The sequence below is a fragment of the Tiliqua scincoides genome, chromosome 7, assembly GCF_035046505.1.
Source record: "Tiliqua scincoides isolate rTilSci1 chromosome 7, rTilSci1.hap2, whole genome shotgun sequence".
In the NCBI taxonomy this organism is placed as follows: Eukaryota; Metazoa; Chordata; class Lepidosauria; order Squamata; family Scincidae; genus Tiliqua; species Tiliqua scincoides.
The window spans coordinates 29858255-31011687 of NC_089827.1; the positions used below are offsets into that span (position 1 = coordinate 29858255).

The 1153433-nt window shown below is 45.8% G+C and overlaps 2 protein-coding genes across 3 annotated transcripts; one reads left to right on the forward strand and one right to left on the reverse strand.

Annotated features, from left to right (window-relative positions):
• The first annotated feature begins 134323 nt into the window (after nt 1–134323).
• On the forward strand, nt 134324–840018 carry PLXNA4 (plexin A4). Of its 2 annotated transcripts, XM_066633821.1 has the most exons (32): nt 134324–134353; nt 173080–174356; nt 206531–206713; nt 477580–477711; nt 577341–577441; nt 625682–625805; nt 629556–629709; nt 636634–636733; nt 643314–643428; nt 670198–670398; nt 684906–685002; nt 686689–686879; nt 704221–704372; nt 705346–705463; nt 719070–719206; nt 720864–721058; nt 722790–722883; nt 728406–728645; nt 729685–729831; nt 730341–730575; nt 731425–731567; nt 736294–736562; nt 740381–740447; nt 749473–749619; nt 758577–758736; nt 773298–773401; nt 788060–788159; nt 796799–796989; nt 809207–809376; nt 810903–811115; nt 834595–834745; nt 835842–840018. In XM_066633821.1, the coding sequence occupies exons 2-32, from the start codon at nt 173175–173177 to the stop codon at nt 835935–835937; spliced, it is 5709 nt and encodes a 1902-aa protein (XP_066489918.1). In that variant the 5' UTR covers nt 134324–134353; nt 173080–173174; the 3' UTR covers nt 835938–840018. The 2 variants fall into 2 exon arrangements, with proteins under 2 accessions (XP_066489918.1, XP_066489919.1); XM_066633822.1 differs by lacking the exons at nt 134324–134353; nt 173080–174356; nt 206531–206713; nt 477580–477711; nt 577341–577441 and adding an exon at nt 578354–578419.
• LOC136657115 (zinc finger protein 7-like) lies at nt 839791–967125 on the reverse strand. Its single transcript, XM_066633758.1, has 4 exons — nt 967018–967125; nt 850603–850729; nt 850311–850421; nt 839791–840580 (listed from the first exon to the last, which is right to left on the reverse strand). Exons 1-4 carry the CDS (start codon nt 967123–967125, stop codon nt 840486–840488), a joined length of 441 nt encoding a protein of 146 aa, XP_066489855.1. The 3' UTR covers nt 839791–840485.
• Nucleotides 967126–1153433: the final 186308 nt, after the last annotated feature.

Below are 1153433 nucleotides of genomic sequence, written 5' to 3' on the forward strand. Positions count from 1 at the left end.
TCGAGGCAAAATCCGGAGCCGGAGTCCCTGAGGCAGTTCATGGCTGAACACAGTCACGTTCTGGCAACTCCTGCGACGCCGCTGGAACCAACCGTATTGGCCTCTGCCTTTCCATTGGACCATTTCAGCGACGTGGAGAGGGGGGTTTTGCTGCATGGGTAACAGCCTATCCTCCATACCTACTTTACCCAGGCTTTGCGCACTGGAGAGGACACTCTGTTCCAGAACCACCATTCAGAGCGTGACACCATAGTCTTCCAAGACTGACGGCCACGGTGCCCAAACCCTGGCCCTGGGGCCACTTGTGGCCCTCAAGGTCTCCCAATGCAGCCCTCAGGGAGTTCCCAGTCTCCAATGAGCCTCTGGCCCTCCAGAGACTTGCTGAAACCTGCACTGGCCCGACACAACTGCTCTCAGCGTGAGAGCAGTTTCACCTCTCCCATGAGATGTGGGATGAGGGCTCCCTCCACTACTTGCTGTTTCATGTCTGTGATGCAGAAGTGCAATGGGGAGGCAATGGGGTGGGGAAGAAGGTGAATTGGGCCCAGGAAGGGGGTGGGTTCAGCAGCAGCTGTGTCCATTGAATTCTAGCCCCCTTCCCAGGCCTGATCTGCCTTTATGGGTCCAGGTGAACTTGCTGCAGGTCCAAGTAGACCCACCAGGCCAGCAGATGCCTTCCCCAGGGCAAGGGAACAAATGGTCTCTTGCCCAAGGAGGTCTATGGAGGCCCAAAACTTCCCCGCAGGATGCAGCAGACACAATGTTGGTCGGGCTGCAACACTGGAAAGGGAATTAGATTTGGGCTGTCAGATTGTATTCTGCCTGCCTCTTGTGCTTTCCATTCTTCCCACTTTCTGAGTTCTTGATTTCAGTTGGATCTACTTGCCTCTCTGGATCCTGTTCTCAACATCCACCCCGTGGTTGATTCTCACCATTGACATGCTGCTCTGAGTGCCTGTTGGTTCTGCCACTCCAGGATGAGAGGCAGGGCTCTCCTCAAGGGTGGGGGCACATTTTCTCCCTAGGGATGTTGACATCTGAGTTGTTCTCACTGCTGCCTGTAAGTGAACTTTAAATAAGCCAAATTCTGTTTTCCTGGCTTAAGTAAGAAGCAGTTATTTTTATATCATAATATTGCCTATACCGAGAGTGCCGTCCAACATTTGTCAAATGGAAATGCTACATTTGTTTTGCATTTGTGTAATTCAACCAAATTGAATTGAATTGCAAGAGTTGGGGTGTGCAGGTTGGCATTGTCTACTTGTCATCCTGACCGAGTGCATGCCATGGATTCTCGAATATAACCAACCACTGACCCAGGTGGCTTCTACCAAATTGGGGGATTCTTCTTTTTAAAAAAAATGGAAGTGTCTAGTCCTCACAGTTTATACTGCATCATACTTTTCATATGCAAAACGCTGGACAAATGCTTAATTTGTTTCATACATGTAGATTATGAGATCTCACTGCATCATGAATTTTATATTCTAAAAATTCCCATTACTCAGAATAGAATAGAAGTGAACTGGTGAATAAGCATTCACAACTGTACTGCACAGAAGCTGCAACTGAGTTGAGAGAGACTCGAAACACGTACAATTTCCAGAATACTTCTGAAGTATACATTCGTAGTCAATTACATTCTCATCATATATGTTTCAGGCATGTTTGAACAGCGCCACTTGCCAAGAATGTGAGAACCTCGCATGGTTTAGGCCCCAGGTAGTGTCAGAGCTGCCTGCTCCTGAGAGGTCTACCTCCCATACAAGATCCTTTTAGAGGGGTTCTGATCCAGTGCGTGAACACAAGATGGGACTTTTTTGGTGGTTGATCCCAGGCTGTGGAACTCCCTCCCTAGCTCCCTAGGGAGCTGCCCTCTCATGCTGCCCTCTCTCTGCTGGCATGTCAGAGAAAGCTGTCCTCTTCATCTGGGCATTTGGGGTGTTACACTGAAGGGGTACTACAAGTTGAGGGGAAGACCCGCTGAGGGCAGAAGCCTGTTGTCAATTCCCAACTTGGCTGAGAGCTCTTCTTTTTAGTGCTGTTTTTGGTTTGTGTGATGTTAGGCTTTCTTTTGTATTTTTTAATGGAATTTTAACTATGTTTTTATAATGGTTTAGTGCAGCAGTTGTCAAACTTGCAGGGAGTTTGAGGATTACAGTAAGTCCTTGTGGGGGAGCAGGGTAGGCAGCGGGGGGCAGGGGGAAGGCAGCAATGCAATCCCCAGGATCGCATTGCTAAGGGGGGGTGCAGTGACTGGCATGCACTTACCAGTCCCTGCTGCAGCCTCCTGGGGCCCAGGGAGCCCTGTGTGACCATCTGAAGGGCTCCCCAAGCTTCTGAAAGTGAAAGTGGAGTGATCGCAAACCAGAAGTGGAGCACGATCGCTCTGCTTTTACTTTCTAAGACATGAAAGACGTTGCTGCCTTGAGGGGGCAGAGCCCACAGGCTGGGACTTCACAATGCCCCAGCTTGAGAAGCCCTGGTTTAGTGAATGTAAATTGCCTTGGGATTTTTAGATGAAAGGTGGTTTAGAAATGTAAAAAAAAGAAAAAGAAAAAAGACCCATGAATATGTGGTCAGAGGCCACTAGGCAAGGATTTTGAAATGGCTTTCTATTAGGCTGCCACACGGACAATCCTTCTCCCTTTTTCCATTATTTTTTCTTGTGCACTCTTTATTTCTAGAGGTTGTTAGATTTATTTCCCTCCTAAATTGAGCCAAAAGCATATAAACAGAAAACAACTGAAGCAATATAGCTCTCTCTTCCAACCCCACATTGGCCAGATGGAGATAATTAGGAGACCCACTTAGCCAGACTTATCCTTGTTTAAGCACTTTGAACAACGAGATTGTTTTGCAGTGTATCAATAGCAGAGACATTGAGCAGTTGTTGGGAACGGGGATGAGAAATTCAATGATTCACTCCCATTCTTTGCAAAGAAGTGAATGAGATGGTTTGAATTGTAATGAATAAAGCCGGGGATCAAATAGCTGTCATGAATATTAGAACAGCCTTTATGGAAGAGCCCAGAGCCCCTCTAGTTCTTCTAATGTGATGCAGTCCACAGCAATCCTTGTTTCCAGGGAGAATGGAGTGGCTTCAAGTTGCTCCGCTCTCCTTGGACTTGTGTCACCTCAAGAGGTGGCGCAAGTCTGAGGAGGCCCATTGGGGCCAGCAGCCCTTACCCGGAGGTAATGAGAAATGTTTCCCCAAGCCTCTGGCTGAGCTGCTTATGGTCACTATCCTGCGCTGGATACAGCGCAAGCCTCCTGGCTTGCCTGTTCCAGTGCAGGATAGGATTGTGGCCTTAGTTTCGCTTTCCATAGGGCTCAATACATTCACAGCTTGGAGGGACAAGGCAATCATTTCTGATAACCAGAGTGTGGTTTTTGACCAATTGCTAAGGGTTAAAAAATACATTATAATTCAAAGCCCAGCGGTCTCCTGTAAATAATGCTATTGGAATCTGGTTTCTCTAAATGGGATAATCTGGTGAGACAGTAAATGAAAACAATCAGCCTCTCACTGGCTTCTCTGGGTCTGTACTCCTATCTGGTGATTTATAGAATGATAAAACAAAGTTTGCTAGACATTGAGCCCCAAAACCTTTGTGAATAAGCATTGAGAGTTTGTTCCTCCCTTAATTTCTCCATGCTGTTACAACATGGACTTACAACTCCATATGTCTCTTTATGACTAACCCAAGTAAGCAGTGTGCCATTCCTTTAGCAAGATGTAACCTGCTGCCATCTATGGTTACAGAGGAGAGGTACAGTAAGATGCCTTATGTGGAACACATCTGCCCCTATAATCAGGGATATAGCAAAACTTTCCTTCACATTATGTTCTATTGTCCTTGACATGCCAGTCTCCATTCCACCTATTTAACTCGGCTTCTACTTTGCAGGGATGAGTTCTCTGATTTAGAGAACTTGAATTTTTTCTCAGTGATTGATCCGTCTATATGATGGGGATGGTTTCTAAGTTTTTAGTCTAACAGCCCAATCCTGAGCACGGGGCTGCTGCAGTGGTGAAACAGCTGCTGCAGCATCCAGCGTACCCCTGGCAGTCGCTGCTTTCTCCTCAGGAGAAAGGGACATTTTTCTTCCTTCTCTTGAGTAAAGGAAGTAGTCCAGTAATGGGGCTACTTGATTTTACAGCAGCTCTGGAGTGGCTACAGAATCTGAGAACTCCATTTTGGGCCTCCACTGCTCCCGTTCCCTCCCTCCCTGCCCCCTCCCCTGTCATGCCTCCTCCCCACCCTCTGCCTGCCTCCCCCCACCCCAGAATGCCTCCTCCTCACCTTCCCCCACACCCCTACTCATCTCTCTGCTGCTCAGCAGTCCAGGCGACCGCCGTGCAGCAGAACATAGGCCCACCACCAGAGCTGAACCAGTGTGAGCTCACACTGGGCTACCATGGTGGTGGGCCCATGCCAGCGGTAAGCTGATGCATATGATCAGGCCCTTAGTGTCCTTTAAGCACACCTAGTCTACTTCTTAAGCCCATTTAGGGTTAATGTGCTGTAGTTTATTTTTATTTTATTTTTTGTGGCTTCTGTGCTCTATTTTACTGTTCTATGATGCTACATGTATTATGTATGCCAGTAAATGTTATTAGATTGGATTTCCTACTGCTGATTTTACAGGAAGGTTCTTGCTGCTTTATTGCTGCTTATGTGCACTTTTATGCCGTGGACTGTGTTTATTATTTTTTAATGCATAATTTCACATGTTGTAAATTTATAATTTTAATGATGTTTTAATGATATCTCTATTGACTCCACACATTATAGACATCCGATTTATGGATGGACAGCTGTGTTGGTGCTTTTGTACAGGTGCAGTTCATCCTTTTGGTACCTTTGTGCAGTTTTTTGTGGTGTTTTGTGGTGTGCTAACTCTGGGCCAGCAAGAACTGGCTTTTTCAACCTATATACCTTCTGACTTCTGTACAAGCCTCTGGTACAGAACCAGAAGATATGTAGGGAACTTACAGCCTGGTTCTATTCTGCTGCTACACTGATGTTGAATGGACACCAACACAGTGTCCACCACATGCTATGCAGGGAACAAAGCTATTTCCCATGCAATGAGAATGAGGCACAACCCCCCCCCCCCATGTAAGTGGACCAAATGACCAACATCTCCAGTAGACAACTGCAAGAGCTGAGGCATAGTGATTGGGCTGCACGTGTGGGGAGGCTGATTAGCAATTAAACTGTGTGTACCTTGCACCCACAGCATCAAACAAAGCTAAGCAACCAATTACTGAGTGTCATGACAACTGACACTGTAGGCACAGCTGCTGTGGCCCAGCCTGGCAACACCTGTGCTGCACATGGACTCACAGAAAGATCCCAAGTTGCTAATTACCTGTAGGCACTTTAGGGCCCAATCCTATGGGTGTTCTGTCAGCAGAAGACCCTCTATGTTGGTGCTGCAGACACAGTGGTCAGCATAAATGGCTGGAGACCATGCATGTGCCATTGGAGCACCCAGCCACCACCAGAGGAGGCAGTGGGAGTGGGAATAACAGGGAATTTTGGGGAGGAACCAGGGTGTGTATTAGGGAGGGATCCAGCAGCAGTTGCACACACCAGGCCTTCTCTCCCATTTTTCTAACCACCCTGCCCAGTTGTGTATCTGGGGGGTGGGTTGGTGCTGTAAGTATTGCAGGCACTGCAGTGTGCCATGTAAGCAGCAATGCACTGCCACTTGCTACTTGCCCCAATGGCACCTGCAATACTTACCATGCTGCCCTCCTCTGGCTATGCTACTGACTCTGCCCTCGGCTCTCCTAGGACTTATGCCAGCTATATAGGCCATCAGAGGGCCCATGAGGTAAGGGAAAAGTGTTTTCCCATAGTATTTTTCCACAGTATGCAGCATGCACCTCTATGGTATGGCTGCATGCTTCAAGGTCGAAAGGAATAGGACTGGACTGATCAATTAACTGACTGATCAATTGATTCAATTTGCATATAAGTTAACAAATTCTGAAACCAAAACTATTCTTTGTTTTGAGATGTATGCATGTATGGTAGTAATGGGCATCACCTCAGAACAGGCATTCCCTCAGGTATGAGTGGGAAGGGGGAATACTTTTTCTCCAAAAGTGCCTGCCAATCTAACCAATTATTCAGTCAAATGTTCCAGCCCCTACTTCTTAAGGAATCAGTCACAGATTTTGGACACAAGTTCCACATTAACTGGCATTCCGTCAGGAACCTGAACTCCATGTGTGGACCCAGGGTCATTCAGAAACAGCATGCATGGCAAAGTCCAGGCAGCCAGGCGACAGGCCACTGTGCCTCACATGCTTGGGTCCTCAAAGGTAGCAACGAGGTCTTCAAGAGTATGGAACCCTTATTGTGCTAAAGCATGTGCAGAAAGGCCTCATATTCCTCAGCTTTCCTGGAATGGATTGCTGAATCCATTCCCAGAATTCATTCAGGAGTTTGAGCAAAGAGGAATGAATTCAAGTTCTGCTCTGCCAAAATGTTTTGGCTCATCCTGTAAGCATCCTTGATGTTGTTGGCCCAGTCTGGTTTTTTGTGTTGGATGGGCTGATGCAACTTTTATTCATCTATTTATTTATTTTAAAACATTTTTTTACTCTGCCTTTCTTGCTTGGGGCAGCCCGAGATGACTCCCATCAAATAACAACAACAACAAACTGATAAGGCACACAACACACCAGGCATTAATAGAATAGAAAAAAATTAAGTGATCATCCTCGACATAGAAATACCTGGAGATAATAGGACTGATGAAAAAGAATATTTGAAAAAATCAGTAAATATAAGAATCTAAAAATTGAAATTCAAAGATTAAAGCACAAACCAGCAGTGATTGTCCCAGTGGTGATTGGCACATTAGGTACAGTTGCAAAAACTCTTGAATCACATTCAAGCATCTGAACATTGACAAAATTACTATCAGTCAAATTTTAAAAACCACCCTGCTTGGTTCAGCACACATTATCCATAAATACATTATGATGTCCTAGGCCCCTGGGTGGGGCCCGACTAGTAATTAATGCCAAGTCCAGCTAAAGAACCAGCTGCTGTGTCATGAGAAATAATAATAATAAACAGGATAAAACAACAAACTCATGAAACAATTGAATAGAAAGTGGCAAAAACAGATCAATATTTGCCATCACTTAAGAGAGACAAGCTAAAGACTGGAGGCATCTGTGCAGGGGTGGCCACCATCAGGGATCAGCCACACTAGGTTCTGGTTGAAAGTCCACACCCATCAGAGAGCCCATCTGGCTGGGTACAACCTCCAAGTCCTCATGGTAGTGGTGTTACAAGTCAGCATTCTGCCACTATGCCCAGCTCCCTCATCTACAAATCAGAGCATACTGGCCAGTAGGGAGGGTGGGTTTGTTGTATGAGTCTCTTAGACACTTTCTCAACCCACCAGTGAACATTCTTCCATCAGACCCTGCAAGAATTCTCCCCATTTGCCAATGGGAGAATAGGAGAATAGGAGCAGCCACTGCCACTCATTACTGCCCATCATTGCAGATAATGAGGGAAGGGGGGCAGTGCAGGACCTTGCCCTGAGCCTCCAGTAACCTGCCATGGTGTAACCTGGCATCCATGGTGTAACCTACTGACTGTATTGCTGTTGAGTCTTTAATAGTGTCTCTAATAAGTGTTTCTCCTTCTCTTCAAACACGAACTGGAAAGCAGCCAAAGTAACACTGACGGATGATGAGGGATGCAGATATGTGCACGAGAGCATGTGTATGCAGGACAGCTCTGAAATACAGTCCACATGCTTATTTGCTAGCTAAAAAGCAAAGTAACAGCAACACAGGCTTTGTATTAGCTCCCCCCAGCTCTTCTTGATCTCCTCCTCCCCATTTTCTGATATCATGGACATCATTAATACATCTGGCCCTGGTTGTGTTTTCAGACAAGCCTAATTACCGTTTACTCTTCAGCTCCTCTTGTTTCGCTGATCTCTGCAGCATCCTCCTTGCCTCAGTTTTGTACAATAAAAGCATTTCCGCAGCAGCCAGCCATTCCTCAATTTGATCTTACCTCCTTGGGTCATTAGCAAACTCACGAAGTTTCCAGAGGCCCTATTAGAATGATTAAGATCAAAGCAGAAGAAGGCCTGTTTCTTGCTGCAAAGAGTTTGGCAGGGACAGTTTTTGGAATCAGATATTTCCCTTCATCAGGTTTGTGCTAGACCCTGTGCTCAGGGCCGGCCCATGAGGTCAACTGAAGCGGTTGCCTCAGGCAGCAGTTTGGTGGGGGAGCACTCATCTCTGTCCACCTACTTACCTCCACTGCTCCTCTTCCTCTTCACTCCCTGGCCTGGAAAAGGAAGAAGGGAACAGAGAAGAAATGTGAAGGGGAGTGCTGAAGTGGAGAGTGGGAGGTGCAGAGGCTGGCAGAGGCTAAGGGGGGGGGCAGAATTTGGCATGCTGCCTCAGGTATTAGGAGAACTTGGGCTGGCCCTTCCTGTGTTAAAAATGGGAAACCTCAACACCACAGCAAGGAAACCTGTATTCTGTGCAAGGAAAAATTGAATTCTGAGACTTGTATAATCAAGTAATGTACATGTGTTTGTTTGTTTTGCAGAAGGCTGTTCATGTCACTTTAATTCTGCCCCTGACCACTGAAAATTCTGCTCAGCCAGAAATTATCTGGGGAGGCAGATAATGCTGAAATACTTTGGGGCCTATAGTCTCCACTCTAAGGTACAATGTGTTTTGTGAAAAATGGGAGCACGGAGATACCCAATTATATGCTTGCTTGGACCAACCGAGATCCTATAGGCACAGGACTGAAATGCAAATTGTTGTTTCATAAGGTGAACGTGGGCAAGTCTGTCTCCATTGCCTGAATAAAATATTTATCATGAAATGTTATGTTGCTGTTTGCAGTATCTTGCCAATGGTCATTGATATTGTGCACTACTTATACAAAAGGCAAGCCCAGAAGTCCTCGGGATGAGAGAAACCATGTGAGAGAACTAGGGGGAAAGTTTCAGTTTTGCAGCTTTGTCAGTGGTTGGGCTTGTACATCCTCAAAGGCCTGTAGGCCCAGATGGACTAGAAACTAGAGACAATCTGCAGGGAAGGTTGCGAGCATTATTTTTTAATCATTCTTAAGTTTTTATGTATTGGTATTTTCCAGTGAGTTGCAAGCAATCAATGGGTGACATACAGACAATAAATGTTTTCTTAGAGGAGATCAGCTGTGTTCACAGTTCCAATAACTTAGTGTTGATAAGAACAGGAGATTGTTCTGATTTTGTTTAGCCTTTCATCCAGCATTCACCAGTGGTGATCCCAGGAAGCCCATGAGCAATGAGTGAAGTCATTGCATGCTCCCAGCAGCTGGTATTCCAAATCTCAGTCTTGATTAGACAGAGGTTCTGTGAGGAGGTGGCTCATCTGTTAAGGGTGATGGTGCTGTGCCTGTGCTAGATCGGGTTGCACTGCGCCCCAAGGAGCAGGTTTGCATTTTGGTGGTGCTCCTAGACCAGGTGAATTGAGGTTTGTGTACCAGATGTGACTTTTCCAGGTCAGAGATAACCCAGCTACTGTAATCTATGCTTTATACATTCCAGGATTGACTATTGCAGCGCATTGTACATGAGGCTGCTTTTGAAGACTTCCTGAAGCCTACAATTAGTTCAGAAGACAGCAACCAGGCTACTAAGTAGCACTGGTCATTAGAAACATGTCTGGCCAATGCATCAAGATCTCTGCTGGCTCCTGGTCCATTTCTCTGAGGTCTTTTGGTTTTTGCTTTTAAACCCCCCCCCAATCTGGTGCCTTTTTAAAAAAAAAATAAACTGTCCTCAAAACTGAAGTGTAGTATAAACATCTAAGGGCGCAATGCAGAGCGCACCTCGGGCCCTTGCACTGGCCCAGGAGGGTCACAAACGTGCCGTAAAGCATGTTTGAGCCTCCTCAAGAGTCAGCTGGGCCAGTGCAGGGATGCCTTCTGGCCCACGGAAGCTGAATGCAGCCTCCACGCTGACTCTGGTAGGGAGGGTTGCATCAGTTGAGCTTGGCCAATGAAAGGGTCTGGGGGGAGGCAGGGGGGAGGCATTCTTGGGCAGGGGAAGAGCACATGGAGTGCAGTCCCAGGGGTGGGCGGGTGAGGAGCGGGTGGTGGGGCTGGGACTCGACCATTATGCCAGATCCCAACTCTTTTCCCAAACCGTGCGAAGTGGCTGCAAGCTGCTCTGTTCTCCTTGGACTTATGCCACCTCCAGAGGTGGAGCAAGTCTGAGGAGACCCATTGGGGCTGCGGTGGCTTACCCAGGGGTAAGGGTAAGGGTTTCCTCCAGCTGAGCTACTTTGGGCCCCTACCTTGGACTGGATACAGCACAGGCCTTCTGGCCTGCCTGTTCCAGCGCAAGATAGGATTACTCTGTAATTCATGATTGAAGGGTGGCATACCTTTTACCTTTTCAAACAAATAAACCAAGTTAGAGGTTCAATTTGGCTGTTATAACTAATGGCCATTAATGGACTGATCTGCCAAGAATGTGTCCAAAATACTTATAAAACCATTTAAGCCAACATTCTCAAATGTTTTAGAGGCCCTAGAGGCTGCTACCTGATTTATAAATGAGAACAACTGATTTAAGCCATGTTGTGGCAGTGATGCCCATAATCTTAGTATACACTGTATGAAGAAACCCTTTCCTTTGCTTGACCAGAACCTACAGGACATCAGTGCTATAAACTTCTCTCATGCTCTCTCTTCTCTCTTTGTTATTTTTTTCTAATTACCCAGATGTTCTTGTTCCACCACCCTCTTTTTCACCATACACCTCCTCTTTCTCAAGCAGCAGAAGCTCTACCCATTTGGTGTGGGAAACAAAAGAGTCAACTGTTTTTTAAGAGATGTGGATTTGGGCAGACGGACTCTGGGGGAATGCATGAAGTAGCATTTTCCAGGGTCAGCCATTGATCCATGGGTTCCTCGGTGTTGTCTCTCTTGGTCAGCAGCTCTCTGGGGTCTCAGCAAAAGGCCTTCCCAGCCATGGTTACTGAGGTCCTCCTAGCTGGGGAGGCTGTGGAGATGCAACCTGGAACCTTCTGCATGCCAAGGAGGTTCTCTCCAATTGAGCAATACACCTCCCTCATTCTAGATTATTGCAGGTTGGTTGAAGAATATGTCATGTTCTTCTGCATCTTTTGCTCTGTGCAACCCCTTAGACCAGCCATTTTCACCCACTGTGCTGTGGCACACTGGTGTGCCACGGATGGTCTGCATGTGTGCTGTGGGAGTTTGGGGGAGGACCAAACGTTAGTAGGGTCACTGGGGAATGCGAGTCCCTGCTGTCAGCAGGGAGTGCCATGTCAATTGTCAAAAAAACTGATGGTGTGCCTTGATCATTTTAGTCTTGTCAGTGTGCTGTGAGATGAAAAAGGTTGAAAATTGCTGCCTTTGCTAAGCATTCACATGTTCTGATTCTTGGAAAAATGGTGACATTCTGTCTTATATATTCAGAGACCAAATCCAGGCATTCCCCCCTCCCTGGGCAGAAGAGCTGCATTCCAAATAGCTTTATTTACATTCAGATACAACACTGAGCTGCTTTTTCTTTCCACCCAGTCCCAGAGCCCAAGTGGTTGCTAGCTGCTACCTAATGCAGCTGAAGAATTTCCAGTTTGCAGAGGGTCTGCAACGAAGCAAAGTAGAATCTGGTTCTCTGGGTTGTTCCCATTGGTGTCCTTGCCAAAACATGCCTGGGACATGCCCAAATCTTTGCAGATCTCACACTCTCTCCTTGCATTCTCCTTTCCTACTCCCCACACAGCCAGCTTGATAAAATGAGACAGACACACTGCTGGCCAGGCCAGCCAGCCCTGCAATGCTGTAAGGGAGGTTTCCATGGCAACAGGCAGCACATCAGAAAGCTCTCAGAACTTTTTCAGCTAGTCCATGTGACTGGACAGCTTGGATGGCAGGAGGAGAGCTGGCCCGGATCTGTTCCTGACACACCTACACAGCACACCAGGCACATCCCTGCTGCACAATTAGTGTTTCTAACGTGTTGTAAACTACCCTGATAAATGAATGGCAGAGTATAAATACATACAAAGAAAAAAATGCCCCCACAAGCTTTCCCCCCCTTTTTATACACACTGTGAAATGCATACAAAGAGATGTAAGTCCAGAAGCAAAAATAAAAATGGGGACCTTGACAGTTAGTACAAGTATAGTATAATTTACTCAGCAATGCTTTTAAGGTTGTTTCAACAATTTTCTCAGTAATCATCTTTACAACTCTTCAGTCAGGATTATTCTCATATAGCAGATGTAAGCTGAGGTTGAGGCCCATTCTCTGGGTGCCTCACATTGTTGGAATGAGTATTAGGTGCTTTCTGACTGTCACAAAAGGTGACATGCTGGAGTGCATGGCCCAGCCACAAGTGGCAGCTCTGCATGTCAGTGGACAACAAACACCAGCTGGCCCCAGTAAGTGTGTGCAGAGGGTGGGAAAGAGGCGGGGGATGGGTGGAACAGGGCAGCAACAGGGGCGGGGAGGAGGGCAGACTTGGACCAAGAGGGATTCGGGTTTGGTTGCATTAGCATCTGCCCAATTCTAACCCCCTTTTCAGCCTCAGTTCCCCAACCTGGGTCCACACAGTGTTGCGCCAGCTACAGAGCTGGTGCAGATCTGAGTACACCGATGTACACTAAGTACACCAGTGGCCTGGTATAGGCTTACCCTAGGGCAAGGGAACAGAAGTTCCCTTACCCCAAGATGGCCTCCAGATGCTGAAACCCACCTGCGGGATACAGTGGATGCCATGTTGGTGCTGCTGCATTGCTGTGGGGGACTGACTGTGTTTGATTTGGCTGCCTGGGACAGTAGTCTCAAATCACCTACTGAATAGTGGCAGAGGTAACATTTGAACGAGGGGATGCTTGGCAGCCTCCTCCTCCCCCATGTTACACAGCTGCTCAAGCACAAGTGGTCCAATGGGTAACATCACCACAGGGCAACTGGGAGATGACAATGCTAGCAGCTGCAGACAGTCCAGGCAGGTGGGGCTTAGCGAGGCAGCAGGAGGGTTCAAAAGGCAGGGGAGAGACCTGCAAAAGAAGGGGAAAGGAGGACAGAGAGAAGCAGAGAGGAGGATGGATACCAAAGAGCAAGAGGTGGAAAGGACATGATGAGATGGAAGGAGCAAAAGAAGGTGGCAAGGCTGGTTGGGGGAAGGCCAGAAGTGGGACCAGTGGTGCAGCTTGGGAAAGGATGGCATTGTGAGGAGAGGGTCTGTCCAGTGGGAGGAAGGGCCCCTTCAAGCAACCAAATCCATCTGTGCCAAGGCTCCTCCAGGCTCCTCCATGCCACCTGGACCAAAGAAGCTCACTGTAACTGGGGAGAGCAACTAGCATTGCAGAAGAACCCTCTTGGGGCTCTGTAAGAGGAATTGGGGAAATTGCATGATGGCAAGAAGTGGACTGGTGAACAGTAGACTCTCTGGTGTCAGTGGTCATTCATTTTGACCCTGGCACCATACCTCCAAGTGGCCTAGGGCATACTCCAACCCTGACAAGGTGGAGCTGCCTTGGGATGAATTCCACGGGACAGGGGCACCCACAGGAGGGCTCATGATCTTTTTCACAACCTGATCCTTAATGTGTTTACTTGGAAGGAGAATGTATTTCCACACATGCTGTCTGAGGCACGCACATGTGCATTAAACATGGGCTTACCCTCCTTTCTTAGAGATTGAGGGAATAGTGACAATCTGCACTAATTGAAGTGAGTGGGGGGGAGGAGCAAAACCTGATGCCCTCCTTCATCTTACCTCACTATGCTCAGTTGCTTTAATCAGCTGTCTCCCTGCCCAGCTCAGTTCCAATACTGCAGCCAGTCTGGGGAAAACCAGTCTTAAAACATTATCCCATGGGTTTCTTCTCTGCAATGGATTCATGAGTGAGAAGCAGCTTAGCAGCCATCATATTTCCATTTCCTCTCTGGCACATCACATCCTGTTAAAAACGATAGGAGGTGATGCTGTCTCTGATGCTAGTTGATTGCTAAAGCCACAGGGCTTTGCATTTCTATTGGGTTTTGAAGGTATCCTACCTGGAAAGAAAGGCTATAAAGGACATATAGCAACAACACTGGTATCAGATACCAATGTAAAATCTGATTTGCATCTTCCAGCATTGGAGAGAACAAGTATGCTTTTGCTTTACTACAACTGACTACAGAATTCATACTTAACATGGTCTCTTTTACAGCCCAATCCTATGTAACTCCCTGCACGGCAATGCAGTAGCACCAACTGTATCCCGTATTCCTCTGGGAGAGTTTTGTATCCCGTATTCTCCATGGGAGAGTTTTGGCATGTTGAGATCTCATCAGGGTAAAGGAACATTTGTTCCCTTGCCCCACAGTAAACCCCAGCAGCCACTATGAATAAACTTGGACCTGAACCAGCTCTATAGCTGGTGCAAGTCTGCCATGACCTGTGAAGGTAGGCCTGGGAAGGGGGTTAGGACTCAACAGGTGCTGCCACTGCAGAACTCACCCTCTTCCCAGACCTGTTCTAATCTCCTCCCCACCCCACCACCTCTCCTTACATGGCCTTTCCTGCAGTGGTTGCGGGTATCCACAGTCTGTCATCACATGGACTCACCACTTGCCACAGTGGCAAGGTTGCATTCATCAGTGCTGTCGTTTTTGTGATGGCCTTAAAGGGGTTTAAGCTACTGGAACACTTGTGCTGGTGGCATAAAGCCCCCTTAGGACTGGGCTGTTAATTTACTGTTTGATTGTGTAATTGATTATTAATTATGTAAGGTGGCCTGAGCATTTCCATTTTGTAACTTAAGTTTCTAACAGAAAAAATATATATTAAATATTTCTGGATATTTGCTATAAGTACTTGATGTCAATATTTTATGCTACACAATTTGATTAGCAATGGTACATTTGCAAACTGGCATGTATTATGATTTAGTAGTATTTGACTACATTTTATAGAAGACATACTAGTGTTTAGAATTGCAGTGTTGATTGCTCATGAATCAGGACTCAGGAGGTGCCAACAAGGCTGAAGTACTCAAATGTCACATTCAAAATGTAATTTCAAGTTTTGAACTCCAAAGTAAATATTCAGCCTTGTGTGGAAACTGTTTTGGCAAGTTTTGAAATTTGCCAACTTTTGTTTCAGCTCTCAGTTAAAATTTGGTGTGCAGGTTTGGTAACAAATAACCTTTTTGATCATGCATGCATAAATACATTGCTGAGACAGAAATATCTGGAGTTCACTCCTGGGAATACGGCCTTGCTTGCACCAACTGATGGCAAAAGCATTCCTTCTTTTGAGGTGCCCATGCTGTGGAACTCTCTGCTCCAACAGATTGGTTTGGACACTGATGAGACGGCACAATTTGTAGTAGTCATCTTTAACTTGCCTGGACATTGACCTTCCTGGATTGCCTCCTGCTGAATTAATTACTGTTCCCTCCTTTCTTTAACTTGTTTTAAAAGTTTTTTTGGTATTTTTTTTTAACAAGTTGTTCTGTCTTTAACTTGACTTGTTTGACATCTCAGGTGTTTTCTTAAAATTGAATGTGAACATTGATAATTTGGACATTATGGAGACAAAATAGACAAAAAACACTGTGGGGGTGTCCCAAAATGGGGGGGGAGGGGGTTCACAACACCCTTGTCCTCCTCCCTGGAGGCAGGACCTGAGGCCCTTGGTCTTCAGACAGGAGCTCTAGCCTCCTGCCTTCCCTCTCCAGAACTAACTGTCATCCCAGGCTTCCCTGCTTCTATCCTTCCCAGCCACACCCTAGGCTCCTTTCCTTCCTCCCTCTCTAGGCTTAAAGGGGCCCTGACCCTGGCCTCCTTCTCTCCTCTCTGGTGGTTAATGGTGACCTGGCCCTGCTCACTGCTCTGGTCAGGTGAGCTCTGGGGTGCAGTCTCTCCCACCCAGCTGCCCTGCATCTTGCCTGGTCCGCTGGAGAGGCGGCAGCAGCAGCTCTGTGGCCGGGCAGTTCTGCCCCTGACCTGCAGCCAGGTAAGGCAGGGGTCGGACAAGGGCTCGACCCCTGACAAACGCAAAACTGTTTTCTGCATCTCTCTTGAAAGCACCCATTTGAACCTGAGTGTACACTCAGTATCTGAAAAGCATCCTCTTGTGATTTGTCTGGCAGCCTTCATATTAATGTTCATGTTAATACCGCCTTCATGTTAATACTGAAAGCTCCTACTGAAAGATAGGCAGAGAAACCTGCTATAAATGGACTACCTACCTCCATTTAAGTTTGCCTATCTTATCAATGGAGAAAGTGGCTCTCTGCTTCCCTCCTCAATTCCTTTGTTACGTCCTGTGTTCCAATAGTCCTGGATTCCAGTTTACTTGGGAAAATTTCTAAAATTTAATTCCAGAATTTAAGCAAGTGGTTTGCCACAGAACTAAGTTCATTTGGATGTTGTTCTCCTATACCTTATTGATGCACGAGTGCATCAACAAAATACTGCAATTCTGATATGATTGTCCATACAGATTCTTTTTGTGCAGTATTTTAGTGATGCACTCATATGCTCCTGAGCATTAGAAACATGGTGCACAAAGGAAGCTTGATATGACAGGTCTCACAATTACATCAAGATTGGCCAGTGGGATTTTTAAAATATGAGCCTGTGCATTGACACACTCTGTGTGTGTGTGTGTGTGTGTGTGTGTGTGTGTGTGTGTGTGTGTGTGTGTGTGTGTGTGTGCGAGAGAGAGAGAGAGAGAGGCAAGTGAACTAAAATCTGTAGCAAACTGCACAACCACAGGGCCCACTACAAAGTTCAGAAACCATACACACACACACACACAAAAACCCTAAGGCATCTGTGGTTCTATGTTGGAAACACAAAATTTCTGTAACTCCAAAATCCAAGGAGAAATAAGGTGAATTTTGGATGTGATTTGCTTTTTGTGTGATGAATGTGACAGGTAGCTGGGATCTGAAGAACCAAGTAGCCAAGGGATGTACCCAAGTTTAACAGCAAGTAACACACCCAGAATCACCTACCCCATAGCACAAACAAGATGGCATACTTCCATGGTGAACCTGTAATCAGACATTCAGCAGCCTAGGGGAAAAAAATGTATTTTTGCTCCTAGTGGAAAAAAATGGTTGCTAAGGGGATAATGTTTCATGGATACCAGCTACCAGGGCAGACAGTGTTTCACAGCCTATGTGAAAGTGGTTGCCAAGGGGACATTGTTTCCTGAATACTCTACTCATCCTCTCTCTCTCTCTCTCTCCTTTAAGAGCATTAGTAAAGATGCCAATGACTGAACAGAGGAAACTTGTTCCTCCCAAGCAATACTGAGAGCAGTGCCCAGGTGTGATAGGGAAAGACTTAGCTTTCCTTCGCCTTCTCACAGTGTTTCTGTGTTGTGTAGATTGGCTTCTGTGTTAGCTGGTGTGTTCCATCTACTGGCTGGGGTGGCTGGTAACTGCCAATTGGTGATGGTAATAGTTTAACACTGCAGGCAGCCAAGGATGACTTCCCCATAAGAGCTGGCGCTGAAAGCTAACATGAAATTGTCTGCCTGTCCATCTGACTGCTTCTTTCTGAAATGGAAATCTAAATGGTGAAATATAGGTTTGCTTCTGTTTGGGAAGACGGTGGTATATTACACCAAGTACTGTATCTCTTTTCAGTATACGATAGCCCCCCACCATCAACGGACTTGGTTTCTACAATTACAGATATCCACGGTTCTCAAATCCTCCCTGCCATGCTTCTGACTCACCTCTCTTTGTAAACACTTTGTCACCTCCTCTAGTGACTACAAATCTAGAATTCTCCCTGTCTGTTTCCTTTTCTAAAAAACTTCCCTTGCTGTCCAGTTCTGTTAGTGTCACCTCCTCTGACATAACTTTAGCATTTCTCTTGCTCTCAGGACTCATCTCTTGTGGCACCACAGTAAGTATAGGGTTCACTACTATCCATGGTTTCAGATATCTGCAGTAGGTGTAGGAATATATTCCCCAAAGATACAGGGGGATACTGTACATATTTTTCAAAGTACAGAAGATAATCAAGATATAAATCAGCAAGTAACAAACTGAAAAAGAGAAGATTCAACATGAGCCAACAACATCAAGGAGATTGCAGGACCTCATAAGAACATAAGAACAGCCCATCAGGCCATAGGCCCATCTAGTCCAGCTTCCTGTATCTCACAGCGGCCCACCAAATGCCCCAGGGAGCACACCAGATCACAAGAGACCTGCATCCTGGTGCCCTCCGTTGCTCTCTTGCTATCCCTTAAGATAATTTCTGGTTGACATACATCACTGTAGAAAAGATCCTGATATTGGATGTTTCATGCTACACCGAAAATACCACAGGGTAGGTATTCCCCCCACACACACACACACATTACACAATAAACACACCTTGCTCCTTCTTTATCCACCCTCTTATTTTTACTGGCATTGCCTCCATTTTCCTCTTTGGCTCCTTAGGAGACAAATCATGGGCCAGTGTACAAGGATGACAATACAGGTGAGTAGGACTCCCCCCCCAGCCTAGGACTTGAGGCTATGACGATGGAGGGGGGGTACTAAAAAAAAGAAAATATTCCTTCTTGTGTTCTGCCTCTAGAATATGCATATTTCTCCAATGTTGCTGTGACATTGCTTATCTGGTCACAGTCAAAGAACAGCACACACACACACACACACACACACACACACACACACACACACACACGCTCCTCACTCTGGTCCCCCCCTCTCACTCTCACACTCACACACACACACACACACACACATCTCCTGCCTTATTATTGCAGTGTCTGCCAGCAAACCAAATTACATGATGCTCTGGAGTGATGGCGCAGGAACTGGGAGTTGTCAACACTTTTGGGCTAAGTGTGGAAAGCAGGACATGGTATTAAAGCTGAAATGAATGGGGGGGGAGTCTCAAGCAAGTTTCCTCCAACTTGAATTTTTTTGCACACATTCAGATGTTTTGCATGTTCCTGGGTGTTCAAACTTTCCTGGGGCAGCACAACACATGTTTAGCTTCCTTTGGCTGAAGATGCGCTGCTGGCTAACCACATCTGTGGCATATTTTCGTTATTTACATGGCATTACAGATCATAAGTAGAGGCAATCAGCTGTTACAAGCAGTGCTTTTCAAAATTTGTGTAATATGTGCACACGGGAAAAACAATTCACATGCAGGGACCCTGTGAAGTGACCAGTGGCACAGCTTTGTAATTCAACGAGGAGAGGAAGAGGGAGGTGTGGATGAAAAGTGCAAATAAAGGATTTTTTTAAATGATTCATAAAAGGATAAAAAATAGAAGGACTGCTGAAAACTGGCAAAGGGAGTGGGGCAAGATGCCTGATTGGCCCCCCTTCTTTAATTTTCCTACAGACCAGATACCACCACCCTCTGAGATTCTTACCTTGAAAAGCACTACTGTGTTGCTTTCTTCTATCTCAGCAAAGTCCTCCTCATTTACTTTTTCTTCTAATAATGCACAGGCATCCAAGGACTGGCTTTCACTATCTTCACACACACTACTGTGTGATGATTTTGAAAAAAAGCCCAGGTGAAATAAGTTTGCCTGCCCTTTTTGGATTTTTCATTTTTTTTCTCTTCACTCCAGGCTTCTATTTGTATTCCATACTGTTAATTCCACCTTCAAACAATGCCAAAACACATGTAGACTTGATTCTATGCCAAGTGTTCTACACACACGAAATTAAAAGAATGAGTGGAGCTGACTATTGGGTCCTAAGAATTACATGAACCAAACTGAACTACCAGTTTATTACCAGTATATTTCTGGCCTAGTATTTCTGGTCTGAAGAGGCAAGTTTCACTTTCCCCTGTTTGAATTGTACCAATACATGTTGGCACTTATGGAGAAGACCTGGGCTGCATTTTTCACTGCAGCTTTAATCCACTTTCCAAGCACTTCTATTCCCCCAATGCATTTGGGGACGGACGGACTGTGGTCTGTTAAGGAATCTGAAAGCTGTTAGAACTACCCTGGACAAACAACAATCTTCAGAATGCATTGGGGGAATAGAAGTGCATTGAAAGCTGTAGTGGAAAAGCAGACCTGGATAGGCGGAAACTGAGGCACCCAAATTTATTTTGCAATAAATTTGTCTTGTAGTTTGTTTTGTCATGGTCTGGGCCCCCTGGAAGCTCAGGCCCTGGGGATTTTGCCCCCCTGCCCCTCCAGGCTTGAAAAATGAGCCTAACTTAATTTACCCACTTACTATGAACAAGGGAAAGGTATCAATCAGGAGATTGAAATCCTTAGAAGGGCAAGGAAGGCAGAACAAGAAGGGGGTGAAGGGATGTTGGGAGATTAGGTGGTTTCCTAGGAAACCCTGGAGTTAAGGAAATGAAGGTTTTGGGATACAAGGAAGGAAGAAGGCAGGAGGAAACCTGGGAGATGAATGCAAACAAAAATGGGGAAATGTTTCCTGCAGTTTGGACTCTTAATGAAAGGCTACAGAGAGACAGGCCATGAAATCACTTCATCCACTTGCAGCTAGTCTCTCCCTCTGGAACTGCACTCATAATCAATGTCCCAAACCTCCCAAGGTGGCCCAACAGAAATGCTCTATTTTGGAGTACTTAGGATGCAATCCTGGGTTAGGCCAGCTCAAGTCACTTGCTTCTGCTCAGGGGTGTCACAAACGTGCCGTAACACACATTGGCACTGACTCAGGAGTCGGGGAGGCCAGCGCAAGGAGTTATGTTGGCCTCTCTGCACCAGATCCAGGCCTGCAGGGAAAAGTTTGCATTGGCCTAGCTCGGCTGACACAGGGGTCTGGGCAAGTGTTACTGGGGTGAGTGGGGAGCAGGAGGTGGGGCCAGGATCCAGTGATTATGCCGGATCCTGACCCCATTCCCCGGCAGCACGGAGCAGCCCCTGGCTGCTCTGTTCTGCTCAGATCTACGCCACCTCATCAGGTGGCACAGATTCAAATAGACCCATTGGGGCCAGTGCAGTGCGACACGGGCTAAGGGGAAAGTTTTCTCCTTGCTTCGGGTTGCACCGCTTCTGGCCCCAAACCTGTGCTGGATGTAGCACAGGCCTGCCGGCCTGCCTGCTCCAGCGTAAGTTAGGATTGCGCTGCATATGTTTCAGTTACAGGGATTTATTCAAGGAGGCCTGAGGCTGAACTTGAACCAATCCTAAAGAAGTTGACTAAGGGCACAATCCTAACCTGCACTTAAGCTGGCATAAGTGCCCTGGGAGGGTCGCAAACATGTGTAAAGCTTCCTCTGTGGGAGGAAGCTGCATCGGCGCATCGAGATGTGCCGACGCATGGAAGCCAGTAGAAGCCTCTGTGGCGCCTTCCTCGCCACCGCTTGTATCAGTGCACTCGCACTGACACAAGCGGCAACGATGGGCGTGGGGGGCATGGAAGAGGCGGGAGGGAGGCATTTCTGGGAAGCAGAGGGCGGGCGATTGGCGGCCCTGGGGGCGAGTGTGCAGGGAACCGGGGGCAGGGCTGGGACCCGGTGGTTATGCCGGATCCCAATCCCCGTCCCCAGGGAGAATGGAGCAGCTTCAAGCCGCTCCGCTCTCCTTGGACTTGCGCCACCTCAGAGGTGGCGCAGGACTGAGGAGACCCATTGGGGCCAGCAGCCCTTTCCCCAGGGGTAAGGGAAGGATCCTTGCCTCTGGCTGAGCCACTGTAGCCAACAAAGCTGTGTTGGATGCAGCGCAAGCCTCCTGGCTTGCCTGCTCCAGCCCAGGTTTGGATTGCGCCCTAAGAGGATAACCTCTCTCTCTCTCTCTCTCTCTCTCTCTCTCTCTCTCTCTCTCTCTCTCACACACACACACACACACCTGGAATGGAGATGAGGATGCAGCAGCAGTGGGTTGCTGCAGGTCAACAGCAAGGCAGGATGAGATGGGCAAAGGAAGAATGAATAAGCCAAGGAATTGATTATATGAGGCTCTAGTGCAGGGATGTCAAAAGTTTTTGGCAGGAGGGCCACATCATCTCTCTGACACTGTGTTGGGGGCTGAGGAAAAAAAGAATTTAAATTTAAAATTTGAGTAAGTTTACATAAGTTTACATAAATGAATACATTAAAGATGAACTTATACGCATGAATGTTTGAAATAGCTCAAGGCCTATAAAGGCCTTGCACAATGCAAGGCTGGCCTTTCCTTTGCTGCCGCTACTGCATCACAGACCTGAAACAGCAAGCAGTGGAGGAAGCCCTCATCCCACAGCTCACGCGAGAGGTCAAACGGTCGCCCTCACACTGAGAGCAGTTGCATTCTCATTGGAGACTGGGGGCTCCCTGAGGGCCGCATTGAGAGGCCTCGAGGGCCACATGCGGCCCCAGGGCCGGGGTTTGGGCACCCCTGCTCTAGTGCTCAGCAATTTATAATCTTTCTCCCCGTGTATTCCTATGGGATTCTTTGTGCGGTGAGCAAATCACTCCTGCTGTGTTCAGTTTTTGTTTTTCACACTCAGTTGAAGGTGTGGTGGCTGCCTTGGAGGTCCTGGTTAACTTGTCTTCTTGATTGAATTCTAATCATGGGACTGGCAAAGCCTGTTAGAGTCCTTCTGCAGGTACTTTTAAAGCTCCTCCAGGCTGCTGCGACTTGCCTGGGCATCCCTGACCCCTGTGTTACCCACAGTAACCCACTGTTGAAGAAACTTTAAAAAGTCTTTATATATTTATACCATCATTCATTACAAAATAATATTGTCTCAAACTGTCTCAAAACTATAGACAACACAAATATCAAATGCATTTTCCCTGGAACACTCAAGTCTCACCAGAGGCGTACCTAGGTCATTTGACATCCGGGGCCCATAAATTTTTGTCACCCCATATGGCACAATTAATTATTAATTGTATTCATTCATTCATTAATTGTATTCATTCCTCCCCTTATTTTGTCCTCACAACAACCCTGTGAGGTAGGTGAGACTGAGAGATAATTTCATGTCATGACTATTACTAATAATAATAATGGCCAAAAAATAAATGCAGTGAATATTTCCTCACAAGCAATGAATGAAATTCTGCATCAAATGGTATATAACATGATGGTATTATTCCTAAAAGCCACGATTTCCAGAATTTTGGTCACTAGGGTGTCAACCCCCCTCCCTGGTTTTGAATTAAGGCAGAGGTTCTCAAACTTTTATCACCGGGACCCACTTTTTAGAATGACAATCTATCCAGGATCCACTGGAAGTGATGTCATGGCTGGTAGTGACATCATCAAGCAAAATAAAATAATTTTAAATAATTAAATTGAAAAACAGATAATTAAATAAGGGGAAGCCAGCCCTGTACCACCAAGTGAATTTTCTCTGTAGCCTGCCTGCAAGAACACCCCCCCCACACACACACACACAAATATCATTGAGATTTTCAGCCCTCCCCAGTGCCCAGTTCAGTGTAAATTCTTATATTTCAAGCCAGCACCCACCTGGCTTTACAGGTCTAAAAAACAAAATGGACCTTCTCAGAGCTCAAGCTTCTGTTTTATTCTTGGGGGTGGGGGGCAGGTGCTTCCTTCTGGAGCATTTGTTGAGCTCCACTTTCATCAGATTGGGACCATGCCGCTAGCCTTGCATTTCCCTTTGCCTGACTTGACCAGGAGCCAAGGCACGTTTGCTTACTCACAAGTTTGCTTACTTTCTCTTTCCATAGGGCTCAATACATTCGTCTGCTTGGAGGGAGGGACTTCCTTTTTGGCAGTTTTTTGGAGGCTGCTTTCATTGGATAGGAACCATTCTGGTGTCATTGGATTCCTCTCAGCCTGCCCTTTCCGACAAACCATGGCAAGTTCACCTACTCGCAAGTAAATGCGCAATATGGTTCAGTTTCATTTTCTATAGGGTTCCATGCATTTTTTTTGTTTCTGGTTTTTTGGCCATAACTTTTGATGGAAAGGAGATATTTCAATTCCATTTTTTGCATTGTATTCCACTGGAAATTCCACATCCAACAGTATATGGCATGATGAGGTTGCTCCTAACCTTCACAATGTTAGCAAGGCTTGGGCATTTATGGTGTGTCACCCCCCCAAGGGTGGTACCCAGGACAGACCGCCCCCCCACCCCCACTAGCTATGCCACTGAGTCTCACTCCTCTAGTACTCTAGAATAACAACAGAGCAATTGTCCTTGCAAGCAGAGTCCTTTCCTTGTCCATCACCTCCATATTGGCAATGTTCTCTGTGTCTTCTTCCAGGCAATGAAACAGTAAAGCAAAAAGGAAAACCCTGCTGCAATCAGATAAGAATACATGTGCCTTACTCAACTGGCACATAAAAGAGAACATCATTCCACCCTCTTTGTCCCCAGCCATTCCACACACCTGAACCAAATTGCTCAGGGTTTATATAAAAATCAATCTCTGTTCGTACAATTCCTCCAGCAGCAGACCTCCCCAGTCCCACACCTGGGGCAAAGGTCCATGATAGCACCCTCCAAGGGCTATCACCACCCCCCTGTGCAAAAATCTGCCCCTCCCCACTCACCTGAGGCTCATGGAGCCTTGCAGGACCCAGGACCATGTCAGGGAAGCCTCTCTGAGGTTCCCCGATGCTATAAACTGTGCTTCTGATTTCCCAGAAACTTCAGAGAGGCTTCCATAGAGTCCTAATAGTTCATGCCTGGGGCTTTTGTCCTGTCAGACCTAATGGTAGGTCCACAACTGAACTCCTCCAAAGGCAAGAAAATAAGTCTGATTTGTTTTGGAGAGATTTAACTGAACTCAAGCAGCTGTATCCTCTTTATTTAAAGGCTCAACAAACACAGTGTGCTTTTATGTGCACACAGGGTCTGCAAATACCCTGAAGGAAGATCTTGGGCTGCCATACCATGTCCCAGTACATTGATACTTGCCTGGCACAGTAGGAACAGCTGCACTCCTAGTGCCTGCTCAGGGCTCTCCAAATTACTGGGTTATGCCCAGGGCTTTGTTTCTAATGGACCGCAGGGGAATGGAGTTCCTGCACCTTTTTGCAGGGGCCCCTACCCTTCAGAGGCCTTCCAGGAAGGGGGGGAGCAAAACAGAGGCATTTGCTGGGTGGGTGCTGGGGGGTTGGGCACCTGGCCCCTGCCTGACCACACAATGACCCCCTCCTGCCCCCATCTCCAAGCTCTTGCCTGAGCCAAGCCCGCCTCCCCTCCCCCCGCGCTCTGCTTCCCCGTGCAGCTTCCAAGCTGGTGGAGGGCATGGGGGACACGCACCGACACCAAGGAGGAGGATGACAGATAGCCAGGGAGACAGGCTGCGGCACCCACGGTAAGCCCAGGTACTGGCTTGGCGGAGGAGGAAGGGAAGGAAGCTGGCTGGTGAAGCCCCTGTGCCAATCTGCAGCAGGAGCCTAGGCATGTCTACTCAGAAGTAAGTCTCATTGTGCTCAATGGGGCTTGCTCCTGGGAAAGGGTGCATAGCCTTGCAGCCTGAGAGCCCAAACCTATGCATGTCTACTCAGAAGTAAGTTCCATTGTGTTCAATGGGGCTTACTCCAGGGAAAGTGTCATAGCCTTGCAGCCTGAGTAGACAGGCAGAGGGAGGGCTCTGAGGCTGCAGTCCTCTCCACACTTTCCTGGGAGGAAGCTCCACTGCCTATACTGGGACTGACTTCTGAGGAGACAGGCAGAGGAGGGGCTCTGAGGCTGCAGTCCTCTCCACACTGTCCTGGGAGGAAGCCCCACTGCCTCTAATGGGACTGACTTCTGAGTAGACAGCCATAGGCTTTGGCTCTGAGGCTGCAGTTCTCTCCACACTTTCCTGGGAGGAAGCCCCATTGACTCTAATGGGACTGACTTCTGAGTAGACAGGCACAGGATTGGACTCTAATGCTACCATCCTATCCACAGTAAGCCCCATTCACTAAAGTGGACTTCTGAGTAGACATGCATAGGATTGGGCTCTTAGGTTGCAATCCTAGGCACTTTCCTGGGAGTAAGCTCCATTGACTAGAAAGAGACTTACTTCAGAGTAGACATACCTAGGATTGGGCTCTTAATCCTGGCAGAGATATATATCTGCACCCATTTTCACATGCTAAGGGCAGGTGAAAAGGGATTCTACGTGTGTACAACGTGCTGTCCAGCCCTGCCAGAGATCCTCCTCATCCTTCCCCCACAAGCATGCCCTCCATCAGCCAGTGTTTGCAGCTCCTCTCCAGCAATGCACAGCAGCTGCTCAGGGCAGCAGAGAACATACAATTGCATGCCAAGCGCCTTCCCAAAGACACAGAGTATTCTGATACCTGAATTAAACCATATTTAATCGCTTGTTTGCAAACATATCTGTTTCTATGTGCACTTAAGGACCCCTCTCGTGTAAGAATTCCTTTTTTGTTCTTACTCCCACAGTTGCTTAGAGTAATTTTACTACATGGAACTCATGTAAGCCATTTTTTGGAATCCATTCACTGCTTCCTCTCCTCAAAGTAGTGCCACACTACATACTACATGCTACAAGTGCACCTGTACAGTATGTGTAGAAAAAGTAGCTAGGGGGAAGGGGATGTGGAGATTGACAGCCCAATCCTATGCATGTCTGCTCAGAAGTAAGTTCATCTTTGGGGGGAAGCACATAAAAATTTTTATTTCTCCAATAAAAAATGGTTTAAAAATAAATAAATAAAAGATTAACAAGTCATGAGTTCCTGCACCTTTTTTTTTAAACAAAAAAAGCAATGGTTATGACTCACCCTGCAGTGAAGACATGCAACTTGGCATAGTTGCTGTTTTATTTGTATGAGGCAAGTGTTGTGCCTGGGACGCTTTAAAGGGGTGTTTTATTTCACAGAGAGGTCTGCAGCCCAGTAGCTCCTGGAGGTGTTGTTCCTTCCTACTAAAGACACACACACACACCTTTGGTACCTACATATGTGGAAGAAATTGATGTCAATGGGGCTTATGCCTGGGTCACATATGATTGCTAATTTTGTGATTGCTGCACACTAGATGCCTGACAGTTGGCTGTACGGACTGACTATTGAAATGCATTGCATTTGAGAGCCTTTGAGAAGTTTAATAGAAAAACCAATCAGGCAGACCCATAACTCCTCTTAATTTCGCATCTTGCAAGACCTTCATTTTAATTCTTGGTTTCTTTCCCTGCCATATAAATTTTGATATAATTTGGTTAAAATCTTTATATTTTGTTTCAAAATTGCAGGGATTGTTTGGAAAAGAAAATTTTAGGCAAAACATTCATTTTCACTGCAGCAACTCTTCCCATAAACAAAAGTTGTAGTCCTTTCCACTTTATCAAGTCTTTTTAAATTTCTTCAGTTGATTTCAAATAATTATCTTTCACCAATGTACTTGTTTTCTTCATTAACTGAATCTCTAAATATATATCATAAATGTACACACACACACACACAGTGGGGCTGAGGTGACTTCCCACGTTTTGCCACCCCATTTTCAGGTGGTGAGGAGGCATTTTGTCTATTTTCAAGCTGCTAAGGGTTTCTGTTTTAGTGCAGAAAAATAAGGATGGGGAAGTAGTAAAGATCAGGCAGCCCAATCCTAACCTGCACTGGAATGGGGAGGCTGGCCCCATGTCCAGAGTGGGATTGGGGCTGCCAGCATCTCAGCCCTGGGCAAGGGGAATGCTTACTGCAGCAGCAGTGATGCAGCAGCCCAAATGGGGCTAATCAGCTCAGTGTCACCTAAAGAGGCAGTGCAGATTTGAGCAGTCTGGAGATGTTCTGGTTCACCCAGGAATGGGGTTAGGATCTGGCACAAGTGCTGGATCCTGGTCCCATCCCCTGCTTGGCCACAGCCTGCCCAGGGGCCTGCCCTCCCTTTGCCCGGGAATGCCTGCTTCCCACCCTTCCTCTGTTCCCAAGCCACTGCGCCAGCCTTTACTTACCTCAGTGTTATTCAAACTGTGAGGCATGGCTCTTTAGGGCAGCACCAAGAACTCAAAGGGGAGTCACAGGATGTCCTCTTGCAGTGATACAGTCACACCCCTGGGCAGAATATGAGCCCATCTTCTACCCTTCATCTTAGCTTTTTTTTAAAGCAGAAAAAATGGGAGTTGCTCAGCTGTGAGAGTGGCTGCTCCTGCCCCGCCCTCTTCCGAGCATGCTCAGCTTGCAGTCCTTAACCCTCGCTGATCCTTGTCTGGTTGCTTCCTAATTCCCAGCCTGGGATAGCTTCTCATCAAAGTGAAATCTCTCTTTTCAACCCCCTCCCTCTTCCACTCCCCCCTTTCAATCTCCAAACCTTCCCGCTTTCTTCCCCCTCCCCAAATAAAACGCTTCCTATTTTACCAGTCACCAGGGGTCTTAAAGTTGCTTCCATGCAGTTGGCAAAGGGGGAGGGGAGAGACAAGCACACACTTTACTTGGCCAGGAGCAGAAAAAGGGTACTGTTTTGAAAGTGATTTATTAATCTTGTTGTTTGACTGAAGAGGAAAGGCTGTACAGTGGTGCCTCGCATAATGAAATTAATCTGTTCCGTGACTCCTTTCGTTATGCGAGTTTTTCGTTTTGCGAAGCGCGTTTTCCCATAGGAATGCATTGAAATTTAATTAATGCATTCCTATGGGCAAGAAAAGTCAGAACAAAGTCAAATTTGGTTTACAAAGTGTTTATTAAGTGCTCTTTAAAGGCATACATACTGTACAATTTCAAAAACGGGGGATGCTGAGTGGGGAGCTTGAAGGCTGTAATCCTGTGCACACTTTCCTGGGAGTAAGCACAATGGGACTTACTTCTGAGGAGACACGCACAGGATTGTGCTCTAAGCTGGGGAGGACAGAGCAGCTGCACTCAATTGCTTGCTTTTGCCGTGATCATGGGGGGAAACGTGAAGGAAATGGGGCAGTGAGAGGGTGAATGAGCGATGGGGGGATGCTGAGTGGGGAGTTTGAAGGCTGTAATCCTGTGCACACTTTCCTGGGAGCAAGCACAATGGGATTTACTTACATAAACTGACATGAAGATCCTCCCCTTACTAGGGTGGATGGGATCATACAGTGACATGAAGATCCGCCCCTTCCTAGGGTGAACGGGATCATAAACTGGCATGAAGATCCCCCCTTAAGACAAACCAAAACAAAACAAAACAAAAATTCGTTATGCGAAGCATAAGTCATAAAAATTTGTTGTGCGAGTTACCAAACTTCGCACAATGCTTTCGTTCTGCGGATTTTTTGCTGCGCATTCGTTATGTGAGGTACCACTGTATTTTTAAAGTGATGAATCTTGCTATTTGAAGGGAATATCAGCCATTGATGAAGTGATTGCCAGCCCAATCCTATCCACACTTTCCTGGGAGTAAGCCCCATTGACTCTGATGGGACTTACTTCTAAGTAGTCATGCATAGGCTTGAGCTGTGTACCTCCTAGTATAGGAGACAAATCAGCTTCCTAACCAAACCCTTATCAGCTCTGATATATTTTCATGGTCTATTTTTGTTTTCCCCACCAGCTGCCGGAAAAATTTAATTTCATTAAATTAATAAAGGGTTCAATCCTATCCAAGGGGAATGGGAGAAATGACTAGTTGGATTGGGGTCCACAGGGGTATGTGTGTGTAATGTTAGTCAGACTGGTTGTTCACAAAGTTCATTTGATAAAACAGTTCTATTGGTATGCTTACAAAGTTTTAAAAAATGAGTCCTCCTGGACTAGACAAAATCTACCTACTCCAGCATTCTGTCTCCAAAGTGATCAGCAGCTGATTGTTTGTAAAGCATGTATATTGCTGTGTATTAATAATATATTTTTAGGATCTGCATTTAATTAATGATATGATTAATATGATTAATATTAATATAGTTAATATATATTTAATATTTAATATTATATTATAAATAATATTATAATATTATATTTAATATATTTAATATAGTTAATATAGTTAATATTTCTGGCCACTTCATGTTTAATGATGTCACTTCCAGCCCTCAGGAACATGATGGGGAGCCATGGCCAACAGCCACCGGGGTCAAGGGAGCCACTGGCCGGAAAAGTTTGAGTACCACTGACCTACCTGGTTTGGGGCTGATTCCAGTGGAACCAGGTTGGCCTGCATCCTTCTGCCAGCGCAGCCTGCTCCTGAATTGTCACAGATGTGCCTTACAGCACTTTTGCGACATCAAGAGGCTGGCACAAGGGACTTGCACAAGGGACTTGCAGTAAAGAGAACTTTTGCCCCTCTCAGAATGCTAGAATGCTAGAACTCAGGGTCATCCAATGAAACAGACTGACAAGTTGTTCAGAATGGATAACTTGTACTCGTAGAAGTACTTTTTCACACACCATGCCCTAATTATGGCCACTGGCTTAGTTTACATTAAAAAAAAAAAAAAGAATGGGAGTGAATGTGCATCCACTTTCCAGATGCTGGGAGAAAGGAACAGTGGACAGCCGCTGCTTATGAGCATGACTGGCCCCTGTTGGAGACATCATGCTAGGCTAGGCGGCCCCTTGTGTTGATTCCTCATAGGCAGCCTGAGGTCCTTGATTTGTCCCCCTCTAATGCTGTCATTCCAGCCCAGCATTGCTGCGTCTGAGGAATTTGAGCTGCAGCGCCAGGACAGCTGTGTCTGAGCCACAGTGTCTTGCCTTGGGTCATACAGGAAGTCTGCAGCTGAGCCAGGAACAGACCTCAGATCTGCTCATGTTCTGTTGCTTCCTTGCTTGCCAGCCCCATCCTTCCTGTGAGCAAATATCAAGGCTAACAATCAAGCAAATTGATGTACGTTGGGAGACAGACCAAGCCAAAGGTCACCACATGGGCACAAAGATGCTTGTATTTATCACAAGCTAATCCAGGATGGCTGTTGAGTCCAAGGCGGTTTCACTAGGCAGGCGAGGTCAGGAGGTCCCAGCAGCAACAAGCCAGGTAGCTGTAAGGGAGAAGGCAGTCAACAGGAGTGTGTGCAGCCATCAGAGGGCTGGAAGAGATCAGCTGAGTCATAGCCTCTGTTTCACATTTATGAGCACTTGGCAAAGGCCTGCTAAACCCTGTATGGTACACAGCACTGCACTCCTTAATCCAATGGATGTTTTGAACTCTGACTGGGTCTTCCATGCATTTGTGTTTCTCCAGAGTTCTACAATCATTATAATTATTAAGAATATTTATATGCTGCTTTCCACAAAAAAGTTCACAAAGTAGTTTACAAGACAACATCAAACAATTAAATGACAAGTCAAATAATTATGCACGTCCTTGAACTTTGGCCTGACTGAAAAAGACCAACAACATGTTTTCTTTTCTTGCGTATTTATTTGGAAAACACAGAAAAGGGAGTGCATGTGCCACACACAGCCCGGATCAGACAAAAGATCCATCTGGACCAACTTTTAGTTTTCCCATATTAGGACATGAAAGCAATTTTCTACTGTTGCCCCCTCTCAGGGGAGACCTGGGCATTTTATGGAGCTGTCATGACTGGCAGCCATTGATAACCTCTATGAATTTGTCTGATCCCCTTTCAAAGATATCTAAGCTAGTGGCCATCAGCCCATCTCATGGCAATTTAGTTATTCATGGAATTTACACCCCACCTTTCCACCCCTCAAGGATGCTTACAAAATAATGTCAATACAGTAATGGACAAAACAATGCTGAAACATTGAAGCAAAAACCATAAAACACAATAAGCTCAACTGGATCACAGTTAAAATGATGTTCCATAAAAAGCACCAGTCTCTGAAGTCAGCATTTAAAAGCCTTGAGGCCCTGTCAAATGGACTCCAGAAAGGGAGCTGTTCTCAAATCCAGGAGGAGAGAATTCCACATATGGGGAACCACCACTGAGAGGGCCCTATTTCTTCCATAATGAATGAATTCCATGATGTGTGTGTTGGCAACCTTCAGTCTCGAGAGACTATGGTATCGCGCTCTGAAAGGTGGTTTTGGAACATCGTCTAGTGTGGCTGAAAAGGCCAATTCGGGAGTGACAATCCCTTCCACAACGGGAGCAAGTGCAGTCTGTCCCTGGTCTGTCTCCCTGGCTATGGGCCTTCCTTCTTTGCCTCTTTGCCTCAGTTGGCCAAGTGTCTCTTCAAACTGGGAAAGGCCATGCTGCACAGCCTGCCTCCAAGCGGGCCGCTCAGAGGCCAGGGTTTCCCACTTGTTGAGGTCCACTCCTAAGGCCTTCAGATCCCTCTTGCAGATGTCCTTGTATCGCAGCTGTGGTCTACCTGTAGGGCGCTTTCCTTGCACGAGTTCTCCATAGAGGAGTTCCTTTGGGATCCGGCCATCATCCATTCTCACGACATGACCGAGCCAACGCAGGCGTCTCTGTTTCAGCAGTGCATACATGCTAGGGATTCCAGCACGTTCCAGGACTGTGTTGTTAGGAACTTTGTCCTGCCAGGTGATGCCGAGAATGCGTCGGAGGCAGCGCATGTGGAAAGCGTTCAGTTTCCTCTCCTGTTGTGAGCGAAGAGTCCATGACTCGCTGCAGTACAGAAATGTACTCAGGATGCAAGCTCTGTAGACCTGGATCTTGGTATGTTCCGTCAGCTTCTTGTTGGACCAGACTCTCTTTGTGAGTCTGGAAAACGTGGTAGCTGTTTTACCGATGCGTTTGTTTAGTTCGGTATCGAGAGAAAGAGTGTCAGAGATTGTTGAGCCAAGGTACACAAAGTCATGGACAACCTCCAGTTCATGCGCAGAGATTGTAATGCAGGGAGGTGAGTCCACATCCTGAACCATGACCTGTGTTTTCTTCAGGCTGATCGTCAGTCCAAAATCTTGGCAGGCCTTGCTAAAACGAATCATGAGGTGCTGGAGATCTTTGGCAGAGTGGGTAGTGACAGCTGCATCATTGGCAAAGAGGAAGTAACGCAGACATTTCAGCTGGACTTTGGACTTTGCTGTCAGTCTTGAGAGGTTGAAGAGCTTTCCGTCTGATCTGGTCCGGAGATAGATGTCTTCTGTTGTGGTTCCAAAGGCATGCTTCAGCAGGACAGCGAAGAAAATCCCAAACAAGGTTGGTGCAAGAACACAGCCCTGCTTCATGCCGCTTCGGATGTCAAAGGGGTCTGACGTGGAGCCATCAAAGACAACAGTGCCCTTCATGTCCTTGTGGAAGGATCGGATGATGCTGAGGAGCCTGGGTGGACATCCAATCTTGGGGAGAATCTTGAAGAGGCCATCCCTGCTGACCAGGTTGAAAGCCTTCGTGAGATCTATGAAGGCTATAAAGAGTGGCTGTCGCTGTTCCCTGCATTTCTCCTGCAGTTGTCTAAGGGAGAATACCATATCAGTGGTGGACCTGTTGGCTCGGAATCCGCACTGTGATTCTGGATAAACGCTCTCTGCAAGTACCTGGAGTCTCTTTAGTGCAACTCGGGCAAACAACTTTCCTACAACGCTAAGGAGAGAGATGCCACGGTAGTTATTGCAGTCACCCCTGTCGCCTTTGTTCCTGTACAGTGTGATGATGTTTGCATCCCTCATGTTTGCATCCCTCATGAGGTACTCCACCTTCTCTCCAGCAGAGACAGAGGATTTCATGCAGCTCAGTGACGATGATCTCTTTGCAGCACTTTAGGACTTCAGCAGGGATGCTGTCTTTTCCAGGTGCCTTGCCAAAGGCACGGGAGTCCAGGGCCACATGAAGTTCTTCTAGGGTTGGTTCACTGTCAAGCTCCTCCAGCACAGGCAGGCACTCAATGTTGTTCAGCGCTTCTTCGGTGACTACATTTTCTCTGGAATATAGTTCAGAGTAGTGCTGCACCCAGCGTTCCATCTGCTGCGTCCGATCCTGGATGACCTCGCCTGTGGCAGACTTCAGGGGCAATTTTCTTCTGTGTTGGACCTAGGGCCTGCTTGATACCATCATACATCCCCTTGATGTTGCCCGTGTCAGCTGCTATCTGTATCTCGGAACAGAGCTGAAGCCAGTAGTCGTTAGCACGTCTCCTGGCAGTCTGCTGGACTTTGCTTCGAGCAGCTCGGAGGACCTGCAGGTTGCGCTCACTGGGACAGGCCTTGTATGCTGCTTGAGCTCTCCTCTTTTCCTCAATGACTGGTGTCAACTCCTCAGAGTGGGCTTCAAACCAGTCTGCCGTCTTGTTGGTCTTCTTGCCAAATATGGACAAGGCGGTGTTGTAAACGGCATTCTTGAAATGTTCCCATCTGTTGGATGCGTTTGCATCGACCAGGCCTGGAAGAGATTCCTCAAGCGCTCGTGCAAATTCCTCCACTTTTCTCTGATCCCGGGTCTTGCTGGTATCAATGCGAGGTCTTCCTTCCTTTTTCGTGTGGTACAGTCGCTTTGTTTGCAGTTTCACTCTGCTGCACACCAGGGAATGGTTGGTGTCGCAAGCAGCACCCTGATAGCTGCGCGTGATCTTGATGCTGGGAAGGCTGGAGCGTCTGGTGAGAACCAGGTCAATCTGGTGCCAGTGCTTTGATCTTGGGTGTCTCCAGGAGACTCTATGTTGGGGCTTCGTGTTGAAGAATGTGTTGCTGACACAGAGACCGTGAAGACAGCAAAACTCTAGCAGGCGTTGGCCATTTTCGTTCATCTTCCCAGTGCCAAACTGACCTAAGCAAGTGGGCCACGAACTGTTATCAGCACCAACTCTAGCATTGAAATCGCCGAGGATGAACAATGGCTCTTTTACGGGGATCTTCTTGATAGTGGTGGCCAGGTCATCATAGAATTTGTCTTTGGCTTCTGCTGGAGACGACAGAGTCGGTGCATAAGCACTGATGAGAGTGACAGGTCCTGCTGATGACTGGAGCTGCAGGGACAAAATTCTTTCACTTCCCACAGTAGGTGGGATGATGGATTTCAGCAGGATATTTCTGACCGCAAAGCCAACACCATATTCCCTGGTTTCGTTTGGTGGTTTTCCCTGCCAGAAAAATGAGAAATTTCTCTCCTTGACAGATCCGGAATCTGGCAGCCTAGTCTCTTGAAGGGCGACGACGTCCATCTGCAGTCTGCTCAGCTCCATGTCGATGACAGCTGTTTTGCTTGCGTCGTCTATTTCTTGCAGGTCATCAGAGAAGCCAGGTGTCATTGTCCTTACGTTCCAGGTGCCCAGCTTTAGGGCAGGAGTTTTCAGTTTTTTATTGCATGGTGCAGAGTTGTCGATCCGCTTGTCGGTTTTCACCCTAAACCCCACGCACCCCGTGAGGTTAACGGACCGTGGCGAGGCAACACCTTACTGGCTGGGGACTGCCCAGCTTAAGGCGGGCGGTAGCTGCCCAATGAGATGCAATGATCTCTTCCACCGTCGGAAGCAGCCCCTGGCGTCACGCTCTACGCCAATCGAGCGAAGACTTATAACCGGTAACTGCTGCTTCCCGTGTTGTGCCGACGCCGTATGGCGAAGTTGGAGTGTCCTCTCCAGTGCGTGAAGCCTGGGTAACGAAGGTATGGCGGATAGGCTGTTACCCATGCAGCAAATCCCCCCTCTCCACGTCGCTGGAATGATCCAATGGAAAGGCAGAAGCCAATACGGTTGGTTCCAGCGGCGTCGCAGGAGTTGCCAGAGTGTGACTGTGTACAGCCACAAACTGCCTCAGGGACTCCGGCTCCTGATTTCCATGATGAATTCCATGATGAATGAATTCTATAAATCAGTTATGCTTTGAAGGATAACCATAGGGAGCTTGAGAGAATTTTTCACAAAGCTAGGGGGACCTCAGCCCCGAAGCCTTATTGTTCCTCTGTTTCTCAGCCTGCAGTTCCTCTGTGCACCATATCCTCTAATCCAGCCTTTCCCAAACTGTGGGTCATGAGCCCATGCAAGATGATTTGCAGGCTGGACCCTCGCATTCTCCCTTGAGTCTGAATGGCTCTAAATAGGAGTCATTCGGAAGGCACTGAGTGGCCCCAGAGCCTCCTTCCAGGTCTCACTGGGCCAATGACCCACTTTGTTGGCCTATGTGGGGCTCCGAATGGCCTATAGAACCTTCTGAAAGCAGCGTCCAGTTTCATTTTGCCTCTGAAAACTGGTAGTGGCTTTAGGCAGCTTCTGCAGGCCCATAGAGGGCAGTAGAGTGGGTCATAGGTCCAGTGTGACCCAGGCCTCCCTGGCACTATCAGGAGCATCGTGACTCAATAGGGAGGGCTAGGTGGGTTGCAGTGCCAATAAGATTCGGAACCACTGCTCTCATCATTTGATCCCATCTTTAAAAAAATGCATGTTGCAACACTGTCAACCCACTGCAGATCACATAGTACATCTTTTGAAGTGGCCTGTGGTCAGTGAATGGTTATGTCACAATAAATCCATTTGTTGGAAAGAATCAGATTTTTTTGTTGGTTGTGGTGCCACAGGCTTAACCTGGTTTCCCCTTTGAAGTCAGTCTCTTGTTATAGAGCAGAAATGAATGTTTTCATTTGCAGAATTTGGGAAGCAGATATCACTCTACCGATTTAGAGAGTGCTCTCTCTCTCTCGCTTGGGCTGTGTGTGTGTGTGTTTTAGAATACAGGCATGCCCCGGTATCCATGGGGTTCTGTTCCAGCATCCCACCAGTTAAGTAAAACCCTGGATACCAGGGAACATCCCCCTGTTCCCACAAATTCTTCTTCAAATATGTTAGAAGCAGGAAACCCATGAGAGAAGTGGTTGGCCCTCTGGATGGTGAGGGAGGGAAAGGGGAGATAAAAGGAGACTTAGAGATGGCAGAAAAATTAAATGAGTTCTTTGCATCTGTCTTCACAGCAGAAGACCTCAGGTAAATACCGATGCCCGAACGGCCCCTCCTGACCAAGGAATTAAGTCATATAGAGGTTGAAAGAGAAGATGTTTCAGACCTCATTGTCATCCACCCAAGAGTTATTAAGGAATTAAAGAATGAAGTTGCTAATCTCTTGACTAAAATATGCAACTTGTCCCTCAAAACGGCCACAGTGCCAGAGGATTGGAGGATAGCAAATGTCATACCAATCTTTAAAAAGGGAAAGAGGGGGGACCCGGGAAACTATAGGCCAGTCAGCCTAACATCTATACCAGGTAAGATGGTGGAATGCCTCATCAAAAATAGAATCTCAAAACACATAGATGAACAGGCCTTGCTGAGGGAGAATCAGCATGGCTTCTGTAAGGTTAAGTCTTGCCTCACAAACCTTTTAGAATTCTTTGGAAAGGTCAACAGGCATGTGGATGCAGGAGAACCTGTGGACATTATATATCTGGACTTTCAGAAGGCATTCGACATGGTCCCTCACCAAAGGCTACTGAAAAAACTCCACTGTCAGGGAATTAGAGGGCAGGTCCTCTCCTGGATTGAGACCTGGTTGAAGACCAGGAAACAGAGTGGGTGTCAATGGGCAATTTTCACAATGGAGAGAGGTGAAAAGTGGTGTGCCCCAAGGATCTGACCTGGGACTGGTGCCTGAAGGCGCCTGAAGGGGGCATGATGGAGACATACAAAATCATGCATGGGAAGGATAAAGTGGATAGAGAGATGCTCTTTACACTCTCACATAACACCAGAACCAGTTGACATCCACTAAAATTGAGTGTTGAGAGGGTTAGGACAGACAAAAGAAAATATTTCTTTACTCAGCATGTGGTCGGTCTGTGGAACTCCTTGCCACAGGATGTGGTGATGGCATCTGGCCTGGATGCCTTTAAAAGGGGATTGGACAAGTTTCTGGAGGAAAAATCCATTATGGGTTACAAGGTATGATGTGTATGTGCAACCTCCTGATTTTAGAAATGGGCTATGTCAGAATGTCAATGCAAGGGAGGGCACCAGGATGCAGGTCTCTTGTTATCTGGTGTGCTCCCTGGGGCAGTTGGTGGGCCGCTGTGAGATACAGGAAGCTGGACTAGATGGGCCTATGACCTGATCCGGTAGGGCTGTTCTTATGTTCTTTTCTGAAATCCAATGCCCAGTTTAGACTAATTAGTTCCCCTTGTCCAAGGAATAGCCACCATTGTGCAACAAGTACTACTGATTCCCACCAGTAGTGTGAAGGCAATTTGTCAGCCTGTGTGGGAGAACTGGAGGCCAGAAGTGAGACCAAACCAGGAAGATCCATTCTGAAATGTTGTTGGTTCTTGAAAGAGAGAACCTTTATGATTGTAAAAATCCCCTTGAGGGATTTAGAAACGCCTGCCTATGTAAACTGCCTTGAATAAAATCAGAGGAGTAATCCGATGACCAGAAAGGCAGTATATAAATACCGAGGAGTTGTTGTTGTTGTTGTTATTAAAAATACATTAAAATATCAAAAAACAATAATAAAACAACCTTTAAAAAAATCTCATAAAAGTAATAAAAACAAGTATTCTGCTTAAGATTTGCAGTTCAAACCTTGACTTGTTAAAAGATTCATTTTTTGAAAAAGTGCAAGTAAAGAGCATGATATTGAGAAGCAGATTAACTGCAGTGGTAAACTCAGCACTCCTAAGAGCATAGGGGTAGAATTTAAAAGCAGAAGCTGGCCAAACACAAAAAGATACAAACTACTTATAGCTGACTAACAGCCCAATTATAGCTGACTAACAGCCCAATCCTGAACTTTCTGGGGCGCAGGGCTGCGACGGTACTGAAAATGGCTGCTGCCACATCCTGTGCACTTTGGGCAGCCACCAGCGGCTCTTTCGGACAAGGGGACTTTCATCTCCTTCCCCAGGGTAAATGGAATAGCCCCGCAATGGGTCAATGGTGAATGGGGTTACTTGATTCACAGCTGACGAAAAGGTCTACGGTGGATCAAAAGCCTCCATGTCGGATGGTGAGCCTGACACGAAGGGTTCGGATCCGGTGGAGCATCGCTTTTCTGCTTTCTGGAAAGCAGAACACAAACAGTGCCAAAGGTGACAATGAGGGGCATCGCTGTGGGGCTGGAGCAGTGCCCTTTGGATGGAAGAAGGTTCTAATTGCAGCAGAGTCTGCTGGCCAAGACAAGCCCTGTTGATTGCACAAAGCCAAAAAAAGGACAAATAGTGGCTGATGGAAAGAATGTTCATGTAGAAGCAGCCAACCCCTGCCTCTCAAGAGACAGGCTTCTTTTCAGAACTTCAAGGCTACATAGTAAAATGTATGTTTGACAGTGGCTTACATGTGCAGCAGCATCAATATGGCAGAGGAAAGAAATACAGACTTTGAGAGCATGGGTTCCAATTTGCACTAACACAAAATGGCACAGGTGGAACCCAGTTCCTTTATTAACTGTGATTAATAGCAACACCCACACCCTCCTTGCAATCTCTCTCTGGAGTGAAGTCCCCTCTCCCCCCTACCTTTAACTGTGCAATGTATCAGCACCACCTAACCACCATTGCAGTTAGCCAGAGTTCTCATTTATTTATTTTTCACATTTTAATACCACCCTTCCTCCAAAGAGCTCAGAGTGGTGTACACAGCTGCTCCCCTCCTTTTGTCCTCACAACAACCCTGTGAGGTAGGTGAGGCTGAGAGAAAGTAACTTCTCCAAGGTCACCCAGGAAGCTTTGTAGTCACAAAAGGGGGGATCTTCCCTGGATCTGGATCTAAGTCCACCTCCCAAACCACTACACCAACCTGGCTCTCAACTTTAGCTGAAACTATGGTCGGAAGTGAGTTCCAAATCCTGGTTAAGGGCAATCTTACAGATGAATCCTATTGTATCCTCCCCAGTGATGCAGGCATCAAAATGCCTATTGCTGTTCCCATCCTGTGCTGGGAGGTCTCCTCTGGGCAAGGGAACATTCATTCCCTTATCTGGAGGTAAGCCTCCATGGCATGGGGTGGGGGGTCTACTCAGACCTGTGAAATGCTGGCACAGATCTGCATGCACTTGCACCACAGGATTGGATCTGAGAAGGCGGTTAGGATTCAGTGCTCCTCCCAGACCTGATCTGCCCATCCCTCGCCCCCATTCTTACTCACCACTGTCCTGCCATTTCCCCACCCCATCTCGCCTCCCCCACCACCTTACTTCCATTGGTAGCTTCTTCCAACTGCTCCACAGCACACGGGAAGGCTCCAGCCTTCCTGCTGGCACTCCTGCAGCACATGAGTTTGCTCACAGATTGTATTATTGCTGTCAGCATCAGCGGAATGCATGTTTCCCCTGTTGCCCAGCCCCATTGGGATTGGGCTGTTAGATAACTTTAACTGTGGTTAGCAGGGATGCAGATGAGCACAGTTTCAGACCTTCACTCCTTAAGTCTTGGAGAGATGTTTCATTGGAAGCACCGAAAGGAAGGCCAGAGCCTTCTCACATGCTCTGGAGAAGCTGGTGCAGAACTTGTAAAAAGGTTGACACTTCTACTCAGATTCCAGCTTGAAGTGCGAAGCCTAACAGTAAGGACAGTACACCAGAACGAAAGGAGAACAAGGAAGCAGGACAAAAAATGGGTTTTGGATGTGTGGAACAGCAAGTGATATTGTTAAGATTGCTCCAGAAGATTTTGGTATGGACAAGCAGATCTCTAGTCTTTGGGAAGGACTGGCGCTCTCATAGTTCCATCTCTCTTCCATAAGCCACATGCACAAAGCAATATCCTCTCCTATTCCTGGCTGTTTCATCTTTAAGGAAACAGCTAAAAATTAAGATGGGGCTTCATCCTCCCCAAATAACATTCAATGGGGCTTCATCCTCCCCAAATAACAACTCACAGCAGTCATGTGATTGGAAAAGTGATCTCTACAAACTCCTCCCCCAGCTTCCCGCCTCCTCCCCCCCCCTTTCTCCAGCCAATTCCAGGCAAGAACCCCCTTTGACTCCTCCTCCTGCTCTCCCTCATCCTTTGAAACAGATCAGACTTCCCAGCCTTCATCCAATGTTAATTGGTTCCTTCAGAGATGGGCAAGAGAGCCCCCTCCTGCTCGGATGCAAAAGTAAACATTAACCCTTCCCTGCCTCCTGGCTGGAACTTCCATGCTGTCCTCCCAGTTTGAGTGATGGTCCCATGAGGTTTTTCACACTGTGAAAATAGTAAGCAAGCACACCCAGACACAGACAGACTTGAGTCTGCATGCGTGGGGACTGACTGCCAAGTCAGGGGCCCTTGACTCAAGTGTTTTGCACTCTTCCATGCACATGATTCAAGTGTACACAAGTCAGTGAAAGACACTGATTTTCGCAACTTGGACTTGAGTCACCTGACTTGAGTTCCCAACCCTGGCAAACATGCCATTTGGAACCTGACCTGGACACTCGAGATCACATCAGGCCTGCCTCCCAGTAACATGGCATAGCCTGGGAATTGATGCAACAAAGCAGGCAAGCAGGAACAACCCTTGCTCTTCTTGGGCTACAGTGAAGGGATGGCGAACATCTCAACTTTCTGGACAGGCCTTGAACTGATGCATCATTTTAGGTCTGGTCAAAGGAGGTAACTGCAGGTAGAGCAGCCTTACCAATGAAAGAAGCCCCTTGCGGGAACAGGCCACAGTAGGCCAGGTGAGACTTCCTGACAGCTATAAAAGCTTGCAGGTCATGCTTCCTGACCTCTGGAGCAACTAACACAGTTACTTCTGCTGACAACAGACCACCTCTCCCTTGCTTCCTTTCCTGTTATTGCCCTCAGTTGTGCAGGAGCTGGATCTGACATGCCTGTAAATGCTCGTGTTGAGTTTGAATGTAAAGCTTCTAACAGTCAAATTGCAAGACTCCACTTGTGCAAATGTCACCCAGCAGAGAACATCTTGTTTTCTGTCCAGCCATAAAAGAGCTAAGAAGATATGTGTTCTTGTATTTTATCAGGTCTGCAGCCCAGATTGGCTGTTATCTCAACTACCTAGGCTTCTTATCTCACCTGGATGAGCAGTTATCTCCAGCCAACCTACTTGCTGTGGTAAGTTATCTCCAGGTGAGTGGATTTTCGTACCCCCTATTATAGATAAGTCATCCTAAAGGAAGAAAACAACCAGGACATTGGATAAACAGCAATCCAGCAGGGTCAAGCACTGCCATGATGGGAGCAAAAGCAGTTAACAGTGTTAACTCCTATCTGGAAAATATCTTGACTTTCTTCAAAACCTGATAAAAGACAACTAAAATTACTGTTGGAAGTTGTGGTCTGCTAAACCACCAAGAAACAGAAGAGCATCACAATAGAGGGGAGGGGAGGACCACAGAAAAGACACACATCCAATGACATAAACTTGAGATCAGCTTCTGTGAAATGAACTGACCCCCCCCCCCATTACCCTGTGAGGAGGTTTTGCCTTGACATGAGTAGAAATGGTGCGCTTTGTGATATGGTTTTTTGTGAGCTGTATTATTTGTTTGTGTTTTTGAAAAAAGCTTTTATCCTGCTTCGATAGAAATCAAAGTAGCTAACAACAGTAAAAGTGCAAATAAACCATCGAAATACATTAGAATCTGAAAGCAACAATAGAAGCACAAAAGAGCACAGCCGCAGATAATGAACTATTGGACCATCATCAAAGAGGCTAAAGCCTCATCAAAGACAAGAGAGCAACAAAGGGATCCAGAGGAGCCTGTGGTCCCAGCCACAGAAGCAGGACACCTACATCCTGCCCAAGTCCTCCAAGTCCTCCTGATGAGTCAGGTCTTCATCAGGTCTTGGAAGACACCCCATAATGAAGCCAGGCAGGCATTGCCTAGAAGTAGTGCTCAGCTGCCCATAAACACCACTGCACTTCATTTTGTTTGAATTATTGTAACTCTCTCTCTTGGTCTTCCTTAGTTCCATTTTCAGCTTTATGTTTCAGCTTAATGTATGCATCCTGCTTCCTGCCTTATTTTTTACTTTTACATATGATTTTGTTCCTCTGCTTTGGCTACTGTTTCTATTTCATCTTAAATTTTTGATTGCCATCTGCTTTTAAATGTGGCTGTTTTCAGATCACAGAACATGGTCTAAATTCACGTGATGAGGCAATCACTGTTGCTGCAGCTAAGCAGGTCTGGGTCTAACCAGTGCCTGGATAGGAATCCTGGGAATCCACAAGTTCTATCATGAAAAGAAAGAAAGGCAGGATGGTGTTACCAGCAGTGCTCTTTAAAATACATGTAACATGCACACATGAGGGGAAAATAATTGCATGCAAGAATCCAATGTAATGGCCAATGGTGTGATTGTATAATTTGGTGGTGTCAGGAAAAGAGAGGTGAAGGTGAAGGTGCACAAAGATTTACTAAGGGGCTCAAAAGTAAAAGGGGGGAGGTTCAAACTGGGCCTAGTTGAATTAATTCACACACATTTTAATCTAGACAGGGAATTCTACAGCTAACCATCATACACAATGGAGCCCTGGGGGAAGCAATTAGAAGAGGAAGGGGGAGGAACTCACTAGAACAGTGTTCTTCAACCTTGGAATCAGGACCCCAATGGGATAGCAAAGTCTCAGTTGTGGGGTCATGCAACATGGGAATGAAAAAGGTTGTAAACCAACAGGTAAAAGGGACACATCTGATGCACCCCTTCAGGTACCAGGGAATTGTGTCCCAGTCCTACCCAGGTTGTTGGCAATTGTGCTAAAATAGTTTTCACTAGTGCCAGGCTTCTTGGTAACTGTTTCTGTTCTTTTTAATAAGAATATTTGGTGGTAAGCCTGTGTGCATCAGGCCCACTGAATAGACACTCTTGACTGATGCTCCAAACCTCTGAGGGAGATCAAAACAGACAAGTGAGTTTCTCTTGTTTCCAGCCCTTGCTGGATCTGTTAAGGGAGTTAGTTTGGGCCTGAGGCTGATTTTGTTTGTCTCCAACAAAAAGGTACAAAACTCAGGGAAAGATTTCACATGCATGCACGTGCACACACAGAAGGAAAGACAGAGACAATCACAAAGTTTGCAATCAATCTGACCACACAAGTCAAAGACAATGAAAATAGTGGGGAGCTGGGGGGGGGGCTTCAGTGAGGGGGCTGTACTGTGCACCAAGTTTACCTATCCTGTGCTTGAAACCTTGGAGTTGCAGGGCCCCTGGCAGCAAAGGGCTGACCACACAAATCTCTCGGGGCAAAGATGTTTCAGTTCTGGGTGCCAGGTGCCATGGTGCTCCCTGTTACTGCCCCATGTCTTTGACTTCTTCCTGAAGGGGAAGGTCTACATTGTGAGGGTTATTGTGTAACTGGGGTTTTCTTATGTCGGAAACAATCATAGTCCACAGACAGACAACTCCTGTCCTCCTTCCTGACCTGCCATACTGAAAACTTTCAGAACCAGATTTTAAGAATTTGCCCTGGGAAGAAAAAGTAAGTTTGTATTTAATGTGAGGTGGGGGGATGTTTTCAAACTGCCTTCTCTGCTCTTAAAATGTTATTTTCATCATCACTCAAAACTTTTCTGTTTTCATTTGCCTGTTTTGCCTGTTGTTGCTCCCATCATTGGTCCTACATAAAGAAAGCCAGTTCCTCTCCAGAACTCTGTAATCCCTCAGCCATCATTTGTCTATCAGAGTTCTAACTCTGATTGATATATTGAGCCATTGCATAGGGATTGATATCTAGCTAAGCAAATGGAAGGTGGGAGAATATTTACAGCCTGGCAAAGGGCCTTTCAGGGGAATGTTTTATGAGGTCTCCTTACAATACAGAACATGCAGTGAAGAAATGAAAGACAAATGCAATGTGAGGTAAATATACCACGCCTCCTATTGGGCCACTGAAACAGCCACAACTATACTTGACACCCAGATGTGCATAGGTCAGCCTTTGACCATCACCTGAAGAATGGAATAGCTATGACTTTCTAACTGATATATTGACTCAATAAAAAGTATTATTACATTGCCTATCACTGCTCACAGTGGGAGGCCATTATAAAAAGAGTTATTGCTCCATTCAGAGTCAGGGGAGAGGAGGAAGAGAGGCTATCTTGTGTGCATGTGTGTAACGGGCAGTGAAAAGGGGTTCTTTTTTTGGAACAACTGAGTATTTTTCAGACTGATGGATGGATGGACTAATTGGTTGATTGCTCAACATGATAGGTTGACACTGGGGGGTGGGGGGAGGAACCAAAATAACCCTAATCTATTAACCCTAATCTAAACCCTAACCTCTATTGTTATGGTTGTTAAGTGAAGAGCTGACCTTTTCTCTTGTCTTTGGTTTAAGATTGGTTCATTGGACAGATGTTTCTTCAATGGCTTTTGATGACTGCTAGCTACTACTAGACCCACTAGCAAGAGTGGGAGCTGAGACCAGGGATTGTCTTGTGTGTGTCTGGTTGGAAGAAGCAGTTTGGAGCTGAGATGTACTCTGCAATTGAGACAGAAATCTGAGTTCTGTTATTGGCTATGGATCTCCAAAGTTATGTGCTTTGCTTTCAGAATAAACTGAAGTTGTCTTTATGAAAGAGAAAAGGAAGTCTTTCTTCACAGAATGCTCAATTAATTTATGGAATTCGTGACCACAAGATGGAGTGATGACCACTGGCTCAAAGACCAGATGGCCAATGAGTGAGAAAGGCAGGTGGAATGAGAAGTGGAATGGAGGAGGAGTGCAAAGAGGAGGACTGTCTGGGGGCCGGGGTAGAGGCATTGAAGAAGGAGAGGGCAAGAAGATAGAAGGCACCAGCAGGAAGGGGCTCAAAGAGGGAGACCAGGCGGGCAGAGGTCAATGTGAAGGGCCCAGGATTCTTCTGGCCAGGGCAGCCAATGGAAAGAATATTGGGGCAAGAAGGGCATCCTTTCAACCTGTACTGTGGAACCATGGGTAGAGAGCAAACATGGCTGCTCCTAAGAGTGACCCTTTTGGTGTAAACCTCACCCCCCAATAAAGGAAAAGTGTGCAGATTAGCCTGGTGTTGAATGTATAATTGAGAGATCTCCCCATTTAAATGCCATTTGTGGGTCCATACAATGTGAACCTCTTCCACTTCCTTGGAAGTGGAGGGGGCAGGGTGCCCAGTGGCATTGCTAGGGGGTGCAAGGGGTGCGGGCCGCACCAGGTGACGTGCACGGGGGGGTGGCGGCGCACACTGGGGGTGTGACACATTAAAATCACAGTGGTTAGGCATAACCCCATCACATTATATACCGGATGTGGAATTTCGAGCAGGCTGAAATGCAAAACACCTGAGTGAAATATTACCTTACTATCAAAAGTTATGGCCAAAAAACTGGAGAACAAAAAATGCATGGATCCCTATGGAAAGTGAAAGTGAGCTGTATCGCGTGTTTACTCGTGAGTAGGTGAACTTGCCTTAGTCTGTTGGAAAGGGCAGGCTGAGAGGAATCCAACAACACCAGAATGGTCCTGATCCAATGAATGCAGCCCCCAAAAACATTTGAGAAGGAAGTCCCTCCCTCCAAGCAGATGAATGTATTGAGCCCTATGGAAAGCGAAACTAAGCCTCATGGTCGCATTTACTCATGAGTAAGCAAATGTGCCTTGGCTGGTGTGGAAGATCAGGTGAAGGAGAGTGCAAGGCTACCAGAATGGTCCTGATGCTATGCACCTGCAGCTCAACAGGTGCTCCAGAAGGCAGCTTCTCCCCCCCACACTAAAAAGGATAGAAACAGAGGCTTCAGCTGATAAGATGAACTTTTTGAGACTTGCAAAGCCAGGTGGTTCCTGACAGTGATCTGGTTTAAACAGAAGTTCTTCAATTGAACTGCAAACTGGGTAGGGGTGAAAACCTTACAGATTTTTGGAGGGGGGGTGTTATTGCAGGTAGGCTACAGAGGAAATACACTTGGTGGACCAGGGATGGCTTCTGCTTATTTAATTATTTGTTTTACTTTAATTATTTATACTTATTTATTTAAATTTGCCTGATGATGTCACTTCCACCATGACATCACTTCTGGTGGGTCTTGAACAGATTGTCATTCTAAAAAGTGGGTCCCAGTGCTAAAAGTTTGAGAACTGCTGCAATAAGGTGTTAGCAAGTTGACACCCCAGGGCGGGGGGTTGACACCACTAGTGACCAAAATCACTAAAATCATAATTTAGAAGAATAATACCATCACGTTATATATCAATCAATGCGTAATTTCATGCAGAATGTGTTCTATCTTTGTTCTATCAAAAGGTACAGCCAAAAAACCAGTGGGGGCAGAGTGATGGTACATCACCACCTTGGGTGTTGCCCTGCCCACTGCATGGGGGTGACGTGCTGGCATCCTGCACTGGGTGACACGAGCCCTAGTGACGCCACTGAGGGTGCCCACAGACACCTAAAAGCAGAGCATGAATGTGATAGCTGTTGCTGGTCCGTCTTCACCAACAAGTTCTGAGTGATCTGCTGCCTCTGCACATGAAAGTTCCGTGTGCTTATGATGGTTGATGGCTCTTAATAACCTATGCACCATTCTGTGGGGGTTCTTATTTGTCCAGAAGTTTGAGAAGTTGCACTCAGTTTGAAACATACAACTCAATTTCCAACAAATTTGGCTATAAGAGTGGCTAACTTGGATTACCTGATCTCATAAGAACATAAGAACAGCCCCACTGGATCAGGCCATAGGCCCATCTAGTCCAGCTTCCTGTATCTCACAGCGGCCCACAAAATGCCCCAGGGAGCACACCAGATAACAAGAGACCTCATCCTGGTGCCCTCCCTTGCATCTGGCATTCTGACATAACCCATTTCTAAAATCAGGAGGTTGCGCATACACATCATGGCTTGTACCCCATAATGGATTTTTCCTCCAGAAACTTGTCCAATCCCCTTTTAAAGGCGTCCAGGCTAGATGCCATCACCACATCCTGTGGCAAGGAGTTCCACAGACCGACCACACGCTGAGTAAAGAAATATTTTCTTTTGTCTGTCCTAACCCGCCCAACACTCAATTTTAGTGGATGTCCCCTGGTTCTGGTATTATGTGAGAGTGTAAAGAGCATCTCCCTATCCACTCTGTCCATCCCCTGCATAATTTTGTATGTCTCAATCATGTCCCCCCTCAGGCGTCTCTTTTCTAGGCTGAAGAGGCCCAAATGCCGTAGCCTTTCCTCATAAGGAAGGTGCCCCTTGTGTTCCCCTTGTGTTTCCTCATAAGGAAGGTGCCTCTCATGTGTTCTCTATCTCACACATGCAAACATATGCAGTGCTGCTTTTTCTGGATTGCAAAACTGAGAAGAAGCATTTTCAGCTTCCAAAGGAACATTTTGGTGACTGAGATAATCAGCACTGACTAATCGGCCACCACCAGCATTGGTGTGATTCACACATCCTTTGGAGCAAAGCTGGGTATGGCTAATCCCCTTGGGGGCCTGAGCCTTGAGAGACATAATGCCAGCCGTATGGTGGGAGAGGGGATGGGGAGGGACAGGCTGTCAAGTGCAATCTGTACATCTGCATCTCTACACATTAATGAAAGACTTGTTACAAATAATGCCAGGCCCTGCATGCCAAAAAATGATCAGTTGCAGAGAAGCTGTACTTGATCTTCATGCAAGAACTTGCAATAGAAAGGAGGAAGGGTCTGTTGTCAAAGAATGGCCACGGTAGAATGCCCAGACATGCAGAATGCACCTGAGTGGTACAAGAGTGAATGGGTTTGCCATGTTAACCCACATGCATCATGAATGTGTAGTGAGTTAATACAACATGGGACCAGCTCCCTATTGTGGTCTGTCACATACTTGACAAACCTGGCTTTCTCTGACTCCCCAAACATGCAGCAAAAACAGAAGCTGTAAAGCAATAGAAATCATGGCTGTTGGTAGACTTTGGGCTTATAAAATTTTCATTGCCTTTTACTTTCATTGCCTCTGACTTTCACCTATTGGAGCCAGGTGCAAAATGGTGGTGGGTGGAGCCAATTGCCTTCTGAGCCATCCACTGGGATAACCAGCCTGTACAAGCAACAATTGAAGTCCTATGTAAGTTCAGTGATCCTAACACAAAACTCTTCAACTGGCCAGCAGAGCTGCACAAAGTTCTGCTTATGGATTGCTACAACTAAAGCCCACTTTCTGAATGGTGTGTGAAGCTGAATTCTGTAGGCATATCATCTTCCTGTTGTGTATTCACAGCACTTAGGAGTAAGCCCCATGGCTGGAATTTTCAGGCAAAAAACAGAAGGAGAACATCCAAAGGGGCTGTAGAAAACTGATTTCTTTGCAGCCCAATCCTACCTAACTCCCCCTGTGTTGATGCAGCCACACCAAGTCACACACCAGTTCCCACAGGGTGTGTGTGTGTGTGTGTGTGTGTGTGTGTGTGTGTTTCAAGCTGTGAAGGCCTCCTTGAAGACTTACTTGTGTAAGTCCAAGTGGACCCAGGTTGGTGGATCAAGACGAGGAAGGGGAGTAAGATATCAATCATACCACTGCCATAGAAATCACCCTCTTCCTGGCCTCAGTCTGCCCTTCCCTGCTCCAGTCCCTTCCTTGTTCCTCACCCTTCCTACCCTGTTCTGGCCACCTCTTCCTTCCACCTGTGCCCTACACTGATTTACTAGCACTTGGGCTCATTGGCAGGTCACTGGCACATGGCCCAGACTGCTCCCTGCTTGTGGGAGTGGGCAGACTGCATAGCACGTTGCCTTTTGTGACAACTATAAATCATGCTATGCCACTGGAATGTGAGTTCCAGCAGTGAAATGGGCCATTAGGACTGGGCCCTTAGGAGGAAATTGACGCAATGCATTTCAAGCACATTGTTCTTTCAGGATACTGTATTTGATTTCACCACTCCTGTCATATGAAAGAGAACATTTTTCTTTTGAAAGGAGTTGCAAAATAAATTAAATCCCTTGGGAAAGGACCAATGTGGTCTTTAACTTTAACTTTAACAGTTAAATCTATTTTCTATGGCATTTGTGGATTTATTTTCCACCTTTTTTTCTGGGAAGCAGCATATCATGTTTCTGGATCTTGAATTTTTTATGACTATTTCTTTTTGTCGCTCTGCCTAACTTGTTCCTTGCCGACCTTTTTTAGCCTGATTGGCTCTTCGGACTATTTAACAACTCTCTTGCAAAATCCAGGCAGACGTAGTATCAGGAACGTAATCCCTGCTTTCTGGCAGCATGGCTGCTGGCTGAAATCTCCTGGCTGGTGCCAATTTGCCTGGCGCTCCATCACTGTCTACCTGCTGGAAGCCTGACTTGCTTCTGCTTCTGCTGATTGCCCTGGGAAGCTAGGACTGTGTCCAACAGACTGCCTGGAGTTCCAGCTTTGGCTTCCCCTGCCTACACTTTCTAGAGCATCCTTCAGAATGTTGGCTGTGCCCAGGAACTCCAGTTCATGCAGATTCAGTTTGTTCCTGGGATTACTTAGCTGCTGCACATGAAACTGGGAAGAAATCTCACCCCTTTCCCACATAGGGACAGATGCTTCCACTTGGTTTTGTCTGGCAACATTTGTCCTGCAAACATTCAACACAGAACGGTTTCATTACATTCTGCAAAAAGTCTGGAGTGGGTGACAAAAGCTGGCATGTCTTCCCCAGTCCACTCTGAGTATGCACAGTCCGCTCCAGTTAAAGCACATGCCTGGCCTCCCACCTTCCCCTGCAACATGCAGTTGCTCTTCTGCTTGCCTTTCCATGCATTTCCTGCTATGCGTTTCCTGCTATGGCATGTTGTCTGTAGGCTGGGGCTCAGGTAAGCGAATGCATGACTGTTCCTTCTTTAGGCAGAAGACATTTTGCTTTCCCTCTCCAAATTCATAGCAGGTGCTGCGCATGCATTTGATATTTTGCTGTTAAACCTTTTCTTTCCCCCTTACTGTGTGTCTTGGCTCTTACTCTCTACCCTCTATGGTGGAAATTCCGCAGCCCCTGCTTTGGAATCTTTTTGCTTTTTCAGTATTGTCGAATCACAACTCATCTGAAGGGTTGACATGAAGCACAGTAGGAACTGGGCTGGCTGCCAGTGAGCAATGTCAAGGTTGGCAGAGGTGAAACTACGATGGGGAAAAGAGGAGATTTGTTTTATGGTGTTAAGTCAAGATTCCTGGTGATCCTGTCCATCAGTGATTTTTGTGCCAGGGAATCGTAGACTCCATCTGTCCCTAGGAAAAAGAAAAGAAAAATGGAGAACATTTAGAGGAAAACAGGGAGGGAGGCAACAACGTAACTCTAGCATGATTCCCAGTGGAATTCTGAGGAGGAAATGGTGGCCGACAGCCACTTCTATACTGCCTTTCTCACTGATTCTCACAATGAGTGAGAGTCTTATAAAAACAAGGCAGTTCACATAGACAGGCTACCATCAAATGCCATTTTTTAACAAATGGAGTTTTAACAACTACTGTTATATGATAACTCCTCATTTCCAGATGTTTCCTTTCACGGTGTGATTGTCATTCTTTTTGCTGCATGCATGCGATCCAAGCTTAGCGTAGCAGCAGCCACAAACCAGCCAGGTTTTATTCATTCTTGGCAGCTGACCTCCACACTCCTCCACCTTGCAGCTCATTTCATTGATTTCTTCACCCTCTCACAGCCCAGTGATCGGCAGCAACATTGACAGCAACTCCTCATGGCTCTGTACTCTCACTACAGCTTATCAGCTGTGTCAGTCTCTCTCCCAAAGAACAGCCATGGTTACTCCCACTTAGGGCGCAATCCAAAGTGTACCCTGGGCTGACACAAGTCCCTTGCACCGGCCCAAGAGTGTCACAAAAGTGCCGTCAAGCACTTTTATGCCACTCTGGGGGAAGAAAGGCCAGTGCACATCTGCTGACCTCCCCGTGCTGATGCAAGCTCCAGGGAGAATGAGTTTGCATCAATTGAGCTTGGCCACCACAGGGGTCTGGGAGGGGCAGGGGGAGAGGCAGAAAGGAGGCGTTTCTGGGTGGGGGCAGGTGGATGATGGGTGTTCCCAGGGCGGGTGGGAAGTGGGAGGCAGGGCCAGGATCCAGTAGTTATGCCAGATCCTTACCCTGTTCCCAGGCAGCCCAGGGCAGTCCCAGGCCACTTGGATTTGCACCACCTCCTGAGGTGGCACATATCTGAGTAGCCCCATTGGGACTGCAGTGGCTCTCCCCAGGGTAAGAGGAAAAGTTTCCCCTTGCCCCAGGCTGAGCTTCTAGCTGCCTGAAACGTGCACTGAATACAGTGCAGGCCTGCCAGCCTACCTCTTCCAGTGTAAGTTAGGACTGGGTTGCCCACTTCATTGGGCAAGGCATCAACTTAACCTCCAGCCCACACCTCCTGTCGTTATTCAACAGGTCCCAGTATACTGGGGACCGGTTGCAGTGCAACTCCCCCCTCCTCTCAAATTTCAAGTCAAAAGGCTTTCTGGGAGACTCTTAAGGTCCAACTTATCTGGATCTGATTTCTAGGTATATGTCTGCAGCTTGACACACTCTTGGCCAGATACATGTGGTGCTAAAAAACATCTCCAGACGAATCAAGTCCACAGTTTTCTTAATATAGTCAAAACCAACAACTGTGGGCTAGCTATGCTCTTTTTGCTTAAAATTAGAGTTGTGAAAGCTGGTAGAAAGGAAGTGGGGGAGGAAAGAACAGACCCCTAATTCTATGTTTTCACTGCTAGCCTTTTTAAAATAGTTGTGTATTTTTATTTGTTTAAGGATGCAATCCTAACCATGCTCTAGGCCGGCGCAAGTCCCTTGTGCAGGCCCAGGAGGGTTAAGCATGTTTGTGCCTCCTCGAGAGTCAGCTGGGCCAGTGCAGGGATGTGTGCCAGGCTGTGGAGACTGCATCCAGTCTCCACACTGACTTGGGGAGGGAGAGTTGCGTTGGCCAAGTTCAGCCAACACAGAGGCCTGGGGAGGGTGGGGAGGAGGTGGGAGAGAGGCGTTCCAGGGCAAGGGGAGGGCAGGCAGAGGGTGGTCCCAGGTGGCAGGCAGGCAGGGAGTGGGAGGCGGGGCTGGGATCTGGCTGTTACGCTGGATCTCAACCCCGTTCCCCCAGCAGTGTGGAGCCTGAGGTGGGACAAGTTCAAGGAGACCAATTGGGACCGTGATGACTTACCCGAAGGTAAGGGGAAGAGCTTCCCCCTGCCTCTGGCTGAGCCACGTCTGGCCCCGATCTTGCACTGGATACAGCGCAGGCCTCCTGTTCTGCCTGTTCCAGCGCAAGATAGGATTGCACTATCAATGGTTTTATGATATATTGTATACTGCATTTTTATGTTGTGACCTGCCTTTGTTCAGCTCTGAGGAAGGCATACTAAAGGAAATCAATCATATCCATATAATTTTAAGTGCAAGGAACATAAATGCCCTACTTTTGGTAGCTGGAGGCCTGGCCAGCCCCTGCCTGGTTTCTGAATATGCACCTGAGACTTCCACCTGCATCTCCAGGCTTTTTTTCTGTAAAAATTAGGTCTGGAATATTTAGGTGTAATGTTTTGTTATACCTGAGATTTAAAAAACAGACAGTCTGCACAAGGCACAAGATTTTGAGTTCACCATGATTCTTAGGATGCTTAAAATAAAAACAGACTTGGGTTTAGAGAGGAGCCATGCAATTAAGCCACCTGAAATTGGAACCAAATGGAAAATAGCTTGGGGCGCAATCCTAACCTGCACTGGAAGAGGCAAGCCAGGAGGCTTGTGCTCAGGGCCTGTGAGAGGAATTTTATCAGGGGGTACAAAGTTTCTTTTGGACCCTTTCCCAAAGGAGGAGGGGGCAATGGGGGCAAGCAGAATGGGGGGAAATAGGGCAGGGGGAGGGTGCTGACAGCCACAGCAGTCTTTGGAGTTCAGGTCTGCTAGGCTGCTTGATGCAGAGCCCAGGTCTACCTGATCATGTGACATTGACAGCTAGATAAAGTAATATGGAAAACCAAACACACTCCTAAGTCTCTTTTAAATCTTTGAAATACAGAAAATCGATTACAGAAAATTAGCATCATCCTATTTAGGCTCACACTAGAATGGACCAAAATGAACTTCTGCAGCAGCTGTAGCCCCGCAGCTGGGTCCCGAAGCTGGGTCTATACACTCCTTCATGGTTATGCGATCCATAAGCCAAAGAGCTACTGTAGCAGGCCAGTTTCCTGCCAGATTTGACACTGTGTTATGGAGGATCATGGATGCATTCCTGGGTCCGGTGTATATGGCTTGCAGCAGCAGTTAACACTGCATGCACGTGGCTGTGCTGCAGCATCATGCGCAGGCAGTAGGTTCAGGTAAGGTAGGAAAATGTCAGATCCCAGGAACTTTCTGGGCCCCCTCCTTTGGCTCCTAGGCCCCCTTTCTGACCCTGGGCCCAGGTACAAATTACCCCCTTTCCTAGGCCCTGCTTGTGCTGTATCCAGTGCAGGATTGGGACCAGAAGTGGCTCAGCCAGAGGTAAGGGGAAACGTTTCCCCTTACCCCTGGGTAAGGGCTGCTGGCCACAATGGGTCTCCTCGAACTTGCATCACCTCTGGAGGTGGCACAAGCCTGAGGAGAGTTTAACGGCTTGAAGCTGCTCCATTCTCCCCAGGAATGGGGGTTGGGATCTGGTATAACTACTGGATGCCAGTCCCTCCTCCCGCTCCCCGCCTGCCCACCCTCAGGGCTGCCCATTGCTCACTCTCCCCCCACCCAGGAACACCTCCCTCCCTCCTCCTCCCTGCCCCCCACGCCTACCTTTCCGCTTGTGTTGGCGCAGGCGGGCTGACACAAGCGGCTGAGGGGAAGCTGGCACGGAGGCTTATGGCAGCCTCCACAGGCCAGCGCTTCTCAGAGTGCCGGCCTGGCTTCCCCTCAAGGAGGCGCAAACGTGCTTTACGGCATGTTGGCGACCCTCCTAGGTTGGCCCAAGGGACTTGGACTGGCATAGGGCACAGTTTGGATTGCGCCCTTGGTCAGTGTCAGCATTTTCCTTGAGCCATTCTATACTCAGGTATACAGTACTCAACTAAGAGCCTTAAAAAGATACAGAACTAATTCAACTAAGAGCCTTATAAAGATACAGTTCTCCTGTGAAATTAAGAAACAGTCATACCCATCCCAATCAATGACACAAGAGGGCGTGGTCATCTCCATCAGGGATAAGCAATAGGAAACCCAGCCATCTCCAAACAAAAGGACACTCCAGGATGAACTCATCCCAACAACAGACTCAGCAGCATTCTAGAGCAAAGTATGTCTTTGTGTCTGGCCATAGATTCCCAGTTCTCCAGTCATATCCAAAGGATGTTCTGAGATCCGGAGAGGCTGCTCACGGCCTTTAAACATCTGGTTTTTCCCCCAGCACAGCTTTGGTTGTATTTGGAGGGATATAGGTCAGGGGGTAAAGAATTGGGGAGGCACTGGGCTGATGATTACCATGGGGATGATGTTGCCACCCCCAAAACTGTGCCATCTGGGAGCATAGCATCCCCCCACCCCCTAGCTACACAAGTGCTGGGCAAGATAAAGCTCAGCGCCTACTCAGTGCTCCTTGATGTCCTTCTTACAGCCTTTTCCCTGGGAAAACACCTTCAACCTCCTTGCCTCCCTTCTCCTTCTTGAAATCAGGTTAGGCTGCTGCTTAATGCTTGATGGGTTTGCCTAGCACAACCCTGCTTGCTTCCTTTTCTGCTCCACTCTTCCCTCTTTATCAATATGTTTGTTATAAGGATTTTCACTTATCCATACTACACATATTAATGTGTATTACTGCACATACACTACCTTCCCTCTTTATCCTTTCCAAGATTTTTGATATAAGGTCTGGGAAGGTTGGGGAGCAGGAAAGGGCAATGTCCCACTTGGAGGCAAGGTTCCCCCCCAGGTTATCCATGGGTAGACCTCCCCTCCCCTTTAACCTCTGGCAACAGAGAAGGGGACAAATTTATCTTGTATGTCCATGAGGGAGTTCCAGGAGGTCAGGTCAAATTTTGGATTTCTTCCTCAAAGGACAGAGGCCCAGGAGCACCCCCTTTCTCGCATGTGCTCCTGTGGGCTTTAGGGGAAGTGCTCTTCAAGATCCTTGGATCAAACATGGCTGGGGAAGAGATGCTCTCCTTTGTGTGAGATGCACTGCCTGATGTCTACAGACTTTCAAGCTCTGTTTTACAATGTTTCTGTTTTTGGGCTGTGTTCCAACAAATCTCTGTGAGTATGGGTCCTAAAGATGAAAAAATGATGGGAAAAGTGGAAAAAGAGGTGAAACGTAAGAGAGTTGCTCATAATTTGCAACTAAAGCTTGAGGTGCCAAATCTCATTATGAGATGCCAGAATTTCTGAAGCACTTTCATCATCGACATTAACATTTTATTGATGCTGTATAATGTTGTTATTGTTTATTCTGTTTTTATCACGCCACACAACTGTATCTTTATGGTATTAGACACTGACGGCCCAATCCTACCAACCTTGGCCTTTGGCTCGGTTGGAGGTCCTTGCCTAAACAGGACCCTGGTTTGCTGTGCTCCACTAATCCCCCATTTCAGAGGAATTGGTGCCTTGGTTAGGAGTAACCAAACAGTGGAAGAGATTAGCTCTCCTGACTCGAGTGAGTGAACTTGAAGAGTTATGACTCACTCCTCATAATCACTGATCCAGTCTACCATGAAGTCTGTCCTCAGTTACAGTTTTGCACCTTGTCTGGGATACTTTGTTCCTTCAGGCTTCTTCCTCTCCTTGCATGGTACTCTGGAATTCCTGTTTCCTGACCCCTTGGCATTTCCCCTCTTCATGCTCTTGCCCTCCCCCCACTCCCATCTGTGTCTCCAAGCTTCCTCCTTCTGAAGGAATTTCAGTTTTCCCCCTTCTCTCCCCCTTCTATTGTACTTAGTAACAGATTCCACTTAGGGTTGAACTGTACGTATGCTTCTGCTGGCTAGACACTGTATTGCATTTCAGTCTCCTCTCCTCCTCTCCTCCCTCTTACTTTAAATTTATCCTGACAAAAAAACAGATGGTGTTACACCTGTATCTGTGTCTCTGTCATCTTTGTTAGAACATCAAGTGTGGAACTTTCTTGCCTCACACACCAAAATGTTTGGGGCATTGTTGCTTGGCTGGATTTAAGCTGAACTCAATGTCCTGTGAGGAGGAAGGGAAGTCAGACAGGCACCCCCTTCCCCAGATCCATTGCTAGAAGGCCCTGCAACATGTTTTGAGACCTCGCTGCATCATTCTGAAAGAGGCCCCTCCGTTGGTGCCCGAGAAATACTAGCAGCGAGCTCCAAATGTGGGCTTAAATGTTGATCCCCTTGTTCTCTCCACTTGTCTTCTCTGGCAATAACTTACACTGAGCCCAGGCTTCCCTGGAGACACAGAGGCTGAGTTTAATTTAAAAGGTATATTGGTGCTCTAATAGAACTCCTAAGACTGGAATGAAATGAATTCAATAGCTCCAGGGCTGTAATCAAGAGACAAGCGGGATCTTTCAGCAAGCGCCAGTATGCCTGTGTGTGAGATGCTCTTGCAGAGCAGGGCCTGGAACCCCAACGGCTGCTTTGCTCTGCATTCCCATCTGTGTACCCATCCTGTTTGGGGCAGTCTCTCTCTGAACCTCAGGGCCCTTGTAGGTAGTCTGACTTGTTTGCCAGAAGCAGAACCAGAACTGCTCCTCTTTATTCTGACCAACTACTTGGACAGCCACTCATTGCTTTATTATTATTATTATTATTATTATTATTATTATTATTATTATTATTATTATTATTAAATGGGGCAAGATGCATAGGGCACCAAGGGGTTGCTTGTGATGATAGTTCCTCCCTCATGAAATTATTTGATTATGCATGTTCCAAGTTAAATTTGCAACCCTTCTATTGTCTTGTTACATTGTACTGCTTTTCAAATAAACTGTGCATTGTTATAGCGTCTTTGGCCTTGTCTCAGTTCACTCAGAAGGAGTGAGTTGCCACATTTCTCAGACTGTCCTGTTCTACTACTGTTTGGTTTTAAGGGAAACCCTGGTTTGGGGTCTTCTTGGCCTTACTGGTAGGGAAGAAGCCCGTTAAACTTCCTAATTTCTTCCCAGGGGCTCAAAATTTGGCTCAAAACCTTTGCCTCAGTAGCTTCCCTCCCTGCCAAGTCTGAGTAGCTAAACTGTCAGATGTTATGATTATGTGATTGATGACTCACTATCAAATGATGAGACCACAGTATTGTGGCACATTAAGAAAATACTTGATAATGATCTTGTGGTTAATATGATAATTTAACACAAAGCCCAGCACCTATTAGGGGTTCCACATTAAGCAAAGGCTTTTTCATTTTTAACAAGCGAATGCTTCAGTGCTAACAAGAGCCACATTTGATTTCAAAGCCTCCTTAGAGCAGCCATTTTCAACCACTGTGCCGTGGCACACTGGTGTGCCGCGAATGGTCCCCAGGTGTGCCGCGGGAATTTGGGAGAGGGTCATTTATCAATAGGACCATTGGGGGATGTGAGCCCCTATTTGACAGCCCAGTGTGCCTTGTCAATTGTCAAAAAGCTGGTGGTGTGCCTTGACCATTTTAGTGCCTTGCCAGTGTGCCGCGAGATGAAAAAGGTTGAAAACCACTGCCTTAGACATTAAACAGTCTCTCCATCTGCAAACTCCCATCTTTTCTTGAGACAAGAGAACAGACTATGCAACATGGGCAACCCAATCCAGAGCAGTGATGCCACAGTGTTGATATTTGTAAGAAAAATCCAAAGCAAATGGCCATCCATGGTTGAGAGTGGTCATGACTCAGTAATGTAGCAAATGTTTTGAATGCAGAAGGTCTCAGGTTCAATTCCCAGCATATCTCAAAAATTACATGTAACAGCAGAAATGACCTTGGCAAGCCACTGCAAGTCAGAGTAGAGAATACGAAGATAGAGTGAACAAAAGTTCAACATAGCATCTCGCCACCTTCTCAGGAACTATTGGCCATTACCACATGTGCACAAAGATCCATGTGTAGGACTATGTCTGTTGGACATGTGTTGCTCAGCCCAGATCTGATACCCCAAAACAGTGAAGCTTACCTGGAAGACTTGGGTGGAGGAGTGCCATGTCAAGGCAAAAGAGGAAATCTAGTGCAATGTTAGGGTGATTCACTGGGTCCATTATACTTTTCAGGACAAAAGGGAACAAAAGGATCCTGAGCCCAAATGGCCCAGGATGGGTGAGAAAACTGGGTCTTCAAGACTTGATTGAAGCAAGAAGCGATTTCCTGTCATAAACAAAAGCACTCAGATTTGACTTACCATGACTGTCATGATTGAAAAACCTGCCTTCCTGTGACAAGCATTTATAATTGCTGTTATGTATGCGGTGTCATAATAATTCTGCTGTTTGAGTGAGTGGATGGATGATTTTTGCTTACAGTTGTACTTAGCTTCGCAGGATAAGGCTAAAAAGACAGAAACAGGAGGTATGGTGATCATAGAGAACTGAGTTGTGGTTATTTAACCAAGAAACAAAGTTTTGCAGAATAACTTGTACTGTGGCAGACATGATCTGAAGATTCCACTAGTTAGATTTGTGGTCTGATCACAAATTGTATTGCCAGAAGGGCAAAGTCTCTTTTCGGATATGGAGACAAGAACAGACTAGTGGATGAATGAAGACAGAACAGAAACCAAGATTTATTAGCTTTGCACAAGCAAAATTCCTCCATGCCTTTAGCCCTGGTTCAGGCTACAGAGAATGCTAACTCAGGGCCCAATCCTATCCAATTTTCCAGTGTCGGTGCAGCCATGCCAATGGGGCAAGTGCGGAATCCTGTGGTGGGGAAGCAGTCACAGATAAGGGAAGGGAATGTTTGTTGCCTTACTTTGAGACTGCATTGTGGCTGCACCAGTGCTGGAAAGTTGGATAGGATTGGGCCCTCTTGCTGCGGCAGAATTCTTGGTGCTTTTCCACATCTCCTTTTCCCTGGTCTTCTCTTTTCCTCATGTCATGCTAGTTCACCAAGTTGTGCCATGAGCCATTGCACTTGGTCCATGCACTTTCTCCCAGGGGCACATTACATGAACCTTAGAGCATGTTTGGTGACAGAAGATTAGATGGCTTCTAAAGGTGATTATGGCAGAGGGGAGGTCTATCAACAGGTTTTAGGGCCCAATCCTATTTAATTTTCCAGTGTCAGTGCAACCATGCCAATGAGGCATGTGCTGCATCCTGTGCTGGGGAGAAAGTCACAAAGGACTCCTCAAGGTGAGGGAACATTTGTTTCCTTACCTCGGGGCTGCATTGTGGTTACACCAATGCTGGAAAGTTGGATAAGGATTGGGCCCTTAGTCTTGTTGGCTATATGGAACCTCCAGACCCAGAGGCAGTATGCTTCCAAACACCAGTTGTTGGGAGGCTACTGCCTTCCTGCCCTGCTTTTTGCTTCCATCTGGTTGATCATTGGAGGAAGCAAGATGCTGGGGTTAATAGAGCTAACTTAATTTGATCCATCAAGACTCTTACTATGTTCCTGACACAAATGGTATTATCTGGATTTTATGTGATATTCCAGTTCAACTGTACATGAAATTTTCCCTCTATGCACTGAGATAATAGTTCCTAATGATGATGCTAAAGTGTTGACTAGAAGAATGAGGAAAAGGACCTTCTCTACAGATATGATTTTGCCTCCCTCCTTCTTAGGCTGGATCATGCAACTCATATGAAGCTGTCTTAGTCCAGCCAATGCTGAGGTCCAGCTACCTCAGCGTTGCCTGCACTGCAGTGACTAGCAGATGCTCTCCATGGTCCTTGTCATTGAGTTTCCACCTCTAACCTCTTTGAGTCCATCTTTGCTGATAAAAGCAGAACTTCCAGTTTTGACTCTATCTCATGGATTGCGAACACCACAGCAGTGACTGGTGTAGCAGTGCCAGGTTTCAGACAAAGGCAGGAGGCAGGGATCCCTTCCGGTGGAAGGCTTGAAAAGCTTGTTCATTATCTTCAAGAGCCCAGCAAATGGAGGAAGAAGGGCAGTCTCCACCACCAGCGCATTTAGACCTAATTAAATCATTGCATTAGCTAATGCAGCATTAGCTTCCATTAAGAAGGAGCATCATGAGATCCCAGAGGGCAATCCAGTCATAACAGAGAGCAAGGAAGCCCTTTTGAGAAGGCCCTTTCAAAGCAAAGCTCTTTATTCTGCAAATTGCATCATCGGTTATCTCACTGGAAATGCTGCTCTTGGAATGGCGCCTATGGACTGGTAAGATTAGCCAAGGCTTCAGAGTGTAGGGGAATGAGTTAGAAAAGCCATTTGCTCTCAGGCTGGCACAAATCCGCTTTTATATTTTATTTTATTTAATTTATTTATTTATTTATTTATACATATACATTTTGGTAGTATATGCCACCTACCTTAGGCCACTCACTACTGTGCTTGTAGAAATGTAATGTTTTTCCCTCCCTAACTTAGCTGGTCTTGCAGGTCACTTGCTGGTTTTAGTCTTGAGCCTGGAGATTTGTAGTGGTATTTTGATTATATTATTGTATTTGAATTTTTTTAATGATGTAAGATGCCACTTTGGGGAGTGGAAAGGGGGGGGTATAAAGTCCCAGTTCATTAAAGGAATAAAACTATGCATTAGTGGTGCTACTTTTTTTGTAACAGCAAGGTTGAGTTGCCCTAGTAACACAGAAACATGGGGCAGACAGAATGTTTTCAGTGGCCATAAGTTGAGCTGCTCAGATCATAGAGAGAGGAGGTGCAAATAGCAAAGGAGGAAAGGGGCAGGCAAGGACCCAATATAGCAGCAGTCCCAGGGGCTGAGAAGATCTAGGCAGTGGTTTTTAAACTCTCATGGAGAATCTGCACCGCTGTAAGTTCTTGTGGGGGCAGGGAGGGAGGCAGCGACGCGATCCCCAGGATCACATCGCTAATGGGGCTGCAGGGACTGGAATGCACTCACCAGTCCCTGCAGCGGCCTTCTTGGGGTGCGGGGAGCCCTGAGCAAGCGTCTGCAGGTCTCCCCAGCCTTCCAAAAGTGAAAGTGGAGCGATTGCGCTCCACTTCTGCAAAACCGGAAGTGGCGCGTGATCACTTTCACTTCCGATGAGCTGGGGAGCCCTGCAGACTCTCGCACAGGACTCCCTGCATCCTAAGGAGGCTGCTGCAAGAACTGGTGAGTGCATCCCAGTCCCTGCAACCCCATTAGCGATGTGATCCTGGGGATCATGTCGCTGCCTCCTCCCTGCCCCTGCCCCTTAAGGAGGCAGAGGCCAGTGCTTTCAGGTTGGGGCATCACTACGCCCCAGTTTGAAAACCACTGATCTAGAGCAGGGGTGACCAAACTTTCTGGCAGGAGGGCCACATCATCTCTCTGACACTGTGTCAGGGGCCGGGGGGGGGGGGGTGGGGGGGTGGGTGGGAAATAATTAATTTACATTTAAAGTTTGAATAAATTTACATAAACTAATATATTACAGATGGAACATATGAATGAATGATGGTCTTGCAATAGCTCAGGGCCTATAAAAGGAAAGAACCTAGTAAGGGGCAATTTCCAACCACCCAGGCATAGTCCATTTTTAGAATTTCAGCATCACCACCTTAGGAGGTGATAAGAGCCCCATTAGGCTAATCCAAGCACTCCATTCAAGAGCCTGCAGAGTAGGTTACACCCATCAGCAGCCTTTTGTCTTCCTGAGCTTTTGTAAACTCACCTGGGAAGACCAGCCCCCCTTTCAATCAGGAAGGAGGAGGGAGGAGGAGCCAGCCAGGAGTATAAAGCTAGGCCTGCCATCGTGTGAGGCTCTCTCCAGACGCGTGTGGCCTCTGGGAACCCTAAGTGTCAGGTAAACTGAGAGTTTAGCGTCTGGGCGAGTTCAGCAGCACGGCGAGGAGGCCAGGGCCCCATACACTGCCCTTCCTCTTCCCTTGAGAAGAGGGCTGCTATCCAGTGTAGGGTTTTTAAAAGGACCCTGAAATAAAACAACAACAACAACAACAAAAAAGCTATGCAGTCAGACAGCCAGCAGCAGGGTGGGGGCTATCCAGTGTTCTGCATTGAGTACCACATGTATGATTATATGCCTCTGGGGCATAAGTCATGGGTGTGTCCTCGGTGCAAGTTGCTCCAGGGTCTCAGGGAACGTGTCCCTCTTTCCCTCCTAGTTCTGTTCTCTTAGGCTGGACTGTTTTGTAACCTCAAGCTAGTTTTTATTTGAGCTTGTTTAATTATTTATTGCTTTCTAGATCCTGTGTCCCAATTTACTGAACTGTTTAGGCTATGTTCTAACTTAGATTAAGTTTAACTTGGGTTGAGTATAGGGCTAATTTAAAACAAAGTAGAAAAACCTGCTTTCCACTTTATCCTCCTCCCTTCCTTCGATTAGGTGCTAACTTAGGTGCAGCTAACTTTCAACTTTGATTTAAGTGCCTGACCCTTGGGCTCTTACTCACGAGTAGGACTCGTGGTCCTAGACCTAGAACACAGGTCCTATCCAACACTGAGATGCCTGGAGGCTATACAGTCATTTGAGGATCCCCTTCATTCTCATCACTTCCTGTGTCATTTTTTTCTCAGTTGAAGTGTCCTATCTATCAATGTTGATGTGACCCTCCATGTGTGAGGCCCAGAGCTGATGTCTCCCAGAAAAGACTTGGACATGATCACAACCCAGTGCTGGATAAACCAACACTGCACAGAGCAGGAGAACTATATAAGCAAGTAAAGAACCACATACTTCAGGGAACAATTCTAAGCAACATGGAGGAGGAGGAGGTAGATGAGAGTAGAGACAGGGGTGAGGATGATCTAGGGGGACATTCCTATCTTTAAACATCTTTATTTAAATAATTTATTGCACTCCAGTCACTGAGGGCTGTGGGTGCATTGCACCAAAATGGCAATCAATCAGTTTGTGCAATAGAAGGCTATGATCTATCTACAATAGGAGTATATGAAAAATGCATGAAAGATCAAATGGAGGAAAATGCAATTGAAAAAGGCAGTCTGTTATGTAAATCCTGTCTCCATATTCATCATCAGGGATGGCAAGAGTAATTTGCATATTGCACTTTCCTGAGCTTATCTCAATAGGGATGTGAAGTTGTAAGAATCATTTCAGAATACATTTCTTTGTCCAGGGCATATAACAAATAAAAAGATAATGCTATAAATGAATAAAATCCTCCATCATACCATAAGAAAAATCTGGACTGAGGCAAAAGTTCTCTTCAGAGAACTTGGTGCACAAAATTGGGGGTTCTGGGGGACATGTCCACCCTAACTTACTTTATTTAGCCACCTGTTTCAGGATCCTAGCAGTGGCCTTTATGTTCCTTGAAATTTTGGCATCCACTGTTTTATTCTGAACATTAGTTCACTAGAGTCTCTTGGACTCTGAAGTCTCTTGGACTTCAGAATGACGTTCTGTGATTATGTGGCATCATTCTAAAGCCCTTTCGAGTTAGAGCAATACTTCCTGCCCTCATTCTAGGGGGCTGATGGGTAAAAAACAAAGGTTGTTGGCTGTCAACCACTGGAACTACAGGGAGCACTGTCTTCACAAACAAGTTTAGCTTGCTCTTGCTTTCTTCCCTTCCCCCATCACTGACATGAATGCTTCAATTTCACTACCTACAAATGCAGTAGTGAAATGGGGGTGAGATTCCAGTAGGCCTCAAAGTACTTGTGATGAGCATTTGCAATCACAAATGCAAAAAATAGACCTCTTCCAAAATGTTTCTTTTCATTGGCTAACCAATATATTTTTGTGGATTTGGCCAGTAGTGCATTCCCCAAAGAGAACACTCCAGGTATTTCTTACCTGGATTGGGTCTTACAGCCCAATCTTGAGCTGCCCAGTGTGTGGGGCTGCTGTGGGACTGAAAATGGCTGCAGAGGCATCCTAAGCATGCTGGGCAGCCACTGGTGGCTCCTCGGAGGAAAGGGGCTTTTGTCCCCTTCCCCTGGAAAAGTGAAGTAGCCCCACAATGGAGCTACTTGATTATGCAGCGATTATTTAGCCAGCGCAGAATTAAGGAGTTCCATGTTGGGCTGTGCAGCCAGACATGGGGCTCTGGATCCGGTGGAGCTGAGCTCTGCTGGTCTTGCCCCCTTTCTACCCTGCTCTGGTCCCGCCACACCTCCTCCCTGCCCACTCTGGAATGCCTCCTCATCACCTCCCCTACTCACCTCTCTGCCACTCAGTGGTCCAGGTGAGCTGCCGAGTGGCGGACCACAGGCTCACAGATGTGCAAACCGGTAGTGAGCCAGCGTGCAAGGCTTAGGATTGGGACCTTAATCCCTTGCATATTGCAGTAAATAATATTGTCTTTCTTCCATAACCCCTTCACCACAAATGCAGTTGTAACACAAATGGTAAGGAACTTTCTGAGACTAACTACTCAAGAATGCAGTGGTAATGTGCTTCAGCAGGGTTGATGCTTTCCTAAATGGATGCTTGAAGAAATCTAATGGATAATCTGGTTCCCTGCAAACATCTGAATAGATAACACCAGCATCTAACTGAGACACATCAGACTGCTTAACGGTATCTTTCAACTCGTTTTTGAATGAAACATGAGCAAGTATCTCCTTTTGGGGAGCTTTATAAAATTCATTCTTGAAGGCAAAGTCAGGGAAATTTACTTTGGGTGTGTGGGTGACCTCTGAAGAATTAGTCTGGAAAACAAGAAGAAATATTTCTAATGGGGGGACACACATACGAGTAGCTCACCCAATTTCATGAGCAAATCTGATGCAGTCACAGAAGGAATTACCCATCTTACCTTCAGGGCTAGAAACTTGCTTGCATTTTTTCAAAATGAAAGCTGGGATTCTCAGGACATTGAAATCTGTGCTGTCCCTCTTTTCTACACTACCACAGAATTGAAGCATACACATGTACCTGCTTATAGCTGTATAGACCAGTGCAGTGGCCTTATTAGGGAAGTGCAGAGTGCACTGGGTGATGCACTCGGGGTAGTGGTGACACCACTATTGGCCCAAATTGTGAATATCTTGGTATTTTTGAATGATACCATCATGGTATATATCATTTGATGTGTACTTTAATGCAAAATGAAATAAAACAAGCCCATGTTGTAGTCTATCAAAAGTTATGACCAAATAACCAGAAAGGAAGAACACAACTGCCTTATATAACAAAAAGTGCTTTTTCATAACTCAAAACTGACCAATTAGACTGATTGTTCTGAGAGCCAATGAGATGTTATTATGACACAGCAGGGAACCAATAAGGAATTAATATGTCAGCTCTCATTTCCATGTATCAGAGCTAATACTAACTATTCTTCAGTTGAGCTAGTGCCATCAAGTTGGCCACTGTTTTTTTGTCGGTTACTGATTTGTTGGGTGACCTGTACTATTATATATTTAAGTAAGTAAGTAAAGTTAATGGGGGTTACACTAGTGATGCACCAACCCTAGTGATGCCACTGCATTTAGGCTGTATGATATTGTAATTTATTCTGTATGGTCCGGAATGGGAGAAGCTCCATCATGGGGCTGATGCAATGAGCCCTCACAGTGGGTGACACAAACCCAGTGCCACTTCTACATCAGTGGTTCCCAAATGCTTTAGCATTGGGACCCCTTAAAAAAAAGTTTCACTTTACCAGTCGTTCAAGCCTCTGTGGTGATGTTTGGGCAGCAGTGCTCCCCCCAAGTAGAAGGTTGTTTAACCCTTGATGCACATAGCCTAATCTGCCTTGTAAGCTTTGCGACCCACCAAAAACTGGCCATGACCAAAAACTGGGCCATGAACCCACAGTTTGGAAACTGCATAACCCATTAACTCTAGAGCAGGCAAGAGAATGCATGTGGAAATGGGAACAATATGGCCTTTCTGCTTATCAAATGGAGTTGTTTTCCTTCTTTTGGGAGGTGCCCAGTAGTGACACAAGAGCGGAAACCTAAACACTTGAAAAACAGCTGGTCATTAGGCACCAGGCAAACTAGATTAGAGGGGAGGAGAGGAGTTGCCTGCAGCATTTCAGCCCCCTGGTGGCCATGTACCCTTTCAGTCATTTCTTTACAATGATGAAGTCTCTGGAAGCAGGCCATTCATTAGGAGCCATTCATTCATTCTTAGCCTGCGTGGTCTAATGCTGATTTGATAGCATCTCTTTCTGGGCACTGTTCCAGAGCAGTTTCGGTTTAGCCATTAAAAAGCAGTTTGATGCTATCTTGCAGATTTTAAACTGCATTCAGAAAGAAAAGAGAAAGAATCACTGGATGCTGTCTCTTTGCTGCTTCAAGCAGTCAGTTTTTGAAATATGGGTTAGAGGACATTCTCTCTCTGTCCATGGACAGGGCATAGGGTATGCTGCAGAATTCTTTACTGCTGAGGAAAAAAAGATTTCCCATCATATTGACCTTAGAGATGAGGCTGCCTGCATACAGAATCCCCTGTGGATTGCAGCATCTGTTACAGAATCTGGATTCTTGAGTATCTCCCTTTTTAAAAGTAGGTTTATAGCCCTTATGGGTTAGCATGAAGAGAACCCTTCAATGTACTTCACAAACCCAGGAAGATGAGGAGAGACAGTCATTGTAAATCAATTAGTTTTGCTAAACTGGGCCAATAGAAAATGGACATGGGGGTGAAGCCCACTGAGATCCTCCAGTGCTGCCTGATAAAGTATAGCATGTGGAGAGAGGCTGAAGAAGAGCTAAAACCTGGGTGGAAATACTGTTGAGTGTGAAATAATGATGGCACACTGGAATCCTCCATTTTTGCTAGTTTAACTGCCTTGACTTCCCTCAAAGAATTCTGGGAATTATAGTTTGAGGCAGGTGCTGAGAATTCTCTGTTGGGGAGCTGCAATCCTTTCACATAAATACAGTTCCCAGAGTTGTCTTGAGACAAGGAATGCCTAAGAGTCATTCTGTGGCAATTCCAGGTATACTCATGCCGAAGCTACCATAAAACATAGAAGCAGAACTTTTGGAGCAAACGAATCAATATTATACACCAGTTTGGTTTCCAACTGATACCCAAAGAGGTTTCCTAGAAAGACACATAGAGGATAAATGGCAGATCTACCAGGAAAGTAGTTCAGTGTTGTGCTGGTTTTATGAAGTGCTGGAAACCCTTCCAGCACTTCATAAAACCAGCACAATATCATGCCTCATCATGCCTTACAAAAGTCCGCATTCCTTATGAGATGTGCAGTGCAATCCTACGTTGTGCTGAAACAGGCAGGCCAGGAGGGCTGAGCTGTATCCAGTGCAAGATTAGGGCCAGAAGTGGCTCAGCCGGGAGCAAGGGGAAACACTTCTCCATACCCCCAGATAAGCCACCATAGCCCCAATGGGTCTCCTCAAAATCGCATCACCTCAGGAGGTGGCACATGTCCAAGGAGAACAGAGCGGCTTCAAGCTGCTCCGCATTGCTCAGGGAATGGGGTTGGGATCTGGCATAACAGCCGTATCCTAGCCCTGCTTCCAGCCCACCTGCCCCAGGAACCCCCTCCCCCCACTGTCTCTCAGCCCCAGAACACTTCCCTTCCGCCTCCTCCTCCTCGACCCCTATGTCGGCCAAACTCAGCCAATGCAACCCTCCCTCCCCAAGTCAGCACAGAGACTGGATGCAGTCTCTGTGGGCCAGTGCATGTCCCTGCACCAGCCCATCCAACTCCCGAGGAAGTAAAATATGCTTTGTGGCATGTTTGCTATCCTCCTGTGATTTTTACAATCATAGAGGTTCTCTCTTTCAAGAACCAACAACATTTCAGAATGGATCTTCCTGGTTTGGTCTCACTTCTGGCCTCTAGTTCTCCCACACAGGCTTACAAGCAGCTCCATCTCTCACATGGAGGGCAGCCAAGATGCTTCTTGCTCAAAGCAAGAGCAGGTGGAATCAATCAGCTCGGCTTGTCAGCTGCTTCAAGGTCTCGCCATTCTCAGCCATTAAGGGAGCTGCCAGTGTCCTTGAACTGGCGACCTTCTGATGTTATCTTCAGGCTAACGGAGGCTCTACCCTCTAGACCAGAACTCCTGCCACTTTTACTGAGGGAAAGTGGCATATAAGTACTCCAATAAACAAATAGCAAGAACCCACCCCCACATATCAGGGACTAGAGTGAATGCCTTCAAGCACCAGCTGTAATCAGTCATACCTGGCCATGGTCACTCATGCCTTGGTGATATCTAGGTTGGATGATTGTAACACATTCTACATGGGGCTGCCTTTGAAAACTGTCTAGATCCTGCAGTTGGTACAGAATGCAGCCACTGTTGGAAAAGGGGGTCTATGGGTATAAATCAAGCAGTGTCATGTAGTGGAAGATCCTTTTCCCATTTACTCCCCACCAGCCCCTGCTAGTTTGCTGCTAACTATAAACAGACACAGAGGCAATAAAAAGGTTTCCAAGTAAAATATTGACAATTTGAAAACGTGTACATCTATGATGATAGCTGTAAAGGTCCTGGTGGGAATCCTAGAGCTATTCCCTTTGCATGGGTGTGTGGGTGTGACTGCCTGGCAAGCAGACTCCATATGGTTAGCAGAACTCATGGAGGAGCTGCTTGCATGTTGCAAAGTCGAGAGAGGGAGGGAGGGAAGAAGGAAGCGGGTAGGGACACCCCTCAACACACACACAGGCCAAAGAGGACAAGAGCAGAAGTCGGAGACAAGCAAACTCTGAGTCATCTGCCTCCTGGATTCCTGGACTGGAACACTGCCCTCTTGCTGGATATAATGCCATTTGTGTCCTGCAAATGGCATTGTGTCTATTTTCCAGCAGCTGCAAGGATGCTAACTGGTGCCAGTGGTCATGACCATGTCATGCCACTAAGAACATAAGAACAGCCCCACTGGATCAGGCCATAGGCCCATCTAGTCCAGCTTCCTGTGTCTCACAGCGGCCCACCAAATGCCCCAGGGAGCACACCAGATAACAAGAGACCTCATCCTGGTGCCCTCCCTTGCATCTGGCATTCTGACATAACCCATTTCTAAAATCAGGAGGTTGTGCATACACATCATGGCTTGTACCCCGTAATGGATTTTTCCTCCAGAAACTTGTCCAATCCCCTTTTAAAGGCATCTAGGCTAGATGCCATCACCACATCCTGTGGCAAGGAGTTCCACAGACCGACCACACGCTGAGTAAAGAAATATTTTCTTTTGTCTGTCCTAACCCGCCCAACACTCAATTTTAGTGGATGTCCCCTGGTTCTGGTATTATGTGAGAGTGTAAAGAGCATCTCCCTATCCACTCTGTCCATCCCCTGCATAATTTTGTATGTCTCAATCATGTCCCCCCTCAGGTGTCTCTTTTCTAGGCTGAAGAGGCCCAAACGCCTTTCCTCATAAGGAAGGTGCCCCAACCCCGTAATCATCTTAGTCGCTCTCTTTTGCACCTTTTCCATTTCCATTATGTCTTTTTTGAGATGCAGCGACCAGAACTGGACACAATACTCCAGGTGTGGCCTTACCATAGATTTGTACAACGGCATTATAATATTAGCCGTTTTGTTCTCAATACCTTTCCTAATGATCCCAAGCATAGAATTGGCCTTCTTTACTGCCGCCGCACATTGGGTCGACACTTTCATCTACCTGTCCCCCACCACCCCAAGATCTCTCTCCTGATCTGTCACAGACAGCTCAGAACCCATCAGCCTATATCTAAAGTTTTGATTTTTTGCCCCAATGTAAATTTTGAAACTGTTGAAACATCTTCCCTGGTTGATGCTATACAGCACTTGGTGTGCAACATTTTTAATATACAATAGTAATTGACATTTGATATATATTGTATTGGCAACCTTCAGTCTCGAAAGACTATGGTATCGCGCTCTGAAAGGTGGTTCTGGCACAACGTCTAGTGTGGCTGAAAAGGCCAATCCGGGAGTGACAATCCCTTCCACATTTGATATACTTATGTGCATTTGATATACAGTCATGCATCACTTAGCTACAGGGATACAGAGCAGAACCCTTGTTGTCAAGCAAGGCTTGACACTATATGAAGCCTAGGAAGACATGTGGAAGCTGCGCTCCCCTCACCTCTGGAGGCTTTTCTGAGCCTCACAGAGGCAGCACATCATTTGCGAGTCCCAGAAAAGCCTGTGGAAGCGGAGGGAGCAGAGCTCCCCTCTGTTTCAGAGGCTTGGGAACCAGTAGGACCAGCAGCGGCGGTGCATATGCTGGTCACTGGTCAGTGCATTGCAAAGCAATGCTCACCCGCATTAATCTTAACACTATTTGACAAATAATGTGAAACACCAATGAACATTTGACATGAGATTTCATATTTGCAGCCCAATAAGATTAAGCTCATGCAGACCCCAAGTCCATTGGCATTTCCTTCTGCCATCTCCTTCTGGAGGGAAAAGCCTGGTCCCCAGCTAGTTAGAAGTGAAAATGGAGCGATCACTCCACTTTCACTTCTGATGATCTGGGGAGCCCTGCAGGTGCTTGCGCAAGGCTCCCCACACCCCCGAAAGGTGCTGCAGGGACTGGTGAGTGCATCCCAGTCCCTGCAGCCCTCCTGAGCAGTGCGATCCTGGGGATTGCGTCGCTGCCTCCTCCCTGCCTCTCCCCTGCCCCCAACCCTTAAGGGGAAAGAGGCCAGGGCTCTCAGGCTGGGGCGCTGCGGTGCCCCAGTCTGAAAACCAATGGCCTAGTCCTATGCATGTGTGCTTGGAAGTAAGTCCTGTTGAGTTCAATGGGATTTACTCCTAAGTAAGAGTGCATCGGATTGTAGCCTCAGTATTTGCTGCAACAGAAAACAGAGATGCTTGGGGATGTGGTAACATTTGCCTGCTGAAAAACAGCCAAGCAAGACTATTTAAAGAAATTATTGATGAACTGGGTGAACAAAAGGCACAACATATGAGGTTCAGGAAGATGAGAAATTTCTGGCTATTATATTTTGTCTACCACATCACAGATGGTAACATTTTGATAATGAAATGCTAGGAGGTATTGAACACTTTCAATCCAAATGTTTAATCAATGTACATTAAAGTGTTTTGTTCCTTAAACATTCCAAGGAAAGAGGAAGCTGTTCTTTCAGAACCTGTACCAGGGCCTGTGAAGTCGTGGGATTTTTGGGCTAGCATCCTGTCATGAAAGGGGAGGGGGACTTCTAGCAACCACCTGCTGATCCAGGGTGGTGATACCTAGTGCCAAGTGCTCACTCCCTTCCCATCCCCCACTCTTCCAATCGGTTTAACCTGCAGCTTGGTGGGACCAGACCTGGTAGTTCCAGTCCACTGCCACCAGCCCAAGAAATCCGGTTCCCAGAGGGGTTCCTTGGGCAAAACCCCATCCCCAAGAGTTCCATGCAGGGTTGTTGAAATGCTCTGCCTGCAGAGCGGGGAGGCTGGCCAATCCACTAATCCCAGAACAGGCAGCAAAAAGAGCTGCCAGGTGAGGAGAAAACACAATGCAAACAGGCTTGGGTTCTTACCCATAAAGGTCCCCTGAAAGGGGCTGACTTTGCAGGGAAGCCTGAGTGCCTGGGTCCCCACTCGGCCTAGCATAAGTGGAGGCGACCACAAACCCTGACACGTCCAGCTTTTTCAGTCCCTCCTCTGCTTCCCTAGCTCTAACCAGCAGCTTTCCCTCTGCTTGCCAAAGAGGCTTTCCCTGCCCTGCCCAGTCTCAAGCACACAGCCAGAGAGAGAGAGAGAGAGAGAGAGAGCCTCCCTCAGGCCTGGAGACCTTCTTCTGACCCTGCCTCTCCAGCATTTGGCTGGCATCCCCTTTTGAGCCTGAACCACATTTGAGCCTGAAGACATTGGAGGGAAATTGGAAGGAGAATCCTCTACAGAACCCACCACAACTGTTAAAACTGTTAACTCTTTCATCTCACATCCCAAGAAGCTGTGATCCAGGATTCCTTGTGCAAATACTTGGGATTTCACTCTCTCTATCTGCATGGTGTGTGTGCAGCCGAGACATATCAAGGGAAAATGGCGCCAATGGCAAGCACTGAAATTGCACCCCTATCAAAACACCTGAAACCCATCTTTTAGATAATGTTACCATAATAACAAAATACAAGTCAAGCTTGTTATACTTCTTATTAAACTTCAGTGATAATACCAACATGCTTGCACAGACTCATTGCAGTTCCTCTTCCACCATAAGAACAGCCTCACTGGATCAGGCCATAGGCCCATCTAGTAAAGCTTCCTGTATCTCACAGCGGCCCACCAAATGCCCCAGGGAGCACACCATGTGCATGACCTTACACTTACTGACATTGAAGCGCATCTGCCATTTTGCTGCCCATTCTGCCAGTCTGGAGAGATCCTTCTGGAGCTCCTCACAATCACTTCTGGTCTTCACCACTCGGAAAAGTTTGGTGTCGTCTGCAAACTTTGCCACCTCACTGCTCAACCCTGTCTCCAGGTCATTTATGAAGAGGTTGAAGAGCACCTGTCCCAGGACAGATCCTTGGGGTACACCGCTTTTGATGTCACCCCTTCCAGGGCCAGTAGCATTTACTGCATACCAAACACATTTTATTGTTTAAAATGCACATTATGCTTTGTCTAAGGCAGCTTCATATGTTCCTCATCAGTCCACTAATCCCAACATTTGGTTTTAATATTCTTTTCCCATTGGTGGCATTTTGTGGAGATGATTGTTACTGCATTACTGAGTCAATGTCCTCGGCCAACCCCCCTCCCCCCAGTTTTTTGGGATAAGTGAGAGTGCATACAGAAGATTAAAAAGAAGAAGAGGCAAGGAGTGCAAAAGCCCAAGAGTTACAGGACTATACATTTCAGGCAGCCTTTGAACCAGAATCCTGACTGTTGTGCTCAATCATTGGAGACAGAAAATAAAACATGTCACAGGGTAAAAGCCAAATGCTTTCTAAGCAGGATGCCAGGTGTTTAATGAGAAGCTATCCAAGGCCCAAATACCCTTTGTGATTAGGACACATTGCACAGTGTGACATTTTAACCTAGATGAGGTAAAGTAAAACAGCTATATGAACAATTGTGTGAATAAGGCTTGTGTCGCCTAGAGCACAGGGCAAAGGAGAGGGGGGTAAAGGGGGTAATTTGTACTCAGGTCAGAAAGGGGGCCCCGGAGCCAAAGGAGGGGGCCCAGAAATTTCCTGGGATCTTACATTTTCCAATCTCACCCAGATTCATTGCCCACACAGGATGCACATGGCACATGGCAGCAACTACTGCCAGAAGCCACACGCACCAGGCCCAGGAATGCATACATTCCTTAGCAGTGTCACATCTAGGAGGAAGCTGGCCAGCTCCAGGAGCTCTTTGGCTTGTGGATATGCCTACAATGAAGGAGTGAATGGGAGCTCAGGAACACAGCTGTGGGGCTACAGCTACTGCAGAAGTGGTGCCCACCCTCATTGCCCCCCCCCACTCTGTTTCACCCTCTCCCTCTTTGGGAAGGGGCCCTAAAGAAACTTTGCAACCCCTGATAGAATTCCTCTTGGAGATCCTGCTGGAGCATAAGTGTTAATTGTGAGTTATGCATGAGTGATAAGTGATAATGCATCTTGGATAAACTCACACACACAAAGAGAGAGAGAGAGAGAGAGAGAGAGAGAGAGAGAGAGAGCATGCACTGGTCAATATCCAGCATATTTGCCACAGCACATAACAGACTTCTTTATGCCTTTTGCAAGCACACTTTCTGAACACAGCCCTGTTGTTTCTCTTTTGATTTACTTGCTCTCAGTATAGCCATGCAGCTGGGTGGGGGACAGACTGGGGAAATTGTGGGCAGGCACACCCTTTCCAACTTGCCACTTTCCCCCACCAGCTCAAAACAGCTGCCTCACCAGTCTGGGCCAGCCTATTTTTATGTATTGTATGCTTTAGGTTGCAATCATATGCACACTTTCCTAGGAGCAAGCTTTACTGAATTTAATGGGACTTCTGATTACACATCCACAAGATTGCGCTTTTAATTTTTTTATGGTTTATAAACACTTTATAAGCCACCTTGGGCATTTGCTTTGGCAAGGGAAAGGTGAGATTACAAATTCCTTAAACAAATAAAGAAGAGGTAGCTTAGAAAAACAAGCAAACCAGAATAACAGAGGTACTTCTCTGCCAAGTCCTGGTTCTGTTCTCACAACCACTGGGAGGGGAACAGGCCAATTCAGGCCCTGCATTTTTGGTAGACATTAGACCAATTCCTTTACCATTGTACAAAAGAGGAAATGCACTGTGTTTAACCTCTTCAGTTCCAAGTCCATTTTCAAGTGGCAGTTTAGAAGAGGGTTTGCGGTTTAGTGGTAGAACACAGGTGCAGACCTAGAGTCAATCCATGGTAACTTGAGAAATGGCTGGGAATGCATTCTGCCCAAAAACCCTGAAGTTGCTACTTGTCAGGCTAGAGACCATCCTGAACTATCTGGACCAAGGGCCTGACCCAGTTCATAAGACAGCAGACATCCATTGGGTAGGAGAGTTCCATTCCTTGAACCATCCAACTGGGCACAGCCACTGACCATTCTGTACAGAATTTGGCTTTCAGGGAAAGGGGGTGGAAAGGGGAGAGGCCACCCTTGGCTACCTTTGGCAACCCTGTCCACATGTTCAAAGAAATGTTTGCAATGCCAGGACAATCCTTGCACATCTCCTCAGAAGCAAATCCCACTCTGTTCAGTGATGGTGCTTGCTCCTGGCAAGGGAAAGGGCAGCAGCATCCTAAGCACATCTACTCAGAAGTAAGTCCTACAGAGTTCATTGAGCTTTACTCTCAGGTAAATAAGTGTGTAGCCTCAGACATGGAGCCTGCCATCCTATGCTACACACTTAGCTGCTGGGAATGAGTCTCATTCAACTAAATGGGGCTGACTTCTGAGGAGGCTTGCAAGGCACTGCATGGCCATGTTCCTAAGTGCTCAGCCCCTCACTGAAGCAACCCCCAGTCTCTGGAGGGAAAGGTTCCCTCTGGAAGGCTTGGGGCTTCACTCCTGTATGTACACTCCTGTATGTACACTCCTGTATGTACATGTATGTACATGTACACTCCTCCCCTGCTATGCAGTGTGAGAAGGGGGCGAGCAGTGCACCCTGCAATCCTGCTTGTGGCTGCAGTCCTCCCCACACTGATCCATTGTGTGGCCCCATTGCCTCTAATGCCTCACTTCAGAGCAGACATGCATAGGCTCCATTGCCCCATTGCCTCTAATGCCTCACTTCAGAGCAGACATGCATAGGCTTGGGCTGTGTTGCCCAGATCTGTAACATTTCCCCAAATGCAGTCATATACCAAGGGAACATCAAGTCTAATGAGTAAAAATAAAATATTGAAATGAATGAGGGCCCACCTGAATTTGGCTCATGACCCACCTAGTGGGTCCTGACCCACAGTTTGAGAAATACTGACCTAAAAACCTCCAACCCTCCTGATTCTTGCTTGTGTGGGTGCTCACACAAATGGCGCCTCTCTACAAATGGTGCCCCCAGCAAGCACCACCTCTTGCCCCATAGCAGATCCATCTCTGGTGCACAGCAAGATTCCATTGCTGCTGCTTGATTCAGAAAAGGGAATGGAAAAGCCAAGCAACTCTGCATTAAAGTTCAGATGCTGTTTGAAAACAAGAAAAAAAATATTGTCATGGGGTTTCCATTTCTTCTGAAAGAATATAGGAGGGGCAACAGAACCAACAACACAGCATCCTATGTATTCATCTCCTTTCTGAAGCTAAATGTGACAAAGGCAAGTCACTTCCTTGCTGTGGGCATAAAAAGGACTGGAAGCCTTTTAATCATTGCCTGTGGCCTTGATTCAGCCATCCTGAAGCTGTTGCAACCCCTTATTTATTCCTTTTGATCAGATTGACTCCAAATTGCTTGGCTGATAAGGAGAGGCTGGGAACTACCCCTGCCTCATTTGGACTGACAGCAGAGGACCAGAACTAGTGCAAGATGTGACAATGGCCACTAGCTTTGATGGCTTAAACACATACTAGACAAAATCATGAAGGAGACAAGGGGCACAATCCTAACCAGGTCTACTCAGAAGTAAGTCCTATTTTGTTCAGTGGGGCTTACTCTCAGGAAAGTGTGGTTAGGATTGCAGCCAAGGGGCCCAATCCTATCCAATTTTCCAGTGCCTGTGCAACGGTTCCCATGGGGCGTGCACAGACACAGAGGCCTCCTCAAGGTAAGGGAACATTTGTTCCCTTACCTCAAGGCTGCATTGCAGCTGCAAGGGTGTTGGAAAGTTGGATAGGATTGGGCCCAAGGTCTGCTACTGTGTAGTAACCATGATGGCAAGAGAGAAGCTCCACTTTCAGAGTTCATACATCTCTGAGTACCAGGTGCCATGATCAACAGAGGGAGAAGACAGTTGTCCTAATGCTCTGCTTGTGAGCTCTGGGAAACAGCTGGGTGTCCACTGTGGAAAGGAGGAAGTTGGACTAGATGGACTGTGGTCTGATCCAGCAAGCTGTGGTTACATTCTTAACTAGAGGCATCTTAGCAAACTTAGAAATTCTGCATGCAGGCATTACAAATTCTGCAGTGAGAAAAACTGAATCCTGTATCAATTTTGCACACTGAGCATATTTGCAGGAGTTCTTCTAGCTTGCACAACTCATTCTGTTTTTCACTGGTTAAATGGGACATATATGCAGAAGGCATTCTGCCCCCCCCCCCCGCCCCCAGTAGTCTTATGGAGCCACCCTGGCTTCTGAGATTTCAACAGAAATTGCCTACACCAGGGCTTTTCAGACAGGGGTACCTGACTTTTCAGCCAGGAGGCAGGGAGGAGGCAGCAGCGCATTTCCCAGGATCACGCTGCTCAGGGGGCTGCAGGGGCTTGGCTGTGCTTTACCTGAACCTCCTGCAGCCTCCCAGGGGTGTGGGGAGCCCTGTGTGACCTTCTGCAGGGTTCACTTTCACTTTTGAAAGTGAAAGTGGAGCAAAAGTAGAGCTTTTTTGCTGCAGCAGCAGCAGAGGACTGTGCGATTGTGAGCAAAACAGCAAGCAAACAAAATGAAATATTATGGTGTCTGCAATCCATGCTAGGAAGGTGAAGAAAATTTGATCATAGTGTCCTTTGCATATTTTCTCATTTTCTAAGGAATGTGAAAGATTTCTATGGCAGTGAACTGTAGAGGCTGGCAGGAGTCTGGTTTCCATCCAGAGGTTGATGCTTGACTGTTCCCATTTGGGATTTTCTTTCTTTCTTTCTGCTCCACTGTTCAGTTCCACAGCCACTCCCTATTAATTTGTCCTGTTTCCTGCAAGAATTAATTGCCTCAGCAGAGCATAAAGAGAACACAAATGTTTTGTGGTGAGATAAACGTAAACGTGCAATTGAGTTACAGTGGTATCACCTTTCGACCAACTCCTACTCAAAACAATTACACTCTGAGTGCCTTGGAGTTTTGTTGGCTGGGGGACTGTATGTGTGTCAAGAGTTCTCATTGGTATGTATAAAAATACGTGGGGTTTTGCACCAATCCCCATAGATGTTCAATTTGCGTAACCATGGAAACAGAGTCAGCCACTTCAATGTCATCATTGTATGTTTGATACATACGTTGTGCAACTTTTGCTCATCTTTCATTTATGCTGCCTCTATGGCTTCTGACATTCTGTACACATAACTAGTCCATTGTGATCTAGCTTTGGAGCAGATCTACTGCAATGACTGCGAGTGTTCAAATCTCACTTTAGCCTTGAGTTCAGCAGGTGACACTAGGCAACTTACTCAGGGCTGGCTTGTCCACGAGGTCAACTGAGGCAGTTGCCTGAGGTGGAGGATTAGGGGGAGTATGTGCCTGCATCCCCCCCACCCTGGATTTGAAACAGGAGAGCAGAGAGGAAGAGGAACTATGAGCAAGAGAGTGGTGGGTTAGAGTGCCAGGGTGGCATCAGGGGGTCCAGTGAGGCACTGGCAAAGGACCCAGACCCCTCAGATGGGCCTACCTGGCCAAGCTGACCCCTGAAGTCTCAGCATCTTTGGCAAAGGAAGTGGCCAGTGTGCTATCAGAAAAAGCCAGTGGTCACCAAGAGGAATTCTATTAAAGAGGTGGGGGAAGAAAGCGCCATCAATAAGCTTCCCGAACGTTTTCCACATTTCTCCACTCCCTGTAATTGTCTTCCTCTCCTCCTCCCAAATTTCAAGCTGAGAACTTTTCAGTGTAGTCTTTGAAATGTCCACTGAAACAGCATTACAATCAATAGGAAATAGCAGTGGAACAGAAGTCAGCAGAGCAAAAGGAAAAGCAAATGGGATGAGCCAGGCTCTCTGCTGCCTCTCTGCCCAATGAAGGGCTGCTGGCTGCTCTCGTCAGTGACCTGCATTCCCACTAGTTTTCCTTATTCCCAGCAATATCCCCAGATGAAGGTGGAAGACATCAGCAGGGGTCAGGCTTAAAGCACTTACATTCCAGGACCTGAGGGGTGCTGTCCAGAGGAGTCAGGAACAAACGGAGGAAAGGAAGCCAAAAGAGACTGGGGGACAAATTCCAGATCAGCAGGGCCAGAAATCATCAGAGTCAAAAAGAGGTAAAAAGCCATGGCAGGCAGGCAGCATGAGCCACAGCCCTCAATAAAAGATGAATTGGTTAGCTTGAGGAGCAAGCTCTGAGGCTCAGGCTTCATAGGGCCTGGTGGAAAGGGATGGACCATTGTGGGCAGGTCCTTCAGCCCAGACAGTGCCCTCCAAGCACAGAGTTCTGTTTGCCAGCATTGCACTGAAATTAGCATGCAGGTGATGCAGAGCCTGGCTGTGGGAGCCCCAGTCTCAGCTTCCCCCAGAGCCTAATGCTGCATTCGCTTGCAGACACAGAGCCAGTGAGAAGCTGCAAGAGTAGCACTCTGCTTGGTCTGATGCCTCCACTGTGATGCGGTGTGGATGTGGCTTATTAATCTACCATCAACATTACTTAATTATTCCACACTGAAAAGAAAAGAAATTGTCACATTTTAATGTTATTTTAATCAGTGAATGTGTATTACATGCATTACAATGTCCAGCATGATCTTGGGTGCCCAGGGCAGGTGCCCAGCCTAACTGCTTTACTGTATTCCACTCCTTTTGAACATTTCTCTCTCTCTCTCTCTCTCTCTCTCTCTCTCTCTCTCTCTCTCTCTCTCTCCATTAAACACCCTTAAGGTTTCATTGAGCTAAGCAGCTTGAGCAGAGAAGACTGCATTGCACCAAAAACAGGAAGAAGAAAAAAAAGAGGAGGAATATTATAGTGGGAATCTCCATAGTGTGATGGGCAAAAGTGGTTAGTTCTCATTATTCTCCTGGAAGGTGGGAAGAGAGGATGATTGCAGCATTGCAGCCAAGATGGTGGCATATTTTTTGCATATTTCAGAAATGGTTTACTCTATAGCATTTCATGCCAAGCTGAGCCAAACATTTCTGCCTTCGCTTGCAGAAAATACAGACCTTGACCAGAAAAAAGAGCTCCAAATTCCTGTGGAAACTCCTGTACCTGCAAGTGCACACTCTATGGCAACAGGTCAGGATCATGTTTCTGTTTTGCTCTCCCTGTAAGGCCTCAGCCAAGGCCAGGGACAAGCAGAGTTCTGAGGTCACCAGAGGCAGGTTTGTAGTTGGGTCAGATAGATATTTGGGTTCCGGACAGTGACTTTTGCAGGGGAGAAGAAAGGCAAGAAGAAAGGGAGGAAGGAGGCAAGGAAAGATAGTGGCTGCAGAGAAAGACGTGTTGCTCAGACTGAGGAACCAGGCCTGAAGCAATAGTTATATATGGGGTTAGTGCAGTGGAGAGACAAAAGTGTCTGCTTTCTCTCCTCATTCACAATTGGTTTTATAAAGTTATCAGGTCTGACTGGCTGCAAGGGAATGTGACTTCACCAGTGGTCACTCTGGCTATGTTTACTCTGGTTGGCTGGGATTGTATAGCCAGCAGGAAGCAATCTACAGGTATATTTTTTTAAGCGACCAAGAAGCAACTGACAAGAGGGATGGCAAACTGGCGCTGAAAAGTACAAAAACAACAAGGTGAACATTTGGGGGGCTTTGAGGAACATTATAGCTCTCCATTCACAGCTAAAAATTAACGAGTCTTGATAACTTAGTACAATACTATTCACAATCTGCTCCTTAAGATTCCAATGTTGGACTAACCAGTAGAAAGTCTGCTTTTCACAGTCATTAAAGGCTCAGGAGCCTTGCCAGGAAAACACATGGCACCTGTGAGGGTTGGCTTATTTCTATGTTCAGCCATGCCCCTGCACCCCAGGGCAAGTGCTTTCAGCAGTTACCAGTCAAAGTGATTTGCTGCAGCTCTGCCACCATGGGACAGAGAATCTATCCAGGCTCTCAAGTTCAGATAATGATTGATTAGTTAACTGCTACAAGAAGGGAAAAAAATCTGAGCATAATATATACAAAATAGCTGTGTAAACAAACTTAATACAAAATCAAGCTATTAAAATGCAAAATGTGACATAAAACATACAAATTCAAAGCACTAAAAGGAAACAAACATTGGCAGCATCTCCCTTCTCCAAAAGCATCTTGTCTATAGATGGTGCAATATATATAATCAAAAGCTCCTTCTGCAAATAAGGAGCTCAGGGCAACTCTTTGACTGCTGAAGCTTCAGTAAGAGAATAGCTGAGGTAGCCCTGTGCTTGTTAGCCAGGATGAATCTCCTGCTTGATGCAATCTACTTGGGGGTGGCTGGCGTGACAGCAAGAAAGGTGAAGAATTGCCAGCCTCACTCACCTTTTGTTCCCTTACCTTGGGGCAAGACTCCATTTTGCTGGTGCAGAACTGAGGAGAGGGATCAGGGATAGGATCCTGGAGTGTGCCTGTGCTACTGGAATCCATCCCTCCCCTCCCTGCCAAGACATTCTCTGCGGCTCCTAAGGGCAGGACTACGTACAGGAAGTACATTTAATAGTTGCTCAAGAGCAGGGCCAGCCCACCCATGAGGTCAACTGAAGCATTTGTCTTAGGTAGCAGATTGGCAAAGGGTATCTACCTCTATTCTTCCTCTTGCCTCCAATGGAAGGAGCAGAGGCTGGCACATTAGAGTGGTAAAGGTGGGAGCAGCATTTGGTAGACTGCCTCAAGCACCAGGAAGGTTTGGGCTGACCCTGCTCAAGAAGCTTCGTGAAGCTTTTGCAGGCATGGTGCACTACACCTGTTGAACTGCTGCTGCCCCTCTTGTGCAGCTGTTAAAGGCATGAGACCTCTGCCAAGGGAAAAACAGGTAGCAACTCTATTTGAATGAAAAATACGTAGCTCTGAGAAAAGGTAAGGCTGATCTAGCCCACATTCAAAATGATTTGTAAAGTAGAGAAATGCTTCTCATTATTTTCCAGCCTACAACTTCAGTGTTCACTTCTGACATCACAGAGTCATTAGTATTGTGTCTGCCTGCCTGTCTTCTCTCTAATCATTTCCAGGCCATTGTTTCACAGCCTTTTTGGGTTCACTGTCTTTTTTTCCTTCGTTTTCCTTGGTTGTTTCAAATTCCAATATTGACGTTTCTGTGGTCTTTTCAGCAGAGATAATACTGCAGCTGATAACGTTTCCCCTGCAACCAGCTCATCATCAATAGGAATGGATCCCACAGGCTCCAGGCTGCCAGTCTTTTTGTTGCATTATTCTCAAAACAGGATTTTGAGCTCTTCCACCCATTCTGGGATGAATTCGCCTCCCATTATGATTTATGTTCAGGGCCATGTTTGTGTTTGTATGGGGACTTCAGGCACCAGAGTGTCAGTGGGTGTCTCAAGCTGCCACCCTTCTCCTCCTTGCCTCTGTGTGTGTGTGTGTGTGTGTGTGTGTGTGTGTGTGTGTGTGTGTGTGTGTGTGTGTGTAGGAGAGAATGTGTGTAGGAGAGAATGAGAGAGGATAATTCTACATGCTTTCAGCAGCACAGCCCAGGTTTGGCAACTGATGCAGCTACTCCTTGCCACCGTTGTCCATGTAATTTTTACCTGCCTTAAATGAGAATGGTCAGAAATCAAAATACAATGAAATCATTTTCTGTGAGTCTGGCGATATGCATAAAGGCTAACATTAGGACACAAATATGCTCCCCTGCACACACAGAGCTTGCCTGCTCACAAGGGTTGCCCCATATTCCTCAATGGAGGAAGCAGACCTATTCCTTTCTGTTCTGTTCCTATTCCCGTCAGTGAAATTAATGAAAATGACTGCACTGGCAGAACTTCCATGTGCATGTCATAATGACTCTGAATTAAGTTATTTAATTAAAAATGCATGTTATTTCTTGAGAATTGTACCTGCCTGCAACCCTTTCTCTGAGCCATTAAAGATTGCCCATGGGTCCCATTTAAAGATATATATCTGCTCTGTCCATCTATCCCACTTGTCTGTCATCTGTAATGTGACTATCAGTGTATCATGCAGAAGAATGCTAAGGTTGTACCTTGAGGGTGAAATTCTTTTGAAACAAATTGAATGATCACTTGGTGCCAATGTTAGAGTATTATGTTTCTTTACAATTATTGGGTTCCTTCCTCCTTTGAAACAGTGGTGTTTGATGTTTCCACACAGTGTATTATAGGCTAATTAATGCTGTTAATGAAAGTGGTTGTGTAAATTAAGAACCCTTGAAGATTATCTCTGTCAGTCTTCCTATCACCAGCCTTCTATCAAACCATTAAGGAGATAAAGCTCATGTAATAATAGGGTAGTCAGAGGCTTCCATCCTAGCCTAGCCCATCCCATTTCCATACAGAAGTGATTGAATGCACTCTGTGGAATGGGCATTATGGCAATTGGGAAGCTAATCCACTTGCTGGCTGCTCCATGTTCTGTTGTGACATTCTCTCCTTCCCTGCCTTCCTCTGCCAGTGCCATTTCCCAACCCTCCAGGCAGAAGATGGAATCTAATTCATCTGTGGTCAATATTCTTGGGACACTAGGTTTCAGTTTGTCATCTTTCATATTAGTTGAGACAGTATTGCATAAACCACAAATTGTTGTTGTTGTTGCTGCTGCTGCTGCTTCCTCTTCCTCCCTCCCATCTACAGGTACAACCTATTTATCCATGAATTTTTTATCTGCTAATTTGTCTCAACAAAAATCGGGTGGGGGGAATTCAAAGTCACACACATCTTTGCCTCCTTTGCCCTGCACTGGCGTCTGTTTTAAGGCAGCCCAAAACACTGCAAAAAAGCTCCACCATGAACAGGCAGGGAAATAGCCCCAGAGTCATGGAAGAGGTTCCCCTTGCGAAGGAACAGTAAGACTCTTGGAGCCCCTGAGGCAGCAAAGAGGCTGAGGAGGGGAAAGGGGGTGGCATCTCTGTAGCCAGAACACATGCAGTGAGGTGTGCACCTGCGCGCACATGCTCTCTCTCTCTCTCTCTCTCTCTCTCTCTCACACACACACACACACACACACACAGGGGCAACAGAGGGGATTGCTTTAAAAAACCCAGGAAGTGTTTCCCAATTCCCCCCCCTTCAGACTGAGATGGTGCAGGCTCTCCGTGCTCCAGCCTACAGAAACAAAACAGCCCAGCAAGCAAGTCTTCTCAGCAAGCCAAAGCATGAGATTTAGGCTACAATCCTCTCCACACTTTTCTGGGAGTAAGCCCCATTGACTAGAATGGGACTTACTTCTGAGTTGTCAGGCATAGGACTGGGCTCTCAGGCTACAATCCTCTCCATGCTTTCCTGGGAGTAAGCCCCATTGACTACAATGGGGCTTACTTCTGAGTAGAAATGCATAGGACTGGACTCTTAAAAGCTCAGCCTCCCACCTGTGAAAGAAGCAAGAAAGAAGGGGACAGCTGGCAACAGGGAAGGCTAAATACAGAGTGGAGGAGGAGGCGGTGATTGAGAACCGCTGCCTTAGTTTCCTTCCATCCAGAAATGTCAGGCTGCCGCGTATTTGTGTAACTCCATGGAATTTAGCACAATGTGTTTTTTCTTAATTGCAGCGGATCATGGAACGGAACTCACGCGCATAAATAGGCTCCACCTGTACATTCACTATGAAGGAATTATAGTGGGAGGCTATTATGTTTTACTGACACCAAAGCTGGAAAGCGCAAGATCAGAAAGGCACCATTAGAAGAAGCTAATGCACTCTGAGGGATTGAGAGGTAATTTCTGGGTCAGCCAGTGTCCTGACATCAGAGAAACAGGAGGCCGCCAGATGGATATTACTGCCAACTAATGTAAGAGCCAGCATCTTCAGGGACAATAGGAAGCTGTTCAGCTCTGGGACAGGCGGATGTAGTCTTTAAGTAGTCCTTAGGGAAGAAGCAAACCAAAACTGATTGGAAACTCTGAAGCAGCAAGAATGCAACAACTTTTTAATCTATTTGGATTGATTTGTCCCAAATTATTACAATTTCTCAGCATGTAGAAACATTTAAAAGTCCTGGTTCTTTTTAGACTTCTGTACTCTGGAGTCCTGCAAAAAGGGGCTGTCCCTGTGTGTCATCTTGAATCCACACAGAATAAACCAACCCCTCTCTTCCTTGCAATAGTCCAGTTGTCTTTAACCTTTGTCATGCTACAACCCCAATAATTAAATAATGAGACTGGGAATCTAGTGCCAATCCCTCTCAGGACCCAGTCCATCCACCCTGGAGAGCTACAACAAATCAGCAGCAATTTTATACAAGGCTGTTTCCTAAGACTAGTATCCCACACTTAAGGAACAGCCAAGGAGCCTGTGCTCCATTATAGAGGGTGCTTGACTGGCCCAAAAGGGACAGGAGCAAATGCAGGATTTCAAGTAAGCCTGGAAAAATGGCAACACAGCTGTTTGGGCTGGAAGGCATTTGCTCCATTATCAGGCTATAATGGAGAGCAGCTTCTAGCCTCAAGGGTGAGAAGATATGATTCTGGCACCCAAGCTCATCCAGGAATACTGCAAAGAGGATATGAAACATTGCCCTCATTTATCAGGCAGCGATAAGAGCAAAACTACTCACATCTTACTGTTTTATACATAGTACTTCCCGCCAGTCTGAGGACCTGAAAAAGTGACCTGACAAATGGCTTGGTTTCTTTCCAGATCGGGCAGTATGAATCTTTAAAAAATAATGTTTAATCTACATTTCAGTCCAAACACTTCTGATGTAATTTTGCTGATCTTCTGGGCGATCCTACTGAAGTGTACCCATGAAACAATATCAAGTATAAATGCCAAGGATGGCAGACATATTTAGAACATGCCTACTCATCTATTTACATCTGAAAAAATCCTCGGAGATCAAGCTGATTTTAAGTCACAAATGAGGAATAATGTAGGATAAGAGAAAGCAGTGTTGGTGTGCAGGCATTGCTTTTACAAACACTTTTGGCCATTTGTCCCTATGTCCCTATTTGTTTAGCTATTCCAGTACATTTTCCAGACTGAGGCAGCCCATGCATATTGGGGAAATGTTTGAAGCTTTAATATTTATGAGGTAGCATCTCTATCTCTCTGGCAGTTGCATCCCAAACAGGGAGACCACAAGTTGCATCAGGACAGTGGCTTCTTCCCAGCCAGCAACACCCAAATGGACAGCTAACCCTGGAGAAGGGGAGTACAAGCTACCAGGCTGTGGCTTGAAATGTTCTTTCAGCTAGCCGGGGTGGTGAAAGTTACCCAAAGACCCATGCCCATCAGAGGGCTTACCTGGACCCTGTCCTAGTGGCAGTAGTATTGCCCATTGCACCATCTGGGTATGGGTGGGGGGCCATAGGGGCCCAGCCACCTGGTGCAGGCACTGCAGTCAATTACATAGCCTGCTTGCCAGCATAAGTCAGCTTGCAATTTTGAAGGAGTTGGTGGAGAGCAGGAAATCAGTGTGGCACAGACTGCAACCTACACAACAGAAGCAGGGAGAGGTAGGATCACTGAAGCTTCTCTTTGAGCCAGAGAATGCCTTGAGGCAAAGAAGGGGGGCAGCACTAACATGAGCAAGAGAACAAGCACAGGTGAGGGACAACTGACATCTCTCTGTCCAAAACCTTAGGCAACCAATTGGGCTGATCAGGAGAAGGGATTTCAGGATTCCATGATGGGAGAGCGTGTCATCGTCTTGAGAGAGCTCTTGCAATTCTGTCACCAAAGTAATATCTATGTAAGTTGCTGGAAGCAGTCAGGATGATAAGATCTCATCCATCTTTGATCAGAGTTACGGTCAGAAAGCACAAGATGCAGCAACACTGCTGAAGCTTGGCTAGTCTAGCTCTGGTTACTGTCTGGCTGGGAGGCTGCCTGCCTGCAAACGTTAGAGATGCTTCCTTGTGCTCCATCATAGAAGAAAGTGAAATGTAAATAAGGTGCTGATGCCCACTTGTGCATATTGGGATCAGAATTAGCAATGAAAATCCTTGGACAAAAACAGTTGATTTTGAACCGGGAATGAGAATTTATTGCCAGATGGAACATGGGCTGAAGCAGAGTTCATATAAAATGCAAACAATACTGGGTAATCCAAGTTGCCAAGAATGGTAAAGTGAGTCTGTTTGGTGGGGCTGGTGGTGAAGAGGATGCTTTGGTGATGGGGAGGCTAGACAGGGGAGAGATGTCAGCAGCTTCCCCTTGTGTAGGCCTGGAGAATAATCTGGGGGTTGAAAAGCTCACCTCTCCTTTCTTCTCAATTCCTGAGCATGAAAACGTTTTCTAGCATCAGTAGTTCCCCATACATAAGAAAAGCCCTTTCAACATACAAGGCTTGTTGCCTGTTTAGCTACTGCTCAGAGCTTCATCAATTCAAGAGTTAAGAGCTAGTCTACACGTATACAAGAAGAGTGGTAAAATGAACTGAACCACCCTTGAGTGCTGGTAGGCGATGCCAATTTGAATGCTCCTTTATTAAAAAAAAAAATCCATGCAAGTAAAAACTAGTTTACAAGGAGAGGGGAAGGATTTCACTCAGCCAGCTCCTGCATGCTAGTTTTCTACTAGCAGAGAGAGGGTGTTTTTGTTTCAAATGGAGGGCATATTAGAACTGTCCCTGTGATCTGAAGAAACATAGTTCTGCCAGAACAAACTTTCTGGAAAATATATTATTTAAGGTCTGCATAGAATTGTTCCCAAGCACTTTAAAAGCCTGAAAGATTTTTCCTGTGTTCATTTGATTGGATGATAGTCGAACAACGTTTTCTTTCTGATGGACTCTGCCAGTAGCAATTGGTGATATAAAGGCCATAAAAAGGAAGAAAAAAGCAGCTGAGGGAGTTGTGTCCAAACAGTGGCAATGAATGAGCCCAGATGGTGGGCTCCAATTGATTGGAGGCAATTGATTAACTCTGCAATCAAGCTATTCATTGGCTAATGAATTGAACTGGCTTCTCAATTAATGGTTTTTGTCATGAAAAGGAAGAATCCTGTTCTTAAAGATGGAGACCTGTTGGTACAGTGAAGCCACAGAAGGCCAGAATTCTTGCTGTTGGTGATGTTTTTAGAAACAAAACAAAAAAAGGGTGGTGGAAAGAAAGTCAAACAGAAGTGGTCTGCAAAATTCATACATCAGAAAGCAGCATCAAAGGGCAAGAGCCCAGTTTGTTTTCCTTTCACAGGTCACCTTTATCTCTGGAAAGGCTAACAGTTCTCTGTAATTCCCCCCCTCCCGCCATCACCGCTGCCCTGTGTGGAGGGGTGGTCCTCATTCGCACCAAGCTGCTGCCTGTGCTGTGGCTTCTATCTGCAGTGAGCCAGAGTTGTGCCTGTCACCAAAGAGGCTGTTGGGATATACACAGTGGTACTTAAGGCTCCTTTTGAGATTTGTGCTTTGTCATTTCCAGAATTGCCCAGCTGCTGTCACCTCTGCTGTTTACTGAGTCAAATACCTCTAATACCTGACTCAGAAGGGCACGAGCTACAAATTCTCCCACAGCTCTCAGGAAAATCCAATTTTATGGACATGGTTCTTCTCTTGGGCTAAAGATGGGCATGACATATTGAGGGGATTAATTCCAAGACGTCCTTGCTTCCCTGAAGCTCCTATGCAAGCACTCACCCATGCATGCACCCCCCCCACACACACACACAGAAGCAGGCCTGAAATGTCAAATTAAAGCAAAGTTAAAGTGCATCTGGGCACAGGCAGAGCGTCTTTCCACCATTATTAACAGTCAACTCAGTCATTTTGCATTAATTTATTTTAATGTAATGTATTTTGTCCAGTCCTTTCTTCCACAACTTCAGGGCATAATGGCCCCCCCCCCACATACACTTTGTTCTCACCTTCAAGAGAAACCTGTGACATAGGTTAAACTGAGAGACAGCATCTATTGCTCTTTTACTGAAAATGGATTTGCTAGTATTGCAATTGCCTTCCTCTCATCTATGATGCAGTCACACTTGGAATACAGTGTACAGTTCTGATTGCCCCAACTCAAAAAAAAAGATATTGTAGCGCAGAAAAGGACAACTAAGATGGTCAGGGAGTTGGAGCACCTTCTCTATGAGGAAAGGAGGCTTTGTCTTTTAGAGAATAAAAAGGGGACTACACAAGTGAATGTGATAGAGATTCATGGAGTCACAGATGGTGTGGGGAAAATGGACAGAGAATTATTCTTTTTCTCCCAGTACCATAACTGGGGATCATCAACTAGTGAAACTGACTGGCAACAAGAAGGTCTTCACACCATTCAAAATAAATGTTGGAATTCACTGCCAAAGTGCCATGTTACGGTGCCTCTGTGCATGCTGCTCACTTAGATGGCTTCAGGAGGGAATAACACATTATGGAGGAGAAGGCTGTCACTAGCTATGAGCTGTGGCTAGGTGTAGCCTCCATTTTCAGAGGCAATTTTATGTTCAACCCCTTTCTCATCTTTAGTACAGAATTTGTGAGTCTAGTTAAGTGAAAGGGGAGCACAGTGCCCACAAAGTGAGTGCCTGTCTTTTTGAAGGCTTCATCTTGCTTCCTCAACCCTCCTGAATGGGCTGCCTATAGGCTTCAGAGTCCTGGCTCCTCTGCCCCCTCGCTGCTCATGGCAGCCATTGGTAATAAAAGGATCATTAAGCAAACATTCAAGCTGCAACACAGTGTAGAGTCACCTCTGCACTTGACACAACACCACAGCAGCCCCAGAACACCTTGCCTTCTGCATGAGTCAAAGCCCAAGCTCAGCACAGCTTGCAAATTCTATTTTTTCCCCTTTTAAATCCATTAAGTCCTGCCAGATTGAATGATGACTCACTTCTGCAATTTGGGATTGTGTCCAAAATAACTCCTGATGGGGCACTGGGGCTGGGGGGGGGGAAGAGAGCTGCTGCTTAAGGGCCCAATCTTATCCAACTTTCCAGCGCTGGCACAGCTGTGTCAATGGGGCGTGCACTGCATCTTGTGGGAGGGGCGCAGTCACAGATTCCTCCTGAATGTAAAGGAATATTTGTTCCCTTACATTGGGGCTGCATTGCACTGCATTGGTTCTGGAAAATTGGATGGGATTGGGCCCCAAAATAAAAAGACTTGCTGCCCATGCATGTGCATTAATGAGGCTCAATGGATCAAGGCCTATGTAAGTTGTATGCATCATTTTTCTTTACAAACATTAAAAAGTTGGTTAATTTCCCCCAAATCTTAAAACTGTTACAGAATGCAGAGAGGAGTACATTAGTAGGATGATAAGGTCATGATTCGAGGCTACAAAAGTCAAAAGACTGGAGAGTTAAGGCTCCCTGGGCAACTGTAACTCTGACCTCCTTCGTTGCAGTCATTATGATGCCACATATGATCTTGTAATGAAAGACCCTATAACCAAGGGCTTTAGGGACCCTTAACTCTGAATTTTCTGGTTCAGCTGGGTTTAAATCACAACCTTAATGTTCCATTTAAATGGAACTCCCTCTTCCAAGAAATTAACTCAAAAGTAAGGCTGTAAAGAGACCCAAGGGCAGAGAGCAAATTGGAGGGGATGGGAAGGATTAGTGTTTGGGAAGTGAGGGGGTGAAAAAGGATGGCAAATGCCTCTGCAGCTCTAAGCTGGTTATTAACTGTGGTGGTGTCATCTGGGCCCAGCCCGGGTGGCCAAAAACTCTCCTGGAGAAGGGATCTCCTCTAGGGTAGAGGCCTCCTGGGGGGGGGGGGGTAAGACCCAAGTGCCATCAGGATTGGGGTCCCTGGCAGAACACCTACCTGGGAATAGGGACAAGGACCAGCTGGGAACAACAAGCAGAAACATGGTCAGAAGGGGTGGGGCTGGCCTCATAAGACGCCTGGAGAGGGAAGAGGCTCCTATCCAGAGGGAGGGAAACCAGAGGGGGAAACCACCCTTGCCTAAGGGGAGAGGTCTCCAGAGGGAGAAGATGGAGGTTTGCCCTGGAGAGAGGAGGCTGGGGCAGAGATCTCCCTGACCCTGGACCCAGAGGGTGACCCCTGGAGAACAGGGTTATCAGGACAGAGGCTTGCAGCCAACTATACCTTGTGGTGGCTAGCTGCCCAGGGGAGAAGCATGGAGGTATTGGGGGTCCCCCTAAGGCCAACTAGCCTGATCCTGACCAGCAGGGTTGCAGACCCCAAGAACCCTGACCCCTGGCCCAGAGACACTGGGTGAAAAGCTTGGGCTGAGACCGCCAAGGAACGGGCAGGGTTGGGTCCAGAGCCTACCAGATGACGGTGGCACGTGCCAGCATGATGTACGGAGGGCTGTGATGTAACAGTCCACATGAATGTAAAACAGCTAACACAATTAAACGGCCTGTGTCGAGCAACTATGCCTGCCTCTTGTCCCTTTATCCGCCACCGACCTCTGTTCATCGACCAGGTAAGCCCCTCGCGTTCGGTGGCAACCCCAGGGAAGGAGCCTCCTCGTGCTATGGACATTACAGGTGGTCAAGATATTGTGGAACTGCACCATCCACACTTCTTCCATCAAAAAGGCATCCAGTGAGTACCTCACGTCATCACATAAGCACACAGACAAAAGATTATGTCAGCATTAAGGCAGAGCTGAAATCACACAATTTTTTCACAAATATTTTGAGTAATGTCAAAAATGCCTCCCCTTTTCAATTAATTTTTGGCACTCCTTGTTAGGAAAAACACCATCTATTGATTTGATGGGTGTCATATACTCTCCCACACAGTTGCACACCATGATATCACATAACCAAATCTGATTGGTTACATGGCATTGTGACTTATTCATGCTCCCTACATGATCTCTGATTGGTTAGGATCACCCATGTGATAAATTTAGGAAGGCGAAAGTGGTGTCAGAAGAAACAAGGGTACAGGGCAAGATTTTTTAAATAATTTTTTTCTTTCTTTTTCTATTGTAGAAAAGTATCTACCCCAAACTGCTATTTTCAAAGAGCCCTTTGCCCACAAATTGGGACTGAGTCTATTCAGAAGATGGCCTGTGTTCAGAATGAACTACTTACCAGGGAGCTAGAGGTTGCCATTTCAGTGGCAACCTCTGCCAGGACAGCTGGCAGTCTGGTCACAATCCTCTCTTTTCCCTTCAACATTGGAAAAATTCTGAGTGTTGTCATAGGCAATGGATTTTTCATAGGGGCTGTAATAATTCCAAAAGCACCTCATGGAAAAAGATGGAAAAACCTATAGGAGTACTAAAGCAGGACCTCTACTCACATTTACCCTTGTTCAGAAACATGTAAGAAAACAACAAATCCATCCTAGCTCAGGACAAAAAACAACAGAACAGGAAACAAACATCAAATAAGGATCCCCTAAAGGGTCAAGCAACAATCACCATAAACCTACAGAGCCATAAGCATCAAGGGAAAAAGGAGGAAATCTCAGGCATTGCTCACCCAATCTCTCTCTTGTCCCATCATGACCTCTTGTCCTCCTTCCCCACCATGGGAAAAGGTCAAGGAAATTCCCTCCCCATTTCCCTCATTACTGTGGGCCTTCTCTTACAGGGGCCAATTTCAAAATGAGGAAAACAAGGATGGGTGCTACCCTCCCTCTTCCCCTTGCAATTTTGCATAGTTTTGCACTTGACAATAAGGCCACCTGATTTGTGAGGGAGGGCTTGTGACACTGCACTTCATGCATTACAGGGATGCTAACATAGCCTAAGGAGTGAAGGGGCCATAGCCTTCATTGCATGTGCTTTACATGAAAAAAGCCCCAAGCCTTCATTGCATGTGCTTTACATGAAAAAAGCCCCAAGCCCCTGGCAGCATCTCACAGGGTGGTTGGGGATTCCCCTTCCTGAAACCCTGAGAAAGCCACTGCCACAGTACTGAGCTAGATAGATCTATGGTCTGACTCCATAGAAGCTTCCTGTGATCATCCTATGGCTACCCCACCAGTTCTCACAGCAAGCACTGACCAATTTTAATGGAAGGAAGGAATATGGCCCAGTCACAAGGTTGTCATGATATGCTATGCACTCAGACTTTGCTCTCACGGTTACCATGATGCTCCAATTGTTACTTTTTTATTTCTTCGTCTTTGCTGTCTTTTCTGCCTTTAGGTATGCGAGATAAAAATGAATGATGAATGGATGACTGGGATGATCAGACATTGTCTATACACACCTGAGGTTTATAAAAGCAATATTTTTTATCATTCTTTTCTTGCAGAGGCACGTCTGTTCCATTGTTAGTGCAACCACAGTAGAGCCGGCACTGTGGCCTGTGCAGAAAATCCATTCACAGTATTAACCCCCCCAAAGTGATCAGACAAACAAAATCAATTACAGTAAAAACCAGCTGCAAGGTGGAACAGAATAACCATGTACTTCGCTATTCAGAGTTCAACAGAGGTCTGAAGCAACAGTCAGAAAAGGAAAGAGAGATTACCGGAGGCTGTTCTGAGGAGTTACCTATCCCTCTTCTGAAGGCTGGAGCCCACATAATCCAATTTCATGGCCTTCCTTTTGTGCCTTATTGGATCTTCCTGGAATTTATGAATGTTTGCACTCTGGAAGAGATGAAATAGCTGGCAGCTGAAGCTCCTTTTGTCTTTAGTGCCTGCTGTAATGCAGGGGAGGTCTCAACCACAACTGCAATTAAAACTGTCCAACCAATTTACCACCCTCCGTCTGTTATCAGAGGCTATTGGGTTTTGGAGAAGAGGTTCCTTCCTAATGCTACTGCTCAGAAAATCAGCTATGATTGTGAAGGCTAACCATGTCAGCAAACCCACATCACTAGCCTTGGAGCTAAAAGGGAGGGACTGTGATGGCCTGACACACTGTTGCTGGAAGTAGTCTTCTTTTACCTTTAGAGAAACACAAGACATCGAAGGAATGATGCCTCAGTTGCATGGTGGGACATGAGATTATAACTTTGAATTACTATACAGGTATAATCTGATATGAGGTGGTGCAGCAGGTTAAACCACTGATACGAGCCAGTTGACTGCAAGGTTGACAGTTTGAATCCGTGCGACGGAGTGAGCCCCTGTTGCTTGTCCCAGCTCCTGCCAGCCTAGCAGTTTGAAAGCATGTAAATGCTAGTAGATAAATAGGTATCACCTTGGTGAGAAGGTGTGACGTCCATAAGGGTTGTAGCCTCCTCCCCCTGAGGGCCGGGTGACTCCACCAGTGGCGTATCTAGTGAGGGGTGGGGGGCAGTCCACCCCAGGTACCAATCTTGGGGGGGGGGGGTGACACCACAAAGGACCCAACATCGCTAACATTGCGGAGGTTACAAATAACCTCATCATGCTATATAGCGTTGGATGTGGAATTTCCAGCAGAATGCAACAGAAAAAACTGGAGTAAAATATCCCCTTTCCATCAAAAGTTATGGCCAAAAAACCAGAAACAAAAAAAAGCCATATGGAAAGTGAAACCAAGTCATATTGCGTGTTTACTCACGAGTAGGCAAACTTGCCTTAGTCAGTCGGAAAGGGGAGGCTGAGAGGAATCCAACGACATCACAATGGTTCCTATCCAATGAAAGCAGCCCCCCAAAAACACCCAAGAAGGAGTTACCTCCCTCCAAGGTGGCAAATGTATTGAGCCCTATGGAAAGTGAAAGTAAGCCACATACTCGCGTTTACTCATGAGTAAGCAAACATGCCTTGGCTCCTGGGCAGATCAGGCAAAGGGGAATGCAAGGCTGGCTGCATGGTCCCAATCTGATGAAAGTGGAGCTCAACAAATGCTCCAGAAGGCAGCACCCCCTCCAAAGAATAAAACAGAGGCTTGAACTGGTAATTATTATTATTATTATTTTTAATAATAATAATAATAATAATAATAATAATAATAATAATAATAATAATAATAACTTTATTTTTACCTCTCTTTCTCCCCGAAGGGACTCAAGGCAGCTTACACAAAGGTTAAAAACATAAATGAAAAAACATAATTTAAAAACAGATAAAAACATATTTGTGGCACTTGTAAAAAGGCCTTCTCTGATGATCTAAGAAGATGAGCAGGATTGTACAGGAGTAGGCGATCTCTAAGATACCCTGGCCCAGAGCAGTATAGGGCTTTAAAGGTCAAAACCAGCACCTTGAATTGGACCCAGAAATGAATGGGCAGCCTGTGCAGCTGCTGGAGAAGCAGACTTATGGAGTCAAACGACCTACCTCCAGTAACTACACAGGCCGCTGAATTCTGCACTAGTTGTAGTTTCTGAACTGTCTTCAAGGGCAGCCCCACATAGAGCGTGTTACAATTGTCTAACCTCAATGTCACTGTGGCATGGATCACCATGGCCAGGTCTGCATGAACCAAGTATGGCCGCAGCTGGCGCACCAGCCAAAACTGAGCAAAGGCCCCCCTAGCCACAGCCGCCACCTGGGAATCCAGGAGCAGCTGCGAGTCCAGGTGGACCCTCACGCTGCTGACCTGCTCCTTCAGGGGGAGTGCAACCACATTCAGTGCAAGCCGATACTCCAGCACCTGCATCGAGGATTTCCAAAACAGGAGAGCCTCTGTCTTATCCAGATTTAATTTCAGCTTGTTAGCCCACATCCAGATCCTCAGTGCCTCCAGACAGCACTCCAGGACCTCAACTGCCACCCTGGAGTCTGGAGGAAAGGAGAGATAGAGCTGGGTGTCATCAGCATATTGATGGCACCCCACTCCAAATCCCCGGATGACCTCTCCCAGTGGTTTCACCACTGGGAGTGGTTTCCCAGTTAAACAGCATGGGGGACAGAACTGAACCCTGTGGCACCCCACACCTCAAGGGCCAGGGTGTCGAACAGGCATCCCCCAGCACCACCATCTGGGACCAATCCTCCAAGTAGGAGCGGACCACTGCAAAACAGTGCCTCCAACTCCCAACTCGGCCAATTGGCCCAGAAGGATACCATGGTCAATGGTATCGAAAGCCGCTGAGAGGTCCAGCAGGACCCACAGGGATGCACTTCCCGGCGTAGGTCATCCACCAAGGTGACCAAGGTGGTTTCCATCCCAAAGCCCGGCCTGAAACCAGATTGAAAAGGATCCAGATAATCTGCTTCATCCAAGACTCTCTGGAGTTGAGACTCCACTACCTGCTCCATCACCTTGCCCAGAAATGGGATGTTGGAGACTGGCCAGTAGTTGTCTAGCACAGTGGAATCCACAGAGGGCCTCTTCAGGAGGGGCCGAACCACTGCCCATTTCAAAGCATGTGGTAATGTCCCCTCCATCAAGGAAGAGTTGACCACCCTCCCTGTCCACTCAGCCAGCCCACCCCGGACAGCTCTTATCACCCAGGCTGGGCAAGGGTCAAACAGGCAGGCAGATGGCCTCACACTCCAAAGGAGTCTGTCCACATCCTCAGGCTGTGCAAGCTGAAAAGAATCCCACAACACCAGACAAGCATTTGCCAAGGGGACATTGGCAGACATTGTCAAAGTGGCATTGTCACTGTGTCAAAGTGGCATATGGAAGATCAGAAGATCATCAGGTGGATGATGTGGTGTTGACAGCAATTCCATGTTTCGACAACTGTTTGACAGCTCTGGGAAGGGCAGGGCTGGCTCCACAGCTGTGATCAATCAAGGCCAATGGAGACCTGGTTGGATACCTGAGCTTCATTTGACCTTGATGGGACTTTGAATGGACATGGACTGAAGTAATGGCTCACCTGAGCCTAATTTGGACTTAATGGGACATACAAGGATAAAAGGCAGCTTCAGATGGAGCAAAGCTACCTGACCCAGAGGGAACCTGACCAGACAGAGCTACCTGACCCATGGGACTCTGCTGGAGGACACAGAAGAGAGGACTGCCAGGACTCTGCTGGAGAGGAGGGACTCTGCTGCAGAACACTGGACTGGACAGTGCTTTGGAGACTGGATTGGACTTGGACTGGAGGCTTCAGGCCAACCCACTAAGTTAAGTGGAGTTTTGGGGAGGGAGAGCCTCTGGACAAGAGGACTTGCAGGGAGTGTCAGTGTTTGTAGCAATAAATTTGGTTAATTGCTATAGATAAGAAGTTGTGTTCGTTTCTTTACACACCACAGCTGTTGTTCTTGGAAAAGAAGGGTGTTAATTAGCCCAAAAGTGGGCATTAGAAGGGAGTTGGAATACTTGGACAGGACAGCATCCAAGTCCTCACGAATACGATTGATTTTATCTGCGAAATGTTGCACAAACATGTCACAGCGGTTGACCGTGTGTTCCTCCTGGTCTACTGGAGGGGCCTGATGGAGGAGACCTCATACCACACGGAACAGCTCTGCTGGATGGTTCTCAGCAGACACAATGGTAGCAGAGAAGAAAGATCTCTTCGCTGCTACCACCACCATGGAGTAGGCTCTGTAGTGAGCTCTACTCCGATCGGATTAGTTGCTTGTAGTGCAACTACACTTAGTTGTAGTGAGCTCTATTGTCCGAATGGATTCATCACAAGTTTTCTGCCACCGTCACTCTAGACGCCTACACTGCTGCTTCATCATTCACAGCTCCTCAGTGAACCAAGGAGCCACTCCGAATCTGCAACATGGCAGAGGTCGCTCCGGAGCAATCTCATACACTGCCCTGGTAATTTCCCCATTCCAGAAGTCAACCAGGGCCTCAGATGAGATGCCAGTCTTGCCAGTGAGAAAATCCCCCAGAGTCCTCAGGAAACCTTCAGGATTCATTCACCTCCGGAGGCGGACCATAGAATGCGGTCCCTCGCCTCTGGGAAGGTAAGAAGCCGCAACAAGCCTAAACCTTACCAGGAAGTGATCTGTCCATGACAATGGAGTGATCTTAATTACATCCAGATCACTACTCCCTTGCCCAGTTGTAAACAACAGGTCTAGCATGTGTCCTGCTGTATGTGTTGGGGCCAAGATTTTCTGGGACAGGCCCATGGTTGTCATGGCGGCCATGAGCTGCACCTGCTGCAGGGGCCTCAGCATGAACATTGAAGTCCTACAACAATAGTAGCGGAGGGACTCCAATGCTACCCCCGAGATCACCCCGGTCAGCTCAGGCAGGGAGACTGTTGGGCAGCAGGGCGGGCAGTACACCAACAGAACCCCAATCCTGTCCGGCCCTCTCAACACAACATGCAGACACTCGAACCCAGCAAACTGCTGAACAGGGCACCTGGCAAGGGAGATGGACTCATGATAGACCATTGCAACTCCCCCTCCCTGTCCCTGCAATCTTGGCTGCTGCAACACCTGGAAACCTGGTGGACAAAGTTTGGAGAGATTAACTCCTCCTGCCATGTCCAACCAGTCGGCTTAAATCGGCTTTCGGATTAAATCCTGGATGATACAGGTTTTGTTATTGACTGACCTGGCATTCAAAAGCAGCAGCTTCAGATCCAGGGACTCACTGCCAAGACCACCAGGCATCCAAGAATTGGGGGAAGGACCAGAAGGAGAGCTGAACTGCCTATAATGGGTTCTCCTTCTCCCGTAATGGCCTGTCCAACCCCCACCACCATATCTCCCCTGGCCTGTCACTCTCTTGATAGTTGCACCCCTCCTCTCCCCTGAGCTCCCTCCAAATAAAAAACATATATGGCGAGGCCCACCTTCTGAGACTGGCCTATACAAACAGAAACGACCAGCAGGGCTGCTTATAAAAACAGATAAAAACAAGCCGACCCTAATACTGGATGTCTCACAGGTCACTTCTCTGCTGGGAAAAGACTGTGCTGCCCTAAGGATTTATGTTGCTCCTCTCCCCCCCCCCCCCGTTAAAAGCAGAAGGGGAGGAATAATCCAACCGCTGTTTCAATCCGCCAGCCAGGAAAGGATCTTCAGTCCTCTGGGCATGATCCCCGTGCTAAGAGCCCTTTGGCTCCTGCCCTTAGGCTTGTACCAGAGGCTCGCGCCTCAGGCAAACCAGAGGCTTTAGCAGGTTACCTGCAGAGAGAAGGAGCCAATCATCAGTCTCAAGAGTCCAGACACAGGTGTAAGTAATAAGCTCCTTCCTCCACCCCCCTGGCAGCTGACCACTAGCTCACTGAGCCCCCCCCCCCAAAAGGTACAGCAAATAAAAAAGGTAAGGTGAATTTTTATTTGTTTTTAGACTTGCAAAGCCAGGTGGGTCCTGATAGCGCTATGCTTCCTATATAAGAGTTTGCACTGAACTGGGCACTGGGGAGGACTGAAAATCTCACTGATATTTTTTGAGGGAGGGGGCATGTTATTGCAGGCAAGCTACAGAGAAAATTCACTTGGAGAAGCAGGGCTGACTTCCCCTTATTTAATTAATAATCCTATTAAGGATTAATTAGAATAATTAGAATTAATTAATTAGAATAATCCTAATTAAGGACATAATCCTAACCAACTTCCTAGCACTGACATAGGTGTGCCAATATGGTGTGCACTGCATCCTGCAATGGGGAGGTAGTCAAGGGGGCCTCCTCAAGCTAAGGGCATGTTTGTTGCCTTAACTTGGGGGCTGCATTGCGGCTAAGTCAGTGCTGGAAAATTGGTTAGAATTGCGCCCTAAGTCGTATGGGGTGACAAAAATTTATGGGCTCCAGGTGTCAAATGACCTAGCTATGCCACTGCCCTCCACTTGCCCCAGGAGAGTATAGGGGTGATAACCACAGGGACAGGGTCTTTCACAGTCACTGGATAGAATGTGGGGGAAATGTCCATCCTGAAAACTGCCCTGCCCATCTTTTGTGCCCCTAACTATTAGAGGTTCACAATCATTAGAGCTACCAAAGAAGCTTGCCAACTTGCATGCTGTTCCCTGGAGCCTGACTGTGGAAGCTTCTGTGGCTTTCATGAAGGGGAAGCCCTTTCAGGTGTAATATATTCAATATTCTATATATATTATCATTATTCTACATTAGATCAAATAACACCTGTTTCCATGATTTTTTCTACTGCCTGCCAATATGAAAAATCTGAGTGTACTGTGGTAACTGTCAACTTGCCTGTAACTGATGCCCAAGCACAACACAGTCATGTCATAGCAGCTGAATTCCATAAGTGCATCATTGATGATCATAGAATCAATCCATGAGGACTTTGACTTGAGATACCTTCAGAATATGAAGAGAACCAGATTAGAAAGATATAGTTCATGATAGTTCTGTTGTGGAAATAAGGAGTTGGCATCCTTCAGTCTCGGAAGACTATGGTGTCACGCTCTGAATGGAGGTTCTGGAACAGAGTGTCCTCTCCAGTGCGCAAAGCCTGGGTAAAGTAGGTATGGAGGATAGGCTGTTACCCATGCAGCAAATCCCCCCTCTCCACGTCGCTGAAATGGTCCAATGGAAAGGCAGAGGCCAATACGGTTGGTTCCAGCGGCGTCGCAGGAGTTGCCAGAACGTGACTGTGTTCAGCCATGAACTGCCTTAGGGACTCCAGCTCCGGATTTTGCCTCGAGGTTGACTCCTGAAGCCTTTTCCATAACTGGATGTAGCCACAAGGCAGTGGAGGTTTGGGGTCAGAGTTTTCCTTCTCTCAGATGAGCTGCCTTCCCATGCTGACGAGTCCCATCTACCCGGTGGCTGTTTAGTCGCCTCTTACGACAAGTACAGCCAAACTGAGGGCCTATTCTTATCCCCAGCCCCCAGGGGATTGTGGAAATAAATCAGTAGCATATTTGGTAAAATATGTGTGATCCTTGAATGAAGAGGAGAGCTATATGTATTACTAAAACATTTGTTATCGTGTTCATCTTCTCTCTCTCTGCAGCAACTGATCCCATAGTTAGCTACACAGCCAGCAGAAAAGAACAGCACTGAAGATGCAACCACATTCACATGTGATTTCACATGTATGTGAAGATCAGAGTGTCAGGTACAAAATACTGCCAGAACCCAGTAAGCAAAAGATGACAAAGGAATCCTACATTACCTGCTGCTGCTCTTCCCCAGAGGCTGAAGAAAAATCCTTGATAAGTTCAGTCTGGGGGGAAACAATGTTAGTGGATAAGAGGCATTGATGTGCAGGATCATTCTTTGTCATCTCATCAAGTTCTGCTAGGTCTTCTTGCCATCACAAACCCCTCAGACCACTACATTCTATTTCCAAACCTCCTCCATGTTTGGTCCTAGCTCATAATGAGTTCAGCCCAGCAATAAGGCTCCCTGATACACCTGTCCCCTTTCATTTCCCAACCCAACTCACTAAGTGGCCTCCATTAGTATTGTCTTGGCAGCATCCTGGGCACAAGGATCTATATAGCTTAAACATGCAGGTGAGGGAATGCAAGCTTACATCCTCAGATCAAAAACTCCAGAGAACTATACCAGAGCAGTGTCTGCACCAGGTGCGTATCTGATTCTGCAGTAGCTGGTCTGACATCTCTGAAAGCTCAAAGCAGGCCATGAAGGTGAGAGCATTTCAGCTGTCTGCAAGCTCCCTGGAAAAGATGCTTTAAAAAGACAATATCCAGTCTGGGCTGGAAGAGATAGTTAGATTTTTTTTTTTACTGCATTGCTTTGCATTTTTGGTAGGGCTGAGCAAAAAAGGAATTAGAGGTGTGTTTGTGAAAACTGTGCCCCCCTCCCTCCCGCATTCACCTGTTTGGTGGTAGAGAAGGGTTGTGAAACAAGGCAAAACTATCTGTCCATTCAAAGAGACTATAGGAAGCATGGCCCTCACTCTGATTTATGACATCATCATGTTACCAGATTCAAATGACTACATTGCAATGCCATCATGTTGCCCCCGTGACCTATGATTGAATTGACTAACTTCAGAGAGAGGTACTGTTTGTTTTTTAAAAGATGGCATCTGAAAGACTGTAGATTCAGAGGGGGGGGGGGAGAAACAGCTGCACATGATAAATATAAGCAAGCTATCAAAACATTCATCTCTGGAATCCCCCTTTTATCCTGAATAGTGTCTTGGGTGAAAACTGAGCATAGTGCTACAATTCTCTCTTACAGAGACAATTCTCTTCTACAGAGATAAACTATTCTAATGGCTATTGTTCACAGGGTCCGCCATGCAAGGATGGAAACCTTATCAAAGGGGATCTGTTCATTTGGCTGATCTGTAAGAAGCATCTGTGTGAGAGAGAGGCAATCTAACCAGGTTGGAAATATGGAACTCCTCAGTAGGAGATAAGGGGCTGATTTCATCGCATGCGAGAGACACCGTTTGAGTTATGAACCTTATGCTGAACACTGATAACTTCCAAATCTCCTCTCAGCACGATGATTACACAGAAGAAAAGCCCTGATCTCTAGCCATTGAAATAGTTGCACACACTGGAAGCTACTGCGGTGCTGGAAGCTGACTGGGACTACTGGAACTGTGGTCACTTGGCCTGTATTTTATTCCATGGTGAGCAATAAAACCCCTCTATTGCATATAGAATTAGTGCAAGAAGTGAATGCAGTGCAACCCCCACCATGCATGAAATGCAAAATAGAGCCTTCTCAGTCATATTAGTTCCCAGGATAACCTTGGGCCAGTCTTTTTCAGACTAATCAACTTCACAGAGTTGTTACAAGGCTAAAATGGGGAGGGAGAGAGAACAGTGTGGGTCACCCTGAGTGCTTTTGAGGAGGGGAAGAATAAAAAGGAACCATAATAGTTTGCCCTACCCCAACTAAACTTATATGGGTGGGAGGAAACTGTTGGAAAGAGTGACAAGGGCCGAAAAGGGATGAATGTGAACAAATGCAATTACGCATAGCTTACCCCCACTTACCTTATCCTCAAGGCAAGTTGATAAACCAGAAGTGGAGCGTGATCCACTTTCACTTGTTTCCACTGGTTTCCACTGGTTTCACTAAACCAGAAGTGGAGCGTGATCCACTTTCACTTGTGAAGCATCAGGGAACCCTGCGGACAGCTGCACAGGGCTCCCTGCACCCCTGGGAGGCTGCAGGAGGTAAGTGTACCCAAGCCCCTGAGTGGCAAGATCCTGGGGATTGCACCACTGCCTCCCCCCAGCCCCCGCAAGAATGTACTGTGGCTTTCAAACTCCCTGAAAGTTTGAAAACTGTAGGATTAAGCCAAAGTCTTTATGGAAGAGGAAGCTTTTGAAGCTGGGTTTCAAAGAACAAGAGTGAGATGGCACCATGTGCGGGGATAGAATCACAGGCAGGTTTTAGGTTGGCTGTTATTGTGCTTAAACTGACTCTGACCTGGAAACACAGGATGAGGTGGGTGGGGGTGTGTCTTAGAGCAGCTCCATAAGTACTGTGGTGGAAGCCAGTGACTCCCTGTCCTAGATAATAGGAGAGGTAGGTCAAGAGGAGGTAATAAGATAATTTTATTTTACTTCACCAAACCAGACACGCTGTCACAGGCCAGCTTTTATATGTGGAAGGAAGAACAGATTAACATTAGCCAAAAGAACCAGCACTTTCATGGATGCAGTTGTTTCCTAATCTTAAAAAGCATTCCTTTTTTTGTTGTTTAATTGGTTTTCTAATTACCAAATTCTCATCCAACATTACATTAAAAGCCCCACATATACATGCACATGGAGGACATAAATTCAAAGCAAACATTTGGATTTGATGCTATAGAAATGCAGTAATCACCCAATGTTCATTATGGAGCCATAATGCATTAGGAAAGGAAAGGGAATGAAAATTGTAATTATTTCTATTTAGAGTAGAAACTGGGCACCTGAGGCAAGAAGGGTGGTCATAAGTGATCTCTTTCATAAACAGTAAAAGATTTACTGTGAATTTTTTGGAACCTGTGAAAACTCATAGAATGTTTGAGACGGGGTGGGAGTAGGTCACACTACAGACTTGCACAGCCCATTTTAAAGTGGTTGGAGCCTGGCCAATATCTTCCAAAAGCCTTAAGAAAGAATTGTCTTGCTGGATCAGTCGATGCTAGGTCCATCAAGTCCAGCCTTCGGTTTCCAACAGTGGACAGCCAGATGCCCCTGGGAGGCTCATAAACAGAGAGGGCCTTGCCCTCTTGCCCTCCAACATACATATTGCTAGGTATACTTTATTTTAAAGATTCATGTTCTATCTCATCCCTGTGCTCAAGGAGTCTCAGATCAATAATTTGCAGCAATGAAAAACAATGGAAATTCATCTCCATAACTCAAAACCATCCAAATGTAGTAGGACTCAGCTCCAATAGCTTTAAGCTTGCTAATTCCCTCCTGTTTAAGTAGTCCTTTATATGTATTTTACAAAGGCCGTCAGGGATGTCAGTGGGCCTCTATTGAAAAAGTCACTCTTTGCTTGGGGCCACACAGACTTCACACATGGGTGGAACACAGAGCAGGGCATGTGATGCAAATGTCAACTGGGAGCAAGGGAGCCTATGCAGAGGGCAGTCCATCAGGCATGTTGGTCCTGCTGTGAAGGGCTTTAAATAGTTAATACCTTTAATTGAGCACTTACACTAATTGGCAGCCAGTACAATCACTGCAAGATTGATAGGAATCCTAACCAGCACTGGAACAGGCAGTTCAGCTGGCCTTCACTGTATCCAGCGCAGGGTTGGGGCTGGTTGTGGTGCAACTCAAGGGGAATTAATTCCCCTTACCACATGTCATGCTGCACTCAGGGCAATAGAGTTACTTGGATTCATGCCAGTGAAATTGCTGGTGCAAATCCAAGCAGCCTGGGAAATCCAAGCAAATCCCCAGTTCAACCAGGCTGGGGACTCAAATTTGGAGCCTGCTGCCAGATCCTAGTCCCACCTCCTCCCCAGGCTGGTCCACCCATTGGTCTGCCCACCACCCACCCTCCCCCCAGCCCGATCTTCGTTTATGTTGCCCTCCCCCCAACCCTCTGTGCCAGCCACCCCTGACTGGCCTTACCAGGGATCTGGTGCAGGGAAGCTGGCGCTACTCAAAAGGAGGTGCAAACATGCCTTACAGCACATTTGCGACACTCCCAGGCTGGTGCAAGGAACTTGCGCCAGCCCAAGAGCACCTTAGGATTGGCTCTGAATATGTTTCTCTCTCATAGTCCCCATGAGGCAGGCAAATAAGTTTTCACACTGCCTTCAAAGGCAGTCCCACCTAAAGCATGTTGCCATAGTAAATCTGACAGATCACATAGACACAGATGAGTGACCAGGCAGATTTTTCTGGAAAGAATGCAGCCAGGGCAAGAACCTTCCCCTGCTTCCCCTAGCAGCTGGGTATTCAGAAGCATTCAACTTCCAGCCATGGTGCATCCAGCCATGGCAAATGGCCATTAATAGATCTCTCTTCCAAGAGTTTGTCTAAAAAAAAAAAAAAAAAAAAAGGATAAATGATTATGACAAGTGCCGCAGAAATACTTAGTAGTGGCCAGACTGTAAAGAACTGCTCATCAAAGTGGAGTGGAAGTGGAACAGAAGTGAAACTAGAGAAGGGGTATTGCCATAAGTACAGCACACTTTGCTATGCGCCGTGTAAGTGACATCTCCCCCTTGGCATTGGAGCCGTTTGTGGCAGTGAAGGCAACGTACTGGTTCTCACTCTGTGCCAGATGTTGAATATTCCCAGTGGAGGCTTTGTGAGTCAACCCCCACACCAGTAAGGGTCCTTCCAGACATTTAATCTTATAGGACCATTGTCATATATTGAGTCCGTCATTGACTGGAACATTGTTTTCTGATGCATGCATTTACTACACCAGTAGCTTCACCAAAGCCTCTGGCAGTGTAGTTTATAAATTAATGGTATTTGATTTTCCCTTACACCACACTGGCAAGTATTTTGCCCCAACCTTCCCTTTAAAGAGTGAACACAAAATATTGATGTACGTATACAGTGCATATCATTAGAGAACTGGTAAGAAAACCATGAACATATACATACTATGATGTTTAAAAACCTGTTAAAGAGTGTGTGTATGTGTCCCCGCTACTGTTATCTTTTCACCCTTTTCACATAGTGGCCCTGTCAGTGTATATTACCTCCCTGATGTTATCCTTGTTTCTGAATAATTTGGTTCAGTATGGGGGAAATGGATGGGTGTGTATCTAATTAATTAGAATGACCCAACACACTCCTGTTTGCAATGGAAGATTTAATACAGCGGCAAAATCTAGCAGGAGACAAATTGCATTCGAATTAATCTTAGGGAGATAATTTGGGGCACATCAAGTTTGTTTAGGATCAATTTTAATAAGCTGAAATAAAGTCAACACCAAGTGATCTCAGCAGCCAATCAGAAGCGGATTCCTGACAGCTGCTCAGGCACGAGACTGACAGTCGCTTAGGAAGCCATTATTTGAGAAGCTGTGTTTTTGATTGGCTCAGACAATTAAAAGGTCGCTGTCCAGCAGAGCTTGTTGAGGGAGTTGTTATGAATGAATGATCAGGTAAGCCTGGTTTTCTTTCTTGTTCGGGTGCTCTTCTACTTTGCTCTTCCACTCTGAATGGAACTTTCAGAAGGTTCCATTTTTGTTGCCAAAGTTGCCATTTCAGAAAGTGAGAACCTCTTCATAAAAACCACTTCTGCCCACTCTTTTGCATATTGTTTTCAATAGTTCTCAAGCCATGCCTCAAGGCCACTGGGAAGGGGGTGGAGAGCTCATCACCAAGGCTAAGACAATGAGACTGACACTCTCACATTGCACTACGCATCCATGTGCAGGTGCCACTACCCTTCACTGCTCCTTCACTGCTTCAGTAGGATCACATTCCAGAGAGAAGACACATAAGAGACATACTTCTCCCCTCTGATACCTGTCCAGTTATGGACAATTACTTTTTTTGCAAATGGATGCCAAAATTGCCAGAGAGGGGAGTGGAACCCATGTAGCAGGACTTGAAAGAGATGCTGCTGAGGCTTGGACCACAACCTCTGGGGGCTCATATTGCTCACCAGTTTGTGATGAGCATTATAACTGCTTGAATTGCTCTCCATCCTTCTTGCCTCCATTGCCTTCCTTTCCTCCTGCTTACCATACTGCCGCTTCTCTGGTAGCAGAAGGAAGGAAAGGATGGAGGTCTCTCTCCCTACCTTGTACTTGGAGCTGCTGTGGTAACATGTTGTTTCCTCAGCACACTTGAAGATCAGAGCCACTGAGAACTACATTTCCCAGTGCTTCTGGTGCCCAGTTTATTACCATGACAGTGTCAAGCACCAGGTTCTAGAGAAACAGGGGAGAGATAAGTCCCCTTTCCTCTCGCTGTTTTCCCAATAGCCACTAATGTAGTAGGTGGAATGGGAGGGTTGGGGTGGGAGAGAAAGGAAAGAAGGTTCACAAGAGGAATCACACCACATCCTGCATTCAGCTGAGGGCCCAATGTGATCTGATTTAACTTGAATTTGCCTAGAAAAAGCCTAATGATTTTCCAAATGTTGAGTGATGGTGATAACATATACTCTGTTTAACTATGTTTCTTACCAACAGATATAACCATTCTGCTACATAAAGCTGGAAGCATACATACACTACATACACACTACTACTACATACACACTGGAAGCATAACATCATGTGAGGATTCATAGCCCAAGATGAGCCATGCTATGATGGAGCATTGCTGATGTCATCCCTGCACCATGCTAGTAGGGGCTGACTACAGACCCATTCCTATGCCACTATGGACTAAGAGTTGACAGTAGCCCAGCGGTCGGACAGAGTTCCCTCCTAGCTGGAAACTAGGAATATGATTTATTTATCTTAAATAAATATGTCCAGCCACAGACTGACCTAGGCGACAGGAAAGAACTCACAGTAAGTTCAGTAGCTGGAAGTTTACAGGACTGAAGACAAGCTGGGCAGGCCCCTGTCTGGGTTTGGCTCAGCTTACACAAAGGAGCACACAGGGAGACCACCTGGGAGAGCAGGGAGGAGGCAGGAAGGGGAGGGGGAAAGCCAACTATGAAAGAGCCTGCCTGCTTGTGATGAGAAACCTTTGGGGGGGGGGGAGGAACTGAGAGAGGCAAAGAAGTCTGACTTCCTGGGCTCCAGCCACAACCTCCCTGGGAGTCCTCTTGAATTCTCCTGGTGGGGAAGGAGACAGGGTGCCTCAACCCCCCTCCCACCCCAGCTCTGTGGTGGCACTAAAGGTTCTGCCTGCTCCACAGCAGTTTTCCACCCCCACATGTGCTCAGTCCTGAAGGGACTCCCTCAGCAGCCTGGACCTCTTGCTGCAGCACCTCAGGGTGGTCACAATTCCCACAAGTGGGAGGGGGCAGCAGCAGCAACACACCCTTACGATATATAAAGCAACCTTTTTGCACAAAAAGGCTCCCAAGACATTAGTAACAACAAGATAAGATAAAGATCAAAATATAATAAATTAAAGCAACAAGAAGGAAAAAGACTGGAGAGAGTGGCCAGGGAATTAAAAATGCATCAAGAAACAGCAACAACAAAATCAGTCCTTTAGGGGAGCAATTCATCAAGATCAGATAGTAAAGGCCAATCAAAACACAATGGCTTTCTGAGAACTTATTAGGGAGGGTCAGCCAGGCATTTCTGGCAAAGGACCTCCAAAGCCTGGGTGCCACAGTTGAGAAGGTACCTCTGTCTTGAGTCTGCAGCAGCCGCATCTCAGTTGTTGCTGTCAGAATAATCTCAGAGGAGCATGATGAAACTGAAGCTAAGCAGATTTCTGGACCTGGAAGTTGCCTGGATGGGAAACATGTGTAAGGTCCTTGGGTGAAGAGCAGGGCATAACTGTAAATTAATGTAGGATGATGTGGGAGCCACTGAGCATAACTGCTTGCCCAGACTGCTCCACTAATGTAAGAACATGGAGGTCATGTCAGAGCAGTTGATGGGGCAACTGCTTCACATTAGTGTTGACCTTCCCAAAGCAATGCTGGCATGGTGAATAACCAACTTGCCCCCCCCCTTTGGGATTCTTACATCACGTTGTCATGCAATGTGGTAGCAGGTTCTAAATCTGAAGGACTCAGCAGGGTAGAGGGCATGACAATGATGTCACAGTGACAAACCAGATGGGGAGGCAACTGCTTCGCATTAATGTTGCTGGGCATACTTAAGATAATTAATGGGCATGTGCAGAAGCAATCCATTGCCATGACCTGGCATCCTCATGAAGCCAAGCCAGAGCAAAGGCAGTGCAATGCTTCCCACCTTCAATCTCTGAAGTCTTGTGGGTTAAAAAACATGGCATCCACCAGCAGCGAGGAAGTGCTGGAATGTCACAATACTGGTGATGGCCCTGGGGAATAGTTTTGTGGAATTGTTCCCCCTCCAGTACACCCACTTCCAAGTCAAAACCTCTCATTGTATTGGTTGAGACACTGTATTCCTGTTGTGTCTCCAAAGTTACCCTGGGATGTTCTCCTTCCCAATTTCAAATGGTCAAACTTGCTCCCTGTCAGAAGTGGAGCTGGGGGGGGGGGGTACACAGAGTGATAAGAACAGTCCCACTGGATCAAGTCATAGGTCCATCTAGTCCAGCTTTCTGTATCTCACCATGGCCCACCAAGTGGCAAGTACAGCATGCTCCACAACATGTCATGTAACTGACCCTCCCCGTCAGTGTCAGAGCCATTCAGGGCAACACTGTCCTGAATGGCTCCAATGCCAAGGGGGAGGGGCGCTTACACAGCACTTTAGAGAGCATGCCATATTCACCAATCTGCCCCCCTCAGTTCCACTTCTGTTCCCTGTGAACAGGCCAACCCCTGACTCTCTCTCTCTCTATTTGTCAGGCCTTTCAGGGTCTTTATTGACCCTTTATTGTGCCTCTTCTTTACGGTGTATTATCATTCTATATCATTCTATATCTCACTGGCCCCCTGGCTCCTTTTAACCCCTCAACTGTCCAGCTGCCCTTCAAATATGTTGATGGCTTCTGTTGTTGGCATTGTTTGGTCAAATGACAGCCCAGTGTGCACCTATGATAGCATCTCACAATTATTTTAATCACCAGGGATTATATGGGGGGGGGGGAATGATGAGTGGGTGGGTTGAGGAAAGCAGCATTTACATTTTGTCTGCAAACCACTTTGTGAACTCAAATATTTGAAGGAGCCAGAAAGTTAACCTGGTGTCTAACAGAGTCTGTTTACACTGCTAAATTATCTCCTTTTTATTATTAGATAAGCAAGATTCTAGTCCTCATCGTAGCAAAAGAAAACTTGAAAATGAATGGATGGGACATTGTAGACAATATACAAATTGAAACAAGACCAAAGTGCAAGGAAGGCTAACTTTTGACATCAATCAATCTTTTGACAACATCAAACTTTTGACAACATCAATCACCTGAAATTGAAATTGCTTGACATCTCAAGCTGCTGTGAAGCATGGAAGGGGAAACCTACGGACACAGTTTTCTTAAAGAAAGGACTATAGCCCTTTCTCAAGGACCATGACTGCAATCCAAATTAACCTTCTTTCCCCCATCTGGTGCTTTTTTTTTAGTGGGGGGGTGGCTGGGGGGGTACAGATCTGTAACATCATATCTAGTTTAGCCCTGATGTAAAGGGTCACGATTTACCAATAGCAAATGGAGATGACAAATGCCTAGGAGGACATTTCAGCTCCACTGCTAGAATGTCCAAAACAGACCTGTTCTTTCTCTAAGTCTGTACAACATGGTTTTTTAATTTTCACCAAAGCTCAAGTTTTGCCCCCTCAGCTCCCATGGTAGTAATTAGTGATAGATCCACAGCTTTTTAAATGCCTCCTTAGCCTTGGCTAATACAGAAAGCAATAGACTTGCTCCATCAGCTCACTCCCTGGAGTACAATGTGAAGCTTTAAAAGGAATTGCAATGAGATGTTTTACACTAGTGTTATCAAGGCCTCTGTCTTTGTCCTTCTGTCAACAACAGGATCAGTGAGGGCTTGAGACAGGAGGGCAACTTGGTCCCAGGTGCTACACAGGGATGGGAAAGTTGCTTGGTGTGCCTCACACCTGGGCTAGGGTGTCACGGAGGGTCTAATCAGAGAAGCTTTTACAGAGTTCACAGAAGACTCATCAGCAAACCAAGTTGCAATCAATCATCATCATCATCATCATGATTTCTTTGTGGCATTTGGAACACAGGGGAAATTTAATTAGCAGCTGCTGATTGAGGGTGCATTTGCAAAGATGCCAGAGCAATAAAATGACATCTTATGCTAAGATAATTCAAGCTCAGGACATCTTTGGTGAGCTGCGATTTAAAATGAGAGTCTCAGGGAACTGAGAAGTGATCTTAACCAAACCCAGGAGCAAATCTTACTGGAATTACAAGTATAGTTTCAGGACACAGTGACAGCAATGACAGAAGTGGTGTGACCCAGAACACTGCCTGATGCCACCTGGGGTCTGCCACCTCTACACAATTTTTTTAAAAGCAGTCACCACACTCCTCATATGGCTTTTTCAATTGAGGAAGTACAGGATTTCCATGTTTGGCTTGCAAATGAAGGAGCTCCTTCGCACAGTGCCTGTAAATCCAACCAGGAATCCTGCACTTCTGTGTTTGAAGAAACCATGCGAGCAGCACGATAAGGAGGCAGGTGATCCACTTTCCACTTGGTGTCAGCAGGCAGAAAGTGGATCAGAGTGGGCTGCATCCACAGAAGGCTGAAGAGAGGTGGCGGTGGCAGCAGACTTGGAGTGAAGTACACCCTGAATCCACTGCCCTCTCACCCCCTTGCAATCTGCAGCTGATACAACCTGCATCACCTCACCTAATGGATGGGCCACCTCTGAGAGCACAGTCTTTCCCCCTTACCCCTGTTGTTTGACAAGTGCTCCTTCCCTTGACCTATGCCAGGGGTGGAGTCCCTGCCCCGGAACAGAACAGGCCTTCCTGAATTACAGCAATGCCCATCTCATCCAGCATTCTATTTCCAAAAACAGCTAGTGGGGGCAAAAAGTAGGCAACACTAGTTGATGTTCAAGGGATATCAATATGAAAAAGCCTTCTTCTGTCTTAAGTCAAAAAGTCTAATTAAAAAAAACACATGTAAAATATCAAATCAGCAAACAGACATAAGCAACACTGCACATTTGCTTTCCATTCATTTTGTTGATTTGTTACACAGTTTTACCTGTTGGATGGATACCTTCTTTCTTCCTGACACAATTCAGCCAAAGTTAAGCATTTTGAAGTCCCATTGATTTGAGTGGGAAAGTTAAGCATGAACTTCAGACACTTTCAAGTGAAATTTCATATCATTTTATGATAGCACTTCATCTACCTGAACTCTAAAATATATCATGATTATTAAATATTTCATAGTCTTGCTGTGAAGAGGGTTGTCCCTCAAAATGCTCTAGGTAGTGACAATATTTCAAAGAGCATTTTCATCATGTTTTAGATTAAATTGAATTTTAGATCTGTTTTAGAACTGAACAAGATTTTTATCATATGTATTTATTCCTCACGAACCTGTTGGCCTTGTCTCATTATTCCCCTCTCGTTTTTCTGTTTTGGCTTGAACCACAAAAGCCAAAACAGAAAAACAAGGGGAAAAATGAGTGGATGTTGATCCAGTCAAAGTCCTCCTGGAAGCTCACAAGCAAGGCATGAAGGTGCTAATTTTTCCTGTCTGTCCTGAACCTGCCATTTATCTGTTTGATTGGTTGACCCCAAGTTGTAACATTATGAACAAAATGGTGCAAAAGAGAGCGACTAAGATGATTACGGGGCTGGGGCACCTTCCTTATGAGGAAAGGCTACCACGTTTGGGACTCTTCAGCCTAGAAAAGAGACGCCTGAGGGGGGACATGATTGAGACATACAAAATTATGCAGGGGATGGACAGAGTGGATAGGGAGATGCTCTTTACACTCTCACATAACACCAGAACCAGGGGACATCCACTAAAATTGAATGTTGGGAGAGTTAGGCAAGAGAAAATATTCCTTTACTCAGCGTGTGGTTGGTCTGTGGAACTCCTTGCCACAGGATGTGGTGATGGCATCTGGCCTGGACGCCTTTAAAAGGGGATTGGACAAGTTTCTGGAGGAAAAATCCATTACGGGGTACAAGCCATGATGTGTATGCGCAACCTCCTGATTTTAGAAATGGGTTAAGTCAGAATGCCAGATGCAAGGGAGGGTACCAGGATGAGGTCTCTTGTTATCTGGTGTGCTCCCTGGGGCATTTGGTGGGCCGCTGTGAGATACAGGAAGCTGGACTAGATGACCTATGGCCTGATCCAGTGGGGCTGTTCTTATGTTCTTATGAACCCAGAAGAAATCTCTCTCTCTCTCTCTCTCTCTCTCTGAAAGCAACATTTTTGCATAATGTTATACGTTTCACAAATGTCCGCCTCCAAGATCACATTCCTATGCTTGTCTGTTCAGAAGTAAACTCAGAAGTAAACCTCATTGTCTTCAATGGGGTTACTTTCAGGAAAGTGTGCATAGGAGTGCCAGCATACTTGAGAAACTGCCTTCTTCCATATAATTCTCTTAGGTCATCAGAGGGGGCCCAGTTAGTTGTGCCACCATCAAGAGTGGTCAGGGGGATGGCAGCCAGAGACAGGGCCTTCTCAGTGGTGGCACCTGGGTTATGGAATTCTGTCCCCTTTGAGCTGAGGACAGTTTCCTCTTTGTTAACCTTCTGGCAAGGCCTGAAGACATTCTTATTTACCTATAAGCCTTTGAGGCTCTATAATGGCTGCTTTTAGGTATTTATTTAATGTTTTTAGTGATGTCTTTTACTGCTGTCTGCCTGTTTTATATTGTCTGTTTTTATTGCTGATTTTATATATTGCTTTAATTGTATTTTATTGTTTTTTGTATATTATAAACTATGGTTGTTAGTCGCCTTGGATACCCTTTGGGGAGAAAGGCAGAGTACAAATCAAATCAAACCAATCAATATAATTGCAGTGTTCAGTTACAATCCTATGTATATTGACCTGCAAGTATGCCCCATTGGACACGATAGGACATATTTCTAAGTAAACATGTATAGGATTGTACTTCTAGTTATCTTTTTTCCCCCCAAATAAAAAAGCACAGCACACTTCTGTTGTTTATTGTAGGCGTGGAACTCCAACCCCTTGATCTGCAGTAAGGGCTTTGCTTCAAAAGGTTTCCTTCCACCAAGAGCTACAATAGCAGCCAGCAGAAAAGGCCCATTGAATCTCAGTGTTGTTATGTGGTTTAAGTGACTTTGGGGTAGCTTAACAGAAAAGCTTAACTCATCAAATTAAGGAAGCAGAGGGCCTTGTTGGAATACCTTGAAAAGTACTGGAATTTTTTCTTGGGTTTTTATATCTTATCCTAGAAGAGTACTGTATTCTATATGGCACATTTTTGTTTATTAAAAGAAAAAAACTAAGTAAGATTCTCCCCATGCACTTGCCAGTACTCACAGAGATGGCAGACTGGGAAGTAAAGTCAATTGTAATTGCTTACAATTGCAATTGTAATTGCAAAGTATTATGATTACTTTGAGATGCTGCCCTTTCTCAAAGGAGTTCAGGATGATGCTTATATTCGTTGTCTCTATTCTGCCCCCCCCCATGTGCAATCTTCAGAAAAACACTGAGGTAGGTGAGGCTGAGAATGAACATAAGAATAGGCTTACTGGATCAGACAAAATGGCCAGCTAGTCCAGCATCCTGCTTCCCACAGTGGTCCATCAGCTGCCCTTAGGAAGCCCATAAGCAGAAGAGGAAGGCAGACTTCTCTGTGGCCATTACACTGGTATTCAGAGAAATATTGTTGCTGAACCAGAAAATCAGTCCTTCTCTCCACAAATGAAGAGTGAGTAGCGTCCTTGAGACGAAGTGCCTCCTGGGACAAAGTGCCAAGCTAAGACAGAGCAAGTTAAGCATCTGTGTGAGGAGAGGGAGGAAGGAGAAGGAGAAGCAGTGGCGTTCCTGGGGGTCCCAGTGCCTGGGGCAACCCCCCGTTTTCTGCCTCCCACACCCCATTTTCCGCCCCCTACATCCTCTTTTCCACCCTCTGCCCCTGACCAGGAAGTAATTACAGTGATGTCATTGTCACCACAATTACTTCCACACAGCTACCTCCTCCGTTCCCCCTTTGAAAAAATGGGGAAATGGAGGTGGTGGCCGAGGCCCCAACGGAGCCTTCCACGCCGCTTGTGAACAGGGTGAAGATCTCCATTGGAGCAGTTTGGGCAGTTCCAGCAGCCCCAGACCACTCCAATGGAGACCTCTGTGCCGCTTGTAAGCAGTGCAGAAGGCTCTGAGGGGGCCTTGGAAGCAGCACACAACTCCTCTGAAACCGGAGGAGGTACGTGCCACTTCCCCTCCACCTCTGAGGAACTCCCTTAGATGTGGAGGAGAGGTGCCCTGGATCGCTGTGGAGAGGCAGCAAGAAGCTCCCTCTCCAGCAGTGACTCAGCGCCGGACTGGGTCGCCCCCTCCTCCCTCAATAGGAGTAGAGGAAAGGTGCACCCTAGAGGCAGCACATCCGGAGCTGTGACTCCCGGCATGAAGATGCTCTAGGATGCCCATTTCCTCGCCTCCAGAGAAGAGGAGAGGGTACTCTAGAGAGGCAGCATTGCAACTCCCAGCATGCTGTCTCTCTAGGGCACCGTCTCGTCTCTTCCAGAGGAGAGGAAACGTGCTCCCTAGAGCATCTGCATGCTGGGAGTTGCAGCTCCCCTTAGGGTTAGGCTCCCCTAACCCCTATAAAGGAAGAGGGGAGAGGGGCAGCCCAGTCCAGTGCTGAGTCGCTGCCTCTGCAGCAACAATTCTGGGCGCCCCTCCTCCATCAGGAGAAGTTTTTTTTTTAGAGCAACAGCAGCTGGTGGAGCTGCCAGCTTCTCTTCCTCTAAAGAAAAAAGGTAAAGAGTCAGCGGGGGGGGGGGGAGGCTTGAGGAGACACCCCCAGAGGGTCAGCGCCCAGGGCTTTTGCCTTGCTTACCCCCTCTAGGTATGCCACTGTGGAGAAGGAAAGTGTACTCCAAGTTTAGGAGTGGGAGGAAGAGGAGAAGGAGAAGGTAAGTGTACTCTCTCAGTTTTCTAACCTTAAATCAACTTTAAAATGTAGTTTCCTAAAGTTAGTACTTAATCTAACCTAAGGAAGGGATTCTGAAGTTCCAGTAATTTGGGACACAGGAACTAGGTGAGGACAATAAAAATAGATACATAAGTACATACTTAATGAAAGGAATAAGGCAGAATTTGAATAGGAAGCTGATTCTGAAGGGAGTTACAGTTCAAGTCTGCATAGGTAGGAGTAGGAGTAGAGTCTACTAGAGAGTACTACTTGAGAGTAAGAGCCCAAGGCAGAGGTACATTGAAAACAAACAAAACAGAGGAGGATAAAGAGGAAAACAAGCTTTTCTACTTTATTTAAATTTATCTGCTGCTTAACTCAAGTTAGAACTGTTCTACCAGATTCCCACTCCAAGCCTCACTTAGGGAATTTATGCCCACTCTAATCTAATTAGCTCCCCTTTTGGTCCCCCAACAATGGCCCCAGTTCTCTACAGCAGCACTGCTAGACTCCACCACCACGGTAGCTTGCCTGTTTAAACTGCAGGGACCCAGTTCCTAAGGCAGCAGTCCTTCCAGGTATAGCAGTACACCTTAGCTCTCTACAGCCTGTTTGAGTAGTCCATTAGTCACAAAGTCAGTCAGTCAGAGTATCCATGTCAAAGTCAATAAACCAAGTCAGATTCCAAAGTAAGTCAGTCAGTCTCCTCTCCTCTCCAACCTGCACTCCTTCTACAACCACAAACCCTTCCTGCCTCAGGTGTTCCTTATATCCCTGAAGGCCCTATTGCCTTCAAGTGGCTGCAGCTGTGCAGCACACTGCTGGATGCCCAGGCCTTACCCTTAAAGGGGCCACTGCTGACACCACACCCTACCTCCTTGCCAGATCTTCTGAGATTCCAATACAAGAACTTATCTAAGTCAGGACATAATTTGAAGATCTGATAAATTGGGACACAGGAGATAGGTGAGGGAAATAAATAAATAAACAAACAAATAAATAAATAGTGTGCATACTTAATAAAAGCAGCAAGGCAGAATGTACATCTCAAGTCTAAACAGTTCCACTCTGAGTTGACTGGAATCTATTGGAGAGTAGGAGTCCAAACTAAACAGAGGAAGAGGATAAAAGAAGGGGAAAAACATACTTTAGTATTTTAACTTTAAACAGGATTTAAACCTTAGTGTGTAAGTTCTGATAAATTCAAAAACTCTAAAGCCAGTTCAGTTTGTACAAAGTAAACACCAACTTGGGGTTCAATACAATCCAGCCAAAGAGTACTGAATTAAGAGGGCAAGAATCTAGGAGGTGCAGATTCCCAGCTAGCCAGCAAATTTAGCACAGTCAGCTAACCTTTTAGGAGTTTGCAAATTCAGCTACCCCATTTAGGAGCTTGCAAATTGGTTAATACTATCAGCAGGCTTCTACAGTTCCCAGGGCTGTAATCAGCCATCTGTTTCTTCCTGCTAAGGCGTGTCCATGCTACTGCCCACAGGCGTGGTGTGGCTGGAACAACCCTGCCTGGAGGGCAAGGAGTCGATTGTTCTACTACACAGGTCCACCGTATGCCCTGACATGGTGAGCAGCTCCTGGACCACCACCTCATTGCTCCGCTTCAGCTGCTCCATGGCACTAAGCAGGCCAAAGCATCCACCAGCTGCCTGCCATATGTGTCCAGCCTCCAGAAGGGTCTGCTCCATCTGGTCCCACATGCCCAGCACTGTCCTGGACATCTGCTGGGCTGGTTGAGGACCCCAGGCACAGGGACGGATTGCATGTTCCCCTAGTCGGAGGGCAGGACTTGCAGCAGAAGCAGCACCCTGTGCTGCCCTGTCATCAGGAGCCTGGGCGATGGGGTCCTCCCTGTCCTGGATGATGGGGTTGTCCAGCAGCCAAGTCCAGTCAGTCTCCATGAGGGTAGGGACCCCCCACATGTCCCATGGGGGAGGATGCAGGCCAGGAATGGGACAGGAAGGGGTCAGGCCCCACACACCCTGGCACCACTCTTGCCCATCTACACAGTGCTGCCCTACAGCCCATGTCCACACCTGAGGGTGGAGAGGGGGTGTGTGGCAGTTGAGAGGGCTTGGTGTGGCAGCCCATGCCACTGGGGCCCTCCTGGAGGGAGGCTGCATGCCCCAATGGCCCTGGTGGTGAGGCAGTCCGGTCTGGAAATAGTAGCTACTGAGGCTGACCTGCAAAGGAAGGACAAATGGGGAACAGGTGAGAGGGCTGGAGGGGTGAGGACCCCCTGGAGACCCCCTGTTCAAGGACACTCCTGCAGTAGTGTCAATGCCACACCCCTTCAACAGTTCCTAGTGCGGGAGGGGCTGGAGGAGCTGGAGATCAGGGTCATCCTCCAGGGCTGCTGTCACCACTGCCTCCATATCAGCACCTGCACCAATCGTCTTCCTGCCAGCTGCTGGAGGGACTGGTTCAGGTGCTTCTGGCAGGCCCAGCCAGTGCGTAGGTACACACTCAGGGAACAGATGGCCTCGGCCATGTTCGCAAAGAATGCCTTCTGCTGGTCACTGGCTTAGGTCTCCCCCCCCCACCCCAGCCCATTGCCACAGAGGCATTGCTTGCTGCCAGTTTGTATAGCAGGTGAAGCCTGGCATCTGTGCAGTTGGCAGCACAGTGGTCTTCCCCATTTCCTGCTGTACCCCTCCCTCCTGGCTGCCCTGGAAGACCATGTGGACCAGGCGGGGGGAACCCCCATGCAGTCAAGCCAGTCACAGGCTAGCCAGCCAAGAGTGCAGGCAGCCAGACACACCATCCATGCAGCAACGAGGGTGGGCGGCCTCCTGGAATGCCAGCAATGTGCCTGCAGCGATAACCACAGGCCTCTGTGCCTGCTGCAAGCAGGAGTGGCATGGCAGCTTCTGGCACCTGGCATGCATGCCACCAGCATATGGCAGACGGGTCACAGCTTCTGGTATGTGTGCCACTGGCATGCAATGAGTATCACCAGAAGGGTTGTGGCTTCAGCACCAGGCACTGGCAGGTACATGACGGCACTGGCAGAGCCCCTCGTGCATGCCGCAACCACCCACAAGGCAGGGACCCTGGCTCCTCTGGGGAACCTCAGACCCTTGCATCCCCTGGCCATGGGGTGGTGGCCCCCTTATTGGTGTACCGCCTGTTCCAGAAATGGGCCAACCTGCCAGCTGCCACATCCGCTCAAGGCGGTCATAGAGTGTGCTGTCTGGGGTGTCCATGGTGGGAGCGGTAGGTCAGCTCCATGAAGAATTTTGTCTTCAGCGATTTCCACTTCCCACTAGGCTGGCCCACTGTCCATTGGCCCCATGGTCTGGCCAACTGCCCTCCACGCTGCACTGTCGGAGGCTGTGGTACTGACCATCAAGGTGGGTAGGTGGCAGGGATGTGCACTCAGGGGAGACAGAGCCTGTCCTGTCCTGTCCAGCTCCAGTGTGCTTATTGGGGCCTCACATGCCTCCAGTGAAAACAGTCTCATATACAGGGAGAGACCAGAACTTCTGGCAGTGACAACTCAGCCTCCCCTATGATTGCACACATGCTCCACCTAGTTTCTCAGCGGCTGCACAATCACAGAGGAGGTTGAGCTGTCATGGTTGCAAGCTATAGATTCTCTGAGTCTCTCCAAGAGACTAGAGCTGCAGCAGTGGAAGCTCAGGCTCTACTGTGATTGCGCAGGCACTGCGCTGCAGCTTCTGGGTAGCACCCTAAATGCCTTGTGGCATGACATCATCACATCACTGTGCTCCATGTACTGTGCCTCTCCAACTTGGACCTCACTGCATGTCGCTGGTACGTGGGGACTCCTGCCTCCTTCCTGACTAGCATACCAGCTGTCTCAGGCGTCCAGGCATGAAGGTGGGTCAGACATACCACCATTTTCTGCCAAAGTGGCCCGTTGTTACGCACGCACCTTGGATGGTCACTCCATGGATGCTCATCATTTCCAGAGAGCTGGTGGCATGGTAGAGCAGCATGATAGGCCTTGCCAGGGTGTGCGGCTGGTGTCCCCTGCCACAAAGGCCAGGCAACCTCCCCAGCCAGGGAGCTTGTCTGGTGGGTAGGGCTGGCTCCCCCTTGGCCCAGGGGGCCTGTGAATGCACCGGCACTGCAGCTCCCATCCATGGCACCCCCCCTGGGGGCATGACTGACCACCCCACCACATGTTGGGTTGGACAGGCATGGGGCTGGGGTCATGGGGCTGTATCAGTCTCTTTATTCCAGGTGAGACTGTGTGCTTGTGGACACTGTGCATGGTATGCTTGTGGAATGGACCTGGCATTCGCAGTGCCAGTGCCATGTAGGCAGCAGGGCCGGGGTATCCAGTCTGGTAGTGTCTTTCCCAGTAGGGCAGCAACCTGCAGTTGGAGGGGAGGGCGAAAGCAGCAGAAGGGCCTGCAGTCAGAGCAGCAGCACTCTACCCACCTGCAGGCCTCCTGCAGGGGCAATTCCCATTCGGGTCAGTGGGCTTACTCTGGGGTGCAGGAGCGGGCGACCTTGACAAGCCCTGATGGGGAATGGGAGGCATCTGCTCACAACCAGTTGTTGCCAAATTGGGTTTGTGATGGATGGGGCCTAGTGAGGGGGGGTTGGCTGTGTACCCACCAGCCTGCTGTCTGGGTATCAAGAGAGTGGGTATCAATGGGCAATGTTCACAATGGAGAGAGGTAAAAAGTGATGTGCCTGGAGGATCTGTCTGGGGGCCAGTGCTTTTCAACCTGTTCATAAATGACCTGGAGACATGATTAAGCAGCAAGGCGACCAAGTTTGTGGATGACACTAAAATTTTTTGAGTTCTGAAGACCAGAAAAGATTGTGAAGAGCTCCACAGAAGGATCTCTCCAAACTACGAGAACGGCCAGCAAAATGGCAGAAGCATTTCAATGTAAGTGAGTATAAAGTAATGCACATTGGGGTAAAAAAAAAAATCAAAACTTCACATATAGACTAATAGGTTCTGAGCTGCCTGTGACAGCTCAGGTGAGAAATCTTGGGATGCTGGTGGACAACTCGATGAAAGTGCCAACCCAATGTCATGGTGAAGAAGGCTAATTTCATGCTTGGGATCATTAAAAGAGGTATTGAGAATGAAACGACTAATATTATAATGCCATTATACAAATCCATGATAAAGCCACACCTGGAGTACTGCATCCAGTTCTGGTCTCCACATCTCAAAAAGGATATAATGGAAATGGAAAAGGTGCAGAAGAGAGTGACCAAAATTATCACTGGGCTGGGGGCACCTTCCTTACAAGGAAAGGATACAGCGTTTGAGGCTCTTTAGTCTAGAACAGGGGTCTCCAAACTTTTTGGCCAGAGGGCCACATCAAATATCTGGCATGGTGTTGAGGGCGGAAAAAAAATTTAAATATAAAATTTATTTAAATTAATTAGAGATGGAACTGAGATGAGTAAATAAATGAATGAATGGCTCATTCAGTCAACCTCTCTGGCCCTTGAACACCCTCCAGATGCAACCAGAGCATAGTTCCAGTCATGTTTGGCCAAGTGGGCTAGAAGCTGGCCGCAGGCCAGATAGAGGCTTGCCTTGGGCCGCATCTGGACCCCAGGCCGGGATTTGGAGACCCCTGGTCTAGAAAAAAGGTGACTGAGGGGGGAATATGATTGAGACATACAAAATTATGCAGGGGATGTATAGAGTGGATAGAGGGATACTCTTTTCCCTCTCATACAACACCAGAACCAGGGGACATCCACTAAAATTGAGTGTTGGAGGAGTTAGGACAGACAAAAGAAAATATTTCTTTATCCAGTGTAAAAAATTAGCTTTGGAGCTCCTTGCCACAGAATGTGGTGATGGCATCTGGCCTAGATACCTTTAAAAGGGGATTGAATAAATTTCTGGAAGAAAAGTCCATCACAGGTTACAAGCTGAGGTGGTTATGTGCAACCTCCTGATTTTAGAAGTAGGTTACCTCAGAATGCAAGGTGCAAGGGAGGGCACCAGGATGCAGGTCCCTTGTTGTCTTGTGGCCTCCCTGTTGCATCTGGTGGGCCACTGTGAGATACAGGAAGCTGGAACTAGTTGGGCCTTTGGCCTGATCCAGCAGGGCTCTTATGTTCTTATGGCCCAAGGTCACCTGGTGAGCTTGATGTCTAGGGACAGATTTGAGCCTTGGGCTCCCTTATCCTAGTCCAAAACTCTGACCACTAGAACACTAACCCTAGCAATGGGTACCTTCATGAGACCAGACTACGGGTTGGCTCAAAGTTGTGTTTTGTTACTGCTCTTAAGAAGTGAGGATCTCTTCTTGTCCCTTGGTCCCATGATATGCATTTATATCCCATCTTCTCAAAGGGTGGGACTCAAGGTGTTTCCATGGGTCTTCTAAATGGTCTCCCATCCAGGCACTGACCTCTGTAACTGTAATCAGGTGTCTGCATCATCTGCACTCAGGCCATACCCCAAGACCAAATTCTGGGGCACATTTTCTAGAGCAAGGAGCCAGCCTGCTAAATGTCACACAAAAGACTGCATTGCCTCCACCCTGACATGCACTCCTTCAATCACACTGCCCTAAGCAATGTCTTCATTTGCCATTATAGTTGGACCATTGCTGCTTGAATGCCTGAAGCCATTTCATATAAGTGATTGTTCAGTTTGCTCTTGCATTTTCCTCTTCCATCATTTGAATAAAAGGTCTACAGCAGTGGTGAGGATGTTCATTTAATGTAAAACTGGCTCTCTTCTGCTTTCTCTTGCATCTTAATAATGTTCACTAGTGTATTCTAGGCTAGCCAAAGAGTGATGCTTGGCAAGAACAACCCCACCACCAACCAGGCTCTTTAACAAACTGCACTGATGTTGAAATTTCTAGCCTCCTCCAGGTGGCGCCACAAGGTAGCTTTTTAAGCCATTGCAAATTCTCTTTCCAAACCTATCTAGGCTGATTTTTTTTTTTTTTAAATGGGGCATTGGTTGATTTATTGAACAAGTAAATCTGGCTTTTATCAACTTTAAATGCCAGGTTGCTTTATGGACCTGTAAAATGTCGAGAATTTAAGTGCAGCAGGGAAGAGGAAAATGGAAATGATTAAGATGTCTCTCTTCAAGCCCCCCTCCTTTTTATTTGTTTTCAATTGGCTTTTGCATATAGTAATTAGGGGCAATTGAGTCTTTAAAAAAAGGTTAGAGAGCAAAAAAAAAAAAAAAAAAAAAGTAGCCCCTTGAGCATTCTGAGAAATAATCCTATAATAACCCTTCCCCACCTCTTGCATTATTTACCCTTTAAAGCATGAAGTAAAGGGATTTTATGTGTTCTTCGTTGTAGTGTATTCTGTCACCAAATGGCAAAATGAGTTGACTGTGTGAGAATATAAAATGCTGTTTGAATGTTATAGAGGTTGGTCTGATGATGCAGTAGCTTTTTCCTGCAAGAAAGAGCAAAATCTTGCATCTTGCCTAGATGCCTTTAAGAAGGGGTTGTACAAATTTCTGAGAGAAAAGTTCATAATGGGTAAAGAGTCATGGTAGGTATGTGCAAGCTCCTGGTTTTAGAGGTAGGCTACATCAAATTACCAGATGCAGGGGAGAGCACCAGGACACAGGTTGTGTGTTATCTTGTGTGCTCCCTGAAGCATTTGGTGGGCCACTGTGAGATACAGGAAGCTGGACTAGATGGGCCTTTGACCTGATCCAGCAGGGCTCTTCTTATGTTCTTAAAATCCAGAGCTTCTAATTCATGCCTTTGCACCTTCATTGCTCTTGCAATGGATTCAAATGCACACATTGAACACAGATGTTTTGTGTTCACAATTGTGTAACACAATTGGCTATTGTGATTTAATTGATGTTATGTAAGCTGCCTTGGGAGGGTCCTTTAAGAAAGAGAAGTAGGATATAAATAGGGTCACTAGCCTTTAACCATTGTATAGAACAGGGGTCTCCAAACTTTTTGGCCAGAGGGCTGCATCAAATACCTGGCACGGTATTGATGGCCGAAAAAAAATGTAAATATAAAATTTATATAAATAAATTAGAGATAGAACTTAGATGAATGAATAAATGAATGAATGGGCTCATGCATTCAACCTCTTTGGCCCTTAGTACACCCTCCAGACACAACCAGAGCATAGTTCCAGTCATGTTTGGCCAAGTAGGCTAGAGGCTTTCAGGGAACAAGAGGCTGGCTGCAGGCCGGTTAGAGGCTTGTCACGGCCCACATCTGGCCCCTGGGCCGGGGTTTGGAAACCTGGTATAGAAGAAAGTATTTTGGCAGGTGCTGCTCAATATGGGAGGGTTTTAAAAGCTGCACTTGCCAAATTTACTAATCTGTACAATGGTACAAGCACTCTGTCCTCCATTGTATCTCGTCACTATGCTTTAGGCCAGGGATGCTCAAACTTTCAACTTTAGGGATGCTGGACCTTTAACAAGTGTATAGAAGAGATAATTTCAGCAGGTGTAGCTTGTTATCTGTGGGATGACAAGTTGCACCTGCTGCAATTCTCTCTTCTATACACTTGTTAAAGGTCCAGCATCCCTAAAGTTGAAAGTTTGAGCACCCCTGGTGTAGGTATTCTTTTTATTAACTCCTGTCTTTCAGTGCATTTTATAATGATTGAGGGGTATAAATCATGCATGTGTTTTTTTTCTGTTTGTCTTATTGTTTCATTGCCATTGTCTCTTTAATCCTTCTGAGCCATCCTGAGAATATCTTTATATATAAAGGCAGGATACACATGATGGAAATAGATCAGTAGAATGGTGAGCTGATTGCTCTATCATACAGCCAGATCACATTTCTGTTCATGATAAAGTGGATGAGAAAAATTACCTTGAAGTGTTCTTTGCAGAAAATCTATCTGGATGCATAACAGAGCACTTGTTTGACCATTAAGCCATATGGCCAGCTGCAATAATGATAACATACATGGTGCTTTCCCCTCAAGTACCCTATATATGTTATCTGGGTAATCCTTAAACCTATGCTGCAAGGTAGATCACTATTTCACCCCCAGATTGCATATGGGCAGACTGAAACTGAGAGGATAGCTGGTTACCCAAGAACATTTAATGAATTCATGGCTGTGATATTTGGATCGGAGGCTTCATACCATGTAATTCATGCCCACCACTTCCTTGAATCTTCCAGAATGGCACTTCCTAGTTGGCACTTGCCATTCTGCCTGTTAATGAGTGGTGTATGTCAAGGACAGATTGCCAGTCAGACAATGGCAATCCAGACATTGATCCACTGCAGACCCTCCATTCTATAAAACAAAGGCTGCAATCCTAACCGCACTTTCCTGAGAGTAAGCCCCATTGAACAAAGTAGAACTTACTTCTGAGTAGATCTGGTTAGGATTGTGCCCAAAGTCTCTGTCTCACTGATGCTGAACACCCACTTCAGCAAAGTCCATTTCCAATCACAATTCAAAGTGCTAATACTGGCTTTTAAAGCCCCCATGGTGGTTGGGACCCGGGGACCTGAAGGAACACCTATACTCACAGGTTAGCCTGTCTGTGTGCTTAGCATCTTAGTCTGTGGTGGCGCTGTTGCTGGAATGCTGTCCCAAGGGAGGCTTACCTGAACCAATATTTTATTGTTAGGCACAGTTTTTTGTTTTTGTTAATCATTTATTAGTTGCATTATTTTATTATTCCTGATTGTATGCTGCTTTAGTTGCTACTCTGATAGAAAAAATGGAATAATTTCTTTTTCTTCTTCGTTAGCGTTTGTCCCGTGTGGTGGCGGGGTCTGCTATTTTGGTTCAGAGTTACCATTTCTTTCAGTCGTGGGCTTTCTCTGGTGGGTGATTTTCATGTTGCTATGCAGCGTGTCAAGCCAGCGCTGCTTTGGTCAGCCTATTGGTCGTTTGCTATTGACCTCCAACTGAAGGCCCTTTTTCGCCAGTGTATTGCTGTTGGTGCACTGAACATGGCCATACCATTGAAGCCAGGCTTCTCTTTATTTATCAGCAAATGGGGCGACGCTGTACCTCTGCTGGATGCACATTGAGGATGTGGTCAAAACAAGTGATACCACTAATCCAGTCTTTGTCTCCATGACACTGAGGCAATGTTTGGCTTCTCTTGTTGCCGGCCAGCATTCAGCTCCATAGAGTGCAACTGGGTGGATGACCATCTGGTAGATCTTTGACTTGAGATGGTCGCTGATCTTCTTATTGCAAAGGACACCTGTCATCTGGCGCCACTTTGTCCAGGCAGCATTTACTCTACTGGTCTAATTGCTGAAATCTTTGCATTCTTCCAATTGCTGCTTTTTTTTAACTGATTGTTGTGATTTTTACTGTTTTGTTTTTCTGCTGTAAACTTGGGAGCCATATATGGAAGGGCAGCATAAAAGTGTTTAAAGCAAACCAACTAATAAAGTAACAAAGCCAGGTCAAATTATTCAGGTTGTACTTCGTATCCAGTCTTCTTGCTTCTGCTGATCTCACCAGTGAATTTGTTATTGATTCCCTCCATCATCCATCTTTAAGCCTTTTCTTAAGGTTGCCCTTGGGCTTCCCCCTCCTCCTGTGGCAACCTTTTCATAGGGTCGAAGGAGGCCATGGGGTGACTCAGTATGACCCCTTTCCACCACTGCAGCATTTTTTGCATGTCAGCCCTATAAATAAAGTCCCATTTGTCACACTCGCCTACAAACCTTCACTGGGATATTTTGACTTTTGTTATTGTTTTAACAAATGATTTGTCTCATGACAGCATATTGGCCCATTCTTTCTCCCTTCCCCACATCCGGACCCATTTCGGACAATGCTAGTCTCTTTCCTAAGTAGTAACACTGGCCCTTGCTCATTTGTATAAGTTAGTTCCTTGATATATATGCAATGTCAGAAGAGCCCTGCTGGATCAGACCAAAGGGGGCCCTTTTAGTCTGGCATCCTGCTTCCTCCAGTGGCCAATCAGATACTTCCAGGAAGCTCACAAGCAGGGCAGGGAGGCAGAATCCCCTCACTACTGTTGTCCCCTAAGAACTGGAATTCAGAGTTATGCTGCATTAATATCACCACAGCATTAACTCCAACATCACCAAATAAAACAAAGGCCCAATGAAAAGATTAACTGATGAAAAATCAGGTATGAACCAGCTTATCTGAGAGTTTTCCATGTGAATACTGGTAAATGCAAAGAACTTTGGGTCACTTCCAGACACTCTTGCCCTGAGCCATTATTCACATACTCCATATGTGTAGTCTTTCACATGTTTAAATGGCTCTATCTGCATATGCTGGGAGGTTACAATTAATTGCCAGACTTCAGCTTTCCAATGCATGTCCTCTCAAGTAGCATACAGTAGTGCTCATATACAGCTCTTGCTCACTCTAGTGAGGCATGTGCACTGTGCAGGTAAATGTCCCAGTAGATTTTGCCCCTCCTTAAACATCAGCACAGATTTTGCAGTGAATGATTATTGAGCTTCGGTTAGTTCATCTCTGGCACCCAAAGTGAACCAGTCCTACTAGACGTAAAAGAAAATTACTTACCCAGCAAGTAATTAATCTCTGGAACTCTTTGCCACAGGATGTAGTGATGGCACCTGCATTAGATGCCTTGAAGGATTAGACTTATGGAGGAAAAGTCCATCACAGGTTACAAGTCATGACTATATTCATCCTCTGAGTTTTAGAGGTAGCCTGCCTATGAATGCCAGGTGCAAGGAACCTGGCAAGTATCTTGTTGTCCGTGTACACCTGGAATGGCATCTGTGAGACATAGGAGATTGGACTAGATGGGCTTTTGGCCTGATCCAGCAGGGCGTACAAATCTGCATTTGTTACAATGCAGGCTGGACTCCAACTCTGACTGATTTACATTATCAACATTTATATGTGGTAGGTTACTGTTCACATGCCCTTAGAACCCTAAACAGTGGCAGACAAGATATCTGCCCCCCTGTAAGCCGATAATAAGTTGTTGCATTTGTATTTGGACTTTTTTTTTTGCTGCACTTTTATTTTCATTTATTATTTTTGCTGCACTTTTATTTATTCAGGTTGAGCCTCATTCGCGTGGGTTCCATTTCAAGCACTCATGTGGATGGCAAAAACGGACTATACTAAATCAATTTAAAAACAGTTTCTTTGCTCCCATGATTCAAAAAAAGCCTTGCTGACCTTTGTGATGTTAAGATAGAGTCATTAACAGCCCAATCCTATCCATGCTTTCCTGGGAGTAAGCCCCATTGACTCTAATGGGACTTACTTCTGAGTAGACATGCATAGGATTGGGCTGTAAGACTACAACCCAACAGTCTCTCTCAAAGTGCTTAGAAATGCTTCACTCTGACCCCTCCCTTCACCAATGCAAAAGTATCTTTCTTTCATGTGCTGAGGGAAGGGAGGGGTCACCTGGAGAGAGAAGGATTGATGGATTGTCAGCCAGCTGCCCTCTCTCTCTCTCTCTCTCTCTCTCTCTCTCTCTCTCTCATTAAGGAGGCTATTGTTAAAGGACTGTTCAGTTTTTTTAAAATGACTTTAAAGGGATGCATTTTTCCCCTCCTCCAGAGATCAGCACATTCCTTCTCATTTGCAGTGGCCATTCGTGTTGAGTCAAATTGTATAAAAAATCTGTGTATAAGTAGGCTGGACCTGTACATTTATTTCATTTATTTTCAGTTTAACTTATCTATTGTTGTTTTAATCCAGTTTGGAAGCTGCAATGAGATTATTGGAAAGTGAGGTGTACATGCTGAGAACACACACACACACACACACACACACACATGGTCTCAGAGCAGAAAAGGTGAACAATTGACCACACATATCATGCAGGGATTTGGATATTGTCACAGAAAACTGGAAAATTGGAGGGTCCTTTCACGTTCTGATTTATTCAATCACATACAATTAAGAGGGTTTCAAGTTTCTACCTAGTGAAGTGTGTGAATGCAACAGATATGTCTTTGCAAACCTGTGTATCATATTCCTCACCAGGCTGCAGCTCTTAAGATAAACAACACAATCTGGAGCTAGCATAGCTAACACAGATCCCACTGTACACTACATAAACCCAGGTTTGCTGTGTAATGTGTGAAACAACCTCAGGAAAGCAGTTTACGCAACTCTGTTGGAAGTACCTTAAATACCACTACAAAAACAGAGGAGTCTATTCATGTGGTATCAAAATTATATTTTTTCTTTAACTCAGAAGTGAAAGGCATGCTGAATCCAGATAGGCTTTTCTAACTGAATTATGTGGGGGGGGGGGGGAGAAAAATCAAACGTTCAAAGATAGGTTTCCCTCTCCTATACAAAGAATTAAGGCCTGACATTTAATAACACTGCGCTGTCCTGTACAGCAGCTGTTTGCAGAGGTGAGTCACCTGCCCATTGTATCTCCTGGATCTTTTTCCCTCTCCCTTCCCTTGTCAATTTGCTGAGTGTTTATTACTCCCAGGGTTTTCCACATGGCATTCATTTCTGTGAATGAAAACAAATGGCTGCATGTGAAAGGCAGGAGATAAAAGAATAATAAATGCATTTTATACGCCACCTTTGAAAATCAAATAACAATATTAAAAAAGAGGCTTTGAGGCTCTCATCCATCCATCAGGAAATGTAAACTGCCTCAGTCATCACAGGCACATGCAGACTTGAACATCCCTACTGGAGAGATAATACGTGCTTCAAGGAAAGGGGAATATTGTTTTCTTAAACAAAAAAAAGAATAAAAATGAAACAAATGGATTGGTTCATAACAAGATGGTGATTGATTTCTCCTCCCCCAACTGTTTTTTTCCCCTCCATGTGTTGTTGAAAGGGTGGAGTTACAAGAATGCAAAGATTTCAACCTGAATTGCAATACAGTGCAACATAGGGCTTGTTCAAGGGTTACATGCCAAGTCAAATACATAGGTCTCTTTCTGACATCACAGTTTCTCAACTGTGATATTTTTGGAATAATTTTCATGAAGATTCCAAAAGCCACAATCTTGCGATACCTTTTATTGGAACTATCCAAAATGACAAAAAAGCTTTTGCAAGCTTTCAGGTTCCCCAGGTTATCTTCATCAGGCTGAATATTAAGCAAAGCAAGGCAGTAAAAAAGAGGGATGGGGAAGGGAGGGGAGAAGGGCCCCAAATGTCTGCAGTTTGATGGAGCATAGAAGAAGCTATATTGACTCAGGCTATACTCCTAGGAGAAAGTATTAATAAACTCTATGGGTCTTACTTCAGAGTAGACATATACAGGATTGTAAAGCTCATTTGATTAGTCTTACAAGGCATTAGGCATTGATTCCAGGGATTCAAACCACGGAATGTTACATATGTCCTGCCCCTTAGCCATTTACAGTCACTAGTTTTTAACCATGGAGAGAATCCAGTTGTCTAGGCTAGATAAACAGGGCACCACCATTGCTTGACGCAGCTCTTTGGTAAGAGTGTACAATCTTGAAAGCAAGATTTGACATAACAGTCGGGTGTTTTGTCCATTGACTGAGGGCCCAATCCTATTCAATTTTCCAGAGTTGGTGCAGCCATGCCAATGGGGCAAGTGCTGCATCCTGTGGTGGGGAGGCAGTCACAGAGGCTTTATCAAGATAAGGGAATTTTTCTTCGTTTACCTTGGGGCTGCATTGTGGCTGCACCTGTGCTGGAAAGTTGGATAGGACTGGGCCCTCAATCAAGTGTCCAGTTTAAGCTTTGTATTGCAAACTCTGGTTCTGTGAGTGAGTTGCCTTTTTGAAGTCAATTGCACAAGATTACTTTTTGTTGTGGACTGGCCTCCTCTCTTTCACTGGATGTAACAGATCTGGCAGGTTCTACCTTCTCCTTCAGGGATATGTATGTATGTGTGTACATAGAATTGGTAGCAAATAAGAAGCATACTCCTTGATGGAGAGGAACAGACATGGAATTGTGTGTCGGTAAGAGTGCTTTTCTCCACAGCTGCAGGTAAGAAGAACAGTGGGTCTTGGTGTACTGGCAGAAGGTCCACCTGGAGGCATGGGAGTTATGGTTCCCCTGTCTATTTTTCTCCCTTAGAGACTTTTTTAAAAACCCAGTAAATTTGCCTGCTGTGTTTTAGGCTCTCTATTTATTTCCAAATTGATAGAAGTAGTAAGGAAAATGAATATATTAAAGTTGAACTTATATGAATGAATTAAGGTCTTGCAATAGCTCAAGGCCTATAAAAGGCTTTGCACAAAGCAAGGCTGGTCTTTCCTTTGCTGCCACTACTGCATAACAGACGTGAAACAGCAAGCAGTGGAGGAAGCCCTCATCCCACAGCTCATGCGAGAGGTCAAACAGTTGCCCTCATGCTGAGAGCAGTTGCATCAGGCCAGTGTGGGCTCCAACAAATCTCCAGAGGCTCATTAGATACTGGGGGCTCCCTGAGGGTTGCACTGAGAAGTTGTAAGGGCCACAAGTGGCCCCAGGGCTGGGATTTGGGCACCTCTGCTCTAAAGGAAGAAGTTTCCATCCAGCTGAAGGTGCAAGGACATTGCATTCAAGAGGGTCTCATTCAGCTGAAGACCCAGTACTTGCACTAAGTAGTTTTGACCTTTTTAGTAACCTCAGGACATTACATCACTCAGTCAGATTTCAGGCCTGTCTCCTGATTAGATGATTGATCAGACTAGAGGCATAAAGATTCCTAGTTGGGGCAGCAGATAGATCATCTGCATCATTGCAGTCATGATGATCAGAAGATAATCAGAGTATCGTCTCAATGCTTCAGACAGGTGAACTTGCAATCTGTTAGAGCTAATTACTTTGTAAGTGTAAGTGGCTTAGTTAGGAGTATAGCTTTATTTTAAATGTGCATCTCTGTTAAATCTCTATTAGACTTTTATAAAGGGATATAACTGTCACTGTTTAATTCTTAATAAATATAAAGCTATAAGCTTGTATCTATTTTTTTAAGTATCTGAAACTGTTGCCATTCTAAATTCAGTTTTGTTACTTACTCTACTGTTTGGGTTAAGCTGTACAGTTTTTACTGGGTTCCTGTAGTTAGGGCCAGTATTGCCTGTAGAGCTATTCATAGCTCTAAATGTTCCATGACTCTTTCTCCCTAGCTATGACCCACTGCTGCTCCAGTGAAGTCTAGAGCATGCACGGGTATTGCTGGTCCTTTCTGTCAGTGGTTCCATAGCATACAGCAGGAATGATGTGTTCGCTGGCATAGGGCCTTTTGCGACTGTGGAATTCTTGTTCCACCGTTACAAAATATGCATTATGGTCCAATCCTATGGGGTTTTTGCATTAAAACATAAAGTACTTTACACCTAACATGTTAACTTGTGGAATTCACTGCCACATGATGTGGAAATGGCCACAAGCTTAGATTTTTGAAAAAGAACAGGACAATATCACAGAGGACAGCACTATTTATTTAATTGAAATGATTTCTATACTGCTTTTCCTATGCTATTCACAGCTATTTGCCATAACAAGGACCTGCCAAAAATATGTTACATCTCTCTAACCCTAACGTCCATCTCCAGCTACCCACTCCCAGCCAGCCAGTCAGTTCCTCCTCTCCCAGGTTTTGCTGCTGTTTATTATCAATAGCCACTGTAATACTCAGACATTAAGTATTACAATGTTGGTCTGTCAGAGCACTGAGCACACTCCATCTGCATTAGCTGTTTCTTGGAGTTTCTTCCCTCATTTTCTATTAATTTATAGCTGTATGTGTTTCTGCATTCCTAGGCATTCCACTGAGTATGTAGATACAACTACCTTAGTTTTGGGTGGTCCTATTTGGCGTGCAATTGGATAGGCATTCAGCTACCTGAGTTTGTTATTAGTATATACAACTGAGACTTGCAACAAAATGTTGCATCCTCACAGTCCTAATGTCCAACTCCTCATTTTCTGTTTTTTTTCCCCAACACTCTGTGGCTCCTATAGGTCACTGAGGCTGCAATCCTATACACTTTCCTGGGAGTAAGTTCCATTGAATATGATGGGACTTGCCTCTGAGTAGACAGGCATAGGCTTGTGCTCTGAGCATGCTCAGTCCTCACTGGGCTGTTTTGTCCCCCTCCCTGCTTTTTCTTTTAACTTACAATGTATGTAATTCAACACAGGTAGGGTGTTCCTCGAGTATGTAGCTACCTGATCTGTGGGTGGCCCTTGTTTGCGTCCCATCTGATAGGTACTGAAGCAGCTGCACTTGCTATAATTATTATGTACAATAACAGCAAAATGGAATCTTCACGTACAAGGCAGTGCAACTTTGCGTGTCAGAAGCATGAGACAAACAACAGGGGAGGTCTGTTGCCTTCGTGACCCATTGGTGAGCTTTCTAGGAGCAACAGACTGGCCACCACTGAAGATGAATTGTGGGACTAGCAGCAATCCTTGGCTGATCCAATAAGTATGCAAGCTTCTGTGTTTCACACAACTCTTCATCAGGCAGAATGTGGCCCTTCTGTCAGATGAAGAGCTCTGTTACTGAACCTATGCAGAACCCTACGGGTCAGGTTGAGACCATCCTATAGCAGTATCCTGTTTCCAACAGTGACCACCCAGATGCTTTCAGGGAGCCCACCACAAACACGAAGGCTGCAGACTTCTGTGGCTTGTGCCCTACCCTAGCAAGAAACATTCAGAGGTTCGCTATCCCTGAACTTGGAAGTGCCATTTTGCTGTTGCACTCACTTCTTTGCATGCAGCTCAGCGCAGGGAGACAGGGCCCAATCCCATTCAATTTTCCAGCACTGGTGCAGCCACAACGCAGCCCCATGGTAAGGGAACACATGTTCCCATACCTGAAGGAGGCCTCTGTGCCTGTGGCCCCACCACAAGCTGCAGCGTATGCCCCACTGGTGCGGCAGCACCGGCCCTGGGAAACTGGGTAGGCCTGGGCCCTCAGGCGAGCACCGACCCCATTTCTGCTCCCGTTCAGTTCTCCTTTCTCCGAGGTAGACTGCGGCGGCAGCTGGAGGCTCCACTTCTCCCCCGCTCTGGTGTGCGACGCACAGAAAGCAGAAGTGCTGGCGGGGCCGGCCCCCCGTTGTCCCCCGCCCGAAGGAGAGCCTCTCGGCGGGGTGTGCTCGGGGCTCCGCGGCAGGTTTCGCTTCCCCCGGCGCCGGCACAGGCTGCGCAAGTAGCCCAATCAGCGCGGAGAGCAGGAGCGGGCGCGGGCGGGCCAGTGAAAAGGAGGCGGCGGCGGGGGCGCCTCGCCAGAGCCTCCGCGGCGGCAGCGAGTGAGCGGCTCCTGCAGCTTCCAATCTCCTGCAAACTTTCGGCGAGGTGGCCGAGGGCGCCCCGCCCGCCGCCCCCCTTGACCCTGCTCGGCCAGGGCGGCGGCGAGCCCCCCGCCCCGGAGCTCCCCTGCAGCCGGGCGGGAGCCGCCGGCCTCCTAGGAGGGCTGCCGCCCGCGCCCTCCCCGTGGGCACTGCCGCCCCCCCGAGCCCGGTCCCGGGCAGCGGGGCGGAGCCTGGCGCGGCGCCGCTTAAAAGCGGGAGCCGGCCGAGCGCCCTGGAGCCTCCTGCCGCCGCAGTCGTGGGTGCAGCGCAGCCGACCGGAACCTCCGCGGGGCGCTGTGCGCGTGAGACGGGGGGCCGCGTGGGACGAGCACGGCACGGCACGGCACGGCGGCGCTTCCTCCCCGTCGCCTGACAGCCAGCCAGCCGGCTCTGCGGCCCCGCTGCCCGCCTCCCCACCTGCTGGCGGCTGGCTCCCGGGGAGCGGGGCGTCTGGAGGGGGCGCTGCTCCGAGGGCTCCCGGGACCGGCGGAGGGACGCCTGCGGCCGCTGGAGCAACGTAGAGGTACGGGCTGCGGGCGGCGCCGGGGGCGCGGGGCGTGATGTCTGCGGCGGAGTCGGGGGGAGCGTGTGGCTGGAAAGCCGCGCAGCGCCCGCGCGCACACCCGGGCACCATCTGCAGTGTCAATGCGGCGCCCGCGCTGAGCGGGGAGGCGGGAGGGCTCGGGCAGCCGCGGCGCTTCAGGTGAGCAGCCCCCGCCCCAGCTCCGGGCCCTGGGGGGAGTGCGGCAGCCCCACGCACCTGCCTGGAAGGGGCCGAAGAGCGGGGGCGACCCCGCCTGGGGGGGAGGAGAGGTCCTGCTGCCCTCCGCCTCCTCTTCTCGCCTCCCCCACCTGGGGGTGGTCGGGCTCTGGGAGGCGGAGGAGGCTTGGCGGTGCAGGACCCCGTCCCTACAGCCTCCCCAGAGAGCTCGCTGGGATCCTGCAGGCGAGGCGGAGATCCACCTGGGTGCCCGCAGATCTGATGCAGATGGGCTCGAAGCGATGAATGAAGCAGGAGGGCGGGGGGCACCAAAACGCAGTTGCAGCCGCCTGGCTGCGGTGCTGGGGCTGCGTTCTGGTCTGGGAGCACTTTCTTCAGTGCATGGGAAATATGCAAGCTCTGTCTGTTGGGGAGGGGCACCGGCACCCACCCAAGGCCATCTCCAACATCTTGTTAGCAGGCAAGTTTCATTGAGGCTGGCAGATGAGGGTCTGTGGACGGAGGGGGAGGCTTTGGCCAGGTTGGCATTGCAAATGTTTTTATTGGCTTTTTAAAAAATTGGCAAGACGATAAAAAAATGTCATGCGCATCCCGAAAAGCCTTGGAATCCGTTCCCTTCACCAGGGAATGCCCTCTTCAGATTCCGTGCCCAAGTTCCCATCCCTGCAGCAGCCGCCCTGGCACCAGGCGGAGAGGGAGGCACTGAGCTCCTGGAGGCATGTGTGGACACCCACCCACTGCAAGTGCCTGGACTTTTCCAGGCACTGATGATCAACCCTAAGAGAAGACTGGACCAGCCGGCTTCTAAAATGCGGGAGCTTCGGTCTCTGCAATGGAAAGGCTTTTGCCCACATCCTTTCTATTTTGGTTGAGGAACTTTGCTAGAGGAGAGATGGAGGAAGAGGGTTTTCGCTCCGCAACTCTTGTCTTCGCCTCAAGCTTTCCAGCTAATGTGGGATATCGGTTCACCCAGCAGAATCCCTCTTTTCCTGGAATTTAGATTCAAAGAGCTTGACAGCTACCATCAGTGGGCTTAGTAGAAAGGAAAGGACCAGGCAGTTTGTGCCCAGGCTCAACCCTGGCTTCTCTTTCTGGAAATATACTGCAGTAAGAGAGTGTCTCCGAGCCGGTGCAGAGTGCATTTCTTTTTCCACTAATCAAGGACTACTGGGAAGGCTTCCAGATCAAGCAATATTGAGGACTGGAAATTAAGCACCAAGCGAATGAGAAATGCTAGTTTTTTCTTCTGATTTTTCATCTGAAGGATCTATGGGGTGGATGTTGTGGTGATGTCCGTGCATTTCTGGTGCAAAATGAATTCTGCCAGAACTAACACACCTGATGAAAATTGGCTGTTGCCTATGGAAAGCTCATGCCATTACAAATGGGTTATGCTTTGTTAATCTTCTACAGGATTCTTTGTGGGTTTTGCTCCAGCAGCCTAACATGGCTACTCTTCAGAATTCATCTGAGCTGTGAGATACTCACCTCTTGGAGGTGGGGTTTAGCAAATGAGAAAGGGTTTGCCAAGGCTCACTCATCTTTCAGTTAATAATAATAATAATAATAATAATAATAATAATAATAATAATAATAATAATAATAAATATAATATAATATATGCACTACTTCATATTGTGCAGTGAGCCAGAGCCTATGTGTATTTACTCAGATGTAAGTACCATTGTTCTTAGCGAGTCTTACCCCCGGGCAGATGTGCATAGATTGCAGACTTAGAGCCCAATCCTAAACATAGTGTGTCGGCTCACCGCCCGTGGTGAGCCATCACATACGTGCTGTAAAGCATGTTTGCGAGTCTTTAGCCCCAGTGCCAGCCGGCGCTGGGCTAGCACCAGTGGAAAGCTGATATTCCACCACTTGGCGGTCAGCCGAACTGCTGGGCTTGACCTGCTGGGCTGTGGAGAGGTAGGTGTGGGCAGATGGGGAGGAGGCATTCTGGGGCAGGGGGGAGGGCAGGGAAAAGGCAGGGAGGAGGTGTGCTGGGGAAGTGAGTGGTGTGGGAGGAGGGCGGGACCAGTGGAACTCGGCTCCACCAGATCCTGAGCGCCATGTCAGGCCTTGTGGTCTGCCGCAGAGGCTCTTGATTTTGTACCAGTTGCCGCAGAATCGAGTATCCCCATGGTGGGGATACTTTCCTTATCCAGGGGAAGGGAACAAATGTCCCCTTCTCTTGAGGAGCTGGCAGTGGCTGCCCAGTGCGCTTAGGATACTGCAGCAGCCATTTTTGGCACCCCCACGCACCGGGCAGCTTAGGATTGACTATCTTTGACCTTCCACATGAGGCAGAGTGCTATTATTTCTATTTTACAGACATTGAACTGAGGCTGAGATAGAAGGAGGGGACATTTTAGCCAGCTTTCTGTCTAAAGATGAAATTTTTTCTTTGCACCCCACCGCCTACAACATAGGGGGTCCAGCAAGTAACATTTTCTTTAAAAAAAAGAAGCATATGCACTTGCTGGAGGAATCCATATTGCTGGGGGAGAGGAGAGAAAGAAAATGTTACAGTAGAATTCAGAGCCAACATAGTTTTTGAAGGGATGGTGCACATACTAGAAACTAGAGTCTAGCCTGCTTTCCCCCCACTATTTTTTCCTTGCAAGATCCAATAATTGTCTTCTATTGTAGGATTTGATTTTTGATTTTTTTTCTTTTATTTCTTCCTTTCGCTGTCATGTCAGCGTACGTGACATTTTCAGAATTGAAATTTCCACGTACGTTTCAGCGTACGTGATCATTTTCAGAATGATCATAAAATACTAGAGTTGAAAGTTAGTGTAATCTAGTCCAACTCCCTGCTCAGTGTGGGCAGCTCCTGCATCCCTGACAGGTGGTAATCCAGCCTCTGCTTGAAATAGGTTCCTGCTCTTGGGAGCTTAATGGAAGAGAGAACAATAGGGGAAAGGAGAAATCAAGGGAATACTGCTCAGCTAGAAATGAGAATGAAGGAGTTTAACCACAGGCTTCAAGAATGAACTGAGTTTTGAGGAGGAATTTGAAGCCATTCACAACTCATCTACGATAAGGGGTGGTGGAGGAAGTTTCAGGTCAGAGGATATGACTGTCATGCTGACGTGTGCCTCAGCATCTTTAAGAATTAAGAGCATATGTGCAAATATGTAATTGAGATATGGCCCTCTGTAAAAGTTAATGCTTAACAGTGGCTGGCTAGTTAATTATATAGTATATACCTATATATGTTTTTTTCCACTCTTCATTTAAATTGATGCATTCTCATTTTTAAAGCAAAAAGGCATTTTTGTTAGAAAATTATATCAGAAATATTATTTGCAGGAATATTTTGGTGTCAGAGTAATATCTAAGGACAGTGTAGTGATTCTGGTGTTAGACCTGGAAGATCCAGGTTCAAATCCCTGCTTAGCCATGAGGCTTCATGTGTGACGTTTGGCCAATCACTCTCAACTTAATCTACCTCACAGGGTTGTTGTGAGGTTATCAAAAATCAAAACTTTAGATATAGGCTGATGGGTTCTGAGCTGTCTGTGACAGATCAGGAGAGAGATCTTGGGGTGGTGGTGGACAGGTTGATGAAAGTGTCGACCCAATGTGCGGTGGCAGTGAAGAAGGCCAATTCTATGCTTGGGATCATTAGGAAAGGTATTGAGAACAAAACAGCTAATATTATAATGCCGTTGTACAAATCTATGGTAAGGCCACACCTGGAGTATTGTGTCCAGTTCTGGTCGCCGCATCTCAAAAAAGACATAGTGGAAATGGAAAAGGTGCAAAAGAGAGCGACTAAGATGATTACGGGGCTGGGGCACCTTCCTTATGAGGAAAGGCTACGGTGTTTGGGCCTCTTCAGCCTAGAAAAGAGATGCCTGAGGGGGACATGATTGAGACATACAAAATTATGCAGGGAAAGACAGAGTGGATAGGGAGATGCTCTTTACACTCTCACATAACACCAGAACCAGGGGACATCCACTAAAATTGAGTGTTGGGAGAGTTAGAACAGACAAAAGAAAATATTTCTTTACTCAGCGTGTGGTTGGTCTGTGGAACTCCTTGCCACAGGATGTGGTGATGGCGTCTAGCCTGGATGCCTTTAAAAGGGGATTGGACAAGTTTCTGGAGGAAAAATCCATTACGGGGTACAAGCCATGATGTGTATGCGCAACCTCCTGATTTTAGAAATGGGCTAAGTCAGAATGCCAGATGCAAGGGAGGGCACCAGGATGAGGTCTCTTGTTATCTGGTGTGCTCCCTGGGGCATTTGGTGGGCCGCAGTGAGATATAGGAAGCTGGACTAGATGGGCCTATGGCCTGATCCAGTGGGGCTGTTCTTATGTTCTTATGTTGTGAAACAAAAGCAGGGAACTGTGTGTAGCACCCTGAGCTCCTTGGAGGAAGGGCAGTATATGGGAAAAAATCCATTAACTGAGGTTTCCCGTTCTCCAGTGTAAGTGAATTGTTGTACTTGGGGACACTGCAGTGAGGGCAAATCTTTTCCTGATCACTGACAGAAATCTGGTGGACTGCAAAGAGAGGTTTTCTATTTTCCCAAGGATCCTTGCAATCTATAGCTCTTTCTTGTCCATATCTCTTGACTGTCATAAGGGTAGAAGACATCTATCTAGTTACGGTATATGCAAATAATTTTTAATCTATGCCAGTTACCAACATTTGGTCACACTCAAGATGCAGAATCCAGAAAGGGCTATGGAGGTACAAGCAAGTTTGATTCTTAATGTTGAGGTCCACAGGGACAGGAAGCGAGTGTGCTTTCGGTCCCAGTAGAGTCCCCAATTGTGTCCTTAACTTTTTCCTTATGTAAATGAATGTAGGCATCCATGACAGCCAAGGAGGACAGCATTATGAGAGAAAACTCTACTCACCACCCTGACATTGTGTGGCCCTCATCAATGATGATTCTGTAAGATAGTTCCCTGGAAAGGTTGCAGTGAATGTCTATATAAAGGATCCAAGAGATGCAGTGCTACACACACCCGCACAGCAGGTTCTTGCAATATACAACACTTCCCTTATGTCATGATGACAAGCATTTTGCTATTTAATAATGGCTATGAGCTTTAAATCCACCCCTTCCCTGTTTCTCTTTCTTATGGTTTGCAAGGTAATGTGAATTCAAGTAGAATGGAATCACAGGCTGAGTGTCAGCGCTGCTAAGAGAGGAGAGCGGGCATGCATGTGTATTAACACTGTGACTGTAACCTGACTGTTGGTTCCATATTTTTTTCAGGCTTATATCCCTAAATGGTTTAGGCAAGGGAAAGTGATCTAAATGTGGTGCAGCACTTGCTTTTGATAGAAATGTAATGCTTCAGCAGAAGATGAGTTCTTCCAGGTAAACAAACAGGGGCTTGCTAAGTCCCATCAGTGTGAGCAGTTATTTGATCTGATCTTCTAGCAGGAGTGGTTTCAGGTTGGCCAAGTTGCTGTTTACTACCTCCTGGTTCTGTTGTCTCATGATGGCTTTATCATCTGTCAGTCTCTCATCCAGAATTCAACCAGGACTATGCCTGCTTAGCATTCTTCCAGCAGCCTTCCTCTCATCCCCCAGACCTTGTCTGCTGCCATTAGGCTGTAATTCTTATGTAACCTACCTGGGAGTAATTTTTATTTAAACAGATGGGAATTACTGAATAGGCATACATAGGGTTACACTGTAAGGGCCCAGTCCTGTCCAACTCCATTGGACCCTATATCATCTAACAGTGTTTAGCCTGCAAAATGTTTCATGGCTGTATAAATCTAATCAATTTTGACAACAACCTGTGAAGTAGGGTAGCCTAGGAGGCCATAACGTTCCTGAGGTTACCAGCCTAACCTTATAGATAAGTGTGAGTTTGAATTGTCTTCTGCATCCAAACTCGCATTCTCTGCATTGTCGGTATCCCACACTAGCCAGTCACACTCGAAATACGTTTGTGTGTAAATGAGGGCATAGCTTCTAAATCCTTGTATTGCAGAGGGGATTTGATCAAACATGGCTTTTTCACTTCTTTGTATAAAGCCAATGACATGCATGTGTGCCAAAATTTCTCCTCCTTTCCCACTTTACAAGATAGATACACAGCCCTGCCTTTCCACCCATCTGCATGATTAGTCTTGGGTAGGGGGAAAGCAGCATGTGGGCACACAATTTAGAACTGTTTTTTTTCCTTGGACTAGAAACATAATTATCATTTAATGTATATAAAATATGATATTCTCTTGATATTTAGCAACAGTTTATTGCTTCTTTCTTGCTGAAATGGTAAATCTGTATCTGGGCTGTAATGAACCACTTTCATCTGCAACTGGGGGCTTACAAGGTTGAATGCTCAACTATGTGAAAGTTGTCATGCTTATAGAAAATTAGCATGTCAGGAAGAAGGCTAGGCTAGAACTCTTCTCCCTGACTTGTATGTAGAGCAGTGGTTCTCAAACTGGTGGGTTGCGACCCACCAGTTCGTGTAACGCTTCCCCCATCCCTTTAAGCCCTTTAAGGGACGGGAGAAGGGGGGGAGGGAGGCAGCAACACGATCCCCAGGATCGCACTGCTAAGGGGGGCAAGGGGGGGTGCTTGTGGCTTGGCATGGTATAGGGTTGCAACAGGCTGCAGGAGGTACAGGGAGCCACGCGCAGCCGAGTGCAGCGCTCCCCGAGGCTTGGAACCTGCAATAGAAGTGGGTGCAAAGATCTTCATGCCCGGAGCATTTGCCCCGTTCTTCTAATCGGCTGCTGACTGCCCTGACACAGGTCTGCCACTTCAGTGTGAACTAGGCCTACCTGTGCATGCGTTAAAAGGATGGAATTGCATTTTGGCACACCTCCATACAAAGTCAAATTATCATGCACGTCTATAGTGTCCTTAGTGTATGATTTTGGGAGCAACATGGTGACCAGAGGAACATGGCATTTTTATTCCCCCCTCCCTTGATGAGGATCTAGAGGACTAGAATGACATTGTTACAGGTAGCTAAGCAGGGGAAAACCCCAGTCATTGAAATCCTTTGAAATTTGTGTGGCAGGGGAACAGCTGTCACTGTTCTCTTTGCATGTCATGTGGGAAGAGAGGAAAAGATTGTTTGCAGGAGAATCAACCATCTCTGAAGGATGGATTTATTTCACTTGGGCCCTCAATCTTGGTAAATATTTTTTTAGAGGCATGAAAGCAAGCTACCCGGCTCTCTTTATCTGGTGTCCATATTTCACGTGAAAGACAATCAGAGCTGTAATCGGAAGACCAATGGAAAACAGGCTTGCTGGTCTGTTCTGCTCTTATAATTACAGTGTGTGCTTCGTCCTCGTATGAGATTAGTCGCTTCTCTCTCCTCCCCCCCCCCCGAGCCGTAGTCTTAAGGTTTCAGGGATCAGAGCATTACTTGGGTAATTTTAATTGTCTAGAGGGTTTTTCATCTTAAAAAAAAAAAAAAATCTAAGAAGCCCTTGTAAGAAGCATGGTTAATAAGGAGCTGAGCTTCAAATGATGCAACAGATGTACTATTTGCAAATGGATTTCTGGCATTCTTTATATCATATATGCAGACAGACAAATTTCATGATTTTTTTTATTGGGTGGCAGGTTCCTTTAAAATGAGAAGGGGGGATCTTGGTAAAGAGAGAGCAACTTTCTTCCTTGGCTTTCATTCTCCTCTGAAATTCAATAATTTTGAAGAACTGCAAATTTAATGAGAACTGATTTAAAGCTGGGGTATGTCTGTTAAAGGCAGGCATGTAGATGCATTGCAGGAATATTCATGTGATGACAGTAGCTGCTTTTGTAGGCTTTTGGGCTAGGCTTGCAAGTAGTTATTTGCATGATCACCTTTGGTGAATCAGTATCATCTCCAGATGTTCCAACATGAGAGCTTTACAAAAGTTAAGCATTGATTATGTATGTGGGGAGTTGTGCTAGTAAATCTCCTCATGTACTAATAACCTGTGCAGACTTATCTGCAATGCTATATAGATGCACAGTTGCTTTGAGTTACAGCTGAAGCCATTGTAATGTACAGGTCCAGCCTATTTATACACGGATTTGACTCAACACGAATGGCCATTGCAAATGAGAAGGAATGTGCTGATCCCTGGAGAAGGGGAAAAATGCACTACTTTAAAATCAGTTTAAAAAACTGAACAGTCCTTTAACAATAGCCTCCTTAATGAGAGAGAGAGAGGGCAGCTGGCTGACAATCCATCAAGTCTTCTCTCTCCAGTGGCGCCTCCCTTCCCCCTGAGCATGTTTGAAGGGAGGGACTGAGTGAAGCGCTTGGAGGATGACTGATTGATGGATTGTCTTCTTAATGACTCTTACCTTAGAGTCAAAAGGTCAGCAAGTCTGTTTTTAAATCACCAGAGCAAAGAAACTTTGTTTTTTAAATTGATTTGCTATAGTGCGTTTTTTTGCCATCCATGTGAGTGCTTGGAATGGAACCCACTCAGATAATTAATCTCAACCTGTAGGATGCTTTCAGAATGACTGACACACATGGTATTGGCATAGAGCTTGCAGGACCAGCCCCTATTTATATAATTAGGGCTCAGGAGTTACACTATCTGCTGGTGTTAGTAAAATGTCATGGCATAAATTTAAATGGAGTAATCCAGGGCAGGAGAGCAAAGGTAGGGAAAGGGGATGCCTGGACTTTCCAGAGGCAGCTGGTGGGTCACTGGGGGTACCAGGATGCTGGAGTAGAAGGGCTTATGGCCTGATCCAGCAGGGCATTCATATGTACTTGCAGTCTTCTTCACTTCTTATACTCATCTACATCTCTCCCACCTTTGCTTCCCTGCAATAGGGATTCATGGCCATCATGCCTTGTGACCATTGATAGATCTGTCTTCCATGCATTAATCCAATCTGCCTTTAAAACCATTCATTTTAAAGCCTTTTGTGTGATGCAGAAAGGGGCTTCTTATGAATTATGGTAGTATAATCAGAAGGTGAAGGCATGCAAGGTGAAATTATGCCTTGCAGGATGATAGACTTAGCGTGGTCTCTCAAGTGATGCTTCCAAACCTTCTTGTTTGGAAAGAGCTTTCTGTGAACTTCTTATTGTGGGGTAGAAAATGGAAGAGCATAATTCTACAAGGAAATTCACACTCTCATTCATGCTGCTTTTTCTCATTTGATTTCCAGACAGGAAATCAGAAAACAATTTTTAAGTGCCACTCATGAAAATGGTTAATCCAGGGTCTGAGGGCGCAATCCTATCCCACTTTCCAACACCGATGCAGCTGCAGTTCAGCCCCTAGGTAAGGGTACAAAGGTTTCCTTACCTTGCGGGGCTCTCCATGACTGCCTCCTCACCACAGATGCAGCATACAAGCTGTTGGCTCAGCTGTATCAGTGCTGGGAAGTTTGATAGGATTGGGCCCCGAGTCTGGTCAGCCGCTACATCCAGCAGGGGTCACAGAAGTGCAGAACAGGCTCTGAGAAATGATATGAGAGGAGGAAGGTAGTCTGCCCTGAGAACAGGCACTCAGCCCTCGGAACAGGCTGCACAGCCTCTGTAATGGAAGGCAAACGAGCAAGGACTGGGTCTGGTGAACTCAAGAGCAGTGGCGGACCTCCCCAGCCCTGGGGCAGAGGTCCACGATGGTGCCCCCTGTGGACTGCTGCCACCTCCTCCACACCGAAATCCGCCCCCCACCCACTCACCTCAGCCTCACGGATACTCATGTGACCCATGTCTGCATCAGAAAAGCCTCCTGAAGATTCTTCAGTACTTTAAACTGTGCTTCCGGGAAACACATTTTGCGGCAGGCAGTGCCCAGTTCTATCTTACCGTCTGTTTGATTACGTATTTCATTTTGGAACCACCTTCCCTCCAAGGAGCTCTGGGCAGCCTACATGGCTCTTCCACCCTCCCCCCTTATCTTCTCAAGAGCTGTAATTAGTTGGCTGAGACAGAATGACTGACCCACAGTTGGCTCAGGTGTTCTATGGTTGCATGGGAATTTGAATCCAGGTCTCCCTAAGCTTAGTCCTGCGTGGGAACCAGTACACCAAACTGGTGGCAATCTGACAAAGTTCTGCTGCTGCCAGTTTTTATGCAGTGTGTTTGGTACATGCAAATCACCTGACACCTGGCTCTGAGGAAGCACTTGCAATTGCTGGTGTTGTCCATGGAGACCAGAGGAGGTGGCAACTCTGAAGCCTGAGCAGTCTCGAAGTATTTTATTTATTCTCAATCTGTCTAAAACCTGTGTTGCTTTGGTACTAATAGTTCCAAGAGCAGCAGATACCTTACAAAAAAGTTGCATAAAACCATCAAGCAGCAGCAACAATAATAGTTCAGCAGAACAAAAACCAACAGGAAGGCCAAAGGAGCAGACATTTAAAACCAACTGATTGGCATGCTGAAAGGCCTCTCATACTCTCATCCGTGTTATGCCATGCATGATTCAGGGACTAGCTTGCCATTAGTCCTCTGGCATTTTACAATGCAATCCTATGCAGGTCTACTGAAATGTACTTTTGAGTAGACTTGTACTGCTAAAGATGGGAAAGGACTGGGAGGAGCCATTGCTGCTGCTTTCACTCCAAACTAAACACATAAAACCGCCTTGACCGTCAGACCGTTTGCCAATGAGAAATTGTAGTAGGAAAGGTTGGGGAGTCCTTAATAGAATTTAAATGTTCCCCCTGGCTTGCTGCTTCCAATTTTTGCCAAATAATGACTCCTCCTGTAGCCTTCTAAAAATAGTTGCTAAAGGCACAAAAGCTAAGGGGGCTTGCCCCCTCTTTGGACTGCCCTGTAAGTCAAGTGCTGCCATTGTCTCAGCCTTCTTACCTAGTATTGTCTTCAGCTCTCCAGGGTCTCAAGCAGGGGGCTTTCCCAGCCATGTTACCCCAGTTTTTTATCTGAACCGGAGACCTCCTGCCTCTGAAGCATGTGCTTGGCTACCAAGAACAGGTGCTCTACCCTTTCCCCCCAGAGAAGCTGCTGGAGCTGCCCTGTGAGCCACATTTTTCCCTCTGATTGTCTGCACTTCTCCATCTCAAGCAGAGGCCCTTCTCATCACTGGTGTTGGAGATCCTTTTTATTGGAGGTGCCAAGGACTGAAGCCAGTACTTTATGGATGCACAGCATGGCTTGGCCACTGAGATCCAGCCTGCCCTCCTTAGTGCTTCTGGCTCTCCTGAGGTCATAGTGCAGCCCCTCCAGTGCAATCTGTTTCTTTTTGCAAAGTCAAGGAAAGTCAGCAGTCAGTTCAGGAAATGTTGATTCACCTCTCTTCTATCCTAGCATAAGACCATGCAGAGTCATAGCAGAGCTGTCTTCACAGTACCATTATTGCAGCAACCTTTGAAGACCCCATGATAATCAGCATCCTGAGGGGTGTGCGCACCCCTGGAACTCCTTGTTTGTATAGTTGGGGTTTTTATTTCAGGATAACATCCTTAAGAGCGCAATCTCTGAATCTTGATTCAATAAACAAGTGCTAATTAATAAGTTCTCTCATTAATTTTGTGTGTATGCTAGGTATGTGTAGTGTTGGCCAGATGCTGTATTAGCAAAGGAAGGGCTAAGGGTTAGAGGAGTGGATTTTTGCACTTGCCTGATGCTTCAGTAATTGGCAGTGAGCACCAGCTGCAGTTGTGCATAATTCATTTTTATCACCACACCTCAAAAAGGAAGTTGCAGAGCTGTGAAAAGTGCAGCGAAGAGCCACCAAAATGATCAGGAGGTCGGAGCACCATCCTTACATAGGAAAGCTACAATGTGTGGGGCTTTTTCTTTTAGAAAAAAAGGCAACAAAGTAGTGTGGGGGTATTACTATTAGAATATGCATGCTGTGGGAAAAGTGAAGAGAGAGACATTTTTCTCCCTTTTCTCACAACTCTGGGAACATGGTGATCCAATGAAACAGGTTGGTAGGTGATTTGGGACAGGCAAAAGGAATTTCTTCTTCACACAATACATAATTTATGGCAATGGTTCTCAGACTCCTGAAGAGTTTGACTCCTGAGGTAAGTGCTTGCAGGGGCTGGGACTGGGATGAGGGGGATGTCCTAATGGCACCACAGCGATTGTGTGCCTAAACATTTAAACATACCTGGGGGGACTGTACAGGTACCTGGAGGGTCCTAGAGCCTTGCAGCCCCCTCTGCAAGCCTTCCCTCTGCTGCAGCCCATTTCTGGTTTGCTTGCAGAGCTCTGGAGTGCAGAATTTCCAAAAATGGAAGTGGGTGCCGACTGCAGATTGGAGTCCACTGCAGTGGAGGGGAGGCTTGCAGAGGGGGCTGCAAACCTCCAAGACCCTCCAGGAGGCTGCACAGTCCCCCAGGTGTGTTTAAATGCACCTGGGTGCCCATGGCACTGCGATCACTGCAGCTTCACCGGGACACCCATTTATGGGTCACTCCCCTTAAAGGGAAAGTGACTCATTTACGTTCCAATGGTGGGAAGCAACCCACCATTTTGAGAACCACTGATCTATGGAATTTGCTGCCCCAAGCTGTGGTGATGGCCAATAACTTAGATCAGGGGCCTTCAAACTTTGCCCTGCAGGCAGGATCTGACATGCCAGAATAATTATTCTGAGTGCAACGGTGACAAAGCCCACCATTCCACCCCACAGCCAGCAGATTTCGCGCCTGTACATTGTCGAGCCTAGCACTGGGGAGCTACTTCCCTGGGAAATCAGGGCACAAAGAAAAAAATTTTTTTCAGCTTGGCATCCAAGTGCTAGCACTCCACTTCTAGCCATGGTACTAAGTTTTGCCCTGTACTTCTAAACTTTTAATGGCATCTAGCTGCTTTTTATGTTACCTGACCACCCATTTTAGTTTGGACATGTTTTTTAATTGCTTACTACTTCTCTTTCTTTGTTATTTTGTAGTTTTGTTGATTATTGATTTGTTGTGCATTTTATCATTGCTACTACAGGTGTCTGCCACTTAACGACGGGGATATGTTCTTCAATCCCCATTGTTGTACGGTTAGGTTGTTAAGTGAACATTCAGCCCAATGTAGTGCCTTTGTTGTGTAAATAGACACTCCCTGCCAGAAACTAGGTGACTGCATAGGCTACTGGAGATAGATTGCCTTCAGGCTGAACATGCCAAGTTCCCTCAACCTTTCCTCTTAGGGATTGTCCTCCAGCTCCCTGATCATCCTCATCGCTCTCCTCTGAATTTGCTCCAGTTTGGCTGCATCTTTCTTAAAGTGGGGTGCCCAGAATTGGACACAAGACTTCTTTGCAGCTGCATCACATTGCTGACTCATGTTCATCCTGTGATCCACTGCAAGATCCCGCTCACATGTAGCGCTGCCAAGCCATGTATCTCCCATTTTATACCTGCATCTTTGGTTGTTTTTGCCCAAGTGCAGAACTTTGCATTTATCCCTGTTGAACTTCATCTTATTCATTTCAGTCCAGTATTCCATTTTGTCTAGGTCTTCCTGAAGGCTTCTACTGTCTTCTATTGTGTTTGCTACTCCTCCCAGTTTGGTGTCATCCACAAATTTGATGAGGCTTCTTTGTATCCCCTCATCCAAGTCATTGATGAAGGTTTTAAAGAGAACTGGGCCCAAGACAGAGCCCTGCGGTACCCCACTTGAAACTGTTTTCTAGGTTGATGCGAAGCCCTCTGTGTACGGCCCTCTGTGTACGGCCGTCCAACCAGTTGCGAATCCATCTAATGATTGTATCATCAAACCCAGATTTTACCAACTTGCTGATTAGGATGTCATGTGGGACTTTGTCAATTGCTTTACTGAAGTCAAGATATATTATATCTACCGCATTCCCACAGTTCAGTAAGCTAGTCACCCAATCAAAAAAGGAGATGGGATTTGTCTGGCAAGATTCTGACAAATCCATGTTGGGTTCTGTTGATCACTGAGTTGTTGTCTAGATGTGTGCAAACTGTGTTTTATGATTTTTTTCCTAATATCTTCCATGGTATTGAAGTCAGACTGACAGGTCTGTAATTTCCTGGGTCGTCTTTTCCCCCCTTTTTAAAGATTGGGACTGCATTAGCCTGCTTCCAGTCTAGTGGCACCTCCCCTGTCCACCAGGATTTTTCAAAGATAATTGACAGAGTCTCTGCAAGTACATCTGCAAGTTCCTTTAGTACTCTAGGACGCAGTTCATCTGGTCCAAATGACTTGAATACACTGTGGACAAGTAAGTGGTTTTTAACTAGTTCCCTGTCAATCCTAGGCTGCAGTCCTGTGCTGTCCAGGTTTTCTTTACCTCTTCAGGGATGTAAGCATATCTCCTCATCAGCCAAGGATCCAGCACCCCCATTTGCACAATCTTCCTGAGAGAAGACGGAAGCAAAGTAGGAGTTGGGCAGCTTCATCTTTTCTTGGTTTCCAGACACTAATTGACTATCCTTGTCCAGGAGCAATCCCACACCCTTGTTTCTCTTCCTCTTTCTTTGGGCATATCTAAAGAAAACTTTCTTGTTATTCTTGACATCCCTGGCCAGCCTTAGCTTATACTGAGCTTTATCATTCCTGACCCTCACCCTGCAAGACCGGGCTATCTGACTGTACTCCTCCCTGGTGATCAGTCCCATCTTCCATTTCCTATACATGTCTTTTTTAATCATCAACTCACCGCTGAGTTGCCTGTTGAGCCATCTGGGTTTTTTGAGGTGTCTTCTCCTTTTCTTTTTCATAGGGAAGGTTTCTGCCTGAGCCTGTAGAAATTGTTTCTTAAAAAGCTCCCACCCATCTTGAGCCCCTTTTTCCATCAACACATGGGATTCCACCTATCAACTCTCTGAACTTGTTAAAAATCAGCCTTCCTGAAATCCAGTGCAGAGGTTTCGCTGCATGTTCCTTTTGTTTCCCATAAGACTGAGAATGCAAACATTTCATGATCGCAAAATAATATTATGACCTCTTTGCTTTCAACAATTTTTTCAATTTTGTGGTCCCACCAGTTTCTGGCTATAGGTAGCTTGTATTTTTTACAGATGTTCCAGTGTATCATTGTTGCTACCTTGTCATGCCTTTGCTTGTAGTCTGTTTGTGCGATCTTTTTACAGCAACGAATTAGGTGGTCCAATGTTTCATCTGCTTCTTTGCAGAGACAGCACTTGCTGTTTGCTGTTTTTTTTCCTACTCTTGCTTTTATTGCATTTGTTCTTCCTGTTATGCCTGTTTTTGTGCAGCCATCATTAGACCCTCTTGTTTCTTCCAGTTGCCTTTTTTGAGCCACTGCCAGTTCTTGGTAATGTTTGTTTTTCAGTAGGCAACACACTCATCTAGTCCAAATGCCATTGCAATATCATTACTATATATACGAACGGTGTTTATAAGTGATTCTATTTCAGATTGGGACTTTCCATACAACTTCAAATCGTCCATGTAGAGCAGATGATTTATTTTATTTGATGTTTTTGATGTTTGGTATCCAAGGCCTGTTTTATTTAATATTTGTGAAAGTGGGGTCATGGCAGTATCAAACAACAGAAGCGATAGGGATTCCCCTTGGAAGATGGCTCATCTGATGTTCACTTGACTGAGAGTCTCGCCATTGATTGTTAACTGTGTACTCCACATGCTCATTGCCTTTTTTTACAAATGTCTGAATATTTTTGCTGACACCTGTCATTTCTAAATATTTTAATATCCAAGCATGAGGCAATGAGTCGAAGGCCTTCTTGTGATCAATCCATGCAACACTTAGATTTGATTTTCTTTTTGCTATTTTCTAAAATCATTTTGTCAAACGCCTCTGGTGTTTGGGCAATTTCCCTTCTCCTCAGTTGGAAGCTGCTTATTGACTAACAAGTGTAGCTTTATTTCATCTGCCATTAGACCAGTTAATAATTTAAACATGGTTGGCAGACAGGTTATTGGTCTATAATTATTTGGAATGGCACCTTTTGCTGCCTCTTTCATTATGACGTGAGTTTTTCCAGTTGTTAACCACTGTCCATAATTACCCCCTTGCAAAATAAGATTAAACTGTTTTGCTAGGTGCTGACGGAGACTTGTTAGATGTTTAAGCCAAAAGCCATGCAGTTCATCATCACCTGGTATAGTTCAATTTTTAATTTTCTTTATTCTTTTACTTATTTGGGTGTTTTTCAATTTTGCATTTGTTGACTACATTTTTTGACCTTGTTTATCCAGCCTGCCTTTTTGTTATAATCTGTAGGAACATTCCGTAGTTTTGCCCAGAACTGCAGTGTTTCTTGATTTGTTGTTTCTTGCAGTTTCTCCATCTATGCATTAACAGAAGCATTTTTGACTGGAACTGGAGGTTCTACCTAAATTCCCTAAGCAATTCTGACTTCGTATCTGCTAATCTTTTTTGATGCTGCTGTTATTTGCTGTTTCACGGTTTCCAGTCCTTCTGCCATTTCTTGCAAATTTTTAGTTATTTCTGCAAGTGCACCATTTACATCTTTTAATACTTGAGCAAGATACCTTTTTGCAACTGTTTATAGAGCTGGAAAGCGTATCCTGGTGTTTGCTTGGTTCATATGTTCAGTTATTTTTTGTTTCAGTTCTTGCTGCTTTTCTGTTAAATGACATTCAAGTTTTTGAGATGTCATTTAACAAAGGAGAGGTTGCTTGATTTTGAATTTGAGATGGTTGAACACCAAGAGCATCCTCTGTCACCAGCATCTCCTCCTGTGCCTGGGCACCTTCTTCCCTGGATGGTAATTCTTCTTGCATTTCTTGAGCCTGCGTTATTCTTTGCAGTTCTTCCAGCTCAACTTCTGTGAATAATTTATTCCTTTCTATAAATCTTCGTTGATCTGCTAACCTTTGTTTTGATATTTCTGTATCTGGATGTTTCTGTTTCCAAATTCAGTGCATTCTTTTCTCATAACCTCTTCTGGCTGAGCTAGACTTGGAATAGCAGATCATGACTTCTTTGTTGGTGTTTCTTGTGAATTTTTTCCGTTTAAGCAACATTTCTTCCAGTAGCCGTACAGTCTCCAGTCCTGGTTGCTCATCTGGAGATCCTGAGTCCTGTAGCCTGCTTATAACCAGGTGTCCAGGAACTCCATCACCTAGCATGGTCCTTGCTGACCAAGGCGATGACCAAGCTGGCATGGACTTTCTATTCATTTTTCGCACCATGCTAGGAATGGGTTTGGGACACATCTAATCTGACTTCTCAGCAGAGGCCTGTCTGGTTTGGGTGGCTCTGTCCAGCTTAGCCCCCTGCCTCACTGAAGCACGCAGGTCCCACCACCACTGTGGGGGTTTATATTATTATTATGATATTTATCATGATGGGCAGGAGGTCTGGTCTAGAGGGTAGAGCCTCCGTTAGCCCGAAGATAACATCAGAAGGTCACCAGTTTGAGGACACCTGAACAGCTGAGAATGGTGAGACTTTGAATAAAGTCAGAAGAGTAATCTGATGACCAGAAAGGCGGTATATAAATACCTAGTTATTGTTATTTATATGGCACTTGTAATTCTTTCCACATATGAGCCTGTGATTCTGTAGTTTTGGGCATACCTTCATCTAGGTTTAGCCTCCTATACTTAAGCATCTCCACAGTTTTTTACTGGCTGCTGCAGAGGATACAAAAGCATTGCTAGAAGCAGGAGACAAGCATTAACTTATCAGCCAAGGCAAGAGATTAAGCACATGCAGGTATCTCCAAGCAGTGACTTTTGTGATGCCTGAACTTTTGTGATGGCCTGAGGTTCAGAAGCAGGTCTTTGGCTAAGTAATTAGCTAGAGAGAGCTGCTAGCCAAACGTAGATTTTAGCTCATGACCTAAAGCAGGGGTGCCCAAATCCCGGTCCTGGGGCCACTTGCGGCCCTCAAGGACTCCCAATCTGGCCTGCTGGGAGCCCCCAGTGATCTCTGGCTCTCTAGAGACTTGCTGGAGCCCATGCTGGCCCGACGCAACTGCTCTCAGCCTGACGGCCAACTGTTCAACCTCTCATGTGAAGTGTGGGATAAGGGCTCCCTCCACTGCTTGCTGTTTCATGTCTGTGTTGCAGCAGTTGCAGCAAAGGAAAGGCTGGCCTTGCTTTGTGCAAGGCTTTTTATAGGCCATGAACTATTGCAAGACCTTCATTCATTTATCTCTAATGAATTCCATCTCTAATGTATTCATTTATGTAAATTTATTCAAATTTGAAATGTAAATTGACTCTCTTTTTTTCCTGGCCCCCTACACAGTGTTAGAGAGATGATGTGGCCCTCCTGCCAAAAGTTTTGGACACCCCTAACCTAGAGGAATAATTCTCTGCAGCTAGTAGATGTCAGGCTTCACTGGTTTGTGATTTTCCTCCCAGCCATCCTTGCTGCCTTGCGTACCAGGGGCTTGCTTGTCCTTTTCCTACGTAGCAATGAATTAATGAGAGGCAGCTGGCAGTAGGAGCCTGCCTTCCAGACAGGGCAGCTGTGGGGACCCAATGTAGATCATCTGGAATCTGTTTGCATTAGGCACATTTATGTGATCTATCCTTGCATACTACCCTCCCCCATCCAACACCGTTTACAAGAACTCAGGAATATAAATCTTTGTGTTAGAAAGATGAGTACCTCACAGTTAAACAGCATGCTTTGTGTGCAAATATTTGCAAAATGAATTGGCTCATGACACTACTTAAGAGCAAAGTATTCTTTGGGGGAAAGTGGAAATTGGAAGCCATAACGGTTGACAAAATTTCAGATTTTTTTTTTTGGGGGGGGGAATCAAATTATTATGGTAAATGACTCCAATTCTCCTTCTGCCTGGTAGTCAGTGACTATAAGGCCCAATTCTAACTTTTCTCTTCTTCCTCTGATGAATTCCAAACTCCCTTCCTTTTTTCTGCGTTAACCAGGATGCGGCATTAAACCGAAACACATGGTTTCACATGGTTGCACCTTTCAACCAGAGCTTGGGCCAGTTTGGATGATACTTTTACTGGATGACTGAACCTACACATTAAAAGATGTGTGCACTCATGGCATTCTCTTGTCCTGCCCCTCCCTTCCACCAGCTCTCTGATAGTTCTTCTTGAGCTACTGAGGGCAGGGGTTCATCTCAATTCCTCCCATACCCATGCTGCTACATTTACTGTTAACATAGGTTGAACATCATTGTGGGGAGTGGTGGTGGTGGTTCAGATAAGCCATTCCACTCCATTAGTAATACTTCTTGGAGAGGTGGGAGAAGCAAGGGAAGGGACCAGGAAAACATGTTTGTGGTGTGAGTGTGCATGTCTTTTATTATGTGGTCAATATCAATATTCTCTGAACCAGTCCTCTGAATCCAAGCTCCCTTGACTGCTAAGGGTCACAGCCTCCCCCCCCTCCCTTATACGAATGAAGCAGGTACATGTATGGCAAGGCTGGCCCATCACATTTTGTTTGGCCCTAAGAATACTGCTTGACTCCTTTCAAAGTCAATCACTTCCAAATGCTTCATTCACAAAATAAAATTTCCCCCTGAGGCCTGTGAATAAGCAAGGGAGCTGGTGTCACCTTTCAGTCTTTTTAAATTGTTGGATGGCTGAATTTGTAATTATTGGGTTTTGAGGAGTGAATTAGTAGTAAATCAAGCCCTCAACACTTCTCAAAAACTGAGTGTGGTGCGTTTTAAATGATAAATATCTCTCTGAGATGTAAAGTCATGGTAAATCAAAAGCAGGAAAACTTGTGTCCAGTCCCTTTGGGAAAGAACACCCGCAACAAATGTGGATATTAATCTGGGCCTGGAGGGCTGCTACTCGCTTCCTCTTTGCTCCGGTGTAGGACGAAGAAGAGCTCCAAGGGGTAGAAAATGCAGCAGCACAATTGGTCTGTTTTTCTTTGTGAATCAATATTTGCTAGTAAACTGGTTTCCTACCAGCGATTTGGTCATAACAGAGCCCAGGAAAGATTTATGTAGGAGAGAGAAGAGACTTACCCAGTTGAAAGAGGTTATCACAGGAACAGAGAGTCCAATTTGACTCCTTTACTGGAGTTCATAATAAGGCTCAGCATTTATGTAGTCCTTTAAAGTAGTTCTCATAGCAGTCTTTACAACAACCGTGTAGAACACTGGAGTTTTATGATCCTCTTATTGCATATGAAGCTGTCTTGTCCTGAGGCTGACCATTGATCTGTCCAGCCCAATGTTGTCTCCTCTGATTAGCAGAGGTGCCTCTTTTCACCTACTACCTGTCCTTTTTCAGTGAAGTTTGAATCTTGGGCCTTTTGCATATGGTACACACACTCTGTCAGAGCGCTGTTGCAGATGGGGAATAAAACTGAGAAAATGCTGAGTGGGCTGAGGGCAAAGATGGGATTCAGATCCACAATTTCCTAATTCACTGCTCAGTTGCTTTTCCACACCCTTTATCTAAAGTGATATTTAGTTGTGCTACTTCCTATTTTTTTCTTGTTTGTCTTCTGTTTTTGGAAGTTTCTGCTCAGGCAAAGTATCTGGATGAGTTCTGGTGAAAGTCAAAATAATATTGATGACATTGTTCCAGAAAGTGTGTGTGTGTATATTGTACCCCTGCTTGAAAAAGTTCATGGAGCAGAAGTCTGTCGAGAAAGACAGTTCCTTGTGTGTGGTCTCCTCCACCATGAATTCCTTTGTTCCTCACTCCCGTAATTGTTCGCCTCATTATTTCCAGACCAGCCATCATATGTCCTCATCATCATTTGGTGCAAGTGAAGTGATTGTCTGGTCAATGCCTTCTCTTATCTTGTCTGTTCTGCCTCTGATGATGAAAGGCGATGTTTGTGCTGGCCTTTTGTGTGCATTGTGGGAGGGGTGTCTGCCTGAGGACGGAGCATCCTGAGTCAGGCTAAGAATGATATGACAGATTGACTTGCCACTGAGCTCTGCTGATGTTCGAGGTGGATTTGGAGAGTCTTGTTCAGGTGAATTATCTCTAACTCCTTGGAGGGACGTTAAGAGTTTTTATGAGGCATGTGAAACATTTCAGGATGAGTTTTACACCAGTTGCTCCTAAACTGCAACCATGTCAAGAACGGAGATGAATCTGAAGGGGCTTATTTGGGCAGGGTTTCTGCAGAATAGTTCGTCTTGCCTCTTTTATGTGCTGGAACTCCCCTGTAGGCATTGGCTAGTTCTAGACCTGCTTGGCTGCCGGTTGCCTCACCTGCCCTCAGAGCAGACTCTGGCACTAAAGTGTGAATGTGTCAACAGATTATACCCACTTGTGCTTAGTCAGTCCCCCTCTCTCCCAGGATATCTTTAAAAGGACAATCAGTACAAAGTTAGACGGATTTTGTTAACATGAGCACAATTTTGCAGGGGATGGTGACTAACAGGGCAATCCTGAGTTGCCTGGTGTGTCGCATCCTGTGTGCTCCAGGCAGCCACTGCCTCCTTCTCAGGAAAAGGGGACTTTTGTGCCCTTCCCCTGGGTAGGGCAAGTAGCCTGCAATGGGGCTACTTGATTCTACGGCAACCCTAAGGTAGACCCGTAGAATCAAGAACCTCTGTGTCAGGCAGCCAACCCGAAGGTTGCCGTAGAATCAAAAACCTCCGTGTTGGGCAGCCAGCCCAACACGGAGGCTCTGGATCCGGTGAAGCCTCCTCCCTCCGCCTCTCCTCGCCCCAGAATGCCTCCTTCCTGCTTCCCCTCAAGCCCTCACCTACCTCTCTGCTGCTCAGCAGTCCACATGATATGGAAGCCAGCCAGCGCTTGGCTAGCACTGGCAGAGCACCAGCGCTAGGGCCCACAAACGCGCCTTACAGCACGTTTACAACAGTGTGCACTGGCAGTAAGCTGGGGCACACTCCTTAGGATTGGGCCCTAAGAGCACCATTTTCTCCCCAGCCACACCAACAGAATGCACACTGCATGCTTTGGGGGGGGGGGGACACCAGAAAACCAATGAGGGGTAAATAAAAACATTTATTACTGCTCAGTAGGCCTTCTGATAGCTGCCATGGTTCTAAGGAGACCCATAGGCTATGTAGCTGGTGTATGTCCTAGGAGAGAAAGGGGCTGGGCTAGGAAATGGGGGGTAGGATCTTGGAGTAAACCACTGGCATCCTTTTCCCCCCTCCTCTGAACTGCTCTATGCCCTGCTTCTATGCCCCACACCTCCTCCTCTATGCCCACTACATACCCCCTTTACTGACTTTCCTGGGTTGGCTTGGGCTGGGCTCTGCAGCAGAGGATGTGCAGAGCTGCCGACTCGTTCTTTTGATAGCTCTGAATTGCCCAGCAGCTGCATGCTGTTTGCGATGGCACAGCTGCATTTATGGATGGATGGACATACATGCACGCACAGGTCATCTTTTGGGTCTCTGTTAATTATTCCCACGGTGGTGGAGCGCTGCATCTTGTATTCTTGACTTGATTGGCCTCTGTCCTGTTTGAGCCCTTCTTTGTTCTTATGAGAAGTATGGGAGGATTCTGATGGGGAAATGTGGAACTCATTTAACTTCAGAGATGGGCAGAAAAGCTGAAATTATAGCTGGACAAGACAGTCTTCCCTGGCTATTCCAGTGATGGTGGGGCCATTAATTCTGGATGGAGTTGTACTCCCCTTGGAGAATCATATTAACAGCTTGGGAGAACTGGACTTGGCCTTGATCGTAGAAGCTGCTTTTACTTAGCTTTGTGCACCAGCTGTGCCCATTTCTGCTCCAGGCAGACCTGGCTTTGGTTATCCATCTCTTAGTCACGTCTTGCTTGGATTACTACAACATGATTTATATGGGGCTACCCTTGAATACCCTTTAGAAGCTATAGTTGATACAGAATGCAGCTGTGAGAGTATGTGTGACAGGCACAAGATGATATGTCCATGTTTCCAGGTGTAATTCAAGGTGCTGTTTTTGTCCTTTAAAGTGCTAAACAGCTTGGGTACACTTTTACCTACATGAGTCCACCTGTGCCCCAAGATCTTCTGTCTGGGGAGTAGCTTTTGCAAGGTCCTCAGATAGATGAAGTACGACAGATGAGATTGCATAGGAAGCCCTTCTCAGTGGTGGCTTCCTGTGGAATTCCCTTTCATGAGAGCAGGGACAGCCCAGCCATGAAGCTGACTGAAGCATTCGTTTCAAGCAGTGGGTTGGGGGAGGTGGCAAGCTGGCAGAGGGTGCCTTGCATCCTTTGCCCACCTGTCTCTTCTCCTAACCTGCCCACTGAATACCCGTGCCACCTGGCCACTGCCTCATCCTCTTTTTATCCAAAGGCTTTTCTTGGAAAATGAGTGAGAAAGGGGGGCATGTCTTACCTTCTCCTCTGGCATTTCTGCCAAGAATAGAGGCCACAGAGCTAGAATAGAAGGTAGCGACTGCTGTAATTCTGTTCTCAAAGGCACTCATTCCTGCTCATGTTCCCCCTCCTTGAAGTCATGCTTGTGGGAGAGGAGGTAAGGAATGAGCTACAGCACACATGCAGCATCGCATGTGAAAAAAGCATGGGGGCCAGTGAAATTGGGCTGCTTTGGATAGCCTCCAATCTTCGGCCAAGCCTGCACGGGAGCTTCACTCTGCTCCTTCCATCTTAAGTTTATGGAGGAAGGTCAAATGTACTTGTTTCAATAGGCCTTCCCTTGTTGTTTTAATCAGTGTACTGTGTTATCACCAATTTTTTCCTTCCGTTTGTTAGAAATTGTATTCTCTTGGTTGTGTTTTCTATTTTTTTCCTTGTTTTTCTTCTATTTTAAACATACTTTGCGAGCTGCCTTGAGGCCTTGGAGATAAGGTGAAGAAGTACAAGTATTTTTAGAGCCCAATCCTGTCTATTCCACCCACTGATGGAGCAACACCAAAATAGCTACTACTGCATCCTGCAGAGTGGTAGTTGCAGAGGTCTGCTCTGGGTAAAGGAACATTTGTTCTCTTAACTGGAGGCAGGTTTCCACAGTGCAGCGGAGTCATTTGAACCTGCGCTAGTGAATTTGCTAGCTCGGATTGGGCCCAGGAAGGGGGCTAGGATTTGGTGACTGCTGCTGCCGCCAAACCTGCCCCCTTCCTGGACCTGATCTGCCCTCTCCTGCCCCCATCACTACCCCGTCCCATCCCTGTTGCCATGTTGTTCTGTCCTTCCCCCAATCCATCCCACCTCCCCTGCTGTCTTACCTGCCTTGGTAAGTGGAAATCCCTGGTGTGTTCAGGGAGCCTTCCTGCTGGCGATCCTGCAGCACGCTACTTTGCGCGCTGTTTGAAGCACTTTTACAATTGTTGTAAGGCTGGTGGAGCACTTGTTCTCCCAGTTCTACAAGCTCATAGGACTGGGCTGTTGAATAAATAAATGTCAGTGGGACATACAGGAGGAAAATTGGTGAGACTGTTAAAGGATTGAGCTTCAGTAAGGAAGAGGAACCTTTTAAATATTTCTCAAAGGGTGTTCGAAGTGTGCCTAAAGCAAGCCCTGTCAGCCACTTGTCTAGAAATGTCACAGAGCTTTGCACAGGGAGTTTATTACAGTGAGGTGATGTCATAATATTTTAATAACATCTCGTCAACATGGAAGCAATCAAGAGAAGCTTGGAGTGGCATTGATCGGGAAATGGCAGGAGTTCGGGTACTGAATGTCATACTGTCATGGTGGGGAGGGGAAAAATACAAAATACAAGGTGAAGAGTGTCAAAGCAAATCTTTTCTTTTGCTTCTCCCATAATGGAGTTATCTAGACATATGGCTCAAAGGGACCCAATCAGAATGCAAATAACAACTTTAGGGCTAATTTTTGTCTGCATAATTTCTCAAAGGAAAGCAGGAAAAGGAAATAACAAGAAAGCATAATTAGGTAAGCTTTTCCCTATTAGAACGGGAAGCGACTTGCAAGCTGTTCTTCATTTTCTCAACAGTGTACCAGCTTTGTTGGTGGTTTGAATGCATGACTTTCACACTGCCACATGCGCACATCCATCCACTGACAGTTCAGATGGGTGATGTTTTGAAATTGGATTTTTTTCTGTTAGGAAAAGTTAAATAATCATGAAGACTGTTCACCTGTTGAGACCCTTTCATCTGGAGAGCTTTCAACCTTCTATACATTCATTACGAGCTTAGATCTTGGATTCCTTAGGTGCTAATTGGATACTCATACTTGAATCTCTTTTCTGCTAGTGATGTAGGAATTTTGTCAAGTAATGTCACTTTCCAGTGGCTGCCCTCTTAGGGGCATCAAAATCAGATGGCTTGGAGGGTCAAACTTCTGGCTCTGCAGATGCCCAGGGCCACATCTAAAAAAACACATTGAAAACTTGCCAGGTTTGATGGGAGAACAGTGATTAATAATTTTTAAAGACATGCTTTAATCACCAGGTTTGATTTCTGTTACAGATATTGTTTTGCTGGTGCAGACAATTATCCAGACACATGTCTCATTCTCTCCAGCTTATTTTTGTTGAGAAAATATAAATTAGCTTTCTGGATGTTCAAATTCTTGCACATCTGAGGTGGAGAGTGGGAAAAATAGAGGCGGAATGTGCATCAGAATGGATATCAGAATGTAAGTTGCATGTCAGTACTGCATTTCTATCGATGGGATGCAAATTCCCATCCACAGCTAGCACATGCAAAGCATGTACTGTGCCACTTAGCTGTGGTTCTCCCCTTAAGGAGACAAGGGCCAGTGGTGTAGCTAAGGGGGTGCAGGGGATAGCAAATGCACTGGGCTACAGGTGCACCCCACCCTGTAGCCAAATACCTGTATGCGCAGATCGGGCTGCAGCAGGCACACGGAGGAGAGAGGAGCTTAAGGAAGGAACGCAGTGGACTCCTGCACTCCTCGCTGCCACACTTTGCATTGGGCTGCAGGTGTGCGGCAGGCAGCGCAGAAGAGTCAGCCCCACAGCTGAGATGGTTGCGGCAGCAGCTGGGGATGGCGTGTGCTGCTGCGACTTGCTCGCTGCGACCACCCCAGCAGTGCACAACAAGCAGTTCCATCTCTCCTGCTGGCCCTGGGGGGAAGGAGGAACAGCTTAGCCCATCGCCGTGCACACAGGAGAGAGGAGAGAGAACTGTTGCCCCCCTCCCCCAGCCGGCAGCAGAGATGGAACAGCCGCAGACACCTCCCCAGCCTCTACTACCACTGCCACTACCATCTCAGCTGCTATTGCTTGTCGCAGTCCCAGTGCTGTATGTGCACTTTGCTAGCGCTGAGGCTGGGCTGTAGGCATGGTGGAGCAGAGGAGCAACAGAAACAGTCGCGCACCGCGTGCCTCTTTCTTGCAGCTGAACTGTCAGCCCCTCGCCGTGCACAGCAGTGAGGAGAGACTCAGGTTCGGCTGCAGGAGAGAGGGGCATATGATGTGGGACTGCTTCTGTTGCTCCTCTGCTCCGCTGTACCTGCAGCCCAGCCTCAGTCGCCAGCCCGTGCTAGCAAAGCGCACACACAGCACTGGGACTGGCGGCAAGCAGCAGGAGCATGACAAGGGTTCCTCCAGGGACTGACCAGACCCAGGTGTTGCTGAATCAGGTTCCTTCAAGGTGTGCCATTGGTGGAAAACTGGAAGGTTTCTGTGAGGGAGTAATTGAGCCTCACCAGTTATTCAAACATCTTCTCAAATGTTTGTGGAATCCCAGAGTTTGGGTGTTGCTCTTAAGTCAGTAGGTTTTAGGTTTCAGGATCCTTTCTCTACCTTCAGTTAGCAACGGTAGCTTTTGATTTTTGTCTCTAGTCTTTTGCTGGAATGATTCGTAGAAATCTGCAGCTGTGTATGGAAAATGGACACTAGTAACAACTGCATTGCTGTGGTGGTAGTGGTCCTGATTCCATAGGAAAATGCCAAAATGTGATTGGTTCCTGCCCATGTTATAGTATTCTTTACAGCAGTGGTGCTAAACACATTTAGCACTGGGACCCACTTTTTAGAATGAGAATCTGTCAGGACCCACTGGAAGAGATGTCATGACCGGAAGTGATGACATCAAGCAGGAAAATTTTTAGCAAGCCTACCCACACTTACCCAAGAGTAAGTCCCATTGACTATCATTGTTAAAAGAATATACATAGTAGCTTGTTAAAAGTATAGGTCTGTAACATTTCCCCAAATGCAGTCACATACCATAGGAGCATCAAGTGTAATATATTAGAAATAAAATATTAAAATGAATGGGGACTCACCTGAAATTGGCTCGCGACCCACCTAGTGGGTCCCAACCCACAGTTTGAGAAACACTGCTTTAAAGGTTAGCTATGTAGGAGCTGATCATGGAAAAGCACATCAGTTCTGTGACTTCATGGACACATAACCGTTCTACGATATTGTCGCATCCCATAGGGTGGGGAGATCTTACTAACAAGGACAAGTGGGGCAACATACCACATGTAGCACTCTTGTCAGAAAGCTGCACCCACACAGTGGCCCACTGCATAAGCAGTGCCAGAAGACATTAAAAAAGGTGTATATGTGTCTGTTGGAAGTGGAGGGACAAAGCTCTTTGCTTCTGGCACTAAATCTATTTTTCCTTCTGGGTTATCCAAAAGATAAAGACTGTGACATCTTACAGCCCAGTCCTAACAACTGTTTACAATGGCATGTTCTGCCAGCCAGCATAAGCTCCTTTACGGCTGTTGCAAATGCAACTTGGCCAGTGTGGCCACTGCTGCAAGAGGTGAGCAATTGAGTCCACGCTCATGTGGACTAAGGACCCTTGCCAGAGGAGGTAAGGTTACATGGGGTGGTACAGGGCAGGGGGAGGGTTGGGTGGTGGAACAAGACAGTGCTGCAGGTGGGAAGAAGGGCAGATCTTGCCTGTGAGGAGGGCTTCTGTGATGGCGCACACCAAATTCTAACCATCTTCCTGGGCCTGATCCACCTTCACAGATCAACTTGGACTTGTGCTAGCTATCAAGCTGCCACAAGGCCTGCAGGTACTTATTCCAGGGCAAAGGAACAAATGTTCCCTTACCCCAGGGAGACCTCTAGGGGGAGTTCTATTAATTGTAATGGGTCCCAGGCTATTAAGACACAGGAGAATGGATTGGGCCCAATGTGAATTATAGGAATGTAATCCTTCTGCTTTATGTAGTGGAAAAAGCCACCCTAAACAGGCCACGCTTAGTAACATGGAACCAGGTTATCTTAAGAACCTCCTTATCTATAAGGACCTGTCTAAGCCTTAATATTGCCTTGAGAATCTCTGCTTTCTAGGCCATCCTTATCAGATATCCTTACTGGTGGGTACTCGGGTCAGGGTCTTCTAAGTGGTGGTGCCACAGGTATGGAATTCCCTGTCTGAGAAGATCCGATGGGCTTTGAAAGTGTGTCTATTTCAACAGGCATGTAGTGCATGATTTCTCCTACTTTAAATAGTTTTACTACATTTAGTGCAGCTGTTATATTTTTATAGTCTGTTATGATTTTTAATTTTTTTAAGTTGTATGCTGCTTCTATTATTTGATAGGAAGCAGGATATAAATAAATAAAACATAAAACATTGAAGTGCTCTCCATATAGAGTGAACCCAGAAAATGAATACTAAGATTCAGGGTCAGCCCAAGACCTGCCGACACCTGTGGCAGTAGCGCTCACTTGACCTGGTGATTCACCAGCCTCTGCTCCCTGCTCTCCCCATTAAGTACACATGCAGATATCAAGGAACACATATGCATTGATAAAACACTGTAAAAATATCAATCTTGCAATTGTATACATGATTGCATCAAGATTTTGGAAGACAGCATGCAGGTTTCTGACAGTTTAGCCCTCTCCTTTTTTCCGCCATAGCATGCAGCCGTACCCAAACAGGATGTGCTGCATGCTATGCTGGGGGGGGGCAATTTGGATTCCCTTACCCCTCTTTATGCCACAGGATTGGCAGTGGGTTTCCTTAGACCTGCACCAGCTTTTTGGCTGCCCCATTTCCAAGGAGGCAATGGGGATGTGTCAGCTGGCTGTGGAGGGGATAATATCTGGTGGAAGTCACTAGTACCAGGTGCCACCCCTCCCACTTCTGACACACCCCATCCCTCCTCTGTTCTGCCCCATCCTCCTACCCCACTGACTCACCAGTGTTGGGAGGGCTCTGCCACCGCTGAGTACAGAATCCTCCCTACTGTCTGCAGCAGTGGCACAGAAGGACACATATCTGCACTCTTCTAGATTGGTGTTTACTATGCTGTAAAGTGTGTTCCACTGCTGGAACACTCGTTCTGGCAGTGGTTCTGCCAAATAGGATGGGGCTGTGAGAGAGCATCTGTGAAGAGCATCTACAAATATGGTGCTGGCCAGCTCTATTCCCTTACTCGAGCTCCATATGATAAAGCAGCATTGTATGAGTTTGCATTCACAATACATAGTCTTCAGAGTGCACTCAGGTGCACCATGGAACCTTGGTACACAGGCATGTTAGGGTTGCCAACTGACCAGATGGAAAAACTGGGCATGACTCACTGTTGTGTCTTGAATAGCCATTTGATATGCAGGAATCGGCAGTTGACCTTTTTCATTATTGCCTGCTAATTGCTGTAGATCAAACAACTTTAAAGGCATAGCAAAAAGGGGCCACTTCAAAAGTTGGCAACCTGCCAAATAATGTGACACATGTATATGCACTAACTGGGCAAACTACAACATGGAGGGATTATAATGTTTTAAATTTTGCATCCGTCCATTCTGGATCTACTCCAGCTGGTTAAATTCCCCTACTTCTGAGGTTCCAAGAAGGGTCCTGGTTCAACAGGTGCAGATCTATGTATGTGTCTTCCCTTCTTGGGTTTTTAGTTTATGCCACCAAGCAATATTGCTCCTTCTGTGGCAATGATAAATATTAGCTAATGAGGCTAGAGCAATTACATTGCTGCAGTTGTGGCTGCTGTGGAATGATTGTTGATGGTGCTCCGACATCTGTATGTGCAAACAAAGAGCCCAATCCTGAGGAAGCCTCTTCTCTGCATCTGGTGGCTATTATTGAAGTCTCAGAATCATGCCGGGTGAGGACGTTTGTGAAAGTCTGAGGGGATGAAAGATGTTTATCCACAGCCTCTTCAGATGTAGTTTACTGCCTTTGCTGTAACATTGTGGAAGCAACCTCTAAATAATCTCATTTAAATATCCATTTGTGTGCTTAAGTGTGTGCGTAAATACAAACAACAAAACTACCAGATGAGACACACCTTGCCTTTCCTCACCTCCACCAACAATTCATACATGCGATATGTGGTGGATTCTTCTTTTGGGTTGCCCAGACCACTTGTATTCAGGTGTGCAACTGAGTGCATTGAACAACAGTGGAAATAATAAAGTGCTTTCAGCAATCAAATACAGGTCCAACCTTGTTATACACTGATGTTTTTATACACAAATTTGACTCAACACGAATGGCCACTGCAAATGAGAAGGAATGTGCTGATCTCTGGAGAAGGGGAAAAATGCACCCATTAAAAATGCTTTTCTTACTGTTGTAGAGATTTTTATCTCCACATGATGAGAAGGGCCCTTTAAATTAAAGGAAAACAGTCCTTTACATTAGTTAGAGAGAGGGCAGACAGCTGACAATCCATCAATCATTCTATCTCCAAGTGACCCCCTCCCTTCCCTCTGAACACTTGAAAGATAATCCTGTCTAAGGGCCTGGAGAGAAACTGATTGTTGGATTGTCACCTTAATGACTCTAGCTTAAAATCATGAAGGTCAGCAAGGCTGTTTTTAAATAACTGGAGCAAAGGGACTTTTTAAAAAAATTGATTTGCTATAGTGCGACTTTTGCCATTTGCATGAGTTCTGGGAACAGAACCCTCGCGAATAATGAGACTCAACCTGTACAGTACAAACATGTCCCTGGAGAGTCTTTTAGAGAATGTAGGATTGTAGGTGATTTAAAATGCAGTATTCTTTCACACTAAAACAACCCAGTGTGTGCAGAGAAATAGCTCTTCAGAGAGAAAACTTGGCTTGAATAGTTAAGAATATAAGAAGGGTCTTTCTGAAACAGACCAAAGGCCCATCTAGGCCGGTATCCTGTTTCCCACAGTGACCAGTCAGATGCTGCTGGGAAGCCCAGAAGCAGGGCCCAAAGGTGATCCTCTTCAACCATTACTCCCCAGCAACTGCTCTTCAGAGACATGGGCATGTGTATTCATTTTCAAGATGAGTGGGAATGAAAATGAATGTGCCCCACTGATTTTAATTGAAAGCAAGTGGACAATCAAGATGAATGAAGAATGAACATCCCTTTTCATTCATTTTCATTTTCCATCAATTTTACTGGGAGTCCCACCCAGTCCCTTGCTCCTCACAACTTTGCCACCTTCTAACCAAATAGCATGAAACTTTCAAGCATTCTGCTGCACCAGCAGGGCATAATACTTTCTGCCAAATTTAAGAGAATTGGATAATATTACTTTATTGGATAATAAAAACTTATCTTAATAAGTAATACTCTTATTACTATGCTGTCATTATATTTGTATGTCACTTTTAGAGCAGTGTGTGAGTACTGTATGTGTGTGTGTCTGTGTATAATTTGTATGTTTCCTCTTTGTAACTTTTATCTTGCTCTTGGTAAAAGAAAAGTTGTGTAGCAATGTTCATGTTAGAAGATGAAGAGGGAGATTGGTGAAAGGGACCTAATTTTACAGGCATTTTCAAAAGGCACACAATAGCATCAGGTTTCCATTGCTTTCAATGGGAGATTCAATCGCTTTTCTGTTGCTTCTAACTTCTGTGTTTTCCATGCTGTCAGCATGACATTTCTCCATGATATGCTAATTTTCTGCATGTGTGTAAAGTTGTCAGAAATCCAGTGTTAGAGAGTTGTGGCAGACATTCTGAAATTGAACTTACTGGTTTGAATTTTATTTTAAGAAATATCCTTGGTTATATATAAAGAAATATATATCACAGATTTAAAATAAAATAAAAAAACACAACACAAGTTGTGATAGGATGCCACTATGCTTAAATAGCAGAGTCAAAGAGGTTATAAAAGACAAGAAGACTTCCTTTAAAAAGTGGAAATCTTGCCCAATGAAGATATTCAAAAAGTACAAATGGCAGCAAATCAAGTTTCTGCAGTTGAAAGTGCTAGAGTTGAAGACTAGAATGGGTTTTTTAAAAAATTGAATTAGCCAGTAAACCCTAGCTTTCTTAGTGTTTGCTGATTTTATTGATACCTGCAGAAGAATTCAGTTCTGGCAAGGAACTCTGGTTTGATAATCTCGGGTCTTGGAAATATTGTCCAGTGAAATTGTTGAAAATACAAACAAACCCCCAAGGAAGACATAACCTTGCAACAAATGTTTGGTTGAAAATGATAGGAGCAGAAATGAGCTACAATAGTTATATACTGTACTGCTTTTAAAAAGTTCTCAAAGCAGCTTACATAGAAAAAGAAAAAGATGGTTCTCTATCCCACAATCTATTGGGAGACACAAGGGAGATAAGAGAAGAAGGGGAAGCAAACTGTGATTATTTCATGTTTACATACTTCAGTCTGAAGTGTGGACTTTCTGGATAGTCATTTTGCACAGGAGGGGGCTTAGTGGAGATGTCCTTCTTCACTGATGGACAAAACTGAAGGAGACTCTAGTCCTTAAAGCAATATTCTGCACTAGGGAACCCAAGTGGCAGAGGGATTTCTGACCTCTTTGCCCATCTGCAATACGGGGGATAACTACAGGTTAGTGACAGTGATCCGAAGGTCAGGGCAACAGGCTTCTCCAGTCCCTGCTAGTCTACAGCAGGGAGCAAGTGAGTTGCTTAGCCCTTGCATACCAGAACCACCCAACACAACCTTATTACAGCTATTGGCAGAGCACTTATAGTCAATCACCCTTTGCCACAGCCAGGGCTAGGATTGTTTCACAGCAGGAGACCCCTGTCAGCGTAAGTGCACAGCATTCCATTAGACTTTACTCATGTCATTTCTCTTTCTGACTCCTAGACCTCATCTGAGGATAACTGCAATTTTCATTTACTTGTGTTTTAAAATCTCAGTTGGAAATAGGAATGGATGTTTTCTTGGGAAGGGAAGGGCTGGAATGGAGGCATGAAACTCTACAAAAGTGATGATTCCTGCCTTCAGTGACCTTGTGCAACCTCCTCAATGAAAATGGAATGGCTTGTTCAAATGCTGGTTTTGAGCTCTGTTTTGCAGTGGACAAGGTAACTGACTTGACCATGTCTCAAACTCAGGGATGACCATTAGCTTCTCTGTAATGTTTTTCACCGTACAGCATGCTTGAATTACTCAATCTGGAAAGATAAGTTCAGCTAGTAGGTGGCATTGTGCATGTCCAGTCTTTACTGGTCTCTTGGGATACTGGTGATGTATTTCCCACATTGCAACTTGACCTGTTCTTGCTAACCATGGATTCAAAGTGAAAAAAACGGAGGGTGAGGAGGAAGCATGACAGGGGGAGGGAGCAGAGAAGGGGGTGGGATTGGTGGAGCTCTGCTCCACCGGATCCTGAGCCCTGTCAGGCTGTGCAGCCCAATGCGGAGCTCTCTGGTTCTGTGGCAGCTTCAGAGCTTCCGTAGAATCAAGTAGCCCCATTGTGGGGTTACTTCCTTTACTCAGGGGAAGGGGACAAATGTCCCCTCTCCTGAAGAGGCAGTGGCGGCTGCCCAGGGTGCACCGGATGTCACGGCAGCCCCGTACTCCGGACAGCTCAGGATTGGGCTGTCAGTCTCCCTATTTAGGCATGCTGAAGCTTGCATTTTACTTTTACTTTTTTTGGGGGGGGGGGCTAGATCTGTTTATTGCTCTAAGCTGTGTAGAAAATAAGTCTCTAAGCAGGATGCTCTCTGAGGGAGGCCTTCCTTCCAGTTCCACCTGGCTGTGACCTAAAGGGGGAAAACGGACTTAGCTTCAGTCAGAAGGCTCTCTTTGTTGGGGGAGACTGTTGACAATATCCCTCATTTGAGTTTTTCTCTCTCCATGCAGGTTTCCAAAGAAAAGCTCTGTCCATGGTAATCAGGGTTTATTAAAAGAAGCCAGAGGGGGAAGAAAATGTTTAGCTGAGATTAAGGAGGATTGTGTAGCTGAGCTTGGTGCTGAATTGCTGTACAGTGAATCTGTCCCCGGGAGCCTGCCTAGTCAGCATCCCACGCATGGCCTCGTCTCTCCCTGGCATCCCTGGAGCAGAAGAAAGGTAAGCGGAGGAAGGCATTGTCAGATTAACGCTGGCAGGCAGAATTCATTAACTGTGAGGTCCATGCCTCCAGCTGTCACTTAGCAGAGCTGTGGACAAGGATGGTGTGAAAAAGACTGAAGGCCACAGTGCATTTATAGGATAAGGCAGGGGGCTCTCATTTTCCCCATCTCTGCAGCTCTCTTAAATGAAACCCCTGCTGGATATGTCCAACTTGGACTGACTGGAAACAGGATGCTAGACTGGATGTCCAGCATCCTGTTTCTGACAGTGGCAAGCCTCTGGGAAGCCCACAAGCTAGGCATGCGAGCAAGAGCTCATCTCCCTGCTATTGCTCTCCTGCCTCTGGTATATGTTTCCTCTGTATGCTTCCTCTGAACATGGATGTTCTATATGGCTAATCACCAATGACAAATTTATGTGAATTTGTCTTATCTCCTTTGTGTAGCTACGTAAACCAATGGCCATGACCTGGAGTGACTAGGGCCATCACTACATCTTGCAATAGTCTTCCATTAACTGAGTTGTGTGACGTACTTTTCTTTTGTCTGTCCTGAAGTGTTTCCGGGAAACTGTCTTCATAGGTTGAAGTTCTAGTGTTGTGGAATAGGGAGAAGCACTTTATCCACTGTCTCATCATATGCTGGTCCCTGGCATAGAGATGCCAACCCTCTGTGGGACTTCAGCTCCTGTACTGTAATATTAGGGGAGCCGCGGGTTTCTATGAACATGCTGGCTCTCCTCTTAAGTCTTTACATTGGCTCTAGCGTCATGCTCTGCATCAGAAGTTGGCAACCTTTTTTGGCACAGGGGCTAAAGGCCATGTCTGTGAGTGGTTGGTGGGCCACTGCATTGCAATGCCATTTCCAGATGTTTGACAATGAGATCATCACTGAACTTCTGGGTTGCTGAGCTCATACTGCACAGAGCTTGGCTTGGAGGTGGGATGTTAGCAGTGACTGGGAGGCAGGCTGAAGACCCCCTCCAGGCCTAGCATCTAGCTCCTGAACTGATGATCAGTTGGTCAATAGTAATTTTACACAGAATATTTCCCCCTTGCTGATGAGTAGTTACTGCACATCTGAGGCCTAGATTTCACCTGCCAAGGCTAAACTTGTGTTGGTGGACTCTGCTACTGCAGACTGCAGATGGGAGCTCATGTGATTGAAATGCTGCCCCTCAGAAAAAAATGTACTCAACACAGAAAACTAATTGGCTAGAAGAATGCTTCTCCACAACATGCTAGTTTTCTGGGTGCATGGAATTCTTTTTTTTATGAAGGAGACTTTCAGTTATGCAAGCTCCTGTCTTCATCATGAAGTGGTGCAGCCCATGCCCAGGCTTACCATATCGAGAACAAAGTCTAGAGGGAATGCCACTTGGCATTTCTTGCTGTGTTTGCTGCAATGTGGCACATGGCTTCAGGGTATTTAATCAGCATCATGTGGTTACCCAGCCAGTTCAAACGTGACCAATAAAAAGCTCACAGCTGGCTGCTTCCTCAGAATGTCTCAGCCCTTTACTTTAAAGAGCTTCAAGCAACTTGGAAGCTGGAGTGTGATTTGCAGCATGCAAATTCCTGCAAATAAGGTTTCACGTGGTTTTGTAGCCTTGCTTGCACTGTTCCTTCAAGGCCTCCCCCAGATGCTTTGCTCCCCAGAGTAGCTGCATCATGCAGTTTGAGAGGGGTGCACAGCTGTTTCTACCTCATCAGCAATATTTCTGGGAAGAATGTGCGAAACCAAGCCTGAGAAATCTTACTGCATCTCTGCAGAACCTCCCTGCAAAATCTTTATGGACTCTTTTAGCAGTCTTCAAATTCCTAAGTTGTTTCAGCCAAGGAGAACTTCTCAAATTGGCTTTGAATGTTGGTATACATGAAATTTTTGGTGGCAGGTACAAAGGGCTGTGGGACACATCTCTTGGGCTAGGTGCCCAGGGGATGGTGTGAGGATTGAGCACTGGTTGAGGTCCTGCACCCATCAGAGGGCCTACCTAACCAAGTTCACGTCTGGGGTCCATCTAGATGTCTGCAATGGGCTAGATTTCCCAGTTTCCATAGGTTTCCTCCTGTAAGACCTCAGCAAGGGGCTGTCTCCAAGCTGTTGGGTTTTGGGAACAGAAGTGTTTCCGGGAAACTGGAAGCACAGCTTCTGACCCTTTCAGGAGGCTCAGAGAGGCTTCTGTGGGATCCTAGAGGCTCGCTTCTGGGGCATTTGCCCCATCAGACTTAATGGTAGGTCTGCAACTGAGGTAGGTGGGTACTGAAGCTTTAATGGTGTTTTTGAGCTGAAGAGCTTAGCTTGTCAGGCTTGGAATCACTGTGTTGGTGGTGCAGGTAGTACCATGCTGGAGTCTCACTTCTGGGACCCTTATTTTGGGGCATCCCCTGAGTACTGCTGGAACCGTCTCCCCTGCACTATATACTTCTGCAGCTTCCAGAGCAAGGGAATGTCCATGTGGGGCAGCAGCGAGATGCTTTTCTCCTTTTCCTCTTCATTTAAATATGGCTGCTGTGCAGTGATTTTTGTAGCTCATGCTTTTTAGCTACCTCCTGTCTATTAGAGCTGCAACCGAATTTTAGAGAGGGGTCATAGATGATGATGATTAATAATACGAGCATTATTAATAGCATTTATAACTTTTCAACAAAAAAGTTAAGAAAGCAGTTTACAAGACAAAATTGCCACCAAAAGGAGCTTGTGCTCTGTGAGAGGCCCTTCCTGTCCATCTGACCCAGCATTTCAAGGCAAATTGGGAATTTCTGTTTGGGGGAAATCCCCATAATTTTTCTTTGGGTGGTGAGGGAGAATTCTCCACATCCCTACAATCACCTCTCTTTTCCTATCTTGCTACCCATTCCCTCCAGCTCTCTCTTCCACTTCTGCCAGTTTAAGCTGTTCTAGGAGGTTGGTTGGGGCTTAGTCTGGAAGTAAACAAAGCAACAGAATCTGGAGCTTCCAGCATCATTTTGGCTCCCACTTTATCTTTTGTTTCCTTGGTGTTTGTTTTCAGTCAGTCTCTGTGGAGTCCTGAGTGGTGATAGGCTGGGTATCGCATCACATTAGCTGTTTGTTTTTCTCCCTGTAATTTTGGTGTTCTCGGATATGAGCCATATGCATTTGGAGACACAAAATTCTCTCTCTCTCTCTCTCTCTCTCTCTCTCTCTGGGGTGTGCTGTGCCTGAGACTTGGCAGCCCCTCCTTATTCAATATATACCTGATGACTTGGGGGGGGCGGATCCTGCACCACCTGTTGTTTCATGCAAGGCAGTGAACATATGGCAAGCATAATCTCATTGCTCTGAAGACAACCTACGTTTTGGGTCCCCTGTGGTGTCTTCACATTGGTTCTCGCCATGAAAAGTTCCCCTCTCCTAATACTTTACATTCACTTGGATGTGAATCATGACTATTATTAGCATGCTGTGGGTGTACCTATGAGTAAAACCAAAGAAGTGAAATTCCCTGGACCTCTTTTGTGAAAGCATAGTATTTGGGCGGGGGGGAGGGGGGAGCTTCACACATTGTATGTTTTAAATGTGCATTTAAAATGGAACGTGTGAATGTTACAGATGCGTGCATAATACAGGTACACTCATTAGGTAGCTATGATTGTCTTGCATGCTCTTGAGTGTGCTCTTAATGACAAACTCAGATTTACTTTTGTGCCATGGCCTTTTTTCTCATCTGGCTGGTCATAGAGGATTGGAGGGAAGCAGGAAGATGAATTGGTCTAGTGAATTGGCCTAGCAGTGAATGTGAGGTGATGCGATCCAATTACACACCCATGAAACTGCCTTATATTGTCAGACTTTTGACTTGTCCATCCCAGTATCATGGCAAGATCCTTCTGCAGTTCTTCTAATACATTGCTAAACTTTGCCCGGTGCTCAAAATCTCTGACAGTGTGGGGGGGTTGATATGGTAACTCTTCTCTCTGGATTTACTCAAGTATAATTGGGTCGTCTTTCTTGCTCACACTTTTAAGAACACTCTGAGTACATCCACATGTACTTCACATGCAGTTAGAGAAGCATTTTTATTCTGCTTATTTACAAAGCTTTTCTTCAGTCAGGAATGACTAAGGAATGGAGGATGGGGCAGGTGGAAGGAGCTTGAGAGGTTGGAACAGATAGGAGTGGGTGAGTGGAGCTTGGGGTGGAGCTTTACCTCTCTGGGGGGATAGCAGCAGCTCCTGTGGTTGGGGGAAGAACAAGTGTGGCTTCTCACATCCCATGTTCATGACAGGAGAAATTGCACCTGTGAGAAGTCTCCCCAACATGCAGGTATTAATGATACTAGACAATTGTCCTGGAAGGTGCCATGTTTAATTGGGCCCTGTGTCACCTTCATAGTATTTTCTGCTTTTGACCCAAGTCTGGGTGTTTGTTTATTCCATCTTGGCATCTCTTCATTCAAAGGGCTCCCTTTATGCCAGTCTTACACAGAGAAGAAAGGCAAGGATTAACAATTACATAGGCTTCTGATGATGATGATATGGCTCTTGAAAGGGGGGGAGAGGGGGAAGTGTTTTTCAATAATGTCTTCTCAATTTTTTCCCTTTCCCTCTAGGATAAGCTCCACAGCAGGATCAGCACTTTGAAAACAATTGCGGCTCCAAACTGTTCTTTTTCCTTCCTTTGGAATACAAAAAACTTTTTGCAATCATGTCAGCAGACATGTGGAGATGTACTTGCCTCATCACACACCTTTTCCTCTGTGCTATGATGCTGCCCTCTGTCTGTAGGCAACAACCTTCCCACCCAAAGAGACCTTTTCTCACCTTCACTGTGGATATGGCTGAGGTGTATTTTAACCACTTAGTGGTAGATGAGACAAAAGGGTACATTTATCTGGGTGCTGTCAATTGGATCTACAAACTCTCCAGTGATCTGGAGGTGCTGAAGTCTCATCAGACGGGTCCAGATAGTGACAACCCAAACTGTTATCCTCCCAAACTGGTCCAGCCTTGCAATGAACAGTTGACATTCACAAATAACATTAACAAAATCCTCCTCATAGACTACAAGGAGAACAGGCTGATTGCCTGCGGTAGTTTATACCAGGGCATCTGCAAACTCTTGAGGCTGGATGACCTGTTCAAACTTGGGGAACCCTTCCACAATAAGGAACATTACCTTTCAGGGGTGAATGAGAGTGGCTCTGTTTTTGGAGTGATTGTTTCTTACCACAACATGGATGACAAGCTGTTCATCGCCACTGCTGTGGATGGCAAGCCAGAGTACTTCCCTACCATCTCCAGCAGAAAGCTCCCCAAGAACTCTGAGGCAGAAGGGATGTTTGCTTACGTCTTCCATGATGAGTTTGTGGCCTCCATGATCAAAATCCCATCAGACACATTCACCATCATTCCTGATTTTGACATATACTACATCTACGGCTTCAGCAGTGGTAATTTTGTCTATTTTCTGACCCTTCAGCCTGAGATGATTTCTCCACCTGGCTCCACCACCAAGGAGCAAGTCTATACCTCCAAGTTGGTCCGCCTCTGCAAGGAGGACACGGCATTCAATTCCTATGTCGAGTTGCCCATTGGCTGTGAGAAGAATGGAGTGGAATACCGATTGCTCCAGGCAGCCTACTTGTCGAAGGCAGGGGCCATCTTAGCCAGGTCTTTGGGCATTAGGCCAGAAGATGACATCCTCTTCACCATCTTTTCTAAAGGACAGAAGAGGAAGATGAAATCCTTGGATGAGTCAGCGCTCTGCATCTTTGTCCTGAAAAAGATCAATGACCGTATTAAGGAGAGGTTGCAATCCTGCTATAGGGGTGAAGGTACTTTGGATTTGGCCTGGCTTAAAGTGAAGGACATTCCCTGTAGCAGTGCAGTAAGTTCCATTTCTAATCAGAAATACTTAGTTTTCTGTCTGTTCACTTGCTGCTCTGATGACCTATGGCAGCAGTTTTCAAATTGTGTTCCAGGTATGACTGAGCTGAAAGTTTTATAATAAGAAGTTCTGGCATGAAATTGGGGATTTGAGGGAAACATAGGCCAAAACCAGTCCCTGGCCTCCGTTTCCACTGCCAACAAATAGGGTAGTGAAATTGGGAAGGCATAACCTTAGTTTGGGAAACACTGAGATTTCTCAGAGACTTGTCAGTGTGGGGTTCCTTAATGAGAAGAAAACATTGGTGAACAAATTTCTGTGAAGAGCAACTTGCTCATCACAACCAACCTACCCCTCTAATGTGCAACTGTAGGGGAGTGTTTTGGGAGCTTGAGATCACAGTTTCAAGAGGGTGTATGTGCCTGAACATTCCTCAGAATCCAGAATAAGTTGGGCTTCTGGGCCAGACAGATGGGAGTTCCTTAGCAAAAGATTTAATGTGGATAGGGTTCCCTGCATATACTAAGGTTGATAACCTGCACCTCTCAAACTGTGTGAAGGTGGCATAAACTCTCTCTCTCTCTCTGTGTTGGAAGGAGGGTACAAACAGTTTTGCATTTCTTCTTGATGTGATAACGTGGACACAGGAAGTGGAATTTGGTCTCTGATTGGAACTATACTTTATTCAACTTGGTAACCACTAGGTCAGTGCTTCCCAAACGTTTTAGTACTGAGACCCACTTTTAAAAATGACACTCTGTTGCAACCCACTAGACAGAAAAAGTGATATAGAAATACTTTTATTATTAATATTTAATATTAATAGAGGTCCTATGCTCCTGAGGATGCTACATATAGTATGTGTGTGTAGACATTTGCTGGACTCTCCCTAGAAATGGATTTCAAGGACCGCTCTCCCAACCTTTACAGTCATTGTTTTGGAATATCCAGAAGGCTGAACTGGGGAGCAGGATGTGCAGTTAGGGACTTCTGGGCCAGATAAAAGGCTGGAACTGGATTTATACACAATCTATGGCATATCAATTCCTAGAGAAAATGTGACATTTTAGTTTGGGGCTATGAAGATTACCTCATAGCACAACAGTCCAGCTAATGATTTTCTTCTGCAAACTGGAGAATGGTGCTTCCAAAGCTTTTTTTTCTTTTAATGTTTCAATAATTTTTCACAACCCACCAAAAATAGACTTGTGGCACACTGGTGGGTCCCAACCCACAGTATGCACTAGGTCGTAATTAGAGATTTCTGAAAGGCCTTTATAGGAACCCAGGAGGAAGAAAGCAGAAGCTCATTCAAGTTGCTGATTGCACTATGCTACAACAGGCTCATAAACAGTCAGTGCTGGTGGTTGTCCAAAGTGTTGGTCACCATGATTCAGTCCTCATTGTTCTATCTAACAGACAGAAACTGCTGGCAAAAGGAGCTCTCACCCGCTTTTCTGTTTGTGCAATTAGAGAACAGGAAAAGGATTGTTTCTTGCATGCAGCATTGATCTAGTGCAGTGTTTCTCAAACTGTGGGTCAAGACCCACTAGGTGGGTCGCGAACCAATTTCAGGCGGGTTCCCATTCAATATTTTATTTTTAATATATTAGACTTGATGCCACCGTGGTATGTGACTGCATTTGGGGAAATGCAACAGACCTGTACTTTTAACAAGTAGCTACTATGTATATTCTTTTAACAATGACAGTCAATGGGACTTAATAAGTCCCTGGGTGAGTGTGGGTAGGATTGCAACCTAGGATTGTTAAAAATTTTCCTGCTTAATGATGTCACTTCCAGTGGGTACTGACAGATTCTCATTCTAAAAAGTGGGTCCCCATGCTAAATATGTGAGAACCACTGGTCTAGATGGGCAAGTCCAGTACAGCTTGACTTGGGAAGTCTCCATCCCCCCCCACAACTTAACTTAAAAATGAGTCCTAACAGGGGCACTTTCCGAGTTGCCTGGAGTAGCTTTGCAACTGTAAAAGACTAGAGTCTCAAGTCGTTCCCTTTAAAAACCCAGCCATGGAAAAAATGGGGCTGCTGCCAGGGTGTGTGTGTTGGAGTTCTCTTTAAACACTCCTCTGCTATCCCCATCCCATCTGTAAACAAAGTGGGTGGGATGGACTGCTTGGGAATAGGGACAGAAGTGGCAAGAGGGAGTAGGATCACCCCAAGCAGCTGGGAGGCTTACCAGGATGACCCAATCCTTTGCAGCTCTACTCAGAAGTAGTCCCATTTGTGCCAATCATTCAGTGAAGCTCCTTCCTCCCAAGTAATACTGGAACTATGCATTTGGAAAGTGTGAACGCTATGAATCGCTTTCTTTCTCTCCCTGGGCTTCTCCAGCTAGTCCTAAGGCACGAACCCCCTTGGGCTCCTCCTCCTGCCCTACCTCATCCAAAGAAAATATCAGACCACCCATCCTTCATCCAATAATCATCTGTTTTTTTCAGAGATGGGTAAGGGAGCCTGCTCCCGCCTCCTATTCTTTGCTAATACAAAACATTGACCCTTCCCTGTCTCCTGGCTGGAACTTCCCTGCTGCTCGCCTGGTCTGAATGATGGCTCCACTAAAGCTTTCACACTGCAAAAACAGTAAGCAAGCACACCCAGACAAACTTGAATCTGTGTGTGTGGGGATGAGTGCTAAGTCAAGGGGCTCTTGATTTAAGTGTTTAGTCTTCCACATGCAGCAAAAAACACACATTCTCACTATTTGAACTCGAGTCACCTGACTTGAAATCCCATCCATGGTGGTTTCTGTTTCTTTTCCAACCATCAGCAAGAGGAAGATTAGCCCCTGAAGTCCACTTTTAGATCTAGAATTTGAAAAACCCCTGCTAATTGGGTAAGAGGCACTTTTTCAAGTGGGTGCTCCTCTTTTTAGCAGGGGGAGAGTAACTGGCCCACCTCACCCCAGCAGTGTCTTTTACTAGTGGCTGTCTGCTGGTGTTCTTTTTGCATCTTTTTCGATTGTGAGCCCTTTTGGGACAGAGAGCCATTTAGTTGTTTGATTTTTCTCTGTAAACCGCTTTGTGAACTTTTAGTTGAAAAGCGGTATATAAATACTGTTAATAATTAATAATAAAAAACCTCAAAGAGAGAATCTCTGGAGCCAAGTCTTGTCTGCATCTTAACTAGGGTTGTCTTGAATCTGGAAGGGGCCTTCAGGGCCACCTAACTCAACCCCTGGCTTGAAACATGAATATCCTCTCTAGCTCATTTCTCAATATGTGTTCTTCAGAGCCCTGGAGCTCCCCGAGACCATTGTTAGGAATAGAAAAGGCTCCAGAGACCAGAAAGTTTGAGAACCACTGCTCTAGTGCTTCTCCAGGCTCTTAGGCTCCTGCTTGAGGACCTCTAGTGAGGGAGAACCCACCAGTTCCCTTGGTAATCAGTTTCATTGTTGAATTGCTCTTACCATTAGGAATTTTTTACCTGGTGTTCAGTTGAAATCTTCTCTCCTGCAGCTTAAGCCAATTAGATCTAGATCTACTCTTTGGGGTAGCAGAGAACAAATCTTTGCTCTTTACCACGTGACAGCCCTGCACATATCTGAAGAGTGCTATCCCGTCCCCACTCAGCCTCCTCTTCTCCAGACGAAAGGTATCAAGTTCCTTCAACTTTTCCTCACAGGGCTTGTCTTCCAGACGCCTGTTGTTTTCAAACAAACATTTTTGGAGGGCTGGGCTCAGTGAAAGGTTTTGTGGAGATCCTTCCTTCTCACCTTGATCACTTGTTCACAGCTCACTTGTTTTCTCATCTGTTCTCCCTTGCTGCTCAGTGTCATTTTTGCTGATGTTATTCCACCACCTTCACTATTATTTGCCATTGTGACATTGTCATGTATCGGACAGCCCAATCCTACTGGGCTCTACAGCTGCTGGAACTAGCGTTTGGCAGCAGCAGATGCTTTGCGTCCATTGTAAACAGTGCTCTGGAAGCATACAGAGCTGCGCACTTCTGGAATGCTGCCAGAGAGGACATGAGGACATGCTTGATGGTGGGGAAGATCGTCTCCTCGCCTTATCTGTGGTTCACTAAGGGGTCAGGGCTATTCAGGCATGTCATGGCAGCCAGGAGAAGCCCAGAGGAGAGCAAGAGAACACTGAGGAGAATGTAGAGCTTCATCATTCTCTCCTCCTTCCCTCCGGACTATTCCATTACAAAGAAGGAGGAAACGGCACACAGTACTGCATAAGCACCTTGTTATCTTCAGAAACAGTGGCGAGGCTCAGATTCTTTTCTCCCTTCAAATCGGGTTACAGGGCAAATAGTCTTAAGGGCAGCTGGAGCAAGCTGCAGCCAAAGTTAACATTATCAGTCTCCCTGAGGAAAAAGTAAGCCAAAGCTCAGCACTTTCATTTAAATCAAGTGCATCTCATTCTCTTTGGCAGGATCACACCCGACCCTTCTGTACCCTTGTTCCATTTTGCGAATATTTAGCAGAGATCTGATTTTTTAAACACCAAGATGTAACCCTCATTTCCATCCGAAACAAAGTCCGAGGCTACAATTCAGCACTCCTTTACTTAAGAATAACACCCATGGAAAGCAATGGGTCTACTTATGAGTAAATTGGGCTATGTGTAGCAACTTTTCAAGTTGCGAAAATGCTCTGGGGGGGAAGTACTCCTGTTAGGACTTGTTTTCAAGTTAAGTCGTGGGGGTAGGATGGTGACTCAACTTTGAGTCAAGCCACGCTGGACTTGTCCATCCCTGGTAGCCTATGAGGAAAAGCTACAGTGTTTGGGCCTGTTCAGTCCAGAAAAGAGGTGCCTGAGCGGGGACATGATTGAGATATACAAAATCATGCAGGAGATGGACAGAGTAGATAGGTGCTCTTTTCCCTCTCACAAACCACCAGAACCAGGGGACTTCCACAAAAGTTGAGTGTTGAGAGAGTTAGAACAGACAGAAGAAAATATTTTTTTACCCAGCATGTAATTAGTTTGTGGAACTCTTTGCCACAAGAAGTAGTTATGGTATCTTACCTGGATGCCTTTAAGAGGGGATTGGACAAATTTCTGGAGAAGTTCATTACTGGTTACAAGTTATTGTAGGTATGTGCAAGCTCTTGGTTTTAGAGGCAGGCTGCCTCTAATAGGCAGTTGTAGGGGAGGGCACCAGGCCACAGGTTGTGTCTGTTGTCTTGTGAGCTTCCTCAGGCATTTGGTGGGCCACGTGAGATACAGGAAGCTGGACTAGATGGGCCCTTGGCCTGATCCAGCGGGGCTATTCTTATGTTCTTATGCTATGCTTGCTTACACTCAGTCCTTGTTGCTTGTCCTTCTGCTGTGAATTGAACTGCACACTCCCAATTATGTGTTTTAAGTTGTATGTTATATGTAGAGCCTCTGGCTTAACATACCTAGCACCTTAAAGAAGCATTTGATTAATGGTTCTACTGGTATATTGTTTACAGTGCACTTACTCTGATAGTGTTTATGAAAAGATTGTGAAGAATAGAATTTAAAGTTAATGAACAAAAATGTATCTTATGATTACTATATTTTTAATAAATTAGAGAATGTACAGTTATTAGGTAACAATTACTGGTGGTATTGTTTACTACCAGTTTTTCAGGATCTGGCTTTAGGTAAAATCAGACAAAATTATAGTCAGACACACACACCCCAAGTTCACCCCCCCAACTTATCTGATGGTCACTGAAAATGCCATAATTTTGGCTCAAAACCTGCCCTCGACTTACCTTTGAGATCAACTTACGCTCAGGTGTCTGTGGTGTTTTGCAGTCTGCAGCTGAATGATCCCCAGAACATAAGTTTTGTATCTTCCCATACCCAAAACATCATCAGTCCCCTTCTATTTTATACAGCAGACCCACTTGTTGAAAGCTAGATATTCAGTGAATGTTCTTTCATTTCCCTCTTCTTATGGAACAGCTTTGGAGGCGATTTCAGTCTTTCCTGCCTGGCTGTTTGCACTCTGTTTACAGACTAATGGCTTGTTCATAGTGGCATTCAGGTTGGCAGCAGCTATTGGGAAACCATCGTTGTTTGTGGCTCTAAAGGAGTACAGCATACCCACAAATAATTGCAAAGGAGGCAGGGAGAAGTGCTGCATTTTACTGCTCAGGCTGAAACAAAGGAAACCTCAAACCAAAATCCTGGAGTTTGCAGCTTCTGCGGATCATAGTGGCAGCTGTGACTGCCAGAGTCAAGCCAGCGGAACATGAAGTTGGTAACTCAGCCGTGCTGTGCTGCTTGCTCAGCAGCTGGGAAGAAGATGCTGGGGATTATAGCAGCTGTTGCTGGAGTCACACTGCATCTGGGCCCAAGAACAGAGCCCCAGACTCAAGATTGGCAAGGGGAGCATTTTCTTATAGAACAGAGATGCCTTCTGTTAGAGGCTTAAGAGCCTCATACCAAAGTCTTCATAAGAAAGAAGTCTGGATTTAAAAAAACTGCCAGCATTCAGGAATGCTTTAAGACTGGTTTTAATGAGTGCAAAGTGTTTGGCATGTGTTGGGTAGGAAGATCCTGTCTCCGAGTCAAGCTGTTCATCCATCTAGTCCAGTGCTGGCCATCCCAGCTGGCAGTAGCTCTCTGTGGCCTTTCTCAGGGAGAAATGGGACACTTTTTAAAGATTTTGAATTGTGAGCTACATTGGGCTTGTTTTTATTGGGAAAGGCAGACTATAAGTCCTTCATAGTAAACATGTAGAACAGGGGTGTCCAAAGTTTTTGGCAGGAGGGCCGCATCGTCTCTCTGACCCTGTGTCAGGGGCTGGGGGAAAAAAAGAATTAATTTACATTTAAAATTTGAATAAATTTACAAAAGTTTACATAAATGAATATATTAAAGATGGAACTTATATGAATGAATATAAAAGGCCTTGCACAAAGCAAGACTGGCCTTTCTTTTGCTGCTGCTACTGTATCACAGATGTGAAACAACAAGCAGTGGAGGGAACCCTCATCCACAGCTCACGTGAGACATCAAACAGTTGCCCTCATGCTGAGAGCAGTTGTGTTGGGCTAGTGTGGGGTCCAACAAATCTCCAGAGGACCAGAGGCTCATTGGAGACTGGGGGCTCCCTGAGGGCCTCATTGAGAGGCCTCGAAGGCCGCAAGTGGCCCCAGGGCCGGGGTTTGGGCACCCCTGATGTAGGTACCCCTTGGTCCTGTGGGCACCCCTTGGGCACCCGCTTAAGAACATAAGAACAGCCCCACTGGATCAGGCCATAGGCCCATCTAGTCCAGCTTCCTGTATCTCACAGCGGCCCACCAAATGCCCCAGGGAGCACACCAGATAACAAGAGACCTCATCCTGGTGCCCTCCCCTACATCTGGCATTCTGACTTAACCCATTTCTAAAATCAGGAGGTTGCGCATACACATCATGGCTTGTACCCCATAATGGATTTTTCCTCCAGAAACTTGTCCAATCCCCTTTTAAAGGCGTCTAGGCTAGATGCCATCACCACATCCTGTGGCAAGGAGTTCCACAGACCGACCACACGCTGAGTAAAGAAATATTTTCTTTTGTCTGTCCTAACCCGCCCAACACTCAATTTTAGTGGATGTCCCCTGGTTCTGGTATTATGTGAGAGTGTAAAGAGCATCTCCCTATCCACTCTGTCCATTCCCTGCATAATTTTGTATGTCTCAATCATGTCCCCCCTCAAGCGTCTCTTTTCTAGGCTGAAGAGGCTCAAACGCCGTAGCCTTTCCTCATAAGGAAGGTGCCCCAGCCCCGTAATTATCTTAGTCGCTCTCTTTTGCACCTTTTCCATTTCCACTATGTCTTTTTTGAGATGCGGCGACCAGAACTGGACACAATACTCCAGGTGTGGCCTTACCATCGATTTGTACAACGGCATTATAATACTAGCCGTTTTGTTCTCAGTACCCTTCCTAATGATCCCAAGCATAGAATTGGCCTTCTTCACTGCCGCTGCACATTGGGTCGACACTTTCATCGACCTGTCCACCACCACCCCAAGATCTCTCTCCTGATCTGTCACAGACAGCTCAGAACCCATCAGCCTATATGTGAAGTTTTGATTTTTTGCCCCAATGTGCATGACTTTACACTTACTGACATTGAAGCACATCTGCCATTTTGCTGCCCATTCTGCCAGTCTGGAGAGATCCTTCTGGAGCTCCTCACAATCACTTCTGGTCTTTACCACTCGGAAAAGTTTGGTGTCGTCTGCAAACTTAGCCACTTCACTGCTCAACCCTGTCTCCAGATCATTTATGAAGAGGTTGAAAAGCACCGGTCCCAGGACAGATCCTTGGGGCACACCACTTTTCACCTCTCTCCATTGTGAAAATTGCCCATTGACACCCACTCTCTGCTTCCTGGCCTCCAACCAGTTCTCAGTCCATGAGAGGACCTGTCCTCTAATTCCCTGATTGTAGAGTTTCTTCAGTAGCCTTTGGTGAGGGACCGTGTCAAACGCCTTCTGAAAGTCCAGATATATAATGTCCACGGGTTCTCCTGCATCCACATGCCTGTTGACCTTTTCAAAGAATTCTATAAGGTTTGTGAGGCAAGACTTACCCTTACAGAAGCCATGCTGACTCTTCCTCAACAAGGCCTGTTCGTTTATGTGTTTTGAGATCCTATCTTTGATGAGGCATTCCACCATCTTACCCGGTATGGATGTTAGGCTGACCGGCCTATAGTTTCCCGGGTGCCCCCTCTTTCCCTTTTTAAAAATAGGCGTGACATTTGCTATCCTCCAATCTTCTGGCACCGTGGCCGTTTTGAGGGACAAGTTGCATACCTTAGTCAAGAGATCTGCAACTTCATTCTTCAATTCCTTAATAACTCTTGGGTGGATGCCATCAGGGCCCGGTGACTTATTGATCTTTAATTTATCAATGAGGTCTGAAACATCTTCTCTTTTAACCTCTATCTGACTTAACTGCTCGGTTAGGAGGGGCCGTTCGGGCAGCGGTATCTGCCCGAGGTCTTCTGCCGTGAAGACAGATGCAAAGAACTCATTTAATTTCTCTGCCATCTCTAAGTCTCCTTTTATCTCCCCTTTCCCTCCCTCACCATCCAGAGGGCCAACCGCTTCTCTGGCGGGTTTCCTGCTTCTAACATATTTGAAGAAGCTTTTATTATTCCCCTTAATGTTGCTGGCCATGTGTTCCTCATAGTCTCCCATATCACCTTCTTACATTTCTTTTGCCACAGTTTATGTTCCTTTTTATTCTCCTCATTAGGGCAAGACTTCCATTTACGGAAGGAAGCTTCCTTGCCCTTCACAGCCTCTCTGACTTGGCTGGTTAGCCATGCGGGCATCCTCCTGGATTTAGTGGAACCCTTCTTTCTTTGCGGTATACACCTCTGCTGGGCCTCTATTACTGTTGTTTTAAGCATCCTCCATGCACTCTGGAGAGATTGGACTCTTTTTACCTTCCCTTTCAACCTCCTTCTAACCAGCCTCCTCATTTGAGGGAAGTCCGCCCGTCGGAAGTCAAGGGTTCCCCCAACGTGCACGTCAAAAAGGATCGCAGCATGATCACTGTTCCCCAATGGCTCAGTAATGTTTACATTTCTAACCAGGTCCTGCGTACCGCACAATATTAAATCCAGAGTCACCTGTCCTCTGGTGGGCTCCGTGACTAGCTGATCTAAGCCACAGTCATTTAGCACGTCAAGAAATCCGGTTTCCTTATCGTGACCAGAACACAAATTGACAAATTCAATGAGGATAATTGAAGTCCCCCATGATTACAACCCTGTCCCTCCTTGTCACCTCCCTGATCTGTTTCCTCATTTCAAGGTCCCCATCTGATTTCTGGTCTGGAGGACGATAGCACGCCCCCAGTATTACATCGCTGCACAAGCCTGGTAATTTAACCCACAGAGATTCTACGGTGGAGTCGGACCCACCTTCAATCTCAACTTTGCTGGATTCTATCCCTTCCTTAACATAAACGGCCACCCCACCTCCAACATGCCCCTGCCTGTCCCTCCTGTAGAGTTTATAGCCCGGGATTGCGGTATCCCACTGATTCTCCGCATTCCACCAGGTTTCCGTTATGCCCACTATGTCAATGTTTTCCCTTGTTACCAGACATTCCAGTTCTCCCACCTTTGCTCGTAGACTTCGGGCATTCGCATAAAAGCATTTATACACGGAATGCCCCAGGATGGGCTGCTTATTTGCTCCTTTGTCCCCGCATCCTCTCATTGTACCAAACCGTCTATCACATCCCATCACCCTACCTTTCCCAATTTCTTCTCCTACCCTGCCTTTGTCTTGTTGTTCTCTAACCTCCCCATCCTCATCCCATAGGGATGAGGAGTCCCGAACCGGATGCCCCTCGGCTCCTGTCGGCCTTCCCCCAGGGATCAGTTTAAAAGCTGCTCTGCCACCTTTTTAATGTTATGCGCCAGCAGTCTGGTTCCATTCTGGTTCAAATGGAGCCCGTCCCTCTTGTACAGGCCCCGCTTGTCCCAAAACGTTCCCCAGTGCCTAACGAATCTAAACCCCTCCTCCCTACACCACCGTCTCATCCACGCATTGAGACCCCTGATCTCTGCCTGCCTAGCTGGCCCTGCGCGTGCAACAGGTAGCACTTCAGAGAACGCTACCTTTGAGGTCCTGGCTTTCAGCTTCCTGCCTAAAAGCCTAAATTTGGTCTCCAGGACCTCCCAGCTACACTTGCCCACGTCGTTGGTGCCAACATGCACAACAGCCGCTACCTCTCCCCCAGCACTGTCTACTAGCCTGTCTAGACGAGAAGTGATGTCCGCAACCTTCGCACCAGGCAGGCAAGTCACCATGCGGTCCTCACATCCGTCGCAAACCCCCCTCTCTATGTTTCTAATAATTGAATCCCCCACTACAAGAAGCCCCCGACCCCCCTCCCGCCGAGGAGTATCCCAAGTGCGCTCGGATATGGGCCCATCCCCTGGAGAAGGGATCCCCCCTAGGGGATTGTTTCCCTCCTCTCCAGGATGACATCCTCCAGTCCCGAGACTTCCCACCCGGGCAGCCGAGGAGCTGCACGCCTGAGGTTGGGACGAAGCCTGATCGTCCCTGGAAGTCTCCCCATGGTCCTCCTCTGGCTGCCTGCGCTTCTCCAGGTCGGCCACCAAGGCTTCAAGGGAGCGGACGCGTTCCCTGAGACCCTGGAGCTCCTTGCACCGAGGACACACCCATGACTTATGCCCCAGAGGCATACATGTGGCACTCGATGCAGAACACTGGATAGCCCCCACCCTGCTGCTGGCTGTCTGACTGCATAGCTTTTTTGTTGTTGTTGTTTTATTTAGGGGTCCTTTTAAAAACCGTACACTGGATAGCAGCCCTTTTCTCAAGGGAAGAGGAAGGGCAGTGTATGGGGCCCTGGCCTCCTCACCCTGCTGCTGAACTCGCCCAGATGCTAAACTCTTGTGCCTTACCTGGCACTTAGTTCCCGAGGCACTGGGTTCCCAGAGGCCACACGCGTCTGCCACACGCTTCTCCATGCACAGCCTATGCTCTGCTACAGAGGAATGATTCCTTCCTTGTTTTGTACACTACAAGTACAAAATGTTGAAGATGCTTTTCATGGAATGACCCCTGAATGGTGCATATGAAGTTGCTTTGTACTGAATGAGGCCATTGGTCCATCTAGTTCAGCATTGCCCTTTCTAACTGAGAATGGCTCCCCCATTAATCTGGATTTGAGTTTGGGCATGGATGATGCCCCTAGGTCCTGATACAAGGCAATGGGATAGTTGCCTCACTGAGCTGAGATCCTGCTACGGGCCTTTTTTTTTTCTTCATTATGTGCCTTATGCCATCTGACATAGCAAGAAAGCCTCAAGCTGTGCCCTCTGGTACTGTCTTAGATCCTAAAAGCTTCCATGCATGTTGAGCATGATGGGAACAACTATACCTTCAAAGTGCATTACTTGTAAGAATTCAGGACACTTTTCCCTGGCCCTAAGGCACAATATCTATGTATGGCTTCCACAAAGGCCAATGGTTTCTAAACCATTTTTATTTCATTTATTTTTAGCTTTGTGTATCTACAACTAAATATTTGTGTCACTTGCAAGCTTACTTCATGATCAGAGAGCATGAGATTGCAAGAAAGCTATTGCATCATTTGTTCTGTGTTTCTGCATTACTCTTGCTTCAGTGTGTGGAAACAACATGGTCTGAAGGCAGATGATAGGTTCTGAGAGAGCTGTAGGCTGTGTGAAATAGATATTATTGCCCATTGTGCACTCAACCCCACTATTGTCAAATAGGTTTTGCGGAACTTTGGAGTGCTTCAGAAACCAGCAACACCTGTTAAATCAGAGGTGATAGCGGGATAAATGAATGTGAACTCCATGGGAAACTCTGCTTTTATCATACCACCTTTGACATTTGTTTCTCTCCAGCCTTTCTGAGCAAGTCACACAGAGGATGTGTTCAAATATGGCTTGAGACTTTGCAGAGAAAGAAATGGATGACAAATGGCTGGCTCCTTTAATTGGCTGTCTGCCAAAACTTTCCAACATATACTGTCACTGTTCCTTGACTTCTTGTTTTTCTCCTTGACCCTGCTCACACAACATGTCCATTCAGGGTGGAACAGGCCCTGGGGTGGCTGACTGGGGCTATTGTGTCTGAGATATTTCTGGCTCCTTCTCCCCACTACCCTCTCCAGAGCCTGTATTAAATCTGCTCTTCATGCAATTGGCCTGTCACCCCTGGCCATACTTTCTCACCCAGATTGGGATACTAATCAGCTTCTCTTGCAGGTGAGCCTCAGCTGAGATCCTCTCTTTGCTGACCCTCTTCTCCCACCCCAAGCTTCCTGTTCAGGCTGAGTTTTCCAGAACTTTTCCCTTGGCAGCTGCAAGTAATTGTTTGCAAACGTCTCACAACTGATTAGATTTAGTTGGGAAGGAGTTGATTTCAGATGCTGCGCCTTTGCTGCTGAAGTCACAGACTGTTTTCATATGTGGTTCAGTGGGTTTTGTCATATGTAGCCTAGTCTAGCTGTTTCCTGCATGCAGTTGTTTACATGCTGTTTATAGCCAAATCTGACCTCACACTGCCTTGCCATTACTATGTTGCTTTGCAAGTTTGCAAGCCAAAGGGAATAGTTACATAAGAGGCTCTTCTTAAAAAAATAAATGCATCAAATAAAAAAGGGAATCTGAGAGCTGGAGTGCCAGAAGCAGAGTATCAAAGGCTATTCACAGAGTGATTCGGATGCTATTTAAAGAACTGCTGGTTTGGGGGTTTCGCCATCACTGCATTTGCACAATAATCATTTTGTTGAGTGATGTGGTAATGGGCTCAAGTCAGTTCAGCTTCATTCTTGAAGGCAAATCCTTCTCCAGACCCAGGGATACATCTGCAGGGGAGGGTGGGTAGGAACTGTACTTGCCTTCACAAGTTTTTGTACTTTGTTAAACAGAAACAACACCCACACAGCATTTTAGCAGATGCCTTTGAAAATCATGCAGGGCTAAGGGTGTAGCAAATAGGTGATTTGGGTTTTTGAGAACAGCTGCAGACAAGTGTCCCAAATCTGGTCACATCAGAGGCTGCAGATGTTCTCACCTACATGATCCAGTGGTGAGTTCATTTCTTCCCCTGGCATGTTCAGCATCTGAAAGGCCTATAAATCACCTTTCTCTCTACTTGTTGAGCCTTTGCAAAGTGAACACAGGTATGTCCTTGCCCTTAGCCAGGTGAAGGGATCGGGCAGCTTCCTGTATCTCACAGTGGCCTCAGTGAGCATACAAGACTACAAGATACTTGCATCCTGTTGCTACTCTCAGGGCAGTTGAGGCAGCTCACATCAACTTAAAAACACATAACAGTGAAACCAACATTTAAAAACATTGTCTGAGGCCCACTCATGCTCCAAACCAAAGCCTATTCTCAAATGCTGGATGGAGCTGAACACTATGGAGCCATAATCCTGGTAACTGCAGTGAATGGAGATCCTGCATGGCACCCCAGGTGGCTGAGAAGAGCAGTGTTGCATTGCCTGGGCCACAAAGGGCCAGTTTTCAGCCAGATAAGACCTGCATTTCTTATGAGACATGGTAGGAGAGCGAGAGCCATGAGGCTCTCAGCAGGTGCTTGAAGGTTGGCAGGTGTGGGTTAAGAAAGCCTGTTTGGAGCATCTACTGTCCCCTGGGAACCTGCCCAGCAGCCAGAGCATACTGGGGGATGCAGGAGCAGGATGGCCTGGCAGCAGGAGAAACTCTATCTGGGGCAATTCCCCATCACATGTCCAGGGCACCAGTGCCTGAGCAGCAGCTGGAGCATACCCGGAGAGGTGGGAGGAGGTCAGCCCCACATCTGGAGAACCCCTGGCTGAGCCAATCCCCCGTCGCATGACCAGGGCAGCTGCTGGCTCGGCCTGATGCCTGGACGGCAACCGTGCTTCAGTGGTAATTCAGCTGCATGCCCACTGGGTGGGGCATTGGCCAGGAGACTGGCCTTCTGCACACGGCCATGCCCAAGATCTTGCAAGATCTCAGGCTGGGAATGAGGCCAGGAGTGAAGCCAGGCAGCCCGACTGCTGGGCTCATAAGGAGCCTGGCCACCAGAGGAGCAGGTCGCTCCTTCCTGGGAATGGGGCTCCTTCCCAGGGATGTCAGTATGAGGAAGCCTCGGCGACCCCTTATCTTTACCTGGCCTGGAAGGGGCTCTAGAAGCACCTTCAGAGGGACAGACAGACCCACCCAGGCAGGCATAATGGTCACTCCTCCCTCCCTCCCCCCCCTGCAGCTTGGAGGAATCCAGCCCTCAACCGCCTTGGAACCAGGAGGCCCACAGAGCTGCAATTACCTGGCAGGGAGGCTCAGGGCACTCAACACCAGCTCACATTGGTACCTTCAACCATCCCCAGGAAGGCTCCAGCCACCTCTCGCTGCATCTGTGGAACCTGCAAAGCCATGGGCCCCTACACCTGTGAAAAGGAACAGGTGGGGTTCTTGTTAAGAACTGAAAGTAATCCTGGTTCCTATAAAGTAACAGGGCTAGATGAATGTAAAGAATGTAGCATGAATAAACCGCTGGTGTAGACCACTACCGATGCCTCCGCAACTTCTTCGGCTGGGTAGGTCCAGAAACCCCTAATTTTTCCGGTAGGAGCCCCATTCCAAGACCTAGTCAAATGGGGGTCCACCATGAACGTGGCGTACACCCAGCAGCAATTGTAGCGGAGTTCCAGGAAACAGAAGTAAAGGGGTTAGATCAGGGGTGCCCAAACCCCGGCCCTGGGGCCACTTGCAGCCCTCGACGATTCCTGATCCAGCCCTCAGGGAGCCCCCAGTCTCCAGTGAGCCTCTGGCCCTCCAGAGACTTGCTGGAGCCCGCGCTGGCCTGATGCAACTACTCTCAGTGACAGCCAATGTTTGACCTCTTGCGTGAGCTGTGGGACGAGAGCAAAGGAAAGATTGGTCTTGCTTTGTGCAATGCCTGTTATAGGCCCTGAGCTACTACACGACCTTCATTCATTCATATAAGTTCCATTTCTAATATAATCATTTATGTAAATTTATTCACATTTGAAATGTAAATGAATTTTTTTTTCCTGTCCCCCGGCACAGTGTCAGAGAGATGATGTGGTCCTCCTGCCCAAAAGTTTGGACACCCCTGCGTTAGATGATGATGAAGCCCCCTTCTTTGTGTGAGTGTGAGGGAATCCTAGAACCAAGGAAAAAATGCACGTGGGATGTCTTGCCAAATTCCTGTTCTGAGCTTTGCCTAAATAACTTATGCCTTAAACTAATTAGTTCCCCAAGCTTAACCACAGTTAGATCTAGCAGACTAAAAAACATACCACCAGGAAGGAGACTAGTAGGTGTCTGGCTTGTCAGTAAGTCTGCAGGGTCCCTTCTTCAAGCAGCAGTCCTTTTGGATGCAGCAGCACCATCTCAGCTCTCCACCACTCAGCAGTCTCTGTTGGATTAGTCCGATAGTCTGTGCGCCTGTTTGTAGTTCATCCTCCTGTCTGTCAGTCAGGGTGCCAGTTAGTTGTTTGTTTGCCAGTCCGTGAAATAGTGTGCCAGAAAGTCAGTTAGCCAGAGAGTCAGTCTGATAAGTAGAGTCGTGAGTCAACAATCCAGTAGATCAGTTTACCCAAAAAGTCAGTCCATTTTGCCAGTAAGTCTCCTTTCAAGTCTCCAAGCAAAGGCTCGACAAGCACCTGTTGGAGATGATCTAAGAGGATTTCCTGCCTAAGGCAGGGGTTTGGACTAGATGACCTATTAGCCCCTTCCAATTCTATGTTTCCCTCATCCACTCCAACTACAACCCACAAAAACTCTCCCTGCATCAGGTGCTGCTTATATCCCTGAAGAACCCATTGCCTCTAGTGGCTGCAGCTGTGCAGCGCACCTTCTGCTGAAAGCCCAGGCCTTAACCCTGTGTTCCCCAGGTTCACCCAGGTTAAAGGGCCACTGCTGACACCACATCCTTTCTCCTCCCAATATCGTCTGCGATTCCAGTACATGGGGGCAGTGGAGGGGCAGAGGCTGACACAGACAGCAATATTAAACTCACAACATTAAGAAATTGCATCAATTAGCAAAATCACTGATGGAGGTGGTGGGATGGCAAAGGAAATTTGACCAAGGGCTTACTGAAACAAAAAAATCTCCAACTACTGGCTGAGCAGCAAAGAGGGGCGGTGTCAGTAGGTATCCTGGGGCAAGGAGTTCCACATCCTGCAAAAGAGTGGATAATTGTGTGTGCTGCTTTTAGCTACAATCATCCAGGAACTTCTCTTGTATAGACTCTGTTGACACAAATGAATGGGAATGCATGGCATGCTTCCTGCCAGGACTGTATACCTACTTGGGAGGAAATCCCATTGAAATCAACAGATCTTATTACTGACTAAGAGCCGAAACCTGAACGGTGCGTGCCGGCTTACTGCTGGTGCGCACTGTCGCAAACACGCCTTAAGGCATGTTTGCAAGTCTTACCACCAGGCCAGCACCCGTGCCAGCTCAGTGCTGGATGGCGCTGGGCTAGTGCCGGGCAGGCACCCAGCCTCCACTGTTCGGTGGTCGCACAGACCACCGAGCCGCAGCATGGTAAGCAGGGGCGGTGAGGGGAGCGTGGAGGAGGCATTCTGGGGGGATGGGCAGAGAGAGGGCAGGGAGGAGACATGATGGGGAGGCGGTAGGTGAGGAGAGGGCGGGCAGGAGGCATGGCGGGGGGAGGGAGGCAGGTCTAGTGGAGCTCCACTCCACTGGATCCTGCACGCTCATGTGGGGCTCGGTGCCCTATCTGAATGCCTTTAGCATTCCATTCACTAACAAATGCAAACTTGAGTAGCCCCATTGCGGGGCTACTTCCTTACCTGGGAGAAGGGGACGAAAGTTCCCTTCTCCCAAGGTGCCACCTGCGGTAGCCTGTGGTGCACAGGATCCGGTGGCAGCTGTTTTTGGTGCCGCTGAAGCTGTGTGCCATGGGAGCTCAGGATTGGGCTCCCAGCATGGTTAGGATCAGGCCTTTAATTTGGTAAAGGCCTGATAAATTTTGCTTTATTATAGCATTTAACCTCCCAATCCAATTTAAGTAACTAATGCTTGTCAAATGCCCTGGGATCTTTTAGGCAAAGATGCTCCGTAAATTTTCCATATTGCTTTTGAATCTCATGTAGCGCAGTTTTCACATGCACTGTGGCACTTGGGACACAGAGTTGCAATTTTGCCCACAAAACAAAAATAATAATTATGCTAATTGCTCTTTGGCATAGGCTTAGTGCCAGCTTTCCTGATGCACCTGGGCTTGGTTTAAGGCAGGGGTGGGCAAACATTTGGCAGGAGTGCCACATCATCTCTCTGATACTGTGTCAAGGGCTGGGAAAATAAAAGAATTAATTTACATTTCAAATATGAATAAACATATAAATTTGCATAAATGAATACAGAACTTATATGAATGAATTTTACTGAGCTTCTTAATACACATGATAATTATACACATTATTCTTCTTTATAATACATATGAGAACTATAATATAGGCATGTTGAACCACATGAGAACTATGAACTATGAACACATCTCTTGTACAGTAAAAACCTACAGACCAAGCTAGACCAAACCAGAAACACATGGAGACATAAATTGTTCAGAGGCAATGGGGGGGGGGCGGTTTAAAATAATGCTTAGGGAAAAGCAGAAAACACATGGAGACTATAAAAGGCCTTACTCTAACTTGGCCCCCAGCTCATGTCTGGCGGTCATGACCGGCAGTTGCAGGCCAGTGTGGACTTCAACAGTCTCCAACAGGCCAGAGGCTCATTGGAGGCTGGGGGCTCCCTGTGGGCAGGATTGGGGGTCCCTGAGGGCCACAAATGACCCCCGGGCCAGGGTTTGCTCACCCCTGGTTTAAGGGGTTTGTGTTACCATGCATTGGACATGAATGACTGTACTTCTGCCTATTACATTAACTACAGCTGAAATTTGAAGTCAGAATTACAGATTTTACTGACATGGTGCAAACTTTCAGGGGAATAGAAACGGATGGAAATACTAAGAAACTTCAGCCGAAATGATTTTGGTTTAACATTAAGAAGAATGTCTTTGTGTGAAGCCCTAGAAGATTCCAGTGTCTTCATTACTGGAGGACTTTAAGAGCAGGTTAAACAATTATTTGGCTTCATAAATTTGCACCAGTTTAATTGTTAAAGAAAGAGATGGTATCTTAAAATACCTACAAACCAATATCCAGAGATCTCCATTCCTTGCATGAAAAGAAAGTACTTCTGCTCTAGTTGTGAGTCTCCTGTAAGCATCTGGTTGGCCCTGATGGGAAGCAGGATGCCAGCTGGATTGCCCAATCCACCCCAAGGGGCAATGTAATGGTGCCAACATGGTATCTGCTGAATCCCTTGGGGGAGTTTTGGGCTCAGGAGGCCTCTTGAGGTAAGGAAATGTTTGTTCCTTGCCCCAGGGTAAGCCCCTGCAGGCTGGGGGGGGGTCAACTCAGATCTGTGCCAGCAATATCACTTCCTGGATCAAGTCTATGTTGACCTAGGAAGGTGAATAAGGCCAGGAAAGGGGGTCAGGATTTGGCAGGTGCCACGCCTCCCCCCCCCGTCACCACTCACCTCCTGCCTTGTTCCATACCCTCCCCACCACCCTCCTGGCCCCTTTGCAGCCTTACTTCTACCAGTGGGCACCTGGTGTTTGTTGTCGCACGGACCTGGCCACTTGCTGCTTCTGGTGGTGGCCAGGCCCATCTTTGTCACATTTGTGACAGCCAAAAAGCATGTTATGCTAGCTGAACATGTGTTCCACAGTCGTGTACAACTAGGAGAAGATTCTTTGGGAGAAGCCAAGACAGTTATGCAAATACAAAACCAATACAAGTTTGTAAAGCTGATATACCACAAGAGTTGCTTGACGCTTCAGATCAAATGTACCCAAAGAATATCCTTAGCCTTGGAAAACATTACTATGCTCTTTACTTTTGCTCATGAAATGTAACTGAAAGTTCTGCTTGAAGCACCAGGAAGAAAACCTTTGATCTAGAGCAGGGGTCTCCAAACCCCGGCCCAGGGGCCAAATGCAGCCCGCAGCAAGCCTCTTTCTGGCCCGCAGCCAACCTCTTGTCCCCTGAAAGTCTCTGGCCCGCTCAACTGAACATGACCAGAACTGATTCTGTCTGGAGGGTGTTCTGAGGGCCACAGAGCTTGAATGAATGAGCCCATTCATTCATTTATTCACTCATCTAAGTTCCATCTCTAATTTATTTATTTAAATTTTATATTTAAATTTTTTTTCCGGTCCGCCACACCAGATATTTGATGCGGCCCTCTGGCCAAAAAGTTTGGAGACCCTGGTCTAGAGCACTTTCTCAAACTGTGGGTCGGGACCCACTAGGTGGATCACGAGACAATTTCAGGTGGACTCCATTTCAATATTTTATTTTTAGTATATTAGACTTGATGCCAATATGGTATGTGACTGCATTTAGGAAGATCTGTACTTTTAACAGGTTACGGTGTATATGCTTATAACAATGATAATCAATGGGGCTTACTCCTAGGTAAGCATGGATAGGATTGCAGCCTATAATTGTTAAAATTTTTTCCTGCTTGATGATGTCACTTCTGGCCATGACATCACTTCCAGGTTAATGACATAACTTCCAGTGGGTTCCAGCAGATTGTCATTCTAAAAAGTGAATCCTGGGTTAAGAAGTTTGAGAACTACTGATCTAGAAGAACTGCAGTCAGGAAATTGCACATTTTACAATGAGCAATACATGCTATATTCTTGCCTGAAGCCATGTGTTGGGAAGTGTGGCAGTAGCAAAGACAGGCGGCAAAGTCTGTGGTGCATTAAGATTCTACAGTTCTCTGGAAATTTGACAGCAATCCACAATCTGATGATCAAAATAAGAAAAGAAAAGAAATTTGCCGCAGACATGAGTCCCAGTAAATTTAAGCAACTTCATTCTCCCTTCTGTTCTTGCCTAAATTACATCTGAGTGAAAAACCTCTTAGCTTCAGGGTTGCAATTCCCCTGTAATTGGTAAAGTGGCTGTAACTACATTGTCACTTGTACATAGTGGCATGTAATTGCACAGTAACCATTGCACTTGCAATGACATGTGATGTACAATTAGGATGCAATTCTGAACTCCAACTCTCCATCCGGCAGGTTCAGTTATCTTACTGTAGACCTGTTTGGACTAAGACATCAGTGAGAGATAGCTGAAACGTATGTAGTTAATTTTAAACATATATGCTGCTGTCTGTAAAAATGTCATAGTGGTATAAAATTTAAAACAATAAAAGCAACTGCATCACCATGCAGGGAGTTCAGTGGGATAGGGCTGTAAGGCATGAATGACCAAAGCAATTTTCCCAGAAGTTTTTTTGAGCATAACTATATATTATTATTGCATATGTTCATATCCCGTCCTTCCTCCAAGGAGTGTACAATGATGAAATTACCTTATTTTGTTCTCAACCCTGTGAGGTAGTTTAGACTGAAAAAGTGTGACTAGTGCAATCAGTGAACGAGCCCATGGCCAATCCTGAGTGATATCAGAACATAGGTTTCTCAGGCCCAAATTTAACCAGTACCAGCGCTAACCAGTGCACAACAGTAGCTGTCTTTATTCACTGCTGTAAAACTTGTTTCGTACAGAAGGCTGAAGTTAGCATTCATGGTGCTGTTGAGGACGAAGTGACATCATTAAGCAGGAAGTGAGATGGCCAGAAATAAGCACTTCGTTCTCACATAGAAACTCATTGGCTGCAAATGACAGATGAGAAAATGTGCAAATCTTGTTCTTAATTTCAAGATTTGAGAAAGACCAATTATAACTGGGCTCTTCCAATGTGATAACGGGGATGGATGAATTACTTCTGGGGCCTGCATCTGGCCGACGGGCCTTATGTTTGACACCCTGATCTATATCATTAGAAAATATTTATTTATTTAAAATATTTCTATATCACTTTTCCCCAGGCTACAAGTCTGGCGCTCAATAGCAGACAAAAATGGCATCCACCAGTTGACCAAAAGAGGGCCACTGCCATTGTGAAGTTGGCAGTGGCTAAAAAATGTGAGCGGGATGGATCCCTCCAAGTTAATGGCCTCTATCCTGTTCAAGTGGACAGCAGGGATAAGGCTAAATGAATCTCTCTTGTGAGAGAGTTCCAGGGCATTGATGTTGCCACAGAAAGGCTCTGCTTTGTGTAAAGTCTAACTATACATCTCCATGCGATGAAATCTGAAGCATGGCCACCTCACAGGATCTTAAATTCCAGAGGACTCATACAGAAGGGTTCAAGTGTTTGCAAGGTGTTGGTCCTCAGTAGCTGGAAAGATGACAAGTGTTTGAAGCAGTAGGTGCAATGCGTGGACAGGGAAATCATCTGGAAGCTCATTGGTGTAGCCAAGCAGCCACTCTCAGGAGCTTAAAGCTGAATGGACAATTCTTTGGGATCAAAGGAGGGGGCAGCTGAATGGACAATTCTTTGGGATCATCTGCTTCACAAGTACTGCAGGATCTAGGGTGTAACATCTACGATCTACCTAGATGTAGCTCTAGGATCTAGTGGTGTATCTAGGGTGTGGCAGGTATGGACACCAACCCTGGGCACCCCTTGAAGGAGGGTGCCACTGAGCAGAATGAACAGGGGCAGCCAATCACAAAGCTGCCACCTCATGTTTCAATGACTTTGTGATCTGGCTGCCCTCATGCCTTCTGCTCAGTGGTGCCCCTCCTTTAAGGGTGGCAGCAAGATTGTGAAGCAGCTGCCACCAGTACTTTCTCCTCCTCCAAGAGAACCCAGAAGTGACATTAGGATGTCACATAATGTTGTGGCATTACTACATCACTGCCCCGGGTGCTGGGAGCTCTAGGCACACCACAGAGCAGGATTTATGTATTTATTGTCATATCTCCCCAGTGGCATCCCTGTGTCCCATCTACTGTTGCTCATGTAAAACCCCTGAGCATTACACAACTGGGTTCTGTTTCACTCCTCTTCTGACAAAGTAGGTCCAATTTGGTTACTAAAGCCCTTGAGGAGCCATCTACTTCTTGAGGGCATGTCAAGGAGTGGCTAGGTTGTGCATGGCCTGAGGTAATGTACAATTGTGCATGGCAACGCTGCCCTTCATTGTATTTCTTTATATTAAAATGTGCTCTCATTGATCCAGAACAGCTTGTGGTATATTAGATTAAAACAGTTACTGGTAGTCGTACTTTCAGCTGTGTGAGAGCTGCTGCTTATCTGTGAGCTACCTCTGCATGTCTGGGAAAATTAAGTGAATCAACCGCATGTTGTGGGCTGACCATATTAGCACTAATTTCATGAGAAAGACCCTTGTAATCGTCACACACAATGTTGTGTCATTTTAATGTTCTCACGGTCACATGGGAGCTGCCAGTGACTAAGTTGCTCCTATGCAATTGAGGGTGCAATCCAAACCTGTGCTTGAGCAGGCAAGCCAGGAGGCTTGCGCTGCATCCAACGCAGGTTCGTTGGCTGCAGCGGTTTAGCCAGGGGCAAGGGGAACCCCCTTACCCCTGGGTAAGGGCTGCATGCCCCAATGGGTCACCTCTGGAGGTGGTGCAAGTCCGAGAAGAGCGGAGCGACTGGAAGCCGCTCCGTTCTCTCTGGGGACGGGGGTTGGGATCCGGCAGAACCGCCAGGTCCCAGACCTGCCCCTGGTTCCCCACGCGCCCACCCTGGGGCTGCCCATCGCCCGCCCTCCCCCTGCCCAGAAACGCCCCCTCCCGCCCCCTCCCCCCCACGCCTACCTTTGCGGCTTGTGCCGGCGTGAGTGTGCCAACACAAGCGGTGGTGTGGGAGCCGCCACAGAGGTTTCTGCCTACCTCTGCACGTCGGCATATCTGAATGAATGTGCTGATGCGGCTCCTGCCCACAAAGGCGAAAATGTGCCTTACAGCATGTTTGCGACACTCCAGGGCCTCCTATGCCAGCATAACTGCCGGTTAGGATTGCACCCTGAGACAACATCAGAAGGATATCAGTCTGTCCTTGCGATTTCTTCTGAACATGCCTTCTACTGAGTCATAGCATTAATCTGTCTAGCTCAGGATTGTCTGGGCTGATTGACTTACCAAGGGGTCTTTCCTAGTCCTTCCTGGAAGTGCCAGGGATTGAATCTGTAGTTGCCACAATTCCAAGGAGAAGAAAGGGATGGGGAGGCTGTTTGAAGAGGGGATAGGATCTGGAACACACCATTGCTGCAGCCACCCCTTCCTGCAGCCTCCCCATCCCCTGCTCCTCGCCCTTCCCTTCCCAGTTTAGCTACCTCCTTGCCCACCTGCACTGCTGCCTTCTCAGATCCAGCAATGCACATGGAGCGCTGCTGCACAGCCACCAACAGAGTGCTGCACATGCCAATTGGCAGCCATTTTGACAGTGGAAGGCTCTGCCATTGTCATAAAGCACTGCTTCTGACTGCCTACTCCAGAATAAGATTGGGCTGTTCGTGCATGAACTCGAAATTCTTGACTGAATAAGTTTAACAGGGTCACTTTCCTATCTCCTTCCTATCCATAGCTATCATGGCTTCTCCATGTCAGTCATCCCATGCTCCTCATAGTGTGCTTGGAGCGCTGGAGGTTTCTGAAAGGGTGGTGCTAGGATTCAAGGCTGCTTGGGAGTTCTATCCTTGGGTCTCAAAAACACTGTCTGCTAATCCCAGTTGTATTGGCTGTAGTTACTGTTTCAGGAAAAGGTACTCTGCATATGCTTGGAAGCATTTATATACCCCTCTTTATGCCAGGGCATAGGAGTATTTTACAGCTGAGCTGGATCCAAATTAAACCCCAGGACCCTTAAATCCTTCTTCATTTGTTTCCTTTGCACCTACTTCAAAAGATTAGCTACTTAAAGGTACTATATACTGAGGCCTCTTATTATTGTTTTAGTTTTAATTGTTGTGAATTGACCTGCATCTGTTTTATGTAAGACCACATGTGTTGTTGGAGGCACACCCAGAGTAGCACAGCAGCCAAATGAGCAAATAGTGGTTCCTTGGATAGCCAAGTACCTGCCATAGGAATAAAGAGAGCTGATTGAAGATTTACAGCTGACCAGCAGCATCAGCACTCCTGTAGGCAGAGTCTGAGATTTCTAAGTGGCCCAACTGATGGGGCCACATGCACTGCCATAGAGAAAGTGAGGAGAAATTGCCTGAGGAGATGCTAATTCTTTTGCAAGGATTTCTCCCAAAATTTGGATTTGGCTGTGATCACAGTTATCTGCAGCGGTGTGTTTAAAGCAGATGTTTAAAAGGCAATTGAGGCATATTAGAGCCATCATTTCAGGCAGTTCTCCTTCTTATCTGGCACCTGAAAACCCACACTTTTGCCAAGCTGCTTCCTTGTATGCGTGAAGAAGACAAAAAGGATTTCAGAACTTTAATCACTGACTACCAAGTAATGCTTCCAGACCCCCTGTGACGGTGGAGAATACTTGGCTGTTGATGTCAGAATGATGAGCTACAAGGGTTTTGGGCACTGGTGATCCTGGCCCCTGTGCTGCCCAGGGCCAGGACTGCAACATGCCGCCATCCTTCTGCCGTCTTGGGCCCTCCAAAGCCCTTCTGGAGTTTAAAGGCCTTCTGGAGGCCTCCAAAGGCCCTGGATGGGGGTAGGTGGTGAGGAAGGTGGTGCTGCCCCCAAGGCATGGTGCCCTGGGGCATTTGTCCCCCTTGCTCCCCTAGGAATGGTACTGATTTGGGGGCAGGAGTCTGGGGAATAAATAATACAGAAGGGTAAGCAAAGTAAAGCAATTCAGGGTGCAATCCCGACAATGAGTTGAGCTGGCGCAGGACCTCTGCACTGGCTCCTGATTGCCACAATGTGCAATAAGGCACATTTGTGCTTACTTGGTACTCATCTGGGCTGGCCCAGAGGCCAGTGTCTGTCTCGGAGAGCCAGATCTGAACCTTTTGCCAGCCCAGCAAGGTAAGTTTGTGCCGGGCATTTCCAGGGGTGGGAGAGGGTGGTGGGAAAGTGTTCCAGGGGTGGGGAGAGGGTGTTTGGGGTGGGAGGAGGAGGAACAGGAGGTGAATTGGGCCTGGGAGAGAGGTGGGATCAGCTGCGGCAGTGCAGGCCACATTCTAACTTCTGTCTTTGGCCCAAGCAGCCTTACATGGGCTGCTCAGATAAGTAGCTGACACAGATCTGAGTAGCCCCGTAGGGCAGGCTGGGGCTTGACCAAAGGGAAGGGTAAAAATATCCCTTTACCCTCAGGCAACCTCCAGCCTGCACTTAACCTGCACTGAACACAGCGCAGGCCACTGTGGCCTGTCTGTTCCAGTACAGGTTAGGATTGGGCTGGCAGTGTTTCTTAGCCATTCACTCACAGATTTGGAGCATGTGCATTGCCTCAGTTTGTACTTACAACACATTCCCCCACCCAATTATCAGTGCACTCAGATGCATTAAAAAAACATTACCAAAAAAGCCATCTTGGTGTGATCGTACTTAGTGTTGAATCATGATTCTTGTTGTGCATTGTTTTACTGATGTGCACATACACATTGGCACATTTTGTAAAACACAGAAACAATCTTGATGCAAGTAAGTCTGCAGTCACATCAAGGTTCATACAGCACAAGGTTCATACAGACTGCAAATAATATGTCGTACTGGAATGAGCCCACTGAAATGTGCTTAAATTGCTTTTAGAATTCTGTGCATCTTCATGATGTCAATGGAGAAATTTTCCAAATCATCACAGTTTTATATTTCGCAGTGGAAGTCAGATCCACTTTGTGTACCATATACCAGGAACATCTCTTGTGCAAACCTTTTGGAATGAATATGGGTAGCTGCATTTTGAACTTCGGTTGAGGCCCCAGAGGCCTCTTTGGTTTTGCAGAGAAGCAGAAAATTTAGTGGAAACAACACAGAAGATTCTATGGTTTGAAAGCTAAACAAAGAACAGGGTGTAAGGGCCCAATCCTATCCAATTTTCTAGTGCTGGTGTAGTTGTGCCAGTGGGTTGTGTGCTGCATCCTGTGGTGGAAGGGCAGTCACTGGGGCCTTTTTAAGGTATGGGAACATTTGTACCCTTACTATGGGGCTGCATTGTGGCTACACTGGAGCTGGAAAGTTGGATAGGATTGGGCCCTAACTCAACTTTCCTAGGATTCTTAAGGGCAGTGTTCATATTTGCTCCATGTTACTTGTATGTGGATGTGGCTAAGTGAATGAACAAACACCAGAGGGAAAAATGTGATAAAGAATTTGGCATCACTGATTTATTTAAAATATTTTTTTACCTCACCCTTTTCTGAAGACCCAAAGGCTGCTTATGGCATATATGGTAGATACTCGCCTATAAGGCAAAAAATTTCCCAGAAAAGCAGCCTGAATCATTGCCCCACCTTATCTCCAGGGCAGGCAAGCAGTGAGGGTGGGGGGGAGGCGATTGAGCCAGCCAATCACTATTGTGGGTGGGTGGGAGCAAGTGATCTTCTGCTGAGAGGAGGCTGTGCAGGCTGGGGCTGCTGCTGAGCGTTTGCAGCTACCTGCGGGTGTGGTGCGGGTATGCTCCACATGCTCCTTCAGGCTGTTGCCCAGCTGCAGAAGCTCCAAGGGCAGGGCAGGGCAATTGCCAACACAGCCATCAGCAGCCCCCCTTCGCTCAGCACCAGCGCCCACAGAGGCATCTCTGGAGCGGCACCCAAGACAATGAGCTGTGTGTGGGAGGGGGCATCTGAGCAAGGGAGAAGCAGTCATTTGAAACAGCTGAGTCCATCTCCTCTTTCCTTCTTATTCCCCTTCCTACTGTATTTAAACTTCAAGCACTCCATTGGAAAGCCCAACTTGCTAACCCCCTTCCCATCTCCCCACAGATGAAGTTGGACAGGATGGGGAAGGGGGGAGAGTGATCTTTTTAAAGAGAGGGGGGCAGCCTGCAGAAGGCTGTACCTTTGTTTCTCAAACCATTGAAAGGGTTAAGTCCATCTCCTCTTTCCTTCTTGTTTTTGCCCCCTTCTCCTTATTGAATCCAAACTTTAAACTCTCTGTTGCGAAGCTGAGGCTTGCTAGCCCTTCTCCCCATAATCATTCACCACTGATGAAGTTGTACTGGGGGGGAGAAGAAGAGTTTTTATAAAAGGAAAAGTTTGTGTGTGTGTGTGTGTGTGTGAGAGAGAGAGAGAGAGAGAGAGAGAGAGAGAGAGAGCACTTAAAACAGTTAAGGCTACAATCCTAGCCTCACTTTCATGGGAGTAAGCCCCACTGACTATTAAGAGACTTGCTTCTGAGTAGGCATGCCTAGGATTGGGCTCCCAGTCTATTCCCTCCTCTCTCCACCTCTCCCCTTACTGTATACAGTCACACTTCAGTCTCTCCTTTGCAAACCTTTTTGCAAACCTCCTTGCTAACCTCATTTCCCCCTATCCTCACCAATGAAGTTGGACTGGAGGGGAAAAGTCCCTGCATTTGTGTATGTGGGGGGGGGGGGGAGCATCTGTGTGAGAAAGAGAGAAGCAACCTCCCTGTGTGTGTGTCCTTTTCACTAGAAGAGTCCTGTAGACCTTGCAAAGATGCAAAACACAGGAAAAGCAGAGAGTAGAATTTAAAGTAGAATTATTCTGCAGCAACAGGTATTTTAGCCAGAGATCTTAGCTGCATGCTGGCAGGAGCTAGGAAGCACTTGCAACAGCTGCTTATGTAGTAAGCTTTTAGGAGAGCATGCTTGCTTCTGCAGTATCCCCAGGCAATCAGGCATTCCTCCTGCTCTGCCCCCGCTAGTCTTCAAAAGAACAGGAAAGGGGAGCAGGAGCCTGGAGCACGACCCATGCGTGTCGACAATGGGGCTTACTCCCAGGAAAGTGCGCATAGGATGGCAGCCTTTGAGCCCAAGCCAGTGCATGCCTACTCAGAAGAAAGTTCCATTATTGTCAATGGGGCTTACTCCCAGGAAAAGATGGCAGTGAAGCTAAGCCAGTGGTGGGGGTGAGAGGAAAATTGTTGTTATTATTATTATTATTAACAGTATTTAGATACCGCTTTTCAATTAAAAGTTCACAAAGCGGTTTACAGAGAAAAATAAAATAACTAAATGGCTCCCTGTCCCAAAAGGGCTCACAATCTAAAAAAATGCAAATGAATACCAGCAGACAGCCACTAGAACAGACAGTGCTGGGGTGAGGTGGGCCAGTTATTCTCCCCCTGCTAAAAAAAGGAGCACCCACTTGAAAAAGTGCCTCTTACCCAATCAGCAGGGGTTAAGGGCAGAATCACCCCACTTCTTTAAGAGCAAAACTCCCCTGATAGCCTTGATCCTGCTGTAAATCAAGAGGAGGAAACAGCCCTCAGACCAGGTGAGGGTGGGCTTGTTGCAGCTGCAGGATGCACCTTCCCTGGAAGTGGAAACACTCCCATCAAATGTCTCACAAACTACAGTTCAGAGTACCATTACTTAGGAATAACACCCAGGGAAAGCAATGGGTTTGCTTCTGAGTAAATAGGGTTTCAGCTATGTGCAGCTGCACTTGGTCACAGCCATTTGCTGTTGCTTGTCTCTGCTGTGAATTGAATTGCACACTCCCAGTTGTGTTCTGTGTTGTATGTTATATGTAGAGCTTCTGGCTTAAGAGCAGAAGACTCTGCCTTTGCACTGTTTTGCACCAGATATGTCCTGGGAAATTCTGAGTGATAGATCACTTTTTTATGTTTTAGTTTTTTTCCTGTGTTGGTCTTCAATCACTGGTTCAAACATGAATTGATCACCAAAAATTAGCTATTGGTGGGGCTTTCACAGTCAACTAGCTACCTCCCTTCCTGCCTTGCTGGCCCTGCAAGGCATTCTGGAGCACTGCCATTATTCCATTCTCTTTCAAGTACCCCTAAAGGTCCTGTTGAGTGCCCCTGGGGGTACATGAACCCCAGGTTGGGAACCACTGTTCTATTAGTATGTTGTTTGCAGTGCACTTAATACTCTGACAGTGTTTACAAAAAGGTTGTGGAGACCAGAATTAAAAAAGCTACTGAATACAAATGTATTTTATGATCTTTTACTTTATTTTTAATAAATTAGATGGTACAGTTCTTAGATAACAATTACTGGACATTTTTCAGGATCTGGCCTTGGGTAAAATCAGACAAAATTATAGTCAGACACCTCCCTAAGTTAAAAAAACCCCCCCCCCCCGACTTATCCGAGGGTCATAGCAAATTCCATGATTTTGGGCTCAAAACCTGCCCTCGTCTTATCTGTGAGATCAACTTATAGGCGAGTGTCTTCGGTGAATTTAAAACAATGAAAACTGCAAAAACAAAAAATAAGATGCAGTTAAATCTCTAAAACAAACCAGAAGCGAGAGAGAGAGAGCCAGAAACATCAAATATTTGTAGTTGGGCAGTAAAGACTTTCTAAAAAAAGATTGGTCTTCAGTATAGCAGAAGAGCAGCAGGGAGGAACTTTGCCACACTTCCAGGGCAGGAAATTCCATGAGTCAGGGACCATCATTGAGAAAGCCCTCTCTCAGGTTGCTGTCAAATGCCCTTCTCATTTGCTTCCTGTCTGCCTCTTTGTATCTCCTCTGTGTAAGGGACATTGAAGGCCTCAGTGAGGATTTGACCATATTATACCTTCCTTCCTTTCTTCCACTTCTGTGTTCTTCTACTGTGGGAGATCAGTGGGTGTCTAGTGGTAATGCTGTATAATACACTGATCTTCCACTGTTTACCAAACCATGGGTCAGGAACCACTAGGTGGATCACAAACCAATTTCAAGTGGCTCCCCATTCATTTCAATATTTTATTTTTAGTACCTTAGACTCGATGCCAAGATGGTATGTGATTGCATTTGGAGAGATCTGTACTTTTAACAGGCTACAGTATGTAAGCTTTCAACAATGATAGTAAATGGGGCTTTCTCCTACGTAAGTGTGGATAGGATTGCAGCCTAGGACAGTTAAAAAATTTTCATGCAAGATGATGTCACTGCTAGGTTAATGACATCACTTCTAGGTTAATGACATCACTTATGGTGGGTCCTGACAGATTTCCATTCTAAAAAGTGAGTCCTGGGCTAAAAAGTTTGAGAACCACTACAGTGTATAGTTTGTACTGTGGTGTGCTTTAGAATTCTGCCTATAGCAAGTAATCATTTGTGTGATACAAAATGACAGACCTAAAGAGTAGCAGCAATTCCCTAAAACCTCCAGAGCACTCTTGCAATTTGCTCTTGCAGGAGCCACTCTTGTGCAGTTGCGTGCCTGCCATAGGCTAACCTGGGGCAAATGCCCCGAGCGCTAGCCTCTAGGGCCCCCGCAGAAGCCTCTCTGAGGCTTTATAGCAGGGGTCTCCAAACTTTTTGGCCAAAAGGCCGCATCAAATATCTGGCATTATGTTGAGGGCCGGAAAAGAAAAATGAAATATAAAATTTAAATAAATACATTAGAGATGGAACTTAGATGAATGACTGAATGAATGGGCTCAAATGTCCAGGATTTCTCCAAGCACCAACATAGCCCAAGAAATAAAGCACACACACTTAAATGGACCTCCATTCCCCCACCCCACAAGCACAACTCTGGTTGTGTTTGGTCAACTGGGCCAAATGCTCTCAGGGGATCAAAGACTGGCCATGGGCTGAATAGAGGCTCTCTGTGGGCCGCATTTGGCCCCCCGCCGGGGTTTGGAGACCCCTGCTTTATAGCTTCAGAGGTTTATAGCACTGGGGAACCTCATAGAGGTTTCCCCGGCATGGGAGGAGGTCGTGCGAGGCTCCGTGAGCCTCTGGTAAGTAGGGAGGGTGAATTTCTGCCCAAGGGGGGTGGCGACAGCCCGCAGGGGGGCACCATCGCGGAGCTTTGCCCTAGGCACAGGGCTTCGGAGGTCTGCGGCTGCTCTTGTGGCTTCTTGTTAGGTGAGCTCCAATCCTTCAAAACCGTTTTCCCTTCTCTGCCTGAACCAAAACCCTTGGTACTAGAAGATGAGGGACAGGAATTATTTTGATAGATACACAATAAATAAATTAATAAAATCATATTGCACAGCTTGCCAAGAGTGGCAAGCTGAAAAAGGTAAGCTAGGCATTTCTAAACTTGATGTGGCTTTGAGCTCTCATCCTGTACGTAAGTATCAAATACCTTCCACAGTAGGTTTTGAAGACTCACATGGTGGGCCTATAGTGGGTGTTAGAGGAATGCTTGTGATTAACATAAGAACATAAGAAGAGCCCTGCTGGATCTCTACAGAGCAATGCTGTGGGCAGTTTCATCTGTAGCCCACTGCTCCAGCAGGCTTAGAGCCTGGATTTCCAGGTAGAAGTGACTGTGGAGAGGGTCACACTGAAGAGATCGGGTGGGCTGATTGTGAGCAGCACTACAGTTTGTGAGCAGCATGGGGAGGGCATCAGTGTTGTGCCGAATCCAGCCTGTGGGCCCTATTTTGGTGAACTCTGCCCTAATCTATTACAGACAGCTTAAAACCCATCATCATATATGTGAAATTTTGATTTCTTGCCAAAATGTGCATCACTTTACAGTTACTTACATTAAAGCACACCTGCCATTTTGCTGCCCATTTCTCCAGTTTGGAGAAACTGGTGTTTGGAGAAATTGGTGTTCACCACCAATGACCAGGCAATTCAAGAACCTAGTAAGTGATGAGTTCTCTCTTTGCTTGGCAGACAGACTCGCATGGTTCTTAATGCTATTTTTCTTTCTTTACTTTTTGTCACAGCTCCTAACAATTGATGATAATTTCTGTGGCCTTGATATGAATGCCCCACTCGGAGTATCTGAGATGGTGCGAGGACTTCCCATTTTCACCGAAGACCAGGACAGAATGACATCTGTCATTGCTTACATCTATAAGAACCACTCGTTGGCTTTTGTGGGCACCAAGAGTGGCAAGCTGAAAAAGGTAAGTTGTGGCTTGAAGTGAAGAATTCTTTTCAAATGGTATGGGTGTGGAGACCAGTAGTTTCTGTTTTTGAGAATTGTTCCTGATGATGTTTGGTTGATGTGAATGACAAGAGAACAGCTATCTGCATGATAAACAGGTCTAAGCTCAAACAGGTGATCTTCATGTGATATATTTGTGATCTACTGATTCTTGCATATCCTAGATGCAAAGCTCAGGATGTCTGGTCTGAATTTAAAGTTGGAAAAGGATGCTATCTGAAACACAACTTATGTTTTGCATGTTGTCATGGTATGATGGAATGGAATGTTGAAGCTTAATTATAGATGTTACAGGAGAGCAGAATTTGTTCAAGTCAACATATGAAAAAGACTTTGGTTCTTACTGGCAACAAATTCTGGAGGTGTAACCATGTTACTTTGTTGTAGCAAAATCACTGAAGAGTTCTGTGGTACTCAGTGGCGTAGCAAGTGGGGAGTGGAGGTTGGTCTGTACTGGGTACCAAGCCAGAAAGGGGTGCAGCTTTCTAGATACACATGCTGGAGACTCTTTACTGAAGTATCTGCCAGCAAGTGCTCCAGAGTTCTAAAAGAGAGAACCCAGAAAGGATGTGATTACATCACGGGATATTTATTTATTTATTTATCTATCTATCACATTTTATACTGCAGAGTATACACGGCTGCTCTCCTTTTTTCCTCACAACAACCCTGTGAAATAGGTGAGGCTGAGAGAAAGTGACTGGCCCAAGGTCACCGAGGAAGCTTCATGGCTGAGGGGGGATTTGAACCTGGATCTTCCTGGATCTTTGAATCTAGACATCATGTGACATGATGATGTTGTCTCTGCCCTGGCTGCCATTGCCCCTAGTGACACCACTAATGGTATTTTAAAGATGAACACATTTGTTGTGCCATAAATGTTCATGGACCAGAATCCCCTTCATCTGATCTGTGCTGTTGTCTATGAAAGCATATGACTTAAGTGTGTAAGGGTGCAATCCTCTGCACACGTACACAGGAATAAATCCTGTTGAACTCAGTTGGACATACTTCTAAGTAGATGTATGCATAGGATAGTGCTGTAAGTCTTTAAAGCGCTAAAGAACTCTGTTATTTACTAGGTTGCCACTATGGTTTCTGTATAAATAGATGTCCTTTTCTCAGGGTCTGAGCTGATCTCCCTTGGGTGCCATCCAAGTGAATGGAAAGTTCACCCTTGACTTTACCATGGCTTTCCTCTGTTATAGCAATTTATGTTTATCATCTGGGGCCATCAGTATTTGTATTCTGAACTGAACGTGAGAGATATCTTGATTGTCTCTTAAGATCCATTAGAGGTCACCTTCTAATGCAGAGAGATTGGCTCACTGTGTTCTATAAGATAGCTTAACTGGCTACTGATGTATTCTGCTCTTGTAAGAGAAAGCATCATGCCTTCCTGAGAAATGTTGTACATTTCCTAACTCACTGAGGGCTTGTGAACATGTTAACATATTCTGAGTAATGAGTGAGTAATTCTTTGGAGAAGGCAAAGTCCTCAGCTGGCTGACTTTTTTTTTTTTTTGGAAGGAAAAGTACATTTGAATTAGTTTTCTCCCTGTATGGAGACCATTTGGAATTCAGACAGAATCCTTAGGCTAGTATGATGTAAGACTGAAAGCCACAGGCACCTCTCAACCTTGCCACATGTCATGCACACAAATATGTATATATATAAACTCAAACCTGAACCGCAGGCCTTAGAACAGATATGGAAACTGAGTGCTTCCATTGCTTGGTAACACTAATATCAGTTGGGGAGAAGGGGACCAGCATTCTTATGTTCTTATGTAGCTCAAACCAAAATTGTTTTCTTATAGAAAATCAGCAGGGCTCAATTTGTGCAATATTTGAAAAAGAAGTATGGAAGTAAAAATATCTGTACATAATGGCAGAACAAAGAAAGAGTATGGGAAGTGGACAGTCTTGGACTTGAATAGAGCTTTGTCCATTTATTTGTAAATAAAAACTCCAATGTGGGTCCTCCAACTTCCAAGTGAGAAAGTATGCTTCCAACAACAAGTTGTCTGCTGTTGTAACTTGGCAGAGCATCCTTAGGTTTATGTTGCTACTACTTCTTGCTACAAGGCATTTAAAGGTGGACCTTGGTACCAGTGGTGAGTCAAATCAGTGGATTGCAGGTCAGTGGATACCAAGGTCCCACCTGTATTCACAGATGCTTCCAACAGATCTGAAAGTTTTGGTATTCTTATTTGTCTTCTCTTCAACATTGGAATAATCAGAAGACAAAGAGCACAATCCTATCCTTTGCTGGAACAGGCAAGCCAAGAGGCTTGCGCTGTATTCAGCACAGGATAGGGGCCCAAGGCAGCTCAGCCAAAGGCAAGGGGAAACTTTTCCCCTTGCCCCTCAGTAAGGCGCCTTTCCCCCTATGGGTCTCCTCGGACTTACACCACCTCCTGAGGTGGCACAAGTCTGAGGAGGGCGGAGCAGGTTCAAGTCACTCTGATCTCCCCAGGAACGGGGGTTGGGATCTGGCATAATTACCGGATCCCTGCCCCGCCTCCCACTCCCCTCCTGCCTGCCTGCCCTTGGGGCCACCCAGTGCCTGCCCTCCCCCCGCCCAGGAATGCCTCCCTCCTGCCTTCCTCCCACATGCCCCAGAGACTCATGGGGGAAAGTTTCCTTCCTTCCTTCCTTCCTTCCTTCCTTCCTTCCTTTTGTGTTGGAGTCCTTTCACTGTACAAAGTTGTAAGAAATGCTTACTTCAAATGCTCATTGTTATTCCAGGCGTAAGTTCATCAGATTGGCAACAGCATTTGAAGTGTGTAGAGAGAAAAATACCTTATGTTGGTATGTGAAATTGCCTGAGGCAAGATAAAGCAAAAAATATATACTTCAATGGAACAAGTGCAGGGGTAGAAAAACAAAGCCAAGAGCAACTCTGTGGGTGGCATACGGCTCCACTGGGGTATGTGTGTTGCTGACATTATGACGTGTTGCTTGGGGGCACCTTCCCATAGCCTGAATCATCCACTGGGTTTGCTCAGAATTGGTCCGCATGGTGCTCATGTACATTGAGTTGCCACATATCAAGATGGCAGGACATGTACAATAGCTTGACAGAATCCAGAGCATCTACTCAACTTTTGTCTACTGTGTCACTTCCTCCTTGTCAGGCTGGCACTGCTGCATGAAATGACCAAATTCAGGATTAGATGTGGTTATATTGCTGTGAACCCTCATGCAAGATACTCCAGTACACCTGAGTGTTCTGTGTCATGGTGGGCCAGTAGATGCTGATTGATCTTCTGCCCACTCCGGTTCTGTGCTGCAACGTGATTGGGGAGAATTTTCTTGAAGAGCAGACTGAAGCCCCTCAAAATTTAAGCATTCACTCTCCCTGAAATGCCTTGACTCAACCTTCTGGTCTTCTGGTATCCAAGGCACAATCACATCCAAAACGTTAGCTCCAATTGGATAAAGGAAACCTGCTGTCTTGGTTGTGTCTCACAATGTGCAGCATAGCTATTGTAGAAGCTCAGTATGGTAGTGGCTGTAATGTTTCTTCCCAGACTGTCTCAACAGAAGATTCATCAAGACCAGTAAAAAAAAATTGGAAATATAAGAGGAAGCAATACTGAATAGCTGAATACTGAGCTATATTAAACTAGTAGTTAATTCTATGGGGTGGTTTTGCCCCGTCCTTAATTTTCACCATTTTGAGAGCTGCTGTCATAAAGAACTATGAATACTGATATCTTCAGTGTGATTCTCATCTGTACCATGCACTTGGTAGGTGGACTTTGGCAAGGCACACTCTCCTTCCCCCCCAAGTGCATGTAAGAGTATCAAATTACTGCCCTACCTTTCTGGGTTGTGGTAAGAATTGCAACTGCATAATGTATGTGGATCGTCGGCAATCCACACATTGCCGGCAATCCACACATTGCCGACGATGCAGCTGTCACTACCCACTCTGCCAAAGATCTCCAGCAGCTCATGGATCGTTTTAGCAAGGCCTGCCAAGATTTTGGACTGACAATCAGCCTGAAGAAAACACAGGTCATGGTTCAGGATGTGGACTCACCTCCCTGCATTACAATCTCTGAGCATGAACTGGAGGTTGTCCATGACTTTGTGTACCTTGGCTCAACGATCTCCGACACTCATTCTCTCGATACCGAGCTAAACAAGCGCATCGGTAAAGCAGCTACCACGTTTTCCAGACTCACAAAGAGAGTCTGGTCCAACAAGAAGCTGACGGAACATACCAAGATCCAGGTCTACAGAGCTTGCGTCCTGAGTACACTTCTGTACTGCAGCGAGTCATGGACTCTTCGCTCACAACAGGAGAGGAAACTGAGCGCTTTCCACATGCGCTGCCTCCGACGCATCCTCGGCATCACCTGGCAGGACAAAGTTCCAAACAACACAGTCCTGGAACGTGCTGGAATCCCTAGCATGTATTCACTGCTGAAACAGAGACGCCTGCGTTGGCTTGGTCATGTCATGAGAATGGATGATGGCCGGATCCCAAAGGATCTCTATGGAGAACTCGTGCAAGGAAAGCGCCCTACAGGCAGACCACAGCTGCGATACAAGGACATCTGCAAGAGGGATCTGAAGGCCTTAGGGATGGACCTCAACAAGTGGGAAACCCTGGCCTCTGAGCGGCCCGCTTGGAGGCAGGCTGTGCAGCATGGCCTTTCCCAGTTTGAAGAGACACTTTGCCAACAGTCTGAGGCTAAGAGGCAAAGAAGGAAGGCCCATAGCCAGGGAGACAGACCAGGGACAGACTGCACTTGCTCCCGGTGTGGAAGGGATTGTCACTCCCGGATTGGCCTTTTCAGCCACACTAGACGCTGTGCCAGAACCACCTTTCAGAGCGCGATACCATAGTCTTTCGAGACTGAAGGTTGCCAATACATAATGTATGTGGAGAGCTTTACAGCGCAATCCTATCTTGCACTGGAACAGGCAGGCCAGGAGGCCTATCCAGTGCAAATAGGGCCCCAAAGTGGCTCAGCAGAAGGTAAGGGGTTCCCCTGTTGCAATTCTTACCACAACCCAGCAAGGTAGGGCAGTAATTTGATACTCTTACGTGCACTTGGGGGGGAGGAGAGTGTGTCTTGCTAAAGACTACCTACTAGGAAACTCTTCCCCTTACGCCCAGGTAAGCCACTGCAGCCCCAATGGGTCTCCTCGAACCTGTACCACCTCCAGAGGTGGCATAAGTCCGAGGAGAGTAGAGCAGCTTGCAGCTGCTCCACGCTGCTCGGAAACGGGCTAGGATCCAGCATATCTGCCGGGTCCCAGCCCTGCCTCCTGCTCCCCGTCCACCCACCCCCAGGACTGCCCTCTGCCTGCACTCCCCCCACCCTGGAATGCCTCCATCCCGCCTCCTCCCCGCCCTCCCTAGAGCCTTGGGTTGGCCAAGCTCAGCCAACACAAGGCTCTCCCATGAAGTCAGCGCAGGCCTCCACGGGCTGGTGTGCGTCCTTGCCCAGCCAACTCCCAAGGAGGTGCAAACATGCTTTATGGCACATTTGCAACCCTCCTGTGCCTGCCCAAGGGTGCCTTAGGATTGCGCCCTTAGATACTCCGAAGTGCTATGTGTGATCATTATTTTCTTTGGATGCATTTTTCCTTTAGTGTGGAATTTTTTTAACAACTCTTGTTAGTGAATCAAAATAATAGTTTGGAAAACTTTTATTTCCTTCTTTTTTTCCATGCAGTCTTACTGTGGATTGATGTTTGTTGTTTATATTAAAGATGATACAGATCATATTTCAGGATCCTGAGACATTCCAATTTGTGAATGTCTTGCAGAGTACTCAGAATCATAAAGCAGCATCAGTTGGTTGATATACAAATGTCACCCACGTCAAAGGAATTTTTCCAGTGACACATGCAATTGAAGTAAAATATTGTACTTTACAAGAGTATATTATTAAAATGAAAGTGAGCAGCATATTTGGAGCCTGGCCACGTAACCAAGACAACAATGGAAAGGAAAAAAACAGCTAGAGAGGAGGCGAGTGGGGAGTAGAAAGAAACAGGGAGGTTAAAACACATGCACCCATGCATGCGCACATACAGAGGACTTAGACGTGAAGTGCTATGTGCACAGGACTTGTTAGGATGCAAAACTGGAAGCACTGAGTGAACATCTGTCATCTATGAGTTTGCCTTCCTATGAGATGCTGTTCAACGTTTTTATAAATGAAGTGGGTAGAGGGAATACTTATCAAATTTGCAGATGACATAGCTGGGGTGGGGGATAAGTAACACCATGGCAGACCAAATCAGGATTCAAAATGATCTTGACTGGTTTGATCACTGAGCCAATACCAAAAAGCAAAGTTCAACAGAGACAAATGTAAAGTCCTGCACTTAGGAACAAAGGGCACAATCCTAACCCACTTTCCAGCACCGACATAAGGGTAATGCAACTTTGAAGTAAGGGAACAAACATTGCCATACCTTGAGGAGGCTTTGTGACCCCCCCCCCCAACTGCAGGATGCAGCAAATACCCCACCTGCACAGCTATGCCAGTGCTGGAAAATTGTTTAGGGTTAGAGTTGCACCCAAAGAGTCAGAGGCTCAAGTACAGGATGGGGGAAACCTGACATGGCAGCAGCATGTGTTAAAAGGTCTAGGTGTTTTAGAGGACTGCAAACATGAAGCAGCAGTGTGATGCAGCTGCAAAAAAAGCTAACACATTGCTGGTCTGTATTAGCCGAGGTGCAGAGTCCAGGTCACAAGAAGTAATAGTTCCAATCTATTTTGTTCTAGTCCAACCTCATATGGAATACTGCAGTGATTCTCAAAACATTATAGCACTGGGATCTACTTTTTAGAATGACAGTCTGTCTGGGACCGACTAGAAGTGATGTCATGGCCAGAAGTGACGTCTTCAAGCAAATTAAAATAAATAATTATAAATAATTAAATTAAAGGAAAACAAATAATTACATAAGGAGATGGGAAGATGAGATGGGGAAACCAGCCCTTTTCCACCAAGTGAATTTTCTCTGTAGCCTGCCTGCAATAACCTTAATTTCCCCCCCCCAAAAAAAAATCAGTAAGATTTTCAGCCCCACCCACTTCCCAGTACAATTTAAGTTATTATATTTAAACGATATCACTATCTGGACACACCTAGCTTTACAAGTCTAAAAAATGAAAATAATTCAAATTACCAGCTTCAGTCCCTGTTTTTATCCATTTAAATGGGGAAGACTGCATTGAGCTCCACGTTCATCAGATCGGGACCATTCTGGTGGCCTTGCATTCCTCTTTGCTTGACCATCAACATGAGCCTAGGCAAATTTGTTTACTCGTGAGTAAATGTAAACATGTAGCTTAGTTTCACTTTCCATAGGACTGGATATACATGTCAGCTTGGAGGGTTGGACTTCCTTCTGAAGTGTTTTTTGGGGGCTGCGTTCATTGGATCAGAACCATTCTGGTGACAGTGGATTCCTCTTGGTCTGCCCTTTGCAATGGACTAAGGTATGGTTGCCTACTCATGAGTAAATGTGCAATGTGGCTCACTTTCCAAAGGGTTCCACACATTTTCGTTCTCGGCTACTTATCTGTCAGTTTCAGCTTTGCGACCCACCAACAATCAGGTTGCAACTCACCAAGTAGGTCGCGACCCACAGTTTGAGAAACCATGGACTACGGCATCTAGTTTTGGCTGCATCTGAAAACAGGGGCTCCAATTAGCTGCCGCTGGTCAATAGCTATTGGTATACCTATAGTTCAGGAGTGTCCAAAGTTTTTGGCAGGAGGGCCATATCATCTCTCTGACACTGTGTTGGGGGCCCGGGGAAAAAATTAATTTACATTTAAAATTTGAATAAATTTACATAAGCTTACATTAATGAATATATTAAAGACGATCTTATATGAATGAAAGAAGGTCTTGCAATAGCTCAAGGCCTATAAAAGGCCTTGCACAAAGCAAGGCTGGCCTTTCCTTTGCTGCCGCTGCTGCATCACAGATGTGAAACCACAAGCAGTGGAGGGAGCTCTCATCCCACAGCTCATGCAAGAGGTCAAACAGTCACCCTCACGCTGAGAGCAGTTGCGTCGGGCCAGTGCAGACTCCAACAAATCTCCGGTGGGCCAGAGGCTCATTGGAGACTGGGGGCTCCCTGAGGGCTGCATTGAGAGACCTTGAGGGCTGCAAGTGGCCCCAGGACCGGGGTTTGGGCACCCGTGCTATAGTTCAATGTCTCAATATTGGCCATGGTCACATTTTGTGGTGATGAAATCCTTAAGGTGATTTTTGCATTCTGTGAAGAAGTACCTTTGTTTTGTTTGTCCTGAATCTGTTGCCACTGCGGTGGATGTCCCGAATCTGTTGCCAGATGCAATGGATGATATCAGATTATAGTATTTTGACAGTAAGAATAATTCTTCTCCTCACTTTCTCTCCACATGTAATTTCACTCCAATCACATCCCTGCCCCATCCCCATCATCTTTGTGCTAAAGTCATATCTTTTGTTTAGCTTTGCCTTCTTCCTTTTTATGGGTTGGTCCCTGTTTTATCCGATGTTCTGATTTTAGAGGCATCTCAGCATGTCATTGAAGATGTGGATCTTGTGACCATAGAATGAGACTTGCAAATGGGAGATCTAATCCCCTGTAGATCCAATCTCTACTTCAAAGTCTGGCAGCACTTGGCTGCCGATTGCGTTTCATCAGCAGTGCAGTGCTGTGCACTTTTATGTAGCCAAAAAACAAACTTCAGAGCAGAAAGAAAGTTCTTGTCTGAACCCATCTGGGAAGAAAATGGGAAGAGCTGCACCACTGCACACAGCAGCCTTACTGCAGCCTTGCAGCAGCTCATTGCAACCGATTAGCTCCCCTGTGGCTTGTGACTGGTAGGCACTATGAGCTTCTAAAGGCCCCGATACTAGCAATTATGGGGACTCAAAGTCTTATATTTACGACTTTGATTTTTAAGATATATTTAGTGGTCTTATATTTAAGCCCAAGTCTGCCCCATCACATTATAAAAACAGCACACACGCATGTGTGCATGCATGCACGTCTGTCTGTCTGTCTGTCTGTCTGTCTGTCTGTCTGTCTTTTGCTGTTCACTTCTATTTCTTTTCCATACACATTGAGTAGTCCACAGGGCTGCCCTGTGCCCTGATGAACAGTGGCGCCAACATTCGTCCCTTTCCCCCAGGAAAGGGGGGAGGCTCCGCCATGGGGCTACTCAAGTCTGCACCGGCTATTTAGCCAGCACAAAGCAGCCCCATGTCAGGCTGGATCAATCAAGCAGACCCTCTGGCTCCAGCAGGTGACTGAGCTCCAACATGCTGCCATTCATGGTCAGCTGTGGTGGAATCTCCACCACTTTGGGAAGCCCATGTTTCTGTGCCACTACATCATGGGTTCCTAGTTGTTGGAAATAAAACACACTTTTAGCTTGAATGTTGCCATGATCTCTACACTCCTATTCTAAAGATCCACCCCTTATAGTGCAGTTGCTTTGTGGTCCGGTTTGTGACACATGAGAAAGACATTCTATATGACTTTTGAGTTTTGGCTTGATACCCTCCCAAATACCTGGAGTGACACCTTTCATTTACCTGATAGAGGACCAACTTTTCCTGTTGTGCAGACATCTTCTTTAGAGACGCACAGCTTGAAGCTTGCAACCCGACTGATTCTGGTGGTTCATTAAAATATATCATTTGGATGTGCCCGCATATGCTGCCTTTGGGACCAACCTGAACATCAACTTCAGAACAGACACATATTGCCTTGCCAACGGGCAGCCCAATCCTGAGCTGCCCAGAGCGCAGGGCTGCCGTGGCGCCGAAAATGGCTGCCATGGTATCCAGTGTGCAACCAGGCAGCCACCAGCGGCTCCTCCCAGGTAAGGAAAGTAGGCCCACAATGGAGCTACTTGATTCCTTGGGCTGGCATAGAATCAAAGAGGTCCATGTTGGGCCGTGCGATCCAGCACAGAGCTCAGGATTGGTCCTGCCCTATGCCTGCCCTGCTCTTCACCACCACCTCGCTCCTCTCCCACCTCGCCGCCTCCTCGCCCTTTGCCTGCCCTCCACCTGTCTCCCCCTGCCCCACAGCACCTTCTCCCTGACTCCCACCACTCTGCCACCTACCTCTCCGCTGCCCAGTGGTTCAGGTGACTACGGAGCAGTGGAACACAGGCTAGCCCCTGGGGCTAGCCCAGCACCTGCTGGTGCTGGACTAGCTCTGGTGCTTGTCCGGCTCTAAGCCCTGCATACATGCCTTATGGCACGTTTGTGGCAGTAAGGCAGCACACACTGCATAGGATTGGTCCCTGAGTCTCTTCCTTTCCATATAAGACTCAGTAGGGTACTGATGTCTAATTCTTCCTTTGAGTTGATGACAAAGTGGGGATTTTAAATAATAAACCTAACACTCATTCTGTGTACAATAGATGGCCTCACCATAACTGTGAGCTCGATCTTGTTTTTGACTTATTACATCCTCATTTCTTTTTTTCCCCGTCTTTATTTTCTCTAGCTGCTTTGAGCGACACTTGCATCTACCTTTCATTTCTGGGCCTTTTGCCTTCTGACCCCATTTATGGGCAGCCAGTTTATTATTATTATTATTATTATTATTATCATTATCATTATCATTATCATTATCATTATCATTATCATTAGCGGTATTTATATACCGCTTTTCAACTAAAAGTTCACAAAGCGGTTTACAGAGAAAAATATGGGTGATTCTCCTAATTAGTTTTGCTTTCATTTAATCTTTTGAAAACAAATTTTGTCAAAATGAGATGGCTGAACTATCCTGCTCCACCCCCCACCCCCCAGCTTGATTGGCCTTAAAAGCACAATATCTGGATTTATTTTCCTTTCCATCATTCTCTGGATAGGAGGTTGTTCACATATAGATAGATAGAATCCTTTATTGGCATATAAAATAAATAAACAAAACTTCAACTATATGCAATTGGTAAATTGGTCAGCCAGGTAGCAAATCAACTTCTTGATTTGAGCTGGCACAGGAAAGTTGCCACAGTATCTGTTATTTCCACCGAAGAATCACTTAGGAGATAGCATATTCTTGCCCCATCAGTAAGTCCTCCTTAATAAAACAAGCATAGAAAAAGCGAGCGATGGAATGAAATATGTTCACATATTTCGTTAAGCTCTCCAGGGAGCTTGTTGGAATAACAACCAATCCATGATAAGACAGTACAGGTTGAGTCTTACTATTCACGAGGTTTCTGTTCCCAGAACTTACATGGATGGCAAAAAACACACTAAAGCAAATCAATTAAAAAAACGAAGTCACTTTGCTCTGTTGATTTCAAAACAGCCTTGATGACCTTTTGTAATGTACACAGAGGCAATCAGTCTCTCTCTAGGCGCTTAGGCTTTACTAGGAGGCAGCATTTGCTTCCTTCACCAGGAGCAGCAGTGAGGGGGAAAGAATGAAGAAGGTGATAATCACTGCCATTTAGCCTTCCTTCAGTGCTCAGGGGGAAGGGAGGGGTTTGCCTTTTGCCTGGAGAGAGAATGATTGATGGATTGTCAGCCAGTTGCCCTCTCTCGCATTAATGAGGCTATTGTTAAAGGACTGTTTTCCTTTAATTTAAAGAGCCCTTATCATTTTGAGATAGAAAAACCTGTGGATAATTAGGTTATACCTGTAATCACTTGCATGACTGTCTCTCTACAACAGTAAAAAGCAGTTTTTTAAACCGTGATTTTAAAGGGGTGCATTTTTTCCCTTCTCCAGGGATCAGCACATTCCATCTCATTTGCAGGGGCCATTCGTGTTGAGGCAAATTCATATATAAAAAATCTGTGTATAACAAGGTTGGACCTGTATACAGGTGGAGCCTGTTTATGCACGTGAGTTTCGTCCTATGACCTGCTGCGATTAAGAAAAAACACGTTATGCTAAATTGCATAGAGTTACGCAAATACACGGCAGCCTGACACTTGGGGATGGAAGGAAACTAAGGCAACTGTTCTCTGCTCCTTTGCCTCCCCCTCCTCCGCTCCCTACTCAGCCTTCCCCATTGCCAGCTGTCTCTGCTTTTTTCACAGGTGGGATGCTGAGCTTTTAAGAGCCCAGTCCTATGCCTGCCTACTCAGAAGTAAGTCCCATTCTAGTCAATGGGGCTTACTCCCAGGAAAGTGTGGAGAGGATTGTAGCCTGAGAGCCCAGTCCTATGCCTGCCTACTCAGAAGTCCTATTCTAGTCAATGGGGCTTACTCCCAGGAAAGTGTGGATTGAATTATAGCCTAAATCTCATGCTTTGCTTGCTGGGCTGTTTTGTTGGTGTAGACTGGAGCACGGAGAGCCTGCACCATCTCAGTCTGAAGGGGGGGGGGATTTGGCAAACACTCCCTGGGTTTTTTAAAGCAATCCCCTCTGTTACTACCACACCTGCCCCTGTGTGTGAGTGGGGGGGGGGAGAGAGAGAGCATGAGTGCTCCACCTTGCTGCACATGTTCTGGTTACAGAGGTTTTCTGCCCTCTCTTCACTGCCTCAGGGGATCCAGGAGTCTTATTTTTGCAGTGTTTTGGGCTACCTTGAAACAGATCGAGACGCCAGCACAGGGCAAAGGTGTGTGTGACTTTGAATTCCCCCCACCTGAGACAAATCCACAGACAAATCTGTGGATAAATAAATAGGTTGCACCTGTAATCCTATCTCTTTCTTTTCCAGAAGCTGAGCTTCTCACCCATCTGTCCACAAACTTCACTCTCTTGATTCCCTCCTCTTTCACTACCTGTTCTTTTGCTTTATGTATTTCATCTTTTAGTGGCCTGGCTCTTGATCTCCAGTGTGTTCAAGAGAAGCTGAGCTGTGTATTCACTCCATTGATGAGAGCTCAGAACCTGAAGAGAAGGGTGGTCAGAGATAGTTCACAGGAAGCAGGCAAACTGCTCTGGCAAGTACTTGATATTAACTTAGCCCTGTGCCTGACTACCTCTCTCAGGTTTTACTGAGGGATGAAGCACCATCAAGGAGCAGTCCCCTCTTCCAGAGCCTGGCACTCTGTCACCTCTCTGTTGTATCTCAGTGGCTGTCTGGAGTGGGCTTCATGTGAGGCCCACAGGGTGATGAGTCTGGTCCCTTTGTGGCACTTGACTTTGGGTTCATACTCTTTGGGGTCTCTGCCTCAGTAGTTCCTTGTTGCTGAGGCCCAAGCTTTGTGTTAGGGCACCAGTCCAGCACCTTGGTAGACTGAACCACCCGGCCTCCAGGCTTAGAGAGCCCTTTACCCTTTAGGCCAGTGTCTAAGCCTCTGCTTATAGGGAGAGGCAAGACACTTACTTTAGAGGGTGATTGTTAGGAAAAGGAGGTTGCCTTTTAGAGTAGGGCATGAATGTGATGATGTAATGAATAAATTGTTCCAGACCTAGCATGCACTTTTTACTGCAATGTGAAACTCACTTTTAACTTAATAATAAAACTTAACTCACTTACTGTAATATATTTTTTACATACCCCCTGGTAGGCAGTCCAATCACCTATGGGTCTCCTCAGACCTACATTATATAGCTGGTACAGGTCCAAGAAGAACCAGGGGATGGGCAGGCAGAAAAATGGGGGTAAGTCCAGCATGCACAACTTCCACTGGATCCACCCTCTTCCTCCCCTGACATACTTCCTGTTTCCTCACCCAACATGCCCTGTTACTCCCCATCCCCATCTCTGTTGCCAACTTACCAGTACTTGCAGAGTCTTGTAGGGCTGCTGCTACTGCATGTGCCAGGTCTCTTGCCATTTATAGCAGCAGCCTGGCAGCTGTAGTGCCAGCAGCTTGGGGTGCACTATTGATGAAACCACAGTGTGACAAAGGCTGCAATCCTAACCACACTTTCCCATTGAGAGTAAGCCCCATTGAACAAAATAGGACTTACTTCTGAGTAGACCTGGTTAGGATTGTGCCCATAGTGTGACAAAAACAAGTGGAGGACCCCGTTCTTTGCCATGGCCCTGATCATTCCTCTCTCCCCCATGCCTGCTGTTGAACTTTCAAACATGCAGGGCCAATCTCTGTATTTAATGTAATGTGTAGTTGAGCCCTGGGTGTTACTGTTTGATGTCTGACTTGTACCCATGTATCTTCTTGCACTGACCAAGTTAACCTATCCAAACAGCAGAAGAGGTGCTGTGAGCAGGCAGTGGCTTTTACCATGTATGTTAGAAGACATGTAACTGGAGAAGCCCTAAATGGCCTGGTGGATGTTGTTTGGTCCCAGCCTACTGGCATCTGAGTCAGTGTGGAAGCATGTGCCAACCAGGGAGCACCACACTGCAGATACATGCAGAAATTCAACAGGTACAGAAGTTCACAACTTTGTCTGTTTGGAAAAATACTTAAGTAATAGTGATTAGCAATAGCATTTGAACTTTTTTTTTCTTGAAATACACTTTAAGTGAACAAAAAGCAAGCTTTACATGTGGTAAAACTCACAGTTGCAAATGCAACAAATTTAACACAGCAAACATTTCATATTCAAAATGAGGCTGAACATAGGAGATTAACAGCCCAATCTTATGATTTTGTACGTCAACTTTATAAGATGTACAGTGCAATGCTAAGCACATTACTTTGATCAGAAGTAAGTCCCACTCGGTTCAATGAAGCCTATTCTCTGGTAATTGAGTACTTACTTCTGTAATTACTCTCTAGTAAGCATTGCAGCCTTATCCAGCTAAAGACCTCTTTAGGCTACAACAGCTATTTTCAACCCTTTTCATCTTGACAGGCACACTGTCAAGGTGCTAAAATTGTCAAGGCACACGATCAATGTTTTGACAATTGACAAGGTACACTGTGCTGCCACTGGGGGATCACATCCCCCACTGGCTCTACTAAATGACCCTCTCCCAAACTCATGGCACACCTGCTGACCTTTTGCGGCACACCAGTGTGGTGCAGCACACTGGTTGAAAATTGCTGTGCTATAGACATCTGCAGAATCAAACTGGGAAGGCTCTGTGAACCAAATTAGTTGTAGTTCTGTTTGTGAGTAAACATGTGGACAGAGTTTCCACTCTGTAGACTGTACATGACAAAAAATGTGGCATATATTGTCTTCCTACCAGTTTCAGCTCCATGGACCCCAATGAATGATTGCCTGCCTACTGATAACCCCGCTTAACCTTATACTTCCCTATTGCCAGTATGCTTGTGTGCACTTTTGGAATTCAGGATCCTCAGGAGTTCCTATAACTTCCTCCAGACTGACAGCTGACTATAAATTTTGATGCTCTCAGGGAGAGGTTATCACTGGGGCTGGTGGAAATCTCTCCATATTAATTTTTTAGAGCCTTCCTGATGAAATCTAATTAAACACAGCAACCCTGGCAGCATGCAAATCTCTCTCTATTTGCCTCATTTGTCATCAGCATGATTAGGGGAAAGGAGGTGGATAGTTATTACTCACTGGATCAGATGTGTCTGTTATGGTCTCCCAGTGGCTCAAACACCACTGTTCATTTGATCCTTCCCCTCCCATGCTATCCGTTGTGCAACTTCTCTCTCCACTTTTCTTTTGGATTTTCATCTTTTTCTGCAATCAGTTAAGCTCCTCCGGACCTGAAGGAATATATTGATGACAGGCAAAACTTGTGCACAGAAGGTGTGCTTTGCCTGCTAATTATGCTCCTTTGACCCTGCAAACATCATGTCCGAATGATTGCTAGTCAAACCTCTTGCCCAGTGGCCTCCACTTGCAAATGGACTTTGGGATTTGCTTGGATTTATTTTTGAATCTTGGCACATAGCTCTCTCTCTCTCTCTCTCTGAGCACTTGCAGTCTCTTGAGATCCACTGCCTTTAAGCATTCAGGGTGTATTCATGCATTACATTTCCCTTGAAAGCACAGTCTACCCAGGATAGAATCAGGGTTGAACTGAGGAGTTTCTCCTCAGGCAAAACATTGGAGGAATTTGAGGGAAGCCAAAAAAAAAAAAGAAATTCAGATCAGTTAAGTCTACTGACATTTTTGAGTTGGCGTGGTGGTCACACATCCCTAAAACAGTTTCTTCTCTGCATGTTGTATTGGCTCAGGCAAGGTTCTTATTACTCTTGGATATATCAGAGAAGGTTAGAAGAGACATAGCAGGCATCTTGGAGTAGAAGTCAGCAGATGTCTTAAACTAATTTTTGCTGACACCCTAGAACAGTGGGTCTCAAACATTTTGCACCAGGACCTACTTTTTAGAAGCAGAATCTGTCAGGACCACTGTAAGTGATGTCATGACCAGAAGTGACATCCTTAAGCAGGAAAATTTTTAATAATCTTAGGGCCTAATCCTATCCAACTTTCCAGCGCTGATACAGCCACAATGCAGCCCCTAGGTAAGGAGACAAATGTTCCCATACCTCGATAAAGCCTCTGTGACTGCCTCCCCCCCACAGGATACAGTGCACGCTCCATCAGCATGGCTGCGCTGGCACTGGAAACTTGGTTAGGATTGGGCCCTCAGGCTGAAATCCTACCCACACTTACCCAGGAGTAAGTCCCATTTACTATATTGTTAAAAGCATTTACATAGTAACCTGTTAAAAGTACAGCTCTGTAATATTTCCCCACATAGTCACATACCATGGTAGCATCAAATCTATGAAGTTATTAAAGTCTACCAAATCTATCAAGTTATTAAAAATAAAATATTAAAATGGATTGGAATCCACTTGAAATTGGACTCAGTTGAAATTGGACTTGAAAATGACCCACCTAGTGGGTTCTGACCCACATTTTGAGAAACACTGCCCTAGAAAATCCCAGTCCATAAAAACTTAAAGTGGTGAGTCAAAAAAAATAAGTACAGCATATTTGAAAACAGCCTCTCATTTCTAGTCTATCTGGACCTAGGATTGTTCAGGCCCCTGAGAAAATCATACAGGCCTAATGACACCGGCTTCTGCTGTGAAATTGAATCTGCTGCTTCAGTTTTCTCACGTGGCCTTCTCTTCCTGAGGCCTTCTGGGCTTGCCTCTTAAAGAGGCATGAGATGAGACTTGTAGCCTGAATACCCTGTTAGTATCTAGACTTAAGCTGCATTGTAAATCATGAAGAAAACACACACATGCAGTGGCACAAATTATTTGGTTGGTTGGTTTGTGCCCCGCCTTTCTCCCTCAAGTGCACCCCACGATGTCATTCTAATCTGCCACATTCAATTTGTGATGCAGATGTTGTTTCAAACAAGTATCCCAAACCTTCCTAATGACTATTTCAGTTTGACTTATTTTCCATTTTCGGGGAAGCATCACTGGCAGCTGGATGCACAAATTCTTGCACAAGCAAGACAGAAGGGCAGAAGAGATGCTGAGTGGGATGGGCATTTCAGTCTGAATTTGAAAGAGCACAACTAGAGAACATGCATATGCCTCGCTTTGTGCCACTACTTTTTCAAGACCTCCCCTCAAAAAAAAAACCCCTCAAACTCCACATGTGCAGATATTAATAGAACATTTGACATGTTTCCAGCACAATCTTAAGCATGTCTACTCAGAAGTAAGACCCATTGTATGTAATGGGGCTCAGGCTGCAGCCCTATGCACACTTTCCTGAGAGTAAACCCCATTGAAGACAATGGGACTTATGTCTGAGTAGATAAGCATAGGTAAATGTGTATACTGTTGCCTAAGTGGTAATTTTGTGGATATCTAAGAGCATGTGGAACAAAAGTAGAAAACTCCAGAAGACATAGAGACAAGTGTGTTTATCCCTCAACATAAGGCTTTGTGAACTGGAGCCCACTTCCTTACATGCATCTGGAAGCTGTGGTATTGCTCTCTCGCTCTTTCTCTCTCTCTCTCTCCCCCCATTAAGGCAGTCCCAGGTGCATTCCATTTAACATGCTGCATTTGACATCATGCAGGTTTCTGCACAGCACTATGAGGACCTCTGCTTGGGATGACACTATCACTGGCATGGAATTCAAACTAGCCACCAGGTCCTTTGCAGGGTGCCAGAGATCTGTTGGCAGACACTAGCATGACTTATGTTTTGCTTTTTTGTATTGTTAACCCTGTTGATAGTAGGTGATTACTATTTAATTGTCTGTGTGGAACAAAACAACTGTTTGGGGGGGGGGGTGTTTCCTGACAGAATCTGCTTCCTTCTAGCTCCCTCCTCCAAGGTTTAGCATGCAAAAAAGTATTGTGTGTGTGTGTGTGTGTGTGCGCGCGCGCGCGCGCGCGTGCATGCCTGTATGGGTGTTGTTTTTATTTTCTTAAGCATTTATTACTGGAGGTGTTTGTTTCTGTTGAGTAAGATTATTACAGAGTAAGAGTAAGAGTATTACAGCCTAAGTCCTGCTGAACACAGTGGGCTTCTTCTGAGTAAAATAAATAGCACCATTTTCAAATCCCTCTGAGGGCTTGGAGAGCCACTGCCGGCCAGACAGCACTAGGCTGTCTGGGCAAATGACCTAACTCAGTACAAGGCAGCTTCATGTGTCGCTGTGCTCAGCTTCCACCTGCAATGTGAAGCCCAGGCACAGGTTTAGCCCTGCAGTGAGAGACAAGCTGGCTTATAAAAGTAAAACATGATTTTCTGTACCTATGTCTAAAATTTTTTATTGTTCTAAAAAAACCCCAGCCATTATTGGGGGGAGGGAGGCTTTAGGCCTTTGCCTCTCCCATAGTTTCAGTCCACATTAAACTCCCCTTGGCTGCTATTTGCCTCAAAAGGGAAGCTCCCTTTTGGCATGATTACACATGCATTAACTGGCATGATTACACATGCATTAACTCCATGCATGCAGCCCCTCTGTGCGAGTTCATTCACTCTAGGTATGGTGTGAGAACAGGGCTTACGTCTATGTTGCAAGGATGGGGTTCCTTGCATAGGAGGCAGAAACCTTAACACTCAAGGCTGCCCTTGGCTCTGCAGTGTCCTTCCTGAGCATCATCTTACTTTTTCCTCTCTTGCTGTGATTGACACAAAGAAAGACCATGCTCTTCCTCTTCCCCATGTATGCCCCCCTTCTCTCCCCAGTAACCATAAATTAGGTTACAATGTGTGTATTGAATTTCCCTCCAGTCCTCGATGTTGTGGCACATCTGTGATGCCTCCTGCAGTTAATGGCTTCACAGACAAAAATGGAGTAATAAAGGTTATGATGGCTGTGTTTTAACCTCCTGGCCCCCATTGTATGCAACAACCATGGTGCTTCTTGGGAGCAGTTAAACTGCCCCCTGCCACTCTGCATTTTAAGTGACTCTAGATAACATGGCTTTTAAAAAAAAACGCACAAAACCTCTCCTTTGCTGGTTCAAATTGGGTCTTTATTGTCTCTCATATAGGAAAATGTTCTATAAATCTACAAGTTCATAGTGTAACAAATGGAGATGTTATTTTCACTCTCAAAGAGACCAGTACATTGGCGGGAGCAGGGAAATATATTGAAACTGAATGAGGAAGGTAGGGCAGGAGGAAGAAAGGAAGGCAAAGGCTCAGGGCACAAGCGACTGGACAGTTCTCTGGCACAAATTCTGTTGATTTCACAGAGTTGAGCAGAAAGTGAAAAGCTTTGGGAGGATTGGGGTACTTAAGCCCTGGCCTCAAAACCACACCCTGCTTCACTTTGTTTTGCCACTGCCTGCAGTGTTGCTCCAGCCAGTTGGTGGCCACCATTTCTGCCCCCCTCCCAGTGATTTTCCTCCTTACTATTTAACCTCATGACCGACAATTACAGACCTGCAACATTTTGTTTGTCCCTATGACAATACTGTGTCCTGAACATCAAGCATCACAAATACAATGCATTTGGCCCACAGTATCCATAAGGGATTCATTTCCAGACCGCCTACAGATACAAAAACCCACGGATAATTGAATCAGCAGGCTAAGGCCATCAGAGGTCCTCTGAACACAACCAGAAATGTCTTCCGGTTGTGTCTGGAGGTGTTTAGAGGTGTGGGGACGCAACTTACGGCCTCCCCATACTTCAGAAGGCCAACTGGAACCTTCTGAGACATACTTCTGCTTTTAACTGGAAGTGTCTTTCAGAAGGCCTCCCAATATGAGTGGAAGATCCAGTCATGTCTGGAAGGTACAGTGAGGCCCTGAAACAGGTTGGGTCAAATCTACATGTCCTGAATCCGCAGATAAGGAGGGTTGGCCTGTACTGAATGATGAAAGGCAATGGACTTTGCTCTGCTCCCTGTGGAGTTTCTTCTGTATATTGTTCTGTGTAACCCACAGCTCAGTACTAGAGTGTTTTGAATGGATAAAGTTTGAGGTGTGAGTCCCAGCAACGTCAGTTGAAGAATCTTGGCTAGGGACTCCTTAGTCACTAGCCGAACTGTGTGGGAACTTCTTTTCTGAGAGTGAATGCCATGCTGCTGGGATAACAGCTTGTGGGCAGGGCTGAGTACATGGGTTCCAACCACAGCCTCCGCCTGTGTCACTTCCCATTTTCCTAGCTGTGTGGGAACTAACTCATGGGGAAAACATAAAGCAATGCTGAAAAGTTTGCTGGGGAAAGTTTGCCAAGAAGATTGCAGAGCATCAAAAATTCCTGTTTGAAAACATGGAGAGAGCTGCTGCTAGTGTCTGTTGACAGCACAGACTAGATGGATCAAGGGCTGGACTCAGTAGAGGCAGCAGTCTGTAAATTGCTGGGGAACTGGTGCCAGTCAGGGTAGGCAGTACTGGGTTAGAAAGACTGTATACATGGCAGGGACCATGGCTCAGTGGTAGAGAGCATACTTTGCAGGTAGATAGAAGGTCCCAGGTTCAAACTTCTGCCTGAGATTGCAAGCAGGCTTGCAGGGGGTCAGGTAGCAGGGCTAGGAAAGAGCCTGCCTGAGGCCTTGAGGATCACTGTGAACCAGAAGTACTGGACTCCATAATGTGACTCAATATAAGGCAGAAGCTTTGGGTGTCCATCCAAGTGATGGGCAATGTTGTTTTTGGCTTTCTAGAATCTCAGGAAATTTCCAATTCAAACCATGATTTTTGAAGGATACTGTCATGATTTCAAGCCTTTGAGGCTATGATGTTTCCAGTGCTCTTGGTGATCCGAGTTGTCTGAAGAATGCAGCTGTTGAAGAGCTCACATTCATTTTGTGTTTGGGATGGAGACATGTAGAAAAGGCTTGTTTCATTCCATGAGCCAAAGTGCATTTTGGGAAATAAAGATTGACCGAAAACCAGTTCTGAGAGTTGTAGTGAGGGAAGCAAATGAAAACATTTTGCTTGTATAGCTGATTGCAGTCATCCTATACCCACCCATCTGTCCCACTTTTAAAGATGCGCACTTTACAAAGCAGCCTAGGATAGATGCAGTGTCAGGGGTGAGGAGCAGAAAGGAACAAACAGCAAGGAGATTTACCCTTCTACATACCTTCCAAGAGAATTGCCCTGAAAGATGAGTGATCATGCTTCCCAAATGATGTGTTAGATGCTCTGATCTCTAATGGGCCTTACCAGTTGTGGGTTTTTGAGAACATTTCTCCTTTATGCCCAGTTTCATAATGTGCCATAATGCCTTAAGCTGGACAAGTAGGTCTTCCACAGTCATTTCCTCTAGGGGTGGACAGAAGGTTGATTTCAAGATGATTTGCATTTGACTGGCAAGGCTTCCTGACTTCCAAGAGTTTAATAATGACAAAGAAAAATTCCAGGTTAAAAAAAAATCTCAGCCATGGCTGGCCTTGTTTTAATTGCATCTTTCCCAGCCTCAGGGTTTTCTTACTGATAAATTCTGCATCTCAGCTGGCTGCCTTTGACCAGGCCTTTGTGTCTCTGCCCCTCCCCCCTGCCAGCTCTTGTGTTTTGTGTTTGCATCAGTGGCATCACTAGGGTTTGTGTCACCCGTTGCGGGAGGCCAGTACGTCATCCCCATGCAGTGGGCGGGGCAACACTCCAGGTGGTGGGTGTGGTGATCTACCATCGCCCCGCCCCCACTGATTTTTTGGCTTTACCTTTTGATAGAATAAAGAGATTTCAGCACAGTTTGTTTCACTGCATTCTGCATGAAATTATACATTGATTGGTATGTAACATGATGGTATTATTTTTACAAACTGTGATTTTAGTTATTTTGGTCACTAGTGGTGTCACCTCCCCCAGGGTGTCAACTTACTCTTATTGGAGCAGTTCTCAAACTTTTAGCACTGGGACCCACTTTTTAGAATGACAATCTGTCCAGGACCCATCAGAAAGCAAATTAAAATAAATAATTATAAATAATTGAATTAAAGTAAAACAAATAATTAAATAAGGGGAAGCTAGCCCTGTTCCACCAAGTGAATTTTCTCTGTAGCCTGCCTGTAATAACACACCCCCCCCCCCATAATCAGTAAGATTTTCATCCCTACCCAGTATTTCAAGCATATCACTATCAGGACCCACCTGGCTTTACAAATCTGAGAGCCCAATCCTATGCCTGCCTACTCAGAAGTAAGTCCCATTCTAGTGCATATTCAGTTGGGCAAATGCTGCTCTGTGTTATACCGTACAACAGCATCCAGTGCTCATTTTCAGTCAAAGGAGGAGACTACAATCCCACACACCCTTACTTGGGAGTAAGTTCAGTTGAATACATTGAGGCTAACTCCTAAGTACTCGCACATAGAGTTGCATTGTAACCCTTGTGGTACTGTCCTGACACTGATCCTGCTGGGATACAATATTACAGAGAGGCAGGCATTTCCAGGCTTCCCCCCCCCCTTCTCCAGCTTCTGACTCTCTTGCAATTCTCTCTACAGATATTCCGCCCCTTTGTTTGTTTGTTCTGTTCTGTCTGTTTGGGGTGGGAAAGAAGGGAGGGGGAGGAAGTTTTAAAATGTAGAAAATACTGGAGAAGACAATAATACAGGCTGAGGGAGGAAGGGAAGGGGAGAAGCCCAAGGATGAGGCAAATTTGCTGTCCCAGACACAGCATCAGGGCTACAACTAGCTTAGTCCTTTGCTCCCACCTTCGAGCCACACAGGATCTCTACCTCCTACTTTTGTAGAGCATTATTTCAGATTTCCAGTGGCTGTTTTTGGGGAACAAACTTTTTTGCACCCCTCTATGATCATTGGGGGGAGGGAAGGAAATCTTCACCTCCCCATAATCACTGTCCTTGTCCTCTCTCTGGGCTTCTGAGTGCAGCCTGCAGTTGGGGGGCATCCAGCCACCCAGGCTCAGTCTAGCCACCCAGAAAAAGGGTAGTTCCAACCCCCCCCAAACAGGGGGCAAAGGCAGAACTGAACCCGCCTTTCCAAGCAGGCAACTCACTGGGTGTGCAGGCAGCAGGCTTCGTTTTTAAAGGGACAGCAGCCCTTCCACGCTTTCCTGGGAGTAAGCCCCATTGATTGTAATGTGACTTACTCCTGAGTAGACCTGCAGAGGATTGTGCTCTAAGGCTGCAATCCTATCCACGCTTTCCTGGGAGTAAGCCCCATTGACTCTAATGGGACTTACTTCTGAGTAGACAGGCATAGGCTTGGGCTGCAATCCTATCCACACTTTCCTGGGAGTAAGCCCCATTGACTCTAATGGGACTTACTTCTGAGTAGACAGGCAGAGGCTTGGGTTGGAAGGACTGCTGTCCCTATAAGAGCGCTATTAGTTTACAGGAGCAAGCCTTCCCATGCATTGCGGCGCAGGTGCCTCAGAAGCCTCTGAATTAGGGCAGGAGGCTCCCACAGCATCAAGCGCACTTGTGAAGCTGGCCTCAGAAGCCTCCGGCTGGACTTCAGGGCAGGAGGTTCCTGTGGGGGGGGGGAAGTTGGCATGTCACCCCCCCAGCGTGTCACCTGCTGCAGCCCACCCCCCCCACCCTGCTAGAGATGCCACTGGTTTGCATCCCCTTTTATACTGACTTATTATTTATGTATTTAAATATTACCATCCAAATGCTTGGCCCTTTGCATAGGGAGAAAATAGAGGTCCCTGCTCCAAGGGGGTTACAATTGATGCAAGGGAGACAACAGTAGGAAAGGAATGGAGACAGAGAGGAGAACACAAGGCAAGCATGTGTGAGTCTTTCAACTTCATGTACTTCAGCTTAGTTACAGTAAGGAAACTGTGGTGTCAAAGCATTCTTGATAAAGATGGCTTTTCTGACAATATTTGAAAGATGTGAGTGAGGAAGTACCCTGCAGGTGTTCTGGGAGACTATTCCAGGCATCAGAGGCCACACGGAAGAAGTTGTTCAGGGGAGCAAGAGACCTTTGGGTGATTGGGGTGGTGAAACTGGAAGAGGGAAGATCACAGGTAGGATGTAGTAGGATAGCAGAGCAAAGAGGTAGGGAGCAAAGAGCAAATGAGCAAAGAGCAAAGAGGTTATGGAGGGCTTTGACTGTAAGGGCAAGGCGCTTGGATCCTGGAGCAAACAGGCAACCAGTGGAGGGAGATAAGGAGGGGTGCAGTGTGACGTATGCAATCATCCAGATGAATGACCCTAGGAAAAAAGTGTTAGATGACTTTAAAGCAGTCCACTGCAATACAGAACAGTGGGCCAAGTCCTTCTCTGACCGCACCAACTGGAAAGTTCTGTTGCTGAACCAGCCAGGTTAGCCCTGGCTGGGGAGTTAGTACCCCTTGGAGAATTTGGCACTGGTACAGAAATTTTTGGAGACCTGCTGTTGATCAGTGTAGCAGCCAGTCAGTAGACAGCAACTGGTACTCTTCAACTCCTGTTAAGTAGTCTTTGTAAAGAGTGTGTTGTGGATGTAGCCAAATATTGTTTCTATGTGGTTTTAAGCTCTGGTTTTAAGATTTTAGATAAATAGGTGTATGGCTTATGTGTTGATCAGCCTAATAAAGTTGACTTGACTTGACTTGAAACTGGTACTCTTCCAGGAGTTGGGGCAAGATGTAAGGGATTTAGCCCTGCAGCATCCAGTTACTGATGCCTACTTTTTGCATGCTATTTCTATGGAACAATTAACTTTTATGAATTGGTCTTGGATCCTTTAAAGCAGTCTACTGTTTACTCTTTGATGCCCTTAGAAGATCTTAAATACCAGATCTTTGTCTTTTTTGTTGTAACGTGAAGGCAAGACTGGTTTGCTTGGTCATACAGTTCTAAACTAAACAGCCACCGGGTAGATGGTACTCATTAGCCGAAGGAAAACTCTGATCCCAAACCTCCACTGCCTTGTGGCTACATCCAGTTATGGAAAAGGCTTCAGGAGTCAACCTCGAGGCAAAATCCGGAGCCGGAGTCCCTAAGGCAGTTCATGGCTGAACACAGTCACATTCTGGCAACTCCTGCAATGCCACTGGAACCAACCGTATTGGCCTCTGCCTTTCCATTGGACCATTTCAGCGATGCGGAGAGGGGGGATTTGCTGCATGGGTAACAGTCTATCCTCCATATCTACCTTACCCAGGCTTCGTGCACTGGAGAGGACACTGTTCCAGAACCACTATTCAGAGCGTGATACCATAGTCTTCTGAGACTGAAGGATACCAACTGTAACAGTTCTGCATGCACAAAAATAGGAGAAATGCCATTAATTTATGGCATATGTGACTTTCATTTCTACATACATACCCAACATGATGTACATAAAACACCAGCAAAATCAAACAATTACAATACTAAAAACCAAGTTAAAAAACAGCAACAGCCAGTACAAACTCATTAACCCATTTCTGCCACAGGTGAACACATTTGATCCCTTTTGCATATATGCTACGTTGGGCCGAAATGGCTTAAATAATACAAATCCCTCAACTCCTTAAAATAGTACAATTCTAAGAAAATGCAACAATCAATCCATGAATCAATATGAATATGCCCAAGAGTTCCTCTTTGCAGTTTTCACCTCAACTCATTATGCAGAGGCACTTGGAGAAGAGCCCTCAAAGAGGATCTGGCATCTGCACATGGGGGGAAGGCAGTCCCTTTGGTCTATAGTATTTTTCCTTTGAGAGAGATTCTCAAATATGAACATCTGATAAACATGCATGACTGGCAGCCCTCTCACCCCTTCCAGAACAGCCTCTTTGGTGTTGCAGAGCTTTTTCACTGCCTTGCATTCTTCCAGCTTCTTCTTGGCAAATAAGCACTTTCCCTTTCTAGCAAATGATTGCATTAAAAAGTCAACTCTTTTCCTTCTCAGAGGTGAATAACTTAAACAGAGAGGCCTGGAAGGGGCAGTGAGCGTGAATGAGCTATTGGCATTTCCTGACTCACATCTTGTCCTGTGAACCTTGGAGCATGACTCTTGCTAACACTCTGGCACTGGGATGCTGCTGGGGCATGGAGACTGCCTGTTCCTTGACAGTGTAACCAGGCGCACTCACAAGTAAACTGTCAGATGCTCTTGGAGATGTCAGGAGATGTAAAGCCAGCAACCTTTGCCCTGCAGGATCACTGGGGGGAGGAAATCTAGTAAGCGCAGGAGACAGAGCAGGCAGCATGGAAAGAGTGATAGAGTATGCAGTCATACCCTAAGGCAGGGCTTCTCAAACTAGGGCATTGTGATGCCCCAGCCTGAGGACCCTGGCTTCAGGGGCAGGGAGGAGGCAGCGACGTGATCCCCAGGATCATGTCGCTAAGGGGGCACAGGGACTGGCATTTACTTACCAGTCCCTGCAGCAGCCTCCCGGGGGTGCAGAGACCCCTGCGCAACCGTCCGCAGGGCTCCCTGAAGTTTAAAAAGTGAAAGTGGAGTGATCGCGTGCCACTTCTGGTTTTGTTCCACTTTCATTTTCTAAGCTTCGGGGAGTCCTGCGGACAGTTGCAGAGGTCTCCTTGAGATAAGGGGAAATTTGTCACCTAACCATGTGTACAGTCCCAGCCTGCTCAATGGGACAACTGTACCTGCTAAATAGCTGGGACAAGTCCAAGCTGCCCCATGTTGGGTTTTCAGACCCAGGAAGGGGAAAAGGATTAGGCATGTGCCAGCACTGCTGATCCCACCCCTCTTGGGCTCTATCTGCCCCTCCCTGCCCCTCTTTCTCCTCCCCCTCCCCCTCCCCCTGCAACAGCCAGCAGGAGCTTACCTGCTCTGTCAGATGCTCCTTGGCAGTGGTGTAGCTAATGATCATGTAGCCCAGTGCTGAGCTCAAATTGATGCCCTGGAAGTGATGTCACAACTGGAAGTGATGTCATACCCAGGCTTTTAAAAACGTGAAAATTGGGGGAAAACACGCCTCAACTGCTCACGACCCACTTGCTCTGCCATCTTCCACTGAGCCAGTGGCATAGCTAAGGCATCTATCTGCTTTCCAGGATCAAAAAAGATTTTGTAACCCCCCCCCCCCAAAAAAAAACAATCAATTAAATAAAAGTGTGCCTCTTTTTGGTTAGAGACTGTCTCTAGGTTATTCTCCCTCTACTAAATATAAGAGGAGCACCGCTAGAAAAAGTACCTCTTCACCCTGTTAGCAGGGGTAACTGTACTGTGATACATTGAAATAAGAGCTGACTCATGGAACCTTAGTGGTTCCATGTTGTATCATAATAGCATCTCATTGGCTCTCAGAATGATCAGTCCCATAGGTCAGTTTTGAGTTAAAGAAATCCACATTTTGTTCCATAAGGAAGTTGTGTTTTCATTTTCTGGTTAATTGGCCATAACTTTGATAGAATATAGGTTTTTCAGTGCAGTTTGTTTCATTGCATTGTGCATTAAATTTCCTTTCCAATGATATATAACATGATCATACATAATACAGTTTTCACAATTTTGACCACTAGTGTCAAGCTTAGCTTGTTGCCCCCCTAAAGCTTGTTGCCTGGTGCAATTGCAACCCTCTAAACCCCCTTAGCTATACAACTGCTCCTTGGGGATATTTATTTATTTATTTACTTATATGGTGAAAATACGGTGCTGGTTGGGTGACTCAAGCCTTCCCGCTGGCGCTCCTTACTCTCACTGTGTCGTACAGTACTTTACAGTTAAATAATGAACTTGTTGTGTCCATTTTAATGGGATTTGGTTTTGTTTTGGGATAAATGGGTGTCAGTTTCAGGGCTCAGGAATGCATAAAATTTTTTCCAATTGAAATTAATAGTAATTTTGTTTTTGACTTATGAGACTTCTTCCTATGAGGGGATTTTCAGGAACAAGTTACTGTCATAATGTGGGAGAAGACTATAGTCCTACTTTCCTGGTAGGCAGAAGGAAACAAGTTATGAGGCTGACGTCAACAGTAGCAGGAGAGAATAGCGATTAGACGCCCGCACCCAAAGCTTTGGCTGGCTATTTCAAATCAATTTGCAGTTCCTCACTCCTGCACCTCCTGCTCATGTGTTGCTCTTCTTCTTGCCCATCGTCTCTTGCCGTGTATCTTCTCTACCTGGACTCCTCTCTCTGTCCCCCATCATTCCCCATTTGCTTCAGGATCAGAGCTACTCAGGCATTCCTTTCCTGCAAGTTCTTGGAAGTGGAATTAACATTGATGTGCTGCACAGTACTTTCAGTACTATATTACTAATATTATCCTTCTCTGTGACCAAGATCCTTCTCTAGTGTTTACTCACAAGTAATTTTGACTCAGCAAGGTCCCTGACCACTTCCAGTAAAAGTGTCTTGCTTGCAGGTTCATCTTCCTGTTGATCCACTGAGCCCTTTGAGTTGCACCAATGTTCATTTTCCCAGAAATCCCCCTCAGAATAGTGTTTTCTGAGGAAAAATGGCAGTTACTAGAAAGTGTGTCACTGTCTCTGTGTAATAGGCAGTGATGGAAAAAAAAATGGTGAGCTGGGGGGGGGCACACACAGATTTTGCCTTCCATTTTACCACTCAGCACTCCAAAATTGTGACCCAAAATCTCAGCAGAGAACTTTCTGTAAAGCCTTATGCATAATTCCTGCCCCAAGACCACAGAAGGATGGTAAACACTGTTTAAACTCTGTGGGGGTTTGGACGCCCTTAACAAGTTGTGCCCACATTTCCAACTTTAAAAGTAAGTCTCAGGATTCTAATGTTGCTAAAAAGAGTCTGTATTTATTGATTTGTTTGCCGACCCTTTGCTCATAGCAACTACATTGTACAGTTTCAGATTAACTGGTTTCTAACTCATTCTCTCAGTTGTTGGAAGACACGAAAAGGTTAATCACCTTTGGCTGCAGATAACTTGCAAGTCTTGCATCTGGACCGAGGTGTTACACTTTAAAGCGACTTCTTTAAGGCTTATTCTATCTATTGATGCTATTGATTTTTCAAATGATAATGGCGGTAACAGCACTTACAAACTCTCAGAACAGTCTTATCCTGTCATATCTAGCTTTGGATAATACATCTGTGAACACCCTTGTTACCAGATCTGCCAGAAGAATATAGTCTGGCCAGTTACAGACCTGGCCCCTGTGCTGCCCTGGGTTGCAGGACCGCAACATGTCCGTATCACATTGCCCCCCCCCCCCGATACTTACCTAGCCGCACAGAGCGTCGTGTGGCGTTCCTAACCATTCCAAAAGCCTTCTGGAGCACTCTTTAACAGTACTTCTGGTTTTCCAACAAATACTGGAAGTACTGTTTAAGAGCACTCCAGAGGCCTCAGAAGGTTTTCAAAGTGGTTAGGAATGCTGCATGGGGTTTCGCCTGCCCGCAGAATGGCTGCGGAGGCAGCACGGTGGGTGGCTGCTGCGGTGGTTGCAGTTGTGCCACCCCCACAAGGCCCACACGTGCAGCACCTGGTGCTTTTGCCCTCCTACCCCCCAGGACTACCACTGAACCTGTCATCCATAGCCATCTGCTGGCTTTTGCTCCTGTGTAACTGCCAATATGTGGCAATTTCCAGTGGTGTGGTCCATCTTAAATTGGGGCAGCAGTCACCTGTGGTTCTGAGTCCAGCATTTGATGACCAGTTTAGGAGTCCCAGAGTATGGTCTGCAAGAATATCATACAACTACCTTGCTGATGCTAAGCAGCTCTAACAGCCTAATCCGATCTAATCCCCCCTGCTGATGCAGCTGAGCCAGTAGAGCAGTGTTTCTCACACTGTGGGTCGGGACCCACTAGGTGGGTCGCAAGACAATTTCAGGTGGGTCCCCATTCATTTCAATATTTTACTTTTAGTATATCAGACTTGATGCTACTATGATATATGACTGCATTTGGGGAAATGTTACGGACCTGTACTTTTAACAAGCTACTGCGTATGTGCTTTAAACAATAATAATAAATGGGACTTACTCCTGGGTAAGTGTGGGTAGGATTAAAGCCTAGGATTGCGAAAAATTTTCCTGCTTGATGATGTCACTTCCGGTCATGACATCACTTCTGGTGCATCCTGACAGTTTCATATTCTAAAAAGTGGATCCCAGTGCTAAACGTGTTACGATTATTGCAGTAGAGCATGCACTGCATCCTGCTGGGGGGGCAGTCTTGGAAGTCTGTGGCAACTTGGCAAGTCTTGGTAAACTGTGGCAAAAGAAATGTAAGAAGGTGATAGGGGAGGCCAAGCGAGACTATGAGGAACGCATGGCCGGCAACATTAAGGGGAATAATAAAAGCTTCTTCAAATATGTTAGAAGCAGGAAACCCGCCAGAGAAGCGGTTGGCCCTCTGGATGGTGAGGGAGGGAAAGGGGAGATAAAAGGAGACTTAGAGATGGCAGAGAAATTAAATGAGTTCTTTGCATCTGTCTTCACGGCAGAAGACCTCGGGCAGATACCGCTGCCCGAACGGCCCCTCCTGACCGAGGAGTTAAGTCAGATAGAGGTTAAAAGAGAAGATGTTTCAGACCTCATTGATAAATTAAAGATCAATAAGTCACCAGGCCCTGATGGCATACACCCAAGGGTTATTAAGGAATTGAAGAATGAAGTTGCAGATCTCTTGACTAAGGTATGCAACTTGTCCCTCAAAACGGCCATGGTGCCAGAAGATTGGAGGATGGCAAATGTCACGCCTATTTTTAAAAAGGGAAAGAGGGGGGACCCGGGAAACTATAGGCCGGTCAGCCTAACATCCATACCGGGTAAGATGGTGGAATGCCTCATCAAAGATAGGATCTCAAAACACATAGACGAACAGGCCTTGCTGAGGGAGAGTCAGCATGGCTTCTGTAAGGGTAAGTCTTGCCTCACAAACCTTATAGAATTCTTTGAAAAGGTCAACAGGCATGTGGATGCGGGAGAACCCGTGGACATTATATATCTGGACTTTCAGAAGGCGTTTGACACGGTCCCTCACCAAAGGCTACTGAAAAAACTCCACAGTCAGGGAATTAGAGGACAGGTCCTCTCGTGGATTGAGAACTGGTTGGAGGCCAGGAAGCAGAGAGTGGGTGTCAATGGGCAATTTTCACAGTGGAGAGAGGTGAAAAGCGGTGTGCCCCAAGGATCTGTCCTGGGACCGGTGCTTTTCAACCTCTTCATAAATGACCTGGAGACAGGGTTGAGCAGTGAAGTGGCTAAGTTTGCAGACGACACCAAACTTTTCCGAGTGGTAAAGACCAGAAGTGATTGTGAGGAGCTCCAGAAGGATCTCTCCAGACTGGCAGAATGGGCAGCAAAATGGCAGATGCGCTTCAATGTCAGTAAGTGTAAAGTCATGCACATTGGGGCAAAAAATCAAAACTTCACATATAGGCTGATGGGTTCTGAGCTGTCTGTGACAGATCAGGAGAGAGATCTTGGGGTGGTGGTGGACAGGTCGATGAAAGTGTCGACCCAATGTGCGGCGGCAGTGAAGAAGGCCAATTCTATGCTTGGGATCATTAGGAAGGGTATTGAGAACAAAACGGTTAGTATTATAATGCCGTTGTACAAATCGATGGTAAGGCCACACCTGGAGTATTGTGTCCAGTTCTGGTCGCCGCATCTCAAAAAAGACATAGTGGAAATGGAAAAGGTGCAAAAGAGAGCGACTAAGATGATTACGGGGCTGGGGCACCTTCCTTATGAGGAAAGGCTACGGCGTTTGGGCCTCTTCAGCCTAGAAAAGAGACGCTTGAGGGGGGACATGATTGAGACATACAAAATTATGCAGGGGATGGACAGAGTGGATAGGGAGATGCTCTTTACACTCTCACATAATACCAGAACCAGGGGACATCCACTAAAATTGAGTGTTGGGCGGGTTAGGACAGACAAAAGAAAATATTTCTTTACTCAGCGCGTGGTCGGTCTGTGGAACTCCTTGCCACAGGATGTGGTGCTGGCGTCTGCCCTAGATGCCTTTAAAAGGGGATTGGACAAGTTTCTGGAGGAAAAATCCATTATGGGGTACAAGCCATGATGTGTATGCGCAACCTCCTGATTTTAGGAATGGGTTAAGTCAGAATGCCAGATGTAGGGGAGAGCACCAGGATGAGGTCTCTTGTTATCTGGTGTGCTCCCTGGGGCATTTGGTGGGCCGCTGTGAGATACAGGAAGCTGGACTAGATGGGCCTATGGCCTGATCCAGTGGGGCTGTTCTTAAGTTCTTATGTTCTTAAGTCTCCAGGTAAGGGAACTTTTGTTGTTGCCTTGGAGCATCACAAGGCATTTGCTGGAGTGTCGCAAGTAGTTCACTTCCCGGCTGTGTGACCGTGGCCCGAGCCTTCAGACAGTGACATGTGGGCAGAGCTGCAATGTGGAAAATCATGTTCTGCGAAAAGCCCTTCCACCTGCCCTGACCCTCTTATGACTGTTTGGAGGCTCATGTTAGGCCTCAGAATCCAGAAGTGAATGGTGGTGACATCACTGTGTGATGTGTTTCACATCTGGGTCCTGAGAGCATCACAGCAGTGGTAAGTTTGGGAACCTCTGCATTAGTGCAGGGGTCTCTAAACTTTTTGGCCGAAGGGCTGCATGAAATAGCAGGTACAGTGTTGAGGGCTGGGGAAAAAATTAAATAAGGGCACAATCCTAACTGGCAGTTATGCTGGCATAGGTGGCGCTGGAGGGTCACAAAAATGTCGTAAAGCATGTTTGTGCCTCCGTGAGCGGGAGCCGCGTTGGCGCGTTCACATGTGCCAATGTGCGGATGGAGGCAGAAGCCTCCGCCATGGCTACCGTGCTGCTGCTTGTGTCGGGGCGAGCACGCCAACACAAGCAGCAAAGGTAGGTGTGGGGAGGGGGTGTTACTGGGTGGGGGGAGGGCGGCCCCGGGGGCGGGTGCGTGAGGAGCCGGGGCGGGGCTGGGAGCGGGCGGTTATGCCGGATCCCAACCCCCGTCCCCGGATCCCAACCCCCGTCCCCGGAGCTTCAAGCCGCTCCGCTCTTCTTGGACTTGTGCCACCTCCAGACTTGACTTCTCCAAGCACAACACAGCCCAAGAAATAAAGCACACACTTAAATGGCCCCCATTCCCCCACCCCAGAAGCACAACTCCAGTTGTATTTGGTCAGCTGGGCCAGAGGCTCCCGGGATCAGAGGCTGGCTGCGGGCCGGATAGAGGCTGGCTGCGGGCTGCATCTGGCCCCCAGGCTGGGGTTTGGAGACCCCTGGATTAGTCACTGAGTGTTCATGTGCCTGCATTTATATGCATGTGCACTGGAGTGAGGTGATGAATGACAATTCAGTCCTCTCACACTGACATCATTTTTCGAAAGCCTCCCCAAAAAACAAAAATAGGGAATGTAATTTATCTGATACAGCTTACAAAAGATATAAACTGTTCCTGGTAAATACCATAGGGGCAGTTGAAGTTTACGATCTTGTTTACATTTGGCTAAGCATTCTCAGGTGTGCCCAAACCTTGTTGCTGGCCCATAGCATTTGCTCAAACAATGACCTCTTGAAATCATGGAAGCAGAATCTGAAAGTGCAAACCTGATGCTGAACTGCTATGCAGTGCCAAAACACCAGGAAGCATCTGTGGGGCAGCCCAGTTCTGAGCTGCCCAGTGTGTGGGGCTGCAGCATCATCAAAAATGGTTGCCGCTGCATCCAGTGCTCTCCAGGCAGCCGCCACCTCCTCCTTGGGAGAAGGGGACTTTCGTCCCCTTCCACTGGGTAAACTGAGTAGCCCTGCAATGAGGCTACTCAATTCTGTGGCATCCCAAATGTCACTGTAGGATCAAGAGCCTCCGTGTTCTGCAGCCAGCCCGACACCGAGGCTCTGGATCCGGTGGAGCAAAGCTCCACTAGTCCCACCTTCCCCCCCCCGCTCCTTCTGTTCAGCATGCCTCCTCCCCGCCCTCTCCCCACCCTCCCTCCGCCTCCCCCCACCCCGGAATACCTCCTCCCTGCCTCCCCCCATGCCCCCACCTATCTCTCGGACTCCCACCTACCTCTTGGGCAAGGGTCCACAAACATGTCTTATAGCACCTTTGCAACAGTGCGCACCGGCAGTGAGCTGGCATGCGAAGTTTAAGATGGGTCCTCAGTTGCTATGATGCACAAAACAGAACCATACACATTGTGCAGATCTTGAGGGCTGTAGTGATACAGGACAGCCAGCAGTTGCTTTGGGCAGCCCTCCCCAGCACTCTTCTAAAAGCACTTTAAAAAACCATTCTCTTTGTTTCAGCTTCAGCTTCAGACCAAGTACTTTCTGTTAGATACCAAAATACCTGTTTGTCTTTCAGATTCTGTTAATGAAGAGGGGTTTTTTTTTTTTTAAGGAACTGTTCTTAAGAAACTGTTCTGATGGCATTGTTACATTTCACTTGATGACAGGTCAAATCAGCTGTTTTGAATGCATGCTGAAATATCCTTGAAGAAATCCAGACTGTTTTTTTGTTATTTTAAGCACGGCCAGTTCCTCTCAACTCTTAACTGCCTGCCAGGGAATCTCTCTCTCCCCCCTCTTAAGATCTTTCCATCTGCTGGGAGGAATGGCTCTATCTTTGGGGCAGTGGGAAACCAGAACTTGACATGGGGAGGAGAGAACTTGACATGGGGAGAAGAATAGCAAACATGGATATTATTATTACAGCTTGAGAGAATCTTTTGATCCCAGAGATGTCAAACACTCTAAATAGCTATCATATATTTAAATAGGGGTTTATAGCTATTCTTAATGTGTGCACACCCACCTGCATGGCAAAATATATATGCAGTGTATCTGAGTGCATAAATTATGTTGCTATAATTACACCCACACAGCAAGATCACTCCAGATTTATATAGAAGTGACTTTAGAAGCAGACATCACAGCCTCTTTCGGGATGCACTTTTGGCATGATTACAGGGTAAGAGGAAACAGCATAGGCATATCTTTCTGATAACAGGCATTGCTCACTGTGTCTCTATAGCCTGAAAGGTATCTACTTGACTGATAGAAAGTGATTAATGGTACTGGCAACTAATAATGTATACCCAGAAGTATAAATAAATAGAGCCTAAATAATAATTGAAAATAATATACAGAATACAACAAAATCTTAGATTGTATTGGCATGAAAATCTTCTCTTTTTAAAATATTCTGAATTCAACTCCACTTTAATGATAACTTCAGTAGCAGCTGTTAACTGTGTCACTTTACTGTGTCCAGTAAAGTTAACTGGAGTATTCACATGCATTGCCTTTGAGATTTAGCTACCTCAGTTTTAACTTGATTTGTCTTCAGAGTGTGCTTTCTAGAGACTATTTTTGCAGAGGGTCCTATGCATATGGAACATCTAACCATGGTTCTTTTCCTTAAATGAAACCATGGTTAAGAACTCTTTGATTTGGAGTTAGCTCCACATGGATGTCTTGGAGGCATTTGATTGTCCGCTGTAGGAAGCACAATGCAGGTGTAGATGAACTTATAGTCTGATTCAGCAGACTATATTGTTATATTGCATATTGAACTCTCTTATATTGTTAGTACTCCATCTGAATATGTAAACAGTTGATGAATACTGGCTTCAAAACAGAATGGTAAACCATCGTTTGAAATTACATCTGCACTGAACAAACCAGGATAAAGGCAGTTTCCCCACCTCTCTGTTTGCAAGGTGGCAAGCAGGTTTCCCTTTATAATGCCCCCCCATCTAAACCTTGCCTTGCTAAATCATGGGTTCATTATACATTTGGGGTCTTAAAAGGGTTAAGGCAACAAACCATGGTTAGTGCCAACTGTAGTATTATGTCTGTCCTATACTGGAAGGTCCATGTGCCCTCAGAGCCTCTCTCTGTAGTGGATGAATTTCACGTCCTTTAAGGTGGTTGCATAAATGAGGTTATAGTTTAAATGAATTAGCTTGTAATTGGGTAATCAAAATTGTAATTTGTTGGACTGGTGTCAGTGTATGGTTTTTGAAGGTAGTGTGTTTTTTAGTGGCATCATTATATTTTAATTGCAGGGAGATAGTACTGTAATTACCAGAACTGAATAAGACTATTCAATTCTAATAAGATGATGTAGCTTCAGTTCACAGATAGCTTCCACATAAAAAAAATTGCAATTTCTTTTGGAGGTGATTCAGAGTGCCCTGCTGTTTTCAGAAATGCTCCAGACCTCTTTGTGATTGTGAAAATGCTTGTGAGATCAGATCACCTTACGTCAAAATAGGCACTAGGTACTTCTCCAGTCCTTCTTCTCCCTGTGCTTAATACAGCCAGGTATGGCCAAGTGAAGGCCAAGTGAAGCCGTTGCATCAGGTAGCAGTTTGGTGTAGGTCACCCATTTCTGTCAATGAAGGGCCCAATCCTATCCCACTTTTCAGCACCAGTGCAATTGCATTGCAACCCAAACGTAGGGGAACAAATGTTCCCCTACATCAGGGGTGCCCAATACGTCGACCGCGATCGACCGGTAGATCCTGAGGCAAAATTAGTCGATTGCGGAGCCCTGTCTGTAGGCACTGACACACACACACACACACACATAGAGGGCTGGCAAGCCGCAGTCACCCAGCCGGGCTCCCCCCCCCAAACTCTGCCCCCTCGCAGGAGCCCCCGAGGCAAGGCTGCTCAAGGCGCGCGAGGATCGCGCTGGCCGCAGGGCGGAGGAGCGGGGCCGAGGCTGGCCGGGCAGCTCCGGGCGCCTGGCAGGCTCCCTCCTCCGCCCCATGCCGAGGGTGTGTGCCCCACGCTCCTCCCCCTCCTCGCACACCCCCGACGGGAGGCGGTGGGCCAGGAGCGTCACGCGGGAGCGGGCGGTGCCTGGCCGCGGGAGCCTCTTCGCTGCAGCTTGCCGGGCGTCTGCTCTGTCCCCCGCGCCATGATCGCCTCCCACTTGCTGGCTACTTCCACGAGTTCAACCAGGATGTCGTGCAGCAGGTGAGTGGCTGGGAGGCTCTGCGTCCTCCAGCCGGCGGGACTGCAGCATCTTCCGCAGGGGGAGCGGGCTGAGGCTGCCATCCTGGCCACACTTTCTTGGGAGTAAGCCCCATTGACTAGAATGGGACTTACTTCTGAGTAGACATGCCTAGGAGTGGGCTCTACAATCCTATCCACACTTTCCTGGGAGTAAGCCCCACTGACTAGAATGGGACTTACTTCTGAGTAGACATGCCTAGGAGTGGGCTCTAAGGCTACAATCTTATCCACACTTTCCTGGGAGTAAGCCCCATTGACTATGATGGGACTTACTTCTGAGCAGAGCATGGTATTGGGCTCTGGGACCGCCATCCTATCCACACTTTCCTGGGAGAAGCACCATTGACTATAACCATTTCCACATCTGACACCTCCTCTGCCCATTTCCTCTCTCAAATCCCAGCTTTTCTTCTTCCTGGGATTCATCCCGCAACTCCTCCAGCGTAGCAGAGAAGAGCCACTGACTGCTGCCTAAGCTTTTGCTTGTGGCCAAAGCCCTGTTCAGAACAAGGGCTGGGGTTAAATGAGGACGTGCCAGCCAGGGCCATCTGGGTTTACCAGGAGAAAGCATCCCCTTGCAGGCGGAAGGAGTTTGTCCTATTTGTGAGGACACCTGCATAAAGGCATTTGTCCTGGGAATCTGGATAAATTGATGTTGATGTTTTCAGTTCTCTGTCTTGGGAGGTGAGAGCAAAGGGTGGGCCTCCCTCTCCCTGCTGGTCTCAGGGCGCAGCCACAAAGAGTTTGGGGGGGGGTGGGGAGTGGGGAGCTCCTCCCCCCGCAGTGCAGCAAGGCTGGGCATGTGCCTCTTGGGGGGACCTGTGGCTGCCCCCAGTATGTGGGGTGGGGAGAGAGGAGAGGCCTCCCGTGTGCTTCCTGAAGCATCTGGTGGGCCACTGTGGGGCACAGGAAGCTGGACTTGGTGGGCCTCCTCTGACCTGGTCCAGCAGGGGCTCCATACATCAAAGGGGGTGTCTGTCAGACGCTTCCTTCCCCCCTGGTAGATCTCGGGGCCTTGCTGGGTTTCAAAGTAGCTCTCGAGCCAAAAAAGTGTGAGCACCCCTGCCCTACATTGAGGAGGCGTCTCTGAATGCCTGCCCTCCACAGGATGCCATGCATGCCCCACTGGCATGGCTGCACCAGCACTGGAAAATTGGATAGGATTGGACCCTTAATTGCCTCCACTGCTCCTCCTCCTCTTCCTGGGTTGGAAGAGGAAGAGGAACTATGAAAGGGAGGAGAGTGCTGACCTAGAAATTGGATAAAGATGGGGAAGCACTTGGCATGCCACCTCAGGTGCCAGCATGTCTTGAGCTAGCCCTGGGCCCAGTTCCTGGGTAGTTGAGGCAGTGTGAGGAAAATCAGAGAGGAGTAAGGGGCTGAAGGAAATGGCAGTCTGCATGCAAGAAGAGCAGGTCTGTTAGTTGATCAGGCCTGCTTGACCCAAAGGTTTTTTAGGAATCAGGGAGTACCACTTAGAATCATAGAATCATAGAGTTGGAAGGGATCTAATATGTCATCTAGTCCAACCCCCTGCCTGTAGGAGGAAATCTTCTGTCTGTAGGAGAGCAATAGTTCCCAAACTTTAGGAAACCGTGGACCACTGAGAAAAACTGGAATTGGCATAGACCACGTGCAACCAAGGTCTCCAAGCCGAATTTCATCAGGGGAGACAATGTTTCTTTTTGGCCCCTTCCCAAAGGAGGAGGGGATGAAACAGAATGGGGGAGGATGGTGACAGGGGTGGGCAGAACAGGGGTGCAAAGGGGGCAAAAAAAGACACAAGGAGGGTTGCAACAGCAGGAAGAGTCTTTGGAGCCCTGGTCTACTGTACTTCCCAATATGGAGCCCAGGTCTACCTGCTCACACAGTGCCAGCAGCTACAGGGTCACACTAGAATTGAAAGTGTCCTTTGTGTACTAAAAAGTACTTCTACAGCAACTGTAGTTCCAGAACTGTATCCTTGATACACTCCTTTATAGTAAGCAGATCCACAGGCCAAAGAGCTACTATAGCAGATTTGACACTGTGTTAGGGAGTGTCACGTATAAGATCCCAGAAAATTAATGGGGGCCTTCCTTTGGCTTTTGGGCCCCCTTTTGGACCCTGGGCCCAAATACAAATTATCCCTTGTACCCCCTCTCATGGACCCTTTCACACAAAAACTGCAATTAAATTTGTAATAATTAGAGATTCATTAGAGATTTATTAGATGTATTATTTATAGTGAAAATATGTGGGTTGCTGCTTTTGTGGCTGGCTGCGAGCAGTTCATTCTCCGCTCTCTCTGATGGTCCATGGGGGAGCACGCTGGAAGTGGTTGGAGGCAATCTTTTTTCCTGAGGCTTCTTGGACCACTTTTCAGGGTCTTGCAGACCACCTGTGGATCACCTGGACCACAGGTTGGGAACCAGCACTTGACAAGACAGGTGCTTGTCAAGCCTCTGCTTGAAGAGCTCCAGTGAGGGAATGTCCACCACTTCCCTCTGCAATTTGTACCACTGCCAAATCACCCTTATCATCAGGAATTTTTTTCCAGTGTTTTCAAACTGTGGGTCCAGTACCCATAAGTGGGATGTGACCCAGTTTTTGGTGGTTCAAGAAACTGATGGCAGATTAGACTATGTGTATCAAGGGTTAAACAAGCAGCTACTTGGTGGGGGGAGCACTGCTATCCAATCACCATTGTAGTCTTACCCCTTGGCATTTATAAATCAGGCAGCAGCCTCTAGGGCCTCTGAAAAGACTTGGAAACCACTGCTCTAGCCTCTTGGTGTGATGAGGCTTTCTTGGGTGGTGTAGCCATGCTCACTACAGCCAAGTGGTGGTGCACAAGCTGAATCTTGTCCTGAAATCTCATCAGGTTGCCTTTTCAAGGCTATGAGTTTGTTTGATGCCTTTTGATCTTCTGGGAAAGGTATAGACCTAGCCTTTCTTCATTTATCCATATGGCAACAATTTGAAACCATAAAAAGGTCAAAATTGTTCTAAGAAGAAAACCTTCAGAACAGAGGATGTAAATTAAAAACATTTACGTACAGAATCTCAGATCCTCTGCCTGTTGTAGTCTTTTTTACAGTTCACTCTGTCATAGTCAGTAATATTGCCAGAGACCTTTCCGTGTTTCCTTGATCCTTCATTGGCTCTCAGAATATCATCTGTAGATTCTGGCTGATCTGGCCAGACAATATTCTATCAGGGGTGCTTGAAAAAGTTAATATCCCTGTTTGAATGCTAGCAGACAAAACTGAGGTGAACACCTCTCCTCTCCCCCACTGGAATGCCTCCTCCCCACCTCCCCCCACACCTCCACTCACATGTCCTCCGCCAGGTGGTCTGGGAGAATGCTGGGTGGTGGAATGTGTGCCCAGCACTGAAGCTGACCCAGTCCAGGCTCGCACTGGGCTAGCTACAGCACTGGGCCCACTGTGTGGGCCTTATGATATGTTTGTGACAGTGTGTGCTGGCAGTGAGCCGGAGCACGCATGTCTGAATTGGGCCCTAAGTCAGGGCAGCTCTTTTTATATATAGAGATGATGGGAACTGATGGAGGAAAGACAAATGTCTCACTGAACTGGGGGCCTGAGTTTGGTCCCTAGAAGTCCCATAGCCTAGCAGCTTTTGGTGAATCCTCTTTTTGGGGGGCATGTTACTTTGGCAATCCATTTCCACCCTCCTGTTTGGGTTTTATACATAGGCAGAAACATATTTTGACAGACCTGTGATGCAGAAAATGACTTGTTGCTTCTGAGCTGTAGCCATCTCTTAACCCTGATTACCATGCAGTGTATGTAAAAATATCACTTTCTCAAGTGTTCTGCTGATCTTTGTTTTCGCCTCTGATCTTTCTGACTAAAATATACATTATATCTGAACTCTTTCTGATCATTTCACCATTATGAATAATTTCTGCCATGGAGGGATGCAAGTCTTGCTCTTGCTGGTCTCCATGTTCTCTCCTTTCCCTACCAAGGACTGTGTTGGGCAACATGACCTTCAGGTTATACTAGGTACTATCTTTCTGCTGCTCTCTTCAGGTCTTTGGGCATTTTCACTCTAAAATTCACTTTATCATCCTCAACTCTTCTATTGACATCACCACCGCAGCTCCAATTGATTTTCATTGCCCCTGTTCATAAGCAAATCTCTCTCTTTTTTAAAATACGTGTACAACCAACCTTTAAAATTATAATTTTCCAGAGGCAGCTTAATGAATAAGAAGCAGCAATAAAAATCAACAAAAAGTTAAACAAATTAAAAGAGGATCAGCACAAAACCCAGATTGAATTCAGTTGAAGAACCAGCACTAATAAAATGCCTTAAAGAATAAATAGGTTTTTCAAAACTTGTCTAAAGGTGAGGTGTGGCTGATTTCCCCCCAGAGAGAGAATTCCACAGCTGCAGTGCCACTATCAAGAAGGGAGGCCTTCCCCTGGTACCTGCCAGTCCAGTGAACAGAGCCTGTGAAGCTGCTCTTAGGGCTTGGGCAAGCTGAGACAGAAGCAGGTGGTCCTTAAGGTTACCTGGTCCCGGGCAGCTTTGGACGACTACTCCCACTATAGCTATTTATTATACTTTAAGTATTTATTTGATAGAGTCTAATCCTGAGCTCTAGGAGTATGTAGCTTTGGCAGCACTGAAAATGGCTGCCACCGCATCATGCACACCTCGGACACCTGCGGGAAGCACCTTGGGAGAAGGGAACTTTTGTCCCCTTCCCCCGGGTAAGGGAAGTAGCCCCACAAGGTGAGGTAAAAGCGTTAGTGTTGGGCAGCGAGCCCCACACAAACAGGATCCAGTGGAGCGGAGCTCCACCAGTCCCGCCACCCTCCCTCTCCGCTCCCTCCTCCTCGGCACGCCTCCCCCTGCCTCTCCCTGTCACACTTCTTCCCCACCCTCTCCCTGACCCCTGCCCTCTGCCCACCTCCCCCCTCCCCAGAACACATCCTCCCTGCCTTCCCCCATGCCTCTGCTTACTTTACCATGGCTCGGCAGTCTGTCCGACTGCCAAGCGGCGGAGCTCAGGTGCCCACCCAGCGCTAGCCCAGCACCAGGAGGTGCTGGGCTTCCACTGGCGCTCACCCAGTGGTAAGCCTCACAAACATGCCTTGTGGCACGTTTGCAACAGTGCGTGCCAGCAGTGAGCCAGCGTACCGAGCCTAGGATTGGGCTCTTACTTTCCACCTCCAAAAGGCAGCACTCCTCAAGACAGTTTACATGTGGTAAGCCAACCAACAACCCATTTAAATCAATGCTGGCTGTAACACAATCTAAAACTCAAGCACAGGCCTGTGCAACAGAGAAATGATAGCTCACTGAGAAAGAAAGTACCCTGATAATCTGAAAAGTCTGAGAAATGGACATTTTTACACCTGATCACCTAAATTTGGGGCATTAACCTCATAAGAGGCCTGTGCTGCAGCTCGGAACTAGAGCAGGAGATGCTTCAGGCTTGGTTTGGGGGAGGAGGACGCTCTTGCAGCACTTAGAAAGGTAAGTCTGTGCACATGCAAAATCAAATGCAGTATTGTCTACAGTGACTGGCAGCAGTTTTGCAGGGTTTCAGGCCTTTTCCCAGCCCAACTTGGAGATGCCCTACTGTCAGCATTTGAACCGGGATTGACTTAGGCAAAGCTGGATTCTACCACTGAGCAATTACCCCCTTTGTTCTGGCTATTGACAGCAAAGCCAAACACTTGGCACTTACTTTCTAAAGCTATTCACGTGCAATTTTATTTTAAATATGTGAAGTGACTAAACATTTCAGACACTTGTATTTAAAAGTTTGTGGGGTGGGGGTGCTATTTTGTTCCCCTAGGGCCCCCCAGTCCCATTCCTGGCTATGAACCTAGCTTGCAATACAAGCTATCACACAAGCTATCCAGGCTATCATATGTCACGAGGAGCTAGACAGATATACCAATCAGCACTAATAACAGTGAAGCAAAGGCTTGGGTCAAAGGAGGCTCCAGGGCTCCTAGCTGCTTTGAACATCCTCAACAACTGATGGGAGCACGTAAAAATCCCTTCTGATGCTGACTGAAGTCAGTCCTCAAAGCTGGAGCCAAAGCAAAAGGGTATGGAAGCTCCTTTGCCCTGGCAGCTATTTCAGTCTGCGAGTTGGGAAACTTTCAACCTTTTGAAGCAGACAGAAGGGCCTAGTTGGAGCCTGGCCATTGCTAGAGGAGCCTGGCAGGGCAAGCGTAAAGTGACAAGGAGTTTTTCGTGCTGGAGAGACCAACAGGCTTGCATATGAGCTTAAATTGATATTTGAGCCATGCATTATTAATCCGCACAATGAACTCAAATGAGCTGCACAAGATGCCTGCCCACTGAAAGCTGCATCTTTCATTCCACCAAGGCAGCCAGGATTAGTATTCAATATGTTCCTCTTTATAAAAATGGTTTCCAAACTCTGCTTTTCCTGGCTCTTTGTTACTTTGAGGTAATCAATATTTTAAAATAGATATTTATATCTGGCATTGGAACCAGATATGAGCCACATCTCTTTAATATGAATGAGATGGGCAATGCACAAGTGGCAGGCGATGGCCAGATGCTGATGGATCTGTGGTGACTTCAAGCGGAAGAGGTATTTGTCTCCTTAGACTGAATGAGTGACAGCTAAAGATCTCTTTAATAATTTGTAACAGGAGGGAAAGCCTTACTTGGAAGCAGACTGTTGCAGGGTTCTGAGGTGCCAGGGACTTGAGCCGGAGATTCTGGCAGCCAAACCTTTATTTTTGTGGCTTCTTACCAGTAGAAGGAGCTGCTGGTCTTCTCTCTTCCACAAGCAGAGCCCAATCATATTCTCCCCCCCCCCCCATGCAACTGCACCAAAATGGCTATCACTGCCTCCTGTGGGATGGGGGGGAGTTGCGGAGGTTTCCTCTGGGAAAGGGAACAATTGTCCAGGAAGGCGGTTAGGATTCCGTAGATAGCGCTGCTGCTGAATCCACCCCCTTCCCAGACCTGATCTTCCCACCCTTTTACCACCTCATTTCTGCCTTCTCTCCTTTAGCAAGTGGCAAGCAGCTCTGAATCTGCTAGCGTAGGCAGGAAGGCTCTGGCCTTCCTGCTTCATCCCAGCAGCGCAGTCTTGTGTGTGCTGGTGGAGCTCCTTTTTCGACTGCCACTGACTGCTTTACGACTGTCAGCACCAGTGAAAGAGGTGCCCTGACAACAGCTGGCCCCTTTAGGTTTGGGCCATTACTTATTTTTCACAGGTACTGTAGATACTTGCCTATAAGGCAAGAAAATTTCTGCCAATAAATCAAGTGTAAATCATCTCCTCACCTTATCTGCAGGTCACTCAGAGATCAGGGCTGTTCACACACACCATGGCAGCCAGGAGAAGCCCAGAGGAGTGCAAGAGGACAATGTAGAGATAATTAGGGCAATTAGTGTCTAGGCAATGAAGCTGCAAGCTGCAGCCAAAGTTAACCTTTTCTCTCCTCCTGAGAAAAAAACTAATCGAGAGCTCAACACTTCCGTTTAAATCAAGTGCACCTTGTTCTTTTTGGCAGGATCACACCTGACCATTCTGCACCCTCATTCTATTTTGCAAATGTTTGGCAGAGGTCTGGTTTTTAAAACATCAGGATGTAATCCTCATTTTCATTTGAAACAGCCCGAGACTATAATTCAGCACACCATTACTGAAGAATAACAACACCCATGGAAAGCAGTGGGTCTACTTCTGAGTAAATCAGGCTGCAACTATGTGTAGCTGTGCTTACCTACGCTCATTCCTTGTTGCTTGTCACTCCATTGTTAATTTAATTGCACACTCTCAGTGATGTGTTATATGTTGTATGTTATATGTAGAGCCCCTAGCTTAACATACCAAGCACTTTAAAGAAGGACTTGATTAATGGTTCTACTGGTGTGTTGTTTACAGTGTACTTGCTCTGATAGTGTTTACAGAAAGCTTGTGAAGACCAGAATTTAAGAAGTTGATGAATAAAATTGTATCTTATGATCTTTTATTATATTTTTAATAAATTAGAGACTGTACAGTTTTCGGATAACAATTACTGCTAGGTTATTTTTCAGGATCCGGCCTCAGATAAAATCAGACAAAATTATAGTCACATACAATGGGTAAGTGTAACCCCCAACTTACCCAGGAGTCATAGAAAATTTCATGATTTTTGGCTCAAAACTTGCCGTGGACTTATTATTATTATTATTGACAATATTTATATATCGCTTTTCAACAAAAAGGTTCACAAAGCGGTTTACAGAGAAAAATCAAATAACTAATGGCTCCCTTTCCCAAAAGGGCTTACAATCTAAAAAGATGCAAAAGAATACTAGCAGACAGCCACTAGAAAAGACACTGCTGGGGTGAGGCGGGCCAGTTACTCTTCCCCTGCTAAAAACAGGAGTACCCACTTGAAGAAAGTGCCTCTTACCCAGTTATCTGTGAGATTGACTTATACTTGAGTATCTTTGGTATATGCTGCCCTTCCTCGAAGGAGCTCAGGGTGATATACCTGGCTGTTTCCCTTTAGTTATACTCACAACAACTTGAGTGCCACCACTGAAGTTGGCCAAAAGGGTGGAGGTACAGTTGCTGGCTCAAAAGGGACCTGGTGGTGTACAGGGCCAGTAGAGTTTCAGCAGACCCCTATCAAGCCTCAGTCATTGGACTGACTCTTCAGTGTGAGTGACTCATGTGCTGAGTAAGATCAAACTGTCATCATTTTCCTTCTACCTGCTTCTCTCCTCTCAGCTCCCCACCATCTAACTTGTCAGCAAATCTGGATACCTTGCTACATCTCCTCAAGTTTTACATTCTGAGACAGACACTTGGAAAAGACCATTCATGTAGCTGACCACTGTCCTTCTTGCCACATATGAATAGCTACTGTCATGACTTAACCGTGTCATGACTCAACCATCACAACATCCTGAAACCAAACTGTCTTTATGGGAAGGTGACTTAGGGTCTTCAGCCAGAATTTCCAACATTCCTCTGTATCAATGATAAGGAATCTTCTGAGTTCCATGACCCTGCACCTGTTGCCAGGCTATCGCATGCCACGAGGAGCTAGACAGATATACCCATCAGCACAGTGAAGCAGAGAGCTTGAATCAAAGGAGCCTTCAGGGCTCCTAGCTGCTTTGAACATCCTCAAAAGTGTGGGTCTAGTGAAAGTCTGCTTTTTGTCTAAAGCAGGGGTGTCCAAAGTTTTTGGCAGGAGGGCCACATCATCTCTCTGACACTGTGTCGGGGGCCGGGGGGAAAAAAGGAATTAATTTACATTTTAAATTTGAATACATTTACATAAGTAAACATAAATGAATATATTAAAGATGAACTTATATGAATGAATGAAGGTCTTGCAATAGCTCAAGGCCTATAAAAAGCCTTGCACAAAGCAAGGCTGGCCTTTCCTTTGCTGCTGCTACTGCATCACAGACGTGAAACAGCAAGCTGTGGAGGAAGCCCTCATCCCACAGCTCACACGAGAGGTCAAACAGTTGCCCTCACGCTGACAGCAGTTGCATCAGGGCAGTGCTGGCTCCAACAAATCTCCAGAGGGCCAGAGGCTCATTGGAGACTGGGGGCTCCCTGAGGGCCACATTGAGAGACCTCGAGGGCCGCATGTGGCCCCAGGGCCGGGGTTTGGGCACCCCTGGTCTAAAGAAAGGCCTTAGAGCAGTGTTTCTCAAACTGTGGGTCAGGACCGACTAGGTGGGTTGTGAGCCAATTTCAGGTGGGTTCCCCATTCATTTCAATATTTTATTTTTAATATATTAGACTTGATGTCACCATGGTATGTGACTGCATTTGGGGAAATGTCACAGACCTGTACTTTTAACAAGCTACTATGTATGTTCTTTTAACAATGATAGTAAATGGGACTTAATCCAGGTCGGATTCCAGCCTAGGATTGTTAAAAATTTTCCTGCTTGATGATGTCACTTCCAGTCATGACATCACTTCCGGTGTGTCCTGACAGTTTCTCAGATTCTCATTCTAAAAAGTTCCAGTGCTAAATGTGTGAGAACCACTGCCTTACAGCATTCTAGGAAGAGGGCTTAGAAAGGCATGCAAAAGGTCAGTAAGGATCTGATTGTTTCTGGTTCAACAGGCTTGTTACACAGCTCTCTCTCTCTCTCTCTCTCTCTCTCTCTCTCTCTCTCTCACTTACACTAGCAGGATTTTGACATTAGTAGGATTATTATCTTTAACCATATTTGTGATCTGGTTTTCCTTATGGAGCAGCTTAGGGTGGAATACATGAATGTGAGTTACTCCATTTTATCCTCATAACAACCATCTTAGTTGGGCTAGGAGAGGATGACTTGTCCAAGGTCACCTGGTGAGCATCCTGGTTTGAACTCTGATCTCAGCTATCTAGCCACTGTACTACATTGACTTTCAGGAAATCCAGAAGCCACTTCAGGATTTTCGGCAGATTGAATGTTTCTGTCTGTGTGTGCATGTACGCGTCCCTTTGAGCACTTAGGCTATGAAAGTATTACAGATAATGATGATGATATCTTTATGAAGAGAGGGAAGTTGGCACTCATGGTTGTGTATTAGGACACAGCTCTCCAGTGAGTGGCACAGTGGGATTTCTCTTTTGTTGTTTTCTATTAAGTTTTTAGTCTCCCAGTGGTAAGTTCAGGCTCTCTTGAAACCGGCCAAGCATCTATTGGAGTTATAGCAGCCTTAGCACTCACTAGTGATTGAACAATAATGAAATTAATAGCCTCTTAAAGCTCTTACATAACAATTGAGTCAGGGTGTCAGCAGCTATTTACAATAAAGTTACATGGGTGACATTGTGACACTCTGTTCATGTTCCTAGATCTTTGGCACAGCAATAAAATCAATTAGCCACTTGCAAGCACAAGAGCATAATGAGGGGTGCTCTTCAAAGGGCAGAGCTCTCTGTACTTAATACCAAGAAAATTCAAAAATTATGTTCTTTGAATAAATTATTCAAAGCAAGCAAATCTGCATATTTACATTTTCCCTCTTTGTTTATTCTAATTGTATTATTGGAGGTTCCCCAAACTTGGAATTTGCTTTGACAAGGACTCAAACAAAAACAAAGGGCAGATTCACATTTTGAAAGTTCATGTCCCTACAGGGTGCTCCATGCATTATGGTCACTTGCAGAAAATGTATGTATGCACTCACTGCTTTATACAACCAAGTACACACAACTGGAAATCCTGGTATCATAGTTCCTAAGTGAATGTACACGGTATTTACATATGTATGATAGCCATCCTTTAGATATTTTTTGTGGCAGTCATAATCTATGGAGCTGCCATAAGAGAAATATCTGTTTGGAAAGATGTGTATCATAAAGGTACATGGATCAGAAAGCCAGAGTTGTCTGAAGCTCTTAAATCACTTGGGGTGCAATCCTAACCCACTTTCCAGCACCAGCATAAGGGCAATGCAGCTCCAAGGTAAGGCAACAAACGTTCCCTTACTTTGAGGAGGGCTCTGTGAGTGCTATCCAATTGCAGGATAAAGCACACATCCCATTGGCACAGCTATGCCAGTGCTGGAAAGTTGGTTAGGATTTCAACCTTGGATATTTAGGGTGCAATCCTAACCCCTTTATGTCAGTGCTTTCCAGCGCTGGCGTAGCGGTGCCAATGGGACATGTGGTGCATCCTGCAGTTGGGTGTCACTCACGGAGGCCTCCTCAAAGTAAGAGAATGTTTGTTCCCTTAACTCAGAGCTGCATTGCCCTTATGTCACTGCTGGAAAGCACTGACATAAGAGGTTAGGGTTACGCCCGTAAGTGTGTAACAGTGGGGAAGAGCAAAACACACAGCTCATGTGCCTGCTCCCCATTCACTTACCAGGTTAAGTATTCCAGAGGATGTGATGGTAGTCGTAGTGGCATTGTGCACACTGCTTAAACCATGTCAGCTTCATTTTAACACAGACAGGGTGTTACTAGAAGGGAGGGGGCCCCATCCTCCACAAGTTGCAAGTCTGGGTTTGCTGTTACTTCTTGTTGAGATTTGAAGGGTATGCGAATAGGTGCACTTGGTCAACAAAAAAAAACTTGGGAATCCTGGGAAAGGACTGAAATGATACTTGGTCCCTGTCTGGAGCTCAAGATGAGGACCGTCCCCTTTTTATAAGAGAGCAGCTAGTTAGGAAGAGAGAAAGGTGTAAGAGGAATCTACTAAGCAGTCATGGGAATGCATGGGGAATGCATGGGAGTGGGTAAGGGTGGACTCAGAATGTGAGTATCCCAAACAGAAATCTAACCTCTTTCATGGATTTGTCACTAGTCCTGTTTAAGTGCTTGTCTCACCATGGAAATGAATGCATGAAGGGCTTCTCCTCAATGTATGCACTTGCCTTGCCCTTTTCACACATGTTAGCTCCACCCCCAGCTTTTGTCTGGGTGCCTAAACCCCGGCCCTGGGGCCACTTGCGGCCCCCGAAGCCTCTCAGTGCGGCCCTCAGAGAGCCCCCAGTCTCCAATGAGCCTCTGGCGATCTGGAGATTTGTTGAACCCCACACTGGCGCAACGCAACTGCTCTCAGCATGAGGGCAACTGTTTGACCTCTTGCGTGAGCTGTGGAATGAGGACTCCCTCCACTGCTTGCTGTTTCATGTCTGTAACGCAGTAGCAGCAGTAAAGGAAAGGCCAGCCTTGCTTTTATAGGCCTTGAGATATTGCAAGACCTTCATTCATTCATAGAAGTTCATCTTTAATATATTCATTTATGTAAATTTATTCAAATTTGAAATGTAAGTTGATTCTTTTTTCCTCGGCCCCCGACACAGTGTCAGAGAAATGATGTGGCCCTCCTGCTAAAAGCTTTGGACACCCCTGGTCTGGAATGATTGCTGCTGTGTAATGTTCCAGGGTGGAAGTCACCAGAAAGATCATCCCATGTTCAGCATTTGTTACTTCAGATGAATGTTGATCATGGCACCTTTCAGCACTTTTGCAACACCTCCTACCTGGCCCAAGGGACTTGCCAGTCCAAGGGTGACTCAAGATTGCGCCCTTAAGAATTTAAATGCTTCTCACATATTGCAACTCTCAAACAACTGTAGTTAATCGTATGTGGCTCTTACGTTCACAAAGTTTGGCCACATCTGGGCTACTTTGTGCACATCATCAGAGGGACAAGGCTAACATGCATTCAGGAGAAGCCCCACTGGCATCGCTAGAGGGGGGGCAGTGCACTGAGTTTTGCAGAGAGCCTCCCTGCAGCTTGCAAGCGACTCCTCCCCCTCCCCTTGGGAGCCATTCACCTCCGTTTCCCCCCCCCAACATGGCTCCAAAGAGGAGGGGAGGAGCTGCTTGCATGCTGCAGTGAGGCTAAACTGAGGCGAATGGCTCCCGAGGGGAGGGGGAGGAACCGCTTGCACACTGCAGGGAGGCTCTCTGCAAAACTTAGTGCACCGCTCCCCCTCTAGCGATGCCTCTGAGAAGCCATCTTCATGAGAGCAGGAATAGTACAATGGTTAAGGATATAAACTGTGATCCAGAAAGTCACAAATTCAGATCTCATCTCAGCCATGAACTTACTATGGGACCTTTAGGTAAGTCACTGTTCTCACAACCCCTTTATTGTGCATAATAGTACTTCCTTATCTTAAAACACTGGTGCAATGAGACAATGTCTGTGAAACATTTTAAACTAAGGTTGGCACTGACATTTCAAAAAAAATGAAATTTGAAAGAACCGATGATTTCTGGGCAGAAAAACCTGAGAACTTTCATGGGAATCCAAACAATTTTGTAAAAGCATGGCATATCTGAGGGGTGTCTACACATTTCTACTCAGAACACTTATGTGTTCATATTGGGTAATTTTGGATACAACTTCCTTAAGTATAACAGGGACAAGTTGGAATTAGTGGTGAGGTGAGACACTATGTCTGGAGACAGGTTTTTTTTTGGGGGGTGCTATTATTTTACTTATTTCAGGGCTCAGCTATGATGTTTAAAACAGATTGTGGGACAGGCCAGGCACAACTGAAGCTCAAAGCTTGCCCACATTAGAGTAGCCTCAGTAGCAGACCTGCCGTTATGTGAAAGGGGCAAATGTCCTGGGCATGGAGCCTTGCGTGCTTCTAGGACCACACAGAAACTTCAATGAGATTTCCAATGCTGTCGGAAACTGCTTCTGGTATGCTGGAAGCACAGTTTAAGACTGTGGAGAAGCCTCCTGAGGCTTCCCCAGTGTGTCCTGGAGTTGCGCAAGGCTCTGTTTGGCTCCAGGTGAGTGGGGGGGATTTGCGCATGGGGGGGCAGTGGCATCCCGGGGGGCACCATTGTGGACCTTTGCTCTGAGACACTGGGCTGGGGAAGTCTGCCACTGAGTTGCCTGGGTGTTTTGAGCTGTTGCAAACTCTTGAGCCCTTGCTGAAGAACTGATGGGCCAGCACATCTGGAAGCAGAATCTTTAAAAGGGTTGAAATCAATGTGAAGTGTCACTCAAGTGGCCAAACTATGCTGGGAAATCAATGCTGAATCTGAAATGAAGAGTGTGTGGAGGAAATGATGGCATTTGTTTGCAATTCTAATATGGTGAATCAACAGATCACTTGCAAAGTGCTCCTAATGAAAAATGCACATAAAAATGTGCTGGAAAGGAAAAGAGGGGGAAAAGTGAGAAATGAGGTGTGCACGTTCAAACTTTTGGAAAAGAGAACAAAGGAAGTGAATATATTTTTTCTGAATCTTTTAAGTCTTTCTGTATGGTGACAAATCTATGAACCTTTGAAGTGCTGAGGAGGAGATGTCATATGGCAAGATATACCATGTTATGTGTGGAGGCTCACATTACTACTTGGTAAGTCTAGGTTGGCATAAAAATTATTGTGATTTGGGGGGTCAGGCTCCCTGGCTTTCTATCCCATGCTTCTTTCTTCCCATAGGGGATGACAAAAGCTATACTCCCAGCCACCACATGCATATGAGGAAAGGAGGTCTGACCTTCTACTTGGTCAACAAAGCAGTTCCTAGGTGGAAAGGCATCTGATAGGGATGCCTTTGGTATAGGTTAACTCACCTTAGTGCACACAGGCTGGATGAACCACTGGAGAATTTTCCAGCCACCTGGTTCCACAATTACCACTTGTGATAATTTCTGCAATGAAACTATTGTGACTCAACTAGCATTGCCGACTCTTTTTTTCCTAGTAGAGGTCTTGTGCCTTTGGTAGATGCATGACAAGAAAGAAATTTTACAGGTGAATAGTTGTTTGCAACTGTGTCTACATGCTTCATTTGTGGAGTTTCTGATGAACTTGCAATTATAACACAGGCCAAAGCCCACTTTGTTGTAAAATTTAGTCCTCTTCTTGGGTATATTTGGGGTGTTAAATCAAAAAATGGCATCGCTAATGTCATTGCCATGGCTTCCTCACAAGGAAACTACTTCAATTAGCATATAAGGTGGCTATGCCAAACCCCCCAAACTTGGGTCAATTAGGCAAAAATGATGTCATTTTTGGATTCAGCACCTAAAAATATCCTAAATGCATTAAAACATTCTTGGCAACTAAAAATAAATATGTTTTTTGTAGGTACAGGAACACTGTCAAACTAGCAACCTCAGTCTGTGGTAATATATGTGTTTGGAGTTGCTTCATCATCTGCTCTGAATTCTCTCTGCAATCCTAGATATGCATTTGCTGGTTATGGTTAGTTAGTAGAGAGGGAAAGGCAACCCTGCACATGCTCAGAAGAATGCTGTCAATTGCTGTTCCTTCACTTATTCCAACACAGCGATTATTGAACTAAGCCCTGGTTCCATTTAAGCCTGGGTTATTATTAGCCAGAAGGGATATACGGAGACCTAGGCAAAAAGGAGAGAAATCCAAGGGCAATCAAAATGATCCAAGACAGGTTGGAGCAAATGCTGACATATTTAGATCTTTTTGGTTTAGAAAAAAGTTATCTAAAGAAGTGAGAAACATGATGGAGCCTTATGAAATGATAAATGGTAAGAAGGAAGTAGACAGTAAATAATTTTTGTCCTCTTTCATAATACCAGAATTTGGGGTTACTCAATTAAAATGATTGACTGCAGGTTCTGGACAGACTTTTAAAGGCACTTCACCTAAATCATAATTGATTTATGGAATTCACTGCCACAAGATGTGGTGATGACCACTAATCCAATTGCTTTTTTTAAAAGCTTAGATAAAGAGGAGGAGAAGTCTATCAGTCTCCAGTCCTGGTTGCTCAACTGGAGATCCTGAGTCCTGTAGCCCACTTACCACCCAGGAACTCCATCACCTGACGTGGTTCTTGTTGACCTGAGCAATGACCAAGCCAGTAAAGACTTTCTATTCATTTTTTGCACCATACTAGGAGTGGGTTTGGGACACATTTAGTCTGACTTCTCAGAAGAGGCATGTCTGGTTACGGTGGTCCTGTCCAGCTTACCTCCTGACTCACTGAAGCATGCAAACCCCTCCACCACTACAAGGTAGTGCCCTATGGGGGCATTATTGTTGTTGTTGTTGTTTATTTTCACATAATCATGTTGTTTTTGATTGGATTTTGTATATATTCACCTACTGAGCCCTTCCCGAGGACCTAGGATAGGCTGCTGTTTTTTGTTTTTATTTTGTTGCATCACAAATATCAATGTAGTATGTACTCTGTTCCCAGTAAGGCGGCCTTTTGTAATTGACTGGTGGTGCTTGTGCTCCTCCCATGTTCAAGTGCTTTTCCAGGTATTTTGGGATACCACCCAAGGCCCCTATGACTATTGGTATTACTCTTGCTTTCTTGTGCCACAGTCTTTCAGTTTCTATTTGTGTGTCTTTATACTTGTTGATTTTCTCCAGATCTTTATTCTGTACTGTACTGTCCCCCAGGTATTGCAATGTCTACTATCCAAACTTCCTTATTCTTCTTGTCAATGATGGTTATGTCTGGTGTATTGTGCAGCAGATGCCTGTTGGTTTGTATTCTAAAATCCCAGAGCACTTTGACTTCTTCATTCTCTACTACTTTTTCAATTTTGTGGTTGCACCAGTTGTTACTTGCAGGCAGTTTATACTTTTTACACATGTTCCAGTGAATTGTTGTTGCAACTCTGTTGTGTCTTTCTTTGTAGTCAGTCTGTACGATCTTCTTGCAGCAGCTGACTAGGTGGTCCACAGTTTCATCAGCATCTTTGCACAGGTGACATTTGCTATCCATAGATGTTTTCTCAATTTTTGCTGTATATGTACATTCATTCTTAGTGCCTCGCCTTGGGCAGCTAAAATTAATCCCTCTGTCTCCTTCTTCAGTCTACCCTTTCTTAGCCTGTGCCAAGTTAATACTGTTGTCAGTATTTCCTGCAATGTCTTTTGTGTACTGGCCGTGGAGCACTTTGCTTTGTGATCTAAAACAAAACAAAAAAATCCTATACTGCATTTTTACAATAATAATATACCACTTTTCAACCAGAGTAGTTCATAAGTAGCCATTGCATTATACCCTTGATCACCAGATGCAGGACAGAGAGCATGGGGGTGGGTTCCTGCCTTCAGGTCCTGCTTGCGATCTTCCCAGCAGTGTCCGGCTGTCCATTCTGGGAGGCAAGATGCTGAACTCTCCGGGTTTTGTGGTCTAAGCAAGCTGGGCTGCTCTTACATTCCGCCAGCTGGGAAGCAATGGTGGTGCAATTCCCAGGCTTCCTAATCATTTAGCACTTGGTAGCACAAGGGTAAGAAAGCAGGCTGCCTGCACCAGAAATTCATCCCCCTTGGCACTGAGCAATTAAGGGTGTGACAGAGGAGGAGGTGCCATGGCTCTCAGCTGAAAGAGGATTGAATGGAGTTTAATTAGCAGAGGGATTTGTGATGGCAAAGCCCTTTCTGGAGAAGGAAGCCTGTGTTTACAGGCTCCAGGCTATAGCTGATTATGTGCTCTTGCCCTGTCAAGCATTTGCCAAGGAAGGCCATGTTTTTCCAATCAGCCATTTCTCCAGGATTTACCCTGTAGAGTTCATACCACCTCTGATCTACTGGACCTGCTGGGGCTAATCATCAACACAGTTAACTTGGGCATCTTGTCCATAAGCTCCTAATTCTTCGTCATTATTTTGTTCAACTAGTAGGGCTATTAAATCCTTGACTTCTTAATCTGTCACCTCTCCAGCTTTTGAATGATTAATCAGTCAGTTTCAATATATTTTTAAAAGCTCCCCCTTTTGGAGAGATGGAAAGACCTACTTTTAATGTTTTTTTTTCCTTCATCAAATGAGGAAAGATGGTATAAATATACTGACTCAAGAAATACTGCTAATAGGTGGACACGCAAAATACTCTGATTGTGTCCCATTAATAATAATAATAATAATAATAATAATAATAATAATAATAATAATAATAATAATACAGGTATTTATATACCGCCTTTCTTGGTCTTTATTCAAGACTTTATTCAAGGCGGTTTACATAGGCAGGCTTATTAAATCTCCATAGGGATTTTTACAATTTGAAAGAATGTTCTATCTTACAAGAACCACACCATTCAGGTGTTACTTTCTTGATCTGGTTTCACATTCTGGCCTCCATCCTCCCACGCTCAGAGCAGATGGAATAACTTGGCTCAGTTTGTCAGCTGCTTCAAGGTCGCACGGTGCCAGTAGCCTTGAACTGGCGACCTTCGGATGTTATCTTCAGGCAATTGGAGGCTCTACCCTCTAGACCAGACCTCCTGCCCATCTTCCTTGCTCCTCTACTGCCCCACCCTCAGGCTCACATATAGTGGTAATTTCACATAAGAGTTTTGGGAGTAGGTGCAAAAACTATGGGCTGTCAATGGAATCCCAGCTAGTTCATGCTGAATGCATATACTGATGGATCAAGTTGGAACTGGGCTCCGTAAAAATATTGGAAAGTACCAGGGATGGGAAGACCCAGCGTGACATGACTCAAGTTGAGTCACAAGTCACCGCCCCTTGTGACTGAACTGAAAAACAAATCATAATGACCCAATTTACCCTTGCTAATTGGGTTTTACCCTTAATTGGGTAAGAGGCACTTTTTCAAGTGGGTGCTCCTCTTTTATTTAGCAGGGGGAGAGTAACTGGCCCTCCTCCCCCCAGCAGTGTCTTTTTTAGTGGCTGTCTGCTGGTGTTCTTTTGCGTCTTTTTAGATTGTGAACCCTTTTGGGACAGGGAGCCATTAGTTATTTGATTTTTCTCTGTAAACCGCTTTGTGAACTTTTGTTGAAAAGCGGTATATAAATACTGTTGTTAATAATAATAATAATAATAATAATAATAATAATAATGGGGCACTTTCTGAGTCGCCCTTCTGTGACTCGATAGCACTTGAGTCATGAGCCGCCCCCTTTAAAAAGCCTGCCATGGCTCCATGGAGGGAAATAGGGCTGCTGCCAGGCTCTATGTGTGCTTCAAGTTTCCCTTTCAACTCTTCCCCACTGTCCCTTCCCACCCCAATGTCTGACAGCAGTGCAGATGACGCCAACCTTTTCCCTTCCCTCCCCTCCCCTCCCTCTGTGCAATCCCACCCTGGCCACAAAGAAGGAAACCCCTTCCTTCCTTCCATGGTCATGGCAGGGAGTGAGGGTGAATCCCAGCTCAGCCAGATGGGAAGGCACAGCTGTACAGTGGAAAATGGGGCTGTGCCAGTCTGTAGGCATGTCTCGTCATTCACTTTAAACAGTCCCCCACTGTCCCCACCTCCATCCCACCTGTCAGGCAGCAGTGTAGAACGCTCCCACCCCTTCCCTTCCTTCTGCCACAAAAAATGCAGTTGAAAAAACAGCAAGAGGAAGAGAAGAAAACTCTGCCGATAGAGGCTTGGAGAACAGTGTAGGTGATATAAGTCACTCCCCTGTTGCCCCTACCTCCATCCCACCTGTCAGGCTGTAGTGCAGAACATGCTGACTCATTCCCTTCCTTCTGCCACAAAAAATGCAGCTGAAAAAACAGCAGGAGGAGGACAAGAAAACTCATAAGAACATAAGAACAGCCCCACTGGATCAGGCCATAGGCCCATCTAGTCCAGTTCCGGTATCTCACAGCGGCCCACCAAATGCCCCAGGGAGCACACCAGATAACAAGAGACCTGCATCCTGGTGCCCTCCCTTGCATCTGGCATTCTGACATAGCCCATTTCTAAAATCAGGAGGTTGTGCATGCACATCATGGCTTGTAACCGGTAATGGATTTTTCCTCCAGAAACTTGTCCAATCCCCTTTTAAAGGCAACCAGGCCAGATGCCATCACCACATCCTGTGGCAAGGAGTTCTACAGACCAACCACACGCTGAGTAAAGAAATATTTTCTTTTGTCTGTCCTAACCCGCCCAACACTCAATTTTAGTGGATGTCCCCTGGTTCTGGTGTTATGTGAGAGTGTAAAGAGCATCTCTCTATCCACTTTATCCTTCCCCTGCATAATTTTGTATGTCTCAATCATGTCCCCCCTGAGGCACCTCTTTTCTAGGCTGAAGAGGCCCAAATGCCGTAGCCTTTCCTCATAAGGAAGGTGCTCTCTTTTGTAGTTGCTCTCTTTTGTACCTTTTCCATTTCCACTATGTCTTTTTTGAGATGCGGCGTCCAGCACTGGACACAATACTCCAGGTATGGCCTTACCATCGATTTGTACAACGGCATTATAATATTAGCCGTTTTGTTCTCAATACCTTTTCTAATGATCCCAAGCATAGAATTGGCCTTCTTCACTGCCGCCGCACATTGGGTCGACACTTTCATCGACCTGTCCACCACCACCCCAAGATCTCTCTCCTGATCTGTCACAGACAGCTCAGAACCCATCAGCCTATATGTGAAGTTTTGATTTTTTGCCCCAATGTGCATGACCTTACACTTACTGACATTGAAGCGCATCTGCCATTTTGCTGCCCATTCTGCCAGTCTGGAGAGATCCTTCTGGAGCTCCTCACAATCACTTCTGGTCTTCACCACTCGGAAAAGTTTGGTGTCGTCTGCAAACTTAGCCACCTCACTGCTCAACCCTGTCTCCAGGTCATTTATGAAGAGGTTGAAGAGCACCGGTCCCAGGACAGATCCTTGGGGCACACCGCTTTTCACTTCTCTCCATTGTGAAAATTGCCCATTGACACCCACTCTCTGTTTCCTGGTCTTCAACCAGGTCTCAATCCATGAGAGGACCTGTCCTCTAATTCCCTGACTGTGGAGTTTTTTTAGTGGCCTTTGGTGAGGGACCATGTCAAACGCCTTCTGAAAGTCCAGATATATAATGTCTACGGGTTCTCCCGCATCCACATGCCTGTTGACCTTTTCAAAGAATTCTATAAGGTTTGTGAGGCAAGACTTACCCTTGCAGAAGCCATGCTGATTCTCCCTCAGCAAGGCCTGTTCATCTATATGTTTTGAGATCCTATCTTTGATGAGGCATTCCACCATCTTACCTAGTATAGATGTTAGGCTGACTGGCCTATAGTTTCCCGGGTGCCCCCTCTTTCCCTTTTTAAATTTGGTATGACATTTGCTATCCTCCAATCTTCTGGCACCGTGGCCGTTTTGAGGGACAAGTTGCATATCTTAGTCAAGAGATCAGCAACTTCATTCTTCAATTCCTTAATAACTCTTGGGTGGATGCCATCAGTGCCCGGTGACTTATTGATCTTTAATTTATCAATGAGGTCTGAAACATCTTCTCTTTTAACCGCTATCTGACTTAATTCCTTGGTCAGGAGGGGCCATTCGTGCAGCGGTATCTGCCCGAGGTCTTCTGCCGTGAAGACAGATGCAAAGAACTCATTTAATTTCTCTGCCATCTCTAAGTCTCCTTTTATCTCCCCTTTCCCTCCCTCACCATCCAGAGGACCAACCGCTTCTCTGGCGGGTTTCTTGCTTCTAACATATTTGAAGAAGCTTTTATTATTCCCCTTAATGTTGCTGGCCATGCGTTCCTCATAGTCTCGCTTGGCCTCCCATATCACCTTCTTACATTTCTTTTGCCACAGTTTATGTTCCTTTTTATTCCCCTCATTGGGGCAAGACTTCCATTGCCCTAAAGGGAAGCTTCCTTGCCCTTTACAGCCTCTCTAACTTGGCTCGTTAGCCATGCAGGCACCCTCCTGGATTTAGTGGAACCCTTCTTTCTTTGTGGTATACACCTCTGCTGGGCCTCTATTACTATTGTTTTAAGCAACCTCCATGCACTCTGGAGAGATTGGACTCTTTTTACCTTCCCTTTCAACCTCCTTCTAACCAGCCTCCTCATTTGAGGGAAGTTCGCTCGTCAGAAGTCAAGGGTTTTTGTGAGAGATTTGCCCAGTATTCTTCCCCCGACGTGCACGTCGAAACGGATCACAGCATGATCACTGTTCCCCAACGGCTCTGTAACATTGACATCTCTAACCAGGTCCTGTGTACCGCACAATATTAAATCCAGAGTCACCTGTCCTCTGGTGGGCTCCATGACTAGCTGCTCTAAGGCACAGTCATTTAGCACGTCAAGGAATCCGGTCTCCTTTTCGTGACCAGAACACAAATTGACCCAGTCTATATGAGGATAATTGAAGTCCCCCATGATTACAACCCTGTCCCTCCTTGTCACCTCCCTGAACTGTTTCCTCATTTCAAGGTCCCCTTCCGATTTCTGGTCTGGAGGACGATAGTACGCCCCCAGTATTACATCACCCCACAGGCCTGGTAATTTAACCCACAGAGATTCTACGGTGGAGTCGGACCTGCCTTCAATCTCTACTTTGCTGGATTCTATCCCTTCTTTAACATAAACGGCCACCCCACCACCAACACGCCCCTGCCTGTCCCTCCTGTAGAGTTTATAGCCCGGGATTTTAGTATCCCACCGATTCTCTGCATTCCACTAGGTTTCCGTTATGCCCACTATGTCAATGTTTTCCCTTGTCACCAGACATTCCAGTTCTCCCATCTTTGCTCAGAGACTTCGGGCATTCGCGTAAAAGCATTTGTACATGGAATGCCCCAGGATGGGCTGCTTATTCGCTCCTTTGTCCCCACATCCTCTCACTGTGCCAAACCGTCTATCACATCCCATCATGCTACCATTCCCAATTTCTTCTCCTACTCTGCCTTTGTCCTGTTGTTCTCTAACCTCCTAACCTCGTCCATAGGGATGAGGAGTCCCGAACCGGATGCCCCTTGGCTCCTGTCGGCCTTCCCCCAGGGATCAGTTTAAAAGCTGCTCTGCCACCTTTTTAATGTTATGTGCCAGCAATCTGGTTCCATTCTGGTTCAAGTGAAGCCCGTCCCTTTTGTACAGGCCCCACTTGTCCCAAAACGTTCCCCAGTGTCTAATGAATCTAATCCCCTCCTCCCTACGCCACCGTCTCATCCACACATTGAGACCCCTGATCTCCGCCGGCCTAGCTGGCCCTGCGCGTGGAACAGGTAGCACTTCAGAGAACACTACCTTTGAGGTCCTGGCTCTCAGCTTCCTTCCTCATAGCCTAAATTTGGCCTCCAGGACCTCCTGGCTACACTTGCCCACGTCGTTGGTGCCGACATGCACCACAACCGCTGCCTCCTCCCCAGCACTGTCTACCAGCCTGTCTAGATGAGAAGTGATGTCCGCAACCTGCGCACCAGACAGGCAAGTCGCCATGCGGTCCTCACATCCGTCACAAACCCCCCTCTATGTTTCTAATAATCGAATCCCCCACTACAAGAAGCCCCCGACCCCCCTCCTGCCGAGGAGTATCCTGAATGCTTTCAGATACGGGCCCATCCCCTGGAGAAGGGGACTCTGCCAATAGAACTCTGCCAATAGAGACTTGGAGAAGAGTGTATGTGATATTTTAAAAATTGCTGGATTGTATTTACGAGAGTGTATGGATTGGGAAAGTCGGCTTGGAAAACCAAGTCTGAAAACCCAGGCTTTAGGAAGCCCCTTGAGAAAGCAGAATGAAAATGAGTCCTTAGATGGGAGAAAAACTGAATTGTTTAATACCTCGTTATGGCCCGATACACAAATTACAGTACCCTGCATTTTTGGCAAGCTGACAGGCTACTTCACTGAGCAGAAGCACAATACAGAATGACAGTTAAAACAACATTTACAGCCATTTATTTCTGCAGGCAAGGTGGGAGGGAGTGGGACAGACCCGGTGAAAGCCCACAGGTAAGCCCCTGTCAGCTTAGCCACAGCCCAGCCAGGCTGAATCCAAGTGGCTGGGGGGAGAGGGACATGCCGTTATCAGACACACTGACTGACAATTACTTTCCAGGCATGTTTCTAGAAGAATGGAGGGGTGTTCTGGGGGGCTAAAGTAAGTACCCACTATCCAGTCCATCCAGGTGTCCCATAAGAACTGCAGCAGGCCTGAGGCCTCGTAACAGCTACTTGGCCAGCACGTGTGTAATGCTGCTCAGAGACACACCTCCAGTTGGAACGGAATAGTCCGCTGTCCTGTAGTGTGAAACAAGGTAGGGGAAAGCCAGTGTCCCAGTGCCGTGGCTCGGACATGCCTCTGGTTGTCAGAAATTACAGGATGTGACATTATTTCTAATGGACTTGCAGCAGCAGTAATTTCTTTTCAAGTGGGGGACAGCCAGAATGACAAGTGCTAGACAGGAACATCTCAGTGTCCAACCCAGGGCAGCAAGGTCAAGAAATGAGCCAGTACTGTTCTCATGATACCTGATCAGCTTGAAAACAGGCTTTAGGAACTGGAAGCCCCTTGAAGGAGGAGAATGAAAGTGAGTCCTCCCTCCTTAGACAGGACACAAACTGTTACAGAAGAAACTGAATTGTTTAATAGGTCAGTATGGCCTGCTTCACAAATTGCAGTACCCTGCATTTCTGGCAAGCTGACAGGCTACTTAACTGAGCCAAAGCACAATGCAGAATGACAGTAAAAACAACATTTTACAGCCTGGATAAATATTTCTGCAGGCAAGGCAGGAGGCAACAGGATGGGCCCACAGGGGAGGGAGGTGTGCAACCCCATTGGACACAGCACCACAGGCAGCAGTCTCCATCAAGGGAGGCTGGGGAGGGACATGCTGCTCAGACACACAGTGACTGACAGTTACTTTCAGGCAAATATCTAGAAGAATGGAGGGGTGTTCTGGGGGGCCAAAGTACCAACTATCCAACCTGGCATTCCACAATAACAGCAGCAAAACAGCCTGGATGTGAGAGAACCCGCCTAATATCAAACAAGCAGCACGCAGGCAGTGAGGAATGACACACCTCAGATCTGAGGCCTCATGACTGAAAGTACTCAGAGTTGCCTGGCCAGCTTGTGTTGTGCCCTTCAGTCAGAGACACAACTGACCTGTACTGTGGACCAGGGGTTTCAGAGGGTTGCTTCACCCACCCCAGCCTCTCCGCCACCCCCTCGTTCAGCAGCAGCACAAGGGACAGCAATTGCTTCCTTGCCTGCCACCAGCAAGGCCAGGCCTCTAGTAGAGTGGCACTGCTACTGACACCAGATGGTAGCTGGCCTGGCTGAAAGCACCAGGAGGACCCCATCAGGTAGGCAGTTCAATCAAAGGAGGCAGGCTGGAAACAAACAATGCATGCTGCTTCTCACTAGGCAGGCACACAATGACTGTATGCATTGCGTGGCATTTCTAGAAGACAGGAGTGGTGTTCTGTTCTGGGAGATGGGAAGTTTAAATGTCTCTCCCAGGTCTCCTTCCTTCACAGGAAATGAACCCTCTGGGCGGAGGAGAGAGGGTGGCAAGATAGATTTGGATGATGATGATGCAGTCACTCCAGGGACTAAGTGAGCAAAGAGGCCTCCTAGGCCGGGGTGGCAGGCCAACTGTTATTGGGGTTACAAGATGCAGCCTGCTGTCATTTCTGGAAGACAGAAGGGGCGTACTGCAGATACTCAACTATAAGTCGATCTCACAGATAAGCCAAGGGCAAGTTTTGAGCCAAAAATCATGGAACATTCTGTGATGCTTGGATAAACTTAGGGATTTAAACTTAGGGGGGTGTCTTGACTATAGTTTTGTTTGATTTTTGCCCGAGGCCAGATCCTGAAAAATAACCTACCAGTAATTGTTACCTGACAACTGTCTCTAATTTATTAAAAGTATAGTAAAAGATTATAAGATACATTTTTATTCTTTAGCTTTTTAAATTCTGATCTATGCAACCTTTTTGTAAACACTATCACAGTAAATGCACGGTAAACAAAATACCAGTAGAACAGTGGTTCTCAACCTGGGGTACATGTAGATCCTAGGGTCCCAGGAAGGAAATGAACCCTATGGGCGGAGGAGAGAGGGTGGCAGGATAGATTCGGTACATGTATCCCCAGCGCACTCGACAGGACCTTTAGGGGTACTTGATAATGGAATAATGGCAGAAAAAGGCAGGTCATGCTCCAGAATGCCTTGCAGGGCCGGCAAGGTAGGAAGTGAAGGAGCTAGTTGGCTGTGAAAGCCCTACCAATAGCTAGTGTTTGGTAATCAATTCATATATGAATCAGTGACTGAAACCCAGCGCAGTAAAAAAGCTGAAACATAATATGGAAAGTGATCAATCACCAAGAATCTCTCAGGACACTTCTGCAGGAGAGGACAGGAAATAGGGCAGCGAGGTCTGGAGGATGGCCTAGCAGCGGCAGCATGGCTGGGAGACCGTGCACATCCAGAACATTAAAACTGCTCCACCTTCATCAGAGGACGGGCCTTGAGGTGCCTGAGGATATTGGAAGTAGTGGACGATTTCTCACTGATGGTGATCTGGCAGAAAATGCACTGAGCAGAGGTATGGTCATTGGCCAGTTTCTGCAAGTTGGTAAAACCAAAATATATCAGTTTCCATATATAGTTTTATGGTGGGGATAAATGCTAGACTAGGTTGTTTGTAGGCAGCTTTGAAACCCTCATTTCCTCCCCCCATTTTTCTTTCTTTAAAAAATTTCCATTTTTATTAAAGGTTATTTTCCAGCTTCCTATCTCTGAGAAAACTTCAAGGTTATCTCCCTCTTTCCTTGTCTCTCCAAGTACAGGTAATTGGGAAGAGTCAAGCGAGAAAGATATCAGTGACCAAAATAGGATCAGAGAGGAATACAAAGTTTCTTAGGGTGCAATCCAGACTTGCCGTTGGGTCGGCGCAAGTCCCATGCGCTGGCCCAGCATGTTTGCACCTCCTCGAGAGTTGGCTGGGCCGGCTGATTCCAGCTTTTGCACTGATATAGGGAGCAAGCCTTCTTTTGGCTGAGCTCAACCAACGCAAGGCTTTGGGGAGGGCAGGGAGGAGGCGGGAGGGAGGCGTTCTGGGGCTGCGGGAGGGCAAGCGGAAGCAGGCCAGGGGTGGGCAGGTGGGGAGCGGGAGGCGGGACTGGGCTCCAGCTGTTATGCTGGCTCCTAGCCCCCCATACCTGAGCAGCACAGAGCAGCTTCAAGCTACTCCACTCTCCTTGGACACCTCGGGAGATAGCACAAGTCCGAGGAGACCCATGGGACTGCAGTGGCCTACTCGGGGGTAAAGGGAAAAGTTTCCCCTTACCTTCAGCTGAGCCACTTTGCAGCCCTATCTTGTGCTGGATACAGCACAAGCCTCCTGGCTTGCCTGTTCTAGCGCAAGATAGGATTGCGCTGTTAGGGTCCAGTCCTAACTAAATGCAGCCTGCAAGGCACAGTGGCACCAGCACAGGCTCCACTGCATCCTATAAGTAGTTGGAAACTATGCATGGACTGAGAAGTAAGTAAAAGATTTTTCCACTTACCCCACTCTTTGCCCACTTGACCTATAATGGCTCTACTCGGATCTGTATCAGCTGTTTTGCTGGCACAAGTCCAAGCAGGCCTGAGGAGGCACTCCATGGGCAAAATGGTGGTCAAGATTTCAGTGGAGAAGGCTCTGCCAATATCTGCCCACTACATGTTCCCCCCCCCCCGGCCATGATCCCCAAGCCAAGCTGCCCACCCTCTGCCCCTACCTGGGGCTTGCTGGCTCTAACAGGTGTGCAGGCCCAAACTCTGTGCACAAACTGGCTGCAAATTGAGTGTTGCGCATGCCATCGGCAGTCATTTTATGACTAGAACACTGTTTGGCTGTTATAACTGTGTCTGTGTGCTGGCCCATTCCTACTTAGGATCAGGCTATCAGGCTGATTTCTCACATTTGTATACATCCCTTGATTTCTCCAATTCTGATTACTTGTACACTTGATGACTGGCAGCTGAATGCATGAACTAATAGCACTGAAAAGCATGGTGATTGATGTAATGTGTGGTTTTACATCAAGGTTCTGCCTGTAATTTAACACATGTGATGGCCCATTCATACTCACAAGTCATCACTTGCTGGTGAAGTCAAGTGAAGAAGCTGCATGTGTGAACCATCCCCAAGGATGCATCCACATGCAGTGCTAAATGTGTCTTCTGATATTTTTTTTGGCCTGTAGTCTTGTGGGGTCTCTGGCAAATGCAAGCATGATGTCTGTAACATGGCAATAATATCTGTCTTCCTCTATAGATTACATGATGAAGCATCCAATAGCATGCAGAGTTTCAGTTGTCCTTGGGCACAAATCTTGCAGTGGCTCAGCTTGAATGCTGTTCTGTCTGTGCTGCCTTGAACTTTGGGTGAAATTAGGTGTTTCATGGAACGACATCTGAAAATGGCAGCCAAGTATCGTGTTCTCCCCCTCTCACCCTGTCTCAAAATGTGTAGTACAGCTTAATCCAGGAGTGTCAAACATAAGGCTGGGTGCAGGATGTGGCCTGCAGAAGCTTTTTATACAGCCCTCAGGCTTTCAGCTGCTTTGAAGTGCTGAGGTGTTACTTCTGAAAGGGCAGCCCACATGAAAATTGGGCCCTCCCATATCTTGAAATATGATCAAGATTTGTATATTTTCTCTTTTGTCATTTGCAGCTAATGAGTTCCTAAGTTAGAAAAAGTGCTTATTTTTGGTTATGACCTCACTTCTTGCCTAATGACATCACTTCCAGCCCTCAGCAGGCATCATGAATGCTATGTGGCCCTCCGTATGAAATTAGTTTGACACCCCTGGCTTAAACTATGTCCAGGTGCCTTTTTGCTGTGTTTTTCCCACATCTTGTGCAGATTATTGGCTGGCAATGATGGAGGCAGGGAAATGCACATGATAGTGATGCTGGGACAAGGGCCAAATTATGGTAGACACTACAGAGTAGAAGACAAAATCTTTTTCCCTTTTCTGTTATCAATGCCCACTGCTTATTAACAAAACATAGCAGAATACGGGGTGGGGGGGGGCATATCAGTGATACAGATCCTGTATCAGCGGATTCACTTATCTGTGGATCGGGTACAGGGACCTCCCTCCTCTCCGGAGTCAAACTCCACAACCCTTACCTCCGAAGGGAACTCTGAACTCAGCACTGAGCGATGAGGCAAAAAAAAAAAAAAAAAAAAAAAGGGCTTCTGGTTTTATAGAGAAACCGGAAGTGACATTTTTAATGCCTTATAAGGCATTGGGAGAACTTGGGAAAGCCCTGGAGAACGGGGGGTTGGCACCCATATCTGCTGTTTCAGCTATCCATGGAGATAGAGGGGTTCCAGAGCAGAACACCCACAGATAAGGGAGCACGCCTGTAAAAACAATGTGGATGTAATTTTGGGCATCAATATTCTTTTTACCCAGTATTTTACTGCTGGGCTTTTGCACTCTTGCACATTGACAGAAACACTATACAAAAAGAATCTCAGTAAGTCAGTGGTTCTCTCTCTTTTAGCACCGAGAGCCATTTTTTAGAATGAGAATCTGTCAGGACCCACCGGAAGTGATGTCATGATTGGAAGTGACATCATCAAGCAGGAAAATTTTTAACATTTTTAGGCTATAATCCTACCCATATTTACCCAGGAGTAAGTCCCATTGACTATCATTGTTATAAGCATCTTCACAGTAGCCTGTTAAAAGTACAGATCTGTGACATTTCTCCAAATGTATTTACATACCATGGTAGCATCGTCTAATACAGGGGTGCTCAATACGTCGATCGCGATCCACCGGTCGATCGCGAGGCAAAATGAGTCGATCGCAGGCTTCTCTCCCGTCCACGCATCCCTGGGAGTGAGCCCCGCCCTGGGAGTGATGCTCCCTGGAGTGAGCCCTGCCCTGTGAGTGAGCTCCCTGGGAGTGAGCTCCTGTCCACGCATCCCTGGGAGTGAGCCCCACCCTGGGAGTGAGCTCCTGTCCACACATCCCTGGGAGTGAGCCCCGCCCTGGGAGTGAGCTCCCTGGGAGCTCCTGTCCACGCATCCCTGGGAGTGAGCCCCACCCTGGGAGTGAGCTCCTGTCCACGCATCCCTGGGAATGAGCCCCTGTTAACTCTACTGTTTTTGCACTGGTATGTATGGAGATCTGCTGCCCCCCCCCCCTTGTATTGGAATCGAGGAAGATCTGGTGAGGAGATAGATGTGGTGTCAGCAGTGGCCCCTTTAAGGGTAAGGCCTGGGCATCCAGCAGAGTGTGCTGCACAGCTGCAGCCATTTGAAGGCAATAGGGCACTCAGGGATATAAGAGCACCTGAGGCAGGAAGGGCTTATGTATGTGAGTCAGCCTTTTCCTACATGAAGATCATTAAGTCCAAGTACCGTTCCACCATGACTGATGAACATTTGGAAGTGTGCTTGAGGCTGGCTGTCAGCAGCTACTGTCCAGACTATGCATCCTTGGCTGATTCACTTCAGTGCAAGTCATCAAAGTAAACTCAAGTAATTACAAAAAATGTTTATAGTTAATTATGTTGTGTTGTGCAATATTGGCTCATGTAGTTATGCAAGGTACACCAACATACATTGTACACATAAATGTTAAATGTTATGATGGTGCGAACATTGTAAAAAAACTCTGTTAGATCTCCAGGCCTTGCTGGGTTTCAAAGTAGCTCTCGAGCCAAAAAAGTGTGAGTACCCCTGGTCTAATATATTAAAAATAAAATTTTGAAATGAATGGGAACCCACCTGAAATTGGCTTGCGACCCACCTAGTGGGTGCCAACCCACAGTTTGAGAAACACTGCAATAAGTCATCGTCATTCCCTTCTCTCTTTTTCCTTAAGGCAGAGGTTCCCAAACTGGGGTGTCACAATCCTCCAACCAGGCATTATGATAAACCTCTCTCTGTTGCTGTCCCCCCTAAGGGGTGGGGTAACATTGACACCAGCAATGCAGTCACCACAATCGCACTGCTGCCAGGGACAAAAGGGGTTTTTAAAACTTTCCTGGAAGTTGTTATGGCTCTCTGGATGGTCTGGGGAACCTACCTTTCCTGGCAGAGGGAACCCCCTCTCCTGGCCTCCCTATGCCTCCAAACTGCTGTAAACAGTGAAAAAGCTACTTCTGGTTTTTGTTGTGACTCCTCCTTGCCCCTCCCTTGTCCCACCTACATCCCTCCCATGCCATGCCCTAATCTCCTCACTGTTTTGTCCTTTCTGCTGGCAGAGTTGTGCTGGCTGGTGTCTGAGTCTTGCATTCATTGTCGGGTGGGCATCTACACGGGAGGGACTGTTTTTGCACTTTTGTATGTGGAGATACATGGGCATGTCTTGAGGATAGCTTTGGGCCTTTGGGATCTTGCTCTTGTTATCCTCATGAAATGAAAGCTTTGCTGAGGTGAAAAGTAGCGGGATCCTCTTGCTGAGCCATCAAGTTTTCTGCCTTCCCCAACTGACTTCTGCAGTGGCAAAAACTTTTTTCTCCTTTTTAGAACGGTGCCTTTTCTTCCTTGTTACTTCTTTGTGACTTCCTTGTGACTTCTTTGTGTGGCATCAAAGATGATTGCTAAATTAGTAGTGATATTCAGGAAGTAGGTGGGAAAATACAGTTCTCTAAACAGTGGTTCTCGAACTTTTAGCACCAGGACTCACTTTTTAGAATGAGAATCTGTTAGGACCCACCGGAAGTGATGTCATGATTGGAAGTGACATCATCAAGCAGGAAATATTTTAACATTCCAAAGCTGCAATCCTACCCACACTTACCCAGGTTTACTGTCATTGTTAAAAGCATATACATATTAGCTTATTAAAAGTACAAATCTGTAACATTTCCCCAAATGCAGTCACATACCATAGTAACATCAAGTCTAATATATTAAAAATAAAACATTGAAATGAATGGGGACCCACCTGAAATTGGCTCGCAACCCACAGTTCGAGAAACAGATTTAGACTGTGGCTGCAGTGCCAGGTGAGGGGGGTCTAAAAAAATAAAAAGAAGTGTTTCTTAATATTGATTGGTGTCAGTTTTATACTGTCCTTCCTCCAAGAAGAGTAGCATGCATTGTTCCCATCCCTCATTTTATCCACAAAACAATTCACTGACTGAGCTAGGCTGAGAGTGAGAATGGAATCCTCATTGGGTAAGAGGATTGGGTAAGAGGGTAAGAGGCACTTTTTCAAGTGGGTGCTCCTTTTTTTAGCAGGGGGAGAGTAACTGGCCCACCTCACCCCAGCACTGTCTGTTCTAGTGGCTGTCTGCTGGTATTCATTTGCATCTTTTTAGATTGTGAGCCCTTTTGGGACAGGGAGCCATTTAGTTATTTGATTTTTCTCTGTAAACCGCTTTGTGAACTTTTAGTTGAAAAGCGGTATATAAATACTGTTAATAATTAATAATGTTAATAATAATCCAAAATGCTTGATTGGCCGCCACAAGTCTCTTGCTTTGGCTTGTCATAAGGCACGTTTGCACCTCCTTGTGAGCCAGGAAAGCTGGTACAAGGACACCCAGTTGTCTTCCCATGTCAGATCTCAGCCTGCAAAGGGTAAGTTCACGCTGGCCTAGGGAGGCCAGTGCTGGGGATTGGGGAGGGGGTGGGTGGGAAACAGAATGGAAGCATCTGGGGGCGGGGGGAGGGCAGAGTGGTGAATGGACTGAGCCTAGGAGGGGAGTGGGACTGACCTGGGCAGCCTAGGTCACATCCTGACCCCTCTCCTGAGCAGCCTGGCATTACACCAGGCTGCTTGGATCTGCACCAGCAAAATCATTGGTGCATTAAGTAGCCCCATTAAGGTGGCTGCCATGCTACACAGGACAAGGGAAAATGAATTCCCGTCTTCTGAATTGCGCAGCAGCCACCTCCTACCCTGCACTGGATGCAGCAGAGGCCAGTCAGCCTGCCTCTTGCAGTGCAGGATATGATTGGTCTGTGACTGGCTCAAGAGCGCCACATGAGCATCCTGCCTAAGTGAGGATTTGAATGAAAGCGCGCGCTCTCTCTCTCTCTCTCTCTCTCACACACACACACACGTTCATGTGTTCATGACTTGTTCATGTGTGTGCATGGAGAAGGCCATAATTCACAAGCAGGTGTGAGAACTGAGAGAAATGGCAGGCAGCCCTCTGCATATGTAAGAGACACACAGTCACCCTTCATGGGTGATTTATTCCACTGGAATTCAGTGGGGCTTTTAAAAATTTGTATGGGTTTATTTTCTGTTAAAAAATGAAACTACGTAAATGTTTTCTGGCAGCTCACAGCAAAGGGAAGTGGGAGAAAATTACCCACTAGGGTCTCTTGGAATTGTTATCATATTAAACTCCTGTTTCATGGGTATAAGTATTTTCTGATCCAGTTGGATACCTTTCCTCTCGACAGTGAAATTGCCATCCTCTTGCATGGTATAAATTACCTGTCAAAGTCTTTTAGGTAGTTTCAAGCTGGTTAGTTCAGAGACAGGAGCACAAGGAGAAGGCTGACTGGCTTGGCTTGGGGAAGGGAGGTGTAGGGGGTGGATACGGTGTTCTTTGGTAGTTTAGAGACAGTGCTTGCCTGTCATAATGTTATTTTCTTGCATCTCCTTGAGCCTGTTTGATTTGACAGGCCCATAGGAAGGCAGCAGCCTGACGGGGCCAGAAACAGTCTTTTTGGAAAGGACATTTCATATCTAATGCGAGTTAGGAGGGTTCTTAACTCAGAATGTGTCAGAGATAGAAAAGAAACAAACAACCTCTGGTTTTTGTATGGTTAGTTTGTGTGGAAAGGATAATGATTTGAGAATGGTAATTACAGTAAACAACCTTTAATTGTATGAAGAGTTTGGATGCAGTTCTGTTGCAGAAGATAAGGAAGTCTGACCCTGTGGGATGTCTTGAGAAGGATCAGAGGATCACCTGTAGGCCACTCTGAGCTCCTTGGAAAAGCTCTCCAGTGTGTGCACTGTTGCCCCTTGAAACTAAGGGCACAATCCTAATCCCCAGGTTAGGCGGCACAAGTCACTTGCGCCAACCAGGGGGTGTCACAAGGAGTTGTGCTGGCCTCCCCACACTGGATCCAGGCCCGGCACAGTAAAATTGCATCAACTGAGCTCAGCTGATGCAAGGGTCGGAGGTGTGTGGGGAGGGTGGGGAGGAGGTGGAGCAGCAGGAGGGGACATTCCACGGTGGGGGGTGGGCAGGAGGTGGGCGTTCCCAGGGGTGGGCGGGTAGGGAGTGGGAGGTGGGGCCAGTAGTTCTGCCGGATTTTAGCCCTGTTTGCTGGGCAGCGTGGAGCAGCTCCAGCCGCTCAACTCTGCTTGGATCTGCACCAGCTCCTGCGGTGGTGCAAATCTGAGTAGACTCATTAGGGCCACTTTGGCTTTTTCTGAGATAAGGGGAAAACTTTCCCCTTGCCTTGGACTGTGCCACAGTCGGCCCCAAACTTGCGCTGAATGCGGCGCAGGCCCACTGGCCTGTCTGCTCCAGTGCAAGTTAGGATTGGGCTGTAACTAATATTATAATTTGAGCCATGACATCGAGGTCAGAGGGTTGGCCTTTTAGGAAGGAATGAGCCTCAGCAATCTCAGTCTTACAGAGGGAACCATCAGTGACGAACCTGAGTGGGGGCAAGGGGAACAAATGCCCCAGGCACCAGGTTGGGGGTGGCATTAGCCCCCCTCAGGTACCCACTGAGGGCTCAGTAAGTCTCCTGGATTTGCTGCCTACCCAGAAGTGCAAAACCCAGGAACAGGAGGGAGCCCCGTTGTACACTTTTAAGGCCACAATACATAACTGATGGACTTCTTTCAGTGTGGTGGGTCATAGGTTTTGCAGGCCTGCTCTAGTGAAGAAGGAACTGCACTTTGATATTTATTAAGTGTGAATAATTATTACAAAAGATATCTTTCCACTGTAGTAGTATTATACTATGAATACCAACACAAAATGAAAGGGGACCATTTTTTCAATTAGATCCACAGAAACAAAAAGATCCTTCCTTTGTTATACTTTATATGTTAATTTATGTTTCAGCTGTTTCCAGTCCTTTAAGAATAATTTCCCAGCTGTTGGGAGCATGCTGATTTCACATATCGCACCAATACAGTTTTGGCTGTCACTAAAAGTCTTTGTACTCAAAACTGCATTAGGTCTTGAATGTCTAAATCAAAGTAATTTAAGCACATTCCGAGCTTATTCCAGGTGTCTGATCTATAATTTTCATAACTGGAGTCCACTCACAGTGCAATCCTAGGCATGTCTACTCGGAAGCAAGTCCACTGAGTTCAATAGGATTTACGTCCATGTAAGTGTGCATAGAATTGCAGCCTAAGCCTGACTAACCCTACCAAGTTTGTAAAAGATCAGCATGACATATCTTGCATTTAAATAAAGTACATGTTTTATTTGGTTAGGTATAGTTATGTACCAAGGGGAAAACTGGACTTTTTGATGTGTAAGACTGGGGTTCAAGTCATATTGCACACTACTGCCCACTCTGACTGGCAGCAGCTCTCCCGAGGCCCAGGCATAAGTCTTTCTCAGTCCTGTTACCATTCACATTTGGGTGAATTTCTCTCCCTCCAAAATTCCCTCCTCAAAATTCCTTCAAAACTCATGAAATTTCAAGAGGGGAAAGGCAAAATTGGCCTTTTTCTCTCTCCCCCATTTTCCCCCTTTATTTATCATTGGAGATCTTTCAGCCCAGCTTAAATGAAGAAATTCTTTCTTTTTGTCTGTCCTGAATAGAACCCTGTCAAAAGTTCTGAAGAACTTCCTAATTTGGTTTCACAAGGAACTTTACATGGTCCCTGCAGACCATGTGCTTGGGCCTTGTTACCTAAACTGTAGAGGTCTTTGCGCTGGCTTTAGCAACAAGGAATTCAGAGCCTGCCTGCTGCTGTCACCGGGAAGCCTGGAGCAGGCAGTGACAGCAGTTGTGAAGTCCTGAGGTTGCCCTAGATTTGTTACAGCATGTAAGGTTGCTATCAAATCCTTTTGAAAGCCACTCAGCTGATGCCTGACAGCTGGGTTGCCTGTGGTTGGCACACAGCAGCCCTTATCCTCCTAGTCAGGTACTATTGCATAAGCCTCCCTAGGGGCTTGCAGAGCCAATTCAAAGGCTGCCTTGTTTGAGCTGCTGGAGCCAGAAAGACTGATCTTGAAATGCCAGCCTGACTGTCCCCGCTTGAGCTGAGTTGCAACAGTACACATATGTGTTCCACACTGAAGCTCAGGTACACTGTGGCTTCAAAATGTACAAAACCTATTATTTGGACAGATATTTACTGTTGCCCAAAAGTGACATCACTCTTCTGTGTCATTCATTCACAAGAGCATATGGATGGAGCACTGGGGGCAAACACCCACCAGGCAAACACCCATCTTCCACTTCTGGACTCCGATGGTTACTAGAAAGAAAAGCACCTGTCACATACGCAGAGTATTTTTCTTCATTATCTTCAGTTAATATTTATATAAAGAGTAATTCCCCATGGGCTCACTTCCATCTGTCAGGGACAGAACTGGGATAGGGAAGCAAATTTTTAACTCCATCAGAATCAATAGGAACAATTGCAGAGAAAATATGCTGAGGATTGGGGCATGAGTTTTCACATTAACATGTGGACAGAGCTGGCTTCTCTGAAATTCACTTTGCCCTTCTGTGCCCCCCCCCCCGGTAATTTTTTCTGATGCATATATGCCTTTTTCTCAAAACAGAATTTTCTGCTTTGCTAGTTCATATTCTAGCATTCATGTACACGTAACTTTTAAATTGTTTTTTTTTTATTGCCGGCATACCTATGCTCCCCTTTGTTAAAAACACATGTGCAGTTATACTGTTATGGATGACAACAGGATTAATTGCTCATTTTGTTCCCCCTTCAGAGGCCCAATTTGCCACCACCTCTTGCTCATCTCGTTGACCATTCTAAGTCCCAGCTTGCTTTGCCTTGCTCATTCTTGCTTCCCAATCAAAGCACTACTCTGTTTCCTATTATTGAGGATGTCAGCTATTCCTCCACAGACCAGTTTATTGCAAAATATTTTGTACAACAGGGCAGTGCATTTTTTGCTTTTATCAAGACCATAACTATATAAAATTATTGCTATATTTGGGACAACTATCTTTACCTGTGAATATGTGATTTTTTGCTCACAAAACTTAAAAGAACCTAAATTTGTTGCATCTGTACCATGACTGCATGTCAGTAAACAAGATTTTGTTTTCTTTTTAATGTATACCACATTTTAAATTTGCAGGCCCCCCCCCCCATTTCATCACACTAATCCTTACAACAACTCTGTGAGGCAGGTCACTATGCCCATTATGCAGGTGGGAAACTAAACCTGAGAGGACAGAACATGCTGAACTTTTGGCAGGATCTACCTGCCAAAACTGCCAGGATCTAACTGCCCAGGGCAGTTTCTCATCTGGAGGCTGTGTGGCTTCATGAGTGAGATCAAGTTGTTATGTTTTGTTACATCTTATATTTGAGAGATACAGCACACTTCATTATTCTTCTTTCTTCTGATCATAGAAGAATACAGTATAAATTATCTGTTGCATAGCATTTATAATGCTCCCATTTGGTGCTGAAGGCATTACCATCAGAGCCAAGAAGGAGCCATGGGTACTCATATCCAAATCAGGTCAAAAATGTGCATCTTCAACCAGGGTTCCTGAGGTCCTTTGAGCTGGGACCTGTGATCAGTAAGGCACATTTGCACATTAGAGTGGGGAAAATATACAAATTGAACTGAAGGATTTGAAAGCTGTAGCAAACCATACTTGCTCCAATTCTGAAATTACTTTTAGAAGTTCTCATTATTAACCTGAAACTTAGGAGGAGTTGGAGAGTCAACCATGAAGTAATAAAGGAAGAAGAGGAGGGAATCCTATCCTTACTATTGATAGGCAGAAAGTTGACTTCCCCCCAGCTTCGGTTAGGGAGGAAGCCATACCTGTTGCCTTTAAACATTTCTGCCTGTCATGCAGCTATTAAAGGCAGTGAGTCAATAAAAAATTGTCACCCCCTATGAACTGGTCTGTCCGGCTCTGAACCAGCCATTGTCCACCTGAGCTTATTCCCCTTCTAAAGAGTCTGAAAAGTCCTCTTCACACCAGGGGGAGTGGCAGCAGAGGCCTACTACTGGACCCACTGCTCAGTGTTTCCCCCTTATGGGCTGACAAGAAGGAGGAAACACTCATGCAAGTCTTATGTGGGCACTTCCTCCTTCCACTTGTCTCCACCAGGCAATGAAGATGCTGTGGATGTAATCTATCTTGACTTCAGTAAAACATTTGACAAGGTTCCACATGACATTCTAATCAGCAAGTTGGTAGAATATGGGCTGGATGATAAAATTGTTGGATGGCTGTAGACAAAGGGTGTTTGTCAATGGCTTTGCATCAACCTGGAAGACATTTTCAAGTGGGGTGCCCCAGGTCTCTGTCTTGGGCCCGGTTCTCTTTAACATCTTCCTCAATGACTTGGATGAAGGGATACAAGGGGGCCTCATCAAATTTGCGATGACATCAAGATGGGAGGAGTAGCAAACGCAACAGAAGACAGTAGAAGCCTTTAGGAAGACCTAGACAAAATGGTATACTGGGCTGAAATGAGTAAGATGAAGTTCAACAGGAACAAATGCAAGGTTTTGCACTTAGGCAAAAATAACCAAAGACACAGGTATAAAATAGGAGATACCTGGCTTAGCAGCACAATATGCGAGCAAGATCTTGGAGGTGCAGTGGATCACAAGATGAACATGAGTCAGCAGTGTGATGCAGCTGTCAAGAAGGTGAATGCAATTTTAGACTGCATTAGCAGAACCGTAACTTCCAAGTTGCAAGAAAGTCATGGTTCCACTTTACTCTGCATTGGTCAGATCTCACCTGGAGTACAAAGTTTCTTTTGGGCCCCTTTCGGAGGTACAAAGTTTCTTTTCAGCCCCTTCCTTTCTTCACTGGATCATAATTTCTACAATTTATTTATTTATTCATTTATTGTAATCCGCCTTTCTCCCTGGTGGGCGCTCAGTAGATATACACAACCTATGCAAACTTTTTTTGACCATGGGCTTAGGTATGAAGTACCCCTGCACCACCTCTCATGGTCCCTGGTGAGATCAGAAAATGTTCATAGTGCAGATACAATGGAGGACAGAGTGCCTGTACCATTAACCATTGTATAGAAGAGGAAATTTTGGCAGGTGCGGCTTTTTAAACCCTTGCATATTGGGCTGCACTTGCCAAAATCCCTTCCGCTATGCAATGGTTAAAGGTATAGGCACTCTGCCCTCATTTGTATCTGGTCACCTTGCACTCAGGACATGAGCAGGGCCTGTATTTACCCCACTGTTAATTTCCTTGTCCTTGGAACAATTGGCCCAAACTGCTGCTGCTGTGGGGAGAGAAAGAAGAGGGGGAAAAAACAACACTGAGCTTTGGATTCAGTGGCCTGTAATTATGTAATTCTCCCTTGTTATCTTTTCTAATTGTTCTCTACACTGTTTCCTAAAATGATGGGAAACAATGGCAGATGGGGATGGAGTAGGAGGGAGCAGCAAGTGTGGCAGGCTGCCAGGGAGAAGGCAGGCTTCCCAGAGATGAGAAGTGCACCATAGGGAGTGGGACTCATGAATCAGAAAGCCTGAATCAAAAGCAGTACCTGACTCATCACCAGGAGGGGAGGGAGAGGGGCTGGGAGAACTCATTCACATCTTCCTGTGACTCCACAGGGCTTCACTGCTCAAGGAGTTTGGTCTCCTCCCTCCTTCCCCCCCCCCCCAGGCCTTGCTGTTTTCTTCCTCTCTGTCCCCTGATGACGTGGATTAAGCCCCCATGGGGGGGTCTTTGCCCCATTGCCTGGGGACATCTCAGGCTTGTCTCCCTGGCATTGAGTTGTTTGTTTGCTTGCCAAGTGGGGGATGGCTCATTAGTGGAGTTCTTTAAAAAAAAAAAAATCAGGTGAGGTTTGTGAGGAGACTGGGAACTTGGTACTGAGACAGGAGAAACTTGTGACTCTTTCTCAGGGTGACCGACATCCTCCTTCTTCAGGACGTGTCTTCTTTTTTAGCACTGTGACCCAGAAAAGAACTTAAATGTCCTCCTTTTCCCTGTGAGTGGGCCCCTGCATGCATCTCATAGTCTTCTTGAGTTTGTCCCCATTCACTTCAATATTTTATTTTTAATATATTAGGCTTGACGCTACCATGATATGTGACTGCATCTGAGGATATGTTACAGACCTGTACTTTTAACAAGCTACTATGTAGTATATTCTTTTAACAATGATAGTAAATGGGACTTAATCCTGGTCGGATTCCAGCCTAGGATTGTTAAAAATTTTCCTGCTTGATGATGTCACTTATTTATTTATTTTTCACATTTTTTTTACCGCCCTTCCTCCAAAGAGCTCAGGGTGGTTTTACACAGCTGCTCCTCCCCTCTTTCTTGTCATCACAACAACCCTGTGAGGTAGGTGAGGCTGAGAGAAAGTGACTGGCCCAAGGTCACCCAGGAAGCTTTGTGGCTGAGGGGGGATTTGACTTCCAGTCATGACATCACTTCTGGTGGGTCCTGACAAGATTCTCATTCTGTAAAGTGGGTCCTGGTGCGAAATGTGTGAGAACCACTGATTTAGACCTTTACCAAACATACATACACACTCAGTTGGTTTTCCAAGTTTCTCAAAAGTGTGGCACCACACAGGCCAGTAGAAGTTTTTTTAAATCACAGTATCCCCCCCTTAGACCAGAATGGCATAAAATGTGACAAAAAACTAGCAACTGCATTTCTGGAGTTTTTCCCAGATTCATTTTGGATTGGACCCGACTCCCCTGCCTAGGATACGACCTTGATGCAGATGGGATCCATTTCAACTGGCAGAAGTACCTGGGAACCTTCCCTGCTCCCTTAGGCTGCAGTCCTAAACACTCTTACCGCTGGCACACACTGTAAGGCTCACTTGAGGGCCCTAGCACCAAGCGAGCGCCGGTGCTAGCCCAGTTCTGGTCGGCGCTGGGCAGCCGCCGGAGCTCCACCACTCAGTGTTTGTGCGGACTGCTGAGCAGCGGAGAGGTAAGTGGAGGCATGGGGGGAGGTGGGGAGGAAGCATTCTGAGAAGGGAGAGGTGGGTGGAGGGCAGGGAGAGAGCAGGGAGGGAGAGAGGGTGGGGAGGAGGTGTTCTGGGCAGGAGGTCTGGTTTAGAGGGTAGAGCCTCCGTCTGCCTGAAGATAACATCCACAAGGTCGCCAGTTCGAGGCCACCGGTACCGTGCGACCTTGAAGCAGCTGACAAGCTGAAGCCGAGCTATTCCATCTGCTCTGAGCGTGGGAGGATGGAGGCCAGAATGTGAAACCAGATCAGAAAGAAACATCTGAATGTTGTGGTTCTTGAAAGATAGAACCTTCTCTCAATTGTAAAAATCCCTATTTAATAAGGGATTTAAATAAAAGCCTGCCTATGTAAACCGCCTTGAATAAAGTATTGAATAAAGACCAAGAAAGGCGGTATATAAATACCTGTTATTATTATTATTCTGGGGGAAGCAGGAAGAGAAGGAGGCGGGACTGGTGGAGCGAAGTTCCACTGGGTCCAGAGCATCCATGTTGGGCTCATTGCCCGACACGGAAGTTCTGGATTCACCACTGACCTTCTTGGTTGATTGTGAATCAAGTATCCCCATTGCGGGGCTACTCTCTTTACCCAGGGGAAGGGGATGAAAGTCCCCTTCTCCTGAGAAGCCACCAGCAGCTACCCGGAGCATGCAAGATGCAGCGGTAGCCATTTTTGGCGCCACTACAGCCCCGCACCTTGGGCAGCTTAGAATTGGGCTGTGAGTCTTAAAGGAAGTGATGATACTCTCATGCATGCTCACCATAACATTTAGGGATGCAGAGAGCCATGGGAACTGCATTTTCCATTGCTTTCCTCAGCGTCCTTTGACACTTCTCCAGGCATGTTAGCCTGAGAGGCCTGCACACAGCAATGAATGCGATCCCTCACCCCAAGGTGAGAAATTGAGAAATTTCTCCCTATTATTGAGAAATTGGTGGAAGAATAGCAAAAAAAATTCTAGAAACTGGTATGGTATGACTTAAGGATCCTTAGTCCTGGGCAATTCTGGACCCAATTTGGAGTTTGAATTACTGCATTTTTCAAACATCCAGCAGACTTTAGGCAAAATAATCTTATTTTCCCATTTCTTTTCAGAATAGGCTGGGGTATGTGTCTAATCATGAGTAATGACACTCAGCTCACCTCTTGCTGCTAAGATGATTTCATAAATGCTTGTTAAAATATTTTTGAATATGTTGAGTGGCAAACAGCCACTTCAAATAAAAATAAATAAAAATAAATATCAGTGATGTTTTAGCCCCTAGATGTTTGGTCTGTGGTTTTGGGTTCTCACCAGTTTAAACTTTACCCAAGAGTTTAAGAACTGGTCAGATATTGCAGTATAATGTTCGGTGTTCCTAGTAATGGGGCTTATTGCAGTTCTCCAACTGTTATCCTGTCTATACCTATATTGACCAGATATTTCTCCAGGGCCTTGGCGAGTGCACTAGGTGAACCAATGACAATAGGGGTGGTGGTGGTTTTCTTTCCCCAAAGGTGCATTACGAGTATTTCAATTTCTAGGTCTTTATATTTTGTGATCTTTTCCAGTTGTTTCTTCTTGATGCGATTATCTCCTGGAATGGCCACCAATGAGTATCACTTGTTTCTTTTTTTTTTTTTTTTTTTTTTTTGGTATATGTTTTATTTATTTATTACAGATACAGGTAAGGAAAATTGGATAGACTTAGGGCTAGGACTACATAGGTTACACACGAGGGTGGTGGCCATCGATTACAACAAACATTAATCCAAACAAAATAATCAATACAAAAATTATCATATTCTTTAACCCTACTGGTTAATACTTTAACATTCCATATTTTTCCTCTAACCTTATCTATCCCATCATAAAAAAACAATTCAGACTTTTACTTATACACTCTTTTTACCACTAAACTAGTCTCTAAAATAAAATCTTTCTTATCTAATTCTTAATTTCTAATATCACATCTAAAAACAAATATCTCCAATTACAATAGTATTATACTTCGCTTATCCACAATACTTATATTCCAAAATTGCAGTTCCATCTAATTTATTTCATATATTTACCACTTTAATTTTCATGATACTTATATTCCAAATTCCCTTTTCATCCACTTTAATTTAATCTAATTAATAAAATATTATATCTTAATACCACTTAATTTCCGCAATATTTATATTTCAAATTTTCATTTGCATCTATTTTAATTTAATATGTTTAAAAAAAAAACATTCTATTTATTATTCAACCATTTTGCCCTTCTTCTTATTGTTTACTTTGTACTCTATCTTACTGGTGTTCCCTCTTAGTCCTACTAGTTCTTCCACTTCTTCTTTTTCTTCTTAAGTCCCCCCCTCTGTTTTTCTTTCTTCTTTTTCATTTTGTTATTCTTGAATTCAATCCATAAATTCTTCCTCTTCTTGAGACAGCTTGTTCTCTGAACATTTCGTCTTTTTTCTTCCTTAAGATTCTCAGTTATTATGACATCTGCTTCTTCCATCTCGTGTCCCATTTCAAAATATTCCACTTCTTTAACTTCACCTGACATCTGATCCATTCTTTTTTCTTCTCTATTGTTTATAATCTGTTCCCGCGAGTTTACAAGGGAGGAGCTTATTTGCCCAATTTGTTCAGAGAGTTCTCTGACTTGTTGCTCCATTTCTCTTCTAAAATCCATCAGAAAGTCCACCAACAAGGCCTGGCTTTCACGATCATCTTTTAGATTTTCAAAAGCCATTTTTATCAACACCAACTCGAGCCACTTCCTACAGGGCTACTTTCTAATTTTGTATCCAGGGCTACTTTCCAATTTTTTATATATATAAAAAAAAGTCAATCAAATCCACAGTCAAATTAGGTCAGTATGCCTTTAAATGACCAAAAGAAGAAAAGAAAAAAAAATTCAAGCCTCTTGCTGAGAAACAGAAACCAAAAGTAGCAGAATCCAGGCTTAAATAAAGGCTTTTTGCTGGGAAAATGAAGGTAGACTTTATTTCCTTTGTTGAAGATTACTTATTTATTTCTCTTCAGTACATACCATTAAAAAAAATAATAATCTTGTACTTACTCCAGCAAGGGAAATACCAATTCACCTATTCCCCCCTGGGTGGCTAACGGCCAGCGTGAATAATCTTGAATTATCTCCTCCTCCTCCAGACTTCTTACTTACAGTTCTCAGTAAAACTTTTTAACGAGCCAAGTTCACTCACTCTTAATAGCTTTTTTCGCTGCGATGTTGTTGTATCTAGGCTGTGGGAGGATGGGTTTTCAGCTCTCCGAGCTTCTCAAAGATGGCGCCCGGGATAGATATGCTTCAGCACAGAGCAAAACAGAGAGAAATCCTTGAAATTGCCTGTTTCTAAGGACCCCCCCCCCCCCCCGTTCAAGCTCTCAGCTCTTCGTACCGTCTTCCTGGCACTGAAGCGTGCCTTAGTTGTTTAGGCACATGAAAACATACCTATTTCACAGTCTCTTCGGGAACCCCCAAAGTTCACTGCAACTTCGCTGAAAGTTAGCTCCACCCCCCCCTCACTTGTTTCTTCTCAATTACAGTTATATCTGGGGTGTGTGTTCCAATCTTTGCTCTGTCTGGACTGAAGTCCTACAACAGGGGTGTCAAACATAAGGCCCGGGGGCCGGATGCAGCCCCTGGAAGCTTTTTATCTGACCCTCAGGCTCTCAGCTAATGACCAGTTCTGTGGTGTTACTGCTGAAACAGCTGCCCACATGAAAGTTGGGCTTTCCCATATTTTGAAATATGATCAAGATTTGCGTATTTTCTCTTCTGTCATTTGCAGTTAATGAACTTCTATATGAAAGCAAGGTCCTGATTTCTGGTCATCAGCTGCTTGAATTTGAATGAATGAATGAATGAATAAACCTTTATTAGGCATAGATAAAGAAACCGTAAAAGCAAACATAATCAGTCCTAATCCCGTTTACCAAAAATGGAGTTAAGTTACTAAATTACTAATAATACATTTACAGTTCAACATAAAATAGCAATTTTTTGACAGATTACATTAAGAAGGCTTAGAAATAGCTAAAAATAAAAATTTAGAAACTCCCTCTAGCACATCTGGTGAGCAGTCATTTAGAAGACGATTCAGTTTTGCCTCATCCGAAAGACCATTCATTTTGCCGAGAAGTGGAGTCATGGAAGTATGGCGGAATTTAGTGTGCCGAGGACAATAAAAAAGAATGTGTATGATTGATTCAATATTTCCCAAATTACAAGGGCAGAGGTGTTCTTTATATGGTATTTGCCTATATCTGCCTTCTGTGACCTTGGATGGAAAACACATTGAATCTTGCCAAGGAGATTGCACGACATTCAGAAGCGTTGATCAAAATACTCAGATAAGGAGCCATTTAAGCTCCTTATTTAAGCCATACTTAAGCTGGATAGAGAAATTAAGAGGGGAGCAAATTCTAGAAGCAAGTTCAAAGAGGTTTTGTGTCTCAACATCTAGCATTCTTTGCTTTACCCTTTGATAAACTCCAGGGAATGAATAGAAGCTTAAAAGATCCAATGAAAAACCAATTGATTCAATTTTTGATTTAATTTGACTATACCATTTAGAAGAACCAGACTCAGATAACATTCTGGATAGAAGACTGCCCGGTTTCGCATTATAATGTAACTGGAGCCAATAGCGTATGGTTAAAAGCCATGCTCTTGATACTAAGAGCGATTGTGCGGTCTCCAAACATAATGCAGCGTATGGTACAGATTTAGGTATACCCAAGATAGCCCTCAAAAATTTAGCTTGGATACTCTCAAAGGTGTGATTTATAGCGCTTATCCAGATACGGCACCCATACAGGAGCTGTGCCAATACCTTGGCATTAAATACCTTGAGAGCAGCTGGTATATAACGATTGCCCTGACTAAAAAAGAATCGATTGGTGCTCTGCAAAGTGACACGGGCCAAGTTGGTAACCAATTTTTGATGAGTACCCCAGCAAAGATTGTAGTGGAAGTGAATCCCAAGATATTTAAAGCTTTTGACCTGTTCTAGTTTCTCCCCTCTAATAGACCAAGTGCTTGGGCTCCATGATTTTGAAAAGACCATAACTTTGGTTTTCTGAGAGTTCAGTTCAAGTTTGTTACATTTCAGATAGTCAGAAGTTCTATTTAAAAGTCGCTTAAGTCCAATAGGTGTACAGGAAACTAGCACTGCATCATCCACATAAAGTAGCGGTGCCCAAACCCCAGCCCTGGGGCCACTTGTGGCCCTCGAGGCCTCTCAATGCAGCCCACTGGGAGCCCCTAGTCTCCAATGAGCTTCTGGCCCCCCAGAGATTTGTTGGAGCCCGCACTGGCCCAACGCAACTGCTCTCAGTGTGAGGGTGACTGTTTGACCTCTTGCTTGAACTGTGGGATGAGGGCTCCCTCCACTGCTTGCTGTTTTGTCGATGATGCAGTAGTAGCAGCAAAGGAAAGGCCAGCCTTGCTTTGTGCAAGGCCTTTTATAGGGCTTGAGCTATTGCAAGACCATTCATTCATTCATATAAGTTCATCTTTAATATATTCATTTATGTAAACTTATGTAAATTTATTCAAATTTTAAATGCAAATTAATTCCTTTTTCCCCCTGACACAGTGTCAGAGAGATGATGTGGCCCTCCTGCCAAAAACTTTGGACACCCCTGGCATAAAACAGTGCTGGAATATGCAGGGAACCTAGTTTAGGAATATGTCCATCTATCTGAAGCGAAAAGGGGGTAAAATCATATAGAAAAAGATTTAAAAGGGTGGGTGCTAAAATGCACCCCTGTTTCACTTCCCTTTTGACCTGAATTTTGGGGGTCAATTTCCTCGAAGATGTAAATTTAATTTGGCAGGTGGTGCCTGTGTAAAGTTTCTGAATAAGAATTAGAAGTCTAGGGTCTATATTAAGTTTAACCAGTTTGTCCCGTAACAGTGATCTATTAACAGAGTCAAAGTCTCCTTTAAGATCCAGAAAAGCAACATATAATTTTTGATTTTTTAGCCTTGTGTTACTTTGTCAATCAAATGAACTAAAACAGCCCAGTGATCAATTGGTGAAAATCCTTTTCGAAATCCTATCTGATCCCACCCTGGAAGGCCCAGATCTTCCATCCAGGATAGCAGCTTGTTTAAAAGATGTTTTACATAAAGTTTACCCCCCACTGATAAAAGGCTTATAGATCTAAAATTGGAGGGATCACGATGGTTGCCTTTTTTGTAAATAGGCACTATAGTTGCATTTGTCCATTCAGCTGGTATTATTATTATTATTATTATTATTATTATTATTATTATTATTAATAATAATAATAATAATAATAATAATAATAATAATAATAATAATAATAAACTTTATTTCTATCCCATCCTTCTCCCTAAAGGGACCCAGGGCGGCTTACAACATATTAAAAACAGATTAAAACATAATTTCACAAACAGATAAAAACATATTAAAAACACATTAACAGAACCCATAAAAACAGTAGTCAGATAAAAGTCAGAATAAAAAAGAGCATAAAACAGCAGTTCTTAGAGGAATCAGGCCTGTAAAAAAGCAACTAAAAGATGTATAAAAGATGTTTAAAAGGCCATGAAGTCAGAAGGCTTGTTTAAACAGCAAGGTCTTCAGGCCTCGCCGAAAAGTCTCAAGAGAGGGAGCCATTCTCAAGTCAAGGGGAAGGGAGTTCCATAACATTGGTGCCACTACTGAGAAGGCCCTGTTTCTTGCCGCCGCCCCACGTACCTCCTTAGGCAGCGGCACTTGTAAAAAGGCCTTCTCTGATGACCTGAGAGGACGAGCCGGATTGTACGGGAGTAGGCGATCTCTAAGATAGCCTGGCCCAGAGCAGTATAGGGCTTTAAAGGTCAAAACCAGCACCTTGAATTGGGCCTGGAAATGAATGGGCAGCCAATGTAGCCCCCGGAGAAGCGGGCTGACAGAGTCAAACCACCTAGCTCCAGTGACCACACGGGCCGCTGCATTCTGCACTAATTGCAGTTTCTGAACCGTCTTCAGGGGCAGCCCCACATAAAGCGCGTTACAATAATCTAACCTCGATGTCACCGTAGCATGGAGGATCACCGTGGCCAGGTCTGCACAATCCAAGTACGGCCGCAGCTGGCGCACCAGCCGAAGCTGAGCGAAGGCCCCCCTAGCTACAGCCGCCATCTGGGAATCCAGGAGCAGCTGCGAGTCCAGGTGGACCCCCAAGCTACGGACCTGCTCCTTCAGAGGGAGTGCAACCCCATTCAGAGCAAGCTGATAATCCAGCACCTGCATCGAGGATTTCCGAACCAGGAGAGCCTCTGTCTTATCCAGATTTAATTTCAGCTTGGTACCCCCCTCCCCCCCCGTTTGGTATTATACCTGTTTGGTCCACCACTGTAAATAATGAGGATAGAATAGGGGCCCACCATTCAGGGTCCACTTTCAGGATCTCCAGCAATACCAAATCTGGCCCAGGATCAGCTGCTTAATGATGTCACTTTCTGCTTAATGAACTTCTATATGAGAGCAAGGTGCTGATTTCTGGTCATCAGCCGCTTAATGATGTCACGTTCTGCTTAATGACATCACTTCTGGCCCTCAACAGGTGCTCCGAATGCTAACTTCGGCCCTCTGTATGAAACGAGTTTGACACCCTTGTCCTACGAGATTTTGCCCTGCTCATTTTCTACCACCTTTTCAGGCATGTGCTCCTACAATTTCTTTACTGTTGTTATTCCATATTTCTTGCACAAATTCCAATGTAGCGTAGCAGCAACTTTATAATGGCATTTTTTGTAATCACTCTGGGTGATTTTGCTACACCCACTTATTGTTTCATTTTCTTTTAAATCAATCATTTCACTTTTTCTTCACAAAGCCTACACTTGGCATCATTTGAGATCTTTTCCATTTTCGCCTTCATAACATTGGTTTGTAATGCCTGGTCTTGTGCAGCAAATATTAATCCCTTTGTTTCTTTCTTTAGTCTTCCGTGCTGCAACCACTTTTAGCTGAAGCCCTTGTCTACCTTTTGAAGTGGCCATGAAGTGGTTTATTATGCCATGCATCTAATCTATTTTTCACATTTTGCCATGAGGGATCTTGGATGTGTGCAGGCCTCAGGTTTACTTGTTGTTGTTGTTTCCTCCATATCAAAGCATAACATGGCAGGGGATAGACTAGATGACCTTGTAGGTCCATTCCAACTCTGTGATTCATAGAGTTTGCTCCTTGGGGCATGGTTTCTGTATAAGGAAAGAGTAGACATGAGACAAGCACAAAAATATCAATGCTTGAGAATTATTTTTTGATACTGATCCCCATAGTTAGAGGTTCAAGTCACCAGATTGAGGTGAGTGTGCTCTCAGTCACATTTTGGAGCTCAGGAGCAAGTCAAAATGGGGTCAAAAAAGTCTCAAAGTATCCAGACATAGATTGATGACTTGTATGCCCTGAAGATGGGCACACAAGGGGCATGCTGAGACTTAAAGACCTTTGAACTTTCTGTTTGAACCAGTGGAGTCCCTCATAGCTGGTCATTTATATTGTTCCTGTCAAAAAGTGAAGAGAATCTTACTTTTGAATCTGATCACGAAGTAGAGAAGAAATTCCTTTCCCCACTTTGCAGGATGATGTAAATAGACAATTTTATCATGTTGTTCCCTGCACACCATGCTAAGTTACTACTGGATAAGTGGTCATCTGATTCCACCACTGTGTACTGGGTGGCCACAGTTTAAATACATGTTTAAATGGCTTCAATCCCAAATCAACATATGCACAGGGACTTTGTGACCTCCACGTAGTTGGATGCATCCTCTTGAATGCTGTAGAAAGCACTGACCACAGGCTGAGAGAAGAGTCAACTGACAACCTCACAACAGTGATGAAGGTACAAATGATACCAATCAAAGCTTGTTCAAGGAAGCAGGATTCTGTTTCCAATACTCCAAGCTGACTGTCCAATTTGGAGAATGGAGTCAAGTCATGAACTATGATTCTCCTTTCTGCAAAGCATCTTCCCAGCTGAAACTCTCCTCCACTTGTTGGCTTCCAGCTGCAGTTTAACATTATCTGTCTCCAACAGGGCATTTCCTCAACATCTTCATTCCAGGTTTGTATCTTCCAAATCTGCATATCATTCGCAGCTGCTTCCTCCAATTGCAATCCAGGACTTCTGTTGCAAAATCATTACAGGGAATGAAAGGGAAGCACAAAGAATGTGGCTTGCAAGGGGCCAATGACAAGCACATATGAAGCCTCCACTTGGCACCCTTAAAACTTTGACCTCTCCAGCCTTGTGGTTGTGGAACATTATAACCTGTAGTATAGGGTTCCTTAGTTACAAATATGAATCTGCAAGCCTGAGAGGGGAAACGCATTCAGGTCAATGAGTTTTTGAGAGAGGTGAAAGTGGATTGAGATAGATTGTTTTCCATGCACACATTTGTTATCCTGTCAAATCTGGTTATCAGTGGGAGAACAGTACACTAAAATGTATACCACCCAGTCGCATAGTTAGCAGGGGGGGCGGTCCGCCCCGGGTTCCACTCGCAGGGGGGTGACACCCCAAGTGACCAAAACAGATGAAATAACAGTTGATAGGAATAATACCATCATGTTATATACACCATTCGATGTGTAATTTACAGCAGAATGAAAAAAGCCAGAGTGAAATATCTTCATTCTATCAAAAGTTTTGGCCAGATTCAGAAAACAAAAATGCAACTGTCTTATGTAACAAAAGTACAATTTTCTTAACTCAAAATGAACCAATGAGACGGATTGTTCAAAGAGCCTGTGAGATGTAATGACACAGCATGGTACCAATAAGGTGTTAGCAAGGTGACATCCTGGTGGGATGACACCAGGGGTGGATCCAGTGTTTCTGTTTGGGGGGAGGCATGATCACTACAAGTTGAGTCTCATTCATGAAGGGGGAAGTTGAGTCTCATTTGCTCAGGGGGAAAGAAAGGGTCGCTTGCCTCGGAATGAAGCTGTTCTAAGTGACTGGAAAGAGAACGATTGATGGATTGTCAGCTAGCTGTCCTCTCTTGCATTAACAAGGTTAAAGGACTTTTTTCCTTTAATTTAAACGACCATTCTCATTGCTTTGAGATAAAACTGTGGGTGAAAATCCTTGGATAATTAGGTTATACCTTTACTTTAACTCCAGAGCCCAGGTCAACCAGGTGGGTAGACCTGGGCTCCTGGTTGAACTTTGGCCTCTGTGGCCAAGGTTTGCTGGGTGGGTAAACCTGGGCTTCTGTCCAGACTTGAAGCCCAGAGCTACCTGCCAGGTAGACCTGGGCTCCCATTCCAACTGCCCTCTGAAACCCTCTTCTAGGCAGGCAGACCTGGGCTCCTGTATGGATTTGGAGCACAGATCTACCTACTGGGTAGACCTGGGTTCTCATTCCATTTGCCCTTTGGAGCCACCTCTTCTAGGCAGGCAGACCTGGACTCCCATCTGGACTTGAAGCCCAGATCTTCCTGTTGGGTAGATCTGGGCTCCCATTCTGACTAGCAAACGATTTTGCTCCCCATCCTGGCAGGCACCCTTACCTGCTGACAAATTAATTTTGTCATGTGAGGGGTGACAAAAATTTATGGGCCCTGGGTGTCAAAAGACCTAGCTACGCAACTGATACTGCCTTCCTAGCCAAAATTCATTCAAGCCAGTGTACAGTAAAAAAAGAATTGGAATTCACAAACAAAAGTGATGCCTCTGTTAAAAGCATGTACTGATTTTCCAAATAATCATCTGTCTCCAGCTCTAGACAGAAAAATGTAGCCGAGATCGGGATTCAAACTTTCTGTCTCCCCCTGTAATGTAATCTTTTATTTTTCTCTAGTTCCCTTTCCAACCATCTCATCCCTTTCTCTCTCTCTGTCTTGTTCAGTTTTAATTGCTGTCTCTGGCATGTCCTCGCTGCCTGACCTCTGAACCCAAAACTTCCCTCTTCTCTCAGCTTCCTCCTGGATATAAACTATGTCCTAGTTAGCAATGCATGCCATATCATCAGCAGGATGAGGAGGAATTAAAATCAACCCCCTGCAGGAAACTGACATTAACGGCCTCCCGTCAGCCAGCCTCTGTCTGATTCACTGTAGAAGCTGCAACTGCTTGTTAGCACAGATCCATTAGAGGAGGACCGGCTCAAAACTGGACGGGCCATAGCTCTGGAATAGCACCTGTTTTGCATACAGAAGGGCGCCGGTACAGTCTCCCTACAGGGCAGAATAAAAATTTTGTCTGAAACCTTGGAGAATCAGTGTCAGCATTAGTGAGCTAGATGAACCAATGGCCTGACTCAATATATTGTTGCCCCCTCTCACTTTCGTAATCTACAGATTCATGTTATGGAGGTTTGTATGTCAGGGTGATTTCAAACTCTGGTTGCTCTTGTCACGCCTCGTGCATTTTCTAGACTTGTCCAGACATGAAACAATCTGCCCGTACAGTACCGCTTTAAAGTCTGTGTTCTGGAATCTCTGACAAGCTTCCAGTATTCTCCAGAATACTGGAAGCTTCTCAGAGATTCCAGAAGGGCAACTTGCATCACCATTGCTACTCCCATGCAGTGCATAGCAAGAGGACAATGTCGGATGTGATCAAGCAAGTGGCAGTGTTCTCCAACTGACTTGGCTGGGATCAGCAGGTTCGTATGTATTCCTTAGCGGACACTTTGCTGTGAAAGCATTTCCTGAAGGTAGAAAATGAAAGAAAACCATCAGCAACAACAAAGGAAACATGGCTCCTCCTCCAAAGTGACTAGGCAGACCTTCAGGGCACAAGCCTCCTGAGGGGAAAAGAAGGTAAAAAATAGCAAAATCAGGGATTTTCCACCACATTCCTGTTTATTATTAATCATGTGTTATTTAGAGAATGCTACCAGTGGATATGCCACTTTACAGCATTGTGAGCTCTGACAGCCCAACAGAGCCTGACAAGGGCTGCACGGAGCCGCTGTGATTGGCACCTTCCTCTGGCAGTGCTAGGTGATGACATCACTGGGCGCCAGGGAACCCTGTCAGCTCTGCACCTGACAGCATTCTCATGGTGGTGGAGCTTGACTGCTGAGATAGGAAGGAAAAGGTGAGCTAGAGAGAGGAGCAAAGGGAGGAGAGAGGGAGAAAAAGAGGAAAAGCCAGAAAGAAGGAAAGAGAGAGAGGCTCAGCCAGGAGGAAATACCAGGAGAGTCAGTAGGAGCCAGGAGGAAAGTAGGACAGACAAGGAAGATAGTAGAGAAATGGAACAGGAAAGGCAAAAAATCCTGAGAAGGAAAGCAGAGCCTTTGGAAGAGCAAGCTAGCCAGAGGGTAGGGGGAGCAAACTGGCCCAGAGAGGGAGAATCAGGTCTTAGACCTTCCTTTATTTGTAGGGCCTCTAGGGGCTGACTGGGAGCTGAGGCTGAACAGGCAGGCCACCAGGCTCATACCAAAACCTGTTTGCCTTGGAGGATGTGGGGGGACTGAGCATGTACATGAAGGAGGACTTGACTTTGTACTGGAGAGGAGAAACAAAGAAAGACCTTGCTGAGGGAGAGTCAGCATGGCTTCTGTAAGGGTAAGTCTTGCCTCACAAACCTTATAGAATTCTTTGAAAAGGTCAACAGGCATGTGGATGCGGGAGAACCCGTGGACATTATATATCTGGACTTTCAGAAGGCGTTTGACACGGTCCCTCACCAAAGGTTACTGAAAAAACTCCACAGTCAGGGAATTAGAGGACAGGTCCTCTCCTGGATTGAGAACTGGTTGGAGGCCAGGAAGCAGAGAGTGGGTGTCAATGGGCAATTTTCACAATGGAGAGAGGTGAAAAGCGGTGTGCCCCAAGGATCTGTCCTGGGACCGGTGCTTTTCAACCTCTTCATAAATGACCTGGAGACAGGGTTGAGCAGTGAAGTGGCTAAGTTTGCAGATGACACCAAACTTTTCCGAGTGGTGAAGACCAGAAGTGATTGTGAGGAGCTCCAGAAGGATCTCTCCAGACTGGCAGAATGGGCAGCAAAATGGCAGATGCGCTTCAATGTCAGTAAGTGTAAAGTCATGCACATTGGGGCAAAAAATCAAAACTTTAGATATAGGCTGATGGGTTCTGAGCTGTCTGTGACAGATCAGGAGAGAGATCTTGGGGTGGTGGTGGACAGGTCGATGAAAGTGTCGACCCAATGTGCGGCGGCAGTGAAGAAGGCCAATTCTATGCTTGGGATCATTAGGAAGGGTATTGAGAACAAAACGGTTAGTATTATAATGCCATTGTACAAATCTATGGTAAGGCCACACCTGGAGTATTGTGTCCAGTTCTGGTCTCCGCATCTCAAAAAAGACATAGTGGAAATGGAAAAGGTGCAAAAGAGAGCGACTAAGATGATTACGGGGCTGGGGCACCTTCCTTATGAGGAAAGGCTACGGCGTTTGGGCCTCTTCAGCCTAGAAAAGAGACGCTTGAGGGGGGACATGATTGAGACATACAAAATTATGCAGGGGATGGACAGAGTGGATAGGGAGATGCTCTTTACACTCTCACATAATACCAGAACCAGGGGACATCCACTAAAATTGAGTGTTGGGCGGGTTAGGACAGACAAGAGAAAATATTTCTTTACTCAGCGCGTGGTCGGTCTGTGGAACTCCTTGCCACAGGATGTGGTGCTGGTGTCTAGCCTAGACGCCTTTAAAAGGGGATTGGACGAGTTTCTGGAGGAAAAATCCATTATGGGGTACAAGCCATGATGTGTATGCGCAACCTCCTGATTTTAGGAATGGGTTAAGTCAGAATGCCAGATGTAGGGGAGAGCACCAGGATGAGGTCTCTTGTTATCTGGTGTGCTCCCTGGGGCATTTGGTGGGCCGCTGTGAGATACAGGAAGCTGGACTAGATGGGCCTATGGCCTGATCCAGTGGGGCTGTTCTTATGTTCTTATGTTCTTATGTAAAGACAAGACAAAGATGGGGCTTAGGAGTGAAGCAACCCCATTTTTGTTAGCCCCCTCCCTCCATTGTCTTCTAAGGCAAATAAACCCTCTAGCATCAATATCTGAGCCTCTGCACCTTTGCCTGTCCCTTCCCCTGCAATGTCATACTCAGCATCCTTTGATGCAGACCTTCCCTCCCTGGATGAGATGGAGGAGAGTACAGTACCACAAACATACACCAAAAACAGTAGCTGGAGTAACAAAGAGCATGTTCCTATGCAAGGAGCTTACAGTATAAGGTTTGGTAACAGGAAGAGAAGAGTGCAATGAGAAAGCAGGAGACAAGGATCATCATGTGAGCAGATGCTGTTGCATGTTCTTAGAGCAGACTCCAAAACTTGTGGAACGTGAGGCTGCCTTGTACTGAGACAGACCATTAGCCCATGTAGCCGAGTAGTGTCTATTCTGATTGGCAACTGCTCACCAGTCATATATTGTAGCACACCAGGTGCTTGAATTTCCCTTTCTTCTGTGTTGCAGTCCCAGGCAGGAGAGTCACCTAACATGGGTGCTACTGGTCTGAGTTTGGCTTCACAAGTTGTGTGTACCTAACACAGACTTAGATGCAGTTGGGGAAGATAGTGGCCACTGACTGAAAAGGTGGCTACCATGCTGTGACCTGTGCAACATAGGGCACAATCCTAACCAGGTCTACTCCTAATCCTAATATCAGGTCTAATCCTAACCAAGTTCTATTGTGTTCAATGGGACTTACTCCCAGAAAAGTGAGGTTAGGATTGCAGCCTCTCTCTCTCTCTCTGTCAGCATACAAATGATCTGAGTGCAGAGTGTGAAAATGGGCAGAGGTGACAGTGGAAATGTCCAGACACTGCATTCAGGCTTTGTTTGGAAAAATATTGATGGGCCACTATTTCTAGAGATCAGTCCAGGCTGATTTCAGTTTTTGTCTTCAAAGGAGTTGCAATGTGGCTCCTGCATGGTGAGCTTGCCCATGAAACTTGACAGCAGTAATTTTGTTTCTTGTGAAGCAAGAGTCTCAAGGCTGGCGTATTAATGCTTGCCTGAGGTGTGAAGATGGGAAATGTAAAGGTGCTTGGCAATGTGGCAGGAATGTTCAATTCTCTTGTGAACCCCTGTACCGCAGATGTGCAGCACTGAGTTACATCACAAAGAATACCCCACAGGCATGCAGATTTCCGTAACACTGCCATGACTATCTCACGCTGGCAGATATCATTGGCAGTGCTATGTCACAGGTTGGTCGAGGACAGGGGGACTGCTGCATCACAGGTGTTATGTCAGAAGCTCTTGGCCAATAGGAAAGACTTCTGAGAATTCCGCGGTGCCTCTGTGGCACTGGGCAACAGAGGGCTTGCTCTGCAGTCTAAGGGTCTGTATTCCATAAATGCTGTCTTTCACACTTATTAACAGCGTTTCATATATGCTCACCTGAGGGTAAAATGACAACGCAGAATGCAAAATTATGAAGAGGTAGGCAGACTTATGGATTGTGGAATCTAGTAATGACCCTTTTCTGGCTATACCAAAAGGTAATCTGGAGCATATGGGCTGGCCACTGCTAGAAGCAGTGAAATGTCTTAACTCCTGTTTCCCTGAGCATTGAATTGCTAACCAAGATTGAAAATGTTAATAGTCTTTTAAATATTAAGTTAATTTTCTCATCTAATCCCATTGTATGCCTTCCTTCCTTTTTTTCATGATCAAGGACTAGTGTCTGATCAGGACTGTTATTTTGTCATAACAATCTCTTTCTTTAGAAGCTGTTGCTTCCATAACACAATCATTCTAGTTTTACTTTGAGATGTAATGTTCAGGCTTTGAAATCTCAGTACATTGTGAAAATTAAGTGCTGTTAGTATAGCTGTTGTGATATCAGAGATGCAGACAACTTCAGTTGCCGAAAGGGCACTCTGGATTGCACCCTAAGTGCCATACCAGGTGCCCATTTTTTGTCATGTGTATTAAAATTTATAGTTGCTCTGGGGAGGGGCAGCATGGATCAGAGCAAACTGTATTAGATGTATGACATTCCTCAGCAGTTGTCTGTGGTCTCCCCATACCAATTCTCCAAGTTTGGCAAGAAGTCAGTCTGTCTAAAGTTTGATTCAGAGAAACTCTGCTCAGTCTGACCTGCCAGGCACCAGATCTTAGGTTTTGTGGACTACTAAGTCTAGTTATTTTTTTAATGACTTTAAAAATATTTATTCCTTTCCCTTCCAGTTTGGTGGCTCACAGCTACATTTAGAAGTAACAGTGTGCTGAAAATAAACAATTACAACAGTCCAAGAATAGTCAAACATAATAGCAGTTATCAAAAAGTAAAGTTTTCTTGTCCCTTTATTAGCCTCTTTAAACAGATCCTTTGCAAGCAAGCTGAACAGGACATGCCCAGATTAGAATTTACAGAGTAGAATAGTACTTAAATCTACCGTGAACTTTAGTACTCATTTGGCAAAGTGATCTGAATGCAAATACCCAGGGGCCGGTTTGAAGTAGGCATGTGCAGAACCTTGAGGAATTTTGTTGTTAGCCCTCTGTAGCAGCTAAGATATTCCATTGAAAATCCTGCCTTCTAGTTCTATTGCTTAGGATTCTCTTGTATTGCAGTGACTAGGTCTATCACATTTTTTTAAAAAGCCCCGAATGTTACTGAGGCTGGGTGTTTAGCTCCCAGGTTGATAATACTCTTTTGCCCCAATCCAGGGGTGTCAAACACATTTCATACAGAGGGCCAAAGTTAGCATTCATGGCGCCTGCTGCAGGCCGGAAGAGACATTGTTAAGCAGAAAGTGATGTCGTTAAGCAGATGATGGCCAGAATAAGCACCTTGTTCTCATGTAGAAACTCATAAGCTGCGAATGACCGAAGAGAAAATGTGCAAATCTTGTTCATAATTTCAAGCTATGAGAGAGTCCCAATTATCATACTAGGAGAGGCCAGTTATAACGGGGGCCAGATAAATTGCTTCTGGGGGCTGCATCCGGCCCACGGGCCTTATGTTTGACACCCGTGCCCTAATCTGTTGCTGCTGTTCATTGAATAAAATGCCCATTTCTCTTCAGGTTTCACTTTATGTAAAATTCTATGGCAAATCTTGAGTTTCCTTGACTTGGCTTTTGTTTTTCAATAAAAAATAGCATGGGATGCCAAAGACAGTCCTAGGCTTTTCTCCGCCTGGGACCACTTCTATCTTTGCTGCCCCCCCTGCCCCTGAGCTGCAAGTAATTGCAGTGATGTCATTGTCACCGCAATTACTTCTGTGCGGCTACCTCCTCCGTCCCCCCTTTAAAACAAAGGGGGATGGAAAGAGGCAGCGCAGACTTCTAAGCAGTGCGAAAGGCTATTGGACCTTTATTGTGGAATGGAGCAAAAGGCTGCATTGGTGCTAGAAGCAGCATCCCAGAGGCATGCACCACGCACCTCCTGGAAGCAGCGCTTGCCTCTGTCCTGGAGCATGAAAGGCTTCATTGGAGCCAGAAGCTGCGGGTATCTCCTCTAAAATTGGAGGAGGCGCACACCACTTCCCGCCCCCCCCTCGCATTCTTTAAAGAGGAAGAGAGGGGGCGGCCCTCAGATGCAGCTGAGAACCGTGCCAAGAGTAACTGCAGGAGCACAGCTATTCTTGGCATGGTTCCCCACTGATCTGAGCGCTGCCCTCTTCTTCCCTTTAAAGAAAGCCATGGAGAGGTTCTTGGCATACCTGGGAGAAAAGAGGGTTGCAGCAGCACCCCCTCCCCAGCACAGCGTCCAGGGCATTTGCCCTTTTGCACCCCCTGGGTATGCCACTGTGAGATGGAAGGGGCTGTAATTGTGCGAGCAAAGTACTGAAGCCCCTGCCCCACCCCACTGTGGTTCTGCATCACTTTGTCCCTTTCCCCACTGTTTACACAAAAACCAGGGAGTCACATCTGGTATTTGCCATGACATGTAGTTTGGCCCTATGTTTTCATTAACACAATCTTTTTTTATTTTTTATTAGCAAAATGATTGCTGGCTGAGCACTGCCTCTCATGCCCACTTATAGGTGCCATCAGATTTTGCCACCGTGAAATGACGTTGAGGTGAGGTTGCAGGTTCTTGCTTGGGCAGAGTGTTGAGGAGCTGACTGAGACTGACTGGGGACTGTGTTGCTTTTCACAAGCCACTTGCTGTGAGCAGCAACCACGTTACAGTCATGCTCCCAGCAGCAAACACACCGTGTGTGGAAGGTGTACATGCATTGGCACCTGAGTGGTCCAAGTTACCCAGACACATATGTGCAGCTATTAAAAGATACATGCATATGTGTTTGCCACAGAAAACATGATTGTTTCCCACAGCAATATCAGAGATATTTAGAAATCCCTTGAGAAGTTTTACTCCTCTTAAATACACATTAAAGTTTCCTTGAAGTGCAGCCAATGTTTCTCCTTCAGAAGAACCCTGACATTCACTTAGGATTTTACTTTTTAACAATTTCAGTGCCAAACTCATTGTAACATACTGCTGCCCTGTGAAATTAATTGGGTATTTGTTACATGGCGCATCCCTGTGTTGTCAACACATTTCACCAAAAGCAAAATCCACAATGAATGTTGACTTTTCTGCCTGGGCAAAGCGTCTGAGGAATTTCAAGGGAAGTTAAAGGTTTTAATAAGACCAGGCTATGTCTGCTGCGGCTGTACTTGGAAAGTTGGTGGGCAAGGTTGGGGAGATTTACCCTTCCCTTCTCACCCAACTGGGTTTGTTATACAAGCCAAGTTGGCTTGTTTTTGAAGGATTGGTGGGTGACATAGGCCTTATTATTGACCCACCTGGCATTAAGCAACAGCAGTTTAAGGACAGGAAGATTATTGCCAAGGTCCACCAAGATGGGGAAAAGGAAGGGGGAAAGCACACACTCATCTCATTCTCTTTCTGCCCTGCCCCTTCCTCTGCCCATTACAGAACCATTTGCAGCACCCCATCCTCTACCCACTTTGATGATCCCCCAAATTATGTCTATCAGTCACCCTCAACCACATCCCTCCACTGAACAAGCACCTGCACAGCAGTGATGTGGAATCAGGGTAGGCAGGTGAGGCTGAGCCTCACCTGACCCAGCAAATAAAAAAAAGCACAAGAACCCAACAAGTTTAAAAAAAACATACCTTGTCTTTCCATGCTGCTCCTTTAATCTCCAGCAGAGTCAGGGACTTAAGCAGCACACACCCACTATGATACACAGAGGTAGCTTGCTGAGCTTTTTCTGTGGGTTAGGCTTCAATTGAGGCTGCCTTCCAAAGAAAAACAGTCAGGGCAGCCAGCTTCCAGTGAAAAAAGGCAGGGTGACTGCGTCATCAGAAAGAGGCAGCAAGCTAAGCTGCTTCAGTGGGTTAGGCTGCATCATGGCTGGCTTCCAACGGGAAAAAGGCAGGGTGGACAGCATCCAATGAAATAAAAGGTAGGGTGTCTGCATGAGCAATCACTGGGGAGGCATTAGGAAGAGGTGCCCCAGCTCTGAAGAATAAAGCAACTGCTGCTGCACCTGCATGAAGGGAGCCTGCTTACTTAAAGCAGCAGGAGAGGCATGCCTCATGGCTTCTGTGCTTGATTAGTTTGTATAGAAAGCATCACTGCGCCTGTGTAAGTAATAAGACACCCAGCTCCTGTTCATTGAATTCAACCAGAAGGGAAGGCATCTTGGAGAAGGGGTGACATGTGATCCTAAGGCGAGAGCTCGGATTGGCTGAAAGGTAGAAGTTATGCTTTGAATTTGTTTCCTGACCTGTTGCCTTTGAAACAGCCCACATTTGGGTGGTTGATCTCTTGGCAACACATTGAAATGCTGACCTGCTGCTGGCTGCTTCTTATTGTTGGACAGTACTGAAATTTGAGGAAGAGGAAGCGTTTCAAGGAAGGATGTAAGATCTGTTGAGAGTGTGCGGAGTGCAGGAGGAAAAGGGGGTGAGAGAGACCATTTAAAGATGCTGATCTGCACTGAATTGACTGGCGAAGAGAATTGGTGCACACTGTAGTAGACAGAGTAGTGACAGAGTCTGACCTGAGGTGGTTCCAGAGGGAGGGTGGAGGGGGAAAGAGAGTGTATGCGTATTTCAAGAAGGATTTAAGACGCCAGACTTCCTCCCATAATGTGTGACCATGGGGTGGTGGTGGTGGTTGTGTAACCATGAGCTTGTGACTTGACCAGAGTTTTCGGAAATGTGGCTGCTGGGAGAAGTTTAGCCTGCATGATATTTTAGTCCATAGTAACATAACCAGGTATAGAGAGAAAATCACAACTAAAAGGCAAAAGGGGAATTTCACGTAACACTACAATCTATATATATCACACACACACACACACACACACACACACACACACACACCCCATATATATATATGGGACTTCCCTCTCCCTCTAGACCAGGAATAGGTGGCTATAGGTCTGGGGCTGTATTTATCTTGATGTGTTTTGTGGTGGGTGGACTGTGTTTTGCATATCACCATCCCCAGGGCACACAATGGCACAGTTCAGGCAGCACAAGTCCCTTGCACCAGCCTAACTGCCTTCACGGTGGACCGAAAATGCTTTATGGCAAACCCTGCCCACTAACTACCAGTTAGGATTGTGCCCTGCTTCTCACAAAACACAGACACACACACACACACACACACACACACACACACACACACACACACACACACACACACATTTCATTGCACGAATGTTTTGATTGACCTGTGAAATTTGGTGAAAATGTCCATCTATTAAGAGCGAGGGTAAGGATCTTGCTCTGATTTGGCTTTCTGATATAGTGAGCACTGCAGTCCCAGAGGTCTCCTCAAGCTTCCGGCAAAATTTTCAGAAAGGCAAGCTTCCAGCACCAGAACAGGTGTACTTGGACCTGTGCCAGTGCTTTCACAAGTCCAAGTGTACCGGGGAAGGAAGATTGAGGGCCACAAAGGGGATAGGATATCAGCAGCACTGCTGCTGCTGCTGATACTGCCCTCATTCCATCTCCTCCCCATTCCTTCCCCTCTGCCCTCCCCATTCCTCCCCTTCCTCCTCTTCTCCTGCCACCCTCCTGCCCCGACAATGACTTACCAGCGCTGGGGGATGTGACAGATCTGCTGGCAGACTACTACTGCTGCTCATCACTTCCTGTGGCAGCCCAGTTGCTCCCAACAGTGGGTCATGTTTGCAACCACTATAAAGTGCCTTACCATGCTGGAACGCCAATTTTGGCAGTGGATGGCCCATATAACATTTGGCTGTTTATTACTACAAAAGTGTGACAATGCCAATAGCTTACAGGGCTTTAAATCAAGGATTTAACTCACAGAAGCCTGCACACAAAACTAGCAATTAAGTATGATCAACAAAATGTTTAGAGGCAGTATCTCTCTGACTACTAGATCCCAGAGCCAAACAAGGAGACAGAACTTTCAGGTTGGGACCAGTAAATGCGGGGATGACTGCTGGCGGGAAAAGCATCAGGACTGCCACTGCCATCTTGGGCTTAACCAGAAGAGCTCTTATGTTTGCCACCATGCTGTTGCAGAGCTCCCATACATTCCCACAGAGCTGATGCAGGAGAACTCTCTAGTGTAAGAAGAGTGCAAGTGGGTCTGCTGCCTGAAACCACCCCAACCCAGCTGCTGCATCATGGTGTGCTCAGAAAAGTCCCTGCTTTGCTCTGTTGCACGGTTCTTATCCCAAAACAGGAAGTGCAGGACTTCCTATTTTATTTAAAGTGACCATGCTAAGAAGGAGCAGAGGGAGTGGTTTCTTATGTTGCTCCTCTATCATGCAGTCCCTTTAAATAAAACAGGAAGTCCCGCAATGTCATGGAGAAGAACGGCAAGACAGAGCAAGGTAAGGAAGTGGATCACTGTGGCTCGCATATGCAGTTCATCCAGTCCAAATGACTTGAATTCATTTAGGCCAGGTAAGTGGTTTCTAACTAGTTCCCTGTCAATCCTAATCTGCAGTCCTGTGCCATCCAGGTTTTCATTACCTCTGTGGGATGTAAGCATATCCCCCACCAGTCAAGGATCCAGCATTCACATTTGCACAATCTTCCTTCTGAGAGAAGACAGATGCAAAGTAGGAGTTGAACAGCTCTGCCTTCTCTTTGTTTCCAGACACCAATTGGCCGTCCTTATCCAGGAGCAATCCCACTCTCTTATTTCTCTTCCTTTTCCTTTGGGCATACCTAAAAAAAAAGGTATTTTTTGTTGTTCTTGACATCCCTGGCCAGCTTCAGTTCATACAGAGCTTTATGAGCTCAGTTCATACTGAGCTACAAGACCTGGCTACCTTTCTGTATTCCTCCCTGGTGATCAGTCCCATTTCTTTTTAATCTTCAACTTGCCACCAAGATGCTTGTGCAGCCATTCAGGCTTTTTGAGGTGTCTTTCCCTTTTCTTTTTCATAGGAATTATTTCTGACTGTGTCTGCAGAAGCTGCTTCTTAAGGAGCTCCCACCCATCTTGGGCCCCCTGTTGATGGGCCATGCTGAATGGCAAATTGTGCTTTGCAACAGTTGTAAAGGACTTTGCCCTGAGGAACCCCAGCTCTGGCAGTGCAAGGCCCTCGTTGGATCGGGGTGTTAATTACATTTCAAAACTCTGGTGATTACAGTCAGTTCTCTTTATATACGAACTCATTATCTGCAAATTCACTTATCCATGAGCAGCAGAATTACTATCCTCTCTCATTATCCATGCCTCTGTATCTTATTATCAGGAAGGAAGCTGCAGGGACCTACAGAATGGTGCCTGCGACCAGCACAGCCCCCTTTAGAATGGCCAGCTGAATCTTCCACCAGCCATTTTTAAGTGGTCCACATTGGTTAGGGGTGCCATTCTGAAGGTCTCTGCAGCATCCAGAGGTATTTTTGGCACTTTCTGCTGCACTCTGATGGCTTCCTGATGGTCTCTGCTAGATTATTCTGATGGCAGGTAGAGTACACTTTCCCCCCAGGGTAGCCCTTGCACCTAACCCAATGGTTCGTTATCTGCAAATTCAATATCCACTAAGGTTTTCAGGAACCTAATCCTAGCAGATAACGAGAACTGACTGTATGAGGTTTTTGTAAAAAAGATCCAGGAGCTGCCAGCCAAATGTGTCAGCTTGTTCACACAGACCACTGAATCCCAAATACTGAACAAATAGCGCTGACATATTGTGAACTTGCTCTAAAACCATTCATTACCCAATTTCAGTCTTTTCCTAACATCTTTCTCTTGACTTCTCCACTCCCCAGTAAAGCGTAGGCTCACATATGGTGAAACCGAAATTCTAGGGTTTGGTTAGCCACAGGCTACAACAGGGGTGCTCACACTTTTTTGGCTCGAGAGCTACTTTGAAACCCAGCAAGGCCCGGAGATCTACCAGGGGGGAAGGAAGCGTCTGACAGACACCCCCTTTAATGTATGGAGCCCCTGCTGGAGTCTAGTCAGTTTCGTCAGTTTTGTTGCTGCATGCCTGAAGAGCAGCTAAAGTGTCAGTTTCAGTGTCAGTTTAGTGTCAGCTAAATATGTCAGTTTCGTCTAGTCACTAGACGAAACTGACATATTAACAGTTTGGAGAGACAGGGCTCCACGATCTACTCATTTTGCCTCGCGATCTACCGGTAGATCGCGATCCACCTATTGAGCACCCCTGGGCTACAAGAACAAAATGCATACTTATTCAGCTAGCACAGCTGACTGGGAGCCACTCAAGGCAACTGAAACATCTGTGCTGCAGGAAGTTGTTGTGACCCAGGCTCTCATATCTGTCTGAAGCCATTGCAGAGGGACTGAGGACTCTGGTTGTGGGCAGTGAAATACCATTGACAGGTTGAAGGCCACAGCCTGCACCAAGGGAGACTATGAAAACACCTGGCCATGCTAACAAGGAAGTTAGTGAGCTGGAAGTTTTGACAGTTATGTCACAGGTCATGTCCGTGTCAGCGAGCTCCATGGTGGTGTGCCTCAACAGCACAAGAACTTACTGCATGTCACTGCTGCACAGAATATGATACAACCAAGCTACCCAGGAACAACTAGACTATAAGACCCTGCAAATTTAACAAATCCAGCTGGAGCAGTCTTCAAATTCCACGCTATGGAGTTACTTTCACTAACTCCTTCAACAACCTTACAGGGGCAACCCCAACCCTATAACCATAACCTTCCACCAGGAGCAAAAAGAGCAAAAATAGATACTGGTTCATCACCAGGATTAGCTGACTACTGATCATGAGTCTCCACCAGATGGTTTTTAGGAGTTTCTCTCATCAGCTTACATTACATCCTGCCATTGATCCACAACAGGAGACCTCTGGGACTGCAGTACTCACCATATCAGAAAGCCAAATCAGAGCAAGGCCCTTACCCTCGCTCTTAATAGATGGACATTTTCACCAAATTTCACAGGTCAATCAAAACATTCGTGCAATGAAGTGTGTGTGTGTGTGTGTGTGTGTGTGTGTGTTGTGAGAAGCAGGGCACAATCCTAACTGGTAGTTAGTGGGCAGGGTTTGCCATAAAGCATTTTCAGTTCCACCCTGAAGGCAGTTAGGCTGGTGCATGGGACATGTGCTGCCTGAACTGTGCCGTCATGTGCCCTGGGGATGGTGAGTTTGTGTCAGCCAACGTTAGCCGATGCAGGAGTCTGGGGAGGGCAGAGAGGAGATGGGGAGGAGGTGTTTTGGAGCGGGGCAGGGTGGGTGGCAGGAGGTCTTGGGGACAGGTGGGTGGGGAGCGGGAGGCAGGTCAAGGATCCGGCTGTTATGTTGGATCTTAACCCTGTTCCTGGGCAGGCTGGGCCAGCCCAGGGCTGCTTAGGTTTGCACTACCTCTGGAGGTGGCACAGATCCAAGTAGCCCCATTGGGGCTGCAGTGGCTCTTCCCAGCGTAAGGTGAAACGATTCCTCTTGCCCTGGGCTGAGCCATTAAGTGCCCGAAACTTGCACTGGATACAGTGCAGGCCTGCTGGCCTGCCTGTTTTCAGCACAAGTTAGGATTGCGCTGGCAGAGTGTTTATACCCCAGCTCCCTGGTTTTGGCTTGCCCTGAGTAATCAGTACTTCATAGGTTAATACAGGGGTGCTCACACTTTTTTGGCTCAAGAGCTACTTTGAAACCCAGCAAGGCCCAGAGATCTACCAGAGTTTTTTTTACAACGTTCGCGCCATCATAACATATAACATTTATGTGTGCAATGTATGTTGGTGTACCTTGAGCCCCACTGAGTATAACAGGACTTACTCCTGAGTAGACATGCCTAGGATTAGGCTGTGAGGCTGCAATCCTAGCCACACTTACCTGGGAGTAAGCCCCATTGAGTACAATGGGCCTTACTCCTGGCGTTTCCTCCCAGAGGCACCTGAAAGGGGGGGGGGTCGGCACTCCGCGATCTACTCATTTTGCCTTGCGATCTACCGGTAGATCGCGATCCACCTATTGAGCACCCCTGGGTTAATAGGTAAGAATTGTTGGTTTTATCAAGATACTGTGTTCAGTGTTTCTTCCTTGAAGTCTTCAAATGGTCCACTTATAAATAAATACATCAACTGAATATAATGACAAGCAGCTACTCCACTGCTTTGTGTCTTTTATGACACAAAGGACTGTGTGGGTGGGATTTACATGGGACTAAAAAGTGTTAGTACCATATGATGGGAACTTGCTGGTGGTCTGTGTAGCCCAGTAGCCTGTCTCAGATGGTGACCAGTTGTAAGTGCTTTCCTGCAGAGATCACAGTCTTCAGACTCTGGCTAGTTTCCCATGAATCAAAAAAGAAAATTTTGCAAATGCATGTAATATTTGCAGAATTTAATACAGCTGGAGAGTTTCTATAGAGCCTCATTACTTTGACCATTTGGAAAAAGCCAGAACATATTTTGCCTGGGATTCTAGTTCCCTTTCATGGTTTTCTGACCACATGTGATGACTAGGAGGAGTGGGCAGGGTTTGCCTTTTGGATGCTCCCCTTTGAAGGAAAAACCTGTTAGTGATAAGGGGAAAGCAGTGTTGGATGAAGCGGAACAGAGCTGTATTGAACACCTGTTCATATACAAATTTCAGAGAGTGTCACAAAAATAATTGAAAAACGCCAATAAAAATCTACAAAGAATCAAATAACTGGTTACAGAGATAGAAATGACAGTGAGGGAACCCAAAAAGAAGTTCGAAACATATTGTTGATCTCTTACAATTGGGATGGAGTTCAGAAATTTGCTGACTCCTGCAGGAGATGACCTTGTCCTGACACAAAGTGAATCTTCCTGCTCATTTGGAAATGCTTTTGCTAGACATGAGAAAGTAAGAGATATTTGTCAGATGTAGCAGGTTTTAAAGTACAGTGCAAAATTTGAACTAGGATGCTGCCCAGTCAGTTAAGCCAAAAGCTGCCAAACGCTCACCCAGACCTCACTGGAACAGGTAAGGTGGAAGTGGGGGCGGTTTGGGGGAGGATGAGGGTGGGAAGCAGGGCAGGTGAAGGGCAGCAAGAGTGGAAGGAGTGGAACTTGATGGCAGACACACACACCAAGGTCTTATCCCCCTGTGGGGGCCCAAAAGGGGGGGTTCCCGGGGTTGTCGCACGGTGAGGTGCAGGGGGCGGCTGGTTGACCTCTTCAGGGGCCTCCCAGGCAGAGGTGACCTCCTTCCTGGGGCACCCTGCAGGGAAAGCTTCTGACCAAACCAGGGGGATGGGGTTCACACCACCCTTTTCCTCCTTCCTGGTGGCAGGATCTTAGGTCCTTGATTCTCAGGCAGGGGTTCTGGTCCTAGCTCCAGCCACCTGCCCTGTCTCTCCTGACTGCTCGTTATCACGGGCCTCCCTGCCTTTAACTTCCTCAGCTGCCCCACCGGCTCCTCCCCTTCCTCCCCCTCCAGACTTAAAGGGGCATCGTTCCTGGCTGGCTTCTCTCCTCCCTGGTGGCCAGTGGCAATCCCACCCTGTTCGCCGCTCTGGCCAGGCATGCCATGGGGGAACTGTCCATTCACCCCACCTGCCTCCCACAGCAGCCCCAAGGAAGCCTCCCTAGTGACCATCCCCATCTTGGACGGTGGAAGGCTCTGGAGGAATTCCCCCACATCCTCCTGGCGCAGGTGCGGTGTTGCGGCAGCCATGGCAGCCTCCTGCTGACCACAGATCTAGGGAGGTGGGCCCTGGTACATGCTGCCTGCTCAACCTTGCCATGGGCTTGAGGCACTGGGGGAAATACCCTGGCCACAGGGGGAGGCAGCCACTCCACTGCTTGCCCCTCGGTTTGCCCTGCACCTTGCCTGGCCATCCAGTGAGGAAGATATGCTGTGGTGTCTCGGCTGCTCTACTCCTGGCCACCCGTCAGGTCAGGCGAGGGCTCGACCCTCAACACCCCCTTTCCCCAGTATGAACACCCCCTGACTCCCTGGACTTATGCCAGCTAAATAGCTGCCATAGATCTGTGGAGATCCATTGGTGGCCAGACGGCTTATGGGGAAGTAAGTAAAAAATATTTTTCCTTTCCTCTTTGTGGCCGTCTGGCTGCCCCGCCCACCCCACCCCCCACTTAAGATGACGCACACATTCTGATGGCACTGCTGCATGACATTGGCTGCTGGGGGATATGATTAGGCTGCCCAATGATTAATTGATTGTTTGGCATATTGTGAAGTGTAGTACCAAAGTAGGGATACCATTGTCAGCTGTGTCAGGAAATCCTAAATTTGACCCTAAGAAGGGGACACGCACACATACAGACTGTGTAAAAGACCCACCAAGATTCTTGTTCATTCCTGCATGCAGTTCTGCTTGGCTTTTTGTTTCCTGGCCATCTCAGCAGCTGGAAACTCTGATCAGACATCTAAACTGTTAATGAAATATTAATGTCTGACCCAAGTTTGTGTGCTTAATAATTTAAGAAGTGATACAAGCAGTGGGTCTTCATCCCAGGGAATGAGAGGGGAGAGTGTCTGGTGATCAGTGCAGGAAAGGAGGTGTGTGGTTGGAGGGGTCCAAGGGAGAGAAGATGGGAGGGAAGGAGCAGGGCACAATGCCACTTGATGTGGCTTCTGGGCAGTTCCAGGAAACAAACAGAATTAAAGGAAATTCATGCTGGTTGAACCCCATTACTGCATTGTTATTGATGAAATGAATATACAAGTGGAGCCTGTTTATTAGCGGATTTTACATACGCAGATCCAGGGGAGCCAGACATCTGATCCCTCTGAAGTAGCCGAGGGTTACTCTGCAAAGTAGCAGAGTAGCTCCTCCGGGGCTTCCCCTGGTCTCAGAATGCCTTATATGGCATAAAAAGTCACTTCAGGTTTCCCTTGGGAAACCGGTAGTCACATTTTTCAGCATGTAACAGCCATTCTGAAGCCTGCAGAGGCTGCAGGCAGATGCAAGCGGCCTTTGCGGGCTTCAAAAAGCCCTCTGAAGGGGACTGGAGCACTGCTTTGGAGCCCTTTGGAGGGCTTAAGGCAGTGGTTCTCGAACTTTTCCGGCTCGCGCCTCCCCTGATCCTTGTAGCCATTGGCTCCCCATTACAACACCTCACCTCAGTTACCCCCCAAATGGGGATGAAGGTGTCATAATTATACAGTAGAAACAAGGCTGCCAGCACTCTGAGGATGCAATCCTAACCACACATACCAGAGAGTAAGCCCCATTGAACAAAATAGGACTTACTTCTGAGTAGACCTGGTTAGGATTGTGCCCTGAGTTTGTTAGCAGCACACCTGAAGGGTTTGGGAAAGGGAAGGGGGAAGTGATGAATTTGCTGGGGAAGGGGAAGACTTTGTTTTGTGTGTATCTGCTAATTGCAAACTGATGCAATCTGAGACCTAGAGACAGTTTGGCTGGAATCCTAACCCCACTTTCCTGGGAGTAAGTTCCATTGAACACAATAGGACTTACTTCTGAGTAGACCTAGCTAGGATTATGCCTTTTTCCTTACAATAGCAGCCAGCAGAGTACCCCCCCCCCCCCCAAAAAAAAGGAGGCAGGAGGAAAAAGGGGAATGGCTAAAAAGGAATGGGGATTTTAATTTTTAATCAATTTTTGGAGACAAAGCCATCAAGAGTGGCTTTTTTCTTTTTTTGGAGGGGGAGGAAAAAGGGAAAGGTGAAGATCCTGGGTTAAGCTGACACAGACCCCAAGCCTATGTAGGTCTACTCAGAAGTAAGCCCCATTTGAGTCAATGGGAAAGTTTTGAGTCAGTTTTCCTTACTCTCAGGAAAGTGTGGAAAGGATTGCAGCCACACCCAGCACTCACCCCAAAGTAGATGGGGGCAGCTCACACACCCACACCCAACATGCAGATGCCACCCTTGTTCCCCCCAGGCAAGGCAGAGGGATGCAGGCTGGGGCATTTGGACACACTAGGAGCAGGCTGGCTCCTTCCTTCCCAAGCAGAGGAAAGCGCTGCACTGCCTGTACTTACTTTAAAGCCTGCCAGGAGCAAGCCCTGTGCTGATGAGATGCAGCACCTCTGCACTCTTCTCTCCTCCAGCCTTGACCAATCCCAGGATGCCCAGGGCGAGGGGCACACTGGGAAATGTAGTCCTTGGGGCGAGGTTACACATGGAGAGAGCTCCATGATGAGATGCAGCACCTCTGCCTGCCTGCCTGCCCGCCCAGCCAGTCTTCTTTCCCACCTCCCCCCACCATGTTTCACATGCCCTCCCAGCCTCATGCTGCCCCACCCACCTTGTTCACAGCTGCAGAAAAACAGCAAGTCAGCAGGCAGCATGTGCAGCAGAGCAGAGCAGAACAGCCTCTCTCCCCGAGATGCCTGGCGACGCCCCTGGAGGCTAGCCACGCCTCACTAGCGAGGCGGGATGCACAGATTGAATACCTCAGGCTTAAGGGGTTGAAAATTGCAGATTTGGTTATCCTCGATTTTTGGTATCCGCGGGGGATCTCAGAATGGATCACCTGCAGATACCAAGGCCCTGTATACTGAATGTTGTCATTCTAATATCAGTTTGTGGTCCAAGTAAAATAAAGGTTAAGGATTGCAAAGCATTTTCTGAAATTAGCAATCTAATGCAGTGCATTTTGACTCAGGAGTGGGACTCTGCCAAGTGTTCATTTTGGATTTCCAAGTTCAAAACAGCAACTTCAGTAGGATAAAAGTATTTTCCCCGAGTCAATTTAATGTGAGTGGGACAATTCACCTCTTTCTATTCCGTTCTATGCCATTCATCCCCCCCCCCCGGCTTGTACTGCTTCAGCACCATTTTTTTCCTCTGACTGTTTCTTCTTTCTCCTTCCTGGATTAGTTGTGTGGGTGTCCCCAGCCAATCAGGGCTCATAGAGTTAATGAAGTGACATCACACTCTGCAGCCAGTCAGATTTGGCTGCATGATTATACCAATGAGTCAGGTTTTCAGAGAATGTCAGGAAAAGCGAGGTGTTTTTTGACACTGCTGAAAATGTTTGTGGGGAAACTGGTTTCAGTCAAGTGGTTTCCGCTCAAGCCTACACAGAAGTAAGCCCCACTAGATTCTCCTGATACTCCCAAATAAATGTGTTTAGGAGTCCAGCTTGAAAGAGCCATGAAGGCATGGAAACATTGAGTATAAACTGTGAAAATCAGTACCAGCCTCCAGTGTAGGCAGATCTTCCCTTGTGTGGAGATGTTTGCACTGATACAGTGTCCAGCAGCTGCTCTGGAGTGGTGTTTACAGCAGTGGCAGAAGGAAAAACTCTTGCTGCTGGCAAAAGCTGCTCCTTTGGGATGCAATGCTGTCTAGAACAATAAGGCTGTCTAAAATCTGGAGCAAGTGATATCCAACAGCAGGGCCTGTGAGTATGGCTTGTTGCAGTGAGACTGCACCACACAGAAAGGAGTGGAAAAGCAATTCAAGGTCTGGAATCTGTTCCACAATAAAGTTTGAAAAGGTTCAACCATTTTAGTTTAGCCTGAAGTGCACATCTCTGTTCTGCTCTCTGTTATTAGTGTATTTGTTGCTTTGTTTGGCATCTGCCCTGGATGGGGCCAAGCCAACCGATGTTCCCCTTATGCAAAACCCCATGGGGAAAGAGAGTGGTATACCAGCAGGTGGAGCATCATCATCATTGTCCAAATGGGGTTCGCCTCCTCTGGCATGAGTTTCACTCCTTTTGCAAAAGAAGGTAGCTGATCAACCTGCAAGTACAGAGTGCGGACGACTTTTTAGCCAGTGCAAAGGAAGATGCTGAGGAGAAGACATCCTGGCTGGCATTCCAGCCCATGGAGAGGAGCTGACTAAGAGGGTCAGACAAGATGAGGAGGAAGAGGGGGCTGAGTAAATCCCCTACCATCCTCGGAGTGTGCAGTGGCATAGACATCCAGGCTATCCCATAAAGGTATAGGGCACCAGGAAGCCATCTGTGAGCATTTGAGCTCTGGACCTCACTTTCTGTGCCATAGGTGCTCTGTGCCATAGGTGCCATAGGCCTGGTAGATTGAGCTTTGTGCTTCACAGATGCTACCAATGCCCGAGCATCCTGTCAGCTGATTTAGCAGACCAATCCCTGTCCACCAGACCCTATAAGGCTCCTAGATTCAGGACTTGCTCTTTGGTTTGAGAAAGTTGTCTCTAGGGTGCTGTCTGGCTAAGCACCTACTCTCCACTCCATGGATGCTTTGGACTTGACAGCTGTCTGGTTTTCACTGCACACCTGCCCCTGGCTTCTCAGATCCCTGATTACTGACTTCAAATTTGACCCCGTGCTGCTTTGGAATACACATCTTCTTCTAGCCCACTGAGGCTGGCAGTCAGCTCCTTTCAGGTCTTGGAACCTGATCCCTGGTCCTGACACTTTCTGAGGAGAGAGAGAGAGAGAAGTTAATTAAAGCCAAAAAAAGTGTGGCAATAAAGTGTTGCATTTTAAAACATTCTACTACCCAAGGAATGCTTTCCACATCAGCTCATCTTCGGAGGAATCCCTATACTTCTGTCATGCCCATCGCAAAGGATTCTGGGAGTATGTTGAGTCTAGAGATGCAGTGAAGCTCGCAGACTCAGTATCAGAAATTAGCTTTGGGAGGGTTGTTATACTGACCTTGCAGAAGCAAGCAGCCTGCCTCCCTCCCAACTTTTCAGCAGCTCAGAGTAATATCTGAGCCAGAGAAGAACTGACTTCTTCCTACAGAGCTGTATGATAGCCACTGGATAAGACGACTTTGAAAGGATTATCAGCAAACAGCCCAATCCTACCTAAGCACACACACACACCACCAATGCAGCCACACCACTGGAGTATGCACTGCTTCCTGAAGGGGAGGCAGCTCCATGGATCACTTCTGAGTAAGTGAACATTTGTTCCTTTGCCCAGGAGTAAGCCCTTACTGTGGGTCAACTCGGACTTGCTGACACAAGACCAAGTGAACCTGGAAAAGTGGATTGAGGCCAAGAAGCAGGATAGTATATCAGTGGTACTTCTGCTGCCGATACTGTCCCCCTTCTAGCTTCAGTCCCCCTCCCCACCCCAGTCTCTGGCTCCCCTTGTGAGCTTCCCAGAGGCCCTTGGAAATTTTACTGAATCACTTCCACTCCGCTCGTAGAACTTCATCCAGCATTGCCCATCAATTTTCATACACATCTCTCAACCCATAATGGTAAGAAACTAAAAAAAACCCGAAAACAGTGAAAGTTGAGATGTTTAGGAAGCTACAACTTGCATACACTTTCATCCACCACTTTTCACTGTAGGGGCTAAAACAAACCTTTTTCTGTAACTTGCTTGTGAAAGAACAAGGGCTAAAGTTCTCATGAAACTGCAATCTGCATACAGCAGCACCTTCTCTGACATTTCTGTGCTCCCATAGAATCAGGACAGTCACACAACCCCAGACATAGGAATTCCAAGGGAATTCATACTCATATAGATTTCTATATGAATATGATATGTTCATATTAATATTCCTTTCGTATTCATATAATTTCTGATATACAGATTTATTTATTTATTTATTCGTTATAATTTTATCCTGACATTTGATCCCCCATAAAGAATGTTTGATCACAGCTCTGAAATCTCCCACTGCCTTCTCTCCCTTGATGTCTCAAATGTACACTTCCACTCCCCCCCTTGCCCTGGTCTTTTGTTCAAACCTCCAAAGGAAAGGGGCCTCCTGCTTTGGGGCATGATAAATATTTTCCCTTTGGAAGATTTAACTATTGCAGAAGCGGTGTGATTGATTTTTGCCCAGTGATTTAACTGAAGCAAAATGAAAAGAGAATTTGCAATGAACAAAGCCATTATTCATGTGGAAGTTGTGGGTCTGTGTCCAATGAGTCACAGTTGGGAGGTTCTCTGCTTCTGTCTGTTACAGGATCATTGTTATTAAAAGGCTACCGTTAGAAGCTCCTTTATGATTTTCTTGGCATGTGAATGCACAACTTCTCTCCCCTGTGTTGGGATTATGGACCTAGTTCTTATTGAGGTGGCAGACCTATGTCTAGGCTTGTCCTGCAGAACTCTGGGTGGAGGTGCATGTGACTGACAGGCCAGTCCTATCCAGGTTTGGGCCAATGCATGCAGGAGTTTACACCAGCAGAATAGAGTTGTAAAATGGTTTACTGTGGCATGCACAGCATGTTGCCACTGGCCATTTTGAGTGCACAGCCACAACCAACAGCAGTGTGGGAGGCCTGCTGCCAAACTAGCACAAGTAAGTGCGATGGCAGTGGAGGTGAAACAGGTTTGGGAGGTAGAGGAACAGGGATAATCTCAGATGGGGTAGAGGGCGAGGGCAAAGGCAAACTGGGGCAATATCAGCGGCACTCACATGCACTGATATTCTGTTTGTCTTCCTTACCACTGCCATGACATACCGTGATTTGATTTTCTAAACGGTGTCCCGATCAAGCCATGGATTTTTCATTATTTTATAACACATTTGTACATGAAATTGCAGGTGGTTTGTGACAACTTAGAAGATGCCTTCCTTCCTACGTGAGGGAAAACAGGAAAGGTCACTTCCAAGATAAGTGTCTGCTGCAACACAGGAGTGCATCATCTAAAAACAAAGCAAACTCATTTTTTTCCCTTTAAAGCTAACTGTTTTGAAGATTTGTGCCTCACCTTTCAGTCAAATGATCCTCAAGGAGGATCACAACAGATTCCACAACTGCAAAGAGCAAACAGAAACCAGTGTCTCCACACACCCAAGCTGGCAGCCCTTTTGCCAATGCCAGAGGTCAAAGAGTGCCGGCCTTCACTTCTGCAGACCTGGGATACAGCCAGTAGCACAGTGCTCTTCCTGGTAGAAGGGGGAGAGGGGCACACTCCTTACAGCTGCTCCTTCTCTGACCAATGGCTGAGGCTAGGCAGGTCTTTCACTTGCTGTGATGTTCTTCTGGGGAGTTAAATGGTCTGACCTCCGAAGCCCTTATCAGACATTCAAGCTAACATATATCAAGCTAACATATGAGGGGGAAATAAGGACTTGCAGCTGACCACACATCTGATGCCTTGCTAGACATGCCTGTTGGCAATCATACACTCCAACGTTTGTTTGCATAGGGCAGAATGAATGCATGGAGGGTTCACGTCCTGCTTTGCCCTATGCAGACAAATGCCAAATGTGTGATTGTTGGGGTGTGGCAGCAGGCATGTCAACAGTGGGCTGTGTGGCTAGCTGGCACACTCTCATTTCCCCTTCACATATTGACCATATATAAGCAAGAAGAATGTCTGAAAAGGGCTACAGTGGTCCTTAATTTTCTGGCCAATGGAAGATATCACAGTATATGTCTCTTCAGTTCTAGAATCTCTAAACAGCTATTGCTTTTCTCATATGCAAATATACAATATTCAGGTGTAATCAATTGATTGACTAAGAGACCAATCCTGTGTGCACTGCCCAATGGCGGTGCACCTCCTGCACTTTCAATGACTGCTGTAAAGGCCCCCCCCCCACAAATGCTCCCTTACCCAAAGGAGACCATCTGGATTGCCCCCTCCAACACCATAGGATGCAGCGGTCACCGTTTGGCACCACTGCATCAGCGCCAGCAGGGGGGAATGGATAGGACTGCGCTGTAAAACACAATTCATCAAAAGATTTCTGTAATTGGGTGACAGAAGTGATAATGGTACGTACTTTACTCCCCCTGAGGCATGTGGAAAATTTCATTTCATAGCAAGTTTAATGTCCCTCATTGCGCCCTTCTTTTCCAGATGTTACCTCACTGATTTTAAAGTGCCAAGCTGTTGAAAACTGCTTCTGTTCAGCAGGGCTCCCTAGTGTATAGGGGTTTATTGAATGAACTCTCCAGAGGTGTATTAAAATTCTGTAGTAATGATTTTTAAAATGTTGATGAATTGATCAATTAATCAATTACTAGCAGCATCATTAATGGACTAAAATAGCTTTAATCACTTGACAGGCTTAATTGAAAGTGATGTATTATTTTCTCCATTTCTAGAATGAATAAGATAAGAGCTGTTTAGGCTGAAAATTTCCATTAAAAGGATCAATTGCTAGGTCATGATTAGTCCTTCCTCTTATTCTTTGAAAGAAACTGTAGAAACTAGGGGGTGATTCACATGCAATGTTGTTTGCATGTGCAAGTGTCTGGATGCATGTGCATGTTTTTGTGTGTGTACATGCATTCATTTGGAATGTCCTGTGCACATGAGCAACATGATGAACAACCATGCTGTATACACACATTGTATATGAATTGAACCTAAGGTGTGAATGGGTCTTATGGATAGTAGTTGGATTTTTGTCTGAAGGGCTTAACTTCAAGTTCTGCCTCTCCCATGGGCACATTTGGTAGATCAGATGGCAGCTTAAGCCTTCTTTGGATTTACTTTCACTTTTGCTTGGCTCATCTGTATCCTTTTGGGAGAGATACTTGTACTGTAGTGTGAAGTGCCTAAAAGAATTATCTGGTTCCCTCTTTGGTAGGATTCTGATGCTGCTTAAAACCCTGTTTGTTTCGGCCAGCTTATTAGGGGTTGGGGATTACGCTTTGTCACTGTCCTTGATTGTTTTTATTTTAAGTGCTGCCTATTTATTTATTTATTTATTTATTTATTTATTTATTTATTTATTTATTTATTACGATTGTTCTCTGCCTTTTGCTCACTGCAATGGGTGACCAAGGCCATACTGCCATTACGAGCATGGCTATGGCACAATCCTGTTAGGATTAGAGCCTGTTAGGGCGCAATCCTATAATGCAAGTCCCTTGCACCAGCCAGGGAGTGTCGCAAAAGTGCTGTAGCTGTAGGGTGGGTGGCAGGCAGTACTATGGGTGGGTGGGTGCAGAGCAGGAGGCAGGGCCAGGATCCAGTAGTTATGTTGAATTCTGACCCCGTTCCTTGGCGGCCCAGGACACTGAAGTAGCCCCATTGGGGCTGCTGCAGCATGACAAGGGGTAAGGGGAAACATTTCCCCTTGCCTAGGACTGCGCCATTTTTGACCCCAAACTTGTGCTGGATACAGTGCAGGCCACTGGACTGCCTGCTTCCAGCGCAAGTTAGGATTGCACTCTTACTTTGATTGGCAGTGCCCAGACTATCTTCCAGACAGCCTCCTCCAACTTAGGGAGCAATCCTGAGGTGCCCATGGGCCGCCAAGCAAGTTTGCGCCTCCTTGTGAATCAGATGGGCTGGCGCAGGGACACACGCTGGCCCATGGAGGCTGAATCCAGCCTCCACGCTGACTCTGCTGGGGAGCCTTATGTCGGCTGAGCTCAGCCAACACAAGGCTCTGGGGTGGGTGGGGAGGAGGCGGGAGGGAGGCATTCTGGGGTGAGGGGCGGGCAGGCGGGGAGCAGGAGGCAGGCCTGGGACATGGCTCTTATGCTGGATCCCAACCCCCATTCCCGAGCAGTGTGGAGCAACTTTAAACCACTCCACTCTCCTCGAACTCTCCTGAGGTGGTGCAAGTCTGAGGAGACCCATTGGGGCTGCAGTGGCTTACCTGGGTGTATGGAGAAGAGTTTCCTCTTACCTCCAACTGAGCCACTTCGGGGCCCTGTCTTGCTCTGGATACAGTGCAAGATAGGATTGTGCCCTTAGTCACCTAAAGGCCTTGACATGTTTGAGCTCCAACCCAGCCCACCTTTGCAGTGGGAAGGACAGCATTTGCTCAGTGGTATTTGCAAGGCTGAGAAACACCATCAGAACTAATTTTGGCTTTTGTTTGGAGTTGTGCTGTATGATCTGTCATGATATGCAGAGAGCATCCTTTCTGAAAGCCTTTGGATGCTTTTTCCTCCCCAGTGGTTGCTGCTGTAGGAATAAAACATGACAAGCTTTTTAGATATTAAGCTCAAAAAGATGCACCCCTCTCAGGCAGCTAATAACATAAAGTAAACAGAAATAAATCCATCTGCTAAAGCTCAATGTGTTATCAGATAGTTATCAGCACCATATAATCTCTTCCAAAGAAGATCTTATTATATTAAGAAGGCATCAGCCTGTGTGCAAGAAACCTTAATAACAGCGCTACCTTTAACAGAAGATTGCCCCAATTAAAAACACCCAATGTTGTGTCATAAATGGCTTCTGGGTGGGAAGATAACTACTTTTTTCCTTCCTTACTGTCTTAGACAAGCTTTTGTTTCTATTTTCTTCTTCCCCTCCAGTGTCCTCTGTTCACACAGATATTATTGTCATGTGCAGTGTTGCAGAGTTTTCCGATTCAAGTAGTACCAAGGGCATAACAGCAGTTCAGACTGAGGGCGGGTTTGCACATCTGCTTACCACTCACAAGTATACATTTATTTCCCATCAGTTCCCCAGCATATGCATAGGTGGCGCCTGGATGTTCCCTCAAATCCCTTTAGAAATTTGATGTCCACTTTAGACTAATTAGCTTCCCTTATCAGGAAAACAGCAATGGTTGTGTGCAAAGTGCTAGTGAACTCCAGCTTCAACTCCAGCTTCAACTTCAGCTCCTACTTCAGCTCCAGTGTTGGCAATCAGTGGGTTTTATTGTTACATCACAATACATTTCCCACTGCCCATAAATCTTCCCCAGAAGCACTCAGGAAGGAGAGTTTCCATCCCTGGGATCCCAGCAACACTCCCTCACAGTGGATCTCCAACTTGCTATCTCAGACTGCAGAGTTCCTTTCTTCCTTTCTTCAGTCTACAGCTTTTCCACAGCTAGTCAAAGTTTCTCCAGTTGCAGGAGGGAGAGGGAGAGGGAGAGAGACTCCCCTCAGCAAACATCACTTTTGTTTCCAAGGTTCTCATTAACTCTGCCTGATTGCAACTGTGAACCACACCCATTGCAATCCAAAATTCTGGTTTTAACCCTGTACTTCTCAGATCTGTCAAAACAAGGGGCCACTGCTAACACCACTCTATCTCCTTGATGAGTCTTCCACTTTTGTCATTCCTATTAACTAGCAACCTACTTGCAACTTTGACAGGAGGTGTGTACATGGAAGGGAAGAGTTAGATTAATCTGTGATCCTGGTATATTTTTGTTTTGCTAATAGCTACCTGCTCAGGTCCCAGTTTGGACTGTGGACACTGTGCTTGCAGTATGCAGAGTCCTACAATGCATCTCCTACAATATTTCGCTTAAATCATAACCTCCCACCCTCCCAAAGCTGCTATTATCAGGACCTGCCTGTGCCAAGACCCTATCTGCAATGAGACCTTTTCTGAAGAGGAGGATCAGGACGAGACAACTGTTACTCTCAACACTGACTTGAACCCCAGGGATCTGACAGCTCATGAGCATCTGCCAGAAGTTGCCCCTTCATAAGACCCTCTGCCCGGAGAGGCTGCAGGATTCAGAGACTCAGGGCACAATCCTGACCCTCACTTGGGTCAATGCAAGGCCTGGGAGTGTGACAAAAGTGCTGTAAGGTACTTTTGTGCCACTCTGAGAGGAGATAGGCTGGCGCACAGAAGTGGCAGAAGCCTCCCCATTCCAACACAGTCCCCCGAGGAAAGGTGTGTTGGCTAAGCTTGGCCAATACAGGGGTCAGGGGGGGGGCATGGGGAGGGGGGGGAGGCAGGGGCGGGAGGTGGGACAGGATCCTGCAGTTATGTCCCATTCCCAGGTGGCGCAAAGTGGTCCTTGGCCACTTTGTTCTGCTCAGATCTGTGCCACGTCGTCAGGTGTCTGGGAGCCCCAGCACAGGCCTGCTGACCTGCCTGTTTCCAGTGCAAGTTAGGATTGTGCACGCAGTGTCCCTGTTGGGACCAACCCCAGACCCTTCTGCATCACCCCTGGGGCCTCAGGTGCAGTAGTACAAATGGGCCCATGTAGCACCCATTTGGCTCTCCTAAGCATCTCCTCTATCAGCTCTACTCAGGTGAATGGAGCAAGCTTGTGTCCTGGCTCAGGGTCTGGCTGAGATCCAGGAACAGATGGAGCAACCAGCCCTTTCAGTCTCTTTCTGCTAGCTGCTGGTGCAACAGCTCTGCACAGGACAGCTCCTGCTGGACAGTTCCGGGGCGGCCCATTGCTTTCTGCCTGCTCCTGCAGCTGAGATACATACAGGTGGACAGGGCCCCAGGTAGTATAGACCTTGCTCCAATTTATGTTCCTACTACTTTTGTCCTCCCCACCACTTGGGGTTGATGGAAACAGGCATCTATTAGCTGTGGAGGGGGAAGCATCACAATATCTGCAAAAGAAAAAGATGTTGGGACGTCCATTCATGTATCTGTTGCATCAGATCTAAATTTTCCCAAAGATTGACACAAATACTGTAGGGCCTCCCACAGAGGGCAGGAAATGTACACATATACATACTACAGCCCTGTCCCATGGAGTGCTGGTGGAAGAGGCAAAGCCATGCCGGGATGGGATAATGGGCAGCTTTTGTTCCCTGCAACTTCTTTCCTATTCTGTGCACTCTCTGTTTTATGATCCCCTGTATATGTGATTTTATTTTTTGATTACATGTCCATCCCACCTTTCTTTCATTGTGGAATTCAAGGTGGAATATGTGAGGCTCCCAGAAAATCACATATTCAGGTACTCACCAGACCTAGACCTGCACAGTTTCAGCAAGATAGTGGTATCACAGGTCTTTAGACCATACCATTGAACCAGTGGCAGCAATTCACTTATATAGAAGAAAATGAAAGGGCACATGCTTGGCAACTCAACTGGGGTTAAATATTTTGCAGATGTTGCCCTTCCCCCACTTGAATCTTACATGTTACAGCCTGGTCCAACAGCCTGTCCAACAAAACTGAATGGGAGCCACTGGGCATGGAGCCAGCATCTATTTACATAGCAACACCCCATCATCTGCATATCACCCATCCTGGTTTTTGTTTCTGGGTCATTCTGTAGTATGACAGATCACTGGGAAACTGACTTTTCACCTGGCTCTCACTGAACAGGTAAACAAGTGTCTGAGCTGTACTATTTCAGGTGGGGATATGCATGATTGTAGGTGTCTACATTATCTCTGCATATAAAACAATAGAATATGAGCAAAAAGGCTAGGCTAGAACCTTTCTTCCTGACAGGCTACCTTTCTCTGTGATGGGAATTGTATTTGCATAGAGGTGCATTCTGTCATCCTAGTGCCCACTTGCAGTCTGAAAAAGAACCACCTAAGCACAACGTGCCCAACTCAGTGAGAAATATATCAGTACAACCCAGCACCAATGCAGCTGTACCTGCTGCATCCTGTGGTGGAGAGCTGCCCCAAAGGCAAACAGGAAATAAGTAAAATTATTTTTACTGCTCCGCATACATACTGGGGCTGTCCATGGACCTCCTTGGAAATATGCCACCTATTTTGTTATGCCCAAAGGCCCAAATCCTAACCAACTTTCTAGCACTGGCATAGCCGTGCCAATGGGATGTGTGCCAGATCCTGCAGTTGGATGGCACTCACGGAGGCCCCTTCAAAGTAAGGGAATGTTAGTTTCCTTACCTCAGAGCTGCATTGTCCTTATGTTGGTGCTGGAAAGTGGGTTAGGATTGTGCCCAAAGAGAGAAAAGGGTTGGAGAGCCACTTCCACCAGCATGCTCTCATTTTTGCCTATGGAATGCACATTTAACTAGGTTCCATTGACTAAGAAAGAAGTAGCAATAAAAATCAAGTCATAGATGAGAATTGTAAAGGAATATATAGAACATTTTGCTCAGTTATGTGAAGCAGTAAAAGAATGCTTTATTGAAGATCATCTGCTGTGGTTCCCCCCTTTCTCCCTCTCTCATCATCTTTCCTTTATCCTCCCCCTCCAAGCTTCTCTTCCCCCCCCCCCTACTAATTCAGGATTTTCTGCTCATTTGATTATCTCTTTGTCTTGTATATGAAAAGTGCTGGAATTTTTTTTAATCATCTGCAAAAAAAATCTTCAGTATTTTTTTGGAGCAAACTTTTATGGAGAATTTGAAATTGTACCAAGTGTGTTGAAGGAAAGTGAGACCATATGGTAATTAAAAAGGGATAAAATATATGATAAAGGGTTTTAAATTAGGCTTATTGGTTGACAAGCATGTACTACAGGTTGAGGGTTCCATCCTGTCCAACTTTCCAGCACCGGTACTGCTACAGTGCAGCTCCGAGGTCAGGGGACAGATGTTGCCACACCTTGAGGAGGCCTCTGTGCCTGCCTCCCCACCACAGGATGCAGCGCATGCCCCATTGGCACGGCTGCACCAGCACTGGGAAACTGGAAGGGATCGGGCCCTGAGTTTCATTATTTGCGAGGGTTTTTTCCCAGAACTCACATTAAAGCAAATCCATTTAAAAAACAATGTCCTTTAGCTCAGCGATTTAAAAACAGCCTTGCTGACCTTTGTGATGTAAGACAGAGTCATTAGGCAGACAATCCATGAATCAGTCTCTCTCCAGGCACTTAGAAAGCCTTCATTCCCAACCAGCGACCCCTCCCTTCACCAATGCAAAGTGTTGATCTTTATTTCACATGCTCAGGGGGAAAGGAGGGTAAAAATCCGTGGATATTTAGGTTATACCTGTAGAATTAATTAGTGGCAACCTTAGCTGTGGTGCACTTTGTGAGTGCTCTCAGGTGGAACAGGCATAGGTGGACTTTGGGGACTAGATGTGCCCTGCTGTAGTTGCACCTGTCTAAGCTGCCATGTGGATATTATTATTATTATTATTATTATTATTATTATTATTATTATTATTATTATTATTATACATATATAATAAATATATGTATAATATTATGTATAAAATAAATATAAATAATAACAGTATTTATATACCGCTTTTCAACAAAAAGTTCACTGGATATCTGGCAGAAACTGCCGTCTGAGTGCTGGCAAGGTCTAGCTGGAGAAAATGTAAAGCAGAAGGGGCAAGTTGAGTAGTGCAGAGAGACAGCCTAATGGCAGTTAACAGTGTTGAGTTGATCAGATTAGAGGAGAACAGCAGACTGTGAAACTATATACAGTCAGTTCTCTTTATATGCAATTTTGCTATCCATGAATTTGCTTTATCTTCGAGGGGCAGAATTACCACCTACCTTCTGTTATCTGTGACTTTGTTCTCATTATTCGTGAATACTGTGCTGGTGTACTGGGGGGGGGGCTCAGCATAGCTATGAACAGGCAGGTTGGGGTGAGAGAAGTTGTGGGAGGAGGAGAAGAGATGGTGGCCTCCTTGCAAGCAGAAGGCAGCGCCTGTGCCATGCAGGGGGAAGAGGAAGAGATGCCTATACAGTTAATGGTTGACAGGGGAGAGTGTTGCAGTCCAGCCAATTATACTCATTTTTTAGAAAATTATCTGGAATGAGTCAATTTTCTGCACCAAGTAGGCTTTGATATTGGCCAGTGGAGAATCTTTGGACACACTTGTGTCCGCTTCCAGAGTCATCCCCCCATCTTGGGCACTATCTCAGGGACTCCAACTGAACCTTCTCAGCTGAACCAGCCTTTGTGATGTTGAGGAACCCATGATGAGAGGTCTCTGGAAGGCTACCTGAGGGCTGCTCTGGGGCTGGGGAAAGCCTAAGGAAGGAACCAATATATAGGTGGAGGAGGAGGACAGGTAAATCAACCCCCTTCCCACTGCTGAACTCTGAGGCCTTGTTGTTAGGCCAGCAAGCTTCAGTGCGGTTGAAGGATAGAGAGATAGCCAGCACAGAGGAGGAAGCATCAGATGTTGGAGATGTTGATGAGTCCTCACTATCACCCAGCCCCATACACTTCAAGTTAAGATTCAGGTTCATAGAGTGCATAGTGAAGAGGGTCCCCTGGAACCTGGCAGCATTTTCCCCATAGGTTCAATGATTTGATATCTGCTAACAGCCCAATCCTATCCAATTTTCCAGTGCTGGTACTGCTGTGCCTATGGCACAGCACTGCTTCCTGTGTTGGGGGTGCAGTCACAGAGGCCTCCTTAAGGTTTGGGAACATTTGTTCCCTTACCCTGGGGCTGCATTGCGGTTGCACCAGGGCTGGAAAGTTGGATAGGATTGGGCTGTAAGTTGGTATCCTCTAGATTTTCCAGGAACCTAACCCTAGTGGATAACTAGAGTTGACTGTACCAGGAACTGGGATGGGCTATCTACAAGACCCAGAAGCTATCCACAAAACCCAACCCACCCTGTTGGGCTAGCACCCCAGCACAAACAACCTTGTTATCTCCTCTGATCAGTGGTCTTGGTGGCACAAAGAGTAAAGCACTGGTACCTAACCCAGAGTTCCTGCTCCTCCCTTGGCATGTAAGTCCTGCAGAAGTGACCCACTTAATTCTCTGGACAGTGTTGCATTCTGACTCACAGACTATCATCTTTTCCTTACTCTGAACAGACTGACGTTCACCTCTGCTGTCCATTCCTTCCAGTGCTGGAATGTATGTTTCTCTGAGCTTAAATGAAGCAATCTGGCATGAAATATCATTAAATGTTTCCAGAAGAGTACGTGGAGATTGAAACTCTCTTTTTCATGACAAAGGAGGGTGAAAGGCATAAAAGAGTATCCAGATATGATCAAGAATCTTTCAACTTTCCACTTCCTTCCTTCCTTAGCTTGTATATCTTTGAGCCATTTACAAACTGGAGGAGGAAGCTCCTGACTCTGTAAAGAAGAGAAGTGCCCAGTTCTGCAGAAATTAAAAGTAAAATCTTCAGTAATACACATGGCATCTAGGATTACTTGTATGATGCATGCCACCATGACGTCTCTGTAGAGTTTCTAATTGCAGTGCCAGACTTAGCATCTACCCATTACAAAGTGAATACAGGTGACCATTTAGCAATAACTCTGGGCCAAACTGGACTTATTATACAGTACATATTTTTAGTCCATGCTTTCTCCCAGCAACTCATGCTACCCCAACTTTCTTCTCATCCTCATTCTTCACATCTGATCTGACACTCTAACCCAGTGTTTCTCAAACTGTGGGTTGGGACCCACTAGGTGGGTAGTGAGCTGATTTCAGGTGGGTCCCCATTCATGTCAATATTTTATTTTTAATATATTAGACTTGATGCTCCCATGGTATGTGACTGCATCTAGGGAAATGTTACAGCTCTGTACTTTTAACAGTCTATTATGCATATACTTTTAACCATGATAGTAAATGGGACTTACTCCTGGATAAGTATGGGTAGGGTTGTTAAAAATTTACCTGCTTGATGATGTCACTTCCAGTCATGACATCACTTCAATATCTAGGCCCTTTGCTAACTAGGATGCAGGGCTGGGAGGACTCAATCATGCTTCAGTCTCTCCTTTCCACATCTGACTCTGAGACCCTTGATAGGGTCGCTGCCTTTTTATCTGGGGTAATTGCCAGGCAGAGCTCTGGAACTCTGGGCAGTATGTGAGGAAAAGACTGATGTCTATGTTGTGGTGTCTTTGTATATTTTTGTTTTGTTTTGTTCTTTCTCTGTATTTTATGCCAATAAAGGTCTACTGAACTGAACTGACATCACTTCTGGTGGGTCCTGACAGATTTTCATTCTAAAAAAGTGGGTCCCAGTGCTAAACATCTAAGAACCACTGACATAGAGAAAATAAGATTGATCTACCTTGTATCACTGTCAAGAGGAATCCTGAGATAGTGTATGGGTCTAGTATGGGACTAGTGTATGGGATAGTGTATGGGACACTCTAAACCAATGTTTCTCAAACTGTGGGTCAGGACCCACAATTCTCAGAAAGACACCTATAGTGAGGTGTAATTTATTACACTACAATCCTATGCATGTCTACTCAGGAGCAAGACTGAGTTCAATTGACCTTACTCCCAGATAAATGTGTGTAGGATTGCAACCTTATGGGCCATTCTCATCTCCTGGCAGACCAGAGCATGCACTGCTGCTGGTGGAGTGTGTGCTGCATGCTATGCTGTTGGGGGGACAGGACCAAATGGCCTAGGACAGCGTTTCTCAAACTGTGAGTTGGGACCCACCAGGTGGGTCGCGAGCCAATTCCAGGTGGGTCCCCATTCATTTCAATATTTTATTTTTAATATATTAGACTTGATGCTACCATGGTATGTGACTGCATTGGGGAAATGTTACACATATGTACTTTTAACGTGCTACTATGTATATGCTTTTAACAATGATAGTCAATGGGATTGGCTTCTGGGAAAGTGTGGGTAGGATTGCAGCCTAAGATTGTTAAAAATTTTCATGCTTGATGATGTCACGTCTGGTCATGACATCACTTCTGGTGGGTCCCGACATATTCTCATTATAAAAAGTGGGCCCCGGTGGTTAAAGCATAAGAACTACTGCTCTAACCAATGTATCACATTCTTCTCAGAATTGAAGGTGTAGCCACATATATTTGGTCATTGTCCAGACTTTTCAGGGGTAGTTGAAGTTTTGGGGATAAATCTCTGAATGATTTGAACACAATTTCAGCCAGCTGCCACAGACAGTGCATAGATCAGTGGTTCCCAACCTTTAGAAGCCTGCGGATCATTGAGGCAAAAATTGGAATTATCATGGACCACTTGTGGCTGTGAAGAGTCTGGTCTCTGCCCTCTCTGGTTGTCTGACTCCCAAGCGCTCCCGCATGGACTATCAGAGAGGACAGAGAATGGCCTACCCACAGCCACAGCTGACACTTCAATAGTTGTGGCTGTGCGCAGTCCTTTCTCCACCCTCTTTGGTGGTCCACAGGAAATTGATCACTTCCAATGTCGTGCTGTGCAAGGAAAGGTGATTTTTTTTCCTGAGACTTCGCAGACCACTTCTCAGAGTCTTGCAGACCCCCTGTGGTCCCTCGACCACAGGTTGGGAACCAGTGGCATAGATTAATGTACCAGGTAATTATCTTACAGACAGCCTTGCCACCTCTGTGGTCTTTGGTTTATTATGGCTACTGAACCTAAATAAATGATTTAAAAGTATGCACAAGTATATACAGGTTCAGCCTCATTATTCGCGTGGGTTCCGTTCCAAGCACTCACATGGACTCCTGAAGCCTTTTCCAGAACTGGATGTAGCCACAAGGCAGTGGAGGTTTGAGGTCAGAGTTTCCTTCTCTTAGATGAGCTGCCTTCCTAGGCTGACGAGTCCCATCTACCCGGTGGCTGTTTAGTCGCCTCTTACGACAAGTACAGCCAAACTGAGGGCCTATTCTTAGCCCCCAGCCCCCAGGGGTAAATATATAAATAAACCCAGGGGTTTGGATATAACAGTGAACATAAGAACATAAGAACATAAGAACATAAGAACATCATCACGCTGTACAAGAACAAAGGTGACAGGGGTGACTGCAACAACTACCGCGGCATCTCTCTCCTTAGCGTTGTAGGAAAGCTGTTTGCCCGAGTTGTACTAAAGAGGCTCCAGGTACTTGCAGAGAGCGTCTATCCAGAATCGCAGTGTGGATTCCGAGCCAACAGGTCCACCACTGATATGGTATTCTCCCTTAGACAACTGCAGGAGAAATGCAGGGAACAACGTCAGCCACTCTTTATAGCCTTCATAGATCTCACAAAGGCTTTCGACCTGGTCAGCAGAGACGGCCTCTTCAAGATTCTCCCCAAGATTGGATGTCCACCCAGGCTCCTCAGCATCATCAGATCTTTCCACAAGGACATGAAGGGCACTGTTGTCTTCGATGGCTCCACATCAGACCCTTTTGACATCCGAAGCGGAGTGAAGCAGGGCTGTGTTCTTGCACCAACCTTGTTTGGGATTTTCTTCGCTGTCCTGCTGAAGCAGGCCTTTGGAACTGCAACAGAAGGCATCTATCTCCGGACCAGATCAGACGGAAAGCTCTTCAACCTCTCCAGACTGAGAGCAAAATCCAAAGTCCAGCTGAAATGTCTGCGTGACTTCCTCTTTGCCGACGATGCAGCTGTCACTACCCACTCTGCCAAAGATCTCCAGCAGCTCATGGATCGTTTTAGCAAGGCCTGCCAAGATTTTGGACTGACAATCAGCCTGAAGAAAACACAGGTCATGGTTCAGGATGTGGACTCACCTCCCTGCATTACAATCTCTGAGCATGAACTGGAGGTTGTCCATGACTTTGTGTACCTTGGCTCAACGATCTCCGACACTCATTCTCTCGATACCGAGCTAAACAAGCGCATCGGTAAAGCAGCTACCACGTTTTCCAGACTCACAAAGAGAGTCTGGTCCAACAAGAAGCTGACGGAACATACCAAGATCCAGGTCTACAGAGCTTGCGTCCTGAGTACACTTCTGTACTGCAGCGAGTCATGGACTCTTCGCTCACAACAGGAGAGGAAACTGAGCGCTTTCCACATGCGCTGCCTCCGACGCATCCTCGGCATCACCTGGCAGGACAAAGTTCCAAACAACACAGTCCTGGAACGTGCTGGAATCCCTAGCATGTATTCACTGCTGAAACAGAGACGCCTGCGTTGGCTTGGTCATGTCGTGAGAATGAATGATGGCCGGATCCCAAAGGATCTCCTCTATGGAGAACTCGTGCAAGGAAAGCGCCCTACAGGTAGACCACAGCTGCGATATAAGGACATCTGCAAGAGGGATCTGAAGGCCTTAGGAGTGGACCTCAACAAGTGGGAAACCCTGGCCTCTGAGCGGCCCGCTTGGAGGCAGGCTGTGCAGCATGGCCTTTCCCAGTTTGAAGAGACACTTTGCCAACAGTCTGAGGCTAAGAGGCAAAGAAGGAAGGCCCATAGCCAGGGAGACAGACCAGGGACAGACTGCACTTGCTCCCGGTGCGGAAGGGATTGTCACTCCCGGATTGGCCTTTTCAGCCACACTAGACGCTGTGCCAGAACCACCTTTCAGAGCGCGATACCATAGTCTTTCGAGACTGAAGGTTGCCAATACAAATACTCACATGGATGGCAAAAAACGCACTATAGCAAATCAATTTAAAAATCAAAGTTCCTTTGCTCCAAAGTTTCTTTGGTGATTTAAAAACAGCCTTGCTGACCTTTATGATGTAAGATAAGAGTCATTAAGAAGACAATCCATCAATCAGTCCTCCTCCAAGAGCTTAGAAATGAGCTTCACTCAGCCCCTCCCTTCACCAATGCAAAGTTATCACCTTTCTTTCACCTGCTCAGGGGGAAGGGAGGGGTTGCCTGGAGAGAGAAGGATTGATGGATTGTCAGCCAGCTGCCCTCCCTCTCTCTCATTAAGGAGGCTATTGTTAAAGGACTGTTCAGTTTTTAAAACTGATTTTAAAGGGATGCATTTTCCCCTTCTCCAGGGATCAGCACGTTCCTTCTCATTTGCAGGGGCCATTCGTGTTGACTCAAATCCGTGTATAAAAAATCCTTCTATAAATAGGCTGGACCTGTATGTTAAAGGGCACAATCCTAACCAGGTCTACTCAGAAGTAAGTCCTATTTTGTTCAATGGGGCTTACTCTCAGGAAAGTGTGGTTAAGATTGCAGTCAAATTTGTTACGTTTTTGCAGCAGGCTGTTGGAAAACCTCCTTCATATTAGTTTTGAAAGTTCCTTTTCTCATCTGAATTTCCCATGTGCCAGTGGAAAAATGCTTCCACATCAGCTGCTCACAAGCCCAGGTTGGCTGCCACATCAAACTCCTCCTTCAATTATTCATGGCAGTTAATTATTCATTGATTTTGCCCTTGCAAATTGTTATATATTTATTTGACAACCTGGCAGTGGTGCTGGTACCCCTCTCCCCTGGGTTTCATTGTTCCTAAGATGACTTCTCCCCAGGCAAAGATGAAAAGGAGACTTTAACAGTCTGCCTGTTAAAGCCAGGCAGCTGGAGCTGGCCCTGCAGCAGTTATTGCAATTGCAGGGAACCCCAGCTGTGTCCCAGTGAAAGGTCAATGCAGGTACAGGCTCTTTCACCCATCTCTTTAAGCACACTGACCTATCACATCAGGGCAGTTGGGCTGAGCTGGTATCATCATGGGTTTGATCTTCACTGACTGTACAGGGCATCTTGGGTGGACCTCTGGAAGTCACAGAAACAGAGCAACAAAGTAAAGCAGAGCAGCATCTTTTTACTGGTCTAACTCATGTCCAAAATGGTAGAAATGAGCAACGCAAAGCTTTGCTTCAAGCATGGACATTAAGTTTCATTTTAAAGTGTGCTATTTTACTGTATTTTTCTCTTCCCTTTCATTCAAGGAGTTCAGGGTGGTGTGCATGGGTCGTCGTCCCCCCCCCCATTTTATTCTCACAATCATATTATAAGATAGGTTAGAAAAGAGAGTGACTGGCCTACAGAAGCATCCAGCAAGTTTCATGGCTGAGCAGGAGCCTGAACCCAGATCTCCCTGATACTAGTTCAGCACTTATTATGTATACAAAATCAAGGATGAGCTAGGAAGGTCCTAGTTCAACTTCTCAGGTCAGCCATATATTTGGGAGGCTTTTGGCCAGGCCCATTCCCCATCTGTAACAGAGCAGAGTTTCTCAAACTGTGGGTCGGGACCCACTAGGTGGGTCTTGAGCCAATTTCTGGTGGGTCCCCATTCATTTCAATATTTTATTTTTAATATATTAGACTTGATGCTACCATAGTATGTGACTGCATCTAGGGAAATGTTACAGCTCTGTACTTTTAACAGTCTATTATGCATATACTTTTAACCATGACAGTAAATGGGACTTACTCCTGGATAAGTGTGGGTAGGGTTGTTAAAAATTTACCTGCTTGATGATGTCACTTCCAGTCATGACATCACTTCTGGTGGGTCCTGACAGATTTTCATTCTAAAAAAGTGGGTCTCAGTGCTAAACATCTGAGAACCACTGACATAGAGAAAATAAGATTGATCTACCTCATAGCACTGTCAAGAGGACTCCTGAGATAGTGTATGGGAAGTGGTTGAAGTACTTGAAATGTGCCATGTCAGCTTTCAGGGAAAGACTCTTGGGTCTTAACCAATTTCCTCCCAGCCCACAGGTGTATGCATTTGATCCCTATTGAATATATGCAATGTTGGGTAGAAATGGCTTAACTAGGTGCTGATGTTCACTGTTTGTTGGTTACAAGACACAAATAATTCTGATTTCAACTAAGCCTCAGCTGGGTGTGGTGATTTGCGTGTGTGTTATACAACTGAAATGCTCCTATGATGTTGTGATGGACACCAAAGACACTCTGTGGGAGAACTTATTCAAGCTTAAGCTATCTTTAGGGAGAGAATCCAAGCATTGAACCTGGTGTGACTTGGCCACCCCCCCCCCCCCAAAAAAACAACACCAAAAAATTATCAGCAGTACAGGGCTTTGGTAACAGCAGTTGATCATTTGATCATAAAACAAATGAAAGTCAGTCATCGGTTAAAATAATAAAATGGGTGGGATGAAGAGGAAGGTCGTCCTTAACAAAAGAATATTTTTGCTAGACACAAGACACTTTTGAAAAATTACTAATTATCCACTGACAATAGCCTCTTCTCTGTTCTTGCAGTTGTATCCTTTCTGTGGTTAGATGTTTTTTACATATTTTTACTGCAGTAACCCTAGCAACTGTATTTCTTCTCCCTTCTGCTCAGTAATATGTGTAATCTCAAGCCTCTAACACAGGGTTTTCCAATGGCTCATGACCCACAGGTGAGTTGTGAGCCCATGCCAGGTGGGTCATGACCTAGGGTCTCCCATCTGCCCTTGCTTCCCTTTGGCTCCAAATCTGATCCATTTCGAAGGTGTGAGGAGGCCCCAGAGGCAGTTACAGGCCTGGCTGCTATAGCTCTTAGGGCCAGGCCTGCAACATGCTGCCCCCTGCCAAATACCACCCCCGTCCCATACTTAGCTGGTTGCATGGAGCTTCACGTGACCTTCCCTGTGGCACTCCAAAAGCTGTCTGAGACGTCTGGAACACTGTTAAAAGTACATCCAGTTTTCTGATGGAAAAATGGAAGTACTATTTAGGGCATCTTAGAAGCCTCAGAAGGCTTTTGGAGTGTTGCAGAGAAGGACACCCTGGGCTTTGCCTGCCCCCTAGAAACAGCTCTAGAGGGATGGCGGATGCAAGCACTGGTGGATCCGCTTCATCCAAGACCCTCTGGAGTTGAGACGCCACCACCTGCTCAATCACCTTGCCCAGAAATGGAATGTTAGAGACTGGCTGGTAATTGTCTAGTACAGTGGAATCCAGGGAGAGCTTCTCCAGGAGGAGCTGAACCACTGCCTGCTTCAAAGCAAGCGTTCGCAACCCCTCCATCAAAGAAGAGTTGACCACCCTCCCCATCGAATCAGCCAGCCCTTATTAGCCAAGCTGGACAAGGGTCAAGCAGGCAGGCAGATGGCCTCACACTCCAAAGGAGTCTGTCCACATTCTCAGGCTGTACAAACTGTAAAAAATTCCACAAAACTGGACAAGCAATTGCTAAGGGGACATCACTGAACGTTGTCATTGTGGCATCTGAGTTCTGACAAATACGATCAATTTTATCTGCGAAATGTTTTGCGAACACGTCACAGTGGCTGACAGTGTGTTCCTCCTGGTCTATTGGAGGGGCCTGATGGAGTAGGCCTCGCACCACATGGAACAGTTCTGCTGGACGGTTCTCAGCAGCCACAGTGGTAGCAGAGAAAAAAGATTGTTGCTACCATCGCCACGGAATAGGCTCTGTAGTGAGCTCTATTCCACGTCTGGTCAGTTTCATCACAAGACCAGGGGTGTTAAACATAAGGCCTGGGGCTCGGATGCGGCCCCTGGACGCTTTTTATCTGACCCTCAGGTTCTCAGTTACTCAGCAGTGCTGAGGTGTTACTGCTGAAACGGCAGCCCACATGAAAATTGGATTTTCCCATATTTTGAAATATGATCAGGATTTGCATATTTTCTCTTCTGTCATTTGCAGCTAATGAGTTTCTTTGTGAGAACTAAGTACTTCTTTCTAGCTGCTTAATGATGTCACTTTCTGCTTAATGACATCACTTCCGGCCCTCAACAGGCACCCTGAATGCTAACTTCAGCCCTTTGTATGAAACAAGATTGACACCCCTACTTTATACACCTACCCTGCCACTTCATCCTTCGCAGCTCCTCAGTGAACCAAGGAACCGCTCCGAGTCTGCGATGTTGCAGAGGTCGCTCCGGAGCAATCTCATCCACTGCCCTGGTCATTTCCCCATTCCAGAGGTCAACCAGGGCTCAGATGTGACCCCAGTCTTGACAGTGGGAAAATCCCCCAGAGTCCTCAGGAAATCTTCAGGATCCATTAGCTTCTGGGGACGGACCATAATGCTCATAATATGGATTATTGATAAAATGTATATCATAATATGTAATTGTACATACAACTGATAATATGTAGGCATATTTCAGTGTGACCCCAGTTCACAAACCATGAAATTGGAAGGCTATTTTAGCACAATTTTCAGGAAGGGGGGGGGAGAACTTACTGTAACTCATTGCATCTTCTATTAACTAGCAACCAGCATTTTGGTTTTTCCCAGGAATGCTCATTTCTGAGGGGCATTCTGGAAACATGCCACCCCCAGTAATTTGGGCCCTGTCAAGACAGATGGAGGGGTTCTCAGGATCTGCAAGCTGATCCAGGGCAGTAGCACCTAGTGGTTAGTGTGTTCATTCCCTTCTCTCCCCTGTTTAGACACATAGCTGAAGTCTTGATCTCCCTGAATCATTTGAAGATCAGGAGATGCCACAGAATTTATTAACCTGATAGAGAAGACCTGGGGTTTAGAATATTTCTGTTCTTAGTTCCACCATTGAGGGAAATGTTGCAAGTCAGTTTAAACTCAAGGTGGGCATTTGCCTTCCTTGTAAATTGCAAAGCTTAGTTCATCGACATTTCCAATATGTTTTATGGACCTTCTGATGGAAAATGATTCTCTTAAGTGCAGGGGATGATTACTTTATTGCCCAGTGTGTGCAGTTAATGGTGCTGAATGGCTTTCCTTAGACCTTTCAGTTATAAGGGGGATTATGTAGGATAGATAGCATTGGATAAAAAGCAACAGGGCAACATGGATACAAAGTGGGACAGAGTGCCTAAACCTTTAACTATTTTATAGAAGCAGGAATTTTGGCAGGTGCAACTTTTTAAACCCTTCCATATTGAGCTGCAGCTGCAAAAATTCTCTCTTGTATACATTGGTTAAAGGTATAGGCAGTCTGTCCCACTTTGTATCTGGTCACCCTAAACATGGGCATTAACCAAATCTTCATGAGTTCCAGGCATCATTTTTTTGGCATTTTGAAATATTCCTATTTGGCCTGCCCTACCTGGCCTACTTCCTGTTGTAGTAAAAGTAAAAATGTTGTTTGAAAGGAGGGATCTATATTAAACCCTCTAAGGAGGCCTGTAGTTTCTGAAAAAGCTTCAGCAGCTACAACAGCCTGTTTCCTGGAAGTTGTGTTCATGATCCCCCCCCCCCATATCATATTGATTATATGTAGTAATGGAGGTATTTCTTAAAGGCCTATCATTAGTATGTGTCTAGGTAGTATGACTCTGGGAAGAATCCACCTTTGTTTTCTGGCACTGGTAGTTCTTCCTTTAGACCAGCAAACTTGTGCCTGAAAAGTAGGATAGACTGTCACGCTGTAGAAGTATTAAGGTATAACATGCATTTTTTTTTATTGCACCAGAAGGAGTAGTAGTATTACTATTTGGAGCTTTGGCTGTAGGTGCTCTGCTTCCTATGGTGTTCAAGAGCAGTGATATTGATTGGAGAGGCTATTACTCAGTGGTAGAGCACATGCATTTCATGCAAAAGGTCCAAGGTTCAATATCTGGTATTTCCAGGCAGACTTTTCTCTGATAGCAAGGCTGGGAAAGACCTCTGCCTGAGACCTTAGAGAACCACTGCTACTCACATTAGGGGGCTGGATAGCTGGAGCAAGGTCTTCACTCAGTAGAAGATGGCTTCATACAAAATTTGCATCTGTGTCACAGAATTAGCTCTTTCTTCATGTTTAAGTCTTATCTGCCCAACCAAGTTAGCTCAGAGATAACTATATCCAGCCAAGTGCAAAGTGTCCTGTTCTCTTTGGGTTCATCTTCCTTTAAAACACATTCCAGAGTTGCTCCTCTAACTTGGCCATTAAACTCTAGTTCACCATGTGGTGATTCTTAAGGCATTAGCTTAGCTGGACAGTTGTGCTGTCTCTGTAGCTTGTTGTATTTCTGCCACTCTGGGACCCTCAGCTTTGATACCATGGATTGATTAGGGCACACTTTTGAGCTCCTGTGAGCCTCCCTCCTTTCCCCACAAGGGTCTTCTGTTCTTCATCTCATAGCATCATTTCAAGTGTTTGCTTGCTTCAGAAAATAGTGGCCTGGCTTCCTCTCTTTTTATAGCATGCCCTTAATTCCACAACAGCTGCGATTTAAAGCTGAACATTTGGCAAAATGTTTGATCTACAAAAGGCGTTTTATGGTGTTTTCAATTAAACATGTAATGACAATGGTTGCATTTTTCAGTTGTAATGGCAAGGGAGGGCATATTTTAAGGGCTCAAACAGGCTTCAAAAATACATATGAGGCTCTGTTCACAAATATCTTGTTTAGCTAGATTCCATGCATTTTTTTAAAATATTTAAGATCCATTTGAGTTCAGGGGGATTTCACCCTCAAATCAGAGTGGATCAATTTGGTGCCTTAAATTCCTGAATTTATTCCTGGAATATCACTATTTGCTACAAAATGTCAAACCCACTTCTGCTGTTACATGTTTAACAGCTCCAGTTTCCACCACCCCCGTGCACCGTCTTTGTCCCTGTCCTCACTAGGAATCTCATGCAAAGAAGAAAATGCTCTGGCAAGGCCCCATGCTTCCTTGCACAAAAGTATGAGGATGATGCAGTTCAGTGGAGCCATACCTCACTATTTCAGGCAAGAAAGGGTGTTTTGCTATGAATTCTACACCTTGCATTTCTATTCTTCTGGGAATGTTTGTTGGATCTTTGTGTCCCATAACAGCATAAGAATTATGCTAGATCAAACCAAAGCCTGTCTAATTCAGCATGCTGTTGCCAGATGTGGCCAGTTAAATGTCTTTGGTAAGCCCACAAGCTGGACATGAAACCAACACTTATCACTTGTAGTTTGCTTCTAGCATCTGGTCTTGAGAGGTAGTTGCCACAGGCAGCTGATTGGTGGAGGGGGGGAGCACATCTCTGTCCACCTACTTGTCTCTACTCCTTCTCATTTCACAACCTGATCTGGAAAAGGAAAAAGGGAACAGACAGGAAGATGACTGCTGAGCTAGTATATTGGAGAGTGGGAGGAGCAGTAACATTACTGCGTAAGGGCAGGCTGCATTTGGTATGTCGCCTCAGGCATCAGGAGGTCTCGGGCCAGCCCCTACAGAGGGCTGACAAGAATATGATAATTATCATAGAGTTCAAAGAGCCTAGTGTCCTGTTCTTTTTAACCCTCTCCCTTGCTTTGTCTGAGTGCTTCCTCCTTCTATCCGGCAGTCAGCAAAGAACCTGCAAAACCCAGGAACAGTGACAGGAAGGTGCAGTCACAAGCAGATAAGTCATTTGCATGATGGGGGACCAATGGGGATTTTTGAACCACAAATAATTGAAACCACCAATAACTGGATCCGAAGATATAGGGCGGGTGCGCTCACACACACACACCTCATCTTTGTAGCAGTTTCTGCATTATGATGTTGGCAAAGCAAATTATGTGTTAAAAAAGTTTTTGATTTACAACATTAAATGCAAGTTGTCAGGACCTACTATGTTGTCAGGACTTACTAGCAAGTTGTCAGGATTTACTATGTTTTTGACAAAACTTGTGTGTCAGAAATTTTTCAAACTACAATGGCAAAACTTCATTTCAATCACTATTGAAAAACAAGTGTAAAATCTAGCAACTGAACTTGCTATTGTAAAACATATATGTCAAACAAAAAGAAACAATTTACTTCCCAAATAAGTGATGTTTGGAGTTGCATTTTAGGGCAATATGAGTGGTTTGATGAAAGTACAGCTGTGACTTTAGGAAAGTTGTTTTGTTCCAAAGAGGAGTCTTACTCAGAAGTAGCTAGAAGAGTGTTGCCAGATTTTGCAGTTACACAAGAGACTTCTTGTGGAACCAGAACTAATTCCAGCTGTTAAGTGACCTCATCATTTAAATGAAAAGGTGGTTCTGGCTCAACCCAGCAGCTTTTCTTCACATTGGATGTCTATCAAGCCTGAGTCTTTCCCTCTGTGCCTGATGAAAAATGTTTCAAGTTGAAAGGTGCTTCTCTGGGGCAAATGACTTGATCTCCTAAAAGGGACAGCTAAATCCCTTGTGTGCTAACTGACAGAGTAGCTTGTGTTCCTCTTGTCAGAGAACACAAGTATTTATATCATCCCGTGAAGAAGCTTAATCAGTTCCCTCTGGAAGAGTGTCTTGTGGCTCAGTATGCACTGGAACAACTACAACTCAGTGCCTTGGAAGTCTCCTCTCTTTTGTTTCTATGCTGGTGGCTTCCAGTCTTTCTTTCCTCAGCTTGATGAAATACTACTGCTAGTCAAGGAAGAGCAAGACTTCTTTGGCCGGCATATCACCTGCACAGTGGCAGCACCGGTGGCTGGAGGGTAGAAACAACACATTGAAGTGGTACAGGAGGGGCAAAGTGCATTTCTACAGCCCAGAGAAACAGTTAGAATTGGGACTTCAAAGTGAGAATGAAAGAGTTTGAGGGCGTGCAAGGCTGATCGTGAACTGGTGAGCAGTCTTGGAAAACCAGCTGATCAAACATGCCAAAGTGACACCAGTGAATATAGGAAACTGCCTTATACTGAATCAGACCTTTGGTCCATACAGCCCATTACAGTTTGCATGGCTGGCAGCTGTTCTCTGGGGTCTTGGGCAGCAGCAGGTCTTTGCCAGCTCTGCTACCTTGGTTTATTTCCCTAGAGATGCATGTATGCTACATTTGAGGTTTTGGGGCCTGTGATGTTGCTGAGGGAATGAAATAAGGAAGAAAGAGAAATGTTTATGATACAGTGCAAAATGTTTGGCTGTAACATGGTCAGTTGGGAGCACCTCCAAGTGTTGTAGACTGTGGCTGTGGTGGAGTGATTCCAATTCCCTGTGTGGCCTCAAGAGGGTGATAGCACATCACTTGTAGTCCTTCCTCTGACCTGGTGTTGTGGGGAGTAGGGCTTCTTGGAAAAGCCTTCCAAAAAAAATTGATGACACCTGTCAGCCAGGTGATTGTGATGTATACATACCCCTCCTGGAAATGGACAGATGACAGAAAAATGGATGCTTTATTCTAGTGTAATCAGAACACAGACAGCAGCATGGTACAGATTGCATTGGTTGGTTGAAGCTTGACATGCGCCCAGAATTAAACTGATTCACAAATTTGTGCCTGCACAGACAGTGCCTTAGGGGTAGATCTGTTTTTTCCGTAGTCCACCCCATATTCCTCCCCCACTCCTTGAGAGCTCATCTGTTTTTGTTTACCAGCCTAGACATTATAGCGCTGTTTGGACAGATCCTGTGACACACTAATTAGAACTTAAAGATCCTCTGTTTTCTTTTTGCAGCATGAGACTTGCATGTAAGAGGGTTTGTAGGGCAGCATGAAGCTGGGTCTGGAAGGAGGTAGCAGGGAAGCTGTTGTTAATTCACTGGCTTTTAAAATGTGCACACCACATTTAAAACCCACTGTGAGTCTTTGATCCAGGCCAATAATTCTAGGGACAAACAGAAAGAGGCTAATAACTAACTGGAATCATTTATAATGAAGACCGAAAGGATTAGGATAGAGGGAGCAGACTGGGATTGCTCCAAGATCATGTTTGAGACTCATTTGGTCTCTTTCTCTTCTTTTATTCCATAGTCTCATCTGTCTATATCTGCAGTGTATCAACTGCCCATTAGCCATCCATCAGTGAATGTTTGAACCCATTGTATGGACAACATATCTAGGAATATATAGGATGCTCTAAGAGGATTTCATACTACGGGCAGGGGGATGGACAAGATGACCTATTAGGCCTCTTCCAACTCTATGATTCTATGAATCTTAACTGCTTGTTATATAAAGCAGATAAAAATCACACTGACCCAGTGCAAGAGGAAGATATTAGACATGACTGGTCAGATTTTTTGATCGTGAATCCATCCAGAAACCCAAAGCAAAGTTCACAATTTTTGTTAGGGCTGCAACCTTTAAATTGATTTATTTAAATTGATTAAATTGATTTAAAAATCAGTGAACGCCGATCCTTTAATTGACAAAGATGAAAGTTAACAGAATACTTGGATTTTTTTTTTGTTTTGGAGGGCTGATTTGTTTCTGATGAGCTTCATCTCCAGTTACAATAGCAAATAAAATAAAATATTTAAAAACAGCTGTGAACCCTGAGGCCTCTGCATTTATTATATTATACATCTAATATTTCCTCCAAATTCTCAGAAAGACACCTATAGTGAGGTGTAATTTATTACACTACAATCCTATGCATGTCTACTCAGGAGCAAGACTGAGTTCAATTGACCTTACTCCCAGATAAATGTGTGTAGGATTGCAACCTTATGGGCCATTCTCATCTCCTGGCAGACCAGAGCAGGCACTGCTGCTGGTGGAGTATGTGCTGCATGCTATGCTGTTGGGGGGGACAGGACCAAATGGCCTAGGACAGCGTTTCTCAAACTGTGAGTTGGGACCCACCAGGTGGGTCGCGAGCCAATTTCAGGTGGGTCCCCATTCATTTCAATATTTTATTTTTAATATATTAGACTTGATGCTACCATGGTATGTGACTGCATTTGGGGAAATGTTACACATATGTACTTTTAACAGGCTACTATGTATATGCTTTTAACAATGATAGTACATGGGACTCCTGGGTAAGTGTGGGTATGATTACAACCTAGGATAATTAAAAATTTTCCTGCTTGATGATGTCACTTCCAGTCATGACATCACATCCGGTGGGTCCTGACAGATTCTCATTCTAAAAAGTGGGTCCCAGTGCTCAATGTATGGAAAAAGTGCAGAAGAGAGTGACCGAAAGTTATAAGTGGACAGGTGCCCCTCCCTCTCCCTTATGAGGAAAGTCTACAATGTTTGGGGCTGTTAGTCTAGAAAAATGGTGCCTGAGGAGGGACAGACAGACAGAGGGAAGTTCTTTTCCGTCTTGCACAACACCAGAACCAGGGAACATACATTAAAATTGAGTGGTGGAAGAGTTCAAGCAAAAGAATATATTTCTTTACCCAACCTATAATTAATAAGTGCACCTCCTTGCCACAGGATGTAGCATCTGGCTTAGATACCTTTAAAAGGGAACTGGGCAGATTTATGGAGAAAAAGTCCATCACAGGTTAACTAGAAAAAACAAGAAAACCAAAAATGCAACTGTCTTTTGTAACAAAAAGTACATTCATTAACTCAAAATGGACCAAAGAGACTGAGTGTTCGAAGACCCAATGAGATGCTATTATGACACAGCATGAAACCAATAAGGTGATACCCAGAGAGGTGACACCACTAGTGACCAAAATCACTAAAATCATGGTTTTTACCATCATGTTATATACTGTTTGATGCATAATTTTCAGCAGAATGCAGTGAAACCAACTGCTTTGAAATACCTCTATTCTATCAAAAGTTATGGCCAAAAAAGAGTGGGGCGGGGTGATGGTACCTCACCAAGCCCACCACCCAAGTTGTTGCCCCGCCCAATGCATAGTGGGAGGTCTATCATGGGGGTGACATGCTGGTCTCCTGCACCAGGTGACGCAAATCCTAGAGATGCCACTGCTCACCCCCAAAATACACAAATAACAGAAGCCATATTTCAGTTGTCACAGTACTGCACATTCAGTTCCAGCAACACTGAATAAGACCTGTTGTACTCAGTGGCCATCCTCTATTAATCATAACTCCCCATGCAGTGATGCTCCATTGGCAGCACTGCATGCTATGGACTGGCAGAGGATAGGGTTTGGTTGTCACATTTTATAACTGATTATTCATTAAGACTAAGTTATGCTAAGGTCCCATTGAAGTTAACCTTCTGAAAAATACATGGACCCAAATCCTTAGTGCTAACATTGAGGATCTAAGGAATTCGGCTAGCTTGCAAAGCCCATGTTTTGTTTCTAACATCAAAGATAACACGATCAGTAGGATACAGTATTCCCTTAACCCTCTCAAGGGAATGCAGAGAAACCAATTGCAATTGGTATGTACATAGGCTTTGAGAGCGATAATGACATTAAATTAAGGACATGTATTGATGTGCCTTTGTAAAATGAAGAAAACACAGATTCCCAGAAGCCTCTGGGAATCTACTCCTGGAGAATCTTCCAAGCTTTCATGGATTTTCCCCCCTCACATTCATGCTTATTCATGCTAGAGAAGAAGATGGATGTACTCCCTCATTATAGATGTCACATGATAACCTATTACTTTAAACCTTTACTGTATGGTGATCACATCCCCTAACAGCAACAGTCCTCAGTAGAGGAGACAGCTCTCATGTGATGAGATTATCACTTTCCTAACAGATCAATCACCTTCAGCTAATGGAGCCCTCCTAAATTGGTCCTGGTGGGCAGAACGAACTGCACAGAGTTGTATTCAGGGCTGGCCCTGTCTTTATGTTTTATAAGTGCTGTAAGTGCTGATATAAAACATCCTCCACCACTTTCACTGTCCCATTTGTAGGTTGCAAAATTGCAAGGGCATTTTGGGATTGGAAGATGGGCAAACAGTGGTGTAAGATGTGCATCTTCTTGCCTCTCCATGCAGCTGCCATGTTGTTTACTCAGAAGTCCCCTCATCACAATGTTCCATGATCATGTTGTGTCTTGATGGAGGATACTTCTTGGAAAAATGGCGTCTGCCAGTAGCTACTAGTAGGAGCACTGCTATTGTGGAATATGCAAAAGTGGAATATGAAAAAGGTGAACCCGGGGGGGGGGCAAATTTCAGGGGACACTTTGCCCACTTTATTTTCCCAGTTTTAGTCAAAAGGTTTTTACAAGAATTGTTGATGCAGCCCCATATCTTCGAAAGTGTCTTTGAACAGAGAGTCTCTGAAAAGCATGAAACAGAAAGAATGAAATTTGTCAATATGTTTAATGGCAGCAATCGTTTGAATTGATCTTTGGTGCCTTTCAGGCCCTTGAACATTTTCAAGTTCAGGCCTTTATTTTGAGTGGGCTCAGAACCTTTTTCAAACGTAAAGCAATTCAGTACCTTGAGAAGAGATTGTGAGCAATGCTGTCAAAGCTACAGGTGGGGGGGGCTGTCACTCTGTAACAGAGCCTCTGCTTTGCATGCAGAAGGTCTCAGGTTTGATCCCTGCAGCATTCTCCAGGTAGGGCAAAGATATATACTTGTCTGCAATGTTGGAGAGCCACTGCCAACAAGTGCAGACGCTACTGTGCAGACACAAGATGGACCAAGGGCCTGGCTTCCAGCATTCCTATCAATGCCCAAGAGGGAATTTCCTCCTACTCTATAGGAAGCCTTTCTGCATGAGGACCAATCAATGAGACTGATGAAAACACAGGCCTGATTTAAGTGAAGCTAGCTTCTTAATGGCATTTTGCTCTTTCTCTCCTAGCCCACTTCTGTGAGAATTCTGAACATGCATAGCTGGGTGAAATTCCCTGTCCATTGTTACAAAGGAGATTCAGTCCTAATTATGATAACAGTTCTGGCTAAATCTATTAATCTGTATACACAGAGTCTTCCTCATTCTCTGCCTCTGACTGTAAAATGCTCCCAACTATCTGTCCAAAAAGAATATGCACTCACCAAAGGATGAATTCCTTCTTGCTTTGAGGCCTGCTGATAGTATCCAAAGTCCAATAAAAATTACCATATCTGAGTTGAGGGGAAAATAAATTGCAAATCCCCTGTAGGTCTAACACTGTATTAATTTTGGGAGTGTAAGCAAAACAGTGCTGTCTTCCCTCTTGGCAGAAACTGTACGGTTGGAAAGGACAGAGGAAATGCAGGGAGCGACAGGGAGAGGGCTGGGTCCTTTGTTTCAGGTGTGGAATGACAGAGGGCAGGGAATCAGGCTGCTTCTAGTAGATTGTAGGGGAAACCCTACTAAGCATTCTCTGAGGTCCCAGGCCTCTAGTTTATGTTGCTTTGCTCTGCTGTTTTCAAGTCCGGTAACCTCGCCACTTTCAGCCTAAAGCCTTTTCTTTTCCACCAAACTTGCATGGGATGATTTCCTGTTAGGATTGGGGGCACTCTTGCCATACAAGTCCACAGAGACATTCTAAGGTCTCAAATTCTCCCACCCAGTTATCTGAGTTATCAGTGATGGTCCGCAAAGGGCTTGAGAACCCTCCTGTCTTTACCACCTGAAATTGGTGCCAAATCACAAGGAATTCTCAGTTCTAAAAGTGGTTAAGCAGAGTTATACGAACACGTTATAACTTGAGGAGGAACCCCTCAAAATTTGTAAAAGTACATTGTTTTAATGTTTTTTAAAATTATTTGGGGGATATTGGCTTAGCCATGATAGTTAGTCCCACCCCCAGGTGTTTGTGCATACTTGTGTGTATGTTCACTTCCAAGTGAATGTCCAGCATTTGATTAATGTCAAGATTCATCTGTGAATTCTGATGATCCTAGATGATTTTTTGAAGTATTCACGTATACACCCACTGACCCACTCCATCTGCTTTCTGGATTTAACACCTGTGAATGCTGACAATTAAGTTTAGGGGACTGTCAATATTCATCAGTGGATCTATTTTTTTAATTGATAGTTTTGCATTAAAAGCAACACATAAGATCAGACCAGTTAAACCAAACAGGGAAAAACTAGCTAATGCATCTTTATCAACTTTACAGTTATAGCACTGCTATATTTATGATTTTTCAGGTCTTCATAACATTTGTCTGAGATGACCAATGTTCACCATATTTAGGATACCTGCACACAAACAGACACAGATGTGCACATGCTTTTCTCTCTATGGGAAGAAAGTTTTGATTTTCTCTCCAGCATAGATTTTAGTCTTTGGTGCTCATGTATACACTTATGCACATCTGTCAATTTCAGTTCCAGATTCTTGTCATGGATTTTAAGCTTTCTTGTCAAATCTCTGAGGTGTGAGACTTTGGGCAGGCTTGTTTTTTTGTGTGTCTTCCTGGCCAAAACACAGGAACCCATAGCGAATCCCTCTAGAGACCAGCTTTGAGAGGATATCCAAGCCCCATATGTTATTTCATTTCTGCTCCCCAGTTTGCTACACTAAAATCAGCAAACCTCTGTGCTAAGCAGTGGCTAGCTGCTCTGTAATGTGCAGCAGCTACTACATAGACTTCATTAAGAATTGTGGATCATTGGGGGGAGGGGATGTCTGCCATTCTTATGTCTTGGTTTCCTTCAAATACCACTGAAAAGCAATGCAGGATGTCCAAAGAACTCAACATATTGCTTTTTAGATTCCTCTTTATTAACCTCTATTCAGTGAGAGGTGTCTGCTGACAGCGTCATAGGAACAAAACTTGGCACTGGTTATTCTGACCCACATTTTCTCATTGAATTCTAGAGTTCTCATTGAATTCTATCCCACAGGGGCTCCATTTATGACACCTTCATCTAAAGAACATGTTTTTATCTGAGTCACAGCCCAATCCTAACTAGCAGTTACGACAGCAGAACAGAGGTTCTGTTGCTATAAATGGCCATACTCCGCACACCATCGGAAGCCATTTTGAACCTGCCACCGCAAATGATGGCAATGTTGGCTGCCTGCTGACACTACTGGCTACCCATGGGAGCACACATAAGCCAGTGTAGGGAGTGGATAGTGGGAGGAATAGGATGGGGAAAGGGAGGAATGGAGGAGTGTCTGGGTGGGGGAAGCAAGAGAGAGGCAGAACGGGAGAGGGAGGGGTAGTTCCCAGTAGCACAGACATGCACTAGGATCCTAATCTCATTCCCTCTCCTCTTCCCCTTCCCTTAGTTCAGTGCCAGCAAAATGGCTGTCACAGGTTCAGAGGAGACCCATTCACACAGTGGAGGCTTGCCCCAATTTAAGGAAATAAAAGTTTCCTTTCTATGAGAAGATCTCCATGACTGCCACCCACTGTGAGATACAGTGTGTGCTCTGTTGGCATAGCTGTATTGGTGGGAGGTGGGTTTACTTAGGATTGTGTTGTAACTGCTTAAGTGTCTCCATGCTGTCATATTGCCCTTGCATGCTGTACATGCTAAAGGTCCCAGGTTCAACTGCTTTGGTATTTCCTGTGAAAAGGATCTCTGACAACAGGGCTGGGAAAGACTTCCATGGGAGACCTGGGAGAGCTTCTGCCAAGCAGAGTAGGTGAACCACCTAGCTGGACTGGGTGGTCCAATACTAGTCTGACTCTGAATATGGTCATTTCATAGGTTTGTGTGACACTGGAATGGCATGATCATCCAAACAGGCAATTTCTGTGCAACAACGTGCCAGCTAAAACATTGTTAATGTGATTGCTAGTACTGTATCATTATTCTTCTAAAGCAGGGGTGCCCAAACCCCTGCTGGGGGGCCGCTTGCAGCCCTTGGGGGCTCTCAATCAGGCTCTCGGGAAGCCCCCAGTCTCCAATGAGCCTCTGGCCCTCCAGAGACTTGTTGGAGCCTGTGCTGGACTGATGCAGCTGCTGTCAGCAAGAGAACAACTGACACTCACCTGAGCTGTGGAACGAGGGCTCCCTCCCCTGCTTGCTGTTTCACATCTGTGATGCAGCAGTGGCAGCGAAGGAAAGGCTAGCCTTGCTTGTGCAAGGCCTTTTATAGGTCTTGAGCTATTGCAAGACCTTCATTCATTCATATAAGTTCATCTCTAATATATCCATTTATGTAAACTTATGTAAATTTATTCAAATTTTAAATGTGAATTAATTATTTTTCCCCCTGGCCCCTGACACAATGTCAGAGAGATGAGGTGGCCCTCCTGCCAAAATGTTTGGACACCTCTGTTCTAAAGTATAAATCATTATACTTTAGCTCCTTTCCCAGGATATCTAGGAAAGAAAATCTCTGGGAGAGTTCACAGCTCACTTGTAGAGCTAGTATTTTGCAGGCAGAAGAGTCCAGGTTTAGTTTCTGGCAACATCTCCAGGTAGGGCTGGAAAAGCCCCCAAGCCCGAATTCTGGAGAGCTGCTGCCAGTCACTGCAGACAATGCTGAGCTAGATGGACCAATGACCTGACTCAGTAGAAGTTAGCTCTGTAAGTTGATAAGTGGATGCATTTTTGCCTCCATTGCACATGCAGACAATTAAATACCAGGTACCATTTAGTATACCGCCTGAGGTGGATATTTTGAATTGCTAATAACCAGGGATGGGAAAACCCAGCATGGCTTGACTTGAGTTGAGTCATAACGGGGGACTCGAAAATAAGTCATAACGGGGGCACTTTCTGAGTTTCTGAGTTGCCCCTTCACAACTCTAAAGCACTCAAGTCAAGTCACTCTCCCTTTAAAAAGCCCGCCGTGGAAAAAGTGGGGCTGCTGTCAGGCTGTGTGTGTGTGTGTGTGTGTGTTGGAGCTCTCTTTGAACACTCCCCTGATGTCCCCGCCCATCTGCAAACAGGGCAGGAGGGGGTGAGAGGGACTGCGAGACAGCCAGGAGAGAAATGGTAAGGGAGGGAGCTTTGCACACGCAGCAGCTTTGAAGCTGACCAGGAAGAACCAATCCTTTGCAGTTCTGTGCAGAAGTAGTTCCACTGCACCTGGTCATTCAATGAGGCTTCCTTCACCCAAGTAACAATGGAGCTATGAGGAGGAAAACTTGATTACTGTGAACTGCCTAGGAAACATTAACCCTTCCCTGCCTCCTGGCTGGAACCTTCCTGCTGCTCTCCCTGTCTGAATGATAGCCCCATGAGATCTTTCACGCTACAAAAACAGTAAGCAAGCGCACCTAGACACAGACGGGCCCTGACTCAAGTGTTTTTTTGAGTCTTCCACACACATGATTCATGAGTCAGCAAAAAATGCTCATTTTCACAATTCAAGTCCGAGTCAAGTTCCCAACCCTGCTAATAACACATTAGAGAACAATTGCGTTTTTCTAACCAAAATCACCATCACCCAATTAGCTTTTAAAATGATTTATTTTAAACTATTGTTATCTCACCTTTCTTGCCACAGGGCAATCCAAAGCAGCTTATAAAACACATAATAAGAGAATAAAATGCAGTGAAGGAAAAATAATGAAGTCATTCTTACAACAAAAAATCAAAACCAAAGACCATCCTAATAACCCTACAATCATTATAATCATCATCCCCCACCAAAAAACTGAGCAAAAAATCCAGGTTTTAAGCAACTTCCTGAAGCCAGTGAAAGATGAAGCTATTGCTGAATCAGTGAATACAGTAGGGGGAATTGAGCCTTCAACAATATCTAAAAGTGGGTATGGCTTGCAAAGCAACCCTTGATATGGCATGTGCCTGTTTTCCAGTTGGAAGGTATCAATACAGGTGAGAAAACAAACATGGTGAGGTTAGCAGGGACCCTTAGATAGAAACCCTACCTAGATTCCACATTGGTTGCAAGCCTTTAGCAAATGTCTTTGCCTTTTCAAGACTTTTCAAGATTTCCCCACTGCCAAGACTGGCGTCTCATCTGAGGCCCTGGTTGACCTCTGGAATGGGGAAATGACCAGGGCAGTGGATGAGATTGCTCCGGAGCGACCTCTGCCACGTCGCAGACTCGGAGCGGCTCCTTGGTTCACTGAGGAGCTGCGAAGGATGAAGCGGCAGGGCAGGCGTCTAGAGCGACGGTGGCAGAAAACTCGGGATGAATCCGATCGGACACGGAGTAGAGCCCATTGCAGAGCCTATTCCGTGGCGGTGGTAGCAGCGAAGAGATCGTTCTTCTCTGCTACCATTGCGTCTGCTGACAACTGTCCGGCAGAGCTGTTCCGTGTGGTGCGGGGCCTCCTCCATCAGGTCCCCCCAGTAGACCAGGAGGAATACACGGTCAGCCGCTGTGACGTGTTTGCACAACATTTTGCAGATAAAATCGATCGTATTCGTCACAACTTGGATGCCACATTGACAGTGTCTGACGATGTCCCCTTGGCAACTGCTTGTCCTGTGTTGTGGGATTATTTTCAGCTTGTACAGCCTGAGGATGTGGACAGACTCCTTTGGAGTGTGAGACCATCTGCCTGCCTGCTCTACCCTTGCCCAGCTTGGTTGATAAGAGCTGCCCGGGGTGGGCTGGCTGAGTGGACAGGGAGGGTGGTCAACTCTTCCTTGATGGAGGGGACGTTACCACTCGCTTTGAAACGGGCGGTGGTTCGCCCCCTCCTGAAGAAGCCCTCCCTGGATTCCACTGTGTTGGATAACTACCGGCCAGTCTCCAACATCCCGTTTCTGGGCAAGGTAATTGAGCGGGTGGTGGCGTCCCAACTCCAGAGGGTCTTGGATGAAGCGGATTATCTGGATCCTTTTCAATCTGGCTTCAGGCTGGGCTTTGGGACGGAAACAGCCTTGGTCGCCTTGGTGGATGACCTACGCCGGGGACTGGACAGGGGGAGTGCGTCCCTGTTGGTCCTGCTGGACCTCTCAGCGGCTTTCGATACCATCGACCATGGTATCCTTCTGGGCCGATTGGCCGAGTTGGGAGCTGGAGGCACTGTTTTGTGGTGGTTCCGCTCCTACTTGGAGGGTCGGTCCCAGATGGTGGTGCTGGGGGATGCCTGTTCGACACCCTGGCCCTTGAGATGCGGGGTGCCACAGGGCTCAATTCTGTCCCCCATGCTATTTAACATCTACATGAAACCACTGGGAGAGGTCATCCGGGGGTTTGGAGTGGGGTGCCATCAATATGCTGATGACACCCAGCTCTATCTCTCCTTTCCTCCAGACTCCAGGGTGGCAGTTGAGGGCCTGGAGCGCTGTCTGGAGTCAGTGAGGATCTGGATGGGGGCTAACAAGCTGAAATTAAATCCGGATAAGACAGAGGCTCTCCTGGTTCGGAAATCCTCGATGCAGGTGCTGGACTATCGGCTTGCGCTGAATGGGGTTGCACTCCCTCTGAAGGAGCAGGTCCGCAGCTTGGGGGTCCACCTGGACTCGCAGCTGCTCCTGGATTCCCAGGTGGCGGCTGTGGCAAGGGGGGGCCTTCGCTCAGCTTCGGCTGGTGCGCCAGCTGCGGCCGTACTTGGATCGTGCAGACCTGGCCACGGTGATCCATGCCTTGGTGACATCGAGATTAGAATACTGTAACGCGCTCTATGTGGGGCTGCCCTTGAAGATGGTTCGGAAACTGCAACTAGTGCAGAATGCGGCGGCCCGTGTGGTTACTGGAGGTAGGCGGTTCGACTCTGTCAGTCCGCTTCTCCAGCGGCTGCACTGGCTGCCCATTCATTTCCGGGCCCAATTCAAGGTGCTGGTATTGACCTTTAAAGCCCTATACTGCTCTGGACCAGGGTATCTTAGAGATCGCCTGCTCCTGTACAATCCGGCTCGTCCTCTTAGGTCATCAGAGAAGGCCTTTTTACAAGTGCCGCCGCCTAGGGAGGAATGTGGGGCGGCTGCAAGAAATAGGGCCTTCTCAGTAGTGGCACCAACGCTATGGAACTCCCTTCCCCTTGACTTAAGAATGGCTCCCTCTCTTGAGACCTTTCGGCAAGGCCTGAAGACCCTTCTGTTTAAACAGGCCTTCTGAGTTCTCGGCCTTTTAACATCTTTTTAACATCTTTTAATATTTTTTACAGGCCTGATTCTTTTATGACTTGCTGCTGCTCTATGCTCTTTTTACCTATTTTTTTACTCTGACTGCTGTTTTTTTATGATGTGTTAATATGTTTTTATTTGTTTTTAAATTATGTTTTTAATATGTTGTAAGCTGCCTTGAGTCCCTTCGGGGAGAAAGGTGGGATAAAAATAAAGTTATTATTATTATTCTTAGCAACAGTGGGCGCAACTTTCCAGCACTGGCTTAGCTGTGCCAGTGGGGCATGTGCTACATCCTGCAGTTGGGGGGCAGTCACGGAGGCCTCCTCTAGGTATGGCAATGTTTGTTCCCTTACCTCGAAGTTGCATTTCCCTTATGTTGGTGCTGGAAAGTGGGTTAGGATTGCGCCCAGTGAGTGCTAGATACTTTAAATTCAAAAAAATAAGATTAGCAGGATTCTGTGCAGTAAAGGCAGGGCTCACAGAATACACCCCTGGCAGCCCAATCCTATGCCCCGCTGGCCCAGAGACTGTAGCACCACTTTCGCAATCTGTGCTGCATGCTGTGGGCTTGCTCAGGACCAGACAGTTCAGGAGAAAAAGTAAAAACCTCCCCATACGTCACCTGGTCCCCAATGGGTCTCCTCAAACCTGTGCCAGCAGGAGACTCTGGTGGCAGGTCAGGACTGGGAAAGTAGATAAGATCGGATGAATGTGGCTGCCCCTGAGATCTATCCCCTCCCATTTCTGAACCACCCCAGCCTGCTTCCTGCCCCAATCCACCCCAATTTGACTCTGCTGCCAACTTATTGGCAACAGCAGAGGTTCTGAGGGCTGATTTTGCCCACTTTGGCATCTGGGGTATTGTACTGGTGGCGGTGGCCAGCAGAACAGCAGAGCAACTGCCACTGCCTTATGCTGGCAGATCACAGGAACCAATAGCATAATACCTGGCTAGTGATCCCTAGAGCCCTGAATTTGAATTTTGCCCGGCATCCCACTTTCTGTCACTCTTGGCAAAAGTAAATATGCGAGGGACTGAATGGTAAGGAAATGAATGGTAAGGAAAAGACAAGCAAGCAAAGGAGCACAGCGAAATTAAATAATTAGCAAATGTGGCAAGAGGCAAGATGAAAAACAAGCTCCATGATTCATATTTTGTGTCAACTACGATGTGGAACATTTTTATGTGTCAGCCAGTGTGACAGTCAGTCTTTAAAGCCAATTAAAGTTTTATAATAAAATGAAGCTCTGCTTTAAAGAAGAAGCGGGAGGGAATTTTTCTATCCATTTACTGGCAGCAGTGTACTCCAAGTCTAGAAACCATGGTGACTAGAGTGCTAGAAATCCATATATAGACAAATACGCATATCTGCTTCTATAAAGATGTGTTGTTGAGTGTTGTTTTTTAAAAGTGGGACTGAAATAGACAAGCACTTAGAGACTGCAGCAGTGCATTGTGGCTGTCATGTCAAAAAAGGTCTAGGGAACGCCTTGCTGTTTGTAGAAGCTGGGAAGTGAGGCCACTGAGTTCCTTGGCTCAGAGGGCATTGATTAGCTGGAGGTGAGGACAGGGCTCCAAAGCACCTTTCAGTCTTCCTGTTTATTTCCTAATTCAAAGTAATTATATTGCCTTTACTGCAACAGGGTAGGGAACTTGACTCATATCTTGGACTCAAGTCATGAAAACGTGTGCATTTTTTGCAGACATGTTGACTCGTAAGCTGCATGTGTGGAAGACTCGGAATAACACTTGAGTCAGGGCCCCCCAACTCAGCACTCGTCCCCATGCATGCAGACTCAAGTTTGTGTCTGGGTGTGCTTGCTTACTGTTTTTACAGCGTGAAAGACCTAATGGGGCCAGCATTCCGATTGGGAGAGCAGCAGGGAGTTTTCAGTTGGGAGGCAGGAAAGGGTCAATGTTTCATTTTGCAGCCAAATTGGGGTGGAGAAAGGAACATGGCTCTGTTGTTACTGGGGTGGAGGTAGCCTCCTTGAATGACCAGCTACAGTGGTACTACTTCTGAGTGGGGTTCCAAAGGAATGGGTCGTCCTGGTAAGCCTTGCAGCTGCTGTGGCGTGACCCTCCTCTTGCTGCTTCTCTCCCAGCTCTCTTGCAGCCCCTCCCCCCCTCCTGCCCTGTTTTCAGTTGGGGAGGGACATCAGGGGAATGTTCAAAGAGAGCTCCGTCACACCCACAGCCCGGCAGCCATTTTTAGCATGTCAGCCTTTTTAAAGAGGGGGGGGGGTTGACTCGAGTCCTTTAGAGTTGTGAAAGGGTGACTCAGAGACTTGGAAATTGCCCCGTCAAGCCACACTGGGTTTTCCCATCCCTGGTTTGCAATCATATAAGGCCAATGGCAATAACGTCTCTGGCTGCAAGGTAGTGTGATAGCATCTCATGTTTTGTGCTGCTATGCAAACTGTGAAGTGAGGCCCACTGGGAGGCTGTGTGCTGGTGCCCAGAGCAGAACATGTCTGAGCACAGGAAACCACCTTCTGCCAAGCCAGATCACCTGTCCTGTGATGATGGCCAGAGAAGGTAGGATTGAGGCATTTTTGTCTGAAGTGGAGCTGATGCACTAGCGCTGAAGCACTTCTACTAATCCCTTGTTAGGTCTGGACTTTGTACAGAACTCTGTGCATATGTACTTTGTCCCAATTTTCTTCAGTTTACTTTGTCCTTCAGTTCCTTCCTTCACATCTTTTTCCCCTTCCGCATTACTAGTGCACTCATGTGCATTGATAAAACACTGCAAAAGGCAACCTTGTGGTGATCATATGTATGATTGTGTCACAATTCTTTCTCTCAATCTTGAAAAATCAGGGTGTATTTCACACTGATGTTGTTATCCTAAGTGTAAATGGAAGTCAGTTCCCATTGGAGGAATACTCTTTTTATATAATGATGCTCTATAGGAGATAAAGAAAAAGCACTTTGAGACAGGAAAGCTGTCTTTCCTTCAGGCCGCCACAGGGATCCATGAATGGGAGCTCACTGAGGGTGATGTACTTGTCAGGGAAGATGCTGGCCCTCCTCTACCACTAAGCCATGGCCCTTTCCCTAACATATAAGTCTGCCTTATAGGAAACCAAGCCCCTGTGTTATCTTGTCCACTGCTCTCTATTCTAACTGACCAGAGCTCTCTCAGTCTCAAGTAGAGATCCTTTTCCAGCCCTGCTGCTTTTAACAGCAGGTGCTGAGGACTCAACCCATTACCAATATGTAAAGCTAGCTCTCTACCACTGAGAGCCATTGTGCCCCCTCACATGCAGCTCTGACTATTTCATAATATTGTGTTGTGAAGAATAGACACCACTCACTCCATGTAGCCCTTCAAGCATTGCAACTTTGCCTTGGGACCCTCTGGGCTGCTTCTTTCCCACGTATTGAAGACCACAATTGGAATGGCAAAGCAGCCAGAATGGAGCAAGCTTTGAGGATAGCTTGCAAACCTCAATCCCAAACACCAGGTGTTTCTCCAGGCTCAGGTTGGTTTGTACTGGCCTGCACACTCACCTCAGCAACAGAAGCCGCTGATGCATAATTCAGCAAACAAACCAGGAAAAAACAGGGGAGAAAATATCAGGGTCCAAATCATGCACCTTGGTTGGGTCTTGCTGTTAAATACTGCTTCTTAAAACAGACTCTCCTAAGCTGTAGAGCTTTTATTGGTTCTGATTCACCAAAGGTTGTAGGGCAGGTGGTGGGGAGGTAAATATAGCCATCTTTTAATAGCCTGAATGGATGCGAATTAGCATTTTCTTTCTGTGTTTTCAGGAATGACTAACCTCTATTGAGAATGAGAAAAAAGGATAGAATTAGGCATCCTACATATGCATGGAGACTCAAGTGATCTTGATGCTAAAGCTGTTAACCTTTCTTAACACTGTGTGCATAGGGGATTTAGGGGTGGGAAAAAAATCTCACAGAGAAGCTGAATCTCTGACTTATAAGCGTGGACAGTTTGGAGTATTTCCAGGAGAAGCAGCCATTTTCCAGGATTGGTGCTGTGGAAATACAAACTATACCATGGCCATTTTGTTCAATCCCAGGCAGGCAGCAAAATCAGGAGATTTATTGAGACCCTGGTGGGCTGCTTTATATGGCAGATGAACTGATGTGTATTTTCCCATGTCCATATGGACTTTATTCTGAGTTGAAGCATAATCATGGGGTCATATTGCTCCTCTTGTATTTGAGGTGAGCATTATGACCCCTGAAGCTTGTATTTCTGGGTCATGAAATATGAACTTTGGTGACATATCTGGGCAGGAGGAGTTGTACATATACAGTAGATGAGTTTATGGATGTGCAGCAAATCCACTCCCTTGTAATTTGGCTGGTCTTTTTGACAACACTTTTAGGTCCCCTCAACATTTCTCCAAAGTATTGCCTATGTCCATCTTGCAGCTAGCCTTAGTCCAAATTTGATGGTTGCTCCGTTGGAAATGTTTTACATGAAAGAGCAGCATAGAAAGAACATGCTGTATTTATTTAGCTCATTATCCCACTCTGTTACCAGAGTTTGAAAGCAGGTTGTACCATGTTTGAATCTTTTTCATCCTAAACCCCTTACTTGGGAGTAAGTCCCATGGACCTCAGTGGAACTCGCTTCCAAGTAAACAAGGACAGAATCAGTCTGTATGGCATAACAGTTTTTAGCTGTGGATAGCAGCTGAGGAGCAGATAACAGCTTGCTTTGAAATCAACCTAATGTTGTTTCAGTTGCCTCAGTTGTGTCTCCTTGTCTATAAACTGAATAGAACTGAGTCTCAATCTCTCAACCGAGGCTGGCCAAATTCCTTTGGCATCTGATCCCTTAAGCAACGTATGATCGCTCCACTTGAAGAAAAGGGGAGCCAGATATTAATACTGGATGGTATTTGTTTCCTTTCTCCTTTACCATCCTCTGATCAATAATGCAGCTGCATTTGATGCTGCAAGCAAATGTTGCTTATTGTGTTTATACAGACATAAATATCACTATTGACACGGTCAAGGAAGTAAGGCTTGGATGACAGAAGGGAGTAGAGTTACACGCAGTGCACCATTGAGAGAATCCATACAGAGTGCCACTGACTAGATTATACCTGGATTCCTTATTAACTGACATCTGTAAATGGATGCCAAAGGTTTCTGTTTGTGTTTATGCAGTTATAAATATTTGGTACCAACATGGCTCTGAGAAACCCAGATTACAGTAGGAAGTCTGGGAACACAGACTATAGCAACACAGGATCTTAGTGTAAAATACTGCAATTCTGGCTATAAGCTGGTTATTTCAGGCAAAAGTTTTATGCATGTGGCAGTTGGTTATGTATCTGGGGAGACACTTTCAGTCAAGCCCAGTGGAGCAGGCAAAACTCACAGAAGTTAGTGTGACTACTTATAAATAAGCCAGCAAGATGAAAAAACCTCTTCAGCATGGGATATTCATCAAACATATACCTTCAAGGCATCTTTGCTGCACATAGGCAGATCCTGTCACATGGTATCATCTCAAAGGCATCACATCGAGCATTAGGGACAGCCCCTTCAAATACAGCACAGCCTCTCAGCCAATTTTATCTTCATGAAGATCTGGGATAAATCTTAGAAGTTGTTATTTCAAGCTGGTTCTGTTTATGTTTGTGTCTTGTTCATCAGCATCCTATTTATGATACAACAGTGCTCCTGCATCTCAGTGGCAGAGCCCATGGTTTTTGTGCAGAATGCTCTTTGTTCAGGAACAAGTAGTGGCATTGCTAGGGGGTGCGGACCGCTCCGGGTGACACACACGGGGGGGGGAGGGTGGACACCACTGCTGGCCAAAATTGTGAAATCTTGGTTTGTTTTTTTATTAATACCATCATGTTATATATCAGTGTTTCTCAACCACCACCAGTGGTATTTGAGGTGGTGTCTGTTGGTACCTGCTGGACCCCACTGCCCAGCAGTGAGACCAGGAACACAATACAACAAACAGCAGTAGGAGGCTTGGCTCAGTGGGCAGAGCTTCGAAGCATACTTTTCCATGCTCAAGAAAACCATCTTCCCCAAGCCTCTTAATGATGATTGTCGCATTGAATCTAACCTCCTCACCCAGAAGTAATTGGTGATGATGTTATTGCCAGTTGTTTCCGATGATACTTCAAATAGGTGGACTGTGTGAAATGGTACAGTGGAGAACAAACTTTGAGAAACACTGTTATATATCATTCAGTGCAGAATTTAATGCAGAATGCAACAAAACACTATATAAATCTGTATTCTATCAAACGCTATGGCCATATAACAAGAAAAGGAAAACACAACTGCCTTAAGTAACAAAAAGTGGATTTTCTTTACTCAAAACTAACCAATGAAATTGATTGTTTTGAAGACCAATGAGGTATTATTATGATACAACAGGGAACCAATAAGGTGTTAGTATGAGTCAGCTCTAATTTCCATGTATCAGAGCTAATACTAGAACTTTTATTGGTTACTGATTTGTTGGGTTACTTGTATTGCACTATATTTAAATAAATAAATAAAATTAATAGGGGTTATATCAACCCTAGTGATGCCACTGAATTTAGGCTGTGTGTATGATATTGTAATTCATTATGTATGGTCTCGTTGAGGAAGAGGTCCATCATGGGGGCAACTCAATGAGCTCTCACATGGTTGATGTCTCTGGGAACAAATTTGACAAGGTGTGTTTAATTGAAGGCAATATTTGTGGGGTTTTACCTGTATGTTTTCTGCATGTAGACAACCAACACATTGAGAACTGATCCAAGAAGAACTATCTACTCATTGGGTGTTTACATTTCAGTTTTGTGTAGAGACCCACTCTGTTTTCTACATCTAGATATCCTCTAGTCAATGTACTTTGTCCTTGGTACCTCGTCAAGGTACTTAGAGGCTAAGCTTCCTTTGCAATGCCCAGCTATTCTTTTCAGGCATCATATGTGCCTGTTAGAGAGAGGCAAAGGAGATGAGGTGCCAGTTCAGAGCAAGACATGGACTGTCTGGATGGATTCTGAGCCCTACAAGGCTCAAACAGCCACAGAATTAACTGGCTGAGGAACCCCCCTGTGCTAGGGAGAACAAAGGTCCCATCAGTACAGCAGCCAGAGGGCTGTGGACCTGGAAGTGAAGTGCAGCTGCTGAAATACAAAAGGCTTTGGAAAGCCCATATTATAAACCCAAGCAGAACTGGATACAAGTCGGCTGAAAGTGTTTAAACCAAAGGTGCAGACCCACTTTAACACAGCTTATGCACCACAGATTGCTGCCACTACTGGATTGGATAGTGAAGGAGTTTTGCTTCATTGGGATAACACTTGAATTTCATGCAACCAGTGACCTCTTATGTAGAGACCAAGTCAAAATCAAATTCACTCAGGTTTTTATTAGGTTATGTGGAAGTATCCACCTGTGAACATTGGAGGGATAAAAAATGACTATAGAGTGTGAAATTTGCCCTGAAAAACCCAATCATATCTTAATTTTTTTTATTTTTAGTGCCTGTTTTACAGCTGTAGAATTTTCCTTTCTGTGTCATTTTATCTTCCAGGTTTGTTAGATGTCACTACTATGTTATCTAGTAAGCTGCTCTATGAAAGAATTGAACATTCCCTTGACAAAGATCAAAATAAAAATACTTTGGGAACACCAATCATAGCAACTTGTTTATACATTGTTGTGAGTTACAGCTATCCTTGATCTTTTTCTTTGCTCCCATTTTATCATCTTCCTCACTGAGTGATCCTAGTGAATTAGGAATCACAAACTGAGCAAGATGGTGTCTTTCCGCTATGTAACCGAGTAGATTGACTACATAATGGTGTGAAAATCAGGAGTTTTGTCTGGTTGCCTAGAACAGCAGGTGATGCTGCCTCTCTTCCAGCATTCTGCTGTGAGGGCAGGCATAGCTGTGACATAGAACAGGAAAAACATGAACACACCCCTGGTTGTTTAGGCAATGCAGAGATACATGTCTTCTGGCACTGCACTGTGATGGCCTATCTGGGCAGCACAGAGCTAGAAAAGAGGTAGGGGCACCTGGTTCCCTTGGCAATGGAGGAACATGCTCCTTGTTCTCTCACTGTGGTTATACTTTGCTCCTGTTTTCAGCCTTCCCTGTAAGGGAAGGGACTCTGGTTGGCCAAGATTAGATTATAACAAATAGGAAAGAAGAGGGTTAGATTTTGGAATCAGCACATAAGATGAAAATCGTGTGTAGTTGAAACTGCCTTAAATTAAAAAAAAATGTATTGTCACTTGAAAGATAAAATCACAATGCAAGAGATACAGGGGCACTGAAACAATTGAGGGAACAGCACATTCCTTCTCCTGACTCATGATCACTCCAGGGCATATACTTGGTAAGTGGAATGGCCAGTGGAATTACCCTTCACACTAGTTAAACTGCTATTCTCTTTCTTTTGTTGCTGAGTGCGTAAACTTGAATTTGTGCAAGTAAAATGTGCATATGATACTACTAGAGTGTATTTCATAAAACGTTACGCTGATGAGTAGCTGTCAAGTGGGGCAGTGAGCAGCAGTGAATAGTTGGACAGAAAGGTGGGGACTTTGGGAAACATTTTGTCTCTCCCTCCCTTTTGTGCCAAAAGTGTTCAGTTAGGCTCATTCAGTACAGTCTTATTTAGGGTTACAAAAACTGGAATATGATGATCCCCAACTGTATCTTCTGAGCTGTGATCTAACCCCTTGTTCTGTACCACTGCCCTAAATATACACTGCACCTACAGTCCCGAAACAGCCTCCAGTTGCTCTTTCTGGTCGTTTGCTTGTTTAGGTAATTGCCTGCTTTACATCTCTGCGGTATCTGGGGAGATGTAGCGCAAGACCTTTCGGCTGCTCTGATCTTTCTGTTCATAAAGGGATGAAGATCAAAACCAGAATTCTACACCAGAAGAAAATGAATGACAGTGTTCCATGAACCCCCACTTCCAGCCTGGTGGTACTTCAGCTTTTTCTAGGCAGTGTCCTGCACTTGCTCTGGTGTCATCAGAAAGGAATTTCCTTTTTATTATAAAGGCATCCATCTCAGCAGGGGGACAGAATGATTAAAAACATACAAAGGAATGAAGCCCAGGGTTTCCGTGTAGATGGGTTGTTATAACAAGGTGTTCCTTTTAGAGCTGTTTTAGCTGGATGAGTATCTCGCTGTGTGATGATACAGAGCCATCTCAAGATGGTACGTTATGCTGTCCTGGTTTTAGTTGTGATGGAAACAGAAATTCAAGGTTAGGTACTAGCACTGGACCAAAACTATTCACAGACTTATGAAACATTTCCTTTTCTTTCATTGTTTCCTCACTCCTAATGAAAATGTTTGCCTGTTCATTTACATTGTTGTCCTCGACCTTACTCTCCATTGACTTCACTTCACTGCAGTGCTGTTGTTACATAACCTGATTGGCTAGATAGCATTGTGGTATCATTCTGTTTACTATGTAATCTGTGGCAGAGTGAGATCACTCAATGTGACTAATCAGTGAAGGTGAAAGGAACAGCTGTCAAGGAAAGAAAATACCAAATAGGATAGAAAACAGCTGAACATTTATACAATATGGATGCATTTTGAGAAATATTTCTGCCAAAATAGCTAAAAAAAATCAAAATCTGAGAATATTTGTTTACAGCTGTGTTTATGTACAGGGTTACAAAAAATGACCTGCTGAAGGAGAAACAGGTCTTGGAAGTTATCTAGGGAGATGGAGGTTCAAGAAAGAGGCTAAGAGGAAAGTGCATGAAGCAAGACCCTTTGGGGAAGAAAAGACAGGCATTTCTTACATCTCCTGGTGTGTATTAACTCACTGAATAATTAATAAATGAATGAATAAATAAATAAATAAAATAAACTGCAGCTAACAGTGCTTTACTCCTAATGTGCCAGTTACTACCAATGAGGCAGGTAGCTTCCCTGGCTTATTTTGCATCAAGCATCTTGTGTATGCCCAATGTGGGGTGGTTTCATGATTTTCCATAAGCCTTTGCTTTTAGAGTCAAGTGATAGGGTGACATGGTTTTTGTTTTTTTTTAAGTGAATGCACAGGGGCCATAGGATGGCATGTTCATGTGTCTTGATTGCTTGGTCTTAACAAGGGAGATGCTGTATTTTAGTATACTTTAGTAGTCTTGCATTTAACCATAACATATGTGTGGGCTCCCACATTCATCCATCTTTTTAGTCCCCCACAGAAAGTTGTTCTTCCTAACCAGTTCCTTCTAACCAGTGTATTTCTTACAGCAGTTAAGTAAAGCAACAGCTGCTGCAATGTGAGTTAGAGAAATGTTGCCCTCCAAAGGACATGAGTGGCATTTAGTTCATCCTGGAGTACTCAGACTAGATATTCATGGGCTGGTGCACAGGGTATAAAGCACTCACAGATGTGGCTCCAGCGGTATGGAGTTTCCTGCTCAGAGCAGACATGAAATGAAGAAATGCAAAGAAATGACAGGATTCCCAATGTGTTTTCTTCATAAGCGAAATACATGGTCAAGAGGCACATTTGGGGAGAACTGATGAGTGACAGGGGGTGCTTAAGCCTTCCACTGCCCACTAAGTAGCTCTTAGAAATGCTCTCTCCACCATGTTTGCATTATCTCTTTGAACACCAATGTGGGAACGGGTGCCTGACAAGGTGTCAGGTGTCATTCCATCCACAGGGAATGGAGTTTGATTAATACTGTACACATGGCCAGCATCATATCTAAATTGGCGAGCCTTCTGGGAAATGTGTCAATTTTACTCCATTTACTTAATACACCTATAGCTTATTTCCACTTGAAGGACTCAAGGTGCGTGTCACAATAATTTGTAAGCATACCTGTTAAACATCAATCTGATAAAGAAAATATTGAATAGCTCTGCATTTAGTGCATGGCAAGGTAAGTGTCCAAAAATAAACTTCTGTGTCCTGGATTGCAAAAACAGGAATATTTGAGCTTACCTGTGAATTCCCCTTCTCAGTAGTTCCAGGCAGGGTCAGGTGGTACTTCTGGAAGCTCCTTCCTCTCAGACAGGCAAGTCAGGTGATAGAAGACTTGCTGAGAGGGGAGGGGCTCTCATGTGCCCCAGTCTGGATAAAATCTTGATGGCCCCTCTCCATTTTCGCATCGCCATCTAGAAACTTGAATCACCAAGTCTCATAAAGCAAGGTTGCTATCAATCCAGTCCAATCCACTGGAGACGTCTGGAAGACAGAAAACTGATCTCCCCGCACTAAGTGGGCAGAAGCCTAAGCATGAGCCCTACAAGGGCCCTGGACACTGCTCTGTCACCAACTTAAAATGGGACCTCAGTGACAACATAGGATGCCTCAGTTCCCATGGGTGGAAACAACTGACCATGCCTGGAACTACTGAGAAGGGGAATTCACAGGTAAACACAAATCGTCCCGTTCTCCAGTAGTTCCAGGCAGGATCAGTGTGGTACTTCTGGGATATACCAAAGCTGTGCCCACTAGAAAGGGTGGGATTAATCTGAAGCACCCTGCATGATACTCTGAAGAACCCGCCTAGCAAAAGCAGTGTCCCTCCAAGCATACACGTCAACTTTGTAGTATGACACACTACTTATTGTGTAATAGGAGGGGAGCTCTGGGTGGCCACCCTGCACACAGCTTCCAGAGAAGGGAACGCCTCGAAGGCTGCAGGTATAGCTGCACCTCTAAGAGAGTGGGCCGAATTCCCTCTGGTGGTGTAACCCCCCTGGGCTCTGTATGCTGCCCAGTGGATCTCCCTGATCCACCTGGAAATGGTGGAGGGTGAGACCTTAAGGCCCTGTTTGGGAGGCTTGTAAGAGACAAACATTGCCTTGGTCCATCTGAAGGAGGCCGTTCTGAAGACAGAAACTTATGGCCCTCCTCACATTCAAAGTGTGCCACAGGTTCTCTCTGGGATGTTTGGGGTTCAGGCAGAATGATGGTAAGGTAACCTCCTCTTACTGGTGAAATAAGATGTTGACCTTAGAAAGAAAGGTGGGGTTGGTGCACCACCCTGTCTTCCTGGAAAAAGCAAAGGTGAAACCCTACGGGCAGATGTGATCACTATGAAGAGCATTGCTTCTTGCATGAGTTCATGCAGTGGGTATGTGGCCATGGGCTCAAATGGATACCTGATGAAAGCCTCAAGTTTTAGGGGCAGGTCCCAAGATAGCGACCTAGGAATCAGTGGAGGATTAAGGAGTGCCACACCTTTCAAAAATTTTCTCGCATGTGAGTGAGAAAATAGGGCCCTACCCTGTGGGAACCCAAGGATGGATGCTATGGGTAAGACTTGACACTAGAGTAGCAGTGCTCAGGCCCCTCTCAAAGCCTGCCTGAAGAAACTCTTAGGCTTTGTGGGATCAAGATGCCTACCTGAACACCAGCCTGTGAAACCCTCCAAGTGTGGTTGTATACCCAGTTGGTGGAAAGCCTCCTATCTGAGAGCGTAATGGATAGGACAGCATCTGAATAGCCTAACTGGGACAACCCCTGGCACTCAGCCACCAGGTTGCTAAGTGAAGGAAGTCTGGCTGAGGATGCAAAATTGGACCCTGGCTGATGATGTCTGGTCTCTTCAAGAGCAGCAGGGGAGGCAGCACCAATGGCTCTTTAAGGTCAGGAAAACAAGGTCTCCTTGGCCAGTGAGGAGTGATGAGAAGAACTTCCACTCTTTCCCTGCACACCTTGGATTGGTGGAAAGGCATGCACTTTGGCCACTGCTGGTGAAGAGCATCTATGCCTCCTCTGCCTGGACTTCTCCCCCTCAAAAAGAACCTTGAGAGCTGGTTGTTCTCATGGCTTGCAAAGAGATCCATCTTGAGAGCACCAAATCTTGTGTGAAGTGAGTCAGATTCCTCTGGGTGCAACCTCCACTCCATCTGGTCGATTTTTGGTCTGTTAGCCAATCGGCAGTGGAGTTGTTGGTTTCTGGAATATGTTCTGCTCTTATGGAATCCAGGTGCAGATCATCTGAGTCAGCAGGTAGGATCAATGAGGATCAAAGCTCAGTAACTGGGGTGTCCACAAGTGGGAGTTTCAGATGCCACATCTCCATATGTTCCTCTACAAACTTAGAGGGCTTGTAGCTCTCTTTGCTCTTAGTCAAAGTACCCGATTTCTTATCTATCAGAAGCTTGAAAGGGTGTGGGAGGGGAAACCCATGAAGGAAATCCTGTTGAGGAGGAAAGGCTGCAGATGTGCCCCAGACCTTCTTGGATAAACCAGGGGATCGGTGAAGGGCTCTTTACATAGCTCCAGTACCTTCACCACCTTCTGGGATATGGGTTGTAACAAAGAGGCATAAAGGCAAGGATGATGGCCCTCAGATTTTCCTCGTCACCTTCCTCCATCACAGCCATCAAAATCCTTCTCCCCCTCTGCCTCCCAGTTGGAAGATATGGCCCCTTGACCTTTGGTGGATTCTGGGGAAAGGCGCTCTTTGCTAGGTATCACAGCCCTTTTGAACCCCTAGGCCTTTCACTCCCTTGGTCATCAGCAGCGGGGGGGGGGGGAGTTTCAGGAGGAGCCTGTGGGGCCAATTGGAATCCTGTGAGGGCTGTGGAGACAGTGGCTGATACTGTGGCATTGATCATGCACTGTAAGTGCACCTCAAGCTCCTCCACAGGAGAAACTCCCCTTGGGAGCTGTCCTCCTGGCTGCTTTCTGCTGGGCTGGCCATAACCAAGGATGGGAGGGGGGAAAATGCAGGCACTCACCCAGTCCAGCAGACACCAGGATGCCCACCAAGTCTTGACTGCTGCTGAGCCCTGTTGGGGAGGGGTGACAGTATGACACTGAGAGAGAGCTCCTCCACTGGTTCGATGGTCACAATGTCTGAAGTGGAGGTCGGGGCAATGCAGGTGTCTCTGGTGGTCTTCCATTTCCCCCTCTCTCTCTATCTCTCAAAACTACCTGTCTCCCATATGCCCCATGGGAGATGTCTCCATCCCCCGCAGAGGTGGAGTTCTCTGCGCAGAGGTGCTCCTAAGGTTTCCCCCCCCCCCAAATGGTACCCATCACTCATGCAGGCTGCGCAGTGAAGAAGTGTGGCTGGAAGGTCCAGCAGGCCATGTTGTGGCTGCTCTCTGGGCTGCTAAGGCCCTGTGACTGGCCTCCAGGTACTCCAACACCAATAAGTGCTTTCGCCCAATACGGTGCTGCTGTAGAAAGTGCCTCAAAGGCACTGAGAAAATCTTCTTTCTTCTGTCTCTGAGAGCACAGAAAATGACTGCCAGTGCCTGAATAGGCAAGGTCAGACTGGGGCATATGGGAGCCCCTCCCAGCAAGTCTTCTGTCTGACTTGACAGACTGGCCTGCCTGAGAGATAGGAGCTTCCCAGAAGTACCACATTGACCCTGCCTGGAGAAAGGGGAGATTGCTGTACCTTACTTGCCCTGGACAGTACAATTACCACTGAATTTTACCTGTAGCAAAATTTAAGGTCAATCTTGGGGTTTCCTGCTCAGGCAAAACAATTGAGGAACTTTGAGAAAAGCTAACAGAGTTTTATTTAGACTAGCAAAATTTATCCAGGGAAGAGGGCTGCATACCATGAATATAGTATATCAATTATAAAATGGCCTGAGAACCACATAGAAGAAACTCCAGCAAAGGTAGATTTTCCCTGCCTGCCTGCTGTATTTCTGCCTCTCAGAGCAGTGTTTTTCTGTGCTTCTGAAGCTGCAGTTTCTGTGAGAATCTGACAGTAGCATTTTGTTCCAGCCTAATGGAAAGGTGAAGGGGTACAGAAGGCCACGCTTCGGAAGAGCGAGCACTGCCCTGTTCCTAATGGCCGATCAGATTAGAAACACGGTTCCAGCTCAGCAACGCCAGCCCTTTTATGAATGATAATCGACATATTCTCCGTCTTCGGCTGGAGAAGCTGATTGCAAATCTAAACAATCACCTCATCGTGGGGTTTCGGCTTGCTGCATTATGCATGGAGATGTGCCGGCCATCAATAATGAACTGGCTTCCTGCTCTGGGGCTTGTTGCTCTGGCATCGTCATGGCCAGAAATTAGATGAATATAGATGTTATACTGCAGTCCTCAAATTTCCCACTCTTGTAGCTCTATTATGGAAGAGAGTGGTTGTCTGAATCCACCCTTTGAGCGGCAAGTAAATTTTGAGGCTGTGCAGTTACCCAGAGAAGCCTGTCTAGTTCTGCATATGAAATATTGTTTCACTATTGAGTCCTTATTTCTCAGGGCTCTGCCTTTTACCCCTTCTGATGAGTGACCTGAGGCTGCAGAGTAGGTGGGAAAGAATCTGTATCTTTCTCCAGATATCAGTATATCACTTTCCCTGACCAGAGGGGGCGGGAGAGGAGGTAATTTGTCCCTGGGCCCAGGGTCAAAAAGGGGGCCCAGGAGCCAAAGGAGGGGCCCCCGAAATTTTCTGGGATCTTACATTTTCCCATCTTCTCATACTTGTTGCCCACACGGGATGCTGGGGACACTGCCACAAGTGTGCAGCTGCAGCTACTGCAGCTACTGGCAAGCCATATATGCTGGGATGAGGAATGCATACATGACACTCATTAACACAGTGTCAAATCTGGGAGGAAGCTGGACTGCTACAGTAGCTCTTTGGCTGGTGGATCTGCTTACCATGAAGGAGTGCATAGGAGCTCAGGGACACAGCTGCAAGACTACAGCTGCTACGTAAGCAAGTTTTGGTATGCGCAGGACACTTTCCATTCTAATGTGAGCTTAAATATGATGATGCTAATTTTCTGCATGATTTTCTATCTTTAAAAGATTTTAGAGAGACTTAGGAGTGTGTTTGGCTTTCCACATTTGTATCTAGCTGCTGATGCCACATGGGTTGTTAGACCTGGGCTCTAAAGACTTTTCCAGCTGTTCCTCCCATACAGAGAAGACTTATGTCCCAATCCTATCCAACTTTCCAGCACTGATGCAGCTGCAATGTAGCCCCAAGTTTCCCTTACCTTGAGGAGGCCTCCTTGACTGCCTCCCCACCACATGATGCAGCACACGCAGGGTGACCAGATGTCATAATTGCAAATGAGAACAAGGCACCCCAAAATTTAGGAAATCTAAGAAAAATATAGGACATGACAAAATAAAAAATAAACACACTCATATATTGATTTTATGTGGTTAATTTAAGCACTGTATTACTTATTAGATTTTAAAATATAAGTGTTTTGACGTAAACATATAATTGCATATAATTTATTAACTACAAGAAAGCTCTGTGCTGCCTCTCGCAGGGAAATGGAGGACATTTATTTTCCAGGACACAATGCTATAAAAGAGGACATGTCTTCGAAAAAGAGAACTGCTGGTCACCCTGAGCACACGCCCCCTGGCACGGCTGCACCAGCACTGGAAAATGGGATAGGGTTGGGCCCTTAGTCTTCTCTGTTGTGTTCTGTAGCATTCCTGCATCCATCTTTAGTCTACTCTCTCATCCACTCTATTCCTGTGTCCCCCCTACCTGTGATGGATACCTCAGTGTTGACTCTTCCAGTGAATGACCTTGTAGTGCAGTGGTTTCAAACTGGGGTGTTGCGACACCCCAGCCTGAAGGCCCTGGCCTCTGTCCCCTTAAGGGGCAGGGGAAGCAAGGAGGCAGGGAGGAGGCAGTGACGCGATCCCCAGGATTGTGTTGGGGCTGCAGGGATTGGGATGCACTCACCAGTCCCTGTAGCAGCCTTCCTGGGGTGCAGGGAGCTCTGCACAAGCGTCTGCAGGGCTCCCCGAGCTTCTAAAAGTGGAGCGATCAAGTGGTTTTGCAGAGGTGGAGAGAGATTGCTCCACTTTCACTTTTGATGACCTGGGGAGCCCTGCAGACGCTTGTGCCGGGCGCACCCCAGGACAGCTTCTGCAGGGACTGGTGAGTGAATCCCTGTCCCTGCAGCCCCGTGAGTGATGTGATCCTGGGGATCCTGTTGCTGTCTCCCCCCCACCCCCACCAAGACTTACTGTGGTTCAAACTCTCCCTGAGAGTTGTTGTACTGGATCACTCCTCCTATGCAAAACTTCTGGATTTGATCCCTGGAGATCCCATAGTTCCTGGTGCTGTGGGCATTTGGACCTCCCCAGTCCAGATAGGGAGGCTTTCCATACACCATGAGGACACCACCTATGTAATTTGCTTCCTTTCCTCTTCCTCCAAGTTCTGCTTCTTGTGTTAGTTCTGCACCACATCAGACATGTTGGAGCTCCTATGTGGTAGTGTCCTAGTCCATGGCTTAAGTGACACTGAAACCTAGATTTTTCTAGTCAATATCCAATCCTTTCCTGACAGACCATGCTAGTGATTGACAACAGATGAATCCAGACTCCTTTATGGAAATCAGCATCCCACATATTGATCTAAAAGTGACATGTGATACGTGCAAAATTACTGCTTTAGTTTCCAGTCATGCTGTTTGTGATTCATCTTGTGCCTTTCTTTTTCTTTGTTCCCCCCCTTTTTTAAGGAAGGCAGATAGAAGCGTGGACAATCAATTTCCTAAATGGAATTAAAAACAGCTCCAGTCAAATGAAGGAGAGGCATGATCCAGCATGTAAAGTGGCACAAACAGGTTATCTGGGCTTTGATTAGCATACTGCTCATGTGGGAGCACAGTTAGAGTGTGTTGGAGTGTGATTAGCCAAAGGGTAAAAATGACATGGTCTGAACCAGCTCAGGGATGTGGGTGCATTGCTGAACAGGCCTGGTGTGTTTTTCCCAACGAGGGCCATTCCTGCAAGATGCTGGGAAACTGGACTTTGTAAGGCAGGGGTGCTCAATAGGTGGATCGCGATCTACCGGTAGATCGCGAGGCAAAATGAGTAGATCGCGGAGTGCCAACCCCCCCCTTCAGGTGCCTCTGGGAGGAAACGCCGGGAGTAAGGCCCATTGTACTCAATGGGGCTTACTCCCAGGTAAGTGTGGCTAGGATTGCAGCCTCACAGCCTAATCCTAGGCATGTCTACTCAGGAGTAAGTCCTGTTATACTCAGTGGGGCTCAAGGTACACCAACATACATTGTACACATAAATGTTATATGTTATGATGGCGCGAACATTGTAAAAAAAACTCTGGTAGATCTCCGGGCCTTATTGGGTTTCAAAGTAGCTCTTGAGCCAAAAAAGTGTGAGCACCCCTGTTGTAAGGCTTTTTTCTTAAGTGAGATGCTGGGAGCTGTTCTCCAGGACTCTGAGACTTCTGTGTACGGTTCTTAGAATTATTCTGTTTATTACAACAGGAAAATGGTGCAGGAGAAAAGGGTTAATTTCTCCCACCCCAGTCCTAGTGTTATGGTCCCACCAAACAGCTTTTGGAAGAAAAAAAGGCATACATAATCCTAAGAGTGGGATTCAAACATTTCAAGGGACGTCAGGGCAGGCCTAAGACTGCGTGCCAAATGCTGCCCCCTTACCCAATGATGTGCCAGCCTCTGCTCCCCCCACTCTCCAATGTCATAGCTTAGCCCTCTCCTCCTCTCCACATTCCCTCCTCTGTTTCCCGCTTCCTTTTCCAATCCAGGGAGTGGAAGGAGAAGGAGAAGCACAGTGTCAAGTAAGTGGACAGAGAATGGGCACCCCCACCAATCTGCTGCCTGAGACGACCACTTCAGCTGGCCTCATGGATGGGTCACCAGTATGACCCCCTCCCCCCCAGACCCAGAGAACCAAGGGAATGGAATCTGAGAGCTTAGGGCTGTGGTCTAGTGGTACCAGTGGGACGAGAGAATTGTACCTGACTGTGCCTGGTGCGTCAGCATGGGGTCTATGGATGGAGTTGGAAGGAGAAGAAAAAATGGCAAAAGCTCTCAAGTGCAGGAGAAAAATAGCTTTCCCCTGCCTTGATTCTGCCCATTATAATTATTTTACCCTCTTCCCTGAACAATGTGAGAAGAGAGATGCTAAAACCTGAAATCCTGTCAGCTCCTGAGTGATTGGAATAGATCCTCTCCCCCCCCCCCCATCCTGTTTTCTTCACCCTCTTCACAGAAAAAAATAGGAGCAGGCAATTTTTCAGTGGGGTTCTTAAAAAAATTGGGGACAAGGAGGGAACATGGAACAAAGAAACGAACTTTCCTGTGGCTTGTGGGATCATGTCCCAAATTGTTTTGCAATTCCTGCTTTTTTGTTTCAACAAAGAAGTGTTGCCCATATTTTCCAGTTCATAGCCCAGCACTTTTCCAGCTGCTTCAAACGATCCAGAGCACCTGAGTCTGGAGTTTTAATATCATACCCTGCCTCCTTTAAACTCCACACATAATACTCTGACCACATGGGAAAGTTTAAGGAAAATGAGGTTTTATTAAAACCAAGAGACCTCTTGTCTGCTGGGGATATAATAGCAGTGTTACAAGCTTCTTATCTTGCAAGGAGAAGTTTTCCATTTCCCAGTGTCTTTCTTTGAGGCTACTCTGTTTTCTGACCCCTCCCCTCGATCCCCCCACCTCACTCCATCCCAATTCCACTGATAAGCATAGCTGTTTAAGGTGACTGCTTAAAAGCCAATGCAATTGAAACCCTCACAAATCTTTTTTATTTATTTTTACTGAAGACCCAGTAGACTTTTCCAAGTTTCACACAATGACATTCAAGGTTTCCCATGGAATTTGGAGCTTCTGAAGGGGAATGTGATCTGTTTCTTAAGTGCGCCTGTGTGTTTAGGAGAGTCTTTTTTTTTTTGGTGAGGTATTGATAACCTTCCTGTATCAAATTAGCATGCTTTCAACAATTACCTCCACCCCGTGTGGCATTTGTGACCTGCATTGAGTTGGAAACACCTGGCAATAGTTAGTCTCCCAAGGACATATCCTGTTCCATACATTGTGAAGCAGACAAACACAAATGTTGTCTTTTGTTGTTACCTATGATGAATGAAAGCCAGAGTGACCCAGTGGACATTCCTGGCTGGAGCTCTGGGTCGCAATGCCACCTCGGACACAGACTCAAGATTGCACCGTCACAGTCAGTTACTTGCCTGTAAATTGGAGATAACAGCGGGTCTGAGTATAAATTTCTCTTGTAAGAGCTTGGTTCATATTTGCAAAGAATGGGGAGTGGGGTAAAGGAAGGGCAAAATTAGCACCCTATCTTTTCAACTCCCTTTTCAAGACTACCTATTTTTCAGTAGATGCCTTTTTCAACTGTCAGTGGATGATAGCCCCTGCCCTTTTTCCTCAGGATGCCTTCTGAACAATGCATCATTATTGCTGTTCTAAGTGGGAGAGAGGAGTTGGGGGGGCTGGAGGAGAGCCAGCTGCCGTTTTTTCCCTAGAACATCTCTCAGAACTTCTCTACATTGTGATGTTGTGGACTTGGAGTTGGGTGGGTAGGATCTGGAAATGGTGGCTGCCAAACTACTGGCAGTACATTTTGCCTTACTCCCATCCCTGAAAGAATTATGCACCTTTGCACCTGCTTACCTTTTTCAGGCAAGGCGAGGGCTCAGTCTCCAGACTGGGTTAAACCATTAGGGTTAAACCAACATCAAAACTCCAGAGGCCTGCTCCCAGGATTTATAGGAACCTAAGGCAACTGTTGGACCACTTAGGCAGGCTATAGGCAGGCATAGGCAGGCTGGTGGTGAGTCTCCACAATTTCAGGTGCGAATTTTTCCCTGCTCTACCTGGAGATGCTGCCAGGGAGTGAAACTGAGACACAGCAGGTGGTCTGCCACTAAGTTATGGCTTCTCCCCATATTCTAGGTTTGGCCAATTCAAAGGTAATGCTTGTCAATTGTGAAGGTCTGTTCTGTGCCTGAAAACAGAAGATCTGGAGGCTGAGCACATACTATCCCAGGTTGCTCACTAGGCTAGGCCTTCATCTCAGGTCATGCAACTCCTAGTTGCATGACCTGCTTTGAACATAGCTTTGAACATAGCTCCTAGCTTTGAACATAGAAGTTGATCGTGCATCTGTCCCCTTTCAAAGCATCCCTCTGAAGGGACAGAGACATTGCTTGACCCACAGAAATGTTTCAAAATCTGGGGAAATTTTCCTTGTTCTTTTGATTGCTTGGCTAGTATATCCTTCTGTAGGCTGCCAGTGAGTCTGAAGAACAGCTGTGAATAGTGGAGGGTTGTGTGCAAAGCCAAGCTCTGTTTGAAACCTCACATTTGTTTCTCTGCCTAAACATGTAACATCCAAAATGCTAATGAATTCCTTGCACAGCTTTTCCCCAATACCCACTCCAAAACCCAGACACACACACGGATGGCCTACATGTTATCAGGCCACCACTTCTCATTTCTGGCTCCCTCATAAGCTTACTAGCTTCAGCCACACAGTATACATGATATTGCAATTTGAAAGCTGTGGTCCATCAGGGCCTGCAGAGGCAGCATTGAGGTAGGCTTTGCCAAGCATATCTGGATAGCTAGTGAAGAGTAAAATGAAGAGGATGTGATTTTCCCGGTTCAGATGGTAGTCTATATGTGATCCCACTTTGGTAAGAGCTCAGACAGAGCTTACCTACTTTGGTAAGAGCTTTGGGACAGCTTCAGAGGTACAGAACTCAAATGGTGACAGATCGCAAGATGTGAGTCCTCAAAATTTTAAGAGTTTGTAAGTACAATTCAGAGTGAACATGGTGTAGTGTCTAACAGCACACAGCCCAAGCCTGAGCTACCCATTGCGCGGGGCCTGCCATGGTGCCAAAATGGCTGCCGTGGCATCCTGTGCACAACAGGGCAGTCCCCAGGTAAGGGAAGTAGCCCCGCAGTGGGGCTACTTGATTCTGCAGCAGTCCTTGGGCTGGCGCAGAATCCAGAGCCTCCATGTCGGGCTCGCAGTCTGACACAGAGGCTCTGGATATGGTGGAGATACCCATCACACCTTTTTCCCACCCTGTCCTAGCCTCCTCCTGCCCCAGAATGCTTCCTCCCTGCCTCCCTCCATGGTCCCACCCACCTCTCCGCGGCCCCACAGTCCATGTGACTGCTAAGTGGCAGAGCGCTGGCGATCCACCAGCAGTAGGCCAGCTTCGGCTACTTTTGAGTACAGCTGCAAAAGGTTGGGTCATCCTGGTAAGCCTCACAGCTGCTGTTGTGACCTTGCTCCCTCTTGCTACTTCTGTCACCGCTCTCTTGCAGTCCATCCCACCTCTTCCTGCCCTGTTTACAGATGGGTGGGGACATCAGGGGAGCGTTTAAAGAGAACTCCAACACACACACACACACACACACAACCCACCAGCAGCTCCTTTATTTCCCGTGCCTGATGTATATCAAAAAGATTAATGACTTTTTGAGTCACGAAAACACTCTAGGCAACTCAGAAAGTGCCCCGTTAGGACTTGTTTTCAACTCAAGGCACAGGGGAGGAGACTCTGTACTCAACTTGAGTCAAGCCTTGCTGGATTTGCCCATCCATGGCTGAAATCTCAAGACAAAGCTTGAAGACTCACAGTTGAGGAAGTGTAGGTATGGGTTAACCTGCCAAGGGGCTCCTCCACGCATCCTTCTCAGTTTGAGCTCTTTGCAAGCTGAGCAAGTGTGAAGGTCAAAAGGTGCCACCAGCATGAATGGGAGTTTGCCTTGTTTACCAATGATCTCACCATGATGTGGCACAGCCTACAGAGCATTTTAAAAGGGGACAGGAAATCCGATGAAAGGCCTAAATGACCAAAATACTGGGAAAGGAAGATGCCCAAGCCCAGAAACATGGGCTGTTAGTACACTGGAGGGAAGGCTCGGGCTGGGGTGCCTCTGTCCTCCCGTTTGACATCCACTGCTCCAGCAGGCAGTCCAGATGGGGCTCAACTCATCCCTGACCTTCTCCTGTAATGTATCCTGCCTACTGTAGTTCATTTATTTAGCTGGGAAATATTCTTTCCACCTTTCTATTGAAAAAGGAAGGTCAAGGCAGTTTGCATGCAAGATAAACAACAAGATTCCCACTTCCAACCTGCTTTCCAGCCTTCTTTGCAGTTCCCAGCTGCCTTCTGTAATCGGGGCTTCTCCTCTCCTCCTGTTGCTAGCCAGGCACCATCAAAGCCCCCTCCTGCACACTATTCAATATGTGCCTGTGGCTCTCAGGTGATCACATTCCACAGAGAATTTCAAATGACAGTAGGGCCACTAGCCAGGGGAAGCATCACATTTTCCCCACCGCTCACACATCATGGTTTGAGCACTGGAAAAATGCTGTATATATTTCAGTGAAAAGAAATAAGGATAGCTGGGTCCTGTGCAAGGAATGAGCAATCCTCTCTTGTTTATTGTGCTTTAGCTTAGCCGCCTGATTGTATTTTGCTGATATTAGTGCTGGGTATTTTGAGATTTTTACAGATATACTTTATTGCTGTTCTTGTATGTTTAACTCACTTATCCTGCTGGTTGTTTTTTAGTTGTTCTTAGCAATGTTTTGATATTATGAATTGTTTTTAGTTTTAATTGTTATGATTTGTTTTATGTGTCTTTTACATGCTTTGTGTATTTTATCTGCTTTGTAAGCCACTTTGGGGCCCATAAAAGCAGGATAAAAATTGAATAAATAAACAACTGCTTGCACCAGTATAAACAGATCATTTGGCAATGGTAGTCCAGACTATGCCAGCAGCACTTTTGTGGTCTGTGTCTGGTGGAAACTAGCTTCATCTTATTTATGTGAATGGATGGCCAGGAACAAAGACAGCAAAACTGACATCCGTTTTTCTGAGCACTTTTTTCTCTTTATTACTGTTTGTTACTTTGGAAGATCAGAAGAGGATTAGAAGAAGAAAAAATACTTTACATGCAGATGCAGAAGAGGTAGCTATCTGCAAAGAATCTGTTTTCAGGCCCTTAAAGACATTGCCCCTTGTTGTCTTTGATTTAGACACAGTGGCTTTAATCAGACGATTGCAGCGGACTCAGGAGTGACTCATTTTGACACATTCCTCCCTCTCTTCCTCTCATTAATGTGGATTTTAAAGGATTCGCAATATATAGGGTTGGCTTGATTTTTGTTTTCCAAGCTAATAACTTGATGCGGGAATCATCCATTTTGCAGCTGACAAGGTCTGTCTTTGCACGAAATGGTCTTTTCTGCATCCTGATCGCATCCCCCATTCTTTCTGGGGAAAATTGCTGTACATTGTAATCTTGTTGGCATCCTTCAGTCTCGGAAGACTATGGTGTCACGCTCTGAATGGTGGTTCTGGAACAGAGTGTCCTCTCCAGTGCGCGAAGCCTGGGTAAAGTAGGTATGGAGGATAGGCTGTTACCCATGCAGCAAATCCCCCCTCTCCACGTCGCTGAAATGGTCCAATGGAAAGGCAGAGGCCAATATGGTTGGTTCCAGCGGCGTTGCAGGAGTTGCCAGAACGTGACTGTGTTCAGCCATGAACTGCCTCAGGGACTCCGGCTCCAGATTTTGCCTCGAGGTTGACTCCTGAAGCCTTTTCCATCACTGGATGTAGCCACAAGGCAGTGGAGGTTTGGGATCAGAGTTTTCCTTCTCTCAGATGAGCTGCCTTCCCAGGCTGACGAGTCCCATCTACCCGGTGGCTGTTTAGTCGCCTCTTACAACAGTTTGGCTGTACATTGTAAAGGAACAAAATAATATGTATGCTTTTTAAAGTTATCCTATTAGGTGCCTTGGACAACTGTAGATGCCAGTTTGATTTCTCATTTTGATGTTACCTCTTGCTCCAGTGTTGTGTGGGCTCGACAGCCCAAGCCTATGCATGTCTACTCAGAAGTAAGGCCCATTATAGTAAATTGGGCTTACTCCAAGGTAAGACTGAATAGGATTGCAGCCAGGTAGCTCAATCCTAACCTGCGCTGGCACAACCAGGCCGCATGACCTGTACTTTAGCCAGCACAGGCTAAGTGGCGCCTGGAGATCTTCTTGGGGTAAGAGAGTATTTTCCCTCTTATCCAGTGTCGAGCTCCAGCCTGCCCTATTGGGCTGTTTGGCTCTATGTCAGCTATTTAGCTGTCCAAATCTGGAAAGCCCAGTGTAATGCTAGGAGGGCTGGGAAGGGAGGCCTCTGCTGATCCCGCCCCCTCCTGTGCCTGATCCACCCTGATTCTGCCCTTCCCCTGCCCAGAACTGCCTGCTCTATTCAGTGCTTCTCCTGGATGCAGCACTGGGGCTGACACATGCCACTGAGCAGGTGCTGTTGGCTCACGGGTAGTTGAGCCATTTCTCCATTTCTCTCCATTTCTCTCCACCTGATTTAGATGGGTGATGACCACAATGAGCATCTCTCCATTTCTCTCCACCTGATTTAGATGGGTGATGACCACAATGAGCATATTTTTAGACATGAAATACCCTCCCTAGAGGAGCTTGCTTTGTTGGATTTGCCAACAAATCCAGAAATTCACTTCTCTGTGCCATTGCAGCAGCTTGCCTGCTTTCTGTTGCGCTGAGGCATCACCAGTATTGCAGGCTAGAAGGTGGTTCTGCTACCTCAGTAACCATCAAATAGACAGAAGGAACCAGTAGGGTCCTACCTGGCCTTATGAAGGCTCATACTTGGGTCAGGCTGAAAAGCTTGTTGTATGAATCAAGATCAAACTGCTTTCCTGCAGTGTTTTACACTGTCTACTCATTCATCCTTCTACTCATTCATCCTGTCTACTCATTCATCCTTCTGCTCTGAGTTTGGTTTGTCATCAGCCAAGATATTTCTTGTCAGTACCCTTTGAATTAGGGCTGCGCTGACAAGAGCCTCCTACAACACAGCTGCACTCATGGGTTGCCAAGATAGTGGCAGGGTAGGGTGGGGATTTCTGACTGGGTCCTGGGTGGAGTGAAAATAAGCCTTCCCCCAGTCTCTCCAACTGGTCTCCCCAATCTTTAAGGGGGAAAAATTATGACTGTGAACTGAAAGGAGCTGTGAGGAGCATTGGCAGTGGCATAGCTAAGGGGGGACAGAAAGTTACATTGCCCCCTGGTATCACACTTCAAGGGGGTGCTATCCCACACCCCTAATGGTGGATTCCGAGGCAGGCGGCACTTGGATGCATGTCTAGAAGGAATTTCAAGGCCACTGCTGCAACCCATTTCATCCACAACGTTTGCTCTCAAACCAAAAATTAGAGCCAACAGTTCACATGTGAGAATTTTCAGATCAGCATTAATACGAATTTCTGTTACTGGCTCCTTTGAGTATCCCAGAAGAAATGTATGTAGGTATTTATACTGCCTTATCTCCCTAGTGGGCATTTAGAGCGGCTATGGCCCATCTGCTTTTCAAAAAATGCCATAACATGAACAATAATACGAGTACTACTGTGAGGTAGGGTTGAGCTGAAACTACTTACCTAGTTTCGGGTTTGTTTTCATGAATGCGTTGAAGTTCCTCTAGTTTTCAACAACTATTTTAACATGAGCTGCAAGTGTATTAATGTTGCTTCTGTATGGTTTAGTGCCATTTTGTTCTCCACACTGCATCTGTGTCTATATGTCATTTTCTTTCTTCTCTCCTTACTGTCCTTGACTACATTTACTGTCACTGGTCTTGTATGTGATTGGTTTTGGCAACCAATGTGGCTCTGTTGACAATGTCACAAAGGTATTTTGTATACAATGGTGTCATGTTGTCATACCCATAAACAGCATCACATGGGTCACTACAGACAATCGTATTAAATGATAGGAAGGGGAAATGAGTCCAGGAATAGAAAGGCAAAGAAGGAAGCTTGTTTTGTGAAGAAGTAATTGCCCAGGGGAGCAAAAGAATACTGTCAATGTTAACAGAGGTTAGTGCCTTCTTGCTATTTCATTGGGCGATGTTGAATATGCTAATGTTTGTGCATATATAAAAATGAGAAAATATTTGATGCATCTGTGTTCACACTTCAGCTTCAGCTAGGTGATGGGTCTCATTTCTCAGGGGGTAAGACACACATGCAGGCAAGTTCTTAGATGGATAAGTCGAAAGGGCAATAGGCTTCCTCTCATATGATATTGGATAATTTGTCAGGAAGCCTTCTGCAGAGCAAGAGGGATGTGGCATCTTTAACAGCAGGCCCCCAAAGGGAATATATTTGTTAAACATTATAATTATCCTTCACTGTTGATCTGTATAGCAATTCAATCCAGACTGATGCACATTACCATTTCTGAAATGATACTTTCATTTAGATAAGGCACACACTTATACATCTTGATTAGGTCACCCTTCCCTGGGGCGTTTGGGTAATTTTTTTATTATGAATTGCCCCTTCTTGTAAATAGTGCTACTGAACAGGGAATAGAGATGTATTTCTCAACTTGCCTAAGTAGTTCCCTTTTGCTCCTTTGTTTTGGGGAAAAATGAAACCAGTTAATAAACACAGAGGAATATGAAGATAAGGTGGCATAACGAGGGTATTGGATTTCAATGAAACAAGAGAGAACAAGGAAGTGCCAACTGGGCTGTTGGACCTTCTTATGTACAAACATGAGGAAATGGATGTCACGGGATGAATCTTGGTTCCTTTGAAATAGGCTGTGCCCAGGCTGAGTCTTCCTCATGGTTGTCACTTTGGGGTGGTCACTTTGGGTCATATCCACTTCATTTTTGAAAGGACCATTCCAGAATAATTTGAGACGTCCTCAGAGGAGGGCCCCATTACCAGGCTAGCATGTACAGGGATCAAGGATAGTCCAAAGGAATTGATAAATTCCTTTGAAGTCACCACCTGGGAAGAGGTCTTTAGAATGGTATCATGTTCATGGAGCTTCATATTTGGTGAATAGTAGACAATTCTTTTGACTGTTGCTACTCCCTTCTGATTTCTGGGAATAGGTAGGCTCTACAGTTAAATACACAGTAGGGACGACTTGTAGAGGACAAGAATGAGAGAACAGAGCCCTTCATACCTCTTGTGACTTCCCCTATAGCTACTTGAAAGTAGCATCTGTTAGTGCATGTATAAAATCTCAACTTGGCCAGAAACTTGCTAGGGGACATTAGACAAGCCATCACTGTTCTAGTCTTAGCCTTCAACATGTAATACGAAGAGTGTACTGCTGACCTACCTTAAAGGATTGCTGCATGGACTGATGTGACAAATGAAAGTGTCATTATTGTACCTGAAAGAGTTCCATATACTACGTACAACTTATTCTGATGTTCAAAAATCATTTGAACTTCTGTAGCAAACAGTAGTGTGCCAGTGGAAGTCAAAGAGCAAACATCAGAATAAGCTGTTGAAGGCAATATAGGGAACTCTGTCAAGTAATGATTTGCATCTGTCACATCAGTCCATGGAACAATCCATTAAGGTTGGTCAGCATTACTCTCTTCATACTGCATGTTGGAGGCTAAGGCTGGGCCAGTGGTTGTTTTCTTATAGCCCCTTAGAGAGTTTCTGGCCAAGTCGAGATTTCATACGCATGCTAACAGCTGCTCCTCTTGAGTCACTTTTGGGGAATTGGGTGCCTGTCTGTTTCGAGCTGGCGCTCTTCCTTAGTCATACTCTATAAAACATAATACATTATCAAGAAAATGGTCTTGTTGCACAAATAATCCTTATGAAATGATCCATACAACATATAAATATCAACAGACCCATTACAATAATGATAATACAAATCATACATGCAGACCATCCCACAGAAAGGATAAAAACAAACCTTACAAATGGGCTCCCAAGAGATTCACACAAGCATTTCAAAGCTTAAAATGCATTATAGTTCTGGAGAACACATTAAAATGTGTTTATGAACACAATTTTGTAAAACATTAGGCATCAAAGCAGCCTCTTAATGGCCTCATAAAGCCTAAAGCATGGTTTGGCTGTCAGGTCTGAGTCTCAAGCTTGTGCTCTCCCTCCTTCGCAGCTATCCTTCTCCTTTCACATGCTCAGATTCTTTTCTGCATGTCCTGGTTCATGCAAACAATAGTTGCTGTTACATCTGGACCAGGTAGCTATAACTTCCCTCCATGCGGTCATTTGCCTGCAAACCACATTTGGCATGTTAAACCATGGTTTCCATTTGGGGGGTTGGGGAGAAACTACTGTTTGCTTGGCTTAGAGGTAATGGGAAACTATGGTTTTCATCAACCAGGAGGTACAGGATGAACTTGGAACATGTTGGGGGAGGAGGGAGAGGAAAAAGGATGGGGCCAAGGGTGGGACAGATCAGACAGCCACCCATCAGATGGCCCACCTGGCTGGACTAGGCTCCTCCTTCCTCCCTACTACTCATCAGCCATTGCAGATGTTTTTTTCTCCTTCCACTATTGGGAGGCTGAGAGGAGCCACCCAGTGCTGATGCTGTCAGTAAGCTGAGTAGTGGTGGAAGTGCAAGGCTCTGTTCCAGAACCTCTAGCGGTCTGGTTCTGGAATGGGCAGTAAAGGAAGGAGCACATGAACCCAAAGCTCAAGGGACCATACAATGTTTTGCCATTATGACCAAACCAGCTCAGTTATTATATCCTGCATATATCCATAAAGAGGTTAACCCCCCCCCCCCCCCAAATAATATATTAGTTAAACTGGTGGAGGGAATTTTGAGACCTGGGGGGCAATTTCAGAGAACCTCCCACCCTTTCAAGCTGAAAGGCCTCAGAGAACTTTTAGCTTTTTTGTAAGTCATCACTCTTCCTTCCCACTCTCCCCTTTGATAACCAGCCTGCAGTGGTCTGCCAGTGACATCACATTTGCACATGGATTGGATGAGTGACTTAGGCTGACATCTCCATTTGCCAGTGCAAAAGCTCTGGGGAGGGAAGGGCTTTCTGAATCACATGGAAGAGACTCTCTCACTTGCAAGGGTTTATTTGCAATTTTTTGTGATTTAAAAAAAACAACACCCACTGGCACATGAAAAGGTAAATGACATTTGCCTCAGCCTCCCACTCCCACCTCCACTCTCTTTTTAAAAGTTGTGTTTTTGTGTAGCCTGACTGAGCATGAAAGTTCATCTTTTGATGCTGCTACTTCTAATGCAGGAAGCAATATTTACTGTATGTTCTAATTGCTCTCATTAAGCTTAGGTGGCATTATTAATATTACTAATTAAAAAGCTATAAAATCCAGCTCACAGTGAGCATAAGCTCATCAGTGCCTGCCTCTGCATCCCAGCATCAGAGAATGGCATATCCAAGTGCAAATGAGGCAGTCAGAAAAAGATTGCAAAAGCGAGACTGTACAGCAGTGGTTCTCGAACTTTTCCGGTCCACGGCTCCCCTGATCCTTGCGGCCATTGGCCATGGCTCCCCATTACAACACCTCACCTCAGTTACCCCCAAAATGGGGAAGAAGGTGTTATAATTATACACTAGAAACAAGGCTGCTAGCACTCTGAGGCTGCAATACTAAGCACACTTACCTGAGAGTAAGCCCCATTGAACAAAATAGGACTTACTTCTGAGTAGACCTGGCTAGGATTGTACCCTGAGTTTGTTAGCAGCACACCTGGAGGGTTTTGGAAAGGGACGTTTTTTCTTTCTTGTAAGGGGGGAGAGAAGTGATGAATTTGTTGGGGGAGGGTAAGACTTTGTTTTGTATGCATCTACTAATTGCAAACTGATGTGAAACTGAGACCCAGAGACTGTTTGGCTGCAATCCTAAACTCACTTTCCTGAGAGTAAGTCCCATTGAACACAAATAGGACTTACTTCTGAGTAGACCTAGCTAGGATTGTGCCTTTTGTCTTATAATAGCAGCCAACATGGGAAGTAACCCCCCCCCCCCAAAAGGAGGCAGGAGGAAAAAGGGGGGTGGCTGAAAAGGAATGGGTATTTTTATTTTTTTAATCAATTTTTGGAGACAAAGCTTGACTGATCAAGAGAGGCATTTTTTTCTTTTTTGAAGGGGGAGGAAAAAGAGAAAGATGAAGATCCTTGGTTAAACTGACACAGACTCCAAGCCTATGTAGGTCTACTCAGAAGTAACTACTTCAGGCTACTCAGAACTACTACTTCAAGCTGCTCCGCTCTCCTTAGACTTGTACCACTTCAAGAGGTGGTGCAAGTCCGAAGAGACCCATAGGAGCCAGCGACCCTTACCTGGAGGTAATGGGAAATGTTTCCCCTTGCCTCTGGCTGAGCTGCTTATGGCCCCTATTCTGCGCTGGATACAGTGCAAGCCTCTTGGCTTACCTGTTCCAGTGCAGGATAGGATTGCAACCTTCTGGCCCAGGCAGACAATGTGGCTCTGACCCACAACGTCTGGTCGGACCAAAGAATGTGTGGCTTCCTCGAGGTGACTGCACATGAGATCATGAACTTTCAGCTGAAGATCAGACTGCTTGCTTGCCAATGATTTCTGATGAGGCATACCGGCGCGAACATCCATGAGGTCTTTGAGGGGGTGTGCACCTCTTTCCAAATCAAAGAAAAGGTGTGGTATGTGGTGATGGACAATGTGGGAAACATGGTGAAAGTGTTCGCCGCAGACTTCTCTTCTGCTGAGGGATGGCACTTCAGTCAGGAGAACACCGAGGATGAGGACAGCCTCCCTGAGAGTGCCAGCATGGAGAACATGGACCTCTGGCACAATGTGGAGTAGGAAAAAACGTGGTCTTTTCCCTCATGCAGCAGGCAGAGGTGGCATACATGAGCATCCCTTTGAGGAGGCTGTCGTGCTTTGCGCATAGCCTCCAGCTGTGTGTCAGCGACGGCCTGAAGGAGACCAAGATCCTGACTGCCCTGGCCAAGGTGTCCAAACTGGGTGGTTTGTTTCACACCAGCACTGTCTTCACAGACATGTTTGAGAGGAGCTTTGATGCCAAAGTGAGCATTCTGTAAGTCACCAGGATGCACAAGAACAGCACCCTGCACCACATCAATGCCTTCCTGACTCTGGAGGAAGAGTGGTTGAGGTTGATGCTGGACAGAGCAAGTCAGTCCAACTTGAAACCTTCCTTCAGGGAGTACTTACAGCCAAAAGAACTGAGCAGGGTTCTGCAACTCTTTCTAAAGGACACCCAGGCTGTGCAGCCCAAGAGGGAGGTGACAGTTTCCATGGTGGGACTCTTATCACCCCCTCCACAGCCCACAGCTCGTCCACCTGGTGAGATGGTGGCAGATCTGAAGAGAAGCATGGAGGCCCACTTTGGCAGCATTTTGGTGATTGCCAGTTTGATGACCACTCCACAGTGTCTGGGGGAGAAAGCGCTCAAGTTCCACGACTACTGTACTTCATGGCTGCCATGTTGGACCCCAACTTTCACTTCTGGTGGCTGTGCAAGATTAGCAACCAAGAAGAAGACACCGTCCCGGTGAGGGAGAAGGTGGTCTCCAAACTCCAGCTGTTCTGCAGCCTAGTTGTTCAGAATACTGGTTGTTCAGAATAAGAGGTCTATGCAGTCTGCAATGACCAGCAAGGGAGGCTGTGACACCCAGGTTCCAGCTCCCCGAAACAGAACCTGCACCTCATCTTCTTCCTCTCTCTATACCTACCCTCCTCTCCCCAGCAGTGTCTTTTCTAGTGGCTGTCTGCTGGTGTTGTTTTGCATCTTTTTAGATTGTGAGCCCTTTTGGGACAGGGAGCCATCAGTTATTTGATTTTTCTCTTTGTGAACTGCTTTGCGAACTTTTCATTGAAAAGCTGTATATAAATACAGTCGTGCGCCTTTTAACAATAGGGATTGGGACCACAATCCCTGTCATCAAGCAGGGCTTGATGCAGTCTGGACCCTATGCAGGAAAGGGAATGCTCTGCTCCCCTCCCTTCTGGAGGGTCTTTTGAGCTTCAGAGGCCGCATGTGTCTGCTTGCTGCCTCTGCGCAGCTCAGACTGAGGGAAATCGTGCCTGACTTTCAGTTTCACGGAGGAAGCCAGAAATCACACAAGAGACACGATTTCCCTCAGTCTGAGCCTTGCAGAAGCAGCTCATGAACGCGTGCTGCCTCTGGGAGGCTCAGACAATCCTCCGGAGGGGAGGGGAGGGGAGCAGAGCTCCTCGCTTTTGGAAGGTTGGGGTGTGTGCACCCAACACCACGTGACCACACATGGTCATCAGTTATGCGATCCCAGTGTAAGCCGGAAGGTCACAAAGTGACGCACACCTGTGTAGTTAAAAATAATAATAGTGCCTACGGGTCTGCCCCGGTTGAGCAGGTGTTCAACCAAGGCATTTTGGTGATGAGACCTTACCACAGCAGGCTGGGGACCAGTGTCCTAGAGAAGATTGTCTACCTCAAGTGCAATGGAGCTAAGTTTGCCTGATGAGCAGTCAATGGTTGTGTTCATCAATAAACGGAACTCTGTTCAGTGTTGTGTTCTGGCAGTACTCATATTCTGGCTGCTTCCTGTCTGTTGCAGAGTAGTAGTGGGTGACTTGTGGGAGGGGAGAGCACCCAAATCTCTTCCCCTCTTCTCCACTGGGCTCTGCTGTGGTAGACAAGCTGGTGCCAGCCACGGCCACCGCTGTCGTCTTTCTCATACCCTTCCTTGGAGTTCCCTTGCAGACGATTAGCATCATACCTCCCTCTCTTCCTTTCAGGGGGTTATCCACAGAGGTGTCATTTGTTGAAGCTGTCCCTACTCAGGGTGGGTTTCTATCCGCCTTCTTAGTAGGATCTCGACTGCTATGGTGTGATGAACTGCCAGTGCCTCACTCTTGCTCTGCTGCAGTCTCTGGTTGTACATATAGTGCAACCCTATCTGACAGTTCTGAGCTGGTGCCAGAAAGAGGTCCAATGGCCTTAGATCCTCCTCATCATTGCCATCAATCCTTCCTATTGTATTGTATCATATTGTATTGAATCATATCATATTGTCATATTATTGACTATATGACAATCATATCATATTGACATTAACGGTCAATCATATCATATCGCATTGTATCATATTGCATTGCATTGTATCATATTGAATTGTAGCACACCCTTCCTGTATTCCAGGACCGTAACCAATGGGGGACCTTGTCTGCAGAGATGCTGCCAGGGAACAGACAAAGCTTCCTTCTATTGAGCCAGACCACTGGTCCATCTAGTTTAGTATTGTTAGCACAAACTGGTAGCAACTCTCCAGAGGTGTGGGTAGGAACGTTTTCTGCCCCACCTGGAGAAGTGAGCCTGGGACTTTCTGCATGCTAAACAGGGGCTTTACTGGTGGGCTATAGCATTGCATGCAGTAGGTCTCAGTAGGGCCAGCTTTAGCCTGTTTCCACCAGTTCAGAGAAATTGGGCTCCACTGGGGGGGTGTGTGTGTGTGTGTGGCTGCGATGGAGAGCAGGCTGCCTGCAGCTGGCACTTGTAGAGGCCATGCAGAAACCAGCATGGCGAGCGAAATTTTCTTGTGGCCTGCCCGCCCGCCCCTGGGTCTGAAAATGCTGAAATCAGCCCCTGGAAGCAGTTGGTGATGCTGCCATCTACTTCCAGGTTCCATGCTTTGCACAGGGCACCATTGACCCTGGGCTTGCTGCCACCACCATTCCTTCTGGTGAGTAGGGAAGCAAGCGGGGGAGGAGCTGGTAAAAATGCCTGCCATTGGGCCCTGCAGCTCCTAAAGCTGGCCCTGGGTATCAGGTTCAGTACCTGCAGTTCTGGCAGATAGCAGTAGGGAAGACCCCTTGTCCAGAACCCCAGAAAGCCACTGCTACCAGTCAGCATAGACAGTGAGTTAGATAGACAGATAGATAGAATAGATAGATCTGATAGATCAATTTGATAGAATAGATCAATTTGATAGAATAGATCAGATAGATCTATATGATAGAATAGATAGATCTGATTTAATGCAAGGCAGCTTCAAAGGTTTTATTCCCCAGTTTGGATTTCCAGCTCAAAAATATGCCCCCCTCCGTATGTAGACTGTGCAAATATTTGCCTTTGTTCGATCCTGCTCAATGCCATTGTTTTTCCTGGCTGCTCATTTTTCAGCTCTACCCCCACCCCACGCTGTGGCTCTTCCTCTTTCCTGGATTAATCATATTTGTGATTCAATTGAAGCAGGGATCATGCAATCAGCTATTGTTATACTGTGTAACCAATCATATTTGGATGTGTGAGGATGTGATAGAATGCTGAAAAGTGTTAAGAAGAGGAAAGGTTTTTCCCCTTTGGCATTGTCCAAAATTTTCTTGGGGGGGATGGGGCGACTGCTAGGTGATTTGGCTGAGATGATTTGACTGAGGCAGGGGGTGGGAGAGAGAGTGATGCACAGATAGAAGAAGAAAAACACAGAAAAAGAGAGGGAAGGAGGGACAGACAAGCAACAGGAGGATATGTACAGTGAAATATCTAAAAAGGCTGATGACTACTGCCCTAGAGAAGACCAAAGACCAGGGGTGTCCAAAGTTTTTGGCAGGAGGGCCACATCATCTCTCTGACACTGTGTCAGGGGCCAGAGAAAAAAATAATTAATTCACATTTAAAATTTGAATAAATTTACATAAGTTTACATAAATGGATATATTAGAGATTAACTTATATGAATGAATGAAGGTCTTGCAATAGCTCAAGACCTATAAAAGGCCTTGCACAAAGCAAGGCTAGCCTTTCCTTCGCTGCCACTGCTGCATCACAGATGTGAAACAGCAAGCAGGGGAGGGAGCCCTCATCCCACAGCTCACGTGAAAGGTCAAACAGTTGACCTCACGCTGAGAGCAGTTGTGTTGGGCCAGTGCGGGCTCCAACAAATCTCCGGAGGGCCAGAGGCTCATTGGAGACTGGGGGCTCCCTGAGGGCCGCATTGAGAGTCCTTGAGGGCCGCAAGTGACCCCAGGGCCGGGGTTTGGGCACCCCTGCCAAAGACCATCAGCAAGGGGTCACAGCGAAATACCCTGGGCGTCCTCATTTATGTAGACAAGAGTAATATGGTCAGAGTAATAAACTTGCAGTAAATGTTTCTGAGTCTCACAACCCAATCCGATCCCCCACCTGTCCATAGCATATAGCTGCACCAACAGAGCACATGTTGGGGGAGGTGGGGGAGGTAACCAGATGGCCAGCTAGAAGCACATGAAAAAGCTTTTTTTATGTACCTCCTAGTAGGCCATCTGATTACCTACAGGTCTCCTTGGACCCACACCAGCTATTTTTCTGTCATATGTCTGCAAAATGTATGAGGTGAGGGGCAGGACTGAGCCTGGAAAGGGGGATCTGGTGTGTACTGTTGCTGCCAGGATCTACCCCCTCCTTCCCCTGGTTCCTCCCTTGAACCACCCACAGCTCTGCTGGCACCTTACCTGCCCGTCATTTATGCCAGCAGCTCTGGGAGAGTCTGACGGTGACATAACTTTTGCACCATAATAAATGGACTCATGGCAGTGGATCATAAGATCTGCTGCCACAAATGGGGGATAGGCAATGTAATGGCTTTATTTACTTGGTTACATACAGCTCCCTAACAGGACACAGCTTGCTACAGCTTGCTACAGGCCTAAACACAGGCCTGTAGCAAGTTTCCTTTTGAGCTGAGTGAAGAGAGGGAGCCAGCAACCTGGTGAATAGGTTCTCAGGATGATCAAGCAGTTAAACTCCTGCGCTTGACCACAACTCAAGAAGGTAGTAAATCTAAGAGACTCCCAGCCCAATCCTGAGCTGCCCAGCGTTCAGGACTGCAGTGGCGCAGAAATGGCTGCTGCTGCATCCAATGGATGCTGGGCAGCCGCTGGCAGCTCCTTACATCTCCTCAGGGAAAAGGGACATTCGTTCCCTTCCCCCAGGTTATGTGAAGAAGCCCTGCAATAGGGCTACTTGACTCTGTGCCGGCTATTTAGCTGGCACAGAGTAAAGCAGCCCCGTGCCAGAACGGGAGGCCCGATGTGGGGCTTTGGATCCAGCAGAGCAGAACTGTTGCCTTTGGTCTCCCATGAAGTGGGAAATGTGATAGTTGACCAAGACACAGTACTCCTGCTGCTGCTATTAAGCTCTTTAGCTAGATGACAGGCAATGCTCTGTGAATGGAAGAGGCAATGCTGTATGGATCTGACACTCTTGAAAGTCACTCTATGCTTTTGGCAGTTAGTTCTCCTAATTTAAAATTAGAGTGCTTGTGACCGGAGATTCACCCATTTCTGACTTGAGTGATGGAGAGCATCAGATTATAAAGAAAGAGTTTCTACCAAGCTTATCTCTATCAATGGAGATGATTTTATTTTATTTTTTCCATGGGAAAGCATTCACGCTTGCAGTATCTCCACCTGCAGCTAGAAATGAAACAATCCAGGAAAAGGTTTCCACTTGATTCTCATGAATGTATGCATATTGTGGCACCTTGAAAATTCACTGAGGCTGTAATCCTGTATGCACTTTCCTGGGAGTAAGACCCATTGAAAACAATGGCGCTTATTTCTGAGTAGACATGCGTAGAATTGAGCTATGATTTATTGTTGTAGAAGCTTTGATGAACTGCAGTTCACTTGGTTACATGTACTGCTGGACTGTAGCAGTCCTCTTAGGCTGCTCCCACCATCATGCCAAATACTTATGTCAATTAAATAAAATATTTTCATTCAATCTTCTAACTATTCAGTAGATTAATGGATTAATTTCTTGTTTAAATTCACAGGTTACAACACCTTTATTAATATGGTTTTTTTGTTTTGTTCTTGTGCGTGTGTGTGTGACACCCAAAGATTTGGTAAGTGCTCTGTGATGTAGGTTAGGCTAGAAAGAGTATATTTACACGTGTATTTTTGCTGACAATGTCGATGACTTGGGCATTGACTTGAGTCTGAGGCCACTGACTCAGCACTTGGTTCCCACGCATGCAGATTCGAATCCGTCTGTGTCTGGGTATGTTTGCTTACTTTTTTTGCAGCGTGAAAGACCTTGTATCATTCATACTGGACAAGCAGCAGGGAAGTTCTAACCAGAAGGCAGGGAAGGGTTAATGTTTTGCTTTTGCATCAAGCAGGGGGCAGGCGGGAGCGGGATTTGTTTCCCATCTCTGATGGAACCAATGACCATTGGACAATGGATGGGCAGTCTGGTTTGTTTCTTTGGGAGGGCAGAAGGATAAACCCAAGGGGGTTCTTGCCTTACAGTTGACTGGAGAAGCTGAGGGAGGTGGAGGCGGTTCATAGCGATCATACTTTCCCACCGCATGGCTCCTCATGGCTCTGTTGTTACTTGGGAGGCGGAAGCTTCACTGAATGACCAGCACAAATGGGACTATTGAGTGGAGCTGCAAAGGACTGGGTCATACCAAAGCCTCCCAGCTGCTGCATGTGACTCTCCTCCCTCTTGCCGCTTCTGTCCCTACTCTCAAGCAGCCTGTCCCATCCCATCCCACCTTGTTTACAGATGGGATGGGGACATCAGGGGAGTGTTTAAAGAGAACTCTCTCTCTCTCTCTCTCTCTCTCTCTCTCACACACACACACACACACACACACACACACACACACACACACACACCACCCAACAACAGCTCTGTTTTTTAAAGGGAAACACTCATAACTCGAGTCTTTTTGAGTTGCCAAAATGCTCTGGGAGACTCAAAGTCCCCCCCATTAGAATTCATTTTTGAGTTGAGTTGCAGGGGGCAGAGACTCATGACTTGACTCATGCTGTGATGGACTTGCCCATCCCTGATACATACAGTATGAACATACACAACTTTCTAATTGTGTGGTAATTCATGTATTGCCTTTCCCTGCTCTCCAAAGTCTAGAGCAGAGATTCTTCATACCCTGCTACCTGAGAATCCTTTTTGGGGTACTCCCACTGTGCTATAGTTCTTCCCCAAACATTTGAAGTTGCTTTTGAATAAATGACTACATGAAGCTGAAGTCAGGCAATAGGTCTTTTCCTTTTCTGATTGGCAGGAGTTTTTCAAGATCTCAGACAGAGATGCTTTCCCAGCTTGGCTATCTGAGATCTTTGTAGGTGTCACTGCTTACATACAGAACTGCCTATGGCATGTGCTCTGCCCCTGAGCTATGGCCTCAGGTCAACTTCATAAGCTTCACAGCTGAGCAGGAATTCAAAGCTGGGTCCCCTCAGTCAAGGTTCAACATTCCACACATGGTGTTACTTTAGAGTGGCTTAACTGAAATCTGCACCAACCTTTGCCGTCTCCCACCAAATGTTTTGCGGTGACCAGCATTAGGATTAGAATTTGTTGCCTGATATTGTGGATCAGGCAGTCTCTGTCTGTTGCTTATAAGCAGCAGGTACGTATGTGCAGGTAGCAGAAAAGGCAGAGATGGAGAGAGAGCCTGGCAGCCAAATAACTTTTCCAAGTGATATGCTCCTCCTCCTCTATTGGCTTGAAATTCATGCCAAGGGTGAAAGCAGGAAGAACTATGCAGAGAATCCCCAACCTTCTCTTTCCTACCATGAGGCTGATTTTCTCTTAATGCATCCATCTTTCTTAAATCCAATTAAAAGCTTATGTCAGTGGAAATTTATGCCAATCCTAATATAGTTTAATAACCCTTAAAATAGCACTTGGCTAGTGAGAAGCCCTGCAGTTTAATTTGATTCTGAGCCTGCTAACAGGTTTCATATGAAGGGAAGCCTTTCCCGGGCCCTGCTTTTTAGCCAATTGTCACTTGCTTTGCTTCTTTTCTAGAAAGTTAGTTTTCTTTTCTTTTCCTTAAGATCCACTCACCTGTTGTTGCAGTTATTGGAATTCCCTTTATCTGGGCCAGTCAGATGCCCCTGGAAGCCGACAAGCAGGGCATGAGGGCAAGAGTTCTCCCTTGCAGTTGCATCCAGCAACTGGTATTCAGTGAATGTCATGCTGTCTGTAGACATGGAGATTCTGTATTGCCATCATTACTACTAACCATTTCCTCTGCAATCTTTGCATTGTCCTCATCAGTTTCCCCTGAAGACCTACAACATTTATTGCACCCTCTTTATTGAGGACTCCTAAACTATGCTATATGCTGTTAGGGTGAGCTTTCTTAGATTGAAGTACAGTACTTCCTAGACTGAAGTAAAATACTTTGCAAATTCCCCACCTTCTCTATTTCTAACTAAAATAAGCCTTGGTGGGAAGAAGATTATTTTAAGAAGGGAATTAAAGGAGGTGACTTGATGAATAGAAGTTGTTGGATATATAGACAGGACTGTGACAAAAAGCCACATGTTTTGTTAGTTTGCACTGTTGCATTCTTCAGGAGTTCCTGAAATAAATTCACAGAAAATTATCCTACACAAATATTATTACATTATTTGGGCAAAATGCTTTCATTCTAAAGTTTGTTTTTCTTTCTTTCTTTTATAAATTAAAGGAAAATCTTGCACCAAAAAATGATCACTTGGCTTGTTGTCAGGGTGTTTACTGACAAAAAGGAATTTTTATTTGTGTACTGTCTATTTTCATGAATTATTATCATGAGCTGAGTTGATTCATGACTCATAGTTGATTGCTGGATTAGCCCTGCCCCCCCCACCTGTAAATTCCAGCTGGATCAGAATATAGGTTAATTAGGGGATGAGGTAGAGACAGGTCTGACCAGACAAAACAGGGATCGGTGCTGGTAAACTTTACAAATCCAGAGTAGTAAACCAAAGGACAATGTGCTTCTCAGCATTCCAAATTGGAATCAGAGTCTGATCCTATATGGAGGGAGATGTTTCAAAAAGAATGGCAAAATTTGGGTATTTATAAGTTAAAAAAAAGAATCAGGAGCATTATTTTGGTGGGGCAGTAAAGGAAGTAATTGGAACTAGAAATGCTGCCATTAAAATATCTAGTTTGGAATTAGAGAATATTAAGCAAGGATTTTTTTTTTATAAATACTTTTATTATCCAATAGTTCTATAGTTAAGTCCATCTATGCTTCATTCATTCTCATTTTTATACTGCTCATCACCCCATTGGACTCAAGGTGGCTAACATATATTTTAAAAAAATTATAAAAGCAATATAAGTAGTGTTATTCTTTCTACAGTAAACAAAGCAATGTTTAAAAAAAAATCCCTTTCACCCTCCTCTCCCCCCCCCCCCACTTGTCACAGATTTAATGTAACCAAAGTATTCATGTTTTCCTTTCCTGTACAGGAAAGTAGAACCCAGCTGGCACTGTGCTACTGTGTGTCTTCAATGTCTTGTTTTCAACAGTCCGGATCTGTTCCCAGATTTACTGCATTACCTTCAGAGGGGTTGCATATGATTGAGCTCCTTGCCCTGATGCCCAAGTCCCTGCACAAGGGAATTCTCCTCTCAGCGTTTGTTTGTGCCCAGGCCTTACAGGGGGTGACACATTTGGTTGGCGCTGACTGGCTGGCACCCCTTTTCCCCTGGCCTAGCTTGCGGCAGTCTGTTGAGTTAAAAATGCTTTGTAAATGTGCTAATCCTTGGCAAAGCTGCAGCTTTCTCTCTACAGCCATTTGAGGGCTAGTAACATCCCATGTCCAATCAATTTCTGTTGCTTGCTTTACATGTCTTCTGTTGGCACAGGCCAGATTGTTTTATCAGGTTTGCCTCAGGGAAAATCTCCAAGGAGTGTGGAGACTTAGGGCCCAATCCTATCCAATTTTCCAGTGCCGGTGCAGCTGTGCCTATGGGGCATGCATTGCATCCTGTGGTGGGGAGGCAGTCATAAGGCCTCCTCTAGGTATGGGAACATTTGCTCCCTTACCTCAAGGCTGCATTGCGGCTGCACCAGTGCTGGAAAGTTGGATAGGATTGGGCCCTTAATCTTAGAACACACAGTGCATTTAGGCACATGGAAGTTGAGAGCTTGTGGCATTAGGATGGAAAACTAAGGGCCCAATCCTATTCAAATTTCCAGTACTGATGCATCTATGCCAGTGGGGTGTATGCTGCATCCTATGGTTGGGTAGCAGTTACGGTGACCTCCTCAAGGTAAGGTAATATTTGTTCCCTTACCTCGGGGCTGCATTGCAGCTGCATCAATGCTGTAAAGTTGGATAGGATTGTGCCCTAAATCAATTGATGGACCTGTAATGTGTGAATCACCATCTAGGATTGTGACTTGAGTTTAAGCTCCCACACATTTATGAACTCATATGGTGATTTGGAGTATATTACTGATCTCAATCGCATTTCTCTATCTGTAGAATGGAAACAGTAGAGACCTATTTCATGGAAATGTTGTAGCAAGTGCAGGTAAGGCAATATCACCTGTGCTGCTTTCGGAAAGGTGGCAGGCATCAAGTGTAAATAAATATATCACAAAGGGGCTTATTCTGAAGAGGGTAGAGGAGCCCTTCGGGCAGACAGCAATGATCAGAAAGAGACTAGAGTTGCTGTCTTTAGCGGCTATTGTTGCAGGCAGAAATTCAACAGGTGCAGTATTTTCCATCACTATAAAGATGGAAAACATGTAACTTCACATTAAGGAAAACTGCATCTTGTTTATTTCTGCCTGCTAGGAGAACATAACCTGGCAGCCTATGAAGAGAAGGCCGAGAGCATCCATACCCATCAGAAAAGAACTTTGTGATGGGAAACAGAATTCAAACAACAAACCACCTGCTAGGAAAACAAAATTTCAGCCCCTCTCTGTTACAAGCCAGTGGCCTCCTGTCTGCAGTTTGATCTCCCTGAAGAGATTCTTGTGCTTTTGTGCTGAGCAAAATAAAATGCAGCCCTTTCAGGTGCTCCCAAGAGGCATCTTTCTTCATGGACCGCCGAGCAGCAGAGAGGTAAGCGGAGGCATGGAGAGAGGTGGGGAGAAGGTGTTCTGGAGAGGGGGGAGGCAGGTGGAGGGTGGGGAAAGGGCAGGGAGGAGGCATTATGGGGAGGGGAGGCAGGGAGAGGGAGGGAAGTAGGCATGCCGGGGAGGGAGGGAGACAGGACTGGTGAAGCAAATTTCCCTCACTTCCCAACATGGAGGCTCTTGATTCACCGCTGACCTGTTGGTTGGCGGTGAATTGAGTAGCCCCATTGCAGGAATACTCACTTTACCTCAGGGAAGGGGACAAAAGGAGCGCGCAGGATGCAGCAGCAGCCATTGAGCTGTCAATCCCTGTATGTAAAGTGATGGAAAAGGAGCCTCTCCAAGACAAGAGGTGCTGAGCATCTGTGTAGCAGTGCATATCTACAAAGTGTCCAGGTGAAGCATTGAGTTGTAGTGCAGGGCTTGTTGCCATGGAGATGGTGACTAGGCCTCACTTGATCCACAGGCCCTTGAGCTATTCAGTGACAAGCTCGCTTTTCGGATTATAGAGGGAAGAATTTGGATTGTGCTCTCTGTATTTATCGGTGGCATAACATGCTGTCTAATCCAAGTTGTACCCAGTGGCGTCGCTAGGGGGGTGCGGGCCGCACCAGGTGACGTGCCAGGGCGGGTGATGTGCCCTGGAGGGTGATGCGCTAACATCATGGCTTTAGGAGCTGCTATGTCATGCCATACACCGTTGGATGCAGAATGTCCAGCAGAATGCAATGCAAAAAACGGAATTAAAATAGCTCCTTTCTTTCAAAAGTTATGGTCAAAAAACTGGAAAGAAAAAATGAATGGATCCCTATGGAAAGTGAAAGTGAGCTGTATTGTGCGTTTACTCGTGAGTAGGCGCATTTGCCAGAGTCTGTCAGAAAGGGCAGGCTGAGAGGAATCCAATGATACCTGAATGGTCCCGATCCAATGAATGCAGCCCCCAAAAACAACCGAGAAGGGTGTCCCTGCCTCCCAGCTATCCTATTGAGCTCTATGGAAAGCAAAGCAGCCTTACGGTCACATTTACTCACAAGTAGGCAGAAGAGTCTTGGCTGGTGGTCAGGCCAGGCAAAGGGGAATATGAGAACACCGAAATGGTCCTGATCTGATGGAGCTGCTCCAGAAGGCAGCCTCCCCCCCCCCCCAAAAAAAGGACCAAAAAGAGGCTTCAACTGGTAAGGGGAAGTTTTCTATTTTGCACCTGCAGAGCCAGGTGGGTCTTTATCTTGATATGCCTTAAATAGAAGCACTTTAAACTGGGCACTGGGGAGGGCTGGAAATCTCACTGATTCTTTTTGGGGGGGGGGGTGATATTGCAGGCAGACTACAGAGTAAGCTCCATTGACCACTATGGGACTTGCTTCTGAGTAGACATGCATAGGCTTGGGCTCACAGGCTGCAATCCTACCCACACTTTCCTGAGAGTAAGCCCCATTGACCACTATGGGACTTGCTTCAGAGTAGACATTCATAGGCTTGGGCTCAGAGGCTGCAATCCTACCCACACTTTCCTGACAGTAAGCCCCATTGACCACAATAGGACTTACTTCAGAGTAGGTTCACTTAGTGGAACAGGACTGGCTCCCCCTTATTTAATTATTTCTTTTATTTTAATTTAATTATAATTATTTATTTTAATTTGCTTGATGATGTCACTTCTGGCCATGACATCACTTCCAATGGGTCCTGGACAGATTGTCATTCTAAAAAGTGGGTCCCAGTGCTAAAAGTTTGACAACTGCTGCAGTAAGGTGTTAGTAAGGAGAGACTCTACAAGTTTTCAAAATCACTAAAATCAGAATTTGGAGGAATAAGACCATCATGTTATATATCAATCAATGTGTAATTTCATGCAGAATGCAATGAAACAAACCACATTGAAATATCTGTGTTCTAACAAAAGGTACAGCCAAAAAACCAGTGGGGGCGGGGCAATGGTTCATCACCACGCCCACCACCTGGGGTGTTGCCCTGCCCATTGCATGGGGTGACAGGCAGGCCTCCCGCACCAGGTGACACGAATCCTAGTTCTGGTTGTACCTCTAAGAAAAAAACACACACACCATATACAGTATAAGGAAAAGAGCCAAACTCCTGTCTTTGTTCTCCCTTTCCTGAGCTTGTTGTGGAGGCCAATTATCCCAAGTGGTGACAAGTAGAAAAATGAATTTGCCAACGCTTTGTAATGTCAGTGTTATTTATCTTTTATAAGCCTGCCCAGCTCAGCTGCAGATCAGCAAAGGAGCTCCTTTATTCCTCTGGCCCATCTTTGATACTGTTTTCTTTATGGCCTCTTGATATGGTCCCTTTGCTCCATCCTTACAAAATCTTTTTCTTCTGCTACAAAACTGAAAAGATAAGATGGGGGGGGGAAGCATGTGCACTGCAGGGGGTAGGGTGGGAAAGGGAGTGAGCGTTGTCTCTTCAGCTCACCTTTCCCCTCCTCCCCATCTTCTGTATAATAAAATCATCACTCTGTTGGGTTTATTTTCTGTGATCTTTAACATTCTTGCACAAAAGAAAAGAAAGGTGCTGATTCTGATAAGAACTCCTGCTATGTTCTTCCTTTCCCTGTACATACATATTTTGCTGTAGGTGTGGGTTCTTGCTTTTAACTGTTGTAATGGGGATTTTTTCAAAGAGAAAAAATGCTTGCTAATAAGACAGAGAATGGTGAGGAAAGGCCAGAGCGGAGTGGGCAAATGTCTCCCCTCCTACCTGCTGCCTGACTGTAGGGTGGTGGTGCAACCGAGTCCTTCCATACTACAGAGGGTCCCATGGAGGCAGAATTCTTGGAGTCAGATGATTCAGAAAGGGTTACATCCTTGGGTGAGGGAGATGCTGGCAGCTTGGGCTCCTTTCTCAAGGGCATATCTGGAAAGGCAGACATTTGGGGGGGGGGCTCTTGACTGTACTGAAGTACATATGATTGTTATCACTTTTTGGTAACCACTTTGGGAAACATGGTCTAAATTTGAGTGAACCATCTTCTGCGTCCTTGGGGTTGGAGTCTGGGAGCTTGACAATAGCTGGTCCTAGGTGGTTTTTTCCACCCTTCTCCCTACACAGGATGCAGTGTAGTTGGCTTGTGCGGGTGAGCACCACTTTGCAATGCTCTGACCAGTGGAGACTGCATATGTGATGCTGCCACTTGTCCCTGCACACACACCCCTTCAAGCCTCCAAAACCAAGGGAAGCTCTGCTCCCCTCGCCTGTGTTTTTCTGAACCTTGCAGAGGCAGCAAGTGTCTGTGCGCTGTCTCTGCAAGTCTCAGAATGCCCAAATCACGCAAGAAATGTGACCTTCGGTTTCCTGAGGAGACAGGAAATCATGTCTCTTGTGCGACTCGGGCATTCTGAGCCTCACAGAGGCAGTGTGTGATCGCACGTTGCCTCTATGAGGCTCAGAAAAGCCTCCAGAGGCAAGGGTACTACAGCTTCCCCTCATCTTCAGAGACTTTGTATAGCATCAAGCCTTGCTTGACAATGGGGGTGCTGGTCCTCATCCCTGTCGCTAAGTGATACACAACTGTATATTCTTGCTCTAGAAACATTTTTTTGCAATGGACCCACTCTGTTCTTGTGGCACAGTATGATCTAGATTTCATCTGTTGATCTGTGGGAATTCATGGGTGGGGTATTTATTTTATTCATTTATTTTTTATGTATATTCCACACTATCCCATGGGCTCAGAGCAGCTTCCAGTATCTGTTTTTACATGATAGTAGTCCTGTCCCCAAGGGACTCACAACCTAAAAGATAAAAATGGTTTGGGGAAGTAGAAGAGACCAAAAATACTAAAAATGCCATTGTAAACTTAAAGAAAGAAAAATAACTGAGGTGGAGTCTGTGTGGAACTATAGATGGAGATTCTCTGGAGCAGGACCAACTGCTAGTGGGGATTATTGGAAAAGATGTTGCTGAGTGAACTGAGCTGTTTTGGGACCCTAACTCAATCCTAGGTGTGATGGTATCTCTGGTTAAACTACATGGTCTTTGTGGTCCCTTCCAGCTCTCCTTCTGTAGAAAGACTGCAAGAGATGCTTCAGGGTATATTTAAGGTTTGGGGTCAAAATGGGTGACTTGTCAAGTCTCCTGTGACGCTGTCGTTCTGCAGTAGCAGACCACAATGCAAACTTGGGTGCCTGAGTGGTTTCATTATGAAGCAGAAGTCACTGTTAATATGCTCTTCAAAATGTAGCAAAGGTATTTCCAAGCATGTCTAACATAAGCCTGCTTCTGTTTAATTAGCTATCTAGCCATAATGGAGAGCTGCCACAGTGACCTCCTTATTATCTCCCCCTTTAAAATTTGACCCCTTTGGAAACAGCTGCCTGCCAAATGGCTCTGCTTATCTGCTGTCAGAGAGAGTTTCACAAAAGCCAATTTTCAGGTCTTTTCTCTTGTAATTTGTAGGCAGAGGTAGTAGTATTTTAGGCAAAATGCATTAAATCTTCCCTTCTTAAACAGTCTTCCTAACTTTTTGAATTCCTGTACCAGCCAGCCATTTTCCTTCATCCCACTTGGCCCTCTGGCTTGGCACATCCCAGATGAACCTTTTTAAAATCTTCCTGTCGACTTTCTCACAAATATTCCAGCCATTTGCTTCCTGCTGGGATTTATAGCTTACTTCATCTCTTAGAATTTGATGTGAGATCTTTCAAATGAAGCAGTAAACTGGGCTGAACCACTTCAGACAGGTCATATGATTGAATGCTGCATTTTTTTTTGACATTTTATTTTATGTTTGCCATCCACCTTGGCCACCCTGTAGGGCAAAAAGGCCATTTTAATTAATAAAATAATTTCTTGCACATAGAAAACTAGCATATCAAGATGAGGGAGAGGCTGTCTCTGAAATGACAGTTGTTTATGTGTGAGTGACTGTCCCCCCAACTTGTAGCCCTCTGCTACTGCGTATTGTTGAAACATTAAAATAAAGACGCTTGCAGTGCAATCTTTTGCATGTTTCCTTTGGAAAAAATGTCCACTACGGCTTACTTCTAAGTTACTGTGCCATCAAATGCCACCTTATAGCCCAATCCTGAGCTGCCCAGGGCGCCCACGCTTGGCGAAACCGGGAACGGCTGCAGCCTGATCCTGCGCATCTCAGGCTACCACGGGAGGCGCCTCAGGAGAAGGGAACTTTCATGCCCCTCTCCTGGGTAAGGTAAGGAGCCCTGCAATGGGGCTACTCACTTTATTGCTGACCAAAAGGTTGGCGGTAAGGTCAAGGCGCTCCTGTAGGGCTCCAAGCCCTCCATGAGTGCCTTGGATCCTGCGGAGCTGAGCTCCGCGGACCCACCTCCCTCCCTCCCATGGCACGCCTCCAGCCCACCCCCTCCCCATGTCACGCCTCCGTATCACTCCTCCCCCCGCCATCTCTCCACCCCCTGCTGGCCTCCCCCCTCCCCAGAATGCCTCCTCCCCATCCCTACCTCCGCTTACCGTGCTGCAGCTCAGCGGTCCATGAGATTGCTGAGCCGCGGAGGCTGGGCGACCGCCCTGCGCTAGCCCAGCACCAGCTGGCGCTGGGCTAGCATGGGCAGGAGCCCAGTGGAGAGGCTCGCAAATGCGCCTTAAGGCACATTTGTGACAGTGCTTGGTGACACGAAGCCGTGCCGCCGAGCACAGGATTGGGCTCTTAATTGGCTAAAAGATTTTTAATTGGTTGACAGCCTGGTGGAAATGAAAATATAAAGAGGAAACACAGCTGTTTCCAGAGCAAGTTCCAGCTGAAGTTACTCAAGCAGGAGATGCTTGTTAGGTGAAGAGACCCAGTGCCAAGCGTTTCAGTCACTGCTAGAAGGTAACAATGCAGCTGTCAGAAGCAGTGCCCAGTATGGCAGGCAGCTGAATGGGACTTCCTGTTGCAGTCACATGGTCCTAGAGTCATTGCTGGATTTGGTTTGAGAAGCATTCAGAATGAAAGGAAAGTTGCATGCAATTTCATTCAATTGCCTAGACTGACTAAAATTACTGAAGTTACACTAGGCAGTGTCTGGAAAAGACGCCATCTACCCACCTAAGACATAACTTCTCAGACTACTTCAAGAAAATGACATAAAATCAAGGACCTTGTCATGGCCCTAGGAATAGAGTTCTTGCAATCGAGGGACAAGGTGGATGAGTTCAGGAGGAAGCAGGAATCTCCTGGGCCATGACTCATGGCTCCCCTTCCCTAGAAACCCCTGTGCAGGAATTAGACTTGCCACAATCTCCACAGCCACAATCATGCCCTTCCCCTCAGATCTAAAGGATTCAGTTGAGGAACCCACAAGGTTCCCCTGTACTGTAGAAGTCAATGTTTGAGAAATCCGGCAGGTTTTCTCATAGCAGGCTTTCCAGGAGAAGGGTTGGAGCTAGTTGTCTTAGGGCCCAGTCCAATCCAACTTTCCAGCACTGGTGCAACTACAACGCAGCCCCAAGGAAAGGGAACAAGTGTTCCTATACTTTGAGGCCTCTGTGACTAACCCACACCACAGGATGCAGTGCATGCCCCACTGGCATGGCTGCACCAGCCCTGGAAAATTGGATAGGATTGGGCCCTTAACACTACAGCAGCTATATAAACTCTCTGTGAACCTTTCACTTGTGCTGGAACAACTTCTGTCTTAAATGTTGTGTCTGGCCCAATTTGTTGCAGATCTGAAACTCCTGAATCTTTGGAGGCCTGGCTCACCTGACTGAATTCACAATGTGCCTTTAGTCCCTTTGTACTGCCAAACCATTTGTGCCCAGGATAGGCCTATGGTAATAGTTGAGAAAAACCAGTCCCTTTACTTCTGTTGAGTTTTCTGCTCTGCCTTCTTTATCTTTTTGGATATCCCTGGAACATCTATGAAGTGTCTTGAATACCCTTGCAATGTGTATGCATGTGGGGTTGGGAGGGTTCTCTTGGAAAAAAAGGTCGCACAAATTGAAGCTCATCACAGAAGCAGGCCAGCCCATTCATGTTGCTTGGTTGCATTAGTTGTGGAAGGAATACACATGTGAACATGTATTGGAATGTGCCTCCCATTAATAGTAATGTAGTACTGGCTGCCATCCACAATGGGATGCACATCCAACCTTGGGTTTTTTGCCCTCTCTACCTGCGCTGCATAAGAGTTTGTGATCCAGCCACCAACTTTCATTCCCAACAGAAAATCAGACAGAATCAGGTTTAAGGAAGTTTTGGAAAAGTTACACCAAATGGATCTATGATTTCTGTGTTGGAAGTGCTGGATTGCTGTGGTGACTAACTATTGTGAGAGAATGGCTTGGTTGTTTTAATTAGTGGAATGTATTAAGTCAAATAGCATAAGCAATGCACAACAGTGATCTAGTTGTTAATTATATTTCCTTAAAGTGAGACCTGTGCCTCGGAAGTGTGAAACGTGATGTGCAATTAAGGCCCAAATCCTAAACCATTTTCCAGTGCTGGCATAGCTGTGCCAATAGGATGTGTGTAGCATCCTGCAGTTGGGGGGCACTCACAGAGGCCTCCTCAAAATAAGGAAATGTTTGTTTCCTTACCTAGAAGCTTCATTGCCCTTATGTCGGGGCTGGAAAGTGGGTTAGGATTGCACCCTGTGTCAACTGTGGATGATACTGATAATACTTTAACAATGTGCAATGATGGGTTGGATATGTGTTGTGAAAAATGTGTATCTGCTTTTTCAGATAAGGGTCATGAACATGAGATACCTGAGTGCAGGAAGGCAGAAATATCTGCAGAAATAAAGGGAAAGGTTTTGCATTGTCTGGACCTGAAAGTCTTTTGTCTTAAATGCGCCCAATCACATTTTTGTAAATAATAATAGCAGCAGCAGCAGCAACAACAAACCACTCTACTAGGACCACTGAAAATTATATGATTATATCTCACAAGATCTTCTTGGGTAGAGTACTTTAAGCCCAATCCTGAACAGTGCGCTTACTACCAGTGCGCACTGTCGCAAACGTGCCATAAGTCACGTTTAAAAGTTTAAATGTTTAAATTAGCCTTACCACTGGGTGAGTACCCATGCTGGCCAGTGCTGGGGTAGTACCGGGTGGGCGCCCAGCCTCCGCCACTCGGCGGTTGCACAGACCGCCAAGCCGTGGCACTGTAAGCGGGGGTAGGAGTAGGCGGGGAAGAGGTGTTCCAGGGAGGGGAAAGACAGGTGGAGGGCAGAGGGAGGGCGGGAAGGAGGCATGATGGGGAGGCGGGAGGTGGGGAGAGGGTGGGTGGGAGGTGTGCTGGGGAGGGAGCGGGGAGGGAGGGAGGTGTGTCTCGTTGATCTCTGCTCCACCAGAAACTGTCTGTTAGTGTGGGGCTTGGCGCCCTACACAAACGCTTTTACCTTGCCACCAACCTTTTGGTCAGTGGTAAATTGAGTAGCCCATTGCAGGGCTACTTCCCTTACCCAGGAGAAGGGGACAAAAGTCCCTTTCTCCCGAGGTGCCGCCAGCAGTAGCCCTTGGCATATAGGATGCGGCAGCAGCCATTTTCGGTGCCACCGAAGCTGTATGCCATGGGAGCTCAGGATTGGGCTGCCCAAGCACCTGCAAACCCCAGTCCAAGCACACCTGGTGGACAAACACTGCTATGATACCATAGGGGAAAAAAATTAATCTGCTGAAATTTAAATTGGGTTGTATCCAAACTTCAGGATTCTGGGGCTATAATCCTAGTGAATCTGTTTTGTCTTCCCTCAGCTGAGTAGAAGTTCTCCAACTCTGAGATAGTGTATGCAATTGCTGAATTCTAAGGAAAAACACCCTTGTGGTCCTCTAGTGCAGCCCTCATCGACTTTGCAGTGTTAAACTGAACCAGTTGCCTCACCACAGAGGTGCAGGGAAAGAGCGTTATCTCTTGTTTGCAGCAGAGTTATGATTCAGTGCTGCATCACTACGGGAAATGCTTTGCATGGGAAATGCTAAACCAAAGAAAGGCAACCTCATCCAGCCTTTTCAAGGAGACCAGTGCCTGACCTGCATTGGGTTCTTTAGTGAGTTTATATTTCTGAAGTGAGGAGAGTTCTCCAAAGAGATTTTCTAAAAGTAACAGCTATCTTTATCATCACATGGCCTCACTACTTGTGGCCTACCTATAACACTAGCCACAGTGATCAAAAGACTACTGTATTAATAATAATCTACTCCTTTTCAACATAAAAGTAGTCCACAAAGAGGTTTGCGTAACTAAATAAATGGCTGTCTATCCCCAAATCAAAAAAGACATCAGCAACAACTACTGGAAAAGACAATATGCTGGGGTGAAAAGGGACAGTTGCTCTTCCCCACTAAAAATAAGAAGACACTATTTTGTAGGGCAAAGACTGAGCAAGTCTTGTCCAATTTTCTCTACTCACGAGGAGATCAGTTCCTGTTCTTTGATTAGTCCTTTAGTGGCATCTGCAAACACAGAGCAATGTTTCTCAAGGTTTGTCCTCCACCATGTGTCCCATCAAAACCTTTCTTTAGAGATATTATGTCCACTGTAGACAAATTAGCCTCTCTTTTTTCCAACAATAGCCCTAGTTGCATGGAAAGTACCATTGGACCCCACCACCAGGGTAGCTTGCCTGTTTGAACTACAGAGGTCCTCCTTCTCCCCTGCCCCAGTTAACAACTTCTCCAGCCAGAGCAGCACCTTAGCTCTCAGCAGCTTCTGGGCAGGACAGCCACACACCAGTCAGTCAGACCCCCCCCCCCAACCTTTCTCCTTCTAGTACCCACACCCTCTCCTTCCTGCAGATGTTGCTTTTATTCCTGAGGGTCCTGTTGCCTTGAAGTGGCTGCAGCTGTGTAGCACACTCACTGCATTGTAAGGCCCTGGTGTTAACACCATGCTTCCCAAACCTGTTAGAGCAAGGGGCCACTGTTGACACCACACCTTCTGTGTGGTGATAACCTTCTGTGATTTCACTACATATCATTTCACTTGGTCCACCTATTCAAAGTGCCACCGGAAGTAAATGGCAATGATGTCATCATCAGTTACTTCTGGGTTGGAAGGCCAGATGAGAGGTGACAAGCACCAGTTAAGAGGCTCAGGATGAATGGGCAAGCTTTTTCGAGTGCAGAAAAGCATACTTTGGAGCACTGCCTGCTGAGCTGAGACTCCTACTGCTGTTGTGTCATTTTCCTGGTCTCACTTTCAGGCAGCAGGGGTCCAAGAATCCTGTAAGTACCACCAGACACCACCTCAAGTACCACTGGTGTACCCGTACCACTAGTTGAAAATCACTGACATAAAGCCAATAACAGCTTACGATCTATTACCAGAAATTCAACATGTGACTCTAGTCTTTTTTTCATCTCAGTGCTTGCTCATTATCTGGATTCAGACTCCAATTCAGCTAGAGCAGGGGTCTCTAAACCCCGACCCAGGGCCAGATGCGGCCCCCAGCAAGCCTCTGTCCAGCCCGCGGCCAGCCTCTTGTCCCCTGAAAGCCTCTGGCCCACTTGGCCAAACATGACTGGAACTATGCTCTGGTTGTATCTGGAGGGTGTTCAAGGGCCAGAGAGGTTGAATCAGTGGTGGGAGTCAAATAAATTAACAACAGGTTCTATGTCCTAATGACCATTTTAAGTATACCAAAAGATATACCGAAAGGTAGTTTAATAATTAAGTTCCTGTTTGCGTATTTCTAGTGCTAGAGCCAGGGTGGTGTAGTGGTTTTGGAGGTGGACTTAGACCTGGAAGATCCAGGTTCGAATCCCATCTCAACCATGAAGCTTCCTGGGTGACCTTGGGCCAGTCACTTTCTCTCAGTCTCACCTACCTCACAGGGTTGTTGTGAGGACAAAAGGAGGGAAGCAGCTGTGTACACCGCCCTGAGCTCCTTAGAGGAAGGGTGGTATAAAAATGTGAAAATAGTACCACACACACAAAATGTCAAGAGATAGTGAATACATTACATTGTCTTCATCTGCACGCTTTTGGATCAGTGGTTCCCAAACTTTTTAGCACCAGGACCCACTTTTTTAAAAATGATATTCTATTGGGACTTGTCTAGATTTACCAGACCTTAATGAGCAGCTATAGTATCTGATTTTTGAATAGCCACAGGACTTGAGGCAAATAATTATCTGATCTTTCCATCACCCTTTGGCAACCCACCAAAAATCAGGTCCAGACCCGCAGTTGGAGAACAACTGTTTTAGATTGTGCACAGGTGAACTGCTTGTGAAGGATACTGTCATTCTTTACTGTCATTTACTTCTGTACTTCTGTAAATGCCTTTCCACACAATACTACCTCTGAACAAGACCACTTAGTACTACTTAACACTGTTCACAAAGGTGCTCCTGAACAAACAAGCTAAGAGTTCAAAACTGCATAAAATAAAAGGCTTAGTAACAGTGATTACTTCCCAACCATGAAATATGCTTTGGTGCTACATATACAGTATGTTACACATACAGTATACAAACACATACAGAATACCATGTGGTGCAGGGGTCTCCAAACCGCAGCCCACGGGCCAGATGTGGCCCCTGATGAGTCTCCATCTGGCGCGACACAAGCCTCTCCATCTGGCCCATGGCAGCCCCATAATCATCCAGAGACAAAAAGAGCTCTGCTTCCCTTTGCCTCCAGAGGATGTTCTGAGGGCTGGGGGTGGCTACACGCACCCTTCCCAGCCCTCAGAATGTGTTCTACGGCCTTCAGGAAGCCTTAGAAGGTTTTTCCGAAAAACCGGAAGTAAAGCTTTAAAAGGCCTTCACAGGGCCAAGAAGGGCTTCCCAAGATCTTTTATGGCATTCCAGTTTTTCCAGTTTCCACTTCCAGTTTTTCCAAAAAACCGGAAATGACCTTCTAAGATCGCAAATGGGCCTCAAGTGTGTCCTGGGGCCAGATGAGATGGACGGTGGCATCATGCTTGGAAGGAGGGGCTGCGGGCGAGAAGATGCCTCTCCTTTTTCCTTTACTGTTGTGGGGGAGTGAAGGAACTTGTGTGTGTGTGTGTGTGTGTGTGTGTGTGTGTGTGTGTGTGTTTAAGTGGGGAGCATTAAGCTTGGGAGTTGGGTTGGGAGGAAGAGGGGATGGCTGGCAAGGCGGCTCCCAGACTGCTGGGCTTTGGAGCTTCAGGAAGAGAAAAAGTCTGCAGCAGCCACCTACAATCAATTTACTTTGCCTTCTTCACCATGAGAGAGGAGGACAAGTGAAGGAACTGTATATGGAAGAGGAATGTGGAGTGGGGAGCTTTAGGGCTGCAAGCCTATCCACATTTTCCTGGGAGTAAGTTACACTACACAATGGGACTTACTTCTGAACATACACACATAGGTTGCACTCTAAGCGCAGCAGGAGGTGGGGAGCCGGCAAGGAGCGCGCTGGCTCCCAAATTGCTGGGCTTTGAGCTTCAGGAAGGAAGAAAAATCTTTGCTGTAGCCATGTGCAGTTGCCTCCTTTATCATGTTTGGGGGGGGGGATGGAATAGGTGAGGGAACATGGAGAGTATGTGACAGGGGAGTGCTGCGTAGGGAACTTTAAGGTTGGAAGGAGGAGGGAGCAGCTGGAGAGGAGGCCTGCTGCCTCCTGGCTTGTTGGGCTTTGAGCCCTGAACAAGGGGAAAAACCTGCAAGAGCAGCTGCACTCGATTGCTTTTGCCTTGATCATGGGGGGAAACAAGTGAAGGAACTGGGGCAGTGAGAGTGTGAGTGAGTGATGGGGGAATGCTGAGTGGGGAGCTTTATGGCTGTAATCCTGTGCACACTTTCCTGGGAGTAAGCACAATGGGACTTACTTCTGAGGAGACACGCACAGGATTGTGGTCTAAGCTTATTTATTTCCCAGCCCTCGACACTGGGGTAGATGCGCAGCACGGCCCTCATGCTCAAAAGTTTGCAGACCCCCATGTGGGGGGGGCAGGTGAGGCAGAGCTTCCCCACTGGAGTCCTTCGCAAGGCCCCGCCACCGTGCAAGGCACCCAAGCACCCACAACCCACGCGCAACTCGTGGGTGCCTCGCACAGCGGCGGGGCCTTGCGAAGGACTCCAGTGGGGAGGTTGGAATCTTATCATTGCTGAGTGGTGCCAACAGGAGCCTACCCTTACTTCCTGCAGGGGTGGACAGGACGGGAAACAGAGCACCAGCCCAGGTCAGTCTCCTCGGAAGTCAGTCCCACTGGAGGCTGTGGGGCTTGCTCCCAGGGCAGCCTGGCTGGGAGGCGGCAAGGGTGCCCAGCTCAGCCCAGGCGGGTCTTCTCGAAGTCAGCCCCGGGACAGGTGCGGGAAAAGGGAACCCCCCTGCGGGCGCCCACAGGAGGGCCGCTCCTTCCTCCCGCGTCCGGGGCTCAACGTCGCTTCCAGACCTGCCTCCCCTGCTCCTTCACGGCCGCCGAGAGAGAGTCACAGAGGCACTGGGGCTGTCCTCATCTCTATGGCCAGAATGTCCCACCCAGGCGTTGCCTCTGAGGGGGTTGGAGAGCGTTGGTGGCACAAGACGAGCTTTTCCTGTGCTTGGCTGGCTGAAGGGAACTCTTAAGTATTGGTTTGTCCTGTGAGCGGCACAGCTGGCACTCATTAGCAAATGGTTCACAGAACGGACACCCACTTTAGGTAACAGTTCTGCAGAACCGGTGCGAACCGGCTGAATCCCACCACTGGGTTGAATGAATGAGCCCATTCATTCATTTATTCACGCATCTAAGTTCCATCTCTAATTTATTTAAATTTTTATATTTAAATTTTTTTTTTCCGGCCCTCAACACCATGCCAGATGCGGCCCTCTGGCCAAAAAGTTTGGAGACCCCTGAGCTAGAGTTTAAAAACAATAGGACAAACTTAGTCTCTTCCATGGAAATGTCATGCTCACAGACATGAACGCAGATGTCACAGCCTACAGAATCTTAAACCTGCCTTGAAAATATGGGGAAATCCATTCCTCTACTACTTTGGAGTATGAGTACATTGGAGGGTGTTAAAAAGAGGTAATGAACTATTAAGTGATTTCAAGTGGGCAACTAGATCGAAGAAAGAGGAGATGAGGCAGAAAGAGGACTAAAGAGAAGGAAAATAGAAGGTGGTGAGGAAGTGGTGAGGATACATAGCATTGCAAAAGTTGGAACTGGAGCACCATAAGAAGGAATACATAATAGGGCAAGTGAATGGGGGTAGAAAGTGACAGCAATTCTGCAGTGTACTAGGTAATGTGCTGGGTTGCTCTGAGGTGGTTCTCCCGAAGTAAATGCCTGTATTTATCACTGTCGGGAGGATTTATTGTTCAGCCAGGGCCTTTTCATGAAATGGAGACTCTCATTCCTTTCTTTTCAATTACTGCTGTGCAGAGAGAATGGAGTGACCAAGTCCTTCAGGGAATGAACTGCTGATGAGGTTATTGGCTGGAGAAACTTTCCTTTACTTATTGAGAATGTGGTTCCTCATGATACTATGGTCCTGCCTGACCTAGCAAGACATGAAAGTAGCCTGTTTTGCTTAAAGTAACATGCTCGCCAACATTTCACGGATGAAAATACAGGCATTCCTGTGCCCCCTCCAGGTTACTGCCCCTTTTGTAGGTAGCAGTATTGGCAGCAGTATTCGCAGTATTCAGCCATATGGTGGTGTTAGAGCAAAAGCCAGTCAAGCCTTCTGACAGCAATAGTACTCCTCCCACCAGCTGGCAGCTACCATTCCTATTTTTCCAGAAACCTCTTTGACCTAAATCATGACTTGGGCCCCAGTCCTATCCAACTTTCCAGCGCTGATGAAGCTATGTCAACAGGGTATACATAAGAGCATAAGAATATAAGAACATAAGAAGAGCCCCACTAGAGCAGGCCAAAGGCCCATCTAGTCCAGCTTCCTGTATCTCACAGTGGCTCACCAAATGTTTCAGGGAGCACACAAGACAACAAGACACAACCTGTGTCCTGGTGCCCCCCCCTGCATATGTGGTGGGGGGCAGTCATAGAGATCTCCTCAGGGTAAGGGAATCTTTGTTCTTATAAATTGGGGCTGCATTTCAGCTGCATCTGTGCTGGAAAGTTGGATAGGATTGGGCCCTTACTGTCATTTGAGGGGAATTGTGTGGAGGAAAAGGCAGCTGCCCATCAATGGGAGGAAAATGATCACATAATAAGTGGTAGCAAAAAAAGGTGAGTTGAAGTTGGTTTTGGTGCAACTTTTGCTATCAATCTCGTCTGATCTCGGAAGCTAAGCAGGGTCAGGCCTGGTTAGTACTTGGATGGGAGACCACTTGGGAATAATGATTATTGGAAATGGAAAAGGTGCAAAAGAGAGTGATGGAAATGGAAAAGGTGCAAAAGAGAGCGACTAAGATGATTATGGGGCTGGGGCACCTTCCTTATGAGGAAAGGCTACGGCGTTTGGGCCTCTTCAGCCTAGAAAAGAGACGCTTGAGGGGGGACATGATTGAGACATACAAAATTATGCAGGGAATGGACAGAGTGGATAGGGAGATGCTCTTTACACGCTCACATAATACCAGAACCAGGGGACATCCACTAAAATTGAGTGTTGGGCGGGTTAGGACAGACAAAAGAAAATATTTCTTTACTCAGCGTGTGGTCGGTCTGTGGAACTCCTTGCCACAGGATGTGGTGCTGGCGTCTAGCCTAGACGCCTTTAAAAAGGGATTGGCCAAGTTTCTGGAGGAAAATTCCATTATGGGGTACAAGCCATGATGTGTATGCGCAACCTCCTGATTTTAGAAATGGGTTATGTCAGAATGCCAGATGCAGGGGAGGGCACCAGGATGAGGTCTCTTGTTATCTGGTGTGCTCCCTGGGGCATTTGGTGGGCCGCTGTGAGATACAGGAAGCTGGACTAGATGGGCCTGTGGCCTGATCCAGTGGGGCTGTTCTTATGTTCTTATAATACCAGGTGCTGTAGGCTTATACCATAGTCTTTCAAGACTGAAGGTTGCCAGCCATATTCATGCTTCACCTTGGAAAACCTTCATTAGGGAAAACCGCTAATGTAGTTTTCAAATTGGTGGGTCCAACCCACCAGCTCATGTAAAGCTCCCCGGCTCCCTTTAAGGGGCAGGGGAGGGGACGAGGGCAGCGATGTTATCCCCAGGATTGCATTGTTAACAGGGGTGGAAGAGGGGTGCTTTTTCCTACTGATGTGTGTAGGATGTTGCAGGAGGAGCAAGGAGCCCCGCGCAGCCCTCCACTGGGCTCCCCAAGTCTTAGAAGGTTGGAAAAACATGAGCGCAAAGCACTTCCTTTTTGCGAACACAAAGAGGAAGTGCTTTGAGCTCACATTTTTCCAACGTTGTAAGACGCGGGGAGCCCTGCGGAAGGCTGCGCAGGGCTCCCTGCTCCTCCTGCAACGTCAAGCACACATCAGTAAGTGAAAGTATCCCTCTTCCACCCCCATTAACAACATGATCCTGGGGATTGTATCGCTGCCCTCAGCCCCACAAAGACTTACCCCAGGAATAAAGCTCCTGGGAAGTTTGAGAACCACTCCCCTAATGCATTTATAAAACATCTATAAAACTACTTTATGGATTAGAGGGTGGTGATGTGCATTACTGACATCATTGACACCAGCCAACAGTTGTTCATCATAATTGGCGATGCCTCTTAAAGGAATTCGAGAGGCAGCTGGTAAATATAAAATCGTGATGAAACCTTAATGAAATAACAGATAAAAGAGCAACAAAACAGCTCAGCAGCAGCATCAGATTATATTAAAAGCAGAAGAGAAAAGCAGAATCTACAAATTCTTTCTGAAAGGTAGCGGAAGGAACCAGAAGGGGTTGGGTGGGGAAACTATTCCAGGAACAAGAAGCCATTACCAAAGAGGCCCTGCTCTTCATTGCCATGTACTTCAAGTGGGAAGTACAAGTACATTCAAGTGGGAAGTACATGGCAAGTACATTGCCATGTACTCCAAGTTCCCACTTCAAGTGGGAACACATTGTGCAAGGTTGTTACGAGGTGTGCTCCAAAAGACATGTAATGTGTGCACATGGTGGAATATACTGCATATGCAGGGATCCAGTGCAGTGGCTCATGGTACAACTCAATGGAGTGGCATGAAATGAGGGGAGAAGGATACCGTGTCCCATAACAAGGAGGCAGTTTGTTTCTCTTGAATGAAAGTGGCTTTGGAAAATCAATCCTGTTTGCAGTGGGTCTCCCAAAGCCTTTTTCCCTCTCTCCCAATCTCTGTGCTTGTTAATCTCATTGCAAAGCTGCTGTTGGAGCAGGTGCATAAATGATCTCAATATTGCCTCCTTTTTCCCCAAGCCAGGAGGGAATGCAAGTAGAAGCCTACATTGGATAATGTTGCTTGCATAATCCACTTACCATGAAAATCCATGATTTTCCCAGCTAGCTTCAGTTCACTTTTCTCTCCCGTGATCACATTGTCTCTTTGGCACAGGAGATATTCCAGGCAATTGGAAACCTGTAATCCTGTTTACAAGCACCTGCCAATTCCATTCTCATGTTGGAACTTATTCTGATCTGAACAAGAACATTACAGAGCCTTGGCTTGAAAATCACCACTTCGTGATTTATAAGTAGTGAAAGAAGTAAGGAGCACAGCAGGTACCCCAGAGTGACTCTGGCAGGAGAATCAAGCTATATACCTGGTGGAGGCAAACCGCAGCTCAAGGGCCATATATTTGACATATAATGTGCAGCTTGTGGAGATACATTGCCTGAGCTCCTTTTGTTCATCACAATTAACATAAAAGGTAAATTTTAAAAACATTCAAGTTTTATAATTGTTTGCTGGGTATAAACTGAGACCCCACTGGATTTAAACATAAGTTTAATGTTCATGGTGAGTAAATACAGGGGGCCTGCATGATCTGCGGGTTTGGCATCTGGATTTGATCATCCACGGGTGCCAAACTGGGGTCCCGGAGCCTGACCAGAGCTGTTCTCCAGTTGCCTCCAGGGCTTTCTGAAGCCTGCAGAGACTGCACGCCCAGAGGCCTTTAAAAATGACTTCTGGTTTCTGACAAAAACTGAAAGTCACGTTTAAATGGGCCCAGGGCAGTAAATTTGAAATGGAAGATGAACAGGTTAAAGAATGTATGATTCATTGTGCTAAAAATGTGGGTCATGAACTTTCAATGGAAAAATGAAATTATGAACAAAGCATATTAAATGTACTTTAAATGTTAATATCAAGGAAAATGTATACAGGTCCAACCCTGTTTTACACAGATTTTTTTATACACAGATTTGACTCAGCACAAATGGCCACTGCAAATGAGAAGGAATATGCTGATCCCTAGGGAAAAAATCCATCCCTTTAAAATCACAGTTTAAAAAACTGCTTTTCTTACTGTTGTAGAGAGACAGTCATGCAAGTGATCATTTCATTCTTTAGCTGTGCCAGCCAAAGGCATGGGGTCCTATGCATTTCTAATTGCTGACTGCCTCTTTACAACAGTAAGAACAGTACAACAGTAAGAAACAGTAAGAACAGTACTGTTCTTACAACAGTAAAAACAGTAAGAAAAGTTTTTAAACCACAACTGTAACCACTTTTTAATTTTTTTAAACTCCTTTTATTGAACACTTTTTATGGTATCAGCAGGGAATTCCAGAATCAAACCCCTATAGATGTTGAGGCATGACGTTATTCCTTTATGAGCAATGGAGGGGCAAGAAACCTGGAAATGGGTCTTTAAGTCTATTTTTCTACTCTTTTTTAATCCACTGATTTTTTTTAACCACTAGAGGTTCTGGAATGGAACCCCAGTGGATAACAAAGGACAACCTGTACAAGATGATTTATAGATGACACCAAGTAAGTTAGCGAAGATGTACAAAAATATATCAAATTAGTGATGGAAATGTAAAAAAACAGGAGGGATTTTTTTACCATATGCGGTGGGCATGCACTAAACAGCAAAAAAGTATTGGATTGCAGATGCAGTTGATTTTAAGGAAAAAATTTGCAAATGAAACCGGAAGTCTTTTTGCTGGGTATGATAGATGAACATGTGGAAAAAAGATTCAAAACTTTATTTTTATATATGGTAAGTTCAGCCAGAATACTTTATGCACAGTATTGGGAAACTACAGACATTTCGTCAATTCAAGAATGGTGAAAGTAAGTTATGGACTTTACAGAAATGGATAAATGTACAACCTTACTTAAAAAGAAATCAACAGAAAATGTTATGAACACTGGAAATCAATTATTGACTTTCTGCATGAGAGAGAGAATTATGAGTTACAGCCCAATCCTGAGCTGTCTGGCATGCAGGGCTGCTACAGCGCCAAAAATGGCTGCTGCAGTATCCTGTGCACACTGGGCAACTGCCAGCAACTCCTCAGGGGGAGGGCACTTTTGGCAGCCTAGGGGAAGGGCCTAGAGGCAGCACCTGGGAATCCACCCCAGGAAAACCCAGGAGCCATAGCACCCAGTGGAGGAACCGCAGGGGCTGCCCTGCCAACCATCTCAGGCCCCATCATTTCTCAGGTGGGCCAGGGCTGCAACCATCAGCAGGACATCTGCCACCTCCCAGCCAGGACTGGAACTGCACCCCCACATGGCCTCCAAGACCTGTGAGGAATAGGCAGAGGTCATGCTAAGGACTGATTAAGGGCCAAATCCTGTCCAATTTTCCAACCCAGGTGCAGCTGTGCCAATGGGGTTTGCACTGCATCCTGTGGTGCTGGAGCAGTCATGGAGGCCTCCTCAAGGTAAGGGAATATTTGTTCCCTTACATTGGAGCTACATTACACCAGCATTGATGCTGGAAAGTTGGATAGGATTGGCTCCTTTCACAGCAGGCCCTGTGACGTAACAGGGCCAAATGAATTTGAAACTGCTGACCAGAATAAAGCGCTTGTGTCAACCCCGCCATAGGCCTCAGTGACTTCTTCAAGGGCCAGGTAAGGCTAGAAACCCCTCAGCCCTCCTCAGTGAAACCTGGTCCCAGGAGGTAAGGAAGTGGGGGCATGCCATGGAGGTATAACAGCCCCCCACTTTAGGAAAGAGCACTTTACTAACAGGTCCTGGGAACAAAGTTATATTTTGCTTTTTGTTCATCATAAGAACAAATAGAGAAGCAGCCTGTTGTATTAGGGCAGGCCAGCCACATTTTGGAAACAATGGGCTTATTTATTCCACATGTCAAATGAGCAAGCTGAAATATGGAGTGTTTCTGACAGGAACGTGCATCAGTTTCAGAAACAAAGGAGTCCATGTTGCTTTCTTGAATACTAGTGTAGCCAGAGATTTACTGCCACCTATCTCTGCATCATGCTACCAAGAGCTCTGCTCTTCATCATCTGTTTTGCTTTCTGCCCTCCTTTCCTCACCATCCATATCACATCTTTATTTAATCTCCCTGCCTGGCACATCTTTGATAGGAGCATGATTTCAAAGCTTGGGTCCAGCTGTTTAGAGAGAATTTAATGCTTCTGCAGGGATGGCAGCCAAGAGTTGATCCATCTGCCTGTCCTAACCAAGAGTTCTTGGCCACTCTTCAAAAACGAATACGGCCAACAATAGGCTGAGGAATCTTCTTGACTGTACTAGTGCTACTGTGCACAGACACGTCAACTCGTATGGAACGCAGGAGGTGATTCTGCATCTTTAAGTTAGCAGTTTTTTTCCCTTGGGAGAAGAACATTGTGCGAACAAACAGGAGACATGAAGCTGGATAGAATGGACAGATCCCAGTCAGAAGCAACCCACGTGGATCACCTGGCTCCGTCTCCTGTTCTAAAAGAGGCTATCACGAGTGGTGGCACAGCCTACCTTGGGTCTGCCACTGCAGTGCAGTGCAGTGCAGTGCAAAGAAAGAAAGAAAAGGCAGTCACGTACTATGAAGTAGAAGTGTAAGACTTCTGGTTTGACTTAGAAGGGACCGTGCAAATGAAGGTGCTCCTTTCTTTGCATGGTGCCTATAAATCAAACTGGAAGTGTTATACAGCCATGTTTCATAGAATCATAGAGTTGGAAGGGGCCTAATAGGTCATCTGGTACAACCCCCTGCCTGTAGCAGGAAATCTTCCTAGAGCATCTTCAGAAGGTGCTTGTCGAGCCTCCATCTTTACAAGCATCTTCAGAAGGTGCTTGCCGAGCCTTGAAGATTTCCAGGGAGGGAGAATCCACCACTTCCTTCGGCAATCTGTTCCACAACCAAACTGCCCTTACCATTAGAATTTTTTTTTCCTGATATCCAATTGGAATCTCTTCTCTTGCAGTTTGTACCCATTGGCTCTAGTTCTACTTTCATAGGCAGTTCAAAACAAATTTGTTTCTTCTTCCATATGACAGCCCTTCAGGTATTTGAAGAGTGCTATTCTCAACCTGCTCTTGTCTAGGCTGAACATATCAAGTTCCCTCAACCTTTCCTCACAGGGCTTGTTCTCCAGCCTTCTGATCACCCTCGTCGCTCTCCTCTGAACATACTCCAGTTTGCCTGCATCTTTCTTAAAGTGAGGTGCCCAAAACGGGACACAGTACTGATCTAACCAGTGCAGAGTAAAGCGGAACCATGACTTCTTGCAACTTGGAAGCTAAAGTTCTACTAATGCAGGCTAAAATTGCATTCGCCTCATTTGCAGCCACATCATACTGCTGGCTCATGTTCATCTTGTGATCCACTGCAACTCCAAGATCCCACTCTCATGCTGCCAAGCCATGTATCTCCCATTTTATACCTGCATCTTTAGTTATTTTTGCCTAAGTTCAGAACCCTGCATTTGCCTTCATCTTATTCATTTCAGCCCAGTATTCCATTTTGTCTAGGTCTACGTGAAGGCTTCTATTGTCTTCTATTGTGTTTGCTACTCCTCCCAGCTTGGTGTCATCTATAAATTTGATGCGACCCCCTTTTATCCCTTCATCCAAGTCATTGATGAAGATATTAAAGAGAATTGGGCCCAAGACAAAGCTCTGGGGCACCCCAATCAAAACTGTCTTCCAGGTTGACATGAAGCCATTGACAAACACCCTTTGTGTATGGCTGTCCAACCAGTTGCGAATTCATCTAACGATTGTATCATATGGCCCATATTTTACCAACTTGCTGATTAGAATGTCATGTGGAATCTTGTCAAATGCTTTACTGAAGTCAAGATAGCTTCCATCCACAGCATTCCCACAGTCCAGTAAGCTAGAAACCTGAAAGAAAAAGGAGATGAGATTTGTCTGGCAAGATTTATTTTTGACAAATTTATGCTGGGTTCTATTGATCACCAATCCTATGCATGTCTACTCAGAAGTAAGTCCCATTAGAATCAATGGGGCTTACTCCCAGGAAAGTGTGGATAGGATTGGGCTGTGAGTTCTCTAGATGTGTGCAGACAGTGTGTTTTATGGTTTGTTCTAATATCTTCCCTGGTATTGAAGTCAAACTGACGGGTCTGTAATTTCCTGGGTCTTCTTTTTTCTCCTGTTTAAAGATTAGGACCATATTAGTTTGCTTCCAGTCTAGCAACACCTCCCTCATCCTCCTGGATTTCTCAAAGGTAATTGACAGAGACTATGCAAGTACATCTGCAAGTTCCATTAGTACTCTGGGATGTAGTTCATCCGGTCCAAATGATTTGAATTCATTTAGGCTAGTTAAGTGGCTTCTAATGCGTTCCCTGTCAATCCTAATCTGCAGTTCTGTGCTGTCCAGGTCTTCATTACCTCTGTGGGATGTAAGCATATCCCCCCATCAGTCAAGGATCCAGCATTCACATTTGCACAATCTTCCTTCTGAAAAAAGATAGACACAAGTAGGAGATTAGCAGCTCTGCCTTCTCTTTATCTCCAGACACCAATTGGCCATCCTTATCCAGGAGCAATCCCATCCTCTCATTTCTCTTCTTCTTCCTTTGGGCAACCCTAAAAAAACTCTTTTTGTTGTTCTTGACCACCCTGGCCAGCCTCAGTTCATACTGAGCATTAGCATTCCTGACTCTTGCCCTACAAGATTGGGCTCCTTGTCTGTACTTCTCCCTGCTAATCGGTCCCATCTTCCATTTCCCATAAATGTCTTTTCAATCTTCAACTCGCCACTAAGATGCTTGTTTGTGCAGCCATCCAGGCTTTTTGAGGTATCTTCCCCTTTTCTTTTTCATAGGAATTGTTTCTGACTGTGCCTGCAGAAGCTGATTCTTAAGCCATTTCTGCCCAACGATACCTATATGCAACAGGAGTCAAATGTGGAGAGAAGGGCCTTTACCTTGGCACGTTGTAACGTGACCCCCTCTTAATGACTTACATGGCAGATTTAGAAACGCCTCCTGGGAAGATCGTTTATGTAGCTGCAATTTAGGTGAAGTAGAATCATCCACACACATTTTGTTGCACTGTCCCAGATGTCAAGCACTAAGACAGCAATTTCTCTCTCCCTTGCTCCATGCTAAAACAGGGCATTCTGAGAAAGCTATAATTCAATTCCTTCTAGCAGGTGATGTAGAGCATACAACCCTCTCAGTCGCACAGTTCCTAAATTTGAGTAATTTGAATCGAGCCAAGCTTTCTGTAGCAAGTAATCACTGAGTACATTACATCTTTGGCAATATCTGCAGAGTAACTGATTGTTTTGTTTTTAAATAATACATGTTTGTATGTAAAATGTATTGTACATTTGTATCTGTGTGTACACGTAGGTGTGCACATATACATATAATTGTGTACTACTTAGGTTTATATTCTCTCTACGGTTTCCGTACAGAGTCTTCACCTACCAAATGTTTATGCCTAATAAAGCTTGACTTGACAGGAGTCAAATGTGTACACTTGTGGGCTGGGCAGAAATGGGTTAAGAAGCTCCCACCCATCTTGGGCCCCTTTTTTCCCCATTAGTTTGTCAACCCATGATATCCTAACTATCATTTCTCTGAGCTTGTTAAAATCAGCCTCCCTGAAGTCTAATGTACAGGTTTCACTGCATGCTCCTTTTGTTTCCCATAAGATTGAGAATTCCAGTAGTTTGTGATCACTTTGCCCTAAGGTTCCTACTGCTTTGACTCATCAACCAATTCCTTCTTATTGGTTAAGATCAGGTCTAGGATAGCCCCTCCCCTCATTCCTTCCTCCATTTAGAAGATGAAAATCCTCCAGGCACAACAGGAATTTATTGGAACTCCCATGCTTTTCCAAATTAGACTCCCAACAGATATCTGGATAGTTAAAGTCCCCCATCACCTTATGTTTCCTTGCAATGTTTGCCAGTTGTTTCAAGAAAACATCATTCACCTCCTCCCCTTGGTCTTGTAGTCTAAAGTAGACACCCACTCCTCTTCAAATATTCCCTGAGGGTTCCCATTTGGAGAACTTACCTGTGCAATAATCTTCGGCTGATGTCTCCAACCCTCTCCTCATTCAATTTAAAGCCCTCCTGATCAGGTTCGCCATGCTTCTGCTGTAAATATTCTTCCCCCTCCTCATGAGGTGCATGGTTTGAAGAAACCATGGCTGGAGTGAGGTTAAGTGGATGATTCATTTTCTGCTGGTTTTTATTTTGCCTGGTTTTTCTGTGGATCACTGCGGGTTTCATCTGTGGCTGGTTGGAGGAAGGCAGTGGTGGCAGCAGACTTGGAACAAAGGGCAACCAGAATCTCCCCTCCCCTGCAATCTGCTCTTAATGCAACTTACATCACCTCTCCTAATGGATGGGCCACCTCTGGCTGGTCCACTAGACCTAAAGCTACAGTTGCTCCTGGAATTTCACCTAAAGCAACATTTAAAGTGAACCTGGGGATTTGTCGGTGGGTTGGTTAAGACACTAGACGCTGTCCACACTAGACACTGTTCCAGAACCACCTTTCAGAGCGCGATACCATTGTGAATAATCAAATTTGCAATTTTCGGCCCACCTGGGCTGTGAATGCATCTTGAGCCCTTGAGCTGCATGCCACCATGCGCAGGATCTCCAAGGTTCAGAACGCCACCCAGAGCCTTCTTAACGTGACTTCCTGCGAAACTGTAAGTCGTATTAAAAAGGCTCCTGGAGGCATTCTGAGGCTCTCTCTCGCCAGGTGGTATTCTGAAGCTCTTCCAGAAAGCCACCTGAAGCCATTTTAACACAACTTCCAGTTTTTGCTGAAAACCAGAAGTCATGTTAAAATTGTCCCGGGTGGCTTTCTGAGCCTCGGTGGTATGCGGCCTCTCCAAGGCTCAGAAAATCTCCCAGACACAGCCAGAACAAGTTTCTGGGTGCATCTGGGAGGTCTGCAGGGGTTTGGGGGGCAGGGTGGTGGAGGCAATCTGCAGTAAGGCAAATCCATTTACGTCAGATCCACATATAAAGAGACCCCGCCACTTTATGTACAACTTTATGTGATTATTTTTTAACAAGAAAGATAACACATTGAATGAGGAATAAGAAGATAGTAAATGGGATGTACAAATAGATTGTTAGACAGTTTGCAGAATCTAGCAAAGGATTCTACTCCAAATTCTTCAACAAACTTTTTTTTCCACCTCACCCAAGTTAGGTTCAGAATCCCTAATCTGAGGTAACTCAGGGCTGAATTCTATCCACTATCCAGGACTGATGTAGCTACAATGCTACATCAAGGGAACAAATATAACCCTGAGGATCCCTCCGTGACAGCTTCCCCATTGCAGGATGCAGCGCATATCCCTTTGGTACAGCTGCATCAGCACTGGAAAGTTGGATAAGATTGGGTTCTCAATCAGAGGTCATCCCAGTGTATGGCTCAGGGGATTCAGTAGGTGATTGGATTCACGCCTTGAACCAAAGGTTTATCTGGCTCATGCACCAACAGGGGAGCATTCTTGTATATAGTCTGGTTGGTGGACCTCAAAGTTCTGATAATAACTGAGGGCGTAATCCTATCTTGTGCTGGAACAGGCAAGCCAGGAAGCTTGTGCTGTATTCAGCACAAGATAGGGCACCACAGTGGCTCAGCCGAAGGTAAGGGGAACTCTTCCCCTTACCCCTGGGTAAACCACTGCAGCCCCTATGGGTTTCCTTGGACTTGCACCACCTCCTTAGGTGGCACAAGTCCAATGAAAGTGGAGCGGCTTGAAACTGCTCCGTGCTGCTCAGGGAACATGGTTGGGATCCAGCATAACTGCCAGGTCCTAGCCCTGCCTCCCACTCCCTGCCCACCTGTATTGGAATCGTGGAAGATCTAGCAAGGAGGTAGGATGTGGTGTTAGCAATGGCCCCTTTAAAGGTAAGGCCTGGGCATTCAGCAGAGAGTGTACTGCACAACTGCAGCCACTTGAAGGCAATAGGGCCCTTAGGCACAAAAGCACTTGATGAAGGGAGAGTTTGGTGTGGGTAGCAGAAGGGGGAAAGCTTGGATTAATGGACTGAGGAACTGATGACTACTGGAATTGTGACTGGACTTTGGAGACTGCTGGAACAGACTGCTGGAGACACTGAGATTGGGCTGCCATGCCCAAGACCTGCGGAGGACCAACATGCTGCTGTAGTGGTGGGAGGAGCTGCTGGCAGGACAGGGGAGGAAGGAGCACCTCTGTAGGTAGAACAGGCTAGCTACCCTGGTTGTGGGGTTCAGCAGTGCTGCAGGGCAGAACTAGGGTCATTCTTGGGGAAAGAAGAGGAGCTAATTAGCTCAAAGTGGGCATAATTCTCCAGGCAAAGCTTGAACTGGGAATCTGGCAGAACACCCCCTGTCCCTGGGGCTGCCCACTGCCTGCCCCCCATCCCAGAACGCCTCCTCCCGCCTTCTCCCAACCCACCCCAGAACCTTGCATCAGCTGAGCTTGGCTGACACAAGGCTCGGTCCCTCCGTTGGCACAGAGGCTGAATTCAGCCTCCACAGGTGAGTTGCAAACATGCTTTCCAGCACATTTGTGACCCTCCTGGGCTGGCACAAGGGACTTGGGCCGACCCAAGAACACCTCAGGATTGCACCCTAAGTAGATTGTACTAACTTGAAATCTTCCCATGATTAGTTTGACTCCTGTCCATTTCAAATGCTACAGTTTCTGCATTCCTTGCAATCAGATGGGGGTGTGTGCCTGAAATTTGCCTGTAGGTCCATGTATCCCATCTCTTGGGCCTTTAATGATTCCCTGGCATCTAGTTTGCCCCATAACTACATTCTAGGAAGCAGAACCCATCCAAGAAGATAAAATAACATCTGGACATGGGCTTGGTTCCTACCAGCAATTACAGATTTACTCTCTGTGGGTAATCTGACTTTAGCAGGCTCCTTCCCCTTTGTACCAAGGTATAGTGAACGTCTTGTAAGTGTCCTGCTCCTTGTCTTTACACTTATAAATATTCATCCTCTCTTCCTGGGAGCCTCTGAGCTTGAGGCATGTCACATTGTGGAAGTCTTGACACCGTTATGGCAGCAAAAAAAAATAAAGGGCAGTGTTACACCGAGTTCCTTTGACCTGTCTCTAGGAGTGGGGGGGGGGCAACAACAGGATGACACTTCTGCTCCAATGCTACATGATCCTGTCCTCAAATCCTTACATTTCAGGCCAAGGAACTTTTGACAGACCAGAGTTGAGGTCATTTGCAGTGTTGGCTGGAGACTCAGTGAGGAAAGGCACTGAGCAAATGTGTCGCACAGATATGACAATGTTCTTCCTTTTAACCTTGCTGATCCTACCCAGGGATCACAGTGGAGCTCTTGTCAAGGCTTTGCCATTGTGACCTGTACTAGCCCTGTCTAGAAGAATATATATAGCCCTGGCAATCTTGATGAGATGAATTTTAGTTCCTTTGTGAACTGCTTTGTGAACTTTTTGGTTGAAAAGTGGTACATACATATTCTTAATTGATGGGCATGTGGGTGGGGTTGGTGGGCAGGGAGTTCTTTTTTATTACGCAATAGGCATGTAAAATGGGAACATCAATGGGAACATGGGAGCATCAAAGTTGTCATTCCATTGCGAATGATGTCTAAGGTGATCATTCCAAAAGGAAGCCAATTTGCTCTCTGGCTGGTGCTATGAGCACTCTGAAAGAGGCAGGACAGAAAGGTGAGGGGATTCGTGAAATGTTCCTTCCCCTTGGATGTGGGATGAATTATGAGAAATGAAGCCTATGTGTTCAGATCTGTTTTGAGGAAGGTTGGAGGTAGTCTTACTGTCCAAACTTATGGGCCTGATGCAACAGCGGATCTAGCAATCCACTGCCATAACTCACATTATGATTGTGCAAATATTGCACCACAACTGTGTGCTATGGACTGCTGATGGAAATGACTCTAGGAGCTATGTGCGCGCCGGAACAGTGGTTCTCAAACTTTGAGGGAGCTTTACTCCCTCAGTAAGTTCTTGTGGGGGAGGGGCTAGGGCAGCGACGCAATCCCCAGGATCACGTCACTTAGGGGGGGCGAAGGGAGGTGCTTGTGACTTACTTTATGAAGACAGGGCTGCTGCAAGAGGTGCGGGGAGCCCTGCACAGCCCTCTGCAGCGCTCCCTGAGGCTTGGAATGTTTGGAGAAAGCCAGCACAAAGCGCCTGCTGTAAAAGGAAGTGCTTTACACCCACTTTCTCCAAACGTTCCAAGCCTCAGGGAGTGCTGCGGAGGGCTCCCCGCATCTCCTACAACCTGCTGCAGTCCTGTTTTCATAAAGTAAGTCACAAGCACTCCCCCTTGTCCCCCCCATATGGGTGTGATCCTGGGGATCACTTCCCTGCCTCCCCTGCCCCTTAAAGGGACGGGGGAGCCTTTACATGAATTGGTGGGTTGCAACCCACCAGTCTGAGAACCACTGGCCTGGATGCTCCACTGGTGTAGGTAAGTTGGTGGAGGGGGTGGTTTGTGGGCTGAACTGGTTCAAATGTGGAAGGATTGCTTGGCAGCAGTCACACACACTGGATCCTATCTCCCTTTTCTGGCCGCAACTCACCCCTACCTCTCCTCAACTTACTCCAGAACAGCTGGTGTCAGTCCAAGGAGACCCGTTGGTTATTGGGATATAAATAAAATATATTTTTACTTGCCTCTCACTGTCCATCTTAGTGGCTGTCACCACACTCTTGATGCAACTGCATGATGTGAACTGGCTGGAGATAGGATTGGGCTGTTAGAGACTCATATTGGCCTACCTTGTGCTGTTGGGGAACTGCTCTATAGAGCCAATGCAATTTGTCATGCTTTACATAGCCAGCCTTTTGCTCTTCCCCATCTGTCTGTTGCCTCGAGACTGCAGTTGTTCACAACTGGATACTGGGACTGCAAATAAGCAGTCTCCCTTGCAAAGTGAACATAAGAACATAAGAACAGCCCCACTGCATCAGGCCATAGGCCCATCTAGGTCAGCTTCCTGTATCTCACAGCGGCCCACCAAATGCCCCAGGGAGCACTCCAGATAACAAGAGACCTCATCCTGGTGCCCTCCCTTGCATCTGGCCTTCTGACATAGCCCATTTCTAAAATCAGGAGGTTGCGCATACACATCATGGCTTGTACCCCGTAATGGATTTTTCCTCCAGAAACTTGTCCAATCCCCTTTTAAAGGCGTCCAGGCCAGATGCCGTCACCACATCCTGTGGCAAGGAGTTCCACAGACCAACCACACGCTGAGTAAAGAAATATTTTCTCTTGTCTGTTCTAACTCTCCCAACACTCAGTTTTAGTGGATGTCCCCTGGTTCTGGTGTTATGTGAGAGTGTAAAGAGCATCTCCCTATCCACTCTGTCCATCCCCTGCATAATTTTGTATGTCTCAATCATGTCCCCCCTCAGGCGCCTCTTTTCTAGGCTGAAGAGGCCCAAACTCCATAGCCTTTCCTCGTAAGGAAGGTGCCCCAGCCCCGTAATCATCTTAGTCGCTCTCTTTTGCACCTTTTCCATTTCCACTATGTCTTTTTTGAGATACGGCGACCAGAATTGGACACAATACTCCAGGTGTGGCCTTACCATCGATTTGTACAACAGCATTATAATATTAGCCGTTTTGTTCTCAATACCTTTCCTAATGATCCCAAGCATAAAATTGGCCTTCTTCACTGCTGCCGCACATTGGGTCGACGCTTTCATCGACCTGTCCACCACCACCCCAAGATCTCTCTCCTGATCTGTCACAGACAGCTCAGTACCCATTAGCCTTAATGTGAAGTTTTGATTTTTTGCCCCAATGTGCATGACTTTACACTTATATTGAAACGCATCTGCCATTTTGCTGCCCATTCTGCCAGTTTGGAGAGATCCTTCTGGAGCTCCTCACAATTGCTTCTGGTCTTCACCACTCAGAAAAGCTTGGTGTCGCCTGCAAACTTAGCCACCTTGTTGCTCAACCCTGTCTCCAGGTCGTTTATGGACAGGTTGAAAAGCACCAGTCCCAGGACAGATCCTTGGGGCACACCGCTTTTCACCTCTCTCCATTGTGAAAATTGCCCATTGACACCCACTCTCTGCTTCCTGGCCTCCAACCAGTTCTCAATCCATGAGAGGACCTGTCCTCTAATTCCCTGACTGTGGAGTTTTTTCAGTAGCCTTTGGTGAGGGACCGTGTCGAACGCTTTCTGAAAGTCCAGATATATAGTGTCCACGGGTTCTCCTGCATCCACATGCCTGTTGACCTTTTCAAAGAATTCTAAAAGGTTTGTGAGGCAAGACTTACCCTTACAGAAGCCATGCTGATTCTCCCTCAGCAAGGCCTGTTCATCTATGTCAGGGGTGTCCAAACCCCGGCCCTGGGGCCACTTGTGGCCCTCGAGGACACCCAATGCGGCCCTCAAGGCGTCCTCAGTCTCCAATGAGCTTCCAATGACCTCTCACGTGAGCTGTGGGATGAGGGCTCCCTCCACTGCTTGCCGTTTCATGTCTGTGATGCAGATGCGGCAGCAAAGGAAAGACCGACCTTGCTTTGTGCATGGCCTTTTATAGGCCTTGAGCTATTGCAAGACCTTCAGTCTTTCATATAAGTTCATCTTTATTATATCCATTTATGTAAATTTATTCAGATTCTAAATGTAAATTAATTATTTTTTTCCCTGTCCCCCGACACAGTGTCAGAGAGATGATGTGGCCCTCCTGCCAAAAACTTTGGACACCCCTGATCTATGAGTTTTGAGATCCTATCTTTGATGAGGCATTCCACCATCTTACCCGGTATAGATTTTAGGCTGACCGGCCTATAGTTTCCTGGGCCCCCCCCCCTTTCCCTTTTTAAAGATAGGCATGACATTTGCTATCCTCCAATCTTCTGGCACTGTGGCCGTTTTGAGGGACAAATTGCATATCTTAGTCAAGAGATCAGCAACTTCATTCTTTAATTCCTTAATAACTCTTGGGTGGATGCCATCAGGGCCCGGTGACTTATTGATCTTTAATTTATCAATGAGGTCTGAAACATCTTCTCTTTTAACCTCTATCTGACTTAACTCCTCGGTCAGGAGCGGCCGTTCGGGCAGCGGTATCTGCCCAAAGTCTTCTGCCCAGAAGACAGATGCAAAGAACTCATTTAAATTCTATGCCATCTCTAAGTCTCCTTTTATCTCCCCTTTCCCTCCCTCACCATCCAAAGGGCCAACCGCTTCTCTGGCAGGTTTCCTGCTTCTAACATATTTGAAGAAGCTTTTATTATTCCCCTTAATGCTGCTGGGCCATGTGTTCCTCATAGTCTCGCTTGACCTCCCATATCACCTTCTTACACTTCTTTTGCCACAGTTTATGCTCCTTTTAAGTGCCCACTATAGTGGCTTCCTCAAGGACCCTGGGCTGATCTACTGGGGGAGACATTATCCCCTGACACACTACATGTGTGTGTGCCTTCCAGGGTCATATTAGTGCGGTTGGTGAAGCTGTTTTCTCGACAGTCTGAAATGCAGAGTGTTCTGGTTGTACATATTTGTTTGCAGCTGCTATGTATAGCTGATTTCATGGGTCACCACAAAATACTAATGGGGCAGGCTATGAAATCCAACTATGTGCTACCTAGCTGAAGAAGGGGTCTGACCCTGAAAAGAACTGCCATCACCCCTTAACTCTACAACAGGGGTGTCCAAACTCCAGCCCGGGGGCCATTTGCGGCCCTCGGAGGCTCCCAGTCTGGCCCGCAGGGAGCCCCCAGTCTCCAATGAGCCTCTGGAGACTTGCTGGAGCCCATGCTGGCCCAACACAACTGCTCTCAGTATGAGGACGACTGTTCGACCTCTCACCTGAGCTGTGGGACAGGGCCTCCCTCCACTACTTGCTGTTTCATGTCTGTGGTGCAGCAGTGGCAGTGAAAGAAAGGCTGACCTTGTTTTGTGCAAGGCCTTTATAGGCCTTGAGCTACTGCAAGGCCTTCATTCATTCATATAATAAATTCATTCATTCATTCATTCATTCATCTCTAATAAATTCATTTATGTAAATTTATTCAAATTTTAAATGTAAATTAATTCTCTTTTTCCCGGCCCCCAGACACAGTGTCAGAGAGATGATGTGGCCTTCCTGCCAAAATGTTTGGACACCCCTGCTCTACAAGATAGAAGAATCAGTAATACTTTTTCATATAGCAATACTAGGCCTGAACACATATCCCCCAGTTATGTTTTGCTGGGTTGTCCTGCTCCATGTTGACTGCCTGAATTTTAGGAGTTTCTGAAATTCCTTTAGAATCTGCTCAGTTCGCCACAACTTTTCATTTGATGTTTTTTCCTTTACAAGCTGGTAATATGTGAATGTGTGCCAATGTCTAAATCAGTGTGCATATCTGCACATAGGCAACCAGTAATGGAAAAAAGGAAGGAAAGTCAACGCATACAGTGAGTAGAAATTAACAATGGAGGAAGATGGCTAATGCACCTGTGCAAAGGATAACAGTAATTTGTAACCCCAGATTAGAGAGAGATTCAAATGGGGAGAATTGAGCATGCATGCTCAGTCCTTATACCTTCTCTTCTTTGCTCTGCATCTGCAACCTTCAGATTCAGGCAGGGTGTCCAGTTGTTCCTGGGCGGGGGGAGGGTGGGCGGTGGGTGGCCCCAGGGGTGGGTGGGCAGGGAGTGATACTGGGATCTGGCAGTTATGCCAGATCCCAACCCCCATTCCTGGGGAGATCAGAGCAGCTTCAAGCTCTCCACTCTCCTCGGACCTCAAGGTCGCGCAAGTCCAAGGAGACCCATGGGGAAAGGGCGCCTTTCCCAGAGGTAAGGGGAAAGTTTCCCATTGCCTCTGGCTGAGCCTTTTGGCTGCTATCCTGCACAGGATACAGCGCAAGCCTCCTAGCTTGCCTGTTCCAGTGCAGGATAGGATTATGCCCTATGGATAGGATTGTGTTTTGAGTGGAGACAAGGTCCTGTGGGTCGGGTGCTTCTTGAAAGTTTGATCTGATGCTTCTTGCAGGTATGGGGGGAGGGGAGAGAGAGAGAGAGAGACTGCATGTTTGTTTTGAGTGAATGGGGACAGGGTCCTGCAGGGGGTGGGACTCCTTGGAGGTACAATGTGATGCTCATTGCAGGGATGGGGAAGAGAGAGAGAGAGAGAGAGAGAGCAGCATTTAACAGGAGACAGAGCATTAAAAATCAGTCATGACTCTGTGGAGCCTGACAGGGCAAGTTCTGCCCCTATTGAGCCCCTAAAGTTGGATAGCAGATAATCCCACTTCTCTCTCAAATACATGATACATATTTGGCTTCTTGAAATGATGCAGACTTGGTATCTTGTTTTATACTGTTGTGAGAAAGAGAGGAAGGTGTGTGCACATTAGGAGTCAAAAGGGGCTTGGGTCCCGTTAGGGAGAAGGGCAGGATAAAAATAAAGTTTTATTATTTTATTATTTATTTATTAAACCAGAGAGTCTTCTTCTGTTGTCAATTTTGCAGGGCCTGGAGGTGTCATGATTCTGCAAAGTTGTCACTGCATTATTTTGATTGTTTAGCTTGGTGGTGGTGGTTTGTGCTGTTTTTTGGGGGGTTTTATTGTTTTAAAAATTACTAATACAGTTTACTAATAAAATTTTAAATTTAATAATAGGTAATATAGTGTTTAAATTAAACATATGAAATCAATATATAAGTGTTTTTAGCTTTTATTTTGTCATGTCCTACATTTTCTTGAATGTCCTACATGTTGGGTGTCTTGTCCTCTTTTCAGGTTATGACATCTGGTCACCTTGGATTCAGAGTCTAGGGTGAAGTAAGGCCTGAACTTTCAATGTGTGAAGGGGATTCTCCTTAAAGGGGTACTTTCCTGTGTCCAAATCCCTCCTGCTTCCCCCCAGTGTGGTCCTTGATTGGACATGAGACAGGTGTATTGGGCAGAAGATACACTTTGATTGGTGAATCATAGGTGCACCAGCCAAAACACAGTACTTCTTAGTCACACTGTTGTAATGAAGATGTAATCTCACTGATTTCTTATGGTTAGGTGATCAGGAGTGAGCCACATGTTCGCACAGATGGTCTTTTCTCTATTTCCCCTTTTTCCTTTGTAATCTTAAATATAACTTCATGTTGCTTGTATACCAGCAAAAACCATTATCAGTGCAACATTAGCCCATGATTGCAATTTCTGGTAACATCATCTCATTTTGGGACCCAGTTATCTGAGTGACTGCCTTCTCCCACACATTCCAGCCCACCTTCTTAGATCATCTGAGGGGAATCTCCTGCAAGTGCTGCCCTGTTCCACGTCAGAGGGATTGTGCCATAAGGGTGAACTTTCTTTGCAGTGTCACCACAATTAAATAATTTACTACCAGGTAAATTAAGAACTACCCCCTCCCCTATGACTTTTCAGCAAGAGCTCAAAATATTTTTATTTTGCTGGACATTTTGGTGAAGGGTTGGCCTTCTATGCCTTTCTGTGTGGTGTTTCAGTTTGCTGCCTGCTCTGATCTGGACAGCCATCTCCTAATTCTCAAACAGGTAGGTTGTAACCCACCAGCCTGGTAAGCCCTGGCTTTGCCCCCTTAAGGGTTGAGGTGGGGGATGGTGTCGACATGATTGCCATGATCACGCCATCATCAGGGACAGAGGGGTTTTTTAACAGCTTACACTGGCCTCTGGAGGGAAGGGGATATGGGAAGCCCCATGGACTCCTCTGCAAGGCTCCCCATGCCTCAGAAAAGGCTATCGCAAACTGGAAGCAATATAAGTTGAACTCTAGAGAAGAATTAATACAAGAAGGTTTTAATTGTCAATGATTTTTATTTGAACAAATATCAGAAAGATTTACAATTGATAAAAAATATATGGATTTGAAGAAGAGTCAATATTTGAAAAACAATTAGAATCAGAAGAGCAGATAATCTCTAAGATTTGTAAGTTGCTGAAATTTGAAACAAATGATGAGCAAGTTAAAAAATGTACGATTCAATGGGCTAAAAATGTGGGTCATGAACTTTCAATGGAAAAATGGGATAAATTTTGGACAAAGCATATGAAATGTACTTTAAATGCTAACATCAAGGAAAATGTATATAAGATGATTTATAGATGTTGTATGGCGCCATGAAAGTTAGCAAAGATGTATGGAAATTACATCAATAATAATGTTAGATGAATATGTGGGGGAAAAGATTCAAAATTTTATTTTTATATATAAGTGCAGCTAGAATACTTTGTGTACAATATTTGAAAACTACAGACATTCCATCAGAAGAATTGTGGACAAAAGTTATGGACTTCACAGAAATGGATGAACACATGACCCTACTTAAAGAAAAATCAACAAATTTTATGAAGAACTAGAAATCAATTATTAACTCTGCATGAGAGAGAATAATGAGTTGTGGATTTTAAGATTAGATTGAAAGCAATAGAGAACATTAATCTGAAGTAATAATCTGAAATGGAATACTTATAATGAGAAGATAAGATATAATGTATATATGGGTGGAAATTTAAATTAAGATAATTTAAGTAAATAATTAGAACATTTGATTTCGCCCCTGCTACACTATTAGAGGTATTCTTTGTATCTTTTTTTTTTTTGTAATGTATCTTTAATGTTTTTGTTTTTTTGTTTTGCTCTCCTTTACTGTGTTTTTCCTTTATTGGGGGAAAAAAATGAAATAATAAAAAACTGGAAGTGGGTCATGATAGCTATTTTTACCTTTTCTGAGGCACAGGGCTCCCTGCACCCTCCTGGAGGCTGGCACTGGCTGTGGTAAGTTTAAAAAAAACAAAAACCTCTGTCCCAGGCAGCACCACAATTGGGGCAATCATATCATCCCCCCACCCCCACAATGACTTGGAGACCCGGAATTGTTTTTAATTGCTTTGATTGATTATTTTGGTTATTTTGCGTATTTGTTGTTTTGTGGAGCTTTGTGAGCTGCCTTGGGCATGTACATTGGCAAGGGAATAAATCTCATAGACAATTTAGAAGAACACATATCAGCTGTACATTGAAATTCCTACTTAATAATGTCCCTCAAGGGCTTGTTTTTGAAATTTGTATTTCAAAAATTATTGGGAACTATTTGGAAGCTGCATGACTCTCAGGCCAGGCAAGGGAGTGAAGAAGCAAGTGAAGATGCTGCTTTAATGAGGCAGTGAGCATGGAAGGACTCTTTAAGATGTGGGGTGTGTCCCTCCTCTAGCCATTATATCACTCTCAAATCTCCTTGGTTGGCTCCTATAAGTGGCATAGCTAAGGGGCTGCAGGGGGTAGCAAATTCACTGGGCTACAGCTGCTGAGTTGGCAACATCAGGAACTGGGGGGCAGCATCAGGGCAACTATGCCCGCGCGTGAGTTACCTTGGATTGCTGCAGCCCTGCCAGGTACATTGGCCAGAAGTCGAGTATATGTTGCACACTTGTGATGCAGTAGGCTACACTATTGCTCCCCTTCCAGCAACCTCCAGCAGCCAGGAGGGAGCGGGGAAGCTCCCTGGAGGAGGGTTGGGGAAGCTCCACCTGGGCGGCCCAAGCTCTGCATTTGGGTGAGGTGAGGAGTTGCACCACCTATTTGTGGTTAGTGGAGCCTGGAAGGGGACCGAGGCAGCAGCAGCAGGCACTGAGCAGAGAAAGTTTGCAACTCTGCTCCACTGTGCCTGAGACCTCGGTGGGGTTGTGGGAGGCCTTCATGGGGTGCCTCGGTGCAGGAGGGGGTGCTGTAGCCCCCCCCCCCCGCTGAGAACCAACAGCTGCCTGCAGGCACTAAGGCAGGGGAGCTTCTCTGGTGGGGCTGCCAAACACCTCTGCTTCTCTTGCACTATTCCCATCAGAGGCAGCAGCTGGAGGAAGGGAGGGAGAAAGAGGAGGTGTGTCACTGCTGCCAGCACCACCACCTCCTGCATGGCCTCAGAGCACAATCCTATGTATGTCTACTTAGAAGTAAGTTCCATTGTGTCCAATGGGGCTTACTCCCAGGAAAGTGTGGAAAGGATTGCAGCCTCAGTCAGTCAGGCACAGCTCCCTCCAGCCTGTCAGCCCCAAGTCCTCCTCCTCCCAGTCACTGCAAGCATTTCACTCACTGCCAATCCTAGGCATGTCTACTCAGAAGTAAGTCCCATGATAGTCAATGGGGCTTACTTCCAGGTAAGTACAGATAGAATTGGAGCCTCAGTCAATCAGATGCGGGCTTCCTCCCACCTGCCTGCCCTGAGTTCTCCTCCTCCCCCCCCCCAGCCACTGTGAGCCAGCGAGTGGGCTGGTGGTTTCTTCATAGCCCCCTCTCCCCCCTCCCAGCGAGGCAGATGCGGGACTTGAGCTGTGCCCACCAAACAAAATTGCCACCTGGCAGGGGGGAGGCACAAGCACGCAGGGCTCACCTCAATGTAGTCTGGTGGGGTGCATGCCAATGGTGGCGGATGACTGCTTCTCCCTCCGTCCAATGAGCCTGGCAGAGCTGCAGCAGCGCAGTGTAAGACCTCAGAGGGAACAGAGATGGGGAGCAACCTCTTCATTTGGAGAAGCGGCAGTAGCTTGGGAGTGAGTAGGAGAGCGCTGGTGCTGGGGAGAGGCAGCAAGCAGCTTGAGGGATGCGGCAGATTTGTTATTTTTCCCTTTTTTAAAAGGTGGGTGTGAAATCAAAACCTGGGAGTGATGTCACTTCCAGGGCATCATCTTGAGTTTTGCACCGGACAACAGGATCATTAGCTATGCCACTGGCTCCTATTTCATTTTATAGAGAAACAAACACTTCATAATAGCTGCAGAGATTAAATTGCGAGGCACCCTTAAACCATTAACCTGAGGAAATGTAACAATGAATTAAACATATTAACAGAGCTGTACTATATGCTAAAAAATGTGTTAAGTGTACAATTATTTAAAAAATCAACATAGCATACCTTGATCCATCATGAGCAAAGTATATGTCTGCGCAGGAGAGAAAAATGTGGTCTGACAGCATAGTGCAGGTCCTAAAACCAACTCCTTCCTGTATAGATTTGTGAAACAAACAAATGTGATTTATGCAGCAATTTATGCAGTGGGACTTATTTTTGAGTAAATGTGTAACGGATTGCACTGTTTGGTTGACTTTCTTTCCTGTCCTTGGGCAGCCCAATCTTACCCACTGTGAGACACAGGAAGCTGGACTAGATGGGCCTATGGCCTGATCCAGTGGGGCTGTTCTTATGTTCTTATGTACCTAAACTCCCAACCCCCGGAGTGTTCGCTTCATCATGTGGGAGGGGGTAGTCCCGAAAGTCTGCAATGTAAATCTATGCTGCCTGAATGAGGGTGCAATCCTAACCTGTCCTGGAACAGGCAGGCCAACTGGCCTATGCTGTATCCATCATGGGTTTGGTGCAGTCTGGGGCACAACTCATAGTAAAGGGATTTCCTTCTCCTTACCCCGAGAAATGCCCCAGGCAGCCCTATGTCACTACTTGAATCTGTACCGTGATTTTGTAGGTGCAAATTCGAGCAGCCCAATTAATGCCGCTCGGGCCAGGGATGGGGGTTGGGATCTGGTCTACACTGCCATGGCCAGTCCCATCCCTCTCCCAGGCCCCCCAGGTCACCCCCTTGCCCAGATATGCCCCCTCACTGCCTCTGTTCCTCCCTCCCACTGCCCTCTTCCACTCCCTGTGCCGGTCTGCTCAGGCCAGCACAAACCTACTGCCTCTGGGCATGGGACCAACTCTGCGAGCTTTACAGCACGTTGGTGATGGCTGGGAGCTGGCATAAGGAACTTGTGCTGGCTTGGGGGTGGTGTTGGATTGTGCTGTGAGTCTACTCAGACCTGTGCCAGTGACTGTGCTGGCACAAGTCTGAGTGGACCCAGGAACGCGGACTGAGGCTGGGAAGGGGGGGTAGAATATTGGTGGGTGCTGTTGATACCGCCTCCTTCTTCTATCTGTCCGATTCCTCCCTGTTCTGCTCCCTCTCCTCCACATTCCACCCCATGCTGACTTACTAGTACTGTAGATTGTTGCTGGGCTGCTGGCACACTGCCACTTGTGCTGGTGACCCAGGCACAGACCAAAAAAACTTATTCTTCTTGGCTTTGCTATGCTGATCTCACCTGTGCAAAGCCTTCACAGAAACCTCCTGTCACTTTAATCACACTATTTAAATGTGACTTTGCCACAGTTGTGTGGTTTCTCCTCTGAACAACTTTGTGAGGTTGGCCATTACTAACCCCATTTTTCAGATCAACGAACTGTGGTAGAGAGGGATTGATTTGCACAAGGTCAGTCATTTCATAGGGTGGAAATAGGATTTGAAGAGAGATCTTGTGGCCAAACAGGCTAATCCCCAACCTTCCTCTGCCCCAAAAGTCTCTCCATGTTATTGATCAAGAGAAAAACAAAACAAGAAGAGTGTGCACACATGAGCATTCAAGTGTGTTTAATTTATTCTGGTGATGGTGTTTGCATTTCCTTTATCACGGAGTGTGAAAATGCATCTCCTGCATGTGAACCATTGATGGGCTCTCTCACCCCAGTAGATAGTTACTTTCCTCTATCTCATATTAAAGGGTTTCAGTTCCATGTGTGAGCAAAATTGCCTTATTTACTAATTCACGAGTTGCAGTGAGAAGGTCAAAGTCAAAGAGAGGAAAGGTGAATTGGACTCAAACATTTTTTGTAGCTTCTCCCCAGCAGGCAAGCGGACAAGCTAAAAGGAAGAATCTTTCCACCGCACCAATTTGATTGGTCTTTTCCATTTTCCCCCTTTGAAGCACCCATCATATCATTCCACATTGATTTTTTGTTGTTGTTTTAAGCTTTGCTGTTTGCTTCTTTAAGGAGGCTCTTTTTTCATTTTTTCTAAGAGCATGAGGAATTTCATTGACAAGCCCAGAGGAGGTGGGAGTTTCAGGGGCAGCTTGATGTTAACTGCCTTACAAAAGGTCCAGGCAGCTGGGTCACCACCCACAGGGAGCCAGCATTACTGCTATTGCATCCACTACAGTGCTGCCCTGCTGCTGATGGGATAGTTTATGCAATTTATGTGGGCTGAAAACAGGTATTTTAAGAGTGCCTTCAGACAGGGGAGATTGATTAAAATCAGAGTAATCTAAGTTGTGGAGAAAATACTTACTGCTTATGGAGAGATCTTCATCAGAGGCTCTCCTCTGGGTGCCTCCATCATAAAAGGGAAGGTGGGTAGCAAGTAGAGATAGGACCGTCTAGGTGTTGGCACCCTAATGATAGAATCCCAGGGAGGATCGCCTGGTGCCTCCATTTTTGTCCTTTCGGTACCATCTTACATCTGATCAGATTTTAATACATTGGTTGGATTTGAATGCAACTTTTGATCTTCTGTTTTATTGCCATTTTATCTGATTGTGATAATTTTGTTTTGGTTTTTTGTAAACCACCCTGGGAATCATTGACTGAAAGGCAGTACAAACATTTATTACTAGAGGCAGTCTAAAATGGTTTTATTTTTTCATGGATGGCGGTGTTATCCTAAAAAAAAAATAGGCTGAAAGTGGCATTATAGCGGTGTCATGTGTTTTTATTCCAATTTATTATTTTAATAAATTTTAAATCATTTTTATCTAGTGCGATCACTGACATATAGGTGTTATATATGTTTTATGCCTGTGGCTGTCAGCAAGCATAGCAACAGGAATGAAACAGGCATAAAACACATCTCTCTCTCTCTCTCTCTCTCTCTCTCTCTCTCTCTCTCTCTCTCTCTCTCTCTCTCTCTCTTACACATACACACACACAGACCCGAAGAGCACAACTATATAGTCAACTACTTGATTTAAACATGCAGGAGCCATTTAAGACTTACATGTATGAACAACTAAAATGAACCTAATGGCGCCAAACACAAATAAATTAAAACATTGACACAATTGAATATAGCATTGAATTGTTATAGAAACAAACAGATTTTAAAGTGCAGGAAAAAAACACACACCAACATAGCAAGAAACCATTAAGCATTTGCTTACTTGCAAGTAAACACAAATATGTAGCTCAGTTTCACTTTCCATAAAGTTCAATACATTTATCAGCTCGGAGGGGGGAACTTCTTTCTCAAGTGTTTTTGGGGCCTGTGTTCATCGAATCAGGACAATTCCGATGGCTTTGCATTCTTCTCGGCCTGCCCTTTCCCGTGGAGCAAGGCATGGTCACCTCCTCATGAGTAAGTGCGCACTGTGGCTCAGTTTCACTTCCGATAGGGCTCCATGTATTTTCCTTGGCAACTTCTGAGCATGTTCAGAAAACTCTACAGCCAGTTAAAGCAACAGAGCTTGGAGGGGGTTATTAGTTGGCAACCTTCAGTCTCGAAAGACTATGGTATCGCGCTCTGAAAGGTGGTTCTAGAACAGCGTCTAGTGTGGCTGAAAAGGCAGATTCGGGAGTGACAATCCCTTCCACACTGGGAGCAAGTGCAGTCTGTCCCTGGCCTATCTCCCTGGCTATGGGCCTTCCTTCTTTGCCTCTTAGCCTCAGACTGTTGGCCAAGTGTCTCTTCAAACTGGGAAAGGCCACGTTGCAGAGCCTGCCTCCAAGCAGGCCGCTCAGAGGCCAGGGTTTCCCACTTGTTGAGGTCCACTCCTAAGGCCTTCAGATCCCTCTTGCAGATGTCCTTGTATCGCAGCTGTGGTCTACCTGTAGGGCACTTTCCTTGCACGAGTTCTCCATAGAGGAGATCCTTTGGGATCTGGCCATCATCCATTCTCACGACATGACCGAGCCAACGCAGGCGTCTCTGTTTCAGTAGTGCATACATGCTAGGGATTCCAGCACGTTCCAGGACTGTGTTGTTTGGAACTTTGTCCTGCCAGGTGATGCCGAGAATACGTCAGAGGCAGCACATGTGGAAAGCATTCAGTTTCCTCTCCTGTTGTGAGTGAAGAGTCCATGACTCGCTGCAGTACAGAAGTGTACTCAGGACGCAAGCTCTGTAGACCTGGATCTTGGTATGTTCCGTCAGCTTCTTGTTGGACCAGACTCTCTTTGTGAGTCTGGAAAACGTGGTAGCTGCTTTACCGATGCGTTTGTTTAGCTCGGTATCGAGAGAAAGAGTGTCGGAGATCGTTGAGCCAAGGTACACAAAGTCATGGACAACCTCCAGTTCATGCGCAGAGATTGTAATGCAGGGAGGTGAGTCCACATTCTGAACCATGACCTGTGTTTTCTTCAGGCTGATTGTCAGTCCAAAATCTTGGCAGGCCTTGCTAAAACGATCCATGAGCTGCTGGAGATCTTTGGCAGAGTGGGTAGTGATAGCTGCATCGTCGGCAAAGAGGAAGTCACGCAGACATTTCAGCTGGACTTTGGACTTTGCTCTCAGTCTGGAGAGGTTGAAGAGCTTTCCATCTGATCTGGTCCGGAGATAGATGCCTTCTGTTGTAGTTCCAAAGGCCTGCTTCAGCAGGACAGCGAAGAAGATCCCAAACAAGGTTGGTGCAAGAACACAGCCCTGCTTCACGCCGCTTCGGATGTCAAAGGGGTCTGATGTGGAGCCATCAAAGACAACAGTGTCCTTCATGTCCTTGTGGAAGGATCTGATGATGCTGAGGAGCCTGGGTGGACATCCAATCTTGGGGAGAATCTTGAAGAGGCCATCCCTGCTGACCAGGTCGAAAGCCTTCGTGAGATCTATGAAGGCTATAAAGAGTGGCTGTCGTTGTTCCCTGCATTTCTCCTGCAGTTGTCTAAGGGAGAATACCATATCAGTGGTGGACCTGTTGGCTCGGAATCCACACTGTGATTCTGGATAAATGCTCTCTGCAAGTACCTGGAGCCTCTTTAGTGCAACTCGGGCAAACAACTTTCCTACAATGCTAAGGAGAGAGATGCCACGGTAGTTGTTGCAGTCACCCCTGTCGCCTTTGTTCTTGTACAGCGTGATGATGTTTGCATCCCTCATGTCTTGAGGTACTCCACCTTCTCTCCAGCAGAGACAAAGGATTTCATGCAGCTCAGTGATGATGATCTCTTTGCAGCACTTTAGGACTTCAGCAGGGATGCTGTCTTTTCCAGGTGCCTTGCCAAAGGCAAGGGAGTCCAGGGCCACATGAAGTTCTTCTAGGGTTGGTTCACTGTCAAGCTCCTCCAGCACAGGCAGGCACTCAATGTTGTTCAGCGCTTCTTCGGTGACTACATTTTCTCTGGAATATAGCTCAGAGTAGTGCTGCACCCAGCGTTCCATCTGCTGCGCCCAATCCTGGATGACCTCGCCTGTTGCAGACTTCAGAGGGGCAATTTTCTTCTGTGTTGGACCTAGGGCCTGCTTGATACCATCATACATCCCCTTGATGTTGCCCGTGTCAGCTGCTATCTGTATCTGGGAACAGAGCTGGAGCCAGTAGTCGTTAGCACATCTCCTGGCAGTCTGCTGGACTTTGCTGCAAGCACCTCGGAGGACCTGCAGGTTGCGCTCACTGGGACAGGCCTTGTATGCTGCTTGAGCTCTCCTCTTTTCCTCAATGACTGGTGTCAACTCCTCAGAGTGGGCTTCAAACCAGTCTGCCGTCTTGTTGGTCTTCTTGCCAAATATGGACAAGGCGGTGTTGTAAACGGCATTCTTGAAATGTTCCCATCTGTTGGATGCGTTTGCATCGACCGGGCCTGGAAGAGATTCCTCAAGCGCTCGTGCAAATTCCTCCACTTTTCTCTGATCCCGGGTCTTGCTCGTATCAATGCGAGGTCTTCCTTCCCTTTTTGTGTGATACAGTCGCTTTGTTTGCAGTTTCACTCTGCTGCACACCAGCGAGTGGTCGGTGTCACAGGCAGCACTCTGATAGCTGCGTGTGATCTTGATGCTGGGAAGGCTGGAGCGTCTGGTGAGCATCAGGTCGAGCTGGTGCCAGTGCTTTGATCTTGGGTGTCTCCAGGAGACTCTATGTTGGGGCTTCGTGTTGAAGAACGTGTTGCTGACACAGAGACCGTGATGACAGCAAAACTCTAGCAGGCGTTGGCCATTTTCGTTCATCTTCCCAGTGCCGAACTGACCTAAGCAAGTGGGCCACGAACTGTTATCAGCACCAACTCTAGCATTGAAGTCGCCGAGGATGAACAATGGCTCTTTTACGGGGATCTTCTTGATAGTGGTGGCCAGGTCATCATAAAATTTGTCTTTGGCTTCTGCTGGAGACGACAGAGTCGGTGCATAAGCACTGATGAGAGTGACAGGTCCTGCTGATGACTGGAGCTGCAGGGACAAAATTCTTTCACTTCCCACAGTAGGTGAGATGATGGATTTCAGCAGGGTATTTCTGACCGCAAAGCCAACACCATGTTCCCTGGTTTCGTTTGGTGGTTTTCCCTGCCAGAAAAATGAGAAATTTCGCTCCTTGACAGATCCGGAATCAGGCAGCCTTGTCTCTTGAAGGGCGACGATGTCCATCTGCAGTCTGCTCAGCTCCATGTCGGTGACAGCTGTTTTGCGTGCATCGTCTATTGCTTGCAGGTCATCAGAGAAGCCAGGTGTCATTGTCCTTACGTTTCAGGTGCCCAACTTTAGAGCAGGAGTTTTCTGTTTTTAGGGCAGGAGGGGGTTAGGGGCTCAGAAACACAGTCAGAAGCACAGGATGTTCCACAGACACTCCACAGCCACTTTAATGGGTACATGTTGGTGTTAGTATATGATTTGAACAGGATTTCATGTTTTGTCATTTGAAAAGCCAAATTTCCCATTGCGGTGGTGGTATTTCATTTTGACCATTTTAGACTTCCCCTACTCATTACATAAATAAATCATTTGACTTATATTTTTCCTGTGAAGCCTCTGGTACAATCCTCTAGTTTCCATTGCCCTGCTTATTGGGTTAAGAGACCTTTTAAGTGGTAGTTGTCTTATATTTTACAGGGGGAGAGCAACTGTCCTCTCACCCCAGCACAGCATCTTTTCAAATGGCTGTTTGCTGATGCCTCTTTTGTGTCTTATTTTTAGACTGTGAGTCCCTTTTAGTCCAGGAATCATTTAAACATTTCTGTTGTGGGAGGTTTAGGGGTGGAGTGTAGGAGTCTCCAGCAGAGCAAAAAACAACCGGCAGCACAACAGAAACTCGAGGCTGATGTCCAAGGCAATCTCTCAGAAGGCAAAGAAGCACTTGACACGAGAGTTAGGTTCCATCACCAAGATATATTATATACAAGGATATTTACAGCAACACTGGTCAGTCATACAGCAACACACATTATGGCATCCTGATTCCTGTTTGCCCAGCTCACACTCACCACCCTACACGCTCACCCTCACTCACCGTTGAGTGTTTGTCTGCGGCCTTGTTATATGCACAAGGCACACCCACAATCAGCTGCACAGAGTCAGCAATCAGGAACAGCTGCTGCCTGTTACTTGCTACAAACAGACTATTCACCACAGCGTTTGTTGCATTCCCTCCTGTGCACAGGACCTGAGTGATTTCCTGGGTTCAGACCTCAACACCCCTCCAAATCATTCTGGTCCTGTCCCAGTGCACAATCTTTTATACTCAACTGATAACAGAGTTTTTCATGTTTCGTCACAGACAATGGTTTTGTCAATACATCTGCCAGCTGTGCCTCTGTAGGGCAGTAGTTTAATACAATTAAACGGTTTTGTATTGCCTCCCTTACATTAGCATGTCTCAGCTCTATATGCTTAGTTCTGTTTTTAATTCTGTCTGAGTTTGCCATGGCAATACAGGTTTCATTGTCTTCCAGAATTTGAATTGGTACATTCATATTAAGCCCTAGATCTAGCAACAACTGTTTGTACCATATAACCTCAGTACAAGCTAAGGATAGACTACCATATTCTGCTTCTGAAGAGGATAGCGCAACGTATGTCTGCTTTACGCAACACCAGCCGATCAGAGCGCCTGCAAACAATATAGCTAGTCCAGAAATAGACTTTCTTGTATCTGGACAGTTGCCCCAGTCTGCATCAGCATATATGAGTAGTTCTTCTGGACCTTTTGGATGAAGAACTAACCCATGATGTAGAGTACCCTTCAGATATCTTAGCAGTCTTTTTAGTGCTTGGAAATGTTGCTGTGTAGGAGCGGATACAAACCTGCTCAGTATATTAACAGCACAAGCAACATCAGGTCTAGTCCACTGAGAAAGATACTGCACGCTGCCCACTAATGATTGATACATTTCCCGATCACAAGGTGGACTTTCTGCACTTGCATTTTGCATGAAATTAGGGACCATAGGTGTTTTGCAACCTTTGCACTCATCCATATTGCACCTCTCTAACAACTCTACTATTTTCTGTGCCTGGTGCAATTTGTACCCTCCAGGAGTGGGTATTACATTCACTCCGAGATATTTGCTAATGGGACCAAGGGTTCTTAGGGTGAGGTGTTTCCTTAATTCTCTTATTACCTCCTCAATTCTCTGTTGTGTCTTCGCCAAAACAATTAGATCATCCACAAACACCGTCACAAGTATTTGGTTCTCTCCTTTATCTTTTATATACCATTTCAGCCTTCATGGCCTCCTCCCAGCGCATCCTCTCAGCTTTAGGGAGCTTCTTAACTTGGGAGTAATCCCGGGGCTCCGGCCCTACAGTTTGACACATTGAAATTGACTCGGGCACATAACGATCAGGGGGTTTTGTCACTCGTGTGGTTCTATGTAAGACAGGTGAAACAGGACCTTGTGTAGTTATTTCTGTTTCCTGCCTACTCTCAATTTTGGGTTCACGTAGTCCCTCTTCTCTCCTACTCTGTTGTACCTGTTGTTTAGGTGACACCCCTCTAGGCGATTGAGAAGCATTCTCCCTTTCATCAATCCCAGTTGCGAGAGGTATAAACACAGAGGGAGTTTGTTCTACTGAAGTCCACTTAGGGTTATAAAATTTCACAGACCTGGAGATTTTTACTTTGCCTGACTTGGTCATTAACCTATACCCCTTACTTCCAGGTTCATAACCTAGCAGGGTAACAGGCTGAGCTCTGGGAGCTCGCTTTCTGCTCCTTCTCTGCACCAGTACTTCCCCACATGTACCAAATGGGTATAAATGTTTTAAAGAGGGAGGTTCCCCATGTAGCATCTGATAGGGTGTCATTCCAACTATAGAGGAGTAGGTGCGATTAAAGACATAGCAGGCACATTTTGCAGCCTCTGCCCAATAGCCATAAGGAAGTTGGCTATCTGTTAGAAGAGCGCATATCTTGGTCTGCAACGTTCTGCCATATCTTTCCGCAACACCATTCTCCTGAGGACAGTTAGGATTTGATAAACGATGGTGCACACCTTTTCTCTCTAGCCAAGTCATAAAAGGTTCATTCAGATATTCAGTGCCACGATCTGTTTGCAGACTAATTAGCTTGTGGCCAAACCTATGTTCTGCATAAGCCACCCATCTTTTAAACGTAGGAAACACCTGTGTTTTAGACCTTAGTGGAAAACAGAACATATATTTTGAATACCTGTCAAGAACAAGAAGTAGGAACCTGGCACCACCAATAGATTTATCCATGGGTCCAATTAGATCTGAGTCAACAAGCTCTAGGGGTTTACTAGCTACCTGCTCACTCCTATTTGCAACAGAAGCTGCTGTTATATTAACCTTTTTATAAACAGCACAGTCTAGGAACTCTTTACAAGGGGTTAAATTCAAGCCCTTTGAATGCTTTACTGTTTGCAAAACAGCCTTAAAGCTTGGATACCCTAAGGACCTATGCAAGACATGGATGCAACCATGATGCTTAGGGTGGATAGCATGTGTAACATGTGCCTCAGCCCTAGGCTGGACAACAAACAGGCCATCTTTTTCAATTCCCAGCATACATTTCTTCCCTTGTTTGGACACTGTGCAATGCTTCCCAGCAAAAACAACATGATAGCCCTTTTTGCACAACGCTGATACACTGAGCAAACTGTGTTGTAAATTTGGAGCATATAGGACCCCCTCCAAAGGTTCACACAGTTCTGGCAAGCGAACCACCCCACATCCTTCCACAGGAGAGGACAGCCCGTCCGCCAATACCACGTAAGACCTGTCAGGTGATCCTAAAGTGGAAAAAACACTCTTAGAATTTGCTGCATGCTCAGTTGCACCACTGTCCAATATCCATACAATGGAGGTTGACTCCTTTTCAGTTGCATGTACAAGAGAAATCTCTGATCTATGTTTGCCACGTGGCCCTTGCCTTCGAGGCTTCCTGGAGCCCCTCCTCACAGGGCAGGCCCTTTGTAAATGATCCTCCGCGCCACAGGAAAAACACTTCCTCACATAGTGCAGTGCAGGCATGGGGGAGGACACATCCATACCGCAGGTTGCACCTGCAGAAACAGGGGCAGACGTAGTCCTTCCTCTGGAGTTGTTTTCCAGACGTCGCTCTTGCTCCTGCTGCAGCCGGCCAGTGATGTAAGCAAGAGTCAATTGAGCCTCTGGTAAACATTCCAAAGCAGTGACCAAATGGTCAAAGGTCTGATCCAGAGAGGACAACACAATATAGGCTTTCTGCACCTCTGGAAAAATTCATATTTTGCTCCTGCAACCTCAGGAACAAGTTCTTCATATAGAGCATATGCTCTGTAACACTGGTTCCTGACCGCATCCGAGCACGATACAACTGCCGTGTGAGAGCAATCTTTGAGGCCACAGTTGTTTGCACATGAATCTGCCTCAAGGTCTCCCAACACACAGCTGCAGAGGTGATTCCACGAACATGCACAATCTGACTCCCACACATAGCACAATGGTAGCCAGCGCACGTTCCACCAACCTCTGTTCAGCAGCATCTGGTTGGGGTGGGGGGTTCTCCACCACAGTCCATAGCCCCTCCTTATGTAGGAACATTTCCACATGGGTAGCCCAGGTGAGGTAATTTGTCTCATGGAGCTTTACAATAGGAAAGCCTGTCGAAGCCATCTCAGTGCCAGCAGCCTGCATTCCGTCTTACAGCAACAGCAGATAAGACCCACGCTTCCAGGCAGCAAATGAAAACAAGAACGACCTTGGAAACATCAACAGCCTGGGCCCATAACCTGTTGTGGGAGGTTTAGGGGTGGAGTGTAGGAGTCTCCAGCAGAGCAAAAAACAAACGGCAGCACAACAGAAACTCGAGGCTGATGTCCAAGGCAATCTCTCAGAAGGCAAAGAAGCACTTGACACGAGAGTTAGGTTCCATCACCAAGATATATTATATACAAGGATATTTACAGCAACACTGGTCAGTCATACAGCAACACACATTACGGCATCCTGATTCCTGTTTGCCCAGCTCACACTCACCACCCTACACGCTCACCCTCACTCACCGTTGAGTGTTTGTCTGCGGCCTTGTTATATGCACAAGGCACACCCACAATCAGCTGCACAGAGTCAGCAATCAGGAACAGACTATTCACCACAGCGTTTGTTGCATTCCCTCCTGTGCACAGGACCTGAGTGATTTCCTGGGTTCAGACCTGAACAATTTCTTTTGCTACATGAACCACTTGTGATTTATTTTTTCTTATAAAGCAGTATGTAAATAGTTGTTGATGATAATTAAAACAAAGAAGCTTTGATTTGTTTTTATCCATCTCCACCTCCTTTCTTTTGCAGCCTCCCCATGTCTCTTTTGTAGATGGAAGGCCCTTTAGAACATTTACCAAAGAAGTGAAGAAGTAGCATTTACCAAACATCTCCCTATAGGTCTTAACCTTCTTGTCCTGTGGCCAGAGGAGTTCATCTACATCAGGGGTGTCAAACACATTTTATACCAGAGAGCCGAAGTTAGCATTTCGGATGTCTGCTGAGGGCCAGAAAGTGAGTGACATTTTTATCATTAAGCAGAAGGTATCATTCAGCAGGTAATGGCCAGAAATAAGCACTTTGTTTCACATAGGAATTCATTAGCTGCAAATGACAGAAGATAAAATGTGCAAACCTTGTTCATATTTTCAAAATGTGAGAGAGCCCAATTATCATGCTGGGAGAACCCAGTTATAACAATTGTTTCTGGGTGCCGCATTTGGCCCATAGGCCTTACGTTTGACACGCCTGATCTAAAAGCTGGGCTCAGACTGCACAAAGACAGGAGATTTAGTTCCTTTCCTCACCAATTTTTGCACCATTTCTTCCCTTATTCAAGAAAGCACAATTGCTCTTTGTTGGGCAATACTATGATTATTTGGATAAGTGACTGTTAAATACTGGTTTTCATTGCATAAATACACCTAAGATCTTGAAGACAATGATATAGAATCATAGAATTGGAAGGGTCATCTAGTGCAACCCCCTACCTGTATCAGGAAATCCTCCTTGAGCATCTCCAACAGGTGCTTGTCGAGCCTCTGCTTGAAGATCTTCAGTGAGAGACAGTCCACTGCTTCCCTCAGCATTCTGTTCCACTACTGAACCACCCTTACAATCAGGAATTTTTTCCTGATGTCCAATCAGAATCTCTTCTTTTGCAGTTTGTACTCATTGGTTCTAGTTCTACTTTCAGAGGCAGTTGAGAACAATTTTGTTCCTTCTTCCATACGATAGGCCTTTAGGTATTTGAAGAGCACGACCATATCCCCTCTCTGCCTTCTCTTGTTCAGGCTGGGTATACCAAATTCCCTCAACCTTTCTTTCAGGGCAACGATTTTCAACCTTTTTCATCTTGTGGCACACTGACAAGGCACTAAAATTTCAGGGCACACCATCAGGCTTTTGACAATTGACAAGGCACACCATGCTGCCAGTGGAGCGGCTCACATCCCCATTAGCCCTACTAATAAATTATCTTCCCCCAAATTCCCATGGCACACCTCTCGTGGCACACTAGTATGCCAAGGCACAGTGGTTGAAAATGGCTGTTTTAGGGCTTGTCCTCCAGCACTCTGGTTATCTTCATTGCTCTCCTCTAAACCCGATCCAGTTTGGCTGCATCTTTCTTAAAGTGAGGTGCCCAGAATTGGACACAGTACTCCAGGTGAGGCCTAACCAATGCAATATTCCATTTTGTCTAGGTCTTCCTGAAGGCGCCTACTGTCTTCTGTTGTGTTTGCTATTCCTCCCAGTTTGGTATCTTCCACAAATTTGGTTAGGCCCCCTTTACCCTTCAACCAAGAGAACCAGGCCCTGTAGCACCCCACTCAAAACTGTCCTCCACGTTGATGCGAAGCCATTGACAAACACCCTCTGCGTATGGCCATCCAACCAGTTGCGAACCCATCTAACGATTGTAACATCTGGCCCATATTTTACCAACTTGCTGATTAGGATGTCATGTAGGACCTTTTCAAATGCTTTACTCAAGTAATGATAAATTACATCCACAGCATTCCCAAAGTCCAGTAAGCTAGTAACCCAATCAAAAAACAAGATGAGATTTGTCTGGCAAGATTTATTTTTGACAATTTGTGCTGGGTTCTATTGATCACTGAGTTGTTGTCTAGATGTGTGTAGACTGTGTGTTTTATTATTTGTTCTAATATCTTCCCTGATAGTGTAGTCAGACTGACTGGTCTGTAATTTCCTGGATCTTCTTTTCCCCCCTGTTTAAAGACTGGGACCACATTAACTCACTTGCAGTCTAGTGGCATCTACCTCATCCTTCTGAATTTCTCAAAGATAATTGACAGAGGCTCTGCAAGTATAACTACATGTTTCTTTAGTACTCTAGGACAGTGTTTCTCAAACTGTGGGTCGGGACCCATTAGTTGGGTCACGAGCCAATTTCAGGTGGGTCCCCATTCATTTCAATATTTTATTTTTAATATATTAGACTTGATGCTACCATCGTTATGTGATTGCATTTGGGGAACTGTTACAGACCTGTACATTGAACAGGCTACTCTGTATGTGCTTTTTACAATGATAGTAAGTGAACTTACTCCTGGTTAAATGTGGATAGGATTGCAGCCTAGGATTGTTAAAAATTTCCCTGCTTGATGACGTCACTTCCGGTCCTGACATAACTTCTGGTGGGTCCTGACAGATTCTCATTCTAAACAAGTTGATCCCGGTGCTAAAAGTGTGAGAACTACTGCTCTGGGATAAAATTCATCTGATCCAAATGACTTGAATTCATTTAGGCCAGTTTCTAACTAGTTCCCTGTCAATCCTAATCTGCAGTCCTGTGCCCATCCAGGTTTTCATTACCTCTGTGGGATGTAAGCATATCCCCCCATCAACCAAGGGTCCAGCACACACATTTCCACAATCCTTCTTCTGAAAGAAGACAGACGCAAAGTAGGAGCTGAGCAACTCTGCCTTCTCTTTGTTTCCAGGCACTAATTGGTGAGATGGGATCCAGGTCCCTGTTGTTTAGACAGTGGATTACAAAGATGGAATCCAGAGTCAAGAGAATCTTAAATCCTGAGCTGAATAGTAGCTTCTTGATTGTAATAGCTTGAAAAGGCTGAAAATGTGCAATGCCCCTGAAAATGTGCAAACTGAATATAGGATGGAGACAAGAGCAGAACTTTTAGGGGAAGGATTCAGCTGTCAATGGTTTCAGTATATACAGCTTTTGAAGAGATTCAAAATGGATAAGAAAATGTATGGTTTTGAAGATTGTATGTCTCTCTCTATTGGAGAGTCAACTATGTCTGGTAGAAGAACAAGCCATTACCAAAATGTATCAGTTACTATTAAAATATGAGACAGAAGAGGAACAGGTTAAGGAGTATATGATACAATAGGCGAGAAATGTTGATCATGAGATAGCAATGGGAGAGCTTGTGGAGTAAAAGATTAAAATTTGCATTGAATGTAAATCTTAAAGAGAACTTTTGTAAAATCACGTATAGATGGTATTTGACTCCAGGTAAACTGGCAAAAATGTATGAACATGTACCGAATAGATGTTGGAAGTGTAAAAGACAAGAAGGAACATTCTACCATATGTGGTGGTCCTGTACAAAAGCAAAAAAATGTTGGACTTTGATACAGCCAGCAAATGCCGTTGATATTTAAGATAAATTTACAAATGAAACCAGAAGCTTTTTTGTTGGGAATATTGGATGATTCAATTCAGAAAGACTATGAAACTATGTTTTTGTATATGACAACCGCTGCAAGAATATTGTATGCCAAATATTGGAAAGTTCCAGAGATACCTGTACTGGAAGAATGATGGCTAAAGGTATTGGATTTGGCAGAAATGGATAAACTTACAATTTTTCTTCTTCTTTTACTGACTTACTGATAAGTCAGTAAAAACTTGTATGAACAATTGGAAACCATTCATGGACTTTCTGTGCATTGAAAGGAAAATGGGTCAAAAAATCTATGGATTTGATGAGTAGACAGAGGACTTATATTTTTCTCATTTTTCTTTTGATGTTGAAAATGTACTTTTTAATAAGTGTAGATTGTTTAAGATTTGATAACTAATTTTTTGTATGATTTTGCAGTAGTAGAACAAAGAAATGTAGTTTGAGATCTCCGCACTTGCCACACAATTAGTAACATCTTTTTTTAAAAAAATTTTGTATTTGAATTTAATTTAAAAAAAGTAAAAAAGAAAAGAAAATGTGCAATGCCCCTTTTTTCCTTAAAAAGAGAGATCTGGCCTCATTTGCTACTTTAGAAGAGGGATCATTTCAGGTTAAAACAGGTCCAATGAAGGCTTCGACCTTGGATTGATTAAAAGTCTTTTGACTATTCGTATTCAATCTTTTTCAGCAAATGTAAATTCTTAATGTCATTACGCAGAAAAATTGATTTGGGCATGGGGGGGTTAACCTCCTTATCTTCCTTGCTACAACCCTGATCCACATTTGAACCCCTCCAGCAGATCCTTTTTCAAAAAGGAAAAGATACTGGGAGCTCCAAACACAGAGTTCCTCTACTGCCACATGGCCCAGGAGGAATCCGGGCACAAGAAGTGCCAAATAGGGCCTCCCACCTACAGAGCTACTTTTTGAGAGGGAATATAAGAAGCTGCCTTCTACTGAATTGGTCCCTTAATACTGTCTGCACTGACTGGCAGCAGGTCCTCCAGGGTCTTGGGCAGGCAGCTTTCGCTGTTCTATCTGAAGATGCTGCCCTGGGGTGAACTTGGAGCTGTCAGCAGGCAAAGCAGGTGTTCTACCACCAAGATACATTTGGGAGTGCCAAACATGAGCTCCCCTGCCATGTCTATAGGAGATTGGTCATATGCGCCAGGAGACTTTTTTCCAACAGACCCAGGGCCACTAGTTTGCTTGTGCCAACAGGCAATCCACTGTTTGTTTATAGCAGGGGTGCCCAAACCCCAGCCCTGGGGCCACTTGCGGCCCTCGAGGCAGCTCAGTGCGGCCCTCAGGGAGCCCCCAGTCTCCAATGAGTCTCTGGCCCTCCCAAGATTTGTTGGGGCACATGCTGACCCGATGCAACTGCTCTCAGTGTGAGAGTGGCTGTTTGACCTCTTGCGTGAGTTGTGGGATGAGGGCTCCCTCCACTGCTTGTTTCACATCTGTGATGTAGCAGCGGCAGCAAAGTTATTGCAAGACCTTCATTCATTCATATAAGTTCACCTTTAATATATTCATTTATGTAAACATATGTAAATTTATTCAAATGTAAAATGTAATTTAATTATTTTTCCCCTGGCCCCCAACACAGTGTCAGAGAGACGATGTGGCCCTCTTGCCAAAAACTTTGGACACCCCTGGTTTTCCCGATCACCCAATTAAAGAGGTGTTCGGAGTTTGTTTGGCCCTGGCCAGGACACTCTGAGAGTCCAGCCCCTCTCCAAGGGGGAGGTGAAGGGGGCTGGGTCTAGCAGCCACGGCGGACCTTTTAAAAGGGGACGAGACCCAGCCCTCTTCCTCCTTGTGCACGTGGGCACCGTGGGAAGAACAACAGGCCATGAGTTCTAGTACACCACCGGTTTCACCATACCTGCGGTAAGGTGGGGTCTTTTCCCTTCCTAGGCGGTTTGCCCGCTTCCCCCCATGCATTCGCCCCACACCATTTTCCCACGGTGCCTGCAGGTCAAGTCCCATTGGGGATTCGCCCTTCCCTCTGCACCCGCCAGCATCGCCGGAGGGTCGCCTCCCCTCCTGGCTGCGCACTGCAGCGCCGGCGCCGTGCATGCGCTGCCGGCGCCATGTTGAGGGGGCTTTTTGGCCGGCCTGGTCGCGGGCGCCATGTTTGGAGGGTCGCTCCCCTCTGGGCTGCGTAGGGCAGTGCCGGCGCCAGCTCTGCGCATGCGCGGCTGGCGCCATGTTTGGAGGGACCTTCTCCGTCGACTGCGGGTGCCATCTTGGGGAGGCCCCCCTTCCTGGAACTGCTTGTGGCGTCGCAGCAGCAGCCCAGGCCAGGTGCTGCTGGGCCTTGGGCAGCAGCATAATAAGTGCCTGGGGGGGCGGGATCCCTTACACATGCTCAGCGGGACATGGTGGGGTGGGCCGCCCCCCAGCAGGGTGGTCGTGGGTGCCTCAGATCCCCCCCACAAGAGAGTGGAGCTCCAGGGAGCTTGGCTGGCTGCCATGGCACCCCCCCCAAGAGAACGGCCTTCCTAGCAACTGTTCCCCTGCACAGGCCGGATCTCGTCTGATCTCGGAAGCGAAGCAGGGTCAGGCCTGGTGTACTTAGATGGGAGACTGCTTGGGAATATCAGATGTTATAGGCTTAGACTGGCCCACCACTGTGGAGGGATGCAAAGGTGCCACTTCCTCTCCTTGCTGAAGGGGCGCCCTCTGGGTAGCCCCCCCTTTTTTGTCGGGGGTCCTCCCCTAATGGGGGGTTGGTGGAGGCGCCTTAGTCGCCGCCCCCCGCATTGCAACGCAAAGGCGGTATCGTTGTTCCCTTTGGGGAGCCCCATGTGGGGCGGGCAGGCTCCGTTTGATCCCCCCTTCCAGGAGCAGCCGGAGAGTAGTGACCAGATGGGGTGTCGGCTGGGAAGTTTTTCCGCCACAGTCCCCTCCTCGAGGCCTTACAGTTTTGGTGCGCAATTACTGCTCATGTGGGTTTATGCGTGAAAGTTTTATCTGGCATTGACCACTTCCCTTCCAGGTTAGCTACTTGTTTCTTTGCTTCAGTCTCTCTGTCAGCATGCGTAGGTCTCAGCGTAGAGCCAACCGCAAGGCACCCGCTGCCGCAGTGCCAGTTGGGAGTGCGGGGGTTCCCGCAGCGGGACAGGTGGTCCCCACGCCAGGTCTGGACAGCATAGCTGCGCAGGTCATGGCAGTACAGGGGGAGATGGTGCCTTCATCAGGTACTCCCCGAGCGGGGGGCAATGCCCCACCCGAGAAGCGTACGTGCTCCGCCCTGTTCAATATTCTGCAAGGGATTTTGGACAGGCTTACAGCCTTGGAGGGCTGCAGGCCAGCGACAGTGGCGACACCAGCGGCAGAGGAGTGGCCTGCCACAGGCCCAGCTTTGACCCAGGCGAGAGAAGCTCCAGAGGCCTCTGCAGACAGCGATGCAGCAGTGGTGCCATCCACATATGTTGCAGTTCCCAACCCCAACATGGGGGCCCAGACCAACAGGTGTGAGTATGAAGGGAGAGGCTTGGCGGGAATTGCGGAAGTCTGGGGAGGTTGTGCTGTTCCGCACAACCAGCGTGGGTGCCCAGGGTCTGTAATTGATGGCCCTGAGGGGCAACCAGGTTTGCCTCAGCCTTCACCCGTCCTGACTGTGGTGGAGACTACACAGCCCCGCTGCTTGTCATTAGCTATGCAGCTGCTGGAAGGCAGACAGTCAGCCTCCCTGCAGGGATGGGCCGCCCAGCAGGCTGCATATCAGCAGGGTGGTACAGCGTCGGTGGTTCTTCCCCGACAAGCAGGGGCTGTGTTGCGTTCAGGCCCCGCTCAGGTGCAGGTTGGTGCCCAGGGAGCGAGCGCACAGCTGGCTGCGGGGGTTGCAGTGCCAGGCGAGCTCCCACCTGTGCAAGGGGAGGCTTACCCAGCGTTACAGCTGGCCAATGCAGCCCAGACCTGGCATGCTGGGCCACCTGTGCAGAGCGGGGCTGGGCCGGCAGCTGGCGCATGGCCACTAACATCACTGGCTTCCAAGGCTGTGGTTCAGGGGGCTCCCCCCTTCCCCCTATGCCATACGGGGAGGAGGCGCTTCCACTTGGGGATCATCTGGCCCCGGCAGTTAAAGAGAAGATATGGAAGGGTGAGTATGTAGACCTCTTCAGCCTCCTCCACAGGGAACCAGAGCCTGAGATCAGGGCAGGAGAGTGCTCTAGGGAACATCAGACATTACGTAAGCCTAAAATCGATCGGAATTGGACTAATTGGCTAGCAGGGTTTACCATCTATATGGGAGTAGTACTGCAGAGAGATTTGGCTAAGGGCCCAGCGCTAGCAAAGTACCTGGACTTGATTCACAGGGCTTTTAGGGGATACTCGGGTTCAGGTTGGTTGGCCTATGATGAGCAGTTCCGCATGCGCATGGGAAATAACCCGCAGCTTTCTTGGGAAAGGAAGAATTTGGAGCTGTGGATGCAGCTTGTGATGTCGGGGGGTGCTGCGGGGGGTGACCGATCGGACAGTGGTCACCTGATTGCCAGGAGCAGTAGTTCGCACAAGGCGGGGCCGCCTCAGGCGGGAGCGCCAGGCCGACGGATTCAAACCTCGCGTATCTGCTACGAGTATGCCTCCTCAGGGCACTGTTTTAGATCAAGTTGTGCATTCCTGCACAACTGTGGACTGTGCGATGCAGACCACCCGCTCACCTCCTGCCCGAGGGGTTACCGGGACAGGAGATCTAGGCGCCGAGGCTCAGGTCAGGAGAGGGGAGGAGGTGTAGGTGACGCATCCAGTTCCAAAGGGGCCAAGTCCGATTAGGCCGCCGATGATGGCTGAGCTGCTGCGTGAGTACCCTGATCGCGCTGCGGCAGCATTCCTGTGGGAGGGTTTCACTCTGGGTCCCGTATCCACTCACCACATCCCAAGGGCATGAGCTTAGCGCGAAACCTGAAGTCAGTCACGGGCATGGGGGACATAGTCAAGAGGACGATTGCCAAGGGGTGGGTCTGGGCGTGAGTTTTCTGCCCCCCCTTTTCCTACTCTGCGGCAGCAGTTGTGGTCTGGTGGCCGAGCAGAAGGCTGTTGGTAGAATGATATGCTGGAATGGTCCTGGTGGAATTTCCCCCTGCCTGACCTTAAGGTTCTCCGCTGGGGGTGATGCCTAGGAAGGTCCCGGGGGAATACCGCCTCATTCACCATTTGTCTTGCCCCACGGGGACATCAATGAACAGTGGCATTCCCGACCAGTACTGCACAGACCATTTCAGTGGCTTGGGCGTTCCGGGCATTCCCCCAATCTGTGGGGGGGCAGCATTAAAGGGGATGCCTTGCTATAACCTCCGCTTCATCTTGCAGGACGCTGTCATGGCACGGGGTGCATGTTAAGTTGCAGCAGCATCAGAAGGGATGCCTCGCATTAACATCTCTGCTTTCATCTTGTAGGACACTGTGGTAGCCTGGTATGCGTGTTAATCTGCGGCCACTCCATTGTCTTTGGGTCCGCAAGAGGGCGGCTGCAACCCTCCTCCGATCGCACCTGGGCCTCAGCCCGGCAGTGCAGGTTGCTTGGCTAGCCAGGAGGGGGATGAGATAGGGCCAGCTGCTGCCTGCGTGGATAGAGTTCCTGAATGTGAACCTCCCAATGGAAGTTTTGGCGCTCCTTCTGGGCGAGAATGACCGTTGTGGGATGTCCGGTCTGGCACTGATGAGCAGAGCCTGTGGGGACATCACCACCCATATGGGTGGGCTGCCAGATACCACCTTGGTCTGGTGGTGGCAGCGTGGTAATGCATCTTGCAATTGTGTTCTCGCTACCTTACCTATACAGGGGCGAGTGGTGTTCATTTGTTGGAGAAAGGCGCAGACATCGTTCTTAAGGAACTGCAGGATGGCCTTAAGTCGCTTCTGCCCCTGTTTGGGAGCGGGGGGGGTCAAGCGCTAGGCTGACCCCTCCTTGTGGCAGGTGGTGCGGGTTAGGAGACGTGAATGGGACTTTGGCATGCACCTTCAGGCAGCATAGGCAGGGCAGAACCCTATTTCAGTCCTCAGGGGCTTGGCGGCACGAGGACATGGACGGGGCCCTAGCCGGGACCGCGGGGCACACCTCAGAGGCTCAGCGGCTCGAGGTGGCGCAGTCTGCGGTCCAGCTGCCTTCCCCTTAAGGGATAGACATGGATGAGACGTGCCGTCCCAGCAGTGGGGCGCGACTCGGAGTTGGGTGCATGCCCGCCTGGGGGCAGAGGTTTCTGGTACCGCCCAGAGGTCCCTCCCCGCACCACAGGGGCTTTCGCTGCCTCGGATGCTGCAGGTCTCAGCCTCTGCTTCTCTTGGTAACATGAAATAAAGTTGCCCTTTCTCCCATATCTGTTGTCTCGAGTGTTCATTGGACAGTGCGGAAACAATCCCGATCACCCAATTAAAGAGGTGGTCGGAGTTTGTTTGGCCCTGGCCAGGACACTCTGAGAGTCCAGCCCCTCCCCAAGGGGGAGGTGAAGGGGGCTGGGTCTAGCAGCCACGGCGGACCTTTTAAAAGGGGACGAGACCCAGCCCTCTTCCTCCTTGTGCACGTGGGCACCGTGGGAATACCCGCCCGCCCACCCTAGAGGCAGTCTGAGTTTAACTGGTCGCCGTTTGGGGCCGGGTAGGAATTTTTTGCTGCCTGCCAAGATTGGCCGAGGGGCAGGCAGTTTTTTCGCCTACCCCAGACTGTTATGGGCCTGGGGGTTACACCCCCCCCCCCGTTTGCAAGCTGCCATTGGTCACTTTAAGAGGGCAGGTGGTGCAGGTTAGGAGGCATGAATGGGACTTTGGCATGCACCTTCAGGCGGCATAGGCAGGGCAGAACCCTATTTCAGTCCTCAGGGGCTTGACGGCATGAGGATGTGGATGGGGCCCTGGCCGGGACCGCGGGGCACACCTCAGAGGCTCAGCGGCTCGAGGTGGCGCAGTCTGCGGTCCGGCTGCCTTCCCCTTAAAGGATAGACATGGATGAGATGCGCCGTCCCAGCAGCGGGGCGCGACTCGGAGTCGGGTGCATGCCCGCCTGCGGGCAGAGGTTTCTGGTACCTCCCAGAGGTCCCTCCCCGCACCACAGGGGCTTTCGCTGCCTCGGATGCTGCAAGTCTCAGCCTCTGCTTCTCTTGGTAACATGAAATAAAGTTGCCCTTTCTCCCATATCTGTTGTCTCGAGTGTTCATTGGACAGTGCGGAAACAACTAGCATCCCTTGTGAGATGTGTGCAGGATCCTATCTGAGCACATCCCGTGATGGAAAACAAAAGCTCTTCACTGTGAGAGTTTTTTTTAAGAGGGGTTTGTTTCCTCTTTCTCAGAATGCATTTGCTCTCCAGCATGTGTTGACACAGCAAACTCACATGTTTGTACAAACAACCCAGCTGAGAGCTGCTGTGAAAGTGCCTTGCAGGAGGTGAGAAATGTGCTGTGCAGATGATGGTGGCCGACCTGCTGCCTAGAGTGCTCTGGGAAGCATTCCCGTTGAGGAATAGAGGGATGAAGACTGGCGGTGGCAGATAAGTGCCAGGCCCAGCTGAGAACCTGCCACACTGAAGGCAGAGGCTACACAGTGCCATATGGAGTGAGTTTGTGAGATGTAGTTGGAGCTGGCTTGGGCTCATGACTATTACATTGCAGCCTGAACAATGGGAATGTTACTCAAGAAATGTACCAGTGTATTTCCATGGTGGGATCTGCCCCCCCCCCCCGGGAGGGCTCTATAAGTGATCTCAGTGGGGCCTGAGCAGCAGTAGACTTACCCCATTTAGATAGAAACCACAATGAGCACTGGCAGCTTTGATTAACACGGTTTATTCTCGTCAGGTGCTTGACATTCATCAGGCCCTCCTTACGCCATGGGGCCTGATGGGTGAAAGTTAATCCCTCTCCCCTGAGTCCAGATCACCCCTAAGGGTTCATAAGCTCTGGCTCTTACTGGGCTGTTCTAGGTAAAATCCATACACCCGAGAGTTCCAAGAGTCTCTATATCAACATGAGCTGCCTCCCAGAGTGCTGGTGGTAGTTCAGGGTCTGTAGTGAGTGCCGGTTGCTGGTGGATGGTTGTTGGGAGGCATCATTGCCCAGTTGTTCTTTCCTAGCCAGCTGGGTAGCAGGGTTCTGGAGCAACCCCTGGGTTTCTCCAGGCAGGCCCAGGCTCCCTGCTGTGAGGGCGTGACTCCTCCCAGGCTCGGGTGGAGGCCCCTGCCCTTCCCCGGCCAATACTTCTGAGGCAAGGGGTAAGGTTGTGCCTCTGCTCCAGGAACCCAAGCCCCAGGAACAGCCTCTTTTCCCTCTGCCTGCTGGGCTCCCTATGAACCCAGCAGCCAGCCCTAAGGGCCCCACACCTTCCAGACATGTGAGCCTCCTCAGACCTTGAGAGCCTTCAGGCCTTACACCTGAGGTGGCCACTTGCCTGGGGACAGGATCCTGGCTGTACTTATCTTTTACCCCTACTGCCAAGGAGTCCTTTACTCCTGAGGAGTCCCTTGCTCCTGAGGGTGTCTGTGTTGCCGGGGCCTGGCCCTGGTGACAACGAGTAAGCCATTAAATAAGATAATCCCCATCAGCTCTGTTTGGGGGAAAAGGGAGCACCTGTTTGGTGTGAGCCTGTGGGGGGGGGGAGTATTTATTCCTATATCTACAATCTCTGTATCTGCAAGAGCTCAGACTACCTCCCCATCATCTTCTGCCTGATATTTGTCCCTGCCACAGCCCCCTGAGGTACCAATCTTCACCCCATTCTGTTCACCCCTCCCCCTCTGCTGCCTTACCAGCTCTGGCAGATGGGGTCCTTGCCTCTGGCAAGTATGTGCAGCTGCTAGTGATGGCACTAGCAGCAGTGGCGTAGCTAATGATCATGTAGCCCGGTGCCAAGCTCAAAATGTTGCCCCAGAAGTGATGTCACAACCGGAAGTGATGTCACATCTGGGCTTTTAAAATGAGAAAATTGGGAGGAAGCCACCTTTTCCCCCCAGCAGCTTGCCACCCACTTGCTCTGCTGCCTTCCTCCAGTCAATGGCATAGTATGGCATCTATCTGCTACCAGGGTCAATGAAGACTTGTAGCCCCCGACAAAATAAAATAAAATAAAATGAATAAATATAAAGTGTGCCCCTGACCGATTAGAGACACTGTACTGGAGTGAAGAGGGATGGTTATTCTCTCCCTGCTATACATAAGAAGAGCACCACTTGAAGAATTGCACAGTTGTGTTTTCATTTTCTGGTTAATTGGCCATAACTTTTGATAGAATGCAGCTATTCCAATGCAGTTTGTTTCATTGCATTCCGAATTAAATTACCTTTCCAATGATATATAACATGATGGTATTATTCCTACATACCAAGATTTTCACAATTTTGGTCACTAGTGTCAAGCTCAGCTTGTCACCCCCCTAAAGCTTGATGCCCGGTGCAGCTGCTACCCCCTGCACCTCCTTAGCTATGCCACTGATTAGCAGAAGGGTGAACCGGCACTTGGGCTTGCAGAATTTGCATTCTACTGGCGGACAGCCCAGTTAGGATTGGGCTGTTAGGCAGTTTTATAAAAAAGGAATGATGAGATTTGTGATATTCATCAATCTCTCTACCTGTTTTGATATATGTGTTTGCATGTATTTGTTTCTCTGCCTTAAGATTTTGGGCAGATGTGATCTGGGCTAGAACCAATAACTGTCCAGATCCTGCAGAGAACAAGCATTCTTGCTAGCATCCTGCTTCATAGCATGACTATATCTTGCAGGGATTCAGGAGGCCTTCTCTTTCGCCCCCACATCCGTGGAACATGTCTCTATTCCTGCAGGTGGCCTTTTCATTTCCTTGACTATTTGCATTGAATTCTTACCATTCTGCAGAATTCCCACAATCCTTTTCTTGTTCTGCTCCCTCTCATGGTAAAGCTTGTGTGATAGGAAAAACCAGAAATATCCAGCATCTCAAATTTTCCTTCTAAGCTGTCCAGTGTAGAGGGTAATATGAGAAGCACGGCAATAAATGAGGAACAGTTTGAATGGGTTGAGCTCAGAGAGACTTGACATAAGAACATAAGAACAGCCCCACTGGATCAGGCCATAGGCCCATCTAGTCCAGCTTCCTGTATCTCACAGCGGCCCACCAAATGCCCCAAGGAGCACACCAGATAACAAGAGACCTGCATCCTGGTGCCCTCCCTTGCATCTGGCATAACCCATTTCTAAAATCAGGAGGTTGTGCATACACATCATGGCGTGTACCCCCGTAATGGATTTTTCCTCCAGAAACTTGTCCAATCCCCTTTTAAAGGCGTCCAGGCCAGTCGCCATCACCACATCCTGTGGCAAGGAGTTCCACAGACCAACCACACACTGAGTTAAGAAATATTTTCTTTTGTCCTAACTCACCCAACACTCAATTTTAGTGGATGTCCCCTGGTTCTGGTGTTATGTGAGAGTGTAAAGAGCATCTCCCTATCCACTCTGTCCATCCCCTGCATAATTTTGTATGTCTCAATCATGTCCCCCCTCAGGCGTCTCTTTTCTAGGCTGAAGAGGCCCAAACGCCATAGCCTTTCCTCATAAGGAAGGTGCCCCAGCCCCGTAATCATCTTAGTTGCTCTCTTTTGCACCTTTTCCATTTCCACTATGTCTTTTTTGAGATGCGGCGACCAGAACTGGACACAATACTCCAGGTGTGGCCTTACCATCGATTTGTACAACGGCATTTTAATATTAGCCGTTTTGTTCTCAATACCTTTCCTAATGATCCCAAGCATAGAATTGGCCTTCTTCACTGCCGCCGCACATTGGGTCAACACTTTCATCGACCTGTCCACCACCACCCCAAGATCTCTCTCCTGATCTGTCACAGACAGCTCAGAACCCATCAGCCTATATCTAAAGTTTTGATTTTTTGCCCCAATGTGCATGACTTTACACTTATTGACATTGAAGCGCATCTGCCATTTTGCTGCCCATTCTGCCAGTCTGGAGAGAGCCTTCTGGAGCTCCTCACAGTCACTTCTGGTCTTCACCACTCGGAAAAGTTTGGTGTCGTCCGCAAAAGTGGTGTCTTCACCACCCAGAAAGGTTTGGTGTCCATTTCTCTCCAACTTTCTAAGGCTGATGTAGCCACAATGCAATCCCAAGGTAAAGGTACAAATGGTCCCCTACCTTAAGGAGGCCTCCATTACTGTTCCCCCACCACTCACCCTGTTGGCACAGCTGCAGCAGTCCTGGAAAGTTGGATAGGATTGGGCCCTAAATGAATGAAATGTGTGCACACACTGAGGCTCAATAACTTATAGGTTGGAGGGGGAGAAGGCATGGGAAGTGGATTGAAAGGGTATGAACACTGAGCTGGGGGGTGTTGGGGCCCGTTGGATCTAGACCACCTTTCTAGGATTAGCTCCAAAATGTAATTAGTATTGGTAATACAGTGTGTGAGGGCAGTCTTACTACAGTGGGGAGGGAGACTGAAAATAACTGGGGATCCAGATCTCCCTGGAGACACAAGCACAAAAGACCTGCAATCTCCAACCTGATGTATCAGCAGTGTCCCCACTATGATAGGTTACCAGGATTGCTGCTCAGCTGCATCAAGAAGAACACACATTTACCTTAACATTAAACATGGTGACATCACTTTCCCATCTCTTCTGCTCACTCCTTTCCCCTGCCTACTGTAGCAAGCAAGATTCCACATAAGGCAGTGGAGGAGGGTGAACAGAAGAATCACAGAAGGATGGGAGGGAGGCTCAGCACCTTCTGCAGCATCATTCAAATTAACTTTGGATGCTCTGGGTTACTGTCTGGAAACATTATGAGATACACTTTTTCGTCATTGAGGCTCAGGCCAAACGTGCAAAACCCCACATAGAAATCAGTGCATAATGTAGTGCATATTTAGATGCAAAACCCGTGTGGGTTTCCTTGTCAATGCCCCCCCGCCCCCCAAGGAATAAGCCAAGTACTTTTCTCACTTCTAAAATCATGAGTTTGAAATTTTCCACATGGGTTTTGAATGTATGATTTGAGAACTCACAGGGTTGTCTGATACCTGTGAGCTTTGAGTCCCCTAGATGGCATCCTAGAAGGTCTCCAGGGCAGGGGGACCTCTTCATCAGAGCATATCCTCCCTTGTCTTCTCAAGGCTTTTCCAAGGCAGTAGTCTTCCCCCTCCCCCATGCTTGTGGTAATCAAGAGAGATAGGAGCGAAAGCGTCTTGTGCTCAGTCTCTTGCTCTGTGAATCTGACTGAACTTTCTGGGAGGGAAAAGAGAGGGAGGGGATGCATTGGGCACTGTCATTGAATGTGTTATGTGGAACAGTAACGGAGTGGGTAGCAAACTGATGAGAGCCCCCCATTACAATCTGCCACAAAGGAAACTGTCTTGTCAGCACTTTTATCCTCTTCCTGCTCATTGAAACTGAATAAGAAAAAGATTGGGACAGCGGCAGCAGTGCTGGGGGGGGGGTAGATGCCACTGTTGCCTCCCCCTGCAGCAGAGTGGGCAGAGAGAACGAGGAAGAGATGACAGTGGCACCTACAGCACTTTTTCCCTTTTCCTTCTCCCGCCAGCACTACTCTTAGTAAATGAAAAGTCAATTTAAAAAATGATGATGGGCTCCTTCAGCAATGAGATGGAGGAGGGGAGCTTTCAGCATACCCTCCAAGGTGCCACTCCATGTGGCATAGTCAGTCACACAGTCCTATGCATTCCTACTCAGAAGTAAGTCCCATTGTGTTCAATGGGCTTTACTCCTAGGAGAGTGTGTAGAGAATTGCTGCCCAAGTCACATAATTATTGGGCTGGTGGGGGGTGTGAAAGAGAGTGAGGCAGGGAAGAAGGATGTTGACAGCTAATCAATATGTCCCTCCAGTGCCTTGCAGGGTCAATTTAATCTGCTTTTACATTCTTATTAAATAAAACAAAATTGTTTTTGGAACTGAACAGCCCAATCCTAACCAACTTTCCAGCATTTATCCAGCCTCAAGGTAAATGTTCCCTTACCTTGAGGAGGCCTTCATGACTGCTCCCCCCCAACGCAGCATGGAGCACATGCCCTGTAAGCATGATTGCATCAGTGCTGGAAACTTACTTTGGATTGGGCTGGAAATCTTTGTTTTTCTGCTTTTCCCACCTCACCTGTCATCCTACTGGGTCAGTGGGTCCATGAAGGTCCTGTGGCACGCAGGGGAAAGGTTCTGGCATGCAGGGGAAAGGTTCTGGCCTTCCTGCTGGTACTCTGGCAACACATGACTCTGTGCACTGCTGGAATGTATTGTACAAATGCCATAAGGTAGTTAACTGTGGTGAAATGAGCTCATTCTGCTAACATAAAAAGTCCAATAGGATTACATTGTAAGCCATCTCTAACTCTTGGGCTTCCTGCAGTATTTACACTATGAGTAACTGGTCACAACTGGGGTTATTGCTGGCCAGCTTGATGGGTGTTTCCTGGTCTGTTGCTTAAGGAAGAGCTTCCTATTTGCTGCTGCTTTTGTGCCTGGCTGCCTTGGTGAGTTGGTGCTCTTACTGGAAAGATGCTGAGTTCTGGTTTGAGGCTTGTGTCTCCTGACACTATGTCAGTGTAGTTTGTATCTTGCTTTACTTTGTCTGCCATTAGGGTCAGACATTTGAAGTTGTACATTATTTTTGACGGATCTTATTTGCACTCTGACCTGGGTTAAGATATGGTACTTTTTCATTTTGAAAGCTATAACAGTTTGCCCTGTGTACTGTCCCAGCCAGGAGACAACTAGAGAAAAGACTTCCCAAGGGTGCTATTTGGGCATCAGAATCAGTTGCAGGTATACTTTATTCGCTGTGGATTGCTTTCATCTATATACTGCCACCCTGTGGTGACTGCAAGTCAATGCATTGACAGCTCTCCTGCCACAGCTGTTCTAGTTTAAGGAGACAGTCAGGTGCTCAAGTACTTGAGTGGAATTACTATCTTGATTCAAAAATGCCCCTTGTGTTTGTAGAAATAATTCATATGGGAAACACTTTTTTGAATCTTTTGCTACTTGTTTATGGAGGTTGAAGGTTAGTTCTATCAGTATCTGGAATTCAGCTGTCCAGCCTGGGTCCTGCTGCTTCTTGGCCTTCATTGTCCTCACATCAGGGTCTTAATGTTGCAATGACAGCAGGAGCAACAGCTGGCAAATTTACCTTCAGTGTGACTTCTAAAGCAACAGAAGGCTGTCATGGTCTAACCTGCAGATGGAGCAAATCGAACCCTCCCAGCTCATTGGCCCAAGTTCTCAGTTCTTGCAAACCTTCCTTGCCTATGGACTTCCTTATCAGCAGTAGTGCACAGCCTCTCCTAGGCCTAGGCCGGAGACTGGCCCAAGACCTCCTATTGGCTGATGTGACATGCCAAATGCATTCCTTGATGATGTGCCAGCCTCTGTACCTTCTACTCTCCAATTTACTGCTGCTGCCCTCCCCTCCCCTCCCCTCCCTTCCACACTCCCTCTTCTTCTCTGACCCCTGTCCCTTTTCCAATCCAGGGAGTGGAAGGAGAAGCAGTGGAGGCAAGTAGCTGGACAGAGATGGGTGCCTCCCACCAAACTGCTGCCTGAAGTGACTATTGGATGGGCTGGGCCTGGCCTGCCTCAGCCTCATATGAAATGTGGCCTTTGTTCTCCCTCTCCATGGCTCTTCCTTTCTTCTGTGTGGTGTCCCCATTACACATGACTCCAGCTCAACATCTGCTTTGGCCCACTTTGTTTTGCCAACCTCTCTCCCTTTCCCCTGACCACACACTCTCCACATTGCAGGCAACCCCTCTTGACCTTAACTGCCTCTCTTGCCTCAGTTCCCTGCATTCTCCTCTGTGAATATTTCCTGGGCAGCTGGGAACATTTTGTGACCTGAAGCACTCATACCAGTGCAGTCAAGTCAGTGTTAGCAGCTTTACCAGTGCAAGGGCACCAGAACTACTGCTGAGTTCTTTTTGTGCAGTGTTTCACCAGTGAGTATGAGTTCCAGGGGTGTCAAACTCATTTCATACCGAGGGCTGAATGGCATTCATGATACCTGCTGTGGGCCGGAAGTGATGTCATTAGGCAGGAAATATTGTCATTTAACAGGTCATAACCAAAAATAAGCATTTTTCTCACTTAGGAATTCATTAGCTGCAAATGACAAAAGAGAAAACATGCAAATCTTTATCATATTTCAAGATATGGGAGAGCCCAATTTTCATATGTGTTGCCCTTTCAGCAGTAACAGCACTGCTCAGCAGATGAGAGCTTGAGGGCTCTGCGAGCCATGTTCTGCTCCCATGCCTTATGTTTGACACCCTTGTGTTAAACCCTATGACAAAAAAAATTGATGCAATCAAATGTACAATCACATCAAGTTTGCTTCTTGGCAGTGTTTTATTAGTGTTGGTAATGTATAGGCAGGAAAGGTGCCAGAGAATGGAAGGAATGGAAAGCTGCTGCAACCTGTGGATGCTCCAGTTCCAAAATAAATTGTAGAAATTCTCCCACTTCCACTGGAATAATGGAAGAATGTGATGCCAAGCAGTGCAAACCATGGAATCAAAGAAGGCATGCAACATGGGAAATCCTCCTGTTGTCCTTTCATCAGGTATGCCTTTTCCCAGTGCAGTGAGGGGAAAAGCCACTTGTGATGGAACTTCCCATTTTGTGCCACTTGTGTGTGTGAGAATGGGGGAAACTCCCCATTTTGTGCCACTTGTGAACATAGGGAGTGTGGAATGGATAACTTTAGCCAAAAAGTGCTCTTTGGTACATCTTGTTCCTTAAGTTTCAAGCTGTGACTGGTATTATTTTGTGCTAGATGCATGTCAGAAAAGTGACGGGCATCCCTCCAAGCCCTAGGATCCAGGGAGGGCACTTTCTTGGTTGGTTCTTCACAAGAAAATTAACAGGAACCATTCAGAGCCTTAGATACTTCCTTTCCCTTATATTTTGTCTCCCCTGGTTGCCAAGATATTAAGGCACAGGGAATAATATTTTCCTCTCTGCATTTCCACGCCTGCCTGCCTGCCAAGATCTCTGTATGCAAACACAAGTTTCTTCCATTTTCTAATTAGCTATCCTTTCTTGCCTCCTCCAAGGGAGCAACATAGAATCAAAGCTCTAAGTTGGGGGGGGGGGAGAACCATGTTGGTGTGCCTGAGCTCTACTTAAATGTGTACACATGCACAAGCAGAGAAAGCAGCTTTAGGAGTTGGTGTATAAAATCCCTTGAGTTTCAAAAGACAGAGGAAGGGTCTGGTTGGTAAAACAGAGTGCATGCATCTAAGACTAGGGTTGCTGCAGTACTTTAAATTACTGCCTCTCAAGGGGAAATGTAACAGACCTCTCTGAGAAGCTACCTAGAGCTATGGCCATCTGTGTCCATTCAGCTAGGCTGCATCAGGAAGTGGTATGAGGTAGCAAGGCCACCTGTACGTGCCGGGCTAAGTGCAACCACCACTTGTTCCCCCCTCCCTTCTTCCCTGAACTGCCTCCATCATGGGCCATGCCACCTGAATGTGCACAATGGAGGTGAGACAGTGAGGCCTCCTGCATTGGCTGAGACCTGAGCAGACCAACCATGTCACCCACTTTGAACTTGCTCCATTTTGAAATGAAGAGCTGAAGCAGTCTCTTGCTTCTGGGAATGCTCTGTGTGGTGCCTTGTCAGGCTCCAACGGGAGCAGGAAGAGGAGGAGGAGAGCAGTGCTCCTGCAGTGCAGCAGGAGGGACAGCGGGGAAGTTTGGCACAGTCTGACAGGCCCGGTTCGGGGAAATGCTGAGGAAGAAAGTGGCTGCCAGCCCTGCCTGCAACATGCTCTCTCCTTGGCAGCACTTGATAGCTCTGTCTGATCTCCACTGTCTTTGTGTGGTGACTGGCACTTGTATTGATGCTGAACTTGTGACCTTGCGTTGTCCTGGTCTGTGACTTTATGTCAAAACCACTTTGGGTTGAGTTTCATTGACTGGGTTGCCTCAGGTTCCCCAAGGAGAATGATTGCTCAGGCCCAGTGAGTGACAGGCCAGTCAGGCACTCCTGCTCTGCCCCTCCCAGCCTTTCTTGTTCTCCCTGCTTCAGGGACAGCGAGGGAGAGACCGGCAGGAAGGATTAACCTGAGCTGTCATTTTCTTAAATGCCACAGTCTATTATGAGCTGACTACAAGGCCATGCCAGGGTGAATGGGCCCCTGGTGGAGAACCGACCATGGAAGTGCACTCTCACACTGCCACAGGCTCACCCCATGTGACTGGAGAATTGCACACAAATTTGGCCCTCACTGTATCAAGCACACATGTTCACCACTAGCGTACTGTCATGCTTTCAGCCCTGCTACTAGGGAGCCATGTATTCTGTCACAGTAGTACACATTCTCCCTTTTTAGAATATTGCAACATGCCTGCCTCTCCCCTACTCCCAATGCAAGCCCTTACCCCAGAGGTTCCCAAATTTGGGCATTGCGACAATCCAGCCAGGGAAGCCGTTTCTCTGACCCTTTAAGGGGTGATGGCGAAGGCAGTGACGTGATTGCCACGATCGCACCGCTGCCAGTTACAAAAGCTTTTTTTTTTTTACTCACCAGTGGCAGTGCTAGCTCTGGAGGTGCAGGGAGCCCACGGACCCCTCTGCAGGGCTCTCCAAACCTCAGAACAACTAAAAAAGATGATTTCAACCCACTTCTGGTTTCGTGCTTGCAAATTAGAAATGGGTTGCAATTTTTTTTTTTTAGTTGTTCTGAGGCGTGGGAAGCCCTGCAAAGAGGTCTGTGGGCTCTCTGCACCCTCTGGGGGGCCAGTGCTGCCACTGGTGAGTTAAAGAAAACCTTTTTGTCCCTGGCAGCGGCGCAATTGTGGCAATCATGTCACTGCCTTTGACTCTTCCCCACAAGCACTTAGAGCGGCCCAAACTCTCCCAAAGAGTTTTTGAAACATTGCCCTACCTCCTTCTACCCAAGCCCAATTCATGGACATTCATACCCTTGGACATTCATACCCTTTCCATCCCCCCATAACCCATCCTTCTGCCCCTCTCCCCACCCTAATCGCTGCGCCATTCCTTCCTCTCCCAACCCCATTCTGTCCACCTGCCCCTTGCACTGACATCCGGGTGCCAGGGCTCTATAGAACAGCTACTCGCCGCTTGTGGCTGTGGCCTGGCCACGCTGAATGGTGTGTTGTCTTTTTGCAACAGTCATAAACTATGCTGAACTACTGGAACGTGAGTTGCAGTGGGGCAGTGTCCCAGTAGGATTGGGCCCTAAGGATGCAATTCTAACCTTGTGTTAGGCTGGCACAAGTCCCTTGCACCAGCCCAGGAGGGTCGCAGACATACTGGAAAGCACATTTACGCCTCCTTGGGAGCAAGCTGCACTAGCACATGGAGGTGCACTGGAGCACGGAGGCTGCATCCATGCTCTGTGGCGGCTTGTGCCAGGTAGGTTGCATCGGCTGAGCTCGGCTGACGCAAGGGTCTGGGAGGGCGGGGAGGAGGCGGGAGGTGTTCCAGGGCGGGGGGAGGGCATTCCAGGGGGCGGGTGGGCACCTCCTGAGGTGGTGCAAGTCCGAGGAGACCCATTGGGGCTGTGGTGGTTTACCCGGGGAGTAAGGGAAAGAGTTTCCCCTTGCCTCCAGCTGAGCCATTTCTGGCCCCCGTCTTGCACTGGTTACAGCGCAGGCCTCTTGGCCTGCCTGTTCCAGCGCAAGATAGGATTGCATGGTAAGACTTGTATTTTCTGGCTTGAAAACATGAAATCTCAGGGGGGCTATGATGCTCCTCTCATATATTCGGAAATCCCTGAATTCCTCTCCAGCTTGGATTTTAATCTGAACCACAGAAGAATTCAGTTCCTCCTTCTCACCCACTTGCCAATAAGCACCTAGCCATGTTTTTTGCATGCAGAAAGTCTCAGGTTCATACTCTGCCCCCCCCCCATGTCTCCAGTTAAGAGGAAGATGGTAGAACAGAGTAAAATCCCTCTGTCTGAGGCTTTAGAGAGCTGTAGGTGAAGTAAGGATATATAGAATTGGCTTGGATGGACTCAGGACTTGGTTAAGTGAAAGTGCTTCATAAATATGTTCATTTGGCATTTATGAGCCTTTTTTTACTTGCAGATGCCTGCCCATTCCCCATAGTATGTGCAGAGAAGGCTGCACTCGTGTGTGTGTGTGTGTGTGTGTGTGTGTGTGTGTGTGTGTGTGTACACAGGAAAGGAAGATGTATGTCTTTGCCTGTGCATTTATGTCTGACTGTGAGGGTCTGGTAAGCTTTTTGTCACATGGCAGCACACAGCTTAGGGAAAAGTGGCAGTCTCAAATGCCTTCGGTTTGGTTTCCCTGATGACGTTGATTGGTTTTTCAAAGGCCCCTTTATGGCAGTGTCAGTTGTGCTCCTCTGGGGCTAATGGTCATCCCAAGGGGTCATCATTACATTCTATGTATGGCAGCATGATCTCACCCTTGAGGGAAGAATGCTTGGCCTATCCAACTGTACAAATGAGTGGCCACAAAAGCAAATTCTTCCTAGTATATCATCTGGCTTCTCACACAATCCATATCATTTGCAGCTAGATCCCAAACATATTCATGGTGTTGGCTCAACTAAATTCAATAGCATTTCCTGATAGGGTAAGCTTAGGAGGAGAAGGGTATAACTAGCTCACACACACATCTTGGCCAGGGAATAGGAAGTCTAGATCTACATGGTGGTGTTTGAAACCGATTTCCTAGTACTAAACTGCAATTCCCAGTATTCTTTAGGGGGAAGCCATGATAGTTAAACTGGTATAAAATTGATACAAATATGTAGAGCAGATGGGCCCTGAGGATGACCTTCCTCGTGGACAGTTTGTGAAGATGAATGCAATAAAAATAGAAACCCTCATAGCAAATTAAGTGCTGCGCAAAATTATAAATAGCTATGTGTATATCTGTGAAGTTTTGTTGAATGGGAACACCCCAGGAAGCCCCTGTACAGTGTCACAAAATCCCCACCACAGGCAGAGCCCTTCGGGCAAGGACAGACTGCTGTTTCTGGTGGGAGCCCAGTTTTTGCTAATGGATGCTCTGGCAAGGTTTAATGCTTGCTGAATGCTGGCACTTGGCAGGCTGTTACCTTGAAAAATGAGCTCTCCCAAGCTTGCCTCTTGTTGCTACAAATGAACACTTCCCATTGATTAGCACATGGCTTGTAAGTGTCTAATTTATCAATCAGCTAGCGCAGTGGGAGTGTGTGTAAACCAAGATTTCAAAAATTATGTCATCTGTCAATTGGCTGGGGAACATTATTGTTGTGTGGGCTTGGCACGGAGAGCCCTTGCTCAGAGAAGGAATAAAATAGAGGGAAATTAAATTGCCTTCCTCTGGCCTTTGTGGCATGTGGGTCAAGGCCTTCCTTGGCCTTAAGAGTACTGGCCTCAATGCAATGACTGGAGCTGTGTGCAAGCAGTCTGTGCATAGATATTCTGGTGGAATGTCTCCATGGGGTCCATACCTAAATGTCATCCTAATTCCGAGCCTGTGTAACTTGAATCCAAAAATTGTGTGCAGTGAGTGCAATGTTAGTGAAGTTCATGTTTTGTAGTGAAAGCTGCCATTTCAGGAGGTACATAATTTCCCCCAAGAGATTTCCCCCTAGAAATAGAAGGCATTTCACTGTAAAATCCAGTCCCTCTTTTTGTAAAATGTTCATCAAGAGGGGGGAAAAGCTTGGACTGTGAGTAACCTCCTTTAAAATGGCACTTGATTTTGACCCACATGACTAAACCTGCAGAGGGTGACATGTTTTAGGAAAAAAAATTGCCTCCATTTCAGCTTAGCCCTCTGACAAAACCCAACCAATAGAACCAGTGAACATTAGTGCTGGCTCAGAATCGCCCCTTTCCAGTTCACTAGCAGAAATAGGGCCGTTTCAGTGATTTGAGATGGTGATATTTTGCCATGCGAATTTATCAGTGCCTTTTTCAGTGGCCATTCATTGGTAGCCACAATTTTTACCATCCAGAATGCACCAGGAATAATGCTGTGTCACCGATGTAGTGTAGTTCCTGGAACATTAGGAGATTAAATGGCAGCCACCCACTGAAAGCTACTGGGTGGAGCAACACCACCCTGAAAATATGGAAGAGGGGGAAGATTTTCCCCCTTCTAGGAGAACTCCAGACTAGTATTTACCAAATGGCAATTCTGAAAATGCTATATAAATGCCACTTGTAAATAATGCTAATGTTATTAATAATATCATAATATATCACAATACATCACCCATCAGTTGTTTCAATGGTTGCACATAAAATGGATTATTGGGAAGCAAGTCATTGAAGGTTGAAATATCAAGCGATACACATGTGTGTTGGTGAACATGCCCTTTTCAGATGAAGTAAACAAAGACCCAGGATAATGGAGGGGTGACTTGTCCTTCACCCTGCTTGCTACCTGATGTGTTCTAAGAAGAATCAAAATGACCTTCCTGAATTTGTGTTCTGTGTGAGCCTGTGTGTGTAATCTGTATGCTGTACCAGGAAGAATCAGCTCAGCTCCAGTCCTTTGATTTACATTAAGACCTCACTTTGACCTAATTTTGCATCCCAGTTGGGAGTTTGGCTTAACAAAGGGGTCAGTGGGTGATCCTTTTCTTGGATTACAACCCACAGCTTTGCCAATGACAGAGCTTCCCAGGCTTGCTGCTGGCCTCCTCTCCAGCTGCTTGCATGAGCTGGGATTAAAATGAGAAGTGTGCTGCTAATGAGGCAGTAGGAGACAGCATGTGACACTTTGGGGAGTCCTCCTCTTCCTCTGTTGCTGTACAGAAGGAACAAGGAAGCCTTCTTCCCTTCTAGGTAGCATTTCTGTAAAGGCAGTCAGTATGACATTTTGCTTGAAAGATCAGTTTATGTGAAATCACTTCCAAAGAGGCTGCTGTGTTGGTCAGTTGCAGCAAATACAAGAATCTTGTGTCACCTTCAAGACTAACACATTTACACTATCACTTTAGTGTTCATGAAGTGGACTGTGGACTATGGCAGCTTCAGCTATGATAAATGCATCTGTTTTTAAGGTGCCACACAATACTTCGCAGTTTATTGGGGAAGAATTCTGGTGTTGGCATGGATTGGTCTGCATTTCAATGCTCAAAAATGTGACAAAAGGAATGGGAAATTCAAATTCCTGATTTGAAAAGAAATGTGACACTTTAACATACAAGATTATGTGTGAGAAACATGTTTGGAACTGTCTTGATTCTTTCTCTTGCGGGGGTAGGGGAAGGTTCTGTGCATCAGTTTTCATATCTGTTCAATGGGTAGGGTGTGGGAAAAGCTTTTCTTCTGGGGATGGGAGGAATTGACTGTATGACTCTATGAAAGCAAAGCAGAGGGCGGTGAGGAGTGATTGCTTGGTGATGGAGCACATGCATTCTAGGTCCCAGATTCAGCCTCTTGGATCTACGGTTCAGAGGATTAGATAGTCAAGCTGAGTGAGGCTTTGCCTGAGACCTTGGAGAGCTGTTGCTGGTAACATTAGGCAGTTGGTGGAAAGAAAGCAAAGACCTAGTCAGGGACAACAAGGGTAGCTGCCAAAAGCACCACTCCCTTGTCACCTATGATGGCCCTTAGGGCATGTGAAGTGGGGATCTAGAAGTTTCTGGGCTGTGATGCCAGACACTGCCTCATATGCACAAATGCATCTGAGGCAGGGAAAGGAAGGGAAAAATACTCCTTTTATTTCTGGAGCAGGCCAAGAACCTGCCAGAAAAAAAGCACATCCTGGACCTGATCTGGAAAGTCTTTTCTTCCCCCTGGAGATTGGCATTCTGGTCCAGATTCTGGTGGGGCAGAACTTCACTCTCAATAGCAAGTGTCATTTCTTGAAGTAGGCAAAGAGCTGTTGTAGGCCCCTCCGGCAGAGGAAGATGCAGCAGAAGTTTTATTATCAATTGATTGGCTATTAGTAGGTATTAGACAAATTAGAGCGGGTCATTAAACCTGGACTGAGAAGGGAAAATGAGGAAAAGATGGTGTGTTACTACCTCCCCTTGCATCTACTAGCCGTTTGCCCTCCCCCATTGCCAGGATCAATAAAGCAACATCGTGTAGCCTGGATCAATGGGACAGCTGGAATCCATCACACATATAACAACCTTGGTGTTAGAGCATAAGAAGTCTGCTTTTTTCCCCACTTTAGGAATGGATGCCAGCAAGAGTTACTTCCCACTCCATCCTTTGGGGGACATTAGATCCATAAACTAGGGAGAGAAGCTAATATTGAAAAAGCAATAAGGCATTAGGGAGGTCTCTGTGTAGTTGTAATGCTGTGGCCACCTTGCACTTGGAGCAGTTTGGACTGATGTACTGAGCACCAGGACTAGATGTGCCTCACAGGAATGGAGCACTCAGCCCTACGTGGATCCAGGCCCTATGGTTATAGTACAGATTGCCTAGTGCTTGAATGTTGGGGGCTTGATCCCATCATTTATTTTAAATGATGGGTGATAAATGATTTAGGGCGCAATCCTAACCCCTTATGTCAGTGCTTTCCAGCACTGGCATAGCAATGCCAATGGGACATGTGCTACATCCTGCAGTTGGGTGTCACTCATGGAGGCCTCCTCAAAGTAAGGGAATGTTTATTCCCTTACCTCAGAGCTGCTTTGCCCTTATGTCAGCCCTTGTGCCAGGGGTTAGGATTGCGCCCTTAGATGCAAAAAAAATTTCCATCAGAACTAGAAACTTCTCTTTATTTTAAATGAACTATTTTAAATAAAAGTCATTATACTAAATTCTGTGCCAGACCTTAGACCAGCGGTTCTCAAACTCTGGGAGAATTTAGGCTGCAGTAAATCCTTGCGGGGGCAGGAGGGAGGCAGTGACACGATCCCCAGGATCGCTTCGCTAAGGGATGTGTGTGCAGGGCTCCCCGCACCCCCGGAAGGCTGCTGCAGGGCTGGTAAGGAAATGCCAGTCCCTGTGCCCCCATAGCAATGCGATCCTGAGGATTGTGTCACTGCCTCCCCCCTGCCCCCACCCTTTAAGGGGCAGAGGTCAGGGCCCTCAGACTGGGGTGTCACGACACCCTAGTATGAGAAGCCCTGCCTTAGACTATAATTCTGTATCTCTTTGAAGACTCCTTTTCTGAGCAGGGTGGTGGCATGGGTTTCCTTGAGGGAAACACATTTCATTTTTTGCAAGGAGGAAAAGTGCAGAAAGTGGTGTTATGTGTTTAAATTCCAAGGGTGCATATTTTTTATAAATTATAATTATAAATTATAATTTATAATTGCTTTGAAAGTGTACTAGGTAGGTAATATAGGCTTAGTATCAGCAGATGCAGCCACAGTCATTACCCATGTACCCGCTCGGTTCAACCCATTGTTTATTTTTTTCCCCTGCAGATTTCCCAGTTTATTTTTTTGCAGATTTGTGTGTGTGTGTTTAACAATAGTAAGTAGTGCAGAAAGTGGTGTGTTTTTATTTCATCATCACCAAAAACACTTGTATCCATAGCTTATCCAAAAGGCCTGGGATTGGATTTTGACCTCTCTAAAAGAGTTCCTCCAGTAGTGTGGAACTTTTGGAATCTTGCTGCTACCTGTGGTGCCTGCAAAATATCCTTTGGGCAGGCTAGTACCAGGATATTGGGTGGAAAGGGGAAGATGTCTGCATCTTTAAAGATTAATCATATTGTTTGCTCATTAAGGAGATCATTCCAGGCTTTGCTAAGAGTGGAACACTTGAACGCAGGCATCTGTTTGCTGCTGGGAGAGGATATTAATTGTCTTGATACTTCTGTGGTTATAAATACAACCGCCAGCCCCAGATAATGTTTGAATGAACAAACAAACAGCTGCCAGGAGATTCCCTCTGATGGTTGACCTTTGCCAAGCACCGGGTGGCTGTTTTTTAATAGCAACCTGCCTGGCAGAATAAAAATGAATGGAGAGAAGCTCCAGGGATGTGGAATTAATGTTGTTATGTCAGGTTCTTTCAGAGCTGCCAGACTGGCTTATTTTAGGGGTAAAAGTGCAGGTGAAAGTGCTAGTCATTGGACAGAGAGACCATGACTGAAGACATGTGTTTAGGTTTTAATGCAGTTTATAATACCATTAAGCTATTTCTGCCCAACTCTGCATATATGCAACAGGGACCAAATGTGTACACCGGTGGGCTGGGCAAAAATGGGTTAAGGTACAAATCTAAAGCATTTCCACATAGTCATAGTGTTGCAGGTTCAGAAATTCAGACAGGGATCAAGGAAACCAAAAGGTCGAAGGAGTAAGTTTATTCCATTGCTAGCAATATGTTTCAGCGGAAATCTTTTCCCAAAGGCTGAGCCCTGAATATTCAGGGCTTTTAGCTTTTATACGCATTGCACTACATTACAAGGTGTTGGGTACACTTCTGATTGGCAATTTACAAATGGGACGTCAACTCACAGCCTATCATAACTGCTTGAGCATGCCATGTGAAACTCCGCCTCTGCTTGCATCCCCTTCCTCTATTTGAAGCCCCCAACTCTTGTTTACGCGTTGAAGTGGAAAATCCCCAAACTTGGTCTGCGCCTGTTTTTCAAGACATGTCTTTAGAAGCTTATTCTTCTTCTTGTGGTCTAGATAGCTCTATTTCCTGTTACAGCTTGGGGCTTGTGGTTAGCTTTATTTCCTCTTGCAAAGACACAAATGTCCCTTAGCATTTGCTTCAGCTACAAGCAAGCTGCGAGTCTGGCTAGGCACTCTGTACAAGCTCAGATTTGACTCAATAAACTCTGATCATGTGCAGAAACCCAGGAATTTCAGCCAGGCTCTTCCCACAATAGGTTAGTTCCAGAATACAGACCAGCGCTTGCTGAATGATTCTTGGGGGTTTCAGAACTTGAACCTAGGAATATTTTGACCTAGGAGTGGTTTGACCTGACCCTAGTGAAGTTAGTGCTGTGAGTAGGGTCTTCCCTTCCCTTTTGCTGCCTCCTTGGCCCCTCCACTAGGCTTCGGTTCCAGAGAAGAAGGCATGGAAGCCAGAGTTCCCCTCCTCTTGCCTGTACTCTCAGCTTTCTCATGCTGTGCACCCAGGGAGAGCAGCCCTGTCAATATGACAACCAGATCAGCCCTGTGCTGCTCAGCATCATGAGGCCTGTGGGGACAACCTTCTCCAATCACAGTGGCGGGGAGGCTGCAGTAAGTCCTTACCAGTGAAGTCCCATGGCAGGCCACAAAGCCCGCTTCTGGCATGGAAAGCTATGCAGTATTTAAGCAATATCAGTTGCTCTGATTGGAAGGCAGTGTCAGGCTTGTGAATTGATCAGACCACACAGTGGCATCACTAGCGGGGTGCGGGCCATACCGGGTGACGCACATGGGGGTGACACGCTAAAATCACAGTGGTTAGGAATAACCCCATTATATTATATACTGTTGGATGCAGAATTTCAAGTGGAATGCAATGCAAAAAACCAGAGTGAAATATCTCCTTTCTATCAAAATTTATGGCCAAAAAACTGGAGAACAAAAAATGCATGGATCCCTATGGAAAGTGAAAGTGAGCCGTATCGCACGTTTACTCGCGAGTAGGCAAACTTGCCTTAGTCCGTCGGAAAGAGCAGGCTGAGAGGAATCTAACAACACCAGAATGGTCCTGATCCAATGAATACAGCCCCCAAAAACACCTGAGAAGGAAGTCCCTCCCTCCAAGCAGATGAATGTATTGAGCCCTATGGAAAGCGAAACTAAGTCTCACAGTCGTGTTTACTTGCGAGTAAGCAAACGTGCCTTGGCTGTTGGTCAGGCCAGGCAAAGGGGAATATGAAACCACCAGAGTGGTCCTGATCTGATGGAACTGGAGCTCAACAAATACTCCAGAAGGCAACCCCCCCCCCCAATTAAAAAGGATCAAAACAGAGGCTTCAGCTGGTAAGGGGAACCTTTTTGAGACTTGCAAAGCCAAGTGGATCCTGACAGTGATCTGATTTAAACAGAAGTTCTTAAACTGAACTGGGCACTGGGTAGGGTTGAAAACCTTAATGATTTTGGAAGGGGGTGTTATTGCAGGCAGACTATAGAGGAAATTCACTTGATGGAACAGAGCTGGCTTCTACTTATTTAATTATTTGTTTTACTTTAATTATTTATACTTATTTATTTTAATTTGCCTGATGATGTCACTTCCACCATGACATCACTTCTGGGTATTATGTCTTGGACATAATGTCATTCTAAAAAGTGGTTCCCAGTGCTAAAAGTTTGAGAACTGCTGCAATAAGTTGTTAGTAAGTTGACACCCTGGTGGGTGACACCACTAGTGACCAAAATCACTAAAATCACAGCTTGGAGGAATATACCATCATGTTATATATCAATCCATGTGTAAATTCATGCAGAATGTGTTCTATCTTTGTTCTATCAAAAGGTACAGCCAAAAAACCAGTGGGGGCAGAGTGATGGTACACCCACCACCTGGGGTGTTGCCCCATCCACTGCACTGGGGGGGGGGTGTGACGCGCTGGTATCCCTCGACAGGGCAGTTCCTTCTTCCTGTTCCACTTTGGATTTTGTCCCTTCCTTCAGCCTGAACTTCAGGGACCTTGAGCTGGAGAATAGACCATCCAGCTTTTCTTTGGGTACAGGCTTCGGGTGGAATCCAGAAAATATTAGGCTTGTGGCTTCAGGATGTGTGAGAATGTGCTCCCTTGGGAATGTGCAGTTGGTTTAGAATAGGCAGCTCCAAATAAGCCTGTTGAAACACCTTAACAGAGGAAGGAACTATGGATGATGGCTGCAGGTCTGTTTCTTCAAACATTGGTTAAAGATTGGTCACCATCAAACCTGTCACCTGTAAAATGCAGGGGGGGGGATTTCAAGTGGTGAAGCAGCAAGCTGGTGTTGAGCTTTCACCTGCAACTTTGTCCTGCTCCCTCCACCTGTCACTTTGTCCCATTTTTTCCCCCAGCTGGACTAATTCTCCCATCTTTCATCCTGACTGGGAGTAAAGCCACTGGGGGTAAAGCACTCCTTCCCACACTGAGTAAAGCACTCCTTCCTACAACTTGCTATTCCATTTGAAAAGGTCCCCACATCATAAGCATTTAGCATATGAAAATATGGGACTGCCAAAGTCCCATTTAATTCTGAGTGTGGCTGTACATATGGATTGTGCCAAACAGAATGGAGAAAGATTTTTTTATTTCCAACTTATGAAAACTAACCCTTGGATATGACATTGTTCTTCAGCTAGTTTCTTTGTCTCTTGGCTTTATAGATCCTCGTGGATGGTCCAATCAAAGGTGCCCTTGAGTACGAGATTGTTCAGGTGGTGAATACTGGGCCAGTACTTCGGGATATGGCTTTTTCGGTGGATCATAGGTATCTGTACATCATGTCGGAGAAACAGGTGAGCTGCATGATTTGTTGACATCCTTTAATTCAAGGTATGATGGAGTCCTGAAAGATGTCTCTCTTTCAGTAAAAGGGCTCTGAAGTTGATAGGGTCACACTGAAAATAATTATTGCAAATACTTGATGGAATTTTGAATTTGAATTTTGAATTGTGGGTCTGGTTTCATCTACTTCGGTCTGACACTAAAGAAATCATAGTTTACAGGTGCAACCTATTTAATTTATTTTCTTAATTGCAACGGGTCATGGAACTGAACTCACGCAAATAAATAGGCTCCACCTGTACTTCCAGGTGGAGGATTTTTGGATATCAGAGATGTTGCCTCACTTTACGTGACACTACTCACCACTTTGGACTGTGTCAATCCTGCCATTAGTTGATATAGCAGACAATTGGATTTGTGAGGTCCACAATCAGTATTCCTTTCTGACACATCCCAAACCATTTGGGCTTTTAAACATTCCTTTTAAATGTTTGAAAAACCTCAGGAGGGTTGAGGTTTCCCAAACTTTGTCCCCCCAAACAGAAGTCTTACTATGGAGAAGGGGTAACAAACAGCTTGGAGGGTTTAGTACCACATAGGAAAGCCTTTAATGATACCCTGCTGAGAATTATGGGGCATGTAATGTTCTAATTCTGTCACAATTGTGTGAGTTGAGTTTTGATACTGTTGAGTTTTGATACTTTCCTCTCCACTACTTAACAAATGGAATGCGTTTTTCAACACTTATTTTTGTCTATACCGTTTGTCAGCTCTGACAAAATATAAGCATACTTCACTAATATGGTGGTTAAATTCACAATCACCAATCACCAGTGTAAAGTAAATCACAGGCTTTTTCACTTGATTTTCATTTGTAAATATTGTCAAAATAAATCACTGAGGGTGCAATCCTGACTCGTCCATGGGCTGATGCAAGTCCCTTGTGCCAGCCCAGGAGGGTCGCAGACTTGCTGTAAGGCACATTGCACCTCCTCGAAAGTCAGCTGGGCTGGTGCGCAGAGGCATGCCAGCCTGCAGAGACTGAATTCAGCCTCTGCACCAACAGAGGGAGTGAGGCTAGCATCAGCCCAGTTTGGTTGACACGAGGCTCTGGGGTGGGTGGGGAGGAGATAGGAGAGAGGTGTTCCAGAGTGGGGGGAGGGCGGGTGGGCAGGCAGGGAGTGGGAGGCGGAACTGGGATCTGACTGTTATACTTCATGCCATTCTGCTTTCCTCAGACTTATGCCACCTCAGGAAGGTGGTGCAAGTCCGTGGAGACCCATAGGGGCTGTGGTGGCTTACCTGGGGATAAGGGGAAGAGTTTCCCCTTACCTTTGGCTGAGCCACTTTGCAGGCCTATCTTGCGCTGCATACAGTGCAAGTCTCCTGGCTTGCCTGTTTGAGCACAAGATAGAATTGCTCTGTGAGTCACAAGTGGAACAAATGTTGTAAACAGACTGAACATGAGTAACAAAATGGCAGCGGTTGACTTGCTTGATTCGGCTTAGACTCAGTTGATGTGTGCGCACTGCCGTAAGAGCAAGGGAAGCATTGAAACTGATAAAAATGAATTAAATTGAAAAGTTCTGCATTAGCAACGTGCTGCAAAGTGAAGTACCACAAAGTGAGGTACTACTGTAAGTTAATTCGTACTTAAAGCCAACTGCCCATATTTCTTCAAATCATTCTGAAATTATTGGAACTGAACGCTTTCCCCCTCCCTGACAATGTACAGCAATATTAATTTCTGCTACCATTTTTAGAGGCTCTTTGTTAATTCAAGATCCCTTTCTGTGAGGAGTCCTTCAAGATAACATAATAACACAGTGCATGGGGGGGAAGGTTCTATTAAATGGAGTGCCCAGTCATTGACTGGGTCAATTTGTGTTCTGGTCACGAAAAGGAAAACGGATTCCTTGACATGCCTTAGAGCAGCTAGTCATGGAGCCCACCAGAGGTTAGGTGACTCTGGATTTTATATTGTGCGGTACTCAGGACCTGGTTAGAAATGTCAATGTTACGAAGCCATTGAGGAACAGTGTTCATGCTGTGATCCGTTTTGACATGCATGTTGGGGGAAGAGCACCAGGCAAATCTCTCACAAAAACCCTTGACTTCCGACGAGCAGACTTCCCTCAAATGAGGCAGCTGGTTAGAAGGAGGTTGAAAGGGAAGGTAAGAAGAGTCCAATCTCTCCAGAGTGCATGGAGGCTGCTTAAAACAACAGTAACAGAGGCCCAGCGGAAGTGTATACCGCAAAGGAAGAAGGACTCGACTAAGTCCAGGAGGGTGCCTGCATGGCTAACCAGCCAAGTTAGAGAGGCTGTAAAGGGCAAGGAAGCTTCCTTCTGTAAATGGAAGTCTTGCCCTAATGAGGAGAATAAAAAGCAACATAAACTGTGGCAAAAGAAATGTAAGAAGGTGATATGGGAGGCCAAGAGAGACTATGAGGAACGCATGGCCAGCAACATTAAGGGGAATAATAAAAGCTTCTTCAAATATGTTAGAAGCAGGAAACCCGCCAGAGAAGTGTTTGGCCCTCTGGATGGTGAGGGAGGGAAAGGGGAGATAAAAGGAGAGATGGTAGAGAAATTAAATGAGTTGTTTGCATCTGTCTTTATGGCAGAAGATCTCAGGCAGATACCACTGCCCGAACGGCCCCTCCTGACCAAGGAATTAAGTCAGATAGAGGTTAAAAGAGAAGATGTTTCAGACCTAATTGATAAGTTAAAGATCAATAAGTCACTGGGCCCTGATGGCATCCACCCATGAATTATTAAGGAACTGAAGAATGAAGTTGCTGAGCTCTTAACTAAAATATGCAACTTGTCCCTTAAAACGGCCACGGTGCCAGAGGATTGGAGGATAGCAAATAATACACCAATCTTTAAAAAGGGAAGGAAAGGGGACCTGGGAAACTATAGGCCTAACATCTAAACCGGCTAAGGTGGTGGAATGCCTCATCAAAGATAGAATCTCAAACCTAGACAAACAATCCTTGCTGAGGGAGAATCAGCATGGCTTCTGTAAGGGTAAGTCTTTTAATTTTAGCCGTTTTGTTCTCAATACCATTCCTAATGATCCCAAGCATAGAATTGGCCTTCTTCACTGCCGCCGCACATTGGGTCGACACTTTCATCGACCTGTCCACGACCACCCCAAGATCTCTCTCCTGATTATTCAAGTTACACAGGCCTGGACGTAATCATTAGGAATAATCATTAGGAAGGGTATTGAGAACAAAACGGCTAGAATTATAATGCCATTGTACAAATCGATGGTAAGGCCACACCTGGAGTATTGTGTCCAGTTCTGGTCGCCGCATCTCAAAAAAGACATAGTGGAAATGGAAAAGGTGCAAAAGAGAGCGACTAAGATGATTACGGGGCTGGGGCACCTTCCTTATGAGGAAAGCCTATGGCGTTTGGGCCTCTTCAGCCTAGAAAAGAGACGCTTGAGGGGGGACATGATTGAGACATACAAAATTATGCAGGGGATGGACAGAATGGATAGGGAGATGGTCTTTACACTCTCACATAATACCAGAACCAGGGGACATCCACTAAAATTGAGTGTTGGGCGGGTTAGGACAGACAAAAGAAAATATTTCTTTACTCAGCGTGTGGTCGGTCTGTGGAACTCCTTGCCACAGGATGTGGTGCTGGCATCTGGCCGGATCCCAAAGGATCTCCTCTATGGAGAACTCGTGCAAGGAAAGCGCCCTACAGGTAGACCACAGCTGCGATACAAGGACATCTGCAAGAGGGATCTTAAGGCCTTAGGAGTGGACCTCAACAGGTGGGAAATCCTGGCCTCTGAGCGGCCCGCTTGGAGGCAGGCTGTGCAGCATTGCCTTTCCCAGTTTGAAGAGACACTTGGCCAACAGTTTGAAGCAAAGAGGCAAAGAAGGAAGGCCCATAGCCAGGGAGACAGACCAGGGACAGACTGCACTTGCTCCCAGTGTGGAAGGGATTGTCACTTCCGAATTGGCCTTTTCAGCCACACTAGACGCTGTTCCAGAACCACCATTCAGAGCGCAATACCATAGTCTTTCGAGACTGAAGGTTGCCAACATGTAAGTTGCCGTGACCCCACAAGTAAGGCTTTGCAACCTAATTGGGGTCATAACCCCAAAGTTGAAGAACACTACTGTAGTGAACATGAGCCCTTGCCCAGTGCCCAGCCTGGCTGACATTCTGACGCCACCTGTCTCAGGGTAACTAATGCCTCGTTAATGCGTAATATATGCTTGCAGCGTGCTTCTCTTTTATGTGTCTGTTTCTTCTGTCCTCTCTCTTCTACTCCTTTGTCTTCTTTTTTGCTGTTAAAAAAACCAAACAAACTGCAGGACCAAAAAAAAATTGGCAGTATAGTATTGCCACTGGTGTGATCCACTCATTTGGGATCTACCACTCATTTGGGGGTTCTACCCTAGCAGTTAGGTGAAGAACTGTATTCTAGAATGTCTATGTCATCCTACCTTATTGTTTACTTCATTGTCCCTTTGAGGGATCCTGTATTTCTTCACCCATCTCTGCAGCCCTGAATATGGATACATCAAATATGAAATGTAGAAAGAGGAATGCTGTTTTAGTCATTCTTCTTCATTAGCCACAGAACCACAGGCTATAAGTCACTGGTTGGGGACTGCAATGGCAAAGGACAGATTGCTTGCTTTTGGGCCTACATTTTTCATAAACAAGGCTCTTAGCTTTGAAGCTTCCTGACATTTGTCACCTGTTCTCAATCTTCCCCTTGGTATCTAAACATTGGATTGTGACCCCATAGCCAAAGTGGAGGGCATGGGGATGGTAGACCCATTTGTTTCAATCCTGGTTCCTTCTCCAGCGTGAACCAAACAGGAACTGGTGGGCACATTTTTAGATCAAAGGGATTTGTAGGTGAGGAGAACTGAATTTTTTCAGTCTCCCCACAATGCCGCTCCAAGTTAGCTCACTTCCAATATCAGAATTTGGCTGAAGCTAAAAGTGCCTGGGGGAATAGATTGTGAGGAATTATGCTTGCCGGGGGGGGGGGGTTAACACATGCACAGATATACACACCTTGTGCTTTAAAAATCAGAGACCTCCTCTGATCTGTACATGATTGGGGCAGATCTGGGTTTAAACAAGAAGGTCTCCAAGCAATCACATCTAGTTTGTCTCTTAAATCTCTCCCCCTTGCATGAACAGTCTTCCAGCAACTTCTGGAGGCCCATAGACCACTGGGCAATTGCAGCTTATTCCTGTCCTCTTCCCACAATCCAGGTATGCAAATTGAACAGAAACAAAGGCCCAAGGCTTTCCTGGTGAAATGTATGTGTGCATATGCTTAGAGTGATCACACTGCCAGAAGGCAAGGCACATCTCTCCTTCTCCCTCAGCATCTCCTTGACTTGGTCTCCCTCTGGTATGTCTTCTCAAGACCCAGAAAGGGGGAAGAAATAGCAGGCATGTCCAGTACTAGTTCATGGCAAGGCTGGAGAACTACCATGAGCCCATGAATGTTTGTAGGGCTACTTAGCAAGCCCTGGACCTGTACTGATCCAGAGCTTGGGACATCAGTGGGAAAGGTAAAATAGTGGTATATAAATGAAAAGCGGTATATAAATACTAATACTAATAAAGGTCACCAAGTGACTTGAGTAGCACTTTTTACTAGACAAGGAACCCATTGCCTATGTGGGACCTATAGCTCAATGGCAGAGCAATATACTTTGTGTGTAGATGGTCCTTCATCCTCTGGCATCTCCAGTTAAAAAGGGTCAGGTGGCAGGCAATAGGAAAGACCCACTTCCTGAGACCCTGGCAGAGCATTGCCAGCCAGAGCAACAGCACAGGGCTGCATGGATCAATCTTCTTACTCAGTATGAGGCAACTCAGTGTGATTACCTGAAGTAATGAATGCTCCCCCCTCCCGCTTACCAGTGGGGCCCCATTGGTAAGCCGGGGGGGGGGGAAGCATTCATTCTGTACTCATCTATAGATGCTCAGGCACATAAACCCTGCCTGTGAATTTTCATCAACTGTAATATGCATTCAAGGGCCCAAAGACAAAACTGCAGTAGACTGAGCTGCTGACTCTAAAAATAAATGTTTTTGATCAGCACAAAGCACATTTTGCCAGATACTCATATTTTGCCTGATTTTAACGCCTTTGTGGCCAGCATTTCTTCAAGCCCAACGTAGTAGGTAGTGGATAATGTATCAGACTTGGGAATTGGAAGATCAGAGTGTATTGTAAGATTTGGGGTGTGTGTAAAGAGAAGTGTTCTGCAGAGATGTGTTTGTAATTTAGGGTGTGAGGTGGTATTTATTTTGAACATTAACACACTCGCACCAAATGCTGCTAGTGGTGGCTATTTGCTGCTCCAGTTTCCTTAATCAGTTTGGGTGGAGGGTAAGAAGAAAAAGCCTGTAAGTGTGAATGAATAGGTGCAGGAGCAATGATACTTAGGTCAGAGTGCACTTGGCTACAATATTCTCTCTCCCCTTTTGCTCAGGACAGCCCCTATGTTCTGCTCCTTGAACTGTTACCAAAAAGGGCTGTTATGTTTTAAGGGGAATTAGTATATTACCCTTTTGGAAACCTCAGGATCGCAGGCTGGATAACAAGACAGCATAATGCAGAGAAAATCCCTGTTTAGCTTAAAGAGGAGACTGGGAGAAAGATAACTTTCAATCAACGATTATATTTTTATTACAAAACACATAGGTAAACATAATGCACATGGAGAATTGATAAGTATAGGTTTCTAGTACTTGTGTCTAGTGTACCTAGCTTTATGGTGGTTGCATGTGCCGTGTATTTGGTGCATCCGAGAAGGAATCAGAAAGGGATAGGTTGTAGGGAAGGATTTTAGGGGTCCCTGGTCTGCATAACCCAGTTGCTAACTAAGATGGGGAGAGAATGGGAGAAAATAGGGGGGGGGGAGAAGGGAAAAGATTCCAGACGCAAGATATAGTTACCTGTCCTGGGAAGCAGTTGGGGGGAGAGGGTGGAAGAGTCCTATGGAGGACCTGTGCCTTGGGGGGCAGCCAGAGAGAGAGAGAGCATGTGGCCGGAGCTTGCTCTTAAAGGGTTATGGCTGACCTAGAATGACCTGGATGTGACCTAGAGCTGTGCGCATGCTCAGTATACACACAGTGGTACACGTGGAGTATGTAAAACAGTGGAAGGGTCCAGAGATCAGCTATCAGCAAAGGCTGACCCTGGGGGAGGGGGGGTAGCTTGCTTCCTGTTGCTACTGGACTTTGGAGTCAGGATGTAGTTTAATGGCTGTGATTTAGTTAACAATAGGTGGAGGCTAGGTACTTAGACTTTGCTGCTAAAGTCTTCCCCCCTTACGGTGTTTGCATATGCAGTGATTGGATCAGGAGGCACAGTGATTAGGTTAAAACAATACACATTTTTAGGGGACATTTAGGAAAATAGGAGACATTTGCTTGTCCCTATAAAACTAGGTGATCTGTAGCCATGCGCTTGTGACTTGACTTGGCTGTGGCCTGTATGTTGAGGTCTTGCCTACATCCAAAATACATACAAAAGGAAGAAAGAAAAAGGGGATTTTCATGTAACAGAACCTGGTAGATCACTATTCTCCTGTGTTGATTAGAAGCTATTGGGGGGGGGGAGGTACTTAAAAAAAAACAACTGTGCTGTGCATATGAGGAACAGTTGCTGTTCTTCAGCTTTCGTACTCCTCCACTGGACTCTGGATCTCTAGAGGGGGAGGAGATGCAGCTTGACGGTGTATACTAGTCAGATCGTAACAACCCATGACCCACCAAACTGTTCAGGCCCATGGCCTACCAAACATCTCACAGCTGACTATATAGCAGACTGTCACAGGTTCACTGAATCTCCTGGTTTTGCTGCTTTTCTGGAACTCTAAGAGGCAGTCAGGTTCTTGGCAGGCCACAGTTCCTGGTTTGGTGAGTCACAAGTTGCACAGTCTGTATGTAAGCTCATATGTACAAACACTGAAGCATCTACTGTTTCACAAGCTGTAGTCAATGGCAGGACTAGCCCATCTATGAGGCAAGGTGAAGCAGCCAATTTGGGGAGTGGGTTGAAGGAGGCACTGAACTGACAGAGTGTGCCCTCAAGCCTGGACTCACGTTGGCCTGCCCCACTCTGCCTGATTGCTCTCCAGCTTTGGAGAGCAATTGAAAAGGTGAAGTTCCTGCTGGCTCTCCCTCTGTAGGAGCTTCAGCCACCTCCCATTGCTCTTCAGAGCCTGGAGAATGTTCAAGAAGGGGATACAGATGACAACAGCTGAAGCTCTTGCCAGCTCATGACTGGCAGGAGCTCCAACCACTGCTATCTCATCCAGATCCCTCTCCATCCTGAAGAGCTATCCAGAAGTGATGGGGGAGGGGGAGGCAGTGAAGGAAAGCAAAAGGGAACAGTGACCAGTCCTGTGTTTCAGGCACACCTGGTGCTTGGGCTAACACTGCTAATAGGGTTCATTTTGAAGTGTTGTTTGGTAAAATAGTATAAGACAGACTATTGCAGAGTAAAAAGGTCTCCATTAGCAGGTATGGGAACCCCCCCCCCCCCGCTGCTTCCAAATGTCTTCTTCATTTTCTCTGCCCCTATTTCCTGGTGAATGTTGGGGGGGGGCAAGCTCAGCAATTTCTTAGAGAGGTTGAGAAAATGAGAAACTTCTAAGCCCACTGACAGCCAATCATTTACCCCCCAGAAGCCCCCTCAGAATAACACTGCACCATGACGTAACATCATTCACAAAGCATTGTGGGGGGGGGGAGACTTAATGGCAGCCTTGTGCCAAGAAGAAGAGCTCTGGAGCAGCACAGACTTCTGTGAACTCCAAAGAGGCAGGAAAAAAAGTCAAGGCAAAAGGAGAGTTGGTGCTACCAGCTAGTGATAAATGGTCTCAGAATGTTGCTGGGCCCTCTTCAGAATTACTTCTGGTTCCACACACACACTAAATTTGACTTGCCACTCAAAATATGAGGCCATAAATTCTTCAGTGAGAATATTCAGCACAGCACCAGGAGCACCTTGGAGGCTCCTGCCAGTTAAAGTGAAAAATAAGGAGCTAGCTGGACCAGTGGAATTAGACCAACTTCATGTGTGCAAGATGGAGATCCCTGTTATCCTCTGAGAAATTGTGGAGAGTATCCCCGACAACAAAGGCACATAAGTATGCACATGCTTTATCATGTGAACATTTCAGAAGCTTGCACTCTATACTGAATGAGCCATATTCACAGGCTTGGGAGATAAGTCATCAAACCCCTGTAGCTTGTTTTAATTCTCTCCTCCCATCCATCATCCCCACTTCCCTTCAATAAACAAAATCTCACTATTTCAAAGCCAAGCAAACTGGCTATCTTATTCCAGTGTTGCAAGAGGTTCTTATATCGGGGTGGTACAGGCATTAATCGCCTTTCTCATTCTCAAAGAATTTAGTAACAAATCTTTAAAATCCTCATCCGTCCCTACCTCCCCCACATGCTCTGTAATAGACCCAGTGCGGGCCTGGGGGATGGGCCACAGAAAGGCATCTAAGAAACTGATGATTACATATGAATCCTGGAAGCTCAGTAATCCGGGACTCCATTAAACAGCTGTCTCCTCTAATTCCACTGACAACTAGACCTCCTTCTCCTGGAGACCTCCCATTTTCCAGGTCACTTCCAAGCACTGGTTTCTTAACCAGACCCCCTCCCAGTTTGCTATTGTGTGTTCAATTCTAGGCAGCAACCAACACCAACAATCAAACAGGGAAGTGCAAAGCTAATCTACGCACCTGATTTGATTGAGGGGGAGGAATTCTTTTCCCATCTAAGACCCCATGTGGCTTCAGAAGAACTCTGATTCGTGCTGAAAATGCATTTGTGAGCTGGTGCCCCAGGGAAATGAAACGGAGCAAAGGAAAAGTAATTACATTCTGTAAAGAGAACCCTCCCCAGGAATATGTAGGTGTAAGAGGGAGGAAGTCATGGGCTCTGAGTAGGCACTTGCACCAGTAAGGCAGGGCTAGTGGTTGTTGACCAAGTGCTCCAGAAGACAAGGATGCTGTAATCACTGTTGTGCAGAGGAAGGGTTGTTTCTCACCCCTGCAGCACTCCAGATGGAGGCCTACAGTCATACTTTTCTCTGAGGAACAACTAAAGAATTTGGCACTTTTAAGAAAGAAAATGAGAAAAGGATAGGTGTGAAAGAGGCTTATAATACTGTGAATGTGTCTCCCTCTTTCATAGCACTGAAACCTGAAGTGGCCCAATAAAACCAACTGATAATAGAGCAGTGACAGGAAAGTACTTTTTCACACAATGCGTAGTTAACTTAGAGAACTGACTACCAGAGGATGCGGCTATCTATCTATCTATCTATCTATCTATCTATCTATCTATCTATCTATCTATCTATCTATCTATCTATCTATCTATCTATCTTGGATGTGACAGGCTCATGTTCAGAGGCATCATCCCTCTGCAACAGTGATTTTCAACTGGTGTGCTGTGCACACTGGTGTACTGCAAATGGTCCACAGGTGTGCTGTGGGAGGTTAATTTATCAGTAGGGCTATTGGGGATGTGAGCCCCTCCCCCCACCTGCAGTGCACTATGCCTTGTCAAAAAACTGATGTATGTCTTGAAAATTTTCATACTTTCTCAGTGCTCCATGAGATCCTGTGCTCTAAAAGGTTGTAAATCGCTGCTGTAGAGTTCCAGTTGTTAGGAGGATAAAAAGAAATAGGGAATGGCCATCCCCTTCATGCCCTGCTTCAGTCCTAGAATTACGGGGGGGGGCATAGGGGCTCTCCTCCAATGTTATCCCCCTTAGCTGCTGTTTTTGGAAGGCTACCCGGGAAGGCATGATCTGACTAAAATGGATTGGAGTTAAAGTGATTAGATTTATGGATTCCTTCTCCCCCGCAACTTGAGCACTGGCCTGTTTGTGAGTGTCCAGAAACATTTAGCAGCGGCAGGACAGAGGGGCTAAGAAAGCCAGACCTCTGTTTTCCATCAATGCTGATGCTACAGAAGTTCACCAAATGTCAGCAGCACTGGGATAGGCTCTGTTTTCCACCATTGCTGTGAGCACTGAAAGACCTATCACTGACAGAAGCCAAGGGAGTGGCCAAATTCAGTTCTCCAAGTTTCTGCCAAGAATCATTTTCCATAGGATGGCTACTAGCATAAATAGCTTTAAAAAGGGATTGGATGCATTCATGGAAGACAGGTGTCTCAATAGCTGTTAACAATTATGTCTTAAATGTAGCCTCCATGTTCACCAACTATATGTCCCAGAATACAATTTGCTGGGAAGCAACAGCAGGAGAGGGCCTTTTCCTTTGTGCCCCACTTGTCAGCTTCCTGGAGGCCTCTGGTTAACCAGGTGTAAAGTAGAATGGCTCACTGGTTCCCAAACTGGTGGATCATGACTCACCAGAGGAACCGGAAGAAGGCCATTCCCCCTTTAAGGGGTGTGGCTACAAAATGACTGCAGCAACAGCACTGCGATGATCATGCCACTGCCATGAAGAAGGAACTATTTAACACACTTGGGGATAGTGCCGGTCATCCAGAGGGTGCAGAGGGCTTGCAGCCCTCTTTGTGAACCTCCCCACTGCTCAGAAAGGCAATCACAAACTGGAAGTGGGTCACAATAGGAGAAAAGATCCTTTCTGAGCAGCAGGGAGGCCCATGGGGAGACTGCAAGCCCCCACACCCTCCAGAAGGCTGGCGCTGCCCCCCAGGTGTGTTAAAAAGTCCCTTCTTCGTGGCAGTAGCTGTCACCGCCCCCCTGCAAAAACGTACAGTGTTCCCAACTTCCCTGTAGTAGTTTGGGAACAACTGACCTATGTGAACTTTAGATTGACCCAAGGGACTCTTCTTGCATTCTTCTGGCTGCTAAGATTTTGTTCTGATAGCTCTTTTATCCAGTGGTGATTGTGTTGGTGGCCTGCCTTGCACATGCCTTTGGAAAAGTGGGATATAGATCTATCTAGCTGTTTGCTATTGAAAAAGAATGCCAGACTAGATTGACCTCATCTGTTCCAACCAGGATATTCTTTTTAATACAGTACATTCCTTTCTCTAGCAAAATGGTCTCCTTTGATCAGAGCCACAAGTCAAACATTTGAAGAAGTACAAGGATGATCTCAGAGGCTTATTATAGCCTACTACAGAGAATGAATCTTCTTTGCATCAACACTCATCCCTTGTTATCCATATTTAATTCATTCCTGAAAATGACCCTTGTAGTGAAAATCCAGATTAGTACAATTATTACATTAATTTAAATGGGAAAAACTCTAACTTGTTCCAAAGCCACTCCAGGTTCACCCAAGAATCACTCTAAATGCCTAAAATTAGAAGGCAGTTGTTCTCAAACTTGCAGGGAGTTTGAGCCCCACTTAAGTATTGAGCCTCCCACAAGGGGGGAGGGGGGAGGCAGTGATGCAGGGGAAAGGCAGCCTCCCGGATGTGTGGGGAGCCCTGTGGCAGCCTCAGCAGGGCTCCCCAACATGCGGAGACAGGCATAATAACGATTGCAACCCACTTCCAGTTTTACAATCACAAACTGGAAGTGAGTTGCAATCATTATTTGTACATCCTCCGCATGTTGGGGAGCCTTGTGGAGGCTGGTGCGAGGCTCCCCACACCCCTGGAAGGCTGCTGCAGGCTGTGGTGAGTGCAGCCAAGCCCTTGTGCCCCTCCAAAGCAACGCAATCCTGGTGATCGTGTCGCTGCCTCCCCCCTCCCCATCCCTTAAGAGGACAGAGGCCAGGGCTCTCTGGCTGGGGTGTTGTAACGCCCTGGTTTGTGAACCACTGTTATAAGCAAAAAGCATGATAAAATGGAATAAATAACAGCATATCAATAAAGTAAAAAAATAAAAATAAAGATTTAATAAAGTCAGCTTACTGAAATCACACACATCAACTGGTTTAAGCAAAAAGATGTGGGCGGAAAGGAGGGGTGATAGTGTCAGGCAGAGGAGGAAGTGTGAGAACTGGGCCTTGAAAGCCAGTATGAAACTGAGCATGAGTATGTGTTGCCCATCAGGCATTGTGTCTCACACAGCGACTTTGTGCAATTTTTAATTGTAGTCTCAGTTCACATAGACTGGATGCTTCTTTTCAAACAGTATGACCAAAAGAAATACGGTATTAATATTTGTGGTACATATAAGTGAAACAAACATCAGATAGTAGGGGATGAGTGTATTTTTAAGTGCCTGAATATTCCCATTCCAGGCTCTGTAATTGGATCTTCCAGAGGGGGTAGGGATAGGGAAGCCATTTTTTGTTCCCCCCTCTACCCTCTTTGTGTTCTTTGCCTTTCTCAAAGGCTATTAGCAGCCCATAGTTTTTTTTTCTTGCCTCAGGTTGTTAACTTCCAGGCTGGTCATTATGAACTGCTTGGCAGTGACTGATTGCTTGGGGCTTTCTTGGTTAGGAAAATGTGGAACTGATTGCTTGCTTGACCCTGTTAGACCCCTGGAATTTGGAGTTCAACCTGGGCTTTAGGAGTAATAAACTTACATAATTAGCAGAGAAAACCACTTGTGATGCAAGAAGGAGGGGGTGTAATTGATTGGAAACAGCAGTCAGTCATACTTGATCTGCTCGACACCATTCAGGATTACCAGTTGGCTAAAGAACAATCGGATGTTTGCTATTACCTCCCCTTAAAAATGTTAGTTGTAACCACTTAATTTAAAATTCTGCTTAATTTTGCTTAATGCAAAATTCAAAGAGAATTTGGAGATTGCTCCTTGGGCAAAATAAAAGCCAAACATTTCTTTAAGATGATAAGGGGTGTTTTTTTCCTGTGACCAACATGGAACGTGAAATAATGAGAATTTCTGCTCAAATTGTAATAGAAAACTATATTAAGATCAAAACACACCAAAACCAGCCATTTCACAAAATAACACCTCATTTCAGTGGTTTTTTCCCCAATTTCATGTCATTTTTTAATGCTCAGGTAGGGTACCAGCACTGGACTGCAATCTGGAGATGAGGTGATTGAGTTCTGATCTGTATGTTGCCTATGATCAGGTGAATGTGCTTGGATCGGGATCTCCCCTCTGCCCCAAACCACTCTCTGTCAATGCCTTTTCTGGGGCTTGTCTGTGGTGCTTGTCTGGGTGGTGCTGCAATTTTGAGAAGCTTGGTAAACCAAGCCAGATTCAGTGAAGTCTCTTTTTTTCTTCTCTATATTGTACTGCACCTTGACCTGATCACTTTCTGTGGCTTTTTTGCACATTTTATGCCATTCTGGTATGCAAAGGGGGAATACTGTGATTAAAAATAAAAAATAAAAATTATGTTTGCCTGTGTGGTGCTGCACTTTTGAGAAACTTGGAAAACTAATGAATATGTATGATATATGTTTGTTAACGGTCTAAAAGGATACAGTTGAAATGCTCATTGTGCTTTCTTGTGCTGTTTGTACAATTTTGAATAAGAATTTGGATAAAAAACCGTAACACCACAATTTGCTATTTTAATCAAGCCTGCTTGACTTTGGACCCAGATGCTTGAAGGGGTGTTTCCTCCCATGTGAAGCACTCTGAAATCATGTGGGGAGGCTCTCCTGTGTGTGCCATCATTTGTGGATGTGCAGCTGGTGGTGATGCACCATGCCTTCTTTCTGGTGGCACTCATCTTTTAGAACTCCCTGCCAGAGGATAGCTGCACAGTTCCCACACTTCTTTGCAAGTTTGTGAAAATATTCCTGTTTCCCCAGGCATCTGTATTAAGTTGAGCTGCTTTACTGTTACCATGTTGATTGATGTCATGTTTCTGTTGTTTGTTTTAGTGGTTTTAAAAATATTCGTCCATGTTGTTGTTTGATTACACAGGCCAACACACATTTTGCTTCCTTAAGCATTACACCAATTCCTGGATATATTTGGGGTGCTGATTCCAAAAATGGCATCCGTTTTGCCCTATCATGTCAAGTTTTAGAGATATAGTATAGCCTCTTTAGTGAATGGTTCAAGCAGCTTCCTCATGAGGAAGCCTACTTGAAGGCAAGAGAAGACTGTACAGGCATTCTCCGGTATCCACAGATTTGGTGTCCGCAGTTTCAGTTATCCACGGATACCATGGATACCAGGGACATCTCTTAAAAAGACAGGGGAACATTTAGAAAAATCTTGTTTTACCAAGATTTTTTAAACTTTCTCCTATCTTTTTAAAGGTATCCCCAGTATCCATAGTTTCAAGTATCCACGGAGGAGTCCAGAATGAAACCCCAGCAGATACTGGGGCACACCTGTTCGTATCATTGCTGGAAAGGCAGCAAAGATCAGAAAATAATGTGGGCTTATTTTCAAATAATTATTTGAAATAAAAGCCAAGTCTCTATTATTTGAAAGGATAATGCTTATATAGAATCCCACAGTCTGGATGAGACTGTGCAGGCAAAATGTAGCTATTGAAATCATTGGTTGAGTAAATAGCCCAGGATTGAGCGTCACATATGAAACATGTTGCAGCTCTTCACCTGTCCTCCTTTCCATGTGTCCAGAGGGAAGACTTCTGGAAGGCAGTGCCAGCTGTGGCTTAATGGCACACGTCTCCCATTATCCTAATCTGTCCAAAAATGGGCCTGAAAACCGACAAGGTGCTATTTGGATAATGGAGTGTTAATAGAATTAGAATTGTATTTGGAGGGCAGATGGGAGATGTCATGATCCATCTTTGCAAAGCATCTCTTGATGGCTTATTTCCCTATATCCACACAGGCAACAGTAAGTCATTTAAGCAGAGTGAGAAAGGAGTGTGGTAATCGCTGTGCAGTCAGACTTTGGCACATTTGGACACGCTGGGAAATTGAGGCATATGGATATCATGAGGCACTTTGAGGAAGACTCTGTTATGACCATGCTTGCAAGCAGGGGAGGCAGCTAGAGATGTTGCTGAGATTCGTATTCGTAAACTTGAAAATAGGAAGGGGGGGAGAGCTGTTAATGCTCATTTCAAGAACAAAGCAAGCATCACAACCTCCACAACCTTTTGCAGCTCTATATCAACTAGACTATATCAACTATATCAACTATCCCAAAACTTTTTAGAGCAACGGTTCCCAAAGTAGTGGGTTGTGACCCACCACAGGAACTAGAAGCAGGGCATTCCCCCATAAGGGGAGTGGCCCTGCTCCTATGGCAGTCACGGCACTGCAGCGATTGCAGTTCTGTCGCTACCAAGGGGCTTGTTTTGTATCTGGGGGCAGAGCTGGCCTCTTGCAGTCTCCTGGAGGCTTCTTTTTTTACCAGAAATAACTGCTGATTAGAGATAAAGATTGTTTGCACATCCATGGAGGACATTGGAGTGGGCTATGAGTCTCCAGGAGCCTGCAAGAGGCCAGCCTCTCAGGCACAAAACAAGCCCCTTGGTAGCAAAGGAGCTGCAATCACTGCAGAGCCATTGCTGACCCCCTCCCTACTGCCCACGCAAATACTTACCTGCTTCCCAACTCCCCTGTAGGGGTTTGGGAACCACTGTTTTAGAGACCCTAGAGATCAGCAACTCATGAGTCACGCGCATGGAAGACTCTGAAAAAGACTTGTATCAGAGCCTCCCTGACATGGCACTCGTCCTCATGCATGCTGACTCGAGTCTGCCTGTGTCTTGGGTTGCTTGCTTACTGTTTTTGCCATGTGGAAAACCTTGTGGGGCAAGCATTCCAATGGGCGAGCAGCAAGTTCCAGCCCAAAGGCAGGAAAGGGTTAATGTAAACAGGAAGGTGAGGCAGGCCTGGGCTCTCTTTTCCCATCTCTGTTAGGAAGGAAGGAACAGATTATCATTGGAGAAAGAATCGGCATTCCCATATTTCCATTGGCTGAGGAAGGTCAGGAGGAGGAGCAGAGGAGGGGCAACCCTCATGGAATGACCAGTGCAAATGGGACTATTTTTGCATAGGGCTGCCAAGGATCAGGTTGTCCTGGTGGGCCTCCCAGCTGCTGCTCTTGACCCTCCTCCCTCTTGCTGCTTCTGTCCTGGCTCTCAGTCAGTCCCTCCTGCCGTGTTTACAGATGGAAGGGGGCAGCAGCAGAGTGAGTAAAGAGAATTCCAACACACATGCACTCACAGCCCCGTTTTTCCCACAGCTGGCTTTTTAAAGCGGGTGACTCAGCCCAGGGAGAGAGAGGAAGCAGGGGAGTAATCATGATTTGCAGGCTTGGCTCTGCTGTTACTTGGGAGGGGGATTGAGCAGCTGCAGAGGGACTACTTCTGAGTAGAGCTGCAAGGATCGGGTCCTACTGGTAAGCCTCCCAGCTGCTGCTTGTGACCCTCCTCCTCCCTCTTGCCACTTCTCTCTTGGCTCTCTCACTCTCCCTCCCACTCCTCCTGCCCTCTTTATAGATGGACAGAGATAGCAGGGGAGTGTCCAAAGTGAGATCTGACACATGCACACACTCACTGGCAGCAGCCCTGTTTTTTCCACGTTTTAAAGGAGGACTTTTTAAGGGGGAGGCAACTTGAGTCCATTAGAGTCACTAATGGGTAAAAACATAAGAACAGCCCCACTGGATCAGGCCATAGGCCCATCTAGTCCAGCTTCCTGTATCTCACAGCGGCCCACCAAATGCCTTAGGGAGCACACCAGATAACAAGAGACCTCATTCCGGTGCCCTGCCTTGCATCTGGCATTCTGACATTGCCCATTTCTAAAATGAGGAGGTTGCACATACACATCATGGCTTGTAACCAGTAATGGATTTTTCCTCCAGAAACTTGTCCAATCCCCTTTTAAAGGCGTCCAGGCCAGACGCCATCACCATATCTTGTGGCAAGGAGTTCCACAGACCAACCACACGCTGAGTAAAGAAACATTTTCTTTTGTCTTTTCTAACTCTCCCAACACTCAATTTTAGTGGGTGTCCCCTGGTTCTGGTGTTATGTGAGAGTGTAAAGAGCATCTCTCTATCCACTCTGTCCATCCCCTGCATAATTTTGTATCTTCCTTGCCCTCTCCTCTTTTTCTGTCCTGCCAGCCTCTTTTCCCTTGTTCCTCCTCTCCTCCTCCTTGGCCCTTATGATACCTCATCCTGTTGTCTTGTCACTCCTTGACTCCCTATTCCATTTGCCTCTCTTACAGCCCAATCCTATGCATGTCTACTAAGAAGTAAATCCCATTAGAGTCAATGGGGCTTACTCCCAGGAAAGTGTAAAGAGCATCTCTCTATCCACTCTGTCTATCCCCTGCATAATTTTGTATGTCTCAATCATATCCCCCCTCAGGTGCCTATTTTCTAGGCTGAGGAGGCCCAATCGCCATAGCCTTTCCTCATAAGGAAGGTGCCCCAGCCCAGTAATCACTTTAGTAGCTCTCTTTTGCACCTTTTCCATTTCCACTATGTCTTTTTTGAGATGTGGTGACCAGAACTGGATGCAATACTCCAGGTGTGGCCTTACCATCGATTTGTACAGTGGCATTATAATATTAGCCGTTTTGTTCTCAATACCTTTTCTAGTGATCCCAAGAATAGAATTGGCCTTCTTCACTGCCACCACACATTGGATTGACACTTTCATTGAACTGTCCACTGCCACCCCAAGATCCCTCTCCTTATCTGTCACAGACAGCTCAGTACCCATTAGCCTTAATGTGAAGTTTTGATTTTTTGCCCCAATGTGCATGACTTTACACTTAAATTGAAACGCATCTGCCATTTTGCTGCCCATTCTGCCAGTTTGGAGAGATCCTTCTGGAGCGCCTCACAATTGCTTCTGGTCTTCACCACTCAGAAAAGCTTGGTGTCGTCTGCAAACTTAGCCACCTTGCTGCTCAACCCTGTCTCCAGGTCGTTTATGGACAGGTTGAAAAGCACCAGTCCCAGGACAGATCCTTGGGGCACACTGCTTTTCACCTCTCTCCACTGTGAAAATTGTCCATGGACACCCACTCTCTGTTTCCTGGTCTTCAACCAGTTCCCAGTCCATGAGAGGTCCTGCCCTCTAATTTTCTGACTGTGGAGTTTTCTCAGTAGCCTTTGGTGAGGGACCGTGTTGAACGCCTTCTGAAAGTCCAGGTATATAATGTTCATGGATTCTCCTGCAACCACATGCCTGTTGGCCTTTTCAAAGAATTCAAAGAATTCTAAAAAGTTTGTGAGGCAAGACTTACCCTTACAGAAGCCATGCTGATCTCCCTCAGCAAGGCTTGTTCATCTATGTGGTTTGAGATTCTATCTTTGATGAGGCATTCCACCATCATACCTGGAATAGGCTGACATTGGAGACTTGGAAAGTACCCCTGTTATGACTCTTTTTTTTTAGTCGAGTCATGGGGGGCAGTGACTCAGTGACTCAACTCAAGTCACGCCACACTGGGTTTTTCCATCCCTGCTACTCTCCACTTGTGACCAGCTGTGATTCAGATGGTGCATAGGTAGATCTCTGTGTAGCTATGGGATGCATCTATTTTCCTGCCCCTCTGGGCAGGCAGTTGGACCAGGTGTCCTTTTTGATCTCCCAGACTTATATCAGCCTTTAAAAACAGCAGGCAGCAGCTCCAGAGATGTTTGTCGGTCAGTCCAATTAACAGGCAAGGGTCAGGGACAGACATGGCTGTTCATATAGAGCAGGAGGTGTTGGGAGATATTCAGATTAAAAAAGGTGAAAGTCACCTTGTCTGACAGGCGGCTTGAAAATTTAATGCTAACCCCACCAAATATTGACTCTTCTGGGCATCTCAGATGCAAGCCCTTTGTGGAATATGTCAATACTTGCCTGATGTCTGAGCAGATAAAGTAGCTTCTTCACCCACCCTCCAAAGTGAATTCTTACAGCTTTTTGCTGAAATTCACAAAACACAATAGGAATCAAAAACGTTCAGAAAGATGCATTTCCCTTGTGTGAATTGTTGACTGTCTCTTAAGTTGTAGAGGTTTGTGAAGTTGTGGACCTACCATTAGGTCTGATGGGGCAAAAGCCCCGGGCATGAGTCGCTGGGACTCTCGGAGGCTCCCGATGGGGGCAGAAATTGTGCTTCCGGTTTCCAGGAAGCACGGTTTATAGTGTCAGGGAACCTCAGAGAGGTTTTCCTAATGCAGTCCTGGGTTGTGTGAGGCTCAGTGAGCCTCAGGTTATTAGGGGGGTGGATTTTTGTGAGGGGGTGGCAGTAGCCCACGGGGGGGGCATCACAGACCTGTGCCCCAGGTACGGGGCTGGGGAGGTCCACTGCTGGGTTTATGAGCCAAATTATTTTTCCCTGCTTTTTCCATTGTAACGCACAAGCTAATGTATGATTTCTCAGCATAGACCTAAAGAAACTTTGCTCCTCTTTCTTTCCCAAAAGCAGGATAGTGCTTCTTGCACATTTTTTAACATTTTCAAATCAAGCATTTTTAGATATACTTATTGGTAAGCCTCTAAGCTGTTCCTCTGAAGCTGGGGTGGGATAGGGAATTTTGATCAGAACCATGGCTCAAAGGGAAAAAGGGTTAACCACAGTCTCCATGTGCCATGGTCCAAATTGTGCTTGAGTCCCTCTGCTATTTATAGTTTCAAAAATAAACATGCAAGAATCCATTGCACATTTAAAATGGCAAGTTATTTAATCCTAAGAGACTGAGAGAAACTGAGCTACAGGAACCAAGTCTGCCTAGATTGCATAGAGTAGCAATGGGCAACTGGAAGCCCAAGGGCTTTTCATTTGGCCCTTACCATAGCCCTTGATCCCAGGGATCCCCTGTGCATTAAGAAACTTTCTCTTGTACAAACTGGGACCGGTTTTGGCTGCTTGTGGCTGGTTACACAGGGCAATACACATTTTGCTTCCTTAAACGTTACGCCAATTTCTGGGTATATTTGGGGTGCTGATTCCAAAAATGGCATCCGTTTTGCCCTATCACGTCTAGTTTTGGAGATATAGTATAGCCTCATTAGTGAATGGTTCAAGCAGCTTCTTCATGAGGAAGCCTACACCATAGCTTCCTCATGAGGAAGCTGCTTGAACCATTCACTAATGAGGCTATACTATATCTCCAAAACTAGACGTGATAGGGCAAAACGGATGCCATTTTTGGAATCAGCACCCCAAATTCATATCAAACCACCATAAAGTTTGAGAAAAACTTTTCTGACCCTCAATTTTGTAGGCCTGTGTTATCAGAATGTTCAGGGCTTATTTGAAAAGCAGTATCTCTGCAGCCAAAGAGTTATACCAGTTCTGCCAGAAATTGCCTTCCAGAAACCATATATAGTTTTTGGAGGATTCTGCAGGCCATTCTGAGGACTGCAGAGGCCTGTAGAGTAGGTTGTTGGCCTAGCGTAACCCAGAAGAGGCCTCTCAGGCCTCCCTACACCTCTGGAATAACTTCAGTTTGGAGCGAAATGGAGGTGTCGGTGGGTGAAGGTGGGTGGGAGGGCCCAGGTTAGTGGCATAGCTAGCGGGGTGCAGGGGTAGCAGTTTCACCGGGCTTAGTTTGATACTTCGTTTGATACTAGTTTGACTTAGTTTGACACTAGACACTAAGACACAAACTTAGTTTGACACTAGTGACCCAAATTGTGAAAAACTTGGTATGAATAATACCATCATGTTATGTATCATTGGAAAGGTAATTTAATGCAGAATACAATGAAACAAACTGCATTGGAATATCTGTATTCTATCAAACATTATTGCCAATTAACCAAAAAAATGAAAACACAACTGCCTTATGGAACAAAAAGTGGATTTTCATAACTCAAAACTGACCTATGAGACTGATTGTTCTGAGAGCCAATGACATGTTATTATGTTATTGATATGTTGCAATGACATGTTATCATGATACAGCATGAAACCAATAAGGCGTTAATATGAGTCAGCTCTCATTTCCATGTGTCATAATATCTTTACCCCTGCTAACTGGGTAAAAAGGCACTTTTTCGAGTGGTGCCCCTCTTATATTTAGCAGGGGGAGAATAACCATCTCTCTTTAACCCAGCACAGTGTCTCAAAAAATCAGGGGCACACGTTTTATTTAGTTAATTAAATTTGATTTTGTTGGGGAGGGCTACAAATGTTCTTTGACCACAGGTAGCAGATAGATGCCTTAGCTATGCCACTGACTGTGGGGAGGCAGCAGAGCAATTGGGTGGCGAGCTGCTGGGAGGGAGGAGGTAGGTTCCTCCCAATTTTCACTTTTTTAAAAGCCCGGGAGTGACATCACTTCCGGTTGTAACATCACTTTCGGGGTAACATCTTGAGCTTGGCACCGGGCTATACGATCACTAGGTATGCCACTGGCCCAGGTCACAACCCATCTGGCATGGGCTCCTGACCCACCAGTGAATCACCACTCACACTTTGGGAAACCCTGACTTATGCTATTCCTAATGACAAAACTATAGGAATCTGGAAGCAGGCTTAGGGTTAGTATTCTGACCATTGAAAGGTTGGGGAGCAAAAGGAAAATCCCAGCTTGAGGTCCTTTTTTTTCCCTTTGAGGCACACATAAGTCACATCGTCTTTGGCATTCCAGAAGCGTAGAGTTGTGGAGGAGGGGTCTGTAATTGAGTGGGGCTGTTGGTCCAGCATTGTCTTCCCTTGCTCTAATGGAAATGCTGGCACAAGCTTAACTATGATAATCAGAAGTCCTGTAACAGTTAATTTTTCATTTGGCAGCCAAGAGGGGTGGGTCAGTAATGGTTTTGTATGTGTGTTCTGTTAAAAGGTGCCTCCAGCCTTATTTCCCATGGAGGTCACTGAAATATCACCATCCTGTAATAAAAAAAGCTTTCCCATTAATTACACTCCTTTAATCTTACATCAGAACCAGACTTTCTTCCATGTAAAAGGAGTCCCATTTTCCAATCAATACATAGTACTATATTCCCTCAAACAGAGCTCCCCTCTTCAACTAATTAGTGAATGAGACTAATTGCATGCATCGGAGTGCACTCTGGTGCCTCTAAATATACACGAATGAGATCAGACCTGCCATCCCCTTGTCTTTATGGACTCATCCCAGAAGAGGATTCATCCCAGAAGAGGATGTTTCTGACGTTATTTTGTATAGATTGCAGAAGATTCCAAGAAGAAAACACATGTGGTTTAGTGGCATCCTATATTGTTCAACAACTTGAAAAACAAATGCTTAGCACTTCCATAGCCTTACTTAGAGCATTCTTCTTGTTGCATTCAGAAGAGTGCTACTTCTGATTATGAGTTGGAACAGGAAATGGTTCAGGCTCCCTTAGATAAATTCCCCTAGAAACAGAATTTAGAGAAGAAGAACTTCTTTCATAAGTTCAGGATTCAGGTACACACTGACATAAAAAAAATCTTTTGTTTCTATTAGACAGACTTGATACAAATTCTTTATAGGTGATATCTGACACCACTGAGACTAAGGGGCAATCCTGAGGAGCCCATGGGCTTGCACAAGTAGGCTGTTATGTGGGACCTTGTCAAATGCTTTACTGCAGTCAAGATGGATTGCATCCACAGCATTCCCACTATCTATTGACAAAGATGGTCAATGGGGCTTACTCCTGGGTAAGTGTGGATAACTGCACACTAAGTGTGGATAACTGTAAGTGTGGATAACCGGGTAACTGCAGCCTTTGGGATGTTTGGTGATTTTTTATCAAACATATCAGCAACTGCTTGGGAAGATTAGGAGGATTCGTCTTTATTTTAAAGCAGGGGTCTCCAAACTTTTTGGCCAGAGGGCCACATCAAATATCTGGCGTGGTGTGGAGGGCCGAAAAAAAATTTAAATATAAAATTTAAATAAATAAATTAGAGATGGAACTTAGCTGAGTGAATAAATGAATGAATGGGCTCATTCATTCCACCTCTCTGGCCCTCAGAACACCCTCCAGACACAATCAGAGCATAGCTCTGGTCATGTACAGTTGAGTGGGCCAGAGGCTTTCAGGGGAGAAGAGGCTGGCCGCAGGCCGGAAAGATTTAATTTTTAAACTCATACTTTTTGTAAACTTTTAATTTACTTGCTTAATGAATTAATTTGATTTTGTCATATGGGGAGTGTGAAAAATGTTCATGCTTGATGATGTCACATCCAGCCATGACATCACTCTCAGGTTAATGACATCACTTCTGGTAGGTTCTGACAGATTGTCATTCTAAAAACTGTGTCCCGGGGCTAAACAGTTTGAGAACCTCTGTTCTACCTACCTCTGCATGGTCCTCCTAGTGGCCTGTGTGTCTCCTCTGGATACAAATATGAGGTTAGAAATGGGGTGCATGCATCAAAAAGTGGGGTGCATGCTGGTACTGCTGATATCCATTCTTCTTTCCCTCCCCTGCTCTGCCCCTTCCCTACTCTGAAACTCCCCCTCTCTTTCCCCTCCTCTCCTACAACATGCCTCTACCACCGACTTGCCAGAGTCTGTTCAGCCTGGGCTCCATGGTGGTGGGGATGTGAAGCTGCAGCCATTTTGTGGTGGTGGAAGTGGCAGCTGCAACTGGCCATTTCTGATGTTTGCGCCATTGCTCATGCCACTGTCATTATAGGCCCATTGGATCGGGCTGTAAGACTTTTAGCTGAATGGTCTCTCTGAGTAATATAGGCAATATTAAGTTATTAATAATGAATTTGTTAGTAGCTGCAAGTATTTGGGCATGAAACTGGAAAAAGAGATTCTCTCCAACTGAAAATGACTGGTTTTGAGGGCTTAATAGAGAGTTCATGTGGACAAATTGATAGACCTTGAGAAACAAAGGAATTTAAGATTAGACACTACTTTGAGAAATGGAATCATTTATTTTATGCTAGAGTTTCTTGTTTGGATATGTAAAACTGAAACAATTAGGTTTTATTTTTGTGAATTTGACAAATATGTTTTAAAAAAGAATACCCAACTCCAAGTACATAGCCTAGGGAGAAGCAGTTGATAGCCTATTGTGATGCCCTTCATGTTCTGCTCATGTTGCAATCTTATAACACTGATCCAAGGATCATCCATAGCCTGGAAGAGCTGCCTCTCCCCTGTCTTGTCTACCCTTGTCTCTTCTTGTAGTCTCAGCCCCTTGACTCCCTCTTCTTCCCTTCTTTGTTGTTGTTCTTCTTTGGCTTCCTCCTTCTTCCACCTTATCCTGATTGCTTCCTTCTCATCCCCTTTTCTCACATCACTCTCTCTTAGCTCTACTTGTTCCTTTAGTTAGCCCCCTTTGCTTCTGCTAGCCCTGGCACTTAAGAACAGCCCCACTGGATCAGGCCATAGGCCCATCTAGTCCAGCTTCCTGTATCTCACAGTGGCCCACCAAATGCCTTAGGGAGCACACCAGATAACAAGAGACCTCATTCCGGTGTCCTGCCTTGCATCTGGCATTCTGACATTGCCCATTTCTAAAATGAGGAGGTTGCACATACACATCATGGCTTGTAACCAGTAATGGATTTTTCCTCCAGAAACTTGTCCAATCCCCTTTTAAAGGCGTCCAGGCCAGACGCCATCACCATATCCTGTGGCAAGGAGTTCCACAGACCAACCACACGCTGAGTAAAGAAATATTTTCTTTTGTCTTTTCTAACTCTCCCAACACTCAATTTTAGTGGATGTCCCCTGGTTCTGGTGTTATGTGAGAGTGCAAAGAGCATCTCTCTATCCACTCTGTCCATCCCCTGCATAATTTTGTAATTTTGTATCTTCCTTGCCCTCTCCTCTTTTTCTGTCCTGCCAGCCTCTTTTCCCTTGTTCCTCCTCTCCTCCTCCTTGGTCCTTATGATACCTCATCCTGTTGTCTTGCCACTCCTTGACTCCCTAATCCATTTGCCTCTCTTACAGCCCAATCCTATGCATGTCTACTAAGAAGTAAATCCCATTAGAGTCAATGGGGCTTACTCCCAGGAAAGTGTGGATAGGATTGGGCTGTCAATCTGCTTCCTCCTCCTCATCCACCCCAGCTACTCCTTCCTCTCCTCTTAAATGCCCAGCTCTCCCCACGCCCCACTCTCTCTATAAAGACTGGCAGGGCCACTGCCTCACCTAAAGTCTTCTGGCACTCAGTGATAATGTCATCACCAAGCAGTAGAGGACGGGGTGCACACCACTTGCTAGCATTCTTTGTTGTGATGGAACACTGCATCGCTGCAGAACTCCATGCCTATACTACATTGAGAACAGCCAACTGGTGACCTGCAAGGCAGCACCTCACACTTGAAATCATTGTTGTGGCCTCTGCAAGCCTACCTGTTTGGTGAAGCACACAGGCTGCAAACGATACACGCACACACACATACACACACACCCCGGGTGAGCTCACATGGAAAACATCACTGTCCAGGCCAAAATCAACAATTGAGTAAACTGATGACCTGCAGGCAGCCCCCCCCCCCCATTTCCAAATATGATCCTCTGATTCTGCGAAGTGCATTTCATGAGGAGGTATATAGCAGAAAGGCCAGTTCTACTGTCAGAAGGTGATGAAATGAATGTACTCAAGGAATATAGAAAGCTATTTTAATGTTGGATTTCACTGAGGAGACTGGAACAACAGCCAATAAGTATAAAACTACTGAGGCAGAGCCAAACTCATGCTGAGGCATCTCTCAAACCCTTGAGAAATTCGAAGAGAAGTATTTTTTATCAACGACATGGGAGTGCAGCAGCCTTGCAGTCACAAGCTCTAGGTGGCCTGTGGAAATAGCTGCTGGGTGTTGCTGCTCAGAAGGAAAAGCAATGGCTCCACAGTGACTCAGCGGAAGCTTCTGCAAATCTTCCTGATGTGCACAATCCTAAAAGGAGTTAGTGTACCAAACACTGAGAAGCAAGAAAAGTAAAATATGCAGCCTCTGGTACTTCTACTCCCTGAATTGGAAGAGGAAGAGGGGGTAGAGCAGAAGAGGAAATGTGGAGGACAGGAGGACCTAATGCTCTGCCGTCCTCCCCACTTCCTTTCCTGCTTAATCCTCCTCTTCCTTTTTCTAATAGCAGGTAGCAGGAGCAGGATCTGTGGAAGCAAATGGGCAGGCAGAAGTGGGTGCCCCTTGCTAATCTCCTGCCTGAGGTGACTGGCTACCTGTATGCTTTCCAGCTGCTGATTTTTTCCCCTTGGTAGAATGTAAATAAGATCTAGTCATAAAGAAAGCAAATTTGGGATTATTGTTTTATACCAGGGGTTCTCAAACTTCCTGGGAATAAAACTTCTGCGATTGCGAAAGTGGAAGTGGTTTGCGATTGCTTTTTTTCCACATTCTAAGACTCAGGGAACCTCGCAGAGGGCTGTGTGGCACTCCCTGCAACTTCTGTAGCTTGCAGCAGTCCTCAGTAAGTAAAAACACCCCCTTTTGCGGGGGTTAGCGACGCAGTCCTGGGGATTGTGTCGCTGCCTCTCCCCTTCCCCTGCCCCTTACTGGGGCAGAAGTTAGGCTGGGGCGTTGCAATGCTCCAGTTTGAGAAGCACTGGCCTATGCTTAGAGGTAGTCTAAAATGGTTCTGTTTTTTTCATGGATGGTGGTGTTATCCTTAAAAAAAGTGGGGGCTGAAAGCAGTATTATGTATTTTTTATTCCTAATTAATATTTTAATCAATTTTTAAAGCATTTTAATCAAGTGTAACTGTCATATAGGTGGTATATATGTGTTTATACCTGTTGCTGTCAGCAGACATAGCCACAGGAATAAAACAGCCATAAAACACATCTCTCTCTCTCTCTCTCTCTCTCTCTCTCTCACACACACACACACACACACACACACACACACACAGAGCACAACTATGGGCAGCGCTGGAACAGGTAGCGCAGAGGTGGTGCAGATCCAACGGGGTGGTGCAATTCCGAGCAGAACGGAGCAGCCAGGAGCCACTCCACGCTGCCCGGGAGTGGGGGCTAGGATCTGGCATAACTGCTGGGTCCTGGCCACGCCTCCTGCTATCTGGCGGCTGTCTGCCCTCCCGCCACCCTGAAACGCCTCCTCTCTGCCCTCCACCCACCCGACCCCTGTGCTGGCAGATCTCAGCCAGCCTGGACCTACCGTCTCCTGCCATCAAAGAGGCTGGATTTGGCCTCCAGGAGTAGAAACACCTCTGTGTGCCTGTGCAGCTTGCTTCTACGGAGGCACAAACATGCTTTGTGCCACGTTTGCAGCCTTCTTGGGGTGGCGCAAGGGACTTGTGCTGGCCCAGGGTGCAGTTAGTCAACTAACTAGGGGTGAAATCCTACCCTGCGCTGGAACAGGCAAGCCAAGAGGCTTGCGCTGTATCTAGCGCAGGAAAGGGGTCCAAGGCAGCTCAACCAGAGGCAAGGGGAAACCTTTCCCCCTACCCCTGGGTAAGGTGCCTTGCCCCAATGGTAGCACAATGGTAGCCTCCTGAGGTAGCACAAGTTCGAGGAGAGCGGAGCGGCTTTAAGCCACTCTGATCTCCCTGGGAACAGGGGTTGGGATCTGGCATAACTGCCAGATCCCAGCCCCACCTCCTACTCCCCTCCCACCCGCCCCCAGGGCTTCCCACTGCCTGCCCCCTCCCTGCCCTCCCTCTGCCCAGGAACGCCTTCCTCCTGCCTCCCGCCTGCCTACCCTAGAGCCTTTTGTTGGCCCAGCAAGCCTCGTGGAGGAAGCTGGCACGGAGGCTTGTGTCAGCTTCTGCAGGCCGGCAATCCTCTGAGCACCCGCCAGTGTTGTACCTGGAGGGGTGCAAGCAGGGCCAAAACCCTGGGTGCCAACCCTCCTGGGGCGCCTCCTCAGCCTGCCCCCTCGCCGCCCATTTGCCTTTTTTTTTAAAGGGAGAGGAGCTGGCAGCCTCCTCCCAATGGAGGAGGGGTGCCCAGGAGCACAGTGAAGAGGCAGTGAGAAGCTGCCTCTCTGGCAGCGACTCAGCACTGGACTGGGCCACACTCTCTCCTTCTTTATAGGAGGAGAGGAAAGGGGTGCCCTAGAGTGGCAGCGCTCTGAGAATTGTGACTCCCGGTGCACAGATGCTCTAGGGCACCTGTTTCCTCTCTTCCAGAGGAGGGGAGAGGGCGCCCTATAGAGGCAGCAACTCCCAGCATGCTGCCTCTCCAGGGCACTGTCTCGTCTCCTCCAGAGGATAGGAGATGGGCGCCCTAGAGCGTCAGCGTGCCGGGACCCGCATCTCCCAACATGCTGCCTCTCTAGGGCACCCCTTTCCTCTCCTCCTATAAAGGAGGGGGGGGCGGCCCAGTCCAGAGTTCTATCGCTGCTGGAGAGGCAACTTCTCGCTGCCTCTGCAGTGATCCTGGGCACCCCTCCTCCGCATCTGAGGGCATCCCTCAGAGCTGGAGGGGAAGCAGTGTGCACCTCCTCCGATTTCGGAGGAGACGCATGCCACTTCCCGGGCCCCGTTGGAGCCTTCTGCGCCATCTGTAAGCTTTCAGTGGCCCCAAACCGCTCCAATGGAGACCTCCACACTGCTTTTTCAAATAGGGAATGGAGGAGGTAGCCACGCGGAAGTAATTGCGGTGACAATGACATCACCACAATTACTTCTGGGTCAGGGACGGGGGGCAGAAAAGGGGGTGTGGGGTTGGAAAACGGGGGTTGCTCTGGGACCCCATGAACACCACTGCACTGGCCCGGCTTCTTCCCGAGGATGCACAAACATGCCATAAGACAGGTTTGTGACCCTCCCGGGCCAACGCAAGAGACTTGCAGGAGGTGGGGCTGGGACCTGGCAGTTTTGCTTTAAGCCGTTCCACTCTCCTTGAACTTGTGCCACCTCAGGAGGTTGCGCAAGTCAAAGGAGACCCATAGGGGCCAGGGTGCCTTACCTGGGGGTAAAGGGAAACATTTCCCCTTACCTCTGGCTAAGTCACTTTGGGCCTCTATCCTGCGCTGGATACAGCGCAAGCTTCTTGGCTTGTCTGTTCCAGCGCAGGATAGGATTGTGCCCTTAGAAACACAGTCAGAAGGACTCGGGACAATCCACAGATGCTCTGCTGCTGCTTTAATAGGCTCATGTTTGTGTTATTGCGTTAATTGAGCAGGATGTCGCATTTTGTTGTTCTATAAGCCAAATTTCACGTTATAGCGATGTTATTTCATTTTTACCATTTTAGACTGCTCCTACCTCTGCTTGTGGAACTATAATGTCCTCATTGGAAATCAAATCTGCCAGATCATTGCAGCATCTTAACAGGTGGATATGCTTTTGAGAGAGCTAGGATTGGGTACTTGACTACAAACTCAGTGGCAACCCTGGGTTTGTTGCTTATATTGTGTGCAACTGCCTTTAATAGTGGGGGAGGGATTTCAACTCCAGATTTCCTTGATCAAAAGCTGTTTCTATTAGTGATGCATTGTAATTTGTGGTAATAGCAATGGCTGGTTAACTACAATTTTGTATTTTTACAATTGACTGTACAGTTAAAACATGCTACAGTTTTCCAAAACCTGCGCAGTCCAGCAGGGAATAGCCCAGGGAACACAGGAGAAGCACTGGCAGATTATTTGTGGGAGGTCCTGAGTGACATACCTTATTTGCCACATTTAATTCATGTCAGCATTCTGTTGTCTCCTCACTTGCTCCAGCATCAATACCCACCCACAGCATTGCAAGCGCAAATCATAAATCTGTCCTTTTCAGCTCAAGTGTGAAGACGCCAGATTTCTGCAAGGATGATTTCTTAGGGATGTATGTGCATGCACTTGTTACACCTACTATGTAAAAATTAAATCACAGCTTTGCCTGCTGTATATTGCTCTTCCTTACCACATTTTCAACCAACCGATATGGGAACATATACTATATATTTTACTATTGCTTTTTATGTTTGGTTTCTGGCATCGGGAGAAGGATACTAGGGTTTCCCTCATCAATATTTTATCATAATTGCACTTTGCTTTCCCTTCTCATAGCTAGCAGTGCAAGAGAGAGCAATTGTCTACTAGCTGTTACTTTTAGCACCTGGGGTTGTGGACAGCGCCTTATTGAATGTGGCCTGGTTTAGATAAAAGTCATCTTTTCCCAACTATTTTCTGCAAAGGTCAAACTAGCTGAGAGTATGGAAGACCTATGATCAAAACTTTTTCTGATCTGAACTCCCCCCCCCCCAGCTGCTATTTGCCCTGCCCTGCAAATAGCAGCTCCACAGATGTGGGGTGTTTAAAATAATAATAATAATAATAATAATAATAATAATAATAATAATAACTAGGTATTTATATACTGCCTTTCTGGTCATTGGATTACTCCTCTGACTTTATTCAAGGTGGTTTATATAGGCAGATGTTTCTAAATCCCAACATCATTTCAGAATGGATCTTCCTGGTTTAGTCTCACTTCTGGCCTCCCACGCAGGCTGGCAAGCAGCTCCATCTCTCACATGGAGGGCAGCCAAGATGCTTCTTGCTCACACCAAGAGCAGGTGGAATCACTCAGCTCGGCTTGTCAGCTGCTTCAAGGTCTCGCCATTCTCAGCCGTTCAGGGAGCTGCCGGTGTCCTTGAACTGGCGACCTTCTGATGTTATCTTCAGGCTAACAGAGGCTCAACCCGCTAGACCAGACCTCCTGCCCAGAAAAACATCAGAAAAAAATGGCATGTGGGTAAAGGGCTAGTCCCTTGCCTCATGTGCAGTAGCCCTGAACCACATTCAAATTCACAGCCCTGTAGCTGAATTTTCCCTTTAAAAAAAAACTTGCGGGAGATCCAGTAACAGATCTTCTGCTGTCAAATCTAGTTTGGCCTTGTTACCAGATTTTGTTAGCGGATATTTGTAAGTGAATATGGATGTTTGTTGCAGATTTGTGTCTTTGTGAAGGTTTGAATAGCATTTTATTTATTTATTTTATGTAAAGCATTTATACTCCGCCTTTCCAAAAGCTCAAAGCAGTTTACAAATCTTTAAAACATAGCATAGAATGATAAAAAACAATTAAAATCTTTTAAAACCAGCGCAGCAGTAGTATAATAATTCTAAAAACCCATGTTTAGTGACAGGTAAAAAACAATACACAACCAACTAAAAACATGTGAATTCACAATTTAAAAACTGGTTAAATAAAAGACAATCAGGATTGTTCCACCCTTACCCACCCCTGAAAAGCCAATGTAAATAAAAATGTTTTTAGACCTCACCAGAAACTTTCTAGGCAGATTTTAGATGTTCTGGCAGTGACGTCCATAAAAGTGGTGCCACACATGAAAAGGCCCTGTTTCTTGCTGCTGCACCCCTCCTGGCAGTGGCACTTCAACAGGGCCCTTTTAGATTACCTAAGAGACCAGGCAGGATTATATGGGAGTAGGCAGTCCCTCAGACACTGTGGTCTCAGGCCATATAGGGCTTTAAATGAAGTACCAGCACCTTGAATTGGGCCTGGAAACGAATGGGCAGCCAGTGTAGTCGCCAGAGCAGCAGCTCAACTGAGTCAAGCCATCGAGCCCCTGTGACCACACAGGCCACTGCATTCTGTACTGACTGCAATTTCTAGACCATTCTTCAGGGGCAGCCCCACGTAGAGCACATTACAGTAATCTAAACAGGATGACACCAAGGCATGGACCACTGTTGTCAGATCCAACTGACACAGGTATGGCTGCAGCTGGTGCACAAGCCAAAGCTGGGCAAAAGTCCCCCTGTGGTGTCTCTTTTGTGCCTCTTTTTAGATTGTGCCCCTCCCCCCTGAGACAAAGAGTCATTTAAAAACATCATTTGCTATGTTAACCTTTTTTTGTCGGAAAATTGTGTACTCCTATGTTCTATATCAGGGGTGGCCAAACTGTAGCTCAGGAACTGCATGCAACTCTTTGGGCACAATCCTAATCAACTTTCCAGCACCGGCATAACTGTGCCAGTGGGGCATGTGCTGCATCCTGCAGTTGGGGTGGGCAGTCATGGAGGCCTCCTCAAGGTAAGGCAATGTTTGTTCCCTTATCTTGGAGTTGCATTGCCCTTATGTCAGTGCTGAAAAATTGGTTAGGATTGCGGCCATTGACATATAATGTGTGGCTCTCAGAAATATGTTGGCCGAGTTCCTTTTTACATCACAATATTAAAGGTCAATTTAAAAAATTTCAGACTTTATAATCATTTATAAACTCAGTCTACTGGATTAAAACACAAGTTTAATATTCATGTTGAGTAAATATATTTAGGGCGCAATTCTAACCCCTTATGTCAGTGCTTTCCAGATCTGCATAGCAGTGCCAATGGGACGTGTGCTGTATCCTGCAGTTGGGTGTCACACACGGAGGCCTCCTCAAAGTAAGGGAATGTTTGTTCCCTTACCTCAGAGCTGCAATGCCCTGGAAAGCTCTGACATAAGGGGTTAGGATTGCGCCCTTAAGAATTTAAATGCTTCTTAAATATTGCGGCTCTGAAACATCTGAAATTTATTGTGTATGTCAAACAAGTTTGGCCACCCTTGTTCTATATCATAGCTACGTATTTTGTGAAGAAGTCCTTTCTTTTGTCCATCATGAACCTCCTGGCTAGTATTTATGAGAAGGGGTGAAGAATTTCTGCAAGAACCACCCTAACAACACAATCCTATGCAGGTTTACTCAGAAGGTAAGTCCCATTTCATTGAATGGAATTTACTGTCAGGAAAATGTACAGGAGTCCAGTCTAACTTGCGTTCTGCAGATCTGTTGCTACTGTGGCTATTCAATTCCCTGATTCCTGCTCAGAATAGCTGGATGCTGGAATAGCTGGTAATGGGGCAGAGAGAATAGTCCATACTTCTTTTGGTGTCACAGCAGTATATAAACCTTCAAGAAGAGCACCAGCCCAGTTCAGTCTTTTTGTAGAAAACAAATAACACTGTAGGGAGGAAAACAAAATGCAAGGAACAAAAGTGCTGCTCCTCTTGATTGGTTTTGTGAGTCGCTTAGCACGTTCCGTACACTTTCTATTTTGAAGGGAGCCGAGCTAGAGATTTCCCTTAATGCCGCACAGCAGCTCCTCCTGACCTCTGCTGTACTGCCTGTTGCCTCAGCCCTGCTTCTCCTGCAGCCCAGTCCAATTAGCAAGGCATACACGGTGGTAGCTCCTTGAAATTGCACAACAGCAATGGCCAAGAAGAATAATCATGACCAAACTTTTGCCCGGATAAAAGGGAAAATGAACTAACAGAGGGAATTTGAAAGGCCAACGAAGGGCAAGAAAGCCTGGTTCAAGTCCCATCTTGGCCATCACCTCGCTAAGTGAGGCAAGTCAGTCTCAAGTCTCCCTCAGTCAACACCAGCAATACGAGCCCCCTCAGGGCTTCCCCTGCCCTCTTCCCAGGCCCCCAGCAGGAAGCCCTCTTCTCCTTGGACCTTCTCTCCTTGGGGTCACACCCAGGGATCACACCTTGCTTCCTCTTGGCAGCACTTGGCCAAAGTGGATGGGTGTTGGCTCAGTTGCCCTGGCCTACCACCCAGAAGCCTGGCTGCAGTGGCTTCTCTGCCCAGGCTGCCTGTATTGCTCAAGGGGCCTCTCTTCCCTCCTGACAGAGCATCCCATGCTGCCTCATCTTCCCTTCAGTTCAGCCCCTCTTTTGGCCCCTTCTCCTGGCTCTTCCCTCTCCCCTTCTTGTCTTTCTTCCCTGCCTAGCTGCTTCCCTCCAGCCTGTCTCAGTTGGTCAGGCTATCAGGCAGCTGTTCTTCTGTGGCATTCAGTGGTGACATCACTGCCAAATGCCACAGGCTACAGTGGAGGCTGCTACAGAGCATTCCCTGTCCCCTAGGAAGCCCTGTCTTGCAGTGAATGTGTGGTTGCAAATCCCATATGAGTGGAAAACTCATGGATGGAACTGACAGATGTGTTTTCCCATGGAATAGCTGCACATTTTGTTGGACCTTAGAACTGGACAGTTAGAGCAGTTTCCTCTGAAGGGAAATGTGGCAGGGGGTGAGAAACAGAAGACAAAGATGGTGTGTTGTGGGGCTTTTTGTTTCAAGCCATTTCTGCCCAACATTCCATATATGAAACAGGGATCAAATGTGCACACCTGTGGGCTGGGCAGAAATGGGTTAAAAAGAGTCATTGTGAAAAAGCAACATTGTTAAAGGTTAAAATGGTAGCAGTAAGTGTTACTGGATCAGGAGAATATGTTGGATAGAACAGAATATATATTTCAACTAACTGTAGTGGTCTCAAGGCTCATGATGTTGAATGCGGTATCTTTGCAATACTACTCTCAGATGTTTTTGTTGTTCTTCTTAAGAATAAATTGGCATGTTTTCTAAATCCTTATGTACCTCTCATGCCTTATACCTACCAAAAGGTGACAGAAAGGAATTTTATATTTCGTAAGTGACTGACTTGATGAAGTTGAGACTGCACAATCAGAAATGCAGTGAGGGAAAAACCCTTAATGGTGGCAAGAGATATAGGGAAAAGGCAGGGTGTACTTAGTGGGGGTGGGGTCAATAAAGTGCCCTACTTGTACAGCTACCTGGGCAAAGCAGACTTTGTCAGTATTGAGGTCCCGCAGAACTGGGAGGTGTTTCTGTGCATCCTGTTGACCAATGAGGCTGGGGTGTATGGATGAGTTTTCTTTGAGGTGATGTCTAGGTTTGGGACTCCCTTCCTTAGGGGGTTCATTGTGCCCCCAATTAGTTTACACTGTCTTGTGAAGACTTTTCTTTTCCAACTTGGCCTTTGTCCTGTTAGTTTGAATGGCTTTAATCAAATCCTGCCTGAAATTTTGTTGGGTATTTGGAAATCCCTCATCCCTGTTCTCTCTCTGCAATCCCTCATTACCTACAATCCCTCCCTCCCCCCTCTGCAATCCTCCATTATCCTCATCCCTGCTCTCCCTCTGCAATGCCCCATTATCCACAACCCCTTCTCTCCCCCTCCCCCTCTGCAATCCCCCATTACACACAATCCCACTCTCTCCCCCTCCCCCCTCTGCAATCCTCCATTACCCTCATCCCTGCTCTCCCTCTGCAATCTCCATTACCCTCCATTGCAATACTCGATGCAATCCTCCATTACCCTCATCCCTGCTCTCCCTCTGTAATGCCCCATTACCCACAACCCCCTCTCTCCCCCTCCCCCCTTTGCAATTCTCCATTACCCTCATCCCTGCTCTCCCTCTGCAATCCCCATTACCCACAACCCCCCTCTATCACCCTGCAGCCCTCCGTTACCCACAACCCCCTCTCTCCTTCCTCCCCCCTGCAATCCTCCATTACCCTCATCCCTGCTCTCCCTCTGCCCCATTACCCACAACCCCCTCTCTCCCCCCTCTGCAATCCCCCATTACCCACAACCCCCCTCTCTCCTCCCTCCCCCTCTGCAATCCTTCGTTATCCTCATCCCTGCTCTCCCTCTGCAATCCCCCATTACCCACAATCCCCCTCTCTCCTCCCTCCCTGTCATGAATATGTGCAGTTCAGGCCTAGTAACATTGCAAAGCCTGAACCAAAGTAACCCAGTAACATAGAATGGCTGGAATCCTAGCTGAAAGGTATTTACAACCCATGGAAGGTGATAAATGTAGCACCTCAGTAGCCAGAGAGGCGCCCAGGAATCCCCAAGTGGGGAGTGAGAGAACTATCATCCAGCTCCACTTCGAGAAGATTCTGTCCCCAAGAGTTCTGATTGGGCAGTTTGAAATGAGTAGAGAGTCACACCATCCTCTTGGCATGAGAAATATAAGAACAAAGCCAAAGGGGTGCCTTTTGCCTTAGCCCTTTGTCTTCGTCTTTGGTCTTTGTCTTTTGGCATGGGTGCACATCCTGCCCCAGGCCAGGACCATGTGGCCTCATAGGTAACTGAGGAACTACAAAAGAAGCTGACCCAGGTGAGCGTTAGAGAATAATAGAGTTAGCCAGTTAGCTTTGTTGTTTTATGCTGATATGTTTCCTAGAAGTTTTATGCCTCTAGCATTTGCTGCCGTTTGTAACTTTTTGTAACCCTATGTACTTAATAAAGTAAAAATCCTTTTACCATGTTGGTTCATTGTCTGTTGGGGACAAAGGTTCAGAATCCTGCCTAGCCGTTCAGCAAGCTACCAAAAATCCTCATTGTGGACTAGAAACTTGAGGACTGAGACTTTAAGTAAAGAAAGTGCTCAGTGCCTACAAGGGATATAGTTAAGCCTAGAGGGTCTCGGTGTCCCTGGACTGAGGCACTGGCTCTTACAGGGTGGTGGCAGTACTACCGAACAGGGATTTTTGAGGGCTCTAGGGTTCAGAACCAACAACTCTGAGCACCCCAAAACCCTGGGAGTGAGCTCAAGTGTACGACACTCCCCCCTCTGCAATCCTCCATTACTCTCATCCCTGCTCTCCCTCTGCAATCCCCATTACCCACTACCCCCTCTCTCCTCCCTCCCCCTCTGCAATCCTTCGTTATCCTCATCCCTGTTCTGCAATCCTCCATTACCCACAACCCCCCTCTATCACCCTGCAGTTCCCCATTCCCCACAACCCTCCTCTCTCTCCCTGCAGTCCTCCATTACCCACAACCCTTCTCTTTCGCCCTGCAGTCCTCCATCCCCCACAATCTCCCGTTCTGCCCCTCCACTCCTGCATCATCCCCCAGGGGCAGGGGATAAGAACAGGCCCTCAGTTTGGCTGTACTTGTTGTAAGAAGTGACCAAACAGCCATTGGGTAGATGGGACTCGTCAGCCTGGGAAGGCAGCTCATCAAAGAGAAGGAAACTCTGACCTCAAACCTCCACTGCCTTGTGGCTATATCCAGTTGTGGAAAAGGCTTCAGGAGTCAACCTTGAGGTAAAATCCGGAGCCGGAGTCCCTGAGGCAGTTTGCGGCTGTACACAGTCATGCTTGGCAACTCCTGTGACGCTGCTGGAACCAACCATATTGGCTTCTGCCTTCCATTGGACCATTCCAGCGATGTGGAGAGGGCGGATTTGCTGCATGAGTAACAGCCTATCCTCCATACCTTCTTTACCCAGGATTCGCTCACTGGAGAAGACACTCCAACCGCCATATGGCGTCGGCACAACACGGGAAGCAGCAGTTTAACGGTTATAAGTCTTTGCTCGATTGGTGTGGAGCGTCACGCCAGGGGCTGCTTCCGACGGTGGGAGAGATCATTGCATCTCATTGGACAGCTGCCGCCCGCCTTAAGCTGGGCAGTCCCCAGCGAGTAAGTTGTTGCCTTGCCACGGTCTGTTAACCTCACGGGGTGCGTGGGGTTTAGGGTGAAAACTGACAAGTGGATCAACAACTCTGCATCATGCAACAGAAAACTCCTGCCCTAAAGCTGGGCACCTGGAATGTAAGGACAATGACACCTGGCTTCTCTGATGACCTGCAAGAAATAGATGACGCACGCAAAACAGCTCTCATTGACATGGAGCTCAGCAGACTGCAGATGGACATCATCGCCCTTCAAGAGGCAAGGCTGCCAGATTCCGGATCTGTCAAGGAGAGAAATTTCTCATTTTTCTGGCAGGGAAAACCACCAAACGAAACCAGGGAACATGGCGTTGGCTTTGCGGTCAGAAATACCCTGCTGGAATCCATCATCCCACCTGCTGTAGGAAGTGAAAGAATTTTGTTCCTGCAGCTCCAGTCATCAGCAGGACCTGTCACACTCATCAGTGCTTATGCACCAACTCTGTCGTCTCCAGCAGAAGCCAAAGACAAATTCTACGATGACCTGGCCACCACTATCAAGAAGATCCCTGTAAAAGAGCCATTGTTCATCCTCGGCGACTTCAATGCTAGAGTTGGTGCTGATAACAGTTCGTGGCCCACTTGCTTAGGTCAGTTCGGCACTGGGAAGATGAACGAAAATGGCCAATGCCTGCTAGAGTTTTGCTGTCATCACGGTCTCTGTGTCAGCAACACGTTCTTCAACACGAAGCCCCAACATAGAATCTCTTGGAGACACCCAAGATCAAAGCACTGGCACCAGCTCGACCTGATCCTCACCAGACGCTCCAGCCTTCCCAGCATCAAGATCACACACAGCTATCAGGGTACTGTCTGTGACACTGACGACTTTCTGGTGTGCAGCAGATTGAAACTGCGAACAAAGTGACTGTATCACACAAAAAAGGAAGGAAGACCTTGCATTGATACCAGCAAGACTTGGGATCAGAGAAAAGTGGAGGAATTTGTGCGAGCGCTTGAGGAATCTCTTCCAGGTCCGGCCGACGCAAACACATCCAACAGATGGGAACATTTCAAGAATGCCGTTTACAACACCGCCTTGTCCATATTCGGCAAGAAGACCAACAAGACGGCAGACTGGTTTGAAGCCCACTCTGAGGAGGTGACACCAGTCATTGAGGAAAAGAGGAGAGCTCAAGCAGCATACAAGGCCTGTCCCAGTGAGCGCAACCTGCAGGTCCTCTGAGCTGCTCGCAGCAAAGTCCAGCAGACTGTCAGGAGATGTGCTAACGACTACTGGCTCCAGCTCTGTTCCCAGATACAGATAGCAGCTGACATGGGCAACATCAAGGGGATGTATGATGGTATCAAGCAGGCCCTAGGTCCAACACAGAAGAAAATTGCCCCTCTGAAGTCTGCCGCAGGCGAGGTCATCCAGGATCGGGCGCAGCAGATGGAACACTGGGTGCAGCACTACTCTGAGCTATATTCCAGAGAAAATGTAGTCACCGAAGAAGCACTGAACAACATTGAGTGCCTGCCTGTGCTGGAGGAGCTTGACAGTGAACCAACCCTAGAAGAACTTCACGTGGCCCTGGACTCCCTTGCCTTTGGCAAGGCACCTGGAAAAGACAGCATCCCTGCTGAAGTCCTAAAGTGCTGCAAAGAGATCATTGCTACTGAGCTGCATGAAATCCTCTGTCTCTGCTGGAGAGAAGGTGGAGTACCTCAAGACATGAGGGATGCAAACATCATCACGCTGTACAAGAACAAAGGCGACAGGGGTGACTGCAACAACTACCGCGGCATCTCTCTCCTTAGCGTTGTAGGAAAGTTGTTTGCCCAAGTTGCACTAAAGAGGCTCCAGGTACTTGCAGAGAGCGTCTATCCAGAATCGCAGTGCGGATTCCAAGCCAACAGGTCCACCACTGATATGGTATTCTCCCTTAGACAACTGCAGGAGAAATGCAGGGAACAACGACAGCCACTCTTTATAGCCTTCATAGATCTCACGAAGGCTTTCGACCTGGTCAGCAGGGACGGCCTCTTCAAGATTCTCCCCAAGATCGGATGTCCACCCAGGCTCCTCAGCATCATCCGATCCTTCCACAAGGACATGAAGGGCACTGCTGTCTTCGATGGCTCCACATCAGACCCCTTTGATATCCGAAGCGGAGTGAGGCAGGGCTGTGTTCTTGCACCAACCTTGTTTGGGATTTTCTTCGCTGTCCTGCTGAAGCATGCCTTTGGAACTGCAACAGAAGGCATCTATCTCCGGACCAGATCAGACGGAAAGCTCTTCAACCTCTCCAGACTGAGAGCAAAGTCCAAAGTCCAGCTGAAATGTCTGCATGACTTCCTCTTTGCCAATGATGCAACTGTCACTACCCACTCTGCCAAATATCTCCAGCAGCTCATGGATCGTTTTAGCAAGGCCTGCCAAGATTTTGGACTGACGATCAGCCTTAAGAAAACACAGGTCATGGTTCAGGACGTGGACTCACCTCCCTGCATTACAATCTCTGCGCATGAACTGGAGGTTGTCCATGACTTTGTGTACCTTGGCTCAACAATCTCCGACACTCTTTCTCTCAATACCGAGCTAAACAAACGCATCGTAAAGCAACTACCATGTTTTCCAGATGCACAAAGAGAGTCTGGTCCAACAAGAAGCTGACAGAACATACCAAGATCCAGGTCTACAGAACTTGCGTCCTGAGTACACTTCTGTACTGCAGCGAGTCATGGACTCTTCACTCACAACAGGAGAGGAAACCGAACGCTTTCCACATGCGCTGCCTTCGACGCATCCTCAGCATCACCTGGCAGGACAAAGTTCCAAACAACACAGTCCTGGAACGAGCTGGAATCCCTAGCATGTATGCACTGCTGAAACAGAGATGCCTGCGTTGGCTCAGTCACGTCATGAGAATGGTGTCGGGGCCCCTCCCAGATGCCCTGACCCCCGACTTACCCTGGAGCAGGCACCCTATGCCCAGAGTGGGGAGGCTTCCCTGCCCTTGAGGGGGGCAAAGAAGGTTGGCTCATCCCAACCAGACAGAGGGGGCTGGCAGGGCAAAACGTGGAACACAGAAGGAAACAAGCCAGGAACAGGAAAGGCCTCCTCTGCCCCACCTGGAAGAAGGGGAGGGGCCAAAGGGGGGGTGGGCTTGCTCCATAAAACAGGGAAGCCAGGGATGAGAGGCAGGCAGTGTGAAGCAGGGAGCTGTGAGGTGAACACCTCCTGCTCCCAAGCCAGGTGTGGCAGCTCTGCTAAGGAGGAGGACAAGGGTACTGGAACCCCTTCCCCTCCAGCCAATCTGAGGCCTCCCTGGGGGTGGAACAAGCCTGCTCCAGGCCCCTCCAGGGATGGGCCCCTACAAATGGATGATGGCCGGAACCCAAAGGATCTCCTCTATGGAGAACTCGTGCAAGGAAAGCGCCCTACAGGTAGACCACAGCTGCGATACAAGGACATCTGCAAAAGGGATCTGAAGGCCTTAGGAGTGGACCTCAACAGGTGGGAAATCCTGGCCTATGTGCGGCCCACTTGGAGGCAGGCTGTTTAGCATGGCCTTTCCCAGTTTGAAGAGACACTTGGCCAACAGACCGAGGCAAAGAAGCAAAGAAGGAAGGCCCATAGCCATGGGCAGGAGGTCTGGTCTAGAGGGTAGAGCCTCCATTTGCCTGAAGATAACATCCACAAGGTCGCCAGTTCGAGGCCACTGGCACCGTGCGACCTTGAAGCAGCTGAAAAGCTGAGCCGAGTTATCCCATCTGCTCTGAGCGTGGGAGGATGGAGGTCAGAATGTGAAACCAGATCAGAAAGAAACATCTGAATGTTGTGGTTCTTGAAAGATAGAACCTTCTTTCAATTGTAAAAATCCCTACGGGGATTTAAATAGCCTGCCTATGTAAACCGCCTTGAATAAAGTCTTGAATAAAGACCAAGAAAGGCGGTATATAAATACCTGTATTATTATTATTATTATTATTATTATTCATAGCCAGGGAGACAGACCAGGGACAGACTATACTTGCTCCCAGTGTGGAAGGGATTGTCACTCCCGAATCGGTCTTTTCAGCCACACTAGACGCTGTTCCAGAACCACCATTCAGAGCGTGATACCAGTCTTTCGAGACTGAAGGTTACCAACAACATTTGGAAATGTTAACGGTCCTTGTGTCCCAACTTGTTGTATGGGATAAATGGATGTTTTGGAATCCTTGGGCACCCTGCTTAAGGAAGAAAGGGCTGAACAGACATCCAGGTGAATATAAACTCCATTCCCCAGGATAAATGGACTGTTGGAGTTTTCGGCAGAACAGCAACATTGGGGACACTTACAAGTCTACTCAGGGACTAAGGTATATCTTCCATTTTTTCATACTTCTTCCACTTCCATTTCTTCTTATATGAAAACTCTGCTCCAGTTTCTCCAACTATGTTTTATAGATTGCACAGCATCTCTGTGCATTTTTCAGTTGCAGCTATGTCTGGAGTGAGCACCATTCTAACTGCAATCAGCTCCAATCATTTCCACCTCCCCAGCCAAGCTGTTAAATGTTTGTGGGATTGAGCTAAACAGCTGGCTGTGAAACAATGAGCTGTAGTTGAAACGTCCTGTGGGTTCCATAAATATAATGGATGCCCTCAAGAACTTTGGTGAGGGTGATTTAGTTCCTTGGAAGCAGAAAGAAAAAAACACCCCTTCCCCTCCAGCACCTTACTAGTTATGGCTGTTGTAGACTGTTGTATGGCCCCCCAGACTTTTTCAGACAGCTGTTCAAAATGCAAGAGGCCTTGCTCAGTACAGAGCCAGCAGAGTGATATCAAGAGAGCTTAAAGCTTGCCCCCTAGTTCTCAGTCTTGACAAGACATTCGAGTGGAACTAATGGCAAGCATCAAATCAAATGTAATGCCAGTGGTATAGGTGGCTGGAATTTGCAGGTAAGATGAAGCATTGCCTTAGTGATAGAGCACATACTTGGATGCAAAAGGCCCCAGGCTCAGTTAAAAGGATCCAGTAGCAAGCCATGGGAAACACCTGAACCTGACACCTTGGTGAGCGATTGCTCTCCAGTCAGCATAGACAGTTCTTGGCTAGGTGAACTAGGAGCTTCACTCAGCATAAAGTAGCTTCATAAACAGCCCCATGTCCACTCCTACTCTGCACACGGTAATGTCCAGTGGCAGAAAATGTGTGGTGTGACATAAGAATAAAAGGCAAGCCCTGCTAGGCCAGATGAGATTTCATCTTTTCCCCCATCATGTTTCTAACTGTGGCTAGCCAGATGTCTTTGGAAAACCCACAAGACGTAGCCTTCCCCTGGCACTATATCCCCATCTGCCATCCACTGAAAAAAATAAGAGGAAAAAAACTCTGATACAACAGCATAATCCAGCAGTAAACAGGCAGAGCCTATGAAGATGTAAAATTTCTCTAAGAAATTTATCCTAATTCGAGTCAATTAAATGCTGCAAAACAGAGTCACAATTCAAATGTAGTAATGTTAGTGAGCATCACATTGCTATCATATTTGTCTGGATCATCAAATCATACTCTTCTGTGTTTCTCACATGAAGATAGGGTCATGCTTGTAATACCCCACTTCCAATAACCAGAATCTCTGCAAGAGCTCCCCTTTGCACATTGTTATAAATGACTGTGAGGCTACTCCACTTCTAGCCTGATTACAATCCAGATTAAGAATCCAAGTGAATGATTGTTTTGTTGCCTAGAAATACACCTGAGAAACATACTGCAGGCACTCGCCTATAAGTCTATCTTACAGATAAGATGAGGGCAGGTTTCATAAAAAAATCATGGAATGTTCTATGACCCTCAAATAAATCAAAGATTAAACTTAGTGAGGTGTCTGACTATAGTTTTGTCTGATTTTACCTGAGACCAGATCCCAAAAAAATAACCTACCAGTAATTGTTACCTAAGAACTGTATAGTATCTAATTTATTAAAAATTATAGTAAAAGATCATAAGATACATTTTTATTCTTTAACTTTTTAGATTCTGGTCTTCACAACCTTTTTGTAAGCACTATAAGAGTGTTTGGCTGGAGTTTTTCAGGGAAGATACCATGGAGATTCACAACCCTCTAATAATCTTTGCATTGCTTCTCCAGTGGCTCGACTTGTTTGAAAAGCCCTGATCCCTGAGTGACCTCGCAGATAAGGCGAGGTGATTGTCTAAGCTTGATTTATTTCTCATCATATAGATGAGTATCTACGGTAATTGCTCTACAGTACAATGTCATCAATTCAAAATGAGCATTGGCAGCTTGTTCAGTGGCAGACTGTGCATTGTATTGTACCCTCCTATTGACGCACACACATACATATTATGTCAAGCAAGCACAAAACAACCTATCAGCCTGACATTCACGGAAAGGACACAAACCCATGCACAGCAGATTACTCTAGCAAGTGAGCCAAACTGCATATTTCAGAATGAGAATGGCATGGAGAGAACACAAAACTTATGCAAAGCTGTTTACTCCAGTAAGTAGGTCTAACCTCACCCAACACAGACATATCTATCTCTTTCATACACTGCTTCCTGCTTTCTCTTTTTTTTCCAAACTTCTGCCACTCTTGTTTGCTTGCTAGGGCTGAGAACTCAAGTCAGTGATTTGAACTCAAGTTGCAAAAATGTGTGATTTTTGCTGACTTAGCAACTCATGAGTTGCATGCATGGAAGACTCTGAAAAGACTTGAGTCAGGAACCCCCCTGACTTGACACTCATCCCCACGCATGCTGACTCAAGTCTGCCTGTGTCTGGTTGTGTTTGCTTACTGTTTTCACAGTATGAAAAACCTTGTGGGGCCAACACTCAAACCAGACAAGCAGCAGGCAGTTCCAATCATGAGGCAGGAATGCTTCCTTTCCCAGCCAAGTGGGGGTGGGGGGGGGAAAGGCAGGAGCAGGCTTTTTACTGTCTGATAGGAAGGAAGAAACCAATTATCATTGGACAAAGGATGGGCTTTCTCATATTATCTTTGGCTGAGGGGAGGCCAGGAGGAGGAGCCAAGGACATTCTTGCCTTACAATTGGCTGCAGAAGCCCAGGGAGGAGGAGAAAGGAGGAGGGGAAAGGGGGGAGATTTGTAGCATCAATCACACTTTCAACCACATGGCTGGCTGCTGTTGGGAGGGGGAAGCCTCACTGAATGACCAACTAAAGTGGGACTACTTCTGAGTAAATCGGCCAAGGATTGGGTTGTTCTGGTAAGCCTTGCAGCTGCTGCACATGCTTCCTGCCAAAACTGCAGTTCTGATAAGAAGTGCCACTTACTGTTGATGCTGGTTCACTGCCTCTGCTAGTTCAAGATGCAGGGCCTGGCAAGGGATGTAATGGTGGTAACTGCTGTTTCTGCCAGCCAGTGGCAGGGGAGATTGATTGATGTGGGCAGGTGAGCTTCCTTCCTGCGGCCAATCAGAGCATTCAGCTCCAGTTATCAATCTGCCACTTTCTTCTTCCAGTTGGCCTGAAAGGAAGGGGGCAGGCAGTGGAGCACTACAGCAAAACTGGGTGTGCTTAATTAGGGGAAGAGAAGATCCCTCTGCCTCCCCTTCTCTAGCCAGTTGAAGAGGACAGAGCAGCAGAATAGCATAAGAGCTGGGTTTTATACAGAAAAAAGGAGAGAAGAACAGGATGTAGTGGCTTCTGCATTTTGGCCAGAGAATCAGCTCTGTCACTAAAGAAATCGACAAATGGTGGAACAGCCCAAAATGTTGGCCCAAAAAGTCAGAACTGTAATTCTAATCCAGGCACTTTACTCTCCACAGTTGTTATGGTCCCTTGCTAGAGATATGAGCAGTTGGCTTTGCTGTCTTTTGTGCTTTAGCACTACCACTGTGGATGACCAAAAGATGGTATTGCAACTATCAGCTACTCAGGGGTCAGGTGGCTCCAGAAACCAGCAAGGTTTTGATTCTATAAAATTTTTAATGCTGTTCTAGCTCTTTGAGCGACTGTCATACCCTCTGCCTGGTTAATACCTTCTTGCTTCAACCACCATCCCTGACAGTAAACCCGTTTCCAGCCTGCAGATCTGTAGAGAGTTGGTAGGTTTGGGTGCTCCTGCTTTTAGTCAGGTAGCTGGACTAGACAGTCTTTTTGTCCTCTCTGATTCAGTGAATTCTGGAGATTGGTATTTGTAGAAACATGGCATTCTACCAGCCCATTGCCTAATGGGGTCAGTGGGGCTTCAATGGGTCACTTCGTTGAGTCAAGTTGCCCTGGTTCACACCAAAACAATTTAAGACCAGCTGACACCTTTTTTTTAGGGGGGGGGGAAGGCATAAATGTGTTCTATTTGTAAGACTTCATTCAGATCCCTATATTTGCCTTCCTTCTCAGAATTCAGAGTGGCTTAGTAAAGGTTGTTATAAGGCTGCCCACCTTTTAATCTGGCATAGAGTATTAGCTTATGGCTGCAATCCTAACACTTTCCTGAGAGTAAGCCCAATTAAACAAAATAGGACTTACTTCTGAGTAGACCTGGTTAGGATTGTGCCCTGTGTGTGTTAACTGTTTGCTTCCAGGGTCCAATTCATGACTTGTCACTGTAGCTGAGGCTCTAGCTGTGCAGTATATTGATCCACCTCACTGGATTATTTAGTTTATTAACTTCCTTTGGTTTCCTACTCTAACTAAAGCCAGATAAAAAAACTTAGGGCGCAATCCTAACCCATTTTCCAGCTCTGACATAAGGACAATGCAGTTGCGAGGTAAGGGAACAAACATTGCCTTACGTTGAGGAGGCCTACATGATTGCCCCCCAACTGCAAGATGCAGCATATGCCCCACAGGCACAGCTATGCCAGTGCTGGAAAGTTGGTTAGGATTGTGTCCTTAGTCTTGGGTATAGGAGTCTTAGTCTTAGTCTTGCAATGGCCTAGAACAGCGGTCTCCAAAGGGGAGACCACTGTGTGCTAGGAAAGATTTCCCCCAATGGCACTTACTGGTTTACCAGGGAACCTTGTGGTCTCCCCTGAACTGAGCCCCAGCTTGCCACTTCCAGGGTCTGTTGCCCCAGCAGGCATTGCACCCAAATCTCTGGGCAGACGAAGCAAGTCAGAGCGCAGTTTGGAGAAGAGTGGTACTGCAACCTCCGCGGTACGGCTCCCCCGCGGAACGGTGAGACACAGGGCACTGGAGTCTGGAGAGCCCTGGCCTAGAAGGAGGTGAGCAGTGGAGTATGTTTGAAAATGCAGTTTGTTTGCATTGATGGCTTATAAACTAATCACATCCATGGCCAGGACTGGCAGTTTCAAAGGGGCTGCAGTTGTCCTCTGATCTGGAGTTACTGTCCTCTCCCAGCTAAGTTTGTGCTTGGACTTTTCCTTGTACTGCTTCATAGAATCGTGAATAGTTCTTCTCTAGGAAAGAGCCGGTGGTGAATCTCACAAAAGTGAGTGCGGTATACACTCACAAAAGGGCTTTCTACACAGTCTTTGTACAGTTTTTACAAATGTCCTTTTACCCAGAGCTGTGAGGTTTGTTTTTAGGAATTAAGGGGTGCACAAAGACTCCCTAGCACAGCAATTTTTAACCACTGTGCCCTGGCATATTGATGTGCTGCAAATGATCTGCAGGGTGCTGCAACAATTTGAGGGAGTGTCATATATTAGTAAGGCTATTGGGGGATGTGAGCAGCCACCAGCAGGGCAATGTGCCTTGCAATTTTCCAAAAGCTGAAGGTGTGCCTTGACAATTTTAGCACCTTCTCAATGTGCTGTGAGATGAAAAAGATTGAAAATCTTTTTTCATGCTGCCCTAGCATGAAGCTTGGTTCACTTACTTGAGTCATCCACATAGGCTGTACTGAGTACATTTCTTCTCTACAATTGCTCATCTTCTGCTTGTGGCAGAGTATACTATTGGAAAAAAATATATGAGGGCTATTTATATATGATGATCCTATGTTAATGGGATGATTGACCTAGGACCTAGAACAGTGGTTCCCAACCTCCTGTTCCTTTAAGACAGGGTTGGGAACCTTCTGAGGACCAGTAGACATTGGTGCCCGTCACTTCTTACCATTGCCGCTGCTGACTACAGGGAGATAAGAAGCCCTGTAAAAACCCCTTTCTTACCTTCCTGTCATCAGCTTCAGCAGTGAAGAGAACCCAGAAGTGATGGGCACCATTGCCTACGGGTCTCTGCCCCTTAAGAGGGAAGGATTTTTCAAATGCAAAACTTGGGGGGTCACAACCCCCAGGTTGGGAACCGCTGACTTAGATGAAAGATATACTGTCTAGCATTACCTTTATTGAAGTATTGAAGTACTGAAAATTAGACAGTACTGACAGATTTCTCTGGGTCATGGTGGTGGGAATAAATGAAAAGCAGAATGTCACGTTGACATTTATGGGAGAGGAAATGAGAATGAAGAGCAAAGAGGAAGGCTCCTGAGCTTAGGATATAGTTCTAGTATGGTGGGTTGAGAATTTCACCTGCAGCTTCAATATCTGAAGTGAGATGCTATCCTTTCCCTCAAATTCTCATTGCTTTTATTTTTTTAATGGGGAAATCTGAAATGTGTTTCTTATTTTTAAAAATTTCTTGGTCACCTTTCTGTTCCATCAAAGCCGCTTACAATAATATAACAAAAAGTCATATTAAAACACATTTTAAAACCAAGAACAATAAAATAAAATACTGGTGTGCGTCACGTAATGACGGTTCCTGCACCCCCATCGACAAGTTATGCCGAATGTTAAACAACTTCACCTGTTTTAAGCCTCTGAAGTCAAGGTGCTCCCTTCACCTTCAGAGGCTTTTCTGAACCCCACAGAGGCAGTGCACATTTGTGAGGCTCAGAATGGCCTTTTCAGCCAAGATATTGCAACTTCCAGTTTCCTGAGTAGTAACTTTTTCTGTCTTACAAGGCTTTCTAAGGCCTAGGAAGCATCCAGGGGTTTCCCCTTGCCAGCACTCCCAGCTTGCGTTGAGTGCCACGCTTGGCTTGCGGCTCGGCAGCCCAGCCATGCTCCACCGAGGCACCCTCCCAGGCATCCCTGGTCATTGCTGCTTGTCCAGCTGACAGGAAGCCCTGTCCGGGACAGGAGCTGTGTATAGATAATGGCTGTGCCATTTGTTCTGATCTTGTCCTCCCCCTTCCACATGACTTCTTCACCAATGGAGCACAAACCCAGCTGGGTAAGGGAGCAGGGAGGAGGGTGAGATCAGTGGCTGGCTGTAATTGCATTTTACTCCATAATCCCCCCTGAGTCCAAGAAGACCTGTCTGTGCCTCTCCTCTTTCTCTCTCTCTGAGTGCAAGTTGGAGAATCAGTGTACAATTCAACAGAAAGGCCACTGCTGGGCCATAAATCATGTGAGAATCTTCCATGTGTCTCTGCCTGATGGGTCTTGCCATGCGGGCCTGTAAGGCTCGCTCGTATTTCATGCTCTTTGCATCCTTCCTGATCCTTGTTCTCTCATCATTGGAAGTCCTGATAGTTACATGTCTGAGCTCCTTCCAGACCACAGTCATGTTTTATGGTGCTGTCACAGCAAGAGGCGGGGTGAGAAATCTCTCCTTATTGTGTTTATAAAAGAAGAGCTAGAGATTGATGGGGAGGTGGGAGAGATGATTACAAATCCAACCGTCCACAGCTAGCCTGGAGCAAGAAGTGATCCCTCTGTGTGTGTGTGTGTGTGTGTGTGCGCGCGCGCGCGCGCGCGAGTGTGCCTGTGTTGCCTTTTTGCCAGAGTCGCATGATTTACCTGAACAAAAGCTGTGTCATAAATTTTTCCTTTTATAGCATGGTTCTCCTTGTGGGCAACAGTTGCACCTGGGTGCTGTTAAAAACCAGGCAAAGCAACTCTAGTTCTTCATGAGCTGAACTGGAGTGTAGATGAATATTCCAAATTTGCAAGGCATAAACAATTTAGAAAAAGTGAATACTGTTTATATTTTCTCTTAACATGAGGTATAATAATCCCTAATATCTTTATTCAGTACTAGCATAAGAAGAGCCTTGCTGTTGGATCAAGCCAAAGATCCATCTAGTATCCCTTCCTGCTTGCCTCAGGGGCCAACCACAATGTCTTCCCCACAACTGGTGTTGCACACCATAGCTGAACCTGGAAGTTTGGGGCTGACTGCAGGCTAGCCCAGGGCAAGGGGAAACTTGATGAGGTGGCACAAATCTGTGCAGCCCGGGATTACCCTGGGCCGCCTGCGAACAGGGTCAGGATCCAGCATAACTTCCAGATTCTAGTCTCGCCTCCCTCTCTCCACCTGCCCATCGGCAGTCCTGCCACCACCTGCCCTCCCCCCACCCTGAAACGTCTCCCTCCCGCCTCCTCCTCACCCTCCCCATGCCCACCCAGACCCCTGCATCTGCCAAGGTTGACTGACGCAACTCACCTTTTCCCTGGGGCCCATGTCAGCACGGGGACTCCAGTGCATGTCCATGCGCCAACCTATCTCTCCTCAGAGTGGGGCAAAATGCTTTAAGGCATTTTTGCAATACTCCCGGGCAGGCACAAGGGACTTGCTTCAGCCCACATGCCAGTTAGGTTTGGGCACTTAGTGATTTAAAGGTAAATGACCAGAAAGTTACATTGGGTTCAGAACTGGACCAGAAGCCTACTCCAAAGAACAGGGCCTGGCCAAAATGCTTGCAGTAGCAGTGTATAGCAGGTGGCAGGCTTCAACTCGGTTCAAACAGTGTGGTTGTTGTGGTCAGATTCTGAAGCAGTCTTCATGGCTCAATCCAAACAATATTTATTTTGACAGAATTGGTGGCGTAGCGAAGGGGGTGCAGGGGGTAGCAGTTGCACCTGGCATCCAGCTTTAGGGGGGCAACAAGCTGACACTAGTGACCAAAATTGTGAAAATTTTGGTATGTAGGAATAATATCACCCTGCGCATGCCCAGTCTTGTCTGATCTTGGAAGCTAAGCAGGGTCAGGCCTAGTTAGTACTTGGATGGGAGACCGCCTGGGAATACTGGGTGCTGTAGGCTTATACCATAGTCTTTTGAGACTGAAGGTTGCCAACCTACCATCATGTTATATATCATTGGAAAGGTAATTTAATGCAGAATGCAATGCAATAAACTGCATTGGAATATCTGTATTCTATCAAAAGTTATGGAAAATTAACCAGAAAATGAAAACATAACAAAAAGTGGATTTTCTTAACTCAGAACTGACCTATGAGACTGATTATTCTGAAAACCAATGACATGTTATTATGTTACTGACATGTTATTGACATATTATCATGATACAGCATGAAACCAATAAGGAGTTAATATGAGTCAGCTCTCATTTCCATGTATGGTAATACAGTTACCCCTGCTAACTAGGTAAAAAGGCACTATTTCAAGTAGCGCCCCTCTTATATTTAGCAGGGGGAGAATAACCATCCCTCTTTTCCCAGGGGCAGACTTTTTATTTATTTAATTTATTAAATTTGATTTTGTTGGGGGGGGGGCTACAAATGTTCTTTGACCCCAGGTAGCAGATAGATGCCTTAGCTATGCCACTGACTGGGGGGAGGTAGCAGAGCAAGTGGGTGGCGAGCTGCTGGGAGGGAGGAGGTAGGTTCCTCCCAATTTTCACTTTTTAAAAAGCTCGGTTGTAACATCACTTCCGGTTGTGACATCACTTCCGGGGCAGCATTTGACCTTGGCACCGGGCTACACTATCATTAGCTACGCTACTGGACAGAATAAGTCCTACTGAGTTGTTTCAGGCTTAATACTGCAGACTTAGCCTGTGGTTGGTAACCAGTTTGAGACTCGTGGGCTGCTTTTTGCCAAGTGGTGTCTTCAGTGCTTCTGATGTCTGGTTTATCAGACTGGAAGATGCAGAGATTGCTGGGAGACCCTCTTCATCTTGCTCAACAGAGGAATGATTATTAACTTTTAATCATGTCTGTTCTGTTGGTTGACCTGCCAGCCTCAATGGAGCCACAGCTTTGCAGTTATCCCCAGGGATCAGAGAGTGTTGCTAGGAAATGTTGGCAATACCTCAAGTTTGATGGCACAGAAACAGCTTTTCATCCTCACTGGAACAGAGCCCTGCAGCAAAGATCACGTATGGTGGTTGTATATGATTCCGCCTTATACCAAGTGAGCCCATTGCTTCATCTAATCCAGAACTCTCTACATTGACTGGCAGGGCCAGTTCCAAGAGCGCAGGCCTACTTCAGCACCTGTTGGTAGCCCACAATCCCAAGAGGACTCCAGGATCCCAGTCAGTCTGAGCAACCCTTCATTGGTTGCCTCAAATTTCACTTAACAAATCATGATAAGACTAGATTTCCTTAATTCTTTGTGCAACTTGCACGTAGCATTGAGAAATTCTAGAGTCACCATGATTCGATTTCTGAACTGCGAGACTGCTGTGACTCCTGTGGCAGCCCATGAGATTTTCCTAGGATCTCAAGTAATAATAATAATAATAATACAGGTATTTCTATACCGCCTTTCTTGGTCCCCAGATTTCTCCTCGGACTTTATTCAAGGCGGTTTACATAGGCAGGCTAATTAAATCCCTGTAGGGATTTTTACAATTTGAAAGAAGGTTCTATCTTTCAAGAAACCACAACATTCAAATGTTTCCTTCTGATCTGGTCGCAACATTCTGGCCTTCATCCTCCCACGCTCAGAGCAGATGGAATAATTCAGCTCAGCTTGTCAGCTGCTTCAAGGTCGCACGGTGCCGGTGGCCTCGAACTGGCGACCTGCGGAAGTTATCTTCAGGCAAACGGAGGCTCTACCCTCTAGACCAGACCTCCTGCCCAAGTAGTATACTTGGTAGTATACTTGTATACAAGTAGTAGTATACAAGTAGTATACAAGTAGTATACTTGAGTATACTGCTCAAGTACTATAAGATAATAAAACAACCCTTTTAAAATGTGACAAAATGGTTCAGGATTGTGGAGGGTAGGGAGCTGTATTATTTCTTTGTAGTGATGTAGGGTTCCCATGCACATCAGTTGTCTGGAATTTTGTCAGACAAATGGCACAGTCCTAACCAGGTCTACTCAGAAGTAAGTCCTATTTTGTTCAATGAGGCTTCCTCTCAGGAAAGTGTGGTTAGGACTGCAGCCAAAATTGGCTGTAAATGCTTAAAAAAATGCCGCCCTGATCTGACTCCAGAATCCACAGTTGCCCAGGCTCACCAACCAGATGCTGTAGTCCTCTATGAGCAGAGGAATCCATAGGAAGGTTTGCTGAAAATCCCTCGTCTAGTTAGCAAGACTCAACTTGTTCTTTAGGGCCTGCTCTATACATGCAGAATGTGAGAATGGATGATGGCCGGATCCCAAAGGATCTCCTCTATGGAGAACTCATGCAAGGAAAGCACCCTACAGGTAGACCACAGCTACAATACAAGGACATCTGCAAAAGGGATCTGAAGGCCTTAGGAGTGGACCTCAACAGGTGGGAAACCCTGGCCTCTGAGCGGCCCACTTGGAGGCAGGCTGTGCAGCATGGCCTTTCCCAGTTTGAAGAAACATTTGGCCAACAGACCGAGGCAAAGAAGGAAGGCCCACAGCCAGGGAGACAGACCAGGGATACACTACACTTGCTCCCAGTGTGGAAGGGATTGTCACTTCCGAATTGGCCTTTTCAGCCACACTAGACGCTGTGCCAGAACCACCATTCAGAGTGTGATACCATAGTCTTTTGAGACTGAAGGTTGCCAACAAGATATACATGCAGCAGAATCGGATGGTACATGATGAGGTAATGGAATGAATTGCACCAGACTGAACTCTGTGTGTGTGTGTGTGTGTGTGTGTGTGACTTCATGTTTTTAAATGCTCTTTTGTGTAGACCCATCCATAACACCCTGGAAAGTGGAAACCAGCACAAACTATCCAAGGGCTAGAAGGTGTGGTAGGTTTCTGTTCATAGCAGGGTTATGTGTGTCTCTGAGTTTCTGCATGTGTACTTGTGCTTGTGCGTGTGCGTGTGCGTGTGTGTGTGTGTGTGTTTTACACAGGGGAGCATGCAAAAGTGGTGTCTCCCATCTCTAATTTGAAGTGGTTCCTTCTACCACCTCATTCTGCTGTTTGTGTAGATCCAGCCTGCGTGGTGCATGGTTGGGGTGCTGTGTTGCTGATCAACCAGCTCTGGGTACACAGAAGGAGCGAGAGGGAGACAGGGGGGAAAAATCCACATAGCTCTTCTGATACAGGCACAAGTTCTTGCGAGGGAGATGTTCCTCACAGGGAAGGACAATTGGAGCACATGCCTTCCTCCTCTCATCTGAGGTCCGAACAAGGTTTCTTGCTGTGGACGTCATAGTTGCTTGTGTCTACTGGGTTTGGGAGGAATCAGCACCCCCCTCCTTCTCTCCAATCACTTCCTTATATACCCACAAATACACAGAGCTATACAAGTTTGAAATAAGCCCTTTGGAAGATGCAAGTGTTGTGTTGCTCAGGCAAACAGCAAATAAATCACAAGGCCGTACAGCAATAAATCTTTCATAAGATTCAGGCTGTCTGAACTCTGGTGATTGTGTGGGAAGCGTATAAATTTCTCACACGGAAAGCATGAGGCTGCGGTGGGGTAGAGAAAGAAAGAATCTTCCGATGCAGTTAATAACTTTGGAAACACTTGATGAGTTTAGTGTCATTAAGTGTTTCACAGCCTTGTTAATTTAATAAGTGCAGATGACACTGTTATGTAAGACAGCAATCATTCATTTGAAAGGTGGAGGGGAATGGAAAGGCAGAAGAAGAACCAAGTAGTCATTACACAGCAGAATCTTTGCCCAAATGAGTGAAACTTTGCTGTTTTGCCACATTGATTTTTAAAGGCTGGGGACTAACAATGAATGCGTGCTCTGATTCAGGCTTTTGGTGCAGACCGATAGGGCTCCTGTAATTGTTGTGAGCAGAATTAAAAGACTGCGATATGGGTGGCGTTGTTGCATTGGCTGTTGTCTCCTGCCTGTTCTGAGGGAACATGGTAATGAGGATTTAATGAAGCTAGTCCTTCATATTCAGCTGCTCTAGGAATCCGATCATGATGCAGATTGGAGAATGTGGTCATTAATATGGCATATCCTAGCATGGGCAGAGGAGAACATGGGGGGATGGAATACACTTAAAGCAATATTGGCAGTTTCTGCCATTTGCTTAGAAACTGGAGAGAAATAAGGACACTTTACATATTACTGTCTTAATGACTTGAACTTGAAAGGGCCAAACCGGACATTTGGCAGCAGATCTAGGATCTGGAAGCTGCACAATGGTAGTAGTGGTGACAGGGGGAGGGGACTCAATAATTTGCGGCAAAGCCAGATGGGGGTGGTGGTTCTGAATTCTTTCCCTCCCCAGCCTGTTCAGCCTGTGGCCTCCAGCCCACTTACTCCCTGGGCCTATCTTGAGGACTCTGATAGTTTCAGCTTTGGGGCTGCAAGATGGTTGCTTTGCTTGCTGCCTGCTTTGTTCCTTACAATTAAACGTGGCATTTCTGCCTTACTCCTGGCAGTGAGATGGCAGGTTGGATTTTAATCTGCATTGTGCACTGCCTTGAGTGACTTTTTAGCAGAAAGCAGTATATATAAGCAAATAATGTTCTTGCAGGATATTTTCAATTTATTGTTGGCAGGCATAATTGCGTTTGATATTGATGTGCACTTCTGAATCTTTTCTATTGTATTTTGTGTTTTGCCAGGAGGCACTTTTTCCATGATTGTATTTTAAACTTACCTTTTGTAAGTCATAGCAGTGTTTTTTGTAATTGTTCCTCTTTTCCTGAGACAACAACTGTTGTGTGCTGTATGTGGGGACCATTTTCTGTCTTTACAGTGGTCACAGTTGTTGTCCTTTATTTTGTGGACAAGAATTTTCACCCTATTGAATAAATCACAGTTGCTTAACCAAACTAGCTTTAATTGATGAATCCACTTATTAATCAATTTGCCTACATTTTGTATGACCATACATTTGACCCAGATGGGGGGAAATCATATTTCATTTGCCTTCAGGTTGTGCATGCATGTGTCACGATAGGCACCATCTCAGAAGAGGGATTGCCTCTGGTGTGAGAATGAAGGGGGGATGCCTCTTCTAAGATGGTGCCTGCCACCTTCAGTTCTTATAAGTACTTATATTAAAAATGATTAATCAGAGATGTCTTTTTACTCAGTCAAAAATGTGTTTAACCAATCTACCTCTGCCCTAATCAATAAAAGTTTGCAACCCGGGACTGAGAGGAGGTGATTGCATGGAGAAAGTAGTGGGCAGTGGGGTCTAAGCATCCCCTCCTGACTGATCCCCATCTCACCACTTTGCACCTATTTGGTAGAGAACTAGGTCCCAGACCTGGGATTGCCACCAAACATCTAGTTCGGCAGCCCTTTTGACTTCACTCACTGAAGGAGGCTCTCTTCTGTGAGTAGCCAGAACGGTCAGAAAGGATGGAGACAGACCAGGGCTAGCTTATACTTGCCTTTCCCCACATTTCCAAAGAGGTGGAGGGGGAGGAACCCAAGTACATGTGATTCCTCCTTCTTTGGGCCAAAGTAAATGATACATTCATTATGCCATTGGGGCTGCATGTTTGCTTTTTAAATATAAATGGAGGGGAAATCTGGATTGGGATCATGGCAGGGGAGCAAGGTTAATTCTTTGCCCTCTTGGTGATACTGATTCAGATCATTATCATTCTCCCCCCCCCCAGCTGCTGTTTGCCCCAGAAAGAAAGTTATTATTGGAGCTAATGGGACCTTTCCTGAGGCACCATGGATAGGATAGTGGTTCAGGATCATTATGAAGACAAAGGGTTAAAGCCTGTGGGTCCGATCCAGACCAGGGCTATGAAGCTGCCGATTACATTCAAAAACTAAATACAGGGGTTTTTTTTTGTAGAAACCAGCATTTCTCAAACTGTAGGTCACGACCAACTTGGTGTGTCCTTACCTGATTGTTGGTGGGTCGGAAGTAAAAACTGACAAGCTGATAACAGAGAAAGAAAATGCATAGAGCCCTATGGAAAGTGAAACTGAGCCACACTGTGTACTTTCATGCATAGATGACTGTGCCTTGATCCATTGTTAAGGGCAGGCTGAGAGAAATCCAGTGACACCAGAATGGTCCCGATCCAATAAACACAGCCCCCCAAAAACACCTGAGAAGGACGTCTCTCCCTCCAAGCTGACAAATATATTGAGTCCTATGGAAAGCAAAACTAAAGGCGCAATCTTGAGGCGCCCTTGGGTCAGCACAAGTCCCTTGCGTCAGCCCAGGAGGGTCACAAACGTGCCATAAAGCACTTGGTGCCAGGGTGGGGGCAGGGTGGGCAGGGGGCAGGGAGTGGGCAGGCAGGGAGTAGGAGACGGGGTTGGGACCTGGCTCTTATGCTGGATCCCAACCCCCATTCCCAAGCAATGTGGAGCAGCTTCAAGTCACTCTGCTCTCCTCGGACTTATGCCACCTCAGGAGGTGACACAAGTCCTAAGAGACCCATTGGGGCTGCAGTGGCTTACCTGGGGGTAAGGGGAAGAATTTCTCCTTACCTCTGGCTGAGCCACTTCGGGGCCCTATCTTGGGCTGGATACAGCGCAGGTCTCCTGGCCTGCCTGTTCCAGCGCAAGATAGGATTGCACTGTAAGCTACACATTTGCATTTACTCACAAATAAGTAGCTGTGCCTTGGCTCACATTGAAGGTCAGGCAAAGGGGAATGCTCAGAATGGTCCTGATTTAATGAATATAGAGCTCAACAAATGCTCCAGAAGGCAGCCCCACCCCCAACATAAAAAGTATAAAAACTGAGGCTTCAGCTGGTAAGGTGAAACATTTTTCGTTTTTAGTCTTTCAAAGCTAGGTGGGTCCTAATAGTTTACTACTTTAAAAAGTGGTGTCTAGTGGTTTGGGGATCACTGCTTTGTTGGAAAAGGTTGTTGTCTTCACACCCACCCCCCTTCTGATGGAGCCTCATTTCTTCTTCTCATCACTCTGGGGTTTATATGGTGTTAAGAGGGATGCTTTGAATCTCAATCCAGCTCAGACAAAAAAAAAACATGTTGGATTTAAAACTGATTTTGTCCGAAATCACACTGAACTGGTTTAAATACCAGAACTTGTCATTCAGTCAGTCAGAACCTTTATTGGCATATAACACACATACGCAGGCAAACAAATCACAGAACTATGAAAGATAAAGGAACTACCAGAGTATTAGTTTGTAGAGCCTGATTCTGTAGTTCTGATAGCAGAGCCGTGGTGTTTCAAAAGATATTTTAAGAAAGCCCTCATAGTCTCAATTATAGCTGGATTCTCAGATGATAAGAAACTGAACTGGGTAGGGCTAAAAATATTACTGATATTTTTTTGGGGGGTGGGTGGGTTGAGGTTATTGCAGGCAGGTTTCAGAGAGAATTCACTTGGTGAAACAGTGCTGGCTTCCCCGTGTCATCTTCCCTTATTTAATTATTTGCTTTAATTTAATATTTATAATTTATTTTAATTTATTTAATGATTTATAGCCCACTTATCTAGAGGAAATGGTGCAATTTCAGTGAATTTCCACATTCTCAGGAAAGCACTTCTTGCTTGATGATGTCACTTCTGACCATAAGATCCCTTCCAGCCCATTGACATTACTTCTGGTGGGTCCCAGACAGATTGTCATTCTGAAAAGAGGGTCCTGGTGCAAAAGGTTTGAGTACCACTGCTGTACACAGTCCCCGGTGACACAATAGTGTTGCCTTGCTTGGCTTCAAGGAACTTATAGAATTGCCCAGCCAAGGGTGGAATGCTTCTGCCAGTCCTGTCTCCAGCTCTGGTCCTCATGGCTCTGTTGTTGTTGTTCTAAATGATTGGGGGAACCAGCATGCTGAGTTGATAACCAAATGGCAGTCTTCGACCGAGTGTGACCATGACGTGTGCCAGTGGAAGGAAAAGTGTTCCTGTAAAAGAGAGCCAAGTTGATCAGGCTTTAAAGGAATTTGTTTACATTTGTCTGGGACCAATTTCACTGAATCGAATTTCAGAAATTGTGCGTGGGTGGAGGGTCCTTTTTCCTACACATGCAGCATCCGATGGTGTGTGTAAACCCAGTGGCATTGCTAGTTTGCCTTGGCTGGTGGTCAGGCCAGGCAAAGGGGAATATGAAACCACCAGAATGGTCCTGATCTGATGGAACTGGAGCTCAACAAATGCTCCAGAAAGTAGCCCCCCCCCCCGCTAAAAAGGATCAAAACAGAGGCTTCAGCTGATAAGATGAACTTTTTTGAGACTTGCAAAGCCAGGTGGATCCTGACAATGATCTGGTTTAAACAGAAGTTCTTAAATTGAACTGGGCACTTGGTAGGGCTGAAAACCTTACTGATTTTGGAGGGGGGGGGGTGTTATTGCAGGTAGGCTACAGAGGAAATTCACTTGGTGGACCAGGGCTGTCTTCTGCCTATTTAATTATTTGTTTTACTTTAATTATTTATACTTATTTAGTTAATTTGCCTGATGATGTCACGTCCACTATGACATCACTTCTGGTGGGTCTTGGATAGATTGTCATTCTAAAAAGTGGGTCCCAGTGCTAAAAGTTTGAGAACTACTGCAATAAGGTGTTAGTAAGTTGACACCCTGGGGGGGAGATGTGACACCACTAGTGACCAAAATCACTAAAATCACAATTTGGAAAAATAATACCATCATGTTATATATCAATCAATGCGTAATTTCATGCAGAATGTGTTCTATCTTTGTTTGAATAAATGCAATGTTTGAATAAATGCAAATACTGCTTGTTTGAATAAATGCAGAGTTCATACTGACCCAGAATGAATCCCACTGGTCATGAAGCATGGAGAAAACTGTGTACATGTATGTAACGCAGAGAGAAAACAAGCTCATCATGCAGGGCAGCATGGCCTTGCCTGAGCTACACACTTACAGTAGGCAGCCTGAAGATCCACCTGTTAATAAATCTGCCTGAATATGGACACATGGGGCAGGGATGCCAAAGTCTTGATACCTACACTTTCAGATGATTCCCATTTATGCATATGTGTGCAGTTTATACTGGCTGCTGAATTCAGATTTTGTGGTGCAGACTTTTTCCTTTTTTAAAAAAAAAAAAAAAAGGCAAAGCCAAGGTACCTCTGGTTATATACAAGCAGTGTGCCCAAGAGAGTTCAGACAATCCATTTGAGTACCACAATGGCCATACTCAGAATTCTTTTACTCTTCTCTGGTAACATGTTCCCTGGGACTCCTTTTTTGCTAGCCTGTTATAGATGTCAGCTCACGTCATGCTTAACATTTCTTTTCAGGAGTAACCATCTGTTTCCCAAAATATCATTTATCTCCAACATTTTCTTTGAAGAACTGGGACAGTAGGAGCTGGAAAGGGAAGTTATGAAAAATGTTGCAGAAAAGTGAGTGTCATAAATTAAATTATAACAAGGTACACCGGAGTTGGCTTTTTGGAACGAGATCCAATCAGAGCTTAGTAGAAGGTTATTGAATGGGATCAGTGTGCTCATACATCCACACACCTCCTCAGTGATTTTCAAGCTTCCTAGATTCAGAGTAGCCTTTCAATATTGATTGGTCCACCATGGAATTCCTGAACATTCTAAAGGATTCTTGGAGGTATTCTAGGCCACAGCTTTGGACATGCCCGATCTTGTATGATCTTGGAAGCTAAGCAGGGCCAGGCCTGGTTAGTACTTGGATGGGAGACTGCCTAGGAATACTGGGTGCTGTAGGCTTATACCATAGTCTTTCGAGACTGAAGGTTGCCAACCATACTAATTTTATGCAGAGCACTGGCAGGGCTGGCCTACTTGCACCAACCCCAAATAGCTGTTTATGAGCAAAAGCTATCATTAGTGGCAGGAGGGCCTCCTCAGGTTTGTAGACCTCCCTCCTCCATGACAATTTTATTTTTTTCTTTCACTTACACTCCAAAGCAAGGTAGGCCAGTTTCCCATACATTCCTACCAAGACAGCAGTAGCTCCTCCTTGTAGTCCACCGTCATCAGTTTCCTGCTCAGGCAGCTGAGTGATGGAAGAGCAAGCTGCTCTTCGACCCCACAGCATGTTTCTTTCTTGCAAAAGCAAAACAGTTTGGGGAGAAAAGATATAAGAACTAACTGCTTCTGCCATCATCACACATCCTAATCCATCCTCCCCCTTGGAAGCAGGAGGACCTATCTTGATAGCAGGAGGCCTGTGCTAGCTATAAGAGCTTGTTGCCCAGGGAAACTGGCCTGAGGAATTCACGGTGGCAGCAGCAGGCATGCTCACAAGCTACATTCTCAAATCTCCCAAGAGAAACACTTTCTGCTAAAAGCCTGCAGCCAACGATTTGGCTGGTTATTTCAAGTTCAAGCACGAGTTTCAGATCTCCTCATTTCCACAGCTCAGGCCCATGTACCACACTCTGCTCTGTCCATTATTTCTCCATTTTGCCTTCCCATTTCAGCCTCTAGTCATTGCCACTCATTCCTCTGAACAATGCCTTTTAACAAGGCATGAAGCTGCCTTATAGGCAGTCAGAACATTGGTCCATGGGCAGCCCTATCCTAATTAAATTCCCCCCACTGATGAAACCATGCCACTGGAGCACATGCTACATCCTGTGGGGGTGGGGGCGGGGGCAGTCACAGGGTCACAGGGTCTACTTCAGGTAAGGGAACATTTGTAAACCTCCATTACTCCAATGCAGAGCCACCTCAGCTCTACAGGCTCCAGTGGCACGGCTGTGACACTGCCACCTCTTGCAGTGGTGCATGCAAAATGGTCACTGGTGGCACACTGCACTTACTATCAATGAGCATTTTACAACCACAAAACAGTGTTCTGCGGTTCTAAATGTCCTGTACAGGTTGAGTCTCGATATCCACAATGGTTCCGTTCCCAGAACCCATGTGGATATCAAAAATGATGTTAAAGGAAATCTATTTAAAAAACAATGTTCTTTTAAAAACAGCCTTGCTAACCTTTGCACACAAGAGGCATCAGGCAGACAATCATTCTTTCTCCAGACACTTAGAAAGGTTCACTCTGAGGCAGCAACCCCTCCCTTCTCTGGGAACGCAGCTCGGGGAAAGAATGCAAAGGAGGTGATAATCACTTGCATTCTTGGGAGGGGTCGCTTGCCTTGGAGTGAAGGTGTTTTAAGTGCCTGGAGAGAGAATGATTGATGAATTGTCTGTCAGCTGCCCTCTCCTCCATGAGGCTATTGTTAAACTTTTTTCCTTTAAATTAAAGGCCTTTTTATCGTGTTGAAATAGAGTGAAAGATCCATGGATAATTTGGTTATACCAAATACATTGGCCCAATATTAGTTAGGATTAGGCTGTTAGTCCAGTTATATTTCCACTGCTCTTTCTCTCTGATATCATAAGTTTTATTTACAAGGAAGTTGGGGAGCATTCCTCAGCTATCTGAAGTGGTAGAGTCTTCTCATCACTAATCACCAGAGACTTCACCAGTAAAACCAGGGCCAGCCTATCCATGAGGCCTTCTGAAGTGGTTGCCTCAGGCAACAGTTTAGTCAGGAGCACCCACCTCCATCTACCCACTGTTTCTGCTCTTTCCCCACTTCCTGAACTGGAAAAAGGAAGAGGGTAAACAGAACAGTTACAGGCTGTGTGGAGGAGATACTGGTGCATCACAAGATAAAAGGGGGCAGCATTTGGCACACTGCCTCAGGAGGCCTTGGCCAGCCCTGGGTGCAGCCATAAAATGTCTGCTTAGTGCATTAATATAGAGATTGTTGATCAGGTGTAAATGGCTCTTAAAGTGTTTGGTCATTTGCTTTGGCACGAGCACTGCAATCCACTGGGGATTGCTCAGTTGCTATTCATGTTAGTAGGGTTTGTACAGGAGAACTTTCCAGTAGATTGTGCCAAAGTTGTTTATGCTGATTCATCCCAAAGCAGGTCTGTGCTGAAAGAACAATGTCTTGTGTTTTTTGCTCTTCTTCAACAACATAAGAGAGAAAAAAAAATCTGTCTTCTTCTGCCATACTTATATTCAGCAAAAGTGAAAAATGAAGAGATAAAAAATTGCAATAAAATATTTCTTCCTAGTATAAAATTCAATACGGGGGGGGGGGAGTAATGCACATGCTGTTGCAAACATGCTGTAAGGCACATTTGTGGGCCCTAGTGCCAGTGGAGCCCCAGTGCTTGGCCGGTGCTGGGTTAATGCTGGGCGAGCACCAGAGCTCCACTGTTTGGCGGTCACATGCACCGCCGATCAGTGGAGATGTAAGTGGGGGCATGGGAGGAGGCATTCCAGGGCAGGGGGAGGCAGGCAGAGGGTGGGGAGAAGGCGGGGAGGAGGCATGTCGGGGGGGATGGAGCAGGGCGAGGAGGAGGTGGGACCAGTGGAGTGAATCCTGAGCCTCCATTTCAAGCTGCTGGCCTGACACGGAGGCTCAAAATTCCATGCTGATCCTTGGGTTGCCATAGAGTTGAGTAACCCCGGGGCTACTCGGCTTACCTTGGGGAAGGGGGCAAATGTCCCTGTGACATCCATGGCAGGACCCCGCCTTCCCCTGGGTGGTCTGTCTCTAATGGGGAAGGTGGAAGCAGTGCAGATAACTTATTCTTCCAAGGGATGGACCACAGAAACTACTTGCTTGCTTGAGAGAGGCAGTTTTTTGGGGTAATTGGTTTTACATTCATTGAACTCCTTGTTGCACCACAAGGGGCCTGCCTCAAAGTCCACAAGTCCAAAAGTCAACACAAGTTTCAACGTAGGCCGGTCCCTCTGCCCAGGCAGGGCTGTTGGTGTCCTGTGACAAGGCTTGTAGCTGCCTGGAGGCCTCCTGGGAGGTGGGGTTGGTGCCTCATGGGCTGGCTGGGTTCAGGTACACATGTATTCCCTTGCACCCCCTCAGTTGTAGGGTGAGGTGGTCCCCTGGGGTCACCCCTACACCCAGGGGTATTGCTGCTGCCTTCCCTGGGTGTCTTCACCCCTCTCTCCTCCTTGCCCCTCCTGAGGCCAGGATCCACACAGAGGGATGGCTTCCACCCCTCCAAGGTAACTAACAGGCCAATTAAGGGTAGTGGGGTTGCTGTAGCTTCCCCTGGCCATCCTCCAGGAGCACAGGCCCAAGGAAGGGCGACCTCTCCCTCTGGCTGCTGGGTTCCTTGTGAACTCAGCATCTTGTGAGATCTCAGGTCCTACTCCCAGGGAGAGACTGGACTCCCACCTGGGGACTCAATTCAGGCTGTACTTGTGTTGCTCCCCTACTCTGGAGGAGCCCCTTGCTCTCTTGAGTAGTCCCCTGCCTGAGTTGCCAGGCCCAGGCCCAGGCAACAATCCACTTCTCCTGAGGAGCCACCAGCACTGCCAGTGTAGGATGCAGCGGCAGCCATTTTCAGTGCTCCTGCAGCCCTGGGTGCCGGGAGTGCAGGATTGGGCTGCCTGTGTTCAGGTTGTTTCCAGCCACAGCTGGCACTGCCACTGTAGTGTGTAGCAGCTTCTCCTAAAGGGGAGAGGAGGTGGGGTAGTTCTCTCTCTCTCTCTCTCTCTCTCTCTCTCTCTCTTTGATTGTAGGTGAGGCTAATGCACAGCCTTTCTCCACCAGCCAAGATAAACTTTCTCTTTCTGGGGGGGAGGGTTTCACCAGAATAGTGTGGGCAAGTTCAGAAGACAACCCAGAGAAGACTATAGGTAATCACTCAGATCAGTGGTCTCACACATTTAGCACTGGGACCCACTTTTTAGAATAAGAATCTGTCGGGACCCACCAGAAGTGATGTCATGACTGGTAGTGACATCATCAAGCAGGAAAAATTTTAATAATCTTAGGCTGCAATCCTACCCATACTTATCCAGCAGTAAGTCCCATTGAGTGTCATTGTTAAAAGAATATACATAGCAGTTGGTTAAAAGTACAGGTCTGTAACATTTCTGCAAATGCAGTCACATACCATGGGAGCATCAAGTGTAATATATTAAAAATAAAATATTGACATGAATGGGGACCCACCTGAAATTGGCTCACAACCCACCTAGTGGGTCCTGACCTATAGTTTGAGAAACACTGACTCTGATCATCACAACTACTTCACTGACTTAGGGCCAAATCCTATCCAATTTTCCAATGCTGGTGCAGCTGTGCCAATGGGGTGTGTGCTCCATCCTGTAGTGGGGAGGCAGTCACAGAGGCCTCCTCAAGGTATGAGAAAATTTATTTCCTTACCTAGGGGTTGCAATGCAGCTGCACTGGTGGTGGAAAATTGGATAGGATTGGGCCCTTAGGCTGTAATTCTATGCACACTTTCCTAGGTGTAAGTTGTACTGAATGCAATGGAACTTACTTTCAAGTAGACGTGGATAGGATTGTGCTTAGTTTGTCTAAACTATCTTCATCAATGACTTGGATAAGGGGATAAAAGGGGACAAAGGATAAAATTTGCAGATGACACTAAGTTGAGAGTAGCAAGCACAACAGAAGATAGTAGAAGCCTTCAGGAAGACCTAGACCAACTATTTTCAACCATTGTGCCATGGCACATTGGTGTGCCACGAATGGTCTCCAGGTGTGCCGTGGGAGTTTGGGGGAGGGTCATTTATTAGTAGGGGCAATGGGAGTGTGAGCCCCCCACCAGCAGCATGGTGTGCCTTGTCAATTGTCAAAAAACTGGTGGTGTGCCTTGACAATTTTAGCACCTTGTCAGTGTGCCATGAGATGAAAAAGGTTGAAAATCACTGACCTAGACAAAATGGAATACCGGGCTGAAATGAATAAGATGAAGCAGCAGGGACAAATGCAAGGCTCTGCACTTAGGCAAATATAACCAGACACAGGTACAGAATGGCTTGATTCTGAGATTGCTGGCTTGGCAGCACAACATGTGAAAGAGATCTTGGAGTTGCATTAGATCACAAGATGAATGTGAGTCAGCAGTGTAATGCGGCTGCAAAGGAGGTGAATGCAATTTTAGCCTGCATTCGTAGAACAGTAGCTTCCAAGTCATGAGAAATTGTGGTTCCCCTTAACTCTGCATTGGTTAGACTATATGCAGTACTGTGTCCAATTCTGGGCACCTCACTTTAAGAAAGATGCAGCCAAATTGGAGCAGGTTCAGAGGAGAGCAAGGAGGCTGATCAGAGCACTGGAGAACAAGCCCTGCAAGGAAGGAACTTGGTATGTTCAGCCTGGAGAAGAGAAGGCTGAGAGGGGATATGATAGCTCTCATCAAGTACCTGAAGGGCTGTCATATGGAAGAAGGGACAAATTTGTTCTCAACTGCCTTTGAAAGTAGAACTAGAGCCAATGGGTACAAACTGCAAGAGAAGAGATTCCAATTGGGCATCAGGAAAAAGTTCCTGGCAATAAGGGCAGTTTGGCAGTGGAACAGATTGCCAAGGGAGGTGGTGGACTCTCCCTAACTGGAGATCATCAAGCAGAGACTCTATAAGCACCTGTTGGAGATGCTCTAGAAGAATTTCCAGCTGCAGGCAGGGGTTGGACCAGATGACCTATTGGCCCCTTCAAACTATGATTCTATGATAGTTGGATCCCCAGTCCTGCCTGCCCCCAGGGCCACCCACTGCCTGCCCTCCCCCCACCCCAGAACACCTCCCTCCCACCTCCTCTCCACCTCTTCCCCACTCACATCAGAGCTTGGCCGACACAAGACTCGGTGCCTCCATTGGCGCGGAGACTTATGCCAGCCTCCGCAGGCTGGCACACAAGGGCCAGGCCAACATGTTAAATAGATCCTGTTGAATGTTGTTCAGTTTTGGATTGAGCTGTACAAAGGTTCATCTGGCACTGTACTTTGGGTTATTGGATCAGGAAACCCAAGAATCAAACCCATTGATAACCCTTGGTTACACACTAGCATTCTCCCTATGGGGCTACCCTTTCTGGCTGATTGCCATCATGTTCCTGAAAACAATGCCCCTTCCCAACCCCATTAAATGCTTTCCTGTGCAAGGCACCCATAATAATTATAATACATTTAAATTGTCCCCTTATAATAGGAAACATGATGCATGGCAGTGTCCAGAGAGGAAGGATTAATTAGCTCTCCATTACCCAGCTTGAACAATAGTTTGCCTCAAACAAGAAGACACAATGAATTATACTATGTGCCACGCCCCCTACGCCCTTTGATAATAAAAAATGAGGCCTCTTGACAAGAGGGTCACTTTGAAATCAAGTTGCAACCCAGAGCTATTTGTTCAGAAACTGCTTGTGTTCCATTCATCAGACTGTAGCAACATTAATAATATAGCTGGGTATAATGATGATGATAAATTTTGTACCACAACATGAAGGGTTGGCACCGCTACAGATCGAGTTGGAAAAATGACTCCCTCCTCTTTGTATGTTTCCAGGTGGAACGTTCTTCCTTAACATGGCTGCAACCCAGTTGATTTATTGATGGAGGCAACCGATTTTTATAATTAAAATTGATTTTCAGCTTAAGCTGTGCAAATGGACCAATTTATTAAAAAATTGGAACAAGGGAAGTGGGGAGCAGAGAGGATGAGAGAATTGTGTTTGTATTAATGAGACACAAAAGGGATAACCCCTTGCCTTGCAATCCTGGAACTGAGAGGAAATGTTATGTACCTTGTACAAGTTGGGTTGCCTTTTGAGAATCAGTCCAGGGCCTGTTGGCACAAACGGGAGCATAATGATAGAATTTACTTTATGGTTTCAGGTTGACAAAGGCTGCTGAAAAAGAATCAGTAGCACAGAGGTCACAGCTACATAATGGCTTCTGGTCATTTGCTTTTCTAGATACACTGGAAAGATCCAACCCCCCGCCCCCTGGGTGATCAAGAACTATAACAAAACTGGCTTCACCTATGTAAAGTGTTCACAGGTCTGAGACATCTCATTCGGATATCATTTGCTTATTGATTGCGGAGGGGGGAAGAAACATTCTACGTACACCACCCTGAGCTGCTTAGAGGAGAGGTGGTATAAAAATGTGAATTAATTAATAAGTAATTGTTACCCCGGCCCAGCCCAGGTAGCCAGGAACTCCTCAGGAGTAGGGGCCTCCTCGGGAGTAAGACCTAAGCACCGTCAGGACTGGGGTCCCAGGCAAGACACCTACCTGGGAGTAGGGCCTAGTGCCTCCTGGGAGCAGCAAGCAACCACATGGCCAGAAGGGGTGGGGCCGGCCCAGCCAGAGACTGGCTGGGCAGCCTATGGAGAGGTCACTCCTCTCCAGGTGGGAGCGGGATTGAGGGGAAGGCCAGAGAGGGGAGCAACCCCGGCCTTATGCAGACGATCCAGGCCCCGAAGGGAACTTTGCTTACCTCAACCCTGGAGAGAGGGGCCGGGAGCTGGGAGCTCCCCGATCCTAGACTTGCCTGGGCCCCCGGGTGGGACATCAGGAGGAGCGAAGGTGCAGACACGAGGACTTGGAGCCAACTACCTCCACTGGAGGCTGGCTGATCGGGGAGCAAGTCCGGAGGTACCAGGGGTCCTCCTTAGGACAACTAAGCTGACCCCGGACAACAACACGGCAGCCATCGGGAACCCATACCCCTGGCCAACAGGCACCAGCCAGAGAGCTCTGCCCAAATCCTCAAGGGGTCAGGGAGGAACGGGGAATGAGCCTATCATGCACCGACGGCACAAGTCTATGTAAAGCAAAGGGGCCTGTGCTGTAACAGGCCCCATGAATGTCTGACGCAAGTAAACCGTCTGTGCAAAACAGCTGTGCCTACCTCCTGTCCTTTTTTCTGCCGACGACCAACTCTCATTGACAGGATAAGCCCCCGTGCTCGGGCACACCCCAAGGGTGTAGTCACACCCCAAGGGTCCACCACCATGGACATTACAGTAATATAATTAATATTATTAATTAATAAGTAAATAATTATGTCATGGGGTGACAAAAATTTATGAGCCCCAGGTGTCAAATGACCTAGCTACGCCACTGCTTTTGATCCCAGGATTCTTTCTAACTAGCCAGGATGACTGGTATAGAACCAGTACATTTGTGTAGTACAGAAGAATGCTAAAAAATAACTTGACTGTCATCCTCTCCTGATCATCAAGACAGCAATAACCAGCAGTTGCATATGCTCACTGACTGTTTCTATAGCTTCTTTCTAGGTGCCCTGCCTTTTATACTGCAACTCCTTCCATCTTGCTCTACAACCTCACTGATTGCTTTTGGGAAATCTAAGCACACAGCTTGTATTTCACCCTTGCCTCCCCCAGCCCTAATACAGTAGCTTCAAAGAACTCCAACAAGTTAGTTAAGCAGAGAGGGCCTCCTCCTCGTAAATCTAAGCTGCCTGGCATCTCTAATCCAATTATGCTTTACAAGGTGCTCCCATGCTAAATCCTGCAAAATTGTTTCTGATATTTTTACCCACAATTTATGTTAAGCTACTCGGTGTATAATTGCTTGTCTAATCACAAGCCCCTTATTTTATATTATTACAGAATTAAACTTGGCACATTTTTCTTCTCTTCCTAGCACGTGTGTATCATTTTTGAACCTAAAACATGTATAACGTCACTTATTTCTGTCCATATTTCTTTTAAAATACTTGGACTTCTGGAGGAAAGGAAATGAAAATAATGTTTTGGCTATCCTGCCTTTTGCATTGTCAGGAGTCTTTTATTTCTTTTTAATTGCTGGATCAGTGCTTGATTTCTAAGATGTACTGTCTTATATTATAATAATAATAATAATAACCAGGGCTTTTTTTCTAATGGAACACACTGGAACGGCGTTCCTGCACCTTTTTTATGCAGCCCCCCCCAGGAAAAAATGAATTGAACCCTATGGAAAGTGAAAGTTAGCCATAGTTCGCATTTACTTGCTATTAGGTGTACTTGCCATAGTCCATCGGAAAGGGCAGGCTGAGAGGAATCCAATGACACCAGAATGGCCCCAATCCAATGAATGCAGCCTCCCAAAAAACACCCGAGAAGGTCCCATCCCTCCCAGCTGCGAGCCTGAGCCAGAAATGAAGCCACATGGCTGCGTTTACTTGCTAGTAGTCTGTCGGAAAGGGCAGCTGAGAGGACTCCAAGGACGTCAGAATGGTCCTGATCCAATGAATGCAGCCTCCAAAAACACAAAAGGAAGAAGGAGGTCCCTGCCTCCTTCCCAGCTGCAGTCTATTGAGCCCTATGGAAAACAAGCAACCTCACGTTGTGTTTACTCATGAGTAGGCAGACATGCCTTGGCTGTTGGCCAGGCCAGGGAAAGGGGATTGTGAGGACACCAGGATGGTCCCGATCCCATGGAGTTGGAGATACTCCAGAAGGCAACCTCTCCTCTCCCCCCCCCCCCCACTAAAAAGGACAAGAAAAAGAGGCTTCAGGTGGTATGGGGAAAGTTTTCTATTTTGCACTTACAAAGCCAGGAGGGTCTTTTTCTTGATATGCCTGAAATAGAAGAACTTTAAACTGGGCACTGGGGGAGGACTGGAAATACTCACTGATTCTTTTGGGGGTGGGTTATTGCAGGAAGGCTACAGAGTAAGCTCCATTGACCACTATGGGACTTACTTCAGAGTAGACATGCACAGGATTGGGCTCACAGGCTGCAATCCTACCCACACTTTCCTGGGAGTAAGCCCCATTGACTCTTATGGGGACTCGCTCCTGAGTAGACATGCATAGGCTGGGGCTCTTGGTCTGCATTTGTCCAGTGTTCTTCTCCCCCTCCATGCACTTTTCTTCTGCAGCATCCAGGCTGATCTGCTTGTCTTCTTATCCCAGTCTATTTCTGCAGCAGGTGCTGGCCTGGCAAGCCCGGGCCTAACCAACTTTCCTGCACCCATCCAGCCACCCATCAGCCCAATCCTGTCCACACTTTCCTGGGAGTAAGCCCACTGACTCTAATGGGACTGACTTCTGAGTAGACATGCCTAGGATTGGTCATCACCACATCTTTGTGGCTGCAAATTCTATACATGTGTGTAGAAGAACTTTCTTTGGACTGTTCTGAATCTGTTGCCCTCAATTCAGTGGCTGAGTTTTAGGGGTTGGAACACTAAGTGTCTGTGGAGCTCCTTGCCACAGGACATGGTGATAAATACAGTGAATAGGGGGATGCTGTTTCCCCTCACAGAACACCAGAACCAGGGGATGTCCAGTCACACTGAGTGTCTGTGGAACTCCTTGCCTCAGGACATGGTGATAAATACAGTGGATAGGGGGATGCTGTTTTCCCCCTCACAGAACACCAGAACCAGGGGACGTCCACTCACACTGAATGCCTGTGGAACTCCTGGCCACAGGATGTGGTGATAGAGTGGGCAGGGGGGATGTTCTTTTCTTTGCACCAATCATGTTTCAATGTCTTGAGCCAATAGAGGGTGTGTGACCACATGATTTTTGATCCATAACTTGTTTGTTAATCAATTAATTAACCCATCTTTGTGCCCCCTCTCCCCTGTGCGCTAATTGATTTGGGTTCAAACAAATCTGTAGAGTGATATAATGTAATCATTTTTTATATTTTGCCTTCATCAATTGTTTAACCAATATTTATTAAATGTTTTAAAAGTTTTAATTAAATTTTTTTGGTTGTTACATATTTGCAAATACATGCAACAAGCCTTGATATAATCCTTGGTGTGTGCTCCGTCTCTTTTTGTTCTTCTCTCTTGAAGATCTCCCCTCATTTTCTAGTTCTTAAGTAGTTGGGGAATGGGGATTTAAAGAGAAATGAGATGAATACATAAATTAAATAAATAAATAAATGATTAATTTTATTATAAATAAATAAAATATTTTATATATTTATATATATATTATATATTTATATATTAAATAAAATATTTTATTTTAAATAAATTTAAAAATAAATAAATAAAAGATTAACAAGTCGTGAGTTCCTGCACCTTTTTTTACAAAAAAAGCACTGATAATAACAATAATACAGGTATTTCTATACCGCCTTTCTTGGTCCTCAGATTTCTCCTTAGACTTTATTCAAGGCGGTTTACATAGGCAGGCAATTTAAATCCCCATAGGGATTTTTACAATTTGAAAGAAGGTTCCTATCTTTCAAGAAACCACAACATTCAGATGTTTCTTTCTTGATCTGGTCGCACATTCTGGCCTCCATCCTCCCACGCTCAGAGCAGATGGAATAGCTCGGCTCAGCTTGTCAGCTGCTTCAAGGTCGCACGGTGCCGGTGGCCTCGAATTGGCGACCTTCGGATGTTATCTTCAGGCAAATGGAGGCTCAACCCTCTAGGCCAGACCTCCTGTATATGTATGGACATTTGGTTTTTCAGCCATAATTGTTTCCAAAAGTGACTTCTGAGCATTACAATCAAACATAAAAGGTATGGTTTATTGGGGTATGTCGAGGTAGTTTACGGTAGTCTCTTTCTCCCCTTTGGTTGGTGAAATGGTTGCAGTCTCCTCCCTCCTGGGGGAGGGAGAAAGAGCCCCAGACAATCTCAGGGGCCTGCTGGTGATAGATGCCAGTCTACAGAAGCAGCCCTCCCATTGCTGTCCAGTCTTTTTATTTTTCTTGGAGAATGCTGCACTAATCCACCAGAAAAATTACATGATGCAGATATTGTTTCACAATTATCCTGAACCTTCAGTGTCAGGACATGGGGGAGAGGAAGCTGTCCTGAACTTGCATTATGTCCAGATCCATGTTATTTCCTTTTCATCAGAAAAGCCATCAAGATCAGTGTCTGGCTGCATAAATTCTTGTGGTGAAGAGGGAGAAAAATAGTAGCTGAATACACATTGGATTGCATATCTGGAAACAGATGTCAGTTGGCATTGTATTATTCTCATGCACATTCCATGTTGGCATTGTATTATTCTCATGCACATGTGCATTCCAGTGCACATTCCAACTATAGATAGCAAAAAGAATCAGCACTCATGTGCCAGCCCATTGCGATAATGTGCTTCAGTATGCACAAACGCTTTTTCAATAGAACAAATATGTGAAGGAGTTATTCAGGTAAGGAGGGATATCTGAGATACTCTACAGACATTCTGTGGACATCCACAGAAATAAAGAAATGCATGTCGCACATCCCTGGTTTTAATTTAATTTGTAACCTACAACTTTCCACTCCTCATTGGCAATTTGAGACCCGCACATGACAGGTGCTGATGCCTTAGGAGTCACAGTTTTGGACCTCATTGCCCTGACCATAATCCCAGATTTGGGGGGCTGGCTGCAGTTACTCTGTGGAGGGCCTGATAGCATGTACAAGGCCCCACGTTCAATCTCTGGTTCCTCACTTATAAAAGGTTCTCTGGTAGCCAAATTGGGAAAGGCCTCTGAAAGCTGCAGCAGATACTACTGGTCTAGATGGACTATCAGGTTGGCTTGGTAGAAAGCACTGCATATGTGCTTCTTGTGGAAGATGACCTCAGGGAACATGAAATAGGAAGGATCGCTGCCTGAAAGCCTGGGGAGCTGCTTTCGAACAGGATAATAGTAGTCCAACTTTGAATAAGGCAGCTTTATATATTTATTATGGCAAGGGAAAGGGCCCTTTGCACATGTTCAGTTCAATTTTCTAAGAATTGTAATGATTCTGATTATTCTTAAGGTGAGATGTGGCATTCAGGACAGGCTGAACTGAGACCATCTCCCACTGAAAAACAACCTACATACCTGTAGCTGTATTTGTGACATGTCATCCTTGTTAACCCTTCATTGCCCCTTCCCTCTCCAGCGTGGGTTGGAGAACCTCCTTTCCTGACACATATTGTTTGGTTCATTTGGTTTAACTTGCCTCTATCCTCTCTTGTAGCCAGTTGTATGAGAAGAAAATAACTTCTTCTCATAGTCAGAAGCTTGAAGTTTTACTGAGGGATGAATAGGTGCCCCATGTCTCTGTTGTGAGGAATATACAAGGTGGTGGATTCCCCTCACTAGAAATCTTCAAGCAGAGGCTCAATAAGCACCTGCTTGGAGATGCTGTAGGATTTCCTGCTACAGGGTTGGACTAGATGACCTTTAGGTCATTCCAACTTTATTATTCTATGTAAAATGGGTGAATTATGATCCACTGAAAATGAAGTTTACAATGGAAAGTTATAATGAACCCTTAGCTATATGGGAAGTTTTACTGGATAAAGCAACATTGGCTATATGCATGAGACTTTCAGTGCAGTTGCATCCCTCACAGAGAAGCCTTCCATCTGGAAGGGACAGCAGCTGATTGATGCTGTTGTACAAATCGATGGTAAGGCCACACCTGGAGTATTGTGTCCAGTTCTGGTCGCCGCATCTCAAAAAAGACATAGTGGAAATGGAAAAGGTGCAGAAGAGAGCGACTAAGATGATTACGGGGCTGGGGCACCTTCCTTATGAGGAAAGGCTACGGCGTTTGGGCCTCTTCAGCCTAGAAAAGAGACGCTTGAGGGGGGACATGATTGAGACATACAAAATTATGCAGGGGATGGACAGAATGGATAGGGAGATGCTCTTTACACTCTCACATAATACCAGAACCAGGGGACATCCACTAAAATTGAGTGTTGGGCGGGTTAGGACAGACAAAAGAAAATATTTCTTTACTCAGCGCGTGGTCGGTCTGTGGAACTCCTTGCCACAGGATGTGGTGCTGGCGTCTAGCCTAGACGCCTTTAAAAGGGGATTGGACGAGTTTCTGGAGGAAAAATCCATTATGGGGTACAAGCCATGATGTGTATGCGCAACTTCCTGATTTTAGGAATGGGTTAAGTCAGAATGCCAGATGTAGGGGAGGGCACCAGGATGAGGTCTCTTGTGATCTGGTGTGCTCCCTGGGGCATTTGGTGGGCCGCTGTGAGATACAGGAAGCTGGACTAGATGGGCCTATGGCCTGATCCAGTGGGGCTGTTCTTATGTTCTTATGATGGGTGCCTGGTCATACCTTGGGTGTCCCCAGTCAAGGTGCTTGCATGCCCATCCTTGGCAGTCCATTCCATGACTTTCCATTCACCTCATTCTGGAACAAATTGCCATTTTACTTTCCATTCAGCTCCCATCTCAAGGTTTTTAGGAAGCCCTGTAGGGCTTGGGCCCTACAAAAATGGTGGAAATTGAGAAAGAAGTTAGAAAACAAGCAAGAATCATGACTGAGGAAACTGCCTTCCTTCATCTATGGTCCTTCCTCCTGAGTGATGTTCGGCTCAAGCACCCAGTGCCTTAATAGCTGCAAAGTGAATAGAACTTCAAGCGAAGTTTTCCCCATCTCTTCATCTCTAGACTGCTGAATCTTCACCAGCCAAATCACCAATTGTCGTGTACCTGTTAAACCACATGCGCCCTGTCATAAAGAAGTTAACAGTCCTAGATGTAAGATATTTTGAAACTGAAAAGAGATGTGTGACCCTTTGAGAAGAGCAATGATAAGCTATTGATGTAACTCAATAACAAATAATGAACTTGGGGAGAAAGTAGAAGTAACATTTAGTGAAGATGGTTTGGAAGCACCTTTTCTGCCCTCGGCACTTGTACAAGGTGTGTCCAGAAAGTAATGAGAATGAAGTTCCTATGCTCAAGAAGGGCTCTGTGAAGGGAGAAGCTGGCCAAGGTCACTTGGGGTGGGGTGTTGGGTATATGTAGAACACTGATCAGTTGCATTCCAGCCCTGTCAGAGTCGAGACATTCTTTTTTTGTGACACCCTGTTCATATGTGACACCGCCTCATATTAAGAAAAATGCAAGCAAGTTTGGAACAGTGGTACATGATAAAATTTTGTGTGAAATTGGGTAAAAGTACAGCAGAAATTTTGGAAATGGTGAGGAAAGCTTGACGAGAAGCTGCACTATCGTCTGCACAAGTTCTTGGTTGCTTGAGACAAAGAGTTTTTCATGTGCGTCCTGAGATCAGCTCAACTTGGATCCTTCATCACGACAACACGCCGAGTCACAGTGTTTTGGCTGTCAGAGTTTTTGGCTGAAAAACACATCATGGTGCTTCCCCATCCACCCTACAGTCCCAACTTGGCTCCTTGTGACTTTCTTATATTTCCAAAGATGAAGAATGGTTTGAAAGGTAGCTACCATTTTAGTAGTGTGGATTACGCAGGCTCTGAACGCCATCCCACTTGAAGACTTCCAGGGATGCTATGAAGAATGGAAAAATCGCTGGGAGCATTGTGTACAAACTTTCAAGGTGCAAACTTTGAAGGTGACAAAATTCATTTGTAAAAATTTTCAATAAAAATTTTTAAAATATCATTCTCATTACTTTCTGGACACACCTTGTATATTCTTCTGCTCTGGGTGAGTTCTGAAAATCCTGGCTTTGCACATTTTTATCCTTGTTTCCATTGACCCAGAAATTAGAAATGGTTGCAGTGAACATCAGTTAACTTGCACTTGATGGCAAACAATTGTCTCATTAGTCCTTAGTGAGATAGTCAGAAGTCCAAATCTAACTGGCTACGTGGTGCCCATCACATGAGTCACACACTACATAATCCCTGATTGATTACACCAACTATGCAGTGAAGGGATCAGAAGCCCAACAAATTGTGCAAAAGCAGGGACTGATCTGAGTTTCCAACAGGCATGTAACCAGAAATTCAGCACAGACCTAAACTAAATAGCTTTGGGAAACCTATGAAAGCGGCTTTCCTCCCCTTTTTGTTTTCTCCCAGTGCCTGGTGCCCCATCATAGCCAGATTCCTGAATCAAGTTCCACAGTTGGAATGCTAGAGCAGGGGATCTGTGGGCTGTATCAGCCCATGAAAGCCCATTATCTGGCCTGCATGCAAACTGAGCTGTCCCAGTGCTGCCATCAGCTGCTGAACTGCAAAATAATGCCTTGACAGAATCAGTGCTGCTGAAATGCACTGGAGGCAGCACTGGTCTGGTCTAGAGGGCAGGAGGTCTGGTCTAGAGGGTAGAGCCTCCGTCTGCCTGAAGATAACATCCACAAGGTCGCTAGTTCGAGGCCACCGGCACCGTGCGACCTTGGAGCAGCTGACAAGCTGAAGCCGAGCAATTCCATCTGCTCTGAGCGTGGGAGGATGGAGGCCAGAATGTGAAGCCAGATCGGAATGAAACACCTTGAATGTAGTCATTCTTGAAAGAAAGAACCTTCTTTGAAATGGTAAAAATCCCTATTTAATAAGGGATTTAATAAAGCCTGCCTATGTAAACCGCCTTGAATAAAGTCTTGAATAAAGACCAAGAAAGGCGGTATATAAATACCTGTTGTTATTATTATTATTATTATTATTATTATTATTAAATGGCACTGCAGGAACAGCCCAATTATAATGCAAGCCACCCTTTCAGCAGTGCCACTTTTACCAAGATGTCACTGCTGAAGGGCAGCCTGCATGGTACTTGAGTTCTCCCCATTCTATCATTAGCGCTGTTTCTGCCGAGAAGCTGAGAAAAAGAGACAGAAGGAAGCCTCAGAAGTTGTAGAAACAGTATAGGGGGAAGAGGCAAATCAAGAGGGGTGACATATGGAGATGCTGCTGAGACACTGGGAGAGCCCAGTTATTATATGAACTGTCCTTTCAGCCATGCTGTTTCTGTTGAGTACCTCTCAGCTGCTGAGCTGCAAGGTGATGCCTCGGCAGAAGTGGTGCTGCTGAAAGGGCAGCCCATATGATAACTGGGCTCTCCGTATCTTAAAAATATTATCAAGATGTGCATATTTTCTCTTCAGTCATTTGCAGCTAATGAGTTACTAGGTGAGAACAAAGTGCTTATTCTCTGATAGAGGAAGGGGGAATTCCTGACCCTTTGGAATATGCTCCTCCAACCACTGGGAGGCAGGGCCAATCCAAGCATCTTCTCTTGCAGTAGAGGGCATTCTCAGTTAATGAAGTCCCATTTTTCTGGTCATCACCTATTTATCACTTCCTTTAATGACATCACTTCTGACCCTCAACAGTTGCCATGAAGGCTATTTGGTTTGCTGTATGAAATGAGTTAGACACCCCTGGGCTAGAGTCCATAGTCCCTTTTGAATTGAAATGACTCTGTCTTGAGTTCTTTGGAGAAATGATAGGATACATACAAATGAGATGGGTAGCAGGTCAAAGAATGCAGATGTCCTTGGAGTTCCCCTCTGATGGTTAATGGTGGTTATAAAGAAAAGGTTGTGAGTGAAGGACACACATTGTTTTTGTGGACTGCAGGATACATTCACCAAATCTCCAAAAAGAGGGATGTGGTGGAGGAAGAAAGAGTGCTCCCAGAGATGGGCTGCTTTATCACTGCAGCCTCATGTGCATGAGAAAGAGAGAGGAGCAGAAGAGGCTGGGGAAAACGTCTGGTAATAATTTTGCAGTTCACTGTTGTGAAATGGAATGCAGTAAATAAAAAGACACACTTCCTGAGCTGTGTAAATCTGCCAGAGCTTGAAATTTTGAATCAACTGGAGAACCAACAGGATGGCTTTCTACATTTGCAAACATGTATGCAAGAGAGAGAAAGCATGTTAAATGTGCAATTGGAACAGGCTGTAGCACATTTGAACATTATTACGGGGCTGCCCCAGTGGTTGAGCAGGTAGAGCACAGGGTCTGCATGCAGAAGATCCCTGGTTCAATCCTGGGGTTGGAGAAACCCCTCTCTGAAATCCTGGAGAACTGCTCCCAGTCAAGGTAGACATCACTGAGCAACATAGACCAATGGTCTGGCTCTGTAAGGGTCACATTCCTTCAAGGCTTGCTTACATGGGCAAAAGTCCAGAAGCGGCTCCCTCAGAGCTGGCATTCTGAAATTCCAGCCAGCACGGATGATACAGCAAGGATATGACACGGTATTGCCCCTTGGCTCCAGTTAGCAACCTGGGTGCTGCATTTAGTATGAATTGTAATTTTCAAGCAGTTTCCATGGACTGCTCCACATACGGTACATTACAGTCATTCACACTTGAAGCCACCAGTTCATGGGTCACCATGGTCAGGTCTGACTGACCTGGTAATGGGCAAAGCCTGAGTTGGGCAAATCTGCCATCTCTGCCAGCTACACCCCCCCCCAATTAGAGAAGCAGCCAGGAGAGCAAGGAGAACAGGGAAGAGGCACAGTGATCTGGAGGCACCCCCTAATCTTGAGGTCAGCTGATACCTCTTCCTGCTTGCTCCCACCAGAAACAAGTAGGATGAGTGAAGCATGCTTCACCCAGTTTGTTTGCTTTAGTAGGGTCAGAAGGAGAGTAAGCAGGAAAAGGCTGTGGTGGACCTCCAGGTAAGACAAAGGAGGAGTGAGTTCCGTCTCCTTGCCCACCTCGTCTTCCTTCTGGGTAGGCAAGAAAGAGAAGGAGGCATAGCACTTTGTGGATGTGCACAGTCAGAACAGAAGCTCCTGGCTGCTTGTTTAAGAACATAAGAACAGCCCCACTGGATCAGGCCATAGGCCCATCTAGTCCAGCTTCCTGTATCTCACAGCGGCCCACCAAATGCCCCAGGGAGCACCCCAGATAACGAGACCTCATCCTGGTGCCCTCCCTTGCATCTGGCCTTCTGACATAACCCATTTCTAAAATCAGGAAGTTGCGCATACACATCATGGCTTGTACCCCATAATGGATTTTTCCTCCAGAAACTTGTCCAATCCCCTTTTAAAGGCGTCTAGGCTAGACCCCATCACCACATCCTGTGGCAAGGAGTTCCACAGACCGACCACACGCTGAGTAAAGAAATATTTTCTTTTGTCTGTCCTAACCCGCCCAACACTCAATTTTAGTGGATGTCCCCTGGTTCTGGTATTATGTGAGAGTGTAAAGAGCATCTCCCTATCCACTCTGACCATCCCCTGCATAATTTTGTATGTCTCAATCATGTCCCCCCTCAGGCGTCTCTTTTCTAGGCTGAAGAGGCCCAAACGCCGTAGCCTTTCCTCATAAGGAAGGTGCCCCAGCCCCGTAATCAACTTAGTCGCTCTCTTTTGCACCTTTTCCATTTTCACTATGTCTTTTTTGAGATGTGGCGACCAGAACTGGACACAATACTCCAGGTGTGGCCTTACCATCGATTTGTACAACGGCATTATAATACTAGCCGTTTTGTTCTCAATACCCTCCCTAATGATCCCAAGCATAGAATTGGCCTTCTTCACTGCCGCCGCACATTGGGTCGACACTTTCATCGACCTGTCCACCACCACCCCAAGATCTCTCTCCTGATCTGTCACAGACAGCTCAGAACCCATCAGCCTATATCTAAAGTTTTGATTTTTTGCCCCAATGTGCATGACTTTACACTTACTGACATTGAAGCGCATCTGCCATTTTGCTGCCCATTCTGCCAGTCTGGAGAGATCCTTCTGGAGCTCCTCACAATCACTTCTGGTCTTCACCACTCGGAAAAGTTTAGTGTCGTCTGCAAACTTAGCCACTTCACTGCTCAACCCTGTCTCCAGGTCATTTATGAAGAGGTTGAAAAGCACCGGTCCCAGGACAGATCCTTGGGGCACACCGCTTTTCACCTCTCTCCACTGTGAAAATTGCCCATTGACACCCACTCTCTGCTTCCTGGCCTCCAACCAGTTCTCAATCCACGAGAGGACCTGTCCTCTAATTCCCTGACTGTGGAGTTTTTTCAGTAGCCTTTGGTGAGGGACTGTGTCAAACGCCTTCTGAAAGTCCAGATATATAATGTCCACGGGTTCTCCCGCATCCACATGCCTGTTGACCTTTTCAAAGAATTCTATAAGGTTCGTGAGGCAAGACTTACCCTTACAGAAGCCATGCTGACTCTCCCTCAGCAAGGCCTGTTCATCTATGTGTTTTGAGATCCTATCTTTGATGAGGCATTCCACCATCTTACCCGGTATGGATGTTAGGCTGACCGGCCTATAGTTTCCCTGGTCCCCCCTCTTTCCCTTTTTAAAAATAGGCGTGACATTTGCTATCCTCCAATCTTCTGGCACCATGGCCTTAGTCAAGAGGTCTGCAACTTCATTCTTCAATTCCTTAATAACTCTTGGGTGGATGCCATCAGGGCCTGGTGACTTATTGATCTTTAATTTATCATTCTGCAGCTTCGCCACCATGGTTACTCAGAGTGGCGGTAGCGCTAGAGGAAGAGGTGGGCTGCCCCAGTTCTCACTTGCCATCTGTGAGGAAGAAGACGATTGGAGAGCTGGTTGAAATAACTGGGTAAGGGGTAAACCAGGCAGCACTCCTCCTCAGTACTCCGCTTCCTCCAGCCTGCCACTCAGGTGGCCACTTCAGTCGGCCTCATGGCTGAGCTGGTCCTGCAATCTGCACACCAGTTGAAACTGGGCAAATGCAGGCCACAAACAAGAAAGGAAGTCCACAGCCCTCCAATTCTTAATTCCCACCTCACAGCTGTAGCCAAATCATGCCTGTCATTCCCTTCTCAAAACAATAGCCAAGGAACTGTCAGAAAAGGTGGTATCCCTCTGCCCCCTGTGCTGAAGCACCAGGTGAGACATAAGTGAAGTATATTCAGTAATAATACTGCTGCATGACCTAGGAGAGGCTGCATGACCTAGGAGAGGCTGCCTAGGAGAGGTCAGGGCAGGTTGCATGGTTGAAATGATGGGAGAAAAGACAGAGAGAATAAAGGGGAAGACGATATCTTGCAGGGCGAGCAAAACACATGCAGATGACCTCATTGTCAGCAACTGCTTTTCCTTCTTCTCTGTGTAATGTCACTTCTTCACACCTTTGACATGCTTTCTGAAGACATGCTGGATGTTGGGGGAAATCTGAGCCCATTGCCATGACATAAATTCCATTACAGCCCCCCAATTAATTCTATATATAGTTTTATAGAGCCAAGATAATGATCTGGCACTTGCTTGGCAGGCATGCCTCAGTAACCACACAGGAACTGGGGAACATTAAAAAGGGGTTTCACTCCACCTTAATTGTGACATGCAGTTCTCCACTGCAAAGGCTTTTGAGAGCAAGCATTAGGAGCCAGCCCAGGCCTTTTTCGTTTTACAGTGTGGGAGACTTCAGTGATGGTGAAAACCCTGCCCTCGAACCACAGGGAGACAGGAAGCCATCAGCAAGGAAGGCAGGAAACTGTGGCGCAACATCAAGGTCCAGTCACAAGGGATGCTCCCAAAACACTCAGCATAAGGCAACTTCCTATGTGCAGTGTACCTTCTGGGGGTAATTACTATAGTCAAAGCTTTCCTCTCCATACATCCCACCCAGCATAATAACTGCAACTGTCCTAGTAAGGAACTGTTACTGTCCCAAAATGTGGCTCAGTGAGGATTTGGTAATGATTAAGGCTGATGGCCAGCAGTTGAAGGAGTAAAGCCATGCGTTATAAGCATGTTAAGAAAAAGGAACTAATTTTGGCTGGGCTGTGTTGTGCCAAATTCCTGTTCCATGCTTTGTATAGAGAACGTATGCCCACTCTAAGCTAATTAGTTCCCCCTTCTTTCCCCAGTGGACCTAATTCTGCACTGCAGCACTGCTGGAACCCACCACCATGGTAGCTCACCTGTTCAATCTGCAGAGGTCTTCCTTCCTCTCTTCTCCTTTCAGCAGCTTCTCTAGCCATCACAGCAACACCTAGGTTCGCAGCAGGTCTTGGGCATGGCAGCCACACACCATTCTCCAGCAGTCTCTGTTCTAGCAGTCCCCATTTGCCCATCCACCAGTCAGTCAGTCTGTCTGTCAGTCAGTCAGTCCATTTAGTACCTCAGTCCATTTATCAGTCAGTCCTGTTCTCTCTCCTCTAGCTCCTTCCTTCTGCTCTCTCAGTCTCTCCAACCTCCTTCATTCTACACCAACACCCTTTTCCTTCCTCCAGATGCTGCTTTTATACCTGAGGGCCTGGTTGCCTCCAAGCAGTTGCAGCTGTGAGTACACTCACTGCTATCTAAGGTCCTGGTATAAACTTCATGCTTGCCTGCCAGTGCAAAAGATGGGTTGCTGTCACATAATAATAATAATAATAATAAACTTTATTTGTATCCCGCCCTTCTCCCTGAAAGGGAACATTTACAACATGCTGCTGTTGTAAATGATGAGAGGTGCTGCATGCATAGCAGTGGCTCTGGGAGCTCCATGTAAACAGGTATGTCAGTGGAGGGGGAGGTTTGGGGGCGTTCCAAGGCAGGGAAGGAGAAGAGTCAGCATGGGGAGTGGCCAGAGGGGGAGCCACTCTGTAGAGTAACTGCATTCTCTATATCTTATTCTGTGTTTTACTACCTGCCCACTGCTTTCTGTTCTCAGACTTATGGCAGCTATCTAGCTGGTGTGGGTCTGAGGAGTCCCATAGGCTCCCCTCCCCACCATTGGATGCTGCATGCACTCCACCAACACAGCTGCATCACTGCTAGTGGTGGGGGTAGAATTGAACAGCCAGTCTTTTATCTGGATCAAGGGTGGGCAAACATTTTGGCCACATCATCTCTCTGACACTGTGTCAGGGACCAGGAAAAAAAGGATTAATTTGCATTTTAAATTTGAATAAATTTACATAAATGGCTACATTAAAGATGGAAGTTATATGAATGAATGAATTTTACTGAACTTATTTATAATATACTTGAGAACTACAGGTTGAACCTCATTATTCGCGTGGGTTCTGTTCCAAGCACTCCTTCCAAGTTTTTTGGATGGCAAAAAAGGCACTATATCAAATCAATTTAAAAAACAAAGTTTCTTTGCTCCAGTGATTTAAAAACAGCCTTGCTGACCTTTGTGATATAAGATAAGTGTCATTAAGAAGACAATCAGTCAGTTCTCCTCCAAGCACTTACAAAGGTGCTTTGCTCAGCCCCTCCCTTTACCAATGCAAAGTGATCACCTTTCTTTCATGCTCAGGGGGAAGGGAGGGGTTGCCTGGAGAGAGAAGTATTGATGGATTGTCAGCCAGCTGCCCTCTCTCTTTCTCATTAAGGAGGCTATTTTTAAAGGACTGTTCAGTTTTTTAAACTGATTTTAAAGGGGTACATTTTTCCCCTTCTCCAGGGATCAGCTCAGGGATCATGGGCCAGCTCAGGCTCCAACAGTCTCCAATGGACCAGAGGCTCATTGGAGACTGGGGGCTCCTTGCAGGCTGGATTGGGGGTCTCTGAGGGCCACAAATGGCCCCCGGGCCATGGTTTGCCCACCCTTGATCTGGATGATGGGGGAATAGGGCGGGGGCAGAACAACATGCAGGTGAGTATCTCTCAATGCAAAGAGGGTAGTTAGCCTTCCAGCAGCTTGATACTGTAGCCAAAAGTAACTTCTGTGGCGTTCTGCAGTCTTACTTGGGCTCATTGCTATGTGGCAGCTCTTCGTGACAAAATACTTTTGTACAAACGGTGCAGTTAGTCCTGATTCCATACATTATTTGTTTAATCACTTCCAGTGCTGTTTATTTGCACTTGACTTCTTAATTATGTGATGTGAGTGATCCTGTAGTTACCCCCATGTGAAATATTTAATGGCTCAGTACAGTTTAAACCAGAGGTTCTCAAACTTGAGGTGTTGCGATGCTCTGGCCTGAGAAGCCCTGCCACTGGCCTTTTAAGGGGCAGGGGAAGGGGGGAAGTCATCAGGGTGATCCCCAGAATTGTGCTGCTTGGCAGTCCTGGGGACAGTGCTGCAGTCCCCCACAGGGCTCCCAGTGCCTGCAAAAGTCTAAAAAAGAGAGAAAAAAACAAAACATGCACAGTTTTGTTGCAAAAACCTGAAGTGCCCATTTTTTATTTTTTTTAGACTTTTTCAGGTACTGGCTCTCCAGGCCCTCCAGGACTGGAGTGCTGGCTGCAGGTAAGTAAAAAATACTCCTGTCTCTGGCAACAGTGCAGTCCTGGGGAGCACACTGCTGCCTTCCCCCTTCCCTACAACAACTTATCTCAAATTCCAAGATAGGAGGAGTTTGAGAACTGGGTTCATCCGAGGATCTCCTTGGTGGCTTTTGTCTTGCTCTGCTTCATAAAGCACACTTATCAGAAATGTTCCATTGAAAGCTCTTTTGAATGGAAATCAGTTTTTCTTCTAATCTTGCTGCTACTTTTCAGGGCTGTGCCCTAGCCTTGAAGGATATGAGCAGCATTGACAGAACTCACACAGCTTGACATTATGCTCTTGTTGTGTTCTGCCAAATATCTCAACTCCCTTCTAATGCCCGCTTTTTGGCTAATTAACAACCCCCTTTCCCAAGATCAACAGCTGTGGTGTGCAAAGGAATAAACACAGAACTTCTTATCTATAGCAATTAACAAGAATTTATTGCTACAAACACAGACACTCCCTGCAAGTCCTCTTGTCCAAAGGCTTTCCCTCCCCAAAACTCCACTTAACTCTGGGGGTAACATCTGAAGCCTCCAGTCCAAGTCCAATCCAGTCTCCAAAACACAGTCCAGTCTTCTGCAGTAGAGTTCCTCCTCTCCAGCAGTGTGTCTCCTCCAGCAGGGTCCTGGCAGTCCTCTCTTCCTGTAGGTCTGGGTCAGGTAGCCCTCTTGGTCGGCTTCCGGCTGGGTCAGCATCCTGCTTGGTCAGCCCTTTGCTCCTTCTGAAGCTGCCTTTTATCCTGCAGCCCCTTGTTACGTCCAAACTCAGCTCAGCTGTGAGCTACCTTGTTAAGTCCAAGTTAGGCTCAGCTGAGCCATCTCTTCAGTCCATGAGTCCATGTCCATTCAAAGTCTCATCAAGGTCAAATGAAGCTCAGGTGTCCATCCAGGTCTCCATTGGCCTTGACTGATTACAGCTGTGGAGCCAGCCCTGCCCTTCCCAGAGCTGTCAAACAGCTGTCAAAACAGGGAATTGCTGTCAACACCACATCATCCACCTAATGATCTTCTGATCTTCCATTACATCTTGCAATTTTGGAAACCTATCTTTTGACTCCTGAGAAGGGCACTGGGGCCACTTAAGGTGCATTTTTGTACATTTAAATTAGCCTAGTTCATCAGACAGAATCACTCTTAGCACTGCTGCAGTTATAGGAGCCCAGATTGGGCTAGGATTCAGCTAATTAGGGTCATTATGCAGAGAGTTTAGGGAACTGGAGAGGTGGTATACATGAAGACCCCCTCAACAATCTTAAGAAAAAGAACAGGTTGGAAAACGGCAAACAAAACACTGAAATCTGGCCAGAAAAAGAAACTGAAGCTTGTTTAGTAGTCGTATAGCACTTCAGAAGTACACTGCGCAGTATGTACAGTACATCATTAATTCCCAGACTGTATTCCTAGGACACGTGCATGTGCCATGAGACCAACTGCTAGTGTGCCATGAGGAATGAGAGGCTTGAAACAATTGACTCTTGTGAACCCAAAGTATCTCCCCAAGGAGGAGGCTGCCCTGTGCATCTCTGTGTGATTCATTCTTCTAGCCTTACAGCATTCCAGTTCACATCTGGTCTACACAGACAATTTATTCTAGTAATTGCCTTTACATTCATTGAGCCCTTGTTACGTCACAAGGGGCTCTACAGGCACTTTGAACATGACTGCCTCCTTTGCCATCTGCTGACTGGGCCCATTGAGGCAAGAAAACCCCCAAATGTCCCTTCAAAGGCTGGTCCTGGCCCATGGATATCTTCTTCTAGGCAGGGGTGGATCCAATGGGGGGGCCATGGGTGCATGCCCCCCAACTGTTGCACCAGCAGGGAAGGGCACCCTCCAGAATGAACAGCATAGTTGGGTGCCAGGGGAATGCCCACTGGGTAGAACTGGTAATTTGCTGTGTTGGCAGCAAGATTGAGAGCTGGGATCCCAGGTCTACCCACCTCAAAGAGGTTGCTCCAGAGGGCAGTATCTGGCATATAGGTTCCAAGTCCGGGCAGGAGCATAGGTCTACCTACCCAGCAAACCTCGGCAACAGAGGCAAAACTTCAACTGGGTGCCCAGGCCTGGTTGATCTGGGCTCTGGACCCCCAGAGGTTGGAGGCCCCCTGGAGCATTCCTGGTTGTAATCATGGGGAACTTCAATTACCCTCCTATCGACTGGGTCAGTTTGTATTTTGGTCATGAAAGAGAGACCGAATTTCTTGACATGCCGGATTTCTTAATGACTGTGCTTAGAGCAGTTAGTCATGGAGCCCACCACAGGACAGGTGACTGGATTTACAGGTGCAACCTATTTATCAACACATTTTTTATCTGCCAATTTGTCTCAAATCCGAATGGGGTGGGGGGAACTGAAAGTCACACACATATTTGCCTCCTTTGCCCTGCCCTGGCTTCTTGCTCAGTTTCCAGGCAGCCCAAAACACTGCAAAAAGGCTCTGCCTGGCACAGGCAGGGAAATAGCCCTAGAGCCAAGGAAGAGGTTCCCCTTGCAAAGGAACAGTAACACTCCTGGAGCCCCTGAGCCAGCAAAGAAGCTGAAGAGGGGAAGGGGGGCGGAAAACCTCTGTAACCAGAGCACGTGCAGCAAGGTGGAGCGCTCGCTCGCTCGCGCACGCGCTCTCTCTCTCTCTCTCTCTCTCACACACACACACACACACACACACACACACACACACACACACACACACACACACACACACACACACACAGGTGCGGTAGCAACAGAGGGGAAAGCTTTAAAAAACCCAGGGAGTGTTTGCCGAATTCCCCCCCCCCAAGATGGTGCAGGCTCTCCTGCTCCAGCCTACAGAAACAAAATAGCCCAGCAAGCAAGCCTTCCCAGCAAGCAAAGCATGAGATTTAGGCTACAATCCTCTCCACACTTTCCTGGGAGTAAGCCCCATTGACTACAATGAGGTTTACTTCTGAGTAGAAACGCATAGACTGGACCCTTAAAAGCTCAGCATCTCACCTGTGAAAGAAGCAGGACAGCTGGCAATGGGAGGGCTGAGTATGGAGCGGAGGAGGGGGAGGCGAAGGAGCAGAGTGGAAAGGAGGGGATTGGTAACAGCTGCCTTAGTTTCCTTCCAGCCCCAAGTGTCAGGCTGCAGCGTATTTGCTTAACTCTATGGAATTTAGCACGTTTTTTGTTAATCACGACAAGGGCGCAATCCTAACCCGCACTGGAGCAGGCAAGCCAGGAGGCTTGCACTGCATCCAATGCGGGATTGCAGCAAGCAGTGGCTCAGCCACGGGCAAAGGGAAGCTCTTCCACTTACCCATGGGTAAGGGCTGCACGCCCCTATGGGTCTCCTCGGTTCTGTGCCACCTCCAGAGGTGGCATAAGTCCAAGGAGAGCGGAGCAGCTTGAAGCCGCTCCGCTCGCCCCAGGGACGGGGGTTGGGATCTGGCATAACCGCCGGGTCCCAGCCCCACTTCCGGCTCCCCGCGCACCCACCCCCAGGCCCACAGGTAAGTCGAGGCACGTTTTGATAAAAAACATGGGATTTTCTATGACCCTCGGATAAGTCAGGGGTTAAACTTGGGGGCGGGTGTCTGAGTCTGACTAATTTTATCTGATTTTACCAGAGCCAGATCCTGAAAAATAACCTACCAATAATTATTACCCAAGAACTGTACAGTCTCTAATTTTTTAAAAACATAGTATTAAAACACAGTAGACATACATACATATATACATGCACGTATGTATATGTACACACATGTATATGTATACATACATGTATATGTACATAGTATGTATACATAGTATAGCAAAAACAATATTAAGAATAGTCTGTAATTTATTAAAAACTATGATATAGATCAGGGGTGCCCAAACCCCGGCCCTGGGGCCACTTGCGGCCCTCAAGCTCAGTGCGGCCCTCAGGGAGCCCCCCAGTCTCCAATGAGCCTCTGGCCCTCTGGAGATTTGTTGGAGCCCACACTGGCCCAACGCAGCATGAGGGTGACTGTTTGACCTCTCGCATGAGCTGTGGGATGAGGGCTCCCTCCACTGCTTGTTTCACGTCTGTGATGTAGTAGTGACAGCAAAGAAAAGGCCAGCCTTGCTTTGTGCAAGGCCTTGAGCTATTGCAAGACCTTCATTCACTCGTATAAGTTCATCTTTAATATATTCATTTATGTAAACTTATGTAAATTTATTCAAACATTTATTCAAATTTCTTATTTATTCAAATTTATTCAAAACGTATGTAAATTTATTCAAATTTTAAATGTAAATTAATTACTTTTCCCCCCCGGCCCCCGACACAGTGTCAGAGAGATGTTGTGGCCCTCCTGCCAAAAACTTTGGACACCCCTGATATAGATCATAAGATACATTTTTATTCATTAATTTTTAAAATTGTATTCTTCACAACCTTTCTGTAAACACTATCAGAGTAAGGCCACAATTCCATCCACACTTTCCTGGAAGTAAGCACTATTGACTTTAATAGGACTTACTTCTGAGTAGACAAACCTAGGACTGGGCTCTAAGTGCGCTGAAAATAGCATACCAATAGAACCATTAATCAAATCCTCCTTTAAGGTGCCTGGTGCCTTAAGCCAAAGGCTCTATGTAGCACACACAACATGTAACACATAACTGGTAGTGTGCAAGTCAATTCACAGCAGAGAGACAAGTAACAAGGAGTGAATGAGCAAGTGCAGCTGCACATATTTGCACCTAATGTACTTGGAAGTAGACCCTCTGCGGAGGAAGGGCAGTGGCGCCTCCTCTGGGCCTCCTGCCAGCCTGCGCCCAGCCGGTCACCCCATCGTTCCTGGAGTGGGGAACATGCGGGGGCAGCCTGCCAGCTGAAGCTCCCCTGCGCCCTCTCAGAGCCCTCCGTGCCCTCTGTGTGCACGCCCCGCCACAGTCTTGCCACCTCTGTGGGCAGGGGGTGGAGCAGGGGTGTCCTGGTTACTGCCACTGACGCTGGACCGATGGATAGCAGGGAGCACATGGGGAGCGACCTGCGCTGCCCACTCAAGTGAACGGCTGCAGCAGGCAAGGATGGGGGCGCAGGGAGTGAACAGCACACACTCCCTGCACTATGCTGGTCTGACGGCAATGGCAGCCAGGACATCCCTGCTCTGCTCCCTGCCCCTGCGAGCTGCAGGACTGCAGCAGGGTGTGCGTGCAGAGGGCTTTGAGAGGGTGTGTGGGAGCGCCCGCTGACAGGCTTCCCCTACAGGCTCCGAGGCTCCAGGCGTGACCGGCAGGCTGGGGGGAGGTGCAGCTGTCCATCCTCCTACCAAGACCCCCCCAACCTGGTGCAAATGGCCCCCTCACCCCCTGTGTCTGCCTGGGTGACTGCGGAGATAAGGCGAGGGGGCGATTCTCCAGTGAATTTGGGGCACAAATTTATCACTGTATAAGCAAGTATCTACAGTAATTACCAAGACTGGCAAATTGCTGCAGCTTTGCATGCGAGGCTTCAGGGCAGCATGAACGGCTGATTGCTCCCGAAGGGCATAGGCTGATCTCCAAACTTTAGATTTACGGAGCAGGATGAAATTAATTGCAGATTTACGTTCCACAGAAGGTGAGGGGGGTGCTCTTCAGATCTGAGCTGTGATATGCTGGCTTTGTTGACTGCTGCTTTCTTTTCAGATGATGACCCTTAGGTGGTTTGTCTTTCAGTCACTGCGCCATTGTTTCCTGTAGACTCTACCTTTATTAATGAGAGGATCTGACACTAAAGCGTGAGTCAGTGATCAGCGTGGATCAGTTTTAATTAATCTCACTGCAGAGTAGTTGAAGGTGAAAGTAAAAAGGCTCTAGGATGCCAGCCGGTCAGCTCGGTGTCCTGAGAGAGCTCATGAAACTGCATGTGTAACCCCTACACTATCATGCAAAATGTGGCTTCCTGAGTGAGTCGTTTATATGAGTCTTTGACCCCACGTCTCCCTCACTTAGGGCCCAATCCTGACCTGTGTGCACTGGCTTACTGTGGGCCCAGTACCGGAGCTAGCTCAGTGTGAACTCACGCTGGGCCAGCTCTGGCACTGGGCCCATGATCTGCTGCCTGGCGCTTCGTGCAAACACTGGACGGTGGAGAGGTAAGACAGGGTGGGGAAGAGGCATTCCAGGGTGGGTGGGGGGCAGGGGGAAGGTATGGTGGGGGAGAGAGGGGATGGGACCTGCGGAGCTCAGCTCCACCAGATCTGGAGCCCCGTGTCAGGCTGCGCAGCCTGAAACAGGGCTTCTTGATTCTGCACCAGCCACAGAGCCACTGCAGAATCAAGTTGCCTCATTGCAAGGCTATTTTCTTTACTTAGGGGAAGGCTTTCCCTTCCCCAAGAAGCCACCAGAGGCTGCTTAGGATGCCGCAGCAGCCATTTTGGCGCTGCAGCAGACCCGCTTACCAGGCAGCTCAGAATTGAGCTGCCCAGTAGTCTGGATTTTTGTCACTCCATTTGCACTGCTCCTTATAGTGGCCTCAATGCCAGAGAGGAGATTAAGGATGTAGAAAGTTCTCTCCTGCCTCCTCACCCTTCTACCCATTATTTGATTTACTGATGTGGTGTCTTCATTAGCTACTTTAAGTTCCCATGGCACTGAACAGTCAACCAAATTCAGATTCAGAATCACTAATTAACTTCCTGACTTAGCAAAACACTGATTCTTAATAGCCCTCCATGGTCCTGGATGGGTGATTTAACTTCTACTACCTGGAAGGAGGGACTTAGGTGTAAGGTGACTCCTTCCTCCATCCTCTCTCTGGTAGCCAGTGGATCAGAAGAACAATAGTAGTGCTGTATGTGTGTGTGTGTGTGTGTGTGTGTGTGTGTGTGAGTGAGAGTGAGAGTGAGAGAGAGAGAGAGAGAGTTTGAGGCAGACTGAGACAGGCAGAGTTTTGGTCTCTGAGATGCGACAGACTGGAATGGAGAAGCTGGAGAGAGCAAGCCAGCATCCAGGGCATCTTGAATAAGGATATGATTCAATGCTGCCTGCAGGAGTGCATGCTATGAGTTCTATGTGCTATGCTATGCTAGGAGTTCAGATGCTCAAACCTGTATATTTGTTTTTTTTTTAAAGTGGATATACAAAGGCACCATGGGAAGTCTGAACTTGGGTTGCTCTGGAACTTCTCCCTGCCTGAAAAAGTGAGGTGTGAACATGTAACAATACAATTGCACCAGTCTTCATCATACATTTATGGCAGCTTCCAAATTTGGACATAGTGAAACCAAAATTGTGGGTGGAACAAGAGGGGGTGCCAAACTGCTGCAGGTAGAGGGAGGAGGGTGCACTGTCATAATGTCAGGACACTTGTCCTAAACCAGTTGTTTTCAAACTGTGGTCTGCTGAACCCTGTTGTACCTTTGCTGGAGTTCCTTTGCTACTTATTGAGGGTTCGCTGAGATTGGTCACAATAGTCAAGCGTTGCCAAAAGAGACCTCGCTACACACTACTGATCTTCCCCTACAATATGAAGCTACTGAACGGTATGTCCCCTACCCTTTGCTTTCCACAAGCAGTGAAGGTAGGAGGCACTGGGGGGAATATCTGGGTGGTCTAAAATGTAGAGGTAGGGGTAACATTTGCCCTAGGTGGTGGCAGCACTTCATTTTATCCTCCAGGAACCCCTCTCTGCTGAATGCTTTAGCATTGCATTGCACAGAGGGCATTCCTAGGTTTAAAACAGAAGTAGTTGCTAATAGCTTCCAGGAGTTGCTGTTGTGGCCGATTCCACTAATTGCAAACAAAACACATGTAGTTTTTGCAAAGCCAGTGGCATAGCTAGCAAAGGGCAGGGGGTAGTCCGCCCTAGGTGCCAGCCTTGGGGAATGACACGACAAAGGGCCAAAATAGCTAAAATCACGGTTTTTAGGAATAATACCATTATGTCACCATGTCATATACCACTTGTTGAGAAATTTACAGCAGAATGCAATGAAAAAAACCACAGTGAAATATCTCCATTCTATTAAAAGTTATGGCCAAAAAACCAGAAAGCAAAAATGCATGGATGGAGCCCTATGAAAAGTGAAACTGAACCATATTGTGTGTTTACTCATGGGTAGGCGAACTTGCCTTAGTCCACTGGACTAAGTTGAGAGGTTGAGAGGAATCCAACAACACCAGAATGGTTCCAATCTGATAAATGCAGCCCCCAGAAAACACCAGAGAAGCTCACTCTCCAAGCTTTATGAATGCATTGAGTCCTATGGAAAGCAAAACTAAGTCACACAGTCACATTTACTCATGAGTAAACAAATGTGCCTTGTCTCGTGGTCAGGTCAAGCAAAGGGGAATTTGCTTCCCCTATTATAGTCTCGATCTGATAAACGTGGAGTTCAACAAATGCTTTAGAAGGCAGTCCCGTCCCCCCCTAAAAAAAGAATAAAACAGTTGTGAGCTGGTAAGGTTAATTTTTTCTATTTTAGACTTGTGAAGCTAGGTGGGTCCTGATAGTGCTATGCTTGAAATACAAGAACTTAAGTTGAACTGGGCACTGAGTAGGGCTGAAAATCTCACTGATTTTTTTGTGGGGTGGTGGTGTTATTGCAGTCAGGGTACAGAGAAAATTCACTTGGTGGAACAGGGCTGGCTTCCCCTTATTTATTTGTTTTTCTTTAATTTAATTATTTTTAATTATTTATTTTAATTAGTTGAATGAATGAATGAATGAATGAATGAATGAATGAATGAATGAATGAACCTTTATTAGGCATAGATAGAGAAATCATAAAAGCAAACATAATTAGTCCTAGTCCCATTTATCAAAAACGGAGTTAAGATACTAAATTACTAATAAAACATTTACAGTTCAACATGAAATATCAACATTTTTGACAAATTACATTAAGAAGGCTTGGAAATCACCAAAAGTAAAAATTTAGAAATTCCCTCTAGCACATCTGGTGAGCAGTCATTTAGGAGACACTTCAGTTTTGCCTCATCCGAAAGCCCATTCATTTTGCTGAGAAGTGGAGTCATGTAAGTGTGGCGGGATCTAGTGTGCCGAGGACAATAAAAAAGAATGTGTATGATTGATTCAACATTTCCCAAATTACAAGGGCAGAGGCGTTCTCTATATGGTATTTGCCTATATCTGCCTTCTGTGACCTTGGATGGAAACACATTGAATCTTGCCAAAGAGATTGCACGACGTTCAGAGGGGTTTATCAGAATACTCAGATAAGGAGCCATTTGCCCATACTTTAGCGGAATAGAGAAATTAAGAGGGGAGCAAATTCTAGAAGCAAGTTCAAAGAGGTTTTATGTCTCAATGTCTAGCATTCTTTGCTTTACCCTTTGATAAACTTCAGGGAATGGATAGAAACTTAAAAAATCCAATGAAAAACCAATTGATTCAATTTTTGATTTAATTTGGCTATACCATTTAGAAGAACCAGACTCAGATAGCATTCTGGATAGGAGACTGCCTGGTTTCACGTTATAATGTAATTGGAGCCAATAGCGTATGGTTAAAAGCCATGCTCTTGATACTAAGAGCGATTGTCCGGTCTCCAAACATAATGCAGAGTATGGTACAGATTTAGGTAAACCCAGGATAGCCCTCAAAAATTTTGCTTGGATACTCTCAAGGGTGTGATTTATAGAGCTAATCCAGATAGGGCACCCGTACAGGAGCTGTGCCGATACCTTGGCATTAAATACCTTGAGAGCAGCTGGTATATAACGATTGCCCTGACTAAAAAAGAACCGATTGGTGCTCTGCAAAGTGACACGGGCCAAGTTGGTAACCAATTTTTGATGAGTACCCTAGCAAAGATTGTAATGGAAGTGAATTCCAAGGTATTTAAAGCTTTTGACCTGTTCCAGTTTCTCCCCTCCGATAGACCAAGTACCTGGGCACCATGATTTTGAAAAGACCATAACTTTGGTTTTCTGAGAGTTCAGTTCAAGTTTGTTACATTTCAGATAGTCAGAAGTTCTATTTAAAAGTCGCTTAAGTCCAATAGGTGTACAGGATACTAGCACTGCATCATCTGCATAAAGCAATGCTGCAATATGCATTGAACCTAGTTTGGAAAAATGTCCATCTGTCTGAAGCAAAAAGGGGGTAAAATCGTGCAGAAAAAGATTAAAAAGAGTGGGTGCTAAAATGCACCCGTTTCACTCCCCTTTCGACCTGAATTTTGGGGGTCAATTTCCCCGAAGATGTAAATTTAATTTGGCAGGTGGTGCCTGTATAAAGTTTCTGAATAAGAGTTAGAAGTCTAGGGTCTATATTGAGTTTAACTAGTTTGTCCCATAGCAGCGATCTATTAAAGGAGTCAAAGGCTCCTTTAAGATCCAGAAAAGTAACATATAATTTTTGATTTTTTAGCCTTGTGTACTTGTCAATCAGATGAGCTAAAACAGCACAGTGATCAATTGGTGAAGATCCTTTTCGAAATCCTATCTGATCCCACCCTGGAAGGCCCAGATCTTCCATCCAGGATAGCAGTTTGTTTAAAAGATGTTTTGCATAAAGTTTTCCCCCCACTGATAAAAGGCTTATAGGTCTAAAATTGGAGGGATCACGATGGTCGCCTTTTTTATAAATAGGCACTATAATAGCATTTGTCCATTCAGCTGGTATTATACCTGTTTGGTCCACCACTGTGAATAATGAGGATAGAATAGGGGCCCACCATTCGGGGTCCACTTTCAGGATCTCTGACAATACCAAATCTGGCCCAGGAGCTTTCCCTTGTTTACTTTGAGAGACTAGCTCTATAATTAGTTTGATTATGTTACTTCCAGCCATGACCACTTCTGGTGGATTCCAAACTTATGCATCCATTCTAAATAGTGGGTCCCAGTGCTAAAGGTTTGAGAATCACTGCCTTAACTCAAAATGGACCAATGAGACATCCTTGGGGGGCGGGGGGGGTGACACTCTAGTAACCAAAATTCTGGAAATCATGGCTTTTAGGAATAATATAATCATGTTGTATACCATTTGATGCAGAATTTCATCCATTGCTTGTGGGGAAATATTCACTGCATTTTCTGGCCATTATTATTCATTTCATGTCATGACTATTACTATCTCTGTGTCTCACCTACCTCAGAGAGTTGTTGTGAAGACAAAATAAGGAGAGGAACCATGCACAACCAACCTGATCTCCTTAGAGGGTGATATAAAAATGTGAAAAATTAAGTACCGTAGATACTCAGGTATAGTACGTGAAATTTTTGCCAAGTAATCAAGCTCCAATTCTCACTTCGCCTTATCTCTGGGTCAATGAGAGGGCAGAGCCTTTCAACAGGTTCTTTCTAAGCTTAGACAGGCAGCTGGTTAGTTGCTATAGTTACTTTCCTGGGGCATTTCAGCCAAAGTTAACCTTTTTTTCCCCTCCGTTCCCTTTTGCAAAGGCTTTGCATTTGGCAGAGGTCAAGCAACAATTCCCAGGCTACAATTCAATGCAGCATTACTTCAGAATAACACCCATGGAAAGCAGTGGGTCTACTTCTGAGTAAAAAGGATTGCAAATATATGCAGCTGCATCTCTCTGCTGTGAATTGAATTGCACACTCTCAGTTATGTGTTATGGGTTGTATGTTGTATGTAGAGCTTCTGGCTTAACACACCAGACACCTTAAAGGTGGATTTGATTCATGGTTCTCCTGCAGTGGTTGCCAACCTTTTTCACTTGCATATCCCTTGGCAATAATAAATTGTACCCTTCATATTAGCAAAATGTTTGTAATAATACAAGCCCTCTCTATGAAAACCCAGACTTCATGTATTCATCACAGTGTTTTCTCTTTTTATCTGTTTGAGGAACAGAAGACTCTGCCTTTGCACTGTTTTGCACCAGAAGTGTGCTGAGAAATTCTGGGTGATAGATCACTTTACATATTATGTTTCAGCTTTTTTAATGTGCTGGTTTTCAATCACTGGTTCATACATGAATTGATGACCAAAAACTAGCTGTTGGTGGGGCTTTCAAAGCCAGCTAGCTACCTCCCTTCCTGCCTTGCTGGTCCTTGCAAGGCATTCTGGAGCATGACCTGCCTTTTTCTTCCATTATTCCATTCTTTTTCAAGTACCCCTAAAGGTCCTGTTGAGTGTCCCTGGGAGTACATGAATCCCAGGATGGGAACCACTGATTTACTGGTATGTTGTTTACAGTGCACTTACTCTGATAGTGTTTACAAAAAGGTGGTGAAGACCAGAATTTAAATAAAAATGTATCTTATGATCTTTTACTATGTTTTTAATAAATTAGAGGCTACAGTTCTTAGGTAACAATTAGTGGTAGGTTATTTTTCAGGATCTGGCTTGGGGTAAAATCAGACAAAACTATAGTCAGACACCCCGACTTATCCGAGGGTCATAGAAAATTCCATGATTGCTGGCTCAAAGCCTGCCCTCAACTTATCTGTGGGGACGACTTATGCGTGGGTGTCTGCGGTAATCAATCATGTCGTATGGGATTGACAAATATTTATGGGCCTCAGTCTAATGACCTAGCTGTACTACTGGTGAAAGCAAAAGGTTTTGATCCCCTTGTGCTCCTGAGCATCCAAAAGTCTGGACCGAAGTTCTCCTTGGAGAACTTTTGGCCCAACCATTCACATGTATCAGCCTGCCTAGTTCTAGCCTCTTTCTTTCTCTTGAGGTGGTTAAAAAATTCTCCCCAAAAGCAAACCACACAGACCTACTTGCTATCATTCAAGAAATCATCATCATAAATCCTAATCAGTCAGTTCATAGATCAAGTCCCAGCATAGTTCTTGAAAACTGCCCGTCAGGCACAGGTATATGCTTCCGCAATCTGTCATTCATTGCAGCATGGAAGTTTAGTGTTGATGGAATTCAGTGATGTTTCATTGGGCAATGCCTCTCTTTGTCAAGGGGAAAACAACCTTACTCTGCTGACACAGTGATCTAAGGGGCAAAAACATGTAAGACTGATTGCATTGTGTCTTTCCAACCTATAGTATTTTCCCCCCTATGGGAAAATGCCACTTGGGCCCCTGAGACCAGAAAGGTAGCTTGAAGGAAGGCACGTGTTATCTGGGAAGCTTTGACTATCAAACTATCAACAGGAAATTTAACACTTAGTTAAAATTTTAATTAGAGATGCCTTCTTTGAATCTGTGACAGCATCAGAAAAATGATTGGAGAAGGGGGCAAAGAAGGAGGAAAGAGAATTCTGAGGGAACAAGCTTTGTCTTACCTGGGTTGTTCACCAAACAACCCAAACCAAAATGTCTCTATCTCTCTTAGATCCAGGACACTTAGCCCAAACCTACCTAGAGCTATACTGACCTTTATGATAGCGGAACACAGCTCTGCTATCATAAATGGCTACATGGCAGCATGCTGTACCAGCAGCCATTTTGGGTCTGCTGTTGCTGCAGCAGCGCCAGAGGCCCCACTGCCAACTATCCTGGGCAACAAAGGTAAGCCAGTGGAGAGGGCAGGGGGTGTGTGCGGAGTGGGTTGGAGAGTGGGAGGAGATTCTGGGCAGGGAGTTTCTGGGTGGGGAAGGGCGGGTGGGAGGTGGAACGGGGCTGGATCCCAGGGCATCAGCTTGCACCAGACCCATTTCTTCTCTCTCTTACTCTTCTTGGACTTGTGCCAGCCAAATAACTGCAGATCTGACCCACTGAGACAGTAGAGGTTTGCGCTAGGGTAAGGGAACAAAAGTTCGCTTAGTTTGAGGAGGTGTCTGAATGCCCTCCCCCCAGGATACAGCTGCACTCCATTGCTGCAGCAGCATCAGCAGGGGGATTAGTTAGAATTGGGCTGACAGTTCTGCTGTCCTAAATGGCTACATGGCAGCATGTTGTACCAATATCTTGATTGGCTAGAACTGAGGAAAAATATGCCAAGTTGGGGGGAAGGAACTGTTTAAAAAACAAACTTTGAAATCCATGCAACAGAGGAAGCTGCCCTGTATCAACCAAACCAGTGGTCCATCTAGCCCCACCCCCCAGTGTCACCTGGTGCAGTATGACAACCTAGTGATGTGACTGCAGCAAGTGCTTCTCGGAGTTGTAAGGATTGTTGGGAGGGGGGCTTTAAATTTACTCCCACCTTCATTCTGATATGGATCTAATTGCCCCCTCATCTGCCATTTTCTAAGAGAGAAAAATTTTCAACCGGTGCTATTGGCAGCTTTTGTTCCATGGCAAATTGCAGCAGCTGTGCAAGAGAGGGGCATCTGGACTGGGAATGTAGCAGAGGGTAAGATTAAAATTCTCCTCCTGCTCTCCAAATCTTTAGTGGGAGGAATGGGGATGAATCAGCTGCTATTTAATTTAAAAGCAAAGAACAAGCAGGTCACTGCTTGTAGAATGTAATGTACAGGTTGACTCTCAACCTAACTCTTTTACAAGATTCTGAGGACAGGATAATCCTCATGTACACCATCCTGAGCTTCTTGGAGGAAGGGTGGAGGAAGACTTTCCAGTACCCCCCCCAAGTGGCCTTGAGATATCTGATCCAACTGTAGGCATGTCACTCAATCATCTTGCTTAGGGAGCAGCCAGCTGCTGCTCCTGCTGCAATAGTGCCCCCCCTGCTGCCATCCTCTGAGTTAGCTGAGCGGGGCTGGCCCAAAGGCGTATCACTTTCATAATTCACTCTCCTATAGATTTCCAGTCCAGTTCTGCACATGCTTACTCAGAAGTAAACTCCATTATGTCCAATGGGGCTTATTCCAAGGGAAGCACCGATAAGCTTGCAGCTGAATTCTTAAATTACTGTAGTTCTAATCAGCAAATTAAAATCAACAAGTGGGACCTGTGGACATTCTTTGTTATGTGGGAAAAGTCATCAGCAACAGGATGTAAACCATTCTAAATACAAATGCTGCAACATAAGTTGTGCATGTGCAAATGCTTCACATTCAGGCATAAGTTTGCAATCCACCAATCACTTAGCCTTATGACCTTCAGGAGAACTACTATGGTCTTTCTGCTGCCTACCAACCTGGTTGAAAGGTGACTTTTGCCTGCTTTGACATGGATGGAGTCAGCCATTGCTTTGCTGAGAAGGGTGTGAATGGCTTTGAATGTCGCACAATACTGTCTGGAATTGCAAATGAAAACACCTGTTCTCTTATCACCCACAGCTTACTCGAGTGCCAGTGGAGTCATGCGGACAGTACAAAAGCTGCAGCGAATGCCTGGGATCTGGGGACCCTCACTGTGGATGGTGCGTGCTCCACAACATGTAAGTGCGGCTTGCAGGGAGGGGGCAGCTACTTCTTCCCTCACTCCAGATTCTCCCACCTCACTTTTTTCACCATTGAATATGACACATAACAAGCTGCAAATGGGCAGGTCTGTCCCCAGTGGGATGAAGCTGGTCCTTTGGAAATGCAAACCTGGAGTTTCAGGATCAGAATGAGAGAGAGATAAATACTTTCTGAAGAATGCAGTGTCCTTTTCTTTAAAATATAATTTAAAAACAAAAAGAGCAGACACAACAAAAGTCAGGAAATGGGCTGTCTGCTACCTGGGGTCACAGGAAAGAGAATATCAAAGCATCAGAGGTAACTGTGTTGCAATGACTTAAACTGGTTTAATTGCTATGTCTTCTTCACAGGAATAAAATCCCAACCCAACCTCAGTCCCTCCACTCGTGGGGATTGGAATCCAGACCATATTATATTGGAAGCAGGAGCAACCAAGAAACATTACAGGAACGGGCCTGCAGAGCTGATCGGGGGGGGGGGGGGGGGGGGGGGAGAAAATTCAGCTGCTACTTAAAATAAAAAGTGAACCTGTCATTGTTAATGTCACAAACACTTTGGTCCTGATCTACAGACCTTCCTTCCCAATATAACTTTCCCACTTATTATCACCTATAAGGTAAGAAACTTATACAGTACCAGTAAATCAAGCCTAGATTGACACCTCCTCTTATCTGCAGGTTGCTCAGGGTCAGGGCTGCTCAGGCTGTAACAGCAGCCAAGAGAAGTCTGGAAGAGCTTTAAAAGTGCCTGCAGAGAATCTGTGAAGGGTCTGAGCAACTTTTTGAGTGATTGCAGACAGCTGACAACAGGCAGCTTTGTTTACATTTGCTGGTGCTCCATTGTAGAATCTTCTGAGCATGCTTGTTAACTCCAAACCCAGGAGTGCCTCTTAAAATGACAGTGACAGTATAAAAAATTGTCTGGCAGCAATGGAAGGAGGGTGTTCTGTTAAGGTAAGCTGTTTATGTTGCTTTTTATTGATGCTGCATTTGTTTTGGATGATTTTTAAACTGCAAATGCTTTTTTGCAGATTCAAACCTGGATTTTTTTGTAAGCAATTCAATGCAATTTTCAGTTCTGTTGCTTTAGGGAAGAATGACACACAGTACTAGATAAGCACCTTGTTAATGTCTTCAAAAACAGTGGTGTGATTCAGATTCTTCCCCCCCCCCTTTCAGTTGGGTTCCAGGGGAAGCTACTGCTCCTCCTCACAAGTATCATTCCCCAAGTTTTACCCATGACTTATCCAAGGGTCGTGGAACATTCCCTGATTTTTGGTTGAAAAACTGCCCTTGCCTTACCTGTGAGATCAACTTATAGACATGTCTGTAACTTGCCTGAATTCTCAGAGTCCATTTGCTTTTCAAACCTCCTTTCTTGCTGTGCAATCTGCTGACTGCTTGCAGGGTGCTGAAGTTCAGGTTCTATAGATTGATCTGTGGCAAGAAGTGGGTAAGGGGGAACTCTTAGCAGAAGGGTTGTGTTTAGGTCTCTTCCAATTGATAATTGTATGAGCTGTGGCAAAGGCCTTTGAAGATGACAAGCCTGGCCTGGAAGGAGAATTTTCTCTCCCTTCTTGTTGCCTGTGTGGAGTCTCCAGGCCTAAGGTGCAGAAGAGCAATTTGCAGCTCATGTTGTTTTCAAGGGTTCCCCAGGGTGCCACCAGTCAGTGTCAAAGTGAAACTGAGTCGGCCATAGCTGAACACTGGGGAGAGCTTTGGCTATAAGTGGTGGTGTGGGGGGGACTTCAGCACTATGATGCCCCTTTCTTTCTTAATTCCCTCCTCTGCCTTGTGTTATTGCCTTTGCTTTCCAAGGAGCAGGCAGCCATGGTTGGAAGGAATTGATTTCTGTGACTCTTTTGTCCTAACCTTACAGGAAGAAATTCAACTCCAGGAGTAGGATGGGGAGAAAGAGAAAAAAACAGCTTGAAATAAGGGGGCATTGATTGGGTTTTATGTCACAGGGAGGGGTGTTTGGAAAAGCAGATCATCAAAAGATTCACACTGCACTATCTTTAGCCTGCATCTTATTCTCAGGCCCTCTCCTCCACCTCCCTCTCCCCCATCCAGATCCTCCTAAACCTCAGCTTATTGGCTGGCTCATGCCAAAGCCTCTTTGAGTTGCAATGAATCATTTGGAGGGTGCAAATTGACAAAAGTGTCAGATTGGCCGCCACACAGGTCTCTGGGGAAGGCTGAATAAAAGAAAACCTGGCTGAAAAGTTAATAGCTGGTCCAGGGAGAGAGAGAAACAAGGAGCAACACTCTGCCTAGGGTGGGAGGCAGCTGGCAAGCTTGGGCTGAGTGCAAGGTCACAGCAATGTCATTGAACTAGAGGGAATGCTCTTATCAGAGGAGCAAACTGCTGTTTGTTCTCCCCCAGGGTGTCATGTCTCAGCAAAGGCCATGCATGGATTCAGAAGTCTGGGCTCAGAGCCGGATTACCCATTAAGCTAAGGACACAAGGCAGTGCAAAGGGAAGAGGCTGCATGTTTATGTGAGAAGTCTGCCCTGTGTCTCAGTACACTGGAAACAGGACCCCAGACTGAGTGCCTGGAACAAACAATGCCACTGTGTGAGTTTTCCAGATATGCAGCGTTCATGAGTTATGCAAACAAGTTACAAAGGTATTTCTGCTTGTATGCAGAAGTTGAAATTCAGCCATACAACATGGCAAAATTGTGTTTTTAATATTTTTTAATATTAAAAACTTTTAATGCTTTTAATAGACCTGTCCACAAATTGGTTTGAATACAACATTTGGTTTGAGGACAGTTCTACTCCCTCCCCATTTACTTTGTACATGGTTGGGCAGGTGGAATTTCCAGTATGTTTTACTTAGGTATACTGCATAGCAGGGAGGCTAATCTGAGACAATGGAATGGCGGGCGGGGGGTCTTTAAGCCTACCCCATGTTCCCAATCTTGATTTATTCACACTATGTGAACTTACATGCCCTGGATGGGAAAAAAAATTGTTTCCACAGGAGTGAAAGGAGCTCCGCTGGATCCAGAGCCCCATGATGGGTCACGCGGCCTGATACGGGACTCCTTAATTCTGCGATGGCTAAAGAGCCACCACAGAATCGAGTAGCCCAATTGCAGGGCTATTTCCCTTACCTGGGGAAGGAGACAAATGTCCTCTTCCCCTGAGGAGCTGCTGGCAGCTGCCCAGTTGAACTCGGGATGCTGCAGCAGCCATTTTTGGCACCATGGCAACCTCGCGCGCTGAGCAGCTCAGGATTGAGCTTAAATACATCTGTACTAAAGCAAATAACCCTATTAGTATCTAGATTTTTTGATAGTCATGAATTCAATTAAAGGTTAAGACTGAAACTTTTAGAATCTCAGTTATTCAATTTCAGCAATATTTAGCTGTTTCAATATCCAGCACTTCATCACAGGAGCCTATAATCTCTCCATTTATGAACATGCCTGCTGCAGCCAATTGATTCTGAACAAGTTTGAGATGTTCTGATCACATCGTTTCATCTAAATTTCAGAGTAACATTAACATAGGGTTATATGATACATACTTAGAGCATATAAAACTTACTTCTAAAATGGTTTTTCCTTGGAGTATGTCCATGAGAAACATACAGAAAAAGTCATTCACTTGATAACTCCTCTAACATCTGTCTGCACTATTGCCTAAATTTTCCTAATCCACGAGGGAGGCAGACACTGACAATATAGCATTTTATGAAGTTACTCAATGTATTTTAATGAGTGTTGATAGCTGACATAATTTGCATACTGCAGCTAAAGAGACTGTAGTTGCAGTGTGGCTAGGAAGGGGTGGAGGGACAGAGAGTGAGCGAGTGAGTGAGCATGGAGGTCTGAGTTTTGGAGAAACCAGGGAAAGGAACCTTGTGGGTGCAGGGAGGGAGGTCCTAAGTTCATGATGCGTTACATTTGGAAGAACTGTTGCCACTTTAAAAGCCAGTGTAGGTAGTCTTAGTGCCTGCTCCTCTATGCTGAATGTGTGAAGCTGCCTTACTCTGTGGCAGACAACCTAGCCTAGTATTGTCTACTCTGATGGCCAGTGGCTCAGGCTGTCCCCCCATCCCTTCCCCCCATGCCTTGTCACTTGAGATCCTTTTTTGAAATGCAGATGCTTGTGATTGAGCCTCGGACATTCTGTATAAGAACAGGATGAATTGATTTAAATCCAGGCAATTAAAATGATTTTAATTTTTTTAAAGGCCAATTTAAGCCATTGAGGGAGCAATCCTAACCGGCACTTATGCCGGTATAAGAGCCCCTGAGGAGTAGCAAATGTGCTGTAAAGCACGTTTGCAGCTCCTTAGGTGGGAGCCGTGTTGGCACATCCAGATGCGCTGACGGAGGCAGAAGCCTCTGCCGCGGCTCCCGCACCACAGCTTGTGCCAGCGTGAGCGCGCCGGCACAAGCGGCAAAGGTAGGCATGGGGAGGGGGCATTACTGGGCGGGGGGAGGGAGGGCCCGTGGGTGGGTGCGCGGGGAGCCAGGGGTGGGGCTGGGACCTGGCAGTTATGCTGGATCCCAACCTCCGTCCTTGGGGCGAGCGGAGCGGCTTTGAGCCGCTCCGCTCTCCTCAGACTTGCGTCACTTCCAGAGGTGACGTGGATCTGAGGAGACCCATAGGGGCACGCAGCCCTTAACCACGGGTAAGGGGGAGAGCTTCCCCGCACCTGTGGCTGAGCTGCTGCCCACTGCAATCCAGCGTTGGATGCAACGCAAGCCTTTTGGCTTGTCTGCTCCAGCGCAGGTTAGGATTGCACCCTGATTTAAATCAAAACCTTCCATGTTTTGAGTCTTCTGGCAGGTGTCAACCATAGCTAGGAGCACCTCTCTGCAGCTTTGTCTGGTATGGCTGTATAACTTGATTGGATTACTGCAATACACTCTGTCCTGAGCGCTGCGATCCTGGGGATTGCCCTGCTGCCTTCCCCTGCCGCCTCCCCCCTCCTGCCCACGCAAGAACTTAGTGGCTCTCAAACTCTCCTAGAGAGTTTGAGAACCACTGCCTTAGGCCATTGGAAAGGGCTGGCTCCCAAGCTTGGCTGACACAAGGCTCAGAGCCTCCTTTAGTATGGAGACTTATTCCAGCTTCTGCAGGCCAACATGCCTCTGCATGCCGGCCTTGCCAACTCATGAGGAGGCGCATGTTTGCAACCATCCTGGGCCGGCGCAAGGGACTTGTGCCAGCCCATGTGCAGCTCAGGATTGCACTGTAACATAGTTTTCCATTTTTCATGTTTTCTTTCAGGAATTGCTGGATGTTATTGCTAATTTCAAACATTTCTAAGCACTTGTTGATCCAGCTATGTGGCAACGAATCAAATGCTTTTTATAATCTATGCATGCCATATTTAAATGTTTTCTTCACCTTTTTGAATTTTTGGGCACCATTTTGTCAATCAGCCCTTGATCTTTTGTGCCGCTTCTGTTCAGCTGGATACAAGTTGTTTTCAAATAAGTAAACATATATTGATCTTGCATTTATACTTATAAATAGCTTGAATGTGGTTGGGTAGCATTGGTTGATAGTTGTTAGGTTCATTGCCTTTTTCTTGATCTTTTATTATTAAGTGTGTGACCCATTGTCATTGAGTCTTCAGTGACAGAATTCTGAAGAACATTGTTAAATGCCACTGCTAAACTTGTTGGTGAAGACTTGTTAGATGCTTTAACCAAAATCCATGCAATTCATCTGGCTCAAGTGCACTCAAGTTTTTCACATTCTTTACTTGCTGTATAATCAGTTGTTATCACAATGTCGTTCATATGTTTTCCTTTCAATTCTTTACAAACTTCCATGAGGCATTTTTATTATGTTCAACTGGCCTTTTCCATATGTCTTCCCAAAATTTTAGGGTGTCATCTTTACATAGGCTGATTATTTGGGGGGCTGCATTTTCTCCTAATAATTTATAGAATAACTATCAATTATTTCTAAAATGCGTGTTTTCCCTATACTGTTTTACACACCCATTATATCATTCCATTTTTTTAATTCCATTACCGCTGTTTTAATTCTTCCCTAATTCCAGCAATTTTTTTTCCTTTCCAGGTTGTATCTTTTACAAAGTCTCTCTTCCTTGCACATTTTTAAGTTCCCCTCTTTCAAGTATTTCAAGTCACTGATATCTGCACTAAGTTTATTTCATTTTCTAATCAAATTTTCCACTTTGACTTGCCAGGGGATTTCTTTTTTTGTAATTTGTAACCCATGGTTATTATGGCAGCTGTACTATACATGAACTGGTTTGTTTGCTTCAATGTGTTAGTTGGAATTGAACTGGTGGCTTAATTTGCACCTTAAGAACTTCAACTTGTTTACTTCATAGTTGGCAGGAAGCCTTTGCTGTTGTGCATCTTGACTGATATGGTTTAATATTTTTCCTTTCAGGATATTTTGTTGCTCTGTCAGTTCATGGTGTGTAAATTGTATATAATATAATTCAAATTCAGAACAAAACAAACTCAGGGCGCAATCCTGACCCTCACTTGGGTGACACAAGTCCCTTTTGCCAGCCTGGGAGTGTGGGGAGATAAACCAGTGCAAAGATGTGCGCCAGCCTCTCCATGCCAATGCGGGCCCCGGAAGAAAGCTAAGTTATGCCGGATCCTAGCCCTGTTCCTAGCCGAAGCAGAGCAGCCCCTGGCTGCTCCATTGTGCTCAGAACTGCGCCACATTGTTAGGTGGCACAGATCCAAGTAGCCTCATTGGGGCTGCTGCAGCATGACATGAAATAAGGGGAATAGTTTCCCCTTGTCTCAGGCTGCATTGCTTTTGGTCCCAAACATGCGCTGGATGCAGCACAGGCCTGCTGGCTTGCCTGTTTCCAGCGCAAATTAGGATTGCACTCTCAAGTTTATTATTATTGTAGTAGTAGTACTTTTTAAATCACGTTTTTTATCCACACTGCACACAAAGCATATACTTGATAGCTGTACTGCAGATTCCCCACATATTCAGCTTCTAGATTTGTAAACAAGTGAATATTGTAAAAACGCCACCATCTTCCAGTACTCACTCTCTCTCTCTCCCCACAAGGAAACTGACCCTGTAAGGAACTGCCACAAGAGCCTCTGATGGCTTAGGCACGAGGGAAACCAAGTCTTTGAAATGTGATTACATTGGAGAGGGTCTGTGTGTCAGCTTGCCTGCCTTTCCAGTAGCTTCCATGTTTTGTTCTTAGCAAACTTTCTTCAAAAGGAGGAAAACTGTTCAAGCAGCTGAGCTCATTAGATATTTTGTGGAGTTGAGAGGGAAGGTTTTAGTTGTATACTTTCAACTTTCCATTCCCTTTTGCTGCCTTGGCCATGAAAATAAATACTATCTGGTCTCACCACGTAACTGAACCCTGCCATTCATAGGCAGGTCCTCATCGATCGACCTCAGCTTTACCTTTCCTGGTCAAAGAATTGTGAGTTGCTAGCAGGGTCTCAGGTAATCCAAGCTGCCTTCAGAGGATGTGATAAAATCAGCCTTTTTGAAAGTCTCTTTTTCTCTCCCTTGACGTTTAGAATGACACAGTTCTTCTTCTGCTCTTCATATCTCAAGTTCTTTAACAGCCACTATTGTAGAAAAAGCGCGGGATCAGAACAAATCCCGCAAATTGGGATTGGTGTCATGACCCCAGGATTCAGGAATGTCTCCATTCCAGTCATCAGGGAAGGGCACTGGAGACACCAAATTAGTTTAGGGGGTGAAAACCAAAGTGGTTGAAAACCAAAGTGAAGTGTTCTGAAGGTTCTCTCCAAATTGGGAGAATGGGTAATAAGATAGCAAATGTGGTTCAATTTCAGTAAGTCTCAAGTAGTTCACACTGGGGCCAAAAACCCTAATTTCACTTATGCTCTGATGACGTTGGTGAGTAACCAGAAGAGAGACGTAGGGGTTGTGACTTAATGAAAGCATAGGTTCAGAGTGCAGTGGTGTTAAAGAAGGTAAGGTCATTAGGAAAGGGATTGAGAATAAGGTTGCCAATAGTATAATACCGCTATACAAATCTATGGGGTGATCATAATTGGATGTGTAGTATTAGAAATTATTTCTACTTTCCTGGGTCAGTGTAATCATCATCATTATCACAAAACAAAATTGTTGAAAATGAAGAAGTTACAATACTGTGGGATTTCACATCCAAGCAGATCTGGTGCATAATACACCAGATTTAACAGTAGTGAAAAAGAAAATGGTCTGGATTATAGATGTAGCAACACCTGGGGCTGCATGAATTAAAGACAGGCAGATGCAGAGGCACCAGGACAACTTGTGCTGCATCCTGCATGCATGCTGGATGTGTCCTCAAGGTAAAGGGGACATTTGTCCCAGCAGCTGCATTGGAGCACCTCAGAGCTGCACCTGCTAAATTGCTGGCTCAAGTCCATGTTATCCTATGTCAGCGAATCAGGCTCAGGAAGGGGGATAGGATACAGCATACTTTGGTGTCACCAATCCTGCCCCCTTCCCACCCTTTGGAACTTATTAGCTCATCATATGGGAGAGCCCAATCACACAGAGTGCCGCTTCTGCCAAGGAATCACTTTGCAGCTCAGCCGCTGAGAGATGCTCTGCAAAGTGATTCCTTAGCGCAGAAGTGGCACTGCTGAAAGGGTAGCCCCCGTGATAATTGGGCTCTCTCAGAACCTCCACAGCTTCACGCCTCTTGGTCTGCCTCTTCCCCTGAACTGTTTCTTGCCTTCTGAGACCTCCTTCTGCTCTCCTTCCCTGTGTCTCTGCATAAGCAGCACTACTCGAAGGGTGGTGCTGGCAGAGCCCAGTTATCATGCAGGCCACCCTTTCAGCAGTGTCACCTCAGCAGAAGCAGTGCTGCTGAAAGGATGGCCTACATGATAATAGGGCTGTCCCAGTGCTGCTGTTTTAGCAGTGCCACTTCTGCCAGTGGGTCACTTTGCACCTCAGCAGCTGAGAGCAGCTCATGGCAGTGCTGGGAGAGCCCAGTTATCATGTGGGTCAGATAAAGAGCTGCTGGGGGCCATATCTGGCCCACAGGCTTTATGTTTGATACCTCTGATCTAATAGATAAGAAACAAAACAAAAAAGGATAGGGAGGGAAGAGGAAAGAAAGCCAGTTCAGGGCCCAATCTATCAACTTTTCAGCAGCCTCAAGGTAACAAGCATTCCCTTACCTTGAGGAGGCCTCCATGACTGCCCACCACCACAACAAGATGCAGTGCATGCATCAGTGTTGGCTGGCAGGCTGCATCAATTCTGGAAAGTTGAATAATACTTGACGCTGTTAACAAACTTTTCAAATTACATAATGATAGATGGAACTGTCACTTCAAGCAACAGTCTTGGGAGGAAAGGGGTTCCCCAACTATGAGGCCTTTGGGGACAGAAGAGGAGCCAGATGCAACAGTTGATCACAGACAGTGGGTATCTAGGGAAAATGGCACCCATGGCAGGCACTGAAATTGCATCCCTGTTCAAACAGAAGGAGAGACCATGGGGTGGGAAGCCAACCCTGTTCATCCCACTTAGTGAATTTATTCAGCAGGCTACACAGAGAAGAGGAGATGGGGAGGAATTCAGTTCTGTTCCATCAAGTGAATTTATGCAAAAATCCACAGATCCTAAGCACCGCTACAAAAAAAAATGAAAAATGGTGTTCAGTTACCACTTTTTGGAGGTCCCCAGAAACTGGTGCAAAAATGCACCATTGGCTGTGGTGCGGAAATACACTATCAGTAGAACATGAGTAAGTTCACGCCCTGTGCCCCCCTTCAAGTGGTGCCCAGGGCAGATATCTCCACTTGCCACACCCTAGATACGCCACTGGTCACAGAGAGACCATTTTGCTGGGCCAAGGAAAAGGAAGTTGCTAGACAAACATGGCACAATCCACTGCTGCAGACAACACTGGGCCAAGCCCAAGGCCACATGAAATAGGGGTGGGACATAGCACAGGAGCCCTTTTAAGGTCAGGGGCTGTTATGGTCACTATTATTTCCAATTTTTATGGATGACTAGGATATTAATGCATAGCCTGTCAAGCTCTTTGTGCTGACATGTCAGTCTCTGCAGCAAAATTAGGGAAGGATGGATGGGAGTGGAAACCCTCTCAGTTGTGGGAGCCATTTTTAGAAAGTTGTTTTCCACCCCCTTCTCTGGTATTATCCAGTATTTCTACATCCATCAATGATCTGCCAATGAGAAAATGGTATGCACACTGAAGGAATCTTCCCAGGGTAGAGTCATATCTGCTTCCAGTTGTATTTTCTCCCTGAATTTTCCTCATTCTTACAGGTCTGCAAATCTCCTATCGCTCTGAAATAATCACTTGACGCTTTTATGGATGTTCATCCATCTCCTTGCATGTGTTCTTCATACAAGCCTACATGTACACATTTTCTTCCTCTGCTCACCCTTGTTCCTACAACTGGAATCTGATCCCTGTGTCATTTCCTCTTTCATTTTCCTTCCTCTGCCCCCAGTTATTATGTGGTTTTGATCATCTGTACAAGGGACAGAAATTCAAACAGTGCAGCATTTCCCAGCATAGAAATGCAATGATAGATGAAGGCTGTACCTGTTTAATTCCTGCAGTTGTCCAAGAGAAGAGGAGTAGAGAAGGAATGGGTAGGAAGATATTGTGAACATCAAAAGCTATCTGACTTAACCCACTGTATTGTCTCTTCTGAGCTGGCAGATTCATTCCAAGGCAGAAGTTGTTCCCAGCCCTGCTACCTGAAATCATTTCATTGGGAACTTCTGCCTGCAGAGTTTGTGCTCTGCCACTGAGTGCTGGCCCCTCTACTCCCCACTCACAAGAGCAGCGAAGAAAGTGCATTTCAATATGTACATGTATGTGTGGGAGGGAAAATAGAATACCTAGTGAGGGTCACCTGTTGATGAGACACACCCCAAAAGGGGAGGGCATATAAGGGAAAGGAGGGCTAGCTGAGATTTTAATGCCAACAAGGGTGTTTTGTTTTTTTTAAAGCAGTCATTTTAATTTTGTCTTGTTTCAATTTCTCTATTCTTCATCCTGAAGATGCTGTTGGAAAATGTTGAGAATAAGAGGCTAAATTTTTGTTCTAAATGTTGAGAATAAGAGGCTAAATTTTTGTTCTTCTCTTGGGTATGATTCTGTCCCCACTTTCCTTATAATTCTGTTCCCACCCATCAAAAGCAGCTTTTAGCTGCTTTTGGAGACTGATGAATTGAAAATAGCAGGAAAGAAACTCCCATGGCAGAGAAATAACTGCTATTTCTTGGGTAGACCTCTTGGCATGAATTAGGGCAGCAAAGTGAGAGACTGGAGTCAGAGCCTTGGAGGATGAACCAGGCGGCAAGAAGGGGGAAGTATTGCTCTCCTTCCCTCTCTGCTGATCGTCCTAGAAGTTGTTTGCAATTGTGTGAATTTCAGTTCAATCAAATAAAGTTCTGCAGAACATTCTGGTTAAAGCTGGAGATTAGGAGGTGTCCAATGGATCATCTAATTCAGTGGTTCTCACACATTTAGCACTGGGACCCATTTTTAGAATGACAATCTGCCAGGACCCACCAGAAGTGATGTCATGACTGGAAGTGACATCATCAAGCAGGAAAATTTTTAACAATCCTAGGCTGCAATCCTACCCGCACTTACCTAGGAATAAGTCTCATTGACTAACATTGTGAGAAGCATATGGTCGAGCCTCATTATTTGCGTGGGTTCCGTTCCAAGCACTCGTGTGGATCGCAAAAAACACACTATAGCAAATCAATTTAAAAAACATAGTCTCTTTCCTCCAGTGATTTTAAAAACAGCCTTGCTGACCTTTGTGATGTAAGATAAGAGTCATTAAGAAGACAATCCTTCAGTCAGTCCATCAGTCTAAGCTCCAAGAGCTTAGAAAGGAGCTTCACTCAGCCCCTCCCTTCACCAATGCAAAGTGATCACCTTTCTTTCATGTGCTCAGGGGGAAGGGAGGGGTCTGCTGGGGAGTGAAGGATTATCAACCAGCTGCCGTCTTTCTCTCTCATTAATGAGGCTATTGTTAAAGAACTGTTCAGTTTTTTAAATGGATTTTAAAGGGATGCATTTTTCCCCTTCTCCAGGGATCAGCACATTCTTTCTGATTTGCAGTGGCCATTCGTGTTGAGTCAAATCTGTGTATAAAAAATCCATGTATAAATAGGCTGGACCTGTAGTAGCCCGTTGAAAGTACTGATGTGCATTTCCCCAAATGCAGTCACATACCATGGTAGCGTTGTCTAATACATTAAAAATAAAATATTGAAATGAATGTGGACCCACCTGAAAGTGGCTCACGACCCACCTAGTGGGTCCTGACCCACTGTTTGAGAAACACCGATTTATAGTCCAACCCTTCCCTCCTTAGACAGAACATCCCACACCTAAAGTATCCTTGTTTGGAGGCCTTCCTGACCTATAATCTCCAAGAGACAAGATTCTGTAGTCCGGTACTTGTTTGTCATTGAACTGCTCAATTCATAAGAAAGCTCCAGCTCAGTGGTAGAGTTCAATTCCCAAGTTCAATTTCTGGCAGGGAAGAAGAAAAATTCCTCTCTGAAACCCTGGAGAGCCACCACCACCTGTCTATATTGGCAGTACTGACTTAGATGGACCAATGACATGCTGTTTCAGTAGAAGGCAGCTTTCTGTGATGCTTAGTCTCTCATTCTGTTTAGAATCAGGCTTTGCACAACTGCACAAGCAGTGCAGCAGCAGGTGGGTCACTGTGGGAAGCAGATTACTGGAGTTAAGTCTTTGGCCTGATCTTGGAGCAGCATTTTCCCCCAGGTGTGCAGGGAGACAGCATGCACTCCAGAATTTTTTGCAGGGTCACAGAATCTCAGGCTGTAGTTCTTGGATTGTGTGGTGAAGCATATTGGGACATAAAAGCCAACCTTGATTCAGTCTCACCTTTCTTAAGTGGCTGCTCCAATGTTGTCTTTAGAAAACATATGAATAACTTTGTCCATTGTAAGTTTCCTGTTTAGGATAGACAGAGCTCATAAAATAGGAATAATCTTTCACAGTTCTACATTTTGCATCCTAGAGGAGGGTCTGAAACTCAGTGACAGATTTTGCATGCTTTGCAGACAAAGGTTCTCAAGTTCAAATCCAGGTATCTCCAAATGGGGCTGGGCAGAACGTCTATCTGAAACCCTTAAGAGCCACTACCAGCTAGTTTAGACAATATTATATATTAATTCTGCAAGATAATGAATATACACTGCAACTCAAGGCAAACTGAAGGAAGGCAAGCAGGTCTGTTCCACCAAGATAGCTATTTGGCAATAATGGAGACTGAGAGAGGCTTTGGCACTCTTATGGCTATAGCAACTTCATTAATAGATTGGTGTATAGAATAAGGCTTGGCAGCTCCCCTCAGCAGCGCCTTTAGAGATTCACTCTCTTGCCCCGCCCCACCCCACCCCACCCCGGGCCCAGCATCTCTCTTGGGAACTATCAACCTCACTTATGGAGTCTCACAATTAATATTATATTGATCAGATTGCATTTGGAGAGAGTCCGTGTCTCTTCTGCCCCTGCCCTCAATTTAACATGTTCCATTTTGCTCCCATGAGGGGTGGGAGAGATTTAATTTTTAAGAAAGCATTTAAAAGAAAAATGCATAGTGGGAGAAGGAGGGGTGAGACCCATGATTAGAACCCATGCTATTGGATGTTTTGTATGTATGAAGTTTTATAGAACAGGACTTTGACCTTATCATGATTTAAGCAGCCCAGAAATCAATAGCCCCCAAAATGAAAGTGAAGTGTTACTATATTTTTAAATATCAGAAATCGCAACTTGTCTCTTTTGGGGTCACAGCCATTTTGCAAACCAAACATCTATCAGAAAAAAAGGATTAGGATTCACTGAGGACGCAATCCTGACTTGCCCTTGGGCTGACACAAGTCCCTTGCGCCAGCCCAGGAGGATCACAAAGGTGCCATAAGGCACATTTGTGCCTCCTTGAGAGTCAGATGGGCCAGTGCACCTCTGCGCACTGGCCTGCGAATTCAGCCTCCACGCTCCAGAGGGAGCCCTGTGCGGAGGATGGGGAGAAAGCAGAAGGGAGGCGTTCTGGGGTGGAGGGAGTGTGGTTCCTGGGACAGGCGGGTGGGTGGCGAGTGGGAAGCGGGACTGGAATCCAGCTATTATGCCAAGTCCTAGCCCCCATACCTGAGCAGTGCAGAGCAGCTTCAAGCTGCTCCGCTCTTCTCAGACTTGTGCCACCTCCAGAGGTGGCGCAAGTCCAAGGAGACCCATGGGGTTGCAGTGGCTTACCCAGGTGTAAGGGAAAGTTTCTCCTTATCTTCAACTGAGTCACTTTGCAGCCCTATCTTGCGCTGAATACAGCTCCTGGCTTGTCTGTTCCAGCGCAAGATAAGATTGCGCTGTGACTTGACTATAATTTTGCTAGAGACATCCCTGTGGGACAGATATTGGGAGGTCTTGCTGGCTTTTTTCACAAGAGTTTGGGCTGCTGTAGGGCAGCAATAGAGATGCTACAAAGTAGGGATATTATTATTATTATTATTATTATTATTAACAGTATTTATATACCGCTTTTCAACTTAAAGTTCACAAAGCGGTTTACAGAGAAAAATCAAATAACTAAATGGCTCCCTGTCCCCAGAGGGGCTCACAATCTAAAAAGATGCAAATTAATACCAGCAGACAGCCACTAGAACAGACACTGCTGGGGTGAGGTTACTCTCCCCTGCTAAAAAAGGAGCACCCACTTGAAAAAGTGCCTCTTACCCAATTAGCAGGGGTGAATTAGCAGGATATTATGGAGTTCTGCTCCCAGTGGAATCCTGGCCAGTACTCTGGGTTGTACTTTGTGGTAGATCCATTTCTGGGGCAGACCTAAATCCTGCTGCATTCTGGCACATTCCAAGCCCATTCTGGAAACAGCAGGTCTCTTGTTATCAGGTGTGCTCCCTGGGGCATTTGGTGGGACCACTGTGAGATACAGGAAGTTGGACTAGATGGGTCCATGGCCTGATCCAGTGGGGCTGTTCTTATGTTCTTCTGCCATGTTCCTGTCTATGCATACTCCATGCATAGTTTATTTTGCTCCTCAACAGCCAGTTCTGTAAAACTTCACTTTACCTGCTCCTTTGACTCTTCCCCCCCCATGTCCTATCTAGACAGTCAATGTAGTGTAGCAGACAGATGTATAGTATGCTCAATCTGAAGAGATATCCAATCTGGATCTCTCTCTCCAGGTGCTGGTGCCGGTGCCTCTGCTGCCTTTGTCCTTTCTACTCTCACCACCATTACAGGCTACCCATTAGTTAATAGGCTCCTGTAACACGGCACAATATTTCCAGCAGTATGAAGAATATTGCAGTGAAACAATCCACATGTTGAGTTGCTGTCACATTGTGCCACCACTGTGCAGAAGCATTTCTGGAAGCTTTCATACATTGAACTTGTCCCTCAGTTAGTTGAATTTGCTTGTCTGAGCTTAAATGGTAGTTTCATCTTGATTTAACAGTGGTGATTTATGGAGGCACCTGTTTCTTTCTGAACTGTTTGATGCCTATCAGTCACTCAGACCTGTCCATACATATGAGCTTTGTGCTTATCTACTTCTGTATATCCATTATGTTTCTCTACCTTTCATCTTCCTGCTGTGAGTCAACCTCATTTCAATTCATTACAATTTGGAATCCATCAGAGTCATTCTTTAAATGTGTATTGGGTGATGGGAAGCATCTTTCCTGTTAGAAACCCTTTTATATTACACACAGATGTGCTTTTGCTTGTTCTCCACTGAGCTGTATAAGATATGAGGGAAAGTCAAAGCTAGAGTAGAACCCTTATCCCTGACAATGTGCAGAGATTTTGTGTGTGTGTGTATGGTGAGACATTCCATCGTGTGAACGCTCACTTGCAGTCTAAAGTGATGTAGCCCAGATATAGGTTCATCAACTCATCTCATGTTGTGAGAACCAGGTCTAAGAAATTGATTAAGAATAACTGAGTTAGGGTGCAATCCTAACCAGTACATAGGCCGGCATAAGTGCCCCAGGATGGTCGCAAACGTGCTGTAAAGCATGTTTGCGCCTCCGTGGGAGGAAGCTGTGTTGGCGCATGTAGATGCGCCAATGCACGGAGGCCAGCAGAAGTTTCCATGGGGGCTTCCTCAACGCCGCTTGTATCAGCACACCTGCGCCGACACAAGCAGCAAATGTAGGTGTGGGGGGCATGGAGGAGGCGGGAGGGAGGTGTTTCTGAGCGGGGGGAGGGTGGGCGATGGGTGGACCTGGGGGCGGTCGCACGGGGAGCCGGGGGCGGGGCTAAAACCCAGCAGTTAAGCCGGATCCCCACCCAGGGAGAACGGAGTGACTTGAAGCCGCTCAGATGTCCTTGGACTTGCGCCACCTCCAGAGGTGGCGCAGGTCCAAGGAGACCCATTGGGGTGAGCAGCCCTTACCCAGGGGTAAGGGGAAGAGCTTCCCCTTGCCTCTGGCTGAGCAGCTGCAGCCAACGAACCTGCGTTGGATGTAGCGCAAGCCTCCTGGCTTGCCTGCTCCAGCACAGGTTTGGAATGTGCCCTTAAATTCCATAGGTGAGCTCTCTACTACTATTGGTCATTCCACAAAAGCGCCTGTCATTTGTTTCCGCACTGTCCAATGAACACTCGAGACAACAGATATGGGAGAAAGGGCAACTTTATTTCATGTTACCAAGAGAAGCAGAGGCTGAGACCTGCAGCATCCGAGGCAGCAAAAGCCCCTGTGGTGCGGGGAGGGACCTCTGGGCGGTACCAGAAACCTCTGCCCCCAGGCGGGCATGCACCCGACTCCGAGTCGCACCCCACTGCTGGGACAGTGCGTCTCATCCATGTCTGTCCCTTAAGGGGAAGGCAGCCGGACCGCTGACTGCACCACCTCGAGCCGCTGAGCCTCTGAGGTGTGCCCCGCAGTCCCGGCCAGGGCCCCATCTACGTCCTCGTGCTGCCAAGCCCCTGAGGACTGAAATAGGGTTCTGCCCTGCCTATGCCGCCTGAAGGTGCATGCCAAAGTCCCATTCACGCCTCCTAACCCGCACCACCTGCCACAAGGAGGGGTCAGCCTAGCACTTGACCCCCCCCCGCTCCCAAACAGGGGCAGAAGCGACTTAAGGCCGTCCTGCAGGTCCTTAAGAAAGATGCCTGCACCTTTCTCTGACAAATGAACACACATCGCCCCTGTACAGGTAAGGTAGCGACAACACAATTGCAAGATGCATTACCACGCTGCCACCAGCGCGAGACACCAAGCCACCATTGCCCTTGGTGATTTTCCTGCGCATCCTTTCAATCTTAGTGCAGCAGAAGGCCCTTCGCCATCCACAACGCTGCAAGAGGTCCGACCAGACCAAGGTGGTACCAGGCAGCCAACGCATAAGGGTGCTGATGTCCTCACAGGCTCTGCTCATCAGAGCCAGACCAGACCTCCTGCAAAGGTCATTCTCGCCCAGGTGGAGCACCCAAAACATCCAGTGGGCGGTTCACATTCAGTAACTTCATCAACGCGGGCAGCAGCTGGCCCCATCTCATCCCCTTCTTGGCTAACCAAGCGACCTGCACTGCCGGGCTGAGGCCCAAGTGCGATCTGAGGGGGGTTGCAGCCGCCCTCTTGCGGGCCCAAAAAGACCATGGAGTGGCCACAGATTAATACGCGTACAGGGCTACCACCGTGTCCTGCAAAATGAAAGCAGAGATGTTAATGCAAGGTATCCCTGCTGCTGCTGCCACAGCTTAACACGCACCCTGGGCCACCACAGCATCCTGCAAGATGAAAGCAGAGAGGTTATAGCAAGGCATCCCCTCCAACACTGCTCCCCCACAGATTGGGGAATGCCCGGAAGGAATGCCCGGAACACCAGAGTCACTGAAGTGAACCGTGCAATACTGGTCGACAGAACATTACCCCTTTCCTGGGTGGGGGCAGAGCACCCATAAAACAGTTGCTAATAGAACGCCCCCCTCTCAAAGAAGAAGGGGCCACAAATCCGTAAGGGGGTTTGTAACCAAACATTGCCCCTCCCCCAGGAGCTGGGACAGTGCACCCATTAAGTGGGCTGGTAAGGAAACATCACCCCTCTCTAAGGAGAAACAGCTACGCGGGTTGTTAAAACCTCCCCTCTTCCAAAGGCCTAGTGGCATTATGCCCACTAAGTGGGTCTGCACCAGAACACTCCCCTTCTCTGAAAGGAGTAGGGGCAGTACTCCTGGTAAGCACATTGTTGACAGAACACCACCACCAGCAGAAGTCGGGTAAGCACACCCACCACCCCCACAGAAGTCGGGTAAGCACACCCATTAGGCAGCCTGGTAACAGATCATCATCCTCCCCTAAGGAGAAGGGGTAGCATGCCTGTTAAGCAGGTTGGTAATAGAATGCCACTCTTCCCTTAAAGGCGTAGGGGGCAGCACACATATCTCCTCTCTCAAGGAGCAAGGGCGGCATGCCCACCAAGTGAGTTACTAAATACCCTGCTGATGCCCAGGGAAAACATAATATTAAATGCTATACTCACATATTAAATGCCCCATCCACTCTGCCCCATTCCTTGGGTGCTGAAGCCTGGCCAGGCAGCTTTCAAAGCGGCTCCCACATAGATGGAGTGTATACTGTAAGCAATCCGAGAGGGCCAGGGGCTCCCCATATGCCTCTAAATATCCTCCAAAGGATATTAACAAGGAGGAGGTCAGGTGCCTGGGAGGAGATTGTTGCAGGTGGTTGGGCTGGTGTATCTGTACTGGCTTGCATTCATTGGAGCTCATTTTATGCCCGTATACTCATCATTAAGTCCCATTAAAATCAATGGAATACACTCCCAGGAAAGTGTGGACAGGATTGTAGCCTTAAGTCCAGCTATGTCTACTCGGATACAAGGCCCCTTATACTCCTGGGACTTATTCCTTGGAAGTTGGAGCCAGGATTTGAGCCCTATGTTCAAGCCTCTGCATGCCCCATCAGAAGCAAGCCCCCATTATCCCCCAGGGGCTTACTCCCCATAAAGTGGGCGAGGACTGCAACCCTATGACCAAGTCTCTGTGTGCCTGTTCAGAATCAAGCTCCCTTATAGCCCAAGGAGCTTTCTCCTTAGAAAGTGGAGCGAGAACTGTGGCCCTATGATCCGGAAGCAAGGCCCCCATAAGAACATAAGAACATAAGAACAGCCCCACTGGATCAGGCCATAGGCCCATCTAGTCCAGCTTCCTGTATCTCACAGCGGCCCACCAAATGCCCCAGGGAGCACACCAGATAACAAGAGACCTCATCCTGGTGCCCTCCCCTGCGCACATCTTCTCTTTTAACCTCTGACTTAACTCCTGGGTCAGGAGGGGCCGTTCGGGCAGCGGTATCTGCCCGAGGTCTTTTGCCGTGAAGACAGATGCAAAGAACTCATTTAATTTCTCTGCCATCTCTAAGTCTCCTTTTATCTCCCCTTTCCCTCCCTCACCATCCAGAGGGCCAACCGCTTCTCTGGCGGGTTTCCTGCTTCTAACATATTTGAAGAAGCTTTTATTATTCCCCTTAATGTTGCTGGCCATGCGTTCCTCATAGTCTCGCTTGGCCTCCCCTATCACCTTCTTACATTTCTTTTGCCACAGTTTATGTTCCTTTTTATTCTCTTCATTAGGGCAAGACTTCCATTTACGGAAGGAAGCTTCCTTGCCCTTCACAGCCCCTTATAGTCCATGGAGCTTATTCCCAGGAAAGCATGGCTAGGATTGCGGCCAAAGTCCAAGGCTCTGCCTGTCTCCTCAGAAGCAAGGCCCTTTATAGACTATGGGGCTTACTCTCAATAAAGTGTGTGTAGGATTATGGCCAGAGTCCAAGGCTCTGCCTGCCTCCTCAGAAGCAAGGCCCATTATAGACTATGGGGCTTACTCTCAGGAAAGTGTGTCTAGGATTGCAGCCAGAGTCCAAGGCTCTGCCTGCCTCCTCAGAAGCAAGGCCCCTTATAGTGCAAAGGGCTTACTCCCTGGAAAGTGGGGCGAGGACTGCAGTTCTATGGTCCAAGCCTCTGCATGCCTACTCAGAAGCAAGTCCCATTATAGTCCAGGGGGCTTCCTCCCTGGAAATTGTGGTTGGGGTTGCAGCCCCAGCATTTAAGCCTCTGCCTGGCTCCTCAGAGGCAAGCCCCATTATGGTCTCTGGGGCTTACTCGCATGAAAGTGGGTGATGTGGAGGCGCTGAGCTGTCGCCCGCCTCCCATGGCAACTCCCCATGTGTGTGATCCTGCATGCAGCAGGGATCTGGGCTTGGTGGGACACCTCCTGGAGCCCCGTGCTGGCCTGCAGCCGCATGCAGGGAGCTGCAGCAGTCCTGCAGCTCGAGCCACTTGCGGCCAGGTGCCTGCTCCTTGCCATGCAGATCCTGCTCCCACGTGGAGCGCACTGGGAGCCCTGGGCTTGCCTGCCCCCTCTGCCCACCAGGCCAGGGACTGAGCGCACACTCCAAGCTGATGGAGCAAGTCCCCCCACACTCCCAGGAAAGTGTGGGAAACTCGCCAGGGCTTACTCCCAGGAAAGCAAGTCCCCCTGCACTCCCCAGGGCTTACTCCCAGGAAAGTGTGCCTGGACTGCACCTGATCCTTTCTTGAGCAGAGCCTGTCCAAACCCCCATCCCCACCTTACAGATCAAACACATGAGATCCAGCGCAGGAGTCCTCCTTGGGAGTTGCACTGGTCCTAAGGTGGCTGGATGGGGTCAGGTCCACTCTGTTCCCACGGTGCCCACGTGCACAAGGAGGAAGAGGGCTGGGTCTCGTCCCCTTTTACAAGGTCCGCCGTGGCTGCCAGACCCTGCCCCCTTCACCTCCCCCTTGGGGAGGGGCTGGACTCTCGTGTCCAGGCCAGGCCAAACAAACTCCGACCACCTCTTTAATTGGGTGATCGGGATACCAACCTGTATCTGCCACATCAGTCCGTTCACCATTCACTTCATCCAAATACAGATGCTTACTTGCTTATTTGCCTTGTTCCAGTCTTCTTGAAAAAAGGTGCCTGTGTAGCTCGTTGGCTAGAGATCCTGGATGGGCAGCACAGAACTGACTCTTTCCTTATAATAGCAACTGTTTACCTGCTGTTGAGAATTTTGGGTTATGCCAAACTCTCCACAACTCTTCAAGAGCAAGATAGGAAATGCATCTAGGGAAGCAAGTCCCTACACTGTGTGCAAATTAAATCAGCAGAAGCCAGGCATAGAGCACCACTGCAAAAGCTGGATTCTAAATTGAAATGCACTTGCCTAGGATTGTCCGTTAGCATTGGGACTTATTATTTCCATGGCTGTAGTTATGAATTAATTTCTGGAGAACTTAATCATCCTTTTGCTCACCCTGCCCCCTCTCAGCATTCCCCTCCTCTCATTCCCTTTCCCTACTAATTTTCCACTTGGCTGGGGAGTCTCTGGCAGTGAAAGTTTGGGTATAGAGGAGGTTCATGCAGGCTGCATGGTAAAGTAGATAATCTCATTGGAACCACTGAGTTGAATAATAACACCTTTAACTCACATGCTGCATCATATTCAAATGATTCTCTTAACACCTTGCACAGGATTGGGGGGGGGGCTGACAGGGGCAACAAAAGGCCTGCCAAAGGCAAGAACAATCTTTCCATTTTCAGTAGGCTTTCTTACTCCATACAGCTGAGCAGCAGGGTTTACTCAATTTGTATGCAAAAGGTTCTAGATGCCATTGTCAGCACTGCTGGCTAAAAGGCTTTCATGTAGCAGGGATGGGGAAGACATAAGACTGGAAAAAAGGAGGAGCGGCACCAAAAGGACAAACCAAAACAGAGGAGGCAAAGCCTCAAAAGGATACTCTGAGTATAACATGTATGATAGTACATAGCATTTAATTGAATGTAATTTATTTCAAATAGGAATGAGCAGAAATGAGGCCACATATTTCATCACCCCCTTCATGGGCGAGAAAATGGGGTGGACCTTTTGGTGATTTGTGGGGGTGATGAAAACTACTGCAAGCAATGCAGCACTTGTCTCAAAGACTGCCACCATTCCCCCCACCACCCAGAATGCCTCTCCGTGTTATACTACATTATTATGTAGCATTTCTATGCAAGTGGATTCTTACTCTGGATCTTTCATGTTTTCTGCCATACTGCTCTGTATGCATGGGACATATATGTCATTCAGGGTAAAAAGTGGCAGCTCCCAGTCACTGGTTTGCATGACTGGCCAGAAACGCCCATAGCAGGGACCAAAAAAACAAACGAGTGAGGCAGATAAAAGAAGTAAAACATAACCAGCCAAACTTCTTCCTTCCAGTCAGTAACACAGCCACTTCTAACTATTATTCATGGCACTCTCGCTCTCTTTCTTGGTTCAGAGGAAAACACAAATATTATTAGCATTAAGCCATTTCTGCCCAACATTGCATATATGCAACAGAGACCAAATGTGTATACCTGTGGACCAGGCAAAAATTGGTTTAATAACAATGATAGGACAGCATATATCAGGAAGGAGTAATTTTGCTTATTATTTGTATGCCTTATCACTCCAGCCTTGTTTTCATTTACTATATTTCATGTTTTCCTTTAAAATAACTGCTGGGAAACTTGGTGGCACAAGAGTCACTTTCATCACTTTGGGATCCATTGGAAGGGATACTTTCTCCATTTTTCAGATTGGAGACAAATCTGTTATTATGCCCAATTTCTGGTATTAGAGGTTTTGGGTGTCAGAATGGCAGCTGCCAGGGTTCAAGTGACTACCAGTACAGTGCACAGTTAGAGCTCCATGGTAATAGCCAATACTCCCAGCCAACACTCTTACAAATGTAAGAAACAGTGTAAAGTACTGAACCCCCAACCCCACCCTCACTTGCAGAAGCTGCTTGACCTCTGTAGACTTCAGCAGGGACCACACATTTCTTGTTAGCCTGAATTCAGACAGGCTTTTAAAAAGTACCCAGTGTCTGTGTGAAAGACCCATGCCTAGAAACCCCATACGTCACCTTGAGCAAGCATGGAAGAAAGGTGGGGTATGAATGTACAAGATACATAACTAATAGTAAACTCAAGAAGAGTGGGAGTCTGGCAGACCTTTCTAGGGAAGGCATTCCAAGCTTTTGGTACCAGCTCTGAAAAAGCCCTGTCTATTCTTCCCAAGCATTGTATCTCCCATGTAATGGGACAGAGAGAAGGAAAGCTCAGACTGATCTTAAAGCTGAAGCAGGTTCATATGGGAAAAGGTGGATCATGAGGTAACCCAGTCCTGGATGTTTCAGGGCTGTAAGCTTCACATCTTGATAAGGGTTCCAAAAAAACCTTACATCCGAGATGCTGAAACACCAGCCCACTCAGTTCCTTCTTTATGAAGCACTTTATTCTGTTCCAGGTATGGTGCAATTAAAAACTAACAAAGAAACAGAAATAAGGACAGGCCCCTCCCCACAGTTGACAATCTGACAAAGACCCAAAGGAAGGGAAGCTCATAAAAATGTGGCAATCCTTGGCAACTGCAGTAGGTTGCTGTTTCGGGCTCACCCTATTTCCAGTGATTCCAGAAATGCCTGCATGTCTTTGTGCTACATGCTGGGGGTGGAAGAACTTGAGCTGTGCTGACTAAGATGTGCTGCTTAGCTGGGCATGTGACAGAAACTCTTTGACAGCCTGGCCTCTGTGTGCTGCACCCTCGTCTCTTCAGACCATCTTCAGATGTCACACAGCAGAGAAGGAGAGGGAGGCTTTTCTGTCCCAGGCTGAGGGGCTCCATCCCCGGTTCTGCCCAGACAGCAATTTTCCAGTTCCTCTGAGGCTACTGGAGATTTGCATGAAAAACATTTCTGGCTTAAATGAACAAGAGTGATGGGGGAAGCGGAAGTTATTTCCTCAACTCCCTTCCCAGTAAAAGGCATGTGTGTTCTGAAATGGCTTTCCTGGGGATCTTGGGAACCAGCAATTAATAATAATTTCTGGGGTACTTAAAAGGAAAGCCATCATCATCATCATCATCATCATCATTTCAGGGGTACTTTAAGGAAAAGCCATTGTCTCTATGGCTGGTGCCATTTATCCTCCCAGACCTGCTCCTCTTCCTATCTAACAACTCACTCAATGTTCCTGTGATGGGGTGCAGGGAAGCCGTGTGTGTATGTTCCCATAGAATCTTGTTTTTATGAAGCCTATGAATTTTTAGGAAAGAAAGAAACCTTTTAGGAATGTGGAGAAACCCTCACATGACCCCTTCTTCAGGGGTGTGTGTGTGTTTATTCTTATTAAATCATTGCCACTGAGGGAGGCGCCCGACTTGGGGATGGAGATAACAGGATTCAGAGGAGGAGAGGAATGGGTTTGAGGTTCTGCCATGTGAGCTGGTGATTTATCAGGGCTGCAATTCTGCTTCTATTAGCATGTATTAGAATAGATTAGCAGCTGGAGCAACTAGCATCCCGCCCCTCCTTTGGCAAAGTGACAGGCTGCCAGCAGACACAAGCCAACCAGGCACAAGTAGCCAGACCTCTGTTCTTCCTGAGTCACAGTGGCCATCCATGAATCTTGTAGGGATGTAATACAAGGGATCTCTTTCTCAGTGAGAAAGAGAATAATCTCTCCATATGCATTCTCAGAACTTTCATGAACTCATCATTTCACTGTCCACCACTCAGTTGTCTTTTTCCCCTCAGTTAATAAAATCCAACCATATTGGCCTGCCTTGCCCCTTCTTGATTCATCCCATTGGTCTTTTTTGTTTTGGTTTGATTTTTGCTGCCATTTCATTTTGCTGCCATCCTCTTCAGAATTGTCAGGCTTTTCCTGGAGGAAACAGAAGCTGGCTGCTAGGCAACCATCCACATGTACTGCTACCTCCTCTTGCTTCCTGGAGTAGGCCGAAACCTGGCATGGAGCTGGCTGCAGCCATGGCAACTTGCTGGAACAAAAAGAAGAGGTCATCCTTGATCCCCAGGGCTCACCTGGGAACTATTTCATGGGCACTTAGCCAACCACTGGGGTGTGGTAGGTTGTAAATATGCTGCTATCAGACTCTTCATCAGAGACGGTCTAGCTGACCCAAAGTTGTATGAAACAGCATGTAACTTACAAATGGAAATATTTTAAGAACATCATTTATAGTGATATGGAATTGGACACCTTCATGGAGGATAGGTCTACCTGTGACTCTTAGCCATGATGACTACATAGAATCTCCGTGCTCAGAGACAATGTGCCAACAAAATTCAGTAACTGGTAGGGGGCAGTGGAAGACAGATCTTGCCTTCATACCCTACAAATGGAAGTCGGGCGCCTCCCTCAGTGGCAATAATTTAATAAGAACAAACACACACACACACCCCTAAAGAAGGGGTCATGTGAGGGTGGAAGGCATCTGGGTGGCTGTTGTCAGAGGCAGAGTGCTGGGCTGAGTGAATCTTTGGCCTGATCCAGCAAGGGTCTTCTTATGTTATTATGTTCATAGTACTTCACAGAAGTGGTTTCAGTCTTCCTTACAACAACCTTGTGAGGTGGGCCTTTACCATTATTATCCCCATATTGTTGATGCAGAATGGGCTTGCCAGGTAGGTAGGAAAACTAGCCTGTTTAGGCTTTTGTTATGTTGCTATGGGGCCGGTTGTGATAAAGGTCATGGGGCAAGTCTAGTGTTCCCCCTCCTGTCTGTTTTTATAAGCTGTACACCGGAGGTGAATAGACCACCTGTGCACTTGGAGCCCAGAGAGACCTGCTCTGGTCCCTCTGGGCTCAACCTCCATCTCAGCTCTGATACTCAAGTATTATTTTTTACAGGTATTATTACAATAGTTAAAAGTTAGAACCATACCATACCATCATGTGCCATTGTTTCAAGGTTGCTTCTGGGAAAAATGGTGCTGCCAGGAGGAATATAATGGTTGCTAAAAGCTGAGGGGCATTTTTGCCTCTTTCTATCCCCCAAGATATTTTCAACAAAGAGCTTTTGGCTCCGTCCTACTACGGAGTGATGGCCCAATCCTACCCAATTTTCCAGGGCTGATACAGCCACACTGTACCCTGACATAAAGGAATAAATGTTCCTTTCCCTTGAGGGCTTTCATGACGGCCCTCCCACTGCAGGATGCAGCATGTGCCCCATTGATATGGCTGCATCAGTGCTGGAAAGTTGGATAGGATTGGGCCCTAAACCTCACTGGATGCACTGGGTCTTACTTCAGAGTAAACATGCATGGGATTTCATTCAGTTATATTAGGTCTTGTCAGTCCAACTACTTGCTAGTTTTGTAAAATTTTTCATAAATATTGTGGCCAGACAGAATCCTTGCCACCACTTAGCCGAAGATGCAGGAGAATCCAGAATCTGATGCCCTCTTGTAGTTACACCTCCCAGCAAAGAGATATGCACATTCAGAACAAATGCGATGATTATAGCTCATTGGATCCTGAGAAGTTCAAAAGCCCAAAGCAGGTGGCGAAGAGCTGCATAGACTTTCTTACTGTGCTCGTGTCTCCCTGCAGGAAAGCACCCAAAGAGTGGGTGCACTGCCACTATTGCTTAGCCCCTAAGACCACGGATGCCATGAGCCACAGTAAGTGGAGAGGCTGGGAGGGAGTGTGGTGTACATGCCACATGATTTGTCAGAGCTTAGCACCACAAATCCACTGTGCTCAATAACTATATAGATTACTGGCTCTTGGTTACTGTAGTGGCCAATCTGGATGTTATATCTTTAGACCACAATATCCTGAATATAGTGATACAAAATATTCTTGTCTGCATATTATTGCTTGTACTCTTAAATAGACATAAATCAATATAGGGAATGATTTTTATAATGAAAGAAGAATGTGGTTTTAAGATAGCACAACATTGTCACAGTTATTAATTTTATGCTGTTCATCAGTGAATGAACCAATGTTTGGGGGAAATTCCAAAACTGAGGGATGAGTGGACCAGGCACCACATGTTAGATCTACATTTTCAGAATTTTGTAATGACTGTGGGACCCAGGATCTTAATTCCAGCACCTTTTTTTGTTTAACAAAAACAGTTAAATTGTTGAATCTAACAAAATCTCATTCTGCCCTAGGTTGGACTAGATGGTCTCATGGACCCATTCTCTGCTTTCATAATAAGCCAGATGCAGCTCTCTGCTCTTGTACCTAAACACAAAGGATGCTGCCTAACACAGTTCCATTCAAGAATTACTCGTACATTACAGCGTAAAGCTTAAGGTCAGCGGTATCCACGTCAACATTTATGGCATTCTTATCCTTCGAGCCCTGTGGGGAGATTTGGAAATGTCAAAACATTGCTGGAAGTGACCTTAAACTTTACATGTGAGTGGAACCAAGGCACTTTGAAAATCCCCTTTCCCTCTAGGAAAATTGCTCACAACCTGTAGAAGGAAAGGCAGATTTCATACCCTCATATCTTTTCCAGCATCTCTGCCTCCCACCCCACCCCCCAACCCTGTTTCATCTCCCTAGGATATTCGTTGAGGATGATTTCTAGAGAGACAAGGTTGACCTTACCCTCCTAATTACAAATGAACTGGGGGCAGCTTTGGATGTGCATCTCTGAACCTGCAGCTTTGTGCTGCACAAGTACACACCAACAAATCATATCCAAATGGCAACTTCTGTCAATTCACCAGAAAGATAGCATGCCACTGAGAGTGGACCCACAGTGATGCTTTTCTAGCAGGATGTCATTTATAACATGCCAACTTCCTATGCAATACTCAGTGCAGTAAACAGAGATGGCTGTCTTATACTGAGTCAAACCATTTGGACCATTTAGCTCAGGGGTGTCAAATATAAGGCCTGCTGGCTGGATGTGGTCCCCAGAAGCTTTTTATTCAGCCCCCATTATATAATTGGGCTCTCCCAGAAAGCTTCTGCTTCACTGCTTCTGCTGAGTCTCTGGGAAGGAGAGATGGAAGGAGGCCTCAGAATGCAAGGAACACTATGAGAGAAGGGGCAGACCAAGAGAGATGAGAGAGGGAGACACTGCTGAGTGCTAGGAGACTCCAATTATCATACGGACCACCCTTTTTAGTAACATCGCTGCTGCCAAGGCCTCACTTCGGAGGCCAGCTCTCAGCTGCTGAGCTGGGACATGAACTGCAGCAAAAGTGACACTGCTGAAAGGGCGGCTCAAGTGATAATTGGGCTCTCCCAGTATACTAATTGGGTTCTCATTTCTTGAAAATACGATCAAGATTTGCACACTTTCTCTTCTGTCGTTTGCAGCTAATGAGTTTTGATGTGAGAATACAGTGCTTATTTCTGGCCATCATCTGCTCAATGACATTGCTTCCTGCTTAACGATATCACTTCTGGCCCTCAGCAAGGTGCCATGAAAGCTTCTTGACCCTCTATATGAAACAAGTTTGACACCCCTAATCTACTATTTGACACCCCTAATTACTATTGTCTCTTCCTGCCTTTCCCAGCTTGGCCACCTGATATTCTTTTAACCAGAAATGCTAAGGACTTGTGGTTCCTCAAAAAACACCCCAAACAAAGTTCACCTCTCCAAAGATGAACACACAGCACTATTATGTCATGGCACCTATTGTGTTTGCCTAGATGTTGCCATGATCAGGGTGAATGCCATGAACAGGGTGAACACAGCAGCCACAGTGCCTCCATTTCTCGTAGTGTGGACTTATACCCTGAGAGGGAACATAACATGCAGGAGTACTGCATTTTCTTCTTCAAGAGGAGTCTGGTTTCTTATTCTTGGGCTAACTGGGTAAAGAGGCACATTTTAAGTGGTGATTCTTAATGTTTAGCAATTGTCCCTATTTGTCCCACCATACCATCTTTCCTAATGTTTGTATGTTTTTTGTTTTAGATTGTGAGTCCCTTTGGGACAGGGTAGCAGTTTTTGTTTTTAATTCTGCTATGTAAATTGCTTTGCATAAATTTTTGTTGACAAGCAAATATGCATCATCACCATACATTCATTTGAACCTGGCCAGGGAGAGACTCCACCCCTCCATAAGAACATAAGAAGAGCACCACTGGTTCAGGCCAAAGGCCCATCTCGTCTAGCTTCCTGTATCTCACAGTGGCCCACTGGTTGCCTCAGGGACAACACAAGACAGCAAGAGACCAGCATCCTGGTCCCCCCACACTTGCGTCTTGCATTCTGAGGCAGCCTACCTCTAAAATCAGAAGGTTGCACATAGCCATCATGGCTTGTAACCTGTGATGGACTTTTCCTCCAGAAATTAGTCCAATTCCATTTTAAAGGCGTCTAGGTCAGATGTCACCACTGCATCCTGTGGAATGGAGTTCCCTAGACTAATTATACACTGGATAAAGAAATATTTTCTTTTGTCTGTGCTAACTCTCCCAACATTCAATTTTAGTGAATGTCCCTGGTTCTGCTGTTGTGGAAAAGAGCATCTCTCTATCCACTCTATCCTTTTTTGTATGTCTCAATAATGTCCCCCTAAGGCACCTTTTTTCTAGACTGAAGAGCTCCAAGCGCTGTAGCCTTTCCTTGTAAGAGAGGTGCCCCAGCCCAGTAATCATTTTGGTCACTCTCTTCTGAACCTTTTCCATTTCCACAATATCCTTTTTGAGATGCAGCGACCAGAACTGGATGCAGTACTCCAGGTCTGGCCTTACCATTGATTTGTAAAATGGCATTATAATATTAGCTTTTTTGTTCTCAATACCTTTTCTAATGATCCCAAGCATGCAATTAGTCTTCTTCACTGCTGCTACACATTGGGTTGGCAATTTCATCCACCAGCACCCCAAGACCTCTCTTCTGATCTGTCACAGACAGCTTAGAACCCATTAGCCTATATGTGAAGTTTTGATTTTTTTGCCCCAATGTGCTTTACTATGCCCAAACTATCTCAGGAGCAATCCCTTCGGCCGGTTCAAGTCGCCTAAGAGTCGGCTGGGCTGGCACAGGGACGTGCGCCATCCCGCGGAGGCTGAATCCAACCTAGGGAGCCAACATAGAGAGTGAGCCTTGCTTTGACTGAACTCAGCCGATGCAAGGCTCTGGGGAGGAGGCGGGAGGAGTTGTTCTGGGGTGGGGCGAGGCAGTCCCAGGGCGCAAGTCCAAGGAGACCCATAGGAGCTGCAGTGGCTTATCCGAGGGTAAGGGGAAAAGTTTCCCCTTACCTCTGGCTGAGCCACTTTGGCGTCCTATCTCACGCTGGATACAGCGCAAGCCTCCTGACTTGCCTGTTCCTGCACAAGATAGAATTGCACTGAAGTTGATTATAGAGTGAAAGACTATTCATGAAGGACTAGATTTTCCCTCTAGAAAGCAAAGCAGAGAACTGCTCTGAGGAGAGCAAAGCAAGAGGAGAGCCTCCCACACACACTGCATTGAACTGGATTCCCTTTGTGACAAAGCGGTGTGCCCTTCCTGAATGCCTCCATGTCCAGTCATGCATCTCTTATGTTGCCTCCGTTAGCTTGCTGTTGAACTCTGCTTCTGTAGAGCCCCCTCTGCTGGCTACCTCTGGCTCTGGCTGTTCAGAGCTTGGTGGTGAGAAGACCAGAATGTTTTGCATGGGGAAAAAACAATTCTCAGTCATAGCCATCACCTTGGCGAGGAAGGCATTCATTAGAGGTACCTTTCTTGCCACTTGGGCACAGATTTAGGGGGAAAGATAGTAGAGTTGGCCCCAAAAGTTTTTAAGAGTGAAATTCAATACAAATTTCAGGGGTTTCTCCCAAGAGGAAACCAAACAAGTTTCTATTAAGCACATGAAATCTTCAGGGAAATAGTACATCACTTCCATTCAGAACTGGACTGCAGTGAAGCTGAGCAACAAGTGTACTGGGTGGTTGAGAATCCTATGCTTGTTGAAAATAACAGCCATGTTGGTTGAGAGGCAAACTCCCAGGTTGAGAGGCAGTCCGTCTCTGAATGCCAGTTGCTGTGGGAGGAGGGCTCTTGTTTTCTTTTCCTGCTTGGGGACTTCCCTGAGCTCCCCTGTAGGAAGCAGGATGCTGGGCTAGATGGATCTTTGGTCTGCTCCAGCAGGGCTCATCTTACGATGGCAGCAAAACCAGATTTATCAAGGTCCTGATAGTGAGCCATTTCATGTAGCTGGTAAGCTGTGCTGGGCTTGGGGGATCACAAGTTGTACTGGCCTGCTGTAGACTTTTTGCAAGCATTTGTTGAATGAGATTATGGAAGAGCTGTCTTACAACACTAGCCTAGCTCTTTCTTCAATAATGTTAGCTTACCTGAAGGCCCATGTTGGCATGAAGGGTGAGCTGCTTTGGTAGCAGGGTTTTAGTGGCCAGTGGTGTAGCTAGCCTGGGGCGGGGGACACCACAAATGACCCAACATCATGGAGGTTATGAATAACCCCATCATAATATATACTGTTGGATGTGGAATGTCCAGTGGAATGCAATGGAAAAAGCCGGAGTAAAATATCTCCTTTCTATCAAAAGTTATGGCCAAAATACCGGAAACAAAAAAAATGCATGGAGCCCTTTGGAAAGTGCAACCGAGCCATATCGCGTGTTTACTCATGAGTAGGCGAACTTGCCTTAGTCCATCAGAAAGGGCAGGCTAAGAAGAATCCGCTGATACCAGAATGGTTCCTATCCAATGAAAGTAGCCCCCAAAAACACCCAAGAAGGAAGTCCTTCCCTCTCAGCAGATTGATGTATTGAGCCCTATTGAAAGCAAAAGTAAGCCACATGGTCACATTTACTTGTGAGTAAGCAAACATGCCTTGGCTCCTGGTCAAGTCATGCAAAGGCTAGCTGCATGGTCCCAATCTGATGAAAGTAGAGCTCAACAAACACTCCAGAAGGCAGCACCCCCCCCCCCCAAAGAATAAAACAGAGGCTTGAGCTGGTAAGATGTTTTCAGACTTGCAAAGCCAGGTTGGTCCTGATAGTGATATGCTTGAAATATAAGAACTTACACTGAACTGGGCACTGGGGAGGGCTGAAAATCTCACTGATATATTTGTGTGTGGGGGGAGGGGTTATTGCAGGCAGGCTACAGAGAAAATTCACTTAGTGAAAAAGGGCTGGCTTCCCCTTATTTATTTGTTTTTCTTTAATTATTTATAATTTATAATTATAAATATAATTATATAATTATAATTATTTATAATTATTTATTTCATTTTGCTTGATGATGACACTTTCAGCCATGACATCACTTCCAGTGGGTCCCAGTGTTAAAAGTTTGAGAACCACTGCCTTAACTCAAAACAGGCCAATGAGAGATCCTCAGGGGGACAAGGACACCCTAGTGACCAAAATTCTGGAAATTGTGGCTTTTAGGAACAATACAGGTTGAGTCCCATTACTCGTAAGGGTTCCGTTCCCAGAACTCACGTGGATGGCAAAAAATGCACTGAAGCAAATCAATGTAACAAACACCCTTTGCTCAGGTGATTTAAAAACAGCCTTGCTAACCTTTTGAACTGCACACTGAGGCAATCAGTCTCTCTCCAGGCCCTCAGGCTTCACTAGGAGGCAGCAATCCCTCAGGAGCTGCAGTGAGGGGGAAAGAATGGAGGAGGTGATCATCACTGCCATTTAGCCTTTTTCATGTGCTTAGGGGGAAGGGAGGAGTGAAGGCTGGAGAGAAAATGATTGATGGATTGTCAACCTGCTGCCCTCTCTCATTAGCATTAATGAGGCTATTGTTAAATGACTGTTTTCCTTTAATTTAAAGGGTACTTCTCATCAGCATTGAGATAGAAGAATCTGTGGATTCCCCCCCCCATAATTAGTTTATACCTGTAATCACTTGCATGACTGTCTCTCTACAACAGTAAAAAGCAGTTTTTAAAATTGTGATTTTAAAGGGATGGATTTTTTTTTCCGTTCTCCAGGGATCAGCACATTCCTTCTTGTTAGCAGTGGCTATTCGTGTTAAGTCAAATTCATGTATAACAAGGATGGACCTGTAACATCATGTTAAATACCATTTGATGCAGAATTTCATCCATTGCTTATGGGGAAATATTCACTGCTTTTATTTTCTGGCCATTATTATTCATTTCATGTCATGACTATTACTATCTTTCAGTCTCACCCACATCACAGGGTTGTTGTGAGAACAAAATAAGGGGAGGAACCACATACACCACCCTGAGCTGCTTAGAGGAGGGGTGGTATAAAAAAGTGAATTAATTAATTAATTAATCAATCAATCAATTATGTCATATGGGGTGACAAGAATTTATGGGCCTAATTGACAAATGACCTAATTACGCCCAAAGATCTCCAGCAGCTCATGGATCATTTTAGCAAGGCCTGCCAAGATTTTGGACTGACAATCAGCCTGAAGAAAACACAGATCATGGTTCAGGATGTGGACTCACCTCCCTGCATTACAATCTTTGAGCTTGAACTGGAGGTTGTCCATGACTTTGTGTACCTTGGCTCAACGATCTCCGACACTCTTTCTGTCGATACCGAGCTAAACAAGCGCATCGGTAAAGCAGCTACCACGTTTTCCAGACTCACAAAGAGAGTCTGGTCCAACAAGAAGCTGACGGAACATACCAAGATCCAGGTCTACAGAGCTTGCGTTCTGAGTACACTTCTGTACTGCAGCAAGTCATGGACTCTTCGCTCACAACAGGAGAGGAAACTGAACGCATTCCACATGCGCTGCCTCCGATGCATCCTCGGCATCACCTGGCAGGACAAAGTTCCAAACAACACAGTCCTGGAACAAGCTGGAATCCCTAGCATGTATGCACTGCTGAAACAGAGACGCTTGCGTTGGCTCGGTCATGTTGTGAGAATGGATGATGGCCGGATCCCAAAGGATCTCCTCTATGGAGAACTCGTGCAAGGAAAGCGCCCTACAGGTAGACCACAGCTGCGATACAAGTACATCTGTAAGAGGGATCTGAAGGCCTTAGGAGTGGACCTCAACAGGTGGGAAACCCTGGCCTATGAGCGGCCCGCTTGGAGGCAGACTGTGCAGCATGGCTTTTCCCAGTTTGAAGAGACACTTGGCCAACAGTCTGAGGCAAAGAGGCAAAGAAGGAAGGCCCATAGCCAGGGAGACAGACCAGGGACAGACTGCACTTGCTCCCGGTGTGGAAGGGATTGTCGCTCCCGAATCGGCCTTTTCAGCCACACTAGACGCTGTTCCAGAACCACCATTCAGAGCGCGATACCATAGTCTTTCGAGACTGAAGGTTGCCAACAAACTAACTACGCCACTGTTAGTGGCATTCAATGCTGGCAAAATTGGACCTGTTAGGTTAGTTCAGGGGTGCCCAGACCCCGGCCTGGGGGCAACTTGCGACCCTCAGGGACTCCCAGTTTGCCCCACGGGGACCCCCAGTCTCCAACGAGCCTCTGGCCCTCTGGAGATTTGCCCATGCTGGCCCGACACTACTGTTCTCAGCGTGACTGTTCGACCTCTCACATGAGCTGTGTGACAAGGGCTGCTTGCTGTGTGACATCTTGTGATGCAGTACCATCAGCAAAGGAAACGCCTGCCTTGTTTTGTGCAAGGTCTTTTATAAGCCTTGAGCTATTGCAAGACCTTCATTCATTCATATAAGTTCCATCTCTAATATATTCATTTATGTAAATTTATTCAAATTTTATTCCCGGCTCCCGCTACAGTGTCAGAGGGATGATGTGGCCCTCCTGCTAAAAAGTTTGGACAGCCCTGAGTTAGTTCATTTTCCTGACCACAGGAGGGTGCCATTTGGGCTGTCCAGTGCCAGACCTTCCCTTTCCATTAGTAATTGCATGCTCTGACTTTTGATCAGAGACTTCGCTTACAAAGTGTTACCACTTTGTTGGTAGTTCCAGAGTGTGATTGCTGTGCTTTGTTTGTTTCAACTATGAACTTTATTAAACATTTTTTCCAAAAATTAGGAGAAAACATTCATTAAAAAAATATACACCTCAATCTAGAAAAATAACAGATATAAAAATAATGACTGCCTGATAAGAAAAAAGAACTTTTTGCTTAAAAGTATTAGCAAAAAATTTAGCTTCTGGGTTGAGAAATAAGGAAAAGAACAGAAGAATTACACTAACTGCAGCAGAATGGAAACATACATGTTTGTATTCTGGAATTACACACTCACATGAGGGAAGAGCTTCAATATAAGATATAAAAAGAACCAGATTGGTTCCTAGCCTGCCCAACATTTTGGGTTAGCTTGTTCATAATAACCAATTCCCAAATCTTCTCCAAGCATTGACTTGGGGTGGGTTGTTGAGCTGTTTTCCCACAAACTAGTAAAACAAATCCAGGTGATTGAATCAAGGGGTTGCAGCAGAAATCCACAAAAGTAGCCAAGATCACCTTTAGCAAAATTATGTCAAAGCATGAACTTATGATTAGTGGCAGACGTTGCATGCAGTATCTGCTGACAGATCAGCTATGCGGTTCCAAAACAGCTGAACAAGAGGATTAATCAAGGATGGAAAAAGAACAGTGTTTGGCCACACCCCTTCCATCATAGTGGGCTATAATTTTAATAAGTATCTGTGTTGTGCTGTGAGGGGAGTTGCTGCCCTCCATCCCAGCAATGTCCTTAGGTTGCTCCCATAACCTCTAGAGGGCCCCTTGGAGAAACTCATTGTTTGTCATGGGACTCAGTCACGGGACTGAGTGAAAAAGTCCACTTTTAAAATCTAGAGTCACACAGTGGCTATAGATTTTCTTAAGTCAGTGTACAAGCCCCTGACACCAGCACTGCTGTTTTTGATTTAAGAGAAGCATTGTACTTGTCATGTATCCATTGTCATGTACCTGTCATGTATCCAATGTACTCTCAGATATCTGTGTCCTCCTAAATTGGAACTTGTGGCAATTCCTAGTGAATGTCCAGCAAAAGCGCTCTCAGTTATCTTTGTGTAAAGCAAAGGAACTATAACCATCACTGGGTGCCTCCCTTGTAGCGAAAGGAGCAGCCAAAGTCAGTGACTGTTTATTTGATTCAGTGGAATCAAGAAAGTATCCAAGCAAATCTTTCTCATTTAAGAGTTGATTACTTATTCAGACTATTTTTAATCCACTTTTCCATACTGATTTGCAAAGCAGGGTACAATTAAAATTCACAATCATTTATCAGAGCAGAAGGGGGACAAGATCAGTTTAAGAGCTGGTATAAAAACCAAAGTACACCGTCATTTAAAAGAATGGTGCAAAAGAATGGTTTTAACTACCTGCTCCCAAAGAGCAAGCTCCCAAGTCTGTCATGCTTTGTCGGGAATGGGATTCCAACACATTACAGCCACAAAATGGCCTGAAAAGAGGTTCTTTTTTCCAGTGCTTTCTCATTCCCAGATCTTTAGAGAAAGGGTGCCAGCTGGTGGCCTTTACGATGGATGCCCACAGGACAATTCTGAAGTCTCCGCATAGCTTTACATAAAGAAAAAGATTTTGATTTGCAAGGCCAAGCATACTTGTATGACATCTCCCTGTTGGGTTTGATGTATGAGAAGTAAAAGTGCTGAGCATATGTGCTCAACTTTAAAACTCTTTTATCTAAATGGCACTAACCCTTTTGTGAAGCTGACCTCTTACATACGAAGAGCCCTGCTAGATCAGGCCAAGGATCCATCTAGCCCTGCTTCCTGTATCTCACAGTGGTCCACCAGATGCTTCTGGGGACACACAGACAACAAGATACCTGCATTCTGTTCCCCCCCCCCCACACACACACACACCTGGCATTCAGAATTAGGCAGCATCTAAAACCCAGATTTTCCATAAAGTCATCATGACTTGTAACCAGTGATGGACTTTTCTTCCATAAATCTATCCAATCCCCTTTTAAAGACAGTAGACCAGATGCCATCACAATGTTCTACAAGGAGAACAAGGAGTTCTACAGATTAATTTATGCACTGGGTGCATAAATAAATACTTCCTTTTTCTGTTCTGACTCTACTGCCATTCAATTTTAGTGAACATCCTCTGGTTCAGGTGTTGTGTGAGAGGGAAGTAACTTCCCTCTATCTACACTATGCATTGCATGCCTAATTTTATGTCTCAGTCATGTCGCCCCTCAGGCACCTTCTCTTCAGTTTAGAAGAGCCCCAAATGCTGTGGCCTTTCCTTGTAAGGGAGGGTTCCCAGCCCACATCATTTTGGCTGCTCTCTTCTGCAGTGTCCATGTGCCTCTGTGTGTCTCCATGACTAGCTGGTCTAAGGTACAGTGCCTTCTATTCCATTAGAACATAAAAAGAGCCCCGCTGGATCAGGCCAAAGGCCCATCTACTTCAGCTTCCTGTATCTCACAGTGGCCCACCAAATGCTTCAGGGAGCACAAAAGACAGCAAGACACAACATGCATCCTGGTGTCCTCCCCTGCATCTGGTAATCTAAGGTAGCCTACCTCTAAAACCAGGAACTTGCACATACCTACCATGACTTGTAACCCTTGATGAACATTTCCTCCAGAAATTTGTCCAATCCTCTCTTAAAGTCATCTAGGCAAGATGCCATCACTATTTCCCTTAATCACTGGAGAACTGAGTGTCCCCTGCCCCTAGACTTGAGAAATTGGGCATCCCTTCTTTAGATCTCTTATTAAGGGAAAGCAATTACTAGTGAGCAACATTATTTTTCTGGACATGTTGTAATGGAAGGGCTGTTGTGCACAGCAGAAAGTAAAATGGAGCAGATTGAAGGCAGAATGAGTCTGTGGGTGTCTCACCACTTTTACAGACTTCTATTGGAAAGGCATTTCACTGGTTTGTATTTAATCTAGTCAACTCACATGTGTTGTCCTCCCACTAGTCGCTCAGCTTTTAACTCGGTTCTCTCGTATGAATTATATTTATCTAGTGTGTATTGGAACCAGCTACCATATGGCCTTATTCTGCATGGTTTCCTGACATTGCACAAAGCTGGGATTCTCTGGTTTTATTAATTAAGGCAACATCTTTGCAACACTGAAAAAACAATAGGCTGAGCCTCCACCTGGAGTTTCATATGGATCATGGGTGACCAATCTGCAGCATAAGTGACATGAGTGGCACACACAGTGGGGTTTGGGGGTCACACGTGAACTGGGGTGAGGTGATCATGGTTTTACTCTGGCTTAGAGTTATGCTGTACTGAGCCAAAATGCACCTCTCCCTAACTCCATCACCCCATTTGCAGGCTGCACATTTGGGGGACATTTCAAAGATTTGGAGAATGTGTATAAGAGAAAGAATTCCCCTCTTAATGACAGCAGCATTCAGGCTCCCTGCTGCTGCTCACAGCTGTTTGATTTCTGATCTAGAAGTTCCTTCCCTGAGGAAGTGTGGGCAGGAGGTATTGCTCACCAGGGTGAGGGCAGAAGGTATTGCTCCCTGCCCTGGTCTGCTTTGCTCTGCTTCTAATTTCGGTTTCAGGATGATGCCATCAGATGCCTCCCATCTTCTGGGTAGATTTTTTCCATAGTCAGAGCGAGGGCAGGAGGCATTGCTGTCTGCTCCTGCCCACCTTATGATGACATTTTCCTGTCAAGATGGAGGGCAGAAGCAGGGAGCTGTGCTTCCTACCCTCACTCTGGTATCTTCTGAGTATGAAGGGCTTTGATAGAAAGCAGCCTCCAGCAGCTAAGGGGGAGATCATTGGAGCCAGAAGAGTTATTTTGAGGTCTTTTAGCTCTAGTCTACATACTTCATCTGCCTCTCCCATGCTACGTTGCAGGTTGCTCTCTGTATCTGTAAGCTATAGGAAAAAGCCACATGGACGAAAGGGCAAATGGATACTACAGAGCCCACTAAAGGAGCAGCCTCTCATGTTTTGGATTTAACTTCTGATACACTTTCAAAGTTTGGCCACCACTGGTAATGGCACAAGAAGCTTTTTAAGAAGCTTGACACAAGCTTGGTACAAGAAGCTTTTTAAAATGCAACCAGTACTTCATGAAGCCAAATGAAGCCAGATCCTGAAAAATAATCTACCAGTAACTGTTACCTAAGAACTGTACAGTCTCTAATTTATTAAAAAAAATATAGTAAAAGATCATAAGATACATTTTTATGCATTAACTTTTTAAATTCTTGTCTTCACAACCTTTCTGTAAACACTATAAGAGTGAGTGCACTGTCATCAAATTTTTTTTTAAAGGTGCCTGGTGTGTTAAGCCAGAGGCTCTACATATAACATACAACATATAACTGGGAGTGTGCAATTCAATTCACAGCAGAGAGACAAGCAACAAGGAATGAGTGTGAGCAAGCACAGCTGCATATAGTTGCAACCTGATTTACTCACTAGATCTATTGCTTTCCATGAGTGTTATTTTGAAGTAATGGTGCACTGAATTGTAGCCTATGACTTTGTTTCAGATGGAAATGATGATTATGCCCTGGTGTTTAAAAAACCAGACCTCTGCCAAACATTTGTAAAATGGAACAAGGGTGCAGAAGGGTTGGGTGTGATCCTGCCAAAGAGGAAGCTTTGAACCTTAGCTTATTATTTTCTCAGGAGGAGTAAAAATGTTAACTTTGGCTGCAGCTTGCCTTGAAGCCTTATTGCCTTACAGACTAATTGCCTTATAAGTTATCTCTGTGTTGTCCTCTTGCTCTCTTCTGGGCTTCACCTGGCTGCTGTGATGAGCCTGAACAGCCCTGACCCCTGAGTGACCCGCAGATAAGGCAAGGAGATGATCTAAACTTGATATACTGGCAGAAATCTCTTGCCTTACAGGTGACTATCTACAGGAAGTGTGCAATCCTATCCTGCACTGGAACAGGCAAGTGCAAGATAGGGGCGAGAAGCGGCTTAGCCGGAGGGAAGGGGAAACTTTTCCCCTTACCTCCGGGTAAGGGCTGCTGGCCCCTATGAATCTCCTCGGACTTGCACCACCTCTTGAGATGGCACAAGTCCAAGGAGAGCGGAATGGCTTGAAGCCGCTCCGTTTTCCCCAGGAACAGGGGTTGGGATCCAGCATAACTACCGGGTCCCAGCCCCGCCTCCCTCCCCACCTGCCCACCCTCCCCCCACCTAGGAACGCCTCCTTCCCGTCTCCTCCCCCCACCTACCTTTTCTTTTTGTGTTGGCCCAGCCGGGCTGATGCAAGCCTTGACACGGAAGCCACCACAGAGGCTGGATTCAGCCTCCATGTGTTGGCGCATCTGGATGCGCTGATGCGGCTTCCTCCTAAGGAGGCGCAAACGTGCCTTATGGCACAAGGGACTTGCGTCGGCCCAAGACACCATTTGGATTGCGCCCGAAGTCTTCCTGCATCTAGCCTCAAAACAATGTCCACTAATGTGCTAGCACCCATTTCGAAAAATTCCCTTTCCAGAATATTCCTGGAGATCCACTCTCCATTTTCCATCCATCCTTCTTTCCAGCATTTGCCTAACTTCATTTTGTATGGTTAAGACTGGCATGTACAAGCACCTCACTGTAATTTCCCACTGGCATTTTCTCCAAGAATGAAATTCCCTGTCACACACAGAGGCTGCTCTATATCCTTCTAGGTCTCAGGAGACCCAGCATTTTAAATTCTCTCTCATCAAGAAGCAGAAGCAGCAAAAGCTAATGAGATATTGGCTTGTTACAAGGAAAGACCGTATTGTTCAGGAACAGGTATCTTGTGCTATCAGGAAAATCTGCCTGTAAATTGCAGGGGAACAAGGAGTGCTTTTTACTCTGCATAGTAACTCTCAGGCTTGCAGTTTTTTCTGTACTCTGCCTTTCTTAGGACAACTTCATCACAAAAAATAAGCAATACATGACTACCCTAAGAAAATAAGAAGAACCTGGCCCTTATTTTCTTGTTTTCCAAAAGTTCGTACAGCCTAACACAGTAGCCAACCACCCTCAGGAAGCTCACAAGTGAGGTGTGAAGGCAAGAGCCTTCTTCTGTTCTTGCCCCATACTAACCATATAATGCCTCTGAGAAACTCTATTTAGCTCTCATAGAATCATATCGTTAGATATGTCCTTCAAGGTGATCTAGTCCAACCCCCATCTAGAAGAATGAAAATCCTCTCTAGAACTTTTGCAAAAGTGCCTGTCAAGCCTCTACATGAAGGTCTCCAGGTGAGAGAGAACCTACCACTTCCCTCAGTAATTAGTTCCATTGTTTGAACTACTCTTGACTGAAGAATTTCTTCCTGATATCCAACTGAAACCTCCTCTTCTGCTTCAGTCCATCAAATCTAGTTCTTTTCTCTGGGCAGCAGAAAGCAAATCTTTGCCCTCTTCCATGTGACAGCCCTTCAGGTATTTGAAGAGCACTATCATCTCCACCTGAGCCTTCTCTTTTTGAGGCTAAATATATCAGGTTGCCTCAATCTTTCTTCATAGGACTTGTTTTCCAAGCCCTGATCATCTTCATTGCCTTTCTCGGTACCTGTTCCTGTTTGGCTTAAAGAGTGGTGCCCTGAACTGGGCATAGTACTCAAGATGACATCTAAAGCAGAACTACTAGTTTTTGCGATTTGGAAGCTACAGTTCTACTAAAATCACAATAGCCTTCTTTGTGCAGCTAAATCAGGCTGCTGACTCATAAGAACAGCCCCACTGGATCAGGCCATAGGCCCATCTAGTCCAGCTTCCTGTATCTCACAGCAGCCCACCAAATGCCCCAGATAACAAGAGACCTGCATACTGGTACCCTCCCTTGCACTGGCATTCTGACATAGCCCATTTCTAAAATCAGGAGGTTGCACATACACATCATGGCTTGTAACCCATAATGGATTTTTCCTCCAGAAACTTGTCCAAATCCCTTTTAAAGGCTTCCAGGCCAGATGCCATCACCACATCCTGTGGCAAGGAGTTCCACAGACCGACCACACGCTGAGTAAAGAAATATTTTCTTTTATCTTTCCTAACCCTCCCAACACTCAATTTTAGTGGATGTCCCCTGGTTCTGGTGTTATGTGAGAGTGTAAAGAGCATCTCTCTATCCACTTTATCCTTCCCGTGCATAATTTTGTATGTCTCAATCATGTCTCCCATGATTCAATCATGTCTCCACTTTCAACCCATGTCAGGTTGAAGAGCACTGGTCCCAGGACAGATCCTTGGGGCACACCGCTTTTCACCTCTCTCCATTGTGAAAATTGCCCATTGATACCCACTCTCTGTTTCCTGGTCTTCAACCAGTTCTCAATCCAGGAGAGGACCTGCCCTCTAATTCCCTGACTGTAGAGTTTTTTTCAGTAGCCTTTGGTGAGGGATGCCTTCGAACGCCGTCTGAAAGTCCAGATATATAATGTCCATGGGTTCTCCCGCATCCACATGCCTGTTGACCTTTTCAAAGAATTCTAAAAGGTTTGTGAGGCAAGACTTACCCTTACAGAAGCCATGCTGATTCTCCCTCAGCAAGGCCTGTTCGACTATGTGTTTTGAGATTCTATCTTTGATGAGGCATTCCACCAACTTACCCAGTATAGATGTTAGGCTGACCGGCCTATAGTTTCCGGGTCCCCCCTCTTTCCCTTTTTAAAGATTGGCATGACATTTGCTATCCTCCAATCCTCTCGCGCCATGGCCATTTTGAGGGACAAGTTGCATATTTTAGTCTAGAGATCAGCAACTTCATTCTTTAATTCCTTAATAACTCTAGGGTGGATGCCTTCCCGGCCCGGTGAGTTATTGATCTTTAATTTATCAATGAGGTCTGAAACATCTTCTCTTTCAACCTCTATCTGACTTAATTCCTTAGTCAGGAGGGGCCGTTCGGGCAGCGGTATTTGCCCGAGGTCTTCTGCCGTGAAGACAGATGCAAAGAACTCATTTAATTTTTCTGCCATCTCTAAGTCTCCTTTTATCTTCCCTTTCCCTCCCGCACCATCCAGAGGGCCAACCACTCCTCTGGCGGGTTTCCTGCTTCTAACATATTTGAAGAAGCTTTTATTATTCCCCTTAATGTTGCTGGCCATGCGTTCCTCATAGTCTCACTTGTCCTCCCGTATCAACTTCTTACATTTCTTTTGCCACAGTTTATGTTCCTTTTTATTCTCTTCATTAGGACAAGACTTCCATTTATGGAAGGAAGTTTCCTTGCCCTTTACAGCCTCTCTGACTTGGCTGGTTAGTCATGTGGGCACCCTCCTGGACTTAGTCGAGCCCTTCTTCCTTTGCGGTATACACTTCTGCTGGGCCTCTATTACTGTTGTTTTAAGCAGCCTCCACGCACTCTGGAGAGATTGGACTCTTTTTACCTTCCCTTTCAACCTCCTTCTAACCAGCCTCCTCATTTGTGGGAAGTTCGCTCGTCGGAAGTCAAGGGTTTTTGTGAGAGATTTGCCGGGTATTCTTCCCCCGACGTGCAAGTTAAAACGGATCACAGCATGATCACTGTTCCCCAACGGCTCAGTAACATTGACATCTCTAACCAGGTCCTGAGTAGCGCACAATATTAAATCCAGAGTCACCTGTCCTCTGGTGGTTTCCATGACTAACTGCTCTAAGGCACAGTCATTTAACATGTCAAGGAATCCGTTTTCCTTTTCGTGACCAGAACACAAATTGACCCAGTCTATATGAGGATAATTGAAGTCCCCCATGATTACAACCCTGTCCCTCCTTGTCACCTCCCTGATCTGTTTCCTCATTTCAAGGTCCCCTTCTGGTTTCTGATCTGGAGGACGATAGCACGCCCCCAGTATTACATCGCTCCTGAGGCCTGGTAATTTAACCCACAGAGTGTCTGTGGTGGAGTCGGACCTGCCTTCAATATCTACTTTGCTGGATTCTATCCCTTCCTTAACGTAAATGGCCACCCCACCTCCAACAGGCCCCTCCCTGTCCCTCCTGCAATCTTATAGCCCGGGATTGCAATATCCCACTGATTCTCCACATTCCACCAGGTTTCCGTTATGCCCACTATGTCAATGTTTTCCCTTGTCACCAGACATTCCAGTTCTCCCATCTTTGCTCGGAGTCTTCGGGCATTTGCATAAAAGCATTTGTACATGGAATGCCCCGGGATGGGCTGCTTATTAGCTCCTTTGTCCCCGCATCCTCTCACTGTGCCAAACCACCTATCACATCCCATCATGCTACCATGCCCAATTTCTTCTCCTACTCTGCCTTTACCTTGTTGTTCTCTAACCTTCCCATCCTTGTCCCATAGGGATGAGGAGTTCTGAATCGGATGCCCCTGGGCTCCTGTCGGCTTTCCCCCAGGGATCAGTTTAAAAAGCTGCTCTGCCACCTTTTATGCACCAGCAGTCTGGTTCCATTCTGGTTCAAGTGAAACCCGTCCCTCTTGTACAGGTTCTGCTTGTGTGTCCCAAAACGTTCCCCAGTGCCTAACAAATCTAGACCCCTCCTCCCTACACCACCGTCTCATCCACGCATTGAGACCCCTGATCTCCGCCTGCCTAGCTGGCCCTGCGCTTGGAACAGGTAGCACTTCAGAGAATACTACCTTTGAGGTCCTGGCTTTCAGCTAATAGCCTAATAGGCTATTAGGCCTAATTCAGGCCTAATAGCCTAAATTTGGCCTCCAGGACCTCCCGGCTACACTTGCCCACGTTGTTGGTGCCGACATGCACCACAGCCGCTACCTCCTCCCCAGCACTGTCTACCAGCCTGTCTAAACAAGAAGTGATGTCCACAACCTTTGCACCAGGTAAGCAAGTCACCAGGCGGCCCTCACATCTGTCACAAACCCCCCCTCTATGTTTCTAATAATCGAACCTCCCACTACAAGAAGCCCCTGACCCCCCTCCCGCCGAAGAGTATCCTGAGTGCGTTTGGATATGTGCCCATCCCCTGGAGAAGGGGTCCCCCCAGGGGATTGTTTCCCTCCTCTCCAGAATGACGTCCTCCAGCCCTGAGACTTCCCACATGGGCAGCTGAGGAACTGCACGCCTGAGGTTGGGACGAAGCCTGATCGTCCCTGGAAGTCTCCCCACCGTCCTTCTCTGCCTGCTTCTGCTTCTCCAGGTTGGCCACCAAGGCTTCAAGGGAGCAGGCGCATTCCCTGAGTCCCTGGAGAGCCTTGCACCGAGGACACACCCATGACTTATGCCCCAGAGGCATATAGTCATACATGTGGCACTCGATGCAAAACACTGGATAGCCCCCACCCTGCTGCTGGCTGGCTGAATGCATAGTTGTTTTTGCTTGTTTGTGTAAGGGTACTTAAAAACCCTTCACTAGTTTGCTACCCTCTTCTCAAGGGAAGAGAAGGACAGTGCCTCCACGCCCTGCTGCTGAACTCGCACTGAGGCTAAACTCGCGGTGCCTTACCTGGCACTTTGTTCCCGAGACACTGGGTTTCCCAGAGGCCACGCGCGCTTCTGCAGAGGGCTCACGCGGTGGCAGGCGCTAGCTTTATACCCCTAGCTAGCTCCTCCTCCCTCCCTCCTTGCTGATTGAAAGGGGGCTGGTCTTCCCAGGTGAGATTACAAAAGATTAGGAAGAGAAAAGGCTGCTGATGGGCCTAATCTACTCTGTAGGCTCCTGAATGGGGTGCTTGGATTTGCCTAATGGGGCTCTTATCACCTCCTAAAGGACAATGAGTTTAAGAGTTTTTGGGGGCTTGGCAGAACTTACACACTAAAGGTTTAAATCCGTTTTTGCCCTGTTTATAAAATAGACACCAAGTGTACTTTCTCCCCCTATTACCCTCTTCTTTGTTTAGTTTGGGCTCTAGTTTCCTATCTAAATTATACCTCCTGCTTTTATTAAGTGTGCACCTTTATTTAAATTATTTATTTATTTATTTATTGCTCTCACCTAAATCTTGGGTCCCAATTTACTGAACCTTTAGATTATGTGCTAATTTGGATTAAGTTTAACTTGGGTTAAGTATAGGGTTAATTTAAACAAGGTAGAAAAACTTGCTTTCTACTTTATCCTCCTATGTTTTATTTACTTTTCCAAGTGCCTGTACCTTAGGCCCTTACTCATGAGTAGGACTCTGCTCCTGCTCAGAGTAGACCTATGTACTCACTCATGTATATATTTTTATTGCCCTCACCTAGCTCCTGTGCTGCAACTTACTGGACCTTAAACTCCCTCCATCTGGTTAGAATAGGTGCTAACTTAGGTAAAGCTTAGGTAAAGCTAAGCTAAAGGTAAGCTAAATTTCAATGTTGATTTAAGGTTAGAAGACAAGAGTTAGAAAGAGTACACTTACCTTCTCCTTCTCGTCCTCGTCCTCCTCTCCTCTTCACAACTGAGAGTCCTCCCTCTCCTTCTCCAAAAACTCAGAGGTCCATGTACCTTCTCCCTCTCTTCGTACTGAGGCTAAACTCGCAGTGCCTTACCTGGCACTTTGTTCCCGAGGCACTTGGTGTCCCAGAGGCCACGCATGCTTCTTGTTCAGCTTGTGATTCACTGCAACACCAACATCCCTTTCACACATTATGCTACCAAGTCAGGTTTCTCCCATTCTATACCTGTGTCTTTGGTTATTTTTGCCTAAGTGCAGAAACTTGCATTTGTCTCTGTTGAACATCATTCTGTTCTTTCCAGCCTAGTATCCCATCCTGTCAATGTTCTCCTAAATGTTTCTTCTGCGGGAGGGAGTTATTCCCCCCAGTTTAGTGTCACCTGTAAATGTGAACATATTTAATAAGAACATAAGAGGAACACTGCTGGGTCAGCCCAAGGATCTGTTTAGTCCAATGTCCACAGTAGCCATCCAAATGCCTCAAAAAAAAGTCCAGAAGCAAGGCTTGAAGGCAAGAGCCTGCTACCATCTTATTTTACTTCGCTTACAGACCAAGCTGGAGTGCTCAGGCAAATCAACAATGTAAGACTGTGTCCATACTGCCTGCTCTCCATAGGTGTTGCTTTTGGTCTGCATTGTGTCATGCATCTGCCAGGCTACATTATTTGGTACAAATACTACAACTCAAGCTGTGTCCCTTTACTCAGCAAGAGAAACTTTAACATTTGGGAGAGGGCAAGTCACCTCATTTTTAAACTTCTGAGTGGATTTTAATGAGGCCACTATTGCTGCTGAAGAAGCTACCCTTCGAAGGTTTGTTACATTCAGTAAAGGCGCAATCCTAACCCACTTTCCAGCACTGACATAAGGGCAATGCAGCTCCGGGGTAAGGGAACAAACATTCCCTTTGAGGAGGCCTCCATGAGTGCCACCCAACTGCAGGATGCAGCATACATCCCATTGGCACAGCTACGCCAGTATTGGAAAGTTGGTTAGGATTTGGGCCTTAGTGGATGACAATAACTAAACCACTGGAGCTGTCCTTTTGTATTAGCCTTGAGTCCCATTAGGCACATGGGTATGAGATTAAAGCCATGATTGTTTCCTTCCTCAGAAACTGTCAGTCATCCCCTGGAAGCAGAAAATTTATGTGAGGTGCAAGTCAGTGCGAGTATATAGAGAGGCTGCTTCCCAGCTATGGATGCTTCTTGCCTTCGGGATATACCAAATTCTGAAAGCCAAACTACAGAATGATGTTGGAACTCCATGACTGGCTCTAATTGGACTGGGATCATGGTGTGGGGGAAAGGGGGGTTCTACCCTTTTCTTTCTCATGATTTCCTGGCTTAAATTACCCCTACCCCAAAGCAGCTTTTAGCCATTTATTGTGCCTGTAAATGCTCCTTTTGGTGGCTTATAGCTTTTGAGAAGCAATTTTTGTTTGGGAATATACATGGGACCCCCTCACTTGTGCCAGAACTGTAATTCAGGCTGGAGCATGCATGGCTGCTTTTCAAAGAGCAAAAATATGTTTTGAGTTCCAGTTATGGAGTCCAATGTAATATGAAATGTAACCCTGAACTAATTAAAAAACAAAGTTAGGAAGATGTTTGGTGAGTGGGCTAAGCAATGGGTTGCTTGTTTCTGAAGCATTTCCCCCTTCTGCTTTAAACCTCTGTAGGATCTAGGCTGCCACAACCTGCAACTCCTGAACCTCTGATCTGGCTGAGTTCACAGCTTCTTTCTTTCTTGACCAGACAGTGCTTCCTACCTTCACTCTGAATGGGTGAATGTTTCCAAGTCATTTTGCAGTCCCACCAAACAATTTCCAAAATGTGGAACACATTTTCATTTTGCAGGGCAGGAAATTTCTTTTTAGCGTGCGCGCGCGCGCACACACACACGCACACAGAGTGCCTTGGTTCAGCTCTAGGGTATCCAAGAGAAACGTAGCTGTTCAGTGCATGCTTTGATAATAATAAGTTTGGTTTCTGTCTGTGTAACCCACTACACCATGTTGGCCCATGAAAACCTAGGCAGCTACTGGATCACTCTCCTTTGACTGAAGAAAACTGGAGCCAGTGACAACTTGATGGAACATGTTGCCATCTCCCTACTGGCTTCTGGCATTAACTACTCTGGTCTACTTTGTTCCTATATTTCCTCAGATGCACAAGGAAAGAGCAATGTGAAAGGTCCAGCGAGCCACGGAGGTTTGCCTCAGAGATGAAGCAATGTGTCCGTCTCACTGTGCACCCCAACAACATCTCCGTCTCCCAGTACAGCGTGATGGTAAGAATGGTGGCCCTTCTTAAAATCCCCATATACACATTTCTGGTTCAAAGTGGGTGGGAGGGGAATGTGGTGCAACAGAGGTAGTCATTCTTTACCTGCATCCAATAAGGGGGGGGGGGTCAAGAGGCCTCCTCAAGGTAAGGGAACTTTTGTCTCTCAACACTGTCTCTCTGTTGTAAAACACAGCATAGGATTGGGGTGTAAGCCTTGGGTGCATACAGGTCCAGTGTGGAATGGGTTAGACTTCCTTTTCAAGCAGTGAAGAGACAGGCTGCAGCCCCTGAGCTCCCTGCAGTGAGATAAATCAATGAAGTAGATGCCCTTAGCAGCCCGTTTTCTCATGATCATACTCTCTCACATTTCTGTATGTATGTATATATAATTCCAGTGCTTATGTACCCCATGTCCAGTGTGTGTGTGTGTGTGTGTGTGTGTGTTTTAAGGGCTAATCCAAAATCTGCCCCTCTCCATGAGCAAGTTGTGAAAATATTGAGGATTTGGCAATTTGTGGGGAAACACATAATGGGGGCTTTGCGGGCAGCAGTGTTACTCCTCTAGGTTGCTGGCAACTGCCAATTTAATTTCTTGTAAGCCCGCTTGTATTGTTCCTAGGGGACTTTAGAGAAATTAGTTCCTTACTGCAAGGACAGGGCAGTGCACATTGCCAACTGGCCAGATCACAATTGGCACATGGACTCATTGAGGGAGAGAGAGTCTTTTAGGTGTGCCAAACCCAGGCTGCAAAGGGATTTAAAACTGCTCGGTGTTATCAGCGTCCTCTGTTTTCATACTGTATTATCCTGTCCTGTCACTCATCTAGAGATGGATTCAGACACAGTCTAAATTCATTCACCAGATGGAGGGCAGTTTGTCAAACCTATTCTAGAGTGCAGGTCAAATACTCAGGCTCTGAAATGAGCTACAAATGGCTTGGGCCTTTTCTAACTTCCCTCGGCATCTCTATGTGACTGTTGATGTTTCTGGACACTCAAAATGGCTTAAAGGCCTCCTGGCACCCCTTGCTGTTTGTGATGCGGGCATTTTCCACCCCCTTTTCTTTATTCAAGTATTTATATGTTGTTTTTCTCCACATGGGCCCACAAATTAAGAAAAGAACAGTCCATTAATAGCATCTCAGACATTCATGTAACAATGTCCACTATTTAACAATGAAGGAAGAGAGCTTCAGAAGGGGTCTAATTTGCTCTGGAGGGTGAGTGTGGAGGGCTCCAGGAGCACTTTTCAGCCAAATAGAAAATAGTTTTTCCCCCTAGTTCTGCCCTCTCCTGTGGAGATGTTCCTCTAGAAACTCTGAGAACGAGAAAGTAATGAGAAAAATTCATGGAGAGGCCTGTGACTGGCTACTCCATGATAATTAAATGGAACCTCTGTGCACTGGTGCTGCACTGGGCCCTCCAGAGGCCTAATACACGGGCCTCCCTGCCTCCTCATAACACCTCTCCAACATGATCAGAAGCAGTTTGGGACTGTGACCATAATGGGCCTTCTCCAGCCTCAGAACACCTCCTGAATGCAACTGGAGGCACTGGTGTATCTAGACTGGTTCAGGGGAAGGCCATAGAATGTGCTGCAGACCTCACCCTGCCTCAGAATACCACCCGATCAGAACCGGAAGTGGCTTCTGATCCCATCCTGGAGGCCCTCTAATGCATGGGTTCGGCATCTGCAGATGGTGGAATCTGCAGGTTCCGAGTCTGCAGATACTGAGGGCCCACTATAATTGACAACTTGCTGCTTTTTCATGGTTACCCTAAATCTGTTGCCTTAGGTGAGCCAGATAAGCTTTCTGAATAATAGGACCAGATGCGCCATAAGTAACTTGCTCCCATGCAAACATGCTTCTCCATATACATCAGTGTTGGAAAAGTCCAATGGTGATTCATGCAAAGAGAGGCTAGACCTGTCATTCAAGTACAGGTGCACACCCCTTAGCAACATTCTGGCTAGTCCAGGGATCACATATTCGCTGACCATGTGTGGTCACGTGGTTGTCGGGGGCACACACTCCCACCCTCTGAATGCAAGGGGAGCAGAGTTCCCCTCGCCATTGGAAGGTTGTCTGAGCCTCCCAGAAGCAGTGCACATCTGCACACTGCCTCTGCAAGGCTCAGACTGAGGGAAATCATGTCTCGCATGATTTTTGGGTTCCTCAGTGAAAACTGGAAGTCGCGAGAGAGACACAATTTCCTCAGTCTGAGCCTTGCAGAGGCAGTGCTCAGATGTGCACTGCCTCTGGAAGGCTCAGACAACCCTCCAGAGGGGAGGGGAGTGGAGGGTTCGCATTGCATCAAGCACTGCTTGACAACAGGGATTGCAGTTCTGATCCCTGTCATTAAGTGGTACTTGCATAAGTCATGACTGTACTGGACCAAAATACCTCACCCCAGTTTCTCAGCTAATGGAGGGGCTATTTGAACAATTTTCAGGTGGATGTAATTTTCAGGGGAGTATGGAAAACTCACTGGAGCTCCTCCCAGTCCTTATTGGCTGGCACCACCATTTCCTTTTTACCAGAAGAAAATGGTAACTGCCAATGTGAAACTCACCGTGTTGTTCTTCCCAAAGTACACCTCAGAACATATTGTATCATGATGCAACAATGTTTCAGGTCATTCCAGGAAAAATAACAACCATGTGCTGGCATGCTGGGAGGAGTTCTGGTGAGTTTTGAATCTCCTCCAATCAGTATGAAAAAGGTGAGGAGTTTTTGCTCCCTTTTTTGTCTACAGGTACTTTTTAAATTTAGATCAAAATTTCTAAAGTTTGGTGCAGCCCTATTTGATAGTATGGGAGCCTTGTGTGTATACTGGTGCTCCCATGAGCATAAGAAGCAGCTGAATTCAGATGGCTGCTTATAGCTTCCTGGGTATTAAGAAGCAACCAAGCAGAATTGAATAAAGCCTTATTTGACCATCTACAGCCCATCCTATTACCTCCAGGGTCCCTCCCCAACAGCAATGTGGAGCTGCTCTGTTTTGAAATCAGGTACAGCTCTATTTCCCTGTGGATTTGGCCTTCAAATAAACATGCCTTCACCTGCAAAATGGTAGTGCAGCATACGGGTAGCACTTAATTGGTTTTTCAGGAAAGTGATTTACATCTGTGACCCACTGGAACTTGTGGGAATTATTCATCTAATGGAAAACTTGATGCCAGCAATGCAGCCACAGGGAGCAAATACTTTCTTTTCTTTTCATTTATTTGAATTTTGATGTGGCTGACCCAAGTCCATAACTAGACTCCTTTATACACAGGATCTTGTTGGTGACAGAGAGCTCTCTCTGCTGGTGATGCTAGGAGAGGAGACGTAAAGAGTTAGACTGGAGCGCTACAGTTTCTATGTAGTCCGCAGAGTGCCTCTTGTGAGTAACTAGTCACCCTCCTCAGAATCCTTGTGCTGGCGAGCCTCGAGTCTTCACAGCATACTCTAGAGACTGCCCACTTTGCATGAGTGATGCAGAGCACTCCACCACACTGCCCTTCAGGCAAACCCTCCCCAGCACAGTGCTGTCAGCAGCAATAGCGGGAGCCCCTGCATCGCCACGCGCCACCTCGGGTTTACGCCTGCATCCCATCCCTTCCACCCCAGTCATTGCTTTCTGTTAAAGGAGGTCCCCTATAGAACAAGAGGCATTTTGTTCAACTTCTCCAGTGTAATTCTCACTCATCTGCCATGTCTCCTTCCTTGTCCACCTCTGCTTCTACAATTTCCTTTTTGTCCTACAGTTGGTTTTGGAGACCTACAATGTCCCTGAGCTCTCAGATGGTGTTAATTGCACTTTTGGTGACCTGTCTGAAATGGATGGCTTGGTGGTGGGGAACCAGATCCAATGCATATCACCAGCAGCCAAAGAGTTGCCAAAGATCATCACAGAGAACGGTGAGTCTCTAAGCTTAGCCTGTATTGTACCCCCACCAGATGGTTTTTTAGGACAATTGTTTGCCCTGATCTTCAGAAGACCAGCAATTTTTTCTGGGTCATTTACGGTCCAGGTACATTTGTACATAGCTCTTGAGGCCTGGTGAAATCCAGTGAAGACAGCTAGAACATAACTAAAATTCTATCGCTTTACACGCTTACCTCTGCCATTAAATTTGTCTTTAAACCTCTGGAAAAATTCCATGGGTTGATCCACACCACCACCAAAGAAAATTAGGGTAAAAAATTTCCTGGAATTACTAGGCCTCTGGCTAGATCCCATCCAGAATTGTGGGACTGACCTGGTTGCACAGGTCTCCTTCATCACACTGGGCCTGACTAGAGACTTCAAAGTTTTAGTAAACACCAATTATGTCATTGGCCATGTCAGCAAATGGAGCCTCTGTCTAGCCTTAGTGAGACAGGCAAGGCTACAGCGGATTGTGTTAAATGTCACCCCTCCCCATCCTCAGCAGGTTCTGCTCATGTGGAGCCCCAAAAAGTGTCTAATTCTACTTGGGACAGGATTTGTTGGCAAATTTCCTCAGGTGCTCAAGACTATGTCCAGGGCAAAGAAGTTCTAAATTTTGCAGGCCTGTTACTATAAATGCCTCTCTGCACCCAAGAGAGTGCTCTTGAGCAAACTTGAAAGTTGTGATAAGACACTGAAGAGGAAGAAGTCCTCTACATGCAGTATGGCCAAACAGACCAACTCCTCTTGCACAGCTTGGAACCTCTGGGCAAACATCTCTGTGCTTTCACTGATCCTTTCAGCCTTTAAATCTTCAGTGGGGGGGGGGGGAAGATAGGGAATAAGGTTCTGGCCTTAAGGAGAGAAATTCTTTACCCAAACAAGGGGAAAATGGGCTGTGAAACCTCATTAGGAAGCTGAGTGTCTTGAGTGCAGAAGCAAAGTGATCTATGCCAGCCATATGAGGACAACCCCACTGTGAACAGGGAGAAAATATTCTCCTTCTCTCATACTGCTAGTAACATGTCTTCTTTGATCAGCTCAGGCCCAAGTGGCATAGCTAAGAGGGTGCAAATGTACCGGGCTACAGGGTGGGGGGGCTACAAATGGTAGCCCATGCATTGTAGCCCCCCCCCACCCTGTACACCACTGCCTACACACGCCAATTGGACTGCTGCAGGCACACAGAGGAGAGAGGAGCTGGGGGAGGCACAGTCAACTCCTGCACTCCTTGCTGCTGCACCTTACATTGGGCTGCAGGCTGCAGCTGAGATGGTGGTGGCAGCAGCTAGGGATGGCATGTGCTGCTGCTGCTTGCTCACTGCAACTGCCCCAGCAGTGCACAACAAGCAGTTCCATCTCTGCTGTCAGCTGGGGGGGAGGGGGAACAGTTTAGCCCATCACCACGCACATAGGAGAGAGAAGAGACTCAACTGTTGCCCCCCACCCCCTTCTCCTCACCAGCTAGCAGCAGAGATGGAACGGCCACCGCCGCTGCCGCCACCACCATCTCAGCTGCTGGGGGTTAGCTGCTGCTGCTGCTTGCCATTGGTCCCAGTGCTGTGTGTGAGATTTGCTAGCCCTGGGGCCGATGACTGAGACTGGGCTGTAGGCACAGTGGAGCAACAAGAAGCAGTCCCGTTGCCGCGTGCTTCTCTCTCCTGCAGCCGAACCAGAGCCTCTCCCCTCACCAATGTGTGCTGCAAGGGGCTCACAGTTCAGCTGCAGGACTGCTTCTTGTTGCTGCTCCACTCCGCCATGCCTGCAGCCCAGTCTCAGTCACCGGCCCCAGCGCTAGCAAAGCGCACACACAGCACTGGGACCAACGGCAAGCAGCAGCACACAAACCTGCGGGGGGGGGAGGCAACAGTTTAGCCCTTCGCTCCATGCCTGCAACTCACCGGAGCTGCAATCCTAGTCACACTTTCCTGGTAGTAAGCCCCATGGACTATAATGGGGCTTACTTCTGAGTAGTCAGACATGGGATTATGTTCTTAAGCCCTCTCCTCTCCACTTCTCATACAGGCATAGAGGCTGCAATCCTATGTACCCTTTCCTGGGAGTAAGACACATAGGAGTGGGTTTGGCTGACTGTGATGGGTTGCCTGCACTTGCGTAGGAACCTGAAATGGGGAGCAGCAAGGCAAGGCAAGAGGTGCCAGGCAAGCAGGGTGCACCGAGTGGCACATGGCGCCCAAAGCCGGCCCGGTCTCATAGTAGCCATCATCATCATTTCTTCATAATTCATCTATTCCAGTTCCTAAAGGTAAAATTTAGGTATGATCATCTCAGCCCCCTGCGCCACTCATACTGTATATGACCACTTTCCTGGAAGTAAGCCTCATTGAACACAATGGGCCTTACTCAGAAGTAAGTAAGGCTGAAATCCTATCCACATTTACCTGCAAGTAAGTTCAATTGACCATAATGGGACTCACCACAGATACTCACCTATAAGTCGTCCCCACAGATAAGTCGAGGGCAGGTTTTGAGCCAACAATCATGGAATTCTCTGTGACCCTTGGATAAGTCGGGGGTTAAACTTAGGGGGGTGCCTGACTATAGTTTTGTCTGATTTTACCCAAGGCCAGATCCTGAAAAATAACCTACCACTAACTGGTACCTAAGAACTGTAGTCTCTAATTTATTAAAAACATAGTAAAAGATCATAAGATACATTTTTATTCTTTTTTAAATTCTGGTCTTCATCACCTTTCTGTAAACACTGCCAGAGTAAGTGCACTGTAAACTACATACCAGTAAAACAGTGATTCCCAACCTGGTATTCATGTACTCCCAGGGGCACTCGACAAGACCTTTAGGGGTAATTGAAAAAGAATGAAATAATGGCAGAAGAAGGCAGGCCGTGCTCCAGAATGCCTTGCAAGACAGGAATGCCTTGCAAGGACCAGCAAGGCAGGAAGGGAGGTAGCTAGTTGGCTGTGAAAGCCCCACCAATAGCTAGTTTTTGGTCATCAATTCATCTATGGACCAGTGATTGAAAACCATCACAGTAAAAAATCTGAAACATAATATGAAAAGTGATCAATCACCCAGAATTTCTCAGCACACTTCTGGTACAAAACAGTGCAAAGGCAGAGTCTTCTGTTCTTCAAACAGATGAAAAGAGAAAATATGTGATGAATACATGAAGTCTGGGCTTTCATATGGAGGCGATGAAGGCTTGTATTATTAATGACAAACATTTTGCTAATATGAAGGGTACAATTTATGGAAATGGGCTGCCAAGGGATATGCAATTGAAAAAGGTTGGGAACCACTGCAGGAGATCCATGAATCAAATCCACCTTTAAGGTGGACATGAGGAGAACAGTGGCATCACTAGGATTTTCGTCAACCTCGTGTGGGAGGCCTGCGTGTCACCCCATGTAGTGGGCAGGGCAAGGCCCCAAGTGGGTGTGGTGATGTACCATCGCCCACCCCCACCTGCTTTTTGGCTGTACGTGATGGTCTTATTCCTCCAAATTCTGATTTTAGTGATTTTGAAAACTTGTAGAGTCTCTCTCTCTCTCTCTCACACACACACACACACCCCCCGTGTCAACTTGCTAACACCTTATTACAGCAGTTCTCAAACTTTTAGCACTGGGACCCACTTTTTAGAATGACAATATGTCCAGGACCCATTGGAAGTGATGTCATGGCCAGAAGTAACATCATCAAGCAATTAAATAAAATAATTATAAATAATTAAATTAAAATAAAATAATTAAATAAGGGGGAGCCAGTCCTGTTCAACCAAGTGAATCTACTCTGAAGTAAGTCCTACTGTGGTCAATGGGGCTTATTCTCAGGAAAGTGTGGGTAGGATTGCAGCCTGTGAGCCCAATCCTATGCATGTCTACTCTGAAGCAAGTCCCATAGTAGTCAATGGGGCTTACTCTGTAGTTTGCCTACAATAACAACCTCCCAAAAAGAATCAATGAGATTTCCAGCCCTCCCAGTGCCCAGTTTAAAGTTCTTCTATTTCCGGCATATTGAGATAAAGACCTGGCTTTGTAAGTGCAAAATAAAAAACTTTCCTCTTACCATTTAAGCCTCTTTTTTGTTCTTTTTAGGAGGGGGGTGGGAGGCTGCCTTCTGTTGCACTCCAGCTCCATCAAATCAGGACCCTTCTGGTGTCCTCACATTCCCCTTTGCCTGGCCTGACCACCAGCCAAGGCATATCTGCCTACTCACAAGTAAATGTGACTGTGAGGCTGCTTTGCTTTCCATAAGGCTAAATAGACTGGGAGGGAGGCAGCTGGGAGGGAGGAACCTTCTTCTCTGGTGTTTCTGGGGGCTGCACTCATTGGATGAGGACCATTTTGACATCCTTGGAGCCTCTCAGCCTGCCTTGACTACGACAAGTCTGCCTACTCACGAATAAACGTGGCCATGTGACTTCATTTTGGGTTCAGACTCGCAACTGGGAAGGGGGAGCTTCTCGGGTGTTTTGGGGGGCTGCATTCATTGGATTGGGACCATTCTGGTGTTGTTGGATTCCTCTCAGCCTGCCCTTTCCAACGGACTATGGCAAGTGTGCCTACTCACAAGTAAACATGCAATACGGTTCACTTTCCATAGGGCTCCATGCATTTTTTCCTTCCGGTATTTTGGCCATAACTTTTGAATGAAAGGAGCTACTTCAGTTCTGTTTTTTGCATTGCACTCCACTGGCTGTTCCACATCCAGTGGTGTATGGCATGACGTGGTAGCTCCTAACCCTGCAATGTTAGTGCATCCTCCCCCCAGGGCGCGTCACCCCCACATGTCACCTGGTGCGGCCCGCACCCCCATAGTGACGCCAGTGGCTCTACATACAACATACAACCCATAACACATAACTGAGAGATGAGATATTTGCAACCCTTTTTACTCAGAAGTAGACCCACTGCTTTCCATGGGTGTTATTCTTAAGTAATGGTGCACTGAATTGTAGCCTGGGAAGGAGGGTCCCATCCTTATGTTTCAAAAAACAGACCTGCTTAGCAAGCATTTCCCAAGCAGAACTATGCAGCAGAAGGAAGGAGATTAAAAGGTTAACTTTGGCTGGAATGTCCCTGGAAAGTAACTATAGCTACTAAGGAGGTACCTGCCTAAGCTGAGCAATAGCTCAGCTGAGAAAGGAAACTTTACAACAGTGGGACTCAAACTTTTCCGGCCAGTGGCTCCCTTGACCCCCGTAGCATGACTCCCCAACATGTTCCTGAGGGCTGGAAGTGACATCATTAAACAGGAAGTGGCCAGAAATATTAACTATATTAAATATTATAATATTATATTTATTATAATATTATATTAAATATATATTAACTATGTTAATATTAATTATGTTAAGCATATCATTAATTAAATGCAGATCTTAAAAATATATTATTAATACACATGCTTTATAAATGATCAGCTGCTGATCACTGTTGGAGACAGGATGCTGGAGTAGGTAGATTTTGTCTGGAAGACTCATTTTTTTAACTTTGTAACCATACCAATAGAATTGTTTTATCAAAGAACTTTGTGGACAACCAGTCTGACCAACATTACACACACATACCCCTGTGGACCCCAATCCAACTAGTCATTTCTCCCATTCTCCTTGGATAGGATTGAACCCTTTATTAATTTCATGAAATTAAATTTTTCCAGCAGCTGGTAGGGAAAACAAAAATAGACCATGAAAATATATCAGAGCTGATAAGGGTTTGGTTAGGAAGCTGATTTGTCTCCTATACTAGGAGATGCACAGCTCAAGACTATGCATGTCTACTCAGAAGTAAGTCCTATTAGAGTCAATGGGGCTTACTCCCAGGAAAGTGTAGATAGGATTGGGCTGGCAATCACTTCATCAATGGCTGATAAGCATTCCCTTCAAATAGTAAGATTCATCACTTTAAAAATACAGCCTTTCCTCTTCAGTCAAACAACAAGATTAATAAATCACTTTCGAAACAGTACCCTTTTTCTGCTCCTGACCAAGTAAAGTGTGTGCTTATCTCTCCCCTCCCCATATGCATGGAAACAACTTTAAGACCCCTGGTGACTGGTAAAATAGGAAGTGTTTTATTTGGGGAGGGGGAGGAAAGCGGGAAGGTTTGGAGATCAAAAGGGGGCGTGGAAGAGGGAGGGGGTTGAAAAAGAGATTTCACTTTGATGAGAAGCTATCCCAGGCTGGGAACTAGGAAGCAACCAGACAAGGATCAGCTAGGGTTAAGGACTGCAAGCTGAGCATGCTCGGAAGAGGGCGGGGCAGGAGCAGCCACTCTCACAGCTGAGCAACTCCCATTTCTTCTGCTTTAAAAAAAGCACAGAAGACAGAGGGGCTTATATTCTGCCTAGGGGTGTGACTGTATTGCTGTGAGAGGATATCCCACGCCTCTCCTTTGAGTTCCTAGAGCCTTGCCACACAGTTTGAATAACACTGCTTTACAGAGTTGAAAGGCTCTGCCCTCTGATTGACCCAGAGGTAAGGCAAAGTGAGAATTGGAGCTTGATTACTTGGCAAAAGTTTCATGTACTATATGTGAGTATCTGTGGTACTTCTGAATAAACATATGCATAGGATTGGGCCCTGAGGGCCCAGTCCTGTCCAACTTTCCAGCTCCAGTGTAGCCACAATGCAGCCCCATGGTAATTTAATTTAATTAATTAAGGGCACAATCCTAACCTGGTCTATTCACAAGTAAGTCCCATTGTATTCAATGGGATTTACTCCCAGGAAAGTGAGGTTAGGTTTGCAACCTTAATTAATTAAATTTAATGTCATTGTGGGGGAGGGGGGCTACAGAATTTTCTTTGCACTGGGCAGCAACTTGGTTAGCTACACCACTGTCAGGTCCTACTTGCCATGTCCTTTGGGCTAATGGGCTTTGGGCTAATCTGACTAATGGAAAACCCCTGTTCTCTCTTCCTCCCAGGAGACCACCACATTGTCCAGCTTCAGCTCAAATCCAAGGAAACTGGCATGACTTTTGCCAGCACCAGTTTTGTCTTCTACAACTGCAGTGTCCACAACTCGTAAGTTAATGCTTCTATACAAAGTGTCGATGTGAGCTTTTCAAGGGGCTAAACTTCCGTGCTGTCAACCCTGGATTGAGTTCATATTCATTGACAGTAGAGGTGTGCACTCCCCCCCTTTTGTAACCGTGCACCTTTGGAGTCTTCTTTTATTTCATGTCAGGTCTGTTAGGGTCCTGATTTGTTTCTTTTACTCCAGTTATTTTCAAATATTTTTTAACTTAACCGATTTCTGCTCAACCCGCAGATGTCCACATTTGATCCCTGTTGGGCAGAAATGGCTTAAAAAACACCTCCGTTTTAGCCACTTCTTTGCTGACACTTTGCTGTCACTGGTGGCTGACACTTTGCTGTCAGTGGTGCCAATGGTGGCCTGTGGTCATTTTTTAAATGCACGATGGTGCTGTGTTCCAGTGTGATTAAGGTCAGAGGCAGATGTCCTGCTAATTGTGGACCTAAGATATGGGAAATGCTGGGGATTGAACTTGAAATTTGCCTTCCATACACAAGACATGCATTCTACTTCAAGTGTTGGGACTCCTCTGAAGGGGAGTGGTGATATATCTTATACTCAGGCCATGAGTCCCTACTAGCAGCTCCTTCAGATCTCGGATCTTTCATAGCCATTTACTTGTACTTTTTGTGAGGGCTCTCTCTCCCCCTTATATAAGCATATGCCCCTGAGCTGTTTTTCAGCTCATTAGCTGTAAACTGAATTAAAAAACAATCAATTGCTTTATTGTTCATGGTTTGTATTTATTTCTTGGATGATTTTTCATTATGTCTTTACTGATCATGACTTTTTGGGGGAACCTTGTTTGGGCCAAAAGGCACATCAGATGAAGCTGGGCAAAGGCACTTCTGACCCTAGCCACAACCTGGACCTCCAGGCTCAAGGCTAGATCCAGGAGGACCCTCATGTTGCCAGACTGATCCTTTAGGGGTAGTGCAAGCCTCATGCAGAACAGCTTGGAAACCATTCCCAAAGTTGCTTTCTTACTGATCAACAGAACCTCTGACTTTCCTGGATTAAGTTTCATTAACCTGCATCTAGTCTATCACAGCTGCCAGGCATCCACTCAGAGTTTCTACAGCTTCTCTGGTGACAGACAAATGAAAACTAGACCTAGGTGTCATCGTCATATTCATGATAACACTGTGTCTCAAATCCCCAGATGGCTTCTAATATAGATGTTAAATAACATGGGGATAAGATTGATCCCTGAAGAACTGGGTAGGCCAGTTGCCAAGAGGTGGAGTTGCCCAACATCACTTTCTGGGACTTACCTGACAGGTCGGGTTGCAACCACAACTTCACAATATGTGCTGCTTCAAAATGTGGGCAAACAGTCCAAAATTCAGCAAACAACCTTGCTGCATGAAGTATCCTCTGGAAGCATAAGGGAGAGAGGTTTGCTTCAATTTGGCAATTCACAAGCAATGCCAAATTTCCATGTTTCCATTGCTTTTGACAAACAGCAGCACCAGTGGAAGCAGGGGAAAAAAACCCGACTTCAGCAATCCAGAGATGTGGTTGTTTAAATATTTATGGCGTGTTTTGCTTTCTGACTTGACAAACTATAATACACTATCCATTTTTAATTTGGTTTATCAGAGCTGAAGCTTGTTATCAATTTGAAGAACAGTGGAGTTTAAAGTGGATTGAAGTTGAAGAAAATTTCACCAGGGGAGTGGGAGTCCGTGCCTGTGCTTGCAACAGGCATAGGAATTATTCAGTAGAAATCATCCAGAGAATCCAACCTTTTTCTTTCTAATCAAGCAGGTGCTGTTGGTGATGATGGGAGGATTGGTCGTGATGTATAGACGTGGTGTACAGTTGAGATGGGGCTGAGGTTAATTGGTACAAAATCAAATTATGGAATGTCCAGCCATAAGATGTGGTTAGGTGGTTTGAAAAAGGACTGGACTCATTCATCTTACAGCAGTGGTTCCAAAACTTTTTAGCATCAGAACCCACTTTTTAAAATCCCACTGTATTGGGACCCATCTAGGTTTACAAGACTTAAAAAAATCTAGAAAGAAATAATATTTTTACCTGTTTACACATACTGTAAATACCTATAAGATGAGAAATTTCTGCCCATAAATCAAGTAAAAATCATCTCCTTGCCTTTTCTGTGGGTCACTCAGTGGTCAGGCTGTTCTGGTACATTGTGGGGCAGTCGGGAAGAGCAAGAAGACAATGCAGGGACTCCCTGTACCACCACTGGGTCTCCTGAGTGCCCGCCAGCCCCCCCGGGCAACAAGCAGAAACAGCAGCAGGGGTGACCCCGCAGCTTCCGCCGAGCTGCCACATGATCTGCCGATGGCAGTTACTGTAGAAGTCCAAGGCGAGCCAAGGGAAGAGCCAGGCAGGGAGGGAGCAAGGTTTGCATGGGAGGGGGTGACATGGCAGTGGTGGTGGGGCGACCCTGAAAGCAGCTGTTTTTTTCCTGCCGCCACCAACTGCAAGCTATTGGCAGCATCCGCATCCCTCCTTTCACCTTGGATCTCTCTTACAGTCGGTAGATGGGTGACTGGTGATCCTCCTTCTGCCCCCCTTCCCTCCAGAGCATCAAGTGTGTGTGAGAGTGTTGGTGTTGTTGGCAACCTTCAGTCTCGAAAGACTATGGTATACAGAGGGAGCTGGTGGACCACCAGGAGCATGACCTTTGTCTGGGCTGCAGCTGGTGCTCAGGAGCCTTGGAAGTTTGCGAGGAACCACAAAGGGCACTGTGACATCTGGGCTCCCTCCAAGGAACACCTGTCCTGCCACTCCATATAGAACCAGGAGGGGAGCCCTGCCTGCTGCCTCTCCTGCGAATCTTTTAGCCCTTGATGCCCCCCATGGCCCTCTGTTGCTGCCCCCAGCACCAGTGAACAGGGGGGCAACAATACATTCTACACTCCAAGGGCAGCAGAGCCGGGGTGAGGAAGCAAGCCCAAGCCCCCCCATCTCCTCCCTCCCCTCTCCTTTGGGAAGGATGGGGGTGAGAGACCAGACACCAGGTGGCCGGAATAGGTGAGGTGATAGGTGTGTGTGAGAAAGCTGTGTGGTGGTGGTATTTGCCTAACAGCTTTGCTGAAACTGGACTGAGTGCAGTTTAGGTGTAATGGAGTGTCTGGCTCAATGGTGATCCTGTTTCCTCTCATCTTCTAATGATATGATATGGATTTTAGAGGAGCGATTGTAATGGTCATGTGATTTCATTTATTTTTTAAGAGGGTGTGCAGTCATCTGCCCTCCCCATTCCGAACTACCCATCTTGGGCGAACTTTTCATCTAGGGTTTTGTGTGATAGTTCATATGCATGTTCTGCACTTTAGAACTTCAGTGTGCAGTGATAATGGACTGTCACAGGTGTGACAATACACACACAAAACTTTCATTCGCAAAACTTCCATTCCCTCCACAATGCTTTTCAGTCAAGTCAGTTCACACATGCAGCTGACAGTCCTCAGGTTCAACATGCACGAATGTCACATGTTTTCTGTACACTTAGTGAGTAGTAGTTCCATCCCTATCTTCCTTTTCTAATCTGAGTAGCTGTTGAGGGCTGTTAAGGTTAGGGGATGCTCGGATCTGTTGGGGAATGGCTACTCTAGATGCAGTAATAAAATGGAGTTGCTTCTGAGTGTGTGCAGAGTGCACTTCCAGTGAGTGCTAAAGCTGTTTTAGCATGTGTGGCACAGGGTCATTGATAATACACAATAGAATGGCACTTATTAGCACCAAGACTCACCATCTGTTTTGGGACTTTTTCATTGTAGGAAGGAGGAATATGTGTTGGGGGGATGCTATCTGGAGGATGCTGTTTTTGTGGGGAGGGGGAAATGTGTTGGGGATGCTCTGATCTGTTGAGAAATGGCTACTCTGGATGCAATAATAAATAATAATTCCATCATTTATTCATCACCACAGACACTCACCTATAAGTTGACCTCACAGATAAGTCAAGGGCATGTTTTGAACCAATGGAATATTATGTGACCCTCGGATAAGTCAGGGTTTAATATAGGGGGTGTCTGTCTATAATTTTGTCAAATTTTACCCAAGGCCAGATCCTGAAAAATAATCTTCCAGTAATTGTTATCTAAGAACTGTACAGTCTCTATTAAAAATATAGTAAAAGAGCATAAGATACATTATTCTTCATCTTTTTAAATTCTGGTCTTCACAATCTTTTTGTAAACACTGTCAGAGTAAGTACACTGTAAACAACATACCAGTAGAACAGTGGTTCCCAACCTGGGGTACATGTACATCCAGGGGCATTCGACAGGACCTTTAGGGGTACTTGAAAAAGAACTGAATAATGGCAGAAAAAGGCAGATAGTGCTCCAGAATGCCTTGCAGGGCCAGCAAGGCAAGAAGGGAATAGCTAGTTGGCTGTGAAAGCGCCACCAATAACTAGTTTTTGATAATAAATTCATGTATGAATCAGTGATTGAAAACTAGCACTGTAAAAAAGCTGAAACAAAAGATGGAAAGTGATCAATCACCAAGAATTTCTCAGGACACTTCTGGTACAAAACAGTGCAAAGGCATAGTCTTCAGTTCTTCAAACAGATAAAAAGAGACAATATTGTGATGAATAAATGTTGTATGGGTTTTCATACAGAGGAGATGAAGAGGAGATGAATATGTTCATATTAATTACAAACGTTTAGCTAATACGTGGGGTACAATTTATGGAAATGAGCTGCCAAGGAGTATGCAAGTGGAAAAAGGTTGGGAACCACTGCAGGAGAACCATTAATCAAATCCTTCTTTCAGGTGCCTGGTGTGTTAAGCCAGAGGCTCTACATATAACATACAACTTATAGCACATAACTGGGAGTGTGCAATTCAATTCACCGCAGAGAGATGAACAAGTGCAGCTGCACATAGTTGCAACCCTATTTACTCAGAAGTAAACCCATTGCTTTCCATAGGTGTTGTTCTTAAGTAATGGTGCACTGAATGGTACCCTGGGACTTTGCTTCAAATGGAAACAAGGATAACATCCTGGTGGTTTAAAAAAACAGACCTCTGCAAAAAACAAGCATTTGCAAAATGGCGCGAGGCTTGCTTGATTTCAGTTGAAGCCTTTAGCCCTTTTCTCAGGGATAGAATAAAAGGTTAACTCTGGCTGGAGTTTTTCAGGGAAGTTAGCTTGGAGATTAACTGCCCTCTAATTATCTCTGCGTTGCTTCTCTGGTGCCCCGACTTACTTGAAAAGCCCTGACGCTTGAACAACCTTGGAGGTAAGACGCGGTGATGATCTAAGTTTGATTTATTGGCAGAAATTTCTTGTCCTATAGGCAAGTATCTATGATAATTATTATTGAATAACTTTATTATGACGGTGCCAAAATTTTATGGGCCCTGGGTGCCAAATGGTACACCACTGTTTCTACTGGTATGTTGTTTACAGTGCACTTACTCTGATAGTGTTTACAAAAAAGTTGTGAAGACCGAAATTTAAAAAGTTAATGAATAAAAATGTATCTTAGGATTTTTTGCTATATTTTAATAAATTAGAGACTGTACAGTTCTTAGGTAACAATTATTGGTAGGTTATTTTTACAGGATCTGGTCTTGGGTAAAATCAGACAAAATTATAGTCAGACACTCCCCTAAGTGTAACCCCTGCCTTGACTAATTATCTGAGGGTCATAGATAATTCTGTGATTTTTGGCTCAAATCCTACCCTCGACTTATCTGTGAGATCAACTTACACTCAAGTATCTGCAGTAATAATAACCAGGAAAAAGATACACCAACATTTATATTCCTATATTTACAAATGCTTGTGAACTCTGTGCAGGGCAATTCTGATTTTTGCAGTCTCAGGGCTTGTGGCAATTAGTTTTCTCATCCTTCCATCACCTGTTTTTCCATTGGAGGCTCTGCTCAGCTGCTATGGGGTCCATCAAAAATCAGGCCGTGACCTACCTGTGGGTTCTGACCCCCATTTTGGGAACCACTGAATATGGTTGAATCCCCATGCTCAGAGGCAGAATGATTAGCCGGAATGGCTATGATGAATCCCCATGCTCAGAGTCAGTGTATTCAGTGTACCCCTGAATTCCACTTGCTGGGGGATAAACAACAGAAGAGGGCTACATGCCCACTTTGCCATCTGGCTTGCCATTGTTGGAAACAGTATTCTTGACTTGATGGACTTTGGTACAACCTAGCAGGGTTATTCTGTGTTATGTATGGTGTATAATTGGATGGGGTATGAGATGCAGTCATGGCAGAAAGACAGAGAGCTGGCCTGCCCTCTGATTTCTGAGCCTCCAACCATCACTGTTTATATATTCCCAAGCTTTGCTTGAGGGCTAGTACCTCTCAAAAACAGCGAACTGCATTTACTGAATTTTCACTTGATTAGTCGTATGTAATATTTGTAAGGCCAGATGATATAACTAAGCTTGCGGAATAAGTGAAGCCTTTCCTTTCTGCCCCCCAACCCTGCTCTTGTTGGCAGAAAGAATGCATGTGTTTGTTCCATGCCTCTAATTTCATAGAATGTTTCTGAGAATTTTGCATTTCTTTTCATTGATTTTCCTCTTGTCTCCCTTTTCTGTTCAGGTGCCTGTCCTGTGTGGAGAGCCCCTATAGATGTCACTGGTGTAAATTCCGTCATGTCTGCACTCACGAACCCCGTACCTGCCACTTTCTGGAAGGTCGAGTCAAGCTGCCTGAGGTAGGAAGGCTAAGAGGCAGGAATGTCCTGGCAGACTGATAAAATGTGGACATGTATTGAGGGGAAAAATGGATAGCTGAGCTACACACTCAGCAAAATCACCTCATAAGTATCCTTCCTGGAATAAACCACTTCAGATTCCAGGTGTGAGACCATTTTCAGTGCTCTCTTACATAAAATTCCTTCCTGCACATAGGCAATTTGCACATCAACCCCCCTCCCCCCAAAAAAAACATGTTAGCATTCCAGAGACAAATGGGTTTTAACATTGTAACATGCAATTCCCCCACTTGCAGTTTCAAATGGTTCAGCCCAGGAGAGACTCTACCATATGACTTTGCTGAAAATATTGATCAGCTCTAAACCTTGGCTTGTGATGAAGCCATCCCACAGAGACTTCACTGCAGAAGTAATTCTTCTAGAAATTTCAACTGAGATGTCCCCCACAACCCAATTTTTGCCTTCCCATGTCGTGGGTGGTGGGGGTCATTTCCAGGTATTTAAGGGGGAAGAAGCAAAACTGGTGGTAGATTTACCACTGGTGTTGTGGTACTCTAGGTCAGCTGGTGGTCATTATATTTTTCTCAATTAATTGCCCTCACTCTCATCAAGTTCAGAATGATGCTGCACAATAACATGATTTCCCCTTCATCACTTCCAGGTTTTTGTTAGTCACAGTTGCAAAAGTTGTTAACTTGGGGGATGGTTTTGGGAAAACTTCTTCCCCCATCCAAAGTCACCAAAATTTTGACCCAAAATGTTTTAAATTAAATTTAGCCTTATGTAGTACAACCTGATCTGCATGTCACAGTCATCCTAGGGGCGTGAAATAGGTAAGCAAAACAGACAAACATGTAGGCCATGACAGTCTTCGTATAAAGAGATAATTTCTGTATGGACCAAAACTTGTATATAGCTTGTATAAAGTTTGTATACAAAACTTGTCAAGGGTGTGTGAGTATCTAATAGGGCTGCAACAGATGTGAGACACATGTGTGCACATACGCACACAAGCCACTTCTATTCAGGATTCTCCCATGTGAATAATCTTGTCTGGTGCAGCTGGTGTGTTACATGCTTCCCCGAGATCGCCAGGCTGTAAGGGCATCAGAAGGGCTGAGATGAGGGAAAAGAAGCACTGGGGTGAGCATCCACAGGCTGCCTCGGCCATCAACCCTGGGCAAAGAAGACCTCAGATAGGGAAAGGGGGAGGGAGATCCAACACCTGTAGTCTTCCTCCCTGACCTTACGTCTTAACTGGGACTTGCGTCTTGATCTAGATAAGATCAGATTCTCTCTCATTCCTTTGAGTAAAATCCAAACTGTCAGTGCTCACAATTGCCTGGAGTTGAGAATGCTGTGTTGCTTCTGGTCAATGGCATTGGCTGTAAAACCAGAGTATTTATACTTTTGGCATTGAACTCGATTAAGCCATTTCTGCCCAGCATTGCATATACACAACAGGGTTCAAATGTGTGTACATATGTGCTGGGCAGAAATGGATTAAAACAGGCTGATGGCAAGATTTGTGGTTGTAAATAGTTCGCCTTGATGCACAATTTCCTTGTATAGCAGGATTTTGAAAGCAGAAACTGCTTGGTTAAAATACACTTAAAGCTCAGTCTTATATTTACCACATGACTTTGTTCCTGGTCCTCTACTGGTGCTGACTGCCATATACCAGTCAGCACCAGTTGCAAAAGGCACTCTACCAGTACACTAGTCAGCATGCTGCTGGGAGCACAGGTGGGAATGCCTGTATCTTCCTGCCCACCCCAGCATTTCTCCAGCCAATTGCCTATGAATGGAAGTTGGCAGAAGAGCCAGAAGGAGTGACAGAAGAGTGAAATAGGGGCAGGAAGGGGAAGAAACAGGTGGAGAAAAGGTGACAGTGATGGGGGGAATGGGCAGATTGGGCCTGGGAGAGGGCGGGATTAGCAGCAGTGGTGCTGCCAATATCCTAACCATCTTTGAGGATCCGATCCTGGGGTGCAGGTCCACACTTCCAGCTATGTAGCTGCCGCAGATCCCCCTCCTCCGCACACCACAGTGTTTTACCCCATGTAAGGGAACAAATGTTCCCTTGCCCAGAGGAAACCTCCTGGACAGCAGAGGGTGGGGAATGAATAGGATTGGGCTGTTAGCCACTCCATGCATTGTAAGTCAGAACAGGGGCTATACTTCATGGAAATAAGGTCATCTCTTTGTAGTGCCTGAAAGTTGAACCATAGTAGAGTTTGATATTTACAAACTGTACTTTTTAAAGGTCATTTAGAAACTTGACCCAAAGTACATCTGCTAAATTATGTACTGGGACTAGTCCAATGGAATGTGTCCCACCAGTTTCTTCTACAACTCCACTGGCTAATGGTATATTTTCAAGAACAAGTCAAAATCCTGGCTTTTACTCTTCAAAGCTCTCTTCAGCTTATTGTACCTGGGTATCTCAAGGGCATTTAGTTCCCTATGAACTTTCCAGAATATTAAGATTATCTTCTTCCTTCCTTGAGTGCCATTCTGCCCCCCCCCCCCAATGTGGAAGTGGGACAGGTGGCAATTGGTGGAACGTTTTCCCCAGAGGTCTCCCCTGGTTCCACATCTGCTTCTCCAGCATCAGGTGAAGAGCTTTTTCTTAAGAGCTTTTTTTAATGAGCTTTTTATCTGGCATGTTCAGATGCCAGATATGATGACCATGCCATGAAGGTTTCCATCTGAAAGTGATGGGTTCTATGAGTAACTCGTAGAACAATTTTTGTAAAAAGTCATCTATAAAAATGAGATTAGTATAGCCTGCCTATGTGAACTGCTTTGAGTCTGTAAGAGTCTCACAATGTGTTGTGAGAGTCAGTGAGAATTACAGATGCTGTAATTATCTATTTTTGCACAGTCATGTTGTTTTTGGCTGGATTTTGTATGCATCCACCTATCAAGTCCTTCCCAAGGATCTTGGATTGGCAACTGGTTTTTGTTTTTATGTTGTTGCGTCACAAATATCATTGTAGTATGTATTCTGTTCCTAGTAAGACAGCCTTTTGTCATTGATTGATGGTGCTTGTGCTCATCCTGTCCTCACGAGCTTTTCTAGGTGTTTGGCAGCCATCTAGGTGGATGGCTCTCAAGGCCCCAAGGACAATTGGTATTACTCTTGCTTTCTTGTGTCACAGTCTTTCAATTTCTATTTGCAGGTTTTCATACTTGGTAATTTTCTCTAGTTCTTTATCTTCTATTCTACTGTGTTCCCTTTGCAACACCTATTCTACCAGGTGTTGCAGTGTCTACTATCCAGACTTTCTTGTCCTTCTTGTCAATTATGGTTATATCTGGTGTGTTGTGTGGCAGATGCATGTCAGTTTGTATTTTAAAATCCCAGAGCACTTTCACTTCTTCATTCTCTACTACTTTTTCAATTTTGTGATTGCCCCAGTTGTAACTTGCAGGCAGTTCATACTTTTTGCACATGTTCCACTGAATTATTCTCACAACTCTGTCATACCTTTCTTTGTAGTCAGCTTGCACGCTCTTTTTGCAGCAGCTGACCAGGTGGTTCACAGTTTCATCAGCATCTTTACACAGGCGACATTTGCTATCTTTAGCTACCTATCTATATCTATAGACATTTGCTATATCTATAGACATTTGCTATCTATTGCAATCTACATTTGCTCTATATGCATTCATTTTTAGTGCCTGCCAAAATTAATCCCTCTGTCTCCTTCTTCAATCTACCTGTTCTTAACTAGTGCCAGGTTTTGTTGTTGTCAGCATTTCTGCAATGTCTTTTGTGTACTGGCTCATGGAGTGCTTTACTTTAGCATTTTCTTTCCTGATCTTCAGTCAATCATTTTTATAAGCAAGATTTGTTATTATTGTATCACCATCCCCAATATAACGTGTTTCCTTGATAAACCAGCTTCAATGCATCTTCACTATTCTTTACATATTCTTGCAATGCCCTTTTTTCTTCTTGTATAATTTGGTGCACTTGTAACATCCCATACCCACCTATGCTTCTGGATAAATAGAGTCTATCAATGTCACTGCATGGATGTAGGGCATGATTCATTGTCATTATCTTCTTGGTCTTCCTGTCTAACACTTCTAACTCAGCCTGGGTCCAGTCTCCTAAGAACATAACATAAGAACAGCCCCGCTGGATCAGGCCATAGGCCCATCTTGTCCAGCTTCCTGTATCTCACAGCGGCCCACCAAATGCCCCAGGGAGCACACCAGATGACCTGCATCCTGGTGCCCTCCCTTGCATCTGGCGTTCTGCCATAGCCCATTTCCTATGCCAGCTATGTATCTTATGACTAGAACTGCCCATGTGTTTATTGCTCTGATGGTGTTTCCTGCATTAAGTTTGGATTTTAAGATCTTCTATACCCTCCTAATATACTCATTAACAATTTTCCTGTTAACTTATGCATGTATAATGGTTTCCGCCAGAGATGGCAACTCAAGTTACTTGAGTCAGAGTTGTGATAACACACATTTTTCACTGACTTGTGTGAACTCAAGTCATGCATGTCAAAGACTCAAGCAAACATTTGAGTCTGGGGCTACTGACTTGGAAAGTGCCATGAATTTGGATGACTCGAGTTGCCCAGACATGGTTGGGAGTGCTGCTTGCGTCCTCTGATGTTGCTCTGCTTCCGTGTTACTTGAAAGACCTTGTGCGGTGATCTGGAAGCCAGGCATTCAGATTTGCGCAAGCACAACAACCAGCAGCAGGGTATGTTATGTTTAGCCAGGAGGCAGAGATGGGGCTGAGTGTGGAGGGAAACAATTAATTATTTTTTTGTTTGGGTTTAAGGGTATCGGGTTGCACAAGTAACTAGTTGAAGAAGTAACATGTCCAGAACACAGGGGAGGAAAGTGCTTCTTCTTGTCGCCCCGCCCCAACTATCCATTGGTTGGAGAATGTGTCTCTGGGAGAGGGAGGGGGAGAAGAGGAGCCTCACGGATTGAGGAAGGGTCATCATCCTGCCCTTCTCTGTCCTCCTCTTCCCTTTGGGTTTGTGATGGACTTTCTTTCAGTCAGCCCACCACTGCTCCAGTGGGAGAAGGGGGAGAAACTGTGGGAGAAGGGGGAGAAACTGGGTCTCTGTCTCCTTTTGTTGCTGCTGCTACTGTTGCCATGCACACATGTGGACAACTCACTAACCTATGATCACTCTGATGAGATCAATCCTACCTACTTGCCTGCCTCCCTGCCTGCCTGCCCACCCCCAGATTGCCTATCTGTGTGCCTCTGTCCCATGCCCAGCTCAGCCTGTACACCCTAGACTGCAATGAATGAATGAATGTCCACTACACTCGCTAGTCTCCTCCTCCACAGTTACCTAAGAGGAGGAAGCCCCTGGCTTTGAATGGTGCAATGAGACTCTTGTAGTTCTGAGTAGAGTTGCAAAGGAGGAGTGGGTGGGTCATAAGCTAGCCTCCCAACTGCTGCAGATGAGCAATGTGTCCCACCCACCTGTGGCCACTTCTGACTCCTCACTCACTTGCTCATTTGCTCAAGCTGTCCCCCCCCCTTACCACATTGCCAAGCTGGGCCTCCCCTCCCTCCCTGTACGTCCACCCATGCCCATGATGTGAAGGGGGGTAGGTTTTGTCACAGCTCGGGACTGTACGGAAGGAACCAACCGGTGCATTCTGCACGGCTGCCTTCACTTGAATAACAGCATGGATTTTGTTCACTGATGGGATGGGCGGAGACATCAGGGGAGTATGATGTCTCTTTAAGAACTCTGACACACATACACCCAGTGGCTTAGCTAATGATTGTGTAGCCTGGTGCCAAGCTCAAAATGTTGCCCCGGAAGTGATGTCACAACCAGAAGTGATGTTGCACCCAGGCTTTTAAAAAAGTTAAAATTGGGAGGAACCGACATCCTCCCCCCAGCAGCTTGCCACCCACTTGCTATGCTGCTGGCATAGCTAAGGCATCTATCTGCAACTTGGGGTCAAAGAAGATTTGTAGCCCTCTTCTCAGACAAAATTTAATTAATAAAGAAAGTGTGCTACTGATTGGTTCATGACACTGTGCTGAAATGAAGGATAGTTATTCTCCCCCTGCTAAACATAAGAGAGGCACCACCTGAAAAAGTGCCTTTCTACCCAGTTAGCACGGTGATACATGGAATTGAGAGCTGACTCATATTAACACCTTAGTGGTTCCGTGCTGTATCATGATAACATGTCATTGCAACATGTCATTAACATGATAACATGTCATTGGCTCTTGGAATAATCAGTTTCATAGGTCAGTTTTGAGTTAAGAAAATCCACTTTTTGTTCCATAATGCAGTTTTTTCATTTTCTGGTTAATTAGCCATAACATTTGATAGAATACAGATATTCCAATGTAGTTTGTTTCATTGCATTCTGCATTAAATTACCTTTCCAATGATATATAACATGATGGTATTATTCATACATACCAAGATTTTCACAAATTTGGTCACTAGTATTGAGCTCAGCTTATTGCCCCCAAAGCTTGATGCCCGGTACAACTGCTACCCCCTGCACCTCTTTAGCTATGCCACTGCATACACCCTAGCAACAGCTCCATTTTTTCCAAGGAGCCGCAGCTGACTTTTTTATGGAAAAGACTCGGGGCTCGAGTCTTTTAGAGTCCCCAAAACGCTCTGAATGACTCAGAAAGTCCGCGCATTAGGACTCGTTTTTGAATTGAGTTAAAGGGGGCAGAGACTCATAACTTGACTAGAGTCAAGTCAAAAGCCATGCTGGTTTTGCCTATCTCTGGTTTCCTCATTAAAAATGCCCGAGTACTTGTAGTGATCTTCCAAACACTTGATGTTGTTTCATATGGCATTTCAATTCCTTCGGTTCTCACCACTTCTCCCTGTTAATAGTTAGGGTTGTGTATTTGTCTTATCCAAAGACAAATTGCTATATCTTTGATATATTTGAAAAGTGTATATATTTGAACAGTGTAACAGCAATTCTATTTCAAATGGTGATTTTCCATATAGCTTTAGATCATCCATGTAAAGAAGGTGGGAAAGCTTGGGAGATGTTTTGTATGCTTGATAACCCAAATCTGTTTGTTTAGCAGTGTTGTTAGATGAATTAATGAGATGACAAATAACAGTGGTGAGTCGCCTTGAAAAATACCTCTCCTGCTGTTAACATCACCCAACCTATCACCACTGACCAGCATCAAATGTGTCTTCCATTTTGCCATTGTTCTTTGCAAAAATGGTCTGACATTTTTACTGATGCCTGTTATAGTCACCTCAGTATCTAATCATGCAGCAATGAGTCAAAGAATTTTTTGTAGCCTGTCCAAGCTACATTTAAATTGTTCTCTTTTTGCAGTTTTCCAGAATAATTTTATCAATTAATAGCTGATCTTCTGTTCCCCTTGTATTTGGGCAATTTCCTTTCTGCTCAGATGGGAAGAGTCGGTTCTTTACAAGATGCTGCTGAACTGCACCCGCTATTACCCCAGTTAGCAACTAAAATGTTGTTGGTAGGTAGGTTATCTATATATAGAGAGATGTCCTGTTCTACAGCCCAATCCTGAGCTGCCCAGCATGCAGGTCTGCCAGGGCACCAAAATGGCTGCTGCAGGCAGCCATCAGCTGCTTCTCAGGGGAAGGGGACATTCCTCCCCTTTCCTAGGTAAAGAAAGTAGCCCCATAGTGAGGCTATCTGACTCTGTGCTGGCCATTTAGCAGGTGCAGAGTAAGGGAGTCCTGTGTCGGACTGAGAGGCCCGATGTGGGGCTTCAAATCCAGCACAGCTGAGCTTGCACCAAGCCAGCACCCACACTGGCTGGGCAGTATGTGTTGCAGGCGTACCTTACTGCCCATTTGCAGAACTGCATGCCAGTGCTGAGCTAGCGTGCCATGTTCAGGATCGGGCCCTTAGTCACACAGTAACACCCAGCTCAGCCCTAACCCCTGGACCTGGAAACATAAATTTGTGGTGTATATTCCTTCCATGATGTAAGCACCCACTAAGAAGGAATTTTTAGATATCCTACTGCTAAGGAGTCAAATGTGTTTTCCTATTATTTAGACTTGGCTAACTATTTCCCGTGTGCTACTGGCTGAGAGAGGCCTGTGATCTCCATAGAAACTGAGGTCAGGTCAGCCCTTTCAACTTAATCCTTTTTAAGTTGGAATGACAAAGGGTTGTTAACACTACAATGACAGAAAAATACTCATTTTACTGTTTCCTCTGCAGTTGCCAGCCCTTGCTCTGCTTAGAGTTGTGTGGTGCATTCTAGCTCACAGGATGCATTTTCTCTTGACTGTAGTTGCTGTAAATAACAGCTGAGGGTGAATTATAGAACCCTTCCTTTTACTAGGCTTGGCTGGCTTTTTCCCCTGCCTGAGACAGGCATGTGGCCTACATGGCAACTGCCTATGTAGTCTAGCTTTCCTTTACATCTCCCTGTGTGAGTGGACAGTTAGGGAGGGGCCCTGGCTCAAGAATTGTGTGGTGCAGTGTAGCTTCCCTCACAGGAGGCATTTTTTCTTGACTGTAGTTACTGTCTGGGGACTGAAGGTCCATCAGTTTTTAACTCAGTATGGCATTTGAGTATTTAAATAATAGCAGGGAGACGCTGCCTCACCCTATTGTCCCCATTACAGGAGCCTGCCTGTTCCAGTCCCTCACCTATCTTATATATGACACTCAGCTAATGGCTAGGGAGGTGTGTGAGCTCATCATAAGGCATGTGGTGGATAACTGGGAGGAGTTCTTCATCATGTCCCAAAACAGCAGGGGGGAAAAATACAAAAGCTCTAAGGAGTACCTTGTTCACATGTCCTAACCCTTTACGGTGGTTCATGCAAGCTGGTGGCAGCTGAGCAACTGTGCGAGTTTGTTTTCGAGGTTTACCACAATGGTTAGCTCTTTGAGAGTCTCAGTGCTGAAGGTCACCCCATGAGGAGGTTACACTTTTCGCAGGACCTTTCTAGGGTTCTGCATTTCAACCTGCCATGTGAACTGGAGGAAGTGTCCAACACACCACCCCTCCCTCAGCTCAACTACACCTCACATCTGTCACAGCCATTACCTCTTCCTTTCCTCAAGAAGATTCCTGGTAAACATTGTGCCAGGTACACTGATGCTAAAAGGAGGAAACAACTTAAGGTTGAGGCAATGAAATATGTACAATGTAATCCTGCAATGAATTGTGCTGTGGTGGCCAAGGGCAAACAAAATAACCCTGAGGTGCAAAAAGTAGTAGTGGCCAGGTACCAGCAACTTCACCCCAAGGTCCACAGAGTGGCACAGTCTATTTGACCAAAACAATCCAGACAAACAGAGGCAAGCACCGCCATGGAATATCAAAACTCACTCGGGCATGGTATAGGATCCTGACATGCCATATAAGGTAGACAGCACAGTGGCTCTGGGTACCATGAGCCACAAGTGCCAGCACTGCAATGCCCTCAAGTGGAAGGAGGAGGCCCCCGACATGAGCTGCAGTGCTGGCAAGGTGCAGTTCCCACTCTTCAAACCTTTCTACAGCCTGGTAACCTGATCTTCCATTTTGGTGTTGTATTATTTTGATGTTTTAGTTTTACCTTTTTGTAACCAAGTTATTCAGTTATTGCTGCAGCAGTGCTGTACATGAGTTAGGGCCCAATCCTATACAGTGTGTGCTGGCTCACTGCCAGTGCGCACTGTTGCAAACATGCCATAAGGCACATTTGTGGGCAAGCGCCAGGCAAGTGCCACAGCTCCACCACTCAGCGGTTGCTTGAACTGCCAGGCAGTGGAAAAGTAGGTGAGGGCATGGGGGGAGACAGGGAGGAAGCATTCTGGGTTGAGGGAAGGCAGGCGGAGGGTGGGGAGGAGGTGTGCCGGGGAGGGAGCGGGAGGGAGATGGGACTGGTGGACCTTTGCTCCACTGAGATCCAGAGCCTCTGTTTAGGGCCGCCAGCCTGACACTGAGGCTCAAAATTCTACGCCGACCCTCAGGTTAACAGAATTGAGTAGCCCCATCGTGGGGCTACTCAGCTTACCTGGAGGAAGGGGATGAAAGTCCCCTTCTCCGAAGGAGCCACCAGCTCTGCCTGTGACACACGCAGGATGCAGTGGCAGCCATTTTTGGCACCGCTACTGCCCTGGGCACCAGGAGCACAGGATTGGGCTGCTCATTTCCTGAGGTGAACTATTGCTTATGGTAGTTAGTAGAACGTTTGTGTTTTCCAAAACTGGGGCAAGATGTCTCATTTCCACAAGTTTTAGCTCAGGCAATCTAACTCTACTATTTTTATCTTTTTCAATATGCTCAGTTATTTTTACCTTCAGTTCTTATTGGTTTTCAGTTAAGGACACTGCTGTCCTTCTTGCTGAAGTGAAAGCTATTATTATTATTATTATTATTATTTTATTATATTAGCAGCCTTTACTTTTTAATTTGCTTAAGGAGCTGTTGATCCCAGTGGATTCTTTTCATGGTTTGCTGCTGCTTAACAATCTCTCACCCCTTTATATTATATTTAGTTTTAACTAGATATTGTTAGCTGCCAAAGAAGTTTGTTTTAAACTGAAGGAAAGGATACTAAACATTTTAAATAAATAAATAACAGCCCAATCCTACTCCCTGCCACAAAAACATTTTTACTTACCTCTTTGTAAGGCTACCAGGTCATCTGTGATTCTCCTGGGACTCACACCAACTATGCCGATAGTGTGAGTCTGAGAAGAAGAAAGAGGCATTTTGGGCAGCAAAAAAGATAATAGCATCCCATCTCAGGTTGCTGGTGCCAGGATTGACCCCTCCCTCCTCTGAACCCTCCCCTACCTCACCCTAACCACTCTTGAACTGCCCACACTGCCAGCCTACCACCTCTATTGCAGTATCTGGGCAATTTTGTTGCACCAAGGGAGCTGCTCGCCATTTTCTCCACTAGCTATGTCACATGCAATGGTGGTGTGATGTTTGTGCCATTGCTGGTCCTTTTATGGCAGTGGATCAGAAAATCTGTTATCATACAAGGCCCATAAGGCCTCCAGTAAAGCTGGAGGCCCAATGTTCTGTACAGGACATTAAAACTGGCAGCTTGCTGGGGCATCTTACGAGAGATAACACTAATAATCAAAATGGACCTCTCATGGTTAGAGGAACATATTTTCCATTTAAGATTTTGTTTTCATTTCCTGTGACAGTAACATACCAGAACCAGTATGACTTGGTCTCTCATTCTCTATAATTAAAATGAATTCAATTGATTAATCCACAAAAAGAATTAGGCTGCCAGGATTGGGCCATATGAAAAAGTATTAGAGAGCAATAGGGCATTTTTATACTGAGACAATGTAACCTTACAGGTAAGGTCTAAAATTTTATAAATTGTTTTTGGCACAGGACAGTTCTGTAAATGATCTATATAATGGGGACTGCAAATTATCAGTTTATTTAGGAGACTGATCAACTAAGGGTGCAATCATAACCAACTTTCCAGCATTGGCATAGCTGTGCCAGTGGGGCATGTGCTACCTCCTGCAGTTGGGGGCAGTTACAGAGGCCTCCTCAAGGTATGGCAATGTTTGTTCCCTTACCTCAGAGTTCCATTGCCCTTATGTCAGTGCGGGAAAATGGGTTAAGATTGCACCCTAAATCTTTTTGTGGATTAATCAATTGAATTCATTTTAATTATAGAGAATGGGAGACCAAGTCATACTGGTTCTGGTATGTTACTGTCGCAGGAGATGAAAACAATCTTAAATGGAAAATATGTTCCTCTAACCATGAGAGGTCCATTTTGATTATTAGTGTTATCTCTCGTAAGATGCCCCAGCAAGCTGCCAGTTTTAATGTCCTGTACAGAAATAGTATTCAATGCAGACATATGTCCTGTGATCTTCTTATGCCCGTTTCTATCTGATCTAATTTCCTTTGGGGGAAAAGCTTTACTGGAGGCCAGAAGTGCAAACTGTTGCACATGCTGGACAGAGTAAAACTTGATGCAGCTGAATGTGCAACATCTAGTCCAAGCTTAAACAACTGTTCACAAGGTCTGCAATGGTGATGCTCCCCCCCCCCCCCCCCGAATCTGGAATGGCTTCATCACTTAGAGGTTAAATGGACACATGGCTCCTGCCCTGTTTGTAAAGCAGGAATGGGTATAATTTTATTGTCAAAAAGGTTAAGCAGATGAGGAAAGAGAGAATCCTTTTCACCTCTCCACAATTCATTGCCCTGGCACCTTTATCTCATTCTACACCTGCTCCTGTAACAAACCTGACCCATGGGGGGAAAGCAATTTGGACAAATGATCATGGGTAAGTGGGTAGGGGGACGACTCAGCTCATGCACCCCTTTTCCAGTTAAAATTAGACCCACCTCCTGCTTGATACATGAATGGGGCAGACCATGATTAAAGAACCACATCTGCCCCTCTCACACCTATTTTAGCTCTCAGTGGGGCAAGAGAAGGAGACCTTTAGAGACCTACTTCTCCCAAGTAGAGCTTTTCCATGGCCTCTCCTAAGACTCCATCCTCTCCCCGCTCCACTATTGCTGGCATAGGTTGCACGCACCAGACCTAGCCTGGCTCGAACTGGTGGGATCAAGGATTGTCTCTTTCTGCTTGTGTTTCTTTGGCTGTGTGAGATGAACTGTATCTTGTTCACAGCCTTAAAAGAGATTTGGGCTTTCTGTAGGGAGGAATGGAGCGGGCGGTGTTGGGGAGAAGGTGGGGAAGGCAGCGAGCAGAGAATAAAAGCTTGGAATGTAAAAAGAGCAGCTCCTGATCACATATCTGTGAGGTGCTGGGCTTAAAAGGTACTTAATCATCTAATTACCTTGAAGGAGTTTTTCATCTTTCCATGCTTAGCTGTTTTCAGGTGCATGTGCATTTTTCCCCCTCAAAGAAGCATTCAGAGGGGTTTCATTTGCGGCCAAGAAGGGAAAGAAAGAGAAAAAAGAACTTGTGCTATAAGTATTTTCTGCCAACTCATTCATGCCTGGACCGCATAAAAGAACGACGACTTCAAATATTAATTCATCAAAAGATTTGGCAAATCCCACAGGCAGTATTTCCTGGGAACAGCTGCTACATGTTAATGGGGCTTGAAGTGACTCCTTTAGGCTCAAAAGCACTGATTGCCTTTGTCCCTGCTCTCCCCAGCAGCTTCCACTTGAGGAATGAGCTTTGCTGGCCCACTTGGATTGCAAGGGGCATATGCTCCAGAAACAGGTGCAGGCAGAAGGGATGAGGGAGCAGCGGATAGTGTGTGCCATAGTCAGTGGGAGCATATGAGAGCTGAAATGCAGGTCCTGATCAGGACTGGTGTTGGGTGGAGCCCTAAGGTCAATCTGCATGTGGGTCAGTTCTGTCCTGAACATTTTTATCTGCTTATGTTTGTAAGCCACCTTGATAACCTAAATGGTGGAAAAACAGGATATAGATCTGTCATCTAAATATAGCAATAAATAACTAAGGTCCCAATCCTATCCAACCGAGCGCTGACTCAGCCATGCCAAAAGGGCATGTGCTGCATCCTGCAGTGAGCAACAGTCACAGAGGCCTTCTTAAGGTCAGGTAATGTTTGTTCCTTTACCTTGGGACTGCATTGCGGCTGCATCTGTACTACAATAGGATTAGACCCTAATTCCCTACCCAGAGTTGCTTGCACGCTAGGTTCACTCTTGGGCAGGTGGATGTACAGACTCGTGCACAAGGTGATTGCAGGCTTAAAACTGAGGATGCACATCCAACTTGGCATTCCCTTAAAAGCAAAGGAGAGTATCTGCATTTGGAAACACATTTCCAGTGCACATCTGATTTATACCTGCAAACCTTAGGCCCAAATCCTAACCCACTTTCCAGCACTGGCACAGCTGTGCCAATGGGACGTATGCTGCATCCTGCAGTTGGGAGGCACTCACAGAGGCCTCCTCAAACTATGGGAATGTTTGTTTCCTTACCTTGGAACTGCATTACCCTTATGTTAATGCTGGAAATTGGGTTAGGATTGCACTCTTAAAAACAAGAATATCTGAGGACCAAAACCAAATGTGATGCAGGTGATGCAAGAGCAGAATCTCCTCAAGCCTTTTTAAGTAAAAAGAGACTATTGCAGGTGGAAATTGAATTGGATTGAGACCATGATGGCAGTGGTGGGTTAACTCCTTTTTCCATGCTGTTTTCTTAGTTTAAATCTTGCCCTCTCCCAGCTATATTTACCCTACAGGAGAAAACATGCAAGTATCATAGTAGTACCTGTATATTTTCTCCCATGGGGCAAGTAGCTGTTTTGGGGGAGGGTGATTTTAGTAGGGTAAATGGAAAGGTTAACCTCTCTCCCCATTTTGATGTGTTGGCCTTCCCCTCAGCTACTTTGACTTAGAGCACAATCCTTCACAGAACAGACAGATCAGTCCTAAGCTTTCTAGCGCCTGCTGGAGCAGCAGCACCAAAGTGGCTATCACTGTATCCAGCAGGCACTGGAAAGCAGCCAGGAGTCTCAGGAAAGCCCCAAGCCATACAATGGGGCTTCTCAAGCCTATGCTGGTTATTTTGCTGGCACAGACTTGAGAGACTCTGTGTTGAGCCTTACATGGGATCTGGCAGATCCCCCACCCATCTTGTACCTCCCCCCAGCCCACCCTCCCCCCATCCCTCAGTGGCCATACTGCTTCCTGGCAGCCACACTTATCCGCGACAGTGGCACATCTTCCCCTTGCCGACACTAGGCTCAGTGCCTGATTGGCGCAGGCCCAGCACCACTGCTCGTTACTTTATGCTTTATGGCATGTTTTCAGTACCCAGCACTGGTGCTAGGGCTCAGCGCCAGCACTGGGTCACTTTAGGATTGGGCCCTAAGAGCCCAATCCTGGGCTCGTACAACTGGCACTCCACCGGTGGTAAGTGTCACAAATGTGCCATAAAGCACGTTCACAGCCTTCAACACCAGCCCAACACCGGAGGTAGCTCAGTGCCAGCCAGTGCTGGACTACAGGCAGTGGATCACTGGTGCTCCACTGCTTGGTGGTCACAGAGGAAGCGTTCTGGCAGGGGGAGGGTGGGGCTGAGAGGAGGTGTTCCAGGGGGAGGGAACGGGGCAGGAAGGAGGTGGGACCAGCAGAGCTCTGCTTCTCCACATCCAGAGCCTGCATGCCATGAGGCCCAACATGGAGGCTCTTGATTCTGCACCTGCCCAAGGGCTGCTGCAGAATCGAGTAGCTCCATTATGGGGCTGCTTCCCTTACCCTGGGGAAGGGGATGAAAGTCCCCTTCCCCCAAGGAGTTGTCAGTGTACAGGATGCTGCGGCAGCCATTTCAGCATTGTGGCAGTCCCAGCGCTATGGGCAGCTCAGGATTGGGCTGTAAGTCCCATTTAATTCACTTACAGGTAAGTGTGTATAGGATTGCAGCCTTACTTAAACGGGAGCTCCTGATCTTAGATTTCCCAGGTCTCAGTTGTGGCATATCAAAGAGCTTCTGTGGATACAGTGGCATCGCTAGGGGGGTGCGGGTGGTATGGGCCACACCGGGTGATGCGCACAGGGAGGGTGACGCACACTGGGGGGGGGGGTGACACGCTAACCACATGGTGGTTAACAGTAATACTGTCATGTTATACACCGTTGGATGCGGAAGGTCCAGCAAAATGCAATGCAACAAACTAAAGTGAAATATCTACTTTCTGTCAACGTTGTGGCCAAAAAACTGGAGAACAAAAAATGTATGAAACCCTATGAAAAGTGAAACTGAGCCGTATCATGCGTTTACTCACATGTAGGCAAACTTGCCATGTGTAGGCAAACAGTCCTGGAACATACTGGAATCCCTAGCATGTATGCACTGCTGAAACAGAGCCTTAGTACTTAGTACTAAGTACTAAGCCTTAGTACTTCGGAAAGGGCAGGCTGAGAGGAATCCAGCAACACCAGAATGGTCCTGATCCAATGAAAGCAGCCCCCGAAAACACCTGAAAAGGAAGTCCCTCCCTCCAAGCACACTGTTGGCAACCTTCAGTCTCGAAAGACTATGGTATCGCGCTCTGAAAGGTGGTTCTGGAACAGCGTCTAGTGTGGCTGAAAAGGCCATTTCGGGAGTGACAGTCCCTTCCACACTGGGAGCAAGTGCAGTCTGTCCCTGGTCTGTCTCCCTGGCTATGGGCCTTCCTTCTTTGCCTCTTTGCCTCAGTCTGTTGGCCAAGTGTCTCTTCAAACTGGGAAAAGCCATGCTGCACAGCCTGCCTCCAAGCAGGCCGCTCAGAGGCCAGGGTTTCCCACCTGTTGAGGTTCACTGCTAAGGCCTTCAGATCCCTCTTGCAGATGTCCTTGTATCGCAGCTGTGGTCTACCTGTAGGGCGCTTTCCTTGCACAAGTTCTCCATAGAGGAGATCCTTTGGGATCCGGCCATCATCCATTCTCACAACATGACCGAGCCAACACAGGCGTCTCTGTTTCAGCAGTGCATACATGCTAGGGATTCCAGCTCTTTCCAGGACTGTGTTGTTTGGAACTTTGTCCTGCCAGATGATGCCGAGGATGTATCGGAGGCAGCGCATGTGGAAAGCGTTCAGTTTCCTCTCCTTTTGTGAGCAAAGAGTCCATGACTCGCTGTAGTACAGAAGTGTACTCAGGACGCAAGCTCTGTAGACCTGGATCTTGGTATGTTCCGTCAGCTTCTTGTTGGACCAGACTCTCTTTATGAGTCTGGAAAACGTGGTAGCTGCTTTACCGATGCGTTTGTTTAGCTCGGTATTGAGAGAAAGAGTGTCGGAGATCGTTGAGCCAAGGTACACAAAGTCATGGACAACCTCCAGTTCAAGCTCAAAGATTGTAATGCAGGGAGGTGAGTCCACATTCTGAACCATGACCTGTGTTTTCTTCAGGCTGATTGTCAGTCCAAAATCTTGGCAGGCCTTGCTAAAATGATCCATGAGCTGCTGGAGATCTTTGGCAGAGTGGGTAGTGATAGCTGCATCGTCGGCAAAGAGGAAGTCACGCAGACATTTCAGCTGGAAGCAGAGTGAAGCAGGGCTGTGTTCTTGCACCAACCTTGTTTGGGATTTTCTTCACTGTCCTGCTGAAGCATGCCTTTGGAACTGCAACAGAAGGCATCTATCTCCGGACCCGATCAGACGGAAAGCTCTTCAACCTGCACTTTGCTCTCAGTCTGGAGAGGTTGAAGAGCTTTCCGTCTGATCTGGTTCAGAGATAGATGCCTTCTGTTGCAGTTCCAAAGGCATGCTTCAGCAGGACAGCGAAGAAAATCCCAAACAAGGTTGGTGCAAGAACACAGCCCTGCTTCACGCCGCTTCGGATGTCAAAGGGGTCTGATGTGGAGCCATCAAAGACAACAGTGTCCTTCATGTCCTTGTGGAAAGATCTGATGATGCTGAGGAGCCTGGGTGGACATCCAATCTTGGGGAGAATCTTGAAGAGGCCATCCCTGCTGACCAGGTCGAAAGCCTTCGTGAGATCTATGAAGGCTATAAAGAGTGGCTGTCGTTGCTCCCTGCATTTCTCCTGCAGTTGTCTAAGGGAGAATACCATATCAGTGGTGGACCTGTTGGCTTGGAATCTGCACTGCGATTCTGGATAGACACTCTCTGCAAGTACCTGGAGCCTCTTTAGTGCAACTCGGACAAACAGCTTTCCTACAACGCTAAGGAGAGAGATGCCGCGGTAGTTGTTGCAGTCACCCCTGTCACCTTTGTTCTTGTACAGCATGATGATGTTTGCATCCCTCATGTCTTGAGGTACTCCACCTTCTCTCCAGCAAAGACAGAGGATTTCATGCAGCTCAGTGACGATGATCTCTTTTTAGCACTTTAGGACCTCAGCAGGGATGCTGTCTTTTCCAGGTGCCTTGCCAAAGGCAAGGGAGTCCAGGGCCACGTGAAGTTCTTCTAGGGTTGGTTCACTGTCAAGCTCCTCCAGCACAGGCAGGCACTCAATGTTGTTCAGCGCTTCTTCGGTGACTACATTTTCTCTGGAATATAGGTCAGAGTAGTGCTGCACCCAGCGTTCCATCTGCTGCGCCCGATCCTGGATGATCTTGATGCTGGGATGGCTGGAGCGTCTGGTGAGGATCAGGTCGAGCTGGTGCCAGTGCTTTGATCTTGGGTGTCTCCAAGAGATTCTATGTTGGGGCTTCGTGTTGAAGAACGTGTTGCTGACACAGAGACCGTGATGACAGCAAAACTCTAGCAGGCGTTGGCCATTTTCGTTCATCCTCCCAGTGCCGAACTGACCTAAGCAAGTGGGCCATGAACTGTTATCAGCACCAACTCTAGCGCTGAAATCGCTGAGGATAAACAATGGCTCTTTTACAGGGATCTTCTTGATAGTGGTGGCCAGGTCATCGTAGAATTTGTCTTTGGCTTCTGCTGGAGACGACAGAGTTGATGCATAAGCACTGAGGAGAGTGACAGGTCCTGCTGATGACTGGAGCTGCAGGGACAAAATTCTTTCACTTCCCACAGTAGGTGGAATGATGGATTTCAGCAGGGTATTTCTGACTGCAAAGCCAACGCCATGTTACCTGGTTTCATTTGGTGGTTTTCCCTGCCAGAAAAATGAGAAATTTCTCTCCTTGACAGATCCGGAATCTGGCAGCCTCGCCTCTTGAATGGCGATGATGTCCATCTGCAGTCTGTTCAGCTCCATGTCGATGACAGCTGTTTTGCGTGCATCGTCTATTTCTTGCAGGTCATCAGAGAAGCCAGGTGTCATTGTCCTAATGTTCCAGGTGCCCAGCTTTAGGGCAGGAGTTTTCTGTTTTCTGCTGCATGGTACAGAGTTGTCAATCCACTTGTCGGTTTTCACCCTAAACCCCACCCACCCCATGAGGTTAACGGACCGTGGCGAGGCAATAACTTACTGGCTGGGGACTGCCCAGCTTAAGGCGGGCGGTAGCTGCCCAATGAGATGCAATGATTTCTTCCACCGTCGGAAGCAGCCCCTGGCGTCACGCTCTACGCCAATTGAGCGAAGACTTATAACCGGTAAGTGCTGCTTCCCATGTTGTGCCAACGCCGTATGGCGAAGTTGGAGTGTCCTCTCCAGTGAGCGAAGCCTGGGTAAAGAAGGTATGGAGGATAGGCTGTTACCCATGCAGCAAATCCCCCCTCTCCACGTCGCTGGAATGATCCAATGGAAAGGCAGAAGCCAATATGATTGGTTCCAGCGGCGTCGCAGGAGTTGCCAGAACGTGACTGTGTTCAGCCATGAACTGCCTCAGGGACTCCGGCTCCTGATTTTGCCTCGAGGTTGACTCCTGAAGCCTTTTCCACAACTGGATATAGCCACAAGGCAGTGGAGGTTTGAGGTCAGAGTTTCCTTCTCTTAGATGAGCTGCCTTCCTAGGCTGACGAGTCCCATCTACCCGGTATTGCAGAGGGAGAGCAATACTTCCCTTTGCCTGCTCCCTGCTCACCGTCTGCAATCCTCCCACTCTGCACACTTCAGTTTGCCTCCTCCCTGCTCACCCTCTGCAATCCCTCCCCCTCTGCACACTGCACTCCCTCCAAGCAAACAAATGTATTGAGCCCTATGGAAAGCGAAATTAAGCCTCATGGTTGCATTTACTCGTGAGTAAGCAAACGTGCCTTGGCTGGTGGTCAGGCCAGGGAAAGAGGAATATGAAGCCACCAGAATGGTCCTGATCTGATGGAACTGGAGCTCAAGAAATGCTCCAGAAGGCAGACCCCCCCCCCACTAAAAAGGATCAAAACGGAGACTTCAGCTGATAAGGGGAACCTTTTTGAGACTTGCAAAACCAGGTGGATCCTGACAGTGATCTGGTTTAAACATAAGTTCTTAAATTGAACTGGGCATTGGGTAGGGCTGAAAACCTTACTGATTTTGGAGGGGGGGTGTTATTGCAGGAGGCTACAGAGGAAATTCACTTGATGGAACAGGGCTGGCTTCTGCTTATTTAATTATTTGTTTTACTTTAATTATTTATACTTATTTAATTTAATTTGTCTGATGATGTCACGTCCACCATGACGTCACTTCTGGTGGGCCTTGGACAGATCGTCATTCTAAAAAGTGGGTCCCAGTGCTAAAAGTTTGAGAACTTCTGCAATAAGTAAGTACACCTGGGGGGTGTATGACACCACTAGTCACCAAAATCACTAAAATCACAGTTTGGAAGAATAATACCATCATGTTATATATCAATCAATGTGTAATTTCATGCCAAATGTGTTCTATCAAATGCTACAGCCAAAAAACCAGTGGGGGTGGAGTGATGGTACATCACCACACCCACTGCATGCATGGGGGGGGTGACGTGCTGGCATCCCACACCGGGTGACATGAACCCTAGTGATGCCACTATGTGGATATCCCACATGGCAGGAAAGTGGAGAACTCCACAGAAATGAAGAGACAGGTTTGGCACAGCCCCAGTCACTCACACTTCCATGTGTCTTGGTGACATATAGCATTTGAATTTCCCTGCAGGCCAGATCTTTTGATGGAAGGAGGGGGAGAAAGAGAGAGAGGATTTCAAGGGCTCAGAGAGGAGAGATTTCAAGGGCTCAGAGAAACCTCTTGCTAGTACTGAAAATAAACAAAGGAAATAAAACCGCTTTATGGAAGAGAATCCCTAACAGCACCCTTAACCAGAATGGAACATCTTGGAACCTCCAGTAGGCCAATACTCAATTATTCTGTTATCTCTCCAGACATTTATGCTTTCCATAAATTCCCCCACCCAGCAGCCTTCTCTTCATCAGTTACTTTTTAAGGTTATGGGCATTTTCTTTCTCTATTATTACTTCTGCTGTGCCAATGAATATGTACATCATCCATCAAACTAACAGTGCCCATAAACTTTTTGAAAATGCAGATAAAATATATGGAGCATTAAAGGATTCTTTGACTGGTTGAAGTCTCTCTTGAGCAGGTTTGTTTACACCTGGGAATGGTGTAACTGTGGAGGCAGGAGTAAGGGAGAGAGGGATAGCAAGGCTGGCAGAAAGCTAGGTGGAAATTTACGGGGTTTGGAATCCTGACTGCATATTGCCGACCTGATTACACTTTGTAACCTAATAAGATCTCTTTAGTTCCACCCCAAACTCCATGGTGTAAAATGTAAATATAATTTTATGAGCATGGGAATTTGTAGTGTAATAGTGTAAACATAACGCCAGCTGTAAATCAGTGCTGTGTGCAGGGGATGGCAGGCTTATTACTGCCTCTGTGTTACTTTGGCTGCTGCTCTTTTGGGACCTATCTCTTTCTAAATATGATGGTTATTTCTCAATACACACGGTACTTTGCAGTGTAAGAAAAAAAAAGACAAGTCTCTGCCCCAAGGAGCTTGTAATCTGAGATTTGGCAGTAGAAGAGGGAACAGAGGGGAGGGCTCACAGCGCAGTGGCAGAGCACCTGCTTTGCATATAGAGGTTCCCAGGTTCAGCCCCAGTCAGCAAATTCAGTAGGGCAGAGAAAAAGCCACCACCAGCCAGCACCAACAATACCTACATAGATGGGGGACCACAGTCTGAGGAAGATAGCTTCATATGCTCACACAGCAAAAATTCTAAGAAAGCAAATTTGCCAGTCATAGCACAATCCTATACATGCCTACTCATAAGGAAGTATCATTTATTTCAGTGGAACTTACTCCCAAGAAAGCGTGCATCGTATTGCAGCCGGAAAGCCCAATCCACTGTAACTCCCAGCTATAGCTTAGTGGTCTGGCACATGGTCCCAAGGTCCCAGTCCTATCCAACCTTCCTGCACTGTTGCAGCCATGCTAAAAGGGTGTGTGCTGCATCCTGGTAGAGCTTTGCTTTGCTTCACCGAGTCCTGAGCCTCCATGTCGGGCTGCCTGCCTGACACAGAGGTTCTAGATTCTACACCGACCCTTGAGTCAGCATAGAATCGAATAGCCCCAATGCAGGGCTACTCACTTTACCTGGGGGAAGGGGATGAAAGTCCTCCCCAGGAGGTGGCGGTGGCTGCCTGAGATGTGCTGGATGCAGCAGCAGCCATTTTCAGCAAAGGCTCCCCTGAGCAAAGGCTCCCCTGGCCACAGCCGCCACCTGGGCCTCCAGGCTTGCCTACCCTATTTTAAAATGGAGCATCAGATTTATTTACCTTTATTTATTTAGATTTATCAGATTTACCTTTATTTATTTAGATTTATCAGATTTATTTACCCTATTTACCTGGCTTGCCTATCCTATTTTAAAATGGAGCATCAGAGCAAGTAGGAGGAAGAGGTAAGCTGCACTATCACCATTGGAGGGGGAAGGAAGTGGCACTGCTGCCCACCGCTGCTCACCACTACCAGGGGGAGGGAGTACCACTACCTGAAGGAGGGAGTATCTCCACTGTGGCAGGTGAAGGAGGAAATGGTGCTGCTGTCCATTAGTGCTGCTACTCCTGTCCTGCCACAGAGTGTCCCCATTGTGACTGGGGAATGAGGAAGCAGTGCTGGTGCTGCTGCTGCTTCTGGAGAAAAAAAAGGGAGCATTGCCACTAGTGGGAAGGAGGAAGTGGCTCTGCGGTACTGCAGCCCGTCATTGGCCACTAGGGTGGGGAGAGGAAAGAGGTAGTGCCACCAACCCCTCCTCTAAACTGAAGCAGCTGTGTGTATGTGGACGAGGGGTGTTCACTGGTAGCAGGAGCATGCAGACAGTAGAGGTGGTTGTGGGAACAGGTCAGGTTCCATTTTGTCTTGGGCCAGGCCAGTGTTCATGTGTATGCATTTACATAAATGTATGCTTGAGCTAGAGGAATCATGTTGGCAACCTTCAGTCTCGAAAGACTATGGTATCGCGCTCTGAAAGGTGGTTCTGGAAAAGCGTCTAGTGTGGCTGAAAAGGCCAATTCAGGAGTGACAGTCCCTTCCACACCGGGAGCAAGTACAGTCTGTCCCTGGTCTGTCTCCCTGGCTATGGGCCTTCCTTCTTTGCCTCTTTGCCTCAGACTGTTGGCCAAGTGTCTCTTCGAACTGGGAAAGGCCATGCTGCACAGCCTGCCTCCAAGCGGGCCGCTCAGAGGCCAGTGTTTCCCACCTATTGAGGTCCACTCCTAAGGCCTTCAGATCCCTCTTGCAGATGTCCTTGTATCGCAGCTGTAGTCTACCTGTAGGGCGCTTTCCTTGCACGAGTTCACCATAGAGATCCTTTGGGATCCGGCCATAATCCATTCTCACAACATGACCAAGCCAACGCAGTCGTCTCTGTTTCAGCAGTGCATACATGCTAGGGATTCCAGCTAGAGGAATAAGATGCATTAATTCTCCAGTAATCTGGAACTGAAGGTTGAGCCCTATAGAGCATCAGCAAAACTGTAACAAGAAATTCTCAAAAACCAAGAACATGAACAGTTGAAACTAAAGGTAAATGCACAACACTCATCAGACTTGCTGCTAGAAAAGTCCTTTCTAAAGATGTTGCTCACTTAGTTCCTATTCCTTCATGTTCTTCATTAAGTGAAAACTGAGCAAAACAGCCATATATGATTTCAGCCAACACAGTTCATCATCACACAATTCAGACTCCAGTTGTGTAGGAAATACAAAGGAAGAACCTGAGGAGCATATCTCAACTAGTTCCAAACTAAATATGTCTTTAGTATTCTAAAAAAAATACATACACACTTTTGTTTTCATTTATGCAACCCCTGACCAGGTTGGATATGGTGGGCTTTTCTTCGGGAGATCACCTTTGCAGCCACTAAAGTGGTTGGAAGGACAGTGTTTAGGCTGCAGTCCTGTGTACTCCTTCCCAAGAAAGGTTTCATTGAATTCCATAACACTAAGGGCGCAATCCTAACCAACTTTCCAGCACCGACCTAGCCACAGTGTAGCCCCAAGGTAAGGGAACGAACATGCCTTTACTTTGTGCATGCCACATTGGCACAGCTGTATCAGTGCTAGAAAGCTGGTTAGGATTGCACCCTAACAGTCCAATACTATATCCCACTATTGGCGATGATGCAACCATACCAATGCATCCAATGGTGGGAGAGATCTGGAGGCCTGAGAGAGGTAAGGAAAACTAGGCCTCCTGGTGACCCATGTCTCTCCTTGGACCTATGTCAGCTATATAACTGGCATAAGTCCAAGGAGTGAAAAGGGGAGGGATGGGCTGAAAAAGAGGGGATACGACAATGGTGCACACTGGACACAGAAACTGGGACCAACAGCAGCTGTGCTGTATCCCTCTTTCTAAGAAATTGTCTTTTAAAATTTCAATTAGGAAGTACATTAGGTCAATCAGATAAAGTCACACACTGTGAGGAGGATTTCTCTTTTTTATGGCCCTTGCCTCTTTAATTATCTAAAATGAACTTCCTAACAGAACCTCAAACCTTTTTATATGCTAACAAATCTTTTATTGGAGCTATTGCAATTGTCTCCTCTTAATGAACTTGAAGTGAGTCTGATCAGAAAGTTTACAGCACTGGTACAGTGGGGAGAACTGCAGGCATACCAAATGCTAGGAGGGAACTATGACATGGGGCCAGGCAATGGCGGACGTAACACTGGGAAATGGGACAACTGCCCTGAGTACTGAGCCCGTGCAGCTCCAGGACTGTGTGGGAAGCCTTACTGAGGCTCCCAACACAGTCAGAAACAGCACTTCTGGTTTTCTGGAAGTACTGTTTAAGACCATGGGGAAGCCTCAGAATGCTTCCCCAATCAGTCCTGGAGTCGTGCAAGGCTCAGTTTTGTTGGTAAGCATGGGGAGGCAACGTGGTGCAGGGGGCGGCATTGCGGACTTTCGCCTTGAGGGCAGGTCTGTTACTGCCATTGTTACTGGACAGGCCATTCTCTTGTGTCGTTGGCCCTTTTCCTTACCCGCTGCAGCCTTGTTGTTTGCCCCTGTATTCTGGTTCTGATTTCCCATCTCCAGCCCATCCAAAGCTTATTTCCATAACAGCCATTTGAACTAGGTCAGTGTTTCTCAAACTGTGAGTCGGTTCCCACTAGGTGGGTCCTCAATCCTTTCAATACTAGTCAATGGGGCTTATTTCCAGGTAAGTATGGATAGGATTGCAACCTTTGGGATGTTTGGGGAATATTTTTAAACAGATCAGCAACTGCTTAAGAGAGTTAGGAGGGATCTTCTTTAAATAAATTTTTAAACTTATACTTACTGTAAACTTATAATTTACTTTGATTGACTTGATTTTTTCATGTGGGGGATATAAAAAATTTTCCTGCTTGATGACATCAATTTTCCATGTTAATGACATCACTTCCAGTGGGTCCCGACAGATTGTCATTCTAAAAAGTGGGTCCTGGTGCTAAAAAGTTTGAGAACCACTAAACGGGAAGTCCAATCCTGAGCTCCCATGACACACAGATTTGGCAGCATAAAAAATGGCTGCCGCTGGATCCTGCGCGCCACGGGCTACCGCGGGCGGAACCTCAGGAGAAGGGGACTTTTGTCCCCTTCTCCCGGGTAAGGGAAGTAGCCCTGCAATGGATCTACTCAAGTTACCGCCAACCAAAAGGTTGGTGGTAAGTTAAAAGCATTTGTGTAGGGTGCCAAGCCCCACACGAACGCTCTGGATCCAGAGCTCCACTGAACCCGCCCCCCTCCCTCCCTGCTCCCTCCCCATGGCACGCCTCCCACCCGCCCTCTCCCTGCCTCCTATTTCCCCATCACGCCTCCTCCCCACCATCTCTCTGCCTTCCGCCTGCCTTCCCCCTCCCCAGAATGCCTCCCCCCACCTACCCCTGCCCCCGTTTACTGTGCCACGGCTTAGCAGTCTGTGCAACTGCCAAGCAGCAGAGGCTGGGCACCCGCCCGACGCTAACCCTTACGGCACATTTGTGACAGTGCGCACTTTTCAGGATTGGGCTCTAAATAAAGAAATACTCTGGGAAGTAATCTCTTTTCCATTTTTCAAAACATGCTTTTTTTCCTTTTACAATGTACACATTTTGAGGTGAAAGATGTGAAGGGCTCTCTCATCAGAGCCTGATACATTGGGTGCATAACCCCCCACCTGCCCTGTGCTAGTTGTCGTCCTGCTCACCCATACAGTAAGATAATTGACAGTCCCTGTAATGCTAGTTGTGGTTTGGGTAACTGCAGCTGTTCCATAACTCATCCATTTCCTTGTCTTGCTAACTGTTGGTGCCCATAAGGCACATTTGCCATCTGCCAGGATGACGAGAGATTCCCCATCTCTCTTAAGTCATCAGCATTTCCACTTTTCCCTCCTGGTACTTTGTGTCAGTCATTCCCTTCCTTTCTCCCTTCCCACCAACTTGCAGATGCAGGTGCCTATACAACCCCTTGCGAAATATACTGTTCTGCTTCCACAGATAATGGTTGGCAAGAGAACCCCTTGGCTTGAGAACATTGCAGGGAATGTTAAATTAAACTGCATTTCCCTTTGTAGATAAGCCAATGTTTCTCAAACTTTTTGGACCCATACCTTCCTTGCACTCTACTTTCTGGACCCACCCAATATAGAGCAGGATCCAAAGAACTACATGAAGAACTCCACTGAGATTTCCAACATGGAAGGGATGAGTAAGAAAATGACTGCAATGAGAATACTAGTCCAATCCTGAAGGTGTGTCAGAAACATCAGAAACAGCATTCCAGTTGTGTTCTGGAATCCTCCTGCTGGCTGTCCAATCACCCTCCCCAGCATTGGATGCAGGACTTGTACTTCCCCAAGCCATATGAGTATTGATGATGCTGAATCAAAAAAGAAATATGCAGGACAATTGTTTTGCATGTAGAATGCTTACAGTAAGTACAAGTTATTGAAGCCTTTATTAACTGTATGGGATGTATTCTTGTTCTCCCCACCTCCTTCTCCAGGACTGCCCCCAGCTGCTGCAAGTCAATAAGATCTTGGTGCCAGTGGAAATCATCAGGCCAATCACACTGAAGGCCAAGAACCTGCCACAGCCGCAGTCAGGGCAACGAGGCTATGAGTGTGTCCTCAATATCCAAGGCAACGAACAGAGGGTACCTGCCTTGCGGTTTAACAGCTCCAGTGTCCAGTGCCAGAACACTTCTGTGAGTAAGCCCCATAGCTTTGGCCATGTGAAGGGGGGGGGGGAACAGGGCTGGGACAGACAGTGGGAATGGGAAGCAGCAAGGAATGTTCTCACAATGGACACATGAGAATAAAATATGTTGTAAAAGATGCAAATAACATGCAATATAGGTTTCTGTTGGAAAGTAGGCACAATGCCATTTGCAGTACAAGGGCAACGTATTGTCCAGGAGTCAGATGACAAGAGTCTACCTGTTTCAGACCTTTGCTCTTGTCCTATTTGACCTGTGTGTTGTGTTCAGGGGGTGTCCCTACTCTGCTTCCTTCTTCCCTCCCTTCCTCTCCTGACCTTGCAAACATGCAGGTAGCGCCTCCATTAGTTCTGCAAACATATGGAGGCTGCCTGCCAGGAGATGAGGCTCACACCCATGCAACTTGAGTATTCCCTGTACCAAAGTCTAGGACAGCAATTTCAGCCTTTTTCATCTCATGGCACTCTGATAAGGCACTAAAATTTTCAGGAGACCCCATAAATTTTTTGACAGTTGACATGGCATACCACACTGCCAGTGGGGGGGGGGGGTTCACATTCCCCAATGGCCCTACTAATAAATGACCCTCCTCCAAACTTCCATAGCACATCCACAGATCATTCATAGCACAACAACGTGCCATGGCACACCTGTTGAAAATTGCTGGTGTAGAACCTGTGCTAATATCATCAAAGATGTACATGTTTGCAAATTGTCATTAAGTATTTTTCTTAGAAACCTTTTTACTGCCTCTGCTCCTGTTTGATTGTTAGGAGCAAACTAGCAGGGGTTGGTGGGGAGTGAACAGGAAAAGGATCTTCTCCTACATACCTATAAACCTCTTTCTCCAACAATTTTAACAGTCAGATAATATCCAGAAAATATAGAAAAGGACACACAGAGAGAGAGAGAGAGAGAGAGAGAGAGAGAGAGAGAGAGAGTCAATATATCTAAATTAAACTAGGAATGAGTGAGCTCTCTTGATTCTGAGAAAGGAGCAAGGGAAGGGGATTGGGAAGCAGACTGCCACTGCTGCCACCACCATCACCTCCCCAAAAACCACACAGAAGGTGGTGATCTGCTTCCCTATCCTCTAACTTTGATCCTGCCTATGCAGTCCCTTTAACAAAACAGGGAGTGCTCTTCCTGTTTTATTCAACAGGATCATTCGGGAAGAGTACAGTGAAGAGGTGGGGGCTGGATCACTACCTTCTGCATGGTTTGGGCAGTGTGTGGTGGTGGCAGCAGGACAGAGGCAAGTTACCTTGGTCTGTCCCTGGGTACTTGGCACAGTACGAACAAAGGGAACAATGCAAGGGAAATGCAATGCAATGCAGAAAGGAAAACTGATCCAGCCTTTCATACCCCAGATTCCCATAGAGAAGCATGGAGGTTATTGAGTGAGATAATCAGGTTGGGGCTCTGAGAGGAATTTTATCAGTGGGGTACTAAGTTTCTTTTGGGCCCCTTCCCCAAGGGGGAGGGGGCAATGGGGGCAGATAGAACAGGGGCCAAAATAAGGCAGGGGGAGGGTGCTGACAGCCAGAATAATCTTTGGAGTTCCAGTGTACCAGACTTCTTGATGTGGCACCCGGGTCTACCCGACCATGCAGCACTGGCATTTAAATAAAGTATTAAGGAAAACCAAGCACACTCCCAAGTCTTTCTAAATATAGAAAATCCATTGCAGAAAATTAGCATCATTGTATTTAGGTTTACACTAAGAATGTCCTGTGTGCACCAAAATGAATTTCTGCAATAGCTATAGCCCCACAGCTGGGTCCCTGAGCTCCTCTACACTCCATCATGGTAAGCAGATCCACAAGCCAAAGAGCTACTGTGGCAGGTCAGTTTCCTCCCTGATGTGACACTGTAAAGCAGGGGTCTCCAAACCCCGGCCCGGGGGCCAGATGCAGCCCGCAGCAAGCCTCTATCCGGCCCGCAGCCAGCCTCTTGTCCCCTGAAAGCCTCTGGCCAACTCAACTGAACGTGACCAGGGCTGTGCTCTGGTTTTGTCTAGAGGGTGTTCTGAGGGCCAGAGAAGTTGACTGAATGAACCTGTCCATTCATTTATTCACTCATCTAAGTTCTATCTCTAATTTATTTATTTAAATTTTATATTTAAATTTTTTTTTCCGGCCCTCAACACCACACTGGCCAAAACGTTTGGAGACTCCTGCTGTAAAGGAATGTATGCATTCCTTTGGCTTGTGGCAGTAGTTGCCGCCATGTGCCCTTGGTAATGCCCCCATCATCCCATGTGAACAATGAGTCTGTGTGAGACTGGAAAACAGAAGATCCCAGGAAATTTCTGGGCCCTCTCCTTTGGCTCCTGGGCCCCTTTTCTGACCCTGGGCCCAGGTACAAATTACCCCCTTTACTCCCCTCTCCTAGACCCTGTAATCAGGGACTTTCCTTTTGTGTCCTGATGGCCCTTAAATTCTCACCCCCAGCTAGGATAGGTGCCTCTACTGTTTTGCTCCCTGTCATGGTTGTGGCACGGCAAAGGAGTTGGTGAGGGAAGCTCGGTTTGGGGGTCTTCTGTTATGTTGCTAACTAATTGGTTTGCTCCAAGTCAGAAAGTTCACAGGATGTGGCTTTTGCCAACTGTTTCCATTTTGCTAGGCAAGCCATGTGCAGCCAGTCATGGAATCTTTCCAAAAGAAGCAAAAGAGAGGGGAGGCTTCTCTTCAGCCAGCCAGCCAGCCTGGGGGGGGGGGGCGCACTTGTATGTGCATGTGATTGTTTGATGGGCCAAGGTTCTTTGAGCAATGTGGGCTCTGAGGCCTCTTGCCATCAGCCCAATTCATATGCCACAAAACTGACCTGGTCAAGTGTTTCAAGTGCACCCAGCACCAGGTACATGTGCAAAACAAACACGTCATGCATAGATAAAAATAACATGTTAGGCAATGTTTGCCAGCAGCTTTAAAGGCAGAAAGATTTTGCAGATTGTCTTCCTGGCATCAACCTGACACAGAGGCACCTTCTGCAGAGGAATTTTGCAGCATATGTGCAGCTCTCAATTTAAGTCCTCCAAACAAATTGGATCTGGCTGTTCCATTTCCCCTCCCTCCATGTCATTCAGAACACTTTTTTTTTCCTGGAGAAGGACTTGGCTGAAAGGATTTAATTTAATTTGCAAACTTTTTTTCCTCCTGAGCAGAGCTTTCTAAAGCCAAGCAGCTCTTCAGATAGGCAGGCAGGAAGCTGGGGCACATCACTTCAGTCCATCCTCACAATGAATACTAATGCAAAACAAAAAAGGGTGGGGAGTGAGGGGAATAATTCCAGTGGAAGCTGCACACATGGGATTCCTGCACCGTTATTTCCTGTTATCAGCATCATCCACCCCAGGCATTTATGGGGTATATCTGTTCTAATTTCTAGATAGATAGTGATTTTTGTTTGTTTTGTTCCTTGGACCAAGATAGGCCGCTTTGCCAGGATTTGAGGTGCCGAGCAGATAGGAAAACAGCTCACTCTTAGGGCTGAGTCAAACTCATGCAACCATTTTCAAGAGTTTTTGTTTTTAAATCCAAAAGACATGCCCCGTCCCTTTTCAGCCATTAGAAAGCATCCCTCAATATTTTTGCCTGCTTTTGACAGGTCCCACTGCTGTTGGACAAAGAGCAGGTGGAGGCAAAGCACAGGCATGGGAGGAAACAAGGCAATGGTATCGGTAGCTAGCAAGCTACTGTGAGCTGCTCAGACCAACAAACAAGACTGAAATGGAAACTTAGGAAGGAGATTAGGGAGGACCACCTGACCTGCTTCAACCTGTTGATGTCAGGAGACTCCCTTGGATGTTTGCTCTGCAGTTCCCTCTTTTGGCCAGAGCTTGGTGGCGGCACGCATCTCTCAGCAAAACATGGCAAGGAGAGGAGGTGAACTTCAAGCAGGGCTGAAGAAGGTGGAAAATCTCCACAGTGCCTAGGAAATCAATTTATTTGACCCAACAATTTGTTTAGCCCACTAAAGAAATACACCTGTGTATCTTTGTTCATTAGGCATACAGAGATATAGGCAGGCTTACTTTTGATATTTGCATTATTGAAGCATGCAGTAATATAGAGTTTCATATTTATTTGTATAGGTCAGAGTCTTAAAATGTTTCATTATATATTAGGGGGAATGTTCCTGTGCTACTGTTGGCAGCTTAAAGTTCAGATATTCAGTTTCATTTCTGGGTTGGTCATAAGATCCTGTCCCTTTCCCCATAACTGCACATTCTCAGTTTCTCTGTCTCAATTCGGACCATGACTCTGAGCTTAATGTATATAGAAATTCCTTATCCCACCCCCTGCAACCATTTGACTATCAAAATACAAGTATATTATTGTTGATTATATTTCTTTTCTTCTAGGGTTGTCACTATATGCTCAGTGACACCTTTTGATTGAGTGACTTTGGGCACAATGCTAACCAACTTTCCAGTACCGAAGTAAGGGCAATGCAACTCTGAGGTAAGGGAATAAACATTGTCTTACCTTGAGGAGGCCTCCCAATTGCAGGATGCAACACATGCCCCACTTGGCTCAGCTATGCCAGTGCTGGAAAATTGGTTAGGATTGTCTCTGATTTGATCTGTTAATTTTTGCATCACCACTAAATCCCATCCACTTCCTTTGAATAGGGGTTTCTGGATTTGGCTGATTGTTTTGATACCAATAGTAGCCATAAGCTCATCTCTTTGTATTCTGTGAATGAGCTATCAGGTTCTGACACATTTATGGCACATTCCTATGCATGTCTACTTTGTTTTGAGTGGGACTTACTCCCAGGAAAGTGTGTATAGGATTGTAGACTTAGCACAACTAACAGCCCAATCCTGAGCTGCCCAGGGCGCCCAGCCTTGGCAGCACCAGCCAAGTAGTGTCCTGTGCTGCCCACTCCCTGCCAAGTGCTCCCCAGCGTGGGGGCGCAGTGCGCCTCCCTCCCTGCCCACTGCAGCTGCAATCCCACACTTAGGGGTGGGCAGTGCAGGACACTCCCCATGTGCTTCCTGCCCTCCATCAGTTTGGCAGCGGTTGCAGTGGTGGCAACAGCAAGGACACCCCCACTCTACTGCCTCCCCCCGCGGGCAGCAGGACTGTGGTGAGGAGTGCACGCGGTGGGCTCCGGGAGGGTGTAGGGGAATGCCTGCCTGCAGGCTGCCCCCACACACCCTGCCTCTTCTGGGCTTCTCCAGCTCCAGACATGACTGAGGGCGGACGAGAGGCACAGCTGCTGAGAACTCCCCTCGAGACCTGGAGGAGACGCAGCTGCCCATGCTCCTACAGAGCCCCCCCTGACCTGGGTGCAGATATCCCCCTTGCCCCCTCCATCTGGCTTGGTGATTGCGGAGATAAAGCGAGGGAGTGATTCACTTGGGATCTGGGGGCACAAATTTCTTGCCGTATAGACGAGTATCTATGGTAACAAAAAAACAATTTAGTGCCACTGCCTTGTTCCCAATGGGCCTACTTGAAATTTTGCCAGCTCCTTGGCCTATGTAAATCCCAGTAGGTCCAAGTTGGCATGTTGAGCCCAGGCCAGGGGCATAAGATATTGGCAGGACCACTGCCACCAATATTGGCTCTTGTATATGCCAGACCGGCTCTGCAAGATCAATCTGCAAGACCAGCTTTGTTCCACAGTTAAATCCTCAGGCCTTCCTTGTCCTTTCCAAAGATGCAACAACCTGCTACTGCCTGTGCCATTTGTGGCACCCTTGTTGAACAGTGGTCATCTGTGGCTTAGTATCTAGGGAGTTCTCCCATGCTTCCTCCAATCCCCCATTTTCCCAGCAAATCCATGTTTCTTATTTCAAAATCAAGTCGTCGTCCCCCATCATGTATAGCTCTCCCCCACCTGCGTGGTATTCAGCTTATTTGCTAGCATCAGATTGTTGTCGTCTATTATATGACTTTCATGGAATATGACTTTTGTCTAAGATATGAGATAGGGAAAGGCATTAGATAAGAAACCCAGAGGCGCACTCTCTCTCTCTCATGACCTGTTACAAATGACCATTCTCCCTGAGTTCCACCGTTTTTCACTCCTGGATTCCATTACCGGTTACTGGCCTGTGATGTGAGCACCTCAGTTCAGGATTTCACTAAAATGTACAATTTGAGAAGTTAAAGATGCTTTTATGTATCTTTTTTTTCTTTCTGTTGTAACAATCTAAAAGTGAAAACCAGGAGGGAGTAAGAGAACTTTATCAGGACTTGAAGTTAGGATAAATATACATGGGAACAGAACTATCCACATAAGAGCAGTGTCATTTAAACCTGCTTGATTACTCAGATAATCATTGGAGAACCTGCTCCATCTTTCCCTCCCCTCTAAGGTTCGTCAGGTTGCCACAGAGGAGATATCTTTCTTAACCATTGACCCCTGACTCAGGAATTTTCTACCCTGGTAAACTTGATTTGACTTCCTCCTTTTTGATGTTCCAACAGAAGATAAAGATTTCTTTCTCTCAAAAGGCATCTGAAAACATTTGTTGCTGTTGTCCCTATGTAGTCAAACTGCTATGACTTTAGCAAATGATCTTTGTGTTTTTTTAAGCAAATGTTCTTTGTGGTTTATGGCTGATGTATTCATTTATGGACATGTTTTGTTGTTATTCTTTTGGTTTTCTTTCATTGCTTTGGTATCTTATTGATGGAAAGGCAAGATGGAAAAAAATAGCAGTGCACAGGGTTTGTGATCATTTATTACATTTTTTTAACCCCACTTTCCTTCAAGGATAACAGGGCAGCATGCACATGTTTCTTCCTCCTTTTATCCTTACAACTATCATATGAAGGGCTGAGAGATCATGACTGGTCCAAGGTTAACTGAGTGAGGACTTGAACCCAAGGCCTAATTCAGTGCTCTGATTGCTGTACTGCACTGGTAAAGTGCAATGGTCAGAGAAAACAAAGTTTAAATATGCAATTTCTACAGTTCCTCACATTCACGATAATAATGCTTGCTCACAGTTCCTTCCTTCACTTTGTTGTTCTCCCCCACTATTGAAATTTAGACTGTAAATTCCTCAGGGCAGGGACCTGACTTTTTTTTTCTGCTCATGCAGCTCTTTAAAGTGATACTGCTTTGTAAAAAAAAAGCAGCAAGAATCTTCTTCTTTTTTTGTCAAAGACTTATTTCTTGCCTTTCAGCAGATGCTTCCAAGTGGTCAGCAATGAATTTCTGAAATTCAGCATTTAGCGTCAATATGAGAACAATGAAAATATTTAAAAACACAAACTTGATTTTGCACTTGAGTCTTTATAAGGAGTAGAAGAGTTCTGTAAATCTGAGCCAAAGACTCAAGGACCAGGGAACATGCAAGTAGATTTTTGTTAATGGTTTTATGGCATGCTCATTGCTTGGGCATTTAAGAGCATCTTCTGGTTTTTGTGGGGTATAAAGTTCAGGTTTTCGTCTGTAATCTAGAAGTATCTAGAAATGATAATACTTGGGAGAAAAATGTCAATTTTCTTTAAGTCATGCCCCAATTGTTCAGTGTGCCAGTTTTGCCCCAGGGATGGTACATCATCTGTTGTTTCCTGCCTGGGCAAGGTAAACAGAAGTAAATCTGTCATTCAAATACAGAGAGGAATTTTGGAGTCTTCCTTTAAACCATCCCATGACTAAGTATGCTTGCAGCAGCAGCAATCAGTCCCCTGGCAAGATAATAACAGGTATTACTTGCCACCCTCTCTTCTTCAAAGTACAATATGGAACGTGAGCTAATTAATCCTGCCACGTAGGGAAGTGCTACTAAATAACTTACTGAATGCTCCATCCCAAGACTCCCACACACCCAAATCAAACTCCAGGTGCAAGTTGCTTCAGGGAATTGATTCAAAAGCATGATTTTAACAATGAAGATAGCGAACATGCTTATGGACACATCTTTGGAACCTGCAGGTGTCCAGGGCAAAACTCTGGGGCTATTTTGGTTAGCAACTGTAGAGCTTCTTTCAAGAGCTACAGAGGCTGAGGCTGGACTCTAGCCTAGTGAGCTACCACAGGCTCAAACCTTGGAGTCCTCGTCAGACACAGAGGGGAAGAGGCAAATGCATCATCACTCCTTGGGACTGGCCTTACCAGTCCTGACTGGTATAAAACAGGCCTTAGTGCAGGAGTCTCCAAACCCCGGCCCGGAGCCAGATGCAGCCTGCGGTGAGCCTCTATCCAGCCCACGTCCAGCCTTTTGTCCCTTGAAAGCCTCTGGCCCACTTGGCCGAACATGACTGGAACTGTGCTCTGGTTGCATCTGGAGGGTTCCGCCTGGTCTGAAGGGCCAGAGAGGTTGAATGAATGAGCCCATTCATTTATTTCTTCACTCATCTAAGTTCCATCTCTGATTTATTTATATACATTTTATATTTAAAAAAATTTTCCGGCCCTCAACCCCATGCCAGATATTTGATGTGGCCCTCTAGCCAAAAAGTTTGGAGACCCCTGGTAACGGATAGCCATGTTCAAGCTCTGGCATCTCCAGCTGAAAGATTTTGGGTCTCAGGGACAATATTACACTAAGACGGACCACTGATATGTTCGGAGATACACATATACAAATGTATACACATACAGATGTATGTTCACATACAAAGAGCTCTACCTGCTGCACTTTTGGCTCCAGTTTTTCCAGCTCCTGCAACTGGTCTTGGAACTCCTGAGCTGGAGATTCAGGTATAAATCCAGCAGGCCCTATGTCACCTGGGCCAAGTCCCAGTGGCCAGGGTCTCCTCAGGAGTAGGGGCCTCCTTGGGAGTAAATCAAAAGTACTGCCTGGACTGGGCTCCCAGGCAGAGCATCACCCGAAGAGTAGGGCCCAAGGCCTCTCCAGACAGTCCCATGGTTGGAAAGGGTGAGACTGGCGGGCAAGCTACTGGCTTCATAAGGAGCCTGGGAAGCATAGGGAGAGGTCAGTCCTCCTGGGGCTCTGGCTGGGAAGAGGTGCTGGGGGAAGGGTAAGTAATCCCTTACCTCTACTTGTTCTTGTGGGGGGTTGAAAGGGTCCCTCCCTTCTAGGGGAGGCACAGCTGGGTGGAACAGGGTGCTGTAGGTCTTGGGGGGCCCAGGAAGCCCAACCAAGCGGCCAGACAGTCAACCAGCAGGGACCATCCTGAACAGTTCAACCTTGTTGTATCTGTGCAGAGGTGAAACTCCTGTTGAGGACTATATACCAGGGCCCTTGTGGCGTAACAAGGCCCTGATGAATGTAAAGAATATCACCAGATTAAACTGTTCGTGCAAGCCAATCTCCAGGTCTCAGTGCCTCCTTTTGCTCTGGGGTAAGTTGACCTCTGCCCCCAGGCATGGACCTCACACCCTAAAACAGGCAATTTTTAAAAAGTTATTAAGTACTTTTCTCCATTTTTAGTGAATTAACTGATTGCAACTAAATCAATTTGCATATAACAAAAAATTGATATACCCAGAACTTACCATTTTGGAAGAGTGAACAGGAGTGGCCCGTATTTAATATTTTCCTTTAAGAACATAAGAAGAGCCCTGCTGGATCAGGCCAAAGACCCATCTAGTCCAGCTTCCTGTATTTCACAGTGGCCCACCAAATGCCCCAGGGAGCACACAAGACAACAGACACAGCCTGCCTCTAAAACCAAGAGCTTGCACATACTGTAACCCGTAACAAACTTTTCCTCCAGAAATGTGTCCATTCTTTCTATTCCTTATTGTACTAAGCACAGATTTATTATTATTATTATTGGCATCCTTCAGTCTCGGAAGACCATGGTGTCACGCTCTGAATGGTGGCTCTGGAACAGAGTGTCCTCTCCAGTGCGCGAAGCCTGGGTAAAGTAGGTATGGAGGATAGGCTGTTACCCATGCAGCAAATCCCCCCTCTCCACGTCGCTGAAATGGTCCAATGGAAAGGCAGAGGCCAATACAGTTGGTTCCAGCGGCGTCGCAGGAGTTGCCAGAACTTGACTGTGTTCAGCCATGAACTGCCTCAGGAACTCTAGCTCCGGATTTTGCCTCGAGGTTGACTCCTGAAGCCTTTTCCATAACTGGATATAGCCACAAGGCAGTGGAGGTTTGGGATCAGAGTTTCCCTTCTCTCAGATGAGCTGCCTTCCCAGGCTGACGAGCCCCATCTACCCGGTGGCTGTTTAGTCGCCTCTTATGACAAGTACAGCCAAACTGAGGGTCTATTCTTATCCCCAGCCCTCAGGGGAATAAGCACACTATTCCCCCCCCCCCATAAGCAAGCAAACTCTTAGTTCTCAGGACTACTTATAATGAGTTCCCACCAGTTACTCAACTTGAGCTTTAGTTGATTAAGGGCCCAATCCTGATCCCTGCATGCCGGCTTACTGCCAGTGCACACTATCGCTGCAGGCCCAGCAACAGAACATGCCAGATATGAGGCGAGGGGAGGGAGCGGGGCAGGAGAGCTCAGTTCCACCCAATCCAGAGCCCTGTGTTGGGCTGTGAGGCCCAACTTGGAAATCTTCAAATCTGTGGCGGCCACCACAGCCGCCACAGAATCAAGTAGCCCCATTGTGGGGCCACTTTCCTTACTCACGGAAACGAGACAAAAGTCCATTTCTCCCAAGGAGACGGAGAAGGCTGCCCAGGATGTGCACAATACTGTGGCAGCTGTACTCTGGACAGCTCAGCATTGGGCTGTTGGCTACCTTGCAGCCCTAATGCTTGTGATCCTCTGATTCAGTGAGGACAGCCAGATTAATCATTTAGGCCATGGGAGAATTGTTGTGCCTGAGCCAACGTATAGACGGTGTTGCAGGGTCTGATTGCAACAGCAGAGAGGGAAGAAGTCATGTGTGGAGGAGTGGTGCTGCTTCCCTCCCTCCTTGCTGTGCCACAGATCCTTAGGCAGGACAAAGAGGCTTCTGTATGATTCCAGCTCCTGTCACTGTTCTTCCTGCTTCTTGCATACTTTGTTAGGTGTGCCACAACCTCCTGTACTCTAGCCTGTTCTGCCTTCTGGTTGGATCCATATTGAGAAAACTGTGGCATTACTTCCATATTATAAGCACTGCCAGCATAGATAGATTGCATCAACACCAGTCTGTAGTCACAATGGGCATAATGCAGTGGTACTCAAAGTAGTGGGTTGCGACTCACCATAGGAACAAAAAAATGGGTCATTTCCTGTTAAGGGAAGTGACCCAGTAATGGGTGCCCCGGCGGCACCACAGCAATCATGGCGCTGCAGGCACCCAGATGCTTGCCAGCCTATCTGAGGGGGTCTGCCAGACTTGGAGAGGGTCCAGGAGACCTGCAGTCCCCTCTGCAGGTCTCCCCCAACCTTCGGTTCGCTCCTATCTGAAGGTTGGAACAACTAGCGGTAAACCGGAAGTAAACCAATTGCTGCGGCGCTGCTGAGGCACATCCCCCCTCCAAGTCCCTGCCCCAGCAACCACTTACAAGCAGTTCTCGAACTCCCAGCAAGTTTGAGAACCACTGGCATAATTATTTAAACAGAAACATGTGATTTCATTAGAACATGACCTCTTTTCTGACTGCACTGACTGGAAGCTAGTGTGAGAAAAGTGAAAACTTGACCCCCATGAAACACTCCCCCTGTACTCCAAGTGCACACCAGCTGTACCTTAAATTCACACTTGGGCATGGCCCCTGCCTGCTGTTGCTGCCCTTAAAACTGTCAGCTGGGAACAAGGTTCTGTAATAACCAGTGAGTATTGAACTGGAAGCCTACATGGTCATTCTGGGAGGACTCACTTTTCAGCAGCCTACCAGGGGTCAGTGTGCCATCTTCTCAGGGGTAAGGGGGCTTGTGAAACTGGCTTGTCCCTCCTGGCATTTAATAAACAAAATGATTGGATTAATTGATTGAGAAAGCTTGTTAATCAACTAAATTGGCATCCTTGGTTAATCACCCACCATTTCTTACAAAAAAAATAGTCTTTCTTGATAAAAGCTCTTATTGAAACTGTTGCCCCCCCAAGCAGTGCTATAGAAAAGGCCTTCCCCCTTCATTATCACACAGAAAGAAATTCCTCTTCAAAGGTGGCATGTCATCTGCTTATGCCATCAAGACACAAGGAAAATATCCTATTTTCAGATTCATGCAGATTGATTCAATTAATGTGAGTCTATTAAAATTGATTTGATTAATCAGCAAAGATCTCTTTATTAGGTGACAGCCCTACCTGTGAGGCATTCATAGCTGTACCTGATTCATGTGCAAAATTGACGCTCCCATTGAGCAAGAGCTAGATAGATCAATTTTATTGTCTTCACCTACAACTTACAAGCCTTGATAAAATGCCGGTGACATTATTAAACAATAAAAGAACCTTTCTGAGAAGCAATAGAGTCCACAGACCTTCCTAATCATACATTTAAACATTTTCTTGACGGTTCATCAGTTCAGAATTCATAGTCCCACTCAGTTTGATGCACCAGCAGTAAACAACATTAAGCTCAGTTCAGATAGTCATTTCAACCATGGTTGTTAGATTATTGTGAAAGAGTCTTGGTGAGCTTGAAGGCTCTCCCTTTGCTGTCTGTGTCATTTCTGAAGAGCATTTCCACTGCTGCCACCATAGTAAGTCACCACCACCACCCCCAAAAGTCCTTGATCAGAATTTCAGTCTTCCCCCAAACATTTATGAAATGTTCTCCCAATTCATTATCTGCACAGGGGTTGAATTGAGGAGAGGCAAATTGAAGGGGGAATTTCATCTTATTTTTCATTTTTATATTCATAATTTTGTATACATTTCATGAGCATGCCTGGATAATATTTGGAGTTATTAGATGTTGTCTTCTTCATTAATAAGTGCAAAGTTCCTTCAAGGGAAAACAAAAATGATGATGGCAGAAATGCAATGAATAAATGAATTAAGGACAAAACAATGACCAAATTCTAAAATAGCAGTGAGCTTGAACATTCTCTGCTGGCACAAAGGCAAGGGCAGCTCGGGTCTCCCCCCAGAAGCCTCAGTAACTGTGGACCCCAATGACATTCCATTTGCATTTTCACATGCAATGCTTTCCATTCGTCCTGTGCTGCTCAGTGTACAGAATCATGCAAGCTTGCTGGTCTCTACCTCTTGCCTGCTAAACAGATGTTATTCTTTTAATTAAGGGCACTGGTGGTAATAAAATCCCCACAGAATCCATGAAGGATTCATAACCTTAAGCTTAGCTTGCATTTGTATGGGAGCGTGCAATGCAGTTAAGGGAAACTGATGTTAAATCAAGTTGGGAGACATATGGACCCAGTTAAAAACCAGTCCCCTTCCACTTCTCCCCGCATCATACTTCTGCCTTGAGTTAATTACTCATTACTCTGCCTTGCAACATACTTTTTTTCAGACTGTTTCTCTGGGCTCAGGCTCATAGAGAGAGTAAGAATGGATGGTAGAAGAGGCCAGTGGTGCATTTTTCAGATGTGTGCACACGGATTTATTCCCCTTAACACCTTTGGGCCACAGAGTGCACATTCAGTCCTTTGTCTTCCCCTTTGTTGTCAAAATGTAGACTGTAGGCAGCTTGGGACAGGGGCCCACCCTTGGTGCTTACGTAGCTCAGTAAGGTACCATTTACATTGACAATGCCATTCAAATAACAATTTAGTCAATTAATTGATATACTTTATATATCAGTTTTCTCTTAAAACATCCAAAGGGCTTTGCAATAGAAAATTCCCTGCAAAATAATGAAAACAGTGTACACAGCAGCATGGAAAAGAGAGATGCTGGTAAAATCAGAGAAACAGGCCACTAAATGCAGGCCAGTAAAACAATAGGCATCAATGGCCCATTAAAAGCCTTGAAGAATAAAAAGGACTTCATCTGTGGTCTGTGTGATAAAAACTTTAGTACCAATATCTTATTTTTACCCAAGGAAGTATCTTCAGAAATGCTATTCCTGAGCCTGAGTGATGCCTACAGCAACCTGTGCAGTTATTCAGGAAATGTCCTTCACATTCTGATCTAAGATGGAAATCTGTGACTTAGGAGGTGTCCGCCAAGTACCAGCAAATTGTATTCAGTTTCTTCAAAGATAAAGAGCTGGTAATTTGCATTCAGTGTGCTGTAATGGGCAGAAATGCAGGCTATGTTTGACCCAGTGATCTTAAGCCAGCAAGTAGAAACAGCCCGAGGCTTAGAGCTGTACCAAGGGATAGACTGCATATTACACACAACACATGCATGAAACACCACCTCAGCTGGCTGCAGTTTGGGATGGAGAATCAGCAGGATGTGTACCTGTGCACATGTATGTACTGTATATATGTGCATATGTTTAGCCCTTTCCCTCCTAGTTGGTTTTTGGCTCAGACACTTGCACATATGCACTGGTGTGTTTGTGTGTGTGTGCACGTGCTAGGATCCTACCACTCCAGTGGCCAATGGAGGAAAGGGGAAACTGTGTGTGTGTGCACGCTTCAAAAATGCAGCAGCTGCAGGCTGCTCCTCCTAACTCTCCACTTCCAGCAGCCAAAGCAGCAGATGTGATATTTTCCTGTACTTTGCTCCCCCTACTTTTAGTATTCCTATGACGGAATGGAGATTAACAGCCTGCCAGTGGAGCTGACAGTCGTGTGGAATGGGAATTTCAACATTGACAACCCAGCGCGAAACAAAGGTAACGAATCATTTCAACTTGTCCTTGGAAGTAGTAACCTTAGCAACAGGCTGCATCATTCCTTACTCTTAAAAGAGCAGTCACCATCTACTACAGGGCTTTATTTATGTTCTCTGTAAATTACTAATTTTTGTTCTGGTTTCTCTTTGAGCTCCTGAAAAGAGCTTCCCTTCCCCTAGTTGTGTGTTTTAACCCCCCTTTCCCCTTCTCTCCAACGGTTCTTGACAGCATAGGTATTTTGTTTCACAGCACCAACAGTTCAATTCTGATCTGTCCACATGATTAGAGATAGGGCTTTACGTATTTCTTTCCTGCCCTTTATGCAGCACCTGAAGTGACTTACAACACAAGGGCGCCATATATGACTCACAATAAAGTAAAAACCTCTGAGCTAAAAGAGTTAGCTAAAAATCCCATACTTACAGTGTGCCATTTCAAATGGCACCAGGGGCCATTGCAAGCATTACCCTGGTTCTGTGGTGAGGCTTTTCTGTGGGTGAATTCCAAAGAATTAGCACAGGTTATATACTTAAATTAATAAGAGTTCAGTTTCTTTGCTGCAGGATTTGGTGGAAGAATTCTTATGTGTTGACATGGATGACACATGTGCATGCTCTCATGTGTGCTTTCCAAAACATGAGTGTCTAGGGATCTTTTACCTTTGGTCATGGTGCACGTATCTTTGGGGCTGGTACTATGAAAGGGAAAGGAAGTAGAGAGGAACTCCAAATTCAAGCATTCCAAGCAAACCTATTAAAATAAATCAGCACAGTGAACAAAAGGAATCGTGTAAAAATATTGTTCTGCCAGATTCCCACTGGGCCTTGTGCCCGCTTAAGGCTGATTAGTTTCCCTTGTGGAACTCACCAGCGCAGCAAGCAAAAGTCAGAGTCCAGTTCCAGTCCACAGATTCCAAGTAAACCAGTGCAATCAATGAGAGTTGCCAAATCAGAGTCTAGAGCCAATAAACCAAGTTACAGTCAGAGGTCAGATTCCAGTCAAATCAGTCAGAGTATCCAAGTCAAAGTCAATACACCAAGTCACAGTTCGAGGTCAGATTCCAAAGTCAGTCAGTCTCCTCTCCAACCTGCACTCCTTCTACAACCCACAAACCCTTCCTGCCTCAGGTGCTCCTTATATCCCTGAGGGCCCTATTGCCTTTAAGTGTCTGCAGCTGTGCAGCACACTGCTGGATGCCCAGGCCTTACCCTTAAAGGGGCCACTGCTGACACCACATCTACCTCATCGCCAGATCTTCCGAGATTCCAATACAAATATGAAGCCACTAATAACCATAAGCAATAACAGTTTATTCGGGCAAGCATGATCATAACAAGTTAACTAGAAGAGAATAACTGCCAATGATTATATAAGGCTCAACAGTCATGTGGACGTGTGAGTAGACACTGCAGTCCTTATGGCACATTTGTGACAGTGCGCGCCAGCAGTGAGCTGGTGCGCCAAGCCCAGGATTGGGCTCTCAGAGGGCACTTGGCTTAAGCAAAATGTAGGCACAACATTAGCTTTGGGGTACCATATCCCTTCCTGCCCCTTCCAGAGACTTCTGTACTGTTCTTCTCCCCCCCCCCCCCACACACACTGCCCTTCCCAAATAAAACTCAGCTCCTCTTCCCTAGTATAGGCACCACAACTGCTCAGGATTTTTCTCATTTCTTCTCTTAACAGTCCACCTGTACAAATGCGGAGCAATGCGCAATAGCTGTGGCCTGTGCCTGAAAGCGGATCCAGACTACAAGTGTGGCTGGTGTGAAGGCCAAAACCAGTGCACTTTGAAGCACCACTGCCCCATCCTGGAGAGCCGCTGGCTGGAACTGTCTGGAAGTGGGGGCAAGTGTACCAACCCCAAGATCACAGAAGTAAGTCATTCTCCAGTTATCTCCTCTGTTGTCCATCCTGTTGGTTTGGTACTGAGGAGTCTACCTTGATATAAAGAGCCTCCTTCCACATTGGTCCAGCTGGCCCAGTAAACATCTGGTCTGGCTGACAGCTGCTCCCCAGGGTCGCACAGAAGTCTTCCCTGTTGGAAAAGACTCATTCACTTAAAGCAGGGCTGTCAAATTCTTTTCATACAGTGGGCCAAATGGCATTTATGATGCCTGCTGAGGGCCAGAAGCGGCAGTAAGTGATGTCTTTAAACAGGTCATAACCAGAAATAAACATTTTTTCTCACTTAGGAACACATTAGCTGCAAATGACAGAAGAGAAAATACACAAATCTTGATCATATTTCAAGATATGGAGAGCCCAATTATCTCATGGGTCACCCTTTCAGAAGTAACACTTCAGCAGCTGAGAGCCTGAGAGCCGAATAAAAAGCTTCTGTGGGCCACATCCAGCCCCCAGACCTTATGTATGACATCCCTGACTTAGAGCATAGGCGTCCAACCCATAATCCGGGGACAACAGGTGGTCCGTAGGTGGCCTGTGAGGTCTCCTGAATAAACTCTCAATGCATTCCAGGAAGGGGGGGGGACTTTGCAGCCCTGGCCACTGATCAGAGCTAGACAGTGCCTTCTTGTGGCTCCCCCCTCCACTCCTTTCTCCTCACTGCTCTGCATCTGACTGGCTGGCTTGTCTTCAGTTCCAGCAGGGTAAGGAGGATCAGTGGGCTCTCCTCCATGTGGTTCAGGCATGAGCTGATGTCTCACTCACAGCAGCCACAGCTGAGGCTGTTTTGGAGGCCATGAGGTACTCAGGCTTGCATACTTGTAGGTTGGGGGGGGCTAGTGCTGGGGGGAGGTGCACAGCTTCTGGCCACTCTCTACCCCATGCTCCACAGTTTGGGGGTTTGGAGGGGCGAATGCTGTTCAAATCAACTTGCAGCCCATGAGAGGGGAAAAAAAGATCAGCCCCTGGAGAAGGGTCAGAACAGGGTCTGTTGCAGGCATCAGGTGCTGCATTTGGGGAGGGGGAGGAGGAGGAGGAGGAGGAGGAGGAGGAGGGGGGCAGGGTGCTTGGCTGAAGGTGATGCACTTCCCATCCAGCCTGGGAGTTGCAGGATCCAAACTTGGATCCTTTGCAAGAAGTCCTTCCTTGAAACTGGCAGGCACTATGAGGTTTAAAAAAAAACAACAACTCCAGATTCTTAGAGGGGCAAATGGGGGTAGGTGGTAATTAATTAATTAGATGAGTGGGGAAGCCACTTATTGCTCCACCCGTTCCTTTGTCTCTGCCACCCACTTGTGTCAGGTCTCTAGCCTCTTTGTTCCGTGCAAAGCCTGGGGGGTGGGGGGGTGAAGATGCAAAGGATAGAAAAGAATTCATGGGAATGGGAAAGGAGCTCCCAGGTGATGAGGGGAAGACCAGGCTCACAGCCCAGCCAGTGAAGGGAGCTGAAAGGGCAAACTGTGACTGTTCTCCTCCCCCCTCATGCTAAACCGGTGTGGCTGCTGCTTGTCTCCTGGAAACACTCTTAAAGGGCTGGTAGCCAAGGCAGTAGTCCCAGAAGGCAAGTGGAGCAACTTTCTGCTTGCTCAACAAGAGAGGGCTGAAGCTGGGCAGCCTGGTCAGCCCCAGCAACAGTCGCGCTGTGCCCCATATCCCTTCTGGCTGCCAATGGGCTGTTTTGTTGCTGCTGCCACCACCACTTCTGCTCTTAAAAACATAAGAGTCCCACTGGATCAGGCCAAAGATCCATCTAGTCCAGCTTCCTGTATCTCACAGTGGCCCACCAGATGCCTCAGGATGCACACAAGACAACAAGAGATCTGTATCCTGTTGCCTGTCCCTTGCACCTGATAATCTAAAATCAGGAGTTTGCCCATACCCATCATGGCTTGTAACCTATTACGAACCTTTCCTCCAAAAATTTGTCCATCCCCTTTTAAAGGCATTTGGCCAGATGCCATCACCACATCCTGTGGCAAGGGGTTCCACAGACTCATTAGTCCCACAGAGGAGAGAGCAGGTGGCTTGGTATCAGTTGGACACTATTGATGTGTGCATAGCCTTGAGCAGCAGTATAAACCCAAGAATTTCACAGCTAGTGGAGCAAATGCAAGCACGACCATCACATTAATTATAAATAATCTTCTCCATGTATTATGAATTTAATTGAATTTTTTTATGTGTGGGAGTGGTGGGTTGCATGTGGTCCTCAGCATCTCCAAATTTTGCCTTAATGCTCCCTGTGCTCCAAAATATTGGGAACCACTGACTTAGAGTGTGTGCAGGGCTGCTGACACAGCACTAGGTGCCTTCCATTGGGAGGAAAAGCAAACAGACAGGCAGATGTAGAGCCAGAGATTTTAGGTGTTATGAATCACACTTGGTCAGCTTTATTGAGAGGACTTCATTGGATAACAGGAAAATGAAGCAAAACCCAACCATTGTAACCCCTGATAGCCAAAACCACACAGGTCAACTTGTCGAAGAACACGAAGAAGTAATGTCCACTGCTTTTGAGCAAGGAGCCTGAAGGATACTGTCTGCCAACCAGCATCTTTACATCATTGCTAGAGAGTGACCTGAAAGACCAAGAGCTCTTCAAGAGCTATTCAACTAACTTCAAGACATAGTTTAGGTCAGGGGTGTCCAAACTTTTTGACAGGAGGGCCACATTCTCTCTGACACTGTGTTGGGGGCTGGGGAAAAAAGAATTTATATTTCAAATTTAACTATATTTACATAAGTTTACATCAATGAATACATTAAAGATGGAACTGCTATGAATGAATGAATTCTACTGAGCTTATTTATAATACAAATATTTCTAGGTAACGTCTTAGCAAGGCAGGGACACATGAGGAAAAATATTTCTAGGCAGAAACTCATCCCAGCAAGGCAGAAACACATGAGGAAAAGTTTTGCACCAACCCCCTCCCTCAGCACTTTACAAAAATGCACAGAACCAACAGAGTTCCACCATTTGTGGATTGCAGGAGACACACACTTACCCAAATACAGCAGGACACAGACCTTAACACAGAATAAAGATCTCACAAGCAACAGAGAGAAAGGGGGAGGACGTTTCTCATTTGCAGGAGACACGCAGTCATCCAAACACACCAGGAGTAAGTTAACATGGAATAAGGATCTCACAAGCTTCTCCCTGCCACTCAGCACTGCCCTCACTCACCAAAGCAAGCAAAGGCAAGCCAGCATGTCACCCCCTTCATAAACAGACTCCTGCTACTCCATTCAGCAGCTCCCCACCATACCAAAGCTAATAAACATAGAAGCAACCCACAACCTCTCCCCTCAGTTTTTGCTCACTCCCCCCCCCATGAAGCACACCCAGGCAGCACATTCAAGCAACTCATGATTTCACTCCCTCAGCACCCACCCCTTTCCCCCAGAGCAAACCAAGCAGCACATTCATGTGGCTGTGATTACTTACCCCATGTGCGGCCTCAGCTCTGGCCTCCCTGACAGCCTGTGTGTTTGCCGGTTGGGCAGAGCTTCTGTAGAACTCTCCCGCAAGAGCAGGAGAGCTCTGCAGGGCTAGCCATCCCTTCGCTGCTGCTGCGATGAGCAGTTGCGTACGGCCTGTGAGGGCTCTGGCAGGGCTCCGGCAGGCCAAGTACCTGTTGGAAGTGGGGAGCTCCCTGGGGCTGGATTGGGGGTCCCTGTGGATTTGGGAAGCCCTGGTTTCAGGGAATGGTGCAGTTTTGTGGTGTTTCCCCCCCCCCCCAAATATACCTTTGAGCAGTGCATGACTTCAGGAAATTTTTTGGTTTCTTCATAAGAATGCCTTCTTTCCCTCTATGGTGTACTTGGCCAGTTTTTCCTTTTAACAAACCTGTTTCTGTATTTCTCTATAGACAAGAGCTAAGAGCTAGTTACCTCTTTTGTCTCTGATAAAATGCTTGAACCAGCAATATGAGTGCTTTGAAAGAGGTGAATGTTTGTGCATGTGTATGCAGAGGACCAGAGGCAACTGGGACAGTTGGCAATCCTTCCTCCTCACCAGCAATAAGCTCCCACATTGGGGATTCCTAGTTTAACTGACTTCTCCGTGGCTGGAGGAAGGGCTGGGGTAGAGCACCAATTCTATCTTTGGTGGCAATGAATCAACTCAAGGGCCAGGTTGGGATGTAGTGATATCACATGATCTTGTGAGTAAGAGCCCAAGGTGCAGGCACTTGGAAAAATAAATAAAACAGAGGAGGATAAAGTGGAAAGCAAGTTTTTCTGTTTGGTTTAAATTAACCCTATACTTAACCCAAGTTAAACTTAATCTAAGTTAGAACATAATCTAGGACACAGGATCTACGTGAGAGCAATAAATAAATAAATAAATAAAGGTACACACTTAATAAAAGCAGGATTTTAGCAGGGCTAAACAGGATTTAAACCTTAGTGTGTAAATTCTGCCAAGCCAAAAAAACTCTTAAGCCAGTGCAGTTTAAACTCAAATAAAAAACAACAACTTGAGGTTAAAAAACAGTCCAGCCTCAGAGAACTGAAGTAGGAGGGTAAGAACCTAGGAAGGGCCAGTTCCCACCCAGGCAGGGCAACTTAGCATAGTCATTGTCCTTTAGGTCATAGCAAGTGACCTTTAGGAGTTGATAAGAGCCCCATTAGGCAAATCCAAGCACCCCATTCAGGGAAATCTCACCTGGGAAGACCAGCCTCTTTTCAGTCAGCAAGGAGGGAGGGAGGAGGAGCTAGCTAGGAGTATAAAGCTAGTGCCTCCGCGTGAACCTCTCTGCAGAAGTGCGAGTGGCCTCTGGGACACCAAGTGCCTCGGGAACAAAGTACCAGGTAAGGCACCATGAGATTAGCATCTGTACAAGTTCAGCAGCAGGGCGAGGCCCAGATACCGCCCTTCTCTTCCCTTGAGGGCTGCTAACCAGTGTAGGGTTTTTAAGTACCCCTAAACAAAAACAAACAAAACAAAAAAAGCTATGCAGTTAGACAGCCAGCAACAGGGTGGGGGCTATCCAGTGTTTTGCATCCAGTGCCACATGTATGACTATATGCCTCTGGGGCATAAGTCATGGGTGTATCCTCTGTGCAAGGACCTCCAGGGACTCAGGGAACACGTCTGCTCCCTTGAAGCAGGTGTCTGACCTGGAGAAGCAGAGGAAGGCAGAGAAGGACCGTGGGGAGACTTCCGGGGACGATCAGGCTTCATCCCAACCTCCAGGCATGCAGCCTGGGTGGGAAGTCTCGGGCCTGGAGGATGTCATCCTGGAGAGGAGGGAAACAATCCCCTAGGGGGGACCTTTTCTCCAGGGGATAGGCCCGTATCCGAACACACTCAGCATACTCCTCGGTGGCAGGGGGTTTGGGGGCTTCTTGTAGTGGGGGATTTGATTATTAGAAACATAGAGGGGGGGTTGCGATGGATGTGAGGACCGCATGGTGACTTGCCTGCCTCATGCGAAGGTTGCGGACATCACTTCTCCTCTAGGCAGGCTAGTAGATAGTGCTGGGGAGGAGGTAGCGGTTGTAGTGCATGTCAGCACCAACGACGTGGGCAAGTGTAGCCGGGAGGTCCTGGAGGCCAAATTTAGGCTATTAGGTAGGAAGCTGAAAGCCAGGACCTCAAAGGTAGCGTCCTCTGAAGTACTACCTGTTCCACGCACAGAGCCAGCTAGGCAGGTGGGGATCAGGGGTCTCAATGCGTGGATGAGACGGTGGTATAGGGAGGAGGGGTTTAGATTCGTTAGGCACTGGGGAACGTTTTGGGAGAAGTGTGGCCTGTACAAGAGGGACGGGCTTCACTTGAACCAGAATAGAACCAGACTGCTGGCGCATAACATTAAAAAGGTGGCAGAGCAGCTTTTAAACTGATCCCTGGGGGAAAGCCGACAGGAGCTGAGGGGCATCTGGTTCGGAACTCCTCATCCCTATTGGACGAAGATGGGGAAGTTAGAGAACAACAAGGTAAAGGCAGAGTAGGAGAAGAAATTGGGAATGGTGGCATGATAGACGGTTTGGCACAATGAGAGGACTCGGGGATAAAGAAGCTAATAAGCAGCCCATCCTGGGGTATTCCATGTACAATGCTTTTATGCAAATGCCCGAAGTATCCGAGCAAAGATGGGAGAACTGGAATGTCTGGTGACAAAGGAAAACATTGACATAGTGGGCATAAAGGAAACCTGGTGGAATGCGGAGAATCAGTGGGATATTGCAGTCCTGGGCTATAAATTCTACAGGAGGGACAGGGAGGGGTGGGTTGGAGGTGGGGTGGCCATTTATGTTAAGGAAGGGATAGAATCCAGCAAAGTAGAGATTGAAGGTAGGTTCGACTCCATAGAAGCTCTATGGATTAAATTACCAGGCCTGAGGAGTGATGTAATACTGGGGGTGTACTATGTCCTCCAGACCAGAAATCGGAAGGGGACCTTGAAATGAGGAAACAGATCAGGAAGGTGACAAGGAGGGACAGGGTTGTAATCATGGGGGACTTCAATTATCCTCATATAGACTGGGTCAATTTTTGTTCTGGTCACAAGAAGGAGACTGGATTCCTTGAAATGCTAAATGACTGTGCCTTAGAGCAGCTAGTCATGGAGCCCACCAGAGGACAGGTGACTCTGGATTTTATATTGTGCGGTACTCAGGACCTGGTTAGAGATGTCAGTGTTACTGAGCCATTGGGGAACAGTGATCATGCTGTGATCCGTTTCGACATGCACATTGGGGGAAGTATCTTTCCCAAAGCCCTTGACTTCCGATGAGCGAACTTCCCTCAAATGAGGAGGCTGGTTAGAAGGAGGTTGAAAGGAAAGATACAAAGGGTCCAGTCTCTATAGAGAATATGGAGGTTGCTCAAATCAACAGTAGTAGAGGCCCAGCGGAAGTGTATACCGCAAAGGAAGAAGGGTTCCACTAAATCCAGGAGGGTGCCTGCATGGCTAACCAGCCAAGTTAGAGAGGCCGTAAAGGGCAAGTAAGCTTCCTTCCATAAATGGAAGTCTTGCCCTAATGAGGAGAATAAAAAAGAACATAAACTGTGGCAAAAGAAATGTAAGAAGGTGATACAGGAGGCCAAGAGAGACTATGAGGAACGCATGGCCAGCAACATTAAGGGGAATAATAAAAGCTTCTTCAAATATGTTAAAAGCAGGAAACCTGCCAGAGAAGCAGTTGGCCCTCTGGATGGTGAGGGAGGGAAAGGGAAAAGGAGACTTGGAGATGGCAGAGAAATTAAATGAGTTCTTTGCATCTGTCTTCATGGCAGAAGACCTCGGGCAGATACCGCTGCCCGAACGGCCCCTCCTGACCAAGGAATTAAGTCAGATAGAGGTTGAAAGAGAAGATGTTTCAGACCTCATTGATAAATTAAAGATCAATAAGTCACCAGGCCCTGATGGCATCCACCCAAGAGTTATTAAGGAATTAAAGAATGAAGTTGCTGATCTCTTGACTAAAATATGCAACTTGTCCCTCAAAACGGCCACGGTGCCAGAGGATTGGAGGACAGCAAATGTCATGCCAATCTTTAAAAAGGGAAAGAGGGGGGACCCGGGAAACTATAGGCCGGTCAGCCTAACATCTATACCAGGTAAGATGGTAGAATGCCTCATCAAAGATAGGATCTCAAAACACATAGACGAACAAGCCTTGCTGAGGGAGAATCAGCATGGCTTCTGTAAGGGTAAGTCTTGCCTCACAAACCTTTTAGAATTCTTTGAAAAGGTCAATAGGCATGTGGATGTGGGAGAACCCATGGACATTATATATCTGGACTTTCAGAAGGCGTTCGACACGTTCCCCCACCAAAGGCTACTGAAAAAACTTCACAGTCAGGGAATTAGAGGGCAGGTCCTGGCAGGAGATTGAGACCTGGTTGAAGACCAGGAAACAGAGAGTGGGTGTCAATGGGCAATTTTCACAATGGAGAGAAGTGAAAAGCAGTGTGCCCCAAGGATCTGTCCTGGGACCAGTGCTCTTCAACCTCTTCATAAATGACCTGGAGCAGTGAGGTGGCTAAGTTTGCTGACGACACCAAACTTTTCCGAGTGGTGAAGACCAGACGTGATTGTGAAGAGCTCCAGAAGGATCTCTTCCAAACTGGCAGAATGGGGAGCAAAATGACAAATGCGTTTCAATGTAAGTAAGTGTAAAGTCATGCACATTGGGGCAAAAAATCAAAATTTCACATATAGGCTAATGGGTTCTGAGCTGTCTGTGACAGATCAGGAGAGAGATCTTGGGGTGGTTTTGGACAAGTCGATGGAAGTGTCGTCCCAATGTGCGGCGGCAGTAAAGAAGGCCAATTCTATGCTTGGGATCATTAGAAAAGGTATTGAGAACAAAACAGCTAATATTATAATGCCGTTGTACAAATCTATGGTAAGGCCACACCTGGAGTATTGTGTCCAGTTCTGGTCACCGCATCTCAAAAAGGATATAGTGAAAATGGAAAAGGTGCAAAAGAGGGCAACTAAGATGATTACTGGGCTGGGACACCTTCCTTATGAGGAAAGGCTATGGCGTTTGGGCCTCTTTAGCCTAGAAAAGAGAGCCCTGAGGGGGGACATGATTGAGACATACAAAATTATGCAGGGGAAGGATAAAGTGGATAGAGAGATGCTCTTTACACTCTTACATAACACCAGAACCAGGGGACATCCACTAAAATTGAGTGTTGGGAGAGTTAGAACAGACAAAAGAAAATATTTCTTTACTCAGCGTGTGGTTGGTCTGTGGAACTCCTTGCCACAGGATGACCTGGATGCCTCTAAAACTCTGGCCTGGATGCCTTTAAAAGGGGATTGGACAAGTTTCTGGAGGAAAAATCCATTACGTATTACAAGCCATGATGTGTATGTGCAACCTCCTGATTTTAGAAATGGGCTATGTCAGATGCAAGGGAGGGCACCAGGATGCAGGTCTCTTGTCATCTGGTGTGCTCCCTGGGTCATTTGATAGCCCAGGAAGCTGGACTAGATGGGCCTATGGCCTGATCCAGTGGGACTGTTCTTATGTTCTTATGATCAGGATGCTATGCTGTGCCTCAGTCTCTCCTTGAAGATCCCAAGGGTGCATGGGAAGCATCACCATGGGATGTGTCTCTCCATCACCACAGACAAAAACTCCCAATTCAGCATGATAGGTAATTTCTGACAGGAACCCCCCCCCTCCTAGAAGCAAGCGGAGGCCTTGCTTCTAGTCTCTGTGTGTGTTTTCCAAATAGGGACGCAAAGGATGAAACCTGCGCCTGTCTACATACAGACAGGAGCTACGTATTCCACAGAGCTATGGAGATGTTTACTCCCAAATTCAGTGCCAGATTCACCTCTCTGAGATGCAGGGGCTCTCTGATAGTGGTACACAGTGTCCTGGAGTGTGTCAGGTGGGCCAGGAGCTAGTGCAAGAATGAGCTGCAGAGCCTAATCCTATGCATGTCTACTCAGAAGTAAGTCAATGGATGGATAGTCATTATAGTCAAAGTATGGATAGTCTTGCAACCTCTGTCTCCTTCTAGTTCTCTGATTCATAAGAACAGCCCAAATGACAACTCATTTGGATTACTATACAGTTTAAGATTCCATAACTGAAGAAAGATGACTGCTTGAGGCTCTGAAACTGAACCCAGAAGACTGAGGTTTAGCTGGGGTTGCTGTTCCAATGCTCTGCCAGGTAATGGTCAAAATGCTGCCTTATGTCATCCCAGCTTCTGTGAGGCCTTGCACTTGCCTTGCACTTCTGGCAGGATGGTGCCAGAGCTCTCAAGTGTTGAGGAGATTGCACTGAAACCTTGAATGTCTCCAGTGAATTTCTTTGCAGAGTTGCTCAAATGTTGAAGGGGGAAAAAGGGGATTCTGAGTTGAGCGGTGTTTATTTTAGTTTCAAATTTACTAACTGTTGCCTTTCATAACTTATTACCCCAAATCACATCTAATCAGTATCATCAGGACTGCAGGGCTTTACGCAAGGCTGTTATCATTCATACTACATTAATAGAGGCAGTCTAAAACAGTTTTATTTTTTTCATGGATGGCGGTGTTATCCTAAATAAAGGCTGAAAGTGGCGTTAAAGAAGTGTCATGTGTTTTTATTCCAAATTAATATTTTAATAAACTTTAAAGCATTTTTATCCAGTGTAATCACTGTCATATAGGTAGTACATATGTTTTTATGCCTGTGGCTGTCAGGAATAAAACAGGTATAAAACACATCACCCCCCCCCCCCCAAAGAGCACAACTATATAGTTAACTGCTTGAGTTAAACTTACAGGAGCCATTTAAGACTTGCATGATAACTTGTATGAACAACTACAATGAACTTAATGTTTCAAATGCAAATAAATTAAAACATTGCCAAATTAAAACAGAGAAGATAGCAACTTGAACCAACATAATTGGTTGAACTTGAACATAGCATTGAATTGCTATGGAAACAAACTGGTTTTTAAGCACGGGGGGGGGGAACACCAACATAGCAAGGAACCATTAAGCATTTGCTTACTCATGAATAAATGCAAACATGTAGCTCAGTTTTGCTTTCCATAGGTTCAATACATCTATCAGCTTGGAGGGGGGATCTTCCTTCTCAAGTGTTTTTGGGGCCTGCGTTCATCGGATCAGGACAATTTTGGTGGCTTTGCATTCTTCTCGGCCTGCCCTTTCCAATGGATCAAGGCACAGTGACCTTTTAATGAGTAAATGCACACTGTGGCTCAGTTTCACTTTCCATGCAGTTTCCTTCATGCATTTTCCTTGGCAGCTTCTGAGCATGCTCAGAATACAGCCAGGTAAAGCAACAGAGGTCTGAGGGAGTTAGGGGCTTAGAAAGAGTCAGAAACACCCAGGATAATCCACAGACACTCCACAGCAACTTTATAGGTACATGTTAGTGTTAGTTCGTTAATTGAGCAGGATTTCATGTTGTGTCATTTTAAAAGCCAAATTTTGTTATGGTGGTGTTATTTCGTTTTTACCATTTTAGACTGCCCTACTGAACAACTAACGAGTCAAATACAGGGTTTTGGAACAAGATAATCCAGTTTCTTCTTGGATACGATAGGTGCTTTCTTCATTAACAACTTGATTAGTGGTTCTCACACATTTAGCACCAGGACCCACTTTTTAGAATGAGAATCCGTCAGGACCCACCGGAAGTGATGTCATGGCTGGAAGTGACATCATCAAGCAGGAAAGTTTTTAACAATCCTAGGCTGCAATCCTACCTACACTTACCCAGGAGTAAGTCTCATTTACTGTCATTGTTAAAAGAATATAAAATACTAGTTTGTTGAAATTACAGGTCTGTAACATTTCCCCAATGCAGTCACATGGTATACCATGTATACCATGGTAGCATCAAGCCGAATATATAAAAAATAAAATATTGAAATTAATGAGGACCCACCCAAAATTGGCTCGTGACCCACCAGACCCACAGTTTGAGAAACACTGAATTAGATCAACTATAGCAAAATTATTAGTACAATTTGATTACTAATATATCACATACACAGGAAAACATAGCTGGAAAACATAAATTCACCTTGATATAATAAAACACACAAAAAAGAGTCTGGAAATAGCATGTATATGATAAATTAGATATGGAGCAGGATATATCCATTAAAGAACCATTTATGCCCACGTACTGGTCATGTCTTGCTCTCCTGACCCAGACAGGGTCCTCTGGAGTTCCGTAACGGATGTCAAAAGTTCACTAGCTAGCCTAGCAGCTTTTGAATCTTATGACACACAGACAATATGGATTCCATGTTGCCAATATGGATTTTGATTTTTATGAGAAATAAACCTTATTTCTCCCACACAAGCTTCAACAGTGCATTCTGCCAGGGCGCCAGTGGGAAGGCCAGAGCCTTCTTAAATGCATCATCAGAGCACTGGCCACCTGGCAGAGCAGGCAAGCCAGCACAGGAGGCAGAAAAGGATGGGAAGAGGGTGGGATGGGGCAGAACAGGGCAGAAAGGAGGAGGAACGGGGGCAGGAGGAGGTGGATCCAGCTGCAATGGTGCATGACAGATCCGACCCCCTCCAGCAGCAGGCTTCCTTCCTATGTCAGAATGCCAGATGCAAGGGAGGGCACCAGGATGAGGTCTCTTGTTATCTGGTGTGCTCCCTGGAGCATTTGGTGGGCCACTGTGAGATACAGGAAGCTGGACTAGATGGGCCTATGGCCTGATCCAGTGGGGCTGTTCTTATGTTCTTATGTTCCTACCCCCTTTCTGCACCTAAAGAGCTGGTGCAGGTCTGAGGAGACCCACTGTGTGGCGGGAGGTTTATGAAGGCGAATGGGAATTTAGACCAGGGATGTCAAACATAAGGCCCGGGGGCCAGATGTGGCCGGCGGAAGCTTTTAATCAGGCTCTCAGCTGCTGAGCAGTGCTGAGGTGTTACTGCTGAAAGGGTAGTACATGAAAATTGGGCTCTCCCATTTCTTGAAATATGATCAAGATTTGCATATTTTCTCCTTATCATTTGCAGCTAATGAGTTCCTAAGTTAGAAAAAGTGCTTATTTTTGGTTATGACCAGTGATGGGATTCAACTGGTTCCAGCCGGTTCTATAGAACCCCTACCCAATCAAGTTCTTGGTTCTGAGAACCGTTTGTTGGCGGGGAGCGCACGCGCAGCTCTGACACCTCCTGCGACGCCTCTGACGCTCAGAACGTAGGAGAGGGCGCGAACGGCCGGCATGCAGCCTCCCTGACGAGGGTAAGAGGAGCAGTTCAGCTGCCCGCCCCGTGCCTCTCCTCCCCGGCCGAGCTCTCCTGGTGGGTCTGGGGTGCGGGCGGGATGAAGAGGAGGGCGCTGGAGCTGCTCCCGCGCTGCCCCGCATCCCCTCCTGCCTGAGCCTGCCTGTCTGGGAGACTGACCCTCTTGCCTGGATCAAAGGTGGAGGAGGAGCTCCAAAAACTTCTGCAGTCTGGAGCTGGAAGGAGGAGGCGCCCCTTGGAGGTCCCGGGGCTGTGTTTCATTCTCCTCCAATGACAACGCAATGCTAGGCATGTCTACTCAGGCATGTCTACTCCAATGACAATGCAATGCTAGGCATGTCTACTCAGAAGTAAGCCCCATTGTGTTCAGTGGGGCTTACTCCCAGGAAAGTGTGGATAGGATCGCAGCCTCAGTGACGAAAATGAGATGCTTCCTTCTTCGGCTACTGATTGACAGTGGCTGCAATCCTAAGCACACTTTCCTGAGAGTAAGCCCCATTGAACAAAATAGGAGTTACTTCTGAGTAGACCTGGTTAACTATAATGGGACTTACTTCTGAGTAGACGGGCATAGGGATTGTGCCCTTACTTCCCACAAGCACAGGACTGCACCATGGGGTTGGTTTTCATCCTTGGGGTTTGGGAATGCAGTTTTGTGCCTGGGATCTTTTCATTGCAATACAATGTGTTGTTATACAATGATTGTATAATATGCTATCAGACACAAAGAGGTGATGCTCCCACAGCTGAAATTCCTCAGGTTAAAAAAAGGCAGGAATGTGGCACAAAACATTACTTCATTAAGGGCACAATCCTATGCAGGTCTTCTCAGAAGTAAGTCCTATTGTGTTCAATGGGTCTTACTCCCAGGAACGTGTGGATAGGATTGCAGCCTTTGAGCAGAATCCTATACATATCTACTCAGAAGTAAATCTCATTATAGCCAATCGGGCTTATTCCCAGGAAAGTGGAAGTAGGATTGCAGCCTGCTTTTGCACTCCCTGGTCAGTAGCAGCCCTCAAACTTGTGGGAGACTCGCCACTAGAGTAGACCAAAGTGATGGGTATCTGCTGTTGCCTATCGGAAAGCAACCTAGAAGAACAGTCTCCTCGTAGTACCTTTTTGCTCATTAGTGAAACTGTCCTTCAAGGCTGCCACTCTCTCTCAAACCCTGGAAGTCAACAACTCTCCTTGAACTTGTTGGGCTTCTGAGTAGACGTGCATTGGATTGCAGAGTTGGAAGTTGGAGGGGGAAGCTTTAGAGTTCACTGGAATTCTTTTTTGGGCTGGGTGGTAAAAGTAATAGAGCAGCATTTCTCAACCAGTAGTACTCATACCACCAGTGGTACTTGAGGTGTTGCCCAGTGGTACTCATGGCAGGACCCCCCCCCCAGACCTCCACTGCCTGGTAGTGAGACCAGCCATATGATGCAACAAACAGTGGTAGGAGGCTCAGTTCTGCTTTTCTTGCACTAAAAAAAGCCCTCCCATCTACCCTGGGAGCCCAATCCTATGCATGTCTACTCAGAAGTAAGTTCCATTATAGTCAATGGGACTTACTACCAGGAAAAAGTGGATAGGATTGTAGCCTGAGCCTCTTACAGTTGTTTGTTGCATCGTGTCTGACCTCTTAGTTTGGAAATAACTGGTGATAAAGTCATTCCAGTTACTTCCAGTTGTACTTCCCAGAGGTGGGCCATGCAAAATGGTACAGTGGGTGAGAGGCAGATGCTGAGGAATGCTGTAATAGAATAAAAAAGAAGGGGAGATGTAAAGATGTTACTATGCTGTTGTTGCTTTAGGTTGATGATGAGGTGTCAGACTATGTGCTCAGTGCTATTTTGCTGACCAGATGTTCACCATTAAGAGTGAACCAGATCCTTGACAGGATTGACTGCTCTGGTAAAAATCACCAAGTTCCCACTGAGAAGGAAGGTGGCCCAGCTCAAAGCCCAGTGCAGCAAGTTGTTTTGTGCAGATGTGAAGGTGCTATGCTGCTGTGGTGTCTCCAGAGGTTGGTAACCTGGAGTCCTGGCAGTTCCCACCTCCTCTTCTTGGTGCCTTCCTGATTTCATTATACAGCTGCCTTGAGAATTTAAGAAAAAATGTCCGTTTGAAGTGTGCATTTCAGCCACATGTTTATCTTCCTTGGAAACTAGTGGCCAGAGGCCTGTAAGTATGACTATAGAGGACAGAATTGCAGCCTTGCAATTTGGATTTAGACATTGGGTGCGTGTTAAAGTTACAGGGCAATCCTATGACTCTCTACTCAGAAGTAAGTCCCATTATGTTCAATGGGACTTACTCCCAGGAAAGTGTGTACTGTACAGTATAGGAGTGCAGCCGTAGTCTTTCAACTTCCTTTGCGGCAGACAATTGAAGCTGAGTTGCTCATTGCTCATTAGGACATAGAACCTGTTGTTAATTTATTTGAATCCCACCACTGGTTATGACCTGTTTAATTACATCACTTCCGGCCCTCAGCAGGCATCATGAATGCTATTCGGCCCTTGCTATGAAACGAGTTCAACACCCCGATTTAGAGGATGCCACTCTGCTCCGCTCCCACCTTATGGATACAGCATGCTCCTTTTTGGCACGGCTGCACCAGTGACAGGGAGGCAAGGATAAGACAGGGCAAAAATTCTCTTATTTTGCATCACTTTTTCTGCATACTGTTTTGCATAATTTATTCTGGCTATTATTTATTCGTCATGAGGAAGTGCTGCTCACGTCACCGCCAAAAACTGGACATTTTATTCAATTATCCTCCTGGCTTCCGCTTGCCCTTTCATAAGGGTTAGAAATTTGCTTTTTTAAACATGTTGAGATTCTGAGGAAGATGACTACTGTTTCACATTTGCTGCTTTTCCTGCATGCTTGAAAAGTCACTGCATACTCACAACCCTGTTTAGGAGGGCAATGTTGCAGAGCCGGGTCATGTAGGCAGAGATGCAATCAACTATATGAAGTTGCCATGTACAGAGTTAGAACACTGGTCCATCTAATTGAGTATCGCCTGTTGGACAGGCAACATAGGAGGATAGGGAAACTGAATGCATGGATCCAGGCTGGGGGCAGGAAAAGAGGAGATGCTAAACATGTTTGCAGTGTGCTACTTGCAAGACTCCAAGCAAGATTCACTTCCAGCCACTTGTTACTAAAGTGCTCATGATTTTTGATCATGCTGACAGTGAGAAACTAGCAAAAGGACCTCATTATTATGCATTCTAATTAGAATGCCTTCCTCTTCTCATTTACACTAATGGAATGTGAACTGGTGGTGACTAGCTAGGAAAAAGATTTTGGGGACATGGTGGATGGCTCAATAATAATGTCAAGTCAATGTGCAGAAGCAGTGACAAAGGCAGATTCCATGTTAAGGTTTTTCAGAAAGCGTTTGAAAAAAATGGCCAGTATCATAATGCCTTAATATAATCTGATGCCATTGCCACCATCTTTGGAACCAGGGTGACCAGATGTCATAACTGCAAAAGAGGACAAGGCACCCCAAAATGTAGGACATCCAAGAAAAATGTAGGGCATGACAAAATAAAAGCTAAAAAAACACTCATATATTGATATCATATGGTTAATTTAAATACTATATTACTTATTATTAAATTTATAATATAATACATATAATTTATTAATTATAAGAAGGCTATGTGCTGCCTGCAGGGGCTCGCTCACAGGGAAAAGAAGGACATTTAAGTTCTTTTCCAGGACATGAGGCTAGAAAAGAGGACATGTCCTGGAAAAAGAGTGCATCTGGTTAGGGTGCTGTTTGGAACACAAGTTGCACCCAGGGCAGAGAGGATTCCACAGAGCTGGAAAGGGTCTAGAAAAATGCTCAGGAAGTTGGAACAAAGCACATGAGCTTTGTAGTCAGGGTCCATGTACAAGGTCTCTGCCACTGTGCACTGTGTAGAATAAATGGATACTTTTTACTCTTTCTGCATGGTGCCAGGATATTGAGTCACCCTATGAAGTTGATCAGCAGTAATCTCTGGATAGACAAAAGAAAATACAGCAGTCACAGCAGGAAAAAAGACCACTTGGTTGGTACCATGACTGGGAAGGCCCTGTGCCTTGTGCTCACCGACCACATAATTGGCCAGGGGAACTCAGCACAAGGCCGCTGAAATTGATAGAAGTGCTCAGGAGGGAACATAGAGAAGGAAGTGGCTGGTGAGGTCACCTGGTCATTTAGGGTTTTGGACCAGAGGACCAGACCCTTGAACTGGTCCTCTGAACCTTAAACGGAACTTGGAAACAAACAGGCAACATTGAATGCATACGCTCTGTGCAAACTGCTTTTACAACGTTGCAGCAGTAGCACTATGGACCAATTTCAGTTTCCAGGGTAAACCCCATAGAGGGCATGTTCCAACTGATCAAGGAACCCTGTTCTTTCTGAGACCACTTCGAAGTGCTGGTTATTACCTTCAAAGCTATGAATGGTTTAGGATCAGGGTATCTCTCTCACATGATCTGGCCTGTTACATTCCTTGGGTGGGAGTCTGCTCTGTAGCCCATCACTGGGGAGGACTATTGCTTTTATTTTCACTTTTCCTGACATGCTTTTTGTTCCCCTAGATCAGCCCAGTGAGGGGACCCCGAGAAGGAGGGACCAGAGTGACCATCCGGGGAGAAAATCTGGGCCTAGAGTTCCGGGACATTGCGTCACAAGTTAAAGTAGCTGGTGTGGAATGTGTTCCCCTAGTGGAAGGATATATCCCTGCAGAGCAGTAAGTAAGAGCTACAAGGCAATCCAAAAGGTGTCTTGTGAAGTGCTCCTGTCATTCTCAGGGAATGTTTAGGGTGTACAACTCTTTATTTTGTTTCTAGTAGTTATGGGGAGGGCCAAAGAACCAAACCAGAGACTAATGCTCCACCTCCTGATAATTTTGCATCCTATTTAACTGACCCCACTCAGAGCTTCTAAGTTTCTACTATACACTTCCTAGCTTATTGCCTCAGTCGCAAAGGCTAGAAGTTGAAAAACAGAAGTTTGAAAACAGAAAGCTGAAGTTCTCCACTGAGTACTCAATCCAGTCTGCTTCTCACCTTGCATAATTTGATTGGGGAATTGTAGTGTATCCACAGTTTTGTCCGTCTCACTCTCCATATTGTTTCATTTCACTGTTTACATGCATGCTGGTGCCTCTCATCTCCACGTGTATTGTCCTGCAAATGTATACTTTCTGTCCTTAGCGTGAGATTTCAGAGATTGAGATGTACAACTGGAGACCTGAAAAATGTTCATGCAGGGGAGAGTAGTGGAAAAGGGCAAAACACAGAGGAAATCTTTCTTCCTGTACCCTCCTTCTCTATGTCCCCTGCTACACACACTTACATGGCTCCACAAACAGCTGCTAAAGCCCCTCTGCTTGACATGGGAAGTATCCAGCATGAGCAGAGACATCATCCAGCATCTTTACATTCAGCTGCAGACTCTCAGCTCAAGCTGGGTACAGTGGCATCAGCCCTCCTTAAAGCCAGCTCCATGGAGCCAAGTCCGGGAAGATCGGCAACTTTCCTGGCCTTGTGGTAACTTCAGTGTGTGGTACAGGTTGTTCCCCACAATATTTTTATCCTATAAGATAGAGACTCACTCCTAACCCGTCCTTCCTCCATTTTAACTTCAGGGATATCCACACACACCACACACCCTTTGCCAATCCAGCTCCGTACCTTTGAATCTCTCTGCTTTCCTTCTAGAATAGTCTGTGAGATGGGTGAGGCCAAACTTAGCCAGCATGCTGGAAATGTGGACATTTGCGTGGCTGAGTGCAAGCCAGAGTTCATTGCCAAATCCTCACAGTACTATTACTTTACGGTAAGTCAGTTACCCCATCTCATGTATTCATTTGGGAAAATGAGAAATGTGTGGAGTTGCTCAGCAGAAATGTATGAGATCCTAGAAGTTTTTGAGTTTAATGGTTTAATAGTCAATCTGACCAGGGTGGCATATAATAAAAAATAAAAAAACAGTATATAGAATAAACAAATGAAACACAGGAGCATTAGGAGTGTTGTGAAATAACAGCAGTCAACTGAGAGAATTAAGACCATCAGCTCACATGCTGGAAGGTCTGGGTAAATGAGATCCTCTTCAAGTAGTGCTGAGAAAATGTCAAAGTCTGTTCTGGGAGGGCTTCCCTGGGGAAGGAATTTCATTGCTGGGGTGTGTGATCCCTTTTCAGCTACACCTTGAAGGACCTGGGAGTGGGAAGACACAGTGGCCAGCAAAATGCCCTGGGGCTTGACAGTTATATCGCTAAGCAGCAGCTGGCTAGGGGTTGCAGTCAGTGAATCTAGGGTTATAGAAGTCCTAGCTGCAGCAAATTTGCTTCAGGAAGGACTGGGTTATTTGGTCCCATCCATTAAAAAGAGCTCGGCCATGAATCAGGGGAGGAAGACAGTGGAGGAAACGGGTGGAGGAAGCCAGAGGGAGAATGAGAAGGGCAAATGCAAGGGAGGGAAGAGTGGAGCAAGCCAGGAGAGAGGAGATACCAAGGCAAAGGTGGAAGGAGTTAACAAGAGAGACAGAAGACAACCAGGAATGGAGAGGGAAAAGACCTGAAAAAGGAGGGAACATTAAGTTCCACTGTCAGCTGGGTTGGGCATTGCAGTACTCCTGCCAGCCAATCCTGGGGGTAGGCCGATGGGTTTCCATTGTAAGGGAGCACCTACAAAGAGAAATTGAAAGACCTGCATTTAAAGTGGGGGCCCATTTAAAGTGAAGAAAGCCAACAGAATACACAGTTTTTGTGCTGTATTACATCCCCCCATCTTTTAATAACTAATAATAATAATAACTAGGTATTTATATACCACCTTTCTGGTCATTGGATTACTCCTCTGACGTTATTTAAGGTGTTTTACATAGGCAGGCATTTCTAAAACCCTCAAGGGGATTTTTACAATCATAGAGGTTCTCTCTTTCAAGAACCAACAACATTTCAGAATGGATCTTCCTGGTTTGGTCTCACTTCTGGCCTCCAGTTCTCAAACGCAGTCTGACAAGCAGCTCTATCTCTCACATGGAGGACAGCCAAGAAGCTTCTTGCTCACACCAAGAGCAGGTGGAAGCACTCAGCTCGGCTTGTCAGCTGCTTCAAGGTCTCGCTTTTCTCAGCTGTTCAGGGAGCTGCTGGTGTCCTCGAACTGGCGACCTTCTGATGTTATCTTTGGGCTAACGGAGGCTCTACCCTCTAGACCAGACCTCCTTCCCAGACCTCTACCCTCTAGACCAGCACTCCTGACCTTTTCCCTCTCTTGATTGAATTGTAATAAATAGATAACTACTTGATCTCACTCCTGGTTTCTGGGTCCAACTTATAATGGGTATGGTCTTCACCAACCTGTTAGATGTGGAACTGTCTCCTTGGGAACAGGAGAAAGTCACTGCTATGGTCATAGGGTGCAACTATTGGGTAGGCCCTCTCCATAGTCAGTACCCCCTAACATCAGGTCATGGGAGGAGTGCCACTGATAATGAGCACAGTATTGGAAGGTTCATGTGATAAGATCAGGGGGTGAAGGAAGGAGGCTTAACCATGACATTTAAATGACCATGCGTGCATTTGTAGCTATAGTGTACATCTACTCATAGAGCTCTTATTGGGAGATTAAGCTGCTTCACCAGTGATGGGGAAGTTCCAATGGTCTACATACATCTCCCTCTGAACCACAACCAAAAATACTTGAGGGAGCTGTCATGAAAGAGTAGGGTGACTTCCAGTGACCACCCGCTAATCCAGGGAAGTGATGCCTAGTGCCAAGCACCCTTCCTGTCCCCCACTCTCCCAATCAGTTTAACCTCCAGCTTGGTGGGACCAGACCTAGTAAATCCAGTCCATCGCCACCAGCCCAAGAGATCTGGTTGCCAGAGGTGTTCCTTGAGCACAGTGGCATACTTCAAGGGGGGCAAGCAGGGCAAATACCCCAGGCACAGCGTTGGAAGGGCTGCTGTGACCTGGCCTCCTCCCCAGGTACATCAAGAACTGCGCTAACAGTGGCTGCTTCCCTGGACTCTCCCCAGCAGCTTTCCCTCTGCTTGCCAGTGAGGCTCTCCCTACCATGCCCAGTCTCAAGCATGCAGCGAGAGAGAAAGAGTGACCCTCAGGCCTGGAGACCTTCTTCAGGCTCTGCCTCCCCAGTTCCCCATTTGGCTAGCTTCCCCTTTTGAGCCTGAAGCCTCTCAGACATTGGAGGGAAATTGGAGGGAGAATCCTCAACAGAAACCGCAACTGTTAAAACTGTTAACTCTTTCATCACAGTAGCTAATTTATATTGCATGAATTTGAGTCCATCCTTCAGTGTTTTATGGGCTCCAGTCTTTGCATTTTTTCTTTTTATAGTTCTTTTCTGACAAGGATGGATAAATATGTAAATAGTTTTTATAGCTGACTCCCAAGCTTCCCCATATGAATATGCTACCTAAAATTTGTGAAGGCAGCTGTAAATAATTAATAGGCTGTTTCAACTTATCACAAGTCCGCAAATAATATGATAATTATTATCGCTATTATTATCATAGCACCTTTGGAAATTTCAGATATCTTCTGACCTAATATCTATAATATTAGGTGGTGGTGACAGTTTTTGTTTTTTTATAGACCATGCAAAGATAGTTGCTGTAGAACAAACCTTTTGAGACTTTTGTAGACCTTTGTAGACTTTTGAGGCCCTTATGGACCACTGGAATGGAAACCCTTGGTCAGTGCTGCCCTCTGTCTCAGCCTCATTGCACAAGTCATGGGGGGAGGTTACAAACTGAGGGTCCCAGCAGTCTGACTCTGGCTCCACCAGTATTACTTTTCCACCACAGGCCTGGCAGGCTGAGCTCTCTGCTCGGAGAGTGTCACCTGGGCTGCAGGACTAGCTTACCTAAGCACTCAGTCAGCTTACCCCAAAGGGCTGTTCTGCCAAATTCTCAACTACTGCCGACCACGGCAATTTGTCCCATCCAAATATCCCAACTCCCTTTTAATGCCCGCTTTTTGGCTAATTAACACCCTCCTTTCCCAAGAAGCACAGCTGTGGTGTGCAAAGGAATAAACACAGAACTTCTTATCTATAGCAATTAACAAGAATTTATTGCTACAAACACAGACATTCCCTGCAAGTCCTCTTGTCCAGAGGCTTTCCCTCCCCAAAACTCCACTTAACTCCGGGGGTAACGTCTGAAGCCTCCAGTCTAAGTCCAATCCGGTCTCCAAAACACAGTTCAGTCTTCTGCAGTAGAGTTCCTCCTCTCCAGCAGTGTGTCTCCTCCAGCAGGGTCCTGGCAGTCCTCTCTTCCTGTCGGTCTGGGTCAGGTAGCCCTCTTGGTCAGCGTCCTGCTTGGCCAGCCCTTTGTTCCTTCTGAAGCTGCCTTTTATCCTGCAACCCTTTGTTAAGTCCAAATTCAGCTCAGCTGTGAGCTACCTTGTTAAGTCCAAGTTAGCCAGCTGAGCCATCTCTTCAGTCCATGAGTCCATGTCCATTCAAAGTCTCATCAAGGTCAAATGAAGCTCAGGTGTCCATCAGAGTCTCCATTGGCCTTGATTGATTACAGCTGTGGAGCCAGCCCTGTCCTTCCCAAAGCTGTCAAACAGCTGTCAAAACATGGGATCACTGTCAACACCACATCATCCACCTGATGATCTTCTGATCTTCCATTACAAGGGCCAATCCCCATCCACTAAGCCCTATAAAGCCTTTGCTTCCAAGCTTAGCTCCTCAGTTTGAGCAGTATGTCTCAAGCAGTATGAGGACACAGCCTCAGCGCCACTTTCTTGGATCCTGGCCCTGCCTGGTTTTGACTATATTCCTGCTTCAGGCCCTGTCAACTCTTCTTTGTTGCTCGGGAATTCTGTCTCTGCCAGGTTTGGACCATGCACCTGTTTCCAGCCCACTTGTGTGACTAGCAGCTTCCATCTACCCAGGAACCTGAGTGTTTGGAGCCTGCCCCTTCCTGGGGCCTGACATAGGCACAATGAAAACATGTTCCAGTATATAAACCACAAGAGTTCCAAAGACTATTGTAACAGTGGAGTTAGTGATGGTAAAAACAATTAGGATATAAGATGGGGTTGCCACTGAACTTCATTGCAAGTTCACTTGGAGCATATTGTGGACATAATTTGCCCAGGGCAAAGGTCTGCGATGACACCGGCCCCCCTGGGGTATCACCACCGCCACCCCCTTTCAGAAATTTGCCCCTCCTACTCACCTGAGGCTCACGGAGTCTTGCACAACCTCCACCTGTGTTGGAGAAACCGGTTTTACGGAAGCATAGTTTCTACCACCGTTGGGAGCCTCAGAGAGACTTCCTTGGGGTCATAGCGCCTCACGCCTGGGGCTTTTGCCTCATGGGACCTTATGGTAGATCCGCAACTGATTATTGAAACAGTTAGTGATGCAGGTAGCAAGTCATTTGGACCAGATGAAATGCATCCTAGAGTACTAAAGGAACTTGCAGATGTACTTGCAGAGCCTCTGTCAATTATCTTTGAGAAATCCTGGGAGACAGGGGAGATGCCGATAGACTGAAAGTAGGTTAATGTAGTTCCAATTTTATAAAAGGGGAAAAAAGAAGACCCAAGAAATTACAGATCTGTCAGTCTGACTTCAGTACTGTGGAAGATATTAGAACAAATTTTAAATTCATGGTCTGCACACATTTATACAAGTGATCAATAGAAACCAGCATGGATTTGTCAAAAATAAATCTTGCCAGACAAATCTCATCTTCTTTTTCAATAGGGTTACTAGCTTAGTAGACAGTGGAAATGCTGTGGATGTAATTTATCTTGACTTCAGTAAAGCATTTGACAAGGTTCCGCATGACTTTCAAATCAGCAGGTTGGTAAAATCTGGGCTAGATCATTAGGTGGATTTGCAGTTAGGTGGCTGTACACACAACAGATTTTAGTCAATAGCTTTGCGTCAACCTGGAAGTTTCTAGTGGGGTGCCTCAGGGCTCTATCTTGGGCCTAGTTCTCTTTAACATCTTCATCAATGACTTGGATGAAGGGATACAAGGGGGTCTCATCAAACCTGTGGATGACACCAAGCTGGAAAGAAGTAGCAGACACAATAGAAGACGGCAGAAGCCTTCAGAAAGACCTAAACAAAATGGAATACTGGGCTGAAATGTATAAGATGAAGTTCAACAGGGACAAATGCAAGGTTCTGCACTTAGGCAAAAACAACCAAAGGCACAGATATAAAATGGGAGATACCTGGCTTGGCAGTACAACATGTGAAAGGGATCTTGGAGTTGCAGTAAATCACAAGATGAACATGAGTCAGCAGTGGGAAGGCAAATGCAACTTTAACCTGCATTAGTAGAACCGTAGATTCCAAGTTGTGAGAAGTTGTGGTTTTGCTTTACTCTGCATTGGTTAGACCTCAAATGGAGTACTGTCACTGGCGTCACTAGGGGGTGCAGGGGCTGTGGGCCACACCAGGTGACACGCTGGGGGGTGATGCGCCCTGGGGGAGGACACGCTAACATTGCAGGGTTAGGAGCTAACATGTCATGCCATACACCATTGGATGCAGAATGGTCAGCGGAGTGCTATACAAAAAACAAAACCAAAGTAGCTCCTTTTGTTCAAAAGTTATGGCCAAAACACCAGAAGGAAAAATGCATGGAGCCCTATGGAAAGTGAAAGTGAACCATATCGCGCATTCACTCATGCGTAGGCATACGTGCCATAGTCCATCGGAAAGGGCAGGCTGAGAGGAATCCAATGACACCTGAATGGTCCCAATCCAATGAATGCAGCCCCAAAAAAACACCCAAGAAGCTCCCACCCAGTTGCAAGTCTGAGCCCAAAACGAAGCCATGTGGCCGCGTTTATTTGCAAGTAGGCAGACTTGCCTTAGTCGAGGCAGGCTGAGAGGCTCCAAGGACATCAGAATGGTCCTTATCCATGAGTGCAGCCCCCAAAAACTCCTGAGAAGGAGGTCCCTCCCAGTCTATGGAGCCCTATGAGCAAAGCAGCCTCACAGTTGCGTTTACTCACAAGTAGGCAGAAGTGCCTTGGCTGGTGGTCAGGCCAGAGGAATGTGAGGACACCAGAAGGGTCCTGATTCAATGGAGCTGCTCCAGAAGGCAGGCCCCCCACCCCCCTAAAAAGAACAAAAAAGAGGCTTGAATGGTAAGGGGAAAGTTTTCTATTTTGCACTTGTGAAGCCAGGTTGGTCTTTATTCTGATGTGCCTGAAATAGAAGAACTTTAAACTGGGCACTGGGGAGGGCTGGAAATCTCACTTATTCTTTTTGGGAGGTTGTTATTGCAGGCAGACTACAGAGTAAGCCCCATTGACCACTATGGGACTTACTTCAGAGTAAGTAGCTTACTTACAAAGGCTTGGGCTCACAGGCTGCAATCCTACCCACACTTTCCCGAGAGTAAGCCCCATTGACCACTATGGGACTTACTTCAGAGTAGATTCACTTGGTGGAACAGGACTGGCTCCCCCTTATTTAATTATTTTATTTTAGTTGTTGGCAACCTTCAGTCTCGGAAGACTATGGTATCGCGCTCTGGATGGTGGTTCTGGAACAGCGTTTAGTGTGGCTGAAAAGGCCGATTCGGGAGTGATAATCCCTTCCACACTGGGAGCAAGTGTAGTGTGTCCCTGGTCTGTCTCCCTGGCTATGGGCCTTCCTTCTTTGCCTCTTTGCCTCAGACTGTTGGCCAAGTGTCTCTTCAAACTGGGAAAGGCCATGCTGCACAGCCTGCCTCCAAGCAGGCCGCTCAGAGGCCAGGGTTTCCCACCTGTTGAGGTCCACTCCTAAGGCCTTCAGATCCCTCTTGCAGATGTCCTTGTATTGCAGCTGTGGTCTACCTGTAGGGCGCTTTCCTTGCATGAGTTCTCCATAGAGGAGATCCTTTGGGATCCGGCCATCATCCATTCTCACAACATGACCAAGCCAACGCAGGCGTCTCTGTTTCAGCAGTGCATACATGCTAGGGATTCCAGCTCGTTATTTTAGTTAATTTTATAATTAACTTTATTATAAAAATAAATTTATTATATTAAATCAATTTATTAAAATTAATTAATTAATTAATTTAATTAATATTAAATTTAAATAAATTTAAATAAATAAATATTAAAATCAATTAATAAAATTAATAATTAATTTATTAAAATTAAATTTAATATAAATTTATAAATTATAAATAAATTAATTTATTAAAATTAATTAATATTAAATTTAATAAAATTTAAATAAATAAATAAATATTAAATTTAATAAAAATAATTAATTAATAAAATTAATAATTAATTTATTAAAATTAAATTTATTATAAAATTATTATAAAATTATAAAATAATTTTAGTTAATTATTTATAATTATTTATTTTAATCTGCTTGATGATGTCACTTCTGGCCATGACATTACATCCAATGGGTCCTGGACAGATTGTCATTCTAAAAAGTGGGTCCCAGTGCTAAAGGTTTGAGAACTGCTACAATAAGGTGTTAGTAAGTTGACACGGGTGTGTGTGTGAGAGAGACTCTACAAGTTTTCAAAATCACTAAAATCAGAATTTGGAGGAATAAGACCATCATGTATATCAGTGCGTAATTTCATGCAGAATGCAATGAAACAAACCACATTGAAATATCTGTGTTCTAACAAAAGGTACAGCCAAAAAGCTGGTGGAGGCGGGGCAATGGTACATCACCATGGGTGTTGCCCCACCCACTGCATGGGGTGACGTGCAGGCTCAGACTCGCAGCTGGGAGGGGGGAGCTTCTCAGGTGTTTTGGGGGGGCTGCATTCATTGGATCGGGACCATTCAGGTGTCGTTGGATTCCTCTCAGCCTGCCCTTTCCGATGGACTATGGCAAGTATGCCTACTCATGAGTAAGTGCGCAATACAGCTCACTTTCACTTTCTATAGGGCTCCATGCATTTTTCCTTCTAGTTTTTTGGCCATAACTTTTGAACAAAAGGCATTATTTCAATTCCATTTTTTGCACTGCACTCCGCTGGCCATTCCACATCCAACGGTGTATGGCATGACATGGTAGCTCTGCAATGTTAGCGCATCCTCCCCCAGGGTGCATCACCTGGTGCGACCCGCACCCCCCGCACCCCCTAGTGATGCCAGTGCTTTCAGCAACAAGGTAAAAGGAGAAGGCACCTGCTTGTAGACACACAGAGAGGTGCACAGCGTGAGCAAGATCAAGGCTGCTTTAGTGGAAAATAGCCCACAGCTCAATGTCCTTTCCCCCCCCCCCCAACTTTCCCTGCCTGCTCCCAGCCAGTGGGAAGCAAATGGCTTCAGCCACCTCTACTCCTGTGCTATTTCTCAGTGCAGCTTGACTCGAGTCGTGTCTAGAGTCACTACGCCCCCTGCAATTCAACTCGAGAACAAGTCATAATGGGGGCACTTTCCAACACAAAGAGTCAACCCTTTTGCAACTCTAAAGGACTCGAGTCAAGTCACCCTCTTAAAAAATCCTGCCTCAAAAAAAGCAGGGCTACTGCTGGGTGTGTGTGTGTCAGAGTTCTGTTTAAGCACTCTGCTGCTGTCCCTGTCCATCTGTAAACAGGGCAGGAGGAGGTGGGAGGGACTGCAAGGGAGTGGGGACAGAAACAGCAAGAGGGAGGAGGATCGCGTGCAGCAGCTGCGAGGCTTACCAGAATGATCTGATCCTTGGTAGTTCTACTCAGAAATAGTCCCATTTGCGCTGGTCATTCAATGAGACTTCATCCTCCCAAGTAACAATAGCCATGAGGAGGAAAGCATGATCACTATGAACTGCATCCTCACCTTCCCTGTCTCCTCCTCCTCCTGCCTCAGCCCAAGAAAGTATCAGAAAGCTCATCCTTTGTCCAATGATCATTGGTTCCTTCCTATCAGAGATGGGCAAAAGAGCTTGCTCCTGCCTCCCCCCTCCCTCTCAGATGTATTAACTCTTTCCTGCCTTGTGGCTGGACTCTCCCTGCTGCTTGCCCAGTTGGAATGATAGCCCCATGAGGTCTTTCATGCTGCGAAAACAGTAAGCAAGCACACCCAGACACAGGCAGACTTGAGTCGCATGCGTGGGGATGAGTGCTGACTAACTGGGCCCCTGAGTGTTTTTCTAAGTCTTCTATGCATGCAACTCACAAGTCCATGTGTCAGCAAAAAACATGCATTTTCGCAACTCAAGTCCAAATCACCCGACTTGAGTTCCCGTCCCTGCAAAATGCTTGGCTCTGGGCAGGTCAGAGCTCCAGTCTGTGTGTCCAAAAAATGCTAGGCTCCATAATAGAAATCAGGACATTTGCTGAGTGCACTGTGAGTATCAGTGCTTTGTCATCTGCAGGCAAAGATTTTACCTACAGGTCACTGACCACAATCCTATACCTATCTACTCAGAAGTAAGCCTCACTATTTCAGTGGGACTTACTCCCAGGTAAGTAGGATAGGATTGCAGCCTGAGCAAATTTGTTTTGTGTCCAGGCAATCAAAGCCTTGATTGAAAAATAGCAAAAGGGACAGGAGATTTTGCACTTGCTCTCCCAAGAGCTCATAGTTCAGCATTTTGGTGTTAATAAAGCTAAACAAGTTTACTGGGAATTGAGCTTTCGTGGAAGGATGAAGAACATTTTATTTGCACAATTTTGTGGTTTGGAAATCATATGGAACATATGGATTGTAGTGTCTTTCATCTGTTTGAAATTCTGGAGAGGGGCTCTTGTATGCAGTTGTATCAAGAGGGGCTCTTGTATCAAGATTTGCATATTTGCTGTCATTTGCAGTTAATGTGTTCCTATGTGAGAAGGACTTGGTCATCACCTGCTTAATACTAACTGATTAAAGAGGTGCCTTTCAAAGTGGTGCCCTCTTATATTTAGCAGGGGAAGAATAACTGTTCCTCTCCATGGTGTCTTTTCTAGTTGCTGCTACTGGTGTCTCTTGCTGTTGTTGTTTTTTTAATGGTGAGACCTTTGGGGACAGAGAACCATTTTTTGATTTATTTTATTATGTAAACCACTTTGCGAACTACTGTTGAAAAACAATGTATAAATATTCTTAATAATGATGCTGATGATGACATCACTTCCGACCCTCAGCAGGTGCCATGAAGCTAACTTCTGTCCTCTGTATGAAATGAGTTTGACATCCATGATTTAGATCATCTGAGTAATCAAGGTTGATGTTGCATCAGCTGCTCTTCAGGCTGCTGGCCGAGGCCTTCAGGCTGTACCTTTTGGTCTGATTTCTCTGTTCCTGTCCTGGTCATTTGCCTTCTTGAGTCACTTGGTTATTAGCCTTGGAGAGCTGGAATTGTTTCCATTGACTGCTCTCTGACCACTGACTGCCTAATCCTGACCTGCCCGGCGTGAGGAGCTGCAGCAGTGATGAAAATGGCTGCCATTGCATCCTATGCACTTTGCAGGCACTGCTGGCAGCTCCTCGAGAGAAGGGGACTTTTGTCCCCTTCCCCCAGGTAAGCCAAGTAGCAATGGAGCTACTCGATTCCACACTGACCCTTGGATTGGCATAGAATTTTGAGCCTCCATGTCAAGCTGGTGGCCTGAAACGGAGGCTCAGGATTTGGTGGAGCTTCCAGTTCCACCCCCCTCTCACCCGCTCCCTTCTCCTGGCACACCTCCTCCCTGCCCTCCCTCCACCTCCCCCCACCCCGGAATGTCTCCTCTCTGCCTCCCCCCACACCTCCACCTACCTCACTGCTGCTTGGCAGTCTGTGCAACTGCTGAGCGGTGGCGCTCTGGCACTCGCCCAGCTGGCTAGCTGGCACTGACGGAGCACCGGCACTAGGGCCCACAAACATGCCTTACAGCACAACAGTGCACACCGCCGATGAGCCAGCTCCGCGAGCTCAGGACTGCACTCTGGGTCAATTGACCTTTGGCTGCTCCCTGGCTTGGCTTCTTGCTCAGGTCCTTGGAATATTATCCTGGAAAGGTTGTTGGGAATTGCTTGAGAACTCCAGCAAATGTGGACTTGCTTTAAGCTTCATTCCTGGGTCCAGTTTCATCCATGCCTCTGGAGCTGAGTCCCATCAGCATATTTAAGATGGACTGAAGGAAGTAGACTCCAGACCCTTTCACTCCTAAAGCATTATTTTGAAAAATCCTTCTGGTAACCTGAGAGTGAACAAGTGAGCAAAGCATTGGTGACAAGTGAATATAAGCATTGGTGGTTTTAGAAAATGAAATTAATAATCTCTGATGCTCAGCAACACATCCTACTCATTGTACCTGCTCATTCCTCAGAGAGTTTAAATCTTTTAAACCATCATTCTTAAAAGTGAAAAGGAGGGTGGGGGGCATACTCTTCATTTAAATGCAGATGGTGGCTTTTCACTTGGGACTGAGCAGAAAGTTTTCTATTAAAATGCTAATGAAAGAAAAAACTGCAACTCTAGATTTTTCCCTAAAAAAGGGACAATCCCTTGCCATGTTTTGGGTAGCAGGGTGATACGTACCTTTCTAAATATAATTTGTCTTGATTTTTTTAAGGGCAATGAGGAATGAGAGAATGATTATTTTATTTTTGTTTCAGTTCATGAAAAGGAGGAACCTTTGCATTGGCAGTATATGCCATGTGGGTATGTGTATGTGTAGGACTTCTATGCCAAAGCTTAACTGAACCAGACCAAACTGGGCTTAGTACAGAAAATGTTCTGAATGCTAAGGCATAAGAATGTAATTGAATATGGAGGCAGCTGTGAAACAGGCTTCCAAAGCGAGGAACCACGATGAGCAGTAACAAATTCTACTAAGTGATAGGCATTGCTTGAATTACAGGGTGGCTACATGGGGCTTGCCCCCATAGCATAGTAATACCCCCCCTTAACCACTCTTTTTAGAGGTTTGAGGGAGGCCATTATTTGAAGTGGAATCAGTTCCTGAGGCTTGTGAATTTCATTGAGGGCCCCATACTTCTTCCTGCATAATTTGAGCCCTGGATAGCATGCCAGCCGGCACCCTAGCCACCTTCTGACAAGTGCTCCACACATTCTCTCTGCACGAAAGAGAAGCAGCATGCAGCCAGCTGCCCACAACCCAACCCTGTTGCTGGCTGACATCACCCCACAACCTGCATGCATCATGATGAAGGTGAGAATTAAGGTTCCTAACTAAATGCATACCACTGAAGGGTGTAGAAATCCCATTCTCACCATTGTATTAGCACATGAAGACTGGAGGTAGGCCTAGTAGGCAAAAGCCCATCCATATACAGAGCAAATGTGTGGCATGTTCATGAGAAGAAGGGTTCTGTGAAACAGCAAGCTAGTGAAAACTCCTGTTTTCCACCAAGGGGAGCATAGGAAACTGTCTTGTGTCATCTCCTTGGTTCATCCATCCAAGGCCAGCCAGGTTTCCTCTGATTAGCAGTGGCTCTCTGGGGTCCTAGGGAAGGGTCTTTCCCATTGCCTGCTACCTAATCCTCTTAGCAGGCAATATCAGGGATTGTCCTGGGGTCTTCTGCATGCAAGACCACTGAGCTATGGACCCCCTCATCTCCTAAAAGGTTCTGCTGTCAACGGAGAAGCTGTATTATGGTGAGTTGCATCATTGGTCCAACTAGTCCAATCTGTTCTCTAACTTTTAACTAATGGCAGCTCTCCAAAGCCTTAGAAGAGAGAAAGGTATTTCCCAGCTCTACTATCAGAGGTATTTGGAACTGACCCATCATCTGTGGGCTAAGGTTTGTGTTATATCACTGAGCTGTGATTCTTCCCATAGGTCTGTGCTTAATGAACCAATAATATGCTGTGTTGCTGGAACTCGTGTTCAGATGGTGCAGTGCGCTTTACAGTGGTCGTAAAATGCAATGCACCATAGAGCGCAGACTGGTCTCTGCTGCAAACAGTGAGTGGAGGCAGCAAGGTGACAGCAGCCTTTGCTGTAGCCCCAGTGCCAATAAGTTGCTGCAGGCAGTGGGTAGTGCAGGTACCTAGCTCTAGGCAAATTTGACCAATTTGTCGCTCTTAAGGGGCCTCTGTTCTAGGCCAATAGATTGTGGCACTTGCCTGAACACGTGGAAGTTATTATTCCAAAGTGCATGGAAGGGCCAACACCAGATTGCAGGGACAGGGAACAGGGCATTTGTCACTTGTGCATAATTTGTATGCCTACGTGGTATTGTTGACATGACAAATTTAAATAAAAAAACCAAAATGTAAGGAGCGTAAACAAAGAGGGGTCCCCAGAGCCAAAGGAACCAATTCTCAAAACAGTTTCTCAAAACAGTCCAGGCATGGGGGGAGAGGGAGGAGGAAGGGAGACACTGAGTTGCACAGCACACTCAGATAAATAATAGTTGGGCATGGCAATTGGCTCCTGCAGCCCTGGAATCTCCATTCTTGACACCCAGATACTTTCAGGCCTCTTGAGATTCTTTCAGATCCTTGCTCTAATTCTTTTCAAACTGTGAGTCACCATCACTTTTTCTCTTTTTCAGATTCTGACCCTTTTCGATCTCAGTCCGAAGCGAGGCCCAGTGTCAGGTGGCACGCAAGTCACAATCACTGGCAAAAACCTAAATGCTGGCAGCAATGTCACTGTGTTCTTTGGAGAGCAGCCCTGCATTTTTCACTGGTATAGCCCAAAGAGTGTGATAAATGGGAATATATTCTCTGCAGGAGAAAACTGGGGAAAATGAATGCTAAACTGTGGCAGCGGTGGTTGTGGGAATGAATTGTTCCAATTGTTGCAGTGGAGCCCCTTTAGAATGGGTATCCCAACGTATGGACCCATTGCCTATTTTACTGCCTACATTCTTTTTTCCTGCTAAGTAGCAAGAATTGTGATATCAGTGTACAAGCAAAAGAACAAATGAAAACAGATTGAGTACAGGGAGAAAACTGCCTAGGAGCCCTATTGGGCTGTAACACTGGTGGAACAAGTGCTCCGCCAGCATTAACTGCCTTATGGCAGTCCTAAGGCCCCTTCTAGCTGTGTGTGAAGTCATGTGTTGCTGGAGCACTGGTGGGAAGGCCAGAGCCTTCCTCCATGCACCAGAGGATCATCATAGATGTGCTGATTCAGGTAGAATGGCGAGAAGGGGGAAATGCTGAACTGAATGGGGACTGGGTGGAACAGGGAGGCAATGAGGCAGCATAGGGGTGGATTGGGTCTGGGAAGGGGGTGGGTTTGGTAGTAGTGGTGGCTGCCAAACCCAACCTCTGTTCTTAAACCTAATCCTGCAGCATGGGTCCACACAGACAACACCAGCAATTTCACTGGTGTAGGTCTAAGTAGACCCATTTGCACCACAGAAGCTTACCCCTGGCACTGCTGCACAGCTGCATTTTTGCATGGCTGTGTCAGTGGGAAAGGGAAACCATACGATTGGGCTATCAGACAAAGAGTGGGTGTTTTTTTTTTGCCTGTGTGAACCTGTCCTCAAAGGAGTAAGTGTTCTAGCACTTTAAAACAGAGGTTTCCCTCAGAGGAGATGGGGATCTCATAAGTAGTAGCAAGGGTAGGGCAGCAGTGGGAAGGTGCCATGGGGACTCAGGGACAGTCTCATGTACCTGGGAGCTCCTGAAGGCTTGCATAAGGGTCCATAAGGGTCCTGGAGGCTTGCAGCCCCCTCTGCAAAACCCTGCACAGGTGCCTTGAGCTCCAATCTCTGATCGGAGCTCACTTCCAGTTTCCACAATTGCAGACCAGAAGTGAGCTCCAGTCAGAGATCGGAACTCAGGGCTACCCTGTGAAGGCTTGCAGAGGGGGCCGAAAGCCTCCAGGACCCTTATGGAGGCTTCAGGAGCTGCCAGGTATATGAGACTGTCCGTGGGTCCCCACGACACCATGATCGCTGTGGCGCCATCATGGCCACCCTCCCACTACTGCCCTGCCCTGCCCCCTGCCACTACTTATTACAGATTCCCAACTCCCTCAGAGGAGTTTCCTTAAGGGGGAATGGCCCATTTCCAGTTCCCCTGGTGGGTCGTGAATTGCTGCTTTAAGGGAAACTAAATTTTGCAGGTGTAAAGAGATTCACTCAGGAAACTCATATCTCTTTATGTATCATATGTAACTGCAAATGAAGGTGTTTAACAGCAAAATGTACATTTCAATAGAAAAATTTCCTTGTTCAAATTTGAGACTTTTTTCTATTCAACAGTTTCCCATTAGCTTAAGTGCAATCACTAGGTTGGCATGCATTGTTTGTGATAGTGGCAGAACACTGTGCCTGTAGCATCATCTTGTTTGACCAATTTCATCTTGCTTCATTCCCCCCCCCCCCAAGGAGGACTGCAGACTACATTGTCTGCAATACCACAGCTTCCAACAACGGCTTGCAGAAGGTGGACGTGTCTGTTAAGGTCGACAAGGCCAAAATACATAGGGAGCTGGAGAAGGCTAAGATGCACAGGGAGCTTGAGTTTGAATATGTGGATGATCCAACTATCTTGAAGATTGAGCCAGAATGGAGCATTGTCAGGTAGTGATGGCATCATGAAGGGGACATATCTGATTGGGGGAAGTCAGAAATAAGGCTGAGCCAAAATTCCCCTCCCCTTGTTTTTCTGACCAATTTGCAGGTGCTTAAAATGAAGGAGATATTTTGGTGATGCTCAGGGGAGGCAAAAGCTGGTGGTGGCAATACATCTTCAGAGGAAGTGTATGCACTGTTTTATTCTTCCAGTTTTGATTGTTTTCTACTCAAGTCCCCATGGAGTGAAAACGAAGACCTGGAGTCCAATTTAGGATCTTTTTTTCTCATTCAACCTTGAATGCAGCTACACATACTTGAGATACCTGGGTTTGCATCCTCATGTGGATTCTCTGGACAGATGAATGCTATGTTAAATCTCAATTTCTGAGAAATGTTTTGTCCTCCTAGCTTAGTGGATTTGTGGATACTTGAATCCAAGATGTCTTTAGATGAGCTTTGAGCGTGTTAAGGGAGCAGATTATATTTCCTTTTCTAAAATGCAATGTTTATATAACTGTGCTGAGAACTGCTTTGTATTGGTCATGGATGGAAAATGATGCTTGGTCCAATTGGAGCTCAAGAAAGATGTGGTCCTCCTATCCCCTTGAGTCAGGAAGGAATTGAAACCTATGTAAATTGTTCCAAGCCTGAACCAGTGAAAAGAGAAATTGGTCATTAAATGTTCGTATATTCCTTTTAAAAGATAAAAAAATATAAAACATATTCTCTTCTCCATACATCATTGGTCGAGCTCCACAGTGAATCCAAAGTAATTGGAGGGCCTGAGGGGTGAAAAGCAGGGCTGGTAGATTTTTCCTGCTGCCTCCTTCCACTCACCTTTCTGCAGGTGCTTTTTTGCAAATCAATTAGTGGCTTTAATTATTGTAAGAGGGCGTAAAGGTTAAGATTAATTAAGCATAAATACATTTGGGACCAGAGGATGACTTCCCATTTGGAGAGGAGGGGGGAAATGGAAGTGATACAACTGCATTTGCTCCAGCATGACTGCTGTTTGACCTTATGTACAGGCTGCCATGCTTTCTAAGAATTTGCGTAAGGATGCTTATGTACTTATCAAACATTAGGATGCTTATCAAACATTAATGTACACTTGTGCTATCTGTACTCCCCTGAGAGTTCAGACTGTGTTGCTCCAAACCAACTTATTCTTGCAACAGTTTAATTTAACCCTTTATTATGACTGAGAGAAAAGGTATGTCACTGAGGATTACTTACTCTTTATGCAAGTTCTAATCCTACAGAACCCATGACACAATGCTATTTTTATTAATGCATACCTATGAAAAACTATTCAGGGTCTTTAGTTAATCATGTTGAAACATGTTCAGATCATGTTGAATCCACTGACATGTTATTTATTGAAGCTGGACAAAAGGTAACAGAAATGACGTTCTATCAGCCAGTTTTTCAAAAACCTGCTACAATTTGTAGCCTACAAATACCATCCATGCTTTCAAAGGCTATTCGCAAGCATGCCAACAGGACATATATATCACCAACCAACTTCAGCAATTTCAGGCTGACAGAAGTGTTCCAGGAGAATAAGCATAAATTGGCCACTGAAATTAAGTGCATAACTGAAAAATAGTGGAGAAAGTTTATTCTCTATGAACGTTTCCCTTCTAACTTTGAAGTAGCTATCTTTATTTCTGAGTAAGCATCCAAATGCACAAAGATTTGTGTTGAATTTTTCTTCTCCTTTTCTCTGTCCATCAGTGGAAACACACCTATTACCATTTGGGGCACTAACCTGAACCTCATCCAGAATCCCCAGATCCGTGCAAAGTATGGTGGGAAAGAACACATCAACGTGAGTATGAGAGTCTGTCAAATAGTGCAAATCTGAAGGACTCCTGGGGCAGTCACCTTGCTGCAAACAGTATCCCAGTACACAGTTTCCTCTCTCCTATGAAAGTGAATAACTCTTGTTCAATCTGAGAAAACATGCCATCTTTCCTCAGCTCCTGGCCTCCTAGAAGGGTACAAAGTGTGTTGCCTATCTGTTGAACCTCCTGGTGGTTCCCGCAGCACACAAGTCCTCCTCCCTCCCGGTCCATCACAGTAATGGACATTTTGCTAGCATACTGAAACACCAATTGCTTCACTTCTGGTTAAGCATGGTGGTTAAGAGTCAGGCCATGACATGCTGATCTCATGAGCCATTTCATTCTGCAGCAAGGAACTCCTGTATGCCAGGCATGCACTTCTCTGAGTTCTGTCACTTCTGATTTAGCTCAACATGATTGCTTTGTGGAGCTAGCATAGAACCTAATGGAGAGTGCCTTTTCCTATTTCACTTGCAAGATGAAAGATGCAGAAAGTTGGCTCCAGCAGGTCTGCTCATGTCCTGGTCATTAGAGGAGGAATCTCAAGCATGAATTTGATGGTGTTCTATTGTTACAACCTAATGTCCTCTGTTAAATAACCTAACGCAGTGTTTCTCAAACTATGGGTCAGGACCCACTAGGTGTGCCACGAGCCAATTTCAGGTGGGTCCCCATTCATTTCAATAATAAAATATTATAATAAAATAATATATTTTATTTTATTTTTAATATATTAGATTTGATAGTATGTGTCACCAGTGATTTTTTGTGAAAAAAGCAACTTGTTAATCTTTTATTGATTGATTGATTGATTGATTGATTGATTTATAAACCATTTTTTATTGGAGAAATAAAATATTTTTTATGTACCTCCCCCCTAAAGATAGGGTAGATAAAGATGTCTGAGTAGACATGCATAGGATTGGGCTGACAATCTCCACATCCCCTTCCCCCTAGCTACTTTTTCTACACATGGGGAAAAATACTGTACAGGTGCACTTGTAGCATGTAGTATGTAGTGTGGCACTACTTTGAGGAGAGGAAGCAGTGAATGGATTCCGAAAAATGGCTTACATGAGTTCCATGTAGTAAAATTACTCTAAGCAATTGTGGGAGTAAGAACAAAAAAGGAATTCTTACATGAGAGGGGTCCTTAGGTGCACATAGAAACAGCTACTTTTGCAAACAAGCGATTAAATATGGTTTAATTCAGGTATCCGAATACTCTGTGTCTTTGGGAAGGCGCTTGGCATGCAATTGTATGTTCTCTGCTGCCCTGAGCAGCTGCTTTGCATTGCTGGAGAGGAGCTGCAAACGCTGGCTGGCGGAGGGCATGCTTGTGGGGGGATGAGGAGGATCTCTGGCAAGGCTGGACAGCACGTTGTACACACGTAGAATCCCTTTTCACCTGCCCTTAGCAGGTGAAAACAGGTGCAGATATATATCTCTGCCAGGATTAAGAGCCCAATCCTAGGTATGTCTACTCTGAAGTAAGTCTCTTTCTAGTCAATGGAGCTTACTCCCAGGAAAGTGCCTAGGATTGCAGCCTAAGAGCCCAATTCTATCCATGTCTACTCAGAAGTCCACTTTAGTGAATGGGGCTTACTGTGGATAGGATGGCAGCCTTAGAGTCCAATCCTGTGCCTGTCTACTCTGCCTCTGTTTTGCTCCCCCCTCCTGGAATGCCTCCGAAGGGGAGGGGCCCCTGCAAAAAGGTGCCGGAACTCCGTCCCCCCGCGTTCCATTAGAAAAAAAGCCCTGTGTGTCACCATACATACTTTGATAGATTCAATAGTCACCATAGTATGTGACTGCATTTGGGAAAATTTTACAGACCTGTACTTTTAACAAGCTACTATGTATATTCTTTTAATAATGATAGTAAATGGGACTTATTCCTGGATAAGTATGGGTAGGATTGCAGCCTAGGATAGTTAAAAATGTTCCTGCTTGATGATGTCACTTCCGGTCATGACATCACTTCCAGTGGGTCCTGACAGATTCTTATTCTAAAAAGTGAGTTTTGGTGCTAAATGTTTGAGAACCACTGGCCTAACAAATTTGCTGACATTTTGCTGGTGTTTCTGCAAAACCCTAAAGCAGTGGTTTTCAGCTGCTGTGCCATGGTACAGTGGTGTGCCGCGAGGCTGCCTCAGCTGTGCCGCAGAGCCAGAGGAGGCAGACAGCAGCTGCGCGGGGGAAGCAGCCGCTTAGAGCCTCGTGCAGCAGCACATGTAAAAGGAGCAGCCAGCTAAGGCACTCGTCGCAGCAGCTTTGCGTCGCATGCTTTAAGAAGGAACCAGAAGCATCCGTTTCCTGCTTGCTCCTGCTGCTGAATGGTTGTTGCCTACCCCACAAACACTGACTGCCCAGAGAAGCCTGGGCAGAGCTCTGAGCAGGCAGGAGTTGTGGAATGAGTGCAAGGAAGCCCAAAGGCGTCAGGCAGGCAAGCAGGTATGAAGGGAGTGAAGCAGAAGTCTGTCGAGATCACCAACCAAAGGAATGGCTGGCTGGAAAGGGTTGAGAGATCCCTTTCCTTGCTACAGTATGCCTGCAACTCTCCAAAGCGACCCTCCTAGTGTTGTCAGTAAGGGCATTGGGCCACAATCCTATCCACACTGACCTGGGAGTAAGCCCCATTGACTAGAATGGGGCTTACTTCTGAGTAGGAGTGCACAGGATTGAGCTCTTGGTTGCACTCCCTCAAATATATGAGCAGGTAATTGACACTTCCCTATCCTCTTTTCCCCTACCCCACCCCCTCCCACACACACATTCCGCCCCCAAATCTCATAATCAGTTAACACCTCTCCTATTGTCCTTTCTCTCAATAGTCCCCACCTTCCGAAGTCTAGAATTAGTTGTCTTGCCTTCTTTCTCTTCCTCCCCACACCATTTGAATCCTGCACTTGATTCAATCATCTCATGCCACTCACCCCACATTTCTCCAGTATGTGCTCAGTCTGACCTCTCTTTGACAACACTTTCTGGCACTTCTGATAACAACTTCCTTAGATCCTTCTCAATTTTTGACAGTACAACTGGTGACTGCCAACATTTTGCCACAATCCAGCCTCCAAAGTTAAGTACCTTTAAGCCCCTTTGAATTTAGGTAGACAAGCTTAAGCACATGCTCGCATCTTCATAAGGCCTAGAAACCTGCTGCATTTCAAAATGAAATACCAAATTCTGTGTTTCCAAATAAATTAATGTTTATTCAGTAAAAGAGCTCTGTATTGCCATTCTGTCTTTTAAAAGACATTTGTGGTTGTGAGCAACATAAAGTAATAATCCAAACTATAATCCACTAAGGGCGCAATCCTAACCCCTTATGTCAGTGCTTTCCAGCACTGACATAAGGGCAATGCAGCTCTGAGGTAAGGGAACAAACATTCCCTTACTTTGAGGAGACGTCCGGGAGTGACACCCAACTGCAGGACGCAGCACATGTCCCATTGGCACCACTATGCCAGTGCTGGAAAGCACTGACATAAGGGGTTAGGATTGCACCGTAAAACTCCACATCAAATATATTTCTAAAAACCAAAACCTAGCAATTGGCAACCAGGGAACACAGCCCAGTACAAAACCAGACAAAGCAGTGAGGCCTAAAGGCTGTACATTAAGCCATCAGCCCAATTGGGGGGGGGGGGGGAATCCTGCTGAAAAACTAATTTTGTTGGGCAATTAATGAATCTTGAGGTACATGAATGTTTAGGCTTGAATATCTTATCATGTTGTTCAGATAACAGAAAAAGCATAAAGGTATTACTGAAACATCCTTCACAGAAATCGTTTAAGATATGGCTTATGGCCAGATCAGCCCTTGCAGCAATTTGCAGGCATACTTCTGCCCCTTCAGCCCATGGCTGTCATTGCCTGCATCTAGAGTTGCAACTGAGGTTCCATCTAAAGATTATGAAGTGAATTGGAAGGCTCTCCTTCAAGCCAGTGGCATAGCTAGGTCATTTGGCACCCGAGGCCCATAAATTTTTGTCACCCCATACGACATAATTAATTTTTAAGTTATGTCATGAACATAAGAACAGCCCCACTGGATCAGGCCACAAGCCCATCTAGTCCAGCTTCCTGTATCTCACAGCGGCCCACCAAATGCCCCAGGGAGCACACCAGATAACAAGAGACCTGCATCCTGGTGCCCTCCCTTGCATCTGGCCTTCTGACATAGCCCATTTCTAAAAACAGGAGGTTGCGCACACACATCATGGCTTCTACCCCGTAATGGATTTTTCCTCCAGAAACTTGTCCAATCCCCTTTTAAAGGCGTCCAGGCCAGTCGCCATCACCACATCCTGTGGCAAGGAGTTCCACAGACCAACCACACGCTGAGTAAAGAAATATTTTCTCTTGTCTGTTCTAACTCTCCCAACACTCAATTTTAGTGGATGTCCCCTGGTTCTGGTGTTATGTGAGAGTGTAAAGAGCATCTCCCTATCCACTCTGTCCATCCCCTGCATAATTTTGTATGTCTCAATCATGTCCCCCCTCAGGCGTCTCTTTTCTAGGCTGAAGAGGCCCAAACGCCGTAGCCTTTCCTCGTAAGGAAGGTACCCCAGCCCCGTAATCATCTTAGTCGCTCTCGTTTGCACCTTTTCCATTTTCACTATGTCTTTTTTGAGATGCGGCGACCAGAACTGGACACAATAATCCAGGTGTGGCCTTACCATAGATTTGTACAACGGCATTATAATATTAGCCGTTTTGTTCTCAATACCTTTCCTAATGATCCCAAGCATAGAATTGGCCTTCTTCACTGCCGCCGCTTCACTGCCGCCACTGTCATGGCTGGAAATGACACCTTCAAGCAAATTAAAATAAATAATTATAATTATTAAATTGAAGAAAAACAAATAATTAAATAAGGGGAAGCCAGCCCTCTTCCACCAAGTGGCCTGCCTGCAATAACACCCCCCCCCCCAAAAAAAAACAAATCAGTGAGATTTTCAGCCCAGTGCCCAGCAATGGAGGACAGAGTGCTTATACCTTTAACTTTTGTAGAGAAGAGCGAATTTTGGCAGGTGCAGCTCAACATGGAAGGGTTTGAAAAGCTGCACCTGCCAAAATTCGATCTTCTCTACAATGGTTAATGGTATAGGCATTCTGTCCTCCTTTGTATCTGGTCATCCAATGAGCAAGTATCTCAATAAGCAACAACATGAAATTCACCATTGGATTCTTTCTCCCTTCTCCATATGTCCAAACCTGTGTCCAAACATTCCCCTGGTTGATGTGGGTCAGAAATCTAAACCCTTCTGAACACCTGTCACCATTCCAAGGCTGTAATCCTATCCATACTTACCTGGGAGTAAACCCCATTGGCTATAATGGGAGTTCTGAGCAGACATGCATATGACTGGGCTCTTACTTATTCTGCAGGTAGTCTCTAGCCTCTGTATCATACATCAGTGTGGTTTCATGCAAGCTGAGAAGTGTTTTCCTGGTTGCTTCTCTTAATCTGTGCTCTCTTCTGGATGATCCCTTATAGGTTTGCGAAGTGCAGAATGACACAGAGATGACCTGCCAAGCACCAGCCCTGGCAGTTGACCCAAATAACCAATCTGATCTCGCTGAGCGCCCAGATGAGTTTGGCTTCATCTTGGACAACGTTCACTCTCTGCTGATCCTCAATAAAACCAACTTTACCTACTACCCAAATCCTATCTTTGAGACTTTTAACCCTTCTGGAATGGTGGAACTGAAACCGGGAACCCCTGTCATATTAAAGGTTTGGAGAAAAGAAATGCTGTTCTAGAGTAGAATCCTGCCTATACTGACAATTACAGGCCCTTCACAAATGTCCTGCAAACAGCTTTCTAGCAACAGGCACCCTCAATGAGAAGTAATCAGAATTTCTCAGCATTCTCAGAGGTTGCTCAAGAAGACTCAAGGCTTTCCAAGGCTTTTCCAAGAGAGATCAGAAAAACCAAATGTGAAGTAGGTGGGCACCTCTCGCCCCAGTGTTACCTGCCAGTTCCAGGAAGTATTGTTTGTTTTTGAGGCTCATGAGATTGTGGCTTTCTGTGCCTCTAAATTTAAATTGATTTGAATCAGGAGACACATAATGCTACCAATCCTGTGAACCTGGACAGGAAATGATGTTCCTAAGTATATTGAGGAGACTAATTTCGAATAAAGCAAAGGCCAACAAGTTCTTTCCTGGTTTCATCAGCGAGCTCTCCCTGCCTCTATATCACTTTAATTGCCACTCACTTTAGTTGGTAGTGGTGGATTAATTTCGAAGAGCTTGTGCCTGATTCAGAATAAGGTGTGACTAGAAGTCAAAACTCCCCCAGTTCTCACATGCTGGAAAAAGGCCTGACCCAGCAATAATTAACACAAGATGCCATCTTATGAGTTTCAAGTTACTCAAGTTGATTCTATTGTTGGATGCATTTACTCTCCATACAAATGCTCTTACCTACATATACAGTGGGCAAAGAACTATTTGTCATCTTGGAGGCTTCCCTTCAATACAACTACTGGTTAAGATCCTGTGATGTCAAGGAATGATCACATTTTAACTAAGGAGGAACATTCAATTGTAAAGTGTTGTAGAGTTCGGTCACCATGAGGAAAGTGAAGCTAGCAGAAAGTCAAGGCATGAAACTGAGGACTTTTTTCTGCAATACTCCAGCATGCACCCCTCATGCTTCAGTAAAATGCAATGCTGGATGCCACCTGCTATTGAAACAGAAGCTGATCTCACCTGCTTTGCCACCCTGTGCTCCTTGGAGCTATTCACAGTTTTGTTTCTTTTGATTCAGGGAAAGAACCTGATCCCGCCTGTAGTTGGAGGGAATGCCAAGTTAAATTACACAGTCCTAGTTGGTGAGAAGCCCTGTGCGGTCACGGTGTCAGATGTACAGCTGCTGTGTGAGTCCCCCAACCTCACTGGACGGTATAAAGTGATGGTGAGCAATGGTGCTAATATGCAGTAATGCAGATGTGGCTCATGACTGGTGTGGTGTGTTGTGTGTTGTGGAAGATTTGGAAAGCAGTGATCCAACTCTGGTTGATTTCTAGAGGCACATCTGCACAGCACTACTTGCAAGCATTGGGCAAAGTTTCAGGGCTTCTGGATAGTGCAGTCCATCATGTTCTGCTTCTGAGTTTTGCTCTCCTGCTTTAAATTTATCACTTCACTTTATCACTTTATCACTTTATCACTATTAAATTTATCACTTAACAGGGTTGGCACTTGAATTGCAAAAAAACTGAAATTCAAAGCCAAAGGAGAAATGTTGAGGATTTTCAAGGGAAGCTGGGGGAAAAAGCTGTGATTCTTAAGATATATTTTGCAGCAGATACTATATTCTGTGCTCCTGTACAATTGCAGTAGGTGCATGTACATGGTCTCACACACACATACAGCAAAAGAGTGCCTCTAACTTAATGGGTTTTCTCCTCCTTCTACCCATAGGCTCGTGTTGGAGGGATGGAGTTTTCCCCAGGGATGGTGAACATCTCCCCAGACAGCCTGCTAAGTCTGCCCGCCATAATCAGTACTGCTGTGGCGGGTGGGATCTTCATCATCTTCATTGTGTCTGTGATGATTGCCTACAAGCGCAAGTCACGTGAAAGTGACCTAACCCTCAAGCGGCTCCAGATGCAAATGGACAACCTGGAGTCCCGGGTTGCCTTGGAGTGCAAGGAAGGTACAAACTGCAGAAGGGTTCAAAGGGCTTTGGGGAATCCTTCTGATAGTGCAGGTGACTGTGTGTGAGTGAGAGACAGAGAAGTCAGAGGTGCTCATTTGTCTATCCAGGACATCTGGGAACATGCACAATGGTATCCATTGGCTCACATTTGGGAAGAGAATAAAAGAAAATGCTATCAAAGGACTTATGTTGTAATGATGGCATAGGAGACAGTTCCAGGTTGCTTGAGACAAAATGAGACTACGTGATTGAGAACCAAGGAATAGGAACTGAAGGAAAAGGGATTTGGGGGCCTATGAAAACAGGAAACTGCATTATCCAGAGTCAGGCTGTTGGTTTCTAACCAGAGATTGTCTCTTCTGGTGGGCAGGAGCTCTTCAGGGTCTCAAGCACAGGCCTTTCAGCTGGAGATATTAAGGATTTAACCTCGGAAGATATATAGGCAAAGCAGAGGATCTAACACTGAGCTGTGTACAGTGGTGTGGCATTTGTGTTAATTTCTACACAGAATACTGGCTCTTAGCCCAGACTTTGAGGAATGTGATTTTTTTGACATTTCTTTGTGAATTTATAACATTTGTGTGTCATCCTTCCTCAAGGAAGTAGACATGTGGGGGGGGGGGGCGAGGGAATCCTATCTTATCCTCACAACAGTCCTGTGAGGTAGTTTGAGTGAGAGAGAGAGAGAGACTAGCTGACAGACTCTCAGTAAGCTTTATAGCTGAGTGGGGATTTGAACTCAGATCTTCTCAGTTGAAACCTGCAACACTACAATCTCACCTACTTTGCCTAAATCTTTCCATTTAATAGTCCAGCATTTTTTTTCCTTTTCTTCTCAAATCACAGCTTTTGCAGAACTGCAGACTGACATCCATGAGCTGACAAGTGACTTAGATGGAGCTGGCATTCCATTTCTTGATTATCGGATGTACACAATGAGGGTGCTATTTCCTGGCATTGAAGATCATCCTGTGCTGAGAGATCTAGAGGTAAGAAGCGCTAAGAAACAAAAACCATTGACCCAGTCCCACTGCTTGTTCTTCTCTTCATCTGTCAGGTATCTTTGGGACATCCTGCCTTGTTCTGATGACCATGACTGTACTGCTTTGTCCCAAAGAGATCCCAAGTTCTATTCCAAGCCAACTCTTATCCTGCTTCTAAAAAGAACCAACTTTTGTAGTAGAATAAGGGTCCAATCCTATCCAATTTTGCAGTGCCAGTGCAGCTGTGCCAATGGGGCATGCACTCCATCTTGTGATGGGGCAGCAGTCACAGAGGCCTCCTTAAGATATGGGAACATTTGTTCCTTTACCTTGCGACTGCATTGCAGCTGCACCGGTGCTGGAAAACTGGATAGGACTGGCCCTGAATCAAGCACATTTTCTAGTGATGAAGGGGGAGGAGGCATGTAACAGGTCCACTTCCCCCAAATCCACGTAGGATTGAACTTCACTCCTCTGGAGTCCAGGCTGATCCTAAATGAATCTGTTTCGACCCTGTACCAACTTAGAGCCCTCCCAGTCACCCCCTTTCCTTTCCCAAACTTGCTGAAGCAAGAAACAGTAGCAGTGAGGGCTCTGAGATCATTGCTAGCAGCAAAACCTTGTCATTAGACTGTAGATGCTGTCATGAATACGCACAACATCAGGGAACTATATGAAATATACTTCCCATGTTGCCCAGTGTCTTCTTAGTGCAGCAAATTAACAAGCAAACTTGTCTCATGGCTCAACAATCAAAAAATCTTTGACCCAGAACAAAGCAGGGTTTAGACAAGGCAAAACCACTGTAGATAATTGTACAATACTATCTCACCTTATACATAAACAGGTAAAAATAGCAAATTCTAAACTGTATGCCATTTTTCTCAATTTAAAGGGGGCTTTTGATTTGGTAGACAGGAATTCTTATGGGCAAAGTTACAAAAGTTAGGAATTGATAAAAGACTCCTTTTACTCATCTGAACATTATATTCAGACACATTCTGTCAAGTAAGAACATCCTGGAAAGGAGATTTGGCTAAATTGTTTTCAACTAATAGGGGAGTAAAGCAAGGATGCATTCTGGCACCAACCCTGTTTAATCTCTTCCTAAACAATCTTGCAGCCCATCTAACTAGAGTGGAAGGTCATAGTCCACAACATAAGTCACTTTGGATCCCATTGCTACTTTATGAAGATGACACAGTAATCATCTCCCAGACATACCTAGGTTTGAACTATCTGATTAACAACTGTGCAGAATACCTAGATAATAACAAATTACAACTGAACTATAATAGATCCAAAATGGTTTTTGCCAAAACATGGAAAAAGTTTACTTGAAAATTTAAGGGGAATGCCATAGAGCAAGTTAAGCAATTTAACTATCTGGGAATCAATTTTCACTATAAGCACTCTTGGATCTACATATATATGTAGCAAGTGCAGCTCAGCTTTCTGCCCAGTCTATCATAAGATTTTATTTTAACAGAAGCAATAGATATGACTGCACTTAAAGTTTTTAGGGCAAAAATTGTACCCCAAGTCTTACATGGTGTCCCTGTTTGGCTAAACACATTAAACTGTTGAACTGATACAATTCCTGTTCTTGCGGAATATATTAGGACTACCTAGATGTGTCCCATGCTCAGTCCTCTGTTTGGAGACTGGTTGATCCCATCTTGAAACAGCAGCTTGGCTGAACTCTGTTAGGTATATAAGGTGGATAGGGATAGCTTGACATATCATCTTCTGGCAGATTCCACACCTCCAATAGGGACTTGTCAAGAAATTAAAACAATGGGGAATAGATCTGGACTTAATTGGTTCGTTAAGTCAAGAGCAAGCCTTTCAGATGATTAAAAGGAGAATCTTAGATATAGAAATCCAGAAGTCGCTGAGTGATGCCAACAAAATTTGCTCCCCATTGTTCTTACACATTCCGGTTAGTACAAGACAAATGGCTGCCTTTTCCACCATCCTTAAAAATCATAAGAGTGCAGCGCATACTTCTTAGCAAGGTGAAATGCCATGCCATCTGCCCTAATGTGTGGGAGATTTAAGGGGGTACCATACTTGGAAAGGCATTGCCAGTGTGGACACTGTGTGGAAACTATATTGCATATGCTGCTAGACTGCTCACTTTACAAAGAAACGTGTGAAACTCCTAGCTCAATCTGGACAAACGTGGGGAGTCGGTCAGATCAGGAAAGGGTTTGATTTGTTGTTTCCACAGAAGCAGTTGATGTAGTGGAGAGAACAGCAGCCTTTTTGTGGGATCAAGGGTCAGGTTAATGAGCAACAATGATGTTATAATTGGAGTACCTGTGGCTTATGTGGATTTTTGTAATATTTACATCATTATGCCAATGAAGGGGTCTTGTTCTTGTTTTTGTTCTAAACAACTAAAGAAGCACTTTGCAAATGAAACTGCTACACAAATTATACCAGCAAGTGATTTTGTGGTAGAGTCCAAAAGTTGGTCAGGCTAATGTTGTAAGATCAGAAGAACTGCCTTACTAGATCGGAGTTCAGGGGTACATATAGCCCAACTTTCCATTTCCTAAATTGGCAAGCTGAATGCCTCTGGAAGTTCACAAAGGGGCATGAAGGTGACAGTGTTCCCCTATGGATTCCCAGCACCTGGCAGTCTACTGCTGAGCATGGATCTTCTGTGTCACTAAGAAAGCCATGTTTCCAGTTACCGAACTAAGGGCACAATCCTATCCTGCGCTGGAACAGGCAAGCCAAGAGGCTTGCACTGTATCCAGCACAGGATAGGAGACAGAAGCGGCTCAGCCAGAGGCAAGGGGAAACTTCCCCTTACCCCTGGGTAAGGGCCGCTAGCTCCTATGGGTCTCCTCAGACTTGCACCACCTCAAGAGTTGTGCAAGGTGCAAGTTCAAGGAGAGCAGAGCAGCTTGAAGCTGCTCCATTCTTCCTGGAAAAGGGGGTTGGGATCCGGCATAACTGCCAGATCCCAGCCCCACCTCCCACTCCCTGCCCACCTGCCCCCGGGGCTGCCCATCGCCCACCCTCCCTCTGCTCAGGAATGCCTTCCTCCCGCCTCCTCCCTGCCTCCCTTTTCTGCTTGCACCGGCCCAGCCTCAAAGAGGAAGCCGGTGCGGAGACTTGCATTAGCCTCCGCAGGCCGTGCACGCAGTCTCCGCACCGGCTTCCTCTCGAGAAAGCACAAATGTGCCTTAAGACATGTAACTTTCCTGGGCTGTCACAAGGAACCAAGGGCACTTTTGGATTGTACCCTAAGTCACCATTGCCATATCTTTTGGAAGTACATGTAAATTAACAGAATTATGCACTGCGTGAAGAACTCCTATTGCCTATCTGTCCTAAATCTGCTGCCAGTTAGCGTTGCTGAGCAACCCAAAGTGTATTGTTAATGTATTCAAAAGATGAATACCTCAAACCTCATTAAAATGCAGTAAAATGCAAAAGTAAAAAGGTAAAACAGTAAAAAGCTATTTGACATCTGATATCACAGCTGACACCTGATATCACAAAACACACACTTTTCTAGGGTTCACCTTCTTCGCAGTCATTGATAATGGCATATACATCTTTTTTCTAATTTTGTCTTCCAAGCTCAGTCTAACCTCCTAAACACCTCCAATTCCAGCACCATTTTCCTTGCCTTTTCTGTATTTTTTCCAGCTCTGTCAGAAGTTCTACCATTGGCTTGACCTCTGGGCTGTCAGGACAGCCCCCTATTAAAAAGAATGCTGGAAAGAGTTACTTCTTGTGAACCTGTTGCTTTAGTCAGTCCCTTCTTTCTCTTGCATACCAATTATCCTTCAGCTCCTTCTGGAATGAAGCCCTTTCAATTGAAAGCCAAAGGTAGCCTTCTTCAGAGTTCTGTGGCTTAGCAGCATGTGTTGCTGCCTCTATTACATCACCCACAGTAATGCGTTCAGTCACTCTTAATACCAGCATTTGTAGTAATTGTGAAAATGGTTTGGCATAACAGGCAGTCTCTGCTGTGGAGCAGAGCCGGCTGTGATAGGGTGGGCCCACTGTGTACCAGGGGTGGAAAAGGGGGGAGGAGGCAGTGCTGGCAGCTCCTCCTGAAAAATATTGGCAGGCACCGGCCCTGGGGGAAGCCCATAGAAGGAATCCAGGAGCTCAGGGCAGTAGCAGGTTTGTCCAAAATGAAAAGGAAAATCAGCATAATTTCTGACCAGCCTCCTTTAGTGTTACTGCTTTGCATTGGCTCAAACTAGCTGTATTAGGTATACAAACATATACCTCTCTCGTATAATGCTCTCTCATTTTGGTACTGAGAACTTCCAACTGGGGAGCTGCATTTCTTAATATAATGTTCTGCACCCCCCCATACCGCACTGCTCACCCATTCATCAGAATAGTTCTTGCAAACTTAGGAAACAGCTGTGTTTATAAATAAGCAACTGCATTTAGAGGGTAGAATTTGTATTGCAGAATATAAATTCAGGGTTGTAGAATTCAGTGTTTCTGGGTATATAGGTAATAATATAGGTAATGACAGTACAGCAGAATTTTGATGATTTTTTTAAAATGCAGAAATGCGCAGGGCTCAGGTTGCCATAGAAGAAGATACCACTAATGGCAGGGGCATCTGGAAAAGGGCCTTGGATCATGTTCTCATTGCACTGGCATGTTCATGCGGGAGCAGATACTTTGGAGACTCCAGGGGTATAGCTTGGCCAGCATATGCTTCATCTCTTCCTCGTTTTAACAGGTCCCTGGATATCGGCAGGAGCGGGTAGAGAAGGGCCTCAAGCTCTTTGCCCAGCTCATCAACAACAAGGCTTTCCTTTTGTCCTTCATTCGCACCCTTGAGTTCCAGCGCAGCTTCTCCATGCGAGATCGCGGCAATGTGGCTTCCCTCATCATGACAGTGCTGCAGAGCAAGTTGGAGTACGCCACAGACGTCCTCAAGCAACTCTTGGCTGACCTCATTGACAAAAACCTTGAGAGCAAAAACCACCCAAAGTTGCTTCTCCGGAGGTAAGCACTACAGGAGGTAGATCAATCTGACCCTGGATCCATTGAGCACAATCTGTAAGTTGCTGTTTTTGTTAATGTGGCTATAATAATGTTTAAATGTTATGTGGATACCACATGAGTAAGGGCCCTTTGAATGGATCCTGGCCATGGAAGTGATAGCTTGCCAGAAAAGGTAGTGCTCTTTTATTGGTATTTTTTGACTGGGTCAGCTAAATGCTGCTACAGCCACATGGGAGCTGCTCACAGGAAAAAAGTCAGCTCAGGTGACATTAAAAGGAGACCACCATCACACATATGCAACTCAGCACAGGATACCATGGTTGCCCACTTCCCCCCTCCCCATCAACCCATGTAATGCAGACCACAATCTGTCAGAATCAGAAAGATCCTTGCAGTACAGAATACATCAGCTGATTCAGGTAAGAAAAGCTTTCGCAGCAGCAACTGCAGTTTCAGTCACAAAGAGTAGATCTTGAACTCAAAAGTTGCAAGCTGCTTTAGGGGGTGATGCCATGGCTCAGTGGCATGCATGCAGAAGGTTCCGAGTTCAATCTCTGTCATCTCCAGCTTAATGAATCAGATAGCAAGTAATGGGACATTCCTCTGCCTATGACCTTGGAGAGCCATTACGGTCAATGGGATTAGCTAGATCAGTGGTTCCCAAACCACTGGTTCCCACTGGTGGGTCACAACCTGATTTTTGGTGGGTCACATAAAGGTGATGGAATGGGATAACTAATTGCCTCAAGTCCTGAAGCTATTCAAAAATCAGATAGCTGCTAACTGCCCTGCAAGACAGCTGAACTCCTGCAGTTTGCAAGAAAGTGTAAATATAGGAGATAAATGTTTGAGGGTCTTTTTCCGGTTATTAATACTTGTATATAAATGAAACATTTCTTTCTAGATCTCCTTTAAAAATCAGCTATGTAGAAAGAGGTCAATTTTTAAAATTAATAGAACCTTTCAGTGCTCAGAATGTGACGTCTTAGGCTCTCGTATCCACCTGTTTGCTCCGCAGTAGAAAAAAAGTCCCATCCTGTCCAAAGTGGTGAATTATCTTGCATCACACTCTCTCTGTCAATTCCCTTTACCAAATCAAAATCTAGAGATGCTTCAGCTATGTCTGTCTGAAGCTTCATAACAATCCCAGTCAAAATTTGCACGGGATTTATACTGGTGTAAAATCCAGATTCTTCCTATTAGTTTTAAAGGACTGGCTCAAGATTTATATGAGTGAGGACAGAAGTTGGGGCAGTCCTCAAAGCCTCTTCACAAAGTGGTGCAGAAAGGCACTTGTGCCATCTGCCTGGGAGGATTTTCCCAGGCATAAAGCCCATAGTGGAGCATCAATAAAACACAAGTCATTGTAGGTCTCTCACAAAATTCAGGCTGCTAAGCAGAGATCCTGGGAGTACAAATCAGAGCTCCTCTTTAGTTTGTTTTACTCTTTCAAAAGAAACTCCCTGCTGTTGTAAAGCTAACATTACAGCTTCACTGGAGAAATTCTTACCACATGTTCGAGGAGGGAGGTGTCTTTCACTCTTTCTCTTTAAATGTCCTCATTTGTCATGCATTTTGTCCTCTCCAATTTCTTTTTTAAAAAGTATCTTCTTTCATTCCACCTTCCTGTTCTTTCTTTTCCTTCTTTGACTTATGACCAATTGCCACAGGCCTATTTTACATTGATTACGATGTACTCTATGAGCTGCATTTTTATTCCACCATTCCCTCAAGAAGCTGAGGGCAGCACACATGGTTTTCTTCCTCTGCCTATTTTAGGGTGCTATCTTAACTTGCGCTGGAAACAGGCAGGCCAGTGGGCCTATGCTGTATTCAGTGCAAGTTTGGGGCCAAAAGCAACGCAGGTAAGGAGAAACCTTTCCCCCTTATCCCATGTTGCATTGCCCTGTGGGTCTACTCGAATCTGCATTACCTGACAAAGTGGCGCAAATCCAAACAGCCCGGGACTGGCCTGGTCCACCCAGGATGGGGCCAGGATCCAGTATAGCTGCTGGATCCTGGCCCTGCCTCCTGCTCCCTGCCTGCCTGCCTGCCCACCAATGGTCCTGCCTGCCGCCTCTCCTCCCCCTGCCCTGAAACACTGCTGTTAGGGATGTTTCTAAAATGTTCCTCATCTAAATTTCTCTCTAGATTGAGAAGTTCTGGTTCCAGAAACTCCCATGGATGCCAAAACCTGCAGATAATCAAATCTTTGGGTCTTGGCAACTTTAATCTCCCCCCCACCCCACCGCGTTTTGGGAGGCCTTATTAGATCACTTGCTGTTTTGGGAGAGAAACCAAAAGCGATGCTTTAGGTGTTTATTAAGACTTCCAGGACCTCAGAAGTCCTTATAAAGGCCTAAAACGTCATTTCTTGTTTTTCCTGAAAACCAGAAGTGACTGAAGGCCTCCCACAGGTCTTAGAAGATGTCCTGAGGCCTGTGGAGGTAGTGCGTGGCTTCCACATGACTCAGAATATCCTCCAGAGGTGACCAGAATATAGCTTCAATCACCTCCAAAGGGTTCATATCTGGTTGACCCTGCAGGTTTGGAACCCATGAGCAGTGAAATCCATGAATACAGAGGGCTGACCTGTATTTATTTTCATAACCCTGATTTGTAACTGAAAGAAGTTCTCAGAACAAAAAATTAAAAAATTACATCATATATATAAATAAAATGTATATATACAGTATATATATGTTTCTCAAACTGTGGGTCGGGACCCACTAGGTGGATCACAAGCCAATTTCATGGGGTCCCCATTCATTTCAATATTTTATTTTTAATATTTTAGGCTTGATGCTACCATGGTTTGCATGGACTGCATTTGGGGAAATGTTATAAACCTGTACTTTTAACAAGCGATTATGTATATTCTTTTAACAATGGGACTATAGTCAATGGGACACTCCTAGGTAAGTGTGGGCAGGATTGCAGCCAAGGATTGTTAAAAATTTTCTTGTTTGATGATGTCAATTCAATCATGACATCACTTCCGGTGGGCCCTGACAGATTCTCATTCTAAAAAGTGGGTCCCAGTGCTAAATGTGTGAGAACCACTGCAGTAGAATAAACACATAGAAATAAGACAAAATACCAATTCTGAATAATAAATACAAGTTGGAGCCTCGTTATTCATGAGGGTTCTGTTCCTGAAACCCATGCAAATACCAAATTTCGCGTGAAACCAAGTCACGTGAAATTTCGGCTCCACCAAGTTCCGAACACAACCGGAGCCTTCCTCGAGGCATGTCCAGAGCTGTTCTGAAGCCCGTGGAGGCTGCGCGCAGCCTAAAAATGGAGGCTCCAGAGGTTCTAGAACGGCATTTCCGATTTTCTGGCAAAAACTGGAAGTGCCCTTCTAGGACCTCCGGAGGCCTTTCCAAGACCCGTGGAGGTTGCGCAAAGCCTCTGCAGGCTCCGTTTTGCTCCCCCCGCCAGGAATGGCTCTGAAGGGCAGGGGCCGCTTGCACGCTTCCTGCCACACTGAGCGTGCCAGCCCCCTCCAGCTACGCCACCGCTCCACGCAGGTCCTGGGGACCCAAGTTGAGTCAGATTAACGATTAAAAATATCACGAATAAAGAGGCTCCACCTGTAGTACATTAAGATGGACTAAGCTACAAAGCAAAGTTAAAAACAGAACCGAAATCCAGTGAGAAAACCATTCGTCCTTTCATAAATGATCTCCAGGAAAGATCTTGGCAGATTCAGTATCTAGTGTTTTTACACTTTTGGAGAGGTGGAGCAACAAGCAACAACAACATTTTCTTTCCTCATGTTGGTAATGTTTCTCTCTCTTTTTCTCTCATTCTAGGACAGAATCTGTCGCTGAGAAGATGCTGACCAATTGGTTCACCTTCCTACTTTACAAGTTTCTCAAGGTAAGAAAACCCAGCCTAGGAGGTGGACAAGAGACCCTCCCCCAGTCCGAAATGGTTTTAACTTGGCTTATTGATTTATTTGGGTGGTGTTTCTTTAAAAGCAAACTGGATTTCAATATGGGTGTGAAGTATTTCTTTTACCTTGCATTAGCTGCACCAAACTGCTCAAGCTGGTTAGAATAGTCCAAACAAATAGTGTTAAGTCACTGGTAGATGAAGCTGTCACCTGTGTATCTGACATGAGATTGGATGCAGGACCAGATCATTGGGATGCTGGGAACTGGAATTTAAGCAGAGCTGAGTGTAATCACTGCTGTAAAAAATACATTATAAGGAACTTGGCACATTTTCACATGATCTTCAACATGCTTATGGTTGTGGTAAAAAAAAAGCTTTCAGACAATAGCTAATAAATTAACAGGGTTTAAGAATTCATGGCTTAATAGCTAAATAACATTTACCAATGGCATAGCGAGGTCATTTGACACCCGGGGCCCATAAATTCACCCAGTACAACTGAATTAATTACTTAATTTTTCACATTTTTATATCACCCTTCCTTTCTCAGGGTGGTATGCATGGTTCTTCCCCTTATTTTGTCCTCACAACAACCATGTGAGGTAGGTGAGACTGAGAGATAGTAATAGTCATGACATGAAATGAATAATAAAAATGGCCAGAAAATGAATGCAGTGAATATTTCCCCACAAGCAATGGATGAAATTCTGTATCAAATGTTATATAACATGATGGTATTATTCCGAAAAGTTATTATTCTAATAGGTATTATTATCCTAATAGGTATTATTCCTATTAACAATTTTTGTCCCTAGAGTGTCACCCCCCCACCCGAGGATGTCTCATTGGTTTGTTTTGAGTTAAGGCAGTGGTTCTCAAATTTTTAGCACCAGAATGCACTTTTCAGAATGACAATCTGTCCAGGACCCACCGAAAGTGATGACATTGCTAGAAGTGACATCATCAAGCAAATTAAACTAAATAATTATAAATAATTAAATTAAAGAAAAACAAATAATTAACTAAGGGGAAGCCAATCCTCTTCCACCAAATGAATTTTCTCCGCAGCCTGCCTGCAATAACAACCTCCCTCTCTCCACAAAATAATCAGTGAGATTTTCAGCCCTACCCAGTGCCTAGTTCAATTTATTATATTTAAGCCATATCATTGTCAGGACCCACCTAGATTTACAAGCCTAAAAAATAAACAATTCAACTTTCCAACTCAAGCCTGTGATGTTATCTTCTTTAGTGGGGGGAGTGGGCTGCCTTCCCCTTATTTAATTATTTGTTTTACTTTAATTATTTATAATTATTTATTTTAATTTGCTTGATGATGTCACTTCCAGCCATGACATCACTCCCAGACAGTGATGTCTGGACAGATTGGCATTCTAAAAAGTGGGTTCTGGTGCTAAAAGTTTGAGAACCACTCGTATAGGCAATCAGTCCCACTTCGTATCTGAGAACCCTGCCTGTATGCCCTGAACTTGCCACCCTCTTGTTTAAAAACTGGCCCCTGCTGGTTAATCAGTGATACTTGTAGCTTGTCGTTTATATTTACTGTATTTTTCGCTCCATAAGACGCACCTGACCATAAGATGCACCTATTTTTTAGAGGAGGAAAACAGGAAAAAAATATTCTGAACCAAATAGTGTAATAAAATATTTAATAAACTATAACAGAATAACATTTGAACTATGTAAAGTGAACAGCAGTCAACAGTGGCATTAAGAACCATTATCACTGTCATTAACAAATGGAGAGACTTAAAGGTTTGAGTACTCTAGTTTTCTGGAAACCCCAAGAACTCGTCATCGCTAGAGTCAGAATTTATGAAGCTCATTTGCTCACAATCACTGACATCACCTTCTTCGCTGTCTTCATATAACATACCGTCTTCACTTCCATCTAAAGCATTGCTAATGCCACATTTTTTGAATGACTGTACAAGGATCTCCTCCTTTACTGAGTCCCATGACGTTTTCACCCATTTTTTCAGAAGTCCTCCAGGATGTTTGGACCACACCTTTCCAAGCCATATTCTCATTCCATTTTCATCCATCCATCCTGGCATGAAGATCCCCCCCTTCTTAGGGTGAATGTGAGCATAAACTGGCATGAAGATCCCCCCTTCTTAGGGTGAATGTGATCATAAACTGGCATGAAGATCCTCCCCCTTCTTAGGGTGAATGTGATCATAAACTGGCATGAAGATCCCCTCCCCCTTCTTAGGGTGAATGTGAGCATAAACTGGCATGAAGATCCTCCCCCTTCTTAGGGTGAATGTGAGCATAAACTGGCATGAAGATCCTCCCCCTTCTTAGGGTGAATGTGAGCATAAACTGGCATGAAGATCCTCCCCCTTCTTAGGGTGAATGTGAGCATAAACTGGCATGAAGCATAACATGCCACGTTAGTGCACTCTTTTTTGCAGTATTCGCTCCATAAGACGCACACACTTCCCCCCCCCCACTTTTTTGGGGAGGAAAAGTGTGTCTTATGGAGCGAAAAATACGGTAATTCATTTTGTATCCATGAAAAGCACAGCCCAGGAGATTGGAAGGGATTCACAGGTTGATGCGCCATATACCTCCTTGTTTGCAAGTTCTGTTCAGTGAGTCTTACTTCTAAGGAAATTGTGTGAATGTTTGTTGTCCAGACTTTGCTGCTCTGGTATTTGTTTATGATATCTACATCCCACCATTATTTTATGGTCAGTGGCATCGCTAGGGAGGTGCTGGGTGTGTGGGCCGGGTGACGTGCTGGGGGTGACACGCCCTGGTTGGATGACATGCTAAAATCATGGCATTAAAGGCTACCCTATCATGCCAAACACCGTTGAATGCAGAATGTCCGGCGGAACACAGTGCAAAAAACCTGAGTGAAATAGCTCCTTTCCTTCAAAAGTTATAGCCAAAAAACCAGAAACAAAAAATGAATGGATCCCTATGGAAAGTGAAAGTAAGCCGTATTGCGCGTTTACTCGTGAGTAGGCATACTTGCCATAGTCCGTCAGAAAGGGCAGGCTGAGAGGAATCCAACGACATGAGAATGGTCCTGATCCAATGAATGCAGCCCAAAAGAAACACACAAGGATGTTCCTCCCTCCCAGCTGCGAGTCTATTGAGCCCGAAACGAAGCCACATGGCCACGTTTACTCGTGAGTAGGCAAACTTGCCATAGTCCGTCGGAAAGGGAAGGCTGAGAGGACTCCAAGAACGTCAAAATGGTCCTGATCCAATGAATGCAGCCCAAAAAAACACCTGAGAAGTACGTCCCTCCTTCCCAACTGGGAGTCTATTGAACTCTATAGAAAGTGAAGCAGCCTTACGGTCACGTTTACTCATGAGTAGGCAGATGTGCCTTGGCTGGTGGTCAGGCCAGGCAAAGAGAAATGTGAGGACACCAGAAGGGTCCCAATCCGATGGAACTGGAGCGCAACAAATGCTCCAGAATGCAGCCTCTCCCCCCCCCCCGCCCCACTAAAAAGGACAAGAAAAAGAGGCTTGAGCTGGTAAGGGGAATGTTTTCTATTTTCCACTTGTAAAGCCAGGTGGGTCTATATCTTGATATGCTTGAAATAGAAGAACTTTAAACTAGGCACTGGGGAGGGCTGAAGATCTCACTGATTCTTTTTGGGGGGTGTTATTGCAGGCAGGCTACAGAGTAAGCCCCATTGACCACTATGGGACTTACTTCTGAGTAGACATGCATAGGCTTGAGCTCACAGGCTGCAATTCTATCTGCACTTTCCTGAGAATAAGCCCCATTGACCACAATAGGACTTGCTTCAGAGTAGATTCACTTGGTGGAAGAGGACTGGCTCCTCCCTATTTAATTATTTCTTTTATTTTAATTTAATTATTTATAGTTATTTATTTTAATTTGCTTGATGATGTCAGTCCTGGACATGACATCACTTCCAATGGGTTCTGGACAGATTGTCATTCTAAAAAGTGGGTCCTGGTGCTAAAAGTGTTAATATGGTGTTAATAAGTTGATGGGGGGGGGTGACTCTACAGGTTTTCAAAATCACTAAAATCAGAGTTTGGAGGAATAATACCATCATGTTATATACCAATCAATGTGTAATTTCATGAAGAATGCAATGAAACAAACCACATTGAAATATCTGTGTTCTAACAAAAGGTACAGCCAAAAAACCAGTGGGGGTGGGGCAATGGTGCATCACCACACCCACCACCTGGGGCATTGCCCCACCCACTGTATGGGGTGACGCGCAGGCTTCCGCACTGTTTGACACAAATCCTAGTGACACCACTGTTTATGGTAGAATGCAAGGTAGCATTATTAGAGTTCCCAAGTAGGCCATCTCTCTTCCAGACATTGGTCAAGTCAGCCCTGCTTAACTTCAACAAGGAGGCTACCTCATGTGCCTTCAGACCAGGATAGTAGTGCAAGCAAGCCCTGTTAAGCATTTCCATTGATGGTGTTACCTCTCACTGTGTACAACACTGCATATGACCACAGTGCCTGGGTTTCCATGACCAAAGGTGCTGATATACTACCAATGGCAAGGGACAAGCACCTGGTATACTACCTGTTACCCCCAATATTCTACCATCTTGAAAGTGCATCCTTCAATGTGCGTCCTCTGGCCTCCTGTGATCTGCTACCTCTTGCAGCTGGAGAAGTTTTGAAGGGCCCTGGAAGGTCAATTTGGTGGCTTGTGCTATCAGATTCCCAATTCCAGCTCAAAGTGGGGAAAGTGAGTCACTTAATGCTTTACTCTCATAATAGGCTATTTTATTTTCCCCACTCAGCTTCTTGTCTTCCTGCCTTTAGCCTGAAAACACAGACCAATAAGGCAATAGGCTGCAGTGCAGAAGCAATATGCTGCCAGGAGATAAGCTAATTAAGTGGCAGGCAGGTGTGGGAGGTAAAGGACCCACTTTTGCTGCTGCAGACTGAGTCTTGGGAATTTGCAGAGGACAGTACTGAAACTGTTCCTGTGAATTTGGGGCAGGCTCAGGGATAAGAACCAGAAAACCAGAGGAGAGAAACAGAAAGGAAAAGATGAGGGATGACCTGATTGATTGTGGCTGCAATACTGTGTAAACTTACTTGGGAGTAAGCCCCAAAGAGCACAGTGGGACTTACTTCTGAGCAAACATGCATGGGACTGTGAATGTGCATGGGATTGCACTGTGTTTGCACTACACTATTTGTAGTGTATTACTCCTCTTTCTGCTTCCGTCTCCCCCTTTCTCCTTCCAACTCCTGGACTGGAAAACCCTCAAGGCAGGGATCTGTCTTTTTTATAGTTTGCAAAGCACCATGCACCTAGATGATGAGATTTTTGTTGATGAATAATAGCCTAAATGCTTAGGACAGGGATGTGTCAAAACCAGGAAGCTATTCTTATTTCACTCCTACCCTTTTGTCTAGAACTGCAGGACAGCAATATATGGTTTGTTGTATTATCTTCCTTATCCTCCCTTATCCTCTCAACAGCCCTGAAAGGTAAGATGAGAGGTAGCAACCAAGGTTACCCTGTGAGCTTTCCACAGGATGGGGATTTGAATTTTTCTCCTCTGGTACTCATCTGACAGTTAACTGCTATTCCACACTGGTTCACGGTACCACGTCGATCTTTTAGCAGGAAGTTCACAAATATATAACAGTACCCTTTGTAAAGTTCCAGGATTACGTATTTCTTCTCCAAGAAAAATGAAAATAGTAGGACTTTGCAGGATGAGATTCCTGAAGATTGACTAGTTAGCAGGATGGGGGATGAATGAGAGTGGGAAGAGAAGGCAAGTACACAGGGTGACCAAATGCAATGATGGACAGAGTGCCTATATCTTTAACCATTGTGTTGAAGGGGGAATTTTGGCAAGAGGGAATTTCGGCTCAACATGGAAGGGTTTAAAAAGCTGCGCCTGCCAAAATTCTCATTTCTATGCAATGGTTAAAGGTATAGGCACCTTGTCCTCCATTGTATCTGGTCATCCAGCATGCGCATGGCTAAAGACTTCCATGAAGAATCACTGTTGTGGGATTCAACCAGCAACTCAAGATATCCTGGGATATGGTCAGCCTTACTGAGGCCAGCATCAGGAATTGGCATTATCGGTTTCTAGATGAGGCTCAGATCCTAGCAACAGTCCCACTGGTCCTCCCCCAAGCTTCCTGGACAGCTTCCTCCCTCTTTCTCCTTGCTTTTGCTGTTTGTTTGCCAGCCCTAAAGCAAGCAACAAGAAGAGTGAGGAGGAAAAGGAGCAGCAGGCTTGCCTTGCCCTGTCCTTCTAGGCTGCGGTACGAATTGGGCCCAGAGGGAGAGGGAAGCATATGGGCAGTTGTGCCACTGGAGAGGAGTAATTGCACAATTCGGTGCAAGGTATTGGGAAGGGACCTTAAACAAGGGCTTCCAGCTGCCAGGGAGCAAATTCTTATTCCTTGCACCACTGGGGCAGCTCTCAGGCCAGAGGAATGACTAATCTTATTTTTGACAGATGATAGCCAGAGGATACTCTTCAGCTGCCTGTCAGGCCAGCTGATCTGGGGAACCAGTAGGGGCCTACTGCAAGGGCCGACCTCAGAGCAATTGACCAAATTGATGCACAGGGGAAGCAAGCAGAGCACTCTGCAGCAGGCACCTCACTCTATAGCTGATACTTTGGCATAGAATATTCCATGCCAAGGTGTTGTGAGGAGAGCATGATGAGTGGAGCATTGTCACTGAACGCCCTCCTTCTCGCCTACCCCTGGGTTTGATTGTCTTGAAATCCCCTCCCCCCCAGTGCCAAGTGCCTCACTGCTGCAGCTCATCCTGTTGAGTAGGGGGAGCCACAAAAATGCTCTGCAACTCCTAAAGCCAGTCATACCTGCTGCATCCAACATGACTATTGCTTCATGTGAAGTTCCTCAGTCCGAGTAGCTTGTCTCTCTGAGTAGCTTCACAGGCTGCTTTGTTTGTTTCCTTGCCCAACCTTTCCTGTCACCTCTGAGAACCCAACCATTTCCCTTATGTGACTACATAACAGCTTCAGCTCTTGAATCTCAAATGTACTCCACATCTTGTCCCTCAATCTGGCTGAGGCCTAACACTTGGGGGGGGGGTGCCTAAATCCTAGAACTGGCATTTCTCATGGCTTCTCACCAAAATAGAGTTCACTACCACCTGCATTACCAAAGCCCTGTCCTGTGCACTGAGACTCACCCCCCCAAATGTTTGCTGCATGGATTGACCAGCAAATTGAATTAGGAGTCTCAATTCCTCTACACCTTTATTAGGATCAAACAGTGTTCGCAGCAGAGTATGTGGAATTTTCAAGTTACACAGAACTCTCCCTGGATGATCAACAAAGATCAACACAGGGTTTAGAGTGACAGGGAAAGATTTTTCCAAGACAGTATGGTCTTAAGCCCTGCCTGCAGTTTCTGTCAGTCTTGAAATGATGATGAAGAAGCACTCGCTGTTTAATTAGTCTAGAATAGTTATTTGCCAAAAAAATCTTAGACATTTTCTGAGATAGAGAAATAAATGAAGATTTCCTTTTGGAAATAATAAACACAGCAGTTGGCCTGATCCATCTCTAATACTAACCAGAACTTGGCGGTCCTTGTAAAGCAGACAAATCAGGTAAAGCGGAGTTGTTCTCATCTGAGCAGAGCTGAAGTTTACTTTTAAAACACTAAAATTAGGTAGGTTGTTGGGTATCACAACCCAGTTTATCTCCTGTTGACTCTATGCATCTGACCTCTCCATCTCCCAGAAAGGACCAAGATGGTTCAGACATTTCCCTACAGCAATGTTTCCCAAACTGTGGAGTTGCAAGCTGATTTTTGGTGGGTTGCAAAAAGTTTATGAAAAATTAAAAACAGCAAGTTTGCACGCACTCTTGCCCAGTTTGCAGAAGAAAATTGTTAGCTAAAATACTAACCTGTGGTATTAGGTCATCTTCAGACCCCCAAATTAAAATGTCAGATTTTCTTATTTTCATTAGTAATTGGCTTTCCATAGATTATGTGTGAACCCAGTTTCAGTCTTTTGTTTCACTTGGAAGTCCTAACTGCACATCTTGCTCATCTGTTCAGCCTTCTTGGTACAATGGAATGACTGCAAAGGTTTGGGGGATCAGTCCTAGAACTTCATTTCAATGGAGAGTCTAGCAAATGTCTACACATACATATTACAGGTGTGCCCTGGTAACGGTGCATCCCGTATCCACGGTTTCACTTATCCTTGGACACCTGTGTGTGTGTGTGTGTGTGTGTGTGTGTGATGATGATGATGATGATTTAAACTTACCAGGGTGAAGGGTGAAATTCTTGCTTGAAGTAGGTTGCTACAAGCTTAGGAGCTCAAAGCTCCTTCGAGCAGCCTGGTCTCTTGCAAATAACTAGATAGAGTTCAACAGGAAGCAAACCTTAACCTCTTCCTATTAACCTCTGGCTAGTTTTTTGTTTTGTTTTTAAAGGGCCAGGGGCAGCCTTCTCCTTTGAGAAACTTGGGCTGGGATAAGACCTTAAATGACCTAAGGGGCTCACGGGGAGGCAGGAGCAGGGACTCCGCACCCCCCTTGTGAGCCAATTAACAGCCCAATCCTGAGCTCCCATGGTAAGCGGCTGCGGCAGCACCAAAAATTGCTGCTGCCGCATCCAGCACACCCATGGCAGCCATGGGCCGCATCTCGGGAGAAGAGGACTTTCATCCCCTTCTTCCGGGTAAGGGAAGTAGCCCCGCAATGGGGCTACTCAATTCACCACTGACCTTTTGGAAGAGCATTTGTGTGGGGCGCTGAGCCCTGCAAGAGCACTTTGGATCTGCTGGAGCAGCACATTGCACACAATCAGTTCTGAGAGCTGAATTTGGATTTAGATTGGCATGGACACTGGTGAGCTGTGATCTCACAGCACTCAGGAAGTGAGCTGGGCAGGCTCTGAAAGGGATGGTGGGAACAATGGAGCCCTCTCAAAGTACTTATATGATGTCACGCCAGCATCTCACCACTTCACTGCCCTTGTTCCTCCCTGCAGGAATGTGCTGGCGAACCTCTCTTCTCCCTGTACTGTGCCATCAAGCAGCAAATGGAGAAGGGTCCAATTGACGCCATCACCGGGGAAGCCCGCTATTCCCTAAGCGAGGACAAGCTCATCCGGCAGCAAATAGACTATAAGACTCTGGTGAGTGAGGGAGTGATCAGTGCAACTCTATTGGAATGGATGGCACCAGGTGCTTCCACATTTGAGGATAGAATACTGGGATGGTGTGGCATCCTTCTTCCTCTTCAATAATATTATGTATGGTGTGTGGAAAAAGCAAAGAGAAGGTTTCTTCCTCTGTCATAACAAAATGAGAACTTGGGACCAGTTGATTAGCAGTGCATTCAGGACAGACCCACCCCCACACAAAAGAGGCATTTCTTCACAGAATTACCTTATGGAATTCACTGCCATAGTGTGTGGGTATCGTCACCTTCTTAGAGGGCTTTAAAAGGGGAATAGAAAAATTCATGGAGGATGGTACAGGTGGCGCCTTTTTATCCATGTTAGTTCCATTTCATGACCTGTTGCAATTAACAAAAAATGTGTTGTGCTAAATTCCATAGAGTTAAGCAAATACGCTGCAGCTGACACTTGGGGCTGGAAGGAAACTAAGGCATCTGTTATCAATCCCCTCCTTCCCCTTTCACAGGTGGGATGCTGAGCTTTTAAGAGTCCAGTCCAATGCATTTCTACTCAGAAGTAAGCCCCATTATAGTCAATGGGGCTTACTCCCAGGAAAGTGTGGAGAGGATTGTAACCTAAATCTCATGCTTTGCTTGCTGGGAAGGCTTGCTTGTGTCAGTGATTGCCTGCACCAAGGGGGGGGGGAATTGGGCAAACACTCCCAGGGTTTTTTAAAGCAATCCCCTCTGTTGCTACCGCACCTGCCCCTGTGTGTGTGTGTGTGTGAGAGAGAGAGAGAGAGAGAGAGAGAGAGAGAGAGAGCAAGCAAGTGCTCCACCTTGCTGCACGTGTTCTGGCTTCAGAGGTTTTTCACCCCCCCCTTCCCCTCTTTAGCCTCAGCTATCTAAGGGGCTCCAGGAGTGTTACTGTTCCTTTGCAAGGGGAACCTCTTCCATGGCTCCAGGGCTATTTCCCTGCCTGGGCGAGGCGGAGCCTTTTTGCAGTGTTTTGGGCTGCCTTGAAACTGCCAGATGGAGAAGCCAGTGCAAGGCAAAGGAGGCAAAGGTGTGTGTGACTTTCAGTACCACCACCCCGTTCTTGTTGAGACAAATCTGCAGATAAAAAAATCCGTGGATAAATAGGCTGCACCTGTATATCAATTAGCTGTGATTGCTCAGTGGAGCCCTTCATATTCAGAAGCAGCCATTCCTGGGGAACAAAGAGTGGGCAATCTAGCTGGCCACTATTGGAAGCACCCTTAGTCTGATCCTGTAGGGATCTTGGCAGTTTTGTAGTTTATTTGGGTAAGAAACATGATTAATAATAATAATAATAATTATAATTATAATTATTATTATTATTATTATTATTATTATTAACAACCTATATAAGTTGGAGTGGTTGCAGTACCATAGCTGGAGGGGTAATTTTGCGGGTGCCTGAACTACACCTTGCAAGTGTCCCCTCCCCGTCCGCTTCAGAGCCATTACAGTTGGTGAGAGAAAAATGGAGGTGTCATGCAGCGGGGGGGGGAGCTGTCATGTCTTCAGCATGTCATTATCTGTGAATGGCTTGGAACATACTGGGTGGTCACCCCCTCTCACCCCGCTCCATGCTTCTGTGTCTCTGGTTCTAACAGCCTAATCTGTTAATATCTGCTGACATTACATCTCTACAAACACACTCCTTCACTGCCCTTTAGTGAAATTGCTCAGAGCATCTCTTTGGTTAAAGCCCAACAGGGAGTTTTTAATGGTGGCAGTGAAGCTACTAATGAGGCATAAAAGGGATGTCCCACACATTCCTTCTTTTGGGATTGATTTCTTCTGAGCCCAGGCACCCTTTCATACCTCTGAACAAATGCAGCCTGCCTGCCTCTGCTGTCCCCTTGCCTTCCCTCCCCAGTGCATGGCCTGAAAGAAAAAGGGAAAGACATGCAACATCAGCTCCACATTGCCTGGTCTTGATAATGTTATGATAGTTGACTTCATGGGTATAGGCCAAGACTAGCTGGTGAATTTTGCAGGAGGTCATCCACAATGTATGCATGCTTTGTGGGATGGGAGGGGGGGAAGGAGCAAGATTTGCCATCAGAAAAGGAAAGCAATCAGGAATTGAGCATAAATTCACATGAGAGCACCAGAGGAGCCCTGCTGGATCAGACTATCAAGTTCCGCATCCTACTTCCACAGTGACCAATGAGTTTCCCCCCATTAGACACCCACTAGCAGGTCATGAAGTCAGCAGCCTTTTCCTCCTGTTGTAGCTCCCCAGACTCTGGTACACTAACTGCCCAACCCAATGGTTGTGTGTGCTGCTGGTACTCGAGTTCCATCAGCACACCAAGCTTTGTGACGCTGTGAAATTCAACATGCTGCGGTGGGCAGGGAGGGTTGAGTTTCAAGGCAGATAGAGCAATTGGCAGATGGTGGACCGAGGGAGAGAGGGGGTGTGTCCTGGTGGCACTGGCATGTGCCAGGATCCTATTCCCATTCCTTTGCACAGTCCCTCCCTTTTTTTCCACCTCAGACTTAAACCAGCTATACAGCTGGCATAGGTCTGAGGAGACACATAGGGCATAAGAGGGCTTAACTGAGGGTAAGAGAACAAAAGCCCTCCTGATTACCACCCCCCTCTACCACTGTGCTTTCATAGCGTGGCTGCATTGGCAGCATTATGGGGGATAGGATTGGGGCATGAGTCCCCTGTCTACCAGTTAGACTTCTGGTAGAAGTCAAAAAGACTTCTGGAGGTCTGTATGTAAGTTGGAACATACATAGCTCAGAACATTCAGCTCTTGCCAGCCCACTGCTATAGTGCCCAGTGGTGTAGCGAGAGCAGTGCAAAACACTGAATCTTTCACAGCACTGACAGTAACATGTAAGCAGCCCATCCCCTTGCCACCTGAGCCAGTCAGGGCAGTGAAAATGCGGAGGAGCACTTCCACATTGTTTTCACCACTCCAACCAACTCCAACAGCAAGGCAGAGGGACCACTTACAAGGCACTGTGAAAGACTTAGCGTTTTGCGCCCCTCTCACTATACCACTGATTGTGCCTGCATGAAAACACCATCAAAACATATATTACACCTGCTTGAAAGCGCCAATGCAGCCTACATCCCTCTACCTCATGTCCCAATCTCCCAACTGTTTTGGCCTCTCTGCCAGTGGAGTTGCACTGACATTCAAGTGTTGTCTGAGATATATTGGCACAGTGTTTGTTTTTTTTCTGATACTGCAGAGGTATCTGTGGTGCCTCTGTCAGTGGGCAAGTTTTTACACCAGCTGGCATACTTGGAGATGCGCTGGTATACCTTGAAGGTATACCAGCATTTAAGTATTTAAGGATTGGGCCTTAAATAATTTCTTGTACAGATCTTCCAGATCATTTTTGTTGCTTATTTCTGCCCCTTTTCCTACTCTAGAATGTCCTTTATGAGTTTAGGCAAACCACAAGTTTACACAGTATTCCAAGTAGATCTACATAGATCGATGCATAGATCGGTACATAGATCGTTGTAATGCAGGCTGTGTTATTTTCAAGTTCTTTTCCAAAAAGAGGCATAACTTGCCTATATCTTGATTTGTGCCTGAACAGTATTCTGATTCTTGAATTTGATACTGTCTATATCAGGGGTGCTCAATAGGTAGATCGCGATCTACTGGTAGATCGCGAGGCAAAATGAGTAGATTGCGCAGCCCTGTCTCTCCAAACTGTTAATATGTCAGTTTCGTCTAGTGCAGGGGTGCTCAATAGGTAGATTGCGATCTACTGGTAGATCGCGAGGCAAAATGAGTAGATCACGGAGCCCTGTCTCTCCAAACTGTTAATATGGCAGTTTCGTCTAGTGACTAGACGAAACTGACATATTTAGCTGACACTAAACTGACACTGAAACTGACACTTTAGCTGCTCTTCAGGCATGCAGCAACAAAACTGACGAAACTGACTAGACTCTAGTCAGTTTCATCAGTTTCGTGGCGCTGCATGCCAGAAGAGCAGGAGCTAAAGTGGGTGGCGGTGGGAGGGGGAGCTGGGCTGCACTGGACTGAGGCGCTTCCTGGGGCTCCGTAGCAGAAGGGGGGAGGGGCGGGAGTTCGAGATGGAGTTGCTCTGATGGCGGTTGCCGCGGGAGGCCCAGAGTGACCCTCCCCTTCCCTTCCAGTCAGGTCCAGCCCAACCCAGCCCAGCCACCCCTGTAGGAGCCCAGAGGTAAGTGCTGCGACCACTGCTGCTCTTGGTCGGGGCTGACAGGTGAGACGACCCCCCTGGCCCCCCCGCCGCTGTAGGAGGAGGGCCGGTGGGAGCAGTGTCTCCCTTTCCGAGCAGAAGCCCCCAGCCCCTTCCGAGGAGGACCTGCGATGCCTCCCTCTCCCTGCTGGTCTCGGGGCGCAGCCACAAAGAGTTGGGGGGCGGGGAGTGGGGAGCTCCTCCCCCCGTAGTGCAGCAAGGCTGGACATGTGCCTCTTGGGGGGACCTGTGGCTGCCCCCAGTATGTGGGGTGGGGAGAGAGGAGAGGCCTCCTGTGTGCTTCCTGAAGCATCTGGTGGGCCACTGTGGGCACAGGAAGCTGGACTTGGTGGGCCTCCTCTGACCTGGTCCAGCAGGGGCTCCATACATCAAAAGGGGTGTCTGTCAGATGCTTCCTTCCCCCCTGGTAGATCTCCGGGCCTTGCTGGGTTTCAAAGTAGCTCTCGAGCTGAAAAAGTGTGAGCACCCCTGTTCTATATCTTTCCAAGGTTTTCTCTGGTAATATGATGGCAACATTTTTTGTAATTACTTGAGTTTACTTTGATGACTTGCACTGAAGTGAATCAGCCAAGGATGCATAGTCCGGACAGTAGGTGCTGACAGCCAGCCTCAAGCACACTTCCAAATGTTCATCAGTCATGGTGGAAAGGTAGGAAAAGGCTGACTCACATAAATAAGTGGAGCCCTTCCTGCCTCAGGTGCTCTTATATCCCTGAGGGCCCTATTGCCTTCAAGTGGCTGCAGCTGTGCAGCACACTCTGCTGGATGCCCAGGCCTTACCCTTAAAGGGGCCACTGCTGACACCACATCTACCTCCTCACCAGATCTTCCTCGATTCCAATACAAGTGGGGGGGGGGAGCAGATCTCTATACAGACCAGTGCAAAAACAGGGGAAAGGTGTGGGGGAGGGAAGATCTCTGTATAGACATCACAGCAAGACCAGTGCAAAACCCCTTGCACACAGAACCAACAGATGGAAGTTGGGGGGGGCAGATCTCCACACATACCATTGCAAAAGCAGGGGAAAGGTGTGGGGGAGGGAAGATCTCTGTATAGACATCACAGCAAGACCAGTGCAAAACCCCTTGCACACAGAACCAACAGATGGAAGTTGGGGGGGGAGAGAGATCTCCATACATACAAGTGCAAAAACAGGGGAAAGGTAAGTCAGCCCCAGTAGAGTCAATGGGGCTCACTCCCAGGGATGCATGGATGGGAGAGAAGCCTGCCAGCGGCTCCTCTCCCAGGGAGGAGCCTGCCAGGTGCTCACTCCCTAGGCTCCCTGGGCTCGCTCCCTGGGCTCACTCCCTGGGCTCACAAGCCTGCCAGGGGCTCACTCCTAGGGATGCGTGGACGGGAGAGAAGCCTGCGATCGACTCATTTCACCTCAAGATCGACTGGTAGCTCGCGATCGACATATTGGGCACCCCTGTTCTAATCTATTGAGCTGCCCCATTCTCTAGGCATTCAAATGCATGATTCCACACACTTACAAACTGATTCTTTACTTGGGCTGTGAGCCCACAGACAGGGGTAGTTTGTAAGTATGTTGATCCTAATGAGACATACAGGTAGAGATGATGGCATATTAGGGATGCCACAGTAATCTGACTGGTTCCGTTTCCATTGTAGATATTGCTGCTTCACTGGTGAAGACAATCTCGATCTCCTTCATGTCTGATTCTATCCAATTTACTTTCCTTTGGAAAATGGTTGGATCTGGGTGCACAAACTCTTTCTGCTGAGACATTATCATATCCCGACTAATATGATTTGATTTGATAGTAAATATTCCAAGAAGTAATACTATAAGGTGTGTGGACACCATTTCCAAAGTGTGTGAAATTTAAGGAGTACGCATTTATTTGCTTTTATTTCTGAGTCCTTTTTCACTGTTCAAGTTAATAACAGCAATGGAAAAATGAAAGGCTGAGCATCCAATAAATACCTCTGATTGAGCAGCTGTGTTTCCATTGTGCTCATACCAGTGAGCTAGAGTCCAAGGAATCCTGCCACATGCTTTGCATTTAGCATTCACCAGAGGGCTGTATGTGTCGGTGGTGGGGAAGATTTTGGTGTGGAGGCAGAGGCCTTCATCATTAAGGAAACCTTTAACCTGCCCATGCTAGAGTGAGACATAACACTAAAAAGCCCTGCATTGTTATCTAGTGATTAGTTAGAGTAAGGGCACAAGCTTCAGGCCTGCGTTTGCCTTCCAGATTCTGAAGAGGTTAGAAAAGTCTTTGGGGCTTGGAAAGGCTTGCAAACATTTCAAAATTCTGCCCCCACTTCTTTATCAAAAGCCAAGGGACTCAGTCAGAACAGATCTTTACAGGCACAGCATAGAGCTGGGGCAGAATCTACTGGGTTGGCATTCTGGAGGAATCTGGCATTCAAGGGTGCAGAATCCACCCTTGAGGTAGAATCAGGGCTGGAGTTGAGGCAGAACTCAGTAGTTTAGAGATGTGGTGGAGTTTATAGGCATATTAGACCCAACCAGTAGTGACAAATGTTGCTTCAACAAGTGAAATGCTGGAGGCTTGGCCAACCCCACTTCAGAAAGTCAAAACAGGGTGGCAGGAAAGACTTTGTCCTTGACTGTTGCAAGGGATGCTGCAGTTTTCTGATGGCAGAAGAAGGGCAGAGTCCCAATGCCAGGGTGTGCATGCATGCTTATGCATGTATGCAATGTTTGTGAATAGTTGCAACATTTGTTTTCACTGGTCACATCCACAGATTTATGTGAGGACACTGCTGCCTAGAGTGAGGTGGGGAAATCATTGAGAAATGTGGCAGCTATGCTCCTCCAGAGCGCTTCCATCAAGTTTCTTCAGCTGAACTGGCCAATCAGGCTATTGTCTGATGAAGGGGTGTGAAAGGAAGCTGCACTTGGAGTCCTCACCCTCCCACAAGATCAAAATAAAAAAATGCTAGGGCTTTGGGACAAGGATCCTAGATGGATGATGTGGCAACATGGGAGCAGGCCCCTGCCTGGGCAGTATCTGGACCGGAGATTGCCTGCACACTCCCTGTTAGCCATTTTGAGCTGCCCAGAGGACAAATATAAGTAAAGGTGCCGAATAAAATGGTAATTCTGCTATTGCTGAGAGTGTCCTCATCTCCCATGTATTCTACAAACCACTACAAAGAGGGAGCATACCACATAGAGCATACTACATTGGCAGGAGGGCTACATCATCTCTCTGACACTGTGTCGGGGGCTGAGGAAAAAAAAAAGAATTAATTTACATTTCAAATTTGAATAAATTTACATAAATGAATATATTAGAAATGAAACCTATACAAACAAATGAAGCAATAGCTCAAGGTCTATAAAAGGCCTTGCATAAAGCAAGGCCAGCCTTTCCTTTGCTGCTGCATCATATACGTGAAACAGCAAGCATTGGAGGGAGCCCTCAGCCCACAGCTCACGCAAGATGTCAAATAGTCGCCCTCACACTGAGAGCAGTTGTATGGGCCAGCACAGGCTTCAGCAAGTCTCCGGAGGGCCAGAGGCTGATTGAGGGCTCCCCACAGGCCAGATTGAGAGTCCCCAAGGGCCGCAAATGGCCCCCGGGCCAGGATTTGGACACCCCTGACATAGAGTGAACAACACCTGGCTCACATTGTTGGGCTGCAGGTTCTGGGTTGGACTCTACGGCTGCGAATGGCTGCTTTAGCTCTCCACCCCTTCCCAATTTCCAGTGCATCCCTCCTCTGCCTTTCAAGCAGCAGCAGTAAAGTTTTGTTCAAAATCTTTCTGGTATGAATGTTGAAAATGAAATTGAATTTCCAGTTCATAGGGTTATCTCACCAGAATCCACACTGTCATTAATCCTTACACTCTGCTGGAGAGCAACGTATTTGAAGGTATTTCTGTCCCCTTTGAGAATTTTGTTTTTGAAAGTTTCTAAGGGTGCAATCCTTACTATCAGTTAGACTGGTGCAAGTCCCTTGCACCAGCCCAGGAGGGTCGCAAACTTGCCATAAGGCACATTTGCGCCTCCTTGTGTGTCAGCTGGGCCGGCACAGGGATGCGCACCGGCCCACGGAGGCCACATCCAGCCTCCATGCCAACACGGAGAGGAAAGACTGCACCAGCTCAGCCAACGCAGAAGTCTGGGGAGGGCAGGGAGGGAGGCGTTCTGGAGCAGCGAGAGGGTAGGTGGAGGACGTTCCAGGGGGTGGGTAGCTGGGGAGTGGGAGTCAGGGCTAGGACCCGGCAGTTATACCAGATCCCAACCCTGTTCCCCAAGCAGCGCAGAGCTGCTCCAAGCCTCCTCGGGCTTGTGTCATCTCCTGAGGTGGCACAAGTCCACAGAGACACATTGGGGCTGCAGTGGCTTACCCAGGAGTAAGGGGAAGAGTTTCTCCTTACCTCTGGCTGAGCCAGTTCTGGCCCCAATCTTGCATTGGATGCAGTGCAGGCCTCCTGGCCCGCCTGTTCCAGCCCAAGGTAGGATTGCGCTGTAAGTTTTGCAAACTCTGAAATTTAGTAAGTCTCCCCCAAACCCCATCTTCTATGTAGGTGGTCCCATTTTGGCTATAATCTTTTTGGCGCAATGGTGGAGACTTAAAAACATATCAGTCAAGGGACGAGATTGTACTCTTACCTAGATCTATATCTATCTATATTAGAAGATAACAAGGCCAGGGACTGATCCCTAACTAAACTAACTTGCTATATATTTTCTTCCCCACAACCCAACCCTCTACAGATCCTAAGCTGTGTGAACCCCGATAATGTAAACAGCCCTGAGATCCCAGTGAAGATCTTGAACTGTGACACTATCACTCAGGTCAAAGAGAAGATTCTTGATGCCATCTTCAAAAATGTGCCTTGCTCCCATAGGCCCAAAGCTGCTGACATGGACCTAGGTATGTGAGTGTCTTCTTTGATCAGTGGAGCAAGATGTACATCCAGGCCTTCCCTGCGTTGGCTGTCAGTTGTTCTAACATGTGTCATCTGAATAGATTGTGATGCTCGGTTTTCAAGTTTTAAACGTGACATGCTGTCACGCATGCATCCATGCTTCTCAGGATGCATCATTAATATTATTGAGCATATTCCTTCTCAACTAAAAAAGTTCACAAACTATGTAAATATGGGCCCGATCCAATCTAGGCATTAGCTGATGCATCTTGCAATTTGCTATTGTAAGGCCTGTGCCACTGGCATGGCAAGTGTTCCTCCATTTAGCAGACTGCTGTCAGTGCAAATGGAAGCTGCACACAGGTGACATCAGCCCGCAGAACCTCTGCTGTCAGTCAGTCACTAGTTGGGGAAGATTGGGGCAGGGAGTGGGCTGGGCCAGGGGCAAGATTAGGGAGGATCACAGTGGCAACTGCACATACTGGTTCCTAATCTCCCTTCCTGGCCTGGACTCCAGAATCTCTTCAGACTTACACCAGCTAAAGAGCAGACATAGGTCTGAGGAGATCCATTGTTGACCAGTGGCCCATGGAGAGGTAAGTAGAAGTGTTCTTTACTTATCTCTCCTGGAATGTCTGGTCTTCTGCCAGCCCATAGCATGCAACACGCACTCCGTCAGTGGAGCTACATGCTCTGGGCTGATGGGGGACAGAACTGGGCAGCAGTAGCATCACTAGGGTTCATGTCACCTGGTGCAGGATACCAATGCGTCTCCTCCCATGCAGTGGGCGGGGCAACATCCCAAGTGATGGGCGTGGTGATGTACCATCACTCCACTCCCACTGGTTTTTTTGTTCTAGCTTTTGATAGAACAAAGATAGAACACATTCTGCATGAAATTACGCATTGATTGATATATAACATGATGGTATTCTTCCAAATTTTGATTTTAGTTATTTTAGTCACTAGTGGTGTCACATCCCCCCCAGGGTGTCAATTTACTAACACCTTATTGCAGCAGTTCTCAAACTTTTAGCACTGGGACCCACAATCTGTCCAAGACCCACCAGAAATGATGTCATGGTGTAAGCGACATCATCAGGCAAATTAAAATAAATAAGTATAAATAAAGTAATACAAATAATTAAATAAGCAGAAGCCAGCCCTGGTCCACCAAGTGAATTTCCTCTGTAGCCTGCCTACAATAACACCCCCCCTCCAAAATCATTAAGGTTTTCAGCCCTACCCAGTGACCAGTTTAATTTAAGAACTTCTGTTTAAACCAGATCACTGTCAGGATCCTCCTGGCTTTGCAAGTCTCAAAAAGTTCACCTTGTCAGCTGAAGCCTCTGTTTTGATCCTTTTTAGTGGTGGGGGGGGGGGAGGCTGCCTTCTGGAGCATTTGCTGAGCTCCACTTCCACCAGATCAGGACCATTCTGGTGGCTTCACATTCCCCTTTGCCTGGCCTGACCACCAGCCAAGGCACGTTTGCTTACTCGCAAGTAAATGCGACTGTGAGGCTTAGTTTCGCTTTCCATAGGGCTCAATACATTCATCTGCTTGGAGGGAGGGACTTCCTTCTCAGGTGTTTTTGGGAGTTGCTTTCATTGGATCAGGACCATTTTGGTGTCCAAGTTGAGAGGAATCTCAACTTGCCCTTTCTGACAGACTAAGGCACATTCACCTACTTGCAAGTAAACGCACGATACGTCTTACTTTCACTTTCCATAGGGATACATGCATTTTTTATTTTCCAGTTTTTTGGCCTTAACTTTTGATAGAAAGGTGATATTTCACTCTGGTTTTTTGCATTGCATTTCTCTCGAAATTCTACATCCAATGGTATATAATATGATGGGGTTACGCCTAACCACCGCGATTTTAACATGTCACCCCCAGTGCACGTCACCCCCCCGTGCGCGTCACCTGGTGCGGCCCGCACCCCCTAGCGACACCACTTTTGGGCAGTAACTAAATAAATTAATGCTAAGTTAATGTTTTAATGCCCTTAATGTTTTGTGCCCCAATTTGCAAGTGGGAAAAGCTATAGGGCCATTTTTGTTATTTGCAGGGAATGGGGAAAAATTTCAGACTATTACTCATGGAAACCTAGCAGTGCTATCTTATCACATAATATTCTGAGAGTCATTGTGGTGGAAAAAGATGTTCACTGCCAGCTAGTTGTCACCTAGAAAAATATAGGCTAGTCTGGCAGGGGATTTTTTTGGGGGGTGGGGGTTTCTGGTGGTGGTGGTAAAGGTTATTTAAATAAATAAAAGCTCTTTCACACACAAAAAAGGCTATGGACATATTCAAATTCGCATATCAGGGTTGGGTTGACTGGGGTTTAATTCATCTTCCTGAAACCTAGCTTTTTATGTTTGGAATTTTTTTTAATGGAATTTTTTTTAATGGAATTTATATATGTATGTGAAATTGGAAACACAAACCATTATAACTAAAACAGTGTTAGCCCTAAGCCAGCAGGAGAGAAAACATTATATATATATAATCATCATCATCATCATATATATGATGAATATTACACACACACACACACACACACACACACATAAAATTTATCAAAACATTTTTCAAGGCATTTTACAAAATAGGAAAACATAAAGTAATAAAACATGAAACATGAAATTGCAAGCACAAACCATTATAACTAAAACGGTGTTAGCCCTAAGCCAGCAGGAGAGAAAACATGAACAGCATTGAAACAATAAAATGCAATGTTGAAGTAAAAGACCTGGTCATATTTGTTTTCACTTGGCACTTAAAACTTATAAAAGTAGGCACAAAGTGTACAGACCTGGGAAGGTAAAGGTAAAGTGCCATCACCGAGAACAGCTGATCAGTGGTCACACTTTCAACTGATCTGACCAGACAGTGGGACCCAGAGGAGGATTTCCCCAGATCACCTCAAAGTATGGGGAAATTTGTACTCACAATGTTCAACCAATAATGTCCAATGAGCAGTCAAAACAGTCGAAAAATCTTTGTAGCACACTCCTGAAAACTCAGCTGCAGTCTTGTGTAGGAACCCAGCAATAGCCACAGAAGAAGTAGAAAGGAACAATATGGTATGTGGGAGAGTGTGTGTGTGTGTGTGTGTGTGTGTGTGTTGGATAAACTTTGGTAGAATTTCAATGTTATGACTTTTACAAAAAAAAGTTGTAGAAAAATCTACTAGATCCAGCCACTTTCAATGAAAGTTTCACTTTTCAGCCCTTCTGACTTGGGTTCTGCAACTGCATTTTTCCCCTTCTCCAGGGATCAGCAATTCCTTCTCATTTGCAGTGGCCATTCGTCAAATCGGTGTATAAAAAAATCCATGTATAAATAGGCTGGACCTGTATTTGATGGGCAGGAAGGTCAGAGATGTCAATCTAAGGACCAAGCCCAGAGCATTCTAGGGCAGCAGGAATCTTCTGAGCCTGCAACTTCCAAGAGTTGCTGGCTGCAATTTGAGAGCTCACATCATACAGGAGAGCAAACTACATGTCCTGGCTGCTGCCCCTTCTGTGTTTTCTGTCCACAGAGAGACCCAATTACTCAGGAGGGTGGGAGGAAAGCGAGAGAAAGGTAATGAACAGTTTTGGTTTTGCTAAATGCAGGTAAGCCGAAGGGCAGAGGACTCTTACCCACTGCAAATGTCATAATGTTTCTCACAGCTCTTCCCAGACACTTCAGGAGGGCTCCTCAGCTCAGCACTGATGTTTTATATCAGAGCTGCATTTTTAAGGAAGGAAAGCCAAATTAGAGTACAGTCTCCCTCCCTCCTGCCACAAAGCAAAGATTTATTTTGCAGTGACTTCGGTGGACTTCCTGAAACAATAAAACAGTCAGCGAATAAAATCCTCAGCCAACAAGAAGTGAATAAAATCCTCAGCCAACAAGAGAACAAGGCTGGGGATACGGAATAGAAAAAATGCACTGGAAAAAAATGCTATCTTGTTCTGACTCATGAGAGTCATCAGTTACTTACAGCCCCATCTTATCTAACACCCCTCTCCCCACCAGTGCAGCTGTACCACTGGAGCTTGTGCTGCATCCTGAAGGGAGGGCAGTCCTGAAGGGGAGTAAGCTTCCTGCATTAGAACAGGTCTACTTGGACTTGTGCCAGCAATTTTACTGGCACAAGTTTGAGTGGGCCCAGGAAGGCAGATTGAGACCTGGAATGTGGATAGGATATTGGTGATGGTGTTACCTATAGTAAGTCATGGTTCCAGTACACACTCTTCTAGTCATTGTTCCACCCCCCCATTCCACCCCATCTCCTCTCCATCTTTTCCTCCTCTTCTCCCCATTCTGCCCCCTTCTTGCCTTCTTCCTGCCACCCATGCTGAATTACTGGCACCAGGGGATGTCCAGGGCCCACTGGTAAGCCACTGCTGCCACCACTCGCTGCTTCCACAAGCAGCCTAACTGCTCCAAACAGCATTTTGCAACAGCTATAAAGGACCTTACACCACTGGAACACTAGTTCTGGCTGTGTAAGGACCACATAGGTCTGTCCGTCTTTCTTGAAATGTTAGCACACTCCTGAGTCAAACACAGCAGTGGTAGCAGTCCTTGGCTTGTTGGCAAGTGCCCAGACTTAATTATGGCACTGCCATAGGCTTCGTTTTCAATTTATAGGGGGCAGTATCAAAGAGAACTGGCCAGTGCCCAACATAAAACGAGGTCCTTCTCACTGAAATGGTGAACCCATGTCTCAACGGTATCCCTTTAGATTGGAAATGAAGAGCTTCTCCATACAGAAAAGCTCCCTGCCCATAGAAACCTATCATGTCAGGGAGAAGCCCAGGCACAGGTTTACCTCCTGTGTTAAAAACTAGGCTTCTGAACGAATGTCTTGGAATTCTTCCGAGAGTCCTCTGAGGTGCACAAGGATTCCTCAGAAAACATGTAAAGTCTTTTGGAAGAAAAATTGCTATGGAAAGGTAACCTTAAGGGCCAGAAGTTTGAAAGTAACTGGCATAGTTGAATAGTTCCAAATCAGTTCCAAATCAGTTCCAGTTCCAAATAGTTCCAAATCAGTTCCAAATAGTTCCAAATCAGTTCCAGTTCAGTCTCTGGCATCTTCAGGTCAAGGATCAGATGGGAGATTATAGGAAAGGTCCTTCTCTGTGTGAGATGGTGGTGAGCTGTTGCTAGTGAGAATAGATAGTATACAAACAGATGGACCAATGGATGGACTCAAAATGGACTCAAAATAAGGCAACTTCTTATATTAGTCTGATGAACTGCTCACCTCATCAGCACTTCTCCCTCCCTACCTCCACACTCCATGCACAACCTAAATTATTCTTTGAGTACTTGACCTAGGGTGCAATCCTGAGAACTACTTGTGCCAGCCCAGGAGGGTTGTAAACATGCCATAAAGCACATTTGCGCCTCCTCTAGAGTAAGCTACACTGGCACATGGAGGTGCGCCAACCTGTGGAGGCTGACACAAGCCTCTGCGCCAGCTTCTTCAGCGAGGCTTGCATTGACCCGGCTGGGCAGGTGGAGGGCAGGGATCCGCTTCTGCTGGATCCCAACCCCGGGGAGTTTGAGTAGCTTCAAGCAGCTCCGCTCTCTTCAGACTTGCGCCACCTCAGGAGGTGGCTCAAGTCTGAGGAGAACCATAGGGGCAAAGGCGTAAGGGTAAGGACGTAAGGGTAAGGGTAAGGGTAAGGGTAAGGAAAAGTTTCCCCTTGCCTCTGGCTGAGCCGCCTTGGACCCCTATCCTGCGCTGGATACAGCACAAGCCTCTTGGTTTGCCTGTTCCAGCACAGGGTAGGATTGTGCTGGACACAACTATTATGTGTCCAGCACACAATATTGACACAACTCTCAGAGTGCATGGTAGCCATGAGAAAGCCATGGCAGCTCCTTCTCCACTGCTGAGCAGGAACTACCCCATGCATGTGGCAGGCATGCCAGTACTGCATACGGAAGCAAGCGAACACATTCAACTCATCACAGGCTAACAAGGACCAAGCTGTTCCAGCAAATGCCCCATAGCTGCCTCATAATCAATGATGAGCAGACCTGTGTGCCATTGTGAGCATATGTGCTCCTACTCCACACAAGCCTTGGGATTAATTCAAACAAGTTCTATATCTGAAGTTTATGGAATGTCCCCTTTCTTGGAAATGCTGTTCTACTTTTTTCCCTAAGTATGTAATTGCTGCATGTGCTAAAAAGATATGCTATCTCCTAAACAAAATATAAAGAATTTGCAGCAGCTTTCTCATGAGTTTGCATTGACAGTGGTTTCTGATTGGAAGACAAGATAAAGATAATGGAATTTTTCCCCTCTCCAATCCTTTTCCTCTTTCTGGAAGGTGGAAGCATAGCAAATTGGATCAATGCCTGTGTTTCCTTTGTGCAAGGGTCTTCGGAAATTTGCTGATCTATAAGAGAGGGGACAGGTAGCAAGTGGTGTGACAAAGCAGGCAATTTTCACTTAGTGCTGTAAATGAATAAGGCACACCAGTGCCTGTCACCTTTTCCTCCTGGGTGTGTGTCTCCCTCCCTCCCTCCTTCCCTCCTCTGCATTGACATCAGTGTTTGAAGTGGTTAAGGAGCAAACTATATGAAAATGCATGTAATGAGGTCACAATATTTTTTAACTACATATTTTTTACCCTGAGGAAAAATAGCCTCAGGGTAGCTGTAGCTTTGAGCTGCAGCAGTAATGAAGTAGAGGTGGTGCTTAACCCTTTTTCCACCAAGCATCTTTCTATTCAAAATCACCATTCCCTTTGCTTTCCCATTGCTTTCCATGGGAGTTCCAGGTGTTGTATACAATTATGCAAGAGTATAATTTTAGTGGGAAATGGTTTGTAGGAGAAGGCTTAAGCAGCCCTCCCCTGCTACTTCATTCAAAAACTATAGACTCCTAAGGCAACTTTTCATTTAAAAATATAGCCAGGGCTTCATTATTCTGCTTGGAAAATGTAATTTGTCCTTTAGTAGCACTGGACATTTCTGCAGGGGTAGATGAAAACTTCTGGTGTTTCCAATGAACCTCCTCTAGCTCAGTTTGCATTGGACCTGGCAATGATGTGTGACTTTGGAAAGCTCTAAATGTTTGCATAATTGCTGGTTTCAATCCCCACTGTGAGCCCCTAAGGGCCCAATCCTTTCCAATTTTCCAGTGCCAGTACAGCCATGCCAATGGGGCATGCACTGCATCCTGTAGTGGGAAAGCAGTCTCAGAGGCCTCCTCAGGATATGGGAACACTTGTTCCCTTATCATTCCGTTATGGTTGCGCCGGTACTGGAAAGTCAGATAGGATTGGGCCCTAAGTCATTTTATCTGGTGGCTGTGACTGCTGGGTTCCGTTGGTGCTGGCTCCAGTGATAAAGCCTTGTTGCCTTCTTTCCTCCTTCCCTCTTAACCTGAGTACATTCCAGGTTCCTGGAATGCTGGGAAATACAGTTTCCCAAAGCACCTGGTACGCATTTTAAGCACCAGGAAGGGAGAGAAACAGAGAGAGTTACAGCAACTGTTGTAACTCAGTAAGCAGATGACAGCAGTGGCATAGCTAGTGGGGTGCGGGTCACCGCAGGTGCCACCCTCAAGGGGGGTATCACTACAAGTGACCAAAATCACTAAAATCACGGTTATTAATAAAATAAACTGTCTTATGTAACAAAAAGTAGATTTTCTTAACTCAAAATGGACCATTGAGACTGATTATTCAAAGAGCCAATGAGATGTTATTATGACACAGCATGATACCAATAAAGTAAGATGACACCCTTGAGAGGAGGGTGACACCACTAGTGACCAAAATTATGGAAATTGTGGTTTTTAGGAATAATACCATCATGTTATATGCCGTATATACCATTCGAAGCATAATTTACAGTAGATTGCAATGGAACAAACCACATTGAAATATTTGTTCTATTAAAAGCCAAATAACCAGAAAATGAAACACAATTGCCTTATGTCACAAAATGTGGATTTCCTTTTCAAAAATGACCAATGAGCACGAGTGTTATGAGAGCTAACAAAGTGACACAGCATGGAACCAGTAAGATGTTATCATGAGTCAGCTCCCTTTTCCATGTATCAGAACCTACAGTTGTAGGCTATTCAGTTGTAGGCTATTCAACCTATTCAGTTGTGTGAGTGTCATCAAGTTGGCCACTGTCTTTTTGTTGGTTACTGATTCGTTAACTGTTCTATAGTTGAATGAATGAATGAATGAATGAATGGGGGTGACATCATGACTGGGTGACACCAACCCTAGTGATGCCACTGGAAGGTTGGATGTTGTTGGTCACTGGCTTAGATGACTTTTAAAGTGAATTCTAAACATTTATGGTGGACTATAGTCTATCAGTCTACAGTCTATAATCAGTCTATCAACGACGATGGGCTACATTGAACCTCCAGATGCAGGGACAGTATGTCACTGAGTCTGGGACGGATCCAGTGTTTATGTTGTGGAGGGTGGGGGCATGAGCACTCTTAACTCCAGAGCCCAGATCAGCCAGGAGGGTAGACCTGGGCTTCTGGTTGAACTTTAGCCTCTGTGGCCGACATTTGCTGGGTGGGTAGACCTGGGCTCCAGCCTGGACTTGCAGCCCAGATCTACCTAGACCTTGCTCCCATTCTGACTGCCCTCTGGAGTCATCTCTTCCAGGCAGGTAGACCTGGGCTCCTGGTTGAACTTTTGGTCTCCATGGCGGAGGTTTGCTGGGCAGGTAGACCTAGGCTCCTGCCCAGACTTGGAGCCCAGATAAATTAATTTTGTCATAGGGGGGAGGGTGACAAAAATTTATGAGCCCCAGGCATCAAATGACCTAGCTACACCACTGGATGAGAGTCAGAGGAAGTAAGCTTACTTATCTCTCCCAATGTTTCTCCAGCACAGAATACAATTGATGATGGAGAAAAACTGTGGGTGGATATTAGAAATGGGCTCACCTGGAATACACACATGTATTAGGAATGTGCATTCCTTGCATTTCCTTGCAGGAATGTGCAAATCTTGCATTTGAAACCAGTTGGTTATAAGGCTCAGCAATATTCACAGAATATTGTACTACGAATCTGTAATACCAAGCCTCTCCTCCCCCAGTTGCTGGTGAAGAATATGGTAAAGACTTCTGAATAGTACTCGTAAACAAAAGTTGTATCTGTGTTGTGTGTTGTGTTTGTTTTCTTCCCTAACATTACACACAGCAATTAAATTGTACTAATGATACTTAGAATGGTACTCTGCCAGTGCTTTTCTGGATGTGAAATGTTTTTCTGGAACTGCAAAAGAAGAGGTTCTGATTGGACATCAGGAAAAAATTCCTGATGGTGAGGGCGGTTCAGCAGTGGAACAGATAGGGAGGTGGACTTTCCCTCACTGGAGATCTTCAAGTAGAAGCTCAACAAGCACCTGTTGGAGATGCTCTAGGAGGACTTCCTGCTATGAGCATGGGATTGGACTAGATGACCTGTCAGGCCCCTTCCAACTCTATGTTTCTATGATAATATGAAATCAACAAGAAATTTAATGAAGAGCTGGAAATCAATTATGACTTTCTGCAGTTAATGAGTTGTGGAGTTTAAGATTGGATTGTAAGGAATAGAGAATATTAATCTGAAATAATAATCTGAAATGGAATACTTATAACGAGTAGATAAGGGGCTGTTGGAGATATAACGTATATATGGGTAAAAATTTGGTATAAAGCTATAAGTAAGAACATTCAACTTCGCCCTTGCTACATAAATAAAAATATTCTTTGTATTATATCTATCGATATATTTATATATATATTATTTATTTTATATTCATATTTATTTTGTGTGTTTGTGTGTATGAGCATCTTTAATGTTTGTTTTTTCCTCTTTTTTGTCTCTTTTAGTGTGTTTTTCTTTTCTTTTTTCCTTTATTATTATAAATAAATGAAGTTATAGCTTTCAGGTTGTTGTTTTTTTTACAAAATTGAGAAATGCAGAAAGCAGTGTTACGTGTTTTTATTTTGTTATCACTAAAAAGAACCACCTCTAGATATGAAAATTGCACATTGGTCGCCAACATTCCCATATCATGGGTTCAGTGAGTTCAGATGATAAGTCTCCACTCCACTAAGTAATTGTACTCACCAGAACTCACTGGTTCTGGAAAGCCAAGCTCAGTTAGAACCACCCCAGCATTAAAACCATTGTCAAATAGTATTCATGAAAGAGAGAGCACATGGTTATGCCATCAGATTAATCCAGTGTTGCATTCACTTGAGTAGCAATCAGGAGAGATTCAAAGATGTTTGTCTAGGTCAGGGGTGCCCAAACCCTAGTCCTGCAGCCCTCAAAGACAGCCCTCAAAACTCGCAGCCCTCAAACACTCCCAATCCGGCCCTTAGGGAGCCCCCAGTCTCCAATGAGCCTCTGGCCCTCCAGAGACTTGCTGGAGCCCGTGCTGGCCTGATGCAACTGCTCTCAGCGTGACAACCAACTGTTCGACTTGTTACATGAGCTGTGGCTCATGTGGTGCACCCTCCACTGCTTGCTGTTTCACATCTGTGATGCAGCAGCAGCAGCAAAGCAGGGGCTGGCCTTGCTTTGTGCAAGGCATTCATTTATTCGTATAAAGTTCCATCTCTAATATAATCATTTATGTAAATTTATTCAAATTTGAAATGTAATTAATTCCTTTTTTCCCCCGGCCCCGGCATAGTGTCAGAGAGATGATGTGGCCCTCCTGCCAAAAAGTTTGGACACCCCTGGTCTAGGTGCATCAAGATTCCCAGGCCAGGGAAGGGAAGAGAATCAACTATACAACATTATTTGCTGCCCCTTAGATAGCTTGAGAAGAGGAAGCTAGCATATGAACATTTTCCTATGCTTTACACTAGACCAGTGGTTCTCACACATTTAGCACCAGGACCCACTTTTTAGAATGAGAATCTGTCAGGACCCACTAGAAGTGATGTCATGACCAGAAGTGACATCATCAAGCAGGAACATTTTTAACTATCCTAGGCTGCAATCCTACCCACACTTACCCAGGAGTAAGTCCTATTTACTATCATTGTTAAAAGAATATACATAGTATGTAGCTTGTTGAAAGTACAGGTTTGGAACATTTCCCCAAATGCGATATGTGACTACATATCATGTCAAGTCTAATACATTAAAAATAAAATATTGAAATGACTGGGGACCCACCTGAAATTGGATCGCAACTCACCTAGTGGGTCCCGACCCACAGTTTGAGAAACACTGCACTAGACAGTGTGTAGAATGCTTGTGCCAACAGACTAAGATCCAGCCAGACTGCGAAGCTCAATTCTGGTTTGATTAGGAATGGTTGTATTGCTCAGGAATGCTTAGCAGGTTGTCTCAAAGAGAGAGATGTGATGACATTTGGGGGCTCTTGATCACAGCTCCGAAGCCATCCACTTTGCCATTGCTTCTGTTCAGCAGTGATGCTTCCCTCACATTCACCATTTGATTTTCGAGGGTTGTTCCAGAATGGAGAGCAAAAACCAAGCATCGGTTTTGCAAATACATTTTAATTATGTGATAAGGTTGCTGCTGGGACCAGCAAATTGGCAGCAGTTCTCACATTTCTACATGAGATGCATAAACAGAGGCTGCAGGTAATGTCTCCACATTCATTTTTAAAAGGATGATGTTCAGCCTCACAGCTATCTCAAGGCAATGCCTCCTCAACCTGAACTTAGGGTAGGTTTATTTTGGTTGTTCAGAGGGAAGCATTCCGCATATGCTCAGAGGCACTCTAGTTTTTTTAAATTTTATTTTATGCTACATGAACAAAAATAAAAAGATCATTACATTGATACATACATAATTACAAGTAACATACTAAAATAAAAAAGAATTCATATATATACACAACCAAAGTTAATCTGCATATAACACACTTCACGCGAACTATGTCTTCTGCGACCTATCCAGAAATGGCCTCCAGATATCCTCAGATATGTTCATATGCAACTGATGCCAATATCCATTCGCTCATATACTGATAAATGCAAAATATCATCCACCCATTGGGCATATGTAGGTGGGCATCCTTCCTTCCAATGAAGTAATATAAGTCTTTTTGCTACCATGAAGCACAGAGTCCATTTCAATTGTCAGGGTGTAAGTCTCCAAATGGCTGGTAAATAGTTGAGAATTACATACATATCTGTAAAAATAAAAGACTGCTGTAGCACAATCTTTATAATATTTCATCCCAAAAACTTACAATAAGTTTGTATGACACATGACAACAACACGTGTAAGTGTTGCTTTCAGACTTGAACATTGCCAGCATCTAGATTCATTGCTAAATCCTATTAAATATAACCACTGTGTGGTGTCCAGTATATTCTGAAAAGTATTTTTTGCTTTACAGGTCCAACCTTGTTATACACTGAATTTTTATACACGGATTTGACTGGCCACTGCAAATTAGAAGGAATGTGCTTATCCCTGGAGAAGGGGGGGAAAATGCATCTCTCCAAAATCAGTTTTAAAAACGGATTTTCTTACTCTTGTAGAGAGACAGTCATGTTCTCCATCATTCTGTTCTTCAGCTGAGCCAGACAAAGGCAGGGGGTCCTTTGCATTTCTAATTGCTGACTGCCTCTGTACAACAGTAAAAAAAAAAAAAAAGCTGTTTTTAAACCACAATTGTAAAGGGACACACTTTTAATTTTTTAACTGCTTTTATTTAACATATTTTATGATATCAGCAGGGAGTCCCAGAATCAAACCCCTGAAGATGTCGAGGCAAGACCTTATTCCATTAGGCGCAACAAAGGGCAAGAAACTGGAAGTGGGTCTTTAAATCTATTTTTCCACTGTTTTTATCAAAGGATTTTTTTTATCTCCAGTGGATGAGGGAACAACCTGTATTAAGCATAATCTAAGATCCATAGATATTGCAAATATATTCTTAAGTACCACATCCCATTGCTCACCCAGGAGAGAACATTCCAGTTCAGAATTCCATTTAGATCGGAGTAAATATGTATCAGACTTAGTACATGTCATTATATATTTATAAACAAACATTACTGGCTTCTTCTTATCAACTATAAGTATGTCAAGAAGTTGAATGGTTTGTGAAGCAGATAGTGCTGAGGGACCAAATTTAAAAACTAGTAAGTGTCGAAATTGTAAATATTGCCAACTAGCAGACTTTGGAAGGTTCATTAAGGGTGCAATCCAAACTGTGCTTTGGGCGGGGCGCAGGTCCCTTGCAGCGGCCCAGGAGGGTCACAAACGTGCCTCCCCGTGCCAACTTAACGGGAGGCTTGTGTCATTGGCCAAAGCAAGGGTCTGGGGAGGGTGGTGAAGAGGTGGGAGGGAGGTGTTCCATGGTGGAGGGAGGGCAGGCGGAGGGCAGTCCCAGCAGTTATGCCGGATCCTAGCCGCCATTCCTGAGCAGTGCGGAGCGGCTGCAAGCCACTCTCCTCTGACTTATGCCACTTCCTGAGGTGGCACAAGTCCAAGGAGATCCATTGGGACTGCGGTGGCTTACCCAGGGGTAAGGGGAAATTTCCCCTTACCTCTGGCTGGGCCACTTTGGGCCCCTGTCTTGTGCTGGATACAACACAGGCCTCCTGACCTGCCTGTTCCAGTGCAAGATAGGATTGCACTACACATCTATCAAATAAAAAAAAATTCCTTTTCCTGAGCAATAAGTTGATCTAATGTAAATACCTCCCTGTCAGACCAGCTCCTCCATAAAAAAGATTCCCTATTAATCTTTAAAGTTGGATTTATGCATAATGTTAATCTACAGTGGGAATAGGGATCAAATTCAAATTTCCATGCCATCATATTCTAAATATACCTAGCCAAGTTTACTGTCATGGGCATTTGCCGATTATTAACATATTTAGACCATTTACACAATGCTATCCATTTACACAATGCTATCCATTTACACAATGGGGCTAACACAGACATTTCTAGTCCAACTCATGATGGTATCTCACTTTGCTGGTTGTCCCACCTATTGCTAAAAGTTAGTAGGTATGCAAAATTGTAGAGGCTAAGATCAGGAAGTCCAAACTAGTCCTCCTTGTATGACAACTGCATCTGTTTTAAGGATATCCTTAGTATTGCAGAGCCCTATAAAAACTTCCGAAACAAAGTATAAAACTTATTGATATAACTTTGTGGTATATATTTAAAAATTCCATGTAGTACATATATAATACAAGAAATAATATTCATTTTTAATGTATTCACTCTTCCCCATAGAGACAAATTTAGGGATGCCCATTTATCAGGATCAAATGAGCTGTCAAGTATGAACTTATCAAGATTCAGTTTAATCATCTGCTTGATGTCTCCAGGGAAAAAAATTCCCAAATGTCAAATAAACTCAGGATACCATCTAAAGTTCCATACACTAAATATATTTTGCAAAATATTCTAGTTTGTGTTCTCATAACGTAGGCCCTGAATTAGATGAAGCCTTGAGCTTCATCTACACATTTACTAACTGGGATGCACGGTTTCTTGCAGTGGTTCCCACTTTTTTCTCCACAATAGTATGGAAAGTGACCTATCATTTCTTTGCCCTTCAGAATGGCGACAGGCAAGTGGGGCAAGGATGATCCTTCAAGATGAGGACCTCACAACCAAGATTGAAAATGACTGGAAGAGACTCAATAACCTGGCCCATTATCAGGTAAGTGACAGGATTTTTGGTTTTGTTTAGCATTGTGATTTTCTTTCAGGATTTCAATTTCTTTCAAACATTTTACTTTTTGCTGTTATCCACTTGAATTCAACTAGCCAGGGCCAACTTGATTTCATTGGCAACACAAGTAGTCACTTGGAATGGTAATTATTTTTAGTGGTGTTAGTGAAACTGTATGCAATCCAAGCCCCTTCATGGCTCACTGCCTTGTCATGGCGAAGGGGCTTGAGTAACTCAGTGAGGCTATGAGCTATGCTGTGTAGGGACACCCAAGATAGACAGGTTATAGCGGAGAGCTCTGACTAAACGTGAATCACTGGAGAAGGAAACGGCAACCCACTCCAGTATCCTTGCCAAGAAAACCCTATGGACTTTAGTATCAAAAGGCTAAAAAGTATTATGCTGAGGGACTTATGAGATAAGTCCCTCAGGTTGGAAGGTGTCCAATATGCTACTGGGAAGGAGCAGAGGGCAATTACAAGTAACCCCAGAAAGAATGAAGGAGCTGGGCCAAAACCGAAAGGTCGTTCAGCTGTGGATGTGCCTGGAAGTGAAAGGAAAGTCCAATGCTGTTAAGAACAATATTGCATAAGAACCTGGAATGTGAGATCTATGAATCAACCTTGGAGTACAAAATGAAGCAGTGAAAGGCTAACAGAGTTTTGTCAAGAGAACACGCTGGTCATAGCAAACACCCTTTTCCTACAACCCAAGTGGCGACTCTACACATTGAAATCACCAGATGGTCTACACTGAAATCAGATTGAATATGTTCTCTGCAGCCAAAGATGGAGAAGCTCTATGCAGTCAGTAAAAACAAGACCTGGAGCTGACTGTGGATCAAATCATGAGCTTCTTATTGCAAAATTCAGGCTTAAACTGAAGAAAGTAGGGGAAAACATTAGGCCACTCACGTATGACTTAAATCAAATTCCTTATGAATACATAGTGGAAGTGACAAATAGATTTAAAGGTTTAGATTTAGCAGACAGACTGCCTGAAGAACTACGAACGGAGGCTCGCAACTACGAACGGAGGCTCGCAACTACGAACGGAGGCTCGCAACCAGTGGTGGGATTCAGCCAGTTCTCACCGGTTCTATAGTACCGTTTCCTAATGTATGTCTTGGTTCACAGAACTGTTTGCTAATGAGTGCCAGCTGCGCCTTTGAAAGCACGCGCCTTTGAAAGGTCCCTGCGAGAGCCTCGCTCCACCTGCCCACGGCGCAGGCTCCGGGAGCACCTCTCACGCCCAGCCCAGCCCCATGCCCCGGGCATGCGCATGCCCCCTGCCAGCTGGTAGGGCGCGCACCAGGCTCGCAGCCTCCCCGGCGCATGCAGAAGGGCTGGAAGAAGTCACTATGGATGAGTACCGCAAGCTCACGGCCAAGGACACCACCTGCCTCTTCCGCGCAGTGGCTGAGCAGGTAGCGCGGGGGCCCTCCCCATGCAACCCTGACCCCCTCCCCCATGCAACCCTGACCCCCACACAGCCCTTGACCCCCCTTCCCAGAAGCAGCCCTGACCCCCATGCAGCCCTGACCCCCAAACAGCCCTGACCCGCTTACTCCCAGGAAAGTGTGGACAGGATTGCAGCCAAACACCACAGAGTGAGGGTGGAGGAGAAGTGTGTGTGTGTAGAACTGAAAGAACAAGGTTTCTCAAGCTGGGTTACACAAGACACTCACAATGCCCTTGAGTAAGGCTGCAATCCTATCCACACTTTCCTGGGAGTAAGCCCCATTGACTAGAATGGGACTGACTTCTGAGGAGACTCTCATAGGCTGGTGCTCTGAGGCTGCAATCCTGTCCACACTTCCCTGGGAGTAAGCCCCATTGACTAGAATGGGACTGACTTCTGAAACCCTCTATTCTGCCTGCTCCCTCAGGCGACTGCGGCTTCCCCCACTCGACTTTGCTTTGCGTTGCCTGCCTGGTCGGCTCTCTCCTAGGAGAAGGAGGAGGGGAAGCCACAGCAGTTGGGAAGGGCGGGTAGTTCAAAACGGAGAGAGGGAAACCCTCAGCCACCTCACGCAGGCAGCCGCCTTCCTCCTCCTCCTCCTCACTAGGGCAACGCGCTGGGGCTGAGGAGAGGAGCAGAGTCCCTACTTTTGCTACTTCTTCTGCAGTAGGCAGGGAGCAGCGCCCCACAGGCTCCTCTTGGGCTTCCTCACCCACCCTCTGCTCCTGTCAGCTCTTGGGGTGGGCTCCATTAGCCCCATTTGATTTGCAGAAGGGCTGAGCAGTGGGAGGGAGGCTGCTTCTTGTGCCTCACTCTAGGTGACTGACCCACACACACCCAGTCCTGTTTCTGTCATGGTTACTATTGCAGGCATCTTCCTACTCCAGAAATAGCTGTGGGGGAGAGTTTTGTTAATGAAATGCAGAAGGGGATTGGCTCCTTTGAGCATCCTTGAATTAAACTTAGAGTTGCCTCAGGGTGTTAATTATATTTTTATGCATCTGGTGGTAGGTAGAGTATTTTTCCTCATTTTTTTTAAAATCTGGGGTGTCCCTTCCTCTATGGTTAAAGGGGCATTTGTATTCTGATTTTAACTATATAGACAACTCCATGAGAAGCAACCCTCAGATTAACCATGTGAGTAGCGTCATGCATCTTTACAGCATAATAACTTTTACAGATGAAGTTGGTTTCATCCCAGCCGAGTCCTCAGGAGTTCGGTTCATGCTAATTGGAGGAGAATGTTTTGAGTAGTTACTCCATTTCTGCCCAATGTTGCATATTTGCAACAGGGAAAAAATGTGTACACCTGTGGGCTGGGCAAAAATGGGTTAATTAATATTGTATCTGCAGTGAAATGTATGAGGGTGAAACTATCATATTTACACTCGTACATTGTTTGTCAACCAGTAGTACGGAGACCACCAGTGGTATTTGAGTGGTACTTTCTAGTGGTACTTGTGGGACCTCCTGACATCGACTGCCTGGCAGCGAGACCAGTGACTAAGACACTGTTTCTCAACCAACTGTACAGGTACCTTGAGTGGTGGTACTTGTGACTCCTCTTCCCACAAGCAGCCCTGACCCCATGGAGCCCTGACCTTCTCTCCCATGCAACCCTGATCCCTGTGGAACCCTGACCCCCAAGCAGCCCTGACACCCTCTCCCATGCTGCCCTGCCCTAAGCAGCCCTGACCCAAGCAGCCCTGACTCCATCCCACATGCACCCATGGGTGTCTGGATAATTGATGGGAATACGGGGGGGCCTACTGGACACCTGATGGGGGATACTGGGGCGACTGGACATTGTCATTAGGACATAGAACCCGTTGTTAATTTATTTGAATCCCACCACTGCTCGCAACATTGTTCAGGAGATAACAACTAGAAACATCCCTAAGGAAAAGAAATGCAAGATGACAAAATGGCTGTCTGAAGAAACTTTACAAATTGTTGAGGAAAGAAGGAAAGCGAAAGTCAAGGGAGAAAGGAAAGATATACCCTACTGAATGCAGATTTCCAGAGAATAGAAAGGAGCGATAGGAATGTCTTCTTAAATGAGCAATGCAGAGAAATAGAGGAAAGCAATAGAAGGAGAAAGACTAGAGATCACTTCAAGAAAATTGGAGCTATCAAAGGAACATTCCATGCAAGGATGTGCATGATAAAGGACAAGAATGGTAGGGACCTAACGGAACAAGATGAGATTAAGTAGAGGTGGCAAGAATATACAGAAGAACTCTACAAGAAAGATCTTAATGTCCCTGATAACCACAATGGTGTGATCGCTGAACTTGAGCCAGACATCCTGGAGTGTGAAGTCAAGTGGGCCCTAGGAAGCATCACTAACAACAAAGCTAGTGAAGGTGACAGTATTCCAGTTGAGCTCTTTAAAAGTTTAAAAGATAATGCTGTTAAACTGCTGCTCTCAATCTGCCAGCAAATTTGGAAAACTCAGCAGTGGCCTCGGGATTAGAAAATATTGGTTTATGTTCCAATCCCAAAGAAAGGCAATGCCAAAGAATGTTCAAACCACCGCACAGTTGTGCTTATTTCACACACTAGCAAGGTTATGCTCAAAATCTTATAAGCTAGGCTCCAGCAGTATGTGGATCGAGAATGACCGGAAGCTGGTTTTTGAAGAGGCAGAGGAACTAGAGATCAAATTGCCAACATTCGCTGGATTATGGAGAAAGCAAGGGAGTTCCAGAAAACATCTACTATTATTTCATTGACTGCACTAAAACCTTTAATTGTGTGGATCACAACAAATTGTGGCAAGTTCTTAAAGAGATGGGAGTACCAGACCACCTTATCTGTCTCCTGAAAACTCTGTATGCTGGTCAACAGTTAGAACTGGATATGGAACAATTTATTAACCAATAACCAATTATTAAAATAGGGAAAAGTATGACAAGGCTGTATATTGTCACCCTGCTTATTTAACTTATACGCAGAGTACATCATTCGAAGGGCTGGATGAATCACAAGTTAAGATCGCCAGGAGAAATATCGATAACCTTAGATATGCAGATGATACCACTCTAATGGCAGAAAGTGAGGAGGATCTAAAGATTCTCTTGGTCAGGAAAGTGCAAAATGTGGCTTGAAACGTAACATTAAAAAACTAAGATCATGACATCCGGTCCCATCACTTCATGGCAAATAGAAGGGGAAGAAATGGAAGCCATGACAAAGCTGCAGATTGCAGCCATGAAATTAAAAGGCACTTGCTTCTTGAGAGGAAAGCTATGGTAAGCCTAGACAACTTAATTAAAAGCAGAGACATCACCTTCTTGACCAAGGTCCATATAGTCAAAGCTATGGTTTTTCCAGTAGTAATGTATGACTGTGAGAACTGGACCATAAGGAGGGCTGAGTGCCGAAAAATAGATGCTTTCGAATTATGGTGTGGGAGAAGACTTTTGAGAGTCTCCTGGACTGTAAGGAGTTCAAATCAGTCAATCTTATAGGAAATCAACCCTGACTGTTCATTGGAAGGACAGATGCTGAAGCTTATAATACTTTGGTCATCTCATGAGAAGGGAGAATTCTTTAGAAAAGACCCTGATACTGGGAAAAATTGAAGCCAAAAGGAGAAGGGGAGCATGAGATGGTTAGATAGTGTCATGGAGGCAATGAACATAAATTTGGACTCACTCCGGAAGTTAGTGGTAGACAGGGGGCCTGTCGTGCTGTGGTCCATGGGGTCACAAAGCATCAGACACGACTTAATGACTGAACAACAAAATGCAGACCAAGAAGTGCAACCCAGAATCCCTTATGACATCACAGGGTATGCACATCTTCCTCAACATTAGGAACAAGAAGAGAGCCTTGCTGGATGAGACCACAGGTCAATCTAGTCCAGCAGACTGCTTCCAGTTGACTCCAGGGTGCCAGCAAGCAGGGTCTGAAAGCAAGTGCCCTCCCCTGCTGATTGTATTCATTGGCATATGGCCTCAGAACCTGGAAGTTCCATTTAAGAAGGTCAAGCAGGTGCCCAAAGTTCAATAAGGTCAACATCTTGCATGTCCCTTCAGCGCTGCTGAGAATGTGGACTAGAGTGCCACCACAGCCATCAGAATCCTAGGTACTGTTACCAAGATAATCTGACAACAGGGGTTTGTCTATACAAGTTTAAGGGACTTGCTGATCGGCACAAGGAGTCCAAGGAAAAAAAAGAAAACCCTCTGAATGGGACATATTTTGTTGCATGTCTTTCTGTTGTTAACTCCCTGAATAATAAGAAATTCCATCCCATGGCAGTTCTGTTCCCATGGCAGTTCTGATCCCATGGCAGTTTCCTTTCCATGTGACAGCCTTGTTTGGATTTGCAAATACAGAAGCAGAGCATACTGGAAGTTCCTACAGCAGTTTGCCAATCCCTACTATCCCTCCATCAGAATCCCAGATAGATACATAATCAACTCGTCTCTGTCTCTCAATCACACACACACAAACACACACACACACACCAACTATTTCTGCTTATAGAGTACTAACAACTCAGTCCTATCCCCTATCCTATCATCACTCTATATAGCATGCAGCTGCACCAGTCTTACCTCCTGGTAGGCCACCAATTCCTTTGGGTCTCCTGGGACCCACTCCAACTATTTTGCTGGCATACATCCAAGCAGAGGGAAGAGGATGGGGCAGGTTGGAAAACCGAGTATAGAATCTGGCTTGTGCTTTTGCCATGGAGATCCATTCCCTCTTCAGTCTAGCCCAGCCATTTTCAATCTTTTTCAGTTCACGGCACGCTGACAAGGCACTAAAGTTGTCAAGGCACACTACTAGTTTTTAATTACATTATTATGTTACAATTAATATAATTAATTAATTAATTATATATAATTAATTAATTAATATAATTAATTATAATTATATAATTAATATATATAATTATAATATATATATATTATAATATATATATATTATATATAATATATATATAATTAATATATATAATTATAATTATATAATTAATATAATTAATTAATTAATATAACTAAGGGTTATTATAACTAAATAACCAATTTCAGGAATCTTCGAAAAGAGAAACCTCAGAGATTTAAGGGAAGCCAAATGAATTTCCATAAGACAAGTGAAATTTCTCTGTGGAGTTTATCACAGCTGTAGCTCAGGACCCTTCATCTCGCCTCCTGAAGCATCCCTTCCTTACAGTCAGAAGCTTAGAATGAAAAATCTGTTAATTCCTTTCCACCCAAATCCCTGCTTCTGTCATAGCAGCTGAGATCTTGAAAGGATAGGAAGCAGCTCTGGTCTGAAAGTTTATGTGGGCTCACAGAGCCCAAGACTACTACCATCCATGCTATGTTTGTATAGTCATGTTGCAGCACCAGAGAGTCAATACACTGCACATCTGGTCCTTTTGTTCTCAGTTTGGTGACCAGTATCTCAGTGGAACAGTTAACCCTTCCTCCCCCCCCTCATATGAAGATGAGAAGACTAACTCACAGATTTAAAAACCACCTTTCCAGGACTCCAAAGAGGACTGATTAATTAGCACTGCAGGGATGCTTTGAAGATGAAGGCAGTCTGTGCTAAGTGCTAATTATTTTCATTGCCAATTGAAGAGCTGATGGTTCTTCCCTAGGACCTCCCCCTTTTTTTCTTTCCAGAACTACATATTCATCAAAGACATTCTTAATATGGCATCACTTGTCCTTGTCTCATTGTTCTGTATTATTCTGCTTGCTTTTTGAAGATGAAGCCCTGACAGTGCATCTGTACTTAGTTGGAAGGCTTTTCACCCTTGGAGAGCCTTCTACTCTCTGGGCTTCTGTTGAGAGCTTGTCCCAGCAGGCACTGAAATTGATTCTTATTCAGGAGGAGGGATGAAGAATAATCCTATGAGCTGCCCTAATCTGAACAAGGTTCTTCTACCTCAAAGTATCCTGACTTATTTTCAGAGCAGGATATGGAATACTTCATATTATCCATGGTCCTTTTCTTCTTTAAAGCAACTGACATGCTTCTTCTTGACACATGCATACTCATGGCTCCACCTCCATCCTCTGGAAAGGTGGTGCTCAGAGACAAGATTTGCAACAGACATGTAGTGATGGAGCCTTAAAGGACTTTCCCACAGGAGGTTTGAATTGGAGCATGCTTCTGTGGGGTTCATAATGTGATTGTAATGCTATTTTGGGCCACAAATACTCCTTCCCCACTTTCTCTTCTGCATGAACAGTGATCAGAGATTGATGTAAGCAGAATAAGAGAGGCTCAAAGTCAGTTTCAGCTGTCCGTGTGGCAGTGTTCTGATGTTTCCAGATCACTTAGACCAGGGATTGCTTATGTATTAAAACTACTTCTATCCTGTCTTTCAGTTACCCAAGGCAAGTTATAAATAAAACAATTTAATTAACAATAGAAAAGCTTCTATTGCAAAACAATACCAGTTTAAGCAGCACTAAATGCTTTCCAGAAAGAATATGTGTTTGCAACTTGCTGGAAAACCATTAATGATTGGGAACTGGGACTGTTTTAAGTGATGTTAATGTTGTTGCTTACAGATTTTAAATTTCTTTTTCAACTGCCATTGCTTTATCTTTTATTGTTAGATTGGTAATAAAATTGTGTTCATTAGTATTATGTATGCTGTCCTTTGTTTGGTTAATGAATTATGTAAATAAGTTCATTAAACAAAGGGCCAGGTAGGCCTCTTTCAGGAGAGTAATCCACAATCTATAGTGCCACAACTTTGAAGGCTCTGTCACACCTGCCACACCTCTGACAGCAATTTGAGGATGACAGGACCTCAGTTGTTGACCTAATTGTGTGGATGCGTGGAGGTAGTCTATCTATTTAAAGATTATTACTCTGGTATTCAACTGAATGGTTCTCAAGGTGACTGAATTTCAGACATAATAATTTAAACCTAACCCCTGGGGGCTGGGGGATAAGAATAGGCCCTCATCTACTTGTCGTAAGAGGTGACTAAACAGCCACCGGATAGATGGGACTTGTTAGCCTGGGAAGGCAGCTCATCTGAGAGAAGGAAAACTCTGATCCCAAATCTCCACTGCCTTGTGGCTACATCCAGTTATGGAAAAGGCTTCAGGAGTCAACCTCAAGGCAAAATCCGGAGCCGGAGTGTTCATGGCTGAATACAGTCACGTTCTGGCAATTCCTGCGACGCCGCTGGAACCAACCGTATTGGCTTCTGCCTTTCCATTGAACCATTTCAGCGACGTGGATAGGGGGGATTCTACTTTACCCAGGCTTCGCGCACTGGAGAGAACACACTGTTTCAGAACCACCATTCAGAGCGTGATACCATAGTCTTCCGAGATGAGACTATGCCAACAAGAGAATTTAAACCTGCCAACCAAATCCCATATTACACTGGTACACAAATTTGTTCAATGGAAAAGGCCAGAGGATGTTTTCCTTTGGATCTACAGCCTCCTACTTGCATGAATCCAAAGAGCTCTTAAATGTAACACACACACACACACACACACTATATTTGGTATCTATACAAATTCAAATCCTTGCATTTTTTTCACATCCTACACATATGCCACATTTTTAATAATAATAACAACAACAACAACTTTATTTTTACCCGAAGGGACTCAAGGGGAGAGTTTACAACAGATTAAAAAACATAATTTAAAACAAATAAAAACATATTAACACATATCATAAAAACAGCAGTCAGATTAAAATATAGGTAAAAAGAGCATAGAGCAGCAGCAAATCATAAACGAATCAGGCCTGTAAAAAATATTAAAAGATGTTTAAAAGATGTTAAAAAGGCCGAGAACTCAGAAGGCTGGTTTAAACAGAAGGGTCTTCAGGCCTCGCCGAAAGGTCTCAAGAGAGGGAGCCATTCTTAAGTCAAGGGGAAGGGAGTTCCATAGCATTGGTGCCACTACTGAGAAGGCCCTATTTCTTGCCGCCGCTCCACGTACCTCCCTAGACGGCGGCACTTGTAAAAAGGCCTTCTCTGATGACCTAAGAGGACGAGCCTGATTGTATGGGAGTCTCTAAGATACCCTGGCCCAGAGCAGTATAGGGCTTTAAAGGTCAAAACCAGCACCTTGAATTCGACCCAGAAACGAATGGGCAGCCAATGCGGCCGCTGGAGAAGCGGACTGACAGGGTCGAACCGCGTACCTCCAGTAACCACATGGGCCGCCACATTCTCCACTAGTTGCAGTTTCCAAACCATCTTCAAGGGCAGCCCCACATAGAGCGCGTTACAGTAATCTAACCTTGATGTCACCGAGGCATGGATCACCATGGCCAGGTCTGCACGATCCAAGTACGGCCGCAGCTAGCGCACCAGCTGAAGCTGAGCGAAGGCCCCCCCAGCCACAGCTGCCACCTGGGAATCCAGGAGCAGCTGCGAGTCCAGGTCCCCAAGCTGCGGACCTGCTCCTTCAGGGGGAGTGCAACCCCATTCAGCGCAAGCCGATAGTCCAGCACCTGCATCGAGGATTTCCGAACCAGGAGAGCCTATGTCTTATCCAGATTTAATTTCAGCTTGTTAGCCCCCATCCAGATTCTCACTGCTTCCAGACAGTGCTCCAGGCCCTCAACTGGCACCCTGGAGTCTGGAGAAAAGGAGAGATAGAGCTGGGTGTCATCGGCATATTGATGGCACCCCACTCCAAACCCCCGGATGACCTCTCCCAGCGGTTTCATGTAGATGTTAAATAGCATGGGGGACAGAATTGAGCCCTGTGGCACCCCGCACCTCAAGGGTAGTAGACAAAAGCCATTTATGCAGCTACATTCAGGAGCAATTTTGTATCGGAAGACTTGGCCCTACAGGGCACAAAGGAAGCCTCTAGAATTCTACACAAACCCACATCATTCTCCTATTGATAGACAACAGTGAATTATTTTATTCATCACATCTGTGTCCCACCCCTCCTTCTAGGAGCATATATACCGCAGATTCTCACCTATAAGTCAATCTCACGGATAAGTCGAGGGCAGGTTTGAGAAAAATCATGGAATGTTTTGTGACATTCCTCTGATAAGACAGGGGTTAAATTTGACTATATATAAGTCTGACTATAGTTTTGTCTGATTTTACCCAAGGCCAAATCCTGAAAAATAACCTACCAGTAATTGTTACCTAAGAACTGTACAGTCTCTAATTTGTTAAAAATATGGTAAAAGAACATCAGATACATTTTTATTCTTTGGGAATAGTGGTTCCCAACCTGTGGTATATGTACCCCCAGGGGCACTCGACAGGACCTTTAGGGGTACTTTAAAAAGAATTGAATAATGGCAGAAAAAGGCAGGTAGTGCTCCAGAATGCCTTGCAGGGCCAGCAAGGTAGGAAGGGAGGTAGCTAGTTGGCTGTGAAAGCCACACCCGTATACCTAGTTTTTGGTCATCAATTCACGAATCAGTGATTGAAAACCAGCACCGTAAAAAAGCTGGGTTTTTATTTCAATGGAAGCCTTTAGCCCTTTTCTCAGGAGGAGAATAAAAGGTTAACTTTGACTAAAGTTTGCCAAGGAGGTTACAGTGGAGTTAACTGCCCTCTAATTATCTCTGTATTGTTTATCTGGTGCCACAATTTACTTAAAAACCCTGACCCCTTAGCAATCTTGAAGATAAGTTGAGGTGATGATCTAAGCTTGATTTATTGGCAGAAATTTCTCACCCTATAGGCAAGTATATATGGGCCTATCCCATTTAGTACTCACAAGGCACCTGAGAGGTGGGCTAGGCTGAGGGCTACTGACTTGTCCAAGGCTACACAGGGACCTCAGTAGCTGGCAAGAAAACACAGAAAAAAAATTTCAAGAATTAAAAAAATTATGCCAAAGGGAAAAAGAAATGGGCAGAAAACAAGGCACTTGCAGAAATTGAACAATTACAACAGTGCAACCAGGTGGAAAGTTAGCCAAAAGCTTAAAAAGATGAAAACAAAAATAACAAAAATGTTTCTTTTGGGATATTTTCCTACTCTGTGTTCTCATGATAGTTCAAATTCTCAGTTCCTACAATCACACCTGGTGATTCTGGCCAAGGCAGTAAATACACTGGATGAGAGACTAAGATAAATGTGCACTGAGTGTATCATTACCCTGCTTTTTATAATCTCTGGGTATTATGTAGCTTTTACCTGTTGGATTGGTTACTTGAGAACATCTGAGTCCTTTGACAGGTGTGCAGGTGTGTCCAAACATTTTGGCAGGAGGGCCACATCATCTTTCTGTCACTGTGTCAGGGCCGGGGGGATTGAGTTACATCTAAAAATTTGAATAAATTTACATAAATGAATATATTAGAGATGGAACATTTAAATGAATGAATAAAAGGCCTATGAAAGCAAGTCTGGTCTTCCCTTTGCTGCCTCTGCAGATGTGATACAGCAAGCAGTGGGGGGAGCCCTCGAGGAAGAAGTCACCCTCATGCTAAGAGCAGTTGCATTGGGCCAGCACGGGCTCTAGCAAGTCTCCTGAGGGCCAGAGACTCACTGGAGACTAGGGGTTCCCTGCGGGCCAGATTGAGAGTCCCCGAGGGCCGCAAGTGAGTGGGGTTTGGGCACCCCTGCCTTAGAGGATCAGGTGAGCTTTATAATCCAATGAGCTGGCTCAAAGCCAATTTCTTGGTTTATTGGTTTATTGGTTTATTGGTTAGTTAAGGAAGAAGGAGAAGGTCAAAATATGGGAAAAAATGGCAGTTACTCCAAAATGACTGGCAGCCCAATCCTATTCCGGGAGTAAGCCCCATTGACCCCATTGACCCCATTGACTCCATCAAAACTTTAGATATAGGCTGATGGGTTCTGAGCTGTCTGTGACAGATCAGGAGAGAGATCTTGGGGTGGTGGTGGACAGGTCGATGAAAGTGTCGACCCAATGTGTGGCGGCAGTGAAGAAGGCCAATTCTATGCTTGGGATCATTAGGAAGGGTATTGAGAACAAAATGGCTAGTATTATAATGGCTAGTATTATAATGCCGTTGTACAAATCGATGGTAAGGCCACACCTGGAGTATTGTGTCCAGTTCTGGTCGCCGCATCTCAAAAAAGACATAGTGGAAATGGAAAAGGTGCAAAAGAGAGCGACTAAGATGATTACGGGGCTGGGGCACCTTCCTTATGAGGAAAGGCTACGGCGTTTGGGCCTCTTCAGCCTAGAAAAGAGACGCCTGAGGGGGTACATGATTGAGACATACAAAATTATGCAGGGGATGGACAGAGTGGATAGGGAGATGCTCTTTACACTCTCACATAATACCAGAACCAGGGGACATCCACTAAAATTGAGTGTTGGGCGGGTTAGGACAGACAAAAGAAAATATTTCTTTACTCAGCGCGTGGTCGGTCTGTGGAACTCCTTGCCACAGGATGTGGTGCTGGCGTCTAGCCTAGACGCCTTTAAAAGGGGATTGGACGAGTTTCTGGAGGAAAAATCCATTATGGGGTACAAGCCATGATGAGTATGCGCAACCTCCTGATTTTAGGAATGGGTTAAGTCAGAATGCCAGATGTAGGGGAGGGCACCAGGATGAGGTCTCTTGTTATCTGGTGTGCTCCCTGGGGCATTTGGTGGGCCGCTGTGAGATACAGGAAGCTGGACTAGATGGGCCTATGGCCTGATCCAGTGGGGCTGTTCTTATGTTCTTATGTTCTTAGTGGGACTTACTTCTGAGTAGAGATGCATAGGATTGGGCTGTCAGTAGTTCTTCAGGCTGCTGATATACAGTGGCTTCACCTAGGGTTTGCGTCACCAGGTGTGAGAGGCCAGCACATCACCCCCATGCAGTGGGCATGGCAACACCCTGGGTGATGGGCGTGGCAGTGTACCTTTGCCCCACCCCCTCTGGTTTTTTTGCTGTACCTTTAGATATAACAGATATTTCAATGCTGTTTGGTTCATTGCATTCTGCATGAAATTACACATTGATTGATGTATAACATGATGGTATTATTCCTACAAACTGTGATTTTGATCACTTGTGGTGTCGCTCTGCCCCAGGGTGTCAACTTACCAACACCTTCTTGCAGCAGTTCTCAAACTGTTAGCACCAGGACCCACTTTTTAGAACAACAATCTGTCCAGGACCCACCAGAAGTGATGTCTTGAGAAAAAAAAAGAAGTGATGTCTTGGCTGGAAGTGACATCATAAAGCAAATTAAAATAAATAATCATAAATAATTAAATTACAGTAAAACAAATAATTAAATAAGGGGAAGGCAACCCTTTTCCACCAAGTGAATTTTCTCTCTAGCCTGCTTGCAATACCCACCCCCCAAAAAAATAAATAAGATTTTCAGACTTACCCAACCTTCAATTTAATTTCTGTTTAAAACAGATCACTGTCAGGATCCACCTGGCTTTGCAAGTCTCAAAAAGAAAAAAGTTCACCTTACCATTTGAAACCTCTTTTTATTCTCTTTATGGGGGGGGGGCTGCCTTCTGGAGCATTTGCTGAGCTCCAGTCCCATCAGATTGGGACCATTCTGGTGGACGCACATTCCACTTTGCCTGGCCTGGCCACGAGCCAAGGCATGTTTGCTTACTCACGAGTAAACACAACTGAGTGGCTTAGTTTCACTTTCCATAGGGCTCAATACATTTGCCAGTTTGGAGGGAGGGACCTCCTTCTCGGGTGTTTTTGGGGGGCTGCATTCATTGGATCAGGATCATTCTGGTATCGTTGGATTCCTCTCAGCCTGCCATTTTCGACTAACTAAGGCAAGCTTGCCTACTCACGAATATATGCACAGTAGGGCTCAGTTTCACTTTCCATAGGGTTCCATGCATTATTTGTTTTCTGGTTTTTTGACAATAGCATTTGTTAGAAAAGAGATATTTCACTCCAGTTTTGTTATTGCATTCTGCTGTAAATTCCACATCCAACGGTATATAGCATGATGGTATTATTCCTAACCACCGTGATCTTAGCGTGTTACCCCCCCCAGTGTGCGTCACCCCCCCATACGTCACCCAGTGCAGCCCACACCCCCCCAGCGATGCCACTGCTGATATATAATTCAGGAGACTCATTAAGTGATAGGAAAATCAAATCAGGTGAACAAATAGGAGGTGGAAAAGCAAATGTTCTCACCACAGCACCCCAAAGGTGCTGCGCCTCACTTCCCACCAGGTTTTTTGCTCACTCTTTTTCCTTTGCCTGCATCTTGTTGACAAGGGCTCTTTCCTTTTCTAGGTGCCAGATGGTTCTGTGGTAGCCCTTGTATCCAAGCAAGTTACAGCCTACAACGTAGTCAACAATTCCACTGTTTCCAGGACCTCTGCGAGCAAGTATGGTAAGTATCTGCATACCATGACAGTAGAACCCACAATAAAAGGGAACAAACAGCATAGGCCAGTGATTCTCAAACTTTTTGGGACACTTATACTCAAAGTAAGTCTTTGTGGGGGCAGATTGCGTCACTAAGGGGGAGCGAGGGGGTGCTTTTACTCACTTAGGGCTGTAGTAGGCTCCAGAAGGTGTGGGGGGCATTCCACAGGCTTGGAATGTTGAGAAGAAAGCAAGCACAAACCACTTCCAATTTGTGAACACAATAAGGAACTAGTTTACACTCACTTTTTTCTCAACATTTGAAGCCTCAGGGAGCCCTGAAGAGGGCTGCACAGGGCTCCCCATATTTTTTGGAGCCTGCTGCAGCCCTAACAAAAGTACCCCCCTCACCTCTCCCTTAGTGACATGATCCTGGGGATCATGTCATTGCCTCTCCTCTTCCCCTGCCCCTTAAAGCGACAGGGGAACCTTTATACGAACTGTTGGATTGTGACCCACCAGTTTGAGTACCACTGGCATAGGCCGTACTACTAAAGACATGCACTTCCCCCTTATAAGCTCCAATGACAGGCACATCACTAGAGTTGCTTTCAAGTGTGGCAGTTCTGAAGAGCAAGCCACCTGGCACATGAAACAGAGATCAAAGTCAGCAATTCCCAACTGGTGAACACAAGTGAAGGCTTACTTGAGAAGTAGGATGAACCTACAAGATTTCTTGGCAAACAAATGTTCCCAAATCTCAGGTACCAATGGCCTTGAAGGTGAGGGCAGATAGGTGCAAGGAAAGGGTGCTTTCCCATGCTGGCCAATCTTTCCATTGAATGTTGGGGCTAGTTTGCCTCCAGCTGTGCTTCTGGTTTCAGAGACCTGGGATAGACACTTGCAGAACTGGTAGGAGAGGAAAAGGTTAAATAGTCCCCTCCCACCTGCTGATTATCATAACAAAGAAAAGACAGGACTGGGTTTTTCCCAGTTTTACATTCAGACTCACTGAAATCAGTGGGACTTCCTTCTGGATTGTACTGGGCTGTGGTATCACTGTTTGGAGAAGCAGAAATTGGTGCTGTCTCAAAGTGGCTCCCCATTTTTGCCATCCAGTTGCCAGCAGCAAATATGGGGCCATTTTGATCATTGAGGGGGATGGGTGGGTGAAACCTCCTAGTAGTTCTGCTGATAATATTTTCTCCCCAGAACAGGGGTGCCTAAACCCTGGCCCACGGGCCATTTGCGGTCTCCAATGAGCATCTGGACCTCCAGAGACTTGCTGGAGCCTGTGCTGGCCCCACACAACAGCTCTCATTGTGAGGCTGGCTGTTTGACCTCTTGCGTGAGCTGTAGGATGAAAGCTCCCTCCACTGCTTGCTGCTTCACATCTGTGATCTGCTTCAGCAGCAGTGAAGGAAAGGCCTGCCGTGCTTTGTGCAAGGCCTTTTATAGACCTTCATTCATTCATATAAGTTCCATCATTTATATATTCATATTTGAAATGTAAATTAATTCTTTTTCTTCCCGGCCCCCAACACAGTGTCAGAGAGATGATGTGACCCTCCTGCCAAAAACTTTGGACACCCCTGCCCCAGAATATTCAGAACTGTGTCTCATCACATCATAGAAGTGTTCCTTGGTGATTCTTGGAGAAATATTGTGGCTGCCAGGTGGCAGTCATTCAAAAGAGCACTGGAAAGTTTTCCACCCCTCAACATTACCCTCACCTACAACACTGCAAAGGAAGCAACCTCCCCCTTGTCTCCCCAATCTAGGATCAAAAGTCCAGCAGCTGTGGGATCACGCTCTCTGCCTCCACCTGACACTACCTCTTGAACTGAACTGTGCCTCTCTCTTTCATGGTGGCCATGGGATACCCACTGCCTGTGAGGAAGAGGTGGGGACAGAGGAGGAGAACGTAAAAATATGATTTTATGTTCTTGTATGTGTAGACTTTTGATGTAATTCGCCTTGGGGGGCCTCTCTGGAGGCCATAAGGATAAAAATCTCAAAATAAATAACTTTCTGCTCAGCCCTGTTGAACAGAATAAGGAAGTTTTCACATATCTCCACTTGTAATATATAGATATAGATATCATTCCTGCTTCTTTACAGAAAAGTGGCAAAGATTTAAAAAAAACTAAGGAAAGGAAAAGAGTAGCCACATCTCATGTGACATATCTTAAGTCAGATCAAGACCCAATAATGGAGGACCAATGGCATACTGCAGACCTATAAGTCAATCTCACAGATAAGTTGAGGACAGATTTTGAGCTAAAAACCATGGAAACTTATATGATGCTTGAATAAGTTGGAGGTTAAACTTAGGGGTTGTCTGACTATAGTTTTGTTTGATTTTATCCAAGGCCAGATCCTGAAAAATAACCTACCAGTAATTGTTACCTAAGAAACTATACAGTCTCTAATTTGCTAAAAATATGGTAAAAGAACATCAGATACATTTTTATTCTTTGGGAACAGTGGTTCCCAACCTGTGGTACATGTACCCCCAGGGCCACTCGAAAGGACCTTTTGGAGTACTTGAAAAAGAATTGAATAATGGCAGAAAAAAGGCAGGTAGTGCTCCAGAATGCCTTTCAGGGCCAGCAAGGCAGAAAGGGAAGTAGCTAGTTGGTTGGGAAAGCCCCACCTGTTTACCTAGCTTTTGGTCATTAATTCATGTATGAATCAGTAATTAAAAACCAGCACAGTAAAAAGCTGAAACATAATATGGAAAGTGATCAATCACCAAGAATTTCTCAGGACACTTCTGGTGCAAAACAGTGGAAAGGCATAGTCTCAGTTCTTCAAAGTGATAAAAAGAGAAAATACTGTGATGAATACATGAAGTCTGGGTTTTCATACAGAGGAGATGAAGAGGAGATGAATATGTTATTCATATTAATTACAAACATTTTGCTAATACAAGGGGTACAATTTCTGGAAATGGGCTGCCAAGGGGTATGCAAGTGAAAAAAGGTTGGGAACCACTGCAGGAGAACCATTAATCAAATCCTTCTTTCAGGTGCCTAGTGTGTTAAGCCAGAGGCTCTACATATAACATACAATTTATAAGACATAACTGGGAGTGTGCAGTTCAATTCAACAAGCAACAAGGAATGACTGTGAGCAAGTGCAGCTGCACATAGTTGCAACTCTATTTACTAAAAAGTAGACCCATTGCTTTTCATGGGTGTTATTCTTAAGTAATGGTGCACTGAATGGTAGTATGGGACTTTGTTTCAAATGGAAATAAGGATTACATCTTGGTGTTACCTCTCCAAAATGCAAGCATTTGCAAAATAGAAGGATGCTTGGTTGATTTCAGTGGAAGCCTTTAGCCCTTTTCTCAGACTAATAAAAGGCTAACTTTGGCCAGAGTTTGCCAGGGAGGATACCATGGAGATTAACAGCCCTCTAATTATCTCTGCATTGCTTCTCTGATGCAGAGACTTGCTTGAAAAGCCCTGACCCCTGAGTGACCTCGCACATAAGGTGAGGCAATGACCTAAGCTTGATTTATTAGCAGAAATTTCTCACCCTATAGGCCTATGGCAGTGTTTCACAAACCATGGGTTGGGGCCCACTAGGTGGGTCGTGAACCAATTTTAGGTGGGTCCCTATTCATTTCAATATTTTATTTTTAATATATTAATTAGGCTTGATGCTACCATGCTATGTGACTGCATTTGGGAAATGTTACTTAAACAACTGTACTTTTAACGGGCTACTATGTGTATGCTTTAAACAATGTTAGTATATGGGACTTCCTCCTGGGTAACTGTGGGTATGATTGCAGCCTAGAATTGTTAACAATGATGTTACTTGATGGTGTTACTTCCGGTCATGACATCACTTCTGGTGGGTCCTAACAGACTCTCATTCTAAAAAGTGGGTCCCGGTGCTAAAAGTTTGAGAACCACTGATCTAGGTAAGTCATGACGAGTGCACTCCAAGATGCTTCTGGCAGTAATTCACTGGTGTAGTTCAGGGGGTGCATGGGGTATCAGGCTTAGGGGGGGCAACAACAAGCAGGGGCAATGTCCCCACATGACTTCCATTAGGCTGCTGCAGTCCTGCTGACACATAGGAGGCTGAGCAACAGTCACCTGCCCAAAGCTATCCTCCTGCCTGCCCAGCCAAGCACTGCCGCTGAGTCCTCCCCCTCCTCACCTGGGCCAAAGCTCAGAGCCCCACCAGCCAGGAGCCTCCCTCAGCTTCCTGCAACTCCTGCCGCCCAGGGATGCCCCACCAGGGCTCCTCTATCATCCCTCGCACTGTAGCCCAGAGAGTCGGTCAGCATCCCTCTCACCTGCATGCTCTCTCTCTCACACACACACACATGCACCCCCCCTCTCTCACATACACACGCAGACATATGCTCTCTTCACACACACCCCACACACACACAGCCAGGCTCCTGTGTGCCAGCAGGGCTGCAGCAGCCTGATGGAAGTTGTGTGGGGTGTTGTTGCACGTTCTTGTCCCCTGCCCCCCCCCCAAAACCTGGAGCATCAAACCTATTTTTCCTCCCCAAAGCCTGGGGCATTACAACCCCTCTCTCTCCCCCCCCAGCTAGCCTCCACACACAACCTCTCCACATCACAAAAGCTCCCCCCCCAGACACACACACTTACACGGTGGGGGGGGTGCCTTCACTCACCTCATCCAGCGGCTAATGTAAGCCCCCCCCAAGCTGGTAGCAACCTGCCATCCCAAAGAGAAGTGAGAGTCTCAGTTCTCACCATGAGGTGAGAATCCAGAATTCTCACAGAATTCAGAGGTTATGTGTGTCTTGAGAATTAAAGTTTTGGTTGGACTTTCCACCTGTTCATTGCAGCAGAGAGATAATGTGATCCCCTATTTATGTGCACATTGCAAACTCTGTAAGGCTGCAGTCCTGTGCACACTTTCCTGGAAGTAAACTTCACTGAACACAACGGAACTTACTTCTGAGTAGATATGAATAGGATTGCGCTATGAAAGTACAAGTACTTTCAGCAAGTGCTTGCTATTTCAAAATATTAACTAACATTTCTCATTCACTCTAACAAATAAAAATATTTTAATTTTAATTAATTAATTTAATTTGATACTGCAGGGGAGGGGGACTACAGAATCTTCTTTGCACCGAGTAGCAACTGGGTTAGCTACGCCACTGCAGTAATTAATACAGTTTTCAATGCAATAATTAGGCTTCCAAGCTAGATATTGTGCTTATGGTAACACTTGCTCTTTGCCAATGGCAGGTGGCAGTTTTGTCCCGCTTTAGACATTAGCCTTATAAAACGTGATGTTCCCTATCTTATGCAATGTTTTACATATTCCTCTCTGAAATCTATATGAGCACCTGCCAAAATCACACTCTGAGAACAAGGACACAGAGCCAGAATTATAGACACAAAAGCACAGCATGATGAGGAACTGATTGCATTTGTTTATTCATGCATTCAGATTTACAATCTACCCTAAAAAAAAAGAACTCTAGGCAAGGGATCTCAATGGTAGATTCAAAATACAATCATGTGTACAATGCATACATTCAACATGTATACAATATACAAGAATCCAGAAATGGCAAAAATCTAGTCAAGTGCTAGACAACTCAACAGTGAAGGATGACAAAAGGAGGTAACAATAATCATGTTGGCTGGGTGACCCTTCTTTGTTTCCAGTTACCTCATAACCAGTTGGGACTTGAGTCCTCAAAATAAGATATAGTTACCTACACACCATGTGATAATTCTCTAGTTCCTTTCTCTGCCACAAAGAGGTCTCAGCCTGAAGGCATATGGGGGTGGGGGGTGGAATCAGTGTGTATGTGGGAGGGAATGAAGGGTGATGGTCAGGTCAGCAGGAGTGTGATCATATCTGTCAAAGCATCCTTGATGCCTTGGTTAATGAACCAAACAGCAATATTCTCAAAGCTAGAAATGGCTGGTAGAGTGCCAGTTCCTAACTACTAAAGCAGTGGTTCTCAGTGGCTCCCCTGATCCCTGTGGCCATTGGTCATGGCTCCCCATTTATTTTATTTGATTTATACTCCACCTTTCTCCCCAAAGGGCACCCAAGGCGGCTTACATAACCCCACTTCAATTACCTCCAAAATTGGGATGAAGGTGTTATAATTATGCAAACAACCATAGAAAAAGTGAATTTGAAGGCACCTTGTTGTTGGCATCCTTCAGTCTCAGAAGACTATGGTATCGCGCTCTGAATGGTGGTTCTGGAACAGAGTGTCCTCTCCAGTGCGCGAAGCCTGGGTAAAGTAGATATGGAGGATAGACTGTTTCCCATGCAGCAAATCCCCCCTGTCCACATCACTGAAATGGTCCAATGGAAAGGCAGAGGCCAATACGGTTGGTTTCAGTGGCGTCACAGGAGTTGCCAGAACGTGACTGTGTTCAGCCATGAACTGCCTCAGGGACTCCGGCTCTGGATTTTGCCATGAGGTTGACTCCTGAAGCCTTTTCCATAACTGGATGTAGCCACAAGGCAGTGGAGGTTTGGGATCAGAGTTTTCCTTCTCTCAGATGAGCTGCCTTCCCAGGCTGACGAGTCCCATCTACCCAGTGGCTGTTTAATTGCCTCTTACAAGTACAGCCAAACTGAGGGCCCCAGCCCCCAGGGAACAAAAAAAACTAGAGAAGCCAGGGCTGCCAGCACCCTAGGTTTGTTAGCAGCAAACCCGGAGGATTTTGGAAAGGGACTTTTTTGTTTCTTGTAAGGGGGGAAGAAGTGAAGAAATTTGCTGGGGGAGAAACAGACTTTGTTTTGAGTAATTCTGCTTATTGCAAACTGATGAGAAACGAGAGACCCAGGCTGCAGTCCTAACCACTCTTTCCTGGGAGTACAACTCATTGAACACAATGGAATTTACTTCTGAGTAGACATGCATCATTATGATGCCAGAGACTGTTTATCTTATAGTAGCAGCCAATGTGGGATGCCAAAAAGAAAAAAAAAAAGCAGGAGAAAAAAGGGGATGGCTGAAAAAGTAATGTGTATTTTTATTTTTTAATTATTTTGGGAGACAAAGTTTGACCGATCAAGTGCGGCCTTTTTTTCTTTTTGGGGGGGTGGAAGGAAGAAGAGAAAGAGGTGATGATCCTTGGCTAAGCTGACACAGAGTTCTCACTCTGTGAGAACTCACCACCAAAGTAGATAGTGGTTCACTCACTCCCTGACTGAAACACAGAGAGATGCCACCCCACTTTCCCCAGACTGTGAGAGCCCAAGCCTATGCATATCTACATAGAAGTAAGTCTCATTACTGTCCCATTACAGAAGTGAGTAGGGACTTATTCCCAGGAAAGTATGAATAGGATGAAGTTCTGGGCTCCTCCCTCCTGGAAGCTTCCCTCCCAGTACAGAGGAGGCTCCTGCTAGCCAAGCCTTCTCCAAATGGTTGCCAACTGACCTCTCTCTCCGGGGGGTAAGCTCCACTAGGGAGGCTCCATCACTCCCTCTCCACCATGTTTCACACTCCCCTCACCTCATACTGCCCCACCCACCTCATTCACAGCTAAAGCCACTGCTTTTTCCCATAGGAAAAAGCAGCAAGTAGGGAGGCTACTACATGCAGCTGAGCTGCTATGTTCACTTCTCTCCCTGCATGACACCCATAGGGGCTTTCTCCGCCTCCCCAGACTGTTGGGACACACAGATTGAACTCAGCACTAAAGATTTCACCTGCTTACATTTTGACTATACTTTTTTTCCAAAGGTAACAGCACTTAAGATATGCTTAGCCCATGGGACAGAGCAGAATCATTAGCAATACATACAGTAAAGAGCAGTATTAAAGAAAAACATAAGAAATGCTTTGCTGGATCAGATCAAAGATCCATCAAACTTAGTATTCTGTTTCCAGTTGATACCTCTGAGCATTCACAAGTGAGATGTGAAGCTGAGAGTCATCTCCTCATGCTTGTCCCTAATGTATAGTAATCGGAGATATACTGTCTGAACATAGAGGTTCTGTTCCTCCTTACCATAGCTCAGTGAGAATTGCCTTGTGTGATTACAGCAAGCATAGATGTACACCTACAGGGCAAGAAATTTCTGCCAATAAATCAAGCTTAGATCATCACCTTGCCTTATGTTCGAGGTCACTAAGGGGTCAGAGCTTTTCAAGCAAGTCTCTGCATGAGAGAAGCAATGCAGAGAGGGCTGTTAATCTCCACAGTAACCTCCCTAGCAAACTCTGGCCAAAGTTAACCTTTTATTCTCCTCCTGAGAAAAGGCTAAAGGCTTCCATTGAAATCAAGCAAGCATCCTTCCAAATACCTAATTGTAATTAGGTAACAATTACTGGTAGGTAATTTCAGAATCTGGCTTCCATAAAATCAGACAAAACTACAGTCAGAAACCCCCCTAAGTTGAACACTCCTCCCCCAACTTATGCATGCATAAGAAAATTCTGTGATTTTGTCACAGAATTCTGTGACATAGAAAATTCTGTGATTTTGGTTCAAAAGCCTGTCCTCGACTTATCTGTGAGATGAACTTATAGGCAAGTGTTTGCAGTATTTATCTTGACATGGTTTGTCCAAGTTTGATTCTCATTCATAGGAGAGCAGTGATCTGGTTTCATATACAATGTTTACTTGTCCTTGAAGAAAGCATCCTGAAGCCATGAGGTTTTTTTGCTTTCAGAAAATATGATCCGTTACACAGGAAGCCCGGACAGCTTGCGCTCCCGTACACCTATGATTACACCAGACCTGGAGAGCGGGGTCAAGATGTGGCACCTAGTTAAGAATCATGAACATGGTGATCAGAAGGAGGGCGACAGAGGGAGCAAGATGGTATCAGAGATCTATCTGACCAGGCTGTTGGCCACCAAGGTATGGAAAGATGGGGAGAGGGTGGGAAGGTGTGATGGAGAGAGTTCTGAAGCCTGAGAAGGTAATCACTCATTTGGTAGGAAGGAAATGCCCACTTGACCCTTGCCCTGCATGGCTGAGAGGAAATAGGGAACTGGCTCTGTGGGCAGGTAAATGCATCACTGAATGGCAGTATGGAACCAATTTGTTCAGTGATTTGCCCCCTCCAAGAAGCCTTCTTTGGATTCTGCCATATTGGAGAATTAGCAGTCAGTCTCAAATCTCCCAGTTTGGAAACCTGTAAGTACAGGTGTGTCCTCAGTATCCATGGGGGTTCCATTCCTGGAACCACTGTGGATACCAAAATCCGTCGATGTTCAAATCCTCAAATTTGGACACCTAAAATGCTCCTCATCTTGAGGACCTTCTGAGGGGCAGAGATGCCTCCCTGCTCCTCAGAAGGCTTTCTGAGGCCTCCCGAAGGTCAAAAATTACAACTTCCAGTTTTCAGCTGAAAACCAGAAGTCATTTTTGACCTTCCAGAGGCATCAGAAGGTACTCCAGATGTGACCAGAGCACAAATTCCATTGCCTCTGAAGGTTACAGACTGGACCCACCCCATGAGTTCAGAAGCTGTGGATTATCAAATCCATGGGTTCTGAATCCACAGGTAACATGAGTCGCCTGTAGTTAGAAACAACAACCAACCATGTATCAGATATAAATACCCAAGTATCAAAACCCTGAAAAGTGTTTTGACAAGTTTGCTAATCCTATACAGCCTGTAGTCCCATTGCACCCCACATGGAAAAGATGTTCTGATAGGGTCTGGAGTGCTCAGCACTGCCTCCACCATCAGTTTCCCCTGCCTCAAACTGAGTGTTGCAGCATACACTGAAACTGGGGGATGAGGAGGCCGTAGAGGCCGTTTGCATCATCAGAATGAACACAGCCCATGTTCACTGGTATTCATCCTGATCCTGCATGCAGGAAACTGATCCCCTGATCTTGCAATATTTCTCAGAATACTATACTTAAAGAGTGAAATGCTACATTCTGAGCAGTGACTGACACTGCACCTGCACCTGCACTGACAAACAGGAGTCACCATACTGCACCATACTGCACCATACTGACAAACAGGAGTCAGTATGTTGCCCTAGACAGAGCCATTTGACAAAGGAATGCATCTTCTTCCCATCTGCCAGCCATTTGGGGGCCTTGAAGAAGTTTGAGTTTGCTCTAGTAATACTTTCATAATGCAGTCTGTGGCCTGGAACTCAACTGCTGTTTTCCTATACTGCGTGAGTCATTGAGCAGAAGTAGTCGTAGAGGAGGCCGGAGGAAGAGAAAAAGAGTTCTCAGGCAGGCTGGTAGATGGAGGAACAGCCCCCTCAGCTGAGGTGCCAGCCTGTATAGGGTGTCGAGCAAGCGGGTGAGCACTCAGTCCATCATCACACTCAGCGCTTCATGGGAGATGATTGTCTGACAGCTCTGTAACTCTCTGTAGTTGACTTTTGGACCAGGAACACCACGAATGGCGATTTAACACCAATGCCTTCTTCATGGTGCCATCTCCTTGTTACTCAGTTCCAGCACTTTGTTATTTATGCAGAATTGATTTTGCTGACACCTTCAAAGCACTGCACAGGGCAGGGCAGGCAGAAGTGAACAGTGCTGTGTTTGGGAAGAAAATGACTCTGCCTGAGATCAAGTGGAGACCATCAGCTGAGACTCTGCAACCTTGTGCCACTGAGACTAACCCCCTTGATCTGGTTTGTCCATATCGTGGGAAGAAGTGGTAGAGTTGTGAGGCAGGAGCCTGTTTTGTACCACCTCAAATAATAATAATAACAAAACAACAACAACAACAACAACAACTTTATTTTTACCCCGCCTTTCTCCCCGAAGGGACTCAAGGCAGCTTACAACAGGTTAAAACAGATTAAAAACATAATTTAAAAACAGATAAAAGCATATTAACACATATCATAAAAACAGTAGTCAGATAAAAAGTAGTAAAAAGGTAAAAAGAGCATAGAGCAGCAAGTCATAAAAGAATCAGGCCTGTAAAAAATTAAAAGATGTTGAAAAGATGTTAAAAAGGCCAAGAACTCAGAAGGCTTGTTTAAACAGAAGGGTCTTCAGGCCTCGCTGAAAAGTCTCAAGAGCCTCAAGTCTCAAGAGCCATTCTTAAGTCAAGGGGAAGGGAATTCCATAGAGTTGGCGCCACTACTGGGAAGGTCCTATTTCTAGCCACCGCCCCACATACCACCCTAGGTGGCGGCACTTGTAAAAAGGCCTTCTCTGATGACCTAAGAGGACGAGCCGGATTGTACGGAAGTAGGCGATCTCTAAGATACCCTGGCCCAGAGCAGTATAGGGCTTTAAAAGTCAAAACCAGCACCTTGAATTGGGCCCAGAAACGAATGGGCAGCCAATGTAGCCGCTGGAGAAGCGGACTGACAGAGTCAAACCGCCTACCTCCAGTAACCACACGGGCCGCCGCATTCTGCACTAATTGCAGTTTCCAAACCGTCTTCAAGGGCAGCCCCTTCAAATGCAGGGGACAGGTCACATTAATTTTTTATTTATATGACTTATATGCCGCCTCTCCTTCTGCATAAGTGGAACACTCAAAGCAGCAGCAAAGTAGTGAAAAAGCTGTAAAATGCAAAAAAAAAATAGAAACAAAATATAAAGTGCAATAATTGTAAATATTTTTTGTCCCTGTGTGGAAAAGTCCCTGAAAACAGAAGAGTAATACAAAAAGGAAGTGGACTGGGCAACAATTGTTCCCTCAATGTGTGAATTCTTTAATTGCTGGGAGTTACTTTAAGAAGGGTCAGCATTCTAGTAATGGTGCTCTGTGCCTGTTTTCTGAAGTGGTACACCTCAGCATTCTCCTGCCTCATCCTGCTACATAGAATCATAGAGTTGGAAGGGGCCTAATAGGTCATCTAGTCCAACCCCCTGCCTTCAGCAGGAAATCCTCTTAGAGCATCTCCAACAGGTGCTTGTTGAGCCTCTGCTTGAACGACTCTAGTGAGAGAGAGAGTCCACCATCTCTCTTGGCAATCTGTTCCACTGCCGAACCGCCCTGACTATCAGGAATTTTTTCCTGATGTCTAATTGGAATATCTACCACCGAAAAGGCCCTGTTTCTGGCCGTCTTCCCCTTCACAACTCTCATAAGAACATAAGAACAGCCCCACTGGATCAGACCATAGGCCCATCTAGTCCAGCTTCCTGTATCTCACAGCGGCCCACCAAATGCCCCAGAGAGCACACCAGATAACAAGAGACCTCATCCTGGTGCCCTCCCTTGCATCTGGCCTTCTGACATAGCCCATTTCTAAAATCAGGAGGTTGCGCATACACATCATGGCTTGTACCCCGTAATGGATTTTTCCTCCAGAAACTTGTCCAATTCCCCTTTAAAGGCATCCAGGCTAGACGCCATCACCACATCCTCCGGCAAGGAGTTCCACAGACCAACCACACGCTGAGTAAAGAAATATTTTCTTTTGTCTGTTCTAACTCTCCGAACACTCAATTTTAGTGGATGTCCCCTGGTTCTGGTGTTATGTGAGAGTGTAAAGAGCATCTCCCTATCCATCCCCTGCATAATTTTGTATATCTCAATTTTGTATATCCCCCCTCAGGGCGTCTCTTTTCTAGGCTGAAGAGGCCCAAACGCCATAGCCTTTCCTCATAAGGAAGGTGCCCCAGCCCCGTAATCATCTTAGTCGCTCTCTTTTACACTATGTCTTTTTTGAGATGCGGCGACTAGAACTGGACACAATACTCCAGGTGTGGCCTTACCATTGATTTGTACAACGACATTATAATATTAGCCGTTTTGTTCTCAATACCTTTCCTAATGATCCCAAGCATAGAATTGGCTTCTTAACTGCTGCCGCACATTGAGTCGACACTTTCATTGACCTGTCCACCACCACCCCAAGATCTCTCTCCTGATAATAATAATAATAATAATAATAATAATAATAATAATAATAAACTTTATTTATATCCCGCCCTTCTCCGCAAAGGGACCCAGGACGGCTCAGAACATATTAAAAACAGATTAAAAACATAATTTAACCACAAATAAAAACATACTAAAAACACATTAACATATACCCATAAAAACCATAGTCAGATAAAAAGTCAGATAAAAGGAGCAAAACGTAGTAAATCAGAGGAATCAGGCCTGTAAAAATACTAAAAGATACAGAAAAGATAAGGCCATGCACTCAGAAGGCTTCTTTAAACAAAAATGTCCTCAGGCCTCGCCGAAAAGTCTCAAGGGAGGGAGCCATTCTCAAGTCAAGGGGAAGGGAGTTCCATAATGTTGGTGCCACTACTGAGAAGGCCCTATTTCTTGCCGCCGCCCCACGTACCTCCTTAGGCGGCGGCACTTGTAAAAATCTGTCACAGACAGCTCAGAATCCATCAGCCTATATCTAAAGTTTTGATCTCAATGACGGTACAACCAACAGGGCCCCTTCTGATAACCTCAGAGAATGGACTGGACTGTACGGAAGAAGGCGGTCTCTCAAATACGCTGATCCCAGTTTCTACCCACTGGTTCTAGTTCTACTTTCAGAGACAGCTGAGAATAAATTATTCCCTTCTTCCATATGACAGCCCTTTAGGTTTTTGGAGAGGGCCATCATATCCCCTCTCAGCCTTTTCTTCTCTAGGCTGAACATGCCAAGTTCCCTCAACCTTTCCTCAGAGGACTTGTCCTCCAGCAACGATCATCCTTGTTGCTCTCCTCTGAACCTGCTACAGTTTGCATCTTTTTTAAAGTGGGGTGCCCAGAATTGGACACAATACTCCAGGGTAAAGCACAATGTCTCGTGACTTGGAAGCTTGGCACAATGTCTCGTGACTTGGAAGCTACCGTTCTGTTAATGCAGGCTAAAATTGCATTCGCTTTCTTTGCAGCCGCATCACACTGCTGACTCATGTTCATCCTGTGATCCACTGCAACTCCAAGATCCCGCTCACATGTAGTGCTGCCAAGCCATGTATCTCCCATTTATACCTGCATCTTTGGTTGTTTTTGTCCAAGTGCAGAACTATGCATTCATCCCTGTTGAACTTCATCTTATTCATTTCAGCCCAGTATTCCATTTTGTCTAGGTCTTCCTGAAGTCTTCTACTGTCTTATGTTGTGTTTGCTACTCCTCTCAGTTTGGTGTCATCCGCAAATTTGATGAGGCTCCCTTGTATCCCCTCATCCAAGTCATGATGATAAGACTGACCTCAATCCATCCCTTGCAGGGCCTTGGCTGATGGCTTCTGTCTCTACCTTGTCTCTCAGGCAAATCTGTTTTCTTGTTTATTTTATTTATTGATTGATTTATATTCCGCATTTCTCCCCAAAGGGCACCCAAGGGCTAACAATCAAGATTAAAATACAAAGCAAGATAAAATACAAATGAACATTAAAAAAGAATTATTAAAAACAATCAAAACCAGATAAGATGCAGTCAGCAGATAAAAACACACAGTAAAAGACATAATTTATCAAAGCAGCCCTTATAGGGCATAAGAACATAGAACAGCCCCACTGGATCAGGCCATAGACCCATCTAGTCCAGCTTCCTGTATCTCACAGCAGCCCACCAAATGCCCCAGGGAGCACACCAGATAACAGGAGAGCTGCATCCTGGTGCCCTCCCTTGCATCTGACATAGCCCATTTCTAAATGGGCCTCAAAAACTTTCCGAAATAAAAAAGTCTTCAGGCCCCGCCAGAACGTCAATAATGAGGAAGCTGTTCTCAACTCAAAGGGGAGGGAATTCCACAGTGCAGGCGCCATCACCAAAAAGGCCATTTCTGGCCGCCATCCCCTTCACAACTCTCAATGACGGCACAGTCAACAAGGGCCCCTTCTGATGACCTCAGAGAATGGACCGGACTATACAGAAGAAGGTAGACTCTCAAATACACTGGTCACAAGCTGTTTAGGGCTTTAAAGGTCAAAACCAGCACCCTGAATTCAGCGCGGAAACGAATGGGCAGCCAGGTTGCATGACAAAGTCAAACCGCCAACCTCCAGCAACTACACAAGCCACCACATTCTGCACTAGCTGTAGCTTCCAGACCGTCTTCAGGGGCAGCCCCACGTAGAGCGTGTTACAATAATCTAATCTTAATGTCACCATGGCATGGACCACCATGGCCAGATCCGCCCAAGACAGGTACAGCCGCAGCTGGCGGACCAGCCAAAGCTGGGCAAAGGCACTCCAGGAGGACATCCAGGAGGAGCTGCGAGTCCAGCAGAACCCCCAAGCTGCGAACCTGCTTTTTCAGGGGGAATGCAACCCCATTCAGAGCAGGGCAATATTCCAGCACCCGCATCGTGGATTTCTGCACCAGGAGGACCTGTGTCTTGTCTGGATTTAATTTCAGCTTGTTCACCCTCATCCAGATCCAAACTGTCTCCAGGCAACACTCTAGGACAGAGACAGCCACCCTGGAGTCCAGTGGAAAGGAGAGATAGAGCTGAGTGTCATCCGCATACTGATGGCACCCAACTCCAAATCCCCAGATGACCTCTTCCAGCGGCTTCGTGTAGGGGATAGGATTGCACCCTAAGTCTGTACTAAGTCTATACTATGCTAGTTCATCCATAGCTAGTTCTTTGGTGCAGACCAATGTTTAGAGCATTGATGTTTAGGGAAGTGAGGATTAGTGATAAACTATCCTTCAAAGTGTCACACAAAGTGTCACACAAAGCACTAGGCAGAAGCAGGAGGGGAGCAGCACTGTGTTTCAGAAGACTCAATCACTTTGCCAGAAGGCAGGTTTTGAGCCAAAAATCATGGAATGTTCTGTGACCCTTGGATAATTCAGGGAGTTAAACTTGGGGGGGAGGGGTGTCTGACTATAGTTTTGTCTGACATTACCTGAGGCCAGATTCTGAAAAATAACCTACCAGTAATTGTTACCTAAGAACTGTATAGTCACTACTTTATTAAAAATACTGTAAACAACATACCACTAGAACAGAGGTTCCCTAGGGACGCTTGACAGGACCTTTAGGGGTACTTGAAAAAACAAGAGAAAATACTGCCATGAATATACGAAGTATGGGTTTTCATATAGTGGAAATGAGGGCTTACATTATTCATATTAATTACAAATATTTTTTAGCTAATACGAGGGGTACAATTTATGGAAATGGGCTAACAAGGGGTAGGCAAGTGAAAAAAGGTTGGGAACCACTGCAGGAGAACATTAATCAAATTCTTCTTTTAGGTGCCTGGTGTGTTAAGCCAGAGGATCTACATATGCCATACAACTTATATGCATACAACTTATATGCCATAACTGGGAGTGTGCAATTCAATTCACAGTAGAAATTCAAGCAACATGGAATGACCCATTGCTTTCCATGGGTGTTATTCTTAAGTAATGGTGCACTGAATTGTAGCCTTGAACTTTGTTTCAAATGGAAATGAGGATTACATCTTGGTGTAAAACAGACCTTCAAAAAATGCAAGTATTTGCAAAATGGAAGGGGAGGCTGCAGCAGCATTTGCAAAATGGAACATGGCTTGCCAGATGTACCTGGCAGATTAACTGCCCTCTAATTATCTCTACATTGTTTCTCTTGTGCCACAACTTATTTGAAAAATCCTGACACCTCTGCGACCTCAGAGATAAGGTGAGGTAATGATCTAAGCTTGATTTATTGGCAGAAATTTCTCACTCCTTAGGCAAGTATCTACAATACATCCCTTTATAGGGATGTAGGGATGTTAAATCCCAATAGGGATTTAACAGAGATATACATTTAAAACAAAAAATCTATACTCCTAACTATCACCTACAAAGTAGTTAGCTCAAAAAATCTATACTCTTAACTATCACTTACAAAGTAGTTAGCTCAAAAAATCTATACTCTATCATCTACAAAGTAGTTAGCTCAAAAAATCTATACTCTTAACTATCACTTACAAAGTAGTTAGCTCAAAAAATCTATACTCTTAACTATCACTTACAAAGTAGTTAGCTCTAACAGCATTGCTAGTTCACCTGCAAAGCCTCAAGAAGTTGCTTTGATACTCTGAAGATTATGTTGTGCTGTCTTCCTCCCCAACTAGGTAGGTATCTTTATACCCCTGGCCCAATCAATCATCCAATCAGGAGACAGGCCTGAAAATTACTGACTAAGTGATGTAATGAGGTCACTGAGTGTCCTGAGGTCACTAAAAAGCCCAAGTGGTGGGTCATCGGCTGAATGGAATCTTCTTGATTGTAGTGAGTTCACACCTTCAGCTGCATGGAACCCTAGTGTTTGCAGTGTCCTTGCACCTTCAGCTGGATAGAACCTCTTCATTTACACATTCAGCTTGATGGAATCTATAGCATCCTTGCACTTTGCCTGACCTCCACACATCTCTGGCACTTAGCAACATCAGCTCTATTTCTCAACATGGAGGCCACTGCACAAAATGGGGTCCAACCATGGCCTAGTCTTTGGTTCTCTACACAGTCCCTTACCTTGAGGAGACCTCTGAAAACACAGAGCCCCCCCCACACCGCAGAATGAAGCACATGCTTCCTTGGCACCAGTGGCATAGCTGGTGGGGGGCAGTCTGCCCCGGGTACCACCCTTGGGGGGTGTAACACCACAAATGCCCCAACATCACTAACATTGTGAAGGTTAGGTTTCACATCATGCTATATACCATCATGCTATATACCATTGGATATGGAATTTCCAGTGGAATGCAATGCAAAAAACCGGATTGAAATATCTCAATTCCATCAAAAGTTATGACCAAAAAACCAGAAACCCAAAAATTTGGGTTTGATTGAACCCTATGGAAAATGAAACTGAGCTATATCACACATTTACTCGTGAGTAGGCGAACTTGCCATAGTTCATCGAAAAGGCTGAGAGGAATCCAATGACACCAGAATGGTTCCTATCCAATGAAAGCAGCCCCCAAAAAACACCCAAGAAGGAAGTCCCTTCCTCCAAGCAGACGAGTATTCCCTTCCTCCAAGTATTGAGCCCTATGGAAAGCAAAACTAAGCCTCACGGTCATGTTTACTCACGAGTAAGCAAATGTGCCTTGGCTCCTGGTAAAGTCTGGCAAAGAGGAATGCAAGGATAGCTGCATGGTCCCCATCTAATAAAAGTGGAGCTCAACAAATGCTCCAGAAGGCAGCCCCCCCCCAAAGAATAAACCAGAGGCTTGAGCTGGTAAGGTGGGCACTGGGTAGGTCTGATAATTTATTTGTGGGAGGGGGTGTTATTGCAGGCAGGCTACAGAGAAAATTCACTTAGTGAAACAGGGCTGGCTTCCCCTTATTTATATGTTTTTCTTTAATTTAATTATTTATAATTATTTTATTTTGCTTGACTTTTAGCCATGACATCACTTCTGGTGGGTCCTGGACAGATTGTCATTCTAAAAAGTGGGTTCCAGTGTTAAAAGTTTGAGAACCACTGCCTTAACTCAAAACAGGCCAATGAGACATCCCTAGTGACCAAAATTCTGGAAATCATTGCTTTTAGGAATAATGCCATCATGTTATATACCATTTGATGCAGAATTTCATCCTTTGCTTGTGGGGAAATATTCACTGCATTTATTTTTCTGGCCATTATTATTATTCATTCCATATCATTATTACTACCTCACAGGGATGTTGTGAGAACAAAATAAGGGAGGAACCATGTACACCACCCTGAGCTGCTTAGAGGAAGGACGGTATAAAAAGTGAATTAATTAATTAAGTCATATGGGGTGACAAAAATTTATGGGCCCAGGGTGTCAAATGACCTAAGCTACGCCTCTACTTGGCACAGCTGTATCAGTGATGGAAACTTGAGTAGAATTGGGCCCTGAATTACAAATCCACACATTCCCAAGGACAAATCTAGCTTCTGCCAGGAACTCCAAGTGGTGTTATGAAGGGAATGCTCACTCTCAGTCTTTGCCTTGATCTCATTTGCAGTATGGCAGTAATAATTCTCATGTACTTGACAGAGTTGTAAGGATGACAAGATTATGTATGTGAAATGCTTTAAACATTTCCAACTTAGCATGATGTAGATGCTCAGTATTGTGAAAGATAGTCCCCTGTGGTTTCTAGAAGCCTTCAGGGAGTTTTAACACATTGCATCAGGTCCTGTGGACAGTGATATGGGGAACAATTGTCTCTTTCTCATTTTCTTTAAAAATATGTAATAAAAATCATTTCTCTTTTAATCACCTTTTCTCTCTTTTAATCACCCTTTTCATTTATTTATTCAAATGTATTTATTTATTTAAAACCATTTAGTACTGCTTTTCCAAGTGGTTGAAAGTGTTTCATAACATAAAGAATGAAATCATAAAAATACATCAAAGCTATCAAATAGAACAAAATAACAATTTCAAGGAGCCTGAAGCCTATCAGAGGAGGAAGGTTTTGCAGCCTTCCTCCTCTGATGCCAAGATGCAGGTTTTGCATCTTGTAAACTGAATAAGGAACAAGGCCTTCCTCACCTTTTCAGGAAGATTGTATCAGTTTGGAGCCAGTACCATCCCATTACCAGTTTGGAGCCATTACCATCCCAACCTGTCTCAAGAATGGAATGGCCAGCAATGCCTGCTGGCTAGATCTCCATTGACAAGTTATCACATGGTGTTGTTTGGGGGGCTTTGCATTTCATTCTAAACATCACCCCTCCAAACTTCCATCAGTATTGGTGAGGGTTTTGTCCTCTCACCAACTCTGTCTCCCAATTTCAGTTTCATCAGAGAACTTTTGACTCAGCACTAAATTTGAGGGGGTTTTTTTGGTTAGAATTAGAATGTTAGGCCCCAATCGTATCCAACTTTTTAACTTCAGTGCAACTCCTTGGTAAGAGAACAAACGTTCCCTTTTGTTTGCGACACTAGGCAGTAGCGACACTAGGGGGCGCAGGCCACACCAGGTGACATGCACAGGGGGATGACACCAACACTGGCCAATATTTTTTAAATCTTGGTATTATAGAATAATACCATCATGTTGTATATTATTCGATGTGTAATTTCATGCAGAATGCAATGAAACAAACCGTATTAAAATCTCTATTCTACCAAAAGATATAGCCAAACAACCAGCAGGGGTGGGGAGATGGCACATCACTATGCCCACTGCCTCCTGCATCACATGACGTGATGCCACTGCCTTGAGGAGCCGTCCATGACTGCCCCCCCTGCATGATGCTGTGTATGCCCCATTGGCACAGTTGCATCAATGTTGGAAAGTTGAATAGGATTGGCCCCCACCTACCTTGACTTACCCCACTTACCTTGACAGTTAGAAAAGTAGGATGTGCATGTCAGAACAAAAATAATTATAATAAAATATATGCATGTTTATATTTATATGTGTATGTTATCTTATTATTGATAAATTTAAGAGCAGTTCAAGAGCAGAGCAGATAAATTTAAGAGCAGTGGAACTGATTACCAAGGGAAGTGTGTTCTTCCTTGCTGGAGATCTCAAGCAGAGGCTTGACAGGCATCTTTAAAAGTTTGGGTCTGGAAAACAACTAAGAGGAAAGGCTGAGGGAACTTGGTATGTTTAGCCTGGAAAAGAGAAGGGAGGGGGGAATACATGACAGTGCTTTTCAAATACCTGAAGGGCTGTCACACAGAAGAGGTTAAAGATTTCTTCTCTGTTGCCCTAGAGAGTAGAACTAGGACTAATGATCTTAAGCTGCAGGAGGATACATTTCAATTGGATATCAGGATGAAATTATTAATGGTGCAAACAGTTTGACAATGGATTTACTATCAAGGTAAGCAGTGGGTTCTCCCTTACTGGAGGTCTTCAAGCGGAGTCTTGACAAGTGCCTTTTGGAGCTTCCTTGAGAGAAAATTTTCCTGCTTCTAGTAGGGATTGGATTAGATGGCCTCAAATGACACTTCCAAACTGATTCTATGCTTATTTACACTTGAATAAAACTGAATAGTTAAGTAAAAAGCGAATGATTCAGCATCTGAAATTCTTTAAGCAGTTGACAGTTCTAGCAACCACTGTGGTGATGATGATTTTAATAAGGTTCCTGGGTCAGCAAGACCCAGGAAGATGAGATACAGTGTGTGACCTGATTAGCACACAACTAGTGCATTGATGCTATGGGTCAGGAGTAGTGCCTTTCTAACAATTGTTCTGCCTGCTTCCTGCATTGCATTGACTACTCCTTATTCCTTCCATCAACCAGGGCACTTTACAGAAGTTTGTCGATGACCTCTTTGAGACTATCTTCAGCACAGCCCATCGTGGCAGCGCCCTGCCTCTGGCAATCAAATACATGTTTGACTTCTTGGATGAGCAGGCAGACAAGCACAACATTCACGATCCTCATGTACGGCATACCTGGAAAAGCAACTGGTGAGCATTGCTAGATAATAGCCATGTTAGGGCCCAATCCTATCCAATTTTCCAGTGCTGGTGCAGCCGTGCCAATGGGATATGCCCTGCTTCCTGTGGTGGGGAGGCAGTCCCAGAGGCCTCCTCAAGGTATTTGTTCCCTTATCTCGGGGCTGCATGGTGGTTGCTAGAGTTGGATAGGATTGGGCTCTTAGTCTGCAGACATAGATTATTCCCCACTTCTGCCCCTTAGTGCTTCTGCCCCTTCCATCTACAGAGGCCAACTGGAGTTCCTTGCCTCACCAGATGTCATCACTGGGTGGCTGTGGTGTGTGCTGCTTGTGCTTCTTGCTGCAGCCAGCTACTATCACACCATGAAACTTCACATCCCCTTTTACCAACCATGCTGACTGGCAGGTTGTTGGCATGCCACCGAATAAAAAAAAGAAACCCCAGGCACCAAAGAGGCTTTCAGCTAATGAAACATTAGCATATTATTAACATCATCTGTGGTACTAATCTAAGTCTGATTGAAGCCACTCAGACTAAATGAGCAGGAGGTTTATTTAAAGGGAGGAAAGGAGGAGAAGCTTGGGAAATGGAAAACTGATCTCAGTCAAATGCAATTATTCCAAGTCAGTATCCCCAACTCCAGTCTTCCCAACTATTTCTATATTGCCACACGTAGAAAGATGTTGTCTGTCTCAGGAAAATTCATTAGGAAACAGTAGATGGGGAGCCTGGTGAAAACTGATGTAAATGTCCCAGAAATGTTGAGCCAAAGCATCATTGTCACCTGGGTATTCATTCATCATGTACCAAACATGGATCTAACATATAGTGGGGTGCTTTTGCATTGAAAGTAATTGAAGATGAGGGCTGAGAATGAGGAGCAGCACACAAATCTGGAGCAGTAGCCACTTCTAGTGAGTTTCAGAGGAGGGCACCCATTTTGCCAGTTTCACATTGACAAAAGAGAAACTTATCATCATCGTGGCAGTAGTAGTAGTAGTATTGCTGCCAACACTGAAAGAGCTTTATCAGTTGGACAACAACACAGGTTGCTCACAGACCCAGTAGTTGTTTCTGCCTACTCAGGGACCTAAGTTTGCCAAAGTACTGAGGGGCATTTGTAGGATACAAACAGTCCTTCCTGAAAATGCACCCCCTCTTGACTGTTTTCCTTGCTGGGAAAACAAAATAAAAGGAGCTGGGAGGGGCATTTATAGGGGATAGTTGGCAGATGGCAGAAATGTTAAATTCCCCCAGCCACCTGCTGATTCCCCCCTGCAAGTGCCCCCTTGCATTTGATTTATGAGGGAAACAGAGTTGGAACCCCTTTGGGTTTTTTTGTTTTTGTAACATGTGTAACACAGCCTATGCTGTGAAAGCACAACCCATTTGTTTTGCTTCAGCAGGTCCATCTGATAGTTCAGGTCATTAGGGAGCATCACAATGACAGAGAATTTCTGGTAATTTCTTGTAATCAAATACCATTGTTGGAGACACAGCAATCTGATGTATGACACTCCTCTTCCTTTCTTCAGTTTGCCATTAAGGTTCTGGGTAAACATGATCAAAAACCCACAGTTCGTCTTCGACATCCACAAGAGCAGCATCACAGATGCCTGCCTGTCAGTCGTAGCACAAACCTTCATGGACTCCTGTTCAACCTCAGAACACCGTTTGGGCAAAGATTCCCCATCGAATAAGCTCCTCTATGCCAAGGATATCCCCAGCTACAAGAACTGGGTGGAAAGGTGCGTTTCCCCAAACCTTTTTCATAACACTAAAACTTGGGGTCACCTAGTAAAATGGATTGGTAATGAAAGGATGTACTTTGTCCACATCAATTAACGTATGGAATTCAGGGCGCAATCCTAACCAACTTTCCAGCACTGACTTAACTGCAATGCAGCCCCCAAGGTTACCTTGAGGAGGTGCCCTTAACTGCCTCCCCACTGCACTGCCTCCCTCCTTAATGCACACCACATTAGCATAGCTAGGTCAGTGCTGGAAAGTTGGTTAGGATTGCACTCTCAGTGACACAGGAAACTAATTTCAATGACTTTGAAAGAAGTAAACAAAATTAATGGAGCATGAATGTCAATGGCTATTTGCCATGATATACAGAAGAGATTATCCCCTTAGGGCAGTGGTTCTCAAACTCTCTGGGAGAGTGATTGCGCCTCCGCTAAAGCGGAAGTGGAGCACGATCGCTCCGCATTTACTTTCACTGCCACGGGGAGCCCTACTGCAGGTCGTGCCGGGCTCCCCAAGTGCACCCAAGCCCATGCAGCCCCCCTGGGCGGCGCAATCCTGGGGATCGCGCTGCTGCCTCCTCCCTGCCTCCAGGCTGCCCCCACTCCCATGGGGGCAGAGGCCAGGGCTCACAGGCTGGGGCATCGCGACGCCCCAGTTTGGAAAGCCCTGACTTAGGGCCTAATCCTATCCCATTTTCCAGCACTGGTGCAGCCCCAAGATAAGGGACCAAATGTTCCTATACCTTAAGGAATAGGACTGCTGTGGAATAGGACCTTAAGGAACAGGACTCTGTGACTGCTGCCACACTGCAAGATGCAGTGCATGACCAGTCGGCACAGCTGCACTGACACTGGAAAATTGGATAGGATTGGACCCTAAGAGCCATGCCACTGAGCACTGTCACAAACGTGCCGTAAGGTGACGCCAGGCTCCTGCCCTTGCTAGCTTAGCGCCGGCTGATGCTGGGCTAGCACAGGGCAGTTGCCCAGCTTCTGCGGCTCAGCAGTCTCCCAGACTGCCGAACCGCAGCACAGTAAGCAGGAGTGGGGACAGGGGCGGGAAGGAGGCGTTCCGGGGAGGGGGGAGGCCGGTGGGGGCGGAGAGAGGGCGGGGAGGAGGCATGCTGGGGAGGTGTGACGCAGGGAGGGGGCGGGCTGGATGGGAGGCGGGTCTGCAGAGTTCCGTTCCACAGGATCCAAGGCACTCATGTAGGGCTGCACACCCTAGATAGAGTGAAAAAGTGAGTAGCTCCATTGCGGAGCTGCTTACCTTACCTGGATAAAGGGATGAAAGTTCCCTTCTCCCAAGGAGAGGGAGGCACAGGATTTGGCAGCAGCCCTTTTCGGTGCCACCAAGCCTGGGCGCACTGGGCAGCTCAGAATTGGGCTGTAAGTTGGGTGCTTGGTGATTGGAGGTCAACACCTTTGGGCAATTAAGAACTGCAGCACCAGAGGGAATTGTCCTTCTGAGTGACAAGTGGAGCGACAAGAGGTGGGTCCTGTCCTTCCCCATCTCTGTAAGCCTGGTGAGAGGGAAGTGAAGAGTATTGGGAGGTGTAGGGTGTGGTGGGACTCCTTCTGAACCTGGAGATTGGTGCCAGCTCTCCTTGTCCGGTTGGGTTCTCATTGCTTTCCTGCCTCCCAATTGGGCAGGGGTGTCCAAACTTTTTGGCAGGAGGGCTACATCATCTCTCTGATACTGTGTTGGGGGCTGGGGAAAAATATAATTACCTTTCAAATGTGAATAAATTTACATAAATGAATATATTAGAGGTGGAACTTATATGAATGAATGAAGGTCTTGGAATAACTCAAGGCCTGTAAAAGGCCTTGCACAAAGCAAGACTGGCCTTTCCTTCTCTGCCGTTGCTGCATCACAAGCAAGCAGTGGAGGGCGCCCTCGTCCCACAGCTCACACAAGAGGTTGAGGTCGTCATGCTGAGAGCCAGCATGTGGTGTCAAGCCAGCATGGGCTCCAACAAGTCTCCAGAGGGCCAGAGGCTTATTGGAGACTGGGGGCCCCCTGCATGCCGGATTGGGAGTCCTTGAGTGGCCCCCAGGCCAGGGTTTGGGCACGCCTGTGCTAGAGAGACTGCTGTAGACATATGGTGGCAATGGTAGACATATGTAGACAACGGTGGCAACATTGTTATTTGTCTGCCACCTGTGCCTCGATTTATTTATTTATTTTCTCTATAAATTGTAAGCCACCTTGGGCATCTGCTCCAGCAGAGAAAAGGTGGGATGGATGGATGAATTGATGGATAAATGAATGAATGAATGAATGGTGCCTCCATATACACAGATAGTGTATCTCTGAATACCAGGCACTAGGGACAAAGCCCACTATGGTGCATCCTGCTTACTGGTGGCTTCCTGGAAGCATCTGACTAGCCACTGTTGCAAACAGATGAACTGGTTTCCTGATCTGCTCCAGCAAGGCTTGTTTTGTGTTCCTCCTTTTTGTTTCTCACACATAAGTGGAAATGTTCGCAGCAGCCATTTAGCTCAGCTTGTTTTCACACCACAATGTGCTTTAATTAGAAGAATGTGCTGAGGCTGTTTTCTATTCTAATTTCTCTTGAGGAGAAAATGTTGTTCAGCAAATGAGAGGTAGGAGAGGAATTGAGGAAGGCAATGGAGAAACTGGTTGTCCATATGAGTCCTTAAAGCAGTGGTTCCCAATCTTTAGGAGCCCAAGGACCTCTGAGACAAAAACTGAATTGGTGTGGACCACATGAAACCAGGGCCTCCAAGAGGAATTTTATCAGGGGATACAATGTTTATTTTGGGCCCCTTCCTAAAGGGAGAGGGGAGGGGGTAAAACAAGGCAGGGGAAGGGTGGCAACTGCAGGAAGAATGTTTGGGGCCCAGGTCTACCAAGGTTCCTAATGCTACCTGTCCACACAGTGCTAATGCTACCTGTCAGGTCTACCTGTCCACACAGTGACAGCAGCTACAGCAATACAAAAAACCAAACACACTCATAAGTCTCTAAAAAAATTTTAAATATAGAAAATCATTGCAGAAAATTAGATAATCATATTTAGACTCACATGAGAATGGAAATTGTCCTGTGTATACCAAAACATACTTCTGCAGCAGCTGTAGTCCCACAGCTGTATCCATTGGGGATGGTCCATTGGGGAGCATGATGGAAGTAATCTAAAGCAGTCCCCCCCCCCCCGATACTTCACGGACCATTTCTTATGCTCTCACGGACCACAGGTTGGGAATCTGAGCCTTAAAGCCACTTAATCAGCTTCCAGCAGGGGCACTTCTTTCCTTCCAGTCGTATCATGCAGACTTATTTGGATTCATAGAACACCTTATCCCTCATCACAAGAGTGCCTCAGGGTTTGCCACCTGGGACTGCCAGTGTTCAGACCTCAAAACCCTCCTCAGGTGCAAAAGGGACTAGAAATCGACAACATTAAATCTGTGGGTCCTTCTAACAACTTCTGGCCAGACATAGTACTGAAGTAACTGGTAGTTTATTTAGCAGGCATGTTGTCCTTGCCTTCAAGCTTCGTTATGAACATGCACACACAGAAACAACAGGCGCCCTCTAGAGGCCTGGCATGGAACACACACAGCACATAACATCACCCTTTGCGGCTAGACAGCTGCAGGAACTGAAAACCTATGGCAGGTCAGGTGTGGTCTGCACACTGGGACCTATCCTTGGTGGGTCATCAGATCCTGCTACATACCTAGTGTCTACACCTTCCAGAACCAGTTAAAATAGCTTAACTTCATCTCCAGCTACTCGACTATGAGAACCCAGAGCTGTACAGCACACATATCAGCAAACATTCACCCACTGCACCTTGATTTGGGTATGAACACTCCCAGCCTCGACCTGACATAATCATTCTTATTAGATAAGAGGGAAAAGTTTTAAATTTGTTTTTGTTTTAAGTGTTTTTTATTTTTAATTTCATTCATTCTGATACACACACACACACACACACACACACACACACACACACTTCAGTACCTTTATTGGCTTATTATTCATTCTGATACTGTTCCATTCATTTGACATGGATTTCAGTGGAGTCCCATCGCATCTTCTAATGTTTATGTTATTTTTCAACCACATTTCTCTGAAATTTTCAGTAATCCCATAGGGCATCATCTGTGCAATATTTCAAAGAGAAAACCAGAAGCGCCCATTTTTTGTTATTTTTAGATGTTTGGAGGCATGACTCCCCAGGACTCCGGTGCTGGCTGCAGGTAAAACAACCTTCCTGTCCCTGGCAGCAGCACGAACCTGGAGATCACATAACTGTCTTCCCCCTTCTGCTGCCCCTGCTGCAGCAGGGCCTCTCGGCCCGGGGCATCACAACACCCTCTACACTAGGGCATCATTTCTGGGGACTGGATACAAGGAACTATTTATGGCCAATTAAAAAGGCGCACATTAGTTTAAGATGATAGAAATCTTACTGCCCAATCCTAATGGGCAGCCCAATGGGCAGCTGCCCGGGGAGCCCCCACTCAGTGGCACCATGAGGACTGCTGCCGAATCTAGTGCCTCCCGTGCTACCTTGGAAGGGGGACGTTCATTCCCTTCCCCCGGGTAAGGGAGGCAGCCCCGCAATGGGCCTACTCACTTTAGCGGCCTTTTTACCCAAAAGGTGCCACTAAAGTAAAGGTGCTTGTGTAAGGCACGCAGCCTCCACGAGCACCGAGGATCCTGTGGAGCAGAGCTCCGCGGTTCCTCCTCCTGCCCACCCCCAGACACACCTCTGGCATGCCCCTCCCCACGTCACACTGGCCTCCCCGCCCCCTCCCCGCATCACGCTGGACTCCCCCCTCCCCAGAATGCCCCTGTCCCCGCCCTGTTTGCCGTTCCGCAGCCTGGCAGTGTCAGGCACCGCCAAGCTGCAGAATGCAGGCACCCGCGGGGTGGTGGCACAGCACCAGCTGGAGCTGAGCCACCTCTGGCGGGAGCCCAGTGGTAAGCCCCACAAACATGCCTTACGGCACGTTTGCGACTGTGGTCCGCACCACGGAGGCGCAGTGCAGACCATAGGATTGGGCCCTAAGTCATGCTCTATTGCTTGCAACGTCAGCATTACCCATTCAGTTTGTGTGGAGTTTTCAAGATTTCTACCACTACTCTTTTAAGGCATCATATCTAGAAAAAATGAGATACATTAGACAAAAGTTTCACATGGGCCATCTCCTGTGAGGTGCCAGGCTTGGGTGGGTGAGGGACAAGAATCAGATTTTCAAATGATTTCTTTAAAACTATTCAAAAAAAAGACTTAGGGATGTGCAATCTACCTGAAAATGCAATCTTTGAGATTCTTGGTTAAAAGAAGTGGATGTGCCTGGGCTGTGCCACAGCAACACAATAAGTGATAATTTAATAGAGATTCACAGCCCAGCCGGACTGGGCTGCCAGCCATAACATGAGTTCTGCTGTCATAAATTGGCTGTCACAAGAGGCAGCCGCACTCCCTGGACGTTGCTGGACCCATTGAAGAGTAGAAAGCTTACAGAAGCGAAACGGGATTCAGCTGAAATTTGAAGTAGCTGGTGGATCGTGAAGTGGGGTAAGAACATAAGAACATAAGAACAGCCCCACTGGATCAGACCATAGGCCCATCTAGTCCAGCTTCCTGTATCTCACAGCGGCCCACCAAATGCCCCAGGGAGCACCCCAGATAACAAGAGACCTCATCCTGGTGCCCTCCCTTGCATCTGGCCTTCTGACATAACCCATTTCTAAAATCAGGAGGTTGCGCATACACATCATGGCTTGTACCCCATAATGGATTTTTCCTCCAGAAACTTGTCCAATCCCCTTTTAAAGGCGTCTAGGCTAGACGCCAGCACCACATCCTGTGACAAGGAGTTCCACAGACCGACCACACGCTGAGTAAAGAAATATTTTCTTTTGTCTGTCCTAACCCGCCCAACACTCAATTTGAGTGGATGTCCCCTGGTTCTGGTATTATGTGAGAGTGTAAAGAGCATCTCCCTATCCACTCTGTCCATCCCCTGCATGATTTTGTATGTCTCAGTCATGTCCCCCCTCAGGCGTCTCTTTTCTAGGCTGAAGAGGCCCAAACGCCATAGCCTTTCCTCATAAGGAAGGTGCCCCAGCCCTGTAATCATCTTAGTCGCTCTCTTTTGCACCTTTTCCATTTTCACTATGTCTTTTTTGAGATGCAGCGACCAGAATTGGACACAATACTCCAGGTGTGGCCTTACCATCGATTTGTACAACGGCATTATAATACTAGCCATTTTGTTCTCAATACCTTTTCTAATGATCCCAAGCATAGAATTGGCCTTCTTCACTGCCGCCGCACATTGGGTCGACACTTTCATCGACCTGTCCACCACCATCCCAAGATCTGTCACAGACAGCTCAGAACCCATCAGCCTATATGTGAAGTTTTGATTTTTTTTGCCCCAATGTGCATGACCTTACACTTACTGACATTGAAGCGCATCTGCCATTTTGCTGTCCATTCTGCCAGTTTGGAGAGATCCTTCTGGAGCGCCTCATAATCACTTCTGGTCACCACTCAGAAAAATTTGGTGTCATCTGCGAACTTTGCCACCTCACTGCTCACCCCGTCTCCAGGTCATTTATGAAGAGGTTGAAAAGCACCGGTCCCAGGACAGATCCTTGGGGCACACCGCTTTTCACCTCTCTCCATTGTGAAAATTGCCCATTTGTTTGATTACCCAATCTCTGCTTCCTGGCCTCCAACCAGTTCTCAATCCACGAGAGGACCTGTCCTCTAATTCCCTGACTGTGGAGTTTTTTCAGTAGCCTTTGGTGAGGGAACGCCTTCTGAAAGTCCAGATATATAATGTCCACGGGTTCTCCCAAATCCACATGCCTATTGACCTTTTCAAAGCATTCTATAAGGTTCATGAGGCAAGACTTACCCTTACAGAAGCCATGCTGACTCTCCCTCAGCAAGGCCTGTTCATCTATGTGTTTTGAGATCCTATCTTTGATGAGGCATTCCAACCATCAAAATGCCTCAGAAATGCCCCCTTGGTGCACCTTGTTTGCTTCTGCTGCTCTTGTTTCAGTGGTGCAGTGTCATTTCTGATAGCCACCATTTCTTCTCAGAATCACCACCACCACCATCAAGCAACACTATGTCATTGTGTAGGTTCGTTCTGAGGGAGATTGTGGAAAATGGGAAAAATGGGAAAATGGGAAAAAATGTGACGCCACTGCTATTGTCGATGAGTTCTGCTCTCCACCTTTGAAAATTTTCTGAAATGCTTCCTCTCTTTTGGGATAGCCTTACATGTGAACAGTACAAAATGAAATCAGTACCCTAAATCACCCCTGCAGAGCATCTTCAGCACAGTTCATCTTTGTTCATGCAAATATAGCTTGAGTTTGGAACTCAGCAGGAACCTCTATGCCTATTTCCCAGTGCTTGTAAGGAGATTGTTTTCTCTAGTCTTTAAGAGAGGTATGCTATGAAAACTAGGACATAATTAAGCAAGGTAGCTCCAGAGGGGCTCCTTGGTTGCTAAAGAACTGTGCTTGTAGAAATCGAGGTCTCTAGCCACTCCTAAAAATAATTATCTGGTCAAATCGGAACACAGTGCGTCTATGCTGAGAAAAACTGCCTTTAATATTGGCTACAAGACTGATGCCTCCTCCTACTTACAGATAAGTTTGCCAGCACCTGTAAGAGGACACACAACATTTCCTATAAGCAGGAAAGAAAGAGGGAGTTTTTATTGGAACAAAAAACCAGATGTGCTGGCACTGCTGCTTAACCTGGGTAGGCCTGATCCTGGGACAGCAGTTACACCAGCAGTCACAAGAAACAACAGCCTCCCCCCAAAGGAGGCTGCCTGAACATAATCAAATTATCCATTCAGTTGTGTCCCACCCTGAGCGATTCCATGAGCCAGATCTCTCCATTATTTCGGATCTTGTACAGCTTCTTTCAATTGCTTTATATTTTTGACCAGTGTCTGTTTTGATTACATCCAGCGAAAGCGTTCTTTGGTGTCCTCATTATCTTTTGCCACTGACCATTCCGAGTATAACATCTTTCTCCAATTATGTTGACCTCGTGACATGGCCGAAGTAACTAAGTTTTATTACTTTGCCTTCCAGTGACGTGTCTAGTTTTATACACTGCAGCACTTCTTTATTCATTATCTTTGCAGCCTACAGGATATGCAAGAGCCTCCTCAAATACCATAGCTCAAAAGAATCAAATTTCCTTCTGTCCAATTTTACTAATTTGAAATTTCTCCCCAGGAAGAAATGAGTCATTAGGCCCACAAGTGTTGGCAGTTTACCTGCTAAATCACAGTGGACTGAAAATATTTTTAATAGAATAATAATCCAAATCGCTTTACTATTCAAAAATGGAATAGCTGCAGCAAAGGAAAGGCTAGTCTTGCTTTGTGCAAGGCCTTTTATAGGCCTTGAGCTATTACAAGAACTTCATTGATTCATCTTTAATATATTCATTTATGTAAACTTATGTAAATTTATTCAAATTTTAAATGTAAATTATTAATTAATTAATTATTCAGACCCCAACACAGTGTTAGAGAGATGATGTGGCCCTCCTGTCAAAAACTTTGGACACCCTAGTATAAGCCACTGATATAGTTTAATGTCATTCCAGACACAACTCTGTAACTCAAATAGTTCGAGGGCGATCAAGAATGTCTTCAGCAATCTTTTGTTCATGGACAGAGATGCCTTCCTCTATTGCTGAAGCAAGATCAGAGAAACCAGGATCCAAAGCTGACCTTACCGTTTGTTTTCAGTAGACAAGCTCCATATTTGCAGCCACACAATGGACATCACAAATTAGCCATAGCATCATAGGACTGAGCCCTTGGCTTTTGAGCATCATAGGACTGAAACCTTGGCTTAAAAGCTGCCTCTTTGAGCCCGAAAATCCAGCAGCAGTTTGGGCAGCATTGAATGAGATTCTGAAGCCCTGGGGAGAAGTAGATATGAGAGGGATAGGCTCATTAATATGCAGCAGCGTGGCAGAGCAATGAGAAGCAGTAGTCACTGACCTTTGATTTCTCTCCATGCTGCCAAATCCATGGCACTCATTAGAACTTCATCTGCATGGCTTAATTGCATTTGTCACAAGCAATAAAACATTTCCACGGAACAAGGATGGCTAAAATGGAGGACTATAAGGAGGGTAGGACAACAGGGTGCAACTCAAAAGCAAAAACTGTCATTTATTTCTTGGCCTTATGAAAACCTGTGACTGAGATACTTGTGATGCCATAAAGATTGAGCACTTCTATTGCTCATGCTCTGTTGGTACAGCTGCATCTCAGGGGGTGGTTTAGTTAGCATTGGGCTGTAAGTCTTATAAAACAACATGAAAGATGCTTCAAAGAGATGTACGGATTTCCTTGGGGAATTCAGCACTGCTGAGATGAATCCAAGAGTTACACAAATAGAAAATCCAGTTATACAAATAGAAAATCCATTCACAAGGCATAAAACTGTATTCAAAGAAAGCTCGCTTCTCATGCTTGCTGGGAGCAGGGCAAGAAGAAAGTTACAGGAGTAAGCGCTCAAGCATCACACATTGACAAGGACGCATCTGCTTTTGGAGTATGTCCCTATCATTTCTTCTGAAAGTGTTCCAGTCAGGCAAGACATGAGCCTCTTTCCTCTAGCCCTCCCTCCTGCCTTGGTGCAAAGGCAAAATGTAAATTCTCCCAAGTTTCTAATTGACCTGAGTTCTCTTGATCTGGGGACCTGAAGTGGCTTCCATTTTATCTGAACTTAATGTCATCTGCCAGGGAATATTTAATTACTCTAGTTAGACTCTTGCCATTCTTTTACCTTGAACTGAAGGTTCTTGAACTGAAGGTTCTTCACTCTGACCAATGTGACTTGATAGGGCCATGAAAAACATTCTACAGTGGGAGAGCTGATAACCTAAGCAGTTGTGGAGTCTCTCTTGTGCTACATGAATACCAGTCTGTGGATGACTCCAGTATCATATTGGTGCATCCAAGTCCCTGCTGCCACATAATGACACAAGCTGCAACTTACTCATCTCTGTTCAGGTATCTTCCATGGGCCTTGGAGGCTGAGCTGCGTTCCATGCCTCTCTGCACCTGAATGGTGGGGGCTGTTACATAATTATGTCATTCCTTTAATTGTGTCTGCTGCCTGTGACACATGAACTCATTACAGGCTTTTCATATGCTAAATGATTATTAACGAGCACACTTCCCAACCAGCAGCAACAGCAACAACAAAAGTTTTCCACAAGTCAATTAGCTCCATGCCTTAGCTGAAACAGGGACCACCCTGGAAGATCTCAAAACTGAAACAAGATGGTTATTAAAGAAGTTGCTGTTTTCATGAGCAACTTCATGAGTAGACTGTGAAGAGAAAGTAAAATGAAGGCAGGACTCCCCATAGCTGCTGCCCCACAGCTTCCCAGAATGTCTCTTGCTCAAAACAGCTTTCAGAAGGTGTCAGTTCTTCATGGTATCATTGATGATTGCTCCTTACATCAGATCTTGGAGAGCCCCTCCTCCTCACCTCAGGTTACAAGCAAACCAGTTTGGTGTAGTGATTAAGAACATAAGAACAGCCCCACTGGATCAGGCCATAGGCCCATCTAGTCCAGCTTCCTGTATCGCACAGCAGCCCACCAAATGCCCCAGGGAGCACACCAGATAACAAGAGACCTGCATCCTGGTATCCTCCCATGCATCTGGCATTCTGACATAGCCCATTTCTAAAATCAGGAGGTTGCACATACACATCATGGCTTGTAACCCATAATGGATTTTTCCTCCAGAAACTTGTCCAATTCCCTTTTAAAGGGAAGATGCCATCTTCCAGATGCCAGATGCCATCACCACATCTGGGAACCAAGTGCCTCTGGGAACTAAGTGCCAGGTAAGGCACAAGAGTTTAGCATCTGGGCGAGTTCAGCAGCAGGGCGAGGAGGCCAGGGCCCCAGACGCTGCCCTTCCTCTTCCCTAGAGAAGAGGGCTGCTATCCAGTGTACGGTTTTTAAAAGGACCCCTAAATAAAACAACAACAACAACAAAAAAGCTATGCAGTCAGACAGCCAGCAGCAGGGTGGGGGCTATCCAGTGTTCTGCATCGAGTGCCACATGTATGATTATATGCCTCTGGGGCATAAGTCATGGGTGTGTCCTCGGTGCAAGGAGCTCCAGGGTCTCAGGGAACGCGTCCGCTCCCTTGAAGCCTTGGTGGCTGACCTGGAGAAGCGCAGGCAGCCAGAGGAGGACCGTGGGAAGACTTCTAGGGACGATCAGGCTTCGTCCCAACCTCAGGCGTGCAGCTCCTCGGCTGCCCGGGTGGGAAGTCTCGGGACTGGAGGACGTCATCCTGGAGAGGAGGGAAACAATCCCCTAGGGGGGATCCCTTCTCCAGGGGATGGGCCCGTATCCGAGCGCACTCGGGATACTCCTCGGCGGGAGGGGGGTGGGGGGCTTCTTGTAGTGGGGGATTCGATTATTAGAAACATAGAGAGGGGGGTTTGCGACGGATGTGAGGACCGCATGGTGACTTGCCTGCCTGGTGCGAAGGTTGCGGACATCACTTCTCGTCTAGACAGGCTAGTAGACAGTGCTGGGGGAGAGGTAGCGGCTGTGGTGCATGTCGGCACCAACGACGTGGGCAAGTGTAGCTGGGAGGTCCTGGAGGCCAAATTTAGGCTTTTAGGCAGGAAGCTGAAAGCCAGGACCTCAAAGGTAGCGTTCTCTGAAGTGCTACCTGTTCCACGCGCAGGGCCAGCTAGGCAGGCGGAGATCAGGGGTCTCAATGCGTGGATGAGACGGTGGTGTAGGGAGGAGGGGTTTAGATTCGTTAGGCACTGGGGAACTTTTTGGGACAAGCGGGGCCTGTACAAGAGGGACGGGCTCCATTTGAACCAGAATGGAACCAGACTGCTGGCGCATAACATTAAAAAGGTGGCAGAGCAGCTTTTAAACTGATCCCTGGGGGAAGGCCGACAGGAGCCGAGGGGCATCCGGTTCGGGACTCCTCATCCCTATGGGATGAGGATGGGGAGGTTAGAGAACAAGACAAAGGCAGGGTAGGAGAAGAAATTGGGAAAGGTAGGGAGATGGGATGTGATAGACGGTTTGGCAAAATGAGAGGATGCGGGGACAAAGGAGCGAATAAGCAGCCCATCCTGGGGCATTCCGTGTATAAATGCTTTTATGCGAATGCCCGAAGTCTACGAGCAAAGGTGGGAGAACTGGAATGTCTGGTGACAAGGGAAAATATTGACATAGTGGGCATAACGGAAACCTGGTGGAATGCGGAGAATCAGTGGGATACCGCAATCCCGGGCTATAAACTCTACAGGAGGGACAGGCAGGGGCGTGTTGGAGGTGGGGTGGCCCTTTATGTTAAGGAAGGGATAGAATCCAGCAAAGTAGAGATTGAAGGTGGGTCCGACTCCACCGTAGAATCTCTGTGGGTTAAATTACCAGGCTTGTGCAGTGATGTAATACTGGGGGTGTGCTATCGTCCTCCAGACCAGAAATCTGATGGGGACCTTGAAATGAGGAAACAGATCAGGGAGGTGACAAGGAAGGACAGGGTTGTAATCATGGGGGACTTCAATTATCCTCATATTGACTGGGTCAATTTGTGTTCTGGTCACGATAAGGAAACCGGATTTCTTGATGTGCTAAATGACTGTGGCTTAGATCAGCTAGTCACGGAGCCCACCAGAGGACTGGTGACTCTGGATTTAATTTTGTGCGGTACGCAGGACCTGGTTAGAGATGTAAACGTTACTGAGCCATTGGGGAACAGTGATCATGCTGCGATCCGTTTTGACGTGCACGTTGGGGGAAGAATACCAGGCAAATCTCTAACAAAAACCCTTGACTTCCGACGGGCGGACTTCCCTCAAATGAGGAGGCTGGTTAGAAGGAGGTTGAAAGGGAGGGTAAAAAGAGTCCAGTCTCTCCAGAGTGCATGGAGGCTGCTTAAAACAACAGTAATAGAGGCCCAGCAGAGGTGTATACCGCAAAGAAAGAAGGGTTCCACTAAATCCAGGAGGGTGCCCGCATGGCTAACCAGCCAAGTTAGAGAGGCTGTGAAGGGCAAGGAAGCTTCCTTCCGTCTTGCCCTAATGAAGAGAATAAAAAGGAACATAAACTGTGGCAAAAGAAATGTAAGAAGGTGATAGGGGAGGCCAAGCGAGACTATGAGGAACGCATGGCCAGCAACATTAAGGGGAATAATAAAAGCTTCTTCAAATATGTTAGAAGCAGGAAACCCGCCAGAGAAGCGGTTGGCCCTCTGGATGGTGAGGGAGGGAAAGGGGAGATAAAAGGAGACTTAGAGATGGCAGAGAAATTAAATGAGTTCTTTGCATCTGTCTTCACGGCAGAAGACCTCGGGCAGATACCGCTGCCCGAACGGCCCCTCCTAACCGAAGAGTTAAGTCATCTAGAGGTTAAAAGAGAAGATGTTTCAGACCTCATTGATAAATTAAAGATCAATAAGTCACCAGGCCCTGATGGCATACACCCAAGGGTTATTAAGGAATTGAAGAATGAAGTTGCAGATCTCTTGACTAAGGTATGCAACTTGTCCCTCAAAACGGCCACGGTACCAGAAGATTGGAGGATAGCAAATGTCACGCCTATTTTTAAAAAGGGAAAGAGGGGGGACCTGGGAAACTATAGGCCGGTCAGCCTAACATCCATACCGGGTAAGATGGTGGAATGCCTCATCAAAGATAGGATCTCAAAACACATAGACGAACAGGCCTTGCTGAGGGAGAGTCAGCATGGCTTCTGTAAGGGTAAGTCTTGCCTCACAAACCTTATAGAATTCTTTGAAAAGGTCAACAGGCATGTGGATGCTGGAGAACCCGTGGACATTATATATCTGGACTTTCAGAAGGCGTTTGACACGGTCCCTCACCAAAGGCTACTGAAAAAACTCCACAGTCAGGGAATTAGAGGACAGGTCCTCTCGTGGATTGAGAACTGGTTGGAGGCCAGGAAGCAGAGAGTGGGTGTCAATGGGCAATTTTCACAGTGGAGAGAGGTGAAAAGCGGTGTGCCCCAAGGATCTGTCCTGGGACCGGTGCTTTTCAACCTCTTCATAAATGACCTGGAGACAGGGTTGAGCAGTGAAGTGGCTAAGTTTGCAGACGACACCAAACTTTTCCGAGTGGTAAAGACCAGAAGTGATTGTGAGGAGCTCCAGAAGGATCTCTCCAGACTGGCAGAATGGGCAGCAAAATGGCAGATGCGCTTCAATGTCAGTAAGTGTAAAGTCATGCACATTGGGGCAAAAAATCAAAACTTTAGATATAGGCTGATGGGTTCTGAGCTGTCTGTGACAGATCAGGAGAGAGATCTTGGGGTGGTGGTGGACAGGTCGATGAAAGTGTCGACCCAATGTGCGGCGGCAGTGAAGAAGGCCAATTCTATGCTTGGGATCATTAGGAAGGGTATTGAGAACAAAACGGTTAGTATTATAATGCCGTTGTACAAATCGATGGTAAGGCCACACCTGGAGTATTGTGTCCAGTTCTGGTCGCCGCATCTCAAAAAAGACATAATGGAAATGGAAAAGGTGCAAAAGAGAGCGACTAAGATGATTACGGGGCTGGGGCACCTTCCTTATGAGGAAAGGCTACAGCGTTTGGGCCTCTTCAGCCTAGAAAAGAGACGCTTGAGGGGGGACATGATTGAGACATACAAAATTATGCAGGGGATGGACAGAGTGGATAGGGAGATGCTCTTTACACTCTCACATAATACCAGAATCAGGGGACATCCACTAAAATTGAGTGTTGGGCGGGTTAGGACAGACAAAAGAAAATATTTCTTTACTCAGCGCGTGGTCAGTCTGTGGAACTCCTTGCCACAGGATGTGGTGCTGGCGTCTAGCCTAGACGCCTTTAAAAGGGGATTGGACGAGTTTCTGGAGGAAAAATCCATTATGGGGTACAAGCCATGATGTGTATGCGCAACCTCCTGATTTTAGGAATGGGTTAAGTCAGAATGCCAGATGTAGGGGAGAGCACCAGGATGAGGTCTCTTGTTATCTGGTGTGCTCCCTGGGGCATTTGGTAGGCCGCTGTGAGATACAGGAAGCTGGACTAGATGGGCCTATGGCCTGATCCAGTGGGGCTGTTCTTATGTTCTTATCTTGCGGCAAGGAGTTCAACAGACTGACCACATGCTGAGTAAATAAATATTCTATTCTAACCCTGTTCTAACCCTGTTCTAACCCTCCCAACACTCAATTTTAGTGGATGTCCCCTGGTTCTGGTGTTATGTGAGAGTGTAAAGAGAATCTCTCTATCCACTTTATCCTTCCCATGCATAATTTTGTATGTCTCAATCATGTCCCCTATCAGGCGTCTCTTTTCTAGGCTGAAGAGGACCAAATGCTACGGCCTTTCCTCATAAGGAAGGTACCCCAGCCCCATAATCATCTTAGTCACTCTCTTTTGCACCTTTTCCATTTCCACTATGTCCTTTTTGAGATGTGGTGACCAGAACTGGACACAATACTCCAGGTGTGGCCTTACCATCGATTTGTACAACGGCATTATAATATTAGCCGTTTTGTTCTCAATACCTTTTCTAATGATCCCAAGCATAGAATTGGCCTTCTTTACTGCCGCCGCACATTGGGTCGACACTTTCATCGACCTGTCCACCACCACCCCAAGATCTCTCACAGACAGCTCAGAACCCATCAGCCTATATGTGAAGTTTTGATTTTTTGCCCCAATGTGCATGACCTTACACTTACTGACATTGAAGCGCATCTGCCATTTTGCTGCCCATTCTGCCAGTCTGGAGAGATCCTTCTGGAGCGCCTCATAATCACTTCTGGTCACCACTCGGAAAAATTTGGTGTCATCTGCGAACTTTGCCACCTCACTGCTCACCCCGTCTTCAGGTCATTTATGAAGAGGTTGAAAAGCACCGGTTCCAGGACAGATCCTTGGGGCACACTGCTTTTCACCTCTCTCCACTGTGAAAATTGCCCATTGACACCCACTCTCTGTTTCCTGGTCTTCAACCAGGTCTCAATCCAGGAGAGGACCTGCCCTCTAATTCCCTGACTGTGGAGTTTTTTCAGTAGCCTTTGGTGAGGGACCGTGTCAAATGCCTTCTGAAAGTCCAGATATATCATGTCCACGGGTTCTCCCGCATCCATATGCTGTTGACCTTTTCAAAGAATTCTAAAAGGTTTGTGAGGCAAGACTTACCCTTACAGAAGCCATGCTGATTCTACCTGTTCATCTATGTGTTTTGAGATTCTATCTTTGATGAGGCATTCCACCACCTTATATAGATTAGGTATAGATGTTAGGATGACTGGCCTATAGTTTCCCGGATCCCCCCTCTTTCCCTTTTTAAAGATTGGTATGATATTTGCTATCCTCCAATCCTCTGGCACCGTGACCATTTTGAGGGACAAGTTGCATATTTTAGTCAAGAGATCAGCAACCTCATTCTTTAATTCCTTAATAACTCTTGGGTGGATTGATCTTTAATTTATCAATGAGGTCTGAAATAGAGGTTGAAATTCTCTTTCAACCTCTATCTGAGGAGGGGCCATTTGGGCAGCGATATTTGCCTGAGGTCTTCTGCCGTGAAGACAGATGCAAAGAACTCATTTAATTTTTCTGCTCTCTCTAAGTCCCCTTTCCCTCCCTCACCATCCAGAGGGCCAACCGCTTCTCTGGCGGGTTTCCTGCTTCTAACATATTTGAAGGAGCTTTTAGTATTCCCCTTAATGTTGCTGGCCATGCGTTCCTCATAGTCTCTCTTGGCCTCCCGTATCACCTTCTTACATTTCTTTTGCCACAGGTTATGTTGCTTTTTATTCTCCTCATTAGGGCAAGACTTCCATTTATGGAAGGAAGCTTCCTTGCCCTTTACGGCCTCTCTAACTTGGCTGGTTAGCCACGCGGGCACCCTCCTGGACTTAGTCGAGCCCTTCTTCCTTTGCGGTATACACTTCCACTGGGCCTCCATGCACTCTGGAGAGATTGGATTTTACCTTCCCTTTCAACCTCCTTCTAACCAGCCTCCTCATTTGAGGGAAGTTCGCTCGTCGGTAGTCAAGGGTTTTTGTGAGAGATTTGCCTGGTATTCTTCCCCCGACGTGCATGTCGAAACGGATCACAGCATGATCACTGTTCCCCAATGGCTCAGTAACATTGACATTTCTAACCAGGTCCTGAGTACCACACAATATTAAATCCAGAGTCACCTGTCCTCTGGTGGGCTCCATGACTAGCTGCTCTAAGGCACAATCATTTAATATGTCAATAAATCTGGTCTCCTTTTTGTGACCAGAACACAAATTGACCCAGTCTATATGAGGATAATTGAAGTCCCCTATGATTACAACCCTGTCCCTCCTTGTCACCTCCCTGATCTGTATCCTCATTTCAAGATCCCCTTCCGGTTTCTGGTCTGGAGGAAGATAGTACGCCCCCAGTATTACATCGCTTCTCAGGCCTGGTAATTTAACCCATAGAGATTCTATGGTGGAGTCGGACCTGCCTTTGGACTTTGCTGGATTCTATCCCTTCCTTAACGTAAATGGCCACCCCACCTCCAACAGGCCCCTCCCTGTCCCTCCTGTAGAGTTTATAGCCCGGGATTGCCGCATTCCACCAGGTTTCCGTTATGCCCACTATGTGAATGTTTTCCCTTGTCACCAGACATTCCAGTACTCCCATCTTTGCTCGGAGACTTCGGGCATTTGCTTAAAAGCATTTGTACATGCAATGCCCCAGGATGGGCTGCCCCAGGATGGGCCCCAGGATGGGCTCCTTTGTCCCCACATCCTCTCACTGTGCCAAACTGTCTGTCACATCCCATCATGCTACCATTCCCAATTTCTTCTCCTACTCTGCCTTTACCTTGTTGTTCTCGTCCCGTCCTCGTCCCATAGGGATGAGGAGTTCCAAACCGGATGCTCCTCGGCTCCTGTCGGCTTTCCCCCAGGGATCAGTTTAAAAGCTGCTTTGCCACCTTTTTAATGTTATGCGCCAGCAGTCTGGTTCCATTCTGGTTCAAGTGAAGCCCGTCCCTCTTGTACAGGCCCCGCTTGTCCCAAAACGTTCCCCAGTGCCTAACAAATCTAAACCCCTCCTCCCTACACCAGAGTGTTGAACAATGATTAGATTAGACTCAGATTAGAGTGTTGAACAAATGACTGGGGCTCAGTTTACTGTCAGCCTGACCTCTATTGCTGTGAGGATAAAGGGGGAGGGGAAAGAACCATGTATAGGTCACCTTGAAGGAAGGTTAATCAAAATATTGCTGATTCAGGGCCCAATCCTATCTAATTTTCCAGTGCCAGTGCAGCTGTGCCAATGGGGCATGCTCTGCTTCCTGTGATGGAGAGGCAGTCTTAAGAAGGCAGCCTTCCTAAGGTATGGGAACATTTGTATGGGTATGGGTTGCATTGCGGCTGCACTGGTGCTGGAAAATTGGATAGGATTGGGCTCTAATGTAGGTGGTGCTGAAGCTCCCAGTTTGGGGACCCTTTCCTGTTGTAGCTTTCATTAACCCTAAATTTGGAAAAGGAAAAAGGCATGGCAGAAAATGAAGAGTCAGTTATAGCTACATAACTGACACCATAAATAAGCCCAGGCATGCATTTGTTTTATTTCCAGTTTCACTCCTTTTGAAGCTCACAGGCCAACTTGGGTTTGCAATGCCACTCAGGTCTGAGCCACAAAAAAAAATGGCAGGGCTGGTATCAGTGGTCAGTCAGGTTGGGCACTGGCTGGAGACCCATCCAGCCAACCTGGAAGCCTCTCAATGTGGCAGGTAGCAGTTTGCACCCTTACTGCCCAGTCCACTGTTGGGCTTCCTGGGATGCTGAGAAGGATGTGCCCAGACCCAAACAAGCACGCACGTGAGTACAGGCGTTTGCCTGAGAACCCACCAGAACCTGATGCATTTCTGTATGTAATGTAATGTCAACCATATGCATGAAGGTAAGTACCTTGGAGAGAGTGCAGCTCTCCATATGCCCAGACTTTTGTCTATGCTGGATTGTCTTGCCTGAGGATGCAGACCTCTGGTCTGGGCAGATGCTGCCATTGACATATAGTGCTGCTGCTGAACATATAGTGGCTGCAGAACTGTTTTAAAATGAAGCAGAGATAGGGATGTATAGGCATGTATAGGGATGCTATTTGAGGACACTGTAATTACGAGTCAGATGGATAATGGATTTTCCCCATTTGCTCTTGGCTCTGTGAGGTCAACCAGTATCAAGGACTGGCAGTGGCTTTGCAAGGTGTACTGCAGAGGTAAGATTCAAATTCAGATTTAACTCTCCTCTCTCCAGAGAAACAGGGAAGGGAGAGAAAGGAAAGAAAAGCCTAGTGGACTTTTCTTGTCCTCATTGTGCTTGTCCTCAAAAGTGCTTGGCCTCATTGAACCAGGGATTTGTGGTTATTAGCCTCACCAGACCACACCACAGTGCGGCCATGTTCTGAGGGCTCCAGAAGGCCTTCCAAAGGCCAGAGAGACCACATGCGGCCTCTCCAGCTCTCAGAAGGCCTCCAGACATGACTGAAGGGGTTGCATCTGGAGGTAAACTGGAAGTGATGTCACTTCCAGGTCATGGGGCACCATGACATCATGTGCCTCACTGTCACAAGTCATCACGGCATGTCCCTGCAGAGAACAGGGATTCCACTGAAGAGTTTGCTGCCTTCCTAAGGAAGTAGATAGCATAGACTACAGGCCCAGGGCAATGCATTCGCACCAGCCTCATTTGTTGAAGGAATTTGACTGAAGCTTTCTGAGCTTGCCACTACCTTCAGGAGTGACTGCACACTAAGGAGAAGCATGAAGAGTCAATTAGACAAGGACAGACACTAGAACAGTCAGATCCACCTACTGTCCCCAACCCCTCCCAAAAGGATGACAGGTCTGGAGTAATAGAGGTGTCTGCACGTGAGACGCAAACAGGCAACAGGAGCCAGCGCTCTGCAAATTAAACTGTCATTCTGTTCCAGATGGCATTCAAGTTTGATATCTGGAGTGCTTCACAACTGCTGCCTCTGTCTGGCTGTCACCCAGCCACACAAGAGCACAAGGGAGAGGCACCGAAAGAGAAGAGAGACTGAGAGGGTGGCAGCAGTGAAAGGAAGAGACTGACATGTGGCCTGTAGCAGCAAACGTCCTCTTCCCTGCACTGCAGATAAAAAAGCATTTGTATTTGGTAAGGGATGGGCGAGTGGGCTGCTGCTGATTCCAAAAGTGCTTGGGGTCAGACTGAGCACTCAGAAAGCTCCCTCCGCCTGCTGCCCCTCCTTTCCCAAATCAAGTAACCCTTAGCTTGGGGAAGGGGGGCAGTGGAGGAGGCAGCATTAGGGGCTTCATCAGATGTGGGATTTGTAGTTCCCAGGATCCCAATGAGAAAAAGACATTCCCTGCATCCGTGGGAAGTCTTGCTGCTGTTCCCCACCCCCCATGTGCACCCACCTCCTCCATTGTTCCCTCTGCTGTCCCAAATGAAGGATTTTTTTTTTACTAAGAAAGGTTTCAGCAGGGAGGCAAGCAGAATTGAGGCAGGGTGCCTGCTCAAGGTGGGCTGTGCCAGCAATTGGGGAGATTTTGCCCAATTGGGCCCGCACATGGTGGGGACCCAGCACTGCCCTTCCACCAACAGCTTCTTCCAAAATTGGTCACTTTGGAAGCAGCTCCTGCCTACCTTTCCAGTTGGCCATACAGGTGCCATACAGGTGTATTGGTGTATTGCCTCACACTTCCCCACTCTTCCCCACCCTCGCAGCTCCCAGTGCCATCCACTCCCCTGTCTCGCTCTAGAATGGGCTGCTGAGGATGGGGCAGCGACATGTGAGAGTTAGGGAACACTGCAGTCTGGGCACGTGCTCCCTCCGGCTGACCTCCGGCTGTGCCTATTCTGCACAACCACTAAAGGTTCAATCTACTTGCACAGAAGTAACAGATGTTTATTATTATTAATTATTATTAATAATTATTAATCAATAATAACAACAACAACAACAACAACCTCCACATCATTAACAGGTGGAGGTCTGTCATTCAAGCTAAGAATTAAAAAAATTAGAGGGGACCCTGCAGAAGTGTTTCCAATTGGGCCCCGCAGCTCCTAAGGCCAGCTCTGGTGCCCGCCTCAGTTCTGCTCTCTGGAGTGTGGGTACCCCTTCATTTAATTCTTGCCTCAATCAGATGCTCAGCTGCTTGACAAAGTGGCTGACCCAATAAGAGAGAGAGAGAGGGAGCACCTAGCATATCTCCCCTGAAAGCACTGCATGGTGAGTAGCTCTCTCATCTTATATTTGAGTTGCAATCCTGACATCTCCAAGCAGGACTGGGAAAGACCCCTGTCTGAAAGACTGGGGAGCCACTGTCAGTGTAGATATGTAGTGAGTTCCGTGGGCTCAGTATCAGGGACCTTCCTGCATCCATCTAGATTCAGTCCTATCTTACCATTTCTCTTACAATATTCATGCAGTAAGTCAGTCACTTATTCTTGAGTGCCTGGACAGTTGATGGCAAACATAGTCAGTATTCCTTATTCGTATGGCCAATCAGAAAGTGCTGTCCAGAATTGTACTGCAGACTGAGACTGGGTTCCATTTTGTTTCATTCATCAAATTAATTTATCTACACAAGGTGTATCCAGCCTTTCCACTTCAGAATTGAATACACAAGGCTGTGTAGAATAAATTCATTCCAGTGAGAGGGCAAAACAGTCACATCATTTTTCACATCACATCATGTACCTAGAAGCTACAGGGCAGTATCTCTTTTAAAGAGCCCAGTGTTCTTCTGGCTCCTTACCAGCTCCTGCTTTCTTCAGGCATGAGGCCCATCATGCCTGTAGTGTCATGTGACTTGTTTTCTCCCCCACATGATTAATGGATCATGATGATTTAGGAATTATGTGAAGTGTCATTTATCAAGAAAATCTTGGAGCGACATGTTCTGGGCCTTCTTTTGGGCATTTTTGGGAAGGGACTTCTGAACTTGCAGAAGGACTCGTACTCCATCTTTAGTCTCTCTAGCTACAAAGGACCTCTGCCTGAGATTCTGGAGACCCTGTACAGAGCAATACTGGGTTAGATTGTCCAGTGATCTGGTGCCGTATAAGGCACTCCATCTGGTCAATTGGATTGAAGGAACACTTTGTGTCTCAGTGCTTGTCTGAGTAAAGAGCTTGTCCTTGGTTGCTGACTGCACCAGAAGGAGCTGGGACCCAATAGCCAGTTTTCCTGAAGCCTCCATTTCTGCCTTCCCCTTTAGGTGGCAACCAAAATCCAGTGCACACAGAATGATGCCAGCTTTCATTTCATTTCATTTCATTTCATTTCAAGAGCTTTGGTTCCTGAACACAGCAGGTGGCTACAGCACCATCAACAAAGGCACCTGTCAGCTATTTTCGCTTCTTCTCCTTTCTGCCTCCCTAATTATAAAATCATGTATGGCATTGGCGATAGGGGCTTCTTGTACATGTGTGTGTGTGTGTGTATGTGTGTGAGTGCAAAATGTCAAACTGAAGAAATTAAAAATGTAAATGACAGAGCCTAATTAACCAGTTGACAGCAGAGCACAGCTGCTGGTGACAGTGACTGATTACCTTCCGCAAATCTTGTCCTCTAAGGCCTGCCACACTCTTGGGATGGAGGCAGGGTGTGCAAAATAGCTACTTGCTTAAAGAGACACTACTTAGTGTTCAAATCTTGGCACTATAACAGGAGTGTGTCTGGGGCAGGTTGAGGTTCATTGTCCAGTGGTCTGGTGCCATATAAGGCAGTTCCATGATGGGTCAATTGGATTGCATCATGGGTAGCTGCATCCCAGCTAGAAGAACAGGAGGCTGTGTCCCCTCCCCAAGGTTGGGACATTGAGGTCCCTGCTGATCAAGGGGGGGGGAGGAGCACTGGTGCCAATGTCTCCTGCCAATTCCAGATCTGCCTCTTCCCCAGGGTCAAAATTGGTCGACTCTGCTGCGACCATGAGGACAAAGCCTGGCAGAAAGAAATTGTCCTCAGAAGCCTCTCTTCCAGAGAACCTCCCCCCCAACAAAGGGAAAAAAAACTATCCAACAGCATGTAGCCAAGCGTCCTGAAGGACTATGGCAAAACTCTAGGTGAGTTCAACCAACAGGCAGGAGAAGAATTAAAATCTAAAAAGAGTTTATTAGGGAAACACTTTGGAAAACCAAAGGGAAACACTAGAACAAGCAGGCTTGGAAAATATTTTGCATTCTGGAAATGCATCCAATGCAAATCTCAGCAATACTACAAATTAGTAATTACAGGCAACTTCAATGAAAAAACAATTCTCTTATTTGTCTTAGCTCACTGGTCCAGAGCTGTTCTTAACTTCCACTGCCTGATAATGAACCTTTCCACCAGAATTTGCATACTTTACTCCTAATATCACTGACTCTGATCTCCACCAGGTACTACTCAGATATTGGCAAGATGCCAGCAATCAGCGATCAGGACATGAATGCCTACCTGGCTGAGCAGTCCCGCATGCACATGAATGAATTCAACACAATGAGTGCACTCTCTGAGATCTACTCCTACGTGGGAAAGTACAGTGAAGAGGTGAGCTGGGTGGGCAGGTGGGAGACGGGAATGCAGAAAGTTAATGTAGTGGCTGCCATATGTCTGCTCCAAGACACTTTTACAGCTGTGCTGCAACTTGTGGAGAAAAGTCAAGACAATATGTGGCCTCAAGGCCACTTTCTTATTTTCCATTTTTATTTTACACTCTTGTAAGTCCATTACATGTCTAAAAAACTCTATGCCTGTGTCCCTCCACATCCGACCATGAACCTTTAGTGTTTGGAATGGGAGGGACATCATAGGACCCTGGCCCCTTATGTGTCCATACAATGTGTGGAACAGCTTTCCTTTTTAACAGGTACAGCATAAGCATGGAAAGGGGTACTGGGGAGATTCTGTCCCCATTTTGCTGCTGCCTGCAAGCTGCTATTTGGGCTGCCTGGGAGTTCAACACAAATGGTAATGACATCATTGCTGGGTGCTGCTGGGATTGCTGCCGCAACAATTGGGGGAGAGTGGAGCTTGGGGAGGCAGGTGAACATAAAAGGGGGAGTAGAGGGGGCAATGGGAAGACAGTACAGAGGCAAGAGAGGCCAAAGGAGAGGCCTAGTGGAATGAGAGAGATAAGAGGGAAGGAGAAGGGAGGAAGAGGGAAGAACAGGAGATGACAGGGGCAAAGAAGCAGAGACTTCCAGGAACAAGAAGAAGGAACAAGTGAGGAGGAACAGAGGAGCCCAGGAACAGGTGACTGGTAGATGCTCCAGACAACAGAGAGGGTAGAGTCTTCACCACCCTGTGGTGGAGGAATGTGCCACATGCTAGATTTTGGAGCCCAGAGTCAACTGCCTGGGCCCCAGCTGGCACCAGTCACAGGCAAGGCCCTGTCTACTCACGCCCAGCCTGGTGTGGACATTCTTTCCATGTAACTCCTCTGCCCTGGCCAGAAGAAGTTTCTAGAGATACAGCTGTGGAAGGGAAGATTTGGGAGCTGTATTCCGAAACACCTGAAGCTTCTGAGTCATTTTCAAGGGCAGTGCCACACATTTTCCTTCAGAGCTGAATGGTTGTCCTCTGTGCTTGAAGTGACTGGCTTCAGCAATAAAGCTTTCTCTCTCTACTCCCCTTTTTCATGCAGATCCTTGGAGCTCTGGATCAAGATGACCAGGCTGGCAAGCAGAAACTGGCCTACAAACTTGAACAAGTTATAACCCTCATGAGCATAGACAGCTGAGAACTGCCCTACCAGGGGACTCCCTGGGAGGGATTTAAAAAAAACAAAAACCAAGCCGTGCCTCAGTCAAGAACATCCTCTTTACCAAGTGCAAGTTTCTGATTGGCTGTCGAGCAGAGTCACCTGAACAGCTCTTGACTCCTCTAAGGCTCGCTCTCCAAACCTATGGATGCCAAGCAACAAGGCCTCAAGGATCTGAGGGACGTCTCCGTGGAGGAATCCCAAATGTGGGGACATTTCAGGTGGAGCTCCCTCGTCCACAGATTCCCCTTCTGCCTTCACCTAGAACCATCCTATCATCCGTTAACTGACAGAAGGGGCTGTTCAGGTTTGCCTCTGTCATGCTGCTTTAATGGCTCTCCTTGGGCTCACAAACCTGGAGCAGAAATAAACTCAGTATTATTTGGAAGCTACGCCAAGTTAGAACTCGTTCTCTTGCCTCGAGGAATCTCGATGGTGGGGATGAACTTGGCTCTTTCCCCCATCCAACAATGCTGCCTACCCCAATCCTCACCATAGAGGGGAGGATCTGGTGGTTTGCCCCATGGACTGTTATGGCAGAGGGGCCGCTTTCCTTGTGAACTTTATTGCTCTCAGCTGCTCTCCAGGGATTGGGTGGAGAAGGAAGAAGGCCACCCTTTCTCCTCCCCCTCCCCCATTTTTTCATACTTTTTAAATGGATCATTGTCATTTTCCAGCTGTGCCCATTGATGGTACAAGTGAAGGACAACCACACTCTTAAATACACAGCTTTCTTTATCTGTAGTCACAGATGTTTTTTCTGTTTTTTCTTTTGAGAACAGTATCCCTTCTAGACCAATGTGGCTGCACCATAGGAGGTGGTAGTCTCTCTCTAAATGGCTACCTCTCTTCCCATTCTCTTTTGTAAGATTCCCATTGCTATCATCTACAGTCTTTCTGGCTAACCAAAACAAACCATAGAGCACAAAATCCACAAACCTTTGATCTAGACACAGCACAGAACAAACCCAGTCATTAGAACCAGCACAAGAGAGAGGCACCAACCCAAGGCTGGAGGAAAGAGAGTTAAGAAAAGAGGGCACCTCCTAAGCCCTCAAGTTCCTTATCCACTTGCGCCAATGGATGATGGGAAATACTTGGAAGGGAAGAGGTTTACTGCATGGCACAGAAAGCCATGAGCAGCATAGTTTATGGTGTTCCTTTTCCCATGAAATGGCAATTGGGAGTAGGATAATTCAGTATATTTTCTATCTTCTTTCAGGTGAACTGGGCACAATCCAACCAGAGTAAGCCCTTCTAGACTGCACTGATTAACCAGGCTCTCCCACTCTGAGACAATGAGACTGAAAAGTGCTTGCCTTTCAGTTGAACCATGTCCCAGATTTAGAAAACAAAAACTAAATTCTGATCCATTGCTATCCATTGCTAAAATTGGAGCCATCTATTGTGAATGGTCTAGTTCTAGATGTTGGCAATGAGCAGGGAATTAGAATCTTGACTTTCAAGGTTCCCACCAATTCTAGGTTCTATCTGGATCTTTCAGTTTTGCAAAATGCCAAAAGGGGGGGGGGGAATCAAGATCAGAATGTTTCTCCCAGAATTGAATCTTGCTCAGTGGCCACAACCTAGAGTTATGCATACTAAAGGTGATTGTAATATGTCCTAGCTATTACTAGTTACCAGCTATTCAGCCCAAGGAGTGAAACCACCAGGCCCTGCATCTGCATAAAGATCTGTCCTATGCCTTTTAATGGTTTCTAGTGGATGGTGTGCCAGGAATTCACCATGTCATCATCACCCATTTACATTTTGTGTTGGTTCTTTTGGCTAGCATTGGGGGGCAGGGCTGGACAGGATGAGCCATGCTAGCCATCATTGTGGAAGCACACACACAGAGGAGAGGAAAAGTTTGTCTTGAAGCATAAACCATTTTTTATCCTTGGAAGAAACCAAAGGTTTTTGACAAACAAAGTGCCACAGGTGACTCAGATGGGAGATATTTTCATGACTTTCTCTGATACTAAGAACACAAAAGTGCAGGAAAGGGAAGGGATTCATGAGAGTGTGGGTCCTGGATGAAGGCTTGTTAGCACACGTGGGGAAGGAATTGCAGTGGGTGGCTGGGAACATCCATAGGGAAAAAGGTAGCTGAAAAATGACATGATTTTGCACAGCTGTTGAGGGAGGAGGAGGAGGAACTGAGGAGGAACTGAGACTCAGCATGCTTCTGCTTAGAGGTTTTAAAATGGCAATGATTTTGGTTTTCAACTTTTGCTGGTACAGACTTGATCAACTTTTTTCTTTGAAATTTGAACACCTCAAAGGAAGGAACAGAACATATGAAAATATCTGATTGGAAATGGGAAGCAATCCCCAGCCGCCTCCCCCTTCTATTTTCCCTTTCTCTCTTCAGACCTGGGATTTTTAAAGAAATCTCTATTTTGGTTCACTTTTATTTTTGTATCTCAGAATTTGTTTGGATTGTTTATTATTTGATTTCTGCGCAGATTTCTTTTTGTTTGTTTGTTTTTTGTTTGTTTTGATAGCCTTTTGTTTGGAATTGTGCCAGGATTGTCATGTGAATGTGTGAGCATTTATTTCTTCTGCACCAAGCTCCTATGTCCACAGTCTTGGCCTCTTGTTCCTCACTCATATGTGCATGTGACATATGACTAAAAATGAAGGAAACAGAAAAAGTACCTTTTGTTCTGATGATAGGGATGAACAGATGATGATCTGTATGCAATAGAAATAATTTGGACTTTAGTGCCAGAATCTGAATATGGGCAAATGTTCTTAAAATGCAACTCTCAAATATGTTTTTCCAATGTTCAGTTTAGTAAATACTGTATGCTGAATGTTGCTTTGTTTGTTTGTTTGTTTGTTTGTTTGTTTGTTTGTTTGTTTGTTTTGGTGGAAGGAAATTGGATTTTGCTTTGATTCCTAACTGATTCTCCTTGTCCCAAATTGCAGAGCCCTGTGGCACCATGGAGACTGAGGCTGCAATTCTGTACACCTAGGAGTGAACTTCTTTAAATGCAGTGGAACTTACTTTTCAGTAAACATGCATATGCTTGCACTGTAATAAATGTATTGTGATGTAGCATTTATCAGCTAGTGCCTACATGTCAGATACATCTGCTAATCAGAATACGAGAGTTTGATATTCAAACTATAACCTATCACTTGCCTTGTTCGGCACTAGGAAAAACTTGCATTAAGGTGGAACTGTTATCTGACACAACACAAGGTTTGTTTTAGGGATGACCTAACTTTTCACTAGAGCCGCACCATCTGCTGTGAATCCTGGGATGCACCTCTAGACTCGTATGCTGGTTGGTTGGTGACCCTAGAGATATTGTCACCTCCACGTAGCTCACTCCTAGTGTTTGCAGAGTGAGTTCAGCCTTGTCTCATACACTTGATAACACCAGCTGTGTTGGCTATGTTATTTCTACCCAACAATTACTGGGGCCCAAACAAAGAAGCCAAAATGTTTCAATAGGGAATCTGACACCTGCTCCATGACAACTTAGGGAAGAAATAGGCTGCCCCTTTTCCCAGCCTTCTCTGTTTTCTTGGTGCCTCCGCACACTTCTCTTTGAATGTGGAAAGTAGCATAGCACTCCCATCCGTTGGTTTTCAACATGATTCTTTCCCAATCATCCAATGCTACTGAAACCTGCAAGGGGAAGAGCTTCAAAGCTGCTGGTTTGCCAGAAAGATTGAATATGCTCCCAGCACCAGCAAATATCAGCCAAACATAAACATGATAAACATGTATCACCACCATGATACACCATCTGGCGATCACACAATTATTTAAAGCAACATACACACAAAGGATCTTCACTTAAGGAACTTCAGGCTTTGCTTTATTGATGTCTGTTGTTTTGTTTGTTTATTTTCTTTTATAACAATCCTAGTTTCAAAAGCAAAAAGGAATCATTGAAATAACTGCTGAAAAATGGAACCCTGTTGTTACTTAGTAAAGCTTCTGTACCTTTGTTATACTTAATTGTATACCTGTGTATGTAAATATAAGGCATTCCTATTTTGCAGTCCAGAACAAACAAAAAATTTAAAACTATTTGTAATATAGAATAAAGTTTATTAAAAAATGAATGAAAAAGTTCATGTTGGTTTCCATCAAGCACACAAATGGCAGAGAGAAGGCTTTGTCTGGATGATTCCTTCTTGACAACTTAAGGGGAAAGACCACAGACACATCCTCCAGGAAGAATATTTATTTTTATTTATTGGCTTGACATATCTAATCTACCCTTCATTTCCAGAGGCATTCTTTTCCTCATTTGGAATCCATTCATTTGGAAAAACATTCTTTTCCTCATTTGGAATCCATTTCAATTAATGGGATCTTATTGGGAAGTAGCAAATATCTGTGGAGATGCAGTTGGAATACATGAAATGGCTTGGTGCTGACAGTCCTGTAAAGCTTAAAATATTTGTCTGTAGGGTGGCATGCTGATGTCTCAGAGGGTGAAGGAGCTTCCCTGGTATATTTAGACTCTGAATACATAATGTGTTTTTCTTTACCATCCATGTCTACTCTTGGGTGCTTACAGAGTAGCACCCTCTACTGCACCATTCTCGATTTCTTTGGGGTACTCTTGACATGTTTCCAAGGGTCCCAGGGTTATCTGAAAGAGTTTGACAGCCATTGGGTTAGAAGCTGTCAATTTTAATTTATTTTAAAACACATACCTTGCCTTTCCTAACCCAACTAGAAAGCATTAAAGCAGAATATACCAATATAAACAAGTCTATCCAAAAACAAACTAAAAATACAGAGCAGTGCAACACAAGCAGTTTGAACAAACAGCCATCTCTCAGCAAAACTATTCAAGGCCTAGTGGTATAGAAAAATATTGACCGGTTCAGAAGGTTGACCCTGAAGGGTCAATCCAAACCTCCATCAGAGAAGACGTTGTCCTTTTTTTTCTTCTTCTTCTTCTTCTATTATTTTCTATAAACAACACACATATAAACATTGAGTTTGCAGGATATCATATACCTATACTAATATCTCATTCTACAAATAAAAATGAGGAAAAAAATATTCCTCATTCCTGTTCTATACTTTCTTTCTATTTCTATACTTTCTTTCATCATTTTCATCATCATCTCTTCGTTAAATTCTTATCAATATCTCATATAATAAATTTTACTACTAATATAATAACCAAATATTATATCATTTCTCTGTCTATAACATCTATAATATCTCAAATTAATCATATACTAAATTTTACAATTATTAATATCATAACTAAATATATCCTCTCTTTCTCTAACCTCTATACTATCTCTAATATTCTAAACATTATTAATATCTATAACATTCTAAAATTATTAATATCTAGAAAATACCACATTTCAATTACATATACACTCTAATCAATTTCTACATTTTAACTCTAAACTATCACTTTCCATCTTTCCACCATTCATTATTTTCCCTCTTTCAATAAAATTCTAAACTCTTTCATTTATACAACTTTTTCTAATACAAATTTTCTACTAAATACATACTAAAAATCTAAATATAAATCTACCATTATTTCCATATATTCCGAATAATCCCCATCAATAAATTCCATTTCTAATTCATCAAAATTACCTTACAAAATTGACCTACAAAATTCTAACCTGTATATTCTAATCCCAATCAAATATTATATAACTACCAGATTATATCAATATCTTAAATCTCAATTCACATCTCTCATCATTTTAAACTTCAAAATCCAAGCGATGGAAAGCAGAGCAAACAGCAGAGCTATGTCTGAAGGGTGTGTTCAAATTCAGATTCAAAAAGGCCCAGTGAGGGGGTGAGGCTGCTACCATGCCCTTGTGGGCCCTTGTGAATGCTTCTTGAAACAAACTCAACAGAACTGGAGCCTTGACATGTAACAGGGCTCTGAAACAAGCAAACAAAATGTCAGGGCACGCCCCTAACTGTAGCTGACATGGCGCCACCATGCCAACTGCCTGATGAGGTGTTCTGTGTGATTCAAAACCTACACTGTCTTCCACTCTGAAAAAGCAATCACTTCTCTATGGAAGCCTTACAGAGGATTTTGTCAAGTCTCCTGAGCTGCCTTTCTTTCCTGGGAACCATTGCAGAGAACCTTTCACTCTCTAAAAGAAGTAAGCAGCCGACTCCCCTCCATATTCCTCACACCACCATCACTTGCAACGAAGTGCATCATTCATCTTGCAATGAAACTCATGCACTGCTGCAATGAACAGATTGAATTAAAGATAAACAGATGTGCACTGATAAACAAGCTGAAGGAATCCAAGTGCTGCTGTGTCTTATTCCTGAGCATATTTTCTGGAAACAGTTTTAAACCCAGAGTTCAACCAGCAGTCATGGTCCTGCACTCCCTCATACAGGGATGTTTAGTAAAGTCTCTGCTTTACGAGGTCTTGAGCCCATTAAGCTACCAGATGATTGAGGGCCTGATCCTATCAGGTCTGGCACCAGCACTCCACCAGTGCCACTGGCTTGACTGTCGTGAAAAGTGCCATAAGGCACTTTTGTGCTGGAGGTACAGGCGCACCTCCAATGCCAGTCCCAATGGCCCAGAGGATGCCACTGCACTCATCCTCTGCATTTAACATCCTTTGCATTTTAACTCTAAATTATAATCACTTTTAAAAGTGTATTAGGGCTCAAGGCTGTAACTTTTATGTACAGCAGGTTGTTTTGGGGTAGGGGGGAGGGTAGTGAAGGGGTAGAACTGGGCAGGGAGGGGAAGAGCAGGTTTACCCCAGAATGCTCCATTAACGATGCTACAACACAAGATAACATCTTTCAGAGGGGACGTCTGGAAGAAAAAAATGTAGGTCACCAACAGGCTAAAAAAATTCTTAGAATGCCCAGCCCCCTCACCCCAAATAACTAAAATCCCCCTCACCCCAAATCACTCTCCTCATTTTCACTGCATGACAATGGGGTACAGACAGTCTAGCTCAGGGTCAGAACTTAAAATGTTTACAAATGTGCTTAAGGTTCCACCAGGTTCCTCTGTGTGAAAACCCCCCCAGAGTGCACAAGGGCACATTCTAGTGCCCACATCACTAGATCAGATCATAATGGATTGTGCCCAGTGTCAGTTTTAAAGAATGGCCTCCTGCTCACCCATCCAACCTGTAAAGATTGGGGGGGGGGGGTTAACATATAAATAATTACATTTCAGCTAGCTGTTCTGGACAAATGGGAGATTCCTTCTTTCAGAAGATATTAATTCAGAGAGAGGGAAGAAAACCAGGAAGGGGGATTCTCTCCATTCCATTTGAAAAAGAAAAAGCAATTATGCAATAAGCACATCAAGATCAAAGACAATGTAATGAGAGGAAGATGAGAAGCAGAACATGAAATAAGGGAAGAGGGTGCACTAGAGTGAGATGAGGCTCTGTTGATTTTGTGGTACTTGCTCTCATTCCTCCCTTCTTATCTCCCCACTCCATCTAGAGCTATCTTGCTCTATCTTTGGTTCCTTTTCTTGGGCCGCCTCATTTTGCCATCTCCTTCAGGCTGGATGTGGTCATTGCTGTGGTACAAAGGTGCAGGTATGAAGCCTGCACTAAAATAGATGTTTAAGAAAACACCAACAATTTTACTTGGCAGAACAAGAAGCCATGAGCTCCGGGTGCTAATCCATGCCCTAAATTGCATGATGCTTTGGCTGCATCATACAACTGCTAATTTGGGGCAATGTATCCCACCTGCATCAAAACAATTTACGCTGGCTGTGGAAGAATGCTTAGGAAATTCTGCATCCCGAAAATTCTCTCTGCGTCTTGGATGTCAAATGTACTTAATCTGTATGTGGAATGGCATGGATGCCTTGCGCTCCACCTTTCTTCCATTTTGGACCTCTGAGCTTACTTCAGATGGCTGCAATGTCTATTTTCACTTTGCAGTTTTTTTTCCCCTTACTGGTAAATTTTAGTTTGTGATGATGAGACCTTTATTGGCATATATATCTTGACAATATACAAGTAGAATTAGTGCTTTTTTGTAAAAAAAAAAAGTGCAGGAACTCACAACTTGTTAATCTTTTATTTATTTGTTTGTTTGTTTGTTTATTTTAAACCATTTTTTATTGGAGAACTAGGTAATAAGATACAACTAGACAACACGTGATTAACACGTACAGAGAGGATAACAAAAAGGCATTCAACACTATTGAATACAGATATATTAAAAATAAAATATTGACATGAATATTGGCTCATGACCCACCTAGTGAGTCCCAACCCTTAGTTGGTAACCTTCAGTCTGGAAAGACTATGGTATCGCGCTCTGAATTGTGGTTCTGGCACAGCGTCTAGTGGGTCCCGACCCACAGTTTGAGAAACACTGTTTTAATGTAAAATGCACTAAAATACACTGTGCCTACAGTTATCAAGTTAACCACTCTTTACCATTGGCAAAAAATAGTTCAGGACGATCTTTAATCGTCAAAGACGATTAAAGATATATCAAAGATATATCAAAGACTTGCAAAACTGAGGGTCAGAAAAACATTTTATCAAAATTTATGGTGGTTTTTTTATGAATTTGGGTTGCTGATTCCAAAATTGGCCATAGCATAGGCTCCCTCATGATTTCTCATGGCTCCTTGAACCATTCACTAACAAGACTATGCCATATTCCCAAAACTAGAAATGATAGGGGAAAACTGATGCCATTTTTGGAATCAGCACCCCAGTGGCGTCACTAGGATTCGCGTCACCCAGTGAGGGAGGCCTGTGCGTCACCCCATGCAGTGGGCAGGGCAACGCCCCAGGTGGTGGGCGTGGTGATGTACCATCACTCTGCCCAAACTGGTTTATTGGCTGTACCTTTTGTTAGAACACAGATATTTCAATGTGGTTTGTTTCATTGCATTCTACATGAAATTACGCATAGATTGATATAAAACATGATAGTATTGTTCCTCCAAATTCTGATTTTAGTGATTCTGAAAACTTGTAGAGTCACACACACCCCTGTGTCACTAACAACTTATGGCAGCAGTTCTCAAACTTTTAGCACCATGTTTTGCCAGATTCCAAGGCCAAGCTCTGCGTGGAGAATTATGCCCACTTTAAGCAAATTAGCTCCCCTTCTTTCCCCCAACAAATGACCCTGGTTCTGCCCTGCAGTCCTGCTGGACCCCGCCTCCAGGGTAGCTTGCCTGTTCAACCTGCAGAGGTCCTCTCTCCTGCCAGCAGCCTCCCACCACTACAGCAGACCCTTGGTCCTCAGCAGGTCTTCGGCACACCAGCCACACACCAAACTCCAGTGTCTCCAGCAGTCTCCAAAGTCCATTCACCAATCAGTCCATTAGCCATCAATTCCTTAGTCCATTAATCCAGTCTCCCCTGCCTCAAGCTTTCCTCCTTCTGCTGTCCACAAACCCTTCCTGCCTCAGGTGCTCCTTATATCCCTGAGGGCCCTATTGCCTTCAAGTGGCTGCAGCTGTGCAGCACACTCCCTGGAAGCCCAGGCCTTACCCTTAAAGGGGCCACTGCTGACACCACAGCCTACCTCCTTTCCAGATCTACCGAGATTCCAATACCCATCGGGACCCACTTTTTAGAATGGCAATCTGTCCAGGACCCACTGGAAGTGATGTCATGGCCAGAAGTGACATCATCAAGCAAATTAAAATAAATAATTATAAATAATTAAATTAAAAGAAATAAGGGGGAGCCAGTCCTGTTTCACCAAGTGAATCTACTCTGAAGTAAGTCCTATTGTGTGGGTAGGATTGCAGCCTGTGAGCCCAATCCTATGCATGTCTACTCTGAAGTAAGTCCCATAGTGGTCAATGGAGCTTACTCTGTAGCCCCAGTTAACTCCCCCCCCCCCAAAAAAAAGAATCAGTGAGATTTCCAGTCCTCCCCAGTGCCCAGTTTAAAGTTCTTCTATTTCAAGCATATCAAGAAAAAGACCCTCCTGGCTTTGTAAGTGCAAAATAGAAAACTTTCCCCTTACCACATGAAGCCTCTTTTTTGTCCTTTTTAGTGGGTGTTTTTGGGAGGCTGCATTCATTGGATTGGGGCCATTCTGGTGTTGTTGGAATCCTCTTGGCCTGCCCTTTCTGATGGACTATGGCAAGTATGCCTACTCATGAGTAAACGTGCTCTACGGCTCACTTTCACTTTCCATAGGGCTCCATTCATTTTTTCCTGCAGGGGACTGCATAAAAAAAGGTGCAGGAACACCGTTCTGGTGCATTCTATTACAAAAAAAGCCCTGATTAGAATCAAACATGATAGAGAGAAACCTAATAGTCAGAAATGCCCCATATGCTAGCTTGTTACAGAACTAAACTTTCGCTTCCATTTCCCAAGAAACTGTATAGACAAAAATATAAACATTATCAATAATGTTTATCAATAAAGAAACATTATCAATAGTGATACAATAAAGAATGTGTATCAATAAAGAAACATTATCAATAGTTTCTCCTTCCTCTGTTGACAAAAGGGCTTGCAGCACATCTGCTTCCTCCAATCCCTGGAGAGGCGCTAAAATTGGCATAAGAATTGGCAATGAGGTTTGTGCAAGGGGCAAAACAAGAAGACATGTTCAAGTGGTTTCATGTGATTCAGGCGCAGGGACAGAGCCTTGCTGACAGGGGTATTCCCTTATACTGTTCCCCTAAAAGGGCCAAAGGAAGGACGTTGCAAAAAGGCTCTTTTTACCTGTGGGGTATGCAGATAAATTAAATAAGATTGCATCCTACCAAGCTGAACAGGTATATAGAAATGCAATGGAGAACAGGAGGTTTTCGCCAATTACCGGTAGCTCTTGGCGTTCAATATCAAGAGACCTCTCCCTGATGGTTCTAAATGCTCTGGTTTGACCCATCATGCCCAGCCTCTCAATATCAAGACCTATAGATTTCAACTTTTCAACTTGGCAAACAGTACAGTGATCCCATATGGCGGAACCATGTGTGATACCATCAGACTATCATTAGCCACAATAAAGAAAACACCAAACCAAAATTTCACAAAACCACACTGATAAGACCAGATTCAAGGCATAAAACAGTATAGGAAACGCAGCGCGGCATGCCTAGAATTTTCCCAAGAAAAGTAGACTGAATACACTCTATAACTTGATCTAATGCCTTGAACACCATATAGGGCTTTTGTTATAACCTTAGCTTTATAAACCTCCAGGGCCGCCAGTACATATCTGGCTATATGTACTGGCTATAGTAAAATCTTGCAATTGTCAATGCTGAAACCTTGGCTAAGTTAAGTACCAAGCTACAATGGGAAGTCCAAGAGTGCCTGTAGTGAAATGTGATGCCCAGGTATTTGAACTGGCGGACTTGTTCTATCTTATTGCATTTATAAATCCAGCTGTAAGATTTATATCTCTGCAAAAATCAAAATTTTAGACTTGATATAATTGATCTCTAGCTTATTGGCTGTTAGATATTCAGCACATTTGTTGAACAACCTTAAGAGGCCCACATGAGTGCAAGACAAGAGAGCCATGTCATCCACATATTGGCACTTGAAGGTACCCGAAGTGGCACCCGAAGGTGACCAACTTGGGGCAATGGCTATTAACATTCTCCAAGGCCAGGACAAGATCATTCATAAATAGACTATTTATTTATTTATTGCCTCTGAGTAGGCCAGTGTTTTAAAGTACCTGTAGGTCAAGAAGATGGGCAGGATCAGCAGTAAGCACCTCCTCCAGCTAACCAGCTGAGTTCCCTTAGCTCCCCAGACAAACAGCTCCCTTAGTTAGTTTAGGGCGCAATCCAAACCTGCACTGGAGCAGGCAAGCCAACGCAGGTTGGCTTGCGCTGCATCCAACGCAGGTTTGTTGGGTGCAGCGGCTCAGCCAGGGACAAGGGGAAGCTCTCTTTCCCAGAGGTGTTCCCAGTGTTTCCTGCACCCAGGGCCACCTCTGCTTTTGCCGGCTCCCCCACTCCCTTGACCCAGAAGTAATTGTAGTGATGTCATCATCGTTGCAATTACTTCTGCGCTGCTGCCTCCTCCATTCCCCCTCTCAAAAAAGGGGAAAGGGAGGAGGCAGCCCAGGCCCTGACAGAACCTTCTGAGCTGCTTGTAAGTGATGGGGAGGGTTCCACTGGACTGGTTTGGGTCCGCTGAAAGCAAGAGGCAGGTGGCACTCCCCAAGTGGCGCAGAAGGAAGCCTGGGAAGTGGCACGCATCTCCTCCAAAATTGGACGAGGTGTATGCCACTCTGAGGTCACTCCCTTTCCTTAAAGGACTTCTCCTTTAAGGAAAGGGAGTGACCTCAGAGGGGGCAGCCCTCAGACACGGCTGGGAATTGTGCCGAGAGTGGCTGCAGTAGCACACCCACTCTCGGCTTGTCCCTCTGCTGCCTTCCACTTCACCCCTTGAAGGGAAGGGGTAGGGGGTCAATCCTCAGAGCCGCGCCACTCCCAGCGCGCCACTCCCACCAGGCCACGTCCCCTCCCCCCTCCTTTATTGAACATGGGAGTTGCAACTCCCTGCATGCTGACACTCTAGGGTGCCCCTTTCCCCTCCTTCAGAGGAGATGAATGGAAGCCCTAGAGAGGCAGCGCACTGGGAGTTGTGACTCCCAGTGTGGAGATGCTCTAGAGTGCCCTCTCATCTCCTCCCATAAAGGAGATGGGGAGAGAGGACGGCCCAATCAGGTGCTGAATTGCCTCACTGTACCTTAAGTACACTGCCTCTCCAGCAGCGATTCTGGGCACAACCTCCTTCCAACAGGAGGAAGGTGTTTTGTTTTTTTAAAGGGAGAGAAGTTGGTGGAGCTGTCTGCTTTATTCCCTTAAAAAAAAAAAAAAGACTGATGGGGGGGGCAAGGCTAGCGGAGATGCCCCCAAAGGGTTGAAACTTGGGCATTTGTCCTGCTTGCCCCCCTCTAGGTCCGCCACTCCTTCCCTATTTCTTGCTCTTCTTAGCTTAATCTGGACTCCCTTTAAAGCCCTATTCATTGCAAGGTCTCGGTTTGCCTCCCACCAAAGGTCAATAGGCCATTGCAAGGTCTCGGAACCACACCTGCCTCCCACCAAATAGCCAACAGGCTCAGCCCCTGTATTTGCCACACATCTTGGGGAAACTTGTGGCCCTGAGCCAAGAGCTCTCACTAAACTCTGGCCAAAGTAACACCATTTAAACATCAGTTCTGACTCTGGCCTTAAAGATGAAGCAAGAACCTACAAGCCACCCCTCACCCAGTGTCTTGTCCGAGTGATAGCTGGGCTTCAAGAGTCAGTCTGCAACAACAATACCTCAGAGCAAGGGCAACCTATGTCAAAGTGCCTGTGGTCTCTTATCTCTCCAGTAGGGTCCACCTCACTATGGTAAAGGGTGGAGGGATAGGCCAGTGAGTTAAGACCTGTTAAGACAGGTTAAGACCTGTTTAATGACATCACTTCCTGCCTAGTGGCATCACTTTCGGCCCTCAGCAGGCATCATGAATGCCTCAGTATGAAACAAGTTTGACGCCCCGCTGCACACCAATTGAGCAAAGACTTATAACTGGTAAACTACTGCTTCCCATGTTGTGCCAACGCTGTATGGCGAAGCTGGAGTGTCTTCTCCAGTGCATGAAGCATGAGTAAAGTAGATATGGAGGATAGACTGTTACCCATGCAGCAAATCCCCTGTCTCCACATTGCTGAATGATGAGGATGTCACCAGGATGAGGTCTCTTGTCACCAGGATGAAGTCTCTTGTTATCTGGTGTGCTCCCTGGGGCATTTGGTGGGCCGCTGTGAGATACAGGAAGCTGGACTAGATGGGCCTATGGCCTGATCCAGTGGGGCTGTTCTTATGTTCTGAAATGGTCCAATGGAAAGGCAGAAGCCAATACGGTTGGTTCCAGCAGCATTGCAGGAGTTGCCAGAGCATGACTATATACAGCTGCGAACTGCCTCAGGGACTCCGGCTCCAGATTTTGCCTCCAGGTTGACTCCTGAAGCCTTTTCCATAACTGGATGTAGCCACAAGGCAGTGGAGGTTTGGGATCAGAATTTTCCTTCTTTCACATGAGCTGCCTTCCCAGGCTAATGAGTCCCATCTACCCGGTAGCTGTTTAGTCGCCTCTTATGACAAGTATAGCCAAACAGAGGGTCTATTCTTATCAGCCAGCCCCCAGGGGTCATGGTATTTTACATACCATGGTATATTATATTTTGGTATATGGTAATATACCAATGGTATATTACATATTCAACAATTACTGTAAGTCTAACACACTTGGAGTATTTCCTTAAAAGACAGGACAGAAATACATAACATTATAATGACATCACAGTTATTGCAACCTTTTTTTATCAGCTGTGTAACTGTCCTATTACTTTGGGTGCTGATTTGCTGGCTTACCGCAATGGATGCTAGAGGAGGCTTCATCTGCTCCTCGAGCATCGGGCACCCACGGATCTTCCCCTTCTTCCAGCTGCACAACGAGGTCAGGCTTGGCCACTGCAAATCCCCCTTGGGAAGGACAAGAGAAGAAAAGATCAGTAATATCACTGAATTCCCACAGATATTTCTACAGATATCCTGGGAAGGCAGAGAAAAAAGCAACTGAGCTAAATGACTTTTGTAAAGCAGGCTAACAAATCCTCCTGAAAAGAAAATAGGACTGACCACACACGGTGGAAGGACCCCTTACCCTGTGAGGCCACTTTCCAGTAATTCTCCAGCATGACTTCCCTGTACAAGGCTCTTTGGTCTGGGTCCAGCAGAGCTGCCTCTTTCTCGGTGAAATGCACGACCACATCTTCGAAAACCACCAGACCCTGCAAGAATAAATGCCCTCAGACCTCAGTCCAGGACCCCAGACCTCCCTCAGCATCTCCAGCACAGGCAGAAAATGAGTGTCTCCCTCTCCAGAGGAAATATTTTACTTACTCTCATTTAAAACATCTACACTTCTTTTCCCCATCAAAGGAGGGATACAAGCGCAGCCTATTTATCCACAGATTTTTTATCTTTGGATTAGTCTCAATTTTTGTCTTGCTCTGTGTCCAGGCAGCCCAAAACACTGCAAAATGGCTCCGCCTCGCCCAGGCAGGGAAATAGCCCTGGAGCCCTGGAAGAGGTCCCCCTTGCAAGGAACAGTAACATTTCTGGAGCCCCTGAGCCAGCCAAGGCTGAAGAGGGGAAGGGGGGACCAAAAACCTCTGTAGCCAGTACAACAAGCTCTCTCTCTCTCTCTCTCTCTCTCTCTCTCTCTCTCTCACACACACACACACACACACACACACACACACACGGGCAGCTGTATTAGCAACAGGGGGGATTGCTTTAAAAAACCCAGGGAGTGTGTGCCGAATTCCCCACCACCACCACCATGGTGCAGGCTAGCAAGCCTTTCTAACAAGCAGAGATTTAGCCTACAATTCTCTCCACACTTTCCTGGCAGTAAGCCCCATTGACTAGAATGGGGCTTACTTCTGAGTAGAAATGCATAGGGCTGGACTCTAAAAAGCTCAACATACTACCTGTGAAGGTAAATAAGAATAAGAGTGAACTGAAGAAGTTGAAATTTCACTGGGCAGTGAAAGTGGAAAGTTACTGGACCTTTGTCCCCTTAGCTTTGCTAGCCACACCTATGAGTTGAAATGAGTATAAAAAGCTAGCTGAGTCTAGCTACACTTGCAGAGGCAATTGGTCTCCTTGCTGCCTTGCTTTGGTACGAGCAATAAACAAGCTGTTTTCTGCTATACCTTCCCTCAGAGTGTTAAATTGAGATGTAGCACTCAGGAACCTCACGCTGCCTTTGTGGGTTCAAATATTGAACAGGCTGGATTGACCGGAGTGAGTCCTGCCTCAGTTGCGTAGTAACACACCCAAAACAAACTGACCTCCAAAAATTGACAAGTAGGCCCTTAGTACACAGGCCTTTCCATTGAACTGTACCACCACCAGTGAAATCAGCAGAAGCACTAGTTCATCTACCAATTGAAGCTTGTACCATCATTATTAGCATATCCTCTGTCCTTTCAGCACAAATTTTGTGCTCAGATGTATGGGTGTGCCTGCATAGGGCTGATCATAGCTCCGTAATGGAAAAGTTAATCTGTTGTGTCCACTGCTGTGTCCAGTGGACTTGCACTAATAGCCAGAAAGCTCTGTTTCTAGAGCTAGCTAAAGATACTTCCACAATGGACTTCAGATGGCCAGTGACCAGCAAGATCACATCTCACATACTCAGTTGAGGGGCTGGAAAGGAAGCATTGGGAACGTAGCCAGCAAACACAATTCTCTAGCAGCCAATTGGCAGGCAAACACCGTGTCAGGTGCCAAGTGTTTGCTTTGGGAGAAACTGATGCTGCACTGTCTGTTTGGTAGCTGCATTGAGCTTAATTATACAACTTGTTTATTTATAAACAAACAAAAATGTGCCATCATTCTCTCCTGTTCTCTCTCTGCCTGCAAAAAAAAAAAATAGCTACTGTAGTAGCTGCCCTGCTACACAAGGCTACAAACAAGATTTTCTAGAGCCAGTGGAAAAATTGTATTCAGCCCACCCCATCTGCCAACACAGGCCTAAACTCATGAGGGAAAATATGATACAGTGTTTCTCAAAGTGTGGGTCGGGACCCACTAGGAGGGTCATGAGCCAAATTCAGGCTCATGAGATTCCTCTTCTGTGGCTGTCTTCTTCAGGCTGCGTGTGATCACTCGCCGAGTCTGCACCATGGGAGATGTCTGAAAATTTTCCTGCTTGATGATGTCACTTCCAGTCATGACATCACCTCTGGTGGGTCCTGACAGAGTCTCATTCTAAAAAGTAGGTCCCGGTGCTGAAAGTGTGAGAACCACTGCTGTAGAGATTAGAATCTCTCTGGCAGGGAGACCAGTTTAGATCCCCAATAGGCCAAGGACCTTCCACTATCATCTTCAGCCTTGAGCTACCTCAAAGGTATGTTGGGAGGACCAAATGAAAGTGAGGCAGGCCTGTGTCCTGGACAAATATAGGTGAGCTTCCTCCTTTGGAGGATATTAATCAGAAAGGGGTGAAAGAGAGGACTCTGGACAAGAAAAAGCACTTCTATAATAAGCACATGAAGATCAAAGCCCATGAAGATGAGAAGCAGAAAATGGAATAAGGGAAGACGGTGATGCGCTAGAGTGGGATGAGGCTCTGCTGATTTAGTAGTATCTATTCTCATTCTCCTTCCCTGCCCCCATCTAGGCCCATCTTGCTAGCCTCTCATTTGGCAATGAGATTCCTCTTCTGTGGCCGTCTTCTTCGGGCTGCGTGTGATTATCACTCGCCGAGTCTGCACCGTGGGAGATATCTGAAAACACACTGACAGTTTTACTTGTCCGAAAAAGAAGTTGTGTCCTGAGTCCTCAGTCAAACTGTGGCTGCATCAGGCAACTATTGGCCTGAGATGGAGCTGTGCAACCCACCTGGCAGCAGAGCATCATAAGGAAGGATGCTTATGAGATTCTCCACCTCAGAAATTCTCCTGCATCTTGGGGTCCAAAGTACTTGATCTGTCATGGCACAGATGCATTTGTGCTCCACTGTCTTCCATTCTTCTTCAGACTGCCATCTGGTCTGTTTTGACTTTGCAGCTTCTTTGTTCTCTTACTAGTTAAATTTTAATTTTGAATTTTAAGTTGTAAATGACTTGCAACATTCTTAAAAACATTCCAGGCAAACAATACCACAACACAGATACAGCAAAGACTAAAAATACTCCCAACACAGGCCTAAATGTCATAGGCCTGTCAAAGATGTCATAGTTGGAGCTTGGACGGGAAGTAGGGAGACCCAAGTTCAAACCCCCTTGCGGTCATGAAGCTTCCCATGTACATCATGTACCCATGTACATCAGGGACAGGCCCTGGATGTCACCAGCAGCTCTTTCTTTTCAAAATCCTTTACAACCTCTCCCTCTGTTCCACTGCACTGAAGACTCCAGGGGAGCAGGGACTCTTGACTCTGACTGTAGGGGGATGGATCCTATTCACCCTCATTTCTTTTGATTTCCTTGTACTGATAATAGAGCTCCTGCCTCCTTCTCTCTAAAGCAGACAAAAGCTAAATAACATCAGGTATGTTTTCCTGGCTCCACTGATGCAAGATTAAAAATGGGGGGGGGGGAGGAACAGAGAAAAGTGATAGTAACCCCCCTTTTCATTCCTCTCCGCTGGGCAAGAAAACCTTTCCAAATCCAGAGCAAGAATCAAACCGCTGCTGCCCATACTGGGCCATGGGGTAGACACTGTCCCAAGGAAGGGGGTCGGCCACAGGATTGATGGGGGGGCACCACTCACACCAGGGTTGACCCTCAGACTGGGTCATTCAGGGGAACAACATTCACATTCAGGGAATTCCCCACCTGGCCTGGGCAGTGACAGCACTCATGGAGCACATCAGCCACAAGCCCACTGAGCAGGGATTGGCCAAGGCTGCAGCCGCCAAGTCATGGCTGAGCTTGCGGCCATCCCTGCAGCCAACTGGGCTCCAGCCTCAGCCTGGCCTGAGATCTTGTGAGATCTCCGGCCAGGAGTGGAACCAGAAGGGGCAGAGTCAGTCAGCCCGGCTGCCAGCCCTGCTCATAAGGAATCAGGTCATCAGGTTGCTCCTCTATGGGTTCCACAACAGGGAAGAAGACTTGGGGAAGCAGTTGCAAACCTGAGCCCTTCCCAAGGCCTACCTGGCCTGGAAGGGGCTCAAGGAGCCCCTTGGGGAAATGGAGGGCTCTAACCTCCTGGGGAAAGCGAGCCCCAGCAGGGCATAAGGGCCACCTGATCCTCGGCTGCCCAGGGGTACCAGCTTGCCTGGGGGCAGCCCGTGAAGACCTGTCCCAGGCTGAACCCAGGGCTACTGCCCCTTGGAAAGGGCCCCCCAGGGGCTGCATATCCACTACCACTGACCTTGGCAGATGGAGAACATCTGGCCAGGCTACTGCCTATATTGGAATCTCGGAAGATCTGGCAAGGAGATAGGATGTGGTGTCAGCAGTGGCCCCTTTAAGGGTGAAGGCCTGGGCATTCAGCAGGGAGTGTACTGCACAGCTGCAACCACTTGAAGGCAATAGGGCTCTCAGGCATAAAAGCACCTGATGAAGGGAGAGTTTGGTGTGGGTAGCAGAAGGGGCAAAGCTTGAGGAAGGACAGATTAATGGACTAAGGAATTGATGGCTAATGGCTGCTGGAACTGCTGATGGACTTTGGAAGCTGCTGGAGTAGGAACTACTGGAGACACTAAGACTAGTGTTTGGCTGCTGTGCCCAAGACCTGCTGAGGACCAAGTGGCGGGAGGCTGCTGGCAGGCTGCTGGCTGCTGGCAGGAAGGAGGACCTCTTTAGGTTAAACAGATGAGCTAATCTGGTGGCGGGGTCCAGCAGTACTGCAGGATGGAACTAGGGTCATTTTTTGAGGAAAGAAGGGGAGCTAATTAGCTAAAAGTGGGCATAATTCTCCAGGTGGAGCTTGGACTGGGAATCTGGCAGAACACTGCCTGAGAACACTGCTGTAGACATCTCTGGCCCATGGGCACCTCCTGTGAGACACAGCAGGAGAAGCTCTTGCTAAGGACTATTGCAAAGGACCACCAGTGATTCCTGTGACATAACAGGACCGGGAAATACCCTCTGTAAGAACTATTGTACTAGCATGGCCCTGTGAGGTAACAGGGTCAATGAATGTGAAAGTATCAACAAGAATAAACTGCTTGTGCTAACCTCTCCAGATATCCCCATATCTCCTTTTCGAGCAGCGTAAGCTGGCAAAGCCCTGAACTCTTGACAGAAGAGTTCCCTGGGAAGGCCCAGGGAAGGGTTGGTTGAATTGGCTCCTGTCATGGACGTAACAGGCAGGTCTGGCAGGATCTAGGACTAGGCAATGGGATGGGAGAAGGAAACACTAGAGAGAGATTGACAAAGAGAGAGAAAAGGGAAAGCACAAGGCTGAGAGAGAGAAGAAGACTCAAGAGAGTTAAAAGCAGGACTGGCAACTGGAGAGAAGACAGATACAGCTGGGGAAGAGGCATAGGGATGAGCTAAATGGTGATGGAGAAGAGAGCCAGAGAAGGAGAGCCTGGCTTGGAAAAGGAATGGAAGGAAATGGGAAAAGTGGAACAAGCTGGAGAGGGTGACTGTTGGGTGACAAAGAAAGGGTCCCCCACAAAGTGGTGCTTGTCTGAGATTTAGCAGGATTTGTCTTTATTTCTAGTGGCTGTTGCTGGTGTTTCTTCTGTATTTTTGTTTAGGTTTTTGACAGTGGCATAGCTAAGAGGAGCAGGGGGTACATTACCTTGTACCTTGAGGGGGTGTCTTGGAGGCCTCCAAAAGGCATTTTCAGTTTTCACAAAAAACCAGAAGTGCCTTTCAGAGACCTCTAAGCCCATCTTGTTAAAAATTTGGGAGGGGTATTATGAGAGATATGCAGTTGAGTGTTGAAAACTTTTGTGCCCTGCAGGTGCCAGATGCCTTTGCTATGCCTTGGCCCCTTTGGAATAGGAATCCATTTAGTTTTTTTATTTTCTCTGCAAAATGCTTTGTGAACATTTTTTGTTGAAAAGCACTATATGTTACATTATATGACAGTAAGATGTTCTCACTAGAGAACAAGAATAATCCCCCATGGGGCACTATGTTGTGGTGGTGGTGGTGCTTGCATATTTCAGGGCTAAACTGAGTGCTAAATTGGATAGGGCCACCAATACCAGACAGGCTAAGAAGTCAGACAAAATGTGTCCTACATTCATTTCTAGTATGGTGTGAAAGGTGAATGTACTTGCTTGGGCTACCAAGGACCACAAGAGAAGCTGGTGTCCCTGGACATTTGGAGGAAAATGAGTCCATGAGTCCAGAACACAGGCTCTTCTGTTGTACGACCAAAACAGAGGCCTGACATGTTACTGGCAGCAGGATCATCTGTTGAGCAACCAGGGCTGAGAGTTGATCTGGAAGGAAATAAACACTAAAGAAAGTGGTCGAAAGAAGAAAACAAAATCATCATTGTCATGCTGTTTTGAGTCTACCCCATCTGAGCAAGGATATCTAAAGCTAATGTATGAAATACATTCCAAATTCCACTGTGTCCACATTCCACTGTCACATAACAGCGATTAGCAGGCCAATGTTGATTTATTATGAGAAATAATATTTTTGCAGCTCTTGAATTGCAAGAATTATAGCACAATAGCCAGCTTGAAGCAATAAACAGTGAACCTACAATGATTATTAGCAACAAAGATCAAGTAAATCACAGAGAAGAAGCCCCTGCTCTGTGCTCCCTACTCCCACTCCAAAATCAGTTTACTGCTCAACAAGAACTAATATCTAAGAGACATCAGTTGCCTGTTCTCTGAATAATGTCAAAGAAAGAACTGGCTAAACTAATTAGAGATATTAATGCAGCAGTTGAAGTCATAACTGACATAAAACAGTTGTTATACAGTACTGCTGAAATTGATATTAAGAAAAAGATCACTAACAACAACCAAAAAAACCCATTGGTGAATGAGACTTGAACAAAAGATTAAGCAGTATCATTCAGATGCAAGTGCCTTAAAGAAAGTGAAGGAAGGCAAATTCAAGCATGCTAAAGCAAAAACCAACTTGGAAATAAATACCAACTAGACCTATAGACCAAGTTCTGGAAGATGGGTGTAAATTGCAATATCCAAGAAGATGAGCAGATACAATAGTAAGATCTAGTAACATGAATACAATGGCAGTTTTGCAAAATTGCAAAATACAACTGCCAAAGTTTAAATGAAAGACCATTTGCAGCCCAATCCTACCTACCTATTTCCCCCCTACACTGATACAGGGATGCAACAAACTGCATCCTAGGGTGGGGGGCAATAGGACAGCTCTCCATGGGGTGAGTGAACTTTTGTTCACTTGGCCTGAGGAAAGCCTCAGCTTTCCCTATGAGACATAACGTGGGACATAGCATGGGAGAGTGGAAGGGGTTGGGGTGAAAAATAAATTGCTGAGCTAGAGGAGCAAAGCTTGGGCTCGTTATGCCCATAATTCTTCTTGGATCTGGTACTGCATGAAACCCTTGCTCAGATTATTTCTTTTTAAATCGTAGACTTGCCAAGCAATACAGAGATTCTTATAGTGCATTTTTCTCACCCATTGCTTAAGCTGAAGTGTGGGGGAGAGAGGATATGGATTTGAAGAAGATTCAGATCTCTATGAAGGAAACTTGTGGGGTGGCCTTAATTCAAACAATCTCTTAGTGTGCCTGTCAGCAGGAGGAAAGAAGTTCTTTGTGTCCAGTGGACTGCTTTTGAGTCCTTTTACCTACCAGTAAAGCCTGTTATATTTTTATGCTTTTACATTTTCTCAAAATGTGTTCCAGAAGGACACAGTGCATCCTGGCATCTTGCACTGGGTGTCTTGCACCCTGAATGACTTGTCTAATGAAATCTGTGTAACTCAAACATTTTGTCTTATGTGTGTCTAAAAGTGTCACTGCACACTTTTGGGGCTATGGGGCCAGGGTATGGGTAAAATTGGGTAACAATAATTCCAGCCTCCTCCTTTTTCAGCAATGCTGCTGGGGGTTACCCACCAACTTTGCTTGCTTGGGCCCTGCAGAGATGGTTCTGCCTGAATTTGATGGTTATAGGCAGTGCTTTTTGTGTTTAAAAAAAAAAAAAAAAAGGTGCAGGAACTCACAAATCATTTATTTATTTATTTATTTATTTATTTATTTATTTATTTATTTATTTATTTATTTATTTATTTTTAAGCCATTTTTTATTGGAGAAATAAAATATTTTTATGTGCTTCCCCCTAAAGATGAACTTACTTCTGAATAGACATGCATAGGATTGGACTGTCCATAAGAACATAAGAACATAAGAACATAATGTTCTTATGTTCTTGTGTTCATGTAGTAAAATTACTCTAAGCAAATGTGGGAGTAAGAACAAAAAAGGAATTCTTACACGAGAGGGGTCCTTAAGTGCACATAGAAACAGATACGTTTGCAAACAAGCGATTAAATATGGTTTAATTCAGGTATCAGAATACTCTGTGTCTTTGGGAAGGCACTTGGCATGCAATTGTATGTTATCTGCTGCCCTGAGCAGCTGCTGTGCATTGCTGGAGAGGAGCTGCAAACATTGGCTGGCAGAGGGCATGCTTGTGAGGGAAGGATGAGGAGGATCTCTGGCAAGGCTGGACAACACATAAGAGCCCAATCCTAGGTATGTCTACTCTGAAGTAAGTCTAGTCAATGGAGCTTACTCCCAGGAAAGTGCCTAGGATTGCAGTCTAAGAGCCCAATCTACTCAGAAGTCCACTTTAGTGAATGGGGCTTACTGTAGATAGGATGGCAGCCTTAGAGTCCAATCCTGTGCCTGTCTACTCAGAAGTAAGTTCCATTATAGTGAATGGGGCTTACTGTGGATAGGAAGGCAGCCTCAGGGCCCAATCCTGCGCCTGTCTACTCAGAAGTCAGTCCCATTAGAGTCAATGGGGCTTCCTCCCAGGAAAGTGTGAGAGGACTGCAGCCTGAGAGCCAAAGCCTATGGCTGTCTACTCAGAAGTCAGTCCCATTAGAGGCAGTGGAGCTTCCTCCCAGGAAAGTGTGGAGAGGACTGCAGCCTCAGAGCCCTTCCTCTGCCTGTCTACTCAGGCTGCAAGGCTATGACACTTTCCCAGGAATAAGCCCCATTGAACACAATGGAACTTACTTCTGAGTAGACATGCATAGGCTTGGGCTCTCAGGCTGCAAGGCTATGCACTGTTTCCCAGGAGCAAGCCCCATTGAGCACAATGAGACTTACTTCTGAGTAGACATGCCTAGGCTCATGCTGCAGATTGGCATGGGGGCTGCACCAGCCAGCTTCCTTCCCCTCCTCCTCCGCCAAGCCAGTACCTGGGCGTTCCGTGGGTGCCACAGCCTGTCTCCCTGGCTGGCTATCCGTCGTCCTCCTCGGCATCAGCGCGTGTCCCCCGCCCCCTCCACCAGCTTGGAAGCTGCACGGAGAAGCAGAGCGCAGGGGGAGGGGAGGCAGGCTGGGCTCAGGTGAGAGCTTGGAGATGGGGCAGGAGGGGGTCGTTGTGTGGTCAGGCAGGGGCCAGGCGCCCGCCCACCCTGCCCCCCCAGCACCCACCCAGCCAATGCTCCCCCCCTCTCCTGGAATGCCTCCGAAGGGGAGGGGCCCCTGCAAATAGGTGCCGGAACTTCATCCCCCCCGTGTTCCATTAGAAAAAAAGCCCTGGTTATAGGGGAGCAAAAGGCAAAAAGTTTTCAGTCATGCAGAAGCTAGCCTTTGATTCTGCCCTCACCCTTGAGATTTTAGCTGTTGTCCTAGAAATTCAGAGAAGGTGGCTAAAATCCTGAAATGTCAGGTCAACCCTTGAGACCTGGCACCCATGTTGTAAAGGATGTGTGGTTGTGACACACAGAATTGTGATTTTTTTTTTCTCCCCTTTGGCTGGATGAAAAGAAGTTGAAGGCTAAATTTCAAATAATAGAATAATGGGGGCTGGAAACAGATCTAGGATCTGGTGAAATTATAAGAACCTTGAACAGAAAGGAATCTATATGTTGCGTAAAGCAAACACTCTTGTTCATTTTATTTTTGTTTTCATTAGCCTCTCTGTTTCCTAGCAACAGCCTGCACTCCTCAGCCATCTGATAAAGATTAGCAAGATATGTGGCTAAAAACCTGCTCTCTGGGGAGAAAGAGAGGATTTCCTCCATTCCTCATAAACGATGAGTCCACCAGAATGCTAGCATGTCCTTCCAGGCACATCCACCAGATCTGGGAGCAGGGCAGGTAAGGTCACAGATCTGGGCAAGAAGGTCACAGATGCTCTTGCCAGAAGGTCTTCTTAGAAACAGCTTTCCAGAGTGACACAAGCTAAGAGACAGGGTCCTGACTCCTGCCCAAGGAAATTATGACCTACATTGCAACAGTGAAGATAGCAAAACAAAGATAACAAAAAGGGAAGTGGGGAATAATGGTCACAAAGATAGCAGAGAAAGAAAGAATTTGCTCCAAAGCATTTCATGTGATATACTTTAGGAGATGGAGGCCTCTAAGGCAGTGGTTCTCAAACTTAGGGAGAGTTTTATTCCTTGCGGGGGGGGGGGGCGGCTAGGGCAGAGACACAATCCCCAGGATCGCGTCGCTAACAGGTGTGAAAGGGGGCTATTTTTACTTACTGAGGGCTGCTGGCAGCTGCAGGAGTTGTAGGGAGCCCCAAGAAGCCCTCCACAGGTTTTGCAGGGAGCCCCAAGAAGCCCTCCCCAATGCTTAGAATGTTGATGTAGAATATTAGAAAGTTGAGAAAAACCAGTGCTAAGCACTCCCTGGTTGCCTGGTGACCGGTTTTTCTGGTAACTGAATACTCTTCAATACACAATCCCTGAACCTAAAATGTTAATGTTAGGGAGAAATCTAGACATGCTAGCATTCTATGCAGATTGTTTCTTGTTTGTTTTTTATTTTGTATTTTGAAAGAACTGTTGATCAGCAGGGGCGCTGGCTGTCTGAAGTGATTCAGCACATACCTGTTTTCCTCTTCCACCACCTCTGTGAGAATTACCCTTCATTTCAACAGGTCAGTGCTTCCCAAACATTTTAGCACTGGGACCCACGTTTTAAACCAGCAATCTACTGTGATCCACTACAATAAACAGTGGATTATTTGGATAATATTTGTGTATTTAAATAAACGTTGTTGTTGATGATGATGATGATGATATAATAATGATAATATAATAATAATTATAATAATGGTAATATAATAATAATGATAATAATGATAATATAATTATAATATAATTATAATTATAATATAATGATAATATTATAATAATAAATTATATTTATAAATAAATAAATAATAATTGGGGTCCTATACTCCTGAGGCTGCTAGAAATCTTACATGTAGTGTGTCACAATTTCCAATTTTCTTTAGTAATTGGTGTTCAATATTCCTGGCCAGACAACTAGGTTCACACATGATATATTGAACACCAGTTACTAAAGAAAATTGGAAATTGTGATATTTTAATTTGAGGGCACACCACCTCATACCACAGATTAGCATTCCAGCTAATAATTTTCTTCAGCAAACATGGCAAGGGTACTTGCTATCGCTTAAAAAAAAAATTCAAAAATTTTTTGCAACCCACTAAAATCTGTTCACAACTCACAGTTTGGGAAACACAATAGGGGATACATAAAACATATTGTATTAATTCTATAATTTATGTTTTTAGAACAAGTGACTTCCCAACCTGCATAACAGGTTGATGGACATAACAGTTAACAGACAACGGTTAATGTCTATTTGAAATGAATTGATAGTTTGGGTCAAATTCAGATGCAACTGAACATTATTTTTCAATGAAAAAATAAAATGGGTGTGGTCAGTGAAATTGTGCTAGGAGGAGAATTTGACCCTTGACCCTAGCCATTTTCAGGTGTGCTGTAAGTGTGGAGAGTCTTTGTTTTATGAGTGTGCCCAACAATCCCCACTTTGCTATGATGCTCCTAGCCCCTCCCTCCATTCTGCAGTAAGCACAACAAGAGTGGGAGAGGGCAGGGATATGAGTACTGCAGGGACATGTCAGGCACACTCACAGCATTCTGTAAGTGATAGAGGGTATAGAATGAAAGCCATTTATGCTATGCCATTAGTAAAGTTTAATAGGAAAGATGCTCACATGCTTAAAAAAAACTTAAAAGCCATTTCTCTGTCTCTGTTTGAAAATTGCAAGCTGACAGCTAGAATTGGCAGACTGTCAAGTAGCTCTTGGCAGCAAAATGAGAGATAACAGTTGAGAACAATATGCACATTGAATACAAGGCACTGCTTTGTGAATAGGGAGGATGAGAGTGAAAAACTCCCATCTTCAGCTCCCTGCTTGTATGGCGAACTAAACAGAGATCAATGAACAGACGAATACCCTTAGCAAAAGGCAGTTTGAAGTTTTAAAATCATTATTCTTACAAGCTTTTTAAACCAAAGGACAGTGTTATTGTCTTAGCCTTATATGTATATCATTATGTTTGCTTGCTTCCCCACTTATTCTTAAATATTTTGAATAGTTTTGTCCCTAAAAGGTTAAATAGTTTTGTCCCTATAGGTGTAACCTATAGACATATAGGAGCTATTATAAGAAGTTTTAATTGCCTGATTTCATTAAAAAGGTTTAATAAAATATAGAAACCATTTCAGGTTAAAATCATTGTCAGCCTCACAAAAAAGCATAGACAGCTATTTTTCTAGCTGAGGTCACACTGTCTTACAATGATGGCAAAGTAAGTTGCATCCCAAAGATAGATACAGGCTCTTATTTGGCACCAAAAAGTGGGAAAACTGAAAGGTTAAATACACGGACTTGCAACATTATGGTGGAAAGTCTTTGTAATACAGGGAAGAGTATCAGTTGACTAAGGTTTTGGCAGGTTGAAATACGATTTCTTAGCTACGCAGGAGATAACAGAAACATCCATGAGATGTTTGAGCAAAAAAGCTGACAGAGAAAGCTGTAATTTGGTTGAAAATGAATGAGAGAGATTCCTTAAAAGAAATCTTTCCTTATAATGAGAGTTTGGCTTGTTTCATATTTACGTATGTACACCACTAAGTACCCTAAGTACACCACTATATATCCCTTAAAGGTACCAAGGAACAGGTTACAAGGGACCTCGCTTAACAAAGGTTGGCAGAAAGCCCCACAGTGTTTACTGGGAACAGAAGAAATAATGTCAGAGCAGATAACACAGATTGCTCTTGCAACAAATACGAGGTCATTTCAATTAGTGTGCCAAGAGATAAGGTCTAAATACTTGCCAAAAGGCCAGTTCTGAGTAAAAATAAGGTTGCACAACAGTGCACTCTACTGGTTGTTGAAAACTTTGAATTGTATATGTTTAAATGTATAGTTTTGCCTTATTTGTAACTTGTGACTTGAAACTTACCAATCAAATGTCTAAGGCTATCTCCAGCCTATGAAAAGTAAAGCCCCATCTATGATGTCAAACCCCAGCCAATGAGAAGTGTAAAACTCTTCAAACAAAGGACACAAAATGCTATAAAGGGTCTGGTTAAGATTGACATTGTACTCAATGTCAAAGCTGTACTCAAAGCTTTGGACAGGAGTCCCTTGAGACGCCAGTTGCTGGCAATGAAATAAAGCTTGCCTACTGATCACCACTCTTGCCTACTGAGTCTTGCTTTTGAACCTTGCAAACATCAGCATGGAGAATCTCCACACTTGCAGAATATTTGAAATGGTCTCCTGGCTATACAGGCTCTGAAGTAGTTTGTATTATTCAAGACTGCCAAACTGATTACTACTGCTTAGGGCTGGAGCCAAAACCACTTTTTGAAATGTTTCTGGCAGTGCAAGAAAATCTTCTTTGGTGGTACCTGGGACACAATCATATAGAAAATCAGATTGATTTTGTAGTGTAATGATATTTCCTCTTTCACTGGGTGATCCTTGATTGGCTGGGATCTCTAATATGACTGGACTGGGAAGCAAAAAGGAGCAGTAAGTACCATAGGTACTTGCCTACAGGGCGAGAAATTTCTGCCAATAAATCAAGCTTAGAAAATCCTTATCACCATATCTGCCAATAAATCAAGCTTAGAAAAGCCTTATCACCTTGCTCAGGGGGCAGAGCTTTTCAACCAACTCCAGAGAAGTTCCTTTTCAAGGCGCATTGCTTTTCAAGTGGCACCAGAGAAGCAATGCATAGATAATTATAGGGCCGTTAATCTTCAAGGCAATCCCTGGAAAGCTCTAACCAAAGTTCACCTTTTCACTGCTCCTGAGACTTCCATTGAATTCCATTCAACTGAAGCAAGCCTCCTTGCTTGCTTCAGTTCAACCTGCTGAACTGGTTCAGTTCAACCTGCTGCAGCCTGATTCCATTTTGCAAATGCTTGCATTTTGCAGGTCTGTTTTTTTTAAACACCAGGATGTTACTCATTTCCATTTATAACAGAAATTCCAGGCTACCAATCAGTGCACCTGTACTTAAGAATAACAGTAAATAGGGTATCAACTAAGTGCAGCAGCACTTACAGTAATTCCTTGTTGCTTGACTCTCTGCTGTGAATTGAATTGCACACTCCCAGCATGTTGTATGTTATATGTTGAACCTCTGGCTTAACACACCTGGCACCTGAAAAAGGATTTGATTAATGGTTCTCCTGCAGTGGTTCCCAACCTTTTTCACTTGCATACCCCTTGGCAGCTCATTTCCATAAATCGTACCCCTCATATTAGCTAAAAGTTCATAATTAATATGAATAATATCTCCTCATAGCCCTCATCTCCTCTATTTGAAAAACCATACATCATGTACTCATCACAGTATTTTCTCTTTGTATCTGTTTGAAAAGACTATGCCTTTTCACTGTTTTGCACCTGAAGTGTCCTGAGAGATTCTTGGTGATTGATCACTTTCCATATTATGTTTCATGTTTTGACTGTGCTGGGTTCCAGTCACTGACTCATACATGAATTGATCAGGGTGGTATAGTGGTTTGGGAGGTGGACTCAGACCTAGAAGATCCAGGTTCAAATCCCCCCTCAACCATGAAGCTTCCTGGGCCAGTCACTTTCTCTCAGCCTCGCCTACCTCTCAGGGTTGTTGTGAGGAAAACAGGAGGAGAGCATCTGTGTACACCACCCTGAGCTCTTTGGAAGAAGGGTGGTATAAAAATGGAATAAATAAATTAGCTATTTGTGGGGCGTTCACAGCCAACTAGCTGGGCCTGCAAGGCATTCTGGAGCACTACCTGCCTTTTTCTGCCATTATTCAATTCTTTTCAAATACCCCTAAAGGTATTGGAGTGCCCCTGGTTCTCATACCAGGTTGAGAACCACTGTTCCACTGGTATGCTGTTTACAGTGCACTTACTCTGACACTGTTTACAAAAAGGTTGTGAAGACCAGAATTTAAAAAGTTAAAGAATAAAAATGTATCTTATGTTGTTTTTATTATATTTTAATTATATTATTATATAATAGAATTATATTACATTTTATAATAATGTATTATTATTATAATGTATATACATAATATAATAATGTATAATAAAATTTATTATAATTTTAATATTTTAATTAATTTTAATAATAATAATTTACTATTTACTATTAAATTTAATAATTTTAAAAAATAAAAATATTTTTAAATTTAATTAGTTAAATTTAAATTTAAAATATAATTTCAATATTTTAATAAATTAGAGACTGTTCAGTTCTTAGGTAATAATTACTGGTAGGCAATTTTTCAAGATCTGGCCTCAGATGAAATCAGGCAAAACTATAGCCAGACACCCCCCTAAGTTTAACCCCCAACCTCATAAAAATTTGGTTCAAAAACCTGCCCTCGGCTTATCTGTGAGATCATCTTGTGGACGAGTATGTGCAGTTGGTGAGAATTAGGAGGAGGAGCAGCAGTGCCTAGGCAAAATCATACTGAACAGTACTGAAAAATACAATTGCTGTCACAATTAAAGCATTTTGGGGGGGGAAAGTTTCTAATCCTCTTCAAATCATGTTTCTTGGTCTGAAAATAAAATGGGAGGATATCTTCCATAAACTCTACGACTACACGACGATGATGTAATAAAACAAATAGCTGCTTTGAAAATTAATTTCCTATATGCTCATCACTGCAATCTGTCCTGTAAAATATTCTTAGAGATAAGGACATATGATGGGTGGCAAGAGCTAATCAGAGAGTGCTAATGATAGCACTCTCCTCCACCATAAGAATGTACCTAATCTTATCCTGATCAAACTGCCTACTTATCTTTGCCAAAATTGGATCCAAATATATTAAATGTAAATCACAATACAATGGGCATATATACTAAAGTTTCAGTCCTCCCTAGTTGACATACACACCATCTCTCAGGGTAAGGAGTCCCATTAAATCTGCCTTAAACAATTGCTGACAGCATCACATTACACCTGGCTAATGAGAGTGCTCTACAGTTCTGAGGTCAAGTTAAAAGATGTAAATAGGGGGCCATCTGTCCATATTTTAAGGAAATTGAGAAGTATAGTGGAGAACAAGTCTTATTAGCAGCACCCCACTGTTCCTGCTGCTCAATATCAAAAACCTTATCTTAATCTTGGGTTAATGATCCAATAAGATCTACTTCTATGCCCATTGACCTCATCTTCTTAACAAAGTCTACTAGACCAATTGGAGGTTCTGCCTCCAATAAAAGGTAGGGAAGAAGACACTCATCACCATTTTTGTATAGTATTCTCAGCCAGAATTTAGCCACTCTCAGCCATGCTATAGTTTTCAATGAATGCTGGCCGGTTTCTAAGCACATGGAACACATTGGGTAGCCATAAAATTTTGCTAAGAAAACTGGTTTGTAATAGAAAATAAATTGGAAATAAATGGGAGGGAAAACACCAGTTGGAAGAGGGCAAAAATACTCAAGGAACTGCTATAGAGGAACAGGAGGCAGACATCCCAAATGCAAAATGAAACAAAAATGTTTTAAGCCCTCGCCGAAATGCCATGAGAGAGGGGGAGGATCTTAATTCCCCTGGTAGGGAGTTCCATATGTATGGCACCGCATACATATGTATGGCACCCTGTGCCACCATCCCCCTAACATGGGAGAAAGGTGGCACTTGCAGGAAAGCTCCCTCAAATGACCTAAGAGAGCGAGCCAGAATATATGGGAGAAGGCCCGAAACAGTGAAGGGCTTCAAAGGCCAAAACCAGTACCTTGAATGGGCAGCCAATGCAGTCGCCAAAGCAGTGATTCGACAGAATCAAACCGCCTAGCTCCAGTAACCACCCTGGCCGCTGCATTCTACACTAGTTGCAGCCTCTGTACCGACAGCCCCACATAGAGCATGTTACAATAATCCAATCTAGAAGTCACTTCAGGGCAGGGGGGAGTCGTTCACCCATATCTGTGGTTTCATTTAACTGCAGGGGGTTCCAAAACAGAACCCCCACGGATATGGGGGCACTCCTTTATACAGTACAAAACAAATTTATTACAAAATAAATGTGGGTACCTCAATCTCAGCCTATCCAGGCCTGTGTTTCCACTACAGTTTTAATCCACTTTCAATGCACTTCTATTATTTCAATGCATTCCAGAGACTGTAGTTTGTTAAGGATAGCTCTATCAGCTCTCAGATTCCTTAACAAACTACAGCCTCCCCCACTGTACAGGGGGGCCCCACTACAGGCCAGTCATTCAGTTTCACCACATTCCACAACTAAGCCCACCAATATGTATGATTCTTCAACTCTGCCTAGCTGTTCCCGAATGAACACACACACGATTCTTTGGATTTTTGGAGAGGCAAACAAACAGGAGAATTCAAAGGACTTCTAACATTTATTCGTTTGCAAACGGGACCCCCACATACTTGGAGGACCCCAAACAATTACCATGATGCAGGTTTTATAGGGTAGTCTAGGTAGGGGAGGGGGACGAGAGGACACAAAGAGAAGGGAAGGAGAACAGGATAACAGACCAACAGGCACACAAACATTTGGCATTGTTATCAGATCAACATCTTGATCCTCAGGATGTTCAGGAGGGCAATTCGATATGCATCGGCAATTTGTTTTCAGAGATATCCATTACAAAGGATCTGGTACTCTATGCATCCCTTTTATTTGTTTATGGCTCTTCTTTATGACTTTCTGTTTACCCTTGTGAACCTATACCACAGTTAGCCTGTTCTCTAAGAGGAATTTTAGATGCTGGCTTTTGCTCAGAGAAGAGCCTTGTGGGTATTTCATATTGTGAACTGGGCATCTTGGGATATTTCTATATTGTGAGCTCGGCATATTGATATGCCCTGCACATAGGGGGAATAGAATTTTGTGCTGTTTTGACACAAAGCGGCACGTAGCCTCCAGGAATGAAATGCCACCTGGGACAAAGTGCAAGAGCAAGTTAAGCATCTGTGTGAGGAGATGAAGGAGGAGGAGTAGCCGTTTCATACCTAATTGACAAATTAACAAATTGACAAATTAAAGATCAGTAAAGTGATCTTTAATCACTTAAATTGACAAATTAAAGATCAATAAGTTGTCTTGTGTGCTCCTTTCTGGAGTGGAAAGGCGGGATATTAATTCTACTAATAAATGAATAAATGAATAAATAAGTCACTGGGCCCAGATGGGCCCAAGAGTTGTTAAAGAAGAAAGAAGTTACTGTTCTCTTGAATTGTTGCAAGGCCAAACAGCCAACCAAGTAAGCAACTCAGAATGACTTAGTACACAAGGATGTACTTGTGTACAGGCTTTTATTGAATTGTATACAATTGGTCCACAGTACTCTTGTCCAGATCATGGACCCCTAAACGGTGGTCCTCAGTTTTATATTACACAGTCCTTTGTCTGAAAATGCAGACTTCTCATTCACTGAAGGTTTGACATCATAAATAGAGCTTAATTTTAATAGGACATAGATAACATACCATTTACATACAAGATGGAAAATAGGTGGGCAACAAGTGAGCAAAACCATTGATTGGCTCTAATTTACATACAGGTGGGGTTTCATCTCAAAACTTTGCCAAAATTACACAATTTCCAACAATTTCCAAAACCAGTAGGGTTCACTGTAACATCATTTTATCCAACACTGACCCCTACTCACATTTATTAGTCTAATCAGGGACCTCTTTGTGAAAATAAGTTTTCATACTATTAAAGAGAACACACAAACACTTAAATATGGGTGTGAAGACCCTAATTTGGAAGAATTCTAACCCATTTATTGACTTTTATTCCTTTAAACCCCTTTTAATTAAATGGCTTTGCTTATGCTACTCATCTGCATCTTCTCTTCTGGGTTTAGTATATTCCTTGTGTGAACTTCAATATACTTTAAAGAATAAACAAGTTGGCACCTGGTATGTTGCCCAAACCTGTGTGTTTGCCCAAAGCTGTTTGCCCTTACCATAGCTGTTGCCCTACTCCCTTCTAAACTCATAAATGTATCACTTCTGTGAAACTAACAAACTCACAAAAATACCTTCTTTCAAGCAACTTGTCTCGTTTGATTTTTAGCTGGAAAGGCCTTTTAGAATCAGGCAGTTAAAACTTCTTATGCTATAACAGTGTGATTTTTCAAGCTGGTTAGTATTTGTTTCAATAAATCAAGTAGCTCATTATGCAAGTTCTTATGCATTTACTATAGTATTAAACTAATTCTTAGTACTTTGTTTATACTCTATATCCAGGTCTAGGGTCAAAGGGCCTTAGAATAAAATATGCAACTTGTCCTTTAAAATGGCCAGAGGATTGGATGCACTGGCATCACTAGGGGGTGCAGGGAGTGCAGGCTGTGCGGGCTGCACCAGGTGACACACGGGGGGGTCACACGCCCTGGGGGAAGACATGCAAACATCACGGAGTTGGGAGCTACTATGTCGTGCCATACACTGTTGATTACGGAATGGCCAGCAGAGTGCAATGCAGGAAACGGAATTGAGATAGCTCCTTTTGTTCAAAAGTTATGGCCAAAAAACCAGAAGGAAAAATGCATGGAGCCCTATGGAAAGTGAAACTGAGCTGTATTGCACGTTTACTCGTGAGTAGTCATACTTGCCATAGTCCGTTGGAAAGGGCAGGCTGAGAGGAATCCAACGACACCACAATGGTCCTGATCCAATGAATGCAGCCCAAAAAAAAACCCCAAGAAGTGCCCCCCTCCCAGTTGCGAGTCTGAGCCCGAAATGAAGCCACGTGGCCATGTTTACTCATGAATAGGCGGAATTGCCTTAGCGGAGGCAGGCTGAGAGGCTCCAAGGACGTCAGAATAGTCCTCATCTATAGGAGCTATAGAGTGTAGCTCCCCAAAACACCGGAGAAGGATGTTCCTCCCTCCCAGCCTATGGAGCCCTATGGAAAGCAAAGCAGCCTCACAGTCGCGTTTACTCGCGAGTAGGCAGACATGCCTTGGCAGTGGGGAATGTGAGGACACCAGAAGGGTCCTGATCCAATGGAGCTGCTCCAGAAGGCAGCCTCCCCCCCCAAAAAAAGAACAAAAAAGAGGCTTGAATGGAAAGTTTTCTATTTTGCACTTATGAAGCCAGGTGGGTCTTTATTCTGATGTGCCTGAAATAGAAGAACTTTAAACTGGGCACTGGGAGGGCTGAAGATTCTTTGATTCTTTTTGGGGGGTTGTTATTGCAGGCAGACCACAGAGTAAGCTCCATTGACCCTATGGGACTTACTTCAGAGTAGACATGCATAGGATTGGGCTCACAGGCTGCAATCCTACCCACACTTTCCTGAGACACACTTTCCTGAGAGTAAGTTCCATTGACCACAATAGGACTTACTTCAGAGTAGATTCACTTGGTGGAACAGGACTGGCTCCCCCTTATTTAATTATTTTATTTTAATTTAATTATTTATAATTATTATTAACAGTATTTATTAATTATTAACAGTATTTATATACCGCTTTTCAACTAAAAGTTCACAAAGCGGTTTACAGAGAAAAAATCAAATAACTAATGGCTCCCTGTCCCAAAAGGGCTCACAATCTAAAAAGATGCAAAAAGAACACCAGCAAACAGCCGGTAAATAAATTAATTATTTATTTTAATTTGCTTAATGATGTCACTTCTGGCCATGACATCACTTCCAATGGGTCCTGGACAGATTGTCATTCTAAAAAGTGGGTCCCAGTAATAAAAGTTTGAGAACTGCTGCAATAAGGTGTTAGTAAGTTGACACGGGGCGGGGGTGTGTGTGTGTGACTCTACAAGCTTTCAAAATCACTAAAATCAGAATTTGGAGGAATAAGACCATCATGTTATATATCAATCAATGCGTACTTTCATACATGCAATGAAACAAACCACACTGAAATATCTGTGTTATAACAAAAGGTACAGCAAAAAAAACGGTGGGGGCAGGGTGATGGTACATCACCACGCCCACCTGGAGCGTTGCCCCACCCACTACATGGGGTGACGCACAGGCCTCCCACACCAGGTGACGCGAATCCTAGTGACGCCACTGATTGGAGGATAGCAAATGTCATGCCAATCTTTAAAAAAGGAAGGAGAGGCGACCTTGGAAAATATAGGCCGATCAGTCCTTGGAAAATATAGGCCTGTTGGAAATGCCTAAGATGGTGAAATAAGAACATAAGAACATAAGAACAGCCCCACTGGATCAGGCCATAGGCCCATCCAGCTTCCTGTATCTCACAGCGGCCCACCAAATGCCCCAGGGAGCACACCAGATAACAAGAGACCTCATCCTGGTGCCCTCCCCTGCATCTGGTATTCTGACATAACCCATTTCTAAAATCAGGAGGTTGCGCATACACATCATGGCTTGTACCCCATAATGGATTTTTCCTCCAGAAACTTGTCCAATCCCCTTTAAAGGCGTCTAGGCTAGATGCCAGCACCACATCCTGTGGCAAGGAGTTCCACAGACCGACCACATGCTGAGTAAAGAAATATTTTCTTTTGTCTGTCCTAACCCGCCCAACACTCAATTTTAGTGGATGTCCCCTGGTTCTGGTATTATGTGAGAGTGTAAAGAGCATCTCCCTATCCACTCTGTCCATTCCCTGCATAATTTTGTATGTCTCAATCATGTCCCCCCTCAAGCGTCTCTTTTCTAGGCTGAAGAGGCCCAAACGCCGTAGCCTTTCCTCATAAGGAAGGTGCCCCAGCCCCGTAATCATCTTAGTCACTCTCTTTTGCACCTTTTCCATTTCCACTATGTCTTTTTTGAGATGCGGCGACCAGAACTGGACACAATACTCCAGGTGTGGCCTTACCATAGATTTGTACAACGGCATTATAATACTAGCCGTTTTGTTCTCAATACCCTTCCTAATTATCCCAAGCATAGAATTGGCCTTCTTCTTGGCACATTGGGTCGACACTTTCATCGACCTGTCCACCACCACACCAAGATCTCTCTCCTGATCTGTCACAGACAGCTCAGAACCCATCAGCCTATATCTAAAGTTTTGATTTTTTGCCCCAATGTGCATGACTTTACACTTACTGACATTGAAGCGCATCTGCCATTTTGCTGCCCATTCTGCCAGTCTGGAGAGATCCTTCTGGAGCTCCTCACGTCAGAAGTGATTACTTCTGGTCTTTACCACTCGGAAAAGTTTGGTGTCATCTGCAAACTTAGCCACTTCACTGCTCAACCCTGTCTCCAGGTCATTTATGAAGAGGTTGAAAAGCACTGGTCCCAGGACAGATCCTTGGGGCACAACGCTTTTCACCTCTCTCCATTGTGAAAATTGCCCATTGACACCCACTCTCTGCTTCCTGGCCTCCAACCAGTTCTCAATCCACGAGAGGACCTGTCCTCTAATTCCCTGACTGTGGAGTTTTTTCAGTAGCCTTTGGTGAGGGACCGTGTCAAACGCCTTCTGAAAGTCCAGATATATAATGTCCACGGGTTCTCCCGCATCCACATGCCTGTTGACCTTTTCAAAGAATTCTATAAGGTTCGTGAGGCAAGACTTACCCTTACAGAAGCCATGCTGACTCTCCCTCAGCAAGGCCTGTTCGTCTATGTGTTTTATCCTATCTTTGATGAGGCATTCCACCATCTTACCCGGTATGGATGTTAGGCTGACCGGCCTATAGTTTCCCGGGTCCCCCCTCTTTCCCTTTTTAAAAATAGGCGTGACATTTGCTATCCTCCAATCTTCTGGCACCATGGCCGTTTTGAGGGACAAGTTGCATACCTTAGTCAAGAGATCAGCAACTTCATTCTTCAATTCCTTAATTGGGTGATCTTTAATTTATCAATGAGGTCTGAAACATCTTCTCTTTTAACCTCTATCTGACTTAACTCCTCGGTCAGGAGGGGCCGTTCGGGCAGCGGTATCTGCCCGAGGTCTTCTGCCATGAAGACAGATGCAAAGCACTCATTTAATTTCTCTGCCATTTCTAAGTCTCCTTTTATCTCCCCTTTCCCTCCCTCACCATCCAGAGGGCCAACCGCTTCTCTGGCGGGTTTCCTGCTTCTAACATATTTGAAGAAGCTTTTATTATTCCCCTTAATGTTGCCGGCCATGCGTTCCTCATAGTCTCGCTTGGCCTCCAGTATCACCTTCTTACATTTCTTTTGCCACAGTTTTTGTTCCTTTTTATTCTCCTCATTAGGGCAAGACTTCCATTTACGGAAGGAAGCTTCCTTGCCCTTCACAGCCTCTCTAACTTGGCTGGTTAGCCATGCGGGCACCCTCCTGGATTTAGTGGAACCTTCTTTCTTTGCGTAATACACCTCTGCTGGGCCTCTATTACTGTTGTTTTAAGCAGCCTCCATGCACTCTGGAGAGATTGGACTCTTTTTACCCTCCCTTTCAACCTCCTTCTAACCAGCCTCCTCATTTGAGGGAAGTCCGCCCGTCGGAAGTCAAGGGTTTTTGTTAGAGATTTGCCTGGTATTCTTCCCCCAACGTGCACATCAAAACGGATCGCAGCATGATCACTGTTCCCCAATGGCTCAGTAACGTTTACATCTCTAACCAGGTCCTGCGTACCGCACAATATTAAATCCAGAGTCACCTTTCCTCTGGTGGGCTCCGTGACTAGCTGATCTAAGCCACAGTCATTTACCACATCAAGAAATCCGGTTTCCTTATTGTGACCAGAACACAAATTGACCCAGTCAATATGAGGATAATTGAAGTCCCCCATGATTACAACCCTGTCCCTCCTTGTCACCTCCCTGATCTGTTTCCTCATTTCAAGGTCCCCATCAGATTTCTGGTCTGGAGGACGATAGCACGTCCCCAGTATTACATCGCTGCACAAGCCTGGTAATTTAACCCGCAGAGATTCTACGGTGGAGATTCTACGGTGGAGTCAGACCCACCTTCAATCTCTACTTTGTTGGATTCTATCCCTTCCTTAACATCAGCCACACCACCTCCAACACGCCCCTGCCTGTCCCTCCTATAGAGTTTATAGGGATTGCGGTATCCCACTGATTCTCCACATTCCACCAGGTTTCCGTTATGCCCACTATGTCAATGTTTTCCCTTGTCACCAGACATTCCAGTTCTCCCACCTTTGCTCGTAGACTTCGGGCATTCGCATAAAAGCATTTATACACGGAATGCCCCAGGATGTGCTGCTTATTCGCTCCTTTGTCCCCGCATCCTCTCATTGTGCCAAACCGTCTATCACATCCCATCACCCTACCTTTCCCAATTTCTTCTCCTACTCTGCCTTTGTCTTGTTGTTCTCTAACCTCCCCATCCTCATCCCATAGGGATGAGGAGTCCCGAACCGGATGCCCCTCAGCTCCTGTCGGCCTTCCCCCAGGGATCAGTTTAAAAGCTGCTCTGACACCTTTTTAATGTTATGCGCCAGCAGTCTGGTTCCATTCTGGTTCAAGTGGAGCCCGTCCCTCTTGTACAGGCCCCGCTTGTCCCAAAAAGTTCCCCAGTGCCTAACAAATCTAGACCCCTCCTCCCTACACCACCGTCTCATCCACGCATTGAGACCCCTGATCTCCGCCTGCCTAGCTGGCCCTGCGCGTGGAACAGGTAGCACTTCAGAGGATGCAACCTTTGAGGTCCTGGCTTTCAGCTTCCTGCCTAAAAGCCTGAATGGGTTGGGAATTGCCCCTTACTAGGTTCTTTCCCTCCTAGTTCTGTTTTCTTAGGCTGGACTATTTTTGTAACCTCAAGCTAGTTTTTATTTGGGTATGTTTAATTATTTATTGCTCTCTAGATCCTGTGTCCTGTGTCCCAATTTACTGACCTGTTTAGGTTATGTTCTAACTTAGATTAAGTTTAACCTGGGTTAGGTATAGGTTTAATTTAAACAAGTAGAAAAACCTGCTTTTCACTTTATCCTCCTCCCTTCCTTCGATTATACCTCATCAAAGATAAAATCTTAAAATGCATAGACAAACAGGCCTTGCTGAGTAAGAACCAGCATGGCTTTTGTAAGGAAAAGTTGTGTCTCACAAACCTTTTAGAATTATTTGGAAAGGTCAACAGGCAAGAAAACCTGTGAATATTATATATCTGGATTTTCAGAAGGTGTTTGATATGGTCCTTCACCAAAGGCTGCTGAAAAATCTCTGCAGTCAGGGAATAAGAGGGAAAGTCCTCTTATTAGGAACTGATTGAGGACCAGGAAACAGAGCGTGGATGTCAATGGGCAATTTTCACAGTGGAGAGAGGTAAAAAGCGATGTGCCCCAACAATCTGTCCTGGGACCAGCGCTTTTCAACCTGTTCATAAATGACCTGAAGCAGTGAGGTGGCCAAGTATGGGGAAGATCCTCATCTTTGGTAAAGATCAGAAGGGGTTGGTAAAGATCTTTGGTAAAGATCAGAAGTGGTAAAGATCAGAAGGGGTTGGTAAAGATCTTTGGTAAAGATCAGAAGTGGTAAAGATCAGAAGGGGTTGTGAAGGCTGCCTTCTGGAGCATTTGTTGAGCTCCAGTCCCATCGGATCAGGACAATTCTGGTGGCTTCACATTCCCCACATTCACCTGACCACCAGCCAAGGCACATTTGCTTACTTGCGAATAAACGAGACCATGAGGCTTAGTTTCGCTTTCCATTTGGCTCAATACATTTGTCTGCTTGGAGTGGGGGACTTCCGTCTCAGGTGTTTTTGGGGGCTGCATTCTGGTGTTGTTGGATTCCTCTCAGCCTGCATCGTTACGATGGACTGAGGCAAGTAAATGCGCGATACAGTTCAGTTTCACTTTCCATAGGGCTACATGCATTTTTGGTTTTTTGGCCATACCTTTGGCTGAAAGGAGATATTTCACTCTGATTTTTTTGCATTGCATTCTGCTGGAAATTCTGCATCCAATGGAATATAACATGATGGTACTACTCCTAACCACCGCGATTTTAGCAGGTCAGCCCCCCAGTACGTGTCACCCCCCTGTGTGCACATCACCTGGTGTGGCCTGCACCACCTGCACCCTCTAGCAACACCACTGCCTGCAGCCCCCTGAGCAACACAATCCTGGGGATCGCATCACCGCCTTCCCCCCTGCCTCCACCACTTAAGGGGGTAAAGGTCAGGGCCATCAGACTGGGGCGTCGTCACTGGGCAACGTCTGGTTTCTGAGCTGTCTGTGACAGCTCAGGAGAGAGATCTTGGAGTGCTGGTGGACAAATCGATGGTAAGGCCACACCCAGAGTGTTGTGTCCAGTTCTGGTCGCCACATCTCAAAAAAAATATAGTGGAAATGGAAAACATGCAGAAGAGAGCAATTGAAAAGATTGGGCTGGGGCACCTCCCTTTCAAGGAAAGGGTACAGCATTTTAGGCTCTTCAGTCTAGAAAAGAGGCGCCTGAGGGGGTACATGATTGATTTGAGACACACACAATTATGCAGCAGATTGAAAAAGTGGATAGTGGGATTCCTTTCCCTCTCACACAACACCAGAACCAGGGGACATCCACTAAAATTAAGTGTTGGGAGAGTGAAGACAGACAAAAGAAAATATTTCTTTACCCAATGTATAGTTAGTCTGTGGAACTCCTTGCCACAGGATGTAGTGTTGACATCTGGCCTAAATGCCTTTAAAAGAGGAATGGATAACTTTCTGGAGGAAAAGTCCATCACAGGTTACAAGCCATGATGGGTATGTCCAGCCTCCTGAGGCTGTCTCTGAATGCCAGATGCAAGGGACATTGCACTGGGGCGCAGGTCTCCTGTTGTCTTGTATGCTCCTTGAGGCACCTGGCTGGATTAGATGGGCCTTTGGCCTGATCCAGCGGGGTGTTCTTATGTTTAGAAGTGCATTGAAGCTGTAGTGGAAATGCAGCCCAGGTCTTCTCCATAAGCACCAACATGTTTGAGTACAATTCAAGCATAGGAAAGTGAAACTTACAACTTCACACCAGAACTACGAGGCTCCAGTATTAGGTCAACCAGTGCAAGTCACAGATTTCCTATGCCCCAATAGTAAGTGTATGCCCCTTCTAGTTTAGTGTGTGTCCAGAACACAGGGCTTTGGATCAAGTCTACATGTATTTTGGTATGGTTTGAAGGTGGAATTAAAAGCATTGAGTACAAATATAAGTCTGGAACACAGAAGAGAGAAGAAAAAAAGAGAAAATAAATGAAAAATCAGAAAAAGACCTGGCAAATTTATTTCACCTGGGCTTTGTTTCAAAATCATCATGTCGGTGTTTCTCAAACTATGGGTCGGGAGCCACAAGTCAATTTCATTGCAATATTTTATTTTTAATATATTAGACTTGATGCTACCATGGTATGTGACTGCATCTGGGAAAATGTTACAGCTCTGTACTTTTAACAGGGTACTATGTATATGCTTTTAACAAAGATAGTAAATGGGACTTACTCCTGAGTAATGACCTTACACTTGTGGGTAGGATTACAGCCTAGAATTGTTCAACACTTTCCTGCTTGCTGATGTCACTTCCGGTGATGACATCACCTCTGGTGGGTACTGACAGATTCTCATTCTAAAACATGGGTCCCAGTGAAAACCACTGCATCACACAGTAATGAGGGCGATAGTGAAAACCAGGCCTTGGATGCCTGTGCATTATTATTAGAAGAAAAAGCAAATGAAGAGGACTTTCTGAGGTAGAGGAAAAGAAACACAGTAGCACTACTCAAAGTAAGGATGTCAGAGGGTGGTGGGAATGAGTGTGCTCAGGAAGCACACATCAGCTTGGGCTGATGGCCCAATCAGACATCTTGCCCTGGGTCCAATGCCAGTTCTTATTAGCCCTGGGTATGGGTGTCCTCACTTCACCCCTGTTGATGTCAGTTTGGCTGAGAGAGCCAGAGAGTAGTTTCAGATCATGCCCCAAGATTCATAACTGAGTGGGGGGGGGAGTTTGAACCAGGGTCTCCTTAGTCCCTTTACACTGAACGTTCCAAACTGCAATTGGATGACTTGTTTTGCTTTAGTCTTCTTACTGCGCAGCCTGCATTTTGACCTGATTTGACCATGAGCAGCTACCTTGTTGTAATAGGCTTTGAAACACCTAGCATCAATGGAATTTGACTCCCTAGTTTACGAAAGGTGCCTCGCAAAACCCTCATTCTTATGACTAAGGTAAAAACTGCACCATTCTTTCTCTGCAACTCCAACCACAGTCAATATAGCAAAGAATTTCAGAGCAGTTTTGTTTTGCTTGAAGTTTAGCCATTAAGCAAATTCCCAGACAGAGAGCTTAGAGTGAAATCCATGGTTATCCAGCTGTCAAGCTGCCTCTGCTGAGCCTTGGACAATTCACACCCCAAGACAGATGGCTGACTTAGGCTGGCAGGAGAGATCCATTAGCAAGTTTCAGCCCAAAGCATAATTCATCTTCTCCCTCCTTCTAGAAGACACTGCTTGATGCAACAGATGTTCCGGCACCTTCTGACAGTGACAGAACCCCACATGGCTCTTGCTCATTGTGGTAGTTCTGATGCTGGCTGGAAGCTTTCCCATTCAGATTAAATTGCCCTTTGGAGGAAAACATTTCTATAAACAACTTCTAGAAGTTGGAGATTTTTAAGGTGTGTTCAGAACTTCTGGTTTAGGGGAACTGGAAGGTTCCATTTATGCTAGTCAGATCCAGCATGCTGGCTGATAATGGCTGGTAGAGGAATGGCACACATTGGTTAGAGTGCATGAATAATGTCCGGGAAGGGACAGTACATGGCTTCTGGAGGGACACTTTCTGAGCTCACATACCTAGCTGGAAAAATAGAGAATTGTGGTCTGGATGAGCCAGTGTAATGTTACAATCTTGTTCTGTTCTCAACAGTTTCACTTGGCCCTGAGATGTGAGTTCAATTTCTTGTTTGGCCATGATGCTCATGTACCATTTCTATCCCTTCATAACCCAAAAAGATGACATTGTCAGGTCTGGGTTTTAATTAATCCAGGTGCAAAGCATAGAGATCCATTACTGCCATCTAAACAAAGCCAGGTCTGTTGCAAGTGAAACAGTAGAACACTAGCGGAGATATCATGATTCTGGCAAGAGCAAGGTGGTGGTTTGGGGACACACACATGAGTTTAGGGATTCATTTGAATCACTAATCTCAGAATTTTTTTATTTTGCAGAGAGAAAATGTCTTCCCTTTGTGTGCAGGGGTCAAACTGAAAAATGAGATGGCCAAAGCAGTAGATAGTTAGTTGGCAACCTTCAGTCTCGAAAGACTACGGTATCGCACTCTGAAACACCTTTCAGAGCGCGATACCATAGTCTTTCGAGACTGAAGGTTCTGGAATAGCGTCTAGTGTGGCTGAAAAGGCCGATTCGGGAGTGACAATCCCTTCCACACTGGGAGCAAGTGCAGTCTGTCCCTGGCCTGTCTCCCTGGCTATGGGCCTTCCTTCTTTGCCTCTTAGCCTCAGACTGTTGGCCAAGTGTCTCTTCAAACTGGGAAAGGCCATGTTGCACAGTCTGCCTCCAAGCGGGCCGCTCAGAGGCCAGGGTTTCCCACTTGTTGAGGTCCACTCCTAAGGCCTTCAGATCCCTCTTGCAGATGTCCTTGTATCGCAGCTGTGGTCTACCTGTAGGGCGCTTTCCTTGCACGAGTTCTCCATAGAGGAGATCCTTTGGGATCCGGCCATCATCCATTCTCACAACATGACCGAGCCAACGCAGGCATCTCTGTTTCAGTAGTGCATACATGCTAGGGATTCCAGCACGTTCCAGGACTGTGTTGTTTGAAACTTTGTCCTGCCAGGTGATGCCGAGAATACGTCGGAGGCAGCGCATGTGGAAAGCATTCAGTTTCCTCTCCTGTTGTGAGTGAAGAGTCCATAACTCGCTGCAGTACAGAAGTGTAGTCAGGACGCAAGCTCTGTAGACCTGGATCTTGGTATGTTCCGTCAGCTTCTTGTTGGACCAGACTCTCTTTGTGAGTCTGGAAAACGTGGTAGCTGCTTTACCGATGCGTTTGTTTAGCTCGGTATCGAGAGAAAGAGTGTCAGAGATCGTTGAGCCAAGGTACACAAAGTCATGGACAACCTCCAGTTCATGCGCAGAGATTGTAATGCAGGGAGGTAAGTCCACATCCTGAACCATGACCTGTGTTTTCTTCAGGCTGATTGTCAGTCCAAAATCTTGGCAGGCCTTGCTAAAACGATCCATGAGCTGCTGGAGATCTTTGGCAGAGTGGGTAGTGATAGCTGCATCGTCGGCAAAGAGGAAGTCACGCAGACATTTCAGCTGGACTTTGGACTTTGCTCTCAGTCTGGAGAGGTTGAAGAGCTTTCCATCTGATCTGGTCCGGAGATAGATGCCTTCTGTTCCAAAGGCCTGCTTCAGCAGGACAGCGAAGAAGATCCCAAACAAGGTTGGTGCAAGAACACAGCCCTGCTTCACGCCGCTTCGGATGTCAAAGGGGTCTGATGTGGAGCCATCGAAGACAACAGTGCCCTTCATGTCCTTGTGGAAGGATCTGATGATGCTGAGGAGCCTGGGTGGACATCCAATCTTGGGGAGAATCTTGAAGAGGCCGTCCCTGCTGACCAGGTCAAAAGCCTTCGTGAGATCTATGAAGGCTATAAAGAGTGGCTGTCGTTCCCTGCATTTCTCCTGCAGTTGTCTAAGGGAGAATACCATATCAGTGGTGGACCTGTTGGCTCGGAATCCACACTGCGATTCTGGATAAACGCTCTCTGCAAGTACCTGGAGCCTCTTTAGTGCAACTCGGGCAAACAACTTTCCTACAACGCTAAGGAGAGAGATGCCACGGTAGTTGTTGCAGTCACCCCTGTCGCCTTTGTTCTTGTACAGCGTGATGATGTTTGCATCCCTCATGTCTTGAAGTACTCCACCTTCTCTCCAGCAGAGACAAAGGATTTCATGCAGCTCAGTGATGAGCTCAGTGATGCTCTTTGCAGCACTTTAGGACTTCAGCAGGGATGCTGTCTTTTCCAGGTGCCTTGCCAAAGGCAAGGGAGTCCAGGGCCACGTGAAGTTCTTCTAGGGTTGGTTCACTGTCAAGCTCCTCCAGCACAGGCAGGCACTCAATGTTGTTCAGCGCTTCTTCGGTGACTACATTTTCTCTGGAATATAGCTCAGAGTAGTGCTGCACCCAGCGTTCCATCTGCTGCGCCCGATCCTGGATGACCTCGCCTGTTGCAGACTTCAGAGGGGCAATTTTCTTCTGTGTTGGACCTAGGGCCTGCTTGATACCATCATACATCCCCTTGATGTTGCCCATGTCAGCTGCTATCTGTATCTGGGAACAGAGCTGGAGCCAGTAGTCGTTAGCACATCTCCTGGCAGTCTGCTGGACTTTGCTGCGAGCACCTCGGAGGACCTGCAGGTTGCGCTCACTGGGACAGGCCTTGTATGCTGCTTGAGCTCTCCTCTTTTCCTCAATGACTGGTGTCAACTCCTCAGAGTGGGCTTCAAACCACTCTGCTGTCTTGTTGGTCTTCTTGCCAAATATGGACAAGGCGGTGTTGTAAACGGCATTCTTGAAATGTTCCCATCTGTTGGATGCGTTTGCATCGACCGGGCCTGGAAGAGATTCCTCAAGCGCTCGTGCAAATTCCTCCACTTTTCTCTGATCCCGGGTCTTGCTCGTATCAATGCGAGGTCTTCCTTCCCTTTTCGTGTGATACAGTCGCTTTGTTTGCAGTTTCACTCTGCTGCACACCAGCAAGTGGTCGGTGTCACAGGCAGCACCCTGATAGCTGCGTGTGATCTTGATGCTGGGAAGGCTGGAGCGTCTGGTGAGAATCAGGTCGAGCTGGTGCCAGTGCTTTGATCTTGGGTGTCTCCAAGAGACTCTATGTTGGGGCTTCGTGTTGAAGAACGTGTTGCTGACACAGAGACCGTGATGACAGCAAAACTCTAGCAGGCGTTGGCCATTTTCGTTTATCTTCCCAGTGCCGAACTGACCTAAGCAAGTGGGCCACGAACTGTTATCAGCACCAACTCTAGCGTTGAAATCGCCGAGGATGAACAATGGCTCTTTTACGGGGATCTTCTTGATAGTGGTGGCCAGGTCATCATAAAATTTGTCTTTGGCTTCTGCTGGAGACGACAAAGTCGGTGCATAAGCACTGATGAGAGTGACAGGTCCTGCTGATGACTGGAGCTGCAGGGACAAAATTCTTTCACTTCCCACAGTAGGTGGGATGATGGATTTCAGCAGGGTATTTCTGACCGCAAAGCCAACACCATGTTCCCTGGTTTCGTTTGGTGGTTTTCCCTGCCAGAAGAATGAGAAATTTCGCTCCTTGACAGATCTGGAATCTGGCAGCCTTGTCTCTTGAAGGGCGACAATGTCCATCTGCAGTCTGCTCAGCTCCATGTCGATGACAGCTGTTTTGCGTGCATCGTCTATTGCTTGCAGGTCATCAGAGAAGCCAGGTGTCATTGTCCTAACGTTCCAGGTGCCCAGCTTTAGGGCAGGAGTTTTCTGTTTTCTATTGCATGGTGCAGAGTTGTCGATCCGCTTGTCGGTTTTCACCCTAAACCCCACGCACCCCGTGAGGTTAACGGACCGTGGCGAGGCAACACCTTACTGGCTGGGGACTGCCCAGCTTAAGGCGGGCGGTAGCTGCCCAATGAGATGCAATGATCTCTCCCACCATCGGAAGCAGCCCCTGGCGTCATGCCCTACGCCAATCGAGCAAAGACTTATAACCGGTAACTGCTGCTTCCCGTGTTGTGCCGACGCCGTATGGCGAAGTTGGAGTGTCCTCTCCAGTGCGCGAAGCCTGGGTAAAGATAGAGTAAAGATGGGTAAAGATGGGTAAAGATGGAGGATAGGCTGTTACCCATGCAGCAAATCCCCCCTCTCCACGTCGCTGGAATGATCCAATGGAAAGGCAGAAACCAATACGGTTGGTTCCAGCGGCATCGCAGGAGTTGCCAGAACATGACTGTGTGCAGCCACGAACCGCCTGAGGGACTCCGGCTCCTGATTTTGCCTCGAGGTTGACTCCTGAAGCCTTTTCCACAACTGGATGTAGCCACAAGGCAGTGGAGGTTTGGAATCAGAGTTTTCCTTCTCTTGGCCAAAGCAGTAAGCCATGAAGAAAGTTGATGGACTTGTCTCTTCTCTCCAGTGCTCATTCCATCAGACATCAGTGTGCCCCCTGAGGTAAGCAAAAGTCAACGAGTGAGCCAGTTCCAATCCCTTGCTGGTTCTGGAAGGCTGGCTGGTGAGCCCTCTGGCTCAGATTGGAAAGGCAATCTCATAGGATTTCCAACTTTGTGCAATTCCACTGCCTTTACCCTTCAGAGTTGGCATGGAGAAGCTAGAAGCCTGAAACTCCACCCTATTTTATGCTGGCATCTAGCTTAGAGGAGACAACAAGCATTCATTTATTCCATTTAATGGGCATTCTCACCCTGACTCAGAGACGTAGACTGTCAATATAGCCATCTATAGGGTTCATAGGAAATTGTCAGCAAACAAAACCATGTAGGTTTGGCACTACCAATCAGACTTTGTTACATGGTTACTTCACTGAAGGCAAATGAGGACATTTAAGGTTCAGGAAAAGGGATGGCAACTAAAAAAAATAAGCAAACATAGATGTCTGAAAAGCAGAGGCATTTTTCAACACTGCTAAAAAGAAATCCTCCCCCCCCCATGTGAAGTAATGGCACGAGGATTAGGAAATAAAAATGGCCCCTTTCCCTTTAAGGCAGCTCTCAAAATTTTTAGCATTGGGACCCATCTAAAAAAAAAGTTTCGCTTTACCAGCCGCTCAAGCTTCTGTGGCTATAATGGTGACTGGGTAGCAAAGTACCAGGTTGTTTAATCCTTGATGAACATAGCCTAACCTACCCTGTCAGTTTCATGACCCACCATTGGATCATGGCCCACTGATGGACCACAGACTCACAGTTTGAGAACCACTGCAAACCATTGCATGGCATCTTCCTGTAATGGAAGATCAGAAGATCATCAGGTGGATGATGTGGTGTTGCCTGCGATTCCATGTTTTGACAACTGGTTGACAGCTCTGGGAAGGGCAGGGCTGGCTCCACAGCTGTAATCAATCAAGGCCAATGGAGACTCTGATGGACACCTGAGCTTCATTTGACCTTGGTGAGACTTTGAATGGACGTGGACTCATGGACTGAAGCCTAACTCAGCTGAGCCTAACTTGGACTCAGCTGAGCCTAACTTGGACTTAACAAGGTAGCTCACAGCTGAGCTTGATATAGATTTTAAGGGTTAACCTAACTTCTCTTCAGCTAAGAAAAACACTTGAAATTAGGAGCCAAAATTGTGACTGGTTTTCTCTTAACACCAGGATAGAAAAAGTCATTATGTCAAGATGACCTGCAGAGAGAGAAAAACATGTGCATCATAGCTTTCCCAAAAGGAACATTCCAGGGTCTTATGTAATCAAAGTTGCAGGCCAGAACTTCTCTATACATGGCTAACAGACTTCCCAGTTAGGGCTGGAACCATGCACCAGTATGCCAAATAAGAAGAGGGAAATGACATGTATATCACATGGGTCACTTGTTTGTGACAGAGTACAAGTAAAGGAGTTTTGGGTGTGGTTCGGGGATAAATCAATAGTCCACCATGGAGTAGCTATGAACCTGTATCCATCCTAATCTATTCCTAATCTGTAAATAGCATGTAAATAAATTTTCTATATGCTTTAAAAAGAGTCTGTGTCTGCTTAGCATTTTACCCAGAGACCAAGTCCCAAGCTGAATTTGGATTTAACAAGGGGCTGCAGGATAAAAGGCAGCTTCAGAAGGAGCAAAGGGCTGGCCAGAAGCGGGACGCTGACCCAGCCGGAAGCTGGACCCTGACCCAGAGAGAGAAGCAGGACGCTGACCCAGCTGGATGCTGACCAAGAGGGCTACCTGACCCAGACCTACAGGAGAAGGGGACTGCCAGGACTCTGCGGGAGGACACAGAAGAGAGGACTGCCAGGACCCTGCTGGAGGAGACACTCTGCTGGAGAGGACACTGCTGGAGAGGAGGGACTCTTCTTCAGAAAACTGTACTGTGCTTTGGAGACTGGATTGGACTTGGACTGGAGGATACAGACCTTTACTCACTAAGTTAAGTGGAGTTTTGGGGAAGGAAAGCCTCTGGAAAAGAGGATTTGCAGGGAGTGTCTGTGTTTGTAGCAATAAATTATCGTTAATTGCTCAAACAGATAAGGAGTTCTGTATTCATTTCTTTGCACACCGCAGCTGTTGTTCTTGGAAAAGGAGGGTGTTAATTAGTCAAAAAGCGGGCTTGAGGGAGTTGAAGGGAGTTGAGATATTTGGATGGGACAAATTGGCGTGGTCGGCAGGAGTCGAAAATTGGGACAGAACACTTTCAGCCATAAGAAGGGCCACATTGCAGTGAGAAGGAATCCATCCCAATAACTAGAATGCAAAGCAGACTGTTACTTGAAACGTAATTTCAGAGCAGGGGACAACACTATAAGGTACAGCTGATGGGATGAGTGGGTCCTGAAAAGAAGCCCATAAACTTTCTTGGGATGTGCCTAACTCCCACCCTACATAACTCCCACCCAACCCTCTCCCAAGCATGTCATGACATTTACCTAAGTTGCTTTCTCTTCTCTTGAAATATCTCAATGCTTTCAGTAAAGCAAGAATCTTCACATTTGCCCCAACGTTTCATTGACAGTGAAGTTCAGTAGCAATTCTAATTGCAAATTCTAAGCATATGGTATTTGCACTTTTCCCTAGGTCTCTCTTAAAACTAAAACTAAACCTTAAGCGTATGTCAAATGTGAATCATTGGTTTAAATCACACTTTGTACATTCAAATTCAAATATTTGCTGAACAAGCATGCATACAGATTTGTTGCTGTAACAAGTATAACATGTCTGTGTCCACAACAAAAGCCTAATTTAAATCTTTGAAAGACAGTTCTTAAAAAAAGGACAAAAAACTAAACAAAAACTATCTGCTGCTGCCTGCCATCCATGAGGATGACAGGACCATTGCACCCTGGACAACTAGGTCCTTGTCAAATGCGTCTCAGTATTGAACATTTGCATTCATTCTTTTTGCATCCTGGACATAAGTATCTCAATATAAGTATTAGATGTATATTAGATGTAGCTTTTTTTTTTTAACTTATTATTATTTAAAATGCAAAGATGGGGTTAGGGTTGACTAGAATGAGAGGTTTAAGATATATAACATGGGGTTTGTTGCCCCATTACAGTGGGGCTCAAATAACCAGGGTGCAAAAAAAATAAAAATACCCAGACATGAGTGTCCTGGAAAGCCAATGACTGGGATGCATTGATCAGGACACAACCATCCAGGACATGAATACCCTGGAAGCTCCCTGATTTGGCAAATCATGTCTACCATTTGCCTGATTCAGTGAAAAATAACTAAAATAGCCACTCCATTTGGGGGGAGGCCCACTTTTAACTAACCCTACAAATTCCAGAATGTATAAAAGTTCTGTTATTGACTTCTGGCAAAACAAAAATGTCCTTCTTTAAAAAATAAAACCAGGCTTAGCGTTGTGGAGTACTTAAAAATGACATTAAATAAGAGAAGACAAATCTTTCCTCAGCATCCAGAAGTATCCATGTCCATAGTCCCTCATTCCCTAAATCTTGTTTCTTTATTTATTTAAGAATGTACATCCCACCATTTTATAAAAATGTACACTCAGAGCAGTTCATGTAATTGAAATGATGATACCAAAAAGTAAAATACAATTTTAAAAATAGCAACCATCAACCAACCAGATAGCAGCAACGGAAGTGTGTATTTTAACTACCCCCCCCCCAAAAAAACCCCAAACCAACAACTGTATTGGAGGATTAGTGACTAATTTAAAACTGCCAAATTTCCTCCCCATTTCAAACCTTTCTGTCTCCTGCCCAGTTTCATAAATCCTTGATTTCTTTTAAGCTGCTCACGAAGGATAGAAAGATTGTGAACTGAAAGACAGCAAATGCAATTAAAAACAGAGGAGAAAGTTGGGCTCTCTTTTGTAATCACCGCTTCCGGAAAAGCAATATGCTGTGGATTATCGTGCTTTGGGCCTGGAGTGGTACCATATGGTATGCCTCTGTTCATACCTCCTTCAATCCTGACATTTTGCAGCTGTCAAGATAAAGCTGTTTAGACGAGTAACATTGTCGTTTGTTTATAGAGAAGTAATATGTAGCAAGTGATGATTAATCAAGGTGTCTAAAATCTGCTGCAGGCTCCATAAAAAGTCTGAATTTTGCAGCCAGAAATGTTGTCTCTGGAATTACTAACTTCATCTCCATGCCCTGCGCCTGCTCCAGTCTGCCTCCCTCCCACTGTGTGGTTTTGTCTTGTAATCATTCCCTTGCAATCCAAAACCTGTTTTTGCTCCTACAGGTGGAACCTGTTGCAAATATGTCTGCATGTATGCAGCAAGACATGCTTGCAACAAGTTATATGCTTCCTAACCTGACACTTTTAAAACTTCTGTCATGTGCTAGGTACTGGATGGTTTATTGATGTGCTAAGCAATGTATTTTGCTAAAACCCAAAATTTCTCTTTTGACTTTGTATGGGGAACAACAACAGGACTGCTTCTTTAGCTCATTTTCAGGCATGGTCATCAGTGGCTGATTTCGGAGTGGGGGGGGTTCCTCTTATCAGTGGGCCCTCCTGCTAGTGTGTGAGCTCAGGCAAATGCCCACTGATGACAAGACCCTGCTGCTGGTCTTGAGGATAGTTTCCATTTAGATGCTCTCTTCTATAGCATGAACAACCAGATTGCAGGAGGTCTGGTCTAGGTCTAGAGGGTAAAGCCTCTGTTTACCTGAAGATAACATCCGAAGGTCACCAGTTCGAGGCCACCAGAACTGTGAATGGTGAGACCTTGAAGCAGCTGACAAGCTGAGCTAAGTTATTCCACCTGCTCTTTGGTGTGAGCGAAGAAGCATCTTGGTCGCCCTTCAAGTGAGAGATGAAGGAGCTGCTTGTCAGCCTGCGTGGGAGACAACTGGAGGCCAGAAGTGATACCAGATCAGAAAGATCCATCTGAAATGTTGTGCAGTTCTTGAAAGACAGAACCTTTCTTCAATTGTAAAAATCCCTATGGGGATGCCTATGTTCTAAGTCTGAATTAAAGTCTGAGGAGAAATCTGACGACCAAGAAAGGTGGTATATAAATACCTGTATTATTGTTATTGTGGGCCCAAACCTGAACCCTCAGCTCTGGCCCTCCACCGGCACTGAGTGTTGCAAAAGTGCCGTAAGGCATCCACGACACTCAGTGATAGGTCAGCGCTGGTGCTGGCTCAGTGCAAATTCATTTTGAGCCATTGCCAGCCAGAGGCCCCTGCGCACACAGCCTACAGCAAGGGATGAGCTCTGGACAGCAGAGAGGTGAGTCAGGGAGGGAGGGAGGATGTATGGGAATTGCAGAAGATCTGGCAAGGAGGTAGATGTGGTATCAGCAGTGGCCCCTTTAAGGGTAAGGCCTGGGCATCCAGCAGAGTGTGCTGCACAGCTGCAGCCACTTGAAGGCAATAGGGCCCTCAGGGAGGGCACCTGAGGCAGGAAGGGTTTGCAGGTAGCAGAAGGAGGAAAGCTTGAGGAAGGACAGACTGGATTAATGGACTGCTGGAAGTGCTGATGGATTGATGTGTGAATGGACTTTGGAAGCTGCTGGAGCAGAAACTATTGGAGACACTAAGACTGGTGTTTGGCTGCTGTGCCCAGGGGCTGCTGTAGTGGTGGGAGGCTGCTGGCAGGAAGGAGGACAGGTTAAACCCCCTGTTATAATGGAACAATTAGGTTAAACAGGTGAGCTACCCTGGTGGTGGGGTCCAGCAGTACTGCAGGGCAGAACCAGGGTCATTCTTGGGTAAAAAAAAGGGGTGCTAATTAGCTAAATGTGGGCATAATTCTCCAGGCAGAGCTTGGATTGGGATTTGGCAGAACAGAGGAGGGAGGGGACAGGACTGGCGGAGCTCTGCTCTGCCAGATCCAGAACCTCATGCCTCTCAAGTCTGTGCTAGCTAAATAGCCAGCTAAATAGCCACCACAGACTTGAGTAGCCCCATCGTTGGGCCTGCTCCCTTACCTGGGAAAAGAGAACTGAGAAGCCAACAATGGCTACCTGGTGTGCTCAGGATGCGATGGTTGCCATTTTGGCACTGCTACTCCTCTGGGTGGCGGGCAGTTCAGGATTAGGCTGCCCAACCACAGGTGGTACAGCTAGGGAAAGTAACTTAAGGAAGCCTTGGAGCCCAAGCCTATCCTTCCCTCCTGCCACCATTAAAAAAGGCTTTATGTAAGCCTCCCACTCCAGAATGGGTCTTCTTGGACCTGTGTCAGCTGTCATTAAACCTTCCATACTACAGCTCAGTCCTGCATCCAGCCCAGGCCTTCAGCATACATCAAGAGGAGGGCGAGAACCAAATAAATACACAACCTGTTTATAAAGGAAGTAATTGCCCAGTGGATTAGATTGCAGAAGAGCACATTTTGAAAAGTCTCTTTCCAATTCCTGTTCTGGAGCACCAAATGTGCCCTATCTTAGGCAGATTTTGGTGCCTCAAAAATTCAGTCCAATAGTAGAGGATTTCACCTGCTGGAAAAGAGTAAAGAGAGCATTTTTAGGCAGTCTTCCAAGAGGAAAGACCTTGAAGTAAGGTTGACTCAAAAGCTTCCTTCCCCTTTTGCTACCCCATTAGCAGACAGTGAAAATGGGGTTGTTTTTACTATTTGGAGAAGGAAAAAAGGGGCTTACACTGGGAAGAGATCCTCTTCATCCTTCCCCCATAAGCATGCCCTCTGCCAGCCAATGTTTGCAGCTCCTCTCCAGCAATGCACAGCAGCTGCTCAGGGCAGCAGATAACATACAATTGCATGCCAAGTGCCTTCCCCAAGACACAGAGTGTTCTGATACCTGAATTAAACCATATTTAATCGCTTGTTTGCAAACGTATCTGTTTCTATGTGCACTTAAGGAACCCTCTCGTGTAAGAATTCCTTTTTTGTTCTTACTCCCACAGTTGCTTAGAGTAATTTTACTACATGGAACTCATGTAAGCCATTTTTCAGAATCCATTCACTGCTTCCTCTCTTCAAAGTAGTGCCACACTACATACTACATGCTACAAGTGCACCTATACAGTATTTTTCCCCATGTGTAGAAAAAGTAGCTAGGGGGAAGGGGATGTGGAGATTGACAGCCCAATCCTATGCATGTCTACTCAGAAGTAAGTTCATCTATGGTTTAAAAATAAATAAATAAATAAAAGATTAATAAGTTGTGAGTTCCTGCACTTTTTTACAAAAAAAGCACTGGTTATTTCAAGGATTTCTGGAGCTGGTTTTATTCTATGCATTAAAAAAAACAGAGAGACCCCTTAGTTGTTCCATGATTATTTAAAATAAAAAAACACAATTATATTTAATTTATAAAAATTGAAAAGTTACCCTGCAAATTCTGTACTGAAAATTGAGACTGTAAATTGAAACTGTCTAAACAGCTGCCAAATTTGCCCTGCCAAAAGTGACTTTCGTACAACCAACAAGTAATGGAGAATGTCAATCACAGTCCTGTAAATGTTTTTGATACAACAGTAATTGATATTAAAAGTGTCACAAAGTCTGACACATTTCAGCAGACACATTTGAAAGTCTGTGCATTTTTTGCATTATACATACCAAAGTTCAAAATTTAGAGAAAAGAAAAATCCATCTCCCATTGGAGCAGAATTTTATGGTCAACTTGGGACTACTCTACAATTATATTTTGCAGGGCAATATTGGGGGGAAGGGGCATTCCCCCTGCCCCCCTTTGGTCCACAGACTGTTTTTCCCTTAAGAACACATATTCCTCAAGATTACATATGCTAAGTAAATATTATTATATGCATGCGGCTGGCTATACGTACTAAAGGTAGAGATCCATCCACTTGTTTAAATAAGCAGGGATACTTTTTGACCTATTTGACCTATATGGAAAACATTGCAAGGTGCCTTTAATTGATTCTGGACTAGTTCAGGAAAAGAGAGGGCATTTTGGCCCATTCCTAGTCAAACCTTCTGAACTTTAAAACAGCTGTTTTTATTTGAGTCATATATTTCTGGCACTAATAATTCATAGTCCCTAAATACACACTGACTCTTGGGCTTGATGAATGGGTTGTGAAAAAAATCAAATTGGATATGAAGAAATTTGCCATTTTAGAAATTTTTATTATTATTTGCTGCTGCAGCATTTTTTTTATTTTTTTTTTTGCTTTGCACTATGCATATTTTTATGATGTTTTATGCTGGTTTCTTTTTAAAAATTATTTTTACCTTTTTATCTCTCTGTTTTAATGTACATTAAGCCATCTCTCGGAACCCTATTGGGAGAGAAGGGTGGGGTATAAATATTTCCAATAAATAAATAAGGTCTTGGAAATGTGGCAGCCTGACCTAGCGAGAATGACCTTGGCCTCACATGGAAGCCTTTACCAAGGATACATCCAAGACGTCTGTTGAAATTCTGGCCAGTCATCTGGTAGTTTCTCTTATTGGATAAAATTCATGAGAATGAGGGTGCGTTGGCTGAATCTCTTCCTGGCATTTTCCTGGCAGCCTTCCGTACCGAGGCTGTAATTTCAGTACTGATATGCCAGGCATATGGCTCTGATTCATGTTGCCAGCAAGAACCTGGCCCAGCTTACTGCCGGCGTGCACTGTCACGAAATGCCAGGTGGTGGAGAGGTGAGTGAGAGTATGGGGGGAGGTAGGAAGGAGGCATTCTGGGGTAAAGAGAGGTGGGGGAGGGCAGGGAAAGGGCAGAAGGGGGTGTGGCAGGGGATGGAGTGGGGTGGAAGGAGGGCAGGACTGGTGGAGCTCGACTCCACCAAATCCTGAGTCCCATGTTGGGCTGGGCAGTCCAACATGGGATTCGTTGATTCTGTGGCAGCTCAAGAGCCACTGCAGAATCAAGTAGCCCCATTGTGGGGCTACTTCCCTTGGGGAAGGGGTCAAAAGTCCCCTTCTCCTGAGGAGTCACTGCAGGCTGCCCGGTTGCATGTAGCCATTTTGGTGACGCAGCAGTCTGGTGCTCCTGGAAGTTCAGGATTGGGCTGTTTGGTGATTTCCCAACAAGACTCCAGTTCCCTCACTGAAGTGGCATATCAGAATGTGCCTACCATAGATTTCACAGCAGCAAATGGTTAAGGAAGGATGCAAAATATTTTTAGAGAGAGGCAATCCATAAATCACACTCTTGAAAGGTCCCTAGTAATAGCTACTTAATTGCATGAAGCAATTTTTTTGTAAAGTAAAGATGTTTTACATGACTTGTCCTTACAAGAGAATGGGAAGAGAGAAAGAGAGGAAGTTGTTCGACTAATGTATTTGCAATAACCCTTCTAATTCATCTCTCCTTCTATGGATGAATTAATTAGATAGAAACCATTTAGATGTCTAATAGTCTATAACTTCCCGTAAGTACAGGGAATGTTCTGAACAAGCTACAGATTTGAAGGGATATTCTCTCTTGGTTGAGGAAATAGTCCCCTGCTTTATCACTTTTCCATTGTTGAACGTCTTAACTGCATATTCTGGACTCAGTTTAATTAAGCATTGAAACCTCCTCTTATGTAAGAGAGGAAAAGTACTATTATGTTGGGTAACAAGAGAACAGGTATGGCTCAAGCAGGCCTCTCAAAAACAGTAGTTTACTGCTGAATAACATGTCTGGAATAAAACTTCATTGGTCAGTGACTGCAGAAAAATTTAAAGAATGAGTCAAAAAGAGCCAGTTTGAACCACAGTGTCCACTGGCATACAGATCAGGAACCAAGCTATATAACTGGTTTGGCTCTCTATTAAGGGCCCAGTCGTATCAAACTTTCCAGCACTGATGCAACCTCAATGCAGCCCTGAGGTATAAGGTCTTCCTTTATCATTTGCTTATCTTGAGGAGGCCTCCATGACTGCCTTTCCACCACAGGATACAGTGCATGCCCCATTGGCGTGGCTACATTTGGCCTGGAAAGTTGGATAGGATTGGGCCCGAAAACATTTTTACGCTTACTTAAGATTGTTTTGTTTTTATAAGAATGGGATATAAATCTAAAAGAAAGAAGTTTGTATCATATGGTGATTTATTTTCAGACTCCCTCCTAATGGCCCTTTATTTTCAGACTCCATCCTAATCCACCTGCAGTTCTCCATTAGGCCAGAGCTGGGTTGCAACAGCTATGCTTCCTGTTCAAGATCCACTGTGAACTCCAGTCCTGATTATCCTTGAATCAGGAACAATGTGCTGGCAGTCCGCAGAGCAAAGCATCTGGTCTGCCAGCAAACAGAAGAATTGCTACAAGAGATCTGCAGAGGTCAGGGTAATAGCCATTCATTTTAACATATAGGTCATTCTTACAGGTCACTGCTAGCAATGATCATGTGTTAGACCTTTTTTGGCAGGGATAAGAGATGAAAATAAAAATTGCAACTGAGCTTGATGTGTGCACTTGCTAAGCACGCATTCTGTGTTCTGTGATTTGAGGTGCCTTCATGTGTCAAGGTGCTATACAAAGTAGTCAACCCTTCTCTCAATACATAAACGGGAGCAGTGGATGGCACCAGTGGGACTTAGAGCTGAAGATGTCACAGAGACCTGTAGAAATCTAGATTTGGGGTGAGATTTTGAAAACCTACCATGGCAGATTAATTTTGGACTGTGTGTTGGCAACCTTCAGTCTCGGAAGACTATGGTATCGCGCTCTGAATGCTGGTTCTGGAACAGTGTCTAGTGTGGCTGAAAAGGCCGATTAGGGAATGACAATCGCTTCCACACTGGGACCAAGTGAAGTCTGTCCCTGGTCTGTCTCCTTGGCAATGGGCCTTCCTTCTTTGCCGAGGTCTGTTGGCCAAGTGTCTCTTCAAAGTGGGAGAGGCCATGCTGCACAGCCTGCCTCCAAGTGGGATGCTCAGAGGCCAAAGTTTCCCACCAGTTGAGGTCCACTCCTAAGGCCTTCAAATCCCTCTTGCAGATGTCCTTGTATCGCAGCTGTGGTCTACCTGTAGGGCACTTTCCCTGCACAAGTTCTACATAGAGGAGAGCCTCTGGGCTCCAGCCATCATCCATTCTCACAACATGACCAAGCCAACACAAGCATCTCAGCAGTGTATACAAGCTAGGGATTCCAGCTCATTCCAGTACTGTTGTTTGGAACTTTGTCCTACTGAGGATGCATTGGAGGCAGCTCATGTGGAAAGTGTTCAGCTTCCTCTCCTGTTGTGAGCAAAGAGTCCATGACTCACTGCAGTTCAGAAGTGTACTCAAGATGCAAGCCCTGTAGACCTGGATCTTGGTATGTTCTGACAGCTTCTTGTTGGACCATACTTTTTTTGTGAGTCTAGAAAATGTGGTAGCTGATTTACCGATGCGTTTGTTTATTTTGGACTATTATTTGTGATATGTCTTAAACGAATCCAGATTGAGGCCATGGGCAGCATTGGCATTGCTTAGAGGCCTCTAATTTCTTGCAGAGTTTTGTCAGCCACACCAGCTACTAAACAATGACACAATCAGTCAGCAGGTGGTTGTTTCCAAGAGTTATGATTGGCTTTAACTACAGATCAATGGCCAGTAGCTTTTTAGAGAGCTTTTGGGTATAGAAGCTGAGAGGGATAAAATAAAAAGAGCAGCATAGAGTATGAGAGAGGTTCTCAGTGCTGGTTGGTTGGTGCTGCTGGGTTCTGAGAGGCAGAGTTGCCAGAAAAAAAGGCAAAAGACACAAGTCTAGGTGAAGAAGTTGTGGGAGGAAACTTAAGGTACTTCGGACTGAACAGTCAGAAGTCAACTACTTATTCAGGTTTTATTTTATTTATTTATTTACCGTAGATACTCACTATATAAGTCAAAAAATTTCTTCCCAGAAAAGCAGCCTAAATCATTGCCCCGCCTTATCTCCGGAGCAGGCAAGCAAAGAGGGTGGGGGGGGCGAGTGAGCCAGCCAATCACTATTGTGGGAGGGAGCAAGTGATCTTCTGCTGAGAGGAGGCTGTGGCTACTGCTGAGCATTTGCAGCTGCCTGCAGGTGTGGTGTGGGTATGCTCCTTCAGGCTGTTGCCCAGACGCAGAAGCTCAAAGTGCAGGGCAATTGCCACTGCAGCCATCAGCAGCCCCCCCTTCGCTCAGCACCAGCGCCCACAGAGGCATCTCTGGAGTGGCACCCAAGACAATGAGCTGTGTATGGGAGGGGGCATCTGAGCAAGGGAGAAGCAGTCATTTGAAACAGCTGAGTCCATCTCCTCTTTCCTTCTTGTTCCCCCTTCCGCCCTTCCTACTGTATTTAAACTTCAAGCCCAACTTGCTAACCCCCTTCCAATCTCCCCACATATGAAGTTGGACAGGGTGGGGAAGGGGGGAAAGTGATCTTTTTAAAGAGAGGGGGGCAGCCTGCAGAAGGCTGTACCTTTGTTTCTCAAGCCATTGAAAGGGTAAAGTCCATCTCCTCTTTCCTTCTTGTTTTTGCCCCCTCCCCCTTATTGAATCCAAACTCTCTGTTGTGAAGCTGAGGCTTGCTAGCCCCTCTCCCCATAATCATTCACCACTGATGAAGTTGTACTGGGGGGGGGAGAGGAAGAGTTAACTTTGAGTTAACTTTAGGAAAAGTTGTACTGGGGGGAGAGGAAGAGTTAACTTTTAGTTAACTTTAGGAAAAGTTTGTGTGTGTGTGTGTGAGAGAGAGAGAGAGAGCACTTAAAACAGTTAAGGCTACAATCCTAGCCTCACTTTCATGGGAGTAAGCCCCACTGACTATTAAGGGACTTGCTTCTGAGTAGGCATGCCTAGGATTGGGCTCCCAGTCTATTGCCTCCTCTTGCTTTCCTCTCCACCTCTCCCCTTACTGTATACAGTCACACTTCAGTCTCTCCTTTGCAAAACTTTTTGCAAACCTCCTTGCTAACCTCATTTCCCCCTATCCTCACTAATGAAGTTGGACTGGAGGGGGAAAGTCCCTGCATTTGTGTATGTGGGGGGGAGCATCTGTGAGAGAGAGAGAGAGAAGCAATCTCCCTGTGTGTGTGTCCTTTTCACTAGAAGAGTCCTGGAGACCTTGCAAAGATGCAAAACACAGGAAAAACAGAGAGTAGAATTTAAAGTAGAATTATTCTGCAGCAACAGATTTTAGCCAGAGATCTTAGCTGCATGCTGGCAGGAGCTAGGAAGCACTTGCAACAGCTGCTTATGTAGTAAGCTTTTAGGAGAGCATCCTTGCTTCTGCAGTATCCCCCTGCCGGGACCTTCACAGGAGGCCCAGATGTGCTGCTGCCCTTCCTCCACAGAGAGTCTACTTCCAAGTAAATCAGGTGCAACTATGTGCAGCTGCACTTGCTCAGTCACTCCTTGTTACTTGTCAAAAAAAGTCAAAGATTGTTTATTGTATTAGCTAATAGCCATCACAATAAGATAAAACATGTAAATCCAAAAATACATCAAAGATACAAACAATGATAAAATGATAAAATGAGGTCAAAATCAAGCACAAAAGGCACCTACACCCATCATATTAAGGAATCTCCTTTACAATTTACCGCTATTTCCCCCAGGTAGTTGGCACGAATAGTTCTGGCAGCTTTGGCAAACGGCGCCACGCTATAGGTGACCGATGGGTCATAATCGGAAAGTAACCAATACAATTTCGTAAGCGTGTTCTCCCCTTGAAGGGTAGCCAAAATAGGCTCCATAAATCTTATCCTAGGATTTTGATAAAGCTGACAATGAAGCAGGTAATGTACAATATCTTCAATCTGTCCTGCTCTGCAAATACAAAGCCTCAAATGCCTGGGAATGGACATATATCTGCCATCTAGAACTGCAGTTGGCATGGTTTGAAAACGCAGTTCAGTGAACGCCTTTCTCAAGGAGGCAAAGGTAAGTGAATATAAATATTGCACTCTTGAGTGACGGTTTCAAGAGACAGTACAACTGGGAGAAATTTGAAGATCTTACTATATCTAAATCCTGATCATTATCCAGTTTAAACATCCATTCCCTTAGCATTTGTTTTATTTCAGAAAAGACAAAAATGTCAGTAGAAAGGGTTTTAGATTTTAGGAGCATTTGCACCTGAGTGGCCCAGCCTCCTCCACTGCTCAGCCAAACAGAGTTTAGGAAGACGATTTTCCGACATGTCCAGGACTCTCTTGTAATAAGAAATTATAGCCACGGCAGCCCTGGCCTTAATAGATACCATACCTGTCTCCATTCTAAGAAGAGCTGCCGGAGTAGATGGTGGAACAGCTAAAATGTGCCTCAAAAATTTATTTTGAGCAACTTCAGGAATATATATGTTGTTCTGTTTAATACCCCAGATCTCTATACCATATAACATTTGGGAAATTACTCTCCCCGAGAAAACCTTTAAAGCTGGAATTACCAAGTTGCCCCCTCTAGAATGGAAAAATTTTAATAAGGCATAACTTGATTTTTGTGCTAATGTTTTAACATTCTGAAGTTGGAATTTCCAGCTGTTTCTTTCGTCGAAGAATATACCCAAATATTTAAAGACAGGAACTTGTTCAATCTTGCGATCACCCAAAGTCCAACTAAATTTTGGAGAATGCTTGCCAAAAACCACTATTTTGGATTTGGTGTAATTCACCTTCAATTGCTCCGAATCACTGAAATCTTGCAGCTTATTTAGGATTCTCTTAAGCCCTTTCCTATTCAAAGATAATAAAACAATGTCGTCTGCATAAATGAGGGTTGCAATCTTATGATTTCCAATTGAGGGGGGGAAATTGAGGGGGGGAAAGCATGCGTTAGAACATTTACAATGTTGTTGATATAAAGATTGAAAAGAAGTGGGGCCAACAAACACCCTTGTCTAACACCTTTGGTAGAACAAATTTACTCTGTCAGTCTACCATCTGCACTTATCCTTACCCTCAAGGTGGTATTGGTATATAATTCTTGCATTAAAAGCAGCAACCTCCTATCAATATTAGTCCCAGCAAGCTTATCCCATAGACGATCCCTAGGGACTGTATCAAATGCAGAAGTAAAATCTATAAATGCTGCAAAGAGTCCTTGTTACTTGTCTCTCTACTGTGAACTGAATTGCACACTCCCAGTTGTGTGTTGTACACACAAGGAACCAGGCACTTTAAAGGAGGATTTCATTAATGCTTCTACTGGTATGCTGTTTCCAGTGTACTTAGAGCCTAGGTTCCTAGGTTTGTCTACTCAGAAGTAAGTCCCATTAAAGTCAATGAGGCTTTTTAAAGTCCCATTAAAGTCAATGAGATAGATCATAGTTTTTAATAAATTAGAAACTATTTTAATACTGTTAATTAGAAACAACAGACATAAAAACAGAAAACAAATTGAAAAGTGTAAAAAGAGCAAACAACAGTTTATAAAAGGGCCCAAACCTGTAACCAGGTGTTAAAAACGATGTTAAAAAGGCCAGGAACTCAGAAGACTTGTCTAAAAAGAAAAGTCTTCAGGCCTCACTGGAAAGTTTCAAGAGAAGGAGCAGTTCGTAAATCAAGGGGGAGGGAATTCCATAGTGTTGGTGCTGTTACTGAGAAGGCCCATTTCTTGCTGCCACCCCACGTACCTCCCTGGGTGGCGGCACCTGTAAAAAGGCCTTCTCTAAAAGGATGAGTCAGATTGTATGGTGATCTCTAAGATACCCTGATCCTGAGCAGTATAGGGCTTTAAAGGTCAAAACCAGCACCTTGAATTGGGCCTGGAAACGAATGGGTAGCCTGTGCAGCTGCTGGAGAAGCGGTCCAACAGAGTCAAACCGTCTACCTTCAGTAAGTGGAGGTGTACCTCCGTGTAGTGGCCTGTACACGGGCCACTGCATTCTGCACTAATTGCAGTTTCTGAACCGTCTTCAAGGTCAGCCCCACATAGAGTGCATTACAATATTCTAACCTTGATGTCAACATGATCCAAGTACAGCCACAGCTGGTGAACCAGCCGAAGCTGAGCAAAGGCTTTCCTAGCCACAGCTGCCAACTGGGAATCCAAGAGCAACTGTGAGTTGCTGCGGACCTGCTCCTTCAGGGGGAGTGCAGCCCCATTCAGCACAGGCCAATACTCCAGCACCTGCATCTAGGATTTCCAAACCAGGAGAACCTCTGTCTTATCCGAATTTAATTTCAGCTTGTTAGCTCTCATCCAGATCCTCACTGCCTCTAAACAGCTCTCCAGGACCTCAGCCTGAAGTATGGAGGAAAGGAAAGCTACAGCTGGGTGTCATCAGCATATTGATGGCACTCCACTCCAAATCCCCAGATGACCTCTCCCAGTGGTTTTATGTGGATATTAAATAGCATAGGAGACAGAATTGAACACCCCACACCTCAAGGGCCAGGGTGTCGAACAGGCATCCTTCAGCACCACCATCTGGGACCAATCCTCCAAGTAGGAGTGGAACCACTGCAAAACTCCAACTCCCAACTCGGCCAATCAGCCCAGAAGAATACCATGGTTGGTGGTATCGAAAGCTGCTGAGAGGTCCAGCAGGACCAACAGGGATGCATTTCCCCCAGCTGTCCAGTCCCCAAGCATAGGTCGGCGACCAAGCTCAGCCTGAAACCAGATTGAAAAGGATCGAGATAATCCGCCTCATCCAAGACTCTCTGGAGTTGAGACGCCACCACCTATTCCATCACTTTGCCCAGAAATGGGGTGTTGGAGACTGGCTGGTAATGGTCTAATTCATTGGAATCCAGGGAAGGTTTCTTCAGGAGAGGCTGCACCACCACCTGCTTCAAAGCAAGCAGGAGTGTCCCCTCCATCAAAGAAGAGTTGACCACCCACCCTGGCCACTCAGCCAGCCCCCCCCCCCCCCGGGTGGCTCTTATTAGCCAAGACTCCAAAGGAGTCTGTCCACATCCTCAGGCTATACAAGCTGAGAAGAATCCCACAACACCAGACAAGCAATTGCCAAAGGGACCTCGCCAGACATTGTCACTGTGGCATCCAAGTCGTGACGAATACGATCGATTTTTATCTACGAAATGCTTTGCAAACACATCACAGCAGCTGACCATGTGTCTGGTCTACTGGAGGGGCCTGATGAAGTAGGCCTCGCACTACACTGTTCTACTGGACAGTTCTCAGCAGACGCATTGGTAGCAGAAAAGAAAGATCTCTTCGGTGCTACCATCACCACAGAATAGGCTCTGTAGTGAGCTCTACTCTGTGTCCGATCAGATTCATCACCAGTTTTCTGCCACCGTCTCTCTAGAACGCCTACCGCTTTACCATTCGCAGCTCCACAGTGAACCTCCTCTGAGTCTGTGATGTGGCAGAGTCACTCCAGAGCAATCTCATCCACTGCCCTGGTCATTTCCCCATTCCAGAGGTCAACCAGGGCCTCTTCATAGTGGAAAAATACCTGAGAGTTCTCAGGAAACCTTCAGGATCCATTAGCCTCCAGGGGCGGACCATAGAATGCGGACCCCCGCCTTTGCAAAGGTAAGAAGCCGCAACAACCCTAAATCTTACCAGGAAGTAATCTGTCCATGACAACAGAGTGATCTTAATCTCCTCTACATCCAGATCACCACAGCTGTAAACAGCAGGTCCAGCACATGCCCTGTTGGGGCCAGGATCTTCTGGGACAGGCCCATGGTTGTCATGGCAGCCATTAAATCCTGAGGTGCAGCGGCTGGAGGGGCCTTGGCATGAATATTGAAGTCCCCCAGCACTAGCAGGCAGGGTGACTCCATTACTATCCCCAAGATCACCCCAGTCAGCTCAGGCAGGAAGACTGTTGGGCAGCAGGGCTGGCAGTACACCAACAGAATCCCAATCCTGACCGGCCCTCTCAACACAACATACAGTCACCTGAACGCAGCAAACAACTGAACAGGGCACCTAGCACCTTGTTGTTGGCTTCTTCAGGTTCCAATAGGAAGGAGCATGAAGACTTTGGTGTGAAAATCTTCCAGGAAGCTTCCAGGATCTGCTTGAAGTGTGAAGCCAGCAGTGTGTAAGTGCGACTGAGATGAAAGTAGGAAGGGGAAATTGGCTCTGTCTGGGATCAGACTTGATGCAACAGAAGGAACCACGTCTGCTGTGGCATCTTGGACCAAGTAGCATGCCTGCCATTGCTGCTGGGGAAAGCAGTGAGAGCCACACAAAGACAATCCCCAAGGCTTGCATAAGCTGATACAGCATTTCTGTTGCCATAACAATTGAGATGCCAGATCCAAATATTTGGAGAAGGGGAGGGATGGAGGAGACTGGTTGCATGCTTTGGGCAGGATGGCCTGGATTGGGTGGGTGGGCAGGCAAGTGGGCAGTAGCACATGCTGCCTGCATGAGGGAGAGCAGGCAAGAGAGCGCTCAAGCTGCAACCTTGGCACAGCAACCTTGACACAGCAGCAACTTAAAGATGCTGCCCCTCTTTGTGTGTAAATGTCCTTAAGAACTGGCTGAAAGATGCCCCCCCCCTTGTGTGTGTGAATGTTTTTATGAACTGGCTTAAATTAATTAATATATTCACTTATGTAAATTTATTCAAATTTGAAATGTAAATTAAATGTAAATTAATCATTTTTTTCCAGCCCCTGACATGGTGTCAGAGAGGTGATGTGGCCCTCCTGCCACCCACCCCCTTGCCCTCCCACCCAACTTCCCTTGCTCGGGCAGCATGTACAACTGCCTGGCCACCCACCCGCCTGCCCTTTCGGCTACCCACCTGCCCACCCAACTGCCCGCCCACCCTCCCTCCCTCACTCAGGTAACATATGCTACTGCCTGGCTGCCCGCCCGCCTGCTCGGCTGTCTGCCCACCTGCCCACCCACCTTCCCTACTTCAGGCTCTTTCTCTCCTGTGCTCTCACCCTTCCCAGTCTTCTCCCGTTGCATCCGGCTCCATGAGCATGCTGCCAAACAGGGAAAGATGAGCCCAGCATGCAAGCAGGGCCTTTTATAATGGGAAGTAACACGAGATTTGCAAGGCTTGAACTAATGCAAGGCCTGTGTTACCTTCCCACCATAAAAACCCCTGCATGCATGCTGGGCCTGTCTTTCCTTCACTGCTGCTGAGCTTTGCAGGTGCTAAGCTCAAGGCAGCGAGGAAAAGCCAGACCTGGAGCTCGCACATCAGGCCAGCACGGCTGCAGTGAGGGCAGGTGCCCATTAGAGATGGGAGGACCCCCTGAGAGCTGGATGGGGAGCCCCTGCAGGCCGCAAGTGGCCTGCAGACCAGGTCTGAGCAACTCTGGTTTAGTTACAGGGGCTAGTCAATCTGGCAAGTTGGTAGTAAATGAACCTTATAAGCAACATGACATGAAAGCAAATAAAGCAACCTATTTTTATAGATGCAATGTGTTGGTTCAATGTAATATTGGGTTGTGCAATTGCCCCCACACGTGTACCTTGCTGGGTTACTAGGGGAAAGGTTTCAGGTATACAGTGGCCATGGTTGGTTAGAAAAGGAGCCTATAGTACGGAAAAGGGGGGAACGTTTTAGTTACACATAATTAAAGAGGGTGTAATTCTAGAATCCCCTTTTGGTGTTATTTAAAGAACTACATGGAGGGGAGTGAGTGAGTTCTGCCATACCTGGCTCTTTATTTCCCCTTACCCTGTGTCACATGGCAGCCACACCAATGGGACTGCTCAGATCTGCACCAGTGATTTTGCTGGGGCATATCCAAGCAGTCTAATGCCAGGCTGCTCAGGAAGGGGGTTAAGAGATAACCTAGATCACTCAGGCTAGTCCCACCACCCTCCCAGGCCCAACAGCCTTCCCTTTCCCCACCCTGAAACAGCCTGCCCCCCCACCCACATTCCCACCACCCTCCCCGATGCCCCACTCCGGCTGTCCTCAACAGGTGCAACTTTACTGATCTGGATCCAGTGTGGGGAAGCCAGCACACATCCTCACACTGGCCTCCCCGGCTCACAAAGGAACTTGTGCCAGCCAAAGACTGGGTTTGGATGCATGTGTGCACACAGACAGAACAAAGAAGGGAGGACAGAGACACCAAGCATGTCCTCAATTTGGGGAATTAATGGATTAAAAGGGGAACAGGAATTGATCTTATTTATTAGATCACGTATTATAAGAGCACATGTGTTGGTTGCCTGGAGTGGCACAGAAATTCCTGAGTTGCTGGATGGGGTGGGAGTGCTTAGTGGAGCACCAGGGGGTAAACTCACAGACCATTTTAGATGGAGGCAGAGTGCACTTTAGGCACTCCAGAGTGCTCTTTGGAGCATTTTTTTTGCTACCAACTTTTATGAGATGAGCTAATGCTTTTGCCCAGAGGTTGTCCTCAATAGGTTTCTATTCCCTTCCTTCCTTGGGCCAGGTCCTATAGTGCTACACCTTGGGAAAGATTTGATGCCCACGAAACCTGGGTCTCGATTAGCATGTCAGTGGAGTTGGTGAGAAGATGTCATTGCTAGAGACACTGTCTTTGTCACTCCAAATGGTCCTGTTCAGTTTAAATCCAGAAAACTCCCATGACTGTGGCACAGTTTTGCAAATCTGAAGAGGATCACAGTGGCAAGATGTGACTGCTTGTGGTATTTGTCAAAAGGCTTCTCCAAGTTCAGGCAGCAGTGCTTCAAAGAACCATTGTTTGCCTTTTGTTGGAATGTTGTGGGCCTGACACTCCCTTGGCATCAGTCCTGTCAAAGACTGCAGGAGTCACCAGCCACAGACCTCTGCAGCCCTGCGCCTGGGGCAAAGCTCCGTAACGGCACCCCCACAGGCTAGCGCCGCCCCCCTCAGGCAGAAATATGCCTCCCCCACTTACCAGAGGCTCACGGAGCCTCACACGACCTCTTCCCATGCCGGGAAACCTCTGTAAGATTCCCCGGTGCTATAAACTGTGCTTCTGGCAAACCGGAAGCACGGTTTCTGCCCCCGTTGGGCACCTCAGTTGCCACTAGGACCTTCTGCGGGGTCCTAGTGGCATTTTCCCCAGGTCAGCCTATGGCAGGTATGCAACTGGGAGTCAGTTAGCAAGTACTCACTTTGTGTACACCCAGAACTTAGTGTGTGCTAAGCAACAAAGCCTTGTTGGAACAGAAAAATAAAGGTCCATCATATCTTTTGGATTGAACAGCAATATCTTTGACAAATTAAGGTTGGTGGACACAAGCAGCATTAACCATAAGTAATAAAAGGTAAAAACAGTTGAGAGGGCAAAAATAGTGTCACATTGGCACCACTTAGATTTCTCATCAACTCAGACTAGATGTGGTAAATAGACAGCTCCATTCAGGTTTGCTTGCTGGCACATCTTGCTCTAGAAGGCCTTTGTCCGGCCCATCTGAACGTAATGCCAATAACTTCATTCATCCAGACTCTCTGTACACAGTTGTATAACTTAAAGCACAAATTTGGGATCTGTGTCATTTCGAAGTGTGACTCCAATGACTCAAAACCCAATCCTATCCAATTTTCCAGTGCCAGTGCAGCCATGCCAATGGGTGTGCACTGCATCCTGTGGTGGAGAGGCAATCACAGAGTCCTCCTCAAGGTATGGGAACATTTGTTCCCTTATCTCACGGCTGCATTGCAGTTTCACCAGTGCTGGAAATTGGATAGGATTGGGCCCAAAGTCAGGTTGACTTACACAGTGCAAGATTAAACAATCTCATTTCTAAAATACTCCCTTGCGGCCCCCTCTTTCTCCTCTTCTTCTTTCTGCCTCTTGCTCCCTTTTTAATCTCTAATTAAAACACAGCCACGCACCTCTCCCTACAGCAATTACAAAGCACTAATGTTCTCAAACAGAGCTAGGAGAAAGGGAGATATGCTGAAAGATCACAGCACCTACTCCCCAAATAGCTTTCTTTACACAGCAATTGTTCTCCTGCCAAGAGATAGTCGTGTTTGAAGAGGAAAGATACAACTTCAGATTGGCACTGCGTGCCCAGTGCAACTGGCAGCAAGAACTGGAGTATTCTGCAGCAGGCTGCTAAAAGAGCTTGACGCAAGAATGGCATGCTTTCTAGAGTTGTGCATGGGTATCATTTCTGGAGGGAAATGCCTTCAACTGCATCCAACACATAGCATTTGGCATGTGAGCTGACCCTAAGCCAGCTTCCCATATCTCCTCCTTGTAGGGGTTCTAGGGAGACCAAAACAGACTGTTGCTTTGCCAGTTTGCCTTTTGTGCTTGGCATAGTGGTGGTCTATGTGGCTGGCTCATATCTGTCCTTGATGGCATCCTGGTTCCTGGACACCCCACTGCTCTTCCCTTGTCTAGCAACATGGCAATTTTGCTTTTTCTGGGTCTAAATAGTATAGTTGTGAAAGGAAACATCAGAAGAATGCTTTGTGGAATATAAAGGTGAAGGGGTTGTGTTTGGCTGTGGTTTGAGGTGGGTGTTGAAAGGGTAGAGTTTTTTAAAGGCACATCTTGCCATCACCGCATGCTGTGGCAAGGAGTTCCACAGTACAACTACACACTGTGTAAAGAAATATTTTCTTTTGCTTCTCCTAACTCTCTCAACACTCAATTTTAGTGGATGTCCCCTGGTGCTGGTGTTGTGTGAAAGGGAAAAGAGCATCTCTCTATCCACTCTACCCTTCCCATGCATAATTTTGTATGTCTCGATCATGTCTCCCATCAGGTGTCTCTTTTCTAGACTGAAGAGGCCCAAACGCTGTAGCCTTCCCTCATACCGAAGGTGCCCCAGCCCAGTAATAATTTTAGTCACTCTCTTTTGCACCTTTTCCATTTCCACAATGTCCTTCTTAAGATGTGGCAACTAGAACTGCACGCAATACTGCCATCGATTTGTACAACGATTTGTACAAGGGCATTATAATAGTAGCCTTTTTATTCTCAATAACTTTTCTAATGATCCCAAGCAAAGAATTGTCCTTCTTCACTGCTACTGCACATTCGATCGACACTTTCGAATTGTCCACCACCACCCCAAGATCTCTCTCCTGATCTGTCACAGACCCATTAGCCTACATGTGAAGTTTTGATTTTTTGCCCCAATGTGCATGACTTTACACTTACAGTAGAACCTCTTTAAGTTGACCACCCAAGGGACTGGAGGAATTGGTCAACATACTGAAAAATATGTAATACTGTACTTATATTTTTAGTGTCTTTATTACAGATATCATACCTAAATATATACAGCAAAAATATAGAAAAAATGCATTCAGAATTACATATGTATGGTAAATATGTGAATTATTATTCTTTTTTTAAAAAAAGAGTCAATCCTGGTTTGCTTCTTATTTTTGTGTAAAGATAAGAAGTGATTGATAGCCAGCACTATCAATGCTGGCTATCCTATTCAACATGCCTGGACATTTATTCACGGAATATGACATTAATAGTTTTAACAGATGCCCAACATCCCCTTCCTCTGGAATCTCTGCGTCCATGTCGTCCTCACTTTCTTCTTCTCCAGGTGCATCCGTCACTTCTCTCCAGGTGCATACTGGCTTAGAAATAAGATGAGCAGCTTCCAGGGTCAGCCTAACCTTGAGAACATCTGAAATACAGTAGAACCTCTTTAAGTACTACCCAAGGGACTGGAGGAATTGGTCAACATAGGGAGGTGGTCAACATACTGAAAAATATGTAATACTGTACTTATAATATTTTTAGAGTCTTTATTACAGATATCATACCTATATATATACAGCAAAAATGCATTCAGAATTACATACATATGGTACATATACTATATGTGAATCATTATTCTTTTTTTTTAAAAAGAGTCAATCCTGGTTTGTTTCTTATTTTTGTGTAAAGATAAGAAGAGAATGCACTATCAATGCTGGCTATCCTATTCAACATGCCTGGACATTTATTCATGGCATATGACTTCAATTGTTTTATCAGATGCCCAACATCCCCTTCCTCTGGAATCTCTGCGTCCATGTCGTCCTCACTTTCTTCTTCTCCAGGTGCATCCTTCACTTCTCTGCTGGGATGTACTTCAGACAATATTGCTTGGAATATTGTTTCTGGATCAGGTTCATTGCAGTTTCCGCTCTTACATTTGTCACTTTTCACAGGCTTCTATCAGGCATTGCTTTGAAAAAGAGTCCACACTCATCAACATTAAAAATGTCATCATCTTTGAAGCCTCTTGCAAAGCCCGGGAACTTAGTAATGAATTCTTCAACAACTTCTGCCGGAACTTCATTTGACTCACCACACAAGACTTTCTGGGAGATCTCGTGTTGCAGTTTAAATTTTTCAAGCCAACCACTTGATGCTTGGAAATCTTCTACTCCGAATTCCTGCACAAACTTCTTAGCAATTTCTTGGATCATTGGCCCTGAGATTCTGGTGTTCACTGTCCTCATTTGTTTGAACCAGCATAAAGTAGCTTCATTTACTTTATCAAGCGAAGTTTTCTTTCTTTTCCGCTGTAGCCTCGTTTTCCTTACTGTATCTCTCAAAGTACTCATCTTTACGTTTTTTGATGTTGCTAACTGTGGTCTTGCTTCCTTGTTAGCATTCAGTGGGCAACTTACGGAGAGTCAATTAATACTCTGTGCAATGGTCGAAGTGGTCAAGATACAACTTATGGAGGTGGTTAATATAGGGGTTGGTCTCCCATGGTGTATATGCAGTGTCTGTCCATACTGTGAAAATTAGGTCAACTTAAGGAGGTGGTAAATATAGAGAGGTTGTCAAATTTGGAGGTTCTACTGTACTTACATTGAAACACACCTGCCATTTTGCTGCCCATTCTGCCAGTTTGGAGAGATCCTTCTGGAGCTCTTCACAATCTCTTCTGGTATTCACCACTTGGAAAAGTTCGGTGTTATCCGCAAACTTAGCCACCTTGCTGTTCATCTCTGTCTCCAGGTCATTTATCTTCATAAATAAATGTTGAAGAGAACTAGTCCCAGGACAGATCCTTGGGGCGCACCACTTTTTACCTCACTCCATTGTGAAAATTGTGCATTGACATCCACTTACACAGCACATTGCAGCACCTGCAATACCTACAGTTTCCCCCCCTCTAGCTACACTACTGCCTGTAACTCCTGCCTGGGTACCTGCTTGCTTCCCTAAGTGCACGTTTATAAATAAAACTATACCATAAGAACTATACCATTACAGTATGGGATACTGTAATCTCGGGATATAAACTCTATATATATATATATATATATATAGGGCAGGGAGGGGTGTGTTGGAGGTGAGGTAGCCATTTATGTTAAAGAAGGGGAAGAAGGCAAAGTAGAGATTGAAGGCAGGTCCAACTCCACCATAGAATCTTTGCGGGTTAAATTACCAGGCCTGAGGAGCAATGTAATACTGGGGGACGTACTATCATCCTCCGGACCAGAAACCTGAAGGGGACCTTGAAATGAGGAAACAGATCAGGGAGGGATAGGGTTGTAATCACGGGGGACTTCAATTATCCTCATGTCGACTGAGTCAATTTGTCAATGAGTCACAAAAGAGAGACCAGATTTCTTGACATGCTAAATGACTGTGTCTTAGAGCAGCTAGTCATGGAGCCCACCAGAGGTCAGGTGACTCTCAATTTAATATTGTGCAGTACTCAGGACTTGGTTAGAGATGTCAGTGTTACTGAGCCATTGGGGAATAGTGACCATGCTGCGATCCGTTTCGACTTGCATGTCGGGGGAAGAGTACCAGGCAAATCTCTCACAAAAACCCTTGACTACCAATGGGCGGACTTCCCTCAAATGAGGAGGCTGGTTAGAAGGAGGTTGAAAGGGAGGGTAAAAAGAGTCCAATCTCTCCAGAGTGCATGGAGGCTGTTTAAACAACAGTAATAGAGGTATAGAAGTGTATACTGCAAAGGAAGAGGAGCTCGACTAAGTCCAGGAGGGTGCCCGCAAGGCTAACGAGCCAAGTTAGAGAGGCTGTAAAGGGCAAGGAAGCTTCCTTCCCTTCTCTTTGTAAATGGAAGTCTTGCCCTAATGAGGAGAATAATAAGGAACATAAACAGTGGCAAAAGAAATGTAAGAAGGTGATACGGAAGGCCAAGAGAGACTATGAGGAACACATGGCCAGCAATATTAAGGGGAATAATAAAAGCTTCTTCAAATATGAAGAAGCAGGAAACCTGCCAGGGACGTGGTTGGCCCTCTTGATGGTGAGGGAGATAAAAGGAGACTTGGAGATGGCAGAGAAATTAAATGAGTTCTTTGCATCTGTCTTCACATCAGAATACCTTGGGCAGATACCGCTGTCCAAACAGCCCCTCCTAACCAAGGTATTAGGATAGAGGTTAAAAGAGAAGATGTTTCAGACCTAATTGACAAATTAAAGATAAATAAGTCACCGGGCCCTGATGGCATCCACCAACTGGCAACTGAAGAATGAAGTTGCTGATCTCTTGACTAACATATGCAACCTGTCCCTTAAAATGGCCACCATGTCAAAGGATTGGAGTATAGCAAATGTCACACCAATCTTTAAAAAGGGAAGGAGAGGGGACCCGGGAAACTATAGGCTGGTCAGCCTAACGTCTATTCCAGGTAAGATGGTGGAATGCCTCATCAAAGATAGAATCTCAAAACACATAGATGAACAAGCCTTGCTGAGGGAGAATCAGCATGACTTTCATAAGGGTAAGTCTTGCCTCACAAAACCTCTTAGAATTCTTTGAAAAGCTCAACAGGCATGTGGATGCGGGAAAACCCATGGACATTATATATCTGGAATTTCAGAAGGCGTTCGACATGGTCCCTCACCAAAGGCTGCTGAGAAAACTCGACAGTCAGGAAATTAGAGGGCAGGTCCTCTCATGGATTGGGAACTTCTTGAAGACCAGGAAACAGAGAGTGGTTTGCACTCCCACTTGCAAACAGAGCCATTCTGCTCTCACCATACCAAACAGTATCTCCAGCACATTGCAGTTGCTGCCCGGAATGGCTTTAATGGTGAGTGGGAGACAAATTGTGGTACCTGCAGTACTTACCATTTCTCCCCCCCCCCCACTACACTACTGGTTACAGGTGGACAAAAAGGGAGCACAGTGGATTCAAGGTAGAGGGATTCAATAGTGGATTCAATATAGTTTATTGAACTATAAACAGATACAGTATTGCAGTCTCTCTCAATTTCACATTAATGGCCTGATCCTAAACTTATTGATATAGCAGTAACCCCCATTGAATGCAATGAGATTATGCCCAAATAAACCATAATGTGGATTGCAATACTAGCCAAAATTGCAGTTTAAAATTCATCCTTTTAACATAGTCATCAGATTCAGTTATTTCTCATGGCTAAAAATGTTGATTTTTAGCACACCTCTCAGTGTTTCCATACAAATGCATTGCCTCAAAAGTAGACATAATGCACAGAAGACTGAGGGTCAAACTAAGGCATTATCACAGCTCTTTAGCTGTGATCCAGTTCTTTAGCTGGACTTAGCATTAATTACTAGTCGGGCCCCACCCAGGAGCCTAGGACGTCATAATATATTTATGGATAATGTGTGCTGAACCAAACAGAGTAGCTTTTTGAATTTGACCGATAGTAATTTTGTCAATGGTCAGATGTTTTGTATGCAGTTCAAGCATTTTTGGGACTGCACCCAGTGTACCAGTCACCACCACTGGCATAACCACTGCTGGTTTCTGCCATAATCTTTGGATTTCAATTTAAAAATTCTGATATTTACTAATTTTTTCATGCTCTTTTTCATCAGTTCTACTATCACCAGGTATTGCTATGTTGATAATGGTAACTATTCTTTTCTATTACTGTAATATCGGGTGTATTATGCACCTAAACTTTATCCATTTGTATTCGAAAATTCCACAAGATCTTGACTTTCTCATTTCTGTCAATTTTTCCTGTTTATGCAATTATTAACCATTTTGATGTTCTAATTGCTACATAAATTCCAATGACTCATTTGAGCTCTGTATTATGTCTAGATTTATATTCAGCCTGTGCTGATTATAAATCTAGACATTCTTGCAGGATTCTTGCAGGAACTAAGTATATCGTTAATTGTTTCTTCAGCTTCTTTGAATAATCTGCATTTTGTATCATTTGATTATTTTTCAGTTCTGGCCTTTATTGCATTTGCTCAAATAGCCTGCTCCTTTAAAAAAAAATTTTTTTTTTGGTTCTATTCACAGAATAAAAATTTAAAAAAAATTTTTTTTAAATAGCCTGCTCTTGGGCTGCTAATATTAATGATTCTGTTTCTTTCTTCAGGTTTCCAGATGTTAACCATAGCCAGGTTTTTTTTCATATCTTTTCCATATATTGACCATGCAGTGCTTTACTGTGCCAGCTTTCAATTCTTGTTTTTATAGCATTTTCCTATACTCCTATTTTGTTTGCTTAATAAGTTCCTATTCATCACTTCAGCAAGTACTTGTTCCTCTCTTTTACATAATCAAGCAATGCATGTTCCTCAACTGTTTCACTTGCAAAAGCCCTCTGCCACCAAATTTATGAAGCAAATACAATCTGTTTGTATCACTATGTGGATGTAAAGCATAGTGTATTGTCATAAGTTTCTGAGATTTCCAATCCAAAGTATCCAGATCACCTCGAGTCCAATTAATTTTTCCAGCAGCATATGACTAGTATGGCCCAGCTGTTGGTGTTCCCACCATTTAGTTTGGATTTAAAAAATTTTCTCACCCTCTGGGTATATTGCTTTTTTAATAATGGTCTTCACATCTTCATGCTAGATGTTATCCAATTGTTAAATGCCAAGATTTCTTTTTGGTTAGATTATCATTTGGCCATTTGGCATTTCAATGTCATTACTTTCTATATTTTTAGAAAGCTCTTAATAGCTAGTGTAGCACATTTTTCTAGGCCAAATTTAATTGAAATATCTGTGCTAAATGTTCAAAACAATATTTGTTAAAGACTGAGAGCCCAATCCTGAGCTCAGCACGCCAGTTTCCCACTGGCGCACACTGTCACAAACGTGCCATAAGGCACAACTGCGAGGCTTACCACCAGGCCAGTGCCCAAGCTAGCCCAACGCTGGCCAGTGCTGGGCTAGAGCCAGGTGGGCATCCATCCTCTACTGCTCAGTAGTTGCATGGACCTACTGTGCCATGGCACAGTAAACAGGGGCATTCTGGGGAGGGGGGAGGCAGGCAGAGAGAGGTAAGGGAGGAGGCGTGACGGGGAGGCAGAGAGAGGATGGGCAGGAGGCGTGTCAGGGGAAGGGAGGCAGGTCCTGTGGAGCTCCGTTCCACCAGATTCACGGCGTTCATGTGGGGCTCGGTGCCCTACACAAACACCTTTACCTTACTGCCGACCAACAGCAGTAACGTGAGTAACCCCATGACAGGGCTGCTTCCCTTACCCGGGAGAAGGGGATGAAAGTCCCCTTCCCCCTAGGTGCCGCGCGGGCAATTCAGGATTGGGTTGCCCATTTCTGTTTCTGACTTTTTGTAAAGCTTTAAGTCATTCATATGGTTAATTTTGTGAATTTTTGGCCATTTAATAACCTAACTTTGTTTTTTTTAATATGACTGATAGCAGAATCATTCCAACAATGAGTGAAAGTGATTCACCCTGAAAAATACCTTGCTTGATATTGACTAAACCATAGTTATTTCCAACTATCAGTTATATTCTCCATTGTTTCATGGCCTTCTGTATAAATTTATGTTTTTACTAACTCTTATTCTTTTCAAGAATTCTATAATCCAACTATGAGGGGGTGAATCAAAGTCTTTTTTATAATCTATCCAGACCATATGCAAATTTGTTTTTTGTCTTTTACAATTTTCTAATATCATTTTGTCAATTAGGAGGTGATCTTTTGTACCTGTGCTTTTCCTTTTCTTTCCTTTCTGTTCTGTTGGCAAGATATTATTTTCTTCTAAATGAAAATTGATATTATAATATTATCTGCTATAAAGCTCCCTTAATTGCTAGTAAGCAGTTTAAACATTGTTGGCAAACATGTTATTGGCCTGTAATTTCCTGGTGTTGTCCCTTTGATCTTTTTAAATTATGTCTTTCCAGTCATTAGTCATTCATCAATTTGACTTTTTTGCAAGGATGGGAAAACCCAATGTGGCTTGACTCAAGTCAAGTCACTGAGTTACTGCCCCCCATGACTTGACTCGGAAAAAGTTCTAATGGGGGCACTTTCTGAGTCCTCAAGTCACCTTTAGTGACTCTAAAGGAATGGAGTTGAGTAGCCCCCCCCTTTAAAAACCAACCATGGTAAAAACAGGGCTGCTGCTGAAGAGTGTGTGTGTGTCAGAGCTCTCTTTGAACACTCCCCTGCTGTCACCCCTGCTGAGATGGGTATCTGTAAACAGAGTGGGAGGGGTGGGAGGGACTGTGAAAGAGTGGAGACAGAAGCAGCAAGAGGGAGGAGGAGGGTCACAAGCAGCAGCTGGAAGGCTTACCAGGATGTCCCGCTCCTTGCAGCTCTACTCAGAAGTAGTCCCTCTGTGGCTGGTCATTCAGTGAGGGTCCCCCTCCCTCCCAAGTAACAAAAGAACCATGCTGTGCAAAACATGATCACTCCTTCCCTGCCTCTTCTCTCTTCCTGGTCTGAGTCATGCCCCCTTTCTCCCTGGGCTGAGTTTCCCCCTTTAAAAAGCCAGCCAGGGCTGTTGCCAGGCTCGCTGTGTGTTGGGGAATTCTCTAAACACTTTAAACAGAGCTCTCTTTGAACACTCCCCTGCTGCCCCCTTCCTTCTTTAAACAGGGCAGGAGGAGGTGGGAGGGACTGTGTGAGAGCAGGGACAGAAGCATCGAGAAGGAGGAGGGTCACAAGCAGCAGCTGGGAGGCTTACCAGGATGACCCAATCCTTTGCAGCCCTACTCAGAAGTGGTCCCACTTCAGCCAGTCATTCAACGAGGCTCCCTCTCCCCCACCAGCCATGCTGGCTCCTCCTCCTGCCCTCCCTCAGCCAATGGAAATATTAGAATACCAATTCTTTGTCCAATGATCATCCATTCCTTCCTTCCCATCAGAGACAGGAAAAGAGAACCCAGTCGCGCATCACTCCTCTTGCTCATATTAACCCTTCCCTGCCTCCTGGCTGGAACTCCCTGCTCTTACTTATCAGAATACTTGCCCCATGAAGTTTTCCATGCCGCAGAAACAGTAAGTAAGCACCCGCAGACACAGGCAAACTTGAGGTCAGCATGCGTGGGAATGAGTGCCGAATCTGGGGGGGGGGGGTCAAATCTTTTTCAAAATCTTCCAGTCACTGAGTCACCCAAAATCACACATTTTTGCAACTCTCCAACATCACTTTTTTTGTAATATTTTAAGTTGCTTAGCTAGTTGCAGACTGGTCAGATGCTTAAGCCAGAAGCCATGTAATTGGTTGTTTCCGGGTGAAAATTCTTAATTTTATTTATTTATTTATTTATTTATATTATTATTATTTAGACATCATCACCTAGACAACATCATCTAGACAACAACTCAGTGATCAACAGAACCCAACATGAATTTGTCATAAATCTTGCCAGACAAATCTCATCTCCTTTTTTTGATTGGGTTACTAGCTTACTGGACTGTGGGAATGTGGTACATGTAATATATCTTGACTTCAGTAAAGCATTTGACAAGGTGACATCCTAATCAGCAAGTAAAATACGGGTTCAACGATAAAGTCATCAGATGGATTTGCAACTGGTTGGATGGCCATACACCAGTTGGTGTTGGTTGGTGATTGTCAATGGAGGGCAGTTTCAAGTGTGGGTACCCCAGGGCTCTGTCTTGGGCCCAGTTCTCTTTAATATCTTCATTATTAAAGAGATATTTAATCTCTTTAATTGGATGAGGGGAAATAAGGGAGCCTCATCAAATTTCTGGATGACACCAAACTGAAAGGAGTAGCAAACACAATAGAAGACAGTAGAAGCCTTCAGGCAGACCTAGACAAAATGGAATACTGGACTGAAATGAATAAGATTAACTTCATCTGGGATAAATGCAAACTTCTGCACTTGGGCAAAAACAATCAAAGATAAATGGGAGATACATGGCTTGGAAGCACTACATGTGAGCGGGATCTTGGAGTTGCAGTGAATCACAGGATGGTCAGCAGTGTGGTGCGACTGCAAAGAAGGTGAATGCAATTTTTGCCTGCATTAACAGAACTGTAGCTTCCAAGTCATGAGAAGTTGTGGTTCTGCTTTACTCTACACTGGTTAGACCTCACCTGGAGTATTGTGTCCAATTCTGGGCACCCCACTTTAAGAAAGATGCATCCAAACTGGAGCAGATTGAGAGGAGACCGACAAGGATGATCAGGGCTGGAGGACAAACCCTATGAGGAAAGGTTGAGAGAACCTGGCATGTTCAGCCTGGAGAAGAGAAGGCTGAGAGGGATATGATAGCTGTCTTCAAATACCTAAAGGGCTGTCATATGGAAGAAGGAAATAATTTATTCTCAGCTGTCACTGAAAGTAGAACTAGAACCAGTGGGTACAAACTGCAAGAGAGGAGATTCCAATTAGACATCAGGAAAAAATTCCTGATGGTCAGGGCGGTTCAGCAGTGGAACAGATTGCCAAGAGAGGTGGTGGACTCAAGGCAGGGGAATTAGGCCGCTATTAGGCCGCTTCCAGTTGGAAGCTATGACTCTATGATTTGATGATGATGATGATGATTTTAAGTTTCCTTCCCAGTGCAAATAGCAGCAGTTTTGGGTGTGTATGGAATTTTCTCTGGGAAAACAGAGGAGGGACGACAAGATTAACCTATCCTTCCCTATGCAAGGATGATCAAATATATTAAATATTAAATATTTGTACAAATATTATATGCTGTTTATTAAAATAATTTAGCATTTATATAACATTTCCAAAATGCGTAAAGTACTACCTGTGTGTTATCTTTACAAAACCCTGTAAGATTAATATGTATTATTATCCCTATATTACAGATGGCAAAGACTGAGCCTGAGACAAATGCCTAAGGTCATTTTGTACGTTCACAGCAGAGGCAAGATTCAGATAGAAAGTCATGATTTGCAACTCAGTCTCAGCCACTACACTTCACCAGTGTATTTGCTCACATACTGTATATTTTTTCACCCATGGGGAGTAGCAGCTTGGAGGGAGAGAATTTGCAATATCCCTTAGGAAATGAGGAAAAGATTAAGCCCCCTCCCCACAGATTAATTTGAAACAGGACCCCTTGCATCTGTTATTTCTTTAAAAATAAAAGAAATATACATTTGTAGTTGCATCCAATTTAAAATCAACACATTACTTGAATGTTGCATTAATAATACAGAACATATCGCGAGATCCATTTTTCTACCTTGAGCTAAGGTACCTAAGCTGCCTTCTCCAATCTAAATGGCAGTCACAGGATATAGACCTGAATCTCGGACATGCAAAGCTCCTTCCTAGCTCCAAGGAATATGCAAAAGGAGGTCATCCTTCCAGACTGCCAAAGTCCAGACAGGCCAAAGGGAGCATTTCAGTTGTGTATAATCTGATCCCTAGAAAATTATTTAAAAATCAGATTAGAAAACAGAAACATATACTGTAATGCATTTTTGTAAGGACATTGGTTTTTCCTAAGAAGATAAATGGCAATTTCATTTTCGTGATAAAATACAGATAATTTTTTGCATTGATATGCATGCAACAGGAAGTAACGTGTCGTTTCCCCAGACTATACGGCCCCATATAATTGGCAGTATAAGGTGTAGTGACTGCTGATAAGGGCTTACTCTTTAAGGACTTAAATTTGTTCTTATTTGAATTTGTTTTGAATTCAGGGCTGAAAGAAACATGAAGAAATAGTAAATAAAAATGTTTCTGAACATGTACAGAATACTTTCTCCTTATCACTGCTTAATCATAGTGTGTTTCCAGAATCTCAGGCTTCCCTTTAAAGAGTAGAAAGTAGGATGTCTATCAGCCCAATCCTGAGCTGCCGAGGAAGGTGCCTCAGGAAAAGGGGATGTTCATCCCCCTCCCCTGAGTAAGGTAAGCAGCCCCGCAATGGAAAAGGCGCTCGTGCAGGGCGCACAGCCCTCCACGAGCGCCCTGGATCTTGCAGAGTGGAGTTCCGCAGATCCTCCTCCCTCCCTCCCCCTGGCATGCCTCCCTCCACCCTCTCTCCGCCAGTCTCTCCCGTCCCTGGAATGCCTCCTCCCCACCTCTGCCCCCACCCCCACCTACCGTTCCACAGCTCAGCAGTCCGGAAGACCAATGAGCCGTGGGAGCTGGGCAACTGCCCCGCGCTAGCCCAGCACTGGCTGGCACCGGGCTAGCACCAGCGGGAGCCCTTATGGCACGTTTGCAACTGTGCTCGGTGGCACGGAGCCGTGCCACCAAGCACAGGATTGGGCTCTAAATCATTTAGTTCATTGTGTTTTTAAAAAAAAAAAATCTGGGTCTTTTATTTCCATGCTGTTTTAGCTTTTACAGGCTCTGCCCTTTCTGCTGCTGGTTTTGTGTTTATGATGTTAAGGTTGTTTTAATGTATAAGGGTATTTTAATATTTATCCTGTTTATAACATTGATTTAAATGTGGTTTTTACATTTGTAAGTTGCTTTGGGTGCCCCTTGGGGAGAAAAATGAGGTGCAAATGTAATAAATTAATAAATATTGATCAAATTGGGACACTCTCTGCTGCTCCCTACCCACCCTTAGCATGTTCCATGTGCTCTGCCCCCTTCCTCCCTATCGCCCGGGCCCAGCCCTTGCACCATGGGTCTCCTCAGGAGCAAGCAACAAGTACTGCCTAGTCCCGGCCCCCCAATAGTCTCCCTCTCCCAAGAGTATGGCCTGAGATATTAGGTCGACCGTATGGCTGGAAGGGGCCAACCAGGCTGGCTGCTGGGCTCGTAAGGGAACCAGAGCTCCTCCTTGCTCCTCCTTGAGAGTGGCTTGGGAGTGGCTTGAGGAAGCACAAGTGACTTGTTGGTCTTACTTCTGCCCATCCCTGGCCCTGAAGGGGCCAAAAGGACCCCTAACAGGGGCAGCTGGCCCCTCACATCTGGGAAAGGCATGCCCAGGCCAGAATAGGATGCTACAGACCCCAGGGGTCTCTGGGGATCCTGCAAGCTTAACCCAGCAGGGAGTTGACCCCAGCTCCTGGGGAGACATCCAGACACCCAGAAGTGGGCCAGTGCCACCGACTCTCCAGCTGACAGCCCAAGGCCCTTCACAGGGAGTCCCAACCTGGCTAGTGGGATCCCGGACCGGCCAGCCCTGCCCAGCCTTTCTAACAAGCCTCTTGCAAGGAGGGCATCCATGGGGCAACCAAGCAGCCAGGCTGCCAACTAACAGGGGGTATCCTGCACTGTTCACCTACCTGGATCCATGCAGAAGCGCAACTCCTGTTAAGAAGTGTGGCATAACAAGGCCCTGATAAATGTAAACACTCTCACCAGATTAAACCATTTGTGATAACCAGCAACAGCTGCAGTTAGGGAATCACAAACATCACTCATAAACTTGGAGAGAATAATATCAGAGGGGATAAGGTCAGAAGGGATCCAAGAATCAAGGTAATGATTCCGAATATCAAAGTGTGCTGGGCAAAGAAAGAGTATATGAAACAAAAAATCAGGAGTCTCATGACAAAAGAGACAGAGCCTTTTCTCCCGTGGAATGTTAAAAAAACGGCCAGAATGAACTGCCAACGGGAAAATATTGAGGCGAGCTAACATAGGCTCGTCTATGTAACGGATTGGTTACAATAAAAATAATTAGATGCATGATTAAAGGATGGGGCCAAACCAAGGGAAAGAGGGGAACAAACAGAATTGAGACTATTACTTAGATAATTGAATTCAAATGCTAAGAGCTTGTCTTTTATCAATGAATATGCTCTTGGAAGACTCATATCTGCCAGGGATTCTAATGAGAGGTCAAGAGAAGCAAGTTTATTTTCTATCAGCCGAAACCAAGAAGAAAAGTAAGAATCTCTTAACAAATCATATAATAAGGAACCGGAATGAGAATTTAAAAACAGCTTAAGCCAATATTTAAAAGTAAGTAACCAGGCTGTAGTAGTTGGAAGATGGATACCTAATTCTAGGATAATTGTGGAAACATGAATTAAATTTGGAATCCCTAGAATTCTAGAAAAAAAAGATGCTGCGATCTGATCAATATCCTTATTAATTACTTTAATCCAAATTGGGGCACCATAAAACAAATGAGAAAGAATTTTGGACTGAAAGATCTGGATAGCAGCAGGAACATACTGGTTACCTTCATTATAAAAAATTGCTTTAAGTTGGGGAGAAAGAGATGACGTGATAGCTTTCTTATGAAGAGACCAAGAAAGTTTATAATGAAATATAAGACCCAAATATTTATAAGACTGGACTTGGTTATATATATTTGGACCTATCGTCCATGTTATAGGGGACCAAGAGTGGGAAAACACCATAATTTGAGTTTTGTTTGAATTGATTGTTAGGTCATTTAGTGTACAGTACTCCTGAAATTTAGCCAAGATGCAGCAAAGTCCAGATTTAGTTAGAGATAATAGTACTGCATCATCTGCATACAAGAGAGTAAAGACAGGGACCCCGTTTAGAACCGGAGTAGATTGAGTAGAAGAAGAAAGAAAAGAAGGTAAATCAGATAGAAATAAATTGAATAATAAGGAAGCAAGGATACAACCCTGGCTGACACCATTGTGAATAGGAAATCTGTCAGTGAGAATATTAGAATTTGGGATCTGAACCTGACAAAAATTTTGAGAGTGTAATTGACGTAGCAGGAATAATAAATGCAAGTCTATTCCCCATTTAAGTAGTTTGGACCATAAAAGGTCTCTATTCACAGAATCAAAAGCACCTTGGAGATCAACAAATGCAGCAAAAAAGTTAGCTTTGTTATAAATAAAATACTTCTCTGCTAAATAAGTCAACGTAAAAATATGATCAAGGGATCCTGCCCGAAAACCAATCTGTTCCTTTCTGGGGAGGTTTTTAGAAATTGCCCAGGAAGAGAGTTTTGTTAAAAGATACTTTGAATACAATTTTCCAATGTTTGATAATAAACTTATTGGGCAATAATTTGAAGGTGATGAAGGGACATCTTTTTTGTAGACTGAAATGAGAGTAGATGTCAACCAGGCATCAGGAAAACGACCTGTGGAATTAACCAAGGTAAAAAAGGATGCAAGTGGTTCTGCCCACCAATTGGGATTATTAGACAAAGTCTCATTCAAAATGTTATCGGGCCCAGGAGCTTTACCGGGTTTTAAAGAAAGAATTAACTCATGTATTTCATTAGGGGAAACTGGAGGCCATTCCAAGAGATCCTGTGGAGTACTGCTGGGAAGTTGAATTGGGGACAAAGATGATAATTTTTTTGAAAAAAAGTCAACCCAGGTAACTGCAGAGATAGATGGAAGCAAATTTGAAATTGAACAGGTTGATCTGGAAACTAAAGTCCAAAAGGCCCTTTGATTATGGGAAATAATTGCAGAATGTAATTGGTCCCACTTACGCAGAGCATACTGATGTCTTTTCTCATCAAATAATTCATAGCATGTTCTGCGTAAATAAAAATAGTCTCTTAAAAAAGATGGGATTGGATGAGAACGAATGAAAAAAAAGAGAGCATATTTGTTTCTTTAATTGCCAACAATCAGCATCAAACCAAGAATTATGGTTAAAAGGAACCCTGGATGGTTGTGAGGAACTAGAGAAACTAAGAAAATTAACTAGAGAATCAATTAAAGAATCGTAATCTCTTATAGCTGAGGATATAAAAAAAAGAAAAAGAAAGAAGGTTACGGATGAGAACAATAGTCTCTGGGTGACTAGTCCACTGAGAAAAAGCTTGTTGTGAAGTAAGATCGACCGGAGTTAGAAGGAAATGAAGAAGAGTGGGGCACATCATGGGGAAAAGAAAATGTTAATAAAAGTGGAAGGTGATCTCCCTCATAACGATGGCCCACTGAGAAATCAGAGAGGAAAGGTAAGAGATCAGGGGAAACAAGGGCATAATCAATAACACTCGGGCCTCTCACTGAAAAATGAGTAAACTCTCCTGGGGAATCATTACCTCTAGCACCATTTAATATAACTACATTAGCAGAGGCACATAAATCGACAAAGGAAGCAGCATAACTATTAAAGGATAAATCTTTGGAAACCCTTGGAAGATGAAGCCAAGGAGGGATTTGGTCATCCATAAACCAGTTCATATGTTGGACTAGCGCAGAATTACTGGGGCCAATTCTAGTATTAAGGTCCCCTAATTCTAGTATTAAGGTCCCCTATTATTATCAGCAAAGCAGAAGGAAAAGCTTTTAAATTTTCTTCTATAAGTTTTTCAAGAGATTCCCATAGATTGGAGGGAGTAATAGCAGCAGGGGGGATATACACATTAAACAGCAAATTCTTAAAAAAAATTTATCTGTAAAAGAAAAATTTGACAATTTGACAATTGAATTGGTATATGAGAAAAGGAAAAAGGTGATGATAACTTTACAAGACAACAAAGTCCAACACGTGGACGTCCCAAAATATTATTTTTGAAAGCGGGTAAATGGTAGGGAGTACAACCAGGAATGGACGGGGAAGACAAAGACCATGTCTCCTGAAATAAAATTACATCAAAAGTTTTCAGAAAATTGATGAAATCTTTATCTGAAGCTTTTCTGGACCACCCCGAAATGTTCCATGAAATTATAGTAATAGTCATAACGTTATGCAAGGAAGGAGAACAACAATCAGTTGACTAACGGGGAGAGGGGAAAGCAGAATGACTTTTAGGGGAAGCTTGAGGATCGTGTGAAACCTCTAGCTGAGTTATAATTGAGTTAGGAGGAGTGATCTGAAAGGAGGGCCAGATGTAAATTTATTAATCTCATTGTTTTTTAACGTACTGGAACCAATAAAATCAAAATTTAAAGGCAGGGGATATTGAGAGGAAGCATCAATTAAACGAAAAGAGTCAGATAAAGAACTTTTCTTAATACTACAAGTAGGAAAAAGGGATGTATGTGAAAGGGGCATCGGATTCGGGTTAGAGGGAACAACTGGAAGGGATAGAACATCATTTGGATTCAAAGCATCAGTAGAGATTTCTAAATTCGACATTCTAGGCATTGGAGAAGGCTGACTAAAACAAGGATCATCCGGTCCTACAGAAGAATTAGGCAACAGGTTTGTTTTAGAAAATGCAATTTCTGGTTTATCAGCCTCCAAAGGGCAAGGAAGGGGAAATAATTTGGAAGCAGACAAAGAGCAATCCAAAAGGGGTATAGTAGAGGAACCATTCTTTGCCGGAGACTGTGCTGACGGAGGAACGTCCATATTTCCTCCTTGGAGAGATGTTTGTGATTCCCTAACTGCAGCTGTTGCTGGTTATTTATCCGAGATCCTTAAAGTAACGCTGTTAGAATTTAAATAATTCTAGTATCTTGTTTAAATTGTTGAGTGTTATGCAAATTGTCATGTCAATTGTAAAGTACAATTGTTAATCGTTTGATATGCCAATAAAGGTTTCAGGAAAAAAAAAACACCATTTGTGCAAGCCAATCTCCAGGACTCAGCACCTTCTTTCTCTTATGAGTAAGTTGACCACTCCCCCCACACCAACCCCAAGCATGGACCTCACACTGCCCCACCACCTTCTAACTTACCTTTGCAAGTCCAGGGATGGGGAAATATTACTAAGGCTCCCCCTCTCCCCTCTGCGTCTCCTCCAACCAATTGCTGCCTTCAGCCCTTTCTGGGCTTCTTTGGCCGTCTCTGAGCTCCCGCAGTTCTTGTAAGACCTCAATGGGCTGCATGAACTACAGGAATCTGTGATCCAATCTCCTGTTTCCTCTGGCAGGGCCAAAGCAATACTGCACCTTCCACCTGGTATTTCCAGCCCCAGCTGTCCTCACCCAGCTATAGGACAAATGCTGAACTGACTGGGATACTGGGACAGGTGGCAACCAGGACTGTCCCAGGAAAAATTGGGACATATGGTCACCCTAGGTCAGCAGCGGACCTCCCCAGCCCCGCACCTGGGGCAAAGGTCTGCAATGGCGCCCCCCATGAACTTTCACTGCCCCCTGCACTAAAATCCGCACACCCCCACTCAACCTGAGGTTCACGGAGCCACGCACGACCTCCACCCGTGTTGGGGAAGCATCTCTGAGGTTCCCCAATGAGGTTCCACCTCTGTCAGGAGCCTTAGAGAGGCTTCCATGGGGCCCTAGTGCCTCGCACCTGGGGCTTTTGCCCCATCGGACCTTATGGTAGGTTCGCAACTGCCCTAGGTCTTCTGTTTATTTTTTCTTCTTTTCTTTTTCCTAAATAATACACAATTTCTACTAGAACTGAATGGGAGTTGATTGTCATGAATATTTTATGAAAATCATCCCACCCCTGTTTCAGCAACCTTTTAGAGGAACTGCAGTGTTTATAGCACCAATACCTATTCAGAGTGAGGGCAAAGCCTCCTGCCCTTACTCCAAATCAATGAGTTGGTCAGCAACACCAAACCTGACTGGCTGCATAACTATGCTGTGGTATCATGACATAATCATACTGGCTATGTGTTACTCTTTTGGCTGGGATCTCCTAACCAAGATGAAAAAAAAAAAATCCCCTTAAAATTTTTTTAATGAAATGGTGCTCAAGGGGCTGCTGATTGGTCAGCAAGAACAAGGGTGTCCCTCAAAGCACTTGTTGCTGTGAAAATTTTGTGGGCCCTAGCACCAGTGCTCTGCCAGTGCTGGCCGGTGCTGGGCTAGCAGTGGTGGAGCACTGGAACTCCGCCACTCGGCAGTCGCATGAATCACCGAGTTAGGTGGGGGCATAGGGGGAGCTGGGGAGGAGGCGTTCCAGGGTGGGGGAAGGTTGAGGGAAGGTGGAGAGAGGGTGTGTTTTGCAATCCTGCCGACTACGCCAATTTGTCCCCTCCGATTCAACCTATCCTGCCAACTACGCCAATTTGTCTTGCCCATATATGTTCCGTCTCCCAATACCCAGTTTTTTGACTAATTAACACGTCCTTCTCTCTAGAAACAACAGCTGTGGTGTACAAAGGAATGAACACAGAACTTATCTATAGCAATTAACCAAATTTATTGCTATAAACACATACACTCCCTGCACTTCCTCTTGCCTCCCCAAAACTTCACTTAACTCAGTGGGTAAAGGTCCAAAGCCTCCAGTCCAAGTCCACTCCAGCTCAAAAGCACAGTCCAGACTTCCCAGTCCAATCCTTCCCGTAGCAGTCCACTGCAGCAGAGTCCTTTCCTCTGTGTCAGAGTCCTCCAGGAGGGTCTTGGCAGTCTTCTTCTCCCACAGGTCCTGGTCCATCCGTGTCCCATAGGTCTGGGGTCCTGTTGGGCTTTGCTCCTTCTGAAGCTGCCTTTTATCCTACAGCCCCCTTGTTAAGTCCAAATTAGGCTCAGGTGAGCCATCCCTTCAGTCCATGTCCATTCAAAGTCCCATCAAGGTCAAATGAAGCTCAGGTGTCCATTGGCCTTGATTGATTACAGCTGTGGAGCCAGCCCTGCCCTTCCCAGAGCTGTCAACCAGCTGTCAAAACATGGGAATCACACCACATCAGCCACTTGATGATCTTCTGATCTTCCATTACAGGGTGGGGAGGAGGCATTCCAGGGGGAGGGAGCGAGGTGGGAGGGAGGCGGGATGGGTGGAACTTTGCTCCACCTAATCCAGAGCCTCTGTGTCAGGCTGGCTGCCTGATACGGAGGCTCTGAATTCTACAGCGACCTTCTGGTCATCCTACTAACTCCAATCAAGTAACCCCATTGCAGGGGCTGCTCCTCAGGAGAACCCTAGCCCAGTGGCTAGGGTTCGCATCACACTCCATGCAGTGCACAGGGCAACACCCAGGTGGCAGGCGTGTTGATGTACCATCACTCAGCCCCCACTGGTTTTTTGGCTGTACCTTTTGATAGAACAAAGATAGAACACATTCTGCATGAAATTACGCATTGATTGATATATAACATGATGGTATTATTCTTCCAAACTGTGATTTTAGTCACTAGTGGTGTCACCCCCTCCCCAGGGTGTCAACTTACTAACACCTTATTGCAACAGTTCTCAAACTTTTAGCACTGGGACCCACTTTATAGAATGACAAACTGTCCAAGACCCACCAGTAGTGATGTCATGGTGGAAGTGACATCATCAGGCAAATTAAAATAAATAAGTATAAATAATTAAAGTAAAACAAATAATTAAATAAGCAGAAGCCAGCCCTGTTCCACCAAGTGAATTTCCTCTATAGCCTTCATGCAATAACACGTCCCCTCCAAAATCAGTAAGGTTTGCAGCCCTACCCAGTGCCCAGTTCAATTTAAGAACTTCTGTTTAAACCAGATCACTGTCAGGTTCCAACCTGGCTTTGCAAGTCTCAAAAAAGTTCACCATATCAGCTGAAGCCTGTTTTGATCCTTTTTAGTGGGGGGGGGGGAGGTTGCCTTCTGGAGCATTTGCTAAGCTCCAATTCCATCAGATCAAGACCATTCTGGTGGCTTCACATTCCCCTTTGCCTGGCCTGAACAGCAGCCAAGACACGTTAGCTTACTCGTGAGTAAATGTGACCCCGTGGCCTAGTTTCGCTTTCTATAGGGCTCAATACATTCATCTGCTTGGAGGGAGGGACTTCCTTCCCAAGTGTTTTTGGGGGCTGTATTCATTGGATCAGGACCATTCTGGTGTCTTTGGATTCCTCCCAGCCTACCCTTTCCAATGGATTAAGGCAAGTTCGCCTACTTGTGAGTAAACACGGGATACAACTCAGTTTCACTTTCCATTTTGCACCATGCATTTTTTGGTTTCCGGTTTTTTGGCCATAACTTTTGATAGAAAGTAGATGTTTCACTCCGGTGTTCTGTATTGCATCCCACTAGAAATTCCGCATCCAATGGTACATAACATGATATATACCATAATATATAGTTATTATTATATTATATATATACCGCGAGTTTAGCATGTCACCCCTCAGTGCACGTCACCCCCCTGTGCGCGTCACCCGGTGCAGCCCGCACCACCCGCATCCCCCTAGCGACGCCACTGGAAGAGCCTCAGCAAACAGCCACTAACAAAGACACTGTACTGTGGTGAAAGGGGACAGTTACTCTCTCACTGTTAAATACAAGAGGAGCACCTCTTGAAAAAGAGCTTTTTTTGCCCAGTTAGCAGGACGTTTATATCTACACATTCACCCTGCCCATTTCCCCCTCCCCATCTCAGGCAATTCCTGCACACAAATGCCTTATACAGTATTCCCCTTGTTTCGGTCTATTTCATTCCAAGTAATCTGTGTAATCCCACCCAGTATGCTGTCTACCAATCTTTGGGGTGGGTTTCAGGTGTCTAAGACTATTTTCCTTTTGGACATTGCAACAGGCTCAAAGATAAGGCTTGAGATAAGGCACAAGGAAAACCAGTATCAGATGTTGCAGACCTCTGATGTGATTTGGAAGAGACACAAGAGCTTATTTTTATGATTTGTTTTGTCTTGCATGCTGATCTCCCCTGAAGCACAAATTAGATTTAGGACCCTGTATAACTATGAGCCTTGACCAAAAATGTACAGGCAATATTCAGTCAAGAAACTAGAAATGCAGTTAATGCAACAAGAGGCTCACATTAGAATGTGTGAGCATGGAGGAGGATTAAATGGATCAGCCTCTGAAGAAAATCACGGTATTCCCAGCTCCAAGAAGCATAAAATGGAGGAATCTACTTGTGGGAAGATATTGGTTGCCCAGAAAGAAAAAGTAGCCCTGTATACTTTTCACAGAAATGATTTTCTGCTCACAGTGCTCTAACCCCATCTTGTAGCGTGGTGGAAATAATTTGCCATAAGAGCTTGCCAGTTTATTTCAATTTTCAAAGAACACAAAGTTTTCCTACTCTGCTCCTTGGAGGAGCCAAATGCAGAATTCCATGTTGGCAGAAGTCATAACAGAACAGTTGGTACCTGGCCCATGAGTTTTCCATCTAGTCTGTTTCTAGTCTATGGATGTTGAAGTCTCCACCATCTCAAGCAAAGTTCTTCCATGACCCTGCAGTTTGTACAATTATTTCCCCAAAACCTTCCTTACAATGATGCTACATGATCATCGGGGGGGGGGGGGGGAATTGCAGGAGAAATGACAGCCACCAAGAGTAGGGCCATTGCTGCCATGGTGAAACAGGTGGTAGTAACATGGGGAAGCCAGGAGCTGTCTCCACCTCTTTTACCCTTTAACCTTCCCCACAATTTCAATAAAGTGTTCTCAGTTGAAATCTTTTTTACTCTGCCCTAATACTGTTCATTATTTAATGGGGCCCCTGCAATGTTCCTAATAATGTTCATTATTTAATGGGGTCCCTGCAAAGGCACCAGGGCCTTTGAGAGGAATTTTATCAGGGGGTACAAACTTTCATTTGGGCCCCTTCCCAAAGGGTAAACAAGGTGGGAGGGCAACAATGGGGGGACGGACACACAGAATAAATAAATAAATAAATAAATAAATAAATAAATAAATAAATAAATAAATAAATAAAAGAGGATACGGAAGTGCATTTGATTTGAACATATTTGTTTATACTATAATGCAGATGTAAAAGAATTAACAATACAGATAAGGAGAAATAATTCACACTGTTTCTCGTCATCATTTTAGTGGAGGGTTCCTTCTTCTGCTTATATCTCCTTTTGGTTAAATGGAAAGCACACAGGGAGTACGGGAAAGGTTTCGGAGGCGAGTTGGCTGTATTGAGCTCAGGGCCCCCTCCTCTGGCTCCAAAAGCCTCCCCCTTTTGGACCTGAGGCCCAGGTACAAATTACCCCCTTTACCCCCCTCTCCTAGGCCCTGCATGGCACCTACTAACTCAGTAGTAAGCACCTACTAACTCTGGTAATATGATTATGGTGGGATGTCCTGCTGGGTAAGTATAGCAACAGAATTATAGTAACTAGCTTCACACACTAGGCATTTTTTAGGTATTCGCAGTAAAAAAATCTCTGAGGATGTGGGCCTTGTCTTGGAACAGGGCCCCACTTTGAGAACATAATCCTGAGGAAATCCCATGTGACCACCTCTACCATTGACAAGTGAATGCAGAAATGCTTTCCTATAGCTGGCTAAGCCCTGGTCTATATTGCTGCTTAGTTACATGTATGGATTTCAACTTTGTATAATAATATTGTTAATTGTAACTTTGAGGAGGGAGTGATTTTATTATAATGTAATTTTTGAGTGCTTTTTCAATTATCAGCCAGAGAAGTCACCTAAGCCTTTCTCAGTTTGTTCCCTCAGAACAGTTCCCTTCATCAGTTACGACAGTAAACAAAAAACTCAGCAGCCCATTAATCTTGGCTTTTGCCATTAGAAAGCCTGATGTTTTCCACCTATTTTCCTGATTGGCTCTTAGAGGTATGATTCCTCTCCCCTCCTTTCTTATTACAAATTGCTGCCTTCTGAGCCCATCATGATTTGCCATTGCGGCATATGAATCAACCAGAGTTTGAACTAAAAGAAAGTACATGGTGGCTGGTCTTCATTTTTAATTCTTTTCCCCTCCCTTACCTTATAAATTAGATGACCTTCTAAACAGTTAATCTCTCATATTATCCTTGGCCTTTTTTCATTGTCTTCTCTAGATATGCAGCACTTGTTGCTAATTATGTTACTGTAATGGAAAAGGGGTGCAAATGTGATACCTGTGTTATACTGAGACAGGCTATTAAGATCATCTTGCTAAGTACTATTGATGGGTGATGTACTTGCTAAGTACTAATGGTGGTGTGCGCCCCCCACACACACACCACATTGGATGGGCTTAGAAATAAGATGTGCAGCTTCCAGGGTCAGCCTAACCATGAGAACATCTGAAATACAGTAGAACCTCTTTAAGTTCTACCCAAGGGACTGGAGGAATTGGTCAACATAGGGAGGTGGTCAACATACTGAAAAATATGTAATACTGTACTTATAATATTTTTAGAGTCTTTATTACAGATATCATACCTATATATATACAGCAAAAATGCATTCAGAATTACATACATATGGTACATATACTATATGTGAATTATTATTCTTTTTTTTTTAAAAAAAGAGTCAATCCTGGTTTGTTTCTTATTTTTGTGTAAAGATAAGAAGAGAATGCACTATCAATGCTGGCTATCCTATTCAACATGCCTGGACATTTATTCATGGCATATGACTTCAATTGTTTTATCAGATGCCCAACATCCCCTTCCTCTGGAATCTCTGCGTCCATGTCGTCCTCACTTTCTTCTTCTCCAGGTGCATCCTTCACTTCTCTGCTGGGATGTACTTCAGACAATATTGCTTGGAATATTGTTTCTGGATCAGGTTCATTGCAGTTTCCGCTCTTACATTTGTCACTTTTCACAGGCTTCTATCAGGCATTGCTTTGAAAAAGAGTCCACACTCATCAACATTAAAAATGTCATCATCTTTGAAGCCTCTTGCAAAGCCCGGGAACTTAGTAATGAATTCTTCAACAACTTCTGCCGGAACTTCATTTGACTCACCACACAAGACTTTCTGGGAGATCTCGTGTTGCAGTTTAAATTTTTCAAGCCAACCACTTGATGCTTGGAAATCTTCTACTCCGAATTCCTGCACAAACTTCTTAGCAATTTCTTGGATCATTGGCCCTGAGATTCTGGTGTTCACTGTCCTCATTTGTTTGAACCAGCATAAAGTAGCTTCATTTACTTTATCAAGCGAAGTTTTCTTTCTTTTCCGCTGTAGCCTCGTTTTCCTTACTGTATCTCTCAAAGTACTCATCTTTACGTTTTTTGATGTTGCTAACTGTGGTCTAGCTTCCTTGTTAGCATTCAGTGGGCAACTTATGGAGAGTCAATTAATACTCTGTGCAATGGTCGAAGTGGTCAAGATACAACTTACAGAGGTGGTCAATATCTCTATAGGTTGGTCTCCCATAGTGTATATGCAGTGTCTGTCCATACTGTGAAAATTAGGTGGTGGTAAATATAGAGAGGTGAACAACTTTGGAGGTTCTACTGTAGTTCACATGGAGTGGCAAACTGATGAGCCCTCCCCACCTCTCACCACCTTCTCCAGCCCACTGTTCTGCTGGGATCCACTCTGCATTCCACTTGCTAGGAGCAAGTTGAAAGAAATGATAGTATCCTGATCCCTCAAGTGCTGCTGAAGAAAGAAGTAGAAAAAAAGCAGCTGCAGATTCAAATAACTTCTCCCCACCTACTTGGTGACTCCTTGCTCCACCTCAATGTTGCCCATAGTGATTGACACCCTGGGGTGAAACCCTGGGGTTTCAGCTAGGGGTTTTTCCCAGCACTAACTGAATTGTGCCAGGACTTGCCGGCACAAAAACCGCCTAAGCTACATCTTAGTCACATCAGAAGTCACATCAGTCTTTTGGCCAAACACAAAGCACAACTTGCTGCAGATACAGCAATTGTGAGCCCCTCCAAGAGGCAGCACACTAAAATAGGATTGCCAATTAGCTGGTATTTGACTATTCCAGTCAGTAAATACTGTGTCCTTTCAGCTATAGTGAGCCCGAGAGACCAGTCAACTCCAGGTTCTTCAGTCAAGTTTCACCCTGTTTTCATCTCTGATGCACAGATCTTTCCAGGCTCTAGGCTGAATCTGCCAAGTTATGTCTTGGCTCCACTCATGACCTGCCTGCATCTTCCAGCATCACTCTTGACCTGCTCTAGCCCTAGTTCTGCTTCTTACTAGCATAACTTCATGCATGTAGAAACTTAGCATGTCAGTAAGAAGGATTCAGGGATCAGTATCGACCTTATTCCCAATATGCTAATTTTCTTAATTCAGGAAGTCTTTATATATGGGTGGGACATTCAAACATGTATTTCCCCCCCCATTGCTACTGAAATAGTACAATCCAAGGTAAGTTTTACTGTTCCGTTTTGCTGACTATATTAACTGGGCACAAGTTGTAGCACTTTCAGGGACACCAGAGGATGTTCAGAAGACAAAAGGCACAATCCTAACCAATTTTCCAGCAGCAAGGTAAGGGCAATGCAGCTTCAATCAAATATTCCCTTGCCTTGAGAAGGGAATAATTGCACCCAACTGCATGTTGCAGCACATTGGCACAGCTATATCAGTGCTGGAAAGTTGGTTGGGAAAGTTGGTTAGGATTTGGGTCAAAGTCATATGGGAGGAAAGTACTTGAGATTCCGGGCACAAGTTGTGCTGCAGCCATCCATGTGTCATCTGCAGCCTTGCTTAATACAAGGCTGGCTTGGGTCTAAGCAGGGTTTGGATGGGAGGCTGCCTAGGAACTGTATGTATGTGATGGGGCTCGAGTCCTTGCCCAACCCCCACCTTACCTGGCAGCTGGCCAGCAACAGAACCACTGCACCACAGAACCCCTGCCCAGGGGACCCCAAGAGGCCATCCAGCCACCCCTCGGGACCCCACCGGGCGACCCCCAGAGACCCCCTTCACGAGGCAATCAGTATGCTTCCAAGTCCTGTGATGAAAGAAAAGAAAAGAAATAAATGAAATTGTGTCTTGCTCAGTTCAGAATCTTTTTTTATTGAATGCTGAGACTCGGCCTTCAGGAATGCAAAGAAATAACAAGAGAGTGCACCTGAGCACTCCGTGCATTTCCGTGCTCACTGAATAACGATTCCTTCCTCCCAGGCAAACCTAAGCTCTGACATTTTTCATCTTCTTTTTCTTTTTGTAAAGAATCGAAGCTCTGACTAAAGGCCTTGAACATTTGTAGGCAGAACAGTTCGAAAATAAACAATGGCTATGTGTTAACAGTTCTTGGCAAACCCGTAATTAATAGGATTGCGTGGGTGTGTATAACAGGTCTTTGGGATTAGATGTCCTTTCTGCATTTCACTGATGCAAAGTGAAAGTGCAGGGAAGTGAAGTGCAGGGAAGTTGGCAAAACACATTATGAGTGGCTAATACTCTGAGGTTACTCTGAGATCACAAGGCTACTAGAGATGTGCTGCTGAACATGAGTGGGTGCTGGGTGTCCCACAAATTTGTCACCCTAGTGGGAGTCTTGCTGTTGCATTGTGTGCAATCTGCAGAGCTCCAAATCCTTTTGGTTCACATCTGTGTATGATGTGGCAATGACAAAGTATCTGACACATAGCACATGAAGTAAAAATGTCAAGGGATCTCATGATTTTGAGCATACACCCAAAAGTGGGTGTGGTTACAGGCAAGAATATATTTTCATGACATCAGTGTCACATTTTTCAAAACTGTTCACTCTCCCTTTCTCAAATCATATTTTTAAACATTTTTAACATATATGCTTAAATGCATATACAGTAGAACCTCCAAAGTTGACCACCTCCTTAAGTTGACCTAATTTTCTAGAGCCTTGGGTTTTTCTAGACCTAATTTTCTAGAGCCTTTTTTTCCCCGTATGTTGACCACCCTCCTATGTTGACCAATTCCTCCAATCCCTTGGGTGGTCAACTTAAAGAGGTTCTACTGTAATGAAATTAATGGCCTAATCCTGTTTGGGCCATGAGCTGCCAGAATGCTCGTTCTGGTACCATAAGGTCTTTCATGGCTGTCCTGTGTCCTGCGGGTGTTCTGGCTGGGTCTACATGCCAATGGACTGAGGACACCCGCGCATGTTGGTAAGTTAGTGCAGGGGATTGAAAGGAGGTAGGGAACAGGGTGGAACGGGGAGAAGATAGGGTGGAGACAGGGAGGCAAATAGGGAGATTGGTGTTGCCAAATGAATAGCTGCCATGCACTCCTATTGAATAATTGCTACACTTGCTGTCCCACTACTCCCAGTGCTGGTGGTCCAGACTCCACTAGCTAGGACCCCAAAGAAGGTGCAACACATACAGGAGCTTTCCACTGGGTTCCTGCAACATATAGGCTCTCTGTTCACGTTCACTCTGGCCATCATAACTGTAAATGGATAAGAGGCTGGTCTGCCATCTGCTTTCTCTTTCTGCGCTCCAGCCAGAGTGGAGAGGCCACTTTCAACCTGTGCATGTCCCACCTAGAGCTATGTCAAGCTTTGCAAGAACACAGATCAAAATAATCTCTGGAATATAAGTTTGAGCCAAACCAAGGTTTGCACAAAGCAGCATAAAGGAATCAGGTGCCCCCAATAATTGGATGTAAATCTGCCTTCGGATCCCAAATTTCCCCTGCTGAAACTTGGTGGAAATTGATATGCTGGTCTTTGTTTTGCAAATTGCAATGCACAAGCTTGTCCAAATCAGGCTGCGGCACACAGACAGGGCTCTTGTGTCTGTGTCTTGTGTCTTAAATGTACCATGTTGTCAGAAGGATCGCTTGACTGCCCGACTCTCTGTTGTTTCTGAGCCAAGAGCCTCTGGAAGGTCATCAGGAACGATGGTTTGTGATGATGCTGGCACATTTTTAATTTTGTCTCATTATAGCTCCTGTTAAGACTGCATTACAATAATTGCTTTAGTTCTGCTATGGTATTTTTCAGGTCCTTTAATGTAACTGTCAGCTAAGTTTGTAGGAAACTCACCCATGCCAGGAAAGCAGGAGAAAAGCCTTGTTCTTGGCCAACAAACACAGCATTCATTTGTGACAGAGGGAAGCTAAGGGACTGATTAGAAAGAATCAAGCCTGGTTCATCCATTGGACAGCTGGAACATTTGTGCTGGGAATGGGCCTGACATAGGGCTGACCCCCACCCTGTCAGCAGCTGGGCTGGCAACCCACCACTGTACAGGAGTCAGTTGCATCTGCTTTGAAGCCAGCATGGCTCAGAGGATGGCCAAATGCAGTCAGAGAAGACACGGTTTATGTGACCATATGAATAAAGCAAATGGGACCTCTGAATTACCTATCACCTTTACAGGTTAATTAATGCGCAATGTAAAACATATAAAACTGTACCTTTTCATAGAACACAGATATGTCAATGTGGTTTGTTTCATTGCATTCTGAATGAAATTACGCATTGATTGATATATAACATGATGGTATTATTCCTCCAAACTCTGATTTTAGTGATTTTGAAAACTTGTAGAGTCACACACACACCCCTTGTCAACTTACTAATACCTTATTGTAGCAGTTCTCAAACTTTTAGCACTGGGACCCACTTTTTAGAATGACAATCTGTCCAGGACCCATTGGAAGTGATATCATGGCCAGAAGTGCAAATTAAGCAAATTAAAATAAATCAAGCAAATTAAAATAAATAATTATAAATAATTAAAATTAAATAAATAATTAAATAAGGGGGAGCCAGCCCTGTTCCACCAAGTGAATTTTGTCTGTAACCTGCCTGCAATGACACCCCCCAAAAAGAATCTGGGAGATATTCAGTCCTCCCCAGTACCCAGTTTAAATTTATTCTATTTCAAATATTTCAAGATAAAGACATAAGAACATAAGAACAGTCCCACTGGATAGGCCCATCTAGTCCAGCTTCCTGTATCTCACAGCGGCCCACCAAATGCTCAGGGAGCACACCAGATAACAAGAGACCTGCATCCTGGTGCCCTCCCTTGCATCTGGCATTCTGACATAGCCTATTTCTAAAATCAGGAGGTTACACATACACATCATGGCTTGTAACCCGTAATGAATTTTTCCTCCAGAAACTTATCCAATCCCCTTTTAAAGGTGTCCAGGCCAGATGCCATCACCACATCCTGTGGCAAGGAGTTCCACAGACCAACCACACACTGAATAAAAAAGAAATATTTTCTTTGTCTGTCCTAATCCTCCCAACATTCAATTATAGTGGATGTCCCCTGGTTCTGGTGTTATGTGAGAGTGTAAAGAGCATCTCTCTATCCCAGGGGTGCTCAATAGGTGGATCGCGATCTACCGGTAGATCACGAGGCAAAATGAGTAGATCGCGGAGTGCCGTCCCCCCCTTCCTCTGGGAGGAAACGCTGGGAGTAAGGCCCATTGTACTCAATGGGGCTTACTCCCAGGTAAGTGTGGCTAGGATTGCAGCCTCACAGCCTAATCCTAGGCATGTCTACTCAGGAGTAAGTCCTGTTATACTCAGTGGGGCTCAAAGTACACCAACATACATTATACACATAAATGTTATATGTTATGATGGCGCGAACATTGTAAAAAAAACTCTGGTAGATCTCCGGGCCTTGTTGGATTTCAAAGTAGCTCTTGAGCCAAAAAAGTGTGAGCACCCTATCCTTGAGCAAAAAAGTGTGAGCACTCTATCCACTTTTTCCTCCCCATACATAATTTTGTATGCCTCAATCATGACACAAAAAGTGGGCTTCGGTGAGAACAATACATACATGCATGCTTGCATGCATGCTTGCATGCATACATACATATAGGCAGGCAGACAGACATAACAGGGGTGGGAACTCAAGTCAGGTGACTCGAGTTCAAGTCATGAAAATCAGCATTTTTCACTGACTCAGGGACACTTAAATCATGTGCACGAAAGACTTGGCAAAACACTTGAGTCAAGGACCCCTGACTCAGAATTCAGTCCCCACGCATGCAGACTCAAGTCTTTCTGTGTCTGGGTGTGTTTTTGTGGTGTGAAAAACCTTGTGGGGCCATTATTCAGACCAGGCGAGCATCAGGGAAGTTTTAGCCAGGAGGCAGGAGGTCTGGTCTAGAGGGTAGAGCCTCTGTTTTCCCGAAGATAACATCAGAAGGTAGCCAGTTCGAGAACACCAGCAGCTCCCTGAACAGCGAGACCTTGAAGCTGACAAGCTGACAAGCTGAGCCGAGTTATTCCATCTGCTTTGGCTGCCCTCCATGAAGGCAGCTGCTTGTCAGCCTGTGTGGGAGGCACTGGAGGCCAGAAGAGAGATCAGACCAGGAAGATCCAACTGAAATGTTGTGCGGTTGTTGAAAGAGAGAACCGTTTATGATTGTCAAAATCCCCTTGAGGGCTTTAGAAATGCCTGCCTATATAAACCGCCTTGAATAAAGTCAGAGGAGTAATCCGATGACCAGAAAGGCAGTCACTGATGGTCGGATTCAGCAGACAGAGGAGTGAGGAGATGGTAAGGTGGCTTTGCAGATGCAGTTTAATCTGGTCAGGTTCTTTACATTCATGGGTTCCTGTTACATCAGATGTGGACCCCAGCATGAGCGCCTCCTGTTCTTAGTCACAGAAGTGCCAGTCCAATCCCAGGCCCCAGTGTTAGTTATGTGGTAGTCCAGGTTGATGCCAGGCAGTAGGCAGTCAGTGGGGGTGATGTGGTGGCTCAGTGCCCCCTGTCTGGGAATAGGAGACAGTGCAGGCTGGTAGGGAGTTCCAAGGGGGGATCTGGTCTGCCTGGCATCTGCCTGTTCTTGCTGACCCTCACCTGGTCAGTTCTAACCCTGGATGGACAGGGGCCCTGGGTGCTCCCAGGACCGGTTCTCACTTCCCAGGGTCAGTATCCCTAGGACCCCTTTCAAATGAGGGACAGACCAAGGAGGGATGAGGCATCTGCCTTGAATGGCCACCCTCCCAGCTCTGCAGCAGCCTGGAAAGGAGCAACTTTTCCCCATGGATGCTGGGCCCCGTATGACCCAGCTCCACCCCTTCTGATCTTGGGCCAGCCTGCAGACCAGCCGGGAGGCAAGCAGGCATTGCTCCTGTTGCCGGCCTCTGGTTTGGGGCCTTGCTCACCTTCCTATGGGCCCATCCGCCCCAGCTCTGTTGCAGCAGGCAGCCACGCATCCAGGACTAGAGTGGTGTCATGTTCTTGGGGGTTTCCCCAGGTTGGCACTTGCCTCACTGGGGTGGGTTGCCTCATTAACAATTAGTAAACCAAATTAACAGTGCAGGTCCCCATGATTCAAAGGAAGACAAAGCTGCCCCATACTGAGTCAGACAATTGGCCATCATCTGCTCTGGCTGGTAACAGGTCTCAGGGTCTCAGGCAGAAGACATTCCTAGCTGTGGTGAACATGCCAAGCATGTGCAAAGCATGTGGTCTGCCACCAAGACATGGGCCTCTGTCTGCCCAGCAACATGTATTATACCATTCTGCCTCAAGGCATGACTGTATTGGAATCACGGAAGATCTGACGAGGAGGTAGATGTCATGTCAGCAGTGGCCCCTGGGCATCCAGCAGAGTGTGCTGTACAGCTGCAGCCACTTGAAGGCAATAGGGCCCTCAGGGATATAAGGAGCACCTGAGGCAGGAAGGGCTTGTGGGTTGTAGAAGGAGTGCAGGTTGGAGATAGGAGAGGAGAGGCTTATTGAATTTGGAATCTGACTGTGGACTGTGACTTGGCTTAATGACTTTGGCTTGGATACTCTGACTGATCTGACTGACTACCTGGAATCTGACCTTGGACTGTGACTCGGCTTATTGGCTCTGGACTCTGATTTGGCAACTCTAACTGATTGGACTAACTTACTTGGAATCTGTGGACTGGGACTGGACTCTGACTTTTGCTTGCTGCACTTGTGAGTTTAACAAGGGAAACTAATCAGCCTTAAGCAGGCACAAGGCCCAGTGAGGAGGATCTCTGGCAGAACAATGATGCAAGATTCCACAAGCCTGTAAGACCATCTGCAGTTCTGTATTTTTTGCAGGGGGATTTGAGAAATGGTGTGGCATGACTGAAAACATTCAGCATTGATCCTTTAGCTGTGTGCAGCCTGTGAAGTGTTGTTGATGCATTGCTTACTTGAGGATACACAAATTAGGGTGCAATTCAAACCCGCACTGGAGCAGGAAACCCAGGAGGCTTGCACTGCATCCAACTCAGGTTCGTTGGCTGCAGTGGCTCAGCCTCTTTCCCTTACCTCTGAGTAAGGGCTGCTCACCCCAATAGGTCTCCTCAGACCTGCGCCACCTCTTGAGGCCACCTTGAAGCTGCTCCATTCTCTGCAGGGACAGGGGTTGGGATCCAGCATAACTGCCAGGTCCCAGCCCCGCCCCCAGCTTCCCACGCACCCCTGGGGCTGCCTATCGCCCACCCTCCCCCACCCAGAAATGCCCCCTCCTGCCTCCTCCCCGCCCCCCATGCCTACCATTGCTACTTGTGTCGGCGCAGGTGCAGCAAGGTGCACAAGGTGCACAAGCAGCAGCAAGGAAGCCACCACGGAAGCTTCTGCCTGCCTCAGAGCATCGGCGCATCTACATGTACTGATGCAGCTTCCTCCCACAGAGGCGCAAACGTGCTTTACAGCACGTTTGCAACCCTCCTATGCTTGGTCCAAGGGACTTGGGCCGGCATAAGGCGCATTTAGGATTGCGCGCTTAATTGGATTAGTGATGCATTTTTTTTAAGTCTGAGGATTTTGCTAAGATTTCTGGTTGTTGTTTCTTGCCCCATGCTCAGGGTTGTGGCGATGTAAAGGGAAAGGGAGCTAAAGGAAATCCTTAAGAAGAAATGAAAGCAAGGCAACAATGGTAAAAATGGTCACAATAAATCAAAGAAGCATTCAAAAATCCTCCCATTATAGATCTCAAAGATGTGCTCATTAATGCAGCAGTGCGGAAAAAGCTACAACAGGTTTGTTCATTTCCTGAAGGTCAGGATTTCCCAGACCAACAGTCCAGTCCTATAGTTTCCTTAACACCATAGAAACTAGTCTTCTGGAAGTGCAAAAGTGCAATCCTGAGAAGGTGTTGGGCCAGCACAAGCATATTTGCACCTCCTTTCGAGCAGGCTAAGCAGCGCAAGAATGAGCACTGGCTCCCACAGGCCGCATCCAGCTTTGGAGGGGGTAAGCAAGCACCGGCTAAGGCAGGCCAGCACAAGGGGTTGGAGATGGTGGTGGGACGGAGGTGGGGAGGGGGTTTTGGACAGGAGTGAGTGGACAGGGAGGTGGATCAGGAAGGGAGCAGAATCAGCCATGGCAGCACAGGCTAAATATTAGCCCCTGTCCCTGGCCTGGTCGGTCAGAATTGCGACAGCTAATTCATTGTTACAGATCTGAGTAGCCCCATAGGGACTGCTGGTGCAAAACATGGGGTAAGGAGGAAAATATCCCCTTACCTCCAGTACACCACTTGGCCTGCCTGTTCCAGCACAAGTTAGGATTGGGCTGCCTGTCACTTTACAGTGGTAGCAAACACAACCTGCCATCAGGAGCAGCTTGGCCACTGCCACAAGGAGCTACATCTACTTTAGCATAATTCAAAAGACCACAAAGAAAGACCCAGGCAGAAATAGTACAGGCACACAGAAGTATTTATAGATGTAGACAGAAAGAGATGAATCCAAAGACTGTCATGATGAGAGCTCACTGAAATCAACAGTAAATTTATTAAACATATTCCAGCTTCTCAACAAACAAATTTCTACATCAGCATATTTTACAGAGATGGTTGTAACCATTCATGTTCTCATTAGTAATATGCCACAATATATGTACATAATTTGCATATATGCAAATGGGACCTGTGCACAAGCATAACCTTTATGCAGTTTCCCTCCATGCATCTACAACATCACTGACTCCTGAGAGCATACCTGAGCAGCTTAAAAAAAAGTGAAGAGGCCATGTTAGGGTTGAATGGGGCACTTCCTTCTTTCCTCTCCCCAGATAATTTGATTTACTGCCAGAGGACCCTGGGAGCAAGTCCATTGGAAGTTAGAGCTACGATCCAAACCTAAGGGATCAATCCACTGATGGAAATAGCATTCTGGTAGCAAAAACTGCCATAATGCAGCAAGAATCTCTGACAGTGTGCAAAGGCATGTGCTACCAGAGTGCCCGTAGAGAGATCGAAGAAGACTTGCATGCTGTGACAATTCAGGACCAGCCTGCCCACCCAGGTTAGTTGACAGGGGAGGCAGGATGGGGGGGAGTGGAACAGGGAGGCAAAAGGGGTAGGAGGAGGTTGGCTTAGATCCAGGAAGTGGGTGGGTTCAGCTGCTGCAGCGGCCACCAAATTTGAACCCTGTTCCCAGATTTGATCCCGCAGCCCAGGTCCATCCAGACCTTCACTAGTGATTTCATTGGTGCAGGTCTGAGTAGACAGCTCCGCACCTTGGAGATTTACTGCCAGAACTGCCTCCCTTGCAGTACAAGTCTTTTTGGCACAGCTGCATTGATGGGGTAAGCACAGGATTAGGTTTTACATCTATCTGTAAGAACTAATGAGTAAATGCTGTATCTGCATTTTCTTAACTCTATGTGTGAATTAGAGTTCCACATAGAATTAGAAAATACAGAGTCACCATGTGATTCTATATTGTCTTAAAGATTAGATCAGAATTTTCCAAATCCCTTACCTTCACAACCCACCCTGGCCTTGCTGGCTTGAGATGGCACAAATTAGCCTCTACACCAACAGTGTACTCTGCACTCTACACCTGTGCTCTCTGTGGTAGTCCTCTCACGACACCACAAATCTTCCGCAGTGTTTCCATCAGGTAACCAAATCAGGTACTGGGGGTGGTTGTGATGACCCACTGTCTTCGCTCAGTGGGAGGGGCGAGACAAGAGGGATTACACCCCCAATGCCAAGGCAACCAGTTCAGTGCTCCCTATCTTCCTACACTGCACTGGAACTGCACTGCTGGTACTGCATGGCATGATTTTTACCTGGACCCACTTTAGTCATATTAAATGGCAGCCTATGAGCCTATGTGGGTAATCACCGCATTTCTGCTGCAACCAATACACTGTGCACCACTGGATTGGGGTGCAGAAGCACAGGCCTGGATGCCTTGACAATGTTTCCTGCCTTCCTCTGACATCTCACATGAACCCTTTTGTACAAAGGGATACCACCAATTTATGGACTTCTATTGACTGAGTTCGACTAGCTGCTCCAACTAGCAGTGGCTCTCCAAGGTCTCAGGCAGAGAGGCAGCCTTCCCATTACCTCCTACCTGACTCTCAACTGGAGATTCTGTCAAGGTTTGACTCTGAAGCTGCCCTTCTTCTGAGACAATCCCTTGGGCCATCAAACTCCATACAGTATTATCCACCCTGAGAGTCAGCACCTCTCCAGGACTTCATGTGGGGTTGTTCCTGGCAGGGATTGAACCTGGGACCCTCTGCATTCCAAACAGGTGCTACAGCCACCCACTGATAAAGCTTCTGTTTAGTAGTGACCCCTCCCAGAGGATGTTTTTACAGCTTCCTCATCTGGAGAAAAAGGGTTGCCATTGACTATTACATTTCAGCACTCATTCCTTGAAAGCATTCTGAATACTTTGTATATCTTATCTTGGTAATCTTCAGAGCAGCCATTTAAAAAAAGTCCACATTACGATTACCCATATTGCAAGTGGGGAGGAGCTCAACTTCTAAACATATTCATTGCTGAAGCAAGATTTGAATTGAGGGTCTTCCTGGCTCATGGCTTCCTGTCTCTCAATCACTATGCTTCACTAATTGGAAATATGTTCAGACCCCTCAAAATGGCAATCAGATAAACTCAGGGCTTTAGATGATTCCAGAAAAGAGATACAGCTGTTGGTTCCCAGAGCTTTCAACTCATTTTTCTTCTTTTGCCAGCTGCGGTCACCTGTTTGTTTGGATCTCCCAGTGGCTGATTTAAACACAAAATTAATTTTGATTACTTAAGCATGTTTTGGCAGACAGGGAAATTGGGTGGGGGAAGCAGTGGAGATGTGCCAGCTGGGTAAATCTGATGCTTTAAATTAAAAAAAAAAAAAAAGTCCTTTGCCTTTTTCATCCCTGTGCTGCTTCTAATTCTGTGGTTCTCTGCATCTCCCAAAAATAACTTCCTGTCCCAATTTCGACCTGTCATTACAGCTGCCTGCAGAGTGCACTTATCACCAGCAATCTACTTGGTTACACTTGTGATTAAAACTGATTGCCAGTTTGAGGCTGACTGCTCAGCTTTGGAAATTGGGAATGTCCTTATAACTGAAGACAGCAGATCAAAGAACCCTTGATTAATGTTGCAGGGCTGGAGAGAGATGGTGTGCCACCACTCCTGTCCTGGCTTCCTGAAAGGAGTTCATGCCCTGTTGCGGTTAACATTGGGAAAGAATGTCTTCTCCAAGCTGATGAAGAATAGCAGCAGCCACAAAATCTGAAGCTCTTATTTGTTTCTATCAGGTTTTGGTGTCCATTTTGTGGCGAGTATTTACAGATGCATAACTCACTGCCTGGGGCAGTGAAGTCACAATGCCACGTGATATCACTTCCGGGTTCTTCTTGTAATGTATTTACATTACATAGGAAGTTGTAATGTCTTTATTTATAATGTGTGCTGAACCAGGCACTGGCAGAGTAACTTTTTAAATTTGAACAATAGCTGCTGTTGTTGTTTATTATTATGAGATTTTCATACAGTCAGGTAGATATTATTAACTGGTTTGTCTTTTCCAGACATCGAGAACTTCCCAAGGACCTGGGATGCCTGGTTTTAGTCCTATTTTGCTGTTATAAATATTGCTGCAAGATGTGAGCTTCTGTAAAGTTCTGTAAAGCTGCTTTTTGTAGTTGACTGATAGTTGACTGATGTAGTTGACTGATGGTAATTTCTGTGACCCCTATGCTGTTCAGGTGCTCTTCAAAGTGTTTTGGAATAGCACCGAGGGCGCCAATCACCACCGGGATCACTTTGGTCTTCTTCTGCCACCATTTTTCAATTTCTACTATTACTTTTATTGGCAACCTTCAGTCTCGAAAGACTATGGTATCGCACTCTGAATGGTGGTCCTGGAACAGCGTCTACTGTGGCTGAAAAGGCCAATTCGGGAGTGACAATCCCGTCCACACCGGGAGCAAGTGCAGTCTGACCCTGGTCTGTCTCCCTGGCTATGGGCCTTCCTTCTTTGCCTCTTTGCCTCAGACTGTTGGCCAAGTGTCTCTTCAAACTGGGAAAGGCCATGCTGCACAGCCTGCCTCCAAGCGGGCCGCTCAGAGGCCAGGGTTTCCCACCTGTTGAGGTCCACTCCTAAGGCCTTAAGATCCCTCTTGCAGATGTCCTTATATCACAGCTGTATCGCAGCTGTCCTTGTATCACAGCTGTATCTACTATAAATCTTTGTATTTTGTCATTTTCAGTGACTTTTTGATTTTGTGGTCCTACCAGTTTCTGGATGCAAGTAGCTTGTATTTTTAACAGTGTATCTTGTGTAGCTTGTATTTGTGTAGCTTGTAGCTTGTATCTACTACAACAGTGTAGCTTGTATTTTTAACAGTGTTCCAGTGTATCATTGTTGCTACCTTGTTATGCCTTTGCTTGTAGTCTGTGCGATCTTTTGTGCCTGTTTTTGTGCAGCCATTATTAGACCCTCTTGTTTCTTTCTTCCAGTTGTTTCTTTCTTCCAGTTGCTTTTTTGAGCCACTGCCAGTTGTTGGTGATGTTTGTTTTTCCAGTAATGTCTCGCAAATAGTGTCCGTGCAGTGGCTTATTTTCCCACTTTTCCGCTTGGTTCTTTATTTGTTCTTGTTTATAAATCTACTTTGTTTCATTGGTATTTAATAATTTCTCATTGTTAACCATTTTAAGTGCATCCTCTTGGCTACCCTTTATATATTCTTCAAGGCTTCTTTTTTTTCCTCTGCTATTTGATGAACTTGCAGCATTCCTCTTCCTCCTAAGCTGTGAGGGAAATACACAGCCCAATCCTGAGCTGCCTGGGGTGTGGGGCTGCGGCAGCGCTGAAAATGGCTGTCGTCACATCCTGCGCACTTTGGGCAGCTGCCACCAGCTCCTTGGGAGAAGGGGACTTTTGTCCCCTTCCCCTGGGTAAAGAGATTAGCCCTGCAATGGGGCTACTCGATTCACCAGCAATGAAAGAGTGGTGAATCAAAAGCCTCCATGTGAGGCAGTGAGCCCAACATGGAGACTTTGAATCCAGTGGAGCATAACTCCACTGGTCCTGCCTCCCTCCCCCAGCACACCTCCCCCCATAACGCCTCCTCCCGCCTCCCCATAATGCCTCCTCCCCACCCTCTCCCCACCATCCACCTGCCTTCCCCCTCCCTAGAAGTCTCCTCCCCGCCTCCCACCATACCTCACTTACCTCTCTGCTGAGATTTTTTATCAGCCATTCTACAGGATCCGGATCCCCTTGTTCAAATCAAATCCTTTGAAGGTTTTATTGGTCACGTTTTTAAGGTTTTGAGTACGAAGCCTAAGTTGGTTGAATCCTGTGGTGCATTTGACAAAAAGGATTGGTTTGACAGTGAATGTAGGAATCTTAAGGTGTGTATTAGGGCTTCTTATTTAGATTTTAGAAAGTACAATGACTCCAAGTGTTTGGTTAAATACTCTATCCTTAAAAAACAACTGTTTTATTGACAGAGAAAAAGAAAAGGTTTGTTTTAACTCAGTGGAACAAGCTGCATCAAGCAATTCAACAAAAAAAATAATAAACAATTTTGGGCAGTTGTAGCAGGTTCGTGTAGATCAGAAACATACGACCCTGCTATTATTCCATCATCTACATGGGTTCAACACTTCACAGACATTTTTTACGATAAGAGCAAATCCCCAGACGCCTACCCTGACGTCACCTCTGTGGATCTGCCTATCTGGCCTCCTGTGACCCCTGAGGAAATTAAAGAACTAATTATGCAATTGAAGCCAGGGAAGGCTGCAGGTCCAGATGAAATACCACCTGAGCTTTTAAAAGTCGATCCAGAATGGTGGGCCCAGTTACTTGCCCACGTCTTTACAGTGATTGACAGTTCTGGCCTATTGCCCAATGTCTGGCTTACAGCGACAGTTATTCCTATCCATAAAAAGGGTGACCCTACCACACCAGGAAATTTTCGGCCCGTTAGTTTGCTTTCTGTAATAGGTAAGATTTATGCTAAATATCTATGCAATAAACTTACTCTCTGGGTTACTTCGCAAGGCATCTTAGGCCCCGAGCAATCTGGCTTCTGTCGGGGCAAATCAACTTTGGACAATTGTTTGATCCTATCTCATTTGGCCCATAAGCAGGTTAGGATATGCAAGGCTCGCCTTTATGTAGCCTTCCTTGATCTGAAAGGTGCCTTCGATTCTGTGGATAGGGAGCTTCTTTGGTCCAAGTTGGAAAACATGGGGATTGATAAAAGATTGTTGCTGCTGATTAGGTCCCTCCATCTAAATATTTCATGCAGGGTTAGACGCTCCTGGAGTGGGAATCTAACTCATTCCATCGCTACCAACAAAGGGGTCAAACAGGGCTGTGTCTTGGCCCCCATGCTTTTCAATCTGTTTCTAAACGACCTTGCCCCATCCCTGAAGGAAGTAGATAGCCATTGCCCGAAGCTTGGCGCAAGCCAAGTGCCGCTACTTCTGTATGCGGATGATGCAGTACTGATATCCCGTACTAGGATTGGCCTAAAACGTCTGCTGAATCGCACTGAAGAGTATCTTCTGTCCAACAAATTGCAAATCAACTATGCTAAATCTAAGATAATGATATTTGCCAATAGATGGAAGGCTTTTAAGTGGTCTTGTAATGGCAATAAAATGGAGCAGGTTAAGCATTTCAAGTACCTGGGAATCAACTTCCATTACAGGCTCACTTGGGCTTTTCATCGTAAGGCAGTGCAGAACGCATCCAAACTGGCGTCCTCAGCTATTTCCCGTTTCTTTTTTACCTGCGGCAATGGTTATGTTCCAGCTGCTCTGGAGGCATTTAAGGGAAAGATTCTTTCCCTGGTCCTCTATGGCTCTCCCGTCTGGTATAAGGCTATTACCCAACCATTAGAACGCATTCAAGCCTCCTTTCTGCGGAAGATTTTGGGTTTACCCAGGTGCGTTCCCTACTCGGTTCTGTGTCTTGAGGTGGGGTTAATTCGGCTAAAGACAACTGCTTGGCTTAGATTACTGAAATTTTAGTTTAGGACTTTATTTAACCCTACCTCCTCTGGTCTAATGCTCCAATTATTGTCGGATTCAGTCCTGCCATTAGAGATCACTGATCTTCTAACCAAGCTCAAGTCAATAGGGCTGGACACTGCAGAGCTAGGCATGATTGGGTGCGATGCTGCTTACAGAATCGTCAAAGAAAGAATTCTTGACATCGAACAACAAGAGCTGTTTAGTGCCGCCAGAACCACATGCTCTCCACTCTATCTCCATGTTCCAATCAGTTTTGGGAAACTGGCCTCTTTCTTTTATCACCTGGAGTGCCCACAGGCTCGGAGAGCATTCACACTTGCAAGATGTAATGCTCTTCCATCAGCCGTGTTATCGGGCAGGTTCAGTGGTATTCCCTACTCGGAGAGGAAATGCAAGTGTGGTAGGGATTGTATTGAGACCATAACACATACCCTTTTCTACTGCCCACTTCATGACGTCTCACGCAAGAAATATCTAGGCCCTTTGCTAACTAGGATGCAGGGCTGGGAGGACTCAATCATGCTTCAGTCTCTCCTTTCCACATCTGACTCTGAGACCCTTGATAGGGTCGCTGCCTTTTTATCTGGGGTAATTGCCAGGCAGAGCTCTGGAACTCTGGGCAGTATGTGAGGAAAAGACTGATGTCTATGTTGTGGTGTCTTTGTATATTTTTGTTTTGTTTTGTTCTTTCTCTGTATTTTATGCCAATAAAGGTCTACCTCTCTGCTGCTCGGTGGTTCATTATTTCTAAACTGTGTGTTTTATATGCCCATCATATAGTTAGATTTTCATAGCCGTAACCTGCTGTTTAATTCTTCCATAATTTCAGCAATTGTTTCCTTTCCAGGTCATTCTGTTATACCAGTGTCCTGTTGTTGTTCTTGTTGTTGTTGTTAAAGTGAGGGCAGTTGTCACCTCATCCCTCTATCACTTTCTGGCACTTGGAGCCACAATGGTGACAAAAAGATAGCAGCCAAGGGACATGTTTAGATCTGCAGCCTGGTGGAGGATGAGCCAACCCCAGCTTTTTGTGGTAGCCATGGGCTAGGTATATAGGCCATGGGCTACTGAAGCCTGATGAACCAGCAACTGCAGCCACCAGAATACCTGGCTTGTTTTCTCTTCCTTATTGTATTTGAACCACTTGGAGAGGCCGCAGCCTGACCAGTGCATGTCTTGCATGAACTCCTTTCTCCTTCCCCCAACCGTGGCACACCTGACGCTGTGTCTTTATCTTCTGTGAGTGGCTCTAGCACCTGAATTTGAGCTGTCATAGCTGTTTATATTTTTTGTGTATTTCTTAGTATTAGTCTATTTCTTTGTCTATATTTTTCATGCAAGAGCCATTTTAAAACTCAGTCATCCCAGTCTCATCACAGTCTCTGTCCTTCAGAGTTGGGATGAAAATTACAAAAGCTGCTAGAAAGCTTGAATGAGAAGGAAATGCAGACAACTAAGTCCAGCAGAACCAGTTCAACACGTTTCAAGGGGACTGACCAGGACTGGCAGGCACTCCTTCAATCAGAGTGCAGGGTGATGTCCAGCTACTCTCAAACAGATGGAACTCTCAAACAGATGGAAGTGTCTCTCTTCTCCTTCTCCTTCTCCAGCCATCAGCAGGGGAGTCCAGTCCATCTTCCCTCTGCCCCAGACTACCTCTCTCCGGCCTCCTCCCACCCTTCCCAAGCCCCGCACTGGACTGCCAGCGTGGCCTCACCTCCTGCGCCGGCCTGAGTGGGGCTTGGGTCGGACTCCGGAAGCTGGCGCACATCTGTGCGCCGGCCTCCCTTCTCAGTGGCACAAACATGCCTTATGCCAGGGCCAGCACAGGGATACATGCCCCAGTCTACCCTGGGGATTGTGCCCTAGTTACAATTGCCCAGCTAGGTAGTTCTTTTCAGACTTTGGGCCAAGAAGTCTCCCCAGTCTGAACCTGAGACAACTTACCCTGCCACACATATTGTTCAGCAGGAACTCTCTTGGATGAGCCTTTAAGCTCTTTTTGTGTCCTCCCAAACAAACCCAGAAGCTCAAGATGTATAGCTATAGAAGCTCTCCAAACTCCTTTGTCCTCCCAAAAATTCCTTTGTGTCCTTTGTAAAAGGCCTTATAACTTCCTCTGCTCTTTCTCCCCAGCAGGATGTCTTGAGGTTTCTCTCCTAGTAGGAACAGGGCCATCTTTCTTTCTACTAAGGTGTGCTTTGAGTTTTCTCCTCCACTTTATGGTTTCTTCAGAAACTAGCTGAGATGTCCATGCTGTTCAAGCTGGGAGACTTTTTCCCCAAAAGTAAGTCTCCTTCATTCTCCCCCCCCCCCCCCCCCGTAACCTGGAAAACTTTGCAGCCCTGCCTTGCTGCTCAGGAAGGACTTCACATTCAAGCAGCAGCAGGCTAGGGCTCGATCCAGGCTCATGTGTGCTGGCTTACTACCAGTGTGCATTGTCGCAAATGTGCTGTAAGGCACATTTGTGAGACTTTACTATGGACCCAATGCCATAGCTAACCCAATGCAAATTTGCGCTCCAGGACTGGACTTGCATTCCACCACCTGGCAGTCTCCAGAACTACCAAGGCAGGGAGGTGGAGGCAGGGAGGAGGCTTTCCAGGGCAGAGAGGAGGCATGGCAGGGGAGGGAGCGGGACAGGAGGACAGCAAGACTGGTAGAGCTTGGCTCCACCAGATCCTGAGCCACCAGATCCACCATGTTGGGCCACATGGCCCAACACGGGAGTCTCCTTCCCCCAAGGAGCCAGTGGAGGTTGTCCAATTGCACTCAGGATGTCAGGTGTTGCGGTAACTCTGTGCTCCAGGCAACTCAGGTTTGATCTTCTCCCTCCCTTTTTTGGGGGGAGGGGGATCTTTATAGCAGTTTCTCTTTCTCTTCCCCAAAAGATTCAGTCACCTTTCCAACTAACTCCTGCTGTCCAAGCACAAATATTTGCAAGTATCTCTCTTTTCTCTGTAACTGACCTGAAATTAAATGTGCCTTTTACTTGCTATCTATTTTTAACTGTTTATTAACTATTTTTCTTAACTGTGTTTATTAACTCTATTTTCTTTGGAAAAACTCTGTTGTGTGGTTACTATTAGCCTAATTTTGAAGCACCTTGAGATTGATTGTCACACTGCTGGATCTGTCCTCTCACTTGCTAATTTCCCCAATTTCAGTTATTTGTATGTGTATGCATGACACATGTACATGAGAAGGAGCAGTATTAGCAACAAGCCATATCTCCAAATTGGAAAGAATGGGAAAGAAGTGAGCATGCTACACTAGGCACTACTGCCCTGGATCAGCAGCTCTGAATCCTGACATGAGTCCTTCTGCTAAGTCACTCCACTGGTCCATCAAACACCCTATGGTCTATTCTGACTGACAGAGACCCTTCCCAGTCCCGGTCTTTTAAATGGAAATGACAATGATTTCTTCATTGGCCATATTATCCCAGCCAATCGGGCAGGAGGTCTGGTCTAGAGGGTAGAGCCTCCATTTGCCTGAAGATAACATCCACAAGGTCGCCAGTTCAAGGCCACCGGCACTGTGTGACCTTGAAGCAGCTGACAAGCTGAGCAAAGTTATTCCATCTGCTCTGAGCGTGGGAGGATGGAGGCCAGAATGTGAAACCAGATCAAGAAAGTAACACCTTGAATGTTGTAGTTCTTGTAAGATAGAACATTCTCTCAAATTGTAAAAATCCCTACGGGGATTTAATAAGCCTGTCTATGTAAACCGCCTTGAATAAAGTCTTGAATAAAGACCAAGAAAGGCGGTATGTAAATACATGTATTATTATTATTATTATTATTCAATCAGGGATTATGCTGTAGAAATGATATCACAGTACTATGTAGCTAATTAGATTTGGTTATCTGATGACACTGCTGACGGCAAACAAAGCCCTTGAATTTTCTGAGGGGGGAGCTTACTAAATGCAAATCCTGTGCTTCCCCAATACTGAACCTTGGCTCAGTAGGGGTGCAGAAGAACAGGTGCTGCAGCATTTTTTTTTCTTTTGCTTTCATTATTAAAACTTTCATTTGTTTGGTGATCTTGATGCTTGGTGATCTTGGCAGTGATTCCCTGAAACTGAAGCTGCTGCTTTTGAACACCAGGTTGGTGAATAATTGTTGTGTCACAGCTCCTCCCCACTGGGTATCGTGCCCACTTAAGGCTGGTTAGTTTCCCTTGGTTAATTCACCAGGGCAGTAAAGCACACGTCAGAGTCAGGTCCCAGTCCAATAAATGAAGATTGCCAAATCACAGTCCAAAGTCAATATGCCAGGTCACAGTCCAAGGTCAAATTCCAGGTAAGCCAGTTAGTCAATGCAAGGTGCCAAATCAGAGTCCAGAAACAATATGCCAGGTCATAGTCCAAGGTAGATTCCAGGTAAGCCAGTAAGTTAGTCTCCTCTCCTCCAAACATTCACTCCTCCTACAACCCACATCACTAGTTCCTCCAGGTGCTTATATGCTCCCAGGTTCACTTTAGCCTCTAGTGGCTGCAGCTGTGTAGCACACCTCCAGCTACCACCTGGGCTTTAACCCTGCATTTACTTAGAGCACAGGGCACTGTGGACACCACACCCTATCTCCTCGGTAATATCTTCTGCAGTGTCACTACACTCCACCCCTTGGTGCCCACAGTGGTTCCCTTGATCTGCCAGTAATGTCCCTTTTCTTTTGCAGTGCAAGTCTTATTCCCTGCTCTTCAACTTGCCACTGTCCAAACAAACTGGGGAGTCTGCGCCTGTCATCACCACCCAATATAAGGACCCAGGGCCCTGACTGATTATTTCCCCAGCGCTGTTTGGTTGGTGGGGGTATATAACCCAGACTTTTTGCCCACTACATAATTTTTCATAAGTGGAGCCAAATCCCCTGTCTCCTCTGGCTGTGGGCTTCCCTAGTCCATCCACCCCTTGGATGGCTGGCATGCTGCATTTCTCGCAAATTAGTTGTGCGATCCTCCGCCCAGCCTGACAGATGAGGTCATGCTTACCTCCATTAAGGAGGATAACTTTTAACCCCCCCTGGTAGTCAGGGTCCACCACCCCTCCTAGCACCTGTACTCCTTTAAGTGCCAGTCCTGATCAGGGGCAATCCTCCCATAGGTTTCAGAGGGCATGGCGATCCCTACCCCTAAGGGGATAGTAACCTGTTCTCCAGCAGGTACCACTACCTCCCCGGGTGTAGCCAAGTCCACCCCAATGCTACCAGGGGTAGTATTGGTAGAATGCCACCAGTATTCGTTTTCCAAACCTTCAGGACTGCAGCTGGGGTGGGGGCTCCTAATCCCACCATACATTGCAGGGGGCTCTGGCCTCTGCCAATGGGCCTGCTGTTTAATTCAAACTCTACCTGGTCTAATACTGTGCTCCACTTTTTTAACATATGGTCAGGGGTCAACTGTCTGATCTTCTGCTTTAGTAGCCCATTCATCTGCTCTATTAATCCAGCTGCCTGGGGATGGTGTGGGATGTGGAAGACCCACTGGATCCGCCACACATTGGCCCAGTCCTACACTGCAGCCCCTGCAAAGTGGCTACCATTATCGCTCTGGACCTGTGCGGGAACGCCATACCTCCTTATTAGCACTTCCATTCCTTTGATGGTAGTCTGCTGGTTTGCCCTAGCCCCAGGATGTGTTGATACCCAGAGTAGGTATCTACCATGGTGAGGAGATACTGCCACCTACCTGCTTGGGGTAGTGGGCCTATGTAGTCCACCTGCCAGACCTGCCCAGGCCCTTCCCCCCTAATGGTGTCTTGGTGAGGGGAATGCCCTAATGCCCAAATGCCCCAATGGTGTCTTGGTGAGGGGAATGCCTTTCACCTGTGAACAGACCCCGCAGTTAGCTGCTGCTGTATGGGCAGCATCAACCGAGCAGGGAATACCCCGCTGGAGGGCCCATTCCTGGGTGCCCTTGGCCCCTAGATGGCCAGACTTTTCATGGGCCCACCAAGCTATAACCAGTAGTTCCCTCGCTTGGTCTGGGGTTGTAGTGGTCTGGATGTGGGCCAACTGATCCACTACCTGGTTATATTGGGCTTCTTTAGTCCCTTTGGAGTGCCCATCCACATGCTGGACATACACGGTTAGATGTTGGAGGCACTGGTCTATTTTGTCCCATAATTCCTGTCCCCATAATGGCCAGTTGTGCAGGGTGAAGCTATCCCTCTTCCATTTAGGGAACCAGGTGGTCATGCCTTTATATAGCACGCAGGAGTCCGTGTATATATGGGCTGTTGTGTCCTGCTGCTCTATGGCATGCACCATGACCATGAGTGCCGCCATTAGTTCTGCATACTGGCTGGACTTTCCTGTCCCTGCCCGTGTTAATGTGGTCTGCCTCCTAGGATTAAGGGCGGCTGCCTGCCACACCCGGTGTCCTCCACTATATTTGGCAGACCCATCCGTAAACCATGTGGTGTCCTCCTCTACCTGGTCATAAGGCGGTGCTTTGTGTATTGGGGACTCCCCAAGGGGTTCTACTTCCACAGCCTCTATCGCCTCTCCTACTGGGGTCATGGCCAATACCTCCTCCTGGAGAGCACTAACCCCTGAGGGACCTGGGCGTGCCCTCTCGGAAATGTACCATTTCCATTTGATGATAGACAATTGCTGGGCCCTGCCTACTTTGGGGCTGGCTGAGTTATCCACAATCCAATTCATGATGGGGATGCTGGTCCTCATTACAACCGGATCTCTCCCCCATAAAGCCTCTCCATCTCCACCAAGGCCCAATAGCAGGCCAACAGCTGACGCTCAAATGGGGAGTAGTTTTCGGCGGCCCCGGATAGTTTTCTGGACCAGAAGCCCAGCGCCACCTTTCTCCCCTCCTACACCTTCTGCCATAGGCTCCACATGGCTACCTCCTGGTTGGTGGAAACCTGTAGCTCGAATGGGAGCCCTTTCACAAACAGGCCCCATGGCATAGCGGCTGCCATAGCAGCCTTAGCTGCAGTCAGGGCGGCCTGTTGCTATTCCCCCCACTCAAATTGGGCTTTTTTCTGGGTAACATGGTAAATTGGCCTCAATATTTGGGCAAGATGGGGAATATGTTGCCTCCAAAACTCCATTAGCCCTATTATTCTCTGGGCCTCCTGCTTTGAGGTGACTCTTACATTTAGGGCAGTGAGATGTGTCTGGCCCAGACCACACCACTCCCAGGAACTGGACCTGTTGTACAGGTCCCTGTATCTTGGCCAGGTTGATTTCCCATCCCCGGGCCTTCATATGATTCACCAGGGTAACTAGATCCTCCTGCACATCCTGTTCAGCAGGGCCTGAGATCATTATATCGTCTATAAAATGGGCCAGGAATAGGGCAGGACTTAGGGTCACCTGTCTCAAGTCTCTTGCCACCAGCGCATGGCACACTGTAGGGCTGTGCTGATATCCCTGGGGTAAAACCTGAAAGGTATACTGCACCCCATCCCAGCTAAAAGCAAATTGATCCTGCGATTCCGGGCTTGTAGGGATGCTAAAGAAAGCGTTGGCTAGTTCTATAACAGCTTGCCAACTTCCCACATTCTTTTCTATTTGCTCCAGCAATGTGCAATGTACAACTGCAGCCAACAGGGGTGCCACCTTGTTAAGCTGCCGGTAATCCACCAACTGCCATCTTAAGAGGCCCGACCGGGGAATTGAATGGCGAGACTGCTGGCTTTATAATCCCCACTTCTAGTAGTCCCTTTATGGTCTCGGTAATCTCACTATGGCCTCCCGGCAGGTGGTACTGTTTCACGTATACCTGGTGGGGGTATATGCAGGGGGGGTCCACTTGGCCCTCCCTACCAGTACTGCCCGGAGTCCAAAGGCATACCGCCCTGTGGGGGTTTGGAATTCTTTGCCCTGCATTAGGTCTATGCCTATAATATACTCTGGGACCCGCGAAATGAGGACCATAGCCATAAAGGGGGCAGACTTCCCAATCAATCAATCAATCAATCAATCAATCAATCAATCAATCAATCAATCAATCAATCAATCAATCAATACCTTTATTGGCATATAAACAAAAATACAACAATCAGGCGGGAAAAATTCTGATAATTTGAGAAAAAAACTAGCAACTGCTATAGTAATGTTAGCCTGATTGTCACCTAACAAAACAAATAAATGCCCTAGTAGGACGCTGTAGAAAAGGGTCTAGATACAACCTCCAAAGTGAACAGTGCGCTGGGCAATAAATCAAGATATGCTCTAATGTGTCGGGTTCAAGATGGCAGAAAGAGCATAACCTGCAGTTCCAAGGGGTGCAGGAAAATCTGCCGAGATGATACGAAGAAGGAAAATTATTGAAATGCGCGAGCATAAGAGAGGGGTTAATTAAAGTAACGAAATATTTAGAGCGCTCACCTGGTAAAGGGCAAAAACCAAAAGAAAGAGGGGAACAAACTGGGTTAAGATCAGCGAAAAGAGAGGAAAATTCAGCTTCCCAGAGCCTAGTTTGAATTAACTTAAAGGCACTGTTGACGTCAAACCAAATTCCAACGAAAGATCTAGAGAATTCAATTTGGAATCAATTTTAGAAAACCAACTAGACACAAAAGGGTCTCTTAACAGATCATTAAGGAGGGAGTCAGATGGAAGAGACAGTTGGCGTTGGAGCCAGAATTTGAATGTAATAGCCCATGCTATGGTTGAAGGGAGATGAACTCCCAGTTCAAGAGCCAGCGTTGCTAACCGGATGGAGTTTGGGACTCCAAGAATTCTCCTGAAGAAAACAGCTGCAACTCGATCCAGAGAGCTGTTGGCTGCCATAACCCATATGGGTACACCATACAATAGTTGGGCCATGATCTGGAGATCTCTAAAGATCTGGAGAGCGGCAGGCACAAACTGATTACCGGTGCTATAATGAAATCGAGTAATCGCCTTGAGGTGATGATGCGAGGTGGCAATCGCTGACTTCCTATGGGCTGTGCAGATTAATTGATAGTGAAAGAGTAGGCCAAGATATTTAAAGGTAGGAACCTCCTCATAAGTAGAGTGACCAACCCTCCAGGTCGACGGGGACCAAGATTTAGAGAATACTAAAATTTTGGTTTTATTAGCGTTAATGATCAAATCATTGGAAGTACAATAGTCCTAGAACATAGTAAGGGACTGAAGACCAGATTTAGTTAGTGAAAGGAGAACTGCATCATCCGCATACAATAAAAGGGGTAGCGGAACACCATTAAGTCAAGGGGGGGAGACCCTTTGATTGGAAAAGTAGGAAGGGAGGTCAGATAAAAAAAGATTAAAAAGGAAAGGGGCTAGGATGCATCCCTGTCGGACACCCTTATCGATAGAAATACTATCTGATAAAGGACCAGTAGGGCCGGAATGGACTTTACATGAATTAGAAAGGTGGAGGTGACGAATCGAAAGAAGTAAACGAGGGTCGACGCCTCTGGCAGTAAGTTTGTCCCAAAGAAGTGATCTGTTAACAGAGTCGAATGCACCCTTAAGAGCGAGAAACAATACATAGAATTGCCTACCATGATGAACGAGATATTTTTCAGCTAAAAAAGAGAGCAGAAAGGTGTGGTCATTCGTAGAACAGCCAGACCGAAAACCGATTTGCTCCCTGCCAGGAAGGGCCACCGAGAGTGCCCATGTATTTAGTCTCGAGAGTAGGAATTTCACATACAGCTTACCAATGACAGAGAGTAAGCTAATTGGTCTATAATTCTCAGGAAGAACAGGATCGCCTTTCTTAAAAATGGGAACAATAATAGATGAAAGCCATGATGTCGGGATGCAACCCAAGTTATTTATATTGGTAAATAAATTGGCTAAAGCCCACCATATGGGCTGACTGGAAAGAATCTCACCAAAAATGCCGTCAGGGCCCGGAGACTTACCTGTTTTTAGAGAAGAGATTATTAATGAGAGTACTTCGCTCGGTTCCACTGGAGGCCGTTCCAGGAGGTTGGAAATAGAAGAAGGTAATGATCTATCTTGAGCGGGAGCAGAAAAAAATATTAGAAAAATACACCACCCAGGAATCAGATGTAACAAGAGGGGGATTTAAATTAGGGGAATAGAAAGAAGGAGAAACTAAGGTGATTGTTAGAGGAAATTGCAACTAAAAGCTGCCTCCATTTATTCAGGGCATAATCATGTTTTTTAATCTCTAACAGTTCTTTATAATACAGTCTTGACTGGAAATATGATTGTAAGGATGCAGGTGTAGGGTTATGGCGAATCAAAAGAAAAGTCTGCCTAATAGAATTCTTAAGTAGCTGACATTCCCTGTCAAACCAGGGACAGCGGTTCATGGGTTTTAAAGAGTTATTATACGCAGCAAGAAATGAAGATAGGGAGGACGTAATAAATGGAGACAGTCTCTGCAGGAGAATTGGTAACAGTCAGGGAACTATGAATAATCGCTTCAGATGAAAACCAGGAAGTTAAGGCTTCCTCTAGATGATGGGACCATTTGAGGCGAGGAGGAAAAGGTATGGTGAAATTATTTGTGTTAACATTAACAGAAGGTATGGCTAAGTGAAATTGAAGAGGAAGATGGTCACTCTCGTGAAAAGGGACAATCTGAAAATCAGTAAGGGAAGGGAGTAAGGATGGGGAAGCAAGAACAAAATCCTCTACACTAGAACACTAGATCCTCTAGTGTGTAAAGGCTCCAGGGAGGGTCGCTTCCAAATAGCCATTCAGGATTATAAGATTTAGGGCAATACATAGATCGATCAAATAAGGTGCATAATCATTAACCTTCTGGTCTAAGGAACTGCGAGGGCATAAAAACCAGGGATGGATAGAATCATCCACTTCTAGCTTCATAAACCGAGCTAGGGCAATATTATTAGGGCCAAGTCTGGTGTTGAAATCACCTAAAATAAGGAGAGGAATGGGAGACTGTAAAGAAAAATAGTTATAGCAAAAAGCCTTCACCATATCCCAAATGTGTAAAGTTGAAGCATCAGATGGGGGAAAATATGCATTGACCATCAAAATTTGTAAATTCTGACACCGGAGTAAAAAGGACTGGAAATAAGGGGAGGCAGAAACAAGAGGAGTTAAAACGAATTGAGGAGAGATTTAAAAAAAACAACATAATCCCACTCAGGAATGGCCTTTCAAATTAGATTTGAAGGCTGGGAGCAGGTATGACTTAAAACCAGGAAGAGAAGGGGAAGATTGAGACCAAGTCTCTTGCAAAAAAATTAAAACATATGAGGACAAAAAAGAAACAGTCTCCTGGTTGAGACACTTCTTCCCCCATCCCGCAATGTTCCACAAAAGAATTTTCAAGGTGGCAAGGGAAACTGGAGCAAGTGGGGGAGAAGATTGAGGTCAACAGGAAGAAAAGGGAATACCATCTGGGGACACAGTCCTTTGGGAGTCACTCAAGGGAGCAGATAAAAGAGAATCATGCACTGCTGGAAGCTTAGATGAAGACAGCTCATCGGAGGGGAGAATGTTCTTTCTAGGGTCCGCGGACATAGAGTAGACATTGGTGGTATCTCCTGGGCTGAGGCATCGACTAGCCGAAATTTGCCCCCAGGTGAAGGTTTAGTGATTATGCAAATAGGAAACAAGGAACTATTGGAGATGGAAGGCGCACTTTCCCAGCTAGCAGGTGGAACGTTCTTACTAGGTGACCCAATTGTAAGGGCACATTCTAACGGACCATTATAAGTGGAGGATACGCTTTCCAAACTGGCGAATGAGATGTTCCTGCTAAGCAACCTGCTTGGAAAAGCACAATCTGGTAAAATAGGTGGTTGACAGGTATAGGTGAGTTAGAAGAATGGTCCTCCAAAGAAGTGACTTCATCACCCTTGTAAGGCCTAGGCAAGAGATGCTGTACAGGAGATTCAAAAGTCTTCCTCTGCAGATTTTCAGGATCAGTTTCTATCAACAAGGGAAAAGAGCAGGAAGGAGAAGGGGAAGGAGTAGAAACCACTGGCTTCTCCAAGGGGCAATTATCAGCCATAGAAGACAAGGAGACTGTCGAGATGGTATTCCGTTGGGGTGCCGGGAAGCAGTTTGATGTCCTGGTTGCCTGCATGCAAGGTTTGGGTGAAAGGAGATTCATAACTTGGATGTTCTTAAAATGTCTTTGAGTATTAATTCTGAATCTTCTTAAATCCCTAGCATGCCAATGCAATAACTTTGGGATACAGTTGGAGGAGAAATATAACAAAAACCTGCCCGCAGAGCTTGTAGAAGATAGTTTCTCAATTTTCTCCAAATCAATGGAGGAAAGGAGCTAATCTTAAAAGTGTGGCAAGGTGTCTTTTTGCTTACTTAAACCCATTCCAGTCTGGGTGTTTCCCTCCATGTAATAATACTGTAATTGCAATGGAGTTCGGTTCAAGAATCAGTTGAACAGGCTTATTCCCCCGCACCGATGAGAGAGATGGTTTACATGATAAATCTGCAGGTGGTTCTTTAAGTCCAGTGTGGCAACTTGGAGGAGTTGGCTGCAAAAAGGTAGAATTATAGTATGACCCCTTTAGTCCTACTATCTTCTCAAGGTGAAAAAACGTTTGATTAACCACAGATGATGTCAGAAGGGAATGCTGCAGCAATAAATTGCCAAGTCCGTTAGATTGGAGAACTTCAGTAGAGATTGGAGATCTGGTACTTAGATCCATTGAGACAGCTGGAAGCAGTAAGCGACTCCGAGGAAACTACATGGGGGAGGGGAGGGGAGAGGCTCGGCACAGCAGCTTCAACTTCTGGGAGTTGAAATGAAGAATAAAAATCTTCCAATCTGGTTTGTTTAAAACATTGGGAAGATACATCAAATTCTTTGCCTCCTGGAGACTGCGTTCTTTTTTCCCCATTTAATTTGAGAACACAGGGAGCAAACACATAAATATCAATTACTCACAAAATGGAGGAGTTGTTGAAAGGGAGCCGGCCGACAAGTCCTAATAAATTCCAGTTAATTGGCTCCTTTGACTCTTAGAAGCCAAAAATATTCAGTATTATCTGACCAAACCAGGAGGAAGATAAAAAGATATAAAAGTTAAAAGAAATTAGGGTAGCAGAGCACCAACTCCGGCATCCTTCAGCTTGGAGTCTTCCACCAGAAGTCCCAAACGGCAGTCTGAAGAATCACTTCCCTATTGCTAAACGCACCTGCGTTTCAATTGTCACCTCTTCCCCATCACCCTATACATTAACATATCTAATGATTCCGGCATGTTTCTTTGGGTCCCCATGTATTAAGGTTGCTTCAGACCCTGTATCCATTAAAGCCAGGACTGTTTGGGTGTTTCCTCTTGCCCAATAAATGGTTAAAGGGATGTGAGGACACAGGTCTCCAGGGATGGCCGTCTTCATTGGCCTCACCACTAGAGCCCTGCCTCCCCCCGACTCTTGGGGCTGAGATGTACCCCATCCCAACATGGTAAGGTCTTCCTCAGACGTAGCGGGGGATATTCCATTCCCTTCAGGTGGCTCTGAGGCCATTGTTTGTCTCACTCTGGGTGGGGCTCTCTTAGTGGCCCGTTCCTTCTCCCAAAGTTTATATTTCTGATGTAGGCATGCCATCTATTTTGTCCTTAGGGACCCCCTTGCCCAGTAAGTCTCCCCACATCTTCCATCGGGGAACCTCCACTTCAGGCCAAGGCCCTTAGAGTTGGTGCGGCTCAGGATTTCATGGCCATCATGACAACCATGGATGAGTCATGGTCCATATACATATACAGGTCCAACATTGTTATACACTGATTTTTTATACATGGATTTGACTCAACACAAATAGCCGCTGCAAATGAGAAGGAATGTGCTGATCCTGGAGAAGGGGAAAATGCAGCTCTTTAAAATCAGTTTTAAAAAAATTGCTTTTCTTACTGTTGTAGAGAGACAGTCATGCAAGCCATCATTCCATCCTTCAGCTGAGCCTGGCAAAGGAGGGGGTCCTTTGCAATGCTAATTACTGACTGTCTCTTTCCGAGGTGGACCCCCTTGTGGAGGCCTCAGAACAGTTCACCAGAAGAAGGAGGGGTTGTGTCACCCGGTTCCCCCTCTTTGGGTTGGCAGCATTTGCCAGTCAGGAGCAGGGGCTGCTAGCAGCAGATCCTCCTGCCTGTTCTTCTGACTCCCAACTGCCTTGTCATCCCTGGCCTCCAGGCTTATGTAGGACAGACCCCTCCCCTTTGGCCCCTCCCCTTCCCTCACAGGGATGGTACAAAAAGGGCCTGTTTCTGGGACTGCCCTCCCCTGGGATTACCACAACTCCTCCCCTTCCTCTCTCTGTTCCCCTCTCACCTCCTCTCACCTGGAGCTGCCAGGTTTGTTCCTGAGATGGCTGGGAAGGCTGCTGCCTCTGCTCTGGTCTCTGCCTTTGGGGGTTGGGCTGGCCCTGCCCACCTGGGTCCTGTGGTGGTTGGCAACCTTCAGTCTCGAAAGACTATGGTCCTGTAGCTCGGCAGATGATGTCAGGAGGTCCAGTTGTGGGCCGCCGACGTCATAGCCACGTGCCCTGCCCGGCAAGGCAGGGTGGGCGAGGGAGTGCTCCCCTTTTCCCCCGAGGTGGGGGAGGGGCAACTGCCCAGCAGCTGAATGGCCTGCATCCTGTCTCCCCCCTCCCTCCTCCAAGGCAGAGGGAGAAGCGGGGGGTTCAGCACGCCATGTTCCTCCGCTGCGCTTTGCCGCCTACAGGAGTGCCCAGGCAACCTATGGGGAGGTGGCCCCATGCTCCACCGGCTTCCTCCCTGATCCTCTGGCCCAGAAGCCTTCCCCCTGGGTAAGTTGGGGACTTGTGGGAATAGGGGTCCCCCAACACAGCTTTTATTTAACACATTTTATGGTATCAGCAGGGAGTCCCAGAATCAAACCCATGCATATGTCAAGGCATGACCTTATTCTATTAGGAGCAATGTAGGGCAAGAAACCCAGAAGTGGGTTTTTAAATCTATTTTTCCACTGTTTCATTATCCACATATTTTTTTTTATCCACTGGGGTTCTGGAACAGAACCCCAGCAGATAATGAGGAACAACCTGTACATGAAACTGCTGGGAGAGCTCATCCAGGAATTTGGAGTGGGATGAATTCACCACCAGTATGCTGATGATACCCACTCTATCTCTCCTTTCCATCACATTTCGAGATGGCTGAAGAGGCCCTAGAGCAGTGATAGCGAACCTTTTAGAGACCAAGTGCCCAAACTGCAACCCAAAACCCACTTACTTATCGCAAAGTGCCAACATGGCAAGTTAACCTGAATACTGAGGTGTTAGTTTAGAAAAAACAACTCATACATTAATATCATTTACCTACTATTACTTGTAACCTGTAATGAGCCATTTAGTTATTTGATTTTTCTCTGTAACAGCTTTGTGAACTTTTAGTTGAAAAGTGGTATATAAATACTGTTGTTAATAATAATAATAATAATAATAATAATAATAATAATAATAATAATAATAATAATAATAATAATAATGAACTTTTCCTCTAGAAATTTGTCCAATCCCTTCTTAAAGGCATCTAGGCAAGTTGTCATCACAGCTTCCTGTGGCAAAGAGTTTCATAGAGTAACTACATGCTGGGTAAAGAAATATTGGCAGGGAGGGGGTGGCTGCAAGCCCTTGCCCTTGCTCATTTTCTCAAACAAGAAAAAAAAATTTTTAAAAGCCCCACCCACAGAACTGGGCTCTAAGGCTGCAATCTCAGTCACTCTTTCCTGGGAGCAAACCTCATCCACTGTAATGGGGCTTACTTCTGAGTAGACACGCACAGACGCAGGCTCCAAGGCTGCAATCCCAGGCACTCTTTCCTGGGAGTAAGCCTCATCGACTCTAATGGGGCTTACTTCTGAGTAGACAAGCACAGGAGCAGGCTCCAAGGCTGCAATCCCAGGCACCCTTTCCTGGGAGCAAGCCCCATTGACTATAATGAAACTGACTCCTAAGACATAGAATTGGGGTCTGGCAGTCCAATCCTATCCACACTTTCCTGGGAGTAAGCCCCATTGACTTACTTCTAAGCCCCATTGACTTACTTCTAAGTAAGGCAGAACCAGCACCACATGCAGGGCTGGAGCCCCAAAGCCGCAGCATCGCTGCCACACGCCTCACCCTCGTGCTGAATGTGAGCCGCCTGCCTTACCGCAAACAGGAGAGGGAGGGAGCGCTCCCATTGGGCTGCTGGGCAGATGGGGGTGATGTGAGAAATGAGCCTCTCAGCCTTCCTCCTCCCCATGGCCTGGCTGGATGGGGCGCCTTGGGAGCACGTCTGGATCTCCCTCTTCCCCCTGCTGTCCATTCCTTTTCCCCCTTGGCCTCCCTATTTTGCCCCGGCTGCTGCCAAGCAGGAAAAGGCTGGCTTTGTGGCTGCGCGGGTTCCTCAGCCTTCCAGGGCAGGCGCGCAGCCTAGAGACTCCTGCCTGTTCAGGGTGGAGGAGTGCCCCTCAGTAGGTTGCTGGCCTTGCCCTAAGGAGACCGATATAGGCTGCAGTGGTTTACCTGGGGATAAGAGGAAGAGTTTCCCCTTACGTCCGACTGACCCACTTTGGCACCCTATCTTGCACTGGATACAGTGCAAGCCTCCCTGTTCCAGTGCAAGATAAGATCGCTCTGTAGATAGATAGATAGATAGATAGATAGATAGATAGATAGATAGATAGATAGATAGATAGATAGATAGATAGATAGATAGATAGATAGATAGATAGATATGTTTTAGGGACTGTTAATATTATATTTTTCATATGGTATTTTATGTTTTTATTGACTTTTTGTAAGCTGCTTTGAATACCCACTTGGGAGAAAGCATTTTATACATTTGTAAGTAAGTAAGGGCGCAATCCTACCATGTGCCGGAACAGGCATCCAAGAGGTTTGCGCTGTATTTATTTATTTATTTATTTATTTATTTATTTATTTATTTATTTATTTATTTATTTATCAATCACATTTTTATACCGCCCTTCCTCCAAAGAGCTTAGGGTTCATGGTTGCTCCCCCTTTTTTCCTTACAACAACCCTGTGAGGTAGATGAGGCTGAGAGAAAGTGACTGGCCCAAGGTCACCCAGGAAGCTTCATGGTTGAGGGGGGATTTGAACTTGGATCTTCCAGGTCTGAGTCCACCTCCCAAACCACTACACCTGTATCCAGTGCAGGATAGGGGCCCAAGACAGCTCAGCCTCAGATAAGGCGCTTTTGCCCAAATGGGTCTCCTCGGACTTATGCCACCTCCTGAGGAGGAGAGTGGAACGGCTTCACGCCCTGGGAACAAGGATTGGGTTGCAGCAGAAGTGCTGGTTCCCCCTCCGCCCACCCCAAGGGCCACCAACTGCCCACCTTCCCCCTGCCCAGTAACACCTCCCTTAAGCCTCCCTTAAGGCTCATTTGCAACCCTCCTGGGCCGGCGCAAGAGCCTTACGCCGGCCCATGGGCACCTCAGGATTGCACCCTAAGTAAGTAAGTAAAAAGTAAAATCTCATTGACCTCATTATGTTTTTTACTTCCATATCTTATTGCATTTAGTACAAAACCCAGTTGCCTGTAGCAGGTGAGGGGACTGCAAGTAGATAGAGGCCCGTCCCTCTCTGTCTTGGGCCCAGTTCTCTTTAACATCTTCTTCAATTACTTGGATAAGGGGACCTCATCAAATCTGCAGATGACACCAAACTGGGAGGAGAAGCAAACACAACAGAAGACAGTAGAGTTAGACAAAACTCTTCAGGAAGAGTTAGACAAAATGGAATATTGGGTCAAAGTGAATAAGATGAAGTTCAATAGAGACAAATGTAAGGTTCTGCACAGGCAATAATAACAAAGACATATGGGATAAAATGGGAGATACCTGGCTTGGCAGTACAATATGCAAGAGGGATCTTGGAGTTGCAGTAGATCACAAGATAAATGTGAGTCAGCAGTGTGATGCAGTTGCAAAAAAGGCGAATGCCATTTTAACCTGCATTAGTACAACTGTAGCTTTCAAGTCATGAGGTCGTTCTTCTGCTTTACTCTGCACTGGTTAGACCTCACCTGGAGTACTGTGTGCAATTCTGGGCAACTTACTTTAAGAAAGTTGCAGCCAAACTAGAGCAGGTTCAGAGGAGAGAAACAAGGATGATCAGAGGGCTGGAGAACAAGCCCTACAAGGAAAGGTTGAGGGAACTTGGTATGTTCAGCCTGGAGAAGAGAAGGCTGAGAGGGGATATGATAGCTCTCTTCAAATACCTGAAGGGCTGTCCTATGGAAGAAGGGACAAATTTGTTCTCAGCTGCCTCTGAAAGTAAAACTAGATCCAGCAGGAACAAACTACAAGAGAAGAGATTCTGATTGGGTATCAGGAAAAAATTTATGGTGATAAGAGCAGTTCAGCAGTAGAACAAATTGTTGAGGGAAGTGGTGATCTCACTGGAGATCTTCAAGCAGAGGCTTGACAAGCATCTACTAGAGATGTTCTAGGAGAATTTCCTGCTACAGGCAGGGACTAGATGGTTGAACTAGTTTTAAGGTCCCTTCCATTTAAGGTCCCTTCCAACTTGATGTTTCTATGATTCCATGCCTGCCCACCTACTTGCCTCCATTTCTCCTTCTATTCCCTGGATTGGAAAAGGAATGGTGGACAAAGGGGAAGAGGAGATGGGGAGTGCTGAGCTAGCAAATTGGAGAGTGGGAGGAGCAGCAGCTGGCGCTTCATTGAGTATGGGACACACACTTGGCATGCCACGTCAGGCATGAGAAGGTCTTAGGCAAGCTGTGGAGAAAGTACACTCCAGAACTTTCCAGGGGTGGAAGCTGCCAAAGCAGATCCAGATTGAAGATCTACAGGAGAATCAAGGAGCATCCAGAATAACTGGCCAGAGGTTCAAAATATAATGCAAGAGGAGTAGTCTAGAGCAGTGGTTCTTAAGCTTTGAGAACTGGGACCCAGTTTTTGGAATAAGAAGCTGTCAGGACCCTCAGGAAGTGATGTCATGACCGGAAGTGACATCATCAAGCAGGGCAATTTTTAACAATCCTAGGCTGCAATCCTACCCACACTTACCCAGGAGTAAATCCCATTGACTATCATTGTTAAAAGCATATACATAGTAGCCTGTTATAAGTACAGATCTGTAACATTTACCCAAATGCAATCACATACCATACCAGTCACATCAAGCCTACTACAGGTCATGTCTTGTTATCCGCTAGGATTTCATTCCAGAACCCCTAGAGGATTAAAAAAATCAGTGGATAAAAAAGTGGAAAAATAGATATAAAGACCCAGGTTTCTTGCCCCTCCATTGCTCCTAATAAGGTTGTGTCTCGACATTCACAGGAGTTTGATTCTGGGACTCCCTGTGGGGCCCTCTATGATTCACTTTGTGGGCCTCACTGCTGCTCAAAACAGCTACTATCTGTGATCACGACCCACTTCCAGGTTTGTGATAGCAAGTCGGAAGTGGATCACGATCACAGCTAGGAGCTGTTTTGAGCAGCAGGGGTCCCACACCCTCTGGATGGCCAGTGCTACCCCAGGTACCTTTAAAAGCCCCTTTGTTGTGGCAGCAGTGTGATCACTGAGGCACTGCTGCCACCACCCACACACAAAGACTTAAAGAGTTTCCAAACTTTGTGTAAAGACTGGGAATCACTGGTGTAGATTGAGCACTGTCACAATAGACCTAAGGAGACACAGAGAGACTCAAATCGCCATTCAGCCATGAAGCAAATGGAGATTTGGCCTGTTGTTATCCCTCACAGTGACACAGTTGTTGTGAGGCTGATATATATGGGGAAGGGGAACAACATTATGCCTCCCTGAGATTCATCTGAATTACAGAGGTGGGAGAGAGCAAAGGAATATCCCACCATGCCATCTGCTTGACGATGACACTGTCTGTTGCTCACCCACACACCACAAGTTACTCTGCAATCAAGATCACAGTTAGATACAATGGCAAATTCCACCTGGACTGAAATACAGGCTGGAGACCACGTTTCAATTGGGACAGAAGGGTTTGCTGGATTGGGACAGAAGCAGGTTAACCTACTGCATTCCAGAGGCTCTGTTCCAGAAACAATGAGAGGAAAGGATCTGTTATTTAACTGATGAACCAAAGAGCAAGTCTTGAAGCCATTTATTTCATTTAATTGACAGGATTTCTGGATGGCCTTTCAGCCAGGGCCTCCAAGGCAGCTTTACCAAAATGTTATGAAATGATTTAAAATAGATCCTGCTTTTTTTTAAGCCCACCATTATAAAATAGCTGATGAAAGCAGAAGTAAAAATAGCAATAAATTACAATAAAAAAGCAAACTGCAATAAATGTCGAAGCCCTGGGATTATAAAAAAAATCTGCAAAAAGTCCAGGAGGTCTTCACTTGGTGCCCAAAAGGCAATAAGGCTGCCACCAGTGGAGCATCTCTGGGAACATCATCTGACAAATGGGGCACACCCACTGAGAATGTTCAGTCTCTGGTTCCCTTTCATCTTGCTTCTGCACCTAGGGCAGGCCTAATGGTGCAGATCTTAAAGAGCAGGCAGGAGTGGAGGGATGTCTTTCAAACACCATGTCCCTCAACCTTCTTGTTTTTCCTTCAGCAGTTGGGGTGTATCTAACATGTGGCAACATTTGCTGGGAGGTAAACTTACTGAACTGAAGGAGGTGTTGGGTGTAAACTTATCTGGGTGGTGATAAGGCCAGGCTCTGTGCATCAGTTTACCACTAGCGCACACTGTCGCAAACATGTTGTAAGGCATGTTTGTGAGCCATAATGCTGGGCAAGTGCCAGGGGAAGGGGACAAAAATCCCGAGGTGCTGCCCGTGGCTGCCTTGAATGTGCAGGATGCCGCGGCAGCCATTTTCAGTGCCACTGTAGCCGCGCGCCCAGGCAGCTCAGGATTGGACTCTAAGAGACTGCATCCTGGTGTATCTGGCATTGAAGCTGGTGCATCTGCATCCTGCATCCCTTGCATCTGGCATTCTGAGGTAACCTCCCAATCAGGAGGTTGCACATACACATCATGGCTTGTAACCCTTGATGGACTTTTCCTCCAGAAATTTGTCCAATTCCCTTTTAAAGGTATTCCCTTTTAAAGGCCAGATGCCATCACCACATCCTTTGGCATAGAGTTCCACAGACTAACTACACGCTGAGTAAAGAAATATTCTCTTTTGCCTGTCCTAACTCTCCCAACACTCAATTGTTTTGCAGATGTCCCCTGGTTCTGGTGTTATGTGAGAGGGAACAGAACATCTCTCTATCCACTCTATCCATCCCCTGCATAATTTTGTAAGTCTCATTCATGTCCCGCCTCAGACGCATTTTTTCTAGACTGGAATTTAGGGCCCAATCCTATGCAATCCATGCTAGCTCACCGCTGGCATGCACTGTCGCAAATGTGCTGTAAGGCATGTTTGCAGCCCTCAGCACCAGTGGAGTGTCCCAATACTGTTCAGGTGCACTTCAAGGTGTTTTGGAATAGCACCGAGGGCACCAATCACCACTGGGATCACGTTGGTCTTCTTCTGCCACAGCCTTTCAATTTCTACTTTTAAATCTTTGTATTTTGTTATTTTTTCCAGCTCTTTTTCTTCCACCCTACTTCCCCCTGGGATTGCTATATCAATGATTTTAACTTTTTTCTTCTTCTTGACTACAGTTATGTCTAGTGTATTGTGCTATAGGTGCAGTGGCATCACTAGGATTGGTGTCACCCAGTGCGGTAGGCCTGCGCGTCACCCCATGCAGTGAGCAGGGCAACGCCCCGGGTGGTGGGCGTGGTGATGTGCCATCGCCCCGCTCCCACTGATTTTTTGGCTGTACATTTTGTTAGAACACAAATATTTCAATGTGGCTTGTTTCATTGCATTCTGCATGAAATTACCATTGATTGATATATAACATTATGGTATTATTCCTCCAAATTCTGATTTTAGTGATTTTGAAAACTTGTAGAGTGATTTTGAAAACTTGTAGCGTCTCACACACACACACACACACACACACACACACACACCTGTGTCAACTTACTAACACCTTATTGCAGCAGTTCTCAAACTTTTAGCACTGGGACCCACATTTCAGAATGACAATCTGTTCAGGACCCATTGGAAGTGATGTCATGGCCAGAAGCAAGCAAATTCTTGCAAATTCAAGCAAATTGATGGCCATCATCAAGCAAATTAAAATAAATAATTATAAATAATTATAAATAACTAAATTAAAATAAAAGAAATAATTAAATAAGGGAGAGCCAGTCCTATTCCACCAAGTGAATCTACTCTGAAGTAAGTAGAGGGAGAGTGTAATTGGCCCACCTCACCCCCAGCAGTGTCTTTTCTAGTGGCTGTCTGCTGGTGTTGCATCTTTTTAGATTGTGAGCCCTTTTGGGACAGGGAGCCATTAGATTTATGATTTTCTCTGTAAACCGCTTTGTGAACTTTTTGTTGAAAAGCGGTATATAAATACTGTTGTTGTAAGTCCCATAGTGGTCAATGGGGCTTACTCTCAGGAAAGTGTGGGTAGGATTGCAGCCTGTGAGCTCAATCTTATGCATGTCTACTCAGAAGTAAGTCCCATAGTGGTGCTTGGAGCTTACTCTGTAGTCTGCCTGCAATAACAACCCCCCAAAAAGAATCAGTGAGATTTCCAGCCCTCCCAGTGCCCAGTTTAAAGTTCTTCTAAAGACCCACCTGGCTTTGCAAGTGCAAAATAGAAAACTTTCCCCTTACCATTCAAGTCTCTTTTTTTGTCCTTTTTAGAGGGGGGGGAGGCTGCCTTCTGGAACATATGTTGAGCTTCAGTTCCATCGAATCGGGACCATTCTGGTGTCCTCACATTCCCCTTTGCCTGGCCTGACCACCAGCCAAGGCTCATCTGCCTACTCATGAGTAAACGCAACTGTGAGGCTGCTTTGATTTCCATAGGGCTAGGAGGGAGGGACCTCCTTCTCCCTTTTGGGGGCTGCATTCATTGGATCAGGACCATTCTGACATCCTTGGAGTCCTCTCAGCCCGCCCTAAGTCCTCTCATTCCTTGTCTGGACTAAGACTAAGTTTGCCTACTTGCCTTAGTAAATGCTTACTAAGCCATGTAAATGCTTACTAACTTACTAACTTAGTAAATGCTTACTTACACAGCCATGTAGCTTAGTAAACTCAGCCTCCTTCTCGTGTTTTGGGGGGGCTGCATTCATTGGATTGGGACCATCTGGGCCAGTGAATAGGTGTTTGTCTGTAGTCAGAAATCCCATAATATTTTAGCATCTTCATTTTCAGTGACTTTTTCAATTTTGTGGTCATACTGGTTTCTGGCTATAGGTAGTTTGCATTTTTTGCAGATGTTTCAGTGTATTATTGTTACTACCTTGTCATGTCTTTGCTTGAAGTCTTTGTGGGATCTTTTTACAGCAACTAACAGTTGGTATTTAATAATGTCTCATGGTTAACCATTTTAAGTGCATCCTCTTGGCCAGGGGTCTCTAAACTTTTAGGCCACATCAAATATCTGGGATGGTGTAAAGGGCTGGAAAAATAAAAATTTTAGATATAAAATTTAAATGAATACATTAGAAAGCCTAATGTCCTCAGATGGTCCAAAAACATCACTTCTGATTTTTCAGGTGTTTTTAGGCCTTTAGAAGACATTCTGAGGGGAGGCACATGGCCTCCCCAGCCATCAGAACAATCTGCATACGCAACTGGAACACAGCTCTGGTCACTTTTGTTTGAGTGGACCAGAGGCTTGCTGCGGGCCAGCTAGAGGCTTGTCCCAGGCCACATCTGGCCCCTGGGCCAGGGTTTGGAGACCCCTGATCTTAGCTATCCTTTATCCTTAGCTATCATTCAATGCCTCTTTTTTTTCTTCCTCTACTGTTTGATGGACTTGCAGCATTCCTCTTCCACCTGAACTACAAGGGAGATACAATCTGTTCACATCACTGCGAAGTTGCAGAGCATGGTTATTATTTTCCTGGTCTTACGATCTAGTGTCTCTAACTCTGCCTGTGTCTACTCCTGCAGTTATCTAATTAGGGAATAGCCAGGTGTTTATGACTATGTACAGTATACCCCATTAAGTTTGGACTTTAGCATTTTTCTAATTCTTGTGATGCATTCACATTCAATTTTTCTTTTAACTTCAGTATGTTTGATGTTTGACAGATTCCGGATCTGTCAAGGAGATAAATTTCTCATTTTTCTGGCAGGGAAAACCACCAAACGAAACCAGGGAACATGGTGTTGGCTTTGCGGTCAGAAATACCCTGCTACTCAACCCACCTACTGTGGGAAGTGAAAGAATTTTGTCCCTGCAGCTCCAGTCATCAGCAGGACCTGTCACTCTCATCAGTGCTTATGCACCGACTCTGTCGTCTGCAGCAGAAGCCAAAGACAAATTCTACGATGACCTGGCCACCACTATCAAGAAGATCCCTGTAAAAGAGCCATTGTTTATCCTCGGCGATTTCAACGCTAGAGTTGGTGCTGATAACAGTTCATGGCCCACTTGCTTAGGTCAGTTCAGCACTGGGAGGATGAACGAAAATGGCCAACGCCTGCTAGAGTTTTGCTGTCATCACGGTCTCTGTGTCAGCAACATGTTCTTCAACACAAAGCCCCAACATAGAGTCTCCTGGAGACACCCAAGATCAAAGCACTGGCACCAGCGCGACCTGGTCCTCACCAGACGCTCCAGCCTCCACAGCATCAAGATTACGCGCAGCTATCAGGGTGCTGCTTGCGACACCGACCATTCCCTGGTGTGCGGCAGAGTGAAACTGCAAACAAAGCGACTGTACCACACGAAAAAGGAAGGAAGACCTCGCATTGATACGAGCAAGACCCAGGATCAGAGAAAAGTGGAGGAATTTGCACGAGCGCTTGAGGAATCTCTTCCAGGCCTGGTCGATGCAAACGCATCCAACAGATGGGAACATTTCAATAATGCCGTTTACAACAACGCCTTGTCCATATTTGGCAAGAAGACCAACAAGACGGCAGACTGGTTTGAAGCCCACTCTGAGGAGTTGACACCAGTCATTGAGGAAAAGAGGAGAGCTCAAGCAGCATATAAGGCCTGTCCCAGTGAGCGCAACCTGCAGGTCCTCCGAGCTGCTCGCAGCAAAGTCCAGCAGACTGCCAGGAGATGTGCTAACGACTACTGGCTCCAGCTCTGTTCCGAGATACAGATAGCAGCTGACACGGGCAACATCAAGGGGATGTATGATCAAGCAGGCCCTAGGTCCAACACAGAAGAAAATTGCCCCTCTGAAGTCTGCCGCAGGTGAGGTTATCCAGGATCGGGCGCAGCAGATGGAACACTGGGTGCAGCACTACTCTGAGCTATATTCCAGAGAAAATGTAGTCACCAAAGAAGTGCTGAACAACATTGAGTGCCTGCCTGTGCTGGAGGAGCTTGACCAGTGAACCAACCCTAGAAGAACTTCACGTGGCCCTGGACTCCCTTGCCTTTGGCAAGGCACCTGGAAAAGACAGCATCCCTGCTGAAGTCCTAAAGTGCTGCAAAGAGATCATCGTCACTGAGCTGCATGAAATCCTCTGTCTCTGCTGGAGAGAAGGTGGAGTACCTCAAGACATGAGGGGTGCAAACATCATCATGCTGTACAAGAACAAGGGCGACAGAGGTGACTGCGATAACTACCATGACATCTCTCTCCTTAGTGTTGTTGAAAGTTGTTTGCCCGAGTTGCACTAAAGAGGCTCCAGGTACTTGCAGAGAGCATCTTTCCAGAATCGCAGTGCGGATTCCGAGCCAACAGGTCCACCACTGATATGGTATTCTCCCTTAGACAACTGCAGGAGAAATGCAGGGAACAGCGACAGCCAATCTTTATAGTCTTCATAGATCTCACGAAGGCCTTCGACCTGGTCAGCAGGGATGGCCTCTTCAAGATTCTCCCCAAGATTGGATGTCCACCCAGGCTCCTCAGATCCTTCCACAAGGACATGAAGGGCACTGTTTTCGATGGCTCCACATCAGACCCCTTTGACATCCGAAGCGGCGTGAAGCAGGGCTGTGTTCTTGCACCAACCTTGTTTGGGATCTTCTTCGCTGTCCTGCTGAAGCATGCCTTTGGAACCGCAACAGAAGGCATCTATCTCCTGACCAGATCAGACAGAAAGCTCTTCAACCTCTCCAGACTGAGAGCAAAGTCCAAAGTCCAGCTGAAATGTCTGCATGACTTCCTCTTTGCCGACAATGCAGCTATCACTACCCACTCTGCCAAAGATCTCCAGCAGCTCGTGGATCGTTTTAGCAAGGCCTGCCAAGATTTTGGACTGACAATCAGCCTGAAGAAAACACAGGTCATGGTTCAGGACGTGGACTCACCTCCCTGCATTACAATCTCTGCGCATGAACTGGAGGTTGTCCATGACTTTGTGTACCTTGGCTCAACGATCTCTGACACTCATTCTCTCGATACCAAACTAAACAAACGCATCGGTAAAGCAGCTACCACATTTTCCAGACTCACAAAGAGAGTCTGGTCCAACAAGAAGCTGACGGAACATACCAAGATCCAGGTCTACAGAGCTTGCGTCCTGACTACACTTCTGTACTGCAGCGAGTCATGGACTCTTCGCTCACAACAGGAGAGGAAACTGAACGCTTTCCACATGCGCTGCCTCCGGCACATTCTTGGCATCACCTGGCAGGACAAAGTTTCAAACAACACAGTCCTGGAACGTGCTGGAATCCCTAGCATGTATGCACTGCTGAAGCAGAGACGCCTGCATTGGCTCGGTCATGTTGTGAGAATGGATGATGGTCGGATCCCAAAGGATCTCCTCTATAGAGAACTCGTGCAAGGAAAGCGCCCTACAGGTAGACCACAGCTGCGATACAAGGAACTCTGCAAGAGGGATCTGAAGGCCTTAGGAGTGGACCTCAACAAGTGGGAAACCCTGGCCTCTGAGCGGCGCACTTGGAGGCAGGCTGTGCAACATGGCCTTTCCCAGTTTGAAGAGACACTTGGCCAACAGTCTGAGGCAAAGAGGCAAAGAAGGAAGGCCCATAGCCAGGGAGACAGACCAGGTCAGACTGCACTTGCTCCTGTTGTGGAAGGGATTGTCACTCCCGAATTGGCCTTTTCAGTGGCTGAAAAGACAATGTTCCAATACCACCTTTAGGAGCGCGATACCATAGTCTCTTGAGACTCAAGATTGCCAACAACAATGTTTGATTAACATCAATGTTTGATTAACATCTGCCTGAAGTATGCCTAGATATTTATAATGTTCTTTCTCATCCAAGTTCTTAATATTGTTTCCATTTGGCAATTCTATTACTTTAGTTTTTATTATTTTCCCCTCTCTTCATTATTAAGCAGCACACTCATGTAGTCCAAACTTTTGCAATATTTTTTTTTAAGTCAAAAACCTTTATTGGCATAAAGCATTGCAATATCATTATTGTATATACAAACAGTGTTTATTAATGATTCTTTTTCAGATTGGAACTTACCATGTAGAGCAGATTTATTTTATTTGATGTTTTTGATGTTTGGTACTCAAGGCCTGTTTTATTTAATATTTGTGAAAGTGGAGTCATGGCAATAACAAACAGCAGAGGCAACAGGGATTCCCCTTGGAAGATGGCTCTCCTGATGTTAACTTGACCAAGAGTTTTGCCATTGATTGTTAACTGTCTATTCCACATGCTCATTGCCTTTTTTACAAACACCTGAATATTTTTGCTGACACCTGCTATTTCTAAACATTTTAATATCGATGCATGAGGCAATGAGTTGAAGTCCTTCTTGTAATCAATCCATGCAAAACTTTTTGCTATTTTCTAAAATCATTTCGTCAATCAACAATTGGTCTTTCATGCCTCTGGTGTTTGGGCAATTTCCTTTCTGCTCAATTGGGAGCTGCCCCTGCCTCACTGAAGCACACAAGCCCCACTACCACTACAACGTAGTGTCCCATGAGGGATGATGATGATCCAAATTACATGAAACAGTTGTAAACTGTTGTTGAGCAATTGATACAAGTCTCAGCCTGAGACGTTAAGTATCAACTAGGTATCAATGCAGTATATATTATGCTGCCTTGAATGCTCCATTTATTCAGTTTAAAAGGTGGGATATAAATCATTTAAGCAAATAAATCAATAAGGAATAGCTGACCACAGATCTATTCCAAGAGAGCTGAAATGCTGCAATTAGTCACAACAAGAGAGAACATGTTTCATCTTCACTTTTTTTTATGGATGGGAAATCTCATTAAAAAATTATGCCTTCTAACTAGCTGTTACACTGTTAATTGACTTTCTCCTTCTAGGCTTATGTCTGATAGGGCTACTTTGTTCATTATGGAAGTCACCAAACCCCCCCCCCCCCCGAGTGTTCCATTTAGACTCTGAGGGTTCTTCTCTTAGTGATTTAGTAGTGCCAGGTGATTTAGTAGTCATGGATCTCTTATGGTCTGCTCGGTGGGCAGTGGTGTAGCTAAGAGGTTGCAGGGGGTAGCAGTTAAACCAGGCATCAAGCTTTAGGGGGGGGCAGCAAACTGAGCTTGACACTAGTGACCAAAATTGTGAAAATCCTGGTATGTATGAATAATATGTATGAATCATGTTATATATCATTGGAAAGGTAATTTAATGCAGAATGCAATGGAACAAACTGCACTTCCAGTTGTGACATCACTTCCAGGGCAACATTTTGAGTTTGGCACCAGGCTACACGATCATTAGCTATGCCACTGTCTGTGGGTAGGACTTGATCAACAATCGCCATGAATGTCACACTATAAAAATCTTAATCTATTAGCAAGGGAGAGCTGGACCAGTGAGGAAAGTATAGCAGAAAATCTACCTGGCTTAATCCATGAATCATCAGGTTGCTCTGTTCAGGCCACACTGTTCCACAGCAAGCTTTCAGACTCATGGTCCTCGTGTATTTCTAGATGCACTGTTAAGGTTCTATAAGTAGGGTTATCCAGGGTTGGGAACTTGAGTAAGCGACTCAAACTTAAGTCACGAAAATGCATGATTTTGGGTGACTTGTGAGTCACACGTGTAAAAAAGACTCGAATCAGGCCCCCTGACTCAGTACTTGTCCCCCTTGGGGCTGCATTGCAGCTGCACCGGTGATGGAAAGTTGGACAGGATTGGGCCCTAAAATGATTACAGGGCTGGGGCACCTTCCTTATGAAGCAAAGCTTACAGCATTTAGGACTCTTCAGCCTAGAAAAGAGGCGCCTGAGGGAGGACAAGATTCAGACATACAAAATTATGCACAAGAATAATTAGAGTGGATATAGAGATGCTCTTTTCCCTCTCACGCAACACCAGAACCAGAGGACATCCACTAAAATTGAGTGTTGGGAGAGTTAGGACAAAGAAAAGAGAATATTTCTTTACTCAGCGTGTAGTTGGTTTGTGGAACCCCCTGCCACAGGATGTGGTGATGACATCTTGCCTAGAGGCCTTTAAAATTTCTGAAGGTAAAATTCATCATAGGTTACAAGCCATGATGCATATGTGCAATCTCCTGATCTTAGAAATGGGCTATGTCAGAATGCCAGATGAAAGAGAGGGCACCAGGATGCAGGTCTCTTGTTGTCTTGTGTGCTCCCTGGGGCATTTGGCGGGCCACTGTGAGATACAGGATGCTGGACTAGATGGGCCAATGGCCTGATCCAGTGGGGTTGTTCTTATGCTCTTAACTCCAACATACACACATACACACCATTTTTTTCACAGCAGGCTTTTTAAATGGGTGTGCGAATCGACTCGAGTCCATTAGCGTTACTAAAGTGTGATTCAGAGACTCAGACAGTGCCCCCGTTATGACTTGTTTTTGAATCAAATAGGCAGGGGCAGTGACTTGGCAATTCAATAGTATGCTTTTATAGCACTGGATTACTGCTTAAATGTCGGGGGGCAGGGAACCCCAGCTTCCTTACACTTTGTCCTTCACATTTTTGAAGCAGATTCGGCAAGGTTGAGAGATTTGCAAAATTATTTTGTTTATCTGTCAGGATACTTTTATCCTGCACTTTCCATTCCATTAAAGGAGCACTCCAGGCAGCATAACGTCAATCCAAAAGAATCAAAGTATAACAGAATAAAAGAAACAGAATTTTGCAGCATGTATAGAGCAAATACATGTAGACATGCAGCATATATAGAGCAAAGTATGGTGCCAAAGGAAGGAAGTGGTCTTCTACCAAATTCCATCTGAGTCCCTTTTGTCAACAGACAGTAGCACTAGCATTTATTTTTTGTTTGTTTGCTTTGCTTTATTTAGAAATCCACAAATGTAGCATAAGTAGTGGCAAACAGTGAGCATTCCTTTAAGGCAAGCAGATCTGCTCCCCCACATCAGATTTCCAGAGAGAGGCCCTGCACTAAAAGGCTCTGCCAATGCACCACTCTCTTTGTCTCTTAAAAACTGCAAACACACACAAGCATCTCATCTCCTCCCTTCAGTTTGGGGCGTGTGTGTGTGTCCCTTTCCTGAACTCTGATGGGTGTCTCCTTCAAAAAAACAGAGAGAGAGTCCCAAAGATCACCCCACCATTAGTTCCTAGATCATTCTAGGGTATTAACCAGCAATCAAACTAACAAAAAGAAATGGTTACCCAAATGCCATAATGCTATTAATAACAATATGCCCAGCTCACAATATGGAAATATCCCAAGATGCCCAGTTCACCCATAAGGCTCTTCCCTGACCAAAAAGCTATCCCTCTCAGAGAACCAGTTAACTGTGATATGGACCTCCAAGGGTGAACAGAAAGGTCCTAGACAAGGGCAATCAACAAACGAGGATAAAAAGGTTAGGGTAAAAGGGATGAGTCAGAGTGCCAGAGCCCCTCTAACAGATATCTCTGTAAACAAACTGCTGATGTGTATTGAATTGCCATCCTCAGATCAACATCCTGTACTGATAACATGTCAAATGTTGTTTTAGGTGTCTGCCTGTATGTTATTTTTCCCTATAAAACCTGCATGATTGCAATCCTTCTGGGTCCTCCAAGTGTGTGGGGGTCCCGTTTGCAAACAGTAAACGTTAAGAAGTTCTTTGAATTCTCCTGTCGCCTGTTTGATTGCCTCTCCAAAATCCAAAGAACCGCGTGTGTGTGTTCATTCGGGGACAGTTTATGGTGCCGTGACTGGGATTGGAAGGCAAGGCTCTGCAATGATCGAGACGAAGTCACTGCAGGGGACAGCGCACCGCCAGAAGGTAAAGCGAGTCGGCTCCCGCACCCCTTGTGTGTGTCCTGGCGCTGGGTTGTCTCTGAATCTGTCTCCTCCTGTGCAAGAAAGAGCCCAGGAGAACGGAACTTCACCTTCAACGGAAGGTACAGCGCGCTTAGGTGAGAATTCTCTGTGGGTTCCCAGGGTGGGGACTCTGAAGTTTGAAGGGAGGTTTTAGTGGGAAATCTCAGTGGAGAGGGTGATTGTGTTTGTATTACTGTACATGCATATTGCTGATTGTGTTTGTATTACTGTACATGCACATTGCTGATTGTGTTTGAATTACTGTACATATTGTTTGTATATTATTGTACATTTTGCTGTGTTGTGTGTGTGCTCCCATCTCTGTGGTTTCAGAGCAAGGCCCCGTGGGTCTCTGCCTGACTGAGTGGTGTGTGACTTACAAAGTAAATGTAATAACCATCTGAGGGTGTGTCAAGGTAGCAAACCCTGAGGTTTTGAAGGACCATTAAGATGGGACAATCTAAGTCTAAGCCAGAAGGAAGGAATCCTTTGTAATGTATTTTGGACAACTTTGTGGGTTTGGGAGGGGGAAACCCCATCACTAAAAAGTGTCTGATTAAAAGGTGTGTCTCTGAATGGGCTAATTACCGGCCGGTTCAGAATTTCCAATGGCCAAGGGAAGGTACCCTTAAGTTCCATATGTTATGTATCCTGTCTAAGTGGTTCCATGAAGTGGGAAAAGTGGTAGACATTGAGTATTTACAATTGTTTTTCGCTCTAAGAAATAGACCTGAGCTCTTAAAGAAATGTAACATTGAATATTTGGATGTAGAATCTGTAAACCCTGTGCAGACCCTGTTGGCTGAGGCTCCAACCGCACCCCCTTCTCAAAGAAAACCCCAATTGGCTATCTCAACGGGCTCTCCCCGTCTCTCCGACAACCCTTCCTTCCTCATCACCCTCCATCTCTGTGCACCTCCCACCTCCTCCTCTTATCTATTCAGCTCTCCCACCTCCATCGACAGAGCGCCCTTCCCTCGCCTCTCCTCAGATGTACCCAGCACTTTCCTCGCTCGCCCCCCCTCCTCCAAAGCCCTGTCATTTACCTGCTCCTGCACAGCAACCCCTCTCCTCTCCTGCCAAGTCAGGCTCAAGGGATCCGTCTCCACCCATTCCTCCTTTGTCCTCCTCTTCCTCCCATCCTCCGGTGCCTGCTGCGGACTGCTTTTACCCTCCTCCTCCGCCCGTTTGTCTCCCTGCTCCAGAGGAACCAGCCTCTTACCCTCCTTCTCCTCCCGTTTGTTTTCCTACTCGAGAGGAGCCCACTCTCCTTCCCCCTCCTGTCATGTTGGGCTTGAGGGATCCGTCTTCACCCATTCCTCCTGTCTCCTCTTCTCCCCATCCCCCAGTGCCTGCTCCTGATTCCTCTTACTCTCCCCCTCCTCCTCTTGCTTATCTCCCTGCTCGAGCTGAGACTGCTCTGCCTGTCTCAGAACCTCTGCCGCTCCCTCCTTTGAATCCAGGCAACCCACCAACCCACTCAGCTCCACTCCCTATGTGTCCACTCTTCCCTTACCCTGCTTTATCAGCCTCAGACCCCTCCACCTCCTCTGCTTATCCCGTCACTTCTAAACCATTCTATACACCCCCTTCTCCAGCCGCTGATGGTGCCCCTGCTAGGGCTGGGATGATAACTAACATACGGCAACAAGTCCCCTGGAGCCCTACTGACTTAACTTCCTTTAAAGAGAAATCAGGTGGCTTCTCAAGAGACCCATATGGCATGATCAATTTCGTGGAAGCCACATTTCAAACCGCCCAGCCAGATTGGGCAGACCTTCGCACCATGTTGCCTCTCCTTTTCTCAGAGGTGGAACTCCAAAAAATCCTCCTTGAAGCCCGAGAATATTACTCTAACCACATTGCAGGGACAGCCAGAGGTCTGGCTACAGCAGAGGCTGGCATTCCCTGGCCCGGGAACCCCGGTTGGTGTGTCACCAGTGATGCCCAGTGGAAACAAATAGAAAATATGAGGAAAAGCCTCATAGCTGGTATGAAATCTTCCATAGTTCGTACTAGCAACTGGGAACCAGTGGACGAGGTTAGACAAGAAGAGAAAGAGCCCCCCACAGTCTTCCTCCAGAGGCTCAGAGATGCCATGCGCCTCCACACCCAATGTGACCCAGATGCTGGAGAGTCTCAAGTGATCCTAAAGAAAATGTTTTTCACTAACTCTTGGCCAGACATTCGAGCCAAGCTCAATAAAATAGATGGGGGCATGAGTACTTCAATTGAGGTTATGCTCACAGAAGCGCAAAAAGTGTACCAGCGCCGTCCAATTGCTAAAGCAACTCGCCAAGCCAAAGCTATGGCTGCAGCCATTCGGGTTCCTCACGGTCCCCAGTCCCAGGGCCACTCCTCAGGGCAGCAGCACCCTCCACAACAGAGGCAACAGCGCCCCCGTCTGGCCAAAGATGAATGTTGCATCTGCCATCAGAGAGGACACTGGGGAAATGACTGCCCACAGCGTCAGCAAGCTTTCCTAGTTGACACCCCCGATCAGTGACGGTGCCCAAGGCCCAGGGACCCCCTCACCCCTTGAGCCACGGGTCCAGTTGCAAGTGGGGGGAAAAACCATGGATTTCCTTATCGTCACAGGGTCAGCCATCACCTCCACATCGGTTCCTTTGTCTCAGCCTGTCTCCCACCATCTCACTGTTGAGGGCGCTACTGGGTCCACAGTTGCTAAAGTGTACCAGCCTCTCCCTTGCCTCCTAGATGAGAACATTCAGCTTTCTGAAGAATTTGTTTATCTCCCTGAGGCGAAAGAGAATTTGTTAGGCAGAAGGTCTCTTTGTAGGCTTGGGGCTGTGATCTATTGTAACCCTGATGGCTCCATTCACACCCGTTTTTGCAATGCTGATTATTTCCAGCTTGCTCGTGTCAAGCTCACTGTTTCCTCAGAGTTGCCCGGTGTCAATCCCGATGTTTGGGAACGAGGAGTCCCAGGCTGTGCCATCAATGCTTGCCCTGTCACCGTCGCAGTGAAACCAGGCTCCCATCCAGTATGGGTCAAGCAGTTCCCCAGACCACCGGAAGAGAGAGCAGGTATATCTGCAGCCATCAAGCACCTGCTGGCGCACAACATTCTCCGATCCTGTCGATCCCTGTGGAACACCCCTGTCATGGGAATCAAGAAAGCAGACGGCTCCTGGCGGCTGGTGCATGATCTCAGAGAAGTGAACAAGCAAATCAACGACGAACCTCAGCTGGTCCCAGACCCCTATGTTCTGCTGAACTCTCTGAGCCCTGACAATCACTGGCTTTCTGCCCTGGACCTAGGACGGCTTCTATACAATCCCCCTAGCAGAGGAATCGGGGCCCATCTTCTCTTTCTCATGGGCGCTTGGAGATGATGCCAGCAGGCCACAGCCCACCCAGACACCAACCCAATTCTGTTGGAACCGCCTTGCCCAAGGCTTCAAGAATTCACCTGTTTACTTTGGACAACAGTTGGCACGAGATCTAGCTACATGGAGCCCCCCAGGTACTACCCAGGTTCACCAATACGTGGATGATCTCTTGTTGACGAGTGCCACCCGAGAAGAGGCTACCCAAGCCGCTGTCAGCATGCTGAACCACCTCGCTGCCTGTGGGTACAAGGTGTCTCGAAAGAAAGCCCAACTTGTTACCCAAGAAGTCACATTCATGGGTCACACTGTGTCGCATGGCACCAAACTCCTCTCCCGAGATCGTGTGGAAGAAATTTGCTTCCTTCCTTTGCCAGACTCTGAAACTGCCCCCCGTGCTTTCCTTGGTCTTGTCAACTACTGCCGCCAGTGGGTCCCTGAGTATGCTGTTCTTACGCAACCCCTGCAAACTGCTCTCCAGAGCGGCCTCCAAACTGCCTGCTGGGATTTAAAAACAGAGGAGCAAGATGCCATCCAGAGCCTCAAGAAAGCCCTCATGTCAGCACCAGCACTTGGACTCCCAGATCTGCGGAGACCGTTCCAGCTTTACGTGGCTGAAAAGGAAGGCACTGCAAATGGAGTACTAACACAGGATTGTGCAGGAACTCAAGGCCCTGTTGCTTATTTTTCCAAACGCCTAGATGCTGTCGCTAGAGGACTCCCAGGATGTGTCCGGGTAATTGCTGCTGTAGCCCTGCTGCTTAAAGACGTCACCAGATTCACTTTGGGCTCCCGGATCATTGTGAGTACCTCCCACAATTTGAAAGGACTTTTCGAAAGCCAAGCACACAGGTGGCTTTCTCCAGCCAGACTTGCCCAATACCAAGCAGTGATGCTAGAGACCCCTGAGGTAGAGTTCAAGACATGTGGGTCCTTGAACCCAGCTACATACCTGCCCAGCCGGACAGATGACCAACACCCTGAACATGACTGCATCACAGTGACTGAAACACAGGTAAAACCATGGGAGGGCCTACACCAAGCCCCTCTAGAATCACCTGACATTGTACTGTTTTGTGATGGATCTAGCTTCGTGGAAAATGGCAAAAGATACACTGGGTGGGCAGTTGTGGATGGGCAAGGAAATGTCAGGAGAAGTGGATGTCTTCCTCCACAGTACTCAGCTCAAGCTGCCGAGTTTAGGGCAATGACAGAAGGGTTAAAAATTGCAAAAGACTTGACTGCCAATATTTTTTCTGACTCTAGTTATGTTTGTTCCACCATTCATGCCCATGCTCAGTTGTGGAAACTGAGAGGTATGTTGAATACACATGGCAGCCCCATTAAGCATGCTAATCTAATCTACTAGAAGCCCTCCAGGGCCCAAGGGAACTGGCTGTTTTACACATCAAAGGCCACCAGAAAGGCACCTCTCCAGAGATCATTGGTAACCGGCAAGCAGACAATGAAGCTCGGAGAGCTGCCAAACAGAACCAAGGTATGTCCTGTCAGTTTCTGACCAACGTTCTCCCAGACAAGCCTCCCCCTTACCCCGAGGATGACATCAAACTGGCTCAGGAACTTCATCTGGAAGAATCCAAAGGATGGTGGAAAGAAACAGACGAACAAGGAGGAAAGATTCTTGTTCCACCCCCATTAGTTAAGGAAGTACTAACCAAGCTGCACGCTCAAACACATGCTGGAGAAGAAGCCCTGACTTCGTTGTTCATCAAATACTTCATTGGAAGAAGACTTCGTGTTACTGCAGGACTGATAGTCAAAAGCTGCTTAGTGTGCCAACAAAACAACCCCAACAGGAACCCCAAGCGCGAGACTCCCCATCTTTTGACCACTCCTTGGGGTCCTGGCCAGTGGTGGCAAGTGGATTTTGCTGAGCTGCCACCTGCCAAAGGACTCAAGTACATGCTTGTGTTTGTTTGTGGTTTCACAGGATGGCCAGAAGTGTTCCCCACTCGCAGCAGCAGTGCACAGGAAGTCGTGAAGAAGATCTTAAAAGAAATCACTCCACGCTGGTCGTTACCCATGGCACTGGAGAGTGATCAGGGAACTCACTTCACAGCCAAAATCACCCAGGATCTGGCTCATTTATTAGGGTTCAAATGGCGTCTGCATTCCCCGTGGCGCCCTCAGGCATCTGCAATTGTGGAGAAAACCAATGGTCTCCTGAAGAATAAACTGTCAAAGATCTGCCAGGAGACTCAGTTGAAATGGCCCGATGCCCTCCCTATTGCTGTTGCCCAACTTAGATTACATCCTAGGGGCCCCACCAAATTGTCACCTTATGAATTGGTTTTTGACCGCAGCTGGCCACTCCCCAGGCCTCCATCATCTGCACAAGGTATTTGGGAGGTGGGAACTGCTGAAATTCAGAAATATGTGCAGTCTCTCTCCTCTGTGTTACATTCTCTCCACAGGCACGTTCGTGAAGCCCAGCCGCTGCCGCTAGATGCTCCTGTCCACCAGCTGACACCTGGAGACTGGGTCCTGATCCGAACGTGGAAGGACGTCCCCTTACAGCCCAAGTGGAAAGGACCGTACCAGATCCTGCTGACTACATACACCGCAGACAAGCTTGACGGAGTCAAATCTTGGATCCACTACAGCAGACTGAAAAAGGTGGAGAGGCCCAAGAAAACTGAGGAGTGGACAGTTACCAGGGCTTCGAAGAGTGACAACGATCTCAAGCTACTCTTCAGGAAAAGATGATCTGTTTCACAATGAACTTTTATGTTGTCAGAAACTTGTTAATGTCATGGTATTTTGTAGGAATGTTTTTCTCTACCTCTGATGCAAATTATTTTTTGAAAGCCCACCACTTAACCTATTGGGATCAGACTGTGTGCTACCCCTATGGAAAAGCCCTATCTGTAAGATCTTTGTGGGCTGCTGTATCCCTAAGCATGACTGACTATGTGAATGCCAAGACCACCCCTCCAGGGTGGAGACCCATAGAAGGTGAATACCGCATGGCCCTTCCTGGTTCATGTATAGGCTCAGAGCCAGGTTATGAAGGAAGTCCAAAGCACACCAACATAGCATACCTTTTAATTACTGGACCACGGAAGCCCCACTCACAGTGTGTTCCAGGGTGTGCTCAGTGGAACCATACCTGGCCCCCTAATTGTGCTCAAGAAATTCGAAGGTGTTATACAGACAATGCAAAAACCCAGGGCTATGTAGAATACAACACCTCTAACTGGGATTGGTCCCTTACAGGGGAAGAGTTGCTGTCCCAATCAGCCACCCATGGCAGTGACACCTGGCTCCATCAACAATATCATACTCAGGGAGGAGGCCTGTGTGTCTGCCAGAATGGTTGTATAACCACCAATGACTTATTCTTTTTAAAGAAAAATGGCCTATTTGCCAACTATCATAAGGGGTGCGAATCTGTAGCTGTTGGAGTAGTTAAGCTCCATGGCATCCCCTGCCCTTCACCTCACAAACAGCCCACACAGATAAGACACACCCGTGGAGCTGACCTCACTTTTACCAGTTCCCTTGTAGATTCAAAAGGCACTCCTCTGGATAAAGCCTACTGTGCCAATAAAGAAATTTATATACCTTCTCATGCTGAGACCATAGGAGTAGGCATAGCCTCTTTTGGTATTTCTACCTCAGTGCGCCTTGCACATTACATAGATGAAGCCAGTTGTGCTATCGTAAGAATTGGGAGTGACTCCCAAGATGCTTTAATGAAACTCAGCACAGCCTTGCATGCCCTGCAGATATATGCAGAGCAGTCAAGAGTTGCACTGGACGTTTATTTTGCAAGCCAAGGAGGGGTATGCAAAGTAGTACAACCACATTCCTGTCTTGTCTCTCTAAACCAGACAGATATCCAGGATGACATAGTGGATATAGACTCTGTAATTAAACATGTCAACCATGATGTTTCTCCCAACTGGTTAGACTGGCTTGTGGATTTTGGTTGGCTTAAATCTCTATTAGTATTAATTGGAGTTATGGTAGTTCTTATATTTCTGTCTGGTTGCTGTATCTACTCAGTCCCCTTGTGTTTTCAATATGTTAGGACTCAGCTTCCTACTGTCCCTCCTGTCTCTCCTGCCCAAGTTTACCAGGCTACTTTGCTAAAAATTCCACCTCCTTTCTGTTTTCAGGGGGGAAAACTAATAACAATATGCCCAGCTCACAATATGGAAATATCCCAAGATGCCCAGTTCACCCATAAGGCTCTTCCCTGACCAAAAAGCTATCCCTCTCAGAGAACCAGTTAACTGTGATATGGACCTCCAAGGGTGAACAGAAAGGTCCTAGACAAGGGCAATCAACAAACGAGGATAAAAAGATTAGGGTAAAAGGGATGAGTCAGAGTGCCAGAGCCCCTCTAACAGATATCTCTGTAAACAAACTGCTGATGTGTATTGAATTGCCATCCTCAGATCAACATCCTGTACTGATAACATGTCAAATGTTGTTTTAGGTGTCTGCCTGTATGTTATTTTTCCCTATAAAACCTGCATGATTGCAATCCTTCTGGGTCCTCCACGTGTGTGGGGGTCCCGTTTGCAAACAGTAAACGTTAAGAAGTTCTTTGAATTCTCCTGTCGCCTGTTTGATTGCCTCTCCAAAATCCAAAGAACCGCATGTGTGTGTTCATTCGGGGACACTATGCATGTATAGTGGGGGACACCCAGCCTGTAGCTATATGCATTCAGGTCAGAGCCTGGATTGACATTGACCTCTGTCTACTTGCCCTGCCAGTTCACAGCAGAATCAGTGTTGTTCACTGATCTCATTTATTGTTTTAAACAGAGAAGCCTTCCTTGCATTCATCAGAGAGAGAGAGAGAGGATAGAAAATTGAAATTTCCAGAGGATATCCTCTTGAAAGAGGATAGAAAATTTCCAGAGGAAATATTGGTATGACAGGAGACACATTGGATGTTCATAATAAACATTCAAAATGGCCCCTTTAGATTCTTTTCTTCTTCGGCTTGAAGATTTATTTCATGACAAAATTGAAGACTGATAGCCCAATCGTGTCTGAACCTTCTGCTGAAAGGTTCTTCTTCTCCATCTTGTGTTCTGTCCACAAAAGGCCCAAGCTGCTGGTGCTGCAGCCAAACAAGGGCAGGTAGAACCAGGCCACCATATGAAGGGCTGGTGCATGCAGTGCATGCACAGGGGGGTGCGGGCCATACTGGGGGGGGTGACGTGCTAAAATAGTGGTGGGTAGGAGTAACCCCATCGTGTTATATACTGTTGGATGCGGAATTTCCAGCATAATGCAATGCAGAACACCTGAGTGAAATATCTCCTTTCTATCAAACGTCATGGCCAAAAAACCAGAGAACTAAAAATGCATGGAGCCCTATGGAAAGTGAAACTGAGTTGTATCACAAGTTTACTCGTGAGTAGGCGAACTTGCCTTAGTCCATCAGAAAGGGTAGCCTGAGAGGAATCCAAGAACACCAGAATGGTCCTGATCCAATTAATGCAGCCCCCAAAAACACCTGAGAAGGAAGTCCATCCAAGCAAACGAATGTATTGAGCCCTATGGAAAGCGAAACTAAGCCTCACAGTCATGTTTACTTGCGAATAAGTAAACGTGCCTTGGCTGGTGTTCATTCTGGTGAAGCCACCAGAATGGTCCTGATCTGATGGAACTGGAGCTCAACAAATGCTCCGGAAGGCAACCACCACTACAAAGGATCAAAACAGAAGCTTCAGATGGTAAGGAGAACTTTTTTGAGACTTGCAAAGCCGGGTGGATCTTGACAGTGATCTGGTGTAAACAGAAGTTCTTAAATTGAACTGGGCACTGAGTAGGGCACTGAGTAGGGCTGAAAACCTAACTGATTTGGGGGGGGGGTGTTATTGCAGGCAGGCTGTGAAGAAACACCCCAGAACTTAGTGTTTGAACCCATTCAGGCCTTAGTGTTTGAACCCATTCAGGCCCCCGTTTGAACATAGCTGTGAGCATAAAGCAGGGTGCTTTGGCCAAAGTAGGCCCTATGCTTAGGTCAGCAGGATATTTTAGAAGATGCCCCCTGAATGCCCTTTTGTGTCTGTGTTAAAAAGGAAGTGGTGTTGCAGACACAAGCTTTGACCACAAAAAGTTGTTCTGTAGAACCTTTGCAGTTAAAAAGGAAACAGACAGGTAGTTAGAAAAGAGACTTTTGCCTTTTCATTCAAGAGAAAGAAAAAAGGGAGGCAGGAAGATAGGACTTTCTGCAGCTAGAAAGATTTCACCTATTTAAAGTGCCATATATGGTAGAGCATACAGCATGGAATTTTAGTAGTGGGATGTGTGTATGTTGGCAACCTTCAGTCTCGAAAGACTATGGTATCGCGCTCTGAAAGGTGGTTCTGGAACAGCGTCTAGTGTGGCTGAAAAGGCCGATTTGGGAGTGACAATCCCTTCCACACTGGGAGCAAGTGCAGTCTGTCCCTGGTCTATCTCCCTGGCTATGGGCCTTCCTTCTTTGCCTCAGACTATTGGCCAAGTGTCTCTTCAAACTGGGAAAGGCCATGCTGCACAGCCTGCCTCCAAGCGGGCCACTCAGAGGCCAATGTTTCCCACCTGTTTCCTAATGCCTTCAGATCCCTCTTGCAGATGTCCTTGTATCGCAGCTGTGGTCTACCTGTAGGGCGCTTTCCTTGCACGAGTTCTCCATAGAGGAGATCCTTTGGGATCTGGCCATCATCCATTCTCACAACATGACCGAGCCAACACAGGCGTCTCAGCAGTGCATACATGCTAGAGATTCCAGCTCGTTCCAGGACTGTGTTGTTTGGAACTTTGTCCTGCCAGATGATGCCGAGAATGCATCGGAGGCAGCGCATGTGGAAAGCGTTCAGTTTCCTCTCCTGTTGTGAGCTCAATGATCTCCGACATTCTTTCTGTAGATACCGAGCTAAACAAATGCATCAGTAAAGCAGCTACCTCATTGTCCAGACTCACAAAGAGTCTTGTCCAACAAGAAGCGGATGGAACATACCCATTTCTGCCTTTCCCTTTTGAATGCATCTGTTAAATGCCAACTGCCTAGCAGCTTCCAGCCCCAACAGTTATCAGATGGGTTTTGTTTATCGGCTGCTTCCAGATGCGGTGTCGGAGGTAGCCTGGAGTTGTTCTCTTGCCAGGACTGTTTTTGTGCCCCTGTCCCCAAATGGATGTAGGAGGGGATAAATAAGACTAGAGGATTAGAGGCAGCATTGATATGGATGCAGCAAGAATTCTGCAAGTAAAAGTCCTTGCTCTGCCATGATTAACAGGCTTCAATTCTGTGGTGAGGCTTTGCGAGCAATTTTTGTTTGATGGAAGATGCTACTTCCCTGATTCATGGCTGCACCTGAGAGCAGAGCCAGCACCTAATGCAATTTGGCAACTGGAAAGAACTGAATACATCTGGGACTCAGGATTGGGATCATGTATATTATTAATAAAGCTTATATCCCACCTCTCTTCCAGTCAACTCACGGTGGTGTACATAGAAAAACACATGGAAACTTCATCTGATACAAAAGCAGCCATGCGGGTTTTAGCCCATTCTTGGAAATTCATGACTTCCATTTAATGCATCTCCATTGGTTGCCAGTGTGTTTTGGGGGATCAAGTCAAGACGTGGTTTATAAAATCCTTAATGATCTGAGACCAGGATATTTGGGTAACTGACTCCCCTCACATGAATTTGCATTTCTGTGCTCCTCTTCCCATTGAAGTCCATTCAGGAGGAACATGTGACAGGACCTTTTCAGTTGCTGTTCCCAGGCTTAAAGCATGCATTGGATATGCAAAGTAGGCAACAGATCCTTAAAATCTATCCCCCCCGTTTATGAATGTGTGTATGTGTGTGTGCCCCCCCATTCTTGGATGGTCCATCACAAAGGATTTCTGTAATTATATAACATTAACAGGATTGATGCAGTCACAGCTTGGAAGAAGCAAAAAATTTATTACTGATTTTGAAAGAGTTCAAAATGCTGGCTCTTATCCTCCCTCTTCATCTTCCCATTGTACATGTATTACTCTCTTCTTTTTTCCCTTGGTTTTTTAAGCATGTGCTGCACGTGGAACTCTGTCACCCCTCCTGATTATTCCAAGGAGAAAAATTACAGAAGTGACACAAATTACTAATTACTTCATTTATGCAGTGATTACAGGGAACATTTTTTAAAAGAGAAAAAGCTTGAAGTTGTTTCAGCAAATTCTATTTTTAAAATAAATAATTGTTGGGTTGGAAATGTACTAAATTAAGTTAGTGTCTGCAATGTTATTTTTCTTCATTCCTCTCTGTCTAGTGTCTAGATGGAGGAATAATTTATTTATGTGCAAGGCACACCCCTGATGAATCCTTCATCCAAAAATCTGCATGAAAGATAGCCAAATGCTGTCAAAAAATTCTTTATTCCCAGCCCTTGATACAGTGTCAGAGAGATGATTTGGCCCTCCTGCCACAACGTTTGGACACCCTTGCCCTAGAACACTTTCCCATAGGAGCCCCATAAGGCCCCAACTTTAAATGCCTTCCATTACTAGGTGACCACCTGGGTCTTTAAAGAGAATGTTTGGGGAGGCTGAAATGTTAGATGACTGCTGTTGTTCTCTTGTTATTTTTTTTAACTGTGTTGTGTTAATAGTGAATAAATAAAAGATACAAACAGAAGGAGCCCAACCATACCAGTCCATACTTAGGGGCTCAGTGGCACCAAAGCAGATATCATATAATTTGTTTAAACCATCCCACTCCTGGTTCACAGTACTCAGAAAAAGCAGTAAGAAAAAGCAGCTTATCCTAGCTTGAGAAGTCCACGTGGTGTCTTGGAACTACATCTGTGAGGCCATGGTCTCAAAGTTTTACCCAAGTTGTACTCATGTTCTTTCTGTTAAACTCTTCCACTCCTATGGTATCATTCCAAAATGTTTTGCATTGCCTGGAATCACAGAAATGCTATTTGACAGTTTAATGTTATTTTTCTATGAGGTTTCTGCTGATGTGGAACTGTAATAAATGCTTTTCAGCAGTCTAAGCCAAGTTCTCTTGTATTTTAAAATTATGCATTTTGTTAAACCTCTCTCTGAGGATTCCTCTCCTCAGAGAGCAGCCCTACACATGAATGATTAAATAACATTCCAAGATGGTAAATCTACATCAGAGAAGGGAGAATTAAAAATAAAAAACAGAGAAAATTAAACAGTGTACAAGGAAAGTAGGGGTTTCTATCTTGCAATTCAGCAAATTTGCATCAGCGACCTATGACTTGTTGGCTGTATGCTTATGATTTCCAAGATTTGTCTAGAGCTGTTTCCCAAACTGTGGGTCGGGACCCACAAGTGGGTCACAATTTTTGGTGGGTTATGAAAAGTTTTTGAAACATATTAAAAAAACCTTTCCTAGCACCCTTGCCTGGTTTCAGGAGAAAATTGTTAGCTGCAAAGCTATGCTGTGGTATGAAAAGGCCATTAGGCTGACTAGGCTGATGCCTAGGGGCCCCACAGGGACTAGGGGCCTGTCAATTTACCCCCCACACACACACACTGTGTCCCGACTGCTGGCTGCACCCATGGGTAACGTTAAAAGCCATCAGCCAATGTGGGGAGCCATCCTCTGACAGTGTGGCCTCTGCAGCGCCTGCTCCTGCCTTCCAGCTCCTCTGCAGCTGACTGGTAGACTTGGTCAAAAGGCTTGACGGGCTGTACTTGGGGGGAGGGGAGCAGCTCCTGCTTGCCGCTCCCTCCACCTGCACGGCTCAGCGCCTGGTGAATGAACTCAGTGGTTTTAGTCCTCATCACAAGCCTCCTCTTAGCCTTTCCATCTCCTCTGTGTGAGCCCCCATCTTTCTCCCCACGTACCCTCTCCGTTTGCACCTCACAATCAAGTTCCTCCTTCACTGCCACTTTACCATCCGCTCTTATTCCTGTGCCCGGTGCCATCCCCGCTCACCATCCCACCATGCCTCCTCCTCTTTCTGCCCCCAGTGTGTTGGCTGAAATGCACCTCCATCCCTGCCTGCACATCCCCTCCGGCCTCCCCCAGGCTGACGGTGCGGCTGGCCGGGCTGCCAGATCATTATCGCCGCGGAGCTGGTGCCCCAGCCTGGCTGTCTGTCTCCCTGCTCCCTCTACCTTTCTTCCTTCTCTGTCTCTCACGAAGTTCCCCCTTTCTCCACAACCCGCCATCTTACCCCACTTCCAGCCCTGCTCTGCCCTCACACTCTTGTTACGAAAAGGGCTGTTTTGTTCAGGGGAATTATTACACTACCCTTATTGGAACCTCAGGATCACAGGCTGGATAACAAGACGGTGTAATGCAGAGAAATTCCCTTTAGCTTAAAGAGGAGACTGAGAGAAAGATAACTTTTAATAAAACATTATACAAGATTATAAAAGATTATCTTGTAAAAGATTATTACAAAAGCACAAAGGTAAACATAATGCACATGGAGAAATGATTATATGTTTCTTGGTCCTAGTACTTGAATCTAGTGTACCTAGCTTTTATGGTGGTTGCATGTAAAGAGTATTTGGTGCATCTAAGGAAATTAGAAAAGGGAAAGGTTGTAGGGAAGGATTTTAGGGGTCCCTAATCAGTTGCTAACTAAAGATGGGGAGAGAAGGGGAGAAAAAGGGGGCCAGAAAAAGGAGAGAAAGGGAAAGAGTTTCAGGAGCAAGATAGTTACCTTGAAGAGCAGTTGGGGGGGAGAGTCCTGTGTAGAGGACCCTCTGACACAACACAGGTGTGTTGGTCCTTGGAGGGAGAGCCAGAGAGAGAGCATGTGGGAGGAAGCCCTCTCTTTAAAAGGGGTTTGGTTACTGTCTGAGCTGGATTGTTGCTTGCTTACTACCACACAGCCAGGTACTTAGGAGTAAGTAAAACATTGAAAGGATCAGTTATCAGTAAAATCAATGGAGTCTATGGCTGGCTTCCTAGAAACAATAGGCAGTTCCAGTTTGCAAAAACAGTGGTTGGATTTCAGTAGTTAAGAGAGGCTGTGAAGGGCAAGGAAGCTTCCTTCCGTAAATGGAAGTCTTGCCCTAATGAGGAGAATAAAAAGGAACATAAACTGTGGCAAAAGAAATGTAAGAAGGTGATACGGGAGGCCAAGTGAGACTATGAGGAAAGCATGGCCAGCAACATTAAGGGGAATAATAAAAGCTTCTTCAAATATGTTAGAAGCAGGAAATCCGCCAGAGAAGCGGTTGGCCCTCTGGATGGTGAGGGAGGGAAAGGGGAGATAAAAAGAGACTTAGAGATGGCAGATAAATTAAATGAGTTCTTTGTATCTGTCTTCACGGCAGAAGACCTCGGGCACATACCGCTGCCCCTCCTGACTGAGGTGTTAAATCAGAGGTTAAAAGAGAAGATGTTTCAGACCTCATTGATAAATTAAAGATCAATAAGTCACCGGGCCCTGATGGCATCCACCCAAGAGTTATTAAGGAATTGAAGAATGAAGTTGCAGATCTCTTGACTAAGGTATGCAACTTGTCCCTCAAAATGGCCACGGTGCCAGAAGATTGGAGGATAGCAAATGTCATGCCTATCTTTAAAAAGGGAAACTATAGGCCGGTCAGCCCAACATCCATACCGGGTAAGATGGTGGAATGCCTCATCAAAGATAGGATCTCAAAACACATAGACGAACAGGCCTTCTGTAAGGGTAAGTCTTGCCTCACTAACCTCTTAGAATTCTTTGAAAAGGTCAACAGGCATGTGGATGTGGGAGGAACTGTGGACATTATATATCTGGACTTTCAGAAGGCGTTTGACACGGTCCCTCACCAAAAGCTACTGAAAAAACTCCACAGTCAGGGAATTAGAGGGCAGGTCCTCTCGTGGAGTGAGAGCTGGTTGGAGGCCAGGAAGCAGAGAGTGGGTGTCAATGGGCAATTTTCACAATGGAGATAGGTGAAAAGCGGTGTGCCCCAAGGATCTGTCCTGAGACCAAGTGCTTTTCAACCTCTTCATAAATGACCTGGAGATAAGGATGAGCAGTGAGGTGGCTAAGTTTGCAGATGACACCAAACTTTTCCGAGTGGTGAAGACCAGAAGTGATTGTGAGGAGCTCTCCACACTGGCATAATGGGCAGCAAAATGGCAGATGCGCTTCAATGTCAGTAAGTGGGGCATTGGGGCAAAAAATAAAAACTTTAGATATAGGCTGATGGGTTCTGTGACAAATCAGGAGAGAGATCTTGGGGTGGTGGTGGACAGGTCGATGAAAGTGTCGACCCAATGTGCGGCGGCAATGAAGAAGGCCAATTCTATGCTTGGGATCATTAGGAAGGGTATTGAGAACAAAACGGCTAATATTATAATGCCGTTGTACAAATCTATGGTAAGGCCACACCTGGAGTATTTGTGTCCAGTTCTGGTTGCCACATCTCAAAAAAGACATAGTGGAAATGGAAAAGGTGCAAAAGAGAGCATTTGGGGCACAAAATACCAGAAAGCGCAGGGGCCCATTGCCACTGCCATTTGGGGCACAAAATACCAGAAATCGCAGGGGCCCATTGCCATTGCCATTTTAGCAGGGGTTACAAAGTTTCTTCTGGGCCCCTTCCCAAAGAGGATGGGGGCAGGCAGAATGGGGGGGAATAGGACAGGGGAGGGTGCTGACAGCCACAATAGTTTTTGTTTAGGTCTACTACGCTTGTTGATGCAGTGTCCAGGTCTACCCGACCATGCGGCATTAGCAGCCAGATAAAGTAATATGAAAAACCGAACACACTCCTAAGTCTCTCTAAAATTTTTGAAATATAGAAAATGGATTGCAGAATATTAGCATTATTGCATTTAAGCTCACACTAGAATGGATCAAAATGAACTTCTGCAGCAGCTGTAACCAGACACTCCTTCATGGTTATGGGATCCACAAGCCAAAGGCCATTATAACATGCCAGTTTCCTCCCAGATTTGACACTGTGTTAAGGAGGATCATGGCTGCTTTCCTGGGACTGGTGTGTCATCGTGGAAATGGAAAAGGTGCAAAAGATAGCAACTGATTACTGGGCTGGGGCACCTTCCTTATAAGGAAAAGTTATGGCTTTTGGGCCTCTTCAGCCTAGAAAAGAGGCACCTGAGAGGGGACATGATTGAGACATACTAAATTATGCACGGGAAGGATAGAGTAGATAGCGAGATGCTGTTTCCCTCTCACACAACTTTACTCAGTGTGTAGTTGGTCTGTGGAACTCCTTGCTACAGGATGTGGTAATGGCGACTGGCCTGGATGCCTTTAAAAGGGGATTGGACATGTTTTGGAGGAAAAATCCATTACAGGTTACAAGCCATGATGCGTATGTGCAACCTCCTGATTTTAGAAATGGGCTATGTCAGATGCAAGGGAGGGCACCAGGATGCACCAGGATGCAGGTCTCTTGTTATCTGGTATGTTCCCTGGGGCATTTGGTGGGCTGCTGTGAGATACAGGAAGCTGGACTAGATGGGCCTATGGCCTGATCTTATGTTCTTATGTAATGCAGCGTTTCCAGATCCTTCGCATATGTCTCCCTAGGCAGTCTCACTCATGTGTATTTCATTGTAACTTGCACTGCATCATGGATTTACTACTCTTAAAGTTGACAATTGGGGAGACATATTTAACTTTAGGTTGCAGTTAGAATCATGGCATTGGCATTGGTGAGAATAGAGCTGATTGGCACAAATGGATTAATGATTGCAGCTGTATTGAGAATATACTGTATAATGTGATGGTAAGAGTTCTCTGGGCCAAGATGAACATTTGTCACACATTGCTTATATCTGGGACAGGCAAAGGACAAGCAGTGAAAGATGAGCTAGGTTAAGTCAGGCAGAAGTCAGGTCAGGACTGGGCACCAAGTGCTTAGGGAGTCACTTCAACAGCAGGCCAGCGATGGGCAGGGTGAGATGAGGCCAAGCATGAGGCTCTGTATTGCCACTTCAATTTGTTGTTCAGACACCCAGGCTGGCATGGAGACATTGATTTTATCAAGGCTAGCGATATGCTGACTGCATCCAGCCCTACATTATACCCCAGTGGTTCTCAAACTGGTGGGTTGGGACCAACCAGTTCGTGTAATGCCTCTCCAATCCCTTTAAGGGGCGGGGGAAGGGGAGGGAGGCAGTAAAGTGATCCCCAGGATCATTTTTGCTAAAGTGGGCGCAAAGCACTTCAATTTTGCAGGGGGTGCTTTGCACCCACTTTTAGCGAATATTCCAAGCCTCAGGGAGCGCTGTGCAGGGCTCCCCACACCTCCTGCAGCCTGTTGTAGCCCTGCCTACATGAGTTCAAAGCACCCCCTCCTTGCCCCTCTTAGCGATGTGATCCTGGGGATTGCATTGCTGCCCTAGCCCCTCACCCACAAGAACTTACTGAGGGAGTAAATCTCCCTCAATGTTTGAGAACCTCTGCCCCAGAGGGAACCCTTTCCCTTGGATATTTACCTGAGATAGCTTACTGAAGATTCAGGACATGATGGCACAGCAGGTAAGATCAGCTGCAGGGAGATCTGCTTCACAACACAGCATCTCTGTACTTTGTGATGTACAAAGCATGGCAGATTTGGGTATGGCCACCTCAAAAGCAGAATTTAGAAGTGCCAATACACACAACTGAAATGCTGTCTTTGCCAGTTTTAAGTCTTGCCCATGCTTCCCTCAGTTGTGATCCAAATCTTGGAAGTTGAATCTCTGCCCAGTCAATGTTGTTCACATATTTACAGTGAAACCCTGATTGGATGCCAGTTTTCATTTAAATATCTGCCACTCCTCACTCGCACAGCAGGGAGAAGAAGCTGAGCAGAACTTCTCAAATGTTGCAAACAGATTTATTTTAGTGACTGCAAAGTCAGTCCAGCCAGGAATTCAAAAGGGAGGAAAGCAGCAGGTCTACTTATAACCATGTGTGAAACCAAAAGTTTTGCTAGTTATAATGTTTTTGAAAATTGGTTACAGAAGTAAAGGTTTCTTGGCTTAGGAAAACACTGTCTGCTTCTATAGCTATTTCGCCCAAGCAGGCACTCCCAATGATAGCAGGTATATGTCTCTGGTAAATCCAACATTCTCCATGTGGTTCCCATTTTGTTCCTGTCCTTATTTTGTTCCATTTTGTTCCATTATAACTGTAATGTTAATTAATTGATTTTAAAAAAATATTTACATATTATGCTTTGGTTATATGTCTCCCTCTCCAGGGGTCTCCCTCCCAATAGGCCCATACCTTCAGTGCTACAGCAATGCTGTATCTTCAGATGCACTCAGACTAGGTACATAACCAGGTACAGCATTATTATTATGTAAAGTGCTGTACAGTCTTGATGGGATTTACACTGAACAGCCAGGGAGTGCTATATCACTGTTTTTCCCATTATACCAGTATGGCACACAGAGAAGGTGCTAAAATTGTCAAGGCACACCATCCGTTTTTGGACAATTGACAAGGTGCACTGCACTGTCAGCTGGGGGCTCACATCTCCCAATAGTAGTAGTGTAAGCAACCTTTCAGTCTTGAAAGACTCTGGTATCGCTCTCTGAAAGGTGGTTCTGGAACAGCGTCTAGTGTGGCTGAAAAGGCCAATTCGGGAGTGACAATCCCTTCCACACGGAGCAAGTGCAGTCTGTCCCTGGTCTGTCTCACTGGCTATGGGCCTTCCTTCTTTGCCTCTTAGCCTCAGACTGTTGGCCAAGTGTCTCTTCAAACAGGGAAACGCCATGCTGCACAGCCTGCCTCCAAGCGGGATGCTCAAAGGCCAGGGTTTCCCACTTATTGAAGTCCACTCCTAAGGCCTTCAGATCCCTCTTGCAGATGTCCTTGTATCGTAGCTGTGGTCTACCTGTAGGGCGCTTTCCTTGCACAAGTTCTCCATAGAGGAGATCCTTTGAGATCCGGCCTTCATCCATTCTCACGACATGACCGAGCCAACGCAGGCATCTCTGTTTCAGCAGTGCATACATGCCAGGGTTTCAAGCATGGTCCAGGACTGTGTTGTTTGGAACTTTGTCCTGCCAGGTGATGCCGAGAATGCGTCAGAGGCAGCGCATGTGGAAAGCGTTCAGTTTCCTCTCCTTTTGTGAGCAAAGAGTCCATGACTCGCTGCAGTATAGAAGTGTACTCAGGACACAAGCTCTGTAGACCTGGATCTTGGTATGTTCCGTCAGCTTGGTATGTTCCATCAGCTTCCCTCTCTTCCCCCTCCCCCCTGCATCCTCCATTTGCCTCAACACTGCTCTCTCTCTCCAATTTCCAGGTACCCACAATCCCCTCTCTTCCCCCTCCCCCCAGCATCCTCTCCCAATAGCCTTTCTAATAAATAAACCCTCCTGCAGCACACACGTGCAGACCATTCACAGCACACCAAAGGGCCACAGCACAGTGGTTGAAAATTGCTGCATTATACTGATGAAAAAGCGAGGCTGAGAGACAATGGCTTGTCCAAACCAGGCCTTACAATAACCACAGAGATACTTTGGGGAAGAAATTATTGAGGAGGAGTTATTGTGGGGGGGGGGGGGGAGAAATTATTATTATTGTGAGGGTGAAATAAAGTAAAGGTATGTTGAACAGAGTACATACTGGTTTGGGCCTACCACATGGCAGAGAGAGCCTCAGGTGGCTGATCTTAGGTGACAATAAAGGATGCCAAAATGGTTTATTTATTTCACCTGGGAGACTCTAGAAGCCTGGGGAAAGACAGCCCCTTTAGAGTGTTCGCCTTGGGCACTAAGTTGCCTGAGGATCCACACTTTGCTCACAAAGTTTCTTTCTCTTTCTCTTTGCAAATTGTCAGTGACTGCAAAGGTTGGCACCTTTGTGGGCTCCCTTGAACCCATGAAGATAAGAGATAAGACTGATGGTTCACAAAGACTTCAGCTGTTGCAAAAGTTTATTTGAAATGTACACAATAGCTCTGCTGTATTTCAGGCTGAACATTGTGCTCCGTGTTAGTCATACACTTCGCATGCAGAAGGTTCCACATTCAGTCCTTGCCATTTCCAGTTAAAGGATTTTAGGTATTTCGCCTGATTTTTGATGGGTCACAGTCTCTTCAGGGGATCAGAGCTGGAGGTTTGCAGAGGCTATCCACTGACCAACAGGGAACTGAGCATCACACTCTCCCCTTTCCCAGTGCACCCTTGGCGCCAAGAGGAGAAGCTCTCTTGGGAGGGAGAGAGAGGCCATTGCAGGCAATGCTGGGAGCCTCCTCCTCACAGCCAATCAGAGCAAGAGACCATCAAAACTGGTCTCACTCTTTCCCCAGAGAGAGGGAGACACACACACCTTGCAGACTGACTTTGACAGTGCCAACAGCAACTCACCAGGTGTGACTGCATTCACACTTCCTCATAGCATTCTGGGGCTGCTGCAAAGCATTCTGGGGCATCACTTGGTCACGGCAGCCAACAAAGTTCACACAACAATGAAATCACCTCATATCAGAAAATGTATTCCCATCATTAAGCGATGAATACATGTTAAATATTTATACTGAGCATCTCCAGGGCTTAATGCTGCTACTCAAGGTGGCAGGAGTAAGGGCACAGACCCAATGGCTGGTATGTTGGAGACTGACCCCTCTCCTCCACTTGGGCTGTGGCTACTTTGATGGGCTTCTCCTGAGGCCAGAGTGGGGCTTGGGGTTGGGGCTTTCTCAGAGGGTGGCCAGGAGCCAGCTAATGCAGACTTACATGGTGGCATGGGCTTAAAGTGAGCTCTGGGGATAGAAATGGAAGCCATGTGAGCAGTTCACATGGAGGGTGAACTAGAAGCTGGAGCTCCACTGGCTTCTTTAAAAAAATCCCTCCTCCTGATGAAGGAGGGGGTGGGCCAGAATCGTTGCCAGAATTACCTCTGGAAGCAGCACCCAGGAGTTGAGCATCACCCACCTCCTGGAAGCGGCACTCACCTGTCATAGGCACTGCTTCCAGCAGCCCCAAAACACTCCATTACAAGTAGCACGGAAGGCTCTGTTGGAGGCTGGGTGCTTTCTCCCTTTTTTTCAGAGGAGGCAGCAGCTTGGAAGTAACTTCAGTGACAATGACGTCATTGCATTTACTTCCCGGTCAGGAGCAGGGAGGGTGGTAGCAAAGTCCAGGCACAGGAAAACCCAGGAAGGACCCTGCAGGGGATTGATGAAGAGGAAATGAAAGGTTAGAAATATGGGAAGGGGGGGACCCCAGAGGATAAGAAAAATTCAAAAGGCCAATGATGAGGCTGGGCAGCCTATGAGGTAGCAGGTCTCCCATGAGGTGGATTTCCTTGAGGTCCAAGATAGGAGTGTCCAAGGAATTGTCCAAGGAAGTGTCCAAGGAAGATAGGAATGTCCAAGGAATTGACAGAAAGGAAAAGTGCAGGAACTCCCTCCCCACTTTGGGCTCAGCAGCAGCAACAGAGGGCTGGTGCAGTAAATACTGCAGGTGCCTCCAACGCACCATGTAAGTTGTCCCTTCCATTCACTGTTGGAGCCATTCTGAGAGCTCCTGCATTTTGGTGTATGTTACCATCACTGCCTAGAATGGCTCCAATGACGAGTGGGAGGGGCTGCTTACAACAGTGCATTGATGCACCTGCAGTACTTATTCCACCACCCCCATAGATGTATGGGGACCACTTATTGCACCACTTATTGCACCACTGCTCTGAGATGTACACAGGCTCTGCCTTGACACCGACCAAACTGAGCAGGAAGAATAGAGCTAGCTCCCCAGAGAGCTCTCCTCATGGGGCCCACCATCCCAGGCTTCTAGGGGAAGAGCTTACTATTTTAATATTATTTATTTTCACACAGACTATCATCATCATCATAAAACAATGAGCACAATTCTTCAGGCAGTTCTAGTTCTTCAGTAATGCAGAGACACTTTGGACTCACAAGCCACTCCTGAGTAATTATAGTTTATCTTTCATTGGTTTAAGTTGCTGGTATAAAACATTGCCAGACATCTGACATTTTGGTTTATCTAGGTATATGGCCATTAGCATAGATTGATCATTTGACACCTGGGGCCAATAGACTTTCCCATACGACATTGATTGATTGATTGATTGATTGATTGATTGATTGATTGATTGATTGATTGATTGATTGATTGATTGATTGATTGATTGATTAATTGATTTTTTCACATTTTTATACCACCCTTCCCCTAAGGAGCACAGGGTGGTGCTCATGGTTCCTCCCCTTATTTTGCCCTCACAACAACCCTGTGAGGTAGGTGAGACTGATAGATAGTAATAGTCACAACATGAAATAAATAATAATATTTATTATTTATTTATTTAAAAGATTTCTACCTTGCCTGCCCTCTGCTGAAAGCAGATGCCCAAAGCAGCTTACAATTAAAAAAAACAAAAACATTATACAGTAAAGAATAGAAAATACAACAAAAGAAAAAGGAAATACAATGGGGGGAACCCCAAAGAGGAAGAGGGCAAAAGTAGCTCAAGGAACTGCTACAAAGACACAGGAGACAGACAACCCAAAGCAAAAAAAAACAGAAATGTTTTAAGCCTTTGTAGAAATGCCATGAAGAAAGGGATAGATCTTAAATCCCCTGGTAGGGAGTTCCATAACTGTGGCACCACTACTGAGAAGGCTTGCCCCCGTGCCACCATCCCCCTAACTTGGGAGAAAAGTGGCACTTGCAGGAAAGCGCCCTCAGATGACCTAAGAGATGGCCAGAATATATGGGAGAAGGCAGTCCTTAAAGTGACCTGGTCCCAAACAGTGAAGGGCTTTAAAGGTCAAAACCAGCAACTTGAATCAGGCGCGGAAATGAATTGGCAGCCAATGCAATCACTGTAGCAGCGGTTTGATAGAATCAAACTTCCTAGCTCCAGTAAACCACCCTGGCTTCATTCTCCACTTGTTGCGGTTTCTGAACCATCTTCAAGGGCAGCCCCACATAGAGCATGTGACAGTAATCCAATCTTGAAGTCACTAGGCGGACTTCCGGTGAGAGACTCCAAGGTGAAGGATGTTGGAGTTGGAGCTCCGGCACCCAAATCTTTAACTCCCTACGTAGCTTTTTTGTCTTCCTTTCAGTTTGGCTGGATAATATTGAAACCCAAGAACTTTTCTGTGTTCATTCCTCGGCTTCCCAAACTCCTCGAAGCTAATTAATTGGGCTTATCAGGACTTGCTGGGTGACTCCCTGCTAACAACTCCTCCATTTTGTGAGTAATTGCTCTACTTATCTCACGGTTCCCTGTGGCCTCCTATTAAATGGGGAATAAAAGAACAAGGTCTCCTGGAGACATAGAATTTGATTTATCTGCCCAACATTTTAAACAAACCCGACTGGAAGATTTCTATTCCTTGTCTCAATTGCCAGAAGTCGTAGCTGCATTGCTGAGCCTTTCTCCCTTCCCCCCCCAAGCAGTTCCCTCGGAGTTGCCCGAAATGGAATTCCAGCTGCCCCGATGGAATTAAGCAGCAGTCCCACGTACCTTTTACCGAAGCTTTCCAATCCAACGAACTTGAAAATTCATTATTGCAGCACTCCTGATATCTTCTTCGGTCAATCAAATCTTCCTCCACCTTGAGAAGATAGTGGGACTTTTAAAGGGGGCACACCATAATTCCTTCGCTTTGCAGCCAACTGCTCCAGGTTGCCACACTGGACTGAAAGAACCATCTGCAGGCTTATCATGCAAGCCACCTTCACTCCTATCAGTGTGGGAATCTCTCATCAGTATGGGAGTCTCAGTGATGGGAGCACTCTCCCATCAGTGTGGGAGAACAAGTTGGTCAATTGATCTTCGAATTGATCCTCCATTATAATTACAGTCCCACTGCACAGAGGGAAGCACCCAGACTGGAATAGGTCCAAGCGAGCTAAAGGACATCTCGCCACATTTTTAAGATTAGCTCCTTCTTCCATTGATTTGAAGAAAATTGACTGTCTCTGTGGGCAGGTTTTTGTTATACTTTTTTCTAATCGTATCCCAAAGTTATTGCATTGGCATACAAGTGATTTAAGAAGATTTTGTATCTTTATTCATAGACATTTCAGAAACACTCAAGTTATGAATCTTCTTCCAACTAAACTTTGCATGCTGGTAACTAGGACGTCAAATTCCTTTTTGGCACTCCAACAGAGTATCAATTCGACTTCCTTTATGTCTTTTGCGGCTGAAATCTGCCCTTTGGAGAGGTCAGCAGTCCCTGCTCCTTCCCCTCCTCCATTTCCCTCCCCTCTGCTGATAGAAGCTGACTCTTCACATCTGCAGACTTTTGAAGACCATGCATGGCCTATACCTGCTTGAGAAGTCTCAAGATCTTCTAGTGACTTCGAATGTCCTGGCTAAACATGGTTCCTCTTTTTTTTCAGCTAAGACCAGTTATGAGTTCCGTGATGGAACCACTACTATGCATCTTTCTCCCAGACCTTCTAAGGGTGATGATGTTTTTACTTTTCAGGAGAGGCCTTCTTCTAACTCATTAATGTCCAAGGGCCAACCTCCTTTTTTTATCAGACTGTGTTTTTTTAAGTGGGTGGCCCAGCAAAAATGTCCCATCTGCCTGCTCGGAAAGTGTGTCCTATGTTTGTAACAGCTCACTAGACTGTGCCCCCTTAAGTGGATCTCCCAGTAAGAACATTCCATCTATTAGCCTGGAAAGTGTGCCCCCTATTTCCAACAGTTTCTCTGTTTCCTTCCTGCAAAATCATCCATCAAGGGGTGAATTTCAGCTAGTTGATGCTTTGGCCCAGATGATTCCACTTCGACTACTCTACAACTGTGGACATTGGAAAGAACACTCTTCCTCCTGATGAGCTGTCTCCACCTAAGCTTCCTGCAGTGCATGACTAATCTTTCCCTGCTCCTTTGAATGATTCTCAAATGATTGTATCCCCGATGATATTCCCTCTTATCCCTGTTGACCTTTATCCTTACCCTCACCTGCTCCTGCTCCTTCTGTCCCCCCCTAAAATTATTTCATGGAACATTGCAGGTTGGGGGAAGAAGCGTTTTGACCAAGAGGTTGTCTCCTTTTTGTCCTCCTATGATTTAATGTTTTTGCAAGAGACTTGGTCCCAATCTCCCCCTTCTCTTCCTGGTTTTAAGTCATTCCCGCTCCCAGCCTTCAAACTAAATTTGAAAGGCCGCCCTCGAGTGGGACTATGTTGTTTTTCCAAAAATTCTTGCCAATTCGTCTTAACTCCCCTCGCTTCTACCTCTCCCTATTTCAAGCTTTCCTATTCTGCTGCCAAAATGTACAAATTCTGATGGTTAATGTATATTTTCCACCATCCAATGTTTCAACTTTGCATATTTGGGATGCAAAGAAGGCTTTTTGTTCCAATTATCTTTCTTTGCAGTCTTCCATTTCTCTCCTCATTTTAGGAGATTTTAGCTCTAGAATTGGCCCTAACAATACTGCTTTATTCTAGTTCATGCAACTAGAAGTGCTTTACTCTAGTTCATGCAACTAGAAGTGGACATTTCTATTCACCCCTGGTTCCTTTGACTTTGCTGTTCCTCAGACCAGATGGTTAATGATTCGCTAAGGTAAGCCTTATTTGATTGACTATTGTATTGCCCTGAATCTTATTGTCCTGAATGCCCCTCCCTTTACCCATTTTGCCCTGAGAGGGTCTAGCATTATTGATTTTGTTCTTGCTTCCCCACCCTTACTTTCTGATTTTCCTTTCTGATTTTCAGATTGTCCCTTTCCATGAAAGTGACCATCTTCCTCTTCAATTACTTTTAGCCATTCCCTTTGTTAATGACAATACCAACAATTCTACCAATCCTGTTCCCCCTTCTATCTTTAATCTCCTCTTTAAAATCAGGTAAGTCTCCGGGTTCTGATGGTATCCTCAGCGAGATTCTTACCAGTCAACCCACATGGTGGACTTTTCCTTTAGCCAATTTGTTTACCTTTGTAAATAGCTCAGGTTGCATTCCGGTATCCTGGCTATTATCCATTATTGTCCCCATTTTTAAGAAAGGTGATCCTGCCTACCGGAGAATTACAGACCAATCAGCTTACTCTCTATCATCGGTAAGTTGTATGCAAAACTCCTGCTTTCGAGACTGACTACATTGGCACCTTCGGTGGCCCTTCCTGGCAGGGAGCAAATCGGTTTTTGACCTGGTTCTTCTACGAATGACCATACCTTTTTGCACTCCCTTTTAGCCAAAAAATATCTCGTACATCATGGTAGACAGCTCTATGTAGTGTTTCTCGACATCTCTGTCAATAGATCCCTTCTTTGGGACAACCTTACCTTACCTTAGAGGTATCGATCCTCGTCTCCTTTTTTTAATCTGTTGTCTTCATCTCTCTAATTCATGTAAAGTTTGATTCGGCCCTGCAGGTCTTTTATCAGATAATATCTCTATCAATAAGGGTGTCCGACAGGGATGCGTTCTAGCCCCTTCACTTTTCAACCTCTTCCTATCTGATGTCCCCTCCTATTTTTCTAACCAAAGGGTCTCTCCCCCTTCCCTTAACGGTGTTCCTGTACCCCTTTTATTGTATGCGGATGCTTATGGGACTTACTCCTGGGTAAGTGTGGGTAGGATTGCAGCCTAGAATTGTTAAAAATTTTCCTGCTTGATGATGTCACTTCCGGTCATGACATCACTTCTGGTGGGTTCTGAGAGCACCCCATTTAGAGCAGGCAGATGACTCAGTACCTGCATGAAGAATTTCCTGACCAAAAGGACCTCTTTCTTTTTTGGATTCAATCTCAACCTATTGGCCCTCATCCTGATCCCAACTGCCTACAGACATCGCTCCAGGACTTCCCTGGAATGAGATGGTAAGGAGAGATAGAGCCGGGCGTCATCAGCATATACTCCAAATGCCCAGATGATCTCCCCCAGCAGTTTCATGTAGATGTTAAAAAGCATGGGGAAAAGAACAGAACCCCGTGGCACCCCACATTGTAAAGACCAAGGTGCTGAACAGGAGTCCCCTAGCATCACCATCTGGAACCTGTCAGCTAAGAAGGAGCACTGCAAAGCACTGCCCCCAATCCCCAGGTCATGCTCATAAACACAAACACATTATAGTTTAAACACATAGTTTATATGTTTAGCAGTTTAATAGAGAAAATTTTCAAATGTTTACAAGTTAACCAAATGTTAATGCTCTGTTATTGTGTTTATATGTATTTATAGTTAAATTAGTTATTAGTTTCTAAGTTTAAGAAATAGGAAAAATGTTATGTTTATTTGTTATGCATGCTCATATGTTTAAATTTAAAGCCAAGAAGCATTTCTCTGGTCTCAGTCTGATGTAGAAAGTGCAGGCTAATTGACAGTTTTACTGAGATAGCAGAGGAATGTCTCTTTGAGCAGATAAAGATATGGGAGTTAGGGAGTGACACACTCCCTTTTGCTTGCAGCAATGTGAAACACAGAGTTGCTGGAAAGCACCCAAGTCATCTCAAGCCTTTGAATAGTAAAAGCAATTAAATTTGACTATTGAAAGGCTTTTTGGATTTCTAAACAATGTTCATTTGGGCTTCTCTTTAAATCAAATTTATAGCCTTGTATATGCATTCCACCAAAGCAACATACTAGAGCGTCATAGAAGTGTCAAATAAATTACTAAGTTAGCATGCATGCCAAATAGTCTTCAATATATAAGGATGTAATAGTTTAGGAATAGGTTTTACTATTTGAAAGCTAAATAATAGTATAATTTACTATTTAAGTACAAAGCAGTAAGTACAAATTAATTAAGCATTAAGTACAAAGCATTAAGTACAAATTAATTAAGTACAAATTTTTGATTAAGTTGTTTTTGGATCCCTTTTTAATTAAGTTCAAATTAATTTAATTTAAGGACAAAGCATGAAATACACAGAAAGGGGAAAAACGATTAAGTTTTACTTAAAGACACAAGTTTGAAAATTGTAATTCAGATGCAACCTTGGCAGAAGTAATCTGTCTCACAGATATGGAATATGGGAGCTGTATCCCTATAACCTTGAAAGGCAGATGTAGCAAAGTTAATTAAGAGAGTAACAAGGAGACTCTAAGAAAAGTTACTCCTCACAAGGTAAGAACTCTGTATATCTCTGTAGACTCAAAGTGACAGATTTAGATACTTTTAATTGGAACTCAGATTTACAACTTAAAGTGAGATACAACATACAGAAGAACTAGGGAGTAGCCAAGAAGCCATATCTCTTGGCACAAGAACAGATAACTAAAGGTTGTACACAGGTTAGAGGCATTTTTAATGAGGGAAAACTAGAAACATTAGATAGGATAGTTGACAGCCTTGGCAAAGACAGTAAATCTGTTGCTAATTAAAACAGAGTTTTCCAAGGTACAGACACCCGCAGAAACAGCTGGACAGGAACGTTAATAAAGCCCCTAAATAAGCCAAAACATAACAAGAGCCTCTGTTTGAACTGAAAGCTGACAGGAGGGGCTAGATTTAATTAAAAAAGGGAAAAGCCTCTTTAAATCCTTATTTACAATAAGAAGTTGGTTTGTCTTATGTTCACCCACACCGTGCGACCTTGAAGAAGCTGAGCTGAGTGATTCCATCTGCTCTGAGCATGGGAAGATGGAGGCCAGAATATGAAACCAGATCAGAAAGAAACATCTTAATGTTGTGGTTCTTGGAAGATAGAATCTTCTTTCAATTGTAAAAATCCCTATGGGGATTTAATATAGCCTGCCTATGTAAACCGCCTTGAATAAAGACCAAGAAAGGCGGTAAATACCTGTATTATTATTATTATTATTATTATTATTATTATTATTATTATTATTATTATTGACGAATTGGACTACTGATCCACCCCTTTTGGATATTAAGGAATACCTTTGACAAGAAGGGATGTAAGATAATAAGACTGGGATGACTCTTTAACTGCTGGAACAATTTGACGTTAGTATTGGCTTGAAGTGGACTTTTTAAACTGGATCACTGATTTTGGATTTGGATTTTGGATTTTTAAACTTGGATCACTGATTTTATACGTTTTGGATATAAAGCTTGGGGATTAGCCTTCCAAGAAGGAGAAGCAAGTAAATAAGTCAACTTGGTTGACTTTTTCACCACTGCTCTCTCTCCAATTTCCAGATACCCACAAACCCCTCTCTTCCCCCTCCCCCCTGCATCCCGTTTGTCTCACCACTGCTCTCTCTCCAATTTCCAGATACCCACAAACCCCTCTCTTCCCCCTCCCCCCTGCATCCCATTTGTCTCACCACTGCTCTCTCTCCAATTTCCAGATACCCACAAACCCCTCTCTTCCCCCTCCCCCCTGCATCCCAGGTCAACAGAGGACCTGCAGGTTGTGCTCACAGGGACAGGCCTTGTATGCTACTTGAGCTCTCCTCTTTTCCTCAATGACTGGTGTCACCTCCTCAGAGTGGGCTTCAAACCAGTCTGCCGCCTTGTTGGTGTTCTTGTAGAATATGGACAAGGCATTGTTGTAAATGGCATTCTTGAAATGTTCCCATCTGTTGGATGCGTTTGCGTCGGCCGGGCCTGGAAGAGATTCCTCAAGCGCTTGTGCAAATTCCTCCACTTTTCTCTGATCCCAGGTCTTGTTGGTATCAATGCGAGAGGTCTTCCTTCCTTTTTCATGTGGTACAGTCACTTTGTTTGCAGTTTCACTCTGCTGGTCGGTGTCGCAGGCAGCACCCTGATAACTGCGTGTGATCTTGATGCTGGGAAGGCTGGAGTGTCTGGTGAGAATCAGGTTGAGCTGGTGCCAGTGTCCAAGAGACTCTATGTTGGGGCTTCGTGTTGAAGAATGTGTTGCTGACACAGAGACCGTGTTGACAGCAAAACTCTAGAAGGTGTACATTTTTTGTTCAGTGCCAAACTGACCTAAGCAAGTGGGCCACAAACTGTTATCAGCACCAACTCTAGCATTGAAATCACCGAGGATGAACAATGGCTCTTTTACGGGGATCTTCTTGATAGTGGTGGCCAGGTCATCATAGAATTTGTCTTTGGCTTCTGCTGGAGACAACAGAGTCTCTGATGAGCACTCTGATTAAGCACTGATGAGATTGACAGGTCCTGCTGATGACTGGAGCTGCAGGGACAAAATGCTTTCACTTTCCACAGTAGGTGGGATGATGGATTTCAGCAGGGTATTTCTGACCACAAAGCCAACACCATGTTCCCTGGTTTCGTTTGGTGGTTTTCCCTGTCAGAAAAATGAGAAATTTCTCTCCTTGACAGATCCGGAATCTGGCAGCCTAGTCACTTGAAGGGTGACGATGTCCATCTGCAGTCTGCTCAGCTCCATGTCGATGACAGCTGTTTTGCGTGCGTCGTCTATTTCTTGAAGGTCATCAGAGAGGCCAGGTGTCATTGTCCTAACGTTCCAGGTGCCCAGCTTTAGGGCAGGAGTTTTCTGTTGCATGGTGCAGAGTTTTCGATCCGATTGTCAGTTTTCACCCTAAACCCTACGCACTCTTGCCACGCACTCACCGTGCCACGCACGGACCATGGCAAGGCAACACCTTACTGACGGGGGACTGCCCAGCTTAAGGCGGGTGGTAGCTGCCCAATGAGATGCAATGATCTCTCCCACTGTCGGAAGCAGCCCCTGGTGTCACGCTCTATGCCAATCAAGCGAAGACTTATAACCGGTAACTGCTGCTTCAGGGATTGTTGTGCTGATGCTGAATGGCGAAGGAGTGTCCTCTCCAGTGCTCAAAGCCTGGGTTTTGGAGGATAGGCTGTTACCCATTCAGCAAATCCCCCCTCTCCACGTCGCTGGAATGATCCAATGGAAAGGCAGAAGCCAATATGGTTGGTTTCAGCAGCGCCACAGGAGTTGCCAGAGTGTGACTGTGTACAGCCACGAACTGCCTCAGGGACTCCAGCTCCTGATTTTGCCTCAAGGTTGACTCCTGAAGCCTTTTCCACAACTGAATGTAGCCACAAGGCAGTGGAGAGTTGGGATCAGAGTATTCCTTCTCTTAGATGAGGAGGCTCATCTACCCATTGGAGAGAGAGAGAGCAGTGTTCAGACACTGCTGAGACAAACTCCTCACTTCCCCCTCCCCCTGCATCCCGTTTGTCTCACCACTGCTCCCTCTCCAATTTCCTGAAACCCACAAACCCCTCTTCCCCCTCCCCCTGCATCCCGTTTGTCATCCCGTTGACCCCCCTGCATCCCGGTAGCATGAAGCAGGGCTGTGTTCTTGCACCAACCTTGTTTGGGATTTTCTTCGCTGTTCTGCTGAAGCAGGCCTTTGGAACTGCAACAGAAGGCATCTATCTCTGGACCAGATCAGATGAAAAGCTCTTCAACCTCTCCAGATGGAGAGCAAAGTCCAAAGTCCAGCTGAAATGTCTGTGTGACTTCCTCTTTGCCGACGATGCAGCTTGTCACTGCATCGTCGATCTCTGCCAAAGATTTCCAGCAGCTCATGGTTCGTTTTAGCAAGGCCTGCCAAGATTTTGGACTAATGATCAGCCTGAAGAAAACATAGGTCATGGTTCAGGATGTAGACTCACCTCCCTGCATTACAATCTCTGCACATGAACTGGAGGTTGTCCATGACTTTGTGTACCTTGGCTCAACGATCTCCGACACTCTTTCTCTCGATACTGAGCTAAACAAGCGCATCGGTAAAGCAGCTACCACTTTTTCCAGACTCACAAAGGGCGTCTGGTCCAACAAGAAGCTGACGGAACATACCAAGATCCAAGTCTACAGAGCTTGCGTCCTGAGTACTGTACTGCAACTAGTCATGAACTCTTTGCTCACAACAAGAGAGGAAACTGAATGCTTTCCACATGCGCTGCCTCTGACGCATTCTCGGCATCACCTGGCAGGACAAAGTTCCAAACAACACAGTCCTGGAATGTGCTGGAATCCCTAGGATGTATGCACTGCTGAAACAGAGAAGCCTGCATTGGCTCGGTCATGTTGTGAGAATGGATGATGGCCAGATCTCAAAGGATCTCCTCTATGGAGAATTCGTGCAAGGAAAGCGCCCTACAGGTAGACCACAGCTGCGATACAAGGACATTGCAAGAGGGATCTGAAAGCCTTAGGGATGGACCTCAACAGGTGGAAAACCCTGGCCTCTGAGCTTGGAGGCAGACTGTGCAGCATGGCCTTTCCCAGTTTGAAGAGACACTTGGCCCACAGTCTGAGGCTAAGAGGCAAAGAAGGAAGGCCCATAGCCAGGGAGACAGACCAGGGACAAACTGCACTTGCTCCCAGTGTGGAAGGGATTGTCACTCCCTAATTGGCCTTTTCAGCCACACTAGACCCTGTTCCAGAACCACCTTTCAGAGTGCGATACCATAGTCTTTCGAGACTGAAGGTTGTCAATAAGGTTGACTTTTTAACTGCTGGAAAAATTCACTTGTGGCTACATCCAGTTGAGACAGAGTTCTTAAAGACAGATTTGATTTGAACTGATATTGGTATTGATATTGAATTGAATTACTGATTCACGCTTTTTGGATATAAAATTGGGCATAAGCCTTGTAAGAAGGTGAAGCAAGAAAACCAGACTTCATTGACTTCATTGACTTTTTAATTGCCCGATTAATTCCATGTGTTTAGATATTGAGATTGTCATTTTAAGGGACAGATTAAAAGAACCTCTTTTTTCATCAAGAAAGAGAATAGTAAAAGAATGACATCAAAAGAGGAAGTTAGAAAAACTACACCATTGGTCACAAATTGCTACATATGCAGCTATGGAGCACAGAAGAGAAAGCCAGACTTCATTAATGGATATGTTGAAGGATTTTAGAAATGAAATGAAAGAAGAGGTTGGCAAACTCTCTGAACAAAACGAAGCAAATAAACTCCTCCCTGACAAGTATACAGGAACAGATTACAAAAAATAAACAGGATGTCAAGAATTTAAAGAGAGATAATAAGAAAACAAATAAAAGTATGGAGGAGATAGAAAAGAGAATGGCTCAAATGCAAGTTGAAAACAAAGAACTGAAGATTTCTGTAATGAGACAGGAGCTAGAAGATGAGGAGATCAGCATTTATTTTCAGAATTTTAAAGAAAACATAAGAATAGCCACACTGGAACATCTGGCTCAGCCACTGGGAGGTGGATCAGGACTCCCACGTGTGCCTAGTAGCAGTCCACTTCACGGGATCCAAACTCTTCAGCCACGGTCTGGACCCTCTTCTGGTCCAGAGCTTGGTGCTCCCTACACCAAGGTCACAAGCGCAAGGTGCTCCTATAGCCCACAAGGAGGGCAGCAAGGTGGGTAGGCACAACCATTCTTTTCGGACCCACCACCAACCTTTAGACCCAGGGATTCCTCTATCTGCAGGCCAAAGTTGTCCAAGTCCAGGTACTTCCCCAAATCCTGCTCCCCTCCCACAGGAGGAGACTCTTCCAACAAGACCTCCAAGTCTAAATGTCCTGCATGACACTTGAGGAGATGGAGGAACTGCCCCTGGAGGAGCTGCCAATCAATGACTAGACAGCATTTCTCCACGCATTGGAGCAAGATCACCATGGATGCCTGGGTACTGGAGACAGTGTCCAGGGGGTATGCACTGGAGTTCAAGACCAGATCCAGAAACTGCTTCTGGAAGGTACCAGAGTCCAAGATCCAACAGAAACACCGATGCATGCAAGTGGCATGAATGCAAGTGGCAATCCAACACCTCCTAGACATCAGAGCCATTGAACCAGTTCCCCCCCCCCCAACAGAGGCAAGGGGGTTTACTCCATCTTCTTCCTGGTACCTATGAAGAATGGCGATGCAAGATTGGTCCTCAACCTCAAGTGGCTGAACCAGTTTCTACAGAAACACCAATTCAAGATGGAGACCTGGAGGTCGATAGTAGTGACCCTGGTGGAGAAGGGGGACTTGTTCAGAGTGGTGGAACTGACAAAGCTTATATTCACATTCCGGTGCCATGCAACCAATTGGCGAGATGGTTCTGGAGTTAAGCCTTTCATTATCTCTCTCCTTCTCTTTTCCCATTTCATTGCACTGAAACTATCAAAGGGAAATTTATGCAGTGCTCAAGGCACTAGATATTCCCTCAATATAACTTCTTTTCCCCCAATCTTAAGTGAACAGCTTGGTTGCTTCTGCCTGTCAGGGAATTTAAATTGTAAATGAAATAGTGTAACAAAACAGCTATGGGTCTTTATCAGTGGCTTTGGAGAGCACACTGATTGCTTAGCAACCAAAGGCGGGGGAGAGAGAACTTTATGCAACAAGTAAGCTCCCTCTTCAAAAGACATTTCCAGCACAAACAGGGAAAATAGAGGGAGGTCAGTGTCAGATGCAGAATCTAAAGGAAGGTCAGTTTTCTTCCTTTTTCTATCTTTTTTTTTTTTTTTAAAGAGCAAGTTGTTCATTGCCAGGGTTCGGGGGGCAGTTGGAAACTGCCTACTGCCTCTCCCACTGTCAGCAGCACGTAAGCCACGGTAGCAGCCATTGCCACGGTATTTTATGGCATTGTAATGGATGCTCTATGCTGCATTGGGTGCCCTTTTATTGGTGGGAAGAGTGGGGTGTGCAGCATTGACATAAATTAAATGAATAAGAAAAACCCTGCAGCCAGTCTGTTCTTAGTCCAGTCAGTGACATCTTGGTGAACAGAAAACTGAAGAGCCTGGCAGAATCAGGTCAAAATTGGGCACATCTCACCCATTATCCTGTCCACGATAATGTTCAGCTGCACCCAAGGGTGCTTACCCCAAAACTACTGCCATAGCCCTGCAACCCAGTGCAGATGGAGATGCTCCAACCAGCTTCCCACTCATTAAAAGTGAGTAGGAAGTGACCAGAAAGCACCAGGCACACCTCTTTCCCTCTACCCTCTTTCCTACCCTACACCTACACCAGGCACACCCTCTTTCCCTCTACCCTCTTTCCTACCCTACACCTCTACCCTTTTTCTTTGATGATTCTGTAAGCTACATCGCAGCCAATCATACCTAACTGCCCTATTGACAATTTTAGTTAGATGAGCAGTGATCTCTATAGGCAGGACTGGATCCAATAATAATTGGTGCATTAGACCAGAGGAGGTAGGGTTAAATAAAATCCTAAACCAAAATTTCTGTAGTCTTAACCATGCAGTAGTCCTTAATCAAATTAACCCCATCTCAAGACACAGAGACCACACCTCGAGTAGGGACCAAACCTGGGTAAGCCCAAAATCGTCCATAAAAAGGAGACTTGGATGCGTTCTAGTGGTTTGTTAATAACCTTATACCAGACAGGAGAGCCATAAAGAACCTGGGAAAGAATCTTTCCCTTAAACGCCTCCAGAGCGGCCGGAACTTAACCATTGCTGCAAGTGAAAAAGAAACGGGAAATGACTGAGGAAGCTAGTTTGGATGCGTTCTGCACTGCCTTACAATGAAAAGCCCAAGTGAGCCTGTAATGGAAGTACCCAGGTACTTGAAATGCTTAACCTGTTCCATTTTGTTGCCATTACAGGACCGCTTTTCCATCTGTTAGCAAATATCATTATCTTAGATTTAGCATAATTGATCTGCAATTTGTTGGACAAAAAATACACTGGCATGACTGAGCAGACGTTTCAGTCCAATCCTAGTAGAAGATATCAGTACTGCATCATCCGCGTACAGAAGTAGCTGCACTTGGCTTGCGCCAAGCTTTGGACAATGGCCATAATATTGGGCATTTATTAATGGCCAATGGCCATATTATTGGGCATTATTAAGGGGCAAGATTATTTAGAAATAGATTGAAAAGCATGGGGGCCAAGACACAGCCCTGTTTGACCCCTGTGTTAGTGATGATGGAGTGAGATTCCCCCTCCAGGAGCATCTAACCCTGCATGAGGTATTTAAATGGAGGGACCTAATCAGCAGCAGTAATCTTTTATCAATCCCCATGTGGCACAAACCATGTGGCCCCATGTGGCCAAATCCCCAACTTGGCCCAAAGAAGCTCCATATCCACAGAATCAAAGGCGCCTTTCAAATCAAGGAAGGTTGCATAAAGGCAAGCCTTACATCTCCTAACCTGCTTATAGGCCAAATGAGACAGGATCAGGCAATTATCCAAAGTTGATTTGCCCTGACGGAAGCCAGATTGCTTGGGGCCTAAGATGCCTTGCGAAGTAACCCAGATAGTAAGTTTATTGCATAAATATTTAGCATAGTTTTCTTTTTCTCTGTCAATAAAACTCTTAGTTGTTTTTTGAGACTGGAGTATTTAACTAAACAACTGGGGTCATTGTACTTTCTAAAATCTAAATAAAAAGCACACACCTTAAATAAATAAATAAATAAATAAATAAATAAATAAATAAAAACACACACCTTTAGATCCCTACATTCACTGTCAATCCAATCCTTTTCTAAGATAGCTTAAGAAGCTGATGTCATTTTTCTTGTTCTTCCACCCTGCAATGTTCCAGGAAAGAATTCTTAGATGGGAAGAAGTAGTAGGGGCTGGAGAAGCATTAATTAGTCAATCTTTGCTTCCTGATGGACACTCGGCACCAGAAGGAGCATGAGTCACGCAGCTACTCAGGGCTAAGTTGGCCACAGGAGATGGTGTAAAATCCCTGGAATAAGGGGCAGGAATTGCCTCCATGGCTACTTTTTAAGCAGATTGATGAGCAGATGCTGGCACTGGAAGGGTCAGAGGATGGATTTCATAGGTCAAAGTTTCCGTGTTATAATTGAGAAGTTCTGCTTTAACCCTGTCCAGGGATCTGATAATATTTAGTTGTTCTGGTCTTGTGAGTTCCTTAAAGGCACTGATGGCACCCTCCACAATGTCATCCCCCTCCAGCTGTAATTCCATTATCAGATCTTTAGCCAGCAATGCAAATTACAAGGGCAGAGGCGTTCTTTATATGGTATTTGCCTATATCCTGCCTTGGAAGGAACACATTGAATCTTGCCAAAGAGATTGCACGACGTTCAGAGGGGTTGATCAGAATACTCAGATAAGAAGCCATTTGCACATATTTTAGCGGGATAGAGAAATTAAGAGGTGAGCAGATTCTAGAAGTAAGTTCAAAGAGGTTTTGTGCCTCAATTTCTAGCATTCTTTGCTTTACCCTTTGATAAACTTCAGGGAACGGATAGAAACTTAAAAAATCCAATGAAAAACCAATTGATTCGATTTTTGATTTAATTTGGCTATACCATTTAGAAGAACCAGACTCAGATAACATTCTGGATAGGAGACAGCCTGGTTTCACATAATGCAATGGGAGCCAATAGCGTATGGTTAAAAGCCATGCTCTTGATACTAAGTGCGATTGTCCGGTCTCTAAACATGATGCAGAGTATGGTACAGATTTAGGTAAACCCAGGATAGCCCTCAAAAATTTAGCTTGGATACTCTGTGGATAAGGGTGTGATTTATCGAACTAATCCAGATAGGGCACCCATACAGGAGCTGTGCCGATGGCATTAAATACCTTGAGAGCAGCTGGTATATAACAATTGCCCTGACTAAAAAAGAATCGATTGGTGCTCTGCAAAGTGACACGGGCCAAGTTGGTAACCAATTTTTGATGAGTATCCCAGCAAATATTGTAGTGGAAGTGAATTCCAAGGTATTTAAAGCTTTTGACCTGTTCCAGTTTCTCCCCTCCACTAGACCAAGTACCTGGGCTCCATGATTTTGAAAAGACCATAACTTTGGTTTTCTTTCAGTTCAAGTTTGTTACATTTCAGATAGTCAGAAGTTCTATTTAAAAGTCGCTTAAGTCCAATAGGTGTACAGGTGTACAGAATCATCTGCATAAAGCAGTGCTGGAATATGCATTGAACCTAGTTTTGAAAAAAGTCCATCTGTCTGAAGCAAAAAGGGGGTAAAATCATGTAGAAAAAGATTAAAAAGAGTGGGTGCTAAAATGCACCCCTGTTTCACTCCCCTTTTGACCTGAATTTTGGGGGTCAATTTCCCCGAAGATATAAATTTAATTTGGCTGTATAAAGTTTCTGAATAAGAAGTCTAGGGTCTATAATGAGTTTAACTAGTTTGTCCATAGCAGTGATCTATTAATGGAGTCAAAGGCTCCTTTAAGATCCAGAAAAGCAACATATAATTTTTGATTTTTTAGCCTTGTGTACTTGTCAATCAAATGAGCTAAAACAGCACAGTGATCAATTGGTGAAGATCCTTTTCGAAATCCTATCTGAGCCCACCCTGGAAGGCCCAGATCTTCCATCCAGGACAGCAGCTTGTTTAAGAGATGTTTTGCATAAAGTTTTCCCCCCACTGATAAAAGGCTTATAGGTCTAAAATTGGAGGGATCACGATGGTCGCCTTTTTTGTAAATAGGCACTATAGTAGCATTTGTCCATTCAGCTGTTTGGACAAATTATACCTGTTTGGTCCACCACTGTGAATAATGAGGATAGAATAGGGGTCCACCATTTGGGGTCCTCTTTCAGGATCTCTGACAATACCAAATCTGGCCCAGGAGCTTTCCCTTGCTACTTTGAGAAACTAGCTCTATAATTTCTTCATTGGATACAGGAGGCCAAGGGGTGGTTGCTGAAGGATTTAAAGTAAAAGATGCTAAGCCACTTTCACCCTCTTGGCAATATAAGGTGGAGAAAAAGCGGCACCACTCGTGTGGGGAGATGACCATCTGAGAGCGAGGTGCAGTTTTCTGAGCAGAATTGGTGATTATACCCCAAAATGGCTTAGAATTCTTATGTTCTATGGCAGCTAGTAGTTTATACCACAAGCGGGAAGCATAATTATGTCGCTTTTCTTGGATCAGTTGTTTCAGCTGCTTCTTTAGAATAAAATATGTATCGGGAATTTGAATAGCCCCTGAATAGCGGTATTGCTGGTAAACGGATCTAATCTGATTTTTGAGATCCATACAATCCATATCAAACCAAGGGGATATTGTTTGGGATCCCGCCCCTGTACCACCTTTGGCAGAAGGGTATACATGTAGGAGACTAACATGGATGAAACCCTAGAGATTAATAACTCATATATCTTAATTTAGTTCTATTGGATCTGACTCATTTAAAAGTTGGATTCTATAGCTCTTGTACGGCTCCGTGTAGAGCGGTTCACTCATTTTCTGATTAATTGTAGTATTCCACATGATTTTAGGCCTAATTTCATATTCATTTTCAAGCTCTACATCAGGGGTGGAGTACAGGAAAGAACCTAAATCTAGCTTGAGTATTAAAGGAAAATGGTCACTCATTCCTAGATCATCAACCGAAAAATCAATAACATTGACCTTGAGGTGAAGTGGAAACAAGCAATAATCTATAACACTGGAACCAATGGCTGAAGCGTAAGTGAATTCACCTGAATTGGGGAAATCTACAAGGCCGTTGTATTAAAATTAACACAGAATCTGGTCAAATAGAGGCCAGCTGCATTCTTTTTATTATCTTCGGAAAATCTTTCCAAAGAAAATAAATCAAGGAGAGATGAATCAGGATCTAAGTTTGCGGCAGTACTGAGCTCTGAATTTCCAACCCTGGCGTTGAAATCTCCACTGATAAGACAATGGCATGAAGGAAATTCCATGTCTAACTCCGTGACAATTTTAGAGAAGGTGCTCCAATTTCTGGGATAATAATTGGTTGTTCAAGCCAGGAGGAAGATAAACATTTACAATTATTAACTGAGATTGTTAAGAATAAGCTTGACTGCATGACATAATTTGCTAGTTGTCTTGGTGACCACCAGTTCTGAATTTAGCTGGGAAGAGACAAAAATTGTCATCCCCCGCTTGCAAACGCCCCTTGGAGCTTATTCTATAAGCTGGAATGTTGTAGGAATTAAAACCTTGAAGGTGTAAAGGAATTTGAGACCAGGTTTCCTGCAAAAGGATTACGTGAAAATCACATAAATTTCTCATCAGTAACCTTGCTACGCCATCCCACAATATTCCAAGAAAGACGTTTTAAATATGTCCTTGATGTGAGATGGTGTTGCAGATGTAAGTCAATCTGATCGGAGAGCTTGAATGTTTTCCTCACCACGTCCCAAAGAAATAAGCTTCTGTGTTTTAGACGGTTTAGGCAGATGGTTGGTGGGGAACGTTAGAGTTCGACTGAGCAGTCCTTGTTCCAATAGCAGTTGAGGTCATGGTCATCTGTCCAGCCATAGAGTCTTTGTTGGACTCTAATCTTATCCAAATTATCAATAACTTTGGCTTGCTCTCCAGCAGACAAATTTTTAAAGGCCTCCAGAAACTCTGAGGAAAGAGATCCCTCCTCAGCCTCCAGTTGGAACAAAAGTTCTCTAAAATCTAGGTCTTCTTCCCCAGTATTGTCTTGGGTGCGTATAGTTTCCAGTCTCATATTACTTCCATTGACCACGCTGGATTTCAGCGCTGCTCTCCAGAAATCCAGCGTGGTCAATGGAAGTAATATGAGACTGGAAACTATACGCACCCAAGACAATACTGGGGAAGAAGACCTAGATTTTAGATGCCAGATGATTGTAAATAAGCTGTTGGTTGTTCTGTGTTGGGTGCCTTACCAGCAGTATTTATTGGCTCCCCAAAGGGTTCAGCAGGAGGGGATGTTTGTTCAGCTGTTTCTCCTCCACCGTCTTGTGTAGAGGCCAGTAGAAGTACCAAGTCCTGAGAGTCATCCAGCTCTGCCAATTCTCTCTCAGAAGGGGGAGCTATATCCATGTCCTCCACATGGCAAACCTGACTTGAATGGACCATAGCCTCTACTGCCACTGTGGGAAGCACCCTAGGCGTTCTGGGCGTTAGCCTTGCCAAGGATTCCTCGAGGGAGGCTGTCATCTCTTCCAATTCATTTATGGCTGTATTCAGAGGGTTTTCCAAAATCTTGTGGATTTTAGCACTGCTCCTCTGTGAATCATTAGCAGCACAAGTCCAGGGCAGATTTTTCAAAGTATTTTGAGAACTACATAGCTCTCCAGCAGGTCATTAACAGCAGCTGTCACAGGCTCCATGCCAAGCCTCTCAAACCTTGACCTTGGAATGATAACAGCTGGAAGAGCTGCAGATAAGCGTTTACAAGGCAGCATTGGTGGCCGGCTTATATCTGTAAAAACTCTCATTGCTCTTCTTTCATAAGAGTTCAGAAAACCCCGCATTCTGAAAAGCATCAGGGGGATGGTCAGGCTTGCAAATTCCAGCCTCAATTTTGTTCTATCTGGAGGGGCAGCCAATCTCTGGTAATATTTTAAATCAATACATCTGGGTTCCGATCTAAGTAATCTAGCCAGCGAATCCACAATTTTAAATTTATTTAGCCATTTACCAACATTATACACATTCTTTTTGAGTTCAAGGGTCACCTGTTTCACTAGAAGATGCCGAGATAAAGTTGGATTCTCTGTCTTCTCCATGTTCTCCCTTTCTCTTCCCCCACTCTTAGGCTTGGGAGTTAAGCTTTTTTGCCTTTTATGCCTCTCAGGTTTAGGAGTGAAGCTTTTATGCCTCCCATGTGTCTGCTATTGTGGTAGCTGGGGGTCAACGAAATGTTTACAAAACAATTCTCGGAGGGAGTTAACTGATTCCTGGAGGGTGCTAACCCGGGAGGCTATACATTTTATTTCTTGAAAGAAAATCAAGGCGGTCCTCCCTGATATCACACACTGCTCCGCCATAAGAGGCAACAAGGGACTGTTAGGTGGAAACATACCCTCCTTACCCTCCTTTGAGTTCTGAAGTTTGTCCGTGTCATTATTATCTTCCAGGAGGCAGTCGGTAAGAATAGTATTTTCCTTTCTTGGAGAGGCGGGTGTAGAAGCTGTGTTGTGTCTCCCAGCTTGCAGAGATCTTTCATAAACAGGTTCAGAGGCAAAGTTTCTTTGTTCCAGTGATTTAAAAACAGCCTTGCTGACCTTTGTGATGTAAGATCCTTCAATCTATCAATCAGTCCTCCTCCAAGAGCTTAGAGCTTACCGTCACCAATGCAAAGTGATCACCTTTCTTTCACGTGCTCATGGGCAAGGGAGGGGTCACCTGGAGAGAGAAGGATTGATGGATTGTCAGGCAGCTGCCCTCTCTCTTTCTCATTAAGGAGGCTATTCAGTTTTCTGAAGGACTGTTCAGTTTTCAAACTGATTTTAAAGGGATGCATTTCTCCCCTTCTCCAGCACATTGCTTCTCATTTGCAGGGGCAATTCATGTTGAGTCAAATCTGTGTATATAGGCTGGACCTGTATTCCCTTACACTGGATTACATTCAGCACTTCTAGTGACTGAATGAAATAAAGGTATCAATGCTGGGAGGCCTGGAATATTAATACAGAGCAGAACCTGAGACCAAAAAAAGTTTGCCCCTGTGGGAGATGTTTCTTCTGCCTTCCATTTTTCTTTCCTTGGTGGCATCCAAAATTCTTGCCTAATAATGATTCCACCTGATTCCTCATGAACTTTTGGCTTTAAGTCTTGGAGTAGATTCAGACAACTGGTTTTGTTTCTCAAATTTCAGTAACCAAGAAATTAGAATCAAGCAACAGGGGTCCAGCCAGCAATCAATGGATTATGTAGCTGCTAGTTGTTGGGCAGACTGCGAAAATCATATATCAGTATAATTATTCTTGATAAGCTCTTTATATGTCTTTCCCATTGGGTGGGTGTATCTGTACATCCTATCCTATAAAGAATGCTGGCTTCAAAACTCAAGCAGGACCCTTAGAGACACTTCATCCATGCTGCCATGCATTGACTGTAGCATGTTGCATGCATCAGTTTGATAAATGCAAATAGGATAATTTTTGTATCAATGATTTTTTTTTTAGTCGCTGATTTCTTATTTGGATTAAGACAAGTTTTAATCTATGGCTAATATCCTCATGTGTAACCTATGTAGTCCCAGCCCTAAATTTAACCAATTTTCCTTACCTGTATCTATAATAAATAAATAAATGCTGCACTAAATAAATAAATAAATAAATAAATAAATAAATAAATAAATAAATAAATAAATAAATAAATAAATAAATAAATAAGTGGATCCTGATGCTAAACGTTTTGAGAACCACTGCAACATAAGCCCTGCAAATTATGATACAATGTCCCTTTGTGGGTCGCTGCGCATCTCCAAGTTCCCTCTCCATTACAACAGTATTCATAAGGTGCCTCTCTGGAGCTGTGAATTAACTTTCGGACTTGCGTCTCCAACCACCTTCAGTTCAAAACCTGATCAGGTTAACCTGAAGTATTCTTTTCTCCCACTGAAACCCTCTGCCTGTCACCAGGAGAAAAGATGGGAATACTACCTGGGCCCCATGATCCTTCATCTTCACGATCCTTCATCCAAACCCCCATAGTCTGAAATGTGCCTCTTTTCATAGGTGTGCATGGCAATGTAATTTGTTTCCCCAGGAATCAACAGGAAAGGATAGCTACCTAGGTTTTGATCAGCTTTGGCAATCTCTCTGTTCACATCCTAGATTTTGCACCAGGAAGGCAGCACACCTTGAGAGCAAGTAGGCTGGGCCAGTTTGCATAGGATTGCATTAGCAAGGAATCCCCAACCTCCACTTCCTTTTTCCTAGACCCCCTGGTGGTCCTGGTGGTCATGCTTCCTGATGCAGTTGGTATCCCTCAATCAGGATCTTAAGAGGCATCTGGTATCTGAAAGACACTGGAAGCAATTGGGTAGGTCCAATAATTCAGAATATCTTCTCTTTTTCTTGCTCCTGACAGTCACTCACTTCCATATCGAGTCCTTCCTGGCACAGGTCTCCTCTTACTTAGAAGTCTGTTTCTGTTGAAGCGTCTGGAGAACTCCTCAGCTTCTTTAATGTAGTTACGGGTGGAAACTTGCTCCTTCAGCACTCTTACAGGTGGGCAAACAGCTTGCACTTGTCACATGTGTAGTCCTTGACACCTGCAGGCCGGAAAACAGCGCACACACACACACATATCACCACTGCACAAGCTTCAACCTTCTGATTTAGTCACAACTCTTTGTGACACAACTCTCTCAGAAGATTTTCTCAAGATAACCAGTGGGTTGCTGGTGACGAGTGGAAGGAGTAGCTGGAACCCTTGTCATTTGCTCTGAGCTCCTCCTCTCAAACTTCCTCAGCCTTCAGCAAAGCCTTCTGGGCTTTGCTGATAAACTGTTCCCCAGATGCCCCTGCAGGCTCAAGTTTATGCCTGCTCAAATTTGCCTATGCAAGTTTACTCCATAGTAGGTAACAATGGGATTTACGCTCATGTAAATATGCACAAGATGGCAGCCTGAGAGGAGAAAGAATGTGTCCTATCTAGTACACATGCAAGTATGTGAACAACATGCAGTGGCGTCACTAGCAGGTAAGAGAGGTGTAAGCTGCACTGGGTTGACACCACAGGAGGGGGTGACACTGGAAGCACTTTGATGGCTGGCTGGCCTAGAAGCACCACAGCAAGTGGCTCAACTGTGGTGAACTGGTCAATATGGCGTGCCATGGCAAGCGGCTGGTTTGGAAAGCTGGCCCAGTTCTTGCAAGAGAATGGGGCTGCAACAAGACAGAAGGAGTGGGGCCATGGGGGGTGACACCATTGGCGCACTGGGTGATGCCACTGACAGCAAGGCAGTGTGCTGTGTGCATACTGCTATGTCACAGTCCCTGTAGCTGTGCTATATTTTGTACTGTTGATTTGTAGGACAATGAGGTTTTCTGAATAAGTCTCTAAGCTAAAAAATAGCTTGGATTTGGATTTCAAATCAGTGGTGAATAGACTATTGCAGGGTAGGTGAACAGCCCAGAAGATTGATAATAGATCACAATGGAAGGGTAGGGCTTGCAAAGTGATCTTTGCTTTTCAGGAGTATTACAAGCATGCCACTTGCAAATGCTTGCACCGAACTGCTTCCAGTGAAGACTATACTAGGAACTGCCATGCATTTAAGCAGAGCAAATAACAAAGGTTACTACAACCTCTGTGGTGAGTAAAGGGTTAAATTATTAGGTATAGGCTCAATCCTGTGAGTAGGTTCCAGTGATCTCTGTGCTGCTGCCTTCTGAGTAGACATGCATAGGACTGGACTGTCAGACTACTTTTTTTTAGGTTTTCTCTAGCTGTTGAGGATTATAATTACTGTTACTATTACTATTGAAATCTGCTTTGAGATGATTTCATTGCAAAATCCTGGGGAGAAATGTTATATTACATATATACATATTACACACAACAGTATGCAAGAAACTGGACGCAAAGCAATTTGGAGAGGGCCATTGGAATGTAATTCAGTAGTGATGCTTAACCTGCCCAATGGGCCACTCAGTTTGCAAATTATTAGACTACCTGGATTTTGTGGACTGGCATATGCAACCCTAAATTTGGGGCGAAAAGTCAAAAACTCCTCTTCTTCAGACAGAACCACAGAAATGCATTGTGGACCCTGTAGGCAACCCCAAACCCCAGGCCTGCTCAACAGATACACACATTCTTCCCTTTGGAATAACTGAATTTTAAGAATTGCTCTTGGTTCCAGATAAAGTTATATTTCCTGTGTTTTGAGCTCTACAAAAATAGCAGTGTCTCAGAATTTGTTTGGCGGCATGGTTTGATCAAAGTGAGTTTTGTTCCTGATTTACCTGTGTCTCCTCCATTCTTGACACCACAAGTCCTTTGGGCCCAAACCATGTCCTAGAGTTGGCCAGTGGTTCCTGTGGCATCACTATGGCTGTATTAACGCTAAATGTAAACAATAAATGTAAACAATAAACAATAAATGTAAACAGCTTGACCTGGACTATAGCCTGACCAGGTGAGGAAGAACTGATGGGGAGGAAGAACTTTGCTGCTCCTTTGTCCTCTTGCTTGTGGCTCACCACAAGGGGCAACAGTTGCACAGACCAAGAGCCTCCCTGTGCTAAGACTTGAGATGTAGCTCTGATCCGTTCTCATCATGTAGAATCAGTTCTTTGAATGGAAAATTCACTGCCCCCCCAGCTGTGTTCTTCAAGCTAATGTTCCTCAAAAGACCTTTATGGGGGGGGTGTCCCTGGTGCACCCAGTGTGCACCAGGCTGCCTAACTTGGAGTGCAAAAGCACTCCAGCACTCCACAGAGAGTCAGTGTGCTTTGGCTACCTGACTTGGAGTGCAAAAGCAGAGCTATCGATCCAAGATCTGAGGGGGCCTATCTTTAAGCTACACTACCCTGGCATGCAGCCACCACTTAGCTCCTATTTATTATTAAGCAATGGTGAGGGAAAGGTTGCTTGGCAGCCTGCCCTTTTGGGGAGGGTGGCAGCAGAGCTAAAGAGTAGAGAAGCTGGTTAAATGAAGCAGGTCAAGGGCACATAGAGCAGGGAGGCATCGGCATCTGATAAAAGCAAATTGCAAAGGGGGATCCCTGAGCTCTTATCAGATAATAGAGGCAGCTCTGTGCATTTCAAGGCCACATTAGCTCCATTCGATCTGCCACTGTGTGCCTTTCACCTTAGGTGTCAAAATTTAGAGGGAGGACAAGGAGCCCAGTCTCACTGCTCCTTCCTGTTGCCCTCCACATACTCCACAGATACTAGCCCATGCAAGAGAAATTCTTATACATTCCATATAAGCAAAAAATTTAACATAAAACTATTAAGTTAATGTTGCAGCAATCAGCGTAGCAAAAAATACAAATGTATGAAGCCCGAACCACAAAGAGAAGTCCAAACCACACAAAGAGCAACCTTGGATAAATTGCAGAGTGTACAAAAGAGCAGATATTAAAGGTCACAGACAACCACCAATCAAGACAAAAAGGCTTGTAGAGATATAATGAGTCTGAATCTGATTCAGGAAGGCTGATTCGGAACAAGTGCTCACATTCCGTAGTTCTTGCTGGTCACCACATCTGCCTCCAGGCTGCCTAGCTTCTCAGCTTTCACCTAGAACACCAATAACACCCTCCCACCTCCACTGACTGGAGTGACTCCACTGGAGTCCACTCCACATTGTCCACCCCTCCAAAATTAGGCTCAGAAGCTGCCCTTGCTCTTCCTTTGAGCCTTGGCTACATCATACCCGAGTCAGGTGGGGGAGAGGCAGAAAAGCAAGAATCTGCCAGACAAGCTAAGGTGCATGGGAACCTTAGTGACTGGCAAAAGTATCAGTGGCCCATTGTGTGTTACTCAGAGGCTTCTGGCTGACTTGTGGCCTGATCTACTGGATGCACTTCTTATGCTAAATCTATGCCCTAGTCAGCCTTGTACCTTACATGGTCAGTGTGGTCATGGACTGTGAGGTCATGGACTGTGTGGGAAGCAAGATTCCATTGCCCTCATCTCCACACTGAACGGGAACCTATGCACATAGCTCAGTTTATCTTATGGGCCTCAATCCCTAGCAGTATTTCCTAGTAGGGCTGGGAAAGACCCCTTGTCTGAAACCTTAGAATGCCAATGTCAGTCTCTGTAGACAACTGTGACCTATATGGACTTGGGCAGCAGCGGTGAACACAGAAGCTTAATGTAAGCAGGGCTCTTAAATGTGGGGAGCCTACTCACCTACAGTTGTACATGACCTTCCCCCAACATATGGATGGATGAGGCAGCAGACATGCCAGCACTGGAGTTGGTCCAGAAGGCTACATGTTCACTGATATGGGGGCACTGGCGCACCTACGGGGGCAAGCGGGGCTGGCATACCTAGGGGGGGCAAGTGGGGCAAATGCCCTGGGCGCCAACCCTCCAGGGGCACCTCGGAGCCTAGCCCCACCCCCGCCAGGAGGAGTGCCCTGAAGTCCTGTGCCTGTGGAGAGGCAGCTTGCTCAGATAGACTGAGCAGACTGAGCTGCTCCTCCCCTCCCCTCCTCCTTTATAAGAGAATAGGAGCCAGGTGCCTTAGAGAGGCACTTACACTCTAGGGCGCCCATCTTATCTTCTCCCATAACGGAGGGGGGGCGGTCCATTTGGCGCCAAGATGCTGCCTGGGAGGCTGCCTGGGAGGACAGCGTCTGGCTGCCTTTCAGGAGTGCTCCTGGGCGCCCCTGCTCCACCTCTCATGATGTCCCTCAGGGGCGGAACGGAAGCAGTACGCGTCTCCTCCGACGTTGAAGGAGACGTGCGCCGCTTCCCGGTGGGGTTTCCCTGCCACTGAGGATGTCCCTCAGAGGGAGAGCGGAAGCGGTGCGCACCCCTTCCGACTTCGTGCCACTTCCCGGCCGGGTATCTCTGCTCCGCTGCCGAGGATGTGCCTCTGGGCAGAGCAGGAGTGGCGCACGCCCCCTCTGACGTTGGAGGGGATGTGCACCGCTTCCTGGCCAGGTCCCCCTGCTCCACCACTAAGGACGACTTTGGAGGGGACACGTGCCGCTTCCCGGCGGGGTTGCCCTGCTCTGCCCCTGAGGGCATACCTCAGAGGGGAAGTGGAAGCAGTGTGCGCCCCCCTCTGATGTCGGAGGGGACGTGCGCTGCTTCCCGGCCAGGTCCCCCTGCTGCACCACTGAGGGCATCGCTCAAAGGGGGAGTGGCAGCGCGCACCCCCCTCCAACGTCAGAGGGGACGTGTGCCACTTCCCGGCTGGGTCCCCCTGCTCCACCGCTGAGGGTGTCCTTCAGAGGGGGAGTGGAAGCAGCGCGTGCCCCCCTCCGACTTCAAAGGGGATGCACGCTGCTTCCCGGCCAGGTTGCCTCAGGGGCAGAACAGAAGCGGCATGCACCCCCTCCACTTCGGAGGGGACTTGCACCGCTTCCAGGCTCCTACAGAGCCTTCTGCCTTCTTCTCATGGAGACCCCAGCTGCACGGAAGGGCTCTGTGGGGGCCTTGGCTGCCTCCTCTGTTCCCCTTGTTTTCAAAGGGGGAATGGAGGAGGCATGGAAGTAATTGTGGTGACGATGTTAGTTGGCAACCTTCAGTCTCGAAAGACTATGGTATCGCGTTCTGAATGGTGGTTCTGGAACAGCGTCTAATGTGGCTGAAAAGTCCGATTCGGGATTGACAATCCCTTCCACACTGGGAGCAAGTGCAGTCTGTCCCTGGTCTGTCTCCCTGGCTATGGGCCTTCCTTCTTTGCCTCTTTGCCTCAGTCTGTTGGCCAAGTGTCTCTTCAAACTGGAAGAAGCCATGCTGCACAGCCCGCCTCCAAGCGGGCCGCTCAGAGGCTAGGGTTTCCTACCTGTTGAGGTCCACTCCTAAGGCCTTCAGATCCCTCTTGCAGATGTCCTTGTATTGCAGCTGTGGTCTACCTGTAGGGCTCTTTCCTTGCATGCGTTCTCCATAGATACTTTAGGATCCAGCCATCATCCAGTCTCACGACATGACAGAGCCAACGCAGGCATCTCTGTTTCAGCAGTGCATACATGCTAGGGATTACAGCTCATTCCAGGACTGTGTTGTTTGGAACTTTGTCCTGCCAGGTGATGCCAAGAATGTGTCAGAGGCAGCGCATGTGGAAAGCGTTCAGTTTCCTCTCCTGTTGTGAGCGAAGAGTCCATGACTCACTGCAGTACAGAAGTGTACTCAGGACGAAAGCTCTGTAGAAACTGGATCTTGCTATGTTCCATCAGCTTCTTGTTGGACCAGACTCTCTTTGTGAGTATGGAAAACATGGTAGCTGCTTTACCGATGTGTTTAGCTCGGTACTGAGAGAAAGAGTGTCTGAGATCATTGAGCCAAGGTCATGGACAACCTCCAGTTCATGCGCAGAGATTGTAATGCAGGCAGGTGAGTCCACATCCTGAACCATGACCTGTGTTTTCTTCAGGCTGATTGTCAGTCCAAAATCTTGGCAGGCCTTGCTAAATTGATCCATGAGCTCCTGGAGATCTTTGGCAGAATGGGTAGTGACAGCTGCATCATCGGCATATAGGAAGTCACGCAGACATTATAGCTGAACTTTGGAAGTCTGGAGAGATTGAAGAGCTTTTCATCTGATCTGGTCCAAAGATAGATGCCTTCTGTTGCAGTTCCAAAGGCCTACTTCAGCAGGACAGCAAAGAAAATCCCAAACAAGGTTGGCGCAAGAACACAGCCCTGCTTCACTCTGCTTCAGATGTCAAAGGGGTCTGATGTGGAGCCATCAAAAACAACAGTGCCCTTCATGTCCTTGTGGAAAGATCTGATGATGCTGAGGAGCCTGGGTGGACATCCGATCTTGGGGAGAATCTTGAAGAGGCCGTCTCTGCTGACCAGGTCGAAAACCTTTGTGAGATCTATGAAGGCTAGAAAGAGTGGCTGTCATTATTCCCTACATTTCTCCTGCAGTTGTCCAAGGGAGAATACCATATCAGTGGTGGACCTGTTGGCCCGGAATCCACACTGCGATTCTGGATAGACGCTCTCTGCAAGTACCTGGAGCCTCTTTAGTGCAACTCGGGCAAACAGCTTTCCTACAATGCTAAGGAGGTAGTTGTTGCAGTCACCCCCTTTGTTCTTGTTCTTTGTTCAAGCCTTTGTTCTTGTACAGCGTGATGATGTTTGCATCCCTACTGTCTTGAGGTACTCCACCTTCTCTCCAGCAGAGACAGGGGATTTCATGCAGCTCAGTGACAATGATGTCACTGCAATTACTTCCGGGTCACATGCACAGGGGTGTGTGGGGGCAGAATTCTGGGGGTTGCCCCGGAACACCACTGTATGGGGGGAGGTATGAACAGAGGCTGTTCAGTATCTCTGGCACATCATGTATCTGAGGCCTGATTTCAGAAATGTTGACATGCAATTTGGGATCAGTAACTCTGAATTTCCGTTTTGTATTTCAATTGTGGTTGCTTAGTGACAGGTAGCCCAAGCCTAACCTGTGCCAGAAGAGCCAGTTCACATTATCTGTGCTACTGTGAACAGTCTGGTAAGGCCACCTGTTAGGAGCAGGCTGGAGGTCACCTTCGGGTAAGCAGATATTTTTTCCCTTATCCCATGTCGATCTCCAACCCAGCTCAAGCTGGGGACACGGGTTAGGATATGGCAGGGGTGTCCAAAGTTTTTGGCTGGAGGGCCACATCATCACTCTGACACTGTGTCAGGGGCTGGGGGAAAAAAAGAATTTTTACATTTAAAATTTGAATAAATTTGCATACGTTTACATAAATGAATATGTTAAAGGTGAACTTATATGATTGAATGAATATAAGGCCTATAAAAGGCCTTGAGGATCGCATGTAGCCCCAGGGCCAGGGTTTTGGCACCCCTGGGATATGGCATGTGCTGCCACCATTGATCCTGGCCCACTCCCAGGCCTTCCTCTGCCAAGAAATGCCCCCTAGCACTGTGGAAATACCCTCCTGCCAACTTCTCTCACCCCTAGTGCACAGCCTTGACAGTGTGCAGGAACCAAATCCGGCACAGGCAGACTGCAAACATGCCAGTGTGGCCTGTTTTCAAGTCAGTGCAAACATGCTTTACAGAATTTTTGCAATGCCCAGCACAGGCGACCTGTGAGCCCAATAAGAGCCCAATCCTAAAGGCTCAGCATGCCGGCACTGAGCTCCAGGGCTTGTGCTGCATGTCTTAAATGTGCCATAAAGCATGTTTACAACACTCTTCAAGTAGGAAGAGCTGACTCTGGCCCAGCACCACTCAGTGCTGAACCCAGCACCAGGCATATACCTCCTGGAGCATGGGAAGAACAGGCAGCAAAAAGGATTTTTCGGGGTGGGGGGTGGGTGGGGCCAAGTTAGTCCAGCTCCACCAGATCATATGCTCCAACATGGGCTTTGCAACTTGACATAGAGTTTCTCTCATCTGCAGCTGCAAAATTGCAGGGCATGGTGCTTTCCCTGGGGGAAAGGGAGGATATCCAGCAATGGAGCCAAAATAGCAGTCACCATTTTGGTGCCACTGATTGGGCTGCCTGTTGACTTCAGAAAAATAGAGGGCTCTTTATCCAATGCTAAGTAACAACTTGCTCCCTGGGTGCCATATCAAGTGCATGCATTCTATGCCCCTCCCCAGTTGCACACTGCTCTCAATCTGGACTGATTCAGTCTGACCTAATGCAATAAGGCACAGATGCACTCGAAAACTCTTTTTCATCTTTTGTTAGTTTTTACAGGAAGATACCCCTGCATTTCAACATGGCTTATCTTTCAACAGCACAGAGAAATGTACTTTTGAATGTTTGTGTAAACAGGGCAAAGTGACAGTGACCCCATTTAAATTTCCTCCTCATTCATGGCAAGCAAAATTTAAAGCACTATCAATTTAAATGGTATTTCTTCTTACCCAGCAGGGAGAAAATAAGATACAACCTAGAGACTTAGAGATTGTTTGCTGTTTTGTTTTAGGCAATATAAGGCAATATAAAGAAACATAATATTCTCAGCCATTGTGTGAATTTCAGCTTATCAGCTGCTATTCTTTATTGATTCATTCACTTCTTTTTACCTTTGCAAACAAGACTTTTGCAAACAATCTTCCCCTTTATAACCAGCAGATTAATTACAAGGATTTTAGATGTGGCTGGCTAACTAGCAGCCTGTGAACTAGATCTAGTCCTGTGAGATTGTTTTTGGCTCATAAAGGCCGTACCAAAGTTTTGTCAAGTGGTGGAAAAGACCTTTCATAAGAATTTCACTTCAAAGGAAAACAATCCATAAGACTCTGCTGTATTCCTCCAACCCAACAACCTATGGCATCATCAGATGCTTCCAAAGTCATGCTTCCAAAGTCTGTAAGGTCATGCCAACATGATTATATGTTGGGTTGTTGAAGTGTTCTAGCCCTAAACTAGTGATAGTTGGCCCCCAAAGAATCCTAAGGCTAGCCATCTCTGTTCCAAGCAATGAAGAAGGTCACTTTTAGCAACTTACATCATGGGACCAAGGGGAGGTCACATTGCCAATTGAGTCTTCCTTATGGTATGTATTTAATTTAAAACTAACCCAAAATGCCCACTTGACTGCCTTTTGCCAGTAAAAATCACCAATTTTTGTGACTATGAGGGAACAATTCTGATGAATTTCTCAGCTAAACTGGTGCGAAAATTTTCTTCTAATGTTTTTATGTATCCCATACGAGATCTCCTGAACAACTCTTGCAACTCTTCTCCTAACTTTTCTATATGTCCTCTGCCTAAGCAAGAAACCCTCAATTCTGCTTTGGTGACATTGAATCACAACTCCCAATATAGTTTAGACAGCCTGTTCTAGTGGATGATCTGCAGCATTTTTGTTAACATCTGAGTATGCCTGCAAATCTAATCTTGTAGCTTCACTAAATGCAGGTTCACACCTTGGGTTAAAGCAAGAAGCCCCAGCTTAACCCTCACACAGCTGATGTGTGAGGGTGTCCAGGATGTGTGTCACATGTCCAGGGTGGCATGTCACAGGATTGCTATTTTCTCTGCCTCTATGAAATGGGCTTTACCTAATTGACATGTACCTAAATGACATGACGGGTGTTTGTCTGGCTGTTAGCTACTGCAGAAGCCCTGGAACCTTAAGGGAATTGAGGTTAGTTTGTGCTGTCAGAGAGATGAGATGCTGGAGGAAGCACCAGCTCCGTGACCTGGAAAATCAGAATCATCACACACGTTAGTGCTGGTGCAGAGTGCCCAATTGACAACCAGGAACTCTCCCCCCCTCCAGGGTCCAATTCAGCATGCCTGTTGGTACAAGTGTGATTTCTCTCTGATAGCCAGTTCTGCCAAGTACAGGGGTTAATTTGAGAAAAAAAATGGAACCAAATGGGACTAATGCAATTTGGATTTTGTAAGTTTGTAGAGTGCCATCTATGTGCAGGGTGAAAAAAGGCTTGCATCACATGGGAAACAACAGAGGATGGGGGAGGAGTCAAAACTGGAGAAAAATATGCAACTATTATACCTTATAAGGTACATGTTTTGTTCAGGGTTTCGTTCCTCTTTTTCCTGAACATGGCCTCCTTTTTAGCCTTGTGTCTGGGAAATTAGCTAAAATGTCCTCCTTTACCCTGTAAGCAACCAACACACCAGTACAAAGCCTTCTCCACCAGCTCAGACTCTTGTTGCCTGGCAACCTAGCTTAGGCTCCAATAATAGCAAGCCCTGACTGTCACATGTCACAGCCAGACATGGGAGAGGATGCCAAATCAGCATTAGCACACCACATGCAGGTTTGAGCAGTAACTCGCTGATCACCATCAGCAGCAAAGGAGAGTCCATATCTTCAAAAAACAAGTACCCTACAGCTTGCATTCATTTCTGGTTCAAAACTCACCAATTTTACTAGAGGGAATTAATCTATGCTGATGTGAAAATCCCCTTTTGCCTTTTAATTGTAATTTTCTCTATATCTATACTGGTTATAACATAACCAGTAACATCTGGTTATGTTTACTATGGACTAAACTGTTTACTATGCAAGCTAAACTGTTCTCCCAGCATAACAGGTTACATTTCCTGAACTCTGGTCAAGCCGCAAGCTAAGGGTTACACAACCACTCCCTCCCATAGTCATACATGGGAGGAAGTCTCTCTCTCTCTCTCTCTCTCTCTCTCTCTCGCCAAGACCCAACACATCTGTGTTGTTTGTCAGAGGGTCCTCGCCACGGGACTCTTCCCTCCTCCAACTGCTCTACAGGACAGGTAACTATCTTTCTCCTAGATTCACATAACACATTTCTCCTAGTTTACCCTGTAAACGATCCCTTCTTCCATTCTCTAGTTAGCATCTGGGGTTGGCAGAGCAGGGACCCCTAAAATCCTTTCCTTACAACCCCCCTTCCTTATCTGTTTTCCTCAGATGCACCAAAAGGCCCAAAGCACCAAATACTCTTCACACGTAACCACCATGCAAGCTAGGTACATTGAATTCAAGTATTAGGACCAAGAAGTATTAGGACACTTATTGTTATACCTTTGTGCTTTTATAATAAAACTACAATCTTTTATTGAAAGTTATTTTGATTTTCCCCCAACTACACTGTTTTGAAAGTCATGCTCGGAAAATGACATGCTGTGCCCACCCACCCCAAAATGCTAGCCACCAAGTTGCATGCCCATCCCTCAAAATGCAAAACAGTGGATTCACCTCCCTCTTTTTGTCCCTCACCTTCCTTCAAATCCAGGATGAAATATCTACTTTTCAGAAGTTGGTCCTATCTGGTTCCTTGGAACAAATTTAGATTTCTTTTTAGCCCATAGCAGGGGTGTCCAAACTTTGTGGCAGGAGGGCCATCTCTGTGTGTGTGTGTGTGTGGGGGGATTTATTTACATTTCAAATTTGAATAAATTTGCATAAATGAATATATTAGAGATGAAACATATGAATGAATCAAGGTCTTCAATAGCTCAAAGCCTATAAAAGGCCTTGCACAAAGCAAGGCAGTCTTTTCTTTGCTGCTGCATCACAGTATGCATTGCAGTATGTGAAAGCAAGTAATGGAGTTCTTGTCCTACAACTCACACTAGAGGTTGAGCAATTGACTGAGAGCAGTTGCATCAGATGAGCGCAGGCTCCAGCATGTCTCCGGAGTGCTAGAGGATCATTGGAGACTGGGAGGAAGTCTCTCCTGAGGGCCATGTTGGGAGTCTTTGAGGACTGCAAGTGGCCCCAGGGCTGGGGTTTCGGCACCCCTGGCCCATAGTATCTGTATCCTTGATCAAGCTGCACCAACAAATTGTTCTGTTGTACAGTTTGCCTGCTACCAACTCTCTGCTAGGATTCCAAAATCCATGTATGTCTATGGAAGGTTTTCAAATTGGCTTGGCAGTCATGTAGATCAGGTCCCCAATCCATCTAGTAAGGCAGGGAAATCAAATATCCTTGCAAAATGAAATCTGCATGCTTAGAGTAATTTTCATGAGCTTGGATCTGCCGCTCCTTCTGGACCCATGAAAGGCACTTGTGCTTTAATGTTTATTTCCCTACCAAATTTTTCAGCATCATTATCCAGCTGTTCCAAAGTTGCTCATAAAATGCTTTAAAAACAAAAAAGCACTTCCACCTTGAATAATGAAGAGAGCACATATTTTCCCTTAATAAACCCTCTTTCCTGTGCATAGACTTTGAACAAATACCACTCTATAAAATTACTTTGCACTGAATTTCAGTACAGTAGCACTTACAAATGGATTTAGGAATAGTCAACCTTAGGAATGGACCTCAATAGCTGGGAAACCTTGGCTTCTGAGCATCCCTTTTGGAGGCAGCAAAACCTCTCCCGGTTTGAAGCATCACTTGCCCAACAGACTGAGAAAAGAGGCAAAGAAGCCAGGGAGACAGACCAGGGACACATACATTTGCTGTCAATATGCTGTCCCTCCCAAATTGTCAGCCACACTAGACACTGCTTCAGAACACCATTCAGAGCATGATACCATAGTCTTCCAAGACTGAAGAATGCCAACAGCACATGTTGGCAGCACATAGACAACCCACCTATTCCACTTAGGCTCAGAATAGGGCTTTTAAAACAGCTTTGAACTTGCTGTATTCCAAGCAAAACTTGAGCCAAGTAGAGACTGTCCTGCCTCCAATCAGGAGTGCAAATTACTTCTTCTGCATGACCTGGTGAATCTCCAAAGCCTTTCTCCCTCAGTCTCCCACACAAACCTCTTCCTCCCCCATTTCCATCATCAGTGAGCTTCCTAGCCCTCGCATTCTTGGTTACTGGCTCTAATGGTGGTAGCACAACAGATCTCAACAGCCCTTGGGAAAATGACTTTTATGCAGGTGTCCTGTAAGGTGTCCTGTAGGTGTCCTACTAATGTTCAATGTGTCTTCCCTGATTGAAGCAGAGGACTAACTTTTTGACAATAACCCTTTGGGTATTTGCAGAATGCTATGATGTCGCCTCTCAGTCCTCTCTAGTTAATCATCCCCTGTTCCTGCATCCTTTCCCAGTTGGGTTGTTTTCCAGATCGTCTTTGTTGCCCTGAGTGTGTTTCTTCATCATCTGACAGAAAACTTTCACAATGACTTGCATGGCTGAGCCGAAAATAAAAAACTTTTGAAACAAAACTGGAAAGCTGAGCTGCTTTGATGTTTGTTTACCACCACAACCGCTTTTGCAGCAATAGCGATCCCCTGAGCAGCAAGCAATCACCATTCTTTGCCACTTGGAATTTTTAGAGACTTATGGGACATAAAAATAGTGGCCTCTGGCTATCCAGAGGGGCACCACCAGTAAGGAATCAATGTTTTTCCATTTCACTCCTCCTTTTGAAAAGTAAAAAAAATGCCCCCCTCCTATTTCTCCACCTGCAAATGGGACAGCAGAAAGGGCATTTTGGATTTGCCCTTATGGCAAACTTCATGGTAATTCACCCCAATCACTAACTGTTTTCTGTGCTTGTATGCAAATGTTGTTTAGAAAGCAGACTCTTAGAAATCCTTGACACTAACACACAAATGCCCTCATCTGCAATATTTCTCAGAATGAGAAACAGCCACAAAGACCCACTTCAGAGTTCCGATAGGGTAGAATCTGATTTTATCTGCAGGTAACCATTACAAAGATCCACACTGGTGCTCTGCTTTGATTGCAGACTGAGAGGCAGAATAAAAACCAAGCAGAATAAAAACCAACCTGTCAGACAGAATGAGGAGCAATTGTGCGAAGTAAATCACTTTGAATCCCTTTGATGAGACCAGTCTTTCAGAGCTTCCACTGCTGGTATAGTTTGTATAGTTTGGTATAGTTGCCTGTGGGGAAAGGAAGAGTGAAAGGGTTCATTTTGGTTTAAATTGGGAAATTGCCTGCATCATTGAAAACAGCAGTTCAGCAACATGCTTCATGCTCAGCTAGGTCCACTGACATGGAGCTTCAGGAAGCAATTGGATAAGGTTTCCAAGGAAGGATTCAGATTATATGGTGCCTGTTGGGAAGCCTGATCTGCTGTGTCACATGGAACACTAATGCTTTGTCTGTACACACACAAGAACATCAATACAGCCAGCATTTTTTGTATGTTACAAGCACAGACTGAGATGTTGGCTGTGGAAATAGTTAAGAAGTTCCAGAGAAGCTTGAACCAGGTGCGTGACTGAAGCCAGGCAGGGGTCATGATTGAAGGTCACAATCCCGGAAAGTGTTGAATCACGGAAGATTGAATTACAGAAAGTGTTGTGCTCTGGGTCTCATAACAGCTCCCTTTAATAGATAGCAAGAAAGGGGTTAGGAAAGGAGAAAGGAGTGTTTCTTTCATCCTCATTGCAGAGTCTGACTGGTAATGTTTTGGACAGGTTTCTGAAATTTTTCAAAAAAATTTATTTTTTGAAGCCTGCTCTTCATGCTACCAGGGATTGAAGCTGGGGCCTGCATGCAAGTCCACTGAGTTAGCGCTTCATCTAACGCAGCACCAAGTTGTTAAGGTTTTGGTGGGCGGTGGCTCATTCCTTCATCCCACATGGAGAAGAATCTGTATTGGTTGACTAGTATGAATAATATGCTTTTGGAGAGGGACCATCTGCTATAACTGGTCCAGCCATGATACATCATCAGTGGCAATGGCAAAGTGCACAAGGGAATGGCAGAGTGCCCTACATCCCAAGTTTTTTGCCACTTCCTTCTAGTCTATTCTGGACATGAGCTGCATTCCAACTTGCTAAAAATTAGTGGAAAGTTGATTATTGCTTACTGTGCTCCAGTAATGACGTTTTCGCAAGCCTGAAAGTGCGGAAGATCCAGTTTTAGTTATAGGGACCATGTGAATGAAGGTTCTTACTATCCCTTTAAAGAAAACTGGATGTCATGCACTTCTAGGTGCAAAAACTGTACGATGAAGCACCATAAGTGATGGTGCCCTGCCAGTTGGTGGCAACTCATTGATTTCTGATACCCTTGTATCAGAGGCATAATGTAGCAGTGTGAAGCAGATTTCTCCTTCTAGTCTTCAATGCACTGCATGGTCCTCACAAGGTTGGAATAAATTAAGCAAAACAGCATAGTAGAATTAGGCAAAATAAGAGAAACGTTGCAATGTTGCTGAATAAGCATAAGTTACATTTAACTTATCACATTACAGAGTGTGAACTGTCTGGGGTGCAGAATTACAATCGTTTTCAACACATTTTCTTTTACTATACCATTCCAGTCCACTCAATATTATGCCACATCCATCACACCACCAAACAGTGGCAGCCACTACAACAGTGGAAAGGTGCTAGTGAAAAAGTGTGAGCTAGGGGCTATTTGGGGTGATTTTTGTACTCCTTCAGCTTCCTGATGTCAAACGTTTTGTAAGACCTTTCAGTTCAGCTGCATATGTGGACTCATCCATACTTACGACTTAGCGATGAGTGGGAAGTTTGTGTCTAGTTTCTTAAGGTAAGTCCTTTCTGTAGGTTTTCAAAAGATTGACTATATGGGACACCCATATCTTCTGTTAAAATGAAAAATTTGAATATTGTCATCAAGAATATTGTCATCCTGGTTAAGTCATATCATTTTCAACTCTGGGATTTTTTTGGGGAGGGTGTCTTTGCCTGCAGAATTTGAGACTTTTGACGTTGAGCCTTTTGACTTTATTTATTATATGGGATTTGCATGCCCATAGCTCCCCCTAGAGGCTAACAGACTCAGCAACAACTTGCTTTGGGCTGGAATTGGAAGGCTTTCCTTAACAGCAATGTCTCCTCTGAAGGTCCACGGGTTCATTTACCCTGGGGTCCAAGGGTTCATTTACCATGCTTTTACACATGCAACCTTTTACACAGGCAACATATGCCGCAGAAACCATTGCTGCTGAAAGTCTATAAAGACTGTTTCAGCCCCCTTCTGGCTCAGACACCTTCTGAAATGGCTCACAGTGAATAAATAGCATCCCAGAGGCAGCTGGCGGGCACAACAATTGGGAACATATGCTGGTAATATGGTTCAGGCACAGGATTAATTCACTCGTGGAATTCACTTGGTGGAATTTCTCATAAAAACCACTGACAGATTTTTTAACCATAGGAGGGACAGACATAACAATGGCAGCACATTCTTCATGAATGTTCATGATGTGGCTGAGCTGGATTCCCAGGAGAATGCTCTTAATGCAGCAAAGGTGGAAAAACTAAGTTTTTTTTAATTAGTCAAGAGGAGAATCAAGTGTACAGGCTAAAGTCCCCCATTTCATTCCCCCATTTACAGGCAGCAAAATGTGGAGTGCTATTTCAGTGGTTATAAGAGAAGCTAAAAGGGGAAAGAGGGTGAGTACCCCTCCCAGCAAGGTCCTCTGAACCTTGCTCATGAACCTTGAGCAAATGGTCACTATCTGAAGGGGGTTAAGAGAAAAATCAGGGAAAAGCAGGAGAAGGGCAACTGGCGGCCACAGAGTCGAGATTAAGCTTCGTAGTAAAGGAGCAGAGGTTGGAAGATATGCCAGCTGGACAAGCTGGAGAATCTTGTTGAAGGTCAAATGAAGCAGCAGGATTGGTGGAGGCAGCCAATGGGGAGAAGGAAAGGTTGAGCAAAAGTGAACGGTCCAGAGGATTGGGACCGTTGCAGGATGGGTTTAGGCAGGAAATGGCTCACTATAGCAGTATTCCTGAAATATCTATGGGGAAAAATGCCTGCTCCTTCAAGGCATGAGAAAACAACCACCCTGGGATATAATTAGAGTTGAAATACAACAGGAAGCGGTCTGAACACAAGGAAGAAGACAGTCTCACAATCCTGAGGAGATTGATAGAAGATGAGGTTTCTTTCAATAAGGTGGCTCTTGGCCAGCTTAATCCCAGTCAGCAATTCTTCCTTGGTAAGTAAATACTGTAATCACTGCACATTTAACTTCCAAGCATAGAATTAAGGAAAAGGGAACAATAGGAAGTGGAAGATTTCTAGCAGCACCCCGAAGAAGACATTATCGTGCTGGAGCAAAGACTGAACCATGTGTGTGTTCTATGCATTTTAAAACCCATTAAAAGTTCTTAATAACTTTTTTCTTTGATGCTCCTCGCAGAACTCACCCCCCCCATCCAACTGCTCTACAGGAAAGGTAACTATCTTGCATCTGGACAGGCTACTATCTCTTCCCCTTCTTTTTCTCCCCTTCTATCCCCATCTTTCGTTAGCAGCTGGGATTGGCACATCAGGGTCCCCTAAAATGTTTCCCTACAACCTTTCCTTTTTCTAATTTCCTTGGATGCACCCTTGTCCCCGCTATTTGGTATAGAGAGTATTCTCTCTATACCAAATAGCGGGGACAAGGGTTGTGGGGTTAAGCTGGAAATTATTTCCAGGTTTATTTTATTTCCAGGCTATTTTAATCCAAACAAGAATTTGGTAACCTAGTTCCCAAAGCAAATTTTTTGCCTTAACCAAGTAGCATAGACAAATTCTGAACGCTACCATTTCACACTCTACTATATCAACTTTTTCAAGTTGTTGCAAAGTAAAGTCTAACTGCATGTTTTCAGCTAGCACAACCAGGGCAGAGACTTCATGCTATTTTTCTCTCTGATGTGCTTTAAGTTTCTGGTTTTTATCTTTAACCTGAAGGAGACCAAAATATGAAGTATCCATTCTGAAGTAGTACACAATCCAGGATTGTTCTACTTTACCCACAATCCACTTAATTCTACTTCAAATGTGGATGGCCCTTGTCTTTTTCAGTGCCACAGCATATTGCATTGATTTTTTTGAGATGAATCCCCCTAAAATGATTGCAAGAACACAGCAAGGAGCACATGCAACGTCTTAATGTTTCTAAAACAAAATAAATAATAACTTTATTTTTACCCCGCCTTTCTCCCTGAAGGGACTCAAGGCGGCTAAAACATCCATGTGGTGCTGAACAGCATGCAATAGCATACATACACAAAGTCTGCAATAAATAACTCTGCATACACAAAGCCTGCAATAGATTTTTGTAATTAACTATGCCTGGCAGCTAGTGCTGTGGTGCACTGCATAATACTATAATCTTGACAAATCCCTTTGCTTCCTTTGAAAGATGGGGTTAAGTCAAACGCAGAGAAAACATGAGGAAAAATAATAGGACCAAAGGTATGACAAATGAATATAGAAAGGCAAGGGGATTAGATCTACATTTCTTTCATTAAATTCTATTGTATTTTTATTATTAGGTCCACCCTTATCACCATCTGATAGCTGCAATGGCTGATGAAATGGAGCAAAGACAAATGGAATTCATCTCAAATGCCATGGAATTTGAGATTAAGGGAAGATTGTCATTGTGCCTAATTGAATCAAAAATGTACAAAGAAAAATAAGGTGTATCACCAGTATAAGTTTGAGGTGGATGCTGGAAGGTTGGAAGATCAGTAGGAATTCCTTGCTCAGATGGGCAAGCTAGATGCAAAAAAGAATGGAAAATGACAGGAACATTTAGCTCTGGAGACAAGATCAACTGAAATTAAAATTAAATGAAAAAGAAAACATATAAATAAATACAACCATGAAAGGAAATGGCAATGGCTATCACTAGAAGAGAAGGAAGTCCTGGAACTGAGAGCAACTGTACACATGACTGGGCATATACTTTCTGAAGGAGTGCAAAAAAAAAAAAAAAAAATAGTGGGTAAAGTTAGACTTTTTTTTGATACTGTCAAAGGTGTTCAGGAAAAACTTTCAATAGTTTCAGCTATCAGTGAGGACAATCAATCAACTACATGATCCCTGACAGGCTAGGGTCACTGGATTGACCAAACCAGAAAGGAGGCAGCAACAACTGGGGTACAGTGGAGAAAAATTGTCATGAAATATGGTAACTAGCAGCTGAGGAAATAAGGCCACCAAACAGCATTTGACAAGGTGACTACAGGTGTGTTTAATGACCGGGATACTTTCTCAGATCCCCATTGTTATGTGATTAGGTCATTGTGAACATTCAGTCCAATCTATGCAACAAAGGAAATAGAAACTCCCTGCCAGGAGCTCGTTGGTTTGCACAGGCTATAGCAGATAGATTGCTTCTTCTTTGCATTAAGAGCCTGTCTGCTGTGTAAACAGACACTCTGCTGCAGGCTATGGGAGACATGATTGCCTCATTAAGAACTTCTTTATTGTGTGTTGACCACTATCATATATCCTGTCGTTAAGTGAACGGTTGTTAAGCAATGCACGCCTATATTCACAAAAAGTGGTTTGGAGGAAATATTTCTACCCCCTGCAATACAGAGTTGGGGGGGGGGTTGCTTCTTGGCCCTGGAACCTATTCGGTACTGCCGCATTTTTTTCCTGTGATTTTCATGCTCTGAGGTCAAGCATGTATCTGAAGGATCAAGTCCACTGAGGAGCAAGTCTTTGTGGAATTGGCCTCCTGGGTACTGGTGAGAAACAAGAGTGAGCACTTTTCCCCAAATTTACTGCCGCTTTAATTGTTATAATACTTGCACATGGGGCAGCCCAACCCTGAGGTAACATTAAATGGTTGTGTGAAGTGGCATTTTTGGATAAATGGGTGAGCCCCCCCAGCCAAATCTGTCCACTGCCTTCGCCAGCAACCCATTCTACTGGGCACTCCAGTCTTCTCCTGACTTGTTTGAGCAAGTCAAAAGAAGATTACAGTGGTAGCGGCCAAGAGGGCAGAAGTGGCAAATCCACTTGTTCCAAATCACATATCCCTGCATACATGGTGCTTACAAAGCACTAAATAGGTAGGGACATACCCACTTATTTGTTGAAATTCCCTTTTGCTTAAAGAAAAGACTGAGAGAAAGAAAATTTTAATGATTAAAAAAAGATTTTAAAAGACTTTTAAAAAATATTTGTTTTATTACAAAAGCACAAAGGTACTCCATAATGCACATGGAGAAATGATAAGTGTATGTTCCTTGGTCCTAGTACTTGAACCTAGTGTACCGAGCTTTCATGGTGGCTGCGTGTAAAGAGTATTTGGTGCATCCGAGGAAATTAGAAAAAGGAAAAGTAGGGAAGGTCCCTGATCTGCCAACCCCAGCTGCTAACTAAAGATGGGGAGAGAAGGGGGAGCAAAAAGGAGGGGGGAAGAAGGGAAAGAGTTCCAGGTGCAAGATAGTTACCTGTCCTGTAGAGCAGTTGGGGGGGAGTCCTGTGTAGAGGACTCTCTGACACAACACAGATGTGTTGAGAACACAGGTCGGCATGAAGAGGGCTTTCGCCATCTAGCCCTGGTCGGTTCACAGGAGAAATTAACTATTAATTCTGATAAAACAAAGGTGCTGGTTTTTGCTAAACATAACATCCTTTCGATGGCTCCTAAATGGGAAATGAGCAGGTTAAAGTAATAAAATACCTGGGGTTGATCAAGGAGGCTGTTTGGCCCATAAAAGCTATGTCGGTCAATAAGCACAGAAAACATCTAGTGCCATTTGTTTTTATTCATCTAAAGGTGCTAAATTTCTCCCTGTGGCTTTAAGGCTGCATACTGCTAAAACCAGGGTTCAATTGCCTTATGGTTCTGAGATCACCCCATATTATACTAGGTCTCTGGAGGTGATCCAGACCAAATTTTTGCATCCACTGATGTGTGTGCCCAAATGTGTGCCAAATACTGTGGTTAGGTTGGAATCTGGTACCCAGATGTATAGAGATGTCGATGTGGCTACATGCCTTACATTATTTTTTTGAAGATTCTCCCGAGACAGGATAACTTTACTTATTTGATCCTTTTGTAGGCACCTGGGAAAAAAGGTTCTGCATTTTAAATTCTGCAATCTCTCCCCAGAGACTTTAATGATGATGAGCCCGGGAGACACAAAAGAAATTTTGCATCAGAGTTTGGTGGACCTTGAAATGAGATCTGTGAGAGCCAGACTTTCTGTGTATGTTTTTCTTGGGGATCAAGCTCTTATACTTTCTCCTGCCAGATATTTTTATAATATCGTTATTCCTAAATTTTACCTCCCTCTGCAATACCAGGTAGATGGGACTCGTCAGCCTAGGAAGGCAGCTCATCTAAGAGAAGGAAACTCTGACAACCCTCCACGGCCTTGTGGCTACATCCAGTTGTGGAAAAGGCTTCAGGAGTCAACCTTGAGGCAAAATCAGGAGCCGGAGTTCCTGAGGCAGTTCATGGCTGTACACAGTCACATTCTGGCAACTCCTGCGACACCGCTGGAACCAACCGTATTGGCTTCTGCCTTTCCATTGGACCATTCCAGCGACATGGAGAGGGGGGATTTGCTGCATGGGTAACAGCCTATCCTTCATACCTACATTACCCAGGCTTTGCGCACTGGAGAGGACACTCCAAACGCCATACAGCATTGGCACAACAGCTCCCAAAGCAGCAGTTACCGGTTATAAGTCTTTGCTCCATTGGTGTAGAGTATGATGCCAGGGGCTGCTTCCGACGGTGGGAGAAATCATTGCATCTCATTGGGTAGCTACCGCCTGCCTTAAGCTGGGCAGTCCCCAGCCAGTAAGGTGTTGCCTTGCCACGTTAACCTCAAGGGGTGCGTGGGGTTTAGGGTGAAAACGGTTTAGGGTGAAGCGGATCGACAACTCTGCACCATGCATCAGAAAACAGAAAACTCCTGCCCTAAAGCTGGGCACCTGGAACGTTAGAACAATGACACCTGGCTTCTCTGATAACCTGCAAGAAATAGATGACGCACGCTGTCATCAACATGGAGCTGAGCAGACTGCAGATGGACATCGTCGCCCTTCAAGAGGCTGTCAGATTCCGGATCTGTCAAAGAGAGAAATTTCTCATTTATCTGGCAGGGAAAACCACCAAACGAAACCAGGGAACATAGTGCGGTCAGAAATACGCTGCTGAAATCCATCATTCCACTGTGGGAAGTGAAAGCATTTTGTCCCTTCAGCTCCAGTCATCAGCAGGACCTGTCACTCTCATCAGTACTTATGCACCAACTCTGTCGTCTCCAGCAGAAGCCAAATTCTACGAGTATGATGACCTGGCCATCACTATCAAGAAGATACCTGTAAAAGAGCCATTGTTCATCCTTGGCAATTTCAACGCTAGAGTTGGTGATGATAACAGTTCATGGCCCACTTGCTTAGGTCAGTTCGGCACTGAACAAAAAATGGCCAACGCCTGCTAGAGTTTTGCTGTCATCACGGTCTCTGTGTCAGCAACAAGTTCTTCAACACAAGATCAAAGCACTGGCACCAGCTCGACCTGATCCTCACCAGACGTTCAAGCCTTCCCAGCATCAAGATCACACGCAGTTATCAGGGTGCTGCCTGTGACACTGACCACTCCCTGGTGTGCAGCAGAGTGAAACTGCAAACAAAGCGACTGTATCACACGAAAAAGGAAGGAAGACCTCTCGCATTGATACCAGCAAGATGAGAGAAAAGTGGAGGAAATTGCACGAGCGCTTGAGGAATCTCTTCCAGGCCCGGCCGACGCAAATGCATCCAACGGATGGGAACATTTCAAGAAAACCATTTACAACACCATCAAGAAGACCAACAAGGCGGCAGACTGGTTTGAAGCCCACTCTGAGGAGTTGACACCAGTCATTGAGGAAAAGAGGAGAGCTCAAGCAGCATACAAGGCCTGTCCCAGTGAGCGCAACCTGCAGGTCCTCCTACCTGCTTGCAGCAAAGTCCAACAGACTGCCAGGAGATGTGCTAACGACATCTGGCTCCAGCTCTGTTCCCAGATACAGATAGCAGCTGACACGGGCAACAAGGGGATGTATGATGGTGTCAAGCAGGACCTAGGTCCAACGCAGAAGAAAATTGCCCCTCTGAAGTCTGCCGCAGGCAAGCGCATCGGTAAAGCAGCTACCATGTTTTCCATACTCACAAAGAGAGTCTGGTCCAACAAGAAGTGGACCAGGTCTACAGAGCTTGCTTCCTGAGTACACTTATGTACTGCAGCGATTAATGGACTCTTTGCTCACAACAGGAGAGGAAACTGAGTGCTTTCCACGTGCACGGCTTCCGACGCATTCTTGGCATCACCTGGCAGGACAAAGTTCCAAACAAGTTCCAAAGTTCCAGTACTGGAACGTGCTGGAATCCCTAGCATGTATGCACTGCTGAAACAGAGATTCCTGCGTTGGCTCGGTCATGTTGTGAGAATGGATGATGGCCGGATCTCCTCTATGGTGAACTCATGCAAGGAAAGTGCCCTACAGGTAGACCACAGCTGCAATACAAGGACATCTGCAAGAGGGATCAGAAGGCCTTAGAACCACTCCTCAACAAGTGGGTAACCATGGCCTTTCCCAGTTTGATGAGACACTGGGCCAACAGTCTGAGGCAAAGAGGCAAAGAAGGAAGGCCCATAGCCAGGGAGACAGACCAGGGACAGGCTGCACTTGCTCCTGATGTGGAAGGGATTGTCACTCCTGAATCGGCCTTTTCAGCCACACTAGATGCTGTTCCAGAACCACCATTCAGAGCACGATACCATAGACTTTTGAGACTGAAGGTTGCCAACACACATATTCCTAAATTTAGAATTGCTTTTACTAACGCCAGGTGTAATGTACTTTATCAGCAGTTCTTTTGGGCCGTTATGCATGGCGTCCCTATTCAGAGAGACTACCAGAGAGGCAAGAAGGCGGTGCCCGGTGGTCAGCAGCCAAGTCGCAGGAAAAGAACGGATCTGGCTAACCCACTCAGGGTTGGCTTCTGGTTTCACCTTATTCTCAGGTTGATTGCCAACCCTTGAAAGTCAACATCCTAGTCCCTAGCGGGCAGAACCCAAAAGGGTTAGCTGCCAAAACTCCAGAGAATCAGGATACAAGAGCCCAGCAGGTATAGATATGATAGAGCCTTGTGCCTGTGGACAGAGTCCAGATGTTCAGCTTTCCTGCCATACATGGGTTCATTTTAGAGATGGGAAACACTGATGCAGAGCCATGATGCACATTCCAATTAGGTCCAATTAGGGTCAATTCTATCCAATTTTCCAGTGCTGGTGCAGTTGTGCCAGTGAATCCTATGATGGAGGGGCAGTCATTGGGGCCTTCTCAAGGTATGGGAATATGCCTTCCCTTACCACAGGGCTGCACTGTGGCTACATCAGAGCTCAAAGTTGGATAGGATTGAGTCAGCTCACTGGTGGTTGGAGGGAGGAGGATATCAGGAATCTAGGTTTGCAGTGCAGCTCTGCCATCAGAGTTTTGACCAGTTTATCTTCAAGAGATGGGTTTTCTTGAGAAAGTATTTTTAATGCAAGTTTATTTTCCCCCCAATATACTCCTGCTGAGAAAGACAACAAAAGACAGTGACTGCTGGCAAGCCAGAAACATTTCTAATTTTCCTGAAAAAGGCCAAAATGAAGAAATGCAAAGCACCAGTAAATAGCATCAACTCAAGCAATAAAAAGGATGAGCAGCCAGTGTATGTCATTGTGTGAACTGCAAATGAAAAATTATCAAAGGAGAAAATGAAACCCATGAAACCCTATTTGCTTTCAGTCCACTTGGAGATAAGGCAACAGTCATTTCAAAATAAGAGTTACTCTAGTGCAGGGCTCTACAAACTTTTTGGCCAGAGGGCTGCATCAAATGTCTGGCATAGTTTTGAGGGCCGAAAAAGACATTAAATATAAAATTTCTTAAAATGTTAGAGATGGAACTTAGATGTGTGAATAAATGAATTAATGGGCTCCTTCATTCAACCTCTCTGGCCCTTAGAACACCCTCCAGATGCAACCAGAGCATAATTCCAGTCATGTTTGGCAAAGTGGGCCAGGGGTTTTCAGGGGACTTCAGGTTTTCAGGCTGGCTGCGGGCTGGATAAGCATGCCGTGGGCCACATCTGGCCCCTGGGCTGGGGCTTAGAGACCCCTGCTCTAGTGGGTCACATGTGGGAGGTTCCAAGATGGCTACCGGTGCAGCTGTTTCTTTAGAGTGCTCTGGCTTTTAATTTATAAATATTTGTTTTATTCTCCCAATTTTTTTTTTACTCCCCTACTGCTTGTCTACAGTTTATTTTACTTTTTGCAAGCCAAGTGAGATACTGAGCAGTCTTCGTGTCAAAATATAGCATAGCAAAGTTCCTGAAGGGCATAATGCCGACAGCCTCTTCTAAGAAAAAGCTGATAATGCCAACAGCCTCCTCAAAGAAGAGACAGAGAACAAGTCCGGTGCCAAGTGGGATTGATAAGAAAGGTGCCAAAAGGAAAAAAAAGAACCTTAATGAGTTAAAAGTTTCTCCATCTATTGAGCCCTTTCTTTCCCCAACCAAATTGCATTCCCTGCCCACAAACTCCAAACAACAGCTGGAGGTTACAATTGTTACTCCTCTCTGCTCCTCCTCCCTGGATTTATCAGCAGTTTGTTTACCTGTACCTGATAAGGAAGAAATTATCCAGAATACAGTCTCTGTGATGTTAGGTGGAGCACAGACAAGTTTGAAAGTTAGTGCATCCTCTGTGGTGCAACTAAAAACCCTGGGTGATGCCTGTTTTTTTTCTGCCCAGACACTTCAAACAATTTACGAACGGTTTAATATATTAGAAGGTCATTTGCAAACTGTTCTACAGGCATTACAGCGTTTGGAAAACAAGGTCCAAATTGGCAGTAACTTTCAGCTACACCAGCTTAGCTCTCTTCCAGTGCCATCTTCTCCTTTAAGAGTTAAGTCTTGCTATACTCCACTACTGGGAGGGGGTAGCCCAACTACTACTGTTTGCAATACACACCTGAGACTAATTCATTCAGCTGTGCTTCTTAATATCCCTTTTGGAGATTTTTTTTGTGGTCTTCTAAGTTCAGGACAGTCAAGGCTCTGTCCCAATTGCTGAAGGTACAAGTTGATTTGCCTGTACTCCAGGAATCTGTTTTTTTTGCCCTCCAGGAACTATTTTAAAAGACTTTACTTGGCTTTTAATTCAGATGCAGTACCTAAGCTTATTTTTAATGCTAGAACACATTTTAGGAATTTTAATATAATTATTCACTTTTTTACAGTCCGGAAGCCAAATGCTTTTTAAATCTAAACCTCACAAGCAATCTGTCTCAACTAGGAGATCGTCTTCCAGTTCTCAAACAAATGTTTCTTCCAGGATCCCCTCATGCAAGTTAGTGCACGTCATTAGCCGAACCTCACCTGTGGTGGATCCTGTGGATACAGGTATTATGTCTGCGAAATGTCAACATACGAAGACCCTCTCATGTCCTCAACAGGACTCCCTGTTTCATCCCCCTCGTGCTGGTCCAGGAACGCTTCCTTGGGATGATTCTCTTTCGGTCTTAAACTCACAGACTTCAGACAAGCCTTTGATGCCCAATATAGCTGACAGGCCGTTACTTCCACCTTCTTTGTCTAATTCAACCTCTGACAACCTAATTTTATGGGCCCTAATCTACAACTAGAGAGGACTAGTATGCATTTTGCCAGAAATGATCTGGGGAGTTCACAGATGAATGTGTCCGGGGTGTTTGAGTTCCAGCAGTGTGAGCATCTCCCTTCTTCGGAGATCGTGGCGTGTCAGCGTTTGCCAATTGCAACTTCTTCGCTCACACCCAATTTGGATGCCCGTCCCAAGGCATCTTTTCATTGATCTCCCCCTAGACAATCCTTCTGCCCAACTTCTCCAGTGCAGAAGGAACTGTTAGGTGGTTCTAATATGTTTATTATGAAGCCTGACCCAGCTGGAAGTTATCTTGATCCAGTAATAACTAATTCTGGCCGGCTCTTCCAATGCCCTGCTATGCCTTCACTGAACTCTAATGTTTCTCAACAGTGACTAAGGCAACTTTTGGCTGTTAGCCATTCTTTTAATAGCCCCGATGTTGCCATACACATATTTGTTACACAACGATGTTGCCGATGTTTACCAAGCAGGTAAAGCTGGTGTCCTGGAACATTGCGGGCTGGAAACGGAAGTGCCTTGACAAGGAATTTTTAACTTATTTAACATCCTTTGACATTATACTTTTGCAAGAAACGTGGTCTACTGAACCAATTTTCTTTGAGGATTATCAAACTGTCTATCTACCAGCATATAGACTTAATAAGATGGGCGGGCTTAGCAGTACTAATTAACCAGCTTCTGCCAGCGACTCTGGTGGAGGCATAAAAAAACTTATGTAATTTATCAATTGGTTGTTCAGCAGCAGACATATCTTGTTTTTAATGTTTATTTACCCCCTTGTCAAAATAGTTCACAGCGGGAGCAAGCTTGGGTCACATGTGGGGGTTGCTTTCCCAACATGTTTCCTAACAGAGTCCACCTCTGTTAGCTACCTGGTCCACCTCTGTCCCCTCTGCCTAGTATGCTGCTATGTCTGTACTTGGCGGTTCTGTTTAGCTGTTGTGGCCAACAGCAGTTGGTAAATCTATGCACAATGGAATTGGTCTAATGATTTCAAAGTTGGATATAGAGATGCAAAATTTCTGGAAATTTTGAAGCTTGGAAAAAAAACCGGTTTTTTTGGAAAAAAACAAATTTTTGGAAAAATTTAGGAAAAAAATGCTACATTAGCACTTTTTTTTCTTTTCCAGATTGAAAGTCATTCTGTGACTTTAGGAACATAAAGTATGGACAATTTTACTTGGCATAAAATTATCACAACTAGCATATTAAAAATATAGTGTATCTAAACAATTATTACAAACAGAATTTAATTTGTAAATACATTGTAAATACTTATTTGTAATTGTAGCAAATGGAGCAACAATCTCCTGAACTATTTACTAGTTGTGAGCAGGTAATGGGCATCAGGGATGCGATTATAGCTAAGGAAGGTGATCCTTTGTCACATTATAATAATGTTGTTGCTGCCTTAAAACCTGTTTTAAGTGGTTATACGCACAACAATATCTGTCTGAGTAGATCTTATGATTGGTATGATAGGATGTAGGATCCTGAAGAAGCAGATTACTGCTGCTTTAATTATGGCGAGAGAATCTCAATTGGAGGTTCATTATGTGCATTTTAAAAATTTAAAAAAACATTTAAGGAAACTATTAAATTTAAGATGGAAATCTTTATAAAGAAAAATTGGGAAGATTTAAATTAGTGTGGCTAATCAGAAAAATACATCTCTCTTCTGGCACATAATTAATCCACTACTGAAGGTGGTTCCCTCGGGAGCCTCAAATTATATTACAGCTTCAGAATGGGTGGAACATTTTCAGGGGACATATGCATCGGAGGAAACCCCTTGTCCAGATTTAAGATCTAAATTATTAGCTGAGGATCTCCCATCTTGGGTGACCAGTGCGGAGGTTGTCTCTCTTACGAGAGTTAAAAGTGGAAAAGCTCCAGGGGACGATTTTATTAGAAGTGATTTGCTTTAAAATCAAGATTGGTGGGCTCCAACTTTGGCTGCCCTATTTTCATATATTGATGAAACAGCTAATATGCCTTCTGATTGGGTTTGGACGATTATAATTCCCATTTATAAAAAAGGTCATGAAATTCCCTCAAATTACAGGCCTATTAGCTTGCTCAATGTCATCAGCAAACTTTATGCCTTGAATCTCAAGACATTATAGCCGATATTCAGGCAGCCTTTTGCCCTGGAAGATCACACCTTGATAAAACTTTAGTGCTGCAATTTCTTGTCGAAAAACATCTGGCTACTATGGGTTCTAGATTTTTTGCAGCCTTTGTTGATTTCAAGGCTGCTTTTGACCTAATCCCTAAATCGAGGCTATGGGAGAAGTTTGCAGCTTCGTCGGTTAGCTGGTCTGATGACCGTAAAGTCTATCTATCTATCTATCTATCTATCTATCTATCTATCTATCTATCTATCTATCTATCTATCTATCTATCTATCTATCTATCTATCTATCTATCTATCTATCTATCTATCTATCTATCTTCTCTTCTCCCATCTCATCGCACTGAAACTATCAAAGGGAAATTTATGAAGTGCTCAAGGCACTAGATATTCCCTCAATATAAACTTCTTTTCCCCCAATCTTAAGTGAACAGCTTGGTTGCTTCTGCCTGTCAGGGAATTTAAATTGCAAATGAAATAGTGAAACGAAGCAGCCATGGGTCTTTATCAGTGGCTTTGGAGAGCACACTGCTTTAGCTTAGCAACCAAAGGAGGGGGGGAGAGAACTTTATGCAACAGGAAAGCTCCCTCTTCAAAGGACATTTCCAGCACAAACAGGGAAAATAGAGGGAGGTCAGTGTCAGATGCAGAATCTAAAGGAAAGTCAGTTTTCTTCCTTTTTCTATCTTTTTTTTTTTTTTTTAAAGAGCAAGTTGTTCATTGCCAGGGTTCGGGGGGCAGTTGGAAACTGCCTACTGCCTCTCCCACTGTCAGCAGCACGTAAGCCACGGTAGCAGCCATTGCCACGGTATTTTATGGCATTGTAATGGATGCTCTATGCTGCATTGGGTGCCCTTTTATTGGTGGGAAGAGTGGGGTGTGCAGCATTGACATAAATTAAATGAATAAGAAAAACCCTGCAGCCAGTCTGTTCTTAGTCCAGTCAGTGACATCTTGGTGAACAGAAAACTGAAGAGCCTGGCAGAATCAGGTCAAAATTGGGCATATCTCACCCAGTATCCTGTCCACGATAATGTTCAGCTGCAGGGGTGGCCCAAGGGTGCTCACCCCAAAACTACTGCCATAGCCCTGCAACCCAGTGCAGATGGAGATGCTCCAACCAGCTTCCCACTCATTAAAAGTGAGTAGGAAGTGACCAGAAAGCACCAGGCCCACCTCCTACCATCTTTCCTTTCTCCTTCTGCACAGCCCCTTTAAACAAAGCATGGGACATGCTGGGACTGCTCTCAGTGCATTTAACACAGTTTACCTTTCACATTCCATTGCCCCAGTCAGCCAGATGTTTCCAAGAAGCCTCACAAAGGTAACAGAAATACCTTATTGATGGCAGTCATCCAGGTGGTGCCTGGCAAAGGAGGGTCTGGATGGCCCTCTATAACTTCTGCTTTGAACTTGCTTGGTTCCTCCCCCAAGCAACATATTACTAAGAAGGGATGGGCAAGTCAACTACAGCTTGACTCAAGTCACAAATCTCCAACCCTATGACTCAACTTGAAAATAGGTCATAATGGGAGCACTTTCTGAGTCACCCAGAGTGCTTTCATGACTTGAGACTCGAGTCTTTTCGAGCCCCATTTTTTCCATGGCTAGCTTTTTAAAGGAAATTACTTGAGACTCAAAATTTCCTTTAAAAAGCCAGCCATGAAAAAATGGGGCTGCTGCCTGCTGCCTGCTGCCGGAGTGTGTTGGAGTTCTCTTTAAACACTCCCCTGATGTCCCCATCCCATCTGTAAACAAGGCAGGAGGGGATGGGAAGGACTGAGAGAGAGCGGGGACAGAAACAGCAAGAGGGTCACGCACAGCTGAGAGGCTTACCTGAATGAATGAATAAACCTTTATTAGGCATAGATAAAGAAATCATAAAAGCAAACATAATCACTCCTAATCCCGGTTACAAAAACAGAGTTAAGATACTAAATTACTAATAATACAATTACAGCTCAACATAAAATATCAATAATTTTGACAAATTAAGAAGGCTTAGAAATCACTAAAAGTAAAAATTTAGCAACTCCCTCTAGTCTAGCACATCTGGTGAGCAGTAATTTAGGAGACACTGCAGTATTGCCTCATTCGAAAGCCCATTCATTTTGCCGAAAAGTGGAGTCATGTAAGTGTGGCAGGATCTGGTGTGCCGAGGACAATAAAAAAGAATATGTATGATTGATTCAACAATTCCCAAATTACAAGGGCAGAGGTGTTCCTTATATGGTATTTGCCTATGCCTTCTGTGACCTTGGATGGAAACACATTGAATCTTGCCAAGGAGATTGCACGACGTTCAGAAGGGTTGATCAGAATTCTCAGATAATGAGCCATTTGCCCATACTTAAGCGGGATAGAGAAATTAAGAGGGGAGCAAATTCTAGGAAGGTTCAAAGAGGTTTTGTGCCTCAATGGCTTGCATTTCTTGCTTTACCCTATGATAAACTCCAGGAAATGGATAGAAATTTAAAAAATCCAATGAAAAACCAAGTGATTCTATTTTCGATTTAATTTGGCTATACCATTTAGAAGAACCAGACTCAGATAACATTCTGGATAGGAGACTGCCTGGTTTCACGTTATAATGTAACTGGAGCCAGTAGCACATTGCTACTAGTACTGCATCATCCACATAGAGCAATGCTGGAATATGCATTTAACCTAGTTTAGGATATGTCCATCTATCTGAAGCAAAAAGGGGGTAAAATAGTATAGAAAAATATTAAAAAGAGTCAATCAAATGAGCTAAAGCAGCACAGTGATCAGTTGGTGAAGATCCTTTTCGAAATCCTATCTGATCCCACCCTAGAAAGCCCAGATCTTCCATCCAGGATAGCAGCTTGTTTAAAAGATGTTTTGCATGAAGTTTCCCCCCACTGATAAAAGGTCTAAAATTGGAGGGATCACGATGGTTGCCTAATGGTAAATGGTTGCCTATAGTAAATAGGCACTATAGTTGCATTTGTCCATTCAGCTGGTATTATACCTGTTTGGTTTACCACTGTAAATAATGAGGATAGAATAGGGGCCCACCATTCGGGGTCCACTTTCAGGATCTCCGACAATACCAAATCTGACCCAGGAGCTTTCCCTTGTCTACTTTGAGAGACTAGCTCTATAATTTCTTCAGGGGATACAGGAGGCCATGGGGTAGTTGCTTTTTAAAGTAAAAGATGCTAAGCCACTTTCACCCTATTGGTAAAAAGGCAGAGAAATAGGAGCACAATTCATGCAGGGGGATGACCATCTGAAAGCAAGGAGCAGAATTGGTAATTATACCCGAAAATTGCTTAGAATTTTTATGTTCTATGGCGGCTAGTAGTTTATACCACAAGCGGGAAGCATAATTATGTCGCTTTTCTTGGATCAGTTGTTTCAGCTGCTTCTTTAGTATAAAATATGTATCGGGAATTTGAATATCCCCTGAATATCCTCTGAAAAACTGCTGGTAAACGGATCAAATCTGATTTTTGAGTTCCATACAATCCCTATCAAACCTAGGGGATGTTGTTTGGTATCGCTCCCCGGTACCAGCTTTAGCAGAGGGTATACTAGCGTAGGAAACTAAAAGCCTAGAGATTAATAACTCATATATCTTAATTAGTTCTATTGGATCTGACTAAAAGGTGGATTCTATAGCTCTTGTATGGCTCTGTGTAGAGCAGTTCCCTCATTTTCTGATTTATTCCACATGATTTTAGTCCTAATTCTGATTCCACATGATTTTAGTCCTAATTTCATATTCATTTTCAAACTCTACATCAGGGGTAGAGTATTGGAAAGAACCTAAATCTAGCTTGAGTACTAAAGGAAAATGGTCACTCATTCCTAGATAATCAACCAAAAAATAAATAACATTGACCTTGAGGTGAAGTAGAACCAAGAAATAATCTATAACACTGGAACCAATGGCTGAAGTATAAGTGGATTCACCTGAATTGGGAAAATTTACAAGGCCATTTAACCATATTATATTATAGAATCTGGTCAAATAGAGGCCAGCTGCATTCGTTTTATTATCTTTGGAACATCTTTCTAAAGTAAATAAATCAAGGAATGATTAATCAGGGTCTAAGTTTGCGGTGGTACTGAGCAACGGCTCTGAATTTCCAACCCTGGCATTGAAATCCACACCAATAAGACAATGGCATGAAGGAAATTCCATGTCTAACTCCTTGACAATTTTGGAGAAGGTGCTCCAATTCTGGGATAATAATTAGTTGTTCAAGCCAGGAGGAATACATTTACAGTTATTAATTGGAAATTGTTAAGAATAAGCTTGACTGCATGACATAATTTGCTAGTTGTCTTGGTGACCACCAGTTCTGAATTTAGTTTCTGAATTTGGTTCTGAAGAGACAAAAATTGTCATCCCCACTTGCAAATGCCCCTTGGAGCTTATTCTATAAACTGGAATATTGTAGGAATTAAAACCTTGAAAGTGTAAAGGAAGCCCATGGAAAACAAGGTGGCACGGGTGCTCTTTGTAATAATTGATGTGAAAATACAGGAGTACTAACTGAAATGAGAAAAGATTGGATATTGAATTGCTAAGGATGTTGCACTTTACGCAGTAAAATATGTATTTTAGAAATATATAGAATTAATATATTCTAAAATATATATGTTAGTCTACTGCTAACATACATAATGCCTATCATTCCTTGCACACAGGGAGATTCTCTGGAAAACTGCTTTGTACCCCTCTAAGCTACACCATTAGCTATCACCATGGCAGGTTCTTTTTATTTATGGCTAGTCTCCCAAGTACCAGAAGTGTGTCCCCCTTACAGTTCCAGAGGCAGGAGTTGGTTTACCCAGGCCAACTGCCAGAGTTGGCCTGGGTAAAAATTCAAAACCAAACTATTAGAGTGCACTCAAGAAGGTGTGGTTAAGACTTAGTGCCTCAGTTTTATGTACACACTGTCACATAACATGAAGAACAAATGCAGCTACATAAGAAAGGCCTAGCAAAGAAGTTCAAACAAACATGCATGTTCCCAACCAGATATATAGCAATGTAACCAAGATGTTTAACTTGGCCAAAGAAAAAAAACAGAGGACTGATAGAGGTTTTAGAGGGTTAACCTATCTTCTCTTGTTGAGAAAAATAACTGAAATAGGAGCCAAGAAAAAGACTGGTATTTCTCTTGAAACCAGGATAGCCATTATGTCAAAGTGACCTGCACAAAAAGAACATGCATGTCATAGCTTTCCAAAAAGCTATTCCAGGGTCTTGTGTAACCAAGTTGTAGGCTAAGAACTTTGCCTTAGAAGGGTAAAATGACTTCCTAGTTAGGGGTGGAACCGTGCACCAGTGCCAAATAAAGAGGTGGAAGTGACATGCAGGGTCACATGGTTGTCGTTTGTCTCAAGGTATCAATGTATCAAAGGTATCAAAGGTTCTGGGTGTGGTTCTCTGAGAAAACCAAGAAAACCAAGAATGAAACGGGGTAAATGTTTAAATAAATAAATCCAAAATAAATAAAATTGTAAATAGCTGTAAATAAAGCCTCCAAAATGCTTTTAAAAGGTCTGTGACTGTTTGGCATTGCATCAGAGACAGAATCTCGAGACTTTTCTGGCCTGTAGATTGGCCATGGCTCTCCATTACATCACCCCACCTCAATTACCCCCCAAATTGGGATGAAGATGTTATAATTATACAAACAGCCTGTTGGGGTTGGACCCAGCCACCTGCCCCCAACTCCCAACTTACTGCTCCAGATGGGCCCAAGGGGGAGGGGGTGCAGCAGGTTAGCCCAGGGGGTGACTGGCTAATGTTTCTCTAGATTGGAAGGAAAGCTCAAGGCAAGAGAGGGCTGATAAGTGCATGCTGCACAGGAAGTCAAGTCACAGGATGGCAACCACACTCATTGGTGGTAAGCCCGACACCGGGAGGCTACACCACCCACAACTGCTGCTTTTTCCAATGAAAGTAGCGAGGTGACCACACTCAGATACTGTAGCCACTTCACTCTGCAAGATGCCTTGCAACACTCCTGGGGACTTTCCCTGCCTCCCTAGGGCGTCAGGACACATAGAGAATCTCAGCAAATAGCTCAGTTTGTGTCTGACTCAGCCTGAACTTGTATTCACACCTGATTTTTCTGCTATGAACTGGTATTATGAACATTGTGGCTAAAGTGCAGCTACATGAGATGGTGAGAGATCTGTGATCACATCTCACATGCTTTTTAAATTATTTATTTAGCTGCTAGTGAGGGTTGTTTGACAGAAAAGACTAAGAACACTTGTACCATATCCAGGTGTGTAATTGAGGGGGAATGGGGGAGCTGAGCTCTGGGACTTCTCCTACAGCAGGTGTAGTGATGTTGTCAGCTAGGTGCTCAAGGTGCTGCCATTGAAACTTTTTCAAAGGACCTGAACAGAGAAGAATCATCAGGCTCAGTTGGACACAAACTGAGGTATTTGCCTAGGGCAGTATATTTGGATTGAATTAACACCAATGTTCTGTTCAGCTTCTCCAGAAAACTAAAAGATGCTAAATGTGCTGTTGTGAGAAACTGGCCACAAGAGGGCACACTCATTCCTAATGATGAAAGGTACTGTATCTATGCTATCTCCACAGACCATTTCATTTTCTTTTGAGTGACTGATTGGTCTTTTGCACAGACATCAAATTTAGACAGCTGGAACCTATTAAGAGCTAACTTGTTTACCTAAAGCTGTAAATTTCATTTTTGTTGGCAACCTTCAGTCTTTCAACTATGGTATCGCGCTCTGAACTAGACGCTGGAACAGCGTCTAGTGCGGCTGAAAAGGCCGATTTGGGAGTGACAATCCCTTCCACACTGGGAGCAAGTGCAGTCTGTCCCTGGGCTGTCTCCCTGGCTATGGGGCCTTCCTTCTTTGCCTCCTAGCCTCAGACTGTTGGCCCAGTGTCTCTTCAAACTGGGAAAGGCCATGCTGCACAGCCTGCAGCGGGCCGCTCAGAGGCCAGGGTTTCCCACTTGCTGAGGTCCACTCCTAAGGCCTTCAGATCCCTCTTGCAGATGTCCTTGTATCGCAGCTGTGGTCTACCTGTAGGGCGCTTTCCTTGCAAGAGTTCTCCATAGAGGAGATCCTTTGGGATCCGGCCATCATCCATTCTCACGACATGACCAACGCTTGGAAATATGTAAATTTCATAAAGATGCTAAAACTTTAGTACCAGGAATGTCTTTAGAATGTCAATCTGTCAGGACCCACCAGAAGTGATGTCAATCTGGAAGTGATATCATGGCCAGAACTAACATAAATTTAGACTTGATTAGTCAAAGGTCCCATTACACAGCGCGCTCCTGCTGTGTATAACCCAGAATTCTCGTGCATAACCCAGAATTTAAACATTCCAGCTCACAAGTCAAAGCAGAACATAGCGTCGGATCCTTCTCCATCCACACAGCCCTCCCCCCCTTTCCAGCACCCCATCTTCCCACCTATTCAGGGAAAAGTACAATACCTCTCTCCTAGTGGGAGCCCACCCTGCCCAGAATTTTCAACTCTCTGCCCTATATTTTCAGTTCTGTATTTTCAATGGTGGCTGAGCAAGACCTACCTAATGGGTCCTGAGCCACATTTTGAGAAACGCTGTGCTAAGATATTAAAATATTGGCTTTGGTTTGTCAAGACTTGCAAGTTAATATTACAGAGAATTGGGCCGGCATGTATCCCTGTGGAATAGTGGAAGACACTTTCACTGTCACAAAATGGCTACTAACAACACATACAGTGCACTTTGGCAACCATTAGCACTGTTGCATGAGGTGGATTTACAGTCTGCCAGTGGATCACCAACCACCTGCCAGAGCAGATAAGGCAGGGGCAGGGTGGAGAAGGGATGAAACAGAGTAGAGAGGCTGCAGGTAGGGGTGGATCTGATAGTGATGGTGCATGCTAAATCCTATCCATCTTTTCAGTAACCTCCCCACACCTTCTCTGTCCTTGAACTTGCACCATTGATTTTGCTGGTGCAGGTCCAAGGAAACCCACTACAGGTCGGGGGCTTACAGAGGATTTAAATTCACTTTTACCTCTGAATAATAATAATAATAATAATAATAATAATAATAATAATAATAATAATAATAATAATAATAATAATAATAATAATAATAATAAAACAACTTTATTTATCCAGGTACATGTTCTCAAAAATCATGTTTTATTTAGAATTAACTGCTCTGAAATTAGAACTACAATTATCCCCAAATTCAGAAACATCAGTTGACTTTTTAAAATGGCCTTTGGTTTTGTATGATCACATTTTGAATGCTGCAGTTCAATTTTGTGCCCAAAAAATTTCACAGTTTGGCTCCTTAGCATGAGCTGCCCCACTTCCATTTGGACCGAATCACATACACTTGTCCCTGATGAAACAGCAATGCTGGCTGCTGCCCTCCCAATTTCTCAATAACATGTACCCATGTATCATTGCCCTTCTGAAATACATAAAATTAAGTCTTTGAAGTGTGGGCCTTGGGGCTGACATTTCTTGGCACTCCCAACATGACTTTTTGAACTTAACCGGTAATCAAATGATGCATGTAGGGAAGTTGCAGTTGGATAAACTGTGATGAGGCTCCTGCCTGTTTCAGAAATATCCTGTGAGCAATTCATTTTGCCAGATAGAATGAGTCAGAGATATCTATGCTGAGAATCTGCCAATGGAACCTTCTGAACAAAAGCTGCATTTATATTTAAATGGTTATCTGAGCATCCCCGGCTAGCAAGCATTCTCCTCCTGCCTGAATCCTTCCCTCTCTTTCCCAAGCTCAGGACCAGACATCAACACCATCTTCCTTCCTGCAGAGCAACTGAACCTCTGTGGGTTCATAGAGCCACTCTCTGAATCATAGAGCCACTCAGTCACAAGCCCAAATGGCTTTTTGGTTTTTCCCAATAAACACCAGCTTTGGCAGGAAAGAGATTAAAGTTTTCCAGTCCACCTCCTGAACGATAATCTCCACCGCAACAGGTCATTCAGCTACAAACAGTGGCAAGGCATTCCATTCTCATAGACATCAAAAAACAAACAAGTTCCACACACACAAACACACACCATCTGAATGCTTTTGTTGCTTCTGGCTTCTCATTGAAGTCAGAAGCAACTTAACTTAAGCATACTGTAGAAGCATACTGTAACTTAAGCATAGAAGCATACTGTAACTTAAAATGGCATTTTCTCTGTTGGGGGAAGAGAATATTAAATATAAAAGATGGGAGAACATCCATTTTGAATTACTTGCAAAACAGGATCATATAGGCTGGGCTTTGGTTTTGTCCCTTTGGTTTTGTCCCTTTGGTTTTGTCCCATTTTATTTCTAGTGAAATTGACTTAACAGACCAATCCTATCTGCCTGCCCCTCTGGCAGAACTAGCATTCCACCAGCACTGGCTGCTGTAAAGCAGCCATAAAGTGAACTCCAGTAGTGTGTGCTGCCAGAGCACAGGCAGAAAGACTGGAGCATTCTCACATGTGTTGTTGGAGCACTGGCTGCCCACTGGAGCAGATAAGCCAGTGCAGGAGATAGGAGCTGTGGTGTCACTAGGATTCGCATCACCTGGCACGAAATGCCAGTGTGTCACCCCCCATCCAGTGGGCGGGGCAACACCCCAGGTGGTGGGTGTGTTTGACAGAACACATTCTGGGGGAAATTACACACTGATTGATATATATAACATGATGGTATTAATCCTCCAAACTGTGATTTTGGTGATTTTGGTCACTAATGGTGTCACACACACACACACACACACACACACACACACAAGCGTGTCAACTTACTAACACCTTATTGCAGCAGTTCTCAAACTTTTAGCACTGGGACCCACTTTTTAGAATGACAGTCTGTCCCAAGTCCCACCAGAAGTGATGTCATGGTGGAAGTGATATCATCAAGCAAATTAAAATAAATAATTTATGTAAAACAATTAATTAAATAAGCAGAAGTCAGCCCTGTTCCACCAAGTGAATTTCCTCTGTGGCCTGCCTGACTTCACATTCCCCTTTGCCTGGCGTGACCACCAGCCAAGGCACGTTTGCTTATGCATGAGTAAATGTGACCCTGAGGCTTAGTTTCGCTTTCCAATGGCAAGGGAGCTTCCCTTTTTTGAAGCCCATCCAGATAAGAAATTAGCTCTAGTGTTCTTAGATGCTGGGAAGGCTTTTGACAATTTACATTGGACTTTATGATTAATTGTCTGCAAGAATTAGATTTTGATCCAAAATTTATCAAGATGATACAAGGAATTTATTTGGACCAGAAAGCAAGGATAAGAGTAAATGGAGAATTCACGAGAGAGATTAATATTCAACAAGGAGTAAGACAAGGTTGTCCACTTTCACCATTGTTGTTTATCTTGACATAAGAAATACTGAATAATGTAATAAGAGAAGATGATAGGGTGAAACCGCTCAAAATTAAAAGTGAAGAATATACATTACAAGCGTTTGCATCCGCTGGATCTGGTATTTATTTTGGAAGTTCCACTCAACTCCATGGAATTTTTGATAGAAGACTTAAATATGGAGAAGTAGCAGGTTAAAAATAAATTACCAGAAGACCAAAATGATACTTAAAAACATAAAAGAATGATATAGAACAATTAAAGGCATTTGGACTAAGATAACAAACAAAGTAAAATATCTAGGAATTACAATTACAAAAAAGACAAGTACATTAATGGAAGACAACTATGTATATTAAATTAATGAAAGAAATAAAAAAAGATTTGGAGAAATATAATAAACTGCAATTATCCCAAATGGGAAAAATAGCTTTATTGAAAATTAAAATATTACCAAAATTAATGTTTTTATTTCAGATAGCCCGATTATTTTGAAGAGATTTTTTTTTTAAGAATTGAACAAAATTACTACAAAATTTGTCTGGCAAGGTAAAAAACCAAGAATAAGACTGAAATTATTGCAATAAGATAAAAAAAGAGCAGGATTTGGACTACCAGACTAGTAATTATATTATCAAGCAGCAGCCTTAAACTGGATAAAAGATTGGGGACTTTCATTGAACACAAAAATTTTAATATTAGAAGCACGCAATTTATTTAGGCTGGCATGCGTTCCTCTTTTATGATAAAGTTAAACAGCATGGATATTTTAAACAACACATTTTCAGAAGATCTTTAATTTGGATATGGGATCAGATAAAATATAAGATATATTTTAAATTACCTAGATGGATAAAACCGCTCAAAATAGCAACCAATCTGAACTGGATTAAAAAAAATTCAAAATAAACCACACAGTGAGTTGCTGAAGGAGAGATTTTAAGTAAGTCTGAGTTAGAAGAGAAAGGAATAAAGCTGGACTGGTGGAATGAAAGGAGAAGACCAAAAAATAGGTCTATATGAAGAAGATATAAGTTTTGATAAAATATTTTTGATTGTTGAGGGAAAGTATATAAGAAAAATGTACAGTTTTCTCCTGGTGATGAGAATGGAAGATGAGATAGTTAAAGATGCAATGGTGCGTTGGGCAAAAATGTTTGGATATAATATATCAATGGATGATTGGAATCAAATTTGGAATACAAATATTAAGAGAATTTATATAAAATGTTTTATAGATGGTATTTAACACCAGAGAAGTTAGCAAAAATGTACTCTGGGTTATCAAATAAGTGCTGGAAATGTAATGAGCTAGAAGGAACTTTTTATCATATGTGGTGGACATGCGAAAAAGCAAAGCTATATTGGAAAATGATAAATAAAGCGTTGCAAGAGATATTGCATTGTGTTTGATATTCCATTCAAACCAGAAATATTCCTCCTAAATGTGACATCAGAAATTAAAGACCAATCTAAGAAACACCTTATTGTACATATTGTTACAGCAGCAAGAATATTGTTTGCGCAAAAATGGAAAACTATAGATGTGCCAACTAAAGAAGATTTAATAGATAAAATTTATGAAGTAGCAGAAATGGAAGTTTTAACAGAAAGAATGAAAGAGAGAGATTTAGATAGAGTAAGAAAATATTGGAAGTTTTTTATGATTGGGTAGATAAATTTAGTTAGATAAAACTGAGTGTTTCGTAAAAATCAATTTTTTATATTGATAAATATGCGAACCTTTGTATTGAGGATTATTGTGTTTTTTCTGTGTTAATTGAATGATGTATGTTGGAATCTGGGGCCAAACCTTATGTGTAACCTGTGTTGTACCCTACCCAAAGTTAAACCTATTTCCTTTCCTGTATCTTTAATGAATAAATAAAATATATTTAAAAAAAACAAAACAAAATAAGGGAGCTTCCCTGGTGGGATTGCAAAGCACTTCCGCTTCCCACCTCCTCCAGTTCCAGCTCCATTGTCAACCATTCTTCTATTCGACTTCTGGTGTCTTCTGGAGGTTTTTCCCATCAGGGCAGCAGCTGGAGGGAAGGAGGAGGAGGTGCGTAGCCACCGCCACATCCCATGCAGCTTCACAGCACAATCCTATGAATGACTACTCAGACATAAGTCCCATTGTGTCAAATGGGGCTTACTCCCAGGAAAGTGTGGAGAAGATGGGAGCCTCAGTCAGGCACAGCTTCCTTCTGCTGCCTGCCCCAAGTCCTCCTTCCCCCAGCTGCTGTGAGCAAGCAAGACTTTCTTTCACTCACTCACTCAGAGCCAAACCTATGCTTGTCTACTCAGAAGTAAGCCCAATGTGAAATTTACTCCCAGGAAAAGTGTGGAGTGGATTGCAGCCTCAGTCAGGCATGACTTCCTCCCGCTTGTCCGCTCCAAGTTCTCCCTATAGCCTCTGCAAGTGAGGCTTCACTCAGAGCCATCCCTAGGCACCTCTACTTAGAAGTAAGTCCCATTATAGTCAATGGGGCTTACTCCCAGGTAAGGGCGGACAGGATGGCAGCCTCAGACAGTCAGGCATGACTCCCTCCCGCCCACCTGCCCTGAGTTCTCCTTCTGCCTCAGCCACTGGGGGTGAGCAAGAGGGCTTCACAGCCTCCTCTAACTGCCCTGCCAGGCAGCTCTGCCCACGAAACAAAGCGGCCACCAGGCGGGGGGAATGCCCCAACCTCCCCTCACAGGGGCGCAGGGGATTGCCCCATTGTACCCAATACCCCCTGTAGCCCAATGTGCCTGGCTGGTGGGGCGTGCACCAAAGCTGAACAGACTGCTTCATTTGGAGAAGTGTCTGCAGCTTGAGGGTGAGTAGAAGGGGGGCACGCAGCAAGCAGCTTGGGGAATGTAGCAGATTTATTTTGCAGTTTTTAAAAAGTGGGTATGAAATACAAAACCCGGGAGTGACATCACTTCTGGGGTATCATCTTGATACCGGGCAAGGATACCAGGCAGGATCATTAGCTACGCCACTGGGGTCTTGCACTGTTATGGCACAGGATGTTCAGCCCACTGGATGGTACATGATGTCAACTGGGCAAAATAGAAAATAAACCTTGAAATATATTTCATTTATTTATGTTTTAATGATTTATTATATTTAGGAATTTCTTCTCCACTAAACATATATTCCTAAAAATAGGCACAATGCAAAGATGAAGAAACCACCTGCAATTGGTGTTCAGAATTAACTTTGGTTGCCCTTCCAATTGCTTTCTGGATTGCAAAAGGAAGAGGGGGAAGGAGCAGAAGAGGAAGGCCAATGGGCCTGCAACGCATGGCCACCAGTAACTGCTGGCAGTCTCGCTGTACTAGCCAGAAGCACCAGAGCATGTACCTTAGATACATGGTACAAATTTTTTTTGCCACAAAATCAAGCTTAAATTATCACCTCGACTTATAGATCAGAGGGCAGAGTTTTTCAACTCTGAAAAGTTTCCTTTCTTGATCAAGCAGGTACAATGCAGAGATCATTAGAGAGCTGTTTATTTCTATAGTAACCTCTCTGGGAAATTCCAGCCAAAAGTTACTTTTATTCCTCTCCAGAGGAAAGGGCTCGCGACTTCAATTGAAGTCAACCTCCTGCTGTTTTGCAAATGCTTGCATTTGGCAGAGGTCTGTTTTTTTTCAACACCAGGATGTCATCCTCCTTTCCATTTGAAACAAAGTACCAGGCACCAATTCAGTGCACCATTACTGTTGCACAGTTCAGTGTACCAATACTGTTATTATTAACACCCATGGAAAGCAGTGGGTCTACTTCTGAGTAAAAAACGGTTGCAACTATATGCAGTTGAACTTGCTTATCTCTCTGCTGTGAATTGAATTGCACATTCCCAGTTATGTGTTGTATGTGTTATGTGTCCCAGTTGTATGTTATATGTAGAGCTTCTGGCTTGACACACCAGATATGGATTTGATTCATGGTTCTCCTGCAGTGGTTCCGGGGTATCTTTTTCACTTTTTCACTTGTACTTTTCACTTGCATATCCCTTGGCAGCCCATTTCCATAAATTGTACCCTTCATATTAGCAAAATGTTTGTAATTAATAAGACAAGCCCTCATCTTCTCTGTATGAAAACCCATACTTCATTTATTCATCACAGTGTTTTCTCTTTTTATCTGTTTGAAGAACAGAAGACTCTGCCTTTGCACTGTTTTGCTCCAGAAAGTGTCCTGATAAATTCTTAGATCACTTTCCATATTATATTTCAGCTTTTCAGACCAAAAACTAGGTATATGGGCGTAGCTTTCACAGCCAACTAACTACCTCCCTTCCTACCTTGCTGGCCCTGCAAGGCATTCTGGAGCACTACATGCCTTTTTCTGCCATTATTCCATTCTCTTTTAAGTACACTGTTATGTTTGTAACTGTTTGGCCCAGACTTATGGCTAGCCAATCAGGTAATGGATTGAAATCCTACTGTCCGATTGGCCCTCTAGTTAATGTTTCAACTGCACCAGTCATGGGGAGTCTGGGTGGAGTTAAAGGGTATAAAAGCCAGGCGTGTTTGCCTTGTGTTTCATTACCAGGTTCTTTTCTGAAGATGGAATAAACGTATTGAGCTGTTATCTCTATGCCTTCCTTTATTCGCATGGACCCACTATATAACATACCCCATACCCTGTCCTGTTGAGTGCCCCTGGGGTACATGAACCTGAGGTTGGGAACCACTGTTTTACTGGTATATTGTTTACAGTGCACTTACTCTGATAGTGTTTATAAAAAGGTGGTGAAGACCAGAATTTAAAAAGAATAAAAATGTATCTTATGATCTTTTACTATTTAATAAAATAGAGCATATACAGTTCTTAGATAACAATTACTGGTAGGTCATTTTTTAGGATCTTGCCTCTGGTTAAAATATAAACAGAACTATAGTCAGACACCTCCCTAAGTTTAAGCCCTGACTTATCCGAGGGTCATAGAAAGGTTCTTATGTTCTTATGTTCTTATGTTCTTAACTTTGAGGGTCTCTGGCTCAAACACTCCTAGAGGACAGGCTCAGACTCAGTGTTGGGGCCTGAGGCTGGGCCTGAGGCTGGGTTTGCCCTCCATGCTTGCCAAAGCCCTGGCTGCTGTTCAATGATGGGTCATGACATACTTCTGCCCTTGGATTCAGTGGTGTAGCTAATGATTGTGTAGCCTGGTGCCAAGCTCAAAATGATGCCCCAGAAGTGCTGTTACAACTGGAAGTGACATCATGCCTGGGCTTTTAAAAAAGGAAAACCTTCCTCCTCCCCCAGCAGCTTGCCACCCACATGCTCTGCAGCCTCCCCCCAGTCAGTGGCATAGCGGGCAACCCAATCCTGCACTTCCGTGGCATGAGGCTGTGGCGGCACCGAAAACGGCTGCCACCGCATCCATGAGCTCACTCTCACGTTCGCTAACTCGCTCACTCTTTCTCTCTCTCTCTCTCTCTCACACACACACACATGCGCGTGTGCATGCATGCACACACACAGCCCTTCCTTCCTGGCAGCCTCCTGTCAACTGGGGGGGACGGACATGTGACTGTCTCCAAATTCTGATGGGTATCCCATCCAGACTTGCCTAAAAATTATGAACTATTCCCCAAACATTAATGCCCACTGAGGAAACACCAACCAACCATTATCAAACAGCCACTATGGGAAGTTGTTTTACAACATGGCCATTGACAACACACACACACACACACACACACACACACACACACACACACACACACACACACACACACAAAACAGAGCGCAATCCACCTAACGAAAAGAAATGATTGGCCAGCTACATGATGAGCTTATTGAATGATATTCACTCAGTCAGAGCAGGTACAGAACATGGCTTTCTCCTGAACTATGCTCTGCTATTCAATCTAAGCCCTGGTTGAAATGATTTTTTGAACCCAGCCTCTTTAATCCAGAATTCTCAGCATCATCCCAAATTTCCATTTCCACAGTTCATTGGAGGAAGTCACAACAGTTAAGCTAATTTCAAACTGGTTTATATTTGTAGTGTGAGTGTGTGTCCCAAATAATTCTAGCATGAAGCCTCTGAATCCTACTTCATGACAGCCATGAGCTAAGGTTAACAAAGTGAGAATTAATATTAACAAAACTACAAGAAATGTACCCTTTCAAGTGGGGAGATAAAGAGCACAGAGACTGGACATCTGTTGAAACATCAAATATTTACTGCAAAAGTTTGAGCAAAAGTCGATCTCACAGATAAGGGCAGATTTTGAGCCAAAAATCATGGAATTTTCTATGACCATTGGATAAGTTGACCGGGGGGGTGTCTGACTTAGGGGTCATGATAACTTAGGGGGGTGTCTGACTATACCTTTGTCTGATTTTACCTGAGGCCTTATCCTGAAAAATAACCTACCAATAATTGTTACCTAAGAACTATACAGTCTCTAATTTTTTAAAAATTTCATAGAATAATAGAATCATAGAGTTGGAAGCGACCTAATAGGTCATCTAGTCCAACCCCCTGCCTTAGGCAAGAAATCCTCTTACAGCATCTCCAACAGGTGCTTGATGAGCCTCTGCTTGAATATCTCTAGTGAGGGAATGTCCACCACCTCTCTGCAATCTGTTCCGCTGCTGAACCACCCATCTGAACCACCCTTGCTGAACCACCCAAAATTCCATCAGGAATTTTTTCCTAATGGCAAAATTTAGTAAAAGATCATAATATATATTTTTATTAACTTTTTAAATTGTGGTCTTCACAACCTTTTTGTAAACACTATCAGAGTAAGTGCACCATAAACAACATAACTGTAGAACCATTAATCAAATCCTTCTTTAAGGTGCCTGGTGTGTTAACCTAGAAGCTCTACATATAACATACTACATATAACTGGAAGCATGCAATTCCGTTCACAGTAGAAAGACAAGCAACAAGGACTGTGAGCAAGCACAGCTGCACATAGTTGCAACTTGATTTACTTCAGAAGTAGACCCATTGTTTTCCATGGGTGTTATTCTTAAGTAATGGTACACTGAATTGTAGCCTGGGACTTTGTTTCAGATGGAAATGAGGAATATTTGCAAAATGAAATGAGGGTGCAGAAGAGTCTGGTGTGATCCTGCCAAAGAGAATGAGGCTTACTTGATTTAAATGGAAGTGTTGAGCCTTAATTTTTTTCAAGGTGTGAAAGGATTAAATTTGGCTGCAGCTTGCAGAAACTAATGCCTTGGCTGCCCTGGATACTAAGGGCGAAATCCTAACTTGTGCTGGAACAGACAAGCCAGGAGGCTTGCACTGTATCCAGCGCAGGATTGTGGCCAGAAGCAGCTTAGCCAAATGCAAGGGGAAACAGATGCAGGGTAAGGGCTGCTGGCACCTATCAGTCTCCTCAGACTTGCGTCACTTCCTGAGGTGGCACAAGTCCGAGGAGAGCAGAGGGGCTTGAAGTCACTCTGTTCTCCCTGGGGACGGGGGTTGGGATCTGCCAGATCCCAACTGCCAGATCCTAGCCCTGCCTCCCACTCCCCACCTGCTCGCTCCGGGGCCACCCATCGCCATCCCTCCCCCCGCCCAGGAATGCCTCCCTCCCTCCTCCCTGCCCCCCATGCCTTCCTTTCATCCTTGCGTTGGCTCTTCTGAGCTGATGCAAGGAGCTGGAGGGAAGCTGGCACAGAGGCTTCCATCAGCCTCTGCAGGACGGCGCTTCTCAGAGCGCTGGCCTGGCTTCCTCCTGAGGAGGCGCAAACTTTACAGCACGTTTGCGACCCTCCGAGGTCGGCCCAAGGGACTTGGGCCAGAATAGGGCGTAGTTTGGATTGCGCCGTAAGAGACCTTAAATATATCTTTATTGTCTTCTGCTCCTTTTGGGCTTCTCCTAGCTGCTTGAACAACCCTGACCCCTGAGTGACCTCACAGATAAGGTGAGGAGATGTTTTACATTTCTTGACTTATAGGCGAATATCTATGTGGTATGCTAAGTATACTGGTGTCAGAAGCAAATGAGAAGCAAGGATGCTTTGTTTAATAGATCCCAACATGACTCTCATTCAAACACTAATCAGTGTGGGTCAGAATCTGTGGCCATGGGGGCAGACGGTGGACATAGGGCATGGAAGCACCTGATACAACTATTTTGCTGAAGCTAAACAAGTCCTGGTCTACAGATTTTAAGTACAAGTGTAGATAACAAACATGAAGTTGCATATTTAACATATATTTTAATCTGAAGAGCCTTTAGATATATGATGCCAACATTCCCAGAGAAGAATTATGAACAAAATTTGGGGAGCCAACTTGTTTTACTACTACTGATGATCCTTGTCTCGACAGCCTGTTTCAGTCTCTGTGACACAGATTGTTCTGTTCTAGCCACTTACATGAAGTAATGAGAGGGCCTGTGAGATGAGAGGCTCACATCCCCAGCTTAGTTTCATGGGCCAAAACCTGACTGAGCATTCAGGAATGTGGTAAACAATACACCAGAGTTGTTGAGACTCACGGTAACAGGCTGCTCCAGGCATAGGCCCAAAAAACTTAGGAGGGCCTCTCATATATCATATGCAGCAAATTGTGTCTTCAAAGCAATGTGGAATTGAGCAAGAGATAAAGAGAGTAAAGAGGCTTGGTAGCCAGCACGTAGTTTATGATATTGCAATAAGTCATCTGTCTGGGAGAACCACATTTGTGGCAAGGGTCGTAGCCCAATGGGACAGCATATTCTTCACATACAGAAGATCCCAGTTTCTCTGGCAGGTGAAGAACCTTGGGAAGAAGGGGAGGTAAAGGCCCATTTCCACCTGAGGTCTTGGAGAGCTGCTGCCAGGCCAAGTAGATCAGGGGTGTGAAACATAAGGCCTGCAGGCCAAATGCAGCCCATGAGAGCTCTTTATCTGATCTTCCCAGCACCACCTTCAGTTGCTCTGCTGAGCTGTGCTGAGGTCTCACTGCTGAAAGGAAGCCCCCATGATAATTGGGCTATCCCACATCTTGAAAATATTATATCTTCTGTCATTATATCTTCTGCTAAAGAGTTTCTAAGTGAGAAAAATGTGCTTATTTCTGGTCATGACCTGCTCAATGACATCACTTCCTACTTAATTACACCACTTCTGGTCCTCAGCAGGAAACATGAATACTATACAGCAGTGGTTCTCAAACTTTGAGTGAGCTTTACTCTTAGTTGTGGGGAGAGGCTAGGGCAGCGATGCAACCCCCAGGATCGCACCACTAAGGGGGGCAAGGGGAGGTGCTTGTGACTTACTTTATGAAGACAGGGCTGCAGCAGGCTGCAGGAGCCTGTTTTGCAGGCTGCAAAACAGAAGTGCTTTGTGCCCGCTTTCTCCAAACATTCCAAGCCTCGGGGAGCGCTGCGGAGGGCTGTGCAGGGCTCCCCACACCTCCTGCAGCCCGCTGCTTACTTCATAAAGTAAGTCACAAGCACCCCCCCCTCGCCCCCCATACAGGCACTATCCTGGGGATCACTTTCCTACCTCTCCATTTTCCCCGCCCCTTAAAGGGTCAGGGGAACCTTTACACGAACTGGTAGGTCGCAACCCGCCAGTTTGAGAACCACTGCTATACAGTGTACTGTATGAAACAAGTTTCACACTCCTGGAGTAGCTGAACCTGAGTAAATGAACCAATGGTGTGACTTAGCAGAAGCAGCAGCGCCATATTTTCATCAGCTGCCCAGAAGCAGGTTCTCCATGAAGAAGGTAAAGACCAGCTAAACTTTATGAGTTGGCTTCCCAGTGCCATTGAGTGAGGCAGCAGCAGGAAGCATATGCTATGCATAGAATGTTTCCCCCTTTCCGTCTGACAACAGACAACCCAGTTCAAAAGCTCCCAAGCACAACTTCAGAGAACACACAGTGATATGCCAGTAATGTGAGGAATTTTGCCATCAGTTTTCGTTCCTGGTACCTGCTTGGTTCTGCCTCTGCAATTCTACTTGATCTCTCCAAATAGGGAAGAGCACTTCAGATCCAGCCCTCCCATGTTGAAGGCATCTTTCTGACACTTTCTTTAGTCTCCAAAGTTACAGTGCACAGATCATATACAAATCAAAGTGCTGTGGACGCACAGTAGAGTCCACGCACAGACGCTTTCCAACCAGACTCTTCTAATCAATCCCTATACATAAGCAATTACACGTAGCCACAACGGCAATACAGACTGCTTGCACATATTTGTCAGCACTTGTCTGATTCATGCTCACACATTTTCTCTCCTTTTGTTCATAGGTTCCAGCTGTCCCTATTTACCTGGAAAAGTCCCTGTTTTCTACTTCTATGAATCACTGTTCCCCTGTGGGAGAGGCTATGTTAAAACACTGCTGTGACTTGGTAACATTGTCTTCCTTGAGGATTCACCTCCCTCTGCAAGATCAGGTAACATTGCTCCAGGGCCTTTGAAGGGGTTGGCAGCTACAAGCTACCTCCGTCACTGGTAGTGAGTTGTACTCCCCCTGCATTATGGTACTTCTGAAAATACAAAGCAGGAAATTCAAAGCAGGGCCACACATCCCCTTTCTCTGTTTGGCCTGGTCTGTCACCCAGAGCACTGGATACATCAGCAAGAGTCATCCACCACTTCTGGTCCTCAGCAGGAAACATGAATACTATACAGCAGTGGTTCTCAAACTTTGAGTGAGCTTTACTCTTAGTTGTGGGGAGAGGCTAGGGCAGCGATGCAACCCCCAGGATCGCACCACTAAGGGGGGCAAGGGGAGGTGCTTGTGACTTACTTTATGAAGACAGGGCTGCAGCAGGCTGCAGGAGCCTGTTTTGCAGGCTGCAAAACAGAAGTGCTTTGTGCCCGCTTTCTCCAAACATTCCAAGCCTCGGGGAGCGCTGCACCTGTGATTAGGTGTGAGTGTAAAGACCAAGATGCTGGACTAACATACTGTAAGTACTTAAAGTAGGGAAAAAACCCAGAAAGAAATAATATTTTATTTCAGTTTATCTTTTAGCCTCCTTGCTCACTTTCTGCCCATACCCTTGCACCTTGCTGCCCAGTGCAGCTGCCTCCTTGCAAGTGCCTTATTGTGCCCCTTTTATTCCTCCTCATTGTTTTGGCATATTTTCAACCCCTTTTTAATAGGATTCTTTTATTCTGCTGTTTTACCTGATTGATCTCAGTTCACCTGGGATAGAGCAGGTTTCTGTTTTATTCAGAAACCCCTGGATTTTGGAGCTCTGTGCCTTACTAGCAGGGAGGTTTCCCAAGGTGGCATCCTTCTGTCTGCATATCGATAGTCTTGTGTGATGGCTACAAGCCCAGTTTAGTTTCATATTTCCATTCAAATTAAAATCATATTTGTTTCTTTAGATAATTTTTTTTACCTTGCCATTGCAGGACTTGAGGTGACTTAAAACTGTTTGCAAAAATATTCCCTTCTCTTGTAGTTGTCTTGAGCCACAAATCTTACAAACTGTCAATTAAGGATTCAGCCTTGGTTGGTGCTGCTTGCCTTTGCGAGAGCAAAGAGATAATCTGGGAGATTATCAATAACATTTGGAGAGCAATCCTAACCTGCAGTTGCTCCATCACAAATACAAAAACGCCAGCACAACTGCAAGTATGCCGACGCAGCACAGCCAAAACCAGCTGGTGCACTGCGCGTGCAATTGCAAACCCCCCTCAGGCCTTGGGCCAGCACAACCCAGGAGAGGTGCTGCACTGGTGTGACAGGACCAGCGCAAGGGGTATTCCAGGGGTGTATTGGGGCGTGCTATGGAGTGGTGCAACTGGTTGGCAACCTTCAGTCTCGAAAGGCTATGGTATAAGCCTACAGCACCCAGTATTCCCGGGCGGTCTCCCATCCAAGTACTAACCAGGACTGACCCTGCTTAGCTTCCAAGATCAGACAAGATTGGGCGTGTGTAGGGTAACCATTCCCCAGGCAGGCATGTCTCCTGGATGCTGATGGTCGCTGCACCACTGACAGAGGTGGTGCAGATTCAAGGAAGACCCATAGGGGCCCATGCAAGGGCTGACAGCAAAGAAAACACATAGCTTTCTCAGCCTGGCTCAGCCCCAGCCAGATAAGGTTAGGATATGGTCCAATTTTGGTAACCAATCCAGATGCACCCACCCATCTGTAAAAGCCCAGCCCCAGGGCCTACTGTCCCTCAGAGAACAGTCCCCTGTGTTGTGTAGGGCTATGTCACCCTGTCCTCTCAGGGGAGGACTTAGGTGGTGGGGAGCACTTTGTGCACAAACAACTCACCCAGGCACTGGGAATGGGCTCGTGCACACAGATACTGACTGACCAGACCATGCTGGTCTGTGCAGGGCCTCTCTCTTCTCAGGCTTCTTCCACCAGTTGCTCTAGTCAGATATGCAGGGTGGGGGCAGTCCACTGCAACTTTGGCCTACGCAGCAGCGATGTAGGGGGTTGCAGAGGCTTGTGTGTGCTGCTACATCTCCCCATGGACAGCAGGCTTGTGGGTACGCAGCTGGCCTCCCCCATAGATGTTAAGATTAACATCTTTGCTCAGTGCCATATTAATTAATCTTGTTACTAAGAATCTTATTACTCTCCCCCCCATTGGCCTCCCCCCCCAACTGTCTGCTGTGCATCACAAACCCAGTCTGGCAACTGCTGGCTATGAGCAAGTGCCACCCATTTCCCACCAGGGTTGGCCAAAGTTGCCTGCCCCTGCACACCTACCCCAGAGTAAGCCTACTGGCCCCAATTTGACCTGCCCCTGAGGGAGGCCTGCCAAGGCCTACAGGTGGGTAGAGTGCTGCTGCCCCAACTGCAGGCCCCTGTGGTGCTCTCTTATTCTCTCTCCGTACAGGCTGCCGCCCATCAGGAAGGATGCTGCCAGGCCAGAGACCTCCAGGTCCAGACAGAGATGCTGCTGTGGTTGTTCAAACTGCTCTGGCTGCAGGCCCCTCTGGTGCTCTCTTGCTGCTTCCCCCTCCCCTCTTGCAGGCTGCTGCCCCACCAGGAAGGACACTGCCAGGCTGGAGACCTCCAGGTCCAGATGGAGCTGCTGCCATGGTTGCTCAGGCTGCAGGCCCCCTCTCTCACTTTCTCTCCCTTCCCCCTGCAGGCTGCTGCCCCACCAGGAAAGACACTGCCAGGCTGAAGACCCCTGGCCTATGTGACCCCTATGTGACCCCACTGGCACTGAGCATGCCAGATCCATTCCAATTGCACAAGCACACCATACACAGTATCCACAAGCAGTGTCCACCTGGAACAAAGAGACTGACACAGCCACACGAGTCCAGCCCCGTGCCTCCCATGGTGGTCTGTGGTCCCCTCTGGGGGATGAAATGGAAGGCAGCTTCAGGGCTGGAATGTTCACTGGCCCCCCTGGGCCAGCCCCACCTGCCAGACGACTGGCCTGGCTGGGGAGGTCGCCTGGTCAATGTGGTGAGGGGGTGATGGGAGCATGCCCTGGCGAGGCCTTTCATGCTGTTTTGCCATGCTGGGCTGGGACGTGACACCACCACTCCGGGGATGACGTGTCCACAGAGCAACTGTGGCATATCTATGGCACGTGATGACATTGTCGTTGTGCGCCGAATGGTACTCTAGCAGAAAATGGCAGTGTTCCTGGACGCCTAAGGCATCTGGAGCACTGGTCAGGACAATGACCAGGAGCCCCATCTCCCTGCACTGATGGTGAGAGCATCATGGCCCCCAACATGGTACAAGTTCAGGCACACCATGGGACTGCACGGGGCCAACCAGACAGTAGGCCAGCTCAGGGGCAAATGGAAAGCCCTCAAAAGTTTTACTCTGAACTGACCTATCGGGCCCACCATGGCTGCCCCAGCCAGAGTTTGCCCCCTCTTTCTGAGCGAATGGAGAGGATGTGGCAGCAGGCAGGCCAGTTCCACTACCAGGACCGGCGGCACACTGGTAGCGGGGGTCCTGCCCCTGGATGGGGGTGTGTGATGGGGGCTGTGGTCAGGTCAGAGGGGCCCCAGGGTGTCAGGGTCCCAGCCAGTGCCACAAGGGGCCTGCTGTCATGCCTGGCAACCACCATGGCTGGCCCTGCTAGTGCCTGTACAGTGCATGCCCTCCGTTTTCCACCCACAGCAGGTGGCAATGGGGCAGGACTGAAAGTGAGTTGGTGCCAAGAGCCAGGCCATGGGTGCCAGGCCCCACTGAGAGACTGTGTTCACCTGCAGGGGCCATGGCACAGGCAGATGCTGCCATTGCAGCAGCAACAGAGTGCCCACCAGCTTGGCGCCCAGTGTGGAGTTGCTGCTGGGCAGCCACGCCACCATCTGGGGCCAGCTCCTCCAGCCCTATGGAAGAGCAGGGAGAGGAGGAGGAGAAGCCAACAGTCCAGCTGCGGTAGCAGCCCACCCTCCATGGAGGAGCTGGGGGAGGGGGAGGAGGACAGTGGCGGCAGCGGCAGCAATCTATCTCTTCTTTTCAATTTCCAAATCCACAGGTATATAATTCATTATTGTCCAAACTCTGCAGAAAGACCACAAATTATTTCCACTCAGTCAAGAATAAATCTATTGTCCTTTCTCTTATTAAAAACATCAGCTTTGCCATTTCTGCTAATTCCAGCATCTTTGCCAAGTCAGGGCCCAATCCTATCAGAGCCATGCCGCTGAGCACTATTGCAAATGTGCCATAAGGCACGTTCGCAGGGCTTTGCAGAATGGTAGACGGGGGTGGGGATGGGGGCGGGGAGGAGGAGTTCTAGGGAGGGGGGAGGCCAGCGGGAATGGGGAGAATGTGTGATGGGGAGGTGTGACAAGGGGAGGGGGCGGGCTGGAGGCATGCCTGGGGGAGGGATGGGAGGTGGATCTGCGGAGCTCTGCTCTGCAGGATCCAAGGCGCTCGTTTAGGGCTTGCGCACCCTATAAAGTGACGTGAGTAGCCCCATTGCGGCTAGGTAAAGTGAGTAGCCCCATTGCAGGGCTGTTTACCTTACTCGGGGGAAGGGGACAAAAGTTCCTTTCTCCCAAGGCGCCTCCCGCAGTAGCCCGGGAGGCGCAGGATCCGGCGGCAGCCCTTCTTAGTGCTGCCGAGCCTGGGTGCCCTGGGCAGCTCAGGTTTGGGCTGCCCGTCTTTTACAGTAGGTATGCTGGAGCACTTCCATTTCTGAGTGTACAGTAGTCTTGCCACTGCTAACATATACAAAAACAAAGTGCCATGTTTTCTTTCCAACTGATTGTCCCTCAAACCCAACAAGAAAGTCTCTGGTTTCAATTGTATATTAATCTTTAGAACTTTCTGAATCTGAGAATGAATTTGTTTCCAAAATTTCTTTGCTAACCTACAAGTCCACCATAGAATGATCCCTCCTGATGTTCACACTTCCAACAAACTCCGGTTATATTATAAATTCTAGCCAATTTTGTAGGGGACAGGTACCAACAGTACATCATATAAAAATTTTCTTTAAGATTAACATTTAAAGTGAAGTTCAAACCTCTTGACCACAAATCTATCCATTGTTCCATTGATATATTATAGCCAAAATTTTGAGCCAATTTTATCATGGAGTCTTTCACTTGTTCCTCTTCCGTTTCAAATTTCAACAGGAGTTTATAGATTTTAGTAATATCATTTGAACATAATTCCCTTTTGAGTTCTGATTTAGTTAGTTCAGTACCAAAAATACTTTTGTCTACTCTGCATATGTAGATAATGAAACCATGATCTTCATCTAACAATTCCTTTCTTGGTTTTAAAATGCATTTTCCTTGCAAAAATTTTAATACATCATAGTATGTCAGCCAATTATGTGTACTTATGTACACATATGTGTACCTTTTCTATGCAGAGCTTCTTGTGGTGATAGCCATAGTGGTGTTTTCGGACAAAATTTAACTTTGTATTTATTCCATATTCTCAGGATGGTGCAACTAACATAATAATTATCGAGCTCTGCATTAACCTTAGCTTTGTCATACCATAAGTACCCAAACCTCAATCCATGTCCTTCTAATTCTAGTAATCTTCTGTTTCTCAGTAATATCCATTCTTTTATCCATTTCTAAACAGGCAACAAAATAAAATTTCAAATCAGGTAAACCCAGCCCTCCTCTTTCTTTAGCATCCTGTAGGATTTTACATTTAACTTCTTGTTTTTTCCCTTGCCAGATAAATCTAGATAAGTCTTTCTGCTGTTGTTTAAATGCTACATCAGATGTTAAAATAGAAATTGTCTGAAACAAAAATAGCATTCTTGGTAAAATTTGGTAAATCTTAGGAAGCAATCCTACCCTGCGCTGGAACAGACAAGCCAAGAGGCTTGCACTGTATGCAGTGCAGGATAGAGGCCCAAAAAGGCTCCGCCTTTTCCCCTTTCCCCTTTTCCGTACCTTATACTCTTCTTTCATAATCTTTACACCCCAAATTCTGTCCTCTTGTCTTATACCTCTATTTAATATTTTCAAAACAAGAGTAAACAGCAAGGGTGATAATGGGCAACCTTGTCTTGTGCCTCTTTGTTTTTGTCAACTCACAATTTTTGGTGGTTTTGTCAACTCACCATTAATTATCTGACAGCCCAATCCTGAGCTGCCCGGTGTGCAAGGCTCCAGCAGCGCCAAAAATGGCTGCTGCTGCATCCAGTGCACTCCATCCCCTTTCATCAAGTAAACTTTCATCCCCTTCCCCGGGGTAAAGCATGTAGCCCCACAATGGTGTTACTCTATTCTACGATGACCTGAAGGTTGGAGCCTCCATGAAGAGCCTCCATGACTGGCAGCCAGCCTGACATGGAGGCTCTGGATCCGGTGGAAAGAAGCTCCTGCCTCCCTCATTCAGTCTCTGCAGGCTGGCGTCTCTGCAAGGAGGTGCAAATGTACTTTATGACACATTTGCAACAATCCTAGGCTTGCGCCCTTAATCTTTTTTATAGCTTCTTCCAATTCCTTTTTTGTTATAGGACCATTCATAATTTGTCTTTGTTTGTGTGTTATCATAGGTAACTTTTGTTTCCCAATACATTCATCTATATTTTCAGAACATACCAAGTGCATATATAACCCTTGCCAAACCTTGCTAATTGGGTAAGAGGCACTTTTGCAAGTGGGTGCTCCTCTTTTATTTAGCAGGGATAGAGTAACTGACCCTCCTCACTCCAGCAGTGTCTTTTCTAGTGGCTGTCTGCTAGTATTTTGCATCTTTTAGATTGTGAGCCCTTTTGGGACAGGGAGCCATTAGTTGTTTGATTTTTTTCTGTAAACCGCTTTGCGAACTTTTGTTGAAAAGCGGTATATAAATACTGTTGTTGTTGTTGTTGTTGTTGTTGTTGTTGTTAATAATAATAATAATAATAATAATAATATTGTTGAAATACTTTTTTATTGCCATCTTTAGACTAAAGTTACCCTTCTTTATTGTTAATATCATTTTCTTTTATCTGTCCTTTCGTAACTTATAAGCCAACCATCTCCCTGGTTGGGAGACTGTGGATTGGGACCCACTAGTTAGGTCGCAAGCCAATTTCAGGTGGGTCCCCATTCATTTCAATATTTTATTTTTAATATATTATACGTGATGCTACCATGGTTTGTATGGTTTCTATGTGACTGCATTTGGGAAAATGTTACTGACGTGCTTTTAACAAGCTACTATGTATATTCTTTTAACAATGATAGTCAATGGGTAAGTGTGGGTAGGATTGCTAAAAAATTTCCTGCACTTTCAGTCATGACATCACTTCCGGTGGGTCATGACAGATTCTCATTCTAAAAAGTGGGTCCTGGTGCTAAATGTTTCAGAATGTGGTCTATTTGCAAATTCAAATGACCTTTGTTTCAAGTAATTCAGTTTAATTTCCATTTCTCTTAATGTTAACATACCTAGCTGTTGCTGCAAAACTTTGATTTGTTGTATAGTATTTACATTCCCTAAGAATTTCTCTAGGTCTTCCTTTTTATCTCCTGTAAATTATTTTAAATTATGTCTATGTATTATCCATTTGTAGTACTTGGTACCTCTGCAGTTTGCAGTTCTTTCAGTTCTCTTCCCTCTCTTTCTAAAAAGTCTCTCATCTTCTGGACAGAATTCAATTTAAATCTTTGGACTTTAAACATAAAGGACACTCCTTCTGGATTTTCCCATTGAAAGGTAATCTTTATTTTTCAACTTTAACACCAAAGGAGAATATTTGATTACACCTAGTAGGTATTTCTTTTAGAGTAGAATATCTACGCCATCCATTTTCATTTTCATAAAAAGATGCTTTTGAAGAATTTGAACTCTTACTGTCTTTCTAACAAAATGGACCCCCACATCCCTTGTGCTCGAGCAAATGTATTCTGTAGACCCTATTGGCTCAGCTAATAGGCTCAGCCCAAAGTGGCTCAGCCAGAAGTAAGGGGTAACCCTGGGTAAGCCACTGCAGCCCCAATGGGTCTCCTCAGACTTGCACCACCTCAGGTGGCATAAGTCCGAGGAGAGTGGAGTGGCTTGCCCAGCCCAAGGGCACATTAGGATTGCACCCTAATTTGTTTAACTTCTTTAGATGTTTGTTCTAAGGACTGCTCCAACTTTTTCACTTCTGTCATTTCATTTTTTATTTTAATAAGGCTCTCATACATTGTTTTAAGTTTCTCATCCATTTTTTCTCAAAGTTCATCATCCTGGTGAACTCACTTCCTCTATCTTGTCCAAGAGCTTCTGTAGTATCTCAGAGTCTACCATTTTTTCCAGCAATAAATCCACTGAAGTTTTTCTGTTTGTCTTCCTCATATTAATTACCCCAAAAAAATTCAACAGCAAAGATAACAACTCAAAGATCAAGTATTTCTGTCTGTTTTCCCAGAATTACGATTTTGCTCTTATCTCAGCTGCACTAGCATAGCTAGAGGGGGGGCGGAGCACTAAGTTTTTCAGGGAGCCTCCTTGCAGTGTGCAAGTGGCCCCTCCCCCTCCCCTTGGGAGCCAATCCCCTCTGTTTAGCCTCACCACAGCATGCAAGTGGCTCCTCCCCTCCCCTTTGGAGCCATTTGGATGGGGGAGGGGCAAAACAGAGATTAAACTTAGGGGAGTGTCTAACTATAGTTTTGTCTGATTTTACCAGAGGCCAGATCCTGAAAAATAATTGTTACCTAAGAACTGTACAGTCTCAAATTTATTTAAAATATAGTAAAGGATCATGAGATACATTTTTATTCAATAATTTTTAAATTCTGGTCTTTACAACCTCTTTGTAAACACTATCAGAGTAAGGTCACTGTAAACAACATACCAGTAGAACAGTTTCCAGCCTGGGGTACATGTACTGACAGGATCTTTAGGAGTGCTTCAAAAAGAATTGAATAATGGCAGAAAAAGGCAGTGCTTCTTCTGGCAGGTGCCATTTCCTCCTAGAATTTCCCCTTGAAACTACATTTTTGTCCTATGTTTTACCCCTTCAGGCCTCCAAAATTTCAAGAGAAAGTAAACTTTCCGTGCAGCCCTACAATCTTATCTACATTTCCCTTTACTCTGTTTTGTTCCCATTTGTTTTCAACAGGCTGCAGTTTATCTTGGGATTCTTGAGGGGAAGAGAAAGAAGTCAGTGTGGTCTGGTGAGAGCAGTACATTTTCCAGGTCTCCAGTGGTGTTTCCAGCCAGGGCCAACCTATTTGTGAAGATGGATTTATCCGTTAGATATACTGTAAAAGTTGGGAGCAAATTCATATTGAATTACCTGCCCAGACAGAATCATACAGGCTGGGGAAAAAAGGCTCAATATCTCTTGGCAGCTGCAGTGGCATGCTAAATGTGTCCAACTTTATGGGCTGGACAATCTTACTTGAATTCTCCACTGGAGGAATCCAGCAGTGCTGCAGGATCTGGGTAGAAATGCCTGGATCTTGCCAGAAGCCGCGCAAAAGTATTACCGCAGATACTTGCCTATAAGTCGATCTCACAGATAAGTCAAGGGCAGGTTTTGAGACAAAAGTCATGAACCTTTCTATGACCCTCGGATAAGTCAGGGCTTAAACTTAGGGAGGTGTCTGACTATAGTTCTGTTTATATTTTAACCAGAGGCAAGGTCCTAAAAAATAACCTACCAGTAATTGTTACCTAAGAACTGTATATGCTCTATTTTATTAAATAGTAAAAGATCATAAGATACATTTTTATTCTTTTTAAATTCTGGTCTTCACCACCTTTTTATAAACACTATCAGAGTAAGTGCACTGTAAACAATATACCAGTAAAACAGTGGTTCCCAACCTCAGGTTCATGTACCCCAGGGGCACTCAACAGGACAGGGTATGGGGTATGTTATATAGTGGGTCCATGCGAATAAAGGAAGGCATAGCGATAAAGAGGCGAATAAAGGAAGGCTCAATACGTTTATTCCATCTTCAGAAAAGAACCTGGCAATGAAACACAAGGCAAACACCCCTGGCTTTATACCTCTTAACTCCACCCAGATTTCCCACAATTGGTGCTGTTGAAACACTAAATTAGAGGGCCAATCGGATGGTAGGATTTCGATCACCACCCGATTGGCCAGCTATAATAAGACTGGGGCCAATTTTTTATGCAAGATTTTGATCCTGCATAACTTGCATACATAACACCTCTCTCCCCAAAGTACAAGATTAACAAACGTAGTCCTCTAAGTGGCAGGGCCTTACCTGCGTTTGCAAGGAGCTGTGAGGCTCCAGTATCGGGACCACTGGTCAGCTTTGGGGTTGGCACAGCTGTGGCAGAGGGTCTCCCTGTAGGTGCACTGACATCAGGTGGCTCAGATAAGTCCAGGGAGGTCTCTGGTTCCCATGGTAACATCTCTCTGGACTGTGGCAAGACCTGATGTTGGTTACTGGGGACTGTGTGGCAGGTGCTGAATCAGCCAAGCAGTGGTGCAGCTGGTCCATATGATGGCAGAGGGTCCGACCATTTGGGATGGCAACCTCTTATGAGACAGGGCTAGTGACTCTAATGACAGTTGCTGGGATCCACACTGGGCTGTTCGCATAATTCGTACACTGGGTCATTCAGGCTGAAACCACAAACAGCCTCTCGTATCTCAGAAGACAGTGGTCTTTCTCAAGTCCTGTCTGGGTGCAGCTGGCCGAGATGGGTTATCAGGCGCTGCCCCATAAGAAGTTCCGTGGGACTGTGGCCTGTGGTGACATGGGGTGACTCGCTGGCTGGAAAGGAACATTGCCAGCTGATGCTCCCAATCACCCTGGATGATGCGAGTGAGTTCTTCCTTTGTGGTTCTTACCATGCATTCAGCTTGACCATTTGTCACCAGATGAAAGGGAGCTGATGTCACTTGGTGGATCAAACACCTGGCGATGAACTCCTTGAATTCTGCTGACCTGAACTGGGCAACATTATCAGATATGATCATATCAGGCAGACTATGAGTAGCAAAGAATCTTGTGGAGAGCCTTGATGATGGTTCAGGATGTCATAGCTGCTACTGGGACAACTTCTAGACAGTGATTCTCACACATTTAGCACCAGGACCCATTTTTTATCTGTCAGAATATGTCAGGACCCACCTGAAGTGATGTCATGACCGGAAGTAACTTCATCAAGCAGGAAAATTTTTGACAATCCTAGGCTGCAATCCTTCTCACACTTAACCAAGAGTAAGTTTCATTTACTATAATTGTTAAAATAATATATGTAGTAGCTTGTTAAAAGTACAAGTCTGTAACATTTCCCCAAATGCAGTCACATACCATGGCAACATCAAGTCTAACATGTTAAAAATAAAATATTGAAAAGAATGGGGACCCACCTGAAATAAAAAATTGGCAACAATATAGTCTCACTATATGCAGTTGGGACCACAGGGTGAAAAGGCCCAGAAGGGGCTTATGGTCCATCATAATAAAAAATTGGCAACCATATAGTCATGGAATTTTTTGACACCAACCCCTACTGCCAAAGCCTCTTTGTCTATCTGTGCATAATTCCATTCCTCAGGAGACAAGGTGCGTGAATAATAGGCTACTGGTGCCTCTCTTCCATCTGGGAATGTGTGACTGAGGACTGCACCAATACTATACACAGAGGCTTCACATGCAAGGACAACGGGAAATGCCTCATCAAAGTGGGTCAGCATGGAGTTGGAGGTGAGTAAATTCTTTACCTCTTGGAAGGCAGCATCCTCGCGGCGGCCCCAGACCCATGGAGTCCTCTTGTTCAGGAGTGATGAAGTGGCTCCGCCAACACTGCCTTATGTGGCAAAATGGAATGGTAAAAGTTCAGGAGTACCTGTATTTTACCTGTAAAATACTTGTAACTCCTGCTTGGAGGTTGGAGATGGGGCATTCATGATAGCTTGAAACTTCTCTGGTGCAGGATGAATGCCATCTGCATCGATGAGGTACCCCAGGAACTCAACTTTTTGGGTCCCCAAGATGCACTTCTCTTTCTTTCCCCTAAGATCGGCAGACTGGAAGCAGCGAAGGGCCTCACAAAGGCAACTGGCAAATTCTGAATCTGATGCAATCAGCATGTCGTCAAAGAAGGGAATGACCCCAGGAATCATCCAATATTCCCAACAAAAAAAAACTTCTGGTTTCATTTGTAAGTTTACCTTCAATATAAACTGCATTTGATATCAAAGTCCAATATTTTTTCACTTTTGTACAGAAAGAAAGTAATAGAGCTTTCTTTCTTGTCTTTTACCCTTCCAACATCTATTTGGTACATTTTCAAACATTTTTGCCATTCTACCTAAAGTCAAATACCATCTATACATCATTTTATAAAAATTCTCTTTAAGGTAAAATTCAAAGTAAATTTCAGTCTTTTAATCCACAAGCTCTGTTCCTCTTTGGTGTCATATTTTAGTAATAACAGCATTGTCCATCCGAGTCTCCTCCTCCTGACATTAATCCTGTTGCACGTCTTCTGATCTTCCCTCTTGTCCTCCTAAGTCCTTCTTTTAATTTCTGCATAAAATCTCTTGCCTTTTGAACTCTATCCAGCCAGTAGATCCAGCCAGTTGAAATCTGAAAATAACACCCTCCAGCTTTCCCTATCTAAACATAATCTTCCTCTTTTTCAGCTCTTCTGCCAAAAATACATAATCTTTCCTCTTCTGTAGGATTGTAAGAGGGATCTCCTTGAAGATTATAATATGTATTCCTTCAATCTGCAGACTTGTTTTTGCATGTTGCTGTAACACCTTATCTCTCAGTTTCTTCCTAGTAAAATGGATCAGAATATCTCTAGCAGCTTTATGTAGTGTGGCAAATCTTGTATTAAGAGTTAATTAATAAACCTGGTCAACTTCTGAATCAATGATTTGTTCGTCTATTCGCAAATACTGAGCTAGTTGATTTATTTAGTTCAAATGGGCACCTGCTGAAGATGAGGAATCATTGCTATCTGCACTTCCCAAGCCTCCTCCCAAGCCAGAAGCATTGCGCGCATTCTCTGAGCCTCTCTCTTCACGTCTCCTGGCAAAAGCTGAAAGACCACACTGAACTGCATTTAGTGCCAGGATGGGGTTGTGGGTAGAGAGGACTTGGAATGGGAAGACTACAATTCAAATCCTGACACTGTAATGGGTCTCCTTGGATCTGCGCCAAGCCTATGGGTTGCTGTAGCTGTCCGGAATGACTTGGTGCATTGCAGCACCTGCTGTACTTACCGTGCCCACTGTGGCTACACTACTGGAGCCAGCTAAGTTCAAAGACAGAAAGGGGAACAGGGAGGCTGCCAGAAGATGGGATAGAATCCAGTGTGTGCCACTGCTGCTGGAGCCACCCCCTCCTCAAAAATGTTGAGAATTTGCTCAAAGCATTCCTCTCCTATTCTTTCTACCGTCCTAGCAGCACTGTTTAACCAGATAAAAAAGGCAAAGGAAGCACTGGGGGGGGATTCCACTGTGAAGAGTGAACACACCAATCAGTGACTGGGCTGTAGGCTTCGAGCACAGAAAAAACTAAGAGACACCTCCAGTGGGGGTTAACAGCCCAACCCTGAGCTGTCCGGTGCCCAAGCCTGCAGCAGTGCCAAAATGACCACTGCTGCATCCTATGGCAATTGGGCAGCTGGCAGTGGCTCCCAACACATTTGTCCCCTTCCCCTGTGTAAGGGAAGTGGCCCTGCAATTGGGCTACATGACTCTGCACTGGCTATTTAGCCGACGCAGACTAATGCAACCCCATGTCAAGCCAGGAGGTCCTGCCCTCCCTCCCTCCATGCCTGCACTGCTCCCTCCCTCCATGCCTTCTCCCCACCCTCCCCTTGCCCCCAAATGCCCCCCACTCACCTCTCCGCTGCCTGGTGCTTGCCTGGAGCTCCGGGTGGTGGTCACCCATCCTCCGCCTGGCGCTGGTTCACTGCAGGCTTGCCCTGAGCCACAGCCCGCACTACCCCAGGTAGTGTCACAGGCATGCCTTATGGCACATTGCACACTGGCGCTCAGCTGCTGCGAACGGTTCTGGATTGGGCCCTAAACCCACTGGAGGTCCCTCTAATTGAGACTCAAACTTGTGCTATTTGCACAGAAGATTTGGCAGACAAGATTGTGCTTGTTGGTTACTCTGGAGTGTGATGGACTTGAGACCTGGCTGTTTATGTATAAGGTTAGTGCACCCATTCTGTAGATTTTAGTTGTACATTCATTTTTGGGAGCAAACTGAACTGAGCAGGGCTCATTCAGTTCAGTTTTGTTTTGTTCTCAATCAAACATGATGAAGTAGAAAAGAATATTATTTTCAGGATCCAACATGAACCATTTGTTTTTGTCATGTATATATGCATAATATGCATGCAGCTGCCTTCTGGCAGGCACCGTCTTAAATATCCATTTTGCCCAGGATGTAGCATTGTACTGGAACATTGTACATTGTACTGTACTGATACCCCTCCCCCCCATAATTCAATTAATTTAATTCTTTTTAAAAAACTTGTGGAACCTCTTCTGAAGCATATATAATATTGTTCTTTACCACCAGTGCACTGTCTCATCTTCATCTAGCTGCCCGGCACCCAAGCCTGTAGCAGTGCCAAAATGATATAGATATGAAACAAATAAGTAATACTTAAAGGCACACCATTCAAATGACACTACATTGGTGACTCATGTTCAATTTGTTATGATTGAGGTGACTCATGTTCAAATTGTTATGCTTAACAGAACCTGCCATTTTGTTATGCTTAACAGAACCTGCCATTTTGTGCAGGATGACTGTCAATTTGCACCATCTGGCAGAGGCGTTCGGTTGGTCTACCTTTTGACACATCATGAGCTTCCCAGAAGCATCTGGCTGGCCAGTCTTGGAAATAGGGGGCAGGGCTTATGGGACTCTGGGTGTGATCCAGCAGGATTCTTCTTAGGTTCATTTCCATTTGCCTCTTGTCATCCTGATACTCATGCATCATTTCTCAAACTGTAGGTTGGGACCTAAACGACAACTAAACAGCCACCAGGTAGATGGGACTCGTTAGCCTGGGAAGGCAGCTCATCTGAGAGGAGGAAAACTCTGATCCCAAACCTCCACTGCCTTGTGGCTACATCCAGGCTTCAGGAATCAACCTTGAGGCAAAATCCGGAGCAGTCCCTGAGGCAGTTCATGGCTGAACACAGTCACGTTCTGGCAACTCCTGTGATGCTGCTGGAACCAACCGTAGTGGCTTCTGCCTTTCCATTGGACCATTTCAGCGACGTGGAGAGGAGGGATTTGCTGCATGAGTAACAGTCTATCCTCCATATCTACTTTACCCAGGCTTTGCGCACTGGAGAGGACACTCTGTTCCAGAACCACTATTCAGAGCGTGATACCATAGTCTTCCTAGACTGAAGGATGTCAACACACAGTTTGGAACCCAATTTCTGGTGGGTTCCCCAGAGCCTCCAGTGAAAACAAAGAAGATGAAAAGATCAGATAACCTTAAGTCCTGAGGCTATTCACAAATTAGCAGCTGACTACCCTGTAAAGAGCTAAGCTCCTGCAGTTTGCAAGATAACTGCTAATTGCCCTGCAAACAGCAGAGCTCCTGCAGTTTGCTACAAGTTTGCAAGTTTGTGTAAATACAAGGGAGATAAATGTTTGAAAGTCTTTTTTCTGGTGCTTTTTTCCGAAGTCCTTCAATGACAGGTAGTGGGGTCAAGTGAAGGCTGGGTCATATATCTAAACCCCTTCAAAAGCCTAATGAATACATTAGGGCTGCCTCATTACAAGAAATGGATGAAGTTTGTTTGATTGTTTGCAAATAACTAAATAAATACTAAAAAAATACTAAATAAATACTTGCAAATAAATAAAAATATTTCTTTCTAGATCACCTTTTTTAAGAAGCTCGTAAAAGCTAGTTGGGTCAGGATAGAGTGTCATTTTAAAAAGTGGGTCCTGGTGCTAAAATGTTTGAGAACGACTGCATTAATGCACAGATGTCTGCAGGTCACAGACATGTACAGCTTCCCCTAGATATGTCTTTGCTCTGCCATGTCCTGCTGTGCTTTCTTGAATCTACTAGTCTGCTCCTAGATCCCCAATTCTACTAGTCCCATCTCCTGCTCCTCTCTCCTCACCTGTCCAGACCGCCTCCTTGGAACTGACCACAGACTGCCTCTCTAACCAATGATTTTTTCTCATTCTTCCGTTAGATGCCTTGTTCTGACCCTACTATATGGGACCCCTCCACTGCATGATAAGCATTAATTTTTGCTGACAGCATAATTTCGGAGCCTTGGGAAACTGGTGTTGCTGAACTAGGCATAATCATCTCCATTTCTGCTGATGAACAAAATCTTTATGTTAAAACCTAGTGTTATTTCTGATGTGTTTGTGAACAAACTAAGTAAACAAAATAAGTGAACAAATGAGACAAAACAGCTGGTCTGTACAATGTCTCAAATGAAAATGCGAAGGATCCTAACATTTATTAACACAGCAACAGCTGTGTGGACTCACCATAATTAAAAGAAAATATCTTTATTTCTACATGGAGTATTCTGGACACCTTGGAAGCAGCCAGTGAATCATTCCTTGCCTCAGCTCAGATTCAAGGCAGAAACCAACACCTGCATAGGCTGCCTACAGCTGAAAACATTTTCTAACCTTTTACATCTTGAAAGGTGAAACAAGCAATGGATTTTTAGAAGTTAACTCTTGCTCTTGCTCACTTTGTGTTGCCAAGCTCAATCCTGAGCTTGGTACACCGGATCACTGCTTGCAGGTGCTGTTGCAAATGTGCCATAAGGCATGATTGCAGGCCCTAGCGCTGGTGCTCCACCAGTGTTAGCCCAGCACTGGTTGGTGCTGGGCTAGTGCCAGGTGAGTACTGGAGCTCTGCCGCAGAGAGGTAGGTGGAGGCGTGGGGAGAAGCAGGGAGAAGGCATTCCAGGGAGGGGGGAGGGGGGAGGACGGGGGGGAGGCATTCCAGGGGGAGGAAGCAGGGCAGGAGGGAGGCAGGATCAGTGGAGCTGACTGCCGGACACAACTGAACCCAGCCCCATTGCAGGTCTACTCGCTTTACCCAGGGAAAGTCCCCTTCTCCCAAGGAGCCACTGGCAGTTGCCTGGAACGTGTTAGATGTGGCGGCAGCCATTTTTGGTGCAGCTGCAGCCCCACGCACCGGGCAGCTCTGTATTGGGCTGTAATTCATTAATCCAGTTGTTCCCAAACTTTTTAGAGGCCCTGGAGGCTGTTGCCTGATTTAAAAATGCCAAGGAGTGTGGCTATAATGGTGATTGGATGGCAGTGCCCCCTAATCTGCCCTTTCAGTTTCGCAACCAATCAAAAATTGGGTCAACTGGTAAATCCTTGAACTCACAGTTTGGAAACAGCTGCTTTAATCCATCTTGTGGGTTGATGCACCAGGTCTGAACCAGGCCAGTAGACAGAACTAGAGTACAAGTCAAGTTGGGCAGAAGGAGGTGTTGCACCAGCATCATCCATGCAGCAGGTGACAATTCTGGATGGTTGGAGGATTGGGATCTACTACCTGAGACCTCTAATTCACTCTGCCACATGGTAAGACTGGCTTTGGTTCCTGTTTGAAGCCATTCAGTGACTCTTCCCCAGCAAAAATCCCCTCCTGGATTTCTGAAGCCCGTAAGCCTTATGCGCAGTTTCTTAATAATGTTCTGTTCCTTGTTTATTTTTTGCCACAAGCCCCCCTTCAAAGTACTTTGCACTATCTAGGGCAGTGGTTCTCAAACTGGTGGGTCGCGACCCACCCGTTAGTGTAACACTTCCCTCGTCTCTTTAAGGGGCAGGGGAAGGGGAGGGAGGCTGAGGGGGGCGAGGGGGGGTGCTTGTGCAAAGGCATGATGCTGGGCTGCAGCAGGTTTGGAACCTGCAAAAGAAGTGCGCACTTCCATTTTGCAGGAGGTGCTTTATGCCAGCTTCTTTTGCAGGTTCCAAGCGTCGGGGAGTGCTGTGCAGGGCTGCGCAGGGCTCCCTGCATCTCCTGCAGCCTGCTAGGCCTCATTTAGCAGATGGTTTTCAGGTCTCTGGAAGGATGACAGAAGATGGGGAGAAGGGGTTTCTCACTTGGCAGGTGATATCAGGGGTTTTCAGCTTTTGAACCTCTGGGCAATGGAGTTGCTAGGGGGATGGGGCAGAAATTAATAAAGCTCTCTCTCCAGCCATATTGACAATGCTTATCTAACTACAGAGGGCTGTACCTGCAGGTCCCGTCCTGCAGATTCACTTATCCGCAGGTTGGGTCTGTGAGACCCCCGTGAGACCCCTCCAGATGTGAGGGGTGCTGTGCTCACCTTGCCTCTGGAGGGTCCTTTGAGCCCAGCAGAGGCTGCGGACATCTGTCTGTGACCTCTGCTGGGCTCAGACTAAGCCTTAAAGTGAAAAAACACTACTTCCGGTTTCTCTGTGAAACTGGAAGTGACGTTTCTAATGTGTTATAAGGCATTTAAAACAACACTCCCATTTCAAGGAGAAACCAGAAATAGCTTTTTTTTTCACCTTAAGGCTCAGACATGCTGGGCTCAGAGGACCCTCCAGAGGTGAGGGGAGCAGAGCTTCCCTTGCCTCCAGAGTGTGGGGAGGAGGAATTCACCTGTATCTGGTGATACAGATAAGCTGTATCAGCTTAAGCTTTCACTTAAACTGTGTGGCCCGACATGGGACTCTGGATCTGCCGGTCCCGCCTCCTCCAACCCTGCTCCCTCCCCTGCCACACCTTCCTCCACCTTGAAATGCCTTCTCTCTGCCTCCCAGCACTTTGCACAGAGTGCTGGCTAACAGACAATGGGCCCAGAGCATAGGCTCGTGCTGGGCCAGCTCTGGTGCTAGGCCTACTATAAGGCTCATTTGCAACAGTGCACGCTGGTGATGAGCCTCGATTGCGCCCTTAATGAACCATATGTAATAGAAGAGATACTTTAGAAGTCCTGTCTGCAGGCATTGTGCATGCACACACACAGAGTCATGCACACACACAGAGTCCAATAATGAAATTGGTTGTTCTGCTAAATCAACAACTGCAGGTGAAGCAATGAAAAACCAGCCAGACCCCCAAAGCTCAGAAAGAAAATATTCCAAATATGTCAGGGAGTGAAAGGAAGCTTCATCCTCAGTGAATAACTCAAGACTTTTTCTCTCCCTGTCCAAAGCTTAAATGAACTTATTTGATGAATAACTTTCAGCTAGGAAGAGTCTCCAGTGCTGGGATATTTTGTTCCAGGTAATTTCTTGGAATAAAATACTACAAATGGAGTCTATCCTACTGTTATCCAGTCTATTCAACTGTTTGGTTCTCCAAAGTTAGCTGCACACACACATACTCACACAGAAGAGGGCAGGCACAAAAATCATACATTTTGATGTGGTGCAGCAGTTACTGTTTGGGCATAGGAGAGTCATGGATTCAAATCTCCAGGTACCATGAAACTCAGTGGGTACCTCAAGGTAGCTGTTGGCTCTCTGAGATGTTTCATCCAAGATCATTCACTTCTGCTCTTGGGCGTATGAATGACCTGGTATCTTGGCTTTAGCTACTTAGTACGGTTTCCAAAAGACAGATTGCTAGATTGATTACAAATGGCTACAAGCCATCAATTGAGACTAAAATAAATCTACTTATGATAAACCAAGGGCTTCTGATTAAGGGCTGGGGCACCTTTACAAGGAAAGGCTGCAACTTTTGGGGCTCTTCAGTCTAGAAAGAAGACATATAAAATTGAATGAATAGAGTGGAATGACTGAATGGAATGAATAGAGGGGATAGAGGGAAGTTCTTTTCCCTCTCTCACACAACACCAGAACTAGGGATCATCCACTAAAATTGACAGGTGGGTCAGAACAGACAAAAGGAAATACAGGTGGGGGCCACGATATCCACGGAGGATCCATTCTCTGACCTCCCATGGATGCAGAATTTCACGTGTAAACAAATCAATGATTAGCCTTTAAGCCCTCTGGAGGCAACCGAAGCTCTGCTCCAGTCATCTCTGGGGGGCTTTCTGAAGCCCACAGAGCGAGTGCACGTCCACCCACTGCCTCTGCAGGCTTCAGAATGGCCATTCCCTTTCCAAAAGCGGGGATATTTGTACTTACAGTGAATCCCCTTTCTCAGTGGTCTCCATGTCCAGGTCAGTCCTGTTTGGGTAGCTCCTACCTCTCAGGACAAGCAGGCTTCCTGAGGGGGAGGGGCTGCCTGGACTCCCCCCAGGCTGTTCAAGCTTCGAAGGCCCCTCCCCGCTGGTGTGGTCCAGGAGATGTGTGTTGTCCGAATGCTGGATGACTGAATGCATTGAGTTCTGTTGCGGTGGTGTTGTCCCTGGATGCCTTGGGTCTGGAGGATGGTGTTCCTGTAGACTGGATGTGCAGAGGGCTTGCCCTACCCCTCCCTGCGCTACTACTTCCTCCTCTGAGGCTAGGGCCCTGGGTTCTGATCACGGAAGTATCCTGCGACTATTTCTTGTGGTGTTTTTTTTTTTTTTGCTTCAGCTGTGAGGGTGGGTGGACTGACCCAGACATGGACACCACTGAGAAGGGGGAGTCACGGTAAGTACAAATCTCCCTGTTCTCCAGTGGGATCTCCATGTCCAGGTCAGTCCTGATTGGGATTTGCCCAAGCCATGTTCCTCAAGGGTGAGAGTTGCTGGAAGCATGTGACTAAGATGAGGTGGCTAAGTTTGCAGATGACACCAAACTTTTCCGAGTGGTGAAGACCAGAAGTGATTGTGAGGAGCTCCAGAAGGATCTCTCCAGACTGGCAGAATGGGCAGCAAAATGGCAGATGTGCTTCAATGTCAGTAAGTGTAAGGTCATGCACATTGGGGCAAAAAACCAAAACTTCACATATAGGCTAATGGGTTCTGAGCCTAGACGCCTTTAAAAGGGGATTGGACAAGTTTCTGGAGGAAAAATCCATTATAGCGTACAAGCCATGATGTGTATACGCAACCTCCTGATTTTAGAAATGGGCTATGTCAGAAGGCCAGATGCAAGGGAGGGCACCAGGATGCAGGTCTTTTGTTATCTGGTGTGTTCCCTGGGGCATTTGGTGGGCCGCTGTGAGATACAGGAAGCTGGACTAGATGGGCCTATAGCCTGATCCAGTGGGGCTGTTCTTATGTTCTTAAGATCTGGAGGACTGCGCCTGGCAAAGGCTGCATCCCCCGAGGCAAAGGTATCGATCTTGTAGAGCCTGATAAACATACTGAGTGTCTCCTGCACACTGTTTCCAGGGATGGGTGAGCTGTGAATGCTGCGGAGGTGGTGGCTCCTCATAAGGAGTGAGCCATAATGCCCTTAGGGGGCTCCCTGCTGGTGGCTTTGTAGGCTCAGTTATAGCCTCTCTCACCCTCCTGGAGGCCCAGTGAGGTCATATAGTCATGCCTCCATAGCGACATGAGGATGGAATTGAGTGTCTCCATTTTGAACTTCTGGTGGTGCATCCACTGGTTGAGCCACTTGAGGTCCAGTATGGCTCAGGTGCCTCTGGATCTTTTGGGCACTGTGAAGAGGTGGGAGTACACCGGAGCCCCGTTGGTCTCCTGGCAGCGGTTCTATGGCCCCAATTTGCTGGATGGCCTTGAGAATGCTGGCATGTTTCAGTGGGCACTTGGAGGAACCAGTCTCAGGGAATGGTGTGGAGCTTCAGGTACCCTGGAAGTACTCAAGGAAGTACACCTTGTGTTCCTGACCCAACTGTCTGTGGTCACCTTATCCCATCTGTTGGTGAATTGTTGCAGTCTGCCTCCTATGGATGGGGATGAGGATGACGGTGCCCCTTGGAGTTGAGACTTATGTCCCTTGGGGTTGAACCACTGGGGCTTGGGCTGGCTTTTGTGGGTGCCAGACAGGTCTTTTCCATCTGTAGGTGCTTGTGGGGGCAGCAGTGGAGGGCTGCCTTGGCAGATGAAAGGGCCGGTGTTGGGATCCCTGTGTGGGTCTGGAAGCCCTGTCCCTGGTGGGAAGGACCTTCTTCTTGCCCTTGGACTCAACCAGAAGCGGGTCCAGGGCGTCCCTGATGAGCTTCCCTCTCTGGAAGGGGAGGACGATGATCTGGGCCTGTGAGGAGGTATGCCAGTTGCACAGCCAGGTGCTGCTTCTGGTGGCTACTCCGGCTGCCATGGAACTAGCAGAGAACTGGAGGGCATCTGTGATGGTGTCGAATATGAAGGTGGTGGCAGAGGCTATCTTCCTAATGTCAGAGCGGGCCTTGGAGGGGAACAGGTAGCTCTCGGTGAACTGCTAGAGCAAAGGATCAAGGCTCTTGTGCAGATGGATGAGGCCACGGAGGCACGGAGGGTGCTCGCAGAGGCCTCAAAGTCCCTTCTGCCTGCAAGCTCAACCTTCTTGTCAGTGGGGTCCTTTTGGAGGCTGTCACTGTCTGTGACAGTGCAGGGCAGGGCAGGGCAGATGGGGCACCCAGGGCTGTGACTGGAGTATCAACCAAAGGAGACTTGAGGCGGGCCATAACCTCTGGGGGCAGGTTGTAGAACCTGGTGGAAGTCTTTCTGGATTCCTGGCCCTTGGCAGGTTGGCCCACTCATTGTTGATCAGTTGTTGAAAGATGGGGGCCATTGGGAACCACTGAGGGGTCTCCTGCTGGTTGGGGACCTGGTCTCCTCCTGCTGGGGACCCCCACTTTGGTTTGGCTCCCAAAGCCTCAGCTGAGACCTGGTCAGCTTGCAGGTCCAGCACCTGAATCACCCTGGAGATGAGCCTCTGAAACTGCTCTGGGAAGAAGAACCCCTGGGGTTGAGTTCATCACCCAATATCTCCACCCAATATCTCCTCTATGGAGGAGGCGTGGGATCCCACTTCATCTGGGTCCTGATCCTGTGGATGGGGGTGAACTTTGAGTCAGTGCTGTGGGCCTCTGCCTCTTGGGGGGACAACGACCGGGACTGCCACATCCTCCTCTGGAGAGTCGGCTGGGAGATCCTCGCTGGGTTTGGTCAATGGAGCCCCCCCCCCAGTCTATAATAAGATTCCATGGCAGTAGATATGCTGGCCTGAATCATCTCCCTGATGGCACTTGAGAGTTCCCCCCAGTCTAGGGCGCAGAGATCTGCGCGGGGGATGGGCATCTTGGAGGACTATGGGGGAGGGGGTGTCTGCCAGGGCTGGGGGACTAACCAAGACTCTGGAGCAGTCTGGGCCTGGCTGAATGGCTGTGTGCACCTCCAAAATGGTGCTGGCCGCAGTGATGACAGCGCTGCCGAGCGGGAACGAGTGTCCTGATGCTCCTCCCCATCGGCAGGGGAAGGCCCGGTTCTTTGCGCGCCCTGCTTGCTATCCAAGATGGCAGCCATGGCCACGAGGATAAAGTTGGAGGTCCAGGCCAGATAGGAGGTCCTGGCTCTGCGTCCCACTTGGTCTGGGAGTGCAGCAATAGAGGCCTGAGGTGTCTGGAGCACTCAAAGGCCCGTCTGCAGTGCCCCAGCCACATGGGGGGGCGGGTGTGAGAGGCTCGATCACGTGAGACGCATGAAATTCAAAAGGAGAGAGGCTGCCCTGCCTGTGCAGGGGGGCAGCCTGGAGGAGGCAGTGGTGTGTGCCTGTGCAGGAGAGAAAAGGCAGGCACTGCAGTTGTTGCCTAAAGCTGGAGGCACAGGGGAGGTCCCCTGTATTCTCCAGTGGGTGAGACAGCAGGAGCTGACTCAGCTCTGGACCTGCTTGGCTGAGAGGCTAGGCCAGACTGGGGAAGTCCAGGCAGCCCCTCCCCCTCAGGAAGTTGCTTTCCTCTGACCTGCCTATCCTGATTGGGAGGAGCTACCCAATCAGGACTGACCTGAACATGGAGATCCCACTGGAGAAACATGACTTCTGGTTTCCTAAGGGAAACCAGAAGTGAAGTTTTTCAGTCATATTCTGAGACCTGAGGAAACCCTAGGAAACCTGAAGTTGCATTTTTCAGTCAGTAATGACCATTCTGAAGCCTACAGAGTCAGCAGGCAGACGTGATGCTGTCTCTGCAGGCTTCAGAAATCCCTCTGGAGGGGACTGGAGAGGAGCTCCGGTCGCCTCCAGAGGGCTCAAGTCTGACTCCACATGGTCCGGGAGACCCACATTGAGCCAGTTCCACAGATGCAGAATCCATGAATATGAAGGCCCCACCTGTATTTATTTACCCAGCGCAATTAATCTGTACAACTCCTTGCCACAGGGTGTCACAGGACCTGAAGGCCAAGATATCTTTAAAAGGGGATTAGACAGATTTATGGAGGAAAAGTTCATCACAGGTTATAAGCCATCATGGCAAAATGCAACCTCTGGATTTAGAGAACCTCTCTCTGAATGCCAGATGCAAGGGAACGGCAACAGGATGCAGGTATCTTATTGTCTTGTGTGCTCCCAGAGGCAGGGCTTTTTTTCTAATGGAACGCGGGGGGACGGAGTGCCGGCACCTTTTTGCAGGGGCCCCTCCCCTTCAGAGGCATTCCAGGGGGGAGCAAAACAGAGGCATTCGCTGGGTAGGTGCTGGGGGGTGCAGGGTGGGCAGGTGCACCCCCTCCTGCCCCATCCCCAAGCTCTCGCCTGAGCCCAGCCCGCCTCCCCTCCCCCCGCGCTCCGCTTTCCTGTGCAGCTTCCAAGCCGGTGGAGGGCACGGGGGACACGCGCCAATGCCGAGGAGGAGGATGGATAGCCAGCCAGCCAGCCAGCCAGCCAGCCAGCCAGGGAGACGGGCTGCGGCACCTATGGAATGCCCAGGTACTGGCTTAGCGAAGGAGGAGGGGAAGGAAGCTGGCTGGTGCAGTCCCCGTGCCAATCTGCAGCACGAGCCTAGGCGTGTCTACTCAGAAGTAAGTCTCATTGTGCTTAATGGGGCTTGCTCCGGGGAAAGGGTGCATAGCCTTGTAGCCTGAGAGCCCAAGCCTATGCCTATGCATGTCTACTCAGAAGTAAGTCTACTTAAGTCTACTTTTTTGTTCTTACTCCCACAGTTGCTTAGAGTAATTTTACTACATGGAACTCATGTAAGCCATTTTTCAGAATCCATTCACTGCTTCCTCTCCTCGAAGTAGTGCCACACTACATACTACATGCTACAAGTGCACCTGTACAGTATTTTCCCCCATGTGTAGAAAACATAGCTAGGGGGAAGGGGATGTAGAGATTGACAGCCCAATCCTATGCATGTCTACTCAGAAGTAAGTTCATCTTTGGGGGGGGGAAGCACATAAAAAAGATTTTATTTCTCCAATAAAAATTGGTTTATAAATAAATAAATAAATAAATAAATAAATAAATAAAAGATTAACAAGTTGTGAGTTCCTGCACCTTTTCTTTTACAAAAAAAGCACTGCCAGAGGCATATCGGAAACTGGACTAGATAAACCTTTGACCTAATCCAGCTGAGCTTTTCTTATGTTCTTATTTTTTCACATTTTTAAATACTGCCACTTGAAATTGGCTCGTGACCCACCTAGTGGGTCCCGACCCACAGTTTGAGAAACACTGCTCTATGCTCTCTTGGTGAATTTCTCATAAGAAGAACCTTTTTTGAAGTAGAGCAAACCATCCAACTAGCATTCATCTGACCATCTAGCTCAGCATCCTGTTTTCAACCGTGGCCAGCTGGATGCTTCAGGAAATCCACAGAAGGGAATAAAAGCAGCAGTCCTCCCTCACAACTGATATTCATTGCAGATATTCACTGCACACTGCCTTGAAATATGGCAGCTCTATTTAGTGGTCATGGCTAATCATTAATAGACCCATCCTCCATGAATTTGTCTAACCCCCTTGTAAAGCCAGGCTGGCCCATTCAGGCCTTCCAAAGGGGGGGGGGTTTGCTCCAGGGGCTGCCACTGGGCAGGTAGATGCTTCCTGGTGCACCGGCCATGGCTTGCCCACCCATTCCGTGGCTGGGTTGTCCAGTGCCCGCTTCCCTGACTGTCTCCATGAGGGGTCCCTGCGGGGAGGGAATCGCCACCACCCCTGCCACAGGGGGCAGGAAGTTCCCAGGCCCCCTGGATGCTCCTTGGGGCTCTGCCCCAGCTGGCATGTCTCTTGTGCCCCTCACCCCAGGGCTGCGGAAGGCAGAGCTGTTCCAGCAGCAGGGAGCCGGGCATGCCACCGAGCTGCCTTCCAAGCTGCCTGGTTGGGGACCTGGCCAGCCCAACCTGGCCAGCGAAAGATAGGGGCCAGAAGTGGCTCAGACAGAGGTAAGGGGAAACTCTCCCCCTTACCCCCGGGTAAGCATGGAGCAGCATGGAGCATGGAGCAGCATGAGCAGCATGGAGCAGCTTCAAGCCACTCTGCTCTCTTCAGAGGTGGCGCAAGTCCAAAGAGAACCAATGGGGCTGTGGTGGCTTCATGCTGCTCAGGAACAGGGGCTGGGATCTGGCATAAGAGTTTCCAGCCCCAGGTTACACTCCCCGCCCACCCTCCCTCAGAACATCTCCCTCCCGCCTCCTCTTCACCCACCCAAGAGTCAGAGTCAGCCTGAGCCGGCCCAGTCAACTCACATGGAGGCACAAATGTGCTTTATGGCACGTTTGCAACCCTCCTGGGCCACACAGTACAAGTACCTGGAGCCTCTTTACTGCAACTTGGGCAAACAGCTTTCCTACAACGCTAAGGAGAGAGATGCCTCGGTAGTTGTTGCAGTCACCCCTGTCACCTTTGTTCTTGTACAGCGTGATGATGTTTGCATCCCTCATGTCTTGAGGTACTCCACCTTCTCTCCAGCAAAGACAGAGGATTTCATGCAGCTCAGTGACGATGATCTCTTTGCAGCACTTTAGGACTTCAGCAGGGATGCTGTCTTTTCCAGGTGCCTTGCCAAAGGCAAGGGAGTCCAGGGCCACGTGGAGTTATTCTAGGGTTGGTTCACTGTCAAGCTCTTCCAGCACAACAGGCACTTAGTGTTGTTCAGTGCTTCTTCAGTGACTACATTTTCTCTGGAATATAGCTCAGAGTAGTGCTGCACCCAGCGTTCCATCTGCTGCGCAGATGACCTCACCTGCGGCAGACTTCAGAGGGGCAATTTTCTTCTGCATTGGACCTAGGGTCTGCTTGATACAGATGCCCGAATATGGACAAGGTGGTGTTGTAAACGGTTTTCTTGAAATGTTCCCATCTGTTGGATGCATTTGCGTCGGCCAGGCCTGGAAGAGATTCCTCAAACGCTCGTGCAAATTCCTCCACTTTTCTCTGATCCCGGGTCTTGCTGGTATCAGTGCGAGGTCTTCCTTCCTTTTTCGTGTGATACAGTCGCTTTGTTTGCAGTTTCACTCTGCTGCACACCAGGGAGTGGTCAGTGTCGCAGGCAGCACCCTGATAACTGCATGTGATCTTGATGCTGGGAAGGCTTGAGCGTCTGGTGAGGATCAGGTCGAGCTGGTGCCAGTGCTTTGATCTTGGGTTTCACCAAGAGACTCTATGTTTGAGTTGAAGAGACTCTAGGCTTTGTGTTGAAGAACGTGTTGCTGACACAGAGACCGTGATGACAGCAAAACTCTAACAGGCGTTTGCCATTTTTTGTTCAGTGCCGAACTGACCTAAGCAAGTGGGCCATGAACTGTTATCAGCACCAACTCTAGTGTTGAAATTGCCAAGGATGAACAATGGCTCTTTTACAGGGATCTTCTTAATAGTGGTGGTCATCACAGAATTTGTCTTTGGCTTCTGCTGAAGACGACAGAGTCGATGCATAAGCACTGATGAGAGTGACAGGTCCTGCTGATGACTGGAGCTGCAGGGACAAAATTCTTTCACTTCCCACAGTAGGTGGAATGATGGATTTCAGCAGCGTATTTCTGACCGCAAAGCCAACGCCATGTTCCCTGGTTTCGTTTGGTGGTTTTCCCTGCCAGAAAAATGAGAAATTTCTCTCCTTGACAGATCCAGAATCTGGCAGCCTAGTCACTAGAAGGGCGATGATGTCCATCTGCAGTCTGCTCAGCTCCATGTTGATGACAGCTGTTTTGCGTGCATCATCTATTTCTTGCAGGTCATCAGAGAAGCCAGGTGTCATTGTCCTAATGTTCCAGGTGCCCAGCTTTAGGGCAGAAGTTTTCTTGCAGGTACTTGCAGAGAGCGTCTTTCCAGATACTTGCAGAGAGCGTCTATCCAGAATCGCAGTGTGGATTCCGAGCCAACAGATCTACCACTGATATGGTATTCTCCCTTAGATATGGTATTTCTCCCAGGAGAAATGCAGGGAACAACGACAGCCACTCTTTATAGCCTTCATAGATCTCACGAAGGCTTTTGACCTGGTCAGCAGAGACGGCCTCTTCAAGATTCTCCCCAAGATCGGATGTCCACCCAGGCTCCTCAGCATCATCAGATCTTTCCACAAGGACATGAAGGGCACTGTTGTCTTTGATGGCTCCACATCAGACCCCTCTGACATCCGAAGCGGAGTGAAGCAGGGCTGTGTTCTTGTGCCAACCTTGTTTGGGATTTTCTTCACTGTCCTGCTGAAGCAGGCCTTTGGAACTGCAACAGAAGGCATCTATCTCTGGACCAGATCAGACGGAAAGCTCTTCAACCTCTCCAGACCGAGAGCAAAGTCTCTTTGCACTTCCTCTTAGCCGACGATGCAGCTATCACTACCCACTCTGCCAAAGATCTCCAGCAGCTCGTGGATCGTTTTAGCAAGGCCTGCCAAGATTTTGGACTGACAATCAGCCTGAAGAAAACACAGGTCATGGTTCAGGATGTGGACTCACCTCCCTGCATTACAATCTCTGCGCATGAACTGGAGGTTGTCCATGACTTTGTGTACCTTGGCTCAACGATCTCCGACACTCTATCTCTCGATACCGAGCTAAACAAGCGCATCGGTAAAGCAGCTACCATGTTTTCCAGACTCACAAAGAGAGTCTGGTCCAACAAGAAGCTGACGGAACATTCCAAGATCCAGGTCTACAGAGCTTGCGTCCTGAGTACACTTCTGTACTGCAGCGAGTCATGGACTCTTCGTTCACAACAGGAGAGGAAACTGAACGCTTTCCACATGCGCTGCCTCCGATGCATCCTCAGCATCACCTGGCAGGACAAAGTTCCAAACAACACAGTCCTGGAACGAGCTGGAATCCCTAGCATGTATGCACTGCTGAAACAAAGACGCCTGCATTGGCTCAGTCATGTTGTGAGAATGGATGATGGCTGGATCCCAAAGGATCTCCTCTATGGTGAACTCGTGCAAGGAAAGCGCCCTACAGGTAGACCACAGCTGCGATACAAGGACATCTGCAAGAGGGATCTGAAGGCCTTAGGAGTGGACCTCAACAGGTGGGAAACCCTGGCCTCTGAGCGGCCCGCTTGGAGGCAGGCTGTACAGTATGGCCTTTCCCAGTTTGAAGAGACACTTGGCCAACAGTCTGAGGCTAAGAGGCAAAGAAGGAAGGCCCATAGCCAGGGAGACAGACCAGGGACAGACTGCACTTGCTCCTGGTGTGGAAGGGATTGTCACTCCCGAATCGGCCTTTTCAGCCGCACTAGATGCTGGTCCAGAACCACCATTCAGAGCGCGATACCATAGTCTTTCGAGACTGAAGGTTGCCAACATTAATGGGTCACACAAGGGACTTGTGCTGGACCCAGGTCACCTCAGGATTGTTCTCTTAGTTCTCCTGGCTCAAACACTGCTAGTTCTAGAAGCATACAAAAACTTCCCCTGTACCCCAGCACCAATGAGAAGATAACTTGTAGGTAGCTTGCCTGGGGGCTGCAGGGTCCCTCCTCCCAGTTCTCCAAGCAGCAGCTCTTGGGTGTGGCATCCATACACTAGCCTCCAGCATCTCCAGCAGTCTCTGGTTCACTATTTTGCCAGGCAGTTATTTCATTAGGTTCTCAAACTTTTCCGGTCCGAAGCTCCCCTGATCCTTGTGGCAATTGGCCACGGCTTCCCATTACATCACCTCACCCCAGTTACCCCCCAAAATTGGGATGAAGGTGTTATAATTATACATTAGAAACAAAAAAACAAGAGAAGTCAAATTTTCAGTAGAGCTGCCAGCACTCTGAGGCTGCAATCCTAACCACACTTACCACTGAACACAAAAGGACTTACTTCTGAATAGACATGGTTAGGATTGTGCCTTTTGTCCTATAATAGCAGCCAACATGGGAAGTACCCCCCCCCCCAAAAGGAGGCATGAGGAAAAAAAGGGGATGGCTGAAAAGGAATAGGTTTGTGTTTTTTTTAATCAATTTTTGGAGACAAAGCTTGACTAATCAAGAGCGGCTTTTTTCCTTTTTTGAAGGGGGAGGAAAAAGAGAAAGGTGAAGATCCTTGGTTAAGCTGACACAGACCCCAAGCCTATGTAGGTCTACTCAGTAGTAAGTCCCATTTGAGTCAATGGGGCTTGCTCCCAGGAAAGTGTGGATAGGATTGCAGCCACACAGAGCAAGATTACAACTCACCCCCAAGTAGATGGGGGCATGCTCACACACATACACCCCAACATGCAGATGCCACCCTATTCCCCCAGGCAAGATGGAGGAATGCAGGCTGTGGCATTTGGACACTCCCCCCACTAAGAGCAGGCTGGGCTTCCTCCGTCCCAAGCAGAGGAAAGCACTGCACTGCTCTCTCTCTAGGTCAGGCTTCCCTCCCAGTTTAAAGCCTGCCACGATCGCACCCTGTGCTGATGAGATGCAGCATCTCTGCTGCTGCTGCCCAGCCAGGCTTCTCTTGGTTTGGTGGGAGGCTCCACCCCCGCCACGCCCTCCCTACCTCACACTGCCCCACCCACCTCATTCACAGCAGAAAAGCAGCAAGTAGGGAGGTAGTACGTGCAGCTGAGCTGACCTACTATGGCCACCCCTCACCCCAAGATGCCTCACGACACCTCTGGGGGCTAGCCACGCCTCCCTAGGGAGCCCCTATGCACAGATTGAGATTAGGCATTAGGCAGTTTTGTTAGCTGGTCTGTTAGCTAGTCCATGAGTCAGTCCACCAGTTCGCTGTCCATGCACTGTCCATGCACTGGCCCAACCAACTCACGAGGAGGCACAAACATGCTTTGCAGCCCAACCCCAGGTCAGTATTGCTCTCTTTCTTTCTCACTTACTCACTCACTCACTCCCCTTCCTTCTTCTACTACCCAGTCTCCCCAACCTCCAGGTGCTACTTTTATCCCTAAAAACTTTGTTGCCTCTAGTGGCTATAGCTTTGCAGCACACCCACTGCTGAAAGCCCAGGCTTTAAACCCATGTTTCCCAGATTCACAAGAGCAAAGGGCCACTGCATCCTATCTCCTCACAATATCTTCCGCAATTCCAATATAGCACCTGCAACAGCATTGCAAATACTGCCCCCTTTACCTGTTGACATGTCAGCCTCTGCTGCTCCTCCCAGTTCCCATATTGGAAACAAAAGAGGGGAAATGGAACAGAAGAGGAGTAGAGAATGGTAGGCTAGAGTATTGGAGATCTAAACTTCCACTCTCCTGTCCTCCTTACTTCCTCTTCTGCTCAACCTTTTTTTTAATCCAGGGAGTGGGAGCAGTAGTACTAATAAGGGCAGGTGGGAAAATGGAGATGGGCACCTGTCTGCCAGTCTGCTGTCTGCCTCAGTCAGCCTCAATAATGGGCCAGCCCTGCCCAGAATCACAATCTTATGTGCTTCCCCACCCACAGTTCACAACACTGGCTGCCACTGGTGGGGGGCTGGGAGACACACTGCAAATTTTACACTCGAATCATGACTTTTGAATCATGAAGAGTGGGCTTTTGAATCTTGCTGACCTTCTTGCCCTGCAGACACCCTGAAATATCTTTGCCATGAAAACCTGAATTTGTTATCACACAAAAGCATGACATGTGATACTAGCTGAGGATAAAGGTGTGCAAGGAGAGTGAGGAAGATTAACCCCATTCTGATACCAGTTTACTTGCCGCATAATAAATTGTCATTTTAATGGAGCTGGGGAGAAAAGAGGAAGTGAGTGTCGGCTAGGGAGGTTTGTAAGGGCTAGAGACTGGTAGGACAAGGGGGATTCTCACCCTGGGGGGGTGAGGAGGGTAAATGCCCCTGGCACCATGCCTGCGGGGGCAGTGCTACCAATCTCACACCCCCACTGCCCATTTTTTAAATCTCTTTTTAAAAAAAGAGAAAGAAGCTAACAGCTCCTTTAAAAAAAAACACCCTCCTCCTGAAGAAAGAGGAGGCAGCCCAGAATCAAGCCAAGATCCTTATGGGACATAGGAGGAGAGGAAAGACACGGCTCAGAGTGGCATCACTTCAGGAGTTGAAGTGATTCCGCACCATTCTGGGCCACATTTTTCCTCTCAAAGAAGAGGAAGTGGGGTGGCCCAGAGTGGCGCAGAATCACGCCAGGAGAAGCTTCAACTCCTGGCGCAGTTCTGGAAGTGACTGTGATGGCGTGATGTCACTACAATTACTTCTGGGTCAGGCAGGGTCTAAGAGAGGGGGGTAATTTGCACCTTGGCCCAGGATCAAAAAGGGGGCCCAGGAGCCAAAGAAGGGGGCCCAGAAATTTCAAGGATCTTATATTTTCCTATCTCACATGTCCATGTTTTGCTGCTCACATGGGATGCTGGGTGCATGGCTGCTGCTGCTACTGAAAGCCATATATGCTGGGCCAATGAATTCATACATGACATTCCTTTAACATAGTGTCAAATTTGGGAGGAAACTGGCCTGCTACAGAAGCAATTTGGTTTGTGGATCCACTGACCAGGAGTGTATAGAAGCTCAGGAAGACAGGTGGGGGACTATGGCTGCTGCAGAAGTAAGTTTAGGTGCAAACAGGACACTTTTCATTCTAGTGTGAGCCTCGTACGATGCTCATTTTCTGCATAGATTTTCTATATTTTCTATATATTAAAATGTTCTATATTTAAAATTTTTTAGAGAGATTTAGGGGTGCATTTGATTTTCCATATTACTGTTTCTAGCTGCCAACACTGCATGGAAAGGTAGACCTGAACTCCAAAGACTTTTCTGGCTGTCACCACCACCCCCTGTCCTATTTTGCCTCCTCCCCACCCCTGTTCTGCCCATCCTCCTCAACACCCTCTTCCTCTTTGTTCCATCCCCTCCCTCCCTCCCTTTGGGAAGGGGCCCAAACAAAGCTTTGTACCCCCTGATAAAATTACTCTTGGAGGCCCTGGGGTAGCCTTGGCAGGGGGGCAGCAAAGTGGGAGGTGACCTGAGGTGGAAAAAGTCCCAGGACTGCCTCAGAGACAAACTGAACATGTAAAAACTGAGTTGGAGAGGAGGAAAAGGGAAGGTGAGTGCTGTTTATGTCTGTTCTCACTGAGATCTGAGCAGGGGTTCTGGTCAAGAATCCTCCACTCCCTGCCACATTTTCCACACAGACACATGGTTTTAACAAAACTCTCTACAATTTTTCCTGGGCGGTGTCTTCCACTTTGATTATAAGGATGCCAAATCTAAAGAACTGCAGGACTCTCCAGTGCTGAGTTGTAATGAAACTAAGGGCGCAATCCTAACCTGCGCTGGAACAGGCAAACCAGGAGGATTGTGGCAAACAAGCACAGGATTGTGGCCAGAAGCGGCTCAGCCAGAGGTAAGGGGAAACTTTTTCCCTTACCCCTGGGTAAGGGCTGCTGGCCACAATGGGTCTCCTTGGACTTGCGCCACCTCTGGAGGTGGCACAAGTCCGAGAAGAGCGGAGCGGCTTGAAGCTGCTTCATTCTCCCCGGGAATGGGGGTTGGGATCAGCCTCCACAGGCTGGTGCTTCTCGGAGCGCCGGCCTGGCTTCCCCTTGAGGAGGCACAAACGTGCTTTATGGTGATGCTCCTAGGTCGATGCAAGGGACTTGGGCTGGTATAGGGCGCAGTTTGGATTGTGCCCTAAGATGTTAATATTTGTCATTCTTTGCACCAGGACCCACTTTTTAGAATGAGAATCTGTCAGGACCCACTGGAAGTGATGTCATGACCGGAAGTGACATCATCAAGCAGGAACATTTTTAATAATCCTAGGTTGCAGCCCTACCCACACTTACCCAGGAGTAAGGCCTGTTACTATCATTGTTAAGAGAATATACATAGTAGCTTGTTAAAAGTACAGTTCTGTAACATTTCCCCAAAAGCAGTCACATACCATGGTAGCATAAAGTCTAATATATTAAAAGTAAAATATTGAAATGAATGGGGACCCACCTGAAATTGGCTCGCAACCCACCCACAGTTTGAGAAACACTGCTTTAGAGAGTGCCAGCCTCCCAAACACTATAATTTATGCTCCCCTTCTGCAGACACAGACTGTTTTTTGTGTATAAACAGAGTTCCACCTTGTACTGGTTCCTATGTGATAAGAAGGGGTTCAACAAGAGTTTGCCTCATCTCCCTGGCATGCAGGTAGATGCCTCTCCAGCCTCTCCATGCCGCTCCATGTCACATTCTTTTCCTGGCTTTCAACTTATAAAAATCATAGTCTCAAGAAACAAGTCTTGTTGTTTGAATGTCTTTTAAATCTTTCTTTCTGTACTAGAAATACCCCATATACATCCAAGTCTTGTATATCTTATATTTGAAAAATGTATGAGCCTTTAGAACAAAGACCCTTCTCTCTTTGAAACCTGCTGGTTTTGGGGTAACTGATGGTTAGGATTGCGCCCTACGAGTACAATCCTATCTTGCACTGGAACAGGCAATCCAGGAGGCATGTGCTGTATTTCCCCTTACCCCTGGGTAAGCCACTGCAGCCCCTATGGGTCTCCTCAGACTTGTGCCACCTCCTAACGAGGCATACGTTTGAGGAGAGCAGTGTGGCTTGAAGCCGCTCTGCGCTGCTCGAGTAACAGCCCGATCCCAGCTCTGCCTCCTGCTTCCCGCCGGGCAACTCTCCACCTGCCTTCCCCCACCCCAGAACGCTTCCCTCCTGCCTCCTCCCTGCCCTCCCCAGAGCCTTGCGGCAGTTGAACTCTACCAATGCAAGGCTCACTCCCTATGTCAACATGGAGGCTAGATTCAGCCTACACTGGCTGGTGCAGAGGCCCAGCCAACTCTCGAGGAGGTGCAAACGTGCCTTATGGCACATTTGTGATGCTCCTGGGCTGGCGCAAGGGACTTGTGTTGAGTCTGGATTGCACCACAGCTGCTGCCTCAGTGGCTCAAAAATGGCCTCTGCCAGCAGCACTCTCCTCTTCACAACAGTGGGACACAGTCAGTGTCTCTCTGCCATAAGTCAGGGGATAGGATTGGGAGGTGAGTTCAGAGTAAGGGATCACCTTACCCCAAATAATGCCCAAGCCACCTCAATTGATCTATTCAAAATCTGAACCAGCTGGCTTTAGAAATATACAAAAATATGTTTTGTATTTTGAAAAACACAGTTAGGGCCAATCCAGCCCTTGACTTGCCATAAGGCACATTTCTGCCTTCACAGGAGGAAGCTGGGCCAGCACTCAGCAGCAAGCCTCCACACCAGCTTCCTCCTCGTGGGTTACATCGGCCCAGCTGGGCTGAAACACGGAACAAAGGTAGGCGGGGGGAGGCGTTCCTGGGCAGAGGGACAACGGGTGGTGGGCGGCTCTGGGGCGGGCAGGAGGTGGGCAGTCTGAATCCCTGGTCCTAGAGAGAATGGAGTGGCTTGAAGCCGCTCTGCTCTCTTCAAACTTGTGCCACTGAGTTTCCTCAGACTTGCAGTGATGCCGGATCCCAACCTCTGTTCCTGGGGAGAATGGAGCAAGGTGGTGCAAGTCCAAGGAGACCCATGGGGCCAGCAGCCCTTACCCAGGGTTTCCCCGTGCCTCTGGCTAAGCTGCTCCTGGCCACAATCCTGCGCTGGATACAGCACAAGCCTCCTGGCTTGCCTGTTCCAGCGCAGAATAGGATTGCACCCTTCGTCAATTAATTCACCATCTGTTGACTTGTCCTATTTATGAGAAGATAAACAGGCATCTTCTGCCTGCTATTGCTTACTAGTCAGCTCAATTAAAAAAAATCAAGTTCTTGTTGGTAAATAAGATTATGTCACTGATTATGTCACTGAAAGCTTTCCTGGCATTTGTGATGATCTGTGCCAATATTCCTAGGACTGCTGTTTTCAAACTCTCAGGGAGTTTGAAACCTGCAGTAAGTCTTTGCAGGGGCAGGGGGGAGGCAGCGGGGGCAGGGGGAAGGCAGCCATGCGATACCCAGGATCGCGTTGCTCAGGGGGCTGCAGGGACTGGGGTGCACTCACCAGTCCCTGCAGCAGCGTACTGGAGGTGTGGGGAGCACTGCGTGAGCACCTGCAGGGCTCCCCAGGCCAGGGAAAGTGAAAGCGGAGCTATCGCACCCCGCTCTGTTAAACTGGAAGTGGGGTGCGATCGCTCCACTTTCACATTCCCTGACCTGGAGAGCCTTGCAGGTGCTCGCGCAGGGCTCCCCGCACCCCCAGGACGCTGCAGGAGGCTGTGGTAAGTACAGCCAAGCCCCTGTAGTCCCCTGAGTGGTGCGATCCTGGGGATTGTGCCACTGCCTCCTCCCTGCCTCCTGGCTGCCCCTGCCCCTTAAGGGGAAAGAGGCCAGGGCCCTCAGGCAATGCCTCAGTCTGAAAACCACTGTCCCAGGAGCATCTGCTAGATTGTTCTAGCATCTGCTAGATAAAGGATTATCAAGATGAAATGTTTTTAATCTTGAAATATTAATCTTGAAATCTTTTAACATTGAAAAAATAATGCAATATAGGGCGCAATCCTAACCCACTTTCCAGCACTGGCATAGCTGTGCCAGTGGGGCATGTGCTGCATCCTGCAGTTGGGGGGCAATCACGGAGACCTCCTCAAGGAAAGGCAATGTTTGTTCCCTTACCTTGGAGCTACATTGCCCTTATGTCAGTGCTGGAAAGTTGGTTAGGACTGTGGCCTTACTGTATTACATAGCCTGTGGTGTGACTGCCCACTCTGAGCCTATGTCATCTCTACGATGGATGACAAATTTAAAATAATTCCAAAACCTGCTGGCAAAGATAGATGGTGTGAGTAATTTATAAAATTAGTAATCACTTTCCTGTATATCAGGATAGTCAAGATAGTGTGGGTACAATAAACTTGAATTGCTGGAGCAGTGACGTAAATTTCCCCTTGTCTGTTCTATAATATTCCATACTGCAGCAATTATTCCATAATCACAGAGGTTGGAAAAACACAGGAATTGCTGCTGAGCTGACTTTATGTGATCTCTCTATTTGCTTGTTTCTATATTGATAGCAAAATCAAACCAAAATAGAAATGTTTTCCTGTAGATGGAACTTTAGTGTTAAATCTAATTATTTTTCCATTGTTCTAACTTGGAAGGAATTTTGGTTGATAAGCTCTATATTGGGTATCTGCTTGTTGTATAGATTTTATTCATTTATATTCCATGTTTAATTAAACATATCAATGAGGCATATAAAAGAACATCAATAAAATTACTTAAATGAGTAGGCAGCAAAAACACACACACATAGCAAAAATTAACATCTTTGCCAAAAGGCCTTTTGAACAAGTTGTACTATCTATCCAAGGATGGAAATACAGAGAGCCAGTTTGAGCCTGGGAAGGATATTTCACAATTGCCAAAAGGCCTCATCTCTGGTACCCAATAATTAACAATTCTTATACCCTAAACCAGAAATTTTCAGATTGTGGGGAGAGGCCAGCCAGCAGCCGAACAGACGTGCCTCTCTCGGGCTCTTGAAAGGCACTCTGTTTTTCCCCAAAAACTGTGGATCTGAGGAGATCTGAGGATTGTTTGTCAGGAGAGACAAACTCCTCCATGTGATGGCATGATTCCTGAGAAGATAAAGCCTGGCCAGGGGGCTTTCCCAGGAGATTCTGCCATCTTGGCAGCAATGGTGAAGAATTCATTTTGAATCAAGCTGAAGGCCCCTGCAGGGAAAGACGTTGAAAGACTTAAGTAAGTGTTATTCTGTTTGTGGATGCCTGGTGTGGACTGAGTAATTTGATTGCCTGATTTGTTTTTTTGCCGTGAGAGGCAAAAAAGGGGGGAGAGGAGGGGGAAGTTTCCCCCCAGCTGTTTATCTGTGTGAGGAGAAATCGTAGAGGAGATTTACCAAGCTTGCTATGGATATATGAAAATATAATTACAACTTTACAACTTTGAATTTCGGTGGATTACAAATTAACTGTCCTTGAAAAGTTTGTGTATTGGAGCATTTGCCTTGGTTTGTTACTATCATTTGGGAGTTCCTGAAGGAGCAGCTGGATGTTTTGGACATTCCTGCGGTCAGACATTCCTGCGTTGCCAAGGTTACAAGTCTAAACAAGATAAGAGAAATATAAATAAAACAGAGCACCAGTGACATCTAGTGACATCTAGTGGATTTTAAAAGACATTGCAAGAATTGGATTTGTGTTTATAATTGAAGCAAGGAAGATAATATGCTGAGGACATCTAGTGGCCTTAAAGAACATTGAGAGCAGAAGGAAGGAAGAACAAAGATGGAGGGCAAAACAGTGAAAGTCCAAGGCTCGCCAGCATTGGAGACAGGATTTGGAAAATTAGCACAAGAGGGAAAGACTGGAAACAGACTGTGCAAGACAACGTAGAAAAACTGTTGTTAATGGTACAGCAACTAACAAACCAATCTGTACAAATGCAAGCTAGTGTGGATGCTTTAACTAAATGATCTTACTGGACAACTGATAGAGGTGAAAATTACATCAGAAGAAAATAAACAAAAGATTGTGAGATTGGGACAAAAGATAAGAAAAGATCAGAAAGATCTTTAGATCAGAAAGATCAGAGAGAAAAGACAAGAAAAAATTAAGCTAAAATATTGGAGATAGAAGAAAATCAGCATGATACGGAGACAACATTAATGGAAATTCAGATGGATAGTGAGGATACAAAATATACCAGAGGAGAAAGGAGAAGATACATTGCAATGGATTGTCAGATTAATATCAGAATGGATTGATACCCCAGGCACTCACCAATAGCAACAAGAAAAAGACAAAAAGAGAGGAAGACCAGTAAAAAGAAATGTGATGACTAAATGAATAGGGCATTTTTGTTGAATAAAAAATTAGGGGAAGTTTTTGTGGCTTCAGATGAAAAAAAAAGTGTTGCTATTTATGTTAAAGAAAGATTGAGAACAAAATATATGCATTATAAGATGGACTACTGGTTTTTGAGATGTAAGAAGAAACAGTAAAACTGCATGATAAAATGGGCGTAAAATATAGGCAATAATAATAATAATAATAATAATAATAATAATAATAATAATAATAATAATAATAATAATAATAATGATAATGATAATAATAATAATAATAATACAGGTATTTCTATACCGCCTTTCTTGGTCCTCAGATTTCTCCTTAGACTTGAAATCTGGTCAAGTTAGACTTGAAATCTGGTTGAAATCTGGTCAAGCCAGCATGGTCAGATACAGTAGGTGAGCTCATGAATCTTGCTTCTCCCAACAGATATGAAGCTCTTCATGTTTCCAAATCAGAGACAGAGAGGAACTACTAGTCTCCCTCCAGTCATACTGGCACGGCGTCAGCCTGCCCTCCTTCACCCACCCTTTCAGCTTCCTCTCCACAGGACAAGCAGTCATTATCTCAGCAGAATGGTCTCAGTAACTGTTTTTTGTCCTTGTTGGGTGACTACAATATTATTATTGGAAACATGCTTCTTTTTGTATGTAAACAGCTTAATACTATTCTTGCCCAGCTGGATTCACTTCACAAGGCCATTCAACTGCCTTTACCTTCCCTCTCTGCTCGGGGGATTCTGCTCATGCGCCAATGAGGCTAGACGCCTTTCACGCAGCCCTCCAGGAAACATTTAATTAAAACTTATTTACAACAGAGACAACTGGAAGATAAGCTTGAAATGAATGAATTTAGGGAGGATAAAGCTTGAAGAAGCAGTTGTTAAGATTTGGTGAGTGTTCTAAGATATTTAAAGCTTCTTTCTCAAGAATACTAAATAAGGAAGCAAATAATCAAGCAAAATGGTGACAAAGCCTGAGATGAAAGAATTGACTGAACTGATAACTAATATGGAAAAAAATATTAGGCAAGACATCAAGGAGTTACAAAACAAATTTGAGCAATTATTGGAAGACATAAAAATAGCTAGGACAGCTGCAGATAAAGCTGTAAAAAAAGTGAAAATAATGAGAAAGAAATACAACTATTTAAAAAAAGAGTTGCCTTATTATCAGACCGTCAACGACAAAGAAATTTGAGGCTATCAGGAGTAATGGATATGGCTAAAGATCTTGAAAAAACTTTAATTGATTTTTTTTAGAAAATTAGGAATAACTATAAACGAAGATCTTGAACGAGCTCATCGGAGCTTGAAACCAAAACCAACTGCTGGAAATAGTCCAAGAGATATTATAATAGCTTTTTCAGGGGAGAAAATACAGAGCTATGTTTGGAGAAGACTCAGGAAAGACAAAGATTTACAACTTCAGGGTCAGAGAGTAACTATCCGTCTTGACTTATCACCAGAAACTCTTAAAGAAAGAAGACTTATGAGACCATTTGCTTAGAAATTACATGAGAATGGTATTCTATTTTCCTGGGGATATCCAGCTGTTATTTTGATTTTTAAAGATGGCAAACTCTTGAAAGCTAGGAATCCATCTGAAGCTGAGAAGTTACTTCATAAACTTAAAATAGATAAAACTCTTCAAGCTGAAGAAGAGGAAGAAGGAGAAGAGGACTGAGGATCATTATATAAATTTGAATAAGGAAAACTATCCTTATAACTTGAATCCTTAAATCCTTAAAACTTGAATAAGAAAGAAACTATCTTTCAAAGTATAATGTTTTAAAATAATTTTTTTCTTATGTCTGTGTTGGTTGAAAGAATTGAAATATAGAGGGGGGTGAGAAGGGGGAAAGCAGAATCTCTTTTCAAGGAACAAAAAGAGGGGGGGATTTTGAATCCCTACCCCACTCCTCAAAAAGGGGTTTTTTCGGGCTATGGGGGGAAGAACGACCAGCAAAAAATAGTAAATGATAGACCAGAAAGCACACCAGGGGGTTGGTTACAAACAAAAAATGGGGAGGGTGATTAAATTACTCTCCTTAAATGTAATGGTTTCGCCTCAGACCTTAAATGGTGATGAGACAAATAAGATGACAAAGGATTTGGGGATTGATATGTTGTGTATCCAGGAAACTCATAAAAGTAAGAGGGATTTAAGACCATTGGTGAATAATCTAGTCTGGAGTTTGCAAATAGAATCAAGGGGTGCAAAGAGAGCAAGGGGTGTGGCTATCCTTATACATTCTTAATGTAACTAAATACTTAATGTTAATGGTCGCTGTTCTTGGGGGGAGGGAAAAAAGGGGGAAAAAGATGTATGATGTATTAGTGGAATGTATACTTTAAAATTAAACATCAATTAAAAAACAAACAAAAACCTTCCCTCTCTGCTCAAGCTCTGTGTTTGAACTTTAACAAGCCAGGGGAAGCTGAACTGCTGGGGCTGCGTGAGAATCTGGATTGTGGAGAAGCTGCCTATTGTTTGTTGAAAAATCAGATACTGCTGGAATTCCAGGACTCCCCCATTCATAAGGGGCGCTGGGTCAATAAACTGAGGGCGAAAGACTCTCTATGCAGATTATTATACCTTGATCCATCTCAGGCTGACTGTGTAGATCTGCAGGAAATAATAAAACTCCCTTGGATTCCCCAGTCTCCAAATTGGACCCGGCTTCTTTTGAAGTTTGGTACCTCTCGGATCCCGGGCCAGCTGCATGGGAAGAGTTTGTTTCTTCAGTCCTTTGGCATTTTCTTATGGAGAGTATTTGCTGACATGATTATTAAACCTCTGCTCCCAAGGCACAGAATGCAGTCTCCTCCTCCTCTCCTTCCATCAGCCTTGAAGCCTGCACAGGCTGGCTCTGTGCCCAGTCGCTGGAGGAGAGATAACCGTCCCCAGAGCGTGGGAGTTGCCAATTGCTTTTCTCCTGATTCAAGTCCTTTGGTGCTGCCTAATGCTAATGAGTTAAAGGCTGCCACTGACTCTTTAGGAAATGCTTTGCTTCAGTTGAAATCTTCACTGCATAAGCCACAAGCTTCTGCTTTCTCCCAGCCAGTTAATTCAACAATTGGCTGTTCAACTAGTGCAGCTTCTAATAGTGAATGGCAAGCGCAGCCTTTTGGCACCAAACCTCAAGCACCAGACCAGGCACATTCTTCGTTGATATCTGAGATGGTGGGAGCTCAGTCACCCTCCGTCTGAATACCCCCCTAACAGGAGCAGTTGAGCCTATGGATAGCTCTCCTTCTGAAGCCTTTAAGCCTGTACTGATGAATGAATTGGCCAGTGAGGTGGACTTTCTCAATGGGGTGGGTTTGCTGTGCCATTTGACTAACTCAGAGGAGGTCTTGCATCATGTTGTGGCTATCCAACAATTGCTTAGAGACTCTTGTCATCTTCCCCAAGATCATCACAGCCTCATATGAACTCCTTATCTAAAGCCCTGGATGGGGTACCATCGGGGGCAGCGTCTGCTGTTCCCTGCGATGAGGAATTAGAATCAGCTCTTGAGTCCTGTAAAGCTTTGCCAGAGATTCCTGGCTTCCACCTACCCTCCAGGTTCCTTGTGGACACAGAAGTGGATGGCCAAAATTCAGGATCAGCTGACTCAATAACTACTGACCTCCCAATGCATTTACCTACTGATGACCATTCACTCATTGCAAGGGTGCTCCCAGCCCCCAAAGGCCCCTTGTCAGCAGAACAAGGCCTTAGGGCAGATCCTCCTGCATTGCTGGCTAAAGAGGGGATGACATTGTGGAGGGTGCCATCAGTGCCTTTAAGGAACTCACAAGACCAGAACAACTAAATATTATCAGATCCCTGGACAGGGTTAAAGCAGAACTTCTCAATTATAACACGGAAACTTTGACCTATGAAATCCATCCTCTGACCCTTCCAGTGCCAGCATCTGCTCATCAATCTGCTTTAGAAGTAGCCATGGAGGCAATTCCTGCCCCTTATTCCAGGGATTTTACACCATCTCCTGTGGCCAACTTAGCCCTGAGTAGCTGCGTGACTCATGCTCCTTCTGGTGCCGAGTGTCCATCAGGAAGCAAAGATTGACTAATTAATGCTTCTCCAGCCCCTACTACTTCTTCCCATCTAAGAATTCTTTCCTGGAACATTGCAGGGTGGAAGAACAAGAAAAATGACAGTGGCTTCTTAAGCTATCTTAGAACCTTTGATATTATTCTGTTGCAGGAGACATGGGTTTTGGACCATCTGTATATCCCTGGCTACAAGGCTTTTGTAGTACCTGCAACTAAACCCACCTCTAATGGTTGTCCTTGGGTGGGTTTAGCCAGCCTTGTACTGAAGCGGTTTAAGTCATGCCCTTTAGACATCTTTCCAGGTTGTTGTAAGATACAAGCACTGAGGGTGTCTTTTGCAGACATTGACTTAATCTGCGTCAACACCTATATTCCTCCTTTGCTTAACAGCTTACAAAGGACCCAGATCTATTGACATGTATGAATGAACTTAAGAGGGCCCACCCCCATGCTGAAATTCTTTTGCTGGATGATTTAAATGCCAGGGTGGGGTATTCAGTGGAAATCTTCTGCAGAGCCTGGGATGTGGATGATGACAGCTCCCTCCCCCCCATTTGTGCACTAAGCAGGCGGTCCAAAGATGCTTACTATAATGCTAATGGTGTGGCCCTCGCTAAGTTTTCCATTACCACTAACATGATTTGGCTTAAGGGTCTAAAAGAGTTCCCCAATGCTGATGAATTTACTTTTGTATCCTCTCGTGGCTCCAGCGTTGTGGATTACATTTTAGTTTCCACTAAAATGAAGCATCATGTGAAAGATTTTGCCATTGGGGACGTAACCTAAACATTTACCTTTAATCTTGGTCCTTGACCTCCATTCTGGGAGTGTTCTGACACAAGCTGAGGTAGATCCAAATCTAGAGTGTAGGTATAAAATTGTGGCTAACAGCGCCCTTCCTCAAACTTCCATCGTTTAAGTACGGAACCAGCAAGCAGAGATTTTTTATCGGCCATTCAACAGGATTCTGATCCCTTTGTTCAAATCAAATCCTTTGAAGGTTTTATTGGATACATTTTTAAGATCCTGAGTACCAGGCCCATGTTGGTTAAAACATGCAGTGCATTTGACAAAAAGGATTGGTTTGACAGTGAATGTAGGAATCTTAAGGTGTGTATCAGGGCTTCTTATTTAGATTTTAGAAAGAACAATAACCCCAGTTGTTTAGTTAAATACTCCATTCTCAAAAAAAAACAACTAAGAGTTTTATTGACAGAGAAAAAGAAAAAGTTTGTTTTAACTCAATGGAACAAGCTGCATCAAGCAATTCAACAAAAAAATAATAAACAATTTTGGGCAGCTGTAGCGGGTTCATGTAGATCAGAAACATACGACCCTGCTATTATTCCTTCATATACATGGGTTCAACACTTCACAGACCTTTTTTTATGATAAGAGCAAATGCCCGGACACCTACCCTGACTTCACCTCTGTGGATCTGCCTATCTGGCCTCCTGTGACCCCTGATGACACTAAATAGCTAATTATGCAATTGAAGCCAGGGAACGCCACAGGTCCAGATGAAATACCAGCTGAGCTTTTAAAAGGTGACCCAGAATGGTGGTCCCAGTTACTTGCCCACATCTTTACAATGATCGACAGCTCTGGCCTATTGCCTAATGCCTGCTGCCCAATGCCAGCAACAGTCGTGCCTGTTCATAAAAAGGGTGACCTACCATACCAGGAAACTTTCGGACTGTTAGTTTGCTTTCTGTAATAGGTAAGATCTATGCTAAATATCTATGCAATAAACTCTCTTTTGCACCTTTTCCATTTCCACTATGTCTTTTTTGAGATGCGGCGACCAGAACTGGACACAATACTCCAGGTGTGGCCTTACCATAGATTTGTACAACGGCATTATAATACTAGCCGTTTTGTTCTCAATACCCTTCCTAATTATCCCAAGCATAGAATTGGCCTTCTTCTTGGCACATTGGGTCGACACTTTCATCGACCTGTCCACCACCACCCCAAGATCTCTCTCCTGATCTGTCACAGACAGCTCAGAACCCATCAGCCTATATCTAAAGTTTTGGGTTTTTGCCCAATGTGCTTGACCTTACACATACTGACATTGAAGCGCATCTGCCATTTTGCTGCCCATTCTGCCAGTCTGGAGAGATCCTTCTGGAGCTCCTCACAATCACTTCTGGTCTTCACCACTCGGAAAAGTTTGGTGTCGTCTGCAAACTTTGCCACCTCACTGCTCAACCCTGTCTCCAGGTCATTTATGAAGAGGTTGAAAAGCACCAGTCCCAGGACAGATCCTTGGGGCACACTGCTTTTCACTTCTCTCCATTGTGAAAATTGCCCATTGACACCCACTCTCTGTTTCCTGGTCTTCAACCAGTTCTCAATCCATGAGAGGACCTGTCCTCTAATTCCCTGACTGTGGAGTTTTTTTAGTAGCCTTTGGTGGGGGAACGTGTCAAACACCTTCTGAAAGTCCAGATATATAATGTCTATGGGTTCTCCCGCATCCACATGCCTGTTGACCTTTTCAAAGAATTCTAAAAGGTTCGTGAGGCAAGACTTACCCTTACAGAAGCCATGCTGACTCTCCCTCAGCAAGGCCTGTTCGTCTATGTGTTTTGAGATCCTATCTTTGATGAGGCATTCCACCATCTTACCCGGTATGGATGTTAGGCTGACCGGCCTATAGTTTCCCGGGTCCCCCCTCTTTCCCTTTTTAAAAATAGGCATGACATTTGCTATCCTCCAATCTTCTGGCACCGTGGCCGTTTTGAGGGACAAGTTGCATACCTTAGTCAAGAGATCTGTAACTTCATCCTTCATCTTAGGCTCGGGAGCAATCTGGCTTCTGTCAGGGCAAATCAACTTTGGATAATTGCCTGACCCTGTCTCATTTGGCCTATAAGCAGGTTAGGAGATGTAAAGCTCGCCTTTATGTAGCCTTCCTTGATTTGAAAGGTGCCTTTGATTCTGTGGATAGGGAGCTTCTTTGGGCCAAGTTGGAAGACATGGGGATTGATAAAAGATTACTGCTGTTGATTAGGTCCCTCCATTTAAATACCTCATGCAGGTTTAGATGCTCCTGGAGGGGGAATCTAACTCACTCCATCATCACTAACAAAGGGGTCAAACAGGGCTGTGTCTGGCCCCCATGCTTTTCAATCTATTTCTAAATGATCTTACCCCTTCCCTGAAGGAAGTAGATGGCCATTGTCCAAAGCTTGGCGCAAGCTTTTGTATGCGGATGATGCAGTACTGATATCTCATACTAAGATTGGCCTGAAACGTCTGCTCAGTCACGCCACAATTTGTCAAACATGTATAATAAATCATCAACATGTATGCTAAATCTAAGATAATGATATTTGCTAACAGATGGAAAGCTTTTAAGTGGTCTTGTAATGGCAACAAAATGGAACAGGTTAAACATTTCAAGTACCTGGGTATCAACTTCCATTACAGGCTCACTTGGGCTTTTCATCGTAAGGCAGTGCAGAACGCATCCAAACTAGCTTCCTCAGCTATTTCCTGTTTCTTTTTCACCTGCGGAAATGGTTATGTTCCGGCCGCTCTGGAGGCGTTTAAGGGAAAGGTTCTTTCCCAGGTTCTTTATGGCTCTCCTGTCTGGTATAAGGTTATTAACCAACCACTAGAACGCATCCAAGTCTCCTTTTTATGGACGATTTTGGGCTTACCCAGGTGCGTTCCCTACTTGGTTCTGTGTCTCGAGGTGGGGTTAATTCGATTAAGGACTACTGCATGGTTAAGACTACTGAAATTCTGGTTTAGAATTTTATTTAACCCTACCTCCTCTGGTCTAATGCACCAATTATTATTGGATCCAGTCCTGCCTTTAGAGATCACTGATCTTCTAACTAAAATTAAGTCAATAGGGCTGGACACTGCAGAGTTAGATATGATTGGCTGTGATGCAGCTTACAGAATCGTCAAAGAAAGAATTCTTGATATCGAACAACAAGAGCTGTTTAGTGCTGCCAGAACCACATGCTCGCCACTCCAGCTCCATAGTCCAGTCAGTTTTGGGAAACCGGCCTCCTTCTTTTACCACCTGGCATGCCTGCAGGCTCGGAGAGCTTTCACACTTGCAAGATGTAATGCTCTTCCATCAGCCTTGTTAATGGACAGGTTCAGTGGTATTCCCTACTCAGAGAGGAAATGCAAGTGTGGTAGGGACTGCATTGAGACTCTAATGCATACCTTTTTCCACTGCCCGCTACATGATGCGTCACGCAAGAAATATCTAGGCCCATTGTTAGCTAGGATGCAGGGCTGGGAGGATTCAATCATGCTTCAGTCTCTCCTTTCCACACCTGATTCTGAGACCCTTGATAATGTTGCTTCCTTTTTATCTGGGGTAATAGCCAGGCAGAGCCCTGGGACTCTGGGCAGTGTGTGAGAAGACTGATGTTTATGTTGTGTTGTCTTTGTATATTTTTGTTTTGTTCTTTCTCTGTATTTTATGCCAATAAAGGTCTTACTGAACTGAACTGAATGTGACAGAAATGGACAGACTTTTAGAAGTTTTGGATTAACAATGAAAACTGACACAAATTGAGCAAGGGAAACCCTTTTATGCTTGGTTGAAAATGAAGTTTTCAAAATATATGATAAGGGATTTAGATGATTGTATTACATATATATTATCTTTGATATATGATACATGTATGATGAATGAAATAATAAGAGGTAAATTTAGAATTGATCAAGATAGGTAATGATTTATTAGTTTTAGTGATATATGATAATGATATATGATTTCCTGCACCCTTTGTGTTTTTTGTGAAGTGCGTTATGTTTTTTGTGTTACGTGTTATGTGTATTTGTTTATAGTTGTTTTTGGAAAATAAAAAAGGAAAAAAAAGAATTTTTCAGATTGTGTTGTGGGGAACTCGAAAGTTCTTCAAACGTGTTTCAAGAATTTACCAGTGGAAATTCAGTGGAGCAGTTATTGTGGACAAGTTTTCTGAAAAACAACTTTGCCTACCACTTGCCTGCATCTTCTCCTGCAAAGGAAATTTCATGTGTTCTAGACCACATGCTCAGTTTTAGTGGTGCAAACATGCAGCCCAGCACATTGCTCCACCTGATCTGAGCATGCACTCTAGAACATGTCCCAGAATTCTCTGCAACACACTGAGTTGTGTTGATAGCAGACAATCATCAGCTCCTTGATAAATGAATTAATATGGAAGGGATTCGCTAAGACAGACACCTTGAAATTTACTCTTCTAAACAAAGACTGAATCATAGTGTTATCCTGTGCCCACCAAATGCAGGAGCAGTGAGGCTCAGATTCCTCAACTACCAAAGAGACCTGGAAGCTGTGCAGTGAGCCAGAGCAGGTCTCATGCCAAAGTTGCTAAGGCAACAGGAGGGCAGTCCAGCCAGGGATAAGGAGCTGGTCAGAAAGTGTTGCACCAACAACATTCAGACAGCAAATGAAATGTTTTATAGCTGATTCTGACCCTACCACTTCCTGGAGAATCAGTGGATCAGTGGATCCCTGATCCAGAAACTATTTGGGTTCATGATTCTTCCTTCCAAGTGCATAGACAATGGAATATGTTTTACTAGGAATTGCCCTGTGATACTTGTTGCCTAGCTTGGTCCAGTAACTATCCTTTGATTGTGCAGAAACTCAGTTCAGTTCAGTAAGACCTTTATTGGCATAAAATACAGAGAAAGAACAGAACAAGACAGGAATGTACAAAGACAACACAACATAAGCATAAACATCAGTCACTGCCCAGAGTCCCAGGGCTCTGCCTGGCTATTACCCCAGATAAAAAGGAAGCAACATTATCCAGAGTCTCAGGATCAGGAGTGGAAAGGAGAGACTGAAGCATGGTTGAATCCTCCCAGCCCTGCATCCTAGCTAGCAATGGACCTAGAAATTTCTTGCGTGACACAACATGTAGCGGGCAGTAAAAAAAGGTATGCATTAAAGTCTCAATGCAATCCCTACCACACTTGCATGTCCTCTCTAAGTAGGGGATACCGCTGAACCTGCCCGTTAACAAGGCTGATGGAAGAGCATTACACCTTGCCAGTGTGAAAGCTCTCCGGGCCTGTGGGCACACCAGGTGGTAAAAGAAGGAGGCCGGTTTCCCAAAACTGACTGGAATATGAAGATGGAGTGGAGAACATGTGGTTCTGGTGGCACTAAACAGCTCTTGTTGTTCAATATCTAGAATTCTTCCTTTGATAATTCTGTAAGCTGCATCACAACCAATCATACCTAACTCTTCAGTGTCCAGCCCTATTGACTTAAATTTAGTTAGAAGATCAGTGATCTCAATAGGCAGGACTGGATCCGATAATAATTGTTGCATTAGATCAGAAGAGGTGGGGTTAAATAAAATCCTAAACCAGAATTTCAGAAGTCTTAACCATACAGTAGTCCTTAGTCGAATTAACCCCACCTCGAGACACAGGACCGAGTAGGGAACGCACCTGGGTAAGCCCAAAATCTTCCGTAAAAAGGAGGCTTGGACGCGTTCTAGTGGTTGGTTTATAACCTTATACCAGACAGGAGAACCATAAAGAACCTGGGAAAGAACCTTTCCCTTAAACACCTCCAGAGCAGCCGGAACATAACCATTTCCGCAGGTGAAAAAGAAACGGGAAATGGCTGAGGAAGCTAGTTTGGATGCGTTCTGTGCAGAAACTCTATTGCTGACTGCTCCAAGAATCTCTGGCAGCTGCATCCAACATCTTCTTTGTATCACAGGCATTGTATTTAATTAACTGCCTGCAAGCCTTGGCACAAGGTTGGCTGCTTGGTGCCAAAATGGCATGGAATCTTCACTGGCCAATAAGTAAGACTACAATTATCCAGTGCTCCATTTCTCTCCCACTTCAATGAAATAGCCTTAGACACAAATGAAAGAACCAGCAGGCCAACCTTTTATTCTCCTCAAAACAGAAATAAGGCAGTCATTTAAAGCAACAGTTTGGTGGGGGTGCCCATGCAATCACCCCTCTCCTGGGAGGACTCTGGGCAGGAAAAGAGGGGAATGGAGTGGAAGAGGAAGTGTGTAGGATGACATTCTAGCCAACCACTATTCTCTACACCAGGGGTCTCCAAACCCTGGCCCGGGGGCCAGATGTGGCCCACAGCAAGCCTTTTTCAGGTCAACCTCTTGTCCCCTGAAAGCCTCTGGCCCACTCAACGGAACAAGACAACTGTGCTCTGAGGGTGTATGGAGGGCCAGAGAGGTTGAATGAATGAGCCCATTCATTCATTTATTCACTCATCTAAGTTCCATCTCTAATTTATTTATTTAAATTTTATATTTAATTTTTTTTCCCTCTGGCCAAAAAGTTTGGAGACCCCTGCTCTACACACTAATGGGAAAAACAGAGGCTAGCACACAACCAGGTAAGGGGAAGCAGCGTTTGTCATGCTATCAGGAGGTCTTGGGCTCATGCTGACCAGTGCTGTGATGCCACTGCCCATCATCCATTGATGGTAAGCTTTGTCCCAGGGTCTCCAGTAACCTGATTGTTCTAGCAGTGCAAAACTGGTGGTGGAAGAAAAAGGAGAATTGGGTAACTATTTTCAGGGCAATAATCATTCCGTTCCTCCCCCACAAAAACATTTCAAGCTTCATGTGGTCACACAGCTGTACTTTTGACTCAGCCTTAGTAAGATCTCATGTAAGGATCAGGTCACTTTTAGACAGCACCTAGCACCCTATATAAGTGTTCTCCATAGCTGCAGGTCTGGCTATAGCAGATCAACCCCCTCTTGTTTTGGTTTTTCATGCAACATATGAATATTTTCAAAGATAAAGATAGATGTAACCACTTCTAAGGGTGAAGACCAACCTAAAATGTGGTGGAAGTGGTGATGGGACATACATGCTCTGCATTTCATGACCTTTGTTTCCAGGGCAGTGGATGTGTTTTCTTCAGACTGCTTTCCTCACGCTTACAGTGTTACATCTGTCTTCATCTGAAAGTGAATTTGAACAAGCTCAGTTTCATTTCAAGCTGGTTTTTTTTTCCAGTGTCACACACGTCAAGTTTAGCCAACAAACATGGAACTAAAAATAAGTCAAGCTTCATTATCAACAGTAGAGGAAACACCTTGCATGGAAATGGGAGGATCCAGGATCATTGCGAAAGCATCAACTCTGGGTGAATGGTTGCTATTGTGCAGTAGAACTGGGGAGAAATAGAAGGCTGTTTTTCATGGGAAAGACTGGATGAAAGCCCTCAGCAAGGGGAAGGGGAGTATTACTTGCAAAACATCCAGAATGCACAACTTGACTGGTTATGCATTACTGGACAGCTATACTGGCTCAGACCAATTCTGCCTCTTGAAGTAGCCAATCAGATGCTTCTGGAAAGACCACCCAAAGGGCACAAAGGCAAGTGCCCTCTCCCCCAGTCCTTTTCATCAACTAGTATTTATTCAGTGGTATACTGTTTCTTTACCTGGAGGTTCCATCATGGTTCATAATTATTGACTGCTCCTCCATGAATTTGTCTACTTCACTTTTAAAACCATCTAAGCTGATGGCCATCACCACGTCTTGTTGCAATAATGATTTGATTAAATTAATTGTGTGTTGTGTGAAGAATTTATAGTATTCCACCTGCATTTCTCCCTCCCCTTCCATCCCTGCTCATGCCATAATTATGGCCAGCCACCTCTGCTGGTTCCACTTTCTCCCAATCTGCGGACCCAACCAGCTCTGTCCCGTTGATTCTGTAACACTTGGTGGTGACATGACCTCTGCATGCCTCAAAACCAAGTAGATGGCCAGAGCAGCCCCACATCAGTCACGCAGCTCCAAAGGGCACCACGGGATCCCACAAAACCTTAAGTTAATAGACAATTACACCAAACATTGGACTCTGTCCGGCTCCATCTTAGGACCTGCTGGAGACTTCAGGCTTCTACCATGTCCCACAGCAATTGATTTCAAGAACTGGTAATTGTAAGGAGAAGGGCTGTAGATTGTCCTTTCTCCAGCTCCAGACCCCTACTTCTTCCTGCTCCCAATATCTCCCAGTCTCCTTTTTCTTCACCTTTTCTAGTTCTACAATTTTCTTTCTAAGATGGGGTGACCAGAACTGTACATCATATTTCAAATGTGGATGTTTCTCAGATTTATATAAACATTTTCTGATGCATTCCACTTACCTCTGAAAACACCTGTTTCTGGTGCTGTCATGCAGCAAAACATGGATTTTAGAATGACCATTGTCCAGATCTTTGTTTCCCCCCAAACTGCCCCGTTCTGGGCCGATCCTTTGCCCTCCATAGCAACTACACATCATCCACATGCACTCTCTTGTGCATTGCAAGCTTTTCCTGGTTAAAGAACCCTTTTGTTGCCACTGACATGGTGTTGACATTTGCTACATAGTGCTACAAGGTACCTTTCATAAATAGTCTGCATGCAAGAAGGTGGAACCAGCAGAGGTGGCTGGCTGTAATCATGGCATGAGCAGGGATGGAAGGGGAGGGAGAAATGCAGATGGAAACAGATGGTGAAGAGCAAGGGACAAGAGAAAAGACCCAAGAACATGGAAAGAGAAACGAAGGATGTCCTAAACCAGACATAAGCTGAGACCAGTTTTCTGATATCCAAAATCACAGGGATGATTATGATAATAGTGGCAATTATCTGAGGTCTTTTTCCATTAAAAATAACCATCCAATACTGCTGTTGATACCACACCCTCACTTTTCCCTGCTGCTTGATGTTTTGAAGTACTTTACAGGAAAATATTTATATGGGAACAACATCAGCACACAGATGTAACATTTTCACCAATCACCAATGTCATTTTCACCAATGTCATTTTCACATAATGACATTGTTGTCCCTTTGGCATGCTAATCACCAAGGGATGGCAGCAGGAGGCCAGAAGCCACACATATCAGATGCCTTTTAAGGGAGAAATCGACTGGCTCAAAGAATGGCAAAGGCCAAGAGCACATCCAGGAGCACAATTAAATTTCAATTAAAAGAGGCCCAGAGACAGAAATCTGCTAGCTGGGCTCTAAGACAACATTGGGCTCCAGTTGTGCATCTCTGAGCTTTCTGTCATATTAAAAAAGGAGGACTGTTGTGCCTGTGACTGCTGATTTGTAGTTTGAAAAGGTGCTGACAGTGACAGTTTTTGTTAAAAATCCAGATTACTTTGAGAAGGCTGGAAGCGTCGCCACACCTTCGAGCATGAATGGGCATTCACATAATCAAACTAGAATGTCAGGAATGGGGGCTGAAAAGGTTCATGGAGTGTGCTGTACTTGCTGATGTGCCCATAAGTGATTTAGCATTAAGATAAAGTTGCAAACAAATTGCTTCACTGTTGCATTCATTTTTGTCATTAAGCTCTCTCATTTGTTTAGTGATTCAATCATTAAAATAAAATTTTAAAAAAAGATGTTTTAACATTTAAAAGGAGTAGCAGAGCTCCTTTGGGTAGCTGCCTCCTGGTGGCCACCACTGTTTCCCACAATACTCCAGAACTTCACGCTGCCAAGGGCATTGTGGGGAAAATTAGTGTCTGGAAGGATCTCTACTCCTCCTTTTGGGCTGCAATCCTATGTGTACTTTCCTGAGAGTGGCAGGCTGATACTATCTGTTCTTTCCCCAGTCGATGCAGCTACACCACCAGTGTGTGCAGGCCTGGGGGGGGCAGGGGGGCAACATCCCATCACAAAACAAACTATACAATACAAAACAAATTTATTACAAAATAAATGTGGATACCTCAATCTCAGCCTTTCCAGGGCTTTCACTACAGCTTTAAGTCACTTTCAGTGTACTTCTGATACTCCAATGCATTCTGGAGACTGTAGTTTGTTAAGGGTAATTCTAACAGCTCTCAGATTTCTTAGCAAACTGCATCTCCCATCTCCCCCCCCCCCACTTGAAAGTGGATTAAAGCTGTACTGGAAATGCAGCTCAGGTCTTCTCCAATTGTACATGTATTAGTACAATTCAAACATGGGAAAGTGAAACTTGAACCTTCAGACCAGAACTACTAGGCCTCAGTAGCAGGTCACCCAGTTCAGTCTGCAGAATTCACAGGCCCCAATAGTCAGCTCCAACTCTTCTAATAGTTTAGCATGTGTATTGGATCAAGTCTGCATGTGTTTTGGCATTGCCTGAAGGTGAAATTAGCAGTATGGAGTGCAAATATAGGTCTGGAGTACAGAAGTGAAAAGAAAAAAAAGAGGGGGAAAAATGAAAAATAAAAAAGCCCAGGCAAGTTTATTTCACCCGGTCTTTGTTTCAAAATCATCACTTAGTGAAAGCCAGTTCTTGGATGTTCATTATTAGGAGAAGAAAAAGCAAATGAGGACTTTGCTGAGCTAGAAGAAAAGAAACACCATAGCACTACTCAAAGTCGTTATCCAATTCTGATAAATGTTTGCATTTAGTTTCAGGCCCCAATCCTATCTGACATTCCAGCACTGATGCAGCTGTGCCAATGGGGCATGCACTGCATCCTGCGGTGGGGGCAGTCATGGAGGGAATGTTTGTTCCCTTATCTTGGATCTGCATTGTGGCTCCATCAGTGTTGAAAAGTTGGATAGGATTGAACCTATCATCTTGCTCATGATAAGTTAAAACTGTCAATTAAAAACTCGTTTTAAAAATGTAGTAATGTGGTATGCAGGAAAAAGGGCAGATCCAAGGGGGGTCATGTGTGCGTGGCCCCCCCCAAACTGTTGTGTCAGAGAGAAAGGGCGCCATCCAGGATGTGGAGGGGAATGCCCACTGGGTGAGGCAGCAGTGACGTTGTGCCTTGCTGGCAGCCCAGGTCTACACACCTGGAAGAGGCGGTTCCAGAGGGCATCATTGGAATGGCAGCCCAGATCTATCTGGCAGATCTATCCCTGCCCAGCAAACTTTGGCCACAGAGGCCAGGAAGTTCAACCAGGACCCTGGGTCTACCTGCCTGGATGACCTGGGCTCTGGAATTATGGTACTGCTCAGGTCCCATCCCCCCAACACAAACACTGGATTCACCCTGTGCAGGAAAATTTAGGAAAGAGGGGGGCTAATTAGGCACCTTGCCCCAGGCCCATGCCAGTTCTCAGTAACTCTATGTGTGTGGGGGGGGGAGGGGAAGTCTTCTCTGGATAAGGGAAATGGAGAAGGAGCAAATTTAGTAGAAGACATCTCTCCCTAAATGCTCAAGCAGTGCTGAAGAGATGCGTCTTCCCCAACAGCATCAGGGAAACAGAGAGGATAGACCTCAGTTGAGGGAGGATGCTTCTCCTTTAACACAATGCTAGAGGAAAGCATTCTCCAATGAAATTGCTCCTCTCTGTTTATCCAATCAGGATGGGTCAAAGAAAAGGAGAGTGATGGGAAGTGATGGGGGGTGCCCTTTTTTCTGTGCTCTGGCAGGCTCCTCTCCATGAGTGAGCTTCCTCAAAGACCTCTGAGCTATGATAAGGACCTCTGAGGAAGCTCAGCTGCAGATGGGGAGGGTAGAATAAGGTAGAGATGGTGTGACTTGGTTGAGTTACTTGTGCCATCACTGCCTGCATCAGTCAGCTCCAGGAGTTTGCAAGTTGGGCTCCTGGGGAATTCATGGGCCCTCAGGCAGAGTCCAAAGGCTGACCTGTGATGCTGTCCCAGTTCTGGAGCCTTGTGTGTGCTTGTGTGTGTGTAATGGAAGATCAGGAGATCACCAGGCAGTGGCATAGCTAGCTAGCTAGCAGGGGGGCGGTCCGCCCTGGGTACCACCCTTGGGGGGGCTGTAACATCACAAATGCCCCAACATTGCTAACATCGCAAAGGTTAGGAATAACCCCATCATGCTATATACCATTGAATGTGGAATTTCAAGCAGATTGCAAAGCAAAAAAATGGATTGAAATATCTCCTTTCCATCAAAGGTAATGGCCAAAAAAAAAAAAATGCATGGAGCCTTATGGAATGGAGCCATATCACGTGTTTACTCACGAGTAGGTGAACTTGTCTTAGTGCATCAGAAATGGTAGGCTGAGAGGAATCCAATTACACCAGAATGAAAGCAGCCCCCAAAAAACACCCAAGAAGGAAGTCCCTCCTTCCAAGCAGACAAATGTATTAAGCCCTATGGAAAGCGAAAGTAAGCCACACTGTCGTGTTTACTCACAAGTAAACAAATATGCCTTGGCTCCTGGTCAAGTCAGGCAAAGAGGAATGCAAGGTTAGCTGCATGGTCCCCATTTGATGAAAGTGTAGCTCAGCAAATGCTTCAGAAGGCAGCCCCCCCCCCCAAGAATAAACCAGAGGCTTGAGCTGGTAAGGTGGGCACTGGGGAGGGCCGCAAAGCTCACTGCTTTATCTGTGTGTGGGGGGGGGGAGGTGTTATTGCAGGCAGGCTACAGAGAAAGTTCACTTGGTGAAACAGGGCTGGCTTCCCCTTAGTTATCTGTTTTTCTTTAATTTAATTATTTATAATTATTTTATTTTGCTTGATGATGTTACTTCCAGCCATGACATCACTTCTGGTCGGTCCTGGACAGATTGTCATTCTAAAAAGTGGGACTCAGTGTTAAAAGTTTGAGAACCACTGCCTTAACTCAAAACAGGCCAATGAGACATGGGGGGGGGGGGGGGAGTGACACCCTAGTGACCAAAATTGTGGCTTTTAGGAATAATACCATCGTGTTATATACCATTTGATGCAGAATTTCATCCATTGCTTGTGGGGAAATATTCAGTGCATTTATTTTTCTCGCCATTATTATTATTCATTCCATGTCAAGACTATTACTATCTCTGTCTCACCTACCTCACAGGGTTGTTGTGAGGACAAAATAAGGGGAGTACACCACCCTGAGCTGCTTAGAGGAAGGGTGGTATAAAAAGTGAATCAATTAATTAAACAATATAATTAATAATTAATAATAATTAATGATTGATTGATTAAGTCATATGGGGTGACAAAAATTTATGGGCCCTGGGTGTCAAATGACCTAGCTACACCTCTGTCACCAGGCAGATGTTGACAGTGATTCCCAGTGGTGTTGATAGTGATGCCCATGTTTTTACAGCTGGTTGACAGCTCTGGGAAGGGCATGGCTAGTGTTCCCAGCTGTAATCAATTAAGGCCAATTGTGACTTTGATGGATGTGGACTGAAGGACACCTCACAGTTGCACCTTATTATGATGGACTGCATAGACTGAAGAGGTGGCTCACACCTGAGCCTCATTTTGGATAATAGGGACTCTGCTAGAATAAAAAGCAGCCCCAGGAGGAGCCTAGAACACAGAGGAGAAGAATGATGGGACTCTGCTGGAGGAACATAGAAAAACAGAGGGGGACATCAAGACTCTGCCTGAAAGATGTTGGACCCAACCAAGGTCAGTTGTGGAGATGCTCCTGGATTGCCACTCAGAAGATTCTACTGGGATGATTTTGTTAGGCTGTGCTTTGAAGCTGCTTTGGATTTGCACTAAGCTAAGTAAAGTTTTGGGGAAAGGGAAAACCTCTGGACAAGATTGCCAGGGAGTGTTTGTATAGCAATAAATTTTGTTAATTGCTCTCAAACTGATAAGGGTGTTCTTTTTGCACTGCACAAAGGGGAACAGTGATCATGCTGTGATCTGTTTTGATATGCACTCCGATGGGCAGACTTCCCTCAAATGAAGAGGCTGGTTAGAAGGAGGCTGAAAGGGAGGGTAAAAAGAGTCCAGTCTCTCCAGAGTGCATGGAGGCTGCTTAAAACAACAGTAATAGAGGCCCAGCAGATGTGTATACCACAAAGAAAGAAGGGCTCCACTAAATCCAGGAGGGTGCCCACATGGCTAATGAGCCAGGCTGTGAAGGGCAAGGAAGCTTCCTTCTGTAAATGGAAGTCTTGCCCTAATGAGGAGAATAAAAAGGAACATAAACTGTGGCAAAAGAAATGTAAGTAGGTGATATGGGAGGCCAAGCGAGACTATGAGGAACACATGGCCAGCAGCATTAAGGGGAATAATAAAAGCTTCTTCAAATATGTTAGAAGGAGGAAACCCGCCAGAGAAGCGGTTAGCCCTCTGGATGGTGAGGGAGGGAAAGGGGAGATAAAAGGAGACTTAGAGATGGCAGAGAAATTAAATGAGTTCTTTGCATCTGTCTTCATGGCAGAAGATGTCAGGCAGATACTGCAGCCCGAACGGCCCCTCCTGACCGAGGAGTTAAGTCAGATAGAGGTTAAAAGAGAAGATGTTTCAGACCTCATTGATAAATTAAAGATCAATAAGTCACCGGGCCCTGATGGCATCCACCCAAGAGTTATTAAGGAATTGAAGAATGAAGTTGCTGATCTCTTAAGATATGCAACTTGTCCCTCAAAACGGCCATGGTGCCAGAAGATTGGAGGATAGCAAATGTCATGCCTATCTTTAAAAAGGGAAAGAGGGGGGACCCGGGAAACTATAGGCCATCTATACATCTATAACATCTATACCGGGTAAGATGGTGGAATGCCTCATCAAAGATAGGATCTCAAAACACATAGACGAACAGGCCTTGCTGAGGGAGAGTCAGCATGGCTTCTGTAAGGGTAAGTCTTGCCTTGCGAACCTTTTAGAATTCCTTGAAAAGGTCAACAGGCATGTGGATGCAGGAGAACCTGTGGACATTATATATCTGGACTTTCAGAAGGCGTTCGACACGGTCCCTCACCAAAGGCTACTGAAAAAACTCCACAGTCAGGGAATTAGAGGACAGGTCCTCTCATGGATTGAGAACTGGTTGGAGGCCAGGAAACAGAGAGTGGGTGTCAATGGGCAATTTTCACAATGGAGAGAGGTGAAAAGCGGGGGGCCTCAGGATCTGTCCTGGGACCGGTGCTTTTCAACCTCTTCATAAATGACCTGGAGACAGGGTTGAGCAGTGAGGTAGCAAAGTTTGCAGACAACACCAAACTTTTCCAAGTGGTGAAGACCAGAAGTGATTGTGAGGAGCTCCAGAAGGATCTCTCCAGACTGGCAGAATGGGCAACAAAATGGCAGATGCGCTTCAATGTCAGTAAGTGTAAGGTCATGCACATTGGGGCAAAAAATCAAAACTTCACATATAGGCTGATGGGTTCTGAGCTGTCTGTGACAGACCAGGAGAGAGATCTTGGGGTGGTGGTGGACAGGTCGATGAAAGTGTCGACCCAATGTGCGGCGGCAGTGAAGAAGGCCAATTCTATGCTTGGGATCATTAGAAAAGGTATTGAGAACAAAACGGCTAATATTATAATGCCATTGTACAAATCTATGGTAAAGCCACACCTGGAGTATTGTGTCCAGTTCTGGTCGCCGCATTTCAAAAAAGACATAGTGGAATTGGAAAAGGTGCAAAAGAGAGCAACTAAGATGATTACGGGGCTGGGGCACCTTCCTTACGAGGAAAGGCTATGGCGTTTGGGCCTCTTCAGCCTAGAAAAGAGACGCTTGAGGGGGGACATGATTGAGACATACAAAATTATGCAGGGGAAGGATAAAGTGGATAGGGAGATGCTCTTTACACTCTCACATAACATCAGAACCAGGGGACATCCACTAAAATTGAGTGTTGGGAGAGTTAGGACAGACAAAAGAAAAGATTTCTTTACTCAGCGTGTGGTTGGTCTGTGGAACTCCTTGCCACAGGATGTGGTGACGGCATCTGGCCTGGACGCCTTTAAAAGGGGATTGGACAAGTTTCTGGAGGAAAAATCCATTACAGCGTACAAGCCATGATGTGTATACGCAACCTCCTGATTTTAGAAATGGGCTATGTCAGAAGGCCAGATGCAAGGGAGGGCACCAGGATGAGGTCTCTTGTTATCTGGTGTGCTCCCTGGGGCATTTGGTGGGCCGCTGTGAGATACAGGAAGCTAGATGGGCCTATGGCCTGATCCAGTGGGGCTGTTCTTATGCCTTTATGCTATTGCTGTTTCTGGAGAAGGGGAGGTGTTAATTAGCCTGAAATTGGGCATTGGAAGGGAGATGGAATATTTTGGATGGGACAAACTGGTACCAGGAGTAGAGTGCGAAGACTGTGTGTGTGTGTGTGTGTGTGTGTGTGTGTGTGTGCACGCACGCACACGTCCGTGTAGATAGATGGATATAGAGTGCCAACCAGAACTCCAACAACAGCAACTGCTACTGCCTGGACCATGAAATGAGAGGGGCATTGTGGGAACCCCCCCAGTTCTCTCAAGTGGAAAAATTCCTGCAAGCAATGGTCAGCTCAACCCTACCTAACTATAGATATACTTTCTGACTATGTGTTACCCCTGCTAACTGGATAAGAGGCACTTTTTCAAGTGGGTGCTCCTCTTTCGTTTAGCAGGGGGAGAGTAACTAGCCCTCTTCACCCCAGCAGTGTCTTTTTGAGTGGCTGTCTGCTGGTATTCTTTTGCATCTTTTTAGATTGTGAGGCCCTTAGTTCAGTGATTTTCAATGTTTTTCATCTTGTGGCACACGGACAAGGCACTGAAATTGTCAAGGCACACCATCAGGTTTTTGACAATTGGCAAGGCACACCATGCTGCCAGTGGGGGGCTCACATCCCCATTGGCCCTACTAATAAATGATCTTCCCCCAAATTCCTGTGGCACACCTGTGAACCACTCCGCGGCACACTAGTGTGCCACAGCACAGTGGTTGAAAATGGCTGCATTAGTTATTTGGTTTTTCTCAGTAAACTGCTTTGTGAGCTTTTTGTTTAAAAGTACAATAACAATAAACAAATGCAATAAAAGCAAAAGTAGAAAAATAACAAACAGCAAGTGCTGTCTTTGCAAAGAAGCTGAAAAGAACATAAGAAGAGCCCTGCTAAAGGCCCATCTAGTCCAGCTTCCTGTATCTCACAGTGGCCCACACAATGCCCTAGGGAGCACACAAGACAACAGACACAACCTGCGTCTCGGTGCCCTCCACTGCATCTGGCAGCCTGCCTCTAAAACCAAGAGCTTGCACATGCCTACTATGACTTGAAACCTGTAATGAACTTTTTCTCCAGAAATTTGTCCAATCCCCTCTTAAAGGCATCCAGGCAAGATGCCATCACTACTTCCTGTGGCAAAGAGTTCCACAAACGAATTACATGCTGGGTAAATATTTTCTTCTGTCTGTCCTAACTCTCCCAACACTCAACTTTCATGGATGTCCCCTGGTACTGGTGTTATGTGAGAGGGAAAAGAGTGTCTCTCTATCTACTCTGTCCATCCCCTGCATGATTTTGTATGTCTCAATTATGTCCCCCCTCAGGTGTCTTTTCTAGGCTGAAGAGGCCCAAACGCTGTAGCCTTTCCTCATAGGGAAGGTGCCCCAGTCCAGTAATAATTTTGGTTGCTCTCTTTAGCATCTTTTCCATCTCCACTATGGACCCTAATTAGTTGCTATAAAAAGATCGCTCAAACTACAAGCAAAGGCATGACAAGGTAGCAACAATGATGCACTGGAACATCTGTAAGAAATACAAGCTACCTGCAACCAGATACTGGTGGGACCACAAAATTGAAAAAGTCACTGAAAATGAAGATGCCAACATATTATGGAATTTCCAACTACAGACAGAAAAACATCTATCACACAATGCACCAGACAACTGTTGTTGAGAAGAGAGAAAAACAAGTTAAAATAATTGATATAGCAATACCAGGTGATAGCGGAGTGGAAGAAAAAGAGCTGGAAAAAATAACAAATATAGAGATTTACAAGCAGAAGTTGAAAGACTGTGGCAGAAGAAGACCAAAGTCATCCCAGTGACATTCCAAAACACCTTGAAGCACCTGAACAGCATTGGGGCCACAGAAATTACCATCCACCAACCACCAACTACAAAAAGCAGCTTTCCTGGGAACAGCGTATACCTTGCAACAATATTTATAACAGCAAAATAGGATTAAAACCAGGCATCCCAGGTCCTTCAAAAAGGACTTGATGTCTGGATAAAGCAAACCAGTCAATAACATCTACCTGACTGTGCAAAAATTTCATAATAATATGTTCATTATTCCAAACAGTGAAACCAGAACTCTAAAGAAGAGCCATATGCCCTCTATCATGGATGCTTTCTCTTTAGCTACCATCTTTTTATCAAATGCCAGCTATTATTAGCTTAGAGAAGTGAGTGTATGAAGAAACAGTTTGAGGCTGGGGTGAGAAAGAGCATCACAGTGTGTCATAGAATCAGAATTGGAAGGGGCCTAATAGGTCATCTTGTCCAACCCCTGCCTTAGGCAGGAAATTCTCTTAGAGCATCTCTAACAAGTGCTTGTCCAGCCTCTGCTTGAATATCTCTAGTGAGGGAGAGTTCACCACCTCTCTCAGCAATTTGTTCCATTGCTGAACCACTCTTATCAGGAATTTTTTCCTGATGTCTAATCAAAATCTCCTCTCTTGTAGTTTGTACTCATTCATTCTAGTTCTGCTTTCAGAGACAGTTGAGAATAAATTATTCCCTTCTTCCGTAAGACAGCCCTTTAGGTATTTGAAGAGAGCTATCATATCCCTTCTCAGCCTTCTCTTCTCCAGGCTAAACATGCCAAGTTTCCTCAACCTTTCCTCCAGCCCCCTTGTCCTCCAGCCCCCTGATCATCCTTGTGGCTCTCCTCTGAACATGTTCTAGTTTAGCAGCATCTTTCTTAAAGAACTGAACACAATACTCCAGGTGAAGTCTAACCAGTGCAGAGTAAAGCGGAACCACAACTTCTTATGACTTGGAAGCTATTGTTCTGTTAATGCAGGTTAAAATTGCTTTTGCTTTCTTTGCAGCTGTACCGCACTGCTGACTCATGCTCATCCTGTGATCCACTGCAACTCCAACATCCCGTTCCCATGTAGTGCTTCCAAGCCATTATCTCCCATTCATATCTACATCTTTGGTTGTTTTTGCCCAAGCGCAGAACTTTGCATTTATTCCTGATGAACTTCATCTTATTCATTTCAGCCCAGTATTCTATTTTTTATAGGTCTTCCTGAAGGCTTCTACTGTCTTCTATTGTGTTTGCTACTTCTCCCAGTTTGGTGTCATCCGCAAATTTGATGAGGCTCCCTTGTATCCCCTCATCCAAGTAACTGATGAAGATATTAAAGAGAACAGGGCCCGAGACAGAGCCCTGGGGTACCCCACTATAAACTGCCCTCCAGGTTGATGCGAAGCCATTGACAAACACCCTCTGTGTACAGCCATCCAACCAGTTGTGAATTCATCTGTATCATCAAACCCATATTTTACCAACTTGCTGATTAGAATATCATGTGGGACCTTGTCAAATGTTTTACTGAAGTCAAGATATATTACATCTACTGCATTCCCACAGTCCAGTAAGCTAGTAACCGGATGAAAAAGGAGCTGCATATCTAAAGAAACCCTTCTTGTTGTTCTTGACATCCCTGGCCAGCCTTAGCTTTAGCATTCCTGACCCTCGCCCTACAAGACCAGGCTATCTGACTGTACTCTTCCCTAGTGATCAGTCCCATCTTCCATTTCCTATACATGTCTTTTTTAATGTTCAACTCCCCGCTGAGTTACTTGTTGAGCCATCCTAGTTTTTTTAGGCATCTTCCCCCTTTTTCCCCCCATAGGAATTGTTTCTGCCTGAGCCTGTAGAAGCTGCTTCTTAAAGAGCTCCCACCCATCTTCAGCCCCTTTTCCCATTAGTTCATCAACCCATGGGATTCCACCCATCAACTCTCGGATCCTTACTTAAATCAGCTTTCCTGTACAGGTTTCACTGCATGTTCCTTTTGTTTCCCATGAGACTGAGAATGCCAGCAGTTTGTGATCGTATTCACCTAGGGTTCCTACTACTTTGATCTCTTCAACCAATTCCTCCTTATTGGTTAAGATCAGGTCGCGGATGGCCCCTCCACTTGTTCCTTCCAGCACTTTCTGGAAGATTAAGTTATCTTCCAGGCACAACAGGAATTTGTTGGAGCTGACATGCTTGGCTGAACAGATGTCTGAATAGTTAAAGTCCCCCATTACAACTATCTCATGTTTCTTTGCAGTGTCTGCCAGTTAAAAAAAAAATCATCCACTTCCTCCCCTTGGCCTAGTGGTCTATAATAGACACCCATCACAATGTTGTGCTTGTTGCTTTTCCCCCTAACATTTACCCAGATGCTCTCCACAGACCCCTGGATTGTTTTCTAGGACTTCTGAGCAGGTGTATACATTTCAGACATATAATGCCACTCCACCTCCCTTTTTACCACATCTGTTCTTCCTGAACAACTGATAGCCTTCCATTTCTGCATTCCAATCATGGGAGTGATCCCACCAGTTTTTGGTTATTCCTATCAAGTCAAATTTCCCTTCACTTGCTAGAAGTTCAAGCTCGTCTTGTTTATTTCCCATGCTCTGTGCATTCATATATATGCAGTGTAAACCCTGCAGGCTGCAACTCGATGTCCCTTCCTCTTCTTTAGTTAGGCTGGGCCTCTCCAAATATTTCCTAGTTACAGAGGTGTCCCAAGGGTTCCCATCTGGAGCACTTAATTGTGTAGTAAGCTTCTGGCTGACATCTCCAACTCCCTCCATTCAGTCTAAAGCCCTCCTGATCAGGTTCGCCATTGTTGGACTGAAAACATTCTTCCCCCTCCTTGTGAGATGCAGTCCATCTCGAGCCAGTAGCCAGGAAGCTCAACCCATGGTCCCAGAAGCCAAATCCCTCTCGACGACACTATCGACGTAGCCAGTCGTTCACTTGAAGTATTCTTCTCTCCCTCTGAAGTCCTCTGCCTGTTACTGGGAGAACAGATGAGAATACCACTTGGGCCTTTCACCCAGTCCTACCCAGAGCCTTATAGTCTGAAATTGTCTGTTCATAGCTGTGTCGAGCGGTATAATTCATAACTACGTGGATTAGCAAAAAGGGATAGTGGGTATGATCAGACTTGGCAAGTTCTCTGTCACATCCCAGATCCTGGCACCAGGGAGACAGCACACCTCCCAAACAAGTGGATCAGGTCGGCACATAGCAGCTTCAACACAGCAGGAAATGCCCAACAACCACCACCTTCCTTCTCCTTCTCCTTCTCCTCCTCTGGTTGAGATTCCACCACACTTTCTGATTCTGCAAGGTGTTGGTGTCTGCAATGGGGGTCTACCGAAGTGCTAGCATCTGAAAGACACTGGAATCAATTGTGGAGGTCCAGCAGTTCAGAATACCTTCTGACTTTCCTTCTCCTGACAGTCACTTGTTTCCATGCAGACTCCTTCCTAGTGAAGGTCTCGTTCTCTGTAAGAGGAAGGGGGCATTCATCACTGACAGGTAGTCCCTCCCACTGCAAGAGACAGGGCTGAAATGGATTTGGTCTCCTCCCAAGGGGAGGGCTTCCCAGTCCCCAGTTCTCTGGGAAGGAAGGGCTAACATTCTTAATGCTGGGATGCCCCTCCTCCTGGGAGGCAGGATCAGACCTTGATTGATGGATACTCCTCCCACATTGGGGGGGGCATCCCTTCCGGTCCCCAGTTCCGGTCCTGCCTTCCAGGAGTAAGGACGGACCTCAGTCGTGCTCCTGCACGACTTTCAGTTTGGACTTCAGCGTGGGGGGTAGGTTTTTGTGCCTCCCCTCGCAGCCTACCAGCCAGGCTCACTTGGGGTGGTGGCTCCAGAGCTCATTTGGATGCGCTGCTCCCACCACCGCGAACTCCCCCAAATGGGCCAACCTCTCTTTTTTACCTCAGCAGGCACCATTTTTTACCTTAGCTGTTTGGGCTCACAGTGCCTGGTCTGCACCTCTCTGAGGTGGCAGCAGGTTTTGAGGAGCAGAGGCAGACCCCTTGATCACCAGGCACTATTACAGTGTCAGGGGCAAACGGGCAGGGCCAGGGTTTGGGCACCCCTCCTAGAGACTCTTACTCAGGCACCCTTCGAGCTGCACCCTCAGTCTTCATCAGGGAACTCACCTTCAAGGTGTTATTCCTGGTGGCAATTACCTTAGCTAGGAGGGTCTCAGAGCTTGGAGCACTCTCTATCAACCCCAAACTCTGCATTTTTTCACAAAGACCAGGTGGTTCTCTGCCTGAACCCGACCTACATTCCGAAGGTCAACTCCTTATTCCACAGGGCACAGGAGCTTATTCTTCCATCCTTCTGCCCCACAACAATCTACCCCAGAGAAAAGGTGTGGCATGCCTTGGATGTACGCAGAGCTCTGCATTACTATGCCAAACGCACAGTGGCTTTTAGAAAGTCAGAGGCTCTGTTCGTAACCTACAAGGGCTCCGACTAGGGCCACAAAGCCTCAGCTAGCTCACAAGTGCGCTGGCTGAGGGCATGCATACAACTGGCCTACCAGGCCAGAGGGAAAGTTCCCCCAGAGGGGATTACGGCCCACTCCTGTTACCAAAAGGGGCTGTTATGTTATAAGGGGAATTATTATATTACCCTTTTGGAAACTTCAGGATCGCAGGCTAGATAACAAGACAGTGTAATGCAAAGAAATTCCTTTTTAGCTTGAAAAGAGACTGGGAGAAAACTTTCAATAGGATTATATTTTTATTGCAAAACACACAGGTATACATAATGCACATGGAAAATGGTAAGTATATTTTTCTTGGTTCCTAGTACTTGGATCCTGTGTAACTAGCTTTATGGTGGTTGCATGTGCCGTGTATTTGGTGTATCCGAGAAGGAATCAGAAAAGGATAGGTTGTAGGGAAGGATTTTAGGGGTCCCTGATCTGCATAACCCAGTTGCTAACTAAGATGGGGAGAGAATGGGAGAAAAAAGGGGGGGGAGAAGGGAAAAGATTCCAGATGCAAGATCCTGTCCTGGGAAGCAGTTGGGGGGGGGGGGGTGGAGAGTCCTATGGAGGACCTCTTCCTTGGGAGGGCAGCCAGAGAGAGTGAGCGCACATGGCAGCCCTTCTCTTTTTAAGGGTTTTTGCTGACCTGAATGACCCAGATGTGGTCTCCTGGATGCACATGCTCACTACACACAGTGGGACATGTGGAGCATGCAAGAAAAGGATGATTGGAAGTCCTTATCAGCCATGCTGGCTTCCTATGTGGGGGAACTTGGCCAACCCCTGGAGGCAGTTCGCATAGGGTACTTAAGAGTGATTGAATTACAACAATAGAACAGTAGACTTCTTCCTCCGGAGGTGCCAGCCGACTTGTTTTGCACACACGGTGAATGGATCAGGAGACACTTTTGCATATAGCAAAGTGGGGGTTGTGCAGCCATGATCTTGTGGCTTGACCTGATTGTGAGAAGTTTAAATGTGTTGAGGTTTTGCCTGCATGATATTTTAGTCCATAAAATCATAACCAGATATAAAAATCACAACTTGAAAGGAAACAGGGGATTTTCACGTAACACAACAGCAGCGTTCGACGGGTATGCATCCCTTCTTGAAATCTGTAGGGTGGTGACGTGGTCTTCGGTCCACACCTTTGCCAAGCTCTACCGGATAACCTTAGCCACTTCATTGGACGCCACTATGGGGCGTAAGGTGTTGCAACAGGTGGTGAAGCAGTGAGCAAACCCTCATTGGCCCACCCTCCTGGTTGGCTCTGGTATATCCCAGCATTAGGAATGCCAGCCCTTCCTTCCCAGAGAAAGTAGGAATTTCTTACCTGATAATTCCAGTTCTGGGAAAGGAAGGGTTGCATTCTGCCCACCACTTCTTAGGGGGTACGCTGCTAGATCAAGTTCTCCCATGGGGTACAACTATCCTCCCTTCCTGCCCAGGGCAGTTTTCCAGTTAGTTTACACAGTACTGTTTTTGGTTGTTATCTCTGTAGTTGTTCATCTACAGTTTGTTAGGGTTTTTCTATCAAGTTAGCCCTTGCAGTGGTCACGCCGTACAGCAAGGGACAGGCCACAGCCGAGGCACAGGGGGGCATTCAGGTTTTTTCCTGCTTCTCAAGTCCGGACTGGGGACTGTAAGGGATGCCCCCGAATGTGGGAGGAGTATCCTTCAATCAAGGTCCAATCCTGCCTCCCAGGAGGAGGGGCATCCCAGCAGTAGGAATGCCACCCTTCCTTTCCCAGAACTGGGATGCCCCCGAATGTGGGAGGAGTATCCTTCAATCAAGGTCCAATCCTGCCTCCCAGGAGGAGGGGCATCCCAGCAGTAGGAATGCCACCCTTCCTTTCCCAGAACTGGAATTCTCAGGTAAGAAATTCCTATTTTTCAGCTCTGCCTTTCACAGAGCAGGTCATGCAAAAGCTGAGCTCTCTGCAATTCTTCAGCATTTTTGCCTTCCTTCTTGCCTCGACTGCTCCTCTCTCTCCTTAGCCAGAAACAGGCCCGGCATGGAGGGCTTGGAACCTACAGGGCTCAGTTCAGACCTAAAGGCCTCAGTAGCTTCCCAACTGAAGCAGGAGGCCTGTAGAACCCTGCAGATGCTCCAGCACAGTTGAATGAACTGGCGGTGGTGGCGGCGGCGGCAGTGGCTGCAGTTCTCGGCAGAGTGAGGCCTTATCAGGTGAGTGCAGACAAGCGTTTCCCTAAAGGAAAAGTCACTGCTGCTCAGAGCCTCCTAATGTCCAGAGCGGCGGTCAGCCCTGAACCTGGTCGCAACCACGCCTCCTATGGCAGCGGAACGGCCCACTATTTTGGCACAACAGGTACAGCACTGTGGAAGAGTTCCCACCCACCACAGTTCCTTCGCAGTGTCTTCCAGCCACAGTGGACGCAGTTACGGAGCGGGTCAGCAGCAGAGGGGACTGGGCAGGGTCTAACCCCAACCCCCAGGGCAGAGATCCAGAAGCAGTAAGGGCAAGCCTCCTAAGCTGGCAAAATTGGTCAGAGAGGCAGTGGATTAGGCTTTAGAATTGCACTTACAGGAGCTGTGCTTGGGGTGTATGGAATGGACCCACTGATTACACAGGCCAACACACATTTTGCTTCCTTAAACATTACACCAAGTCCTGGGAATGTTTGGGGTATTGATTCCAAAAATGGCATCCTTTTTGCCCTATCACGTCAAGTTTTGGAGACACAGCATAGCCTCTTTAGTGAATGGTTCAAGCAGCTTCCTCATGAGGAAGCCTACACCATGGCTTCCTCATGAGGAAGCTGCTTGAACCATTCACTAGTGAGGCTATACTATATCTCCAAAACTAGATAGGGCAAAACGGATGCCATTTTTGGAATCGACACCCCAAATTAATATCAAACCACCATAAAGTTCAGGAAAAACTTTTCTGACCCTCAGTTTTGTAGGCCTGTGTTATCCAAGACACGCTGGAAGGTCTCAGGGAAGGGTACCATCTCTGGCTTGGCTGACCCCTGATGAAAAAACAAAAACGGTTATGCCCATTATGCAGCTCCACAAGCAGAGGGTTGCTGAGCTGAACCTGCTTGGAGGGTTTAAGATCAAGGGCCTGGGAGGCTTTCACCACACCCTGGGAAAGGTCTCTATGAGCAACAGTCTGGCCAACTATGAGACTCAGATTCCTCCTCATCTGCCCCTTCCTCCAGATAACTCCCCTTCCTCCATGAGGATGAAGGAGTAGAGCTAAGGTCCAGAGGCAATTCCTTCTTTTTGGATCTTGTATTTGAAGCCTTAGGTTTAGGCTTGATTTCCCCCCTCCACCCCTTGGGGAGTTTAGGGGATTAATCTGCTTCATCAGAGGAAGAAGAAGCCTCTGCGTCTGTCTTGGAGCTGGGCAACCTCTTGTGTTTTGCCTTGTGGTGGTGGTGAGGGGGCAGGCACTGCCTGGCATGCGTTAGTGATGTCCACCACAAAAGCTTGAAAAACCATTTGACCAGAAACAATCTCTCTCTCATGCCACCTAGAGCTCTCTGAAAAAGCTACCACTTGCCTATACCTAAAAGGTCATCTGGTCCATAAGAACAGAGGTGGTCAAACCCTGGCGCAGGGGCCAAATCCCTTGGGAGAATTTTATCCAGCCCCCCCCCCCCCAAGTTCCCAGGCCTGTCAGGGCTAAAAATAACTCAAAAGACACACTTGCAGGTATATACTGCATTCAGCCACTAGAGGTGCCAAATGTAATGCAATGTAATGGAGAGAAATTATTCCATTACATTGCATTAAATTGAGCATCTCTATTGGCTTAATGAGATATATACCAATGCCTTCCTGGGAAAGCTGGAATATAAATATAAACTTAAAATGGAGCAGAAACTGAGACAAAAAAATTTGAGATTTGTGTTGTAGGTTGCTTGATGCTTTTTTCAAAATCCATTCCTCCTTCTCCTAGTGCAAGTCAATTTTTCCTTCTGCTCCTCTCCTCTTTCCACCCCCGCCCACTTATTTTATTCAATCAAATTCTCAGCATATGCATGTATTTATTACTTATTTAGTTTCCTGCCCTAGACACAGTGTCAGATACGCAATGCGGCCCTCGTGTCGAAAAGTTTGGACACCCCTGCATAAGAACATAAGAAGAGCCCCACTGGGTCAGGCCATAGTCCCATCTTGTCCAGTTTCCTGTATCTCACAGTGGCCCACCAAATGCCTCAGGGAGCTACAAGACAAGAGACCTGGTGCCCTCCCTTGCATTTTAAGTCCATTTCACCCTGCCTTCCTACTCAATCCTGTCCCAGTGGTAAGGATTGTCTCTCTACCAGCTTCCCACAGAGGTGCTGGTTTTTACTTTTAAAGCACTAAACAATCTGGGTATTTGAAGTGCCTCCTGACTGTTCTTTATGGAGGGGAGGGACCATAGTTAGTGGCAGAGTGCCTGTAGTCAGTGTATGCAGAAGATCCCAGGCTCATTCTGGGCTGCATTTCCAAGCAGGACTGGGAAAAAATGCTGTCTCACCCCCAGTCAGTTTTGAAATACTGACCAAGACAGCCCAATTCCCTGATTTGATATAAGGTTCTCTTTTAATGTGCTTATGTCATCAAGCACATCTTATTTGTGAGAAAGCCGGGACACCCATTCTTAAAACTTAAGCTAATCCACAGGTGTACTGTAAGGGGTGCATACATAGCTATGATAACTCCAAATGTTTCATGGCAGTAAGACCAGAGTTCCTGCCACCTGTTCCTTGGCTCACTGTCAGTCTGCTGTAGGGGGAAATTGGCTCTGATGTTGTGGAGCTGCTTGCCCAGGTCTGTCTGAGCACATAAGTGTCATGTTTTGCAGAAAACAAGGCAAAACTGTAAGGCTTTCAAGGGTGTTTAGTACAATGGGAAAGCACAAGTGTTCTTACATGTAATGCAGGTGTACTCTGAGTTTCTTTAGAATTCACTCTGATTTTTTCAAAGGACAGGTGAGGGAGAGGTTTGTGTTTTTTTAATTGACCAAATTTTGCCATTGGCTGCCTATTCAGAGTTGCTTACTCCTTTGCAACTATTTTACTCCCTGCCTGGCTCTTAGCTTAAAATTGCTCCCGTTCTCTTTCTCACAACCCAACATGCTTTTGTTATGACAGAGGGTTGCTGCTAAATGGAGAGCGAAATTGGAGAAGAATGTAGAGCAGCCTGCAGCTTTTATCTTTAAAACAAATAGCCAAATTCCTCTGGTCCTCTGTCAGGATTAAAGAATGATCTCACTGAGGCCTATAGTTTGAGGTGTTGCTGTAGCAACTCCCTGGCATTTTGCAGATAGCCAACAGGAAAGAAGGCACACCATAGAAACGTGTGCTGTGTGTGTGTGTGTGTGTGGGGGGGTGTTCCCTCAGCTGAGTGGGTGGTTTGGGGAGATCCCCAAGAGTTCAGCGAAATACTCCACATCCAACGGCCAGCTGATTCTATTCCCCATTTGCAACAGAAGAGTCTTTCCCTGACAGGTCAGCTGAACCCATCACTGGGCAAGAGCAAACATTAAAAAAAAATGCAGCTTTTGTTCCCAAAAGTCCTTGGCAGTGTATGGGTCTCTGTGATATTTGATGGTGTTGCTGAAACAGGGCCTTTGTACTGGGGAGTAAAATAATTTTTCAACACTACTAGGAAATTTTCCATTGGCCCTGACCTTGAACAAGAGATGTCTGTTTAGCTGGGTGACTGCAAGAGAAACTGTACAGCTCTTCAGAACGGGTTATTTTTCAACCATGGCAACTCACACTTAGCTATCTACCTGTGCTTAGGACCTGTTTGGCTTGCTACTGCAATTATGAATAATTTCCTGAGCACTTGAAGACCACACTGGAAATATCACATGTAGGTTTTTGTAACTAGGTTTTGATTAATTTCCATTTATACTAATGGAACAATTAAAAGAGTACATTAAAAGAAGGGGGGGGGGTAAAGTAGCCTATTTAAATGAATTTGGAATATGCTGCTTACTCTGAATCCTTCCAACAAAGTACAAACCAACCAGTTTGGGAGGAGGTGTGATGGGAGAAGCACCTATATTTTCAACTTAAAAGCAGGATCCAATAAGTTAATACAGTTCAGAATGAATGTTTTGGGGCTGGCTAGCAAATGAGCATGAGCATTTGTGTGGGGTAGAAGTAGTATCCACATGTGAATGACATCTTCAGGATTAGTTTGGCTCATTTTTAAAAATGGGATATCTTCTCAGTGACACATTGTGCACGTGTAAAGTTTAGTGACATGCCATTGAAAAAAGACTTCCAAATAATATTTTACTGGTAAGAAAATTTCATTTACAAATAACTCACAAATACTCAAATGTTCACCAGGCATTAGAAGAAAGACACACACACACACACACACACACACACACACACACACACACACACACACACACACAGAGAGAGAGAGAGCATGAATGCATGTCTGGAATGCATATACACCAACCTTTCTAATACTGCCAGTGGCAAAAGCTGATTGGATTACAGTACTTCATAAGAAAGTTGTGATGCATATCAGAAACACAGTTGTATTGTTGCTGCCTGCCTGGTGCGTTTACTATATGACCTCACCAGCATGCTGGCTGTGCTTCATACATAAACAGAGGTCAAATATAAACAGAGGTCTGTGGACTCGCTGCTACCTGGGCTATCTTTTGCTGGATTAAGGGCATGTTTGGCATTGTGTGTGTGTGTGTGTTTCAGGAGAAATCTAGTGAGAACCTTTCCCCCGATATCCTGTTATTCTGGGAGTTCCATAACCTGCCGTCTGAAGTTATACAGCCCAGACACTTGTGTTTTCCCATCTCAGTGAGAACTAGGCCTTAGCATCAGGTGCACATTAAAAAGGCACTAGGAGCAGGATGGATGTAAATTTGTCTACAGCCAAATTGGACAATATTTACCATAGCCCATGGTGTAGGCTTCCCCATGAGGAAGCTGCTTGAACCATTCACATAAGAACATAAGAACAGCCCCACTGGATCATGCCATAGGCCCATCTAGTCCAGCTTCCTGTATCTTACAGCGGCCCACCAAATGCCCCAGGGAGCACACCAGATAATAAGATACCTGCATCCTGGTGCCCTCCCCTGCATCTGACATAGCTCATTTCTAAAATCAGGAAGTTGCACATTCGCATCATGGCTTGTAACCCGTAATGGATTTTTCTGCTAGAAATCCCCTTTTAAAGGCATCAAGGCCAGATTCCTTCACCACATCCTGTGGCAAGGAGTTCCATAGACCAACCACATGCTGAGTAAAAAACTATTTTCTTTTGTCTGTCCTAACCTTCCCAACACTCAACTTTAGTGGATGTCCCCTGGTTCTGGTGTTATGTGAGAGGGAAAAGAGCATCTCTCTATCCACTTTATCCTTTCATGTATAATTTTGTATGTCTCAATCATTTCCCCCTCTTTTCTAGGCTGAAGAGGCCCAAACGCTGTAGTCTTTCCTCTTAAGGAAGGTGTCCCAGCGCAGTAATCATCTTAGTCGCTCTCTTTTGCACCTTTTGCATTTCCATTACGTCCTTTTTGAGATGTGGCGACCAGAACTGTATGCAATACTCTAGATGTGGCCTTACCATCAATTTTTATTATAATATTAGCCTTTTTGTTTTCAATACCTTTTCTAATGATCCCAAGCATAGAATTGGCCTTCTTCACTGCCACCGCACATTGGGTCGACACTTTCATCGACCTGTCCACCACCACCCTAGGATCTCTCCCCTTATCTGTCACAGCTCAGAACCCATTAGCTTACATGTGAAGTTTTGATTTTTTACCCCAATGTGCATGACTTTACACTTACTTACATTGAAACACATCAACACAGCACCTTTTTGCTGCCCATTCTGCCTGTTTGGAGAGATCCTTCTGGAGCTCCTAACAATCACTTCTGGTCTTCACCACTAGGAAAAGTTTGGTGTCATCTGCAAACGTAGCCACCTCACTGCTCAACCCTGTCTCCAGGTCATTTATGAAGAGGTTGAAAAGCACCAGTCCCGGGACAGATCCTTGGGGCACACCGCTTTTCACTTCTCTCCATTGTGAAAATTGCCCATTGACACCCACTCTCCGTTTCCTGGTCTTCAACCAGTTTTCAATCCATGAGAGGACCTGTCCTCTAATTCCCTGACTGTGGAGTTTTCTCAAGTAGCCTTTGGTGAGGGACCGTGTCGAACGCCTTCTGAAAGTCCAGATATATAATGTCCACAGGTTCTCCTGCATCCACATGCCTGTTGACCTTTTCAAGGAATTCTAAAAGGTTCGCAAGGCAAGACTTACCCTTACAGAAGCCATGCTGATTCTCCCTCAGCAAGGCTTTTTTGTCTATGTGTTTTGAGATTCTGTCTTTGATGAGGCATTGACTTTGATGAGGCATCTTACCTGGTATAGATGTGTGACCTGACTATAGTTTCCCGGGTCCCCCCTCTTTAAAAATCGATGTGACATTTGCTTTCCTCCAATCCTCTGGCAGTGTGGCTGTTTTGAGAGACAAGTTGTATATTTTAGTCAAGAGATCAGCAACTTTATTCTTCAATTCCTTTATAACTCTTGGGCGGATACCATCAGGATGATTGATCTTTAATTTATCAATGAGGTCTGAAGCATCTTCTCTTTTAACCTCTATCTGATTTAATTCCTTGGTCAGGAGGGGCCGTTCGGGCAGTAGTATCTGCCCGAGGTCTTCTGCCATGAAGACAGATGCAAATAACTCATTTAATTTCTCTGCCATTTCTAAGTCTCCTTTTATCTCCCCTTTCCCTCCCTCATCGTCGAGGGGGCCAACTGCTTTGCTGGTGGGTTTTCTGCTTCTAACATATTTGAAGAAGCTTTTATTATTCCCCTTAATGTTGCTGGCCATGTGTTCCTCATAGTCTCTCTTGGCCTCCCGTATAACCTTCTTACATTTCTTTTGCCACAGTTTATGTTCCTTTTTATTCTCCTCATTAGGGCAAGACTTCCATTTACAGAAGGAAGCTTCCTTGCCCTTTATGACCTCTCTAACTTGGCTTGTTAGCCATGCGGGCAGCCTCCTGGACTTAGTTGAGCCCTTCTTCCTTTGCGGTATACACTTCTGCTGGGTCTCTCTTACAACCTCCATGCACTCTGGAGAGACTGGACTCTTTTTACCTTCCCTTTGAACCTCCTTCTAACCAGCCTCCTCATTTTAGGGAAGTCTGTTTGTCGGAAGTCAAGGGTTTTTGTGAGAGATTTGCCCGGTATTCTTTCCCTGACATGCATGTTGAAACAGATGGCGGCATGATCACTGTTCCCCAATGGCTCAGTAACATTGACATCTCTAACCAAGTCCTGAGTTATTATTAACTCCACAATATTATTAACACAATATTAAATCCAGAGTCACCTGTTCTCTGGTGGGCTCCATGACTAGCTGCTCTAAGGCACAGTCATTTAACATGTCAAGAAATCTGGTCTCCTCCAGTCAATGTGAGGATAATTGAAGTCCCCCAGGATTACAACCCTGTCCCTCCTTGTCACCTCCCTGAACTGTTTCCTCATTTCAAGGTCCCCTTCTGGTTTCTGGTCTGGAGGACGATAGTACGCCCCCAGTATTACATTGCTCCTCAGGTCTGGCAATTTAACCCACAGAGATTCTATGGTGGAGTTGGACCCGCCTTCAATCTCTACTTTGCTAGATTCTATCCCTTCCTTAACATAAATGGCCACTCCACCTCCAACATGCCCCTCCCTGTCCCTCCTGTAGAGTTTATAGCCCGGGATTGCGATATCCCACTGATTCTCCGTATTCCACCAGGTTTCCATTATGCCCACTATGTCAATGTTTTCCCCAGTCACCAGACATTCTAGTTTTTGCATCTTTGCTCGAAGACTTCAGGCATTTGCATAAAAGCATCTGTACATGGAATGTCCCAGGATGTGCTGCTTATTAGCTCCTTTATCCCTGCATCCTCTCTTTGTGCCAAACTGTCTATCACATCCCATCATGCTACCATTCCCAATTTCGTCTCCTACTCTGTGTAATGGAAGATCAGAGGATCATCAGGTGGATGATGTGGTGTTGACAGCAATTCTATGTTTTGACAGCTGCTTGACAGCTCTGGGAAGGACAGGGCTGGCTCCACAGCTGTAATCAATCAAGGCCAATGGAGAGTGGATGGACACCTGAGCTTCATTTGACCTTGATGGGACTTTGAATGAGCTAACGAGGTAGCTCACAACTGAGCTAACAAGGGTCTGCAGGATAAAAGGCAGCTTCAGAAGGAGCAACCTACCTGACCAGACAGAGCTACCTGACCCAGACCTATGGGAGAAGGGGACTGCCAGGACTCTGCTGGAGGACACAGAAGAGAGGACTGCCAGGACCCTGCTGGAGGAGACACTCTGCTGGAGAGGACACTGCTGCAGAAAACTGGACTGCAAAGACTGGACTGTGCTTTGGAGACTGGATTGGTCTTGGACTGGAGGCTTCAGACCTATACCCACTGAGTTAAGTGGAGTTTTGGGGAGGGAAAGTCTCGGGACAAGAGGACTTGCAGGGAGTGTATGTGTTTGTAGCAATAAATTCTTGTTAATTGCTCAACTGATAAGGAGTTCTGTTCATTTCTTTGCACACTACAGCTGTTGTTCTTGGAAAAGGGTGTTAATTAGCCAAAAAGTGGGCATTAGAAGGGAGTTGGAATATTTGGACGAGACACTCTTTCTTTACCTTGTTGTTCTCTAACCTCCCCATCCTCGTCCCTTAGGGATGAGGAGTCCTGAACCGGATGCCCCTCAGCTCCTGTCGGCTTTCCCCCAGGGATCAGTTTAAATGCTGCTCTGCCACCTTTTTAATGTTATGTGCCAGCTGTCTGGTTCCATTCTGGTTCAAGTGAAGCCTGTAGGGAGCCTTCACTTGTACAGGCCCCACTTGTCCCAAAACGTTCCCCAGTACCTAACAAATCTAAACCCCTCCTCCCTACACTACCGACTCCTCCACACATTGAGACCCCTGATCTCCACCTGCCTAGCTAGCCCTGCGCATGGGGTAGCGCTTCCGAGAACACTACCTTTGAGGTCCTGGCTTTCAGCTTCCTACCTAATAGCCTAAATTTGGCCTCCAGGACCTCCCGGCTACACTTGCCCACATCGTTGGTGCCGACATGCACCACAACCGCTACCTCCTCCCCAGCACTATCTACCAGCCTGTCTAGATGAGAAGTGATGTCCGCAACCTTTGCACCAGGCAGGCAAGTTGCTGTGTGGTCCTCACATCTGTCACAAATGCCCCCCTATGTTTCTGTCCTCCACTACAAGAATCCCACCAAGGAGTATCTTGAGTGCATTCAGATATGGGCCCGTCCCCTGGAGAAGGGGTACCCCTTAGGGGATTGTTTCCCTCCTCTCCAGGATGGCGTCCTCCAGCCCTGAGACTTCCCACCCGGACAGCTGAGGAGCTACACGCCTGAGGGTGGGGCGAAGCCTGATCATCCCTGGAAGTCTCTCCATGGTCCTTCTCTGCCTGCCTCCAGGTCGGTCACCAAGGCTTCAAGGGAGCGGATGCGTTCCCTGAGTCCCTGGAGCTCCTTGCACCAAGGACACACCCATGACATGCCCCAGAGGCATATAGTCATACATGTTGCACTCAATGCAAAACACTGGATAGCCCCCATTCTGCTGCTGGCTGTCTGACTGCATAGTTTTTTGTTTGTTTTTTTGGGGTACTTAAAAACCCTACACTGGTTTGCTGCCCTCTTTCTCAAGGGAAGAGAAGGGTGGGATCTGGGGTCCTGGCTTCCTCACACTGCTGCTGAACTTGCACAGATGCTGAACTCGCTGTGCCTTACCTGGCACTTGGTTCCCAGAGGCCACATGCGTTTCTGCAGAGAGGTGGCAGGCATTAGCTTTATACTCCTAGCTAGCTCCTCCCTCCCTCCTTGCTGACTGAAAAGGGGCTGGTCTTCCCAGGTGAGATTTCCCTGAATGGGGTGCTTGGATTTGCCTAATGGGGCTCTAAATGTCAATGACTATGACCAAAAGGACAAAGACTATGCTAAATTGCCCTGGCCGTTTGGGAACTGGCCCTTCCTAGGTTCTTACCCTCCTAATTCAGTTCTCTTAAGCTGGACTGTTTTGTAACCTCAAGCTGGTTTTTATTTGAGTTTAAACTGCACTGGTTTAAGAGAATTTAAATTGGCAGAATTTACACACTAAGGTTTAAATCCTGTTTAGCCCTGTTTATAAAATAGAGACACTAAGTGTGTTGTCTCCCTCTATAACCCTCTTCTTTGTTTAGTTTGGGCTCCTGCTCACAGGTAAACTCCGGTCAACTCAGAGTGGACCTTTTAGACTTGTGCTCTAGCTCCCTATTTAAATTATGCCTCCTGCTTTTATTGTGTGCACCTTTATTTATTTATTTAATTTCTCTCACCTAGATCGTTTGTCCCAATTTACCGAACCTTTAGATTATGTTCTAACTTAGATTAAGTACCCCTCTGGATTATTGGGCAGATGTGAGGAGTACAGCCAAGAAGCTAAGGATGACTTATCCTTCTGCCTCCCTTTTAGTCTCAGGTGACTTTAATTCAAGACTTGGCCCAAGTAACTCTTCCTTGGTCAAGTTCATGAATGGGACCCCGAAGATATGATTCCCCCCTGGTTCCAGGGGGCCAGGAAATCCCAAGACCACAGTATTAATGGCTATGCACCCTATATGGTCGATTTGTGTCTTAGCTTTAACCTTTACATTCTTAACGGTTCTTTTGGGAATGATGTCCGGGGAGAATTTACTCACCTCTCCCCTCTTGGGGCAAGTGTGATAGATTACATCTTAGTCTCCCCTGAGCTCCTCCCCGTGACCCTCGATTTCCAAATTGGACTCCGGGCAGACAGCAATCATTTACCGGTATTACTGTCATTAGAGTGCCCCTCCTCTATGCGGGCGCTTAGTGACCCTCCTTCTCAGTCTTTCTCACGTCTAAAGTGGTTGCCTAAGATTGCGGCAGCTTTTGATCACTGGTTCAGAGACCCTGGGACAGAAAAACTTAGACACATTATTGAATCAACTAACTCCCCTCACATTGCAATTCAGTCTTACCATACAATCATTCATATGTTAGTCAAGACACTTGGCTCGATACAGATTTCCACTGACAATCAAGGCCAATCCTCTTGGTTTGATCTTGATTGTTGGTCTGCAAAGCATTGGGTTCATCAGCTTTTTCGTTTGATTTGTGCCAATCCCTCCCCTGATTTTTTAGATTTATATTTCTCCTCTAGGAAGTATTGTCAAAGGCTTCTAGAGTCGAAGAAGCATAACTTTGTTTTAAAAAAATGGTTCTTGCTGCTGAAAGCTATTTCATTCAAGAACAGCAAGTCCTTTTGGCATCTGGTCTCCTGATCCAATTCACCCCCCCTTTCAAATGAACAATGTCCTAGTTCTTCTTCTGTTTGGATATCTCATTTCTCTAAATTTTTCACCTCTTCTTGTTTGACTCTAGCTCCTGTACACACACCCCATGATCTCCCTACATGGCCCCTGGTTTCTAAGGATGAGGTGGTAGAGCTAATTAACTCCCTGAGGACAGGGAAAGCCCCTGGCCCGGACGGCATACTGTGTGAAATTTTAACCCATGATCCTAGTTGGTGGTCTGATTCCTTAGCGAATCTTTTCACCCTGATAGATCAATCAGGGTCTTTCCCTGATTCCTGGCTATCTTCCACCCTTGTTCCCATTTACAAAAAAGGTGATCCTTCCTCCCCAGGCAATTAGTCTCCTCTCCTCTGTGGAGAAACTTTATGCTAAACACCTGCTGAACAGGCTTACCGCCTGGGCTCAGCTGAAGGCCTTGCCAGGGAGGGAACAAATAGGTTTTTGTTCTGGATCTTTTACTCTTGACCACGCCCTTCTACTCTCTCTTCTTGTAGAGAAATACTTAGTCCACCACAAGGGCAAATTGTTCGTGGCCTTTATTGACCTACCTGGAGCCTACCTGGAGCCTTCAATAGGGAAATTTTATGGAGTAAACTAGCTTCATGGGGGATTGATTCCCAATTGCTGTTCTTAATCCGTTGACTCCATTCTTCCAACTTTTGTCGAGTCCGTACCGATACATCTGGATCTCTTTCGGACAGGATTTTAGTCACCAAAGGGGTGCATCAGGGTTGTATTTTAGCTCCCCTCCTTTTTAATTTATTCCTGGCTGATTTGCATCCCTGGCTGTCCCACTGTGATCAATTTGCCCCCACCCTTAATGGTGGTCCCATTATCTTGCTTTATGCCCCCTCCTTATCTTGCTTTATGCCGATGATGCTGTGTTATTATCTATTTCTAGACCAGGTTTGCGTCATTTACTGACGAAGTTTCGATCTTATTGCTTATCAAATGATCTAGTAATTAACACGGAGAAGACCAAAATTTTGGTCTTCTTTAAGTCTTGGGCACCAGTCTTATGGAAATTCGGTAATGATTCCTTCCAACAGGTAAAATCCTTCAAGTATCTTGGGATTACTTTCCACCATCGCCTCAGCTGGTCTCTCCACAGGAAATTGGCTATTTCCTCAACAGCATTTCACGTCAATGCAATAGCTCGTTTCCACTTTAATAGTGGAAACCAATATATCCCTGCAGCCCTTCAGATATTTCAAGTTAAAACCCTTAGCCAGCTCCTGTATGGAGACCCTATATGGATCGAGGCTGTGAATAAAGAACTGGACCAGGTAGCGTCTGTTTTTTTAGGCACATTTTGGGCGTGCCAAATTTAATCAGGTTATCGACCATGGCCCTGGAACTTGGGATTCATCTCCCTTCCACTGTGGCGTGTATTTATTTTTATTGCCCTCACCTAGCTCCTGTGCCACAACTTGCTGGACCTTAGATTCCTCAGGTTAGATTAGGTGCTAACTTAGGTAAAGCTAAGCTAAAGGTAAAGCTAAATTTCAATGTTGATTTAAGGTTGTTTTAAGGTTAGAAGACAAAGAGTTAGAAAGACAAAGAGTTAGAAAGAGTACATTTACCTTCTCCTCCTCCTCTCCTCTTCACAACTCAGAGAGTCCTCCCTCTCCTCCAAAACTCAGAGGTCCACTTGCCTTCTCGCACAGATGCTAAACTCACTGTGCCTTACCTGGCACTTTGTTCCCAAGGCACCAAGGTTCCTAGAAGCCACACGTGCTTCTGTAGAGAGGCTCACGCGTCTAGCCTCCCAGTCTACTTCCCAGTCTAGCCACTCTGTTTTGTCTTTCAAGGGGAAAAACAACAATCCCTATTCATCCCATCTTTGCACCTGGAGGAGAGCATGAGTGAGAGAGAGACAGATTTTCATAGAAAATTAAACTCTGTAGCCCAGTGGTTCTCACACATTTAACACCGGGACCCACTTTTTAGAATGAGACCCACCAGAAATGATGTCATGACTGGAAGTGACATCATCAAGCAGGAAAATTTTTAACAATCCTAGGCTGCAATCCTACCCGTACTTACCCAGGAGTAAGTCCCTTTGACTATCATTATTAAAAGAATATACATAGTAGCCTGTTAAAAGCACAGATCTGTAACATTTCCCCAAATGCAGTCACATACCATGGTAGCATCAAGTCTAATATATTAAAAATGAAATATTGAAATGAATGGGGACCCACCTGAAATTGGCTCTTGACCCACCTAGTGGGTCCTGACCCACAGTTTGAGAAACATTGGTGTAGCCTGTTTGTAAGTGCAGAATAAACATGCCTAGCTAATTAACAAATGCATGATATGGTTGACTCAGGCAGGAGCCATGATGGAGATTAACTCATAGCAATGTTACTGAAGGAGCCCCAAGGCTGCCCAAGGAAACCAATGTTACGGTTTAATTGGTCTCAGCAGGGTCTTATGCCTTTAAAATCATGAGACTTTGTGCTCATAATCAGTGATAAATGGCTATATTATTGCAGAGTTTAAACTGAGCAAAAAAGCTCAGGTGTTGAGCTCTGAGTGGAGACTGTTTTGTCTTGCAAGGAGAAAGCAACTGTCCATATTCATCCGACTTTCGTATCTTCCCCAGCGGCTGCTGCTGCTGTCTTCCTTATGTCTTGTTATAGCATTGCAGAACCACAGCCACACCATGAACCAAACAAGTTGATGATTATTTTTATTTATTTTTGTACCCTGTCTTTCTTCTGCTGAACAACATTACCTTCCTTTCTTCCAATATTACATAGTGTGGAGCCACCGACTGCCATGCTCTTGTAAAGTGCTTTCTGATTTTTCAGTTACTTCAAGGAGAGCTTTGTTTTGTTGCATGAGTTTAACTTGATTTGATGAAGGAATCAAATGATCACCACAATAATTTGTATTGGTGATCTCGTTTGTCATGAACCTGCTTTCTACTTTTGACTTGAAATCATATCAGTTCTTAATTATTTTTAAGGCCATTTTTGAAAGGACTGTACCATACACTTTTTTAGGGAAAAAAATGAAACAAATCTGGTAGCATTAATTTCCAAGCATTAATTGCCAGAATCAATACTTTAACCCAGTATTTCTCAAACTGTGACCCACTGGCGGGTCACAACCTGATTTTTCATGGTTCACGAAG

What these genes read in the sequence shown, in the direction of transcription:
- PLXNA4 (XM_066633821.1), top strand. Translation starts at nt 173,175, where the DNA reads ATGTCAGCAGACATGTGGAGATGTACTTGCCTCATCACACACCTTTTC. An exon ending in AGAGTGGCAAGCTGAAAAAG is followed by an intron (nt 206,714 to 477,579) that starts GTAAGTTGTGGC and finishes TTGGCTTTATAG; the next exon opens with ATCCTCGTGGATGGTCCAAT. An exon ending in AACTGCAGTGTCCACAACTC is followed by an intron (nt 636,734 to 643,313) that starts GTAAGTTAATGC and finishes TTTTCTGTTCAG; the next exon opens with GTGCCTGTCCTGTGTGGAGA.
- LOC136657115 (XM_066633758.1), bottom strand. Translation starts at nt 967,125, where the DNA reads ATGCCTTACAACATGTTTGCGACAGTGTGCGCTAGTGGTAAACTGATG. An exon ending in CCAACACCTCCTTCAGTTCA is followed by an intron (nt 850,730 to 967,017) that starts GTAAGTTTACCT and finishes TTATTCTTGCAG; the next exon opens with GGTCTGGTGGTTTTCGAAGA. An exon ending in CTCCTCTAGCATCCATTGCG is followed by an intron (nt 840,581 to 850,310) that starts GTAAGCCAGCAA and finishes AAACTCTTTCAG; the next exon opens with ATAACCCTGGGACCCTTGGA.